The 1088345-nt window shown below is 45.0% G+C and overlaps 11 protein-coding genes and 10 long non-coding RNA genes across 45 annotated transcripts; 6 read left to right on the forward strand and 15 right to left on the reverse strand.

Moving 5' to 3' along the window:
* Positions 1–555: 555 nt before the first annotated feature.
* On the reverse strand, positions 556–30164 carry FBXO16 (F-box protein 16). The gene is given in 9 exon segments (XM_068183132.1): positions 556–732; positions 734–768; positions 2845–3052; positions 7065–7170; positions 13004–13206; positions 15079–15243; positions 16142–16348; positions 24638–24673; positions 30052–30164. Coding segments are annotated over 9 exon segments (1089 nt in total). The 5' UTR covers positions 30148–30164; the 3' UTR covers positions 556–699.
* Positions 30165–41703: 11539 nt separating this feature from the next.
* On the forward strand, positions 41704–82406 carry FZD3 (frizzled class receptor 3). The gene is made up of 6 exons (XM_068183134.1): positions 41704–42205; positions 61975–62171; positions 63805–64822; positions 80090–80238; positions 81092–81325; positions 82104–82406. Exons 1-6 carry the CDS (start codon positions 41972–41974, stop codon positions 82315–82317), a joined length of 2046 nt encoding a protein of 681 aa, XP_068039235.1. The 5' UTR covers positions 41704–41971; the 3' UTR covers positions 82318–82406.
* An 8149-nt stretch (positions 82407–90555) lies between these two features.
* LOC137471972 (uncharacterized) lies at positions 90556–93068 on the reverse strand. Of its 2 annotated transcripts, XR_010997932.1 has the most exons (5): positions 92956–93068; positions 92710–92746; positions 92198–92300; positions 91590–91691; positions 90556–90660 (listed from the first exon to the last, which is right to left on the reverse strand). It is a non-coding gene; the product is annotated as an uncharacterized lncRNA (long non-coding RNA). The 2 variants fall into 2 exon arrangements; XR_010997931.1 differs by lacking the exon at positions 90556–90660 and having other exon boundaries at positions 91284–91691.
* Positions 93069–93849: 781 nt separating this feature from the next.
* On the forward strand, positions 93850–228160 carry EXTL3 (exostosin like glycosyltransferase 3). 6 transcript variants are annotated; one of them, XM_068183139.1, is made up of 8 exons: positions 93850–93893; positions 135818–135892; positions 178243–178345; positions 199804–202428; positions 220690–220817; positions 223483–223627; positions 224082–224210; positions 224906–228160. In XM_068183139.1, the coding sequence occupies exons 4-8, from the start codon at positions 200281–200283 to the stop codon at positions 225113–225115; spliced, it is 2760 nt and encodes a 919-aa protein (XP_068039240.1). In that variant the 5' UTR covers positions 93850–93893; positions 135818–135892; positions 178243–178345; positions 199804–200280; the 3' UTR covers positions 225116–228160. The 6 variants fall into 6 exon arrangements, with proteins under 6 accessions (XP_068039240.1, XP_068039237.1, XP_068039238.1 ...); XM_068183136.1 differs by lacking the exon at positions 93850–93893 and adding an exon at positions 114403–114666; XM_068183138.1 differs by lacking the exon at positions 93850–93893 and adding an exon at positions 135570–135705.
* LOC137471973 (uncharacterized) lies at positions 97196–104482 on the reverse strand. Its single transcript, XR_010997933.1, has 3 exons — positions 104358–104482; positions 97794–98073; positions 97196–97496 (listed from the first exon to the last, which is right to left on the reverse strand). It is a non-coding gene; the product is annotated as an uncharacterized lncRNA (long non-coding RNA).
* On the reverse strand, positions 105737–113734 carry LOC137470108 (uncharacterized). Its single transcript, XR_010996878.1, has 3 exons — positions 111284–113734; positions 110231–110363; positions 105737–109696 (listed from the first exon to the last, which is right to left on the reverse strand). It is a non-coding gene; the product is annotated as an uncharacterized lncRNA (long non-coding RNA).
* A 3539-nt stretch (positions 228161–231699) lies between the features above and the next one.
* Positions 231700–291354, reverse strand: INTS9 (integrator complex subunit 9). The gene is made up of 17 exons (XM_068183143.1): positions 291221–291354; positions 286621–286748; positions 282314–282374; positions 280084–280146; positions 276340–276479; positions 274622–274708; positions 270362–270482; positions 268546–268680; positions 265810–265921; positions 260319–260499; positions 258199–258259; positions 251264–251435; positions 246351–246475; positions 245305–245472; positions 234798–234896; positions 233710–233847; positions 231700–232885 (listed from the first exon to the last, which is right to left on the reverse strand). The coding sequence occupies exons 1-17, from the start codon at positions 291227–291229 to the stop codon at positions 232709–232711; spliced, it is 1977 nt and encodes a 658-aa protein (XP_068039244.1). The 5' UTR covers positions 291230–291354; the 3' UTR covers positions 231700–232708.
* A 263-nt stretch (positions 291355–291617) lies between these two features.
* HMBOX1 (homeobox containing 1) lies at positions 291618–396214 on the forward strand. Of its 9 annotated transcripts, XM_068183149.1 has the most exons (12): positions 291620–291851; positions 337630–337713; positions 338896–338977; positions 350251–350730; positions 352845–352930; positions 361252–361362; positions 368482–368635; positions 387599–387681; positions 389893–389988; positions 391396–391490; positions 391652–391753; positions 394650–396214. In XM_068183149.1, the coding sequence occupies exons 4-12, from the start codon at positions 350264–350266 to the stop codon at positions 394785–394787; spliced, it is 1332 nt and encodes a 443-aa protein (XP_068039250.1). In that variant the 5' UTR covers positions 291620–291851; positions 337630–337713; positions 338896–338977; positions 350251–350263; the 3' UTR covers positions 394788–396214. The 9 variants fall into 9 exon arrangements, with proteins under 9 accessions (XP_068039248.1, XP_068039253.1, XP_068039250.1 ...); XM_068183147.1 differs by lacking the exon at positions 338896–338977 and having other exon boundaries at positions 291618–291851; positions 391402–391490; XM_068183152.1 differs by lacking the exon at positions 338896–338977 and having other exon boundaries at positions 291619–291851; positions 391402–391490; positions 391652–391720.
* LOC137470114 (uncharacterized) lies at positions 313908–409978 on the forward strand. The gene is made up of 2 exons (XR_010996879.1): positions 313908–314452; positions 403962–409978. It is a non-coding gene; the product is annotated as an uncharacterized lncRNA (long non-coding RNA).
* A 2471-nt stretch (positions 409979–412449) lies between these two features.
* Positions 412450–532593, reverse strand: KIF13B (kinesin family member 13B). 7 transcript variants are annotated; one of them, XM_068183164.1, is made up of 41 exons: positions 532438–532593; positions 521581–521674; positions 484919–484931; positions 483378–483438; positions 481632–481724; positions 480835–481015; positions 480353–480440; positions 478893–479027; positions 477073–477185; positions 476507–476618; positions 472290–472502; positions 467901–468011; positions 464734–464868; positions 462544–462674; positions 461422–461508; positions 460570–460760; positions 459758–459968; positions 457672–457834; positions 456537–456683; positions 455956–456105; positions 455194–455322; positions 453803–453973; positions 452680–452837; positions 451551–451683; positions 450429–450563; positions 447714–447743; positions 447090–447189; positions 446648–446774; positions 445292–445347; positions 444198–444322; positions 442912–443088; positions 441342–441434; positions 439989–440141; positions 438993–439070; positions 438436–438489; positions 437589–437609; positions 431069–431186; positions 430609–430742; positions 421723–421785; positions 419274–420246; positions 412450–416862 (listed from the first exon to the last, which is right to left on the reverse strand). In XM_068183164.1, the coding sequence occupies exons 1-41, from the start codon at positions 532490–532492 to the stop codon at positions 416570–416572; spliced, it is 5805 nt and encodes a 1934-aa protein (XP_068039265.1). In that variant the 5' UTR covers positions 532493–532593; the 3' UTR covers positions 412450–416569. The 7 variants fall into 7 exon arrangements, with proteins under 7 accessions (XP_068039265.1, XP_068039264.1, XP_068039268.1 ...); XM_068183163.1 differs by having other exon boundaries at positions 484919–484934; XM_068183167.1 differs by lacking the exon at positions 532438–532593 and adding an exon at positions 522569–522704.
* On the forward strand, positions 486128–857185 carry LOC137470132 (serine protease 55-like). Its single transcript, XM_068183178.1, has 6 exons — positions 486128–486132; positions 841038–841151; positions 842013–842202; positions 843047–843294; positions 846135–846298; positions 856858–857185. The coding sequence occupies exons 2-6, from the start codon at positions 841043–841045 to the stop codon at positions 857143–857145; spliced, it is 999 nt and encodes a 332-aa protein (XP_068039279.1). The 5' UTR covers positions 486128–486132; positions 841038–841042; the 3' UTR covers positions 857146–857185.
* LOC137470115 (uncharacterized) lies at positions 555557–559901 on the reverse strand. Of its 2 annotated transcripts, none has more exons than XR_010996880.1 (2): positions 558272–559901; positions 555557–555756 (listed from the first exon to the last, which is right to left on the reverse strand). It is a non-coding gene; the product is annotated as an uncharacterized lncRNA (long non-coding RNA). The 2 variants fall into 2 exon arrangements; XR_010996881.1 differs by lacking the exon at positions 558272–559901 and adding an exon at positions 557577–558176.
* On the reverse strand, positions 564669–567782 carry LOC137471974 (uncharacterized). 2 transcript variants are annotated; one of them, XR_010997934.1, is made up of 2 exons: positions 566269–567782; positions 564669–564993 (listed from the first exon to the last, which is right to left on the reverse strand). It is a non-coding gene; the product is annotated as an uncharacterized lncRNA (long non-coding RNA). The 2 variants fall into 2 exon arrangements; XR_010997935.1 differs by lacking the exon at positions 566269–567782 and adding an exon at positions 565866–566182.
* Positions 588044–590816, reverse strand: LOC137470116 (uncharacterized). 2 transcript variants are annotated; one of them, XR_010996882.1, is made up of 2 exons: positions 590067–590816; positions 588044–588306 (listed from the first exon to the last, which is right to left on the reverse strand). It is a non-coding gene; the product is annotated as an uncharacterized lncRNA (long non-coding RNA). The 2 variants fall into 2 exon arrangements; XR_010996883.1 differs by having other exon boundaries at positions 588044–588356.
* On the forward strand, positions 611258–838831 carry MSRA (methionine sulfoxide reductase A). 2 transcript variants are annotated; one of them, XM_068183173.1, is made up of 6 exons: positions 611258–611437; positions 693517–693585; positions 715361–715480; positions 743429–743533; positions 758545–758651; positions 837995–838831. In XM_068183173.1, exons 1-6 carry the CDS (start codon positions 611296–611298, stop codon positions 838157–838159), a joined length of 708 nt encoding a protein of 235 aa, XP_068039274.1. In that variant the 5' UTR covers positions 611258–611295; the 3' UTR covers positions 838160–838831. The 2 variants fall into 2 exon arrangements, with proteins under 2 accessions (XP_068039274.1, XP_068039275.1); XM_068183174.1 differs by lacking the exon at positions 611258–611437 and adding an exon at positions 626747–628284.
* Positions 807282–809546, reverse strand: LOC137470117 (uncharacterized). Its single transcript, XR_010996884.1, has 3 exons — positions 809185–809546; positions 808911–809063; positions 807282–808223 (listed from the first exon to the last, which is right to left on the reverse strand). It is a non-coding gene; the product is annotated as an uncharacterized lncRNA (long non-coding RNA).
* LOC137470133 (uncharacterized) lies at positions 839108–840911 on the reverse strand. Its single transcript, XR_010996902.1, has 2 exons — positions 839957–840911; positions 839108–839445 (listed from the first exon to the last, which is right to left on the reverse strand). It is a non-coding gene; the product is annotated as an uncharacterized lncRNA (long non-coding RNA).
* An 802-nt stretch (positions 857186–857987) lies between the features above and the next one.
* Positions 857988–863818, reverse strand: LOC137470134 (uncharacterized). The gene is made up of 2 exons (XR_010996903.1): positions 863726–863818; positions 857988–858171 (listed from the first exon to the last, which is right to left on the reverse strand). It is a non-coding gene; the product is annotated as an uncharacterized lncRNA (long non-coding RNA).
* Positions 863819–897608: 33790 nt separating this feature from the next.
* On the reverse strand, positions 897609–922579 carry RP1L1 (RP1 like 1). Its single transcript, XM_068186639.1, has 3 exons — positions 921941–922579; positions 907251–907419; positions 897609–905377 (listed from the first exon to the last, which is right to left on the reverse strand). Exons 1-3 carry the CDS (start codon positions 922577–922579, stop codon positions 898161–898163), a joined length of 8025 nt encoding a protein of 2674 aa, XP_068042740.1. The 3' UTR covers positions 897609–898160.
* Positions 922580–965495: 42916 nt separating this feature from the next.
* On the reverse strand, positions 965496–969982 carry SOX7 (SRY-box transcription factor 7). The gene is made up of 2 exons (XM_068183154.1): positions 969690–969982; positions 965496–967779 (listed from the first exon to the last, which is right to left on the reverse strand). Exons 1-2 carry the CDS (start codon positions 969913–969915, stop codon positions 966881–966883), a joined length of 1125 nt encoding a protein of 374 aa, XP_068039255.1. The 5' UTR covers positions 969916–969982; the 3' UTR covers positions 965496–966880.
* Positions 969983–976008: 6026 nt separating this feature from the next.
* PINX1 (PIN2 (TERF1) interacting telomerase inhibitor 1) lies at positions 976009–1037952 on the reverse strand. Its single transcript, XM_068183172.1, has 7 exons — positions 1037849–1037952; positions 1031475–1031584; positions 1029624–1029716; positions 1029191–1029269; positions 1025381–1025473; positions 1022802–1022878; positions 976009–978835 (listed from the first exon to the last, which is right to left on the reverse strand). The coding sequence occupies exons 1-7, from the start codon at positions 1037865–1037867 to the stop codon at positions 978230–978232; spliced, it is 1077 nt and encodes a 358-aa protein (XP_068039273.1). The 5' UTR covers positions 1037868–1037952; the 3' UTR covers positions 976009–978229.
* Between the last annotated feature and the right edge of the window lie 50393 nt (positions 1037953–1088345).

Below are 1088345 nucleotides of genomic sequence, written 5' to 3' on the forward strand. Positions count from 1 at the left end.
GGCATGGATTTGGGGATCTAAAGGTCTTTTCCATCCTTAATACTTCTGTGACTCTGTGATTGGTGGTTGGAATTTCCTCTGAAATGTGATTTTTGTCCATAAATTCTGAGGATTCGTGCGTTTTTCCGTGATTCTTCCCGATGTGTGGAAAGGTTCAGTTTCGTCCCAGATCTCTGGGGTGAATTCAAGTCACTGTGCTTTCAATCCCCTTATCCTCAAAAACTGCTCTTTGTTGCATTTTCTGGGAATTTCCCAAATTGCAGAAAAGACCAGTGAGAGAGAGAGCGAGCACGGGATTCCCAATCTCTTAAATTCCAGCTCCTCGTGGATCCACGTGCAAATCCAGAGTGTTGGATTTGATTTCCTTCTCGCTATCACAACGGAAAAGATGGAATTGTTGTAACGTGGAGAAAGGAATTCTGTCTCCAGGTTTTCTTTGGGATGTGCTCCAGGATGTCCAAATGATCCACAGGCAACCTCCCATGAGATCCAGCAGCTCTGGCAAGGATCTAAGGAAGCTTCTCCATGGTCAAAGTTCCGGGAATTCTGGGTGTACCCAGAAGGGGAAGGGAACGTAGCACGGGCTACAGGAAAACAGGTTCAGATCCCAAAGCCAACAGGAACTTTCCTGTCCTTTCCCCAGTGCCAGGGGGGATAAATTTCTGTTCTGCTTGGATGAAGGATGCTGTGGATCCTCCCTCACTCCATGTCGGATCCTTGGTTGGATGAAGGGAATGTGCCAGGGCTGAGCCTCAAACAGAGGAGGCGCTGCACGAGAGAGAAATGATAAAAATCAGACTTACGGGATTTAACTCGGAGGATTCAGGTTCTAAATGTATTTAAGTGCTCAGCCAGTCCCTGGGATTTTAGTGGCATTTAATACCTCAAATACCTTTCCAAATCTGGATTGAGTGGGAAGATTATTCCTGCTCGGGATCTCATTATTGGGAAAATAATCATCAATCAAAACATTTTCCCTTTTTCTGTCCCCTCCTGACAGCCTGCAAACACGGCCTGGCAAAGCCCAGCTGGAGCAGGATCCAAAATTAGGATGTTTACTTTGGGAAGAGCCTGGTGGAGTTTACAGAGGTCTGGGAGAGGTCACTGAAGGAATTATGATAGGATTTGTCTCTCTCTGACACAAAAAACCCCAAAACACAGTTTTTCCTTGCAAAACTGCCCCGAATCCAGGTGCAACCCCTCAGGGATCATTTACCTCAGCAGTGGTGTGGGTAGATTCTTTCCCTCCTCACCCCTTCCTCTTCCACAGTTTTTAATTTTCCTGGATGCAGCTGGGATGGGATTTGGCACATCCCAGCCTGTCCAGAATCCTCCATGTCCCATCCTCCGGGAGATCACATCCCTGCAGGAATTCCCTGTTCCCCCACATCCTCTCTGACAGCACTGTAATTCTCTTCATGGAAAAGTCCAGAGAAACTCAAACACCTTCAACTTTCAAACACATTCCCAACTTTATCTGGGATTCCAGGATCAGAGGCCTGTTTTATGGAAACTTGGTATGGCTTCAACCCCATGGGGGAATGGGATTTTCCAGCCTGATCCTGGTGATTTTATGGCCAGGATGTGTTTATGTTCTGCTTCTTACTTGTGTTTTCCTTAGGAATCATTCATGGACTCATGGAATTGTTAAGGTTGGAAAAGTTCTCCAAGACCATTGAGTCCAATCATCCCCCATCACTGCCACGGCCGCCACGGATCCATGTCCCCAAGTGCCACATCCACATGGATTTTAAATCCCTCCAGGGATGGGGACTCCACCCCAGGGTAGCTGTGCCAAGGCTGGACAACCCTTCCAGTGAAGGAAATTTTATTTAAATCAATTTAAATCCAATCCCTAATCCTGTCCAATCCAAGCATTCCAGAGCTTTCCTGATCTACTTCTTGGTTCCTTTCTCTCGTCACAAGGATTTGGAATCGCTGGTTTGCACTGTGGATCCTCCTTGTGGAGATTAACCCATGGATCTGCTAAAAAGGCAAGGTTTGGGAGATCCAAAGGGATCCTGGAGGTCTCCACGTGCTCCATCATCTCCTGTCTAGATGGGATCACCAGTAATTACCGGATAATCACCTGCAGGATCTCCCATTGCTCTACCCCGGTGTCTTTCCTAAAATCCCAATGGTATTCCATCAAAATCCTCTTTCTCTTTGCTCCCTCTGCATTCTTCGCCATTTTTGCACAAAAAGCCACCAGGGGTCACAGATTGAAACCCTCAAGGTGACAACCCCCGGTGTGAGCCACCAGGACTTCCCAGAGACCCCAGAAAGGCTTTCCCAGCAGGCTCCTGACCCTGGGCAGCTTCGGGATCACCAGGAAGAGCTTCCAAAGCCAAGCCCAGACCTGAAATGGCATCAGATTGTTTGGGATCGTGTCACTCTGCCTCCTTGTTTTTGGAAACCCTGTGCTCTGGATTCCATGGGTTCTCACCATCCAGAGCACTTCCTTGTCCTCCATCCCCAAGAGCAGCTCGAGGAGAGCTGGAGAGGGACTTGGGACAAGGGAGAGAGGGACAGGACACGGGGAATGGCTTCCCTCTGGGAAAGGGGAGATTTGGATGGGATTTGGGAAGAAATTCCAGGCTGGGCCAGTGGGAGGGGCTGGGCTGGAATTCCCAGAGAAGCTGTGGCTGCCCCTGGATCCCTGGAAGTGTCCAAGGAAAAGACTGGACAGGTCTTGGAGCACCCCGGGACAGTGGAAGATGGCAGGGTTGGAACTGGATGGGAATTAAGGTCCCTTCCCACCCAAACCATTCCATGATTCCATGATTCCATGATTTGGGTGCTGTCTCCAGAACAGCCTCCCCGAGGACAGGACATCACACTCACATGGGGACCTGGCGTCCACCCTGGTGGCATCTCCAGCTCCTCTGTGCCGCGGTTTTGGCGCTCGGACGGGTCCCGGGCGGATCCCGGCATTCCAGCGGGAGCTCTGGGTCAGCGCTCTGGGGGACAGGGCCCCGCTCTGGTGAGGTCTGGCCCAGCTGGGACGGACTGGTGGCTTTGGGACAGGCTCAGGATCCACAGAGAGGGATAACTGGGAAGGGGGAAGGGAAGGGAAAGGGAAAGGGAAAGGGAAAGGGAAAGGGAAAGGGAAAGGGAAAGGGAAAGGGAAAGGGGAAGGGGAAGGGAAAAGGAAAGGGAAAGGGAAAGGGAAAGGAAAGGGAAAGGGGAAGGGGAAGGGGAAGGGGAAGGGAAGGGGAAGGGGAAGGGGAAGGGAAGGGAAGGGAAGGGAAGGGAAGGGAAGGGAAAGGGAAGGGAAGGGAAGGGAAGGGAAGGGATGGAAGGGAAGGGAAGGGAAGGGAAGGGAAGGGAAGGAAGGGAAGGGAAGGGAAGGAAGGGAAGGGAAGGGAAGGGAAGGGAAGGGAAGGGAAGGAAGGGAAGGGAAGGGAAGGGAAGGGAAGGGAAGGGAAGGGGAGGGAAAAGGGAAGGGAAGAGGGAAAAGGGAAGGGAAAACAGAAAGGAAGGGAAGAGGGAAAAGGGAAAGGAAGAGAAGAGAGAGAAAAGAGAAGAGAAGAGAAGAGAAGAGAAGAGAAGAGAAGAGAAGAGAAGAGAAGAGAAGAGAAGAGAGAAATCATCATCCCAAACAACTTCAGAGGGACTGAAAACATTGGAATCCACTGGGAAATTCTATTACATTCTATAAATTTTATTCCCAAATTTTATTCTATTGATTCTATAGAATAAAGTAAATAAATATTGATTCTATAAATTTTATTCCTAAATTATAACCCTTAATGATATTCTAAAAAATAAAGTCACCATCTGCTTTATTTGAGCTGTGCTGTGGTGCCTTAAGGACAGAAGGACCCAATTAGAAATTGGTGCCAGTTAAAGCTAAACCCACATTAATTAATTCTCCACACCAATTAATATGTTAATGCCAAATCCTCCCCTGTGCACATCCCCAGTCTTGCTCAGTGTTCGAAGACTCAAAAGTGTAAAGGATGAAGTTTAACTTTTATTTAGTATAAAAATTAAGAAAAAAAAAATCTTAACCCAGTTTATTCCTTGAGAAAAATCCCAAAAATTCAAAAAAAATCCCCCAGATTCTGGAAGAGAACAGCTTGGAGTTTTTGGGTTTTTTTGACTGATACAAATTATTTGGTAAGGATAGAGAACAACCATTATTGTGTTAAATACAGAAAATTCAAAGTAAGGTTTCTAAAACATAAATATACATTGCACAGGACCGTGTGCTAGGAATCCTGGATTTTTCCTGTCAGCTATTCCACCTCCTGGAAATGGAATTTTGACTCAGAACATCAAATCCCCATCAAAATACCATGGGAAAAAAATGCACTCCTGCCTTCAAATCCTACAATCTCATTTCCTTAGGACACAGGCAGGGAGGCAGGGAGGACTGATCCTGTCAAAAAGAAGTTACTTAAGGACTAAAACTAATTTTTAGAAAGCTAAAAATAAATGGGGAGCAGCTGTGAGGGTGGGGCAGTGTCTGGAGCAGGCAAAGGCAGAGCCAGCCCCGCGCTGCTGACATCGATCCACCCAGTTTTACCTTCCCCATAAAATATCTGGGAATTTGCTGGGAAGGGCGCTGGGCTCATGAATCACAGCTCCAGGTCAGAGTGGCACCCTTGGAGTGTCCTTAAAGCCTTTCCCTGGATAAAGAGGGGCAGAGGGGGCAGGAATTCCCCTGCCCCCTGCACAGACATGGGGTTCCACGTGCAGAACGTGGCCCTTCATTTGAAACCTAATTAACTCCACTCACTGTAATTTACTCTTTATGCTAATTGGCCCCGTTGACTTTAATTTATTCCAAGTGAAGAGCGAGCCTGGTCACATTTTCTGCTTTCCATGATTAGTAACAAACTCCAAACCCTCCCCAGGTCTCTCATTCACCACATGGAAACGTGGAGCCAGTGGATGTCCCCTTAATGAGATGTTTATTCTTATTTTGGTTGAGCCTCCTGAGCTGGGAGCTCCATCAATAACCCCTTTTTACATCTTCATTGTTGGCTGGAATATTCTTTATTCTCACCTACACTCTGCATTTGGATCATTGATCTATTTGAGGGTTTCATTTTAATTTGACTCAGTGTTTGCTCGCCTTGGGCATTTATTCTTTCAACCCAGGCTATTCTTCTTCTAAGGATTTGCCTGAAAGATTTGCACATTAAGCCTCTTTATTTAGGCTTGATTAAATAGGAGCCTTTTCAAAGGCCTTTCATTTCACCAGGTTTCCGCAATGCTACATTTAATAAGAAATGGAAATTAATTTTGGATTATTCCTAGACAATTATATTAATTTTTTTTTTTTTTTACTTTTTCTTACGCATCAGCCTGGTTTAACCTCAGTTTTATTTGTTTTAGTGCTCATTTATGGCTGCCCAGCCCTGGCACAGCTGCCCAGGGCTCCAGTGGAGTCCCCATCCCTGGAGGGATTAAAAATCCCTATGGAAGAGACACTTGGGGACATGGATCAGGTGGTAGCAGGGAATGACTGGACTGGATGATCCTAAAGATCTTTTTGAACTTCAACAATTCCGTGATTCTCTGACTTTTTATCACTTAAAATGCTTCCTGATTGGAGTTGCAGGTTAATTAACTTGAAGATCACAGCAACTTTCCTAAAATCTAGGGAAAGAAAACCAAATTCAGATATTTGTTTTTACTCTGAGCTGAGATCCTTCCACTCCTGGCCTGGCAATGAAAGTACTTGAAATTGGGAAGTTGTGGTGGGCTGTTGGAACCCTGGATGCTGAGAATTTTACATTTTCTGTGCTGACAGGCACTGGCCCCCAAGAGAACGCTGCATTTGACCTGAGGCAGTGGAGAAAGCTTCCAAAATTAAATTATAGCACTGGGATTATGGGTGTGGAGTTTGAAATATCACAGGGTGAAAACTTAGAGTTTGGGGTTTTAGAGTATGGTAATAAATATAAACAAGGTGGAGATTTTAGGGCAGAGGCTGGTCCTTCTCCTTCACCTTCTTCTCCATGGGTTTGGGTGGTTTTGTGTAATTGGATAAAAAAGTCCACATTGCAGGCCATGGGTGGTTGGTTATTGGGTTAAAAGTAAAAATAATTCAAGTGTCATTTCTTAATATTTTTTATCCTTTAAAGGCCTTGTAGAGGGAGAGATAGGTCTCCATTTTTAGTTTGTTAGAGTGAAGTGCTGCAGAACTCACTGCCTGTGAGACTGTGACACAGATAAAGAACTAATAAAGTTCTGAGTCCAAACAAGAAATATCATCTCGAGCATTTAATCCCAACCCTGGCAAAAAGAAGTTAAGAGCCAACAGTGTGAGGACACTGATCTGCAGAGAGTGCAAACCCTGAGACAGAGGCTGAATCATGATATTTTCTGTGCTCTAGAGTGCCAGAATCAATTTCCTTGCATGCAAGGCTGTATTTGGGTCAGGAGGATGCCTCCCCATCTGGGAGACAATGCCTCTCTTTTTTTGTAACCCTTTTTTTAGCACAACTCCCAGGCGTTCCCTGCCCTCCGTGCTCGGGGAGCGCCAGGTCTGCTCCCAGAGCCCCGACACGCTGGTGAGCACGGCCTTCTCCTGGCACTTCTTTGTTCCCAGAGCCACAAAACCCGTGGAGCTTTCTGGAATGACTTCCCTGGGCTCCTTTCATGGGAGGATGTCTATTTTAGCAGCCCTGAGCACAAAGAGCTCTCAGTGTTAAGGTTTGGGGCTGCTGTGCACGGGCTCAGGGCGTGCAGAACGAAACGAACATCGAACCGTGGCAAATCCAAAGTTGTGAGATTTTGGGAAGAGGTGCAAGAGTCATGAAAGAACTGTGGCAGCACTTTGTAAAAAGCTTGAAAAGGGTATTTTTGGGAGGGAAGAGGAGAGGACAAATAACAGGGTCACTCTCTGCACTGACAGTGCTGTCCCTTTCCCACCCACAGCCATGTCTGGGATGCAGGGAGATTCCCTCAGAGCAGCCAGCAATGGTGGGGGGGTTTGGTGTCCTCCTCCTGCCCAGGTTTTTCCCTGAGGGAAAACTCCGAGCTCCACCATCCCTGGGGGTGCCTGACACTGGCCCAGGTGCTGGAATCACACCCTGGTGACACCTTGCCAGGGATTTCACCTTCCGGAGCTGAGTGGATCCACGACCTCCTCTCTTCTTCCTCTCGGCCGCCTGCCTGCTGAGGTCCGGGGTGTGCCCTCCTCCCTTCCTCCTCCTGCAGAGCAGAACACAATCATTTCAATAAATGCTGTGCACTTGCTGCCCTGGGGGTGATAAAAGTCAAATCCTTTGGGATGTTGCACCCGAGAAGACGTGGCTTGAGATAAGCATTTTTATCTTGCCCCAGAGAGCAGAATCAGCCCCCAGGGCTCAGGGGAAGGTGGGAACGTGATTTTTTTTTTTTTTTTTAATTTTTTTTTTAAGTTGTGATAAATTCTGGCACTCAAACACAAGCTCAGGACTCAGTGATTTAAGCTAAGTCTGCCTAAGATGTTGCAGCTCCTTGGGGAAAATCACAGAAAAGAAGTTGAGCTGAATTGATTTGGGAGTTTTCAGTGAAGTGTGTGTGACCTGAAGTGTAAGAAAGGCTGGGGGCTGCCCCTCCAACAAGGTTTATTCAGTGTTTTTTGTAGCCAAATAATTCTATACATATATTTGCATATTTTTGGTATTACATGCAGCTGCTATTAAATTCAACACTATTAACTGGCAGAACAGGAATAATCCAGAGTGTGAAAATTAAGTGAATTGCACTGGAATGTGGCCAGTAGCCACTTTTTTTCCCAATATCAGGAGTAAAATCCAGACTCTGAGGCATTATTATTTCTAAGCACTCAGGCAGGTTCATTATCTGAAGGCATTCATTCCACATTCAAATTCCGTGATACGGAATCTGGGAATTTAAAGCAGAAGCTCTGAGTGATTCTCCCAGGGTCTGTGGGCAGCTAAAAAAGCACAGTAGGAATACAAAACCATGGATATAAAGGGCAGAAATGGACTCTAAAAGAAACTTTTATCCTCTAAAAATCCAGGATCGCACCACCAGCACGTGTCCAGTGTTCCCTCATCCCAGTCCAGGACCATGAAGTCAAATCCAGCATTATTTCAACTAGGAAACTGAGGAAAACCACAACCTGTTCATAAACACAAAAAAGCCAAGGGAGATAATTCCATCCAAAATATTCCAGCCGGGAATGAACTGGCCATTTTGGAGGAGCTGGCAGTGTCCAGGTTATGGTTGGACTCGGCGATCTTAAAGGTGTTTTCCGTCCTAAATGATGATGTGACCTTTGGGTAGAAGGCAGCCCTGGCCTTGTGACTGTAAATATTACTGCAAAATATTAGTGTAAAATATTATTGAAAATTATTAGCGTAAATTATTAATGTAAATTATTAGTGTACATTATTATGGTAAATGTAGGTATCTGCTTCTGTGTTCTGGTGTCCAAATCGTGGTTTCAGATTACTCCCACAACCCCAGCTCCAGGTCAGGAAAACGCAAGGAGTGAGGATGAGGAAAAAGGACGGCAGGTCTCACTCCCAATGCTGAACCCGCTGTTTCTCGCCCCGTTTTCCTCCCTTAAGGAATATTTTCGATTCCCACGCGCCCACAGGGAGCTGGGCTCGCTTTTGAGCAGCACGGAAAGGGAGAGAGGAGCGAGGGGATGCGGGAGGACGGGGCCGTTCTGAGTCCTTCTCACGCGAGCGAGCCCCTCTTTGTCAGAAGCGGGGCCTGCGCCGGCAGTACAATTACCGAAAGTAATTACGTTCTCGTCGGGTAAACACTCCAGGACAATATGCAACTGTTTTTTAGAGCCAGCCCGTGGCCATAAATTACCCCAGGCCTGGGAGGGGGGAAGGACCTGGCGTTTTGGCCGTGAGAAGGAGCAGAGCCCTGTCTTGAGGCACAAGGCCGCGGCCTTGGCGCGGCTCCAGCACGCGATGGAATCGGAATTCATTATTCATGATCAAGTGGGAGGCGAATCTTTTGATTTATTGGCAACCAGCAGCACAAACAGCAGATGCCTTCCAGCAGAACTGTGCACGCAGGGCCTGACAGAAACGCCCTCCTGGGCCTCTGTAGGCAGATCAGAGCCCCACAGAAAAATTTCCTAACTCGCTTCAGATAAAAATCTTTCACTTCCCCTATGCAATATTTCTTTGTGCCCAGAGAGACAAATCCTCCCTTGCTGATCTCTGGAGGATTTTTTTTTTTTTTTTTTTTTTTTTGGTCTATAGCAAAAAGCTGCTTGGACAAATCAGGCAGAAAGCAAACCAGACCTACCAGAAATCATCGCTGTGATAAATTACAACACCGATAGTCACAGCTATAATTCTATTGAGGGATTTTGATAAGCCCTTCCAGGCAATTTGTAATCCAAGCCTGTCTGTATCTCTTCTCTATCACCTCACCACTCCCTTGGCTGCACGTCTGATCCTTGCTATTCTTAATTTCCCTGCTCAGTGACTGGGAAGCTTTTCCCACACCGTCCCAACTAAACCCAAAACCTCCCAGGGAACTTACTGGGGGATCTCTGTCCCATCTCCTTCACTCCTTCAGGGGGGGTTTTCACTGAGCTCCTGGGCACAGTTTTTAGGGTACAAACTCCTGCCTTTCTGAGCGACCAGCAAAGAAATCCAGCAGAAACAAAAACCAGGTTTCAGTGATCATCCAGATTGCAAACGAACCCTGTTTTTTGGGCACTCCCCAGCTGTGGCCCAGTGTTGTTGCTCTCCGCAGTGAGCACTGCCCAGCTGCTGTCTGGAAATGTATTGATCTGTTTGTCAAAGCTAAAGAGCCAGTTATGGTCTGATAGCCTGCAGAATGTGTTTTGTATTTCCACTTAGAGGACTCCATTTCCACCGCACTGCCTAATTGGGAATTGACTGCAGCTCGTTCTGCTTCCCGTATTTCCCTTTTTCTTGGCTAAACAAGGATGAGTTCTCTGCTAGGAATTCTCAGCAGTGTTGTTTTGGTGCTGCTGTGGGAGGGAGAAGGCAGCTGATGACTCAAAAAGGCCAGCCAAGAAACAGATGAAAACTCTTCAGCATCACAGATGACAAGAAGTGACTTTTTCCATGAGCAGTTTTAAACTTAAAGAGATTTAGATTAAATATTAGGGAAAAAAAGCCTTCCCTCTGAGGGTGGGGAGGCCCTGGGCTGGAATTCCCAGAGAAGCTGTGGTTGCCCCTGGATCCCTGGAAGTGTCCAAGGCCAGGGTGGACAGGGCTTGGAGCACCCTGGGATAGTGGAAGGTGTCAGGGTTGGAACTGGATGAATTTTAATGTCTCTTTCCACCCAAACCATTCTGGAATTCCATGAACGCTGCCATTTAAATGTCAATATTTCACCTTGATGTGATGAGCAGCAGAGTCCTCCCCTCCCTTTGGACCAGAAAACAACTGCAGAGCGAGGTCGGGCTCCGAGGAGATTTTAACCAGGACCAAGAGTTAGGAAAAACTTATTTTTGGTTGATTACCTCTTAAATTCTGCAAAATCCAACCTGGAATTAGGGAGATTAATTTGGAGTCAAGGCAGCAGCCAGTGACTCGACTCACACGTTGCTTTGATGGTGGCGTCAGGTATTCCTTTGATGTGATCCCTCTTTATCCACAAGGAATTATCCACAGCTTCCTCGGCACTCAAGTGGGAAAAAAGGCTTTGTTGGCTCCCAGTCAAGGAGCTGGGCTAGAAGAGCTCCCTCCAGTCCTTTTTTCTCCACCATCACTTTGGGTTTCTGCGAGTTCTGCCACGTCCTCAAGGAAACCCCCACCCCTGTTCCTTTCCAGACTGCAGCAAAAGCCATTTCCCCTCCCAGATTCCCTGTGGCAAACCCCGGGAAATCGCTTCTATTGTTGCAGGGTCTCGTTTTACACCGATCTCCTTCCTCCCAACATCCATTTTACATGAGGAGAGGTTGTTTTGCCCTTGAGCTCCAGCTCATCTGAAGGAGAACCTGGAACCGCCAGCGGGGTCGGAGATTTTTATCTTGGGATTCTGTTCTGCCTTCCAAGCCGAGCCCTGGTCAGGCAGGGTCTGCCTGCACTGAGGTGGATTCCTGGGAGGCTCCAAACCAAGGCTTGGCATCCCACAGCGACACCAGGACCACGGTGACCTGCCACCCCCACCAAAACCTTGGGGACACTCAAGGTGGTGTCCCCCTGCTCCAGGGATCCAGCTGAAGAGCTGAATTCCCATTTCCAAAACACATTCTTCACAACAGAGAGCCTCAGTGGGAGGATTTTTGGGAAGGCACAGCAACGTATCCGTGTAAAAGAAGCACCAGAACATCATTGTGGGAGTGGGAGGCTGGGTCAGCACCTGAAATGTGGCACCTGTGCTGCTGAATAATCAGCACAGATGAGCCTGAGCAGCAGCAATTACCTGCAGCTTACGTGATATTAAAGGCAGATCCTCAATAAACAGGCAAATCTCACAGAATTCCTCTCTCTCCTCGCAATAATCCTCTGTAATTGAGGATAAATGGCAGATTTGCAGGAACACCTGGCATTAAAACATTCCCCACAAATGGAGACAGGCTGGGATCTCACTGGGGAGAGGCAAACAGGGAGTGTATTTATTATTTACTGTCTCATTATTTCAGGTGAATTGTTTTCACCTGGTTCCACAGCACAACGCTGGGACAGGCAACTTTTAAACTCTTCAAACAAGGCTTGTCCCACTTTTTTCATGGCACAGGAAAATCCCAATCCTCACAGAAATGGCACAAGCGAATCCTAAACCTCACAGAAACCTCTGGGGGCTGCTACACAAAACCACTGAGCACAGCTGGAAAATATTATTAGATTTGTTTGCAGCAGGATGCGTTCGCTGAAAATATTCACTTAAAACCCCGAAAGAACACGACACAAAAGTGGTGTTGGAGTTGGGAAACATCCCACAGAAAGAGGGTGAGGTGGAAACTGGGAAGCTCTTTGAAGTAGTGCAACATCCAAGGACCAGGGGACGCGGATTAAAATGTGATTCATAAAAGGTTTTTGCTCGGGGAGCTCCGTGGAACACCCCGGAGGAGCGGTGGGTCCGGCAGAGTTAATCACGTTGGGAAAGAGCTGCGTGAGTGCTTGGCCAAACAATCCTGGCTGGGGTGATTCCTGGGCACAGGGATAATCTTGGCTCTGCTGGATATTTGTTTGAACACAGCCCGGGTGCTTTTCGTCGTGGCTCTGTCGGTTCCCAAGGTTTTTGTTGGCACGGTGGGGAGGAATCTCCTGCTCGGCGTGGCGAGCCCGTGGATTCCCACAGGAGCCAGGGAATGGTGGAGAGGATCCATTGCTTCTTTGCCAGGCTTGGATTAATGGCAGCGTCACCCTTTTCACAGCAGCTGGGCTGAGGTGACCCCTGGGAAACGTCAGAGGTGGCATTTCCAGGGATTTACACAAGGAAAGGGTGAACTCTTCCCACAGGTCACTCCCACACCCTCCTTGGGCTTGTTAATGCACAGAAAACTGACCCTGGATCTAAGATTTGGAAAATCTCTGATGCCAGAGGTGACAAAGGAAAACATGGGCCAGTTCTAACACAGATCCATGCGCAAAACTCTGCTTTGGGAGGGAAATGCCTTTTTTGTTTTCCCATGTGGATAATCCTGGGAGCCCGGGAAGTGATGGATCCAGGCAGAGCAGACACAAATACCATTCATCACTTCCATGCTCTGACATCCTCTTACACCTGCCCTGCAATTCAATCATCCCAACCTCCTCCCAGCCAGGAGATCCTCCGAGAGATTGAATTACATTTCATCACAATTAGTTCATTCTTCCTCTGCCCCTGCGAAACCCACACATTCCTCTCAGCCTGGCAGCTTGATTTAAAAAGCTCTCCAACAAACCCCTGGCCTGATTCCTCCCATTCCAGCTCTGTAACATCCCCCAGGAGTTCCACCCCGACGAGTTGTGCAAAAAGGACACAAAGCAGTGGCAGCTTCGGGCCAAAACCGATCCAAAAAAAAAAGCCAAAAGAGCAGGAAAAAGGGACATGGAAAATGTTGTGCCACAAGGAAAAAGGAAAAGAGGTGAAATACTCTTACGCCTGCCTGGCCTGCTCGATGGGGTCGTAGTTGTCCAGGTAGTTGTAGCGGATGGTGTCCGTGGGGTTCCTGTCGGATGAACGCCAAGGAGGGAGCTCTTTTTTTCCCCCGGTTGTCCCCAGTCCTGCCACAGAAGGTCTCTCTGGGATGTTGCTTTTTACTGGCTGCACGTCGATAACGATGAACTCGTCCTTGGAAGGAGTCTAATTGGAGAGGCGGAAAGAAGGAAATGAGTTTTAGCCTATGATGAAAATCAGAGTGGCCTAAATGTAGAGTTATAATAACTGGGGATGAACTCAAAATTGGTCTCTGCGGGCTCCATTACGGTCAGTGGACAGAAAGAGGCACCTTGGCAGTGCTTGTCACCACCCAAGCCCTAATCCATCATCTTAATCCATATTAAGATGAGCTGAGCTGCTGTTGAGCTGCATCAGCTTCTCTCTGTCAACTACAGAGAGCCCGATTTAAAGCCAGACTTTGCTTTAAATTAAAGGGCTGGGCTTTGAATTCAGAGCAGGACCATCCCAAAACGACCACGAGGCAGAGGGGCTGGGAGCCAGACCCCTCAGTTTTCCCAGAGGGGACAAACACCCGTGGAGGAGGTGCGATGCCTGGAGAGGCTACCTAGAACAGAGGCTAGACAGAGTTAGAGAAATAAAGCAGGTATGTATTAAAAAGAACTTCCAAGGATACACCTTGGGCAGTACAAGGGCCTGGCCAAGGCTACACCCAAGATGGACGATGGGTCACTGTTGGATTAAGCCCTTTTCTGACCCAGAGATGGGGCAACTGAGAGGTGTTTTAAAAACTTTTATTCCATTCTCAGTCTCATGTTGGGGGGGACGGGACAATACAGATGTTATAATTCACACCATCACAATCAGAAGCCAACTATTTCTTAATTAAAACACATTATAAGCGTTTCTCAACCTATCAACTTGTACCACACCGTACTATAAATACCTCAAAACCAGTCGTCTAAAATTACCCTTCGTGGGTTCCTACTACAGTGCATCTTTCGTCGTTTTATTTCTCTAAAGTATCCAGTCTTATTTGCAAGGCCATCCTTTGAAACTTGTTTCTAGTTCCATTTCTCTCTCAGCAATGCCTGTCCTATTCCATGGCATTTCTAAGTCAGCATTTCTCACCTCAAGGTTTGCATACAGATGTGTGAGCCTTCTCTCAGGCTTCGAGAATTCTCTACAAATCCATTTCCCACAGTTCACGAATTGTCACACTTTTCTAAGTTTTGGGCCATTTGCATATTGGGGGTTAATTATTCAATCACAGCTTCAGCTAAGGAAGTCCCATCCTCCCAGTTTGCTCCCATCAATTCGATGTTGTTTACACTTTTTGGGGCCTGAAGCTGAGACGTGTCCTTGGTTCTCGGGCTGGCAAAGGATTGTTTTGTCTGACTAAACTGTGAGAACTTGCTAACTCTGTATTGAGTCAAACACTGGATGCCAAGAATTTTAAACTTTCTGTGCTGAAAGGCACAGACCCACAAGAGAACACTTTATTTGACCTGAGGCCGTGGAGAAGGCTTCCAAAATTGAATGGTAGAACTGGGATTGTGGGTGTGGAGTTTGAATAGAAGTGTGTAATATCACAGGGTGGGAAACTTAGAGTTTAAGGGTTTAGAATATAGTAATATCTATGAAGCTAAGATGGAGGTTTAGGGTGGTGGCTTCACCTTCTTCTCCACGGGTTTGGGTGGTGTTTTGTAACTGGGCAGAAAAGTCCACCCCGTGGAATGTAAGTGATTAAGTATTGGGTTAAAAGTGAAAATAATTTAGGTGTCATTTCTTAATTGGATAGTTTAGCCTTAAAAGACCTTGTAGGGAAAGATAGTCAGCCGTTTTTGAGCTCGTTAGCGAAACACTGCAGAACTCACTGCTTGTGAGACTGCAGCATCGATAAGAAAAAACAAAACATTCGAGTCTGAACACGAAAAACCGTCTCGAGCGCTTCAACCCCAGCCTTGACAGAGGCAGAGGAAAGAAGCGAAAGGAATCGACAGCGCAGAATGTGGAAAATCTGAAAGCTGAGGCTGAAGGCATCGGCCGGGGGCCTACCTTGGGCCTGGTGAGGCGCAGCTCCCTCACCATCTCGATGTAGTGTTTTTTCCAGACGCCCTGCTCGAAGGGCGTGGGGCAGAAGTTGAGGAGCCACCCGAAACGCAGGCACTTGAGCATCCACAGCTGGTCCAGCTCCGACAGGTACTTCCAGTGCCAGCTCACCTGTGAATTCCCAGCCACCTGAAAACCTTGGGGTTTAAAGCGTCCAAGATTTTGGATTTCTGTGCTGGGGATGTAATTCCCACAAATCCTTAAATGACTTCAATTCTTCTGCGCTGTTTTAAATGCTCCATTTAAACCTTTGATTAAAGCATTTAGACCTTTCAAGGCCTTCGTGATGTGGGGCCCTTCCAACTCAAGATACTCTGCGATTCTAAGGAATTTTCTAACCTATTGGCATGGAGAGTTTGAGTTGCATCCACATGAAATGCTAGAGAAGTTACTAAAGCAGGGCTTAGCCAAGCTGAGATTATTATGTATTCTTAAATAACATGGAATATTACCTTAGCACAGTAATAATGTCGCTGAAAACGAACCTATTAATTCAAGACCACTTTGGGCAGCATCTCACAGCATTTTATGGGATGCAAACAGATTTTTGGAGACTTAATCATTTTGCTCCAAAGCCCATCTGTAATTTTCTGCTTCTCCACATCCAACTCTTGACCTTTGGGCATTTTAAAGGATCTGTTTTCCTTACAGGATCAAGCGTTGTTCTTTGCAAATGCACAAGCCAATATGTCTCAAAGAATTAAGGGCTCTGCACACAGTACAAGGTGTTTTAGAGGGATGGGATTTTTAGGAAGTACCAGGCTTCCTTTCTGGGAATAATCAGCCTTGAAAATGCCACTTCTGAAATGCTTTAGTACTGAGCGTTTAAAATTACTCATCAATTCCATTAATCTTGGCCAATCTGGCTTAATTTAGGATCCCAGGAACAAGCATCACTAAGCCTTCACCTAAGCCTTCACCAAAAATCAGTGTTTTCCTTTTTTTTTTTTTTTTTTACTGCTTTGTCCTGGCTTTCTGAACCCCAGGCAGGTGCTGGCTTTTTTTTTACCTGTGCACATCGACAGAGGCTCCGTGGGTCCAGGAAGGAAAAGATGTACAAGGACAGGACTCGAGGGAGCCTCGTGGTAAAATCAACGGCCTCGGTGGGGACTCGGGCCTGCAGCTGCTTGGCACAGAACTTCTGCTGGGACAGGGAGCAGCGTTCCAGCAGGTCCACCAGGATCCTCCTCCTCTGGCCATCTGTCCACTTGTCAAACTGGAAAAAAAAAAAAAATTAAAAAAATAGGAGTTTCGGGTGCAGAGAAACCGGAGATTCTGCTTCTTAAAATAGAACGAGGTGAGGGAAAGCACAGGAGCAGCAGCTTCTGGTGAGTCACTCCAAGGGAACAGAGCGCTGGGAACAAATGGAGAGGCTACATGAAAAGAAACTCTGAAGCCACAGAATGGTTTCTAATCCTCAAAGGATCCAGGACAGCCTAGGCCAGGACTAACTCATGCTCCTGGGACCAACTCCGAGACTTGGCTTCCCTCAGAAAGGAGGAGATGCAGATGGGTTTTTACAGGAGCAGGACCCAGTGATTAATTCGTTGCTGATTCCTTCTCTCCTGACATTTTATAATTCCAAAGGATCCAGGACAGCCTAGGCCAGGACTAACTCATGCTCCTGGGACCAGCTCCGAGACTTGGCTTCCCTCACAGAAAGGAGGAGACTCAGATGGGTTTTCACCCATCTGAGCAGGCCCCAGTGATGAATTCGTTGCCGATTCCTCCTCCCCTGACATTTTATAATCCTCAAAGGATCCAGGACGGCCTAGGCCAGGACTAACTCAGCTCCTGGGACTGGCTTCCCTCACGGAAAGGAGGAGACTCAGATGGGTTTTTATCCATCTGAGCAGGCCCCAGTGATGAATTCGTTGCCGATTCCTCCTCCCCTGACACTTCCACGGCCCCCAGCTCTGCAGTCTCAGAGTCCCTCACAATCTGTGAAGTATTTTTTCCTCGCAATCCCCACACAGGGGCTGCGAGGGGCGGTCCGAGGGAAACCAGACCATCTGCCTGCGCCTCACCCGGAAAAATCCACGGTGGCAGCAGTCGCAAAGATTTTTCCGCGGCTGATGGCAGGTAGCTAAAGAGGAGGACTGAATCCTCAGGGGTTGAATCCGTGTGGGAGGAATTCAGGGAAGCTTTGCAGAGCTGGGCACACAGGGTGGGAGTGACGGCAAAGGGCCTGTCAGCAGCCATCGCCTGGGAGGAGGCCGACCTTGGCCCCACAAATCCCTCAAATCGGCCCCACGGATCCCTCAAATCGACCCCACGAATCCCTCAAATTGGCCCCACAAATCCCTCAAATCGGCCCCACAAATCCCTGAAATCGGCCCCACGGATCCCTCAAATTGGCCCCACAAATCCCTCAAATCGGCCCCACGAATCCCTCAAATCGGCCCCACAAATCCTTCAAATCGGCCCACGAATCCCTCAAATCGGCCCCACAAATCCTTCAAATCGGCCCACGAATCCCTCAAATCGACCCCACGAATCCCTCAAATCGGCCCCACGGATCCATCAAATCGGCCCCACGGATCCCTCAAATCGACCCCACGGATCCCTCAAATCGGCCCCACGAATCCCTCAAATCTGCCCCACGGATCCCTCAAATCGACCCCACGAATCCCTCAAATCGGCCCCACGGATCCCTAAAATCGGCCCCACGAATCCCTCAAATCGACCCCACGGATCCCTCAAATCGACCCCACGAATCCCTCAAATCGGCCCCACGGATCCCTCAAATCGGCCCCACGAATCCCTCAAATCGACCCCACGAATCTCTCAAATCGACCCCACGAATCCCTCAAATCGGCCCCACGGATCCCTCAAATCGACCCCACGAATCCCTCAAATCGGCCCCACGGATCGCTCAAATCGACCCCACGAATCCCTCAAATCGGCCCCACGGATCCCTCAAATCGGCCCCACGGATCCCTCAAATCGGCCCCACGAATCCCTCAAATCGGCCCCACGGATCCCTCAGATGGCTCAAATCTGGCTCCAAACCTGCAGCCCCGGTGGCAGCAGGGAGGAAAAGCCCCGGGATGGCGGTGGCGGCGGGCAGGAGCAGCAGGAATTCCCAGTGGGAAAGGTGGGATGGTTGGAGAGGGTTTTCCTGAGGGGAAATGTGGATTTTGATCCATCCTGTCTTACCAGAGCCCAGAGTGTGTGGAGATGGGACAGAGGGAAGTGTAGTGGGGTTTTTTTGGGGTTTTTTTGGGTTTTTTTTGTTTTTGTTTTTGGTTTTTTTTTTTTGTTTGTTTTGGTTAAAGTCAGGATTAAATGTGCGAGGCAGTATTTCGTGTTGGGACTCGGATGTTTATGAGTTCTTATTTTTATTACAGTCTCACAAACTGTGAGTCCTAGAGCACTACGCTTTAACAAACTGAAAGTGGAGTTGTATGTCTCTCTCTACAAGGCTTTTTAAGGAGAAGCTGTTTAATTAAGAAATGACGCTCAAATTATTTTCACTTTTAACTTAATAACTGACTACCTGTGGCTTGCAATGCGGACTTTTTTATCCAATTACACAAAACCACCCAAACCCATGAAGAAGGTGAAGAAGAAGGATTAGTTTCCAGCCTAAAACCTCTGTCTTGCTATAGATCTATTACTCTATTTAAAACCTTAAACTCTTACGTTTTCTACCATCTGATATTACACCCTTCGTCAAATGTGACCCCGAAAATTAAATATAAACATATAAATATAAATACAGTTTTAAATCTAAAAACACTCATGAATACAATTATAAATATAAATATAAAAATATAAGTATAAATATAAATGTGCTATTTTGAAAAATAAGAAAAAAAGTTCTCCCAGTGTTTTTTTTTTTATTATTATTATGGATAAATAACTAGTTTAATGTCCAGTGTCCCTTCTTTTCCCTGTCAGAATGAAATTAGAAACAGAATTCGAAATGCAGATATTTTTTTTTTCCTCTGCTTCCTCCCCACCCCAAATCTATGCTCAAGTGGAGGACTGGCAGAATAATAGTTTAAAAAGTGTACTGTGCAGATGAAGGTAATTGAGAAGCATTTTCTTTCCTGATCTTTTTTTTAAGAACTCCTTTATTTATTTATTTATTTTCCCTTGGATGAATTTCAGTGCTGGAGAACAAACTCCAGGAAGCAAACAGCTCTCCTCCCTTTCACAAACACCTCTGCAAGACCTTCAAGAAGGTCAGGATGAAGAACGTGTGGGATTGGCATTCCTGAGATTCTGGAGAGGTGAAAAGCCAAGTAGAAAAAGCTCCCTGTGTTTTCAGAATGTTCCCGTTTTTAAATCCCTGTTTTTCATATAACTTTCAATTCTAATGCTGCTTAGCAGGGTATTAAGGGAAAACTGAAGTAGAACCTGGGGATTTAGGACTTAGAGATGTTCCCTGAGAATAAAATCAGTCAGAGGGGGACAGAGGAGGTTCTGCCTGTCCCCTTCTCACCCTTGGCTTGAAATAAAAGGGTTTTCTCTGTCACAGGAAGGGGGAAAACCTCTGCTGCCCCTCCCTGATCCCAGCCCCATCCTCTGCTCGTTAAAGCAATCCCCGATCACCAATCTGCCCTGATAAATTTCTGTGTGAGCTCCCGAGACAAGGGAGTAGCTGGCTCAGTCTCTTCCACATCAAGAGATTAAGTGAACCAGTCAAAACAAATCCAGCTTCACTTCCAAGCAGACGGAAGAGCTGCTCCTTTTTAACCCTTCCCACCGTGCCGTGGGTTTCCCAGTGGGGGAATTCTTTCCGTCATCCTCAGCCTGCGTTTAAACTCCCTTTAAACCAGTGCCACAGCGCTGGGAGCACTGGGAACACCCGGCAGCAGCAGCCAAGGGGTTAAATTGGCACGATTTGTCTCTTCTCCAGCATTAACGAGTCCCCATCCCACATTTGTCTGCTTCCTCCACGGATCCTGCCCTTGGATGCGATTACAGCAGCCCAACCAGTCGGACTGGATTCCCCTCGCTTCTCCTTCCCTCTCCCCGCAGCTTTTCCCCAAAACAATGTCACCGCGGGGACTGTGTGACATCAGGCCGTGCTGGATCGGTTTGCAATTAATCCATGAGTGCACACACAAAAATAACGAGGCCTGACATCGAGGGAGAGCCCGGAGAGGCCCCTGTGCTGCTGGTTTTTCTGGCTCCAGCTGGAGAGAGGGACACAGCCCTCATGTCCAGCCCAGGCTGGGATCCCTGTGCTCGGCACACGGAGGAATGGATTCTCCAGAAGACAAACGACGTTCCCCTCCTGTTGGAGCCCAGGGCACAGAGAATGTTTCCCTGCCTGTCCTGAGAAGTCCTAACCCCCAGGAGAACGCTGCTTTTAACCTTGGTCCACAGAGAAAGCTTCCAAAACTTTAAGATAAATTAGAATCTACGAGTGGGTAAAATAGATAGTAATGTAGTTTATCACAGGGTGAAAAACTTAAGTGTTTTAGGTTTTTAGTATAGAAGTAGATGGAAGGCAAGACAGAAGATTTTGAGCGTTGTCTAATCTCCTCCTTGTTCTTCATCTGCTCCATTTTCTACAGGATTAGTAGCACAAAGTGTTTAGTTAGAAAGAGCCGCAATGCAGATATTACATAAACAGACAAATAATTAGTTATTTATATATAACTATATGTATATATAACTAGTCATTTTTATATATTTATATGAAAATATTTTTATATATTTATGTTAGCTATTTATATATAGTGGAAAAGTGGAAATAAAATACGTTCTAAAAGTTAACCAGACGAAATAGTTTTAAAAGACCTTGAACTTGTGTGTCTTGTGACTTTTTTGGTACCTTTCTCTTTATACACTTAATCTAATATATAAACAACGTACTAAACTGTTAATAAAAAATTAAACAACGACCTAAAAACAAACAAACAAAAAAAAACCCCCAAAAGTCCCATTCATCTCTCAATTCTAACACAAAACTTTTTAAAAAGTCTCCCCACCAAGAGAACCTGAAGAGAGATTTTCACAGCCTCCCTCCCCAGCCACCCTCTCCCAGTCCTGCTGAAAGGATTTGTTGGAGACCCAGGAGCTGGCTGAGAAGGTGGCAAGCAGACAAGGCACCTGATATCCGTTAAATACCTTAATCCACCCAACCAAATCCCAAATATCTCTGCTGCCAAGCAGCTCCTTGTCAGCAGTTTGGAACTCTCCCTCCCCGGGATTTGTTTGGTTTCACTTTTTCCTCTGTAGTTACACAAAGAAACCTGACATTTTTACAGGAGAATCATGGAAAGATTCAGGTTGGAAGGACCTTAAAGCTCCAAGCCCTGTCCAGCCTGGCCTTCATGCAGGAGCTGACCCCATGGCAGGTGACAATGCAATGGCTCCTTCTTGTCACCAGGCCACCTCCTTTCCTCAGAGTCTTCCCAGGAATCTCCTCTTGGAAATGAGGCTTGGAGCAGCCTGGGATAGTGGACGGTGTCCCTGACCATGGCAGGGGGTGGAATGAGGTGAGCTTTAAGGTCCCTTCCAACCCAAATCTTCCTGTGATTCCCCTGTAAAATGTCAGGTTTATTTGTTTGATAGGGTGGTAAAAGTGAAAACTAGGCTGGGGACAGCCCTGACACAGGAAGACCAATCATTATCTGCAAATTTAGGGGCAGTGCTGCAACATGAACAGAGATGGCCCCTGTGGGAAATGGAATTGTAGAGAATTTTTATCTAGAGCAATAAAACTATGAATTTTTATCTAGGGAAATAAAACTATGAAAAACGAAGAGTATTACTACTAACTATTACTCATGAGGAGTAATTTTAGATGATTAGCTTTAAAGCATTTACAGCACAGTGCAGCAAAAGCTAATAGGCCAAGAAATGCTTATAATATACTGCAATTAAGAAATAACTTCTGATTGTGATGGCGTGAATTATAACGTCTGTATTGTCTCACCCTTCACATGAGACTGAAAATAGAATAAAAGTTTTTAAATGCCTCTCAGTTGCTCCATCTCTAAATCAGAAAAGAGCATAATCCCACAGCCCCCAGAACATGGTCCGTGGCCACCACCCTGGAAGAGTGTCCCTCTCCTGGAAGGGCTCAGTTCCACACAGAGAGGTGACACAAGGAAAAACAAGAGGTTCAATCACAGAATCTTTTAGGTGGGAAAAGACCCCCAAGACCATCAAGTCCCACCTGTGACTGATCCCCACCTTGTCACCAGCCCAGAGCACTGAGTGCCACGTCCAGTCCTTCCTTGAGGACTCCAAACCTCCCTGATCAGCCCCTGACCACCCTTTCCATGGAGAAATTCCTCCTGATGTCCAGCCTGACCCTCCCCTGGCACAGCTTGAGGCCTTTCCCTCTTGTCCTGTCCTTTATTCCCTGGAAGCAAAGCCCAAATCCCACCTGGCTGCACCCTCCTGTCAGGTGTGCAGAAACAGAAATTAAATCCCTTCAGGTCATCTCATTCTTTGCTTCTCAACCTGTGTTTTATGGACCACAGCACCCTGGGAGACATCAAAGATGTCCTGTGGCCCCAGCGGGAAAAAATAACAAAATGAAAATGTAAATCCCTGGATGTGAGCAAGTAAAATCAGCAGGAATTAAACAAACAACGGGCATCCCAAGCTTAATCCAGTCTTTATTTGGAAAACCAAATAAAGGAAAACCACCGTGGCAAGGCTGCACGAGGCGTTTCCTGTTCTGCTTTTCCAGGAGGTTGGATGCTCCTTCCGTGGAAGAAGCTGAGGGACAATGATCTGGTTCACCTCCCGCCACAAGGCAGGATCTGCTCTACCTGAACCATTTACAGCAGTGTTTGTGGAACCTCAGAAGTCTCCAGATTCCACCCCTCATCCCCAGGCAAGCTGTTCCAGCAGGGAATTATCTGCAGCACTGGATTTTTCTCGTGCCTAAATTGTGTCTCCGTAACTGCAACAGGAGCCCAGGATCTCCTGCCCTCTCCAAAGTGAGCGCACGGATCAGATCACTCCCTTCCTCTTTTCTGACATCTGTGTTTATTAGGTGTTTTTACACCTCTTCTCCATCTTCCCTGCAGCACAGGGATGTTTTCCATGTTTTCTGGACCTGCTCTCTCCTCTGACTTGTTCCCAGCATTCCCAAAACGCTGTGAGCAGAACTGGGAATGACTCTGCCTTTGGGATATTTCCCTTTATTTAAGAAACTGTCAGCCTATATTCAGTTTGTGATCCACCCTCATTCCCAGTGACGTTTTCTGCAGAGCTTCTGCATCCTCGGATTCTCTCAGACGTGAAGTTTTTGGGTGTCACTCTTTCATGCAGCACTTTGCCCTCGCCCTTATCCACCTGCAGACCTTTCCAGCCTGATTTCTAAACCCCCAAAATTAATGAAACCTCTCCAAGCCTGGCATCATCTGCAGATAGAATCCAGGAATCATCGAGATTGGAAAAGCTCTCGGATCATCGGGTCCAACCATTAAATGAGGATTTGTTTTCCGTTCCATCACCTGGATATTGCTGAAAATGCTTAACAGGAGTTAGGACAGGCTTCAGCCTTCCAGTTGGAGAATAAATCCTTTACAGCTGCCCTGAGCGTGATCCCAGCCATGAAATCTAAGCTCCAGCAGCTCCATTTAGTCCAGATTTCCTGAGACCACTTGGAGAAGGTCATGGGAGCCAACGTGGAAAATCCTGCCCGGAGCAATGAGATTTCTCCTCGTGGTTCCTCTCACACAACCCCAGGCTTGGTGGGGACTTCAGAGCAGCTTTTGTGCTTCCTTTCCTTGGAATGCGGGGTGGCAGGAGCACGAGGAGAGTCAGCTCTGAAGGAGCCTTCTGAGAGCTGCTGATCCAATGTCATGGGAAGGGTGGGAAATGTGACCTTTCCCAGATGATTCAACCACTTGTGAGAGTGGTCGGAGGAAGGCTCTTCCCAGGCTTTGGCATTTCTAGATGTCCAGCAATTTCCAAGAGACCTGTTTTATGTTTTCCACTTCCTGCCTATCCCATTAAAAGCTAGTTTTTGAACAATAATCACTCAATTATTTCATTTCCTTGGTGTCCCTGAAATTCCTTATTATCAAAACACAACAAATCATGGCAAGATTATTCCCTGTAAAGACAAATGCTCCTTAAAAAATATTTGCCTGCCACCTGAGGTGCCAAGAAAAAAAAAAATCATGACTGACTTATTAAGCACAAAGAATAACCAGTTCCAAGCCAAACCAATCTATGTGTGGACTTGGTAGATAAAATGTTGTTTATTACGGATTTCAAAGACCCTCCAGCAGGCCATGGAAGCATCTCCTTTGAAGACTTCACAGACATTTCCTGGGTTTTTTTTTCCATCTCATTTCAGCTCATTCCAGGGATGGAATATGATTTCCCAACTTCAAAACTTACAGAATGTGGGAACTGAGGGAACTGACACCTTTACTCTCCTCAAAAGCAGAGCAGTCACATCAGGGAAGTGAACTACTTTTTCAAAAGAGGAGAAATTTTACATTCCCATGAGATAAATTCCTGATCATTTCCAAAATCTGCCTGTAGCAAATATTTATTTAAAGAGAAAATTTACCCATTTTCCAAGCAGGGCTCTTCTTTCTTCAAATACCTATAAAACACACAAAAACCAGAAAATTGAGTATTTAGAGGGGACTTGGTAGGTGCTGAGAAAAATCCAGCTTGAAAAACAATCCACGAAATATCAAGGGAATCGCTGAATGGTTGATTTTGGAACAAAATTATGGAGATCCTTTCATCCAAACTCCCTGATAGGATCAGCTAAAGGGGTAGCTCTGGCATGTCCATGAGTTTTGGGTATTTTATGGGATGGAGATTCCAGAACCTCCCTAAGCATCAGGTTCTCCGCTTCTTTAATCATTCCCAAATCCCTGTGCTGGATTTATTCCATAAATCCATTAATTTCTTTTACTGGAGAGCCTAGAAATGGACCCAGAATTCCTGACCTTTCCTGCAGAGATAGAAAGAACCCACATCCCTTCTCCTGCCACCTACACTCTTCCCTTGATTGTTCCTTAGTCATCCTATTGGGAATTTATCATTCCCACACTCCTGGAACCTCCTGGATTCGATGCCACATCCCTGGAAGTGTCCAAGGCCAGGCTGGACGGGGCTTGGAGCAACCTGGGACAGTGGGAGGTGTCAGGGTTGGAATTGGATGAGCTTTAAGGTCCCTTCCAACACAAAATATCCAGGGATTAGGAGGCCACAACCTCTCTGGGAAATCTCTGGGTCTCCCCACCCTTACAGCCAGGAAGATCCCATCTTCCTGGATCCCAATGATCCCATCTAAGTCTGACTTTTCCCAGTGGGAAGCCATTCCCTGTGTCGTGTCCCTCCATGCCTTGTTCCAGGTCCCTCTCCAGCTCTCCTGGAGCCCCTTTAGGCTCTGGAAGGGGCTCTGAGCTCTCTCTGGATCCTTCCCTTCTCCAGGTGAACATTTCCAGCTCCTGGAAGGGCTCTGAGGCTCCTTCTCTTCTCCAGGTGAACATTTCCAGCTCCTGGAAGGGGCTCTGAGGCTCCTTCCCTTCTCCAGGTGAACATTTCCAGCTCCTGGAAGGGGCTCTGAGGTCTCCCTGGATCCTTCCCTTCTCCAGGTGAACCCGCCAAGTTCTCCCAACATGGATCCATGGGAATTCTTCTCTCCTGGGCATGCAGTGATGGGAGGTGCCCCAGGAGCTGAACTTCCCACCTCTTTATTCCAGAAATTCCATTAATCCCGACTTGGATGCCTGAAATCCTGCATGGATTCAATCCCAACCCAGCAAACCTTCGGGAACGGGATGACAAGAGCAGCCTTTGTTCCCCAGCCACTTTGCAGTGACAATTCCCACCGAGGACGATCCATATCAAAATCCAGAGGAGGATCTCTGATGTTGACCTTTATCCATAGGGAGCCGGACCCCAAAGCGCCAACACGTGGCTCCCCACCACCACAAAACCTCCTTCAACCCTCGAGATGGTGACCTGGGAAGTGAGGGAATGATGGAAGTGATTTTTCCAGCAGACAGATCAAAGAGGGAGGAGGGGAAAAAAAGCCCGGCTTATAAGCGCACATAAAACAGCGATTAAACCGCGAGCGGGAAAACACGCTCGATCATTGTGAACTCCAGACGTGCTCTTGCTCTGACAGCCTGCAGAGATGGTTCCTGCAGAGAAGGACATTATCAGTGCTGATGTCTGCTGCAGCAGCTGACAGCTTTGGCTCTGTCTCTCCCAGCAGGAGCGTCTCTGGCGAGGGCTGGAAAATGACATTTCTTTTATTTGCGCCTTGACAGTTATTATTTCCTTTATTTGCTGGGGGGGGGACATTGGAAAAACGGAGGGGTAAAAAAACAAGAAAAAAAAAATAAAAACAACAAACCTAACAAGCTGAACCTGGAAAAAGGATTTGCCCCCAAGGAAGTGATGAATAGTCAAAGATCTGAGTTTTGGGTTGGAGGATTCCAGGGAGGAGGGAGCCGTTTATGGTCTTTGATCAAAGACAGACGAGGATTTGCTTTCAGCATTCTTGGATTCACATCTGAGCTGAGGCTCTCCCAAAGTTCTGCCTCTCCAGGCACTTGGGAGGGTTAATTAGCAACAGAATGGCCCAAATTTGGTGTAATAATCAAGCCCATGTCCTCTGCTCCAAGGCCTTGGAGCTACACCTGTGGAGTGCTCCGGGATGATTTTGGGATCTGCTCTCTCACATCCACAGCTTCAGATGGTTTGAAGATGCTCAAGCAGCTGGAAAATCCCTCCATCCTTTGCTGCAAATGCTACTGGAGGCTCTTCTGCCTCAGACCTGAATTCCTGCCCAAATCCTCTCCCGAATTCCAGTCCTTCCCAGGATGGAGTCTGCAGGGTGCTCCATCTCCCACTGCTGCTTCATCCTCACCTGCAGCACCACCCTGGAGTATCTGGGATTTCATCCCCGGTTTTGTGACCGTGAACGATTTGAGATTTGCTGATTTTGCCTCCTTTCCTTTGGCCTGACCCTGGTGGTGATCCTGCCTTTCAGCCATGGAATCATGGAATGGTTTGGGTGGGAAGGGACCTTAAAGCTCATCCAGTTCCAACCTCGACACCATCCAGCATCCCAGGGTGCTCCAAGCCCTTTCCAGCCTGGCCTTGGACACTTCCAGGGATCCAGGGACGTTGAATCCAGGAGGTTTCAGGAGTGCATGGAATCACAGAAGGGTTTGGGATGGGATAGACCTTCGGGATCATCTCTTTCCAGCCCTCTGAGAAGATGTCACATGTTAGGCAGAAATCCTTCCCTGTGAGGGTGGTGAGGCCCTGGAATGGAATTCCCAGAGAAGCTGTGGCTGCTCCTGGATCCCTGGAAGTGTCCAAGGCTGCAGCACCCTGGGATAGTAGAAGGTGTCCCTGCCCATGGCATGGGTGGAACGAGTTGGGATTTATGTTTGTCCCAACCCAAACCATTCTGGAATTCTGTAACAAGTGTACTCCTGCCATATTTGAAAATCCAGGGAAACCTACAGGAACTACCAAAGGAGGACCCACAGAATTACCCAAAATTTGTCAAGCAGCAAATTTATGACACCATAAATTCCCAGGTCTGCCCCTAACCATGGGATTTTGACGTTTCTACCTTGGACCAGCTCTGAATTCCACCGCTCCTGCCCCTCACCCCCTGTTCCGACGATTTCATTTCTCACAGATCCCATCTCTCCCTGCTTTTTCCACCCCTTCCATCCATAATTTCCTGTTCCTTCCATCTATAAATTCCTCGTCACGCTGCGTCCCAGGAGTGCAGAGAGGAGCAGATGTGTGACTGTACAAAAATGGCACCTTCTGCTTCCCCAGCTCCCTATAAATACCTCACGGAACATCTCCTGATTCCGAACGTCACAACTAATTTTGTTGCAGCTATTTTTAATTTTCTTAATTTTTTTTTTTTTTGGTTGACGCAGAGCATCATTAAGGGTATTAAAAAAGGGAATTTTTTGGCTGGGTCAGTGGTTTAAAACCTGGATCAAAAAGAAGGAAATATCTTTTATTATGAATTTCTGAGAATCTTCAAGGTTGGAAGAGACCTCCAAGGTCATCAAGTCCCACCATTAATCCAGCACCACCACATTCCCCATGTGCCAAAGGCCTTTCCAGTTCATCCCTGGCATTTTTTTCATTTTTTAATATTAATTTCTTCTATTTTCTGGGCTATTCTTGTCTATTCCTCCCTACCTGGAACATCACTGAACACTGGATTATTCAACAATCCAATATTAATCCCTAAAACTTTTGCTGCAGTTCAATCCGACTGCTTAAGGAGCAGAGGGGTAAAAAAAAAAAAAAAACAAAGGAAAGGTGGGAAAATGTGTTTCTTTAATTTCTGGTTAGGTCATGCTTTTATTGCACAGAGATGTGTATCTGCAGAAATAATGTTGGAAGGGTGCAGGAAACATCGAAATGATTCAAAGGCTGGAGAATTTGCCAGATTGAAAGGACTTCAAAGAGCTCAATCTCTTCAGTTTATCAGAAATAAAATAAATTCAGGTGTTGGCTTGAAGTGGGGTAAAAGTCCTTCCACAGGGAAAAAGTGCTGGATACAGAGGAGTTTAATTAGGGAGTGAGGGAAAAATCAAATTAATTTTAATGTCAGAGGTATCCAGACAGGAGGAAAAGCTTCATCTTTTTATGGTATAAGGGATTAATTATGAGAAAATTATTAGGAAAGTGATGAATTTTAATTTTTTAAGGAATGACAGTCCTCCACCTGCCCCAAAAAAGCAGGATTTTGTGATTTTCAGCAAAAAAAAAAATCCACCTCCTTTTTTTTTTAAGCTATTGATTTGGCAAAATAGCAGAATTTAAATCAAATTCTTGTTTAATTTAAACAGGTAAATCAGAATTTTCTATCTTTTTATTAGATTTTAAAAATTATTTTATAAATTTTTAAAATAAAATGTATATATTATATATATATATATATTTACACATCATGAGGAGTTTGTGTGTCTGATATCTCCATATTTCTAACAGGTAACAAAATCTCCAAGTTCTTATTCCGTTTCCCATGACCACCTTTGACTCACACTTTGGGGTGAAACTGGAGGCTTTTGGAGCAAAAAAAGCGCACCATTTTGTGTCTTTCAGCAAAAAAGAAAAAATCCTCTTTAAAAAAAAAAAACAAATTAATTGGCAAAATAGCGGTATTTAACTCAAATACTTGTTTGCTTTAAATGGGTAAATCAGAATTTTCCATATTTTGAGGTTCGATTTTATATACATTTATATATCTTAAAGATGTTATATAGATTTTAGATAGATTTTAGATTTATTTTAAGACTTCAGATTTTTAAATATTTTTTATTTTAGATTTTTTTAATATCTTTATATGTCATATATCTCCATACTTCTAACAGGGAACAAAATCTCCAAGTTCTTAACTCCATTTCCCATGACCACCTTAGACTCACACTCTGTTTGCTCTGGGGTGAAACTGGAGGCTTTTGGTGCAAAAAAAAAAAAAAAAAACAAACCACAATTTTGTGACTTTCAGCAAAAAAATTCCTCTTTTTTTTTTTTTTTTAAATCCCAAATTATTTGGCAAAATAGCAGTATTTAAATCTAATACATGCTTGCTTTCAATAGGTAAATCAGAATTTTCCATTCTTTGGTGTTAGATTTTATATACATTTATATATCATAAAGATTTTATATAGATTTTATTTTAGATTTTTTTTTTTAGAGTTTTTATATCTTTATGTGTCATATATCTCCATGTTCTTACTCCATTTCCCGTGACCTCCACAGGGAAAAATCCAACAAATTAAATTTTTCCCGGGCTTGGGAATTGGTGAAATTTAGGATTTTGAGACTATTCCAAACCGACAGGACACGATCCTGAGGGAATAAATCCTCGAGTTGGCTTTGCCTTGAGGGGTTGGGCTGGATGATCTCTGGGAGCTCTGGAATTCCGTGATTCCCAGAATTTCAGGGGTTTTTTTTTTGGGAACTTGCCTTGTCGTTCATGAGCTGGTGGTTCAGGGGAGTCCACGAGCTCAGCCGGAGCCGGAGCTTGGAGCCATCCGGGTTTCTGGGAGGCGCAAACGCCATGGGGAGGGTGGATCCTCCTTCACAGGATGGTGGCTAAAAAGAGAAAAAAGGTGGAAAAAATAGAATTTTAACGAGGAATCCAGTGGAACAAAGGTGGGCGTTATCCCTGTGCCATTCCTTCGTTTTTATGGGAAAAAAATAGAATTTTAACGAGGAATCTAGTGGAACAAAGGTGGGCGTTATCCCTGTGCCATTCCTTCGTTTTTATGGGAAAAATCTAATTTTAACAGGGAATCCAGTGATTTCATGGAAGAAGCATGAACGTTATCCCTGTGCCATTCCTTCATTTTCATGGAAAAATTTATAATTTTAACAAGGAATCCAATAGAACAAAGATGGGCGTTCTCCCTGTGCCATTCCTTAGTTTTCATGGAAGAAAAAGTAACTTTGAGAGAGAATCCAATGATTTCGTAGCATTTCATGTGCAATGGTTTCATAGCACTTTTTGTTGTGGAAAAAAGAATGATTTTAACAAGGAATCCAATGATTCTATAAAACAACGTCCATTCCATGGACATTATACCTGTGCTATTCCTTCGTTTTCATGGAAAAAAATAGAATTTTAACAAGGAATCCAGTGAATCCATAGAACAAACATGGGCGTTATCCCTGTGCCATTCCTTCTTTTTCATGGGAAAAATAGAATTTTAACAGAGAATCCAATGGAACAAAGATGGACAATATCCCTGTGCTGTTCCTTTCTTTTTATGGGAAAAATTATAATTTTTAAAAGAAACCCAATGGAACAAAGATGGGCGTTATCCCTGTGCAATTCCTTCATTTTTGTGGGATAAAATTTAATTTTAACAAGGAATCCAGTGATTCCATAGAACAAAGATAGGCGTTATCCCTGTGGCATTCCTTAGTTTTCGTGGAAAAAATTAATTTTAACAAGGAATCCAGTGATTCCATAGAACAAAGATGGGTGTTATCCCTGTGCCATTCCTTCGTTTTCATGGAAAAAATTTAATTTTAACAAGGAATCCAGTGATTCCATAGAACAACGTCCATTCCATGAATGTTATCCCTGTGCCATTCCTTCATTTTAATGGAAAAATAAAATTTAAGAGGGAATCCAGTGATTTCATGGCATTTCACATGCACTGGTTTCAAACCTTTTTTTTTTTTTGTGGAAAAAAGAATGATTTTAACAAGGAATCCAATGATTCCATAGAACAAACATGGGCGTTATCCCTGTGCCATTCCTTCTTTTTCATGGGAAAAATAGAATTTTAACAGAGAATCCAATGGAACAAAGATGGACAATATCCCTGTGCTGTTCCTTTCTTTTTAATGGAAAAATTATAATTTTAAAAAGGAACCCAATGGAACAAAGATGGGCGTTATCCCTGTGCAATTCCTTCATTTTGTGGGATAAAATTTAATTTTAACAAGGAATCCAGTGATTCCATAGAACAAAGATAGGCGTTATCCCTGTGCCATTCCTTAGTTTTCATGGAAAAAAAAATAATTTTAACAAGGAATCCAGTGATTCCATAGAACAAAGATGGGTGTTATCCCTGTGCCATTCCTTCGTTTTCATGGAAAAAAGATTAATTTTAACAAGGAATCCAGTGATTCCATAGAACAACATCCATTCCATGAACGTTATCCCTGTGCCACTCCTTCATTTTTATGGGGGGAAAAAAATACAACAGGGAATCCAACGATTTTATAGCACACAAATGGCACAAAACGGAGAAATAATTTGAAATTAAGGTGGAGTGAGGCTTTTTGATTTTGTGTAGCCGCAATATCCATGAGATTAAAGTCTTGGAAGTGCCCAAGAACCAGTGGGAAAGGGCTTGGAGCAACCTGGATCAGTGGAAATTGTCCCTGCCCATGGGTGAGGGAGGAATGGGATGAGCCCTAAATTCTTTTCCAACCCCAAACCATCCTGGGATTCCGGGATTTCCCACTGGAACCTCCGTGCACTAATAAAGAATTAATAATTAATTAATAATTAAGCAGGTCTTCCCCATCACAAGTGTTAATGGCTATTCCTTTGAACAGGTGGAATCAGGATCCCCAAAAAATGTGGATGTGGCACCTGAGGACGTGGTTTGGTGGTGACCACAGTTGATGGCTGGACGTGGTGACCCCAAAGGATTTTTCCACCCTGGACAAGTCCATGATTTTTGCAGGTATTTCCACATCAAGTAAATCAGATATTTACCAGAATCTCCAGAAATATGGAGGAATCAGACATCTCCCAAAAATCAGACATTTTACCAAAATCTCAAAATCTCCCCCTTTTGGGACACCAAACGTCTGAATTTGGTCCAGACAAACCAATTTTTCCATAAATCCCTTCCCAAACATAGGAAAAGGGATTTTTTTTTTCCCCTTCATCCTCTCTCCTGCAGTTAATTCCTCACCTCAGCTCTCCAATTTCCAGGCTGGAGCCTTAAGGAGCCTCAAAACCAAATAATTTCTTTACCACATTAAAAAAACATCTCCGTTCCCTGCATAAATTTATTCAGCAATTTTTTTCTCTAAATACCTCAGATCGCTTTAAAGCTCCACGGTGGCAGGACGGATAATGGGATTTTTGGGACAAAAGAAAGGGAAATCCATGAATTAAATCCCATATTGTGTTACCAGCCTGTGCTGAAGCCAAGCACATCAAAACCCACCCAGAAAAAGGGTTTTTGTAGCTACTCTCAGACCCCTATTTCTTACCCAGACAAAATTCCTCTCTATTTCAATGGATTCATCTTCAGAAATCACTGCGGGATCTGTCTGGGCACATCAATTTTATGCTTAATTTTTCCTTCCTTTCTTAAGTTTTTATGAAGTCAATAAAATATATAAAAAAAAACCAAAAAACCCAACAACCAAACAAAAGAAACCCAAAAAACAAGGGGGAAATGGAACAAAAAACCACGCGCACACACACAAAAAAACACCCACAAAAAACCCAAAAAAGCAAACAAACAAACCTCAAAAAACCAAAAACAAACAAACAACAAACCCCAAAACAAAAAACAAAGCACAAAAAACCCCCCAAAAAACCTAAAGAAAAATAGCATTTTCCTCTCCATGCTCAGGAAATAAATTTGTTACAAAAATCTTGAGGTTTTTTTCTCCTTTTTAAATGTGGTTTTTTTTTTTTTTTTTTTTTTTTTTTTTGGGATACAGCTCCTAAAATAAATAACAAATTACCTCACTGATTTAAAAAAGCTGAAGGACTCACCAAGGTTTCACATCCACCTTCTTGTGCAAGCGAGTAGGTGGATTTTGGGATGGATTTGGGATCATTCCCTGCCTCGTTTCTGTTTTGTTTCCCTGCAATTTCAATGCCCAGGGAAGAGAAACAGCTCAGCTGCCAAAAAAACAGGTCCAGGCACCCGTGTCCTGTTTTTCAGGGACAGCTTTGGCCATTAGTCACAAACCCCACGTTCCTGTGCCAGGTTTCCTCAGGGATTTGGGATCTTGGGGCTGGAGCGTTCCCAAAGCAGCTCCGAGGATTGGGAGCCTTTGGGAGCCCTAAAGAGGCAAAAGTGTGGCTCAGGATCTGGGCAAAGTCTGTCAGAAACCTTCAGGATCTGGGAAAAGTCTGTCTGAAAATTCAGGATTTGGGAAAAATGTGAAACTTCAGGATTTGGGAAAAGTCTGTCTGAAAATTCAGTATTTGGGAAAAATGTGAAACTTCAGGATGTGGGAAAAGTCTGTCTGAAAATTCAGGATTTGGGAAAAATGTGAAACTTCAGGATCTGGGAAAAGTCTGTCTGAAAATTCGGGATCTGGGAAAAATGTGTCTGAAAATTCAGGATTTGGGAAAAATGTGAAACTTCAGGATCTGGGAAAAGTCTGTCTGAAAATTCAGGATCTGGGAAAAATGTGAAACTTCTGGATTTGGGAAAAATCTGTCTGAAAATTCAGGATCTCGGAAAATTCTGAAACTAGGATCTGGGAAAAGTCTGTCAGAAAGTTCAGGATTTGGGAAAATGTGTTAGAAACCTCAGGATTTGGGAAAAGGCAGTCTGAAACTTCAGGATCTGGGAAAAATGTGAAACTTCATGATCTGGGAAAATCTGAAACTGGAGGATCTGGGAAAAGTCTGTCGGAAACTTCAGGATCTGGGAAAAATGTGTCTGAAACGTCAGCATTTGGGAAAAGTCTGTCTAAAACCTTCAGGATCTGGGAAAATCTGTCTGAATATTCAGGATCTGGGAAAATTCTGAGACTAAGATCTGGGAAAAATGTCTGAAACTTCAGGATTTGGGAAAAGTCTGAAACCTCAGGATTTGGGAGAAGTCTGTCAGAAACCTCAGGATTTCGGAAAAGTCTGTTTGAAACGTCAGGATCTGGGAAAATGTGAAACTTCAGGATCTGGGAAAAGTCTGAAACTGCAGGATCTGGGAAAATTCTGTCTGAAACTGCAGGATCTGGGAAAATTCTGTCTGAAACTTCAGGATCTGGGAAAATTCTGTCTGAAACTTCAGTATTTGGGAAAATTCTGTCTGAACCTTCAGGATTTGGGAAAAGTCTGTCTGAAAATTCAGGATCTGGGAAAATTCTGAGACTAGGATCTGGCAAAACTCTGTCTGAACCTTCAGGATCTGGGAAAAGTCTGTCTGAAACTTCCTCACGTGGAGAAGTGGAGGGGCAGGCCTGGATCTCTTCTCTCTCCATCTGTAGGACCCCAGGGAAAGGCTGGATTAGGGTGGATTTTAGGAAAAAGTTCTTCCCCTGGAGGGTGCTGGGGCTGGAAGAGCTCCCCAGGGAACGGTGACATCCCCAAAGCTGCTGGAGCTCCAGGACAACGCTGCCAGGGATGCACAGGGTGGGAATTTTGGGGTGTCTGTGCAGAGCCAGGGGTTGGATTTGATGATCTGGGTGGGTCACCTGGAGAAGTCACGTTCCATAATTCCATAATAATTCATAATAATTCCATAATAATTCCATAATAATTCCATAATAGTTCCATAAAGCTGCACAAGCCACAGAACTGCCTGGATTGGAGTGGATATTTGAGTATTTAGTGAAATTCCTCAAAGCTGCACATGCTGGGGCTTGGTGCTCCCTTAGGAGCTCATTCATGGAATGGTTTGGGTGGGAAGGGACCTTAAAAATCATCCAGTTCCACCTTTTTCCATGGAAAAGCAGCTGGAATTCTGAGCAGGGCTGGGATCGAGAGGCTGCTCAGCCAAGGCCTCGCTTTTCTTCTGCAAGATTCGTTATCTTTGGACTGGCTGCCCAAAACAACATTCCAGAGATTGCTCCAGCTCGTTCTTCCCACATCCCGGGATGAAATTAGGCTCAGGTGATCCCAAAACATTCCAGCAGCAAGAAGACAGGAGGGGAGGTTAACAAGGATCAGGCCTTAAATAGACATCGGGAAAATGTTGGTTCGTTGCCCAAGGAGGAAAAGATACTGAAACACAGTGCCCAAAAGAAAAAAACCAATTTTCATTGTGAAAAAAATGAAAAGGAACTGTAGGAGCAGGTGGCAGGTGTGGTAAATATCAGTGCAAAGAGATTTGTGGGGAAAAAAACCCCAGTTTTTGTGAGTTTATACAGGGTTAAAAAGAGCAAAATTGCCAGAGTCCCTAGGAATGGTTCACAGTTGGGATGGGAGGGATCCAAGAAATTTGGATATGAAGGAGACACAAAGTTTCACAGGGCAGGAGATGGGAATGGTGCCTTCCCACAGCAGGAAAATTTCACTTGGAAACCACTGGAAATACCTCCACCGATTCCAGTACAAGTTGGAATTTTAAAATGGTTTAAAAAGTAAGTGATTCTGTTGAAGAAAGCTCAGTGATCCATAATGATCATATCCCATTAACCAGGGGCGTTGGAATAATTTCCTTTACCTGGGCTAATCTCAGTTTAACCATGGGCTGAAATCAATAATAATCAATAATCAATAATCCTGCAAGGCTGGGACATTTCCAAGGATTCCAGCGTGCTTTCCAAGCAATTCCCTGAGCTTCTTTTGTTTGCATGATGCCTTTAAACCCCCGTCATTGGAGACTGCCTTCATGGGATCACAGAATTGTTCAGGCTGGGGAAAGACCTCTGGGATCAGCAAATCAAAACACAAACCCAGCCCTAATCCATGTCCCCAAGTGCCACATCCTCGTGGTTTCTGGACATTCCCAGGGATGGGGATTCCACCACTGCCCTGAGCAGCTGCTCCAATGCTTGACCACCCAAATATCCAACCTGAGCCTCCCCTGGCACAGCTTGAGGCCGTTCCCTCTCCTCCTGTCCCTGTTCCCTGGGAGCAGAGCCCGACCTGGCTGTCCCCTCCTTTCAGGGAGTTGTGCAGAGCCACAAGGTCCCCCCTGAGCCTCCTTTTCTCCAGGCTGAGCCCTTTCCCAGCTCCCTCAGCCTCTCCTGGTGCTCCAGCCCCTTCCCCAGCTCCGTTCCCATCCCTGGACACTCTCCAGCCTCTCAATGTCCTTCTTGTCCCAGAGCTGTCCCCAGCCCTGGAGGTGCCCCAGCAGTGCCAGCCCAGGGGACAGCACTGCCCTGGCCCTGCTGCCACCCCAGAGCTGGGACAGCCCAGGTGCCACCGGCCTCTTGCCCACCTGGGCACGCCCATCCATAGGGATCTGTGAGGGTGCAAACGCCGGGAACACCGCTGCCCTGCCGTTGTGCAGAGCTCCCGCTGGCGTTTCCCACCGGCGTTCCCCACCTTCCTCCCCGCACCCCGAATCCGTTATCCCCTCCGCCTTCCCGACGGAGCTTGTGCCACCTCCCAGCGCATTTTGTATCCCCGCCCCGCCGTGCCGCGCTGCGGCTGTCCCCCTGTGGCGACGCTCCACACCCCCAGTGTCCCCTGGGACGTGTCCGCTCGTGCCCCACCGCAGCGACACCCCCTCCCCACGCCCCCCCGGGGGTCCTGGGTGCCTCCGTGCCCCCCCGTGTCCTCTCACCTTCCTCCTCCCGCCTGCGGACGCCGCCGCCTCCTCCTCTTCCTCCTCCCCCCCGTCCGCATCCCGTCGCTATGGCAACCCCTGGGGGGGCGGCGCCAGCCAATCAGCTCCCGCCTCCTCCTCCCGCCCGTCCGCATCCCGTCTCCGCGGCAACCCCGGGGGGCGCCAGCCAATCAGAGCCCCCCCAGCGGGGTTACAGCGGCCGGGGGTTCCGATCTACCTAGCAACCAGCCCGGCGCGCTCTGATTGGCTGGGCGGCGAGGAGTGGGCGGGGCGAGATGGCGCGGGGGGGCGTGTCCTCGTGGGGGGCGTGGCCGGGCGCTGCCGCCGCCGTCGCCGCCGCCGCCGCCGCCAGCCGAGGGGCGCGCGCGGGACCGTGAGGGCGGCGGGAGCCGCGCAGGTAACGGGGACACGGCGGGGCCGCGCCGCCCTCCGGGGCTCGTCCTGCCCGCCCCGGGGCTCGTCCTGCCCGCTCCGGGGCTCGGCGGCCGTGCAGCGGGGCGGCCGCGCAGCGCCCTGCGGCCGGCAGCGCACCCGGGGGGATGCCGGTGCTGCGCTCGGCGGGCGGAGGACGGGGGGATGCCGGCCCCTGAGCGCCGCGAACGGGCCGGATCCGCTCCCCGTGAGGCCGGGGATGCCGGCCCGGGCTCCCCGTGCCGTAGTGCGGTGCGGCGGCCCCGGGGAGGGGATGCGGGTGCCTCGCCGCCCTTGGCTGAGGGCTCGGGGATGCGGGAGCCTCGCCGCCCTTGGCTGAGGGCTCGGGGGATGCCGGAGCCTCGCCGCCCTTGGCTGAGGGCTCGGGGATGCGGGAGCCTCGCCGCCCTTGGCTGAGGGCTCGGGGATGCGGGAGCCTCGCCGCCCTTGGCTGAGGGCTCGGGGGTGCCGGAGCCTCGCCGCCCTTGGCTGAGGGCTCGGGGATGCGGGAGCCTCGCCGCCCTTGGCTGAGGGCTCGGGGGTGCCGGAGCCTCGCCGCCCTTGGCTGAGGGCTCGGGGATGCGGGAGCCTCGCCGCCCTTGGCTGAGGGCTCGGGGGTGCCGGCGCTGTCCGTGCTCTCCCCGGGTCCCTCCTGCTCCCTCCCCGGCTCCGCTGCTGCCCGCGCCTCGGCCGTGCGGCGGCGGTGCGAGGGGATGCTGGTGCCGCCGGTGCACTTGTTCCTTGTGCCTTTCCAAAAGGAGCCCCGGCTCGGCCGGCAGCCTGCGTGCTTCCCATGCCGGGGAGCTGCAGGATTTCCCTCTCCAGGCCCTTCCCGTGGAATAGGAGCTCGCGGGCAGAGGTGACAGAGCTGTCCCTCCATCCCTGCCCGTGGTGCAGGGTTTGGGATTAGATGAGCTTCAAAGTCCCCTCCGACCCAAACCATTCCACGATTCCATGACAAACATGGAAAATGATTGGGTTGTTTCTGCCTTTCCATCCTCCCTCTTTGCTCCTGATTGAAATAGGGGGTGTGGGGGATTCCGGTGTGGTGCAGGAGTGGAACAGCGCTGGAGTTTCTTTCCCACTAATTCAATAGAATGGGGTTGGGAGAATAATTTATTCTCCTTTTGTGGGTGGGAAAGGGCTGGGGAAGTGCAATGAATGAGTTCCTCTCCTTTCTCCAGGGTCAGAATTGGGTGGGGAATGGCTGAGAGGACATTTTCCTCTCCTCCAGGAGGAGTCTGGTTTGTTGTTTCATCTCCCCATTTCTCTGGGATAGGTAACTGAGAATTAATCCCATATTTTCATTCTAAAGCCTGATGAGCTTTTCTTTTTCCTCATTGCTCCCCGAGGGACTTTGAAATTTAGTTTTTGAAAAAAAAAACCTCCTTGTGGGAATCAACCCTTTCTCCTCCTGATTTTCGCTGTTTATAATAATTGCCTGTGCATGTCTTAATTAATCCTTTCCAGCAAGAGTGGGATGGGCTTCTCCTGCTGATAAATAATGTAAAAATCCACAACCACAGCAACAAACTGCTCCTTTTGCCTGCGTTTTCTTTCCAGTGCTTGTGGTGGGAGGGGAGGCCTCCCCTTCTCTTTTCATCCCTGGTGTCATCGAAAGTGCTTTGTTTTTCTGTACATACAAAAATAACCACAAAATCTCCTATGCAGAGGCTTAACAAAGAGTGCACAAACTGGATCTGTGGTGAGGAGCTCTCCTGACACTCAGGGTTGCTTATTACAGCACCCATCTGTCTGCACCAATTAATGGATCACCCATGGGCTGCTCTGCAAAACCCGGGGCTCCTTTCGCAATGGAATCCTTCTCTTTTTTGCTTCATTTCGCCTGGAATTATTTCAGTTTTCCCAGGGCCACGTTGTCCATTTTCTTGTGCTTTCCCTCCTCCTAAATACATTCTTAATTTTTATTTATGATACTCAGAATGACTATCTTAAATATGACAATTTTTTCTGCTTTTTGCATAGTTAAAACTTGTTTTTTTTTTCTTTGTGGCTCATTGAATCTTTGTTTTTCCATGTTTTCTTCAGCTTGAGGCTGTGGGGAAGGCAGAGGAGAGGTGGATGTGTTTGGATCCTGCTGTTTTGTGTGTCATTAATAGGACTTCCATGGAGCATTCCTGGACTTTTTCCCAAAACTCCAGATCCTGACCTGGATTTGCCCATTTTTATGGTGCAGACTTTAAGTGGTGCGAGCACAGTTCATCTTAGGTTGCTTCTGAACCCTTTTTGGGAAGGTTTTTTTACAGATCACTGTGATTACACCTCAATTACAGTGAGCAAAAAAAAAAGTCCCTTGCTCATCCACTCTGCAAGGTGACCTCACTCAAACTGGGGAATAAAATCCTTTGGCGTTGATTTAGGAGAAACAAAAGAAAAATTGTGAATCCAGAGTTCTAGAGATGCCAACAAACTCAAAAAGCTTTTTTTTTTTTTTTTTTTTGGAGTTTGGGGAACTGTTATTAAACCCAAGGGAATGGATTCCAAGGGGGATTAAGCGCCTTGTCCAACATGGGATCACAGACTGGTTTGGGCTGGAAGGAACCATTTAGGAACCATTTATTTCCAGTCTTTCTGCCAGAGAACTTCACAAAACGGAGCAGGGATTGGTTTTATCTGTGTGTAACTCCTGACCTCCTGCTCAGGAGCTGGGGATGTGCAGGAAGGCTCCAGGCTGGTGATGCTCCCTGGCAGGTGGGGCAGTTCAGCTCCTTCTTTCTTCCCAGAGCTTGCCAAGTTACTGCAAAGTCCATCTGAGAAACTGCATTTTTTTCAGTCAGAAGGACACAACTTTTCAGGGTCATATCATCTTGAAACTGGCCTAAGCCCAGGTGTGGTTACACAGAACGTGTGTTAAATGTTGTGCTTGATTTGGATCTCTTTAAACTCAGTGTGTTGACTCTTCACAGCAACATTTCCTTCAGAATATGAGCTGAGATTTGAGCTCTGTTGCTTCTACCACTCCAGGTGTGTAGGTAGTTCTCTTTTTCCCTTTTTTTTTTTTTTTTTGGCTCATGGTTTGTTTTTCCTGGCTTTGGAGCTTCTCCTATTTCTATTTTTTCCCTTATTTCAGTGCTGCCTCAGCCACGACTTCTCCTCTGAGAGGGAGAAGCAGCCTGTGAAAGCAAAGCTGTCAATAAACTGAATTTAACGTGGTTATCTTTAGCAGCTTGGTCTTTTTTTTCCCCCGTTTGCATGTTTGTTTTTAACCAGCCTGTCTCCAAAAAGCTCCAGCCAAACCCTTTCCCCTCTCACAGAAAAGCCCAGAATTGTTTAGGTTGGAAGGAACTCCTCGAGATTATCCAGTCCAACCCACAAACTGCACTGAGGGTTTAAAACCTTAATTTTTCTGACCATAAGATGGGCCTGTGTAAATAAAAATGTGCATAGCAGCACATGTCTGGTAATTAAATTCTTCCTATCTCTCACTACAGGCAGAAAGGAAAAACCTTTTCCAAGGAAAAGCTCTGTTCTCTCAAGATTGGGAATCTGTTCAGATCTGTGGTTGCCTGCTTTTGGGAATATTGATGGAATATTTGGGATTTTCTAAATTTCTGTTACTTCTTTAACAATAATTCACTTTAAAGCAGCTGCTTAGAGACTGGATTTTGCAAATGTTACCATTGCAAGACAAAATTGTTGTTTAAAATGGGCTTTTTTTTTTGCACTCTTCTCTTGGGGCCCTGTGAATGGAGAGGAGGATGGATGTGTGCCATTAAAATGGGTTTGGAACAACAACAACAACAACAAAAGCAGATTAAAATGCCACATTTGAGCCCAGGTAGCCAAACCTCTCTGGGCAGGCCAGTGGCGAGCTGGGACTTGTGGGGTTGGTGGTGCTGGTGACTGGATTTGTGTTTTTGTTTTATAATTATTCCTCAGGAGTTCCGAGCACCGAGATGCTATCGGTGGGAGTGAGTCACAAACAGCCTGGTTTCAGCGTGGCCAAGCTGAAAGTGTGGGGCTTTCTAAAAATATTCTGTCCTAATCAGTACGATCCCCATGTTTTCACCATTTTTGGGTGCTTTTCTTCCACTGAATTTTTCTGTCTTGCATTCAATTCGTCCGTCTTCCATTCATTTCCTCCAGAAATTTTTAAAAAAATCAGGATTAAAACTGGCAGAAGGACCTTGTAGGAGAACTTGAAGCAGTTTGTCTGCCAGCTTAGGAAATGAGAGGTAAAATATTTTAATATTTTCATGGATTCCCAGGTTTCTCAGTGTGTTCTCTCTGTTGTGTTTTGTGCTCCAGGTTTTCCAGGAAAAAAGCCGGAAGCCCCTGGAGCGCTGCCCTGTCACCATGGGCTCCACAGTGTGGGAATGTGGTTGAAACCTCAATATTTAATTCATGACACAGAGGACTGAGAGGGGGGAAAAAAAGGGGAAGATTTCTTCTGGAACCTGTCTGGATTGAGCTGAGGATGTTGAACACAGAAACTCTTCCAGCTGGGAGGAACCTCAAGCAAGGCCTGGAAACATTTTGGTGAAATAGATTTCGAATCCATGAGGAGCTGGAAGATCTGCTGGCCCCGTTGCTGGGGTGGAAGGATGGCTGTGGGCTGGGTGCTGTGCTCCCTGTGGGTTTTGGGGGTCTGGGTGGCCCCCACAGGAGGGCACAGCCTGTTCTCCTGCGAGCCCATCATCCTCAGGATGTGCCAGGACCTGCCCTACAACACCACCTTCATGCCCAACCTCCTCAACCACTACGACCAGCAAACAGCAGCTCTGGCCATGGAGGTAAACCTGGTTTTTTTTCCCCATAAATACATATTTTTATTAGTATTTCTTTAGTATATATCTTTTCATTATTATATATTTATTATTTTCATAAATGTATCTTTATATATTTAATTTTGGCCTTTAGTTCACCAGTAATTGATAAGACAATCCAAAGGGAGGAAAATAAAAAGCAAGGTAATGAATAATTCAAATATAACCCCAAATATCATATTCTAAATAGTCAAAATATTCCATGACTACAGGTCCTGCCTAATTGAGTACCACTGAGTGGGAAATGCTTATTTTAAATACCTAAAGTCTGATTCACACAAGACTTCTTCAGTCTATTTTCCATCCTACCCAAGGAGCTTCCTCACTTGATACTCTGTGATGAGGCTAAAATGAATGGAAATTCAGAATATTAAGGTATTCTGTGATAAGACTGAAAGGAATGGAAATTCCTTTGTATGGATCAAGTACTCGCTCTCAACCTGCTCAAAATTCCGTGAGGGGTTTGTGCAGGTTTGGTTTATTTGTATTTTTTAAAGTACCTGGGATTTACCTTGTGGGTAAATCTGTGAGAAATGAAAGAATAATGCTGTTTTTTCATCTTGGAATGCTCTTCCTGACAGCACAGATCCTGAATTTCATTGTTCTTGTTCAATAATATAAAGCTTTAGCTTTGTGTGCTTTGTGTGTGGAAGAGTTTGGAATTAAATGTGGTGGATTTTTAAAAACTGAGGTTCTTTCCCTTAAATTTCTTTGGAGGAACTGTGGCCTTGGATTGCAGTGGCTCCTTTGGATGGGCCTGAAGGTTCTGATTATCCTGAATACAAAGCAAAAGGAGTGAATATTATTGTGAAATTGAGAAAAAGGAGTGAATTTTGTTATAAAACAGAGCAAAATGAGTGAATTTTGTTGTGAAATAGAGCAAAAAAGGAGTGAATTTTATTGTAAAACAGAGCAAAATGAGTGAAATAGAGCAAATGGAGTGAATTTTATTGTAAAACAGAGCAAAATGAGTGAATTTTGTTGTGAAATTAGAGCAAATGGAGTGAATTTTATTGTAAAACACAGCAAAATTAGTGAATTTTGTTGCGAAATCGAGCAAAAGGAGGGGATTTTGTTGTAGAATTGGTTCTAGCGAATTCTGAGGCGCTGGAGCAGAATTCCCAGAGGATCCCTGGGAGTGTCCAAGGAGAGGTTTTGGAGCACCCTGGGACAGTGGGAGGTGTCAGGGCTGGAATGGGATGGGATTTAAGGACCCTTCCCACCCAAACCACGCTGGAATTCAATAATTTCATTTATTTATTTATTCTCTAACCTATTGGAAACCATTTGTTGCTGCTTTCCTTCAATCCCCCTTCGGACTGTGCTGTACTCAAACCCTCCTGAGGTTTTGGAAGGCTCAGTTTTTATCCCCCAGGCTTTTCCTCTCCCGATGGAATCATTCCAGCTCTCTCCCTGCAGTGTCCTTCTCCAAGTGCTGGCCTTCCTTCCTGCGATTTTGCTGCTTCATTCCTGGGATAATTTGAATTCCCTTCCCCTCTCCCTTTTTTCCCTAGCCTTGTCCTTGTCCAGAGCACGTCACACCACTGATGATTTAAAATCCCATTTTTCCCTGATAATGGCCAACATCCTGCTCATTTTTCAGCCTTTTTGTTGCTTTCAGACAACTGTCAGAAACATAATTTTTATTTAAAACCCATTTGCTGAAAGGAATAATTCCGTGGAGCCCCAGCCTGAGCCAGAACAATCCTGGTGCAATTACCCCGATTTTTGTGGGAGCTTTCCCCGTCGGAAAAGGGAACTGAGGAGGGCTCAGCGTTGCTTCTCTGCCCTCTGTGGTGCAAAAACTCGAGTTAAAAGCAGAAATTACCTGGCACAAAAGGCTGCAATTCACACCAAAGCCATTCTTAGGCTCAGCACGGGGTGCGTGGGTGGCATGGGTGTGTTTAACACTCCCCTTTTTGCCAATAAAATCAGCATTTAAGGCGGTAATTCCAGGCTGGGGAGGGATTGTGGGCCACTTCTGAGTGAAGGTGAATGCTGTGAGGAAAACAGAGCTTCATCAAGATTCAATTCTTCCAATTCAGAGCTTTGGGAACCCAAAAAAGGACTGAAAATCCACAGTGTTTCATAATTATGTTCCCATTCCTTGTATTAACTCAGATTGCACTTTAATATAGACTTCAGAAGAGGGAATATTTTTATTATTTGGCTTTTTAAGTGTTATTTAACGACTCAGTTGTTGTGGAGCGCTCAAATGCTGGGCTGTTAAATGTTAATATTGCATTGTGGCATTTTCTGGGAACATCTCTGGTCTCCAAGTCCCCTCCCTGGTTGTTGTGAAGATAAAATAATGTAGAAACAGAATCAGGGTGGTTCATTTTGTGTACTGGAGGGAAGGCCTTGTCAGCCTCTCATTTCCAGAACTTCTTTTTCACAGCAGTTCCCGATAAAAAAAAAATTAAAAAAAGAAAAATTCAGTTGGTTTGTACTCAAAAGGATGCAATAAAACAAAGAGTGGAAGTGAAGCAAAAATGAGAATTATTGTTAAGCTGTTGTCTTGCCATCAATAAATTCAGTGGACTTCTCTTCCAGTACTGCTGATTGCTTAAAAACTTACATATTATCTCTTGAAAAAATCAGTTAAATTGCATTTTTGAGACTTTAAGCTGATGTAATTCCTTCATAAGTATATTAAAGTCACATCATCAGGTTAGAGAATCAGCAAAATCTGGGAATGCCAGAAAGGTCTGGGATAAAGGAAACATTAAAGCTCATCCAGTTCCAACCTGGACACCTCCCACTACCCCAGGTTACTCCAGCCTGGCCTTGGGCACTTCCAGGGATGGGACAGCCACAAATCCTCTGGGAATTCTCTTCCACAGCCTCCCCACCTTCCCAGGGAAGGATTTTTTCCCAACATCCCCTCTAAATCTCCCTTTTTTCAGCCTCTTGAATATGGAATATTCCATCAGGGTCCCTCCACTGCTAGAGTCAGTTCCTGCTCCTTGATTCACTCCTGGGAAGGGTAATTCTTTCAGCTCTGTGCTTTAATCCAGGAGGATTGGAGCGGGGGCTGCTGCTTCCAGGGGCTTGGAGCATTATTTTATTCCCGAATATCCCTGAAGCATCTCGGTGCTTTTGGCAGAGGACAGACACCAATCCAGCCTGGCTATGGCCGAGACTGAAATGAGATTTATTTTGCCTCTGCTGCAAAAAAATGTTGCCTCTGCTCTTCTAAAAGCAGCAGTAAAGGAGTGGTGAGTCCCCAGTGATGAGGAGCTGCTGTCCAGGGCAGGAATTTCCCAGCTCCTCTGGAATTCCTGGGATGAGCTGTCCAGAGCTGGGAGCTGTCCAGGGATTCCGGAGGGTCGCTCCTCCTTCCCTGTGGTGCTCGCACACCCAGCGTGCTCTGAGGTGTCTGTGACATTTTCTGTAACCTGCTGACAGGCTGCTTTTGGGCAATATCCATCAGGAATAGCTGCTTTTAGCAGTGCTGGTAAAACTTCCCTCCCAAATATTCCCGAGGATGCTGCGGCGTGGGGACGGCGCCGCTCCCACGGCTCCGTGTGTTCCATAAATCCTGGGCTGGTGGAAAAGTCAAATTACCCCTCTCCCCCCCAGGGAGCTGACCTTGTTTTCCCATCTCTTTGGATTATTATTGCTCCAAAGAATTATCTCCTGTCCCTTTTCCACTTAATAATTCCTTGGGCCTTGAAGGATTTGCTGACGCGTGGGAGCAGCGGGCAGTGGGGTTTATCTGCCTTAATGCAGTTTTTGTGGGCGAACATTTTGGTCAGAAAAACGTGGAATTTGGTGGCCTGTTGGAGCCTGTGGCCATTCAGCGACAGCTTTTGTCACAAATAAAGAAAAGCAGTTTAATTTGATGATTGCCAAGCTTTTTGAATTAAATAAGCTGTCACCACTTCTTTTCCCTCACCCCGGTTTTTATGGGACCCCACAAATGATGGTGGGAGTCAAAGAGGCTTTAAAGGACAGGAGCCAGACGTGGCTGAAGGCTGAATCTCAGTGTTCTTCTGGGATTAAACTGGAGGTCAAAGGCTCTAAAAAGGAGCTGATGCAGTCACCATATGGCCAGGGAGATAATGGCTCTTCCTCTGCCTTCCATTCCCATTTTCCCTGTAAAAAAAGAGCAGCAGTTGGGACTCAGGGATGCAGCTGGGTTGGCCAGGATGTGGAAAAAGGGGAAATGGAGGAATTGGGTTATCCTGAAATTTGGGGTTGGCAGCATGAGGGAAGAAGGTGGAGGAGCACGATGTCCACCCGTGTGCTGATCCCTCCAGGGAACCAGGACAATGACATAAATAAACCCCCCAGTCACAGATTCTTGGAATATTTAGACATGAATTTGCCACAGAATATCCAACTACGGATGTGAGGACATTTGATTTTTGGGATTTAGTGGTTCCTTGCCTGTTTTGGTGCTCACAGAGGATAATTCCACTGACCTGCCACAGAGCTGCAAGGTCTGTGTGCCCCTGCCAGCCCTATTTTTGTCACCTTTGGAGTCTTAGTCCATTTTGTCACCTTTTTTTTTAAATTAGAAAAGAACCAGAGTGTGTTTAAAATGGCATCAACAGGAAGGCATAGCTATATTTATTATCCCAGCCCAGTCTCAACATCTGGGATAAGAGGAATTTTTCCAGCAGAGGTAGGTCAGGTATTAAGTGGCTCATTTAGTGGTGTTTCTTTCCTAATAATCACCAAGGGTGGGGAGAATGTAGAGTGGGAGATCCTTGACTTCTTACCCCCTTAATTCCACCTTTATTCCTTTTCTTCTTCTGCCTTCCCTGTTCACCGTATCCCAAATTTCACACTTCTCCTTGGCTTTCCGTGCTCCTCAGTTCTGCCTCCCAAACTCCCGGAAGCACAGGCACATAAAGCTGGTGGAAAAGGGGGTTTTAATCAGCTGCTGTTTTGTAAGCAGCCTGATCTTAGGCACTAATTTGCAGCAAGGATTAATTTTCTCGTTAGCGCGTGCGATTGGGATCCCCTCAGAACAATGGAGCTGTGCGGGATCACAGGGATAGCAGCTGATTAAAGCCTTCAATTTCATTCATTTTATATTCTCTCATCTCCAGCTGGAATTTTTTTACCTTGGTAACAGCCACGTGAAGCTTTTGGATTTGTTTTATTGTGAAAGCAAAGCTTTGGAATCGCAGAGGTTCGGGCAGAGCCCAGGAATTCCTGATAATGTCCTTGGGAATTCCAGCTCTAGGAATACCTGGGGCTGGTCTGTTTGAAATGCAGCAGCCTCTGCTTCAGGCTTGATCTGCAAAGGGCATGAGTGTCATGCAGAGGTGAAATCCTTAGTGGGAGAGAACAGTCTGGGAAGAGCCAGAGCTGTTACATCCCCGAGCGGGTTTCGTACAGAAACGAGCGTGATCTGACAATTTTGTAAAACCAGGTTTCTGAGGGAGCAGTGCCCTGTGTTAGAGCCATCAGCTGCATCCTTTTCACAGGAAAATCCGGTGGACTCCGAGATAATCTGAGTGGACATTGCAAATTCCATGAGCAGTGAATAATTTTGGTTGTTTGGACAGGAGCAGCAGCCACGGGAGGTGATAATTTGCACTCAGGTAAAACGCGGGGCTCTGTGTTCCATGGACCTGCTCTGAGCTTGGTGGGGGCTGGAGGAAGAAAGAGAAGAAGCTTTGGAAGCAGTTCATCCAGACAAACTCATGGCCAGGAATAAATTCGGGAATTTTGGGCTGCTGCTGCTCTGTGATTTGTGTTTGGGGGATGTGATCATTCCAGAAGTTGAGGGGACACAGGGAATGGCTTCCCACTGCCAGAGGGCAGAGTTGGGCGGGTTATTGGGAAGAAATTCCTCGCTGTGAGGGTGGCAAAGCCCTGGAATGGAATTCCCAGAGAATTTGTGGCTGTCCCATCCCTGGAAGTGTCCAAGGGCAGGTTGGAGCAGCCTGGGATAGTGGGAGGTGTCCCTGTTTGGCATTTGCAGGTGGGATGGATCCTTCCTGGCTGGAACAATCACGTGGAGCAGTCTCTGAACATAAAATAATGTTCCTTCCTTCAATCCCTGCACTCCAGGAAACCAGGGAAAGGCACCCCAGGGCTGAGCTGCGCAGGGCAGCCTGAAAGCACCAGCACCAAAAAGAGATTTCCTTCTAAAACAAACACAAAGCACACAAGGGGTCAAACTCCTGCCTGGAGATCACCAGTGCTCAAATATTGAAGCAAAATCACAGGTGTGAGAAATGCTGAATTTTTCCCCCTGCCTAACTCATGTTCCCCAAAGAATAATTTAGGAAATACTGATTTTTAGTGTTTTATGTTTGTTGATGAGAACGAGATGCCACGTGAGTATTTTTAAAATGCTGACTGTGGCAGTGAGAGGAAAAGAGAAGAGAATAAAGGCTTTGGGGTGTTGTTAAAATGACAAACCAGTGCTTGCACACTGGAGATGAACTCTCTCACCACATCCATATTTGCTTGAATCCCAGATTAATTCTGATCCGCGCTGAAATGGGAGAACCGAGTTAAGCCTTAATGGCTTAGTGCAAACATAGGGGAAGGGGGAAAAAAAGACTTTTATGTAAAGATTCAGTTGAAAGTCAATGCTGCACATCTTAATCAAGATGTATTCACAGGGGGATGTTTTCGGGGTCAGGGAGGCAGATGGCTCTGCCTTGTGGCTCGTTCTGCAGCAGCTGGTGGAGCCTTAAGGAGGAATTATTAGGAAAGGTGGAACACGCACGGATTTATTTGGAATAGTTAAATAACAAAGCACTGCACAGTCAGTTGTAGCTTGGCAAATGTAAATTTAGATGCCAGAGAATGTCGTGCTGCTGGAGCATTTTGGGAATGTTTGTTTTGGCTTTTACCACTCTCACCCATTACGAGGTCACAGATATTCCTTCCCATCTTTGTATGATTTCTGTGCAGAAAATAGGCAATAAATAATGTTTGGCTGCATAAAAGCAGGGTGGCTTGGCTGGGATGTGCTTTTTGTGCTGGAAATTGGCTTTCCCCTGCTTTTTCTGGTGCCTGATGGTGGCTCCAGTTATAGGATGGGTGGATCCAGAGGGGAAACCACACCAGAGGGAGAAAACAAGGAATAAATCTGGAATAACTTCGGCACCAAGGAGCAGCTGGCACAAATACTTGTCTTGCTGGCATGGCTGCAGTTTCCTTCTTTGTTTTGGGAGACAGTGGTGAGTTTAGGGGAAGATCAGATGTTTTTTTATGGATTTAGGACACTTTGCACTATCCCAGGTTGCTCCAACCTTTCCTTGGACACTTCCAGGGATCCAGGGACAGCCACAGCTTCTCTGGGAACTCCAGCCCTTGCTGTGACCTCTGGAGCTGCTCCACAAATTCCATGTCCCCCTTGCTCTGGGAGCACCAGAACCATGCTCAGTTCCGGGATACAATTGTGATATTCCCCAGATTTATCCATTTTCTACCCGTTCAAAAGAACATCCACGCAAATCACCGGCGGTTACGTGAGCTAAGGGCGGTGTGGAGAACTTGCTGTTGTTTCTTTGGTTTATTTTGTTTTGGTTTTTTTTTTTCTTTTTTTATCTTCAATAAACCACCTGCTGCTTTGACATTCGTGCTGAAGACACAACAAGTTTTCCTTTCTGTGTCATTAGTGGTTTTATAGGGCTCGTCCTCCCGCTGTCTCTTTTACGAGGCGCGCAATAATCAGAACGTGCCATATTTATATTTTTATGGAGCAGCTATTTCTGGTTTTATGGAGTGGATGGATGAGGTGCAGTGCTCCTAAACTGACTGACAAAACACCTCCAGAGCCCTTCAGTCGAGGGGATTATTCAGCATCTTCACAGGAGAATATTAAATTCTCCTGCCGGATTTGGGGAATCGCTTCTTCCCAGTTTATCTGTGAACTCCTATCACCCAATTTGATGCAATTAACTGGACACAGAACCAGCACGAAGTTGGATGCTCAACCCTTCGAGTTCTCTTTCATTCTGGTTTATTTTTAAGACTTCAGAAAGTCCTGGCGTCGTGTTTTTAACAACACCTTTCCCATTTTCTTCCCATTTTCCTCCCATTTTGCGATTTTGGCCGGGATCCTCCCTGGCTCCTCCCGTGTCCCGCGGAGTTGTTCCTATGGTTACCCCCTCTTTGTGGGGGGACAAAGGTTGGCATCTCGGTCCTCCCGAGCCAAATTCTGCCCTTTGACTCCCTCCCCTTTTCACACCCCTCGCTGAGCTTGGCCTCCTGCTCCATCCCAGGCTTGTGAGCCGGGGGGTTCCCATGGAAACAGGGAAGGAAATTTGAAAAGAGAAGCACAAAGGGCTGCTTAATTTGAATTTGAACAAGGGGAGGAAGGCTCCTTGTAGTTCATCTTTGTGCAGCCTGGAAACCCCAAAATTTGTCTTCTGAAAGTTGCTTTCAATTTGTAAACTTGCTTATAGTCCCTGTTTCTTGATTTGTAGGACAAAAGTTGTCATGTCCGTGGCACTGAGCGAGGAGAAACATCTTTCTTTATAAATTTATAAATTCAGGGAAACAACTCTGGTCAGCCACTCGTTTTCCTCTCCCCCCTCACAGCTCCGAAAACATCACTTGTGTTTTTAACATTTCTTGCTGAAAACTCACTTGTATTACATATTTTCCACTCCATAAGGACTCAATCAGATTGTCAATTATCTGCATTCTGTCTTTGTGGGGGAGTGGGTGGATTGTGTGTCCTTGAGAATCAGCAGAGCCAGTGCTGAATCCCTGCTCCTGAGAATTCATTTTCCCCTCCTTATTCCACATTTCAACCCTCACGGTGCAGGTGCAACACGGAGCTGTAGCTGCAGAGGATAATGAGGTTATAAAGTTTGACCTTGGATTTCAGGTTTGCTGCTTGTTATCAATAATGAAGGAAAAAGAAAAAAGTCAAGGAAACAAAAATATTGTGGGATGGCGACATCTCATCTGAGTGTTTTGCAAATGCGTTAAATTACAAGGTTTGCTATAAACGTGTTAAAGGACAGGGAAGTCACTTTGCCTCCAGGTTTTTCTGCGTGGCTTTTTGAATGACAGATTATCCAATTCTTCTTTACCTCACATCCAAGAAAAAGCAGTTATTTGGGAATCTCTCCTCCAAATCTCGTGGCTAAAACACCGACGCTGCAGAGCGCTCAGACATTTTCTTTCCTCTTCCTTTGCAAATCATTCCTCACAATAACCTTCATTAAGTGGCATCACAAAAAGGGACAATTCTCCACATCCACCGGCCGCTTTTTTCCCTGGCACCACGGGAGGCAGGCCGCTTTTGTCTGGGAATTACAAACTTCCAGGCTTTTAAAATGTCGCCTTTGCCCCCCCTCCCGCTTTGCAGTGGCTGCCTTGAAGGTTCCAGGGTCACGGAGGGGACTCGGGAGAGCCGCGGCCAGGACGGGCGGGGACCCGTGCCTTTGGGATGTCCTGCGGAGGGAGCTGATCCGTCAGAAACGAGCCGTGGGGTGGATTAAAGGACCGTTTTATGATCTCTGGCTGTCGGTGCTCATCCTTGAGCTGGGAAGCGGTGGGAGCCGGGAGAGAGGGAAGAGCTGAGCTCATTAAGGGATGCGCGGACACTCCTCCCCGCTCTGCTGCCCCATCCCGCTGCTCCAGCTCTTCCCTGCCCTTCAGCCTCGCTCCTGCTCTTCCCTCGGCTGCATCTTCCAGCCTTTTGGACGCTTCTGTCGACACATCAAAGGGATTTTGCAGTTATTCAGCGGGAAAACACACTGCTCTTGTCTTTCCCATCTCCCTTAAGGAATTCAGTGCAGCCTTTCCTACTTTTGCAGTTTGATCCCTCTGATTCCATTCTGTGTGAATTCCCCCTTCCAGACTCTCCTGCAGGATATCCCATCCACATCCTGACATTTTTAGGTCATTTACTTTTCAAAAAGGTTTCAAAGGGGCTCTTCCACAGCATCCACAGATTTTCTTTATTCCATTTAACTGGGAAAGAATTTGGAATTATCCTCTGCAGAGCAGTTGCATAATCTTTTTGTCTTCCCTTGTTTCCCTCACCCCTGTCCCCTCTCTCTTATTAATCCCATTATTGTTTGGCTTCATCCTACTCCTGAGTGTTCCAGAGATTTTCCCCAAAACTCTGTCTGTGGTACAGAAGAGAGCTGGGAACCAAACTCCCAGCCTCAACAGGGAGAAAATCCCAGACTTTTGAGGGCAAAATATTCATGAATCTATTTTGAGAGCGCTAACAAACCCTTTTAGGGTGCCGCAGAAACAAATAAGTGGGGGCACTCTGGGAATTCCTGTCAGATGTTTATCTGGTGAATTATTAACTGAAAAATCAAGCCAGGGGCTTGGGTTTGTCCTCACTTTGATGGTTTTGGTGAGGATTTCGGGATTGGGTGCTCAGAGGGGGATAACAGCTGTCTGGCCAGTGGAAAAGTGGGATACAATTGCAATTATTTTTAATTCTTTGCCCCTGTCCTCCCCTGTAGCGTTCAGCTGTGACCTCATTAACTCAGCACTGAATGGAAGGGAGAGTGTTGCCTGATGAATCTTAAATTTTAATTTACAGCTGCTGTGTTCACACATGTTTTCTCGAAATAGTAGTTTAAAAATGGTTAAAAATTGAAGTCGCCCACTAATTATCCTAATTCCTCTATTTAGAAGCGTAAATTAATTTTCATTTAATCCGTTGGAGTAAATTGAGGCATTCTCAGTCTTAATTTTTCTTTTCTGTATTCTTGTCTGATGAATAGAGAGGCCTCGTTGTAATCCCTTGATTGGGTAAAAGAAATTGTTATTGGGATGGACAATTTCTTTGAAAAATTAAAAAAAAAAAAATCCCAATAAATTCAGCCAGTGTTTGTTCAGAGCCTACAGGCTCGCTGTAGAATTATAATCATGAAAGGAAAGGAAAATCTCTTTCCAAAGGCTGAAGTTCTCCCCCAAAGCCACCTGACTTCCTCGTCGTTTGTGTCCAGCTGTGCGGGTGGCACGTTGGAAGAATTCCATGGCTGATACCAAAATATGGGAAGTTGTTCCTGAGGTTCAGCTAAAGCTCACCTTGTACTTCCGTCGTGGCTTTATTGGCTTGCTCACAGTACAGGATGATTTTGTGTGGAGCCCCAGGGGACACTGAGAGAAACACTCCTGGTTTTTCACCCAGACTTTCAGGTAAATTTACAGGTTTTCCTGAGTAAAATCTGGGTTATGTCATAATCTGGCCACATCTGCCCAATTAATGCGTGGGAAGGGTGCTGAGTGCTGCAGCTTTACTTTTCTGCTGTTGGAAATCGGCTGAAATAATCTCCAGACCCTGAGAATCCTCACAAACAAAACAGTCTGGAGTTAAAAACTGTGAAATACCTGTTCTTGGGGAAGGAGGGAGAAGAGAAGCTGTGGTGGAGTAAACACAGAATTAAATGGGAGGTGCTGCCCAGCTGAGATTTGGGGGTGGAGCTGCTTGGTTTGGATGGATCCTTCTCCAGTAAATGCAGAGAAATGAGGAAGGAATTCCTCCCCCTGAGGGTGGGGAGGGGCTGGGATGGAATTCCCAGAGAATTCGTGGCTGCTCCATCCCTGGAAAGGTCCAAGGCCAGGTCGGAGGAACCGGGGGTAGTGGGAGGTGTCAGGGTTGGAACTGGATGAGCTTTAAGGTCCCTTCCAACCCAAACCATTCCACGATTCTATGGTTCCATAATTCAGGGGACAGCAGGACTGCAGAGTTTGTAGAGAACAGACAAGGAAAACCAACCTGAACTATTTATGCACATGGAGCAACCTGCTGATTTTTGAATTACTTCCACCAAAAGACAGCTCAGTGTCCTGGACTGGCAGTGCAGCCTGCCTGGAAAGCCAACATGAGGGAAAAAGAATATAATATTTTATTAGAATCATTCTAAACAATGCATTTTAATTATTTCTCTGTGGAATATCCTTGATTTTGAGGCCCAGAGATGTAAATTTTCTTTCCCATCCAACATGTGTGTGTGGTTTTGCTGGGATACAGATTTAACAGATGGTCTGCAGAGTTAGATTGAGACACAGCTGTTAAAATATCAGCATTCGCATTGCAGACACGTTTTCTTCGTTATCCAGAATAATTTGTATAACTTTAATCCAACAGATTATGTTCTTACTTCAGTTTACATCATATTATTTATGGATATTGCTGTAGTGGATCAGGGCTGTGCTCCGCTCCTTCCCAACACCAAAAAAACCTTTTGGGAGACTTTTGCATGGAGATGCATCATCTTATCCCCTGAGTATTTTTGGGGTTTAATTTGGGCAGTAATTTGGGGCATAAACTTCGTGGATATTGCAGGACCATTTCTTGAAGGATTTAGGTGAGATTTCTTTTCATAGGAGCAAAATTCAGCAAAATTCACTCATTGAACCAATTCCCAAGGAGTTGCTGCTCCTGATTGCAGCCAGGGAAGACAGAATGGTGATTCCTTCTTGGAGAACAGTCTCCAACATTCCCAGCTCAGGCATGAGTGGGTTTATTCCAGAATTCCAAGGGAGTGACAAGCAGAGCTTCCCGAATTCCTTCAGCCTGGATGGATTGTCACTCACAGCCTTTCTGCCTGCCAAAAGTTCTGCTCCTGGATTTCCCGGCCTCCTGCCCCCCTCCTGGCTGCCAGAATTCTGCTCCAACAGCCTCGTGCCTCCTCTCTGCCACGGCAAGAAGGGTTTGTCTGCTGTGCTGTGGGGCTGAGGCTCTGAAATTCCCTTTAATTTACCTTAAACCCAAGTCAGGGCAGCAGAGGAAGAGGATAAATAAACTTCTGCCCCTTGTGAAAGGGTCTTGGGTGACAAGTGGGATTTGCCCTCATTTTGTGACCATTTGATGACGACAAAGTTGACATTCAAGGCCGTCAGAACCCTGCAGGTCCCCCTGGTTGGTCTGCCAGGAAACAGTTGGGCTTGAATGTCAAAATTCAGGAAACTTCTGCCATCCTCATCCCGGTGGAAAACACGGAGATGGAATAGTCTGCCCTGGCTGGTAATGTTAGACACCCTTGGCCATCCTGCTGCATCAGCTGGGTGGAAAACCACAGCCAAGTCTCACGTGGAGTAGTAGAAGTCATCGAGCCTTTGAGAATAAAAGGGAAATTCTCTTCAGTGGGAGTGTCCAGTGTTTCTCACGTTCGGAAATTCAGCTTGTGCGGTTGTATTCTGCAGGGTTTTGATGTTGTGTGGTGTGTGGCTGCCACCCTGCATTTTTAAAGCTGTAAAAGTGAAAAGGGGAGGCAAATACAAACGGTGACTTTGAATTTTGGCTGTGTCCTTATCTGTATTTTCCATCCCATTTGTGATTTATAGAAATCCCACCCCCCCCCCTTTTTTTTTTTGAGCACTGAAGAACCTGTTCTGGCTGTGAATTCCATCCAGTCAGTGTCAAATCCTCAAACAAATCCCACCAAACGCGTTTCCTCCTTTGCTCAGCAAGGGAAGTGTTTGAGCAGTGAGGTGCCAGGCTCCTCTCTCCTCTTTTCCAAGGAGACCTCCCTGGGGCTGGTAGGAATTGTGAGACCCTGCCATGTGGGTCACACAATTCCCCTGTGGGAAGGGGAAGGAGGAGAAGGAGGAGGAAAAAAAGGAGGAGATGGAGGAGGAGAAGAAGGAGAAGGAGAAGGAGAAGGAGAAGGAGAAGGAGAAGGAGAAGGAGAAGGAGAAGGAGAAGGAGAAGGAGAAGGAGGGGAAGGGGAAGGGGAAGGGGAAGGGGAAGGGAAAGGGGAAGGGAAAGGGAAAGGGAAAGGAGAGGGAGTAAGAGGAGGAGAAGAAGGAGAAGGAAGGAGAGGGAGAAGGAGAGGGAGGAGACACTGGAGGAGGAAAAGGAGAAGGAGAGGGAGGAGGAGGAGGAAAAGGAGGAGGAGAAGGAGAGGGAGAAGAAGGAGAGGGAGGAGGAGAAAGAAGAAGGAGAAGGAAGGAGAAGGAGAGGGAGGAAGAGAAGGAGGAGACAGAGGAGGAGAAGGAGGAAGAGGAAGAGAAGGAGAAGGAAGGAGAGAGAGAAGGAGGAGACAGAGGAGGAGGAGGAGAAGAAGGAGAAGGAGGAAGAGGATGAGAAGGAAGGAGAGGGAGAGGGAGAAGGAGAAGGAGGAGACACTGGAGGAGGAAAAGGAGAAGGAGAGAGAGGAGGAGGAAAAGGAGGAGGAGAAGGAGAGGGAGGAGGAGAAAGAAGAAGGAGAAGGAAGGAGAAGGAGAGGGAGGAAGAGGAGAAGGAGGAGACAGAGGAGGAGAAGGAGAGGGAGGAAGAGGAGGAGGAGAAGGAGAAGGAAAGAGAGAGAGAGAGAAGGAGGAGACAGAGGAGGAGGAGGAGAAGAAGGAGAGGGAGGAAGAGGAGGAGAAGAAGGAGAAGGAAGGAGAGAGAGAAGGAGGAGACAGAGGAGGAGGAAAAGGAGGAGAAGGAGAAGGGGAGGGAAGAGCAGAAGGAAAAGGAGAAGGTTGTTGTTGCTCCACTTCTCACCACGGGTCTCTTCCCCTCCCCACGGTAACAGCACTGGAGCTTTTCCCAGCAGCCTGGGAGCTGTGATCACACTCCCACTGGGAATGTCATGCTTGCAGGAGATGGGAATGTGTCATTTCTATGAAAAACTGGATTTTGACAACATTTACAGCTCCTGCCCCAGAGTCTTCCTCACCCCGGCAAAGTGTCTTTATTTAACAGTATCTAAAATACAGTCCAGAGGGTGGTGCATTTATCTGTGGATTTATTTCCCTGATAATATCCCTCTGGAATTCTCCCAAGCCCATCACAGCAGGCACATGGAGAGGAAGGAGGAAGCCCAAACCCTCTCAGCTGCCACCAGCCCTGCAAATGGAAGTGGTTACCAGGACCACCCATCTGCATCCCCCCATTCCCAAATCACAGATCCCACATCCAGGAGAAGTGCAGATTGACAGATGGATGCCGTCTTCCAGAGGAACTTTGGAATTTAACATGCAGCAGGAGACATCTTTAAAGAACAAGAGCAGATGGTTTTGCTTTTTGGACCTAAAGGCAGAGATTAATGGCATTCGCTGTCTTTTAACTACTTCCATCTTTATCCTCCTTTTTTTTCCTGCAGAAATTAACCTTTCTGTCTGTTCTGCAGACAGAAAGCTCAGGATGGTTTTTTATGATTGCTGCCCTCTCAGAGCATGGCAGGTAAAATAATTGGCCTTGGGTTTTAAAGTAAATAACAGGGTGAGTGCCTAGTTGGACCTATAGCATGGAAATATTATTTAAACCCACAATAATTACTTGTCTTTTTTTATTGTTGGAGTTTCGTAAATAACTATTTAAATGCAGACATTTATTTTTTAGTGCTGAGGTAAAAAAAAAAAATTGATTTTTTTTCCCTTCCCAGCCCCTAAAGCAGTGCAGTGTCAGTCTAATTCTCATTGCCATTAGGATTTTTCCAGCTGCCATCAAATGATGAGATGTGGGATATTGAAAGGCTTTATACAGATAATTGGGAATAGCTTTATTCCATGCTGAAGGGGAAAAGCTCAACAGGCAACATGAGCTGTGCCCCGTTTGGCTTTTCATACGTGTAGCACTGCAAGAAACCAGAAATAATTCCAAAAATAAAAGTACACCTCAGTTTCTCACCAGGGAAGTAGGTGGTGAGGTAAGCTGGGATGTGCTCTGTGCCAGGAATTCTCACTGAACGTGTCTTGGCGCCGAGCACTCGGAGCAGGCTTGGGCAAAGTCACCTTTTGCCTTCAGAAAACAGGATAAAGGGTCTGCGGTGCCAGAGCCACATTAAATCGGGTGAATTGGGTCGGTTCCAGGAGAAACAAACTCACTCCTGCACACCTGGCTGTGTTCGTGGCTGCCACCTTTGATTTCGTGGCATGATCCAGCCAAACTGGGTGGGAAAAAGTAGAAATGGCCCTGATTTTCTGCCAAGTTGGTGCCCCAAATCCCCGCTCTTTGCTCTGCTGTGCCTGTGTGAACATTCCCTGATTTTCTTTAGGAAGCAGCAGCTGGGTTTGGGTTGAGGCAGGATTTTATTGCTCTACTCCAGCAGCTCTTCGGCTCAGGTGTGGACATGGAACAAACATTTCCAGGTGGAGTGTGAGCACCAGGAGCCTGGGGCGGCAGGGATCCACAGAGGATCCAGGGAATCCACAGAGATCACAGGAGTCTGGGGCGATGGAAAATAAATGTTCAGAGTCTGGAGGAAATCGATTGTGCTTGTAAGAGCAGGAGGCTGAAGGTGCTCAGTGGAAGCAGGAGCTGTCTGCAGAGTTAAATCCAAACCAGATCCCAGTCTCCGGGGCAGGCAGCCTGGAAGGCGTTTTGCCCTTTGAGACACAATTCCCGATTTTTTTCCCTAATGAACAGCGAGCTCCATCAAAGGCCGGGAGATTGAGGACAAAGAGCAGCTCACGTGGCTGCTGGAGCCGGGATGTGCCCCGAGGCAGCTGCTTCCACCCGGGAATTGCAACAGCAATTGAGAGTCATAGCATCACTCTCTTCCCAGGAGCCTGAGGGGAGAAGAGTTCCCTCCTTCCCTCCCTGAGTTTATGAGGATGTTTCCTGTTTAGTTCTCTGATCAAAGAATAGAATGTATAAATAAACAGAATGGGGAAAGATCGCCCAAGTAAGCTGGTTTAAATCCTGCAAAGCCACTTCCCAAATAACAGCCAAATGTCTGTGTGAAATAAAAGAATTTGGTTTGTTGTCTCCCAGTGCTGTGAGGTCTGAAATTGGAATTCTGTTCCGTGGTGTACTTATAATTTGAGTCACTGCTCTTGCTTTGTAACCAAAAGTGAGGATTTGCTAAGAAAATGATTTGGAGTGGGGGAAAATCTACACATTCCATCTCTCCTTTGGCTTTCATCCCTTGGAGGATGAACGTTGGGGTTGGAACCAGACGATCTTTAAGGTCCCTTCACACAACACCTGAGTGGCAAAGTGAAAGACAGAAGAGTTTATCTCTTCCTAAGTAAACATTTATCTCTTCCTTCTCTTGGATTTCCCAGGATTCGATCAGTGAAATCAGTTTGGCTGCCAGGCCTCCTCTTGCCCTCTTCCTTTTTCCTCCTGGAGTTGTTCACCAGGCGTTTTTGTGAGGCACATCTCGTTTAACAGAGAGCCTTTTGTTCCGCTCGATGTCGTGACTTGCACTGCGTCCTTGGGCAAGAGCATGAAAAGAGTCTTTTAATCTCCCTGTGTTTATTTTTAATGGGGAACAACATAATCAGTAGGTGGAGGTGACCTTTCATCTCAGGAGCTGTGAGGGGGGAAGACAATCTGGAGGTAATTTTTGGGGTGCTTACAGAGGGAGCTGCCCACAGGCACAAATGCTGCCTCAGGGCGAGCAAGTCTCTTTTTCTGTGTTGTCAGGAGTTATTGTAGGGATTTTTCTTCTGTTCTCCAGCTCAGCCTCTTCATGATTTTGAAGCTCACAGGATCCCAGGATCATTTAGGCTGGAAAAGATCTCAGGAATCATCGAGTCCAGCCTGTGACTGATCACCACCCCAGAGCTCTGAGTGTTGTTCCTTGGACACCTCCAGGGATGGGGGCTCCAAAGCTCCCTGGGCAGCCCATTCTGGTGTTTCACAGCTTTTCCATCAGGAAATTCCCTCTGAATTCCAGCCTGAAGCTCCTCTGGCTTTCCTCCTGTCCTGCCCCTTCACCTGGAGCTGTGTTTGCACACCTTGAGGTGCTCTGAGGTCTCTTCCTAAACAGTTCAGCCTCTGCAACTCCTCCAAAACCAAACAGATCTTTTAACAAAGGCTAAATTGCAGGAAAAAAAGGAACTTTGGGAACACCTTTTCTAAGTGTGAGGTGTACCAGATTAAAGTAGGGGAGGAATTGCCAGGAGAACTTGAAATTTAGGAGTACGTTTGTGAAAACTTGCAGTGGCAGGAGGCAAAACTTTGAGATTGGGGCAGGTATGAAAGCCGGAACTCTTTTTCATAAAGTTGTAACTTAATTTTCTCATTTTCAAGGCTTTTTGAAAAGAAGGGAAGTTGAACTCTTACCGGAATAAAAGTGGAGTTCTTGTTTTATTTTCCCTTTCCATCAAGTAAAGACTTTCGGCTTTTCCAGGCAGGTGTTGTAACTCCCTGGAATCAATTTCTCGGATCCATGTGGTCAAACAATGGCTTTAACTCTGCTGTAGGCAATAAATACTCACAAATAAATACATCAATAAAAATAAATCTGAAGTACATGTCCAGCCGAACAGAAGGAGCTCCTTGAGTAACGTGAGCCTGTAAATGTAAATATTTCCCAACTGCTGCTGCCTTTTTCCGCATTGATAACTCTGGAGGCTCATCCTGCTCTTCCTGCAAGTTACTGCTGAATTTCAGTTTGAGAAATTAAGGGAATTCAATTAATTTGGCAAATAATAACGATGTTTAAAAAAAAACCAAAAAAACACACACAATAAAATCATAGCATGGTTGTGTCTTGTATTCCCAAAATTAACATTTTACAGAGGGAAGGAAACTTCTGGGAAGGATTGGAAGAGTAAAGAAGTGTTAAGGGAGAAGTGAAACTTTTCCTTATAATTCCTACTATTTTCCATTTTCTGGTCACAGAAAATGACCTGCTTTTTCCTGTTTGATCAGCTCTGCTCTATGGTTTGGAAAAAGAAAATGCTGAATTTGTTTAAAACACTTCTGAGGAAATTGCTGCTTGAGAATGTAATCTTTCTGCAGCTCCTGCTCAGCTGCACTTGTAACAAGATTTGGGATTTAAACATATTTATATATAGCAGGTTCATTTGTCCTTCAGCTAGCACGCTGCAAATTCCAAGGATTAGAATTCTGCTCCTTAATCCTGCTGGGCTGTGGAGAAAACCCTGTTATCCAAATAAAGGGCTTTTTCTAAAAAATCTGTGTAGAGCAAAGCTGTTGATGAAGCCACTTTTCCCTTTGAGCTGTGATTTGAAATATAAATCAGGAGAAGTTTTTCCAGTCTGGGGTTTGTTTTATTCCAGCACTGGAAGTCCTATTGTATTCCAGTATTCTCTAATACCACTCTCACGGGAATATCATTGATCTTACATTGATATCCAAAGAGATGGTGGTAGGTGCCACAGAGATTTGGAATAAAACATTGATTAATTCCTGGAGAGTTTTAAGGACAAACCACAAAAACCAAGAGCAGAATGAACCCACGCTGGACAATGACGTGGATTATCACCACGCACCAGCTTTTTCTGAGACATAAATCCCTCCTGTCCTCTTTATTTTTCCTTCTTTATCCTTCAGGAATGCTCCAGACCAGCTGTGTTTGCCTAACTCTGACAGATTTTCCCTCAGAGCTTCCAAGGAGTGTCGCTCTCGTTGATGCCCAAACCCGTTATAAAGCACCACAGGAGCACGAGACACCGGCTATTTATGTTGATAATTTTATTTTTTCAGGTTTTGATGTCACAGTGCTGGCTGATGCTTAGGCAAGAAATGACATCTTGGTTGTGCCTTCACTGTGATTACAGCCCTGGAAGCTCCGTGGCTGTGTGGGAATTTAAATAACTGGGATAACGTGCGGGCTGGGAATGAGAGACGCGTACACCTTCATGAGAGAACTGAAATCCGCCCTCAGGGGGATTCATCCCTCTAATTCCCACTGATTTTAATGCAGATGGAGGACATAAATATCCCTTGGGAATATTTTCATTGTCCCCATTGTCACCTGTCTTCCTAAAACCCCAAGTTCCATCCTGTTGATCATTTCTCCCAACAGCCAGAAGGTCGCGGTTGCGGTCGCGATGAGACAAAAAGCGAAACATTCCACCAAAGAGCTGCCTGCAGCTGCTGAATCCTCCTTTTTTTTTTCTCTTTTTTTTCTCCTTTTTCTTGCCAGCCCTTCCACCCCATGGTGAACCTGGAATGCTCCCGGGATTTCCGGCCCTTCCTGTGCGCCCTGTACGCCCCGGTGTGCATGGAGTACGGGCGGGTGACGCTGCCCTGCCGCCGCCTCTGCCAGCGCGCCCACAGCGAGTGCTCCAAGCTCATGGAGATGTTTGGGGTCTCCTGGCCCGAGGATATGGAGTGCACCAGGTGAGAAAACCCCCTTTTTTTTTTTTTTATTTCAGGATAAAATTTTACTCCCATCCAGGATGTTTTATGGCCCCGTAAAAAGCAGGTGTTTTAAACGTTTTCCGTCACACGCGGCCGTGTTTTCCTTCCCCTGAGCCTTTCCTGAGGTGGGAAGTGAGTTCCTCTTGCTGCCCAAGAGATCAGCTCAAAATTGGCTGGGTTTGATGAGGGTGAAATCTCAAAGCTGTTTGCAGAGCATGTTCCCCTTGCTGAGCTGCAGACAGCTGCGGTCAGCTTTACGTTGCACAAATAAATTTCTGGAAAAATGATCCAGTGATGTTCCAAGCTGTTTGAGACAGAACATGCATGAAATTAAAAGCAGTATCTTCATGCTTTATTGTTTTTTGTGACTCCGATGGTTAATGAAACTGAGGACCAGTAACAGGAAGAACGAGTTTACAGTTGGATTGGAGAGAATGAAAAACAATTAAAATTATTTTAGTCAAATAAGTCAGAAGATGTTTCTAGGTTACTGGGATTGCTCCAGTCTTCCTTTGAAACTCCAGAAGTCCTCAGCCTCCAGTCAGAGCTTTATTTACACAAATATCTCCATGATAATTCCATTTATTAATGCTGGTGTCAACTACACAAATACCTTCATCATAATTCCATTTATGAAAACTGGTGGCAGTGCTAGTTGGAATTTTGGTGTCACCACCTCACTGCCCTGTCTGGTGACAGCGAGTGCAGTTGCTTAGGAAAGGCTTTAAAATGTTTTTAAAATCCTGCTGCCATGGGCTTGAATTCACAGATTTCCTGGGATGGATTTTACATCCTTACCTTCATTCTTAAAGCTCAAATTGGCCGCTCACCTGTTTGATTTTTAAACTTATTTTATAGTTTCAACATTGCGCTGTGGGATGAGTTTGTGACTAAATAGTGCAGAATGGGATGGATTCCCCTTTTTTTTTTTGGATTGTCTGGTTTTGCTCCAGTTGGTTTGCCTGAAGTCACACCTAGAAATCCTGATTCTTGTATCAGGAACTGTGTGGCCAGCAGGAGCAGGGAGGGCACCCTTCCCCTGTGCTGGGCACAGGTGAGGCCACACCTTGAGTGCCGTGTCCAGTCCTGGCCCCTCAGTTTGGGAAGGACGTGGAGACGCTCGAGCGCGTCCAGAGGAGGCAACGAGGCTGGAGAGGGGCTGGGAACACAAACCCTGTGAGGAACCACTGAGGGAGCTGGGGGTGCTCAGCCTGGAGAAAAGGAGACTCAGGGGTGTCCTTACCACTCTCTACAACTCCCTGAAGGGTGGCTGTGCTCGGGTGGGGTTGGGCTCTTTCTCCAGACAGCACTGACAGAACCAGAGGACACAGCCTCAGTCTGCATCAAGGGAAATACAGGCTGGATATTAGGAAAAAGTTTTTCACGGAAAGAGTGATAAAGTTCTGGAATGGCCTGCCCAGGGAGGTGGTGGAGTCACCATCCCTGGAGGTGGCACGCGGTGCCATGGTTTAGTTAAGGTGCTAGGGCATGGGTTGGACTCAATGATTTTTAAGGTCTCTTCCAACCCAGGGATTCTGTGAATTCTGTGTGAAATGAGCTTCCCAGTCCTTGTAAATTGTGAGTGCTTTTCTTGTAAACGCCTCTTTTTTAGGTTCCCAGACTGCGACGAGCCCTATCCTCGCCTAGTTGACCTCAACTTGCCCGGCGAGCCCACGGAGGAGGCCCCGATGGCCGTCCAGAGGGATTACGGCTTTTGGTGTCCTCGGGAGCTGAAAATCGACCCGGAGCTGGGCTACTCCTTCCTGAGGGTCCGGGACTGCTCCCCTCCTTGCCCCAACATGTACTTCCGCCGGGAGGAGCTGTCCTTCGCCCGCTACTTCATCGGCGTCATCTCCATCGTCTGCCTCTCGGCCACCTTGTTCACCTTCCTGACCTTCCTCATCGACGTCACGCGCTTCCGCTACCCGGAGAGGCCCATCATCTTCTACGCCGTCTGCTACATGATGGTGTCCCTCATCTTCTTCATCGGCTTCCTGCTGGAGGACCGGGTGGCCTGCAACGCCTCCAGCCCCTCCCAGTACAAGGCCTCCACGGTGACCCAGGGCTCCCACAACAAGGCCTGCACCATGCTCTTCATGGTGCTCTACTTCTTCACCATGGCCGGCAGCGTCTGGTGGGTCATCCTCACCATCACCTGGTTCCTGGCCGCCGTGCCCAAGTGGGGCAGCGAGGCCATCGAGAAGAAGGCCCTGCTCTTCCACGCCAGCGCCTGGGGCATCCCGGGTACCCTCACCATCATCCTCCTGGCCATGAACAAGATCGAGGGCGACAACATCAGTGGCGTGTGCTTCGTCGGCCTCTACGACGTGGACGCGCTGCGCTACTTCGTGCTGGCGCCTCTCTGCCTGTACGTGGTGGTGGGAGTGTCCCTCCTGCTGGCCGGAATCATCTCCCTCAACCGCGTCCGCATCGAGATCCCGCTGGAGAAGGAGAACCAGGACAAGCTGGTGAAGTTCATGATCCGCATCGGCGTGTTCAGCGTGCTCTACCTCGTGCCCCTGCTGGTGGTGATCGGCTGCTACTTCTACGAGCAGGCGTACCGGGGCGTGTGGGAGACCACGTGGATCCAGGAGCGCTGCCGGGAGTACCACATTCCCTGTCCCTTCCAGGTGAGCAGCACCGCCCAACTCAACACCCACCCTTCCCTTCCCTCGTCCTTTGTTGGCTGTGAGACCTGAAATGTGTCCTGAGAACAAAGAGATTGTAGAAAATTTGGGTTTGCCTGGGGGAAAATGGATTCTTTGTGTGCTCCTCCTCTGGAAGGGATGAAGGTGGTGGATTGGTGGATTTGAAGCGGTGGAATCACTTGGATTGTGAGCCATGGTCCAGAGACCTTTTGGGGCTCGTTGCACTCAAGGGAGATGTTGAGAGTGGAGTTTTCCCTCCTTTGGCTGGGGTTGTGTTTGTCACAGGTACAAGTGCTGGTCATACAAAGGTGGTGTGTCCTTGGGGATGGTGCCCTTCCCTCTGGGAACCTCTCCCACCAGGCCCCCGGAGCCTCAGGAAGGGCCCTGTGAGTCCCATCCCAACCACAGAAGTCTCCTGCTCCAGCAGCTGAAGGTCTGGAGGGAGCAGACCTTGGGGCCACTGGGTGATAAAACCAGGCGATGTTGAATTACCGAGTACAGGGCCGATTTTGAGGATTTTGCCCTCCGAGGCAGGAGGGGGCCGTGGCTGCCCTTTGGTCCTGGCCTGGCTGGGCTGAGCAGCTTGGGGGGGTTCTCAGAGAGGGTTTATGGGGTGGATGGGGGGGAAAGCTTCCTCAGAATGGGGAGAAATTCCTGCAGGTGGTGTGGAAGCTGAGCGGGGTGGCAGGGGAGAGTTACTCGTTGAGTTCCTCACTCAAAGCTCTGCTGTTCCTATTAAAAAAAGTTGTTGCCATACTCAAATTATTGGGATAACGCCTTAGGCCGGGTGCTGTTGGGAAATCAGAAGTTCCCATCATCTGCTTGGGGATTTCCCTTGGAGTTTCTGGGCTCTGTGGCACCTACACAAGATGTAAAGATGTTATTTTAAACCAACCTCAAGACCAGGGCTCGATGAGTTTATTTTTGGTCGTTGGAAGTTTGGCTGGTGAGGAATTTTGGCGTTTCAGCCGAGTTCCCATCAGGCTGCTCTCTGCAGTCCTTGCTCATCTGTGGCAGTTTGGGGGCTTTGATGGCCTGGAGGGTTTGTGCTCAATTTGTGCCGGGAGAATCTGTATAAAATCCGAGTTGAATTTCTTCTGAAGACAACCAGAGCTTGCAGCTCGTCAGCTTTGGGGTTTTTTTCAAGAAACTGAGATTTATCTGCTCGGTTTAATTGAGTTATCACGTGAACAGAAGCCTCTGAGAGCCCTAAGATCAAACTCTCTGCTGGTTTATTCAGATGCAGTTGAAAATAAAGTATTTTAGGGATTAATTGCCTGCTTTTGGGCCAAAAGGCCAGATTGTTTTTGGAATGACATTCCTTAGATACTTGCTGCAAATTATTTTAAGGGAAGTTTATTTCCAGAGAGTTTTACAGCAAACCTTTGTTTTACAGCTGCCCACAGAGGCATATTTAAAAATTAACATTTTGGCTCTGAAGCAGTTAAAACACCAGCTGAGTCACCAAAGCTCACATTTTTAATGCAATAAAATATCACTTAAAGGTTTGGCTTAGGCTTGATAATAATCCTTTTATTACCTTTTAACCCTTTCTGGTTTTGTTTTTTTTTTTTCTCCTCCGTTAGGTTTTATTAGGGTGGGACTCTTCCCTCCCACCCAATGTGGGATCGTTTTTATGGCAGGAAATCTGTGGCAGTGGGTGTGTGCAGTTCCATTGGTTTGACTGAGTCTTCACTGCTGCAGGTTTTAATCTGTTCAAACTGGCTGATGCTTAAAAACAGAGAGAGAAAAAAAAAAGGGGGGGGGGGGAGGGGACACATGGCTTTCTCTTGATTAATTTCCAACACCCACCGTGTGCCAATCGAAATTTTTATTTAAATGTTGGAATTGAAATATTTAAACAGTTGAAATTTAGGGATCTACAAAAATCATGAGGGTTTTGGGGAGGCAAAATTTTGAGCAAAAACTTGCTTTTAAACCTCGAAAGGGAGGGCTGGAATAATGAAAACGTCCTGAAATCCCTGGCAAGCCGTTGCTGTAATGGCCCAGCGGGAGTCAAAAGAACAATAATGGTTTCATTCACATCAAATTGGGTTGAAGGACCTGCAGACCCCAGGGAGTATTAGAGGAGTGGTTTTTTTTCCCTTTTAACCCCTCCATTTATATTTTTTTCCCTCCTCTAACTAAACACCCTTCCCAAATTAAACAATCCAGATTTAAAACTGAAACAGATTCCCAAAGCTGGGGGGGGGGGGGGGGGAAATTATTTTATCCTTAGCTCATGCTAGAGGAATACATCCTTAAATTAGGGGAAAATGTGGAGTGTTTTGGTGAAATAAAAACGCATTTTTACGAAGCTCTAATGTTATTTCAATAAATTCCAACGTTTCCGAGAGCAGACCATCCTAAACGGGGAGTGGAGTCGATCCCACCGTGGATAAACGGGTTTTGAGTGAAGGGGTTGTGGTGGTCGGGGGATTTTTCCCAACACCAGCAAATGCGAGGTTAAAAATCCACTGGGGCGTGACCTCATCTGTGCCATGGGAGATGATGGCACAGGAACTCCTTCTGGAAAATTCCCAGAGAGGGGGGGTGGGAATTGCAGCTGCTGCGGCGGGGGCAGCTGTGGATTCTCCTGCCTGCTCCAGAACCAGGCTGGGGTTCAGATGAAAACCAGGAACTGTGTTTATTTGGCTGCCTGAAATCAGAAATATTCCCAAAATTAGAGATATTCCCAAGTGGAGAGTTTGGTCAGATGAAAACCAGGAACTCTGTTTATTTGGCTGCCCGAAATCAGAAATATTCCCAAAATTAGAGATATGTCCAAGTAAAGAGGTTGGTCAGATGAAAACCAGGAACTGTGTTTATTTGGCTGCCTGAAATCAGAAACATTCCCAAAATTAGAGATATTCCCAAGTGGAGAGTTTGGTCAGATAAAAACCAGGAACTGTGTTTATTTGGCTGCCTGAAATCAGAAATGTTCCCAAAATTAGAGATATTCCCAAGTGGAGAGTTTGGTCAGATAAAAACCAGGAACTGTGTTTATTTGGCTGCCTGAAATCAGAAACATTCCCAAAATTAGAGATATTCCCAAGTGGAGAGTTTGGTCAGATAAAAACCAGGAACTCTGTTTATTTGGCTGCCTGAAATCAGAAATATTCCCAAAATTAGAGATATTCCCAAGCAGAGAGTTTGGTCAGATGAAAACCAGGAACTCTGTTTATTTGGCTGCCTGAAATCAGAAATATTCCCAAAATTACAGATATTCCCAAGTGGAGAAAGCCACAAGGTGCCTTTTTGTGGGAAATCACCCTCTGGGATTCCTGGCGACCTACCTGGATGTTTCCTGCCTTGACCTGGCTGTGGATTCTCCTGGTTTTTGGCAAATTTGGGAGGCATCCATTGCTTTCCTTGGGAAATAAAGTACTTCTTTGCCCCAAGGGCAGGGAATCAACATCCCAGTTTTCCCTCTCCTCGTGGGCAGGGGCTGAAGGAGTTTGTGGTGCCCTTTCCTGCCCTCTGTGCTCCAAAATTTGGGGAGAATGGGAGAGGAAATCTCTGCTCACGCTGGCCTGACCCACCCACCTCTCCTTTTACCCAGGCTGGGATATTTCTGTTTTTCTGGAGGGGGAAACACTGCCTTTGGAATCTACTTTCGGCATAGGAATATTCAAACAAGGAGCTGAATTTTACATCAGAATCCTCCTTTTCACTCACTGCCTCAAAAAAAGGAATTAACCCAAGGTCACCTCATGGCTCACCGGGCAGAGCCTCTGAATTTCACCATTCTTCATCAAGTTTTGGTGTTGGCTTGGTTTGTTAATCCTGCTCCAATTTTTTCAGCTCTCAAAGTTTGTCCCTTTCCTCTCTTACTTGCAGTTTCTTCCCGGGTGTTGATGGAATTGGTGGGATTTACATTTAAACCCTGCGGGGTTAATTAAATTAAAATCCTGTGGGAATTAAATCAGATCCAGGGCAGGTGCACTGGGATGAAATTTTGGGCTCTGCAGATGCACAGGATGGCTCAGGTTGATGGGGAGGGTCAGGCTGGATTTTAGGAAAAGGTTCCAGTCAGGCTTTAAATTATAAAAGCTGTGATTTCCTTTCCATCTGACCCCAGAAGTAAAGGGAAAAGCAGGGGGAAAGGGAAAAAAACCCAAACTTTGAAGTTCATTTATCTGCTGTTCCACATCCTTGTGGTTTATTCCTTACAAGGAGATTGATGGACTTTTATTCCTCTTGGAATTACAAAGAAAATCAAAACTGGGCCACAGGGACCTGCCCCAGTCTGTGGAAAAAGGTCTCAAAACTGGGATGAATTTGGCTAAAAAGTGAAATAGAGACTCAGTGAAGTCTGTCCCCAAAGCTGCTTCTAATGTGCAGGAGTTCAAAAGCCAAGGAAAAATCTGATTTCCTGCAAAGTAAAGAAAGTTTTAGGATCAATTTATCTCAAATCCACACCTAAACAGACTCCACAGTTTCCACAAAAGCTCCAGGGCCAGACTCAGCACTGAGCTGCTGGGAAAGGCTTCAAATTTAGATACTAAAGAGGGGGGGGAAAAAAGGAAAATAAACAATTTCAAATGCATTTGCAGCTGTAGTGGGAGTCCTGGGGAAGAGGAGCTGAGCAGGAATTCAGAGGAACTGAGGAATTCCTGATCCCTTTCAATCTCTTCGGCTCTTACTGGGTGTTTTTATTTTGTGATTTTTTGCTGCAAAATTCTGGGGAGAAGGGGTAGGAAAAGTGGGGGTGGTTTGCCATCAGTCCCCTTCAAAAATCAGAATAAACTCTTTGAAATTCACTTTCTGGATCCTGAGCAGCCTTGGTTGGATCTTTGTCATCATTCCAGAAAGAAAATGAGGGAAGAGGGGGGTTTTTTGCCCATTTTTTGAAGATTGAATGTAAATAAGCACCTCAGATGGGAATTGCTGGAGTTTGGGAATCCCATGGGGATTATTTCACTTTGCTGCTGATAGAGAGGAGCTTTTCTGCAGGAACCATGAGCACAACTCTTTCAAAAGTCATTTTCACTGAGTTCTTTGAAGCAGTTCCTGTGCTTATCTCTAAATCTCCTCTGTTTTCCTTCTGATCTCCTCTTTAAAAAAATTAAAACTGCCTTGGTGTTTTGAAGAACTTAATTATTCTGAGCTGTAAGATGATGTAATAGCAAATATCATTTTTATCAGCAACAAAAATAGACAATCCCATTTATTTCCCCCCTTTTTCCCCCCCTCCACTCTGTTTCAATCCAAATCAGAGCCTGGCTGTGGGATAAAGTTAAATGGATTTTTTTTCACCCACTCACTCCCATCCCTGGCTGGTGTTTATTTATCAAAGTAAAATTTATTCCTGTTAATATTGCAATTTTAACTCAAATTTTAGTGCATTGCTGCAATGGCTTTTAATATTAGGATTAGAATCCTATCCCCTGCTGGTAATTTTAGCCCAAGAGTTCAGCAGTTTGCTCATCTCCCGTTGTCACAAATGCACTTTCTGAGCTGATAAGGGTTAATTTTTTATCTTACAGCACATTTTAAATGTGGCATCCCTGCCCATGGCTGGGAATGAGCTGGGACAGTGGGAGGTGCCCGTGGCAGGGTTGGGATGGGATGAGCTTGGAGTCATTTCCAACCCAAATAATTCTGGGATTCTGTGTCCCAAAATTAACTTTGTGTGACAAAAACCTCTGCATTTCAGGCTCTGTTGGCTCACCAACACCCCCAGATTTGCTGCTTCTTTTAAAGGCTGCCCACACAACAGGGGCAGGGGCAACATTTCCGAGTTAATTCCTCCTTGGCAGGGCTTTATCCTTCCCTCTGCTGAATATCCTGGCTCCTCGTGCTTGTTTTAAATAAAACGGGGCTGAAACAAAAGAGACACCAAGAAAATCTGGCAAGAATTCATCCCTGACACACAGACCCCGTGGCTTTGCAGTGCTGCTCGAGTTGAGATGGAATTTCTCCATCTTTGTGGACAAAAATTCCATTTTTTCCCCATTTTCCCTCCATTATTTCCACTCCTCAGGGGTGAAATGGGGCTGAAAGAAAAGAGACACCAAGAAAAGCTGGCAAGAATTAATTCTTGACACACAGACCCCGTGGCTTTGCAGTGCTGCTCGAGTAGAGATGGAATTTCTCCATCTTTGTGGACAAAAATTCCATTTTTTCCCCATTTTTTCCCATTTTCCCCCCATTGTCTCCACTCCTTGGGGGTGAAATGGGGCTGAAACAAAAGAGACACCAAGAAAAGCTGGCAAGAATTCATCCTTGACACACAGACCCCGTGGCTTTGCAGTGCTGCTCAGGTCACAATGGAATTTCTCCATCTTTGTGGACAAAAATTCCATTTTTTCCCCATTTTCCCCCATTTTTTTCCATTTTCCCTCCATTTTCTCCACTCCTTGGGGGTGAAATGGGGCTGAAAGAAAAGAGACACCAAGAAAAGCTGGCAAGAATTAATTCTTGACACACAGACCCCGTGGCTTTGCAGTGCTGCTCAGGTCACAATGGAATTTCTCCATCTTTGTGGACAAAAATTCCATTTTTCCCCTTTTTTTCCCATTTTCCCCCCATTGTCTGCACTCCTTGGGGGTGAAATGGGGCTGAAACAAAAGAGACACCAAGAAAAGCTGGCAAGAATTCATCCTTGACACACAGACCCCGTGGCCTTGCAGTGCTGCTCGAGTTGAGATGGAATTTCTCCATCTTTGTGGACAAAAATTCGATTTTTTCCCCCCATTTTTTTCCATTTTCCCTCCATTTTCTCCACTCCTTGGGGGTGAAATGGGGCTGAAACAAAAGAAACACCAAGAAAAGCTGGCAAGAATTAATTCTTGACACACAGACCCCGTGGCTTTGCAGTGATGCTCAGGTCACAATGCAATTTCTCCATCTTTGTGGAGAAAATTTCCATTTTTCCCCCATTTTCCCCCATTTTCTCCACTCCTGGGTGGTGTTGCCACTGTGTTTTTTCACTCAGATGTTTTGCCATCTGTGGGGCTGGCTGGAGAAAAGAGGCTTTGTCAGGAAACTCTCAGCACCACACACTTGAAAGGGAATAAATGAATTTAGGGATCTCTGTAAATCTGGAATTTTCCTCTTCTTTCTTCATTGGTTATTGTTTAGAATTCCTCTCAGGAGAGGTAATGGATTTGCTTAAATCTGCCCCGAGGAGTTGCTTCTTGTTGGATGCAATTATTCCATCTTAAAGGAAAAAAAAAAAACAAAAACCCAAAACCCAGAACAAAACAAAAGTGGAGCTAAAACCAGATTTTCCGTATTAATCACAAGAGATGGAGCAAATCTGAATTGGGAGCTGGGTTTTATTCATTAAAACTTTATTGTAACTTTATTTTCCCTAATAAAAACCAGGGCATTATTGATCACAGAACTGCAGTGTTTCCTAGCAATGATACAGGGAATTTCTCCTGGGTTAATAAATATATTCAAGATCTTTTCCCACCGACTCTTTAATTGTGATTAAAGCGGCAACAAAAGCTGAGTGAATATTTAATAATGGTGAATTTATTATATTAATAATAATATACCTCTGTATTATTTTAATAATAATATATGCTCTTTACCCTCATTCCTGAACGTTCCTGTGACAGGAAATCCGTCACCCAAAACCAGATTTGTCTTTTTGTTTGGATAAATTAAAGGAAATTGCTTAGGATTTGCATTCAGAAATGTATTTTTACTTGTGGTTTATTTATTTTTGTCTTTTTAATAGCACTTCTGAAGTCACGATGTATAATCTGAATTGTTTCAGAATATCTGTCGTGCTCAAAAATGGGCAAGACCTGGGTCTGTTTCTCATTTTCACCAGTACAAAACAAAACGGATAAGTACCAAAAACTGATAAGAAATGCCAAAACTGATAAGAAATATTGGAACTGGTGAGCTGTGTCCAAATCAGGGTAATGCTTTGGCCAAATTATGTTACTCCTTTTGTTTAAATTTTGGGAATTGACATATTTTGCTTTATTTTATAGGTTTGCATTATTTTATAGGTTTAACAACCCGGCTTTAATGTATGAAAATACATTCAATTTCTCCTCCTGAGGCAGTTTTTCTGTGGGAGCTGAGAGGAGTTTTAATTAGAAATAAGTCATTAATAACTCTTGTTATTATATTTGAATATGTATCAGTGCAGTATTCGACTATAAAATTTTATCAGTTGACAGAATAATCCTAACGCCAAATAGTTTTTCAGAGACTCAGGGATGTGTTTTTTAGGCACTTACACAGTTAAAATTCTTGGGGAAAATGGATTTTTGGTAGGTTTGGCATAGTAAGGTGAATCTGGACTATTACTAACTTCCGGGGTGGATAAGTTTTCCCCAGAAGAGCTGTTCCCCATGAAGATGTTAATTTTATAAACTTTCATTACGGTGTCTTATTTATTAATTTTTAAAAATTATTTAATTTATATTACATTAATTTCTATTTAATATTTAATTGTTTATTTTAGCTTGGATTAGCTTTGAAGCTGTTACCGGCCCAAGCCTTGCAGAGGTGTCACGGTTTGCTAAAGGCAAAACAAGCAAGATTTTAGTAACAATGATTGACTTTACAGTGACAAATCCCACTACCTGTGACTGGAAAACAAATTGTGAGCGTAATCCTGGATCTCCGAGCAATGGCAGTGATGGAAACACCTTGGAAAGCGCCGCCGCTAGATCGGATTCCCTTTGGTCTTTCCCCTTTCCACCAAAAGCATGGGTTAATTTGAATTTCATTGCTCTTTACCCGGAGGGAAATATCCAATAATTGGTGTTCTTGCCCCAGAGGAGGGGACAGGTGTTGTGTTTGGGTTTTTCCCCCCACACACGCACCCTGTGCTCATTAATTTGTGGTTTCACACGTCTTCGCCCGTCATCCCTGTCAGAAAAAAAGCAGCTGTGATTGATCACTGGGGGCAGGAGGGGGAAATATTCAGGAATGAGTTAGATAAGCATTTCAATGAGCAGTGTGCCCACAGAGCAGCCTCGGTTTTCCCTGGAGGAAGTGGAAATTGATGTTTTTAACCTCCTTTCTGAGCGCCTGCCCACCGCGGGTTCCGTGAGGGAAGCGACGCCTCCGAACCAGAGCGTTCGCTGAGGATTCTTGGATTTACTGAGGATTCTTGGGTTCACTGAGGGAAAAACTTCTCTGTCGGATGCTCTGCAGCAGCCCAGCAGGTGGGAGGGAAGAAACGGGCTACAGAAATACCTTTATTTCATCTGTGGTCTTTCTGTCTGACAGAACTTGCCGGGTGAGGCCTCCTGGGATGTGTCTGAGCAGCTCCGAGCGCGGCGCAGGGCCCACAGCCCAAATCCTGCATCTCCTTGCCTGCTTTCCTCACAGCTGGATGGCTCTGAGAGCCCAGATCCACAGGGAAACCCTTCCCCGGGGTGGAATTCCCAGAGAATTCCTGGCTGCCCCATCCCTGGAAGTGTCCAAGGCCGGGTTGGAGCAGCCTTGGAATGGTGGGAGATGTCGGGCTTGGAACTGGATGAGCTTTCAGGTCCTTTCAACCCAAACCTTTCTGAAAATCCATGGAATTTCCAAGTTCTCGGGTTCCTGGAGTGCATAAACCCCTTGTATATCCCCGGGAATGTGATCAGGTCTGGAGGAAAGCAGAAAATCAGGAGCAGAATTCTCTTCCCTCTGGGAAAAGTTCTCACCTCTAAGGACACGGTCCAGGGCCTTGCACTCCCCCATCCCTGACGCTCATGGAAGAACAGCTCCTGGTGTTCGGAACAAGCAGGTTTTCATCTAAAAAAAAAGGAAATGAGTCCATTTTTTAAGGCCCAGAGGAGATCTCTCTCTGGATTTGAGCTTTCCAGTGTGAAGGGGGAATTTTGAAAGCCTTGGGTGCAGGATTATGAGGGGAACATTGAGCTTCAGAGACATCAGGAAGGGTCTGGCCACGGTGCCAAGTGGGAAACAAGAAATGACAGGACTGAATTCCTTAGCAGGGGTTCCCAGTTATTGTTTCAGCCGGTAACAGGACTGTGGATGCTAAAACTGCGTTTAGGAGGGTTTTGTTTTCCCTCGCTGGCTGCACCAGCAGTGGAATTCACGCTCTGATGGCATTCCCGCATCCCCACGTCTGACAGAAGAGGTGGTAGCTGTTATTTCCCAGCCGAAACGCTGCTCGCGCTCTGGTTTCTGATGGAATGGGCAGTGCTGGTGGTGTTCAGCACCCCGGGAGCGGTCGCGGAGCAGAGCTGGGGGGTGAAGCCCGCAGGGCTGGTTTTCGGGGAATTGCTGCCCTGGGGGCTCTGAGCTGAAATCCCAGCCCGGGCCGCTCAGGTCCCTGGAGGCAGTTTTAGGATCAGATCCCCTCTCAGACCCCTGCTCTGAGAGCAGAGTGTCTGAAACCCCTCTGCTGAGTGGCGGGGGCGAGGAAATCCCACATTTCTGCAGGACAGCAGAGGGATGTGGCCTTTCCCCTAATAAAAATCAGTCGTGGTGCATCAGTTAAATGCTGCAACCCAAAAATGTAGCAATGCCGTGCTAAAATACCCTTAAATCTTTAATTGTACCTTCAATACTGTGGAGTTTTTGGTTTTTTGTTTTTTTTTTTGTTAGGGTTGGGATTAAATGTGTGAGACGGGATTTTTTGGTTTGGACTTAGATGTTTATTAGTTTTTATTAAGATTATAGTCTCACAAACTGTGAGTTTTATAGTATTTTATTTTAATAAATTTAATTGGAGTTGTATTTCTCTCTTTATAAGGTTTTTTAAGGATAAATTGCTTAATTACTAAATGATACTTAAATGATTTTTATTTCTAATTTAATAACTAGCTATTTGTGGCTTGCAATGCAGACTTTTTTATTCAATTACACAATATTATTTAAACTGAAGAAGAAGGTGAAGCAGAAGGATTAGCTTTTGTTTTGAAACTTTTATCTTGTTTTATATATATTACTTTTTTTTTAAAGCTTTTTCTCCTAAGTGATATTATACACTTTTATTTAAAAGACACACTCATAATTTTAGTTTAATTATTCAATTTTGGAAGCCTTTTCTACAGCTTTAGGTGAAATGCAGTGTCCTCTTGGGGATCGGTGTTTGTTAGTACAGAAACAAAATTCTCAGTATTGGGGTTCCAACAAAATACCGTGTATTTACCAGCTCAAGCAAGAGCAGACTGAATTTCTTAATAAAATGGTTTGGGTTGGAAGGGTCACCCCGTTCCAGGGCTGCCTCCGACGGTGCTGCTGAGAAGGTGCTTTTTGTGTTGGAAGGAATATATTTATTTTAGAGAGGGAATTCCAGCCTGGAGCGGCCAGCAGAGCTTTGCTTGCACGGTGTTCCTGTAAAAGAGGAGGGAATTCTGCTCAGGGAGCTCACATCAGTGATTTTCCCTGGAATGAGATGAGCTTCGAGGGCCCTTGCAACCCAGACCACTCTGTGAGTGCTGTAAATTGTGTAAATAATTTCCAGTATCGAAGTGACAGTACCTGTTAGTACAGTATCATCGTGTGGGGCTCAGCACAAGGCTTTGTAGGAAAGTGAGAGGTGAAAACAAGTTTTAAATTCTCCTGAACTTCATTTCAGTTCCTTTTCCTCCTTGCCCTAGTTCAGCTTTCGGGGAGGTTTCTTAAATAAACCACTAGATTCTTCAGGTATAAATATGAATATGAATAGGGTCAGGCAGTGCTCAGAAGAAGCACTTCTAAACCCAGAGGTGTCTCCTTATAAGCTGAATTTTCCAAAGCACAGATGGAAAGTGCATCAGGTGACTTTGTTCCATCAACTCGGACGCCTCCAGAGCGCCCCGGTTGTTGATTATTCCCTGCATCATCTGCTCTCTCCAAGAAGATAAACTGAAACCAGGGATCCTGTCCAATCTTCACTTTCCAGAAGTGGTTCTGACGCCCGTTGAAGGTTACGTTCCCTGTCAGGGAGAATTTGCCATAAATAAGGACCCAGGGCACACCATGATCACGGGTGCTCTTGGCAAATAACGCAAAACAATTTGCATTTCGGCTGAGGTGGCGTGTGGAGTTTGAATATTCCAGGTGAACTCACGATTTCACGTGCGGTGAATAAATCTAGCCCCACCCAAGCCTGCACTCTTCAAAGTCGTATTTTTTCACTCTTCCTAAATAGCTGGGCAGTCAAAAGGTCTAAGTTTTGGTGATGAACACGAGTGAGTTTTTGCCTAATTGTGCTGGTTTTAAAACTGGTCTCTGTCCCAGTGTTTTGGGGTTGGAGGTGCCCCGGTGCCTTTGGGCTCAAACACCTGGGTTTTAGCCCAATAAACCATGAAGAGTCATTTCAAGTTTCATTTTTCCAGTGTTAATTATTACAAATGTTGTTAATTATGATAAATCCCTCGTATCTGCAGATTAATATTGTTTCAAACAGGTGCAGTCACTTAGTATTAATGTGAGTTTAATGGGTGTTGCTCCCTGAATTGGCTGCTCTGAGGCTTAATTTGGAGAAAAGTGTGTAATGATGTTTAATAACTCGCTTTGCCAAAGAGCAGGACGTGCTTCCTTTCACCTGAAAGATTTGTTGAATGCATTTATTTTAATTTTTTCACATGGAATTATTTGTAGCACTCAGCACCAACACGTCGAGCCAGGAGTTTTTGCTGTTGAGTGATTTATTGTAATAGCTTGGTGGAATTAATACAGTGAGCAGCTGAGAGCTTTAGCACTAGAACTGGTGGTTTATTCTTGATGAAAAATTCAAAATTAAATTCCCTTCAGGCCAGAAGTTCCGCTTTGGGAGGCCTGGCCCCGTGGACAGACATTAAATGTAAATATAAATAATTAAATACAAAAATGAATGAATGTCACCTTCATTAAGAAATGATGAATTTCCCCATTTATTCCACTTAGTGCCCATCGAGCTCGTGATGAAATAATAATAGGGTGGGTTTTTGAGGGCTTTGTTTTGCTGGGTAATTTTTTATTGGGTAATGGTTAATATTTTTGATTCCTGGGTGGAATCTCACAGGTTGGCTGCAAAACCACCTCAGAGCTGTTCTGTGAAAGGCTGCAGGAAGGTCCAGTGGTGCCCAGGACCCTTCAGCATCCGTGGTTTTTCCTGGGGCAGAGGTGGATGGAAAACTCCTCAGGAGCATCCCCTAATTATGCTCATGACATTTCTGCACTCCTGTTTTCCATCTCCAGTGGTGACAGGACTAAAAACGTGCAGTGACACAAAACATTAAACCTGGTTTTGCTGGCTGTGCTGGGTTGGACCAGTGGAAGCTGTGTTGCCCCTCAGCATTCGTTGGAATATCACGGGGTGGGAGCCTATTCCTGGCAAATCCCCCTGACCCAGGGCACGGTTTGAGTTTGAATTTTCAGTCTGGGGGGGAAACTGGTTCTGGATCTTGTTCTGGGAGGTTGTACCTGAGTTTCCACATCAGTGCAGGCCTGTGGGATCAGAGGGGAGCTCTGATGGTCAACCCCTGCCATAGTCTGGTGGCACCCAGACACGCCTCCCCACAATTCCTATTTGCAGCCATCCCAAAACCCTGCTCTGCTACGGATGGAATTCCCTCATGGCTGCTGCAGTATTTCTTTCCTGTTACTTAGATTAAACCCTTTTTAAGTGTTTTTTTCCCCCAAATTTCAATGTTCAGCCATTCTTTTTCTCACACCTTTGAGTCCCTCTAGGCCAGAGCAGCTTTCTGCAAGGGGGGCTGGTTGTTCCCTGTGAATTCCCAGAGTTTTCCAGCCTCACCTCACAGAGCACCAGTCCCTGTCTCACACAGCTTCTGGGATGTTTCCTTGGGCTGCTCAGTCACTTCCTCAGGTGTGGTGGTTTTTCCAGCGTTGTCACCATCTGTCCCAAAGCCACTGCTGCAGTGGAAGGATCTCTTGGGCATCTCCCCCAGTTAAACAGCCAGGGTTAAACCTTCCTGCCACGCCCATCCTTGAGCCCTCTGCGGGTCTTTCTAATGCCACCGTGCACCGAGTTTATTCCTGTTGGCATCAGGATAAATCTGCTGTCTGTCCTCCGTGTTCTCTCCTGTCCTCGGCCCTCGTCTCCTGAGGAAAAAAAAAATTTCTCAAGGTGGTAGAAGATTTCAAGGGGTTTGGAAATCCCCCTCAGCTGTGACAAAAAGCAGGGATCCTCTTGTTAAAGGCCAAGTCATTTAGTGGCCAGTGGGTGTTTGGGATCGTAGAATCACAGAGTGGTTTGGGAAGGGACCAAAACTCATCCAGTTCCAACCCCGACACCTCCCACCGTCCCAGGTGCTCCAAGCCTCATCCAACCTGGCCTTGGACACTGCCAGGGATCCAGGGGCAGCCACAGCTTCTCTGGGAATTCCAGCCCAGCCCCTCCCCACCCTCTTGGGGAACAATTCCTTCCCAATATCCCATCTATCCCTGCCCTCTGGCAGTGAGCAGCCATTCCCTGGATCCTGTCCCTCCATCCCTTGTCCCAGGTCCCTCTCCAGCTCTCCTGGAGCCCCTTTAGGCTCTGGAAGGGCCTCTGAGGTCTCCGTGGAGCCTTCTCTTCTCCAGGGGAACACCCCCAGCTCTCCCAGCCTTTATCCCAGTTCTCCCAGTTGCTGGAATTGCTGGAATTCCAGGGTCGTCACACAGATGCTCACAGAGGACTTCTCACCACCACGAGTTTGCTCCTTCCCTCCACAGTTTGGTGGCCTCTTCCAGGCTTGCTCTGGAAGTTCTCTCTCCCTGAAGGTTCAGTTTTTGAGCCAGGTTATCAATTCCAAAAAGCCCCTGGATGTTTGTTCTGCAGATACCCTACAGACCTTCCTGGAATGAAAATCTTTGTCTTCTTTTCCAAACAAACCCTTTGGGTATGAAAACATTTGGAAAAATTGATCTTGTGAGCGTTTTCCGGCTCAGCTGATCTCCCTGAAGAGAGAAAGTTTTGCTGGGCTGATAAGAACCAGGCACTTGTACCTGGCCAGAGCCTTGAATTCCCGAGGGGGGGAGACAGGAAACCCTCCAAGGGTCAGCACTGACCATCCATGAAGCTTCCACTGGCATTTTTCCCAAGAGCAGCCACAGCACCTGGTCCTATGTAGGTTAATCCCATCAAAGGAACGACTCACTCTGATTTGCAGACTAGAAAATATTTCAGGATTATTCGGAGCAGAAATACAAATAAAGGCCAGGACCTCACAGCAGCTGAGCCTTTTGTCTGAGGTCATGCTCTGTGGAGCCAGGGAACAAAGGAACCCTGACCACGTTGGCTTTGGTTCCAGGCAAGGAGGGATGATGTAAACGTGTTCATAAACCAGTGGTGAGCCAGGATGGGTGGGAGAATCTTCCTTTTCTCTCTTTTTCTCTCTCCAGGTCACTCAGATGAGCCGTCCAGATCTGATTTTGTTCCTCATGAAGTATCTGATGGCCTTGGTGGTTGGGATCCCCTCGGTGTTCTGGGTTGGAAGCAAGAAGACCTGTTTTGAGTGGGCCAGCTTCTTCCACGGGCGCAGGAAAAAGGAGTGAGCACAGATATTTTACAGATAAACCCTTCCCTTGCTGTCCTGGGAGAGAGCTCGGGTTGGGTTTTCATGGAGACAAAGGCAGGAATGGATGGAAAAGTCACTATCCAGAATGGAGCCAGGAAGGACAAAACAGGCAACAGCTCAAAAATTTCCTTATTTCTCCCTAAATATTCTTTGTTCCCAGAATCAAATCTAAATTTGTCTGTCTTCAGAATGTTTTAAACAAGAATTAAGTGTCAAATAAACACTGCAACTACTTACTGAGAGGTGGAGTGGAAACGTTTTATTTATAAATGTGCATCTAGCCAGCTGAATCAGAGCTTTAAACTGAAATTAAATCCGGGTTCCTCTCACCGTGGTTGCAGTTGAAAGCAGTTGTCTCTGCTTTTAATCTTCCTTACGCATTGGTGCTGAAGAGCATCTTGATAAAGTGACAACGAGAATTTCGTGGAGCTTCAGTAAGGTTGAAATTAATTTAGATTAAGGTTGGCATCGATTTAGAGACAATCTGTGTGATTTTTGTGGTAGCCGTGGGTAGGTACTTTCCTAATAAATATTCTCCTTTAAGGTGTTTTAAAACAGATCCTCAAAGACAGAAGGCTTTCGGTGACTCCTGCCTGACTTTTGGTCCATCCTTAAGGATTCAGCTGGGCTAAAATAACCACGTAGGGGGCTAAAATTACCACATAGGGAGGCGCTTCCAAATCGGGCAAACAGGGGCATTATAATGCAAATAATGCTCCTGTTCGCCAAGCCCTGCTGCTTGTTGTGTTTGCAGAACAGCCGCGGTGCTGTGATCACTTTCACACCGCGCTAATTAACGTTAATTGCTCCGACTTGTCCCGCTCAGAGTTGTCAACGAGAGCCGCCAAGTGCTGCAAGAGCCGGACTTCGCCCAGTCGCTGCTGCGGGACCCCAACACCCCCATCATCCGAAAGTCCAGGGGCACTTCCACGCAGGGCACCTCCACCCACGCCTCGTCCACGCAGCTGGCCGTGATGGATGATCAGAGGAGCAAGGCCGGCAGCGTCCACAGCAAAGTCAGCAGCTACCACGGCAGCCTGCACCGCTCGCGGGACGGACGGTACGGGCGTCCTCCAAAAATCCGGGGCTTTGGGTGGGAAGGGAGCTTAAAGATCATCTCGTTCCACCTCCCTGGGACACCTTGCACTCTCCCGGGTTGCTCCGAGCCCTGTCCAGCCTGTCCTCAAACAATTCCAGATGTGGGGAGTCCGCAGCCTCTCTGGGCAAATCTTGTGCAGAAGATTGGACAGGCCCCTTCCAGCCAGACACGCGGCCATAGTTCTGCTAAAACTGGATGTTCTGGTGCCTCTCCTCCCCCTGTTAGTGTCTGGACTGGGAAGAGAAAAATGCCGTGATACTTTCAGAGTGTGTGCTGGTCTTGGTGAATTAATTACCCAGCAGGGCTGTGTCCAGTGCTGGTTTTCCTGCACGGGAGCGATCTGTGTTCCAGCACATCTGTGTGTGGAAACAGACCTGCCCCAAGGTCAGCTCAGCACTTTCCTGGCTGCTTTTGTCTGTGTCAGCCGATTTTGTGTCTGTCAATACTCCTGGCCCTGCCGAAGTAAACAAGGGCACAGGTTCCCCGCTCTGGGTTGAGGTGGAGCTAAGGTTTCCAGGGTAATTAATCATCGAGCCTTTCACTCCCCTAATTGTCAATACCAGACAGCGCTGGAGTAAAAACAGAGCGAGACCCATTGTGCGAGGAGCTGAAACGCTTTGCCCGGGGCTGTGGGAGCCGAGTGCCTGAGCTGAGCGGGGAGCGCCTTTCCTCGCCAGAGCTCTCTATTTACATTCTTCCGGCAGCGCGCTGATGATCGCCCTGTGTTTCCCTAAATTAGGTACACTCCCTGCAGCTACAGGGGCGTGGAGGAACGACTACCTCACGGCAGCATGTCACGACTGACCGACCACTCCAGGCACAGCAGCTGCCACCGGCTGAACGAGCAGTCGCGGCACAGCAGCGTCAGGGACCTCAGCAGCAACCCAATGACACACATCACGCACGGCACCAGCATGAACCGCGTCATCGAGGAGGATGGCACCAGTGCCTGACGGGCAGCGGGGGCTCGGAGTGCTGGCAGGGCTCGCGGTGCCTTCCTCAGCGAGGTGACGCGCTCGGAACCATCCTCAGCCTCTCGGCAGGCGCTGAATTTGGGCGTCGGGAAGCCGGGTCGGCTTCTCTGCGTGGAAGCCGACGTTGTGGGACTTGCCTCGGAGCTGTCTTGAATCAATGAGTAAAAAGCCGGTTGTCTGCTCTGAACCTCTCCGTAGGTAATTATTTATTTGATAACTGTTCCTCATCAGGCACGACTGCTGAATTTCTTATTCTCTGTGGAAAACAATCTCCCCCTTCCTTCCCTCCCCCTCCCCGTGTCCCTCCTTCCGTGGGCTCTGCGTGTCGGGAGGCACCGGCCCCGAAATCCCGGTGTCAGGGTCGTGCTGGGAGTTGTTCTGATGAGACTTGAGGGAACTCTTGATGGTTGAAGGAATCCCTCCGTGCACCTCCCTCCAGGGGACACGTCCGTGCCAGCTGGCAGCGTTTGGTGACACTGGAAACGCCACAGGAACGAGCTCTGTGGAGAAGGAAACTCCTCTGAGGATCACCAGCTCTTCCCAGAGCTGTCCAGGCTCAGTTGTCCACAGGGTGGGGGGAAGAGAGAGACAGGGAAGAGCGATTTTTTTATAACTTGTACTGTCCTTGCTTTTTTACAAAAGACTATTTAAATTTTCTACTCGTTTACAATTTCTGTAGGAAGAGATGGGTTTTAAAAGCAGTTATCTAGATAATATTCAGCCATTTATTTTTTAGAGTCATGTACAAAAGCTGAGATTGCCTGTTCCTGATCTATTTAAACAAAAAGAAGATTATCATAGGAAAGCTGAATTTGTCGCCCAAGCAGGAATGTAGAGCCCGTTCTTTCAGCCAGAGCTGAGCCTGTGTACAACCCCCAGCAGCTGGGTGAAGAAGGCTGAGGCCAGCGGGACCAGAGGAGTTTATTCAAGGAAGCCCCACCTTCCTCGTGATGTCAGGGCTGGTCTGGGGAGGATTCTCTGTGCTGAGCAAGAATTCAGAGATGGGTGGGAGAAACTGAGGCAGGAGCTGTCCCCAGATGGGGAAAAGGAGGATGTGGCAGCTGGAAGCCCAGGGCATTCCTTGAGGAGGAGACAGGATCCCCAGTTCAGGGATCTTGGTTACGGATCTGCCTCTGCTGTGGTTGTTTGAATCCCCTTCTGCAGATTCATGGCAGGGAATTCTCAGTTTGGGCTTTTTTTTTTGTGTGTGGAAAGGATCCCTTGGGATACACTGGAGGCAGAAGTCAAGGGTGGTGCTGGAGATCTTCTGCAGCACCTTCTGTGGAGATTCATCCAGCACGAGGAAACACTGCTGGCGTGCAAACCTACCTCAGTAATCACTGCGCGTCGCTGCTGGGAAACAAATCCTTATTTTTGCATTATCCTTCCATAATTCCCTCCCTGACCTGGTGGAGGCATGTTGAGAAGCCTTTGTGCACCAACCTTGAGGGCAGGGCCGGGGCAGGAGCTGCTCCACAATTAACTCATTTTAATTGCAGCTCATAACCTGTGTGCTGTGGAATCAAAGGCTGCCCCGGGAGTCACCACGGCTCCCAGATTATCCCAAAGTGTCTCCCTTGCTTCCACCGGGTCGGAGGAGAAGACAAATGGAGCCCAGCGTGGAACAGCAAAGCTCTTTGTTGTCAGCCCCGGAGGGAGGTGCTGCGCCCGGGGCCCTGGGGCAGAGCAGGCTCTGCTTTGCCCGTTTGCTCAGCAAACAGCCCTGGGGCCATCCCAGGGACAGCCCCGGCCCAGGGATAACTGTCCAGGTCCAAAGCTGTGGAAAATCCTTTGGGGTGACTTAAACTGGAGAAGCTGCAACTCCCTGGAAGCCTCAAGGGTGGAACCTTTGCTGTTTTCGAATTCAGCTTCTCTTGACTCATGTGCTGCCTCAAAGGGGTGATCTGGTAGAAATCTGGATACGCTGAGTTTTCTTAAACACTGGAACCGAACTAAATAAGCTCAAGGGTTTACGTTGATCCTCTTGGCTCAATTTACAGTTCTTTTTTTTTTTTAATAAATTGTAGCAGTGCTTTGACTTGTTTAGAGACAGGGAGAGGAAAGCTGTTGGAGCCTGGAGAAGGATCCTGCTGGAAATGCTGTTAATTTGTGAGGCTCAGTCCCAGTACTGCTTCCAGGTGGGAATATCTAAGTCGTTCCTTGCTGATCCTAAAGGGACAGGCTCCTGTCACCCCAGAGAGGTGATTAAACTCAAACTGGGGTTCCAGCTGGGATTTTTGCCTTCCTGCCCCCTCCCTTCTACCTTCAACACCTGAGCCAGCATGCTGAGCTCTCCTGGCAGAGCATTCCTCCCGGGAAGAGAGGAATTCCTCCCTCACCCATGGAAGAATGCCCCAGCTCTGCTGCAGTTCCCCAGCTGGGGCTCACAGGGCTGCAGCTCCCAAATCATGGCGTGCAGGGGCTCTGAAGGGCATCCCAGTTTGAACGTGGCCCTACCAGCATCTCAGGCAGTGGCACCGGGAGTGTTTTTGGGGTGCTTTGCTACCTGGTGAGAGCTCCAGCCCGGGTGCCTGGTTTGTGGGATTGTTGCCAAGCTTAGAATTCCCCCCGAGCTGAAAGCCCCGGCCAGGAGGGCGTTCCTGCAGTCACCGAGGTGCTCTGGGCTGCCTGCATGTCCCTGCAGCCGAACAGCTCCTCCCCAGCAGCCACCCAAAGCTGGATCCTCTCTCCAGGAAGCAGGCAAGGGAAGCTGGACAGTGCCTGGCTTCTCCAGCTCGCCCCAAACTTCATCCCTGTCCCTCCCACGCACACGATGGCTGCAGCCCCAAAACTGCTCTGTGGAATTGCTCCGTCCAAGCTTCCTGTAAGGCGCACGACTCCTCATTCCCAGTGTTCCCAGGGATCTCCAGCTCCTGCTTTGCCAACCCAACTGCACTGACAACAGATCCCCCCGAGTTTGTGGTGTTCCTTCTTTCTTAACCCCTTCAGCTCCCGTGAAATATCCCGGATCGGTCGCATTGCATGGAAGAGGCTGCTGCTCTTTTTTAAAGCATAAACAACCCAGCAGCAGCAGCAAGCAGCCACAGTTGGGTGTCACTGCGTTTGTGGTCTCCCTTTTCTTCCAGCTCAGACCCAGATTTTGTGCTGGAAGCTTTAAGCTCTAGGAGGGTCTGGTGAGCACGGGGTAGCACTGGGAGCGTCTGGCTGAAAACCCGGTCACGGCCAAATCCAGCGCTGCTCCCGAGTTGTTCCAGCAAGGAGGGAAGGGAAAATCCCTCAGGAGGGGGCACAAGGAGAGGAGCCAGGCCAGCCTAGAGCAGTGCCCACAATCCAGGGGAGCCGATTCTCCAGGGCACTGAGGATCCCAAAAAGCAGCAGGGAGCCAGCAGCTCCGCCCGTGTGGTGAAACCAGGGCACGCAGCAGAGCACAGGAGACATCCCCAGGTCCGCCTTGAGCAGCAGAATGTCCAGTTGAATGTGAAGCTTTACCCCTGTCCCCTCGTGCTTCTTTTCTGACGGGATCAGGATTGATTTTCCCCCGAGGCGCGGCGTTTTCCCGATTTTGCCTGTCGGCTCCGTGCATGGCGAGCCCGGTGCATGTAACGCCTGTCGCAGCCCTTCCCGCCGCACTCCGGTGTCCGTGTTGTGACAACGCCCGGCTCCTCAGGAGAGGGGAAGGAGCTCCCAGGAGATCTCTACGTCGTGGAATGTGTGGGGCAGTCCCTGCCCGTGGCTGACCCCACTTGCACTCGGCTCTTGGTAGACTTGTTTACAGTAGTCCAGTGTCCGTTTTGTAACGTTTAATTTTTAGCACTTTAACTGTGAGTGTACAAACTGGTTCCCTTGTAGTTGGTGTACATTTTCATTTTAGACCTTTGGAAGTTTTTAATAAAACGATGGAAAAACTCTGGCAACGGGTTTTCAATTCTTCTCCTGTGGGCGTAATCCTACCCCCCTTAGAAACCCAGTTCAGCAGCAGTTGAGATACAAAGGTTAAAGAATTAAAATATCAGATTTTACTCTGGCCAGCAGCTCTGTGAATTTGAAGAAAGACTTTCTAGACTTAATCTCCCCCCGGCATCTGCACTCGTGGACGCTGGGCACCCTTCCAGCAAACACAAAGCTCTCGGCAGATTTCGGGCTCTGGGTTGCTCCGCCCTTTTACAAGAACAGACCACTCAAACCACCAGGATCTCACAGGCAGGGAGGAGGGGAGAACAAACAGGTTTGGGAGCAGCAATGCCAGGGATGTTTGCGGGCTTTTATTGCCAGATCCAAGCTGAGGACAGGATGAGTGATTTATCTGAAGGAGCTGTCTGGCACTTGGGCGGATACGTGGTTGTTTTGGGTTGGAAGCAGTATGCTGAGTCTTGCATGGCTGGTGATAAAATAACTGCTCTCACTAATTACTGCTGCTGGTTTAGGTCTCGTTAGAGAAATAGTTCAGGGATGAAGCTTTAGGAGCTGCTGTTCTGCACCATCTGCCCTGAGTTTAAACTGCTGTGGGCTGTGAGTGCCCAGCCCTGCAGTCAAGCAGCCAAAGATGGGATCTCTTGCAGCCGAGGAGGATTCCCACTGCAGCTAAACCCAACAGGGGTGAGGAATGGGCGCTCTCAGCGTTGTCTCCCCTGTGTGCTGCATTGCCGGGTCCAAAGGGGTTAATGCAGGCCTCGGGGAGGACATGGAGTCACCTGGAGCCCGTTTGGCCCTCCCAAGGTGCTTTAAGGACCTGCAGGTGAGGGAGGTGGGAGGAGCATGGAAAAAGGAGCTGGAGGAGGGGGTGTGCTCGGAGCAGAGGCCGAGGTCAGTTCAGACCCCCAGGCTGGGATTAGGGGTGAGGGTGTTCTAGTCACGATCACATTCCTGACGCTCTTTAACATCCCGTTGGGGTCAGCTTTGTCTCTCAACTCTGCCAGCTCCTGCCCTTGTTGTGATTTCATCTCCACTTTGAAGGGAGAAGAGCATCTGGCCATGCACTAATCCTAAAGACAACAAAATCATTGAATCATGGAATGGGAAGGGACCTTTGGGTAGGAAGGGGCCATAAATTGATCTTGTAATTCTGTTCCCCTGCCATGGGCAGAACAGACCTTCCCAGGGTGCTCCAAGCCCTGTCCAGCTCAGCCTTGGTCACTTCCAGGGATCCAGGGGCAGCCACAATTTCTCTGGGCAACCCGTACCAGGGCCTTGCCACCCTCACAAGGAAGAATTTCTTCCCAATATCCCATCTGAACCTATGCCAAGAAATCACTGGTAAGAAAAGGCTGAAACAAAATAGGTGGAAATAGAAGGACTGTTTTATAAAAAGTCATTTTTTTGGAAGTTATCTCCAGCTCAGAGCTCCAGCCCAGTGGGATAAAACTGCCGGCCCTGGAGCGTGACCGGCCAGGATCCACATTTCCAACGCCCTTGGCTACCGGTCCGACTGGTTTTTATGATAACACCCCAGACACCTTCGATTGATATTCAGTCTCCAGTTTCAGTGCCTGCACCTGTGTGCCACCTCTCCCCTGCACCCACATCCTGCTGCTGTTACCCCACTGGCACCTCCTGCTCCCCCTTCATCCCACGGGGACATCCCAGGTGGGAAAAGCTGCTTTCTCCTCACCCATCTCCTTGAGTTTTATGAGGTCCCACCCTCCCCTTTGCTTCCTGCCCCTATTTACTGCCTCCACACACCCCCCTTTGCAGCACTTCAAAGGCTCTGCATCCCAGGCGCTGGCTTAAAATATTTCCAGGGTCTCCCACGAGAGTGTTGTATGGTTGTTCAGCAAATTGGAGCTATCCTGACACCTGAAATGGTGGGAAAGCTGAAGAAGGATGGATCTGCAGAGCCAAAGGGTTGCCAGCCTCTTCCCAAGCTGCTGTAGTGCAATATTTTAAATATAAATATATTTACATTCAAACATCCTCCACTGTTTCCTGTTCAGTGCTGGTGCAGAGGGTTCCTGCCTTTGGGAGAACATGCTGAAAAAATCCCTTAAGGCCCTGAATTGCAACATAATCCAGCTCCAAATCCCACCTGGAATCTGCCAGAAGGGACGAGCCCCGACATTCCCCCCCCGCCGATGCCTTCAAAGCCCTCTGATCAGATAAAGCTTGGCCCCTGCCAAAAGACACAGAACATCTGTTTGGCTGCGGAAAGGGGGGTTAGGGAAAAGTTAACCTTGTTCCTCAGTTTTAATTTTTGGGAGGCAACCAGCTTCCAAGTTCTCCTTTGCAGGGTGGGTTTGGGGCTTTTGTGCTGGTGCCTAGACTCTGAGGATGAGGTGCCCTTGGGGACGATGGCACCGATGTGCACAGGGAGCAGGGCCATCGACGTGACGGGTCATGGAAGAGCAATAAAATCTGGGGCTAACCAAGAGTTTGGACTTCTAGTGACAAGACGAGGGGAAACGCCCTCAAGGTGTGCCAGGGGAGATTCAGGTTGGACATCAGGAGGAATTTCCTGACAGAAAACACTGGGAGGGGCTGCCCAGGGAGGTGGTGGAATCCCCATCCCACTCGTGGCACTCAGTGCAAGGTGGTGATCAGTCAAAACTTGGACTCGATGATCTCAGAGGTCTTTTCCTACCTAAATGATTATGTGAAAACCAGAAACCATCTTTAGTTTTCGACTCTTCTCCGCTTGAAATGGTTCTCCTTAAAAGCAATCCCGAAGAACCTGCTCGTTCCACGAAAACTCCTGCCGCTTCCCCTGGGTGACCCGACCTTGGCAGCAGCGCTGCTTGGTCAGGGGAAGGGTTAACCCCGGTCTTTGGGAGCCTTTAACTGCGAGCAAAACTCCCGAATCCTGCCAGAGCTCGTTAGCCCGGGAGCGGGGAGAAGGGACAGGGCGCTAATTGGAGTGACGGCCTCCAGAGCTGTGAGAAATTAGCGGCGGCACAATGAGGAGGTGCCGGCCGTTAACAGGTGCCGGGTCACCCCCGGGAGCCCCAAAAACCCTGACCCCTGTCACTCACTGCCGGTGACCCTCCCGACCTGTCCGCGGGGCCTTGCTCCCTCCAGCTGCGGGGGAGGGATTTCCATTCCCGTGCCGAGCAGCTGCTGCTGGAAAAGCGGTGACTGGCAGGAACGAAACTTTTCTTTCTCGCTGGAAGCCCAGGAGGGAGGAGCCCCTGCGGGCCCCGGCAGTGACAGTGGGTGTCACAGGGACATCTCCGTTCCTGCCACGAGCAGCCGTAAATCTTAAATCGAATTCCCAGTGCTGCTCCTGCCCCAGACCCTCCGGGGCTTTGCATCAGTCAGAGAAGTCGGATCAGGGGCGGTGCAGGAGCAGAAAAAGCTGCACCACCCACGAGTTCATGTGCCCAGTCCTGGGCTCAAGCGGCTCCTGGCATCAGGAGAGCCCCTTCTCCTCCTCCTCCTCTGCTCCCACTGTAATCAGAGCTCGTTGGACAACAACTGTTTCCCCTGCATCCTGTTTTCCCAGGGATAAGCCATCCTTAAATGCTTTTCCTCCATCCCGGGACAGTGGGGAATTGGAGTCCTTTTTAAAAAGCTCTCGGAGCAGCGTTGGGTGCAGGGAGGATGTTCCCCTCTGCAGGGATGGAGGGATGCTCGTGGGGAGGAATTGGTGCTTGCGATGCTCACAGAATCCTCGAATGGTTCGAGCTGGGAGGTTTGGGAGGATGTTGTGGGAGAAGCCACGATGTTGATCCAGTACAGGGTCCTGAGAGCCGGCAGTGCCTCACATCTGCCCTTGGGGCAGTTTGGCAGGATCCGCCGTAGCTTTTTCACCCAAACTGCGGGGCAGAAACCCCTGCGCTGCCCTGGAAGAGGAAAATCCCCAGGGAAACGTGAGGGCTCATCCCCGCCTGTCTGAACAGGAAGCTGGGACACTGCCCGGCCTCGCCGCTGGGTTTGGGGGGCCCATGGGGGCTCCCTCCTTGGGGCCAGGACGGCTGCGGAGAACCAGCCCAGAGAAGCGGCGGCCCCAGCGGCCAGCCGGGATTTTTAAGGCAATAGTGCCACCCTGTGCACCGAGTGAGCCCTGGGCTCCCGGTGACACCGACGGCCCGAGTGACACGGAGGGATGGCAGGCAGGAAGGTGGGGGTGGTGGCACTGGGGACCAACATCCAGGAGTGGGGATACATCCACGGGTACGGCAGGAAAAGCGTGGCATTCCCATGCGAGTCACTCGATCCCGCTGCAGCTGGGATCCTGCAGAGGCCAGAAATGTCTGTGGTTTGTGTCTCTCCACCATGAGAGCTGGAGAATCATGGAATGTACAGAAATCACATCAAACTCGGTGGTTCCTGGAGCTGCAAACGGGAGTTTCGTGCTGGTTTATGCTTTTCCCAACTTTTCAGGTGCCCTGCCGTGCCTGGGCCACAGAGTCCCCTCCTCTGCTCCATGTCCTGCCCTGGAGGGAGATGTGGGGGACGGCCACGGCCGTGTCCCATCAGTGACCCTGCAGGAGGAGTCCCGTGTCCTTTTCTCTGAGCCCCGGGACGGACCAGCACCACCCGGGAGAAACCCCCCGTGGGTATCTGGGATAATTTAATTGTCACAAACTGTGTCCTCTAGGAGGGCAGGGGGAAGCAATTATTTTGTGCATGGGTGGTTGGTGCCTCCTCACCACCCCAGAGACCAGAAGGAGCCCAGTGGATGTCAGCTGACACCCCGGGGACCCGAGGGAGCCTCCAGGTGCTGCTTGGCTCCTGTGAAACGAGCTCCCAGGAGGAGGGAGCGGAGCCCTGTCCCTGGTTTCAGCTCCCCAAGATTTCCCAGCACAGATTTCAATCCCCCATCACATCCCAGCTCCCTCTGTGGCCACATATCCCAGACTGTTTCAGGTGTCAAATGGGGAGAAGAAGCTTTTGAGGCATTTTAGGGTCAGGTTTTGCTATGTTAGTTCCTTCCTAACTGTGCACACACCCTGTATGGCCCCACTAAGACTGTTGGGAAGGCATCCCCCCACCCTATAGGGTCCATATGGGATCCTCAGGCTGGAGGAGGGATTTATTGGACATAGGGAGGGAGGAAGTCCCTGGGTCATGCAAATAAATAATGGAGGAGCAGTAGGACATTTTGGGGAAACAGTTTTGCAGGGGATCTCCAGTGAGCTGGAGATGGAGCCACTTCCCTCTCTTGGATTCCAAAGACTAATCTTTAGGGAATAACAGACATAAACCTCTTAGCTGGCGTGCTGTCAGTTCCTGTTGCTGATGAGCTGATTAAAATCGAGTGGAAAAGATTAAATTTGCCCCCTCCAGGTACCCCAGGAGCTGCAGGTGATGGACAGGAGATGCTCCTTGCTGGCTTTGCTCTTCCCTGTCTGTCTGACCAGATCTGAATGTTCCATAGAAATGTTTCCAGCCTTTGTAATCTCCGTAAATTCTGTCACTGTGCTCCACTGGATTATCTGTGCCCAAGCTGCCACCTGGAGCTGGAGGAAATGGTGCCAGGAAAACCAGTTAGAGGCAAAATGTCTCAAAAAGGAGCCCCTATCCCCATCCTTGGTCACTCCGCAGGGACATTCACAACGTTTTGCTTTATTTAAGCTGTTCAGAACAGTCATTGCTGCTCTGGACACGAGACTTGACAAACACACCAGGAAAACTTGGGATTTCCTGGGATTTGAGGAATACTTGCAGCCCTCCCCAGAATTTGGCTAAATGTTGATTAGGACAGGGACCCTGATGTCCACAGAGCCACATCCCTGCCCCTGGGAAGAAACAGGAGCCTGTAGAAAGACATCACAGGAATAGAGGCTGCAGAATGGGGAACTGGGTTGAAAAAGAAGATTTTGAGTCACAACAAGCTACCGGCAGGGTCTGAAATGTCACTTCACATCTGCAGCAGACACAAGGTGGCATCAGAAAGCCAAGTCCTTCCTGTGAGGCTTCTCTTGCCATGGAAAAGGAGAGAGGCAAGTTCCAGGTGTGCACACACCTGATTGCTGTGCCTCTGGTTTTCCTCAGAGTCCTTCAGCAATTCCCCTCTCGTCACACGTGGCTCTTTTCCAGGTCTTGTCCATGACCTACAGTTGCTTCTCCTGTCAGGAAAAAAAAAAAAAAAAAAACACACAAAAAAAACCAAAAAAAACCAAAACAGGAGTTACATTACTGGATCTTGATGCAAACTGGGAATGTGGACCCAGGCTTGTGAGGTCTCACTTTCAGAGCGGTATTTGGGCTGTAATCCCATTTTTAGGGTGATCCCACTGTGGCTGGGTGTAAGATCATCATCCCACTGGGATCACTTTTCCTCAGGTTTTGGCTGAGTTACTGGTTGGCCTCCGAGCAGGATCCCAGTGCCGGGCTCAGCAGAGCAAAGCTCCTGCAGTGCTGACCCAGGGAGGTCAAGCCACAAAATCTCGTTAATATTTAGGTGATTCTGCCACAGAGCTGCATTAATTATCCACCTGAGATGAATTAATTACCCACCTGAGATGCATTAATTACCTTTCCAAGCAGCCTGGGCACAGAGGAGAGGAGATGCCTGTGGGGAAAAGCAGGGCAGAAAGTCAGGAGTGGGGCTGTGACCCCAAACCCACTCTGGCCTCACATCCTCCTGCAACACCCAAGGGTACATGCAGTCCCTCAATCCATACATTTCCAGTCCATCAATCCATACATTTCTATAACTACAGACCACTCTCTATGTGTGTCTAACAAGTTCTCTCCAGGGGAATGCTCTGAACCTCGCACCTCCAGCCACGGGTTTCACCCCAAGAGCTGATGTGCCCCAACATCTGCCCCTTCCTCTCCAAACCAGTGCTTCCCATTTATTTTCCAGAGGTGTTTTGGATTCTGCCTGGGAATGGGCACAGAGAAGAGAAGGCTCTGGAGAGATCTTAGAGCCTCTTCCAGGGCCTAAAGGGGCTCCAAGAGAGCTGGAGAGGATTTGGGACAAGGGATGGAGACACAGGACACAGGGAATGGCTGCCCACTGCCAGAGGGCAGGGATAGATGAGATATTGGGAAGGAATTCCTGGCTGGGAGGGTGGGGAGGGGCTGGGCTGGAATTCCCAGAGAAGCTGTGGCTGCCCCTGGATCCCTGGAAATGTCCAAGGCCAGGCTGCACGGGGCTTGGATCACCCTGGGATGGTGGAAGGTGTCCCTGCCCAGGGCAGGGGGGTAGAATAATGTGATATTTAAGGCCCCTTCTAAACCAAAGCATTCTGGGATTCCAAGATTTTACACAGGCACAAACATAAATAAATAACTAAATAAATATACACACACACACACACATAAAATATATGCATACCAGATATCCATAAAATTACAGACATATACATACATATATGAATATATATGGTACATAAATATATATATATATATGAATATATAATTTTTATGTATGTATATAACACCACGTATACATACATAGCCATATAGCGATATACATTTATACACTCATCCTATTAGAACCCCAAATCGCCCTGCAGGTCCCCCACCGCCCCTTCCCACCCTAGGGGACCCCACACGCGGGAGGTGCCACCAGAGGGCACCGCGCCCCTATTTTTGGGCGCCGCTTCCCAGAATGCAGCGAGTGGGGCCGGGGGCTCCGCGGGCTCCGCACGCCGGGCTGCGGCCGCAGGGACAGCGCGGAGCTCCGCGGGGCAGCGCGGCCCCTCCGCCAGGTAAGCGCTGCTCCCCGGGACGCTTCGGACGGCAGGGTATTATTTAATTTCATTTCGTTTTATGGTATGTTATTTTATTGGATTTATTTGCTGTTGGGTTTTTTTTTTTAATTTTTAGTTTATTGGGTTAGATTTTATTTTATTTTTCCCATTTGTTTTAATATTTTGTTTCTTTATTTTATTCTACTTTATAATCACTCCCCGCCCCACAGGAGGGGCGCCCCGGACTTAGCCGGGGAGCAGCACCAGCCCCTCCCGGGATGGGTCCCTCTTGGAGGGGACCCATCCTCCTCCTCCTTTCCCCTCCCTATCCCGGGATGGAAATGTGCCGGGGGCTGAGCATGTCCCTGGGGCTGGGGGTGTCTGGGGACTGGGGGTTTTTCCAGTGGGATGAACCCTGGCTGAGCCGGCAGCTGCCTTCTTGGAGGGGGCAGTGGGCTTTTATCCAGGTCCCCAAAGTTGGGCGAAACTCGTGCCAGCGGCCCTGGGGTGACAGCGGCTCCTCTCCCGCTGCGCCGGGATGGTGCAACATAAATTATGTTTAATGTGACGGCTGCGATGAAACAGCGGGCGGGGGCTGCTCTGCCCCCGCTGAAAGTTGCGTTCGAGTTTGGCAATCTGGGCCATGGGGAAGATTGGAGGTTTTGGAAGGGCTTCTGTGGAGCAAGGAGAAATCCCTGCAGGGAGGGGAGCTGGGAATGGTCAGAGAGAAGGCGAGCGATCCCCGGGAGCAGAGGAATGGTTTTGGCTGCCCTTAAAGAGGCATCTCGGCAGCGCCGGTGTCGTGGTGCCTCTCATCGTTCAGCTACGGCCGCGTTAACTCCGTGTCTGGGATGTGAACCAGGAGAGTGGGGGCAGAGCAAAAGGACTTGGAGAAGTCAGGATGCTCTGGTCCCGGTTCCTTGGATCTCGGGGTGCTGAGGACTGGCCATCTCTCTGGAGTTGTTAAAAACCTGGCTTGCACGAAAGCCCCCAGACAGAGTGGCATTAAGGAAATTTTTCCTGAGCCAGCGAGGGAAGTTGGACCCGAGCTAAAGAAAATAAACTTGTATTTCATCATGCCGGGGCTGGGTTTCTTTGTGTTCCGCTCTGATCTGGGCAGTCTGCGCTCCCCACAGCCCCGTCCAACCTTCACCTTCAAATGTGCCTCAGGGGCCGAGCAAAGAAACTTCTGCTCCTTCGTGCAAACCTCGCTCCCCGCGGAGGCTGTTCTGTCCTCTGCCTCCCTCGGGCTTTTCTCTGTGTGTTTCTCGCCTGGGTTGCTGCAGGAAGGGGCTTTGCAGGGTTTCTGCTCCGGGCTGAGATGCTGCAGACGTGGAAAGTGTGAGCATGGCTGACCTGGCAGGGCTGTGCGTCAGCCGGAGCCCTGCGCTCTGCTCCGCCCGCGGATGTGCCGGCTCCACGGCCAGCGCCGCTCAGCTCGGGAGGGAAAGGATGCTGTAAAGGAGGGAAAATGGGTAAATTTATCCCTGCTAAAGGCAGAAGGTGCTAAGGTGTTTCTCTGCCGCTCCCCCTGCTGCACACCTGCCCAGGTCTGGGCGCTGGAGCTCATTTGTGTCCCAGTGATCCTGGGAATGTGCCTGTCCAAAGCAGGAGCTGAGGGGATTTCAGAGGCGGACGTGCTGGTACACATCATTGTTATGAGACTATAAATGGTCCCAGAGAAACCTTGGGCAAGAGCTTTCTCCCTGCTGGAAGAGCCTGTGCAGTCCCAGCAATGCAGGATGGGCACTGTGTGTTTGCAGGAGTGACGAGGAAATGCAGTCCAGTGTCATCAAAGATCAGAGATGGGAAAAATGGGGTATTAGCAGGAAAAAAAAATAAATTAAAAATCAAAATCAAATGATGTGTTGTGCCCTGATGTGCTCTTCCAAAATAAATAAGGAAAGATGCGAGCCTGTTGATCCCATAGCAATGGCCTGGGGGAACCTGTGGCTTCTCTGCTGCCATGTCAGTGCAGAATCTACTGATGAGACATAAAATCATTGTAATTCATTAAATGCATTCCATCCTCTCACAAGAAAACAGATTAAACGTAGGTGCTAACGTCTCATGTGCGTGTGAAATGCTGTTACATGGGGAGAGAGGGAAGATTTTGACACATTGCACAGGTTCCATCCATTAGTCATAGTATTTCCACAGCATGCCACACGTGCACTCACATTTTTGTATAAATGGGAAGCAAATTCAGAGGTGACACAAGGGAATGTGGAGAAACTCAGGTGGGCTTTTCCTCTGCAGGACCCTTTGTTGCCCAAGGGGGATCTCCATCTTCAGCCATTTGTGGCTGGTGTAGGCGATGCTTTCTTTTTTCTGATACATTTTGGGCTTCTTTGTACCAGTCTTCCTGCCTTGGAGTGAGGGAGGATGGAAGTGTTGCAATTCCTGTTGAAGAGTTTGACATTTTGTAGCAGATAAAGCCAAATGCAGACAGTTGCTTTAGTTTGGCTCCTTTTGGCTGAGTTTAAGGGAAAGGCAGGATGGCATTCAGGCTGGAGGTGGAGAAAGGAGGTGGCACGTACATCCCTCATGTCACAGTGGCATCCAGCTCTGGTGTTTTTAGCAGGGATACATCTCTGGGAACAGGCTCCTTCCAACTGGCTTTGTGCCCAGAAACTTGAATCAGTCGTAACCAGCAAAAATATGAAGGTGAGGGAACATCTGCTCCCATATCACCAACGTCAGTTTTTGTGGCAGCTTTGATTTGGTCGCTGGGGATCCCAAAAAGGATTTTGTGACTGTTGGGTGAGTTAGAATTGAAGGTTACAAATGCTTCCTTCATTTCTTCTGTTTCTCTGTCTCCCTTGGGAATGAGGAAAGGGTTTCCAGTCCCATGTCGGCATTTGTTTTTATTGTATCTATAGTTGGTCTCTAGAGGGTCCTGGAAGCAGCTGCCTGGAAGTGGTCAAAATGAAGTTTTATGGTTCTTGTAGCAGGACCAGGAGAGGTCCTGGTGGTCCTTCAAATGCTTGAGGAGTTGTTGGCACTGGTGGCTGTCAGATGGATGTTCATATCTGCTGACTGCTCCCAGCCAGGGATGGCTCTTTCCAGACGTACCATTTTTTGGGTTTCCTCCCCAACCATCCCCTGGTTTTTCCAGGGAGGAGGTACTGGGATGTCCAGTTGCAGAAGGAGATGGAGCTGCTCTCTGGGCTGTGTGTCACGTCCCTGCCCTTCCTGTATTCCCTTGGAGAAAGCAGAGAGCTTTCTATGGAATGTGGCCCAGGGATGCTTTTTCCTTCAGAATGAGTCTGAACTTGCCCAGTTCAGCTGCAAAACCCTCAGCTGCAAAACCCTCAGCTGCTTGCGTGAGCCACTCTTTAAAAACAAAGGCACTTAAAAAACTATTCTTCTCCCAAAAAATAGCTTTGGTGGCTGTGACTGTCACTGAGTCACATTCCTGGTGGTTAAATAATGGCTTTGTTCCTGTTAGTTAATAAGGTGTTTATTATGATAGGAAATTAACAGGAAATTGTTAAATTAATTAATTCAATTAATAGGAAATGTTAATGAGCCTCTGCCCTTTTCTGGGGCTGCCAGTGGATGATCTCTGTACGAGCCTGTGTCCATTCCAGGCATCAGAGCAGAGGCTTCACTGGGGAGCTGGGGGACCCAGTTTGGCCATGTGGCTCCACAAGGGGACCATTTGCTGGCCAGCCAGGTGGCCGGCGTGGCAAGGGGAGCATCCAGCTCTCAACGGGAGCTGGCAGCAAAGCCAGGCTCACTTTTGACTCATCTGGCTGGGAGGTGGGAGCATGTCCTACTGCCAAAGGAGGAGAAACTCCTTATTTCTGAAGTACAGCAGAAGGAGGAATCGCTGCCAATGATGCAGAGGGGCTGGGAAGGAGGCAAAAAGGGTGATGAAATCCCTCATCAGCCCTGATGCATCTCCAGGGTGACCTTAGGAACAGATCCACCTTCAGAGGGTATCAAAATGGTTAAAAGTCTGATGTTCCTGACTGCCTTGAGTGCCACTGCCCTCATCTGCTGTGGTCCTGTCCCAGACTTCCATTGAGTCCTGGCTCTGGCCTTGGTTTGCCAATCTGAGATTTCTTCCAAGCAAAAATAAAAAAACTCTGAAAATTTCAAACAAAAGCACAAGCAATTCTTTCTCTCACAGCTTTCATTTCACAGTTCACCTCCCTTTCTGGCTGTAGTTCCTGCTGGGGCTTCTGGCTTCCTAGAGAAAGGGTAAAATAAAAAAAAAAAAAAGAAAAAAGAAAGCAGGCATTTAATAATAGATCAAAAAATGAGATTACGCAGTAAGTCAGCCCTCCCCTTCCCAAAATGCAACCAAAGAAATTGCAAATCACCTTGAAAAAGGAAAGGAAAACAGTGTAGATCAAACCTGATGTTAAGTATGGATGAGGTATTTATATTTTATTTAATGACTGTGCGTTGTCCTAGTGCAGCTGCCCTCCCCTGAATTTCTGTTTGCGATTAATTAAACAGTAGAGATGAACTGGGATGAGGCAAATTCAGTGGACCTCAAAACGGGAATGCACAGGTTGGCTGCTTGGCACACCCAGAGACAGGCACAGCTGGTGCTGGTTGTAGTTGGAGGCAGCTCCCAAAAACCTGGAGGTTTGATGAGAGGCTCCTTGTCCATCCCTGATGAATCTGGACCAGTTCTGACCACATTTGGTGGAGCAGTGGGGTCGCCGAGGGAAGGGGACCCAAAGGGCTTTGTGCCAAATGAGTGGGTGCCAGCAGAAGTGCCACGATGGAGGGAAGAGGTGATTATTAGTAATGGGTAATTAGTCACCAGCCAGGCTGCCCTGGGAAGCTGGGCAAGCCCCAGCCTGGGCCAGTGCTCAGCCAAGGCTTGATGAGACACGACTTCCCTGGAAAGGAGGCTTAGCCCTGGTGCTGGGCATCGAGGCTGTCAACCCCAGGCCTGTTCTTGTTTGCTGTGAATCCTCTGGCTCTCAGGTTTTGGGTTTGGTGGGACCATTGCCACAGGCCACATGGGAGGGTGGGAGTTGAGATAGGCCTGGTCTTGGCTGCCTCAGCAGCCTGTGGGGAATGTCTCCTGCTGGATCATCCCAAAGGTCTCCAGAGCCAGCGTGGATGTTGTGTATGCCAAGAGCGCGGGCTTCAGTGAGCCAAGCTGGGAGGAGCTGGAAGGGAAAGGCTCTGGCTCTTGCACAGTGTCTCCACCAGGACAGCAGAGGACCTTCAGCCTGACCCCCTGAGGTCCTGTTTGCACCCTTGATTAGTAAAATATCAAGAGGGACACAAGGCATACAGAGTCCTCTCCCATATTATCCTTGTCCAACACGGATAACCCATCCTGGGTCATGCCATGAGGATGAACCTCCACATAAGACCACATTGAGGGGCTTAGAGCAACCTGGTCTAGTGAAAGGTGTCTCTGTCCATGGCAGGAGATTGGAATGAGATGAACCTTTAAGTTCCCTTCCAACACAAGCCACTACACATCTGTATGATTCTATAGAATGCAGCTGTTGATTTTGTTTCTTGCTAAATCACACAATTTTAAGCACAGAAAGTGCCACAGCCCCTTCTCTGTGAGAAGAAGAGGCTGAGGAGCCACATCCATCACAGCTCTGGTGGTGAAGGCAGGGCAAGAAGAGAACAGGAGCAGCAATCCCCTGCTGGGTCTGGCACGTGGGGCTGTGAATGTTCACCAGGAGTCTGGTGCCAGAGCACCAGACGAGGCAGAAGTTGCTGGAAATCACCACTCCCATGTGTGATTAGCATCCTCTAAGGTGTTCATTTATCTTCCTTGTCACCTTCTTGGTCTCAGCTTTCTACTTGTAGAGTTGGAGAAGAATCTGTTTCATCACCTGCTGGGCTGCTGCTCTTCTTGTTTATTCCCCAGAAGGAAGAAAATTAGATGTGCCAGAGCTGAAACTTTAAAAAATAAATAAATAAATCCAGACTTTGGAAACAACCACTTGGAGGTAGAATGAGCCTCAACAAGAAAATATTTGTCTTCCACCTTTTTCTGAGACTGGCTGGGACTAAAGTGCAGGGAGAAGACGGGGCAAGGTTTGCTTTCTTTTAATTTCAAATATATTCCGAAAACAGAGCAGTTAGAATTCCCTTTTTTCCTTGAAGTTGCTTTTGCCAAGTTTGGGTGGAGAAAACCAGCTGAAAGCCTTGCCTTGGTGGATGTGGGACGGAGGCAGGAACACATTTATTTTCTTTATTTACCTATTTTTACTGGTGAGGCCCTAAGGCAAACAGCAAAGCCGTAGCATGCAGGCAACAGGAGCACTTTTCCCTCCCAATCCCTTTTCCCAGCACCAACAAGATCAGCACTGAAGATACGCAATTGAGTCAGCAATGCAGATGCCATCAAATGTCTGCTTTATTCCAGAGCATGAATCAGAGCAGTGTCAGAGCCTCATATCCTGCATCTCCTGATAAGAGTGCAGTTACCTCTGAGGGAACCAAGCATGGTGAAATCCCATTATCCTGCCTCTTGCAAGCACCTATAACTCACTGGGACCAGCACTGCTTATTTTAATGCAACTTCTGCTGTAGCACGTGCAGACAGCTATTTTTAAAATTTTAAGATTTTTTTTTAAATCCCACATCCCAGAGCCAAAGGATGTTGTTTGTGGGTTTATTATCTGTTTGTGTTACATGGGACCAGCATGTCTATATGTACATATATATGTATATGAATATATAAATATGAGTATTTTCTGGAGCACAAGCTCCAGAAAAGCCCTGTGTTAATCTCTGTTACACCAGTAAGAGCAGCGTGTGCCACCAGTCCAGGTGCTGGTTGCTCACTCTACATGCTTTTCCAATGTATGGTATCCTTGGAGAAAAAAGGGATTAACTTCATTTGACTCTCCAACCATGCTTTTTACCTCCAAAACTATCTTAATTTCAAGGCTTCAAATCTTTCAGCTTGCTGCAGGAATCACAAGAAGAAGTGAAACCCTTTATGCCCAGAAGTTCTCTGCTTCTCTCTAGCAGGACTTTTCCATGTCCAGCTCTGTGACAGGCCAGCTCAGTGACAGTGTTTCCTGCTATTGCTCCACGGGGACAGCTTCTGGCTCCCTCCACAACAGTTGCATGTGGCCACTGGCTTTTGCATCAGTTGCCTCTTTTCTCCTGATCCCAGGGCAGCAGCTGTGTCCTGTTCCTGCTGCAGTCCCCGTTCTGCACCTGGTCTGAAAAGCCTCAGTGGGATGGAAGGAGGCCTGCAGTAGTGCAGTTTATGTCCTCTAAAAACAGACACAACAGTGAAATTTTGCTAAAATCTCTCTGTATTGCCCCCAAGGGACACATGAAGCTGTTTAAAACACATGTTGGCCACTGTGGTGGTGGTGGAAGCAGAGAAGGACAATTTTCACCTCAGATTCCTCTTTTGAGGGGCTTGTTTGTTCCTTGGGGTTTTTCTGCACCAGAGACTACAGAAGCTGAGGGGATAAAAAGCACTTCTGTGGTTTCCCATCTGTGGATTTGAGGGAAAATGACTTCAAATCCACCACCTTGAGCTACATCATAAATCTCACAGCAGAAATACGGAGCCTAGACATTAATAATTAGGAGCTTGCACAATAAAAGACTGGAATATTTCACAAATGACACACCATCTTTCGATCCAGCTGATGCTGTGCAGAGATCTGTGTGAAAGTTCTGTGCAGCCAAGGTGCAGAAGTTCTTGCTCCCATTTTTGCCTCTTGAAGAAGAAGAAGATGGGAAGGAAAAATCAGGTTGCATCCCCAAACTGTTCGCTAAAGCTCAAGTATGGGAGTTTTAATGTTTCCCTCTATTAGAAAGTGTTTGTATGTGCTGAAAGAAAATTATGCCAATTAATAGTTATCCTTTCCCAGCTTCCCACGTCTTGAAATCACTCCAGTTCAGCCAAGCTGCTTCCTATCAAACTTCACACCAAAAAGAAAGAATCTGCTGGGCTGTGACTGAACATGAACAACGTTACTCCCCGGGGGTCTGTGTCCCTGAGGTTTGGGGGCTGCAGGAAAAGGGCTGTTGGCCATGAGATGACAAATAGAACTCCACAGTTGCTTGTTCATGCTCCAGCAAAGCTTTGTTTTGGGTTGTAGATGTTTCCCAGCCACGAGGCTGAAATCTCAGCAGCTCTTACGTGAATATTCTTCACCTTTTTTTTGTTAATGCAGTATGAAGTAATTGGAGGGCTGGTGATATTTTGAGCAATTTATCCACCTGGGAAGTGATGACCTTGGATTTATTCAATCAAATATTATCAAGATTAAGAGTGCAAATAGCTGAGCTTGTCAGTCACAAGGAATTGTGTTGCAGCCTGGGCTCAAATCCATCACCTGAAACCAGGAGACTCTGGCAGAATATTCTTCATTCATCAGCGAGAGGTATCACGGCAAGATCATTTCACTGTAATTCATCAATTTATCAGGCTACTCAATTAAGTGGGGGCTGGAGAGAGGATAAAGGGAATGATTCTGTCTGTTGTAATGAATCTTTGACCACCTGAGGACTTTTTTTGCTCCTTGCTCTTTGGTGTTTCATGTTGACTTGAAGGCCTCATTACAAGGAAAACATGATCACAATGGTGGTGCAGAGAGGCTTAAAGAATTAAAAGAATTGATGAGTTAGAGCTTTTGCTCTGCCTGGGTTGTCACTGAGCTGGGCCTGACAACCATAATCTGAAGAAACCCTGGAGAATCTTGGGTGGACTTATGGAAGAAAATGACTGAAGTGAAACTTTGTGCAGCCTGGAGCGAAGGGATGGACCTTTAGGTCCATCTCAGCTCTGTTCTTCCTGTGTCTGTGGTGCAACCCCAAGCTCGTTGGTGAAGCATTTGGGAGTGTGGTGCAACCTCTGACTGCTGTGAGGGTCCTGGTTGGCATCAGCTGCCCTGGGACCTTGGCAGAGTCATTCTGCTGCTGGCTGATGCCAAAATGCTGGGCTGGAGGTTTCTTTATGAGTGTGGTATTTTAGACATTTGGCTGTTCCCAAGTTTATCCAAATACTGATTTTTCTGTGTGGTTACACCTAATTCTCCAGGTTGTTTCACTGCTTGGGATCTCTGCTCAGATCCATGGCACAACAACCAACATCCATGGTCTTTTCTTACAAAATGAGCCCCAGTCTCTGGACCCAATCACCCCATACGTTTGTGCCACCCCAACAACTTCTGAACCTGCCAGGCTGTTTCAGGCAAGCCTGACAAAGAGACACTGGGCTGAAGGGTAATAAAGGTTGTGTAAGTTCATGAAAAACAGGCATGAGGGATAGCCCAGGTACTCACGGAGCCTCGGGGCGGGGCGGAGCTCCAGCTGCGTGAGACCGTCCCCAGGAGGGAAGGAGGGAGATCTTCCATTTGTTCATGGGATCCACCAACGGGAGCCAGAGCCGGGGCCCTTTGCTGCCCTGGCACACCTCTGGCCCGTGGATGCCCATCTCTGTTTGCAATAAAACTGGTTTTCAGTTTAAATGCGGTGGCAGTTTGGGAAAAGTAGCCCGGAGCGAGGTGTAGCTGCTTGTCTACTTTCTGCAGAAACACAGCAAAAAGGCTTGAGCAAGTCCAAGTGCTTCAGATCAGGAAAGCACTTCCTCCTACATGGGTTTCTCATGCGTTCTGTTGTTTTCTTTCAACAAAAGCAAGAGAAAGGGAGAATTAATTCGATTTTAATGCTAAAATATCTCCAAAAAGATGAAGCAAAAGGAACTGTTAGAAAGGAGGATAGGTGGAGATTAAAACCACTTTCTTTCTCTCGTTCTCCCTTGCACACTCATTATACATATATGTGGCCTGATCTTGTGCTATACAGGAAAATAAATTGTAAAGGCGACAATACAAATCAGGATGAAAGGGGGAAAAAAAAAAGAGGATGAGTCAGGTCTGCTCTGCTTATCTGAACCGAGGGGGAGCCTGCCTGGTGCTCCTGACAGATTTTTTCAGGCAAGATAATGCATTGGGTTGATGACAGTTTATGAGATAGACTTCGAGGGGTATGAAAATTGCTGGTAGGTACTTGAATGGCTCTGACTGCACGGAGCGAATTGGAGTCCTCGCAACAATTTCCCTAAAGCTGTGCAGATTAACATAAAAATACCAAGGAAGTCCAATCTTTGAATTTTTATCTGCTTCAGCTCAGAGAGTCAAACAGGGGCATTACAGAAGTGCCATCCATTTGAATCGATTGTCACTGCAGCTTTTGTGGAAAGGCTGTATCTGGGCTTATTGATAACGTTGTTGAGGTGCTTAGAAACACAAGTGTGTTTGGTTTGTTTTCCCTTTAGTAACTTATTCTTGTTTCTGGCATTTTGTTAAGATATTTTTTAGCTCTGGTCTCCTCTGGAGATCTCTGCTGAGCTGGGCATAGGTAACAGAGATGCTCTGTGCATCTTTACTCCAAGAGTTTGCCATAAACCTGAATCTGTTTCAAAGCCTTCTTGTAAATTTTAAGGTAATTTTATTTGCTAGAGGAAAAACTGAGATGAAGAAGAGAATCTAAGAATTGTGATTTACCAACCTTTTAGTGAGGAGGCTTACTAGGTGCTTTTCTTTCTTGATTAAACCATATCAGCTGAAATGCAAATTTGGTGGCCAAAACCTCCTGTTGATCTCCATCGTAGCATCACTTCACCCATTTTACTTCTGCTGTTCTCCTGCTCCCTGTCTGCACAGAGAAGATATAAAATCAGTCTCCCACACATTAGAGAAGTAAATTTATATGTGAAGTTTCAGTTTTGGGGACAAGTGTTTTAGGTTGTAGATGTGTCCTGCTGTCAAAGAAACACGAGGCAAGTTCCACCTACTGAGGGGGCTGTGTCACTGGGAGCCTTGTGCTCCTCTGGTTTAAAAAATCGCTTTTTAGGAGCTGTGGCCAATGACTCCACCGTTTTGCCTTTGTTCTCATCTTTATAAACAGTTCCTGCACCTAAAGAGGTGGTTGTGAGAATTACTCATTGGGTTTAGAGCTCTTTGAAGATGGCAAGTGGTGGATTACAGCTCAGTGTTTATTAATGCCATGGCTTAGTACGATGAGAATGTTTCACAGCCCAGCAGGTTGCAGTGGGCTTTACTTCACTGATCTCCCCCAGCTGTGCCAGCTGTGTTCCCCCATTACCTGGCCCATCACACCTGATCCATGGGCTGCAGCAGGGAGCCTTCCCTCTCCACACTCCCCCAGCAGGTTCTGCTTCCCCTGGCATTCTGCCACAGCACACGCCAAGTTTAAATCTGGTTCTGTGTTTTTGGCTTCGTTCCTTCAAAATGTTTTCAATTTTCTTGGCTTCAACCGATCCCAGTGGCATCTTTTTATGATGCACTTTATTCTACTGCTTCAAGTGCAATAACACTCCTAAAGTTCAGTCTATTTTTAATTACCAAAAAAAAAAAAAAAAGCAGAGCATAACATTGTTCTGTCACTGGTAGTGGGAGAAAGGGAGGATTTTTCTTCATCTTTAAATTTGATTGAGTTTAAATCTTGACATACGTAGTGGTTTTTGCTGTAATTGGAAAGGCAAATGGTTGTTTGCTCTTGCACTCTTGGGAGCCAAAAGTGGTATTGATTAAACAAAAGCATTGCTATGTGTTGGAGGATCTCAGAGTGCTGCAGGACTGGTGAATGAAGATTTGGACAATGTCATCACTTTCTCTGCTTTCCTCTCTGATGAGAAAGCTGAAGAAACTTTGTAAGGCTGATACTGAGGTAATGCTTGCTGGGACAGCTCCTGATCTGTAGCAGTGCATGTACAGAGCTGGGTCAAACCCTCCCCACAGCAGCTGGAGGAGTGATTCCCGCGTTTATTCTCCTCTTTGCCCCTCTCCCTGAGCTCCGTTTGGCTGCACTTGCACCAGGAAAAGCTTCCTTGCCTGCGGCTGGTGGGATTTCAGATTGCGGTGGTGGTGTCAGCCAGTGTGTTTCTGCAGTTCCTGTGTGGGCATGGATTTATGGGGAGGGAAAAAAGGGAAGGGAGGAGGACAGTGGCTGTGTTTGGGTTGTGTGAGTGTCCTCTCCTTGACAGGTAGGTTAAAGAAAATGTTTAGCCAAGTGGTTTTTGCCACTTTTCATTTTACTTGCGCATCAGCTCTTCCTTTGCATGAGAATAGAAATTAATTTTGTTTCAAGTTCTGGAAACCTGAAGACATGCTGAATAGGTAGAAGTTTGTTCTATTTATAGGTTGCAGAATTTCTTTGTACAATAAACCAGTTTGTTTTGATTTAAACTATGTATTCAGCACATTTAGCTTAATTTTATTTAACTACCAGTTCGACATGTCTTTTTCATTGTTTTTTAAATTTGTGACATAAACCCAAAGTACAATGAAAAGGTCAGACTAGTCACTAAGAAACTTCATTTACCATTTTTAACATCAAATGTGTTGACTTGCATAGTTTATTAATTTTTACAGATGCCTAACTGTAAAAATAGGACAGCTTTGCAGTTCAGGCAAAGGCCTGAGTTATGGAGAAATATGCCTTTGTTGTTCTCCACCAGCAAAAATCAGCCTTTCATTAAAGAAAAAAAAAACAAAAAACAAAAAATGCAAAGCAAGAGAGTTTAAATCAATCAGAATTGAAGTATTTTGCTCCTGTTTTGCATCAATAAATCCTGTATTAAAGGCAGAAAAGGCAGGAAGGTTGAAGAAGGATTGGCAGGCAAGTTAGCAATAGTGTTCCACACGGACTGGTCTCAAGCCTGGTGCTAATCAAAGTATTGACTAATGATAGAGCACAAATTAATGGGATTTGGAGGTGTCATCAAAAGAGGAAAAACAGGAGATCCCAGGAGAAGAATGACTGACTTTGGGACTATTTTTCTGTAAGCAAATGTGAGTTCTTGTAATGCAAACTCTGACAGAAAGCTGGGGGTTCTGTGTGGGAATAGGGATGTATTTATCAACCATAGGATAATTCTGATGTCCTGATGATAAAGATATGTCTGGGATCACATTTGTCAGCTGAATTATTCCCACTGGTGACAAAGAAATGTGAATGCCACTGCAACAGGTTTTAGTGAGGCATGGCTTAAAATGCATTCTGCATTCCTTGTCCATAGGAGAAAGATTGATTCCAGCTGGAAAAGGTGCAGCGGAGGGCATCTGCTGGAGAACAGAGAATCCGGCTCCCAAAATGATTAAAGGAACCTGGATGGTGAGGTGATGACAAAAAAAAAAAAAAAGAGGCAGAGAAAAATTAGATTCCTTCTCTATAAATACACTGGTGTAAATACCAGAGAGGGAGAAGAGTTCTTTAAGTTAAATGACAATTCTGGCACAAGAACAAAAGGCTCTGGAAAAGTTTAGGCTGGAAAAGAGCAGAATAGCTTCAAACCAAGGGAGATGCTTGAAGAGCTTTCTAATGGGAATTGTGTAAAGGGCTAAAAACCTGATTGCTGTGAAGATGGAGCCTGATAAACGTATTGATGGGATTATGCAATGTGGTTGGCTTCAGTATTAAGGGATCAGACTCTGGATTTAAGGTCCTGCGCTTTTGCAAATACACTTAAGAATCCTGCAGGTATGAAAAAAAACATGGAAGGTTTACATTTAAAAAAATATTTTCATTCTCATTCAGCTTGGAGTGGATTTTGCTGTTTCAAATGCACTAATAACTGAATTGGGTGAACTGTGGAAAGGAGGAAGTACCTTCTGAGCTGGGAAAAAGCAGCAGCTGCCACCTGCTTCCTTATTTTAGCGGTCGGCTTTGGCAGCAGCCCTGTGCTACTTAGATATCTATTTTTTAAAATTTAAAGCCTTTTGTATAGTAAAGTTAGGCTTTGAAATAGATTGTGCTCAAAACACTGACAATTATTTATTGTTATTTATCATTGTAGGGTGCTTTTTAAAAAACCTGCAGCACTTAAGGCACACGAGTGTTTATTATCGATCCCAGCATTCTCGTTATCGATCCCCGTTTTCCCCATTTACAAATAGTCCCCAGATTTCTGGTTGCTTTACTAAAATCCCAATAAATAAGACCAAGTGCCTCTTTGTCAGAAGGCCATGGTTATTTTATCAAAGACAGGTGCCAGGCTATTTTAGCATGGTGTAACTTGGATTTCATGGGCACTTGGTGCTCAGGATTTCCACGCTTTTTATGTTCTGATTCAGCCTCCATTCTCCAGCGTTGTCTGCCATTGAGAGCTGAGTTTTCCCCATCCTCTGTCCTGAGGGATATTCTGCCTGGAGGTCTCCATGATTCCAGAGGGACACTGGAAATATGGGATGTCTGTGGTTACAGGAGAACTTCAGATGCACTTTCAGACGTGGCTGTGGGAGGTCAGAGCTCATCCTCCCTTCACCCCTATGCTCTCTTTACTCAGCAGCAGCATCTCTATTCAGCCTGGGGGCTTGACCCCGACTATCTCCAATCTCCAGCGTGTTCTCCTCCCTTCCCACATGTGCTTCTTATTCACTTTCTCTATTCAGGATGTAAATGGCAGATGGTTTTTCTTTTTTGGTTTCAATGTCTTCTCATCGGAGCCTTTCAGCCATTCAGCCTCTCAAACTAGTTCACTTAATTACCTCAACTTTTTGAAACTGGAAACCTTGCAGACCTGTTTTATTTTGCTTAAACTGAGTCAATTTGTGGAAAACAGGCTTGAACTGAGTGATCACAAGTGCCTTTTATTACAGCATCCTCACTATTTGCCAGAAGTCTCCCACAGAATCACCTCTCTTTTGCTCAGTGCCTGTTTTGTTCTGAGGTCTGTTGGCTCTTACATCCCGGACTTACAGGGCCCCACTCTTGGTATTTGTTCTTCCTTCTATATCTGGAATTTAAGACTCCCTTATCAGCCAGTTCCTCAGAGTATTTCTTTTTCTCTCTAGCCATTTCTAAAAGCTCTCCGCACACATCCAAACCCGATGGTGGGGTCTCCAGTGGACGTCTAGCACAATCCCAGCAGACAGCCTTTTACAGCCTTTTCCCAAAGTGACTGTAATCCAGAACGATCATTTTATGCCTGCTATCGCTTTGGATTTTTAGCAAACAAAGATGATTCACTCAGCTCACAGAAAGAACTGTGGAACAATGTCCCAAAAGATTATTTAAATGGAGTTCTGGGAGTGGATTTGGGGTGACCATGGGTAGTGTGCAGGCTGAAGGTCTCACTTTGGTGGGGGGCTTTGAGGGTGGGTGTTTTCCCCAGCCACCTGCAGACATGTTTCCCAGCTGCCTTTACTACAAGATAATGATAATTTCTAACAGATTGTTTTCCTGACAAGGAAGAATTTTATCCCTGGTTTACATTTTGGGAGCTGGACCCGGGGAGAAATGGAACAGCTGGCTTAAACACACAGGTCTGTGTGAGCGTAGTCTGTGCTCCCTCAGTTGTTTCAAGGACTCTCAGCAATCTGGCAGCTTGTCAAGGCCCCTCAAATTGTGTGGACTCAGGGGTGAGCTGAAGTGCTGGAGCACCGCAGCCTCGAGTCTGGTGCAACAAAGCACACGCTGAAAACGATGCTTTTGTACTTTAACCTTTAACTTCTTGCTTTGCAGTCACTTTTAATTTAAGTTTAGACAGTGCTGAGTGCTTAATTAAAAAAAGAAAGTTCTTTTGGTAGACAAGAGTGTAATGCCCGAGCTATGCCACAGTTACAATATGTAGGTGTTGGGGATTGTGTTACAGACAAGCAAAACTATTGTTTCTTTTTAACTTCTGTTTAAATATAGTTCATATGATGGAATATTTAGTAGAGCAGAATAAGCTGATGCCTGCCAGCTTTTTCATACCAGTGGTTACCAGATGTGTCTGCATTTAGAACCCAGCCATCTGTTCCAGGGTGGAGTTTGGGGCTAGTCTAGGTATTTGGATGTGTCTTCTTCCTTGGGTATCTCTGGAAAACTTCAAAGCATCTGTGCTGAGATGAAGGGGAAGCTGTAATACTCCAGGAATTCAAGGGAATTTTCCAGAAATGCAGCTGATTCCCTAGTGCAGCAGGGTTTGGAAGGGGAAGGAGCCTTGAGGACAGAGGCAGCGCTGGTATTTTGTGCCATTGCTCAGCCATTGCCAAAATCCAGTCGGAGTTTTGCTTGGCTGTCACCAGGCTGGGCTGCTGCTTCCTGCTTTGGATTCTGTCTTTCTTAAGAGTCCATGGAATTTCCAGGAGTATTGCAATATGGAAGCTTCTTAATGGGATTTTACAAATTATTTCTGCAGATAAGTTCTATTTAGATATGACTTAGATATTTTCTTTTGAAGCTGGATTGGTGTAGAATTACTGTGAGCTGTTACAGAGCAAGGGGAGGGAAATCTGCTCTACCTTTACCCTCTCCCACCATGTCCAGCTCCCCAAAGCCAGGAGTGACCCATCACACTGAAATTAATGTTTGGTCATTTTGGGGATGGGGAAAAACATATTTTGATCAACAAACTACTTGTGAAAAATACTCACTTAGTACTGGTAACAGCCTTTGGTTGACAGTGATCTGGGAAGGAAGGAAAGCTACAGGTGTCTGTATCCATCCAGAATCTCACGGTTTATTTGTCACCAATGTCTTCATCTCTCAGAACTTAAAGAATTGTTGCTGAAATAGGAAAATGAGCCTTTTAGAAAGCTTCTTGTGAATAAAAGATCTCAGAGTGGTTATGAATGGTTTTTATAAACTAAGCATTGTGGTAATGGGGTCGGAACAAGATTTTTAAGGTCCCTTCCAACCCATACCACTATGTGATTCTGTGATAATACAGTCATTTAATTAATTTATCTGGAATGTTTGTCCCTCATCAAGCATGTGGTAGTACAATTCGACATACTCAGAGTGTGATGCGTAATCTTCCACCCCAAACAAAAGCTTCTACTCTGTTTCTTACCCAATGATTCTTCTTTTACAAAGCTAGATGAAATAAAACCAGTAACTGTGCCCTCGTTAAGGAAACAGGCATTTATTTTCCTCATCCCATTTAAGCACCAGGCAGTGTCCTCCAGCATCTTGCCAAAAGCTTCCACTACTTTTATAAGCTTATTTTCTTTTGCTATCAGGAACTGGTTCCTCTGTGCAGGATGCTGACAGTTCATTGTGTTTGCTCTTTGGATCCCAGCTGGGGCTGCATCAGGTCCAAAGCAGAATTAGGATTTGGGAGGGATGGGTCTGTGTGTCCATTCCTGTGCTGACTTTTCCTTTCCTGCTCCTGCCAGGAGATACTGCTCCTGGGTGTTTCGTTTCATGTTCCAGCCCTTGCCATGCATTATGGCCAGCAGTGGGGTGCATTGTCACAATACTCCTCGTGCCCATGGGGTCCTTCAAAGGGCTTTATTTAACTGTACTGAGATGCCTTTACCTACCACTGAAATGCAGCTACTTAAGCTGCAAAGCCTGGCAGCTGCTCCAACAGCAGGAGCATGACCAGGCCACTGCTTTTATGTCATAAAGTAAGGGAAGAAAAAAAAAATCCATATCCATTAAAAAAACTGCAGGGAAAATGTAAATTGTCAGAATATAATTACCTAAACTGGAGTTTGGCCAGCATTCCAGATTAACATTTCCTCTCGTGAAGCCGTGGGATACCTGATGGCCAAAAGCAGTCGGAGTCTCAGCAGGATTAAAAACTGAGCTTTGCTGTGTAGTTGTTCCATAGTGGCTGAGAGATGTAGATAATCTATTTAGCACCTACAGCACCCTGGGGCTAGAAAGTGGCTGAATCCTATGAAATCCGATAGGAGTGTCTGAGGTTAAGAGTGCGGTCTGAAAACATTCCATGGAACTTGTAAAATCCGCAGATGGTCCAACCTTGGTTGCTGTCTGCTGTGGAAAGGAGGAGAATGAGATTAAAAAAGATGTACCAAAAAGATTGCAGCGGGGAAAAGATGGAAGCTCAGGGTCCTCCCTGCCATTGTTGTTCCATGTTTTTCTGAGGTTTATTTCAGGCCGTGGAAGTGTGCCATGGAAATGTGCATTAGCTGGCTCTGAAACTCCTTAATACCTGCTTGCAATGGCTCAATGTAATTTAGTGCAGATTGGAGACACCGGGATGCAAGCCCTGCCTAGGAGGAAGTGGGATGAGGAAGAGGGAATGTGGTGGGGGTAAGGAAAAGAGGGGAGGTGGGGACCATTTACATGGAGAGGACACAAAGGTGTGATGGCATTCACTGTGCTCAGCTGCAGCTGCCAAGTGTAGAGTAACTTGAAGGGTAGTAAATATAAGGGAGGTTCGCTGCCTGAAATGATACAGAGGTGTCTAAAGAAGTCGTTCTAGGAGCAGAATCCCACACTGGTTTGGGTTGGAAGGGACCTTAAAGCTCCTCCAGTGCCACCCCCTGCCATGGGCAGGGACACCTTCCACCATCCCAGGTTGCTCCAAGCCCCATCTCCATCCTGGCCATGGACACTTCTAGGGATGGGGCAGCCACAGCTTCTCTGGGAATTCTATTCCAGGGCCTCACCACCCTCACAGGGAAAAATTTCTTCCTAAAGGTTGAACAGAAGGCCAAGATCTCAACTGTGGCTGCTTTTTAGGTGGCCTTGCTTTACATTTGCACGTTTCCCTACAGTAGGATTAGTGTTTTTAGTCCTCCACCCTGTCAGCTTCAACTCAAGGTCACCATGAAGTTTCCAAGTCTCTAACAGCATTGGCAGTGTGAATTGAGTCTGTTCCTTTGGGAAAACAGGTTTCGAAGCTGATAGGAGTGAAAGGCTTTTCCTTTCCAGGAAAGCGTCGAGCAACTTTATTGGCAACTTATTTTCTTGTTTAAATAATTATTAATCATAGGTTATAGACCCTGCCCTTTAGGATCCATTTCTGATGTGGAAATTTTACGTGCAATTGAGAAATAAAAGCCTGTATGGCAGAAAAGGTGGGAAATGAGGGTATTTGAATACAGTAATTCTTTTTTTTTGGGATAAGAAGAAGGCAGCGGAGCAGTGGGTTTTTCACTTGGTAGAAGGGAAGTTAAAAACTCCTCTTTAAAACCAATTCCTGTAAGAAGAAGGGGAAGCACATAGAGAAGAGGATTAAATCTGAAGGTGTCTCTGTCAGCATAATCTATAATAGCCTTGATAGTGCTTCCTGAAAGGGAGACTTGCCAGACTGGCTACTGATCCTGACAGCTTCTTTTCTTTTGGGAGCTGGGAGAAGAATTGTTCTCCTGAGTTGTCCCTGAAGTGATTCTCCACTGGCGTTTCCTCCTCGGTGAGGACCTGAAGGGAATGATTGTCCCCCTGTTTCTTCCTGCAGAGCTCCACGTAGATCAGGGTGGAATATAAAACCCCGAGCCGTGGCACAGTGGGAACAGATGTGTGTGGTAGGACAACGTGGGTGTGTTCAGTGATTTGAATGTTAATTTAGCCTTTATACTGTGCCACAGTCATAGTCTTTTTTAAAATTTTTGTCCTGATAAAGTATAAAAAGTATTGTTTCTCCGAGCCTTTGAACCTGCAGTACCAATTCCCGCCCTTCTGTACAGCACGTTCCCTGTGGCGAGATTGGATTTTGTATTGTTTATCAAAGGGCAGCCCTGTGCCCCCCACCTCACCCCTCACTGGCTTTTCATCTCAGAATAAAAGTTAGTGTTAGTTTCTCCTTGCATTCTTTACACATGTGTAAATGACTGTGAAAAAGTGCAGAGTGATGGAAAAGTGGTTTTTCGCCTCTTTGAAGTGCTCATGTTTTATTAAAGCTGAGATTCCTTGAGCTTTTTGGCCAGAAACACACCACCCTCTTTATTCCTGGAGATAAAACCCCATTTCTTCCTGTGAAAAACTCTCTAATTCCCCCAAAGTTGTCATATTGTGTGTTTTTGTGTGGGATTTGATTGCCATAGATACAAATGCCTTTCATGGAGCTCCTAATATATAAAATTAGAATGCATAAACAGAGGACTGGACCTGTGCGACATGGTTTGGTTGTGAGAAGATGCTGGCACTGTTACTTGCCTTTCCCCCCTCCTTTATTTCTGCATCGCTTTCCCCCCCCCTCTTTTGCTTCAGTTACCATCTGTTGCATGCTATGTTTGGTACTCGCTTATTTCTACATGGCTCTTCTGCTGTTCACGCCAACCCTCCAGCGTGGATCTGGATGTTATTTTGTAACAAACTCCAAACCCTAGTGGTGTCTTAGTATCTGCTGATCAGTTTCCCAACAATACAGTTGTTTTCCTAACCTCTTTTGCCAGGAGGCACCTGGACGTCTCTCAGCGGGTCAGTGGCAACCATTGCGTCCACATCACTATAGGGCTGAGGCATGAGGGAGCTCCGTGGGGGCGTACTCACGCGGCTCCTGGGGGATACACAGCCCTGCATGGACTGTCTGAGCTCCAGGGGAACGCTCTGGCAGGGTTTTAGGGGGGGTGCGCAGGGCTGCTTGCCCACAGGGCCGTTCTGCGGCTGCCCCTTCGAGGCAGCATCGGACACCGCCAACATGGCGGCTCCTCCGTGAGGGGAGCGGAGCGTGTGAGGGACGCGGGGCGCGCGCCTGCCTTTTAGGCGGGAAAACGCGTCCGGGCGCGGCGCGCATGCGTGGTGCGGAGAGCCGAGCTGGGGGAAGCTTCGGCTGTTCCCGGCAGGTTCCGGAGGCGAGAGTCTCGCTACTCCCCGCCCTCAATCCTTCGGGTATCTCCGCCCCCGCTTCGCCTATCGCCGCCTCTCTTCGTTAAGTTCCGCCACCACTTCGGCAACTTCCGCCGGTTCGGTCGGAAATGGCCGAAGACGTGCGAGACCCAGCGGTTTAAGAGGAGAAGACCGGCCGGCTTTTCGGAATAAACCAACTGTGTCCGGCCCGTGGGGGGGGGGGAGCAGGGGAGGGCGGACGGAGCGGGAAGACGAGGCAGCGGCTATGGCTCCCCCCCCAGCCACTCGCGGCTCCGCCGGGAGGGCGAAGTGAGGGCGCCGAGAGGTAGGAGCGGACCGTACCACGCATGGGGAGAGGGGGAGGAAGGTGGGAGAGCGATCCCCCCCCCCCCCCGGAACCCCCCCGCGGCAGCCCGTGGGGCCGGGTAAGGCGGGAATGGTACAGTCCGGGGGAAGCCCCCTGGAGCGGCGGCGTGAGGGGGGGAGGCTCGGCTGGGGCGTCCCTGAGGGGCTGGAGGGGGGCGCGGGGTCCCTGAGGGCCGGGGGAGCTCTGAGCGGGGGTCCCTCGAGGCTGGGCGGCCTGCGAGAGGGGTCCCTCAGGGCTGGGGGAGCCGTGAGCGAGGATCCTTCGGGGCTGGGGGCACGGTGGGGAGCGGTTCCTGAGAGCTGGCGGGTCTGTGAGGGGGGTCCCTCAGGGTTTGTGAGGGGGTCGCTCAGGGCTGGGGGCACGGTGCGGGAGCTCCCTCAGGGCTGGTGAAGCTGTGAGGAGAGTCCCTCACCTCACAGCGTGAGAAGCGTTGTGGGGATCTCGCACTGCAGTGCGGGACCCCCCAGGGCTGGTGGGCTGTGAGAGTCCCTCACAGCATGAGGGGCATTGTGGGGGTCTCACGGAGTGAGGGACACTGTGGAGGGGTCCCCACAAGCCTGGGGACCGTCGTGGCGGGAGGGCTGTGGTGGCAGGGGGTGCCCAGGTGCTGCTGACAGGCTCCAGCCTTCGTGCCTGTCCTCCCTCCTGCATCCAGCAAGGATCCCGAGACCTTCTCGTCCCACCTGTGGATCCCCGGCGTTTCAGGGACTGTCACATCCACCCTGGCCATTGCAGCCCCGTTTCTCCCACACTGAGGCAGTGCCTGAGTTGTGCTCCCTGTGGTTCCTGCTGGGGTTCTGCCTTGTGAGCTGGCGAGGACAGCAAGGACGGGACTGCCCTCGCCCAGGGCTTCTTACCGTGGCTGATATTGTGCTCCTGTGAGTTATTTGCTAAAGTTGAGGTTCGTGTTATTCTTTTTTTCCCAGATATGTTCCCCACATGAGGTCCCTTCCTGCTCAAAAAACATCAGGGTCTTTACCAAAAATTTTTCCCTGTGTGGTGATAATAACTTAATGCTGACAGGCTAATGCCCCGTTACGCTGGTCCAAGCCCAAACAATTTGGAGCCTGAAGGGGCTAGATAGAAATGGTTCAAATGTTATTAAGGATTCAGAGAGATGCTGAGAAGCACTTTAGATAAGCTGTTCTGTTGCTGTGTGTGTGTTAAAATCCAAACATTGACCAGTTTCTGACCTCTTGTTGCTTGTGAGTCCGATAGGCTGCGTGTGTTGATACCGTGATAGGATAACTTTAAAGTGCCTGGGTTTCTTGTGCTGCAAGCCTCACATGTGTGTGAAGAAGATTAAGTAACTTTGTTTCCTGAGAGGAGTGTCACATGGAGGTGATTATCTTCGATATTTCTGTTCTCATCGAGAAATCTATGATATCCGAGATAGTAACATCTTGGAACGTGGGTTGGCGGGTTTTATCAAGTAGTGAGTAATCTTAAACTCGTTTCTATGCAGAAATAGCATCAGAAATGAACCACAGTCTGATTATGTGATGATGGGGAGAGAGATTCATCTCCCCCTGACAAATCCCTTAACTTCACGTACCATCTGAGAGCCCAGTTGTTATCATGCAGTGTTATCTGTTCCCACTCAGGCCTTTGGGATGCCTCTGCTTTTCCATTTCTCATTCCAGAAATGGAAGTTTGCATGGGTTCAGCTCGGTGTTCAGGGATTCTGGAGCTGGGGTAATTGCCTGCCTTCATTGAGCAAAATTTTCCGGCAGCTCAGCTGTGGTACGGGCAGTTCTTGAACTTCTTGATGTTCGTGTTGCAGAAGGGAAGTCCAGAGCAGTTTTCTGTAATTCTCTGATTTTTCAAGTGGGGACTGTTAGCTCTTGTGTTTGTTTACACGTGAGGATGGATTTTGGCAGTTGTCAAGTCAGAGCAAAAGCAGCAAATGCTGGGAACAAGTAAAACATGATTGTTGAATTGCCTTCAGTTAGACTGGGTCTCAACGGCAAAATTGGAGGGTTGTTTGTGTGCTGTTCAAATGGGTTGGGGAAGATCATCATCATCATCATCTTCCCGTGAATATTTGTGGATCTCTGGGGCTGTTTAGCTGATGAATTGGGTGTTGCTGATGCATACCCAAGGTTTGTTTGCTTATGGGGAGCCAGAGCCCTTCCTGAGCTTGCTTCCCATGGCTGTTAATTATTGAAATGCCATGACACCTTCATCTTCAGTTTTTGGTTTATCTCTCTTCTTCTGGCCGTGTATATTTCGTGTGTATTTGTTGTTTTTCCCTTCCAGTCTCTGTTGCCTGATCTTTTTCCTCCTTACTCATTGACTCCTATCGCCTCTCCCAGTCGCCTTGCCTGTTTTCCCAGGGCATTCCTCCTGCTGCCCACAGTAATGTTTTCACCAGGCTGGGAATTGCAGCTAACCACAGATGTTACCTGTTTGATGCCAAGATCTCAGCAGCCCTTTGTGAATTGGTTCCTGGTCCAGAGACAATTTTTCTGCTTTGGAGACCCCACAGGAACAGTGAACTGGAAGGGACCTCATGGTCATTGGCTCCTGTCTCATCACCAGAGATTTTTCCTGCAATCTGTGCTAAATACCTTTATTTTTTTGAGAAGGAGCAGACTGAACATTTTGAAGCAGCTCCTAACTCCGGGATTTTAACTCAGGGTGGAGTATTTGGTGTTACTCCTAATGAGCAAAACCCCCAACAAGCAAAATATTGGGATTTTTTGTTTGTTTTCATGTGAAAAAGACAAGTGTAACCCATGGACTTCTTTAGATATGTAACTCTATACTGAAAAGACAAAAAAGTAGCTCTACTGCTGTGTGGCCTGGCAGTGGGGAAAGCATTCCCATGGCATTTGGGGGGGATGCAGCTGGGGCCTCCAGTTGTCTCCTACAACCCAGCTGTGCTTGCTGGGCTAAAGCTAGCCACGGCTATGAGCTGCAGTTGTGGGGCTGCAATCCTCAAAAGCAGAGTTTTCTTCTCGGAGAGCACTTGAAAGGGCTGTTCACTGGGGCTTGTCCTGGTTGAGTTTGGCTCTTGCAGCTCAGCCGGCTGCTCGGCACATGCAAATCGCGGTGGTGGATGCTGTCTGAGAAGAGGTGCAAAGCCAGTTTGAGGTTTTGGGTTTTGTTTAGGAAGGATAAAGACAGAAGCGTGTGCAGCTCCGTGGCTTGCAGCTCATCGATCCCCGGGCTGCCTGGGTGTAGGAAGCCTGGCCCACCAGGTAAATTGATGTTATTACAGCACTTGCAGGGCCAGTTTTGAAGTGCAAATTGAAATCCCGTTTCTGTGAAGTCATTGCTGTTTGTTAATTGATGCCTGTTACCGGCAAGAGCAGTTTAGAGGTCTGACTAATCCATGTGGGATGAAAGAGGGCAGGTTTAGGTTAGATTTTAGGGAAGAATTCTTTGCTGGGAGGGTGGTGAGGCCGTGGCACAGGTTGCCCAGAGAAGCTGTGGCTGCCCCTGGATCCCTGGAAGTGTCCAAGGCCAGGCTGAACAGGGCTTGGAGCAACCTGGCATAGTGGAAAGTGTCCTTGCCCATGGCAGGGGGTGGAATGGGATGAGCTTTAAGGTCTCTCCCAACCCAAACCATTCTGGGGCTTGATGATCTGTCCCTGCTAATTCGTGGTAAATGGATAATGGTTTCTCAGGGCTATGTTGACATAACCAATAACACTACTAAGTGATCTGTTCCTCAAGGGTAAAATTGAGCGAAATACAGAAAATTGAGACTAATAAATCAATCAGATCAATCCTGTATGTTTTTTTTGGGTGGGACAGAACCCTAAACCTCCAAACCAGCAGTTAATCTGTAGGCAGTAATGGACATAAGGACTGTTTTAAAGCACATATTCTTAATGAGTCTCAGAATTTCTGCTCTTACACTCAGCTTCTTAAATGACTGGAATCTTGTTGCCTGGAGTCGGGGTCTGTGTTTTCTCTGCTACCCTTTGCCCTCCCCTTTCCCTGTGAATTTTGGTGCATTAAGAAAATGTACCACTTTTCTAATGCAAATGTCTGCCTGTGATATCAGTAAGTGAGATTAACCCATGGATTCTAAGAAACAAGTTTCTTCTAATCGGAAATGTTAAGAACGTTTCCCAGTGCAGAAGTAACATTTTTATTCCCCTGCTTTGCACAGTGCCCTGCTGCTTGGTCTTTCACCTGTCTTGTCTCATAAAATGCTTTCTTTTATGGTTCAAAATACTTCCAGGTATCTTCTCATCTGACTTTAATCTTAGGGACAGTGACAGTGCAGGTAGCCTGAGGTTTGTTTTCCTTCCTGTTGTGTTTTGGTGCCTGAAGTGTGGGTTCCAAAATCTGCCTCTGGATGAGCTGTTTTCCTGTTCAGTGTAACAAAGTAATCTCTAATCTGTGCTGGAATATTTGGCATTGATGAATTCATCTGGAAGTGAGGTCTATTTGTCTAAAGGCCACAGAACAGGAAGTACGTTGCTCTGCTCGTGCATTGCCTTCCTCAGGAAACACTTTTTGACAGGTTGGGTACTTTGTAAATCCAGACAAAGAGATGATGAATTCAAGTTTGGATGCTTAATGTGAAAATTGGCTTCTCTTCTTATAAAAATAATATAATTAAAACCATCCAACGTCGTCCATTACATTGTCCCATCAACACATCTCCATTTCCAACGTGAAGAGAAGCTTTGTTTTTCCCCATCTCATATGCACTCCACCTTCTGGGCCCGGGTTTGATGGAATTGAGCACATCAGTGAACGTGGGAAGGGCTTCTTTATCTTTCCCACCCGTGCCCCAGTGCCTCTGCATCGTACGTAACGCGGGAGCACTTGGGGCTGGGATTCGTACACGTCTCTTAGTGCTTCTATTACGGGCACGAGGAAGTCATTATGCTGCAGGTCTGCTCTGTGTAGGCACTTAGTGGGAAGTGATGTGTTCTGGATTGTGTTGGTGTGGAGTGGAGGATATGCTGGGGAGTGCTGCTGACACGCAGATGATGCCTGGAAAAGGTTGGCGTGGAAGCGTTGGAGCTTGTGATGAGAAGAAGCTGCCAAACAAGTGGGGAGCCTCGGAGCTGAGAGCAGAGCCTAAATATATAAAGCAATGCTGTAAGCCTCTTTCTAAGGGCTCTGGAAAGTCTAAGCAGAGCAGTCCTGAATTCCCTACCAGAGCCTTTCTGTTTGCAGGGAAACTTGTGAGGGTCTGCAAGTAAAAATAGGTTGGAAAACTTTGATAGAAGTGCAGTAGTGACATCAAAGCTGTGATGTGTGTGACCAGAAGGTGGGCAGAAGTCAGGACAGTATGATCTTATCTTCCTCATTTAGCGGTAATTTGCTGATCATGTGATACAGGAGCCCATTGACTCCCAGAAATGCATTGTACATCTGATAATACATGTCAGGGAATAGGTTAGCATCGTTCTCAGATAATTAATAAAGATAGCACTTCCATAGCAAATAGGAAGGAAAAAAAACAACCCCTGTATTGTTTAGCTAAGATATTTCTTTCCTTAGGCATCTCTCCTGGGAAGACCTTGGTGCCTGTAAATGAATCTGCCGCCTACCTTGTGTACCATCATTTTAATGTGGGGATTGAGGAGGAGCCAGCTATCGGAAAAGCAGCCAGAGATGGATGCCTTGGAAAGGTGCCACTAATTACTGTGGCATCTGACAATTAGCTGTTAAGTCTTTCCTTGCAAAGTTCTCAACGGTGCATCCCGAAAAAAACCCCAAAAACCTGGCAAGAGGGAGAGCTGTCCTTGTACTGATCTTGTGGGGTGGTTGTTAAAAACAGAAGGTGGAGCTGATTCTGACGTGGTTCCCTTCCAGCACAGCAGGTCAGATTTGATGGACCCAGAAACATTTTGGGTTTTTTGCTGCTGGGCTCTGTCATAGTCTGCAAACTTCTTACACTCCTTACCTTTAAAACAGGTTTGAGGCTGCCATTCTTCACAGGCAAAGCTGCAAATTAGTAACGTCTTCAAAGTGTCACTGTTGATGTTAATCTGAGAATTTTTAACAAAAATCAAGATGTAATAAAAAAAGATTCAAAGAAGTCTTGCAGTTGGTTTCTTGCATTTGCCTCCAGGGTTTCTGACTGTTTTTACTTTGTGGCAATGATGAATAGCAGCAAGCCTTTTGCCAGTGTCTCAAGGGTGTAGTTAGTTAGGAGTAATGATTGAGCTGGAGCTGGCAGGTATCTCAAGGTTTTTGTACACAAGCTGATCTCCCTCCATCCCTCGGGGATCAGACCTGCTCTTTCTCCAGAAATGACTTTTACGTTGTTGGGACAATGATGATTTTGATTAGAAAGGCCAAGCTACAGAATTATTTCTCTCTCCCTTGTCAAATGAGATGCTGGGGAAGATGTTTTGGTGTGCACTGAGTGTTTCGCTGAGCTTGTGTTTCAGGTGACATTGCTCAGGTGGCAATGCCAGGAGCATCTTCATGGGTAGTTTATACCAGCATGACCCAGGCTTTGCTCTGACTTGTGTCTCTGTATAATTCCATTGCCTTGGAAGGAGTGACCCGGAATCTGCAGACAGATCTGGCGCCTGTTTCCATGTGCATCTCTGATCTCTGCTGCGTGCGCCGACATGCGAGCCTTGGCTTCCAGCAGCTCTCCCTGAGACAGAAAGTGGCAGCTGTTTGACAAATGCAATGGAGCAAGTGTTATAAAAAGAACCAAAGCAAATTTCCTCTCCTCAAAACTGATTAAAGCAGGAGCAGTATTGGGAATGCTTCTTGTGAGCTCGGTGTTCCTGTGCAGGGGAGCCTCGCTTGGACACTTTGCTGTCCCTGTACCTATTCTTAGCCTGTTTACCAAAAGCTGTTGTATGTGCATCAAGAGATCTCCCTGTTCAGGCTGTTTATGTGTTTATGTGGAGCCTTTTGAGGAGAGAGGGGATTATATCCAAGCTTTTCTGTCACTTCCTCCTCCTTCTCAGAATTTACAGGTTAACGTTTCCATAGTATCTGAGCGTATGGCAGAGTGTCTGTGAGGCAGGGAAGTACTGCCTGGTGCTTGTTGACACTGACCTTCGAATTTGAGATTTGTGACATGGGTGAACCGATTTCACAGCCTGCTGCTAGAAGGGGTGGCCTTGGTCCCTCTCCCTCTCTCAGCTCTGCAGTCCCTGTCTTTCAGATGGTACCTCAGTGAAGTGATTCAATTTGAAAATCCAACAGCAAACTGCTTGAGGGATTTTTGGTAGGAGATGGGGAGTCCCCTTACTGGTAGGAAGCACAAGGCAAGGGCTGGTTTCATGCTGGAGTGTCCTTGGAGGGGGATCAGAGAATAGTTTAGATTGGAAAAGCACTTGGAGATCATGGAGTCCAACCATCCTTCAGTACTGCCAAGGCCACCACCACTGCCCCATATCCCCAAGTGCCACATCCACTGGGCATTTAAATCCCTCCAGGGATGGAGACTCCGCCCCTGCCCTGGGCAGCTGTGCCAGTGCTGGACAGCCCTTTAAGTGAAGAAACTCCTCCTGTTATCCAACCTGAGCCTCCCCTGGCACAGCTTGAGGCCGCTCCTCTCATCCTGTCCCTGTTCCTGGGAGCAGAGCCTGATCCCACCTGGCTGCCCCATCCTATCAGGGAATTCCAGACTGGGAAGGGTTCCCCCCAGAGCTTCCTCTTCTCCAGGATGAGCCCCCTTCCCAGCTCCCTCAGCTGCACCTGGTGCTCCAGCCCCTTCCCCAGCTCCATTCCCTTCCCTGGACATGCTGCAGCCTCTCAATGTCCTTCTTGTCCCAGAGCTGTCCCCAGCCCTGGAGGTGCCCCAGCAGTGCCAGCACAGGGGATGGGCACTGCCCTGGCCCTGCTGCCATCCCAAAGCTGGGACAAGCCAGATGCCACTGGCCTCTTTGCCTCCCTGGGCACACCTGGGCTCATGGCCACCTGCCTGTGGGCCACCTCCCGCAGGTCCTTTTCCACCCTGCAGTTTTCCAGCCCCTTCCCCTGGCAGTGGTAGGAGTGGCTGAGTTTGAGCAGCTGAGAAATGGGCAGTGGGACAGTGCCACAGCCACAGTGCTGTGTCAGGGAGCTGCCCCAGCACCCTTTTATCTTCCCTGCAGCCCCAGGGTGTGCTGAGGACCAAGGAGGGCGATTTAATGAAGCGCAGGGACTCGTGAACACGCTGAATGGACAAGAACAGTTGGCTGTTGTAAATGACTATGAAGGTCACCAGAATTAGATGCTCATTTTTCAGCTCCTCGTTGCTGCTGGGTGCAGCAGAGCTTTGTGCTGACACAGGCAGTTCCTGTCAATGGGGCTGGAGTGGCACTGAGAGAAGAAAATGCCACGTTTTGAAGGTTCTTGGTAGTGAGACAACTAGAAGAATGTGTATTGGGTACAAATTTGTCAGACTTTGGGGCTTCTTTTTATTGCCTGACTTTTTATTCTGATGTCTCCTTGCTATGAATTCTGCTATTCTGTTTTGAGAAGTGAAATTACTGATTTCCCTTACTTCCTGTCCAGTGGGAAGGAATGTCTTCATCCTGGCCCAAGCTGAGCTGCAGATGAGACCTGTTTTGGGAACAGTTATGCAAAAGCAGAGGAAGAAGAAACAAACAGTTCTCAATTCTCTTTGAAATGCAGTTTTTATGGTTCCTTGGTAATTCATGAAATTATTTAATTGGCTGCACGATCCCTGGGATTATTATTCTTTCCAGGTAATAACTGGAGCAGTAAAGATATCTTGTAAACTGGAAAAAAAAAAAACAGAATTGGCATATGTTGTTTGCAGTACTGCGTTTTAGTAATTGTTTGAAATGACCTTTTGGAATCTCGGAGAGAAAATTTGTTTGCTTGACTTTCTCCCAGATCAGCTTCTGGCAATCTCGATATAGAGCAAAATTGAGTTGTTTTGGGTTTTTAAAATTACATTCTGACAGCAAAGCCTGTTTCTCTGTGTGCATTACTGTTTTTTGCTTTTTTAAAGGTTAAGCTCTATTTGACAGGACTTCCGTAGATGAAGTTTTTGAAACTTTTTGGTGTGGTTGTTTGCCTGGATTTTTTTAAGCCAGAATTGCTTATCCTGGATATTATGACAAAATAAATATTTATTTATTTCTTAATTTAAGGAGAAAATTCGTGCTGTAATTTTGAATGTCTAGAGACGTGATGATGAAAGGTCTGTGGGTTTTTTGTCGGTTTTATTTGTGGGTTTACTTTGGTTTTGTGTTATTTTGTTTTTGGGTTTTTAGTTTGCTTTTTTTGTCTTTTTCAGCTTTAGAGGTTGTAATGTGATGAGATCACAGAAGAGCCTTGCCATGTTCAGGGAAAGAAAAAAAAGATTTTTTTTTTTTTTTTTTTTTTTTTTTTTTTTTTTTACAAAGTTTTAGCAGAGCTCTTGTGAAATCTGGTTCCTCAATGCCACTGGGTTGTGGTCAGAGCCCACTGTGGGTTTGGTTTGCAGGAAAATGTCCAATATCTGAGGGCCTTGCTCCACACCAACTCTGTGTGAAACCTGCTCCTTTCATGGCTGAGACCAATGGGTCTTCCTTTTTCCCTTTCGAAAATTCTGGCTTTTTTCCACTTTAAAATCCGACAACGCTCTGAGACTGAAGGGTCAGAAAAACACATTGTGTGAAATCTCTCAGCATTCAAGTTTTCACATGAGAGCCCATTGCTCTTTGTGTTTTCTGGAGCTGCACTTGTTGAGGCTGTGAGAGCCTGGTCCTCCAAAAACACCCAAGAAAACTCTGTGAGAGCCATGCCAAGGAGCAGGTGCTGCAAAATTCAGCTTCTGCCAGCTTTGGAGAAAATTGCACCGATGGAGATCAGCGTCTCTCAAGGGAAGATTAAATCTCCAAAATGAGTGTCCAAGCTGGAGCAAGACAACAGATGCCAGAAATATGTCCAGTAGCTTAGTCTGGAGTTTCCCTTCCTGTCAGGCTGATCCCTCAAGGCAGCGTGGTGTCCTGAGGGAATGAAAGCTGGAGTTGTTTCCACAGGGGACAGAAATGACAGGAAGAATCAAATGGGACCCAGCCACAATGATCTGGAGCTGAGTGAGCAGCAGCTGAGTGATTTCAGCTTCCTCATCAGGCTGATTCTGCACATCCCGACTTGAAATAGTAGGTTTTTCATCCTTGGATCTGAATAGACAAACCTGAGGGGCTCCATATTTCCTGCTAAATTCTAGATAAGATCTTTCACTGTTTGAACTTGCAAAGCAGTTTAGGTGTGTGCTTCCCTGCTCGCAGGGTTCCTGCAAAAAGCTTGATCCACCCCTTCATTTAGTTGAGTCTGTTTGGAATGAACAACTTTCCTCAAGCTGTGAATACAATAATGGTTTAGATTAAAAAAAGAAAAAAAAAACCTCCCCTGCAAACAGATGATGCAATGCCCAAGCTCCAAGTTTAAACAGTAGCTAATTTGCCAGGGGATAAACCAGGGTGAAATCTGTCAGGCTTCCCAATTTCCCACATTCACCAGAGCTTTGTTCTCTATGCTTTCAAATGCAGGGTACGTTTGTGTGTCCACACTGTGTGGTTTCCTTCAGCTTCTGCAGCCAGAGAGTTTGTCCAGGGGCAAGAGAAAATGTTGTTGTAAACCTTTTGTTGCTATAAACCTCGATATGCATCTTTTTGGTTTTAAGTTTGACTTTGTGACTGAATTAAAATCCTGAGCCATCCCTTTGATGAGCTGCAGCACACGGTTATTTATTACTGTCTCCTTGCAGGCACGTTCCTTTGGCCAAACAAGATTCACTCCCTGCAAGGTCCCCCGGGCGCTCCTGGGTGGGAGACTCCTTGTTCTGCAGCTGGTTTGGGCTGCCTGTGGATTATTTACTTGGTGTTTGGACTCTCCTCTCCCAGCCACTTTTGTACAAAACAAGGAACACTTAGTTTTCGCACATTAAAAAAAAAATAAAATTACATGACCAGCATTCTCTGCTGGTGGCAGTTCTGGTCTGTGTAGTGCTTCGTGTCTGCTGACAGGAGGGGACTTTGGCTGGCTGGGGAAGAGGGAGGTTTGGATTGAAACTCCCCCTCCTCCTCTCTGGGATGCTCTGTTTATTGGAATTCTTCACTGACCTATTCCTTTAATCCTCAATTTTGGCACCATTTCCCAGGGCTCGTGGTGTAAGCACAGGACTTTGCCAGCCAGCAGGATGAACCAGGGCACACAACAGGGTTAGAGGCATCCAGGGTTTGCAGTGTCTGCCTGTGCTGGTGGAGGAGGGAAGATGTGACACGAGAAATTGAGGTGACAGTTAAAGGAATTGCTTCCATCTTCTCTGGCTTTTTCTGTCGAAAAGCAAAAAGTGCCCATCTTCGAACTTGGAGCAGCTTCATCTTAAAAGCTTCCTCAGTCTGGGGTGGTGAGCCTGTTTTTGGGGATGTCATTACCCAGCCTGGCATGTGGGGTGGCTTCAGCAGTTTTTCTTCCTCTGAGCAGCGCGGGCAGAAAGCTCTGAGGGCTCCTTGCGCTGACGCTGCTGGAGCTGTTGCTCAGGAAAACAGCACTTGGGGAGAGATCACATCTGTGAGAGCCGGCGCTGACTCACAGCACCGAGATCTGCTGGGATGTGCTGCTTTCAAACAGCTGGATTTCAGAATCTCACTAAAATTGTGTGAGGGGTGGGAAGCTGAGGGGCTCTCCTGCAGCTGACGGTTTATTTTTTCCATGGTTGAAAACTCAGAGTAGTGGGCCACTTGCAGTTTATGGTGGAGTTGTGCTTGATCTGTTCTGTTTATTATGATTTGATTCCCCACACTCTGCTTGCTGGTTTGACTCCTTCCTCTTTGGTATTGTTTTCACATAAATCCTTTTGCTCAGAATTTCCCTGCTCCCTGCCAGCTGTGGAGCAGCTGGGAAGATACCGGAAAACACGAACTGCTCTGAAGGGCTGCTCAGAGGGGCACGGCTTGGCCATGGAGCCTGGGTTTAGCTGGAGCTCCTTGGATGGGCTGCAGCAGTGGTGCAGTGGTGGGGATGCGTTGAGGAGCTGTGGGCTGCAGACAAGGAGCCTTTTGTTTGCTTGCCTTAGCAACCCTGCCTCTCTGAAAGCTGAGATGTTCTCACTCCCGCAGTGCCGTTCCCGGGAATGCTGGTTGTTTCTCGGGAAGCAGGCCTGCTTTGGAGGGCTGATCTCAGGAAACTGGTCTTTCTATCCCTAACCCCCCTTTTTTTTTTTTTTTGATGAGAGGAGGTCTCCATCCAAAAGAAGTCTGGTTATCTGGTGTTTTTCCCCCAAGCAGCAAGTCCTGCTGACTCTCATCTCTGCTGTATCTGTTCTGGTGGGCACGATGTGCTGAATTTAAATAAATTGTAGTCTTTGCTAAATATCTGTCAAATACTGACTTGGTCTGTAGGGTGAGCTGACTAAGCTGAAATTAATGGTGTAATTCCAGCTTGTTTGGCACAGGTGTGGAGGCAGTTTCATTGCAGATGGTAGAGGAAATTAAGATCTTACCTTGACTGCAGTTCTAGGGGAGGAAAGAGAAGCCTTGGGCTTATATGGCAGTAAGGAAAGACTTGGTGGAGACAGAGAGGGGGAGTGTTTGTAAAGATACTGAGGGTGATAAGAACTCTTCCCAATGAGTGAGGTCATAAGACAAAAATTGAGGTGGTGTTGTTAACTTGTTAATGTGTGCTATTACAGATGTCATGAAATGATCTTCTACATTCTGGTCCCTTGCCATACCCCTGGGATAATTTTTCTAAATCTACTGAAAATGAGATCCAAAAAAAATATGGGACAATCTGGCTGGTTGAGGTTTTGGCACAGATCAGCAGCCTCAGTGCTGGTATCTGCTGGTTTTGTGTGTTCACCTCTGCAGGGTGAACAACTCCACGTGTTCCTGAGCTGCTGCTGCTGCAAAATGACAAAGCCCTGACACCTCCAAGCAGGCAAAGAAATGGAGATGCAAGGAGGTGTCTGAAGGGATCCAAGTGATCCAAAAGAGATGATGGCAGAACTGGAGCTAAACCACACAGCTTCCCTCGTGTTTCAGAGCCTGTCCTTCAAACTCCTGGGAAGCTTGTGGGGTTTTGAGGTTATTTTTGAAAGGTTTGCTGCTGGCATAAATGAATCTTGGAATTCAAAACAATAAAGATGCAGCTTTGGGGCCAGTCCTGCTCGAGTGACTGCAGGGATCTCAGGGCTGGTACAGTGAATCTGATGGAAGTTTATGTAAAAGGAGAGCTCATGAGTTGGTTTGGGTTTTTTTTTCAACACCTTTTTTCTCCTCACCCCTTAACTCTTTGCTGCAGGTAGTAAGGCCTCCATCATAGCTTTCAGTTTTATGGGAGCTTTGTGCCTCCAATCGATTGGTTCCTGGCTGATCTTCAATAGCCCAAAGAGCAAATGTAATGCAGCAAATTCATTATATGCTAAAATATTTATTGTGTTACTGTAAAGGTCACGGGTGGCAGCGGAGGCTCGGTAAGATACAGTCCTGAATCTTTCCAAAGATGGTATCTGTCACCACTCCCTTTTGAGAGCAGTGTCTTAAAAACTACCTGGAATAACTTTGCCCATGCTTTTGGAGGTATGTGTTTGGACCTTGTGTAGGTTAATAAATTACTCGTGTGCTGCACCTGAAAGTGAGCAGGTGTATTTAATTTTGTCATGTTTACTCCACAGGCAGATGTGGAGGGTAGAGCAAGAAAGGAATCTTAGTTTAACCTTGTCCCTTTTTGCTTGATTTAAGTAATTTGCAGAGTTGTATAATAAAATCTCCACGTCTGATTTGGTTGTATTCTGGTTGTAGTAATCTGGAACTGTCAGTAATGCCCAAGGGCATTTTTGCTCCTACCTGTGTAGGAGTGAATTACTTGTTGCCTAACATCACCCGGAAAGGTAGCAATGAAAAGGCTTCCTGGCAGTGAGGTGGGCTGTGACTTCCCTTCCTCTGAACCACAGAATGAAATACTTAGCAAATGGATTTGGGGCTGGGAGGAACCTCTCAAACCCTTTCCACAGGTGCAGGAGTGGTGGTGTGGGATACATTACTGACCTATTTGCTGGTAGTTTTAGCATCTGGCTGGGATTAGTTCAGCCAGCTGATCCCCAGTTCCATGCTATAATGGTGTCTCTTTAAGCACGGGTTAGATGACTGGATACTGAGGAGCATTTTGGAGTCTGGCCTTGCAAATACAGCTTGTTAATTGAAGCTGTGCTCGCTGGCAAAGCTGCCTTTTAAAGTTCTGCTGTCTGTCCTCCCCACAATATTCCAGCCTCTCTGCTTTCTCATTGACTGCAGCCTGCCTGATCCTCGCTCTGCCTGCAGCTCCTCTGCCAAGCAGTGGCTGCTGGCCTGCACATTTGTCACCTGTGGCCACTCCTCTGGCTGTGAGGGGCTCTTTCCTCATCACACCGAGAGTTCTCCTAATTGGAAGTGATCGCTGAAGGGGCTGTGTCTGTTGCTCAAGTTCTTTGCCTGAGTGTGTGTTTCAGGCAGCTGCAGTGAGCTTCAACAGCTTCGTCTATCATGATCAGACAGAGCTCTAGATAATCTAGCAAATCTCTTGATTATGAGGGTGGAAAATAATATGCTTTGATTTACAGATGTTGCTGCACAAAAAGTGCTTCTGTGAATTCTCTGAATGGCGATATCTGGGTACTTTTGGCATCTTCAGTCTTTGAGTGCATCCATTTTCTGAACATATCCTGAATTCTGCACACTTCTTTGGACATAGACATGGACAGCTGTTTTACACACAAGCAGACAATTATTTTTCAGTAGCCAAGTTCAGGGGTTACATTGGGTCAAGGGGCCTTGAAGTTTACAGTAAAAAAGACAAAGGATGGTGGAGGCTGTTGCCTTATGGCCGATTATAGCCAGGTTGTAAACAGCAAGGAGGACAAAGCATATTTTTCACTAATTGTCAAAACACCTTTTCCTTTTCTCCAGGAAGTTGTAGACAATCTTGAAAGCATTTTCTAGTGTCCCTACCACTCTGAGCAGGATCTCTGATGCAGCAGGCACAGAGGTCTCACCTCTGGTGCCAGAGGTTGTGCAGCTGTGGTGGAGCTGCACCAGCAGTAGGAGCATTGCAGGTGTTTCTGAAGGGGTTTGAAGTATTTTCTCCTTTTGGGTACACCATTCTCTCTTGGTTATGGACTGACTGACAGATCTGCAGAAGATTAGGAAGTGTTTTCACAACCCCTGGAGGCTGTGGTAAGCTGGAAGAAAGAGCTCCTGTGGTCTCTCCTGGCTGTGTGGCAGAGTAGTTTGGGAAGTGCTCAGATTGAATCTGAGCTTGGTTCTTGTTTGCGGGGTTTAGTTGTAATCTTGGTTTGCTGTGCAGCCCTCACTGTGCTTTCAGTGGGACAGGGAAGAGGAGAGATGTTGGGAGGATAGAAATACTCGTTTTGGTTGGAAGAGCTCCTGATTTTATGGTGTTAGCTGCTTTTCTTCTGAAGCTGAGGACAGCATTCATGTGGGAGACATTTAGGTTAGGACTTTTTTCTACAGATCTGGTTGGTGATCAAGTTATTTCATTTTTTTCCCCTCCTTTCTCGAGGTCTGCTTTATAACCAGCAGAGAAAAACACCCCTTTCTGTAGCACAGTTCATCTTGTCCTAAGCAGATCTTGAACCAATCTGATTTTCTGTGCTCCAGCAGTACCTGCTGCTCATGTTGGCTGCAGCGAGAGCCAGTCCAGCTGGTTCAGGTGTGCTGGCAATAACTTGTGGCCAGCATGACTTGAGTGTAACTGGCCCTTTGCAAGGCCAAACCTTGGCTGCTGGGTGGGTTTGTACAAGCTCCTCATAGTTGCAACTTCCTCCTGCTTGGAAGAAAGAAGAGGTGATGTGGCCACTGGATCTGATTATACCCCGTGGTAGCAGGTATGAGGTTTGAAGAGTAGCCCTGGCCGTTTTAGTGAGAGGCATTTTGGAGTGGTTCAGATACCAATGGAAAAAGTTGAAGGGCTTTGTTTCACTCTCCTGACCCTGGGAATATTGGCCAGTTTATCAGCTGGGATCCATCTGCAGGGGAAAGGTCCAGCTGCATGGGATGATGTCCTGGTAGCAAAGGAGGGAATGAGACAGTGCATGGCTCCTTTTCCCAGTGATTTTTGTATCTCTGACCAGATGTGCATTGGTGGAGGAAATAACACTGAAAACGACTACAGAGCTTTCTGTTTTAACTCCCTAACTTGAGCCTGGATCATACAAAGCAAACCCTCCGAGCCTGTGAAGGGGTTTTTGTGGAGGAATAAAGCTCATTGTCAGCTGCCGGTGTTCAGACCCTTGGGAAATTGTGACCATTGTCTGGGCTATTATTGCTTAATAAAAGCTTTGCATTTCCTCATTCAGGGCCTTGAAAATCTGGTTCTGTGCTTTTAAAAATAACTCAGCGTGAGCCACAATTGGGAGCATTCACAGAGGAAATTCTTCAGCCATTTAAAACAAAGTGAAGGGAGGGAAAAAAAGCTCTCCTTAAAGTGCTTTTACTTATCCGTGAAGAGTGAGTGTGTCCCAGACTGCTTCTGCTATCTGGATGGAGCACAGAGGCTCTGCTCCTGCTCCTGTTTGCTTCCAGCCTTCCAGGATTTTGGGTCCAGTGCTGTCCCAGCTGGGGAACCTGGGCTGGGCACGCCAGATGAATCCTCTTGGGATGCTGGACTTCTTGTGGATGAGCACCTCTGGACAGGTGGGATCACAGTCACCCAGTCCTCTTTGTGCTTGATGCAAAAAAGGCAAGAAAATGTTTTTCTTTCTGTTTGTACCAGAGGTCACACCAGAAAAGGTCATTTCAGGTAAAATGAAATGTGGCTGAAGGATGTGCAGGATTTTGGGCACCCACTCTACAGGCTCTGTGGGGAAGGGGGCAGAGGAGGGGGTGCTGTGGGCTCTGAGGTGTTCATCACCCCAAAATTGGCTTCCCTGTAGTTTTTACTCTCCTGATTTGTGCTGGGAAATTATTACCCACCACAGAAGCCCTGAACTGTTTTGCAGATCTGCTTTGGAGGCTTGTTTCTTTCCCTCTGTGTGTTCTTGGGTTTATTTTCCTTCTGGTTTGGAAGTAATTATGTTACTTGTTTCTTAACTTCTGGCTCCAACTATGAGGAGGAATGTACTCAGGTTTTTTTTATGTTGTGGTGGTGTTTTTTTTTTTTTTTTCCCAGTGCAGTTTCTGCTGTTAAAATATTCCGGACAGCAGTTGCTGCCCACGTAGAGCACAGAAATGTGTGTTTAGTGGTTGCGAGACATGCTTGCTCTGGGTGTGCCTCGTTGTTTTGTTCAGTGCCAGTCTCTGCCCGCATGATTGGCCATCGTTTATCATTGCCATCAAGCTGGGGAGATATAATTTACATTAGTAATTAGTGCTTTGTGCAGCCCAGAATTGGCTACACTGGCTCTTGATTTCCTAATAAGTTTTTTCTTTGAGCTGTGTGTCAGGATAGAGACCAGGGTTGCCAAAGACACTTGGTAGTGAAGAAGCTGATGGCTGGGATATTGTCTGGGTTTTATTTGTGATTGGAAATGAATTATAGCAGAAAATGCCTCTTCCATGCCTCAGTTTCTCCACCAAAAAATGAGTGCTGCAAGATTTGCCTGAGTGTGTTCATTAGCAGGAATTACTCTTCTCCCTCTTTCTGTCTCCTGGAGCAGCTGTGATATGTACAGGGATGTGTGGGGACAAGACACAGCCCTGCAGCAGCAGAATTCTGTCACACCATTGTGTAGTTCTGTGTTGCTTGAAATTTTATAGGTCATGTGCACCATTAAAATGATTTCCATGCCTATGTTTGGAGATCTGCTGTGCCTACTTTCGTTTATATCCACATGAATGATCCAGGGCCATATGTTAAGAATATAACTGCTTTTAATTAATTAATTTAAAAAAAAAATCCATTGGTGTCTAAATACATCTAATAAAAATGCAGACTGAGCTCTTTAATGAGGCGTAAGTCAATCCTGGCTCTCTTTTTTAATAAGACAAAATCACCTCACACACTGGCTTCTTTTTGTATGGACTTCTGCTTTGCATTTCTACACATTCATCATAGCATGAAACCTCTGACAAAAGGAAATAAGAAAAGACTGTTTAAGAGACCGTTTTGCTGTGCATAAACCCAAACCTTTGCAAAGGGAAAAAACCCTGGGCTTCAGCAAGTGAAGTCATGGGCTGTGCATGAGGCTGTGTGATGACAGAAAGGAGAAATAAAAATTATAGTGCTGAGTAAGTTTAGTGTAGTTGTGAATTGTACAGCAAAGAACAGGAGCTCTTAGGAAGGGAAATATTTCCAGTTTTGCTACTTGCCTTTGCAAAATCGCAAAATTCAAGTGATGGTTGGAATTTTTTTGCCACCAGAAATCTTCATTTTGCTGGCACCCAACTTGCTGGCTAAGCCAGTGGTCACGGCCATGAGCAGCAGCATTTGGGTGGAGGCTGGGGATGTGTGGTTGACTCTGATTTTGAGGGCTTTGGGAGGAAATGGCTTTGCTGCAGGAACAGCTCAGCTCTGCAGGCACGGTGCTGCTCATGGAGGTCCCGTGGCTGCGGTTTGACAGCTGAAGTCAGAGCACGGCTGTGAAATCAGACTTGGCTCACACATGGTTGTGGCTGGGTGTGAAATCCTCCGTGGTTCTGGCAGTGACAGCGCCCGGCCTCGCACAGCGGGTCCAGAGTGGAGAAAAAAAGGAGATGTGCTTGGTTTGGAAGGGCCTCATCCTTTTCTCATTGCTCATGGGTTGGTCCTGCATGGTTGGTGTGGTGACAGGGCCCAAGTTGGGGTCCCAGTCTCCTTTTGCTAGAGAGGACCCAAAACTTGCCTCACCAGGTTTATGGAGGAAGAGAAGGAGGAGAAGGGAGCCTTAGCAACTCCCAAGTTGTGATCCAGGACTGAAAGCCAGAGGTTTTGTGTATAGAACAATAGATCTGTGAGACAGAACAGATAAAGACAAACTTGATGAGTTTTCTGAAATGCTGGCCCATGAGAAAAGTTTCTGAGAGAAGGTAGTCAGGGCTGTGGTTTTTAATTTGATGACCTCTTTCCACAGGCAGTCGAACTTTCAGATTTATCAAGGCTTTGCATAACAGGAGGTGCTTTGTTGACAGGCTGCACAGTCACTCGTAGACACAGGGGCACAATGATAAATTATTTAGTTATAGATACCCAAAGAAGGAAACCAGGCACCCGCTGGGCTGTGTTGTCCCTCTGCTTTCCCACTTTGCATGGTTTCTTGCTGGCTGATTCCCAAAATCCAGCTGTTTGCAGCAGTGGTCTCGCAGTTATTAATGTTAATTAGCGAGGTTCTGCTCTGTGAGTATTCCTGCAGCACACACAAAGTGCTCAGCTCCTCACCCGTGTAACGAGCGTGTACTCAGCCCCATTGTTAATTAGCAGCATCCCTCCAAGGACTCGTGCTCCTCCTGGGAACGGGAGTTTGGTGTGGAGCTGCCTGTGGTAGGGGGAGCAAGTCCCTGCCGAGACTCACGAGACTCACGTGCAGACTCTGCCATAGTCGGGTTGTCAGCTTTCTGCCTTTTGTTTTAATATCAGCTTCTCCTCTGTGCATTCTCCTTGCTAAGCAGCACCGTTGCTAAGGTTAGTTCTTTTCAGGTTAGAACCTGGTTTTAATCAGTGCTGACAAAATCCTGGCTGGATCTGTGCACCAGGTAGGGGTCAGATTTAAGCGTTCTTCAAAAAGCTTTGATGCTACGGGAACATGGTGCTCCTTGTGCTGACAACAGTTTTGTGTCTCTGCCTCTTAATAACCATCCTGTAGTAACACCTTCTTCCTTGATTTGCAAAACAGCTCCATTCCAAGAAGAAATCTCCTCCTGAAAATGTGGAAGTGCAGTTTGTTCTTGGCAAATCCAACTGGGGCTTTATTATGGCTCTGATTTAATATCCTTGGTGATGGAATGCTCCCTTTGGGGGGGAAACATCTCTGAGAGGGATTATCTCTACAGAAGAACATTCCCCTCCTATTTTTTTAATACTGAAGGCAATAGAAGGGAAGAAGCTGGTAAATAATATGACTATAAATGAGAACCAAATTATACTTTAATTTTTATGTATGTTCATGATAGAAAAGCAGTGTGAGATCATGAGGTCTTTCCAGAAGAGGAGAGTTGTTCCTAAATATCTCTGCTTTGTCCCTAGGTTTATGTGTTCAGTATCATCCAGAAAACTCTTGGTTTTGCATTTGATTGTAATTTGCATTTAGATTGGCTGCCTGAAGGGAGTCTCTTGCGAGGGGAGATGGGGCTATGTGGCTCCAGTCTCTTGCAGATCTGGCTGGAAGTAATGGCATTTACATAAAAACCATTAGCTCTGTTATTGATAAACATGAAAGGCATCCATTTCATTTAATTTTTTGATGAAGAGCTTTTAATATAAGCACACAATAGCACTGAGGTAGTAACATTCCTGCCCCTCATCCCTCTGTACTGACCTCTTGTTTTAAGGGCAGGTTTTGATTGGGGTTTTGTTGGTGGAGAGATGGGAAGTTATTTCTATTCCAATTTACTGGAGTAGCCAGTTGTTGTGCTACATTGTGGGGAATTATTTAATGCTCATTTTAAGAGGTGTCTCTATTAATTGAACGGGGATTTAATGTCTCCCCGAAGCACAGTTGGTCTGTGTGTGATGTATACTAACATGTACGGCTGGCAATTCTATGGATAATCTTTTCCTTAATCAAAATGGGTTTAAGCAGAACTTCAGTGGCGCCTCATTAAAGGGATAAAGTGTGTTGAAACAACAAATGTATTAAAGGGAACTTCTTTGGTGCACTCCAGATCAGAGCCCGTGTAACCCTTCAGCACCGTGTCTGCATAAACATTTGTTCCCTTGCGTGTGTAATGGTGCGTTGGGGATCAGGACGTGTCACAAAGAGCTGTGATTCACTGCCTCTGGAGTAACTGGCTTTGGGAAGCTGTTGCTGCTGCTCTCATGTATAAATACCTTGCTTTTCTCCTGGGCTGGCTCAGGTCTGACCTCAACAGCCTCCAAAGGCAGCTGGTGCTGCAGTTGTTTTCAAGCATCACAGCATTTGCTTGAGAGACCTTGCTGAGAGCTTTGCAGGTGCTTTGAGTTCTTGACCTCAGAGCTGGGGAGGTGAGCTTGTCTGTTTTGCATTGATTACCTGGCCTACTTCTTGATTTAAAATTTGTCAAAATTTTTTTTGGTCACTTTATCTATATTTAGAGCTCTTTTTCCTTTCTAACAGGTTCCAGACAGATGAGTAGAGAGCTGGCTGCAGAAGAGGGACAGATTCCAGTTTGCCAGCTGCTCACCGTGTACAGTGAGTACCTTCATATTTCAGGAATAAAACTTTCTGTAGTGCCCGATGTCAGCCTCAAATTGCCTCCATTGGGGCACAGCATTAAGTCTGCATGCTTGGACAGTGTTTAACTAAAAGTACAAGCTTCCTTGGCTTATCTCTTGTTTTGGGAGAAGTGTGCTCCAGCTCCTTTTATCTGAAGCGGTAAATTGTGTCCTCATCCCACTTCCAGTAGTGGCAGAGCAGAGAATTGCTGCAGTTCCATCTGGTACCTGCTCAGGGCTGTGGGGAAGCAACACTGAGGGTCTATAGGTGTCACCTGAGGCTTCCTGTGCTGCAGGGTCAGGAGTGGAAATGCTCCCCAGAGCTATTCCAGCCTTGTTGGAGGTGTTGGAGCTGAGTGAGGAGGGTGGATGAGGGACCTGCCACGGCACATGCCGCAGTTGCTCATAAATGAGTGCTATGAAATCAGCTAAATGAGGCTTGGCTTGACTGGTGGGCGGAAAAGAGCAGGAAAAAAACAGTGGAAAGCGTTGTCCACTTCATGGTAAGGATGGCAGGTTTGCCCTGATAGTGGAGGAGAAAATCTTTATTTCATGGGGAATTTTTACACATTAAAATGTCTTGCACGCATGTTAATGCGCTGTAATAATGAGCCTGTGCTTTAGGAGGTGTCTGCAAACATCTTAGAACTCACAACTGTGAGGGAGTAAATACTCAAGCTAGTAAATACTGAGTAATTGGAATGTCTTGGCCCATGTGGTGCAGTGGTGTGGCCAGACTGAAATAGGGAATTGCCTGATACAGGTGTCTGAAAGCCAGGAGGATTCTCTAGTGCAGGCTGTAAAATTCAGGTGAGTGTGGGAGCTGCAGCAATTGAATTTATTGTGACAGTCCTAGCAGGTGATTCCCTGAGGATAGTGTGGGGTGATGAATCTTGAAACTGAAAGTGTTTGTTAACAAGAGTCAAGGATGAAATAATGCATTTAGAGACTGGGTTGTGTCATCAGGTTGGTGTGGATGTATCCAGGGAGCAGGGCAGATGATTCCTGTGCTTCTGGGAAAGAGGGGAAAGAGAGGCAAACTAATTTGTGGCTTCCTCATTTCTCCCATATCCAGCCAGTACATGCAGGACGTCCTGGGCTCAGGTGTCTACTCCTGTGTATTACAGCATTTCTTCTTGTACTTCTGGATCCAGGAAATCCTTGTGCCCTGCCAAACACAGCAGGGACTCCCCTGAGCTGGAACACAGCTCCTGTGAAAAATTCCACAGTGAATAACAAAACTGGGAGTAGCAGCGGGGGCATGTGAAGGACGAACGATGCTGGTGCCACCGTGCCAAGGTCCTCATCGACAGCTCTAATCCCAGTGTGTGCTCTGAGCCAGATCTGCTGACTTGAGGAGCTGGAATCAGTCAATACCATTGAATTCTCCTTCTCTTTGCATATCTTAAGGAGAAGGAAGTCTCAGGCTGGCAGCTGTGCAGTCTGCACAAGGCCACTGGCTGCACAGGCTTCCCTCAGGACATCATTTGGCCTGTGCAACATTTATTACACTGCTGTGGTGTGCAGCAGGTTCAGCACTGACCTTCAGAAGCCCTTCTGGGTTAGTGGGCCTGGTGGCTAGAGGAATGAATGTAGGAGACAAGGATTTCAGGTTTGGAGTCCTTTTTAGGGTGGAAGACTGTGATTAAAGCAAGGAGTATGGATTTAGGCAGTAGGAGATAGCTGAGGGAAGGGCTGTTTTTGGCAGGGAGCTGGAATAGAGGAGATGCTGGAAACAGTTTGTGATTGCCATGAAGCAGAATGGGAAAATAACCTGTTTCAAGGGACTCCTTAACAAGCCATGCTTATGCAAAACTCTCTCCATGACACTAAATATCTAAATAACTGGGTTGGGCCTGGAATCTAACAATACTCCTCTCCAAATGCCTCCTGAGACTTCCTGGCTTGGCAGCAAAGCCGAGTTCTGCAGGAGTTTTGTAGCAGGTCCCTTCCTGTGAGGATGTGGCACCATCCACGTGAACACCAGCGTGGGTCTGATGCTTCCTGTGCTTCACACGGGCTCGTGTGGTCTTTGCTCACAGCTGCAGTGAAGAAGGGCTGGGGGAGAGCACTTGGGTATGGCAGGGAGGGTTTGTGCTGCCTGTACCTCCTGCAGGAGCACTGGGAAGTGAGGGGGGTGGAATTCCTGCTTCTTGCTGCTGTTCCCCTCAGAAGATGCTGGAGACTTTTGTCTGCTTCTTAAAAAGTCAGGACGTGGCAAACAAACACCTGGGTTATGGGAGGCTGGGTCTGTCCTGTCTCCAGCCATGGCCAGCAGGAATGTCCTTCATCTCCCATCAGTTTATTCAGCTCTTGTGCTTTTATCCTCTGTCCAGGCATTTCAAAGTTTAACTTTGTGTGGTGAACCACTTCCTTTTGGTAACTGCACCTACTGCCAGCTCGTGTACTGTAATAAGCTCATGTTTGGGGAATTGTCATTTGCATTTGCATATAATTCTGTAAATCCCTACTGTGTCCCCTGCCAGAGGCCTCTTTTCCTGACTAAAATGTCCTAGTTGATTAAATGGTCATTACAAAGATGCTTCATGATTTTGACCATCTTCAATATATTCACTATTTCCAATTTTTGGTAATTTTTTTCTCCTCTTGAGTGCTCTTACTAGAAAATTGAAAGAAGCTTTGGGTTTCTGAGGTCCTGTCCTTTTGCTGCAGTTCTCTGGATATTTAGCCATAGAAAAGCAACCAGGAATTTTGATGCTCCATGTAATAATAAGCCATAGCCTTTTATTTATTTTTTTTCTAAAAAGCAGAGATTTGTGTGTCTAATCCAAAAACTCTATCAGAAAAACTATGAATAAACCCCATAGCATTCCAGTGCCCTTAGTCACTAGAACACCACATTGTTAACAAGGAGCCCTGGCAGGGTTATGTGGCTTTGTGCTAAAGCTGTCAGCCAGGATATGGGATGCATCTTTGTATCCTGCAGCAATTTTGTGAAACTAAATCGCTGCTGGTGTCTACTGCATCTTCTAAATGAGGACAAGAAACACTCCGGGTGTTAAACCCTCTCCCCCTCTGCATTGGTTAAGAAACTACATCCAAATAGAGAATTCGTCTTATTTAGATAAATATAAATCAGTCATCAAACAGGTTCTGGTTCTGCAGGGGCAGGGCCTGGCTCTCCAGCTCCTCTGCTTTGCATAAATGATATTTATTTTATTAGTGGCTTCCAAAAAGTAGAGCTGGAATATGATGTGATTAAAGAGTTAACACCAGGGTTGCAGTCCCAGGGCTGCCGACTGATGTGCCTGGGGCTGACAAGTCTGTGGTTTTGTCTATCTGCCCTGACTCAGATCTGTGGCTTTTGTGCTGCCCTAAGGTGAGTCAGGGCTCCCACAGGGGTGATTAAAGCCCTGCCCTGTGGGCAGCCCGAGAAACTTGGGCCTCTGTTCAGCTGAGAACGCTTGGATGTTTTCCTCAGCGCTGAATCACAGCTCCCTGGACCATCCAGAGCAGTTTTTCCCAGTGTTCAGGTTTATCTTCCACACCTCCACTGTTCTTTCCACCACTGTGCTTCTCTTCTTTCCTCTCTGCTGCCTTCCCCGGTGCTTCCTTCCTGCCTGTAACCCCAAAGAGCTCCCAGCTCTGTCTGTGTTCCACTGTGGCTTCTGTTCTGCACAGGGAAGCCAAAGGACCAAGTCCTTGTGGCAGTTCTCTCCCAAAGCAGCCCACTGGTGCAGCACAATCACTTCATTGCACTCATCTGTTAGTAAAACACCAAAAGCTCCCCAAAGCCTCACCTGGCCTGCCAAGATGTGTCACCTGTGCCTCAACCAGTCCTGAACCCAGCTGGGGATTCCTCTGGGACAGGGGAGAGAGGGAGAGAAATACATCCAGAATCCATAGGTTGATTTTCTCTCACTCCTCAGGGTGTCCCATCCTTCACCTTCATGGCGAAGGATGGAGGTTTTTTAGTATTCCTTCCCTTCATATATATATATATATATATATATATATATATATATATACACACATATATATATATATATATATATATATATATAAACTCATCAATTTCTATTAATGGTCCTTTCTCATTCTTCTTTTATTCTTGTGTATGTGAAGTCGCACACAGCCAGCCTGCCAGCCTACTATAATAATTTCAGCTGTAGTTTAGTAAGGTAGTAAATTGAGAGTAATTTTTAATCTGCTTGGGAGAAAAACAGCTTAATTGGCTGTTTCTCCTGGTGATTCCAACATTATTTTTGGCCTTAGAGGGTGTAAATGCAGCAGACACTCATCTCCCTGAATGAGGGGTCAGCTCTTCCTGGACAGCACTGGAACACTGCATCTATTTATTTATATTTTATCTTTTTTTAGTACATTGCCTGAATAATACAGCCAGTGTGGAAAGGGCCTATAAAATGCTGAGTTGTGTGGTGGAATTTTGCACTGCCCAAGTAAATCTCTTGTGATGAGAGACTCCATGTAGGGGAAACCTCCTGGATTAGCTTGGAGCAAGGGAAGGTTTGGAGACCTCCCCGAGATCCCTGCGGTGATCCAGCCACGCTGGGGAAGCGGAGCTGGGAGAATCCAGCTCGTGCCATCACCCAGGGGACTTTTCCATTTAATGCAGCCATTGAAACTGGGACCAGAGGCTGTGTGGGACAATGTGTAACGGGGGAGCTGGAACAGGCTGCCTTTGTGGCATGTCACAAAGCCAGCAGTATGTGCTGGAGTGCTCCTGCTTGCTGAGCCTGGAATGTCAGCTTGGCTTCTGTTCTCCTCCCTTCCTGCCAGGAGCTGCTTCAGATTTGGGGAGAATAAGTCACTGTTTGTGTGTTTATTTCATTTCTGCTCACAGTTCTTGGGTCACACAGAGGGTTAGAGGGAAGGAGCTCAAGTGAGGTGAAGGCCATCAGGTTGCTGTGAGATCCTCCATGGTGTGTTAGTGCAGGACTGCAATTCTCCAGGCCTCTTCTTGCTCCCTGGCAGGAGGCTGTAGGGAGGTAGAGGTCAGGCCTTCTCCCAGGTAAGGGACAGGGTAAGAGGAAACAGCCTCAGGTTGTGCCAGGGGAGGTTAAGTTTGGATATTAGGAAAAATTTCTTCATGGAAAGAGTAGTCAAGCATTGGAATGGGCTGCCCAGGGCAGTGGTGGAATCACCATCCCTGGAAGCGTTCAGAAAATGTGTGGATGTGGCACTTGAGGACCTGGTGTAGTGGTGAATGTGGTGGTGCTAGGTCGATGGTTGGATTTCTGTGATTTTCCAACCTTAGCGATTCCCTGATTCTTCTCTTGGTCTTGCTGTTTCTTTTCATTGTTAAACAACAAAGCTCAGCCATCCCATGGAACAGCAAGAGCTTTGAGGTCCTTTCCAACCCGACCCATTCCATGAACTTGTGGCTTCATTTATCCAACAGCAGATCCTGAGAGCCCTCTCTGGAACTAATTTCAGGTTATATCACCTCAGACACCTGGGAAGGGAACAATGCTGGGATGAGAACTCTGCAAGGAACAAAGCCTGAGAACAATTGAAAACTTCTTTGTGATATGAAAATGTTGCAGTAATTATTTAGTATAATAAACCTATTTCAAAGTGGTTAAAAATTATTAAAAGGACTCTCCAGGAGGTTTGCATTACTGCAGCAGTGACTGGGAATTGAGAAACAATGGCAATAGCACAAGTTTAATTCTGTGAGTGAACTCTAGAGACAGCTGGGTGTAATTCTAGATCTCCTCAGACTTGATAAAAACTTGGGAACTTCTGCTGTGGATAAAAGTGCATTAGCTCACATTGTCAGGTGAAGCTTTTTCTACACTGAAGTTCACCTGGCAGTTCAGAGTGAGGCCCTTGGGAATAATTGTGGGAAGCACAAGTGAAATCCTCCTTGCTTTTGTGTGAGTAAGGAAATTCCCAGCACAACTCCATCACAGAGGCCCCCAATATGAGAAGGATTTACTTGGTGAATTGTTCTGTCATCACTCAGCAGGATAATTGACTTCTGATTAGGGAGAAAATCTAGCTGCAGGTTGGTGTTTGAGGTTCTGAAGTCCTCTTGAAAAGGCAGAACTCCTCCTCAAACATTGACGGCTCTCCCGAGAACAGGATGCTGGAGATTCCATTATACTGGCATTGATGTAACAGCTGTTCCTGTTTGAACAACTTTATTTCTTCCTCCTCCTGTTGCAAATCAAAGGAAGAGTGGGAATCAGTGTTGTTGTTTGTTCAGGATTAATAACAAGGTTATTAAATTTTTCACTGCCAGAGATGTTTTTGTCACATGCTTCCTGCACTCGGTGGCTCTCAGACCTACTGCTCTCTGGGTGTTTTTAGCTGGTGATGCTGATGACTGAAGGATTCTTATTCCTTCTGTTCCCAGCTCCCAGGTGACTCAGGAGCTAAAAGCAAGCCAAGATCTGTGCCTCCCACAGGCAGCAGAAAGGCTGATGTGGAAGTCACGGGCATCTTGCTGTGAAGATGATGCTTAAAATTTTAGAAGAGGAATTCTTCTTGGTCCACAACAGTGAGCAAGGGGTACAGCTTCACCTCACCAGAGAGGCTCCTGGGCAGAACAGGTTTCACTTCTGCCTCTGAGGCTGGCTTCAGCTTGGACCTGTATTAGGTAGTGCTGCAAAAAAATCTACCTGGAATTTAAGAATATCCTGAGCTGGAAGGGACTCACAAGGATCACTGAGTCCAACTCCTGGCCCTGCACAGACACCCCAGCAATCCCACCCTGTGCCTGAGAGCGCTGTCCAAATGCTCCCGGAGCTCTGGCAGCCCTTGTTTTGCATAGCAGTATTTGAAAAGAGGGGGGGAAGATTTTGGGAGGTGGTGCTGAGTGGGGCTGGATCTGTAATGAGATCAGAATCGTTGCACAGTGCCTCGGGCCGTCTGTACCAGTGGCCAGTGAAAGCATTTTTAGAGGAGAGATTTAATCTGGGAGGGGTGGAAGGGGATTACAATGCACTGAAACTGCCCCTAAGGAAAGGAGGATTTACTTCTTCCCTTTTCCCTCCTGTCTCCTGTGTGGGTCTGCATGAACTCTCTGCTTCATCCTGCTGGTCCAGCTGCTGCCTTTCCCTGTGGACAGATTTAGAGTCCTTTTAATTCTGTCTGGAGTGCTCACCGTGAGGCATCACAGAGCTGATGCCTTTGAGGAGGGAAGGGAGCCTTTGTCAGGTCTCCGGGGAGCTCATTTATACAGATCCTCTTGGGTTCACTGGCCAAGCATGTCTTTGTTTCCATGTGCTTTTGCCTCTGAGATGAAATCCTAAGAGCAAGGCCAAGTGTCAGGCTGCTGCTGGTGGCGGGGCTGCAGCTGCACAGCTCATCCTTTAAGGAGGGAAAATTGCCAGAATTTTTGGGCTGAATTGGCTGTCTCAGCCTTTCTGGTCAAAGTTGGCTTTTGTTGTTCCAAAGTTGTGGATTTTGTCAACCTTTAACCTTTAGACTAAAGCACTTTTTAATAATGAGTTTATTTTATCAGAGATATAAGCAGGAGATTAGAAGATGTGATAGAAAAGAGTGATCTTGCCCTTGCCATCTCTGATAGGTATCACTGGTATATTACTGTCTGCTGATTTTTATTTCTATACACTAAAAAACCCATGAATGTTTAAAGAAGTGTTAGAGCTGCATTTTTTTCCAAGCCATGATTACAAAAGGATAAAAAAAATTGAGATAGAAATTGACTACTTGCTGTTGAACAGTGAGCTCTGCCTAATAACCAAAATGAAAAGTTTTTAGCTGTCTGCCTTGAACAGTCTCTCCAGCAACTTCTTGAAGTGGAGCTCAGCCTGAACGGGAAAGCTTTTAAAAAGTCTGTTGGAAATCCCAGATCAGCAGGGGGTAGATGGAAATATCAACAGGAGAAAACAACTTCTGCACAGCCTGAATTTGCTTTTGGAGAGGTTTTCCCTTCTCCAGAGGAGGAGGAAATGCAGAGTGACAGAGAAGTGACTGGTGAAACCCAATGCCACTGCTGGGTCTCCTGATGGCTTTTCCTGCCCAAATGAAGGCCCCTGTTTTTTTCTTTGCCTCTGTTCATTTTATTCAGGGTAAGTATTCCCATTATCCGGTGTGTGTGAAAGGCTCCTGGTTGCTGCCTGAGCTGGATAATAAGGGAGTAAGCCAAGAGCAGCCTAATTTATAACTTGTGAAGTGATTCTCTTCAGAGCACTAATGAGCAGTGACCCAAGCACAGGTAAATTATCTGTAGGGTTCCCCCCCCCACTTTCCTCTTAAATCTCTGATCATTTCTCTCCCCAGGCAACCTGTCTTTCACCACCATTAGTGTTGTCTCAGTTTTTGTCTACATTCCAAAGTTGAACCACTTTATCCACAATTGATGTGTGCTCCTGTAGGGTGGAGAGCTCAACGCTGGTATAAAAGCATTTATAATAGCATGGCTCATTCTTGTGTTGGAGAGGAATAATGGACGTGGGATACAGCTTTAGAGTTAGAAGGCTCTCTAAATTTAGAGTGTGGCTGTGCATTGTAGTTGAACTGATCTCATGGCAAGCTGGTGATGCAAGGAAAGGTTTTGCTCCCAGCCTTGTGCTCCCACTGAGCTTTTTGCACTGATACAGATCCAGTTCCTTCCCTCTCAGTCCAGACAGTTTCCTTCCAGCCTAACTCCCTGATTCAGGCTTGGAAGCAGGGGAGGAGATCCCTCTTTTCAGCAGCACCAGGCCATGAGATCAGCTGAGCCACAGTGTAAAGCCACATCCTAAATAAAGCCTCTTGTGCCAGGAGCGTGTTACTGTCTGAAAGGTGTTCCCAATAACTCTGCTCTCTCCCTGCTGGCACTGGGGGGCAAAAGGCAGGGTTTTCCTACTGCTTGGTTATCCTGAATAAAGTTACTCCTCCTGGAAGTAGCTGTCTTTGCTGACAGTCCCCAAAAGAATGCAGAGAATTGTGGGCAGGCCATTCGTATGGCACATGCTCTGTGATGTTCTGTGTGCTACAGCCAGCTTGAAAAATAATTAAAACCCCAATGTTTTGCTGTTTTTTCGATGGATACTGTTGGATACTTAATGGAGCTCGTTGGCAGTAAACACTCTTTCCCTGGGGATCTTTCCAGAGTCATTAACTCTGGTGAGGGACAATCTGGAATAGTCTCCTGTTTGTCTGGAACATTTGCTGGACATGGGAGCTGCAAAACGGGGCCCTGTCAGGCATCCCTGAGCAGCTGCAGGGTGATAACAGAGGTGAAGGGCCAGCAGAGGGATTACTGAAAATATTAATCACAGATGATGTCTGATTCTGTAAATAAGAAATACAAATAATGCCGTGGTGGTGAAAAAAACCCAACCTTTAAGGACAGTGTTGATCCCACAAAGGAAAATTATAAAAGGCCACAAGCAGTGACTGAGAGTTACAAAGTGGCTTTTAGTCAGAGATGTGCAGGTTCCAAACATTAGTTTGGGTGGGGAAAAAAGGAATTCGTTCAACAGCTGCTGGGCTCTTTCTGAGCCATTTCAGAGGGGGTTTTGAGTTGGTGACTGCAGCAGGTTGTACTTGATGTAGGAGGTTTTGAGCTCGTTTATACCGTGTCAAATTCCAGGCTACCAAGTGCTGCTTGTTTTGTGTGTGGTGTTTGCTCCTCCAGGAGAGGGTGAGCACAGGTGGGGACATTGATCTCTAGAAGGTCACAACAACAGCTGCAAGGTGGCCTTTGCAAAATGCTTCACATGCAAAGGGGTGTGCTGCAAAAATTCTCTGCTTTCTGCTCAGTTGGGGCTTTCTTTTGCAAAACATTCGCTTTCAAGAAGGATTTAAAAGTGATTTCCAGATGTTAATGTGATAGTGGGTTTAATGCTGTATTTTGAGGGAGCAGCCTTTGCTGAATGTAACCTTGGGCAAAGTTTAAAACAAGCAACCAAAAAAGCAAAAAGAGAAGTGATAAAGAGCTGGCAGCCGTACAAATATGGATTTGTGTGGGAAGGCCAGAAATGTGCTGGGTCTCTTATCGGAAAGCGTGGAATAACAAGGCGTGGCTCCTGCCCCTTGCCTGGAGACACCTGCTCTTCCTGCAGCCTCTCGAGTGCTGAGCCTCACACCCCTCCTGAGAGTTTGGAACAGGGCTGCTCACATGGCAGAGTGGCAGATCAGAACCAGTCCAAACCCTTCAAATGTTTGTAGAAAAAACCCAGACCAGCAGCCAGGAAAGGTCAGTACAGTTGCCTTGCATTGCAGCATTTGTTAAAACACAGGAATAGTTCCCAGCTGGAATTGCCCTAATTCCAGCCTTGTCATCAAGATGAGGTGGACTGCAAATACATTTCTGTGGGAATTGCTCTGGATGCAGAGCACCTTTAATAATGTCTCAATATCTACCTCGCTGTGTGCAGTTTTAATATAACCAGAAGCCAAGGGCACAGATGGAATTATGAGCCAAAATACTTTGACTTGGTCACTAAAAACTACACTAAAACATTATTTTAATGCCTGTAGTACCATGGTCCTGAGTGAGCACATTGGAGAAACAACTGAGCTGGAGGGCAAAGAATCACAGAGACAGAATATCCTGAACTGGAAGGGATTCATAGGACCATGGAGTCCAGCTCCTGGCCCTGCACAGGCACCCCAACAATCCCACCCTGGGCATCCCTGAGAGCGTTGTCCAAACACTGCTGGAGCTTTGGCAGCTTTGGGAACATCACCATTCCCTGGGGAGCTGTTCCACCCTCTAGGGAAGAACCTTTTCCTGCTGTCTCTGCATGGGAAGAGCAGGAGCTGGATCTGGCTGGAGTGAGCCTGGAAAGGGCTGCAAAGGGGGGATGTGAATGCAGCAGCAGACATCTGCTGCCTCTACCCTGAGTTTGTCTCCTGGCTCAGCACAGGTAATGCTGGATTTGCACAACCTGCTTCCCTGGGGAGGTTTCAGCTTTTCCCTGGCTCTTTGGAGCTTCCTGTACCTTGGATTAGCAACGAGGAAATGGTGGCACCTGTGTGGGGCAGTGACAAAGCTGAGTTAGTGGTGATGGCCCCTTTGCTGTGGCATGTACCAGCCTGGTTTTGCAAGCCAGACCTTTGAGCTCCTAAAGTTCCTGTGATCATGCAAGCTCCCAAGAAAGCCAGCTGAGGCACTGGATTAGCCTAGGAAAAGCTTTTCAGCTCCTGTGCTTGCTCTGAATGCAGCTTACAGCCCTGGACAGTCTCCTGAGCTGATGGGTGGTGGTGAATTGTGTGCTGTGCCCTGTGGGTCACACTGTAAACATAAATGGAATATAAATACAGATCTACAAAACCATTACACACTGTGTGTGTAATCAGTGTCTGCCTTTGGGTGTGAGCTCTGCAGGAGGGACTCTGTCCCACAGCGTGTCTGCTGGATAGGGATCTGCAACAGTCTTTGAAAGTGCTCCACTTACTCTTGGCTTTCCTTTCCAACTGCATCCTTAAATGTATTTCCAACTGAAATATATCCTAAATCAGCAGCTTCAGGGGTTTGGGTTGTTTTGTTTTTTTTTTGAACAGGAAGGAATTCCAAATATGCTTATTTTCATGGTAAGATCACAGGCATCGGCCACCACTGTGTATTTTGATGTTTTAGTTCACATGTGTGTTTATACATTTTCTTCCTGACCTTGCGGATGTTCTCAGCTACTCTTTTATAGATCTGACAAAATGACCTTTCCCCTCTTAAATACCAAATGTTCCATGTCAATTTAGCAAATAATGGAGTGGTTTTCTTCTGAGGAAAAGCTCTTTTTTCCAGGACACAGTGGTACTCCTGCTCTGCCAATGTAGGTGCCTCATTTTGTGCCTCTTTTGTCTTTTTTGGTAATGATTTCACTGCTCCTTTTTATTTCCACTGGTTCTGCCTGCTTTAACTCACTGTTTTGGCTTAAATTGACACTATTACTGTTTTGTCCTGTTGGAGAATGGTGTGTTATGGAATAAGAAGCTTGTTTGGAATGGTAGGACCAGCTACAAGGAGGGGCTGGGCTTGTCCAGCCTGGGGAAGAGGAGGCTGAGGGAGACTCATCAGGGTTGCAGCTTCTTCCTGAGGGACAGCGCCGATCTCTGCTCTCTGTGGCTGGGACAGGACCCAGGGAACAGCTGGGGCTGTGTCAGGTTTGGGTTGGATATCAGGAAAAGGTTCTTCCCCAGAGGGTGCTGAGGGTCCCCAGGGAATGGTGACATTCCTAAGGCTGCCAGAGCTCCAGGAGCGTTTGGACAATGCTCCCAGAGATGCACAGCAGGGATTATTGGGGTGTCTGTGCAGGGCCAGGAGTTGAATCAATGATCCTATGAATCCCTTCCAACTCAAGGTGTTCCATGACTTTAAACCTGGGAAAAGTTGTCCCCTTTGAAGGGGAAAACCAAAGGAAGAGCAGTGGAATTGGTTTGGGTTTTTTCTTTTCCAACTCACCAACGGTCGCTGCTGTTTTAAAGCTCATTTGTAGTGCCCTTGTTCATCTCAAGAGTTTGGTTTTTCTGCAGAGTCAAGGCTTCTGTTGTGGCAGTAGTCAGAGAGAAGTGAGAAGGATCAGCTCCATCCTGGCTGTGCTGGATGAGGAAGGTTAATTTGTGTTTTTAATGGCGTATCTGTGGGGCACTTCCTAGGTACAAAGAGCAACTTTAACCTTAAGTTAAAAGTGCCTGAGATACTCATTCCCCTCTCTGCAAAATATGGATAAATACTTCTTGATCTGCCAAAAAGGGGCTGTGTGGGTTTAATTAACATTTGCAAAGTGCTTGTGGATAACATCTTTCATCTGAGTCTCTGAAGCGAAATATTCTCGGCATCCTCGCTCAGCATTGCAATTATTCCTCCAGCTGTCGTGAGCTGTGCCAACAAAAACTACTCTGCTGTCATCAAGGGATTGTTGATGCCTTGTGACTTGTTTGGCTTTTGATACTCTCTTTCCCCTACTCCTTCTCCCCATACAATTGCTGTGTAAAATATAGTGTATTCTTCAGACTTGGGGAAGAGAATAAACCTGTTCCTTTCCTCCACAAACTTATTGCTGTCTTGTGTTTAGTTCTTCTTGTAGCTCTTTTTTTTTTGTCTATGCCCTTGGAGTAGAACTGCCTTTTTTTTTTTTTTTTTTTAAGTTCTCTCTAGTCTTAAAATACTTTTGGTCTTGTGTTTTTTTTTTTTTTTATCTTGTTTTTTTGTATCTCTTTTTAAAGCACTGCCATAATTTATTAAATACCAGTCACTCCAGAGAGGCCTGCTGGCCCATGCACTGTCATTTCTTATTTCAAGGTGGATGTGAAAAACCAGATGAATTCCTTCATTCCCTGGACTCGAGTTCTCCCAAGTTCCCACTCACAGCATTTGGGGAATTAAAACTTCCAGCTTTGTTCTCTCAAGTTCTGCTTTTATTGCTAACAATGCTTTGTGAAATCCTCTTAAAAATCAGTATTTCTCAAATCTACTTTTAAAGCAACGCTTGTGCATATGTAGTCTCCAGGACAGTAATATTACCCCTAAGAATTTATAAATTAAATAGTTCCAGGTCCTAGCCAGGTTGAGGTTCAGCCTTTCTGCAAAACCAGAAGCACATCTGAGCCCCCCCAGTCTATCACTCAGGTAACTATGGCCATTACTGTTATTTCTCTGAGGATTCATTAATCTTGACTTAAAAGCATATGAGATTTAAAATTTATTTATATATATATATATATATATATATATATATATATATATATATATATATATATATATATATATATATATCCTTGAAGGAAGCACAAACTATTATTTGAAGTCTTGGAACCTCTAAGCTCATAATTATCTGTGGGAATGAAAACTACAAAGAAATGACTTCAAGAGCAGCTGTGTACAGCCTCTTTCATCAACCTGTGTGTTAAAGCTGGCTCTGTTTGCTTTAGCACTTAAACCCGTGCTCCTGTTTGCCCTTCACATGGAATAAAGCTGTGGGAGGAGGAGCTGGGGTCTGTCCCAGCGTGTGCTGCTCCTTTGGGAAGGGAGCTGGTTCTTAGTGACATTCTGTTGTTATTGGCAAGGGTTTTACAGGCAGAAAAATGAAATGCAGCACAAGAACTCCTCTTCCCCTCTTGAAATTCCAGGTCATAAATCGCAGAGCACGCAGCGAAATGTGGTTATTCTCTGCCTGCTGCTTTTGCTTGAGGGGTTTGATGCTCCAAATTGAAATTAATAGCCCTGGTTCCCACTGAGGGTGGGGGGAGTTGTGACTTCCCAAAGATTTGTGTCCGTGTTTGTCAGTGTGAACTCCATTATGGGAGAAGCGATGTCTGACTCCCACGTCAAACGTAGCAAGTTTCATCTTCCCAGATGAAAGTTCTGAATTCTGCCAAGTGTGTCAATGGTGGTTTCAAAAATAATAAATCTGACCATGGTGCATGCACTTCCCTCCTTACCAGGGACTGGAATGTGGTGGGTGAGTACAGCAGGAGCTGGGATGAGATCCACCACTGCCTCCTGTGCTTTGGGCTTGAGAGGGAATGGAAAATCTTTGAGTAAGCGATGACTTAACCAACAGCTTTGATTAAAAACTGAGATGAGCCCATCTGAGCACCTTGATAATCATTTACTCTTTATGCAGCTGCTGAGACCTGAGCTTATGGCAGCACCTTTCCTGCTGTGTCCTTTGGGAATGGTGTCCAAGAGGGGCATTCCCAGTGCTCCTCTCAGCTGGGGGAGGTTTTCTAGTTACCTTTTTGGCTAAAAAGCTGCTGATGTTTTCTTGAGAAATGTCAGGAAGTGTTGTCTGATATTTGGAAGTCAGTTCTGTTTCCCTGTCTGTTTTGGAAGGGTTGGATTTCCCCTTCCCCTTTCCTGTCTGAGGCCTGTGGCAGTGCAGGTGTCTCCCGAGGCAACTTGGATTTTCATGCCCAGCAACCCTGGGTGGAGGAATCAGAGAAACCTGGAATGGTTTGGGTGGGAAGGGACCTTAAAGCCCATCCAGTTTGTTTGTGACAGAATCATGAAATGGTTTGGGTGGGAAGGGACCTGAAAGATTTCATTTCAACCCCCCTGCCATGGGCAGGGACACCTTTCACTATCCCAGGTTGCTCCAAGCCTGTCCAGCCTGGCTTTGGGCACTTCCAGGGATCCAGGGGGCAGCCACAGCTTCTCTGAAGACAAGTGGCTGTGAGGAGAGACCTGGAAGAGGAAAAGAAAGCAAATAGAGCAACTATTTGAGCAGAGCTTGTTTCTGTAGCCCTGAGCTCTGGTTATGAGCAGCTCTGTGCCCTAACGACCCTCACAGCTACGGATGAGTGGAGCAGGATGAGCATCCAGGGAAGTTACTGAGTCCTGCCCCTGGACTGGGAACCAAACTGCTTCTCCAGCGTGTGTCATCCTGTGGTTTTATTGCTGGAAAATGGGGCTCCTACTCCCTCTCCTAAGGGACTTTTTGATGTTCCAGTAGGGCTTCATCACCTGAAGAAAGCTCAGAATTCCATCTGTGAAATTGTTACGCTGTCACAGAAGCATAGCCTGGTGTATCATTGGCAGATATTTCCTCTCTCTCTAAGTACCTCGAGCCATCAGCGCGTGTTCCTTTCTTAGCTGCTCTTCACTCTGGGGCTCTTCTGTTCCTGAAGCAGAGGTGATCAACAAGCGAGTTTGTCATTATTTGTTTCCTTACATATTCCTTAATTACAGCTCTTGAGAGGAGGGATTTTTCTTTTCTCTCCCTCTTGTTCAGTTTGTCTCGTCGTAAGCCTTTTTTAGGGCTGGATTTAATTGGTGAGCTGTGTCTCAGGAACTTCAGCTGGTCTTCAGCCATCCCTCACTTTAATAGTGGAAATCCACTCCTAGTGTCAAACCTCTTCACTATCTGCTTGCCCCAGGGGCCTTTTCTCTCTCTTTTTTTTTTTTTTTTTTTTTTTTTTTTTGAGCAAACTGGCGTTTCTGAAGCTGGCTGAGTTATTCCCCCCCACCTCTGGGCCATTTTTTCCCTGAACTGCTATGATTGATTCCCTTTAAGGCAGCCCTTTTCACTTAGCAGAGTCAACACAGTAAAACAGACTTGGAAAACAGATTTGTTATTCCTTAATATTTCAAACTCCCCAGCCTCCCATTTTTACTTTATTTTAACAGAAGCCTCCTCTGGAAGTCTTTTGTTGGAGGTTTTTATCTCGTTTGATGGCTAGCTCTGGGCTCCAGCACTCAACACACGTTTAATGGCCTTAAGCATCATGTAATGCTTCCCATTCCCAGGATCTGTGAGCCTTAGACAGCTCAACACTCTCAGCTCTGGGAATGCAGCCATCTGGGAGGTTAATTGGTAAAAAATGGTTATTGACCAGAAGAGCAGCGTCACACTTCGGTCTGGGAGCAGAAAGTTGGGCTGAGGTTGCTGGGAGGTTCATGGCTCATCTGCATTTGGATACACAGGCAAATTAATCAGAATTCAGCTTCTCGGGTCCAATTGTTTGAAGTTTATGAAATTTAGTTCTGGCTCTGAATGAAATTTGCCTGAAGGTTTGTCTTAATTTACTTCCAGAGGTAAAATTAAGGTAATTGGAAAGAAGGTCACTTCTGCAAATAGAGGTTTTGTATTGTTGGACTAATTGACTTGGATTAATACCCTTTTACTTAAAAATAGAGTAATTTTCACTAAGTGAAGTCAGAGCTGGGGTAGGACCCAAGGATTCTTGCTGTTTTCAAAGGGATTCTGATTTACTTTGATTTATTCCCCATTTCTGTGGTGGCTGGGCCTTTAGTGTTGGTCACTGACCCTGGGCTTGTGTGTGTTGTGTACAGCAAATTCACCCCCACACCAACAAAAATCTGCCTTCCCTGTGAAATAAAATGCCTTGAATCTTGCAGAGCAGTTTTAATTGAAAATTTATTTTAAAGCAAGCAGTGTTGTTTTTTTTTTCTGGCACAGTAAAATAGTAAAGAAGAAAGGCTCCTAGGATGCTTGTATGAAATTTCAGGTTTTGTTTTTAATTGTATTCTTTCTGAAATCTATAATGAAAACAACTTTTCTGTGCAATGTAATGGTTTTAAAGACAGTCAAAATGAAAGCTTGGGCAGCTCATGGATCTGTTTTCCTGTGCAAAATGCTTCTTCCTTGTGGATGCAGTAAAGGCTGAAAAATCTTGCTTACAATTTGATTCTCAGATTTCAGTGCAAGTCTGCTTTAAACCTCTTGAATCTACACACATAATTCATCCTTCCTGGCAAAAGCTCTGGTGCTGATTTTCCTTGTAAAATCAATAAACAGAGATAAAGAGGGAGAAGAAATGCTGAGATCTTTGAGCGAAGGGGTGTGCTGCTGCTTTTGCAGGTACTTGGGAGAAATGAAATTTAAGGCAATTTCCTCATCTCAAGCTGCTGTTCTTTTTGTAGGTATTGACTTTTAAATCTTGTTCCTTCTCCAGTTTCCTGCAGGGAGAGGAACACTTGCACTGAGCTGAACTCGAGCAGATGGTGTTGGAAAAGTGTGAGCAGGAGAGTGGGACCTGCCACTGCTCTTAAGCACAGATAAAACACAATTTCTCTCTGTGAAAGGCCCTCTTAACATTAGACCTTTGCTATTTTACCTTGAGTATCATCCTTTCCACTTGAATTACAGTACTGCAGTTTAATTGTAATAAATTACCAAGTTTAAATGTGATGACTGTTTCAAAAGCTTGGATTTTGCCTGCCTGATATTTGGATATGGATAGCTCTGATTGGCATCAGGAATTACTGTCTTGGCATTGAATTCAGCACAGTGGATAATCATAAAATCCCAGACTGCTTTGGGGTGGAAGGAACCTTAAAGTTCATCCTGTTCCACCTTCCACTGTCCCAGGTTGCTCCAAGCCCCATCCAACCTGGCTTTGGACACTTCCAGGGATGCAGGGGCAGCCACAGCTTCTCTGGGCAACCTGTGCCAGAGCCTCCCCACTCTCACAGGGAAGAATTCCTTCCCAATATCCCATTGAGATCTACCCTCTCTCAGCCCAAAGCCTTTCCCACTTGTCCTGTCCCTCTGTGCCTTTGCAAAATGTCCTTTTCCAGCTTTCCTGTAAGGCCCCCTTGGTTATCTGTACTGATAAAGGATGGACATTGTACTGGTTCTTAGCACTTCTAAAGTCTTGTGTTGGTTTCAGAGAGTTCTGGGGAAGAAGAAAAGCATTGGCTTCATTTCTTTATTTCTTTCTTTAAGCCAGAAGGGTTTTTTGGGCTCACTAGAAGCCCAAAGCTGCTTCCCTTGGAGCTGAGGTGTCTCAGGGTGATGCTGGAATATGCAGTGCTGAGAGAGCAGAGAGAGCTTGAAGTGTCTCCAGAAGTGCTCAAAGAGGGAGATTTCTCAGATCTTCTATAGTATAAAGTGTTTTAGTCACTGATGGTAGCTCTTGGCAGGACCTTTGCAGTGAGGGCTCTTTCATCTTGTGGTGGGATCCGAGTGGGACGGGCAGTCCATGGAGTCTGTCTGATGCCATGGAGAGCAGCTGCTACCCTTGGGGGAGGACGTGAAGCCACTTCACGTCCTCTCTTCTGAGGACTTGGTGTATTCCTGCTCAGAGTTCCATGAGCAGGGGCACTGGAGGGTTTTCCCCAAAGAAACATTTACCTACTCATTGCCTCTTCACATCCACCCCCAGGCCCTGGACTCTGTCTGGGAGCAGCTCTGGCTCTGGGGTGTCACTGGTGACCACTGTCAGACATTCCTGTCCTGTCCCCTGGCCCACCTGGACACGATCCCATGGTTAAACTTCAAGCTCCAAAACCAGGACAGCTTGGTCCCATCTCCCTTTTAGGACATTCCCCAGCCAGTGCCATTTCCTGATCCTTATCTTGGACTGTTTGGGTCCACTCTGGCTTGGTTTAACTCACTATTACAGGTACAGCCCCTGGGTTTAGTCCTTGTCCCTGTCATTCATCCTCTGATTATTCCTTGTGTCACCTCTCTGTGTGGGAACTGAGCCCTTCCAGGTGAGGGACACTTTTCCAGGATGGTGCTCATGGACCATGTTCTTGGGGCCATCTCTAGTCACACTAATATTGGCATTAAATTTGCTGATAATAATTGGTCTTCCCATGGCAGGATTGTTCATTTTCTAACTTTTCTTGTCTGACTTGACTATAAACGTGTTAAAGTCTCTGTCAGAGGCTTTCTCCATAGTTCTGTCTGGAGCCTCAAAACTTTCCTTTTGTCACAACACAGGACCTTTCTCTGATTGGTCTTTATCCTAATATTGGTGTCATCATGCCAAATTCCCTCCTCTGCCAATGTGCCCAGGCCTTAATAGGAAATTAAACCATCAGAAATCCAAACTGTTTAAAAAAAAAACTCCAGTTTCTGGTCATGAGGTGGCTCAGGGTGGTTGGGGAAGCAGTGCTGATGGAAATCTGCACCATCCAAGGGCTCCCTCAGCATTAGATGCTAAAATCAGCACCAAAAGAGGGATAATTGGCTGTATATTTCTCAATTTATGTGGTTTTAATCCATTAAATCATTCACAAAATGCAATCCCGTGTGGTTTAAGGTTTACGGGGGAGAGAAAAAGGCTGCTTTCTCTCGGTGAGCAAAGAAGTTCAAAAGCAATAGGTTGCCTTAGGTGGTACCTCACTAACTCTCTTCATCCCATGGCTACAACTTCAGACTTTACAAAACCTGGTTTGTTTGTTTTGTTTTGTTTTGTTTTTAGGAGAAATCCAAGACAAATATTGAAATATCTTAGGTATTCATATTTGAGGCATGTCAAACATCTCGTCTTGGCAGAACCAAGCACAGTTGAGGCTAACACATAAAACGGTAATAAAATAGATATTTTGCTCCTGTCTGCTGTTACTATGAAATTCCCATTTCAATTTCATTTTCTGAACAAAACTTTACCTTTTAATGAGTCCAGATCTGTAAGGGATGCTGAGCTTTCAAGTTCATGTGCACCTTTCCTGGGTAGGATGTCTCGTTCTAAGGATGTGGGACTCTGTGGGCTGTGACAGTGGAAGCAAGGAACTAGTTTTATTCTCTTTAGTGCTTCTTCATGGTCTCTGCAGGCTGGAAGTGCCTCCTTCTAGAAGTGACATAAAATCAAAAGGAGATCTGAGATTTTCAGTGTTGTGGTTCTTCTCTTTGCACAGCTGGTGCTTCTCAGAGATGTTTCAGATGGGGAAGTGAAACCCCCAGCTTTTATCTGTTGAGCACTGTGTGTTGATTGCTTTAAGTATTGCAAACTCCCAAGTAGTTAAGTGAAATTTCCAGGAAATTACCATTATTTAGGTCAGCTAAGTGCCTTTGAGTTGCCTTTTGTGTGTATCTGTTTCTTGTTGCAGCCATACTTCAGAAAAAAATGCAGCTGAAAGAGCAAACTGCTTTGTTTGTGACAGAATCATGGAATGGTTTGGGTGGGAAGGGACCTGAAAGATTTCATTTCAGCCCCCTGCCATGGGCAGGGACACCTTCCACTATCCAAGGTTGATCCAAGTCCTGTCCAGCCTGGCCTTGGACACTTCCAGGGATCCAGGGGCAGCCACACCCTGTGCCAGGGCCTCCCCACCCTCACAGCCAGGAATTCCTTCCCAATATCCAATCTATCCCTGCCCTCTGGCAGTGGGAAGCCATTCCCTGGGTCCTGTCCATCCATCCCTTATCCCAAGTCCCTCTTCAGCTCTCCTAGAGACCCTTTAGGCTCTGGAAGGGGCTCTGAGGTATCCCTGGCTCCTTCTCCAGGTGAACACCCCCAGCTGATCCAGTCCCCACCATCCTCAAAACAATTGCTTCTTCTGTGAAGTTTCCCAGGTTATGTTTTAGTTCAAGGGAAATGGCCTCAAGTTGCACCAGGGGATGTTTAGGTTAGATATGGTGTGTGTGTGGGGGGGAATAATGGAAAGGGTTGTAAAGCATTGGAACAGCTTCTCAGAGCAGGGCTGGAGTCACTAAAAACGTTTGGATGTGGCACTTCAGGACATGGTTTAGTGGTGACCGTGGTGATGCTGGTTGATGGTTGGACTTGATGATCTTGGAAAACTTTTCCAGCCTTAACGACTGTGGGATTGTGTGAAATCCAGCTGAGTCCTTGGAGAAGTCTGTGCTGTGTGAAGCGTGTGGCACGAAATGAAAGCAGACAGGGAGCTCCCCCCGTGCCGTGCCATCGGCAATGGAGCGTTTTAATTGAAGGCAGCAGGGCGCGGCGTTAATGGCAGGCAGCTGCCTGTCCCTGCCCGGCTTGGTGGCACCTTGGAGCAGTTCCTGCCAAACATCATCAGAGTGTCAGATCTTCAGGAGATCGGGGGGTGGAGGCTCTGGCAGCTCGGAGTGTTTATTCCACGAGCGCTGTCTGTAGTGTTTGTTTTCTGTCGTGACTCTGCCTTTGCTGCTGGAATGAGGCACAAGGGTTTAGAAGAACCCAGGACTGAGTGAAGCTCTCAGGGTTCAAGTTCTGCCTCCCTGGCTTGGAGTGACCCCCACAAGCCACCAAGGCCTGGCTTGGAGTGACCCCCACGAGCCACCAAGGCCGTGTCTCCCTAACTTGGAGTGATCCCCACGAGCCACCAAGGCCTGGCTCAGAGTAATCCCCATGAGCCACCAAGGCCATGTCTCCCAAAGCTGGAATGATCCTTATGAACTACCAAGGCCGTGTCTCCTTAACTTGGAGTGACCCCCACGAGCCACCAAGGCTGTGTCTCCTTAACTTGGAGTGACCCCCACGAGCCACCAAGGCCATGTCTCCCTAAGCTGGAATGATCCCCATGAGCCACCAAGACCTGGCTCAGAGTAATCCCCACAAGCCTCCAAGGCCATGTCTCCCAAAGTTGGAATGATCCCTATGAATTACCAAAGCCATGTCTCCCTAAGTTGGAGTGACCCCCACGAGCCACCAAGGCTGTGTCTCCCTAAGTTGGAATGATCCTTATGAATTACCAAAGCCATGTCTCCCTGAGTTGGAATGATCCCCACGAGCCACCAAGGCTGTGTCTCCCTAAGTTGGAATGATCCTTATGAATTACCAAAGCCATGTCTCCCTGAGTTGGAATGATCCCCACGAGCCACCAAGGCTGTGTCTCCCTAAGTTGGAATGATCCTTATGAATTACCAAGGCCATGTCTCCCTAAATTGGAATGATCCCCATGAGCCACCAAGGCTGTGTCTCCCTAACCTGGAGCGACCCCCATGAGCCACCAAGGCCTGGCTCGGTGACCCCCATGAGCCACCAAGGCTGTGTCTCCCTAACCTGGAGTGACCCCCATGAGCCACCAAGGCCTGTCTCAGTGACCCCCACGAGCCACCGAGGCCATGCCTCGCTGCCCAGTGGCAGATCCGTGGAGGCTCAAGGAACCAGGACTGGGCTGCTGTGTGTGAAGCCTGAACAAATGGCTCATTTGCATGGTGGGTTCACATGTTTGCAGAGTCTCTTCTGGGCTATAAAGCGCTCGGCTTCACTTGCTGGCGAGCAGGTGTTTGGCAAGGAGAGAGCCATCACACCGTCAGCTGGGAGAGAGGAGGAATCTGCTGCCGGAGTGTTGATTCAGAAGTCATGGCTGCTGTTCAGGAAACTTTTATTGGAAGTGTTTTCTGAAGTTCTTTCCTTGAAAATGAAACGAGAGACCTGCTGGGCTCCCGCTCTTGTGCTTGTAACTCCCTTCTACCCTGAGAGAAATCCTGACCCCACCCCAGCTGTCCCCTCCTGTCAGGGAGTTGTGCAGAGCCACAAGGACGCCCGTGCCTCCTTTTCTCCAGGCTGAGCCCTTTTCCCAGCTCCCTCAGCCCCTCTTGGTGCTCCAGCCCCTTCCCCAGCTCTGTTCCCTTTCCTGGATACGCTCCAGCCTCTCAATGTCCTTCTTGTGAGGGGCCCAGAAGTGTCCCCTGGGGGCCATCACTGCCCTGGTCCTGCTGGCTGCACTATTAAGTTGATTAATTAAATTAGTCAGTGTTGCCTTGTCTCTTAGTTACTGTGGAGTTCTCATTTATCTTTTTGCTGTTTGCAAGGTTTCCTTTAGGATTGAACTTCTGAACATGACTCGGAATAAAGCCACAACTCCAGATTTGATTCAGACCTCACCAGGTGCCCCAAAGGGATTCTTGGGCTCTGTGGTGATTTTTGCTCATCCTGGTATCCTGTTTCTATCTGGTGTGTTCCTGAGTTGCCAAATGGATGAGCTTAGGCTCTTTTTTTCCTGACTCCATGGATCCCTGAGGTGGCTCTGGCTGGAGCTGTGGGATGCCGCTCACTGTGCAGGCTCTTCCTCCTCAGCATTCCCACATCCCTGTCTGTGGGTTTGGGTTCGGATTGGCGAGTGGGAATGATCATTTTTTGAAACACTCCTGCAGCTTTGCAAGCTTTTATCCTGAAAAAATGAAGCCTGTCTGCCCTTTCCTCCTGGAATGATTACAGAAGGGTTTTAGCTTTAGGGAGAATATTGGACAGAAGTGTCTGTTGGAAGGCAGAGGTGCAAATGGGATTTCCTAAACGCAGCCTTGCTCCAGCTCTGCCCTTGTGTAATACAATGGCAAAAATAGCAGTTCTTTCTGGGAAAACTGGAGCAATCTTGGAAGGTCCCACCTGCTCTGTGTTCCTTATAGTTCCTTTATGTTCCTTAAAGTGCATTTCCCAGAGAGATTTCAGCACCATGGGAGCTGGGCACAGCAGTGGCCACGGAGCTGGGGCTGTTGCCTCTTTCTGTGGCCCTTTTGTGGGGATAAGTAGGTCAGTGGCACCAGTGCTGCTCGTGACACTTCCCCCTGGAAGCAGAGCAGGGCTCTGGGGCCGTTTCCTGGCATCTTGCTTTATTCAGGGCTACGTGTTTGGCCTTCAGACTGGCACAGGGTGATGACTTCAGTCTGCTGCTGTGGCACTGCCTTTCTTCTAAGGCTCTGAGCCACTCATCCCATAGCACAAACGCGCTGAGGGACTCATAGGATCCCTGTGCTGCTGCTGGCTCTGGATATGGAAAGGTGATGGGAGAAAATGCTGGAAGGGGTTCCCATTTCTACTGTAGCTTTTTATTCCAGCTTACCCCGTGCTGTTTCCCCGGTGTTGAAGCCCCTGTGAGGGGTTAATACATTGTCACAGCAATTCAGAATTGATGTGGAGTGAGAGTTTTGGGCTGGAAGTTCTGTTATTCATTTGTTTTCACCTTTGTTTTGAGGACCTCAGAGCGTTTTACAAAGAATGACCCCTGGAACGACCTCTGAAAACCAGCAGAAGGTCCTGGGTACTGCAATATGTTCTCTTCCAAAAAAACCCAAACTTCAGAGCTACATGACTGAAGGGTCAGCAATAAGCACCCTTTCCTCCTTCCTTTTATTGTGTTTAACTTGTTGGGGTTCAATGCCTTTTTTTTATTATTTTTTAAGCTTCAGGATTGAGTTTTTGTATATTCCTGGCATTTCTTGCTCCCATGCTCAGATTTTATTTCAGTCAGAGCTATGAAGTAGCTGAAGTCAGACCAGCACAAGATGATTAATTTTTCCTGTCTCCCAAGATCATCTTTTGAGACTATCAAGACATATGCTCTCAAATAGATTTCCTGGTAGCATGGGGGTTATGGGAATGGCTGAGCAAGGCTGTGCCCTTCCCTTCCTGTAAAACTGGGATGACTGGAACATGCCAATCAATCAATTTTGTGTCGTACTTACATCTTTTCCTCGCTTTACAAACAAATTTGTAAGACGCTTTACATCCCGCTGAACGGGAAGTAGCTTTTGATTATATTTCTCCTCTCAGCTACTATTTGTGACCCCTGAGCTCCCTGGTGACTTCCCAAGGAATGCTGCGAGCCAGGGAACCGGAGCAGAATTCCCTGAGGTTGTGCAGAAGGGTCTGAGGCACAGCTGGGAACCAAACCCCAGTCACCCGACACCCGGCCCTTGCCTTAACTACTGTACAAGAATTTCCTCCTGCTGTGCCTCTAATAGAAACTGCAGGGCCAAATTAAGTGGGCAGATTGTAATCACTGCTGCTGAGTTATCCCAGCGGTGGAATTACTGCAGCCCTCTGCTTTTCCCTACTAATTTGGAAAGTTTGCTGCCTCTTCCCCCCTCCTCCCAGAGCTCCACCTTGCCACATTCCAGGCTCTGCCTTGTGGGAAAAAGAGCCCGAATGACCATAAAGAGCCCAGATGTTGTGGCTGGGGGCAGGAAGCACAAGTCAGCTCTCCCTGATTTGTGAAGCTAAAAATAGTGAGAGCATTAATACGAATCTCTGCCTTCAGCTGGCTGGGCAGGCCGGCCTCTCCGGAGGCATCTTCTCGTGGGAGCCGTGCGGCACAGGGGGCAGGCAGGCAGCTCGGTAGATTAATTCCTCACTCGTTTGGTTCCATGTTTTATTTGCATTACAGGAGTGCCTGCAGGCCTCAGCGCAGCTTAGACCCCCAGCTAGGCATGGCAAGAGACTGTGTGAGTCTAAAGATGCTCTGGATGAATTTCAGAGTAAGGAAATGTAGTGAGTGACAGGGAGGGGACAGAACCTGCAGCCACGTGGTGCCGACAGCAGAAAACCAGAGTTGGGTGAGTTGTTTATTTTCTGTTACCAGCACGATGAATGTCTTTAGCTCTTCCCCAGCCCATCAGCTGTGGGATGGCTGATGTTCGGTGGATAATTGGGAAAGCCGGGCACTGTACCTTCCTGAAGCAGCACAGGAGCATGGTCTGTCGAGGGTGGTTGCTTGGGATGGTCTGTCTGGATGGTGAATGTCCTGCACAACCTTCCAGGGTCACTCTAAATCCCCTTTTCAGTGATTTCATGTCAGGGGCAGCCAGTGGGAGAGCACATTTGGGCATCTGGGGACTGGGGAGTGTCTGGACAGCATTTTCCAGCCTTATGGGTGGGGTGTGGAGGGTGGGAACAACGTGATCAAAGTGGCTTTTGTTCCCTGCAGCATAGATTATAGTAATGTTGCTATGGCCACAAATCTCCCTCAAATTGCTGCAGACAATTCATGAATTTCCTTTTTTATTACATCCTAACGCTGAAAACCAGCGAGGCTGCCAGAAACCTCTCCCAGGGAAATCTGTAACTGCTGGAGATGTCAGGAGCTGCAGGAGGGGCTGGAATACAGGTAGTGTGAGTATTGCTGTAGCGGGGGGATGCTATAAAGGGAATCTCTTGTTGCTGGAACTTTGGAATGCTTTTGAGGTGAAGTAATTAAATTAACCCAAAATATCTAGCTGCTCACTTTGATCCCATGACTCCTGATTAATTAGTTATTCCCATCTCCAGGGTAGTTGGAGTATCAGCATGCCCGAGTCCTACGCAGTGGAGCCCTGTAAGCCTCTTTTGCTTCCTTTCCCAAGGAAGCTGTGTGGTCAGGAGAGCCTCACCTGGCACAGCAGTGGGGTTCCCGAGGCCGGGCTGGGAGATCCCTGACTGGGAGATCCCTGGCAGTCCTTCCTGCTGCTGCAGCACAGGGGAAGTTGTATTTTTTTCCTCCTGTTTCTGGCTTTGCTCACTCACAAACTGGACCTTCAGCAGCATTTGGGTGCCCTGAGCACTGGGTGGTAAGGGATTTGTGATTGGTTTCTTTCTGGCTTAAGTCAGGCTGTACATCTTGAAATCACTCTTCAAAAACTCTTGTCTTTGTGGGCAGAGAGGGAGGGGGAGGGGAGGAAGTAAGTTTTGGCTGCAGCACTGCTTCCTCACCCCACAGTTCCCCGTGAATTGGTCTGTGGGGGTTCTCTCAGGGCTTGGGGAACAGGGCTGTGAACAAGACTCCTAAACACCACTTGATCACTGCCTTCTGTGGCCCTGGGCAAGTAATTTAGCACTTTCTTGCCTTAATTGGCCTAATTAGTGCCTTCAAGGTATTTCAAAGTTCTGGTAATTGTTGCTTCTGGTTGTACACCACGGCAGTGACCAAGGGCCTTGGGCATGTTCAGCCTGGTTCCTTGTTAGTCTGTAGCCAAATAAACATCAAAACTCCTTTTGCTGTTTGATGTGACAGCTGGGAGGTGATGATTGAGCTTAGAATCCCAGATGGTTTGGGTTAGAAGGAACTAAAAGCTCATTCCATCCCCTGCCATGAGCAGGGACATCTTCCACTGTCCCAGGTTGCTCCAACCTGGCCTGGGACACTTCCAGGAGTGGGGCAGCCACAGCTTAACCCAAAGCATAGCTGTGGCCATTGCAGCACTCAGATTATACTGCTGTGACCTTGTTGTCTGAAAATCCAACCTCATGTTATTTTCATCAGTTTGTTAATTTGATCCTCACTGAAATCCATCCTTGGTCCTTGTCCTCTTCTGGATCCTGGGGTAGATTTTTTGGTTCCATGTGACAGAGCAGGCACTTTAGTGCATTCAACCTCGGTTCTTTTCACAAGCTTAGACTCACATTTCGTGTGTCTGCAGTTTGTGTTATTTGAGGAACTGCCAGATTTAGGGTTATTAAATGTGATGGAACCTTTCTGCCCAAGAGTAGAAATCATGGAAACACAGGATTTGTGTTTTCAGGGACCCTAAAGATGTAGTTCCAACCCCCTCCCATGGGCAGGTTGTGCCCTTCAAGTGTCTGGGTAAAGCCCAGCCAGTGTTTTGGATCTTTCATGTTTTTGGTTTGTTCTTCTTGGGCTGCCTGGTTTTTGTGGGTATTGTGGGTCTCTTGTGTAGTGCTTGTGTGTAGCAAGGATCAGCATTTTGAGGTGACTCTACACAAGGTTTAGGAAGAAATCCTAATGCATTTATCGGAGCCTCCTGGAGCACTTTTGTGCTGAGACACAGAAGAACAAATGTGTAGGAGCTGAGAAATGGAATGAGGATTGTGGCGGAGTTGGAAGCAAAGGAGGGAAGTGTCCTGGATGAGGGATGGGGGATGAGGAGACACGTTCAGTTTGTGGGCAGAAGCCATACACCCTGATCTCAATCTCTTTTTTTCTCCTAATTTTTTTTTACTTCCTTCTCGTGCCATTTGCACTCACCGTACCCACACTTCTAGTTAATTTCTAAGAAGAGAAAGAAAATACTGAAACCGTTTTGGCAGCTTCAAAAGCAGGAAATCCACATTTCTGTGGTGTGGCTTTATCAGCCCATTCTCACACTGGTGGCCTGAGCTTTGCCACCCTCAAGTGCCCTTCCCATGGCACAGTGAGCTCGGACTGGGCTGCTGGGGCTCTCTGAGCTCCAGGTCTGGCTGGAGAAATCCAGGCTATCCGGAGTGGACAGACTTGGACAGCTCCAGCTCCCACTGACCTGCTCAGTGCATGTCCCACATCCATGGTGAATTCTCATGTTCACCCCACAAATGGTCTTGTAACTGATTGAGCAGAAAGATTTATGTTCAGGGGAAGTAATAAATAAACTTTTGCCCAGCACTTAGTGTGTTGAGTGTCAGTGTGATGTTTTTCTTCCTCCAGAACTGGAATGCTTGGCACAAGAAGCATGTGGATCTGTTAGAGTGGGTCCAGAGGAGGCCACAGAGATGCTCCAAGGGCTGGAGCCCCTCTGCCCTGGAGCCAGGCTGGGAGAGCTGGGGGTGTTCACCTGGAGAAGAGAAAGCTCCAGGGAGAGCTCAGAGCCCCTTCCAGGGCCTAAAGGGGCTCCAGGAGAGCTGGAGAGGGACTTGGGACAAGGGATGGAGGGACAGGACCCAGGGAATGCTTCCCACTGCCAGAGGGCAGGGATAGAAGGGATACTGGGAAGGAATTCCTTGCTGAGAGGGTGGTGAGGCCCTGGCAGAGGTTTCCCAGAGAAGCTGTGGCTGCCCCTGGATCCCTGGAAGTGTCCAAGGCCAGGTTGGATGAGGCTTGGAGCAGCCTGGGACAGTGGAAGGCGTCCCTGCCCGTGGCAGGGAATTGATTTTTCTAAGAGTCTTTGACAAGCTGATCTTTCAGGTCCCTTCAACCGGGACCATTCTGCGATGATTTCAAGTGTCACAAATGTGTGTCAAGTGTGGGTCCGTTGTGGTCTCTGTGGCCACGTTTTGCAGAGGACACAGCATGCAGCAAACAGCACACGTGGCTCCAGGTATGTTCCCTGTGAGAGGGAAGGATCTGTTCTCTGTTGCAGGGAGTTCTCTGTCATGCAGCAGGTGGAACATGCTGCTCCTCACCCAGAACTTGCTGATTTTTCCTTTCCTTCTTTTCCTATGAATTCTTGGCTGCCAGTCTCAGGTGGGCTCAGGAGCTTTGTCATAAAAAAAATTATGGCTCTAATCCCTCAGTGTGCCATCAAAATACAGATAAAAAAACACTACAGGTCCTCCTTGGTGTGCGTGTGGATGCAGAGAGGGGCTGGGAGGTGGATTTTTGGAGGAAGGACTGTGTGGAAATCTTTCCTAATTCCATTCCTGTAATCCACGCTTAACATTCCTGTTCTGTGCTTCAGCCCCTCACCTTTAACTGGAGTGCTCTGAGATTGCTTATCTGAAAGAGATGGAGGTTCATTATGTTAATTGGCTCTGAAATGACTGCATCAAGTATCAGTAATTGGTATTATTATTCTGCTCTTGTTGTGTCCTAGGGTTTCCAGGGAGCAGAAATTAGTATGGAAACCTGCTCTTTGTGCTGTGGTCGCTGGTGGAACCTCGCGTGAGGTTGGGGTTTCAAGAGGCTGTTCAGTGATTCAGGTAGCAAACAGTGGGACTGGTGACATGGAGAGGGAAAAGATCCCTGCTCAGAGATGTCTGTGTTTAATCCCAGCTCCAGGAGAGCTCCCTGCTACGACTGAGGGTGTCAGAACTGTGAATACAGCAAAGACACGGCCACTTGCCAGATGAACTATGGATGTGTGGCTGGAAAATTGATTTTAGGAGGGAGCAAGCGTGGAATAAGCTGGTGCTGCCACTCCTGACTGTGCTGCCTAAAATTGTTTGGAGAAGGGATAACTCCTTCTGGCATGGTGTGTCTGCCTGCTGCTGAGAGCACTATTTCTACCCAGTTATGAGATCATTTTTCCTCAAAACTCTTCCCTCCCAGCTCTCGGGTTTGTCCAGAACGGTTTTGTCCCTCATGGGGCAGAGTGGAGCTTTCCTGATGGTGCTGACAGGAGTGAGCTGGGGCATAACTCGATCCTCTCTAAGCTGCAAAGCAGAGCAACATTTTGGTAATTTGCTGTAGTGGGATCTCTGTGCTCAGCAGAATTTGTGATGTCGGTTGGGATTTGGTGTGGATGGGAGGACATCGGAAAGAAGGGAGGGTGGCTGGATAATTCCTCCTGAGGGGCAGCAGTGGGGCAGCTGTGATCTCTCTGTGAGCAGGGACAGGACACAGGGAACGGCTGGAGCTGTGTCAGGAGGGTTTAGGTTGAATATTAGGAAAAGGTTCTTCCCCCAGAGGGTGTCAGGCACTGGAACAGCTCCCCAGGGAATGGGCACAGCCCAGAAGCTGCCGGAGCCCCAGGAGCCTTTGGACAATGCTCTCAGGGAGGCACAGGGTGGGATGGTTGGGGTGTCTGTGCAGGGCCAGGGGTTGGATTGAGGTCCTTGAGGGTCCAACTCTGGATATTCCATGATTCTGTAATGGATGAGGAGTTTAGGAAGGTTGGGATAGGAGCCAGAAGCTGGAGTAAGGACAGCATTAGCAGGTAAGAGATCAGGTTCACAGACATGAAATGAGAGTGAAGGAAACGTGAATCTGCTTTTAGTTCCTCCCGAGCATTTCTATCTAACCCATCTGTTTGTTTCCACTCTGTTCCCTGGTGATCCCTAGGGGTCTGGCTCTGGCAGAGGGCTGGAGGGTGACATGCTGAGGAGTGCTGGGCTGCTGTTGAGCCATGGATAGCCATGGCAGGGATATGGCCAGGACACCCAGGAGGTGTTTGGGAGAGGCGTGTGGCCATCGTGACTGGAGGGAGAGTAAGCCCAAACCATGCTCAGAGTGTAGGGCACAAGAGTTACTCCTTCTGCACTGTGGAAGAGCAGGTGTTTGTAATGATTCCCCTCCTGTTCCTTCCTGTCCTGTAGCAGCCAGGCTGGAAGTCCCCAAGGGAGTTGCTTTTTCCATCCCTGGGGTCCTGTAATCAAACCCCTCCTACGTTTGTCACGACCAAATCACAAATACCTGGGGGATGTAAATCAGGTTTGCAGTGCTGATTGCACTTTTACCCTCATCTACAACTCCAAACATCCTGGTTTCATCTCCTGCTCTCTGCTTTTCCAAGCATTAGTTTGCTTGGCAAAACCAGAGGGATCTGCATCACCTCTCTAGCACTGGAATCAGAGATGAGCTGGATGAGCATCATTGCTGATGCTCATTAAAAGCTGAGTTCCAGTTTTGGAGGTGCTGTGAGTTGGGAAGAGTGTTAGAGCCATTTTACAGCTGTATGGGATACCTAAAAATAATGGAAAATATTGATTTGCAGGAGGAGAGCTGCTTGGAGGCAGTGGATGAGAACATGGTGGGCAAGGGAATCCTTTTTTCTCTCCAGCTGCCTCATGGATGCCTGGAGCTTTGTAAAGAAATTTGCCACAGTCTGATGCACTCATTGTGGAATTAAGGACAAACTTAGATGCTACTGTTTTAGGACCATTTCCTTATTATTTGAATCTTTGCTCAGAAAAAAGTCTCAAGGTTTTTTTCGCCGTGTCTCTGAGTCCTCTCTGAGCAGCACAAGACACTGTTGGCCTTTCAGTGGAGTCAAATTTTCTGAAGTTTCACCTCTTTTTATTTAATTTTTAATTTTTAAAAATAAAATATCCCTTAGATTGAAGTTGGAATGATACAAATTCCATCTGGGAACTATTTTAGATGTAATTTGAAAAAACAGACTGTAAAACACACACTCATAAAAACAGTTTGTCCTTTCCAATGTACTAGAAAATGATTCTCAGCAGCCTCTTAATGCCCTCTGCTCGCCTGTATTTAAGCTCCGTGACATGCTCAGAGACACAGTTACAGTGGATTTTAATACTGAGTCATACATAAATTCCCAGTATGGATCATTTGGGGAAGATTAATATGGAGAATATGTTAATAGTAAAGAATTTGAAGTCGTTGCAGATTTTGCAGCCCTGAGTGTGCACGAGGAGCTTGGTGACTGTAAAGTTGCTGTCCAGTTTGGCTTGAAGATGAGATTACTCAAAAAACGTTCTTTTAACTTTGGGAATTGTGTGGATGTGCACAAATATTCTTGCCTTAGAACCATGGAATTCCAGAATGGTTTGGATTGGAAGGGAATTCAGAGGTCATCTCATCTCACCCCATGCCATGGTCAGGGACCATAACACTGTCCCAGGCTGCTCCAAGCCCCGTCCAGCCTGGCCTTGGACACTTCCAGGGATCCAGGGGCAGCCAGAGCTTCTCTGGGAAACCTCTGCCAGGGCCTCCCCACCCTCCCAGCCAACAATTCCTTCCCAATATCCCATCTAACCCTGCCTTGTGTCCTGTCCTTGTCCCATTCCCCGTGTCCTGTCCCTCATGGCACTATCCAAAGGTGTGGATCAGTTTGCTGCAGACTTCTGGAACCCAGCTCCCCACTTTTGGCCTTTTATCATTCCTTGTGCCTCCAGCTCTAGTCAGGGGAATTTTTTGGTATGAGGCAGGAGGGAGGCACCACTTAACCTTAAGGATTTACCAGCTGATCCCATCAATTTTCCATAGGGTGCCGCTGATTTCCCAGGCTTTGATTTGATGCTGTTATTCATGAGCATCTCCCTCAGCCCCAGGGAGGTCCCTTGATTAAGTCATTAGTGCTCCATGGGACCTCATGGGGAGCCCAGGCTGCCTCAGATAATGAGCTGAGACAAGAGTGGCAGCATCAGATGTATCAGCATCCTGCCCCATCCCTTCCCTTCTGATTCCTTATTTTTCATGGTGGGCTTGGTTACGGTGCCGTCTGATTTTTGTGAGAGGTTTTTTTTTTTTTGTTGTTTGGCTGTGGAGAAGTAGAATTGGGCAAGGATCATGTAAAAACAATGTCTGGCCGTGTTTGATTTGCCCTTCCTCTCCCTCATCCCCAGCTTCAGGGTTTGCTGAAAAAAAAAAAGCCAAACCAAACATCAAATTGCTTTGAGTAACGTGAAATCCTGATTATGGAAATGGGAATAATGTATCACAACACACATTCATGTTCTGCCTGCTCAGAAATCCTGCTGGTGGCCTGTGCATGGGCATCTAAAGGGAATTTTAAAAACTTGTTGGGGTGGCTGTGAGAAGCCAATACCTTCATGACTAAAATGGGTGGTTTTCAGTGTAGAGCAGCACTGATGTGTATTTTATGGACAAATAAACTGCTGAGGTCTTTTCCAAAGGACCGGGCAGCCTAAATTTGGTATTGCAGCAAAGCAAACCAGAAGAGAAGGGTGGGTGAGGAGCCCTGAGAGGGGATTGATGGATGTTCTTCGTCTGGGAGAAGGGAATGGTGGCATTCCTAAGCTGCTTCTGTGTTTGAAAATCCTGCTTTCAATTGTTCATTTCATGCCAAACTTCAGGTACATTCCAACATTCCAACTAGTTGGTTGCTGGTGCTTTTGAGGAAGACTGTAATGCAAACTGTTCAGCTGTTTTGGAGGATGAGACTGAGAAAATACATTTCCTTACAATTAAAAATAAATACAAATAAAGGCAGAGTGTCCAATTCTAGTAGTGGTGCCTCTGCACTTGGGAGCAATGACTGGTTGGCAAATACCTCATTTGCAGTCCCCATAAAAATCCACCAAAGCTGGGCCAGTTTGGAAACACTGAGGGAATAAGGGCAGGGAATTAAGAGGGAGAGGAGGGAGAAAAGCTGTATTTCTTAATCATCACCAAATACCACCCTCGGGTTGGATCCTGTCCTCGCTGTTCCCATGGACTGTGTCATTTTGGGGAAGCCGCTGGAAACAATCTCTTCAGAAATATTCTTCCCAGGGCACTGGTTTTGAACAGCCTGGATTTAGTTTTGCAGGGATGATGGAATTCAGTGGGACCTGCCCTCGCTGTGTGTGCCTCTATGTGAAAATACATATGTATATACAGGTGTATGGTGGTGAAGAGGATAAAATATCCCTGTATATGAATGTGAAAGTGTTGAAGGATGGGGTTTGGGGCAACCTGGGATAGTGGAGAGTGTCTCTGCCTGTGGCAGGGGGTGGAACCGGATCAGCTTTTGGGTCCCTTTCAACCCAAACCATTCTGTGATATATTAAAATCTGAGGCATCCCCTCATAAGCAGAAGCTGCCCATCTTCTGAGGCTCCTGTCATTGTGGAAGGACAATGTTGGTGCTTTAAGAGCTTCATCCTGGGCCAAATTTGGGTTGAAACAGCTTCAGAAGATTGTAGAAAACACAGCTGTACAAATTGTATTTCTGTAGGAATCCAGGCTGGAGGTGGGATGGTGTATTGGACAATTGGCTTGGAGCCTCAGAGGGGACAGTGGGGAAAAAAATCCCTTCTTTTTCTTTTGGTGGAGGTGATGGTGACCTGCAAGAAAAAGAAATATGGTGAGGCAATACAGACTATTTTGGACCTGTCTTCCTGATACAGGAAATTTTTCCTGGCACAACGTCTGAGATGACCACACGTGTCCCCCATGCTCAGTTAACCCAGCAGGAATTAATGCAGGAGATGTTCCTGTGTAACAAACCAAACCAGCAAACAACCTGCTTGGCTTCAAGATGGAGCCTGTGACAGGATGCAGCAGAGCTCTGGACTTCACAGCCTTCTGATAAAGGTTTTGAACATGTTAAAGTCACAGAATTAAACATCACTGCTGGTGGCACCACCCATCGTTCCTGTGGTGACAAAGGGCTGCAGGAGTTCCAGGTAGCAGGAGGAAAATGAGAGAGTCACTGAAGGATGATTTGTCTTATCTGCTGGGCAAACACTTAGATTTGCCAGTTTTTCAGGTTATTTTTGTTTGATGGGGAGCAGAGAAGCAGATTCATTTTTTAAGGACCGCTTCTTGTGCTTAATCAATTTTCTCTTGTCTGTAGTGAAAAGAAATTGAGTGTTAAATTTGTGCTTATAGGGAGGAGTGGGTTCTCCGTGAGCTGCTCTGAACAAATCCATCTTTGTGTGACCAGGCAGCATCAGAGCTGTCATGAAGATGGTGTGAGCCACTGCCTCTGCTCTTTTTTCATCAGGATAGGAAATAAAATTCATGGAAAGGCTGTGATAAAGCTGTAAATGTGATCATGGGAGTTCTTAGGAGTAGCTGCGTCCTGGCCCTTGTGATTTTCATCAAGTACAGAGAACAAGAAAATCTGTGGAGTTCACAACACCAGTGGAGTAATAAATTGCTCCAAGAATATGAAAAATGACTTGGAGCAATCCAGATGATTTTTAAACTGGAGGATGGAGTGAGCAGAGTGGGCTGTGCCTGGGGCAGAGGGCCCAGCCCTCCAGGAACAGCTGCTGTGCAAAGGTACTTGTGGTTGGGCTGAGCAGCCAAATCTGCTTCAGTTCCCCGAATAAGAAGTGTTTAATGCCATCTGTGGACATGTGAGCTGGGAAATAGGAACAAAGTATGTTTTTACTCCAAAAACTGAATTTCTAAAAATACTGTTCAAGAAGCTTATTTAGCTCCGATATCTGTGTGCTAAAGTGGATGTGGGAAAAGCTGGAGATCCTGCAGAAGGAGCAGCAGGGCAGCCTTTGGATCAGGGTGAAAATATCTAGAGTTGAACTTTTAAACTCTCCCACAGTGCTTATGGGTCAGGAGAGAGATCACAACTTGAATCCTTTCTCTGGGGAGAGGGTGGGGAGAAGCTGCTTGGAAGGTGACATTGAAAGGTAGACATGGGCTGGGATTAATCACTGGAGCAAACTCCCGGGAAGAGATGGATTTGCTGCCTCTGAATTTATCTTTGGAGGTTCAACTTGCTTTTTCTTTACCTGTGGGAATGCTGAGATCCAGAGGGAGTGACACCAGTTGGGTGGCAGCGAGCAAAGGAAGTTTCCATTGCCTTTCTTGAAGACAAAATCTCAAGGCACCTTTTCTGCTGTGAAAGCAAAATGCCGTTGTGGAACAGAGGGTGGCTTTGCACCATAAAATCCTGGAAGTTCTTGCTTGGATCAGTTCCTTTTGAATGAATTTTGGCAGTGGGCTGGGAGCTCAGGGCAATTTTCTGGAAGGGGATTGTTGCCACTTCTATGTGTTCTTCCTGCAGGAGAAGGAAGAACTGTGCCAAGAGAGATTCTGATGTGCCTCGAGTTATTCTTTGCAGCAGTTCATTTACCCCTGCTGAGCATCCCTGACTTAATGGTAATTCTCTGTGCCACTCAGCTGGTTTAAGGTGAAAAGGATTTGTAAAATCCCCAGCTGTTGGTTCAGGTGAGGAGGAACACCAAGAACCTTAATTTGAAGGTCCGGTTTTTTATCCCTGGAAGTCTTGAGCCTCTGAAGTGTGTGCAAAGTGATTTCTTTAATAAAGTTTTTCTGAGTTAGATAAAGGGGGAAAAACTCCTTCTTTCCTCTCAAAAGTAAATCCTAATCATGGACTCATTTAGGCTGGAAGACTTCTCTAAGATTATTGAGTCCAGGTGCTCCCCCAGCACTGCCAAAGCCACCACTGATCCATGTCCCCAAGTGTCACATCCACACAGCATCTAAATCCCTCCAGGGTGGGGGCTCCACCACTGCCCTGGGCAGCTGTGCCAGAGCTGGACAACTCTTTTGGGGAAGAAATTATTCCTAATACCCAATTGCAGTATTGTCTTTTGTGTCGTTACTCCTTGTTGATAAATGGTAGGAGTAACACTTCCATGGTAAATGTCCTGTTCTCCTTATCCACCCTCATTTCCACATTGGAGATCTCTGAGCATTCCTTATTTTCCTATGCAAAGCCCTGTCTAGGTTTGCAGACTTGAGCTTGCTGAGGGAATTTAGGGATTTTTTAAGGGAATCTTTGTCCCTTTGGGCTTTCAGTGGTCACTTGGCCATCCAAAGGTCGAGGTCGAGAGTTGCGTCTGTCCTGCAAGAGGGCAATAAAGGGGAATTTTGGCATCTGGGATGGGTGATTGGGAACACACAGAGCTCTCAGTGGAGCATTTCCAGCGCGTCAGCATTTCCAGGAGCCTGTCAGCACACCCTGCCTTGTGTGCTGACAGGCTCCTGCTCAGCTGAAGGTAAATTATTAGCTTAAGTCCCTTTCCCTTCTGGTGACTCAGCAGCTTTTAGGGCATCTCCAGCCTGCCTAAATTTGGATCATGAGTCTGAACCCAGCCCAGCAAAGTCTGTGAAGGTACAGGATAAGGAAAAGGCAGAAGAAACTTGGCAGGTTTGGACTTGACTCTTGGGGCCAGGGAGGATAATTTCCCAATTTGTTTCTGGGAAATCACTTGGTTTTATTCAGGTTTATGGAAGAAACGAACAGTTTATCCTTCACCAGCCTGTTAAAATTCCTTTCTCACAGAAGGATCATAAAATCTTTGACTTTCTCTCTGCTTGCAACAACAGGTTTTAATTTCCCTGTTTGTGGGAAATAGGGACTCTCTGGAGTTTTCTTGTGGGGATTTCTCCCCCTGTAGACCCCTCCTGTGCTACCCCACTCATAAAAACAGGATTCCCAAGCACTCCTTCATTTCCAGCTGTGCTTTACATGTTCTTTTCTGGAGGATTAATACGCTGGGTAACCTCTGTGCATAAACAATTCAGGAGCAAATACTGGAGAGCAAATGCAGTTAATGAACCCTGATGGTTTTTTGGCCATTTTTATGGGACATGTTGCCTGAATTAGCCTGGGGAACTTTTCTGCTCTTAAATATCAGAGCTTGATGTAATGTTTTGTGTTGTCCAAACATCTGCTGGACTTTGGCATCTCCTTAATGGCACTTGGAGTGAGAGTGCCAGGAATGCTTTCTAGAGCTGTGGATCTGGGCTTGTGTTGCTCCGTCTCCATCATGTTGGCCTTCAACTCAGGTTGGAGCATCCCAGGAATGATTTCCTGGGCATATTTCTATATTAGGTTGCAATATTTGACTGCATTAGTGCAGGAGAATGAGCTTAAATAATTGTACTGAAACCAAGTTTTAGATTGGCAGTGGCACCTCTGACAGCGGGAGAAATAATGCTGGTGCAGGCCGGTGAGGGAAAGAAAAAGCCAGCCTGGATAAGAGCCTTGGAAGAAGAGAAAATAGGGAAGCAAGTGGAGATAATTGTCAGGGAAGAGTGAGATGGAAGCAGATTGGGATGTTTTTGTGACCAGGAGTAGAGCAAAAAGCTTTTTGGTGAACTCTGTGAGGATGAGCAGAGGAAAATGGACTCATTTCTTTGGCTGGTGAAGAGATGAGGTCAGAAAAGAAAACTGAGAGCATTAAATATCCCAAGATGCCATTTAGTGCTGTGTGTTCCCTCCTAGCCTTCCCAGCCCCCATGAGCAGGGATTGCTTCAGGCCACCTGGGGCTGCAGATTCTCCATCCCTGTTTCCTGCAGGGCAGGAGGAGATCTGTGTACATATCTGAGAGGCTGGGTTTAATTTCCAGGAGGATGTAGGTCTTGTTTATGTTGGAGCAGCGAGCAGGAGAGGCCAGGAAGAGACCATGTGTGTAAGAGCAGGGCTGGATTCCCTGTGGAGCAGAGGAGCCTTCCTGGGCATCTCTCCACAGCTGCTCTCTGCATCAGGCATGAAAAAAAAAAAAAAAAAAAAGGCAATTTAAATGTTCTTTATAAAAGATTACAACAGCAAAGTTCTGTTTCGAAGGATGGAAGGCTCCTTAGCCACTAAATTCATCCCATCACGTAGATTCCTGTGATCTCCAGAGACCTTTAGGAGCTGCAGCTCACCACATCAAAGGAGTGTCCGTGGGGCTTGGAGTACAAACATGGAATATTCAGGTGCCATAGGGGGTTCACAAGGCTCTGAGTCCGTGCCCAGGGAACAGATATTCCCTTGCTAAGACACCATCTGACAGCCTCCCCCTTCCAGACAACTCTGCATCAAAGGTGACCTGAAAAACTTTTTTTTTAATACATTAAAACATGTCCCAGACTTAAAAATGCCAAAGTCCAGGTTTAAGAACTTTCCCTCTGCTTAAAAGATATTTCTTTGCAAAGTAAGTTCTGCTTGTCCTCACAGATTTTAAGCTCTGGGATCCATGGACCTCTCCTGGCACAATGTCTGCATGTGCTGAAGGGGGACATGGAGGGACCTATAGCAGGGGACAGTTGAGAATGATCCAATACTTGTGGGGCATCATCTGATATTCTGCTGGCTTCCCACTGCCAGAGGGCAGGGCTGGATGGGATTTTGGGAAGAAATTCTTGGCTGTGAGGGTGGGGAGGCCCTGGCACAGGGTGCCCAGAGAAGCTGTGGCTGCGCCTGGATCCTTGGAATCTCTGACCCTGGATCCTTGGAAGTGTCCAAGACCAGGGTGGGTGGGATGAGGATGAAGATTTCCCTCCTCTGCCCATGGCACAGAGTGACTGGGGTCCTGCAGTGTCCCCTCCGTGCTGAGTCAGGATCAATGCAGGTGACCCCATGGCCCTGTGAGCCCTTCCAGGATTGTCAGCCTTGGCTCTCCCTCTCTGCAAACACCCCAGGAGCTCCACCCCAAGAGCTGCAGCCCCAAGAGGGATAGGGTGACCCACGTGTGTTTCCTGGCTTGCTGTGTGTGGGTAGGAGATGGGGACCTCAGGAAAGCTCAGCACCCTGGGGAGCAATGGGGACACCAGGCTCAGTCACACCATTGTCTGCTGCCCAAAACCCTGCAGTGCTTTCACCAGGAATGGCCCTTGTTCCTTCCACCCTCCCACAAAGTAACATTTCCCTGCTTTCCCAGGATGGTTTCCCTAATGGGATCTGGAATGGAGTCCTGTGCCAGGCAAGCAGCCAGCAGACGTCTCAGCAGCAGAATGTTCCTCCCCTCCAGCCCTGCAGTGTCCAGGGCAGCTGGATGGGGATGAAAACCAACATCTCCCACTAGTCTGGGGTGGTGAGGCTGGTCCTCAAGTTCAAGGAATTATTTTTCTTTTTGATCATCCGTAGGGAAGAGTCCAGCAGAACCCTGGGGTGCTGCTGGGACAGGTGCCTGCTGGCTCAGGAATCTTCAAAACACTTCTCCTCTGGCCAGCACTCTTGGAGACTTTCCTGGATTGGGTCTGTGCCAGCCTTGTTGTGCTCCTGGCCCCAGCTTGTCACCTGCCTTGCTGTGTCCCAGCAGATGTGACAGAGCACTGCTGGCTCCCGATGGCGGGGAGAGTCACGACGTGTTTCTGTGCGTTCCTGTGGTTTGGCGGAGCTGCAGAAATCAGCATTTCCCCTGTTTTACTGTTTTATGGATCCCCTTCCCCTTCTGCCAAGTGGGGATAACATTTCAGAATGTGCCTGTCCCCGTGAGGGAACAATTTGGTGGCATCCAGGAGATGCTGAGTCTTGAACAGTTTCTGCTGGTCCAGCCAGTTCTTTGGAAGTTGGAGGTTTTGGGTACTTTTTTTTTTTTTTTTTTGCTCAAATAGCAGCTTGCGACGGGCCAGAAGCTGTTGTGACAGTGCCTCTAAAATCCTTAAGCTGCTTGAATCACTCCAAGGATCCAGGCAATAAAAGAGCTGGAATAAAATGTATCCCACAATGTCCTTCACTTCTGCTGACAGCTGCAGTTTAAATTACTGGTGCAACCTTTTAGCATAGCTGGCTTGTAAAAACTAATAAAATATAAAATGAAGTTAGAACAGCGACTTGCCACCTCTTCTCTGGTGGAGAGTAAGGATAAATCACCCTTTTTTGGGGGTGAGCCTTTGCTGGTGTGCTGTTGTTGCTTTAATGACAGTGATCAGAATAAAACATTAATATATGCTGGAATTTTAACATTATATTAATTATATAGTGTTTATTAGACAAGGGCCTTCACTTTAATCATGAAGTGATGTTTATTCTGTGAAGAGTCTGATGTTTTCCAGAGTTTATGTTAAAATTAGGCTTTTTTAAAAAACTCTTAAGCTCTCTTCTAGTGGAAGGTGTCCCTGCCTGTGGCAGGGGGTTGAAATGAGATGATATTTGAGGTTCCTTCTAACCCAAACAATTCTGTGACTCTTAGGAGAGTGGTTTGTTTGGCTGATGGATTTGGGCATCCCATTGCCAGATGCTCTGATTCCTTGGCTTCTTCGCCCCAAGTGGCCGGAGTTTCAGGGACTCAAACGGTGGATTTGAAGAAAAAAAATGGCAGATTTTTATTTTGTAAACCGTCGGCATTCCAAGCTTGCCATAAAACATCTCCAGAGCTGGGAGAGGCAGCGAGGGCTGTGCAGATGCTGGGCTCGCGCAGCGTGGGTGAGGTTTGAAGTGGATATTTCACAGGTCACGTTGAGATGAAACCCTCAGCTGTGGCTGTTGGGTAACATCTTCACTCGTGATTTCTGGAGAACTCTGGGAGGAACTTTGCAATCAGGGAAGGAAGGAGGGGTAGAAGGGTCCTGGCTGTTCTTGTTTCTGCAAACGTTTTGTAGCGTCTGCTGATGGAACGGTGCCAGGACCTGCAGCCTGCCAGGAGAGACCAGCTCCCATCACGATGTGTTTCCTTCTTTGTATTTTAAGATGTGGGCACTCAGGAAGTGTTTTGCCAGCTGAAGTGAAAGGGATGGAAGGGGATGGAAGCAGCCTTTATAAGCAGCACCAGCTTCCAAGGACCAGCCCTGACTCCCTGCCGGGAGCTGGGACTGGGGAGAGGCTGCGAGTATGGAACACATTAGTGAGAGTCAGGGTGGGGAGAGGGAGGTTGAGATGCTCTGCTGTCCCAGAGGCTGTGTGGGAGGATGAAGACAGGATGTAGATGATCCTTTTTGTTTGAAAACAAAGGGAAATGCCACTGACGGGCCCTCCTGGAGCCTCGGGCTTTTCTTAACAAAAGGTATTTTATTTTTCTTTTAATTTTTTTGATCTGTTTGTCTGCTGAGATCAGATTTTTTTTTTTTTTTTGCAGCAGAGGAGTGGCTGAGAGAGGATTTGAGCTAGGGCAAAAACTGGATGAAGAATTGGTGGGAATTGCTGGGCTTGAGGTTGGACTTGGTGGGTGGAACTCGTGGTGTATCACGGAACTGGTCAGGCTGGGTGGCTTGCAATGATCCTCTTGGACCTTGGCACTTATGGAACAATGGAGATAATGACTTTATTTAATATTTTTGTGGGAAATGATCGCAGGGATGTAACCTGAGAGCTGTCAGTTATCAGGTGTTGTACAGGAAGAATTTTGTGTGAAGTGAGCTGAGAAAGCTGAGAATGCCTGGAAGCAGGCTCAGAACTGATGGAGCAGGGAGCTGATGATCCACATCTGATCTCTTACAGATTTGCAATATCCCTTCTCCAGGTGGTCTCATTTGTGCCTGATTCCCCATTCAGCCTCCCTTACTCCCCAGCAGCCCAAATTGTCAAACCTGTGGGAGCTTCCAGGCTTAAGACCACGTCATAAATCACAGAATCTCAGAATGGTTTGGGAGGGAAGGGACCTTAAAGCTCATCTCGTTCCACGCCCTGCCATGGGCCAGGACACCTTCCACTCCCCCAGGTTGTCAGTCCCTGTTTGGAGAGGTCCAGAAGGAATGTTTGTGTCAGAGTGCCTCTCTTGCACGATGCCATGCAGAATTTACTTCTTGAGTCCATGTGGTTTTGTCTGTGTTTTTCTGCTAAACAGGAGGGAAACCCTTGAGATCAGCGCTGGGAGAAAGAAGAGAGGTGGCGAAGGAGTCGATGTGGGATGTGGGACGGGTCTGAGCCAAGGAGCTGAGGGACAACAGGTAAAGCACAAAGGAGCTCTGCAGTGTCAGGCTGCCCTATGCCTGGGGTTAAGTTGCTTCTTCCCTTGCTGGATTTTAACATAATTTACCAAAATGTCTCACACCCTTCTAACAACACTCTCCTCCTCCCCACAGTCCAGTTGAAATAATGTTGAGATGAGAATAGCTTGTAAAAATAGGGCACGACCAGCACAGTGTCACTCCCAGAGCTTTAATCAAGCTCCTTACATATTTTTTGGCCATCAGCTCTTTCATTTAATCATCCATTAATTGCTGAAAGTTTTAGCCAAATTCATTTGGCAGAAGTGCAGGCAAAGAAGCAAAAGAATATTTCACAATATTCTGGTTTCAGCAGTTTTCAATTCTGATTTTAAAAGCAGTGTTGAATGTCACTAATGGTCTGAGCTGAGTGTCTGGCTGCCTCGGGATCCAAATCCCTGCACATAGCTCAGGGGGAAGTTGGGCTCTGAACCTTTTTCTTCTTTAGCATCATTCTCTGGGCAGATTCTTGTCCCCAGACTCTTTGTAATTGAGGTGTGAGGATTAGTCCATGGGTGCTGATCACAGCTCTTGTGGGGGTGTGTGGCTCTGGGAGCCTTCCAATCTCACTGCAGAGGCTGGAATTGCTGCCAGCAGCACATTTCTCCTTCTCCAGTTTTCTTCTGACTCCTGTAAGGAAGCCAGAGGATGAGATTTTGTGCCCTGTGCTGAGCTCCTTCAGGCAAACTCAGGCTCTGGAGTATTGTCAAAACTGCTGATGTGTTTGGGCTCCAGCAAAAGTGTCAGGAGTGAAGCAAAGGAGTCACTCCTGCATGCTCCAGGGAATGGCATTTCCTGGCACAGGGACACAAGGACACCACGGGGCAGTAGCATCCTGCACAAAGCTGCTCTGTCAGCCCAAGTTTTGGAGTGGAAGCAGCACGTGGATGGTGACTGGGAGCCACCGGAGTTATTCAAGTTGGAATCTGGCTGCTAAATCTGATTCCTTCTCTCAGGAAAACTTGGATGAGGTGTGATGGGCTGTGGGTCAGCACAAGGCACATGAGGTGCTCTCAAGGTCCCTTCTGGCCATGAACTCTGCTCCTCTGTGAAGAGATCACAGCTGCAGCTCCAATGACACATGGCCAGTTCAAGCCCCTGTTTTGCCTCCCTGTCAGAGGATTTCTCCAGGAGCGCCGTGTCCTTGTGAGCTGTGCTTGGAGCATCTGCTCTGAATATTCTTGGGCTGAAGTGCTTCCAGCAGGCTTAGCAACTGTGCCTGTGATTTCCTGCAGGAAATCCAACCATGCAGGGTGGTGTTTAGCTTATGGGACTGTGACTATCAAACCATCATGGCATTCTTAAGTTGACTTTTTAAATTATTTTTTTTAAAACCTGTTATCTGTCTCCCCACCCCCAACCCCATATCTGTGCATCTATGGAGTTTTTCTTCCTGCCTTGTTCAAGTGAAAGAGTAAATCCTTTTTGATTTATTCCTGAGCAGCCCTCGAGCTCAGCTCCTGTGAGAGCCTGCTGACTTGGAGTTCAAAAGATCTCACGTCTTTGAGGCCAGGCTGTGGTCTTCCATCTTGCCTCAAAGTTAAACTGAAAGAGAAAATTCCTTTTCTTCTTAAAAAGAAAATCACAATGCTGTGTAAGTGAATCAGACTTACCTGGAGCAGCAGAGAATGCCAGCATGCAGAATTCCAGGTTAAAATCTGGTTGTTTAGCGAGGCTTTATTTTCAAGCACTGAGCACATTGTTTAGGAAGTGTTTTATGGAGATAAATACTCCTTTAAAAGCAGTGCTGTTGCCTGGCTGGGATCCAGCCTGTGATCCTACATTAAAGCATTTTTTGGATGTTTAAACCACTACATTAGCACGGTGGCTAGAAATGGTAGTTCTTATCCCTGACTTCCTGCAGATCTGCAGGGTTAGATGACATTTTAGGAAGAAATTCTTTACTGCAAGAGTGGTGGTGAGGCCCTGGAATAGAATTCCCAGAGAAGCTGTCTCTGGATCCCTGGAAGTGTCCAAGGCCAGGTTGGTCAGGGTTTGGAGCACCCTTGGATGGTGGAAGATGTCCCTGCCCATGGCAGGGGTGGAATGGGACAATCTTTAAAGTCCTTTCCAGCCCAAATCATTCCATGATTCAATGAGGTGCAGACATATCTGGCATATATATGTGTGGGTATGATTTATATACATATATAGAGCAAAACAAACCTGTAAAAGCTATTTATATCCTATTTCACTTCCACAGGGCCCTGCTTAGTCCAGATTTATGCAGTTGTGGCTGCAGCTGTGAGCTTGGAAGGGCAGAGGTAATGGATGGAAGACTTTTAATAACTGTAGGGACCCTCCTTTTAAAATCCAGCTGCTCTGAGCAAGGCGACCTTGGCTCTGACTTGGGAATCCAGCCCTGCAGGGGGAAGGAGATGCTGATCCATGGAGCAGAGGCTTGGCCAGACAGCAGCAGAAGAGAAAGCACAGGTTGGGCTGGTGGAGTTTTCAGCACGCGTGAGATTGTCAGGCTTGCAGTTAAAACTATGGGTGCTCTCCCATATTTGAATTTACACCTGGCAGTGGTGGATCTCTGTTTTTTAAAAAGTTCCAATCCTGGTATGGCATGCTGGGGAGAGAACCAGCTTTTTTACCTGCCTCCAAGCAGCACAAAGGACTGGCAGCATAAGTGACAGCTCAGGTAGCCCTCGCAGGTGTGAGGGAAATCTCACATGGTGTTTTGGCTGCCCTTCTCAGCAGAACTCTTCCAGAAATTTCCTTTCTTTCAAAGTTTTTGGGCCTGTGGAGAATGCAGGGGAACACCTTGGTGTTTTATCCCCCTTCCAAGAAAAAAAGCTGTAGAAAGTTGAAACTGCAGTAATTCTCTGGCATGTGTGGGTACAGCTCAGGTGACAGTAAAGGACAGGTAACAGACCGGCTCTTCTGCTGTTCTGTCCCCACTCTTCCTGCTCTCTCTTCAGCAGAGAAAACCCACATCCCAACCTTCTCCTGTGTTCTGAGCCAGCAATAAAGTAGGAATATGTTTTTTTCCCCCAAATCTAATTTGAAACATGATGACTGGACCGTTCTTAAACAACTTCCAACTTAACAATAAAGAAACTTCACAGAGTGCTTGGCAGGAGCCTCTGTACATAATTTAGATCATAATCAGATGCATTAACACATTTTATATGGATCTCATGGGGGCCAGGAAGACGAGGTGTGCTGGGTAATTTCTTTCCAGATTTCTTTACCTGATTGTTTATTACTCTTGAGGACTTCATTTGTGGTCCAAATGTCACCAGCAGAATCCTGCTGCTTCATGTGCCTGCATTCAGAGTAGCTGCTAGCGAGGCTTCTAATTCCTTAATTGCTGTGTTCTCCTCAGTCTTTCCATCCGTGGTTGTCGAAGGGAGGATGGGGAGGGAGAGAGGGAAGGGGAACAAAAGCAAGGACCCAAATCTTGCAAATTGCTGAGCTTCCCCTGTGCCTGGAGCTCCATGGGAGGGAAGGTGCTGAGAGTGCTCAGTGTTTCCCACTGAGTACAGTCAGAAGCTGCTGCTGGAGAGCTGCATGGGGGAAACACTTCCTCTCCCTCCCTTTCCCTTTGAGATGTTCAACAACAGCAGCTCTACTTTTACAAATCTCCTGAAAGCTTTTCCACACTCAGAGAAGAGAAATGGTCGTGTGTCTCTCGCTTTGCTTGATTGTTTTGCCATGAATCCACCCATGCCCATCCTTGTGAAATCTGTCCTTTGACAGAAAAATCTGTTGCTGCTTTGAAAAGTGATATTTTGGATGTCTTTCTGCTCTGCTGGCTTGTATTGTCCCCACAAAAGGCGGGCAGGGAAGTTCCCTGTCACTTCAACATCTCCTTTATGCGTGCTGGAGTAATAACCCTCCCCAGGTTCGTGGGATTTATTTGTTACTGAATGCCATGGAGTAGTGTAAAACTGGGATTTTTTAAACCCAGGCTCTGCTCCCAGATGGGAGCACAGGTCAGGTTTGGGACATGAGGGGCTGCTCTGGTCACTCGCTTGTCCAGGCTGGAGCCAGCCAGTGGTGGCCTCAGCCAGCTGCCATTGATCCAGGTGTTGGCACAACCAGGAATTAAACCTCCAAGGCACGTCAGATGTGGCCTGGGTGTTTGGGCAGGTGAGAAAGCTCAAGAACATGACAATAGCTGGCTTACACCCCTGGATTTGGGCCAGAGAACAGGCCCAAAACGGGACCACAGCAGCCCATACCAAAACCACAGAGCTCCTTCTTCCCCTTTTTATCAGTGCCTGATAATGGTACTGAAAACCACCCCAGGCCAGAGGAGAAACATGGATTTGTTTACCTGTTTTTTTTTCCTCTTTAATAATTGTTTATCAACATCAGGTGATGATGCAACAGCATCCCAGATTAGCTGAGCTTGTAAAGTGGCTTTTATTACAGGGCATAATGATGATGGAGAAGTGAGTGTCCTTAAAAATCGGAGTTGATGGGGTTGCTGAAGTTCCATTTCGTGTACTGAGTGAATCCCTGTGTCTCACCCTGTAACTCCAGTGCCTTGTGCTGTTGAAATGTCCACAGGGAGAGGGGAGAGGGTGAAGAGCTGAGTCACCTGGGGCCTCTCCCACAAACTCCTGCCTTTCCCTGGGTTTTCCAGCTAAGTGCTGAGGAATGGCGTTACTTGCAGGATATTCTCCCTCTAGACATAGAAGTCAAGGTTGTTTTGCTCTCCTGAACAAACCCTTTTACCTCCATCTCATGATTCAAAATTGGCAGGAGAGCATCAGAGGAGCCTGATCCAGTTTCTGAAGGGTTCATGTGAGCAGGGCAGGAAGGAGTACACAAGAGGGAGACAATATCCCCAGTCCCTTTGCTATTTATAGCCACGTCGCAAGCAGTTTCCTTGCTCCCAGTGCCCAAGTTCCCAGCTGGGATTGATGAATTCTCCTTAGGTCGGTGGCACACACAGTTTGGACAAGCTCAATGGCTTGTGGGTCCAGCCAGCAGAACTGCTGCTGAGCAGGAGGAATGAGGAATTCAGGTTCTCTTTAGGGAATATACTCTGCTACTTTAAACTGACAGGGCAGAGTTAGGCTGGATTTTAGGAAGAAATTCTTTACTCAGAAGGTGGTGAGGCCCTGGCACAGGTTGCCCAGAGAAGATGTGCCTACCCCTGGATCCTTGGAAGTGTCCAAGGCCAGGCTGGACAGGGCTTGGAGCAACCTGGCATAGTGGAAGGTGTCCCTGCCCATGGCAGGGGGTGGCACTGGATGATTTTTAAGGTCCCTTCCAACCCAGACCTTTCTGTAATTCTGTGATTCTGTATGGGGAATGCTCTTTAAGTAGCACAAGAAAGGGAATAGACATAAGTAAGGCACAATGGGAAAGATGAAACAACTCTTCTGCTGGTTGGGAATGGGAATAAAGTGCATTTTCCTGCATCAGGCAGAAGGATGCTGCCTGTTGTGAACGTGTGTGGTTGCCCTCCTCTGGTTGGAAATAGAACAGCCTCCCAAGACTGGAGACTTTTTTGGGGGCAGGATTGTTGTATTTCTTCAGAGTGACTTTGAAAAGAGTCAGGATCATTTTAGATGCTGGGAATTAATCAATGCAAGGTCTTACCCTTCATCTGCAAAGCCACCCTGGGCAAGGGGCAACTTCTGAGCTGCTGGAGGAGGACAAGTTGTGCAGAGCCAAGGGATGAACCAAAGCAAGAGCGTGTCACTAAACATGGACAAACTCTGCAGAGGTGTGTGCAGGGCTTGGAGAGGCTGCAGAACACAGCTTGCTGCAAGATCTCTGCAAGGCTCTGAGGAATCTGTCACTGAGGCCTGGTGACCCCACAGCCCTGTCACACCTCAGAGCAGGCAGCTTACCCCTGCCTGCCGCTCCACTCAGTGGAGCTGGCTTGAGTTATGCATCAGGCTGAGAATTATGTGACAGATTTAATTAGCAAATAATTTGCTGACCTTCAGTTTTATGAAAATAGTCTGAAAGTGAGCTTATCAGCAGTTAGCTGTTCCAGCAGAGAAGCAGAGGCTTAGAGGATTTAAGGGAGCTGCATCCAGCACTGGTGATTTCCACTCGAGTGTGCTAGACCTTGTCCTTGAAGGCTGCTGATATTAAGCCAGGTAATCCTGGTCAGCAAAAAAACTGACTTGTGCTTTGGGATTTTTTTTTTTTTTCCATCTGGACCAGGACCAGCAAAGTCAGGGAGATCGCTGTGTGCCTTGCAAGAGTGTCTTAAAGGTGAAACCTTTGCTCTGCATTTGGAGCCATTTCAAAATGTGAATCCTAGGAACTATAGATTTTGTCTTCCATGGATTTTGGCAAGACAGTTGTCGGAGCAGCTGAAAGGGAAATGAACCTGAGAGGAGCTTTTGACTTTGGTGAAACTCAATAGTTACTTTCCAGTAACAGGGAGGTGTTCAAAAAAAGCCAAACCGGTGACATCTGCAATTCAGACAGCATCTAACCCATGCTTTTTTCCTCCCACTACAGCACTGAGACAGGATCCAGGGTGGGATGTGCACACGTTGTATATCTCCCTGCATGCTGCATACATGGAAGGATTCGGGGAAATGATTGTGCAGTGGTTGAGCAGAGAGCTGGTCCTTAAAAGGCTGTCCCTTAAATGCCTTTTAATGCTAGTCCAACCCGTTTAATCTCACAGTGTTGCTCTCATGAATGTTTTATCACCTCCTACAAGTATTAAGTCCTACAATGCTGCTAAAACCTGTTGAATTTTAGTGTGAAAATGGTGAAAGTGTCTTAACTGAAGAGATGTATTCCTGTGTCCAGAGGTAAATGCTGGAGAGAGGGAAGCACAGTGTGCTGGGAGGCTCCTCACTGCCACCAGCTCATACATCCAATAAAAAGCTTACTAGGAGTTATTTTTATTACCCATTACAGCTTTATCTAGTTCAGATGTCTCCAGGAAAGGCTTCCACCTTCTCTCTGGCATTTCTGTGAATTGTAGAACAAGTTTGGAAGGGGATCTTTGGAAGTCTGTAATTCAATGTCCTGCTTATGGCAAAGGTAGATGAGATTGCTTGAAGCTTTGTCCAGTTGAGGTTTGACTGTGCTGGGCTGGAGGGTCCACCAGCTCTCCAGGCTCCTGTTCCAGTCATTGGTTTTCCTACTGAATATCCACACAGGAGGCTACATCAGAAACCTTGGTGCTGTCAAGGTGATCAACATCTGCCAAGGATGGTTTCAGGAGGCAAGTCAAGGAGGTTCAGTTTGCCCACAGCACATCTTCTTACCCTACGTGGCCATGGGAATGGATTCCAGGAGGATTTGCTCCATGCATCCCTGCCCACAGGCTTCAGCTGGCAGCAAGGTGTTGCTGTCCTCTTTATTCCAGGTACAAACCCTCTGCAGGGTGAGTTTGTGCTGTCAAAGTCAATACTCAGAACGAGAGTGCAGGTAACCTTGGCTTCCTCTTGACTTGGCTGCTCACGAGCTTTCATTGCCTTCTCTAATAAAGCCTTCACAATTGCTTAGACACTTAAAAGTTGTTAATGTTTAAATAAAGGGATTAATTTCTGACCTCCTGCTGCTAAACTTGCACGTTGGAATTTTGAGGAAGTGCCTTTTCCCCCGCGAGGTGCGAACGGGCTCGGCAGAGCGGCTCCCTTTGATCAGCTAAATGGACTGGAACTCATGGTGAGGAGCCACTGAACTCCCCAGCATCGATCTGCACTTGCCAGGCAATGGAAACTATTAAAATGGCTCCATGAAGAGTAAATACACAGGGATCTTAGGACATGGGTATAGGCAGGTGCCTCAGGAACGCCTGCCCTTTAAACCTGTTCCTGCTGTTGATGCTGTTGATGATTGAATTGGTATTTTAACATTTCCATGCCTTCGTTTCCCCACCTGTAAATTACTTGTGCCTTCCCTTTGGGTTATTGAGCTTGGCTGACACATATAAAAATTGTCAAGGTAGGGTGCCAAGCTCACACAAACTATTTTATTTTTAGTGTCTTTTGAAATCTTGGACTTTTTGTTCTCCCTTTTATCTGTCTTTTTCTTTTTAATCACACCAAATGGAAATAAATTCAATCACAGCTGGTGCTGGAGAAGAATCATTAAACCCATCCAGCTGGCTGTCTCGGGGCCAGAGCGGGATTGTTCCCTACGCTGCATTTCCAAAGTATTTTATCTCCTTTAGTCCTGTGTTTGTGGAGTGATGAGCTCCTTTCACTTCTGTCGGCTCCCGTCATCGATCCGGACGGGAAGGGCTATTTTTAGGTGGCTGTAAGTAAATGGACATCAGGCACCATGGAAAGGGGACTGGGTTATTTTTGGAAACCCATCAGCAGCCGTTCTGGCAGGTCCTGCTGTGGGATTTGTCTTCAGCTGGGCTGTCTCAGGTTGTGGTATCAGTTCCCAAGGTTGTGAGCCCGGTTTCTTGGGTGTGTTCTGCACTCTGAATGTGGAATTAGCAGCAGCTGGAGATGGTGTTGATGGCATCAGTTTCTGTGATTTAATTCCCCCTAGGCCAGGTTGGATGGGGCCCTGAGCAAGCTGATCCTAGTGAGTGGCATCCCTGCTGGAAGAAGATGAGCCTTAAGGTTTTTTCCAACCCAGACCAGTCTGGGATTCTGGGATTCTAAACCAGCCTGGATGGGAGGGATGCAGGTGATGGTTGAGCTGGAGATTTTGGAGCAGAAAGATGAGGTTGGCTTAGGGGCAGTGTGGGAAATGCACCTGGAGTGGAGCCAAGCATGGAGATGATCTCACAGTCAGAGCCCTCGATGAATGTGCAGACTTGGCATCTGCTGGTGGCCACTGGCAGATTTTGGGGTGCTCTTGGGAGTTCGGGATTGTCCTGCTTCAGTGGATTGCAGAAGGGTGTTTTCTTTGTTTTGCTTAGTCCTTTTCATAAAGAATTTTGTCATGTTTGGGACATGGTTTGGGGTGGGCTTGGCAGCACTGGATTGTGAGTTGGACTCAGTGATCTCAGAGGGCTTTTCCAGCCTTGATGATTCTGTGATTCCATGATTCCATCATCATTTTGGGACAGCTGTGCCACAGTTTATGTGTGGAGCTGATGCTGCTTGGAGCCACTGGGATCTCCAGTGACTTTTCTGTGAATGTGCAAGTTGGAATCTGGGGGCAATGGCCACATCAATGCCGTTGCTGTGGAGAGCTCGGAAAGCCCGAGCAGAAAAGCTCCTGTGGGGGATTTAGCTGCACATTATCTTCTGTCTCTGCCTCAGCAAAGACCCAAATCTAATTTCAAAGGTCAGATCATGCTCTCACCTGGGTGTTCCCAGCCTTTTATAGAGTGGTTGAAGGCCATTTCCTAAAATTAGCTGCTGCAGGGGAAAGCTGATACTGGCTCCATATCAGACCCTTTCCAAAGCTCTGGATGATCATTTACTTGATTACTCCTATTGAAGCTCATGGGTAAAAGGTAGAAAATGGAAGAAAACCAGAACCTGATGTTGCTTATTAACAAATCATGTGGGTTTTGGGGCAGAATTCCTCTTCTTGGTTGTTTTTGGAGGTGTTTTTTTGTTTTCCTGACACTTTTCCAGGCAGGCCAGTGGCCTGCCTTTAGAATCAGACTTATTTTTGTTTTCATCAAACTTCCTGGTGATCCAAACATGCTGGGGAGCTCTGGGAAGGAGAACATGTGACTCTGAAGGAGGCTGAAATGGTAAAGCACAGTCAGATCTGCTAAGCAACAGCATTGACACGTTTAAATAAATCTGCTGTTGACTAATATAGAGTGACATATTGAGAGCAATTAAAAAAAAAAAAAGGAAACTAGGCACAAATTTGGGAAATGAGTGGAATGGGAACAGAACAAAGATGTTAGAGAGGATGCTGGATAAAAGAGAGGGAGGGCTGCTCCACAAAAGGAGTGTTCTGGAGAACCAGGGTGTCCATCAGGAAGGGGGAAACAATAGCAGAAGTGCAGATTTGTGCTGGAATTATCCCTTGGCAGTAGGATCCTTGTATTTCTGCTTCCCTGCCAACCCTGCTGGCTGCCAGGATTGAAAAGATTTGTACTGCCTGGTGCAGAGAGGAGCATGTGATGGGATGGCAGGCAGCTTGGAGGAGGTAAGGTGGCACTTCTTGTTCCCATGGTGGCTTTGGGACTGTTGTTCCTTTGGATCTGCTGTGATTTGGGTGTGAGTCCTGTCATTCCCATCCCTGTGGATGTGTGTAATGCTGGAGAAGGGAGCAGGGACTGAATTAGGAGGGGTTGGGTTTGAAGCTGGTGAAAGGAAATCCCTTAAAATCACAGAATGGTTTGGATGGGAAGGAACCTTAAAGCTCATCCCATTCCACCCCTCTGCCATGGACAGGGACACTTCCCACTATCCCAGGCTGCTCCAAGACCCGTCCAGCCTGACCTTGGACACTTCCAGTGATCCAGGGGCAGCCACAGCTTCTCTGGGCAACTTGCAGAGCTGATCTGTGGAAGTTGCTGCTGCAGGAAGCTGTGAAAATGAGTGCTTGGTGTGTTTTTCCTTTCCCCCCCACCTTTTTTTTTTTAACAGTTCAGACTCTGTACTATTGAGAATGTCTGTGATGGATTGCTTAAAAAAAAAAAAAAAGGTATTTTGGTGGACAGCTGTTGTTCTTCAAGGGCTCCTATAACTCCTATTTGTTAATGGTTCGGGAGAAATTGTCCTGAATAAAGTGTTCCATGACTATGATTTATGGTTATTTTACACCAAAGCGGCTGGGAATGAGGAGTGAGGGGCTGAAGTGAACGGATCATTGGCTTGATCTAATACAGCCATCCTAGTGCTTCCTTGATTTTTTTTTTTTTTTTGTGCCCATCTTAATGACTTTGATCCAGGCCGATGGCTTCGTGTCCATCCTCGTGGCACGTTCACGGTGGAGCTGTGTTTGCCAGCAGCTTTCCCAGCCTCTGGGAATGGCTCCCCTTTTCCTGGCTGGCCATCAGGTGTTTACTCTGGCCACCAGCAGCCTTTGTGCAGCGGGTGGCAATAGAAAACTCGCACACTGTCCAGCCTGGGATGGTGTGAGGCTGAAAACGAGAGAGCTCTGCTGTCCCTCAGGGAAATTTTGTACAATCAGAGCCATTCGTGGCTCCAGCCACTGAGATGAGAGTGAGATGGCACAGCTTGAGATGCTGGGGCTGGCTCTTCTGTCCAAAATAACTGCTGTGAATGGCCAGAAGAGGCGTTTGTGGATTGCTCATCCATTAGCACCTCTCACCATCTATTTTCCAAATGGTCCCTGAAGTGAGCTGGAACCAGTTCTGTGAGTTGGAACCAGTCTGATCTTTGGGATGATGGCTGGGAGACAGCAGCTTGTGTTGGAAGCAGTTCCTTCATCTTGTGCTGGCATTGTGGCCCATTTTTCGAGCTGCTCCAAGGACATTTGGCCCCTCTTCCCTCCAAAAATAGCTGCTGTGTGTCGGAGATTCCTGCCTGGAGGATTTGGGAGCCAAAGGAGCTCCAGCCTTCCCAAACGTGCCCTCTCTGCTGACATTTGGGTTCCCTCCATGCTGTGCTGTGGGCAGGCAGGAGGGATTGCATGGTGAGGGTTATTTGGGTGCTCTCTGGAGTGCAGGGTGCATCCACAATATCCATGGTTCCTCTGGGAATTTCCCCTCCTGGCCATGGAATCACATTTGTGATGTGAACTATTCAAAGCTCTACGAACAAGCTCTGTCCTGAAAATCCTACTGCCAGTTCAGGGGAACTGTTAAACCATTAACTCTGCAAAAACTTGGCTGCTTTGAGGTGCTCAGTGGCAGCACCAGTCTCACCACTCATGGCTCAAAGCCACTAGGTATTAATTGGCTTTCATGTTCGATACCAGTTAATAAAAAATTTCCTTAAAAAGATGCATTGCTTAGTATTAGATGCTCTTTAATGTTGTCAGAGGCTTCTAATAAAACAGGGCTTTGGCATCTGCTCTTACCCATTAGTCTTCCAATAACTGTTGAATCCATCAGCTGCTTGTACTCAGATTTGAGGGATGAAGCTCACCAAAGCAGTAACTCTGTATAAATGCTCTGGAAATAGGGAACTGAGGCTCTTTATGGGGTACTGGAGAACCCCATGGAAAACTGAAGGCAGCAAACAGTAAGAACTCAGCTTCATTTGTGCTGCTGTTCCCAGAACTCACGGGGGCACGTTGGCACCACAGATATTTTTCTCAAAATACCATGCTGAGCATTGCAGGGCCATTACAAGCACTTGACTAAATAATCATTCCAGCTCTTTCTCCAGCTAAGAGGACACCATTAAGTTTGGAAGAGCAGCTGGGAAGTGCATTTGGACCAGGCCTTAAGCTTGACAAATTTTGGGTTTCAAAGGCGTTTTAAAACTGCTCACACAAGGAGCCATGCTTTGGTGCCTTGGCCTGGAAGGCAGCGTGGGAGCTAAAAAATCTATTAGTGAGTTTCAATTTACTTAGGATAAATCCTTCCCTGAGGATTGCTCTTGTTCTCTGGAATTACAGGGTTTGGCATGATAACATTTTTCTCCTTAATTTGTCCCTTTTGCACTTCCTTGGTGCGAGCAGGGAAAGCAGCAGCAAAACTCCAGCAAGAGAAAGGTCGAGGGTTCTTTTGGACCAGGAGATGTGTGGAGGGTGCAGAAGGAGCAGTGAGGCAGCAGAGCTGTGAGAGAGGGAGGACAGGAGAGACCCAAATGGGTGGAAGTGGGATTTGGACAGCAGGGAAAAGCTGGTGAGGGGGGGGGGGCAAAGAAAACTATCTCAGCAGCTGCATTTTGTGTGGCCACTCCTGTATCCTGCAGCTGTTCATTAGAAATTCTGTTTATGCCACAGGGAGTTTTGGAGTCTCTGAAGCTGACACAGTTTTAATAGACAAAGACATTTTGAGTGCAGCACATCTGCTCTGGGATGCTAAGGAAGAGGCTCCATGCAGTAGTGCCATCGTGCTTTTTTGTATTTTAAGACCTCCCTTTTATCCTAAAAAGTAATTTTTGAGGTCAAAAGAAGTGCTGTGTTTGCTCATTAAGTTTGCAGCCCTTAAACTGAGAGTCCTGCTGTATTCTTCCTAATATCCCTGAGTTCCTAGCCTTGGGAGCAGGCAGAATCACCTCTTACTTGGAAGCATTTCCCAGAAATGGCCATCACAGAGGTGTGAAGCATAAGCACAGGCCTGAGGCAGGAGGGTGCTGCTCTAGAGCAGAGACCTCCTTTGGTTGATGCTGCATTATTTAATATTTGGTGAGTAGCTCTTAAATTGATCAATTTCTTTCTTGGCAGGCTCCATCTAACCCTCAGCTTAACTTTTATAACCCGTGGCTTTCCAAAACCCATCTCATCTCGCTGGGTGATTGAATCCACCTTGTGCAGCTGAAAAGTTAATTCCTTCCTTCACCTCCAGCTCTGGTCAGGTTCCTTGGATCCCTCCTTGCCTGACCTCTCTCTTAGCCTTCCAATAAACAGAACAGTGTCACTTTGCCCTTCCTAACTGCTGTTATTGCTACATCTGCCCCGCAGCATCTTCTGGATATTTTCTACCTTCCCGTCTTGGTAGGAGCAGTCTCCACGCAGGATGCACGTGCTGAGGTTTGCCATCTCCCCTCCTGCCTTTTCCAAGGACTGGCTGTCCTCTCCAGCCAGGAACAGCTTGAGAAGAACTTTTTTTTTTGTTGTGTTTCTTTCTGATCTCCTGGAAGGGAAGCACTGGGCACCAGTGAAAAGCCAGAGCACAGCGTGTGTCGAATGATCCGTGATCCAGCATCCCGAATCCAAGCGGCGGCGGCGCTTTGTAGGAATTTAATTACCATGGATTGTGCTGCTGCTTATCGCCTATCATCCACTCTGCTGCTGGTTAATGACTTCGTTAGGCACATACACAAACCTCATGTGCTGTGTTCTGTCTTCTCGGGGTGTTTTGAAGTCTTTGGCCGCGTCCACATCTGCAAGTCCCGTGGAGTGGAGGGTCCTGCAGGGACCTTCGTTAGGTTTTATAGAATCCCAGAATGGTTTGGGTGGGAAGGACCTTAAAGCCCATCTCGTTCCACTCGGGACACCTTCCACTGTCCCAGGTTGCTCCAAGCCCTGGTTCAGCTTTGCTCAGCAGGAAGAAATGGAGATACACAGAAACACTCCAAGAGCTGGAGCCCCTCTGCCCTGGAGCCAGGCTGGGAGAGCTGGGGGTGTTCACCTGGAGAAGAGAAGCATCCAGGGAGAGCTCAGAGCCTCTTCCAGGACCTAAAGGGCTCTAGGAGAGCTGGAGAGCATCTTGAGACAAGGGATGGCGGGACAGGACCCAGGGAATGGCTTCCCACTGCCAGAGGGCAGGGATAGATGGGATATTGGGAAGGAATTCCTTGCTGTGAGGGTGGTGAGGCTCTGGCAGAGGTTTCCCAGAGAAGTTGTGGCTGCCCTTGGATCCCTGGAAGTGTCCAAGGCCAGGTTGGATGGGCTTGGATCAACCTGGGGTAGTGGAAGGTGCCCTGCCCATGACAGGGGTGGAATGGGATGAGTTTAAGGTCCCTTCCCTCCCAAACCACTCTGGGATTTGAATTTCCAGCTTGCTTTGCAATAAACTGTGTGGGATAAAACCCCATGTGCTGTATAAATATGGGTGATCCAACACCTCAGGTAATTTAACATCTCTGGTGTGATTGATCAGGCTGTGTGGAACAGAACAGCTCCCATTTAGGTGGTGATGAAGCATCTCCAAAGAGTGCAGAAGGCCCTCAGCTTGAGGCTGTGGGTGGGTGCCCACCCTGTGCAGCTGAGAGAGGAGGGAGGAGCTGGAGCTGGACACAGCAGCAGGGATAACATGGCAGCAGGTGAAGGAGCTGTTTCAGGGAGGGGAGGTACATTTGGAGCTGGTTAATTTGGCCACGTGGCACTGATGAATGTCACTGAACCTTGCTCAGATGTAGCAGCCAGGGCTCCCAGGTTTCTCTAGGCTTTCCCTGGATGTGAACTTCCCGGTGTCCCTGGGTTGTGAGGACTCAGTGCTGAGCTGCCTCCTTGCCCCCTGAGGTGCATGAGAGACCATCTCTGTGATTTCATGTTTGTTAGAGGCCTCTCAGTGGAGGTGCTCAGACTCCAGAACTGGTTTATTCCCTGCATGCAGGAAAGGGGCAAACTTTCCATAAACCCCACCCAGATGGATTATTTTCCACAGAGACCCTCCCTGCTGTGTGAGATGCTGTTAAACACTCTGTGTGTTTCTGTGCTTTCCAAGCAGTATTTCCTTTTCCTTATAACTTGCCCAGGACAATGGAACTTTTAAATTTGTGCTTAATTATGACCTGAAGCTTCTGTCAGAGAGCGGGAGCCTGAACCTGCTACGTGGTTATTTCCTGTTGTGGAAGCAGCAACGAGGGATTTTAGGGAAGTGAGAGAGGCTTGTGGTTTTGCCTTGGGGAAAATAACGTGCCTGAGCTATCTATGGTTGGAAACCACAAAGAATACCAAGGATTTGAGCTGTCTCATGGAGTCAGTGTTTGGGAAACCAGCCCTCTCTTCCGGCCTGGAGTTGACCTTCTCCTGCTTCTCTCATGTGACGGGGAGCGCCCGGCTCTTTACTGTGGTTTAACCTCAAGAGAGTTCTTGTTCATTAATTACTTCAAGGTAAAAGCAAAGAGAGGCTTTGCTTCCTCCCACACCAAATTTATCCCTTTTAGAAGCGAGTAGAAGCTTGTGCCACTGCATCCTGGAGCATCCTTGGTTTGCTTCCCACGTCCCAAAATATCTTCAGCACTTTGTAAGCGGGAATGTGGTGAGCACTGCAACATCAGCCACGGTGGTTGTAGGGATTTTCCAGCTTTCTTGGAAAGCTCTGCCTTGTGGTCCCTTGCTTTGGGGAGGAGAGGGGTGAACTTTGCATCCAGGATTTTCTGCCACTCCATCCCACAGGACACAGAAGGATTTGCTCCTAAGCTGGATGTTCCTTTGAGCAGAGAAGTGCTTGTGTACAGCCTGGAAGAATAAATAAAATGCCGTGACTGGTTTATTACCAGGAAACAACACTAAATAATAAATTTAAGAGCTAAAAGCTCTATATGTAAAGTAGATTTCACAATACATTATGCAAAGAGCAGAAAGGCAGTGGAGAAGGAATTCACTGGAAGAAGGCAGGCTGGGAAGATGGATGATCTTACGGACAGGACGAGGAGATGTGGAGTGAATCCCAAGCTGGCATGGCTTTTCAAGTGACCTTGGGCAAGTTGTTTCTCTACACCTCCATTACCTGCTCTCTAAAAACTGGGTGTGGTTTTCATGTCTCCAGGATTTCATCAGAATAAATGAGTGTTTGAGAAGCACTTGGCTGAGCTCGGCCGAGGAGCGGGGACAGCCTTTGGCAGAGCGCAGAGCCCAGGTACCTGTGAGCACCTGGGGGAGAGGTTTCTGTATTTGCTCAACACTGAGCATCTCCTGGAGCACGGTCTTGTCCCAGTGCCCAGATGAGAACACAAAGCTGAGAGTCAGACTCAGTTCTTCACTCATCTGCCTTGAAGCCATTGAGGCCACCTTTGCTTTGTGGAGACAGAGATGGAGGCCTGGGGGTGCCCGATTTCCGCTGGGGGCTGCAGAGAGGCAGTGTTGGAGCTGGGGGTAGGCTCAGGACATCTTAACTCCACGTTTCTCCTCACATTTCTGAATTGCTGCCACCTGGGAGCCTGGACACAGAGCCATACAATCATTTAGGTGGGAAGGGACGTCAGGATATCTCTGAACCTGGGCATTGTCTGGCAAGTTTTGGGTATCTGTTGGTCTCATATCCTCCTTCAAATCCTATTTAAAGCTCTAACTCTGAGCCCTCCTAACTCCTGCGGGATGATCCTTTTCTCCCTTTGAAACAGCTAAACCCTGTCTTTTGCCACCAGACCTGGTGTGGTGTAAAGCAATCCATGATCCAAAGCCCCAAAATTCCACCTGCTCAGAGCCAGGTGTTGATCTGTGGGCTCTTTCTGCTTTTCCCCTCATCATTCCCTGCAGCTGAGAGGACAGAGGAAAACACCATTTGTGTGCTGTGGTGACAGGAGGGAGCACGCTTCTTCCCCAAGAACTTGGGGTGGAAAACTCGAAGTTCCTCAAATGCCACTTCTAAAGCCACTTCAGAACATCTGGTTTCCTACTTTTCCAGAATGAGCACATGGAGGGGCTCTTGGAGCATTTTTCCAGGATCCCTTTACCCCACACATGCCCACGTGGATGAGGAGCAGGGCTGGGAGCGGGTTTGGCTTTGCATGGAGCTGCAAACGTGCAGAATGTTCCTTGGTTTGGATAAAACTCCCTAAAGCCAGGGATGCAGTTTATCCCTGGAATTTCCAGATTACAGGACCTTTTACCTGTGCATATAACAGCATTGATCTCAGCCTGGGAGAATTGCTCTGTACCTGTGAGCTCTGGAGATGGTACAAATCCCTCAGGATGATCCCTAAAGCTGCTGCATGCAATTTCAGAGTGAATTTTCCATCTGCTTCTTTGATGGATCTGCTCCCAGCCAACTGTACCTTAAGGCACACACCTGATAAATTTATTCTCCTTGTTCAACTGCTCCTGTTCCCAAAGTGATTGGGAGATTTGGGATGTAATCCTTCCCTCTGAGAGCATTAGGAAATAGAAAGTTATCATTGCTGAAGGGTTGTTGGGAGTTCTTTTTCTTCCGCTACAGCCTGTTCTGAAGGGGAGAATACGCTGTGTTTTTATTTTCTCTCTTTGATTTCATTCCTAATGCTGATGAAAGAGAGACTTGGCAATAGAAGGTGTCTCTCCAAGCCCAGATAAAGCATAGGATCCACTTCCATGCTTCCCGAGGTCCTTGTCTGTTTGCCAGGAGGGAGCTGGCATGGCAGAAGTGGGTTTGTTCTCCATGGAGAGCAGCAGAACTTTGTGGATAAAAACCCTGTAGACCTCTCATGTCTTAAGGAGAGGGAGTCAGGATGCATATGGATGCACACAGAGAGAGTTTGGGAACTCTGATTTAGCAGGTGCAGGAGGATCCCTGTGGATTTTCCTCCCCACAGTGCAGTCTGTGCCACCATGTCCTGCCTCAAAGTTTTGCATTGCTCTGCTGAGCTCTGAAGGACCATAAGTTTAAATTTTCCAGGCTCTGTTCACAAATATACTGAGAAAGGAGCAGTATTTCCCTAATTTTATAGCAAGATGGATAACAGAGGTGTAAGCAGGGAGGAGTAGGTGTGCTCAAGTCTTTGAACATTTGCAGAATAATGGCTCCACAAACACTCACAGATCAGACCAGCTGGGTTATTTCTAGAAATGCAAAAAGAGGGGGAACCTCAGGTATTCCCGTAACTCCACTGGCACAGGGAGTGCCTGCTGTGGAGCTGAGGAAAGCTGGGAATGCAGCCCAGGCTTTGACAATGTGCTCTGAGCAGCTGAGTTTCATGGGAGAAGGAGCTTCAGTGTGCAAACCTGTTGTGCCCGAGAATTCAGTCAGGTTGGCATTTGGGAAGAGGCTCTGGTAATTACTGGTCTTCTGATCCCCTAAGAGCTCTTCCTACCTCTTTCTGTGCGTGTGTCATCAGCTCCATCAGGCAGCAACGTTGTGCTGTAACATCAACAAGAGTTTTCAGCGTGGAGCTTTAGTTTAAAGAACTAAATAGTTCTTTAAAGTACTTAAATAGTACTTGGGAGTGAGAGGGGTATGTTGGCTGGAGAGCCCGGCAGCTATCCTGCTTCTCCTCCTCCCAAAGTTCTTTTTGGGAACGATGGGAAATCAGCAGCCTTTTTCCCCAGGGCTGATAAACACAGCCCTGAAGTCTCTCTTGATAAAACCACAGATTGGGTTTTTACTTTGTCTTTTTTTTTTTTTTGTAAGTCCTAATGGCAACGTGTGACAACCTCAGGCTCGATTGAGTTGATGAGGAATAAAGTCTTAATAGTGAAGAAGAGTCCAGGAGTGTGTCTAAAGTGCTCATTTTATCACCAGCACATATTTCATACTGACAGTTCATACTTTTAGCTAATCCCAAGCCATGTGTGGTGCATTTTAAATCCCTCCTCAGCCTGCTCTGGCCTTTCCCTTGTGGTGTTTTCCAGGAGAGCAGTGGAGTCACATTGGCAACCTCAGACTTTTGGGCATACTGATATTTTAAATTCACAACCCATATTTTGAGGTGAGGAGGATGAATTTTGTTCCGTGTCAAGGAAGGGAAGGAGCAGAGGAGCCACTGGAGGCATGAGGTGGCAGAACAGCTGCTGAGGATCAGGTTTGGGGCGATGGAATTGGCTTTTCAAGTACTCTAGTTGCCATTTTAGGGAGTCCAGTTTGCCATTTCATTACCATTTATGGCTTATAAATAGGCAAAGTGACCACCAAGGAATAAGATATTGATGCAGTCTTACCTTTGGGGCTGCAGTTTTTTGTGACCAGCCCAAAGCAACGTGTTTATGTGTTCACATTTATGATCCCTCATTTCTGTGTTGCCTCAACACCCTGCAGTGTTTGATCCCATGGCACCCCTAAACAAAACAAACAAAAAAACCAGCAAGGCTTGTTTTCCCCACGTGTGCCTTGAAGTTAAGCTGATTTTTAGATTCTGGTGGTGTTCAAGTGAGTGTGTGCTTTGGCATTTCTCTCAGGAAAAGCATTATTAGGGCAGCTCATCTCCTGGCCAGCTGTTTGCAGAAAACTGGTGGCAACTGGAGGATCTTTGCAGCCCCCAGGAGACCAGGCTGAAATAGCAGGGACTGGCACACACACACAGAGCATGAACATCACTTCCTGCAGAGGGCCTGAAAAGGGTGGGGGGAAGAAAGAAAGAAAAATAAAATAAAAGCTTTTTTTAAAATTAAAATTATTTTTTTTTTTTACCTTCAGTTGCATGCTGGTGCCTGCTAAAATCCTGCTGCTGGCCAGAGCAGTCCCAGGGGCTGGAGCCTCCCATCTGCCTGCAGCCATGTGCTGCCAAGATCCAAGAAAGCTGATTTAGCCTTTTGCCGACTTTTTAGCCCCTTTATCCTCCTGGCTTTCCGAGATTTACGCCACTGCTGTTTGCCAATGTCATGAATTTAAAATCTGCCTTAGTTTTAAGCGTTCATTCTGCTGCGCAGCTGGGTTGTGGGTCACACTGGTGGGAGGGGATGGAAATCCCATTTAATCATGGGGTGTTAAGTAAGTGACAACAAATGGCTGTGTAACAATAGGCCTGGGGATTGTGCTTTATTAACCCACATATTTCCCCTCTTCATTATGATATTTCATGGTTAAATCTAATCTCCCCTTTATTTTCTCTGATGTGCACTTGAGTACAACACTGAAAATTCCTCCTGACTTCTCTCTGCTGCTTTAAGGTGAACTTTTTTTGCTTTGGCTCATTTCCAGATCTCTCTTTCAGCTGAGATTTGCTTCCTCACCTTCTTTCTGGGAATTCTTGATGAGTAGATGAGAGGGGCATTAAATAGATTTAGTGAAAAATGACTGTCGCCAGCGTGGATGACATTCTTCTAATTAAAAATTGAAACGGAAATGAATGAGCTTCTCTTGAGGCCATGCAGGAGATGGTGCTAAGCCCAGCTCTATATTCATCACTGATGTGGGAAGTCCAGGGTATGAAAGAATATACCAGAAACTTCAGTACCTTGGAGGATGCTAATAAAAGGGGAGATTTTCTAGTGAGAGCATATTGATGTGGCCTAGATTTAAATCTGTTGGCCTAGAGCTGAGCCAGAGCTGAATTTTGTAGAATCACAGAATGGATTGGGTGAGAAGGGATCTTAAAACTTATCCAGTGCCACCCCTGCTATGGGCAGGGACACCTTCCACCATCCCAGGATGCTCCAAGCCCTGTCCAGCGTGGCCTGGGACACTTCCAGGGATCCAGGGGCAACCACAGCTTCTCTGGGCAACCTGTGCCAGGGCCTCCCCACCCTCACAGCCAACAATTTCTCCCAAGAGGTTCCCAACAGATCCTAACTTCAAGCATCTTTGCTTTGATGTACGGTGTAGACTTTTCCAGTGTTGACCAGAAATTCCTCATACGCAGCCAGCCAGTTAATTGTAACCAGCACAAGTACGTTCCCTTTAAACTTTCTCATGCAATGAATCAAAATTTTCCAGCAGGAAATGAAAGCAAAACACTTCATCTAAAAATTCCTCATCAGCTCTAGTCACCAGAGCAGAACAATGGCGATTACACTCAAGTTATGCAGTGCAAATTCCCAGCACTGCTGCGTCCCGGGTTGACAGCAGGGTGGGCAGGGAGAGCAGGTGTACGTCAGCACCTCTGGTTTGGATGTGAGGAGAGACGGCCTTGCAGGTGGGAAAAACAAGGATCCAGGTCCAGGGCTGAGGAGGTTGTGTGGTCTGGAGCAACTTACACAGCCCTAATGAGGAGCAGAGTGCCTGGAGAAAGCTGTGTGTCCACATCTCATGGATCCCATCGCCTTCTCAGGTGGCACCCCACAGGTTGTTCTTTTGAGAGAGGACAATTGCTTTTAAATCTAACCATGTCTTAGGTCACTAATGGGTCACTTTGGTTGTGTTACCTGACTCTGTGGTTGTTCTCTTGTAGGAATGACAGAGCTTCACCCTCCCAGCAGCAATGAGAGAGACTGACAGTGCTACGAGTCCCTTCTGGCTCCGTCTGCACAACGGCTGCTGCCTCTGCATATTCATTGGATGGTAATGCAGGATGTCGGCAGCAGCGGTAGAGTTTGGCTCGGTCCCACTGCGTTTTTCTCCTGCCAGTTGCGACTCTGAATCACCATGACAACGCTGTGACACTTCCAGCAAAGGTTGCTCGCGGACCGAGGGTGGGCTGGGGGTGGGCGAGAAGGTCAATGATCAAGTCTAACGGGATCAGAAGTTGCGCCTGCAGCAAAACGACCGTGGAAGAGCCGCCAGCACGGCAAGAAGATGAAATTCCCCTTCCATTGGCTTCTTGTTGAGCAGGCACAGTAACATTTCCCTTCAAGAGACTCGCTGTAAAAACTCTTTCGGTTATGGCTACTGATCCAACGTGATTGTGCGCGCGGCGACTTTAGAACTCATGACTGGCTATACGATGTTGCGCAATGGGGGAGTGGGGAACGGAGGCCAGCCGTGGGTGTTGAGGTGGTCCAGTCGGATCCGGCTCACCTGGCTTAGCTTCACCCTCTTCGTCATCCTCGTTTTCTTCCCCCTCATTGCCCACTACTACCTGACCACCATCGACGACGCGGACGATGCCGGCAAGCGCATCTTCGGCCCCCGCACCGGCAACGAGCTGTGCGAGGTGAAGCACGTGCAGGACCTGTGCCGCATCCGCGAGTCGGTCAGCGAGGAGCTGCTCCAGCTCGAGGCCAAGCGGCAGGAGCTCAACAGCGAGATTGCCAAGCTCAACTTGAAGATCGAGGCCTGCAAGAAGAGCATTGAAAATGCCAAGCAGGACCTGCTGCAGCTGAAGAACGTCATCAGTCAGACTGAGCATTCCTACAAAGAGCTGATGGCTCAGAACCAGCCCAAGCTCTCCTTGCCCATCCGGCTGCTGCCAGACAAGGACGAGGCGACCTTCCCCCTGCCGAAATCCAACAGGAACTGCAGGCTGCACAACTGCTTTGACTACTCACGCTGCCCGCTGACGTCTGGCTTTCCAGTCTATGTCTACAACAGTGACGATTACCCTTTTGGTAGTTCCTTAGACCCTTTAATTAAACAGGCCTTTGAGGCGACTGTCAGAACTAATGTTTATGTTACTGAAAATGCAAATATTGCTTGTGTGTATATAATTTTAGTGGGGGAAATGCAAGAGCCCGTAATGCCAAAACCTACTGAACTAGAGCAACAGTTGCACTCTTTGCCATATTGGAGGACTGATGGACACAACCATCTCATCATCAATCTGTCGAGGAAGTCGGAAACTCAGAACTTCATTTACAACATCAGCACGGGGCGCGCCATGATCGCCCAGTCCACCTTTTACGACGCCCAGTATCGACCGGGGTTTGACATCGTGGTATCGCCTCTGGTCCACGCCATGTCCGAGCCCAACTTCCTAGAGATCCCGCCCCAGGTGCCGGTCAAGCGTAAGTACCTGTTCAGTTTCCAGGGGGAGAAGATCGAGTCTCTCCGCTCCAGCTTGCAGGAGGTTCGCTCTTTCGAAGAGGAGATCGAAGGCAACGCCCCGGCCGACTACGACGACCGGATCATCACCACCTTGAAGGCTGTTCAGGACAGCAAGCTGGACTTTGTTCTGGTGGAGTTCACATGTAAGAACCAGCCCAAGGCGAGTCTGCCCACTGAGTGGGCTCTGTGTGGAGAAAGGGATGACAGACTAGAGCTACTGAAGCTTTCTACTTTTGCACTGATCATCACCCCCGGGGACACCCATTTAGTGATCTCCGCCGGGTGTACCATGAGACTGTTTGAGGCTCTGGAAGTCGGGGCCATCCCGGTGGTTCTCGGAGAGCAAGTTCAGCTACCCTACAACGATGTGATCCGGTGGAACGAGGCAGCCTTAATTATACCAAAGCCACGTATCACAGAAGTGCACTTTCTTCTGAGAAGCATTTCTGACAACGATCTCCTTGCCATGAGGAGGCAGGGCCGCTTCTTGTGGGAGACCTACTTCTCCACCTCCGACAACGTCTTCAGCACAGTCTTAGCTATCATAAGGACTCGAATCCAAATCCCGGCTGCTCCCATCCGAGAAGAACCTGCCGTGGAGATCCCCCACCGGTCTGGCAAAGCTGCTGGTACAGACCCCAACATGGCAGACAATGGTGACCTAGACTTGGGGCCTGTGGAAACAGAACCACCCTACGCTTCTCCCAAATATCTCCGCAATTTCACCCTCACCGCAATGGATATCTACAGGAATTGGAATTCTGCCCCAGGGCCTTTCCACCTCTTCCCCTACACTCCCTTTGACCCCGTTTTACCATCAGAAGCAAAATTTTTGGGGTCTGGGACTGGATTTCGACCAATTGGTGGAGGAGCAGGTGGCTCTGGGAAGGAGTTCCAGGCTGCTTTGGGTGGCAATGTCCCGCGGGAGCAGTTCACGGTGGTGATGTTGACTTACGAGCGGGAGGAAGTGTTGATGAACTCCCTAGAAAGGCTCAATGGTCTCCCCTACTTAAATAAAGTTGTGGTGGTGTGGAACTCTCCCAAGCTTCCCTCCGAGGATCTCTTGTGGCCGGACATTGGCGTCCCAATCATGGTAAGACGGATGTAGCTACAATGGGCTTGTTCGTGGTGGGGTTTGCACATTGGAGCCCTCTGTGTCAGCTCAGCTTCAGTCCTCGGGGATGGTTGAAGGTGTCTATACCTCATTTGGATACTTTTATCAGTGGAGAAAAACAAGTGGTGCCAGGTGTTTAGCACTCAGAGAATGCGCATTGCTTTTGAGGAGCCTAATGTGAATTTTGATACTTAAAGCTAAAGATTGTTGCTTGTTGGAAATCTTTGCTTAGGCTCTTTAAGTGCCTCCCTGTGAGGACAGTTGACACCTTATAAATTCCTAAGTAGTAACTGTTTCTGCACTTTGCCAGATGAATTTTTTATTAAAACAAAAGAGGGACCCACTGAATTAGTGTCGACTGCAAAGACCTCAAAACTCAATTCTCACTTTCTATTACAAGGGATGGCAGAGAAGGAATTACAAGCCAAGGCTGATGTGACTGTGAGAGCCTCCATGCTCCCGAGGTTGTAGCCGACTTTTGCATATATTTGGGTTGATTATTTTTTTTTCCTCAGCCAAACTGAAGAAGTGACACCTTCAAAAGCCAACATTCATTTTCAGGCCCATGAAAATGTACTCACTTGGACATTGTCTTGTAAGGAGTGAATTCTCCCTAAATTTTTAATTTATTTTAGGTCTTCCTTGTCATCCCAGAATAACCTTCTTCACTGGTCGCTGTTAAAAATCAAAATTAAATATAAATCTCCCCTCATAAAGAGAGCAAGGGCAGAGAGCTACTAACAAGAACTAACACTGAGTGCTCTGAATCTGGTTGTGTTTAGAGGACAAATGGAAGGATAATGCCTTACAAATTAGGGAAGGGAAAAATAAAAGAGGGAGATGGTACTTAAATACACAAACTGCGTGTGGTTTATGTGACAGGATGCTACTGAGCTTAATAGCAATGTGAGCTTTATGCTGCATGCAAAGAGATTCATTGATTTAATATTTCGTTTTATTATTATTGTGATGAATAAATCCTTCTGCTCACATTTAAAAACCCTTATGGTCCGGGAACAATGAGGAGAGAAAATTGCTTGGTTAATTGCGAAATAATCTTTCACATTAGTGCTTTTGAACCTGCGAATTCTACAAAATCTTTGCACTGTGTCTGCTGAAAAACCACGTCCTCCTTCGGAGCGGGGATTGTTCTCCTTGGAGCTGCTAATGGGTGTTATTTGTGAGAGAAGAATGCATTTGTGTTGATGGAAGATAATGGCTTTTTGTACCTGGCTCTCATCTGCACATCTGTTGTGTTGGAGCCCTGCTGGTTTTTTGGGGACTCGACACACACGAGCTGCTTTGTGTCACCTTCGAGCCACGTGCTGGGGGGGATGTGCTGTGAGGAATGTTGGGAACCGTGTGGTTCCAGAGGAGGGAATTGTCGTGTGCCTGCTTTGGGGAGGTGGAATGTGACACTGTGGAGTGGCTGGGTCACAGAGAGCTTCTGCCAGGTCCTTTCTGAAGGGGCATGTTGGTCTGATAATAGCTCTGCTTTCTTCCCGTTTTTCTAAATCCCTGTTTTTAAAAGAGCCCATATCTGGGATTTCTCACTGGAGGGTTAACCCTGAGCAGCCTCCAGGCATCCATCCCCTGTTGCTAAGCCCATCTCCAGACTGGATGTTTAATCCTGTTGGGAGCTTGTGCCATTCGTCTGCAAGCATGGTTTGGTGTGGCAATGATGGAAAACTTCCCTGGGCTTCATCAGACAGTGAGAAATCCTAAGTTCTGCTCTGGAAAGGGTGAAAAGAACAATGGGAGCAGAGGTGAGGCTCTGTTTGAGCCTTGCTGGCTGAGATGTGGGATGTGCTGGCCAGGGGAAGAGGCAGGTGGGGACGCGGGATTGGCAGGAGACACAAGCCAGTGTGTGCCAGTGTCAAAAGAAAGTGAGGAGCTGTGATTCTGATTTCCTTATGAGGGAAAAAAGCTCTTTTGATGGGGAATATCCAATTCTCTCAGATCTGCCAGTGGTGCTCTATCTCTGTGTAACAAATATGTTCCCAGTAACTTTGGGATGCAAGGAATTGCTCCGTGTTCAGGTCCCAAAGCACAGAGCTTGGTGGGGAAACTTGAGGGGAGAAGAGAAGGGGATGAAGGTGGATTTGGGCTGTGATTGAAGTGGGTCCAGGCACCTCCTGACTCTGAGGAGCAGCACAGCAGCAGCACACGTGTGCCAGCATGATCCAGGATCAAAGAACCTGAAGCCAGAAGGTTATTGAAGAAAACCCAGCCTCAGAAAGAGGTGGACCTGTTCTAGTGAGTCCAGAGGAGCACACAGAGATGCTCCAGGGGCTGGAGCCCCTCTGCTCTGGAGCCAGGCTGGGAGAGCTGGGGGTGTTCACCTGGAGAAGAGAAGGCTCCAGGGAGAGCTCAGAGTCTTTCCAGTGCCCAAAGGGGCTCCAGGAGAGCTGGAGAGGGACTTGGGACAAGGCATGGAGGGACAGGACCCAGGGAATGGCTTCCCACTGCCAGAGGGCAGGATTAGACAGGATATTGGGAAGGAATTCCTGGCTGTGAGGGTGGTGAGGCCGTGGAATTGAATTCCCAGAGAAGCTGTGGCTGCCCTGGATCCCTGGCAGTGTCCAAGGCCAGGTTGGATGGGGCTTGGAGCAACCTGGGACGGTGGAAGGTGTCCCTGCCCATGACAGGGATTAGCATGGGATGATCTTTCAGGTCCTTTCCAACCCAAACCATTTTATCATTTTATATAAATTACAAGCTAATGAGACAAAGCAATGTGTTTAGCACATTAAAGTGCCTTTGGAAGCAAAATAGAGTCCTAAACCCCACCAGGGCCTGCTGGTGGCAAGAGATGTGTGGCTCTGGGCTAGCAGAATTCCCCAAAGGAGAGTTGGACTTCTCCTTACTCCATGTGCTGACCTTATTTATTGATGTGTTCCGTGAAATGTCGTTTGCAAACTGTGCTGCTTGGCTGTGATTTGGGGGTTATCCTCCCAGGCAGATTTCTTTTCCCTGGTGGGCTGGGAATTAATCAAGAGCCAAGCTCAAAGCTGCATTGGAACTTTGAATCTTTCCTGGATAATGAGATAGACAGGGCTACAGAATATATTTGATTTTTTAAAAAAACTTTGACTTAAATATAGATGGCATAATTTACTGAAGCATCAGTAAGATTCCTAAGCTGCACAGGAGTCTGATCAAATATTCTGTCCCTGTCCCCATCCTGAAGTGAGTAGGTGGAAATCCAACATAATGTGAAGTAGTTTGTAGTCACTCAGGGCTGCCCCTGGAACAGATGTAGGCACTTAACCCTCACATTTAAAGCTGTAAAAACTCTTCCCATCTCACGTTAATCGGTATTGCAGCAAAACCCAAAGGCTGTGAATGAGAAATCTTGTTTGTGCAAGCTCAAAAACTGACTTTTCCCCAAGTGTTTGTATCTCTAGCACTGCCTTAGGAGAACTCCCCAGGACAGGAGTGTGACAGTTCCAGCTCCAGCAGCCACATCACAGCCACTGCTGAACTTTGTTGCCCAGAGAAGCTGTGGCTGCCCCATCCCTGGAAATGTTCCAGGCCAGGTTGGAGGGGGTTTGGAGCAGCCTGGGCTAGTGGAAGGTGTTCCCTGCCCATGGCAGGGGGTAGGACTGGCTGAGTTTAAGGTCCTTTCCCACCCAAACCCTTCTGGGACTCTGTGATTTGGGGCTAAACCTTACTTAGCCCAAAGCAATATTTTCACAACCTCTGCTCACATTCTAAGAAGTGACAGCCAGAACTTCCAGCTCCTCTCCCTCTGCTGGGTTTGTGAGGGCCCTCAGTGGCTGGAAAAGCCGTGCAGCAGTTTGTTTTCTCCTCCTGCTCGGGGCTGAGGTGGGCTGGGAGTGCTGGAGGCATCTCTGAGCACTTAGGCTGGGTTCAGTGCCAGCTCCTGTGGCTGCCAGCAGTGACTAATCCCTTCCTCCAGCTTTGTTCCAGAATAAGTCGCTGCCTTTGATCCCTGCAGCCACTTCCAGTGGTGAAACATCCTTTGCTGCTGGCCTGGTGGCTGGCTGAGAGGGCTCATTCCATTTAGCTGCTTGTTTAAAAAGGAATCATCTGTGGAAAACGGCTGATCCGGAAGCGCTGCGGGGTCTGCAGACCTGTTTGGCTGCACGCAGGTCCCTTGACATGGCATTTATTAATCAGGAGCAGGCTGGCCAGGGAATGCTGTCCTGACTTTCCCTTCTCTTTGGGCTGTGTGAATGTGCTGTGCTGAGCTGGCTCTGAAGCTCAGATGCCTGAGGTTTGCACATCCTTTCCAGCAGAAGGACTCAAAGGGGTTTTCGTATCTCCATTTTAAGGAGCACAGCAGTATCTGTAAGTGATGCTTCTGGCTAAGAGGAGGAGGAGGGGGACAGAACCTGGACAGGCTGGTGGCCATGGTGGCAGAATGAGCTTCTCTGCTTGTCCTTCAGCAAGCAGCTGGATCTCCAAGCTTGGTTTTCTGATAAGAGCAGCACCAACCTTCCAAACTAACCAGCCGCTCGAGATAAGCTCCAGTGGTGTGTGTGGTCCAGAGTGAGATCATCACGCTGACCAGGAGTTAAAAAGAGAATAAAACCTCCATGCTGATCAACCCCACCATTTCAGTCTATCCTTTTCCTTCCTGGGAGCTTTGTCTAAATGCCAGCTCAGGGTCTGGTTGAGCTTGGTAATTCAGCATTTACCAGACTCTTCCTTGGTGATGTGACTTGTGCTTTTCTGGGCCAACTCACCTGCGGAAACTCTTTGCTGAGTCCCAGCTGTATCCTGCTTTTCCCTGCTTTACTTTGACTCACAGGTCTTGTGTTCCAAATCAGGAAAAACCCAACTTTGCTTTGAGGTCCTGGATTGCACATGGGAATGGGGAGCTCCAGCTTTACTTCCAGAAGGAACAATTCACACAAAATCAGCTGAGAAAATCCCTGTTTCTTAGCACTGCGTCACTTCCCACAGGAGACTTGCCCCATCCCTGGGTTGGGCAGTCCATATTCCGTTCACCAGAGTTACCAGCAGTGTATCCCAGGATTGTGGGCTCTGTTTCTCCACGAGAACAGTTTCAGAAGGCAGGGAGATGTTCCGCAGAAGTGCCTGGGTGCTGCTGTCAGGTTTGCAGCACCACCTGCTGCCTGCAGAGCCGGTGCTGCGGGGGAGGCAGCTGAGTTCTGAAATCCCTGTGAGTTTTTCCATCTCCATATGTGTTTTTTCTGTTGTGTAGCAGCAGAGGAAGGAACAAATTTGCTGCTTAGTTTACCTGGGAATCCTAAAATCCAGATGCTTGTCACTGCGGGGCCCGAGCAAAGGTGCAGCGATGCGTGACCGCAGGATGATAATGGAACAAGCAGTGCCGACTCCCGGGAATGTGCACTCGGAATGTTAACTCCAGCACCCTCACAGTCCTCTCTGCCACTGCCTAGACCCAGCCCTTCGTTGTCCCCCGTGCCATGTGCTGGTTTGTGATGGCTTTTCCACAGATAAAACCATCCTGTGCCCCCAGCTCTCCGAATCCCCTTGGCTCAGGATGCAGCTAATGGGGTTGGTGACCAGAAGGAAGCGTGGCTGGGGCATTGGAAAGGAGAAGTGTCCTTGCATGCTGCTGGGGATGTAATTGGGTGGGTTTTGTCACATATGAAGGTGTCACAGGGGCCAGTCCCTGTGGTGAAGCCATTTAACATCACCACAAAAGCTGCCTGTGCATCTCAAACACTCCCTGTTTGGAGCAGCTCTGTCACAACTGCTGGGGGACAAAAGCAGCACGAGAGGACGTGGCACCAGGGGTAGTGCAGCAGCAAAACCCACACTGATTTTCCAGGGCTTCATTCCTGCTACTTTTAGGGTTTGTATTGTGACCTGTTTAAATACCAGCAGAATACCAAATGTCCCCAAATTATTCCATGCACTGGGATGGACAAGTGTGGGGGGGAATGGAGTGTGTGGGTGCATTTTCTCTCTTTTTTCCTTTTGTTTTCACCTACTTTTCATCCTCTGTGACTTTGTTATGATGGAACTGAGTGTTGACATCCACTTCCCATAAAGTCCCAGAGCCTGGATATCTGCATTTCCTTTCTTCCCAGGCTTTTATCTGTCCTGGTGGAGCAGTTCTGCTGTGCAAAGCCGTTTGATTGTGCATTCTGCACAGGCTGCCTTATTTGTGAAGACAGCTTTGTCTCCCAGAGTGGCCATAAGTTGATGCTGTGCCACAGGACACGGATGGATCCCCTGGCACAGGAGCAGTACTCGCCGAGGTCAGGAATTTGGGTATTAAATACAGAGGAAAAAAGAAAATCTGTGTTTGCTGGAACAGGAGGGACCTCGTGGGGCATTGGGACATCAAAGAGGCAGCTGTGAGGGACATGAGGAGGTTACAAAGAGGAAGGTGCCTCTTGGATATGAAGTTAGGGAAAGAGATGAGAAGCAGGAGAAAGGTTTTAATCACTGCTTGTTGCTGCCTGTCTGATGTAGCTCCCGGCTGCCTTCCCGAGCTCTGGATCGATCAGCAAAGACATTGCAGCTCTCAAGGAGAAGGGGATGATTTACTCCCAAGGTTTGGGGTGGGCTGGCAGCAGCAGCCACCCCCTAGACACTCTTCTACCCCTTTTCCGCACGGGCTCTTCCCGTTCTCTCACCCGTGTCTGGTGAGGAAGCAGATGCTGCTCTCTTATCGAGCCCATGAATGCTTTTTTTCCCCATTTCTATGAAATCAAACTGTGGTTGGTGATAAAGCCTGATGGGTCTCCCTACCCTGCTGGGCATATGGAGCATTCCCCTCTCCAAAAAGCAGCACCTGGCTTTTCCTGAACTTCTGGAGAAGGTTCATCTCCTGTGAAAAGCCATTGGGAACAGGTGCTGGAGTAGCTGGATTCAGAACCAAGGGCTGCAGTTTGTTTTCCCCTCGTCCTGTCTCCAGAATCCCTGGAATCAGTTGTTTCACTGCAAGCACCCAGAAAGGATGGAGCTTTTTCTCCTGATGACAGTGAGGGGATGTCTTCCTAGAGCCTATGAGAAAACCAGACACAAGCCTTTAGTTAATTAATGAAAATCTGTGTTAGTCCTGTAAAAAAAAAAAAAAAAAAAGAGGATTTTTTTTCCTTCTCCTGAAATTGGCCAAAGGACCATTAGCAAGGAGCTAAGGGCACTAGAGGGAAACTGAGGCACAGAGAAAGCCACACCTGGTCACTGAAACATCCACTTGTTTGTCTCCATATAAGCTCACAGAAATGCTGTTTTCACCTATCCCCAGATTTTCTAACAGCAGAAAGATGGGAAATCTGAAGCTTCTGTCTTCCCAGATAACACTTTTAAATAGTTCAGCAAAGTCCGCGGCTTCCTGAGTGGTCATTTGAACTGAACTCTGAGGGGTCTGAGCTTCGTGGAGGGAAGAGAAATGGGTTTTGTTCTCGACATTGAAAGCATTTGGGGCAGGGAAGTTCCATTTCCAGCTTTTTATGGCTTTGATCTCTGAGCTGCCCAGAGCCTGGCTTGTGGGAGCCTGGCTTATCTCTGTGACAGGGGACAGCCCCATCTTGGACTGTGACAGGAGAGAGCTGAGAAGGAATAAGAAAAGCTTCAGGACAGCCATAAACTGGATAATTCTTTCCAGCAGGGCTCATTTTCCTCTTGCTCTGAATGCAGGTGACAACACAAATTGGTTTCAAACCTCTGGTATTAAATAGGTTGATTTTATTGGAAATTTATAAAAGGAATTGTTTTGAATTGTGACTCATTTATGTGATCTCCATAATTTCTAACACATGCTGGTCCTTAATTCCTGACCCATACTGGCTTGTGGGAGGTGGTTCTGGGAGTCTGGATCCATCCCAGCCATGTGTTTGGCAGTAATTATTAACTGCCTCTTGATGGAAGCATTTTTTCCTCCTGGATTTTGTTGAAGCAAGTATGAAAAACCTTGGGATAAATCAAGCTTTGAAGGACATGACATTGGCCATGGCTTGAGTTCTCTGCTCCTCTGGGTAGAAGAATGATAGGCTGGTGTGAGACATGGACCAGGTAAAGCGGGATTTAGCCACGGATTCCAGCAGTGAGGATCCAGAAACTGAAAGCTGCAAGCAAAGGGAAATTCCATAGAAACCTGTCTAGACCTTGTGCTCTGCCACCTGGAGGGAAAATTGTGTGTTTGGGGAAGATGTCTCTGCCTTTATTTGGCCACATTCAGGAGGACACCCCAAGCCTGTCCTCTGCTGTTGGAGCTGAGAGAAATTGCAGTTCTCAATGAGTTGTGCTCCTGGAACAACAGGAACAACAAGGGATAAAATGCCAATGTGGGGATCGTGGTGTGGGTACTGGGACAGTTCTGCTGACATTCCATGAAGGAGCTCTCATCCCTCCATGATGGATTTGAGGGCAGGCATGCTGGCAGCAAGGTGTCTTCATTTCACCCAGAGCTTCCCCAGTGAGATCTCAGCCTTCTCATCTCAGAAGTCCCCGGAAGGCTTCCGGTCTGGAATCAACCTGGAAGCCAAAAGTGAGTTTATGTGCCTGAGTGCTTTATGGTTGCTGCTCCCAGCCACATAAACATTAATAAATCCACTGTCCTCTTCCCATCAAAACAATAACCTGCCTGCAAACTTGATGGCTTCTTGGCTCTGCTTGTATCAGAGTTTATATTCCAGGTTTTTTAGTAGCTGCTCAGTGAGTTATAGTCTGACTCCAATTCCCTCCTCCCTTTGTTGGGATGTGATGTTCATTTGGATGCCCTCAGATGCAAATGTTTGCACTGAAGCTCTTGTGGGATGGGTCAGAGCAGCTTTTAAATGCTGGAAACATCTCAGAGCATCCCTCGGTGTGATGTATTCCAAAGAATGAGATACACCAATGTGAACGAATTTACAAATAATGGCACCTGCTCTGTCAGGTGTTTTGTTTTCCTGCTGTGGTGGAAATCCTGTCTGACAGATCCTGAGGAGGAACCTGCTGAAGAAGTAATTGCACAACAATACAGAGGATTTGCACTGACGAAAGCCTCTGGTAATTAAAGCAGCTGGGCTGTCAGCCAAAGAGCAAAGTGTGGAAAGATAAGCTCTGCCTCCCTTAGTGAGCAGAAAGGAGGTATTTCCAATAATTCCCTGGGATCACAGCACTCTGCTCTTCTCTGCCTCTCTGCTGTGCATTTCTGTGTCTCCAGGATGGAAGTTGCTGGGTTTCCTCCCATGCCATGACCTGGTGCTGCGTGGCTCTGATGGCTTGGCAAGGGGAGGAGACTTCAGGGGTGCTCCTGATCCCCCTCCTGACTTTTCCATCTCCTGTCTCACAGATGAGATGTGACAGCCCCTCTCAGATCCGCCCCTGAGCTCCCAGTCTGTTTGCTGCCAGACTTCTCAGCATGGACCAGGGGACTGGCAATGTGCCTTTTCCAGGGAAATCAGAAGTGCAGGAATTAGCTGGTGATGGGCTGAGGGCCATCTGGGCTTTCATACTTTAGAAGTTTTGGGGTTTTGCTTGTTTATTGAAATCTGGCTGGGGAGTTGCAGCCTGCGAGTGGTTCTTGGGCTCTTGTGTGGCTGTTCCAGGCTCTCCTTTGGCTCTTCCCAGGATAACAAGGAGCTCATACTTGGCCTGACACAGCTCTGAGTGCTCCCCTGGGACAGTGAGGTAGGCAAGGAAAAAGAATATTTTTGCCAAAAATAAGGCCAGGCTTTCCCAGTCAGTTCCTTGTGTAGCTCTGCCCTGCCTGGTGCAGTGGCAGCTTCCCTGTGATTCCCAAAACAGACCCAGGAGATGGGAGCCAGTTCAGAGCCGTGGTCACTCCAACCTGATGTGCTCCTCAGGCGCTCTCTGCTCCAGGGATCTGCAGCTGGCTCAGCCAAAGTCCTGCTGAATCCCAGGGGTCTGAGTTGGGTCAAATCTGAAGCAGGAGGGGGGGATCTGTTCCCAGGCTCACTGGCTGCACACATCCATTCCTGAGCTGTTGTTATTTACCGAGGCTGGGAAGTTTTTGCTACCCACAAGTGGTTTGAATCCCTCATCCCTGAGCTCCAGGCAGTAACACTCCATCTTTTGGATGGAGTTAGAAGCTGCTGCCTGCCCTCTTTCTGTCTCTTTCTGTGTTCTCTTTCTCAACAGTGGTCCAATGGCATCTCTGTGTTTTACCTAATATTAGCAAAGTGGGTTTGGTACAGGCAGTGTGGGGAAGGTGTCCCCATTTCATCAGAACAACCTTTTTGCTGTTAAAATTGCCACTAAAGCAGCCAAGGGGTATTTGGAGAGGAAGAAGAGGCACAGGGGATGAAGTTCAGAGTTGACAAAAAACAGTGTACAGATGTCCTGCTTGTGCTGAATCCGTGCTGGGGACACTCCTGCTGCCATCCATTGTCACCCGGGGGTGTTTCACCCCTGTCATCTGGGACTGTTTCTAGGCTGGGCAGAGTTCCAGTGGGATTTTCAGGCCTTGAATACCAAGACAGGATTTGCCAGGTGAAACCAGCCAGGTTCATGCAGCTGCAGCTTGAGAGAGCATCAACAAAGAACAGTGGCATCTGTCAGGACATCACACGTGGCACGTGCTGGGCACTGCTGGGGCACCTCCAGTGCCAGGTTCAGTTTGGGGCCCCTTGTGGCAAGAGAGACCCTGAGAGGCTGGAGCTTGTCCAAGGGAGTGAATGGAGCTGGGGAAGGGGCTGGAGCACCAGGAGGGGCTGAGGGAGCTGGGAAAGGGGCTCTGCCTGGAGAAAAGGAGGCTCAGGGGGGACCTTGTGGCTCTGCACAACTCCCTGACAGGAGGGGACAGCCAGGGGGGTCGGGCTCTGCTCCCAGGGAACAGGGACAGGAGGAGAGGGAATGGCCTCAAACTGTGCCAGGGGAGGTTTAGGTTGGACATCAGGAGGGATTGTCCATGGAAAGGGTGGTCAGGCACTGGATCTGCCCAGGGAAGGGCTGGAGTCCCCATCCCCGGAGGTGGTTTTAGAACATGTGGATGTGCTGGCTGTGGATCATGGCTTAATGGTTGGGTTTGATCACCTCTGATCTCTCCAGCCTTAATGATTCTGGGACTCCATGATCACACCTTTGGGAATTGCCCATTCCACTGCAAAAAAAAAAAAAAAACAACCCACCGAACTATAAATTTGGGTTATCAGTATCAAAACTCTCAAAAGAGTGAGCTCTTTCTTCTTGAAATGACTTTTTTTGGCTTCACAGCAAACAGCAGCTCGTAAATCTGGCTCGTGGTCCCAGACCTGCCAGTGGAAGTTGGATCATGAGCTTTGCACTCCACAGTTTTTCCCTGTGAGCTTTCATGAAAAGCACACAGAGGAATTTCGGGAAGTTGAGAAGGGAATGAGCTGCAGCAGTGGAAGTATTGGAACATGACAGCGTGTTATCCCAGGGACCTTCTTTGAGCCAAATAATTACAATTAATTGTAAAATAAATCTAATTGGACAACCAGCTCCATGTGCATCTCTAATTGCACAGCCACTAACAGCAACACACAGAGAATAAAAATCAGTATCTGCATCCCTTTAATGTTAAAACGAGCATCCTTCTCCTTTCGTTTCTCTGGGAAGATGCGACAGCTGCTCCTGTATGAAAATGAATAAATAATCAGTTTTATTTGTATCTCAAGCTGTTTTCTCCTCTCAGACCCACTGATCTCAGCTGAGGAGTTTAAAGGGAGACCAAGTGTTTGCACATTTTCTGTGCATGGACACAGCATCATAAAAAAAAGCCTTTCCATGGTATCTTCCTGTGTGGTTTTGTTCTCAGCAGGGGATAATTTATGCTGGGTTTTATGTTGCATTATTTAATTACACGTATTTTTAAAATGCATCTGTTTTGCCAATTTATATTCAGCGTGCGCTGCCTTTGGATGGCTTTGGAGCTAAATACCCTTCTCATACCTCTGGAGATGAGTCTTAAAATAGTCTATAAATCCTTTTAATTCAGAGTTTGAAAATGCTTGAAGTTGGAGGTGGCAAAGCTGGAGGTTCAGGGCATAAAGGAGGGGCTGTGGCTGTTTCAAGGTGAAGAGGAAGGAGCAGGGAATAATTAATACACGAGAAAGGGGATAACAGCAACTTCCCAATCCATCTTTACAAGGCAGGATTAAAGGGAAAACAAGAAGGTGAAGAATTGCCAGGGGAAACCAGTGTAAAAACCAGGGACAGCTCCTCAGGCAACGCAGGACTGGGGAAACATCCTGCTAAGAGTGTCAGGTTTGGGGTGGATGCTCAGATAAATGGATTTTTTTGGTGCCATCGAGTCAAAAAAGGAGCATACTCCAGAGCATTTTTATGGGATGGGTGAGGACTGATGTCCCCCTTGGCCACCACAGCTCCATCCAAGCATGTCCTGGGACTCATCCAGTCCTGGAACAAAGCTGGGAACCAGCTGGGAACGGGGAGGGTGGTTGCTGGGGAGGGACCAGTCACACACATCCCCTGTGGCTTTGTCTGCATGCAGGAGGATCCAGGCATCTCCCTCAGGATGTGGTAACGGGGTTCCTTGAGGAGCTGAGGTCCCAGCCATTCCCATGTATGGATTTATCAGGATCTGAGGGGGTTAACCCCAGGGTAACACCCAAATATCGCTGTCCTAACAAACACCTCAGAGCTGCTTTTTGTGCCTCTGCGATTTCGCCTCTGCATCCCAAGTTTTTTAAGCATTCATTATCACAAACACAAAAGAACATCTTTTTTTTTTTTTTCGCAAAATGCCAGCTTGCTCAGACCTGGCAGCGTGTCTGGAAGGAGCTTTGACACCCTGCTCACACAGTGTCAAAGTGCAGGGCAGCAATTCCTGCTGGATTTGCAGCTCATCAGAGCTGCCACAAACGCCCTGGAGCCCCTTGTTGCGTCAGACTCATTTCCTCGAGTTTTTGGGTGTGTGTTGGGAAAAAGAGCCTGGTTTTGGGGAGGAAAGGCATCATCCCAGGGGCTTGGCTCTTGTGGAAATGCCATGCTGGCATCCCATCCCCTCCCTGGCCATGCAGCTCCGGCAATGTGCCGGGAGCAGCCTCGCGTTCTATCGAGTGAGGCCAGATTATTTTATTTCTCATGAAATTAAGAACTCCTGGCTGAGCCAAAGGCCTGGATCTGTGCTTTTGGCTTTGGAAAGCAGGATGCTGGCCAGTAGGAGCTGGATGAATTTCTGTCCTCTGAGGGTTTTCTCATGGTGGGAGTTGAGGTTGGCAGGAGGGAAAAGGTTCTGCGTGGGCAGGGCAGGACACCAGCGCTGCTGGGTGTGAGGCTGCAATTGGAAATCTTCAATAAGCACCACCATGGCTGTCCTTGGTAGGGGCAGCCAAGCAGATTTGAGGTCTGGGCTGAGAGCCACGGTGATCCTGCCAGCTTTTGTGGAGCAGCTCAGCTTGCCCAGAACAGGTAGTGATAAAACACCCGAGAAAATCGAGTTTAAAATGCGGCTGTGGTCGGGCTGGTGGGATTTACTCCAATGTCATCTCACTGGGAATGGGCTGCAGAGATTTTGGGTGGCATCTCTGGTGATGACAGCAGCTCCTTTGGCTTCTCCTTGGCACCTGTCCTAGCAGACAGCTTGGCTGCTTGTCGTGGAGCCAACGTGCCCGGGATCGGCCTCTTCTCTCCTTCCATGAAATGAGACAGAGCTCAGAGACATCAGGATCAAAGTCCTCTTTAGCAAAGGGAACCTCAGCTGTGTAGTTTCCATATGGAGCCTTACCCAGTGCCAGAATTCCTGCTGTAGCCAGGATGTTGTCAGAACCACAGAATCAGTCAGGCTGGAAAAGTCCTTCAGGGCTGTTGAGTCCAAGCTGTGCCTGATGCCCACCTTGTCACCAGCCCAGAGCTCTGAGTGCCACATCCAGCCTTTCCTTGGACCTCCCAAGGGATGGGGACTCCAAACCTTTCTGAGCAGCCCCTGCCAATGCCTGACAGCCCTTTCCATGAGGAAATTCCTCCTCTTTACCCAGCCTGAGGCCGTGTGCCTTGTCCTTGTCTGACACCCCACACTCGTTGCTTGGCTCGTGCAACCTCGTTCTGACAGCTTCTCTTCCAAAAAAAGACCCAGCTTCCAGGAGGATGCTGTTTGGTGGGACCAGGCAGAGTTGTTGTCTTCCTCGTGCCCATCTCTGGTTGCATTTGCAGAGCAGCAAGTGCCAGTCTGATCTCACACCTCAGCTGCAGAGGGAGAGGGATTGGAGCCGGCCGTGGTAATAAAGGATGGGATTTATTCTGTTTATGGATCTGCACCCCCTTCCCTCCTTCCAGGGAGTCTTGTAAATAATCCCAGCACTTGTGCCTGATGTGTAGAGGGAAGGGACTCTGGTGGATCTCAGTCTGTGGGTCTCGAGTGCCAGTCTTGGCAACTTTCTTAATCAAAACATGTCTGGATATGGCCAAATTAGGAGTTGAAAATAAATGTATCTGACAGGGTAGCTTCAGGGATACTTGGAACTCATTGTTCCCTTTTCCTAGAGTTTGCCATCTCCCAAAGTCCTCCATCAGAGCCTTCCCTGACCTCTATTAAGCCTAGATTGGCTGATTTTTAATTGATTTCTTCCCCACATGTGCACATGGGAGAGCTGGAGAAGCCTTGGCTTCCTTAGAGAGAAAAGAGGGTGGGAAGCGACCTGCTCAGCTGGGAACGAGGATGTGGGTGGATGAAGATCATCACCTCCCAGATGTGGCAGTCCTTGATGGTGGTGGCAACCTCTGGAGCCAAGTTCCAAGCCTGGGCTGCTCAGGCTGGTCACCCATTATGAGGAATGGATTGGTAAAGAATTCTCAGAACCTGACAGGATGCTCACACAGTCTGGTACATCTGTATGCAAACTCTGAGATAAGGTGTGCTGACTTAGGAAGGCCATGGAATAGAGATGAAATCGTTGAGATGGAGATTGAACTAGCAACAGGTTTCAACAAGTTTCAAAATTTGGCCTTGCAAAAAGACCAGACATTTTAGAGAATTGGAACTGTGAAAGATGCATTGTAGCAGGACCACGTGGGGTAAAAATACAGGTGATTGGTGTTAGAAGTTATAGCAGCATCGTGTGGCAAAAGCTAATAGGCTGGGAAACATTTCTGAGGTGTTGTAACCAGGAAATAGGGTGGCTTCTGATGGAATGGCGTTGAGTTTTACATCTCTTATGTCTCACCCTTCGTGGAGACTGAGAATGGAATAAAATCTTTTAAAACACCTCTCAGTTGCCCTGAAAAGGCTGGGAAAACCAACAACCCCTGATCCAGGAGATGAATTAACCCTTTCTGCAAGAGAGGATCCGAGTCCTGCCTGTTCTTCAGCGGAGCAAAGGGAGCTCGCGGTGTCCCCACCCTACCCTGCTCTCTTCCCCCAGCTCATTTGGGTAGAATCTCTCATCTTTGGCAAAGATGGAAGCAGATCCTTTTCCTGAGAGCTCATTTACTGTCTCCCCAAATTATCCAGCTCTCCTAAGGGCATCCTTCAGGCTTTTTCCCCCTCACAGAGACCTGACGTGAGCAATGAGGCGCCCGGTTTCTTGCAGAGCTTGCTCTTTGCCCAGGAATCAATCCAGCTTGCTAAGGTGAGCTGTCAAAACTTCTCCAAGGGCACGGGCATTCCTCATGTTTTCACCATCAAATTATATGTGACACTTAATTTAAAGCTTAAGCATGAAGCCTCACTAGCAAGGAGATTGCTGGAAGGTATTGATTTTGCTGTGGTTTTTTTGTGTTTATGTATAAAAACGTACTTTAAAGTATTGGTAAAAGGACATTATTGCTGGGCAGACTCTGGATTTATGCTCTGGTTTATTTTTCTCTCAGGTTTTTTTAAGATCCATTTGTCCAGCGTGTCTGTGAACGACAATACTGGGAGGAAATGGATGTCATGGATTTGGGGGGGTTTTGTGCTCCTTGAGTCAAACAAATCCCAGGTTGTGGAACTGAATCACCTGGAACTGATTTTCTAGAAGGAGAAAAAGCCTCTGATGTGGTCTGTTGGGTGCTTGGAAGCATTTTACGTGGCTCCAAACTTTGCAAACCACTCAGGAGGTTCATGGTTTTGAGCTCTGGGCCATTTAGCTGATGGCAAAGCATTTTAAAGAGAATTAGTCCCGAACAAAAGTCAAAAATAACCAAAATAAGGCGAGCCGGGCTGAGTCTGGGGTGGGTTTGAGTCTGGACGAGTTGGAATTTGGTGCAGGACCCACCACTGGTGCTCTGCTCAGTGTTGGAGCCCTTGTTTTGAGGGGAGGTGAGGTTTGGAGATGGTCTGGGGTCCCTCTTGTTGTTCCCTGGCTGATTTCGTGTCCTCCTCACTGTTGGAATCTCCTTGGGAGGGAGAACTGCTGACTCCCCGTGCTGCCTGAGCCTTTCAGCTTTGCTGAGGGAACATCTTTCCTTGGGTTTTGACAGAGCTCTTGGCTGGAGACCATGCAGGAACAAAATTGTGTCAAAATTGGTCATTAAGATGATGGAAGGGCAGGAGAAGCAGAACTGGGGGAGAGATTGAGACCTCAGAGTCTGAAAAAGGACAGAGAAAGGGTTGCTGATGGCACCTCTGGGCTCTTCTGGGGGGTGAGACCCACCAGAGCAGGGGGTGGGAGCTGAAGGGAGATGATTCCCAAGGAGCAGCGTTGGTGTTTGAGAGGAAAGGTGGATTCTCCCACTCTGGCTGTCTGCAGGGGGGACAGGAGACCCTCCTGGCAGAGCTCTCCCGGTGACAGCTCCACTGCCCTGGAGCACACAGGAGGTTCATGTGCATTCCAGAATGGTTCGGGTGGGAAGGAACCTTAAAGCCCATCCAGTCCCACCTGTGCCGTGGGCAGGGACACCTCCCAATGTCCCAGGCTGCTCCAACCTGGCCTTGGACACTGCCAGGGATCCAGGGGCAGCCACAGCTTCTCTGGGAATTCTATTCCAGGGCCTCACCACCCTCACAGGGAACAATTCCTTCCCAATATCCCGTCTAATCCTGCCCTCTGGCAGTGGGCAGCCATTCCCTGTGTCCTGTGCCTCCATCCCTTGACCCAAGTCCCTCTCCAGCTCTCCTGGAGCCCCTTTGGGCATTGGAAAGACTCTGAGGTCTCCTTGGAGCCTTCTCTTCTCCAGTCTGGACTCACTCCAGCAGTTCCACGTCCTTCCCGTGCCGAGGACCCCAGAGCTGAACACGGAGGGTGGAGTTGCCTCCTCCTGCTTCCCTCCTCACCCCATGCCCACCCTGATTCCTGCATCCTCTTTTCCAGCAGTTCCCAGGCAGAGAAGAAACCCCTGGGAGCATCTGCTGGCTCTGGATAACCCTTCAGCCAAGCCAAACACTGAGCTGAGTTTTGTGATGCTTCTCCACCTTGGGAAGGAGCAAGATTAGGAATTCCTGTGCCAACATTGTCCCTGCTTTTTCCATGTCCTGATGAAACCACAGAGCTCCCAGGGTGGGAATGCTGCTGGCTCAGCTCTGGCCCTGCTTTTCCATAGCCCAGAGCTGCCCAGTTTGCTCACTTGCAGTAATTTGTTGGTGCTTTTGATGGCTCTTCAGTGCAATATTCAACATGTTCCTGCAGAATATTCCATCCCCCCGGAGCTATCGGCAGATGAAAGCTCCAACACTGGCTTTCCATGGGAATTGAATCATCCCAGCTGTCACGCAGATCCCGATACAAATATTTCCACTCTTAATGGTTTCAGCGTGGGCTTTTTTGTGGGATCAAATGTAATCTTATTTAATGGAGTTCTCTTGTCGTGATGCTTTGGTCTTTTCACCAGGCTGGGCTTAATTTTTAAATGGAGATTGTTCAGAGCAGAGGCAGGGAAAGGACTGGAGGGATTGAATGGGCTGGGAAATGTGGGATGGACGGAGTGACTTTGGATCAGCCAGGGGAGGCTGAAAGTGTAAGAGCAGGGGAAAGGATCCAGGGTGGATGGGGCTGTCAGGAACGGTGTGAAACTGTGCCAGGGGAGGGTTAGGCTGGATATCAGGAAAATGTTCTTCCCTAGAGGGTGGAACAGCTCCCCAGGGAATGGTGACATTCCCAAGGCTGCTAGGAGCATTTGGACAACGCTCTCAGGGATGCCCAGGGTGGGATTGTTGGGGTGTCTGTGCAGGGCCAGGGGCTGGACTGGATGATCCCGGTGTGTTCCTTCCAGCCCCATCATTCTATTCCATGATTCTTGGAAGAGGGAGAAATTCAGTAGGATTTTACAGCTGTGTGGCTGGGGCGGGGGGAATTGCTGGAGCTGCTGCTGGAGCGAACCAGCGCTTTGTGGCTTCAGGGGACGGGGCACCACAGCTGGCACAGCCCCAGCCCCAAAGCCCCACCCTGGGCCCTGCAGCCCCATAAATGTCACTGCCCCCCGCAGGTGGTGCGCACGGAGAAGAACAGCCTGAACAACCGGTTCCTGCCCTGGGACGAGATCGAGACCGAGGCCATCCTGTCCATCGACGACGACGCCCACCTGCGCCACGACGAGATCATGTTCGGCTTCCGGTGAGCCCTTCCCACAAACTGCTCCTGCCCACGGCCAGGAGCCACTCAGGCGGCAGCAGGGCACAGTCAGGGCTGGCACATCCTTCCCATGCCTTCCCAGCTCTGCTTCTTGGAGAAACACGCATGAATGGGGTGAGGAACCTGATCCCAGCTTGTCCGGGAAACCCCTTTTCCCACACTTCTTAACCCAGCTCTTCAGCTTTTGCTGGGCTGATAATGGCCCCGGAATGGTTTGAAGGCTTGTGGCTTCTTAGGGTGGACAGAGCCTGGAAAACAAATCCAAGAGGCTGTTTCACTCCACCCATGAGCCAGAGGCAAGGCCAGGATGATGCTCACGTGCTGCTGGTGGCTGCCACCCTCTGCTCCGTGTGACACTGGGGTGTGATGGTTCTTTGGGCAGAGCAGGCAAAGGCAGGTGTTCCCCAGCAAAGGCAGATTCCCCCAGCAAAGGCAGATGTCCCCCAGCAAAGGCAGATGTTCCCCAGCAAAGGCAGATGTTCCCCAGCAAAGGCAGGTGCTGCTGCTCTCACTCCCACCCCCGTTCTGCTCCAGCATCCAGCTTTCCCTTGACTTTTCCCTGGCAAAAGCTTCCTGATCACGGCAATGAGGGGGCTCCTGCTGGGGGAGGTTTGTGCCAGCTGCTCCTGCAGCTCCTGCAGCCAAACCTCCCTCCCTGCTGGGGAGTGAGGGTGGCACAAGGAGCAGGGCCTGCCATTCCCAGTCAGACAACACCCAGCAGCTGCCTGGGGGTGGGAGATGGGGACCAAAACCTGCTTGGGAGGGGGATTAAAAGGCACAAAATGCCTGAAAGCCCACCAGGCTCCTTCAGAGAGATGAGAAATGAGGTGTGAGGGGGACTAAAGTGCAGGAGGAGGCGTCAGGATTCCTGGCTTCCCTTCCCTGCCCCATTCCAGGCTCTTTATCTGAACCGGGCTGTGTTCTCCTCTTTTTTGGTCTCTGTTTTGCTGATTAGCCCTGGAGAGCATCAAATGAAGGTCGTAAGTGCCCTGTGTTAATCTCACTCATATCCCTGCTTACAGACACCATGTTCCCACAAAGCCTCCCTGTGTTAACACATTCCCAGGAGCTGCTGGAATCTTGGCACTGGAGTGAACCTCTGCCCACAGCAACTGTGCTTTGTCAAAACTTTGCTCCAGGCTTTGAATCTTGGGGCCAAAAGCATCGTTTTTGCCTGTTTGCCACTCAGGAGGGAGCTGGTGACAGCTCTCTGAGCACCCCCAGAACGATTCTCTAGAGAAATCCTGATTTTTGTGGCTGAGCTGGGAAGGAAAAATCATCACATTCGTAGGAAAGCGGAGATGTGGGAGAAGCGAAAGGGAATAAATGGTTTCAACTTCCAGCTTTTCTAAACAATCACCCTGGATTGACAGGAACTGCAGCAAAAAGTGCTGGGGGGAGGATAGAGCCAGGGAAGCTGCTGTTGGTGTTGATTCCTCGGGATTATCTTGGAGTTTCATTAATTGGAGTGGAGGACTGAACGGCAAACACGACTGCTCTGTGAGTGTAAGGAAAGCTCAGGGAATCTCGGTCTGCTCTCCTCCTGTAGCTCTCCCAGAACAGGGCTTGTGGGAGAAACTCACATCCAAATGAGGGACGAAACCCCAAAATGGCACTTCCTGCCCAGTTGTGTGCCTGGGAAGAAGGGAACACCCTGCTGTGTCCACTGGGAGTTCTCTCATGCAGTCTGGAGTCACAGCTTGGGCACTGAGCAGCAGGGAGCGGGGACTGAACGATCCAAAGGAAGCCAGCACCCCTGCCTGTGGAAGCTGGATTTGTTTCCCAGCTTAGGCATCAGGCACTGACTTTTTCCTTAATTATTGCTGCCAGTGTTGCAGCTCTCCTGGGGGATTTCTCTGGAGGAGCGTGAGCTGCAGATGAGAGCAGAACATTAAGCAATCGCACGCTCCACATGCAAAATTCAGGATTTCATTCCCAAGGCTGGACTGTGAGCACGTGTCGGGGTGAGGGAGGCACTCAGGGCTCTGGAGGCTTTTCCTGTGGGGCCAGAGCCCAGGAAGCTGCAGTTTGGGATGAGGAACCAGCACCTTGGCAATCCAGGTCTTCCCTCGGGAGACACCTTCAGCATCTCAGCAGCTTTTCATAGAATTGTGGAATTTCCAGAGTCCTGGAATGGTTTGGGTGGGAAGGGACCTCAAAGCTCGTCCAGTCCCACCCCTGCCATCGGGAGGGACACCTTCCACTATCCCAGGCTGCTCCAAGCCCTGTCCACCCTGGCCTTGAAGCTTTCCTTAAGGGAGGTTGATGTTATCTTGGCTTTACCGAGCTGCTAGGAGATGGAAAGTCCCAGCGATTTGGGGAAGAGCCCAGGAGATGTTGGGCTCTTCCCAGGCTGAGTCTGGGCTGCTCTGGCTTCAGTTTTCTTTAAAACCTCCAGAACAGCCCTTATGAGCTACAAAATCCCTAATTTGTGGATTGGGAGCACTTTCCCTGTGCATAAGCAGCTGGGCTGTGCTCTAGGACAGGAGCACGTTTAACACTGTTTTCCTTTATGCCCTTTGGGCATTCCTCGGATAAGCAGATGCCAAACTCCTTTATGTACAGACCCCTGCATCCCTTGCAGCCCCTCAGGAGCCTCTGGGTGGGCTCCCAGGTCTGTGTCTCACGGACAGTTCTGTGTTTGCAGGGTGTGGAGAGAGGCCAGGGATCGCATCGTGGGCTTCCCGGGGCGCTACCACGCCTGGGACATCCCCCACCAGTCCTGGCTCTACAACTCCAACTACTCCTGCGAGCTCTCCATGGTGCTCACTGGTGCTGCCTTCTTCCACAAGGTGAGACCTCCCCGGGGCTGCCCCTTCCTGCTCACAGCCACCTGAGGCTGCAGCTTTGCGGGCGGTTGTGGTTTTTTAAGGACAAAAGTGGGAGCTTTCTGCTCCTTCCCCCTCACTTTCTCCAAACTGAAACACAGGCAGAACCTGGTCCTGAGTGCACTGGGGAGGATCTCCAGTGGCTGTTCCTGCCGTGCTGAATCCACAGCAGCAGAGAGCAGGATCTGAGGGGGCTGGAACCCCCGTTCCCTGATTTCTGAGCTTCCAGGAGAGGGTGGTGGCTGTGGGAGGCTTGCTGCTGCTGCGGCTGCAGCGGATCTCGGTGCGGGATTAACTCCGTTATGGGGAAGGTCTCCACTGGGATCCCTGAGTTTTGGGTCAGACACACCCCGCGTGTCCCGCGTGTTGCTGTCACCTGTGGAGCACCTGGAGGACGCTGTGCCTTTCCCCGTTGCAGTACTACGCCTACCTGTACTCCTACGTGATGCCCCAGGCCATCCGGGACATGGTGGACGAGTACATCAACTGCGAGGACATCGCCATGAACTTCCTGGTGTCCCACCTGACCAGGAAACCTCCCATCAAGGTAAAGCACCGGCAGCCAGGGGGTTGGCCCTGCTGGAGAAGCTGTGGTTGGGAAGTGGGTGGTGTCTGCTGCAGGGAAATCCGGCTCCAGTGGGAAAGCTCAGCCTTTGGAATCAGCCGAATCCCTGCCACAGGGCAGGTGAGTTGAGGTTTGACATTACAGGGTTCATCAGGCTGAAGTCCCTGTCTGGTGGAAGGTTCCCTGCCCATGGCAGAGATGATCTCTGCTCTGGAGCCAGGCTGAGAGCTGGGGGTGTTCCCCTGGAGAAAAGAAGCATCCAGGGAGAGCTCAGCACCCCTTCCAGGGCCTAAAGGGGCTCCAGGAGAGCTGGAGAGGGACTTGGGACAAGGGATGGAGGGACAGGACACAGGGAATGGCTTCCCACTGCCAGAGGGCAGGGATAGATGGGATATTGGGAAGGAATTCCTGGCAGTGAGGGTGGTGAGGCCGTGGAATTGAATTCCCCAAGAAGCTGTGGCTGCCCCTGGCTCCCTGGCAGTGTCCAAGGCCAGGCTGGAGCAGCCTGGGACAGCGGGAGGTGTCCCTGCCCATGGCGGGGGGTGGGACTGGATGAGCTTTGAGCTCCCTTCCAGCTCAGCCCATCCTGAGATTCCCTCCGTATCCGAGCCCCCTGGCAGCGCCCGGGCCGGGCGCTGTGCGCAGCGTGGCGCTGACCCCTCTGTCCACCCTGGCAGGTGACCTCCCGCTGGACGTTCCGCTGCCCCGGCTGCCCCCAGGCGCTTTCCCACGACGATTCCCACTTCCACGAGCGGCACAAGTGCATCAACTTCTTCGTGAAGGTGTACGGGTACATGCCCCTGCTCTACACCCAGTTCCGCGTCGACTCGGTCCTCTTCAAGACCCGCCTGCCCCACGACAAGACCAAATGCTTCAAGTTCATCTAGAGACGGGAGCAGCTGGACGTTGCCAGCTCCCAGCTGCGGCCGGAGGCGGGAGAGGCCGGCACGGGGCTGCTTTGGGGGGGCTGTGAGTGCAAAAGGCCCTTGACTGTGGCAAACGGGACGGCCTGGATGGGGACGGGCTCTTCCCTCCTTCCCTGCGCTCCCAGGGCGGCCCACCCGGACAGGGAATGGGATCCCATGGCTCCTGTGAGGACACACCCACGGATCGCACACTGAGGAATGGCTCGCTGGCCACTGGCTCTGCCCCTTCGCTAGCCAAGGGCAGCCGTTCTTTTTAATTATAATTATTGTTATTTAAAATGAAAGTGTTTTAGATTTGCCGCGTGAGGCGCTTTTTTGTTTTGTTTTATTTTCTTTTCCCTCCCCTCTCCCCACCCCATTTCCCCCTCTGGACCCTTCAGCCCATCCGAGGGGCCAGGCTGGAGGTGTTTGGGTGCAGCATCAGGGCAGCTCCTGTTACCACTGCTGTCCCCATCCATCCTCGCGTGGCACAGCCCTTCCCACCCCCCAGATCCTGGCTTCTCTCGCCCTGTGGCTACTACTGAGGCCTCTCAGGTGTCACCTTTGCTCTGCTTTGCTCTGCTCCCCACCCTGAGTCCCTGGAGTGGGATGAGGTTGTCCTGGATGGTCCTTCCTGGCTCCAGCTCTGGGCCCACGCTGTTCCCGTGCTGCAGCCCGGGGGTTTCAGTTGCTGCTGTCTCAGTGTCTTTTCCCACCTTGTCCTGCTGATCCTCTAAAGACAGGGAGCGTGTTTGGGGCTTAGGGAAGATCCACGTGCAGCACAGCCAGGGCTGGGGGTGCTCCAGGCTCCTGGTGGCTCTGACCCTTCTCTGTGCTCAGCCTGGGTGTGCCAGAGCTGCAGTTCCCACTCTGCCTCGTCCCCATCCCAGAGCGCACCGTGCCGGGTCGGGTTTGCCGTGGGCCTCAGCCCAGCTGCCTTAACCCCAGCCCATCCTCACGCCCTGGCTTTGGGCCGTGTCCGAGGCTTAATCCCAACAGGAGCTTGCCAGTGTGTGATGCCGCTGGGATCACGTTCACAGTGTGGGTTTGGAGCTGCTTCCTCTCCCCCAGAGCAAAACGCTGTCGCACCTGCGACCAGCCGAGCTCAGCTGCTGCTCCATCCTGCTTCAGGCCCAGCTGGACATGAGGGGAGCACGGGAGGGAAGGGCAGAGCTTGGCCCCCGTGTGATGTTCTCCCTCAGCACATCCCAGATGTTTGTGAGCAGCCTGGAGAAGCTCTTGCTGGGTAGGTGGGAAGGTGACACTTGTGTGGTCACCTCGATGTCCCTGGTTTTCCTGGATGTCACCCCTGGTGTGTGGGAGCAGGGATGGTCCAGCAGCAGCTCCTGGGCTCATTCCCGAGGTCAGCCCTGACCATACTCTTCCTGCACCACGTTTTGGGGCCTCTCCAAGCTCCTCTCCCCAGGTTTTCCTATCAGTTCTAACACTTCCTCCATGGGAAGGGGAGGGAAGGAGCAGCCTGTTCCCAGCAGAGCCTGTGGCTCGTGCCTTCACCAGCACCACTGACCACAGCAAAACACGGATCAAGGAATCTTTTCCTGTTTTTTTTCCCCTTTCCATTCCCTTTTTGTTTTAACATCAGATGCCCAAAACGAAGCACGTGAAGTCTCACAGTCTCCTTAAAATTGCCACAGGAGACTCCTGTGAGGCCCTGGAACACCTGGAAGGATTCTCTGCCCTTGCCCAGGGTGGAAATGTGGCACTTGTCAGGAGCTGTGTCAGCTCCAGCATTCCCGAGGGGTCTGAGCTCCTCTTCCATGGCTCTAATTCCGCCCTCATTAGTGCGGGTTCGTTAGCAGCGATGCCGTGGCTCAGGTACAGCCCAGGCCTTCCCATCCCTCCCAGAGCATGGAGTGCTGTGGGTGCGGACTGCACTTCATCCAAACACAGGCATTGCTCAGCAGCCTTTGGGCTTTCCAAAATCCGAAGGGAAACGTTATTCCAGTGAGAGCCTGGGGGAGCACGGATGGGATGGGAAGTGTTGGCATTGCCCAGTGCGTGGTGGGGCTTGGGATGCTCAGGGTGTCAGAGCCCCAGGCTGGGAATTCTGCTTTCCCTTGCTGAGTTTAGATTTTGAGGCCAGTTGAAATCAGGGATCAGCCAAACAAATCCAGCTGTTCTTCCTCCCAGGCTCTTTGGCCTTTTCCCAAGCTGTGTTTTTTTGGCTGGGAGGGTCCCCCTGTCCACTGTGCTGGAGCAGGGACAGGATGTGCAGTGGGATCTCTCTGCGTGTCGTGGGATGAATTCCTCCTCGCTGAGCGCCCCTAAAGGGGAAAGATTTGGGGTGAAGGGGTAAAGAGGCTTTTCCTGGGAGATACCTGGGCAGCAGCAGCGTTGGGAGGGATGGAATTCTGTGGGGAAATGAAATGCCAGCAGGAAGATCTTCCCCACCCACAGGGCTGGTGCTGCCCCTCCCGGTCCTACTGCTGTGGCTCTTTCCCAGATCATCCCAAACACCACCAAACCCCCTGGAGTACAGGACTGGGATTCACAGCCCAGCTTTCTGCCCTGGGACATGCCAGCACCTGAGCTGTCCTGAGAGAGGGCTTTTCAGAGAGCGCTCCTGCCCGTGCCACCATCCCAGACATCCTTCCTTGCCACCGCCCATCGTTCTCCCGGGATTTTCAGGGCATCCCAGGGTCACTCCGAAGCTCAGGTTTGGTTGTATGAGCCATCCCAGCTCCTGGGGCACGCGGCCTCCACCACCCCAGCCCTGAGGAGATGGGAAGGGCTCTTGGCAGCTGCACCTTTTCCCTGTTCCAGAGTTTCTTCTGCTTCCCCGGGCACGGAGCGAGGCCTTTCCCACTGTAAATAGCAACGACTGAGGTGACATGGCCCCGGCCCCGCCCGTGTCCCACGGCCCCTGCCCTCCCCTTGTGCCCACGGTGCTGTGAGCACCAGGATTTCAAATCCAACAGGAACTGAGAGACAAGGAACACTCCTTCGACACGAGCACAATGTTGAGTTTTTTGTAAAAGGTTCCAATAAATGGAGAGTTTCACTTGGGAGCGTCTCGGTGCCTCTTTGCTGGGGCTGGGAGAGGGGCCCAGGATGGGGCTGTTGCTGCTCCTGGCCCTGGGACACCCCAAAACCAGGCATCTCCTGGGCTTCTATTCCCCCGGGGCAGGTGAGCTGGTCTGGAATGCTGGAAACTCCTCAGGGATGGCAGTGCCTGGAGCTAAACCCCATCGTGTCCCTGGTGAGCTCATGGCTGGGCCAGGAGAGCCCCAGGGAGGGGCTGGGCCCTGAGTGGCTTCCAGGGACATCCCATCCCAGTTCTGGGGCTGCTGCCTGCGTGGGTGTTTGTAGGCAATGAAAGCAGCAGCTGAGCCAAACTGGGATTGCAAACCCGCCCATCCCTGCCCGGGGATCCAGAGCCCAGAATCTTTAGGGGACAGTTTCTGTGGCACTGCTGGCTCAGGATGCTCCTGATCCCTCTCCTGTGCAGAAGGCTGAGGTGGAAAAACCAAGTGGATCCACGAGGTTTGTAAGCAGATTCCCAGCTTCAAACCTGCAGGGAGGAGCAGAGGGGAGAAACGGAGCCATCTGGGCCGTGAGCCATGGGATCCCCTCAAGGCTGGACTGGGAATCCCCCAGGATTTCCTGCACGTGGCTGGACTTCCTCTCTTCCTTCCTGCTGCCTTTTGTTTTTTGCCCTCCCTCCTGAGCAGCTGCTTCCTCCATGGCCACTTTTTACCTCTGCTGTCACTTTTCACCTCTGTGCCTCCTGCCCTTGCTGCTGCTCCCACTGGGAACTGTGTCCTTTCTTTTCCCTTCTACCTTGGAGTAAGGCTTGGTTTGTGCTTGGGTTTGTTTCCCGGAGAGGTTTCAGGGAAACTCCAAAGGATTTTAGTCCTGGAGGGAGGAGGTGGATGCTCAGCCTCCCAAATGCCTGTGATTTCTCCCCAAATCATTGCAGGGAGGCAGGGCTATCACTGGCAGGGAAGGGCACAGAATTCCCCACTCCAGGACCCCGGCCTGGCAGCAGCAGTGGGATGCTGGTTTGGGATCTGGCTCCGAAACGAGCCCAGCAGCATCTTGGGCACAGACTCAGCTGGAGCCCATGTTCTCCTGAGGCTTTTCCTGAGGTAAAAATCTCCTGATCAATATTTTTTTCCTGCTGTAACTGCTGTGTTTGGTGAGAGGAGCCACAGCTCCGGTTCCATTTCCATTTCTCTGTGAGGGTTTGTACCCTGGGATGAGGAAACAGAGGCGATAAATCCTGTTAATAATTCATTCCCTGCTCCCAGGAGGAGGGCAGGGTGAAGTGCTTTGCACTCCACTCCTCTGCACTACAAAGTGCCCTCGATTTTCCCTTTTGGATGATGCTCTCCTTGATAAAAGCAATTTCACTGGAATTGCTCCCATTCTGCCGAGCAGTGCCATGAAAGCCACCAGCTCCTGCTGGAGGCCAGGAAAGGACCTGCTGCCACCCCTTCCTGGGTGATTGGCCCCAGGTGATGGGTCCTTGAGGGAGGACCTGTCCCCTTCATGGTCTTCAAGGGATGGGGTCACAGTCCATGGACCCTGGAGGGATGGGGTCACAGTCCAAGGACCCTTGAGGGATGGGGTCACAGTCCATGGATCCTCCAGGGATAGGGTCACAGTTCATGGGATCCTCCAGGGATGGGGTCACAGTCCATGGACCCTTGAGGGATGGGTCACAGTACATGGACCCTTGAGGGATGGGGTCACAGTCCATGGACCCTTGAGGGATGGGGTCACAGTCCATGGATCCTCCAGGGATGGGGTCACAGTCCATGGACCCTCGAGGGATGGAGTCACAGTCCATGGATCCTTGAGGGATGGAGTCACAGTCCATGGATCCTTGAGGGATGGGGTCACAGTCCATGGACCCTGGAGGGATGGGGTCACAGTCCATGGATCCTCCAGGGATAGGGTCACAGTCCATGGACCCTGGAGGGATGGGGTCACAGTCCATGGACCCTGGAGGGATGGAGTCACAGTCCATGGATCCTTGAAGGATGGAGTCACAGTCCATGGATCCTTGAGGGATGGGGTCACAGTCCATGGATCCCAGGTGACAGCTCACCTCTGATAGGTGAATAGGACCTGTCAGATCCCACCTTTCCCACCACGAGCCTGCCCAGGCCATGATGTGCAGCCATTCCCAAATCCCTCTGCTCTCATTCCCACTTCTCCCAAAGGCTGAGCTGCTGGTGGGGCACAGATCCAGCACCTGGCTCCAGTTTCCCTCTGCTCCTCACATCCAGATGGCCACGGAGGTGACAGATCCCAGTGACGGTGACTGAGCCTGGCCAGGGACCTGGCATTAACTGACCTGGTCCAGTTGTTTTCATTGGGTCTCACATTAATGGAGAGAAAACACAATCAGCTCCTCTCCACCCAGGAACAGCTGTTCCATAAAAGCCATCCAAGAGCAGAAATCTGATTTTATCTTTTCCTCCCTATTATTTCTGTGGGAGCAGAGGGTTGGGAAGTAATTGGGAATTAATTATTTGCCAGACACCACACTAATTGTGTTTAATGAGGGGAGCAGTGGAGAGAGGCCGGAGCAGCTCAGGGAGGGATGTGGGATCCAGGGAACGGGGATGGCCACGGCACAAGGAACCACGCGGGGGCCAAGGGAATTTAATTTCCCTTCTGGAAGAAGGAGAGTGAAGCCAGGAGCCTCTGCTGTTCTTTGGCCATTAAATTGGGAACTTCTGGATAAAGCCTGGACTGCATCCATGGTACTCTTCCCCTGGCAGCTCCCTGGGCTGCCACGGTTCCCTCTGCAGGACTGACCCAGCCCAGAGAAATGCTGTTTGTTTTTCTCTCTCTATACAGAAGGAAGAACCACTTCTTTTTCCAGTTTAATTAGGGTTTCTCATTAGAGAATTCCCCTCCCAGCGTGTTTGTTTTTCCAGCATGCACAACCTGAATATAACAAAACAATCCACTCTCAGCTGCTGGACTGATGGAACAATGAGAAGTTTTCCTGCTCAAAATGACAGGAAGAAAAATGTGAAAGCTTTTAATTTTCACTTTCTCCCCTGAGGAGGGTGGGAAAGCCTTGGGAATGTGAAAAAGAAGGCACTGGAGCAGTGAGATCCGTGCTGGAGCTGAGGTAACCAGCAGAAAGATGAGTTTATCCCACTGCCTCTCTGGGTTAGGAAAAATCCCTTTGGAGTTTATTAAAGTGAAACCATCCCAGTTTTTTTACTCTACTTCTAAGTGATGCTAAAGCAGCCAACCTGCAAACCCTGATGAGGATTTAATTCCACTGCCCCATGTTTTTCCCGCTGATGACACCACTCCTCACACACCCATGGCACACACAGAATAAAGGTGTGGGTGCTGGGATCTGCACACCCAACCCAGCAGAAATCCTTCATGGGAATGAAATGGGGTGTGGACACTGCAGTGGCAAAGAGATGTTATTACAGAGCTGCTTCCACTGCCTGCATCTCCCCAGAGGGATGAACTGGAGGAGCAGCTTTATTTCCCAAAGGTGTCAGGAAAAGGATGTGGAATGGGCATGGAGAGGCTTTTATAAACCACAGGATGTGCTCCCTCCTGGACAGTCCCACTCTGCCTTTTATTTTTTAACACCAAATAAATACAAAACAATCCAATAAAAAATGAACAGCAGTAAATCTGAGAAATGGGTCGCCTTTAAAAGCAATACTATTGACTGAGGTGAGGCCCCAAATATGTGATGTGGGGAGGGAAAAGCCTCCCCAGGTCTGCAGTACAGATGGCTTTGGATAAATGACTCAGAATTCCATCCAGAATTTTAGATGGGGGGGGCTGCAAGGACAAGTTTTTGGAAGGTAGAAACAAGAGGCACTTAAATCTCGAAAGGTTTTTTACGAGCATTAAGAATTTTCCTACTTTATGGACTTCCCTAAGTGTCTTCCTGAGGTGTTTCCTCCACTGCTGATGGAGGAACCCAGGAGGAACCAGCTTTAGTGAAGGGCCTGGAGCTCCATGGACAGATCTGGATGTAACGGGTGAGGCTGCAGCATCAATAAACACTTGAATTCCTAAAGGATAAAGCTTTTCCAAAGTGCCTCTGCTTGTGCAGGGAATGGCCAGGCTCTTCCCACTGTTCTCCATGTCCACCAGATCCCCTTTTTCCATTTTTATTTGTACAATCTTTGCCTCACCAGCTCTCCCTTCCTTGTGCCAGTGAAGAAGCAGTGGGAGGAAAGAGGCCATTGTTTCAATATTCCTACAGAGTTCTGTCAGGTGAAGGACTGGGCCAGAGACTGCTGAGGGACACGGGAGCAGCAGTTCACCCTGATGTTGTAAATAAACACTCCAGTTATTTATCCTGCAGCTCCTATCTCCTGTAAGATTCCCAGCTCCCAATTTTACACAACAGGAATCTCCTCCAAAGTATTCCAAAACAGGTTAAAAATAAGATTTAAAAAATAGATATTAAAAATACTCCCTTGCTCCTCCATGAAGGGGAAGGTGGTTTCTGGTCTCTCTGAATCACAGAATTCTCTTTCTCTCTCTCCTTGAACAGCTCCAAGTTCTGGTGCTCCAGGCTCTCTCCTTGCAGAGCCTCCTGATGTCCATGAGCTAAAATTTCTGCAGGAATTTGAGCACCAGGTCCCGCAGTTTGACCCTCAGGGGCTCGTCATTGTCACAGATGATGTGGGTGGAGTCCTCCTCCAGCTGGATCAGGGTCTCTGCCTCCTGCAGCAGCACAATGTGGCCCTTGGCCGTGTCCTCCACCTTCACGTCGCTGAAGCCATGCTGGATTTGGGGTGGGAGAGGGAGAGAGAGGGAAATCAGCACAGCTCAGGAAAACTGGGAGAGAGGAGAGACCAGGGCAAGGGGGAATTTCATGGAATCACAGATTGGTTTGGCTGGGAAGGGACCTTAAATCTCATCCAGTGCCACCCCCTGACATGGCAGGGACACCTTCCACGATCCCAGCCTGCTCCAAGTCCTGTCCAACCTGGCCTTGGACACTGGCAGGGAAGAATTCCTTCCCAGTACTCCATCTAACTCTGCCCTCTGTCTGTGGAAAGCCATTCCCTGTGTCCTGTGCCTCCATCCCTTGTCCCAAGTCCCTCTCCAGCTCTTCTGGAGCCCCTTTGGGCATTGGAAGTCTGCAATCCTTTATTTCCTGCAGGTGAGAACAAGACTCCACAGAGCAGCAACCAAATTTGTGCAGCTTCCTTGGGAGGTTCCTCTACCAGTGAAGACATTTCCAGGACCTGTTCTTCACTCGGTCACCTTGTTACAAGTCTTGTGAAAATTTAAATGCTTTTGAGACTCCGTCAGCTGCTGAAACCAAAAGTTCTGTGAGGCAAATCACCCACCCAAAAGCTCTGCTTCCATGGGAAACAGGAGGAGATCACTGGCATGAACCCTACATAGCAGGACAAGGCTCCACAGGGAACAATCCCCTCTATTCTGAAGTGCAGGGACACCCTGGAGCACTTTGCAACTCACTGGCCTTTCTCCATTTCAAGCTACACTAAAATGATTTCCCCTCTCTCGGCTACCAAAGCAGCACATCTGAGATGTGCAGAAAACTGCTGGAATCCCACCTGCCACTGAGGACTCCTCACCTTCTCCAGAGTCTGCACAAACTGGTCCATGGGGATGGAGCCACTCAGCAGCGGCTTCAAAGATTTGCACTCGGGCACGTCATCACTCACCCGCTTCCTCTTCTTGCTGGCAGGAGGTTGGGGAGGTTTTGGAGGGAGCTGATGGATGAGAAGGAAAAAAAATCCCACTCTAAAGGATGCAACAGGTTGGAAAACAGGCAAATTCAGAGTGAGCATCTACTCAGGGAATGAGAACGTGGCTTAGCTCCAGCCATTTATGAGGACTCTGGCATTTTAAGCCCAGGTCTAAGTTTATTTGGCAGCAGGAATGAGTGGAGAAGGGAGTAAATGAACAACTGCAGCCTCAGACCAATTCCACTGCAGCACTTCGGTGTTTCCAGCACTGCTCAGCGTTTCCAGGGAAGCAGCTTGGGAAGAGGAGGGCAGCCTGTCTGCTGTGCTCTGACAGAAATCCTCACCAACCTGACATTTCCACACTGGGCTCTCTTCCCAAGTGTCCTGGGCCCCGCCTGCTCTGCTGCCCAGTGTGGGAAGGGTCGTTCAGAGAGGCCCTGCAGGTTCGTGGATCTGAGAGAAAGGGGACCAGGGCAGCCACTGCTGAGCAGGTCCCTGGACATCACCTCCTCCTGCAGAGCACTCATGCCAGGAATTCCAGTGCCAGCCTGAAGGGGGTGGCAGGAAGGGAGAGCAGAGATGTACAACCTCCAGGGAAACTGAAGGCAGATGGTCCCTTCCCAAGTCTGATGTCCCAGGTCATCTCTCCCTTCTAACCCTTGGTCCTGAGAGGTTGACTGATGCTGTTCCTGACTGCAGAAGACAGCAGGGTGATCTGCAGCCTCTCTTCAGGAATTATCTCACTTCCCCATTCATCTCAGCCAGGCACATGGCCAAGGAAAAGAGGGCAGAGAGATTTATTTGCATCCCACTCCCTGCTCCAGGTGTAATTCCTCACCTGCACATGCCAGGGCAAAGCCTCTGCCAAGGGCTTTGCCCCGGTGGGAAGGAGCTGCAGGAAGGGTTGCTGGGGTCCTGGATGGCAGGGAAAGCCAGAGTAAGGATATTTTTCTCCCTTTCCCATTAGACTGTACCTGCAGCACGTGCTTGTTGTCCTTAGTATGCAGCACAGCAGAAACTGTTGCCAAGGAAATACCAGGCTTGATCTCCAAGGGCACGAGGGAATCTGCAAGCTGAAGCAAAAGGAGATTTTGTTCAGCAAGTGATCAGCTCAAAACGTGCATGAACCCAGCTGTGAGATAAATTGGCAGTGTGGTATTTTTAAACATGGGCTAATGAACTGTAAACACAAAGCCACTGATAGACTGAGAGCTCCTTGGACCTGCCCAGCCTCCTTCCAGCTCCCAAAATTATGGATTTCACACCATGAGCAGAGCAGCACGAGGTTTGCAGGAGCCAGGGCTGATCTCAAAAACCATAATAAACAGAGAACCCTTGTGTGAAAAGACAATTGCTTCATGAGTAATTTTAGTTAGTAAAACTCATGGTCTAATCCAGCATTATGATGTTTGTTATGCTGATGGACAATGAAAAATCAAAGTGAGTTTCCTTTCAGTTCCTGACTGCAGAATATCTGAAATAAGAAGTGTTTGTCCTTAAAATCCCAATGTTTTCAATCAACCCACTGTTGATTAGTTTGAAATTATTCCAACAATGCTGCACAAACCCCTTTCCACTGCCTTTTATCTAATTCTTCCCTGAAAGACATAAAATTTAGTTTTGGTTTGGAGTTTGGATCTAACACTGCTGGCAGGGCCGGGGGTGGGCAGTGCTGCACCTGCTGAGACTGGTGGAAGTTGGCCAGTTGGGAAGTACCTCTTCCAGCCACTTTTCCAAAGGAATTCTGCAGAAAACAGTGCTCATGAATGGAGGAAATTATTCCCTTTTTTTCCCTCCAAGGGAATTCAAGGTGCCAGGATGCCCAATCCTTTTGCCATGAAAGCAGAGAGGGTTATTCTTTTGGCTTCGATGGTGGCAAAGTTCTTTTAATGAGTTCTGCAAATCTCGCCACTGTTAAAGGTGCAGGAACATTTTTAGAACAGCTCTTTGGAATAAAGCAGTTGGTGTGTTGGAAAAACACAGGCTCCATTAAAAATCCCTAAATTCTGTCTGTATTCAGCCGTGGTGAATCCTAGAAATCCAAACTTGATGGAGCAATTCAGCTCACTGTTACTCTGGGACTCTGTTCAAGACCTTTAAAGCAAGCAATTTGAATGCAGTCTTTATGGTTTGCTGTTGAAGGCAAAGAGAATGAAAATATAGTGACAATCATTGCTTCAGACTTCTCCTGGGATCTAAAAACAGCAGCACTTGCAGCAGTGAGCTCTGCTGCCTTCCCAGTGGTCGAAGGCACTTTCCATTCCAACCACCTTCCTGAGGAGGATCAATACAAAACAGGCTCTGATGGAGAGCAAAATGGCAAATCCTGTGAAGAGAAAAATTCTTTAAGAACAGGGAGTGGCTTGGAACCAAAGTCTTCTCCTGCCACTGAAGTATTTTGCTATTAACATTTCTGCAGGTTTTAAACAGGCTAAATAGCCTGGATTATTTACAGTCAGAAGGACAGTAGGACAGGCATTCATTTTGATTTCCTCCCCAGCTCACAGCCCTCTCCATGTGGCAGCCAATCCTTTTATTATAGAAACTCAGTGACCCAAACCAAAAAGGTCATTTAATCACATCCAGTAATTCACCCACCAAGGCCAGGCAGCACTGCTCCACTCCTTTCAACTGACCTCCTGCACACACAAATCACAGAACTCCTCCAAAACGCTGGATTAAAGAAACCTTTTTTCACAGAGGCAGCAAGTCTTGTCTGAACTCCAAGCCATGGCAACTCCGCTGTTTCCCCTCACAAGTGGTTTCAAACTTTAATTCTCCTGGCAGCCAGGAAGCCGTGTCTCATTTCAAGGTTGAATTTGTCCAACTTGCAGTGGCTGGCTCTTGTTGTGCCTTTGTGTGTGAGATTGAAAAGCCCCCCACCACGCAGGAATAAATGAGTCTTCCTTCCAGTCATTATCCCGAGCCCAGTGTCACATGCTGGCACCAGGAAAGCCACCAAAGCAGGGACACTGAGATCTAACACCACATTAATCAGTCCCCTGCCCATGGATGAGCACTTGGACTGCCTTAGGATAAATTTGGGGGGGATGTGTGCAGTATTTCAGTTTTTAGCTTGGGATGTTCTCCTCCTGTGATCAGAGCTGTCTGCCCACGCTAAACCAGAGGAAAGATATTTTTACCATTAAGTCTTTCCCGTAGGGTTGCATTTTCCACCCCAAAGGAAGATTTGACACACACTCTGTGAGCACAAACAGTGCTGTTGGCCAAACTACAGATGCTGATAAAGAAAAATGTGGGTTAAGTCACTCTTAAAACTCTCCTGAAGACTTCAATGGGGACAACACTCCCCAGGTTTAAGTTGTCTTCAGTCACCAGCCAAAAATCCTCTTGTTGGCAATGAGGGGCTGAACAACCCCTGAGGATGGGACCTGAAACTTCACAGTAAAAATAAAACGAGGCTGAAAATCAGTAAATAAAATCAGGGCAGGACCATACCTTCAGCCCACCTTGGTCCTCTGGAGGATTCTCCCAGGGACCGACATGCTGGATGTACAACAGTATTTTAACATCACAGTTCCAGTAATTTCTTCTTAGATTTTTGGGACACCTCCCCGAACTCCTCCCTTTTCCCTTTTCACCTCTGGCTTACACTGGAGAGGGTGCAGGAAGGCTGACCCAGCAGGGAGAGGCAAAGTTTGGGCTGAGTGAGGTGAGCTGGATATGGAGAACAAGCAGGATCACAGCAAAGTGACCAGCAGTTAAAATCCCCTGAAACTGTAGGATCTGAAATCACTGATGTGTACATTAGATTACAGCATGTATATTTAGAAAGGGGCCCTGCTGGGTTTTGACGTCATTAAATGTGTTTTCCAGATTTTCAAACTGCATAAATGTGGGATCTCTGCACTAGAGGTGGGATCAAACCAGAGAAGCAGATGGGAAACCCCAGACTGTGGATTTCTCTGGCTGTCCTGAGGTGGGGAAAGCACTGGCTAAAGAAAGAGATTCCCAAGCAACTCCTGGGCTACTGCTACAATTCCTGAAGGGTCATTCTTGAGCCTACTCCCAGTTTTCATTGATGACCTCAGGACAGAACAAGGAGGAGTGTTCAGAAAGGTCCCTCTGAAGCTTGCAGGGCACTTTAAACAGAAAACAGGACCAGGCTATGAGAGGGGAAAAACTCAAAGACCAAGAATTGGAGTGAGAAAGCCAAGATGAAATTCAATAGCACAAAATGAAGGCCAAGGATGGGGCTAATACTGAGAATTTCTGCAGCTGGCAGCTTCTGCAAAGGACAGAGGTGAAGGGTTCAGGTTTATTAGTCCGTCCCAGGAGAGTCACAAATGTGACATGGCCATGAACAAGCTAAATGTGAGCCCAAAAAAGTATCAGGTAATTCCCTCTGAGATGAGCTATCACTCTTTACATTGGGCCTGGCAAGATTTCATCTGAACTACTTGTAAATTATGGGTAATTTCAGTTCAAGTAAGAGATTCTGAAGGGTAGAATAGGGCAGGAGGAGCTGTCGTGTAAGGGGAAACTAAATATCTTGGCTAGTTTAGCCTGGCAAAAAAGAAAGCCAAGGGGAGAATTTGATTATTCTACATAAACACCACAGGGAAAATACCAACAAAAGGGAAAATGTATTTATGCTCAAACATGATGTTAGGAATAAATGTGTGCAGTCCAGCAGTGAATATGTGTAGGCTGGAAATTAGGATGTTTCTGGCCATCAGAGACAGTGGGGGCTTGAACACCATCTATTGGGAACAGCAGGGGCAAAAGTCTCTGCAATTTGAAATCTTACATTTTTTGGAGGCACATTATAAACACTGTTGGTAACTGCAGCTGGGTTCTCGCCACGTAAGCCCTGAGGGCACTTCCATTTCTAGGTGGGAATGATGGAATACAGCCTTGGAGCTTGCTGGGTATGAAGCAATTCCCACCCAGATCCCAGCCCCTAAATAGGATGGAATTTATATGGGACAAAAAAAATATCCCCTGCCAATTATTAGAGAAGCCCAAGGATTTTAAGATCTGCCTGAGTTCAGAGAAAGCCCTGGAGATCACACCTGCAGGGGTTTTCATAGTAACTACTCCTCAGCAAAACCTGAATAGAGAACCTGCCTCATCCTCCATCTCTCCACTCCCCTGCTCCTCACACACACCAAATCCAGTTTCTGGGTGCAGGAAAGCATCTTTGCTAAGACAAAAATTGTTTCTAGGCTGTGCAGCAGCCTTTTCACAAGCAGGGAGGATCTGTAGAGTCAGTAGTGAAAGCAGAATTAAAACCATGGTCTTTGCCATGTCACTTAAATTTGGATGGTGGTGTCAGGAGAGAAGGATAATTTCCCTCACCTCTTACTTCCTTGCCTCTCTTATCCCTTATTTTTTAAAGTAATTTAGTTACTAATTAATTAATTCTTGAAGTACCAGGAGCTCTGATGGCCAGGCCCTTGTAACCAGACACAGGAGTCGTCTCCAACAGATCCAGCCTTGGTTTTACAGCCCCTGCTAAACCAGGGGCCAAGAGCAGGAATTCTGCAACTGTCAGATCCTCCAGAGGAACAAAAAAATGTGGGATCAAACACATGGGGTGAAAGGGGAAATGAAATGTGCCTGTGGATTTGTGACCAGCAGGCACAGGGAACAAGGCACAGGCACTCTGCAGGCAGGATGGAAATTGGGGAATTTTGCTACTGAGACCTAAAGGAACAAAGGCTTTTCCACCAGAGAACAGCCCAGAAATGAAGGGCATCTGTGGAATCATTAGTGGGTGATCTGAGTCAGGTCTTGTTGGGCTTTCAGCCTCACATTTGACAAAGTCCAAGGGTTTTAATTCAGCTGCTGAGTTAACCCCAACTTCATAGAGCTGTCACTCGCAGGGGGTCTCCCACAGCTCTCTCTGGAGCAGATTTTAAAGTCTCATTAACTTCAGTGGACAAAGAATCATACCATGAATACCTAAAGACTTTGCTATTATCACTTGCAAAAGCCCAGATCTTGGCTTTGGGCTTCCACAGAGCCAGCATCCAGGGAAGAAATAAAAAAGCACGAGGCACAGTCTGCAGTTTTGAGCAATGAATTAAAGCTCTTCTTTTCCATGGGCATGTTCCACGTGCAGCTGCTGGACCAGGGCTCCAGATAAGCAGGAGGAACCTTGTCCCCAAACCCTTGTCCCCAAAATCTTGTCCCCAAACCAGAAGGACACCAGCCAACCACCGGGGAACAATCCTGGGTGGGATTCCAAGCACCAGAACTCGCTCTAACCACTCAGCACTAACTCTAACCACTGTTTTTTGCCAATCCTGTGCCAAAAAAAGCAGTTTAAGGAGTATTTAAGGAGTGTAATGAAGGAGATTTGTGGCCGTTTAATGAAGCTCTTCCCCAGGAGCCTGGGAGCAGGCAGGGAACAGTTGTTTGAGGAACTTAAAAAAGGATGGTGGAAAACAGAACCAGCAGAAGCAGAAATTAGGCTTGGATTTGAATGAAAAATGACAGGTAGGGGAAGCAAGGACATGAAATATCTTCAAAGTAAAGGCAGTAAAGCTTGCAGATGCAAGAGATGAGTCATTTGAAAGACATAAAAACTGCATAAATCAAAATATTAAAAATATAGTAACCATTTTATGGGTCAAAATGTCAAATCAGGATGGGATGTTGTTGTTGAAGCTGACTGGGAAGAGAGAGCTGAGTGCCTGGCTAGAGAAGTGTTATCTTACAGCCAGCCATCAAAAATGAAAGGAAAAACAAACCTAGACATTAATATAGGCAGGCAAAGGCAGGCTGGAAGCAGAAAAGCAGATCTGAGTTCCACCTGACTAAATAGGACAACCTGTGGGCAAGACCAACCACAGAAAAAGTACAGCAACAAAAAAAATAGGCAAAGGAAATGAAGGATAAGACATTCCAAGCACAAAAAAGAGAGAAGGAGGGAGGAGAACTCTCTCAGGCTGAATGGTCAGGAGAGAAGGGACACCAGAGTGAGGTGGGAGACGTTTCTAAGGAGAAAATAAAGGCTGCACTGAGCTCTGCTGATGTAAATCAGGGGGATTTATCAGCACTGGTTCTGGCTTTGTGTGAGGAAAGTTGGCAAAAGCTAGGAAAGAACAGTTTTGGTGGAATGTCAAAAGGTGAAGTACATCTTGGAGAGAAACTCCAGGCAATTCTTCAGTGAACTGGGAGCTGGGGCAGGGCTGAGCAAACAGGTTGTATTTCACTTAAACAGGCTGTATTTCATTTAAACAGGTTGTATTTCATTTACTTCTTGTGAGGCTACAGCACACTGAAACCAGGGGGAATAGTCAGGGAAAAAGGAACACAGAGGTCAGAGACTGGATAATGTGGGGTCACCAAAATGAGCTGAGGGTGGGAAGAAGGACAGAATTCAAAACTCCTTAGTCCCTGAAACACAGAAGGAAGTTGGAAAGGTCAGGTAAAAGCAAGGAAAAGGAGCCAAGATGAAACCTCCATCATTATAATGGCTGTTTTCCTAATGCTTCTCCACAGTATTTTCTGATAATTTCACTTGGTGTCAGGCTGTGCCTTGTACACTGACACTCTCCTGACTGGGCTGTGTCCTGAAGAACACAAAATTGAGTATTTGAAAAGCACAGAGGCCTCAGTGAAGTGTCAGCTGCCGGCACCGAGTGATCCGCACCATTGTTCAGCTGTAATTAAACTGGAGGCACTTTATTTGCTCAGACACTACTGTTTAATTTTATCTGTTTGCTCCAGAAGGTGTTTTCCATTTTCCCATCTTTCTCCCGTGAGCAGACAATGCTTAACCAATTTCCAGGAAGCAGTCTTTTTTATATATATTTTTTTTTTAAGTGAAAGGCAGGCGATGAGAAGAAATCATTAAAAGTGTAAAGGTTTGCACAATCCTTGGAAGAGCCATTCCAGCCTGATGCCTTGGGACTGTTAAAAACTCTCTCCAAACAAAGGCTGCTGTGAGTGTAAATCTCATTATCATACAACAGGTCTGCCTGACCTGCCTTTGCTCCTCGGTGAAGTGATTGAAATATAGACAGGGTCCAGCAGTAAAAGTAAATTTCCATTAGTCTGACAGGCCAGGATCTGAATCACTGCAAGTTTTGGGAAAGAAATTTCACTCTACCACAGCATCAGCCTGCACTGAGTGGAGCCACGCTGAGCCAACCCTTTGGTTTTCAAAAGCTGGAAGAATCCAGGCAGAACTTTGAGCTGGGAAAGGGACTGGGGATGTCAGGAGGGGGCCCTGATCAGGACTTCATTGCAGCAGCCATTCTTTCATGAGACTTTCAGGTTTACTTCACACACAAATCTCAGCCCTGCAGCAGATCTAGCAATTACTGGTTTTTCCAGGGTGGATTTCATCATTCCATTTCAGGCTAACATGGTTTTGACAAATAACAAGCCATTGCAAGGTTTCTAGGAGCTATAAAATGCCCTTTTCAATTGCCACTTGAGCCTGCACAGAACCCCAGGGCTGGTGGGAACCCATATTAAACAAATGCCATTTCCTTACAGTACAGAAATTCCTATATTCAGGAACTCTAAACTACTGAAAAGGGAACATTAAGCAGCAAATACTCCCACACCAGGGAGCCCCATCCATCATGTCTGAAATCTGTCTTGCACAACCCACTCAGCAGAAGGGGAAGCTTCATCCATTTTTTACCAGGACCATGTAGTTCCCTTAAAAAGAAGGAGCAAGATCCTCTTTTGGAAGATGATTTGCATATGTTGGAGCTGGGGAATGGCATCCTGTTAACAGGCCTGAAGCACAGCCTTGCTCTCAGGAGTCTTTTCAGGAGCCTCACCACAGACCAAGCAGCTTTTGCAACGAGTTGTGAAGAGCAGCTCTGGAATCAGGGAAATCCCGGAACGATTTGGGTTGGGAGGAACCTTAAATCTCATGCAGTGCCACCTCTGCCACAGGCAGGAACACCTTCCACTATCCCAGGTTACTCCAAGCCCCATCTGGCCTGGCCTTGGACACTTCCAGGAATCCAGGGGCAGCCACAGCTTCTGTGGGAATTCTATCCCAGGGCCTCCCCACCCTCACAGGGAAGAATTTGTCCCCAGTGTCCCATCTAACCTGCCCTGTGGCAATGGGAAGCTATTCCCCCTTGTCCTGGAACTCCACCCCTTGTCCAAAGTCCCCCTCCAGCTTTCCTGGAGTCCCCTTTCAGGTGCTGAAAGGTCACTCCAGAGCCTTTTCAGGCTGAACAATCAGCCTGAAGAATCCCTGGATATGGACAATCACAAGCTATTTCTCCTCCCTGAGCATGGATAGCTCTGAAGTTAGGACTCCTGTGTGAATGCAATTGGATGTTACCTGTTAGGGGAGGAGAAAAAAAGGCCCTTTCTGTCCTTTTTCCAGATTTCTGCTGGACCTCTCCAAGTTAAAGGGAATGCAATAGAAACCAGCTTGCTTTTCCCAGGTTGGTGATGCCACATTCCCTACAGAGCATCCTCCCTCCCAGCAGCTTTGGGAAGTGCAGGGAGAGCTGGAAACCCAAAGCTTCAGTGTAATTTGAATAATTGGTGAGCCCCAGGCTGGGTCCCTGCACTCTGAACTCAGGATTGGTTTCATGCTGGTGAATTGAAGCCAAGTTTCACCAGTTCTAGCTTTAATGGGATCCAATAAATATGTAAATTTCCCAAACAATTAAATATACATGCCAAGATGGAGCTGCAGCCAAGCATACTTTGTAATTAAAGCCCTCCCAAGCAGTGGGCTGGGCAGGCTCCTCAGAGAAATGGTGTGAAAAGGTGGCAGTGGGTGTTGTAGGCTGGCTGAGGGATTTGTTATGTGGGTCTCAGTTCTGCACTTCATATTTGGCTCAACTAAAGGATGCTTCCTCTTTCTACACTCCAATGAAAAGTCACTCAGTATTCCAGTTTCCAGAGGGCAGTAATGCCTGCTTGCAAAAAGCCACTGTCACCTTTGATCCAAGGACACATTTGTGCTGATTGGATTGTCAAAAAAAGTATTTAAAGCTCATGTCTGTCAGAATATGGGTCACCCTTCGTAATATGGGTACATTTGGATTTGACTTATGGGGTTAATAAATCATTAATGGATGTTGTGGGGATAAGTAATCCACATTTTAGATGGCTACAAGCAATCCATTAACCTGCTGGGCTCCTGCAGCCTGTAGGAATTAACCATTTATGGAAATTGTTGGAATACAAATAAACCTTTTCACTGCTTCTTTACCATGACTGGAAACTGATCCTTAATGGCTTCGGTATTTCTAACAGCAGGTGAATTTGGGGAAGGAGAAAGATAACTCCTGGCTACTAACTCCTCGATTCTCTGGATCCTTTCCATGGTCCTGGAGCACTAATTCAAACTGCTCTTCCTGAAACTTCCTCAGATCCCTGGTGGTGACTGACTGCTTCACTCATGGCAGAGATCACTGCTTGTCTTGTGAGATGGGATTTTCTTGCAAAGGACAACTCACCTGAACACAGTTTTTGCCTGCTCACAGTCACAGAATCATGGAATGGTTTGGGTTGGAAGGAACCTTAAAGCTCATCCCATTCCAATCCTGACACATTCCACTATCCCAGGTTGCTGCAGCCTGGCCTTGGGACACTTCCAGGGTTCCAGGGGCAGCCACAGCTTCTCTGGGAATTCCAGCCCAGCCCCTCCCCACCCTTCCAACCAGGAGTTCCTTCCCAAGATCCCACCCTAATCTCCCCTTTCCCAGTGGGAAGTCATTCCCTGTGTCCTGTCTCTCCATGCATTATCCCAAATCCCTCTCCAGCTCTCCTGGAGTCCCTTCAGGCCCTAGAAGGGACTCTGAGGTCTCTTCTCCAGACTGAACAGCTCTCTCAGCCAGCCAATGGGTATTTTTTTCAGTTCACATTAGTTTTTAGAGTGAATTTATCTCTCAAAAATGTCTTTCCTAGCTCTCCAGTTGACAGAATGTGCTTTAAATGATGAGAGTCAGCTGTAAATTCCAGCCACAAGGCATCTTAAGGACAAGTATCTTTAGTTCTGAGGCTGCACCTTCAGTCCTGAGGACAGTTCTGGGCCCTTCACGACAAGAAGGACATTGAGGGGCTGGAGCGTGTCCAGGGAAGGGAACACAGCTGGGGAAGGGGCTGGAGCACCAGGAACAACTGAGGGAGCTGGGAAAGGGGCTCGGCCTGGAGAAAAGGAGGCTCAGGAAGGACCTTGTGGCTCTGCACAACTCCCTGACAGGAGGGGGCAGCTGGGGGGGTTGAGCTCTAATCCCAGGGAACAGGGACAGGATGAGAGGGTAGCACCAGAGGAGGTTTAGGCTGGATATTGGGAACAACTCCTTCATGAAAAGGGAGGTGGAGGAATCCCCACCTCTGGAAGTGGCACTTGAGGCCAACCACAGCGGTGGTGCTTGCTGACAGCTCCACTCGATGCCCTTAAAGACCTTTTCCAACCACAACAACTGTGCCATTCCACGCCTTTCCAGAGGCTGCTGAGCTGGAATTTGGCTGTGTGAGCAGGAACCCCCCCAGTGGCCGTTCCCTGCAGGGACTCACGTCGGGCATGATCTCGATCTTCTCGTAGCGGCGCTTGTAGGGCAGCGTGAGCACCTCGGCGCGGCGGTAGGACATGGCCGGGGGCTGGCAGTCGATCATCAGGTCGGTGCGGTGGGACTGCGTGGGAGGGGGCTGCGTGTACTGCTCGGGGCACACCACGTGCAGGGGCTGCAACAGAGCAGAGTGGAACTGCCATCAACACTGCTAGAAACTGCTTCAGGTGCTGGAGGTGCCTGCAGCGGCAACCCGCCTGGAATTTGTGTCTTATCGCCACTTTGACACCATTCTTGCCAAAAGGAGAGTAAAAATAAAAATATGAAATGGGTTTTTCTCCCAAATCCTTGCCAGATAAACTGGAAGGAAATGGTAACGGTGGTGGAGACCATCCCCAGTGTCAACACGTGGTGCTGCAGAAACCTCGGCCGTCAATAATCAAGGCTGCAAAAACAACTCCTGGAGTTTACCAGCAATATGTTAACAAAGCATAAACAGGCTGGTTGCCACTGCAGGGTTTAAGGAAGCTAAAGGAGAAGCCAGTGTCTCTGCAAGCTGCCCAGGAGACAGCACAACACATCAGCAATAACATGAAGGAGATGTTTATGCAAAGCCAGGCAGTGGCAGCTCTATCAGTTTGTAGTGACAAGACAGGTTGCAGAACAATGAGATAAAGTGATGCAGGCACTGTTAGGTGGTTTGGAAGAATGTGTATTTCAGAGTTCAGCAAGAAAGAACACAGGGAAATACTCATCCAGAAAAAAATCCAGCTATTATTTTAATTATGTCATGAGTCAGAAGGCAAATTTAAGTAGAAACAAAGGGGATGGGCCATTAAAACACAAGGAGTCGAGGGGGAACAGCAGATACTACAAGAACCCTCTTCTTCTTAGACTTCTCCTAATGCAGAGCTCAATGCTGTGTCCTCTCCATGGAGAAAAGGATGTGGGTGTTGTCTCCATTTTTGTGTAATGCAACATCTGCTCACAGTTCATTTATTTAATTTCAGCTGTGTGAAGAAACGTAAGAAAAGGCAGCAGAAAATTCATTACCTGGACTTCTTTGAGTAATTTAGACACCTGAATAAAGTTGAGTCTTGTGTCAATGGGACAGTAAACGCATTTCATTGCCAAGGGCTGGTAGGGAGCCAGGGCATCCAGGTAAGAGAAATCAGGTTCTGGAAAGAGAAACATTGAATGTATTCAAAGCCCATTAACAACAAAAACGGCCCAATTCCTCTCTAATTCCAGTTTAGTCAGAGCTGTTGCTCAATGTTAATTCTGTTCCAGATTTCTCTTCCCTTCCTCCTTCCCCCACCCATTATTTTCAATTAATTTGATGAAAATTACGCCCACAATTAGTCTTACCTTAATCAAGCAACACATCAATACTATTTCATTTGAACACATTATTGCATGATTTTTAGAACAAATTTAATCAAGACAAAAACATCACCTCTTATTTTTAATCAGATCCTGTAAAGGAAGGCAAAGTGTAGACATTTTGAGTCTTGTAAGGTGATTCAAATGGCAAGCTGGTTTTCACTATGACAAAAATGCAGCATAAAGATGATATCTTGATATATAAATATATACATATTTATTATTTTGAATCTAAGAGCCAGGTTTAGATTGGTGGGAAACCAAGGGTACTTTTATTACTGGATTAGAGGTTTGCCAGGAAAAAGCCAGGCACTGAATGGGCTTTTACTCCCACAGAGTGTAATAAAACATTGAGAATAGTACAGAAAAAGATTGGGGTTTTTTTGGTGAATGACAAATGTAGATCTCAGGTGACACAGTGTAGGATACAGACAACCTCTTGATTTGGGGGTCACCAACTAATGGCATAGAAAAGAATATGCCATCTCTATCTCCCTGGTAATTGTGAGATAGATGGGTCAAAGGGAATGCTGGAAAAAAAGGAACTGGTATGATTTTCATAAGTACAGAATGGGGAAAGAGAAGGGGATGCATGAAAGTCTCATCTGCTGGATTATCCTGAACCACAAGGCCTCAAAGGACACCAGGCAGAGCGAAGTGCAGTTCAAGCCTGGCTGGAACACAGAAGGAGGAATTCTCTGGGACCTGCTTTACTTGAAAGGATGAACTTAAAGGAAACTGAAATTCAAAGCCTCCAGTCCAGATTTAAAGAGCCATCTAGGATGTTCTGACATGGCAGCAGAGCAGAGCACTGGGTGGATTTCTCATGCAGACAGCAAGTAAAAAATCTCCTTCAAACCTTAGCAGAGGAAGTTCAGCACCAGTGTGACATCCAACAAAAAGACAAGTTAATTGCTCACCTAAAAATCTAAAAATCTCCAAATCTGCTGCTGGCTAAGCAGCACTGAGCACCACGTGGGGATATTTACCCTGAGAGAACAGATCATGGCACCAGGCAATGATACAAATGTTTGGAACTGTCAAAGGGATAATTTCCCCAAGTTTACAGCAGTTGTCAGTGTAGCTGCCTGGGAACATTAAAGTGAGAAATATTAACAAAAAATGACTGTTGTACAAGGACATGTACATGAAGCCATGAATCCACAAACATGAAGTAAAATTACACTGGGCAAAAAGCCAAGTTATTAAAAGCAGATGTGGTGGTGGCAATGAAACAAAGCCTAAAAATATAAATGTAAAAATGGCATTTTATGTCAGTCAAGTTTAATAGCAATGAATAGAAATTTAAAAATAGGAATACTGAGAAAGTTGGTAGCTGAAGAATGATCAGTTAGGGTTAAATGACAAGGCATTTTAAAAGTCATTAGGGGAAAACAGAAAGCTTAAGTCAGGCAGAGGTTCTCTGCTAGAGATGCACCGTGAAATTGTAAAAATTAAGTTTTAAAAGTTACCAAAAAGGAGGTTTTCCATCCCATCTGGGGCTATGGAGGACACAGAGATTTGAGGCAGCATTTCTGAATCAGCAGGTTCAGAGAATGTACAGACATGGAGTTCTGGTCTAGGAATCCCATATAAAATCCAGTCCAAAGCCTCTCTGAACTCCTAATAAGGACAGGAGAGCCTTGGAAAAGGGAGAAATTCTAGGGAAGGAATCCTAACATGGGACTGGGGAGATTTAGAATGTTAAAAACACAACTTGAGCTGGGCTCACTGGGAACTCATGTGACACACAGGAGCTGCTGTTTTGATACCACCCAAAATCCCAAAGTCACCTGTCTGGAGGCAGCAAGCGCTTGTCAAGGACACATATTGACTTTTCCTGACAGAATTACAGGTCTTTAGCTTTTCCCCCAAGACTCCTGATTTACTGCTGCGTGACGCTGAGTTATAAAACCTTCCACTGTACAGCACTGACGTGCATGAGCTGGTTTTAACATCTCCCAGGGAGCTGGTTTTAAAAGGAGACTTCTTTATACCGGGTCTTCTCCTAGAATTTCTTTGTGGCTCAGTGGTATTCGATATTTTTAATCAATAATCTCTTCAATACTGCTCCAGCAGTGATATCTGCAGGTGACACCAGCCAGCAGAGCAGCACCACAGTTCCCTCACAGCCAGATCCTGGCTGCTGGCTGCTTTAATTTATATTCTTGTCATTGTTTTTTTACATTACAGATTGGAAAGGTGGAGACTGACTGGTTCCTGTGGACTGAACAAGCAGTGCTCATTAACAATGCAGGATGGTCTGGAGTTTAAAGGTTCTAATTACCAGAAACCAGGAGTTTTTCACAGGAAAAGCTACAACATCACCTTCTCTCACACAGTGCTCCAATGGACTGGGGTTCTATCAGATCCACAGGAGATTTTAGCTTAAAACAGAAAAGTAATTAAATAATGGAAATCAGTGGCATCAGTGGAGGTGCTTCAGATTATCACTGGTATTAAGAACAATTTCTTCTTTAATTAAGAGAGAATTAAGAGAATTTAATCTGCTAGGAATTTCTATAGGCATAGAATCATCCAGGCTGGGAAAAAAAATCTCTAAGGTCATCAAGTCCAATTGCCAAACCCAGCGCTCAACCCTGTGCTTTGTTCCAGCTGAGACAACCATAAGGAAATAGGCCTAGGACTAGACAGTCATAAGGCAGTAGGACTTATGGCTAGTCCATAAAAGCCATGGATAGAAAGAATTCAGGAAGAAACCACCACAAGCATCTGGAATCACTGTGCACTCCAAGGTCACCCACCTGAAGCAGCTCTCAATTGGAGTTTCACTAAGTACAAACTGGGAATGAATCTCCAAGACCATGACCTGCTGCACCCCCAGGTTGTCAGCAGTGACATTTCCATGCCTTAACAACCTGCCAGGGCCAGGCTCTGACAGAAGTGCTCGATTGCCTCAGCTCACTGAAGGATTGGGATCTCACACAGAAAGGTCAATTGCCTCTCCTTACAGAAGACACAGAGGAAGAGTTCCTGCCATTAAAGGCCAGTTCCTGACACCCTGGGCAGCACATTCACAACGTGATTAATGCCACTGCTTCCCCAGGGATTCATGGAATACACACCCCAGCAAAGCTCTGCAAACTCTGGCTTGATTGAAGTTCTGACCGGAGTAGAATTCACTGTTTTCAGTGAATGCATATCCACCTTGCAATTTTAACCAATTACTGGAATTAGGGCATGTCTCCTGAACTGCCTCAAAGGTCAGGAGGGATGGGCCCTGCAGCAGCTGTACCTTTAGTGCTGTGGTACCTTGCACCATTTCCCAGCACAGAAACAGTCTGGATTTAAGTTCCCTGCAGGAACTCCCTTGTATCTCCCCTCCTATTGAATAGGGTTAATTATACACTAAAAATATCCCCAAATTGGCTTAACAGTATCATGATACTGTCACACTTTTTGGTGCCAATATTGTGAAAGTGTCAAAGGGACTTGCTTGTCACTAGCCTGAAGTCTACAGTTAAAAAAAGAAAGAAGAAGGAAATAACCCTTTCCCAGCCCTCTTTTCTTCGGGTTTTGTGCTTTCCAGCAGCTTTCCTATTCACTAAAAACTGAAGGAAAATAAACTTAACAGTGGGACTCCATCCCACTCTTGCTGTGGGAGTAGGTTTGATTTGTTCCTCAGGGCTCTCCTCCCTAGTTCTAATTACTTTGTCCAAAAATCCACACCTTTTTTATCTGGCTAAGTTATATAAAGCACATCTCCCATTATCCCAGAGCTCCGGAGACAGAAAATCAGGAGCAAGGACCTAAAGGATTATTCTTTGCCTTCTCAGATCAGGACAATGCCCACTGCAGGGCTCTGTTTGGTGACACTTCAGTACAAATACACCTGCACAGGACCTCAGCTCCAGGGAAGGCCTTGAAGCATTTTTAATCAGGGTCCCCACTAGAAGCAGATGGAGAGAAGTGGAGGAACTTAAAAGACCTGTTGAGCACTGAGAAAGAAAACAGCTCCCCTGGGGAATGAGCCAGAGCTGTACCTTCAGCTACAAATGTGTCTGCCAGCCAAAACCCATCTGAACAAAGCTCAGCCCAAAGGCAGGAACAGCTCAGATCCCTGTGCCAGGTCTGTGTGGGGTGCACACTTCTGGGACAGCAGAGAGGACAGAAACCTCTTCAGAAACACTGAAAGATGAGAAGGCAGGAGAAGGGATGAGGAGAGGTTTGTGGTTCCACTGGAATATGGAGAAGAAGTGTTTCTCCTTTCTGACCAGCATCCATTAGGTCTTGCCTGGGTTTAACTCGCAGCCAGCTGCTTTTAATTCAAAAATTAATTTCCTGCAGGCATTTTACTGCTGTGCATAACAAAGATTTTGCTCAGACGTGGCAGGAATGGACTCTGCATGGCAAAGGTTGACTCTGCAGGGCTACACTGAATTAAATGGCACAATAATTACATTTGTCCCTGCAGCCAGTCCTGGGGCCTTAATTTAGATAAGCTCCTACTGAAGTGAAAAACTTGTGTCCCAGAAGAAATGAGTAAAGCCCCAAGGATATGGCCACACTTAACCAGAGTGCACAAACTGTTAATCTGATAATGATGTCAGCATTTTACTTACCTGTGAATATAACAGTGTTCAAGCTGGATTTTCCCCACAGCTCCATGAAATGCACCACATCCCCAAATCTGAGAGAGGGATGCCCAGTGAACACAACACAGGGCTGCTTGAAGTCATTGCTGAAGTCTCCATGGATGCTGGGATAATGTTTCAATTTGTTTGTCTGAATGAGCTGAAAGAAAAACAAAAATCCAGACAGTGCAACTTTTCATGCCTCTGTGCTTGAGTGTGTTTATTTACATGAGATTATAAATGTTCTACAATTTATTCCTAACTCATCAGATAGTCCCTTCCTGTATATCACTTAGATTTTTCCAACGAATTCCGTCATGACTGTCATAAATGTTATGAAAAGGAAGTCAGAGCATGGGGCCAGGGGCCTCCAAGTCCCTGCTCTCACTTCTTTGGTACCAGCAGGATGGTGACTGGGAGGAAACTCTGCAAACACTCCCTGCTTCGACTTCCCTGGAGTGAGCAGGGTGCTCAGCTGCCAAATTCACAATAAGCTCCTTTTTCCTATTTGCCATGTCTGCAAAGAGCTCTGGGCTCATGTTTAACCTGCTTTTCTTGCATCACAGCTGTACCAGGCATTTTGCCTTCAGAAGAACGTTGCTGAGTTTCCCTGGTCTAAAGGCTTCACACAAAGTCAAACCTGCTGAAAAAGAACAGACTGACTTTCCCTTCCTTAACTGTCCCTGAAACCAGCAATAAACATGAACTAAGAGCAATAAGATGTTTTGCAGACACAGTGCAATCAGCTCTGCAGGTGGAACAGATTTCTTTACTAAGATGGAGAAGTTTATTTATCAAGGCACTTTTCAAAGAGTTTTGCTTTATTTCTCCTGCCACTGTTTTCTAATCTGCAAAACAAGGTGCAACTTAAAAACCAATTTAACAACCAGGCTGTGAAGCACTTTCATGCAATATTTTGCAAGTTTTTCCTTGGCAGGTATATGCTTCCATCTCCAGCATGATAATAACTGTAAATACAGTTTAAAAAGCAAGGAATTTAACACACGAAATCACAGACTGAACAGCTGAGAGAAAAACCACAGAGATAAAGAGTGTGAGGGAGGGAAGGGGGCTTCCTTTGTCAGCCAGTTTTAAAAGGAGGATGGGCTGTTCAACAAATCATAGAATCCTGGAATGGTTTGGGTTGGAAAGGAACCCCAAAGCTCATCCTGTTCCACCTCTATTCCATGGGCAGGGACACCTTCCACCGTCCCAGGCTGTTCCAAGCACCATCCAACCTGGCCTTGGACACTTCCAGGGACCTAGGGGCAGCCACAGCTTCTTTGGAAATCTGTGCCATGGCCTCCCCACCCTCACAGGGAAGATTTTCTCCCTAATATATCATCTAAACCTTCCTCACTTCAGCTAAAGCCATTTCCCCATGCCCTGTGTTATTTTTTACCATGGCTGATTTAAGGTGCACGGAAATGAAGAGAAACTGAGAATTCTCAGCAACTTGTGCACCACAAAGCACGGCAGAATTCAAGGTTATTACAGAATTCTGTAGATGCACATGGATCATTTCCACATGGATCCTTGAATCATGGAAGAAGTAGAAACTGGACTATATTTTCTGCAGTTTACAAGTAATAGCTAATTCCCATTTAATCTTCAAGAGGGAAATTGGAAAAAAACACCCAATAACTGCTCTGGCAGTTGACAGACACTGAATCTCAAAAACATTCCTGCAATTATACTGGTAAAGATTTCTGATTAACACATCTGGAGTGCAGGGTTTAGAATCTAAACTTAGCTTCAGTAATAAAAACTGCAGTTTAGCAGACAATGGGTAAAACAAATTTGAATCTATAAAATACTGACATTTAAATGAACTTGTAGGAAATGGCCTCAAAAAGCTTTTTTCTGTTTGTTTTTTTTTTTTTTTTTGAGGGAAGCCAAAAGTCTCAAAATGGAAATTGCAGGAGCAGTTTCAACTGGGTAAACTGGAAGAGGAGGATGATTTCTATTTCAAACAGTAAATGGAATATGTGACATTCAAGGGGAAAACTTTTCCAAGGACAGGCAGATAGGTCAGGAGAAGACATTTCTACAGCCAGCATTGATCTAAGACACTCCTGAAAATCAAAAACTGTTGTTGCAGCATCTTCTTTCACAGGTTCCTTCAAATGATATTTATTTGCATGCAGCACTCAAGAGTTTTGGGAAGATGTGAGAGCAGCGCTGGATGTGGAAAGCAGTGAGCAGCTCATTTCCCTGCCATACCTCCACAAATGTTCACTGCTCAGCAACATAAAAGCTGTATTTTCTTCAAAGCCTTATGGAAGCTTCAAATCCCCTCCTATTGCTTTGTAAAGAGACACAGGAGCTCTAATCCAGTTTTCAGGAGCTCGTTGGTGATGATTCTTTTTTCATCTTTCCTTTTTATCTTGCCAGATCTTTTCTGCTAAGTCTGGTGAGGCTTCAGAGCTCAGCTCACAATCACTGACTCTCACAGGTGGACAGAGCAGGGGTGAAAGGCTACAAAAACAAGTTTAGAGACATTCTACTCACTCCAGGGAGAAAGCAGCTGATGGATTTTAGTGTCTGCAGTAAAGTCTCTTCTAATCACCCCATCAAAAATATACGGAGCTGAACTTGCAAAACAGGTCCAACAAAATTTCCCAACTCATTAAGGGGACTGAGTTTGCAATGATTTGTGCAGGTTTTTTGCATCTCCAGAGGAGATGGGGTGTGTAAACTTTGCATGGTCAGACCTCCAGCTGGGCCAAACCCAATGCCTGGCATTGAGCCAGCCAACATTTCCACAGTGGGCTTGGTTTCTGGAAAGCACAAGCAACATTCAGAGCATCTTTTTACAGAAAGAACCACTATTGACTGAAAGTTTAAGAGATAGGGGCTGGTAAAATACTGAATCAAGAGTGAGAGCTGCGTTTTTCTGAAATCCCAAATGGTTCTGTGCTTCCCTTTAAAGCTGTAGTCTTGATTTACAGGGGTCAGCAACTGCTGCTATAAACAGGATAAATCTCCAGAGCCTTTGCGTACCCTTTGTTGAAGTGAGCCAAAATACACTGATATTTACTCTGTGTGTGTGTGTGTGTGTTCTGTATCCAGAATTTGGAACAGATGGGGCTCTTATCAGGGAATGAGAGATGCATTTATTACTTCACCTCCCTCACTCCATCAGATCAACACTAACAGGGGCTTAATTTTATCACAGAATATCCAGAGCTGGAAGGGACCCCCATGGATCATTGAGCCCAACTCCTATATGATGATATTTATTATAAAACAAACTGTAATACTCCACAATCACCTGGTTCCAGGTATTTATTTAAATGTGTTATGCAGGAACCGGTAAATGGAGGAGAGAATCAAAGTTGAAGAAGACAAATGCTGGTTTTTAAGACCACAAAATCAATATTACTCCCATCCCAGCTCTTTTTTGAGGCAGAAAAAAAGGGTTTTTGCAGCCACTTCTCTTAGATCTTGCTAACAGAATCCTTAATAAGAGCACAGTAAATCCAAATCCTCCCTCCGCTGGCAAATACTGATCAATACAAATTACCCCTCGAATTTTATTGTTGCAGACATTTAGAGGAGTCTGGATTCACTTATCTTAGAGCCTGAAATTGTCCATGCAAAGATTGAACAGAGAGGAACAATTCAGCGACAACAATTGAGCCATTCCTTTACAAACATAAAGCCTCCACCTCCACAAAAGGGATGGGTCAGAGTGTACAGAGTGTACAATCCATGGATCCTGTTACAATGATCAAGGAGACCCTAACTGCCCATCTGGGGCTGTGCTGGGATGGGATATTCCCATAGGACTTTGGTAAGACACCACATGTTGGTTCTGGGATACCAGAATAACAAATCTAAGCTAAACAAATTACTGGTTTATGCTCCACAGTATTTCAGCAAGTCACTGTGGAGCTTCAATCTGAGCCTATTTAGACAGCTGATCCTTGAATGTAATAGATCCAGGGGCTTGGGAGTGAAAGCCACAGCCTGTATTGACAAATATTTGGGATCTCCAGTTTTTGACTTTGCAGTCAGAGCAGCTCTTCCCTCAGAAACACCTTTAAAAAGAAGCTCTTTTAGTTAGTGCACCACTAAAAGGCTGCAGGAGAGACTTCAAGAAGAACCTGGACACTCCATTTTTATTAACTTTAGCAGGAACTGATGTTCAAATCCATCCCTACAAACCTGAAGCACTTCAGCCCACATTCCTTGCTCCTAACAGGGGGAAAGTATTCCCTATTCACTCAGAGTGGATGTTAGGAAGCAAACTGCCACCACAAGAACTGTACCAGGACTGTGTAGGAGGAGGTAAGATGAACATCTAGTGCTCCATTAAAGTGGAATTAAACAAGGACGGAGAAATGTTTTAGGTTCTCTGCAGAGCTGAACATGTGTCTGGTTTTATTCAGCAGAGCAGAACAAGGAATGAGTTCAAAACATGCAACATAAATCATAAAACAAAAATTTCCATGCAGAGAGAATGCAAAAGCTTCAAACAACTGAGTGTAGAGAGTGAGGAGAAATAAAAATAGTAATTGTAGAGACAATGAAAATGCTTTTATTTACCCTCTTGTGACAATAATAAAGGCATAGTTAAGTGAAATGCCAAATACAATCACAGCTGATTAAAGGAAGGAAATATTCTGTTCTACTACACATCAGGCAATGCTGGAACTCATTGCTGCAAGGGACAACATCGAGGATTTGGGGAATTTTTGCCTTCTTTGTTTTTAAATCTTGCTGTTTATACAACTAACAGGAACATCAAATTTCAGGACCAGCAGCATGCTGGGCTGGGCCTGTTCTGTGGATAATTAGAAGCTTATTTCCTGGCCTGTCCCTCTCTGATGTATCATGCCAGGCATGTTATTAATGCTTCCTAAGAAGTAAGAGGCATGTCTGAGTAATTCCCTATTTTCCTCCAACAACTGAGCAGTTAAGCACATCTTTTCATGATGGGCAATTTCAGCACAGGTTACATTGCACAAGCCTAGCATTACTTTGAAAAAAGCCAAGCAATTCTCCACTAACAACCTCTCCGATAGAAACCATCATTCACTGTCTGCTTCAGATACTCATTAAAAATCCCCTGAAGTGCCAGTAAGCAAAGCTCCTGACTGAAGGGGGGGTTGTGGAGGCCCAGGATTGTGCTGGGAAGAGGTTTTCTGGATGTTTCACACTGTGTGAGTCAAATACAGTGTCAGGTGTGAGATTCTGGAGATTTAACAAGGGACCCAAGGCACGTGCAGAGCACTGGGGCCCTGGCATGGACATCCCGTGGGATGTTCCATCCTGCAGCTGGAACAGACACATCCCTCCCTCTGTGTAGGGAAGCTGAGCTGGGATCCACTGCTGGGAGGCCTTTCCTACGTAATTACCTTGATCTACACATGAAGCACAGAGGAGTTCTTACAAAGCTGTTCCAACAATTTAGCAAAATCTCACAATCAACAGGCCCCCAGAGAATACAAAATGTCCCAGGAATTAGAGGATAGAGATATCACTCTATAAACACAAAGACCCATTGTATACGATGGGTTAATTAATCCAGTCTTTGACAGCTGCATGTTTGGCTTCTCAGTTTTGGATGGGTTTTCACTTAAATGTGCCAGTTCCAGTGACTATTGTAAATCAGAATATGGGCTGTCAGTGAATCCAATGACACTGTGGATCAACAAGGACATCCCAGAAAGCAGGGATGGAGGGCTAGACAGAAAGCACAGCCACAGCGAGGCTGCAGAGCCTCGTACTCAGAGAATTTGGAATTGATTTATCAGTGGGAATGAATTTTTTGGTAATAAAATAAGTGGTGAACAGGTGGCTTGCCCTGCAGTCCACATCATTCTTGGTAACAGATTATACATAATTCACTGCACATCTTGCTTGCAACACATTCAAGCATCTGGAAAGAGCGAGGGCTCCTGGTCAGATCCTACTTCCAACAAGACCTTTGAAGCACCTACAGATGACAGATATGATACGTAATGGCAATTTCCAGAACAAGTCCCTGGATGAGGTATCTCAGAGGAAAAACCACCCAGTGTCTTTAAAAGCACTGAATTTCTGGGCTCTTGAACCTGCCATGGCCACTCTGCACATCTCATCAAACAGTCTGGACCACAGCAACTGAAAGAGACGGGTTCTTGCATATCCCAAGTGGTTCAGTGGCTCACAGGAGTAGGATTTAGCTAAAATTCTCAGTCCTGTTTCTTCCTTTCCCAGCCTGCCTCTTGTTTACTTCAGTGGGAAAACCACCTGTTCCCAGGGGAGAATTTCCTGTCCTTTGATGTGAGGCAACTCTGAAAGCATCAGTTATATTTCATGTCTGCTTGGCTAAAGCTTCCCTAAAATTATTATTTTGTTGCAGGGAAATCCTCCAAATTTAGGACCCTCATTCCTCTTTGCTTTATTACAATGTTCAAGTAATTTCATTTAAAATTGCCACAGACAGCACTCAGTGCTGCAAACTTTAAATTTTGATATAAAAATCTCTCTTTCAAGATATCATTCCTCCTGCAGCAGATGTGGTGCCTGCTTCAGTGAGGGAGGAAGGAGCTGGCATGACTAAGCTGTCTCTGATAACAAGCTCTTAGTTTCACAGACTTGGAAATAAACTGCTTGGACAAAGGGAACGCTTGTGGTTGCAGTTGATAAGAGCAAACATCCCACACCAGATCTCCTTCTGTGGGGGAAGGAGTGATCCAGGCCAGCCTGTGCAAGTGATAGGCTGGAATAAACAGGGTAATTTTGGAGTTTAGGGAACACCATCACTCAGTCCTTCCCCATGCTCCCAAATTCATCACAGAAAGCAAAGGAAAAAAAACACTTTCATGAAAAATTAAACAAAACTTAAAAGCTGTAGAAAGATTCATCAGAAAAACGACAGCTACACTGTGTGGACTGTGATCCAGAAAGTGAACAAGACCATGGTAACTCACCTCAGCGTGGGGAAAAGGAGGTTCTGGAAGATACACCTTTGTCTGTTTGTTATGACACAACCTTTAAAAGAAAAGGAAAGCAGCCAGAGTTAGAGGTGCAGCATATCCTGCAGCAGCTGCTGCCATCTACTGTTACAGTGTTGGAGAAAACTGGTTTAGATCTGAGGCACCAGGTGCAAAATCATCAATTTGTCCTGCTGCTGCCAGAGTTTCTGGTTGGAGGACCCAAACGTACAGGACACAACACCTCAGTTACAGCAGGATCACACAAAGAAGGTGCAAGGCAGCTGAAGATAATTCTGTACACACTGGAACAGAGCTCCTCTGCTGCTTAAGACAAATCTGTAACTCATCCACAATGGTTCCTCATCCAGATCTCTCAGCAGCTTTTGCAAAGCCAAATCATCTGTCAACAGAAAAATCCCACTTTGCCTCATCCCACTTCTCGGCAGTGACTTGGTCCTTTTGCTCATTCTAATCTTATTCCCCTGTGCATTTTATTGTTGGTAAACTGCTTCTCCCCACGGCCCAAGGCTTACTGTGACCTGGCATTTTCCATCAATCACTTATCTTTAAAACAGATATTGAGAGCCGTTGATGAGCTCTACCCAGACTCCTGATTCATCCTATTACAGCAGCTAAAAAAAGCTTTTTGTCAGAGGTCTGGGTGACATGACAATGATCTGCAGTGACACTGTCCTGGTGGCTTTTCTGGGAAACACTGCCTGGCTCATGCTTGCACTTTATTAAAAAGAAATGAGCCTGGGTCAAACTAATTTTGATAAAGTCTAAGGGATACTAACAGCAAGGCATTTCCTTTAGCTGAGTAAGGGGTAGAATTAAAGGCTAGAATCCCTGAGTATCAACCACAGTTCTGACCCAAAACTCTATTTTACAGATGTTCAACCTTTGCCTCCATTTCCATGTAAATCCACCAGATTTCAATCATCTTTACAATTCTCCCGAGGGATCAATTCCCACAAGATTTCCAGGACCTGTCTTTTTTTTCCTGAACTCCAAAATCAGGAGAGGAAGAAGAGAAGAGCTATCTTATTGTATTTAATACTCTAGAGCATGTCTCCATTGGTAAGAATTTGGAAGAGTTCCAAGTGGTTGGGTTTTCCTTTCCAGGGCTCAGAATCACAGAATGGTTGAGGCTGGGAGGGACCTCCTGAGATCACCAAGTCCAAGCTCTGCTCAAGCACTCTCAGCAGAGCAGATCATCCAGGACTTTATCCAGTTGGATTTTGATGTCTCCATAGCAAAGTCTCCATAACCTCTCTGCACAGAGGCTGCAGTGTTTCACAGAATCAGGAAATGGTTTGGGTTGGAAGGGATCTGAAAGATCATCCAGTTCCAACCCCCTGCCATGGACACAGACACCTTCCACCATCCCAGGCTGCTCAAAGCTCCATCCAGCCTGGCCTTGGACACTTCCAGGAGAGGAGCAGTCACAGCTTCTCTGGGCAACCTGTGCCAGGGCTCACCATCCTCACAGGGACGATTTTCTTCCCAATATCCCATCTAACGCTGTCCTCTGGCAGTTTAAATCCCCTGCCCTGATGGAATTTCACGTGTTTTAATTTGTTCTGCCAGTGGGCCCTGCTGAAGGGACTGAGCCCTCACCCTCATTACCTCCTATCAGTTGTTTCTACACAATAAGATCCCCCTGAGCCTTCTGCTCTCCAGGCTGGAGAGCCCCAGCTCCCTCAGCCTCCTCTCATCTCCATGGCCCTGTGCTGGCCTCATTCCAGAAATCCCACATCCTTCTGGTACTGGGGAGACCAGAACTGCATGGAACACTGTCCATGTGGCTTCAGCAGTGCTGAGCAGAGCTAAGTGGGGCTAAGACTTGCAAACAAGCACAGCTAAAACTCACTCAAGTGAGGAACATAATTTACTCATTAGAGTAAGCTCCAAAAAGCAGTGATTGAGTTTGCACATTCTATAGGAAATGATCCTTCCCTAATTATAGAATATATTCTTACACACACACACACCCTGGTGACTCCAGGAAGGTGTTCACAATCCTAACCAGGTGTATTTTAGAACCTGTCAGGTAGAGATAACCTGCACCTGGCCTCTTCCCACAGCTGAAGGTGCTGCCCTGGCACACCTACCACTCAGCAAAGATCTGGGAGAACTCCAGGGAGCTGTTGGCAACGGGTGAGATGAAATAAAAGGGGACGTTGGAGAGTCCTGCAGAGTCAATGTACTGATAGAGGCACTCCAGCAGGTCGTAGATCACTCCAGAGGGGTAACAGGGAACCAGGACATTGCCTCCATTCCGGACGGTCATCGCTAGGGGAGAGACAATGAGAAAAATCAATTCGCTGCCTTCATATTTAAACTCCTAATAAATTCCTTTCATCCAAATATTATAAAAAAGGCAGCTTTTGTATGAATTAGCAAAACACATTATGCACATGAGTTGGGAAGAAAACCTCTGATCATTACATACATTTATTTCCTGCCTCCTCCAGGCTCAGTGGAGTGATTCTACTCCTTTGGCTGGGGGCACAGGACAGCCTGAGCACATGGAAAACTCCCAACAGGAGAGGGCAGCCGTGCACTGGCACAGGAGGAATAAGGAGTGATACAAACCACCTCACCATCAAAATAAACCCTGCTCCACCTCTCAGCTGCCTCCAGAGGGGAAGGACAACAGCTCTCAGGTGTCAGCCAAAAGCACTGCACATGGTGAGCTGTTCAGTGCTTGGTTTTCAGATGAAAAGCCGAAGGTGTGGTTATTTCAAACAGCCCTCAGAGCCAGAAATGGGTGATGGAATGTTTGTCCTTTTTAAAAACTCTAAGTATTTCTCTCCTTTCTGTATAACAAGAACAATTTAAAACTTACAGACAGCATGAGACTAGATAAAAATGAGGAGAAGAAAAAGGAAATATAGGTTTACCCTGTAATTGAGACACATCTGAGCACAACAGCAAAAGCAAGCAGAGCAAACATCGTGTTCTTTTTGGCAGAATGAATTACAAAAATGCTGCACCTTCTGGGAAAGCAGAAATACTTTGTTCAGCTCAGTGAGCAATTTCACCTGTGGTCGTGGGGTGAAACCATCTACTGCTGTTAACTGCAGTGCAGCAGCAATAACATCATGCACCAAGCATTCCACAGAAAGCTGTGGAAGAGCCTGAAAATACAAATATTGCATCCCCCTAAATCCCTTCCTTGTCTTCAATTTCTTGCTGAGCTTTGTTGGGGTATGGACTTAGCACTTTAAGGGTCTTTTCAACACTGATGGGGCAGAATCTTCCTCAAGGAAGATTTTTCTGGCTGAATGTTTAAGTTTTATGGAGTTCAGGGAGATGCACAGCCTAGCAGGATTTTTCACATGCATTTGTGGTTGTTTTACTCCTTGTAGCAGTCAGTGCCTCTGACCCGGTGCTATCAACAACTGCTGATCAAAGGCCCCTTGTTTATCACTTATAATACAACTGCAGGGTAGAGGATTTATTTCTCCAGGCCATACACAAACTATACCACCCAAATATTTGTGGAGATGAACAGCAATAGTTCACATTTGCCCAGAACTCAAGATGTTCCCAAACATCCCAGCAATGTGTGACATTATCCCCCTCACTCAGGCAAATGTAAACTATCCCAGCTGTAAACAGGATGTGAAGAGAGCAATGAGGAGGTTAAGAACAACATTTTCAAAGCCATCTGGAGGTGGAAGTTGAGGCTCTGGCTCCAGGACCTGAATTTACATGGAGATATCAGACACCCAAAAATTCTGCAGAGGAAAGTACCTATACCCACTGCAGCAGGAATGGTGCACAGGCCAGGGATGGGATGCAGAATAGAGGTTAAAGAACAAGTCAGGCCACAAAAAAATGTGAGTTCCATTCCTTTGTGGTGTTTTGACCCTGGCTGGAGGCTGCCAGGGTCAAACACCAAAGCTGCCCTATCACTCAGCTGGGGAGGGGAGAAAATGTAACAAAAAGCTTGTGGGGAGAGTTAAAACCAGGGAGAGCTCAATGACTAATTACCTTCATGGACAAAATGGACTTGACTTGTGGAAATCACTTGGTTTCACCACTCTCCACAGGGTACAGACCTGGCCAGGACCCTGTTCCAGTGTGGGGTCACAGCCTCCTTCAGGCATCCCCCTGCTCCAGTGTGGGGTCTCCAGGTGGATTTCTGCACCCCTGTGGACCCCCATGGTCTGCAGGGGCACAGCTGCCTCTCCCTGGGCTGGGAATCTCAGCTTTGGTGCCTGGAGCAGCTCCTGCCTCTTCTTCCTCACTGCCCTGGGGGTCTGCAGGGCAGTTCCACACTTACCCTCACTCTCCTCTTCCCTAGCTGCAATTGCTCCTGCACAGTAACTTCCTTCCCCCTCTTCACTCTGATATCCCACAAGTGCTGCCACCTCTGATGGGCTTGGTCTTGGCCAGCAGTGGGTCCATCCTGGAGCCAGCTGGGATGGGGGAAACTTCTGGAAACCCCTCACAGAAACCAGTCCTATAGCCCAACACTACCAAACTTGGCCATGCCAAACCCAACACAGCCTGAATTCCCAGCTCTCCCTTCTCCACAGCCACTGGCTCCCTGGAAACCTCAAGCCTTTTCTGCTGAAAACAAGCACAAGTTCAAGATTGCTGGGGCTACAGAAGAAATAACAGAGGGTAAAATCTTGGAGCAGATGTCAGCTTGAGTTTCTATCCCCAGCAGAACTGCAGAGCTGGTGAGCAAGAATGGATATAAAATCACAAGCCTGGGAGTGGAAAATGATTCCAGCCAGGTGCCCACCAGGCCAGGGATAAGTGTGTGGTGCCCACCACAAAGGGATAAGAATCACCTCCCAGCTTCTGCAAAACAGGGGTGAAAACCTTTCCAAGAATATTGCTTTCCACACAAGCAGCAGGTCCAGTCTGGCTCTCTGCAGCACTAACACAACTTTTCAGAGTTGTCAGTAAGAGGACACATCTATCTGAAAGTTGTTTAAAGCCCAATTTATCTTGGTGACTGATGGATGCTCTCTCCTGATAAAAGTTGTATAATAATCTTGGCATTTCAAATTTAGTCTCCTTCAGCAGCTCCATAACAAGTTGTTCAATTTACAACTCACAAAGAGATCCTTGCTTTCCCAATAGCTGCTGCCACAAGGTCGAGTTGGCACCTAAAAAGCAAACTGTGCTCTTTTCTGCTCTCTATAAACACACACAGCCTCACACTCACACAAAATATCACCAACTGTCCCCACAGACAGACTGGCAGCTTTGCTGCTGGTGCCCAAGGCAATAAAAAAAAAAGTGGAAATAAAACTGCTCTCCTTGAGCTGCAGAGTGCTGGTGCTGCAGAGCTGAGCAGGGAAAAAAGGGGCTTGGGGTAAACTGATAGTAAGCTGGAGGTGGGACAGAGTGTGGGGAGGAAATCGTGTGTGCCTTGGGAATCCTGGGGATCAGGGCTGCAGCTCCACACGCTGGGATGAAAACAGAGATCGAGGTGGAATTTTCACACTTCCATTTCTGTGCTTCACATCCCTCCTTCACAAGCATGCTGGTACCTCCTCATACCCACTTTTGGTGAATTTTGGTCTGCTTTAGCATTTTTACCTTGAGTATTCTGAGCTGCTTGTGCACTCCCTTGAACGTTTTGGAAGTGAGAGAACACAGATGAAAACTACTGTGCTCAGCCTGCCTACTCAATTGCTTTTCCTAGTAACCCATTGCTTTTGGGCTTTTTTACATATTTGAAAGAAAACTGATACTCTGTTTTCCTGATGTTGGGTAGATAAATATAATGTAAAAAACAGCCCTAAACTGCATTACTATAGAAATATTTAATTTCTTCAGCTTGCTGTTTTTTGGCAAGTACCACTCAAATTCCAAATTCTTACAATGGTATTATTTTAAGCATGTATCTTCCTTTGGTCTTTAATGATTTTCTCATTTCTCTGAGTTTGTCTCATTCAAGACAGAAACTGGCTTGAGGACTTGCAAACCCCTGAAAATAGTTCAGAATGTTTCTGCAAACCAGAAAAAGTTATGCAGACAAACAGCCACCTGCACTGACACATGTAACACATTTATTTATACACAGTCAACTTCTGGATTCTGCTTTGGCCCAACTACAACTCTAAGACTTTAATTTTAATTTAATTTTTAATGCATTTTAATTTAAATGCATTTTAATTTACAGTCTCACTCTTAGTTTACTCAGCATGATTAGAGGGGATTGTGCCACTGTCTGTCAGGGGGACAGTGACCCCCGTGAAGGTCAAGGAGGGACAGAGAAGGGCAGCACATCTGGATTTACCAAAACAAGGTCACCAGAGCTGATCTGTGGCAGCTCACAGGGTAACAAAATTCAGAGTCTTTAAAAACAACGAAAAGGCAGGTGAAATACACACACACACATGTAAAAACACACATTTAGGAAAGGAAGTCACAAGTGTTAACACAGCTTCAGGGGAAGGTTGAACAAAACCACTGGGCATCACTAACTACACAAACACATCTAATTCAGGAAATCCCTGAAATAAAAATACTTAAAGATCATGAGAGCAAAGTATCCCAGAATCCCACCCTGCTCTTCTCCTGTTCTTCAGGCATCTGCACACAGTCCCTGCTGGAGCCAGGATGCTGGCAGAGAGGATCTTCAGTAAAACCCATAATTATCATTCTTATAAAATGCCAAAATGTGCTCTATTAACAGATATTTAGGATCGAGTGGGTTGGGTTGGAAGGGACCTTAGGGATCATCCAGTTCCAACCCCCTGCCATGGGAAGGGTCTCATTCCACCAGATCAGGAATTTAGACTGATTTAGTTTTCTCGTATCTTTTGGTAACCTTTGTCAGGATCCTTCTATCACGAGCTTTTTAGTTTTATTTGTAAAAAGTAGTGAATTTAAAATAAAGGGAAGATCTCTGATAGAAGAACAGGGAACACAGAGGAAGGCAGACATGGAAAAGTGGTTTGATGAAAGAAGGATGAGAGCACAGAGGAACTGAGCAGGGGGAAGGGGAGAAAAGGAGAGAACAGCACTGGATGTGACATTCCAAACAGGCTGGAAAATGCTGCCATTCACACTGATATCACAGCTTTGCAATTATCAGCTTTTCCAGCTGTGAAAGCGTCTGATTAGGTTTTATATATCTGGGGGTCTATAAATATATCTTGACTTTTTTTTAAAAAACAGAGATTGTGCTGTTTGCTTTTGATATATTTAAAAGTCAGGTGTAAGAAGGGAAGCAGATGTGCTTGTTTTCAAAACTGAAAGTCATAAAAAAGCATATAAAGATTTTACTCTGGCTGATACACAGGAAGGAAATAGTAATATTTCAACTGGGAACAATATCCACATAGCCTGTTGGCAGCCAAGTGACATACTTAGCAAACCAGGAGCAGCAGATGATTAAATCTCATTATACCTGTTCCATTCCAAAACATTTTAGGTACAACTTGTGTCTCTCCAAGCACTTACTGTATTAATGACATCAGGAGCACATCGTAAAATCTAAACAGGTAGTTTTATGCCAGGAGCTATAGCTGGACAACTTATTCAATTCCAGGAATCTCAGAATTATTTCCCACCCAAAGCCATGAATAAGATGATAAAACAGGCAGGAGATTTCTCTCAGTGACCTACCCAGGTTGCTGCAGAACTCTCCCACCATTCCATCAGGGTTGGCAGTGGGGATCTGGGTCAGCCCTGTCAGGATGAGGACGTCGCTGTTTTTAAGAGAAGCCTGGTCCATGGGCTGGAATAGAGCACAGGGGAATAAAATCAGGAATGGGAGAGTTTCTCCAGGCAGGACATGATGGATACAGTCACCAAACATTTTACATTTCACACTCCTCCATCTGTGGAAAACAAACTTGTTCGATACTGGTATTTTATTCAAGCAGAATGAAAATGCAAATCCATTTCTCTCAATTAGTAAACAGAGAGTAGATATTCAAAAATTAGGCATTAGTGTGACACTAAATACATATTCTTGATACTGAAAATGTAGCATGATCCCATCTTGATAAGGTAAAATCCAATTCTCTCTCTCTCTGCAGATGGTGAAAAGGTAACTTTGAGCCTCACTCTGGCTTGGGATGCCCTTCCCACAGCTACTGATTAAGCAAAAGTGAGCAACTGCTGGCAGCTGTGTGGTATTTTATGGTTATTTACTCTCAATAAACAACTCTCTGCAGTCTCACCAACCAGAAAAGATTTCTGCCAGAAGAGACAGATGAAGAAATTTCCTCTGCTGAACCTCCAAGACCACCATAAGGTCAATTCCCCTGCTCACAGCTCTCCAGAGCCATTATGAAGCAGTTGAGAAGGACCCTGCTCTGTTAAAAATGCAGGGGAATTTCATACCAGTTCTGCAGGAGTTTAAACTGTGCACCCCCTTGTAGGATCAGACCTGACATGTGAGATTTATCACAATCTTTGACTCTCTCCAGTGTGTCCATGAAAATGAAATGCCAATAATGCAATAAAAAATAATATGGAATCTGCCTGTGATAATGTACATAATGATTATGGTATATTAGATCCACATAATTTCAGATGCCATTGCACTGAGAGGGCCTGCATTGATTTTTGTGGGTTAATGTAAAGAATATGTCTTAAAAGGCTTTTAGTGACATGTCTGAACCTGTGCTGTCAACTCCTATTCTCCACTTCAGTGGCAACGGTGTCAATTCCAGCCTCAGGAGAGGGAGAGACAAAATTTCAATGGAAACCATCTGCCAGAAGAACAGGGAACAGTCAGTGGTGCCAGGCCTAAATCCCTACTCACTGGAAAAGCAGCTCTGGATATGTTCAAAGTATATCCTTTTTAAAACAAAATGCAGTGACTTTTTTCACACCCTGCTAAAAAATGGGAATTTCATTATGAACTTCTCATCATGATCATATGGAGAACCGGGACAGACAAACAACTTTTCACTCCCCGAGGAAGAAATGATTTGATGCTCACCATTCTGACTCTGTGCTACTCGAGATACTGTTATCATTACATATTGTCTGTCAAACATCAAAGAGATGATGAAGAGCTGGTTGGAAGCTCCCAAAATCCACATACAGAAACACCAGATTGTAGCAGCCTGTACTGGTGCTCACAGGGATTAACCCCAGGACAAAAACTATCCATCGTCCTCAAAAAGAATCTGGAAGCAAATGCAAGACAATGATGATATGGGGTAACATCTGTGATGTGATAAGTAACAAGGAAAGTACAAACTGAATGTGATTTTAAATATCTGTTAAACTATTTCTTCTAAAGATGTGTCTGTGAGCAGCTCACTCACACCATTCTCTGCCACTGGGACTTAATTTCCTCAAAAACAGTGATTTTACCAGAAGCTTCCAGGGAAACATTCACCTTTGGAAAATGATGAAGTCTGACCTGATAAACTGAATCACATTTCGTGTCAGTGAGGAGAAAACATTCTCAGTTACCAAATTACTTCGGACAGGGCAAAGTTTGCCTCACAGAAATACTGCATTCACACATTGTCAAATGCTGCTGCATTGTCTCATCCCCTTCTCTAGGAGGGGATGAGAGCACAGCCCAGGATGGAATGAGGCTGATGAGAAACAGGGATTTAGAGGCTCTGATACATTTTGTGCACCTAAGGATGGCCATACTATTAAGGATCATTTATCTACTGTAGTTTCTCAGCTGAGAACAAGCTTTTAAGTGAGGGATGCTCAGAAGCAAAGCTCTCCAGCAGACACCCACCTTGGGGGAAATCACTTAGTGATCAAAAACCTGACACATCTTCTAAATTATTTTTAAATACCTCCTGCAATATTGCTTTTAACTATTTTGACAACTTCTGATGCGCATGGCACTGCAAACTTCAAGCCTTTCTTTGCAGTAAGAATTTATGGATCTAGAGAGAATTAATTTACTGGAAATTACATCTACAGCACTATAAAGACTCTGCCCTTAGCAGAGCAGGGTGGAAAAGTTGGCAGCCACTGAGCTATCATTCCTCCTAAGGAAGGATGTTTCAAAAGTGATATAAAGCAGTCTGTGAACTGTCTGTGAAGATTCTTCAGTCAAATATGGATTTTTAAAAGAAGTCACTAATGCTCTTTTGTTCAACTCTTTTGAAAATTTCCTCTTTAGAGTGAAAGACAATTCCACAGTTTTAAGTGAACATCAAATCACCAATAACAAAGAATTTTAGCAATCTTTTCCTCATAACTATTGACACCTGTCATTTGTCTGGGTATGTCTTATCAATGCCCATTAAGTCCAGGCACTGATAACACTGTTACCTTAGAGTGGCCTCTACCCTAAACCTGATCCCAGCTGGAATAATCCCTTTTTTTGGAGCAAAGTTCCTCCTAAAGACTAAGAAAAGTCAGGGTCTGTACCTGAGGGTGTGTTGTAAGCAGAGAAGATCCTGAAACATAAGAAACCTTTTCATAGTGTGACTGGATAATCCAATTGGAACTCCCAAGAGCGTAGCCCGAGCTCAGAGGGGTGACCTGCACAGCACCAAACAGCTCCTGAAACACACAGCGAGAGGCATTGATTTGAGAGAGCCCCAAAAGAAATCAGGACAGGACATTTTGTCATCAGTGATAGGAATTACAAAAGCAGTTGTGCTGCTAAAAGCCTTTGTGAAACTGTTCTTTTGAGAATTACATCTGCTGGTTTTACCCACCTGTGTCTAGCAGGAGACACGCTCTGAGAAAAGCTTTTCCTGAGGCAGGGCCTCCATAAAGTCTCTCTTCCATGTGAATTTTATGGCATCTGAGTTCACACTGAACAATACCTCAAAATGAAGGAATCAAGCAGGGTCTTGATCCTCTGCCTGCCTCTACTGTATTGAAGAAGTTTGTGGGAGCTTTGCATCTTTGAAGACTATTCTGCTTTAGTCAAGTATAATTGGTATTGGCCAGCAGGAGAGAAGGAAGGACAAGTACTTCTATACTGATATAAAAACTCTGCTTGGGTTGTAAATTTTACTGTGGGAAACAACCTCAAACTCACTCGGTTTCTAACTTTATTTCTTTTTAAATGCTACCTGCTGGTGATTTAGCAACAACACCCTGCAAACTCAATCCACATTTTAGTTTCAGTGTAAGCAACATGACAGTCGCCTCCTTTCCAGGTGTCATTAGGAATTGTATTCCTTCATCTGTACCAGGAATGTGGAATACTTGTTTAGAGAAAGGAAAAGAAACTTTCATATGCAGACCTCCCTAATGTGATCTGCCTTCTGGTCACTGAATGATAGAACAAGCATCTGATTCATGCAATATAATGATTTTTCTAGTATTTCAATATATATTTGGATGCCTTGAAAAACAAGGCAGGGGTCTTCATTCCTCACTGTGTAAGCCAAGGCTCTAAGGTTTGATTATTTGAAAAGTTAGCTTTGGAAAGAGAAAAAATATAGGTTTATTTCTTCCCAGTAACTACAAAAGAATGATTGGCTCAGAGACACAGATCTAAAATTAGGGGAGATGCATCCACACTGTGAGGATGGTCAAAAATGAACTGTAACAATCCATGGATAATGAGGAGTCACAACTTACTTTAACTTTGTATTTTTTATGGCCTCAGAGCAGCAAAACCAGGTATCACGGCCCAAAAAAGAGCAGGGATCATGGCACACATGCTGCCAACAATCCATATGGGATCTGCAGACTATGAAACTGTGGGTTCAGTCCATTCTGGAAACTACACTGGATTATAGTCAACAGCATTACAGACAATAACTGTTAGCTGGGAGCTCTGGGAAAGGAGTTTCTGAAGTTCACATTGAACCATTAGGTTTTGTTTACAATCCCTAATTTACAGTATGAAACAAAGTGGAGGCTAAAGCACTCTAAAGATTCCCAGAAGTGAGATTGGGGAGCTGGGAAGGGGATGTGGCTTAGAGACAGAGAGGATACATTCCCTCCCTGCATCCTCCCAGCTCTCAGTGGGCCAGCCATCAGCTCCAAATTTCAGAGCAGGCTGCCTTAAAATTGGCCTCCCCAAGGAAGAGAAGAAACAAATGGATATTCCCTGATTTCACCAAACAGGAGCCCTTCCTGGGAGGCAGACTGAGGGGCAGTCTGTGTAATCCTGTCTTGCTTGCCTATACCAGGGTAACTAGACCCAACACAGGATCTAGAGGGGGAGAAGCTGGGGAACAGTTGTTGGTGCTGCCCCAAGGGCAGCTGTCCAGGTACTCACGATTTTTTGGGAATAGCCCACCAGCTGGATCTTGCTGAGGGCTGCGTTCACCTCAGGCATGGTGTAGCACTTCCTCCACATGGACACCTCCACCGCGTCCTTCAGCGGGGCCGGCAGCAACCTGCAAACACCAGCGGGAGGTTCTGTGGGGATCCAGAACAACAGCTGGTGCTGGACCAGCTTCTACAACCATTTACATTCTCCAGGTCTTTAATTTTACCCCTTAAAATTTTTATTTTCAGTGTGCCTGCTGCTTCAAAGCGAGGAGCAAGACTTTCTGCCTGCTGAGGAGCAAAGCCACACTTCCCAATCTGCCTCACCCTGAGGACTGCTCTCCTCCAGCTCTCTTTGTTGCTTTTCCGTCCAGCCCTTGCATCAAAGTAGCAGCTGTGATCAAGGTGTTACCACAACTCTTGGGGTATTTTCACCACTGATGAAAGGTGCTGGCTGATCTGAGATGTCAACATGAAATGCACCTCCAGCACTAGGATCTTGGATCGGTGTATATTTTTCATATCATAATCATCTGAGCAATACCCTAATAATCTGAAACAATCTGGTGATTAAAGTACAGTTACCAGACTACGAGCAGGGATGGCTCTGCCCTGATTTCTGCCACTGGTCTCTTCCAAGAGCACATGTTCTTGCAGCTCGGCTTCCCTGCTTCAATCCCACTTCCCTTCCGAGTGCCCTGGCAGGGACACACGAGCTGACGCTGCAGAGCTCTTTGAAATCCCCTCCACGGAAGTGTTTAAGATGTTTTACACCCAAGTAAGATCCATCCATTCTGCTCCTCACAGACATTGCAAGTCAGCTGGCCGGCATTGTCAAGGGAAGAAGTGAACTATAATGTCACAGGCTGGAAGAGGGATGGCTAACTTCTGGGAAATAAATCTTCCTTAGCAACATGAACTGAGGCAGGAAGCAGCACAGCTGCCAAATGCGTAAGAAGAATAGGATTTTTTTTTTTTTGTATATTAAACCAATGCTAAATCAAAGGCTAATTCAAACCAATTTCCAAAGATTTATGAAAATTGGTCAGGTTTCTTTGATCAATTTGTTTAAAGGAATTTAATTTATTGTTATATCTACTAGGTCAGTGAACTCCTCCATAATTTAAGATACTGAAGAAAGGATTAAGGGCAGGTCTTGCCAAGACCACATCACAGGTCCAGAACAATAACTGTAATTCCAGCACATGCTGGCTGAAAGCACCCCATGCTTCAGGAAACAAACAAAGCCTTCAAGGTCTTTTTTGGGAAGTCGTAAGCAGCAAAAGGCCACACAATGTGGAGAGTTGTCCACCACTGCACTGAAGCAAATTGCCTGTAAAAGCCTTTAACCTACCATAAGAAGCATTTAGTGTTGGATGCTTTCAGGAGCTTCTCTTCTGGGAAGAGGAAAATGTTTCTCCAGGTAATGGAGAAAGTGGGGAATCGTCCTTGGTGAAGGAAGTTTCTCTTAGCCTTGACTGTGGCTACACTGAGAATACTCCGATCTCTGGCAGAGACCAGTGGCACCAGTCTCCAGTGGTTTCATGAAGCTGAGTGGCAATGAGGTGCTGGTCCCTCAGATGCATTCAGTCTGTCATCTCACTTCTAAAATCTCTACAGAGCTACCAGAGGATATTTTGTGGTCTGGAGTAAATCTACTGCCACTATGGCAACACTCTGTTAAAGATCACCTCACAACAACCAGATGTGTGAGGGCAGCTGCTGGGACAGCCATAAATGGGGAGGTATCATGAATCCACATGGTTGAGGATATAAAATTCACCCTTAAAAAACTCAGGGATTTGTATTCTTCCCTGGGATCTGCAAAGAGACAGACCCTCCTGGTCAATGCAAAGGGTGACATTTAATATATGATGTAAAATCCCAGAATTATTTGAAGGGAGAAGAGGATGGCAGCACCAAACTACATCAGGCCACGGCCTCTCTCGTGCCCTGCTCAGCCTCAGGAAACAGCCTGTTTCAAACACTTTAAAAGATATAGTAGGAAACCATCAAACAAGAAGTCAACAAAGTGCCTTTCACAAGGCAAACTTCCTCTTTAGCCCCTAAATCCCAATCAGTGTGAAAGATATCCTGGCTGACATCTACAGAGCTTCCACAAGACTGCTCATTTGAAATAAAAGCCAGTGGCAATAAAACTGGCTAAGCAATTAGTTCAGACTGGATCTGATAATGGAAAAATGTAAACCACAATAATGAACTTATTATATTTTATACAGTATTTGCATTTTAAATGCTCCACTGCTTTATCTAATGAAGATGATAATACTTTGTGTTTTATACTAACTGTATGGAGTAGAACTAGCTGAACTGTAAAGCAGTAATGGGGATTGATCAGCCTGAAAAATTAAAGTTAGACTCAGAAGTAATAAGTATTCTGTTCTAGCAACAGCCAAGTAGGAAAAAAAACCCAATTCATCAAGATCACATTTTCTTAAGTAACGGATGTCAGTCCAAGCCTGCATGTGCCATTAGCCAGGTGCTAATTTGGGGATCAGTAGATGTTTTGCTCTAATAATCAGTTCCATTCACGCCTGCGTGACACTTGTCACCAGACATCTCAAAACACTTTGCAAACATTAATTAAAGTCCCCGTGTGCCCTCTGTGCTGGATGGGAGCTCTGTTGTACAGATGCATAGAGAGGTGAAGGGGGAAACTCAGGGCACAGGTGGGGCAGAGGTGAAGAGAGAGTTCACGTTTGTCCCCTTGTTCCAGCTCAAAGACTAATTGGTTCATACCAGCAGAGTTTATTATACACAGATTTATGTTATTAAACTGCTGTTTAGCAGCTCCCATCTCCCTGCTACCCCTTTACAACAGCTACAGGATGGAACTATGAATTCTGGGGGACATCCCCAGCAATAGGAGAGAGGAACATGTATTTTAAATAGCACTTCAAAAAAAAAAAGGCTCCAGTCTTCTAGAGCAGCTGAATCAGAACAAAAATTCCCTCTCTGTGTTCTCCTCTGGAATAATCAGCAGCATGCAAAGTGCCAGGCAGCACTTTTCCTAAAATACGACCACCAGGAAAGTGACATTATATGAGCTGCAAGATATATGACTCTCCTTTAAACCATGCATACAAAACATGCCTGGTGTGACAGGAATAATGGCTCCAGTCCCCTCTCTTCACACACTGGGACCTCAGCAGTGGCTCTGGGTAGGCCAGTGGATCCCAAAATTTAAAAAAAACCCTGACTATTCTAAAAATCCTGATGAACTTCAGTGTATTTAGTTTTGCTTTACATCCGACTTGACATCTGCTTGTCTTCTTCAGAAGAGTGAGAGTTACAGTGTAAAGGCTTCTCCTAAATTCAGCAGGGGAACACAATATACAGCTAAAAACGTGATAAGTTGGATTTTTAATTTTTGCTTTGTGATATTGGGGAATATCAAGGCTACTCTTCTAATGTAAGAAATAATTCACTTTTAGGAAACTTCTAAATCAAGGCATCTTAAGATTCAGGAGTATAAAAAGGGAGATCAATTAAAAATGCACAAAGCAGCTTTTAAAAATAACTTTTTAATCAACCAACCCTATCTTTAAAATGTGCTAAAAACGAAACTGTCTCCTCCAAGGAACATGTTGTGCACCTGAAATTGTTTTTATTCCCAAGGAAAGCATCATCTACAATTAGTAAACTGTATGGATAATTTTTAGATTCCATAGGCTTCCAAAACTCTGAGCACCTTGTTTTGATGTATAGCTGGAATAATGGACATGGTGCTTCCAAATAAGCTTTTTTTTATTCAGATTTTAATTTGTTCTTAAGTTTTGGAAAGCCAAAAAGCCCACCTCTGCTGTTCAGGTGTAAAGATGGGAAGAAAGGTAACACCAGTGACCTTCAACAGCTGTGTCTTGACTTTCTTAGTATGTCAGCAAACATAAATGTAAATACCATATAAATTTAAATTATTCCAATGCAGTATCATTAAATTTAAACAGCCTTCTAATTTCACCACCTTTCTATGATTTTACCACCAAAATCTGCTGGTTTTATCTACCATTGTGGAGCTGAACTGTGTGAGGTGAGATCAGGGGAAGCTTTGCTGTTACCAAGTCTTTCTCCAAGAAACAAATTTGTGAGGCTGGAAAACCAACGATGTGCAGAAATGATTAAAGAAATAATCGACCCAAGGAGTCACAGCAGCAAATCTCAAATGGTGGGAGTTGAGCCATCCTCACAGTGACTCCCAAACTTTGGTGCTTTGGGACAATCACCTTTCCTGGGACTTGCTCCTTACCTTTGCACCTCCTTGTTCTTCCACATGGAGGCAGACTGAGCCTTTGGCACGCGTTCAATGGAATTCACCAGCTCTTCCATCAGGAGCCTGAAAACAGAAATCAAACCTAAATTAGCACTGCCTCCTCTCACACAGGAGAGAACTTTGGCCCGAATCTTTCCAAAATACCATAGAAATTGTAACACTCAGAGGGTTTCTTCCCACAGAAGCCATTACCAGCACTGCCCCTGTTTATCCAAGAAGTGTTTCCAATTCCATCTGCTTGCAACAGAGGAGGATCTGGCCCACTGGGTTATGGGCTATTTGGAAAGTGCAAGATCATTTCTCCATTACTGACTGCTTGTGATAAGTAATGAGACAAAACACACAACAAAAACTCCTCAGCTGATGCCTGTTTATCACTTAGGGAAACGAAGCACGTTGTCAGAGTGAACTCTCCTCATCTGCCAACGCACATTTGAGACAGGAAAAGGTGTAAAGCATTAGAAATTGTCACTGCAGATTCCCCTGCCCAAAACTAAACAGCATTTGTGATTGTGTGCAGGCTTTCCCTTGAAGTTTGGAGCAGAAGGACAGCATCTGGAATGACTTGGGATGGGGAGAACCACACCAGTGCAATTTCCCCTAAGACTGTGCTTGCTGTCTCCAGCTCTGGACCAGCAAAGCCCAGAGGTCTACTACTCGTTCATATTTACACAATTCCTTTCACCTACAAGGGCCTTCAGTTTCTGTTTGTTTTCACACAATGGGGGAATTAATTTAGCATGGGAAGATTGCACAGGACCTTCAGTGGACAAAGATTCCTGCCCTCAAGTGCTTACAGAGTAGTCCAGACAGGAGGGCCTAATCTGGCTCCTAATTACTGAATGTAGCAGCTCAGCAGGAGAGAGGAACAGAGCTCAGTTCCAGTTAGACCTCACCAAACCTGCAGCATTTGGTGTTGACCCATCCCATCCACAAGACAATTTTGTAAAAATAAACTGGCAAGTTTGATGACTGTTCTGGTTTTGACTGCACTGTCGTATCTTTTTCTACCTCAGTCTCCTATTTCTGCCATTTTTCTTAGTGCTTCTCTCTGGAGTTCAGAGCTCATGTAGCTCAGCTATCATTTGAGATGATGTCAGCTTGAATTCCTTTCTGTGGAGTGGAGGAAAGTGTGATTATATGGAATCATAAAATCCTAGAATGGTTTGGGTTGGAAGGGACCTTGAGGATCATTTAGTTCCAATACCTGCCATGGGCAGGGACACCTTCCACTAGACCTGGTTGCTCTAAGTCCTGTCCAACCTGGTCTTGAACACTTCCAGGGATGGGGCAGCTACAGCTTCTGTGGGGAACAAGTCCAGTTTTCTAATTGGGAAGACTCCTTTTGGTTAAGGGGAACAGAGAAGAGCAGGAGAGTTCTTTGATCCATAGTTTTTGAAGGTCTGAAGTTGCCTATATGGCAATTATTGAGATGTCTCAGCCCACTCAAATTCCACTGTCCCACATCTATGGCCTGGACTCAACACAAAGCACCTGCTGGAAAGGTGGATGGTTCCAGAGGTTGGGAAACATGGAGTTAACACATTTGCAGCACTAAGGACTTGGCTGGCATTCAGTTCCTGTCTGAAAGCCTCTTCGGAACATTAGACACCACTCCTCTCCCCACATTGTCCTTTACACCTTCTCCTCAGCAGTGATGAAAGAGGAGCAGAGAATCTGAAGGGGCTTTTTACCTGCCAATTTGAACAGTGGGCTCAGTGGCATAAACTGTTCCAGTGAATCCTGTGTACTCTGTGATGTAGGGCAGTGCCATCATGCAGTGATAGTTGGAGATCAAGATTACATCCACTGTGGAGAGGTCAAGCAGTTCAGTCTGAAAACAGAGCAGAGATAAGCAACTTGTAACCCTTTCATGCAGTTTAATAAATGGCTCAAAAAATTCTTCTTCTATTTTTTTAAACTTTATTGCAGGAATGTAACTGGTTTATAAAAGCATGTCTCAGCTGTGGCAAAGATTATTGTTGCCTTTAAATTAACAAGATTTATTTTAAAAGCCCCCTAAAATTATTCCATTCTCCAACCTGGAAAGGAAACCATGTCCTGGGTTTTTCTGTCTTTCAGGTGATGAAATGGCTGCTGTTATGAGATCCATGATTATTTTACTTTTATCAAAGAATTGATGTGTGTACCTCCTTAGGGAGGAATAGACACCAAAACTTCCACAGCAGTGATTTAGGGTGTCTCATTTTTTTTTTTAATGCAGCATGTCATACTGTACCCCAAGGAAGAGATGAACGAAGGGTTTATTTATTAATATGCTTAAAAAGAATCCTCATATTTTCCCAAAGTAAATGCTTGTCATCTTTCTCATTCACATTTTCTACAGCAGGAGATGAAGCCCATTCACAGGATACAACAAAATGGATGGGTGGGCCCAATTAGTTTTGATGTGACAGTTTAGACAAGAGTTCTGAGAGTGAAAGAAGATTTCACACATTGTTAAAAGAATTTTAATTAGAAATATTTACTGGTAATGCTATAACACGAATGGTGTCAAGTCAGAAATTTACAAGATTACTGACCTCTAACTCAGTTATTATAGAGCAGCTAATGGAATTCAACACTCATCAAGCACATATTATCTGATTACAAGGCTTGGTCCAGCGATTTGAATAAAAAAGGCAAGAAAGTAGGTCACTCTGCTTTGCAGAGGGCTGACACAGTGCTCTGGTGACAAGCTGCTTAACTCCTCCTAAGCACTCATGGTTTCAATCCATGATCAACAATGAGCTGAGCTGAGAAGGAGGTGAAACACCACCCTCAGCTCCATGACAAGGCACCTTTTATCTTCCTGGGCTTCCAAGCAGGAGCACACTCCCTGCAAGGTATCAAAGGATCTGCTGATGCCTGCTCCTGCCAAAGCTTGGATTGCCCACACCTCGTTTTTCAGCTGTGTCCAGACTGTACGGGATCAAATTTGGACTGGTTTGGGTGGGAAGGCCCTTAAAGACCAACCTGTTCCACCCAGGGACGCCCTCCACTATCCCAGGTTGCTCCAAGCCCTGTCCAGCCTGGCCTTGGTCACTTCCAGGGATCCAGGGGCAGCCACAGCTTCTCTGGACTCCCTGTGCCAGGGCCTCCCCACCCTCAGAGCCAGGAATTCCATCCCAGTATTCCATCTATCCTTGCCCTCTGGCAGTGGGAAGCCACTCTCTGTGTCCTGTCCTTGCACATCCCTTATCCCAAATCCCTCTCCAGCTCTCCTGGAGCCCCTTTAGGCTCTGGAAGGGGCTCTGAGGTCTCCCTGGAGCCTTCTCTTCTCCAGGTGAACACCCCCAGCTCTCAGCCTGGCTCCAGAGCAGAGGGGCTCCAGCCCTGAGCTGCATGCCAGCCCAGGAGAGCCATCAGGAAGATACACACCAGCACTTTCCAACCTTAATCATGCCACATCTCAGCACCCTAGCAGCATTTACTGATAGGATGAAAAGGGTGTCAAAACCAAAACAAAGTGAAATCTTCCCTGGGGCTTGCAGCAATCTCACTAAAGTGCCTTTAAGCTGAAGAGGCTTAAAAATTTTTCTTGCATGTGAAGTGAGAGAGCAGAAGGCTGCCAAGCAAAGAGAGGGCTGCACCCTGCACTCTGACATGTGTGAGAGTACTCTGCTGCTGAGACAGCCTCATATCACCTTGTGGCTGCTGGATTAGACCCAAATCTTGGCTTGTTTTGGCCATGGTGTTCTGGAAGCGATACAGAGATTCTCTGGCTAACTGCTTCTGCAGACAAGTTTCTTCAAAAGAAGTGGCATGGAAGGAGGTAAAGTAAAAGCCTCTTTCACACAAGCTCCCTCTTGTCCCATGCTGCCAAACAGCAGCAACATTTCCACTCTGTTTGCAGCTGGCCATAACTCCAGAACCTCCTGCAGATAGGTGGACTCAAGGTGTGAGCTGGGTATCACAGCAGATCTCTTCCCAGTGCTCATGGAGGAGATGTGGCATCTGCTGGGAATTTTGGGAAACATCTGAGAGGCCATTTTTAAAGTCCCTGTGCAGTTTGTTGCCATCTTCTGGTTGTAGGATGGGCTGCTGGGAAGCAGCTTCGTGCAGCTTCGTGCAGTTAACAGGAATAAGATGAAGCAGTGAGTCCCTGTCTGTCACATTTAGAGCTACACATGTGGGTATTTTCCAGCCCAAAATAACCAGAAAGTCTGGCTGAAGTACCCTGAACTCCAGAAGATAATCACTCCATAGGGAATCCGGCACATAAACCCTGTCGTTCCCAAGATCTGGGCCATAATGGCACTTTCTACACACACAGATGCTTCCCACATCCCTCAGTTTCACAGGACGGTAACCAAAAGGCTCACAAGAACCCAGAATTATTAGGATTTTGGGCTGGTCTTTTTTGATGTGATGGGATTATGACAATTCCAGCTGGGTGGGAATGGTTGTAATCTGTTGGAACCACTTGCCAAAACCAGTACCAGAGCTGCCAACTTGTTTGGAAGAATCAAGATGACAAGAGTGAGGCCAGAGGTGAGTTCCATGGGATTCACACATGGGAACAATATTGCCAGAACCTCAGCAGGCTGACAGCAACCTTCCAGGAGTGTTTCGTGTTTCCTGTCTGCAAGGTCAGGCAGAAATGAAAAAAAAAATCTGCCCAAAAGCAATTGTTTCTGCCTTTGAAAGACAGAGAAAACATCCCACCATGAAATGAAAGAACAGATGTTATCACACTCTGAACACACTGAGGAAAGGGATACTAATCCCATGTTACTCTCCATCATTCATCCCCACCTCTCTCTGCTCAGCTTTATTTCTCCTACAGCACTCTCCATATCCACTGGGTGATTCTAGGTAATCCAAACATCTTCAATGGTCTTGCTTGCTTTTTCTAAATCCAGAAATTCCAGTAAAAAACAGCTTGAGCAACCACTTGCAGCCATGCCTGTGGATATGAAGGACCAGCTCTTCCCTCAAAGAGGCTGTAGAAGTTTTTAACCTTAAAGTGCTGCTGGCAGAAGTGCAGCCAGCAGAATCCAACCTGGCTTAACCACAGCTGGCTCCCCAGGGAGCTCCACTGGCATGTCCTGCATCTGTGGTTAGAGACAAGCAGCTTTCCGCACCTTCATGCCCTGCCCTCATCTAGATCAGCACATGGATCCTGTCAGCCCAGCTCAGTCTGGTTGTCTTTGCAAAGCCACAAAAAGGGACAGCTCAGTCTTATTCTTGTGTCAGATATTTGCTCAAGGAGACCTTCCATGTCTCCCAAAACCACGGCTGAAAAGGGTTGTTTCCATCCTTTTTCCAGCATCATAGAGCCTGAAAACACCTTAACAAGACAGAGTTTTAGCAGTATTATTTACTGAGTATTAATAAATTAGCAGGAACCTGGTAATAATAATAATAATTTAACAGGTTTCTCCCATGTGATTGAATGGAGGCAGATTTTTCAGTAAGTCTTTGAACAAACTCACCTCTGGCAAGCAGAACTCAGGCACAGAGTCTACAAACACGTGGCCAGAGCACTCCTTCAGCTCCTGTAAAAACCCAACAGAGGAGACACAAAAATACAACACAGTGTTATCCAAGGCAGCACATTTTGGATTTTCCAGACACTTTCTTTATCACAGGTAATTTCCAGCCTGTTATACAGGACATTTATCCCCCTTCTAAACACAGTTTGGTGCAGGCAGATCTGCTGAAATTGCTTTCATGCCAGATGAGGCTGCTTGGTACCGGAAGGGATCAAATCCTCCTTGGGAAGGACAGAGAAAGCACTCTGGTAGGTAAAAAAAGAGCCCTGGTAATGACCAGGAAAGCAAGTTTGGAATTGGTTCCAAATGACATCCAACCTCTTCTGTCTTACTAGAACCTAAATACAATTTATAGCCCCTGTCTCAGAGTATTTGATGAAACAACTTTTGGGGATATAATTTCCACATGGCACGTTTTGTTAAACTCTATCCTCTATTTTCTTCCTCTTTTTCAAGGCTGGCATCAAAAACTTTTGTCACATGAAAAGTTACATTCTTCAGGGAGGAAAAAAAAACATTTCCAATTCTACTCATAGCACACTCACAGGCTCCATATCACCCACCCTGCCTTTTCTCCTGTCCCAAAGCAAGTGGTCTCAGCCAGCTCCAGACTGACAGAATTAAAGATTGAATCCAATATTTAATAATTACAGTGCACCTGCCAACTAATAACGAATGAGCAATTACATCTAGTGGCAGAAGTCTCCTAACCTCATCTCAAGGGAGTTCAAAATGATTAAAAGTAGATCACAGCACATTTCAAAGCCTCTCCAGGACTGAAGTTTTAAAACTGAGTTCTGTAACAGGAATGTCCACCTCACATGATAAAACACCCTCCTTTGACTCCTTCCCTTGGCTTTTTCCAGCATGGGTCAAAGAATTTACCATTCCAAGCACTTACAGTGGTCAAGGTGAAGTTAAGAGATGCTGCATTTGAATTTTTAACATGATTTCCATTGCCACTGTGTGAGTTTGGAGGTTTCTCGTGAGCATACACTGCAGCAGCAGCATCCCAGAAAATTAAATATATTCCAAATAAAACTACAGTGACAGTCTGTACATTCTTTGGAGCCCAAAGCTCTGACACCAAAGCTGGGGTTCAGAAGACACAAATTCCAGGGAATTCAAATGAGCAACTCCATTTCTGCCCGTGAGCCTCTGCAGCCCTGCAACTGCCAGTTAGCAAGTGCTCTGAATAGAGCTGTTACTATTTTACCAACAGAAATGCTGCCTGCACAGTTTCTTTTGTCTCCAATGAGAAGAAAAATCGGGTCTTTAATCTATGATCTTCAGCTCCCTTGTCTGTAAAAATCAGATCAATCCATTTTGTCCACCTCAAAGTCCCCTACAAAAGCAACTATTATCACTGTTTGCTTTAATGTTCCCATAGTCAGAGAACAGTCTATTAAGCATTTTCTCCACTGGTACCTATTGCTGCCCACATTTGAAATGTATCTGCCCATTTTACTAACATCTGACATATTTTTGTGTTCATTGTTCCCCTATGGCAGATCAAGCTGGCCGCTGCAGTGCCAAGTTTTGGTTGAAGCCTCAGATAAATTCTGCCTCCAAAACTGATGCAATGAAAAGAGGGGGAAAAAAGAGCAGTTCTGTGTCTCTCATGTTGCTGAGGAAGTTCTGTGCCTTAGAATCAGGAGGCTGGAGATAATATCCTCCCTGCTATGTCCAGCAGCAGAACACATGTTGATTTCAGAGGCCAAAGCCATGCTTTTCCTCTCTGAGAGACCTCCCATAGGCAAACCATTGCCTTCCTCATAGTTCTGCCTGAAAAAGGGTATGAAACCAACCTCATTTATAGGCATGCTCTGAAGCCTCAGTGTCAGAAAAGTGAGACTGTGGAATAAAAGGCACTCTAAGAAGGCGAAGCACTATTATTTATGGAGCTCCATGAAATACAAAAATATTCACACTGACAACTTCTGCATTTTAAGCGGATTTTTTTATAATCTAGGCTACCTCTGAAGCCTGAGAGTTGCTATTAGCATTTTGTTTCAAAATGTTCTGCTCTGCAAGGACATCCTGGCTGGTAGAGGTACACAGAGAAACCTTTGGAATGAGTCAGCGTGGAACACTGCTCCTGTAGCACCAGCTCTCAACCTGTCAGGTGGCTTTTTGTATGGCAAGAAAATTCCAAGCATCACTCCAGTACCTTGTCCAGAAACATGCTTCCATCTTTCAAAACCCAGCCGGGAAGTTTGGACAGCCTGGGGCTGCGGAAAGAAAGAAGAAAAATTATTTCAATATGAACTGAATTATTATCAGTGGCTAAGCACAGACCTTCTACTTGGTGTCACACAGGCAGAGAACACCATTCCTGTCTCAGGGAAGTAACAGTCCCAATAAAACAGACAGACAGTTTCACTGTGGTTAAGTGTTCACCAAAATGACTTTTACAAATCATGATTATGACACTTATAAGTAAAAATAAATCAGAGGACAAGGCACACAGGGAGTTTTTAGTCATTTATGGTGAGGATTTTAAAAAGGCTCAGTGCTACTGAGTTCCCTGTGGCGAAAGTGGATGAATAAACAGAAGTTAGGGCAGCAACAAACTCTGTGCTCGAAACAACACAAAAGCACCATAAAACTGTTCTGGGACAGAGGACAACAGACAAATATTCCCATCAGCAGTGGCAGGGAAAGACTGATGCTCTGGACTAAGTAATTTATAGACACAGGTTGGGATTTTATATCCACATAAACCATGGTTTCGTGCCTGAGCATAACCCTGAAGACCCACACCAAGAGCTGTACAGGATATAGGGGCAAGGAGGCTTTGCTGTGAACTGCAGGTTCTGAGCAACAGCAGAGCCCCTTTTTTCATTGTTTCAAGCAATGAAAAAGAAATTTAATAGGTAGACATTGTAATTCTGAGTTTACAGCAGTAATGGCTGCAGCATTTCTTGCTACTGTAACTGAGAGACTTATTATATCTCACAGTGACATCTGATTTTTGTATGAGTCTACAATTTAGCTCTAAACACACCCTCTGCCCAGACTGAAGTTTATTTACACAAATAAAGAAAAGCATTGAGTAAACAAGAGAATTGAACCTACCTGAAACCAAGCCCTGTAACAACTCCAGATCTGGACACAGAACTTGGTTGCAATGCGCTTTGCAAGTGCTGTGCACTAAGCTCTACAGACAGGCATGTTTATATCCTAAAAGCACTTTCAAATTCAGCATCTTGAAAATAGGAAGTGATCCAAGGGCTCAGAGGAATGCTGTGTTCAGACTAACAGTAGTATAAAAGAACAAATTCTGACACCCCAGTAAGTCACAAGGAAGGAAAAAGGGGAAATCCAAGAGTCAAGGAGTGAAGACAGAAGGTAAGAGATGAGAGAAGAAGAATCCGTCATGGAGGAGCAGTGCCAGAAGAAGGGCAATTCCCTTCTGAGGATAAAAAGCAAGGCTGAAGAAGTCTGATGATTGAAAAGATGAAGTGACTAAATGTGCTGCCCAGCGCGTTGCTCAAAAGCATAACTTAGGAGCAGTAATCTGGAGACTGAGGGGGCTGAGTAGAATTGGTGCAGTCAGTCTTAAAGAGTTATGGAAAAACCAAGAACAAAGCACTCTGATATGCAATACCTCTGTCAGATACAGGAGGATAGGACAGGAACCTTGGCTGGAAGGGCCACCTGGAGGGCTACAGTCCAATGTCTCAACACCAGCATAAGGTCAGGTCAGTGGCTTGTGCCTTGCAAATCCCTGGATCTATCTGTGGTTTCAGCAGCATGAGGCAGAGCAGAATAAACTTTACTTGTCCTACTCCCCATAATTTAACCTAGCAAGGGTTTTGCTTTATTCATGATGAAAGAGCACTAAACTTGTACTTAACTGGCATCCACTGAGGAGTGAAGAGTCAGGGGAGGCAAAATGAGCAGGTGTGTCTTGTGTGTGGCTGAAAGCAGAACAAGCAACACAGGACAGAAAGGACTCTTTACCTTGAAGCCAAGAAGCAACACAGCTCCTCCTGACATCGCTTTGACATTGTAATAGAGTGATTGATTAATCCAAAATAGCTGGAACTGTCCCATAAATAATGTGAGCAAGTGTGTCATGGCTAGACAGGAAAGGTTAAGAGCTTCCCACATGTTCATTTCACCGTTTTGCATTTGACTTTGGTACAGGGGAGAAAACTCCAGTTGACAAACCTCCTTTAAAGTACAGGAGCATAAAGAGCTGGGTAGCTGCAGGTGCTCTGCACATGCTCCATGGGCTGGTGAGAACAAGGAATGCCATTTCCAGGGCAAGGGTGAATCTAAGTACCTTTGCACTGGCATTTCTTTGAAGAGCAAAGAACTCCAAAAAATGCCCAGTCCCTTTAATGCTACAAACACTGCAGCACTTTCCTCTCTTACAGATTAGAGCAAAGGCTCTCAAAATATTTGCTCAAGGAGGGTCCCATGCCAGGTACGACACAGGATTGAGCTGTGTAGCAACGATCCTCTGTAATATCACACATTTGGGCAGCTTTGCAGGCCACATACTGAGATTTGCAGAATCCAAAGGGTTCATGAATCCTGCTGGAATCTCTGGCTAAAGAGAGCAGAGAGAAGCATGGCTGCTCCTAGGTTAAGGTCTCACTCACATCCATCTCCAGTAAGCACATCTGGTTCTGAGAGGATACAGCTGGAGAGAACACCAGATCTGACAAGCCTGTGTTCAAATCCCTCAGGCAGGCAGTCCTTCCTGTCACCTTACCTGGCACCTGATGACAATGTCAGCTCTCTGTCATTCCATGTTACGTTGATAACACACGTTTGAATTTCAGAGGTGTTTGGACATCATGGTAATGGACTCCTAATCTCTAATGGTACAACTATGAGTACTACAGAGATAAGGACTTTGCAGTGGCAGCCACATTCCTTCTCACATTTCTGACTTATTTCCACAACTCTCTGCAGGACACCTGGTTTGCAGAGGAGATCAATTACTTGCCCAAGTCCATGTACTCGGGCCAATCCTCGCTCAAAGGGGTGTTCAGTCACCTCACTGACAAGATTGATTGGATTTAAATCCAAATGTTTGCTCCGATTCCACTGGGCCATCGGGGTCAAATCTGACATCCTCTCTTATTGAGTTTGAGTCATTTTAGTGCCGACATTCTGGAGGTGCTTGGGGAATTCCAGGTTGTGACCTGCAATTTGGCTGTTCATTCCCAGGGTCTGCTATCAGCAGACAAAGCTGCCACATCCCAGGGGAAAGCTGATTCTTGCTGCTCTAAAGAACCTCTTAAGCCTTTGTTCAATCACCTCATTTTGCTACTTCTTCCTCTCTCAATTTCCTTTTTTTGGGGGGGAGGGTGGAAGAAAGTAAATGCAAGGCAATTCTGTCTGTACCTGGATTTCCAAAATTTGCTGGATCTGTTCAAAATCTATTACTGCACCAGCTGGTGAAGTGAGCAGTTGCACTATGGAATGGGACAGAAATTGACTTTCACACTGATCCCTCTGAAGGCATCTGTTGCCTCTCTACAGCAGATCCTGAACTCCACGATCTTGCAGACCAATGCACACATTGTCTATTCCTTTCCTCTACTTTCCAAAAAATAACAAATCATAGGAAGTGCTGGACAAACTGCTTTAACCTCACTAAGTCACTTAGGAAACTTTCTTTTCCAATCGTATTTCCCCCCCCCCTCAATCAAGACTTCCCTGAATCCAGAATGTTCCTCACTTATTTCCTTGTGGATCAAAGTTACTAAACGGCTTTTGAGGAAACTCCTACTCCTTCCCATCACTGAGAGTGACTCATTCCCACCTTTCCAACTGCTAATTTTTGTCATTTATTCCATTTACATAAAACATATCACCCTAACTTAGTACCCAAATTAGCCTAAAAACCTGGGAAATACAACTTTGTAGCAGGGCATAGAAAGGAGATCTCAGGATTCTGTTCTAGATTCTATTTCTGTTTCCTTGCTGTTCCAATCCCATGCCCAGCTGCACTGCCCTTTTATTTATTTAACTTTTAAAAGGGAACAATTATGCCATATAGGCAACTAACAAGGGCTGCTAAGTGCTATTTTTCTTTGCATTAGTCTGTGCTCTGAAGAACAGCCTGAGAAGATGGTGGTTAAACAGGACTTGCTGGGCTCCACGCACTCTATCTCAGTTACCCATTTATCTCATCTTGCATGAAGAAGCCAGAAAGATGACAGATATGTGACCTCACTTGTGCTGAGCAGTTGCAGCAATACTTTACTGAAGCTTAGAATAAATTATCTAGAAAAACCAATCAATAAATCCATAAAATGTCTTCCGTCTACTGAGCCAAAGGACGTTATTTTGATAAAGAGAATTTTTAAGTGAACAAAGTCTATTTATGATATCAGATGATGCTGTTCATTTGTACCTATCCCCTCCCTCCTTCCAATACACCATTTCAGGCACAGCAGTCCAACTGCAACCCAAGAAGATGCAGACTAAGTGCTGACAGGCCACAGAACTCACCTCTGGACCAGAGGCAGCGGGAGGAAATTGAGGGTAGACGTCATATCCAGCCCACAGTCCAGCATGATGGTGGTGGATTTGAACTTGAGCACGTTGCATGGCAAGGTTGGATGTCCTGATAGGCAGTACTGGAAGAAGAATGAGGAGGAGTTACTCAGGACCTTTCAGAACATGACCCTTCCCTGTGTGCTGGGCAGTGGTGAAGCCACACCTTGAATCCTGTGTCCAGCTCTGGGCTTCTCACTGCAAGGACACTGAGAGAATGGAGCATGTCCAGAGCAGGGAATGGAGCTGGGGAAGGGGCTGGAGCACCAGGAACAACTGAGGGAGCTGGGGAAGGGGCTCAGCCTGGAGAAAAGGAGGCTCAGGGAAGACCATGTGGCTCTGCACAACTCCCTGACAGGAGGGGGCAGCTGGGAGGGTTAGGCTCTGCTCCCAGGGAACAGGGACAGGATGAGAGGAAATGGCCTCAAATTGTGCCAGGGGAGGTTCAGGTTGGACATCAGGAAGAATTTCTTCATGGAAGGGGTGGACAGGCATGGAGGGGCTGCCCAGGGAGTTTTGGAGTTCCCATCCCTGGAGGCGTCCAAGGAGTGACTGGATGTGGATGTGACAAGGTGGGGTCAGTCACAGGTAGGATTCAATCGTGGAGGTCTTTTTCAAACTCAGTGATTCTGTTCTGTGAACAGAGTTCACAAACTGCCTTTCCCCCCTTGTTTTTAAACACAGTTCCCTACACACCAAAATAAAACAGAATTTCCCATGAATCTGTGTCCCACAGCTGTGTGTGTTCACTGAGATTTCCCCATGTCAGGGTATTAAGGGGCAGATTTTCTTCAGACAGTTTTTCTGATCCCAAGGGTTGAATGGATGGCAAAGCTCTTCTCTCTGATTTAGGACACATGCAGACTATCTTTTTCTCTTGCAATCACCTATTTTCCCCAAAAAGCCAGGAAATCAGCTTCTTCTAAACTCAGTCCTCCTGGCAAAACTTGGCTAGAAAATTTGAAAATGACTCAAGTGAGGTGGACAGGGAGGCAGAGAAGCCCCGCAGGAACACAAATTTTTATCTTGGTAAGAAACCTGCCCCAACAACCCCTGCACAGGTGCAGCAGCTCTGGGGCAAGTTGTCACCCGCTTTTTGTCCTGCTAAACACAAAGAGGAAGCAGGAGGGACTGGGCAACCCCACCTGAATGGAAGTGTTTGTGTATCCAAATCCCAAAGGCTTTGCAAGCTTAATGAGCCGGTGAGCAGGTGATGTAGGGGGCACTTGAGCATCATTGTGATGCAGCCACCTCCTGTCTGGAGTGACAAACATTTTTAACCAGGCGCGGGAGCTTTGAGGGAGAGCAGAACAGAAAGGTCGGCTTTAAAATGTTGGATTACAGACAAATGTCTGAGCAGAGCGTGGCCACCTCTGCGGGAGGGTTCCTCTGCTCCGAGGAGGGATTTTACATCTCCAGTCTCCCAAGTCTGGGCATCTGGCAGCACAGCCACGCTCAGGTGGTCAAATTGGAGCTTTTAAATTCAAGTTTTTGTCAATGAAGATGAAAAATACCACTTGTTTGGCCGTACACTGCACTAAAAACAGACTCAGTCTTTTTCTAAGTAATTTATCCCTTAAGCTTGTGTTCTATGCTTCCCTCTACCAAGTGGAAAAAAGGGAGATTAATAATTTCATTTTCTACCTCTGCTCACAATAATGTTAACACAGGACTGCAACTGTCTGGATTAACAGCCCTCAAGAAGTCTATTTACATACATTCCTCAAAAACCTGCTTTAAACTCTATTTAAATAGTAAAACCGACTAAGCCTCAAATATTAAATTTAAAATATCACAGAGAGTTTTGTTTTAAATTCACAAAGCCTTAATTATTAAGGAGTTACATTACATTTTGTCTTTCTTTTAGTAAAGTTTAAAAAATACATAAAGCCAAGCTGGTGAAGGAGTGAGGAATTCACTTGGTTTATTCACAAATGTAACACTCTCACGTGAAATTAAGTTCTTACTAGACCAGAACTTTGACAAATGAAGCTATAAATTGAAGTAAATAGAAAGAAATGAAGGGAAAAATAAATTCTATTTTTGTAGCTTTTAAACTATTGGTAATTAAAAAAGGCAATGAAATATCACCACTTTTATCAGCAAAGTATTTTCTTGCCTTTTTTTTTTGTAATCATGAGTAGTATCACAACCCTGACATCTATGACCTAAGTGGAAAATCTTCCTTTTTTCCTTCTTTAAAAGCAGCTAAAATCATCTCTCTCCGTGGCTGTCATGCTGAAGTAAATGGATTCCTGGGAGTCAATGGATTCTTTCTACCAGATTCAAACAAAGTGACAGAAGAATAAAAAAGGCAATTTGTATTTTCTGTACAGCTGTTTGCACAGGTGACATTGCTGGGCCTGCACCTCTGTCAGAAATCCAGGAATGGAAGTGTTTGCACAATGTGTGTCTCTATACACATTATACATGTGATTATTTCCACACAGTTTATACTTGTTACTGTTTAAAACAGATCCAGAGCTTTCACTCATGTTCCTGACTGGATTAAAATGCAAGTTTTTTATTCCAAGATTTGCTTGCTTCCAGCTTGATTCCCTTATGGCTAAAGGCTGGTGCAGCCAACACACAAAGGTGCCTCATCTCCTAACTCCAAAAGTCATGTAAAAAAAGACACAAAACACACGAAAGGCATAAATATGCCCAGCTCACAGCTTTCCTGGCAGGATTTGCAAATTGGATGAAAGTTTGGCAGCGGGGCACAAGGGGCCCAAATTGAGGGGCTGATTCCAGATGCTCAGGGCCTGGGAGGGGCAGGTTCTCCACAGACATCCCGTTCCATGAGCATCTCATGGAGGGCAGAGAGATGGTGGCTCAGCCTTGCAGCTCCAAAACATTCAGAGTTGTGCAGGTTAAAGGCAGAGCTTGGAATTCCAAGTGAAGCCAACAAATCCTGCAGTGCATTCCTCCAGTATTAGTATCACATGCCAGCTTAAAATCTGGGGGGAAACGAGCACTGAGGCTTGCCTGAGTCAAAGCACATTTGAGTTTGTGGAAGTCTGAGGTTTTCACCGGATTCTGAATCAGATCTGCAGTCAGAATCCCAGAATGGTTTGGGTTGGAAGGGACCTTGAAGCTCATCTTATCCCAACCCCTCTGCCATGGACAGGGAACATTCCACTAGTCCCTCACCTCTACCCTGTTCTTCCAAATTCAACTCAAGTCTATGAGAAAAGAGGATAAAAAAGAGGACTCATCTCCTCACAACCCCAAATTCAGACACATCTCCAGAAAAATACAAGGTGAAGAATCTCATCTTATTTAAAAACAATGCTAAAAATGCTCCAATACAGACTCCAGAGTTTGTATTTCCCCTCTCTACCCCTTCCCTCTCTCTGTCCCTACGCAAGACTCTAAACATTAAAGAGCTTTGCATTTCCAGTGGGGTCTTTATTTAAAGATTTTCCAGTTTGCTTTTCCCCACTGAATTCTACCAGCCTCTACAATCACACCCAGGGGTGCTTGACTTCGCAGTGTTTGTCCCACTGGTAATATTCATCCCTGCACAGATCCTTATCACACAGGTGAGATTGAGCAAGATCAAGCTCCTTGACCACCTGCCTCTGGAATTAATTCTACACACTTCCATGGAGAGTGGTTTCCTAAAAGTCTTAAAACAGAACATTTACATCTATGAAGCTTTGTTATAACATGCTGCTCAGTCTCAAAACCAAGAGACAATCTTAAATTGAGTAATGGTGTCACTTCAGATTAAATAAGTCAAAGCTGAAAACTGCCTGGGTTTTCACCTCCAGACCAAGTGCAGCACATTATGTGAAACTGAAATTCTTCCTGGAAAACAAAGCAGCTCCTGAATCCAAGGTCTCTAGGAAAGTGAAACAGCTCAAGAGAGGAGACCAATATCATGGGTCATGTACTTTCTGACAGAAGACTGTAATATCAGAACCAAAACCCCTGTCAGAAGTAAGGTGCACCCTTAGCAAAGCGTTACCAGGCTGATTTTTTTTTTTTTTTTTTTTTTTTGGCTAGCATCTCCCTGTATTATCACACTGCAGATGGAAAACGTCTTTATCACAAACCACGGGCATTTATTCACGTTCCTTGCAGAGTCCAGCAGAAGCCACATGTGCAAGGGGACAGCTCCAAGCCAGACTCATGTTTAAGGCTAGGAAGACTGAGAAACATTTTTCTCCTCCTCATCCAGAACCCTACTAGGATTTGATCCCATCCAACACCTCAAACCCAGGCAACGCCCCCCCCTTCCTCCCCTTACCCTCCCCACTCAGGGCCGATCCCCGCCTTCCCCCACACCTTAGGGCCGACCCCTGCCCTTCCCTCAGCCCCTCCCCGCCCCACTACCACCCCCTTATCCCTCAGTCCCCCCCCAACTCCCTCAGCATCTCCTCCCCCACACCCTTTTCCCTCAGGCCCCCCTCCAGCGCCTCAGTTTCCCCTCACGCCCGGCGAGGCTGAGACTGCGCAGCCCGGAGGCGACCGCGGGAGCCCCCCCCGCCGCCGGGGGAAGGCCGATCCCCCCTCCCCGCCCTCATGGCCGCCCGCCCCGGGCACTCACCAGCTTCATCGCGTTCCCCGGTTCTATTTACCGGGACAATCCTGCCCCCCTTCCTGCCCGCCCGCCCCGCCGCGCCCCGGGGCATCATGGGCGTTGTAGTCCCGCCTCCCCTCCGTGCTAGATAACGTCATGGCCTCTCGACGCGTGCCGGGAGTTGTAGTCCGCCCCGAGCGCAGCCCCGCCGCCCCATTGGCGCGCCGCGCGCCCGCGGCACGCTGGGAGTTGTAGTCCCGGCGCCGCGGGTCTCCCCGTCACCCTGGGGAGGGGGGAACTACAAGTCCCAGGGTCTCACAGCTGCAGCAGGTGGGGGCTCGGATGTTGATATCAACATGGCGCTTGTCAGACAGACAAAGACAGTCGGTCTGGTGTGATTGAGCCAAAAAAAAAAAAAAAAAAAAAAGATCCCCCCAAAAAAAGAGAGGGAGCGGGCGAGGAGGAGGGAGCGGCAGGAGGAGCGCCGGGCGGGGAGGGGGCTGTGTCCTCGGGGGGCGTGGGGGGGCTGAGGGATTTCCTCCCCCCTATTGTTCTCGACCCTCCGCGCCCCCCGTTAATCTCCCCTCAATCTGGGGCGGGGGGACCCCCCCAGTCCCGCCGGTCCATGGTGGGGCGGAGGCGCCGGCAGCACCCAGAGGTGAGTGTCGAAGGGGATACGGGGGGGGAGCGGCGGCGGCGGCGGCGGCGAGGGGAGGGGGCGGGCGGGTGGGTGGGCTGGAGGGAGGGAGGGCAGCGGGAAGGGGTCCCCCCTCCGCCGGCAGCGCCGGGAGTCGCGCCGAGCCGGAGAGCGGGATGTGCGTGAGGGGGGCCGCCGGGGGCGGGCAAGGGTGGGAAGGGGCAGCCCTTCAGCACGGGCGGCAGAGTTGGAGTCGCGGCTTTGGGGGGCTCCGCGGGTGCCCTGGATCGGGGGAGGAGGAGGAGGAGGAGGAAGGTGTCCTCGGAAGGCTGCAGCGGGAGGGCAGGGCACCTTTGGGGTTCGCCGTTCCTGCCATTTGTAGATTTATTCGGATTCCTCCCATCTCCCCTGTGTGGGGCACGGAGTGGCGGCCGCGGAGCCCCCTCAGCCTGGGTGGGTGCTGCGGTTTTGGGGGTGTTCGGGTGTTGTTGGGCGCGGAGTTTTGGGGTGGGCTGGTGCGACCCCCGGGCCTCCCTGTCCCGGGGACCCCCGGGGACGGCAGGGGAAGTAGGGAGGCTCCGACCTGCGGGGATGGAGCCGGGTACGGAGCCCCCTCGCTCTGCCAGGGACCTCTGCCCTGGCTGGGGCTGTGCGAGGGCTCCGGGGGTTCCTTTTTTCGGGAGCTTTGTGCCGCTGGAGGTCGGGGAACGGGGCTCAGGGGTGCCCCAAACCCCGCCGGCTCCCAGGGCTGCCAGATCTCTGGCAGCTCTCGGGGCGTCGGGAGGTTTTCGGGGAGGGCAAAGGCGTGAAACCCCCGAAGGGTGTCCGTGTGCTGGAGAGTTTTAACGTGGGAACGGGTGGGGGAGGAGGAGGACCCGGAGGGAAGTCATTCCCAAAATGTGCGAGGAGAACTTGGGTGGGGTGTCAGACGCTTGTTTGTTTTGTACTTCTTGGGAAGAGGTGGGGAGCGGGGTTGGCGGGTGAATGCTTTTGTGTCCCGTGTCCGGGATGGTTTTGGGTCAGCACGGTTTGACCGCAGGAGCGGTCGGGGGAAGCGGCAGGAAATTCTGCTGGAGTGTTTGCTTCAGCTTCGGGGTTAAAACAAGATGCGAGTGTGTTTAGGTGCCGAATACACACCCGAGCCAGACCCCGCCGAGTTCCTCGACCTCAGTTTTGTCTGATGGGTTCTTTCCTTTCTTTCTTTCTTTCTTTCTTCTTTTTTTTTTTTTTTTTTTTTCCTAGTTGGTGGAGTGTCTCTTGGTATGTTTGCAGAGCACTTCTTCGGAAGCATTTTGTTCTTTGCGATAGGTCTGGAAAAAGCCTCGGTTGGACGTGCTGTTTTTTCCCCAGTTCTTCGTGTTAGGGACAAAAAAAAAAAAAAAAAAAAAAAAAAAAGAAATTGCTGTTTGGGGGGTGGGGAAGGAAGAAGGAAGAGGAAATGAGGGTTTAAGCATGTTTGTGGAGTCGGGTCTGTCTCAGTTTGTTCAGGTAACGCTGGGAGTGTGATTCGGTGGCTTTTAAGTACAAAACGTTTATGAACAAAAAACTGGGGAGATTCAAACTTTGTAGGGAGGAAAGCGTTAAAGTGATGGCCAGGGAACGCGGATCTGGGAGACGCTACCTACGTCCCCCTGCTTCAAACTAGTGGAGATGGAGGGAAGGAAAAACGAAAACACTGGGGGAAAATACCCCTGCAATGTGCATGAATGATGCCATGTAAAATACCGGACCGAGGAATTGTGCTCTGCAGACGATTTGTGGGCTAGAGAAAGACTGAAGTGCCTGCTTGGGTCCCATGATATGACTCGCTCATTTCTGCAGGGCTCATCAGGTACAGGCTCTGCTTCCTTCCTGGGATGGTGCAGCTGGCATTTGATTTCCTCCATGGATGGGAGAGGAGGAGTCGTGTGCAGTTTTTTTCCCCGAGATGATTGCATTTTCTTTGGCCTTGCTGTACCCTGCCTCATTAGTAGGAACTGCATCTATACTTATTTACCATTATACTGTATCCCTTGGGAAGCAGGGTGTAGTTTGGAGTAGGTATATATGGATTTATCACTCCTAATATTTTTTTTCCTCCCATCGTTGTAAGACCAAATCCGTCAGCAGAGGAGAACAAACTTAATTTATTTCTGTGCTTTGCATCTCCCTTTTTACCATTTCTCTTCCAAATTGCTAAGAAAACATCTCTGAGATGGAGAGAGGGGAGAAGGAAGAAAGGGAAGGGAAACGTTGTCTGTGCAGGGATGCATTTGTTATCTGCATGTCCGGGGAGCACCGGTCTGGGGAAGGGCAGGGTTTGTTTCTGCATGTGAAAACTGGGGTTTGGGAATGTTCTTTTTCCCTTATGTGAAGATGATTCTTTAGCCCTGCGATGGCCACAACTTTTTCTGTCTGGTTGACAGAATTACCCGAGGTGCTTGGGCAGGAGGCTGGGAGCAAGGAACTTGTGTTTCACTCTGTGCTGCCTGTTCTCCCTGCCCTCGTTCCCTTAGCACCAGTGCAAGCACCAGAACAGGCATCAGCATTTTTACTCCTGTGTCATCCCACTGTTCCGAGCAGGTCTAGACGACATTGTGGTATGCAGGCTGCCAGCTGGGTTACAGGAATGCTACCCTAGGTGAAACAGCAGGATTTTTAAGGAGGGGTAAGGAAATCTGGGAGAAAATCCTGTGTGAATGAGGCCTGGTTTTCTCTACAGCTGCTTCACTGAGCGGTGTCAAGCAACTCCTTGGGTTTATTGACCTTTCTGGACAACGTGCATCTCTCTAGCATTGTGATTCTGATAATTCCATGGAGTCTGTAGCTGCTGTCAGCTGCAGGGAGCTTATTTTTAAGGCAGTTTCTGTGTGGGTCTTACTGGTCTCTTACAAAGGGATATTAAAAGTTGATAGCTGTGCAGTGTTTTGAAAATTAAATTATTATAAAGTGTTTACTTTATAGTGATAATCCATAGGTTCATGGGAGTGGTATGTTTTTTCATTGCTGTCTGGATTTGGGAAAAGAGTGGGGCTCTGAAATTAATTTTTAATGCTAATATACTTTAAAATAAAATGTATTTTTATTAAGCATGACTGTCAAGAATTGTTCTGTCATTAACTTTTGGGATTGCTCTTTTTGTGTTGTGTGTCAGTGGGGCAGGGGTGAAATTTGGGTCTTTGGGTGGAGAATTGGGAAAATTAATGAAACTGAACCACGAGAAAGGAGGAAGCTGTACTGTTCCTTATACCAAGGGATCTGGGAAGGTATTTGTTTGTATATGTTAGAAACCAAATGAATTTTTAGGAAACAGCAGCACATTTTAATCTAAAGAAAGCAACTTGTACTTCACAGTGATTTCTGTGTAGAGCTTTTAAGGACATTACAGAATGACAGGCTACAGTATTGACATCTGTAGCAAATCTTTTTCATCTGCAAAGTTTTAGAATTTGAAATCAAAATACTGTCAGCTTAAGAATCTTACTGCAAAAAGACAGATGCCTTTGTTCCTCCTGTCGATAACTTTGTGCAGCTTTGATTCTAAAGTCCCTGAAGTTTATTTCACATTATGCTGATTTTAACAGAGCGGAGATTGGATTCTGCATACATGTCCTCGTGGGATTGGGCTTTAATTATACCTATGCTGATAATATGATCTTGTGGGTTATCAATGCAGTGAGACCAGTACTGTGATTACAGCAGGATTTTTAGGACATAATGGGGAGAATTTGATTTTTTTTTTTTTGAGGAGGGGGTCAGTGTAACTCATAACCCTAAAGCTGTTTTTATTTGTAGGATTAGTAATAAACTGTATTTTAGCATTCTAATATTCCTGTATTGACTAAAGCTCTCTTCTGACCCGTATTAAATTAGGGTGGCTGGGTAGCAAAGTGTACAAAGAGTTTGTATCTGAGCACTCAGTCATGCAAACGGGTTGTGTGGTAGCTGTGAATGCAATTCCCAGGGTTAATGCTAAAGATAAGTGTTTTGACAAATGCTTTTAATTTGGGGAACAATACAAGCAAGAATGACAGGATATGAAAAGAAAGTGCTATTTTTCGTCTCGCAGGTGGCAAACAAAGGTGTAGAGGGATCAACTTGCCCAGGTTCCTACAGGGAGTCTGCAGCAGAACTCGCAATCAGTCTGTGATCTCAAGGGTTTGTCAGGGCTTTAATCAGTTTTTCTTCCTCCCCTCATTAATTGGCTAGCTTTGACATTTTGAAAATAACATCTAGAGATTATTTCTCTTTTCTCCAGTTTCAAACTTTATCGCCTGAAGTTTCTTTTGTTTTTTTTTTTTTTTTTTTTTCATTTTTAGTCAAGCCTTGAAAACACGAGGTTGGAAAACTTGATCTGAGCAGCACCTCCCTGACATACGATACTATCTCCAAACAGCCCCTGACAAGTGAACCCTCTCATTGAAATCATGTGAGGAATTTTATTACTCAACTCTGAAGATCTTCTGGGGGAAAGGAGGTTGCAAACTATTAACTATGTGGTCTTCATTGCAAGTTGGCAGATAAAATGCTCTTACGTATTTGAGGCTGTCATGTGGTCCACAGCCAGAAGTAGAGAATCAGCTTTGTAGTTGCTGACCAACTGAAAATTTCATCTTGCCACTGTGAGAAACACATTTATTTTTGTGTGGTGCCTGCAGATTTCAAGTGAATATATTCCTTTCTTTAAACATGCTCTTGATTATATCATTCCCCTCTTAACTGGGCGCTTCCCCAGCGTTATCCTGTGGTCATGTGAGCATGTGGGGAAGCTTTTATCCTTGATAACCTTAAAAAGTCTGTTGGGTTTGGGCAGCTCCTGTTCTTTGCTGTTACAGTTGGGTTAAGCAGAGGTTTGTTGTTGGTGCAGGCTCCCTGTGTGACACCGCTGAGCTCAGGGCTCATGTCACAGTCTTAGAGCCACTGCTGTGACAATTACAGTGTTGTAAAGCCCGACCTAATCAGGGCTGATCGATTTATGGCCGTAGCTCCTGTGGTGGCCAGAGCAGCGTGCCTCCAGTGGCTCCCACTCGATCGTTCTGGCCAAGCCACTGCCCTCCTTTGCTGTTCCATGTCAAAACAATACTTTGTAGCTCTGTTTGTAAATCTCTAGAAGTGCTTGGCAGAGGTATTGGTGTTTTTACAAATGGAGAAACTGAGGCGTGAGGGCTGAGTGACTCATGTGAAGTCACAGACTGAGGCAGCAGCACTTCAACACAGGTGACTTCTCCACATCTGTTGCACTTTCCATCTGTGATATATTGATATACAGTAACCTTATAAGGAATTTATTTGCTGGTCATCTGATGTGGTCATTAAGAATATCTAAGTCCGGAGATTTTTTCTTATGGTGATGGGAGGATTTCCCACTGACTTCTGTGGCTCGACATGTCTCATCCTTACTTACTCAGTTATTTTTCTTGCTTTTAAATCTATTATATTCCACCTCCCTTCAGGTGAAAAGCAAACTTTCTCACAGGTCTGTGAGGGATTCCCTTCTTTCTTGTACTGCTTTTCTTCTGCTTCATTTAATAGGATTTTTTTGGTTTTGGACTTCTGATCTATGTCAGGAATGCACAGGCGTGTCTGTTACTTCTTTTACTTCAGCCCCATGTTAATGCAGACACCAGCAGGTTGAACAATTGCTGTTTTAATGTGCTTTATTAAGAATTAAAAGAAATAATCTATAACTGGTTATTCTCCCTGTCTGTGTGGAGGTTTCCCTTTCCCAGTTCTAAATCAAAGCTGCTGGCAGAGTCTGAACTTAAAGTCTGCTCTTAAAACAGGGAACTGCTGTAATGCTCCTGACAGAGTGAGCTCTGCTTTATCTTCCTGCGCAGCCAACCAGGAGCCTGTGGAAGGTCAGTTCACTTTTTCCTACAGAATTGCACTCTGAATGTTCACTTCATCATCTCATCTTGGTTTCAGTGCAATTACCAGTCTGAAACTCATTACCAAGCAGAGCCCTTCCAGCAGGTTGTACATGAATACACCTAGATCACTTCTGTAATACGACTTGACAAAGATCCCACTTTGTGTATGTGTCCATGGAATGCTGGCAGGTAGTGCTTCCAGTCTCCATTTGCCCAATGGGTGGAGTGTTGCTTCCAGGGAAGAGTTTCTTCCAGCCTGAGGAAACAAACTTTGACACCTGCCTCATGCACAGAGGCGGCATTTCTTTTGTTCTCCATATGTAGAAGTTACATTTTTAAGCTTTATTAAATTTACATGAATCCCATTCACTGCTGTGGTGTAATGTTGGGTTAAGGAAGGAATTTACAAGCCAGGCATAAGAATTCTATTAGTTATGTTTGGCTCTGCCCCTAGTTGAATCTTGCTTGTCCTGAGTCCCTGATTTGGGTCTTCTCCCCGCTCCTGAACTTAATATTTAAAAAGCCTTTTTTATTTTTCTCTTTGCTTCCTCAGAATTTTTAAGTTCAGCAGCAGGATAACTACCACTGAAACAATAGTGTAGGCTACTCTTTCAGTGGCCTTGTGAACAGCCAGTTTTGTTCTTCTGATAAGCCCTTGCCCTATCAATTGGGAAGTGCAGCATATAGTCATTTCCTGCACTTCGAGCTGCCCGTTCCTTCTGAGCTCTGAGGCAAGCACTGAATCTGCTTTTTGTTCTTGCCGTGGCACCGTACTACTGATGGCAGCAGAAAGCAGTTAGTTAGTTCATCAAATACAAGCGCTGTTCCTGCTTGGATATTTATTCTGACCTTTACTTTGGACGGTTTCTCTGCCATGATCAGATTCTCTGATTACAATGTCAGCTTTCACCAGAAATCTCTTTGTGATTTAACTGGCAGCGTTTGGGGGTTTGAGCAATTGGGTGACATGGAAGTGGTGCTCGAGTGTTGGAAAGTTCTTCCTGGCAATGGAATTTCCTTTCTAGGCTCTACCATAGGTTTTATGTTATGACTCAGGGCAAACTTTTTGACTTGCCCTGTTCCAGTGTGGAATATGGAAATTATCCTTTCAGGGCTGTTGAGATGCTTTTATATTTAAGAAGTACGTGGAGATTCTTGGCTGGCTGTTAATGGGTGCTGCTGCTCTTGGGAGTATAACCCTGGTTGTGAGAGGTGTAGTTACCCAGAATGAGAACTGGTTATGTAAGCTAATACTGATTTTTCTTGGCCCAGGTGGGAGGAGTAAGTAGCTGATCAGAGTTTGCCCAAGTAAATTGCATTACATATTTCCAAACATTATAGCTGGTCATTCCCTGTTTGTATTTCGTGGGAGCTCCATCTGCTTAGTGGAGTGGTGCTGTTTAGTGATAAGTCTGAAAAAGAGGGAACTTGCTGAACTTGAAACTTATTCCTCCCTCTTTAATTTCGTGGTCCACAGAAGTTGAGTGATGTTAACATATTGGAGATTCATAAAATTTAAGGCGAGAACAGATAATTAAATTGCCTTCCCTGATATGTTTTATATGCTTTGTATCACAGGCCTTTAAATTTTAATCATTTACACTGAAACTGAGACCAGTAAATGATGTTTGGCTAAAAACAATTTGAAAGCTTTCCAGCCCTGAGTGTCCATCACTGGTAATTTCAGGCTCGTCACTTCTCTTGGTAGTTATAAGAGGCTGATTTCTAATTTGAATTAGTCTAAGTTGTGCCGCTGGTTCTTGTTAGGATTTTCCTGACAAGATTAGAGCCCTTTAGTATCCAGGACTTTCTTGCCATGAAGGTACTTACACTCTGTAATCAAGTTACTTGATAGATAAGGAAACAGAGTTGAGCTTTTAAGTCTCACTCTGAGGCATTTTCTCCAGCACTCAGATCATCCAGTGATTCTTCATGGTCTCTGTTTATTTTTAACATTGTGGAGACCAAAAAAGGTGCCTGCTCCAGCCTGTGCCTGATCCATACCAAATTCCGAGGTGCCTTTAGCCCTTTTTGCTGCACGGCCATTGAAAAGGTTCCCAGGAGCCCTTTTGCATAGGGAAATCCTGTTCATGAGCCTTGCTGCCCCGGCACTGACATTCTTTACTCCAGTAAAGTCTGCCATTTAGTAGTTACAGTCTGCATTTTTTAGATTATAAATTAGCCTTTGTATTCTGATGGGTTTGGCTTTCCTGAGCTAATTTAAGGCAGGTTTTCAGCCTCCTTTCTCCTGCTGTCCTTTCCTCCTAATAATGTCCTGTTGTGCTACAGTCCTGGTGTCACTCACAGATTTTTATCTGCAGTGATAAAAATGTTGAACTGCATCAGACCTTAAATTTAGTGACCAAAAAAAAAAAAAATTAGCATGATGCAATCCCAGGAAGTAGATTAAGAAGTGTCTGACTGACAGCTCTTGGATACGAAGCAGCCAATGTGGGTTTCCACCAGAACCAGAGTACACTCTGTGCGTGTACTTGACTGTGCTCAACTACATTTGTAATCTCAAAAGAACAAAGTTAGTCCTTTATCAAGACATTTGCCATTAAAACGTGCTGACTGGCACTACCGGTGTCCTTGTTCTGGTAATTCTTTACTGGGAAAACACAGATTTTTCTTTTCCTGTTCTTTGCCTGGGTGGATACCCAGCTTTACAGCTTTGCAGATTTGCTCCATCCCCTCGCTGAGCATTGGTGAAATGGAAACATCCACCTGGAGTGGGGTGAAAGGCGTCTTTGGTGCATGGGTTTTAGGCTGATAGAAATGATCCCCTGCTAATGGATTTGCTGGGAATCATCTTTTATTGCTGGTGAATTAGAAGGTGCTTCATGTGACAAAGGCATGTTGCCCCAGTCAACACAAAACTGTTCCCAGTGGTTTTTCCTTCCACTAGAAAGCTACTGGGGTTTAAATTTTATTACTGGTACTGTGTTTGTTTTTTAAGATACCTTGAGTCTTGCACTTTGGTTGTTAAGAGAAACATCCCAAGGCCTTTTGTTTCTGGATGTCATCAAGTGTAAAATGGGCAGCGCTTTTGGGGTGGTTGTGGTGTATCTGCTGCCAGGTCTGTGGAATTGTGGAAGTGATGAACTTCCCACCTTTACAAGGCTACTTCTGAAGACACTCGTGATTTACCCTTCAGTTCATGGGCATTATTCTCATAAATACTGGTGTCACTCCTCTGTCACACTCAAGGAAATTCTGATTTATTCATAGCACTGTGCCTTCTTGCTTTTTGTTAAAAATGCAGCTGCCTTTGCTTGCTGGCTGTTCCCTTGAATTTCCCTTTTCCTGTCCCAAACTGATTTAGCTTTTACTCCCTTGGTATTGCAGCTGTAATCAGCAGTGCACAGGAATGTTGTCTTCTGCAGGAGAGGCAGTATTTTTGCCATTGGTTTTTAGGATCCTGGATAATGTGGAATCTTGAAGCCAATCCTCATTTAAATACCACTAACAGGAAGAAGTAAAATGTGTGGTGTTTTAGGTTGGTTTTTTTTTTTTTTTTTTCAAGTTGGATGTTTTTAAGGATTTGCTCCTTGAGAAAGTCCCTATTTTGAAACCTGCAAATTCCATACAGATAAATTGCAGGGAGGTCAGGCAAGTATCTAAAGTTTGGGATGTCTGCTTCCCTTCTGGCTATCGGGTGGGAAGCTGGCCGCAGCGATAGGCTTTGAGGAAAGATTGCGAAGAGAGAAGAAAGGGGAGAGCACTGAGGCACAGGATCATGGAGGCTGGGGAGGAAACTGTGGAAGAAGCTGTGCCATTTGTTCTCCTGCACTCTGAGGTGTGGAAGTGGAAGGCAAGTGATGAGGACCCAAAGCTGTGGAGTTCTGGTGGACATGGATGTTTCATGTCATGGCAGCCTCTGAGCTGAGCCAGCAGCTCTCCTGCCTCCTGGTTAAATCAGGATCTGATTTTCCTGTTCCTCTGCTGTCTTCTTGCAGCAGTTGTTTATTGACTGAAATTGTTTCCATATGGCTGCAATGTAGAGCTTGATTACATTAAACGTGGTGCTTTCCTGTGGCATTGCAGTGCTATGGAAAGATCATCCCTCCCTCTCTCCCCTTCCAACCTCCCCTTCCTCCATAAAACCTTGGGCTTGCAACATGGAACTTGTTCAGGTATTATCTTCTTTCCCCTCTGAGCCTTGTAAAATGGGAAAACTGGGATCCAGATCTTTTTTGGGTCATTGTATTTGATTGCTTAGGTGGGTTACCTTGGCATATAAATGACTCATAAAATAGTTAAAATGAAGATTAAAGTGGCAGCAATGCTGGAACTGGTCCTCCAGGGTGTTAAACACTGAACGAGCAGAAAACCTCTCTGCTTCCAGAGAGGTTTGGGACAGTCCATTTGGATTGTATTTGTTGACACTAATGATCGGTTTAAATGCTGCTCCAGGAAGGTGTTAAAATTCCTGTACTCTGCATGCTGGAAGGCAGATTCCCTGCTTATCTGGAGCCTGGAGGCTGTGTCCAGTTAGTGGGAAACAGATCTGTTTAATGGCAAATGGATACATCTGTATATTTGATAAGAATAAAAGCTGATCGCTGGCTAAGTTGGCTGATAAATCCAGCAATGAAGCATCTCTACCTTCTCTTTGTAATTACACCTAAACCTAAGTTTATAATCGGAATTCAAAATCTATTTTTTTGTTGAAAAAAAGTTTTCTTTTTAAATAGGTTGAAATATAAAAATGCCTTGTTCTAAAGCCTAAGCTTTTTGTTGTAATGCCCCTGTTCTTGTAATGGACTCAGCAGAACCTCAGCATTGTATTTCTACTGCCAATACCTCAAGTCAAACCAGTGGAGTGGTGGTTGTCACTCTTGGCTGAGCACATAGAACAACAGTCTGAAGAAACAGTAAACCTGTTTTTTGACAGAAGTAGCCTCTTCTGCATGTGCATAGAGAATATTTACTTTATTTCTGTGTATACCACAGCCTATTTAATTCAAAACTGAGAAACCATTTGGGAGCTTTAAATGCCGAAATACTTGTTTTCCTCCCCTAACATAAGGTGGAAAAAAGAGCAATGAGGGATGAGATTCACTAATACTGAAATCTTTCCGTGGAGGACACAGCAAGGTTCAATTCATTTAATAAAGAGAATTCATTTGTTTTCACTAAAGCATTTTAAAATGCAAACCATGTTTCTGTAACCCTTTTATGCATCCTGCACCTATGATGTATCATTCAAGATTAATAAAACTGTAATACATAAAAGCTGGCATTTTAAAATTGTTTTATAAACAGTCTGGTTAATAACACAGGGTGGAAACTGGAATGCAGGTATGCTGCTCTTCAGGCCCTTGCCTGGCTAGAGGATGAAGTTTTTGGTTTTTTGTGATTTAGTGGAAAATGAAAGCTTTAGGAGAAGATGTAAGCCTCGAGCACAGATATCCAGTGATGTTCAGTCAGTCACTCTGAGGTGTCCATGGCTCAGAGAAAAGCTCAATGAATGTCCCTCAATAAATGTCCCTCCTAATTTAGAGGTATCTGACTCGTGAGCTGGCAGGTAAAAGGCCAGTGACCATGGAGTTGTCATGGCCATCTCCTCTGCTTGTCCTTAAAGGAATTACTGCTGTCCAGTGCTTGGAGCAAAGGATGTGGGCACCTTCTCCAAATTGGGATATTGCAAGTCTTAAAACTGTGAGAGCTGCCTCCCTTTAGCCCACACTGAGACATGACACTCAGGGAGGGTGGATTTAAACCCTTCTGTTCTGCTTTGTGTTTCAACACTGCTACTTGTCCAGCATTTCCAGTATCAGGAGGAATTTCCTCATGGAAAGTCAGTCAGGCATTGGAAGAGGCTGCCCAGAGAGGTTTGGAGTCCCCATCCCTGGAGCTGTCCCAGGAAGGGCTGGATGTGGCGCTCAGTGCTCTGGGCTGGTGACAAGGTGGGGATCAGTCACAGCTTGGACTTTGTGATCTCAGAGGTCTTTTCTAACCCAAATGATTCTGGGATTTTTTTGTTTTTTGTGAATCCTTTGATGGATGGCTTGTAGACATTGTGAGGAGAGAACTTTTTGCAAAAGGCTGGGGATCCTGCAGCTCGATGCCTGCAGATCCCGATTTATCTGGAAAATCTCTCCACTTACTTCCCTGTTTTCCAAAGCACAGTGGGAAAGGTAGGCTGGAGAAACCTGAGTTTTCTTCTGTCCCTCACACAACCCACTGGCTACGTGGGAGCAGAAATTAAGACAAGGACATTTAATTTTGAGTGTCGTCATCTTCACAGAAAGTCACAATTTATCTTTCCATCTCCCTGTCACAGAGCTTGTCTGTGCTGCTACTCACGCATCAGAGCTGCTTTCTGCTTCTTACCCACTGCATGACCAGCTAAAACAAAAATAAAATTTCACTGCTTTGAGTCCCTCCAGAACTGCCTTCAAGTAGCAGCTTTACACTAATGAAGTTTAGTTGGTTTGCCAGTTACTTTTCAGTGATTTCCAGAACTGCTGAAACACAGTGAATTGGTGAAGACTCTCTTGTGTATTTTGTGTGAGCTCAGATATTTGAATATGGAGTAGATGAGTACTAAATATCTGCAATTTCCATTAAAATTCGATATCTTTAAGGAATGAGTCCTTAAAACAACCTCTAACTGACGTTAGAGGCAGTGGGATTACTCTCTGTTGGCTCTCACAAGAACTGAACTGGAACTATATTGTGGATATTTTGTTTTTAATTAGCAGATCACTGAGTTCTAGGTCCTTTCATATTTAAGAATAATTAATTCTCCATTGTTTTTGCATCTGACAGACTTTTACTGTCAGCCTTCCAGAGGAGACATTGGCCCTCCCTCCAGTTATCTGATGAAACAATTTACTGTGAGCAGCTTTCCCCCCACCCCTCATGGCAGAAATTTGCCTCTGGTGTCCTCCTTGGTGCTGCTTCCCAGCTCTGTTTTATGCTCTCCATCTCTTCCAGATAAAACCCGCACAGGGATGGGATTGAAACGCTTAAACTCCCCTTGCCCACTCCTGAAAAATTCCACCTTCTTGCTGGCCTTCCAGTGAGCAGCGTGTGTTAAATGTCCTGCAAATCACTGGATGAAGAGGATGATCCTTCAGTTTTCTTCTAATGAGAATGACTTCTGAGAAGGCTGCAGGCTCAGGGCCATGCTGCCATTGCAGTATTATCAGTACATTTTGGCTGCAAATGTGATTTCTTTTTTCTTTAATATTAAAGGGAGGGGGTTATGACTTCTGAGCTATAATTGTGTGGAGACATTATTTGGGCAGACCTCCTAAACTCTCCTGCATTAATCTGGATGTGCTGGATACGAGCTCTGTGCTCTTACAGCTGCTGAGGAGAGTCTTGGACCGTGACTGGTGTTTGCAGAAAGCAGAGAAATTGCAAATTATGTGTTTTGATGCTGCACCTTGCCTGTTTTCCCTGCTATTGTTGATGGTCTTTCTCTTGTATCCATTCCTGTACCATTTGCAGTCACAGTTCCCAGTTCTAAATTTAACTTAAACCCAGTTTTGACTTGACTTTTTGGTTTTGGCCTTAGTCAGCCACCAAGCAGAAGTGATTTAGCAGCATTCCCTCAGGTTTCAGAAACCACCCTGCTGGGCCATGCCTACCCCAGGGCTCTGAGGCTGCTGGGCTTTGTAGGAAGATGTATTTTTGTAGCCCGGTCATTACCCCAGCACCAACCTAAATCCAGGTGGATCATCATGTTCCTGCACAGTTATTTTTGGAGCAAGTTGCACTGGAAAATTTCACTGTAAGGTGAGAGTTAGACTGGACAAGCTCAAGAGGTGCTGTCCAACCTCTGCAGTTCTGTGGTCTGTACAAAGGGGGAAATTAAACAGATCATTTTCGTGGAGATGCATCCTTGTGCTTTTCATCCTGTCCCCTGTTCTCTCTTTCACCTTATTTTTGAAAAGGAGAGCTTTTAAAGTGTTTTACTGTAGTTCTTAAAGACATGCAACTCTTGCTAGATTGAACACCGTGGCTGGCACAGGGGAGACTTGGAATGCAGTTGTTTAATTGGCATTTTACATGGTAGACTTTGAGGATTGACTGAGGCTCCTGCTTTGCTGCTCTGTTTCTGCAGGGCAGCAATGGTACAAAAATAAGGGGGTATGTCCTCAGAGTGTTGCCTGGAGCTGGTTCTGAGCTGCACCACTACAGGCCAGGTTTGTAACTCTGCATTTGGGCAGCTATAAAGTAATGTTTATGCAAGAATTGCAAAACTCAGCATAGGAACTGAGTTCAGTTAAAATCAGGTGTAAGAAATGTGCTGTTGGACTCAGATCAGAAGTTTGCCTTAGCTCTGGCACAAGGCTGGATAATGCAGTGGTGGATGCTGAGGAGAGCCTGGAAGAGCAAGACAAACATTTTACTCCTCCCCAGCACATCCTTGCAGCCATCCTCACTGTGTGCTGCAGATGTTCTGGATATTCTCTTTATCCCCACTTTTCCATCCAAAGGGAGGTCCAGATGTGTTTAATCCTGAGCCGTGTCCATTGCCGTGTTTTCCCATGCTGAATGTTCCATACCTGGAGGCCAGGTGGCCCTTGTGAAGGGAGGTGCTGTTCAGTCCCTAGTGAGAAAGTGTCCTGAATTTCTAATGTAAGTCACCTTTTTTTTTTTTTGCTTGTTCCATTATTTTTTGTTTTCTTTTTCCTTCAATCCCTGTTCAGTCCTGTGCCACTTTAAGCATGAAAAAATACAGTATTTAGACTCTGTGAGCTGGATAGTGAGTCCTTCCCATTCCCATCCTCACCAGTGTGTTCACAGGGCTGTTTAACAACTCTGGTACTTGGTTCACATGGAATCAGTTGGGAGAACATGGACGTGTAACTTCATGGTTTGACTGGAAGAGGGGATGGTTTTGCTGGAAGTGATTATGGAAGTGTCCAAAGTTTTGGGCCAGCAAGACCCTGCAAGTGCTCACCCCTAGCAGGGTGGAAGGGCAGGACACAGCTTGGATTATTGATCGATCTGCATCCAGAAAAACACACCTGTCTGTGTGCAGAGTGGCACAAACCCTGTGGAATAAGGGCAGGGAATGATTTCTCTCCATTTTGGGCACTCTCCAAACATCTCTCGGACTCTCAGTTACTGTTTAACTCTGGTCTGTGTACTCTTCATATGCAGGGACTAAGTCTGCTGTCCTTTAGAAAATGAAGGTTTTTTCTGACCTGTCAGTGCCTTTTTGGTGTGGATGTGATTGCTGTTTGCCTGTCATTTCTCTAACTTGTAAACCTGTCTCCAGTGTATGCAGTTTTATATCCCATTAGCTCGCTCTTTCTCATCTTATCGCACAGCACTGTAATCATCTGTTCTCTTTCTACCCCCAAATACTGGCTTTAAATACTGTTTTCTAAAAACCTTCCTCTTAGAAACTGCTTCTGTGTGGCATTTCCCTTGCATACAGTGATATATGTAAGACTTGAACAAAGAATTTCATATTTATTTCATTGTAATTTTTTTTCTAGTTAATGTATTTGATAGTTGCGCTTTTTGGAGCCTCCTAATTTACCTAAAAGGTTATTTTTTATAAAGCATGTGTTAACACAGTGTTTCAAGTGCTGTTCATCAGTGGTGATTCTTCAGTGGGGGGGGAAGGAGCTGAAAGCAAAGGAAGTTCTGTGAGTTGCATCACTGAAAGCACAAGGGTTAATGTTTTTTTCTTGCCAGTTGTTAAGTCTGTTTCCTGCTTTTACTTTAATGTCTGCATATAAAAAGATTTTGGTTTCTTTGTCCCCTTGCACTTGAACTAGAAACTGTAATCTATTTGTGGTGCATCTTAGAGAAGTTATTTTTTTAGTACTTTCGGTTTAACAGTTTCTCTGTAGAGAAAAAAAAAAAACAGATTGAGGCATCCTTCCAGTGAAATATAAAATGAGAGGATTGAGATGTCTGAATTTAGCAATGCCTCTGCTAATAGGACCAAAGATGACAAACCAGATTGAATAGTCCCTTATCCCTCTGTTTTGGAGAGAGCCAGGCTGAAGAGAATAATCTGCAAATAAATGGCTGGGAATGACATTTGCATTTCTCCTTGTAAGAAGTTGGTAACAGTTCTACAAGGAATGGATTGGAAATGAGTTTTCTTAACCTGTAATGAGTAGGGAGCTTAAATTTCATTGCTGCTGAGGATTTCTAGCCAAAGATTTCTGTTTTACAGCTGTTATTAAAAATTTATGGGGCAGCTCAAGATCAAAGCAAATATATATTCTCTTTATTATGTAAACTTGGTTTTGTGCAACATATGCATTGCATCTATATAGTTTAGGCAGGATTTTTTGTTCTAGCAGAGGCAAACAGCCTTTACATGGTGCAGTTATAGCTCAGTGACTAATAGTGGTCTCATTCTCTCTCTTCATTCCTTATTTCCCCAAGTAACTTGGGAAAAGTGAGGTGCTGGACTTGCCTTGTTTCTTGGTTGAAATCTTCTGTACTGTGCTTCATAATGAGGTTTTGTTACAGCTTTTTTTTTTCTAGTGTTCCACATAACCCAGGTTTCCCACTGGTGTGCTGAAGGACTTCCTTGGACTACCTTTCACTTCTTTAAGTCCAGACCTGAAAATATTTATAGAGAAATTTAACCTTATGGGGTGGATCACCCCACAGTCAGGGCTTTAGGCTACCAAGAGGTTTTCAGGAAGGGGGTGGCCTGGCTTCTGTGCCACACTCCAGGTACCAGGCTCCTTATAAATGCCTTGTGTTCATTCATATTTCTTCTCTGAATATCTTCTTCTTGCCCTCCATTCCCACCTTGCTGCATATGAAATCAAGCTGTCAATATTAGCATGTTTTATCAAATTTTTAGAGTGCCATGTCCAGGCCTTGCTTGGACACCTCCAGGGATGGGAACTCCAAACCTCCCTGGGCAGCCCCTTGTGGTGCCTGATAACCCTTTCCACGAGGAAGTTCCTCCTGGTTTCCCAACCTGACCCTCCTCCCCTGGCATAGTTTGAGGCTCTGTCCTGTTGCCATGTCATGGTTTCTGAAGGGCTGTGGTTGCTGTACTCAAGCATCTCAGAGAGATTCACACATTCCAGTTCTTTTTTGCTTTGTGTTCCTTGTATCCCACCCTGTCCCGTGTTCCCAGCTGCCTGGTGGTCTCTGAGCTCTCACATGAACTGCTGCTTTTGCACTTGCTGGGGTTTGTGTGCACAGCCCTGGTGTAGCTGAGCCCTTGGTGTGCTGTTACTTTAAAGCACTGATAAAAAGGCTGTAGAATATGGGAGGGAGGGAAGGCAAAAATCTGAAAAGCTGCTGGATCTTAAAGATTAATCAGCCTGGTTTAAATAACAAGCAAAGCTACAAACAGCCTTTTCTACTCAGCGTGCTTTCTTCCATTGCTTTTTCAAAGTTGTTTCTCCAGGGGAAGATTTCAAGCTCCCTAAGACTTGTGTTCTTACATTAGTGTCAGGACAAGGGCTAAGATTATTTGTGTGAATATGTACAAACAATTCCATTACCTGGGGTTCCTTTCACGCTTTGTCCCTGGCGGAATTATGGCCTCATATTGCATGATTGTGTATCTATTCCTGTTTGTACAGATCTGAATTTACAAACTCAGGCCAGGGAGCTCCTGTGCATGAGCTGAGAGAAGGAGAAGTCAGTGTAAATGACAGCCTGTGACACAAAACCAGCCCTATTTATAAATATAATGAAGGACATACAACAGTGCTCTCACAAGAGGGGTGCAGGCAGACCTAGGGTTGCTGTAACGTGGGTGGTTTGTGCGTTTTTTGTCTTTTTTTTTAATTTGAAGGGCAAATACCTCCACATCTGTGGACAGCTTCTACACCCTTTTAACTCACAAAGATTTGATTCAGTTCTGCTGCAGAGAAGGGAGTGATAGGAGCAGGCTGAAGATGGGGGCAATTCCCAGAGCACATCGTCCCCCAGCACTGCATTGGCAGAACTGGCAGCCCCTTCTCCTCCTTTTGCTGGGGCTTTTCAGCTCCTCTCCCTCCTGGGTTTGTCTGCTTCCCTAAGCAGGCTCAAAGAAGGGTTGTAAAACCATAATGGGAGCAGGGGGAGCAAGGAAAGCAGGTAGAAATGATAATTTATTCCTTTACATTTTCTCTTCTTTTCTAAATTGATTACCGGTTGTGCTTACAAAGCACCATTTACAACAGAAATCAAACCCGAGGGGGTCTTGTTCAGATCTGGATCAAACAGCAACTTTCCATCTTGGTGGTACTGACTTGCTGTCTCTTGGTGGACTGTAAGGTATTAGAAAAGGTCCCTGAAATAATTGCAGCAAATGTGAATGTTCTGTCTCCTGGGCATGTTCTCAAGCACTGTCAGTGTTGCTGGGATTGTCTGAGAAGCAGAAGCGATGCAGGTTTTTATCAATATTTGTAATTAAGAAAATGTTCTGGCTAAAATGGTGAGTGGTTTTATGAATCTGCTGTGTCTTGTAGTATTAGTGGGCTACAGGGGGGCCCATGGAGCTGTTTGCAAAAAGTTGGACTCTTTTTTTTAAGGTTAAAAAATGTGATCTTAACCCAAGGCAAAGGGAAGAAGTGTTGTACACAGCAGCCAAGGTGGACAGGACATCTGAGGTTGTTGTCAGACCTCTTTGTGCCTGTAAAGCTGATGTGCTTTACCACCATCAGAGGTTGAGGTGAGCATCAGTAGTTTGGAGTGGGCTCTGGTGATGGAAATATGTATATAAATGTGTATATATGACAAACTGAAAGTGTGTATTAATTTATTGAACAGCATTTAATACAAGATCAGAGTTTATATTTACAGAGATAAACCAGCTTTTTTATCTCACCCCATGAAGAGCAGAGCAAGAAGGGCAGGAAGACAGGTTTGGGTCTCACAGGGAGCAGGTGGAAGCTGGACTGGGAGGAATGGCTGCGGTCCTTTGTGGAACAGTGGGGCCCGGGAAAGTGGTGCTCCAGCATCCTGCCTCTGTGGCAAAGCAAAATGTCAGCAGTGATAAGTGATGGAGGGAGAGATTTCGTGGTGGTTGGACATTTATTAGGAAGGATTTTTGCCTTAGAGAGGCTTAAATCATGATATCCATCAAAGAGTGGTTATTAGATCACCTGGCAAGCAAGAGAAAATAAGAAAAAACAAGAAATTGTGTTTTCTAGCACTCGCTGTCCTGTTGCTTCTCTAGTCATGATTTTTTGGGGAAAACTGTCTTTGCTGAATAGTGGATTCTCAGACAGGCAGTTAAGGGAGAAGAAGACTGTTGCTTTTATTTGAAACATCTTGGAAAGGAAACAGTCTTAAAGGCAACAATAAATGTTCTGGCATAATGCAGACTAAACCATCCTTAAAACAAGTCTATATCCATCACTCTGATATACTGGAGTCCCAGTCTGCTGATTTGATGTCAGGATGATGAATTATGACCTTTTATTATTTATTTATTTTAAGGTTTAGTTGCAGACTTTATAAAAACATAAAAAGTCTGCAACTAAAGTAGGTCTGGATTTCGTTGTGAGGTTTATGGGATGGCTGGGAGAAACCTCTGGTTTTAGAGCACAAATGGGTGGCTTCTTTTCTTGTATTTGGATATATTTTATGTACACCCAAATGCATTTGTATGTACATAAAATTTATTTATATATTCACACGTTATACTGGGTGAAATTACAACCAGGTGTAAATCACTTTTACTTCTGTACATGGCAGTGGTTAGAGGTCAATTTGTGGGTGTTGCCTCCTGTGCTCAGCAGGGCTCCTATGTGTGGAGACACAAATTTAAGCTGAGAGGGAGCCAGTTTCAGATGAAGCTTTGTGAGGCACTCACAGTGACACTTGGGTTGTGCAGATTTATTTCAATTGCTCTGAGGTCTGGCTTAATCCTTCCAGTTTGTGTAGACAAGGCCATTGGAGAACATCCCTGAAAATACCCTGCAAATGCTTTGCACGGCAGACACGGTGCTGCAGTTCTCCCGGGCCATTTCAGTCGCGAGGTACCATGGGATGTGTCCAAACCCCATGGCCTGCCTTCTGTCCCTGCAGATGTGGCTCTTGGCCTGCAGTGCTGCAGTGTTCACTTGTGCAAGGCTGTGCAATCATGGAATGGTTTGGGTGGGGAGAGGCCTTAAAGCTCATCCCATTCTATTCCATGGACAAGGACACCTTCCACTATCCCAGGCTGCTCCAACACAGTCTTGGACACTTCCAGGGATCCAGGGGCAGCCTGTGCCAGGGCCTCCCCACCCTCACAGCTGAGAATTCCTTCCCAATAGCCTATCTCTTCCTGCCCTCTGGCAGTGGGAAGCCATTCCCTGTGTCCTGTCCATCCATGCCTTGTCCCAAGTCCCTCTCCAGCTCTCCTGGAGCCCCTTTAGGCACTGAAAGGGGCTCTGAGGTATCCCTGGATCCTTCTCTTCTCCAGGTGAGCACCCCCAGCTCTCCCCGCCTGGCTCCAGAGCAGAGGGGCTCCAGCCCTCAGAGCATCTCAGTGGCCTCCTCTGGACTCTCTCCAGCAGCTCCACGTCCTTCTGCTGTTGGCCCCAGGGCTGGAGTCAGCTCTGCAGGTGGGATCTCACCTGAGTGGGACAGAGGGGCAGAATCCCCCCTCCCCTGTTGCCCATGCTGGGGGATCAGCCCAGGACATGGGGGCTTCTGGGATGTGAGTGCACATGGCTGGGGCACGTCCAGCCCCTCTGACCTCAGCACTGCCAGGTCCTCCTCAAGGCTGCTTTGTATTTAGTGAGATATGCATGGAGAGGTTGCACATTACCCGGCCTTTGTTTTAAAATAAAACTCTCAAACAGCTCTCCTGACCAAAAACCTCAAGTTTTTCATCCTCTTCGAGTTTGCCAGTATGGCTGTTGGAAAGCTATGGCCTTGGCTTGTGATAGTGTTGATGGCTCATCTTGGTGTCTCGAATAAATCTGATACGAAATTTCATCAATTGCCTTATTCCTCATTTAGACTAAAACCTTCTCTACTTCTTGACAGTGAGTAAATTGCCCCCTAAATTTCTTGACATTGCTTTTGCAGCTTCCTAGCGTGGCAGTGACCAACTCTGCTTGCTCACAGCAGCTTAATAATTTCTAAACAACTTACTACACCTGTTGGAACATTTCCTTTATATTCCATGTGATACAAAACTCATGCCCAACCCCTTCTTGTTCATATTTTTAGAAGGTGTCAGAAAAAATGGTTTGGTTTTACCTTGCATGTTTCTTCTTAAAGGAATGATGCATTTGTTTACTCAGATATACTCAAGACCCAAATTCCTCTGGTTGTCCTTTCGTCTTCTCCCGGCATTTCCTTTGCTCCCCTTCCCTTAGCTGCTCAGGGCAGTAGTAGGACTGTCTCCCAAGTAGATAAGATCCATGAAATCCATCCCAGAAGTTCTGTTCCTCCAATAAATGCATCCCATGGATGTCTCATGGACCTCAGTGTGGCTTCAGAGGGTGGGGGATTATACAAAGTTAACACTGCAGCTCGTGGATCGATGCAAATCAAAGTGGTTTAAAGAGCAGGCAGGAAACTTTGGTTTGAATAATTGATCCTTACTTTTGTTTTGCACTTGTATTTCGTGGGCTCTGCTGAGAACTTCAGGGGTTTGTAGCAGGTGTCAGGATGTAACCTGAGCAATTACATTGCTTCCTATACATTTATTACATGCTGAATTAGAACATGGTTAATCCTGCATATTTCCCAGCTGATTCCTATTTAAAATCATGTCAAGCTCCATTTGGATGGAAACTAATTCATTTGAAAGTGCAGTTTTACTTGATGTTAAGGCTGTGTTACACTTCTGTCAAAATACAGCTTTTCTTCTAAAATACATTTATTAAATACAGTGAGTCTTGCTAAGCTAAATTTCACCTAATTTCTGGTTACCTTGTCCTTCAAAACCATAGAGCTGGCAGAGCTCATCAATTTACCTTATTTTTATTCCTCATTTAAAAGCGAGAAACTGTTTTTCCTGCTTTCTGAATTCCCAGCTGATTTCTCAACTTTGAAAGCAGCAGTCATTGAACTGAGCTAAATAAGCAAAGTAAAAAGAAAATGTTTGTTCTTTTGTACTTGCAGACAAGGATTCTGCTTGAAAGATGGGTTGGCACTTCATCAGACACTGGTTCCCAGTGCTTACCGAGTGACTTCCACTGCTTCACTGCCTTGAGATTCTTCTCCCTTGGAAAATTTTTGCAAAATACGCATCTTAAAATCGTTTTTCTAATTTAAATTATTTCAATTTAGAAAGTAATTTTCAAGCTTTTATTTTTAAACTGCATGACTCTGCAGTGATGCAGATGCACCTTTGCTTGTGAGTATTGCAGCTGTGTTTGTGAAGTCAAGGGCACGTGTGGCGGCAGCCCCAGCCCTGCTCCATGGATAGCGTTGAGCTGGATGAGGGATTGGCATCGTGCTGCTGGCTGGGGATTGGTGAACACACAGCCCAGCACTGCTGTGCCTGCTCTAGGACCTCATATCCCAAATTTGGGTGCTCCTCTGAGGTCAGCCTTTCAGTGGGATGAGGAAGCAAGGACTTGGAAGTCATTGAATTATGGTATCACAGAGTGGTTTGGGGTGGAGGGGACCTTAAAGCTCATCCTGTCCTATCCCCTGTCATGGGCAGGGACACGTTCCACTGTCCCAGCTTGCTCCAAGTTCTGTCCAGCCTGGCCTTGGACACTTGCAGGGATCCAGAGACAGCCACAGCTTCTCTGGGCACTTGTGCCAGGTCCTGCCCACCCTCACAGCCAACAATTTTTTCCCAATATCCCATCTGTCCCTGCCCTCTGGCAGTGGGAAGCCATTCCCTGTGTCCTGTCCTTCCATTCCTTGTCCCAAGTCCCTCTCCAGCTCTCCTGGAGCCCCTTTAGGCACTGGAAGGGGAAGGATCCCTCTCTTCCCCAGGTGAACACTCCCAGTTTTCCCAGCCTGGCTGTAGAGCAGAGGGGCTCCAGCCCTGTCCAGCCTGGCCTGGAACATTTCAGGGATGGGAAGTCCATAACTTCCCTGGGCAACCTGAGCCAGGACCTCACCACCCTCACAGGGAGGTGATGCTGTCCTGCAGCTGCGGAGAGGAAATGTCCCCTGCTGGACACTCAAACTCTGGGTATTGCCAAGCTTTGAGTATTCCAGGGATTTTTTCCTTAATGGGAAAAACTCTACAACTGAGAATGTATTCATGGCATGTCTGGACTTCAGAAATACCTGAAGTATTTTACATTAAGAGCTAAGAGTGAGCTCTTAATGTAATGTCTGTGTGAAGGCCTTCAGCTGTTTCAGTGACGGGATTTGGTTTGACTCCTTTGTTGTTCCTGCTCCGGAGTTTTTAAGATGAGTCTCTGGAAGATTGGTGGGAAGGAACTTGCTGAATTGTTCCTGCTGCAGGATCCACATCCACGGCTGGTGCTCCTGGCTGACAGCGCTCTGCTGGCTATTTTGAGCTCGTTTATCTTTGTAGATAATGCTTGTCCTGGCATCATTCGTTGCACTCCTTTAACTTTTAAAGGCTCTAAATGTGAGTTAAACATAGACCATCTACTTCTAAATCCTTATTTTGTGCTCACGTGAGACATTAGAGACAGCAGCAGTATGGAATCATGGAATCATGGGATTGTTTGGCTGGGAAGGGACCTTAAAGCTCATCCCATTCCACTCCCTGCCATGGGCAGGGTCACCTTCCAGAATCCCAGGTTGCTCCAAGCCCTGTCCAGCTTGGCCTTGGACACTTCCAGGCATAGGGCAGCTTCTCTGGGCATGTCTTTTTCCTAAAAAAGCAGTGGGATTTTGGCAGGTGGCAGAGCTGTAAAGGTTAAAATTGGAATTACTGTGTAGAAGAATAATTTCTTATTCAGAAATGGTTTAACTCTGCTGAAGGCAAGGCAGGCAAGTCTCCCTGCAGTCTCTTGAGCAGGAGCTCTGCTCGCAAAAAGAGCATCCTCGACAGATGCAGCTTCTGTGCAGTAGTTAAAAATAAACTGTGAGCAGTTTAACAAGAAAAAAAAAAGGTTGGGAAACAAATCTGGGCATCAGTTTATGACAACTCTGGTTTTCTGAGTGCATTGGGGAGTGAATTTTTAAGGTCTTGAGGCAGGAAGTGTCTGTACACAGCCATAAGAGCAACTTCTGCTTTTTGGGATATTAACTTTTCCTGTTCCTTAGGTCTGGGCTGTTTGCTCTCCTGATGGGAGCTAAGCTCCATCTGCTTTTTAAAAATGGGGAAAATGCTATTTGCTACACACAGGGATTTGAGGGAGGGTTTTTTTGGTGGTTTGTCCAGCAAGGATTCTTTAGGTCAGCATAATAAACTAGTATCTATAAAGTTTGGGGTTTTTTTTTCGGTGTTGGAACAAAAAAGTGCCTTTAGTATGAACTAAGTTTTGTCATCTAAAAATGTTGTCATGTCCTGTTGCATATTTTGTTTTATTTACCAATTAGTGATAACTGAATAGATCATAAAAAAGTAGATTTTGATAAAACTCCTTCACTAAAACACAAAGTATTTGTTTTCATTCCTCCCCTTTTAGTTTGAAGTCAAAAGCATAAAGCTGCTTAGGATCGATAGCTTCCTGGTTTTCTTAGGGACAGAATTCTTTTTCCTCCTGTGTTTTTTTGTCCCACATGTGTGTTGAAGATACCATTTAAGCTCTGATACTGAAAATGCTGAAGTATGCTGGTAATCCTGCTAAATCCACTTTGAATCTCCCAAGTGGAAAAGCTCACGGAGTCAGGGCTGGGCGTTCTCTAAGCAAGAACTTTGCAGCATGGTAACTTTAGATGGAGAAGCTGCAGCACTATTTAATCTTTAAAGTACTGTAATACTTTAAAATGTATTGTAATTGGATCAAAGTGACCAGGATACAGTTATTGGCTTTGTGCTGTTGCATTAAAATGTTTGCTTTTAAAAAAACCTGCTTGGTACTCGAGACAGTTGTGTTTTTGTGTATGCCAATAAATAGGTAAAAGCACTCAGGGGTTATTCTCTGTTTTTGAGAGCTGTTATTTGCATAAAATGTTGTGTGAGCAGAGCATTGTTTGAATTCTTAGTAGATTCCTGTGCTTGAAAATTCATAGAATGCCAGAAGGTTTGGGTTGGAAGGGACCTTAAAACTCATCCCATTCCAACCTTGCTGCCATGGGCAGGGACACCTTCCATTACCCCAGGTTTCTCCAAGCTCTGTCCAGCCTGGCCTTGGACACTTCCAGGGATCCAGGGGCAGCCACAGCTTCTCTGGGAAATCCATTTCATCCTCACAGGAAGTCACAGGAACTGTTTGGCTTCAGTCTGTATCATCCTGCCATCCTTTGTGCTCTTACCTCCTTCCGGGTTCTCCAGCGTTTCCTTCCTTGCTGAACCTTGAAGCATAAGCTTCAGGAGAGAAGGTAGAACCAAGGGGAAGGGTTGATATTTTAAAGTGTTTGGACAGTGTGAGAATGACTGGAAAATTCAGGTGAAGAGTATGAGGGTGAAGGGAATGAGACAAAAATGATGGTAGCTATGAAGGACTGTACAAATCAAAAACAGTTTTTGTATTAAAGACCAAAGCCAGCCAGGGAGGAGTGGGAGGAAAATCCAGCTTCCACGAGATGAATAGAATCATACAGAATGGTTTGGGTTGGAGGGACCTTAAAGCTTGTCCAGTTCCACTCCCTGCCATGGGCGAGGCCACCTTCCAGAATCCCAGGTTGCTCCAAGCCCTGTCCAGCTTGGCCTCGGACACTTCCAGGGATGGAGCAGTTCTGAGTAACCTTTGCACTGCCTTCAGCAAAGGCAGTTTTCCTGGAGTGAAGGAGCTCCTGCACTTTGTTAATCCCTGCCTTGCTCCCGTGATCAATGCGGGAAAACAGCCTGCTGTGAAAATTTACCACCAGAGATCAATAAACCCTGGCTACCCAACTGTATTAAAGGGAATTGATGGGCTGAGGGATCTTGTAAACACTTGTTTGTCCCATCAGCATGTTTGTGTGTGTGGTGATGGGCAGGACGTCTCCAGAGCCCTGGCAGGGGAGTGTGGCTCTGGTTGTACTCGGGATTGCTGTGGAATCGCCTCCGTTTATCTTTGAAACCACTTCGGCTGCCCCAAGATGATTACACATCAGCAATGGAAATGTTAGGGCTGATAGGGAATTTTATAAATTTTTAAATAAGAACACACAAGCTTTATTTATGCTGGCTGAATTGAGATTTAGAGAAATGCCCAGCTAACTTTGGCCCCTCAATGACATTTTAAGGGATAAACGATCAATGTTATGCAAATGAGGGAATTGATCAAAACTGGTGATTTAAATCACTTTGATTTACATCAGCAAGAGGGAAGCTTTGATTTAAATCATTGATTTTAATCTTGTTTTGGGATTGTACGTTCATTATTTTCCTAAAGATAGGTTGATTTTCATTGGCTGGTAACTATTGGAAGCGTGTTTATTTGCAAACAGGTACAGCTCTTAAGTTAATTCCTTCATTTCTTTCTTTGGGCAGGAGCAGGAATGCTTAGCTAGTAGGGAAAGTGGGGTAGGAATATGTCCTGAAGCAGGTACATAATTCAACAAATCCTCATTTAAATTCTGTAACATTTACATTTGTAAATGAACAAATTATTCCTTATATGTGCCAAAGAGGGCAAAAGTGCTTTAGCACTTGACTCTCCTTCCCAGTGCTTCTGCTGTAGTTTTCACCAGCCAAGACTGGGATTTATTTCCCTTCCTTTCTTGCCTTCCAAAACACAGCAATAGCTAATGCTGCTAAATATTTTCCATGTCATTTTTAATAACATTGTACTAAGTTTATGTTTTGCAGTAGTTGATCAAAATTGTAATGTAACTGTTAAAAAAGTTAAAATACAATTCAAACCCTTTTTTTTTTACATGTTGCCTTATAAATTCTAATACTAATTGAGATAGTTTCCTAGTATTTTTTTTGATGGTGAATGTAATCCTGGTTTGGCAGTCAAAATGAAAAATGCACTAAGCTATGGAATGCATATTGAATTTCTTATTTCCTCTCTGAAGGACTTCAGCAGCAGATTTTTTTAATTTCAGCATGGAGTGTGTCTTGCAGACGAGTTCAAGTGGTTTGGTCACTGTTTAAATTCCCCAAGTGAACGAGGCAGGCAGATACTGCCCCGTGTTCTTGTGATTAAAACCAAAACTCTTTCACACTTGTATTTTTTTTTTTTTTTGTTCCTGGGCCACAGATTTACTGCAGCCCAAGAGCAGCTCCAGTGGAGATGGAATAAGCACAGACAAGAGATCCTGGTCTGTTTAGATTTTCTGTTAGACTTTGTTAACATTGATGGATGATGATAGCTTTGTCTCAACTCTAAAGAGCACCTTAGATCCTTTGGTAATTAACTCTTTGCTTATTACTCTGTATCCTCAGCACTGTGTAAATATTTATGTTTAGGAAAAGCAACAGTTGGAAGTGTTGAGCTGATAATTCCCATCTTCAACAACATCAAACCTGTGATGTTGCTTAGAGTGCAGAGCCTCTGCTGAAACTTGCCAGCATTTGGGTAGAAGATGCTGCAGGGCCTCCCTTTCCCTCTCCCAGAAAATGAGAATTAATTATTTTAATTGTACTTTTTGACTTTTGTAGCACTTCAAAACAAACTCCCTCCCCATGCTGATGAACCAGCACTCCAGTTGCTGGATCTGCTGCACAGTAAATAGGGCAAAAGTGAGGTCCCAACATTTTGTCACTCTCAGTTTCACTTGAGTTCTGTATTGTCAGGTCATTCATTTGCTGCTGTTTGTGTTCCTTGGTGATGGGGTGATAAATAGCTGTCCCTGCCATCACTCAAGTGGCTTCTGCTGGAAGTGACAAAGTGATGCAGGAACCAGGCTCTTGCAGATGTTAAGCTCTGCTTAATAAGTTAGAAAACACTTAATTTTTTTTCTGATGAGGACAAAAACCCTTTATATTAATGCAAAACACTGTTGCCACTCAGATCTGTAAAACTGGAAGGGGGAAGTTAATGGTCCATATGACTTTACACCTCTGTGTGCTTCTGTCCTACATCCTAGATAAGGTTTTTAATTCTGAATCAAAAAATTCCACCTATACCTGACTGCAAATCATATGTTGGTGGCTGATGCAACTTACTGAGATGGTTTATATATTGGAATATCCCTTTGCAATAAAAACAAGTTGAGATGGAATAGAAATGTCAAATGGTAAAGGGAGATTAAGTGGGAAGAGCTGTTTCCCCATATTTGTAACACAGGGAGTGGTAGATGTAAAACGGAGTGGAAGGATATTCTTCAGGACATGTGCCAGCCTGGATAAAAAATGGGGATTTCTTGTCCATTGCTGTGGAACACTTGATTCTTGGTGGTGTTTTGTGTCTGGTCCCTTGAAGATGTGGATGTGGGAGCTGCAGTCTTTGATCCCTGCTCATCAGCCCCTGTAGATCCAGCTCCTGGCCAGCTGCAGCACACACTTCCTATTGCTGAGCTGGACAAGCAAAGCAAAATGGGGTGGGAATGTGGGGCAGGAACAGGAATGGAAACAAGGTGTTGTGAAGTTCATGGAGAAGCTGAGAATGTGGCAGTAAAAGGATGGAGGGATGAATTCTGGGAGGATTCCTACAGTGGAAAGAAAGAGCAGGAACCTTTAAAGTGAACCTTTCAATAACCCACCCTGCTTGCCAAGAGTTGTGCAAACCCAACGTGGAAGTTTCTTGTAGGGAAATGGGGAATATGATGTTTTCTCATCTTCTGTGGGCAGTACAAGGAAGAGTCAACCTGATTTGCAGCAAAAAAGGGATATTAGGAAAATAATTTCTGTGCTGGACTTCTGAAATAGCTCACTTGGGGAGTCTTAATATTCTGGTTGCTGTTCCCTGAGTTGCTGTAAGCTTTTCCTGCCAGTAACTTCATCTCAATGCAGCAACAGTTATCTGTAAAGTCTAAGTGATCCTGCAATAAAAGGGCCTTCTTAATCAGAGATGGTAACGTCTGAGACAGTCAGTGCTTTCAGCATTGGCATCCTGTTCTGCTCAGGCAATCCCACGTAGGAGGAAGACAGACACAAAAAGTGATTTGGCTGTAATGCAGCAAAACAAATTCTGGCCAAATTGTGGACTTGGAGTTAATGGGTACACAGTGTTACTCTGCAAGTCTGCAGCGCTGCCTGGAAATCAGGGGCAGTTTTGTAGCCTGTTAACTACTTAGGACCGTTTTGTTATTTCAAGTTTGGCTTCAGCCAGTGAAAAATGGGGCACTTTCACATCTTATATTTCAAAAATAAAAACGTTTTAAGAATATTAAGGGCAAGTCTTACTCGATTGCTTTAGAGCGGGCGCTGAGGCTGTGATCTCATCCATTTATATGCTGTGTGTGTGTCATCCCCCTTTCTCCCCCAGCCAACTGGATGTTGACTTATGGTGTCAGTTTTCTCCTTGTGGATGTGGAGCGAGCCTTTCCTGCCGTTCCATGTTTTACAGTGCATCCACGCTCCGGAACGGCTGCACATAAATTGTGCCCAGGCCATTTAAGAACATCGGATCCTGCAGGGTCAGACTGGCTGACGAGCCCAGGAACCAGTCTGTGATGGCAGTAAAAGCACTCCTTGCAAAAAGTCAGCCTTCATCTGGCAGCTGGAGAAGTGGCAGAAACCACACCCACAGCTTCAGCTTTTGGGGTTGTTTATCCTGGAGAAAAGGAGGCTCAGGGGGACCTTCTGGCTCTGCACATTCTTCCCTCTGACAGGAGGGGACAGCCAGGTGTGAGTTGGGCTCTGCTCCCAAGGAACAGGGACAGGAGAGGAGATGGCCTCAAGCTGCCCCAGGGCAGGGTCAAGTTGAACATCAGGAGGAATTTCTCCATGGAAAGGATTGTCAGGCTTTGGAACTCCGCAGTTCCAAGATGGCTTGTAGTCTCCATCCCTGGAGGTGTCCAAGGAAGGCTTGGATGTGGCACTCAGTGCTCTGAGCTGGTGACAAGGTCATCACGGGTCACAGGTTGTATTGATGATCTTGGAGGTCTGTTCCAATCTAAATGATTTTGTGATTTATAGACTGACTGGCAAAATTTGGGCCATCAGGTGTTGTTTCTCTGCCCCTGCCCAAATCTCTCCATTACCGTTTTTCCTGGTAATCCTTGACCCTCATTCTAGAGCTCTACTGCTATGAGCTCTTTTCAACAAAGGCACTTGCTGGTTCTTGCCTGATCAATCTCAGTCACAGGTAAAAGTGGCTCCAAACTAGTTTTTGCAGGTTAAGAGAGTTTTTAGATCAATCCTGTTTGGTTTTTTGCCAAGATCTTTATATTCCAAAGTATTAAGGCTGAGTAGTCTTTTGATATTAACTGCTGCTTGTTATTTACAGCATCAGATATACCAAATAAATTCTTATTAAGTCAGAGTTTGGCAAAGTGAAGGACACAGGAAGGTATATGATGTATTTATTTACTTTACCTCTCTCAGCTTTTATTTTTTCACTTCAGATCATTTGACTCCATGAGCTGGAGCTGAAATAAGAGCAAATGTGAACTGTGTGAGGACAGTGGGAGAAGGGCTAAGATGTTTCACTTTCTGCTTTGGATTGTAAAGGAGGTCCTAAAAAAAAGAGACTTGTCAGAGTTACCCCACTTCTCCTTTTCTTTCTCAAATCCTGAAATGGTTCTGTTGGTGCAAATCCTTGTTGAGAACTGCAGGGCACCAACCAGCACTGTGTAATTTTAACCCTTTCCAGTGATCTAGTTATTTCACTATTTATATCATCCCTTTCCTGTAGAGCTCATTATGTGTAATCAGTGCCAGCAAGAGGGGAAAAGCTAAAATAGGTTGCTCCATCCCTGGAAGTGTCCAAGGCCAGGTTAGAGGGAGCTTGGAGCAACCTGGGATAGCGGAAGGTGTGGTGGAATGGGATGAGCTTTAAGGTCCCTTCCAACCCAAACCATCCCAGGATTCTGTGATAATCAGATTTTTTTTTTTTTAAATACAAAATCAATCTAGGAAGATCCATCTATTTTGACTGTGAGATGAGAACTCGTAGCCAGTGACTTTTGTGCTGTTCTGTTTTCTAGAGGAACTTGCAGCAGTCTTGCTGCTGTAACTTTGGAATGTCTTTCAGGAGTTGTTTAAATTTTAGGACTGACCTCAGGCATGGGAATTTGGCTGTGCTTTCAGTGGTAAGTCATGTTTCAGCAGGGGTTAAACTAGCCTAACAATTTGTCTCCTTGGGTGGATGATGACAGAGATTTATATAAGTGTGCCAGTGCATTATCTTTACTGGGTGTAAAGAATCATAAAGAAATCAGTAATAATTGAAGTTGAAAGTACCCCTTTATATAAGTCAATGTTTTGGATAATATTCTTAGAACTAACTAAAAAGATAGAAATTCATCCTCCCATCTCCTGTGCTTGGCAGAAGAATTGTTGGTCAGCAGGAATGTGCAGAACTTTGTGAAAAATTGTTTTTTAGATAATTGCCTGTTGCAGACTGTCTGGAGGAACTCACATTTTATTTTTGGCATATTGCATTAAACAGTAGCTCTTATATTTTAGGCCTTATGTGTTGATTTATACATCCTCCAGTCCTCTGGTGGACATCCAATTTCCAAACTTGGATACTTCTCTTGTGTAACTAAATTTTTTAGTTCTCAGACAGGAAGAGTAACTTTCCAAGTCAGTACCTGTCCAGCTCAGAGAAAAACCATAAGGTGATGATGGGGATGGATCTAAAACTTGCACAGGAAAGGCTTTACACTCATTCCTACCTGGATTTTGAGGTGAAGACCTTCGGACATCTTGGCTGTCCTTTTGATCAATATTCATGCACTTGGAGAAGGCTTGGAAACTTACTGAAATTTCAGAATCAAAGTGGAAGTCATGTTTGAATTAAAAATACTGGGCTTTTTATTTCATTGCCCTTAAAACTGGAAGCTTGTTAACAGCAGCTCATTGTTTTGTCACTGATACACAGGAGATATTGCACAGATATTTTTGGATTTTACTTGGTAAAATCAGCCAGTTTTACGGGGGCAAATTGCAGTTCCTTGATGCTGCAACCACGACTCTTGAAATATATTTTGGGGGGATGCTGCTGGCTCATCTTGGTACCCCAGCAGCTGGAAATCAAGGGATGGAAGCATTCACACCACAGAAAGATCTTGCACCTATTTTAAATTGACAGTTATTGTAACTTTAATTAATACTTGAATGACACGTGTAAATTTGGGTTTGTCTCCAGCTGCTGCTTCTCTTGTTTTAGAGTGCGACTGAATGGGATGAGATTAATGGATTCTTCCATTTATTTGGGTTGAAAATAAAATGTGTACATAAAAACACATAATTACATAAAATTATGTTAAAATTACTTAAAAAAATTTACAATAAAAATACATAAATACAAACCTCCCTCCAGGAGTCTGAATGGCCAAATATAAAGAATCTTCCCAGATCTTTGAAAGACAGGGTGAGATGTGGAGATGGAAATGAGGTGTGGTGTTTGGAAATGATGGAAAGGCTGGAATAATTCCTGGGATGGTTTCTGGTTTCTGGTTATCTCCTTACAGCATTGGGATGCAGCTTTGAGGATTCAGCCTTGCTCTGAGAGGATCCCTTTGAATTTCTGAGCTGGTACCTGGCCCCTTTGGACAGGAACAAGTAGATACCGTACAGTTCCTTGGCTGTAGGAAAGGGTGGAGAGCTCCTCTCAGGAATAACAGCTTCCAGAAAATGCTGCTGCAGAGGGGGTTTAGGGAATAAGCTGTATCGTGGCTAGGAATCTTCTGGATTAAGGAGAAGCCTAGAGGGGTTACAGAGTTTTCTTTTTTCTGTGGATTGTCATTCCAGCTGGTGACACAGGTTGAGTTAAGGAGGGTTTGGACAAACCCTGATGTCAACCACCCGCTGGTGTTACAGCTCAATGCTTTGGAATGTACAAAATATCTGAATGTGGTGGATAAATTGATGGGTTTTAGATAATATTTTGGCCACTTTGCTGCTGAATCCCCCAACACCAGCCTGGACCTTGTGCTTAATCTAAACTCAAATCTTTGGTTCATAAACCAGCTGTAGTAGGTAATGCATTTTCTTTTTGTTTCTGGAAGTGCAAAAAGTCTATAATCAATCAGCTTTGAGAATAAATTGATGGCAAGTCTGCCCGTGTTGAGTACAGATAATTTGTTCCTGATTCTTCCCATCCCTTTACCTTCTGACTGGCTCACAGTTAGCAGGTTTTCTGCAGACATTGCCTGCGTCCACTTGTATTATATATGGAAAAAAATAAAGTTTTCAGAGAAGTTAGCAAGTGAAAATGGAGAATGTAATGGCAGACAGAACTGTAGCCTTTGCTGCCAGGGACAGCTATAATTATATATGGGGCACATACATTCTAGCAGATCCTTCCATTTAACCACCCTGGTTTAAGCACAAACCAAATTTAGGATCTAAGCTTGGTGACCATGGCACTCACTACATCTCTAATTCCATCTTCTGCCATTTACTGTCTTTCTCAAATGCTCAGTGAGACTTTTTTTTCCTAGTTGTTCTATGGAACAGCTTTGATTTTTCTCACTTTGTGGTTATTTTAAGCTTCAGAAAACAATAAGAATGTACTTTTTTTCCCCCCTCTTTCCTCTGTGCTTTTATGAAAGCAGAATCTGTGTAGATAAAGCACAGTTGATCTGTTACGGATTACTGTTTCTCAGTTATTCTTTTGCTCTTGCATATCATGCCTTTATGTAGAAGAATATTTAAAGGTGCCGTGTAGAACAGTGAGATGAAAGATTCTTTGTGCATTGAAGAATTCTGGTGTCACAGGAGTCCACCTGTTCTCCCCTAACTTTTTTTTTTTTTCAAACAAGTTTATTTAAAGTGATTTTTAGTGCTTAGAAAAGCTGCTGGCTTTTGACAGCCTTCAAGATTGAAAGGCTGTCCCCACAGGTGGTGGCAGCAGCGCTGTGGCCTGGAATTCAGGGCACAGGAGTGGGAATCAGAAGATCCACGTTCTGTTCTCATCTTTATCTCAGCTGACCTTGAGCCAAGTAGCAGCAGCTGAGGCTCAGTTTTCTGTGGGGAATTTTACCCTGGCTCATGAGGACATTGTTGTAAAGATTTGCTGCTCGCTTAGGGAAGAAAAGACAAAGGATAAAAACTCCTTGCATCATCATCAAGCAACAGAGCTCGTGTCCAGTCTACCAGCCATGACAATAATTGGCAGTTTTCAGGAGAAGATTTTACCAGCAGCCCATGGAAAACCTCGGGATGAGTGGGAGTTCCTTTTGTCTGTGGAAAATTGTCTCAGAGGGGCTGACAAAGCCACGCTGGTTTCTTTTGGTGTGTCCTACATGAATGAAATCATGGTGATTTCTGTGGAGAGTTGAGCTGGATCAGCCCAGAGGGCCATTGGATGTAGCTTTGTGTGTCACATCGTGGTCGGTATGGGACAATTAATGCACCCATCCAGCTTGCAAAGCTCTTCCTCTGATTAAGCACCGGAGGAGTTTTCTTTTTGACCCTTTCAGGCCATCAGCTTAATTCCCAGAAGCTTCAGACTTAATTACCCAAATCATTACCACAGCATGCGTAGCTGCAGATTTTATTAATGACCATAAAATTACTGAATCCTCTTTAAAATGAGTGTGGATTCCCAGCCAGAAGTTCCCTTCACACCTCAGCTCTAGTACAGGTGAATCCCACAGGTTGGTACAGCACCTTGGCAAGTGCCACCTTTCTGTACCTGATTTCCTCCAAATTTACTACCACTAGTAATACCCTTCTGCAGTTCTGCCACCACATTCAGGTGTTCTTGCCTCTCAAATGGTAGCTGAGCTGAAGTTTTACAATGCTCAGAGCTCGTTCTTATACCTTTAGCAGCAGCTTGACCTTTACACCTCTATGTTTCAGATTCCTTCTACTCACTCTGCTGCCTTTGTGCCTATCCCGAAAATGTTCTTTAATCCATTTCAATTCCTTCTCCCTGCACAATACTTTATGACTTTGTAAATCAGCCTGAGTGGTACAAAATCAAATGCTTTCCTGAGATCCTGATAACTTATGTCCACTGTTTCACTCTTGTCTAACCTAACGATTTGGTCGTATAATAAAAAGGATTTCAGCAGATTTGTCAGGCATGACCTTCCTTTTATGAATCTGTACTGAATGTCCTCTACTAAATTATGCATTTCCAAATGTTCTGCAATTTTGGCTTTTATCAACACTTCCAATACATACCCACAGCTGAAGCTGGATTTCCTGTTCGAAGATTCAGCAGAACTCTGTCACAGCCCAATGAAATTCATCTGTTTTTCAGAAGCCTCCATCATACAACCTAAGCTTCTTGTCCTCATCTTACTGAATGGTTCTTTCTGAGAAAGAGTAGGTTTAGATTGGATATTAGGGAGAAGGAATTCTTGGCTGTGAGGGTGGGGAGGCCCTGGCACAGAGAAGCTGTGGCTGCCCCTGGATCCCTGCAAGTGTCCAAGGCCAGGCTGGACAGGGCTTGGAGCAAGCTGGGATAGTGGAAGGTGTCATGTTTGGAACAAGGTGAGCTTTAAACCACCTTTCTGTCACAAACTATTTTGTGATTCTATAATCCTTGACATTGGAATCAGTATTTTGGTTTATAGAGCTCTGACAGTCCTGAGTGCTCAGGAAATACACAGGATTGGTGTCACACATGGAATGAGTTGCTGAGTCTCAGCCCACTCACAGGTGAGGGGGTTTAGGCCGATAGCTCAGTCTAAATTTGGTCTCGAGCTTCCTAAATAATTTCATTTGAGACTGGAGGTCAGTTCACCTCTCTGTGCATCCATTTATTTTCCTTGCCTGTTTCCTAAAGAGTATTTTCCATTGCAGACTTCTGTTGTGCTTTTGGCTGAATATGTATGTGCGAGGGGGAAGGGAAACTCCAAATCCTCTGAGTGTTCTGCTTGAAGCCCTTATATTTGTGCTTATACCTACTTTGAACGTATACCTTGTCACTTGGGCTATGCTTCCAAATCTGGATTTCTCTTGGAGGGATGTTCTGACCCACCTACTTTGCACTGCTGATATATTTAGCAAAGTTTTGCCGTAATAGTCCTCTGGTGCTGTCCCAAAGCTGTCACCTGCTCTGCTACCTCCTTCTTTCTCTGGCCCCTTCCATGCATCAAAAGCCACCTGCCAGAGTTCTGCACAGGACCAGGGGAATGGCTTTGAACTGAGAGTAGGTTTGGATTCTGTGCTGGGGAGAAATTCTTCCCTGTGAGGGTGGTGAGGCCCTGGCACAGGTTGCCCAGAGAAGCTGTGGCTGCCCCTGGGTCCCTGGAAGTGTCCAAGGCCAGCTTGGACGGGGCTTGGATCAACCTTGGAATAGTGGAAGGTGTCCCTGCCCGTGACAGGGGGATGGAATGGGATGAGTTTTAACTCCCAACCCAAACCATCCTGTGGGTCCATGATTCCTTGTCCCCAAGCCTGGCTCATGCAAAACAAGGGTGCTGCTCAGCCTGGTTCGATTGAGAGTGGCACAGGAGGGTCCCAGGTGCATCTACAACTCCCTGACAGGAGGGAGCAGCTGGGTGGGGATCAGCCTCTTCTCCAAGGTGAAAACAGACAGGACAAGAGGAAATTGCCTCCAGCTGTGTCAGGGGAGGTTTAGATTGAATGTTAGGAACAATTTCTTAAACAAAGGGGTGGTCAGGCATTAGAAGGGGCTGCCAGGGAGGTTTGGAGTCCACATCCCTGTAGGTGTCCAAGGAAGGACTGGATGTGGCACTTGGTGCTCTGGACTGGTGACAAGGTGGGGATCAGTCACAGGTTGTACTCAATGATCTTGGAGTTCTTTTTCATCCTCAGTAATTCAGGATTCTGAGATCCCAGTGCTGGAGCAGAACATCTGGGGTTGGAGTATTTGTTAAGCCTACAGGGAATGATCTGTTCTTTAGCCTGGACTCAGCTTTTAGAGCACAAGCACCACTAGAACCCTGCTTGGGTCTGTGTCTGCCCTGTATCTGCTGCTTATTGAAGGAGAAAATGGGAGTTATGGAGATACTTAAAATTACACAAAATGCTCAGTGTAATAGATTCGCTTTTCTTTAGAAAGCCAGGTTCTGCCTCCCTCCTCCAGCCTTCCTGTTAGATGTCATCCAAGATGGATTCCAAGTGCAAAAAAAAAAAAAAAAAAGAAAAGAAAGAAAAGAAATAAAGCAAGTGAACCTGCAGCAAGTGAATCATTCCTACTAAATTTAAACCACTTATTATGGGGAGGGAAAAAAAAAAAAAGAGAGAACTTGGATTACAGGTTTAGCAAGCGTGAGCACATACTTCAGCATGTATTGCTGGATTTGCAATTGCCAAACTACTGATTTCTTGGAACTCTGCTATTAGCATTGTTAAGCAGTGTTCCAGACAGTCACTCCTATAAATCCTGTTAATATGTTAAGCAGGAGAAGGCCTTTGAAAGAATAATATTTAGCTGGCGAGTGATCTCCATTTGGGTGTGTGGTCTGGGCTAAGCAGAAGTGACTGTGCTTGCTCTTGGAATGTGTGGCTGGAGCATCCACTTGGTGTTTGCTTGAATGTTACTGCCATTTCTAGTAGGTGCTTGGGAATATTTTATTTATTTTTCTGGGGGGAAAGTGTTAAGCAGGGGGTATGAAGGGGCCAACAAGAAAACCAGAGAGGGACTTTGGTCAAGAACCTGAGGGACAGGACACAAGGAATTGCTTCCCACTGCCAGAGGGCAGGGCTAGATGGAATGTTGAGAAGGAATTATTGGCTGTGAGAGTGGGAGGCCCTGGGATGGAATTCCCAGAGAAGCTGTGGCTGTCCCTGAATTCCTGAAAGTGTCCAAGGCCAGGTTGGATAGGGCTTGGAGCAACCTGGGACGGTGGAAGGTGTCCTTGCCCATGGCAGGGAGTGACCCTGGACGAGCTTTAAGGTCCCTTCCAGTACAAACCATCTATGATTCTCTAGCTCTTGACTTTGGAATTAGTATTTTGTTTCATGCCACTTTGAGAGGACTCTGTGCTCAGATCAGGGTACCAGCAGCTCCCACCTGCAGTTCAGCAGGGTGGGTGTCACACATGGAATGAGTGTCTGAGTCTCAGCCCCGTCACAAACCAGTGAGTTCCAACCCCCTGCCCTGGGCAGGGACAAGTCATCTCTGTTCTGCATGAGTCACTGGGTAGAAACAGGATGAAGTCTCTGGTATAAAGTCACCAGAGCACAGCTTTACCTTGGACTAAAAGCTCATCCTCTCCCTTGCGTCTGCTGCTCCGTGTTCCTCTGCAGGGGTGGCAGAGCCCCTCAGGCTTTCTGGCAAAGCTGTGAAAAAGGAAACTTTGATCGGCCTCTTTGCTTGCCATGGATAATTCCTGTAGAGGGGAAGCTGATCAAAGTCCAGGTCAGCCGGGAGGAAGAAGAGGGGAAGCAGAAAAGGACAGTGGAGCCACAGATCGATATTTTCAGCACAACAGGTTGACAAGGGCACGGGGTGGAGCGGGGCAAGGGGACGTGTTTGATCTGTGCTGCTGCAGTGGGGACATGCCTGCCATGGCCCAACCCTGTTCCAGCATCCCTGACAGAGTCAGGATTCTCAGATAACTCCTTGTGTTCTGAAGTGAACAACAGATGGGTGCCCTGGGTGCCCTGTGACCTCCAGCAGTTATGAGCAGAGGGCAGACCCTGGTGACACTGCCCTGCTCTCAGCCTCCTTTTATGGCACAATTTTTATGTAGACTTTTTTTTGGAGGTGAAAAAGAGCTGCATTCTTATTTTATTACAAGTAACTGGGAGCTCACAGCATTTTTCAGAATGCTATTTTATAATTTGTAAAGTTCCTACCAAGTTTATTGTTTGTACAGCATTTTATCACATTCCTTTTTTGGGAAAAAAGTAATGATGATCTTAAATCCAAAGCCTGTTTTAAAACAGATAATACTTAAATTTTATGCAATGAATTTGCTATTGTTAAGTGATACCACTTTCCTCCTAATACTTTTTCTTGAGCCATACAACAGTGCAAAAATAAAGGATTGTGAAGCATTACTTGTTTCTCTTTCCTCTTCCTGGTACAAGTGATGGCAGATAGAATTCTGGTTTCTTTTTTTGGGTCAGCAACTGTGTGTAGGTTCTTGAACTAAATTCACCTGAATGTGCATCTTGTATTGAGCATCTTTACTGGATTGTGTAGTTGCAGTTCACTGTCCCTGCCAAGGGTTTTACATCCATGCAAATGCAGATTCCAAGCATGGTGGACCACTCTATGAAAAAATGCAGCTTTTGGAAGTGTTCCCTGATTTGGCACAGGAAAAGTTAAAATCAAGTCAAATAAAAAGGAAATCAAGTTTGATTCTATCAACACATTTCAAAGCCCTTGTCTTGCAATTAATCTACCTCTGTCAAAGACCCAATGCCAAGTGCAGTTTCTGGAATTCCACTAAAGAGGGTTTGGGGCATCTACAGAAGTGCTCCCTGGAGAGTCATGGGTGAAGGAGGGTCCCTTCTTGTCCAGTTGGATTTCTTGGAGCTGTTGTATCTTCTGCACTGTCCCTTGTTGACCCTACCCTTTCCCACACAGAATCTGTGAGTTTCTCTTCCTAGTGGACTCCTGAATCCCCTTTGGGACAAGCAGTCTGCAGTGGAGGTGGATTCATGGCATGCGGACGTTGTGCTTGGCAATAGAGCTCCTCATTTCACTAGGCATGTCCAGGGCTCCTGTGCCCCTGTATCCCTCACAGAAAACTGTCAAGGTAATTAGTGTTAATTGGATGGTTTTTGAAGGAAAAACCTCATTTATTGTATTGTTATGTACAATAACCTCTCATTTATTGTATGTTTGGCCCAGGCTTAGACTCAAGGACTTGGCAGTCTCCCATCCATCAGTTTTGTTAAGGATGAAGGGGTGTTCCTTAGGGTGTACCTGGAGTTCAAGGTGCAAACCCCGCTGGTGTCAGGTAGGGGCTTTAAATCTCAGTTCCACTCCAGAGCCTGTCTTGTCTCTTGTAGCTCTGTGGAGTCAGGTGGCTCCTAATTCACTCTTCCTCCCCCATTTCAGTGGTCAAAGTGACCTGAGGTGGCTGAGAACCCGTTTGATCCCTAAGGAAATGGAGTTGTAGCAGTCATTGGCTGTCCCTACAAGTCAGGAGTTTGTGCCTCACTGCCATTCTTCTGTTGGTGACATTCACATGTCATTTCAGCTGGAAAAGCCAATTCAAGTCTGGTCTTTGATTACAGGCAATTTTTAGCCATGATTGGAGGGGTCAACGTGCAGCAATCCAGGAGATACATGAGTGTAGGTGTTTGGGATGTTAAGGCTGGAAGGTCATTTGTAAGCAATAACCAAAGTAACAACCCAGGTGCTCTGCTCAGATGGGTCTGCAGGGCTGGCTTGGTGGCAGAATTTAATTTCCAGCTGCCATTAAGGACAAAGCAACACTAAATAACATCCTTTTACTGGGATTGCATTGCCTTTGATGGATCTCTGGAACTTCTGAAGCAGCTCAGGGTTGTTTCACAGATGGTCGTTTCTGCCTTTTTGGAAGCCTTGGAGTTTGGGGATCTTCATGATTTTGTGACCTCAATTTTTCTGTAGTGGGATCTGTTGCCAGTCTGCCTCGAAATGCAGCCTGGCCTCTGCCTCGTGCTCTGGGAAATTCCAGTAAATCTGACCAAGGAGGTTTCTTTTGCATGGGATTTGGGAAGGAGAAGAAGGGAGAAAAAGTTTTGACTGTGATCCTTGTTTAATTGTCCTGTGCAAATGTGCTGCGGGGCATATTGTAGGAGAAATAATTTATTTGCTTTTCTACGTTTACATGTAATAAATGATAAGCTGTGGCTCTATCATAAAGATTGAGGTGATTGTTTTTTAAAGGGGAGAGGTTTATGTCGATGTTTTCCCCTCAGAGTTCAGAGAAAAAACAAGATTCCATAAAAAAATTGTAAACTTGTTAACTTGACAAGGAGCCGCTGCATTCCCTCGCCATAATCCCAAAATATGGCCTGCTCCAGGGTTGTACTTGTGAAAAGTTTGGTAAACAACACAGTCACAGTAAGAATGAAAATAGCAGTGGCTGGAGGTGACTTTAGAGCGTTTTTTCTAAGGATTTTTATGTTCATAAAAAGTGTTTCCACTCACTGGCGCAGGTTGCTCAGAGAAAATGAAGTCTTAAATTTTGAAGATACTCAGGACGTGGTCCTGAGCAGCTGGCTTTGATGGCCCCGCTTGAGCAGGGAGCTTGGATAAAAGGGTTTCCACGTGGAGCTGGATGCTGCACGTCACCAAGCCGTGGGTGGTGCTCAGGAGGTGGCAGTGCCTGGAGGAGGTCCCTAGCCTTGCTTCCCAGGGCACAAATAAAACACATCCTCGAGTCATATGGCAGAGCTTTTTTTAAATTATTTTTTCCTAATATGCCTATTTTGGGAAAATGGGCTAGAGAGTCCTAGATTAGCTCCAGTATTTTGGACATTAGTCCTACTTTTGTGCGTGTACCCAGAAGAATTTGAGTTTTGATACAAATGCAGTACCTGGACTTTTAAAAGCACTGGGTAAATAAGAGCCTGTCTGAACATCTCCCAGGAATAAAGGACTTGGAGCTGGCAGAGGAGGGCTGCTGTCTGGAATGTGAAGCCAGACCTATTCATAGTAGAAATCAAGTACAAATTTATAGTGGAGAGGGTGATTAATCACCAGGATGAACTGAAGTGGATGGATCCTTGGTCTCTTGCTGGTTTTGGGGTGAGATGTCTTGGGACAGAAGTTAAACCAGGTAACAGCTTTACTTCACACTGGCCTCAGTGTAAAGAAAACTATTGAATCCAAAATAATTTAGGTTGGAAAAGACCTCCAAAATCATCCAGTTGGAATGAGTCCCACCTTTGACAGATGCTTGTCACCCAGACAAGAGCATCAAGTGACACATCCAGTTGTGCCTTGGGCACCTCCAGGGATGGGGACTCCACCAGCTCCCTGGGCCCATTCCAACGTTTAACAACCCTTTCCATGAAGAAATTCCTCCTGATGTCCAGCCTGAATCTCCCCAACACATGTTCATGGTCATGTGTACACACATGTGCACAGGGTCTACCCGGAAGACCTCCTCACAATTCCTACAGACCTTAAGCTGTACATTGAGTAAAAGACCTAAATTTTTTAAATCTTGCTGTTTGTAGGAGAGTATTGGTTTGTAATTATGCATGGAGTTGGGGATCTGCCTTTTAATGCGAGTTCAGCAGTGGTAGGACTTTGCTCTTAGGGCTGAATATCTTCACCAGCATGGACCTAGGTGATTCTGCATTTCAGAAGTGGTGTGAAAATTATAGTGCTGGAGCCTCCGCTGTATTCAGCCACTGATACTGCCCTGGGTAGCTTTAAGCCAAGAATTCAGCCCCTCTGTTCTTGTTTTACTTGTGTCAAAATGGTCATGTTTGTCTTCCCCAAGGAAAAAAGCTTTTAGTTTGTTATTTGTAAAGCCCATTTTAAGAACTCACCAAGGAAGGTATTAGTGAAATACAAAGTGATGGCTTTTAAAAAAAAAAAATACTATGCGAGTCACTCAGAAATTAAAAGAGAAAATGAGTTTCTCTTCCAAATAAGTGATATCAGGCTCATCTTTACCAAGTAACTTTCTCCTTGCTTCTGCTGGGTGTTGTGGATAAGGGTGAACTCTACTTCAAAACATTTAATTGCACACAGTGAGAAATGAAGACAACTGAAGGAGATCCCAAGAATGTATTAAAAATCAGAACTAAAATGAGAATGATTTCATGTCAAGTGAGACAAATGCAGAGTTGATACTCCAGTGCTTCACACTTCCACTTGTCCTTGGCACTGAGAAAATGAGATTTTTAATATCTGAAAAACAGATTGCCATGAAGACTCCTCCATTGTAAATTTAAGCTGCCTTTATAGCAACTTAAGCTGGGGACAAGATTGTTCATTACATCTGATTCTACAACTGCAACCATGGTTTCCATATTAATAGTGACTTTTTTTTTTTTTTAATAATTGTCTCTACCAGAAATAGGAAGGGGAGCTGGTTGTGTTTTCCTCGGGTTAGCAGATAATTTATTTAATGAATAATGCGAAAAGGGCAAAGGTTTGTGAATTCTTACTCCCATATCACCACTAAGAGTGGTGACACCTGCCTTGGCTGCTGTGCTCAGGCTGCTTTGGTGCTAAAAGGAGACTGAAGGAAAGAGGGATATTGAGTCATGATTCAGAGACAGGATTTGTTGCTGATGGAATTTATGTTGGTTGGGATTGAATTGTTTTGACTCCAGTTTTAGGTGAAGGGTTTGCTTGTTCCCTGCCTGATGTGCCCTTAAGCGACAAAAGCATTGAAGCAACTTCTCACATGTGTCTGGGGGTGGGGAAGGTATTTCTGTGCCACTGAACTTTAGACCAACGTGGAGTCAAAGACTGTTTGTGCCCCTTTTCAATAGCGGCCGCTCGGGGCTGGCAGCGGCCGGAGGAAGCACCAGCTTCCTCTCCTTTCTCTGGAGCTGGGTTTCCTTTTACCAGTCCTTCTCCCAAGGCAGACCTGAGCCTTCCCTGTCCTTCCTTACTTCGTCTGGGACAGTTTGTGGTTGCATTCTGAGTGTAGTAAACCTGCCTGACACTTTAACGTAGCAAAACCAGAGAATTATCCTTATGTTCTCATGGTGTTGCTGCTGTTTATTTCTGCTGAAATCCTGTTGCCCTCTTGTCTGCCCTCACAGATCTGCAGTCTCTTGGAAAAGCTCATCTTCCTCCTCTAATCACGTCCCAAATTTGGTCTAGATCCTAATAGCTCTTCTCTTAAAACATCTGAGGTCCATACCAGCTTTTTCCTCTTTCATTGCTATCACTAATATCATCCTTCTGCCTTTGTCATCTCAAAACCTGAGTTACAGCAGCCTTTTCTTTGCTTCTCTTATCTCATCTCCTCATGTTCTACTTTTAATCCTGCATTTCATGATGATGGAAGGTGATTTTTTTTTTCCCTTTCTGAATTTTCTTCTTTGCTACATCCATACTCCTCACCCTGGAAGCAGATCCTTCTCTGAGGAATCCAGTTCTTTATCATTAGCCCCTTTGACCTTCAGAAAGTTTGTATATATTCAAGTCTAATTTGTTCCTCTTTGGAAAACAAAACAGCTCTCTGTATTAAAATTTGGCAAGAAGTCAGCAGCATGATCTCATATTTTTTGTGACTGCCTTGGGGAATACGTTTAAAATGCAGTTAAGAGATTTGACAGAGGAGGGGTTTGGTGGGGGAGTCTCTCTAAAAGGTTTGGGGTGGCTGACAGGGAGGGACCTGAGTGTTTAGCTCTTCCATCCATCAGTGCTTTGGTGTCAGCGATTCTCTCCCAGCTCTCAGAACGTGGCCTGTGGGGTTCTGCTGGGACCATTCATCTTGGTGACCTCTTTTCCTGGAGGGAAAGAGGCAGCTCAGGACCTCAGTGTCGGTCAAATGAGTTGTTCTAGAAGAGCAGCAGCCGACTCTCAGCACCTCCCCTCCCTGGAAACACCCAGAGCTTTCCCTGGCCACAGCTGGGTGGGAGAAGGCTCTTTTGGACAGGCTTAAACCTCCCAGGAAAGCTGGTGGTCAAAAGCTGAGTGCTTCCACTTCTGGGAAAGCTCATTCAGCCCAGCCTTTGGTCCTGAAAGTTCATGAGGTTCTTCATTGAGGAAAAAAGGGGAAAAAAAAACACGTAGAGATGATATCACCACCCCTGGAGGGATTTAGGAGCCGTGTGGATGTGGCACTTGGGGACAGCCTTGGCAGTGCTGGGGTAACAATTTGACTTGATGGTCTTGGTGGAGGTGATTTTCCTCCTGTGCTCTGCTCTGTGAGACCTCATGTGGAACTCTGTGTCCAGCTCTGGGGTCCTCAGCACAGGAGCTGTTGGAGTGAAACCAGAGGAGGCCACGGATCTGCTCTGAGGACTGGAGCCCCTCTGGAGCCAGACTGGGAGAGTTGGGAATGTTCAGCTTGGAAAAGGCTTCAGGGAGACCTCAGAGCCCCTTCCAGTGTCGGAAGGACATGGAGGGACAGGCATGGAAGGACAGGACAAGGGGGAATGGCTTCCCACTACCAGAAGGCAGGGATAGATGGGATATTGGGAAGGAATTCTTGACTGTGAGGATGGTGGGGCCCTGAGAGGCTTCCCAGAGAAGCTGTGGCTGCCCCTGGATCCCTGGAAGTGTGTCCCAGGCCAGGTTGCATGGGGTTTGGAGCACCCTGAGATAGTGGAAGGTGTCCCTGTCCACGGCAGGGGGTGGGACAGGTTTAGCTTTAAGGTCCCTTTCAACCCAAACCATTCTGGGGTTCTGTGATCGTAGAGGGCTTTTCCAGCCTGACAAGCTCTGTGCCTCTGCATCCCCATGTGTCCAGTGGGCTCCATCTGGGAGAGGTGCAGTTCTTCCCCAACATCTTCAGCAGCTGTTGAGGGAGGAAGAGTCATTCTGTAATGTCTAGACCACTTTTAACCACCGAGAAGAGCCAAGATGTGTCCATCCATGGCTACACTCCAGGGATTAGCAATCCACAATTGCTGTTGTTAGAGATGGAGTAGAGGAAATTATCCTGTGCAACTCCCTGTGCTGCTGTATCCACCCATTTTCTATCCCAGCTCTTCCTGGAGACACCATCCTACTTTTCTCTTTCCTCTTGGTTAATAGTTTGACTTTTGGAGCACTTTCAGTCCGTGTTAGTTTGTGGAGAAAGACATCAGCAGTGATAGCTGAGGAAAATTCTATTAGGTCATTCCTCCTCAGATCACAGTACCTGTCTCCTGAGCTCTTTGCGGATGTTGGCCAAATAATCCTTTTAATAGCTTTTGTGAGTTAAAAGGGTAGGTAACTGTCATAAGGCTAAATGATTGCATAGATTAATTTACTTGTGGCCGAAAGAAATCAATTGTAATTTAAATTTTTGTCTCTGGACTGATTACAACACCAGACATCAACTTTCTCCATAAGAATTTACCCATGTGCATTGAAGTCTGTGAGTCTGGATTAGTGACACATTATCCAGAATGGTGTGATTGGATCCCTTTGCTTCTCCCAGACATCTCTAATGTTCTTGGATCTTTTCCTTGTGTCTTACAGAATGGTGAATAACACTGAAGACCCTCAAGAGGCTTTGTAACGTCCCATCCTCATGTAAAGTATGCTCAGAACTTTTCCAGTAGTGTAAGTACAAGCTGAAGAAACTCACAACAATTAAGAGTAATTTTGTGGTGTGGTTCTGTTAAATTGTCTAAAAAGAGCTGAGAAATGGTTACAATGATTATGAGCAGTTGGCTGAGTTGGAGAGTTTCACTGGTTTAGTGTAAGATTTAAACCAGAGAAGACTCTTCAACCAGGTATAGTAAAATAACTGAACATTTAAATTGGGGAGTAGTAACATTGAATTGTTCACTTGGTCTGGTTCATGTATTGTTCATGCTTCTACATTTCTGTCACTGAAACAGAAGGAAAATGATACAGTTCTTAGAAAATCAGTCTTGATCAGAGAAAAATCAGTGTTAAAGGAGAGATCTCCATACATCAGCTGAACAAATGAGAGGGATAAAGAGTTTAGCACCACTCTAGCTTTGCTGAAAGGGATGAGCCACCTTCAATTTAGTAGCCTCTGGCAGAGGCAGAAAACCTGGGCACCTCACCTGACCCTGGTGCTGGATGTGTTGGTCCAAGCCACCCGAGTATCTTGAGTCCCAGTGCCAATCGAGGTTGTTCAAATCTCATTGTGGAATTTGAAATCAGTTTGTTCCTTTTAATTACTTCTGTTATATATCTTCAATTTCGTTGGTTTCCATGCTGTTTCTTCAATAAATAAGCAAATTAATTCGAATTTTGAAGTTTGTCAGGCTGAAAAGAAGGGCTTGACCTGCACTGTTCTGTCACTCATCTCCCACTGGCCAGTCCTGTATGGCTGTTCACAATATCCCTGTTACAGGAACAACCAAATGCTCGTCCCCTGCAGTCAGATCCTGAGATACTTTGACCTCTTGACTTCAGATTGTTCCTTCTGTCAGCCTGAGCTGGAAAGAGGAACCTTTACTACAGGATAGGTAGCAAGGAACTGGGCTGCTGTGAATGCATCACATTTTCCCTGATGGATTATTTCAAGGATGAAGATGTATCCTTGGACAGTGATAGTGCAAGTGGCAGTGCAGTCACAGTCACAGTAGAAGGAGTCACAGCAAAAAATAATGACTGACAGGGATTAGTGTTGGAAACCAACACTAAATGGATTTCAAAAAGCCATTAATTAGTGATTTTCTATTCCCGGTGGCTTAGTGTTCTGTTCAAAACTGGTGATTTCCTACTTTGCTGCCAGTCCCTTGAGCCACCTCCTCTTCTTCCTTTTAGCTGGAAGTATGTTGGATTTCAGTATTGAAATCACCACTTGAAATTGTAAAGATCTGGTTCGCAGCAGGAGAGAAGTCTGAAGGTAAGGCCACATCACCCTGGGCATCTTTGTTATCCTGGTAATTTGGAGTTTGCTGGGTGACCTCAGAGCTCCTCTGTGCTTGGAGTGAGCACAAGGACATCTCACAGCTTTGTGTCAGGCTTTGGCCAGAAATTTCCAGACTGGGAATTGCATAGCTTGAATCTCCTGTGTTTCAGCTCGATTTCAGTCATGTTCTGCCCCTGTGCAGTTTTCTGCTGCCACCTCCCAGCAGAGCAGTAGCAGCTTCCTTGATTTATTCCAGTGTATGTGCAGTTAATGTGGCCGTGGAAGATGCTGTAGAAGTAGAGGTGAATAATTTTTGACTGAGGGAAAACTTGGGGTAACCTATTTGGAGGGGATTAGAGAGTTATTAAATTAGAGGAAATGGGCCAAGATGACCCATTCAGATAGAAAGCTTCCAGGTTAAACCACAGCTATCTTTTTAAAAGGGTAAGTGGGATTGTGAAAGGGAAAGAACAAAATGGAGCTTTAAAAAAAATTAAAAAGTTTGAATTTAAATAGTGATTAAGATTGAAGAGTTGCAGAACTGCTGTGGTAAGAGAGTACTTGGTTACTCCTAAGAGTAGGAGTCACCTGGGTGCAAGTTACCATTTCACTGCCTCCTTTTTACCCTTAGGATGAGAGTCATTGCTGGAGAGAAGTTTGAGGCATGGTGTGAACACAGAACTCTTGATCTTGGCCTCACAAGAATTAAGAATTTATCTAAAACTAAGTCCTGTAGCCAACACAGCTTTATCTCTATTGGGCTCCCCATAAATATGGGAGTAATTACTTGAGCTTTGTAGTCCATATTGATTAATTAATGTGTGTTAATAGTGAGCTATGACTATCAGTATGTTTTACATCCTTCAAAGTATGATTTCTGATAGAACCAGACAGTTTCACTGCCATCACTTCAAATTTACCTGAATGATCAGGCCAGAGCTTATGAATTTAACTGCCAGCAATGGAGTCTGGGCAGTGAGTAAAAGAAAATCAGGGTGAATAATGCAGATGGGGAAGGACTGGATTGAAGCCTTGTCATCATTTGGGAAAAACAACAGGAAGAAAAGAACAAGAGTGTGAACTCCACCAAGTCAGCATGGATTGAAGAGCAGGCACTGGATTTAAAGTGGCTTAGGAAATCACCACAGGCTGAGCTGTACCTGTGCAGTGTCCTTGAATTGTGACACAAAACAGGTTAATTAAACTCAGGTAACAGAAAACTCAGCCGATTTTCTCCTTTTGTCTTCAGTGACAAGGTATTGTGTAAATAGTGGGTGACTCTGGGAGCATTCATTTGGCTTTTTTAGCTTCTTTAACTGAAACAATGTCCTGCCCGAGTCCTTGGTTTTACTTTAACATGAACCAGATGAGTTAATTCATGATTTCATAGCAAAAGTGGCCTAAAGAAAAAAATCTTGTTGAATGGGGAAGTTTTTTCCCTCAAAAGGGTTTGGCACAGCTGCCCAGGGAAGTGGTGGATTCCCTCCCCTGGAGGGATTTAAAAGCTGTTTGGATGTCATACTTGGGGATGTGGGTTAGTGGTGGCCTTGGCAGTGTGGAATGTATACTGGGTCTTGTCTGTCATGCATGAAATTTCCCTGGTTTGGGTCTGGGTTACACCCAGACATGTTTGTTGCTTTAAGAGCATTAATTAGGATATTAATTTCTTTCTGAAATAGTTTTAACTAAAATAAAACTCCAGTATGGAAGCAGCAGTGGCTAGAAGCTGATGGGTTTTGCTATTATGATTTATGTTCTTCAAGGAGAGACTGCTATTTCTTCTTGAGTTCTCCAAATGTAATCTCTGTCTTCACTAAGGCTGTGCCAGTAATGCTGCACTTGCAAACTGTTTTTCTTGTGGAAAATAATTTGCTTTGTAGTTAAGCACAAAAACAGGGGTAGGTGAGATTCAGCTGTTTGCTGGGTTTGGATTTTAGTTTTCTGAAGTAATTAATTTCTCTTTTAAGGAAGTGTTTTAGTTGTTAGTGCTGGTGGTGGATCCTGAAGGAGGATGAAGGTGCCTGAAATGCTTCAGAATGTCTCTTTTTCTTCATGTGTGGAAGAGGTGGTAGAAATCCTGGTAATGGCTTTTCTTGAAAGTTGCCCTACACCTTGTCATATGTGATGCTATAGATGGACCCTGTATGTGTGGTGAGAAAAGGCTCAGAGTTTGGCCAGGCTCTTGTTCTGCCTTCTTGCAAAATTCCTGAGTGACTCTGAAGAAGTCATCTTTACTTGTCCAAAGTCCAGCCCCTCTCTGGGATCTCTTGGTCACAAAAATGAGTGTAGTGTTACTTGCCTGCCTCACAGGGATCTTGTGATTGGAGTATTTAGGTACCCCAAGTGACAGAATTAATGGAGAAGAGTTCTGAGACTCTGCTTGTATTTTAATAAAGGATTGGTCAAATTTTGAAATTAAGTGGAGGAGGCAGAAGACAGCACTGTACCCTGTAATCTTGATGGCTGAAAATTATGAATTATCATAGAATCCCAGAGTGTTTTGGGTTTGGGTTGGAAAGGACCTTAAAGCTCGTCCTGTCCCACCCCTGCCATGGGCAGGGACACCTCCCACTTTCCCAGGTTGCTCCAAGCCCCATCCAACCTGGCCTTGGACACTTCCAGGGATTGGTCAGTCTGGTGTCTAGGGCAGGCCCATGTCTCAGTTTTATTGATGACTTTTTAAATGACTGTTTCTTCATATGGATTACACTGTTTCAGTGTGTTCATGAGATTTACTGTAACTAAAGCACAGGAGTCCTGCTTTGAGAGCTGTTGCAATGCTTATATATCCAAAGTTTAGTCTTTGACTCCCAAATCCAAGAGCTCCTCCTTGCTCTTGGCACAGGTTTGGACATTGGGCCCTGGTTCAGCACTCAGCTGCCACAACAGTTTTTCTCTCTGTTTGTTAGTCCTGCTGATCCCTCATTCTGCCCTTGAATCTAGACTCAGAGTTTGAATTCCTGCCTTGTTGCTGTAGAATTGCAACAATAGCAGGAAACCCAGATTTTGGAAGTAGGGAAGGTTAGGGTTAGACAGATAAGGTGTCAGTGTGAATCAGTGTGTGCCTTGAGTAGAATTCAGAAATATCTGGCTGCCAGCCCTGTGCTTAGTCAGAGGTCAGTCTCTTTTGTAAGACTTGGATTATGACAATAATTGCCATTTATATTATATTTTTGCCTTGTAAGATCAGTCTCAAGTTCTCTCTCTCTTTCCCGGAGATGTAAAGCAGAGTAAGTTACTCACCCAAGTGGCAAAACGACTGGGTTTGCTCACTGCCAGCATCCATTAAAATTATTTTATCAGCAACGAATTTCAGGGAATAAGTGGAAGAACAGCTTGTGTAGAGCAGTGAGTCAGGGTTTGGGGCTCTTTAACCAGCTGAGAAACTTGAAGCCTCCTGAAGAAACGATGTGTTGATATTCTGCTCTCAGCTTGCCTCCCCTAATTTGTGTAGCGGTGAGTATTTGATTACGCCGGATTTATTTTCAGAAGTTTCAGGCTGCTCTTATTAATTGTCCCCATTTTGATCGAAGGCGTGTGGCAGAGCTCTGCATTCCGGAGCCGCTGTTTTGCATCCCTAAACAGAGCTGGTGACGCTGGGGCTCTGTGGCTCAGCTCGGAGCCTGATTTCCCTCCTTGCTGCAGCGCGAGGCTCTCGTTTCCCCGGGATGAGAGCAGTCATTACAAGAATTACATTTTGTTTGTGAATCAGGATGAATGGGAGTAGAGGCCTTTTTTTTTTGAAAATCAGAACCCAGAGATGCAACTGCAGGAGATAATTATGCAAACGTATGGATGAGGATGACTCTGTGTTCGTTGACATGATGAGCACTTCAGGCCTGAGCTTTTTTCTCTCACTCTCTCTCTCTCTTGAAAACTGGTACAACTCCTCTGAAAATACTGGAGTTGCAACTGATGAGCATAAGTGATGAGTCAGATCCTTAATCCTCTGTTACGCCTCAGAATTCACAGCATCAGCTCCTGGTTTTGAAGGCAGCTTTGCTTAATATGGTGCAAAGTTTTAGGTGGTTCTGAAATATTTATATTGCTGTGAATCACTGAGTCACACAATGGTTTGCGTTGCAAGGAATTTTAAAGATCATCACATTCCAATGGCAGGGATACCATTCATTGTCCCAGGTTGCTCCAAGTCCAGCCTGGCCTTGGACACTTGCAGGGATCCAGGGGCAGCCGCAGCTTCTCTGAGAAACCTGTGCCAGGGCCTCACCACCCTCCAAATTGAAGGAGATCCATTTGTTCAGTAAGAACAGAAAAAGCCAAAGCTTGAATTTCAGAAGACTGGATACTGTTATGCCCCAAATGCCCCAATTCTCTTCCAGCAGTGCCTTAGAGGTGCCCTGGAAGGGTCACAGTCTTTGTCTCTGGGCTTGATCCTTGTGTGTCCCTTCCAACTCAGAACATGCTGGGATTTTTTTGGTGATACATGTCAGTGCTGTTTGTGGAACAGCTGTAGCTCAATGAAAGCCCTTCCTTTGAGCATCTCGTAAGACCCAGCTGCATCCTTTGGGATAGGGCAGAGGGTTGGATAGGGCCCTGATCATCTCTCAATGGCATCCCTGCCCATGGCAGATGAGCTTTAAGGTCCCTTCTAACCAACACCAGCCTGGAATTCTGTGTAGAAAAGGAAGGACTGAATGAAGCAATGCTTGGTCCTCGGATCTCATAAATATGCGTGGAGAGAGAAACAAGCTTGCATAACCTAAAACAGGGTTAAAAAATTCAGAGTGGGCAGCTGGAAGTGGAGTTTCTTTGTAGTCACTGGTTCTCGTAGGAAGCATTTGGGAGCAGTACTTCATGTGTATTTGGTGGTTGAATGTCAGACTGGGTGATAAGCAAATTACATTGCTTTGGAAATAGCCATGGCATCCTTAATGCCCATTTTTAATATCAGGAGGACATCCGCCTCCAGAGCTGTTCAGGCTGCAGTTCTCACCAACAGTGGATGCACAGACATACAGGAAAAATCTGGCAGGTTAAGGAGTTCAACTTTCAACTGTGATGGTAGATAAAACGCCGGTTTAATTAATGAGTTGTACAAGTGATTTTATTAGCTGGGTACTTCGGAAGAACCTATTTCAGCTGGACAGCCACAATTTACGTTGTGATTTTGCTCTTCCATTTAAATGCTGGGATGGCATGAGTGACACCAAGGAGGTGCCTGTGATGTTGTGAAAAATGCTGGTGCTGTAATAAATGAGGTGACAAATCCTGGATGTCCCTGTGAGCAGGAGAGTGCAGTGCAGGGGTGTCCTACCCTGTGCTGTGTGTCAGAGAAGGGTAAATGTTGGCATCTCTCCCCATCCTGCTCTCCTCAGTTGATGGGACTTGATCAGAATCATTCTTAAACCAATTACCAGACTTAGGATCCTGTTCTGAACACTTTGGCTCTTGCCCACATCCATATTATGCAGATTATATCAAATATAGGTCTTAGAGCAGAAAGCACAACTGGTTTTGTAAGTCTTGAGCTTTGCTTATTAGATAAAGCTGTGAATTTTAATGGAAATTGGAGAAGGACCTCTGCAGAAGAGCATCTCCTCAGTGATGCTAGAGTGCTTCCTACTCATCTACAGTGAGTAGAAGAGTGGAAAAAATGATTTCTTGTGATCATTAAAGAGTCCAGAGCCATTTTCTCAAGTGTTAGAGGTGTTAAGGCTGCTGTCTGGCCTTATTCCCAAACGGGTAATTGAATTGCTTTGAACTTCTGCGAGTTCAATTGGACATGGACTTAGCTCGTAGCTGTTTTTATGGGATTATTCTGCTGTGCTCCATCACCTAGAAAGTTAAGTGTTGGGTAAATGATTCTTGTATCAGCGTGGGCTTGGGCTGTGAGAGTAGGTGAGAAACCCTTGATGTGTTTTTCCTTACTTTCTCTATACAGTGCAAGAAAATAAGGGAAGAGAGCACTCTGGCCAGGTATCCACACTGGAGATCAGAAGAGTCAAATTGGGGAGAGAACCCCACATCCAAAGGATGAAATTCATTTTAAAAAAGAGTTTAAATAAATCTTGATGGAATGAGAAGGACAGATAATGCTGGTGTGAGCAGCCCCTGAACAGCCTCCACTCCACAAAGTCCCCTAAGAAGGGGAGTGTTGCTGCACTGGGCTGGTTGGGACCTGCTGGATATTTTATATCTGCGGGTTTGGGCTGGAAAATAAATTGCTTTTTATTTACCTCCTTAGAGTTCTCCCTTCAGTCTGATATTCAGGTACCTCAGGTTGCTTTTGGGTGAGCCGTGAAAGATGAGCATGAAGTTTTAATGCTTTACAGTGGTACAATTGGACCATCTTTTTGGGGATGATTGCCAGCTTAGTGTAAGGAATGTAAATAAGTTTGATATTTTAGGCTACTTACAATTTTTCTGCCAGAACCTAAAGAAACTTTGTCTTAAAGGGCAAGATTCAGTCGTTAAAAAATCAGTCACTTTTACTTTTGAGCTTAATTAGAAATTTGCAGAGGTTTTGCTTGCAAAATTTCAGAGAGAAAAATGCACAACTGTTCTTCCTTGGTTATCTCTCTTTTTTGGGTGCCTCCCCAAGGAAATTTGACAGCCCATTGTCAGTAGTGAAAGTATTGATAGCAGATAAAGCATGGGATGTAGAGGATATTTTGCTACACAGGCAGCAAAGTTTGCCTACAGCAAAGTCAGTCCACAGTCCTGTTCTCAGGAAAAGTATTTTCCATCTTGATTTTCTCCTATACCCCCCCAATCATTCTGCTTGTCTCTGTCTTATTTTATTCCTTGCTACTTTTGCAGTTGATTGTATTTCACAAGGAAAAAGAGGGGGAAATAAACTGAATTACAGGTAGCCAGAGGAGTGCAGGAGGATAAGAGGCTCTTACTGCAGTGTGGGGGGGGATGAAGTGGTGGAGAATATTCACTCATTAATGAGGTAAATGAAATTAGGGTGATTCTGAAATGGTTGATTTAATTAGCTGCTTTGTAAATTGATCTTTAAACAGAATAAGTTTATTAAAATACTTTAAAAAGGGAAAATAACCAAGGCCCTGCTCAAGTAACAGTTCGAAATAATGCTTGCTGTAGTTATTCATTAAAAAGTTGTGGATAGTTGGCAATGTTGGAACATGTTCAATAATACCACATTTTGCAATATTTGTTTTGGGGTTTTAATGGAAAATTCCAAGTTCTTGCAGCTGTTTTTGATCATAGAAGTCCCTCAGGAGCATTATTTCTAGATCTCATGGCTGTGTAGAAAAGCACGTGAAGATGGGAACAGGAGTTCCAGATCAAGAAGACCAATGAGATGTGTCAGTGCAGTATCTGCTGTACAAATATAAACAAGGCACTTTGGGCATCTCTGTATGACATCAGTAAGATCAGCAGGGAGATACTCTAATTTTGGAGTTCTTACCTCTTAAAAATTACTCAGAAGTTGCCTTAAAAGTTTTGGAGGGCTGGAAAAATTCTTTGCATGGACAGAGCAGATAATTGATTTTAGTTTGGGTTGTTTTTTTTTTTTCAAGTTGTCCACATTTTCCCAGTGGTTGTGTTAAACACAGTATCATGGAGTTAATTTGACATTAGGTTTGCTACTCTTTCATTAGTTTCTGCCAGGCTTTGAAGTCCACTGATGAACAGGACTCCAGAATAGAAGTTGGAAATCATTGAATATCTTATTCCTGGGGCAGAGGGTGGCCTTGCCCAGCAGCCTTTGCATCCCTGTGAATTGAAATTCCTGCACAAGCTCAGCTGTGTCAAAGAGGGACAAATTGAGGCTGGAGTGATTTATTAAAGAAATACGGATATTGATCTAGTACCTATATCCAACTGTGACGGACAAAAACTCTCTAACAGTTTAAAGTTAGAAAGTGTATGTTTATTGTGACGTCGGGCAGTGTGCGGGATCGCTCCCAAATACACACTGCACCTTTCAGGTGATTACAGAGTCCTTTTATCCATACAAGTATTGAATACCCAAAATACAAATGCATATTCGTAATTTTGGTACATCCCATTCCTCGCTTCGTATGCTAATCATTTCAAAAGCTATTGAGCATGCGTAGTTTGTTCCTTAAAATGGGTCGGCGGTCCCTCTCATGGGAAGGGGTTCCAAAATGAGGAAGTAAATGAAGTCTTCCTCATTCTGACCTTTCTACCTTTTCAATGCAAATATGACAAATGAACCTTGGTAGAACTCCCATTCCCTGTTTTCAGTTGGTTTCAGAACAGAGGAGGCCCACAATTGTCTTATGCTCCTAAAAGCTATTTGTCAGTTATAAACCCAGCTAACTAAACATTGTGTTGACAAGCAATCAATTATTAGTTAACTACTAACTCTTAGCTTCATCAAGGCCTATTCATTTATTTTAATTAACTCCAGTAAGGCTTATCTCTAACTAAAATCTTAGCTTCTCTAAAATCTCTAAATCCCTTAAAGTTTATGTTTCAGGAGCTCTTTACCTCATATGGCCACGAGCGATGGGAGGTCAACCCCTGCCCCTGCATCTGAGAGCTCTGCACTTTGTTAACTGGAATTCACTACAGGACACCTAGGATTCATCAAATCATTGTGTGTAATTCACTAAAGGAGATTAATTTGGCCTGGGCACCCAGATCCAGGAGCTGAGCCCTGGCACTTTAGACAAATTAGGAATGACACCCGAATTTTAGAGAGAATCGCTGGCCATGGCCACCAACTGCTGTAGGAACAGGCCCTGGAACAGGTTGCCCACAGAAACTGTGGCTGCTCCATCCCTGGAAGTGTCCAAGGCCAGGCTGGACAGGGCTTGGAGCAAGCTGGGATAGTGGAAGGTGTCCCTGCCCATGGCAGGGGGTGGAACTAAATGATTTTATAGCCCCTTTCAATTACCATTCTGTAATTCCATGATTCTGTGTTGCTTGACATTCTTGAAGCCATCTGGAAAGTCTTGCTTTTGTCAGATGGGAGTTCTTTAGTTCACAGAGCTACAAAGACAAAAGTTCTGGTATTTTGTGTCTGTGATAAATCGATGATTAAATAATTTAAAGTATGTTTTAGTATTAAATGTTGAAGAGTCTATAGAATAGGAATTCTGAGTGGAGGTAATTCTGGTTGGAAGCTCTGGCTCATTAAATTCTCCAGTTCAAAGAAAGAACTTGAGCACATGAAACTTGGTGATGACAGATGACAGATCTGGGAAATGGTGATGTTAGAAACACTAGTAAGAAATGCCCAAACCAGGTGTTGCCCTGAGGAAGGGTGAGCTGGCATATCCAGTGAAAACCACCTCAAGGCCTGATGTTTAAAGATATTTTCTGTTTGAAAACAGTGCTGCACAGAGCTGGCTGTGATGAGTCAGTAAGTCCATGTGACACTTCTCCCAAAGCTGGGAGAGGAGGATGGAGCAGCCCTTCCTCCCCCAGAGGCCAAATCTAGAACACAACGTCTGCTTCCAAATGCTCCCCGTCAAGCTCCGAAGGTCTCAGGCTGGGATGCCACTTCCAAATTGTGGTTGTTACAATTCCAGTCAGTTGCAGGTCGACTGCTGCATTGCCTGCCGTGCCCTCCTGTGGTTCAACAGTCTGGGTGCTCGTCTTGGAAAATTTTAAATGGCCTGGACGTTTCCAGTAATCACTTTTCTGGAGGACAGCACATTCCCGTTGGGCTGAAGCACTGATGTGGATGTAGAATGTCTGTCTTCTCACACAGGCATTTTCTTGGATGGGAGTCATCCCCTTGCATTGTCCTCCTGCTTCCTTCTCCCACAAAACAATGTAAGGAGCTCAGTAGTTGCTGGATGAGGGCAAAGATGAAATTTTCTTCTCATTTCTGTATTTCCCAGGCTGCAAGTGCCATTTTTGTGGATTTGTGCATCCTGGCTTTGTCTTCACAGCTCTACTTCAGCTCTATTCTAACAAGCTAGTTCTCAGTGTTCTTCTTCAGCCCAAACTATGGATCTTGAATCATTCCATGACTCCTGTTGGGAGCTTATCTGTGCCAGGGCAGAAATGGACATGAGGAGTCATCAAAATTTGTGGGGAGGAATAGGCAGCCCTGTCCCTGGAAAGTCAGCCTGACAGCCACCGTCCCTCTCCTGGCTCTCACGGGGTCCTTGGAATTCTTCCTTGACTTACCCTCAGCTGTGATTTGCTTTGGCTCGCAGGGATTGTACATCAGCTTTGTCACGTCTCCTGGAGTTTGAGTGATCTCTTCACCCTGCTCTCCTGCAGGAATGGTAATAAACCCTTGACTCACGAGAAGATTCCCGAGAAGGATGGAAAATGCCGTATTCTGCTTGCCAAGTTCTGCCTGGCCTCCATCTGCCATCCCTTCTTCCCAAGATCTAGAGTTCTGAAGGAGGAGATCTTGTTGTTTGCGTGACATTTGGATCTGTAGCCAGGAGACTTAGGAAAGAAGCGCAATTAAGGGAGCATACTGTGATTTTTTTTCCAGTTCCGTCTCTGGGCTTTGCAGCAAATAATGTTCATTGTTGTGGCACCTTGGGAAGTTTAAGAGTTAAAAATTATTTTGTAGAGCCACCAGGATGGTCGAGTTACCTGAGAAGCCAGTCTTTGGAGGGGAGAAAGCTGAAGACTTACTTCTTTAAATGAAAGCTCAGGAGTAATTGGATGTGCTGCACTTTCCTTGTCAGGGCAGGCAATCTGTGACAACATTCCAGGTTCAAAAGTTCCTAACTTCAGAAATCCAACTTCAGTCAAATCAACTTGGGTCCTACAGGCCACTAGAATTTCCGCTGAGTGTGTTTTTATCTTTTTTTTTCATGGTAGCAACAAAAGTTAGGGCAACTCAAACTCTTTGTAGTTAAGATTTGAAAGAGTTGAGATTCATAAATCTCATGTCATAACTGGTGAAAACTTGTCCAGAAAAACTCAGATCTATGGCCACCACAGAAATCTGAGATTCCTGTCTGGTGGGTACTTAACACTGGGCAAAATTTTCTATGGGATCAAGTTGCAACCTTAATTACTGAACAGCCACAGTCTCTCTAGCAGTGGTTTATCAAAAACAAAAGGGCACAAACTGCAGGGTTGGTGCAGGTGTGGGGAATGTCAGGAGAGGTCTGAAATGCTGTTGGAGCACTCCAAGAAAAATGAACCCTTCTGCTGTGTAGTGAGATTGGCATTCACGGCAGGTATCTGGCTGAGGTGGTTTGGAGGTGGATTTTGGAGCTGCCGTGTGTATGTGTGTGTCTTAAAGGCTTGCACCAGAATTTATTAAGTACTTTCCATGTGCCACGTAGAACTAATGAACTGAAGTATTTTGTATTTTACCTCATTTCCAGCCTGCTGGAAACCATGTCTCACTACACAGACGAGCCAAGATTCACCATAGAACAGATCGACCTCCTGCAGCGCCTGAGACGCACGGGAATGACCAGGCATGAGATCCTGCACGCCCTGGAAACCTTGGACCGCCTGGACCAAGAGCATAGCGACAAATTCGGGAGGAGGTCTGGCTACGGAGGCGGCTCCTACGGCAACAGCACCAACAACGTCCCGGCGTCTTCCTCGACGGCCACGGCTTCCACACAGACCCAGCACTCCGGGATGTCCCCGTCCCCGAGCAACAGTTACGACACCTCCCCACAGCCTTGCACTACGAATCAGAACGGGAGGGAGAGTAACGAGAGGTTGTCTGCCTTCAACGGGAAGATGTCGCCCACGCGCTACCCCCTGGCCAACAGCCTGGCCCAGAGGTCCTACAGCTTCGAGGCTTCCGAGGAGGACTTGGACATCGACGACAAAGTGGAGGAGCTGATGAGGTGAGTGAAGGTCTCTGTAAAAAGGGTGGAGGTGAGAAGTGCCTCAGCAGGAATGGGTGCGTTGGAAGATTGCTCAAATAGGGATTGTAGGGTGGTAAAATGCTGGCACAGCTTGTCCAGGGAGGTGGTGGATGTCCCATCCCAGGAAACATTCAAGGTCAGGTGGGACAGGGCTCTGAGCAACCTGATCTAGTTGAAGATACCCCTGCATATCACAGTAGGTTTGGACTAAATGACCTGAAATGTTTCTTCCAACCCACACCGTTCCATGAAGATTTGATGATGATCAGGAGAGCAGGAGCTGCTTCAGGCAGTTGTGCCTGCCAGTGCTCCAAGGGTCACCATCCCAGAACCTCTCACGTGCCTTGTAGAGGCAGCCCCTGGGCCTGTGTGAGTGTCCCACAGTCTGACTGTTGCAATAATTTTTCCAGTGCTGTACCAAAAATTGGGATTGATGTTAGAGCACTCATTTTCCACCCTACTTTTATTCAGGATTCTGATTAAATACCAATTCACTTTACTCCTCTTCCCCTATTTCACACCAATTGTAATTCCTTCCATATAGAGGGAGAGGAGAGAATCCAACTTGGATTGGTCAGTGCTTTCCAGTGGGATCTGGAGGGGATGCATGTTCTTTGTTTATAGTTTGTGGCAGGGATTTGCAAAGTGATGCAGGAAAATACAAATAATAAAGAAGAAGCAGAAGTTTTCTCTGAGAGCCATTGGGGTGGTTTTTTTTTCCGGGCTGACCTTCCTTTACTTTTAGCAGCTTTCTTTTCAGCATTATGGCAAAGACGAAAGGAGGGGATTATACTCCTGAGGATGAAAGTCAGTCAGTGGGCTTTGAGAGCACAAAGAAATAAGAGGAAAGGCCAAATGTCTCAAAACAATTTTGGTCATAATGTTGGAATTTATTCTTTTTCCCCCCCATAACTGAAGTACCATTCCTGAAGTACCTGTGGGAGGACTGGAGTCCGCAAGCTCCAGAATGGAAATGTGTTGGAAGTAGTTTGGAGATTTCAGGGAAAGATGTGGCTTTTGGGGGAGAGGATTAGAGATGAGCAGTAAGAAAAGCCGATCAACCTCATTTGCTGTCGGCTGCAGGATGATGGAATTGTGCAGGAAGGGGGTGAGTACAGCAGAGTGCCAAGTTCCCATGGCTGAGGTTTGGGTTCCTGTGCAGTAAGTCTCAGGTAATGCTTTTAGTGCTTACTTAAACTGAAATTGCTTGTGTTTGCAGGCATGTGGATGATGAGTGTTGGGTACAGAAATAAAAATGAATCCACAGCACAACATTCATTTTGCATTTACATTTGCGAGCTTGAGTCTGCCTTCAGTACAGCTGGGGCAGGAGGGGCGAAGGGGAAGGGAAATGTCTCATAAGGCCTAATAAAGGCTGGGTTTAATTGCCTGCCCTTCTCAGGAAGGGAGAGAGGAAGAGGAGGGGCAAGGCATATGTTTATTGCAATTGAAATCTGCTGCATATCACAGTACATGTACAGCCTCCAATTTATTTGCTTTTTAGCAGTTTTAGCCCCTTCTGAACTACCTGTAAACCTTGTAGTTCAGGTACCTGAACTACCTGTAGACCTTGTAAAAATGATACAAAAAGCTCAGTTCATTCAGTGCAAGCTCTGGACTAAGTAGGGGACTAAAGGATGGTGTGAGGACAGAGGCTGCAAAATTTTGGATCTTTTCCTTGGGATGCTGGAGGAGGTTGGTATATGCATATTCATTTGGGCAACTAACCATGCAGCCCCTGCTATCCTTTATTTTTTATTTTTCAGCCTCATTTTTATGAGTGAGGTTTTTATGCTGGTATGAGAGATTTATTCATCCCTATGTAATGAAACTTTGTACATTCCATATGGCAGTGCTGCACCTAATATGAATTATATGGGACATGAGTCATCCATTCTCCTGCTATGCTACTTTGATCAAACGTGACACTTGTTAAAAGAAGTGTCCAGCACTGAGGCACTTGGGCTGTTTTAATGCCAGCCTTCCCCACTCCTTGTCCCCTAAATAAAGGAAATAAAGGCATTTTGCATCTTGCAGGTGCACTTTGGTCCGTCCCTCTTTTTGTGTGTCCTGTTGTTGTTTTGTTTTGGTAGGAGGGACAGCAGTGTGATAAAGGAGGAAATCAAAGCCTTCCTCGCCAACCGGAGAATTTCCCAAGCAGTTGTTGCACAGGTAACAGGTAAGAGCTCGGGGAGTCCTTTCCTCATTTTGGGAATCTCTGTGTCTGAACTGCCTGTCTGAGCATGATGCAGATGTTGGAATATCACTTGGCTTTCTGCATTGCAGTGCAGATCTGTCAGCTTAGTCATGATAATCTATGCCTTTGATTTAAGACCCATTGTCCTGCACATCATGGAACTTCCCCAGTGAATCACTTTTTTTTTTTCTTTTTTTTTTTTCCTGTGGCTTGTGCTGGCAGATTTTATTTTACAGCATATAATAAAGCCTGAAGTTCTTATCTTAAAATGAAAACGGTTTTCCTTAATTCTTAAATTGTTGTTGAGGAGTGCAGCAAATAGATGCAGATCTGCATCTCTGGGTATGGAGAGAGAGAGAGATAATGTGTATTTATTTATTAAAAAGTATATGAATAGTCAGGAGACACAGCTATAGCTGGTACCACTGCAGCCAGGAGCTGGAGGATGAGAGTTGGAAGTTTTATCTGTTCTTTGAGTCAAAATTAATGAAAATCTGAAGGGAGGTTGAGGGATGACCAGACCAGCTTAGGTTTTACCTGGAAGGAGCAGCAGTTCTGGGTGCCCTCTGCCCTGAGCCTTCTCTGTCACATCCAGACAGGTGAACTCACTGCAGTGGTGCCACTTCTTCCCTGGGTGTGTTCCCAGAGCTTTACAGAGAGGGTAACAAAGTCCTTTTGCTCCTCCATGGGGTGAGGTGTTGTTATTTCTCCCTTCCAGGCACACAGGCCTTGCCTGGAACAGCCTCAGAATCATCTTGGTTGGAAAAGCCCTCTAAGACCATTGAGTCTGATCACTCTCCCAGCACTGCCAAGGCCACCACTGATCTGTGTCCCCAGGTGCCACATCCACATGGCTTTTAAATCCCTTCAGGGATGGGGATTCCACCCCTGCTCTAGGCAGCTGTGCGAGGGCTGGACAGCCCTTTCCAGGCAGGAATTGTTCCCAAAATCCAACCTGAACCTGCCCTGGCACAGCTTGAGGTTGTTCCCTCTCATCCTATCCCTTGTTCCCTGTCAGGGGCAGAAGGTCCCCCCTGAGCCTCCTTTTCTCCAGGCTGAGCCCCTTTCCCAGCTCCCTCAGTTGCTCCTGGTGCACCAGCCCCTTCCCCAGCTCCGTTCCCTGCCCTGGATTCACTCCAGCCCTTCCTTTAGGATGTAGACTTGGTGATAAAATTCAGAAAGCTCAATCCCATGTTACACCTCCAAGATTTGTTAACTTTTTAACCCAAGCTTGGATAAAGATCTTGAAATAGATAATTTTTAAGGTTCCTAGATGTCTGGGAATGCCAAAGCAGTATAAGGAAAGTTGTTCTTTTATGATATTTCCAGGATTTGAAATGTCATAGGAATCCACCTGTCTGGGAGCTGTGGGTTTGCAGACATGGCAGCTGTTGAGGTGGGCAAGCACAAACTGGTGCTTGAGCCACAGAGCCAGGAATTCTTTCCATGTCTCCAACTCTTCTGAGATCCTGAGTGAAATGACTTGTCCTTCCCTGGTCTCAGTTTCATCTGGAAAACCATGAGATTAACAATTTGTGTAAATGTAAGGGGTATTATTGGCCTTTTCAGATGTTATCACTAATACTTCAAAAATTAATGTATAAATTGAGCTGCTTAAATTGTACCTAACTCTTAAATTTTGGTAGTTAGTGGGTCACTCCCCTGCTTTTGTTTATTCCTTGCCTGAATATAGTCCTGGAAGAGCCCATCTGTGAATTAACCTCTGTATAGTACCCAGCAAGTCAGGCTGGGTGCTCTTCCACCCTGCAAGAGAAAGAGTGCAAATAGAGGAAAACTGCACCAAAGGAGTCTTTCCAAAAGAAGCCAGTGTTTGGGGTTTTTTTGGTCAGTGGGACTGCCAGTTGTGGGGTCATTGAATCATAATCACCACACAGATCCAAGTCTGTGTCAGTGAATGGAATGGATCTAACCATAATTAACTGATTAATTATAATTATAATTAACCCTTGATGCATGTATTTGATACCCTTCAAGAAGCTGTAGGAAAGGCAAGACCAATCTCTTCACACCTGATCCTTTCCCTCCTTCCATCCTGAGCCTGTTCTCTTGGATTTCAGTGGGTATTAAGTTGGCATTTAGCTTTTGGGAGCTCTCATTGTTTCCTCCTGTGAGTAAATGACACCAACCATCCACTTGAGACATGGCTGACTGGATTTCACACCCTTCCCACTCAACCCTCCTGTGCAGCACAAGGGGGATCCACAGTGTGCTCACAGAGGGACCAGAGAAATACTGCAGGGTGTCAGTGGGACAGAATGAGGGCTGAGCTGAAGGCACTGTGTTATTGTCTTGTTTTTTGAGCCAAATCCATGGGAAACCAGTACATTTTTTGCATCTCAGTCATCCTCCCTGTGCTTGGTGGGAGCTGATTCATTTTAAATCAACCCCCAGCCTTGTGTAAGCAGATGTGTAGCACTTACATGCCACTCCTAAGTACATAGTAATGGCTTATCTGAGTGAAATGGTAAATCTCAAAGAGATGTTTGGAAGGACCAGATTAAAGAGTGTGCTCAGCTCTAGCAGGGAGAAACATCAGCTTCCTCTCAAAAGCAGGGAGTGGTGAGGGGTGACTGAAACAGCTCGGGACAGAGATCCGGAGCAGAGTGTCCCAGGGCTCTCCCTTCCAGAGCTGTCTCAGCCTGATGAATGCTGGATGACTTGGAGTATTCTTCAGATGCCTCCAACATCCCTTTCAGCTGGGGAAGAGACTCCCAAGGAATGTCTGGAAACCACTTCTGGTTCAGTAAAAAAACAGTTTGTATAGGCAGAGGCTTTGCAGAGTGTATGATCCCAAATGGCATCACCTCAGGATTTACAGCCTTTGTCTTACTGATAAAGATTTTCTGTAAAAAGTTACTTGTAAAAGAGGAAAGTAGAAAAATTGGCTTCTAGTCTTCGTCCCTTCTGCCCTGGGAAGAGGCAAGAAAGAAATGAAAAATTTATGACTTTTTCTGTCCAGGAGAGTGGCTTGGCTTGGCTACCTCTGCTGGCAACTTTTCCTTACAAGCTCTACCAATTCTCTGTTTCCCCTGTCCTTATGACCTTATTTATCCCATTCTGTAACTTGCCATGGTCTGTCCTTGGTGCAGAAACCTCTACTGCAAGTGCGACCCCTTGAAGCCTCCTTTTTGCCTAATTTTGCTAATTCTTCAAACTACACTTTCATTCAGAAACACATTTCTCCTTTTTCCCATCTTAATTCTAACCTTGCAAAGCACTTACAGAATCCATAGTCCTGCAGAGCAGTTCTGCATCAGTAAACAGCTTTTCCTCTTGTTTTTCCTGCTGTAGCACAAGGCAAGTGATGGGAGAGGGAGGATGCAGGAGAGAGGAACACAGAGCTGAGGGTTAAAGTCAGCTGTTGCAGTAGAAAAATGTTGAGGCTCTCTTAATCCTTATAAAATTACCAGAAACTCTGAAAGTCATTTGGATAATGAATCTGACAGGAAAAATTAAACCTGGAAGACATTCTACAGGGCTGCCTGGTGTATGGAGAGGACAGGGCAGGTTGGAAAATAGTAACAGGGTATTAAAAAGTGACTTGAAAATAAAGGATGATTGATAAGAAGCAAAAACTTAGCATAACACTTACTAGTGCTGGTCCTAAAAACAGGAGCTGCTTTTTATAGAAACTTTTTTAATGGTGTCTGTAATAAGATAAACAAGAAGCACTTGGGTTGGGCTCTGTATAAATAATCTCCTACTGATAAGAAAAATGACAGTATAAACAGGAGCTAATAATAGTTCCTGCAGAATTTCCTATCCTGGTGTTTGGAGCTCCGTTTAACATCACTGCAGCCTGCTCAGGGCTGGGGGTTCAGCCCCATGTGGGGCAGGTGAGCTGCCAAATTTTTATCAAATATAATTTGAAGTCATGTGTTGGAATTTGCTTCAATTGCCACAAGAATTGTACTTGGGCACCAGGTTATGGTCAGAAGGCAGAGGATGAAGAGAGAAATGTAAACTTCTCTCAGAGATGCTGTCTGAGCTTCCAAAGTTAGATGGAGGGTGGAGAAATATTTTCAGAACTGATGTCTTTCTGTTCTACAGTAAAGGAGAGAGGGAGGAGAGCACAGGGATGAGCCTTCTGCAGATGGGCTAAAGTGGTTTGATGGATGATGCCTCTGCAAGGTTTGGAAATACTACCTTTCCTGTTTTTTAAACATAGGGAGTGAAGGAATAAAAAATACACCCTTATTTTCCTGAAGTTACAGAGCAGAAATTTCAATTCACTTTTCTCAGTTCTTAAAAACATAAAAAGCAAACCACCATTAAAAAAAAAAAACAAACCCAAACCCATCAACAGTAAAATGCAGAAGTCATTTCTTGGGTTGTTTTTAAATACACAGAGAGCTTTCCAGGGTGCAGTTCTGGTACCCTTCCCAATTATTCCACTTGCACAACCCAGCCCTGTCCTCCTGTCTCTGCTTTAATTGATAGGAGATCTCCAGGACTTGGCTTTAGATTATGCTAAACACAGTGCAGTGGAGGGCAGCCTTGGAGCACTGCTGGAACAAATAAAATCCCCACAGGTTTGGAACCCACACACAGGGATGCTGAGCAAATGCCAATACACAGGGAAACTTAACTAGTTCCACTGTGAAGAGAATTCAGAAAATTCCTGAGTTATTGATCATCTCAAATGGCATGAAACTGCATTTTGAGAAACATTTTCCTTCCTGCTTTTTTTTTTTTTTAATACTCATGACAACACAGAGATTTGTTTTTTTATGATTTTGATCTTTGCAGGTTTTCTGTAAACAAGCTTTGCTAATCTCTTAAATTGATAGATGTCCTTTGCAAGCACTTGTTCTCTGAATCTGGGACTTTGCTTACAAAGTGAAGAATTAAAACACAGTCAGTTAACTTTCTTCTCCAGCTCTGACGTATTCCAGGTGCTTCTGAAAACCTCTCCTGAAAGAAACATTAAAGAAATGCAAAGCAGAGCTGCTGAACAAATCTATCAGTGAAGGTGAAAATCAGTTCCCAAAGACTTGATGAATAGCAGAGTTGAGGGCTATGAGCAGATTTGAGCTGCACATAGCAGTGGCTTTCTCTTGATGATGGATTTTGCCATTTATTTTATGTATTTAGAGGGGAAACTCTCCCCTAATCAGTTGTGTAGGAGACAGCAGGGCTGGCCAGGGGACTGAGCACAGACTGGGAAGTGTGACCTGCTGTGGGAAGGAGTGAATGTGACACAAACAGTCAACATCTGAATTGCAACAATCCTTTGTGGATACCACTTTCCTTCAGTATTTTCTGTGAGAAAACTGCTGGTGTCCATAACTAGGTGTGTTCCTGGCCCTGCTGAAGCTGAGCCTGGAGCACCACAGTCCTCCTTGAGATCCCTGCCTCACTTGGAGAGTGAATTTCTTCAGCTCAACTGGATTTTCACTACTCCAGAGAAGTTATTTCATCAATTGCTTCTGGAAGTGGGATGATTTCTTTTTTCCTGCCAGTGCCATTCCTTAAAGCAGAGTATGAATAGAGACAACGTGACAGGAGGCTCCTGGGGGTCACTGTCCTGTGAGTCAACTGTGTGAAACCCACTTGAGGTGCAAGAAACTCTGACATGGCAACTTGGGGGATTTGTTTTTTTACAATGAAAGGAGTTAAGAATGGGTTTGGATCCCACAGCACTGTGATCTGGGAAATCCTGGATGAGTTCTTCTGAAAGACTTTGCCTGTGACCTTGGGTTGGTCAAGCTGTTGGGATATGGTTTTGGGGCCTGTAAACCTTGTTGAGGTACAGATAAATTTTATGCCTTAACAACATTTTACAAAAGCAGCTTTATGAGCTGTGAGGACTCAGAGTAGGTCAGAGGCTCAGCTGCTTTGGCTAATGACAGCCACAAAAGGATCCCAGCTCAGGTCCAGCTCTGTTTGGGAGAACTTTGATGCAGTTCAGGACATTGGGACAGTGCATAATTTGTGGAAAGAAGCTTTTTACAATGAAGATGGCACAGGTTGGTCAGGGAGTTGGTGTCTGCCCCATCCCTGGAAACATTTCAAGGTCAGGTTGGACAGGGCTCTGAACAACGTGATCCAGTTGAAGATGTCCCAGCTCATTGCAGGGGGTGTTGGACTAGATGACCTTTAAAGGTCTTTCCATCTCAGATTTTTCTGTGATTCCATGAAAGTGGACATGGCAAGACCCAGCTTGAGCTTTTTGGCTCCTGCTGCCGTGCTTTGACCTCGAGTACATTGTCTGGAGTGGTGGCATCTGTGCCACGTGTGACAGTGTCAGGCAGCCTCTTGAGCAGGGTTCAGATTTTCCACTCATGGCAGACATTTAATCTCTATTTATAATTTTTATCTACCAGTGCTTAGTTGTTTGTATCTTAGGTTGTTATCCAAACACTCAGCACGCACTAATTCACTGCAATAAGAGTAAGTGGACTGTAGTAAACAAGTAAATGACTGGAGCTGTTACCCAGTGATTAATTAATGGGAGCAGGGCAGCCAAAAGCAGTGAGACACAAACCTTTGTGTCCCACAGCCCAGGACAAGAAATGGCTTTTATAAATCATAATAGGTCAAGAGCTGCAAATTTTCAGAACTTGGACTTTCCACTGGTGATCAGGCATGTAGATGGCAGGATTTCAACTAGGCTGGAGCCTTCTTTTGGGCCAGAGAGTGTTATCAACTTACACTGCCTTCTTCTGGTATTAACTTTTGTGCTTCCACAGTTACTTGATGTAAACTTGGCAGGGTCTGAGTGTTGTGTTTGGTCGAATAATTCCACTTCCCCAGTAGTATAAACTCAGTTTTAGATCCCACTGTGAGCCCTGGGGGTAGGCAGCTCTTGGCTATCCCAGCTGTTCCTGAACTCTGTCAGTTGAGGGCAAGACAAGCTCTGGGAGTGGCTTCTGGGAAAATCAGGGTCTGTGTTGTGGGCACAGCTCTGCTGAGCAGCAGTGAGCTGCTGTATCTGAAACAAAGCACACCCATCCCTTTCCCCCAGGACAATTAAAACTTCATAGCCTCCGGAATTCTGTTTGAAGAAGAACTATTAAGAGTACAAACCCAGCGATTTTAAAAATCTGGTTGGTGTAAACCCACCTGAATATGGTACCTGAGAGTCAAGTTGAAATTAACTACCTTCAACGCACAAAAAAAAGCATAATAAACTCCCACTTTAGAAGTGGTAAAACTACAAGGGGCTCGTTTTCATGAGTTAAATATGATTATGAGAGCTTATAAAACCTTGATGCATCTCTAGAGGGGGAGGTAGTTTGGGTTCTGTGTGCAAACCAGCCTCTACCTGTCCGGGTGATATCACCAAGCAGGTGGTGGCACAGGTGGTGTTGGCAGTATATTGGTACTTGGAGCACCTCCTAAAACTTCACTTCTCAGGGGAGTTTGGATGTTGTTAACTTGTTCTGATGGCTGAAGGGCCTTGTGGAAAGCACAGGGAGTTCTGAAGTAGTGCTTCAGTTACTCATCAAGCTGCATTTTTTACTTTTCAGGTGAACCTATTGCTGACCTCTTCATGCACTTCTAAACCTCTTGTTTTATTTAGTTCCTCTGCTGATCATTTTTTGCCCTTCCTGCATTGATCCTTCATTCTCTGTCACGCTTTGGAAATAACTATATTAACTTCTAGGAGTTTTTCCCCCTTCTTACTGTTTTCATAGAACTCCTGCTTAAAAACTGCAGTGTTTTGTCCCTGATCATGCCTGGGTACCTCGAGCTTGGCTCCTGCTTTGGTGACAGACAGCTGCTCTTTCTGGGTTGTTTTCTGGCCGTTGTTACAGCTGCTGACAGTTGGTTTGCTCCATTTCTGGGCTGATGTGATCTGTATCACATAAACTGTTTTCTGAGTTTATCTCCATTCTTACTCAAGTATTGAATGATAAGGATATCCTAACAATCATTATTTATATATAATAGTGGGGAAGGGACTTGTTCCCATTTCACAGATGAAGTTTAGGAATTGGGGAAGGTGTGGACAATTCAGGTCTATGATAGCTTTGGCTTCCCAGTTTTTACCCTCTTTGCTTTGGGGCTGATTATGCAGATTCCAGGGTGTTCCTTGAGTAAGGTTGAACATAACCCCAGGGAGAAATTCGGGCAGTTTTGGACAGAGCAGGGAAGCTTCAATTCTGCTTTTTCTGGGATTGAAGCATCACAAGTTCCTGGGCTTTGTAAGACACCACCTTTTATCAGTAGATAAACCACTTAAAAATGTTTGGTAAAGAAGAAATTTTCTCTTTCTCTCTTTTTTTGTTGAACTTTTCTCTTTCTCTCTTTTTTTGTTCTGATCTGGTTTTTCACAGGTATCAGTCAGAGCCGGATCTCCCATTGGCTGTTGCAGCAGGGGTCGGACCTGAGTGAACAGAAGAAAAGGGCATTTTACAGATGGTACCAGCTTGAGAAGACAAATCCTGGTAAACAAATGCAGCCTAAACATCTCCTGCTGTTTATTTACAGAATGGAAGCCTTTTGTTTATTAGCACTGATAATTCACTTCTTGGTCCAGAGGTTCTCCTTTTGACCAGGTTAATTTTTAGGAGGGTGGGAAGAAATTTTTGCTTTGCAACAAATAATGCAGAGCTGCCTCATCCAGAGCTGTCTGTCCAGAGCTGTGTGTCCAGCTCCTCAGCCACAGACACCTGCCCTGCCCTCCCACCACTCACTAAATTTGGGAATCAGAAGCAACCAGTGAAGTTGTAGTCAGTTAATGTGAAATATAAGCTGAGGCTCTTCAGAATGAACAAATAGAAACCATTCAAATGGCTGCATAATATAAAGTTTCAGTAAAAATCCCCACACATTTTGTCAGAGAGGATCTTCAGAGGGTTTTAGGCTGGATCTCAAGCTTGTGGATGGGATGTTGATAGTTACAGTGATAAGCTGGAGATGAGTCTTTCAAATCCCACCTGCTTCTCCAAATCTCAAAATAGATCTTGAATACAAAAAGAGAAGTAAAGCTCCTCATTATCTTTAACTAACCAGCAATCTTCAAAATCACAGTTGAATTAATTTCCTTGTATTGTTCTTCTCCATAGATTTTGTTTGACCACAGTTCTTATTTTTCCCTTTTAACAGTTTTATTGTAAAGATCAAAATATTTATGTTTAATTTCCTTTAAACATTGGCTTGATTAAATTAACTGTGTAATTGTTTTAAGGAATTTAAAACTCAGACTCTAATGTGAACTTGGCTTCAATATCCAGAATTCTATTAAGAAAAATTCCAGGAGAATCAGAGCCTCAAAACTTCTGCTTTGTGTGTAAACTGAAAATCAAGAGACTCCAGCTGACAGTTGGCCTGAGAATAATTCAGATTTAAGTTGGGTGGGTTCAGAGGGACAGCTAAGCCTGTTTTTTTTTGTTAAGCATGTTGATGCTTCCTTTTCTTAAAGTTGTTTTAAAGAGTAAAAGTGCCAAGAAGCCTTGATTTTTACACTAGCTGGAATTGTGATACTGAGGATCAGAATTCCTGGGTACAACCATCCAGTACCAGCTGCTTGGAAAGGCTCAGGTTTTACCCTACAAAGTAATTCCCTGGCATTTCCCTTTGATGAAAGGTGTTGCCTCCAAAGTCGTGGAGAAAACTTGAGAGTTTTTGGAAGGTGTAAAAACCACCAAAACCCTCTCCAGATGAAACCTGTTGTGTGGATTTTTCCCGGCCTTGCATCCTTTATTTGCAGTATCACATGAAGCTGTTTAAGAAATAGTATTTTCTATTAATAACGGAACCCTTGTAGCTCTAAAATCTTTACTTCTTCCTCTTTACCTTTTTTTCCCCATATCCATGAGTCTTGTTTGTCCTTTTGCTCTTGAGAGGTGTCTAAGGAAGGAAGACTTTCCACACTGAAGGTTATGGCTGAAATTGAAATGAATCAACATTAACTCTGCTTTGCTTTAGTCATGGAAAAACTCCTTGAAGGGTGGTTGTTTGAGTTTGAACCTTTTTTCCCAATAAGAGATCTTAAACAGCATTTTCAAGGAGTGTAAAAGGGAAATTGTTTCCTCTGCCTAAGCCAAGGGACTATTTGGATGCACTTAAATTCCTTTCAGAACCAGACAGCACTTGGTTTCTTTTTAGAGGCTGAGGTAGAGGGAGGAATCTTCAGTTTTAATGTCACTGTTGGGAAAAATCTACCTGAGGAGAATGGGGTTGTATTTATTTATTCATTGTAGGATAATCCATTGCTTTGAGTTATTGCCATCATTGCAGGTCAGCCCAGGTAGCCAAGAATAATTAGCATGGGTGTGTACAAGTGTGTAAAGGGAGGTACCAACCTTGTCCAGAGAATCCTGGATGTAAATCACTGTTACAAAACCAATCTGGAGCTGAAGTTTTGGCTACACTTAGAGTATTCTGTGATTAGTAGACAGAGTAACAGGTCTTGTGTCCTCCTGAGAGCCAGGAAATGACGAAATCAGTGGAGCCACATTCCCAAAAAAGTGATGCCATCACCACTCTGTAAGATTGTCCTCTTTGGAAGAAACCTGAGAGATTAAATGACTGCCACATATTTTTTTCTAGTTGCTAGCTTACCGAGAGGTGGCATCTGGCTTTCTGTTCTCATACATTCCATCTTTTTCAGTTCCAGCTGCTGGGAGGGAATCTCAGTCCTTTGAGAGAAAGTCAGGTCTGCGTGCAGAGGGGACCTGCAGGTTTGAGTTATCAGAGGGCAAAGTGAGGCTTTTGGGAACTATTGGTTCCCCAATTTCTAGAATTCCTTATCTTGAAAAACTGGGTCTTCAGAGTAGATCCATTTTTTTGACTGAATTTGTGTAGTAATGGCAAGAAACCCTAAAATTGAAACAGTTTTGAAGGACTAGGACAGCAGATGTAATCAATTCCTAAACTGTGAAGGGGGAATAGTTTGTGTGGAAAGGACTGGAGATCTCTTGGCAGACTTTCTCTTGGCTCTGTCAGTTTTTCTGTGCAACTTGAAGAGTTCACCTTTTATCTCCCTTTCCCATCTCCTGGATACAGGTGAGACCTTTCCCTGTGGGTGACACCCCTGCCTTGCCTTCAGCTCCTCACAGCAGGACCTTCCTTTTACCTGTGCTTATATAAGCAAATTATGACTTACAAATATATCAAAAGTGATTTATTTATATCTCCTTTTTTTTTTTTAATGTGCTGTGTGATGTTTTAAATCATCCACAGGCAGTGCTGCATCTGCCAACCAAAGGACTTGGTGCTGGAGAGCCTTAGGGCAGTTTTAGGTCATTGCTGCTGTTCAGATGCTGGTCCTATATGGACACGACTCAGCAATTCCATCCCTTCCATTCTTTTCCAGATGGCTTTGAGCTCTTGAATGTGCTGTTTGTTATTTGCCTTGGTTTGACTGCTGGTTTGCATGGGCAGTTTTTGCATTTCTCCTGTCCTTGGTGGTGGGTGTTCAGACAGCACCAGACTGGAATGTTGCAAGGGAGACTTGGAGTCTCATGGAACAGGAGAAAAACACCCACTTGTCCCACTGTATGCAATAATCTTGCTCAGAAAAATGTCTTAATCAATGTTTTCTTGGTAGGAGTGATGTCAGAGTTAGTGGCAGTGCTGTGAGTTCCAGTGTGTTACTGATTGTAAATTTTTCTGGAAGGAGTTGCCACTTAGGGTGAAAGGCAGGTTTTTTTTGGGTTTCATTTTGTTTTGTTTTTTTTTTTTTTTTTGTTGGAGGGAAGAAGTAAATGCTGAATGCTGGTATTTACAGGGTCTTTATTCCAATTAATAGGGATGCTTTTCATTTAGATGGAGCTTTCTTTCCACACAGGCACCACTTCTCTGTCCTGTGTTTTGTGGAGGACTGAAAACATTTTGGCAGTAGATAAATTTTATATATTTCAGAAGCTGGTAGTGTCCTGCAATGTTCTCACTATTTTTTTTCAGAGCCCATAGGTTTTAAATAAATATTTTTTTTTAGTTTGGTAGTTGTTAGCCTGATTAATTTCCCTGGCACTGGGTGTTGGGCAATGTGGGAAGTTTGTTATGGAGTAACTTCAGCTTGTCTCTTGCCTCTGCGTAGTGCAAACTGAAGCTGGCACCTCGAAATGATGTGTTAAAGTTACAGATGGATACAGACTGCCTCCATTTAGGCTGGGTATTTATTTCTGCCACTCTTCTCTAATAGGAAGGCAGCTGTGGTCACCTTGGAGAGAACCATGGGCACTTCTTCCTTGAACAAAAGGGAAAACAAAAGGGAGTTATTATCAGGATGTAGCATCTCTTGTTTTTTCAGAGTGGTTCTTGTTCAGCTGTGAAAGAAAAGCCAACCCAAAATCAGGGGCTGGCTGTCCCACGAGGTTTGCACTGGGAAGGGATGGTTGGTGATGTGCTGTTCCACAGGGCTGCAGAGCAAACAGTCCCTGCTCTGCTCCTTCTCCTCCCTGCTCTGGGCTCTGTAGGGAACCTTGTGCTGCTGATTTCAATCCAGCGTGGCTCACTCTGACCAAGAGGTGTTTATTGTGTGGTCTGGGGTCAGCTTGGCTAAAAATACAATGAGGCATCTGTTCTTATCAGGGTAATGTACAGCACGTACTTGCTGCAAATGAAAACTTGCCAGGATATGGTTTCTTGGAGCTGGGAGACACCTGAGGCTTTCTGTGACCATTCCGTGGCAGGGCCTGCCTGAGCCCAGGGATGGGGAGCAGTGCGTGCATGGGATGCTCTTACAGCAGCTCCCTTCAGGATGGTGTCTGGGATGTGCAGGCCTTGGCCAGGAGGAATTTTGAGCGTGGAGAGAGCTGCATTCCAGTTGGAGAGCACCTCCCCTGCCTCCTCTCCCCTAAACCCGCCAGCAGCATCCTCAGTCACACAAAAAATTCACAGAGAAAAGCCAGTGCTGTAGGAAAAGGTGCTGAGCACTGGCAGGGAGTGAGAGCTGTCTCCTTTCATTTCTGTGTGTGAAAGGAGCTCTTCCCAGGCAGTTCACCTCTGCACCCCTCAGAGGTGTCTTGCTGTTTGATGCATACACTGAAAACCTTGTACTGCGTCTTCTCCACTCTGTCTGCTCGGGAGAGAAGTTTCACTTCTCCTTAAAAGCTGTTTGAGGGGTTTAAAAAAAGAATCTGAACTGGTGACTAGGATGTAACTTGCTAAGTCATAAAGAAGTGGAGCTGGGTGGCGAGAATGTTGTGATGGAATGTTGGGACAGCAGAATAAACGGGAGCTCACTGAAGAGAGGGGGATGAGGAGAAGCTCCATAGGTTCCATATCAAATGTGCATGTTATAAATGATAAATCTGGGTTTGAAGTAATCTCATTATGCCCCCCTGCCATGGACAGGGACACCTTCCATTATCCCAGGTTGCTCCAAGCCCCGTCCAACCTGGCCTTGGACACTTCCAGGGATCCAGGGGCAGCCACAGCTTCTCTGGGCACCCTGTGCCAGAGCCTCTCCACCCTCACCGGGAACAGTTCCTTCCCAATATCCCATCTCTCCCTGCCCTCTGGCAGTGGGAATCCATTCCCTGTGTCCTGTCCCTCCATCCCATGTTCCCTTTTTTCCACACGTTCATCCAAGCCCATTTTGGGCCTCTTTATGCATTCAGATCCTCCTGTCTTGCTGTGTGGGGGTACTTGCTTGTAATTCTTAGCATATTCCTCTCTTATCTGCTGCTGATATTGATGTTACCCCATAGAAAAGAGAAATGGCTGAATTGATCTAGGAAGGCTAGTAAAACAAAAAAAGTGTATTATATTCACTACGTGAACATACCTGTAACAGCAGCAGCAAATTTATGCTTTCAATGCAGATTTTTTTTCAACCTTTGTCTGAAAAATCTCAGGCAAATTTAATGGAAGGATTCTGCATCTCTTGGCTTGATGTGAGGCATCACTGACACTCCTGTACTCTCCCTGTGAAATCAAATCTTAAGGTGGGGAAAGTACATTGCTAACACAATGCAGGGAAAGCTGATTTCTTTTCCTGTTTTCCCCTGTCTCTTTTTAAATTTTAAATTTTTTTTAAAGTTTTTGAAGTGTATTTAAAGCCTGGCAACTTGATAGCCACCCAGCCCCCTAAACTGTGCAAGTAGAAGAAAGACTAGATAAGGAGCTCTCCTTGAAATGGCCTCCCAGTAAATTGGCACTTTAGGAAATATTTCATGTTTCAATGGAACCAAGTAATCTGTGTAGGCTCGTTAGCTGGGAATTAGGGAGAGGCACCGTGCCTTGTGTGTGCAAGGCAGAGATTGTGGGCTTCACTTCCTACTGACTCCTCCTGGGGAACATTTGTAAATTATTTTGGGCTCCAGTACCTAACACAGATGCAAGCCCCTGGCAGGAAGGGAAAGACTGTGTGTGCATTTCTGGAAAGGAACACGGCCAAGTGCCTAAACAGCTCATTTCTTGCTTTTTAGCTGTAGGAATTTGTTTATTGGTTAAACTCTTGGGTTTCCTTGACCCTTTCACTCCTCTGTGTATTAGAGGAGCAGTGTTGTTTCACTAACACTGTGTGGTTTGATGATTAAATCCCAACCATGCTGAGTGAGCCTGAGCACCCAGAGGGGTTTGCTGTCACAGCCCTGCTCTTGAGTGTGCCCAGCCCTGTGAGCAGGGCTGCTGCTTCTCCTGGATCTGCCCAGGCTGGCTCAGTGCAGGAATTCCACTGGAGCTCAGGATGCTTATGGGATATAGGTGGTGATTTATCTTTTCATACAACTTTTTTTTTCTTTTTTTTTTTCCTCTTTTTGCATAGAACAGCTCTGTCTTCCCTGCAGGGGAAGGCACTGAGCACAAAGCTGTCCTTCAGAACATACCCTGGTTTCTGTCCTTGTGTCCTGTCCCAGGTTCCCATCCTCACCAAGGGATGTAGGACAGATCGATCTCCCAGAGTGTCTTGATTTATCTTGATTTATTAACTGAGAGGAAAGGATCAGGGGTAAGTTTCAAAGGGGCCTTTCCTGAAGGCATCTTGCCAAATCCTGTCTCGTGCATGATGCTTTCCAGCTCAGACTCATGGAAAGGAGAAATACATCCACAGAAGGGGAGCAGGAGAGGAAGGTTGTGATGTTAGTTTGCTTTCGGTGACTTTTTCAGGCACCCTGGCACTTGTGAGCCCATGTTTACCCAGGCCACAGGGTGTGTTTCTATTGGTGGAGCTGCTTCAGGTATTTCCTCAGCTCTTCAGACACTGAAATACCTTAGATAGAGATTTCCATTTTGCTTCCTGAGACTCCTGTATAATTAAATAGAAACTGCTGTTTCCTACTTTGTGACAGCTCAGGTGGCAGCACAACCTAAATGAATCCCAGCTGGGGCACAGCTCACCCTTTCTGTGTGGTCTTTTTCCTCTTGATGAAGACAAGACAGATTCTTCTAAGTGCCCATCAGCTCCTTGGGTTTCCTTCTGCCCTAGAGGTTGGGAAGTAGGAATTCTAGCTGGCTTTGTGTATCTTTAGGGTGTCTTTGATAATACTTTATATTTTTTTTTCAGTTTGAATGGTTTCATCACCTGTCTTGTCTTTTTTTTTCCCTACGAGCAGGAGTGAGAGGATGGGCCTGACTTTTAACCCTCTGGGAAACACAGTATTTATTGTCCTTAGGGGCTACACTAAGCATGAGACCCGCTCCCATCCCAATAGAAGAGCCAGAATGGAGACAGACGCCTCCCCCAGTCACAGCTACCTCTGGGACCTTCAGACTACGGCGAGGCAGTCGGTTCACGTGGAGAAAGGAGTGCCTGGCTGTTATGGAGAGGTATGTGGTGGCTCTCTGAGGGGGTTTGGAGATGGGAGTTCTAAAGCCAAGACAAGGGTCCTTTTCCCTGCTCTGGTGAACGCCAGCGTTGTTTTTTTAGATGTGTTGTAGCCTCGTGCTGTAAGAATTGGATTTGTGATGATGGAGTAGGAGGAGCTGTTTTGCCTCTTGTGTTGTTTAAAAAATTGTAAAACTGTTCTGGACAGGATCTCTTTATTTTTGTACATCATGTCCTTAGCCCAGTCTGAGCGTGTTGGTGTTCAGCTCTTTGTTTCTGTAGAAACTTTTCCACTTATCCTGATCCAGGCTCTCTTGGGAGGGTCTTGCAAGCTCTTTCCATTTTGCATTTCTCCTTTCCACTTTCCTGACTTGTCCCCCTGATGCCTCGTGGTGTTCTAAAGTGGATAGCGGCATTTCAGCAGCGCTGTAATTGTTCGGGATGCAGAACTTTGCCTCACAAGCAGTAGATTCCTGGTCCAAAAAGGCTCTTAGAACCCTCCTACAGGAGCTGGGAGCAGCACAGAGCAAAGTGGATCTTTCAAATCCATATGCAGAGTGGTAGGTGACCATTAGAGCTCCCAGCTCTCCTGTCTGAGCCTGGGCATGCTTTGCCTTTCCCTCTGCTTACAGGAATGTCTCTTTTGTGGATAATGCTGTACAGTAGAGAAGGGCTGGGGAACTTGGGATGTAGTTTAGGTTTGAATGCTTAATTTTGTCCAGGGCAAAATGGCTGGGAGGAGTTTTTTAGCCTCTGAGAGCGTGAGGAGCCTCCTTCCCATGGAAGGACTGGATGACTGTGTGTGTTACACTCCTCCTGGGTCTGCAACCCCAGTGAGATCTCAGCCAGCAGATTTGTAGGATGTGTTTTTACCATTTCTTTAATGCTTCCTTTTCCTCTTGCTTGCATGGGGGTCTTGGGAATTGATTAGGAGCAGGAGAGCATCATTTGCCTGAGCTAAGGCTGAAATCCTGAGCTCCCTCAGGAACACAGGCTGGACACATTTCTGTGTCTTTGCAGCACTGGAACCAGTAACTTAAATGTTTGTTTCCCTATTCTGGCCTGGCACTGATATTTTATCTGGCATTGATATTTTTGGCTTTGCCTGGATGTTTCCCCAAAGGAAATAATGTAAATGTTTGAAATCTGTTCTGCTTTGTTAGACCCAACTAATGCAATGCCCTGTGATCTGATAGTGTGTTTTTCTAATGTCCCCCTCCACAGAGGCAGAGCAAGGGGCAGGACAGGATCTTTAGCACTTTGAAATGCTTGTCTGACTGTCCTGATTGTGTGTGCAGGAGGACAGAACCACCACAGCCCTGTGTGCCTTCAGGGCAGCACCATCTCCTGATCAACCCTCTGAGTGTGAAATGCTTATTGGGAGTAGAATTAGAGCTCTTTGGGCATGGCTGGTTTTGGGCATGGCTGGTTTTGGGCATGGCTGGTTTTCTTCCTGGTTTCTGTCTGGCCCACAGTGCAGTAATTGCTGTTATTTGCTGTTTGAACCCTGATTGTGCCTCAGACTCCTTTGCTGGGGAGCCTGCTGATAGACAGCTGAGCAAGCCACCCGTTCCTCATCTACCTTTCTCCTCAAGCCAGTCTCTGCTGGGATGGTCTAGAAATAAAACTGTGGTGTTTAAAGGCATCTGTTAGAAAGGTGTGAGATTTGGGTTGAATCAAGTTGCTCTTGATACTGGAAATCATCCAATTGTGAATGCAGATACATAATCACTCAATCTAATTTTTCATTAAATTCTTCTTTGTTTTTCTTGGTTTTGTTCTCTGTAAGGTCTTGTTCTCTGTAAGGTCTTTGCTGCCAGGGTTTTCTCCCTATTCTGCTGCTGCCACATTGCCTTAATCCTGGCTTTTAATATTAATTTGCCAAGCCCTTGTCTAGGTTACTATGTGTGCTTGGTGTCACAGCCTTGTGTGGGGTACTGGGAAGCAAAGCTGAGGAGTTTTACTTGAGGCAAGAACACAGTAAAAGTGTTGTGTGGCCATAAAGCTACACCATAAAGCAATGGGAATATTGTTGTTTAACTGTTGTGCTTTAACTGGCCTCGTTGAGCTGTAAGGATGAGCTGTTTTATGTGACAGATTTTGAAAGAGTGGGAGAAAAACGCTCTTCTGGGAGCCCTTGGAAAAAAATCACTAATTTCACTTGCAGGGCACTGGAGTTTTCCAGGCTTGGCCATGATATGACTCATAACAGCAGCAGGATGAAGGTAACCAGACCCCTCTGGCCCAAGCAGATCAGGTTTCCCTGGTGCCCCAGGGTCAGGAATAAGCATTTGGCCACTAAAATGGTGTTTGGCATTGCCTGCGGGCAGGTGCCATTTGTCTGGTAATTTGCATTGTCCTCTGCAGGATTAAGTTTTGACTCTAAGTGGAGGCATCTCAGTTTAATGGACTGTTTTCCCTAATGAAATGCAACTTTCAGTGCACTGAGTTTGTGTGTCCTGCAGCTTCTGGCTCTGATGTTGGTGCACACAAGGATTTAGGCACCTGTTTTGGAGCTGCTGCTCTGAGAACCTCAGGAAAGTGCTCGTTCATTTGGGCTGATACCTGTCCAGGAAGGAGAAATAAGAGATCCAGGAGACAATCCCATCCTACTAATGCACTCAGAGGAGGGCTCTGTGCACCTTCCTCTCTGGCTACCTCCTGCAATTAGAAGTAACTTTGATGGTTTAGTTTAATGCCTGAAGATAAGAGGGTGGAATCCAGACCTGAGCAGAATCTCTGCAAAACTCCTCCTTCCCTCTGAAATGCTGCTGTGATGCTGTATAAACATTTTTTGGCTGAGAATGAGGGAGGGTGTTGACCTGCTCCATCACCTAATTGTGCCCCTGCTTTTGCTTTTGTCATGGATTCAGTTGGTAAAAATCGTAGTTGCTAAGAGTCCATGTGCCAAACCAGCTGAGAGCACTTCAAGGGAAGAATCTGAATGTGATTGCAAAATTTTGACGGATTTGTTTCTTAGGAGCAGGCTCTCCAATTGAAAATGCACAGCACCAGTTAGGATTTGATCCATGAACTGAATGAGAAAAGGGTGAGGGTTGAAGGGGTAGTTTCTCTTTTATAAAAACGAAAGATTTAACTCAACAACAACAAAAAAAATTCCAGTTCAATTAATTATTATATTGGTGCCAACCTGATAGAATGAAGATTAGAGTTAGGGCCACATCCTGAAATGTCTGATGTACCTGAGGGTCTGAGTACAGGGTATGTGTATTAAATGAACTAATTGTTTTATACTGGACTTCCAGGATGCTGCTTGTGGTTTCTGTAATTCAATTCTCCAGCCTTTACTGCTTTTTTGGAATCCTCCCAGGGTAGTTTATTAATCCCTGGTCTGAGATTTTTTGGACAATAGATTCGGGTCTCTTTATCCCTTTACTTTTTATTTTTCTGTAGATCCCTCCCTGAATATTTATGTTCTGAAGGTTAAGAGGAGCAGTGGTTCCAGAAAGTAAAGTTCTATATTTAACTGCAGACTAGGTGTGGTTCAGACAGCTGCAGTGCTACTGATGCCAACCTTGACCTGTTCTCTTCTGGAGCCTCCTGCTCATGGAATATGCTGAGTTTTGAGTGTGTCGATGTTGTTGTGTGGCTTTGCCCTCCTTTGGGAGCAGAGCTAAGACTGCAAGAGTCCTTTCTGTGCAAACCTGAGGTTAAACTTGAAAGCCTCTTTCTGGTTCACTTTCGTGTTCTTTTTTTGTTACGCCTTGTCCCACAGATAATGTTATGTTGTTTTTTTTTTTTTTTTTTTTTTTTCTTTTCTCTGCTTTGCTTCTTCTTTTCAACTCCTCTCATTAGAAGTATGAAATCGAAAATTTCCCTTAGGGCTTTCTATTTTTTAATGAAGCTGTGTTGTCTTGTCAGTCTATTTTTTTATTATTATTTTTTACTCCCAGTGATTTATGCTTCTCTTCTCATCATATATTGGAGTAGAGGTTTATCTTCTTTTTCAGGCAAAAAAATAACTAAGATTGGCAGCAGAATCAGTGATTTTATACCCATTTAAAGGCACTTTTCATGAGTGCTGTTAAAGACTGAGGGGGGGAATTGAGCGTTGTTTTTTAAATATATGCTTTATCCAAAGATTAAATCAAAATAACTGTAAATTCTGCCCTAAACAAAAATGAATAATTCATCAGTTGAATGTATTTCAGTTTGTCTAGGGTACAGGGACTTTGCTTTTCTGGTTGAGGTTATTTGGTTTGATTTTATGGCTCTGGGTTTTTATTTTAACACTTGTCTGTGCTTCGGAAGCTTCATTTGTAAAGGTGTATTTAGATTAAATAAGACTGAGATGCTATAGTTCCCCATCATCCCCATTTCATAGGTGGCAAAACAGAGTCAGGTGTTTCACTTGGCTTTATTCAGAAGAGAAATGGGTTTAGATTTCCCTAGATAGGGGGGTACAGTTTCATACTGTAGCTGAGCTGAATTAACATTTTGTCACCAGCTCATCCTTAGGTGTTACCCTGCCTCGCCACTCTTCTCAATTCCTCCTCCTCAGTTTCCCTGCTCCTGCCACCCTGGACTCTGCCAGAGATGTTTCTTGTCTGATGGAAATAGCAGCCAATTCATCCTGCTTCAGGAAAAAGAAATCCTTTTTATTTCCCCCTGCATTTTCCTGAATTGTTTTGTCTTGCTGTGCTGGGGCTGTGCTGGGGCAAAGGACAGGAATGCACATCTGGGAACACCAGGAAGGGGAAGTTTAACAAAAAGATGGTGATTCCCTGGCGTTGTTTGGTCTGCTTGGTTTTGTTCTGATTTTGTTTGGTTTGAGTTGGATGAGTTCCTGGTTTCTTTACAGGCATGGCTGTACTGGCATTGTGGAAGAGGGGTCCTTTGATTTTTCTAAGGTAGAGGAAAGCTTTAGGGCCATGAGGATTAGAGGGACGGAGCACCTTTCCTCTGGGAGAGTTAGGGGGTTGCAGCCTGGAGAAGAGAAGAATCTAGGGAATGCTTGAAGCCCCTTCCAGAGCCTAAAGGGGCTCTAGAAGAGCTGGAGAGGGACTTGGGACAAGGGATGGAGGGACAGGACCCAGGGAATTGCTTCCCACTGCCAGAGGGCAGGGATAGATGGGATATTGGGAAGGGATTCCTGGCTGTGAGGGTGGTGAGGCCCTGGCACAGGGTGCCCAGAGAAGCTGTGGCTGCCCCTGGATCCCTGGCAGTGTCCAAGGCCAGGCTGGACGGGGCTTGGAGCAACTTGGGATAGTGGGAGGTGTCAGAATTGTAACAAGATGATATTTAAGGTCCTTTCCAAATCAAACCATTCTGTAATTCCATGATTACTGTGGCATCACTGCCCAACTCTGTCTGATTTAACCATTTGTGGTTTTGTTTCCCTTCCAAAGCTGAGGAAGTTCATCTCCATGCTGAGACCAGTCACTGCTGCATTCCCATCATGGTGCTGGGAGATTCAGCCTCGTTTCCCCTCCTAGATGAGGCACATCCCACCCTGATCCCGAGGTGGTGCTCTGGGCATGGTCCTGGCCCCGAGTGAGATGAGGCCTGACGTGCCTTATTAGAAATCCTTCCGACTGTGAAAGCGCTTTTACTGCAGCTCTCCTGAGCGCCGGGGCTTCCACGGCTTCCCTGGGGACCACGAGAGCTCTATTAGCTCCTGAAATTCAGTTAGGAAATTTTCTTAGTTAATTTCATCCCATTACTCTTAGTTATGTCTTCCAGCAGAACCTTAATACCGGCCCCATAGGGGATCTAAGTTTCCTGTGCAAGGCTTTGGAGGAGATTTAAGTTTGGGATTCATTGCGTTTCTCCCTTTCCAAGCTGACAGCAGAGCAGGAAGTAATGTCCTTTGGCCCCTTCCATTAGGCTGTACATTGTTAGAAACAGAACAGCAGCTTCTCATCAATATAACGATGGCCACGGGTTGGCTCGGGAATGCTGCTCATCTTTCCTGGGTTTGCTGGGAGGTCAAGAGGGCTGGGAATTATCTCTGCTGTCCCTGTGACTCTCAGGTGTCCTTGAACCTTTTGGTGACTCACTGGTCTCAGCTGTAAAATATCCACTACCAGCTTGGGAGATGAGTCAAGCCAAGGGAAAAGTGCCAAAAGCCTCTAATTCTTGGGTTACCGAGGAATATTGGCATTAGGAAAAACTTCCTGACTTCAGGAATGGCACAGCACTGAGCAGGTTATCTACAGGAGCTAGAAAACATTTCTCAGGAGCAAATCAGATGAAATCTGTCAGGATGGTTCTGAGATACTTGATCTTAAGGCAGAGAGGAACATCAGGTGATTTCTTTATATTTTTTCCAGCCCTTTCAATCCTGTCATAAGGTGTTTGTTAGTCAGCAACTTCCAGGGGGAGATTCAACTTCATTAAGTCCTTTGAGACGCAGGGAATGGGTTTTTTTTAGGATCTTTGCTGTTTGTGCTCCTGAAATGCTTCGAGATCTGAGCGAAGGAACTTTGCAAAGGCACCCAGCAAAGTTCACTTTACCATTCAGACACAGGCAAGATCATCTGGCTGTGTGAAGGTTCAAGTGGTTTGGCTCAGGGTCATTGCTCTGTGTCTTCATAAAATGCAAGAGCAGCCATTTTCTGCTTGGCACACAGGATCTGCCTTATTTTGCATTAGATCAAGCTCTGTTCCCTCTCAGACATGCATAATATACAAGCTTCCTATTCTAATCAGCTGTAAGCAAATCCCAGTTGTTTGGCAGATTGCAGGCAGTAAAATAGAATGCAAAGATGTCTGTCCAAAGCCTCAGCAGACTCTGGTTTCTTCAAGGATCCAGCACCTCATGAGTTATTTTGCTTTCTAGAGAGCTCAGGTGCTTTTTGTATCCTTGTGTTCTTTCTCTCTCTCTCTCTCTCTCCCTCTCTTTTTAAAAATAATAAAAGATGATCTGTGGGAGGGGCAGCTCCTTGCAGCAGACTTCAGACAAAATTCTTATGTCTGCCAAGGTCAGAATAACTGAAATCAACATTTAGAAAAAGCAACTTTGTCAGCCTGGTCTGTAACAGCTCTGGCTGGTGCAGCAAACCCACATTTTAGAAATAAGAATTCTCCTCTAGTCCAGATACTCTCCTGCATTTCTCCAGCACCAGTTGAGATCCTCAGTGTTCTGTCCTACTGCTCATGAAGGTGACAAGCAGGATCTCATCCCAGGTGATGATGGTTGTGGTGTTTATCATTCTTTCTACCTCTCCTCTCCGTCCTGTGCCTGGTTTACACCTGGCCAGCAGCCATGTGGCTGTGGACAAAAGCTCTTACCTCTTATCCTGTATTTTTAATCCTGCTATTGCAGCTCTGGGCGTTCTTATTATTCACATAAATATGTAATTCCTTCTAAATCCTTCTAAGGTCTTCAGGGTACTTCCGGAGAACTAATTATACCTAGTTTCATTTTATATGCTAAAATGTGTTTAAAAAGTCAAAGGTCCCTTTGGCATGAGTATCATGAGAAAGAATAAGGCAGAACATTACATTTATCCAGGATCATTCTCTACATGTGCTGCTATCAATGTGCTCCTCGTTTATCTCCTCTCTGAACTTAACAGTCACTCTCTTATCTCTTCTCAGACACCAAGGCTTCCCTTGCCTCTAATAATATTAATTGTCACTCTTCTCTGGACCTTTTCTGTTCTTACATTCAATTTCTAGTGACCTGGGGCAGGTGAGTGGGGACCCAAGCAGAGCTGATTTCCATATTTCCAGGGTGAATATTCTGACTTAGACAAGCAGCTGAATCCAAGTCCTGTTGTTCTCTGACCTCCAGCCTAACATGTGGTTTTTTTGCTGATCGCTTTTGTGTATTGATTGAGAGTGTCTCTTCTTGGAATAGTCTTTCCTGAAGAACTACTGCTGATTTAGACCTGGTCATGTACGTGAGGAGTTGGAATTTGCTCTTCTCCACGTGCAGTGCTTTGCTTAATGCTAAGAAATGCAGTTCAGTCGTGGGAGTGTTAATTGCTGTGAATTTCAAAAATACCAGCTTTATTTGTATCCAGCATAAATAATTCTCCTTGCAGAACTTTATTTAATGTAACTGTTATTGCCAGTCGTTTTAGGGCACAACTTATGTGAGTCAAGGGTTTGTGCTGAGTTCATAAACAGAACCTCTTGCTCTTTACAATCATGTTGAGACCTCTAGATGCTGCCTGCTGTAAGGACAGTGTAAAAATATAAGTCTGGTGCTGTGATTTCTGTCTCTTCGAGCTTTCTTGATTTGCCTCAGTCCTTCATGGTGTTGTTTTTCCTGTGGCTGTCCTGTTTAAAGGACACAGAAGGAATTAGGAACAAAAAGCTTGTATTAATCAGCTAAGTTGTTATTTTCGTGGGCATTCTAACATGGATTCAGGAGGCAGGGAAAGCCATGACAAACTTGTCACACGAACTGTGTGAAGGGGCCGCTGGCAAGTTCAGGCTGCATTTTATGTGGTTTTCATAATGTTTGGGTTGTCCAGAGCGGCTCCAAGCTGAGAGAAGAGTTACCCCTCCCAGCAGGATTCACCCAGTCCGTGTGTGATGTTACCCCTGGAACAAACCCATTGAAGTGAATGACAGAATTAACTTCCTGAGTGGTCTGGGAAGTGTTCAGAAGGAAATCAGGGCCAGGCTGGCACCTTGTCACTCTGCTTTGCTGCAGCCAGGGTTTTGCTGCTCCTGTCAACAAGGAGGATCCAGGAGCACCATCCAGCCCAGAGTGTGCTTGGATCTTCCCATTCCTGCTTTCCAGAACAGTGCAGAGCATTCCTGCTGACTCTCACTGCAGGTCAGCTCTGAAAAGAGTCCAGCCCTACCTCAGCCAGAGGAAGCTCTCTGCCATGGAGTAACAGACGTGAGGTCTTTGCACAAGTGATAGAGTCATTACGAGGATAAGTGAGGGAGGAAAATTCCAAAGTCGGACTCTTAAGTTGTTGCATCATGTATTTATGGGCTCTTGGTCAGACAGACACTTTAAAAATGTTTAAATGGAGCACCTGAAAAAATGTTCTATCACAGGACCACATGAGCTTTAGGCACAAAAGTCACTACCACATCCTTGATTATTTTTTAATTATTTTGGGTTTTTGTGGGGTTTTTTTTTGGTGATCCAGAATAGCCCAGCTTTCTTATTTGTTTGATTTTCCTTTGGAACACATGTAAGTTTTAATTTGTTTTGAATACTTTGCTCTGTGTGAGGAACTCTGTCAACAGCATAGAATAAATGCTTTTATAATGCTTTTCTCTCTGGATAGGGAATAGCAGCATCCTCATCTCTGTCAGGCTTGGCCTTTTTGGTGCTTTTGTTGCATTGTATCTTTTGGTCACAGTGACTTCACAAAAACTGATCTTCCCAGCTGATGATCTTTTTGTGCCTGTGAAGTTGTTGTTCCCAAAGTGGGTGACCTTGGCTGCTGCACCGTTAAATTTCTGTTTAGTTCTTGCCCTTAGGATTCTCTTGTTGCTTTTTATGGGGCTTCAATTCAGTGTATTGATGTGGCTTCTGACTTTGGTCTCAGCAGATTCATCACCATGTGCAGGCTTTCTGTCAGGATCATTAAATGTTTTTGTTTTTATGGTGCTCCAAAGATGACACTTGAGGAGTATCCCTGATTGTAGTCTTCCATGCCACTTGTTTAATTTTTCAGCCTCTTCTTAGTTAGATGTTTCCTTTCTACCCTGTCTTGTAATTATACTAATCTTTGTCTTTTCCAAAATCATGAATAGTTTCCCATTTGTCACTTTATCAAATACTTTACTAAAGTCCAAAAATGCTAAGAATAATTAGTTTTTCTGGTCAATAATTCCTCAGTTACTTTTGGAGCTTTATGGCCAGCACTGTTTAAGTCATGCCTCCCTAAAGGATTGTCCCCAGGAAACTCAGCTGATGTGAGCGAGGGTGACAATGACATTTAAGAGGAAGCACATGGCAAAACCCATGGCTCAGGGCAAGGAGCACAAATCTTGGAGTAAAGAGCTGTGAATTGATTTAATCTGGCTCTTTAATTTTTGGCTCTGTATCTTTTAACTTTCCTGTTCTTCTACCTGTAAATTCTTGTAATGATATTAAAGAGTAAGATGAGAAAAGACAATTTCAGAATACTTTTAAAGGAGTTGATGATCTGGATATAAAAAGCACTCTTAAAATACGAACCATGATGGGTGTTGGTAAATGAAATAATCTTTTGAGTCTTTGATGCTTAATATTTCCAAGATAGCTATTCACAATCCTGTAGGAAAAAAAAAAAAAAAAAGAAGTTGGGGAAATATTCTTTAAAGATCCCAAAGTTTCCTGATGGCTTAAAACTTCCCTTAAATGTCCTTCTTTGCTGTGTTGTCTACCAAGAACCTCCTGAAGCTGGTCTTGGCACTGTAGTATTTTAATCCACTGGCATTACTGGTTTAATTCATTATTTCTCATTTTCATTTTCTATCCATCTCTTGTGTTGTATTTAGGTTGCAAGGTACAGAATAGATTGATATTTAAAAATTAAATACATTTTCTGCTACCTGGCTGTACAACACTTAATGGGGTAACAATTTTGGCCCAGATCTTGTAGATAGTGGGTGTTAGGAAAAACACATGTATTGAGCCCAAAGTCAGATTTCATCTTGACTTTAGGTGCTGAATATCCAGGTGCAGGATAACTTCAGGTGCTGCAGGAATTGGCTTTGTCTGTGGAATCCTGCAGGATCCTTTCATTCAGCTGAATTAATTTTTATTTTCTGAAAATGCAGCAGCAACTGAGGGTTCTGCTGAGCTGAACCAAGTCTGGTCCAAGACTGGAAACTGAAAACAAAAACTTGTGGGTTTTTGAGGGAAAATACTGGTGGTGTTGTTGGGAGCTATCAGTTTATACTAAGATTAACCCCAAATTTCATGATTGGTATTTTTCCTCTCCTGGAGGCTTTTGACAAAGGGAGGCTCCAAGATTCCCATCCAGAAGAACTAAAACCTTACTGAGGCTAAAGTGAGGACAACCTGAAGGACCTTGGTGCTCACACTGACATTATTTACACACATCCAGGGCTGAGCATCCCACTAAAGCACAGTTTTGAGGCAGGGATAGGCTGTGAGCTCTGGCTCTGCTAAGTGGAATATTTTGTTCCAGAGAGCAAATAAAGATGTTCTGAGTAATGTAAAAACCAAGTTTTGCTGTTTATTTCTGTGGCCATATAAAGCCTTGGAATCCTCTGTTGTCTCGTGAGTGGTGTGTGTAAAACCCTCAGTGTTGATTAGAGTTTGTCTGGTTGGAATTGTGGGTCACCAGCAGCAGAACAGCCCTTCCCAGTGGGTGGGCCAGGGCTGATTCCTGCAGGGCCTCATCCCTCCTGGGAGATGTTTCACCCATGGGCTGACCCTGCCTTGGCTTTGCTTGTGAGGACCAGATAATCCAAAATACAACTGAAATAACTCTTGCCCTGTACCACGTTAAAAAATGAAGATGAGATGTTTGTTTCACAGTTGTTTGCAGAAAGTTGTGTTTATCACTCACATAGCCCAGCGGATTTAATGCACATAAATATCCTTGCAGCATGGAGGTCTCAATTTAAATATTTCAAGTAAATAAAAGGGAGCAAGAGGTCCTATTATTCATGCTTAGATGCCTTGTTAGGAAGAGCTTTGAAGATGCTGTTTGCTCACACCAACCAGCAGGACAATTCTCACTTTGTCTTGTCTCGATGTGTTGGTTACTTGCTGGCTTCAAAAAATGTCCACTTTTATTTTATGAACAATTTAGTGAACTCTGTTTGCTTTGAGAGTCTGGTGGTGCCAATAAGTGTAAGGACAAGTTTAAGGATATTCAAAATCTCAGCTGTCAGTGTCTTCAAGGTGCCTTAAGCAAAAAGTACCTGTTTGTTTCAAATTGCTGCAAACTCCAAATCTTGCCATTCAGAAGAGGCCTGTTGTGTAATTTCAGAAATGCTCTTATCACCAAATCCAATTACGAGGAAGAGTAAATTGCCACCTCGGATGTCTTAACTATTCTTTTTTTAATTGTTAATTATCTCGACAGTAGGGTGCTAGAGATTAGGAGGGACAGATTATCTTTTTTATGTACAAGGCTTTCAGAGCTATTATCAATTAATTCTGTTTCTAAACAAATTTTGGGATAATATTGATAGCTTGATAGGATTGTGGTCCTCAAGACCACTGTCAAAATTCTGAGAAAGTGATGTTGAAAGAACGAAAACCTCGTTGTTCTGTTAGCTTTGAAGGTCATCCAGCTTTACCCACTCCCATGCAAGGTGTATTTTTGGCGTTTTAATCTATGTGGCAGAGGAGATTCCTGCTAAGAAACATCAGTGAAATGCCTCTCTCGGAGTTTAGACAGCAACTTGTACAGCCAGAACTGAGAGTCAGCTCTGTTGTGTGAAGGTTTTTAATGTGTACTGACATGGCTCTGGAATTTATGTATGCAGACACGTCCTGAGGTGTGAAATAATTTCTGTTTCTCTCTGTCTGGTGCTCTAAGTGGTCTAGTGCTGGTGAGATCTCTCCTCTAGATTTGCACATGCAGTGAAAAGAAATCCAAGAATGAAACATTTCTTAGAGTGAGAGGCTTAAAAACTGTGCTCTCCCTGGACAGAGTGTGGCAATACTCTGGGCCTGAAAGCTCAAGTGGGGAATGAGAAAGATTTTTTAAAAGTGAGGGTTTTTACAGTTTGTGTCAAAAGGTGATATAAAGTTACATAGATTCTGCATTGTTTAAACCCCCATTTTTTTTATGTTGGGACTGCATATGTGTGCAGGTTGGACAGAAGATCTGGGCTTAATTCTGGGCTTCCAGAATTGCTGAGAGACCTCTTGTCAGTGCTGTAGAAGAGGTCAAGCTACAGCCCTGCAGTGGTTTCTCCATTCCTGTAAATCCATGGAGCTGTGGAATCCATTGCCTAAATGATGGTGCTGTGGAAGAAACAGCAGAGAGCTGCAGCCATCGTGTTTGTCAGTGGTTTTTCTGGGTTAGGGATTTTTTTCTTACATTTTTGCTGCTTAGGTCTGGTTGAGCAGATGCCTCAGCTGAAGTTCATCCCGAGAGCTGCACTTCCCATCCTTGCCTGGTTATGTTTTGCAGTCCCGGGGGAAGTTCTCAGCTCCATCAGTTTATCGGTGGAGGGGATATCTTTGAGCTCTAATTTTGCTGTCAAAAATAAAAATGACTTTATATCGTGGGTTTAGTTGACATCCATGTCGTTACTAGGGAATCAGTAGAAATATCAGTAGATAAAACTGGTGGTGTCATCTGCTGACCTCGCTGAGGATGGCATTAGTGATATTCTTGGCCAGTATTTTACTGGGAAATAAACCAGTCATTACACTTTCTGATGAGATTATGCTCTGAATGTCACTTCTCTGACAGTCTGTCTTATGCCACGCTGAGATAAGATCTCAGGCACAGATGACAGACTAACTTCAGAAATATTTCCATTGATTTGACAGCCTGAATAATAGTTCTGCTACAAGCCACAAAGACTGGAACAGTGACCTCTGGCTGCTGGGTGATACTGGGGTGATAAATGTACTAATGAGAGATAAATAGGTAACTACATTTGAGTGTTTTCTGTACCTTGTCAGTGGAAAGCAGAGGAACTCTTGGGAGGGAAACCAGATAGGGAGCTGAAATTGCAGGCATCTTATCAGAGCCAAAGGAGCAGCTTTCACCTCATGTATTTTGAGACACCAGAGAATTTGGCAGGGAGCTCCATCCCTGGGGACAGCGCAAGCTTCTGTTCATCCACAGGGGTGGGAGCTGGACAGTTCTGCTTTTCCATCCCTCCCTGGGCTGGTGGCCGAGCCCGTGGCTCTGGCTTTGCTTTCAGCATCCCTTGGGAGAGGATCTTTGGGAGCTGCTGTGGAAGGAGCTGGGCCCAGCTGCCTTGTCAGCCGTGTCCTCCCGCCTCCCTTGGCTGCACAACCGCTGCTCTTGGCACGTGTGGGGAGCTGGACCAGGCAGGCAGCCGGGCACAAAACATTCCTGCAAAAAGAGAATGAAGGAGAGGATGGGATCATTCCCTTTACTCTGTGATTAAATTGTGTTAAGCTGGACTGCAGCCTGAGTTCGGGGAAGATGAATCTCCCATTCCTGGAAGTGTCCAAGGCCAGGTTGGATGGGGCTTGGAGCAACCTGGGATAGTGGAAGGTGTCCCTGCCCATGGCAGGGGGTGGGAACTATAGAGGATCTTCAAGATCCTTCCAGTCCAAACCATTCTGGGACTCTCTGGTCTCCAGCAGAGGAGTTGGAGCCCCCACAAGAGTGCCAGGATATTTCCCTCGCAGGTGAAGCTCCCACAGGGGTGGGAGTGGGAAGCCAGGGGTACAAACACAGAGTGAGGGAGTGAGCTTGCAGCATGTCTGCTGTTCTTCAGTAAATATCCATCTGTGTATTCTTGCCTCCCATTAATTGCAAGGTCAGTTATCCTTCCTTCAGTGAGGGTGACCTGTGTCCCCATACCTGAGTGACCTCACCTGAGAGTGACTCAGCTGCAGCAGCACTGTGAATTGTTACCTGCAACACATTAGAGCCTCTCCACTCTGAACCCCTGCCATACTTGGGAGTTTTAGCCATTAGGTCCTGCTGTAAGTTAAGCATTTCCTCAACTTGGGGTCTTTTGATCAGTTTTGGGGAGCTTTATCTCTTTCCTTATCTGGAAAAGCACCGACCCCACCAGTCCTTCTGCTGCTCGGTGGTTGTCGTTTCAGACACTTCCCTGGCAGCTGCAAAGCTGATAGGAAGCAACAAAACTTCCACTGTGGATTATCAGGAACACTACTGAGGCATTGCTTAATGCATCTGATATCTCAGCCTCGAGAACAGAAGGAGGAAAAAAAAAGATTGGCAGCTATTGCAGGAATTCAGAGAGGGGCACCTTGGTACAGAGTCAGGGGGAGGCTTCTCCTTCCATTACAGAGCCCTGGGCTGAGATGGATTCCCTCTCCATCATTGTCCTAAGCACATTATCCCTGAAAGAAAGAGGGTTTCTCTGAATCTGCAATTTTTCTAGGCTTCAGTGTTATTGAAATGAAACGGCTTCAAGGATATCTACATTCTTTACCATCATATGGATTCTCATCTCAATGTAAATTATTTGGCCACTTTTCATTTTAATCCTCCACTGTCATTTTCTACAAAAGAGATCATTTGGTTTCTTCATGGAAGGTATTCAGCTGACAGCTGCCCTTTGTCTAGAAAGCAGTGTGCCTTTGCAGGAGTTACTTGTGCCTGCTCCTTTTCTTTTTTTCCTTCCTTTTAAGTTCATATGGCTTCATATTTTTCATCTGTAGCTTTCAGAAACTTTTCAGACTGTGAACAGGTTTGTGGCTGGGAAGGGAATTTCAGACATCCTGCATTCTTTCCCTGTATACCTGGCTGATAAGAAACAGAACTAGAGGCAGAATAATTAATTTACTGCAAGAAGAAATGTAGTCCAAAAAAATCACAGTGTTTTCACAACTTCTACACGAGCAAACGAAATAGTTAGTGATGAAGTCTTGAATTTTTTTCCATTGCTTCCCTATCTTGAAAACTTAATGATTCTCATCTACTTTTCCAGAATCATAGAGTCGTATAACCATAGTGTCATTAGGGGTGAAAAAGTCCTTCAAGATCATCAAGTCCAACCATCAACCAGCATCATATTCACCACTAAGCCAGGTCCTCGAGTGCCACGTGGTGGGAGGTTTAAAATGTCATGCTTTGTGTCATGGCACATCAGCCACAAGATCTTGATGGGATGAGGATGAAATGCGGTATGTTGGTAGAGTTTATGCGCAGGGGATTTGGAGGCTGAGGAGGAAGATCAGCAATTAGGGTTGGATATTTTGGGTTACCTGGAGCTGTGAGACCTTTTCCTTTCAGGGTATGAGCTATGATAAAGCAGCTTGCACTCCTTCAAACACTAAAAGCACAATATGGAGAGGAGCAGTATGGCCTCAGGAATGGCCTTAAGCTGAAGGGGGGTAGACTTAGGTTGGATTTTGGGGAGAAATTCTTCCCTGGGAGGGTGTGAGACCCTGGCAGAGGTTGCCCAGAGAAGCTGTGGCTGCCCTTGGATCCCTGGACATGTCCAAGATTGGGTTGGAGCAACCTGGGATAGTGGAAGGTGTCCCTGCCCATGGCAGGATGTTGGAACTGAATTATCTTTAAGGTCCCTTCCACCCCACACCATCCTGGGATTGAATTCTGAGGAGAAGATTCAGTTTTGGGGAGCACACGTTGAGGGCTGGCCTAGTTTATAGGGAGGTTGAATGTGTGGGGGAAGGAGAAGTCCCATCATTAATGAGGATAAGGAATAGTCCAGCAGGGGGAAGGAGAGGCAGGTTCTAAAATTATTGTCAACTGCAGAAACAGAGTTTTAACTGCTCCTCTAGTTCCCTCTCCAGCTGGTACCCACTTGGCTTTGGGATCCCCACAAAAATGACCAGGTCAGCTGTGTGACAGCTCACTGAGATTTTTGATGCTTTTTCATAAATTGGAGATTTAGGATGAGAAGAATTTCACATTTTTTAGTGAGAATTTCTTCTAAACACTTCTTGTAGAAATGTTTAGACATTCTGCATGAAAAGATCAGAAATTCCTGTTTGAATTCAAAGAAAACGTTTCAGAATGATGAGAAATGTCAGGCAAATTAATTGTTTATAACTTAGTTGTAAAATGTTTAGAGATAAGAATTACTGCTTCAGCAGCTTCTGAGTCACAAAAATGACTGGAATACACAAAACTCCCTCATTTGCTAGAAGAGGTGTCTCATTCCTTGTCCAGTTCTGGAAGTTTGCTCCATCACAGGGAGATTTCCTGTTAATCCCAGAGAAATGTAAGCATGGGCTGAAGTTTTGTTGTTGGTAGAAAATATTTTTTGTTATTTGTTGGAGGCAGCAAAAGCCTAGCTGTGGCTTGGGAAAGGGACAGTGTTTAGTTAGGTGACAAGAAAAGGGTCACTGGTGGCTCTGGTGTTGCCTTTGCTGCTTTAATTAGTGTCTCAGTTTCTTGAATTTACAAGAGTGGGCAGTTCAAGGTCACCCTAATTGATAATTTTATGTATTTTGTAATTTCTTCCATAAATGTTGTTTTTTGTACATGTGGTGCTGGTTAGGACTCCAGGGCAGGCAATATGTTCATGTAAATAACAGAGCAGCAGTTTTCAGCTGTGATCTCTTGATGTTCCTTTATCTCAGGGTGCTTAGAGGAGGAAATGATTCTTGGCTCTGGGCAGAGGGCAGTGCTCTGCAGGTGGGAGAGCTGCAATATTGTCATGGGGCTGCTGAACTGGGATCCTGAGCTTCTGCTTCCATCACTAACCACTGGAAAAAAGCATTTTCTGCTCTGTTTTCCAAGCTCTCCATTCCCCAGAAATGCACCTTTGTACAGGACCCTGCAACCCCTTTGATCAGAAATTTGCAGGTTGAGATGGACACACACATCACTTCAAAGGCTGGAACCACGCAACGCGGACAGACACGGAAGAGAGGAAAATGCACTTTAAAAATTACCATGTCCAGAGGGCGTGATATTCATTCTAAATTTGCATAAAGCTGAACAAAGACACCAGTCCTGTGTCAGGGAACTCCTCCTTTGATTCCTCAGTCACCTTAATGCCAGCAATGAATTCACTCAGTAGTGGAAGTGTTGGCTGCCAAACTCACAACTTTTCCAACACTTGAACTGAAGTTTAAGGCAGAGCTGCCCTTCATTTAGAGAAGATTGAGCTATTCCTGTGGTTCCATTTGCTCTCTCCCAGGAGATCACCTGGATGTACACGAATGGTGCAACTCTCTGAGCTCATGTGTGATTTCTCTTACTCACTGAGCAGCAACTTTGAAATAGGACCCCATTTTGGGCATAGCTGTGACTGTAAATGACTCTGTGAACAGGGGGCTGAAGTAGTGGCACCTAAAATTCAACCTGAGTGTTCAAAATTTGGACAGAAACAGTTCTTGTATGGAATAGAATCTGGATTTCCATAGAAGGTAACTGGGGCCAATGCACTGGATGAATAATGGAAAGTAATAATTGCCTCAATATGCCTGAATCTCCTATTGCCAAATGATCTACAGTTAAGGAAATAAATGTCTTATTTTCAAATCCAGAGCAGCTGTCCAACAGCCGGGCCTGCTGCTGATCAAAGTTGATAAAAGAAATCCTAGGATTATATAGTATGGGTAATCTACAGAAAAAACAGTCCCTGCTTGTGCTGCGATTAGCAGAGTCCATTGAAGAAAACAGGACGTTTTGTAGGTTTTAATGCAGATCTGATAACCTCTGTGGAATGTAAATCAGTTCATTAAAATTTGCAGAGTAGTTCGGTGAGGTAAAAGAGGAAACAGTTTTAACTTTTATAGGATGTTTACTGCATATAAAGTACAATAAAATCATAATTATTCCAGAAAAATACTGTTAGAAATGTGCTGTGTTCAATGTGTCGTTCTGAGGAAGATCGAAAAATTCTGAATTGTGGTTTTAAAAAAACAGTCTGACTGTAGAAATTGTCCTGTGTAATTTCATAGCATCTCCACACCATATCTGTGGAGTATTTGTGTGGTTTTGCATAATACAGATATTAAAAGTATGTATGGATGTGTATATATTAACACAAGGGATCAAAATACATGTTAAACAGCTCCTTCTACCTGAGCTAGGGGTGTATCCGGGGATAAATAATAAATAAAGGATAATAAAGTCAAGGGCCTGTGGTGACTTGGAGATGATGCTTCACTTGACAATCTTAACTCTGTTATCCATGGAATTGCCTACATTTTTGGGTGTCTTAGTACAATATTCCAAATGCTGAGATAATACTCATTTATCTGAGGGATTTAGGAAGTTTCCTTCATTCCATGTGGACATAAGTGTAGGCTGATGTTACTTTACCATAAAATTCACTGTGATACCTTTGGAGGAGTGATGCATAAATCAGCAGCTGACACCTTTTAGTGGAGCTGCTTTGGAACCTTAATGCTCTGATTTCTTAAGAAACAACCTGTTTTTTTCCCCCTTTTGCAGTTACTTCAATGAGAATCAATATCCCGACGAGGCAAAGAGAGAAGAAATTGCCAACGCCTGTAATGCAGTTATACAAAAACCAGGTGAGGAGCTGCTGGGGGGAGTCCTTCCCAAAAACAAGGAGGTTTCAACACCTTGAGTTTTGAGACTGATGTTTGCAGAATCACAGAATCATTTGGGTTGAAAAGACCTCCAAGGTCATCTACCTTTGACTGATAAATCAGGTTTTTGGAGGAGGAAGGAGCTCAGCTCTCTTGTTTTTCAATATTTTACAGCTTCCAGACAGGGATCTCAGATTAGAACCTGGCTGTTAATGGAGGACCTTATCTTTAGGTCAACAAGTGGCATTTTCCCTGTTTCTGGAGAAGTTATACTTGGGAGAGGAGCATGAATATTCAGTGTAGTGTTAGTGGATGCACCTGCCTTTGCTTAGTTTTGCTAACCAAACATTTACATAGATTTCAGAACTTGTGTTTTGGATATATTTAGATTTCTTACAACCAGAATAAAAATTAATGAGAAGGCAACTAAAGCGTGAGTCACACGCATGGAATCACAAAATTATTTAGGATGGAAAAGCCTCCGGGATCATTGAGTCCAACCATCCCAAGCACTGCCAAGGCCAACACTGATCCATGTCCTCAAGTGCCTCATCCATAGGGTTTTTAAATCCCTCCAGGGATGGGCACTCCACCATCTCCCTGGGCAGCTGTGCCAGGGCTGGACAGCCCTTTCCAGGCGGGAATTGTTCCCAATATCCAGCCTGAACCTCCTCTGGTGCAGTTGAGGCCATTTCCTCTTGTCCTGTCCCTGTTCCCTGGGAGAAAAGATGGATCCCACCTTTTTATCCTTTCAAGGAGTTGTGGAGAGCTGGGACTGTCACAGGATAGCTCAGGGTCAGACCAGTTTAGGATGGAAGTGACCTCTGGAGTTCATCTGGTGAGGCAGGACCAGCTTAGATGAGATTGTTCAGTTTTCAGTATCTCTAAAACCAGAGGTTCTCCCGCCTCCAGGCCCCTGTTCCACAATGTCGAGCACTCTCATGGCAAAGTACTTTTTCCCTAATATCTGCTGAAATTTTTCTTGAAAAATCTATCAGGTAGAGGACCAGAGAGCTGAGGATTTGATTCCTGGCTGTGCTGCTGGTTTGTGGAGCAACTTGGAACAAAGTGCTGCAAGGCCATGTCAGGGAGCAGTAAAATTCTGCCAGTGGTGCTGATGCCAAGCATTAGGCAGCAGCCAAGCTATCAATTTCCAGAGTTTTCTTTCTTTCACTTGTCTCATCTCTCCTAACTTATTTAAGTGTGCAGATTTCTGCAATTACATGGGTGTTTTGTATGCTGAATAAACAAACTTTGAGAAGGAGTCAGAAGCAGGGGGGGTGCTTAACCCTGTATAGCCTGCAGAGGTCTGAGGATGCAGATATAGGGATATTTTATACAGGGTCAAGAGCAACTGAAGAGGTTTCCAGGATGTCCTTGGAATACTGAATCCCTCCAGTCTTCCCTTATTTACAGTGATGATCACGTAAAAGCATAGTTTTTTTTATAGCTGCCTTTTGGTTTTTGGGAAGTTTTTTTGTTGGTTTAAGTGTAAAAATCCAGTTTCCAGCATCCACCCCCATTCTCCCAAAAGATCCCAAATTTCCTGGTACAGTTTGGAGAGTGTGATGGGTGCTGGGGACTGAGAAAAAGGAAAGCAGTTTGCAAGGGTGACACAAAACCACTTCATTCATTTTGCTGCTGTGTAAAACAGTGAATGGTACCCTCGTGACACATAGTAAGAGAAGGAGCCCCAGGGATCCGGTTTGTGGCAGGAATTTCAGTTTTTGGAACCTCAGTTTTGTGCTCGAACTGGAAAAGCAGCCCTTCATTCTTCCATGGCTCTGGATTGAGTTGGTTAAAGCTGCAAGGAAATTCCTGTAATTCAGATTTTTAAAAAACAGAAGAAAAGCGGATACTTGTCAGTTAGTGCCACAGCACCTAGACACTGGAATGTGATCCACATAAAGTTCACTTTTTTTCTCAGTTATAATAACTTGCCAGTGCTGTTTGTGTTTCAGGGGTTTATCCCATAGAATCCCAGAATCGTTTGGGTGAGCAGGGACCTCAAAGCTCATCTAAAATTCCAATCCCAGAACAGGGACAGAGACTCCTTCCACTATCCCAGGTTGCTCCAAGTTCTAGTCCAACCTGTTCTTGGACACTTGCCAGGGATGTGGCAGCCACAGCTTCTCTGGAACCCAGTGAGTAACACCACTGAACTATTATTTTTTCCCTCCGTTGCTTTCCTAGGAAAAAAGTTGTCGGATTTGGAGAGAGTTACCTCCCTCAAAGTGTACAACTGGTTTGCCAACAGGAGGAAGGAGATCAAGAGAAGAGCCAATATCGGTAATGTATCACAGAGCCTGCCTGCAAGGCTTGGGGTTTGCTCAGGAGAGGTGGCAATTACATAAGAATAAATTAGTGAAAACACCAGAGGTGCTGACAGCCTCGGGAGAAATGTGGAGGAATTATGAAAATGAGTCTCTTGCTGTTCCAGATTTTTTGTGAAAATATGTGTAATTCGTAGAATTCTGTCATCAGTGCAGGAAAAGTGATGCAGTTACAAAGTTTTACTGGAAGATCAGCTTAAAAAAGCAAAGTGAGAATTTAATAGGTGGAAGGAGAGTTGCATTTCCCTCCTTTGAGTATCCAAACTCAAATCTAAAATGAAACCTCAAAATTGTAAATAAAGGAGATAGAGATGTTGGGTGGTTCACAAACTTAGTGTGGTTTTTATCCTGGTTATACTCTGCCCCTGACAGCTTTCCAAGGTTTTGCCCAGGGACAAGAGGCTGGAAAAAAGCCACATTTTTTGTTGATGATCAGGAAAAAACAAAAATCACTTCAGAGTTAACCCTGTGGATTCTTAGCTAAATTGTAAGGAAATCCAAAGTGACTCTGAACTTGTAGGAAGGAGACCCTCTGATGTGGATAAGATGTTCTAAGGAGAATAAATCACCTCAGTGGCTTGGATTCAACAAACTCCTGTCTTTCATAAAAAGTTTGATGCCCTTACTTAGATATTATGCAGAATTACTTTAGCAGGACATGGGTGAACAGGCATCCATATCTGCTTATTTCCAGTATTTTTAATTATTTCAAATGTTCCACTATTTTGCCTTATTTCTGAATAAGAAAAAAAAGCTCCTATTACATTATTTAGCATGTTCCCGAAGTTTAACTAAATTTATTTTTCTGCAAGTAAAAATGGCTTCTCAAAGGGATGGGGGAATAAAGCAAACTCAGTCCAAGGTGGGTGGAGTTTCGTGTTTGGGGAGGAGATTTGGAAAGAGATCAAAAAGAATCAAGGAGAGCTTTAGATATATGGATCCTACTGGAAGATGGATTGTTGTGTTTTCAAATCCCTGAAGTGCTTTCAGAAATTTCACCCATCTATTTTCAGACACTCCCCACCCCCTGAGTTCTGCCAGTCCAAACTGTAGGGGAAGATTTACAGGGAATGCCTTTGCCACCCCAGTGCCTTAGAAATGACACTGATTTCTGTTAGGACTGCTGGAAGACAGGGATTTTTACTCCCAGACAGGTCTGGTAGTTGGCAGGGGAAGATTTCAGGCAAACCAGTGTTAGTACCTGTGCTGCCTCCCCAAAGGCTGGAGAGTGAAGAGGAAGGTGCTAGGAGCCAGCCCTGTTCCTCCAGTTATTCTAACTTCCACAAAAAGGAAAAAAAACCCGAGTTACTGTAACTTCTCCAATGCATCAGATAAATGAGGGATCCATTTGCTTTTTTCGAAGAAGCAGCAATCCTGGAGAGCCATGGAATAGATGTACAGAGTCCAGGAGGTCACTCCAACAGCGACGACGTGGACGGCAACGACTACTCAGAGCAGGTGAGCACTGGAGCCTCATGGCCCAAACAGGGAGAACTCAAACACCTAAAAAGGCCCTTTTGCCTCTTGAAAATCCTGTTTTGTTTGGCTTTTGTGTCACTGTGATGGGGAAAGGGTGAGAATCCAGTATTCACCCACATGGATTTGTTGCCTCACAACAGGACACTTGGCAAGTACGCAACGGGGAGGAGGAGGGACGATGTTCCGAGGGAGGCAGAGAAGCAGAGAAGGTAGAAGAAGACAGGAGGATCTGCTCCAAACAAGCAAGTTACACCCCTCACACCACACACATTGTCTGAGACACGGCAGGAGAGCCTCACCTCAGCCACAGCCCCGCCATCCCCATGCTCTCCCTCCCCAGCACTCTGAGTCCCCTCTCTCAGGAGAGGATGGACAGGTCTTTCACAGTCCATGGTGTGTCAGGCACCAGCAATTATCCCTGAAAATCTGGGCACCTCTTGCACCTCTGATTTCCTTCTGCAAGAAAGGCCCTGTTCTAGCCAGGGCCGCCCCTGCTGTAAGCTGCTGACCCAGCCCCAGACATGAGCAGGAGAGAGCCTTGCCCAGGACCCTGCAGAATTCCTTGTGCCAGCCTTTCCCAGCAGGATTCTGAGCACTGAGCATCCTCCTGGAAGTTCCTGAGCTCCCTCTGTTCTGCGGGAGAGCCTTTCAGGAGCTTCATCCCTCAGACACTGACAGACAAAGGGTGAAGGGTGGGGGGAAAGGATTTGTTTTACTAAACTCTGACCTTTAATTGGCCCATTCCATATTGTTCTACAAGAGTGTGCCACTATTTGGATTGTTTACATGTTATCTGTCTTTTTTTGTTGTTGTTTGTTAGTTTTTGCATTTTAATTCTTGCCTGTTCTCTCTTTTTCTTGGTTATTTTTAACCCTTGACAGCAACTTCTTTTCTAAATTCTCTAGCAAAAGAATAGCCCTTCCCACACTCTGAGCCCTCACCTACCCTAAAGTTGGTGACCCTTCCTTCACGCACCTTCCTGACAGGTATTGCATCCCCTTCCCAATTTTCCCAGTGTTGGCCAAACCCCCAGGGCTGTGTGTGCTTGGCACCAGTGACTCGACCAGTTCACTCCCAGCTTTTGAGAGGAGATATTTCTGTGCTACCCCACAGCTGGGTTGGATCGCTTTTCCCTGCCTCTTTTGGGAGGAGCTGGGAGTTCTCCCTCTCCAAAGGCTGCTGGTGGAGTGGAACAGCAGCTGAGTGTCCTGGAATGAGTCCCTGGCACATTTGGCTCTGGCCCAGTGCAGCAGATCCCTGGCAGAGGCATCCCCAGCTGCTCTGCTCCTGATGGGGATTGAGACCCTTTTTAGAGGTCAGCACCAGCAGATTTGGTGGGACCAACTTTTCTGGCTCTCATTGATGAGAAGCTGCTCTGTGACTGCTATGAAATACTTAGAAACCACTGCCAAGCCCAGAAAATTCCCTGTCAGACAGACAGGACTGGAATACTGAGGTGGAGCATGATGTAGACTCCTGAACTATGTTTTTCTTCTGTTCATTAACCAGCATACTTTGAAAAGAGGAATAAATTGGTTATTATAATTTAAAGATCTTTGTTTAGAGGCCTTAGAAATGACATTTCTCAGTAATCTATGAGGTGTCATTAGCAGCAAAGCAGATTAAATGGCAGGTTCTCCTGATTACCATTTAACATCCCTTAGCTGTTAAACCCAGAAATTCTGTATTCCACAGAAACATTTAAACTCTAATAAACGTTAAAACACAAAATTTATCTTAAAAGTGCGAATTTTGTTATACTAACAAAGTTCCTAAAACCCCAGATTTTAGGGCTCTGTATTTGTACCATGACAAAGGTTTCTGAGAGGCCCTAAAATTTACCAGACCCTTGTTATATATAAATGAATGAATCCTTCTAAATAACCTCAGATTTTACCAAATCCTGGCTTTTTTTTTTTTTTGTTTTTTTTTTGGTCCTCCTCAACATTTGTCACCCATCATCTCAATTTAAAAATGCTCTATGCATGTTTTAAATTTTAAATCACACAAGTTCATCACTTGAAGGCTGTTGGGAGACTGATAAATGTTTATCATTTCCTTTCTGTAAATGGTAATAATTTAAAAATCCAAGATCACAGGGGGATAACTATTAGTGCCCTGTTTTAAAGAGGGGAAAGCACCATCATTTTTCCCCAAATTCCCTATTTAATTTATAGTGGTTCCAGTCCCCTTCAGTCACTGGTTTTCTTAGCATTCGTAGAGTTTTCCAACATCTTTTCCCCTGTATCTGTGTGAATTCAGTGTTTTCACAGGATGCTGACTTGGACCAAGGGCTAGGCTCAGTTTGTGTCATGGTTCTGGTCAATAGTCGCAGTTAAAGAAAAAGTACCTCACTACTGTATATAGAATGATTTCATTCTAGTAGCTTCCAGCTTCTGGAAGTCAGTAGTTTTAAGAGGCTTCCTGGGTTTCCATAATTTCTAGCAGACTAATTTTCCCTGGATTTGTCAAACACACACCTTTTAAAGCCGTTTTTCCTTTTGTCTGATGTAAAAATCAGTGGATCCTGAACTGAACTATGCAAAGTGAGCAGTGCTTCCCACTGCTGCCTTGGATCACATTGTCATTCCATCAAGTGTCTTTGATTATTAGATCATAAAAACCATGGACAATTGTCCTCTTATTTTCCAATTATTTGTAATAAACATTTATCATATCAGCTATCAGCCGTTTCTTCCCCAGACTGGAAGACTTGATTCTGTTTAGCTTCTTCTCATGAGGATCAAATAGAATCAGAGAACCCACACAATGGTTTGGGTTGGAAGGGACCCTAAAGTTCATCTCATCCACCCCCAGCCATGGCCAGGGATGATCAGAACTGTATATTCCAACTACAAGCATGGACCTGTGCCATGCCCAGTGATTCCTGTCTTAATTTACTTTCCTGACTACTTAACCTCGTGTATCGCTTCTGTCTTTATAATTCAATATTTTCCTCCACTCCCTGCCTTGTTTTGTCTGCACAGTGAGGGAAACCAGTCCTAAACCAGTCCTAAACCCACGTTGTGACCCTGCTCTGTCCCCCCACAATCACTCGGCGCATTTGTTTTCTCCACTGTTGTTTTGGGCTTGTGGAATAACCCTGCTTCTCTCTGCTCCTTCCCACATGGTTCCCAGGATGACAGCACTAGCCATAGTGACCACCAAGACCCCATTTCCTTAGCCGTGGAGATGGCAGCAGTCAACCACACCATCCTGGCTCTGGCCCGGCAAGGAGCCAACGAGATCAAGACAGAGGCTCTGGACGACGACTGATGCCAAGAAAGGGGAGGGTCAAAGCAAGAAGTAACTTAGTTTTAGACGTAGCACCTTAGCAGACTTTCCTCGGTCCTTAATATGTGTTCTTACAGTATAACTTTGCAGTTTCTTGTACGTCAGTTAGCTGTTAGGGTCTTGTTCTGTGAAGATGGCATGGTGCCCTCAGCCTTTGCATATACTCTCTCAGTATTAATTCCCAATAAATAATCAATCAACCAATCAACCTCCCTCTCCCGGCCCCCAGTGGCTAGAAAGGTAAAATCAAAAAAAAAAAAAAAAAAAAAAAAAAAAAGAAAAAAAAAAAGAAAAAAAAAATCTTGCTGCTCTGTCTTAGCATTCAAAGTGCTTCCAGGTATTTTAGAGAGCCCTCAATTACAAGTCTTAGGCTACACTTAAAATCTTGGATAACCTTAGAGATGGTGTTAAAACCGATAGTCCGTACGCTTTCCCTGCCCTGAGACTGAAAGGATGCAAGCTGAGGTAGTGGCACAGGGTCGATGGACACCAGACTGGGAGTATCAACAGAGAGTAAAAAGAACACTTAGAAACCCCACTCCAGCGTGGGAATAAATGATTTCCAGCTGCAATAAGCCGTGCCTCACTGGTCATACAGTGACTCCGTTTACTTTCGGGTGCTGTGCCGAGAATGTCCATTGGAAACACATTCCCACATTTCAGTTGATGCTCACATATTCAACACAGACATCCTCTACTCTCACAAGCTGCGTGGCTTAGTGGAGAAGTGCTGCCTTCTGCCTCTGCGACCATGGTTGAAGCCCAGCCTGGGATCAAATGAAAAATGAGCTGAATGTCTAATGGACAGCAGTCCACTTCTCAGAACCACTGCTCGTTCTTGGCATGGCTGGCAGTGCCTGCTCAGAAGAGGTCTAGACTCTTACCCATCCGTCATTAACAATTTCACCTTTAATTCCTCCTCTCTCACCTTTTCTGTCCCCACTCTACTCCCCTCTCTACTTTGCCACTTTCGAAAGCAATGTTTTCCAGGAAGGTTGTTAAGGTCCTAAAATGGGTGAGTGGATTTTTACACGCCTGTGTAAGTAATGCCTACGTCCTGACTAGCCTGAAAGGTTACTGGAGAATTCGACATCTGACCGTTGCTAGATAACCATCAGAGCATAAATATTCTCCTAAATACGAACTTTTTTTGTTTGTTTGAAGGCAGGAGGATCTCTTACCTGAGAAATGGGGTGTGAATGTTTTGTGTTCTCTTTACTCTGTTAAGGTGTGAGAAAGCTATACTGCTACGAGCAATTTAATTAATAATTGGAAGCCATACTGATAATGGATGTGGTAATATTTGTAAAGCAAACCTACTCTAAGTAGCAGGAACTAATGGAATTGTTTTCCTTGATCATATGTAGCACTTTTGTTACTTTTTTCTTAAAGATATTTATATTTGATAAGTCTTTTTTTTATCATTTGAGAATTCCAAATACCAAACAGCAAACTTGCATTACAGAGTCACCCTGCGATCACCTTGTCATCTAGTATCTAAATGATGAACTGTGTGTGCATCTAAGAAAATTACATCTGCTAGCATTGTGTGGAAATGATCTCCTGGCATCCTGATAAAATGATATGTTGCTGCCGGTAAGAGGAAACGTTTTGATGGAAACAGCACGAGAAGCGTTAGAGACGGGCAGGGCTGTGTTACATTAACAGAGAACAAATTAAAAACCTACGGAAATTTTTGTATAGAGACACATATATAAAAGTTTGCATAGCGTTTCCTCCACATTCCGCTTTATCTTCCCAGTTCGTGTGGGAATAGCTTAAAGAGGGGAAAACAGCTCAAGGATGGGTTTCCCTTTGCTCCCCTCCACTTCCGAGGTGGAGCGAAGGGAAGTTCCTGTTGCTCACCTTGTTCTCATCCCTTCCTCCCTCTTAACCCTCAGAGAGCTTCATGACCTCTCCAGTGTGGCTCCTCAGCAGGTTTTGAGCCAGGCTGAGCTCTGTCCATATGGAGCAAACTGCTCCCCCACGTGCCGAGGAGATCCTGTGCTCCCAGAGAGCACTGCCGTGCCGCCTCTTTGTCCCTTGGAAGATCTATAGGTAGGGCTTGGCCTCGCCTTCCACGTACAGATTTCATTGGAGAATTTATGTGCTTTCCTTAGATACAGATCACTGGAGCAGAATGAAGCCGTCTTTTTTTTTCCTGTTCTACTGCATTTCTTGAGTAGGCAAATTCATGAGTAGCATCAGGGCAGACTCAGGAAAGGCAGGACTTGGATCAGTGACCATTGCACCACTGCAGTTATATTCTTACTGCCTGTATGAATGTTTTGGTACTTAGGAGTGAAAGGATGGGGAGAGCTTTTATTTCTATTTTTGCACAGCAGAATGATCGAGCAAACTCGAGCCTTAGTGGAATTTTACCTACTTATTCATTCCACAGTCACACACTGAGCTGACAAGCAACATCCACGATTTATAGTAAGGAGATTTTAATAATCGATGACCTCTTTACACTGGGCTTGCCACCACCATTTGTTCTGGCTGTTTCATTTTAAAAAGAACAGACTCAAACTGTTGGACAGCTGCAATTTTAAAAGAAATATTGCTTATTGCTTACTATAGTATCTCTAAAAAAAAAAATAGGCATTGTTTGAGGCTTTGCCTTTTTAAAGCAACAGGGACGAATAAAAATAGTATTAGAACTTAGTATCCTGATTACAGGTTCATGTGATGTAGGATCAAAGTAACACCACTGAAATTGTGTGTCTGTACCATCTAATGTACAATAATCTGGCCTTAATTCTACTTGTCACTGTCAGGAAGCTGCTGACATCCCACATCAGTATCTTCTCTGAAGGTTAAACAGGTAAAAAACCCCTTGTGAGCAGCTGGAGATTGGCAGATGTTCCTGCGCTGTAAATACCCAGTTTTTACCTTCCCACATCATCATCTTAGCAGAGAAAATATCACATATCTGGGGAATCAACCCCTTGGTTCCGTGGGGTCAGTGTTTGGGGTGTGTCTGTTCTGGCTTCTCTTTGGGCATCGGGAGGTATGAGGAAGGAGTGGCACCTCAGCTGTCCCCAGGGTACTCCTGGCAGGTTGTTGCCTTCATTCTGGAAGTTCATAAGGAGCCATTTGCAGCTGGTCAATCCCTTTTTGGTTTGAGGTGAATTATCTGTAATGGGACAGGTGCTGATGTGATGGTACCCAGACCAGCGAATGTGATCTGGAGTAAGTGAAAGAATCGGTGGAGGGTGAGTCCTGGAATTCAGGAATCCTGGAATTCTTTATTTTGGGGGTTTTTCCACAATATGGGAGTTGTCTTTGTCTTTCTGTGTGTGGGCTGCCTTGGAAATGAAGCCTCATTTTGGTAGCACTGCAATGGAGTGGCAGTTAGTTGTAGCCAGGCTGGAGTCACTGCAGTTTGTTCTCGGGGGGGTTCCCTTGAAGTGGCTCTGGTGGCACATCCGAGCTACCTTTTTGTTCTGTGAACAGAGAAGAAGTTAATTTAAGAAGCTCCTCATCTGTGATGGTCACAGATTGCTTTTACCTTTGTGGAGTGAGTTCTGGCTGGTATTTTGTCCCTCATAACGTCCTTTTACTTGAGTTGTTGTCTCTGACCGTCTTCTTAAAACAACAATTTCTACCTCCACTTCTTTTCTGGATTGTTTTGGTGTTGGGTTTTTCTTTAGTTCCCCCACCATTTTTCCTGAAGTATGAGATCCCAAACATTTGCAAAAGCCTTACGAGTTGATAAAAATCAGCAGATTTGTTTTCTGTTGATCTTCTGAATACTCTGTAGGAGACACGTGTGGTCATAGTGAAGTCCTGTGCTGGATGTGAGCCTGCAGTGCACCCTTGCAGCAATTAAGGAGTCCAATTAAGAGCCTTCAGGAGGTCATGGAAAGGATTTAGACCCCTCTGTCCATCATTTGTGGGGCCATTGTGTGGGCAGGAGGGGACAGATGGGAGGGTTGGAGTACATCCACACAGTGGGAGATTGTAGGAGCTGGGATTGTCCAGACTGGCTCTGGGGACATCCCAAATTTTGCGTTTTAACTGTCTTAATAAATCAGTTTTAACTTGGGGGTCCAGTGCAGGATCAGGAGTTGGACTTTGATGATCCTTGTGGATCCCTTCCAACTCAGGATATTCTGTGATTCCAGAGAAGAGAAAGCCAGGCTCTTCTCAGAGGTGCCCAGCAAAAACCCTGAGGGGCAGAGGGCTGGAGTTGCATGAAGGAAAATCCCAGATGAATATAAATAGAAGTATTTTCATGCTCAGTGGTAGAAATGACCCAGAAAGTCAGTGAAATTCCCATCCTTAGGGATACTCAAAATTCAACTGCATGGACAGGGTTGGATTAGAGACCTCCAGAGGTCTTTTCTGACGTAAATTATTCTCTGATTCTGTGCAGACCTGCTCAGGCTGAGGTGTTCCCTAGTTCTGATTTGTACATGTTGACTTGTTTAAAGAAATTCTGTTAATTTGTTAAGGTTTTTTTTCTGTTTTGCTGATCATAAATATTATCTTTTCTAGTTTACTAATAGAGAGGAGCTTTATTTGCAGGGTCTGGCTCCAGGCTCCAATCAAGCCATAAGTTAGAGATTTCATTAATTATTTGCTCTGTTTACACAGTTCTTCAGGGAAATTTGACTTACTCTGTTTGTTTCATTGCCTAACATCAGACTGGTAAGTTTTTCATGTTTTTGTAACATTTGTGATTTGTAGATCAGTTTTTGCCTTCATTTGTGAAGATTTATCTTTGTCATGCTGCTGTGAGTGCAAGGGAGAAACTCCACATAGCTGAACCTATTTCAGGAAAAATTGGGATTAACTCTAGACCACTGGTAACTACTGTGGTAAGCCAGAAATTTTGGGTCAGTAAATCACAGATTGGTGATTATTAGGAGCTGAAAGGGTTTGATTGGGAAAAAGTCAGATTATGCTCACTTGGATCCCCCCTTTCTTTATGCTGTTGGCCACTTTCAGGAGAAGCAATGTGATAGTTGAAATAGGTTTTATTTTTCATCCAGATAAACCCACTAAAATTGGTGTAAGAATTTTCCAAACTCAAAATTGCTGCCTTGATGCAGGATGTTGGTTCCCTATATGTGATCCTAACGGGAATCCAAAGCTGGAGTCAGTCACATTTTCCTTGGAAATTACTAAATTCACTGTGCGACCCTGCCTGTAATCCTGAGCTGTGAGTATTCAGTTGGGGATGGTTTCCAGCCCCTCCCCTACTCTTTTTAATTTACCCCTGCTCATTTTAATTAATATTTATAATAATGTTCCTCCTCCCACTCCAGCTCCATCATGGTGCAGCCCCCACTTCCCAGTGCTCATCAGCTTCTTTCAAACTCATTGTGAAATTACCAGCAATTTTTAGGGGGTTTTGTCAAAATTTTGCTCTTATTTTATCTGAGTTTTCTCACTCAAGTAGCTCTTGCACTCTTTGAAGTTATTTAACTTGATAATGTTATTTTGATCAAAGTCTTAAGCTTATAGGCAATAATCTTTGGTTTGGTGCAGCTTTTGGCATTTGGCAGGAGTCTTTGTTGGCAGAATTGGTCTTAAAATTGTGTTGCATGTCAGTGATCTTAATCCATGTTCCTTACATGGATTTTGTGTGTTTGTAGCAGCAGTCAGGGATTGGATCCTGATCCCAGCTACTTTAATGGAGTTTTGTGGAGTTTTCACTGTGATTCCTTGGAAGGGAAGGTTGATGGCCTGACCAAAAAAATACCTTGCAGTTCCCAAGAAGAGTTGCAGAGATATTTCAGCCTGAAACATTCCCCCTTGGGCTTTTGAGCAGCTGGGATATTTACTCAGGATATTGGATCAGTTATTGGCCAAAAGGGATTTGGTACAGCCCTAAAACCTTCATTTCAGCCTCTCTTTCTGCTGTCAAATGTATCGGGTTTAAACTGTCTGACTAAAGACATTGCACATTCATGAAAACCAGAGGCATTCTAGAGATGGCAGCTACAAATCCAAATTTAAAATACACTGAAATTATCTTTTCTTCCTTTGTGAGAAATGTATTACAACTAGAGGAGCGTGGTTGAGTGTTTTGAGGACTGTCAGTAAGGTGACAGTGATTTGATGTTGGTTTTTGTCCAACAAACGTAAATCAAATCAAACCAATGGAAGTTTATCTCAGTGGCAGCAGTGAGGCAGAGGGAGAAAAATTTAACTCTTTTACTGAAGAGTTTGTTGCCATCCTTGGCCTTAGGTTTTGTCACTTAAAAATAGCCTGGAATTGTTTGCTTTGTGTAGTTTATATCAGAGAATTGTGGAATGGGTTGAGTGGGAAGGGATTTTAAAGAGCATCCAGTCCCACCCATGCCATTGCCAGGGACACCTTCCACTCTCCCAGGTTGCTCCAAGCCCCAGTGTCCATCCTGGCCCTGGACACTTCCAGGGATGGAACAGCCACAACTGCCACGGAGCTAGAAAGTAATTTGCCATTTGAAACACGGGGGAAAATTCACAAAACATTTTAAATGACCCTTTTGATCAGGCTGATGCAGCAAAAGAACCAATGGGCTTGATGGGTGCAGTGTGGAGCTCTTTCCCATTCTTTCAGGGAGGTCTGGAGTGCTCCAGCCAAGAGCTCAAGCAGGAATGAACTGAAGCCATTGAGCTGGAGAGGGCTGGTGATGGGCCTTTGATGTTTCTGTATGTGCAGAGCATCTCTCCCTCAGCTGCCTTGGCAGAAGCCTCCCTCTGCCATTTATTCCCTCTCTGCTCAATGGCAGCGGGTGTGTTCTGCTGATCAAAACACCCAGCACACTTGTGCTGAATGCTTTCAGGCTGCAGCCAGGGTAATTGGGATGGGCAGGATAAATGCATGGGAGTATGGCAGTCGCAGTGATGGCAGCTCTTTTCAATGGCTGGGTGTCCCTGACGGGTAATTAGCAGCTTTAGAACTGCGGGGATTGGCATGGCCGTGATTAAAAGGATTTCTGTCTTTTCTGTGATTGAAAACAGAAGATCTCCCGCCCCCTAATTCTCTTTTAATACCAGTGTTATTAGTGACACTTGGAACACAGCTCCTCTGTAAACTTAAATAATGACCTCAGTGAATGGTGACTTACAACAGCAGGGACTGAACCCAGCTCAGTTTTCTATGCAAAGCTGCTCCTCCTGATTCTGTGTTCCCTGCACCACGTGTGTGTCACTCCCAGTGAGCTGGGGAGACAAAGAGGACATTAGGTTGTGTGACAGCCTGGGTACAGATTGCCCAGGGCCTGCTTTAGCTCTTCTGGCTCATTTTGGATGTAAAGAGATGAAGAGGATGAGCTATGAACTCCACAGGACTCATCCCGAGTTTTCACCTCTCTGCCGGTGGAGGGTTTCTTGGAGCAGGGAATGTCCCCCGCTCTTGGGTGCCACTCTAAATTCCCATTTCCTGTTTGGAAGCCTTATGAGCACTTGTTGCCGTGTTCTCCTCCAGCTCTGCTCTCTCAGCTAACACAGTGTAGTGACAGGAGCTAATCCCCGTTTTTCCTTCAAAAAAAAATCTCAAATACCCCCCACAGGAGAGCTGGCTGGATACCATCCTTGCCATTCACCCAGGATATCTGATGGTGACCCAAAATAACACAATTTTCTCCTGATCTGTTGCTAGATTCTCCAAAAGCATCTGCCATAGGGTGTTCTGTGCCTTTTAAGTCTGTTTTTGTGAGTATCTGTTACCCACTGAGCACTGCAGAGCCTGTTCTCCATTTTTGCCCTTAAATTTCTTGACCAGATTTTTCCATAGTGCTGTTCTCCACTTACCAGACAGATTTCCACATTTTGTTAGAGGGACTCTTGAGTCAAATTTAGTAAAACTAGCAGCTTCCTATCACCAAAAAATCCTCGAGAGAATTTAGGGACTTCCTTAGACTCTTATTTAAATCTTCCAGTTACTTTTCAGCTTCTTTGCACTGAAATCCGTGTGAATCCCAGTTCAGAGCAGACCTGTGGCCGTGGGTACTTCAGTTCTTTGAGCACAGTTCCCACCACTGCACTCATAGTAGCTAATGGGAACGACTTCTGTTTTAGAAAATATATTTTTAGATATTCACTTGCTGCTGTCACTGGCCTCAATTCAGCTTCCCGTCCTCCTCTCCCTTCTCCTTAACTAATTAAAGTCTTCCATATTATGGCAAGATGGCATATGTAGCTTAAATAACCCACCTCTTTAATTAAGAGGTTGGATTCAGCCTTCTGAGATATATTTGACATCATTTGAGATTTAAAAATACATTTTACTTGCACAGTTTATCTGTCAGATCGCTCAAGGAGGGCAAAGAGATAATGAAAGTAAATTATTAATTAATATTTCTCACCCAGTATATTCCATTAAGAATATTAAGCATTTATTCCATTCCTCAAAGCATGTTCGACTTTGGATAGAATTTTTTTTTAAGTCTGCCTGCTGATGAGGTTGCTGCTGTCTCTTTGACAGGGCTGTAGGGGCAGGGTGGGAAATACTCTTCAGGAGCTAACCAGAGCCAGGAATTCCAAATATCAACTCACTGACCGGGTTTCCCATTTCCTTTATGCACTGTGAGCAGAACTTTTCAAGCCCAACATGCCACAGACTGTCCCTGACACATCCAAGCTGTTCTTACCTTGAAAACAATTGGTAAAATGATGGAGTGAAAACAGCAGCAGGAGCGTCTCCACTACTAGTGTGTGGGATGGAGTGGGATGAGTTTGGGTTTGGAATGGTGAAGGAGTTCACGATGTTACTGGGAAAGACACGGTGGTATTGCACAGCATCTGGAACTGCTCCCTGAAAAGGGGAAACCCCCTGGCATCTTTGTTAATGAGAGAATTGGAGAGGTTTAGGAGCTGTCACTGGAATTTGAGCTGTGCTTTTGTTCATTTTCTCATAGTGGTAGTTCAGAGAATCCTGGAATGGTTTGGATGGGAAGGGCCATTGAATCCATCCCATCCCATCCCATCCCACGCCCTGCCATGGGCAGGGACACCTCCCACTATCCCAGGCTGCTCCAAGCCCTGTCCAGTTTGTCCTTGGGACACTTCCAGGGATCCAGGGACAGGCACAGCTTCTCTGGGAATTTCATCCCAGCCACACCCTCACAACCAAGAACTCTTCCCAGCATCCCACCCAACCCACCTGGCAGTGGGAAGCCATTCTCTGTGTCCTGTCCCTCCATCCCTTGTCCCAAGTCCCTCTCCAGTTCTCCTGGAGTCCTTTTAGGCCCTGGAAGGTGCTGGAAGGTTTCCCTGCAGAGTTCCCGTTCAGTTTAACCAAACATTCCCACCTTGGCACACAAGAACAATTCAAACACTTCAATTCAGCACTTCCTTCCTTCAGAGCTCTTTACTTACACAAATCTTCTTTCTTTAGAGCTTTGTAAGTCTCAGTCCTCTTTCTCTGGGGTCATGGAGAAAATAAATGCTGTTGAGATGTGGGAATGTTTATAAATCCATTGGATATATGTGATAAATTTGTGAAGAATGATGCAGATTAGAGAGACATTTTCAATTAGGGTTGGGTTTTGTTTTTTAATTTTTTTTTAATGTAGATGGAATAGGGAGTTGGCATCAGGATTGTGGGAGGCCACCCAACCTTCAGGGTCTCCTTGTAAGTGGCACACTGGTCCCTTCTGGCCTTAATTGTAAATCTGTGACTCCAAAGAGATAAAATGTGTCTTTTACCTTTAGAACTTGTTCAGAATATTGAATAGTTTATAGAGATTTGAGTTCTGGAGGGGTTCTCTGCAGCAAGAACTTTCCATCAGAGAACACGTTGTGCCTTATGTCTCTAACCCCAGCTCCAGTTCCACACAGTAAAAATCTTGTACCATTACCCCAAAAATTCAGCATAAATAGAATTTGATCAACTACAGCCATTTCTTTGGGCTGCAGTGCCTCAGCAGCTGATTTTCACAAATACCATTTTCAGAGGGCTTCAAAAAATCCCACAGCCAGCACAAACCCTCTTGTTAAACTAATGTCTCCTTATTTCCTCCATGGAGCCTGCATTCCTTGAAGGAATTCCTGTGGAGTCTGAGCTCAGCCCTCCTCAACTGCTCTGAGCCGTTTGCTTCCCTCTGAAGTTGATTCTTAGTACTGAATATGGCACATTATTTTCCCAGATTTCAGTGCTTCTCACAGAAATAATTTCCTTTTCTCTTTCATACAAGCTCCTTCACACCCCGATAATCCCATTTTACCTGATTTGCCTGTTCTGAAGTGCTCTGACCATAAGCTGTTGTCCTTGCAGCCTCCAAGTAAGGGATTTATGTTGTTTCCACCCTATAAAAAGCAATCCAGTGTAGGGCAGAAGCTTCCAAACTTTCTACTCTGGGGTTTCTCAGCTCTCAGACCCTTCTCCTTTCCCTCCTTGCAGTTTGGATGATTAGAAAATCACAGAAATGGCAATTTTTAAATATAATTTTTAATTATTATTACTTGGTCTTTTTTCTAATGTGAAGATCTGTTTACTGGGAGACATTCCCCTTTCCTTTGGCCTTTTAGATGGTGCTGTATCCATTACTTACTTGAAGTATATATGAAATAATTAAGAACAATTTTATCAACTTTGGCCGATTAAAAAAAATCAGCTCATAAATTCAGCCAGTTTACGCAGGTTCTTCACTTGCACAATCCTCTGTGAAATCAGGTGGTTGGACCATGGGAGGGGGACATGGTGGAAATGTTTTTTTCATAGAACCGTGGAATGGTTTGGGTTGGAAGGAACCTTAAAGCTCATCCAGTTCCTCCCCCTGCCATGTGCAGGAACACCTTCCCCTATCCCAGGTTGCTCCAAGCCCTGTCCAGCCTGGCCTTTTTTGTTCCAATTTATTTTGCCTTGATTGCCCTTTGTGTTGGAACCTTAATTGGAGCAGTGGATTTTCCCGGTTTGGGTGCCTGCTTTTTAATGTGGGTGTTTGGGACAGGATGCTTGGATTTGCACAGCCTTCCCAGGAGTCTGCTGCTTCCCTTGGACACTTCATTTATCCAGGGTTAGGGATCCCTCATTGCAGCCAGAGTAGCCTAATATTATTATTATTATTCATAAGTTGGTTTAGGCTTGAAAATAGTTGGAAAATCTTGAAGTCACGTTTCCAAATGAAAAACTATAGTGAAAACAGAGTTTAGATTTTGAGCTTCCCATCTTCTGGTGTTATCCACTGAATTTTCTGTACCTTTTTGGCTTCTTTGTGATTTGAGTGTCATCCTGAGCCTTGTGCTGACCTGAAGCTGGTGACTGGTTTTTGGTTGCTGTGGGGTCAGAGCCCTGTTTGGTCTTTTGGGAGGGACAGATTCCCCATTCTGTCACCCAGTAAAAGGGCAAAGGCCCTTTTCCCTTGCTGTTGGCTCCAGGCATGTCTTTCTGAATCTCATCAAAGCCTCCCTGATTTTGCTGCTGGAGTTCTGGATGGTTCTGGGCAGCACTTCTCCCACCAGTGCTGCTGGTTGAGGGTGGGAGAGCCTGGTGTCCCGTTGGAAGTCAGATCCTGCGGGATGACACGATGCCACCGTGCCACCATGGCTGTGCCCTTGAGGAAAACCCAGGAATACCAGATTTAAACTCAGTTTAGTTTCAGAGCAGTTCAGTTGAAGGGTGACGAGTCAAAGTCAGCTGTGGCCATGGGAGCACCATTTTCCTGACCCATTGCCTTGGCTGTCGTCCTCTTGGTCTTTATGATCTTCCCAAAGCCCGGGAAGCGGGAGATACGTGCATTACTTCTTTCATTTTAGGTTTTTTTTTCCTTAATGTCGATTTAAAAAGTGCCTAAGTGAGGAACAGGACTCCAGAGTGAGCTGGAGGAATAGGATTAGACCTCATTTCCCTCTTAAGAAAAGAGCCCTCCCTGCATCCCTCTGCACATCCCTCCAGTGAGTCCAGAGCCCAGCAGAATCTGGCTGGAAAAAAACTCCCCATTCTTTCCTTGTGCTGCCTCCCTTGGTTCTCAGTCTTTTGGGGGGGATCTCATTCCTCAGCCAAACGTTTGCAATCTCTGATCTGGGGTGGATGGCAAAGAGGATGGAATTCAGTAGGAAACTGCCTCTTGGATTGCAGATAAAAAAGAGCTCTCTGTGATAAAACATCCACCTTTGGAAAACCGGATACGGGTGGGAAAAGCTGATGTGCTTCTTTCATCACCTCTTTTGGAATCACAGAATGGTTTGGGTTGGAAAGAACCTTAAAAATCATCCAGCCATGGGCAGGGACACCTCCCACTATCCCAGGTTGCTCCAAGCCCCATCCAACCTGTCCTGAACATTTCCAGAGATGGGGCAGCCAGAACCCCTCTGAATCCCAAAGGCAGTTTCTTCCTATATTCTTAATTATTTCTAGGTTTATCATAGTGGCACCTGCTAAACATTTTGTCCAGATAACCCTAACTATTGGCAGGTGGTTATAATTTTGTAAAGGTGAGAATTTTATGTGGGTTTAAAAGAATAAAGGTATCAGTGATAGATTAAAATATTTCATTAAAGGAGGATTTTTTCTGACCACAGTGAGAGGAGGTAACAAACACTATGAAGGAGTTTTAGTACCACTTAAGGGTTCAGCAAATGAAAGCAGTCCGTGTGTAGATGTTTTATTTTTCATTAGCAACAAAATGTTTTCATTCTGACAACATCCGAGGTGGGAAGGCCTGGGAAAGGACTGTTGGCAAGGAAAGCTGTGAGGACATCTCTGCAGAGGGCAGAAACTCAGCCTCTGGGGAGTGGATGGGTGTTGATAGAAGCAGTGATCCTGTGGGAATCCATTGCTGAGGTCCTGATGGAAATCAGGACATTTCCTGATGGAAATGCACTGTTCGTGGAGCCTGTCGCACACACGGACCTTGGCCCTGCTCTGAGATGCCTTTTGGAAGTGTGGCAAGTGACAAGTGGTTGTCACTGGCAGTGGATGTTGGTGACAGCAGATTGCAAACCCACGAGTGAGGGCAGGGTGGAACAGCCTCAGAGCCACACGGAAACAGCAGAACCCCAGCGAAGGCCGGGGAGGTTCCTCACATCCAAATTCTGTGTGTCTCGACTTTGTCCCACCGTGACCTCGACCCGGGGGCGGGTGCCAGCCGTGCATCTCCTGTCTGGGCTGTGCTGGGATGGCTCCAGCTGCCTCCTGTCACTTCACTGTCACCAGATACATTAGTGACACCCAAGATGAGCCGTGTCCCATCCCTGCCCTGTCCGTTGCTCCGTCGGCCTCTCCCACCCAGCTGCTGGTTTGCCCCAGCTGGGCCCTGTGTCTCATCTGCTGTAGGTGTCCTGCCTACCTCAAGAGGTAACCATGGGATCCTGGAGTGGTGTGGTCACCCTCTGGTCAGTTTTCCATGAGCACTAGCGCACACTCACACTCTCACTCTCACTCACATACACACTGGAATGTATATTCTCCTCCCCCCCCGCCCCCAAATAACCTCTTGACCTGATCCTTGCTGTAGCCACCACCAACTCCTCTTGCAAATTGGATGCTGCTTTAAATGTGAAAACAAATGTTCAAGAAGCTATAAAACCTGAATGAAAGCTAAAGCTGAATTTATAAAGCCTTGTTGCATATGAGCCAAAAGTGCAAAAAGCTCTATATAATGAACTAACCTGCCACTCATATAAATATAAATATATATAAATATATTAAAATCAGACTGTTCTACAAAATTGTGTATTTGTATTTTTGTGTACGTACAATTTTCTGCTAAGCAGAAGGAGGATGTAGTATAGGATGATGTGAGAAGAGATTTTGTTTAATCATATTTCTTTGTTACTTATTTTTGTTAACATCCAGATGCCTGTCTTTGTCTTATGTGTATGACACTGTTCCAAAGGTGCAGTATCCCTCTCCTGCCGTGTGTCCAACCTCCTTCCTCCACAGGGAACGAGTCAGGTGATGCCCCTCATCATCATCCTCATCATCCCCATCATCATCATCCCCTTCAGATCCTGATCTTGATCTTAAGGGCTGCTTGTTCAGCTGAAAGACGAGATGTTTCATTTCCCGGCGCGCTGTGTCGCTGCTCCTCGTGGTGAAGTTGAATATTCGTGTTCTGGTTGCACGTAGTTGTTCCCTAAACATGTTTCCATGGTCTGCTGCTGCTCCTCAGCCTGACATTTGTGGGGGAAAAAAATGGATTGGATAGGTTGGGAGGGAGGATGAGCAGATCCTCGTGGTGGGAAGTCGCTTGTGGAGAAGAAAGTGCCGGGATGGTCCCAGGGGTGAACCTCAGTCACACCCCACAGGGGATGGAGGAAGCACCTCGTGCTCCCCATGCTGGCTGCTCTTGGGGGGCTTGGCTGTCAGGAAGGCTGGGGAGGTGATGGATTGTAACTCTCCCTGTGCGCCCTCAGGAACATCCACCCCTGCACCCCTGGTGGCTTTGGGGTACTTTGGCTCTTTGCTTTGGGAAGGTTGGAGCAGCCTTGAGAGGGGTCCATCTGTTCATGCCAGATGCCCTTGCAGTGAAGGCTCTGAGTGTTGAGAACATTCCAAACTCTTCTCCCAGTCACTGCCTTTATCTGCAAGGTGCTGATGGCTTCCTGTGAGGAGAAAAGGAACAGTGTAGGAAACCTGGAAACCCTTGGTGTTGTTGGGAATCATTATTTATCCATCATAGAGAACTGCCCAGGGAACCAGAGGGCCAAAGGAGACTGGATAGAACAGCATGTATTGGAGTAACTGATGGGAAGCTTGGGGCAGGAGATGATGAAGTTCACCTTCAGTCCCACCACAGCCCCTTGAGGAAACTGGTCCAGCCTCCATCCCAAATGCAGGTGAGGGTCAATGTCCATCACACCTTCCCCTGGCAGCAGCTGCTGTGAAAATGAACTGTCAACCTCTCCCCTTGTGCCAGTTTTTTTTTTTAATTTAATCCCTGTCTTTGTCAGAGCCGACCCGCGGCCGGGGGAGAGCAATACTGCACCTTTCTACGTAGGGCTCATATTTATAACAATGTGTAATGACTGTAGCAAAAGTCCTTGTTTCTGTATGTGAATGGACAGAGAAACAAGTGCTCTATTGTATTGATTAAAATAGTTCAAATGAGTCCTGTATCATTGTATCTCCTATTCTGGATTAGTGCCTTTTGGACAGTAGACTGTTCTGTAATTAAAATGTAGTATAACTGCTTTTTTGTACAGTTTTGTTTTAATAAAACTTTTTTTTAATTTGTGTTTATTTTAGTATTGTACCTATTAGAAAATAAAAATGTATAACTCAACACTGACCCTTTTCTTCTGTCGTCCTTTTTGTGCAGGGCTTGTCTGAGACCTAAAATGTGTCCTGAGAAGAAAGCCAATGTAGAAAATTTGGATATGTTTGGGGAAAAATCAACTCTATGTGCACTCCCCCTCTGGAAGGGATGAAGGTGGTGGGCATGATGATGGTGGATTTGAAGCAGTGGAATTTCTTGGAATGTGAGCCATGGGCTGGGTCCAGAGACCTTTTGGGGCTCGTTGCACTCAAGGGAGATGTTGAGAGTGGAGTTTTCCCTCCTTTGGCTGGGGTTGTGTTTGTCACAGGTACAAGTGCTGGTCATACAAAGGTGGTGTGTCCTTGGGGATGGTGCCCTTCCCTCTGGGAACCTCTCCCACCAGGCCCCCGGAGCCTCAGGAAGGGCCCTGTGAGTCCCATCCCAACCATAGAAGTCTCCTGCTCCAGCAGCTGAAGGTCTGGAGGAAGCAGACCTTGGGGCCACTGGGTGATAAAACCAGGAGATGTTGAATTACCGAGTACAGGGCCGATTTTGAGGATTTTGCCCTCCAAGGCAGGAGGGGGCTGTGGCTGCCCTTTGGTCCTGGCCTGGCTGGGCTGAGCAGCTTGGGGGGTTCTCAGAGAGGGTTTATGGGGTGGATGGGGGGGGAAAGCTTCCTCAGAATGGGGAGAAATTCCTGCAGGTGGTGTGGAAGCTGAGCGGGGCGGCAGAGAAGACACAAAGACACAGGAATTGAGTTATTCAGTGAAATGGTGCCCGGGTCCTGCCATCCTGGTTAAAATCAGGACATGCAGCTGTGGCTGGGGGGGTTTGCTCAGGATGGACACCCCAAAACATGGAGGAGGGCAACTCTGGAGGGGTGCAGATGATGAATAATGAACTTCAGGGGTGGAAACACCTTTCAGACTGCTCCTTGTGCCTCTCAGACATCAAAGAGGGGGATAAAATTTATCTTAGCCCTCCCCATCATCAGCTGCCAGAGCTGCTGTGTTTGCAGAGGGAATTTCTGGAGGGAAGAGGTTGGGCATCAGGGAATCCCAGAATGGTTTGGGATGGAAGGGACCTCAAAGCTCATCCAGTCCCACCCGTTGCCATGGGCAGGGACAACTTCCACTATCCCAGGCTGCTCCAAGTTCCATGCAATCTGGCCTTGGACACTTCCAGGGATGGGAAAAACACTTCTAGGGGTGTCTGTTGCAACAGCTGGAATGCTGGATGAAGCCCATTCCCTCCTTCACAGGTGAAAACCAGGAATACAGAAAAGCTCCATTTGGAGATGTTTTAAAAATCACAAGAGGAATAAATCCACATTGGAGATCTGTGCTTTGCAAAGAAGCTGCACTTCCAGCCCTTTGCGCCTGCTTTGGTGGGAAACCAGATTGATCAGGGAAAAACCCAATAATTTCTCACAGGTTGGTGTCCAAAGGTGAGCAAAACCCCCTTGGAAATGTGCCCAGCTCGTGGCAGGGCAGCTCCTCTCTCCACTCAGGGTGAAGCCCAGGGGCTGCTGCCTCCCATGGCAAAGTGTTTGAAGCCAAGCGAGCCTGATGGAAGTGGCGTTAATTTGAAGGAAAACGGGGAAAAAGGTGTTCTTTGTTAGTTTTGGAGGTTTTTAAAAATTGTTTTCCTGCTCTTTTTGATCGGAGCCTTTTCAAGGCAGCTTTGGCTGCAGAACAGAACGCGGCAGCGCGGGGAAGGTGCCACAGCCACCTTCCGGGAAGAGCGAGGTTTGAACAAAGTGATGCCGCTTCAAACAGCTCCTGTGTTTCAGCCAAAGAGGGTTTTTTTTCTTTCAGAAGGTAAAACATAAAAGGGAAGTGGCTTTAAAGAAAAAAAAAGCTGTTTTCGTGTGCTGATTGCAAGACAGTGCTGATAAAAATATCCTTTGCTCGCTGAGTTTCAGTGGGGATGGGGGGGGGGAATCAACGCAGTGTTTGTTGCTTTAGAAAAAAGCCAAGATAACTGAAAAACTACACAAAATAATCCCAGTCAAACCCTGCCTGTTGTTTCCAACATGAAGCTGCATTTGGGAGAGAAATGGTGCCAAAGAGAAAGGAAATGATGTGGCCCAGGCAGGGGGTTTCAAGGACATCATGAAATGTTGATGGGGTTCTCATCACACTGAGGCCTTGGCAGGGTTGGCTGTGGCAGTTTCCTGAGGCACCGACCTCCCTACAGACCAACCTGGAGCACAGCAGAAAAGTCCTTGGGATCCTCATCCCACTGTGGATATTAGGGATAAAAATCTTCCTCAAAAGGGTGGTCAGGCACTGCCACAGCTGCCCAGGGAATTCTGAAATCACCATCCCCAGAGGGATTAAAAAGCCATGTGGATGTGGTACTTGGGGACATGGGTCAGTGGTGGCCTTGGCAGTGCTGGGGAACCACTGGAATCAATTCTGGAAGCTTTTCCAACCTAAACTATTCCCATTCTGAACATTTTGGTGCCACTAACTGGGACAACAAAGCACAGACATCCCAGCTCTAAAGAAGACGTTTATTCAGGTCCTGCAGGCGGCATCGCACGTATGATACAATATTACAGTCATTTAGTATGGTACAGAAATAATTAAAAACTTTACAGCTCATTACAAAGTCTCTTTGGATTTCAGCTCATTTAAAGTACACGGAGCCCCTGCAGAGTCTGACCCTGGCAGGGCCACACGAGCTGGGACCGGCTCCCAGGGAACCCAATGGGATCGCGGTTTGGGAACGGTGGAGAGGGCAGAAACCAAAGATGGAGACGGGAGATGGAGGAACAAGACACTTGATCGTGACCCCACTCGAGGTGTTAAGTGTGACCAGCCCACACCGTTCCTCACCGCCTCATTCCCTAAAATCCAGGCACCCCGAGGCCGCCCAGCCCTCACCGCCAGCCACTGGCCCCGGGATAAGGCACTGGGAAAACGAAATGTTGTGCAAAGAACCGAGGAACTGGCGGTGGGACAACGGGAACATCACCATGGACAGGGCTGGACAAGCCCCAGGCCCTGCTCAGGTGGGGTTCCACCACTGTGGGGAGGAATGAGGGGGGTTCTGCCTTTGTAGGAGAGCACAGGGGTGTCGAACATTCCACCCCAACCACGGAAAAACCCCTCTGTTCAAGGACCTGGGCGGTGTCACCCCACAGAATTTGCTTCTGATCGTCTTCCTCAACTCAACAACATCATGGAACAGCAAAGGGCCAAAACCTCGGGGTGAACAGGCTTGATTTTGGACATGGAGATCAAAACAACTCAAGAGCTGAACTTAACAGAGGAAAAAGGCGTGGCTTGGCTTGAGAAAACCCCAAAAAGTCCCTCCGAGCCGCCTCCTCTTGGCTGGCTTGGTGCCACAGACACCCCATGGGGAGGAGGGATCCTCAGCCTTGCAAACGCAGCGGGGGATGGAGCCTTTCCAAGCCACCAGCACCATTTTCCAAGCATCTGAGACCCACCCCCAAATCAGGGACACACCCAGCAGGACTGAACCCCCGAGAGACACCAGAGGAGATGAGACACTCGATACAAATGACACTCTCCTGCATTAAATATTCTTCCTCCCTGTATAAAGTGCATGAAAATCTTGGAAAAATCTGCATAGCTATTCACAGACCAGCCTCAGTGCTGGGCGGTTCCAGTTAAGAGCACCTCCTCCTTTAGGCTGAGACTAGAGCTTTTCTAATATTATCAGTAAAAAATAGGTATTATGACCTCCATGATGACTTTTACCTCTTTTCTGGTTAGCTCTTTTCTGGTTTGCTTAGCTGGGGCAAAGTAACAGGTGGCTTTGAGTAGAGGAACGTGCACTCACTGTGCCAAAACTTTGAAAAAAGCCTTTAGAAAACACCTCATGTGCCCAGGAAAGCTGTGAGGGAGCAGGAGAGAGTCAGGGAATCCTACAGGAACACCCTCATGGCCAAATTGGATGTTTTTGGCTTTCTGGAGCTTGTGCTGCATCAGGGTGATTTTGGGGTACAGTTTGAGGAGAGGTTTTGTTTCCGAAGTCAGAGGAAATGGTGAAAACCAAGAGAGCTCTGAGCAAGGTCCTCCCTCCACGACGGCACCGCGGGCTCCTCGTGCTCTTCCTGGAATCACCCCAGCCTTACTGAACAGATTTCCTTCCAGGACCAGTTATCCCAGAGGAGGGACATCCCATACTTATCCCAGCAGCTGTGGGCTGCTCAAAGCACCCTTCACACCCCTCTCCGTGGTTCTGCAATACAGCTGAGGGCAGGAGGAGAGGGAATCCTGCCCGGAGCAGTCAGATCAGCCTTCGGCCATGTGTCCCAGGTGGGCAAACACCAAACCATGGCCAGGGCTGGAGCCCCAACAGGCCAGAGGAGTTTATAACCAGCAGCAGAAACAGGGAACCACCCACCCAGCTCCTTCTGCTCCTCCCCTTCTCTCCTGCAGCCCGGACACCTTTCCATGGGCCCTGGGGAAATCCTGGACTCCCAGGCAGCAGCACAAGAAAAGAGGCTTCAAAAGGACTTGGAGGTTCCTCCCTTCGCATCTCCCCCAAAGGGGCCACCGAGCAAACACGGAGGAGTTTTAAATACATCCCTAAATCCAAGTATCTGAAATGCTGAGACTAAAAACACACAACTCTGGGGAGGGGCTGCTTCACATCAGCTTCTTCTGGCAGCACATCAGAACAAAGTGCAATTAAAAACACGGTCAGGGTGGAGTTCAGAGAACCAACAAGGCTAATTTTAAGTGTAAGAGGCATCAAAAGTAATTAGTAGGTGGTCTTTCATTGGCAAGACTCCTCAGACCCCAAAACGAAGAGTTTCACTGTATGGGTTGTGTTCATAAAACCAGTTTTAATTTTAAAACCCAAGATTTCAGCATCAGAATTCTTTACTACCAAATTCCTCCCCCATCGTGGCTTGGATGGACAGGAGCTTCGTGCAAAGGGAAAAAGAGGGAAAACTGTACACTAAAAATATCTTTAAAAAGCTGCTCTGTACATTTTATATTAAGATTTCTTGAGGAAAATTTAGGAAACACTGAAACTACTTACACCAAGCTGGAAGGATACACAACCCCTGGCAGTTCTACGCAGGCTGCATCGGAACCCAGCCCGCTTATTTCTGCTACAGATTAGTTTCTATTTTAATTTTATTCCTTCTGCATAAATGATATTAATTACAGTAAATCAGCATAATTATCTCCTTCACTTAGCATCCCTATCTCCTTTGATACCAATGGAGCTTTCCCTTGGACCTCGGAACCAGATGTTTAAGGCACTTGGATACCCACGGGCAGCGACTGGAGAGATATTAAAGTTTAATCATTAATTTAGCATCCTAAATAGTCCCCATGTAGCTAAAACATCTATTGCTCAGGCTGTCCAATCCCCCTGTGATGACTAAATAAGATATAAACAGCTCAGGATAGAAAAATCTGTGGCTTTCCAGGATTTGATAGGAAAACAAGTGTCGGCCGATCTGTGCACGGACACAGGGACACATCTGTGTGGACAGGGACACGTCCCCTGTGCCACAGGCAGCTAAAAACCAGCCACAAATAAAATCAAGTTTTATAAAAGCCAGCCCAAACCTCCCCCTTTCCAAGAGAGAGGCTGGTTCTGGGGACGACAGAGGCACCTCCTCTTTGGATCGGCGCTCGGGATGGTGCTGGGAGAGCTCCTCTGTGCAGCGCCGGGCAAGGGATGATTGTAAAGCGCAAATATTTCACGTTTTAAAAGAATAAATAAAAATAAATAGACTGGATTGATCCTGTTACGAGGACAGAGACACCCTGCTTGGCAAAATTCTGAGTGTCTCCAAAGGCTGGGTGGGAACAGGGAAGCACTTCAGTGCTGACACCTCTACAAAAATCCTCTTGGCCCAGAGGGAGGAATCAAGGAGAAGGTCCTGCCACTCTGGGGCAAGTGAGAGAGGGGATCCTGTCATGGTGACAGCAAACATTAAATGGATCAAAAATCAAAAATAGGACAGAGCTGGCCATGGGCTTTCTCCCATTCCCAACAAACCAGCGGGAATTCCACTGCTTTCCACAGGAGAGTGGGATAACGGGGCAGTGATCCAAACAGGCACTGGTCCCAGCCACATAACCCGAGGGCTGCTGCTTCTTTAAATAAAGGGACTTTAGGGGTTCTTTATCTCCAAACAAAGTTCTACTTTCACTTTTCTGCCCGTCTGGAATCATTCCGACATTGCCCTTTCATGGTGGATTACACGATACTGACACAGCTCTTATGGAATTACAACAGAGCTGTTACTGTGGGGAGGTTCTTCAGGAACTGCCCTGCACTTCCACTGGTGCCTGGGGAGGATTTTGTGGCTGTTGGGAATCTGTGGTTTGACCAATTTTCCTCTGAAAGGAGGAAGAGAAGGAGCTCATTACACCCACCCAGTGCCGCACGCCGGCCCCGGCTGCCGTCGGTTGCCCCCGGAGGCGTCAGGACTTGGGACAGGAAACGAAGGATCCAGCACCACGACGAGGCAAAGAATTATCATGTCAATCACCCAGAGCAGAGAGAACAAACCCTTCATTAGTGTTTGCCACCAACTGGAAGTTGGGACGGTTGGTTTTGCTTCCCGAAGCCACCGGCTCCCCCGGCCACGTCCCAAGGCGTTTGCTGGGCCGGGATCTCTCAGTTTGCCCAGGATTTCCTGTTCTCCGCGTTTTTCTGGCTCTTCTCCAGTCTCAGTGTGGATCCTCCTTCCGACTTGGCCAGGGCTGTGAGGGAGGCCAGGTTGGAGGCTGACCCGGAGAAGTTCCCGCTCCTCCTGTTCTCCGCGCCGGCCGCTCCCTGCAGCCTCAGGCCGGTGCTGCGGCGCCGCGCCGGGCCCGTGGCCCTCCTGACCCTGCCCGGCTTCACCAGCAATCCATAGCCTGGGTTACACCTGAAATACTGCTTCCCCCCGATGGAGCCGTCGTTCTTGCCTGCGACAAGAGAACCGGGGAGTCACAGACTGGTTTGGGACGGGAGGGACGTTAAATCCCACCCCATTCCAACCCCGGCACCTTCCACTGTCCCAGGTTGCTCCAAGACCTGTCCAGCCTGGCCTTGGACACTTCCAGGGATGTGGCAGCCACAGCTTCTCTGAGGGCAACCTGTGCCACCCTCACAGGTAAGGATTTTTTCTTACAAAATGGGTTTTATTCTGTGCAAATTGGTGCTACTGCACCCAGAGAAGGAGGCAAGGAGAAAGTGCTGAGAGGGAGAAAATTTTCCCTGCTGAACCCCAGCAAGGCCACTGCATGGACAGTGACTCTGAATGGGACACTCCACCTTGTCCTTCCTTCCCACTTGCTCTATAATTTCTGCAAAAGTAGTAAATAATTGCTTCCATTGCCAAAGTACCAGGAAGGAAGGAAAAATGGACATTTGCAAGAGCTTTTGGCTTTCTGAGCTGATGTTTGAAGTTGAGGATTGTCACTCCTGTCGTGTCGTAAACCCTCCACAGAACAGGAAGGATAATTTCTCTATGCTGGTGCTATTGAGATCTTCCTGTTTCTCATTTTAGATCATTTAAAATTCTCAGGAAAACTGTTCAGGGATTGAACTGCTCCCAGGGAAGGTGGAAAGATCCAACAGCTCTTTAAATGACATAAAGTCATGCCTTTGGCTTTTGGGGTGTTTCCTTCTCCCTCCCACCATCAGCACGTTGGGTCCCAGTGTACCCTCGCGTGGCCAGGACTTGGATTTCCATGGCCCTGCAGTTCTATCCCTGTTTGCAGTATGACAAAGACACCACTCTGTGACCACCTTCCCCAAGTGAAGCTCCAGGTGTGCCAGAAGCCAGATATGCTCCAACAAACCAGGGTCTTATTCCTTGTGGAAACAGAAGGGGGTGGAAAAAAAATTCCAGCAACATCAGCAGCTGAGTCCTCATCAGGCCAAAAATCTCCTGACTTTTCCATGGAAGCTGCTGCTTACTGGGATGTTACAGAATCAACACTGGAGCAGCCTGACAGAGGGAAGGTGACCCTCTAAATTTGAAATGAATCTGTAAATATATACATACTTTTTTTTTTTTTTTAATGAGGCACAAATCCAGGACTGGGGAACCACTACAGCTTGCAAAAGGATTCAAGAGCTCCAGTTTGGTTTCCAGGGTAGAAAACCCCAGAGAGTTTTCTGACAGCAGCTGGGAAGTCACTGGCCAGTTCAGCTCTGATGAGGACATGGAGGGGGCACAGGGAGATTTCGGCACAGATCTGGATCCTGGACAGAGTTCTGCTGGATAAACTGCTCCAACCCCAAACGTGCAGCAGGGAGGAGCGTGGGCTCCTGGGATGTGCTGATTCACCACCCAGCCTGGGAATGCTGCACCTGGCTGAAAGGATTGGAATAAGGAGTTTTTCATGCCCTGGGTAACCCAAATTCTCTCACTATCACTGCACCTCTCCCAGATTGTCCACTGGCACTCCCTGACTTCCCCCAATCCTGCCTGCTCCTGGAGAGGAAAGGGGTTTGGAAGCCTAGACTCCAGCAGGGATCAATCCCAGCCATCATGTTCCTCTCTTGTGCTGGAGACACCCCATTCATTCCCCCACCAACAGCACAGCAACGGCAGCAGCCTCCCCAGGAACTGCACCCTGGGTTCCAAAAAAATCCTGGAACCCCTAAATTCTGGGAGTTCCACAGCTGTACAGGTCAGAGTCAGGCAGGGATGACAAATGAGATGGTGAAAGAAACCTGAAATTATTTATATGACCTGGTGGTCAGTGGATGATTATTTCCTACTGCTTCTCACATATATAGGGGTGTGTATGTGTGTATATATACATGTTAAAAAAAATTATACTATATATATACACACCCACACAGAAATAGTCTTTTGCAATTTTAAAGCTTACTTTAAAATAAAATCCTATTACCTCTTAATACCTATTAAGAGACTTTGCAACTCATTTAGCCCAAATGTCCCTTTGAGCTAAATCCCACAACTCCTGTTGTGCTTTGAACACCCTTATCCTCACAGCAGAAGCCCAGAAGAGAATCCTGTGGACACAATGCCTGTCTCCTGCAGCTACTGCCTACCAAACTGCATGGAAAAGGAATCCTGATTCCTACTTCCAGTGTAAGAAGCCAAAGAAATGACTGAAAAGGGACAGCCAGGGATCACAGAATGGTTTGGGTTGGGATCTGGAAGGGGTTGGGAGTGAGAGCAGGTTTGGAAAAAGATGACAGCAGGGAAGACCTTTTACATTTCCCTTTTCAAAATGCCTCCTGCAATGGGCAATAAACCCCCCAGTGGGTAATAAACCCCCAAAAAAGCAGCTTTAAGATGAGCTCTGCCAGCTGGGACACGCTGGCTGCTTCCCACCTGATCTTGGGGATGTTTTACCTGAAGGCAAATCCAGCTCCACACCAACCCACGTTCCTTCCTGGAAGTCTGTGGGCCCGATGTACCTAACAGTGCCCATCTTATTGGTGCCAACTGTGACATATTCTCCCTCTTTCAGCCACTCGGGAATTTCGTTGGCATCTTCAGAGTCAGAAATCACCTCCAGTTTTTCCTCTGGTGTTCCCGACCCGTTGTGGTTCAGTCCACGGGCACTGGACGTGGTCTTTTCTCCTTCCTGCTGCTCTTCTGTGCCCAGGGAACTCGTGGGATCTGATCCCAGCATGCTGGTAAAGGATCTCAGCTCTGATGTTTTCACCTTCTGGATTTTGAAGGGGGAGGCTGCAGCACTGGGATGGTCGGGATGAGCTTTGGGAAACCCCAGTTCTGAAGCCCCAGTGGAAGTTTCCTTTTTCCTGGCTTGTCCTGCTGACTCCACTGATTGTTTGGATATTGACTCCTTTGGAGTGGAGGTAGAGAGAAAAGGTTTTGCATCAGTGGCTGCAGAGGCATCGTTTCCCTGCTCGCTGGGACAAGGAGAAGTGCAAGACTTTCCATTCACTTCGGGGCTGTCCCTCGGCCTGGGAGGAGCACTTGGAAGGCTGAAGGTCGGGGGATTCTCCCTCTTTGTGGCCAGAGAGCTCTCAGAAGCTCTGTCCTGCACGTCAGAAGGGACCTGAGCCACTGCAGGAGCAGGGGAGTCACTCCCTGCAGGTGTTGGACCTCCTGGCTGAGCCACAGCATCGCTTCCCGCTGCCAGGGCCTCGGAGAGGGTGGCTGTGGAGACACTGTGGGAAAAATACCCACTGGAGGCTTCACTCAGGGGGCTTGGAGGTCCCTCCTGGCAGTCCTGGGCCTGGGTGTCCCCTGTGGGCTGCTGCAAAGGCACTTTGGGTGTCTTCTCCAGACTCTTGTCCGCCTCGGGCGTCTGCACCACATTTTCCAGTGGCTGCTTTGCTGCTTCCTCTTGGTTCATCTGAAACACAGGGGGAGAGTGAACATAGGGCTGTGTTATCCAAAATATCTGGGCTAAAAGCACAGATTCCAGACCTCTGGCAAGCACCAAGGCTTTGAGCTAATCTAAATCCCTGTGTAGCTGCCATCTCCAGAAGATGGAAGCTGATCCCGAGTCAGCCCTGCCAGCGTGGGAGGATTGTCAGCTCACTCCTTCCATCAGCAAGGGAAGTGTCAACCCCGAGAAATACGCTCCCCAATATTTACTGAAGAATTATTTATATTACAGGAGTGGTCACTTGCTGTTTGAACAGCAGGATTTATATGGAAGGGGAACCAGCCGTGATCCATAAGTCTCTCACAGTTATTTGGCTTAACTCTCTGGGAGGATAAATCATCCCCCTGCACCTAAACTGTCATTTCTGTCCCCATTTCCAAATGCCATTCCCACCTCAGAGCCACCAGCACCTCGCACTTCCAGAGGATGAAATTAACTGCACCTCGTGAGATTAACAGCCCATTTCAGTGATGTATTTCTTGGCTGTAAAGTTTACTAAATCTGATAGATCAATATCTTTTGCCAGCACATGTACTCTAAAAGATTAGGATGTCTCTAAATCTCTTTGGGAAGGAGGGAGGGGGGAGAGTGCTAATAGGAAGGGGAGCAGGGGAAAGAGGTTGGAGAAGGGCAGATTTGAACAAATCCTGTCTCAGGTGAACATTTTTGTTTATTATTCACAATTTTGTGATTTCTCCCATCTAGTGGCTGAGTGTCCCAAACGACAGGATTTTCAGCTTATTCCCAAAATGCCTTTTCCACTGGAAACTTAAGCAGCATTTGAAGAAAGAGGGATTTGACTGGATTACTAGAATTTCAGAACCAAACGTTTGCTATTGCTAAGTAAAATGCAATAAAAAAAAAAAAAAAGTTAAAAAAAAATATTCCAGCAGATTAAAAACATATTGTTCACTTTCCTATGGCAAGGGTGGTGTCCATGTGGATTCAGGAGCTTTGCTCTTTCTCTGGATTTTCCCTTTGGATAACACAGTTTTCTAAGACAATAAAAGCACAGTGGGAGGAAGCTGATGTGCTGCTCAGGAGACTGAAATTCTGCTGAGAAGTGGGAGATCACAGGCTCTATTTTCTCTCCAGCTTAGCAAGAGTTTTTCCATGATATCATGGCAAAATGGGGAATTAAGCTCCACACTTAGAATTGCCACATCCTGCTTACAGACACTGTCAAAGGCGAGAAGTTTTCCCTTTAAAGCAGCAAACCAGCTACATTTCAGCTAATTATCTGCTAATGCCTTCAAATATCAAAGTGTAACCAGGAATAGGAGAGGAGATTTTACCAGGACCTAAAACACCCAGCAGAATTTCACTGTCTCACAGCGAGGCAGCAGCACAAGTGCAACAGGTTTTTAAGCAGCTGAAGCTTTGGCCACCTCTGGCAGGTGAATACAAAAATTGTATCCTGACATCCTGGGATGTGCTCACCTGTTTTATCCTTGCAGCACTGGCCTCCAGACTGGCTGACTGAACCATAATTCGTGGGAGAGCCTGGGAGGGGAGGGAAATAAAGAGAATCATTCAATGAAAGGATTAAGTATTGGCAAACTGGTAAATGTTAAAGCTTGCATTTGAAATTTTGGGATCCTAAGCAAACCTCTGTCACAAAAGGATGGAAAACTAAACTTTCAGTACTTGAAATGGAGTTTGTCAAAAAAGAAGGAGAGAGGCTTTTTACACAGGCAGAGGGGAAGGGTTTTGAGATAAAAAATATTTAGGTTAGATATTAGGATAGAATTCTTCCCTGTGAGGGTGAGGAGGCCCTGGCAGAGGTTTCCCAGAGAAGCTGTGGCTGCCCCTGGTTCCCTGTAAGTGTTCAAAAACCACCTGGATGTGGCACTTGAGGACATGGATTGGTCCTGACCATGGGGATGGTGCTGGAATGATGATCTTTGAGGCCTTTTCCAACTTTAAGGATTTATGGTTTGATCTCCAGAACTCTTTCTCCTTTTCCAGTCTCTAAATTCAGTTTGGATCTGAGCATTATTGGCTTTAACACAAAGAGGAAGGCAGAATCCAGGTCTGTGCATCCCCTTTTCCAGGAGGACATTCCCACTGCCTGCTGCACGGGGCTGGACATGCAGGCATTGAAAATAAATGGCCCTCACTTGCTCCATATTCAGGTTTTTATGTTGCAGATTTGAAATAATCCCTCTCCTGAGACCAGAGCAGCACATTGTGACACCTGATATAAATCTGAGGTTATGCAGTTGGCTTGGGCTGTCACACAGGAGGGGAAGGAGCCAACAGTTCAGTGGAGAACCTCGGGAAAGGGAAGCATGAAGAGAAGAAGAAAGGAGAAAAAGGCAGAAAAATCTCTTTAGCACTGTTAAATAATGCACTGCAAGGGCAAGTTCAGACTTTGAGGGGCAGAGCTCCTTAAGGGAGACACATTACACAATTTGGGAGCTGCCTGCTTTTATTTATTTTTTTTTTCCCCCAAGGATTCCATCTGTACAAACACACAGGCAGTGCTCAGCTCCCAGACAAGTGATTCCCAGAGCTCAGCACTCTGCTGGAAGCACTGAGACCTTCCAGCTGAAGAGTGAGGAACCTTCTCTTGATTCCCTTCTAAGCCCAGTAAAGCAGGACTATGACTGATCTTACCCTCCAGAGGAATAAACATGGGAGAGAAGAACAGCTTTTATTTATCCAGAGTTTGTGCCAGGCATAAAAACCAAGGTGCTTCAAGGCAGAAAACAAAAAGACAAAAAATGGACAAAACCCTAACAGGGTCACCATGGACCCAAATAATTTTGTTGAAGACATTAAAGCTCCAGTTCAATAAAAGGAAGCAGGAGAGGAGGGGTTTTGGCTTGTTCCTAAACCTGCTAAATGAAAATTCACCACTGGAATGGGGTTCAGAGCAAACTGGCTCTGTTTTGGGTGCACAGGTTTGTGCATTGAGATCCTCACTGGGTCAGGACCTGGGGCTCCAGGAAGCACATGGATCAGAATAAACCACTGAAGAAACCCTGCAAAGTTTAGGTTTTATAAAATTTGTCCAGCCTTATTATCCAGAAATAAGCACTCGGAATTGGAATAAGGAGAAGTATTTAAAGCTATTTCTCAGTTCCTTTGATTCCCTTTAAAACAAATAAATAGAGTAAACTGTTTGGGTTTTTTCTCTCTCCAAAACCTCCAGTCTTACAGCCTGCAAATCGACAAAAATCTAAAAATCCAGTTGGTATCACACAGCAAAAGAAAGAAAACCATTAGGCTTTAATCACTTCGCATCAATTCTCCTCCTGAAAGGATGACAGATCTCCAAACTACAGAAACTTTGCCAAGCCAAGTTAAGAAAGACAGGGATAAAAAAGCAATTCTGAGGGGTGGCACTTGCCCAGCTTTGGGGCTGACAAGAAGCAGCTGGGCAGGAACCCCCTCAGAGGGCACCTCACCAGACCTGTGGGATGAAATGCAGAAAAATTCCTTGGGGAGGGGGCACCCTGAAAACAAAGTGTTGGGACTATCTGGGAAGACATTGCTGGATGAAAAATATTTCTGGATCCAGAGCCAAATTCCATCATTAAATGTTTGTAGGCAGTGGCTGCTAAACTTGATGTATCTATTTATCCACAACACTTTTACAGTGATGATTTCTGGCAGAATTTCTTCAACCAAGCTGACAAAACACGGAATGAGGGAGAACATGAAAGCTTTTCACTTTAAAGCATCTTTGATTGTCTTCTCCTAAGAGCTGCTGCTCTGTGCAGGGAGATGGTGAGGATATAAAAAGCTGGACATGCCCCAGGTGGGTGCACTCACATCCCAGAAATCCCCCAAGTGCTGGGATGATCCCACACTTTGGGCAGCAGGGGAGGAGGGAATTCTGCCCCTCTCAGGTGCTGAGAGGGGATTCTGCCCACCTGCAGAGCTGCCCCAGCCCTGGGGCCAACAGCAGGAGGACACGGAGCTGCTGGAGAGAGACCAGAGGAGGCCACGGAGCTGCTCCAAGGGCTGGAGCCCCTCTGCTCTGGAGCCAGGCTGGGAGAGCTGGGGGTGCTCACCTGGAGAAGAGAAAGATCCAGGGAGAGCTCAGAGTCCCTTCCAGGGCCTAAACGGGCTCCAGGAGAGCTGGAGAGGGACTTGGGACAAGGGATGGAGGGACAGGACAAGGGGGAATGGTTCAAACTTAAAAAGTGGAGATTTGGGTGGGATATTGGGAAGGAATTGTTCCCTCTGAGGGTGGGGAGGACCTGAGGTTGCCCAGAGAAGCTGTGGCTGCCCCTGGGTCCCTGGAAGTGACCAAGGCCAGGTTGGACAGGGCTTGGAGCAACCTGGGATGGTGGAAAGTGTCCCTGTCCATGGCAGAGGGGTGGAACTGGGAGAGCTTTAGGGTCCCTTCCAACCCAAACCCTTCCAGGATTCCGCGGTGATTCTATGAATCTTTGATCTTTTTTTTTGATATTTTCTGCTCAGTGAGAGGTCACTTTGCATGTCCTTTGAGGTCCCCAAAAGAGAGCCCAACCTGCCACACTGGTGAGCTTGAAGAGCCAAAGCATTTGTGTGTCACTCCCCAGTTACAGGGGCACCAACATTAATCCTGAATGAACGTTTTTTCATCCCATATATTCCGTATCTAAATAATGGCCACCTCTTCAAAGAGCTGAGCAAAAGACATTTGGTATTTCTGTGTCATTAACCACTTTGTGAAATGCCTCTGGCAGCAGTGACTGATGCCCTCAGTGCAAAGCCTTTGATTTCGTGTCACTTGGATGAAAATCCCTCAGTATTAACACCCAATATGCAGAAAGTTCAGTGGCATTTAGGAGAACAAATCAGGCCAGTGCAGCCAAGAATTGCCCTGTGAATGCCAAAAATGGCTTAGCCAAGGTTGATACAATCCTAAAGGGATTTTATCCCAAACTTCCACTGCTCTTCTCTTTGCTTTCCCATCCCCAGACAGGAGTGGCTGAGCCCAGGGACCCTCCCACTGACAGTGTGATGGTCTCATCACTATTTAACAGCAGCTACTGGGAACTTCTGCAGCAGAACAGAGATTTAAATTCATTAAACAGAGATTTAAATCAGTTTGGAGCACTCAGGATAAAATATTTCCACAAGTGTGCATGGGAATGCAGGGAGAATTCCAAATTCCCTAGTACACAGCCAAAAAGAAAAGATTCAATTTTTAAAAGGTACCCCCCTGCCCTAACAATATTCCTCTTGAAAATGATTTTAAAATTGAGGGCAAAGTCATTAATCACTCAAATAAAAAATCTCCCACCTTCCAGAAGGAGATCTGAAATCCAGTGCAAGTTAATTTGTTGGGTTTTTTTGTGTGTGTTTGCTCATTTTCTTCTCTAAATATACTCTGTATTTAAATATTAACCCAAACAACCCCCTCTTATTCCACAGTAGTCTCTATGTTAAATGTTTCAGCCTGTAATAAGACTTCAGAATTCCCCATTTCTAGTACAATTTATACAAAATTAACCACACCATTTCCTATGCAGCTCAATTACTTCGTTTCTAGGTCCTGGCAGATTAAAAGAGTGATTCATACCCATTTTTAAGTTAGTTTTTAAAGAAATTCGAGTGGTTTGAAACTTCCAAAGCCAGTTTTCCACACTCATTCTCATGAAAAACTATTTGTACTTGAGGATGACAGGGAAAACTGAGCTCAGAAAGAAATCAAAACACCAACAACTGAGTCACAAGGAGACACACGAGCTCTGCTGTGGAGCTCTGCTGACTGTAGCATCCAAATGATTTTTCACTTGAAACTCTGAAGGAAAAAAAAAAGCCTTCAAGATGTTAAAGAAGGTTCTCCGAGGCCACATTATTTACATTAGATTAAGGAATGTCAGTTCTAGCAATTATATTGTGCACCAGGCCCATGCATGAAACTCTTATTTTTTAATGGACTGCCAGAAAAGGGGTTTTGTCTATTTAGAAAGCCTTTCATTAACTGCATTTCAATAGCTTTTAAGATTAATTTCCATGTCTGCATCAGAAGGTGGAAGGGAAAGAAGTGACAGCTGCCCTCTCCATGTGGCTACACCATAAAGCAAAAATGAATTATATGGAAATTAAAAGAGTTTATATATTTTATTTTTTACACCATAAAGCAAAAATGAATTATATGGAAATTAAAAGAGTTTATATATTTTATTTTTTTAAATAAATCTGTGAATCAAGATCTCTCTCTCAAGTCATGTGCTAACAAAAAGACATCTGAGCATCCAAAAAGATTCTTGGATAGGAAGGTGACCAAAATCCACTCACCGAAATGGCCACAGGAATTTCCTTCTGCCAGAGCAGTGCCAAAAAACCAGGAACTGGAATTTCATATGTCCATTTTTAATGTCAGCACCCAGTGATGCCCTGAAATGTGATTACACAGGCAGTTCCTGGAGGGCCACGGGGTCACAAGGGAAAAGAACAGGAATTCTGCTTGGTGCACACTGGGAAAGCCTCAGCATGTGAATAAAAAAAAAGGAGTTTCAATTCCTACATAATATAATTAAGCACAGACAGATGTAACTCTGCTTCTCCCTCCACCTGCGTATTTTACACAAGGATTTTAAGCTTCTCCCCATCAGCAGGGAGGGTCAGAAGACTCCAAATCTTGCACTCTGTGGTTCTCAGCTTTTTCAAGAATAGGCTGGGAAAATAAAAAGCAATTCCAGCCATCGGGAAAGGTTTAAATTGTTGGTTTTTTTTTATTTACAGACTACTCACAATTAATTTAAAGGCACCAGATAAAGGAGAAAATAAGCATTTTCTAACTTTAAAGTATATAAACAGCTTCATCAGAACCCAATCTTTTAGGTACATAAACAGCTTCATCGGAAGCCGTTCTGCGAGTTACATAAAGAATCCTATTATGCCAAATTAATTCAATCTAACTAATTAGAGAGCAGGAAGTTCTTTCAATTATTTTATGTGCTGTCTGAGAAACACACTTGAATACGAGAGCAGATTTCATTAATTGCGGTTCATTATTCTCCAGATTAGTTACTAAACTTGCAGCAGAAGGTCAAAGACAGCAATTTTGTTCACTACCACCACCTTGACTGGGATGGCTCTGCCTGGTTTTTTTTAGGTTTTTTTTTTGTTGTTGTTTTTTGTTTTTGTTTTTGAACCACAAGCAACCACTCTAAAGTAGGGAAGATCTCTTTGTAAAGGTAATTTTGTGTGGGCTCGCCCACTTTAATGTTGATGTAGCTCTAAGCAATGGGCAGGACTGAAATAAAAAGGTGCTAAAATAATTTTAAAAGTGTATTTTTATAATTACTGATCAGAACTTATCTCCCTTTTTTACCAGCACAGGATCAGAGATTTGGTACCACACCCACTTGGAATAATCATGGTGAACTTAACTTCAGCTCCAAACCTGGAAAAAGGTTCAGTCCTGCTACTTTAAAATTTGCTTTTCATGGAATCATGGAATATCCTGAGCTGGCAGGGACCCACAGTGCAACCCCTGGCCCTGCACAGATACCCCAACAATCCCACCCTGTGCACCCCTGAGAGAGTTGTCCAAACTCTCCTGGAGCTCTGGCAGCCTTGGGAACGTCACCATTCCCTGGGGAGCTGTTCCAGTGCCTGACACCCTCTGGGGGAAGAACCATTTCCCAAAATCCAACCTGAATCTTCCCATATTTCAGCTCCCAGCCCAGGAAAGGATGATTCAGATCCTTCCACCCCCTCTGTCATTTCTATTCCTGAACCTTGCTCTCCCAAATTGCTGTTTACAGCAACAGAATCCAGCAGCTCCCAGTTAAGGGTCAGATTCCTTTGCAATTAAAGCCAAAAAAGTCATTTAGGCTTTGCCTCTCCCTGACAATTTTTTAGTTTACCACCCACTTCTCCCACCTTGCACATTCATTTATGTCCCCCTGCCACTGTGCACTGACATTTCCTTCTCCCACAGCCCTAGAGGTGCTCTTCTGTATTCCCTGAGGCTCAGAAGGATCTCAGAAAAGTTATCTTTGATAAATTCTGGTGTCCCCTCCGTGGCACAGCTCCTCCAGCCCCACAGGAGCTCCTGGCTGCCTGCCTGGCAGTGACCCCCCGAGCCCCCCGTGTCCCTCAGCCATCCATCACCACCCCCAGCTCAACTCCTCTGCCCACATTTGCAGCCCCAGGCCATTAGAAAGAAGCAGCACTGGAGATTATGGGATGGGATATTTATGATCTTCAAAAGCCAGACTTGCTGCAAAGGCACCTCTTTATTTTTGTGCTGCACAGAAGAAGCTGGAGCTGATTCTGGGGCAATTCCTTCTGTTTTTTTCTTCTTCTTCTTTTCTTTCTTTCCTTAGGGTGGGATTAGGAAAAGGTTTTTCCCCCAGAGGGTGCTGGGGCACTGGGAGAGCTCCCCAGGAAATGGTGACATTCCCAAAGCTGCCAAAGCTCCAGGAATGTTTGGACAACGCTCTCAGGGATGCACAGGGTGGGATTGTTGGGGTGTCTGTGCAGGGCCAGGGGTTGGATCAATGATCCCTGTGTATCTCTGCACCTCAGGATATTCTACAATTCCCTGGGATTGCTGACAGCAGTCAAGAAGCCCCACTTCCCTACGGATGGAGCTGCAAGGAATTTGTAAAACCTCTCCAACCAGGGAGGCACATTGCAATACAGCTGATTTGTTCCACTGCAAAACCTGAAAATAGAGATTAATTCTAACATTTCATTACATTACACAGATCCCACTGGTCATGGAAACCCTGGGCTGCTCTCCACTGAAAGCACTGAAGCATCACCTACTCCTCTTATTTTTTAAAAAACAAAGCATTAATAGCATTTCCCCTCCTATTAAAAATCGTTGAGATCATGACCTGGTTGACTTTCCATAGCAATCCATACCATAAACTAAAATCTCATTTAAGAGATGTCTCTGTAGTTTAAAACTTGATTTCTAGACAAATCATCCACGACTGATCTTGAACAGGAAAGGAGTGGGAACAGGTGGTTAGACTAGAGGCAGGAAATTAGGCCTCGTTTCTCCTCTCAGCTCTCACTGATTCACTGAGGATTCAAGAAGGTGTGAAAGGCTCTCACTGCAATTGTAAGAGCACCTATTTGCATCTTTCCATACCCAAATACCTTCAAAGAAAGTCACCACCTTCATTTTAATTCCCTACAGTTCATAGACGAGGAGGTTTGTACAATTCCAGCCTCAGCACCAAGCAAAAGGCAAGATTAAAATGTAAAATGAATCCCCAATCAAGCTACGAATATTTTAAAACTGCCTCATTCTTATCTGTGCTACATGTGCCAGAAATTTCTTTTAAAAACATGTAAGTGTTAGTAGATTTATTTTTGCTCTATCTATTTAATATTTTACTGTATTTTTATTATGCCAAAACAACTTCCTGTACTCCTGGGATGTTCTTGTAACAGCAAGTTTAGTTGTAGCAAACAAAAGATCTGGATTCATCCACAGAAAAAAAAGAGAGTTGTTCAGGGATTTTAGGGTTTGTTTGGAGGAAGATATTCTTTAAAATGTTTGCCTGCATGGCAAGAGGTGAAGAAGAGGAAGAGTCTGAGTTAATAAGTGATGAGCTTCCAGAACTCCAGGCAAAGGAAGAGGGTGAGAGCAGAGCCAGCATGGACAGAACAGAATCCCAAAAACTTTCACATGAGATCTGGCTCCAGATTCATCTTCAAAACAATTTGTTAAACCTTCAAAATTTACTCTAGAGGGAAATATTCCTTTATAAATAAATATTCCTCTCAAATACAGGAGATTACATTACTTATAATGGGATTCTCTATTTCATCTGGTGTTTTTTTAAAAGACAGAAGTGTTTTTTCAGTCAACTTGACCATGCATCAACTTCTGCTCAGAGCACAGGAGCCACATCTGGAGCAGGTGGGAGCTTTGCAGCACAACATCCAAAAAGAAAAAAAAAGGAAATCAAATGCTTCCCTGACATGTGGAGTAGATAAGAATGAACAAAAGCACCTGCCCCAGGTACATAGGAAAAGATGGTAAAAGATGACACGAGCTGGGGCGAGGGGTGGGGATATGAAATAAGGAATTAAAAATAGAATTACATTTTCCTCCTGGCAATATACAAACAACACTAAGTGCCCTTCATAAATTTTACCATTGTTGCTGCGAGTGGGAGGCCCATAAATCACCCTGGGAGTGGAAAAGCCAAGTGGGCTGAGTGTGTGTCAATAAGTTCCAGCAGCTCCACTATACCTGGATGGAGGGGGATGGAGGGGAAATGGATCATGAGGCTTTGCTGTGCCTAAAAGCTTGGTTTGCTCTGCAACAACTTCTATAAAACAGCACTCTGCCAGCAAGCCCAGCAGCACTCACCAGTATTGGATTTCGTGGGTGATTTAATGCCTTACCTGCTGTGCAAGGGGAGAGCTCTGCCTGCCCTTTTTCTCATCTCTAACAGGGAACAGGGACTTCAGCAGCTTTGGCATCTGAGGCACGAAGGACTTGACAGGATTCAGGTAGGAAGCAGCCAGGCTACCAATACCTATTGGAAAAAAAAAATATTCATACATGAAAATAATTATTCTTTGGAGAAAGGGAGGAAAAAAAACCCAAAGCTGACCCAAAACCCTCTATTAAAAAATTAAAAAACTTCTTTTTAGTCCAAGATGACTTCTGTGGTCAAAGAATTAGCCAAGGGAAAGCACTCTCTGACTTTTAGTGACACTCAGGAGCAGCAGTGACTTCATCTCATATTTAGGAAGTTCCCTGAGATGAAGAAGAGCCTTACCTGGGTCAGGGGAGTTTTCTGAGCTGGAGAAGAGCCTTACCTGGATCAGGGGAGTTTTCTGAGCTGGAGAAGAGCCTTACCTGGGTCAGGGGAGTGGTTCTGCTGCCCAGAGCCCGGCAGGGAGGTACGAGTTGGACTAATGCCTCTACTGGAGTTTGTGGCACCTTGGGACACATCTTGCTGACTCTCCCATCGACCCTAGAGGGGGGGAAAAAAAAGGTGTTTTTCCAAGTTAGCACAACAGCAGGAGCACAGAAATCCTGACACACCCTGCACAGCCCCTCTGCCAAGCTCAGAGTGCCAGAGCTGAGGAAAGACCCTTCCCCAGAGGTGCTTTTAGTTGGCAGACCCAGCCCTGCAAAGATGAGCACCCTCAGCATAAAGGCACAGAAAAAGTTCATTTCTAGACCTCATAGCTGTAATATTTCACTCACTTGTGCTGCTGTGTTGTGGAAGCTGAGTATGTTACCAGGTGAAAATAGTATGGCACTGTCTGCCTAAAATTCCTGAATATTTTGTGTATCTACTCAGGAGAAGTGGAAGCAGTGTCAGGAAAAAGGGTGAGGACAGAGCTTTAAACAAGACAAGAAATACAAGATCCAAAGGCTGGATGTTTGTGCCTGGAGTCAGAGAAAGAAGGAGTTAAACAGATCAAGAGGAAGCAACTGTGGCACTGCAAAGTTTTCTGGGAAAGAGAAAGTTGGAATATCCAAGCTGTGGATAGCAGGAGCCACAAAAAACATTAGGACAGGTTAGGGTTTTGACATGGATTTTGAGGATGAAACAAGATTATTTTCAGCCCTACAAGAGCCTGAGGCAGATGGGGAAGAAGCAAAGACAGAGAAAAGAGCAGCTCCTTTGCTTTCCCAAGATCCCAGGTTTCTCTGGTTGGGTTTTCCCATGGATCCCACACACCATTCTGCACACCAGGGGTGATTTCTCTTGCTTTTACAAAGGTCCACTGTGGTTTTGGAACCTTCCTCTCAAACTCACAGCCAGAAACTGGCTCAGTGACAAAGCCTCTTGGCTAAAAGAGAGAAACCCCAGGCCACTGTTTCACACCAGCATGTGAGCGTCAAGAATCTGCGCGTCCAAATAAATTTTTTATTCATTCTCTCATTTTGCTAGGCAAAATCATTTATAAATTTGTCTGCAGTGATTACTCCAAGTGACTGGCCAGGGTGTGGCTCTGCTGAAGTTTCATGTGGATGCAGGACAGGGCTTGGTTTTGCTTCACCAAACTGAGAGTGCAGAGCTGGAAGGGAAACGAAAATTCCATGGGGCTGTCCTGAAAACACCTGAGGGAGGCACATGTGCAAAATCAAACTGCCAAAGAAGCTCCTTCTCATTTACCTAATTTATAGGAGACCTGAAGACAACTCATTACCCATTTATGAGCTTGTGGGTCAAAAAAGTCCAGGCCCAGACTCTTCAAGAAGTCTCAGGGTCTCGTGGGAAAGTGTTGTCCTGCTCCGGTGGCAAAATATTCTCAGGACAAGCTGGCAAAGCCTCACCTTTCCACAGTCAGAGGTTGCAAGGACAGGATGGTGCAGCCAAACTGACAAAAACTGGTAAAGAGTTGTGCTATGGTTGGTCCAAAATCTGGATTTTGTTGTACACCTGAATTTTGCTTGTGTTTTGACAGATGTAACAGGAAAAGAAATACTTTCACAGTAAAAAGGTGCAGGACTTCCAAGGGATGGAAGGACCTGCTGCATCCTAGACCGTAAGTTCAGTGTATTTTTTCCTGGAGGAAGAGGGGGAAAATGTGCTTTTTCAAGAAGCTCCCCACTGTTGGATGCAAGGAATTAATCTGACCTTGAACATAAAAATAATGACAGGCAGCCAAACTAATCTTAACTGGAACTTGAAGTCATGAATGTTTCACAAATAATAAATAAGCCAGGATAGGAGGAATAGATTTCTGCACTGGGTTGAAGGTCACTGTGAGCAGCCCAGGGCAAGAATCATTTCCATTTGGATCTATAAGTCAGTCCCAGGGAAGCTCTCCTGCTTTGAATAGCAAGTAACCTCACTTGGGCAGAGCAGGACCTGTCCTCAGCCCTCCTGCTCCAGGTACAGCCAGTGCTGCACCTGGGAAGACAAATTTGGGAAAACTGACGGGTGTCTGAGGTCACTGAGGCATCCTGGAAGTGAAGCTGATGGAGGCCAGGCTGGGAGCAGCAGGGGTTTGGTTAGTCTGCTGGTTTTGAGGACTTTGGTGTTTAAGCCCTTCTTGAAAGCTTCCTGCTCTGCCCATGCCTTAAGCCTCCAATTCCAGCATCACCTTTGAACTGGAACTCATTTATGTCTTACACACATCCAAGAGTCATGTCTGAGGCAGGAAAATCCCACAAAATGCTTCCATTAAACGATCTTTCCTATTCCTCATCCCCAAACTCTGGGTTTTTTTCTTTGCTTTAGTGTTTCTATTAGTGTAGATTTCTCTAAGGTGGCCTTATCATGTGCAGAGATCAATAAAAAATAGAAGACTCAAACCAAATAGCACAAGACTCAAAATATCTTGAAATACTGGTTTTGTTGCCTCCTGGCCTAGTCTGCCATCAGCCTGGTCCGTGTTGCCACTGGATAAGGAAAAAAGAGCTATGGAAGAGTGAAAAGCATCTGAAAGCTTTGTTTTTGGAGAATATAAAGCTTTATTAGTGATCCTTTTGGATCTTGGAACAGTGATCCTCTTAAAGACAAATGGATCAAGGTTCCACTCTTGAGCCAAGCCCACGTGTTTCTGGAGGCCACAAAAAAAGAAGAAACAGAAAGAATATTGCAAATACTCAAGAGTATTGTAGCTTACTAGAACAGGGACTCGGTGCAGGTAAAGAGCAACTGAATAATTTTCTGAGTCATGATCTGTTGAGTCAGAAGTGCCCTTCACTGACTGTTCCAAGAGAAAAATTATTTCAAGCAATATCCTTTCTAGCCTTGTTTGGGGAATGCTGAAAAAATGAAGTAGGTAAGAACCAGCAGAACACTTTCAGAATATTCATCCTTCACAGAAAGAAAGGCAGCATTTGGTGACTTCTTCTGTAGGAAAAGGCTTTTTTCTTAGGATCTTTCAGAAATTTTGCTTTAGCCTTGATATTATAATTTTAAGTATTTTGCCAGGCTAAATAAAGTGAAGGTCCTGAGAACAGGAATGAGAAAAGGATTGGTGTGTTTGTTTACTTAAGGCATGTTGGGTTTATGAATTTCACTTGCTTTGGAGAAAGTGCAGAAATCAGAGTTTTAGCTTGAAGGTCAGATTTGGAACCCTCAACTCTGAGATGACAACAAACCATCAAAATTAGGTTAGTCAGAGCAACGGGTGGAGAAACATTTGGAAAATAAAATACTGGAGGCAACTGGAAGTGTCAACTACTGTGCAGAGGGAAAAGGTAATTCATGAATGATTTTACTAAGCTGGATTGAAAGATAACCCATGTCAAGCTCACTAAAATAAAAATAATTATTAACTATATTAACTTGATGAAGTTCCCAAGTTTCCCATCTGGATGTCATCCAGCACTCTCCCGTGCTGCTTCGTGCATGCACCACTACAAGTTTTAAGTTTATTCTTATTATTTAAGTACTGTGAATCTTTTCTCTCTCAAGAAGGGTGGTGAGAGAAAGAGAGGAAGCTTATAAATCATTTGCCCAGAGGAGTCATCATTTCATGAATATATTTGCTCTCTGCCAAGTGACCAAACAGAGGTCAAGTGATTCAATTTAACAAATCCAAGTAGCCACTAGAAAAATGCACATCCCTTAATGTGTTTTAATGCAGAGCTGTTTATAAAGTGGTTTATTTTTATAAAACCTTCTCCTTCTTCTCCTCTGCTTTCCCTTCTTTCACACATCCTCCATGAAAAACCCCAGGGAATTTATTTCATGCACAAAACCTTTAGGGCAGGTAGGGATGATCACTACCTAAGTCATCTGGAGGCTTTACCTGACAAATCTTTCCTTGAAGTTGACAGACCATTAAAATGCAGCCACTGGGTAAGAGAAATGAATAGTTCTTGTGTTTTATTATTTCAGTAGTTCAGAAAAGGCTTAGGAAAAGGTGACCATGGAGCACTGGACCACAAGCAAACAGCTGGGACACACAGCTGGGACAAAAGGCACTTGTTCTCATGAACAGCAGGATTATTCAAGTTCAATCTACATGGTATCAATTTGCTGAAAAAAAACTCTGGTTCCCAGAAAAGCCTGAAGGTTGAATGGCAGCATCTTGTCTTACTTGGATTTTGAGCTACAAATACTGGGCCTTTGGGAAAGGATGGACAACTGTCCAAGACAAAATGGTTCTTGTCAGAGGTGTTTAAAAAGCAACTCGTTGATATTTTTCATCAATATGTGATTTGGTCTGATCTGTAAAACATCTCTTCCATTCATTGTGCCTCTGATTCATCCAGTTTAGTCAACTCAATTTTTAAATTCATCGTCCAAATGAATTACATTAAATTAAATTTCCAACAAAAGCCCCCTTGAACATGAAAATTCACCCCTTGTATTTGATATCAAGACTAAGACACTCAATACCCCTGCATCACTTGGTGTGCATGGAGAAATCAAACTCATCTCAGTCTCCCCTAACCTCATCTGCAGTGATATTAAAAATTAAAAATTGCCTTTTACTCATTTAAGCAAGCAGACAGAACCTCGAGGTGAGGCCGTGTGCAGTCCTGCTGACAATATGAAGTCCATAAAACTCTTCTGAAGTAAATTCAGAAATTAAAAATTCCCAGTGGTGACTTAAATATTTCCCAGGAATGCACAGCTCAGTGTGAGTCATCCTGCTCCCTGGAATCTCTCTATGCTGTCAGCACACTGGGATGTTCTTTAAGGTGCTTTTTCCCCAAAATGTGCCAATCCCACACCTCTGCTCCAGTCCTGGAGAAGGACTTTTCCAGCTCTCCATGGGGGTTGTGACCACCCATCCACGTTTTTACTGCCAAAGTCTGCAAGATGAATCCATGCCTTATTTCTGCATTGAAATTCCTGAGCTGCCTGTTGTAGTTGCATTGACACCATCTTTAATTCTTATTTCAAGTCATATAATATTCTTGTTTAATAGTTTTGGTTTTTTTTAACAGGGGCATGAGTCCTGGCTCTTCTGAGTGTTGGAGAAAGGAGCAGTATCCACATCCCAAATTTTACCAGCATTGATGGTGTTTGACAGAGCAATGAGACTCAGGAACCCTTTCCACAAAGCTAAAAATCCATGGTAAAGGCACCAGGAAACAAGGAACAACAATTACAGAGAGAAATAAAGAAATGGAATAAAAGTTAAGGAAAGGAATATTCTGGGATGTGCCAAGAGCTCCCATCAATATTCTGCACTCAGTTCAGGTGTTGTTACGGTCCTGTGACTGCTTTTTGCTGTGGTACATTAAATCATTTGTTTGGGATTGGCTTATTATAATAAACAACACCAAATTCCTGGTCAAATGACAATAAAATAACAATCGATCACTGCTAGAGAAGACTTCTTTGCCACCAAATTTCTCACCAAGGGACAAAAACATCCAGCTTAACCAAAACTCTGCCTATCAAGCTGTTCTCAGTTCCTTTATGCTAGACTGGACAGGACTGATCTCACCACTGAGCTCGGTGGTGTCCATGTGCTACAGGGACATGTAAGGATTTGTTAAATATTTCATTGGGATTACAAAAGCTTTTGCTCATCTTCTTATTGAAACTGGATCACTGCATGGCAGACTAGTCTGGGTTGGGAGGGCTTAAAGACCACCTAATTCCAGCTCCCTGCCCTGGGCAGGGACACTTCCACTAAGTCAGGCTGTGCCAAGCACCGTCCAACGTGGCCTGGAACCAGAGATCCCTTCAAAACCAGGAATTCCCAGCTGGGGAGGTCCCATCTCCATGTCCTGAGGAACAAGTGCCTTGGATTGAAGCTCACTGCAAGCAAGGGGAGCAGCTCCACCACCTCAGCTCCACATTCCTGCAGCACAGAGTCTCTGTCAGCAACTACAGCCATGGCCAAGAGATGCAAAACCTCATGCAAGCCACTGCCAACAATTCCAGTTAACCAAAGCTTAAGGGGTCATTCCTCTGAGAGCACTAACACAAAACTAAGGAAAAGCATGTTTTCCATTGGCCCAGTTATTATTTTAAAGTCACTTGTTCATAGAAATCAAGAATTGCTCACACTGAACTATAAAAGCCATAAAGCCTGAGCAAGACTTGAGAGAAAGTCTCAACATTTATCTCATCTCCAGGCTAATACTCACTGGCAGATTATTTAGATATTTACTTTCATGTCTATTTTTTTCAGCTGAGAGGGAGTTATTTCTGAAATGACTTCACCCTGTCCAAAAATCTGTGAGAAATGGCACTGAACAGCTCCAGCTCTGTAAGAACCCATCAGATGCACCCAAGGAGAAAAGTTCTCTGCTTTGTACCAGTTCACACTGCATTAATGACAGCATTTCAATGGAAAAACTCGTTTGCTCTGTGCTATGCAAATGAGGCACCACCAGCAGCATCTTCAAAGCAGGAAATAAAAGCGTGTGAGTGAGCAATATCAACTTGATAGTGAGATAAAATTATTATCCCACTCATTAGGTGGACCTAATGCATTACCTCTGCTGGGACCTTTGGACTCTGAAACACGCAATAAGAGAAATCATTGAGGGGAAGGGAGGAGAAAAACAGAAATCATTAAGAATCCTAAACTTTAATTTTTGCTTTAAAAACCTTACAATATTGAAATACCCCAGAGTTCTCTCCAAACAGAAGTTGCTACAGACACTTTATCACCTGCACATATTTTAGTATTCTCTCCATGGATCAGATGTAGCAGATTTAGCAACCAATGCTGGAGCACTACATCAAAATTCTATTATTCTGTGCAACTGCATTATGCATTAAAATGCCTTGTCACCACCAGATTCTCCCCCTCAAGATGACTCCACGCTTGCTGGGCAGCGTATCTATCAGGAGGAGATCCTTCAGCTGATCTAGGATTTGGAAAATAGGCTTAAATTTAATTTTGCACCTTTTAAAGGAATGCTTTGGGTCTATAGTGGTGTTTTTAAGGAGTGAAATGGGCTGGATTACCACCCACCACAAGTTTAGGACCACTGGGAGGTCAGGGACTTTCTTCACAGCCTTTATTCTGTCTAGAGGTCTGACATACAGACCCAAACCTTTTCATTTCTTCCAGAGTTTTTCCTCCACCCAGGTGAAAGCTCTGGGAGAGCTCTAAAGCTGGACAATGCTCCTGAGCATCCCAGAGGGGCTGGGACAAGACCTGGGAACTTCTCCAGAGAGGTCCAGAGCAGCACATCCAAACCTATTTCTGTCCCAAGGACCCAGGAGCACATGGGGGTGGCCCATTTTTCAGAGATATTTCCCATTTATGCTCCTAATCACTGGTAGATTAATTTCCTTTTTTTTCCCCAGTTTTCCCAGATCTGCAGATACTCACCCTGTTACTGCACAGGTTATAAGGGGGGGCTAAATCCTGGCGGCTTGCAGAAAGCTGGAAAAGTTAAAAGAACCAGAATTATTTCTTAACAAGAACTTTAAAAAATTCATAACTATGCCTCTTGACTAGTAAGGCTGAAAATAAACAGTTTTGTGGTTAAAGCAGAATCAAAATCCAATAAATTAAAGGTGAAAATTTAATTCTTGACCTTGGAGGAGCCAGAATTTGACATTCATTTGATTACCAATTCTATCAAATTACTTCTTTCCAAATTTTGGGTAGCAGAAGTCTCATTTTTCTTATGCACAACACTGGTACAAAGCTCAAGTTCAGCATATACTTGTAACTTGTTTTCAAATCTTCTAAAGAAAAACAGAAAAAAAAAAACAAACCAACCCTTCAACTTGGAAAGGAAATGAAAAATCTCTATTGTTCAGGGGGAAAAGAAAAACAGCACAGAGGGGTCAAAAAGAAGGAAATTCATTGCTCTGTTCCATGATTCCAGGACCTGAGAATGAAGAGTGGAGCTGCTGGAGATGCCAGCAGGGAAAACTCACCCGATTCACGTTGGGGGAGCTCAGGCTCCTGCGGCAGAGTTTTCCTTTTCCCATCAGCTGCTCCTTTACAGCAACTTCCTGGCAGTCACAGAGAGCAAAAGGAAGACAATAAGTGTATTTGGCAAGAATTAAAGCTCTGATCGTCCCAGGATAGCTTTGTCTGTACAAGTAAAATGTTTCTAAGCTGCCTTGTGGCACAGGCTGCTGTCTGTAAAGTTTACACGGCTAAAATTATGAATGGATAAATTTTAACATCTGGCATTTTGCTGATTGGCACGTGTAGGATTTTGCAGTCTTGATTCTAGGAGATGACAGAGATGCAAAGACTAAGACTCTCTTTCCTAGCTGAGCTCCTATTTTAATCCTTTAAACTAATTATAAATGACAGGGAACTTGCTTTCAATATTTAAAGTGCATCGCACTTCCCTGTGAATTTATAGTGGGCAGGCACAAGCTCCAGCTTGTTTTGCATAACTTTTCTCTTTGTGCTTGCATAATTTATATCCAGGAGAACAATTTTCAACAAATGTTTTTCTCTCCTGTATTTTTCCTGGTAAACAGATCAAGTTATGGAACTTAAAATTAACCCAATCAATGTCTTTTTTTATTGGCATGATGGCTTTGGTGAATTCAAAGTAGAATATGGGCATAATGACAAAAACTCTACTGGCAATCACAGAAACTGTTGGTAAAGCTTCAGAAAGCAAAAGCTAAGGCCACATAACTCCTTTTCCTGAACCAGAATTAGCAATGAACAGCCTTAAAACCAAACCAAGCCCCGCTGAACTGTGCCCTGAGCAGGGAACTCCCAGCCCCATCCGTGCTGGAGCTGAGCGAGGACATCTCTGCTTCCCTGGATCTTTGCCACAGGCCCACTTTGGGAGGCTGAGGGGTGCACTGGGGTGGTTTTTGGGGTTGTTTGGTAGTTTGTGGGCACTCAGGGGGACGTTTGGATTGCACACACTGTTCTCAGGGCACTCCCTGCTGCAGCCAGACCTGGCGCAGCCGGTCCAGGGTGAGGATGTTCTCCACAGCCAGGACGCTCCGCAGGTACTTCTCAATGTAGGCTTCAGAGTCAGCTGAAGCTGCATCTTCCACATTTGCTGCCATCCTGGCCAATGCCTCCCGCTCCTCAGCCCCTTGAGCATCCTGGGGAGGCAAAAAGAGAGGGCAGCATATTAAAATAAGCCCAAAATCTCCCACGTCACTCCCGGAGAAAGCGCATTTTTAAACTGCAGGGCACCAGTTCAGCACTGTTTGTCCTTGAGCTCAGGGGCAGATGAGAATAATGGAATGGTTTGGGTTGGAAGAGACCTTAAAACTCATCCCATTCCACCCCCTGCCATGGGCAGGAACACTTTCCACCATCCCAGGCTGCTCCAAGCCCTGTCCAACCTGGCCTTGGACACTTCCATGGATGGGGAGTCCAGAGCCTCTCTGGGCAATCACTGCCTCACCACCCTTGGAGAAAAGGATTTCTTCCTAATATCTATTCTAGATTTCTTCCTAATATCTATTCTAAATTTCTTCCTAATACCCAATCTAAGATTCTGATCCAAATAAACACCTTGTGCCACGTAACCTGCACAGGTGCTCCTGCCACTGTCACAGACATCTCAAGCTGTATGTGGTTATTGTTTTGAGGCTTTTTGGGTTCTTTCTGAGAGTCTCACAGCAAGACACTGCCATTAATTAGCAAAAGGGCTGCATTCAGATATTTCATAATTAAAAAGTGCTCGAGCACGTTGGGGGCGTTATCTAACCTGAGAGGAAAACAAAATTTCAAGTGAGCTGCAAAAAGAAAAAAAAAACAGAACATTGCTGGAGAAGCATTTCAACACAGAGTGCAAAATGCAGCAGAACATGAAAGAGCCAGGCAGCAATCAGAGTTTTGGCTCTTCATGTGTTAATGTTTTCACAAGTGCCCTGATAGAGCATCTCTTTGGAAAGAAAGGATTAGCATCTAACTGGGAATATGCTCAGGAATCAAGAATTGCACAAAGACATTACTGAGAAAAAGCCACTTTGTTATTTTTTTCCACAGATTCTCGTGCTCCCCACAGCAGGCACTTCACCTGCCCATTTTTCCTCCCTCTTTTTCCCCCCTCTCTCTCTTCAAACTGCCTCTTCAAGGACCTGAGCAAATAGATGCTCACTCAACAAAATACACAGTGACACTGATAAGACAGAGGTTGCTGCTAAGTCACAGCATGTAAAGGAACAGGCTCCATCTTTTACAAACCACAGTTTATGCTGGCAGCAGCAAGAGTCAGCACACTCAAAATGAGGGGGGAAAGCATAAAATTAGAGGCTCTTGGACAATTTGAGACACTCTGATTTCTTATTCACCTCTGGAATGTTTGAGACTATCTCAAAAGTGACACCACAGCCAGGGATGGAACTTCGGGGGGACATTCTTCGCAGGAAACTCTGTGCAAAACCCTGGGAGGAAACACAAGGAAAACTTGGATTAACAGATTCCAGCTGAAATAAACATGAGGAAAACGTGGATTAACAGATTCCAGCTGTAATAAATTCAGTTCACAATGCAAGAAGCCCAAACTCCAAAGTCTAACCAATAAACATGTAAGAGCCAAATATTTCAACTTGGAAAAAATAATTTGCTTGCTTATTGTGGATACAGAGAAGGAGTCACTTCCTTCCTTGCAAGGTGACTGTTTCAAGCATCAGCTGCTTTTAGAGGTGTTTTTTTTTTCCTGACAGAGCCCTAGGTGACTTGTCTTGAATATTGACAAGTACAGACATTAAATTCTTGACCAAAGAGATCGTTATGAAGAATGATTTAGGGGGCATGGTCATTGTTTATGCTGACTTGGCGCCTTGCAGGGTTAAGAACTGGACTGTTGAATTAATGCAGAGATGAGTCATTCAAAGATGCTGCTGAGACAAACTCCCAGGAAAGGTTATTGACGGGGGTTTTTAGAAAAACAGGAAGAAAGCCAAAGATTCTGTGTTGGATGAAAGTAAAAAACGGCACTGACTAAATCTGTAGAAAACAGAATTGATGAAGACTTCACCCGATTGTGATTATTGGCACGTTCAATTGATCTGTTCAATACAGTCTCCCGTTTCATACGACAAAAAATTCACAGATCTTCCCTTGCTGAGAAAAACCTTCTGCCTGATGGAAGCACCAAGAACTGGGGTTCTACTTCCAGCACTGGGAGTTGCCTACAGGGTTTCTGGGTGTGACCACACCTCTTCTCTTTGCTCTTGCTTCAGATTTTAACTACAGATGGGCAACCAGAATAACAATCCAGGCTTTCTGCTTTGTCATTATCACTGCCAGGGGAGGCTGGATTCTCAGACAGTGCTGAAGAAACTCCTTCCTCCCCCACCGTTCTCAGGATTTATATTATTTTCAGGGCATGATGCTGCAAATGGAATGACAACTTCACTGCCTGCCATTTATCAAACACCCTGCTCTCACCTACACATTATTGTAAGAGCACCAGCTGGAAAACATAAAGGACCAGGAGTGATTAACTCTGGTGAATTAACACAAGGGATCTCTCGTCCAACTGTTCCTAGTTGATTTCTAAATACCTGGAGGTGTAAATACAAATGGTTAGCATCAATGTGTGGACTTAATATAGGGCTAAGGAAACACAGAAGTTCCCTTATGCAAAATACAAACTCCGAGCTTACGAGAAATTAACTCTTCTTTTTCCAGTGAGAAAGCGCTCTGTAGTTAAGAGAAAAATTAATTTCTCATATTTAGATGCCTTAAAAAACAAGCTGTGTCATCATCCACAACACAAGGGATACCAGGAAAATGACTTGGCAGCTCAAAGCCTCGCTGGACGCTGCTGATCCGGCGCTTCCACCCAGGCTGAGGTGGGGGGAGAGAGGAGGGAATGCGAGTCCTGGGAAGTGGGAAGGGCTGCAGGATCTGTACCTGTCTGCCATAGACGTTGACACAGATGCGCTTGCGCAGCACCAGCTGCATCTCTGCAGGGTGGCTGAGCTGGACAGTGGCTCTGACAATCAGGTAAACCCTCTCCTCTGCCGCCGTCCCCCTGCTGAGCTGGATGCAGTCGTGGACTGTGGAGTCCCACGAGGCTTCTGCTTTCACCTGCAAAAGGGGGGGGGGAAATAAATGTATCCTCTAATAAGCATAATTAGGTGTATAATTAACTGCAATTAATTAAGCATAATTAGCAAAAATACATAATACATAAATTTTGAGAGTCGGCTTCTCCGTTTCGCTCCCTGTGAAGAAAAAATCCCTGCACTTTAGAAGAGGCCATTTAAAAATCAAGATCAGTTTGCCAAATGAAGACGTTGGGATTAAAAATGCCAACTTGCTCAAACTCTGGAACATTTCCTCTTGAAAAAAGATCTTTGAATACCCAGGATCATTGCAAATAAATTATAAAATATGCAGAAGTGCAGGACCATTTGGCCTAATTTATTATGATAAACCAGAGAGCAACAGAGATTGCAGTGGAAATCTTCCATCACACCACAAAAATTCTCCTGTCTGTATCTGAGAAATAACTTTGCCGAAGCCTTTCTAGCAATACAGCAAAAACCGGAATTTTTCTTCTTGCATGTTAAAATATAAGTATTATTGAAGATTTTATGGTTTCTCTTCAAGCCATAAGAAAAATGGCCTGGTAGCCAAATTTCCAGGTTCTAAATACAAATCAGGACAAAAAAAAGTCCCTAACAGAACTACCAGGAATAAAGCTCCTCTGAAAAATAAAAAACATTCAGAGAAAGGAGCAAAATTGTAAGGAATAAAATAAGTCAGAGATTCTAAACATAATAGTAGAAATTACAAACCAACAATTGCAGAGTTGTGAAACTATGAGTTATGTGGCAAAATAGAGGATAATGAATGTAACAATGCAGAGGTAAAAATGTTTACAATTAAGATTGTTTGGCTTTTCAGCTGGGGCTTTTGTACTCTAATTTGCTCAGGGATTTTGCTTTGTTAAATACAAACTGAATCTCAGGCTTTTGGAATGTTTGGATTTGGATGAAGGAAAACCCTTGAGTTTTACTATTTTCCAAATCATGGTTATACTCCCAGTGAATATTCCTTAAAAACACAGTTGCTCACAGGAGCAACAAGTGCTTTATCACTTTTATGACCTATTTGATGTATTATTTTCACATGTGGACATATAAAAAGAACAATTAAAAGACTGAAATTCCCTGGTCTGCAGCTTCCCTTACCTCACTGTCGTGATGCTTCACAATCTGCAGCTCAAAGAATTCCTCCTCCTCCTCTGCCACAAGAGTAGCATCCCAGCCTCCTGCCTCTGGGTCATCCAGGTTATCCTGGGAGCTGAAGTCATCAGCTGCAGACAGGAGGGCATGTGGAAGGTGAGGAAACACAAAGCAATCACCCTTTTTAAAAAACACCAGCAAGTCACGAATTCACATTTTCATCCCCAGCTCCCCAGCTTGGCTACTTAGACTTCACCTACAAAATTAAAGCTGAATTGTTCCACTTCAAAAAAAAAACTCCATTTCTATAAAAAAGTGTGCATAAAGATTTGAGGACACAGACTCAAATGTGCCTAATAAAGGCTAGTAAATCTCCCCCCGTGGCAAACACCCCTTCCTTGCCCACAGATGGAATTTCAGCACTGAGCTCATTTGGCATTAAATGTGTGGTGCTGTTAAGATAAACTGCTGGATGAGCAGGAGAAAACACAGTACTTTTAGATCATGACTAAACAAACTCTTAATCTGGCTTTTGAGAAGCTCAACCTGTCCTGGCTGGAGGCCCTCCCCATGAATTATTAACCAGCTCCTCTCTGAAGCCATTGGATCCATGGATGTGCTGTCCCAGGTGGAAATACCACCAAGGCCAGAAGATTGCAGCCCAGGTCTCCTCACAACAGGCTGAGTGTCACCTCCCCTTCTCACCTGACATCTCTCATCCAAACATTAACCCTCTTTTAAACATCCTGTCAAGGATTTACTTAACTGACTGCCCCCTGGATTGCTTTGGAGCTGTCAGCTTCTTGGTTCCAACTTCCCATCCTTGGTAGGAGCATGTAACAAATACATTGTTCAAACTGGATCTTGTATTGGGATGCATTGAAACATGGGATTATTAAAACCTGTGGTTCCTTCCATCCATAATATTGTTTATTTTGAAACATTAAGCAATATGTTTCAGGGAAAATGGGCACTTCTCCAATTAATCCACCTGCCATTCCAGGCTTTTGTTAATTTTTAGAGCTTGCTTCAATTCTGAAACCTCACTGGCTGGACAAAGTTTGTTTTCAAATTACTCTGCCATCTTAAGGACCACTTACCATTCAAGTCAAGGAATATAACAGGAATGTGAGTTTCCATACCAGCCACAGGAGTCCTAAAATACAAGACAGGGACAATGGTGGCATTTAAAGTAACAGAGATTTACCCAGCACACGTCCCTGATGATCCAAACCCCCAGGACATTGCATTCAGTCTGCAATTTTTAGCTAGACCATTGATAACCTTGGCAAACCTCTTTATTTTAATATACTGCTGCAGATTCCAAGAGACTCAAATAAATTAGTGTTTTATATCAGCTCTCTTAGAATTATTATCTTCTTTGACCTCTGCTTTCTGAAGTGTTTTCTCTCTCCTAAATGCTAATAGCAAAATTCAGTTTATTTACTCTGACACACACATTCATGAAATGCAAGCCCCTCTATTTTAGTGATGGCAGGGAAAATGGGGAATCAGAAAAGCCAGACTCAAAGTTTTTAAACTAACACTGATGCTGCCACTCCACACAGTTATTACTCTTTCTTACAAAACACATATCGAAGAGGCAAATCTGATAAATTTATAGTGAACAAGAGCAGGCTGGAGTCTTATGTAATATATAAAGTGCTTGAATCATACTGAACATTTCCTCTGGTGCAAACCAGATTCCTCCTGGAGCAAGTTTCCTGAGGCTCCACTGTTTTCAAACCTAATGAAACACTTTGATGTGGAAGTTATGTGTTTCCAACAAGAACTTGGTATTTTTTTATGTTTTAGAAGCTCTGACAAACTTCAGCTTCAAACTCCATGACACTCAATTCCATCAATAAATACTGTTAGAAGCTTGCTCAGAGAAGATATTCAGGAAGTTGCAAGCAAGTGAAGTTGAGTTTAAGGTGAAACAACCCCGAAGCCTTATCTGCAGTTGTTGCTCACAGCTGATCCAGCACAGCAGTCTCAAGTCTAGTGCTCTCTACTATTTTTAATGTTCAGAAAATTACATGGAACACTTGCTGACTAAACAGAGTTTGTTCTCAAACCAGGAGTGCAACAAAATGCTTCTGGAGATGCAGTTTTATGATGAGAGGGCAGCCTTTTAAGTGAATGAACTAGGTAGTTAACATATTAGCTAATTTTTTTAAATGGCAAGTGCAGTGGTAATAAATATTGATTCCTTTTTTCAGAAGGTTATAATTACACCCTGATCGATAACAGTATCGTTTACCAAACAGCATTTCTGGATTTCAGAGACACAACCTGATAACATAATTTAAGCAAGAGGCCTAATTTTAACAACTTTGCTCATGCAGGGTACAGAGGCCAGATTGAAGAGAGGAAAAAAAAATGGCCACAATCCAAAGCCAGGAATGAGCTGTGCATCATTTTTACATCCCTCCTCTGGGAATGGATGTTCCTACCACTCTGCTGGAGCTCCAGGGATCCCACTGCCAGCAGAAGGAACCATCACAGCATTCCTTTCTTCCGTGAGGGTCAGCCTCATCTCCAACAGCTGAGCCTCCCGATCAGCGTCGTCCTCTGTTTTATCTGCAAGATGTCAGGATGGCAGTCAGGAGAGCAGAGCAGCTCTGAGCGCCTCTGGCACGTGGCAGGGACTTTGTACCCCCCATGAAAGAATAAACCCTGCTCTGCTCACAACACAGCACACAAAGAAACACCCCAAAACAACAAACAATTTCCTAAAGGCCTCTCCAACTTTAACTTCCCCCCCAAAAAAGCAAATTACTGCTGAGTTCAATGATCCAACTCTCCATGAACATATTTTCTAAGTTTGACGACATATTAAGATAAAAAGTGTGGGCACATCTCTCAACCTTTTACCTTTAACAGAATTTTCCTTACCAGGCTTCCCCACGAGTTTCTGCAGCTGCTGATCAAGGTACTCCTGGCGCTTTGTTAAGGCACAGAGCCACTTCCGACGGAGCCTCTCCAAGTCCCTGTCCTAAAAAGGGGGGAAAAACCACATTAAATATTGCCCCAGGAGAGCCTAGGTTTCCTGACTGTGGTTTGCACATTTTCTACAAACCCTTCTGCTCATCCTACACCCAAGCAGAAGATGAAGACACAACCAAACCCTTCAACTTTCCATACTGTATTTGAAGTATTTTTGCTTGCCAACTCTTCAGATTTTTTTCTGTACTACCCAGCTGAAAAAAACCCTTCATTTCATACAATTCTTTGCCCCCAAACTATTCCAAAACTCACTGACCACTGGAGCTGGAAACCCCAGTCCTCACCACTCCCCTCAGTGTTTAGCAGCCTCATGTCAGGAATCCATCCCTACCCCACACCATCCCACTGTTATGGTATCTGCAAATGTGCCCTTAAAATGAATTTTTTCAAGTGCTCATGTCCTTTAAAAAAACCCCAAAACACCAGAGCATCCTTAAGAACATTCAGTTCCTCCTCTAATATGCTTTAATCTGAAAACTTCTGCAGTTGTAGGAGAGAATTCTAAATTTTTACCTGATAACTGTCCATCTCATCCTCTTCTTCCTAGGCCAAAACACAAAAAATCACGCCATTAATTTTTTTTTTGATAGCAGGAAACATAGTGAATGCAAAAGGTGTAACTATTTTAAGCAATATTAACAGTCTTACATAAAAATAAAAGTCTGAGTTCAGCAATGGTCACAGAATTAAAACGCAATGACATCCCAAAGATTTGCTGCTATCATCTCATCTAAACACCAACCAGAACAATCCAAAAATTATAATGGAAAAATTCCATTAATGTTGACTATCAGAAGTCTTAATAATTGAAAGAAAGTGGAATACAAGAAAGAAACAGGAGAAACACCTTAAAACCTGTTGATCCTGGACAGCAAAGAAAAATGCTGTTTTACCTCTAAGACTTAAGTGTTTCAGCAAGTGCTGAAAAATCAAAGTCTGGTATAGAATCCCAGAACTGTTAAGGCTGAAAAAGACTTTTAAGTCCATTGAGTCCAGCCATCAACCAGCATCACCACCACGGTCAGCACTGAACCTCAAGTGCCACATCCACGTGTTTTTTGAACACTTCCAGGGATGGGGACTCTACAACTGCCCTGGGCAGCTGTGCCAGGGCTGGACAGCCCTCTCCATGAAGGAATTGTTCCAAATATCCAAACTGAACCTCCCCTGGTATAATTTAAGGCTGCTCCCTCTCATCCTGTCCCTGTTCCCTGGGAGAAATCTCCAGACCACCTGGCTGTCCCATCCTGTCAGGGAATTCTAGAGAGGAAAATTCCCCCTGGAGCCTCCTTTTCTCCAGGCTGAGCCCCTTTCCCAGCTCCCTCATCTGCTCCTGGGGCTCCAGCTGCTTGCCCAGCTCCATTCCCTTCCCTGGACACTCTCCAGCCCCTCAGGGTCTCTCCTGCCACGAGGGGCCCAGAACTGCCCCCAAAACTGAGACGTGTACAAATGATGAGGTAACTTTGCTGTAAAGGAGAACTATAAAAACCTACTGTAATGATTAGGGAATTAGAACAGCAGCCACACCAGGAGTGACAATGCAGACTTTCAACCTTTTATTCCCATTATCTTCCCACGGCAGACACCACCTTTAATTCTCGACCTTCGTCCCAGGCAGAGCCTCTTGCAATGAGCACCACTGCCCCTCCTCACAGGGAATGGAAAAGGAATGAGGGCTCCAATTCTCAAGGAGTTATTACTTATCTAGTTAAACAATAACAAGCCACCAGAGCCTACTTTTCTACCTTAACCATGAAAGCAAAAACTTAGCTAAGCTAAAATTAAAAAGCCATAGAGAAGAGGCATTTCCTTAGTTCAAGGTCTTTAGAAAATCTTTCACATTCCACAGATACCTGATCTACCTTAGATAAGAAAAATGATAATAAGGGGACTAAAAATCCAGGTGCTGATGTCCAAAGCCTACTGTAAGCAACACGTCTCATAAAATCTGATTTTCAATGGCCCTTTCCCATGGGGGTTATCAGTGTCAGGCATAACTCACTGGTTTCCCTCTCTCAAGTTGAGTTGAAGTCTTTCTCCTTGATAGAATGCACTGTTTTGGGGACTGCCAGCTCTGTGGAGTAAGTCTGGAACTGGTCAGTGGATCAGAAATTCACTGGGGAATAAGTAAGGTGAGGCAGACAGGATGCTCCCCTGGGACTTGTCTCTACAAACCAGGCTGAAAGGGGCACTTGTAGGTTGTCAAGGAAAAACTACAAGAATCCATCATGCTGTCCTAGGAGAGAAACTTCCTCCATTCAGGAGTTTCCTGGCTTTATAGGAAGGAAATGTGGGTATCAGGGGCTGCTGTGATAGAAGAGCTGAAGAGAGAGCCAGCAGGAGCATAATGGGGAATGACAGGAGCAATCTGCCCAGGATGCTGCTGGAAAGGTGAAAAAATTCCCCTTTTTGTACCCTAGACACACAATTGGAAAGAACAGCCCGGGTTAGAAGACAACAAAAACCCCAAGTACTTCAGAGCTCAAAGGAAAAGCCATCCTGATTAAGCAAAAAATAGGGGAGCAGACATGGATTGAACCCTATTGAGCTGTCAATAGGGTAAATATTCTGGGACATCTCCTACTTTTCCATTTAGCTGGCCTTGTCTCAAGCAGGGCAGCAAATCAAACAAGTTCAGAGACCTGTTCTGCTGCACCAGGATTTGGCTTTGCCAGCTCCAGGGAGTCACTGATTTCTCATTTATCTGTTGGTGGGGGGAAAAGTCAAAGTCCACCAGAAACTCACAGGAGCACTGCAAGAAGACAATCCCTAAAAAGAAAGGGATGCACATGAGGTGCAGTGTGTATGAGACTGTCCAACAACTGCCCAACATCTACTGTGGGCCACAAGTGCTTCCTGGAATTCTAACATTTGGAATTGGACACTATTTAAATGTATGTTGCACTGGTTTATTTTAGTTTGAATTTTTAATTTCAATACTTTAAATTAATTTCTGCTTGGAATAATTACATAATATTGTTTTCCATGTCTAATATTTGAAGTAAAATCTACACAAAAAACTCCTAATGGATTTTAGGAATATTTGCATTTTCTTTTCTTCTTCAAATGTGTTAAGGCTGAGCTGCTTTCAAAGATAGGAAAAAACCCCAACCAACACCAGAAGAGACACAAAACATTTTACAAGTGTTATTTTTTGCCATGGAAAATTATTCCCTTGATGCTTTTCAGCTCTTGGAAATAGCTGACAGTAAATATTCAGAGTTTTACCTGATAATTTTGTGACTTGACATGTTTTATTTGAACACAGCCAACACCAACAGATAATATGGATTCCTCCATCAGTGGCAAGGTCCCAGATTCCTGCACAGATTTCACTTCGACCTGGATTCGTCGAGATTGCCCCTGTCCAAAAGAACAATTTGAAATGCTTGTTTAAAAAAAAAATTAATATAAAGTGTTGAAAGTTTAATTCCAGAGGGACCTCTACTGGCAGCCATTGGCAAGGAGAATAATATTTTTCTTTTGGGAAGAACAAAGTGCTGCAATCCCGATGACTCAGTGTTCAAGAGATTCCCCCTCCTGTTGCAAGGATTTTTGTTCACAGGATTTATGAATTTACAGAATAAAAAATAAAAGTTCAGCATTCAGCAGCTCCCCAGTTTACTTTTCTGGAGGGTTTTCAAACATACCCTTATAGGATTTTATTTTTAATACTTCTGAAGATAGAAAATGGGATCTTCTTCCCACCTTCAAAAGAGGAGGGCAAATAGTCTAATTCGGTGAGCAACTGGAATTTCAGTGAACTTTTTCTAACTCTGCTCTCCTTGGCTGAAAATTCTGACCCACTGATGGTATCAGTGCAGCAAAGCAACTGCACTTTAGTAAAACTGTAAGGGGAAAAAAACGTAAATAAAAAGAAGAAAATTAAAATAAAAATCAAAGGAGTCGGTGAGGTCAGAGGAGCAGCCTGTATCTAGCTTTTACTGATTCCTCGTGTTCTTTGGGCAGCAGCTTATCATTTAAAAATGTGAGCTGCTCAGTTAAGCATTAACAATTTAAAGCAGGTAGAATTCAAAGAACAAAGGAGTGCTTAGCTGGAAGGATCAAATAAAAAAGAACTCTTGGGCCTCTTTAAAAAGTAATGAAGTTCAGTGGAGACTGATGTCCCTTCTGTCAGGTGCTGGCACAGGACAGGGCACAGGACAGAGCAAAAAGGTAACAAGGAGGGCTTTGATCACCTTTAAGCTGAGTTTTGCTCTGTCTACCACTTCAAACCTGTTTTCCACAACATCACATTTTGCACCTAAGCTTGACGCTGCCTTGGCCACCTCAGCCACCCAAAGCAAAGCTTCCCAGGTGACAGCTGGAGCCCTGCCTGTGCCACCTCACCTGTCTGAGCTGGAAGATGCCTCCTGTGCTGACGTCCTTGGCAGGGGTCACCTCAACTGGGCAGTACTCCCCGTTCTCATTCAGCTCCAGGATCTGAACCCACAGCTCCACTTTGCGGGTCACCTCACTCCACCTGCAGAACAAGTCATGTACTGGGTTGTTTCTTCCCTTTGGATGTTTTTGGGTGGTTTTTTTTTTTTTTTGTTTTTTTTTTCCCCAAAGAAAAAGGAATTAAAACATCAAAACACTGAGCTCACAGTGCAGACTGAAGCAGCAACAACTGAAGCTGCAATAAATACATCATTTGTGAGCACACAGGTACCAGCTGTGCCGAGCTTCTAAATTTTCCTGACAGCTATTTTAGTCAAACATCAGAAATAAACCTTTTCCTGATTCCAATACAAACCCCAATTCCACATTTAAGCTCTGGTCTCAACTCCTGCCAGAGAAGCCCAGTGCTGTCAGGGCAATCAGATTGAGAAGGAAGACAAAAGAATGAAATATGACATTGTCTCACAAGCTCTCAAAATTCAGAGCACTTTCCTGCCATTGCCTTCTCTCCAACTCTTCCCAGAGCTTAATAAGAAACAGCCATTTTTGTAATTAAAAAGGATAGACTTGCTCACTACTTAGCTATCAAACATAACCTACTATTTTAGAGCATCCTTTTCCGCTTTGCCATATTTCCCTGACTTTTATTTTAAGTTTCCTTATATGCAGCTTAATAATCAACATAAGCTTAAGCTGCAAATAAAAAGAGAAGTAACTGCCAAAAAATTAAGATGCAGAGCTGCTTTCTAATTGAAGAGGCAAAACAACTCACATTTAAGAAAATGCTACTACAAGATTACTTTGGGGACAAAAAATGCTGCCAGCAAACAAACAACACCTCCCTGCAGTCTGAATTACCATAATATTGCATATTTATCCAAACTGAGGTAATAAGGAATAAAACCTTTCCAGTGGAAGCATTACAGGGATGGCATTTCATGGCCAGGAATGAATTGGAATCATATAGTGGCCTTCAGTTCAAAATTTGACTCCTTACCCCAAACCTGCTTCAAAACTGGGCACCTCAGATGGTGATTTTCCACAAATCCTAAACCAAAGATGTATTTTCCACATGTACCTGTCCCGAAGGCTGCGTGTTTTGGCTTGAATTATTCCCAAATCCCACAGGGCTGGGTTTTTTCGGTCACCACTCTGCTTGTGTCCATAAACTTCAATGGCCAAAGCACCATCATAAAGATGTTCCATGAAGTCTTCAGAAATGTTCACAGAAACCTCCTGGAAGGGACAAATCAGTTGGTAACTGTGTCTACATGACTCAGGCTGGGAGATTTTACTGCCTTGACTTTAATAAAACCATTTAGTAAAATCCCCCGGGTTCCCAAGACACAATCCAGGGGAAAGGAAGTGCTGCCTCAGTTTGTAAAATCAGGAGGTAGGTCAAAGGTATGTGATTTTGCAAAGATTAAAGTCTATAAGGAGCTGAAAAATGACCACAGGCTGTTGCAAGCCCTGAGCCAATGGCTCAGAAAAAAAAAATCAAAGCATATGTTGCAATGTTCAGAATCAGAAAATCAAAACTCATCAGAAGGTGTTACATCCATTTCACAAATGGGAAGAGGAATAAATTGCCCAGTGTGATGAGAAGTGATAGAACACAATGACAGCTGGGGTGATTTGGCTGAGATTCATCCAAGCTGACTTTAGATGTCTCAGTAAAAGATACCTCTGCTCAGCTGCTCCAGAGTCAGTGGGAAGAAAGAGTCTGTCCTAAATAGTCTGTTCTGACCTCTAACAACCCAACTCCAGCATCTACAGCAGCCCCATGTCCCAGAATTGGGACATTTCTCTTCATTTCATCAGAGTTTAGAGTGATCAGCTCAGTTACTGACATCAAATATCCTCAGAAAAATATCCCTCATCCACAGTGAATTTTACTGTGGATAAATTCCAATATAAGTTTCTCTGATGAACTGATGTTTTCCATTATTAACCCACTTCACCTTCAGTAATTTTTGTACAAATGAACAGTGCAGAAGAATCAAACCTAAATGGACTCTGAAGGCATTTGAGTTCTTATTTTAAAAAATATTAGTGTATCGACATAATGAAATTAAAAGTGGTATTAGAGCATCATGAAATAAAATGCGATAAAAGAGGCAGATAAAACTGCTACACCAACTTAACCTTTTTTTTTTTTGCCTGCCTTACAGTTTAATTAATAAAACAGAAAAAGAAATTACATTGCAGTGGTCGAAGACAACCATGCACCGTGGCTCCTTGCTGATGGAAGACTGGGAAGGATCCACCTCAGGTGCAACAATAACTGGCTCCACTTGATCCCAGAATGTGTATTTGCAGAACACAAAGTTGGACAGGTGCTGTGGCAGACCTGTAGCTTGAAGTATTTTAATCTGGAAAGGAGGTGAGAAAGAAATGAAAAGCACTTATTCATCAGGCATGGAATTAAAAACATCACCTGGCAGAACAATGTTCCACTGCAAAGGATTAAAAAAATAAGAACAGAAAACAAAAAAACAAATTAGCAAATAAAATGTCTGCACTGATACTCATTGGAGACAATATCTGGAGTGCAGCAGCTGAGGACAGTCACTAGATGTCACCAGGCTCATATTTCCTGGAAGGGACATTCTGCTCATTTTTAATGGTGAAATTCACCAAGCCCATTGCAATTGAAGAGGAATACTATATAAAAATCTCATAATTCCAGTGGCTCCTTTATGCTCCAAAAATCCTTGGTTTAAGATACTACTTGTTCCTACTCTGTGATGCTGGAAATGACACAAAATCAACCCCAAAGAATGCAAAATTAGCCTGTCCCCTCATCAAATCAAGGCCGAATAGAAACAAAATATTGTGAATCCTCATTCTGATCTAAACAAAGCCATCATATTTACCATATATTTTAATAAACTTTTATTCTCCATTTGTCAAATTAAGACCAAATGAGTTGGACTTCCGCAGTATGATCCTCACCATTAGGCAGGAGTATTTTTTGCCAACATGCCCCATCCTGCTTGTAAGCACTGGAGCTCTATGGGACAGGATTAAGAGTGGGGGAAAAAAAGCACAATTTCTCCCAAACTGTTCATATTGACCGGAAGTCAGCAAGGCTTGGGACCACTCCCTCTAATGTTTTTTGCCTTTCTTTTCTTACCTGTAGCTTGTAGTTTTGCTATCACAGAACTGCTAGTAAATATTTCCTACTAATATTCTTTTTATTACTAACAGTAATAAACACACTGTACATATTTTACAAAATACTTAGTACTTAGAGAAAGAAATATTGAGAGAAAAATAAATAGTAAGAGATAATTATATGATGGGACTTTATCAGATTCTGTGACTCTTCTTGAACTGGATATTGCAGTGCCAATCCTAATATAAAGACCTTCCCTGGTTTCCCACGAATTCCTGAGGTGAGCCTTTGGCATATTAATGCAATTAATGAAAGGAACAAACCCCAACCAATTATCTCGTGTTACTTCAGCCATTCCAGAAACAAAATGAGGTTACAAAGATACATCCAATGTCCAGAAGCCAAGGATTTCTTTCTGACTCGGGATGGGAAGAGAAAAGGTTGCTCAGAGGTTGGGATACACCTGGAACTCACCCTGCAGACAAGTTTTCTCTCCTGGATGTCATTTTCATTTGAGTAGTCAGGACTGTCCTCACCTCCCACCAGCCTGTCATCGATTTCCCCGCTCACTCGAACAACTTCCACGTGGAGACGACCCGAAACCTGGACAGGAGTCAGAATTATTTGTGTGCCAGAAAACACTGACAGGTTCACCCCCCCCCGCCAGTCTGTAAGCAGCCAACACTTTATTCCTTTTGCACTGCTTTTGCACTCTGCATTTGTTGTACCACGTGAAGAACGCTTTGGAGCAAGAATCAAAAAGCCCTTGTTGCAAGAACCATGAAGAAATCAGCCAGTGGGGTGACTTGGGGAACGATCTCACCTTCAAACCAGCCTCTGGAGGGTCTGCAAAGTGCACACTTGATGCAGAGCATGGAGGATGTTGCCTGGTGTGCTCTGCTGCCTTTGAAGTTGTTCTTACAGAACGTATTTAAGAACCTATTTTCTTGATGGCAGGCAGTGAAACCAGTGGAGCTATAGCTCATCCTAAGGACTTATTTTGGGCTATTTCCCTCAGGAAGATGCTCAGGAAGCTTTCTCCTTTCACAATCACCTTGCTGCGATTCAGAGCTATCTGAAAACTCCAGTAAAATATTATGGGATTTACACAATTCCACACTGTTAGCAAAGAACTTGAGCACATGAAACTGGAAATTACCTACTCCATCCTGGTAGTAAGATCCACAGGCTGCAATTAAACAGCTGAGTAAGGATAGATTATAAAAAATGACAAACCTCTCCCTTCTGATTGATGATTGGAACAGCATATTGAAGCTTCACATCATAGAACAGGCACTCAAGGAAAACATTGGCTACTCCAATAAGGCTGTGGTTTTCCTGCTCGTCGTAGAAGGGATCCGCTCTCCTGAAATAAGCTCTCATCACCTGCAAGCAAATCCAGAGTCTGTCAGGAAACCAAACCTCCCAGGAAACACTTTTCAAAGTGTTGCACAACCAGCCCAGTGAAAGAAAAAGGGACTCAAGCAAGAAGCCTGCTTAGATCACAGGAAGAATGGAAATGAATTTTACTTGTCCTGAGCAAGTTCTCCTTAGCTTTGCCAGATTCCTGAACATTAACTGCTGTTGTGTTACCCGCTGCTTCCCATTGTGTGCTCCATTCCCTCACCAAACCATGCATGCAAGCAGGGATCAGAGTGACAAGATAAGGGTTAATTAAATGCTGAGGATCAATTCAGTACTAGGAAAAGCAAAACCTCAGGGAAACACAGCTCTTTGCATATTCCCTCCCCACCTCCACCCAACAATCCTCCTGAAAATGTAACAGGAATGTAATTACAGGAGTACTTTTTACTTACTGGATTGTCTTCCTCACAGTCTTTCCACTCCTGGTAAAGGTCCCTCATATCCACCAGTCGATTCTCCAGCTTTTCCAGTGACCAGATCTGTTTGCCTTTCCCTTTCCTCCTCACCTGGATTGCAGGCTCACTGAGAATTGCACCTCTCTGCCAAACAATTAAAGGGATGCCAAGAAGGAATTCATGTCACAGCAGTGAAAAAAGAGTTTAACACAAACTTGAGAATATCTTTGGGAAAAGTCTGTTCTTTTTTTTTATTCTGGCTTGAGCAGCCAAATCCAAGTGTGACAGGCTCTGAGTTCAGCTGTCACAGTGTATTGGTGTTCATTTTAACTGGGAAGTCTAACCACAGCTACAGGCGCTGGTTTCCATGGATTTTCACCTTGCATAAGTGTTAGAAATGGGAACATTTAAGAATTTCACAAATACCCTCAAGTTACAGCAGGCCTGGAGTTCCAGCCAAAATTATGACTGCCTGCAACTTTCAACTAGTGTAGACACTTAACCCCCTTTATCATCCTGTCTCTGGATGTGTCTTCCCCAGAAGACTGTGAGAAAAACTTCTAAAACAACTGACAAAAATTATAATCCTTGAATAAAATCCATCTACTACACTAAAGACAGTCTGTGTATCACCAAAATACTGATTTGGCTTCAAGAAGCAACACCAGCTTTGGTAGCCAGCCTGAGACACAGAAGTCTGGGTTCAGCTCCCTCCTTCCAGAATTTCTAAGATGCCTGGGAACAAATAATCCAAATCCTTTCTGCTCCAGATCCTCCCTCCACTATGGGGATGGCAGAATTTTCACAGCTCACTGGGATGATGCAAAGTCAAATGTCCACGAAGGGATGGTAAACACTTGCAACAGATGTTACCCAACCTGCAGAGACTTTGTCACTCTGCAACAGCAGCAAGTGGGGACTTCAACACCAGGGGAAAGGTCTTGCACCAAAACACTTATCTTTTAAGGCACATTTTAAGATTTTCATGGTATAAAATAAGTATGTAGCAGAGATGTATTTAATGCACATTAGTGGAAAACTAACTCAACCATTAGAATAAGGGTAAAAGAAATCTGAACACTGAGGGACAAACCCACTAAACAACCATTTAATTCAGTCAGGGGGATTGTACCTTGCTGTTGGCATTAAGGCTTGAAGCTGGGATCTGGAGGGTCACTTTGTACTCTGTCCTCTTGTCCAGTTCCTCTCCGATAAAATTGGCTTCTCTCACGTACAAATTGGCTTTAACAATCTGCTCTCGCAGCTTCCTCAGGCTGTGGGTCAGCATTTCTTCTCTGGAAGAATGGGATTGGGAAGGGGAGACAGGAAAAATCATGAGGTTTATGGAAAACAAAATAAATGGATGAGGAGGCAACTGAGAGCTTGTGGGTGAGGAATAAAGAGGGAAGGGACAGGTAACATTATAGTGGGGTTGCTACAAATATTGGACAGATGAGCCCTCAGAAGCAACCTCATGTTCACAAGACCTGGACTTCACCTGAACTTGTGCAAAGGTTTGGACACTGCCCTACACAACATCCTTGGCTCCAGCATAAGGAGGACATGGAGAGAGTCCAGAGGAGGCCAAGGAGCTGCTCCAGAGCTGGAGCCCCTCTGCCCTGGAGCCAGGCTGGGAGAGCTGGGGGTGTTCACCTGGAGAGAAGAAGGATCCAGGGAGAGCTCAGAGCCCTTTCCAGAACCTAAAGGGGCTCCAAGAGACCTGGAGAGGGACTTGGGACAAGGGATGGAGGGACAGGACCCAGGGAATGGCTTCCCACTGCCACAGGGCAGGGTTAGATGGGATATTGGGAAGGAATTCTTGCCTGTGAGGGTGGTGAGGCCCTGGCACAAGGTGCCAGAGAAGCTGTGGCTGCCCCTGGATCCCTGGAAATGTCCAAGGCCAGGCTGGATGGGGCTTGGATCAACCTGGGACAGTGGAAGGTGTCCCTGCCCATGGCAGGGGCTGGGACCAGAAGGGCTTTCAGGTCCCTTCACACCAAAATAATTTTATCATTTAAACACAAAAATCAGGTGTATGAAATGACATTTCAACTGGGAAAAACCCCTCCTACCTGTATGAATTTAGCAATATGAAAATTAGGATGCTGCTGTAGGTTTTTAACTAGCTTTGGAGACCTCTCCATGCATCTGCTGAACAGGCAGCTTTTGTGCAGTTCATTCCAGAGTTTTTCCACCACAGATGTGGATGTTCCACATTATAGAGAAAGGTTTATTCAGATATGACCCACGTGCTCACTGGCCTTCCTGGCAAGTGTGAGAGAAAGTGGCAACTGTGCAGCCCAGGAAGCTGGTGCTACAAAACATCCCAGGCACACAGCTAGCACCTTGTCAGACTCTCTGAAATATTTTTTTAATTCCAAAGTTGCTTTTCTATCCATATATATTATATCCGTATTTTTCATGACAATGTCTTTACTGCACTCGTTTATTCAGGGCTTCATCTTCCTCCTGCAGCTGCTCTTTTTGACAGCAATAGTGGGAAAGATTATTTAGGGGCTGAAGTAAATAACCTCAGTGCCATCACCCAGAAAGAGGCAGAGTGGACAGTGACCCCTCTGTAGTTATTAAATGGCTTTTACAATGGAGTAATTTATGTACAATGTAGTTATTTAATGGTTTTTAAAATTCTTTGTATCATACTCTTACTCCCTTTTTTTTTATTTGCACTCTTCTGCTTGCCAGAACCTGCCCAGGTCAGACAGCTGGATCTGAGTCAAGAGGAAAAACAACCTTCCAGCAGCTGAGTCATTCATGACCCATGAAAGAACAAACTCACATGGAAGCCTCAAAATTTCATCCAACCACCTCATCCTAAGTTAAATTTGTTGCTGATCAGGATAGAGCTTCTCCTTAATAACAAAGCAGGAACTCATTATTTCTTGTATTTTCTACCACTGTAGGTCTGGTTATTCTGGAGGTGTTGAAGGCCAGGTTGGATGGGGCTTGGAGCAAACTGGGATAGTGGAAAGTGTCCTCCTCATGGCAGGGGTGGAAGTGGATGGTCTTCGATGTCCCTTCTAACCCAATCTGTTCTATCATTCTGTGATTTTTAGATAAATATTTTGGCCGCGTCCTCCCCAAGCTGCGCCACGAGCCCTCGCAGAAATCCACCACAACTGCAGCACAACTCAAATCTTGCCAAATTCGCTGCAGAAATTTGACTGAACGCCCCTGATGGTCACAGGGGGGGTACCCACCTCTCCTCTGCCCACTGCCTGAGGCGCTGCTGGGCACTGGGGGAGTGGAAGGAGAACCTGTCCATGCTGCGGAAATGCTGCTTCTCGGGCGAGAGCCGCCGCCGCAGCTGCTCCAGCTCATGCTCGTACATCAGCCTCTGCCTCTCCAGAGCTGATCTCTTCTCCTCCTCGTGCTGCTGCTCCAGGCTTTGCAGGATTGACTGCATTGGGTCTAGGCAGAGTTTGAAAATAAAGGAAGTTACTGCAGTGAAATCCATGCTGAGGAGTGTCCTGGATGCGTGGTGTGAGCGCAGGCATTAGGTAAAAAGAGAGGCTCTAGTTTTGTTGCAGTGTGTATTTAGAAAGTGCTGCTGAATTCTGAAGCAAAACAAATGCTTACAGGGCAGATGATTTAAGAGAATTAAGAAAAGGGAAAGCCCAAGCTGAAAAAAAAAAAAAGTATTCCTCCTGTTTCCCAAAATAATGTCATTCTGGGACATAAGACCACAAAAACTCAAAAACATGGTTTCAGAGACAGAAATCACTGCAGTTAATGCCTGAGTGAGACATAACACAAGAAAAATAAACAGCCAAGTGAAAACACTTTGATTTGAGACTGCAGTTCCACCAGCATTCCACTTTTGGCTTTCCCCTCAGCAAGAACTGCCAAACCAAACAGTCTGACATGGTTATTTTTCCCTCCTCAAGCACAAAAATGACTGTGATGAGTCATTCACAAGAAAAATTCTCCAAAAGGAAGTTATAAGGGGAAAAGTCTGTGGTTATCCTCATATTTTGTATACATTCCCAATAATTTTTTTGTGGCTCCTTACCATTACTACCAAGAGCCTTCATGGTGACTTCCATCTGGGCATATTCGTAGCTGAAGTTAATCTCACTGGACACCTCACTGGAATTGTCTCCATCTATATCCAGCTGCTCCACACTGTTACTGCACTTCATGGAGTTGTCCCGCTCCTCATCCTCATGATCTGCCTTCTTTTTCTTCTTTGGCAAATTCAGCCTTTAAATAAGAAGAACATTTTTAGAGAACTATTATTTGCTCAGCTCTGAAACACAGGGTTGCTTTCAAATATTGTTAAAATTCAGTGGAGCCTCCAAATCAGAAGATTTATTTTCCCTTTCAAATTTTATTGATCTCCTGTGGGTGTAATTTTCCTCAGGGCAAAAACAGGAGCAGAAGGTAAACTAATTAATCCATTCTACATTCTCATAATTAAGTACCTCATACTACCAATAATACAGTTTAGATAATCATGACAGTTTTTAGTCATTCCACATCCAAACAATTTAGAGGCAATAATGAAGTGATAGCTCTCTTTTTTAATGTGGGTTCTCCTTTTAAACATGAAATTAAGCAATGATATTTTAGATTATTATTCAAATCTACTGATTTTTGAGGTATTTCAGAGGATTTTGAAGCACAGTCTTGAACTGAAAACATCTACCAGTGATCCTGTCTGATACAGGAAAGCCACAGATATGGCTGGGACTACAGGGGACAGAGAGCACAGTGACCTTGTAATAACATTTAGTTGGACTGGTTTTTAACATTAATTAAAAACCAGTCCAACATCAGTATTGTTTTTATAACCCCATCTTTCCGCGTACCTTAAGCCAAACCAAAGTGGGTGCCAATTTACAATTCCTGTAATAACTTTTACCTGAAGAAGTGGTTGTTTCCCCACAGGATTCTGTCTCCATGGTGCAGCTGGATGGGACAGACGACAGCAGAGCCGTTTACAAACGTCCTGGGAAAAGGCAAATATCTAAAGTAAGTATATTTATATGAAGCTTATTTTTTTTCTCCTGCCAGGATTACTTTCATTACTGCAACAAGTAAAGGCAGGAGAAGAGATTTATGGATTGCAAACAGGCAAAATATTCCCAGTGATCTACCCAGTGCTGTTTCATACACACCTCAGATTCAGCTTCTTTTGACCTCCTAAGCTCATGAAGCTCAATACATTTAGACAGATATTACTACAGCTGTGTCTGGGGAGTAAAATTAGAGCTTAAAAATGAGCAGCCTGAGAAAACAAAGTCACTAGAAAAAAAACACTTGCACACTGCTCTGAAATACAGACACAAAATAGAAATAACTGAATAAGGCAATTGGCACCTTTGCTACATGAACAGCTTAAAGACACTAATTAAAATAATCAGAAACTACTTTTATTTCAGAGTCAGATTAAGTTTGAAAATAGGATTGTGGGATAACTCAAATTTGAAGGGAATCTCAGGCTGTCACCCAGTCCAATCTGCTCCAAGCAGGATCAGCCACAAATTAGGGTAAATGTGCAAAGTTTGAATTTTGTGTATTAACAATAAGTTATTGGAGATGCTGACACTGCATGCCATTTTGTGATCAATCTGAATATGCCAGCTGCTTCTCAAGTAGAGCTACTTAATTGAATAAAGCAACAAATGCTTCAGCAGCTCTTTGCATACCAAGAGATCTCCTAGAAAATGAATTCAAATTTGGATATGAGTTACATCTACACAGCTGCAAATCAGTGAGTATCTACTTGCTGAAAGCACATACAATTTACTCATATCCTCTTTGAAAATTTGGGCTATAAACACCCTCCCTGAGAGAAATCCCACTGGAATGGAATATGAGTTGACAGAGGAACAGGTGACAATTAAAATGTAAAAGCAGAATTTTTCTTACTATGAAGGAGATAAGAAGTTTGCTTTCCAAGTATCTTTGTGCACCCTTAATCATAAAATACTGGATAAAATGACAACTATCAAACAGCTGTGGCTGCATTTTATTCCTTCACCTGGTATTTTTTTGAGGGGTCAGCATAACTTGGCCTTCTGGGGTGATGTCTATGATGCAGTGCTCAGGAAGAATTCCCATTCCACACAGCTGGATATCTTGAGAATTGTCTGAGCCGATCAACGTGTGCTCCTGGGGAAAAATTAATTCAGATGTTAACGATGGGTTGCAGGGGTTCACTGGGTCTAATGCACTCATTCTCCTTCTGGATGTGTTGTGTCATCTGGTCCCAAAATTTCACAGCTGTTCAATACTTCCCTTCGAGGGAAACAGAGAAGCAAATCAACACTTTGTCTTACAATAACAAGCAGGGAGCACTCAGGAAAGTTTGCAGGAAACAGTTAAACATGAAAATGAAGAGAATTCTATCATTTAATGGAGGAATCCAGTGCCTTGGAATGTTGTAGAAGCCAAAGGAATAAAGGATTTCAGATAGGAATTTAGAGAGGCTCTCAGTGGCAGATCCATGGTGATTATGGAGGTTCCACCTAGATCAGCAACAGCTCAGGAAATTCCTGGATACTCAAGGTATGGGGGATCTGGAGGATGAAGGATCACCCCACACATAAAATTGCTGAGGTTGGAAAAAACACTCTAAGACCAACCAACCACTCCCCAGCACTGCCAAGGCCACTGCTGCCCCATGTCCCCAAGTGCCACATGCACACGGCTTTGAAATCCCTCCAGGGATGGGGACTCCAGCACTGCCAGGGCTGAATCACCCTTTTGGGACAGAAATCTCTTTTTTAGGCATCTCCAAGCAATCACTGAGGAACAGATTTAACAGTTTAGGCAGGTCAGTTCAGGTTGTTTTTCACTACTTGAAGGACCTGGTGCACACACAACTCAGAAAGAAAGTGGGTAAATATTCTGAGAAACAAGAGAGTTGAATCTCAGGATTTTAGGAAAAACAGCTGCAAGTAATTTTATCATATAAATTTCAAAACACAGGGATTTTTACAGCAAAATTCCCCAGGAGAAAGACAAATCGGAGTTATTTAAAAAAATAACAAAGACTAATTGAAGGAGACAAAGTCTTCCCCAAGTAGTTTTCCCTAGTAAAGGAAAAGAGCACAGAATCACCTGAGATTTTTCCTGCTGGCACTGATGGGCCAAAGGCTTTGCCTTGCTCTTGTCCTTGTTCCCAGTGACCACTGGGACAAAGTGGGATCTGTCCCAGTATCTGTCAGTGATTTAACAGCTGAGTCACACTGGACTTTCACGTGCAAGTTATCTGGGAAAGATTCAACCTCTCCCAAAGCCTCAGCTCTTTTTTCCTTTTTGTTTTTTTTTTTTTTTAATTTCAGCAGACACAACAGGGGAAAAGTGTTTTCCCTTGTTTCTACTGAGATATCGCAGAGCCACAATGGCTGATATAAAAGAGGATCACAAATTTCCTAAGACTGACTACACTAAAACCACCTCTCAGCTTAATTGCTGATTTTGTGGCTGTTTTGAGAGTTACTACCTCACTTCAAAGGGCAGAGAATGATTTAATGTGAAGCTCAAACCACTGACGTTCGCTGCAAAATTTTTAGAATTTGCACTCAAAAGATGTGACTTTAAAATGGTTGTACCTTGCTTCTCCTCCTGAGTCCTCCATCTACAATTTGTAAAAGCCACAATAAACTGCCCAAATATTTCAGCACAGGGTCCAAAAGTCACATCATGTGTTTGATGGTTAATATCAGAAACAGGGACTGCATGTCAGAAGTGCTGAGGCAGAACAGAACTTGTTTTTCACTTCTGGCAAGCTGCACGAAGAGGATTAAAAATGCATTTCATAAACTGAAGACAGCAGCCAGAATTTAGACTACACATGGAGAAGCTGACTACTGATATGCCCAACCTTCATATAAAACAATTTCATGGGTAAAAGCTTGTGAAAGTTTGCATTAAAAAAACCCAACCAACAAAAAACCCCTCATTTCAGAACAGGAGACAGCTTCTCAAAAAGAACACGACTAAATTTCTTTTAAAAAACGCCAAAGAAAACCAAAACAAACAAAAACATCAAACCCCCAAAATTTCCTGTGCTACAAAGAAATAAATTTGAAATTAAAACGTTATACTAATAAAAATCTTAATATTTTTAGATATACAGTTTTATAGAACTCTCCAAGTACACCTCTGCCAAATGAATTAGAGGCCTGACATTACAAAATTTTTACATACAAAGATATATTTTTACCTTTAAATAGTACACCAGGAGTTCATTGAGAGCTGGATCTGCATTCAAATTAACAAGGAAGCACTTATTATCCCCAACTTTTATTCCAGAGGACTGCAGGGATATGCCAAGGCTTTCCAGCTGTTTCTGACGCTCCTGTAAGACAACAGCCATCAAAATTGAGCTGATTGATGCCCAGCCCTTCGGAAATCCATTCCCATCTGCCGGATCCACCAGGCAAAAACGATGGATTGATACTTCTAGAACAGGAAATTCTTTCTTTTGCAACAGGTGAGGCTCAGAAGCTTCAGTTCTACCAAGCTCTGCTCAGGGGTATCTGTGATTCCTCCTGTCCTCGCCCCTCTGGCTCCGTGCTTTGGTCCCACACATTCCCATATTCCCAGTGGGAAATGAAAGCAGCTGGGAGCAGCCTCCTGCAGCACTGCAGAGCTTCTCCATGACCTCACTGCAACAGCAAAATGCAACTACAAAGCCATCTCTAGAGCCCTTTATTCTCCCTTGCATGCTAAAAAGCAAGAAGTTAAGTTAAATCCCTGCCAAGCCAAGCTCCATGTCTATCCTTTGTTCCAGAGCAATCAAAATGACAAAAAACTGGCAACCTGCTATTTAAGTAATGCAAAGAACACTTCCTGCTGAACAAGAATAGCAGCATTTTGGATGGTGTTTTGTTCTTGTCAAAAGACTTCATAGAAATGCCCAACAAAGCATTACTGTGCAAAAATGTACATCTCTCAAAGGGAAGAGTTTGGGTGAGACCAGAGCAGTGAAAGAGGAACATTAAACATTTCTGACTAAGAAACAGAAAGAGATTCTTTTACATAAAAAATCCACTGGGATAGAAAAGTCGAGAATTGTTCCCAGGATCAGAGAGAAACTGAAGTTAGACTCACTGTCTGCAACAACAATAACAAAAAAATTAGAAATAAATATGGGAGGGTCCTCACAGGTTTACTGGGGGAAGCACAAACAGGAGAGGGTGAAATTAAAAAGCAAAAAACATACAAGAGACCTACAGTGCTTTCCCAGTGCTGCTGAGACTTCTAAAAATATCAAATTAGATAATGTAGGAATAATCCTGGAATGTTTATCTTTACCTATCAGTGTGCTTAAACTTAAAAACTGAGTATGTCACAATATTCAGGATCATTCTCTACTCAGTTGTACCAGGCCTAATCAAGATTAAAATTGCAAAGAAATGGCACAACCCGCTCTTGATTTTCTGTTCCCTGTCTCCCCACAAGCTTACAAACCCAACATGATGTCCTTGTAAGGAAAAGTCATGTGTGTGTGTGAGAGAGAGAGAAAACAAAGAACAGAGGAGAAACTGCAGTGTGATGTCAAAGATCTCTCTTCTGATCACCAGTGCCAGGCTCTGAAATTCACAAAAATCCTTATTATCTACACAGATAAAGCACATGTTGCCCTAAGGAGAACTTGGCCCACAATGTGAATCTCATAGGATTAACAGAGAAAAAGAGCCAGCTCCTGTTAATTTTTTCTCAAGACCTAATGTTAATTAACTTAAACACTGAAAAAACCCCATTAAAAGTAAGTCAAATGCTCACTGAAAATGTGAAAAATTGCCTGTTCATGTGGGTGGTGTTTAAGGCTTTGAACTCTCATTGATGCCTCTTTGATGGTCCTTGCTCTCTATTAGGAATCATCCTTTCCTCAAAGATTTACAAATATCCCTCCTTCCTACCTGTCTACCCCGTCACAATTTGACAGACAGATGAAAAAGCAGCAAAGAAGACAAGTGGAGAACAGAGCCCAGCCCCCTTTCCCTATATCCCTGTCCCATTTGGGATTAGGAAGTAGAAAACCAGGAGTGAAGTTGAGCCTGGGAAAAAAGGAGAAGAGGGGAGAAGGTGTTTTAAGATTTAGTTTTCATTTCTCATTACTCTACTCTGATCTGATTGGTAACAAATTAAACTAATTTTCCCCAGTCAAATCAGTTTTGCTCGTGAGAGTAATGGATGATTGATCTCTCCCTGTCCTTATCTGGACCCAGGAACCTTCTGTTACACCTCTCTCCCCTGTCTAGGTGAGGAGGGGAGTGACAGAGTGGCTTCCACTGACTTCCAGACAGTCCTGAAACAGCCTGTGCTGCACAAACATTTGTCCTTATCCCACCTCTGGAAAAAATACCCCTTTTTCAACGCTCATGAAACTCCCAGCTCTGAAACATCCTACCAGGCTGGGAATTTAGAGACAGAAAGGCAGAGAGCTAAAGCAGCACCATGCAAACATCAAGACACATTAACTCTGGATAGCTAAGCCCATTACTTCAGTTTTTCAACCACCCCACACATTCAGTGCCTAGAAACTATTGTGTAGGATAAGAGCAGGATTTTTTTACTATTATTATTTTTTATTTTATTTTTTCCACCCTTATACACAGGGAGGAATTGCACTGAAAGGCAGGAAGCCCTCGTAGTCACAGGCAGCACTTCTTACAATGGATCTTTAAAACCAAAGTCAACAGTCTATTCTGATTGTGGCATCTACAAGAGGGCTTTGTACCAGAGGCTCCATTCTCCCCTTATTTATTACACACTATTCATCACCTCCCAACAGTCCTCCCCCTCCAAAACTCCCCTCTGCAAATATATACATCAGCATTTGTGTGGGAAGAACCAGGAGTGTCATGTAATAACCGTGGTGACCTGCACAATTTTACCAATATAATCATCTCCAGTTATGGTCTGAGGCCCTAAATATCAGTTTAGGAGCTATTAAAACACACAGAGATCCTCAACAGCTCTCTTTTTTATCATTCTGAATGCCCTTTGCCTGGTGCATTGAGGCACTCAGTCCATAACCTTGCACTGAATGCTCTCAATGCTTCCCCATCACAAACAATTTGACTGCCTGAAGAATATAAAACCCCCTGTAATCCTCTCATCTGTGGATTATTTTATTTTTTTTAAACAACTTCTCCATTTGCATACAGTGACAATTTATTATTGTCACTGGAGTGGTAATCTGGGAGGCACCCATCTATCACAGGAATTAAGTGAAGCTTTTCAAAAGGGCAGCAAGCTTGACCTACTTACCCATAAATGTGGGGAGAGACTCAAACAACCTCTATGAACTGACAGACAAAGAAAACAAACCTATTTTTCATAAAACATGGGGGCAGGGAAGGAGGAAAGAAAGCAGCAAACCTGAGCTATCTCCTCTGTTTTTCGTAATTTTTCTTCCCAGGTCACGGTCATCTCCTGAATCAACTTTTCTGATTCCTCCAATCGTTCTTTTAATTCTGGTGATTTCATAGCCTGCAGGAATAAAAGCAAATGAAACAAGAAAAGCTTGTTGTGCTTTGTGATTTCCCCTCTGCAGCCACACAGATGGGGGAATAAAGGCAACATGACTCATTTTTCAAGGCACACTTAGTAGTAAGTAAGGGGGTCTTAAAAACACACATTGCATGTAAAGGCAGAATCCACCAAAAAGTTCTTTAAATTAGTTTCAAGTACAGATGTTAACGTGGAGTTTATGTACTTCAACACAAACTAATTACGTGATACTGGCAGATTTGCACAAAGATACTCACACAAACTATACTTATTTCTACATTCCAAGTGACTCATACAAAAACCAGTTTTGTTTTTAAAGATCCTGATGCTCTGGCTATGTCCCCTCAGCTGTCAAACCCTGAAAATGACACCTCACATCTCAGTAAATTGCCATGCCACCAAAATATTTTTATTGCTCATTTTTAAATGGCCTGATGTGTGCAATATTTTTTTCAATAGGAAAAATGCAGCTCTTCTGGTTGTGCACCTCTGCATCTTTATATGCAGTTTAGAGACTGAGTATCAAAGGAAGCTTTACAATGTGCTTCTGGAAGCCAAAATTCCATTTTCTTGCTGATTTGCCACAGCTCTAACTTTGTCTGGAGAAATATTCAAAGGCACATGTTCCAAACATGGACTACCTTAAGAATTAGAAGACACTCCCACAGCCATCCATCAGACACCCCAAAAACTGACAGGGTATCAGCATTCCCCTATGCCTGGAAGTGTCCAAAGCCAGGTTGGATGGGACTTGGGGAACACTGGGATAGTGGAAGGTGTCCCATGGCAGGGGGCTGGTCTAGAAAAGCTTTGAAAGGTCCTTTCCAACTCAAACTATTCTATGATTTTTAAACTTCCATCTCCATACTGGCATTTCCACCTCTACAAATCTTGCACAAAAAGCCTGTGGACTTCCTTATGTCATTATTTCATTACTGCTAATGAGGAACATGGATTTGGCTGGTTGGCATTTATGCAATGCCAATTAAACAATGGGAACATCGTCCTCCAGCATCAGACATTCCCTTACCACAAACCCAAAACTCCTCACAGGAATCCAGATCAAAGAGTGGCCTCATTACACTGCAGTTCCTTCAAGAAAAGGAGCAAGTGCCAGGATTGGAAAATCCTGTTTTAAGACAGGAGTTTCTTCTGCCTCAAGACACAACAGTCTAGGAACTGCCAGCTGATGTGTCCTGTGTGGGCTGTTTCTGCTTTAAATACCTAAATTTGGTGTAAAAGGGAGAAGGACTTTGGACAACGATTTGGAGGGACAAGGGGGAATGGCTTCCCATGGACAGAGGGCAGGATTGGGATACTGGGAAGGAATTGTTTCCTGTGAGGGTGGTGAGACCCTGGCACAGGGTGCCCAGAGAAGCTGTGGCTGCCCCTGGATCCCTGGAAGTGTCCAAGGCCAGGCTGGATGGGGCTTGGAACAGCCTGGGATAGTGGAAGGTGTCCCTGTCCGTGGCAGTGGCTGGGACTGGATGAGATTTAAGGACCCTTACAACCCAAAACCACTCCATGATTCTGTGAATTCCACACAGGAAGGGAAGTGAAACCAAGGCAATTTCCCAAACAAAAATCCATACTACCAGAAAAAAACGTGATCAGGGCAAAGGGGTGGACACTGCCAGGGCAGAATGATGAATCCCAGATACTCTCAAGGTTAAACTTGTGAATTTCGTCGGACAATTAGTGAACATTTTCTCACCTTTCACCTGCACAATGACCTGGGTAACTCTCCTCATTCCCTACAATGGCCAAATAAACCCCAAAGAAATGGGCCCAGCCTGATCCCAGACCCACAGGCTGCTTCTCCGCTGGAAGCAGGTGAATTCCCAGCTCAGGAAGGACAAGCTGGTGGTCTTGGCACAGACAAATTAAAACATGATGTTAATTCCAACAACAAAAAAAAAAAAAAAGATCAAAATGCATGGATTATAAAAGAAAATGGGAAAAGAGGATAATTCATACTCTGTGAGGGGAAAGTCAACTGTCAAGTTCTGTTCTGGCTGTTTGGGAGAGAAAAGGACACTGACACCAAAAGGTAAAAAAACCCCAAACCCACCAAAAAAAACCCCAACCACTTGCCCCACAACTTGGCAACTTCTATATCTGGAAATGAGCTTTGAAAATGCAACCTGTCATAATGAGTCAGTGCTTTTGTTCACTTCAGGAAGTTATTTATGCACATTTCTGGAAGAGCAATTAGATGGGCAACAAATGTAATGAACTGAAAGGAGCACAAGGCTGTGAATGTGGGGTTTGACCTTTACTGTGCAGCCTCTTAACAGCAAATTGCTCTGGTTTTTCCCTGCTCTTTGTCAACGCCACTGGGATGATAACTAGGGTGGGATTTTAATACTCGGGAAATGAAATATTTATTATTTCATCCTTAGGAAACACTACTTCATTACTTTGGACAGCTGCCATTATTTTGGGAGTAATACAAAAAAATGGGGATTACTTGCAACTCTCAGAGCACTGTAAAGTCTGTAGCTGATGTTTTAGAGGAATTTTTAGATATTTAATATTATGATATTTAACTTGAGACACCTTAAGAAACTGATACACACACAGTGGATGCTTAGCACATTAGGCAGCTCAAATGAGAAGAGTCCAAAATCCACAAGTCATTTGCAGTATCACAGCCAGCATTCCCTGCATACCTCATGATGCAAATGCTGTAATCATAATTTTTCTGAACTGCAAACCACAGGGATTACATCACCATTGCTTTGCCGATTTGGGAACAGAACTCAGAATTACACTAATTCTTGGCCTTCATCTGACATTGAGACCATGTTTCTGTTGAAATTTCACTGCAGAAGCAATCACAGAATAGGCTGGTGAAGACCTTAGAGATCATCAAGTCCAACCTATGACCTAACACCACCTTAGCAACTAATCCATGGCACTGAGTGCCACATCCAGCCTTTTTTTAAACACTCCAGGGATGGTGACTCCACCACTTCCCTAGGCAGCCCATTCCAATGCTCAATCACTCTTTCTGTGAAGAATTTTTTCCTAATCTCCAGCCTAAATTTCCACTGGTACAGCTTAAGGCTATGTCCTCTCATCCTGTCACTGCTTGTCTGGGAGAAGAGACCAACCCCCACCCTGGCTACAACTTCCCTTCAGGGAGTTGTAGAGAGATATTGCCTAGTGCCTGTAAGAGATTCAACAGCTGGAAACAGGCAAGAAAACTTCATTTAACTGAAGCCACATCTCACAGGATGTGGCCATGCTGAATTCTTAAAATGTATCAGCAGAGCTCTGCCTAAAAATCACCCAGTCTTAACTGGAACTATCCATGCCTCCATGTCCTCTGCATCACAGAGTAAAACCAAGAATGCTCAACAAGGTGCTGAGTATCTCAATGAACGCCCGTGTTTCAAGACGGACACACAGAAAAATGTAAAATATTTACAAAAAGGGAGATGGAAGCATCGCCTGCACGCCCTGCAACATTCCCTCATGGAATTCTGTCTTAGGTTGCAAGATGTGGCTGGGGGTATGTATTCTATCACCATCTGTAAGAGGCGGGGTAGTTATCGTCTCTTAATTGGGCAGTTTCTCTTTATCTCTTCCATAACCAATCCTCCCTCCAGGAGATATCTTCTGTTGATGGGCCATTGAGTGTCACTGCCTGACTGATAAAATTCCTTCATCCCATCGTGAGATGCTCCACCCAGGGGGAGGAGCCAAGCATTCCTACCTGGATATAATCTGATATTTGGAACACCACAGTCAACCTTTTCCCACTGGATTCCCAGAGGAGCAGCTTTCTTCACCAGATTTCCAGAGGAAGACCATGCCCATCTACACCACTGCTGGACCCTCAGAGGGAAACTAGACCCTTCTACAGGAGAACCACATCCGTCACTCCAGGAGGACTTCAGCCACCATTTAATCAAACTACTACCAACACCCTGACCAACAGGATGTCAGGCTGTATTCTGACTCTGTCAGTATTTTTTCTTCTTGTACTATTGCATTTGTATTTCTTTTTAATTTTCCTAGTCAAGAACTGCTATTCCTACTTCAATATCTTTGCCTGAGAGCCCCTTAATTTCAAAATCATAATAATTCAGAGGGAGGGAGTTTACATTTTCCATTTCAAGGGAAGTTCCTGCCTTCCTTAGCAGACACCTGTCTTTTCAAACCAAGACAAATTCCTTCTGGAGAGCCGGCTGAGCCTGAGGGGGGGAGGGGGGGGGGGTTTGCTGGATTTGCAAGGCTCCCAGTTTGTACCTCGGCCTTGGTGAGCTGCTCCCGCAGCTTCTCCACCTCCTCGCGGAGCTCGCGGATGATGCGGGCATTGGGGTCCTCGTTGACCACGGCGTGGTTGACGATGTTCTTGGCCCTGTCCGCATAGCGCAGCGTCGACAGCGTCTCGTCGTAGTTGTCGGCCGCTGGGCTCACCGTGGCCACCATGGCCGTCTTGCTGTTGCCCCCGAGGCTGTCCTGGAAGGTTATGGGAGGGTTTAGAATCAACATTTTTATTCTGGTTTGCTGGGTTAAGAGTTTAGGCTGGGCAAGTTAAGAACAGCTCGTTTAGGAAATGTCATTCTTAGATTTTGACATTCTTGGCTTTTTTCAACAGGAGTGAAAACAAGGCCCTGTTTTAGGCTTTATAGGACCTGGTAAAGGATTCACAGTTTTATTTCTATGTTTTCTACTTAGGTTTACAAACCAGAAATGTAAACACTTCAGCACTGAACTTCTCAGATGCTGATGAAGGAGCTCAGGAAAAACCATGATGAATTATCTCATTTTAAAGACAAGATGGATGTCTTCAAGAAATAAATTACTGAAATATCTCTTAATAAACAATATAGATAATTTCATTCCTACAAACATTCAGAATGGGGCCCTTCCCTTCCTCCCACTGGCACAGCTCAAAAATCTAAACTGAGTTATGTAAGAAATTACCCTCCTGGAATTTGGTTGAGAGACAAGAAGAGCATGAAACAAGGAAGGAAGGAAGGAAGGAAATGAGGAAGGAAGGATTCTGTCTTTTTACTGACCATAAGATTATGGTTTACAATTTTGGCCAAATATAGATACATGAAGATAAAATATTCTTGTTTAAACTCTGCAGCAAATTTTTTTTTCTGCATGGCAGTTTGGTTTCTTTGGTTTGTTTGGAATTTTGGGGTGGGTTTTTCTTTTTCTTTTTTTTTTTTTTTTTTTTTGTTTGTTTGCTCTTTTTTTACCCAATATCCCTTTCTGAGACAAATCACACTCTTAATTTTCATCTTCAATAATGCACGAAATGTAGGTCAGGCATTGCCATTAGAACAATCTGACTGCATTAGCTGCTTGTCAAACCATTTCAGTTCCAAAGCACACGTGGAGCTTTCCCCAGCAATCATTAAAATGCCCCTTTAAGTATTTCCCCAGGACTCTCCTTTTGGCTGCATGATGCCTAAACCAGTTTGACAGCAGCCAGGCTGTTGGCAGCACTTGGCTGTCTCTGGTCATGCAAAAGGGCATGGAACTCATATGAAATGTAAATCTTTATATATTTATAGTGTTCAACACAGTCAGCACAGGCAGGTAAGTGTTTTTATACAGCAATCAGCAGCAAAGAGCAGCTTTCTGACTGATCTCACCGTGACTTTTCTCATCCTAGGATTAGCCAATGTTTACTCCAAATTCATCCACGGTTGGGAGGGTCCCCTCTGTACCACTGAAATGTTTTTTTAACTGAAAACTTTAAGACTAACAGGAGCAGTAATGAATCAGTCCATGGGATTTCCTGGCCAAAAATCAGGAATGACACCCTGCAACTGCAATCCCTGTTCTACATAAAAAGCTGGCATTTGGCAGGGAGCTGGCCAGGTACTCTCCTTCCAAATCCAACCTTAACTGTTTGCACTTTGGGAATATCCTTCACTGCACTAATTAGCTCCAAAATAGGATGAATTCATTATTTGAATTGCAGCTCTGCAGTAGAGGCAGCTGCAAACACTGTAACAGTGATACACCAGAACCCACAATACACCCATTATAAACTGGGCAAAGTCCCTCTTGGGCAATTCAAGCCCAATGCCAGACTGTCTGATAAAGTTTTATGTATAAAACCCATGTGCTGATTTCATTGGTTTCTTTAATGATAAGCAAGAAAGGTGAAAAAATAGCAAATCAGCCACTCATTAGTGAAGAGAGTCTGTAAATCAGCCTGGTAAGGCTGGGCTTGCACATGTTAGAGAGACAGAATGGAAATAACTAAGTTGTTTTTAAGAATTAACTAGCTTTTTCTCCTCTAGCAGTAAGATTACTGTGAAAACAACTCAAAATGTAGAGTTCAGAATTTGTATTTTTAATAGCAGCCATCAGGCTTCTGATTAACACAGGAAACAAGATGCTTGTGCCAATACAATTTGATTAAAACCAGAAGTTACAGAACTGACAAAACTATTTTGCTGCCTGCACATAACCTGATGCCACTGCTCAAGCGATGATATTTTTCACCTGGCACTTTTGTCTAAAATCCTCAACAAAATTAGCAAAAGGTGTCAGATCTTGAGGTCCCCTGAACTGATTTCTCAAATTTGTGAAGAGACACTGTATGACAGATATTCCTGCAGTTAGAACACATTTAGTCTGCTTTGGTATCATAATTACAAGTTGAAAGCCAGGGAGAAAGCTCAGCCCACCATCTCATGGCTTCTCCAAACAGGCCTCTTTAAACGAATAAATCCCTCCTTTGATCTCGAATTTAAAAAAAAAGAAAAAAAAGTTTAAATTTTCCTCCTTTCAAAACAAGGCTTCAATGAGAGCTTGTTTGTTAAAAAGCCCCAAAAGCCCCCAACCCTTTTGTTGGCACTAACGTGGCTGATGTCGGACACAAAGAGGGTTTGCCTGAAAGGAGGCAGAACAAAAGTGGGCTCCCGTTCCTGCGCCGCGTCCGGCTGGCGGCACCGTGGCCACAATGCCTCAGACAGGTGCTGAACAGGAATTGCAGTCTGCTCGCTGGATTTGTTTGGAAATGGAGCAGCAGAACTAATTCCAACAAGGCTGGAAATTCATCAGGGAGGTTTCCACCCTGCTGCAGCCACATCAGGAACCCAAAGTGCACCGGGGCGAAGTGAAGCTGCGCAGGGGCTTTGTTGCCAAATTGTAGAGAGACATAAAAATCGTGTTTCTTCTAAATGAGAGTAAAAACTCAGTGTAAGTATAGAGACAAAAATGTATTTAAACACTAAAAAAGCCGCATTGCAAGAACACTGTGCTGTGAGAACTTGTTTTACTCAGACACTGTTTGTGTTGTGCCATTTAGATTTTTATGTGGCTATTTGATGTCCAGATCTGTTAGGGATAAATAATTTCACAAGTCATGCTAAAAGGTTCATTAAAAGCACTGAGAAGAATGAAGGCTTGTGTGTCAAGAGGTTACAGGAGCAGGGATTTTGTTTTACTTAAGCACTGAATTAAACTTTGTTTTCAAATCTCTGCAAGGAAAAATGTGTTTGTTTTTTTTTATCTCCACACTTCTGTACAATCTGCAAGTCACTTTGTCTTTTTCTTTCCACATGTGCAGTTAAACCCCAGGGATGTGAAATTTAAACAACACCTGAAAACACTGGTAAGAAAGGGTGGGGAACCCAAGACAACAAGGACTAGCCAGGGCACCTACAAAAAGTAGGAGGACAAAGAAAGGCTGGTGATGTCACAAATCAGTTTCTTTTCAGATTATTTCTTTCTACCAATAAGTATCTCAATTGCTCCTGGATAACAGCTAAACAGAGCACAAGGCAGAAAAAAAAGAAATTTGACTTATACAGATCTCATATTTAACAATTTGGGCTTCTTCATTTAGACTGTACATATGTTCATCCAAGTGCCAACATGAAACACTCCTTTTTGCCCCCCAGAAAAGACCAAATAAAAATCCTCTACAGTTGAGAAAATGATTTAACTGCTCATTTCACAATAACAGCTTCTCTGAAGTCTCCTGACCTGTTCCTCAGACTGCAACTGTGCTAATGCTCTGCAATTATACTCTGCTGACAAAAGTAAAATATCTTAACAATTAAATTAGACAATTAGGAAAAGGTAATTGTCTTAATCAACATCTTCAGAGCTAAGCATACCAGTATGTAAAATCAGCTGTGTGCAGAAATAACCCAAATTAAATTAGCCCCAAGGTTGTGTGTGAAGCTGTACTTACACTGACCCATAAAATATACACTGCTTTTAATTTTATTTTAAAGTTCCTTAATCCTTAGGCCATTGCAGGTCAGCAGAAGACACATATTTAGTCTGCAGAGACTAACTGTGCAATAGCTTACATCCAGCTCATTTTGCAAAGACAATTATGGTTAACATCAAACCCAGAAAATGAGGCAAAAAGCAGAGAATTTTGATTTCATTCAATGAGAGTCTTATCTTCCTTTCCTCTCTTTTATTTTGCTTTAAAAAAAAAGAAGATTAAAAAAATAAAAACCAAACAACTTACTTACTTTAAGTAACCAAGTGAGCACAGAATCACGATATGGAACAAATTTGTTCTTGTTCTTGCCAGCAGCCTGATCTGCCAGGGCAGAAATAACCAGCCCCAGAGTTGTGAGGGATCTGCCCAGAGAACACAAGCAGCTATTAACAAGGGTAAATATTCATAAGTCAAATGCATATTTAGACAGTGACTTTCCCTCTGAAAACATGCTCTGAGGAAAAAATTCCTAGTTTAATTTTGATCATTCTTTCTTCACAAAAGCTCCACTCCTGGTTTTTTTTTTTTCAATATGTTTTCAGTCTTAATAATCAGGTCTTCACAATGAAATTCATGGCAGCTGCAGGAACACAAATATTTTTTTAAAATATGGAGATCTTATTCCCATATCTAAGGATACTGCACGTCAAAAGGAGAAATAGAGAGAAGTAAAGGAGAAAGACTGACTACAGGAGCTTTGTAGAGAGAAGAAAAGGAGAAAATTGACTACGGGAGCTTCATACTGTTTTACAAGTAGACTGTATTTAGCAGGAAATGGTGATGAAAAAAGGAAAGCAAATAATCTCAAAGTCTTACTTGTTAATGTTGCTTCCTTCTTTCAGCCTGTCTCCTGCAGCACCAGTTTTAGTTGCCCTTTCACTACCTGCCAAGTCCACCAGGCTGAGCTTGCCCACCTTCTCACCTGATGTCTGGGGAAGGAACCAGAGAACAGCCCCTGTTAGGTCACTTCACTCAAGTCACACTGTTTGATGTATTTTACAACAGGAATCAGACTTAATTTTTGGTGTAAACTCTTGTTCCAACCCCTTTGAGAACGACTGGATTTGAACAGCGTCCTGTGCTAAGTCACTACCTGCTACTTCAGAAACAACAGGGAAGACATGGATGATGTGAAGTCAGGTACTCTGCTATCTTCAAATGTCTCAGAAAACTCCAGAGGAGATGTACACAGGGCACACTAATGAAATGCTGAACCACAAAAAATTCAGAGTTATGCCAAAGGAGTCACAAGCAGAGACATGAGGTTCACAGTCCCATCCTGAAAAGAGTCTCCTAAAATCTTTGGGTTTTATACCAGAGTTTCTTCTGTTTTTCAGTGACCAGGAATGCACCTGAAGAGAAGCATGTTGGAATTTACATAAATTATCACAATTGCAAAGTCTCCTTTATCCTTATCAGACTCCTGGAACACAATCCCAGCTACGTGAGTATTTAAACCTGTAACACAGATTTTGTTACAAATCCTTTCATCTCATTTGACCCAAAATGACATTCTGAAACACCCCATGATCTCCCTAAATTAATTTGGAATTGAAGAGCCAACTGTCTTTGAGAACAGCTTCCTTACATCGTGTTCTTCTGCAGCATCTGCACCTTCAGCACCCCAGGATCCCAATGCAAAGTGCTGCGTTCCCATAAATGAACAGGATAATTAAAATCAATATGCTCTCAAAAATTACACCCTAAACCTATCAAAACATGATGTGATCATGGAATGTGCCATTTCCAGGACTGAAAGGACCAGGGAAATCTGTTGCAGAAGTTCACACAGGGGTCACTGGAAGATGCAGAGAACATGGACAGCCACAACCACTCTGCATCCAGGCTGAGCAGGACCACACAAAAAACAGGTATGAAAAGCATGCACAAGAGCCACAGCAAAACTGGAATGACAAATTATGGAAAAAAAATTCAGCACAGTATGATGCTGATTTGAAGTGCAAAGGGGGAAAAAATCCAAATAAAGAATGAGGAAAATTGTGTGGATAAGAAGATTGGTGGAAACTGAGAAATCAGGAGGGAAAAAAGCCCAAATTCTCATTATGCTTTCCAATATATTCAATATTTAGGCTCAGATTTGATCTGTGGACACTCAAAATTTCTCCAAGGCTTTGAAAATCCTAAAGAATTGTCCAAGCACAGAATCTATCAATGAAGTTTAAAGATATTTGTTTCAATTCCAATTTATCACCATTTTCTGAGAGAAACTAAATAATATTGACATAATGTATTTCACACACCCCTCCAAGGAAACATAAATTAAAATATTTGCAGCTTTAAATGCTTTTTCAATATTTAATATATACACATAAAATCATCAATGGCATACAATGCAAAATATTTTAAAGTAGCATTTTTTTCAATTTAGAAAGTTGATAATTTATATAAGTTTGTATTAATTTAGAAAGCTGGTAATTTATACAAATCTGCATTAAATACCCACGGGAAGGGTTATTACAAGAGGTACACTCATGTGTGTTTCTATTTTTCACCTATTTTATCCTTAGCCTGTACTACAAACTGCTGCTTTCAAGTGTTTCTTTTCCTGTGAAATACATTAATGTAAAAGACACATCCCAGCCTGACATTTGGACCTTGCAGCTGGATTTTCTTACCCCTGATTGCACATCATAGAGGGTGTGGGTGAGGATGATCTTGAAGACTGCGTGGGACCGACTGCTCTCCTCATTCATGTTGGTGGCAGCCACTGTCCGAGACTTGTTGCCCTCAGACATCAAGGACTCGATGTCCTAAATACAATTTTCACAGCCATGAGCATATCTGCATTGACATCCTTTTCAATTACCTCCAAAAATCATCTCATCTTGGTCAAATACAGCATTTCCTCGCTAAGCCTCCCGTTTGTTTATTCAGAAAAATGTGAGGGAAAAAAAACAAAGCGATCCCTCCCTTTAAAGCCTAGAAACTCCACAGTATCATGACTTCACCCACTCCTCAACCTAGACATTAAATTATCAACAAAAATAATGCACTTGGCTGCACACAGCAACACTCAAAAGCAGAGCAAGAAGTGAGGAAACAGCAGTTTGTGTTTGAACCCTGTCACATTTTAGCCTCAAGTTGTCAGGGTCTGAGAATCTGGAATACTGACAGAAGGCTCAGAGTTTTATAAAACAGAACCATGCTGAACAGGTCATTATATTCCTCCATATTTTAAGAGCTTATTAAGTGCTTTGATCTGTTGTGATGCTTGAGAAAGGTGTGGCTCCCCTGCTTTGGGGTTTCGCAGCAACTGTGTAAAACAGTTAAAACCTCGGGATCTTGGGCTAAACTTCTATTTCTGCATCTCTGGCTGGGTGATGATAAACAACTCAAATAAACAGTCAAACAAAGGACCACCACAGACCACTGACTCCAAATTCTGGATTACAAAAAGCTGCTGGGCAACATGGAAAGGCAAAGCATGACATGTGTCCTGTCTTAGAAGAAACCACCAAGGAGAGCTGGATGAACACCTGGAGAAACTGCAACTGCAGTGTTTTCACGTTTTGGTTAAGCTGACAGATTCCATCCCGTATTTATCCATTTCCCTCACAGCAAGTTAATGCTCCTTAAAAAACAGGGCATTTTGTGAATGCACATAAAAACATTTACTGTCCTGCAAGCCAGTTTCATGTGATGCTCTCAAGTATTTGCTTGGTAAACAACCATTTAGTTCATAATTCCAGCATGTGCTACTGGAAAGGGAAATTACTGAGTAGAACATGACAGGCAAAAAGTAACACAGTGGGGCACTGAAAGCTTGTCTCTGCTTAATCCTGGGCCTGTAATTAATCACAGAACACTTTCTCATGACGGTTTGCACTCATCTTAATGCTGAGAGGAAATCTGTTCCATTCAACAGCTGAATTACTTCCAGAATTATTGAGCAGCACGAGAGGAAGGGAGTTCCTGCTCTCAGCCCTGTTCTCCCCAGGGATCACAACACAACAATCTGCAGCTCCCTTGCTCTAAGATTACTGATAAGGAGCATTTTAGTAATTCTGTCCAGCTTAAGGGACAGCACCTGGTGTTTAGGATGTCAAGATAAGCCTTTCATAAAGTTGATCCTTACCTTGTAGCTAGCAACAGCTAGTTTGGATAGGCCATCTACGTAAGGGCCATAAACACTGTGTTCTCTAACCTTTAATGACTGACGGCTTCTGGTTGGGGGAAAAAAAAGGGATTTATAAGCACATGACTGACTTAAGACAACATTTACACAAAATCCATTTCTCACTGACACATCTCAAACAGTATGGCCTCACAAATACCCACTGAAGCACAGAGCAAGGCCCAGAATGCAAACACAAAAAAGCTTTATAACACATAAAAAGCTGACACAGACAGTGTTGTCACTTCACAAAAGGTACATTTACTCCAAGCTTTTAGTCTTGCTACTTTATTTTGATTTATAATGAGGAGATGCTGAGATCAGGAAGCAGCAAATGCCGTCCTAAGCAAATGTTTTAGATGGGATCCATTAGGGCAAACTGGCTATGTAAAGGAAGAGTGTAGGACAAATACTACAGCGCCATTCACACATAAATTCCGTACCCTTTGGGGTCAAGGAGATCTCTGACTTTCTCGTTGTAAATCTCCATGTAGGATACTTCCACTTTGAAACTCTGCTCTTCATTTTCTTCTTTCTGTGCTCTTTCAAAGAGTCCACTGCAAAGTCTAGGGATTAATCCAGGCTGATCAGCAGTACCCATCATGGTGTAGGATTTTCCAGACCCTGTGTGAGGGAAGCTGTGATTAGAGAACATGCAACAAAGGTTCCTGCTGTGCAGAATATTGATAGGAAATAAAAGAGGTTAATTTTTAATTTTTTTTTTTTTACATTTCAGTGAAAAGTATATGTTCAGTTTTCTGCTTTAAAGTAACCCAAACACCATTGAGCTAAAGACTATTTTAATTAAAAGGAAAAGGAAAACAAGAAATTTGGATCAGAGTGCTGGAGAACTTTTAGGTAGATACAGCCTTACTGTAGATGACAAGCCACTAATGGGAAAACTCTTTATATTACTCTTTAAATATTACATTAAAATGACAATTCAAGATTATTTTAACCACAGAGGCAGAAAATCTGAGCAATGCTCTGAGCTCAAGGACGATCATGGTCATGCCAAACATGATACTATGAAGTGTGAGAAATAAGGGTAGCCAGCAGCAACAAAACCTTACTTCTCATCCTGCCCACCTCATATCTGATGTTACAAAAGAGGAAAACATTTCTTATCCTCGTTAGAAGCTATTTCTCCTCAAACAATGTCACAAGAGCCATGGAAAGAACCTCCAGCCAGAACACAACACCTTTGGAGGGAACACTTCTCCCTCACTCTGGGACTCACCCGTTTGCCCGTAGGCAAAGATACAAGCGTTGTAGCCTTCAAAGGCATTCTGAAGAATATTCTCTCCAAGGCACTTGAAAACAACATCTTGACCTAGAAAGTAGAACACACAAGCCAACACTGTAACACAGCAAGAGATTTTTGTCCCTTGATTTGGATTCTTCAACAATTAGGTAAAAGTTGTGAGGGTTTTCCTGCTGTTGCTGCCTAAATCACAACCAGTGTTTGCTCCCTGGAAAGGAGCAGAAGATGTGCTCCAGATTCATGCTGCTGTAAAAACCAGGGACTGGGATTATCATGGATATACCTGGATGTGTTTAAAGCAACATCCTATCAAGGTTCATACTCAGAAGTTTCATCAGCAGAGAATCTATGAACAACTGCAGAATTTAATCTGCTGGGGAATGACACCTCCTCAAAATATACTCAAGCTGTACATTTTAATGACAGTCAATTGATTTTAATCCAAGGGAATCAGCAGGAAAATTTTACTGTGTAAGATATTGGATAATATCACGAGGACATTTTTGCAGAGAAGGAATCACAAGTATGTGGAAGATATGGATATTCACAGGGTATTTTGCACTGGTAAAAAGTAAGGTGTATCATTTCTTTTGTAATTGAACTTTGAGGTTTTTGGATAATTTTTCAAGCAGAGGAAGGAAGGCTTAAAATATCTGGGTAGTAACTACTTGAATAAAATCTATTTTCAGAATTAATTTTACAACCAGAAAAACTCAAGTCTGAACAAGGCATGACAGAACTTTATGGACTGAAAAGTCCTCTCAAATAATGTTCCTTTGAGCTCTTCCTTTCTCTCATCTTTACAGCCAAATCCATGCTAAATTCCCCATCAAAAGCACCAAGAGCTGTGCCGAGCTCAGCAGGGGTAACACTTCCACTGTATAACAGACCAAAATATCAGCTATATAGGCACCACCTTTAGTCTGAGAAACAAAGCATGCAATATTCCTTTTTAATTTGTATGGCTGAAAGTGTCACATTTTTCTCAGTGCCTTGATAGGTTATTATTTATTAGTTATTTGTTAAAGAAATTAAAATTAAGAAGTGTATGTTGGTTTTTCTTATGATTTTTATAAAATAAATATTAAGTTCAATTGATCCCAAATTTTAAAGGATAAAAAACTATGAAAGGAATAAATTATAGGAGTGTTAAGTCCAAATACAGTTCATATTTTACCATAACTATAAGCCAAAATGCATAATAATAATAATAATAATACATAGAAAATGTTTAATTGAATACATTACGCATTCTCACTAAAGCATCTGAATTCACATACACTTACGTGAAATTAGGCTTTTATTAGTATTTTATCAATATTCCTTTATTAGGTTTTACTATGATGCCAAACTCCCATCAGCACTGAAAAACATGAAATTACATATAACAATGCTCCTCTAAATAAATAGATGGGTTTGATGCATTTAAAATGATGGAGTTGGAGCAGTATTTTAAATAAAGCTGTAAACAGGAGTAAAGCATCAATGGGCTGGGTTTCTCCACTCTCTGCACTGCAAAGGGGTGGCAGTGCCCATTGCTATAGTTGTTGTTAGAGAAAAAGAAACTGGAATGATTGAAGATTTCCCTTTTCATTTTGACAGCAGCCAGTCATAGAAGGGACAACACTCTGTGCCATATGGTCTTGTGCCCTGCAGCAAGGACTGTATTTTAATCAGATCATTCCCACTTGGAGACAACCAGGCCACAGTAAATATTATTACCTGCATATTTTTCTTTGACAGATTCATCCATAGACCAAAAGCAGTGATCATATGCAAACACCTGCAGGGAAACAACCAGGACACCTTAGAACAGCTGCTGCCAAATCTAACATGTTATTCACATTCTGACATTCTGAACTCAACACGCATTCCCACTGAATTCCTTATTTTCCAGGAGTTTGAAGCCTAAACAAACACTTCATTTTCCTGTATGCTTTTATGTGTTCCTTGTTTCTATTTGTTCCTTTCTGTGCCAACCCTACTCTCCATGCGCCATCCCAGTGGATGTCAAGGACCTCTCCATTTCTCCCTCCAAACCCATCCTTGCAATTCATTTTTCACCAGAGTTTCTCTTTTGCAAACTGACAGATGTCCTCTAGCTCTTTCTGCCTCCCATCTCCCCGTACCTCTTGTCTGCATAAATTAAAAACAAGCCTTAGGGTAGGAAGCTCTTTCCATACAAGAGGAATATGTATTTATTTACATTCCATGACAAACCAAAGCAGCCATCAAAGTCTAATATTTGCAAAGAATAATAGAAAGCAAATCAGTTTTATCATAAAAAGAGCAGCACTATAATATTTTTAATAGAAAACTCTCAATTTTGCCATAAATACATCAAAAGATCCACAGGCACCTTTCGTCCTGAAAGATGACCTGAAATAATACAATGTGTATTTTGAGACAGATGTTTGAAAAAACAGCTCCCCTGGGTATGTATCTGCAAGGAAAAATATTAATTAGGGTAATGTCTGACCTACATTCACATGGGCAAAATTTATTCTGTAGGATGTAGGAAAAGGGAAGTGCAGTGTAGGGCTCTCTGGCTGTGGATTTCCCCTCTAAGCTTAATGGAAGCTGCACTTTCCCCTCTGGATGTCCTGCATTGTTACTCTGCTGACTACCAACATTTATGAAAATGCTTAACATAGCAAAAGCCTTGAAATTTAAATAACTTATCTTCAAAAATAAATTGTTTCCCCCCCATACTACACCGATGTACCAGCATCTAGAGATAAAGTAGTTATTTTATATCCTCTGAGGTAACAACAACTTGTTTATTAAAAAATAAGGTGCTCCTTTTTTTTACTTTGAATTCATTTTACAGCTATACATAGTATTAAAGCATCCCAAGCCTTCAGAACATTTAGTAAAACATCACTGGCTGAGCACATCCATGGAGCTGAACCCTGATCTGCCAGGGCAGAGCCTCCATAACAAGTAGATGCGAAGTCACGGGACCATAAAAACAAAGTGAGTTTGCTCTAACACAAATACCAGAAAATGCTTTTAAAAAGCCCACAAAGAACAAATATCCTCCATTCAGAGTCTGCAGTGCTGAGGGTGGATGTTCTCATTTGTTCCTCTGACTCATTTCTTGGCACGGGCTGTACAGAGCATTTCTGCAGCAAGGAGATGCTTCGAGTTTCTTACTCAGCAGCTGATCAGCGACAGAGCTCTGCAAAATGCTTTTAATATTTGGATAACCCAAGAATGAGCAAGTGATAGGACAACTCTCACACACTGATCAAAGCCCTTACCTTTGGGTGAGTTCTGCTGTTCCCCAATGCATCGGGAGTGGAAAAGATTTGGTACAAGGTCAGGGGAAGGATAAAAAAAGACAAAAGAAAAACAAAGACTGTTAGTTGTAGTGATTTCAGCTTAATTGTGCTATCATTCATCATTGGAATGCTGTATTAAAAGTTCATTTGTCTCATCAGATCTCTCCTTGCTTACAGATCCCAAGTCATTTTATAAACCCTTTTATGGGCAAGATTTGAGATGCTGCTCAGAGTTGATTTAAAATTCAAAGCCACTGATTTTCCTCATGCTTCATGTCTTTCTCATTCTCTCACGGGTTTATTTTTCTTGTGACACCTCTCCCTCTCTCTGGGTGTCACTGCCTCTTAAAAACAAAGTACCCAAGCAACATAAAAATTTCCAAAACCACTTGAACAGGAACTTCAGGAGTGTTATTCAAGAGGAAATTTCAGACTCCAGCCCCTGGGCTTGCCCAACCCAGCTCTCTCTGGTTGCTGGGACAGCAGAGCAAACATTTGCTTCCCCAAAAGAATGAGCAGAGAACAGCAATTCTTCTACTCTGTTATGTGCAGAATTTAAAAGTTTGGGGGTTTTTGTTTGTTTGTTTTTAAGCAAGCACAAAATTACTGGAGTGACCTTTAAAATACCAGCACGGCCTCAGTCGATGACTGCAGGTTATGCAGCCTCCCCACATCAGAGGCTGGAGAAAAGCAGTAAACACACAACAAGCCACTGATATTCCCCTTGTCCTGGACCTTCCAAATGACATTAGGAAACTCCTGACATCAGCAACGAATGAAGTCTTGTGACAAGCAACACTGATTTCTTTTGAACAGAGCAGGAGAAGGACATGGGAGCCATAGAAGATTACCCTCAGAGCTCCTGCTGCTCACGGGGCTTGAGAAGAGAGTTTAAAAATAGTAATTTCTGAGCACCGTCTCTCAAAAACAATTATTTATTACACAAATCCATCACCCCTTTTTACTCATGCCTGGATCTGCTGTGTGGATTTGTTTGACAGAACAGGAACGATGGGCGCTTGGGAGAGCAGGATGATTATTTAAGTCAAGGTCACCCCGTGTCACAGGGTCATCCAAGTCAGCAATGACAACATGACCCCTTTTTCTCTGCCATCTGGCTTAGCTGAAAGAAAGGCTCTCCCAAAGTCCTTGGCAGCTTGGTGCAGACTCTAGCCTGTTACTCCTGGGTGGATTCTATTGAGGGAATCTCCTTCACTGGGGCTTTGATCCAGATACAGGAGACTCCAGAAAGCCCCTCTGGCTCTCCCTCAGAGAGGGACAGGAGCATTTTCATGGCTTTCTGTGCTCTGAAATGCTCATGGAGCACTTTGCTGCAAGACTTCACTGGAAACTGCCTTTAGGGAAGCTCTGCTTACAGGGCAGGTTAATTACTACTCCTACAAAAACATTCTGCTTGTAAAACAAAGGGAACAGCAAGCCTGGCTTCAGAGTCTGAGTTTAGCACTCAGAGATGTGACACAGCCCTGCTCACATTCCCCAGCCCAATTCCAAGGCAGGATTATATTGCAACAACCCAGCTGATCTGCTCAGCCCTCAATATAGGGCATATTATTGAGTATTTGGGTTAAAGCAGCCATAAGGATATAATCTGAGAAGTTCTATCACAGATACAATTTTAAGATTACGGATTACGCAGAGCTATGTATCATCAAGCTTAATTTAAGACCTTTAGTCTGAACCAAGTATCTCATTTTCTGAAGGGCTGCACAAACACACAAACCCAGGTCTTGGGTCTTGCTTAATCCAAACGTGAGGGAACAGAAGCCCCACAAAACCCAGCGTGCAGCATTTGGGATACAGCACAGCTACACAGAGCTGCAGCTTGTGTGATGTACTTATGACCACAAAGAGAATAAATGGGACAAATGTTTCCCCAAGGAAAGCATTAAGGGTGCAGCCTGCATCACATACATTGTGCAGGGAACATATGAGCCCATTAATGCTGCAGCTGTGTGCTGCGCCCAGAAACCCGTGAAAGGACTTTTAGCCTGATCCAAAATCCCTTGGGAATTGAATAGATGGGGAAACAGGGCACCCACAGCAGCCTGGCTGGCTGCAAGGACACACTGAGAGTGCTGGGTGCTCATACCCAAGTGCTCCTGTCCATCCCAGAGGTGAAGAAAAGGGAAATAGCAACAACATGGGTAAATACCACCCACACAGCAGGGAAGGATATCCTACAACAAAACATGATGGGAACATGTGCCAAGAACAGGGAGGTGACTTTCCCCCTCTGCTCTTGTCAAACCCCACCTGGAATGCTGCACACAGTTCTGGTGTCCCCAGCATGGGAAGGACATGGAACTGGTGGAGCAAGTCCAGAGGAGGCCACGGGGTTCATCAGAGGACTGGAGCACCTCCCTTAAGGAGACAGGCTGGGGAATTTTGGGTTGTTCAGCCCGGAAAAGGTTGTGTGGAGACCTCACAGCACCTTCCAGTGTCTGAAGGGCAACATGGAAGCTGGAGAAGAATGGGTTCAAACTGGAAGAGGTGAAATTTATGTTAGATATCTGGAAGGAATTGTTCCCCGTGAGGGTGGGGAGGCCCTGGCACAGCGAAGCTTCCAAGGATAAAACAGCCACAGCTTCTCTGGCCCTTGTGCCAGGACCTCTCCACCCTCACAGCCAAGAATTCCTTCCCAAATTCCCATCTAACCCTGCCCTCTGGCAGTGGGAAGCCATTCCCTGTGTCCTGTCCCTCCATCCCTTGTCCCAAGTCCCTCTCTATCCCCAAGGATGCTGCCATTCCGAGGTGCAGGCAGCTTCTCGGCCAACAGCCAAAAATTCATATCTATCTCAGACATAGCAGAAGCATCCGAGGCAGGGAGGGAAAACTTATCTTTTAGCCACTGAAGGATGTCACTGAGATGCTTCCAGCTACTTGTTTTCACTTGTATCCAGTCTGACAGGAATTCACCAACTCCCTTCTTTTATCTCTTCTCTGTTCAATGTCAAACAGAAGTAGAGGGAATCTAATGCAACTAATTTAATTCTAAAATTAAAAAAGGAGGAAGACTACTCCAAAACAACATCCTACATTTGAAAGTATTTTATTTGCTGCGAGAAATGGCAACAATATGATCTTTAAGGTCTTTTCCAACTCAAATAATTTGGTGATTCTGTGAATATATATGCTGTTTTGAGAGTGAATGAAGACATGGAGCTTGGGTAATAATTTCTGTTTAAACTACCTCTTACACAGGGTAAATGTGTCCTGATCAAGCTTCTGATCAGGACACACTTGCTTTTCTATGAACATTCAGGTGTTCATAGAACCTTTTCCAGATCTCAAGCGCAATGTAAAAATATGAATAGAATCAGAACAGGTCCCAGCTGAGACCATCAGTGCATGTGCAATACCACTAACTGCTTCAGTTTTTTAACAGAATAATTAAATTACATATTCAAACACAATAAACTCTTCAACCATTGTTAATAGTGGCATTTTAGTAGCACCCAGTTTTTCCATGTTCAAAAGGGGGAAGGAAGGTTTAGTAAGCCTAAGGGTAGTTCAGATTCTGCAAATGAGGAAGGGGAAAACACCCCAGCAAAGGGGCAGAGGTGAACCCTGGCTGGAGAGAGGAGAGCGCAGCCCTTATCTCTTCTGTCTGGCTGACCCCACAGCTCTGAGATAGCAGCCAGCTGGCAAATCAGCACATGCTCTAAATCAGTCACAACACATCTCCCTTCTTGTCTAAATCAGAAACTGGCAGATGGGGCAAAGGGAGGAGAAAGGTGGGAGGTGGCAAGGCAGGAAGCAGGGGAAAGAGCTCCAGAAGCTCTAGGACAGGAGCTGACATGCCAGGCATGGGTTTTCTTGTCCGTGTTTTTTTGAAAAAGAACATTTCCTGTGGCAACAGCAACTGCTACAGCACCTAAACTGTACAAGTGAGTGATGCTGCCAAGTGGCACAAGGATTTATGAATTATGGAATTATGGATTTATGGAATTGAAACATAACATTTTGTCATTTTCAGAACCTTCTGGACTAGTAAAATTTGAGGATTAGAAAAAAGAAAAAAGAGAGGCAATAATTCCAATTATGAATCAGGAAAGTGTCAGCAAATCTCCCCAGAAATTCTTACTGCTTTCCACTTTCAATTTTCCATAATCATTGCAAAAACTCTGTCAAATTCCAGTGTAATTAGTGCTATTTTATGCCCTTTATAAGAAACTGTCCAGCATAAACTCTAGAAAGCAGCTAAAAATGTAGCTAGAAAATGAAACTGATGGGGAAAAACTCCTTGAGGTTTACAAGTGAAAAGGTGTCGGTGTCTCCCAGAGATCACTCTGTAAAGCCACATCTTTATGTTCCCAGCAGGCTTAAAAATATTACTAAAAATAAAGCTGAAACTATGTGTAACAGTAATTTACTCTGTGGGTACAGTCATTCTGGAATTTTGGGATTTTAGTAATAAATTGTTGCAGATAGAAGCTGTACAGTAACTATTTTAGGTTCCGACAGGCACAACAGCATCATTTACCAATATTCCCTGAAATCAAAGAACTAAAGTTACATTGGGCAGAGTTTGTCATCGCCTCAAATGTTTCCTTCCTTGGTTATGTATGGCCAAAAAACAGCACTGGTGCGAAAAGCCCTGAAGCACAATTTCTTTTGTGGCTACTTGTTTCAGTTTGAAAAGACAGGTGTTCATTAAGGAAAGCAGGAGCTTCCCTTGAAATGGAGAATGTAAACCTCCTCCCTCTGAATTACTATAATTTTGAAATTAAGAGGTTCTAGGGTAAAGATATGGGAGTGGGAATAACAGTTCTTTATTAGGGGGAAAAATAAAATAAACATGTAGTAATACAAAACAACACTGACAGATTCAGAATATGACCTGACACCCTGTGGGTCAGGGGGTTGGTAGTAGTTTGATTAAATGGTGGCTGCAGTCCTCTTGGAGTGACAGAAGTGGTTCTGTTGAAGCAGTGATCCTGTAGAAGGGTACAGCTTTCTTCTGAAGGTCTAGTGGTGGTATAGGTGAGCCTGGTCTTTTTTCTGGGAATTTAGTGGAAAAGAAACTTGTTCTTTTGGTAATCTCGTGGAAAAGGTTGACTGTGGTATTCCAAGTCTCAGATTATATCCAGGCAGGAATGCTCGGCTCCTCCCCCCGGGTGGAGCATCTCCCAGTGGAATGATGGAATTTTATCAGCCATGCAGTGACACTCAATGGCCCAGGAATAGAAGAGATCTCCTGGAGGGAGAACTGGTTGTAGAAGAAATAAAGAAAAACTGCCCAATTAACAGAAGATAACTGCCCCACCTCTAACAGATGGTGATAGAATACACACCCCCAGCCACATCTTGCAACCTAAGACACTCCTGTACAGTGTTTTATGGAATCACAGAATGGTTTGGGCTGGAAGGGACCTTAAAGATCATCCCGTTGCAATCCGGTGCCCCTGGCAGTGATATCTCCACTAGAAGGAAAGGTGTTTTCCCTTGTTCCTTCTCACTCACCTGCCATGAGCTTCTCTATTCAAACACAGCAGAGCCAGGAGCACCTCAGGAACATCAAATATCCCGCCCCCAGCACCTCAGCACGGAGCTTTGCTAAGTAAATGAGGCTCTGTTTGAAGAGCAGTGGGTTAGAACATAATGGATTTCATGGACTGAAGGGTTTCTTCAGAAAACTCATCTTTCAAACAAGGATTTGGTTCTTGAGGGTGTTTGGGCACTGAGCAGGCTCCCCGGGGAATGGTCACAGCCTGAGGCTGCCAGAGCTCCAGGAGTGTTTGGACAACGCTCTCAGGGATGCACAGGGTGGGATTGTGCAGGGCCACGTGTTGGACTACAGTAAAATGCTGTGCCTGACGGGGAAAATGATGTGCAGAACCCCATGATATCAGAAGGCTAATTAATTACTTTATTATACTGTATTATATTCTAACTATATTACACTAATAAGAACTATATCACTACTACTAAGAAAAACCTGTAACTCTCTGCCAAGAGTCCCAACCCAGCTGTGACCTAATTGGGCAATCAATCCAAAACACCATCACCAGTGTCCAGTCAAGCAATCACCTTGGGTAAACAACCTCTATTACACATTCCACATGTGCACAACAAGGAGCAGCAGCAAGGGAGATAAGAATTGTTTCAATGATTCTTTTCTCAGCTTCTCTCAGGAAAAATCCTGAGAAAGCTAAGTCTCTCTCTGTTCAGAGGATATGTGAATACCACAGTTGGACTGGATGATCCTGGTGGGTCCCTTCCAGCTCAGGATTTTCTACAATTTTAGGACCTCTGGCCATATCTCAGAGGGCAAATATTGGGTGTAGGTAAGGTGGAATTCCAAAGGAAGTGCTCTCATTGCCTCAGCCTTAGACACCTGCCTGAACAGGAGATGGGATTTAACAAACCAGAGTCTTTTATTCTGAAGAAACTGCGCTTATGATGTCCAAACTTCCCTATCCTTCCCTGTACTACAGGACCTTCCTAGAGTGGAGAAGCTGGTAAGTGGTGCAGGAATTACTGAAGAGTTCCAGCACTAGCAAGTCTCAAGGCCTTGCAGCAGCTGCAAAGGAGGCACAAAAAAAAAAAAAAAAAAAAAAAAAAAAAATCAGGAAGATCTTGGATTTGTTTAAAGTTTGGGAGCCCAGTTATCTTTCTGAAGCAGATTCTTTAATTGGTAGCTTGTGTGGGTTTTTTTTTTTCCTGTATGAATAGAGGACTCAGAACGAAGTACTTTGAAGAGCCAGCACTGCAGTGGTCAGAGTTTTATTGTTTCAGTTTCAGCTGCAGAATTTCTTTCATTGCATAAGAAAGTGCCAGCCAATGGTGAAATAAAGTACAGAGAATAGATTTAATGATTTTACTGACATAGACATAACTGAAAGGCAGCAGTACGACAGCTGACAACAAAAATTAGAATTCTTTGAGAAGCTGTTTCCTCTCCTTCTGCATATCAGATGAAAACAACTTGCAATCCATTTTGCTGCTGCCAGGTATATACAATGAGACGAAAAGTCAACTAAATCAAATCTGATCACTTCAAGCTAATCCTATGATACTTAGAAATCCATTTTCACAGAATATTTCAGATTGTAAAGCTTAAGGTTGTTTGGTTGCACAACTGTTTAACAGTTTATAAATATTTTTACACTATTTTTGCATGCAGGCCAAGTGGTTTCAAAATGCCCACCAAACTCCAATTATTGATGATGTCCTGCAATTAATATTTTTCTTACAGAGTCTCATTTCTACTTCCATGGAAATACTGAGTTCTTTGGGAGAAAACCACACTGCCCTGTTTGAGCAGAAGATTTTTTTGCAATCAGAAACAGCCTCTTTAAAACAAAATCCCCGAATACATTAAAAAAAAAACTGTGAAAGAGCATACACAGTTCAAAGCCTAAACTTGTGTAGCTAAAAGGAACAAAGGTAATCACTGTTCCTTGGAAAATTCCTCCAGTGCTCCAAGGCATTCCAGGCGTAGTTGGCAGTTACTTAGTTTCTACTGACAAAACTAATTTTTGCCAGCTCACTCAAAACAATTAAAAAAACCAAACCAAAACAAAAACCAAACCCCAAGAACTCGGGTTGAGCAGCAGCTTTGTGGTTTGGGGTATTTTGTACTTGGAGCTAAATTTTCTGTATTGTTGGTACAATAATCTGCTTAGTCCTGACCACATTCAAGTGGTGCATGGATCCCATAAAGCTGATGTTATGACAAGGGGATTACAACTTTATCCTTTTGTTTGTAAATACTCAGATGTCAGGATACTATTGTGCTCTAGAGAATGTTTGGTGAACAGCCAGTCCCCAAACTTTCAATAACTACTGTGAATTACAGTATTTTTTAATGAAGTGGGCTGTAGCTATATTTTTATAGCCATGTGAGGGAGGGAAAGAGCCTCCTTAGGATGTGGCAGCTTTTTAACTCTTCCAGGAGATCCCAAATGGAAAATGATGGCAGGTGGAACACATGTACAGGAAAATACACAATATATGGTAATGTTGTTCTACACCAGCAACAAACTCAGTACTCCCATCCAGGGTAACCTTCAGCCAAGCCACTGGCACACAGGATTAATGCCAGAATGATCTCCTGGGCACTATGCAAAGCAAAAGACTGGAACTAAAAGGAATTTAATCCTTGAAAGGGTGTTTCAAGAACTCTCTCAGGTCCACCAAGACTGGGTTTTCCACCTTTGGTAGATCACCCAGCTGCATCACCCAATCCACAAACTCATTAGAGCCTCCACCTTAATCCAGTCTGAGTTTCTGTCTTCCTTGAAAACACAAATACATGAGCCGGAATCACTTAGAAAGAGAGTAGATTTTTCCATGGACTCTGTGATATTTACACAGGTACCTAAATGCAAATGTGTGCACCCAGTACTCATTGAAGAAAGAAGAATCCCAGAACAATTTGGTTTGGATGGGACCTAAAAGCTCATCCAGTTCCACCCCCTGCCATGGGCAGGGACACCTTCCACTGTCCCAGGTTGATCCAAGCCCCATCCAGCCTGGCCTTGGACACTTCCAGGGATCCAGGGGCAGCCACAGCTTCTCTGGGCAACCTGTGCCAGGGCCTCACCACCCTCACAGCCAAGAATTTATCTCTAAAATCTCCTTCATCCCCTCTCCGCTTCAAACAAGGAAGACAAAAAGAGAAAAACCGAGACATTTGCAGGAGTACAAAGGGGTCTACAGCCATGGAGGCTCCAGAGCAGCCTGCAAGCTCTTCACCCTCACATTAATCAATCATTCCACACTCAGGAAATTACTGTAAGGACTCTTCAACTCAGGGAAACAAATGCCTCACCAACAGCATTCTGAAAATGTTGGTAGTGTTTTCTATGTCTTTTAAATAGGCACTAACTCCCTCCAAGTACAACTGTGAAGAGGTGTCTCCAAGTACTTGCTCATTCCCCATCTACTCTCCTACTGAATTACCAACACCATGAGGCAGCTCTGTACTCATAACTCCTGTCAGTCGACATTTTCTGACATCCCCAAAGAACTTTCGGTCATTTATCTCACCCCTGTCCAGGCAATTTGTGTTAGATAATCACCAATGCAACTTGGGAAACACCTTCCAGCCCTGAGGCCTAAATAGGAAGTCAAATTGCTTCCTTCACTTTCTTTTTTGGTTCCACAGGTCTGCCTTGTCCTCCAGTGGAGAGAAGGACTTTCCACCTTCTTCTCTTTGGACTTGATTCTCCAACTTCTTTACCATGTCCACCAGGCATTAAGCAAGTAGGAAATGTTTGAAGTGGCAGCAGTTCAAAAGGGAACATTGCTGTGGCCACATTTTGTAAAGAAATTGATCTTAATGGTGCTGCTTGTGCATGAACAGGGCATTTACAAGGTCAGGAATTTCACTGTGTACAGCAGCCTGCCACTTTCCGGATCTGGATGGAATTTCAGCACCACTGGATCTCCAGCTGATGAAGAGGGCGCATGCACAGTGCCAAAATTTGTACCTCAGAGTCATTTTTGGTGCCTCCAGAATCAGATGCCTGCTAAGCACAGTGTTATTTTCATGTGGTAAAGTCTATTCATGGCCTGTTTTGGATCCAGCTCTAAATGAGGGATTCAAGCAGTATTTAAAATACAAACACACTGGAAACCACAAATCATGTTGGTCTAATGGTGGATGGGGAGGAGGGAGAAGATCAGAGCTGTAGGCAAGAAGGGTTGGTCATTAGCATAAAAAAGTGATTTGTCTTGGCTCCACTGTTCAGTAACCCTAAATTTCCTCACTTCAGCATATCCACATTCTATGATCACAGAGATAACCCAGAGGCTGTTGCACAAGATCTCAACCCAAACCCTTCATCGCCATCCAAGGAACCTGGGAGGTGAAAGAACAGCACAACTCATCTGAACCATGCTGTGAACGAGAATAGCAGCTTGTCAAGGCACTGGCATCTCAAAAAGAGCACTTAACAAAAACCTGACATGTATTAGAATCCTCAAACATTCAGCTAGCATAAAATTAGTGTTTATATGTCTCAAAAAAGAACTATGTCATGCTGTCTTTTGCTCTTCCCAAGAGCACAGACTCTGTACCCTCCCTGATCAAAGCTTTCAATGCTGTCTATATTCCTTCAACCCATTTAAGACAACCTGACTGATAGTGTGGAGATAAGGAAGCAGGCAGCAATCAATATCCTTATCACCAGCCCAGAAGAGATCTAACAGATGCTGAGATGTGGTGCTTGGGGACATGTTTTAATGGTGGGCTTGGCAGTGCTGGGCTAACGGTCAGACTCCATGATTTTAAAGGTCTTTTCCAACCTGAACAATTCTAAAATTCTGTTATTCCAATTTCTTCCCAATATCCCATCTAACTCCAGGAATTTTACTACAGGAGTACCTGGCATGAGGAAAAAAATACAAACTTTGTCCCAAAAAAGCAAGAAAGAACTGCTTTCCAGGGTAACATTTTTCAACCAGGCTCTCTTCTGGCTGACCTAGAAAAGCAATCCTTATTCTCAGTGTACCACTGCAATCAGCTGGTTTTCCTTCCCAGCACGAGGATGAGAAATAAGCTATAATTGGCCTGTTTTCTGAAAAGCAAGGGAAAACACAGCATATTATGAAAATTACAGGCAAGCCTTCACCACGACAGCTCGGCTCCCGTGTCCTGTATCTGCCCTGTTAATGGCTCCAGACTGCTGAAAAAAATGTCAGAGTGCTCTAGGCAGAATTAAATATTTGCTTAAACCTAGAATTGCATTAAAGTAAACAGATCTGCATCGACAACTTGTTCCGAAGACATAAAATAACATCTTTGGAGTGAGGAGGAGAGATGCCTTCATTATTTGGTGGGAAAAGCCCAATTATTTCTTCCTAAACAGGTGTTGCTGATTCACTGCAGCTGTTGCTGATTCTTCTGCACCCTAAATTTCTCAAATGCATCTTTTGGCTGCATGATGAACCTACCCATCTGCTTTGTCTATTCTTCTCCTTCCCACCTCAGCAAATGGCTGGACAATTTTTAAGTGTAAGAAATATTTTGTGAACTAGTCTTGAGTCAACACACTACAGAACTGTTTCAAAGCACTCCAGTTCTTTCGTGCCCATTGTGCTCCAACTTTAAGCTCTCATTTGGACAGTCAGATAATCCTGAAGGATCTAATGAGAAAGATAATTTTGAATATGCTTTTATTCATTACTTCTTGGTCCAATGATTGTTATTCTTGTGTACAAAGAATTCTTTCACTGAACACTTGTACCAACACCCAGCACCCCAAAAACCAATGTGGCAGTTGCTGAAGGGTTTGTTCATTAGTGCTGCTGATTTATTCATGCTGGGGGAAATAGGAATCAGCAACAAGCATTAGCAGAGGAGTGTGACTGGTGGGACCAAGTGCAGGAGCTACAACGTCAAGAGTGCAAAACCATCTGGCCCCAAATTAATTCAGAAGTGAGTTAGCTGGAAAAGGCACTGAAACTGGGCTTGGTGAAGCCACACATCATTTTTGGCTGACAAACACTCTTCCAGAGACTATGGCCTGCAGGGCTGTAAGGAGCAACCAGGGATTAAGTTATCATTTCATGCTCTGGCAGCAGATATTTAACAAGGTGAAACAAGCACCACACACCATCACTTATCCCTTTCAGCCAAGTAAATTGTGTCAGACTAAATCCCACCGTGTACTTTCCTGCCAACCAATCTCCTGAGCCTGGATCCTGGCCAGAGACTCACTGGCTTTTGCCAACCCTCATGCTGTCCCAGGGCAGGGCAGAGAAGTATTGGAAGGAGGATGCAATTCTCACCCTCGGGCAGACCGCTGGGAGACTGCTCCTGGTGCTCCAGGATTAGATTAGGCTTCTAAAAAGTGCAAACATGAGTCCTCTGGTCTATCACTGACTTTTATCACATATTTTTGCAGTGCCTGAAGCGAAGGAGGGATGCTGGGCCTTTAGCCATGGGATGAGAACTTTCACTCTGCGGGTTGACAGCAGATTTTCCAAGGGAATTCAGGTAAAACTCAGGAGCTCTGGCAGCAAATCTTTCCCCAGCAGCCTCAAAGCACCTACAAGCCAAGGTCAGAGTTGCTGCTGAAAGTGCCACAGCTGACAACCAGATTTCCTCCTGCCTCACTCTTATCCCTAATTACTTCTAAGAACTTCCCACAAGCAACACCATGGATTCGCTTCCTGCGTTGCTCTTATTCCCAGAGCTGTTTATCTCCCCAGCATGCCTTCTCTTTTGAAATCCCTTTCAACACCTCTCCCTCAAACAGAAAAAACACCCCAAAAGGAGACTTAAACCCTTCCATAACGCTGTTTCTGGAGCAAAAGCTGTTTATGGTTGTAGATATTTTTTTTTAAAGCCCTTTTTAAAAGGACATTACACATGTGCTGGGTTACATTCAGTTCAGGCCAATTAAAAGTTCATTTTATGGTCAAGTTTTCTGTGCTGCACAAATGCAGCTCTGTGGCTCTTTAGTACCTTCCCCTCACTCAGACAATATAAAGGGGCTGAAGATAGGGAAAACAGCAGACAGAACAGGGAATCACAGAGCTGGATAACAAGAAATGATGCCCTAGGGCTGTGAGTCTCATGTAGTCACTGAGAACAGAATTTTAGCATGGCTTGGAAGGGACTTTTTAAAGATCATCTCATTCAACCGTGCAGGGACACCTCCCACCATCTCAGGCTGCTCCAAGCCCCATCCAACCTGGCCTTGGACATTTCCAGGGATCCAGGGGTAGCCACAGTTTCTCTGGGCACCCTGTGCCAGGGCCTCACTACCTCCTTTAAAAATCCTCTCAGATCTAATCTAAAATTACTTTACTCCAATGGCAGGACAGACCTAATGCTGTAAATTCAACGCTCCAAAGCTTTTTCTGGACTAAAGCACCTACAATGTCCATCCTGGATGAGGACAACAATTGTTTGGCTTTTCTGTGAACATCACCATAATAAAGTGGTTTTATAAGAAGTCCTAGTGAACAGAGCAATCCATCACCAGAAAACTGGGACCTCTGTGCTGATTCCCACAGCCATGAATTATTTATACAAAATGGATACTTGGGCATTGAGGAAAATATCAAAATATATCCACTCCCATCACTGACCATGTGCTATAGCCCTGCAAAAATACTATCACCAGTCAATCCTGTCAAAAAGCAATGTAATTAAAGAGAGAAAAACCCCGAATAACCAAGAAAAGCAATCACATTTCCTGGTAGGAATCTGAGGGACTTTCTTGTTCGTACTTCTAAATTCTTCACCTAAATGTGGAATTATAGAATCATAAAGGTCAGAGAAGACCTTTAAGAGCACCAAGTCCAGCTGTCAGCCAGCAGTACCACCACGGTCACCACTAAACCATGTCCCCAAGTGCCACATCCAGACTTTTCTGAACACTTACAGGGCTGGTGATTCCACAACTGTCCTGAACAGCCTGTTCCAATGCTTGACAACACTTTCCACAAATAAATTTTTCCTAATGTCTAACCTAAACCTCTCCTGGCACAATCTGAGGCCATTTCTTCTCATCCCGTCACTTGTTACCTGGGAGGAGAGACCCCCACCTCACTACAACCCCCTGTCACGGAGTTGCGCACTTTTGCAACCTTTAACCTACCATCACTACAATGCACAATTATAGCAAATTTTGTATAATTTCTTTATGAGGGAAATACAGCCTATGTTCCATGTGAGTTCTGCTCATTTGGGGCACAACACTCTGCAGAAAATTGAAATTCTAGAAGTGTAAAAACCTAAAACAAGACAAAAAATCAACTCCACCCAAAATCTGAACTAATGTTTACCTCCTCACACTGTTCTTTCGTTCCACAGTAGCCACCAGCACCAGACGCTTGCAGCTGGTTTCACTTAAAACTTCTCTTTTCCTTTTCCAAGGATCTATTTGGAAGACAAATTCTCGTACGTGCCATGTGGAAAAGGCTTTCATATTTTGTGGTCTCAGTGATTAAATAGTGTGATAGTTCACATACACAGTAAAGGAGCCATTAATTTCCCTGAAAAAAAAAACACCTAAAGGTGATACCAAATAAACTTGTCAGCTCCTGATGCCAAGTTTGCATTGCTAAGAAGTTATTTTTAGCCTGCAAGTGTGGGCTACACAGCAAGTTGCTGGTATTCATAAACAGGGATGGGATGTGAGGCTTTCATGTGTTCATGTGCACTGAACAGAACCAAAGGATGTTTCCTGTTGAATTCTAACTTTGAACTCCCAGGCTGCCTGCTGCTCTTCTCTTCTGTCTGGAAAATATCTTGCTTTCAGATCCAACTTGTTGCCTGCTTGACTGTGCTTCATATGGGACAGCACATGCAAAAGCACTTTATGTGACACTATCATGATTTAGCACTGAGCACTGCAGTTCCCTAAAACAAGAATAAAAGCAGATGTCTACATGTATCTTGAGATGCTCTTTTAATTATTTTCAACACACACATCACCAAGAAATGCATTATTTTTGCTAATGCTAAATGAAATTTGGAGATTAGAAAGGTGCTCAACAATACCTTCTGCTCATCCTGAATTACACAGAGCAGCTATGAGTATCTATGTTGATGAACAGGCAGATACTGGAAATTTATCAGATGAACGGGCCTGGCTTACTCTCAATCTGAAGCAACTGCTCTTATAATCACCCATATTTTATTCTTCTAAATCCAAAAGACATCAGACCACTTTAAGAAGTTGGAAGCCAAATACTAAATTGTCCATTTAAGATTATACACCTAATGCTCAACACACACCTCTTCATATAAAAGGACAAAACAAAAACCATTAAATTATTCTACTAAAAATGTCCTGCTGGATTCCCTGGTGGCTGCATTGCTCAGTCACAAAGCAGCTTCTCAGTCACTGCAAAAATCCAACAATCCCACTTGGAACACAACATGGAATTTGAAGGTCAGCTCCTCTCTCCTCTCCTTTCCGCTTGTACCATTAAAACAAAAAATGTTTTTCTAACAACAGACCCTTGTTACAATTCTTTGCACACTTACATCAGATAAACTCAACCATATTCACTCCCATGGGGATGCTTCCCTGGCTGTAACTCCCCCAAACAGTTCCTTACAAAACAAAACCTACCCACACATACAAGTTGCTAAAGAAAACATTATCTTTAATGGCTTTTGGTGGGGGCAGGGGTAGGAATGGGAAGGAGGACTCTCTGTCAGAGAGGGAGGAAAGTTACTGTGTGAAAATTGACCAGAAGTCTCATTAAAAATAAACTACAGAATATTTGTGAATTAGTTGTTCCACAGAGCTCACACTCTGTCCACCACTACAAACCATCATTCAGTCATAAAAGCAGTAAGTGAGGGGAAAAATAATAATCCCCAAACGGGTAACTTCACAAAGAAGTTTGCAGTACACCAGCAGCTAGCAGAGATTTAAAGAGACAAGCTGCAAGTATGCTGCACCAGGGAAAACACAGACATGAAGCCAGTATTTCCTCTCTGAACAGGGAGAGGGTGAAAATCAACAGCCAAAATTATCTCTGAGAGTCAGCAGCCTGGTCTGCTCATCTGGAGCACAGGGCTGAGATCAGGGGCGTGAGCAGGCACCGGGGTAAAATCAAACCACTCTGGACAGCCACACACACTTTCCTTTCCCACACTCCTTGCTCTTGCTGCTTGTCTCACACAGCTCATGGCTGGAGCCACAGTGAGACAGAAGTTTCCTGCCTGTTACACCATCTACAAATGTTTTTCAGCTTCACCCCCTCCACTTAATAAAACCATCACATTTTTCTAAAGAGCCTGTGAAGCCAAAACGAACAAATCTGCATTTAAACACAGCAGACCTCCTTCTGCGGAGCCTTTAGTGACAGCGCAGGACATCCATGCCCCTCTCCCTCAGCCAGCCCTAAAACATGGGATGGAACCCACTCCTGTAGACAGACCAAGCTATCCTCCTCCTCCTCCTCCTCCTGCTGCCAACAGAAACAAGAAAGGAAAAGTCCTCATTTTACAGGCAGGTTGGGAGACTAGCCAAGGTCAGCTGCTCTAGGATGATGCCTGTGTTGAAAAAAAAATAGTTTGTTAACAGTTGTTTTCCCCAAAACACAGCCCTGAAAGTGGTGGGTAAAAGAAGTCCCTTTCCCTCAGCTTTTTTTTTTTTTTTTTTTTTTTTTTTTTTTTTTTTTTTGCAAAGGGAAAGGACTTTGACAAAAAGAAAGCAAACTTAACATGTCTGAAATGAGTAGCAGACTTTCAGATAAAAACCTATTACACCATAAGAACTAAATACAAGAACTGACACAGTACAGGAGAGGGAAAAAAGCAAAGGGACATTGATATAAAGTTCAGATCACATGTTCCAGCTGAGTGAGTTCCTCAAAAATCATCCTTCAGGACTAGCCTTGCTGTCCTTGGCTACAACTATTGGTTCTCCTTGAACACAGGCTTGATTTTAACGTATGAGACCAGCTAATTTATCCACTTTTGATGTCACTAAACTTGTTGGCTTTTAGCTGGTTGCATTTTTTTATTTGTTTAATCACCTCTGATTATGAGCATCAAATTCTCAGCCATGTAAACACAATTATTTAGCAAAAGCCCATATAAAAGACTGGCATTCCTAAGCAGCAGTACCCTAAGGAGTTACCAATTTCTCTATTGCATTCAGTTTTCTGTAATATTAAATGCATGTTTGCCATATTCAGTAGTGAGATATGAATTTCTACAACCATTACAGGTGACCTATTGTATAAAATTAACTTCAGAGACTATCAAGTTATTTGACAGCATTTAAAAGAGACAAGATCCAAGAAATAAGAAGCTGATATGGATTTCACACTACACATTTGTACTGTTTTTGCCTCTAATGTCATGAATTAAATACAGGCAAAAAAGAACACTCTAAAATCAAAGTATTCAGATAGATACATCAGAAAAATTACAGGTTTTAGGTAAGACAGTCTGGTACCTTTGTCACCTTGACAGTATCCCTTTAACCTCATTATTGTTCTGAAGCCAGGATAACAAAATAGACAAGATGTCTAATTACCATAATTTGTCCATTCTGGCTTATAAAACCCTTAAAAATGTTCATTCATGCAGCTGATTGAATGAGTCTGTCCAAGCATAACAACAAACACAGACGAGATACTGGATACTCAATTTGGTCACTTGATGCCACAGGAAAACAGGACACAGCGAGAAAATTTCTCTCTACAGGTACTGGAGGAACAGGCACTGCCCTTGTCAGAACTGCCCACGCTCCTGGAACGTGCAATCCAGGATTTCCTAACCAGCTCCCATAAAAAGAAAGCCATACAGAAATTTAAGGTGCTATTTTAAGCACAGGGTGAAGGCTGGATGTTGAACGATGGACTGCCACTGCAGCCTCATCACACCCAATTTCTTTGCTTAATTAATCAGCAGCAGCTTGTCAGCTACCACTACTCCAACATGTTTAGGATGAGCAAAGGGGGTTTATCCTTGGGGACAACCTGCCCTAGCGCTATTTAAGGGCTGCACTGAGGGGTGACAGCAAAGCACTGCTGGTCACAGTGTCCAGGAAATCAATCTCCAGGGAATAAAGCACTTTGCACAAGTGGCACAACTATAAATCACAGGGGTGGAGGGGCAGCTTCTGTGCCGTTTTCTCCCTCCTCCCCCAGTATAATCCATAAATCAGCATTTATGCAAGAGTGGAGCAGCACTGGATGCAGCCTCACCTGACTGCCGAGGCACCCAGGGCCACCTGGTTTTGTGCAAAACTGATATCAAAAGGACACAGGGTTTTGTAAACTCTCGAATCAGAGCTGGAATAAATTCCAACACTTGTCCCACACAGAAGAGCTTCAAAACATTTTTGTGTTAAAAGCAAATACCTGACAAAAACCCTTCCTTGCACACATCTCCCTCCTTACACCTCTATTTTTACCCTTGAACTTCAATTTTCCCATCAGGAATTTAATGACCAAATGCTCCCAGGGGGAAGAGTTGGGTTGTGCAATTCCAAACACGCAAATTTCCATTTATTGTTTCACAGAATAAAAGGAAAATCCAGCCTCTCCAAGTAGAACACAGCATTTCAAACATTACATTTGCCTTCCAGAGTTGAAAGGGAAAGAAATGTGCTTAAAACATGACTTGCAAAAAGAAAGGAAGAGAAAATATGTTACAGGCATAAAGCTGTATTGTAAGAGGCTGCTTGAAAGGCTGCCAGTGCTGCAATTCCCCACAGCTCCTTTGTAACCCATGCACATTACAAACATCAGGAATACCTAGTATGATTTTTATTTTTAAGCTGAAGTGGGTCCCGATACCAAGAGAGTGATTTTTAAACTCTCAAGCTCTTTTGTTAGACTTTCAAAGGGTCCTGGCTTGTGTCAAGTCCAAGGCTCCTTTCAGACATCAGGCAGAGGACTTGGCCTGCCTAAAAATCACTGAGCAAACCAAAAAGAAATTACCAGAGGAAAAAAAAAATCAGATCTCTCAATATCCTCCCCTATTTATTCTCCTCCAATGGAAGTGCTTTTTTAAACTCAACTGCTAAATGTTTTTTTTTTCCAATGACTTAGAAGCACTTGAAGGAAAAATTGAATATGAAAACTTTTCAAATGACACAACCTTTAATGGGAAACAGCACTTCATTAGAAAAGAAAACCATGGACAAATACACACATAAACATCCCTGCACTTGATGCAAATAAAATTAAATAAAAATAACCCTGCTTAGTTTAACTAATAAGCCCAGGGATCTATCAATTACTGATACACAATGAAGCAGGCAACATTTTAAGCCCAGTGAGTTTATTTGCTTTATGTTCTTAAACATGTCTTATCAAACTACCACAGCATGATATTTAAAAAATGTCTACTTTTAAATGTTATAAACTTTAGATCAGGCTAGCTTTGGGTTCTTGAATGCCTCTGCCCAGTGATTCACTGACATTAACTCAGCTACCTGTGCCATCAACACACACTAGATGATTCAGAAACAGATGGAATAAATGTGAAGTTTTCCTTTATTCTTTTACTTTTTGAACACAATAAAAGAACCACAAGTCTGTTGATGCCTGCTGCATTGTTCCCACTGCACGGATAACACAAAGGGGAACAGTAACTTATCCAAGGCTGTGTTGGCAGCAGAACCTGAGCTCAGTATTTCTCATCCCCTCCCCCTGCTCCATGTTTTATTGCCAGGCATGCCAACCTAAGGAAGAGAATCTCACAGCACAAATAATTTTGTCCAGCACTGAAGGCCTTCAGAAAGAAGGGAAGAGGAAGGAGATGGTGCTTCTTAAGGCCCAAACCAAAGTACTGTCCTGCCTTATTGCAGATGACGCCTTCCCTTCTGCCACATTAACTGAGGTTTGTTCATGGAGTTGCTCTTGCCAAGGCAACCAGAACCTTGCAAAGCCTAAAGGGGCTCCAGGAGAGCTGGAGAGGGATTTGGGACAAGGGATGGAGGGACGGGACAAGGGGGAATGGTTCAAACTATAAAAAGCTCCAGGAGAGCTGGAGAGGGACTTGGGACAAGGGATGGAGGGACGGGACAAGGGGGAATGGTTCAAACTAAAAAAGTGGAGATTTGGGTGGGATGTTGGGAAGGCATTGTTCCCTGTGAGGGTGGGGAGGCTCTGAGGTTGCCCAGAGAAGCTGTGGCTGCCCCTGGATCCCTGGAAGTGTCCAAGGCCAGGCAGGATGGGGCTTGGGGCAACCTGGGATAGTGGAAGGTGTCCCTGCCCACGGCAGGGAGTGGGACTGGATGAGATTTAAGGTCCTTTCCAACTCAAACCACAGCCATGCACCACACAAAGTCTGCTCATCATATCCTCTCAATATTCAGAGATATTAAAGCTGGAAAGAAGAATTACACAGCCAACCTGACCTTGCAAACATCAGCTACACAATCACAACATTTGGCCATCACTGCTCCTTTCTGAAACTTATCCTCATTCCTGCCAACAAGAACTCACTGTTACCTGTCATAGTCACTTCCAATAGTTCATCATTTTGCCCTTAAGAGTGGTACAGATAAATTCCCAATTTGGATTTTTCTAGTTTTAGGCTTTCATGCCACCTTCCCCTTGTCACAACACAGGCTCCAAGGGGATAGCAGCACTTTGTATCAAGCACTGAGGTCCTCTGGTAGCTCCAGCACATGAAATACTTCACTATTTATGATCCCTCAGCCTTTAAAACCTGTGGTGTGAAGGTATATTTCAGTGAAACAAAGTAATTTCAGTGATGTGACAAATATATGCTGACAGAATATATCTTACACACAAAATATCACATTTTATCTTCAGTCCCATCCTAAGGTGTCTTACAAACCTTTCCATGAGACCTCCTTATCAAGAATTAAGAAAGAAGGGATAAGCAGCTAAAGCCATTCCCTACTCCCAGCTTACAGACTACCTGGTTTATATAGTGGGAATGGATATTTTACTGAATTATTCCAATAAAATCCCGGAATGAAAAATGCCACGGCAAATAGCAAACAGGTAAGGCTACAGCACAGAAAATGACCTTGTTTTCACAGAACAACTACTGCAAAAAAATTTAAATTACCTAATTTTCAAGTACCAAAGGGCAGAAATAAATGTTCTTTTTTGTTTTGTTTTGTTTTAGCTAAATGGAAAGCATAAATCTATCAACAGGCACTTCACGTTTCTGTCAAGGAAAATGCTACACTAATGCTCCCCCTAAAGAGGGATCCCCACATGAGAGCAGCACAGATCCTCAGCCAAAATCTCCATGGTATCAGAAGTCTCGAGTGCCAGGAGATGAGCAGACAGTATCAGTAAACAAGTGGGACAGAAGGTAGAAAAGGGAATAATTAATCACTTAGATTATTAGAAAACAGCTGTCATTTCAAACAATTCAATTTGCCCCTATTTACCTTGTAGGGTTTGGAGTTGAAGTGAGCGGTGCTGAACCAGCATCACTTTTGTTGCTGACACCACAAGATTTATCAGCAGTAAATCTTTCACTGCAATAAGCAGTCTCAGATGATCAACAATATTTCCATCTGCATCAGATCCTAAACCACAGCTAATTAAAAACCTGATGAAAGGGAATAGGCTAGTTTGAAGCAGTGATTCATCAGATAAACATGATAAGCATTGGTGGTTCTGTGTGCAAGGTCTACCTTTAACTACCAGGAATAAAAAGTTATAGCATGTAGAAACATTAAAAAAAAATTAAAACCCACTCATTTCAATCCCCCCTGTCCAAGTCTCTAAAAATATGGAAAGATTAGTTTAGCTTCCCACAGCACAGGAGGATCATACACACTGAAAAACTCCTGGACACAGCATCAGTAGGTAATTCCTAATAAAGATACTTTTAAAAATACTTTGAGCCATGGAAAGTGAGTGTTTACAGGAAGGAACCTGCTCTGCATGGATCACTGCTGTGAAGCAAAGAGACTTTGAAGTTCTCTGTGGCTGCATTGTTTCAGCTGATAAATGACAAGGTAAACCTTGCAGGGGGTTAAAACAAAACTCCAGCACTGGCAGCTCTTTTAAGGCTTGGGGACGATTGTGAGCCAGCAGACAAAGCTGCCACATGCTCACTTCACTGATTGAATCAAATACTCCAAGTTATTGGTGAAGTAACTCACAGCTCTGCATTAATTAAAAATTAATAAAACATTTAGAGCAGCTGTGGTCACCTAGGCAAGAACACCAGGCCAGGAAAAGCACACCCTTTAAAAAGGGAGATTCACCCAAGAGGGCAGAAAATGATGGGTTTTGGTGCCTCCTCAGAATTGCTCAGCTCTGGGTTTGGCCTTCCTGAACTTAAATACCCTGCATTAGCATCATCAGAGGTGGAAAAGTGCTACTCAGACTCAGCACAGGACCAAACCACCCCAGTTTGGTGTTACAACTACTCTGTAGCATTTAACAGCTGACTGGAACCCAAAAAAAATCAGTAATCCATCTAATTCTGCTTCCTGGGCAGAAAACTGATGGACCAGACAGGAATGAGAACTTTGTTCCTCAAAATACTTCAGAACTGGTAAAGCACTGGCAGGAGTTGCCCAGGGAAGCTGTGGCTGCCCCTGGATCCATGAAGTGTTCAAAGCCAGGCTGGATGGGGCTTGGATCAACCTGGGATAATGGAAGGTGTTGAAGTTGGAATGGGATGAGTTTTAAGGTCCCTTCCCACCCAAAACCATTCTATAATTTGATATATTCCACTGAGATCAAGCCAACAGTTTGCTTATCCATGTTTGTACATCACAAACATGATGGATGAAAGGGAAAGGAGATGACTGGGAAAGAGAAGAAGAGGCACCTCCTGAACAAGCATCATCTTGAAAGTGCTGAAATCACTTCCAGTGGGCTGTTCTTTATCCTTTGTGATCACTACAGGTCTCTGCACAAATCCTGTAGCAACAGATAATTCTCTCTTTGGACAAGTTTGCTTTGTCTCGGGCACTGTGCCCTTCCTGGGAAGAGGCACCACCATGGCAACAGGGTGAGGGCACCCTGCAGGGAGTTTTCAAGGACATTTTGGGGTCCCTTTCTTTCTGTCACTCAAAAACCTTAAACGAGATTTGAGAGACAGAAGAAACCCTCCCCCAAATACAGATGCACCATTGGTCTGACTTTTAAATTTTATTTCTTTTAGCATTTAATAATAGAAAAAGGCTACAAATGAGCCTTACAGGAGAAGCCATAATTTGAGTATATTCACTTGGTTTAGCAATGAAAAAGATTCCCCATAAAGCATCAGTGGCAAGAGAATCACATAAGAACAGGCTCCAGTGACTTGGAATTCAAACAATAAACTGAATATCTCCTTTTAAGGGAGAACAAGTACTCCTGCCATTATTACTCATTTTCCATACTGCCTTTGGTACTGTGTTCTAAAAGAATCTGATTTATAAATAGGTTTTAAAACGTCTTCAAATGACATCCTTCAAATCATCATTAAAAATTTAGTAACTGTTTCAGCATAAGATTTTTCCTCCTTCTTGAGTTCCCATAAATAGATTTTCAAGTTTGACTATAAACTCATTATTTTTCACTATGTTCCCCTGCAAATGCAGATTAAAAACTTGCTCCAAAACTCCAGCCATAACTCCAAACACAACAATTTGCAAAACAGATAAGATTTTTAACTCATGGCCATTTCTTCCATTTTTATAATATTTTATAAATCACTGTACACAGATGGGACAACAGCAGGAGAAACCACAATTATGCTGTAATTAGTTTCTTGTTGGCCTAAGGATGCCAGGAGAGACTAAACTGTCAAGTTACTTTCCTTTGTGATAAAAATTAACTTCATTTTTCTGCAAGGATGGTTTTCAATACTTTTCCTGAAGGAATCAAGCTCTTTCTAAGCATTAATCCTGACAATAAACGAAGTTTAATGACTTTTATAAACTTGGCAACAATTTTAGAACCTGTTAGTGCCAGTGAAGTCTTTGGAATTGTATCTGCCAAAATTTGCAGCAAGGCACATGCATGAGCAGAGCACATGAACTCCTAAACACTCCTCTTTCTATCTCACCTTCACTGTCTGAATTAATCTGTTCAAATCTTCTCCTATCCAACGTTTTTCCTTACAGAAAACTTAAAAAACACTTTACCAGCATCTGCCATTGTCAAGGTTCAAGGATCTAAGTAGTTAAAGTTCAAAATGTAAGGAAAAAAAGTTGTTTCAACATGGTAACCCGGAGGGTGTCCGGCAAATTTTACTAAAGGTTATAATCACTGATGTGTTGGAGAACCTCCCAGAGTTAACCCCAAACTCAGGCAAGACCATTCCCACATGAAAAATGACTGAAGGAAAGAAAAAAATAATTTTTAAATCCTTGATTTTTCAGAACAAATTATGTCCTGCAGAGGTTGTGTCCACAAGAAGCCAAAGCAGCCAATAACACAAGAAGCACTCAGCACTGCTTGAATTGGAATTTCTTTGGGTGCCACTTCAACATGAGGTATAAACTAAGTTTTCATTTAGAAGCTAATTATTCAAGATGAACATTAGATAATTGTGATTAATTTTTATAGTTTCTGGATAGATGTCCCACTAAATATAATTTACCAAAAGGTGCAGACTTGTGGCTTGCCAACAGCCCCTCACAAATGAAGCTACAATTAGCTGCTGACGTAACTACTGCCTTGAAAATGAACTTGTCTCTCACTTTCAAACATATTAATTATGGACACAATTATCCAGTGACAGCTGGTATTTATACTGAGTTCTGTCAGCTTAGTTCCCACATCTCAGCAAGGCAGGTGCAATCCAAATTCCACTCAGAATCAGGTCACTCCTCAGCAGTATACAAACAACTTATGGTTTTATTAATGCACAGAGAGCTACATAAATTCTCTGGAGACAGTAAAGAAACATCTGGACATAAATCCTAGGTAAACAGCTCCAGGAGACCCTGCCTGAGGAGGAAGGGACGGAGCAGATACCTCCAGAGGCCCCTTCCAGCCTGTGACTCCACAGGCACATCCCAGCGTCCACGACTGCCATGAGTAAGCCTGCCATCGCTCCAACAGCAATTCCAAAGCATTCCAGGACTCCTCTGCCTCTCACATCTCTCACCTGGAGGCAGCCAGGTGATCTCCTTGCTCAGCAAGAGCTGTCACAGAGCACATGGAATCTCAGCCATGGCCTCTGGAAAGGGGCTGGTGGCAAGACCTGACCTGGGAAATTGTCACCTGAGAAACTTGAACAGGAACTAGAGGACAAAGAAAATAAAGGTATGAGGAAATGTTTGACTACAGAGTGCACAACAATCTCAGCCCAGAAAGCCAACACTATCCTGGGCTCAGCCACAGCGGGGGCAGCGGTGGAAGGGGGGGATTCTCCCTCACTGCCCTCCTCAGGTGAGACCCCACCTGGGACACTGCATCAGCTCTGGGGACCCAGCACAGGAAAGACATGGAGCTGCTGGAGAGAGTCCAGAGGAGGCCACGGAGATGCTGTGAGAGCTGCAGCCCCTCTGCTCTGGAGCCAGGCTGGGAAAGCTGGGGGTGCTCACCTGGAGAAAGCTTCAAAGAGACCTCAGAGCCCCTTCCAGAGCCTAAACGGGCTCCAGGAGAGCTGGAGAGGGACTTGGGACATGGACCTGGAGGAACAGAACAAGGAGGAACTGCTTCAAACTAGAAAAGGGGAGATTTGAGTGGGATACTGGGAAGGAATTGTTCCCTGAGAGGGTGGCGAGGCCCTGGCACAGGGTGCCCAGAGAAGCTGTGGCTGCCCCTGGATCCCTGGAAGTGTCCAAAGCCAGGCTGGACAAGGCTTCGATCAGCCTGGGATAGTGGAAGGTGTCCCTGCCCGTGGCAGGGGTTGGAGTGAGACGGTCTTTAAGGTCTCTTGCAGCTCAAACCATTCTGTGATTCCAAAGACTGACATCATTTCACAAAAAGCTGTACCAGCACATACCAGGATATACATCACACACTCTCAGAGAACTCTACCAGTTTCACCTTGTGCCACCTTCACAAGTTAAACAGCTCACTACTTAACCACGAGATTCTTAATTATCACCTGAAAGGGGGTCATGGAGGACTATGCCCAATTCCAAACCTATGTCCACATGCTGCAGTAATTGCTTAGCACACGGAATTGAGATTACCCTGAACCACTTGCACTCCTGTGCAGTGTGAACCTGCCATGGTTCTACTAATCCCATGTAATTCCTGCACTGGGAACACTGTGAAAGGCTTGCCAGTGCTCCTCCTGCAATTCAATTAAACTCTTAGCAGCACAGGAAGATACCTCAGTAGTGACAGGGAGAGATAAAACCACATGTGCCAACTCTGCAGAGAGGATTTGCACAGGCAGGAGCAGAGCAAGGGTGGGAGGTTTCAGCAGAAGTTGCTTCACAGCCTCTTTGCTGCTTAGGGCAGGTGTTTAAGTAAGAAAATTTGTAGGCACTAGAGATGCTGGTAAGCCTCAGCTGGTGCAAATGTGGTGTCAGCAACCAGAGAATTGCTTCCTCTCACAACCATCCTTATTTCTCTCTTCTCTGCCACAAAATCTGCATATGGTTTTCTCTGTCTTTTGTCTTTTTTTTTTTATTTTACTTCACACCTCTGAAGTTTCTGCTGAGCACATCGTAATTCTGCCTTTCCACGGTGCCATGGCTGCAAACTTTGCAAAGATATTATCTTTGGGTGCATTTTCTGAGGAGGAATCAGAAATATAGGAACTGTGACATACACACATTCCAACATGGAAGTTGGCTGATGGCAAATACCATTCCAAGAGCTCAGAGGAGTAGGGAGAAGAGCCTTCAAGCCAAGAAAAGGTTTAACAGAAGAATAAAACAATGGATAATGTCACTGCCACAGAATTCCAGACTGGTTTGGGTGGAAAAGGACCTGAAAGATCACCCACTTTCAAACCCCTGCCATGGGCAGGGACACCTTTCACCATCCCAGGTTGCTCCATGCCCTGTCCAGCCTGGCCTTGGACACTTCCAGGGATCCAGGGGCAGCCACAGCCTCTCTGGGCACCCTGTGCCTGCTCACAGGGAATAATTCCTTCCCAATATCCCATCTAACCCTGACCTCTGGCAGTTTGATCACAGCTAAATTGTGATTGGAGTTATTCATATTAGGTACTGTTTTTTGAGTGATTATATTCACTCCCAAGTATAGATAAAATTCAGACCATAAATGTATGCAAGCAATGCTTTAAAAAAATCCAGAGAGCTGGAAGTGCTCGTCACTGCAGGACTACTCAGATAAAGCTGAGTGGATATCCTGTTCCTTCATTTCATTTATCTGATCAGCACTGTAAGGCTGCAACTGCTGAGGGACAGAACAAAATGCTGGCAGGAGGCTACAAACCCTGAGGAGAAAGGAAAAAAAAATGGTATTGTGCTTTCCAAAAGGCTGAAAAATTCAAGTAAAGTGGATGAGCCTAAGGACCTCAGACAATGCACATTAAGATATAGGGTTTCCTTACGTCACTACCACAATATAAAGGCCCAGAGTTCTGGTCCCACTGAGTGATGTGACCTAATTAATTATACACCAGCACAGGAAGCTTCTTGCTGGGGAAAAAAAAAAAGACCAAAAAATCCCCTAACTCAAAAAACCCCAAGATGACAACAATAACAAGAAGAACAAACCAAAACCCAACCTCCTCAAACAATAAAAAGCCACCCTCCAACACAGTAAAATGCTTCTTGGACTAGATAGCAACCAAAAAAAAAATGGGAAAAATGCTAGATTTGTTTTAGAGGCTTGAAATGGAAGAGAGGAATCTGCAGTTCACAGTCAGATAAGAAGCATATGGTAGAGCTGAGGCAAAACTTAAATCCCCTCGTGCAGCCACCACTCTTAGAGAAGTCCATCCTTCCTCTCCTTCATCCTTCATGTCCAGTCCTCTTCCTTTAGCCAAAAAAAATCACCATTACCCTGACTGCTCCTCTCCTCAAAGGAGCTCCAGTTGGATAATTAATTTTGTAAGGCAGTGTATGCTTATCAAACCTTATGCTTATCAAGGCTGCCATGAACTTTCGAGCACTAATTAAAATGTCATTTTATTTCCCATACTCCCAGAGCAGTGAGAGCAATGCTCATCCCACAGCCAGATTTACGTCCCCAGAATCTGCCCTGCTCTACACAAAACAAATGGATAAAAACATAGCTTATTTTAATGCAAATTACAACCAAGGGAAGATAGTTAGGTACTTCTAAAACTGCAACAACACAAAATTTAGTGCTGCTTTTAGGAGGAGGGCATAAACAGACAGACTTCAGAGCTTCTTTCCAGGAAGGAAAAGCATTCCCAGCAGAGGGAAGGGTGCTGCCCATGCAAGAGCAGCAGATGCTGCATTCCTGCAGACCAAGCTCATGGAAAACAGAAAGCAGAAATACCTAGAGGATGCTGATTGTTGATTTCTCCTTACAGGAGGAGGAGAACAAACAGGCCTGTTGTGTTTTTCCTCATCTGCTGAAATTCAAATAGGTGGAAGAACATCAAATATTGAAGCAAATCCTGAGGTGCTACAGCAGTTCCAATTTTCTCATTTTACTGTAACACACAGAGAAACAAGCTCCTCTGCATTCAGTAGCTTTATTTCAGACTTCACAGAGCCGGTGACAAAATCAGAATAAACCCCATAAGTGTAAGGCAGCATCAGGTGCAACAGTGCCATCCTAAAATTAACACCACCACAACAAAAAAGGACAAATTACCTCAAACTGATGCACTCAAGTAACTAAAAACTTGTTCAAATTTCCTCAGGACAATCACTGTAAGACACTAAGAGGTTTCTCCTTTTCTTTACTTTTCATACTAAACCTGTATATAATTTAGGAAACAAACCCTGACAGTTTTCCTATTCCATTTTCCAAAACACAAGGAAATTAGAAGACTATATGTGATATTATCTGCCTGTGCCTTCCAGGTGACCATACAATCACTGATAATATGATGAGGCATCATCCACCTTCTTAGGAGAGCACCAAACCCTGTCCTGCCAAAGCAGCTCAACCCTGAACATTCAGATTATCTCAGCTCAAATTAGCCAGGGGGACACACCTACACAACCAAAATGACTGCAACAGAGAGTGTGAGAGCTGTACAGCACAAAGTTATCCTGGTTATTTCTGATCAATCATGTTGGAGGGTGGGAAATATCCTCTCTTGCATCTCTTTCTGATCTCATTATATTAATCTGAGATCAAGAATTTGGAATTTAAACTCAAACATCTGCAGAACAAAACTGGTTGAGCATAAAAACAATGAGATATATATTTAGAGAGAGAGAGGGAGAAAGACTCCTCTTAAAACAAGAGAATTTGTCTGTTTTGTCGATTTAACAAGTCAAGAAAACAATTAAAACCTCACAGTCTCATTGAAACTTCAACAACCTGTTACTGGAAGCTTCAGATACAGTTAGGCTTGAAAACCAACACTGTTGAAACATTTCCCTCAAAATTGCCATAAACGGTTCAATAAAAGCTACGTTCCACTCAAATATTAAACACATTCATTCTAATAGCTTCAACATGGCATCAAGAGGGGTTTTGGTTTTGTTTTCTGGTTGCGTTGAGGTTTTTTCAAGAAAACAACCCAGCTCTGGGAAGTGGCCCCTACTGCTGGAAAGGGACTACAGGCAACCTTCTGTTTGCAGCAGAAGTCAACTCCTTGGAGAAATCCCAGCCAAAAGCCTTTGCCAGCTCCAGAGTTTTCCTGAAGGACTGGATGCTGAGCAATTATCACCACCAACCTCCAAATGATGTCTGCAAGCAGATCCCATGAGTACTTCAGAACCTGCAGACAGATTGCACAGCAAAACCCTTCAATTTAGTGAAGAATTAAGGCTGCAGGTACTTTACAAATGTTTTGTAAGGAGAAAAAGCATCAGATTTTTTTTTTAAGGAGAAAAAGCACCAGAGATTAAGAATCAATAAATACAAGTTGAGGGTTGTACTTCAGATCACATGATGTGAAACAAATTAATTTTTCATCTATTTGTTCTTTCTCTCAAATGTAGCAGGTTATTACCAACTTGGTCAAATGAGCAGCAAGATCAAAAAAGGCCTCTCTGATGCTCATCCAAGGAATACAAGGGACGCAAGGATGATTCCAAAAGTGACACAGCCACTCAATTCTCACTTCAGGAAGATATGGTTCATGTGAAAGCAGTTTTCACTTGCCACATGGGCACAAAGCTTTTAAGTAACAGATAATCCTAATTAGCTATGACTATGTTTGCCATCAAAAAAGGTAGACATAAATAGGTGTGACCCAGCTGGTGGGAAGGGAATCAGCTATAAAAGAAATCATTAACACAAGTCTCACCGTTTATTTACTTAAGCAATACAAAATAGGTTACAGGTCTGTTTTAAGCACATTGACACATATATGAGCACAGTTCAAAACTTCTGTTTACTTTTTATCCATCACAAAAATGAATGCAGGGTTTGTGTCTCAGATTTTTCGCTTTTACTTCAGTCAAAGCACGTGAGTTGGAGCAAACACTTCCTCAAAGCACAGCTTGGAAGCGCAGCAAGCCCCTTCTCTCCTGGCAGAACTCCCACTTCTCAATTTTACATGCGATAAGGAGTTTATATGGTGAGCCTTCACCTCCTTGTGCAAATTAATTTCTCCCTTGTGCAGCCAAAGCCTCGGGAGGTGCAGTGGCGGAGCCCTGTGTGCCATTCCTGCTGTCTCCAGGACACTTTTAACAAATTATTTCTACGAACTGCAGAAACTCATCAGAAGTGTTTAGTCATATAATTTTCACATCAGAAGATAATTTTGAGAGAAACAGATGACTGGCAGCTGGATGCAGTCTAGCCTTAATGCACATGGAATTATGAGAAGTCCTCTAAAACCATCAAGTTCCTCAAGTGCCACATCCACACAAATTTTAAATCCCTCCAGGGACGTGGACTCCAGCACCTCCCTGGGCAGCCCCTTTCAATGTTTTAAATCCTCCCAGTGAAGAAATTGTTCTTAATATCCAAACTAAACCTCCCCCAGCACAAGTTCAGCTCCAAATTATAGTTTTAATACCACTTCCTACAAAATAAGCTTTGATAATAGACTGAAAAAGCAATGTTTTCACCACAATTTCATTCACTCATTTAAATTACTCTGTCAATTTCAAATTAGACTTTTCTCTTCCAACTTCTTTAGGCTGTTCAGTAACCAATAAAATCCAGCAGAAATAACTGTAATTTTACAGAACAAGCTCATTCTTGAAGTAAGAGTTGAGCAGGGATACAAGAGAGGCCAAGCTGGCAGTGCAGGAAAACCTCATGGTGCTGTTTTTGCAAACATGAACTTCCTGTGAGCTGTTCCGTGCCCAAAACCCACCGGTTTGGGTGTCAAGAGGGGCAGACTTCCCTTTTTTCTGGATGTCAGCTCTCGGCCTCAGGAATACACACACACTCCCTGCCCCCCCAGCTTCCTGGAACATTGCTGCACATGAAAACATTGCACAAATCTGTTCCCTGGATGACAATGCTGAGATAGCATCTAACCCAGACACTTCATTCTCAGAATTTTATGCACCAGTGTGACACCTCAGCCAGGAGAGCCATTCCTGCTTAACGCAACTGTGTGTCCCTTCCACGCATCCTAATCTGAATTTTCCCCACCCCCGAGCGGTTTAGACAGAATTAATACAATGCCAGGATAGATATGGGGAAGCAAAGGCACAGCAATTAGCTTTCACCCATCTTCAAAGACAATAATATTTCTCCCTTTAAATTGCTTTGCTGTCAAATAGCAACCATACCACAGCATGCAAATGGTCTCAGAGAGCCCAATATTCCATTTCTGGTGGTGTCCAACAGCTGAGACTCCTCAATCAAATGCAGGAACAGCTGGGGACACAGATGCTTGAGATGAGACAGCTCTCCAAGTGGTTCTTGCCTAACATCAGGCAGGATCCTGGGTGATTTTCAAGAAAATGTGGGCATTTTTCCATTACTATCTACCAGTAATTGCCTGTTTTCTTGGGAGAGTGGAGTTCTGCATATTAGTTCCATAAATAGCAATGCCTTCATACATTTGCCTCCTTTTCTGATCAAGCATGTCCTTTCCTAGAGCAGAAGTGAAGTCTGCACCCCAATGTGCTCCTGCTGCCATGTGTTATTTTTTAAAAGTCAATTTTTCCTGGTTATTCCTACCAGTCAACTTTTCCAGTTCATATATATCTACATATTTAAGAACATCTATATAATCCTGTCAGCATTTCCTCTCTAGGCATCTCAACTCTGTGAGTGAGGCAAGTGGATGTTTGTATGCAAAACTGTAAGATACAGAACAAAGGTAAACAGGACCATGATGTGTTTAATTTTTGCCAAATTTTTAAACTGGGATTTTTGCTTATCATTCCACATATATTCCTTGTATAGCTCACTGAAATATGTGATATATATACTTTGTCACATCACAGAGGTATTTTTTAATTTATAACTGTTTTTCCACTCAATGTACATTTACCCCAACCAACACACCCCCTTAGCTATAATTTTCCCACAAGAAATCAATTTACGCGCACTTTTACCACCTCACCGCTCAGGCACTTCCACAATAAAATTAGCATTTCCCAGGATCTCCAGGTCTCTAACACTCCCCACAGCAAGAGCTCCTAAGTCACGACTTATTTTCAGCTCTTAGCAGCTTTAAGGGGAGTTGTGGAGTCACGCTAAGGAGTCACCCACACACCCCAGGCAGGTGACAGGCGGCTTCACCTTGCTTCAGGCAGACCCAGCATTGTGTAACTGCCCAGGCTGGGCCAAGCAGGAGCTTATCCTGCCTCCCCAGCACGGGATTCCTGGCTAACACGGAGCACAGGGAGCTTGTGTGGGCTTGCAAGAACACCCCATTCCAGTTTTTAGCTACCAATCTTGTTTGTTTCTAATTTCCAAGTCACGTGTGTTACCGTTCCTCCGCTTTGCGCTTAACCCTTCAGAAAGAGTGAATTAATGTTGTTTAGTCCTGGAGACCCTAATTCTTGTTTTCTGGTAGCGTTTTCTCAATACCTAAATCTTTGCCAGGATTCTGTCTGAATTGGCCCTAATCTTCATTTCTTCAAAAGGATTAAAAGCTTCTTCAGCTTTGTAAGAAGAAAGAAACTTCATTCCAAAGACAAACTCAGGAAAGTTTTAACACACTGAGTTGTTAATTTTAACCCAACTGCTGCCTGAAGTCCATAATCCACCTGAAATCAGCAATGTATTACCCACCTGAATCATAGTTTGGGTTGGAAGGACCTTAAAGCTCACCCCATTCCAACCCCCTGCCATGGGCAGGGACATTTTCCACCATCCCAGGTTGCTCCAAGCCCCATCTCCTCACAACTTTCTTCAGGACTGTCATATGTCTCAGAAAGAAAACAGGAATTGGAATGGCAGAAGAATCTTCTAAAAATAGTCTTTCCTATGTAAAATATACTTAGGCTTCATCCAGTTCCTCATTCATCAAAGCAGGAATCACTGATCTCCACTGCTGCAAGGCTACAAAAATCCTCAAGATTTTTTCTCAATTTCTAGAACTCCTTAAAAACAAACAAATTGAGTTTAAGTCCACGACTTGATGAGGAAAAAAAAAACTGTCAGAGTGGGTATAGAAAAGTAAACTGGTTTAAATACAGAAAGAGATACCTTAAAAGCAAATCTTTAGAAAGATCCTCAATTACTGAATTATCTACTACAAAGCACTAAGGCATTACAATAGCTGAAGAGGAAAAATCCAGCCTGTTTTAACACACTTGTCAGCTCCACTTAGCTGCACTCATTCCTTGGAAGAGTTTTTTTACCCTGTGCCAGTCTTTGGAATTTCTCTGCTCTGCAAAACAAGAGGGAAAGCAGCTAGAAACCACGAACTGCAACAAAAGTACAGTGAAGTCAGCACTTGTTTCATTTTTCAGCATTTTCTCTTAATAAAAAGGCTCAGAGGGTTTGCTGGGCTGATTTAATGAATGCTTTTGCCTTACAAATACCATGGCTGATTCACAGGGCTGTGCCAGACTGACACACCACTGATCTCTGAGCTCATATCAGTTACACATCAATTACAGTTATGTCTGCAAGACAGAATAAACCTCCTTTGTCTGACCTATCAAAAAAAAAGAAAATCAATCTTTTTAACAGGCCTTGTATGGGAGATGTAAAATTATACCACAAGCAAATTGATAGTTAAAAAAAAAGGCTACAAAGAAACAGGGAGTAATTAAGAGTCAGTTTGGAGATTTTCCAAAAAATTAATTCCCATAAACATTCCAATTGTTGCCCAGGACTTATCTATTCACTTTAATCACAATGAGTTCACACCCTCTTCCAAGCCCCAGCCACCGAGTAAGAATGCTGTGAGTAATCTTTGCAGCACGGAGTAAATCCCGAGTAGATAAAGAAACTTCGGCCTTGACCTTTGCAACAGGGAGACCAAAGGGAGCAGACAGCTCAGGAAGGCAAACAAAAGAGGGGACAAGTCATGCTAATGATATTATCCATCCACAGAGGATCCCTGGAGCTTCACACATCCTTGAGGGGAGGTTTTGATTTACAGAGGTCATTTGGGGAAATTTGTGACAGAACTCGAAGAGCTGTCACAATTAATTTTGTGAAGGCAGCTAAAGAAAAGGGTGAGCATTTCCACACACTATAATTTTAATTTTAACACAAGAAACCACCACCCAACCAAAGCCACCCCCCTCAAAAGCCCAAGGTTAATAGCAAAGCCTGCCCAGCCTGGAGGTCATCCCATGGATTTTAAAATTGATCTTTTGTACGTGATCAAGTTACTGAAACCTGCACAACAGCATTAAAGATTGGTCAATAAAATAACTGCTGCCTCTCTCCAGCTCAGGAAAGGTCATTTCTTGGTTAAGGAATAACAGGAGAATACCACATTTTTTTCCAGCCATATGAAAAGAGACTTTTTTTAAGAGCAAGTGTTTTACATGTACTTATTAATCCTCAAGTCTCTAAATAAATGTATAAATAATATATTCAGTCTGTAGACACAAGAAGAACTGAGGTCCATCAGTTATCACCTGGATTTTCAAAACATTCCTTAATTTTTAATGCCAAATTTGAAACAGCTACAGACACTTTTCTGAAGACTTGAGAACATGTCAGTGGCAATTACATGGACATAATTTGCCCTGTGCAACAGCCAGGTCCCATACACCTCAAGCTGGGGGATTTATTTGCTTCTCCCCATCTCCCAGACTTAGTTTGTCCCAGAGAGGATGGAAGTGGGGGAAAAAAATGCTTAAATCCAAAAGTCATGGGTTGTTTTTCCAAATGTCACTCCCTGCCAGAGCAAGGCTGAGTCATGACAAGTGGGAAGGTGACAGCACTGAATTCTGTCTCTAAAATTCTTTTCCCAGTTCCTAAATTGACCCTGGCATCCCAATGAGAAATGCAGCAAAGCTCTGGAGGTTTTCAAACTTGCCCTGCTTTGCAAGCAGCTAAACTGTGTATTTACTATATTAATTACTTCTCTTTTCCCTGTTTAGTTAGAAGGTTTGCCAGAATTCCTTCAGCTCACTTGAGACACCAGAAAACTCTGAAATCCAAAGGAATTGATTTTGTAACAGAAGGCAAAGTAGTCGATGGTGGATTTGGAAACAGAAGCAGAACCTGAGCATAAATTAAACCCCAGACTTAGAAAAACTGCAACTACAACTAACCTCCTCCTGGAGCTGATATTTAAAATTCCTCTGATGGAGCTGCAGAAGCCAAGACAATTCAGCAGCAGCCTCCCAAGGGTGTAACCTGTTCCAAAAGGACCCTGTTATAAACTCTCACCTCTCCAGCTTGTGTTTTTGGGATCTGCTGTCTCACCATGTGCAGGCAAACCCACAGTATAGTTAACAGGCCTCCACTTTCCCCTCTTCTATTAAATCACCCCAGATAAATTTCCTATGCTTCCTGCTTGGATTAGCAATGGCCATTTGTGAGGATGCAAATGAAGCATTCTTCTCACACTGAGCTCACCACCTTGTCTGGGACCTCAAGCCACTGCCAACCCAGCCCTCCCCTGCCAAGGCACACGATTTACATGATGTGTGGCTGCCCCATGAACGTTTTTAAACACATCTCAGGGACTATAAACCAGGCATTTCATAGCCATGTTTCAGAGAAACTACCAGTAATGTTTTTAATCCAGCTGTGGCTGACTTGGCTTCTGAAAATCTCAATTTCCTGCCGTTTTTAGAGGCTCAAATCAATGTAGGGTTTTGGCAGCTGAACAATGCACATGTTCCTGGAGGAGGAGAATATTGATACAAACAAAAACACACCCCCACACACAGCCTGTTTGGTTTTAAGTAACTTATTAAAGCTCCAGTCCCACTGTCTGTAATAAATCTTTCAGCTAATGACAACAGAAGGTAAATACTGCACCTGATGATCTCTTGTCCACTTGGGTTTGAGGAGTTGAAATTATCAGAGATCAGTTAATAAATACTGATACACAGCTCAGCATCACATGAAAATTTAAACAAAGCTTTTCTATGTGCTTAATTTTACACATAGAATTTTTCTCCTGTTACCTTTAAGACCTCTTCCCTTTCCCCCCCCCCAGAAAACAGACGACTGACTGCAGACATCCAGCAACAGGTTTTGCCTTTTCCTGCACCATTATTTTGTTACATGCATGTATTTTTCCATTTCCTCCCCTTGCATCAAGCAATAAATTAAATAGTCACAAGCTTAACTCTATCACTTACTACATGACTTTTCAGTTTCACAGTAATTTAACAGATTAATGCCACTTCCGACACAAACTTCTCCACAGATTTTTGATGCATGGAATGCCCCACTGTCAAGTAACTCCTACAGCTACATCTCTCCAGAATGTTCCCATTCACCTTCTTACACCATGACCATTACAAGAAAACAACTGTGAAAATTAATTTCATCCCAAAATGACAAACTGTGCTGTGCTCAAATTGCTTTGCAGATTTAAATTTCTCCTGTCCCACAGCAGCACATGAGAAAAAAAAATGAATGTTCATGGACTTATTAACCACTAACACATTGTTGGGAGCAGGAAGAAAATGCACAAGGTTTTCAAAGCAACTTCCCAGCATAGTAAAAATCAGCCTTATTTTATGGATGATGGCAATTACACTGCCGAAGGAATATATATAATTTTTTAATTAAAAGCCTTCTATCAAGGCCTACATTTCCCAGTTGTTAGACTCATATTTAATTTATGCAACCTGACTTTCCCAATTCAAAAATCTTACCTGGCATCTCCTTTTGAAAGGTTGGTGTTTACAGGGTGAAGAATAACCTTGTTTGCATCCACATCCACCACACATTTTGTATGCAGATCAAGCTCTATAAAGAAATGAGAGAGTGTCAAGTGCTGCCCCTAAAGCACTGGGATTATATACACCATTACTTCCTCCAGACACCAAATTTATTCATGCAGTCTGACAGCCACCCATCAGCCAGAGAATAGAAACAGGACTTTTGCCAAATTCCACTTCTAGGGATATTCTGATGGGATGGATCCTGTCCAGCTTTAAAGCAAGCACTCTTTTCAAAGCAATAAAAAGCATTTGGGTTTCACTGAAGGACAATCAGCATATACAAGGGCAGTATGAAATTTCTTCTGGGGGAAAAGAACCATTTAGGCTTGGTACCACTTTGACAGCTCTTCTTATTGCTCCCTCAATGCCTCCCAGGGAAAGCTGCCCCTGCCATCTGCAGCACATTTTCCCCGGCCACTGCTGTGATATGGTGCCAGCTGTCAGTCCTGGGGCACCTGCTCGCAGAAATTCAAGTCCCATCAAAAATAATTTAGGTGCAAGCACGTAGAAAAGGGCTTGTCCTTCCCCCACAGGCTCCAGGCAAGTCCAGCTCTCCCGAGTGACGCCAAGCAGGGGGATGTGGACTATGAGTAATGAGGATATTTGGAGTGTGTGAGAATTCTCGGCTGGCCATAGAGGCGGGGAAAGCAAAATAAAAGCTTCAGATAACACTGACAGCAGTCCAAGGTATCCACCCAGTGACAAATGGAGTTAGGTATGGGATAAAGCACACAGCCTGCACCCAAAGTCACTGCTACTGGAGTGACTATAGCACTGGACACAAACAAGTCCCTGCACGGTGACACTGGCCCTGTGCTGCTCCCAACTGCTGATTCTGATGGGTGTCATGGCCAAAGTCACTGCTACAGACATCCAGGACATGAAGCCTGGACACAAGTCCCTACACAGTGACACTAACCCTGGAAAGGGCTCCCAGGTGATGATTCCAATGGCCAGGACACTGTTCACACCCAAAGTCACTGCTACAGACACCCAGGACATGGAGCCTGGACACAAACATGTCCCTGCATGGTGACACTAACCCTGGAAAGGGCTCCCAAGTTCTGATTCCAATGGCCAGGACACTGTTCACACCCAAAGTCACTGCTACAGACACCCAGGACACGGAGCCTGGACACAAACATGTCCCTGCATGGTGACACTAACCCTGGAAAGGGCTCCCAAGTGCTGATTCCAATGGCCAGGACACGGCTCACACCCTCCCACGCTGGGATGACGAGGGACTATGCTGAATAACCTCCACACAGGGTTCAGCACCTCAGCTGAATCACCCAAATACGCTCGTGTCTAACCACGTTAATTATAATCCTCATCCTCCTTCATCTCTGCTCTTTCCTCCTCAGTCACCTGTACTTGCTCTTTCACCTCACAGCACCTTATAAACTCAGTCTGGAAATCTCTCAGGCTGTGCTTATTGCACAGCATCTTGTAGACTTCTTTCTCCTGATAAGTGACACAATAAGAGGGAGTTTCTTCCATGAACGTTTTTGGAAAGAAATGTTACAGAATTTGCTACCTGACATGCAGCAAAGAAAGCCAAAGCTCAAGTTCACTGCCCAAACATGAAACTGGAACCCTCCTGAGCAAAACTGCTCCTTGTTATTACACTGTGCTTCTGCAGGAGGAAGAGCCAGACGAGTTCCAGAAGCCAGTGTTTATTTTAATTTCTCCCCACACCCTGAAAGCCAATTTACCTATTATTAATATGCAACACATGCTTGCTCAGATGAAACCACGTTCTCCGTACGTCCCATATCCGACAAGGCACTTTATCTTGGTCTGGCTGGTTAGTGATTAACACTCTGTATTGCAGTGACCTGCTTTTCCCAGCTCCTGAGGAAGGGTTTTACCTGCCTCATGCAAAGCAAAAAGGTCTGCAAGCAGCATGCTTTCTGCCACATTTTTTAATGCAGCTCTTGAGAGAGAATGCCCATGGCAGGCTTTGTATCCCTGACTGCCCAGTGAACTCCATCTTACCAGTGCTCATTAAACCTCTCTTTGTGAAATGCCATTAAGAAAGCACACAGGCAGGACAAAAGACTTCCTTAAAGTCAAATGTCGTCGCAAGAAAAAAGGTTCAAAGCCAATTTGTCCTGTGCAATATGCCTTGTTTGATTATCACTCTCACACAGGTAATGTTAAAACCCCTCACCTTGGTGTGCTGCACGGTTTTGGAAGATGTGGTGAGCCAAGCTAGCAGCTATTTCCAAACAGAGAGGTTCCAGTCCTTCCCTCCTGTGCCTGCTGCTCACCTTCTGCCACTACTGTGCTCAGCAGATCCTCTGTAAGTCATCTCAAGTTACTTCAACAGCAGAAAACTACCCAACATGGAAAACAGATGTATCCAGACCCTATGGAAAACTCCATCAGCCCACTGAAAGCTTGGCCATGCAAACAGGTGGGGAGACCTGTGCAGAGGGAAGAGAGGAGCTGGGAGAGAGCTTGTCCCAGCTGAGATGAACTGCTCCACCAGTTCATGGTGTCACATGAAACAAACCCCTAAGAAACAGTTATATTGAGCGTCTAAGCTGTGTCTGGATCCAGACAGCCTTAAGGCTGCTTATCCCAGTTACCTTGGCCAAAGGCTCACATGGAAACTCTCCTTTCAGCTGAAGAAACAGTTAAAATCCTGTTTGAACAGCACATCACACACTTTCTTCAAACTCTGGCTCCATTACATTCTTTTGCAGATTTCTAAATTCTTTAATGCTTCCGGTACACTGAGAGATGAATCTTGCATTAGCCACTACTGAAACTTATATCATCAGCACTTCCACCTCGTTACATTTTTAATATCATTAAAGCAGGTTGGCCTTATAGTCAAATTATCTGCCTGCTCTCTTGGATATGATCACACAAGGACTCCACCCTTACTTTTACTAGTTTCAGTGCCTCCCAGATGAGCTGGGTACTTGCTGCTCCTGAACAACAAACAAAATTGGGATGCACCAAGATAAGATCATAAGGATGCACATCCAAACACCCCAATTAATTCGTCCTGTACTAAGGACTCACTTCTCAAAGTTTGGTATAATTTTCTTCAACTATTCAGGTGTGGTTTTTTCAGGCAGCATGAAATTCAGAAATTGAAGGTGAAATTAAAAGATGACAGAAGCAGCTGTCAAACTTTGGAGATTTATCTCAAATTTTGCCCCTCAAACAAAAAGAAATCTACCTATTATTATTGCTAACTTGCTTCTACCTTCAGTCATTACCGAGCAAACACAATCAACTACTCATTTGCTTCATCAAGTCAAGAAACTAATCAGCTAATTCCTCTTGGAAGAATTAAAACTCAAACTCTCAACATCAAGAACCATTTATTGCAGAGAATGAAAATCTCTTTCACAGCTTCAGAATAAGAGAGCTGTGACATCCATAATAAAAGGCTAACACGTATCTGAGTCACTTCTCCACATTTACATTTCACAGCAGTAGAAGTGTTAAGCAAAGCTGGGCTGAGTGTAAAAATAATTGGTAGTGTTGTGTCCAAGCTGCTCAGAGAGAGTTCCTTGGATGAGTTTTTATTTTACTTGTGAAACTAGAAGGTGGGGGCTAAAGGAACCCACTCTCCTTCCCCTTTCCCTTGATTTTTCAACACCTCACACCAATCTAAAACTGGGATTCAGTGTAGATCATAGCTGAAACCACACTTGTGTAAATCCCAAATCACTACTACTACGCCTTGGATAAAAGCATTGTGGGTGTTGTAAAAATAACTCACTCCCCATATATACTTTGGGCTTTTTCACTAAGAAATTCCGTGAGTTTCAAACAGGGTGGGAAAGTCAGCAAGCAAGAGAGAGCTGGAAAAGCAAACCCAGGAGCAGCCTAGCACTGCAAGGAACAGTGGATTCAGCAGGCATGGCCCATTCCCACTACAGGTAAGAATTTCCAATCCCTCTGTAACAACAGTCACGTGTCTGGTAATCATAAACTCACCACAGCAGATTTTCCACAACAGAGTTAAGAAACACTGGCAGTGGTGCCACTTGAAATTGTACTAATCAGGTTTAGGGCAGAGACAAGGAGTGTGTGTGAATCCCGGAGGAAGGGGAGAGAGGTATTTTGGAAAATGTTGGATGCTTTCACCTCTGGGAAATTTCTGTCTTTGCTCACGGATCTGGCAGGGAACTGCGTCCATGGACTGGCTGCAACTACTGACAACAGATAATGTTGTACCTAACTCTAGAGGCACAACAGAAACACCTGAACTGCCACGTGGTGACACTGCATCTTCCTCAGCCATGGCCCTAAAAACCATGCCACTGCAGGTCACTGCATTTCAGACCCAAACAAAATGATCCTAAGAGAAGGCTTTGCAGGGCAGCTTGAAATAATCTTAAGGTGAACAATGATACAGTAAATAAGGGGGGTATGCAAGGTTTTAAACTCACGGTTTGGGGGGGCATGGTGTAATGAGAGCTTTTAGTACCACAGCCAGGGTAGATGAAAGGTCTGTTACAAATTATTTCTCCATATTTTCCACTTTACATTCCCTATTTTTTTCCATTGTATAAAATGGCAGTAACCCTCCTGTGCCTAGAAGTGCTACAAGAGAGCTGGAGAGGGAGTTGGGACAAGGGATGGAGGGACAGGACCCAGGGAATGGCTTCCCACTGCCAGAGGGCAGGGATAGATGGGATATTGGGAAGGAATTGTTCCCCAAGAAGGGGGGAGGCCCTGGCACAGGGTGCCCAGAGAAACTGTGGCTGCCCCTGGATCCCTGGCAGTGTCCAAGGCCAGCCTGGATGGGGCTTGGATCAGCCTGGGACAGTGGAAGGTGTCCCTGCCCATGGCAGAGGGTGGAATAGGATGAGTTAAAGGTCCCTTGCAATTCAAACCGTTCCATGATTCTATGAATTAAGGGAAAGCACTTCCCAATTAATCAAGAGCTTTGATTTCCATGCAAGTTTTTCCATTAAATCTCAATTTAAGACATTAGTTTATGAAGGTTGACAATTTTCCAGCCCTTTCAAACACTCAATTTGATCCTGACCCCCACTGAAACAGAACTGTGAATCTGGTGCTGTAAGACAGGTCAAATAAAAGTTGTCTCAGATTCCTCCTGGTTCCCCTACCAAATTTAGGACAGCTGTACCTTCAGTGACACCTTGGGACCCTTTGGAGATGGGCCTCAGGCTCTGTAGAGTCACTGGGAACCAGAACAACTAGTCCTGCAGAGCTTCACAAAAGCTGGAAAAGCCAACTGAAGTATAACAAATAAAACATGAAAGGTTTAAAGTGCCTTTCCTAAGCTCATAAGCCAAAATTGGCCCCAAATACAAAAGCTCAAATAATCTCCTGTGAAGACAGACGATAGAAATTTTATATTTTAAATTGCCAGTAGATTTTCAGGAGATTAACATTCCCTTGGAGGTTAGTCCTGGAATGTTGTACCCTGAGCCGTCAAGTTGCATTGGATAAGAAATCACAATTGGTTTCTCATACCTTTCTTGGTCTGGAAAAGCAAATGGCAAAAACTGAGAAATGTTTAACCAGTAACTTAAAATATTTGTTTATCACACAAATCAACAAAAAAAAAATAGAGAGGCTGTTGCTTCTGGTTTTCTGTTGTTTTTTTGTTTGAAAAAAAAAAAAAAGTGAAAGCCAGTTCAAAGACAACAAGTCCTCAAGTTTCCCTGCCAATATTTGTTTCCCAAGAGTGACTTTTCTCTTTGCCAGGTAGGAGCCAACACAAATAAAGGCAAAACCAACTGAGGAGATGTGAATGTGAAAGTAACTTCCATCTACATGATAATGCTGAGGGCTTACATGGAAAAAAGAGTGTAAAACCAAGACATAGTGATAAATTCTGACAAAAATGCAGTCATCTCACTTGTACTTTACGTCTTCCATCATGAAGGCACCTTTCAAGCTTCTCTTGCTATATGAACCGCTCAAATGTATGTCATGAAATTTTCAGTTTGCAGCAATTAAAGGTCATTAAATATGTACGAGTGCATCTGGAAGGGCACATGATGCTATCAAAGCCTGTCCATGAGGGGAAAGTCAACTCAAACTCATGAACACATGGAACAGGCAAGGTGCCCTCTCATGTTAATTCCATGTTGTCCAAATGCTTAAAAAAGTGTTCATTCCTCTGCTGCTTCATTTTCTGCGAGGAAAGAGCTTCCCAAACAGCTTTAGTGAAGGCGCTTCATGGATCTGGACATGGACCTTGCTCACAGCCAGCTCTGCTGCTGCAAACACCCTTGGGCTCGTGGGGACAGAGTAAATAACTCAGTGTGGGGACTCTGGTGAGCTCCCAGGGAAGTTCAACACTCTGGAGTTATCAACAGGCATGAAATGCCTGAATCTGCTCAGCCACCAAGCACCCTAAAGCCAAGGCTGAGCTATTCCAGGTGTATCTGATCTTCAGGAGGACCAGCCAACCTGAAACCAGAGCAGCAAGGGAACCTCCCCCTGCACTTGGAGCTCAGAGGGTGCAATTAGCACTAAAATTCCTTGGAAGGTGCAATTAGCACTAAAATTCCTTTGTGGCATCCACACTGGATGTCTGGAGTCTCTGGCTGTGCAGGGGAGTAAGGCCGCAGCACCTCAGGAGCTCTCAAAATACAATTGCCTCACAAGATGAAACATTAACTCCGCATCCTTTACCCATTTGGCATCTTATCTCAAGGTTAATCCTGCTTGTAGCCCAAACGCTGTTTTATAGCTTATCAACCATCACCAGGAAATATTCCAAACTCCAGGCACTCTTGCATGACAAGGATAATGGTGAAGAAAAGCCTTGTGATTTGCACATTGCCATCAGGATACAACAGGTGCCATTTCACGCCTTCCAATACTGTAATTAATCTTATAAACCTGCTTGCACAAACTCCAATTTATAGAGAAGTTGTCTCTGTTGTAATTTCCATGGCAAAACAAACAAGAGCACAGGGACAACCCCCACCTCCTCACCTCAAACCCCAAAAACATTTCAAGTAGCTGGAAATGAAACCTCCTCCAAGAAGAGTAGGAGGACATAAAATTACCACCTGACACAGTGATCAGAAGCTTGTACAGATACAGAAGCAAATTCCTTCCTCACAAGCACTGGAAACAGAACCTTTAGCATCAAAGCACGAGAAGATCCCTGTTTCAACACTGATAGTCTGGATAAATATACATATCAACATAACAGATACCTGAATGTGTATTTACAGGCAATACAGGTATTTAAACTGGGGCTGCAGGTCTTACACTACAATCCAAGAACAGTTTAATCCAGATATTTAAACTGGAGCTGCAGGTCTTACACTACAATCCAAGAACAGTTTAATATGTTCCAAGAACAGTTTAATATGGCAGCATTGCCAGAATACAGGCAGTTGCTTTCCTGCCTTTCTTGTTCAAAAAGTATTGACTCAAGTGAGATGTAGCAGTCTGGACTGGCTTAAGTGTCATCAGCAACATCCTTGAGCACAAGTCACGTTCTTTTAAAATCGAACAACTTTTATCAGCATTAATTAACATGACACTGAACTGATTCAAAAGCACAAGGAAACACAGTGACTTAATATACTTATGTACTGCCTGTACCCAAACATCACCTGAAAACAAAGCATTCAGGCAGAAAATTCTTAATTAAAAAGCCTTCAGCTGTCATTGGCTTTGCTTCATGGTATGGCTTGAGATTTGCATTTACCTGAAATATGATGAATATCTGCTAAGAGAAGTCAAACACGGCACTTATAAAAGGAAATCCACTGCAAATCTTAAATAAAACAGCAGAAGAACTTCCTGATTGTTATCAAACCCCCATTTGAGTAACGCAGCGCACTAGGAAATACTTTAGTGAATTACAGAGCCAAGAAAATAAAAGACCAGGAGCCTTATCTAACAAAGCAGTACTGAATTATTTAATTCATAAAAGCCTGTTAATCGAGATCCCAGTTTGCAAAGCAGAAAGGATGTAAAAAAAGACGCCTCAGTTGCCACCCAGGAGAGCCTCCAGCTTCAGACGTGGCACTGCAAACATGTGGACACAGCAGCATTTTTATAAAAGCAAAGCTTCCACACGGGCTTGGGAGGATTGAGGTCTAATTTGAAGCGAGATCCAAAATAAAGTAGCCTGGATACATAAAAACCCCAAACCCAAGTACAATTAGAAATGCTTCCTCTCACTAAAAATTAGTGCTATAAACTGAGTTTATGGATTACCACTCTGCAGGAGAATGAAGCAAGACCCTCAATCCAAACACCCTGAAATGTGAGTGCTATAAATAACCAATTATTTGATACACAAATCCCTTCCACATGCAGGCAAGGAACCCATTATACTTTTATGAGCTGTAAAAACTCCTAACAGTTAAGCACACCACTTTTATTAATCTAATAAAGCCTTGCCTTAAGAAATTCATAACTCAAACACCAAAGACAACCACCACCACCACAAGTAAACACCGAGAATATTTCAAAGCTTAACTTTCCACAGTCTCAGCCATCTAACAGGTTTGCAATGTTAAGCCCTTCGGTGCAGAGGGAAGGAAAGAACATTACTCGTGATCTTGGAGAAAACAAATACTTGCTTCACATCCAAAGTCCCAGAACTCCATACAAATAGTGCTCAGAACAAAATGTGTATGGAAGAGCTTCCAGGAAAGCTGTCTCTTGCCTCAAAACTTAATTAAAAAAAAGCAAGGCCACAGAAGTCTTGCAAATGGATGACTCTTCAGAAAATCAGTTGCAAAAATGCTTAAATTTAACATTAAATAGGTAAGAAAATCTGTAGCCTTGGTACCACTGTCTGTTTCTATAAATTCAAGGTGCATCAGAAATACCATAGGGAGGTATCAGTTGTTTAGACCCAATCAAAACATCTGAACTGTGACAAATAATCTGCTGGGAAAAAAACATTTCCAGGACATTTTGTTTGAGGGAGAAAGTTACATGGATCTTCTAGGCTAGACTTAATTGTATTTAGGCATCGCTCACAAATAACAGGATGTTTAATAGCAGCACACTGCCAAGAGTTGGGGGTTCAGGCCCCCCTTCTCTCTGACGAGCATCAAGGACTGATACTCAAATGTCCCTCACTCCTGGACCAGGTTCCTGACAGGAGTCATCTTCTCCATAAGATTTTTAAGTTTATACAGAATAAAAGACAAACAGAAGTTGGACTTGTGGATCCCTTCCAACTCAGGATATTCCATGAAAGAGAGTACTAAGATACAATCTAGATTTCCTCTAGATTCCTTTACTTCCTCCACTGCTTCCCCGCAGTTCCTGGCTGGAAAGGGACATGTGGACAAACTCAGGGCTGAACAGACTAAGGATGCATGTGGGAGGGAGAGGTGCATTAGTCACCCCTGGAGATTCCGAACTTCACTGATCGAGGCCCTGTGCAAGCTCATCTCATCCGACGTGCTCCAGAGGTCCCTTCCAGCCTGAATTATTGTCTAACCCCGGGGGTGAGGAACACCAAGCAGTCAGGAGACGCCTGGGGCACAGCCAAGGAAATGACCTATGTCAGGAAAGGGACATGAGCAAGATCCCAAATCTGTCACCGACACCGGGCACCACCTTCCAGCTCCTCTCCCAGCTCCCACCAACTCCTCCACACGGCCATTCCATCTCCTCCAACCAATTCTCTGTAAGGATGGATTCTGCTCTGTTTCGAGAGCTGGCACCTAAAGTTTAACAAAATGCAGCTTTTGATCAAAACAGCCTCGGTTTCCCTAAACCACCAGACTGTAAAGACATCAATTCCATCTCTTGTGCTGGAAGTCGGACTCAGGAGCTCCTCTGAACTGAGTGAACATTCCCCTGCTGCTGTTTTACAGGCATAGAATCATTGTATTTAATACTTTAACCCTTTATCATAGAAAGGAAATAAAAAGATATTATATGTCAGATGATGTAGGCAATAAAGGGCTTCCCCTCTCCCTCCTTTTTTTGCTTCAGCTACTAAACTGACTTCACTGGATTCCCTTTCCCCAAAAGGAAATATTGGCATACTCCTGTGAGAATGTGGGATTAAAAAAAAGCCATCCTACACTTTCTTGGATTTCTGCCTTCTTCACCTTCCCATTCCTTGGCTGAAGCTGCCTTTTTATACTTGCTTCCTCATCATCCAGAGCAAGTTTTTCTAATTAAGACAAGTAATAAACATTTAAACAGCTGCCCAGACCACGGTCTGATTAACATAACCCTTAGGCAAGTTTCGTTGAGGAGGAAAAAAAAGCCAACAACAACCCAAAAACAACAACAAAAAATTCTCTTGTCAATTCTCGCTTCCTCTTCTGTATTCCCTTGCTTGTTTTTCGTCCTTGTGTCGCTGTCCTCTGGTTAACAGCGTCCCACTCAAGCACCGAGGGCTGGAGAGCAGCGGGGTGCATTGAGCACAGGGCGAAATGCAGAAAAAGAGGCATTTTCCCCCAAATCCGCAAAGCAGGAAGAAGGAAGGGCTGTCCCAGCAGGAACCGGCTGTAAAGCAGGTGCAAGAGGTGTGGAGAGGGCTGTTCCCCGGGGGAGCGGACGAGGCAAAATAAAGCCATAAACCCAGGCAGGTTTGGGAAAAGGGATATCGGGAGAGGGGGGCGAGCACAGCGCGGCTGCGGCCGCACACCCGCCTGTGCCTACCCGGGCTGTGTTTATTCCTGATAAATAATTAAGCACACACGGACACGCACCGATTCACCCGCACTGGGGCACACCTGTCCCGACCGACACCTGTCCCCAAGGACCGGCACCCCCGGCCCGCGCCGCTCCCGGGAAGGACAGGGGAAGGGGATGCTGAGGAAGATGGGGGAGTCTCACCTCGCCGGTTCATGGGGCGGACACGCACCGCCACCTTCACTTTGGAGTCCCCCATCCTGCCGCTCCAGCCTTCGCGACTCCCCCGTCCCTGCCCGGCTTCCGTCTGCCGAGGGAGAGCCGGAGCGGGGAGGAGCGCCGGGGAGGGAGGCGCCGCGCCGGGCCAATGCCGGCCGGACTACAACTCCCAGCGAGCATCGCGCAGCGTCACGCCTCCTCAGCTCCCGGCGGGCCGCCGCGTTGCGCGCTGGGAGATGTAGTTTTTCTCCCGCCTCCAGCTTGGTGAGGAAGCAGGCTGGCTGAATCATGGAATTAATTAATGTGGGAAAGACCTCTGCGCTCATCCAGTTCAACCTGTGATCCATCACTGCCTTGTCACCAGACCAGAGCACTGAGTGCTATGTCCAAGTGTTCCTTGGACACCTCCAGGGATGGGGACTCCAAAATCTCCCCTGGGCAGCCCCTTCCGAAGTCTAAGCACAGAATCACAAAACTGGTCAATCTAAAAGTGACCATAGCGGGTCATCTGGTCCAACCCCTCTGCTCAAGCAGGGTCAACCCAGAGCACAGGGCACAGGATTGCATCCACACAGTCCTGGAACATCTCCAGTGAGGGAAACTCCACACCCTTTCTGGTCAACCTGTTCCAGTGTTCGGTCACTGCACAGGAAAGAAGCTCTTCCTCATGTTCAGGTGGATCTTCCTGGGCACCAGATTTTCTGCGAATAAATTCTCCCTAATGACCAACCTAATGACCAACCTGGCACAGTTTGAGGCCGTTCCCTCTCATCCTGTCCCTGTTCCCTGGGAGCAGAACCCGATCCCCCTGGCTGTCCCCTCCTGTCAGGGAGTTGTGCAGAGCCACAAGATCCCCCCTGAGCCTCCTTTTCTCCAGGCTGAGCCCCTTTCCCAGCTCTCTCAGCCACTTCTGGTGCTCCAGCCTCTTCCCCAGCTCCATTCCATTCCCTGGACATGCTCCAGCCCCTCAATGTCCATACTGAAGTGAGGGACCCAGGCATTGAATGTTTGGATGTGGAGTCCTTCAGAATAGAGGGATTCATCAGGGAATCCCAGCCAAAATGGTATTTATGGAGTGCAGGAAGCTCAGGGTCACCCCAGGCCCTGCCACTCTACCCAGGGTGGCTGCAAGGGAAGCCCATCACATCTCAGTTCCCTCCTTCTGGGGAAATACTGAGGTATTTCATGTTGAGCAAACAGCATTGCCTCTGGAACTTACACACCTCACCTTGGAATTTCCTCTGTGTTCCATGGGGTTTCTGTCCATCAGAAATCACTTTATAAGTCACAATGGATTAAGATCACAGAATCACAGAATGGTTTGGGTTGGAGGGGACATTAAAAGCTCAAGTCGGTCCAAAGCGACCCCTTCCACTATCCCAGGTTGCCCCAGGCCCCAACCTGGCCTTGGACACTTCCAGGGATCCAGGGGCAGCCACAGCTTCCCTGGGTAACCTGTGCCAGGGCCTCCCCACCCTCACAGACAGGAATTCCTTCCCAATATCCCATCTCTCCCTGACCTCTGGCAGTGGGAAGCCACTCCCTGTATCCTGTCCCTCCATCCCTTGTCCCAAGTCCCTCTCCAGCTCTCCTGGAGCCCCTTTAGGCCCAGAAGGGGCTCTGAGCTCTCCCTGGATCCTTCTCTTCTACAGGTGAACCCCTCCAGCCTGGCTCCAGAGCAGAGGGGCTCCAGCCCTTGGAGCATCTCTGTGGCCTCCTCTGTTTTTACTCCAACAGCTCCACATCTTTCCTGTGCCAAAGACCCCAGAGAACCATCATGAGCCACAACTCAAGGTAAGGACCATGGGTCAGGTCCTGTCTGGACCTGGTTTCACAGAGCAACCCCAGGTGGGTCCAGTGTCAGCGAATGCAGCTCAGTAAAAACCTCAGCAGGAATAACCAGACACAGCCTGAACAATATCACAATTTATCCTCACTAGACCCCTCAACTGCTCAACCACAGCCACCTATTGCAAAGACCGAGAACGAACCCAAAACGCAAAGATGCAAAAAAAAAAACCCAAATCTCATTTAAATGGTCATGGTTGAAAGAAAACCCTTGCTATTTTAGTTCAAAACAAGGATGTTGCTTTGAAAGGGCAGATTTCAGCAAGGACAGACCCCCCCCCCCCCAAATTCACAGTTGTAATATTTTGGCTTTCCAACACTGAACGAGGTTTTGTGACAGAAATAAATAAATAACACATGTCCAAGTGGGTTCGAGATAAGATTTTGGCACGTGGCACTTTTTGCCCTGAAGAACTGCACTCAATATTTATCATTTCGTGCCTGTCTGACCTGAAGAATATCTTGTCAAAGCAGAGAGAAATTGAATATTAAGTTGGCATTTAAGTCACACTGGGATTAATGCCCATGTTCCTACGAGCATCCCAAGCAAGCATGAGGGCTGGGAAGATGTCTTGAAGCTACAAAAAAATATTAAATAACAGGTCAGAGCAAGTGAAATTGTGAAAGCTTGAAGCACAAATTGAGTTTTTATCTGCAGCAGGGGAAAGCATCGTTTCTGCAGCCCCGCAGCTCCCTAGGAGAGGGGACATCCCACTCTGAGCCTGCACAGTTGGTCCTTGCACTTGTGAACTTGAGGATCCAGTTACAGGATGAAACCCGGCTTTGAACTTCTTGTGGTATTTTCCAGCTGGGGCCTCGACAAAACTGCACCAAGGTTTTCTGAAACCGAGTGCTTTGGCCGTGGAGATAAATGTCATCCTCACTTTTCAGCTGAGCACCACGAGTGGAGGGTGGGTGGTTTTTACCTCGGGCTGAGTCACGTGGAATTTGATTTAGAGGCATGGGATGAAGCCCATGGCCAGATGTGCACACTGCTGGGGATGGCAGGTGCCACCCAAAGCCAGCCCTTCCTCCTGCATCTCCTCTCTTGTGTCAGTCACCACTGGTTTTGGTAAAATTAAACAGCAAATCTTATAGGGGAAGGATCACACACCACTTTTTAATTTGTTCCAAAGAGGTGCCTGGTGCGTTTTAAGTGCAATCACACAGTTCTTGCAAGCTTTGCTCCAGTTTTCTACTCGGAATTAAGAATTCGTTTTAAAATCTGAAAAATCACTTTTTAAACCTTCCTTCACTTCTAATAGCCAAGGAGAAACCATATTTACATATAACCATTGCTACTTCCTGCGAAGTTCTTCCAAGGCAGAGACATCCTTAGAGCCCAGAGACCCTTCTCAATTTTGATGCTGTTGATCGGCGCTCTGGGAAGATGCGCGGGAGCAATAAATTCTCATGGCTCTCTACAAGTCCTGCCTCTGGACACTCCCTTTATGCTCCCGCCTGCTTCCTGCGCTGAATTACAGCGATGCAGCTCCTCTTGCACTGGCAACAAGCTCTACCTCAGTGTAATTACCCCACTGTGAATTCCTCGACAAGCCCTTTCCCTGGCTCAGGGTTCCACAATCTGTGGGAAGCATCTCCCTGGAGGGGCACAGCTTGGAGGGAGGATATTGTTTCCATTCACAGCTCTGGAAGATGCTAATTATGCTGGGAGGAAAGAGGGGGGGTGGCAGCTTTCACTTGGGAGGGACAGGCCGGGCAAATAGTTTGTGAAACGCCACCTTAACCCCATCTTGTAGGGAATTGTCTGCAGCTCTTTTCCCCCTTCCTAGTTACTGTAATGAGGGGCTGACTTCCCAGATTAGCTCTGGCTATTTAAATGCTAATTTAATTAACAAAACATCCTTGGAAGGGGGGGAGGGGGAAGCACTACTTGTCCCTCCCATTCATTTTATCGAGTTTCTGCGTGCGACACTGTTTTCATCAGGTTGAGGAGCCACAGTTATTGCTGTGCCCACCTGGTAGCGGCAGGGCTTGAACAGGGAAACAGGGATGTGGACGAGAAAAAACAGGTTCTTAATATTTTTTTTTTTAAAGCAACTAAATTTGATTACTTTTGTTTGGAAATACGTGGTTACAGGTGTCCTGCCCGGGGCGTGTGTTATCACCAGCCTGCCAGGGAAGAAGTTTCTGCTTTTATCTTGATGAAGGTACGAATGTTTCAGCTCTCAGGTCATCTAGAAAGAATTTTATCTCCGGGCAAGCCAGAAACCATGACAGTCCTTTGGATGTCCGTTCATCCAAACCACAACAAGCAACAAATCAAGGGCCTTTTATATCCACTTTTCCATTTGTTCGGAAAGAGAGGCATCAATTACGGATTTTCTTTAGACCTTCTTTGTGCCCATAAATCATTCAGGAGTTGGAAAACCAAACCAGGGGATCTTACCAGGGCTTAGTCAAACTTTGAAGCCCTCACCACTTTTGCAAAAAGTTCAGCACCTCTGGGACAGTCCTGAGATGCATCCAGGGCATCCAGCAGCTCTTCAGCACCTGCATTGATCAGATCCTCAGCACAAAATAGGTGGTGAAGGATTTAAAAAATAAAATATGTTGCGATTGTATATTTTTCATAGATTTTTGTTTTGTCCAGTCCCTGGGGTAATAGTGTTTCATCTGATTTAGTCTTCTGGTTTATCTTGCTTTTCAGCCTGAAGATATGAATGTATAAAGGAAGTAAAAATTTGGAGACATGAGAAGAAACAGAAAACATGTTATGAATTTATTTCTACTTTAATAGAGAAAGAAAGTGCCAAGGAAAACTGATATTAAGAACAGGTAAAAAAAATCTGGATAATACAAATGGATTTTTTCCAAATCAATTTTGTCAAAATTCTGCTTATTATAAAAATTTATTTGTTTCCAGAGGAATTGCTGAAGTTTCTCACGCAACACATTGTGCAAATGTACAGGTTCAGGAGATTCACCCCAATTTTTGCAAAGCACTTTCTGTGCTTTATTATTTTAATTGGAACTTTATACATTTGAAGGATTGATAGTTTCCAAGGCCATTAATAACTCTGAATTACACTGATCCTGAGATGGATTTTTAAAGGTATTTGTGTGTGACCTCCTGCCCTCACTGTGAAAAGAATCCCCAGATAAATAAACAAATCCTTGACATCTTCTTGCAGCAAAATAAAGCAGAGTAAAGCCCCAAACAAACTTTTTATAGACATCTCCCACTTTTTAAAAGTCATTCCAAAGTTCAAAGTCTTGGCTATAAATTTTATGGCATTATAGGATATGATGCTTATTCTTATGTTACCCAGAGGGAATCCCAGGCTTTCATATCTCCCTAAATCCCATCCATGCCCTGGTTATGGAAGGGGAATTCCTTAGAGCTGTGCTTTAATAGTGGAATTTAAACACAATTTTTACCTCTGGCAGCAACACAGGGTGAGGTAATATCAGCAATTTATGTCCTGGTAGAATGAGGCCCCTAATGAGAATTTTCTCCCCTTGTTGACTAAAAATTTTTGTTTTCCTTATCAGCTGCTCAGTTTGCTGATCCAGCCTATGCCAAGGCAACTGGTTTTATCTGTCATGTTGCATTTTATTGGAGTGGTTCCTTCCTCAGACAAAGATTCCACATTGGATTTCACCTGTGTGAGAATAAAATAGATTTTCTGTCCTAGGAGGAAATGGAGAATCTCCAGAGAGCTCAAAAAATACAAAATTTAGCAGGAGACCAGGTTTAGCTGTTGCAAGACAAGTTTGTTATCACAGAAAGGCAAACTCCCCCCAACACAAGGCAGTCACCAATACGCTGAAGAATGCATATTTAGGGAGTTGTGTAATGTTTGCAGCCTTTATCTCCTCTGATTCTGAGGCACAGACCTGAACTGCCTTGACTTCAAAGGCTGGAATGTGTTACAGCTTCATCTGCTCAATCATCTTCTTGCTGCAGAGGAGACACTTGCAAAAGCCACATTTTTGGGCTTTTTCACCCATCCCCACTTTCTCTCCTCATCACTTTCCCTCAGACACGTGATCTAAACCCAGATCTAAATTTTCCAGCTGCATTTACACAAATAATGATAAAAATGATTTAATGTGTTTTGCAAATAGCATTGCAGACCAAAGTGCCAGCTCCAGATCTCCCCAGATCTAATGAGTTGGTAATTCAATTTTGGAACCGTGAAATTGTGATAAGTGAGGGTGATGCTGTCACCAGTGGGAGCCGCAGGATTTTATTGATGAAAAAGGATTTTATCAGCCACCAAAAATTCCTTTCTGACTCCACAGGCAAGAGTGACACCCGGTGGCTGTGGAGCAAAATAAAACCAGCTCTGATTGCAATGTTCCCTTTTCCTCTCTTTGTTTAGTGCTCTTTTTTTTTTTTTTTTTTTTTTTTTTTTTTTTTTTTTTTTTTTTTTTTCCTGCTGATTTTAAAGGAAGAACTGGCACAGGGATTTACTTCTACCTCCTGTGCCATCCATCACCTGCTGGCACAGATTCCCTGGGATCTGGGTTCCACTGGGATCTGGATTCCCTGGGACCAGCTCCTTTGGGAGGAACCAGGAGAGCAAAGGGATGCTGGCACCCCTCCTGTGGCTCCCAAAACTCTGCAGCCAAGCAGGGAGGCACAGATGGGGCCCTGGCATCCTGAATTTGGGCAGAGGATTTCCACTGATCCTGCCACAGCCCTTCCCAAGTTTTGTCCGCGCTTGTGGTCATTAAGACATGAGATGGGATTTATTTTAACCATGTTTCATCTAAAATAACAAGATTAGCTCAGTTATTAGAGAGAAGGGGATACCTGGGAGTTCTTTTTTGCTTTGTGGCTGCTAGAGGTTGTTTATTACACACTAAAAATTATGGGACAAAAGGAATGAAACAGCATTTTTCTACTACTACTGTGGATGTAACCTGAATACCTTCACTAAGTGGTTATTGAATTGCATTGTGAATGGTTAAATACCACAAGGAGGATGCTAAAAAAAGAGATAAATTAGTAATCTTTCATGAAAAATGGGCTTTATTTGGCCTTTCATTTGGAATTACTAAACATGAAAATGGAAATGTCCAGGTAATTACATCACTCACTGAACTGTGGCTTTAATAAATGTCAAGAGTTGGCAGAGCCTTGCTCAGAGTTGGTGTCACAGGATCCCCTGGAAATGTGCCCATGGAACAAAACAGTGTTTGGCTCCTAAATCCGAGTTCCTGTGATGTTTCTGTGTGGGAGAGCCGTGATATTCCATGTTCCTTAAGGCACCCATCCCTATCTCAACGTGCAAAGAGAGGCAGCTCAGGTTGAGGTCTGAGCATTCCAGTTTGGCTTACTGGGAAGATAAAGCCCAGCTCTGATATTTGGATCTTGATGCTGGCTCTGCTCCCACTTCTCTGCTGCTGGATTTAGGAGCTGGGTGATGCTGTTTCTACCTGAAAACATGGAGCAGGGGAGGGTTGCTGGAGAGAGAGAGAGGTCTTGGTGCTCTGATCTCTCACTCATGGCTGGCTGCAAAATTAAGAAAATGAAGAAATATTGTCTCTCAATATGTGGGAACATCTGAGTGAAAATAATGAAATTCTCTCTTGAATGTAGTAGAAAGGAGCATCATTTTTGTGCCACTAAGTTTTTTGTGTTTTTAAATTGGCAAAGAACCACGTGATTATGAGCATTGCGTGTCCCCAAGTGCCACATCCACATAGCCTTAAACCCCACCAGGGATGGGGACTCCACCACTGCCCTGGGCAGTTGTGCCAGGAAGAAATTGTTCCCAATATCCAACCTAAACTTCCCCTGGCACAGCCTGAGGCCGTTTCCTCTCATCCTGTCCCTGTTCCCCGGGAGCAGAGCCCGATCCCCCCCGCTGTCCCCTCCTGTCAGGGAGTTGTGCAGAGCCACAAGGTCTCCCCTGAGCCTTCTTTTCTCCAGGCTGAGCCCCTTTCCCAGCTCCCTCAGCTGCTCCTGGTTCTCCAGCCCCTTCCCCAGCTGTGTTCCCTTCTTTGGGAAACATCCAAAACCTTTGGGAAACATCAAACATCCAAACCACCTTCTTCCATTGTCAAACAGCTTCACAGTTTCAACATAGCTCTCAGCATTCAGCAAATATTGGGTCAACAAACTGCATCTGGAGAAAGTAGCTCCAGAAAGAAAATGTCCTCCAGGCCCTTCTGTGCCAGGCTGCCCTTTGCCTTTTCCTTCTTTTCCATTCTCTTCTCCACATTCATCTCCCTTTTCCCTTCATGAAGCACTGGCACTGGTGAAGATGCAGCAAAACGGGAGTTTTCAGAATTTTTAGCTCAGAAATCCCCGCTCAGCCTCAACACAGAACCTCAGCATTCTGAGTTTCTCTGTTTCTTCCTCTCCCTTGTGAAGTGAAAATAACGAAAAGCCAAATAAAAGCATCAAAATGTGAAGCATCAGGAAGACTTAGCCAAGCTAACAAGTCCAAGGGCTGATGCAGATGTTGTGTTTGGGGACTCCTGTGGGAATGAGGCACTCATGGCTTTGCCAGATGCAGCCAACCTTCACAGCCTGCAGTTATCCCAGGGATCTCGTGTGGCATTAAAGATTTCACTGAATGTGCTCTGTGCTAAGTCACTGCTAATCTGTGATCAATTAATGAATTACCAGCATGAAAAAAAAAAGAGGGAAAGCTGTGATGCTCACCAAGAGTTAGTGGGAACTTTTTCCCTTGACTTGCACCGGACATCTTTTATTTCCAGTTTTACACATCCCTTTCTTGGCCATATTTTGACACCTCTGCTGTGTAGGAAGGGGCCATCCCTTACTATTCCAGCCCAAAACTCATCTTAGTTCATGGGTGATGCTGTGCATATCCCTTGGGGCAGTGCCTGGGTTAAAATAGGCACCTACAAGTGGAATATTCACTTGAATTAGCTAAACAAATCACCCTGCAGAAGGAGAGCACTGATTCACAGCAGAACCAGAAATACTGGAGTGGTGGATTTGAGACTGGCCAGGGCATGCCCAGATTTATCCCAAATCAGAATTTGTATTTAATGGTGTATCCCAGAGAAAGGATGGACCACTGAAGTCTCCGAGCCCTCTGCTCTATAGAAATGATGAATTTACACACTAATTCTTTCCCTAAATCTTCAATTCTTTCCATAACCAGAGCTGCTGGTGCTTTATCTCCACTTTGAGTCAGTTTTGGTTTTAATCCCAGCCTTCAGATCATTCTGTTTTCATGTTCTAAACTGCATTTTAGATAGATGAGACTGTTTGCTTCCCACTCCGAATTTTCTACAGAGATGCTCTGAAACTTGCTGAAGGCTTAGATAGGAACAGAAAGACACCTTTCTGTCCTACTTCAGCTCCTAAAAATGCAGGATCCAATCACGGAAAGGGTTGCAAAGCACTGGAAAAGGCTGCCCAGGGCAGTGGTGGAGTCACCTTCCCTGGGAGTGTTCCAAAAATGTGTGGATGTGGCCCTTGAGGATGTGGCTTAGAGGTGCCCATGGTGCTGGGCCTCATTGATGATATTTTTCAGCCTTAAAGATTCTATGGTTCCATGAGATCAGTAACCTCCCCTGTCTTTGCAGTGGGAAAGAGAAGGAAAAAAGAACCCGTAAGACAATTTTGCTTTTCTAGAATAAGTGTCAAAGATACATGGGATAAATCATCTTTTTGCTGATCTCTCTCTGGGGAACAGGGAGGCTTAGAGGGCCTAACTTATAGTTTGGTAAAGGGAAATGACTCCCACTCCAAACAACCTTTTCCATGTTTTAGGTTGCAGGTCTGGAATGATCCTTGTTTCTGTCTCTCCAACCATCCCAGGAATCAGTGGAGCTGCTTTTCTCCTGCCCTGCCAGCCCCAGGCTGGTTATCAGGGAGACGTGTGGCTCTGGGAACAGGTTGTTCCAGCTGCTCAGAGATGCTCAGTGCCCTGCCTGGTGTATTTCACAGGAACCTGGTGCTTCAGGAACTCATCCTGGCCCTCCTTTATGGCCTCCTGCTGTCAGAGGGCAGGGCTTGATGGGATTTTGGGAAGGAATTGTTCTCCAACAGGGTGGGGAGGCCCTGGCACAAGGTGCCCAGAGAAGCTGTGGCTGCCCCTGGATCCCTGGAAGTGTCCAAGGCCGGGCGGGACAAGGCTTGGGTCAGCCTGGGATGGTGGAAGGTGTCAGGGTTGGACTGAGATGAGATTTAATGTCCCTTCCCACACAAACCTTTCCATCATCCCGATTCTTTTCCAGACACTGATGTTCTCAGGCAGAAGGGGGAGCCCACACATTATTTTTTGTGTGTGATCCTTTCAAAGCAGCGACAAACCCATGAGAGCAGGAGGGATTTTGGAACACTGAGAGCTCCTCTTGGCTGGAGTTACAGCCACACACAACCAGGGGAAGGCAGGGCCTGACTGCTCTTATCTCTTCCTTTGCCACAATGAGAAATCGAGGAAGATTTGAATTCTAAACAACTTTATCTTGTGTCATCACATCAGCTTGAATGCCAGAAAACAGAATTTAATTAAGGACTTGTTAAACAAACAAAAATACAGAGGTAAAACAGAGCCTTTAGAAACAGAGTAAGTCATTGCAGCGTGACATTTATTTTTTGCTAATTTACTTACACACCCACTGGGAAACCAAATAAGTCATCTGTAGAGTGCTGCTGTGGTTATTTGTACAGAAGCAATGTGTCAGATGCTTCCCAAGGATTCACGGGAATGTTAAACCATTAAACCTGCTCTGGGCTTTTGTTGGGAACTCCTCTCTGGATGAGCAGCTGAATAAAAGCACTGGGGAGGCTTTTTCATCCCTGCCCAAACCCCCTTCAAATCTTTACTCAGCACAGAAGCTTCCAGGCATGTCGTTTGTCACAGAGCCTTCTCCAGCCTATAACCAACATTTTGATCCATGCCTGTGCATCCAGGGAAACCCCTGAGTTCATTTGAGCTCTGAGAACCCCCACAGTTCATCCCCCTGGGATGGGTTTATTGTTATTTTTCTCCAGTAAAAGGTTTGATTGCTCTTCCTGAGGAGTTTGAAAGCAAGGAGGTTCTTTTGATTCGTGGTTTTAGCACCAACTCTGAAATTCTTTACAGAATTCCAGAGTCATTTTGGTTGGAAAATACCTTCAAGACCATCAAGCTGTGACTGATCCCCACCTTGCCACCAGCCCAGAGCTCTGAGTGCCACATCCAGTCCTTCCTTGGACTCCAAACCTCCCTGGGCAGTTCCAATGCCTGAGCACCCTTTCCACGGAGATATTGTTCCTGCAAAGAAATTTTTCCTGACAAGAAATTCTTCCTGAGAGAAGGAATTAATAGCACTACCCACATGCTGGCTCTGTGTCAGAAATTTGGTTCCCAAAAAGAAATTAGAGACTGGGAAAATAATGTGCAGGTTTGGAGGGCTAAAGGAATCTGAGGCTGTAGCAGGAATTGGAGCTGAAAACCTCAGCTAAAGTCTGGTAGGAGACACCTTAAAAACTAGAATGAGAATTTGGAGAATACCTAATATAATCAGCCCAAGAATAGGAATTTAATTCTTAAGCTGAGGCATATATTAACTTTTACTTGAAACTGCAGTGGAAGCTTGGCCAAGAAAACATCCCATTAAACAGGGGAAGGTTTCAGCCTACATGGGGAGAAATCCTTCCCAGTGTTGGTGGTTTTGAGCCTGATGTAAAGTTAAACTCAAAAAGGTAAACTAGAAATCGTCTCAGGAAATGGTGTTTCTGTTCAAAGGATGAAAATCTGTCCATTGCACTGATGGAGATGATGTTCAGGAAGCAGGAATTCGGAGAGATGGAAAATACAAAAATACAAACGGAGTGCAACCCTACATGGAATTATAGAAATAGCAAAGGAAGGACAAAATTTTGAAAATAAAAAAAAAATGCCCCAAATACAAATTTAGGACAGAAAACTTTAGTAGAGAGGAGCTCCACTAAACAGTCCTGAAAAAAAAAGTATTCCTGTGGTGGATAGAAAGGAAAACAAATTTTCCCATAAGAATCATTGTTTAACAGAACAACTGAAATGCACAGGGACATTATCCGGCAGCTTAAAATCATTCCCACCCAAACCCCATCCCTGAACAGAGGCACAAGGCAGTAGAGGTGGTGTGATACTTAAATCACATAATATTGAATTATTTTAAATTGTACAGTTTCTGCAGCTGTACTCCAAACAACTGTGTCTTCATGGATATTTTAATACAAATAAATTATTATCTTAGAAATAAATTGCCACCAATTGCCAAAATAATTTGGTGGCAGGAGGGTGAGGGACAGAAAACGTTTGATGACAGCAGTCAGGAGAGCAGGGTATCAAATGATTGTCAGGGAATCTGCAAAACACTGGGAAGGGAAGAGATGGAGAGAAGGGTATTCCTGTGCTCTTCAAGAGAAAAACTGTAACAGAAAAAAACAGAAGAGGAAAGGTTTGTGTGCATAGCTAAATATATTTTAAGAAATCTGTAGTCTGAAGGGGCATAAATCCATTTGCTTATGATGCTAATTCTGGATTAGAAACACAAATGCTAGGGATTCACATAAAATTAAAATGTTTACTCTGAGGGGACTGCATAGTTTAAAGCCTTTGCAGCTCAGAATAATGTAGATGTGGTGTTAAAATAGACATAAAAAGGGCAGTACCCTTAGGGAAGTTGCTCCTCATCCAGTGAGGAATTCTTTATATAACAAGAATGGATATCCTGGAGGGGGCTGGAGTCCATCCAGCCCAGAATTCTGTCTCAAAGAGTGGAGACAGGGAACAGCAGAGAACAAGGTGCATGGATCTGATCCTGCTTCCCAGCCTGGAAATGTGATTCCCATATACAAACTCCAGTGGGTTGGGAAAGAGAGAGACACCTTCTACATGGGGGGAAAAGGAAGGAGGATTTTCAGTGCTCAAGCAAAACTGGAAAAACCCAGCTGGGGAGGCCTTGGAGGAGCAGGCAACATCCATGGCTGAGCACTTCCCTGGGCATGGAGACATTCCTATTTTAAATTGTTCAGGCTGTATGGAAAGTTTTCCCTGCCTGTGTCCCTGTAGGTTACAGCAGCAGAGCTCTATAGGCATAACTTTAGGAAATTCAGATTTCTATTGGCAAAACTGTAGTCTGGCCTAGTGAAGCTGTACAGACTAGGAGTGATTTTTGAAGATTCCCTCTCCAAATAAGCTAATTTATCCAGGCTTCTCTGCACTGGAGCTGGCAGCTGTCCTTCCCAACCATGACTCTCCAGCAGGGGCTGCATTTCCCTAGGATGTCCCAGGACCTAATGTTGTGGCTGACCTTGGATTACACCCTCATGACATATGGGTCCCAGAGCCGGTGTGCTTGGGACCAGTTGGACTGCTGTGGTGGGAACAACATCCCTGGAAGTGTTCCAGTGGTGTGGATGTGGCACTTGGGGATGTGGTTCAGTGGTGAACAGGGCAGTGCTGGGGGAATAATTTGACCTGATGATCTTGAAGGGCTTTTCCAGTTTTGATGGCTCTGTGAGCCCATCATCAGTGCTGGGAACCTTTTGGGAGCGAGGTCTCAGATGCTCTGGGGGAATTCCATCCGTGGCCCCACAGACATCAGCAGCAGTGGCCCTTCCATTCTCCTGCTCCTGTGCTCCCTCTCCAGTGCTGAGGAGTTGCTAAGCAGCCTCCATCCATCCATGCAGCAACCAGCAGCACCACCAGCATCAGGACACTGTGGCGTGGCCATTTTGTCCTGCAACAATGATTCCACCTGGGAAAACCCCACCCTTCCCCTCCCAGCCAACAGCAACCTCAGCTTTGCAGCAGTAAACAGCTGGGAGACGGATGGAGCTGGCCTTTCCAGGAAGAACCTCTGCTTTGGCTCACAGGGAGGCATTTAGGATGGAGAGGATTTCCATCAGCAGGAGCAAAATGGGACATTTGTAGGTCCAGCCCTGGCCCCCACGTGTGTGATCACAGAGCTGTGGAATAGTTTAGTTTGGAAGGAGCCTTTAAAGATCATCCAGTCCAGTCCCCAGCAGTGGACAGGGACATCTTCAAGTAGATCCGTTTGCTTGAATTCCCATGCGACCTGGCCTTGAAATGTTTATGGGGATGGGATCTACTGCCTCTCTGGGAAACCTCTATCAGTGCCTCACAACCCTCATAATAATAATAAAAAAATCTTCCTTATATCTGGTCTAAATCACCTGGTTTTTACTTTAAAACCATCACCCTTTGTCCTGTAGCAACAACCCCTAATAAAAAGTTTGTCCCCATTTTCCTTATAAGCCATGGGAAGTGATGGGAAAGGTCAGGCAGGGACAGAGTGAGAGCTGGACAGGGGAGGACTTTGCCTGGCTCCCAAAAAACCCTCCAGGGGCAGAGAGACCTCAGGAGTGACCGAGGTGTTGGATATGTCCATCCAACATCTGTGCAGCTTTAGCATCCTAAACATGTGGCTCACCTGACAACTCTTCATTCCCAAGGCTTGTTTTCCCATAAAAAGTAAAAAGCTTTGGCTACAGGGATGAAGTCACGGATATTTATGGCAGCTTTTCTTTAAAAGTAGGAAATTGTAGTTGTGTTTCTCCAACTGGAAAATATTGTGGAGATTTTTTTCCTTGTACTGCCTCCTTCCAGCCCTGCAGCCCCTCAGTGATGTTGGAAGGGCATTGCTTTCCACAAAGATTTTCAGGAATATTTAACAAGCGGATGGATTGCTCGGAGCCAGCACTTTGGGGAGCCGTACAGGTATTTTTGGTGTGGTTTCCTTCGTGCATCGCTTGCATCCATCCTTCCCCAAGCCTCCCGCCTTCCTCCGCGCAGTTTCGAGTTGCTTCTCCTCCCCGAAGGCTGCAGGGATTTTCCGAGTCCCTCTCCCGGCGCTGAGCCCCCCTCTAGCGGCTGCCGCTCTGGAATGCTGGAATGTCGAGGGATGCGCCGCACGCTCAGCAATGGCCAGCGGTGCCAAAATCAGGTCCAGTGTCGGAGGCCGGTGGTTCCTGCGGGATGGGGATCAGCACCCACAGCACATCCCCCCCAGCTTGTGCCGTGCCCCGGCTGTGCCGGGTGGGCTTCGGCCGCTCTGTTGCGATTCCTGCTGCTCCTCCGTCGGGATGAGCTGTTTGCCATGCCGCATTTGCTGTCCCGATCCGCAGGGAGGGGTGGGAATGGGAAGAGCCGTGTCAGGTCAAGGGCGCTTCTCCTGCCCGGCGGTTTTGCCTTGCCAACAGTTTGGATTTATCCAGACCAGACATGCCAGGGGAAAAGCTGGCTTTATTTGAAATCTCATTACGGCCCCTCTGCATTTCATCATCCTGCAGACGCTCTCTGCTGCAGCATCACTCCAGCAGGAATTGCAGGGGAAGCCTCCACGCCTGGTGGGAAGGGAAAAGTGCTGCAGGACTCCCAACATCTCCACTCCTCCATCCCCGTGGAGCTCAGCCTGCAGGAATGACCCTGCAGCCCTTCCTGGGGTTGAACCACCAAACCTGGCACCAGCAGTGGGGGTTTCTGGCCAGCTGGAGGATGTTGTGCAGGTGTTGGGAAGATTGGGGTGCAGGGGAGCATTTCCTCCTGCTTGGGGACCACCAGAGCAGCACATCTGAGCCTCCCCAGGGGGAATATCCAGAGGTGTGCGAGGCACTGCTCATCCGAGAGCCACAGATCCAGGCCTATGAAAGCAGGAATGGCTTTGGAAACCCAGGGTGATTATTTCAATGTAAACATCACTAAATCTGCTGTTGATGGTGTTAACAAAACCCATCCAGACTGAATGGAGCAATCAGTCTTGATATCCATCCCCAAAACGCTTCTCCCAACAAGCAGCACATGCCAGGAATGATTTCTGACTGATGAAAACTCAGGTTGTCACTGTCTTTTATGATCATGGATCTTCCCTGGGTTATCTTGGTTCCAATCTTCCAATCTCAGTCTCAGGACTGTTCCTTTGGCTGATTAAAGGACAACCATTTGTTAATTACTGACCAAAATTTTCAGCACTCATTGACACATTTTGGTTTCGCTCAGCTTGACTATTAAAGTAAACTGGAGGCACGAGGATTTGGAGCCCAGAAACTCCCTCTGGTCTGGGGCTGATCCCTCAGGGTGTTTGGGGTGTGATACAAAACATGAGCACAAAATATTCACATTGAATATGGAAACCTCTATTTTAACACTGAAATGTGGCATCAGCAGCACATTTGCCACCTTCCAGCTCAGTTATTTCCCTACATCACAGCCAGGGATTTATAGGAAGCAGATCTGGGCAGTAATTAGGATAATTTAAACTGGGATCTCAACTGGATTTCAACTTTAGGCTGGGATTTCCAAGCAGTGCTATAGGGGAGGAGGAGATCCCTGTCCAAAGGGATGTGTCACTGCTCAGATGGAGCAGAAGATGCCAGTTCAACGTGACAATCCCAACCCCCTTGTCCCTCTTGAAGGTCACTGGGGACATAATGGGTAGAGAACAGCTCCTTTTATGCCATGTGAGATATTTATATATCTAAAGGCTGCTGGTCACTGGGAAGCTGCCCAAGACTTTAATGGTTTAATTGCTGTTTCCTGTATGTTCCCCTCTCTGTTGTTCATCACAGATGACAATTGTGGTTTCATGTCCACAGGGCTGGGCTGGGCCTCCCTGGGAATCTCATCTCCTTGTGCAATTACTGCTCCTGGATATCTCTGGGTATGTCCTTGAAATCTCCCCCCAAATAAAATCATCCATAAAAACCTTATTTCCTAGTGGGAACTCCTACAAGAATATGTTGGTCCCTTATTTACCCTGAGGTATAAAGGAGGGATGTAGCAGAGATCTGCACATCCTCGAAATAACCCATAAAACTGCTGGGGTGAGACCAGGATGGACAGGATGCACAACAAAAACCAGGGGTGGACCAGAAAACAAGCACATTTTGGGTACTCTGGGACTGTCTGGTGGTGCCACAGAGCTGCATTAGTGCAAAACAAGGCACAATTAGATCTTCTCAGCCTGGCAGATAAATACACCATTTGCTCCACCCTGATATTGATCCTGAAATAAAACCATGCTGCACTCCACTCCCACTGCCATTATCTTCAACCCCAAACTCCCAGAAAACCCAGCAAGAAACCCCCGGATCACAAAATTGCTTCCAACTTCTTGATTGTATTTTTAGTGCTCTTTCTTTTAAGCTGCTCGAGTATACCCAGCTCATCCCTCAAAGCTTTTGGACACTGAGGTTTTTAAGAACTGAGTTTTGCCTTTGGGGCCAGGGGCTTTAGGGAAAACAACATATATCTGCGTGGATATGCATTCCTACAGATATTTATACCTTCATAAAATGGTAAAATTACATGAGCTGGTGACACGAGAATCTCTGTGAGAGGGTGACAAATCACCTACACCCAATGCAGCAGGGACTGACGTGAGAGGGCAAAGGTTGGCTGGATCATTTGAGCTGATCCCTTGTGGGTTTCACACATGAACCCCCCTTCCAAGCCTGGAAACACTAGGATACTCCCTGAATTTGGGCTGGGCTGCAGCCAAGGACTGGATGTTTGTTTTAAATCACAGAGGTTTTCCCTGCTATGCTTTAAAAGCTGATCCTGGACTCAAGTCGTGCCAGGATGAATTTTATCAGTGATAGGAGGGAGAACCTGACAAAAAGGTTCATAAATCTTTCAGGACATTAAAAAAAAAAAAAAAAAAAAAAAAAAAAAAAAAAAAAAAAGGAGGTCTCTTCTCCCCTGGGAATTTTAACAAAGGGGGTTGCCCTGGGATTGAGTCTGTGCCCATCACATACCTCTGGTTATTTCACCTTCTGGCACTTTCTCCTCCAAAGCTGCCATTGATACTCAGGAAATCTCCTGGAAAAAGCTGCTGGGAATTGTGTTTGTGTGTGGGACTGGTGCCACCTCTGCCACGGCTACTGCTGACCTTGCTCCACAGGCTGCTCCTTGGGGAAAGGTCAGGGCATCAGGACCAGGTAATCCCAGCCCAGGGAGCTGCTCCCCTGCCATGGCATCACAGGAAGGATCTGAGCCTTCATATTTAATGCACGAGGAGCACTGGGCTGATCTTTTTATAGCTGGTGCTCTCAGACTTTGTTTTATTTTAATTGTTTGGTAATAAAGGGTTTGAAATTTGGGGTTGGGTCCCCAGGTTGGCAGGAGAGGTCTATAGGATCAAAATCTGGAGTTAGAGCTTTGCTGGACCCAATTCCTTATCCTGAGGACCAGGGACCACTGGGGACCCCATGGACCATAGAATCACAGATCGGTTTAGGTTGGAAGGGACCTTTAAAGGTCACCTAGTCCAGCCCCCTGCGAGGATTTGGGACATCTTCAGCCAGAGGGTGGCTCCTTGTCTGGAATATGCTGGAGCCAGGCAGGGAATGATGATGGAATGATGATGGAATGGTGGATTCAAGCTCCTTTTTCACTGGAGTGCACCTCCAGCTTCCCTTTCCCTGAAACTAAAGAAAGTATTTTGGATTAAACTCTGATTTTGAGCTGATAGGTTTTGTTGCAGAAGAATGGGAATCTGGGGGTCTGGAGCATACGCTCTGGTTTGCCAGTGATGTGCTGGCTGGAAAGTTTTCCCTCTGTTAAATCCATGTATAATTCTCCTTGTACCTTGCTGGATTCGGCCACCAGCTTGGAGATCTACTTGTACCATCCTTCAGTGGGTTAAAAACTGTCAGCTTTCCCTCCCCAGACACTATATTGCCCTTTCTTCTCTGCTGATTTTGGCCTTGCTAATTTTAAAGTGAAATCCTTGAATCCCATACAGTGCTCCTGAATTTTAACCCCTGGCCCATGGATGGTCACAAGGCAGCTCTTATGATATAGAGATTTTTCACACCACACAAATGAGGCAAGAAAGAAAGAGATGGGAACTGGGAGTTATTTTTAAGGGCATTTCAGGTGTCACCTCTCTTTTCCATTGGCTGCCAGTGAAGGAAGTGGCACACAAAGAGTCTTTGGGATTTTAATTGTCATTTCCAGGTTAGCTGGACTGATAGACTGATGTTAGGGTGGAACAAGACCTTTGGATCTCACTTGCCCCAGCCCCAGCTGGTCCTTAGCTATTCTTTTTAGGCAATTTTTTGCTTGAAAAAAGTTTTTTTCCAAGAATGATGAGAAATACTGGGCTCTAACCCAGCCCCTTGTCCCAAGGCAGGATCAAGTGTTTTCTCCTGTCATTCCTGTCACACATTTCTCTACCTTGGTATTCAAACCTTCAAGGAGCAGGGAGTCCCTCCTGGTTGCAGGTAATCCATCCCACACTAAACTAATCTCAAAAGGAGGATCTCCCCTGGTAGCAGGAAAAACTCCCACTATCAACAGAATCAAACAATATTTATTTTATTGGCTGTATCAGTCACTGACCCAGATTTTGTCTGGGCTGTTGGGATCGTTAACTCTGTGCTAATGAGGGCAGTGTTAAGAGGATGCTGCACTGGGGAGTGATAAGGAGAGGATGGAGAGGTAAATCCAGGTCCCTCCTAGGTCTAGAGTTAATCACTGCTCTAGGGCCTTTTCCCACTGTGAATCACTTCCCATCACATCACTCCATGTGAACCAACCCCGGGCATTTCCCCTCTCCCCAGGAAAATCTGACCAGAGAAATTCCTTGACGTACTGCAGAGTGGTGAGGGAAAGGAGAAGAAAATGCAATATAATGGGCCACAATATGGTGCTACCTATAAATACTTTACTAGGAAAGGTATGCAACTGGTATTTTGAACAAATCCCCAGCCACAGTTTTAATAAAGTGCCTTTAGCTGCCACTCTGCCGTGTTTAAATCTAATTCCAGTTGTCAGTCAAATCCCTGCGTGTTATTAACCTATGGGCATAATTGCCTATTCCAAGTCTGCAGCTCTAAGAGGCTTCATGTATGATTGTAATAAATGAAATAACTTCTATGATTCCAACTCCTCGCTGAACACATTGACACTGGAAATTACACATGCACACGCATCACTTTTGTCTCTCCTTGGATGAGAGCTTCTCGGAGCGGCTGTGGCTGCGGAGGAAGGCCTGGGTGAGCAGGGAAATGACTGAGCCTTGCATTAGCTCATCCCTACAGCTGGTGCCACACGGAAGCACTTGGTCTGAAAAGGCAAAGTCTCCATAAAAATAAGCGAATGTTCATAGAATTGCCACCATGTGCATCAACAGCAGAGAAATCCTCCTGTGCTGCTGTGGCCTAAGGGATTTCTATCAGATTTTAGTCCCTAACCTCTTCCCTCCTCCCCACCACGTTGTATTTTGTGCCTGTAGGAGGAATTGATGCTGCAGGAGCCCTTGGCTTGTTGGTTTATTTTTCAGTGCTCACCACTGGGGCAAGGGGAGTGTGAAATTCAAAAGGCAGAGGCAGCATCTTCCAGCCTTTTTCTTCTGCCAAAAAAACACAGCAGAAGTGAAGGGTCGCTGGCCACTAAAGGATGTAGGTGCTGTGAGTAACCTAAAGTATCATCTCAGCTTCTCTGGTTATGGCCCCTCAAACAGCAATTTATTGTTCAGTCTCGATAAATGAAGGTTCTGGAAAGGCCTTAGAATCCCTTCCAGGGGATAAAGGGCTCCATGTGGGGGACTTGGGAAAAGGGATGGAGGGACAGGACACAGGGAATGGTTTCCCACTGCCAGAGGGCAGGGATAGATGGGATATTGGGAGGGAATTCCTCCCTGTGAGGGTGGGGAGGCCCTGGCACAGGTTGCCCAGAGAAACTGTGGCTGGCCCTGGACCCCTGGAAGTGTCCAAGGCCAGGCTGGACAGGGCTTGAAGCCACCTGGGATAGTGGAAGGTGTCCCTGCCCATGGCAGGGGTTTGGAATGAGATGCTCTTCCAGGTCTTTTCCAGCCCAAACCATCCTGTGACTGTGTGAGGTTATGAATCCATCCAATCTTGTTGAGGAGCCCTGGATCTCCCCTCCAACTGCAGTGCAGCCATGGGAATCTCTGTTCTTTCTTCATCCTCTGGAATATGGGACCTTGTGCATCAGATCAGCCCCATTCCCACCTCGGGGGCTCCCTTTTCCCCATGTGCAGTGATTTCTTTGGCTCTGCAGAGCAAAGCAGGCAGGAATCACTCCAGGCACTGGGATACCACAGCAGCACCCCCGCCTCTTAACCACAGCACCACCAGGGACCGTGAGCACACACAACTGTGCAAGTGCCATGGGAACATTGGCCTGGCATTCCCAGCCACGCAGGGAGTGCTGGACCCACCTTCCAGCTCCAGGGTGAGATGTGGCTCCCCTTTCTCCCAGCCTCTGCACCGGGCAAAGCTCACTGGCTTTGCTCCTTCGGGTTCTCGTGGTCGCACCGCGCATCTCCGCGGTGCTGATCTATCGAGGCCTTTCAGCACAGCTCCTGAAGGGAATTAACCTAATGGCTGGTCCACTCTGGGCATTTGGGAGAAATGTATTTTGAGGGAATGCTTTGAGATGTCTCAAGACAGGGTGGCCTCGTTGCGTGGAAGGATCAGTGAAGCGTCGTACCCGCTCCTCAGGGTGCCACGCTCAGCCTCCCTGTTTGACCCCTTAATTTCCAGTAGTGATGTCACTGAAATCCCTGCTCGTGGTTGCGCTGCCGGGCTAAATTTAGAGTGTTTGAGATGATTTGTGACTCTGTTGCTGGGGGGAGGCGGGGCGGGGGGGGATGTCGGGGAATGACATGTGAGTCCTGTGTCATTGAGGCTCTTTTGGGCTTTAGAGACAGTGGAGTGGAGTGCGGAGATGACAGCGCTGTCCAGGAAGAGCAGGGAGGAAAAAGGAGATGGGACTCTCGGCCCTTTTTATAGTATAACCAATTTAATCGAGCTCGTTGCTTAGCTGAGACATTAAGAAAGGATTTTCCCCTCGAAACCTGATTTGATTTCCCAATAAAACGCCCACTTTGACTGCTGCTGCTAGGAGATGTGTTGGCTTTTGGTTCATGGAGGTACACGGCATAAAAATAAATGGAAAAAAGGAGCTGGATGCAGCGGGAATACGAAGCAAAAGATCTTTCTACATGGAGACAATCATCCTGCTTGGGGCTGGGTGAAGAGTGGGGTTGGCACTCGACAGAGATCTGGAAATGAGGGAAATAGAGGAATTTCCCACATCTTCCATTCCACCTCCCCGCTGGAGCCAGAGCATCTCCGGCCCAACCAGCACTGCAGTGGCGAGCGAATCGGTCAGGGGTGGGCGTGGGCAGCGAGAAATAAAACCGGCACAAAATCGCAGATGGAAGGATCTTTGCTCCCCACGAATCCTCTCTATCCACCCCTTCCCTCTGCCCACGGGATGGGTGCCCTGGGGTCCTTGTCCCTGGCCCCTTCTAGCGCACGACCTTGAGGGCCAGACGCCTGAAGGTTATTTGGGGGCATTGCTGTGTTAATCAAAGCTGCTTAATTCCCCCCATAATCCAAGTGGGGATGGAGCCTGGCAGGTCCCTGCCGTTATGTTTACATCGGACTGCGGGTGGAGGGAGGAAGGAGGGGACAGGGAGGGAGGGGGGAGCTGACGTGCTTGGAATAAAACCTTGCCACCTCCTCCTCCATCCCTCAGCAAAAAAAATCAAACGCATCTGTCCACCCCCCCCCCCAGCCCCCCTGCGCCAATTCCCTTCCCAAAGTGTCCACCCCAAAGAGGAGGGGCCGCACTGCAGCTCATCTCAAGGGGGCAAAGGTCTTGGAGGAACCCCCGGCCTGATTTATTCAGGGCACAGCAATATTTCTTGGGATTAGTATTAATAAGAGCCTCCTGCCCCCTCCTCTCCATCCCTCTGGGCTGAGCCCGAGGGAGGCAGCCGGGCCCCGCCGGGGGGTACCAGGCCTTCGGATGCACCGTGATGGCGTCTCTTCATCCCGGCCATTTTGCAAGACAGAAAACAGGTTGTGTATTTATTTGGGGTTATTTAGGTCTTGTTTTCCTCTCCCATGCCACAGCTTTAAAAGAAAATCCATCCTGTTTGTGAGGGCCGGGTGCTGTGGGGCCGGCGGTGCCGCAGGGGGATGCTCGGCACAGAGTGCGGCATGGCAGGGATCTGCCTGCCAGGATGGGGGCAATCCCAAAGAGAAGGCACCTCAAATCTCTTTCTTTTCCCCCCTTTAATTCACTACACAGGAGCCCTCCGGCAGTTCAGACTCTCCTGGAGGTCCAGGATGCAGTGGTGCCCGCCCAGGGTTGAGCAGGTGACCCGTGGGCTGCCGAATTGCAAGGCTGAGGTTTTTATTTTGGGGCGGATTTTAGCATTCATCCCCCACCTGGGGCTGAGTGCGGGTCCTTCAGGGGGGTCCTGCCTCCGCCGCCGTAAAGAGACGGGCGAGAAACCTCCAGGAACAAAGGAGAGGATGCAGGAACCCGCAAGGAAAGAGCTTTATTGGCACGACCCGACGGGCTCCTTGCAGCATCCGCACCGGCCGGGATGCGAGCCCAGGGAGGGATGTCCCGAAATACCTGCAGAACCCCTCGACGGGTGCAAAGAGGCATCCCAGGGAGCCCGAGCTGCTGTCAGTGTTCCCAAGGGCACCATTCCAGAGGTGAGGCTCTGTGCACGAAGCTGCAAAGAGAGATGGGACCCCCCGTGCTGTCACCAAGGGCCCCCCAAGTTTGGGACAGCTCTGCAGATGCCCTGAGGGGTGGGGGACTGTCCCCTGCAGTAAGGCCTGTCCTTCCCCAGTGACAGGCACCTGCTGGGAGCACTGGGATGGGCCGGGATGAAGGGATGCGGGGTGGCCTCCAGCTGCAAAGAGAAGGGAGGGGAGGAGAGGGATGGGAGAAGGGTAAGGAGGTGAAGGGCCCCAGCAGGGAGCAGGGCAGAGCGGTGAGATAGCTACAAGGGTGGAGGGGAAAAAAAAAACCAACCGAAATAAAAATAAAAGCGTGAAAAAGGAGGGGGAAAATAAACCAATGGCATGTCGGGGGTGGGGGAGCAGCCCCTGTGCTGCAGGAGGCTCTGAGGGGCACCTGCTCCGTGTTAGGCCGCGGGGTCGCAGCATCCCTGCGGGGTTGCAGCATCCCTCCTTCCCGCCGCCTCCAGATTTTTGAATTTTATTTTATTTTCTGAATAATTCAGGTGCTGTTTCTCCCCCTCTTCATCCTCCCCCCACCCTCCCCTCGGCTCCTCGCACACACACACGCCTCTCGCCGGGGCTGTGTAAGGAGTATAATGAGGCAGCCGATGGGTAATTGGGATCTTTTGTAGGGAGGATGTATGGCTGGGGCAGCTGCTGGGGGGTGGGGGGGCAGCTGGGGGGGGGGGGGACAGCATTACCATACAAAGGGAACAAATGACATGTTTATCCCTCCGAGAGATTTACGCCCGGCCTCGCCCTGCAGACACAGCGCTCCCCCCCTTCTTCTACACGGCACTTTTGATTTAAATTATAAGGATTAAAAGGAGAGGGAGGGCGGAGGGGAAAAACACACAAACAGCCACCGGAAAAAAAAAAATCATAATAAAGCTTTAAAAAATAAAGAAAAAAAGCGGCTTTGCCCCAGCATCCGCCCCCACCCTCCTCCGCCGGGGGAGCAGCGTGAGCCCCGGTGACCCCAAGACCTGCCCTTGCTTTTTAGCAGGGAAAAACCCCATCGCTCTGTGGAGAAAAGGCGAGAGAAAAGGCAAAGCACAAAGCGGCGGCGACGGAGCAGCCCCGGGGGCAGCAGCCACGACCCCCCCGGGGACAGCAGCCGCGTCCCCCCGGGGCCCACCCGCGGGGCACCCCCGAGTGACAGCTCCGGATTTCACACCCCGGGCGCCTGTGCTCTCAAGGACCCCCTCTCCTTCACCCCGGAGAGCCCCCCAAAGGCTGCCGTGCGCCCCCATCCCATCCCAGCGCATCCCATCGCATGCATCCCTCTCCGCCGCCTCCCCGCGCTGCGGTGCCACCTGCGCCGGTGCGCAGCGCTGCCTGCGCGCCCCGCGGCCGAGCTCGGGGGATGTGTGGGGGGGATGTCAGGGCGTGCGGGGCGTTCCGCGGGTGCGGAGAGCCGCGGAGCCGCCTCCGGCCTCGATGCTGGTCAGCCTCGTTCTTGGCATTCACCGCGTGCCTTAATTGTATGGACATTTAAATCAAGGTCCGCTGTGAACACGGAGAGAGGGGCCTTTCCTCGGGAGGAAGAAAATATAGAGAAGGAGAAGGGGAAATGGGAAAAGAAAAGAAGAAAAAGGGAGGGGGGAAGGAAGGGAGGGGGGAGAGGGACCCCGCGGAGCCCAGCCTTTGTTCTCCGCGCCCCGCGGAGGCTCGGCGCGCCCTTCCCCATGGGCGGGGGGGAGGGGGGGACAAAACCCAACCTAACAGCCCCCCACCCAAAAACCCCTCTATCAAATCAAAAAAGCCCCGGGCTGTGGGGTGGGGGGCGGCAGGGGGGCCCCGTTACCTGCCCTCCGTCTCTGCCCGACGCTGCCCGCTCTCTGCCGCCTGCCCCGAGCCCCGCCGCGCTGCTATAAGCGGGGGGGGTCTGGAGGAGCGCAATAAACCTTCCCCCGTTCGCCTGCTGCAGTCAATCCTTTCGCTCAGATCCCAAGTGGTGCAAAAAAAAGAGGAGAGGGGCCCATCTGGCTTCTCATCAGCTTTGTCAAGTCTTGCATACGCTAAAATGCTAATGACCTAGATAGCTCATGCAAAATGCAGCAGAGAGAGAGAGAGGGAGGGAGCAGCGAGGGAGGGAGGAGGGAGGAGGGAGGGAGGGGGAAAGGCAGAGGGAGGGGGAGAGCCCGGGTGCATCACCCCCCCCCCCCCCCCCCGTCCCCAGCACCCCCCTGCCCTTGCTGCCCAATGCACCTTGGTAGGTACGAGCCGGGCTTTGATTTGAAAGGTCACCCGGGTACGATGAGGGGGGGGCGGACAGAGCCCACGGATAAACCGCCCTGGCTTCATCCTTCACCCCCCCACCGCCCCAGCCCTCCAGGGGGGAAGAAAGGGCGCGGGGAGGGGGGCGGGTGGGAGCGCAGCCCCCACTGCATCCCCCCTCCCCCGTGGGGTGCTGAGGGGTGTCCTGTCTATCCAGCCCCCCTTTCCCGGCCCGACCCCAACCCAAACCCGCCCCCCCAAGAAGACGAGCGAAGGAAATACCCCCTGCGGCAGCCCTGCCGTGGTCCCTCCGTCCTGCAGCCGGTGCGGAGCGCGGCCAGGCGCGTAATCCCGCGGAGGATGCTCGGGGAGGCAGGGGGTGGGATATGCGCCCCCCCAACCCCCCGCGCTATGCGGAGGGGGGTGAAAATTATATATATAAATAAAAAAATATATATAGAAAAGAAAAGGGAAGGGGGGGGCTGGAGCCAGGCCGGCGGCGGGAGCGGAGCGGGCGGCCGGAGGGTGCGGAGGGAGCGCGGAGCAGCCGGGCGGGCGCTGCGCGGAGCGCGGAGCTGTCAGCGGCGCCTTCTCATTTATCATTAGCCAGCCCTAATCTTGCTCGCTGTCCTCCTTCGGTGATGTTGATTCACTTTCCCTCCCTCCTCCCCCAGCCCCCCCCCCCTTTTTTTTTCCCCGCACACCCCCTCCCCGTAAAGGATTATTCAGCCAAAAAAAAAAAAAAAAAAAATCCCAGCTGCTGACTCCGTGCGCCGCAAACAAGGCGGCTGCAGCCCTCGCCCCCAGCCCCGCTCCCGCAGAGATGCTCCGGGTGTTGTCCGCAGAAATGCTGCCTTTTAAAACAAGGAGCGACCCGCGGGGAAAGAGCCTCCAGCCCTGCCCAGCTCCCCCCGCAGCCCCCCGCACCCTCCACCCGCTTTGGGGGGGCTGCGGGGGGGAACCCCCTGCCCTGGCCCCCCCAAACCCCGCTGCGGAGAAAGGATGCTGCAGAGCTGGGTGCAGCTTTGCAGGGGGAGAGGAAAAAAAAAAAAAAAGGTATAAAAAAAAAAAGTACCAATTTTGGCCGAGGCTTCGCTTTCTCTCCCCCCCCCCCCACCCCCAGCACTGCTGGTTTCATGGCTACGCTACTGTAATTATGAATTCTTCTTCTTGCGACTCGCGTGTGTGCAGGGGCTGGGGGTGGCAGTGGCTGTGGCTGCGGCTGACATCACTGCAGTGGCGTGGGGCTGACAGCTCCCAGCGCTGCGCAGCCTGCAGTGGCTCCTCAGCTTTTTTTGCAGCCTCTCTGCTGACAGTTGTCAGGGAAAAGGAGGGGGGGTAATAATAATAATAATAATAATAATAATAATACCCAAACCAACCAACGAACCCACCCCATCTCACCGCATTCAAGGTGAATTTCAAGGAGAAGAGCGCACTTTTTGTTTGTGGCAAGGAGCGCACGCCGTGGTTCTCTACACGTCTATATCCAGGGATATCTACACATTCCCAGCATCATCAGTCCCACCAGAGCACCCTGTTAGACCCTGTAACCTTGTTAGGGCGCTGCACAGCCTAACCCGGGCTAAACCCCCAGCTCAAGCAGGCTCTGAAGGCAGGAAATCCTTTATTACTTGCCGGGTGATTTGGTGTCAAGGGCATGTGCCCGCTCCTGGGATCTCTCTGCACAAGCCGCAGCTCCTGAGATCATTCCAGCGCCGCACCGAGTCGCAGTGCATGTCTCTTCCCTCTATCCCTTCCCATTGCAGGAACACAAACACATCCCTTCTTTTCCCTTTTCCTTTTTCCCTCCCCAGTCGAGGCCTAGAAGTTGCCGAGAAAAACCCGTACGGAAGCGCGGGTAGGTGGTTGGTACCCCGAGTGCGGGTCGGTGTGCTCAGAGAGGGGCAGCAGCATCCAGCTCTGAGTAAGCACAAGAACCTTGGGCACATTGGGGGTCCAAAACATGTGGCTGGAAGCCTCTGGGAGCCTCTGCTCTTTCCCCTTAGTGCTGCCTCATAGTCCTACCGTTTGTGTTCCCATTGCCTTAATGACATTTCACTTAACGCATCAGATCAGAAGAGTTTTCAAGGAAATGCTAGAAATTAGCTGTCAAAAATGGTTCGGGAGAGCCACCAGCTCAGCCACAGAAATCTTTCCGCCTGCCCTTTATACCATTACCCCCCTCAAAGCATGACACAATATTATTAGCTTAAAGAAAAAAACAACCCCAAACCCTATTTACCCTGAGAGAGCAACTCCACAGTACACCTCCCTTGAGCCGTTTGCAATTCAAATAAGGCCTCGAACTGCACAGATTTTAAGGTCTGGCTGACAGAAGCCAACAGCCAGAGCATCCCTCTGAGACTGCCACGCTTCCAACCGCAGCTGGAGCCACGGGGCCACGCGAGCATCCGTCCCTGCCCCGCAGGCAGCTGCCCAGCGGGGACCAGGATAGGGTCACAGTGCTGCCTAATTCATCCCCTCCTTGGTTCCCTGCCCTGGAGATTTATGGAGAGCTGAGGTGATTTATTTAAAAATAAATAGATGAGTTTCACGGCAGGCTGGAGGTGAACGGTTGCAATTTCAATACTCCCCTTAAATTACTTCTGCATTTTTTTTATGAACATTTATTTTTTATCTCTCTGTAAGACCTTTCCTTTTGAGGAGCCGAAAGCACCTTGAGAGTCTGCATAAGCCCTGATCCCAATGGCAGTTTGAAGGAAGGAAATGCAATTCTCTCTCTAAGAGGGGAAACTGAGCATCGGGAGCCTTGGGGAGATTTTGCCACCCATCCTCCATAGCTTCAAATGGAATGGACCCATGGATGGAAATTATGGGAGCACCAGGGGGACACAGACTCAGAACAGGGCTTGCAGCCCTCAGGGCTGGGCAAAATGGCTTTGTCAAATGGACACGCGGATTTTTTGCCTGAATTTCAGCTCACACGGAGCTGGATGTCACGTTATAAACCTGTGCTGGATTAAAGCTCAAAGGGCTCTCCCAGGACCTTTTCCAGCTCACCCTCCTGCCCGCCGCCCGTCACGTTGGCCGAGGATATTTAAAGCCCACTCAGAAATACATTACCCTCCCTTAAAAACATAAATCCTTGGATTTAACGGGTGATCCATCCCCTCCCTGTGCACTATTAGCACATTAAGAAATTAAACGATAAAACTCCCAAAGATCCGATTGACTGGGATCGCGCCGCTCCATATGGCACGGCATATGTGTCCGGCCCTCGGCCGGGATCTCCGGGATGCGCTCGGCCAGGCTGGGCTGGGAAAGGGGTTTCAAGGCGAATTCAGATGGATTTAGAGCTACTTCTTTTCTTTTTCCCTCTCACGACATTTCACTTCTCTGCTCCACCCCCAGCGAGCGCCAGAGGGAAAGCTGTGGAGGTGATGTATGTCCCTAAATAAGGGTGCAGAGCCTGGCTTTGCTGGAGGAGGTCAGGTGAGGCTATTTAACGCTTTGCAGCCTCCTTGAAGGCTTTAGAAAAGGATGCCAAACCCCCAAAGCCACCTCCCCACAAGCAGCTTCATGTCTGCTGGGGATGATGGCAGAGGTGATGCTGGGAGAATGGGTCCCTGCAGGTGGAGGGAAAAAGTCCCTTTCCTTCCCTACCCACTTCAGGATAAATCCCCTTGCAGCAAACAAAGGGCTCTGGGCCTCGCCGGGAGCTTTCCCCAAGTGACGATGCAGGGTTTCCAAAAGCCTTTGGAGGCTTTTTCACCACTTTGGTGGAATTTAAACCTTTCCTTTAATTTCTTTCTGGGGCTTACTTGAATTGTTAAGCACTGGGAGGTGTGAAGGGAGCAAAGATGGCACCTGGATTCCTCCTTGTGCTTGGCACTGTGGGATGGATGGGTGGACAGAGTCTGCACCACAAAACTTAGCTCTAAACATGACCTAAACCAGCTTAGCAGGGATATACATGGAGAAAGGGATTAACCCCCCTCGCTCCCCAGCCAGGAGCAACAAATCCCATTAACACCCCATCCCTGGGAGGGGAAACTCCGCATCCACCGGTCCCCGAAATAGGGACCTGCCACATTGATGGAGTTATTTATTTCAAATAAAGATCCCAGCCTGTGGCAATGTCTCCTGCAGAAGCTCCGTGGTGAGAATTAGGGATTTTTGTGGGAAGCTTCAGCATCGCTGTGAACCAGCCTGGCTGTGTTATCCTGGTGCAACGCCTGCGCCGGCTGCTCACCTCTTAAATAGTTAATTCCTGGCAACTGTGAGAAGGTTAAATATGTATCAGGATCAGATGCAGTCACCTATAGCTCCCCTTTCTGCAGGATTTCTCAGGGTTACTCAGAGAACTGGGAGCAAAATCTGGCGAGAGGGGTACGAAAAATCTCTCTCTGCCTGAAAAACCCGTCTCTCCCCCAAGTAATTTGATTTAAAGCAGGGGAATTACTCACTGAGGTGATAGGTAGGAACCGTGCAAAATATAGTGGGGGAAAAAGAAGCTGTTAGAGACAACAGCAGGAGAAAAACTCAGTTATCTATGGTAACAGTCTGGAGACTGATTTATCCAGCGTATAAATAGAGCGGGAGAGGCTTTCGCGCTGTAGACGCTCCGATGGGGAAGTGAGAGTTGATTTTACCCTCCCTTTCAGGTTCAGCTTGATAGGAAAACTTCCCATTGATGCAGCAGCTCCACAGAGTGAGACATGGCACCAAATTCCAGAGGAAACGGGCCCAAACTTTCTCCCCTCGCCACCGTGCTGGGTGCAGCCGTGGGATGCGATTCCAGCATCCCCCCCTTTCCCCACGTAGCCATTCCATCTTAATCAGCATCCCAGCTCTCCTCAGAGCTGCCCTCTCCAAGCCCCCAAATATTATTGCTTTGTTTACCACTGGGTTTTATGGAGGATGAAAGCTGATGGACCAGATCCTTCTTCCAAGTACTAAATTTCCTTCCATACTTTAAATAATGTTGTTTCACCTACTGGCTGTAGAGATTAAAAAAAAAAAATCAGCAAACAAAACACCCCAAATCTCTTGTACTCCAGGATTTATTTCTGAATTTTCCTTGAGGGGAAAAAAAAAAATCACCGAAAGGTCTCCAAGCTTCAGGTTTAAAACATGCATCGTATTTAGGCAAATCTAGTGGAGCAAGCACAGGGAAAAGAGGGAAGATGCAGTGTCGGGCTGGAGCCTTGTTCAGCATTTTGAATAGTGTAACACATTTTAGAGGGAAAAACGTGGGGCTGGGAGGGAGATATCAGGGCTTGTCTCGGTTATACCTGGAATCTTTAGGAGCCACAAACCGCATTGTGCCATTTGTCCCCCTCATGTTTGGTGCCTCCATCATTTTAGGACAATTTGAAAAACCGATTAAACCCCCAAAACTCCCCTTGCCTTGCTGGGATTTGCTCTTTATTTTCCAGGCTGCTGTGCCACAGCAGCAGCGGCCTTGAAATCCCATTGCTCCCATTTTTCCTGCGACATTTCCCAGGGTGTGCATTCCCCTATTGTTCCTTCAGGTCAGCAGAGAGCCCCAAATCAGGTAAAAGTCCCTTTTGTGCCGTATCCCACAATATCCATGTCTGCCTAGTGTGTGTTTCCCCAACGCAGATTCCACTGGCATGGAAGAGCAGATGGCTCAGGTAGCGGATTTAAAGCTGTCCCAGCCCACCCCCGGGCCTGACCTATATCCAGGATGAACGGATGGATACCAGGAATACCTTTGCTTTCCCCCATGTCCATCATACATCTCTGGATTTTTTTTCCCCTCCCCATCAGCTGTCAAAAAAATAAAATAGAAGGGAAAGGGTAAAAAAAAAAAAAAGGAAAAAAAAAAGCAATACCTTCCTGACTGATATTTACACAAGTAAATATTTTTTATGTATATACAGCCAGTATGAAATGATTTTTAATGAATTATCTGTGAGTGAAAACAGTTCTGTAAATCAGCAGGGCTGCAGGCAATTTTTACCATATGTCGGCTCGCATTTGTATCACGGAATTTGTTGTGGCGAGGACGAAATATCTGCTTTTCTTTCCTTGCTGATGTGCTAGAATTAGGATCTACATAACTCAGTGCGTTTAAGCAGGAATATTGTCTGGTTTTATTGGACTATTATTAATGCAAAGGAGGCCGTTCCCTATTCGGCTCTGCACACCCAGCCAGCGAGAGCTGCACGGGAGCAGGGAGAAGCCTGAATTACATCAAAAATCCCTATTTTTCCCCCATAAAGCATCCTTCAAACCTTGCTCCAGCAGGTTTCCAAGAGTAAATCAGCAACTTGCACAGCAAAAAGGAATATCTGTAAAATATAAGCTATGCTCTGCTCTGCACATCCATCCTCCCTTCCCCCTCCATAAAATAACATCTGAATTCCTAATGGCAATAAGGATGAATTACTTAATGTATGGAGCGGGGGGGCTCTGGCTAAAAACACATCCCAGGATAATACTGGGCTTTAACAGCATTGTATTTACCCCTAAAGCAAGGGGGTGAAACAGAAAACAGAGCCTCAAAATGAGGAACTGACACCTAACACTCCTCAAAATGCAGGTGAAAACTTCTGTCTAATTCAGGGTAGGAATGAACTGAATAAATTGCTCCTAAATTCAGGTACTAAACCTAGATAAAAAGTAAGGGATGGGGGTGGGGGGGAAGTTTAACACAAAACCAAACCAAAATTGCTATGGATATCACATATTCCTGCGTTCTGGGGATTTTATTTCAGAGCTGTTAACACCGAGGAAATGTTTGAATTATATTTTATCCAATAGTGTCGCAGGGAAGATCTCCAGCCTGATTCTCCATCGTTTATCCGGGGCTGAACGGGAAGGTGGGGGGATGTCAGCCAGGATGCCAGGAGGGAGGGAAGGCCTCTGGGAAGAATGGTCTTAGATCTGCACCCCAAACAAAGAGAGGTCACCCCCGTTTGTATCCGGGTCCTGCACATCCAGGGATTTGCCGCTGGCTTCAACGGGAACAGGATGCTTTTCCTTTTGCCCACGGGAATATTCCTGGATGCTGCCTAAAGGGGGGGGGGGGGGGGGGGGGAGGGAGGAAGGGAGAGAGGTTGAAAGTTTTTTTTTTTTTTTTTTTTTTTTTTCTTTTTTTTTTTTCCCCAGAGAGAATAAAAATCGTAAATAATAAAATACTTCAAAAATCACAAAGACAATTCTTGCCTTTCCGTCCCCGTTTTCACCGCCTCCCCTCTCCCTCTCTGCCAGGCCAGGACGCAGCCTCGAGCCAGAGGACGGCAGCGATTCTGTAATGACGTAATGCTGAGATGGAAAATGTCATAACCATTTGTCACCAAACGCCCCGTGCACCCAGATGAAGCAAACAGTGTGAGACTGACAGGGCTGATGAAAAACAGCACTTAAGCTAATTTTTTTTTCCTGCTAAACTCCGTTGTGCGCTATGCAAATCTGATTGCGAAAGTGGGACATTATCAACACTTTAACGCTAGTTAACTTTGGGAGATGATACTCAGAGCAATCAACATAAACTTAGCATACAGTAACTTAAATAACAAAAATGTTTCTCTGCTGCTGCTCCGGCGCTGGCATTTGGATCCAGGCATGTGATGGATTGTGCCGCGCCTGGGAACAAATTAAAAATACAGCGCCTCAGATCACTGGTGGCAGCAGCGGAGAGGAACGGGGTTTAAACCAGAATAACAATAACGGCAATTAGACACCGACCTGGCCTGAATCATCTCTGCCCTGTGAGCAGTTATTGATTATTAATAGGCTCATATTTGCTTAGACCCCATCCCTCTGGTTCCCACACCGGCCAGAACCGACCCACTCCTGACAAATCCACATTCCAGCAGCTCTTAAATTTATCAAGCTCCTCAAAATACTCTTTTTTCCCCCCCCTTAAGGTCCAATTCCTAACGCCTGTGAGAATCACAGCTATCCTCTCCTTTTTCTCCTGGAAAATAAATTTCTCTTTATCCCTCGGCGAAGTGCGTTGTGAACCCTAAAGGTCACCCTCCCAAAGAAAGGAAGGATAACCCGCAATTTGTTATTTTTAAAAGCTCACAGCGGTGGGAGAGGTGAACTGATGGAGAGGACAGGACGCGTCTCCATCGTTAGCATTCCCCCCGTTCCCCCGCAGCAACGGGGAACGATAATAACACCTTAATATCTCTCAGCGGGGCTCAAAGGAGCTGGAAAAATAGGATTTAGGGTGTGATCTGGGAAAGAAAATAAAAAAAACACCCTGCAGCCCGCGCTGCAGCTGGAAAGTTGAAGCTGGATTTTGTGTCGTGGTGGTATTGATTGGGATGTTAACAAACCCGGAGCACGCGGAGCAGAGGGAGGCTGGATCCCAGCCAGCTCCTGCTGCTGGCCCAGGCCTGGAATGATGCCTGCTCTGAAACGGCAACAACCACTTCCCCAGCCCAGGTCTGCCCGGGGTTTCTCCTAAAAATGTTAATTAAGGCTCACACGCTGAGTAAATTACAGGGAATTAGCTCTATTTTGCATATGCGGAATTAAGGTGTGAGGAGAAGCACCTGGATGAGGGTGGCCCAGGGAGTCCACCAAAAACTGAGCTCTGTCTTCATGGTCTGAGCCCTTCGCTCTGGTCTGAGCCTCATCTGGTCTTCTCCTGAGCTCATCATACCCAGTTCATTAAGGGAACACAGGAATTCACAGTAATTATTAGAGAATCACAGAATCATGGAGTATCCTGAGTGGGAAGGGACCCAAGAGAAGCATTGATTCTCAGCTCCTGGCCCTGCACAGACACCCCAACAATCCCACCCTGTGCCAAGACAGAGGTTAATGGGTTTGGTTTCAAAAAATGGACTCACTCAGATTGCCCAATCTTATCAATTTCCAGAAGTTCTCCCATTTCCATGTGCAGCAGATGCAGTCAGTTCTGTCCCCATTCCTGCTCTCAGCATTTTCTTCAGCCAAATTAGGTGTTTATAGGTGGTGTTCCAGGCACAATTAGATTCTGCTTTTATTTGTTAAGACTTTTTCCCATTACAGCCCAAACCCCAGAGGTGCATTCTTCCTATCACCACCTAAACTGCAAATTCCGGCTCTGTGGAAAAAATGTCCTTTCCCAAAAGGGATAAACCACTGTTATGGGGTATCCCTGGCTGAGCCCTTCAGCTGTGATCTCCATTTGTTTGGATTAGCAGAAAAAACAATGGCACCTTTTCCAAAATTCAGGAGACACGCCAATACTTACAGAGAGATAAGAAGAGCACCAGTCTACCATGGCCAAGGAAATAATTATAGCCAAGGAAACATCTTCCATCTTGGGATGGCTGACTGCAGAGATGCACCAAAGTGCAGGGATTTTCTCCTTTTGGAAGTTAGGGAAGGCATTTTGTGGATGAAGAAACCAAAAAGGATTCTGCTGGACTGGGTTTGACACCAGCTCCATGGAGGATGGGCAAGGCTTGCTGCTAACAGCATCCCACCAGAGAATACAAGAAAACCCTTCTTAGACAATTCTTCAGGGCCTAATTTATTTAAAAATAGCAAAATGTGCTTCAGCTCTTTGATATAGTGAAAGAACAAGGCTTACACAACACCCAGGTCATGGGTGAGGTGGGATTCACCCCTTCAAACTTCAGGAATGTTGTTGCCCAGTGCCAGAATCTGCTCCAAGGTGTCTCTGAACCAGCAGCAATTTCGGGGCTCCAAGGGAAGGCTGCACATGCACCCCGTGGTGACAGCTCCCCCACCCCAAAGACAAGGCCTCATGGCCAAGAAAAGAGAATCTGGTTTATTTCTTCCTGTAATTTATCAATCCCTTCAAGTGTCCAAGGCCAGGTTGGACAAGGCTTGGAGCAACCTGGTCTAGTGGAAGGTGTCCCTGCCCAGGGCTGGGGGTTGGAACAGGATAAAATTTAAGGCCCCTTCCCACCCAAACCATTCCATGATTCATGGCAGGTTGGATCTGGGGCAGCAGTGCCCTGGCAGCCAGGAGGGACATCCCTGTCCTGGGGGCATCAGGCCCAGCATCACCAGCAAGGAGAGGGAGGTGATGGTCCCACCCTGCTCTGCACTGGGGTGGTCTCACCTTCAATACTGCGAGCAGTTTTGGGCACTGCAAAACAAGAATGATCTAAAGCTGTCAGAGAGTATCCAAAATAGGATACAGAGATGGTGAAGGACCTTGAGGGGAAGTCTTATGAGGAGCAACTGAAGTCATTTGGCTTGTTCAGCCTGGAGAAGAGGGGACTGAGGTCAGACCTCACTGGGGGCTGCAGCTTCTCCTGAGGGACAGCTCCAGTTTCTGCTCCCTGTGACCAGGGACAGGGCCCAGGAACAGCTGGAGCTGTGTCAGGGAAGGTTTAGGATGGATATCAGGGAAAGATTCTTTTCCCAGAGGGTGGCCGAGCACTGCAACAGCTCCCCAAGGAACGGGCGCAGCCCCAAGGCTGCCAGAGCTCCAGGAGCGTTTGGACAATACTCTCAGGGATGCACAGGGTGGGATTGTTGGGGTGTTCTGGATGATCTTGGTGGGTCCCTTCCAACTCAGGACAGTCTGTGATTCTGTGATCCTGGGAATTAACTGGAGACCACCTCCCCATGGCAGGAAACCTTCTCTTGTTCCCGTGGCAGCTCGGGAGGGGAGCTGAGGTCAGGCAGCGCAGAGCTCTCCTCGTTCTCACCCTGAGCAAAGGCACTCTGGCACTGAATTTCTGAAGCTGCAACAAGCCCAGTCCTGGTCCTCAGCTGCCCCTCATGGCCATCAGCAAGTCCTGGATTGAGAGCACAAATGCACTTGTTCTGCCTCTCTAAGTGCAAGGAAACTGTCTCAACAAAGAGGATGAAATATTTCTCGTGGCTTTCTGTAAATAAAGGCAGAGAAAGCGAGGCAGACAGCAGCTACTCAAACCACTAAACCCGGAGAGTCATAGCCTACAAGAGCTTTGTGGGAATGCTAGGACAAGGCTTTTCTGCCACAGATGAACCTCCTGCTGCTTTGTCATCTCTGCCCACGTTCCCTTTTCTGCTCTTCCAGCTCTTGGTTTCATAATAAAATAGTGGTCAGGTCTGTGAGGGATGAGTGAGTCCCCCATAGCCTCTTATCCTGCTCTCCATCGTATCCCTGAAGTCCATGTTGCTTCCACAGTGGATTTTTGCCTTGCCAGGGACAGTGGGATGCAGGACACCACCACCACTAACCTCAAAAATCAGGAATAGTGCTGTTGGGGCTGCCTTGGACCTCATTTTAAACAAGCAGAGGTTTGGGCACGATGGGGTTGTCCTCCACCAAGTGATGTCCACCCCAAAGAACCAGTTCAAAGCCCCCTCCTGCACTTGGAATGGAGGCCAAGAAAATGTCCCTATTGCTGTCACATCACCTCAAATCACTGCTGTTTTTTTTGTCACTTTGTACAACCAGGATTCGCTCTCATCCTGTGTTTTATACACGGTCAGCAAGAGCCAATCTCTTTCATAACAGGAGCACATCCAATTAAACTGGCAAACAATATTACATTTTCCTATTACTTTGTGTAGAACATCCTTTCTGGTAAAAGAGAAGCCCAGAGGTTATAGAAATTTTAGGGATTTCTTTTTCAGACTATGACAAGGCTGAATCTGTGATCTCAATTTGAATTAGCTGGGACCTGCTGTTGGGGCTGCTTGTTGTTAGATGTCACCAGTGATGGTGTTACCAGAGAGGCTGGAACATAACAGACTCAAAAGGACCTGAGGTCAAGGGCAATAAAGTTTAAAATACAATCTCTTCTTGCTTGGAGATATTTTTGCACATGTATATCCTGAACAGAAAATTCAGGAGAATAATGCTTTCAAGTGCAGTCTGAATGAAGTCACAGGGAAAAAGGCAATATATTTTGTAATGAATTCGTTTAAACAACTCAGTGATATTGTTGATTTGCTGCTCCCTGGATTGTAATTTATTAGAAATTGCTTCTGATGTTTACAGGATGCATAAAGAGCAGTTTGATGTAAATAAGGAGCTGCTGTATGGTTAAGTGTCCCTTCTGGTGAATTAAATAACTTGGTGAAAAGACTTCTTGTGTGTATTTATTCCACTTCCCACTTCAATGTCATCTTGGCTCAGTTAACCAGAGGAGAAAAATCAAGTTGCAGGGGAGCATTTCCCCATTTTTGACAAAACCATATTTTGATATGGCTTGGAGACCCCCAAAGTGCCCTGTGTGCTCTGCTGCCCTCATCACCCCATTAGCCTGATCACCGCAGGGACAAATTTAGGGGTAAAATGCCACCATGTGAGGCAGAAATGGTCCTTCTCCTCCTTCCACCACTGTGCCAGGGCCTGAGTGCTGAACCCAGCACACAAAAACTGCTGCCAAACCAGGGGAGGTGGAACATGAAGCCTCCACAAGACAAAGCTCGGGACTCACCTCTTTGACAGAGGGATTTGCTTCATGTGGGGCTTGCTGCTCATGTAGGAATAACTCTGAAAATCTGTACACAACCATCTCCAATGCATCAGGCAAATCTTGCACAGCCAGGGCTAACCAGGAGTTGTAACACATTGATTCCTTAAAGCACCTGAAAAGGAATGTCGGGATCTATCCCAGAGCCATGACTCTTTCCAGAGTGCCTAAAGAGGGTTATACAGACATAATTTAGCTGGATTGAACAGTCTAATCTGAGATTTACAGGACTGGCAACGATCTCTTCCCTTCTAATCAATTCTTGTGGTGCAAGAAGGAGCTTGGGATTGCTCAGCCTTGGTGTGAGGTGCATCAATTCTTCCCAACAGGTTTATTCCTCCACCAGCTGTTTGTTGATCGTGATTTCATGATCACAGACAGCCCAACAGAGCAGATCTGTTTGTTCAACCAATTTACAGGCAAACTTTGAATACCAGCACTTAATTCTGCCATTAAGCAGCCCTCCTCTTAATGCAGAAACATCTTGCAAGCTCCCAGACAGGTTTTATTCCACAGCATTCCACATTTTCTCCCAGCACTGGTGCCAGCTGGGCTGGCTTGCTGTACAGGGGGATCACCCTCCTCTTGCCACCAAGGCTCAGTACTCTGTAAATCCCTCACAGTCTTCAAAACACAGATTTTTTTTACTCATTCTCCAGTGTCACCCCAATATTCCAGAAAGTCCTTTAGGAAACACAAAATGACTTCTCCTTCAGGGCAGCATATGATTATCATTGTGCTTTGCTTTCCCTGAAGGATTTGGGCACATATGGAAGATGAATTTGCTGGGGCTGCTCTTTCAGACACAGAATGCTGGAATGGTTTGGGTTGGAAGGGATGCCAAGATTATCTCATTCCACCTTGTGCCATGGGAAGGGACAACTTCCACTATCCCAGATTGCTCTGAGCCCTGTCTAACCTGGATTTGGACACTTCCAGGGATGGGGTAGCCATAGCTTCTTCTTCCCACAGCCATGTCCTGTGTCTTGTGGTACTTCTGCCAGTGGGGAGAAGATAGAGCTGTGAGGAAAAAAAAAAAAAAGTGTTGGCTAAAATGGGGCTAATGATGTAAACCTAAACTAAAAAAGGGGAGATTCAGACTAGAGTGAAGGAAGACATTTTCTGTGATGAGGGTGGGGAGGCCCTGGCACAGGTTTTCCAGAGAAGCTGTGGCTGCCCCTGGATCCCTGGAAGTGTCCAAGGCCAGGCTGGACAGGGCTTGGAGCAATCTGGGATAGTGGAAGGTGTCCCTGCCCATAGCAGGGCATGGAATGAGATGAGATTTAAGGTCCCTTCCAACCCAAACCATTCTGTGATTCTATGATTCTATGAAATCAAAATATCTTCTCTTCTTCCTCTTCCATGCTCTGTGACCATATGCCAAGTTTGGCTGTCAGAATTCAATCACCAGTGCTGGTTCCTGAAGCAGAAGAGCCTCTTAACTTGTTCTTCTTCCTGTATCTAGGCAAAGAGCTGCTGGTGACACAAGCTGATTTAGAATTAACTCAATCATATTTTGATTTTTTTTCTGAGCAGAAGCACAATGCTCCTTAGGCTTGATCTTGCAAAATGCTTGATGCTCTGGCCCTGATCTGTGATCCACGATCAGGATCCATGCATGGTCACTTGTGGCACATCTGGAAGGCATTTGCAATGTGCATTTAAATTTTGTAAAATACGTGCTGTGCTGTTGACATCAAGGGGTTTGTTCTACAGTCAGTGCTGGGTCACAATCTGGAATCAGAATGGTTTGGGTTGGAAGTGACCTTGAATATCATCTCATTCCAACCTTCTGCCATCGGCAGGGACAACTTCCACTATCCCACGTTGCTCTGGATGGGGAGATGCATTTGGACCTTTTCTCTCCAGGTCCTCATCTTCTGTCCTGCTAATGGAGCCATGTTTAATGGCAAAAGGTACTTTTTTTACAGTTCAAATGCTCTTAGATTTGGCTTTCCTGGATTCTGGTGGGACAGGAGAATAAAGCAGCAAGGAAATTAGAGAGGGAGGAAGCTCATTAGTGGATGGAGTGCTCCTGCTCTCTCCTTTCTTCTGAAGCCTGATGAATACCACAAACAGGAGCAGAAATTCAGTAGTCAGCTCTGGGAGGGCTGTGATTACCTCAGAGTTCTGCTGGGATCCTGCCATCCCACAGCTGAGCTGTGGCCCTGTAGAACACAGACCTGCAAATGAAGCCCCCCCTGCCACGCTGGGCTGGCTCAGCTGAGCTCAATGTGCCAGCAGGCAGCAGAGCCAGTTTAATATTTATAACCTGATTTGACCACTTAATATATTCAGCCTATTTTTAAGCTGCCTGGCTCTGCACAGAGGGACAGCTCACATCACATGGAAGGTTCCTGGCTCCTGGAGGCACCTAGAGGAGCTTTACAGGTGATGGTCATGCTTGAAGGAGAGGGCTTCCACCCTTCCTTTGATTTTCCAGCAGTGGGAGAGGGCTGGTGTTGGGTAGATTAGGATGCCTGGGAATAGCATTACCTTGGCCAGGGTGGGATTGGCTGTAATTGCATCAGGAATGTTCACCCAAATTTGCTCTGGTTTATGCTGTCCTGGAAAATGCCCCTGCTGGTGCTTTAGGAAGAAATTCTGGAAGCAGTTCCCAGCAACTGGTCAGTTTATTTATACAAAGAAGGATTCAGGTAATGAGAAAATAACACTGTGAGGCCAAATAAGCATCAAATCAAACTTTTAAAGCACACAAACTCGTTGTAATTCAGGTCCTAGTGAGAGCCCAGAAGGTAAATCTATAGCAAGAGGAGCTGAAACCAGTCTTGTTTAGATTATGTGATTAGAAGTTCGACTATTTTCAGTATCACTAATCTGAAAAAGTAAACAATGTTAGCAGAAAATTAGGCAATGTGGGAGGAAAATTTGGTGAATATTTTGGGGTTTATTTCTGGAAATCAATTGTTGGCTGAAACAGGGAAATTCAAGCAGTTGATGTTTCATTTCTCTTGCACACAGAGCTGGCAGGAATCAGTGGCTTTTGGGGAGGGAATTTGCAAGGGCCATGACACTTAAATGCTATTGTCTCCAAACGGAGATTTTTTTTTTAATGAAATTTTGAGGGTCTGAGAATTATTCATCATCAAGTGTATGAAAGAGAAGTGGCTGATGATGAGGAGCTAAATTTCATGTCTCCGAACCAGCCTCACCTAGATGAGATTTGTATCCATACAGGTGCCTGTGAGTTATTTGAAATGTAAATAAAATATCCCCAACTGCTCACACAGTGATGTGAGGGTGAGCCTGGAGTGTGATGTGCCCAAATTTGGGGTTAAACCAGATGTGGGCCCAGGTATTCTGGCTTTCTGTCTCATCACTCATCCCACAGCAGGCAGCAAAAGGTGAGATTTGGAGGTTGCATTTCAAATGAGAACTCATCCCATTTTCCTCTCCATGATGTGACTGTGCTGAAGTCAGACCCCCTCCAATTCTGGGGGAAAACTGGTGCAATGGGAACTGGGATAATCAAAAAAATTTGGTCTAACCCTAAAAGTATTAATAGGCCAGGCTGGGTTTTGAGACCAGTGATCCTGATCGCTGCTTATCCTCAATTCCTTCCCATCTCAGTATCTCTAAGCCAGCCTCAAAATGACTGAATCCAAGCTTTCCCTATCTCCCCAGAGATGCAGAGGTCTCACAGGACAAACCCTCTGAGTGGCTGCACTGAGCAAGCATTAAAGGAGAGACAGGGGATTAAGGCTTTATGTCAGGAGCAGTATTCCGGTGCATCATTCCTGAAAGAACCAGAGCTGCCAAAGGGCCAGTGACTTCCTCAGCAACTCAGGTGAAGCTCTGGGCAGGGCTTGGAGGGTGGTTCAGCCAAACTTTTAGAACAGAAATCTCTGTAATAGGATTAAGGGGTGCCAGCCAACAGGGGAAAGGCTTGGAGAGATTAGGGGAGGCATTGGGAGGAAGGATTAATGGGAGATACAACAAAAACGGAGGCCAGGAGGGTGCACTCAGCGCTAAGGACGAGTAGTGCCACGTGCCACACACACTCAGGGTTAGCCACCCTGGGCTGCCTGGACTCACTTCCCAGTGCCAGAGGGCAGGGATAGATGGGATATTGGGAAGGAATTCTTGGCTGTGAAGATGGTGAGGCCCTGGCACAGGTGGCCCAGAGAGGTGGTAGATGCTCCATCCCTGGAAGTGTCCAAGGCCAGGTTGGACAAGGCTTGGAGCATCCTGGGATAGTGGAAGGTGTCCCTGTCCACGGCAGGGGGGTTGGTGACCTTTAAAGGTCCCTTTCAATCCAAAGTCTTCTATGATTTTCCAATGCACTTTCCATGTTACTACAGGGTCTGTATGGTTATAAAAACTGAATCATGGAAAGGTTTGGGTTGGAAGGGACCTTAAAGCCCATCTCATCCCATCCCCTGCCATGGGCAGGGACACCTTCCACCATCCCAGGTTGCTCCAAGCTCCATCCAGCCTGACCTTGGACACTGACAGTGATGGAGCAGCCACAGCTTCTCTGGGCATCCTGTGCCAGGGCCTCACCACCCTTACAGCCAACAGTTCCTTCCCAACATCCCATCTCACTCTGCCCTCTGGCAGTCGGAAGCCATTCCCCCTTGTCCTGCTGTAAACTTCAGACACATTCCAAATATCAATACAGCAAACCAGAAGAGAACAGAAGTGGACGAGGTTCACATCTCTTAACGACCTTAGAAACCTTTTTAAAGGCCTGCAATGGATTTTTTTTTTTTTCTGATGTAGACCCACTCCTTTGGGACCTTCTCTTGGCATAAACTTGTGCTGATACAATCTAACATCTGAAATAAATCTGCAGTAGAGGTAATCCTTTCGATCCCAATCTTATAAAACTCGGAGTGCCATCTCCACCTGGAACAATTGTGATGTTTTATTCCACCTCTGGCTGCAGCAGAGGATCTTACGGACCATTTTCATAGGCCTGAACACTATTTCCCACCTTCCCAATGCTCCTGTTGTGAGCATTGAAGGTGGTTCTGACACTTCACTCTTCTCTCATGAAAAAAACAGGCTACAAGATCTTCCTGAACAGCCTCTTCATGTTAAAAATATATTTCTTCACTAAATTCCCTTGAAACATGGCGGGTAAAGTACTTTCACCTGTTTACTCAAGTGTGTATCATATTTTCTGCAACAGCATTACCGTATCGCTTACACGAGCGGAACCTGGATCCATCCCACTCCTGGAATGTGCCGCCACAACTTCCTCCTCCAGGGGATAGAGGAGGCAAGGAGGAGAGGGGCCATGCTGGACCTGTTCCCATCAAAAAGGAGGGGCTGGTGGGGACTGTGAAGCTCAAGGGCAGCCTGGGCTGCTGGGACCATGGAATGGTGGAGTTGGAGAGGCAGCGAGGAGGGTGCAGAGCGAGCGCATTACCCTGGGCTTCAAGAGAGCAAATTTCAGTCTCTTCAGGGATCTTTTTGGGATCAGTCCCATGGGATAACGCCCAGGAGGGAAGAGGGGCCCAAGAAAGCTGGTTGATATTCCAGGATCGCCTCATCCAATCTCTGTTTCCATTGTTTTCTACCTCAGGCCATTATTTACAAATCAGATACAAGACCCAAACTTCATGTCCTTGAGGACCGATGTTCATCTTACACTAGGGTCTGTCAGAAATAGGGAATTTGAAGTGTTTTGGAGCCCAGAAATCATCATCAGCATGACTCTGGAATGGTTTTGCCCTGGGATAAATTTTGCCAAGCTAAAGGGGCTCTGAAGATGTCCTTGCCTGTGTCAGGGGGTTTGGATTAGATCACCTTAAAGGTGCCTTATACCCCAAACCATTCTGTGAGTTGATGTTTTCATGGAACAGTCCTCCAACCCAGATTAGGGACAGATCCCGCACTGTTCATTTCACCAGGATAAATGTCCTGGAATCCCAGCCTGCTATTGGAGGAGCCATCTTCCAATGCTGTTGGGTATTTATTGCATCATGGTCTTCGTCTGCATTTCCTAAAGCTGTGCAGTGAGGAAGTTGCAATTGGAGTCTTGGAATTTAATTTAGTGGCTGCCTGGTTGTTGGGCAGCCATTCTGTATCATGTGCCAGACACAACCATATTCCATCAGAGGCAGAATTAGCCAGTGTGTCCTTCATTGCTAAGTGCAGCACAGGTCCACTGGCCTACCTTGGGTTTGTTGTTTTGCTGTTTTTTTTCTTAATTTTTTCCATGACACTTGTAAATATTGGTTATTGGGACTCATCTGTGGACCTTGGAGTGCTGAGTTATGCTGGTAAAAAGGGATGGCAAAAGAAATGGTGAAAATGCCAAGATGGAATGGCCAAGCAGTGGTTTAGGTGAGATAAAATAACAGTGAGATAAAACATCAGACAAGCTCAGCCTTGTGGTTGTCATGTTAATAATAAATATTGTGCCAGGACTGGGAGAGGGAGAGGAGCGGATGTTGGAATTGAGTCTGGAGCAGAAACAAAGAGATTTTGTGTCTGTCCATGGGCATAATGGTCACTTTTCCTGTACTCCTGAGATAAGATCACCTTTAGGTGATGTGGCAGCCTTGGTAGAAGGGGACAGTCACTTCCTCTGGCTGTGGTGGCTCCTCCATAGCTGGGCTCCCTGCCCAGTTCCCATCAGCTTGGGGCAGGGCTGAATCCACATCTCTCTGCACCCGTTTCTGTTGAAAAGCCCAGAGATATCCCAAGCAGCACAAGGTGAAGTTATCTGGACTAAGGTAATTTTCCAAACCTGCATGGAGAGCTTGAAGCACACGGAAAACCCACATATTGAGGCTGCTTCTGCTCTTAAATATGGAACTGTGAGGACAAATAGATAAAACTGAAGTATTAAAAGGAGCCCCCACAGAACCAGGTACATTCAACACAAATGCCTTTGAAAGAAGATGGCATTGGGCCAGTGTCAAATCATGACAGAAGGTCATCAAAAATAACAGTTAATTCATGGACACCCCTATCAAAGCTTAAATTTATTAATAACCACTGAAATGACAAAGTGACAACCAACAGCAGCATTTAAGCCATGACTATTCATAAGCTGCTGCTGGAGAGCCCATCCCAGGTGAGGAGCAAGAGCTGATTCAGGTTTTGACCAAAAAATTATTATTATGAGGATGCAGAATAATAATTCTGCAGAATAATAATATAATAATAATTATGCAGAATAATAATTCTGTCAAGCCACTGATATCAGCAACACCATGTGGAGATGCTCCCAGCTGGAGGGCTGCTGGGAAGTTTGTGGAAGATGCCCAGATCCCTTGGTGAAGCTCAGCTGTGGTCCCTCAGCAGCCACCTGCGCCTGCCAGCGGTCCTCAGTTGACTTTATCTCCTGGCTTCACCTCCCAGTGCTGCCCTGTCCTCTTTTGCTCCCTGTAGGAAGCCCTTTCCCTCTGGCAGATTGATGGTGTTCCAGGGGGTGTCCCCAGTGGCTGTGCTGCCATCTGTCCCCCTCCCGCCAGCACAATCCAGAGGCAGGGATGGGCTCCCTGAACGCTTCCAGGGACCAGGTTTTCCCTCCTATCACTGCTGAGGGGAGCAAATATCTCTTGGTGGGAGGCACCTCAAAGCTCTGCCCAAGAATGGGATAGACAGTGCCCTGCCCAGTGAAGACAAAACGAGGCTGCCCCTTTGCTGTAGGGTTTGCTCCAGTCTGTCACAAAAATAACTTATTCCAAGGCGAGCCGGTCCCGGGAGGGAGCAGAAGTCCTGGTTGCTCTTCTGGCTTCATCTTTTATCCATCCCTGCGGCTTTTCCCTCCCCTGCTTGCTGCTAATCAGCATTCCTTGCAAAGAGCAGCTGCTAATCTGCAGCGGGAGTTGGTGCGTGCAGGGTGTGGGGAGGTGGTCGGGGTGGTGAAGGGACACCCTTCCAGCAGCTCCTGCTGCAGTGGCACCCAAACACCCATTTCCCAAAGCCACTGTGGCTAAAGAGGATCCAACCTCATGCACCCACAAAAGAAAAGCTGATTTGTAGCACTTGCATTTTATTGAAGGGAAAAAAAAAATGTTTGTCTTTGTGTGTGTGTTTGTGTGCGTGCTTGTGTGTGTATATAAATACATATATATATTTTCCCCTCTGAAACAACTCGCTTCCCTTTGGGAATAAAGGGGATCTTTAAAAATGCAAAAATTCCTTCCAGACAGTTTGTCATGTCTTACTAGAAACAGCCGACCCTATTAGCAATTTAAATGATGTCTCCCATTAGCATAATTTTTAATGAAGCAGAGCACGTGTTTCACATTTGTGTTTCTGACGTGGTGGGGAGGAAGCACTCGGACACTCAATGAGTGTCAGGAGAAATTGGCTCTGAGAAGATCAGAGGGATGAGGCACATGGGATTCCTGGCCAGGACTTCATTTGGGATGTTTTTCTGCAGGTGGTTTTGCCTTAAAGTAATTTTCATAAAATCCCATAATGGTTTGGAAGGGACCTTAAATCAGTGTCACCCCCTGCCATGGGCAGGGACACCTTCCACTATCCCAGGCTTCTCTAAGCCCCGTCCAGCCTGGCCTTGGGGACTTCCAGGGATCCAGCGGCAGCCACAGCTTCTCCGGGAAACCTCTTCCACCACCCACATAGTGAAGAATTTCTTCCTAATTTGTAATATCTTCCCTAAATTCTATGTATCATTCAATGGAAAACCTTCACTGACAAAAAAAAAAAACAAAACAAAACATCATAATAAACCACCAATCTAGAGGAATATTTTTAGGATTCAGAAAAGTTTGCAAAGTGCCACTGTTGGATGTGCAGAGAGAAACTCTGGTTTTCCTTTATATTTTTTTTTTCATCCAAAAGAAATGTTGGGAATAATAGGACTTTTCTTCAGGCTGTCATCATTCATAAAATCTTGGGAAGTTTTTAATCATGATCCAGAATCTTCTTCAGGCTGTTGACCTATGAGCCAGGCTATGGCTCCCACCTGGAAGTCCAAAAGGCGTTAGCAAACCTGGAGTGACTGATGGCAATAAATACTAAATAAAATCACTTTGCCACCCCAGATGTGCCATTATTATTATTCCCAATTTTTATTTGCTTTACAGTACCCCCATGGTAGAGCACGGGAAGGGTTTTCAACTTGATCAAACATCAGACAAAACAGGATGGGGGTTGATTTTCATTGCTGAAAATTTACATGGTTTCCCTAGAATGAAAACAACTGAATTATTTTTTGTCTTCTTCCCTGTTTTCCCCTTGTTTTTCCCACTTTTCCCTGACTTGCATTACACCAGGTCCTTGTGTACGAGCCATTTGCAACGTTAGAAGGGAAATTGTGCGTGGGTGTGAAATCTTGTGTGCACACATGTTCCACATTTTGTTTGCTTAAAAGCCCGTGCAAAGCTAGTTTGTTTTTTGTTTTTTGTTTTTTTCCCCCTCCTTTTCCTAATGGGAAAAAACTCCTGGGAGCTGAAGTTACACAGGCAATAACACATGACACAACCCAGTAAGTGATCCTGATGGGGAGGACAGGGATGCCCTTGTGCTGGGCCACCCTTTGGGACAGCAGGAGGTCACTTGGACCAACCCTTCCCCGGCATCAGCCTCCCCGCTTCGGTCTGCCACGACACGGAAACATCCTCATTAGGATAATAGGCAGATTTCCAGGATCCACTTCTGATTCCCTCGCCCTGGAACGGTCCCAAATATCACAGATGTTTTGACGGCTCTCCCAGAGGGCGGCAGCAGCTCGTCCTCCTCCACTTTCGGCACGTCGAGCCCTGGCATGCGGCAAGCAGCTGATGCCCCGCTCCGTGTCAGGGATGGCAGCTCCTCCGGTGAACCCAGCACCCTCAGAGACAGGTAGCCAAGTGGGGCTGTGCCCAGCTGGGATTTTCAAAGCCGTGTGGCATTCTGGAGCTGCAGTCTTCACTCTGTGCACGCTGCTTTTGGGGAAAAATACGGCTTTTTAGGGCATCCTGCAAACAAGTGCTGCTTCTGGAGAGAGACTTTGCTTTCGGAAAGTTGTAGAGGACACAAGAAGGAGGGATGAATGGTGATTATTCCTTTCCACAGGCTTAAATAGGGAGCAAAGCACTGAATCCCAGTTAGGTCAGTTTGACTATTAGGGAAAAAGCAGGGAATTAACTTTCAGCATCAAGATTCTTTTCCACATCAGGAGGACCTTCCTCAGTCTTCCCCAGCCCCAAGCAAACACAACCCTGATTTCCATGCTGGGTCCCATCCTGATGGCTACAGGATGGGACAGTGACCCCAGAGAGATGAAACCATGTCTCAATTTACTGGGTAAGCTCAGGAAATTATTTCCTTTCCACCTTTCCTCCTATTCTCCCCACCTGCTCCAGGAGAGGCTGGGAAGTTTATTTCACTCAGGATTTCAAAGTGCTTGGGAAAGTTCAAGTGAAAGACAGAATGGAGCTGTTGCTGCTGCTGCTTTATTTTTCTCTGCCAGTCAATTAGGGGAGAAAACCTGATAACCAGAAGTTATTCATTAAACTTTGTAACAGCTTCTTGTAGGATCTATCTTCTTTGGGAAGGAAACAAGAACTCCCTGTTTATGGGAAGAGTGGAAATATCAGACAATAGAAGAGAAACATCTCTGCACATGTCTGGCCTGGCCCATCTCCCACCTAGCGTCCTCAAACCTGGCAAAAAATCAAAGTTCAAGAGAAAATTAACAGGTAAGTGGCAGAATAACCCTCCTTGCTGCCATCAAGGCCAGGTTGGATGGTGCTATGAGCAACCTGGGATAGTGGAAGGTCCCCCTGTCATGGGCAGGGTGGAATGGGATGAGCTTTAGGGTCCCTTCCCACCCAAACCATTCTGTGATTCCAAGATTAGTGCCACAAACCACGTACCCTTGCTGAGCCTTTCTTGAAAGCCCTTCACAAGTATTAATCAAAGAAAGTGCATTGAAGTCCCTTGTGAATATGTTGGGGACATTAGGATCTGTAATTCTGTCTCCCAGGCCACAGAACAGTCCATCCCTAAAGCAGTCACTGGAGCAACTGGTGTTCCTGGGAGGTGTCATCCATGTTTTTCAGGTTGTTCTTGCACCTACACTCTCACAATTCCCAGACCTTGAGCTGGTCCTGCATTTATGGACTGAGCAAGTGCCTCAGAAGGTGATTTGTGATCCATTGTGTAAGGCACATGGTGGAATTCCTGGGGCTGTCCTCTGCAGGACCAGGAGATGGGACTTCGATGATCCTTGTTGGCTCCTTCCAACACAGATGATTCCGATTCTGTGATTCTATGATTCCATGAATCATGGACACAAAGATTCACCTCAGGGCTAAAATCCAGCTCTCTCCCTACCTTCTCCACACAGGCTTTTCCTTTGGAAGAAAGCCTGTGGCCTGTTGTGGTGGGGAGGTAGCCATGAACAGCCATGAAATGGGACCACATGCTCATGATGTAGAGCCCCTTCTTTAGAGCACCAAACGCAGTTTCTCAAAGAGAAATTGCAGGACAGACCATAATTATTCAAGTTAGAGCTTGCCAGAACACTGCAGTTAATTCTGTTCAGAAGTACACGTGTGCTGGCACCGTGAATGTCACCAGTGGTCACAAACCAAGCTTGAGGCCTCCTCTGGAGGCCAGAGCAGCACTGACGCACCCAGGGGTACTCAAGCACAGGAGTAAAAGCCACCTGCAATGTTCTCTGTCAGCCAAAGGCTGCAGATCCCAACTTTGTGCAGCCAGGACTTGTGGGATTGTCATAGGATAGGGACGTCCATCCAATACAGACCAACAAAATGACAGAACACTCCCTTCTCAGAAGTTGTCCTGAAAGGATGTGGATCCAGCCATCACAGCATTCTCCTCCCATACTCACAGATGTAAAGGAATTTAGGAAGTGTTTTCTCTCCAAAAGGGATCTTTGAAATGGAAAATATCTTTGATATTCATAGTCCTACCTCTGTAACAGTTCCTATCAAAACCCATGAGATGAGTCTTCCTTCCCCCCCTCGCAAGAGAGACCAAATAATGTAGATCATAAAATTTCATTTATTTTATTGTCCTTATTTGACTTGCCAGGTGGAAGTCAAGAGGAAGTATTCTATTTTCTTTTGGATTTTAATTTAAGAATATCTGAGTTATCTTAGCTGATTGAAGCTGACCCCTGTGACACTGCTGCTGAATGTTTCAGAGAAAGAAGCAAGGCATCTGTCAGTGGGTGAGGATGAAATTCTTTTCTTGCCAGAAGTGCTTCTATAAACACTTTAATCAGGGTTGCTTTTGCAGCTGAATGATTACTTAGGTGGGAGCTGCAACTATCACGAGTGGTGCAAGGATGTCAGGATTCCCTGGAACACTCCATGTTGTCCAAGTTGTTCCTGCTGTCATCTGGAACACAAGCTGATGGTAATTGGCTTTTTAATAACACCAGCACACTGTCCAGCATGACCAAGTGCCAGGACTGATTTGGGCTTTATTGTCATGCAGTCTTCCAGAAAATTAATTGCTATCTCTGATAGTGATAACGCAGAGTCTTTAACATGAGAAGCTCCTCCTGGTTTAAATAGTAAACTTATGGGAGGAGTGGTTGTCTTTTGATTTCTTTTGTTTAAACAAGATTTAATTTGCTCTGAGGAAGATTGATGTGAGTTTAGAGGCTGAAACTTGGGGTTTGATATGAGTATTCTGTCCATCCATCCATCCTGTTCATCTACAACGGACAAGTCGCACAGTGATAGGGAGAAAACAGAGCACTGACTCCAGGTCCTGCCATTTTTTGGCCAAAGCAAATCCCATAGAATTTCAGAGGAGCTCCCACCCAGCAGGCACCTCCTGCCTGTATGTTTTGCACTGGGCAGTTTGTTAAATGAACAGAAAATGCCTTTTCAGATGTTCTGCGGAATAAATTTTGTGTGTGTGTGTGTATTTCTCACTGGGCTAATGTTGGGAAGCAGCAGAATGGGCCATTTGCAATTGTAATGCTGAGCATCCGAGAACAGATGTGTTCCAGGCCTGCGGATTGGCAGCTGGCACTTGAGGTGTGGCCCTTAAATTATTAAAATAATCAGTCTTTGGAATTTTAAAACCTTTCCTACTCTGTGGTATTTATGGGTGCTCTGCTGGGATTAACTGGCTCGTCTTTGTGGGATCCTAAATTTTGAGCCAAGCCAAAATGCCATGTTCATAAAGTCTGAAAGAATCTTTGTAATCAAAGAATCACAGAAGGTGTGTGTTTGAAGGGACCTTAAAGCTCATCTTGTTCCCCCTCCTGCCTGGGCAGGGATGTCACCCACTAGATCAGTTTGCTCAGGGCCCCATTCAATAAATCCAATAAATCAACCAATTTTGTTACAAATTCCTGTTGTTCACCTCTCTTGCCCAACCACAAAGAGGGAGAGACTGGGTCAGGACCTTTTCCATTGTGGATCCAGAACTTGAAACTTTGAATCTAAAGCTTCAAATTCTGACCCAAGTTGATGGGAATAAATTTTTTCACTGAGGAATTCCAATGGAACAAAATGCGAGGGGAAAAACAAACTGTTGAAGAAGCAATTTCTTCACGCTAAGTGCCCACAGCACCAGAACACTGTGCCAATAACCTACTTCCTGAAAGACTCTCCTAACTTTAAATAAATCCCAGACTGGCATTTTCATGGGATACAGAGGCTGATGTCTCTCCTTGGATGATGCAGACTCACAGTGACATAGAGCAGGCAGGGAGCCTCCATGGTGGTGGTGCTCCAGAACATGTATTGGCCTGTTCCTTGTCACGAGAGAACCACAGATCTTCAAGCTGGATCCACATTTACTTTTCTTGTAAATGTAAATGCCCTAAATGCTCTTAAAAGGATCTCCCTGAATTTGCTACATTTCCAACCCTTGTATTTTGGAAGCTCCTCAAGCTTTTTAAGAACCACAGTTACACTTTGTCTCCTTCTTCAGCAAAGGGAAGTTATTTCACTTTATTTCTCTCATTTCACTCCTGTGGCCCAGGAAGAAAAAACTCACTGGGCTTTTAGAAGGTTTACAAGGGGTTGCCCTGGCAGTAGTTCGGAGAAGTGATGGGAGGATTCAGCAGCCCCATTTGAGGCTGTTCACAGAGGGGATAGTGCTTAGAATTATTGTCCTGTGCAAACTGCTTGGCAGGAGCACTGCTTCTCCCCCACAAGGATGGTGGGAGGTGCATCATCTTCCTCTCCGCAGAGTTGCCGTGAAATTAATGTGGCCATATGGAAGTAGGCTGCAGATCTTGACTGTCTAACACACTCCAGATTCCAAAATCATGCTCCCGACACAATGCACCCATAGGCTGCTCCAAGCCCAAGCCTCGTGGCAAAAAGACAATTTTGCTTCTCTGCATCAGCCAAGGTACTCTTAGGTGTGAAAGCAAAAGGTCTCGAGTAATTTATAACTGCTAATGTTCTGGCCCTGAAATAATCGTGGAAGACATTTTATTTTCTGTTTATTCTTCCTGCCTTGAAGTGAATCAACTTCTGAGCTCACACCATGTGACGGTGGCTGTGGCGCATGAGTTTTCTGTGCCAGGAGAGAGTATCCAGGCAACTAGACCAGATATCAAAATCTTGTCAGATTTTTCCCACCCTGTATTTTGTCTGTCTTATGGCCCTTATTACCACTGAATTCAGGACCCGTTGATCTCCAACAAATTCATCTTGCAGCTGCCTTTTGCAGACAGAGAAATGTCTCCGTTCTGCAGATGGAGATGGAGACATGGAGAGCCCTGTAGGAAAGTCGGGTGAAGTAGGGATAGAAATAGGATATCCCAGGTCATTAACCAGTACCAGAGTCCCTTGTTTAAAGGTGGGGACAGTTTTGAGTGTGAGGGGTTCAAACTAAAAAAAGGAAAATTAACAAGGTGTTGTTTTGCTCGATTGCAGAAGAATTTGGGCTTAAAGGGCATTTATGAAGTCTTTGGTCCAACCTTCTTTTCCAAGAAGGGTCAGCCCTGGGTTTAGACCAAGCTGCTCTTCCAGTTAGGTCTTAAAAACACCCAAGGATTGAGACTGCACAACTGCAACCATCCCTGGAAGTATTCAAAAGTTATTTGGATATGGCATTTGAGGACATGGTTTAGGTGGGCTTAGCAGTGCTGGGTTAACAGTTGGGATGACCTTGGAGGGCTTTTCCAACACAAATCATTCTGTGATTCTACTCTGAAGATCTCTGCAAGAAGATCCTTAGACTATCCATAACTTCTCTGAACTTGTCACCCATCCCTGGGCAGGAAAACGAGATCGATTCACCTGTCATTGTAATTCCTCCTCTGTAAGTGAGACACAAAAGCCGAATCCTACAGCATTAACTTTTAATGCTGATCCTTTTTGTTCCTGTTTTTTGTTCGGCACTTCACTGTCAAGAGGAGAAATTGAGGGAGACAGGCATCATTTCTTGTATGACCAAACAGCCATAGTGGAGATAGAAATACCCGACTTTTTTTCCCTTAGTAGTTAGGAATGTGGAAATGTGGAAGTCAGTCATGGACATTGTCATGGCAGAATGGTGTCCGGGTGCTGAATTAGACTTTAATAAGTGTGGAATTTCAAAACCTGACAATTATTTGTTATGTTGCCGAGATTCATTAGGGAAAGAAAAAGGTTTCTTCTATATTAAGTTAAAAAAAATGATGGCGATGGCCCAACAATTTCAAAATTGGGGTGGGGTCAGGAAAATAATATACATTTTTACTTCCTTATAATTTTAGTTTAAGGTCTTCTGGTTTTATCTCTTCAGCAATTCCAAAGTGCATTTGTTTCAAAGCCTATGCCCTAATTAAAAGCCCTGTGCCCTGAAATAAGAGGTGGCATGCATGAATGTCCTAAATAAAGAAAAAGAAATAAATAAATTGCCTGTTAAATTTTCTCCATAATGTCCATGAATGAGGAAGCATCCCCCTTTTCCTTTTTGACCTATGGATATCATTAATATGGACTGCTCTAGCACAATGAACTGGAAAGAATGGTAAAATGTTTAATTTCCTCTCCTGGGGAGAAATAGATGCTTTTCCACAGTAATGTTCACATGGGTGATGCACTGACTTCTGGCCTTTATCTTGGATTTTGTGGGGATCTCAGAATACAGTCTCATTATTTGGGAAAACAATATCAATGCTATAAATTCTAATGAAGTTTCCAGGGGAGGCTCATGGAAGTTCTTCCGGAGTGACTTGGGGTTGAAAAGAGCTCAAAATTCCTGCAGTCAGCTTGGCCAGCCTTGGTTATAAAGTCAGTAAAATGATGATTTTGCAGTAGGTTATAGGTGTAATTCAGCTTTGTCAGTTTAGGCTGACACTTGATTTGTACTTTTTGCTGATGCAGGAACAAAGAGAAAGAGAAGGAGAGAAAAAAGGTTTTGCTGGGTTTTTTTTTTTTTTTGTTTGTTTTTGTTTTTGTTTTTTTTTTGTTACCAAACAGTAAATACAATGATTTGTGGCATGAGAAGAGCATGCACAGTGTACATGCACTTCTGGAGCAAATGCAGTTGTTCCCCAGGAAAGGGACTGGAAGAAAAAGGCTTTATTTGGAGAATTAAGCTTTAGGGTTAGGTATCAGGAAAGCTGTTCCACTCTAAGAGTGGAAGAAGACTTTTTCAAAGAACCTGGTAAAAAAATTATCTATCAGTATGACTGTGACATCTTCAAGAAGCAGCTTTGGCTTGAGTGGGGAACTTCACGGATCTGACATGACCCACATCAAGTTTCAGACAGGTCCTGGCTGTAGGAGATCACTCTCCCATATTTCTGTGCTGATCACTCTCCCATGCTTCTGTGTTGGTGCATGGCCTGGGAAGGTCCTGGAAAGCCCTCAGTGGGATGAAGGGCTGAGTCAAATATCCATTGAGCCTGTTTCTTTCCACTCTGGGGCGAGAGGAGTCTGACCACCATCTGGGAAAGCCTCTGGATGTCCATCCATCCATCCATCCATCCATCCATCCATCCATCCATCCATCCATCTATCCATCCATCCATCCATCCATCTCCATCCACCCATCCATCCATCCATCCATCCATCCATCCATCCACCCATCCCTCTGGCTCCCAGCCCTCAGAGCAGCACCGAACACCTCCCATTGCCGAGGCACAAAGCTCAGGAGCTCCAACATGCGCTCGCAGGAGGGGGCCCGGCTGCAGAATAAATGATCAAAGGGCAGAGCAGGCTGATGTGCAGAGAGATGCTGTGATACAACAGCAGAGATCCCCTCCAGCCCTCGCCGATGCTAATGCATATATTTACCTCCTGATTGACTTCATAATTAATTGACTACGCGGGGAGGATCCTTCTCTCACCTCCCCGGCTCTGAAAAAGCAGAGCGGCACGGGTGTAAAATGGGGCCATGCGAGGGATGAATGAGGCCTTTTGTCTTTATTTTCTCTGCAAGTGCATAGAAGCCATAAGGAGCCTGTAAGGATATAAATGAGGCCAAAAATGTGTTTCTTTCAATCCCCAAACTGCAGCAGGAGAGAGTCAGCATAGACAAGGGTTGAGGCAGTGGTTATAAAGTAGAAAGGTTTGTGTTTTGGCTTGAAGGTGGATATATTAAAAAAAAATTGTAGAAAAGTAGGGGAAATTAATACTTCCATCCCAACCCGAACGAGAAGAAGCATTTGTTATGCAAATCTTTTCATTATTGCAAATCCCGAGTGCTGATAAGAGATAAGCGTTGTTCTAGCTTTATTTCAAGTAGCTCCTGCCCAGACACGGGGACGTGATTCTACTGCCATGAGAGAAAGAAACAAACACACACATTTTCCCCCTGTACATTTATTTCTGTTACTGGAACACGGATTCTGGAGCCTGCCTGAAAAGGCATTTGGTCCATTGAGGCTTGTTCATTTTACTGCTTTGTTTTCTGCTAAGGTGACATCTGCTCCTGAATGACCTTCGCATCTTTTCTCAGCACAGCCTGGCCCGGGTGGCCGCTCCTTTATGTGCATACATTAACGTGCGGGTGAATCGCAGCTTCAGGAGGGCTGTTCTTTATCCTTTTCATTTCCCCTAATCCCGGAGTCTGCGGGGAACAAAGGGCTGGATCCTCATGGTGTAAACGGTCAGAGCCGACTGCGGGGATTTACATCCGCTACGGCGGCGTGACACCGGTTATCTCCCAAAGCCATTCCCCGCTTTACCACATCCACCCTCAAATTCCTTGTCCTTGGTAGAATGTCTTGCTTTTTCTCCCCGTTTTTGACTGCTGGGAAGCAGCTGTAAAATCTGTGCAGGGAGCAGCAGCAGCTCCCATCCCATACCAGACACATTCCCACTGCTGGGGCTTGGTGGTGTGGAAAGGTTGGTGCTACACACGTGGCATGGGATGCTGGTCCCCACCCCATCCCTGTGCCAAGATGCTCCCGATTTTTGTTGTCCCTGTGCTGGATCTGTCTACATCCACTGCTGCCTTCCATGGAAATCAATGAGGTTTGCTCAGCCCTGCATTTAGCCGAGGCTCAGTCCTCTGCCTGCCTGGCTATTAAATTACTTTTCCACGTGACGATGGAGCTTCCAAAGTTTGCAGCATAATTTCAGTCTCATATGCAGCTCTTCAAGTCATTTCCCCTCCTCTCCCATTGTTTCACTGCTCTGTCCCCATTCGGCAGCTCGGTGTTGCAACAGGAATATTCCACTTGCCCCATCTCCCTTTGTCTGGCACCGATGGTTTTTTTGCATCACCACCAAATGAAATCAATTTTAGAACTGATTTCTCTGTCCTGGCACTGGAATGACATGCCGACAGTTTCTGCTACAAATTCTTCTTGCTGTCCATAATAAGTTACTTAACCATTCCATTATTTCATGCTGGCTCCCAGTGGGTTTGAGCTGCACAAGGCATCTTTCTGATGAAATTGGCACCGGCTTTTAAAAAATCCAAATCAATTATATCTCCTGGTCCTTGCTCAAGACTTTAAAAGAGGTTACTTAGGCAGTATCTTCATTTTGCACATCTGGGTGGAAAATGCATAGGTATTTTTCCCCCCTCTCGTGGTGGTTTTCTTTTTGTATAAAATTGTTTATCATTGGAAGAGTCGGGAGCTCACTCCAGGATGAAATTTGGCTGATATTTATGGCAAGGCTCCAGTGGCTTTAATGAATGAAATGCTGATCACTTGAACAACAGGATCAGCAATATGGCAGGGATGTGATAGCCCTTTTCTCCAGCTCTAGATATGAAGTACCAGATAACTCCGTTGTGTCAGAGGGCAGCTCCCAACAGAGGGGAACAATCACGATCTGGGTGTCAGACCTGGTTTCTTTTCCCATCTCCAATGGCAGCTGCAATTTGATGATCTCCAAGGTCCTTTCCAACCCTAACCACTCTCTGGCCTTCTCCCCAGGAAGACTGTCCCTGGAGCTAATCCAAGTCTTTTGCTATTCAGAGGGGTGTTGAAATCCAATATTACCTACCCTGGCAAGCTTTTTGGTAACAATTAGAAGCAATTAATCCTAATGAACTTTTTAATCACCAATTTCACTAGATTTCCCAATCTTCTCAAGCAAGTCTTACTTGATCTATTTTCTAAATGAACACTGAAATGTTCCTTTATGGAAAGGAAAAAAAATCAACTCCCTAACTTCTTCGAGGTCATATCGTTATGCAAAAAACCCACATGTGCACAACTTCCCACCTTTTTAAAAAATCAAACCTAAATCTGACTTCTTCTAAGTACCTAATGGGAGCTGCAATTTCTTGTTAATTATATAATTACTCCAGATTGTTATGTAGCACTGGCAATCAAACACTTGAAATACTTTTAGCTTGAAGAAAGTAATTACGTAATTCCAGCGAAGCCGCAGCATTCATTGCTGCTCCCTTCTCCCTGTGGCTTCATGTCCGCAGCCAGCAGAGCTCAGACAACCCTGGCACATCACTTTATAGCACCTGAAGGCCAGGCTGGGCATGAAGAAAGGGTTTAATGTGAAAAAAAGATCTTATTTATACAAACAGAGTGAGATGGATGTGTATTTAAATATATGTATTATATTTTAGATTTTGAAGCCTTTTTCTTTTTAGAGGCCAACAGCATCATGCTCATCCCAGCATGGCATGCCCCCAGGAGACCTCCCTGTCACTGTGTCTGATACGGTTCCAGTCCTGGGGCTTCCCAGTGGATATTTTCATGGGAAGAGTTTGCCCAGACCCAGTGACAGCTCAAGTGTAGCCTGATTGTTATTCACCAGCTCCTGCACACCTGGACCAGGGCCCCACAGCTTTACATGTCTGACCAACACAGAGAGAAAAATTCCCTTGTCCCCCATCCCTCAGGGTAATGTCCCTTGAATACTTTAAATTCAGGTGACAGTTCTGCCTCTGGGGTCTCCACGTTCCCTGCTCTGCATGACAAGACACTCAGGTGATGCTTTAGTCTTCAATCCTACAATACAATTGCTTCCTTTTCACTGCAAGCTTCGTGGAGAATGAAGCTGTGCGTGTTTCAGTGAGATCTGTATGACATTTCAACATTTCACTAACTTTTTGATTCAGACTTTAAGAAGGTTTTGAAAACAGTCACCAGGTTTTTCATAAGGAGCGGGGGGGGGGGGGGGGGGAATAAATAAATAACAAAAATAGTTAAATAACAGGCTGAATATTTGACAAGAAACCAAAAGGACTGGGATTTGATGCTGTTCAGTGGAGAAGTTTCTCATTGATATCCACTGAATTAAACAAAAACTTCCTGCTGCATTGTTTATATTATGGTTATCATGATTCAAAGGCCAGAATGGATTTTATTTCTGTCTCTATTTATGCCCCATGGTCCCAATGACTCTTCCTTCTTGCTTGGCTTTGTTTTTGGTCATTTTTCATTGTTGTTGTAGTTCTGTTTTTTCTTCCCCAGGACTAAGGCCTGAGAGCAGACCCTCTCTTCATGGCATCACTGGAGGGTTGGCATTGACAGAGGTTTCTAGAGACCACACAGTGCCACCCCCCTGTGAGAGCAGGGTCACTGGAGAAGGTCACACAGGGCCGCATTCAGGTGGCTTTGGAATATCTTCAAAGCAAGAGACTCCACAACCTCCCTGGGAAGACTGTTCCTGTGCTCCCTCATCCTCAGAGTAAGAAAGTTATTTTTTCCCTTATCCAGATAGAATTTACAAATGTTTTGGTTTGTGTCCATTGCCCCTTGTACTGTTTCTGGACGCCACAAAAGGAGCCTGACCCCATCCTCTTGAGAGCCACCCTTAAGTTATTTGTGTGCATGGATAAGATCCTCTATCAATCCTCTCTCCTTGAGGCTGAACAGGTTCATCTCCCTCACACATTCCCTTTGTGAGATGGAATCCCAGGATCCCAGAATGGTTTCGGTGGGAAGGGACCTTAAAGCTCATCTCGTTCCAACCCCCTGGCACAGGCAGGGACACCTCCCACAAAACCATAGATGGGATATTGGGAAGAAATTGTTCCCTGTGTGGGTGGGGAGGCCCCGGCACAGGTTTCCCAGAGAAGCTGTGGCTGCCCCTGTATCCATGGAAGTGTCCAAGTCTCGGCTGGACAGGGCTGGGAGCAACCTTGGATAGTGGTCTAGTTTAGTCCTCACTTTGCTGGAAAACATTTTTATCTAACCCAGAGTGCAAATTGACCCGGAAAAAATATTTCTGTTGGAGATGATCAGAGATTATCTGTTTTGACTTGGCAGAAAAAACACCCATATATTTATATAAATAACCTCTTCCATTTTCTTGCCCCACCTAAGCTGGGGGCAGTCCTCTGTTTAGTCACTCCTGGGGCTGAAACCAACATGAAATGCTAAATGGATTAATTATTACTACATCACTCTAAATTTAGACAGCTTCCTTTCAGAATTAGATTTCTTCAGGTTTATGCCATTACATTTCTTAAATGTACATTCTCAATCACATTAGCAATTATGAATACATTACATTTATTTTCTTTTTGAAACATTTTACTGTTGTACCTTTAGGATATGAAAAACACACACAGTGTCCTACCCAGGCAGAAAGGTGAGGTCACTACCGCCCATGATTTCATTGCACATCTCACAATTTTAAGGATAATCTTGGGACCTTTTCCCAAGAACTATCTGTTATTTCCTTGTATGAGAAAACCAACTTTCATTTTTGAAGGAACTTTTTATCTCCTGCACTCGCAGAGATACTGCAAGAGTTGGTCCCCATGGAGAGCTAGGTTGGAACTAAAAGACCTTAAAGGCCTGTTCCAACACAAACTGGTCTATGATTCTATGAGTCTTGAAAAACATGGAGCATTTGCAAAAACCAGGAGGTGAAGAAAACCATTTGACATTCAAACTAAAACTCCCGGTGGTCCTGGTTCCCATGCCAAAGGGCTGCTTCCTCTGGGGAAGGGCCCAGGGCAGCCCTGCTCCAGGACTGCTGCACTGCTGGCAGTCACTCAAGCCTGGGGACTTCTTGGTGCCCTCTGGGGCTTGGTGGCTCTGCTGTGGGGCTCAGCGATGCTATTGCACCTCTTGGCTGCCATTTCTTGGAGCCCTCTGCACTCCCTTCCCATTGCATGCAGACACAGACAGGTTATGGATGAAATTGTTTTCATGGAAAAGGAGAACAGTGAACAACATCTTCTACAGCTACATCTACACCTACATCTATAGTTATAACATCAAAACCAGCCTTCCTCCAGCCCTAAATGATGTGAACCCTCAAAAGGCCTAATCCTACATTTCTGCTCCAGCTCTGCCTGTGGGAGCCTTGAGCTTGCTGTCAGCTCTGGGCAGAGGGTCCTTCTCCCTCTTCTTCCCTCACCTTTCCAGCCTGATGCCACGTGTGGACACGCTGCCCTGGGGTGGTGGCACGTCTGTCCCTGCATCCTGCTGTGGCTCCTGATGTTTCCTGCCTGAGATCCTGCCATGCTCTGTGCTCAGCATGACTTTGGAACGCTGTTCAGCGAGGGGCACCTTCCCAGGCAGCCAGAGCTGGGCGGTTTTGCACATGGGGCTGGTGCCACCACCGGTGCCTGCAGAGTCCATGGGGGCATGGGGACACATCCGGGATCACCCAGGGCACACGGGGCCTGGCAGAGGAGCTCTCAGAGGTCTGCCCTGGGCAGATGTGGCTCAGGCAAGGCCAGGGGTGCTGGCCGTGCCCTGCTGAGCCCACGGGCCACAGCTGGCCAGGGCACAGGGCTGCGGGGGGCTTGGCTGATCCTGTGGGAGGTCGCTGCTCAAGCTGGGGGTCAGACACTGAGGGCACTGAGGAGGAGGGGGAGGGAGAGGGTCAAGGCAGGAAGGGCTGGGAATGTCCCCACAGTGCATCCCTGGGCTGCTGCATTCAGGATCAGGCCCTACCTGTGCTGCAGGAGGCCCTGGGGGAGAGCAGGGGCTGCAGGAGCTGGGCCATGGGGGAGCTCCGGCTGCCGCAGCGGTGCCGCAGAGCTGACAGGACCATGGTCACTCAGGGTCTCTGGCTGGTCAGCTCTGTTGACTGGACCATGGTCTGGACTCTGCTCTTGGAACCTCTCCAGGGCTGCAATGTTGGGGTTCCCATTGTTCTGTCACACAGCCAGGATTGCTGGGGGTCCTCTTGTCCTGCCCCACCTACAACAATTCTGCCAGCTCTTGTTGGGGAGAGAAAGAGTGAACCACAGAGTTGGAATTACAGAACATCCTGAGATTTAAGGGACCCACCAGGATTATTGATCCAACCCCTGGCCTTGCACAGACACCCCAACAATCCCATCCTGTGTATCACTGAGGGCATTGTTCAAATGCTTCTGGACCTCTGGCAGCCTTCTGGCCTGACCATTCCCTGGGGAGCCTCTTAAGTGCCTGACACCCTCTGGGGGAGGAATGTTTTCCTGTTATCCAACCTGATATACCCAAGCACAGCTGAAAGGGTTGATGAAAGAGGTACCTTGCTGCAGGGAGTCTGTGGATTTTGGAAACAGGGCAGGCCTGGAGATGGCCACTTCTACAAGGCCTCAGCCCCCAACAATGCCATGTCTTCATTTCTGTGATTCTCTCATTGGGGTGGGGAGTGGGGAGATGTGAACGACACTTTCAAAGGGATTTGGGTAAATCTCATGGGTCTAATGGTTTAATTAGATGTGCCATTCTGAACTCCAGTTTATGAGATTGGGCACTGAACCTGTCATGGCTCATGTTTTAGGTTTCCCCCATCAATCCCACTTCAGAGGTTCTATCTGGTAGGAAGGTTTTAGCGAGTCAGGACCAGCACAATCCAGAGAATTGGAGGATGGTTTTATTTCATTAATTCTGGGAATGGGTTTCTCTAGCAGGATACTGGATACCAGGCATTTATGCCCTCCTTTCTCTGAAGAGTTTCAGCCCCCATGTCTCTGTAGAGCTTTGATCCCAGAATGGGGTGTAGGTGCATTATCTTTCTTCATTGGAAGATTCTCAGCTTTACTTGGCATTTGAATATTAAATTAAAGAAAACACAACCCTTTAGCCTGGAAAGGAGGCCCAGGTGAGGCCTGTAGTGCTGGGCTATAAGGGCAGCGAGGCTGTGAGGGCAAAGAAATGGTCAGCATGTTCCCTGGCCTAGTTTTGATCTGTGTCAACTAATATTGACCCAAAAATTGCTCAGGCACAGCCAAGGGCCAGTGCTCATTCCCAGTGAATGGTGTGGACATGGCCAGCTTTGTTTTGGGGACAGGGAGCTCAGTTGTACCACTTGGCCTCAGGGCAAAGAGCCATTCCCTGGACTTTGTTCATTCCCATTTAGTTTGACAGTGAGAAGGAAGGTGAGGGATTAATTGATAGAGCAAGGGCTGGGTCACAGGGCTCTCCCAGCATCTCCAGGAATATATGGCCCATTAGAGACCCATCTCAACAGCCTCAGCACAAGGAGTTAAAAGGGTTCCCTCCCTGAGAGGAAGGAATGTGAGGGCAAACCTGCTTGTCCATCCCACCAATTTCTGATTAGTGGATGTGTTGTAACAGCACTGATTTGTTAAGATTGAAAAGAAAACTGCATTTTTTTTTCATGACAGCAAAGTCTCAAGTACCTGAACTGTGAAATCTATGAGTGGGAAGGCTCCTATATAAGATATGGAAAAACAAGTGTCCTTTTGATGCCACAGAAAAGCTGCAGAGGCTGGTGATGCCCATCCCAGCCCTGCCCCAGTGCAGGGGGTCACTGCAGATCTCAGGAGACACAGCACAGCAAGGTGCTGAGACAGCTCCTGCTCATGGCTTCATGGTTCTGGGACATGGCAAGCCTCCTTTGAAAAAATTCCATCCTAGTCCTAGAAAATTTAATTCTGGTCCTAGAAAATTTACTCACAGGTCTGTGGTCAGAGAAAATTATGGTCTGGCAAAGAAATGAGTTCCATGTGTGAGGCTCATCACATAAAGCTGTATATGAAAGTAGAGATGGATGAAAATACAAATCACACATCTTTTTATTTAACTGTATGTAAACACATCTACATAAGCTGATTTTGACACACACACACACACACAAAACATTGAAACTTTGAAGTCATTTCACAATAGAGAGTAAACAGGGAAACATGTCTCTTTCAAAGGATTCATTTTACCATAAAACTTGAGGATGCAGCCGCTTTGCTGTGGCTTCATCCAACTCATACTCACATTGTGACTAGAGGTGGAAATGGAGCTCAACACCCTGCCAGAACTGCATGTGTCACATGTTAAACACACCCACAACACCCCATTTTTTCCAGTCTTGCACTTGCTATTTTATATCTCATTTCTAGGGTCATCTTGCTGGTCAACCTTAGCCTGGGTGGAAACCTCGTTTGCCACCTGAGATTTAATTTTCTGCCTCTTTCTTCCATCAGTAAGTGAATCTTTGATGTTCTCTCTGCCTTCCTGCAGCTTTATCTTTGGCTGGATTGTACTACCTCGGGAACAGGAGTCTTGGAACAGAACAGCACTGATGCAGAGACTGTCAGTCAGGGAGAAGTCAATCTTCTTCTTCCTTTAATCATGTGGGCTTTCCCCTCTCCGATTCTTGGTGACTTTCCTCCTACAGGAAATGAGTAGGATCTTCTGGCTTTGACTATTATAACATTTTACCACATGTGTTCTCTTTTGTTCCTAATTTCTCTTCAAAAGTGACTGCCTGGGTTGCTTTTCCCATGTTAAACCTGGTGAAAAAAATAGATTTTTATTTCTTCTTCAGCAGCTTGTGACAGATCTTGAAACCTGTCCTCATTGTAGAGTTCCCCACTGTAGTGTGTATCTTTACTATTTTAGGCAGTAATTAATTGTATTTATCCTTGCAACACCCCTTGCCTTTGCAAGGGGAGAAACACTGTGTGCTTGTCCCCACTTCATGGATGTGGTGTTCTACAGAATCACAGAGTAGCTTGGTTGGAAGGGAGCTTAAAGATCATCTTATCCCACCCATGCCATGGGCAGGGACACCTTCCACTATCTCAGGTTGCTTCAAGCTCCATCCAGTCTGGCCTGGGACACTTCCAGGGATCCAGGGACAGCCACAGCTTCTCTTGGGCCTGGAGAATTGGGACTCACCCAAGAGAATACTGGAGCAATGATGCCAACCCTAGACATAACTTGGCACCCACTTGGGGTTCCATCCCAATATTTTCTGCCCCCACGGTTGCCTCCGTGGCATTAAATAGAAACCCACCCCAGATGAGGGCAGATGTGGGTTGGAAAAGACCGTCTAAAAGACCTCAGTGGACCTTGGACCAGTGAGTCCAAGCTGTGACCCATCCCCACCGTGTCACCCAGACCAATGCACTGTCATGTCCAGTCATTCCTTGGACACCTCCAGGGATGGGGATTCTAAACCTCTCTGAGCAGCCCTTTTCAATGCCTGACCACCCCTTCTATGAAGAAATTCCTCCTGATCTTCAACCTGACCCTCCCCTGGCACAGCTTGAGGCCATGTCCTTGTGTCCTGTCACTCATCTGTACCACGGCATGCAGCATTATCCGCAGTGCTTTGCATGGTTCCATGGTTTTAGAGCTTATCATCTTCCAACTGCTGGGAAGGGCACGTATCAGAGCCATAATCAAGGCAGAATTCTGCTTTTAATTACAACCCTTGCGACACGTTGAAATCAGCAGCGTCGCAGAGCCCCATCGGAATGCTCAAACGAGGAAACTGGAGAAAGGGAAGTGAAAGGAATTTAATAAAACTTTTCTGTTCTGCTGGACGCTCAGAAACTGAATTTGGTTTTAAGAAACTTTTGCTGAGGGGAAAATTTGGCCTTTTTGCTCTCGTTTCTTGTCTTTTCCATTAATTTTTAATCTGTTTGTTCCACAGGACACACTAGTTTAAAAAAAGATAGACTGAATGTCAAAACTACTAAAAGTGAACTTTGAAAACCAAGGAATAATTAATTTAAAATCAGCATCAAACCCATGTCTCTCCCTTGTGTTCTTCCATAAACTCCTCCAAAAATTAGGTGTTTCAACAAGAGTAGTTAATTATACTGACATAATGTGAAGCAAGACATTTATAAAATCCCCCAATGGCTGATGGAATGATCAGAGCATCACAAAATATTTGCAATTAAACAGAGAAATATTTGGGATTTCTGGTTGTGCCTTGCACTGTTGGTGGTAGTCTTATAGTGGCATATCATAAAACAGTTTTAAAAGGAAAGAAATCCCCCTGGAAGACCATGTGATGAGAAAACACATTGTGATCCCAGGATAATAAAAACCTGCACCAATTCTTAATCAGGATCAGGTGAATGAACCAGTTCTCTGCTTCCCTGTTTCTCAATGAGACAACTGCATCTTGTCAAACAACTGCTTAGCTCAAACAAAGATAAAAACATCCAGTAATTATTTTTATATGCAAGAAACTTGGATTAGAGTACAGGTATAAAATAAGAGTGTTGCCCCACTTGAAAAGAATAAGTATTTTGCATGCAGAAATGTGTCTTTTCCTATGAAAAACACGTGGCCTGGGGAATAGATGAGAAAATATTCATGCCCCTTTCTTGTTTGTTTGGTGGAGAATCCCACATATTCTCCATGCTCAGTGTAATGTCAACACAGGTAAAAAAATGTCTGAAATTTTGAGGAAAACTTCTGGGAGCCAACTACCTTCCTTATTCCTACATGTTTGCAAAGAAATTGTAAAGATTTCTGGATATCCAATAGAGACACACAATTTGTATTCAGAACCGGCTTCCGAAGTGACAGTAAGATTTTTCCATTGGAGATTCCCTCAATTAACCCCAAGACATGCAAATTAGCATTTTTACTAATATTCTCCAAGGTCTCAGGCTTGTGAGGAGCAGAGTCTCTCATTAGCACACCTGTACGAGCTCTGCAGCAAGCACACACAGCTCCTGACATGGGAATGTTTTCCAACTCCATTCCCAGATCAGCAGCTCCACTCTCACAGGATGCAGAGGACAATGCCTGGATCCCAGCAGGGCCTTGTGCTACTCCAGAATTTGCAGATCAACAATGCCACTGCAGTTTGGTGGCAGTCTCCTCCAAAAAATACATCTGAGGAAAGTGTAGTCCCCTAAAACATGAGAAAATGTACATAAAATAGGATCAAATATAGATATAAAGGAATATAACATAGCATAAGGTACATGATATAATATCAGGGAATCACTGAGTGGTTTGGGTTGGAAAGGACATTATAGCTCATCTCCTTCCAAACCCCTGCCATGGGCAGGGACACCTTCCACTAGACCAGGCTGCTTAGAGCCCAATTTTCAGAGTCATTACATGAAGCGTATTAGAAGCAGCATCTTCCACCCTCCAGGCAATGTCCTTTCCTTGCTGAGAGTCCAGACTCCAGCTCCCAGCTGTGAAGATGCTCTCCTGACCTTCAGCTCATCCCTCCTGGTTGTACAAGTGCCCTGGTGTGAGTGTAAAGGATGGTGTTTGTCTGGAAATTGAATCCTGGCCAAGGATTGTTTGTTCTGGAGAGAAGGGTACTATGAAAGGTGAGAAAGACACCGTGGGAAGTGGTAAAGATCTCTTGGGGCAGGAGCCAAGAATAGGACAACAACAGAGCTACTCCTCAGTGGCTTGGCCAGGGCAGTGCCACTGCCTGAGGTGTCCCAGAGGAGCCCAAAGATGCTGTGGGTACACAAGATGCAATAAAAAGGAGAAACATTTTCGTTCATGTACAATGGATAAATATAATGGATACTGAGGGTAAATGTTTAGATACCTGTGAACAAACACTCCTTGGAGATTCAGTCATTGGAGAAAGGACTCCTTGTGCAGCCCAGGATCATTACGGTGTTATCAAAGAGAGACTCTGTAGGAGAAGAGCCATAATGTGCTGAGCTCCAGTATAGTCATAGGAACAAGGCAGCCAAAAATATCACCAAACACAGCGCTGGATTTAAAAAGGAGCTCTACGAAAAATGAGGCGACTCGTTCAAAGGAAATTAGTACAAGCCACGACGGGGTGAAATGTTTGCAAGCAGCAGAGATATTGTTTAAAGACACCATATTAGAGGCTCAGAGAAAATACTCTGAGTGTATCAAAAAAGACTTTTAAAAAGACCAGAAGAAAGCTACTGTAATTAAAGATCAGAGCGAAGGAGGCTGTTACAAGTAAGAAGACTTCGTGTTCAAACACGGAAAAAATAGAGAGCAGGCATTCTATTAAAAGGTAGACTAAGAGATTTGAAGAACTACTTTCTAAGAGAAGGAATGAATTATCAATCCTTTTACAAACACGAGTGGATTAGGAAGCCTGCCAGGCGGTGTGGAGGGCCAAGAAAGGAGCAGGGTGTAAAACGAGTAACTTCTGATCCGCAGACCATAGTGGATGGATCAAAGAGCACCAATGGAACTTGAATTTGAAGAATTCTGGGCAGAGAAAGTTGCTTGAAATTATAACAGAGAAGCTGTGGCTGCCCTGGATCCCTGGAAGTGTCAGGCTGGATGGGGCTTGGAGCAACCTGGGATAGTGGAAGGTGTCCCTGGCCATGGCAGGGGGTAGAACTGGATAAGGTTTAAGGTTCCTTCCCATCCAAACCATGCCATGATCCCACGATTCCATGATTTGAGTGGAGACATCAAAATGTCCTCCCCAGCCAGGATTGCTTTGCATGTCTCTACATCTTGGTGCCTCTGCACCTTGAAAAATCTGTGCTGCTTGAGTTTCCTTTCTCCCCCCTCAAAAAGGATGCTGGGAAGCTGGAAAAGTATGAATGACAGGAATAAGGATGATGGAAGCAGTGGAACAGCACTAACATGAGAAGAGGGGAATTTGACTAAACTGCACACTTGAGCTGAAGAAAGAGGGAGGGAGTTCTGCACACAGACACGCTATAAGGAGATGAGCAGGCAACATTTATAATTTCATAGCACAAGATCCAGAGATTGTCTGAGCAAATGCCTGGCATGCAGGTTCACCAGCAGCCAGGAGCTTGGGAACAGTCAGCCTCAATCTCCCTTTTCTCTACATGTTTGTGAGTGATTTCATCAGAAAGGGAAAACTCCTCAGTGGGGTCTGTGCTGTCTTCCCAAGTTCCAATGAGCCTGCAGCAAAGCAGCAGAAGACCCATGCACAAAAATACCTCTTCAAGGCTTGACCCTGCCTTTGTATCAACTGGAATAAAGGGAAAACAGTGAAATGAGTCCTTCCTCCAACCTCAAATGCTGCTGAAACATTTCTGTAGGTCAGGTCAAGAGCAGTAAAAGTTTCCAAGATGGAAGCTCACAGTGGATAAAGGGCAAAGCTGCTGCCAGGGCTCCTGTGCTTTGTAGGTCTGAAACCTTCTCCTTTGCCCATCTGCTTTTTTAACTGGCAGAGCACTCTGTGTTTTCATCCTGAGGGCTGGGAAGGGCAGAGGGAGGAGGAGGAGGAGGAGAAATGGTGGGTTTGCAGCAGTGATTATTTGCTCTAGTGACAAGCTGTATTTGTCTTTGGGGAAAGGTGACTATTGCCTGCCTTTGTGTCATCAAGATTGATCCCAGAATGTTTAAAATAATAGGAAAAATGCATTGCCCATTGACTTCTCTGGGAGCAGCTTGCACAGTTCTGCAAGCAGATGGCATGATGTATATTAAATTATCACTTATGTCGGGGGGCTTATTTTAAGGATGGAAGTGTCGTCTCTTGGTATTTGTGCCAGAACTGTTCATCCCCAAATCAGGATTTTTGTATCCTTCCAGCCATCCTGGAAAATATTTGAAGGAACATGCCCTTCCCAAAGAGAGGTAAAAACAGCATCATCTTGTTCTTCTTTTGCATCATCCAATGAAAACCAAATCAACTTTAAAAATCTTTATGACAGAAAGGTCCAAATTGGTGTAAGCTGAACTAAAGACAAATGTCCCCCAGAATTCATTGTAAATCTCCTCCACTTGGGTGAAGGTTCACACTGACAAACAGTGACAACAGGAATAAGGACTGCAAACACGGCTGGTAAAGCCTAAGAAGTCTAAAGTAAATGCTGAGTCATCAACAATATTTATAACTTCCAACACTCAAAATAGAAGGTACCAAGGGACTACAATTACTGAGATATGACAAATGTTGAATTTTTATTCACAGCAGCTGCAGGACACTTGGTTGTCCAAGCACATTGCTGCTGAAAGTCACAGCCTTTGCTTAATCCATGGACAAGGGTTCTAAGTTATGCTCTGCTCATTTTGTCTGTGAAAATACTGCTGTTAACAGCCCCTAAAAGTTATGCCCAGTTTTGCAGTTCTCCATATCCCATCTCCCATCTTCTATTCCTCTCTCTAATCTGGTTTGATAAGAGTTCAATTCTCTGTGCCACTTGCCAACCCTCTCAGGCTCATTTTGGTGCCTTACACCCCATAATTGTCATGACACTATTCTGTGGATGGTCTGTACTTTCATACTCTTCATGTCCCTATTTCCAAACCAGTCTCACAATTCTACCCCATCACAATGAAAAAACAAATTCAATAAACAACACCTGCACCAGGCTCATTATGTCCTTCACAGAATCATAGAATAGTTTGGGTTGGTAGGAGCTTTTCAAAGGTCATCCAGTCCAGTCCCCTGCCATGGGCAGGGACACCTTCCACTAGACCAGGTTGCTCAGACCTCCATTTTGGGATGCTCTATCTCATTTGGAATGTAACCTCCTGGGGGTCAGAAGAGGTGAGAAAGTCCCATGGATTTCCCTGGGACTAAAATATCTATATACCGACAAAACTTCAATACCTGAGGATCTTTTATGTCTAAGGTCAGGCTGGACAGGACTTGGAGCAACCTGGGATAGTGGAAGGTGTTCCTGCACATGGCAGGGGGTGGAATTGGATGATCTTTCAGGTCCCTTCTAAACAAAATCATTCTGTGACTCAATGACCTGGACCTGTGTCTTACTGTAAGCACTGCACAGCAAGATCCAGTGTAGCAATTCCAATAAAGAATGGAATCAAAAGTCACTACAACCCATGGATGATTAAAGATAATCTAATGGGCATCAGATATATTTTACATATGCTGTTAATTTGTTTTCTTCCAAACAGAATATTACCTGGCATTTAATTTCCCTCAAGGACCAGATGCTGTCAGAAAATCTCCTGATATTTTTGTTTAAAGCCAGGAGGCATTTCAGGTGTCTCTTAATCCACTTTATTATGATTTTTTCAATGAAACCACCTCAAATACACAACCTTTCCATTTCCATCAGCACCTGAATGCATTTTGCCAAGCAGTGACAGGCTGCGCTGCAGATCTATTCCCAGAAGAGCCTCCTGTGTTGCAATTCCATAATCACTGTTATTGCTAGATGCCACAACAAAAACAGGGTATTTGTGGTCAAAACTCTAAACATTTCTCATGCCTTTAATGAAATACTAATTTTGCTTTATTTTTACATGTTTCCTTACGCAGGGAGATGAGGACACAGTTCACATTCCATAAAGATCACCTTCTTGGAGACCAGTAAATGCCTCATTTGCAGGATGTGCTGTTGCAGTGGAGGAAGGAGCCCACGAGAGGGCTCAGGGAAGCAGCCCTGGACCAGCATCCCTGGGAAGCTCCTGGGCAGGAAAAAGCAGGGCCTTGAGGGAAAGCTCATCTCTTCAATCATATTCACCTTAAAACATCTCATCTAGGGCAAGCCAATAAAAAAGCAGTCCAAACAACATCAGCTTTTATTACCACGGGTAGTATCACGCATGTATTTTTAATCTTTTGCCTGTGTATTTCTTACAAACTTTATTAATCCTGGGAATGCTGCTGCAGGGAATATACGATGGCACTTAGAGCTGATGAAGCTCCCTCTCGGTTTTATGGTGTCGGCACAGCAGGCTCCGCTCAGCACCACATGAGCACATTTATAAAAAGCTTATTACAGCACATAGCACAAGAGTTGTTTATTTTTTTTTTTTTTTAATTTTTTTTAAACTGGGAAACCAGCACCATTAAATCAGATTATTTTCTTTAGCAGGGCAGTGTAAACAACTCTGACATTTGTTTTTATAAAGTCATCAGCGCCACTGAACACAAACCAGCACCCACTGATGAAGCCAAGGCAATGCATTTAAAACCACCACCAGAGCATGGGTGTGAGCCTTAATTTTCCACCAAAAAATACAACTGATTGCTTTTTTTTTTTTTTTAAATATCATTCTTTACAATGGGAGATACAAAGGAAACCCAGCTATTCACCATCCCCTCGTATTTTCAAGCTCAATCCCACCAGTACCTCCAGCAGAGCAGTTGCCTTGGTGAAATGTTACCCCAAAGTTAACAGTTTATCTGTTTTCACGCTTATCTCTTCACTAATGATAATTTAATATCATGCTTATTTCTTCACTAATGGTAATTTAAGTAAATGAAAGTCATTAACATACTTCAGCCACTTGCTTGTGAATGGACTTTGGACTTTCAGTGATTAAAAACAAGTATTTGAGCAAATAGGAATTTGGGGTTCAGAAAGAAAAAAGGGTTTTAGTAAGGGAGGGATGAAATATTGAAGACTATGATATCAATATGGAAAATCTGGAGTGGGGAATGTAAAATGCTACTTAGGATGGAGAATGTGAAGGATTTTGTGCTAAAGTGTCAATTTATTTTGGAATTGTTATATATACAATATTTTTATGGGGTTAAAATTTGCTTTAAAAGTCTTCAATTTTTCCTAGTTAAATAAAAAAATGTTCACAAAGTCAGTCCTGCAAAAACAAAGCTCAGGGTGATAAAACCATAGAAACCCCAAAGCGAACGGAATCAAAAATATTGAGAAATTTCTTACCAAAATTATAATTTTACAAAAAAAAGCACTGTGTCATGATGACACAAGCTAGTGAAATCTGTATTAAAATGTCAGATTTTAGGCAAGAACACTGCCAGTGACCATCTAACCTGATGTACAGAGCACTGGCCACTTGATGGACCCTAGAATTTGTCCTCTCCTGAAAATGACCGACAGAGTATTCTGCAGCACAGTGGGAAATCTTGATTTTAAAGCTGCAGAGCCAAGCCTCAGCTGCTTGGAATTCAATCCTAGGAAATCCACGGAGCTGTGAGAAGCCATACTGTTGAAGGAGATCTCTGCTAAAGCTGGGGGTACCTGGTTGCAAAGTGTGAATTCTGACCTCAGGCAGATGGGCCACCAGAATGCAGGTGCCTGACACAGAATCATGGAATGGCTTGGGTTGGAAAGGGCCTAAAGCTCACCCCATTCCACCCCTGTCCCTGGGCAGGGACGTCTTCCACCAGACCAGTTTGCTCCAAAGCACATCCAACCTGGCCTTGGACACTTCCAGGGATGGGGCAGCCACAACCTGGGATTGTGTGGTGATAAAAGTGTAACCTGAACTCCAGTGAAGGGAAGAGAGAACCAAAGGTTCTCCCTGCAGAGAGCTTGAGCTGTATTAGCATTTCCTCCCTCATTGCTACAGTGCCATGGAAAAATAAAGAACCTGTGTGAAGAGACTGTTTGTATCCTGTGTTTTCATCTTCTGCCTGGCACATATGGTAGACTGTACTCCATGAAATTGCCCATTGTTTTTGGCATCCCTCTGTAAATCCCAAATCACTGCATTATCCTGAGGTACAGTGCTGATGACTCTTCTATGTCAGTTCCATTTTTAGGATAATTTATGTAGCTTAATCTCTATCTCAATGCTCATCTAGATCCCAAATGGAAGGCGGATGAATGACTGATTAATCTTCCCTCCTCTCTCTAGAAACCATCTCACGTCGATCCTTTACTGTGTTATCATCTTTGCTGTCCTTCTGGGGCAACAGATACAGCTGCTGATAAAGAATTCATGTTTCCAAAAAGAACTGTGGCACTAAAAGTCTCTGGGTCCCTTAATTGAAAACCCTTAGAACCAGTTTGTGGCTTTTTTGCTGAAACTGGGAAACCGACTTATGTGCCCTGGTGAAAATTTGGGTTTTTTCAAAGATCTTGTTATCTGACCAATCACAAAATGTGATTGCAATGAGGTACCCATCATGGGGTTGCTGTGTTTATAGAGATATAATATCAGCATCAATCCTGAGCTCTCTTATGTACTGAGGCATAGGGTGGAGATATGCCAGAGGTGCTTTAGGTTGGATATAAGGAGCATTTGGTCAACACTCTCAGGGATGCACAGGGTGGGATTGGATCAATAATCCTGGTGGGTCCCTTAAATCTCAGGATGTTCTGTAATTCCAACTCTGTGGGTCACTCTTTCTCTCCCCAACAAGAGCTGGCAGAATTGTTGTAGGTGGGGCAGGACAAGAGGACCCCCAGCATTCCTGGCTGTGTGACAGAACAATGGGAACCCAAACATTGCAGCCCTGGAGAGGTTCCAAGAGCAGAGTCCAGACCATGGTCCAGTCAACAGAGCTGACCAGCCAGAGACCCTGAGTGACCATGGTCCTGTCAGCTCTGCGGCACCGCTGCGGCAGCCGGAGCTCCCCCATGGCCCAGCTCCTGCAGCCCCTGCTCTCCCCCAGGGCCTCCTGCAGCACAGGTAGGGCCTGATCCTGAATGCAGCAGCCCAGGGATGCACTGTGGGGACATTCCCAGCCCTTCCTGCCTTGACCCTCTCCCTCCCCCTCCTCCTCAGTGCCCTCAGTGTCTGACCCCCAGCTTGAGCAGCAACCTCCCACAGGATCAGCCAAGCCCCCCGCAGCCCTGTGCCCTGGCCAGCTGTGGCCCGTGGGCTCAGCAGGGCACGGCCAGCACCCCTGGCCTTGCCTGAGCCACATCTGCCCAGGGCAGACCTCTGAGAGCTCCTCTGCCAGGCCCCGTGTGCCCTGGGTGATCCCGGATGTGTCCCCATGCCCCCATGGACTCTGCAGGCACCGGTGGTGGCACCAGCCCCATGTGCAAAACCGCCCAGCTCTGGCTGCCTGGGAAGGTGCCCCTCGCTGAACAGCGTTCCAAAGTCATGCTGAGCACAGAGCATGGCAGGATCTCAGGCAGGAAACATCAGGAGCCACAGCAGGATGCAGGGACAGACGTGCCACCACCCCAGGGCAGCGTGTCCACACGTGGCATCAGGCTGGAAAGGTGAGGGAAGAAGAGGGAGAAGGACCCTCTGCCCAGAGCTGACAGCAAGCTCAAGGCTCCCACAGGCAGAGCTGGAGCAGAAATGTAGGATTAGGCCTTTTGAGGGTTCACATCATTTAGGGCTGGAGGAAGGCTGGTTTTGATGTTATAACTATAGATGTAGGTGTAGATGTAGCTGTAGAAGATGTTGTTCACTGTTCTCCTTTTCCATGAAAACAATTTCATCCATAACCTGTCTGTGTCTGCATGCAATGGGAAGGGAGTGCAGAGGGCTCCAAGAAATGGCAGCCAAGAGGTGCAATAGCATCGCTGAGCCCCACAGCAGAGCCACCAAGCCCCAGAGGGCACCAAGAAGTCCCCAGGCCTGAGTGATTGCCAGCAGTGCAGCAGTCCTGGAGCAGGACTGCCCTGGGCCCTTCCCCAGAGGAAGTAGCCAGGTTGCCAGGACAGGTGGGGCCATGCCAGACTCATGGACACAGCCTTGTGCCCAAAGCAGCCCTGGGTACAGTCCTCCCTCCTTGGGGTTTTAGGTTCTTCCCCTTGAGGGTGGTCGGGCACTGGAACAGCTCCCCAGGGAAGGGTCATGGCCCCAAGGCTGCTGGAGCTCCAGGAGCATTTGGACAATGCTCTCAGGGATGCACAGGGTGGGATTGTTGGGGTGTCTGGGCAGGGCCAAGAGCTGAACTCAATGACTGTTTTTGAATCCCTTCCAACTGAGGATATTCTGTGATTCTGTGATTCACTATCTGACAGTTTTATCAGCTATGGAGAAGAACTGGGAAAATGATGTCTGTCAGCAGCTGAGGAGAAGCTGCAGGAGCAATAGCAACAAAGACAAGGGATTGGAACAAGCCTAGATTAGTGATTTAATCGGTGACAAGGTCTAGGCACAGAACTCAATTTTCTACATATCTGCCATAATCTCCTTTATATTTCTCTACTTTGGTAATCAATTCCTTTGGGAGCCCTCGAGAAGTCACAGCAGTGTATCTGTGAGGCTGGAAGGTCTAATACTGCTCTTGGACAGATTATGGCACATCCAACCAGATTACTCTGGCACTTGCTTGGTCTCAGCAGCACCAGAATGGTGAATTCCTTACTCACATCTTCATCAAAGAGGGAAAAAAAAATCAGGAAATACGTCACTCGAAAACCTGAACAGCGTCCAGAGATGTGCAATGACTTAAGAGAATTAGAAAACATCCTTGACAGTGATGAACTCCCAGAGTCCTGTTTATCTTTTCTTGAGGGATGACTGCAGCCTGCAGCACAAAGTCTGGATAACAAAACCTGGATAAAAGCAATCTCTTCATTCCAGGGAAGATAAGCTAAGCTGTGACGGGTGGGAGCCAAAGCCAACCTAAAAATAAGCTGCATATTTTTAACAGTAATCAAGCACTGAATAATCCACTAAAGTCTGTGGAGGATCTTCTTTCACTGCATGTTTTCAGACAAAAAAAGAGATTGCTTTTCCAGGAGATGCACACTGCAGCACAAACCTGCCTTCCAAATCTCTGTATTTCCACGGAGATGGCCACAAAGGGCTTTATCAGTTTCAAGATACGACAGATTTTGTTACACGGGAAAAATGCATCTATTCCAAACCACAAAGACTAGGAAATTTAACTCTGATGGATTATATATAGGAAATGTCAGGTCCTGGAAAAAAATTGTGTTGATTTTGAGCAAGTTCCTAGGACTGGATGAGTAGGAATTTGCACAAAGCCCTGGCTGAAAGGAGAGAGGTAAGCCCACGTCCCATTTTTTCCTGCTCTTTCTCTCTCTCCTCTCTTTTTCCACCTTCACGGAAAATTTTTAGCATCTGCTATAAAATTGCTGTGCTGGGAATACTGTGATAATTACATGGGAATGTAAGCACTGTGTAGGTGCCATAATCCAGGCTTCTTTTCCTGATCTATTTCTTAATTCAGTGTGTTAGTACATGGAAAGTCTATGTTTAAGTGTGAAGCATAATACACCATAAATAAAAAAATAATCACGTTCTACTGCTTGCTGGTAGAGGTAAAAAAATAAGAAAACTTTAAATGAAGTTAGAGTGTAATTTTCAGAGTCTCTCACCCAGACCTCACCCTCTGCAACAAGAGGAGGGGATAGCCCACACTTTCCTGAAATATAAGCAGGATTTATCTAATTTAAACAGTCTTCTGTTTCCATGGAATCAACAAGCACTAAACCCGTGTGAAAATCAGTTTTTATTTGTTAAGTGGCACGGTGGCTTATTACCATTTAATACTTGGGATTCAGTGACAAGTCAGGGACAGGTCGCGTGAAGTGCCACGCAAACAGGGAACGCCAGGCTGATTCCTGCCCCCAAGAGCTGTAATTTTCCAGCATCAGCAGCCCTGCTGTCACTGCTCTGGATCCCAATCCTCTGCTGTTTTCAGCCTCACGAACAAAGCAGCTCGACTGGGTGATGGGTGACGAAGCAATTTTTCCTGGAGGAATGAATGCACTGGAAAGGGCACCCATGATTTAGGGAATACACAGAGTACCAACACTCGAGGACAGCACGTTCAGCCAGCATCACTGGAGTGGAGGCAAGGCTGGCTTTTCAGCAGCTGGAATTTCGGAGCACATCAGGGCTCTGGAACACCTCAGCCACTTCACCTGTGAGGCTGAGCAGCCAAACACAAGCCTGTTTTTCTGCCCCTTACCTGTGACTGCCCTCAGTTCACGCAGGAAAGATGGCAATGAAAACAAAACTGGCCACTAAGAGGCAAAAAAAAAAAAAATCAAGCTTGCAGGTGAAGACATTAATTCTGAGGGGAAAATTCCATTGCCATCCATTGTGACACTGAGCAGTGCATTTCTTAGGAACATGCTGGCAGAGAGGTGTGGTGAAAATGAAGAGATGGGCAGTGTAAAACCAGGGGATGTCATCATCTTTAGTGGTTTCTTACAAAGAAAGAACTGGGAATTGACACCGTGACCATAATGAGAGAGTAACTAATTAGGTAAACACGTTTCAAATGAAATTCACACTTTGTTATTGAGCATTTCTGGTTGTTACTGACTTGTACTCTCAAAACATCACAGTTATTTATCACAATCATCTCTATTCTCACTCATTATTCAATGGATTTTCTCCAGGTTATTACAAGATATTTTTTCAGGTCACCTGAGATCCTCTCCAGTTCTGACCTCAGTAATTTTACTTACCATTAATTAGAAATTTTGTTCATGTAAAAACCCTTGAAAAATTGACTGCAATCTTGGGACTACTGTGTTCAAAGAGGATTTGGTTCACCTTTCAAACCCAAAACAGGGAACCTGAAAGCTGAGGTGGGACAGTTCTGTTTCTCCTGTTTCTGTCTGAATTTTTAATTTGGAAGAAAACCTGACTCCTAAAACATGATTTTCTCACGCCTCTAGATTGCTTCAAGAGCACCTGGGAATTCTCAATATTGCTGTAAATATCCAACACCTTTATATATATGAATTAAATTATAGGATTTAGGAGTATCCATGTAAAACCCAGCTTGATTATAAACTAAATGGAACTGCATCTGTCATAGATAATTTTTTGAGAGAATTACCTGATCTTCCTCTCAGACTAGGCATTAGTCTGTTTTTTTCATCATCTTCTCTCTATTCAGTCAACAACCCAAACTTTTCAAAACCCTCCAGATGAATTTTGTAAACAATTAATATCCTGTTTCTTGTGTAGTCCAGTGGAAGTGTCCCTGCCCCTGGCAGGGGAGTGGAATGACATAAACTTTAAGGTCCCTTTCAACCCAAATCATTCTACGATTGTATGAATATGCACTGTATTACCCGCAAAACCACATCGGGTATTTTCCACAAGCACTCACAATGTGATCACTTTTTATGTTTTTATTGCAAACATAGGTGCAGAAAATTCTCCCTGGAGATTTATGTTATTTGGAACATATTCACTGAAAAAAATACTCTGCAAAACTGGGACGATACACGTTGGCTAAACACAACACAGGAGACTCCAGGAGACTGTCAACCAGGAAGAACATGGAAAAAAATTAAAAACGTATATATATATATATATATATATATATATATATATATATAAGCTTATTTCCAACCCCCAATAATATATATATATATTATATATATATATTATATAAATAAATAAATAAATAAATATATATATATTATTGGGGGTTGGAAATAAGCTTAAATGCCTCTTCCAACCCAAACCACTCTGGTAATTGTACAAATAAAACACATTACTGCATAAAAGGAACGTGTAGCGTGTTTTCTTAAATGACTCTGCAAAAGCCCCTCCAAAACCCATAGTGTGGGCAGGCCACAAGGTGGATGTGACACGAAGGAGGATATGAGGCGGAGGCGAAGTTGACTCCATGAGGGTCCCAAAACTTTGGGAACAACGCCGCGGGCAGACTTCAGAGCAAGCAGCGTTCCACAGAGGTGCTTCCCAGGAACGCGGCCGAGCGGGCAGAGCCCATGGAAAGGGATATTTCGGGATAAAGAGTCACCGAGGACACTCGGGGCGCTCCCTGGAGGGAGCCGCGCTGCCTCGCCTCGCCTCGCCTCGCCGCCCGGCAGGGGGCGCGCTCCCCGCCCCTCCCTCCCGGGGCTCCCTCCTCCCCCGCCCAGCGGGCGATGTCGCCGCGCCACCGCCTCCACCTCCTGCTCTTCCTCCGCACCCTCCACGGCTCCGCCTTCGGCATGGGCGACTGGGCCTCCCGCCTGCCGCAGGCGGGCGAAGCGCTGCCCGGCAGGACCCAGCGCATGGCGGTGCCAGGTGAGTGCGAACTGCGCTTCCCGCCTCTCCTTCCCCGCACCCCCGCCCCCGCCGCCTCAGCCGCGCGCCCCTTCCCCGCACACCGCGTGCGCATGCGCGGTGCTCTGGTGGCGGCGGCGGCGGCGGGGGCGGGGGCGGGGCCGACGCGGCGCGTGCGCGCTGAGGGGCGGGGCGGGGGCGCGGGGAGGAACATGGCGGCGGCGGGGAGGGGGTGCGCGCCGTGAGGGGCGGACGGGGTCCGGGGGGTAAATGTGCCTCGGGAAGGGGTTTGTGTCGAGGTTCGCTCGCGCAGTGATGTTTCTTGTGTGCCGTAAGAACAGGGGTGGACGGGTTGTTGGAGCAGCTGGCGAGCGCGGCTCCTGTTGGCCCAGAGAAGCTGTGGCTGCCCCGTCACTGGAAGTGTCCAAGGCCAAGTTGGATGGAGCTTGGAGCAACCTGGGATAGTGGAAGGTGGCCCTGCCCGTGGCAGAGGGGTGGAACTGGGTGAGGTTTAAGATGCCTTTCCACCCAAAACCATCCTGTGATTATTTTCCACTATTGCTCTTGGCTGTCTATGAATTTCCTCTTTTATTTTTTTTCACTGAAGCCAGCAACAGGGTTTTAAGCAGATTTCCTTAGCCCTTACTGTTTTTGTGAAATAATAATACTTAAAAATAAAACCATGACATGCTGTGTATCTTCTGTGGGTGTTCTAGGAAGAAATCCTTTCGTGTGAGGGTGATGAGGCCCTGGCACTGGTTTTCCAGAGAAACTGTGGCTGTTCCTGGATCCCTGGAAGTGTCCAAGGCCAGGTTGGAGCAGTGCTTGGAGCAGTCTGGGGTAGTGCATAGTGTCCCTGCTCATAGCAGGGGATGGAATGAGATGAGCTTTAAGGTCCTTTCCAACCCAAATAATTTTGTGATTCTGTTTGCAAACTGCTTTTAAGTTCTTAATAATTCTTCCTATTATTTTTCTCCTTTGAGTAGATGTGTGCTGTGAGGTAAGCAAACTGGCAACCCAGAATTAATGAATTTACTTTCTGACAGTTCTCCTAGGAACTGAAGGTGTTCCAAGATGACTGTCAGTGCTGTTCAGGAGGAATTTTAGTGGCACTGAGGTGCTCTAACACGTGTATTGGACAGTTCACATGTGAGGTATTTATTGAACAAGGTGTTATTTATATGTATCTTTGCTGCAGGCTCCTGTGGACCCTAACAAAGTATGAGAACTTTGGGCTTAAAATAAATACTTAAAATAAGTGCGTAAGTGCTGGTGGAAGAATTATAAATGGATGATGGCATAAGTCCAGTGGTCAAGAGGATAATAAAATCTTGCATGTTATAGATACTTAGTAAAAAGCTGAAGGTAGTGGTGAAATTAAAGGTAGCAGGAAGAACGTTATTTCTGCTGTAGAGATGGTGGACTCAGAGGAGGGGTGCAGAGGTGGGGTCTGTGCAAATACAGCAGTGAACCCCAGAGATTGCATCAACAGTAGCACGTTGCCTGGATTGAAGTGGCAGCTTCATGTTGGTTCTTGAGAAAACAGAAGACACACCCGGCTCATTTTATGCTGAGTAACTGCACAGGTAGAATAATTTTGGGCTGCTGTAGAAAAAGTATCCTCATAAGAGCAAGTACAATTAAAAAAAAAATGTTTTTCTGTGGCTAAATGCGGTATTATGTATGTAATAACAGCATGGTCCTCCAGTGAACTGTCAATCTTAAAATAAGATGTAAATTGCTCAGAAAAGAACGGCAATTAAAATTTAAGCTGATGATCAACTCAAGGCTGATTGACCTTGCAGACCCTTGCCATGTTATAATGTCTTTTGTGAGTCGGGAACAGAACTGGATCTGGTATTCCAGGTGAATTCTTACCAGTACAGCACAGAAGAGAGGAATTTTTCTTTTCTCTGCAGTCCAGAGTCACAGTTTGCGTTCTCTGTGAAAATGTGCACTGTGAGCACATTTAACCTGGCATCCAGCAGAACCACAGCTCCTTCCCAGCAGCTCTGAGATCATCTTGCTCTTGTTGTTGACCTCCCTGAGGTTTCTGTTGGTGTAGACCTGGAAATGTTCCAGGTCTCCTCGGATAAACCTCTGCTGTTTGCTGTGTCTGCTCTCGCTGTGTGTTTTAACGCTGCCCTCAGATCTGCTGAGCGTGTTTTCTGTCACATCACTCACTTTGCTGTTTCAGCTATGGAATGATTCTGGCCCCAGCGTCAGCCCCTGGGGTCACCTGCTGCCCAGCAGACACGAAGGTATCGATCCCTGCCTTTGGAGGCTGCTGCTCCTGCCCATTTTTGACATGCGGGGCTACATGGGCTACAGCCACTGCTCTGCCTTGCTCTGCAGAGCCATCATTTCAGCCTACAAGGGCAGCTCAGCTGGACAAGTGTGATTTGCCTTTGGTAAATGTATTGGTTATTCCTGATTACTTTCTTGTTCCCCAATTGGAAATAATTTCTAAGAGGGCGTTCTCCATGATATCTTCTGGGACTGAGCTGAAGCTGAGCATCCTATACCCCCTCAGTTCTGTTTTTCCCTTTCTTAAAAGCAATTGTTACTGTAGCCCAGTTCTCCTCATCAGAGATCCCCAGCCACTGTGGCTTTTTCATTATTTCTGATCCATTGCAATGTGCACCAGCAAACTTGGCCTCCCAACTCTGGAAAAACTCCATAGGGCTCCTTGGATTTAAACACATTTAGCTTCTTTAAGTAGCCATAGCCCATTTTTCCTCATGTTGTTTGGTGCTTTTCTTTATGACTGTACCAGCCTGGAGAGGTTTTGGAGCACTTGTTGTGTCTGGAGACTTGTGCAAAAGAGGTTTTGAGTACTTCATTCTTTTCTGTACATGCTTCTAGGCTGTCTCCTGTATGCATCAATTCACTTTGATTTTTTCTGAGCTTCTTTTTACTCCTGTAATTTTTGTGGATTCATTTCTTATTGCCATTAGTGTCCCCAGCTAGGCTGAACTCCAGCTTTGTCCTCCCTGATTCTGTGCCTGAATGCTGAGGTGGTGCTTTTCTTTGCCTCCTTTGTTTTTGGTGTCTGTATTTTAATCCATTAAGCAGCTCTGTGTTTCTGATGAAGTTCTCAGTTTTTCTATGTGATGTTTTGTTCCTTAACTCTCTTAGAAAGTTTTTTTTCCCAAATTCAGACTACCTTGAAGAGCCTTTTTCTCCCTCTGGCAGTCTCCCAAGGGCTTCTACCTCTCAGGGGCTGCAGCTCCTCTGAAGGGACTGTGGAGGGACAACTCCAATCTCTGCTCTCTGTGACCAGGGTCCAGGGAACAGCTGGGGCTGTGTCAGGTTTAGGTTGGATATCAGGGAAAGGTTCTTCCCCTAGAGGGTGTCGGGCCAGGGAATGGTGACATTCCCAAGGCTGCCAGAGCTCCAGGAGCATTTGGACAACACTCTCAGGGATGCACAGGGTGGGATTGTTAGAGTGTCCTGGGCAGGGTCAGGAGTTGGACTCAATGATCCTCGTGGGTCCTTTCCAGCTCAGGAGATTCTGTGATTCCATGATAATTCCCTATATAAGCCAGAGTTCTGCAAGTAGAAAATGCTAACTGGGTACCTTTCCAGCCTTCCTTTGGATCCCCATCTCCAGTCTTCTGGTTCCTGACAGGACTATTTCCCTCTGGAGCCCTGTGCTCTCAAGGAGTTGTGTTTCAGTAGAGTGCAGCTCCCCATCCAGTTTCTCTGTGCTAGGAAGGCTTTTTCCTACATCCTGCATAACCTGTTCTGATCCCTGCTCCAGCTGTGTGTGCTGTGCCCGGTCTCTGATTCTTGTCACATCAGAGGTCTGTGACCACACCTGGATATCCAGGTGAGCCAAGCTCTGCCTTAGGGTGCAGACACTGGAGGAAATGTTCTGCCAGAGCTTTCTGGACCTGCAGTGTCCATCCTCTTCACCTTCAGTGGTGTTAGCAGCCTTTTACTTTCCTAAGTGAAGAGCTGCAGAACATTTAGCTCCTTGTCACTTGGAGATCCCATTGATTTCCTGCTCCTCATCCTGATGGGATAAATCCTAATGGGATAAAACATCATTGGAGCTCCTTCCTTGTGCTGCAGCAACTGCGTCTGCCACACCAGAGCGCCCAAAAGTGAGGCTGCTGCCACTGCTGAGATCCCTGTGGAGGAGCACCAGGCTCTTCCCAGAATTCATCTGGAGGGAGGTTGAAGTTGCAGAGATGTTAGTGCACACTGAGGATCCAAGAAAATCATGCAGTTTGACCTGGATAAATCGCTCTGCATTAGCTGAAAGGAGTACAGACATTAGCAAACTTCACTTACTTTTTTTTGTAAGCAAGTTGAGTTTATCAGGTTTTGTACAAATTTCATAATCTGGGAATTAAAGTTTGTTGTGCACTTTTCTTTCCTTGCAATAGAGCATCTGCATTCATTTTTAAAATTACTTCTTTCATATCCTTGTATAATGGTGCAATAAGTTGTTGTGCTTTATAGTAAAAACACACATTATTTATTGCTTCTACCTTTCTAGTATAACTCAACTTTTCAGAGTTAATTTTAGTTTGATTGCTGCTGAAACATGGCTGTGTTTTCTGAGTGTTTGAGGATATATTGCTCACACTATTTAATGAACTATTTTATTTTATGACATGGTAGGAGCAGTAGTGAAGGAACCCTATGAATGTAGATGTTGAATAACATGCATACATATATATATATATATATACACACACACACAGTTTTTTTTTCCTGCTAGATATCCTGAGGTAGCAATGTGTAATAAATTAAAAGAATGTTTTTTCTACTGTTCCAAATGAGCAGTATCAGAATATCTTCTTACAAATCTGTAGTGACTTGACTTTTTTGAGGCAGAGAAAGTCCAGCTCATGGGTAGAGAGCTTCAGGATTGTTTTTTAAACCCATTAGGCCTCTCAGCTTTATAGCTAAAGATTAATAGAGCAGTAATTACAAATGTGAAGGAGGTCATGGTGAATTTTAGTCTGACCCTCTGTAAAAAAAAAAAAAAAAAAAAAAAAGCACAGCATTGCCATGAATTACTTCTTGCTTGAATCAGATCACGCTCTTTAAAGAAAATCACGCTCTTTAAAGAAAACATTGATTAGAAATGTCATTTGACAGAGAATCCACATGCTCTCCCTGTTAGTCTTTTTTTACCATTCTTAAGACACTGAAAAGAAATTATTGTGGTCAAACCAGTGGCTTGTGGTCTAGTACTTCCATTTGTCTCACCACCATGCTCACCATTAAACTCAAAATAAGGAATAAAATGAAAAATATTCCTGTTTATTTCCTTTACTGGTTGAAAGAATTTGTAATAATGAGAAAATACAAATTTTTTCAGATATGAATTCAGTATCACTGTATTTTAGGTCTAAAATAAAGATTCCTGAGATCATACCTCAGGACAAAACCTCAAAATAAAGTTCATCTTAAGGTTTAGGAAGAATTGTTTCTTCAAATTTTCCACCACTTTGTTTATGTGGTACAATTCTTCATAATGAATTAATTAGTTGTCCATTTTTATTGAGATTGTATGAAATATGGGCCAAAAAAGAAAAGACTTGATTTTCATTGCAGTTCAGTGGAGTGTGTTGAGTAACAATGTCATATGTGGTTTAGCATTTTCCAAATTGCAATTTACCTTTCTAACTCAAGAAGAGTCAATTACTTATTTCTTCATTCTAGGAGACAGTCTTTGCCTCAAACATACTCAAGCCATCAATTTCCATAAATTATTAAATTTCATTACAATTTTGTTGTGTATGCCAAGATTGAAAGCAGAATGCACAGCAGAGAAACACCTCACCCCAGTGATTGTTTATTATCTGAAAAGACTTCTCAAATTTATGTTTACAACTTCTTTACAGGTACATCCAGGATGAATTTCCTTGGAAATCCTGCCTATCATGCCTTTTTTTTAAGTTCTCTTAATTTTTTTTTTGGTGTGCTTTGTCAGGTAATTATATTCACATACTAAACACCTAATTTTCAAGCCAACTGTACAGCTGTAAATATTGTGCTGTCGTTGGAAAAACAGGAATTACTTTTAAGCCTCCCCTCCCATTGCATTTTACATTTTGGAAGGTGCTGCAAGGAGTAGCAAAGATATAAGTCAATATAAAGAGATTTTTTTTGCTGTTGTTTGCATGTGCTTTTTTTGCTCTTGGCAGCTGGAAAACAACAACCCAGAGGAAGTGAACAGGCACAGAGGATGCTGGAGAGATGGAAAGCATACAGGAAATTTGTTTACAGAGCTGCACATCCAGCTGCCAAATGCTGCTTTTGAGGTGGAATAACCTTGATGGAATCACCCTGCGCTTACTTACCACCTCTCACTACATCCCAAGAGAAAGGGTGACATCATTCATCACTGAACCCCTCAAAAAATACAGCAAAAAAGTGGAAAAAAAAAAGTCTTGTTGTTTGAGTCCCTGGAGTTCCTGGAGCTCTGCTTAGCATGCGGCTCACAGCCGGGGGGTGCGGAGGAAGCGCTCCCGGGGCTTCTCCTGGCAACAGCCTGGGTTGCTGGGAGACAGCAGCACCTAAATGGGGAGAAACTTCACCCAACTGGCAGCCCTGTGCATCCAAATGAGGCTTGGTGGAGGCTTTTCGTGCTGATGCTGTAATTTCCCTCTCCGAAATGAAAAAGGAATCCAGAGGATCTTTACCTAGAGGGCTGTGTGTGGATGCTGCTCTGAGGGATCATTTAGGGTTGTGTAATAAAAGGGGATGATTATTCCTGGGTGAAGGTAGTTATGGTACACAGGGTTCAGGAGCTTCTCGTTGCTGCTGTTTTGAAAAGGGATGTAAATGTCTGAATTTGCCAAATTTGGGGTGTTAAACCTATCAGTTACGAGAGTTAAACACAAGGTTGTATTTACTCAGGTCATTTTTCCTGACTAGGTAATATTTTCTCTGATTTTGTCTGAGTCCTGGGGTACATTTGGCTGCTTTGGCTGACTGTGTCCATTTATCTTTAGTACAGGACTGACCCTGCACTACACATTTAGGTAACGTTGTGCCCTGGATCCCACATGTTCCTCCATAATTAAGTGAATGTATATCCCAGGCACAGACATGGAATTAGGGTTCCCACTGCTTCTCTTTCCACAGCAGATCAGAGACTGTGGGGCAAACTTTACATTGCAGCTGGAACAGAGTGGGACAGAGCACTGGAAGGGGCTGGGTGGTGCTGTAGCAATACCCAGAGTTTGGCTGTCACAGGTAGAACAGGCACTGGTGTGTTTGGTTCATCAAAAGACGTTTAAATCAGGGAAATAGTACCCAAAATGCTGTTTTCTTCCACTGGCTGCAGGAGGGTCTGGTGACCAGTGCAGGGTCCACTGACCAGCTCCCATGGAGGTGTCTGTGTGATAAGCAGCCACAGACAGAGCTCTGGCTTTGCTGTATTAATGACCTGTCCACGTAGTTGATATTCAATATAAAGCCTTTAATTCTTTAGAAATTTATTTATTGCCTAGGGTCAAAAGCTGTATTTTTATTTAACTCTCTACACCAAATACCAGTTCACAGAATCAAAGTTTTTTCCTTTACTTTCTTTAATTTTCCTGGTTCATGCTCGTATACAATATTGCTAATAATGAAGGAAGGAATTTCCAAAGTTAGGTTATCCAAATGAGAATGAAGTTGTTTACACGTGGAACTGCAGAGATGCAGCATCTTTAGTTCCTTCAGAACACACAAGCAGTAAATAATAAAACTCCTCACTTTAATTGATTTGAGAGAAGATAAGTGCAGAATAGCCCTTAAGGCAGATTTAAGGTAGCTTGAATATTTCAGATACTAATTCCTGTGTCTTAGTCCTTCTCTGTTTCTTTGATATACAGTACTTCCTTTTGAATTTTTTCAGCTTTGAAAGCTTCTCTGGTTCAATTAATGTCTTCCTGTCAAATTTATTCCTTCAAATTACAGTGGTGTACATTGCTTAACTTCAGGTTTATGTACTTTGTATTGAATTTATTTTTACTTTGCAATCATTGAATTATTTGGCTTCCATGCTTATCTTTTAATTATTATGTATGGAATTTCTGTGATATGGATACATTTGATTATTGCACTTATTTTGTTGCAAATTTTTATGATCCGTATGAAACTTGCATTTAAATTTCCAGCACAATTAAAATAATGTACATAAATAAGCCCTTAGTACAAATCAGATGAAAACCTGTGCAATAAAACCCATCTCAATCCAGGGATGGTTATTGCAGTTTCTTGTGTATTGCTCGTAGTTAATTCCTGTTGCATATAATGCAAAATTGGAATTAGTGGAGATTGTTTGGGTCTTTATTTTGAAGATAAGATCTTATTTTCTGTTGAGAAATGTGGCCATGTAGATGATACCTGTATTTTTACTGTAGTTTGGGCTAGATTGCTCAGGAATTTGACTTTCTAGGAGCCTCCGGAGATGCTTTAAGGAATGCCCACATTTCAGGAATGGCTGAGAAACAGAACTCCAGCGGAAACCAATTTTTTTAGTGTCCTCGATGTCAGACAGAAATCCTTCATCTTGAGGATGTTTGTTTAGGCTTGAGGACTTCGGGGGTAGAGGTTTGGTGCCTGAGCCTCTGGCTCAAAACTTTGAGGAACCCAGTGAGGAATGAGAAGTGTTGTGCAAGGGACAAACAGTGGAAGTGTCCTTGTGTTTCTGACATTGCCCATCACCGTTTACAGGCTCAAAGTGTACTTTTTGGTTCATCAGACATTCAACTCCTGAAAATTTCATCCCAGAACTTCTAAAGTGGGAGCAGGAATTGAGAGAGTCCGGCACTGATGACTTAACAGGCTGAGGGAGGAGAAGGATGACTCCAGGCAGCCCTTGGTGGCACTGACAGGGACTGGTACTTGTGTATGGCAGAATGGGATCCCAGGATGATCCAGGTTGGAAGGGACTTCAGGAGATCACTGAGATTTGGATCAGTAGATTGGCAGCTGATCTGTTCCTCTTGGAGAGAAAATGTCTGTAATCATCTGCTCCTTCCAAATGTTGAGTTTACATTTTAAAAAATGGCAAAATTCCGAGTCAGGAATCAGTGGCTGATTTAGCAAACTGCAATAAGATTTCATCTAAGGTCACCAGAATCAAAATAACTGCACCAGAGATAATATTACAATATGTAGGGTCTATGTGGACTATTTATATTGCTTCTTTCTTTTATGTTCTCCCTTAAGGATTCTCCTTCTTACCTAAACAGGGATATGTAAACCTCCTTCTGCACTTACTGAGCTTGTCCTGGGGAGCAGAGATAAAATCTCATCTTGAAGAGGTTGCACTCAGGTGACTTCTAATAAAATACAAGCATAATAATGCTTCATTTCAGTAGGATCTTGAGTGACAATTTTCTGAGTTACCACTCAGAAAGGGAACAGGAAAGGGAAGAAATGAACAGGCAAACCCAATGTAGAGGGTGGATTCTTAAGCAGAATGTCCTAGTATGTTCTAATATGTCTTTATATGAAGAAGAAAAATACTCATGACCTAGGGACAAGTTTACAGTTGGCTCTTAAGATATTAATTTCAGAAAGTCAGAACTTAGATCCTTTTTTAAAAATTATTTTAGGATGTTCTGACCCTCCACTTTGTTAGCATTTCTCATAAATCCAGCCATAAATAGGTGTAACTGCCCTGGAGTCTAGCTGCATCCTCTGGAATGAAGCAGCTGGACCAACAGCCCATCTGTTTGCCACATTCAGTTCTGAAGTTCTGCTTCTGAAAGATGTCTTCTCATGTTGTTGGCAGGAATTGAACACAATTCCTGTTTAAAACCCGACTTTTGAGCACTGAACGGATTTGGGGTAGGACCTCACACCTCTTATCTTCCTGTTGAGTGGCTTTAATGCATTTGTTCTCTTACTAGTTGTCTACACTTCTTGCTATTTCATGTAACCTGGTCCCTTGTGCCATTCTTAGCCATCAAATTACTTTTCAAATGACCTGGAAGATGCTGTCTTTTACTGGAGGAGGATCTCATCCCACTCAGGAAAAGCTGGATGCAGCCTGCATTCCAGGCTGGGAATTGCAGATTGTTTCTGTGATTGTGAATGTGCCCCTGGCTGGGGACATGGAGATGATTCAGATCATCCTTAAATCCTTGGAGAGATCCTGGGTATGCCCTTTCCCTGGTCAACCAGTACATTCCTCTGAAATTGCTGGATTTGGTACCGTTCCCAGTTGATACTTGGGCACAACATTATGTTTTGGATGTTGTTGGCTCAGCCTGGGCTGGTGACATGAGTCCAGAGGATGGGATATGGAGGAGCCATCAGCAGGATTTGAGTGTCCCTCCATCCAGTCCTTGGTGACGTGGAATTGCAGACGCCCACACTCACCCTTTTGCATTAACTCATTTCTCCTTAAGTCCTTGTTTAAGGAGTCATCTTCGTGTTAAACATTCACACACCACTTAAAACCTACTCAGTGTTTGATTTCGTTTACAATAACTAAAAGCAAACTTTTCGAATGGGAGGCAAAAAAATCACCAAATGTGCACTTATCCTTTTGGATACCGGTGCACAGACATTCCCAGGTACTCCTGTTGTGAAAGTATTAAGTATAATGGAAGTGGAAAATAAGGAAAACCCAGCACTCTCTGGGCTGATGGCTGGGGGAAGATGAGGAATTCTGTGATACTGATCTCTGTAGAACCATTTAAAATATTTAATTAGTTAAAATTCAGTTACTGAACACAAAGCACTTTGTACCTGAATTTTACAAGAAATCCCTTTATTACTGCAAAACAAAGAATATGTTCTTATTCCTCATACCTGGAATTATGAGAGCCTAACTGGACCAAATTTTAGATTAATTCTCTTAGTTATTTGATTTTTAGAGCCTCCATTTTCATAATAATTGAAGATATTTGAGGATTTCTAGCCACAAGTCTGTTTTCACTCCACGCAAGTTAACTGTAAATGGATTTTATTAACAATAACTATTTCTACCTCAAGTTTGTGCATTTATTTTTTGTGTTGCATACTGCAATCACTTTTTAAATGCCACTCAGCCCTACCTGTAACTGTTTCTCTCCTTTGAACTAAAAGGAAATAATAAACAATGGTACCAATAGTATTTAAAAATCCACATTTCACTTTATATTGGAAGTGTTCTGGGTGGTACTGGATGGAGAGAATAGGAAAATATTTTAACCTAGGAATGCAAATTCTGCTGGCTATACTCTGGAAACCATCTGGTCCAAAAGAAACTGAAGAAGAACACATTTAATGGAGATTGACCCATGGATTTGGAATTTTGGATTGGGGTGGAATGGCAGCACATGATGAGCAGTTGAAGGATAATCCCACAGTGATTTTAGGAAGCTGTTGACAGCTTCCCATAGATTTTGGTCTTGTCCTTTATTTGCCTTGCAAAGCTGGAGGACTCCACCCCACAGTGTGACAGTGCCAGCCCTAAACCCACCAGGCTCGTGGATCTGCTGCTTTGATTTTCACCTGGATTCAGCTGGAACTCGCAATTCCTGGGGCTAATGTTTTCCATGACATGGGAAGGACCACAGTCGGGCATACATGATGTTGTCAAAATGATAAATGGTAAGTGCAGGTAGTAGAGGGGCAGCTGCCAGGAGGACACAGCCCATCCTGGACCAGAATTAATTGGGGATGTGCAAAACTGCAAAACAAGCTGCCAAAGGTGGTCACATATTGACTGATCTTGGGAATCTGCAGGACCTGAGGCCATTGCAGGTCTAGTCCTTCATGTTCCATTTTTTCAAGCATTTATAGGCCTGTATTCTTATGTTGTATTCTTATGTTGTACATATTCTTTTAATTTTATTTGGTTAATTCTTGAAATGTTGACTTCAGCTCTCACTGTCTTCCCTTGCCTCTGCTGGGTGGCTGCAATATTCCTTCTTTTTTCCTTCTCTCAGTATTCCTTCTCATTTTATTGGTCTCTGTGTAACAGCTACAGTCACTCACTTATATGTTCTTAGAGCTTCTCCAGTGTTTGGCTGTTTAATAATAAAACAGAAAAGTGGAGAGTCAGTAGGAAATTCTTTGTCATCATCTCTGTGTGAACAGCCCAGGTAAAAGGAGCCTTTTTCCTGTCACATGATGCACTTTCACCCTTCAATAATAAATCAGCAAAGCATCTGGCTCCAAAATTAGACTCCTAAAATCCTCTGGCTTGTCCTCAGAGGCATTGGCTTCACTTATCTCTAATGGAAATGCCCACAAGTGATAACCAGGTGAGTGATAGCAGAAAGACTGATAGAGTTAGCCCTGATATACTGTATATTCCAATATGCTTATTTTTAAAATAAAATATTTTGGGGGCTGTCACACCCAGACTGACCTCGTGTCATGTGGTCAGGATGAAGCATTACACAGCTTTCATTGGTCCATGACACTGAGGTGTTCAGCAAGGAAGAGAAAAAGGGAAATAAAAGTTTTAACTGACATTGAAAGTAACTTTTTGGGATTGTATTCCAAATAGAACAGCTTAAAGAACGAGTTACTTCTTCTATTCTGAAATTTTCCACTTGGGAGGTGGGAAATCATTCCCACTCCACAGGTGCACGGGGACAGGTGTCCAGGTGTACCACACTGGGGAAACACAGAGGCATTTGTGAGAGATGGAAAAATACATGGAAAAAAGGGAATATGATGACATCAGGAGGCTTTCACTGGGAGAATTTTGAATTAACAAATTCCAGGGGCATGAAAGTAAAATGCGTGAAAGATCACAGAATCATTAAGGTTGGGAAACAGCTCTAGATCATCAAGTCCAAGATGAAAAAATTTTAAATGAATGATGACCAAGGTACAGATCAATATTTTTTTTTCCCTCATTCTTCAAAGAAGGACCAGTGATGGCCAAGATACTGCAAAAGGATAAATTCAGGGATTTTTCTCTGAGCATGGGGATATAGATAGTGTTGAAGGACAGAGCTTCGTGTGGTTCTGTAATCGTAAACGTCAAAGGTGGTAAAATTTGAACTGGAGATGGATAGGAAAATACTTGGTGTGATGAGGAATTTGACTCTTTCCATATTTTGTGCATTAGAAGAGAATAACATCAAAGAAACATCAGTAGGAGAGCTGGAGAGAGGAGAATGCTCAGGGGAAACATGTGAGGGTGAAAAAGCACTTTATGGAGCCACTAATGCAGAACCTGGTGTCAGGTCAAGTTATCTGGAAGCTGAGTACTGGATTATTGCAGCCATCCAAGGAAAAATCCATAGACTTTGTGCAGGAAGGAAAGGAAAGGGTTGACTTCAGAACTGTGGGAGGCAACAACAAGAAGAGCAAATTGGAGAAGCTGAGGGGGGAACATGTTGAAAACCAGGCAGAAAACATGAAAAAAGGGCCCAAAACAAGGTGTGGAGAAAATTTTATGTTTTCTTCCTGTCTGGAGGTTACTGAACGCTCAGTTCATTGGGCTGGAAACTTCTTTATGTGAAGGAGGAGAAGTGAAGAACAAGAAATGAGTTCTGTTGAGAGGTATCAACACCTTGGACTGGAGGATGCATCTTGGAAGGTGTCACAGAGGGAGCTGGGAGCAATTCCAGAGGAGTGGTGCAGTTGGAGTCCTTAAGAGGAGAGAGAGAATTAGTAGAGCTGCAGTAAACTACACCTTGGACAAAAGGCTTTAAGGCAGAAAGAGTGGACTTGTTCCTGCATATGAGATCCGCTCTTATTGGGTCCACTGCCTTTGGAGAACTATTTTGAGGGATAAAATAAGGCTGTTTGTCCCGTTAGCAAATTCTTGTCAGGAAAACATTTGGCTGCTCAAGAATATATTTGTTTTTACTGCCTTAACTTTCACTAAGAGTAATGAAGGAATAGTTAAAATAGTTAATCTCTACTGGAATTTTATATATAGTTTTAGTATTGCTGAAGTCCCCTGTTGTCAATACATACATTTTTTGAAGGAAAACTAATTAAAAGCTAGGCATTTAATAGTGACTGCTGCAGTGATGTAGCCTTTCAGAGTTAATTCCACTGTCAATAATTTCCATGAGATCTTTTTGTTCCCTTGTTGATGCCTGATGGTCTTTCAGTAAAGGCAAAGCAACACATTAGAGTTTGCTGTCAAGTGCACAAAGAAAAGAAATAGAAAGATTATACATAGTTTTTTTCCCAAGTTGGCCCTGTCATGAGGATGCAAGATGCAAATGGAAACGAGAGAGTGTGCAATATTTTGATGCAAAAATGTGATTTTAAAGTTAATGGTATTTCTTCTGGAATTAGGAGGCTACTGGGAAAAACTGATGGGTCTGTTACAGTCATTGCAAACAAGATAAGGGGAACTTTGGGTAGATGTCTGACATCTGAAGGGCAGAGAATGAACCTGTTTTTAAAAAAAAATATCACTAGGTAAGGTCACCCAATCTCTGACAGAAAAGAACCTTTAGAAACAGAGAGGAACCAGAGAGAATAGTGAGAAGGAATTGTTCCCTGTGAGGGTGGTGAGTCCCTGGCACAGGTTCCCCAGAGAAACTGTGGCTGCCCCATGATCCCTGGAAGTGTCCAAGACCAGGATGGACAGGGCTTGGAGCAACCTGGGATGGTGGAAGGTGTCCCTGCCCACAGGAGGGTATGGAACAGAATGGTCTTTAGTGTCCCTTCTTACCCAAACCATTCTATGATCCTGTGAACTTCTGAAACTCTCTATTGAATAAACTTAGAAAATTAAATGCTTCAGGAAGGTTTATTCCCTCAGAATATTCTATTTAGCTCATTAATGTAATGCATGTATTTTAAAAAGTTGGCATTTTGCCTTGGCAAATAGCTTGAAGATAAAGTTTATTCTTGTAATTTTCCTCACATGAATTCTTGTCATTTAGAATATCTTGAATGAAGTTCCAAATATAAATTTCTATCCTTTAAGTCTTGCAACACATCAGAAAATTTCCCACCAGAGTTGACTGTTAATGCTGAGCCATTTCTGCTCTGAGTGCCACAAGAACTTGAGCTGTTGAATTAACAGATGACATCATTGGATCTACGGATGTGGGGAGCTTTTTTGTGTATGAGCTGGGATCCGATTTCTTATTAATTTTCAGCTGATTTTTTAATAATGGTGGAAGTGAGAAGACTGGTTATTTTCAAGCTGGAGTTCAGATAAAGTTAAAATGTGTGTGACTTCTGGGTGTGATCTTAATTCAAATCTATACGTCTCCTGCTCCTGGCACCTTCCCATGATTCTGGGGAGGAGAGAATGAAAACACATTATTTGAAGGAGTATTTGGTGCTTATTAAAATTACACATACGCCCGCCTTCCAAAGAGTCTTGATTTACTGCAGGTTGTTCATGTGTCGCATGCGGACATTTTTAGCGAGCAGATTTCTTATCCCTGCGAGAACAGGGAATGGCTTCCAGTGCTCCACGATCCGGGAGCACAAACGTTGCATCCATTGTAAAAGGTAGGGAACCATGAAATCTATAAAGCCGATTTGGCAGGAGCAGTGGCTGTTGGTGCCAAGATTTGGTTACTGACCCACAGTTTCCTGTTTGGAAATCTATTAATTGATTCGCAAAGAGCATCTTTTTGGAAAACAAGGATTCAGACAGGCTGGCACAGGCTGGAGCTCCGCCAAGACTGCTCGGGAAGGTTGCCATGCTGGGAGCGAGCGAGCGAGAGAGCGAGAGAGCGAGCGAGGCGAGGGAAGAAAAAAAGGCAAGACTTGGCACGGCTCAGTCAAATCAGCTTCTTTTGTCTGCTGTCTCGGCTTGAGCTTCGCGAAAGAAAACCGTCCTGGGGTACAGAAAAACTCACAACTTTTTTTTTTGGTTTTCAAACTTCCGTCGCTTTTTAAGTCTCTTGGGCTCTTGGGAAGTGGTGGTGACATTAAATGACGTCCAGTTAGCAGTGAGCAGAGAAATAAAAGCTTTTAATGAAGCCTTCACAATGTCAGTTTGTACATATGGGAAATACGATATTTGGTGATTTTTTTTTTTCCTATGTCTGATTAAATTGTAAGGGAGCCGAGTAACTTGGAAGATTACAGAGGGAATGTGTAAATAAAAGGGAGAATTTTCAATTTTTTGCAGCAAAACAAAAACTTTTCATCGACACAAACATGTTTTAAAACCGAACCTGACCTCCTTCGGAATACGTTCGGAACGGGAATTCCAGTGTTTCTCTCGACAGAAACGAACTTTTAATGGAACCTCCTTAAAGATTTCATCTGACCCAGCAGTGAAGTAAGAGTAGAGAGAAAGTTGTGACTTCAATAGAAAAGTGAGTATGTTCTTAAAGCCACAACGTTTGTTTTTGCTGCTTCGTGCTGTCCTGGCTCCATGTCCCAGCCTTTAGGGACAAACCTGAAGACCCAGCAGGACATGCCGAAGACACCCAGGCTATGCCTGAAGGGCAAAATCAGAGCATGGTTATTCTGCTCCTGCTCTCAAGCATTCCCTTCAGTGCATCTTCCTAGAGAGCCTCTGAAATAGCTGAATTTTCTACTTTTAGAAGCAACAAGAGATGGAAAAATATCAGCTGCTGCCAAGTGAGGGATGTTTGAAGATGACACAGTTGATGGCACTGGATACGGAAACTTCAGTTTGTAGTTACAGGACCTGTTTGCTGCAAACAGTGAAAAAATCTGCTCTTTTCTCAGGAATTAAAAGAAAAAATCAGTGACAGCTGAAGCGTGGACGCTTTACGATTTCAATAAAATGAAGGACCTAAAAGTCCATTGTTTTCTCCAAAGGTGCCTGGTTTTTCAGGGAGAGAGGTACCTGCCTTCTGATTTCCTGGGAGCAAATATGATCACACTGCATATTAGGCCTGGATGTGCTGGGATTATCCTCCTGCTTCTGTGACAATCAGCATTATTATTTCAGGGAGTAACTGTGAACAGTAGATTTTTATGGATCGGCTTCGCTTGGAGTAAGTATTACCCTGTCCTTAAAAGCTGGATTGTTCAGCCTGAGATGTGCAATTCCTGGCATGCTGCACAAGTACATTTCCCTCATTCTTCCCTGCTGAAGGGAAGAAACAACGTTAATGGAAAGGTTTTTAATAGGAATGTGTTTGTGTTTTAACTGTGGCATTTGGATTATGAGACTGCTGAAATTAACTGGTCTTTTTGATGATGTCAAAAATTTGGGTTACTTAATATTACATTAAATTGGTTTCTTAGCAAGATCTGTCTGAATTTTTACTACATCAGTGAGCCTTTTGAAAGATGCTGTAGTTAAATAGTGGGTAAGATGCTGTTGTGATTAATATTTGGTTCACTGAAACATTTAATAGGGTTTCTTAGGGAGCTTTGAAGAAAAAATTCTATTATTCTGTCTGTCTAAATCCTTAAAATATACCCTCAGCAGCTCTGTGTGGGAATAGGTATGCCGTGGGGGATTTCAAATGGATCCTGGGTGGAAGGGGAGTGTTTGGAGGAGTTGAGTTCTGCTCTCTGTGTGGTTCTTGTCTGTTGTTCCTGCGCAGGCATTGCCATGGGATGTGCTTGGGGACACAGGGATGTGCTGGGCTGAGTCTGTATCACAACAGTGCCCTAAGTCTGTCTGTCCATGGGGAATTCTGGAAGGAATTCCCATTATTTCTCAGCAATCCTGTGCAGTCTCAAAGCATTTGCTGTTTTCTTTAGTCGTGGCATTCCAAAACAAATCTCTACTGGGTGCCCCTATTGAAACTCAGAAAACAACAGAAAACATTTATGGTGCTGCCTCTAAGGGAAATATTAAAATGACCATTACATTTCTAAGTGATACATTAAAATAACCATATTTCTCTCCCAAGTACCTACATAATTTCATAAATTCAGGTATTAAACATGATCAACGTGTGGGTGCTTGCAGTGCATTTATAAAGACAAATATTTGTACAAATACTTCAACATCTGTGGACACTAAAGTTATTTTGAAGCGGTTCCTACAACGTTGGAAACAATGTTTGTCTCTGAAATATCTTGTCAGTACATTTTGGGTTCCTAAATGAGATACACACCACTGCACATTTCTTTTGGCCTACATAATAAAATATTTTTCTTCCTGCTAAACTCTCTGATTTTGAAAGTTCATTAAAGTGCTAATTTTTTGGAAAATATCCCAGCTTGGCAATTTAAAAATGAAATTGGAATTGCAAGGTTTAAATGGTTGGAACCTGAACGTTGGTTGGATTGCATGCAAATGGAATTTCTGGTGTAATTTGACATGGTTTATTGTATTTATGTATTTTCTTTATCAGCTGGACTTTTCTGGATACTTTAATCTGATTATTCATTGCCACCATTCATCTATGATCTTTAATTATTGGATAGGTTTAATAACTTCATAAATTAACAATTTGTATTTAATTCTTAATGAATCATTGCTATCTGTTTTAGATTGGATTGTACAGTTCCTTAACGTGGCATATTTCAGTGTGGAGGTGAGGTTTGGTGGTTGGGTTTTAACTTCCTTTTTTGTTATTAAACCACAGATAGTATTTCACATTAGAGCATCACGTTTGATACTGTGATGGGCCAATGTCTGATTTCACTTGTGGTGATTAATAGGACATAAACCAAGGTTTGCTCTGCTGTTTTAATTATTGTCAAAGTAGTTTGAGATTAAAATGGACCTGGAATGGGCTTAGTTTGTGCCTTTTATATTGATATATCAAAGCATTTTAAAAATGAATGCTTACTCTGAACCCCTGTGGTTATTGGACAAGGAAGAGATGAGCAGTTCTCAGTATGACTGTGTATTCTCCCTACATATGGTTGTATGTCAACAATACAAATGTTAAAATGCAGTTTATAGAGGTTTTGGATGTTATTTTGAATTCCTATAGCCATGGGAGATTATCTTGAGATTCTGCATATGGTAGAACTCCATGTGCTGAGGTGTCCTCAGTATCTATAACAATATTTAAAAAAAAAAAAAAAGTTATATTTGATATAAATATTTTAAGGCTCCTTCCATTTGCCATTTATTCTTTACCATTAATCCAGAGCAGTTGCTTATTTTGTAGTACACCATTTCAAGGTGTTTTTTCTTGGCACAGTGGGATTGACTTGGGTGGAATTCCACTTCTTTATTCCATATAAGCCACAGTTTTTATCCATGCCACAAAAACTCTGAGCAAAGTCAATATTATTTTGTCCACTGTAACTCTTAAAATATCATTTAAGTGAGTTGAGTAACTTCTGTAGTCATTGTGAAGGAATGGGCACCTTTAGGAGGTGATAGGGAGGTTGTACCTTCAGGCTGGTGAGTCATTCTCTTTATTGACCATAAATAATTGGAAAATAGAAGAAAAAATGGTAATAATAACAATAATAATTAGCAATTAATAACAATATTAATTTGTAGTATTTTTAAGTTATATTGTCATTTATTAATAGATGAGGAATAGCTCTCAGTTGTTTAGGATCTGATTTATTCTGATTATTTTCTTAATGAAATTGTTGTAGAAATAATAGAAGCTTGTACTGTTAATAATTATGCACATCCATATTTTTCCTATTTTTCTCTATAAATAAGTTATGCCTAGTGTACATCTGTTCCTCTGAGTCACCAGAGCAGTTTTTCCATATTTATTTGATGCTATAGAATTGAAAAGTTTTTAGGGATAAATTATAGGTCATGCAAAAAAAATTCCTATTATTGTATTTTCTTTACATTTGTTTAATCACCTATCTTTGCTGTGTTTGCCAGGATCAAGCAGAGTCTTGGTGTCATCTTTTCTCCTGTTTGCTGCTGACCTCTTCAGCCTGTGTCAAATTTTGGTTTGTCTAAAGTTACAACCTTTGTACTGTCAAATTCTGTGGTTTTAAACCAGGAAATGCACAGTGTTTGCAGCACTGTTTGCTCTGTGTGCTCTTACCTTGTTAATCAACAAATTAATAGGAGAGAAATAGGGAATATCCAATCCCTGTTCTTCAGCAGGGACACCTTCCACTATCCCAGGTTGCTCCAAGCCCCCTCCAGCCTGGCCTTGGACACTTCCAGGGATGGGACATCCGCCACCTCCCTGGACAGCTGGTCCATGACTGATGATTCAGACACTTTCAGATCCACGGTTTAGGAATTAATCAGATCCCAAGAAAAGTGTCTCCCTCATACGGACACAACACTTTTACTGAATGCCAGAGGAAACTGGAATGGTTTGGTTGAGTTCACTAAACTACAATGAAAAGATCTTCCATATAAATTAATAGTAAAAGGATAAGAGAAGAAGCATGAAAAAAAAACCCATTGTTTTTTCCTCTGCTAAATTGCATCAAAGTGGAGAATTTCTTTGACCGTCTTCTTGGATTTTGCATGTAAGAGTTCCTGCTTTTTTCCTGACACATAACAAGGGTTTATAATTCTCCAAATGCAAGCTTTGGATTTCAGCACTGAGAAGTTTCCATTGTATTGATTTTTCCATGCAAACCTTCATCCCTTTCACACCTCAGCACAGATCCAGAGCTTTGCTCCAGGAAAGGTTTCTGTGTGGTTTTGTTTTGGAAGCCCCACAGCTGTGTTTTTTCCAGTCCTACAGATAGGAATAGGAATAAAGGCTATTTCTTTCTTTTATGCACAGCAAATAAAACCTAAGAGCTCTACAGACAGTACAGTGTTAATCAGGATGATTCAAATTTTTGTTTTACACAGACAGTGATTTTGGTAATAAAAATTCCATCCCAGATTAAAGCACCTGCAGAGACTGTAGAGAGGACAGACTGCAAGAAAATGTGTAGGTTCAGGAGGAGCATACTCAGAAAAATCTCAATTTGTTTTGACCTGTATTGGTAGAAATGGTTGAACATGGTAGTTTGGGATGTTTTGCACTGAACTGTAGGTGGTATCCACTGATAAAATCTCCTCCAGGGCGTTTGTAACCTCCTCTTGTTTCTGGCAGTTTTCCCATTTCCAAGACCAGCCTGGTGTTTGCCCATGAGTTTCCATTATAATCTGTTCCCAGCTAGAGAGGGTTGCATTGCTCTGTCCTTGGCTGTGAATTGTTTGTTCACTGTCCATTTTCTTTCTGAAAAAGAAAGGTGGGAAGGCAGGAAGGACTTCAAGGAAAGAGAGGATCTCTTCTTTACTTAGTTAAGGCTTGTTACTTTCATTGACATGATGGAATCATGGAGTGAGGAATCTTCTGGGTTAAAAGGGACCCTAAACTCATCCAGTGCCACCCCTGCTGTGGGCAGGGACACCTTCCACCATCCCAGGTTGCTCCAATCCCCATCCAGCCTGGCCTTGGACACTGCCAGGGATCCAGGGGCAGCCACGGCTTCTCTGGGCACCCTGTGCCAGGGCCTCCCCACCCTCACAGGGAGCAATTCCTTCCCTCTATTTAATCTAAATCCACCATTTTTTGGTTTAAAGCCATTCCTACTTGTCCTAATGGCTTTATTACCTACCTTTTACATGGCTTTTGTTTATATCTGTGGCTTTATATTTATATTTTATAAGTCTTTCCATTAATTGTTTGCAGTTGTGATGTTATTTCAAGGGCTTGAGATATTTTGTTCTGCTGCCATTACACTTCTGGCTCTACTTTTCTGTTTTTGTGCACCTAGTGTAAAAACTTCATATAAATGAGTTTTTGTAATATCTGCTGTGTTTATTTTTTTTAAGCCATGATTAAACTGGTAAACTCATTGTGTTGGTATAGTTTTGCATTTAAGATACATTCTGCTGTTGCAATAAACCCCATTGTCCCAGTATAATGCTTTTCCTTTCTTATGGATTCATGCTGTAGAACATAATTCTTTCTCTTTGGTAGAAATTCATCCAAAAAGGAACTATTAAAAGCCAATATATTTGTAGTGAATGAAGCAGTTTTAGCAGAGAGGACAATGTGATTCTGCAACACTAGCTCACTGTCTCGTCTTGAAAATTGCTCTGGTGCAGGAGACTGTTGTGGCATTTATTTTTATAGTTGGGAAACATTATTCTTGTTATTTAATTCAGCTGCTGACATAATGAGTGCTTGACTGTAATGAATATTTGATGTGTTTATGCTAATGTAAAGGCCCAACTATTGCCAGTTCTCTCCAACCTTTCTAACTTTTTAGACAACAATTTTAAGAGTGATGCACTTTGCCCAATGTGTCTTGATGGAAAGGGAGAATATTTTTATGGATTCTCAATTAACAGTTTTCAAATTCATTTTCTTGCGGCCTTAGCTGTTATTCTGTAAGACTTTAACTTGAAATGGTCTCTTTAGACTCCCATGAGAGAATTGGGCCAGGATCAGGATGTGCAGTGTACATATGTGGGACTCATTACTCCTGTTTTCCCTCAGAGTCAGCAGCCAGAGCTGTGCACTTCTAGGGAGATTTGGTCATTATCTAATTCCAAGCTATTGGAGTTGCAGGTGGAATAGTTCCCAGTAAAACACAGAATTTTCTAAATAATTTTCTCCTAAAAGCAGCATAAAAAGACACAGACATGTTTGAAAGGTTTGAGACAAGAGGACAAAGATGTTCCAGGGGCTGGAGCCCCTCTGCTCTGGAGCCAGGCTGGGAGAGCTGGAGGTGCTCCCCTGGAGAAGAGAAGGATCCAGGGAGAACTCAGAGCTCCTTCCAGAGCCTAAAGGGGCTCCAGGAGAGCTGGAGAGGGGCTTGGGACAAGGGATGGAGGGACAGGACCCAGGGAATGGCTTTAAACTGCCAGAGGGCAGGGATAGAAGGGATATTGAGAAGGAATTGTTCCTGTGAGGGTGCTGAGGCCCTGGCACAGGGTGCCTAGAGAAGCTGTGGCTGCCCCTGGATCCCTGGAATTGTCCAAGGCCAGGCTGGATGGGGTTTGGAGCAGCCTGTGATAATGGAAGGTGTCCCTGCTCATGGCAGGGGGTGGGACTTTAGAGTCTCTCCTGACCCACACCATTCTAGGATTTTTTTCAAATCCTGCACCCACCTGTGCCAACCAACAGCATCTCTGGATTTATGACCTTGTAGTGCCACAAAGTTCACAATACTCTGATCACTCTTTGTGAACTTTAAGGGTTTTTTTTTACACTACTTTTTTACTTTAAAAAAGCGAAGTTTTTTTCTGTGCTCTATTGTCCTTTTTCTACATGAATCTTGTGTGTCCCTTGCATGACAAATGTCCTCACAATTGTCATTATCTCAGTGCTCCTGACTGCAGACCTCATCTTTGAGCTGTCTGTGAAATGTGGAGAATTTGCCTGTGGTATTTCCTCTCATCTGTTCCATGCTCTGGGATCAGGCACAATCCCACTGGCAGGAATTTTGCCTGATATTACTGGAAAACATTCCTGACCGTGTCTCATTGTGAAAGGGCACAGCTCTGTGCCCTGGAGTGGCCAGGCTTGGATTTACTTTGTGGCTTCCTTTGCAAGGAGCTCATTGAAATAAATCTTTTGGGTATTCAGCAGCCAAAGGTAGTTTGAAAATGAAAAAAAAAAATTAACATAATGAGATAGTGAGAAAAATGCAAAAAACGACAGAAGTAGGAGGAAGGAAACCAAGTAAAGAAAGGGGGGATGAGAAAAATGCTTTTAGGTGAAGTCTTGCCAAGAAGTGACTCCAGACAAGTTTTCATGGTCACTTTTCTTTTGCTATTAGGAACAGAAATCAGTTGGTTATGCAGATTTCTTTTACTCTGCAGCATCTATTTTCCTTGCCCTCCGTGCTTTGTAGTAAATGATCAACCTCTTGTGCTGGCAGGGAAAGAGAGTTTTACCTTTGTCCTGTGTTCCTGGGGTATGAGGGAACAGAGCCAATGAAATTAATTTAATTTTGGACAGCATATTAAGACTCAGTAATCCTATTGTATTACAGCTGCATGTCAGTTAAAGCTATTTGCACACTCTACTTGCTTGGATTTTTTTAGCATATTTGGATTTTTCTTTATGTTCAAGAATTGTTTTTTCCTTTGCTTTTGAGTAACTGCAATGTCCTTATGTGCATTTTAAAAAAATATTCTTAGCTTACTGGTGTGTTTTATTAAACCTAATCTTTCAGATAGAATATTTTGTTTAAGGATTAGAGGGGTGTGTATGCATCTATACAATATGCTTATGTGTGTGTGTGTGTATATATATATATATATATATATATATATATAGTGAAAGACTTTTTGCTCATGTGCTTCTTTGAGGTAATTAAACCATTTACATTTTTGCCTTATAATCAGGTATCGTAAAGTTGTTTAAAGATTTTTTTGTTTTTCGCATAAATTTTCCAAATATTCTGGTATTCAACTCAGTTTGTACACCTGCTTCAGTTTGACTTTGTGGGTGATATTTAGACCAAAAACTCTGTAATTATTTACTATCAAGTAATTCCAATTTCATTTGTAATAGTTAAAAATAAACCAAGGAAATGTGTAAAGTCCTTGTCTGCCCACCCTGTAGTGAAGCATTTCCTTAAAAGCCTGTGGTAGGAGCAGGAGTTTCTCATGTTGCCTCAAATTCACCATTTTTCTTTTCCAAGTCATTTTTATGTGTAAAAAGTTCATCGATTTAGGCAGTGAATACAGTTATTAGATTTAAAAAGTGCCTTTGAGCTTCAGGCTGACTTTTGTTTAATGCTACAATGAGGGACATGCTGACCCTTCACTGCCTTTCTGAGGGACATGTGAATATGAAATCTGTCATTTGCCCATCTCAGGATGAGACCGGGAGGCTTGTGTGGCCCAAAAGTCAAAATACCTGATGGAAAACTTGGAGTGCACTTCCTGTGATCCTTAAACCATTAATAAACTGAAAGGCAGGACCTCCACTGGTCTTTCTGCTGCCTTGAAGGCACCTGCACAATTTGCTTCATTTGGGATTTCTGCTGGAGCCACCTGAGTTTTCTCCTGCCACTTTCTGTCCAGATGGGGTCTTTTGTATTCCTGGATCAGACACTCACATCTCATAATTCTTGTCCTTACAGATCCTCTAGAAATGGCAGCGGTATGGAAAATTCCTTCCTGTTACTAGGAAGCTGTGAGGCCAGCTTAGAGATTATGGAGAAATTCTTCCTTGTGAGGGTGGGGAGGTTGCCCAGAGAAGCTGTGGCTGGCCCTGGATCCCTGGAAGTGTCCAAGGACAGGCTGGATGGGGCTTGGATCAGCCTGGGACAGTGGAAGTGGAAGGTGCCCAGAGCAGGGGATGGGGTTGCATGAGGTTTAAGATGCCTTTCCAGCCAAACCATTCCATGATTCCATGATGCTCCACCCCAAAGAGAGACCCCACAGATGCTGCAGTTACAGAAGGGAGAACTGAGACATTCAACACAGTCGATGAAAATGTTCCCACCTTTTCCTGCAAATGAACCCCACTTGCTGTATTAAAAAAAATCCCAGAACCTGGCTCCTCAATGAGAAAATAAATGATACAAGAAAGGCTTTTTCCTCACTCCTGTGGGTGCTCAGGAAAGGACTTTAAACTTCTTGTCAGAGTTGCAGAGCTAAAGATACACTTGAAAATAATTCTTTGTATGGATCACCTGCAGATCTGATATTCCAGGCTGTGATTCCTAGTTTGGGAATCACAATTTGGGAGCAGTTAGAGGAATATCCTTCTCCAGTAACTCAGTATAATGTGCAATGGCTTTAGTATTGATGGAAAGGCTCCCTTAGATTATCCTTTAAATTGTTTTATTCATAACCTATGAATACTGCTTAGCACTTTCAGATAAAATTTGCTTTATATAAAATTGAAGAGCCGGGAGAAAATGTTCTGTGTCGTTAACTCTGTTTTGGCTGAGTCGAAACTTGCACCTCACAGGCTGTAGTGGGATTGGACTGGAATGGTGGGACTTGAGCGTTTGCTATCCCCACACAGCCTCTGTCTGAATTACATAAAACTTGAGCTTTTAAAAATTTGTTTTGTTTGCCAGTAAATGAAATTAAACCCTTCTTCTCCCCTTCCAACCTGGGAAGTGTCACCTTCTTTATCTGATGATTTTTTTGGTCAAGCAGTTGCAAATTCCAAAGTCCCAGTGCCTTTAATGGAATGGCTTAAGTTTAAGTGGTCATAAAGATGATTAAAGGTATTTTGTGTAGTTCAGACATTGTTAAACCAAGCTGTCATTTTGTCATTGGTGTCAGCAGCTATTCCAAAAAGACATTCCTGAAGCAGTTGGAACCCTGTTAGTTCCATGTCTTAGGCAGCAGGAACAGGCTTCCAGTGCTTCCCAGATTTAATTTCTGCGCTGTGACAAAATATTTGACGCACATATGTTGAAAGTGGCTTTCACAGCCTGTATTTGGGCTTTGATTTTATTGGAAGGTGTGTGAGACTGCTCCTTTGGAAAATTAGGCTCCTCTAATTACGTAGGTAACATATTTTAAAATGTTAGAGTCTGCCTATGAATCATTTCTCTCCCATTATTAGAGGTGACATTTCCATTTAATTTCCCAGTGGGATTCCATTTAATGTTTTCAAAACAACATCAGTCGAAATCATATTTGTTTTGGTTGTTTGCCTTTACAAAGAAATTTTTATGAAAGGAATTGCAAAGTTTTTCAAATGGAAGAAAGAAGAGCTTTTAGACAGGAAACATTTGTAAAACTTCCACTTGTTATTTTCTTTCAAATTCGGTACCTTGAATAGATGTCAGACTCGTGAGGCAGCTGGGACATGTCTAAATATTCTCAGAAACCAAGGATTTGGGAGTCTGCTGAATTTTCTTATTTTGATTCTGTTCTCATTCAGTGAATTGTGCCTATTTAGTGCTGTGAATGGAGCTGGTGCTTTGCTTTTAATTCACATGTGAAGAGTTTAGTCCATCCTTGGGGTATTCAGAGCATCTGACCAGGAATATTTTCTTCAGCTGGTATGTTGAATTTCGGTTACATTACTGGTCTGATGGGGTGTACACAGGCTGTTCTGGATATGCCTGTTCTAAAGAAAAGTGATTTTTGATCCTGAGCACACGTGGCGCAGCCTGGAGTTGTCACACAGGTCAAGGCAAGGTTCAGCCAAGGGGACAAGAGTCTGTGTTCTCAAAAAAGATCTTATTTTTTGTATAGGACAAAGGCTAATTGTGGCTTGAAGTTTTATGAGCCATCACTAATAAGATTCTGAGAGATATTCGAGTCTCTGCCTTGTTTTGGTGTGGGTGTATCAAATATAAAGTGAAACTGAAATGTTACAAAAATTGTAAATAAAGAAAAATGCTTCTGCTTTTGGGAGAGTGTGAAAAGGGAGGGAACAAGCAGAGAGGGGAAACAACATGTGAAGAATAAGAGAGACATAAAATCTTAGTATGCTGCTTATTAATAGGATTTATTGCTGCTATTTGTAATAACCCTGATTGAAAGCATTTCTTTCACGTTGTGTGCTTGGTATTTCCCAGGAAATTAGAAGAAAACATTAAATGTGTTGCTTTCTGCCCCACATCTCCTTTCCCTTCCCCTGATCTTTTTTACTTGGGAGGTTTTAAACATTTATGGGGGAAAACCATTTTAAAAAGGGCATGTAGCACCAAGGTAATAATCACAGAGCTGTGCTGCTTTATGGGGCAATAATCCAGTTGCCTTGTTTGAAAAAGCTACTTGGCCTTCATTCTCCAAGGCTTTTCCTTAGGGAATGGGGCTGGATTATTGCCTTGTAAAACAGTGCTGCATCCCTCTTGCTGATTAATTATAAATCTCTGCTCATGGAGTACTTTCTGGTTTACAGCATCCCCATTCCTTTCCTTCATGGCTTTGTCCTGCTTTCTGAGAATTCACAAATAAAAGCTGAGTTTTTCTCAATTTGTGGCACTTGAACGTTAATCTCCAGTCTGGGAGTTCTTCTATGAGCATGTTACACATTTATTTTCTCCAAATAAAGGGGAAGCACAGTTTACTCAACTTTCTACCACATATCCACTTTTCTGCAGCCACTGATATGTATAAAGCTGCAATAAATAAATGTTAGCAAGGAACTCGAGTGGTACCACTTACTTGAATTTCCTGAACCTCCGTAGGTTAGAGCTGGGAATGTGGGCTGATAGCTCATGGTGCCACCATCAAGCTATTGTCATTGTTAGCACTAAGATGGGTGTTGAACCCCTTAAATACTGTTGATTGATCTTTTTGGGCTCTTCCATAAATTTTTTAAGTCTTTTTCCTCTTCTTGAGACTTTCTGCGAGTGGGAAGGAGCTGTCCAGAAATACCTGAAATAACAAGGAGCCAGACACAGCCATGCTCAGGTGGTTGCTGGCAGGACATTTTCCAAACTCCAGGTAAGCTGGCAGGGCAGTCAGGTTGAAGTGTTGCCAAGCACAGTTCCAAATTGATAGACCCTGTCCAAATTGGAAGATTTTGGGATTTGTAACATCACCTGTAATTTGTGTGCTGAAGAGGAGTGTGAATAATGTTCTGATGTCTTTTTTGAGGGGTGTTTGCTCAGTGTACAATGAGGGAATGGGTATTTTTGGATGTCATATTTATGATTTGTGCTTGGCAAAGTGGCCATCACCATTCCTGATTTATTTATGTATCAGCCTCCATACAATGGGCACTATGCTTGAAAATAATTTGGAAGCTGAAGCTGTTGTGTGTCACGAGCAGCTTCCTGAGCTGTGTTTGATACGGAGGATTTATCACACCTCCAGCTCTACATCAGTGATGATTATCAGTTGTTTTCTTGATGAACAGCAAAACCATGACAGGGAAAGGCGTGATTGCATTAAGGAAAATAGTCTTCATAGTCAGAGTGTGAATCACCAGCCTTGGAGAATTCAAAATCTTGATTGGAGGTGACCCTGAGCAGTTGGATTGAATGTTGGATTTGTTCCACTGTGAGCAGGGGTTTGGGCTCCATGCTGTCGTGATAGGTAAAAGAATTATAAAAGAAAGGCCTCATAAAACCAGGCCTTGCTCTGCTAGATTACAAGCTAGCCTGTCACTTCTTCTAAGTGCAGCTAAGCAGCTAGCTAAGTTCCCATGTGAAAATATCTTGAGAAGGAGAATCCGTTTGCAAAACAATCTGTTCTTGGGGAGAAAAATAAATGGCACCTACATAAACAAAAGATCTATCCCATGAGAATCAGCGAAGAAAAATCTGTAAACAATTTAAGAATAGAGAGATTTGGTGGACAAGTAAAATACCTTTTACTAACCAACAGAGTAATTGGCAAGAAAGCTGCTAACCAATTGGTGTTGCACACAGGGTCTGTGAAAACTGTATAAAAGTGAGTTATGTGAGTAAAGAACGGGCTTTTTCCTGCATGAAGAAAATGGACTCTTGCATGATTCATTCCAATACCACACCTCAGTGATCCTTCCACACTGCATCCTTCAGTGACTGAAAGGAGGAGGTGCTGCCATGGGTCCCAGTGAATTTCTTCCATGTCAGACAGCTTTTCTGTGTTCCCACTGCTTGTGGGAGCCATCTTCTCATTCTCCTGCTTTAGAAGTTCATGAACTGTGCAGCCATGTGGAGAAACTTCTGGATAAGTTGGAGAATTCATCCTTGGGGTCTTGTGTGTGGGACAAGCACAAGTGTTCTGCTCCCTTGGTTTTAGAGGCACCACCAGACGTTGCTGGAGTAGCTTTGTGGAGTCAGCTGCTCTCAATCCACACATTATCAGTGAGGTGAGAACAGAGTGGGGAATATTTACAAACTTTTCAAATACTTGACAGAAAGGAGCTCAGCCCATGCTTGTTGACCCATCCCAGGATCACACCTGGAATACATTTCTGTCTGTGATAGGCTGTGTTGTCATAGTAAATGAGTTTTCTGGTTTTGAGTCAGTCTGACCACTGTTAAACTCCTTCAGCTGACAGAGCACTACAGCAACACTCAAAACAGCTTTGGGGGAGGTTCCTGGTCCATACTGATGCTTTTTGAGTAGAAAAATACACAGCCAGTCTTCAGGACTCTCTTGGATCCCAGAAACATGGAAGGGGCTGAGCTGGAAGAAACCTTAAAGATCACCTCCTTCCAAACCCCCTCCATGGGCAGGGACACCTTCCACTAAACCAGCTTGGATCTAATGTTTAAATTTCCTTAAATTAGAATTGTTCTCCCTTTTCTTTCTTCCTCAGCTTCATGATTTCTTGTTGGTGTGCCTCTGCTTCTGTTCCTGACAGCTCAGTGACCTCGCACACAGATCACACTATTTTTTGACACTCCATATGCAAGAACCTCTTGTGCTTGACTAAATTACAAGGAGGTTATTAACTCCTGGTGGGGTCACTCTTCTTTCTCACCCAATAAGGCAGAGCACAGGTTTCACAGTGACATTTTGTGCCCTGCTTTTTGTGGTTTTTATAAATACAGGCAGTTACAAATGGGTGTTATAGGCACATAAATGGGAGATTACTGTGTCCTGCTATTTAATTTTGTTTGAGACCAGACATTGATGATTCGCCACCTGATGGTGACAGTGAATTTTGGGTGTCTGATCCTCAGTGTTGTTTTTGAGGGAATTCATGATACCTCTAGATATTCTTGATGTTTGGATGCTTCACAGAGTCTGCCATTCTCTGTGTGAAATGGTAACAGGTGTGATCGCCCAAGAAATGAGAATTTTTTCAGTTCTTTGATTTAAGTGATTGGTGCTGATGACTTCTCACTTTTACAAAGGTCTTTTTGATTCTTGGATAGTAGAGAATCACAGAATGGTTCAGGTTGGAAAAGATTTTTAAGATAATCACCTGTTAACTCAGCACTGCCAAGCCACCACTGAACCATGCTGAACCATAAAGATAAATATTTTTCAGTTTACCCATGTAAATCAGTTTAACACTAACAATATCAAAAGGGTTTTTATGAACAGTGCATACTGATGAATGGTGGTGCATTATTTACAATTATTTGCGGTTATTTAATAGTTTGTACTGTGCATTTTTGTTTTTACTGTGTCTAAATTTTGGGTAGAATGGATAAACATATTCAATTATCAAAGAGATTATTTACTGACAAGTAGAATTAGAAGGAATGCACAGGTAGGAGGATGAGTTTTGAGAAGCAGCATGAGAAGGTTACTGTGTACTTAAAGGGCTGAATTGCTGGTTTTGGTTGCAGCAAATCTCTGAAAAGGTTTCTAATGAAGAGCTAATTTAAATTTAGAAAAGATGAATCCTCATGTGCCATCACCTGGTTTGAGACATGCAGGTTAATAAATATTTTCCCTTTATATATCCTCAAGAGACGCATCCCTTAAAAATGAAATACATTCCCGTGCCCCCACCCCCCCTAATTTCTTATTGTTTTATGAAAATGAAGTCAGAGCAGGAGGGGGTTTTAACTTCACTTAGAACAATAATTGGTAGGATATATGATGCAAATAAATTGGCTCAAATTTTCCCTTAATGTACCTCGGCTTCAATTCTCCTGCTGCCCTTCTGAACTGTAGTTATTGTGCTGGCACTGGAGGTACCTTTGAAGAGGCAGAGCTGCCTGTGGCAGTCGAACAAAAATCAGAAGAAAATTTAAATGATTAATTAATGTAATCTAGTGTCTGTTTTACCAAAGGCTTTTGAGGACTTATTGAGCTCGATTAATGAGAGAAATTCCAGTGGCAGGTTTGGAGAATGGGTTTTTGAAGAGTGGAAATGACACAGCTGCTGCAGGGGAAGTGATCAGGCACCTCTTCATATTAAACCACCTACTGAATTAGGACTGAGGAAAAATATTCTCTAAAAGCTTTTCTTTTTCAGTTAATTATTGTTTAGTGTTTGTAAAAAATCAACCTGGTGCAGAATTGCTTTAAAGCTGTAAAGGACAACAGGACATAAACCTCATCTGTAGTTTGTGAGCTGTAAGTGTCCACATTCCTAAAAGGGACAGGGCAGATTCATGGAAGAACCACTGGGGCATATGGAATAGAGGTGGAAAATATTCTAGGAAGTTGCTCTTCTTTTGGAGGGAGAGCCAGGTTCTGGACTGACTTCTAGTTCAACTTGCTCTATTGTGTGTTTTAGGGTTCAGAAATACCTGCAATCAAATGAGGAAGGTAAAAGAAGTAAGAATGTTGATATATTTAAAATCTAGAAATACTTTTGTCCATTTAAAATTGTTGTTATCCTGCTTAAATTTGAAGACAGACAACGATGAACTAAAATATCATTTTATACTGTTACAGACAAGGTAGGGATTCTGGAAGTTTTTATACTTCAGTTCCTTGCTCTGAGCAAGGCAGCCTTCAAAGTTTGGGCCTTGCTCATTGACTTCTGAAAATCCCCAAGGTTTTAATCCACATTGTTCTTGTGCTTAAATACTTTCATTGTGAAGAATATTTTCCTTTTGTGGAGTTTTTCTTGCTGTGAATATTTTTGTTTCAAAAACATACAACTAATACTTGAGAAGCATTTGCAGGGGTTATTTTTGTTTTTTTTTTTTTTTTTTTTTTGGTAATTATTTAAAATGAAAACTAAAAAGTGAAGGTTTGCACTGTGTTGGGTCATATTAGGGTAGTGTAGATTGGAAGAGTCATCTGGAGGTCTGTGGAGGTGAAATTGCCCACCCATCTAAATATAGATAGCTCTCTGTCAAAAATGTTTTATTTGTGGAAAGTAGATTTTTTTTTCTGAGCTGTCTCTATTAAGAGAGGTTTTAGTGGGCAGAATGTCAATGACAAAATGAAAAAAACTATGAAAAAATATTTTGTAGGAAAAAATTGATCTGTTTTAACCTGGCTCTATGGACTAAGGGTTAGAATGTTAATTTAAAAGATGTGCTAATTATTATTTCTCTTTCAAGAATAGAAGCAACAATATTACCAAAGGTCTGGCTGACAGTTAGGAGGCCAATTTGACAGTGACAGAATAAAGAATTGGAGGCAGAATGATAGAATCAGGATCTTTCAGGTTGGAAAAGAGCTCAAAGACCATCAAGTCCAACCTGTGACTGATCCCCACCTTGTCACTGAGTGCCACATCCAGTCATTCCTGGGACACCTCTGGGGATGGGGACTCCAAACCTCCCTGGGCAGCCTCTCCCAATGCCTGAAATTCCTCCTGCTGTCCTGAGGTAAAGTGATAAAGGAGTAAGAAAGCTGGAAAAGGGGCTAAGAATGAACCCCTGGGCAATCTGAGTGGAGGAGTGGGAGAAGGGAAGGAAGGAGGATGACTTGGAGAACTCAGGTGAGCAATGAGATCCTGGGGCTTCCAGGGGAGCTGTGACACAACTGGGAAAAGCAGGATGGAGACGTGGAATTCTAAAGGGACACGTTTTAAGGTCATGAGGCACGGAGGAAATCCACCAAAATAAGCTGAAATGTCCCCTTGTCATCACTGACCACACCATGAGCAGGAAGCTCTCCTTGCTGGGGTTCCCAGTAACCCCAGTATCCCCAGCAGGACCCTGAGATTCCTCCTGTGCTGGAAACAGATCCCCCAACAATCTGTGTATCCATGAGCAGCAAGGTTTTACTTTATCTCTTTCATGAGTACCTTCCCCAAATTAGGGCATGTGACATGCCCACATTTTAATATCAAGAGGTTTCACTAAATGTGAAGAGTATCTTTTTTAAAGCTTGCATAAAATCCTGCATTTGAATACAAAGCAGCTGCTTCCAGGAACCGTAAACCAGCCCCAAAGCACCAAGGAGGTTCATTATTCATCCCAGGAACATTCATGCTCCTCATGCTCACAAATTCAAGCACAAATGGCCTCCCTCTGGCTTTTGGTTTAGTGACGGCGCTGCTAACTACAGATCTATTTCTTCATTGACTCCATAAACAGCTGGATGTATCCTGGTTGCCAAGCCAGCCCACCTTGTTCCTTGCATTGTAAATGCACACAAAACCTCGATTTTGTAAAGATTATGATATAGAAGTGACAGTTTAAAATATCTTTGAGTAGCTTCACCTTATCCACAAGTACCAAAAGGTTCTTTCATCCCTTTTCTGTAGTTTCTGTTTAAAATGACTCTTGGTCTGTGTCGAGGGGTACCTGCCAGGGTAGCAAAGGATGAACTGTGCTACCTAAAAATTTTCTGTTTTTATCTGTCAGTGATAATTCTGTAATTGCAGCCTGCAAGAAAGATGGAGAGACTTTGCACAAAGTCCTGGAGTGACAGAACAAGGGGTGATGGCTTCAGATTGACAGAGAAATGGGATATTGGGAAGGAATTCCTGGCTGGGAGGGTGGTGAGGCCCTGGCACAGGTTGCCCAGAGAAGCTGTGGCTGCCCCTGGATCCCTGGCAGTGTCCAAGGCCAGGTAGGATGGGGCTTGGAGCAACCTGGGATAGTGGAAGATGTCCCTGCCCATGGCAGGGGTGGAACTGGTTGAGCTTTTAGGTCCCTTCCACCCAAACCATTCTATGATTGTGCATCACACATTCTTTAGTAGTTACCAAGCCTTTAAGACATCAAGTTACTGTGTTAGAATTTATTTGAGTTAAAATACATTTATTTCACATAATTTTAAAGTTACAGGTTGTATTGATCATTCTTTAATAAAGATAAATTTAATATAATGTCCATAATTATTGATGATTTGGAATTGTAGTGTCCTAGCAGCTGAAATCAATTTTAAAAAAAGGTTGTGTATGGAGAAATTACTTTTCCCTACATGAATTCATTTCATGCTCTTGGGATTGGGAAAACTGCAGCCATATCTTTTTTTTTTTAAGGTCTTCAGTCCTCTTTTTTTGCTCAGTACTTTTCAGTATTTTAATACTTTTTAATAGGGATTGTTGGATTGTCCTGTGCAAGGCCAGAGGTTGGACTCGATGATCCTGGTGGGTCTCTTCCAGCTCAGGGGATTCTGTGATTCTGATTCACTTTGCACCAGATTAAAAGCTTCTAAATGTCATTTTATACCAATGGTTGTAAAGTCCCTGAATTCCTGATTTCTGCTCACTGCCCAAATGGGGCTTGAGATTAATTTGATTAATTTCATGGCTTTATTAGGGTTTTAAGTTTGGCTTAATCTACTTCATGGTTTCACTCTGTCTTACAGCACAATCCCTGAATAATGGATGCTTGTGAGCATTAATATTAAATATTATTTAAACCTGCATTTAAAAGCAAACTGTATTTTAAATGAAGTAGAAGCAGCACATATGAAGACATAACCTTTGCATTTGATACCTGTAGTTACTGCAAGCTTTTGGGGATGTTAAAAAGTTATTGTTGATAAACTTGAATGCTGGAAAAACCTTGATCTCTCAGCTTTGCACCATTTCATGCTATGCTTGGCTTAAGGGATTTTTTTCCCCCATTTTGCATATTTTTTGTAAAAAACCAAAGTAATGTAAATCTTTTCATTGATCCAGAGGAGAATTTTTTTAATTTGTAGAAAGCATTTTGTACTTATTTACATTTTACACACTGGTTTTCTCTGTCCCAGTAAAAATGCCAGTTTCTAATCATGCTTTAGATGAGGGGACCAGGAGCACTGTCAGAATGGGGATGAGCTCTCCCAGAATCTGTTCCTGCTGCAGATCCGGGGAGTTCAGAAATCGTTCTGCACTTTCCCAGACGCTGTCTTGAACCACGAGAGACATTTCAAAGAACTCTTCCCTTCTCACAGGGGTATTTGCTTAATCATCTTTGCTGGAACAACTTCCTTTGGAATGCTAATGAATCCTCAGCTCCGGGAGGTTCTTTGTACAAAGTTGCTCTACATGAGATTTAACGCTGTGAAGAGCACACACAAGGAAATTTAACCCCCAAAAGAGGGGTGAGCCCCGTTCTTGCTGCTCCCTGACTCGCAGGACATGAAGAGGTGATTGACTGAAATAAATGTTGTGGGGTTGAGGAGGGACAGGCTCAGTTGTAACCTTGCTCTGCTGGGTGCAGGCAAAGCCCTGGGATGATGCCCTTGTAGGTCCACATTAATTACTCAGTAATTATGCAAGGAGAGAAGTAAATAAGTTTTTGAGAGAAGATATTGGAAGGAATGTTGTGTAGCTGTACTTTCCATTGGAAAAAATAGGCTTTCCTGTAAGCTCTCCTCTTTTGCCAACTTTCATGACTTTTAAGAATTCTCCTTTTTAATGCATCAGCTTGGGGTGTCAGAGAATCATGGAGTGGTTTGGGTTAGATGGGACCTAAAACCTCATCCAGTGCCACCCCTGCCATGGGCAGGGACACCTTCCACCATCCCAGGTAACTCCAAGCCCCATCCAACCTGGCCTTGGACACTTCCAGGGATCCAGGGGCAGCCACAGCTTCTCTGGGCAACCTGTGCCAGGACCTCACCACCCTCACAGGAAGAATTTCTTCCTCACACCTCATTTCAATCTCTCCTCCTTCAGTTTAGATCAGTAAATTAATACTGGCCAACAATAAGATTACCTGAAAATTCAAAGAAGATTTCCAAAAATTGCAAACATCAAGTTCTGGACTGGCTTTCCAAAGGCAGTAATGAGGCAAAAAATGTAAATGCTGTATAAATTAAAGGAGCAGGGGTATTACTGGGAGCATGGGATTGACTCAGTGACCCAGATGGTCCCTTCCTAATAGAATAACAATTAAACAGTAACTGAGAATATAAAATATTTTGCAATGTGAGTTGTGTTTATCAGAATATCTGACTTTTTAAAAAAAATTGATTTGACTCTTCAACCTTTATGAATTGTACAACTAGGGGCTGAACATAAAATTTTAACTAATTGAGGAAAATACTTTGCCATTCTTTGGGAGTCTTGAGATGTGCTATTATTCCATTTGATAGTTGCGGAAAAATGCCGTGGTGAATAAAAGTATTTTTATTAAATTCCTGCTATCATATCTCCCTTTCTACATTTGGCAAGGATTAATATTATTCCATCGTTTAGTCATAAAAGAACGGGTCCTTGTAATGAACTGTGGCAGGGGAGAGGTGAAGGAGAACTTTGATAGACAGATCTGATATAATGACACAGAAGATAACACACAATCCATGGTCCTCATATCTTGATCTTTTATATATGTTCAGCTGCAGGAAAAATCGAGGGAAAAAAGCTTTTTATTAAAAGAAAAAAAGCACTAAGACAGTTTGATTGCAGAAAACTGGCTTGAATTACTGCTGTGGAGGAGGAGAGAATGTGTGCGACCACCTGGCCCCCTTTTCCTCTTCGTGGGGGAATGGGAACCTTCTCTCACTGGCCACTGGAGCCTAATGGAGGAATCATTTTGCTGAGATGTCTTCAGGACTCTTCATTTATCCTGCTGAAAACTGGGAAGACTTTGGAGAAGACAAAGGAGAGAAGATTTCTCCTTGGAAGTGTCCAAGGCCATGTTGGGATGTTTGGCTTGGGGTAACCTGGTCTATGGGAGGTGTCCCTGCCCATGGCAAGGATTGGTACTGGATGATCTTTAAGGTCCCTCCCAACCCAAACTATTCCATGATTCTGTGACATTCAATATTTGGGCAATTTTGAAATTGGGCAATAAGAAATATTTCTTATTTCTTCCTCATCTCCTCTGCCTAAGGCATAAAAAAAATACTTCCAGCTTGTAGCTCTGTGTTAGAACCACACAAAGTATCTGTGGTGTTCCACATGTCTGTCCCTGTTGTTCCCAGGAACTTGTGATCCAGTTGAGCAGCCTCAGGGAGATTTGAGGGAAGGATGGCATGAACTGAGGGAAAGAGAGCAGAGAGGGCTTACACTGGTGGAGGGGCAGGAAAGCTCAGTTTTTCTGCTCCAGGGACTCTTGTCACATGGATCATGGTGTCCTGGTGTCTAAGTTCAGTCTCAAACTTCATTTGTTTCTCCGGCAGCAAAAAAAAGTGTCAAATGACATTTGGAGAGGAGCTCAGTGATCAGTGAGAAAGTAGAGGGAACAAAAGTTTGCAAATAAATAGAAAACCCATCCCTGGAAGTGTTCCAGGCCAGGCTGGACAGGGTTTGGATCAACCTGGGGTAGTGGAAGGTGTCCTTGCCAGTGGCAGGGGGTGGAACAAGGTGATCTTTAAGATCCCTTGTAATCCAAACCATTCTGGAATTCTGTGACTCTCTAAGGTGTGAAGCCAAGCCAGGCTTTCCATGTAAATGTTTTCCTACACACAGCAGTGACAATGAACTGTCATTCAGGGCATTGTCCTTTCTTTGCCCCCTCCTTCAGCATGAGTCTCCAAAATTCACATTTTACCCTCCTTCTCACTGTAAAAAAATTGTCAAAAATCTGAAGGTGGAAGTTCAAATCCTCTCCACCTGCCCAATCCAATATAGTACTTCCAAGGAAATATTTTCTGCTCAAATACTGTCTCCTAGCTCAGCTGTTGCATTTTAATTTGAAGTGTCACCCTGGAGCCAAAGAACTGCCTGGTTTTGAAGAGACCTAGTTTCTATTTGCTTGTGACTTTAATCTCCATAAAACTACTAAAAGAATGGTTTTAACTCGGTACCCTTTGTTTCTTTTGTTTAAAGATGTGTTAAATTCTTCAAAAACTTTTTTTCAATGAGATATTATCATTAAAATAACTGTATTAAACTCAGCATCATGAATAATTCATAATGCAATTTTGAAAAAATGGCCATGCAAAACTCCAATAATTAGTTTTATGTGATAGGAAAAGCATTATTTTCATATTTAGACAGGGAGCGAATATTTATTTAGATACAACATTCATGGTGTACTAAATTATGGCAGAAACTACTCTTTGTAATTTAAAAAAATGACAAGTTAATTTGAAAGCCAGGTCTAAGATGCAGACTCATAGCTTGCAAGCTACCTGATAAAAATGATTACTTTGTGTATTTCTGCATTTGCTGTTAAATGGGTGGTTTTCAAATGTGATCATGCACTGAAAACGAGACTCGAGCCCATGGTGGTGCCTTTTATGATTTTTTTTGGCATTTATTTGTGAGATTTGCAGTAGTAATGTCTGTAATTTTCTGAGGACACAATGACAATTGTCATTTATTTCCTCCAGCCTTGTAGACAGCATTAAGGAAGTTGTGGGATGGTTGGCAGGAGTCATGGCACACCTCTCAATAGTTGAATTTTCTGGATCTGGGATTGGAAGCTGCCTAATTCCTGTTGCTCAGTACTGTCCTAGGTCTTCCCTAAGGAGTCTGTCTGGTAGTTTTGAGTCCAAATCTCTTTTTCTCTAATTAGCATTTAAAAAACCTTCTCCTTTTCTCAGAGTAAGTCTCTGTGTGCTGAGTGCCGTGAGCCCCACATTTCACAGAATCCTGTAATTTTGTCAAATTGAGTGGCATTTTTTTTTCAATGTAATTGATCATCACATACAAAGTAAATAAGAAATGACCAGTTTGATTTCTTGAAGTTGTAACTGGCAAGGCTTCCAGGCTTGTGCAGGAAGAAGGGCATTTTCCCTGTTGTCCTCAGTCCTTGTGCTGCTGGGTGTTCTTCCAGGTCCTGGTAAGATAAAATGTGATAATCACTTGAATTTCAGCTTCTGTGCATTTTCCACATGATCCAATTAAATTGTGGAGCCCATCTTTGCATCCTGTGCTCTGAAAAGCTTTGGCAACTTCCTTTGATCTTGGCAGTCCGTGGGAACATGATCATAAAACAGCTTGAATAATAAATAGAATACAGTTATTTATTGATTTATCACAAATACAGAAGTTTTAATGAAGCAGCTGGAATAACTTTCTGCTTTTGTACATTAAATTATGAAAGTTCAATTGTGCTGGGTGGATAAAGGTGGCTCTTGTGAGCTGTAAAACCTGGAGGGTTGGGAGGTGGACCTGGAGCATTGGCTGAGCAATTCCATGGCTGCCATCAGTTGTAGCTGCAAAGAGTTTGCACAGACTATGAGATAAAGGAAGGTGCTGGGTTAAAATGAAGCACAGAATAAGTTCTTGGTCACAAAACAGGGCTGAGATCCTGCCAGAAAATTGGAATGACAATTGAGTCACTATCAGGATGGGGACACTTAGCAGGATTGCTGGGATGGATGTGGACAGGAATAATTCTGGCATTTCCGAACTTCTGAGCACCTGATTTTGGGATTTTAATGTGACTTGAATGAATTATTTGAATAGAGCAATGCTGTGACAAAGGGCTTCTTGACATGCTGCTGGTGACCCAGAGCAGCCAAGAGAATTTTTATTCATATCAAAAAATCATGGAATCATTTAGTTTGGAAGAGCCCTTTCTGACCATTGAGTCCAAATGTTCCCCCAGCACTGCCAAGGCCACCACTGACCCCTGTCCCCTAGTGCCACATCATCAGGGCTTTTAAAATCCCTCCTGGGATGGGGAATCCAGCACTGCCCTGGGCTGCTGTGCCAGGGCTGGACAGCCCTTTGTGTATTCTGACCTCTGCTCTGGGAGAGCTGGGGGTGCTCCCCTGGAGAAGAGAAGGCTCCAGGGAGAGCTTAGAGCCACTTCCAGAGCCTCTATGGGCTCTAGGAGAGCTGGAGAAGGACTTGGGACAAGGGATGGAGAGACAGGACACAGGGAATGGCTTCCCACAGACAGAGGACAGGTTTACATGGGATATTGGGAAGGAATTGTTCCCTGGGTGGTGAGGCCCTGGCAGAGAGTGCCCAGAGAAGCCGTGGCTGCCCCTGGATCCCTGGAAGTGTCCAAGGCCAGATTGGATGTGGCATGAAGCAGCCTGGGATAGTGGAAGATGTCCCTGCCCATGGCAGGGGGGAATGGGATGAGATTTATCTCATCATATTTAATCATTCCATGATTTGAATAATTTGAGTATCAGGCATGTCTGACTCTTAGAGCATGTGGTGAACGTTGCATTCAGTGTTTTTAATATGAGCAGTGCTGAGACCTTAGTTCTTGTGCTTCTGTATTAAAATACAACTGTGTGGCTCTAATTTACCTCAAAACTTTTTAGAGGCTTTCAATTAAGTGACAAATTCAGCACAGTTCTGCACCCTCAGAATTCTTTCCCTGAATTTAAAAGCCTTTTCTTCTGGAAGTGCTTGAAATGATGTAGCTGGGTCTTAATTACTCTGTTAATATCTTGGGCTCTACCTGGCTGTTTGGCTTGGGAAGTAAGGTAGAGGTGTTGTAGATTATTGCTGTGGGAGGCTGCAAACAGCGCTGGGATATCTCAGTCATCCCTTAGTATTTTTGTTTGGTTTTTTTTTTATTTCCATGATGAATTTAGCACCATTCATTGGTGACTGTTACCTGCCTTAAACACCTGGAAGTATTTTGTTCTGTCACCTAGGAAGACCTACTCTCGTTCTTTGTACTGTGGCATTTCCTCCACCGCGAGGACGCTATAAGATGTTAGCAAATCATTTTTTTTCTCAGTTCTGTGAAAGGCACCATCAGAAGAGTCTGCACAGCGGGTTTGACACCCTTTGTAACTCCATCTCCTGCTCAGAGCAGGGTCTGCTCACTTCATCAAAGCTGCTCTATGCAAACTTTTGTTGTGCTAATGCAAACTCCCTCAGGCACCAGCACTAATTTTAACATTTTGGCTTCTGCACTGCTGGATTTTGTGTATGTCACCTAAAAAGCAGTGAGGATTTTTTTGCTGTTTTTTTTTTTTTTTAATCGTTATTGCTGGTTTTTTATTCCTTCAAAGGCTTTTCAAGGCATCTTCCTTTATTTTTGTGGAGGCGTTGATTTCTTTCTGGGATTTAAAGTCAGGAGAAGATTTTCTCTGTTACTTTTTGAACCGACAGGTTCTGTCTGAGCTTTCAAAGGCACTGCAAGATCCAGGGCTGTGTTGTTATCAACACTGTCAGATTCTTTCTGCAATAACAAAAGAGCCATCCAAAGATCCTCTATAACAAGATGAGAATTTATTCTGGATAAGCAGAAGCCCTGCCTGAGGTTTCTTCTCTCAGCTCCCGGAGTCTCAGGTCTCATCACGATCACATCATTGTTATAAACAGAATATAAAAGCCATGTTGTCTGTGCAGAGCATGCTGCCGTGTCCTGGTGTGGCTGTGCTGGTCCAGGGAATGACAGAGTGGTGGAAAAATATTTTTATTTTTTGTAGGTAAGACTTCTGCCACATGGGAGAGTTTTGATCAGGTGTCCCCTTTTGTGCTGTTGGGACATGGACAGTGTGTTCCCCAAAGCTGAAAGCATGTGGCAGTAAAGGATGATTTAGGGTAGGATCACAGGATTTTTTAGGTTGGAATGGACCTCTAAAATCATCAAATCCAACTGTTAATCCACCACTGCCCCATGTCCCCATATACAACATCCACTTATCTTTTAAATCCTTCCAGGGATGGGGACTCCAGCACTGCCCTGGCCAGTGCCTGACCACATTTTCAATGAAGAAATTGTTCCTAATATCCAACCTAAGATTGATAATCTCTGAGATTAATAATCTCCCTTGAGATTATTTCCTCTTGTCCTGTCATTTGTCCTGTCAGGGAGTTGTGCAGAGCCACAAGGTCCCCCCCTGAGCCTCCTTTTCTCCAGGCTGAGCCCCTTTCCCAGCTTCCTCAGCCTCTCCTGGTGCTCCAGCCCCTTCCCCAGCTCCCTTCCCTTCCCTGGACATGCTCCAGCCCCTCAGTGTCCCTCCTGTCAGGAGGGGCTCCTTTGTGGTTGGAATTCCTACAGGAGGGAGAAAGGAAGCATTGGATCAGTAAGGAGTTAATATCAAAAAGAGAAAAGGAACAAAAGGTTTGCAACACAGTTAAAAAGAATCAATAAAAATGAAATCCTTCCCCCCTAATTAGAGGGGAAATGGGAAAGGCCACAATATTTTGAAATAACAAAGTACTGGTTTTCTCCTGTAATAAAAACTATAAGTGTGCCCCATCAGGAGTGACATTGAGATACTGAGGGGTGAAACATCTGAACTTCAGTAACTGCTGCCATAAAAAGTGAATTTACAGATAATGAGAATGTTTAGAAGGTGGCAAGCCCAGTGTGACATCAAATAATGTGGCTTTAGCTCATGGAAAGGTCTGTGTCTCTTTGACATGACATAATAAATAATCCTGTCTTGAAGTTATGACTTAAAAAGAAGTTCTGAGTGTAAATGCCAGGACCAAGGATCTGATTTGACTCTTGGTTTTATCAGTTGTGGATTTCTGGCAGCCTCAGTGCTGAAGTTAAATGTTCCAGCAAGATGCTGTCTCAGATTCCAAGAATTAATGTTAATAGAATGAAGATTAACTTCTGCTAAAAAAAACCTGATGTTTGCAGTTCAGCTTCTTAAAAACACATATTTCTATGGAGGAAGCTTTTATAGTAAATCTCTGGGTTTTTGAGCACATCAGCCTCTAAATTTGAGCCAGTGGAATTATGGAGAAATGCTGTATTTCATGTGAAATATGATGTATATTAATTTTCTGTTTCACTGGCACATTCTGTTTACTTTTTCTCAAGTAACTACTGAGAGCAAAATGATTACATTTTAAACATGTGAAAAACCTTGTTGTTTCATATGGGTGGTAAATATTCACTCTGCTCCATTTACAAGATTATTTTTATGTTATTTATGTAAAACGTCTAGAAAAAGGGGTTGTCTCCTTTCATAGTATTTTAAGGTTTTTTCCAAAGTACTGTGTTGTGCATGTAAATGTTTATTTTTCTGGAAAATGTTTTAACATTGAATCTCACTTCAACAAAGTCATTCCACAAATTTCATCTTAAGTCTAATTAGAATTGGACCAGTATATCTTAGAGACCTTTCAGTATGGTGATTGACATTTTAAACCAGTTGGGGGCTTAAAAATATACGATTTTGAGGACTGAAATTGAGTTAATTGCAATAGGTAAGTAGCTGAATGCATGATTTATTAATTTTATTAATTTTACACAACGAGCACCTGTAAAATCATGCTGAGGGGGTCTTTCAGCAAACAGACTTGAAGTTCTCTCCCAGGCAGGAAGAGCAGATGGAAATGTGCTGATATTATGCTTGCAAAACTGAATCAACAACTTGGAAATAGATTCAAGGTAATGATGGAGGAATTATTTTGGCCACTTCCATGCTCATATTTATCTGAATTAGTTCCCAAGTTCACGCTGCGCACTCCAGTTATGGCATTGGGAGGGATGAATAGAAGATATTTTGCTGCTGCATTCAGTCTATATAAACTCTGTTGGTCAAATTCTTGGTAAAACATTCTACTTCTTTAAATAGCCCCACTGAATAAAGTGACCTGAATGTGTACATATATATATATTTATCTACTACATTTTTTCTGTTCTATATGAATAGTTATCCTGCCCAGAGACATAAAGAGCATTTCCAGCTCAGTTCATGATGCTGCTTTTCAGAGCACGATACAACAAACATCTCCTTCCCAAGCTTTTGTCTGTCCTTTCTTCATACCTATTCAGCTCTAATAATAGCTGGACAAAGTAAACTTTGAAGACTTAAGAAGCATAAAATTGTTTGATTGCCATTCAGGCTTATTTATTTGGTGCCAGCTCATCGTTAAAGCTCTTTAAAATTGCTATTTTTGCTCCTTCCTGGCATTCTTTCCTGCTGAAATCTTTGATTCTTGTCATACCTGCATGGTTCTGCGTGAGATCCTTTTATAGGTCTTAAGGCTTCTTGGATTCTCAGCATTCAGGATATGTGGGGAGTTGATAATAAACTGATTTTCTTCTTCCATTCTGCCTCCAAGTAGCTGCTGTTTTGAAGGGAGAAATGCAAGGTTATACAGGTTTGGGTAACTTCAGAACTACAACTTTATCACCTGTACTTTTAATTAGTTTGTAAATGCTAAAACATTACATTTTAGTATGCTATAAAAATTTTTTTTCTGTTTTCCCTCCTAATTTTCTGAGAAATAATTTGCATCATGTGCTCCTGTCCGTGGCAGGGGGATTGGAACTTGATGGCTTTTAAGGTCCTTTCCAACCCAAATATTGGGTGATTCTGTGATTTAAACTAAAGCAGGAATCCCTTCTGGAGGGCACTGCCCAGTGTGGGGGAGCAGCTCTGCTCTTCACCTCCCCCTTGGAAGAGCTGAGACCTGGTGATTTCACTCTTCTGTTATTTGAATTCTCTTGTGTAAACTCTCCACCGTGGAGAGCTCCTGTCAGGCTGGGACTGGAGGGTGGTGCTGCAGGAACTTGGGATGGATTGAGGGGACAGAAAGTGTTTGTATGGCTTGAAAGGTACAGAAATCCAAATGGAAGCAGGGATTTCTGGCAACCCTTTCATGTCACTGAGGACAGAGGAGGTGTCCAGGGCTCTCCTCCTAGAAATCAGGAATAAAAGGATTTTATAAGCCACTGGTATAAAAGGATATTTAGAAGCTTTCTTTTAAACAAGTACAAAGTGAATAATGGAATATCCTGGGCTGGAAAGGACCCACCAGGATCATTCAGTCCAACTCCTGAACCTGCACATTCCACCCTGTGCATCCCTGAGAGCGTTGTCCAAATGCTCCTGGAGCTCTGGCAGCCTTAGGGCCATGCCCATTCCCTGGGAGCTATTCTAGTGCCCAAACACCCTCTGGGGGAAAGAATCTTTCCCTTGTATCCAACCGAAACCTCCCTGGCACAGCCTAGTTCCCTGGGTCCCATCTGTGGTCATGAAGGGTAAAGCAGCTCTTGGCTTGGTGGTTTGGTGTTTTGGTTTCTGGCTGTGTGAAGCTCATGAGGCTTCCTGGTGTTTTATGGGGTGACTCATTTCTCCAGCTCTTTTCAAAGAATTACTGTGTTGGAGTGAGGGATCACTAAAATTTGAAAGTTGAATGCTGTCTCTGGCCCAGGGGAAACAGAACCACATTGGATGGAAGGGATTTCTGATCGCTCAGGGCTTTGACTGTTAGAGAACCAGGGGGGGTCTCTGTCTTTCCAAACCCTTCCTTGACCAGGTTCGTGATAAATTTATTATTCTTTCTTGTTCTGAGTTGGAATCTCCACTCTTTCAGCTTCTCTTTGTTGCCTCTTGTCTATTTAGTTTACACCTGCAAGAAGAATTTGGTTTCATTTTCTTACACCCTCCAACTGGACAGAGAGCAACAAGGGACTTTGGAAAAGGGCCTGGAGGGACAGGACACAGGGAATGGCTTCCCACTGCCAGTGGGCAGGGATAGATGGGATATTGGGAAGGAATTGTTCCCTGTGAGGGTGGTGAGGCACTGGCACAGGGTTCCCAGAGAAGCTGTGGCTGCCCCATCCCTGGCAGTGTCCAAGGCCAGGTTGGATGTGGCTACATGAGCTGCACAGCCAGAACTAGACATTTTTAACTCAAAGGGCCATTCTTCTTGAAAGATGTTTTCTAGGTGTTGTAAGTGATAAATATCTAATCTCTAACTCCATCTCTAGGTTCTATTCTCTTCCTCGGTTCCATGTTTGCTCCCTAAGCAATGCCTACAAAGCAGGTGGCTGCGGTCGTTTGATTTACAAATGCAAAATATCTAAAATTGCTGTTTGCTTTTGGAAGCTGAAGTTATGGAAATACCATAAAATAAACATAGAGAGGATGAAAAGAGGAAAATTTATAATATATATAGGAATGTGTATTTTTAAAAAACTGTCAGGCTCTGCCATGAGCTTTCAGATGTTAAATACCATATTGTCTTCTTATTACTTTTATTTTATTCTTTCACATTGGCTGTTAGAAGAACAAATGATGATGGAATTTAGAGGATGAGCAGCAGGGATCAGGAGATTGAATGTAGTATTTGCAAGTCCTTAAAGATGAAGGCAGCAGAAAGGCAAATGACTTCCAAAAAGGGCCATTTCATGGGGTAATTTATCCGACGTGGCTTTGCCATTTGTTGTATCATTCCACTCCTGTTGCTATGGGAACCAATTTTACTGTTGCAGTGATTGTTAATCAGGATTTGTAGTTATACCATTTTTACCACAAGGCCTTATATCCTTCCAGATTAAATCACAGCTCTCGTTGACAGTGGTGTTCATCAAACATTATCGCCAGAAATAAAACCCGACCAACCTTCCTGGCATTTTCCTCTCCATTACCAGAATCAGAGAGCAGAAGCTTGAGTCAACTTTTACAGGAACTCCAGGATTCTGCTTCCGTTCCATCTGTCAAGCTTGTACAATTGCAGGAAAAATAAAACCCAAACCAAGCCTTCCAGTCTGCCTAGCAGTATAATAATTTTATTTTTCATTTAAGTGGAACTAAACTGAGTATTCTGGAGATCCATTGTCTACATACCCCTTCTTTGAGCATCTCTTAAGGTGGAATTAAAGCTTAAGGTCATCTAAGCATAAGAAATTTGAAAACAGATTTATTTTTATGGAGGATTTAGCACTCCATGTTTGGGTATCTAAAATATTCTCTATCCTTTCAATCTTCCCTCAGTTTTTGCAGCTGTAAAGAGGTGTTGGCAGGAATAGGGACAAATAGGGAGTAGGTTGTATGATCCTTCTTCAGGTAAAAGAGAATCAAAGGGTCAGAGTGTGACTTCCCTAGTCCTGGTCTGTTCTCTGTAGGGGGGAATAGAAATGGGTAGAATTCTTTCCATCTAAATTTACTGACATGGTGACCTGGGTTGAAATATTTCTCTGAACGCTGAGAGCTTAAAGATACACATTTCTGCTTGATTCCTTTAATATATCCTACTATTTTCTTTGCTGCCAAAATATAGATTATAATTTAACTTCAGAAAAAAAGGAAAAACATAAGCTGTTGGTAAATTGTAAATTGATGAAACACTGCACTCAAAACTCACAGAAAAACATATGAGAAGAGTTAAAGTCCCTGTTCCTCTCAGCAGGGGTTTTATGATGAAGTGATGACCAATATTGCTCAGCGTTGGTCCGAGATGAATTTAATGGAATCATTAAACAAAACGCTTCTCTCTGAGCCCAGACCTCTGATGGAAGAGCTCCTGTTCTGCACTCCCCCAGGGCAGCTCCTTTCACTCAAATGACCCAAAGTTGTCATCACAAAATGTGTGGTGGATTTTGAGCTGAAATTGGGAGGATCATGTCGTTTGAGCACAGCCTGGGCTGGGGGTTGTTTTCCTGCCTGCCCTGTTACTTGAGTGGCATTTTGGCAGAGTTTCTCAAGTTCTGCCCCAGAAGGATGTGAAACTGCAAGTGTTGTTCCCAGATTTATGTTCATCATGGAATCACAGAATGATTTGAGTTGGAAAGGGCCTTAAAATGCATGTTGTTCCACCCCCTGCCATGGGCAGGGGACACCTGCTATCTCAGGTTGCTCCAAGTCCTGTCCAGCCTAACCTTCATCTGACAATACATTATCAGTGTGATCCAGCCAGGTGGCATTTCATGTAATATTTGACAAAAACCCCCTCAGACTGATGCTTTTTTTTCCCCCAATGAACCAAATTCTCAGCATCTCTTATTTGCAGCCAGCCCTGTAGAGCCAGGCCCATCTGTGTCACAGTTTTGTTTCCATTTCACTGTATCCCAAGTACACTGAGGGATGCACAATCAAAACATTAGCAAGGTGTTAGTCACATTGTTTTGATCCCTCTCCTGATTTTCTTTCTCCTTTCCTTCTCCTTTTTCCCGTTCTCTGCTGCCAATGCCCAGCCCCCACTATAATTCTGATTGGCTAAATTAATTCTGCAGCATCCTGCTGTGAATAATTATGTTCATCCAGTGTGGAGCTGGATGCCTTTCTCTTCCCCCCTCCTCCTCCTCCTCTCCTAAATTATAATGTGACAATTGAAGCTCACAGCTGGCTCATCAGAGGTGGCCAGTTTGGGAATTGGCACATCTGAATGTGCCTCTCCGTTAACTCTGGGCCTTGATTGCTTAAGACAAGACATATGTAAACCCCCTGATTATTCCCATTTTGTGTGGTTCACAAAGATCCTGCTTCAAACTGCAAAGCTGTTGTGTTGTTTGGGGGGAGGGGAAATTACAGGAATTTTTCTCTTCCCCTCCCCACAGTTCACTCCAACAATAAATAGCTGTCAGACTTATGTCAAGAATGAAATTATAGGAGCACATGAGGCCTTGATTACATTGTTTTGGATAGATTGCTATTAGCATACTGAAATGAAGTCTAATTTTTCAGTGCTTTAGCTCAGTCAAGAATCAAGTGGCACCGGAGGGGGAAGGGATGTCACCCGCGGGAGCTGAGTGATGTAATTCTGTGTAGTTCTGGAGTGACATCGTTTCAGTTATGAGAAACACAGAAATAAATAAATATATTCTGCTGAAACATTTGGTGAGTTGGGAGCTAAGGCAGAGCTGGTGTTGCTGAACAAACTGTTCACAGATTGATTGAGGTTGGAAAAGAGCTCTGAGACCACCGAGGGCGGCCTGTGTCTGATCCCGCCTTGTCAACAGCCCAAAGCACCGAGTGCCATGTTCAGACACGAAAATCCCCAGGGACAGGGACTCCACCACCTCTCTGGGCAGCCCTTCCCAATTCCTGACCACTCTTTCCATGAAGAAATTCTTCTGGTGTCCAACCTGACCCTCCCCTGGCACAGTTTGAGGCCGTTCCCTCTCCTCCTGTCCCTGTTCTCTGGGAGCAGAGCCCAACCTGGCTGTCTTCTTCTGTCAGGGAGTTGTGCAGAGCCACAGGGTCACCCCTGGGCCTTCTTATCTCCAGGATGAGCCCCTTTCCCAACTCCCTCAGCTGCTCCGGGGGCTCCAGCCCCTTCCCCAGCTCCATTCCCTTCCCTGGACACGCTCCAGCCTCTCAATGTCCTTCTTGTCCCAGAGCTGTCCCCAGCACTGGAGGTGCTTCAGCAGTGCCAGCCCAGGGGACAGCACGGCCCTGGCCCTGCTGCCACCCCAGAGCTGGGACAGCCCAGGTGTCACCGGCCTCTTGCCCACTGGGGCGCACAGATAAAGCATCACCTGGTTCAGGTCAGGGGTCATTCTTTGTGAACATTTTAAAGACATCTCAAACGGAAATTTGTGTCTATTTAATAGTTCCTCACACAGCTTCTACTACACTCAGCATGTTTGTATTTTGCAGTTGAAAATAGACCAACTTCTTGTGAGTTCTTCGCACAATTCAAAACACGGTACCTGTTTGGGCTCCTCTGATGATCCATCTGTATTATCATCTATTTGGTAGAGGAAGTCTCTTTGTGTTCTTGTTGTTTACAATTTTACACATTGTTCCTTTAGTTTGAAAATCTTTCATTTTGCATTCTCCGAGCAACCTAACATTTAAATGTTTTCCTAAGATGGGAGTTTTATTAGTCACAGGCACATTGCTGTAACTGTCTCTGTTTTGTGGGTGGAAAGAAATAAAAACTGTTTTCACTGATTCTTTAAACAATTGACGTGTAGTTTGCAGAGGGTCAAGATCCATTTGGGTTCACTGGGACAACTGAGAGCAGCAAGAAGAGAGCACAAGCTGTGCATGATGAGACATAAAAATTCTATTTACAGGAATGTGAATTGGCCGTGTTCTTTCTGAGTGGCCAAGTGTTTAGTGAGAAGCACAAGACATCCAAATCAAGCATTTAGCAAGGATTTGTACCACAACAAATCATGAGTTTGCTGGATGACACATTCTGTGCAGAAAGTTCTTACTGGAGTGTTTTTATCTTGCTAATTTGAAAGGCTGAGCACTTGGACATGACTTTAATAGAACTGCATCAGCCGCAGAGGAACAGGGTAATTACAGCTAATTCCATCTGAAACACCCCTAATTTGAAACCAAATTCCTTGGTTATTCTTTAAAAGGCAGTTAGGACAGCTGCTGTTTTGGAGGTCTCTTCTTACTCCAAGAAAATGCTGTTTACGTTATTGGAATCTCTTCGTTCAGTGGCTCACGCAGCTTGTGGAGCTCATTGGCAATGGCTGCTGGGAATTCCAGGAGTTAGAGAAATTCAGAGAAGAAAAATCAATGAAAAGCTGTTAAACAGTAGCTACAACTTCCAGGATATGCCTTTAGCGTAGCTGTGAATGGGAGATCTGCGGGGGATTTCCACAATGTCTTTATGCTGCTGCACTGGGAAACATCTCAAGCACCATCAAAGAAAGGAACCCAGATGTGGTTTTGGCCAGATCCAGCATGAATGTTCTCAGATGTGTATGGAATACTGAGATGAGAACCTGGATGGGAGTCTCCTGATGAGCTGGAATGAACCAAGCCCTCTTCAGCCCTTGCCTTGCTGTGTGACTCCCAGAACCTCCTTGGTAGCCAGATGAAATGATACAACCTCGTGGTCTTCCGCTGGAAACATTTCCAACATTAGGGAGTATTTATTTTGCAATTTCTAAGCTGTCTTGGGCTATGTTGTGACTGTGAGGCCAAAGCATTAAACTCGGTGCCTGAAAATTTACTGTGGTGGTTTAAGGAGCATTTAAAATATTCTTTGGTTGTAAGTCAGAACTTGGGGATCACTTCTGGACTGTCTGACATGGGAGTCAAGGGAAAGATGGAAATAACTCAGCAAGGTATGTTTCTCTGCTATGCCTCAGGCCTGCAAAGTGAATTTGGTGGTTCTGGATCAGACATTTTACAGCCATTGTAGGGATTTTTTGCTGGGATTTTGGTACAACCTCAAAAGCTCACTGTATTGTCACTATATTTGTTTACTAAGAAATGTGAGAGAGAAGGCTCAGGGATGACCATATTGTGGCCTTCAGTGGCCAAAGGGGCTCCGGGAGAGATGGAGAGGGACTTGGGATAAGGGATGGAGGGACAGGACACAAGGAATGGCTGCCCACTGCCAGAGGGCAGGGATAGATGGGATATTGGGAAGGAATTCCTGGCTGTGATGGTGGTGAGGCCTTGGCACAGGTTGCCCAGGGAAGCTGTGGCTGCCCCTGGTTCTCTGGAAGTGTCCAAGGCCAGGCTGGACAGGGCTTGGATCAACCTGGGACAGTGGAAGGTGTTAAGTTGGAACAAGATGAGCTTTGAGTTCCCATCCAACCCAAAACTATTCCATGATTCTATGATTTGATGATTTTATGATTTCTCTCAAATTAGCTGAATAACACTTTGAAACAGTTGTATAAGAATGTCTTCAAATGACATCTCAAATAATTGAAGTTAATGTTAGGCAGGATTTCAATTCCACTGAAATCAGAGAGAAAAACAAACTTAATAAATGGAAGAGGGTAAATTCACAGAGGAAAACAATTTTCGATTGGGAGTTGCAAAAAGAACTCAGAGCAGAAGTAGAGAGATAGGTATTAAAGAGATGTATTTTTAAAATATGCCTAAGTGTCATTTTTAGAGTCATAATCGAATGAGGAATCCTGAAAACCCTACATAACCTTTCAAAACAAAACAGAATTTGTGATTAGAGGGCTGCCAGTTTTCCAGTCTGTGCTGAGTGAACTTTTCACTTCACTGCAGTGAAGGTGTGGTAAATATTTCCTCTGAGCACTGGAGTTACAAGTTTACAAGAAATTAATGACAGGAGTTGAGCTGCGAGACATTTCAAGTGCTTCACAAAAAAAGGGGACAGAATGCAAACTCATCTTCGAATCCACAGCACTTAATAAAAGCAGCAAAGAAGTGCTAACACAACCAGAGGGAAAACTGTTACATCACTTGTTTCCTGAGAAATGGGAGTTTCAGCCACAATTAAGGCAGCCCTCCCACACTTGTGACAATGCTATTGATGAGCCAATCAATGATAACTAACTACGACCTCTAAATTACAGAGTTTAAACCACATTACATTTTATCAATGGAAACAAACCAATTATAGTGCTCTAAATGAGTACAACTAATCAGGAATTTATTACATGCTAATTGTAACCAAATGTCCAATTAATTTGTGGATACATTACATCATATCCAAGAATGTAAAAAAATATGAAGTAATCATGTTCCTTATGATCTTATCAAATGAACTCTGGAACCTATCACCAAGAAATAATGGCAATTTTCTGTCATTTGTCAATTTGTCAACTTGTTCTTGTTAGAGAGATGGACTTTATTTCTTTATGTGTGTGAATATGTATCTGTGTGTATATATAGATTTATATATGCCCAGAAAAGCTGTGGCTTCCAGTCCTTGAGTGGCCTCAAGGTGATACTGCCAAATCTGCCTCTTCTGTTTTTTTTTTTTTTTTAATAATGCTGTTTCTATCATCTCATTTTTAAGATTTGATTGAATATTTCAATATTCTTTAGGAAAACAGAGGTGCTAGAGAGGATTAAGCAGCGACTGGCAAACAGCTGACAACAGGATAAATGTGTTTGTGTAGGACCTGTTCTCTGAGCAAAGTAAGATTTGTGTGCTGAGTTATTATTTAAGGAGTGTCAGCAAATCATAATTTCCTCTTTGGAAAATGATTGGATAATAATAAGAATTTGTATCAGTATCCCTCTTATTTTTACCTCTAAACTACGGTGAATGTCTCTAAGAAGACAAAAGGGAGTTAAGTATGGAGCTCTCAAGAATAAATGGAAATTGGACACTTTATAAACCTCTTTGTGAAGTGATTAGCGTAAAAAATGAGCAGTAACAGCATAATATCAACTTGATCCCTACAGGAGTAGGTGGGGGAAGAATTGCCAGAAATCTGAACAGCTGATGAGATAAAACTGCACCTTTAGGGGCTGGACTCAGCTCAAGGTTAAGACACCTGAATTTAGGGGTGTTTAAGTGCAGTTCTTTCCAAGGTCCCGTTGTAGTCGCTGTTGGTGGCTCTTGGCCCTGCAGTGACACGTGGGGGGTGTCTCTGTCCTGCTCCTGGGCAGGGAATGCTTTCCCTGCTGGGATTGCTCAGGGTAGAAACAAGGAGGTGGAAACAGATCTGTGCAACCAATCAGCTCTTCTGCCTCATTAACAAATCTGAAGAAATTATGGATGGGACTTGGAGCAGTCTGGTCCAGTGGAAGGTGTCCCTGCCCATGGCAGGGGGTGGAATTGGATCAGCTTCAAGGTCCCTTCCAGCCCAAAACTTGCTATGACCCTATGACATAATCCAGAATTTTCCTGTTGAGTGGAGGAAACTGGGTTAAACAAGTCCTTTGGTTTAAACCCAGCCATATCTATTTGGGACACCTCTAGGAAAACATAAAGCAGGAAGAAGCTGAACTTTACCCAAGAGTTCTGGGACAGGGATGCTCTCAGCAGATGTGAGGAATCCAGTTTGATGCTGCCTTACAGGATTTTAAATGATCTTCCTCTGCTTTCTAAGGGATTCCCTTGATCACCAAGCAATGAAGAAAACACATTTTTTTTAAGGCAGTGCTTTTGACCTTTAATTGTTCAACTGGATGATCTCTGAGGTTTTTTCCAATTTAAATTATTCCATGACCTCTTTTCACTTAATAAATAAACATTCACTGTAGTAGGGAAGTGGACTCAAACATCCCATTTCCAGAGGACACACCAGGTGTCCTAAACTGGGGCTTTGACTTGTTCTTAATCCACTGCAACTGCAGTTTGATGGTAGAAGAGATTATAGCTGGATGATCTAAAATACAATTTTCAGTGACTGCGCTCGTGAGAATTTGCAGATAAATTTTAGGAACCTTGAAGCAAGCAGGAAAAAAAGGGATTGAGGTGTTAAAGCTATGCAGAGTGGTGAAATGATGGCTGAAGTGCAATTAAACTGTGTGAGGTGTATAGAAAATACATAAAGCACTCAAAATTGTCTTAGAAAATTGGATTTTGCAGGTTTGGAATTCACGGTTGCAGAAGCTGAGGAATTTCAGAGAGTAAGCAATGTGATCCTATTAGAAATGTCAAACACCTCCAATAAGGTCGTTATTCTGCCCTACTTGCCTGGTTTGAGTGCTGTGTTCTATTTTGGACACTCCTTTAAAAATAGCACAAACAAACTGGGTTGCCTCTGTATGTAATCATCCAATACACTGAATTTTGCAGAATAAAGTTTCAGTAGAGATTTCAACAGGATTCGAAGTGTTTCCCTTCAATAAATAAGCTGAGGGAAGCTGAGGGTCCACAATCAGCAAAGAAGGGAATTTTCCCACTCATTTAACAGAGCAGTAGATTCAGCATTTCACATTTCTACTGGAAATCCTGAACAGTGTTAAGGATCATTTGGGGATATAAAGTTGAATTCCAGTATCAGATTTCTTTCACAAGAAGCTGGAGGTGAGCAAAACACACCAGAAATTGAGCAAATTCTGGTGGACTGGAAATACAGTTTTCCTCTTGCATTTTGAAGACTAACAAGGTGAGAAAATGTTCTTTACAAAACTGAAGATAATAAATCAAGATTAAAAAGAGTGAGCTTCCAGAGTCTAAAGGGGCTCCAGGAGAGGTGGAGAGGGATTTGGGACAAGGGGTGGAAGGACAGGACACAGGGAATGGCTTCAAACTGCCAGAGGGGCAGGGTTAGGTGGGATATTGGGAAGGAATTGTTGTCTGTGACAGTGGTGAGGCCCTGGCACAGGTTGTCCATAGAAGCTGTGGCTGCCCCTGGATCCCTGGAAGTTTCCAAGGCCAAATTGGATGGGGCTTGGAGCAACCTGGGATAGTGGAAGGTGTTCCAGCCCATGGCAGGGAGTGGAACAGGATGGTCTTTAAACCATTCTATTTCCATGATTTTGCTTCCCCTCGATAAAGACATTTATAGAGAAAGTTTATTAACAGTAAAATTTTGAATCAGAACAGTTTCTTTAGCAGGATCACCTTACAGGATTTTTGAACCCGTTGCAGTTTCTCAAGGGAAAAAGAGCAGCTTTTGACCCTTAGGGGATGACAGTGGTGACTTTGGACAGCCAACCCAGCAATCAGTGTCCTGGAGCATGAAACTTGAGGTAATGATTTTTCTGGTGTGTAAAGTTCCAGGAAAGTGTAATATTAAAAAAAAAATAGTGAAGGAAGAGAAGTAAATAAACCAGTGGATATTGAGATGGCAGAAAAAGAGATTGAAGACGGCAACGAGGGTATCTTTGCAAAACTAAAATTATGTTGTCCCTTCCAGCTAAGTGATGAGGTTAAATGCACATTTACAAGGTTATGCAGAATCCAAGAAGAAAAGGCATCCATCCTTGTTTATGGAAATACAACTCCAAAGTCTCCTGTGTGAGGGAGAAGCTGTAGAGGGATTCACCTATGTTTCTTTTAGCATCATCCATGGGTCACACAGCCACTGTCCAGTAAAACCTTTGGTTTCCACCCTGGAGCCTGAAGAACCTGTTCGGAATAGTTGGAAGTTTTAGTCGGATCCTGAGAACTGTGGAGAAACCAGTGAAGTATTGAAATACATGTTCTTCCTTTTCCACCCAAGAGTGAATTGGAGTAGCTTTTGTTATACAAATGCCTTTTTATTCCTCATAAATAGAGTTACATTGTCTCAGGTTGTGGAAAGAGATGATCCGGGGAGGTTATGCACGGAATTCCCATTTCTTGGAGTGAGCAGCAAACAAATCATCCCTGTTAGGAATGTCAGAATTCCTTCTGCGCTAGCTAGAAGGTGTCTGAGATCTGTGGCAAATAATCATAACTGTATTTTCAATTTCTGTCCAGGAGAGCAGCAGCGTTTCCAATGGTAACAGAACCCAATGGAAAATAAAACATCCACGTGAGCTGAACAATTTAAGGATCTGAGTCAGAGACAGATTTCTGCTCTGCACGATTTAACACTCCCTTAAGCAGTGGTGTCTATTTTGTACCTCAGCTGAGATCTCTAAATAAATGCACAAAATAGCCCAGACTGTTTGAGGACACGCTCCGGTGGATTTATTTGTCAGGATACTTTTGATCAGCTGGTAGTTTTCATGTATTGATGATCATACTCATTGAACTCTGTGGTATGAGAGGCCTTTTCCAGGCATTCTATGATTTTATGATTCCATATACAAATAATCCCATTTGGAGAAGACTGCAAAATTTTAATACAAAATGCAGCATCCTTTCATTTGAGCCTTTTACTTTTTCATTTGAGTTTTTTAGATTTACTCATTTTTGAGCAAAGGTACCATTCTGTGTAGAATGATAAAAAAAGACAGGCGTGCATAACTAGGAATGAGATCTCTGAAAAGTAACAGGTGATCTGTTACATTTTGTTATGGAATTAAACACAAAATTTTAATAAAAAGTAAATATAGGACTGTAGGCAGAACTGGAAGTGTCATTAGATAAACAGTTCATCTGGGGAAGGAAAAAAGAACTGAAATACTGAGAACAATAAAAAGGTTCAAGGGTTCAAGGCCAGGTTGGACAGGGTTTGGAGCAACCTGGGACAGTGGAAGGTGTCCCTCCCCATGGCAGGGGGTTGGAATTGGATGAGCTTTAAAGTCCCTTCCAATTCAAACCATTCCATGGTTTGATGACTTTTCCAAAATTGTGAATGTCTAATACCATCATCAGAATCAAATCCTAAATAATTCTTGAAGTAAATAGAAATCAGTCAGCTCATTTAAGTATCTGGCATTAAGGGAAAATACTTTTGACTTGGTTTGCTTTTCATCTTGAGAAAATAAAGTAAAATTCTGAACAAAGAGTTATTCTCTTGGTGCTGCAGGAGCATTTCCAGAAAGGCAGTGGTGCTCTGACAGAGGATGATGACTACAAAATGTTTTATGTTTCGTGCAAGTAATGCAGCAAATCCTGTAGTTTGACATCACAGATTCCCAGTGGGTTTTAGACAGATAGACAACTCTGGTTATTATATTATTTATTTGGTTTCAAGTCAAGGTTTCTGACTGCGAATTCTGCAAAGCCACGGAGGTTATCACATCAATGTGATCTTTCCCAAGATCAGAGAAACATCTTAAAAGAGCCAGAAACATGAACTGGCCATGTACACAATCTCTGCCTGAGTAGATCCCAAACTTCCAAGGTCTTTTTTGCCTGGTATGAACAATGCATTCAGGTTTTTAATGGAGCATTGCAGCTTGTTTCTTAGAAAATAATGTTCAAGCAGGGGTCAAATCATCACATTAATTACCTGGAGGTCATTTGGAGAAAATTACTATCAAATGTGTTGAAAAAGGTTTTATATTCACTCTGAAATTATGATCAGCTGTTTCTATGGAAACTGCAACAGGAGTTCATAAAAGCTCTTTAATGGAGGTTTTCAAAGCTTGAATGTCCTGAAGTCTCCCAACATTCACAGAAAAGGCACATGGGGACAGTTTCAGCCCTGCTGCAACTCTGATTTCAGCCAGAGCTCCACCAGCCATGGCTCGAGTCCCCAGCCAGTACAGTTTTATAGGATACAGGGATAAATAGGATAAGATAATATTTGAATTGTAATCCTCCATCCTTCTCCTCCGTCAGACACCGTCAACCCGAGGAAACAGAGCAGATCTTGGAGGAATAGAGCTATTTAAAAATGAGCATTATTTCAATCTGTATAACATCCTGGCCTAGGATTTGATTCTCCCATTTCCATATTCCATTAACTGCACTGTTCTGGGGCGCTCAGGCTGGAGCGAGGCTGAACATTCTGTTTTACACAGGCTTAACTTTGAGCGTGTGAATGGTGATATCGTCTTCAGTGCAGCAGGATAAGAAAATGTTTAAGTGCTTTCCTGGCTTGGAGCCAGATTGCTCAGCTCCCAGCAAGAGAGAGGGCCCAAATCAGTGATTAATAATAATGAAAGCGAGAATTTGCATTTTTTTAGATAGTTTATTGATAACTTTCCCGAGATGAACATTCCTTTTTATCTCCCATGTGCACACACAGCCTGTTTCTTCACTGTAAAACACGTTCAAGAGGCGTTCACTCTCCTTTAGTTGAGGACTAATCAACATGAATCTTGCAAAAAGAGGGATAATGGGATGTTTTAGTTCAAAGTACAGCTGTGGTTTATTAGAGTGATTTGGGGAAGATTCAAACCATCACTGCTTTGCTGACAAACCTGTCAGCTAAATCTTCAAAGCTCAATAGCAGTCCAGGAAAAAAAATTGTTGGTGGAATTATGGTGAAGAAGAGACCATTACATAATTTAATGGAAGTGATAGAAACACCCTGATATATATTACAGATATATAGATATTAGTTCTGTATGATTTTCCTGCTCAGACTTTTTAACAACTCTCATTTGTTGAGGGCAATGAAATCCTATATGGAATTGAACCACAGACTGTTTGCAGATCATGGAATCCTTTATGTTTGTCTGGGTTTGTATTTGCTAATGAACATGTAAGGGATGGAAGTAATAATCAAAGTTTGCTCATCAGCATAAAAAGTGGATTTTCATCCTTTAATAAATGGATATGGGATGAAAGGGGAGAGAAAATGGAGAGACAGAAAATTGGGAGACATCACAAGATGTATGTATTAAAAAATGTGAGTAAACCTGACATATTTTAGAGAATTCCCTGCAACTGCACTGAAGGTTTCTCTGTTTTGGCTGCCAAAAGGGGCACAAGTGACTCTAGAATTGGTCAGCTTTGACTGGTGGCTGGTGGTGTTTGGAGTCTGGAAGGGATTTGAGATTCCAAATGGGACAGGTCAAAAATGAGTAGAGGTTGCATCATGTTCTTATTTTTAGACTAAAGTAGGATTAAGTTGAAGTCTGTGATTAAACCTCACTATCCTCTAGGAGAATCATCCATTTTAATGATCCACCCAAACTTCATTCCCTTTCCATCTCACTAATTAAAATAAAACCAAGGCAAACCCCCCCCAGTAAATTTAAACACACTCTTTATGAACAAAGGATACCAACTATTTTGTTTTGTTATGGAAATCCTGATTCTGTTGCAGCTTTTTTCTTTTGAGGGTCCAAGACCGAAATAGATAATGGGACCAACAGAATTTCAATTTCATGGAATCCTGGAATGGTTTGGATTGGAAGAGACCTCAGAGGTGATCCAATTCCAGCCCCTTCTGTTGCATAGGTTCAGTTGAAGGAACCTTTGTTAGGGCTGTGTCTCAGCCTCACTCAGGTGAAATGAATCTTCTCTCTCATCTCCATCCTGGCCCACTTTCTTTGTCAGGGTTAAATTGCTGTGCTATTCCTAAAACACTTCAAAGGACACCTATTGCTCAAAGCCCTCCTTCAATTTGTCAGCCAAAAAAGGAATTCTTAAAATTCTCTAACCTATTCTCAGTGAATCATTTGAGATTCCATTAGTAATAGAATAATTAACCCGATGAATTATTTTCATGGAAGGAATGAAAGTACTTTCAATAAGTGTCAATGTAGCGTTAACAAAAATAGTTTTTTTCTTTTCAAGGAAGCAATTAAACATCAGTAGAGAACCTGTGCTGTTATTGTGCTTTTATTTGGCTGATTTCTAGGAACTGTTCATTTGCTTTATAAGTAAAAACAAACCCAATGTAGTTTAAATCCTAGTAACCTGCTTCAAAATTTGGCAGTTCAACACCCCTATAATGCCATTCCTTGGACCAGTGCTGAGTATATTTATTTAATTAAATATCATCTGCTTCCTCATTAATACATGGTTCTTCTTGGCTGTTTTGTTGTTTCCTTTGTGCAGAAATCAGCCAATAAATCTGCATCAGCCCTGATGTATTTTCTTCATTAGATGCTTGGGCTGATGAGTCCCCAGGCAGGCCTTAATTTGATTTACAGTGTACAAAGAATTGAACCTTTTTACAAATTAAAACCAAAATGAAACAAACCATAAAACAACAACCTTCACCAAAGCTCTGGGAAGTGCTACTGTTTGTTCTTTTCCTTTGGAAAAATTATGGAGAGACATTCCAATGATGTCATAGCAAATTATTACCATAAAATTAATTAGAATAATAGAATGGCTTAATTCTAAAGATATGTGTTTGTACTTAATTAATAGTACTTACTAAGGCAGGAATTTTCATCAGCTTAAACATGAAGCTTATTTTTTATTTTCTGTTATGAATTTTGTTTAAAATCTTCCAAGTCAGGTTGTTGAGATGGAAATTTCTGTGATTTAATGTGGGATACTGACACATGTGAGGGAATAAATGCAAATTATGTGTGTCAGTGGTAATTAATAACAAAGTCCAGAGCATCTTTTCCAGGCTGGACACCCCCAGCTCTCCCAGCCTGTCTCCAGAGCAGATGATTTTGACAGTTTTTAGATTGATTGAAGAGAGCAGTGAGCTTTGAGGTTTCTGCTTTGAATTCCAGACTGAGAAATCCAAATGAATACTGAACAGTGAGTAAGCCAAGATTTACAGCCAAATTCCTGCTTTAAAATAGGGGGGGCAATTTGAACTCTCAAATTTTTGTAAAGATTTTTATTCTGAATATGGGTACATATTCCTTTATTTTCTTAAAATATGTTCTGAGAAGAAGCTGAATTAAAGTTATGTAGAATTTACAAAAATTGAGTAGATGGAAATGTTGAACTGGGAAAATTTTCTATAAAAATTGTATAGATACAATGAAACACAAAGTCTTCCTTTGAGCAATGGAAGTTTTATAGGGAATGTGAAATGAATCCACTGTGAGCAATGGTCAAGCTCAATTATCAGTGTGTGGGCACTCAGCTACCACTGAGCTCCCGATGGAAAATCCCTGGGTTTTGTTTCCATATTTTCCTCAGAAAGAATGATTGTGGTTTCTAGGAGTGTTTTGTAATATTTTGCTACTTGAGATTGAAGTTTGGTCAGCAAATATCGACCTTTTGCAAAATATTCCTCCTGTGTTGCCCCTTTTCCTGGTGGATGCTACAGCTGACTATGACCTTCCCGTGTGATTGATTTGCAGGACTGTCAAATCCCAGTTCCTGTGCACGTTCCTGCACAGCAAGTGCTGCTTAAGCAGAAATAGAGCAGAATCCAGGATTTTCACCCTGCTGGAATCGCAGCCCAACTTTCACAGGAATGTTTTGGGATCAGCTCTAGTGCAGGATTTCCAAATCCAGAGCAGCACTAACAAGGGTGACTGTGATCCCCAGGAGCCCCTTTGTTCTTCTTGTCCTTCGCCCAGGGAGAGCTCAAGCATTAATGTGTCACACACTATAAAATAATGCAGAGTGGTACCTGTGGTGAGCATTTTTCTCCATCACTAATTACTGTCTGGAGATTTGTAATGATAAAAATGGTTTTGGTTGGAGTTTGTTTTGTGCATCAGTTATATGGAGACAGGCTGGGAGAGCTGGGAGTGCTTAGCCTGGGGAAAAAAAGGCTCCAAAGGGGACCTCAGAGCCCCTTCCAGGGCCTAAAGGGGCTCCAAGAGAACTGGAGAGGGACTTGGGACAAGGCATGGAGGGCCAGGACAAGGGGGAATGACTTCAAACTGGAAAAGGGAGATTTTGATGGGATATTGGCTGTGAGGATGGGGAGGCCCTGGCACAGGTTTCCCAGAGAAGTTGTGGCTGCCCCTGGATCCCTGGAAGTGTCCAAGGCCAAATTAGATGGGGCTTGGAGCAACCTGGGATAGTGGAAGGTGTCTCTGCCCATGGCAGGGAGTGAAACTGGATGAGCTTTAAAGTCCCTTACAGCCCAAACCATTCCTTGATACGATTTTATGTGTCCTGTATCAGAGTTCAGTTGGACAGGAGCAGTGATTTGGTTCTGTTTCACAGGGTCAGGCCTTGGGTTTGCCGCTCATTGATTTCCATTTCTGAGTTGGGCTTCTCTTGCAAGTCTTGTCCTCTGCTTCTCACCAGCTACAAATGTTTGACTGGAGTGATTTGTCCTGTCCCAGTTCAGAAATCTTGTGGGACACTTTAGGGCAGAATCCAAGTCTTAATAGTCTGACTTCATCATCTTTAGAGTTCCCACACTTTTATGTCCTCTATTGTAACAACTGTGACTTCTTTACTTAAGTCACTTCATTTCCATGTAATAAATTTGATTCCTTGTCAAGATCTAGTACTAATTCAAATTATATCTCTTTCCGTTGCTGATTAAGTCGTTAACATTTAGTACTGATTTGAACATCAAAACCACTAATCAAGCACAAATATTAATGGCTCTGGTTTGGAGCTTTTCCCCTGACCTGGGCTGTAGTGGATCTGTAACGGATCACGAGGGCTCAGGGTGCAAACAATTTCTGGTGCAGCATTTTTCTTGGAGAGTGTGAGGAGAGGTTGGAGGGATTTTTTCCCCTACCTCCTTTTGTTCCCTTGGCTGGTGATAATGGGATTTATTTATGATGATTGGAGCCCTGTCCGTTCCCAGTACATTAATTTACTCCATGATCTGTCCATCCTGTTCCCTCCTTGTTCATCAGTCCTAACTCTCTACCTGTGGACTTCTCCTTGGCAAGGATGATGGATTCCGTTTGACAGCTGTGATAAATATTCCACTGACTTTAAAAGAGGAAAAACTGTTATTAAATTAATGTAATGCAATGGTCTGCTAATTAATCAGTCTGGATGACCCCATGTTCCATTTAATTATTTTATCATCTTTACGAATCATTCCTTTCTAAACAGGACTTTTTGTTCATGGTCATCTTCTTTAAACTAAAAGAGGGGAAATTTTAATTGGATTTTGGGAGGAATTGTTCCCCAAGACGGTGGGGAGGCCCTGGCACAGGTTGCCCAGAGAAGCTGTGGCTGCCCCTGGATCCCTGGAAGTGTCCAAGGCCAGGCTGGATGGAGCTTAGAACCACCTGGGATAGTGGAAGGTGTCCCTGCCCATGGCAGGGAGTGGAACTGGATGATTTAAGGTCCTTTCCAACCCAAACCATTCCATGATTCTGTGATTCTTCAGATTGAATATGATTGAATTGGTGTTTTTGATTGTGTCTCTTTGTGCCACTTTTCTGCAAAAATCCTTCCCAATTTCTAATTACTTTTTCTTCTTTTCCTGGGCCTGTAGAATCCACATGTGTTCTGTGAACTGTAATAACCACAACAGCAGTGTAAATCTCTCACTCTTGTTCACTTTTGTGCAGGTATCTCAGAGACCTCAGACCTATAAAATAACATCAGCTGTATTTAAGTGCCTGAATATTTCCAATGTGCAGGGTAACTCAGTAACTTCCTTGTTTTTTTTCTTTATTTTTTTCTTCTTTTACTACATTAAATAAACATTTATAAATATAGGTACCAGCAGTGTGAGCCTCTTGCCTCCTTTGAGTTACTCCCTCAGCAGGGTGGGATTTTTGCTGATGCTTTTTTTGGCCCAGAGCCACTGAGCAGCTCTCCCAAATTCTGAATTAACACTGTAGAACAATGCAGCAAATAATTGAACTCCGTGCTTCTGGCCACTTGCTGTCTTCCATCTGGCAGCATGTCTTTCCAAAGGTTTTATGCCTGTTCCTGGTCTCGGAGAGGAGCAGGATGAGTAAGAGTTTTCCAGTTGTTCTCCCTTTTTCTCCTGCATGAGGAGAGCACTCACTGAATGTGCTTGAGGTGATAAGCAAACAATCAATCAAGTTTTTCTTTTTTAAAGAAAACCCTAAACAGAAGCAAATTCAAAACACTCGGAGGGTTCTGAGAAAGCCTTAAATTGCTGTTGAGCCACTCTTTTGGCTGAAAGCTGATGGCCTTAAAAAACTCCTTACAACCCCTGCATGCCCGGGATGGTGGTGAGGCAGGATTAGTGAAAAGGAGGGAGAGAGATTAAGGGAGGAGGAATTTTGGAGAACAGTTCCCAAACTAAATATTGCTTGTCATATTCTATAACTTATCAACAAGCTGACAGCCTCTTTCAGATTTGGAAATCTCCCAGAATTTGATAATAAATCAAGTCCCCTTCTTCCAGTTCAAGGAGTGCTTTGCTCCTTATCTTGCTCTGCTGTTTGTTGAAGGGTGTAAGGGGAAGGTGGCCTAATCAAGTTCTAAATTAAATGGCTTGGCATTTTTCCAGTCCCTACTTTTTCCTGCTACCATGAACTGTGTCAAATCTTTTTTCCTCTCGGTTTGCTGTAATCAAAGTGTCATTTTGTCATTATTGATCCTTATTAGTGCCTGGAAGTGCTGGTTGAAAGTGCTGCTTCCTTAGACCAAATTTACAGTCAATAAATAAAATTTTCCTCATCCTTACTTCTTAATGAGACTCTTTTCTTACACTTCCCTTATCTTTTCATGTATTTCTTTTAGTGAAATTCATATAAAACGTCTGGACTGGATGAAGAGGGAGGAGGGGAGAAGATGGGACTCCTGTAACCTCTCTCCAGGCACATCTTTTTTGTTTTGTTCCTTTTTCACTCCCCAGTAAGTTGTTGTTGAACTGTGACATCTCAGAATCTGTCAGTCCCACTGCCAACCCCCCCCTTTTTTTTTTTTTTTAGGAAATTGGGATAACTTTTCACTTCTGCCTTTTATATGCTCCCTTTTCTCTTTGTTGTCACTCCCTGCAGTGGCGAAATCAATGATCTATTTGTGTCCTGGTGACTTATTTTTGTGCCTTCACATCTCCCCTTACAGAGTTCTTTTACTACCGTTGAGCTCCAGTCCAGAACCTTCCATCAGAGATGCTGGAATGGTTTTCCCAGGGAAGCTGTGGCTGCCCCTGGATCCCTGAAAGCATCCAAAGCCAGGTTGAACAGGGCTTGGAGCAACCTGGGATAGTGGAAGGTGTCCCTGCCCATGGCAGGGGGTGGAACTGGATGAGCTTTAAGGTCCCTTCCAACCCAAACCATTCTGTGATTCTGTGACTGGATAAATATCATAGTTTAAATTTACCGATCTTCTTTTCCTGCTGTTCAGTTGATCTGGATTTATTTTTTGAGGAAACAAACAAAGCAGACCCTTGTCTTTGTGTGAAAACTCTCTCTGTGTAATTGAACCAAGTTCCATTCCCAATCTTTGACACCTAAGATAATATTTTAGTGATTTGCTGGAGTTCCAAAAAGTCGGATATGAAAGACTTTATCCACCACTTTCTGCATGAAATACAAGCAATTTAATTGCATTTTGATTCTCAATTCACTGTCCAAGAACTTCATATAATTGTTTATTAGAGATTATTGTAATCTCTACTACAATAATTAAAAGATGAAAAGCAATAAAAGGAAATAATCCTGTTGCACAACAACGGGGCTGCCTGACTCCGTGTGTTTTCTTTTGCAGTTATTAACCAACAGAGATATTTTTCTAGTGAAAATCGTGTTTCAAGAATTGCATTACCAGCTAAACAATTTCAAAAGCTGCATTTAATAATACTGTAAAATAAAACTGTTTCCTATGGTTGACTGAATAATGCAGCTTCCTTGAATAGTACAACCCTTCGCTAATTAACTGGGTGCTTTCATATCAGTAGCTGATTATTGCTTCTGGAAACAATCATTTAGCCACTGAGAGAGGAACAACACATCTTAATAAAGACATTTTTCCTTACAGATCAGCTCATTAAAAATTTTCTAGTGCGTGTCATCTGCAAGGCTGTAAAGTGGCTGTGACTGATCCTGTAAAATTCCATGGGTTTCTGTCTGTAAAGTGGGGATGTAACAGAGGTGGCCAAATGGTCAAAGGATTGTTTTGATGAAAGGAATCTCTTAGAAATATTGATATTTAAAATACCCTGTCTTCAACTGCTGTTGTGAACTTGAGATTGAATTGGAGTGTTCCAGAAAAATACAATTACAGTGAAAGCATTTTTGCTCTAACTCTGATTTTGATTTGATGAGACAGAGTTCAATAAAATGAATGTTGAGCATTAGTTTTATTTAAACTAACGAGTCATCCTGAGTAGAGAAATCAAATGTAAAATTATCTGTATAATGACAAACAGCCTTCACGCAAACTGGGCCATATTTTTTCCTGCATTTGGGAATGCTACATATCTATTTAAATATTTGGATATCCTTTTAATTGTGGGCACTTATCTAGAAGTGGTTTTTGTGCTGTTACCCTGGTCAGCAGAACCATCTCAATCCTCTGTAACGGTTTTGTTGACAGTTACGTAATTTTAATTCATTTGTATAAACACCAGTGAGGAACAAATCTGTGAGTCACAAGCCCTGGACAAGCTGTGTCAGGCAATTTTTAATTTAAGAGCTGGGATTGAAAACTCGGTGTGAAGTTCATTGCCAAGTGGTTTTATTTGGGCACTTGATATTGCCTATAAATCTGTTTGTCCTGACAGAGGTGGCCCCTCAATCATCTCCCAGAATTTCTCTTTTCAGAAGGACAAATCATCTGGTAGGAACACGACTGACTCAGGCTGGAGGGACCTCAGGAGGTCTCAGGTCAAAGCAGGGTCAGACAGTCTCTCTGTACACAGTGTTCCAGGGCTTCATCCTCAAATCCTCCCTACATCCACTTGGAAACTTCCCTCTCAATTTGTGGCAAGAGGAAACAGCCTCAAGTTTGTCAGGGGAGGTTTAGGTTGGATATTGGCTACAATTTCTTCATGGAAGGCATTCAGCTGCCCAGGGCAGTGGTGGAGTCCCCATCTCGATTTAAGAGTTGTGTGGATGTGGCCCTCGGGGACGTAGATTTAAACCCAAGTGTATCGATTTGGGACATAAAGCAAGAAAAAGCTGAGTTTACTCAAGAGGTTTGGGACATGGATGCTCTCAGTGGAGGAATCCAGCTTTCTGCTCCTTCCTTTGCCTAACAGGATTTTAAGTAATCATGCTCTGCTTTCATAGATTTCCCTTGATCAACAAGTAGTGAAGAAACAGCAATTTTTTGGGTAATGCCTTTGACCTTTAACAGTTTGAACTTGATAATCTCAGAGGCCTTTTTCAACAGAATGATTCTGTACTTCTGTGATTCTGTTGACTTAGTGATGGCCTTGGTAGTGCTGGGATAGTGATTGGACTCAATGATCTTAGAGGGCTTTTCTAACCTCAGCAATTCTGTGATTCAATGGTTGCTCCAAGCCCTATGCAGCCTGGCTTGGACACTTCCAGGGATGGGGCAGCCACAGTGCTAGGGCCTCACCACCCTCACAGAGAGGAATTCCTTCCAATATCCCATCTAACCATAGTCTCTTGCAATTTGAAGCTATTTCCCCTTGTCCTGTCACTCCAGGACGCTTGTAAAAATTCCCTCTCCATCTTTTTTTTGTTGGCTTCCCTTCAGGTGCTGGAAGGCCACAATGATTGATCTGGGTGAGAAGAGGATCAGAGTTAATTTAACTTCCAAATCTCTTTGACTCCATGGAGTAACTCCTGGTTTTCAGGGTGGGCAGCAGAGCCTGTGCTGTGTGGAGATGAATCGGTGCCATTTGCTTCCAGTAGTGTCTCTTAGGCAGCAATAAATTCCTTATGCTTAGATCAGGAATAAATTCCTGCTCTCACATTCCTCATCAGGGAGGACAACTTTTATATTTATCTGTGCAACACCTTACAACTTCGGTCTACCTTTGATCATATCAATGTTACGTTATTTTATTTGAGTGTTTCTTGGTAAACCCAGCCATGGGGAGGAGTTCCAGCTGCAGCATTTCCTCTCCTTATTTTCTGTGCCTTTGTCAGCCCCCGTGCTCCTCATTTTGTGCCTCCACTGAGTCATCAGCACTGGTCTAATGGACTGGAACAGCCCAAGGTGGATGGTAATTACTTATTGAGTTGCTGATAGCCCAGATGAGAATAGGACTTATTAGATCAGGAATAATGAAAAGCTGTGTTTAATGCAGAAAACTTAGAGTCTGAAAGACAAGTGCCTCAATTTATATATCTGTTTTTTTTTGTATGAAAGAAATTAAAACAGTGGTATAGGAAGGTTTAAAATTAATTGCTTGAATGATGTTTTTCCAAGTTGTTTCAGAATTCCCAGTGTTTTGGGCTGAGATATTTTTTTACCTGCCATTGCTGGGGAGGTTTAAGGGAACAAAACCTGTATAAAGTGACCACTGGTATTTTAAATTTTCTTTTTTCTTCAGATAAATATGATGTTCTGCTTTTTCTTCCAGTATTTAAACTTTCAAGTATCATTGCAGGCATAGACCTGGCTTCCTTTATTATCCCCCAAAGTAATTTTCTCATTCATCATCATGAAAAGTCCTTTAATAAAAGTTATGCTGCTGCATTGTTAAATAACATAACAATAATAACAATAATTATTTTATTTAACTGACACATCAAGTTGGGAACGTGGTGCTCCACTCTGCAGGATAATGTAGAGCATTAATAGAGACATGACCCTGAGCTCAGAGAGAATCTTGAGATTGCAAGGATTCAGAAAAATATGGAAGATTAGAAGGATGCTTTGTGTTTTGCTGTAGAGCTTGGTTTGGCGACTCTGTTTCTGTGGTCTTTTCCTGAAATATGAAATATGTTTTTGAACATCAGTGTCACAAAAAGCTCAACCTGATTATTTCAGAAACAAAGAGCCTGTCATTCTCCTCAAGTTCCCATTTTTATGGTGCGATTCTAACCCTTCACAAAAAAGGCTTCCAGAATCCTACGGCTGCAGTAAATAAAATATGAAGTGGTTTTCCTGAAAAAGAATTGAATACTTTTTCATTTGGAAGAGAATCTTTACCTTCAAGTAAGCAAAGAATTGGAGTGGCTTGGATCACCGTGGGATATGGGAAGGTGTCCCTGCCCATGGCAAGGGTGGAGTGGGATGAGCTTTAGGATCCCTTGTAATTTCTGACTCAAAACTGGTTTTTAACTTATATTACCCTACCTGATAAATCATCATCCCTCTCTATATATATTTAGATTGAATGCACAATTTTGGTTGCCAATTTTCAAATACCAGGGAAAGTTCAGCAGTAACTTAATAAAGACAGCAATTATATTTTCATTATTCCCTCACTGCTTGTTAAATTGGGTTTGGAGTGTTTTATGGATCTAGAGCAATAAACATTATCTTACTTTGAGAGGTATTATAAAGTGTTGAGAAAAACATAATTATTGTTATTGGAAATGTTTTAATGTGAGAAGGTCAGAGAAACTTAATTATAGGGATTTTTTCACCAATTAACTTGGTATCTTTGAGCTCTGGTAATGTCATTTAGAGCCTTTCTTCTGTGGGCATCACCCCATAATCTTTGATAGTCAGGAGCAGGCAAAACTTGCTCTCTGAATTTTGCCAGCAGCTCAACCCTATTCCATCTCCATTTATACAAAATTTCCAAACTTTCCAAAATAAGTTTAAATTCAAAAACAGCACAAATACAGAGCCATATCTTCCAGGCTCAGATCTTTCTGTGAACTGCTTGCCATAAAATTTGGCATGTGGATAATTTGTGAAAAGTTGTAGCTTAGAAAGAGACTTGAACCTCATCACGAGGAAGGTTCTCTTGGTTATGTGATTAAATGTGCACCAACCCTGTTAAAATCCAATTATTTTCCTTGAATACCAGTTGAAATAATACCCAGGAGCCAGTTTTTGGAAAGATCCTACAATATTAAGTGCTGAGCTCTCAGGAAAAGCTGCCATCAGTTCAATGGGAGCTGTTGAATCATTGTGGAAAAGCTTCCTTGATTCTGTAGCACCAGAAGCGGCAGCTGAGGCAAGAAAAATCAGGGCAAAATTGGAATCACATTTGTGACACTGTTTCAGCAACAGAAGGGTTAAAATATTGTAGAACTGTTGTGGTTTTCTGTTAAATAGGCCTTAAAAACTCAGGGCACTTTGTTATGTTTATTTCTGGTAAATCAAGACACATTAAAGGACTAAAGCCATCATTAGTTTTGTCATTTTAGGAAGGAAAAAATTGTTAAGAACCCCTACATCTCTTTTGTGTCCCAAAAATCTGCTTTGGCTGGCATGAAACCACAAGCATTAGCTCAGTTTATCAGTAATTTCAGTGTATGACAGATCTGAAGATTTAAATTCTGTTATTACAATAGTTCAGAGCAAAAAAAGACAGGGAAGAACGTGAAACTTCTAAACAAGGCACTTTATTAATTAGACCTTTATTAATAAAAGGAGGAAACTTACAGGAAAAAAGGAATGGGCTGTGGATTTGGGTACAAGTACTTTATATTTCTTGATTGAGAGAAAGGTTGGATTTCTGTTATGTAAGGAAAGTGGATTCACTGTTATGGAATTTTGTCGACTAAAATAATAAATTTTGGGGTTCAACTAACACATAAATACACAGTCCTTACTAGGCTTGATGGGGTTGTTTTCTTCCTCGGAGGAGTGAAGTTCACTGGAAATACAGGATTCCCTGGAAAACTGAAATGAAATTAGGTACTGCATTGGAGATGACAAATCACTTATTTACAAATAATAAAAAATGTTGGATTCATTTGGCCAATCTCACCCCAGGCCAGTCACCCCTGGCTGCATCACATCACAACAGGATAAATGTCCTCAAGGAATGATTGGAATATTTTAGCTGATGGCTTTAGGATGAGATGAATCATGTTTAGAATTTCCAGCCTACAACACTCCATGCTTTATGTGTTTATGTCTTTTGCCATAACAGGTTGAAATGTTAATTTTGATGATTTTCAGAATAAATTCTCATTTTCAGCTGAAATCCGCTGCGATTTGTGGGGCTATTCATAGAAATGAGTGTAAAGAAGCTAATTTTAGCATGAGGGAGCTAAAATCTCCCATGTTTCTTGTTCCACAGCCAATGGAGACACAGAGAGTGGGAGAAAACCTTGTTCAGAAGGAAGTTCAAAGCTGAAACCTGATTTTAGATTGTCTGAATTGCTCTCTGCTCACGGCTCCAAGGCTGGCAGAGCTCAAGGAGCGTTTGGGCAACACTCCCACTCACAGGGTGGGATTTTTGAGGTGTCCTGGGCAGGACCAGGAGCTGGAATCCATGATCCTTTCCTACTCATGATATTCTCTGTATCCAATTCCATGATTCTATGGTTCAGTGCCAAACCCTGGCTCCCTCTGAGAACTTGTGTCACTTACTGATGTTTGCTGAGCAGCCAAACTCATCCTCCTTCATTTCAAACCCTCTTTTGCATCCCGTCCTAAATCACTCACACGCTTGGGAAGGTGCAAAATGGGAACTGGGAGTTTGCTGTGAGCCATCCCTTCAGGATGGATCCTGTAGATGCAGTTTTGTAGTGGTTGGTGGCTGGTTTGGTTTTTGATGGTCACAGCTTCAGTAAAGAAAGAGAGTTTGAACCTTAAATTTTGGAGTCATTTATTTGGCTTAAGGTAGAAGTGAAAAATTTGTTGCATATGATATATTTTATTTTGCAGTTATCATCACTGAGAAATACAATATCAGCCTTAAACTGTGTCATTTTTATTTTTTAAATTAGAATCCCTTCCCCATCCACTCCATATCATAGCATAGGCAGCCCTTACCAGGCTGGATGAGGTTTTGTTCTTCCTCAGAGGAGTGAAATATGTTGGCTACTGGATGCCCTGGAAAATTAAAGTGAAATTAGGTGCTACATTGATGATAATGAATGATTTCTTTAACAGATGTTGTGTTCATTTGGCCAATTCTCCCCCAGGCCAGGCGCCACTGGCCCTGTACATACATTGGCTCTGCTGGATTTGGGGAAAAGCTCTGGAATCTTCATGAAATCGTGTAATTATAGAATGGTTTGGGTTGGAAGGGACCTTAAAGATCATCTGTGTGAGCAAACCTGGCAGCACAAACCCAAACCAGTGCTTGGTAACACTGCTCTCACCTTCATTTTGCCATCAGCTTCTGAGCTGCTTCAAGCGGTAAAATCACAATTCCCTTTTTCTCAACAAAGCCCAACTTGGCTCTCCCGGTTTCCCTTCGCTGTGCCGAGGGGGGAAGTCACCAGGAAGAAAGGCTGGAGCAGATTGGGAAGCTCAGCTGAGCGTTGGGGCTGGTCATTTATCACTGTCAGCGGGGCCGGGGGGGGGACGAGGCGCTGGAGCGTTCGCGCTCATCCATGGAATGACAGCTGACGGGAGCCTGGTGCAACCTCCGGGCAGATAATCTGCCATGGAGTGAGAATGTGTGCGAGGGAGATACTCTATCACCAGGCACACGCTGCTCCCGACGGCTCCACGGGGTAAAAGGGAACAGCAGCAGGGCTTTGAGGGACGGTGGGAATTGGGACGTGTCACTGAAATGGGGCCGGGCGTCGCTGCCGTGGATTTGTGGATTCTTAAATCCGGGTGGGGATGTGTGGGGAGGGAATGATAATGGGATGGCAGCGTTCTGATGGAAAGCACTGGATGTTTCGTATCTCAGTTTAATTCTGCTAAGAAGTCTATTTAAAAATGGCAAAACCCACCCTGGCAGATACAGGCCTCAGTGAATCTAAATATTTTAAAGAACAAGAAAAATGTCTTGTGATATAAAACTGAAATTGCAGCAGGAAAAATCTAATAAGGGAAGATTAATACGTATTTTCTGCAATGTTCAGCATAAAAAACGTTGAGGGAATTGGGATTGTTCAGCCTGGAAAAGAAGCTTTGGAGTAACCTAATTGTGGCACCTTCCAGTACCTGGAGGGAGCCTAAAAGAAAGGTGGGCATGGAATGCTTACAAGAGCATGGGAAAGAGCTTCCCACTGCCAGAGGGCAAGCTTAGATGGAATATGGGGAAGGAATTGTTCCCTGTGAGGGTGGGGAGGCCCTGGAATAGAATTCCCAGAGAAGCTGTGGCTGTCCCTGGATCGCTGGCAGTGTCCAAGGCCAGGTTGGACAGGACTTGGAGAAACCTGGGATAGTGGAAGGCGTCCCTGCCCATGGCAGGGTGTGGAAGAAAATGAACTTTAAGGTCCCTCCCAACCCAAACCATTCCATGGTTCCATTAAATATTTCCTGTAGGTGCTAATTTAGAGCAAGGCTCCCAAGCCAATGTGAGACTATCCCGATTCCAAAATTCTTGTTCTGCCACTTAATAAAAAGTTTTGCGTCTTGCATTTGGTCAATCTGCAACTCAAAACTTATTGTTTTGAATTTGCTGTTATTTTTATTAACTGTATCCCATTTTGCTTTTCATGACAAATCATATGCATTGACTTAACTGGGGAACATTTTAATTGAGCACTGCTGGAGATTTTCCAATAAATTAACATCACATGTTTTTAACAGATGTCTGAAGTTGACATTGTTATTAGACATTGTAATTAATAGAAGTATTACCCAAATTAAAATCTCAGGGCCTCAGAAAAATTAAATTGTAGGTGACTGAGTGATGTTAACTCATTAATAAAGAGTGACTCTTGAATTCCCTCCACTGGGTTTTATTAGCCCAGTAAACACATTTTTCCAAGTAGCTGGAGAGGGAGTTGGACAAACCCTTTGGAATAAGGGCCTTATGAATCAAGACATATTTTACCAATGATGTTGTGAGGTTCTTTAACCTGCCATTGTCTTTCTGGTATAACCTGCCCAAAAGTACCTTTCTGGGATGTTGTAAAGTTTTAATATCATAGAACTGTAGAATCCTAGAATGGTTTGGTTTGGAAAGGACTTGGAAGATAGTCCAGTTCCAATCTCCATATATATAATTAAAGATTTGAAGCAGCACAACTCTGCACTTTGTCTACAAATTCACGGCCAGTCACAAATTTCAAAGGGCTTTTCCCACTTTGGTCATGGGTGTGAATGTCCAGCAGAAATTATCTTGAGTCTTGTTTTGAGAAGCCATGGACATAAAAATCAGTACCAACTCATTGGTGTTATGTGCCACGAGGCTTAAATGCTCTCAGGGTGAGTCCTCAAAAAGGGAGCAGTCTAAATCAAAGTCACACTTAGGAGGTTATTTATGTAAATATTAACTTGTAAAAGGAAATTGCAAATAAACAATGTGATTAAAAGCAGTTGGGAGGGGATTTTTTAGGCCTGCATTGTTTTACATTGCAGAGGCTTCCCTAGAATTTGGCATTTCTGGTACTGATTCCCAAATGAGGAGATGCTGAACTGAGCAGTGCCAGGCATTCGATGACCAGCAGAGATCAGACCCCAGCCTGTGGCTTTCCAGAGTTTATTAAAGTTTATTTCTCCCATGAATCTTCAGCCCTTCCCTCAGGTGGTTCCTGCCCTTTGTAAGTAGTTTTTTTTCTCAAGAATTATGGGATGCAAACTCATATTCCATAACAGGAGAGCAGAGTGTTCCTGGAGCTGCTTTGCCTCTCTCCATGCTCCATTCTGGAATTCCTGCCCAGGGCTTTGTGCTGTTTCCCGTTTTTCAAAGTGTGCACACCATGTTGCAGATGCGCATCCAGGGCATGTTTTATTCATGTGCTTTTCACCCCTTAGTTGGGATCATTAATAAAGCTGCTAAATAAACCCAGGCTTAACAACCCTTCTCGCCACACCCCACTGGACATCTCCTCCTGCTCCCTTACGCTCTGTTTATCACCATCCTTTGTTTGGATCTCTTGGTTTTCCAGCCTGTCTGATGCCATTCTTACCCAAGCTGGTTAATATAAGGGTTTCCAGTGGGGTTTTAAGAGGTGCTGTCTGCAATTATGAAGTAAATCCAGCTGTATTTTATCATCTTTATTCAGTTCCTGTGCTAATAAGAGGCTCCATGAAAAGCAGGAATGGCAGAGATGGCCTGGATAGTCCGTGGTAGGTGGATAACTCACTGCCAGGCTCTGCTTCAGCTTTAAGGCTCTTCTATTTTCTTTTCAATTTTATATTTTAGGAAATTGTAGACTTCCCATCCCTGAAGATGTCCAAGGCCAGGCTGGACAGGGCTTGGAGCAACCTGGGATAGTGGAAGGTGTCTGTATTTTTTATTATTTTCTTTTGTGTTACCCCATCCAACCTGGCCTTGGGCACTTCCAGGCATGGGGCAGCCACAGTTTCTATGGAAGGTTAAAAAGAATAAGTTTTAAAAATGAGAACTGCTTGTTATGTTATGACAGAACTCCATGAACTAGGTTTTTGGGAAATGAAATGATGTCACAGTCTCAAAAATACCACAAGAGTTGATTATTTTGTGTGTCTCATATATCTATGTTATCTTTCTGATCTGGCAGCCCTTCTAGACAGGATTGTTACACAATCTTAGATTCCTTTTGGTTGGTGTCATTATTTTCTTCTGCCATTGTTTCCTTTGCTATTTTGATCATGTATTTTGCTGTTTACTGTTCTGGTTCATAACACATAATCTCCATTGGTGTCGAGGCAATGTTTTAGTAAATATTTGCGTACACACAGGTACATCTAATCCTTCCCCTGAATAGATCCTGAATCTCTGTAATATTACTGCAGGGTTATAGGTGGAATTCATCAAAGTTTGTCACTACTTTCCTTATAATCAGTGCTCAGAAAGTGACATTTTTAAGTATGATTGGTTTTATTCTGAAGAAAGCAGTATGTCAAATGAATCACCACACAAGTGTCTCGTTCTTTCCAGAGTACAGGAGGATTCAAGGCTGAATACTCAGATGTAGATATCCAGTGTGGAAGTTGAAAGCCTAGTGCAAGGGTCCAAGTTTAAGAATACTTAATTTAGCCTCAATTTTTGTACCCCAAACCTCCAAAATTCAACACCTACAGTGTCAGAGAACAGATCAAGCAGAATGTGTGGTCACAATCAGGCTGTGATGGGTCACCTTTATCTGGGCCTCATAGACTTTGTGTGTGGGAAAGTCCCATAATCTCACAATCCCAGAATTGTTTGGGTTGGAAAAGCCCTTAGAGATTACTGAATCCAACCATTCCCAACTGTCAAGGCCACCACTGATCCATGTCCCCAAGTGCCACATCCACAGGGCTTTTTAATTTCTCCAGGGATGGGGACTCCACCACTGACCTGGGCAGCTGTGCCAGGACTGGATAGCACTTTTCCAGGAAGGAATTATTCCCAATATCCAACCTAAACCTCCCCTGGTGCAGCTTGAGGCCATTTTCGCTCATCCTGTCCCTTTTCTCTGGAAGCAGAGCCCAACCTGGCTGTCCCCTCCTTTCAGGGAGTTCTGCAGAGCCAGAAGGTCCCCCCTGAGCCTCCTTTTCTCCAGGCTGAGCCCCTTCCCAGCTCCCTCAGCCTCTCCATGGTTTGTGACCTTGTCTCCTGAGCAGCAGGAATTGTTACTGTACTTTCCAGGACACTTTCCTTTATTCATACCCCAAATATATCACTGATCCTCATGTTTTACTCTCAGACCCTGCTCCTCTGTCCCACTGCCATGAATTCACTCCCCCAGTCCCCAGTCCCTCTACCCCAGGGGATTGGGAATTTCACAATCACTATTTCTCCTCCTCTGCATCTCCACCACCCTCTTTAGGAAATTTATTCATTTTCATTCCAAAACTTCACTTTCCTGTCACTCCTGGTCCATTTCCTGGAAGGAGCTGCAGAACAAACCCAGTGTGTGATCTCTGGCCTTTGTTCATTAAGCAGCACCTCTGTTTTTTGAGCAGCCTGTGTGTTTTGGAGGCCGAGCTGACACTCTGTGCTAGGACACATTACATTCCATGCCATCAGTCAGTTCCTGTGTCCCAATCTGTTTGATGGCCTGGATGCAGGGAGCACAGTGTGTCACGTTGTGGGACATCATCTCCAGAATACATTTCCAAACTGCTTTCAGCTGCCACTCTTCCTTTCCTGAGCTGTTTTGATAAATAAACTTACATATTTTTCAACAACATTTGTGATCATTACGTTCCATTGAGTGACATCAGGGTTTTTAAAATAATAGCTAGGATCCCTCATGTGAGGACAGCGCCACAAAGAGTTGTGGCCCCCAATAATTCAAATAATTCAAAATTCAAATTGTTGAATTGCTTTGACATAGCCACCTCTTCTTTTAATTGGCCATGAGCTGACAGCTGATCTCTCCTGATGGAGGATGGAACTGGAGAAGCGAGAGGTGAAAGAAACCCAGCAGATCCTGTTCACCATCTCTTTGCCAATGCTGAAGATCCAAAAGACTCATCAGGGGTGGAGACATAAATGACCAGGACTGGGGATCGATGTCTCTGTGCTGAAAATATCCTCTGGGAGACAAAGGGATTTGAACTGAAACACTTGAGAGTTCATCTGAGATGACAGGAGGTTTTCTTATTGCACAGGAGCTTTTAGAACTGACAGTTCTGCTCGTTGAACTAGACCTGAAAAGAAAGAAGAGCTTCTGTTTCATCACCAGCTAGGAAGGATTTATGGATGAAATTCTGCCATAAATTAAAAATCTCATCCCACTCAAGGAGAGCAGCCCTCTCCCTTGTGTGCCTCTCTTTAGTCCTCTAAAAGCCCCAGTGAATCTCTGATTTCTTGCTTTTGTTTTCTCAATTTTTTTTTGTAGTTTTTGAAATCCTAGAATTAGAAATCCTAATTCCACCTTCAGGAACAAGGAGAAATCGGAGGGTCTTAGTTTAGATTGGAAAAAGGGGTATTTAGCAGGTAATTCCTATTCCTTCAGAAGCACTTCCTGCAGTCTTCAACAGCAAAACTTTCCCTTTGTCCTTTGTAGACCATTGTGAAACCACCCCAAAAGCATGGGAGAGGTGATGGATATCAATAAAGTGAATTATTTCACTCTCTGATTTAGTGAGGATTTGGAACAACCCCATCCTTGCACAATTTACCAAATCCTCATTTTTGGCATAACTTGGTACATGAAATGCATGTGACTCCTCTTGGCACATGCATCAGGTACCTTTTTAGAGAACTAAACTCTTCCTTTAGGGAAATATCTCTTAGGTTAGGAAACAGTGAAAAAATAAATAAACATCCTTAGGTTTAAAAAGTCAGGCTTGAAGGTACGTAGGCCTATAAATGAAGGACCTGTTTTACAGATGTACTGGCCAGTTGTGGATTTCACAAGTGACAAGTGAAGAGAAATTCTGAAGCCCAGAAGTTCCTAGAATCAGGTCATTTACTCAGGCACAAGCACAAAACAAGGTCAGATCCCTGTTTTCTAAAGCAGGTGGATGAAATATAATTAAGTTACATTATGCCTTATATTCCACTTTTGGAGATAATAACCTGTGAGATCCTTTTATAAATGCTTAAGAAAATTCTTATGTTCCCTGATCTGTTTTTTCTCCCAGATTCCCAACCCCTCAGTAGCCCATTTGCTCCACCATGGTGGTGTGATTGGAAATGTAGGAAAAATGTAAGAAAATGCAAAAAAGAAACGGGAAAGGAATGCTTCAAGTAGCAGCTGATTTGCTTTGGGATGTTCCCATCCCTGCTTTTCCCTTTTCCTCCTCCTCTCCCCCTTTCCCACCATGACTGCGCTTTAGGAGATGGAGGAGGCTCCTGGTAATTGGTTAATCAGCTATTTTCAATTCAATTCCGGGCTGCACTTACCATGGAAAATTAACAGTCCTTGTGTATAAATATGACCCCTACTCCTGGATTAATTTGATTATGTGAGAATCTCAGTTTTCATTTAAAAATAATAACTTTCTGGCTGCTCTGATAAAACAAGTTTGGATATGTAATCTAAATATTCCCTAATGGCTTAAAAAAATCAAAAGACAAATATGAAGAACATATGAATATCTTGTTAATAGAATTTAAATGTTCTCAAATCTTTGCTGTGATGGCTAGAGATTGAATATTTTGAGACCAGAAAATTCCTGATTTTCATTCACTGCTGGATCAGCATTCTCTGAAAGCCAAACCTCTTTTAAGCATCTTCATTTGGGTCCACAAAAAGAGAAGTGATATTCATTAAATGATTTGGGGTGTTTTAACCCCGAGTTCTTTAAATTTCCCCGGACTTGTAAATCTGGTTGGAACTGAAGTCGGGCTAGTTTGAAAGGAAATATTTTTTAAAGAACTTTCCCATTTGAACATATTTCATTGTTAAATTTATCTATCACAGGTGTGATACCATCAACCCATGGAACAGGGAGGATAAATAAAATGTATCCTAACAAATTAAAATGTGCCAGAGAAGAGGTCTGGGCATCGGAGCTCGATTGTCCACGTTGATCAATTGCTGGGATAGGATCAAACATGATTTCAGCTGGGCTAATTATCTCTCGGATAGTTTGTAGATAAGACTCTGTCTCTTTGAGTGGTTCAGTGGTACAGACTCGTGATGAGGGCAGCAGGGAGGGAGATGGTTCTACTTGGCTTCATGAGATCCCACCTGCAGAGCTGCCTCCAGCCCTGGGGCCAACAGCAGAAGGACGTGGAGCTGCTGGAACAAGTCCAGAGGAGGCCACAGAGATGCTCCAAGGACTGGAGCCCCTCTGCTCTGGAGCCAGGCTTGGAGAGCTAGGAATGTCCAGCCTGGAGACAAGAAGGATCCAGGGAGACCTCAGAGCTCCTTCCAGAGCCTAAAGGGGCTCCAGGAGAGCTGGAGAGGGACTTGGGACAAGGGATGGAGGGACAGGACACAGGGAATGGTTTCCCACTACCAGAGGGCAGGGATAGATGGGATATTGGGAAGGAATTCCTGGCTTTGAGGGTGCTGAGGCCCTGGCACAGGATTCCCAGAGAAGCTGTGGCTGCCCCTGGATCCCTGGAAGTGTCCAAGGCCAGGCTGGATGGGGCTTGGATCAACCTGGGACAGTGGAAGGTGTCCCTGCCCATGGCAGGGGGTTGGATTTTTTAGATGTTTAGATGATCTTTAAGGCTCCTTCCCAAACCATTCCATGATTCTGTGATAATCCATGTGTGAACAGAATTTCACTAGCAGACAGTGACTCTTTAGCCAAAGGCTGTTGTGGGACCACGTTAGAAACTATCCAGGGGCAAATGCAAAAACTGAGTAATGCCTAAGAAATATTGAGCATCTGTTTAGTAACTTCTGATTATCTTTCCATGTATTTTGGATCTGTGAAGGATTATTTCTTTTAAAATCAAGGAATTCTAAGGAGCACAGGGCAGACACTGCACCTGTCTGAAGCAGACTTTGCCTGAAGCTGAAATTGAATGTCAGGTCCTCCAGGATCTGTGTTGCTTTCAGCTCCTACTAGTTCTGTTCAGCAGGGAGCAATGTGTGTCACAGGAATCTCTCAGGCTTAGTTTGGAAAATTTAGAATCTTGGCAGTTGATGATGGAGCAGTGTTTGGAAGTTTTGAGAAGTTGATAATGAATTTATGTTCATGAAAATTCTGACTGTGTGAATATCAGTGAAATCAAAGTAAGAATCTATTCCTTAGCTTTACTTGGGAGCCCTGAGGATCAAGGAGATAAAAAAATGATACAGAGACATCCCCAGAAGGATTCCAGGCCAGCCTGGATAGGGCTTGGAGCAGCCTGGGATAGTGGAAGGTGCCCCTGCCCATGGCAGGGGGTGGGACTGGATGAACTTTAAGGTCCCTTCCACCCAAACCATTCTGGGATTTGATGATCCATGTCCTTCTAGTTCAGCTTTTCTGCACCTATTAACGGATTAACTCCATAAATTGACAGCATTTGGGTGGAATGTGCTGTTTTCAGCCCCAGGAAGCTGCAATGAACCCAGAGCCAGTCCAGTGCTCATTGGAAATCTCTGTTGCTCTGTAACACCAGGTTTTATCCTACTTACTGCAATCCTTTGTCTCTGGAATGACAATGAGCTTGGAAAAGTAATTTATTCTTTCTGTTGGCAAGCTCCAGGGATAGTCCTATTTTTTTTTCCAATTCCATGGGGCCAAACTGTTCCTGATTTTCTGGAGTTAGTCAATCCAATTTGTAGGTGAGAGTTAAAATATTTTCACATGGAAAACTGTTCAGTAAAAAGTCCCAAACTGGAACATTCTTTAGTTCTCCTTAGGGAGAGTTGTTGTTACTTATACATTATTATTTAGGTGTTGTTACTTTCTTCCTAAGGTTGAATGTGTATTTTGTTGAGGTCCTTTTAAATCTGGGGTATTTTTTTTTGTTTATATTTTACTATTTAATGCATCTGTGATGGAAATACTGGAAAAAATAGTGAGCCAAAGTATGAATGACAAGAAAATGAATCATTTTATCTGGCTGAGATCTTAGAAATTAAAGTATGAAGACATTGGGAGACAACTTGGGAACTCTGAAAATATTACTTTCATTCAAGCCCGTCTCACCTCTGAAAGTTTAATTTTAATTTTAATATATTGAAAGCCTGGCCATTTGAAATGATAACTGCTTCATACATCATGGATGTCACTCACTCTGTAAATGAAGGCAGCTATCAGGGCGAGGGCAGGGTTAGTTTATTTGATCTTACAAGATGTTCCATAATTTTTCTGACTGTTCACTCCTCTCCTGTGGCTGTAGATCATGTTGGGAATACCAGCTATAGCTAACGAGGTTGAAACCTTGGCCATGTTACTCCCACTCTGGAGCTTCCCAACAATTTTCTTCCCAAAGCCTCTCTCCTGAGGCACAGGACAATCAATTTTCCTAAATGCCACCAATTGACTCGTGGCACCTCTTGCTCCACTTGCAGATAACCCTGATTTTCCCTTCTCACTGACTGTTGGTAAATGTTGGATGCCAGCTGGGATTAGGAATGTGCCTCCCTGCTAATGAGAAATATCGTTTCCAGAGAATTCACAAGTGAGCCCACATTCCTTATCTGACCTGGTTTATTCCTCACCAGCATCAGGACTAAAGGAATTAAAATAATGCATGCATTGAGAAAACATCTTGATTTTCTCCCTGGGAAATATTTTGTGAACAGAAAGTTGTATTTTGAATTCAGGCAGTTTCATTTCTTGCCGCCGTTGTTTAAAATGTGCCTTAGCAGCAAAAAACAAATGTGGGGATGGCAGTGAAAAGGTTTTGAACTACAAGAGGGCAGGGGTGGATGGGATATTGGGAAGGAACTGTTCCTTGTGAGGGTGGGGAGGCCCTGGCACAGGGTGCCCAGAGAAGCTGTGGTTGTTCCTGGATCCCTGGAAATGTCCACCGCCAGGCTGGGTGGGGCTTGGAGCAACCTGGGATAGCGGAAGGTGTCCCTGCCCATGGGAATTGTTCAGATTTCAGTGGATCTGTGAGAAATAGACAATTGATTTTATGCAAAGCAAATACTCTATCACATTTTAACTTGTTTTTTTTTTCCCTTCTAGATAAACATCATGTCAATGGGAACAGAATGGTTGAACCTTTCCCAGAGGGAACACAGATGGCTCTGTTTGGTAAGGCATCAGTTTGAAAATAAAAGCTCAAAACTTTGTGGTGTTTTTGCATTCCAGGTTTCTTAATTTCATCCTGACTTCTTTGAGTTTCAGAATCTGGACTGCTCCTGCCATTTTCCAAACATTGACACCAGCTAAAGCCATGGGGCATTTTGGAGATGCCCATTATATGTCATTTCCATATAAATAAATACACTAAAAATGTTTTTTCTTAAAAAAATGTAAATTCTGTATTTTGTTAATGAGAAATTCCAAAATAATAGCTTTTTTATGTATGATAATTTGTCTAAGATCATTCATTAGTTTAAACCAAATTCTTGTTTAATTTCTCTGTATTTGTCTCTTTCATATGAAAATGTCATTCTTTGAGCCCACTTCGAAGACTTGAAAAGGTATTTCTCCAGAGAAATTAATTACTTCTGGAAGTAATAAGCATCCTAAAATGGATCAAAAGCACCTTTTTCCAACCAAGATCTGGACTTTACCCAAACCTGGGAATTTTCAGAGCTCTCATTTTGGGTTGTGCTCATGTGAGGCAAGGATTTGGGATTTACCAGGAAGAAAGAAGTGGATTTCTATGGCAGTTATTATTCAAATTTATTGCTACAGAGAATGAAAAATTTCCTAATGCTGTTTTGATGCAACTGAGTTGTTTACAGAGGATATATTTCTCTACTAACCTGTGCAGGATGATCCAAAGTGCCTTAGGAAATGTATTATATTCTACGAAATGTTTCTCTGTCTGTGGTGCTGAAGTGAATATTAAATCACTCCTTGAGACACATAAATACTCCAAAAATGACCTTTTAAATTGATGATAGCAAAAAATCTTGGTGAGTGTCATCTTTCCTGTGGAATTAATGTTGGTGTAGTTTCATGGATGAAGAGGAGAAATGGTTTGTGGGTGTCACCCTTCAGTTTCCAACATAATTTATTCAACTTCTCTTCAGAGTTCCTCCAATCCAGTGTTGCCTTTCTGTCAGTGTCTCCTTCTCTGTGGATTTTGGGAACATAGACAAATTCTTGGAGTGGTGGAATGAGTGATTGTTTCATAATTTTCTTTTGGAGCAAACGGAAAATGACTTTAACCTTTTAAGCTCCAAGGCTGAGATGGATTCAGAGATTCTTCTTTGAATTTCTTACAGCAGGAAGGGTCAGAGGGTTCTGGAGTCTGTGCTGTTTAAATAAAAAAAAAAAAAAAAAAACCAAAAAAACCACCCAAAAAAACTCCTTTTGGGTTTTTTAAAATTTTCTGTGTCATGATCAGATCAGATTTCCACTGTTTGTGATGGGTGTTGGTTCTAATGTTGTACGCAATTTGTAAAAAATCACAGAAAGCAACAGAATTTAGTTGTAAAAGTGCAAAATCTTATTAAACAGCACACTTTGAAGCATTCCTGAGGAACTCTGTAACATTCCAATTAATCCTGAGACCTTCCATTCCTTTTCAATTGCCCTAGATTTTCCACAAGGCTGTGATTGCAAATGTTGGGCTTAAGTGGTGAAAGCTCAGGCTGGTGCCATCTGTGCTGTGAAGGAACAGAAAACCTCCACATCATGATTTTTACTATTAGGCCTGCACTGGAATAGTGCACAAACATGACTCTGATGATAATCCCTGGCATTTGTTGGTGTTGGCATCCCAGTCTGAGGGGTGGGATGGGAAAAGGGAGCTGCAGTTCATTTTCCTCCCTCCAACCCATGTGAATGGGAATAAAAGGCCGGGTTGGATGGGACTTGGAGCAACCTGGAGTAGTGGATGGTGTTGCTGCCCATGGATCTGGATGAGCTTTAAGGTCCCTTCCAAACTGAACCACTCCATGATTCTCTGATTCTAAAACAAACACTAGAAGAAGAACGCGATCAGTTAGGAATTCCTCTCCTGGGATTATTGCTCATCCTATCCATATGTGATCCTGTTAACAGCAAGTTCTTTGTATTTTGGGACTCTGTAGGCTCAGGAGAGAGCCTGAGCCAGTTGAGTTTCTGACTCCACCTCACCAAGAGAGGATTTTAAAATCCTTTAATCCTTGGGATTCACAGGGAAGAGCAGTAGTTACTTTAGAAGAGATCCTTCTTCCTGCCTAGAGAGGGGATGTGGATTGTCCCTCACTGGGGTTATTTCAGTCTCCCTCACTGGTGTTATTCCAGACCCATCTGGACACAATCCTGTGCCCCGTGCTCCGGGATGACCCTGCTGGAGCGGGGAGTTGGACCAGATGACCCCACTGTGCTCCCTTCCAACCTGACCCATCCTGTGATTGCTTAAAAAGATCTGCAAAACCCAAAAGCTGGTTGTGTAGAGACAGCCAATCTGCAGTGAATTTTCCCGTTGCTTGGATAGTTTTAGATGCACCAATAAACCAGCAGAATAACATATAATGCAGGGTTGTAAACACCAAGCCTTCCACCTGCTACAAAATGCAGTTGGATTTCATTCTACAGCTCCCTGTCCTGCAAAACCTCCTCAAGATGCTCTTCCTAATGGTGCATTATTTATTTGATGGTGTGACTGCTTGTTTGGATCAAGGGACAGGGTGAATGTACTCAGGGCATTGTTCCTGCAGCTTTCCCATCCATAGCAGAACCTCACAGATTTCAAAGGATTATTTAAATTATCTTGAGACTCTCCTGTTGTCTCTACAGCATCACCCAGCTGCTGGAGGTGCACCTATTGTTCATTAGAATAAAGAAATGTGTCCTTGTTTCTACAGTGGGGAAAAAAGCCGCTTTTTGAGGGTGAGGGTGATTCTTTAATGGAAATCTTTTAATGCCTCCCATCCTGTGACCTTGTAATCCAGCTCCCAGCTAAGATTAAAGCACTAAGGGAACACAATGTGCACAGGTGCATGTCAGCCTCACTGGAGACACTGGAATGCTGTGTCAGGAATTCCCTGAAGCCTATTCCCAAATTCCTTGTCTGCTGCCCAGAGAAGTTGTGGACTCTTCATCCCTGGAGGTGTTCAAGACCAGGCTGGATGGGGCTTGGAGCTACCTGGGAGAGTGGCAGGGGTTGGAAATAGGTGGTCTTCAAGGTCCCTTCCAACCCAAAACGTTCTGGGATTCTGTGTTTCCAAGGACCAAGTGAAACTTGGTGTTACATGTTTGTGTTATGAATGATAAAGTAGAAGCCCTTCAATAAATGCCTGTCCAGAAAGTTTTCTTGAATTGTTTTCTTGGAAGTTTTATGGCCATGGATATATTCAGTTAAAAGTATTTTTCTTAAGAGACTGATTTTGACCCCAAACCTAATCAAAACTCAAAATCTGAATATATATAAGGGAGGGGGGGGTGTGATACTATTTTGAAAATAAGCAGTTTAGGGTCTAAATTCAACCTATTTACTTGAATAAGTTTTGAATTACTTTATTTGAATTATTTATTCAACTTATTTAATTATTTTAATACTTACTTATTTGGGTAAAAAAACCCCAAATGCCTGAGAGCTGCAGAACATTCACGACTTCAAGAAATTAGGAATTTCCTCAGCACCATTGTAACTCTTGCATATTTTAAGCACATTTAAATGCATTTCTGCATTATCATCCTGGAATGGTTTGGGCTGGAAAGAACCTTAAAGATCTCATTGCAGCCCCCTGCCACAGGCAAGCAAATTATGCTCAGAGATTTTTCTGATCAGGTTTCTGTTGAATTTTAAGCACTCCTTTTCCTTATCAACTGCTGCTGCTGGAAGACTCCAGGTTATCCCAGAGCACCTCTGTGTTCCCTAAAATTTCTATGTCACCTGATTTCTCCAACAGGAAGCATCCTGCATATGGTGTGTGCATAGAAGGGCTCTTATTTACCTCCAGTGAAATCTGGCAATAGCTCAGATTTGTAATTACAACACTTTTAAAATGTAGGAGCACACTGAGCTGTATTTGCTTGACATAGACTGGCTTGTAATGGGATAATTGGTTTCTTGATGTAAACAAAGTGCAGACAGAAATAGGATGTTAAGGAACTGATAAGGTCTAATTATGGATATTTCGGAGCTGGCAGACGGATCCAGGCCTGGTCACCTTGTGCTCTGCACTTGTTAGACAGCAGCACATTCCAGTAATTCCATGGAGCTGTGTCATTATTGTGTTTTACCTGAGTTACTGTGTCCTGTCACGATTGTGTTCCCACTGCTTCCATAGGTGATTTAAAAATTAAACCAGGGTCCACCAGGATTGTCCAGTGAGGTCTCAGCCTGTTCCTTGGGGCCCTCGGAAAACTGAGCTCCTCCAACACACCCTGCTCTTGAGGGCTTTGACTCCTTCCTATAAAGGTTGCACGGGGCTTGGAGCAACCTGGGGTAGTGGAATTTATCCCTGCCCATGACAGGGAGTGGGACAGGATGAGCTTTAATGCTCCTCCAACCCAAACCATTCTGTTTCTGTGGGTAAAGGCCTCATTAAGGCAACTTCTCAACTAAAAGAAAATTATTTCCCTTGGAAGTGGGATGATGGGTTCAAGAACAGATAAATCCATACAAGGTTACTTTTCGTCTCCCCAAAACAGCTGCTGGTGGCTGTGTCAGAGAAGAGCCAGTGATAGGAAGACTTTTGGTCCAGTTGAGTTTTCAATGACTATTTTTCACCAGGAAAAGAAAATCACAGGGATCAAAGTTTGGACCCCAAGAGAAACACCTTTATTTATTTTCCTTTTCCCTTTCCCTTTCCCTTTCCCTTTCCCTTTCCCTTTCCCTTTCCCTTTCCCTTTCCCTTTCCCTTTCCCTTTCCTTTCCCTTTGTAGACAGTTAAAACAGAACAAGCAATTTTTCTCAAAGAAAAAGAACAAAACTTAAAACAGTCCTACACATCAGAAGATGTTTTGGCTCTATCTGAAGAAAATGTAAGACTTGATGATGTTGAAATAGGCGTGTTTGCTCTGACCCAAATGGAGGAGAAACATGCACAGCAATATCATCACATGGGCAAGGATCACGCTGTGGAAGAACAGAGAGCCAGAGGGAATGTATTGCAGAAGGGGTTCATGTCCCTCATGTTAATTCTCTTTCTGCATGTGGAAAAGAGAAAGAAGTGTATTAATTGGCTGGCTTTGCAGAGTTCTGAGGCATTAATGCTGTCCTGTTTTCAGGAATTAATGCTGCCCTGTTTTTTTCTGTTTTATAGTGATGGGAAAATGGACACAGCATTTCTGCAGCTCTGGAATGAGAGAAAAACCTGGGAAGTCAGGGCATAACAAAAGGGAATGGCCTAAAGGGAGGCTGTGCTGTCCCTAAACCAAATTGTGGACCCATTCTTACCTTTCCAGAGTGTTTATTAAAGAAATCTACCCTTAGTTCCCATTTTCCTTTTTCCTCTCTTCCAGACACTGATTTTGTCTTTTGGTTGCCTCGTCTAGTTCCCAACCCCTGCTGTGTGGTCCTGGTTCATCATTGTTGCAGCCACTGTCTACACATGGAACCATGGAATGGTTTGGGTGGGAAGAGATCTTAGAGCTCATCCAGTGCCACCCCTGCCATGGGCAGGGACACCTCCCACTATCCCAGGCTGCTCCAAACCCATCCAGCCTGGCCTTGGACATTTTCAGGGATCCAGGGGCAGCCACAGCTTCTCTGGGAAACCTGTGCCAGGGCCTCCCTACCCTCACAGCCAGGAATTCCTTCCCAATATCCCATCTATCCCTGCCCTCTAGTAGTGGGAAACCATTCCCTGTGTCCTGTCCCTCCATCCCTTGTTCCAAGTCCCTCTCCAGCTCTCCTGGAGCCCCTTTAGGCTCTGGAAGGGGCTCTGAGGTCTCCCTGGATCCTTCTCATCTCCAGGCTGGACATTCCTAGCTCTCCCAGCCTGGCTCCAGAGCAGAGGGGCTCCAGTCCTTGGAGCATCTCTGTGGCCTCCTCTGGATTTGTTCCAGTGGCTCCACGTCCTCCTGATATTGGAGCCCAGATCTGGAGGCAGCTCTGCAGGTGAGGTCTCACCTGAGCGGGCAGAATCCCCCCCTTTCCTGCTGCCCATGCTGGGGGATCAGCCCAGGACATGGGGGGTACTCATGGTCAGGGTGTGTCCAGCTTTTCCTTCACCACCATCCCCAAATCCTTCTCCTCAAATCATCTTCCTCACAACCTCGCCTGAAGTGAGATGCTCTGGCTTGCTGGTCAAACCTCTAGGTTTTTTTTTTTTTAAGTCACTGCCAGGGAATGTTCTCTGTTTAGGTTTTAAAGCCTAAGCAGAAAAGCCCTGAACTGAAAATTTAACCCTAAACCTGTTGTAAAGTAAGGTGATAAACACAGAAAAATCCCATAACTCTGGGACCTTTTGAAATAAAATCTCAATACTCAGTTTCTCTTGTCCTGAGGAATATCCTGGGCATTGTTCTTTAAATGGTGCTGCTCTGATTTGATGGAATTGTGCATTAGCTTTGTGGGAATGTAAATAGGCAAAGCACTGGGCAAGGAGACCCTGATAAAAACAAAATGCTACAGTTCTGCTTAGTCCTCAGCAAAGACATTTCCTGACATTTATAAACACTAATAAGGGGCAATAAAATTTCCCTAACACAAAGTGAAAGATGTCCTTGATGAACACAACCCTGCAAAACATCCTTTGCTTTCAAAGGAGCCACATCTCTTTTTCCTTCAGAAAACTAAAGTAATGTGGCCTTCAAACACAATCTCTGTGCTTCTCCATCAGGGAGTTTTTTATGTTAATTTGGGTTTCTTGAGGTAATGAAGAATTCAGCTTTGTGTGGATTTCTGCTTAGAGTGGCTGTTCCACATTAGGGAAGAGCTGGGGGTTTTTAGAAGTCAGACTGCAGCTTTTTAATCAGCATCATTCACCTTAAAACAACCTTTTAATTACGTTTTGGGGGTATTGCCACAGAAAGTAGAAGAGGCACAGTTAATTTCCATGACTTCTGGGATAGGGTTCGGTGATATCCAACAGCAGGAATTTTCTTGAGGAATGCTGGCAGGCACATTATTTTCTTATTTATCTAAATATTAATTTTTAAATTTTAGTAATATTTTATTTATTTAGGTTTTTTATTATTTTACTTTATCAATTTATTGTTTTATTTCCCATGCAAAAAAAGGCAGCACGAGCACCTTGAGCAATTGCAAAAACCTTACAGAGAAAGAATTCCTTGCCTGTGATAAATAGGAGTATATCAGTGAGCAGGAGGAACATATGCTTGGCATCATTCTGAGGTGGTTTAAGTTGGAAATGGAAGTAAATTATCCTGTTAATGACTGGAGGCCGCCCTGATCAGATTGATGCTGCTTTGCAGGAGATACATTTGTGTGTGTGTTTTGTTTATGTGCTGGGATGGGCACATTTACCACTGGATTTATCTTTGGTTTCCTGCTAATAAAGCACAGAGAGTGGTGACATGGAATAAAACACATGGAGGGCTGATGATTTATTCTGTTTAGACATGAAAAGAAAATACGTAAGAAGGTTTTTGGAGGGGAAACATGGTGCTGTTTTGATAATTTTAGATATATTGTGACATCCACAAAGTGTTGTCAGCGGATCCTAATGGATTTATCTTCACAGCCTGGAAATTTTAGATCTGGGCATGTGAGAATGAGCAAAAAGGGTTCTATATTAAAAAAACATAGATTACTTACTATTGGTTATTGAATTTGGGAGAATTTAGAGTGATTTTCCTGATTCTCAGGAGTTTTTCTCACCTGATGAAGTTATTGAAAAAATATATCATTAGATAGATCAAAGATACAAAAACCTTCACCAACTTTTAAAATACTGGCTCAGAAATAGTGCTGAAATGTGGAGGGCTCAATTGGAATCAAATCCCAAAATTTCAGAATAGTTTGGGTTGGAAGGGACCTTAAATGTCATCACATTCTTTTGGAACTGGATCTCCAGTGACTGTCGTGGGAGCTCGGGCACCTTTTGTCACATGTGAACACAAATAGTGGAGATTTAAGTGCAGTTTTTCCAAGTTTGCATGAGGTTGGATGAGAATCCTTTATGTCCCGATACATATTTATGTAACTATATTTATATTAATAAACATTTATATACAATGTGTATTTATGTATTAATGGTACATTATTTATTCTTTTATTTTGGGTAGTGCTCATATTAGATTATTTTCAATGGGAATCAATGCTGTTTGGTACAGGCTGTGCTTTTCCTGGGTGACACAAGTCTTTTGTCTTTAGAAAAGAGTAAAAACTTTATCCTGTAGGAGGCTCAAACAGCACCTTATTCCAGATTTTTATTCTGGAATACCTGACTTTGTTCTCTGTGAAGGACACACTTGGGAAATGAAGGCAAAACCACACTTCAGCCTCCGGAAGAATGAAACAACATGATCAGTTTTTCAAGCAAGATAAGAGCTTAACACAAAAAAAAAAATCTGATTTAAGTTGAATGCAAGTAATTCTGAGACAGGCATAGTTATTTGTTTGTGAGCCAGGGAAAACAGCATGAGATGTGTCAGGCTTGGAGATAAAATTTATTGGTGTGTCATTGGCTTAAATCCAACATTATGCTCATAAATAATCTAATCCTGGTGTGACATATTCCTGCTTGAACCTTGACTGAAAATTATTGAGAGTCATGTAATGAATTATGCAGAAGCAGACACGTGCTTGAGTCGAGGGGATGGAGCTGGAGTGGAATGCTGGAATGTGTTTGGAATTAGGGATGGCATTTTCAGAGAGGGATGGAGAGAGGGCAGGGTGTCCTCCTGGTGTCCAAAGGGGTGACATGGAGCCTCGTTTGTCTAATGGTCATCCATTTTTTTTGACTCTTCTGGGTTGGAAAGTGTGGTAAGGAATGTTGTTGTCACTGTGTCTGTCCCTCATGCGCCATCAGTCTCTGAATTTACACCAGCTCAGGACATCCCAAGGCTCCAGACAATCCCTGACTCCAATATCCAGCTGCCCAGTAGGATGGGATTCACTTGGGTGACTCTGTGGAATTTTCCTGACAAGCCAAGAGAGGACAAGTGCAGGGATTTAAACGTTAGAATGGTGACACTCAGACTCACCCAATGGGATGGGGTTTATCCCTGGGGTAGATAAAGAGATTTTAATTTGCGTTTTTTGGGATGTCTAAGGAAACCATGGATCTGGAGAGCTGCAGGTTATGGACTTTGCTGTGAGTGATGGCAATTCCTTTGCTGAGCCACTGGTGCCACTCTGCCTTAGCATTTTTTATTCTTCCTTTTTTTCCAATGCTGCCAGCCCAGGTTTCTTGGGAACGATTGTGCTGCACGATGGATAGATGACTAACCACATTAATATTTGGCCTCTGTCTGCCCTCTGGATATAAATTAGATTTTATTTAACAATCTACTCTGGTATTTTCTTGAGTAATTTTTTTTTTTTTTTTTTTTTTTTGGAGATGGGTAGAAAGAGTTATTCTCTTTTGCAAGTAAGAACTCACCATCATTGCATTGCCTTGCAACAGATGAGAAAATAATTCTTGGAACTTCCATATTTCCATTAAGGACAGCTATGGTTCAAAATAGATCCATTTGAATGATCTAGGTGCTCTTGGAAGGCATTTATTGGTTTGGAAAAGGGTTAAGGGGAAAGGAGGACGAAAGGGCTGCTTGTTGAATTGCTTGTTATATGAATGTAATTTTTTTTTTTTTGCTCCTGAGCAATTATAGATTGTAGGTTTAAATAATTGCCAGGGTGCCTACAGCTTTCTGTTGTTGTTTGAAATCTAAGGCTACGAATATAATAAGGAATGTGAGATTATTTTTGCTGAATGTGGCTTTGGCAGTTCATTTAACTTGGCAATAGTCATCAGAAAAATAAAGAAAAGAAAAGTCAATTTTTCTATTCCTTGCAGTAAACAAACCTTGTAAACAAGTTATTATTTTCTGTAGCAAGGACCTAGAAGTGATTCCTATTTTGCTGCTAACAAAACGTGGCTCTTTGCTTTTATAAGAGTGGAATATATTTTGTTTTGCTTCTCTCTATCTCAAGCTCCCCAAGGTGGCTTGGGAGATTAGAGAGATTTTCACAAGACAAGGGTAAGGCTTTGGTGTTATTGCAGAGATGGATTTATATGAAATGGATTACACAGCCTGATGACATCTCTTATTTTCTGTGTATATCAAGTTCTACTTGAGTAGTGGAGCACTAAAGTGTGGCAAATGACCGGGGATGATCTAAAATGAATCTCTGCCAAGCACTGGAATGCTCAGAGTGAAGGAAGATCACAAAATGATTTGAAAGCCTCAAATCAATGGCTGAACTAAAGATGTGATGCTTTGCAATGAAGCAAATAATCAGCTTGATGATAGGACCGTGTAACTCTGTCTCAATCTCTTCACCGCATTATTGTAGCAGCGGTTCTTTTTATCCCTAACAGACTTTGGAAACATAATATATTAAGAAACTGTTCTCGTCTTGAAAGAACAGAGGAGGGTGGCCAGGTTGAGGCATGGTTAGTACCTGAATCTGTGGGTTTTCTGCTGTGCTCATTCACATTAAGGTGCTGCACCTGGGTTGGGTCAATCCAGGCTGGGAATGAAGGGATGGAACAGGCCTGGGAGAAGGACTTGGGGGTCCTGGTGGGTGAGAGCTGGACATGGCTCAGCCCAGAAACCTCAGTGGGCAGCAGGGGAGGGGGGGATTCTGCTCCTCTGCCCTCCTCAGGTGAGACCCCACCTGCAGAGCTGCCTCCGGCCCTGGACTCCAAGATCAGAGGGACATGGAGCTGCTGGAGAGAGTCCAGCGGAGACACAGGATGATCAGAGGGATGGAGCAGCTCTGCTGTGGGAAAGGCTGAGAGGATTGAGATTGTTCAGCCTGGAGAAGAGATGCTTTAGGGTGACCTACTTGCCCCTTCCAGTACCTGAAGGGAACCTAAAAGAGAGCTGAAGAGGGACTTTGGAATAAGACCTGGAGTAAGAGGACAAGAGGGAATATCTCCAAACTGACAGAGAACAGATTTAAATTGGATATTAGCAATTAATCCTTCCCTGTGAGGGTGGGGAGGCCCTGAGGTTTCCCAGAGAAGCTGTGGCTGCCCCTGGATCCCTGAAAGTGTCCAAGACCAGGCTGGATGGGGCTTGGAGCAGCCTGGGATAGTGGAAATGTCTCTGCCCTTGGCAGGGGGTGGAACAGGATGAGCTTTAAGGTCCCTTCAAACCCAAACCATTCTATGATAAGTTTTGATTCCGTTTTTGGACAATTCAGTGTTGTGCTAAGAACTTCTGATGCTTTTATTCATCACATTTTCATTGCTGAAGTAATTTATTTGGTGAGAGAAATTAGAAGGAGTAAACAAATAGTTCAAGGAATCAGATTTTTCACCATAAACCTTGACATTTTTTTCTGTGTCCTTGGGACACTTCAGTCATCATATTTGTGGTCAAGAAACATCAGGTGTCTGCAGGACTCCTCAAGATGACTCTTTAATGGATTAGACATGAAACAGAAGCAATTTTAATCCCAGCACTTTGCACTTAAGGACTGATTGTTCCTGCTTTGTGAATAGCTCTTCTTTCCTTCAGGTCAGATCCATTTGTGGTGCAATATTGCTTGGGATGTCAGTCAGTTGTTTATGGAAAATGCTGCCTGTTGATCCCAGCCACAAACATTCAATCAGCTGCATTCCCAAATCCCCAAACATGAAAGGAAACAGGTGTTTATTGGTTTCCCCTTCCTGAATTTTACAGTTTGTGACAGTTCTCTTTGATGTTTATGGAACATAGGAATACGAATGACCCTGTAAATAGAAAAAGTCAACTTTTGGGGATGTTGCTCTTTTGTTCTGCATTTGTACCCAGAACCCAGCACAGTGGAATTCAAATCTGTAGCAAAGGCTTTATGTGTTGTGGGTTTGAAAATAGCAATACCACTAATGATGGAAATCAGCTTCAGAGAGAAAACCTTTTAGAGTCTGAGTTGAGCCTTGAATTCCCAAAGCCTCTTGCTCCTCTCATTTTTCCCAGTGCTCCACCTGTTTAATATAATTGGATGGATGATTTATACAAAGCCAAGTAGACAGATTTTAGTTAATTTTCATGAATGAAACTTGATCTAATCTATGGACTAGACTGCACCTCGACCTGGTCTAGTGGAAGGAGGGTGGAATGAGAGCAGCTTTAAGGTCCTTTCCAACCTAAACCATTCTGGGGTCTGTGATGTTTCCATGATCAAAGACCAAATACATTTTTTAGGATGGAAACCTTTGGGAGTAAGACATTGAACTGTTTTTAGGATGAATTCTCTATTTATTGTTAGACATCTCTGATTCCTGTTCTCTCATGCTTGATCTTCAGAGAATGATGAAATATCCTGAGTTGGAAGAGACCCACCAGGATCATTGACTGAATTAATGACCTGGCACAGGACATCCCAACAATCCCACCCTGTGCCTGAGAGCATTGTCCAAACACTCCTGGAGCTCTGGCAACCTTGGGGCCATGACCATTCCCTCAACTCATCCCAAATTTTTACTGAAGAATACAAACCAAGCAAAAAAATGGGAAGGAAAAAGTTTGAAAATACAGAGTTTTATCAAGTGATGTTTGTCTTAGTCAACAGACACAAAATCAGAGGATCAATAAGGTTGGAAAAGACCTCTCAGATCATTGAGTCCAACCTTTTAAAGTCACAGGCAAGGCATGAAAAAGAGATTTTTAACAAAGACCTGTAATTGGGATCCTTTGGTATTTTGACAAAAAGGATTATTTGTTTTGTTTTGGTACCACTCATACCGCAGTTGTGGAGTATTTAAATAATATTTAATATATTATAATTTATATGAGGCTTGATTATTTGCAGTGATTAGAAACAAAGTCTGTATCCCAAGATTAAGGAGTTCTTATCTTCCTGAGTTAACGAGTTCTTCTCTTCCCGAAAAGTGGATTATTGAGATTCTGATTATTCAGATCCACAGTGAACTTCTGGAGGGTCCAGGTGCTGCTCATGAGTGGAAGTTGAGGTGCACCATTGTTCTCCTGGCTCTGCCAGGTTTGGGGAAGTGTCTGTCATAGGCACAGGGACATTCTGGGCCAGCTCTCAAAGGTCACAAAGTTTGGCCTCTGCTGCTTTTGTGTGATGAGAACCTTTCAGGTTACCAGAAATGATTTTTTGGCTGGGTTGTATCTTCCAGTTTCTGGGAATTAGAGGTATGTTTTCCAACAGAGAATTTTGATGATGGAATTTTATTGTGTGGAGTCACCAGAAAGCAGCTCTCTGGATTTTCAGGACAAAAATGGTTTAAATATTCCTGCTTTTTTGGGCAGGAAAGGATATGGAGGCAGTGAATAAGGCCACCCTGGGAAGTGCTGGGATTCACTGACTTGGGTCTGTCCCTGCTCTCTGCTGGTTAAGCTCAAAATTGCATTGAAATAGGAATATGTGAAACCTCTTGTGTTCTGCCTGGGAAGTTCAGAGCAACTGTGCTTTGTGCCTTATTAACATTCTGAATATTGGCTTCAGCTTTGTTTGAATCCTGTTGAGTTTGTATTATTTATAACTTGTAACATGCTTTAGGATGGGTTTGATAAACACATTTTGAAGTCGTTTTCTCTATCTCCCCATTGCTTTTCCCAGTTTGAGTGCTGTTGTCTTCAAGGGTTTTTTTCCAAAGTCATTCTTCTGACACATTTCCCATGCTGAAAACATGGCAGTTTTTCTCTTGACAGTAAAATATTCCTTCCCTCTGATGATAATCTGCTTTTCCTTTGCAATAATCTGTTGTGCAGCTTTTATCCAAACATCCATCCGTACACAAACACGTGCCCACGCCTGCGTCCAACGTCAGCAGCCACAGGCAGGAACCAATTTCCTGGGCATTTGTTAATTTGAATGAACATGAGGCTTCTGCTTCTCCTATGGAAAAAAAAAAAAAAAAAAGAAGCAAACCCAACAGTTTCCTTGGGAATTCATGCAGTGTTAACAGAACACATCTTGGCAAAACGGTGAGCCAAGAAATTCCTCTTTAGTTGCTCTGTTAGGCAAACTGCATTTTAAATTTCTTGCCCAGGGCTTTGTTTGACTTGCCCCAGGCAAGCTGTTCAACATATTTATCAACCCTGTTGGAGCATTAGAGCCAACGCTCATCGAGGAAGATCATCCTCTTAATGCCATCTGTCATCAGCAGTTTTATTTCTTTCAGCTCAACTTGTTCTGTTTCACTGTTTTTCCCCCCTATTCCTCCCAACCATTTCTTAGCTGATTATTTCTCAGTGATCTCAAATATTCTGTGATTGCTCAGATATTCAGGGGCTGTTGGATGTTAAACTCCTGAGGGTATCAATGGAACAATTTTCTTTTAAATCCTGATTGATAACATTAATCCTATATGGATCCAGATGGCTTCCAAAGCACCCTACGTATCTCAGTGCTGTGCAAAAGATGAGAGTGCATTTCAATCTGAATCTGGAATTCATTCCAGATCCTCAACAAGACCTTAAAAAAATTCAGAACAAAGGCTCTGGGGTAGTTTCATGCTGTATTTTTATCTTGAGGACATGGCTTTGATCATTTTAGATTTTCAAGCCATTAATAAGAGTTGTGTAAGTGCACAGACAGTATCGAAGTGTTCAACAAAGCTGTATCAGCTCACTTCCCAAGGTATTTGAGATCCAGTTTGCTCTTGGATTTGTGTCCATAATCAGAGTGGAGCCAAAGGGACTGATGGGAGTATTTCCCTCTAGAGAACAAAAGTAAATCTTTTGGGAATCTGGTGCTAAGGCGTTATTGGTGCCACGGACTTATATAAGGTCAGGTGAACATCCACTGTGTGTCAGCTGAATGTGCTGGATGTTCTGGGTTCCCAGGACATTTTTATCTGATTATCCAAACAGGGACATCATGGACTCATGAAATGGTTTGGGTGGGAAGGGACCTTAAAGCTCATCCAGGCCCACCCCCTGACATGGGCAGGGACACCTTCTACTGTCCCAGGGTGCTCCGAGCCCTGTCCAACCTTGGACACTTCCAGGGATCCAGGGGCAGTCACAACTTCTCTGGGAATCCTGTGCCTGTGCCAGGAGTCCTTCCCAATATCCCATCTATCCCTGCCCTCTGGCAGTAGGAAGCCATTCCCTGTGTCCTGTCCCTCCATCCCTTGTCCCAAGTCCCTCTCCAGCTCTCCTGGAGCCCCTTGAGGCCCTGGAAGGGGCTCTGAGCTCTCCCTGGATCCTTCTCTTCTCCAGGGGAACACCCCCAGCCTGGCTGCAGAGCAGAGGGGCTCCAGCCTTTGGAGCATATCTGTGGATTCCTCTGGACCTTCCCCAACAGATCCTCCAGAGATCTGTAGGTTCCCATCACAGCTTCCTTGCCACCTACTTGCCCATGTTTTTTGGGGAGGGAACACAATGGTGCTCACCCAGGTCTCATCCTGACCTTTCTTGGTGAAGCCAAGGTCCCCTCTTCAGCCTGAGAAGTTCTCAGAATTAATGGTTGCCACAATTTCAGAGCACAGAGCATCAATATCCCTTTGGCTTCATGCTCAGAAATATCAGTACTTGGACTGTCTTCAATCAATCAGCTGTACCAACTGCTCTCCACAGTTTTTTAAGGAGGAAAATGCCAATCACACTCGGCATTTGGCTGAAATGTATGGAAGGAGGATTATTCTATAGGGATGGAACTTGCCAAGGCTCAATTTATTCCTTCCAGCTGAGGAAGGATGGGAAGGGGGGAAACAAAAAAAAAAAAAAAATCATTTAAGGTTAAGGCAGCTGAGCATTTCCTTCTCCAGATTTTATGGAGGGAACAAAATCAATCGTATTCAAAATCTGGGCCAAGTCCTGTGCTGGCCAAGGGAAGCAGGATCCTGGCAGCTGTGCCTCCAGCTCCCGGAGATGCTGGCTCGGGCAGGAAGCTCTGAGGTAGCCGGTGGGATGTGCTCTTGGCTGTCCTTTTCTGCCTCAGTGTATGGGAGCAGCCTGTGGCTGGATCCTGTGGCACTGGAGCAGCTGGCACAGCCACTGCTCCCAGGGACTCTGAGCAGAGTCTGGCATGAGAGGCTCCTCTGTCTGGAAAGATCCTGTCCCGCTTCTTCCTCTCCTCTGGGCATTGGGAAGAGGTTTCCAGGACTCTGCTCTTTGTTCTCCCAGCAGGTTTTTTTATATTTAAAGCTGACATTTCCCCCCCACCCCACACGCCCCTCCCAGCTGGTGGAATATATCCCGAAATCCTGCTAACAGAAGGAGGAGCAGGATCCGTGTCCTTTGCAGTTCATCTTCCTCAGTGAAGCATTGCTGGCATGGGAACAGCTCCTTAATCTGCTGCATGGAAAAGTGCCTTGGAGTGTGGGTGTAGGGATGGCAGGCGGCGGGCCAGGAGAGGCTTGGCATGCCAAGGAAATAATGCATTCATTCTTCAAAATATGACAAAAAAAGGAGTCTTCTGGATGTCCTGTTGGACTGCTGGGAAGGCAGGGAGAGGGAAGGCTTGGAAATAAAGCTGGCAGGAGGGAAAGGTCAGTGAGGAGTCAGGTGTGTCTGCACCTGATGCCGTCAGAGAAGAATATTCCACAAAGAAGAAGGACAAAAGGCATTAAAAAAATTTGCACAAATGAAAACATTGTATATGTGTACATTATAAGAAATGAAAATTGGCCAGTACAGAACACAATGCACCTGCTGTGAGCTTCTTTAAATAAATGGAATAAACGGGAAGCTGAGAGTTTCCGAAGCTTGGAGTTAATGGATGTTAATTAACACAGAATGGGTGCAGCTTGTGAGGCTGGAGTTTGGATCAGGAACACCCTTCTGATGCAAATTTACTGCCTGTGCTCATTTGCATAATGGAATCATGAATAGGAATTTACCTCAGGGAATCTTTGTGGAGACCAAGGATCATTCAGATATGATAGGAACAGGAATTGGAGAAGAGATCAGAAAAAAGGTGAGGAAAGGTTTCCTTTGGAGATCATGGAGTTCCTTGTGGGATTGGGGAAAAATGTCTGGAATGTTGAATAATTTTCAAATAAGTTTTCCAGTCGGTTTTTTGGTGCTCTTTGATGGCTTCTGTACATAGTACACCAAAAAAGGAATTAACAATATTGCAAGCTGTGAACATTATTATGAGGATAGATAACTTTGGAATTAGTAATTTTGTCTGGGATTCATCTCTGCAGCACGGAGTCCTACTGAGTTTGTCGGGCTGGTCATTTTATATGGATGTGGAAGAGAAATAGGCAACTCTCAGACACAAATCACTGTATTTTGGGAGATTTGATTCAACTTCAGATTCAGAGATTCTCAGGGTTTTGTAATGTCTGTGTCTGGGGTAGGGACTGGTTTCTCCTGCCTTAAAATATGCAAATGAGATACTCTGGTGCAATGCACCTGGAGCTATGGGATCCACAATATCAGGAGGATGTGGAGCTGCTGGAGGGAGTCCAGAGGAGGCCACAGAGATGTTCTAAAGGCTGGAGCCCCTCTGCTCTGCAGCCAGGCTGGGAGAGCTGGGGGTGTTCACCTGGAGAAGAGAAGGATCCAGGGAGACCTCAGAGCCCCTCCCAGGGCCTCAAGGGGCTCCAGGAGAGCTGGAGAGGAACTTGGGACAAGGGATGGAGGGACAGGACACAGGGAGTGTCATCCCACTGCCAGAGGGCAGGGATAGAAGGGAAACTGGGAAGGAATTCTCAGCTGTGAGGGTGGTGAGGCCCTGGCACAGGTTGCCCAGATAAGTTGTGACTGCCCCTGGATCCCCGGAGGTGTCCAAGGCCAGGTTGTACAGGGCTTGGAGCAGCCTGGCATAGTGGGAGGTGTCCCTGCCCACGTCAGGGGGTGGGACTGGATGATCTCTAATGTCCCTTCCCACCCAAGCCATTCCCTGATTCCATGAGTTCCATTTGCCATGTCCATGAGTGTTTTGCCTGCCCTTTCAAGTGTCTCTCCCGAATTTTATATAATTTATGTCAGACATGTGCACACTTATGTCCAAGATGTCCTCGGGCATCTCAAATGATCCCAAATGTATCCATTTAGGCAAATAAATGAATCCCTGGATGTTGAAGCTCCTGTGCAGCCAATGGAGACCTGGTCAATGTGGTTAATCCATAAAGCTGCTCATCCCTGCTAACACCTGCTTGGTGTTAGGGGTTCCATTCTGCTCTGTCTTGGAATATTTCAAATTTTTTTTTTATCTCTAAGAATGGGGTGCTTATCTCTCTTATCACAGTAGCACTTTGCTTTTATTATTTTAGAAGAATATTTCAGTTTATGCTGACTATTTATTAGGAATATGCAAATTACAGGGTTGCCTATGGAAACACAGGGTCCTTGGTGATAAAAAACCTTGTTCAGAGGATCTATAGGAGTATGGATCCATAAAGAGAATAGCTGGAGAAAATGGATGTGGATGCTGGAAAGGAATATAGATTCTATAATTTAATCCCCAATTGTTTGATTAATATTTTTTCATAGGGATACTTGAACATTTAAAGATTCCTGTCTGAATCTGTTTGGGTTTGAAGTTCAAAACAAGAAAAAAAAGTTTAAAACACCTTTTCAAATTTCAATTAAGAGTCAGTCAAAATCCATCACTATTCTTGTTTTTGTTTTGCAAATTAGCGATTAAAAAGTGACACATTTCTTCAGTGCTTAAACACTCCTCTGCAATACCCATTATGTTCAAATAAGATTTTTTTTTTCCTAGGAGCATGACTGTTTCCCTGTATTTCCTTTTTTTTCTTCCTCTTAGGAATGCCTCCAGAAGCTCCCTCTGTAACTCCAAAGCTGCACTCACTTCCCCACTACTGGGTATTATGCAAATCACTTCATGAATAGTTTAAAATCACATTCATGTTTTCGAGTTTTAAATTATAATATGGGTGGCTTATTTTGCTTTTATAGCTCTTTACCTCCTTTTTTTTTTTGTTCTACTTATTTGTTTCCCCCTCTGAGTTTTTATTTCCTTATTTAAATTATTTATTTCTTCAGTTTCCTTACTAAAGTAGTAATAATTAAGGGAAGTAAACTTTTTTTTTGTACTGCAAGACCATGTGAAATCTTGAACTGAAATTATTTCCCTGTTTTGGCAATAGTTGTCCATATTAACCATGGCTAGAGACAGCCAATGCTCTGGAAAACAGGCACTCCATGAGCTCACGTGTCTAATTCCAGAATATTATGTGGGATTTTATTGTTAATATTTCTCTCCTTATGACAATTTCTCTGTCGAACGTGGCACCACTTTAGCAGAATAACAAACATCAGCTGAATGGATTAATGCTGGGGAAAGCAATTTAGTGCTGGATTGTTGTAAATGATGTCTCTTTACCAGCAGGTTGTTTTATTATGACAAAGATTTCAATTTTATCTGTTCTCGGGGATGGGAGGATTTGTTGTTTGTGTGAGGTGGCAGCACACTTGAGAAAATGATGAGAGCAGTTCTTCAGGAGAATAAAATCCCTCTCTCCCCAGGAAAAGGGCGGCATGATGAACTTGGGCATCAGCTGGAAGAGGGAAAAATGGAGGAGTCCATGATGGGGACACAGGTCACTGGTCAAATCCACAGAGTCACAAAACAGTTCAGGTTGGAAAAGCCCTCCAAGATCAAGTCCAACCATCCCCCAGCACTGTCAAAGCCACCACTGACCCATGTCCCCAAGTGCCACATCCACAGGGCTTTTAAATCCCACCAGGGATGAGGGCTCCACCACTGCCCTGGAAAGAGGGGTCAGAGATGATTATCAATGAGAGAATCCCAAATAATAGTTATCGATCAGGTCATTGGCCACAGCTCTGATGATCAGAGATTTCAACAGCAACATTAGGGATTTATTGAGCATTAAGTCCCTGAAATAAAACACTAAGAATGAGCATTTCTGCTTTGTATTTGAAGTTGGGCCTGTATCTGAGCTCAAACCTGAGTTTGTGTTGTCTTCTTAATCTTGGGTTGCTCATTCACACTCGGGTGCTGGCCTAGGAATATGATGTGGAAGAAAATATGGATCTGTCCCATTCCTTGGCATGGATGATGTTGCTTCTTGGCCAGCATGTTTGTCCAGCCAGTGGTAGTCTGCTAAATTGCCTCCAGAGCTGTTCCTGCAAGAGCCTCAGCCTCACCTGCTGCGGGCACAGCTGGGATTTTAGGCAGCTGGAGCTCAAACTTCGCTTGGAATATTAAGGATGCAGAGCACTGAAGTATTAGAGTTGGGCAGAAGTTTATTTCCATGTGTCTCATGCAGATCCAGACTTGGGATCTAAGGAAAAGCCCCCAGAACAAGTTAAATCACCCTTGGAAGCAGTTCCATACAGCCTTGGTGTGCCCAGTTCCATGGGAGCTCCAATGGCCCCTGTTTTGGAGCCAGGCTGGGAGAGCTGGGGGTGCTCCCCTGGAGAAGAGAAGCATCCACGGAGAGCTCAGAGCTCCTTCCAGGGCATAAAGGGGCTCCAGGAGAGCTGGAGAGGGGCTTGGGATAAGGGATAGAGGGACAGGACACAGGGAATGGCTTCAAACTGCCAGAGGGCAGGGTTAGGTGGGATATTGGGAAGGAATTGTTGGCTGTGACAGTGGTGAGGCCCTGGCACAGGTTGCCCAGATAAGCTGTGGCTGCCCCTGCATCCCTGGAAGTATCCAAGGCCAGGTTGGACAGGGCTTGGAGACATCAGCTTGATTTAGGTGAGGAACCCAAGTCCAAGAGCTCTGGTTATCTCTGTAATCAAGGGACAATAACTGCAATTTCACCATCAGTTTGTATCTTCTTCAGGACTTGTCCTCAAGAGGTTCCTGCCTCTTTCCAGGATCTCCAGGAGCAGCCTTGGCTTTTAATTCCTGCAGTTTGCTTAAGCATCTGAATTAGAAATCCCAGTTCTGTAGTTTTTGGTGCATTAAAACTTAAATTTGAAGTTAATCTCTGAAGGTTCAAAGAAAGAACATTGTGAGCCATCAAGGTTGGAGGAGGGGTTGCTCCACTCTTCTGGTTGTGCTTTGAAGGATAATTTCTGTGCCTTTTTAACCTGTCATGTCTGCAGTGTTACCTGGAGAAAACTCCCATGGATCACTGATTTCTGTGTATATAGAAATCATGTATTTAATGTTTAGTTTATTTTTACTGCCTTTATTTCAACTGTTTTAGAAAGGGAATAATAACAGGATGTTACCATTGAAAAGGAAAATTTATTGCTCCAGTCTGACAATACTGGAATCTCCATGACACTCTAAATAAAAACTTTAAAAAATAGTCCCTTAAACATTTATTTAACTAAGCCATCAGACAATTGTCAGTGTTGGTGATGCTTGTTTCTTAATTCCTTTGACCAGAAGAGGTTTTAATTTACACCCTTAAACAGTCTGATGTCCTTTGATAATTGGCCATGGGGGTGAATGACTACAAAAATCTTGTCTGAACATCAAATATCTCTGTGCATAAATTGTTAAGCTGAAGCATTTTTCCCTTTTTATAACATATAATATAATCCATTATTGCTTCCACCTCTGCCTGAAAGCAGAAAATTAAATAACTGTTTGCCATTAATACAAATTATTGTGTTTTGACAGCTTCCTAATCAGTTCAAGTAAAAACGGTGCTGCACAAACAGCACAATTGCCTTATAAGAAACTTTTTTTTGGTGTGTGCATGAGATTTCTCCTTGTTTGGGCCTTCAAACCCTTTCAAGGTTTGCCCTCGGTGATAAATTGATATTCAGAAGCATAAATCAAGCTGTGTTTGAGTCGTGCTCTGATGCAGAATGGATTTCTCTTTATAGTTACCCTATAAATAAACTTGGACAACACTTGACCAGCAGGTGCTGCCTATAGATGTTCCTTCCACTGCGCCCTGCATCAATTAATATGCAAATGGATGATTGAGTATTGGTAGGTTTTGACCTCGCAATGTGTATTTTGTGCCCTCTTCAGGTATGGGCTGTTTCTGGGGAGCTGAGAGGAAGTTCTGGAGGCAGAAAGGAGTCTATTCCACTCAAGTGGGTTATGCAGGAGGACATACCCCAAACCCTACCTACAAAGAGGTGTGCTCAGGTGAGTCTTTCCTCTTTGGTTTTTAAGGATCAGGAGTGGAATCCTGAATTATGAATGACAACAAAGAGTGAAATGAGTGGCTGCAGTGACTAAGGAGATTTGGGATTGGCTTTACATCCTAAACTGCACTGAAATCTATGGATGCCCATCCCATTGCTGTCTCCTAATAATTAATGAGTCAATGTATGAAAAAATATTCTGTTCTGGTTAATAATCTGTTAATTCTTCACACAGTTCAGTGCACAGCATCCTGTCATTTCCAGGCCAAACCCTTGCATTTATTTTTCCCTCTACACTACAAAACTCCAACACAGTTTCTTTCTGTGATCTGAACCACTGACCCCCTGGTAGCCAACTAATGCTGCTGGTGGGGAAAATCCTGTCTTTCCTGCTCTCACTTGGAAGTTTTCCTTTGGTTTATTTTCTTGTTAACATTTTTATGCCAAATGCTGACACTGGGGCATGTTCTTAGTGACAAACTCTCACATGGGCTTAATGGAAAGGGTGTGAAAAGTGACATGAACAAATAATGGGGACTTGAAGCCCTGAGCAGAGGTGCTGCAAGGCAGCCAAAAAGGCAGAAACTTGCTGGAAATTGTGAAAAGTGGGAAAAGGGATGGTTTGAGGTGGAACAGGGTGGAATGGAATGGAATGGAATGGAAATGGAAATGGAAATGGAAATGGAAATAGGGAAGGGAAGGGAAGGGAAGGGAAGGGAAGGGAAGGGAAGGGAAGGGAAGGGAAGGGAAGGGAAGGGAAGGGAAGGGAAGGGAAGGGAAGGGAAGGGAAGGGAAGGGAAGGGAAGGGAAGGGAAGGGAAGGGAAGGGAAGGGAAGGGAAAGGAAGGGGAAAAGGAAAAGGGAAGGGAAAAAGGAAAGGGAAAATGAAAGGAAAAGGAAAGGGAATTAAATTGGAATGGAAAATTATTCTTCCATTTTATGGGGGAAAGGAAGGGAAATTAAATTTGATTAGAATGGAATGGAAAATTCTTTTTCCATTTTCTGGTGAAAACCATACAGAAAACAATCTGAAAAAGCCTTCTGGAGGGTGTGCAGGATTTGGAGCTATTTTCAGTGCGTTCTCCTAATACATAAATACACCATTTTTGGCCAGCATTAGACAACCCAGGATGTTCATTCAGCACCAAACATCTTTTCATATTTTGCTTACAGATGTTCAGAACAATTCTGTTGCTCTGTATATTCATAAGCTTTTAGAAATCTGCATAGCTCAAGTGGCACTGAAATCAGAAGGGAAGGACTCTGCTGTTGTTATTCATAAACTGGGGATGTACAATTACCATATAAAATATGCAGCTAACGATGATTTCCTTAAAAACAGGGTCGTTTATAGGCTTGTGGTTCAGGCTGTTCACATGTGAGCAGGTCATTTGGGTTTACTCTCAGTTGTTTTCTTTGTTTATCTTCAGTGACTGGAATGTAAAGAAAAATAAAACATGTCTGGTTATTATATGATATTAGTTAGAAGGCTGAGATTCACTGAATTAAACCAATTTGTAATCTTGTCAATTCTCATCTTTCTGAGGCATTTTCTCTCATGCACAAATCACAATTTCTAATAGTTAACAATTCAATATAAAAATGTGCCACACAGACTTTGTTTCTGCTCTGAGTTACATAAAATATTTGGCTGTGAGGTTGTTTCACATCTCCTAAGCAGAAAATCCATGTTTTTCTGAGGAATATTGCTGCCTCTTGCATAAGAAATATTCTTTTGACTGATTTTTCCATATTGGATTTCCAGTTCTCCTTAAAATATCTTGGCTTCCAAAGGTCACCTGGACGGCTTCTAAATAGCTGATGGAAGAGAGTGGAGAAAGGGAAAATTAATTTCTTGCTCTGTTACCTCCTGTTCCTGAAGTCAACTGGTGATTTCCCAAGATAATTCCATAAGCCCAGAGCAGGGTAGTGGTTGGGATGTTGTTATTTAAGGGTGGAAAGATGTGGGGAGGGTTTGGCTGGGTAATGTGGGGTTAATTTTACCTATTTGTGCATAAACTGTTGGTATTAAAGGCAACAGTGGGAAATCTGATGGGAATTTTTCAGGAATTGTTGATGGCAACAAAGAAAAAAATGTAATATAGGAAAGTTCTTGGCTTTGCAGATTTGCCCTTCTCTAAAAATAAAGAAGAAAGTCCCATGACAAACTATCAATTATGTTCAGGGAATCCAGGAATTTTGGAATGATTTTGGATGGGAAGGAGCCTTAAAGCTCATCCATTCCCACCCCCTGCCCTGGGCAGGGACACCTTCCACTGTCCCAGGTTTCTCCAAGTCCCATCCAGCCTGGCCTTGGACATTTCCAGGGATCCAGGGGCAGCCACAGCTTCCCTGGGCAACCTGTGCCAGGGCCTCACCACTGTAACAGCCAACAATTCCTTCCCAATATCCCATCTACCCCTGCCCTCTGGCAGTGGGAAACCATTCCCTGGGTCCTGTCCCTCCATCCCTTGTCCCAAGCCCCTCTCCAGCTCTCCTGGAGCCCCTTGAGGCCCTGGAAGGGGCTTTGAGGTCTCCCTGGATCCTTCTCTTCTCCAGGTGAACTCCCCCAGCTCTCCCAGCCTGGCTCCAGAGCGGCAGGGTTGTGATGAATTTGAGACTCTCCTGATGTTCAGGCATGGCCTTGTATTCCTTGGAGAACCCTTCAGATGGACACTGCAGCACTCTTCCAAAGTGGCTCTTGTTCTCCAGAGTGTTTAAATGTGTAATTAAAGTACAAATATTCCCTTCCCTTTCTGTAGCCTGTAAAAGGGATCTGAAGGTTTCCACGGACAGGAACTAAGTCCTCAAGATTAAAGTTTCCAAGCAGTAATGAGAGTGGCTCAGAACATTTTCTTTTATTATTAAATTGCTGTCAAGAGAATAGATTCCTGTTGTGCCTTTGTCTGGTCTTTTTTTTTTTATCCTTATAAGAACAGGATATAGGAATTTTAATGACTGTGAAGAATCTCAGTGTTCACCATGCCCTTGATCTGTGCCTTGATAGGACTGGCCAATTGGTCCACCTCTCCCCTTTTTTTCTCCCCCAGTTCACCTGTGAGAAAGGAAAGGAAGGTCAGCCAAAGTATAAAATACTGCATCAATCAAAGTTAATGTCATGAAATGTGGGAATTACTGTTTTGTGTATTTTTTGTAGCAATTGAAGAACAGGATTTTGTAGAAAATCTGTAATTTTTGTTAACTAGAACAGTTGGAACAAATTGTGTCTCTGCAATCATGAGATTATCGTCCTAGGATCCTCCTGGATGTGCATCTAAACCTTGATATGACCCTAGAAACTATAATTTGTCCTCCATTGAATTGCTAAGTCATGAAATAAAATGAATGTAGCAATTTCACTTCAAAAATAATTTGGAAAGGTGATGGCAGATGCTGCTGTAACGATAAAGCCTTGGCAACAAGAACCCAACAGATGCACTGAATTTCACTTACCTGCTCCTCTGCAGCTCTACCTCCAAATTTTCAAAGCTTACACCACAGACGTGGTTTTTTTTTCAGCAGAGAAGTTGACCAAGAAAACTTTATTACACCTTAAAATCCAGGATGCAGAAATGGAGTCTGTAGATTTGTCATTTAAAAATGAAAGGCAGAATAAATATGTATTTTTCATGGTAAATAAATGGTAAATAAAAAGCTCCTTGTCCACAAGGGATGGCAGCAGCTCTGCTGAGTGAGCTCTGATGGAGATCTGTAATCAGGGTTGAGTTCACTTTTCCATGTCAGAATTTGACTTCTCAGGGTTAATGCCTTGTCTGGTTCAGGCTTGAAGAAACCTAAGTGATATTTATTATTTAGATACCTGATTGTGCCTCGTGGCAAATTTAAAATCCTAATAGCCCCACTGCTGTCCTCTGCTCCTTTCATCTGTTTGTCCCAGCATTGCCCACAAGCACAGGCTTGGGTTGTAGCAGCAATATAAATACTAAATATATTATTTATTATTAGCAACTTTATTTGAATTTTATTCCACTGAGATGTGTTGTTTCCATCTTTCCCGTCTCCTGCTTTATTAAAGATATATATAAGATGAAAATGTGGGAGCCCCAGAGGTTGAAAGAGCCATTACAGAGCAAGTCAAAGACAAAATCTTCTGACCTGGAGCCTACAGGAAGCTCCCAAAGGAGCTTCATTTTCACAGGAGACTCCATGCAGGATTGGGCTGAGATGTTCCTCGTGTCACTGGGCCTGAAAACAGAAGATGCAGCACGGAGCTGCTTCTTTTTAAGTATCAGAACATGTTGTGTTTGTGAAAATGGTGCTATAAAAAAGCTCAGTGCTGTTGCTGTGGCCAGTGGGGGGTTTCCTACTTTTTGTTAATTTTGTTTTTTGCTGTGGAGACCTTGTAAAGAAAAAATAAGCTACAAAAGCATTTAGTCTGTGTTCAAACTGTGCTCCCAGAATTGGTGGTTACTACAGGTGTTAGATATTGGGAATAAATCCTTCCCTGTGAGGGTGGCAGGGCCCTGGCACAGGGTGCCCAGAGAAGCTGTGGCTGCTCCTGGAACCCTGGAAGTGTCCAAGCTTGGACAGGGCTTGGAGCAGTCTGGGATAGTTCCCATGGCAGAGGAGGTGGAAAAGGATGGATTTTAAGGTCTCTTCCAGCCCAAACCACTATCTATGAAACCAGGGAGAAGCAGCAGCTCTTGGGAGACCGTGACTCTGGAATTAAAGCAGATGATGGAACATGTTGGTATATTCCCTGCTTTTCTTGTTTATTGTGGTTGTGTTCCTGTTCTTTTGCTGCTTCTGCTGCTCATTCTTCCAGGTGAAATCTCCCTTCCTTTCAGACACAGGACTGAAATGCTGTGGTGTCAGTGTGGATATGTCTGCTAATGTATTTTTCCTGAAATTGGGAGAGCACTGCAATTACATCTGTGCAAACATCACCCCCTCTGACTTGCTTATTTTATGGAACATCTTCCTGTGCTGGCATAGAAAAGTTTGGAAATTGACTCTTGTCCCACCGAGTTGATTAAGATTTTGAATAATTCTGCAAGTGACCTGCACAGTTTCTAGGTGTTGGATGAATAATGAAATTATCAAACCGCAGGAGTTTAACTTCTATTTGCTCAGCTGTGCCCAAGCTGTTGTAGTTCAGCTTTTAATAAGTAAATTTTGATAGTGAAGTTGTGCTCTGTCTCACCTTTGCACTCACACTTTTACCTCAGCTTCCTCCAGGTGAGGAGAATTTAGTCCATGAGGAAGACAAGAACTCAATCCAGTGAAAGAAAAGGCAAAACTTTTGGATCCTCATGGCTGTGGTGCACTGCAGCAATAGCAACCTAAAGGATATTTGGAGAAGGATTTTGGGGAAAGCTAGAGCTCAAGGGTGTTCCTGGATTTCCTCATGGATTTGTTGTGGGCTAAGATTTGAGCACATCAATTGTAGGTGAATTCTTTGCAGAGAGACAAAAGAGACAGAAGCCTTTCAGAAGCTTTGGTGCACTGAAAAAGGGCAGATTGTGGAGCTGGGGTTAGAGAAGGTGTAGGATGGCACCTGCAAACTTCTGGATGAAACATCAAAACCTATTGCAAAGTAGAATCCATCCCTTTGTATCTTTCAGGTTGGAAGCTCTGGGTGTAAGCAATGGAAAAGACTCATCCAATTTTTATTTGAACACCCAGAGTGATAGAATTTCCACCATTTCCATCTGTGGGCACCTTCCCTACAATAATAGGGTGCAACCCCCCCACTCTTAAATGATTTGCAAGACTCAGTTAATGATTTTTAACACTGCAGCAGAGACCTTTGCCTGCAGAACCCCAGGGATAACCCACAAGGCACCCAAAATGCTTCTGACAAAAGTTAATTGAAGTACAGCTGAGGCTCCTGCTGGTTTTTGCTCATTGACTTCAAAACCCTTTCCAAAAATTGTGTCTTCCTGTCTGGGACCTGACTGCTCCTACAACAGGGCAGGAGGGAGGGTGGATCACTCTTCTCCTGACCCCAGGATGTTTAATTGAATACCTTGGCCATTGCTGGGATAACTGGGTCGCCCAAGGGCTTATTTTGCCCTTCACTCGGGAACCAAACCCCCTTTTTATTTAAGCTACTTTTCTGGAAATTCCTTGGATATAGAATCTCAGAAAATGAATAAAAGAAAGGGAGGATATTGGACAGTTTGGAATGTGCCTGCTGTGCTGATTCACACCAAGGATGCTGCTGATCTAAGAATCTACTCCAGCAGAAATCAGCAAGACTTGGGCTGGATGGGGCTTGGAACAACCTGGGCTAGGGAGCGGCATCCAGCCTATGGCAGGGCTTGGACCTGGATCAACTTTAAGGTCCCTTCCCACCCAAACCAGACCTAGTTCTGTCTTCATTTACCTCCCAGCTTCCAGGTATTAATGATTTAGTCTTTAATCATCACTGATGACCTTTTCCGTATTAATTTGTTTATCCACCTCTTTAATACAATTTTATTCCTGGCATTCACAAATAGGAGGGGAAATTGGGGCTTCATTAACTCCAGTGCTGAACCTGTGCAGGAAGTTTCTAAGAGAACTTGTTAAAGGATATTTTGCTAAAGGTTAATTCTTGGCAGCTACAAATCAACATGTCTGTAAATTAAGTATTTATTCTGAGGAGGAAGGAAAAATTTCCTTTACTGATAGTCTTCCCTTATTTATGAGTATTCCATAGCGACGGGCTGTACCTTTGTACCATCAGTAGGGCTCAGTGCAATAGGTGAGCTGGGAAGTGATGAAAATACAAGGTAATGGGGTAAAAAAAAGACAGATCTGCCATAGGAGGTCTGAAAACATCACTTATGCACAAGGCGGCTGTCAGGACGTGTTTTTTCTTACCCAATAGCTCAAATAATTGCTGTTATTCATCTACTCAGGATTAAAATTGTGATGTGAACTGTGACCACCTGCACTAGAAGAGTTTGGTGAGTTGATGAAAACGATGTTATCAACAAGCTCACTGTTGTTATGGCAGCCAGTGGGGTCCCTTACATTTTGTATCCTGTACTTCTTGTACTCCTTGTACTTGAAGTACTTCTTGTTTTTGCTCTGGAGACACTTGTAAAGTAAAAATAAGCTACAATGCCACTTACTGAGTCTACCAAACTGTGATCCTGCAATTAGGGAGCGACCTTAAGGTGATCTGGTTCCTGCAGCACTCAGAGCAAACCTGATTTCTACATGGGTGAGGTCACTTCAGCCTGGAGATGTGGACAGAGCGATCAGCCTGAGGTGTCTGACCTTAAACCTGTCCTTCCAAAGGAGGAGAAGCTGCCTGCCTTGAATAGAGCCCTCTTGGAGCTCTTAAAGATCAGCTAAAGGATTGTCCTGTTTGGCTTCTAAAGAAGCTTCTTCATTAAAAGCTTCTTCATTAAAAGGAATACACAGAAGTGCCTGAAGGGAGCCTACAAGAAAGATGGAGAGGGAATTTTTACAAGAGCCTGGAGGGACAGGACAAGGGGGAATGGGTTTTCAGCGACAGAGTAGGTTTAGATGGGATACTGGGAAGAAATTCTTCCCTGTGAGAGTGCTGAGCAGCTGGGATGGAATTCCCAGAGAAGCTGTGGCTGCCCCTGGATCCTTGGCAGTTTCCAAGGCCAGGCTGGACAGGGCTTGGAGCAGCCTGGGATGGGGAAAGATGGGACTTTTAAGATCTCTTGCAACCCAAACCATTCTAATTCCATGAGTCTACATAGCCAGGACTCCTCCTGGACTTGTACTTAGCAAGGAATATTTTGCTCTGAGAAGCTCAGTGCACTCTTTGCACTGCCCTGCTCTTGTTTTCAGTCCTTCTGAGGTGTGTTGCCTGTACTGACATTCCCAACCACCCCTTTTAAATCCATGGATCCTAGGAATGCTGTCTGGGAAGAATCAAGAAGGAATCATGAGGTTTCTCTGCCTGGAGACATTTCTGTGCCTGTTACTGAGCCCAGAAAAGCATAGTGGCAGTGGCAGTGTCTGTGTTCCCACACGTGCCCACAGTGTATCCACACACATCAAATGTTCCTGGGGAAACAAACCCAAATCCCAACATTTGTCCAACTGGAGTTTTTTGTCGGCTCCTTCCCCTCTCAGCTTAATCCAGTGTTTACTCAGTCAAGCGATTCAATTAGAAGCTGTTTTTATTTTCTTTCTGAGGAGTGAAGAATGTTAATTGTAGCTGAAATGCCTTCGAGTGATTCTCTCCTAATGTCACATTTCCATAAAATCTAGGAAAGCTTTGCTTTCTGCAAAGAGAGTGCAGCAGCAGAACAAAAATGCTAAAAAAGTGGGTTTAATGTTCTGAATGCTGGACTTGGTGGGGACTGGGACCTTGGTAGGGAAAGCAGAGGTAAAAAAGAAGGTCCTTTACTCCCAAAGTGTTGTGTTAGACTGAGAGAAAAGACAGCAGATTGTGCAGACAGTTGGAGAGATCAAGGCTTAGGAGAATTATAATTAATATGAAAATCCATGATCTCAGTGTGTACAGAAATGTCACTGCCTGGTTTGGAGTAGGTAGGAAGGGAATGGAAAATGGAAAACGGCTTTAATTCTGCTGTCTTTGAGTTCCCAGGCTGTTACTGGGGTTTCACTGGAGCATGATATAGGGTTGGGATGGAGTTGGTCCTTCCTCTCAGGGATCTTGTGAGCCATGAGAAATAGAGCTGCATTTCTGTTCCTGGTACTTCATGGCCTCCATTCATGGAAAAGTAAAGCTGGAAAAGCTGGAAAGCTTCGAAAAAAATCTGAGATCATTGAGTCCAACTATCAACCAGCAGAACCACCAAACCATGTCCCCAAGTGCCACATCCACACGTTGTTTGGACACTCCGGGGATGGTCACTCCCCCTCTGCCCTGCACAGCCTGAGCCAGTGTGTGATAACCCTTTCCATAAAGAAGTTGTTCCTAATATCCAACCTAAACCTCCCTGAGGCAACTTGAGGCTGTTTTGGCTCATCCAGAAGAGTCTGACACCACCTCCCTGCACCCTCCTGTCAGTGTGTTGCAGAAATCAAAAAGGTTTAAGGATTAAGGGATCCTGATTTATCCTGGACACAAATTTGCTTTATTCATTCTGAGAGGTGACAGGTACCATGGGCTAAACTGAAAGTTTGAATTATCATTGACTGTCATAATTACACATTGTTTACTTATTTTTTTCCTTTTTTCCTCACTTACTTTTTTTCGTGTTACAATGGCTTATTTTTTTTATTTGGAAAGGACACAAGGCTTAATCATGTCACTCCCTCTGCTGAATGCTGTGAAAATTCTTTGTTCCAAGTCAAATGGAACACCATTATAGCACACTTATCATCTGCTAAAAAAGTAATAAATTGGGTCAAACTGATCCTAGACATAATTCTGCTGATGTTAATGGTGTTACATCAGGAAGAAATTTCTCTCAGCCTGTTAATAGGATGATGAGATAAAAATGTGGCTACCAAGGAGCAAAGAGACCTTGGAAAAAAAAAGTTCCACTCTTACTGATCCTGCCCTGTTTCTGCAATGTTTTGAAGCTACAAAGCATTGCAAGAATGCTAAATATTGACATTTTTGCTATTATTTTTATCTGAATGGGCTGCTGGTGGTGGGGGAGGTGGTCAGGATTCTGTTCCATCATTCTCCTTTGAATTTTTGGCTCCAAGAGAGCTGACCCTGAACCAGTGGTAGGTGCAGATGGGACCATTATTTTTCACTGCTTCATTTATTTTGTTTTAACAAATGGTTTCATTTTCTCTCCTGCCTCGTTGCTCTGTGTTCAGGGCCAGTTCAACCCTTCTGCAGGTGTTCAGAGGTGTTCAAAGACAGGAGCAATGTGTAATGAGCTCTCCCCTCATGTCCCAGCTGCCTTTGTGAGCCGGTCAGAAGTCTTTAGGTGAAGCTAAAATTAAATGGCAAAGTGTAGGTTGGGATCTGGTGTCTTTAGTCTGAGCTGAATTTAGGCTGGAAAACACAAGGAAAGTAGGATCCAGTTTGCATTAAGTAGGTCAGATTTTGGATGAAGAGAGGACCTTCTTCCTTCTGAACGTGCAGCAACGTGTAATCCAAAGGGGAAAATGGAATCCATATCCAAATAATCCAAAAAATCCAAAATGTGGAAATAGAAACAAACAAGATGAGATTCTTGCACAGGGAAAAGCAGAGATTTGGCTTCCCACAGTGTACCTGGCATGAAGCTTCTGCCAGGTGTATCAGCCCAGATGTTAACTCTGGGAATGAATTCCAGGACCTTTCTTTTCTGTCTCTTCTTCTTCTCCCTGCCCAGATTGCCTCAAGCAGTAGAAAAAAACAAACTTCCCACCTGGCTCCTGGTGCCCAGGGAAGGGAACAGAGCTGGGGAAGGGGCTGGAGTCCCAGGAGGGGCTGAGGGAGCTGGGAAAGGGGCTCAGCCTGGAGAAAAGGAGGCTCAGGGAAGACCTTGTGGCTCTGCACAACTCCCTGACAGGAGGGGACAGCCAAGGGGGTTGGGCTCTGCTCCCAGGTAACAGGGACAGGATGAGAGGGAACGGCCTCAAGTTGTGCCAGGGAAGGTTCAGGACGAATATTAGGAAAATTCTTCATGAAAAGGGTGGTCAAACATTGGAAGGGACTGTCAAGGGCAATGGTGGAGTCCCCATCCCTGGAGGGATTTAAAGGCTGTTTGGATGTGGCAGTTGGGGCCATGGATGAATGGTGGCCTTGGCAGTGCTGGGGAACAGTTGGACTTGATGATCTCAGAGGGGCTTTTCCAACCCTGATGATTTTATAATTTTATAATCTCATACTTGTGTCTCAGCAGTGGCCTGGCTTTACCAGGACATGTAAGGAATGAGCATTTCCCTTAAACCTGGAGTTAGGAAACTTTCCAGAGAATAGTCTCCTATTTTGAGAGTCCTTTGGGATCCAGATTCCAAACATCCTGGGCAAGTGTTTGAACCAAGGACTGTCACACCAAAATTCAGCAATATTTTGCTACCAGCTCCCACAGTTCCGGATCTAATTAACTAGGAAGAGCAAAATACTTTTCTTGGTTTTCCCCAAAACATTTACAGACTCCAACCCAAAGTCTCCAAAGATTAGTAATATCTTTCATATACAACAGTTGAGATTTATGGAATTTTGCGTAATAAAAAGAATAATTTCTATGGTCTGCTTGAGGGATGACTATTTCAGGCAGCTCTGGAAAATAAAATAATGAATTAAAAATGGCACAGCTTTGCAGCAGAGCTGCATTTGTTGTTCTTACTTTTCTGCCAGGCAGTTTTGATCCACCGAAGTGCAGGAATAATCAGTGTCACAGTAGATACGGAAAGCAAATCCTGCAGACCAACTGAGTGGAAAGCCAAGTGTCTCCCTGCATATTCATCTGTTTATCGCCTCTGATTCTCCTCTAATTCCTTTATTTTCCATATGATAATAGACTTTTCTCCATGCACACCCATTGTTCCCACGAAACAGGATTTGTCTGCACGCGAGATGTTCGTGTAACGTGTGAGGGCAGAATTCATTAAAACAATTGAGCTGTGAGCAGGGATCTCACTGAGTTGCTTTTTGCCTCCTTTATTCCCATCTTTTCTGCATTTGAATTGTTAAACAGGAGCTCTGCTGCAGTGTCAAAGAGTGCCTTACAAAAGCTGTTGCCATAGAATTACACCTAGAAATGAGTTCTTTATAAATCAGCGGCACGACAAGTGGTTATTTATTTGTACTCAGGCCTATTTAACAGCTCTTCATTACAAGAATGGCCCAGAGTCTGAGGAACAACTTATCCATTACAGCTCCCGCTCCCAGTGTATTCCATAAAGAGCAGATACAACTTTTCACACATTTTCAAAGAGTTCTCAGAAAATAACTCCCTCTTTTCTCACCTCTTCCAAGAATCCCTGAACTGAGCCTGTGCTTGTCACACCAGCAACACAACCTCTTTGGGATCCCAGAATGGTTTCGGTGGGAAGTGACCTTAAAGATCATCCTGTCCCACCCCTTACCATGGGCAGGGACACCTTCCACTGTCCCAGGTTGCTCCAAGCCCTGTCCAGCCTGGCCTTGGACACTTCCAGGGATCCAGGGGCAGCCACAGCTTCTCTGGGAATCCTGTGCCAGGGCCTCGCCACCCTCTCAGCAAGGAATTCCTTCCCAATATCCCATCTATCCTTGCCCTCTGGCAGTGGAAGCCATTCCCTGTGTCCTGTCCCTCCATCCCTTGTCCCAAGTTCCTCTCCAGCTCTCCTGGAGCCCCTTTAGGCACTGGAAGGGCTCTGAGGTCTCTCTGGATCCTTCTCTTCTCCAAGCTGGACATTCCCAGCTCTCCCAGCCTGGCTTCAGAGCAGAGGGGCTTCAGCCATTGGAGCATCTCTGTGGATTCCTCTGGACTGCCTCCAGCAGCTCCACGTCCTCCTGATATTGGAGCCCAGATGTGGAGACAGCTCTGCAGGTGGAGTCTCACCTGAGCAGGGCAGAGGGGCAGAATCCCCCTCTCCCCTGCTGGTCATAAAAGCCCTCTTGAAACCCTCCCTGGGAATGGAACTTCTCCCGGGCTGCAGCTAAAGCCATTCCCATTCCATTCCGAGGGGCAGCACCGATGTCTCAGGGGATGTGCTGGGATCTGTTTTCCTCCCCTTTGCTGCTCCTGCCTCTCTCGTGTTCCTCAGCAGTGGTTCCCTGCTGGAATTTGCCTGGCAGCCCTTTGGAGCAGGATGGGAGGAGGAGCAGGGGCAGTTGGGCTGTTACCTGCAGATTCAGCTCCCTCCCTTTCATTCCTGGTTCCAAGGCTGACTTGGGTGACCTTCAGCTCTTCCTGCCCATTGTCCTCACTCATGAAAAAGGGAGATAGTTTATCTTATCTTCTAAGGGGCTTTGAAATCTATGGATATATGGATTTTTCTGGGGCTGAGTGTTGGAGTGAGGCAGCAAGGGGAACTCAGAAGTTGTGTTTTATCTGCTGGAGTCATAGGGAATTTTAGCTGATATATTTTGGTAGTTATACATATAAATTATTTTATTCAGCTGAAGAGGTACTATAGATCAGAATATTTTGCTTTATTTTAATCTCTGTTTTAAAGTTCTGGTTTCTCTCAGGTCCTGTAAGATGAAGTAGATGCTCTAGTGTGTAATAGAAAATGTTCATTGGGCACCATATAATTGTCCACATTTTGCAATATTTAATATTACAAACTACATACAATATCTGCCCCCCGAACTGTTCTGTATATTTAACTTAAACATTATTTCAATTGAAATTAAAGGTTTCAGACAGATCTTTACACCTCTGCAGGATATGACTTCCTGGCTTCATTCATTCCTTACATATGGAGTGAAAATTCACTAAATTCATTTGATTTACTTTTAATTTCTAATCAAGTTACTGACAAAATATCTGCCCCTGAAGCTTTTGTAATTTTAATATTAAATATAATAAAAATGTGATAGCGAAGGTAATGTTAGTTTTAATATTAAAATGTAGATGGACTGTACCATGCTGTCTCCGTCACTGACAACTTTCTATGAAGATTGGGTTTTAAAACTCATTCTCCTACAGAAATATTCTGAAAACATTTTAAACCACTTCTCCAGTGAGGGTTTTTATTCCCCCTAGAAGTATTTAAAATATGTTTTTTTAAAAATCTGACTTGAATGCAGCAGCATTTCAGTGCTACAAGCCAAGGCATATCTCATTTCATTGCAAAGTTCCTCTGTTTACAGAACTGAAATAATAATAAATAATAATAATAAAAAAAAAGCTTGGCTGGGGGGGGGAAATAAATCCCAAAGCCAGAAATTTCTGCTTTTGCAAAGGGAATGGTGGTGCCATTCCCTTTGAAATAATTCCTCCCTAATTGGTATCCCAATGTAATGGGTAAGTGAACATATTTCACAGCAGCAGCTGTTGGATGTTCAATGACTGGAAAATACGGCGCTGGTGAAGTGTGTGGAGTGCTCATCCCATCAGGAGGAGTAAGTTAATCATACACAATTCACTGAGCACTGGAGCTGCATTTGCAGAGCAGGGGCTGCCTTTTAATTGTCGCGGGCCCTTTTTCAATATCTTGCAGGATCTTTTGTCTCAGCCGTAGCAGTTTTGGTTGCATCCCTAAAACTGTCAGTCTTCCTTAATTTTGCAAGGGCCTAACAATTCCTCCTTCACAATGCAGCTTAAATTGGACCAGATGCTGCATCAATAGAGCAGTCTGCCCATCTCAGAGGCATTAAGCCCAAAATTATTTAGAAAATTGAAGCCTTTAACATACTCTGGATTAATGTGATTAAGTAGAGCTTGCTTTGATTCATAGCCATCTATTCCTTTATTAATAGCCATTTCATCAACAGGAGCAGCACATATGGGGACAAGATGACTGAAAGTTAAATTGATTGCTGGAAGCCTGGAAGAAAAGCATTTAATGTTTCAATAATAACTGATGTAAGACTTCACTGCGGGGCATTTTGGATAGATTTAGACCAGTTTATAAGCACAGTATTTATTAGTATCTTTTAATTTTTATTATAAGCTTGCTAAATGCAAGTTGGTGGGGCTTCTTTTGTATTATTTTTGTTTTTAATCCCATCTTTAAGTCTGAAAATTTGTAAAGGAGAGTCTCTCATGTGACTGATAACAGCTGGGCCAGGCCATAGCGGAGTTGGGACTTCTGGAAAGCTTAGGAAGAGATAAAATATAAGAGAGGATAATTTGTTATGACTATTTGCACACATCCATTTCTGATCCTAGAACCATTCCAGGAGCTGTACAAGCGTGTGAGAGCTCTTGCATGACCCATAATACAGAGGGGCCATCCCTCACACACACACCATTTCTGGGGAGGGTTCCTGTTTGTCCTGGCTTATTTCCCAACTCAGGAATTACATCATGCAAATTTATACGTGGAATCATGGAATCAAAAAATCTTTGAATAGAATGACAGAATCCCAGAATCCCACAATGGTTTGGGAGTGAATGGACCTTAAAGCTCATCTCATTCCACCCCCTGCCATGGGCAGGGACACCTCCCATTTTCCCAGACTGCTCCAAGCCCTGTCCAGCCTGTTCTTGGACACTTGGTGTGTAGGGAGAGAAGCATTTACAGGATGATCCAATTCCATGGAGTGACCATTCCAACAACTGACAAATGAAGAGATCTAATCCCAGTGCCTGGGAGCATTCAAGAGATCTAATCCCAGTACCTGAGACAGCTCCCAGTACTGTGTATTTGCAAGTAAAGTCACTCCTAAATTCTGCTAAAGGTAATTATGATGCCAGAGTTTCTTGGTATGTTCAGACTGGTCTGATTCACCTAAAATAAATCTCTGATTTAAAATGGAGAACGACAAGAATGAGCTGTGATTTGTGGCCATAATTAGAGTCAAGGAGTAGGATTCTGGAGACTGGGTTTGGAGGTCTTTACTCCAAATTCTAATGGGAAGCAGGACCATCTCCAACACTCACCAGGCCATCAGGCCAATTCAGGAACAGCTCCAGGGTTATAGAAGGGATGCACTTCAGGATGGTACTCCTGGTGATAGAGAAGGATGTTCTGTTTGAGCCTTCCACCTTGTGGGATATGGCCAAACCTCAGCTTTTGGCCACAGGAACTTCCAGGCAGCAAAACCAGAGCTCATTTCAATATGAGAAAAAAAAAAATCTCCAAGGCTTGGTAGCTGTGAGAAAGGAAATTTGTTCCCCTCCTTTTGCCAGAGTTGTTGTTCCTAAATTCCAATAGTTCTCCAAGTATTAGGGATGTACAAATCCATAAATGAGAGCACAGTGATCCACATTATTTCCATATATTAATTCTCTGAGTTTTGGGTTTTTAAAATAAATTAACAATTGTATTTTTTTTTCTCATTGTCTTCTAAATACTCTTGGGCATCCAAATTGGTCATTCCTTTTTGGATGGGTAAATGTCAAAGAATACTGGTTTCACTTGAATTAAAAGTCCCTTCTTTGCCTTGCTGAAATGATCCCCTTTAAATGGGAATATAAAAAGGATATAAGTGATCTGTACTTGAAAACTCATGATTTGGGGCTGGTTGAACAGAAATAATGGATAATCAAATACAATGAATGTTCATTAGTCTTAAACTGGAGGGAAATGGTTTTACTGGTCTGATGTGAATGATGATATTTACATTTTAGCAAAAGATAAAAAACAAAAGTACTTTCTGTTTTGTGTGAGCACTGCACTGTTTACTGGAACTAATTTTAATTAATTGTATTAGTGGCTGAAATAAAGGCTGCTCTTATTGGCTTATCCCAGCATAAATAATCATGGCAATAATTCATTTTACATGACTTCTTGATGTTAAGCTTTGCAGAGCCATTCATTAAAATTGAGAATTAATAATGTCTAAAAAGTTGGCCACAAAAGAAAAGGAGAAACATCTGTAAAGATTTATTAAAGACCAGTGATTGATCTACTCCTCTGTGTTTTTTAAACCTGGTCTCAGACCTGGGTGGTGCATCTGTAGAAGTCTCTCAGCTGGTGTTTGATCTGGTTCTGTGGTTAATGGGCTTTGTGGAGTGTATTTCTCACAAGTCCTTAGGAAAATTCTTCTCATCACTAAGTGGGGGTTTGTGCTCAGATTCCAGGAATGAGGAATTCCTGTCTCCACAATCAGAAATGGGATATTCTGGAATAGAGCCTCTGATGATGCCAGGCATGGAGCAAAATTCTTCTCCCTGCAGGGACCTTCAAGAAGGTGGTTGGGAAAAATAAGCTTACAGTCAAGGAGCTGAAGCAAAAATTAATTCCTAGGATGATTTCTGCCTCCAGACTCTTTTGATTAACAGAGATTTCAGGGATTTAAATACCTTTTTATCAACCAGACAATCAATTTTGTCACTTTTTGTGATTTGAATTCTCCTTTTTTGCTCTTTGCAGACATTTGTACCACATACCCAAACCTGCAAATTCCTGATTTCCCAGTTTCTGACCTTACTTCTATTTTTAATATCTCCACTACAATTTTTAATATCTCTACTGGGCAAATTTTTAGCCCCCTCATTCAATAACCTTGCAGGAATATCACTTGAAAAGGGGCAATGGCTGTAATTTATAATTAAAAGAAATAGCAGAATTTCTAAAGCTCTTTGAGGGAAAGTACTGTAAATGAAATTATTAAATATAATTTTAATTAATTATATATCTTAGAGCTGTTCTAGATGTATAAATTGTCAAAATTTTATCTTTTGAATCTCTTTAATAGCTTCTACTAAAGACTTTCTTGGCAAATAATTCCTTGGGCATTTTTAGAATTTTCTAGAATTCTTTTATTAATTTTGTTGGACTTAGAAGTATTTGTCTAGTGCAAATTAATTCTGAATTTTCATCCCAGCTCCATTTTTGCCCTCTGAGTGTCTTTTTGTCATCACAAACTTTGCTCTGTTGCCTTCTCTTTGCACTTTGATGCTCTCTGGTGAAAGCAGGTTGCCTCTACTGCTTTTTGCAGATTTGTTTTGGGGAAATCAGGAGGGAAACAAGATCCCAGTCTTATTTATGTTTATAATAGAATTGTCAGAGTAATTTAATAAAAATCAGCTATGAAGGTGAAGTTTTCAGAGTACAAATACAGAAATTTATCCTTTTTTGTGTTTTGGCTTTCTGTCTACAGTTCTCAGGTATTAAGATCTGCACAATTTTTTCTAAGCTCTTTGGTGGTTTCCAGCTTCAGAAAGAGTCAGAATTGTCACATTTCAGAAACCAAAACTTTTAATCAGAGATCTCCTCCAAGTAGTAATCTCTTACTGGATTCCCTTTAGAGAGACAAGTAGAAAACCACAATTTTTGTAATTCTAATAGAAAATAGAAAATATTAGAATATCTTACTCTCATTTCTTGTTTTTTAAATTCCAGATTAGTTAATATTTTCCAACTCTCCAGCTTGCTGTTAATAAATGTTCCCAGGTATTATATTTACCTCCAGTTATCACTTTTCAAAGCTCTTCTCAGTGCATGACACATTCCTCACATTCCTATTATTCTTTGCTTTCTGTTACACCCATTTATTTAAGGAAATTCTTTGTGTTGCATAACAGTGGCACAGAGGCTTGGCAGCTAAAAGCTGTAAAGTTTTGAGGAAAAAAATCAGTCATGATTTCTGTTATATTGACATGAAAACAATTCCTATTATAGATTGAAGCTGGGTTACTAAATCCAGGTATGTTGTTTATGTATTTATTATTAACTTTTAAATCTAAGCTTTTTCTTTACCAGAGCAGACCCCCAGTATTGCTTTGGTTGGGCATGTTACACTCATTTTTGGCAATAAATAATGTCTTAAAATTATTTTCTGAAGATTTGGGTCTTCTGCTCCTGCTGTGTCCTGGCTTATCACTCCCTTTTGAGCCAAAAGGGAATTCTTGTTCTCCATTTGCCTTCTTCAGAACGAGTCTCAGTTGAAGCAAATAACTCAAATTTAAACTCAATATTTGGGCTATTGAAGAAGGGTTAAATGGGATATTGGGAAGGAAATGTTCCCTGTGAGGGTGGTAAGGCCCTGGCACAGGGTGCCCAGAGAAGCTGTGGCTGCCCCTGGATCCCTGGAAGTGTCCAAGGCCAGACTGGATGGGGCTTGGTGCAACCTGGGCTAGTGGGAGGTGTCCCTGCACAGGGCAGGGTATGGAATGAGCTTTAAGGTCCCTTCCCACCCAAACCATTCCGTGATTCCATTATTTCCTCAGAGGAAACAGTTCATTCAGCCCAAAAGATCCAACAGGAATTCTTGAATTCTGGCCAAACACAGAATCTGAAATTCCCGGTCACTAAATCTTTACTGTAATGTGATTATTTTAAGCATAAAATCACAGAAGGCTTTGGGTTGGAAGGGACCTTAAAGCCCATCCAGTGCCACCCAACCTGCCATGGGCACGGACACCTTCCACTATCCCAGGTTGCTCCAAGCCCTGCCCAACCTGATTTTGGCCACTTCCAAGGATCCAGAGGCAGCCACAGCATCTCTGGGCTCCAAGCCCATCCAACTTCCAGGAAGTACCCTTGCATAACCCACTTGCCAGGAATTGCAGTTTATTGGAATGTAAAGGCTCCATCCATTGGATATGTCAGTTAAGGGTTAAATTTGGGCTTTAAATGAGAATTTTTTTTGATGTGAGAATATGGATTTTTTTCTATTCCCAGCTCCATAGCTAAAAGATTTCATCTCCACTATATAAAAATGATATAGAACTTGCAGTTGGGTCAGAGTCTTCCTCATCAGCCATGATGAAAAGAAGATAACTCAAAAGTCCCAACCCTTTGCACAGATGAGTTTGGCATAGAAAAGCTTCATTAAAGCCAAATGAACAAAGGAAAAGGGGAAAATTCACTCATATATTCCCAGCCTTTAAGGCTGGTAAGGGCTCCCTGCATTATTTAGTTTGACTTTTTTATATTATAGATCATTATGTTTCATTGCGTTACTGTTTTATCAAGACCTAACACTTTTTCCTTTAGGTTTAGCTGATATTTGACTCAAGTGTCTCTCCCAGAAGAACATCTGATTTGGTTAGAAAATGTCAGGAAATGGAGAAGTGCTTTATAGGAGAAACCCAAAATCCAGTGGTGCAGCTAAGCAGGCACCATTTCCCATATCCATATCTAAAAGCTGTTTTCCATTTGGAATTCCCTGGTTTCCATCCCTACCACTAACTCTTGATCTGCCTTTCTACTGCTTTCTCAAAGGCCCCTTTTGCATCCCCTTCCTGAGGCCATGCTCATCTCCTTGAGTTAAAAACCTGCAGGGGTTTCTTTTGGAAAGGGTAAATTCATCCAACACTTGGTGTCTGTCACTGAAACGAGTTTCCAGGATTTCTTAGTGCCAGGGTTGATCTCACCAGAGCTGTTCCTACATCCATTTTTCTCTTTGACATCCCAATTCAGGCTCTATTTCCTTTTATTGCAGTATGGCAAAGAGATTCCATGTTTATTTCCACCCTTGCCCTTACCTCAAAGGTTGTTCCCCATTTGCAGGTACCGCGTGTGTCCCTTTTTCCCTTCAGCAGAGACTTTACTTCTGACTTCTTTAATACATTTTTGATTGAGTGGCCCCAGCGCAGCAAGAAATGGCTTTGTAAGACCATCCCATCAGCTCCTCATCTGAGCTATCCACAGAATTTATAAATTGAGACTTTATATTTCTTTGGAATTCCTGATGAAGGGCTTTAAGAGCAACAGGCTCTGTAGCAGTCCCTGCAGAGGACAGATAAAAATGCTGCCATTCAAGCCTTGTTCCCTTTGGACAATTTTTTTTCTTAGAGATGTCATTTAGACAATTCTTAATCCACTTAACATGTGCACTATCGATATGGGGGACTGTTAATTTTTTAATCAGTCATGAAGCAATAAGTCAAATGCATTAATAAAGCCTAAGTTCCATCCATGCTATTACATCCCACATTTATTACAGCCAGACTTGTAATTTCATGGGAGGATGAAATGGAGTTTCGCTGACAAGGCCTCGTATTCCATAGGACCATGGTGTTAATTACAAGCCCATCTTAGACATTTTTTCCTTCACTTGGCTGAAATTAAACCAGAATATCTTTTCTAGGAGCAGTTTCCAACTGGGAACAGCATCTGGTCCACAGGACCAGGCCAGAGGGAGTCTAAAATAATCCCCTTTTAAGGGCTTGTAGTGTGGACATTCAGCCTATAAAAACATAACCTATAATAAGTACAAGGAAAGTTTTGCCATCTCCTTTTTTTCCTACAGGTTTATAAAATTTATTTTTTTCCCTTTTATTGGCTGTTCAATGTACAGACATTTCATAAAATAAAAAGGGTTTATAGCAGTGGTCTTGCTTCCAGATATTCTGTTCAGCAAAACCAATCAATCCTCTGTTTATCAAACCCATTTTGCTGCTAAAGAACAGACAGGATTTTAGCAAACAACAGTGAAAGTTTTTGCAGCTCTGCCACAGAAATTTTAAATACTTGCAAATAAGAAACAGGTTCATTTAGTACTTTTGTTTGGCAGATTTTTTTTTAACCCAGTATTTTTTGTGAAAGCTGCCAATATTTTTAAATTTCATTCAAGTAGTTTACTGAAAAATATGAGCACTTCTGTGAAAAATGTAAAAATAATAGCATGTTCAACCCCATATTCTACTGTTAATTTTATTCTCTCGGTTTTATTTTAAGGGGTAAAAAATGAAGTGATTCTAGAAGGCACCAGAAATAGCAGTTCATTGTTTTATCAGCAATTTTTCTTATTTTTATGAATTTTCATTTACTGCGTGATTCACCTGTCCTCTAATAAACCAAATAAAGAAAATTTAATAACATTTTCTCTGCAGAGGCACCACACTGTAGCTGCTGTATGAGCTACTTTCTGTAGGTATTAGAAAATACTTGATTTTCTGTGGTCCAGGCAGAAGTTTGGGGAAGTTTCTAGAATTTATGGACAATTTATTTTGATTTAGAACTGCAGGACTGGCCAGCCCATAGTGATAAATTGACTTCTTGCTGGAGAGGATTGACATGTTTTGATAAAACTGAAAAAAAAGAGTGTGGATCACACTGAGAAGTTAAAGAATGATATTTTCTAAAGCAGAAATTCACAGTAATTAATAAACCAAGCATTATCTCCTAGTTCAGCGCAGGTAAAGTCATTAAAGTGGTTTAAAATACAAAGAAGGAGGTAAAATAAATTAGCCACATGTTAGTGCCAGTGTAGAAGTACAAAATAAGGGTCTGTCCCATGAAATTCTTTCAGTGTTGGGCAGGAATTCAAATAAAAATATTTTAATGGACCCTTACTAAAAATCTATGAATCTGGGATTATTTCCATTCTTTTTATCCTCATTGGTGTGAAGGTAAAAATGTTAAGGGAAGGGGACACAAAATGTGGGCTCTCAGTATTTTAGTGCTGAACGTTTGGTTTGTTTATTTAAAGAATAGGAAGGTGCTGGAAATTTTGGAAGCAATAATATGACTTAATAAAAAATTCCAAGACTGGTTTGGAGAAATAGATGCTCAAAAGACCTTCCCATGACCATTTTTTGGATAGTGTTTTGCATTTTCACTTGGGCCATGACTTTGGATAACAGAGTTTGGTTTAACTCCCAAATCAGTGAGTGCTGAAGTTTAGTTGTGTTTCTTTACATTCCACATTGGCATCCTGGCCCTGGCAGAGGTTTCCCTCAGAAGCTGTGGCTGCCCCTGGATCCCTGGAAATGTCCAAGGCCAGGCTGGACAGGGCTTGGAGCAACCTGGGACAGTGGAAGGTGTCCCTGCCCATGGGGGGTGGGATGGGATGATCTTTAAGGTCATTCCCACCTAAAACATTCTGGGATCCCAAAGAGGTTGTGTTGCTGATGTGACAAGCACAGGGGGCAGTTCAGGGATTCCTGGAAGAGGTGAGAAAAGAGGGAGTTATTTTCTGAGAACTCTTTGAAAATGTGTGAAAAGTTGTATGTGCTCTTATGGAATACACTGGGAGCGGGAGCTGTAATGGATAAGTTGTTCCTCAGACTCTGGGCCATTCTTGTAATGAAGAGCTGTTAAACAGGCCTGAGTATGAGTAAGTGGAACAAAATGATCTTTGTGCTCCCTTCCAACCCAAACTATTGTAGGATTCTGTGATTTACTGGAGTCAGGACCTTATTTCTCAAAAGAGCCGTGTCCTTTTTTATTGCAGAATCAAGGCAGGAGGGAGTAGTTTTGGAATTTTTGCACTGTGGAATTTAATTCACCTGGGGGAGGGCCAGGTGGTGGTGAAACCCACGTGGCTGCTGGGAGACTCCCAGGTGAGGAGCTCTCCAGCCAGCCCTAGGAAGCTGCTCCACTTTGCTGGAGATAATTAAACGCTCCCTGGATCCAGCCAGTTTAAAAGAATGAGTTCTCTTCCCTAATCCCTCGGTTTGGGCACTCACCTGGGACATGATTAAGAAGGTGAGAGTCTAAATGCTCTTAGGAAGAAAAGGAATTGAAAAGGTGTCACTCAGACATCTTTTTCTCCTGCTCTTAGTGGGGATGTTTTTGCCAGGGTTGGAATCCCCACTGAACGAGCTCGCTGGAGTTAATCCTCCAGGAGAGGATGTGTTTTCTAAGTGGGAAATGGATCCAGGATAAACAGACAATCTGCTCTTGGCACTCAGCCCTCTCTGCCTTGGTGTAATAAAGTCTTCCTATCTGCAGGGAGGTTCTTCAATGGTTAAAGCCCTTCCAGAGCTGAAGGAACTGAGCGCCAGCACTGGAAATCTGATAATGGCTCTGATAAAGAAAGGGTTTCTGTTTGCACAGTGAACAGCACATGGAATTATATTTATAATTCCATAAATTATTTTAAAAATGTGATCCAGACATTGAGGGTTCCAGAAATGTTCATACATGTCCAAACTTTTGCTGTGGGATGTTAAAGATCCACTAATTAAAAGCAGTGGGTGAACTGAGGACATTGTGACTCTCTGACAATATAAGTGGACATTTCAGGAGGAATTCTGAAGGAGGCACTAAGGTGAAGAGCTGGATGTCACTGAGAGAATCACATCTCCCACTCACATAATTTGAAATCCTTTCAGCTCCTCAGTGTCAGGCTGTTGAATGTTAAAGGCACGCGGGTTTTTGGAGAACAAGAGGGCTTATTGTTTCTCTTTGATTGCTGCCTCTCCATTTTAAGAACTCTCACAAAAAAGGTTTGATTAGAAATATTTCAATTGTTTTTTCACCATAAAGAGGAGTAGTGAGCTGGGTTGATGCTGTGTTCTTTTGGCATTGGATTTACCAAGTGTGTGAGACACAAATGAAATGGGATTATTCTGTTTTCATAGTCAGACTCAAGCCTAATGCAAAAATTCACCAAGGCCAAGATTGTTATTAGGAATAGCCACAGCAGAAAGAAAATCCACTGTATTGTGGAAAGGCTTTGAGGAAAATGAGAGGTGAATCTGCTAGGACCAGCAGCATTGCTACCTTTCATTTCCCCTGAGGGTGAATATTGATTTAAAATCTATTCTAACAGTCTCTTAGCCATACATCTGAGGATATTTTTCATGAGGACAGGCTATAGTTCTCAGAGGAGTACCATTGTTTCCTTATTCTGGGAAAAAAAAGGAGGCTTGTCCTTTGAACTTCTGGATTAGTAGGAGGAGGCAGTGTTGACAAGGTGCAATTGCTGTTTCAGTCGGGAGGAAAGGTAAAGCCTGTGTTGTTTTTAAGTTCTTTAGGAAACTTTCCTGTGGTCTAAACCTGCTCATTTTAGACCAGTAATTTGCTCCTTAGTGATAAAAACCTTTCAAAAGCTTCATGTTGGCTTACAAAAAATAAAAATCCAGAAGTCAGAAGCCACTCTTTAATCTCATTTTAGTTGTACAATCACACACAATATCACACAGAATCACTAGGTTGGAAGAGACCCTCAAGATCATTGAGTCCAATCCATACCCCACCTCCTGAACTAAACCAGTGCCAAGTGCCACATCCAATCTTTTTTTAAACACATCTAGGGATAGTGACTCCACCACTGCTGGGTTACTGATTTCACCCCTAACTCAGGCTTACCACCCTTGAGCCTACTTCCAGAGAGACCAGCTGCATCCCTTTCCCCCTTCAAACCTAGTTTAAAGCCCTCTCAACAAGTTCTGCCAGTTCTTGAGCTAAAATCTTTCTGCCCTTAACAGAGAGATGGAGCCCATCCAGTTCCAGCAGGCCAGGTGCCAGAAAGGCTGCCCCATGATCAAAGAACCCAAAATTCTGCTGATGACACCAGTCCTTGAACCACTTGTTGATAATGTGGGCTCTGCTATTTCTTTCATTGTCTTTCTGTGCCACCAAAGGCACTGAGCAGAACACTACCTGTGCTCCTGCCCTATCAACCACCTGACCCAGTGCCTTAAAGTTCCTTTTAATTGCCCTGACACTCCTCTTTTCAATCTCATCACTGCCAGCTTGGAGTATCAGCAGTGGGTAGCAGAGGGCTGAATCAGCCCAGCAAGTCTCTCAGTGATATCCCGTACCCGGGCCCCAGGGAGGCAGCAGACCTGGTTGACATATGGGGCCCTCTGTTCCGCTCAGAAGGGACTTACCCACTACGACTACCCTTCTTTTCTTCTTGACGTCAGAGGTGGTGATCTGTGCGACACATGAAGTGTAATTGGGAGGCTCACTGGGCAGTTGATTTTCTTCTGTGTCATCTGGCTGACCTTCCTTATCCAGGGCCTCATCCCTATCCTGAAGTGGTACCTGGGTAGGTAATGGGGGTTGGGGTAATTTTTCTTACCTCCTCGAGTAGGGACCCATTTCCACTCCCCTTCATCTACCAGGTGTGTCCTCCTATTGCTTGACAGTGGGAAGCATGGGAGTCCTCTGACTCCTGGTGGGCCTCCCTCAAGGATGGAAGGGCAGAACCCCACCAATCTATTTCCCTTTCACTTTCCCTAATACTCCCTAGCCTTTCTACTTTCTCCCTAAGCTTGGCCACCAGCAAAAGGAGATTGTTCTCCTGTTCACACTGCAGGCAGGCTTCTTCTGGAACGCTCCCTGGTACCACTGATAAGCTCAAACACTCTGCAGAGGAGGGGGTCTGGACAGACACATCCTTTTTGGAGGTTCCATTTGGTTACATACACTTTCACTAACTGGAATTTGTGATCATGTGAAAACCATTACTACCAAAAAAACAAAAAACAAAAAAACCCAAAAAACCCCAAAACCAACCAACCAACAAAAACACAGCAAACAACAAACTAAAAACCCCACTAGTAGGAGAAAACCTGCAACTGTGCCTATGCAAACTGCCGCGTAAACTGCTGTGCCACACCCACAGAGACGTGCCACACCCCTGTTTACTGCTCAGATTGCTGTGCCACACCCACAGGGAAGTTCCACGCCCCTGTTTGCAATGCAAACTGCTGTGCCACACCCACAGAGACGTGCCACACCCCTGTTTACTGCTCAGATTGCTGTGCCACACCCACAGGGAAGTTCCACGCCCCTGTTTGCAATGCAAACTGCTGTGCCACACCCACAGAGACGTGCCACACCCCTGTTTACCGCTCAGATTGCTCTGCCCCGCCCACAGAGATGTGCCACACCCATTTGCTGTCCAAATTGCTGTGCCACGCCCACAGAGACGTGCCAGGCCCGCCCTGCGCCTGCATGACTGAAGAGAACGATGTTGGCTTGTGTGAGTTGGACACAGCACTGGTTGTGCTGTCTTCTTTTTTCCCTCAAGCTACAGCAAAAGTCCCAATTTGGGCACTACCAAAATGAATTATTTTTGCTGATGGACCACATTAAACCACAAAATCTGGAATAAATTACATCCCTGACCTAAGCTGGCTGTCAGTTCTTGCTGAAGACCATTTCACTTCATTATTAAGCCAATTATCTCTAACTTGTATTTTTATTCTGCTGAATGGATGATCCTTCCTGCTTCCCACCGTCCGAATTTGGCTTCAGGTAACGAGGTGCTTCCCTGGACTGTAAAAGGCAGAGAGGAATTGGGTCACAGCTGGGGACATCCTGCAGGACAGGGGGACCTGGCTTCACTCCAGCTCCCAGGAAACCTGGATATTCTCTTTTCATCTCACTGAGCAGATCTTTGCTACGTTGAGATAGGGTGCAATTTGATTTTATCAGATCTAGACTACAGGTATCTCAGATGTGTCCTCCTTTACTCCTCTGCATTCCAGACTAAATTTAATCCCAGTCTTTCAATTCCCTTTTATCAGCTGGCCCAGCCCTCTATGCCTCGTTTAGGTTTCGTTTCAGCTGCTCCGTTAACTGATAAAATGCTGTCACACTTTGCCCCATAGTGGCTCTTTAATATTTCCCAGCATCCTTTTTATTTCTCTCTTTTTTTTTTTTTTTAATTCAAATTTCTCCTCATGCCTCTACTGAACCCTCCTCTGTTACTCACAGTCTGATTTTTCTTGTTGGGGTCAGCTCATTCAGGAGCCATCACTGGGCCAGATTCACCCTGTGTGGAATTCCTTGATTCTGTTGAAATCAGTGGAATAAATCTGGAGTTTGTGCTGGTGTAAATGAAATAAAAACCTCCCTAATGTGATCAAGGAGCTTAATATGTCCTCACCAAAAGGCAGATCCAGTTTATTCTTTTGATATTTACTTCTTATGATTTTATTGAAGGATGGGATTTTTTCCTCCATTCATGAATAGGTAATGAAAACAAAAATATCTAATTCTTAAAAAATAAAATATAAAACATATATAAAACATAAAATGCACTTTGTGCAGTGGACTCTCACCTGAGAAGTCTGAGGACTCATCACTATCCTATTAATTAAAATTTAAATTAATTATGTGGCCAGATCCTTCAGATCTTGGGTCTTTGAATAATATTGTGAGTCATAAACACATCAGAAATGAAAAAAATTATCCAACGTGTAACTGAAAAATAGAAACAATGTTTTTGTAAGTGCTGTAACATCTGCTTGTATTTCTGCTATCATAAAATTTGAAGTTCTGCCAGACTTTCTCTGACACTTTTGAGACTGTTGGATATTGTGAAACAGTTTGGAATTATTTGTATGATCTTGTGTAAACACACCTTTGACATTTGTTTTTATCATCATAAATATTATTGATAATTTATAGTAATGATAATTATTTCCTAATCAATTATATTATCCATATCTCCATGGAAACAAAACCCAGTCAAGACAGCTTAGACATAAAAGCTTTCATATTTTAATGCTCTATTTAGAATATTTAAAATATTTTGCTGGTTTTCAGTTATATATTTGTTAGAATTATTAATTTTTTTCTCCTTTAAGCTAACAAACTGCTGTATTAACATAATTGTTTTCTCTTCTTGTGTCTCTGCATAGTTTATTTCACGATGGCCCTGTCCGAACAAACAGATTTAGTAGAGTTGACATAAATATATAATATTGTGCAAAAAAAGATCAGGTATAAATGATGCTAAATCAGAGTATTTTTAGGAAAACATGAAACAAAACCAAAGGACTGTGCTTGGAATTGCAGAGACAAAACCCTGAGTGTGCTCTGGCTAATTGTCACTGCTAAAATCTGATTTTGTTTTGAATTTGCAGGCAGAACTGGGCACACCGAGGCTGTCCGGGTGGTGTTCGAGCCACAAAACATCAGCTTTGAGCAACTGCTCAAGGTCTTCTGGGAGAATCATGACCCGACACAAGGTAGAGTGATGAGCGAGCCAGTATTTAATTATCTTACTAATTACAGCTGGGATAATTAGTGTTTGAGCTGCATGGAAGAGATGAACCTTGAAATCACACTGGAGCTCAGGAATATGATTGCAGACATTTATTGACAGAGAAAGAGAGGGAGAGGGAGAATGGGAGCACAGAAGCTCTGAGTGCCCCTCCTCCCCTACAGCTGCCTGGGCTGGGAAAATTCCCACAGAGTGGCACGGGAGACAATGGAAAATTCTCTTCAGCTTTGATTATGACAATTTATTCTGTAATTTCTTTTGTCTCTTCAATTAGAGTGTATTTCTTTGCATCTTCAAAATTTATATTATTCTATTCTATTTAACTTTACCTTATATTTTATATGCTATTTTATTTTGTTTTATTTTGCTTTATTTTGGTTTTTAAAATTTAATTTAATTAAATTTAATTTTACTTTACCTTATTTTATTTTTTAATTTTATTTTATTTTGCTTTATTTTATTTCACTTTATTTTATTTTATTTCTATCCAGGCCCTTTATCCTTCACCACAACTTGGGATTTTACATTTCTCAACAGTACTGAGTATATTTTGTGATTAGAAAAAGGGAGCAAAAAGGGGTTAGAGATGCTATGCAGAGGCACCAGTGGATCATTCAACTTATCTACCTTATCCAAGCCTTTGGATTTAATTTATCCTTCTTGGCAGAGGTTTTGTGCTGACACGACCCACATCTGTGCAAACAGAAATGGGAAACTGTGTGCAGAAAACATTTTGCATGTTTATAGAGTTCCAATAAACCTCATCTCTTCTCCCATTTCCCAGAAACACTGCACACAAGTAACTCATTTCAATATTTGAACAGCCATCGTGATTATGCCACTTGTTACCACATCTGGGAACAAAAAAATTGCAGATGATACCTCCAAAATGTGATACCATCCCGGGAAAGAGAAACTCAAAGAGAGATCCAGGGACTATTGTGGATAAGTGTCTTCCACTGAGCCCAGAGTGGTTATTGCAACTTCTGCCTCTATAGAAAGGGCTTGAGTCAGGAATTTTCTGTCTGCAGGGCCAGGAAATCAGAACATTTTGTGCAGTTCCTCTGTTGCCATCCCAGGGATCTGTGGAAATATTGCTGGGGATTTGAAGAGGGACAAAAAAAAAGGATATAGAGCCCAGAAAACTGCCCCAGTGCTGGGAATAAATGCATCAAAGAGGGAGAGCACCATGTCATGCAGGGAGTGGGTTGGATATCAGGAAAATGTTCTTCTTTTAGAGGGTGGCTGGGCACTGGAACAGCTCCCCAGGGAGTGGTCATGGCCCTGGGGCTGCCAGAGCTCCAGGAGCGTTTGGACAATGCTCTCAGGGACAGGGTGGGATTGTTGGGGTGTCCTAGGAGACCCCAAGGAATTGGATCAATGATCCTGCTAGGTCTCTTCCAACTCAGGATATTCTGTGATTACATGATCATCAACCTTGCAGGTACCTTGTGACAGGTTGAGCACTTGACCCTGATAAACCGGAACAAGCTGCAGTAGCTGGGAGCTGGAGTTTGGAAAGCTCCACTGTGGAATGAAGCAGCTTCACACCCCTCAGTGTAATTAAACGTTGGAGTCTTTTTCCATCAACAATCTTTCAAGTCTTTCAGATGGGATAATCCATCATTTTAAAAGAGGGCCTTGATTCCAGTCAGGAGAAGGAATCCTGTGAATCTGTCGAATGCAGTGGCCCATGCTGTTGATTTATGAGCCTCCCTTTCCAACCCCCTCCTTTAGAGCTGTGTTCAGGGTAATTCACCTGTACAATTCCTGAAAAACTTGGAGCTGTGCATTGAGAAAGACCCCTTCCTATGGCAGGGGGTTGGAACAAGGTGATCTTTAAGGTGTCTTTGAAACCATTCCAGGATTGTGTGATTCTAAGACAATCTCCACCCTCAAATCACACTGCTGGGCCTTCCTGGTTTCCTTGTAGAGTTTATGAAAGAGTTTTTCTTCCTGTCGTACTAGTTTTTGGTTTTAGATAATTTTCTTGCTCTTTTTTTCTTTGGATTATCAGAAATTGGCCATCACCAAAGGGTGGTTTCTTTCTTTCAGCCTGGAGAAGAGAATTCTTAGGGCAAAATCATTGAGGCCTTCAGGTTCCTACAGGGAGCCTACAGGGAAGATGGAGAGGATTATTTACAAGGGCCTGGAGTGACAGGAAAAGAAGAATGGCTTCAAACTGAAAGGGAGTAGGTTTAGATGGGATATTGGCAATGAATTATTGGCTCTGAGGGTGCTGAGGCCTTGGCACAGGGTGTCCAGAGAAGCTGTGGCTGCCTCTGGATCCTTGGAAGTGTCCAAGGCCAGGCTGGACAGGGCTTGGAGTAGTCTGGGATAGTGGAAGGTGTCCCTGCCCATGGCAGGGTGTGGAGTGAGATGGTTTTTAAGATCCCTTCCAACCCAAACCATTCTGGGTTTCCATGACTCTTTTGGGCTGGTTGTTTTAATACATCAGGACAACTGGTCCATGTGTCTTACTCATATGTTTGGATTCATCCTGATTGCCAGAGCTGGGAACTGATGTTCAGGAATTTATGATTCTTCATCTCCAGGTATGAGAAATGGATTTCTGCTGAAATAATTTGGACAACACCCACCTAGTCAATCTTTTGCCGTGTCTGTAGTCTTGACTTTGGCAGTGGTTGGACTCAGCCTGTGGCCTACTGAGTACAGGGAAGCTCCTGAAGGACTTCAGGGCTTTAGGATGACTGAAGTTCATTATCTGGGCACACTGATATGTGGATGAAGTGTAGTAGTTGTGATAACAGGTCAGATAAACTCATCAGCTGAATTTATGATTCTTTCTGGCTCTAAACCAAAGTAAAATCATGACATTATGTCTTTGTATCCTCATACAACTGAAGTTCAGCACCGTTCCAGTCTGTGCTTTCGGAAGAAGGCTGGATGTGGCAGATGTATGATTCACTCTTGGATTTCTGGCAGCTGGGAAGCATCACCTAATTAGCCCAGGCAGGAGGCCATGCTAATGTGACTGAATTCCTTCTGGGAATGAGCTCCTGTCTCCATGTGACACCGAGCCGTGGGCACCCGAGTCCTTCACAACTGTGTCAGGCATCTGTGTGGCATGGCAGTGCTTGATGGAAATGCTCCCAAACCTTCATCTAAGCTTGGATCAATAGAATTTCCACATGGTTCTTCCTTAATAATTTGCCAAAAGTGAGAGCATCACTTTACCCCTGGAAAAGATGGAATTGTTCTCAGAAGACTTTGCACACCCCAGCATTGCACGGGTTGCTTTATCTGGGTATTTTTGTGGTTCCTTAATACTGCACGTGGGGAGGTTGGACACCAGGAGGAATTTCTTCATGGAAGGGGCTGTCAAACTTTGGAAGGGACTGTCCGCTTCCTGTTGGAGTCCCCATCCCTGGAAGAGCCCATGGAACACTGGAACTGGACATAGCACTTAGTGCTCTGGGCTGGTGACAAGGTGCAGATTGGACTCAATCTTGGAAGTCTTGGAGTTCTCTTTCAACGCAAATGATTCTGTGATTCTGTGATATTGCTGTTCTAATCTCAGTCAAAGAATTTTGCAAAGCTCTTCACACCTCATTCATATTTCTTGATTTGAGAAAAACCTGAACCACAGGTCCCAGTGTCAAATTTCTGTTTTCTAAGGTAGCGATGGTAGAAGGTCTCTAAGTTGGGATTGTTTCTTTGTCTTGATTTGTACCTATTCCATCTTTTTAGCTGGCTGTGGGAAATGTGGCTTTATGTAAAGACACTGAAAGTGAGAATTACCTCTCTGACCTGCAATGTTTTTCTCCTTTGTGGTTGAGCTGTGTGCACACAATGAGTTTTATTCAGGCAGCCTTGTGGGAATGCAGGATTCAGTCTGCCAAGGAGAAGATTTTGACTAAGAAGGTAAATGTGAAGATTTCTTGTTCATGAAATTCAGCGCAATCTTTGGGTGAATCCAGTGTGTCAAACAGCAAGTGCTGAACTTTTTGAGTACAGCTCTCATTGAAAAATACAAAAGCTCAGTGTGTTTGAGCTTTTTCCAGAATTTGGAGTAACACCACTTCACCTCTCTACCCCCAGCACAGATAATGGACTTGTCTCATTGTTGTGATGTCATTAAACATCAAAAGTGTACATTCTGTGGCAGATTAAGACCTTTCAGTATTGGCTTAGTTGGTACCAAGTTGCTGAAGAGTACAGTCTGCCTGTGCTATCATTCATCATTGTATGAGTGTATTAATATTCAAAAACTCCTGCTTTCCAAGCAGTTGTCCTTTAGAAGAGACTGACACCTCACTGGTATACAAGTTTTCCCTGGGAAGGAGCCTGGCTCTTGTTTAGGGAAGCTCTGGAGTGCACAGAAGTCAATTGAAAAGCAGGAACCTTTGATCAAATCAAATGGTTGAAAGAGATCCTCCCCAATGAGCATCTCCAAAGTGTGGGGCCCTGACAAAGTCCTCCTGACTGTTAATTTAGGCTCTATTTTATAATTCATTAGAATTGGGAGACTGAAAAAGCAACAACCAACCCCCTGACTTCTGCCAAGTGGCATATGGCTGTCATCTCTGCTCAGCCTCCAGTGCCCTGTTCAGCATTCCTGCTCTCCCAGGGATGATCTGATCTATAAGAGGATTGCTCTGGATGGCTCTGTAGTGCACGAGATGTTGTTTCTCTGTCATTGATACAGAAAAGAGGGATGAATGGGATATGCCAAAAATACTGCAAAAAAAAATCTTTGTAGATAATTTTATTTTTTAATGTTTTCAGAGGTGTAGGGCAAAGCTTGTATTGCCTGGTTTTTTAATGGGGCCACCCTCAGAGCTTTCCAGACTTTTTTAGAGTGTAAGCCCGACTGTCTCTTTAAAGTTACACCCTGACCATGGTCCTGCTGGCACCTCCTTGCTGCCTATACAGAGGGACTTGGACTTTCAGCTCATCAGTTTTCTGCCTCTTCTGTAGTGTCACAATTTCTGTAAAGTAATATTTGACTTCCCTGTTAGGAGAAAGGATGATTTTCTCCTCTCTCCCCGACCTTTCAGCCAGATTCAAGCTCTCTATTTGTGTTGTCTCTGGCAATCACAAAGTTCTCTGCTCAGGCTGAAAATTAACCCTGCATGAATGGAAGCGAAACGTGGTTTCCAGCCAGGATTTAAATTGCCGGGAGCAAGAATGCTGGTGGGATCACCCTTCTGGCATCAGCACTGACCTGCAGTGCCTGAGCCAATTCCAAACCCCGCTGTGATCCTGGTTAGGGAGGAATGTGTCATATTGGATCAGATCAGGAAGTTTGGCTGCTCTTTGTGGTGTGTCAGAAACTATTTCTCCAGACCTTTGGAAAAATCAATCTGATACCGGAGAAGAGTGTTTGGCAAAATGTGCAAATGTGAGTCCTTTAAAGGGCTTTAATCTTGAAATTCTCCTGACCTGTGTGTGAGTGAAGCCCTTAATCTATAAGGGATTTCAGCCAGTTCAAGGTGACTTTAAAGAAAGGCTCCTTGCGTTCATGGTCTGTACAAAAGTCAAGCAGACAACAAAACTATTTTCTTTTTCGAGTAGCCTGGTCTAGTGGAAGGTGTCCCTATCCATGGCAGGAGATGGAACAAGATAATCTTTAAGGTCCTGTTGAACCCAAACCATTCTGTGATTCTGTGGAAACATGTTAGGGAGAAATGAAAAATCCACTTGCCTCCTTCAGGTCTGTTCTTTCCTGAGCACTGTCCAAACCAGATGCTTGTTTGGGTAGTTCTGCTCCCCAAATTCCTCAAAAGTTCATTCCCAGCCCAGTCATTCCCAGCCCACAGGAAACAACTCGGGTACAGCTACAATTCTTTGTGGTGAGTGCCTGTTGTCCTCAAATCCCATCATTTTTCATTCCTTCTGTCTTTATGTTTGGATTTTTGAGTTAGTGGCAGAGAAGAAGCCAGCACTCCACAGTTTTGGTCACTCTGACCACAGGGTGAAGGACAAACCTGTGGCCACTGCTGCTCAGGGGCCGCTGGAATTTCCTCTCTAGCCTTGTCGATCCATTGTGCATACCCAGAGAACCAAAGTCATTGTAAGGCATCTCATTCCCCCTTTCCTGTCAGGGACAAGTCCTTATCTTGCCCGTGTTTGTGCAGGAAATGTAAGCAGGGCTGATGTTTTTCCAGCAGTTGAGGACCATCTGTCCTACAACAAACTCATCACCTGCCAGACTTGTTCAGAACATCTCTCAGTCCATATGTCTTGTGTATCCATGATAAAGAAGAAATGTAGGAGCCATTTCTCCTCCCTGTGACCTTCCAAACACGTTGGCATTTAGCCTTGGTGCTGATACAGGAATTCTCCAGATTAATATCTGCTTTTCGTTGTGCTGACCCAGTTTGATTGCAGAGGGGATATTTATTTCTCCCCAGCTTTGAAGGCCTGTACTTTTTTTAGACATTGCATAAGGAATCTATCATCTGCAAATAATTAAAATTAGACACTAGAAATGACATTGTGTTGCTAATGAGCAGATGTGTCTACTTATACCAGTGGAAGAACAGCTGTACACATAAAAAATGCTGCAGCCACCATAAACCAACATTTGGTATTCTGCTACAGGCCTGGAACTCCATTTGGAGATTAAAGAGAAAAAAATAATCTCTCCCTGTAAAATATAGCCATTTTTATGCTTTGCCTTTACATTTTTGTAACTCGCTTCCCTTTATAATTTGAGTGAGATTTGTGAGTCTCAGATTAAAGCACTTTTGTAGTGTATTTCAAACGTTATTAAGAGCCTTGATGGTCTCAGCATTATTACAAGGTGTAACAAAAACCAGTAGAAATATAAAAATCTATTGTCATCAGGCATATTAAACATATTCAAAATAGAATTACCAGCCCCTCAGGGAGCCATTCTTGGTCCAATACTCCTCAATATTTTCATTAATGACTCGGAGGATACAGTAAGGAGGATGCTAATTAAATCAGTTGTACAGACATTGCTGGGAGGCTCTTGAAGGAAGCGAATAAAGCACAGCTCTGTGCTGATAAATTAACAAAAGCCATGGAAATTGATGTGCCAGGACACAATAAAGATAAATGTGAGGTGGTTCCTGCAGGGCTGGACACTCAAGAGTAGAACTGGGTTATTTGATAGGAGTCTTTCTGTTGTCTTCTTCTAATTCCTGCTCTTTCCAATGAAACACAATTGGTGGGACAGTAGATTGATGCCGACTTATCCCACAAGCAACGAATTTAGTATCCTGCTCAAAACCACCTCCAAAATACCTGTGGTTTGTATTTTTTTTTAAAGTAGTAAAGTCTTTGCCAGAGTTGTACTTTGAGAAGACAGCTTCATCTCCTTCCTGAACCAAAATCTTGTGTTTTGTTGTTCCCATTCTTTGTGTTTCTCCAGGAATAAACAGGCATTAAAAATAAATAGGTGTTATTAGGCTGCTTTGCGTCCCCAGGAATTTCAGCTGCCGTGCCCTAATTTGCATGTTAGACTCTTCTTATCCATATAAATTAGAATAGACTTTTCCTGACCTATATTTGCAGTTTAGGAGATGATGTTTTCCCTGCATCTTTCTTAATGAAGGGGATTATTAACCAGAGCAGTGGCTGCTCTGCTAAGGTGGGCTGTACACTTTGAATTTTGAAGTGAGTGGTGCTGAATCAATTCTGGCTCAAGGGCAAAAGTTCTTCTGGGCTCTGAATTCCTCATTCAGCTGCTTTTAGGTTCTTTATTTTACACCTGACAAGGATGTGTGGACCATTTCCCCAGAACTACTGAAAATTAAAACTCTGGCACTGCGGGAAACATGAATCCACCTGAGGGAGGTGAGGTTCATACTGGATATAAGGAAGAATTAGATTATATTTTTTATATATATATGTAAAAAATACAATATCATGTGGGTCCCTTCCAACTTGGAATATTCTGTGATTCTGTGAAAGAAGAACAAGATTATTTTTAAAGGTCCTTTCAAACCCAAACCATTTCATGATGCCGTGGTTCTATCCATGAAGCCAACGGGAATGTGGCGGGAATAACAGCATCTAAATTTTCATGTGTTTGTAGAATTAGGAGAGGGCAACCTTAGAAAGTCTGTTTCTGCAGAATTTTTTGATGGATTGTTCCTAATCCTTAGTCAAAGAAAACAATAGATAAATTCAAAACAAAGAGATACCAAACATTGTTTTCTTCTTCAAATAATAGTGAATTTACTGTACTTGGGCCCGGAAATCTGAGGCACTGAAGCGTGGCATCATTAATCATAGTTTATGGTGATTATTAGTAGGCTTTTAATCTTTGTTTTCGTGTATAATTAGGTACAAGAGGTCAAAGCTGACTCTCTTCTGAACAACAATATTTTCAATGAATGACTGTTTTTCTCTGCCTGCAATTTCCTTGTGCATATTTATAAGAGCACACTTGTCTGTGTTTTGAGAGAGCAGTGTCCCATGAGCTTATCTGCTGATAAAAGCAAATGACAACACTATTATTTTTATTATCACTAATTATTTTTATTACTATTGCAACAGCACCTGGTGGATCAGAGTGGGTTTGGATTCGTAGTGCTGGCAAATGCCTAAATTGCGGCAAGGCACTAATGAACAGCAGATAAACAAAGAGAAAGGAGAAGGCACATGAAGAAAACAACAGCAAATCTGTGTGGTTCCGTAGCTGAGCCCATGTGGTAACTGGTCTGAATCTCTGCATTTCTTAATTACACTTTTCCCCATCATCAGTTGTAGTCCAGCTTTTGGGAACATCACAGCAAAGTTAATCCCTGAAGAAAATCAGCAATGGGGCCCGATCCTGATGCCCAAACAGAAGTGCCTTTGCCATATCAGATGCTTTTTGAGTATTATTCTGTTTTCCAGCTGTTAAAAAATGTGGAGCTTATTTGTGCCCTCTGTCATGTCCTCCAGTCTCTTCCACACATCCATGCTGCATGCATTTTATTCGGGAAGGCTATCAGGATCTCCAGGCAGTCTTGTCTCACCAGCACAGCCAGGAGGGATAAAGACTGAGCTAAATCCACTTAAATTCCGATGTTTCCATGGGCATGGAGTGGCTTAGCTCCCACGGGTGTGGGAAGAGATGGTCAACACAGTTGACTCAAATGAGGCATCAATGTTTGGTCAGTTTTGGTTGCCTAAACCAAACCTCAGTTCCAGCTTCACCAATAAATACTGATAAAAATTTCATTCCCTTCCCATGTTCATAGAATCACGGAATTGTCTGAGTTGGAAGGGACCTTAAAAACTATCTCATCCCACCCCCTGCCATGGGACACCTTCCACTATCCCAGATTGTCCCAAGCCCCATCCAGCCTGGCCTTGGACACTTCCAGGGATCCAGGGGCAGCCACAGCTTCTCTGGGCAACCTGTGCCAGGGCCTCACTACCCTCACAGGGAAGGATTCCTTCCCAATATCCCATCTATCCCTGCCCTCTGGTAGTGGCAAGCCATTCCCTGTGTCCTGTCCCTCCATCCCTTGTCCCAAGTCCCTCTCCAGCTCTCCTGGAGCCCCTTTAGGCCCTGGAAGGGGCTCTGAGCTCTCCCTGGATGCTTCTCATCTCCAGGCTGGACATTCCCAGCTCTCCCAGCCTGGATCCAGAGGGGCTTCAGGCTTTGGAGCATCTTTGTGGTTTCCTTTAGAGTTTTTCCAGCAGGGTGAGGTTCATCCAGCTCCCAAAAAGATTTTTAAGAGAAAGTACCTCTGAAAAAGCCTAATGTGTGTTTATGGCAGAAAATGCCTAAAATCCTGCCTAAAGCAAATCATTTAACTTTTGATTAAAGTGAAGTCAAGTTTGATTAACGCAAAAGTCCCCTACAATAAGTTTAGTGCCATTAAGGATGATTTATGTGCATAATTCACTGTTCTATTCATCTATTCTGTGCATTACTGGTAAATATGAATTTTCAGTTAATAACTAGAAATGGATTAACACTTTTGCCTGCCAGTGATACTTGATCTAATACTTGAGCTTTGTTACACTTATCCAAAGCAAACCTGTGAGGGTTTTTTTCTGGGTTCGGTTTGATGATGCACTGCCTTCAAAGGTCAAAGAGCATTCAAAAATCCATTTATGCATTGTTATTTCTGAGGGAGTTAATAAATAATGAATATACAGGGAACTTTTCTTCTAAACCAAGTCTTCCTGGAGAATTTCTAGTTTTTAAAAATATGGATAAAATATTTGAAGTGTTAGAGGAGCAGTATTGCTACTGCTATGTGAATCACGGAATAGTTTGTGTTGGAAAAGACCTCAAAGATCTTTCAGTGGCAAAAGAGGACCAAAACCAGAGTTTCCTCCTTGACACTAAAAACTGTGTATATTGAAAACTTTCTAAACCTTGTTGACAGTGTAAAACTTTTCTTTATTATGTGCAAGCTCATTAATTCTTTTAAACCTCCTGAAGAAACTATTTTCTATGTAATTTATACTTCTTGCACCACGGCACCTTGAAAATCATCCAGAATTCTCAATGCACAGCACTGTAACGAAATTCTTTCCTATTAACATTTTTCTCCTTTAATCATGTGCCATAAAGAGTTTTACTTTCCCCTGGCAACTTTTAAGCTGTATGGATGTAATAATTAGAGTGAGTGATGACATCAAGCCAAGCTGACATGGTGCCATTGATTTTTACTAAATAATGATATGATGAGCTGGAAGAAGGAGTTTTATTAGTCTTAACTCAGCAAGGATTGATTGGGGAGAAGAAAATGACCAATCCGTATCTCAGGTTGCTGCAGGTAAAAGAAAATAAGTGACAGCTGCAGAAAAGTCTATAAATCATGGGAAAAATTATGATAAAAATAAGAGCTATGAACTGCCCTTTAAAATTTCACTGGATGGCAGAGAAGAGTCGAAGAGACCTCAGCCATTTATCTCCATTATGCCTGGAATCCTTCGAGAATAGCAAAGTTGACGGATGATGCCATTACCTTTTTTTATTATTTTTAAATGGAAGGAAGATAAGGAGTGGTGTATAAGTGTTACTTTCAAGTCATTAGAGGGTTGAGTCTTCGAAAGAATTCCTTGATTTAGCTAATAAAATAAAGTGTCTTTTGCTTTAGCTTTCTGTAGGTAATGTATTAAACATCGGCTTTTTGGAAACAAATCTGCTTGTTTGCAGTTTCTGAAGAAAAAAAATAGTACTGGAAAATATGATTTTTTATGAATCACAGAATGGTTTGGGTTGGAAGGGAACTTTAGGATCACCTCATTCCACCCCCTGCCCTTGAGCAGATACACCTTCCACTATCCCAGGTTGCTCCAAGTCTTGTCCAGCCTGGCCTTGGGCACTTCCAGGGATGGGGATTCCGTATTCCAGTCCATATTCCAGTCATTCAAACCAAAGGAGAGCCAGAATGTATTGCTTTGATGCCAAAAAATGTGAAGAAGACCAAAACTAAGTCATTCCTACCCAGGTGCATCAGAAAATACCAAAGTGTTGGTAAGAAAGGGATTTTTTCAGCCATTTCCTTTCCTATTATCTACCCTTCAGCAAATGTCAGCTTTCCCAGAGGCAATGTGTTTCTATTCCATGGCAGTCTCAACCTGGGAATTGTTCCTTTGACAGAATCTGGGAGCTCATCACAGCCCCCTCTTCTCTCCAGCCACCATCCTCTCACCACAAATTTCCATTTCATATACAATAGAGCTCAGCTCTTGAGGGCTTTTTGTGGTTAATTGGTGCTCTGGGCTCTGCTGGCACAATGAGGACATTTTATGTTCTCCAGAGTGGTCAGGGCTGAGCTCTGCTGAGATGCTTTGGTCGGCCAGAGGGAAATTCCTGAATATGATCCATGCCCAACATCTGAACACATTTGGAGCTGCAGATGCCTTAATCTACTCTGGTTCTCCAGAGACAAGAGCTTACAATGACAGCCCAGTGCTCACACAGGATCTGGGCTGTTGGATATTGGACTTTTTTATACTTTGGCACCACACAACCATCTCCAAACTCCACATATTTTTGTCTTTTGACAGAGAGGTGCAAATTCTCTGCTTTTCTCTCTTTTTCTAAAATCAACATCTCTATCAAAGCATCTCTTTGACAAGAGGATTTCTGGCTGTTCCCAGCACATCAGCCGATTTTCTTTGTTTCAGGCCTCAGCAGTGAGTGCCAGGCTGTTACCTCGGAGGTCTGTTTGTTCCTGTTCCTGCTGGATGTGTTCCTGATCACCTGGTCAGGGACACAGGATTTGCCTTTTCCAGTCTCTGTTTTGCCCCACTGATATTACTGAAGTAGATCTGGATGAGAACAATTCCTCCATGGAAAGGATTGTCCAGCCCTGGCACAGCTGCCAGAGCAGGGGTGGAGTCCCCATCCCTGGAGGAATTTAAAATCCATGTGGATGTGGCACTTAGGGACATGGGTCAGTGGTGGCCTTGGCAGTGCTGAGGGATGGTTGGACTTGGTAATCCCTGAGGCCTTTGCCACCCTCAGTGATTCTCTCATTCCTCAGAGTTAACAAATTTTCTTACCAACTTTAAGAAGGAACCTTCGTTCAGTCCTGAACGAAAGGGAGGTTCAGGTCCTACTGACAGATTTCCCTGCTGTCCTTGAGGAAAAGATTGAGCTACCCTAAAAACTGTCCCTAAACTGGCAGGTTTTGCACATGGCAGGGGATGGGACTGGGTGATCTTTAGGGTCCCTTCCAACCCAAACTCTTTTATGATTCTATGAAAATGTATTTCCTTAAAGTGAAGCCCTCAGGAATGGAATGTGGCTTTAGGTGCATTTTCAAGAGATAAATGCTCTTTGTTGCTTGGATGTTGTCTTATTTCTCACTTAGATTTTGGGTGCTTTGGCTTTCAATTGCCCTTCCAAGTTAAACAACTTTGGCAAGACTGAAGAGCTTCATTTCTGTTTTTTTTTTTTTTTCCTCTAGAAATGTATTTTTAATTTAGAGTCAGTTCCCCTCTTAACAATCTCTTCAATAAATTAATTAAGCTGACTGGCACCCTGATACTATGTCATGGTGGCACATGCAGATATTAAATAATCTGATTTTTTCACTCAGAGCACTGTGCACATGAGCTCACACCAAACTTACACTCCTAAATTCATGCTGGAAACCAGCACCCTCTGTAGTGATCCTCCACTTAGAGAGATTTTTGTAATCTCCTCCCTAGTTGGTTGTTAAACAGTTTGTTAAGCAATAAATAGATTTGCAGAATGTTAATGCTTAAGCTCAAGCATCAATCAGCATTAACATATTCTGGCAAAACTAAAGCTTTCCTGGCCTGTCCTCATTATATCCCAAACTGGCTTTACCAGAGCTCCCTGCCATCCTGGAAGAACTTCCAAAGGAATGAGCAAAATATCCTCTGGTGGCACTTGCCACTATTAAGTATTGATGAAGAACACTGTTATTGTTTTAATTGCAATAGTACATTTTAACAGCTAAAAAAATAACCCAAATCATCAGAAAATTCCAGAAGATGTTTTGGAATCAGATTCTTTAATGCAACTGTTGGTCATTGAATGGAATTTTCATCCTCATACATATTTTAAAATATTTTTGTGTCTTGTTGTTCATAAATATTTCAGGCAGTTTTTGTTTGTTTATTGTATTTCCCTTTAAATAATTTTTTTTGCCCTGGAGAGTCCAAGAGGGATAAATCCATGATTTAATGAGGAGCAGTGAGCTGATGGCATTTTTTCCCTCCAGTACGATAGGCTCTGTCTCCACCCTCTGTCCTTTGCCAGGGGGGTATCAGGACATCCATTTCCTTTTCTATTTCGTCTCCACAATCCTGACAGTTGATGGGAATCCTCAGAGGGGCCTTGGCAGCCTGGTGGCAATCCTAACACCAATCCTGATGATTTCCAATTTGTCTTGGATTGCAGCTTTTTGGGAGGACTCTGCTTAAGAAACTTCTATTTTTTCACTCCCCCAAGTTCATCCACACCACCAGACAAAGTCAAAATTAACACATTTTATTCCAGCAAAGTGTAAAGTTGGGTTCTTGAACACAAAATTGGGAAAAAGAGGGGAAAGGCAGTGATAACAAAGCTGCCAATGCAGCTGCAAAAGTGCATGTCCAGATAATTCTTGATGCTAGAGCTGCTCTGAGGCTGTTAGTTGAGTTTAGGGAATGAGCCACAGCAAAGCTGGCTGGAGAGAGTGGAAATGGGAATGGGAATGGGAATCAGCAGTGGCTTCCCAGGAATGCAGAACCAAACCAAATCTGGGCTGGTCACTGAGGGGACAGTTGTCACCTCTCTGCTTTGGCCCAGTGTTTTGTAGCTTTGCAGGGAGAATCCATCCCATATTTTGCAAATTTGTACATGAACAACTTCATGCATCAGGCCTTTTGAAGGGGTTACACATATCAGTAGAAATATCACAAAATCTTGGTGCCAAAATTTCCCATCCAGCCTGGTCTTGAACTCCTCCAGGGATGGGGTGTCGACAAGCTCTCTAGACAGCCTGTCCCAAAAATAACTATTTTTCTCCAAAAGTATTTTGTGCCTTTCACCCATTAAGTTGTATTCCACAGCATAAGAAAGATTATAAGCACTTGATAAAATCAACATTTTTTTTGTGACCATTTGCATGGTTCAAAATCTTTTTTTTTTCAGGAATGTCATGATTACAGTGACTGCAGATTAATTATTTAAGGTTTGACATCTGTATTTGACTATTGTGTGATGGAACAAAACCATAAAATGCTCATGTTTCATTTTCGTGGCATTTAAAAGGAGAATACTTTCAATACTTACCAGCATTGAATCCCTTCAAGACTCTTTAACCAAAGACTTGGACGTCCTAAAACTCCCCGCTGAGTGTGCATGGCAGAAACTGTGCTAATCCAGCTGTATGTAACATCCTGAATTTACTGGGAGGTGTCCCATGGAAAGGGGTTGGAATGAGATGGGCTTTGAGGTCTCTCCCAACCCAACCCATGCTGGGATTCTGTGGAATGGGGGTGTTTTGAACTTCTCCCAGCCCCCAGGGAGGGAGGAGAAGCTGATCCCCCTTCGTTGTGTCCCCCCAGGGATGCGGCAGGGGAACGACGTCGGCACTCAGTATCGCTCAGCCATCTACACCTTTTCCCAGGAACAGATGGAGGCTGCCCTGAGATCCAAGGAAGAATATCAGAAGGTAACACTGGGCAGGGGGTGGAATTGCTTCACCTGTGAGCCCAAGGTCACAGATGCCACCAATTAACACAAAATCACTCCCTGTGTGTTGCACTCTCCACGCTTCTGTTGCAGCTCCTCAGTCTAATGCCCAGCTTGCATTATAGTTGCTTTAAATTCCAACTTCTAGGAATTTTTTTTTTTTGTGCGAGTCATTTTATAACCATGCGGAAAGAAAAATAGTTCTTTGTGCAGAGATATTTCGAGTCTCTTCTACAGATTTATTTAGTGTGGATTCACCAGAACAGAAATCTGTGATCTTAAAGGTATTCAAGTTTCTCTGGACCCCAAACCCTGAAGGGTGAACCCAAAATCCAGATCCAAGAGTTCCTGAACATTGCTGATCGATAACTGAGCTGGATAACTCAGGATCACCCACCTGTTGCTTCTGAGATGCTTCTATCAAGCTTTTCCATAAATGTCTTGGCTGAGATGTGACAGCCTGTGACTTACTGAGAGTGTTTGTTGTGACACGAGGATTTGTGTGAGAGAACATCGACCAATTCCCTTTCTTACACAGAATTTTTCCCTGTTTTCTGGGGAAGATGGATTCTGTCTCTTTCCTGCCACGTTGTTTTTAAGTAAAGGCAAAGGGATTAGTATCCTACAGTGTTGTTGCACTGTGGTGCTGCCCAGTGCTCTGCAAAATCCAGATTCTGCAGCAGAAAAATATTAAATTATTCTAATTTATATGAAAAAAAACCCCACTCACCTGGGACATCAGGGCAGTAAACTTAAGTAGTACCAAAAGACAATCAGTGTTCATTATATTTAATTATACAATCACCTAATTGGTGTTATGTTAAAGAACCAGGAGTTTTGGTGTATATTTGATGTTAAAAGTAAAAAGCTCTTTTTGCATCAGCCAGAAGGTCCCAAAAGGCAGCAGTTTGTTTTTTACCAGTGTGAGTATGACTGGGTGAGCTCCTAGGACTGGTTCCTACTTGCAATTGGAATTATTTTGAGTGCAAAGAGGTGCTCAGGACTGCAGGTAAGTGATTTCCAGATCTGAGAACTGTGTGTGTAAATGAAGTGCTCAATGACTTATATTTGTTTCTGGTGGGGATAAGTCACTCTTGCAAATGTTTATCTGGTGGTTTTGGAAGACATTTATTATTAAAAACTTATTTTTACTCATTATTTACCTTAGATGCACTGTTTTTCAAAATTCCTTGTAGTCCTTTCTTTTATCATCTGCTGACCAACATCACCCTGCAAATCTTACAGTTTTAATTTGCTTTCCCAACTCTATTATCCTCTGCTGTTATTTTTCATTAAATAAATACTGACATGAGAGCAAAATTGCCATGTGTGAGATTGCAATATGATATTACGGAAATTTCCATCATCAAATAGATTTCCTTAATGGCACCATTTAAAATTTACCTACTTTGAAAAGTGTGTGTAATTAGTACATTTATATAATTAGGCACAACTGTAAGTGAGCACATGTAGAGTTTGTTTTTGCACTGAAGTGGGGAAGGAAGGGACGGTGTTGCCAGCTAAGGAAACCCAGCAAGTATGCACTGAAATTCCGTAGGGATGTGTGTTTCCCATGTATTATTAACCACAATATCTCCAATATTATCTACTGGGGTATTGCAGGAGCAGTGGAATGGTTGTGTGGGAAACACACTGAGCAAACAATTTGTTCAGGAATCCCTTTTCATATTAAATGCTGTGCATGCCATTATTTTAATGTAAATGCAATACAGCCACTTTCCTTATTATTGCAGCAATTTAAAATAAATATCAAGCTTTTCTGGCAGTGACACATGCCAGATAATCATGGATAAAAATGTGGGAATGGCACAATTTTTCCGTGATAAGCAGTGGTGCCTGCAGCAAGGGAGGAAGGACTGACAAATATTACAACAACTGCAGTGTGCATGGGTGACTCCAGCATTTTTTGGCACTGCAAAGGAAGAAAAATAAAATCGAAGTGTCATTTTTTTTTTTTTTTTGTTCACTGAATAATTGTGCATGTGCTCTTAGATGTGGTTTGAGCTGAGGGCCTGAAAGAGCCCTAAAAGTGGCCTTCAACCAGAAAATGATGGGTTTGCTAGATGAGGTTTGGGTTCTTTTCCTAACTGGCTCTGGTTGTCCAGGGAGGTGAATGGAGCTGGGGAAGGGGCTGGAGCACCAGGAGGGGCTGAGGGAGCTGGGAAAGGGGCTCAGCCTGGAGAAAAGGAGGCTCAGGGGGGACCTTGTGGCTCTGCACAACTCCCTGACAGGAGGGGACAGCCAGGGGTGGTCAGGCTCTGCTCCCAGGGAAGAGGGACAGGAGGAGAGGGAACAGCCTCAGGCTGTGCCAAGCTGTCGTCTAGATTAGATATTAGGGAAAAAATTCTTCACAGAAAGGGTAAGCAAGCATTGGAATGGGTTTCCCAGGTCAGTGGTGGAGTCCTCATCCCTGGAGGGATTTAAAATCTGTGTGGATGTGGCAGCTGGGGACATGGATCAGTGGTGGCCTTGGCAGTGCTGGGGGATGCTTGGATTTGATGATCTCAGAGTGCTTTTCCAACCTCAGTGGTGCTGGGATTCAATTTTAAGTGGCAATAATCAGATTTATTACTAGGCTCTGAGTGAGACCCTCGAGGTGCCCTGAGCCCAGGTATCCTGCAAGGTCATATCTATTTTAAATTGTGGAACTTGTTGCTGATTCCTGCAGCTGCTTTGAGAGCTGAGAAGTGGCAGTAGAGCACTGAATTCACATCAAGCCATGGGGCTGGAGCTGCTGAGGGAGCTGAGAGTGGGGGTTAGAGTCAGCTCCTGGTGACAGAGACTGTAATACAATAGTGCTGCTGCTAAATGGTGACACAATGGAACTGTAATCAGAAAAACATCAAATGAGGGCCAGGCCTTGGTGAAATCACTGTGAATGAGCAGTTTTGCCTGAAGCTGAGGTTTTTTAATACAGGTGAACTTGAGGTTACTCAATTTTCAAGACAGTTGCTCAACTGGGTTTAGTTTTCAAATGAATTATCAAGGCAATTGTAATCCAGAGAATGAAATCAGGGTGGGAAGAAGTTTGTATTAATTTTTTTTTCAGAAACAGACCTTGCGGTTATTTTGTCAAGCACTAGCACTGGTTTTTAAGGTAAGAATACACTGAGTGCCTCCCCTTCATGGAATCACAGAATGCTTTGGGTTAGAAGGGACCTTAAAGATCATCCATGAGCAGGGACACTTTCCACTGTCCCAGGTGGCTACAAGCCCCATCCAACCTGGCCTTGGACACTTCCAGGGATTTAGGGGCAGCCACAGCTTCTCTGGGCAATCTGTGCTAGGGCCTCTCTACCCTTACAGGGAACAATTCCTTCTCAATCCCATCCCCGCCCTCTGTCTGTGGGAAACCATTCCCTGTGTTCTGTCCCTCCATTCCTTGTCCCAAGTCCCTCTCCAGCTCTCCTGGCCCTTTAGGGTAGGGGCTTTGAGGTCTCCCTGGATCCTTCTCTTCCCCAGGGGAACACCCCCAGCTCTCCCAGCTTGGCTCCAGAGCAGAGGTTTTGGTGGATGCATTCCATGGAATAAGGAACACAATGAATTAGCAGAAGATGCAGCAATCCCTGCAGCACAGCTCTTTAGCAGACACTGGGAAGCTTCCATCAGCTTTCTGTGATAGGATGTGGGAACAAACCAACATAACGCTCAGGTGCAAAAGTAAGACCTTTACATTTGGTATTAGGGAAAGAGATTGAAAAGCTGGAGTTTCCAAAAGCATTCCAAAATCAATGAGCTTTGGAGCAGCAACCTGCAAAGGAGATGAAGTGGTCAGGATTGTATTTGTCAAAGCTGGAGGAAGGGCTGTTTACAGACCTCTGGGATCTGCAGTTCTGAGTGGTTAATTCCATGAAGGAATGCCTGGCGGTGGGAATTCACAACCTTCATCTGTGTTTTATCTGACGTGCTGTGTGAATTCAGAACAAGCTTTGCCTGGGAGATGGTTTTTCATGTGATTTTTGGCTGGGAGAAGTTAAATAGCTCTTTTAAAATGAGATTGTTTTTATTAAAGCAATACAATAGTCAATAAAAAAATAACACCTGCTTACTCCTCTTCAAATTATGTCTAATTCAGAGCTTTATGTGTCAAATTATCTCTGCTTCACTCTGCTGTGAATGGCAACGACTTGATTCCTGATTGATGGTGGTGGCTCTTGTGGAGACAAGCAAAGCTGATCTGATAAGCTGAGCCATTCTTTGGATTGTAATCACTTTTCTGTGCTGCAGAGATACTATTTGTATGTTCATCCCTCTCAGAGAAAGCTGCATTTGGCTATGGATGAGGAGGTTTTGTGTGAGCAGTTGTGAACTCTTTTCATCTTACTGTAACTGCAGAAAATTTGACTTTGCCACTCAGATAAAATTCGGGCACCTCACATCGGGAAAATCTCTCAAAATTAATCCTAATCCATTGCTTGATGACAGTGACAGCAAAATAAAAGCATTAATAGGATGAACTTAGGATGAACTTGTGGATGTGTCTACCTGGACATCAGCAAAGGCTTTGACAGCATCTCCCATGGCTTATTCCTGGAAAATCCAGCAGCCCATGGCCTGGGCAGGTTCCCTCTGGGCTGGGTTAAGAACTGGTGATGGCTGGGCACAGGGAGTGCTGGGGAATGATGCTGCACTTGGTGACAACAACCCCCTGCAGCTCCAGCCTGGGGGAGAGGGGCTGGAAAAGACCCTGGGGGTGCTGCTGACATGAGCCAGGTGTGCCCAGGTGGGCAAGAGGCCAGTGGCACCTGGGCTGTCCCAGCTCTGGGGTGGCAGCAGAACCAGGGCAGTGCTGTCCCCTGGGCTGGCACTGCTGGGGCACCTCCAGTGCTGGGGACAGCTCTGGGACAAGAAGGACATTGAGAGGCTGGAGAGTGTCCAGGGATGGGAACGAAGCTGGGGAAGGGGCTGGAGCACCAGGAGAGGCTGAGGGAGCTGGGAAAGGGGCTCAGCCTGGAGAAAAGGAGGCTCAGGGGGGACCCTGTGGCTCTGCACAACTCCCTGACAGGAGGGGACAGCTAGGGGTGGTCAGGCTCTGCTCCCAGGGAACAGGGACAGGATGAGAGGGAACAGGCTCAGGCTGTGCCAGGGGAGGTTTAGGTTGGACATCAGGAGGAATTTCTTCATGAAAAAAGTGATTAGATGTTGGAAGGGGCTTCCCAGGGAGGTGGTGGATTCCTTAAAGCCCATTTCATTCCACCCCTTGCCATGGGCAGGGACAGCTCCCACAATCCCGGGTTGCTCCAAGCCCTGTCCAGCCTGGCCTTGGACACTTCCAGGGATGGGCATTCCCTGAGGCAGAGAAGTGCCACCATCCCATGCCGAGTGAATCCCGTTACTATTCCTGTTCCCCAGGAATGCAGCACATGGTGCTTATTTTTATTAATGCTGAGAAAAGCAAGATTTTTATAGCTTTCAATTTTGCATTCATTGTCTTCACTTGATAAAGGCCAGGCATTTCATTTGGCCCTTTGACTGTTGCAAATACAGCTGATCCAGTATTTGGATTTAGAACCAGGAAGAGCAGGATGAAACCAGAGTTTGTATTTTGCAATAATTTTTTTCATCTGGGAGGTCATGGGGGTCACTGAAGGAACCGTTTGCTTTATTGCACTGGGAATGTGAAGTTTACATTGGACATTTAAACTAATGCTAGAAATTGCCCTGTAATAAACTAATGTAAATATCAAATGGATTTGACTCAAAGAGTGGGTTGTAAATAAAACATTTCTTGCTTTGTGTGGCTTGCCCTGTTCAGCCTGCCATTAATGTAAAAACATGCTGGATTTGTGTAGACATCCCATTTTCATGTCCTTAGGCAGATGAATTCTCAATCTCCAGGGCAGAGCCTCATGTTGCTTCAGAAAATGAAGATTTAGAGGGCTGAGCTGTTGTTTGAGGGGTCCTACCCTGTGTGACCTGGCCTCCAGCTGGGCACAGCTCTCCTGTGGGTCCTGGGTCATCCCAGTGCCAAGGAAAAGTAGTGGAATGTGCACTGAGATGCCAACACAGAGGTTAAATCCCTTCCCATCAGCCTGGAAATGTTTTCTGACATAGTTCAGTGGTATCTGGGATCCTTCTGAAGAGCTTCTAGTCCAGGCTTTTGAATTTATTGATCTTGATTATGCATGTTACAGCATTCTGAAAGTGTCACAAGCACATTAAATGTCAGGTGCATAAATGTGATAATGACCTTAATAATGGTGGTTTAAGTGAACACAGGATTTACAGGGAACAGGATGGAATTACTTCTCTTCAGGAAGCTCTCAGGGAGTTTAGTTTAACTGAGAGATTAGTTATGGGGAGGGCAGGATAAAATAGAAAAAAGTCAAGGTAAAAGGTACATGATGGTCATTAGCTGGTGCTGTCTTGTTCTCTTTGGGTTAAACACAGCCCTTAAAACTGACCTAAGGAAAAATTTCCAGGAAATAAACCTGAGGAATCATCTCCAGATATGTTCTGTCTCATCATGTGTGAAAATGTTGTGTCTTAATTCTGTTCTGCCCTTTGGATCCAGCCATGTCCAGGTGAAGGACAAGATTTGAAGTGGAAATCTCTGCATGGACTGAGAGGGGGAGAGAGATTGGCCTGGTCTGAGGTTTCCATACAAATTTAAAAAATCATGAAATAGCCTTTTTTTAAAGTGACATTTCTAATGAGCATGGGAGCATTACTTCTGCTCTCCAAACAGTTTGTTTATCCCTAATGCTGAGCTGTGGGATCCAAGAACACTCCTCAAACCTCATTTTCTCAGGGACAGAAGTGTGCCTGAGCCAGGATTCAAATGAATGCTCATGGAACACTTTCCTACTGTTTGCCCTACTCTGAAATACAAAGCAAAAAATGTATCAGGGCATGATGACACTTCAGGAAGTTCTGAGTTCCACAAAGCTCTCATGTGGAAATGACAAATACTCAACATTTATAAAATATCCTGCTCAGGCCTCTGAATATGGACATAGGAGGGTCCACTTAAACACTCAGGTCCCCATGATTTGATAACCAGATGGGTGATAGCCAGTTGTGTTGACAATTCATCCCTGCTGAAGCTGTTTTCCAGCTGATGTTACTGTTTTCTTAAATAACTCCCAAGATTCCCTCAGAGGATCATCCAAAAGCTGCAAATCCAGAGCAACACCATTCAAATCCATGGAATTACTTTGGATTTCCAGTAATGCAATTGAGATAAAAATCTGGCCCTGGAGTTTTGTTCCTCTCAGTATGTGTGTTGCCCAAAGAACTGTCATAGGATTGTGTGTTTTATTTTCTGTATGAAGTGCACATCAAAGAGAACTCTCAGCTTTGGGGAAAACAAGTCAATACTTCCTGGAAGGAAAAATCAGAGGATGCTTTAGCCAGCAACATTGTCATGATTGGTTTGATCTCGTGATCTTTTTTCATCAAGTGTTTTTTCTCCTTTATTGACTTACACAGATCTCATGTTTTATCATGGAATCACAGAATCCCAGTACAGTTTGGGTTGGAAGGGACCTTAAAGCCCATCCTGTTCCACCCCCTGCCATGGGCAAGGACACCTTCCACCATCCCAGGTTGATCCAAGCCCCGTCCAGCCTGGCCTTGGACACTTCCAGGGATTCAGGGGCAGCCACAGCTTCTCTGGGCACCCTGTGCCAGGGCCAGGGCCTCACCACCCTCACAGGGACAAATCTTCTGTCATTTGATGTTGTCCCTCATCCTTTCTTCCACATTTTCCCCAATCCTCAGATTTTCCACTTTTTCCCCTCAGGCCTGTGTTTCTGAAAAAACTTCCCTCTTTTTTATCCTTGCAGACAAACTTGTATTTTGTTTTTCTAGCTGACACTTATTAGGTGTCATTTACTCACTGGGTCTGAAAGTGAATCCAACTACCCAACATAATGTGGACAAAATATATTTCCTCTTCCTGCTGCCTAGAGCATCCCAAGACACCTTCTAGGGCAGGGCCATGGAGTTTTGTGCAGGAAGAGTCATCAAAGACTGAGAAATCACTTTCAGTGAATCCCTGCTTCAAGCCCCAGTATTAAACCCAGTATTTAATCCTGACCTTTCCCCGAGCAAGCAGCCTCCTATGGATTTTTGGGGTTTATGTATTTCCATTGTGGCTTCTCCTTTCTCCTGTGCTTTGGTTATTTTTAGTCAGCTCAGTTAAACCATGTCTCTTTCAAGTTTTAAAGGAGTAGTATTTAAAGTGTTCACAGAAGAAAAAACTCTTTTACACATCAAGACCCTTTGTGAGGTGGTGAAGGGCAGAAGGAAGAGCTGTATACAGACAACGGGTGATGGTGGAATTTTGGATTTTTTCAGGGAAGCTATGGAGGCAATTTGAGATTTAACTCCATTCCAACGATCTCAGTGGTCCGGGGCAGTAACTCTGACCTTCACATGATCTCCCAGTTTTACCAGCACTAATTTTAAAATCATTTTTAAGCCTTGATCACTGCAATTCACCGCAATCCCGGTGAAAGTCCATCTTAATCCAGTTATTATTCCCTGTATCAATACCATTTTTGCACTTCTTTTTTAAATTAAAATAATTATATGATACTTAATCAAACATAAAATGTTCACTGCATTGGATCTGCAAATTTTCCTGTGTCAGCTGAACTTGTAATAGCATCAAAGACAGATGCTGGGTTTATATTTTACCTGTTTTCTAAAAAAAACGTTGATTTCCATTAATTATATTCCCTATCGTTTAAATGTTATTTCTTTTTTTGGGACGTGGGTTTTTGTTTGTTTGTTAGTTTTGTTTTGTTTTGCTTTGCTTTTTTTTTGTTTTTACCCATGTACAAATTGGCCCAGTGTTGTTTGTTTTGTCTTATTTTCCCTTTTGAAGTGCTCTGGGTACTTGTGCTCATTCCCTCTTCTAAAATTTTCAATATTAATCATCTACTGACTATGTGAAACCCACATTTTCCTTAAAAAGCTAAAAAATTAGACACTTTTGGCTTTATTGGCCAGTGCTTCATGCTGAAGAACACCCAAAGTTAAAGGTTTTTTTACTCCTTAGAGATATTTTCTAGATATTTCTAGATAATCTAGATTTTTTACTTTAATATGGAAAGCAAATAATTAAATTTATATATATATTTATTAAATATTTAATATATACAGTTGTATTTATCACAAATGGCTGAGTGGCTGTCCTAGAAATTTAGAAAAATCAGTTTTCTTCAGCAATGGCAACTTTCAGCCCAAACCTTGAAGTTTTGTGGAGATTAAAACACCCAAAGAAAAATTCTGGAAAAAAGAAAGAGGAGTTGAAAAATTGCAGTGAGGGATTGTAGCATCACTCCCCCTTCTCCACACACACATACACAAATGTGCACTTTTAACATCATCATCATTTTATTTTCTGTAATATTTTTTATTTTTATCTCAATCAGCTAATTATATCCTGGGTGGTGATTTTTCATCCAGCTCTTCTTGCCGTTCTATGTATGTGGCTGCTATTTTATGTGCCAACAATCCTAGGAAATATATTTCCCCATTATCCCGTGATATATTATCATAGGAAAAACCTTGAGTGCGAAATTAGGGGGTTTTCCAGGGCTGGAGAAATCCTGATTTCTTTCATTGCCCTCTAGTGGGCTCGAGCTCCTCTGCAAGGGCAGGGAATGAGGAGCTTCCCCTTCTCTTTGTGCCACACAAACCATCAGGTTTTCTGTAATTTCAGTTATTTGTCCATATTTGTGTGATTCCTGGAGCATCATTTCATGGATCGGATACAGCAGAATTATCCTGCTGGGGTTTATAAATTATGACAAAAAAAGGATTCTGTGCTTTGCGTATTTTGCTGTGGGAAGCAGGAGATGGGCATTTCCCGAGTGAACATTCCCCAAGTGAGTTTTGGGAAGGACACTCGTAGATGTTGAGCTGTCATTGAAATATTTACAATCTGGAGAGGTAGATATCAGGTTTTTATAGTTTTCTGCTGTTGTAGCTGTGTTGAATTGTGAATTCATCCCACACTCCAGCTAAAGGAGTGCTTGGAAATTGTTCCATCACGTTTATTGGTGATTTATCATAGAATCCTTGAATGGTTTGGGTTGGAAGGGACCTTAAGGATCATTAGCAGGGACAGTTCCCAGATGTTCCAAGTTGCTCCAAGCCCTGTCCAACCTGGTCTTGGACCCTTCCAGGGATCCAGGGGCAGCCACAGCTTCTCTGAACAACCCGTGCCAGGGCCTCCCCACCCTCACAGCCAACAATTCCTTCCCAATATTCCATCTATCCCTGCCCTCTGGCACTGGGAAGCCATTCCCTGTGTCCTGTCCCTCCAGGCCCCTGAGGCAAAGAGATTAATTTTGAACAGTAAGATCAAAGGAAATCAAGCACAACTCCAGACTGGTTGTTATTACTTTTTATTTTGAATTAGCAAACAATTTACAAATATACAAGTATATCATCATGTATTATGGCTTACTGCTCTTAAAAAGTGAGTGACTTTTTGACGTAAAATCCCTGTTTAATATATGTTTGCTTCACACAAAGTTGTATTTCTGCACTGTCCTGGAAAGAGAGGAAGGGAAGAAGCTCTAAAGGGCATTTTGGAAATGACAGCATAATTCTGTCTGAGATCCTTGGGATAGGTCAGGCATTAATTTACATCATGAGGAAGTCACAGTGTTCATTGGACAGCAGAGCATGAGGGAGTTGAGCACCTGTGCAAGAGGCAAAAGCAGGGTTGTTTAGAATCATGGAATCATGGGATTGTTTAGGTTGGAAAAACCCTCTGAGATCATCCAGTCCAAACATCCCAGCACTGCCAAGGCCAGCACTGATCCATGTCCCCAGGTGCCACATCCACAGGTATTTTAAATCCCTCCAGGAATGGGGACTTCCAACACTGCCCTGGGCAGCTGTGCCAGGGCTGGACAACCTTTTTGGGAAATAAATTGTTCCTAATATCCAATTTAAACCCCCTGGTGCAGCTTGAGGCCATTTCCTGTTGTCCTCTGTGATGGATTCACCATCCACAAATGATGGCTCTGTGTTCACTGATGTGATGGGAATCACATTTGCTGCCTTCCAGTGGATTGGAATCTCCCTGGTTTGCCAGGATGTTGAGAAATGATGGAATGTGGCTCAGGGAGTGCTTCTGGCAGCTCCCTCAGCATCTTTGGGTGGATCCCATCCCACCCCATGGGCTTGTCTTAGTGGTGTAGCAGGTTGATGACAGCCTTGGATTACGGGATTCATTCTGCTCCTTGTTTCTCTCTGGAGAACAGCTGGTCTGACTGTTAAAGACTGAGGCAAAGAAGGCATTAAGTGCCCCCACCTGCTCCTCATCCTTTGCTGCTCCATTCCCCCTGCATCCAGCAAAGGGTGGAGATTTGTACGTCTGTGTTTGCAGATGTGCATTGAGAGCAGCAGGGAAAAAAATCCTGCAGGTTTGCACTTTACTTCAGGAATGACTCACTCCCTCTGGTGGGAACATTTCATTCTGAATGTGTGATGCTGCTTTCTCTCCTCCTCCTCCTCCTTTACCTCATCCTCCTCCTCCTGCATCCACCCCCCTCCCCACATTCCCATTGCTGCTGCTCCGTGTGTGACATCTGCTCCTTGTGCTGCAGAGCAGCACTTTGGTTTCTATGGTAGCTGCTGTAGCCACTGGACCCATGGACTGTGAGGGAGAGGAGGAAAAAAATACTCAAAGTGGCCAAATTCAGGTGCAGGATGTCCAGTGTCCCTTGGTCAGAGGGCTGGGATGTTTTGGGAGAGGGAGTCCCAAGGGTGGCAGCTGCCAGGACATTCCAGGGTCATTTCCTTCCTTCTCCTGGGAAAAGTGCCTGCAGGTCAGCAGTGAAGTGGAGGGTGTGAACAGCAGCAGATTTTGGGTTTGGTTGAACTTCACGTTTCCTTTTGTCTTGTTCAAATCTCCAGTTTGCAGCGAACCTTCCTCGGCTTCTGCCTTTAAGGTAGTGAAAATGCAGATGCCAGACCTAAGATATTGTAATTAAGTGTCTATTTATAACAGAGTTTGTCATTAAAATTACCATGTCATTTTTTAAACAAGGGAGGATAATGCCAGTTCACAATCTACACCTGTAGCTGTGTTGGTTTTTTTTTTAAATTATTTTAAATGCAGTTCTTCTTTGATTTGTTCTGGCTCTGAATTCATTAGGAAGCCTGAATTAGCATCCTGCCACATTGTCTGGGGCTTCTTCACTCCTCCATCCCCTCAGGTACAAACACCAGGATTCTGAGCCAGGATTCTCAACTTCAGCTAAAAGGGAGTTGACTAAAATACAGAGCCCACTTCTTCATTTTTAAACATACTTTGTAGAATGGAATCAAAATAAGGATTTTGGCAACAATTCCTTCATGGAAAGTGTTGTCCAGCCTTGGCACAGCTGCCCAGGGCAGTGTTGGAAGTCCCCATTCCTGGAGGGATTTAAAAGCCATGTGCATGTGGCACTTGGGGACATGGGTCAGTGGTGGCCTTGGCAGTGCTGGGAATGTCTGGACTCAGTGATCTCCAAGGGCTTTTCCAACCATAATGACTCTGTGATTCCATAATGTCATTATGCCACACCATTGCAAAGATAAATCTATTCCAGAGCAGTTTTTTCATGGGAGACAAAGCCAGCGGGAGCTGGGATCCGCAAATTAGTATGAGCTTGGTAAATCATGAAATCATGGAGTGGTTTGGGTTGGAAGGGACCCTAAAGATCATCTTGTTCCAACACCTGGGAGAGGACAGGTTGTCAGGGATGATGGTTGTGCCTCCTGTGTCCATGTGTGGTGTGTGTCCTGAGCTCTGACATATCTCCAGGCAGACAGGTCCTGCCTGGGTGAAGGGAATTTAGTGCTGGATGTACTTTAGAGAACTCTGAAGAGCTCTCTCTGTGGCAGATGAACAGGTCCTTTTCAGGTCCATGCTTCTTTTATTTGTTTTCATTAAAAAGTGGTTTTTATTCCATTTCCTGTAATCCTTGGAATTCCAGGATTCTAAGGCAAAATGTTTCATTTTCTGTGAAGAATATTTTACATCTTCATCATTCCTGATATACTTTGTATGATTTTATTATCCAGCTGTGTTTGCACCTTGCATCTTTTTTTTCATTCCATTTTGTCACTTATTCCCATTTAATCCCATATAGTCTTTCCTGGAGTCTTTATCAGCAAGCCAGACCTCAGATCCCCTCAGCCTAAGTAGTTGTCAGTGACATGATAAATCCTCTAAAATCAGTTGCAGACTGGTGTCTGTGGAGCTCTGGTGCATTTCTAAAACAGCCCAAATGGGACTTTTTTAATGGAAAACATGGCAAATTGGATTTTTTATTGAAGACTGTGGCACAAGAAGAGCCTTTACCATGATCCCTAGTATTTATGGTTGTCTCCCAGCTTTAAGGTGCTGCTTGTCTCCCTGTTTTACCCTCAGTCTTGCTTGTGTTCCCATTTGTTTTATGGACCCTCTTCCAGTTGCATGGAAATCCCAACCATCCCTGAGGACATTCCATTTCTATTTGTCATTAGCAGTCCTTATAAACACCTTTGTTTTCCCCTTCTTTTTCCCCGTTTTGCCTGGGAGCAGAAAAGTTTCACAGCCTCTAGACTGGCTCAGCTCTGACTTGAATCCCTCGAGGTGTCGCATCAGGTAAATCACATGCAGAATCACGGAATCATTTAGGTCAGAAAAAACCTCCAATGTCACCAATTCCAATCTTTAAATCCTACCCTTGCCTTCTAAATATAGCCAAAAAATAAAGTTAGATTTCCTTAGAAGATGATAAAATTATTTGTGTCCTCCCCCTCACAGAATCATTGAGGGTGGGAAAGACCTCCAAGGCCATCGAGTCCAAGCTGTGACTGATCTCCAGTTTGTCACCCAGCCCAGAGCACTGAGTGCCCCATGCAGGCCAGGCCTTCCTTGGACACCTCCAGGATGGCCCCCTGGGCAGCCCCTTCCAGTGTTTAACAACCCTTTTCATGATGAAATTCCTCCTGATATTCAACCTGAACCCCTCATGGAGGGCAGTGTAGATTCCACCTGGTTTCCATTATCTCATAATGGTGAATAATTGCCATAACCTCAACTGAAATTGGTTTTGGATTTTTTTTTTTTTGGAACTAAGATCATCCCACGCTTTCCATTATTTGGCCCTTTTGCACCCATTGTTTGTTTTTCTTTCTTGAGCTTAGTTTATGACTTGTGTGTCTATGCATGGATCAATGTTAGAAGATAATATTAAAAACAAAGGGATTAGCACATTGCAATGATCTATTAAATAGTGTAATTCATCATTGTGCAGAGGCCATCATTAATTTAATTTGTTTAATTAAAATAGCCCATTAAAATGGATTTAGTTACTGGCACCAAACCACTGTTGGCTTCCTCTTTGTTACTGGGACATTTTATTACACAAAGTCTCACCAAATTCAACATTTTGCTAATTGAGTCAGTGGTTCAATTTGAAATTAGTGTTGCTGGGAAGGAGAAACAAATCAAATAGAGAACCTCATTAGCATTTAGGACTTAAAACAAGGGGTTTCCTTATTTCCCTTTTAGTGACTGTGAGCAGGAGGTCAGGTTGTTCTGTGAACATTAAAAAATGTCATCCCCCAACCTGCTGTTTGCCTGACAGTGCCTCGTGTTTATCCTGACAGGAAGAAGCAAACAAAACAAAATGAAAAGGTAATGAGGTAGAGCACATAGGGGATAGGAAATCTTCCCCTCAGAAAACTCTGCAATGTTTATTAATGCTGCTGGGTCAATGGAAAAATGCAGCCTAAAAAAAAAACAACCCAAAAAAAAAAACCCAAAAAAAACCCCAAAAACAAAAAAAAACAAACCACGGAGTGTTTTTCCATTTCAACTTGTCCTTTTGGAATTTGCCCATGCTAGAAAAGACAAAAATGAAATAATTCCATCTCAGCATAGAAGTGCAAAGTATATCGTGGTCAGCAGGTTTTGTTTCTAGTGTGGTTTTGTAATCCTGCTTGGAGTGGAAAAAGTCCAATGTCACCCTTTTAGTGAAGTTTTAACTGTTGGTAATTATCTTAGAATTGTGGAATGGTTTAGATTGGAAGGAACATTCAAGCCCATCCCATTCCACCCCCTGCCATGGGCAGGGACACCTCCCACTATCCCAGGATGCTCCAAGACCCGTCCAGCCTGGCCTTGGAAACTTCCAGGGATCCAGGGGCAGCCAAAGCTTCTCTGGGCACCCTGTGCCAGGGCCTCCCTGTCCTCACAGCCAGGAAATCCTTCCATCTCTAACCCTGCCCTCTGGCAGTGGAAGGCAATTCCCCCTTGTCCTGTCTCTCCATCCCTTGTCTCAAGTCCCTCTCTAACTCTTCTGGAGCCCCTTGAGGCACTGGAAGGGCTCTGAGGTCTCTCTGGAACCTTCTCTTCTCCAGGTGAACACCCCCAGCTCTCCCAGCCTGACTCCAGGGCAGAGGGGCTCCAGCCCTTGGGGCAGCTCCGTGGCCTCCTCTGGAGTTTCTCCAGCAGCTCCATCATGGCCCTCACCTTCCTGCTGGCTCTTTTTTTTTTCTCCATGGCTGTTCACATTCTTCTTTCTCTTGCCATCTTCCCTCTTTGGGTTGGGCTACTGGGACCTTGAAGTAGAACTCCCAACCCTTTTTCCTCTACAAAAGCCCAGTATGTGCCTGTGCTCTGACCTGGCTGATCCACCATGGATAAGCTACTCCAGTTTATAAAACTTGAACACAAATGTCCGATGGCTTGGGAATTCTGTAGGGGATGGTAGAGGAAAAATTTGGTTGCACCTGATGTAGCACCTGGTGCAATGTGTGACTCTTCAGGGAATCTGTGCCATTTGAGTGGGGCTGTGTAGGGTGAAAGGATCTGGAGAAGTCCTGCGAGCTTCTGGGCCAGTGGATGGACATCATGGCCAAAGTAAATTTGGGCAACTGAATCCAACCTCCAGTTTACCAGCAGATCTCTCTGCTGAGGAGTCATCCAGAATTGGGTCATGGAGTGAGCTACAGTTATTGGACCCCAGTTTTGGCTGTTTTATTCTCTGTTATGGGTCCAGGCGTGCTAAGCCTGGCCTGGCCTGGACCCAGGTGCTGCCCTGCCCTGGGCACACTTTTCAGCTGTTGGAGTGGTCACTGACATGGTTTTAGCCTTAGGAGCTCCAAAGCCCAGGAGAGGTCTGAGGGTGACAAGGGGATAGTTCCCAAGAGGCAGTTCCAGCAGGACTGGACCCTTGGGAGCAGCAGGGTCTGGCTGCTTGGACATGAGCCCAGCTGCTCTTCTGGACCACAGGGACTGATGGATGATTCAGCACACTCGATTTTCCAGGATGAATGAAGTCATTCCACGGAATTACTTCTGGGAATGAGAAGGACTTACACTGGTTCCTTGAATTGCGATGAAATCAAGGAATACTCCTACAATACCCACGTCATGCAGATGGATGTCATCATGCCTGCTGAGAAAATTGATGGAATATTTGGCAAAAAAACCATAAATTTCTCTGGTGGTTGGATATTCTCAATTATCCAAGTAGACAAGGACCATTGGATGGTCCAGTGGAAGGTGCTCCTGCCCATGGCAGGGGAGTTGGACCAGATGAGCTTTTAAGGTCTATTCCAACTCAAACCATTCTGTGCTTCTGTGACCTGGGGACACTTGTGGGTGATGCTGTGAGGCACTGGGTCACTCTGGGTAAATCTGGGATCTGTGAGGCACTGGGTCACACTGGGTAAATCTGGGATCTGTTGGCCAAATTATTTTCTGTAGGACTGAGGAATGGGGTGATCAGGGAACATGGAAGTATTGAGCACAAAAAGACTATGATTTGTTACCTAGCAAACAAGCTGAGCAAAGAAAGAGGTTTTTTGGTGATTTTTTTCTACAAATAGTAAAAATAAATTTCAGGAAGAGGGAAAAAGCTGTTCAGGGTGAAGAATGATGGTAGCACAAATCCAGGTGGGTATAAATTGCCCATCTTCATGTTTAGGATTGGAAATCAGTTGTTTTATAATCATTAGAGCAGCTGGGCTCAGGAACAGCTGCCCAAACAGAATAGAAGAGGTGAGAAATCTGACAGTTTATGCAACAGGGCATGCAAAGTTCCTTTCCAGTGGCAGGAAACTCAACTGGATAACATGGGAGGAGGTTTTCCAGACCTGTGGCTCCATCACTACGGAGTGCTACTATTTTATGAACTCATTTCTTTTCAAATTTTCCCCATATTAAAAAAAGCTATGACTACATTAAACCATTGTACTGCATCCTGTGCCTGGCCATTATGAATTTATAGATTAATTGGGAGAGTCAACTGATCAATATTCAATTTCCTGAGCCCTGTGTTTTGTGTGTCCCACTATTCCCAGCTGTTTGTGCAACGTCACAAGTTGCAAAGTCAGATGGACTGAAAAATTTTGATCTACAGAAAATCAGCAAATTCTGTGGACAGGGAGAGCTCCAAAGTCTCCTTGGAGCCTTCCCTTCTCCAGGCTGGATATTCCCAGCTCTCCCAGCCTGTCTCCAGCTCAGAGAGGCTCCAGCCCTTGGAGCATCTCTGAGGCCTCCTCTGGACTCACTTCAGCAGGTCGTATTTGACACAAACTCACATACATCCTACTTATTTTTTAAAATATTTTTACCATTTCCAGCTTAAAAATGTTATTGTAAATTATAAACATCAGCATAAACTGAAAGTCCAACCCGTTTACCCACAAATGCTAGATGTAGAATTTATTTTCACCACTGAATTCAGAGGGAATACAGATCACAAGCAGTGAAAAGACTGAAATTAGCCTTTTCAGGTATTGAATAAATAGAATAAAAAGAGCTGTGATTCATGGAGTAAAATGATAGATAGTCTGTGTATGGGTGCAAAAGTGGTTTTAGGTCTTTTGAACAGATCCCGTTTTTAGATTTCAGGCTCCATTTTGCCAAGATATATCAAGTAAATCCTAGAAGTTGGTGGTCCATGGTGTCTGCTACAGGAGTAGAGCTTTCCTGTCAGGAGCCATATTTAATTCAGGTGATCAGAGTATCTGAAAACACTACTGAATATTCCAGCATATCCCTGACATGGAGAACTGGATTGCAAATGCACTTTGTTTTTTTTTAACCTGTAAGGTTAATTATTGCCTTGATTATAGAGCTGGAATTGCCATCTGTCACAAGCTCTGTGGGATGACCAAGCTTCTTTTGGCCTCGTGTTTTCTTACATATAATATTTATTATTCCCAAAATAATACAATGTGGGACAGATACTATCATCCTGGTACTGCCTGCCATGTGATGGCTTTCTCATCCTCACACTGCACTGATAATGCAGTTCCATTTCTATGTGCCACCATTAGGCTGTGAGGGACATGATATAATTTTATGTACAGCTTAGAGAGAGGAAAAAATGCCACATCCCACTGATAGATGTGTTTAATTAATATTATTTCCATGGAGAAGTTTGCCAGGAGCTTTCTGGAAAGTTGAGAAAAGAGGGTGTCACTGTCAGATGAAAATATCCTAAATTTTCTCGAGATCCTCCTCAAATCTGTCACAAAACAACCCTTTCCTCCTGAGCATTGGGAAGCTGAAAGATGAAATCTCCTGGTGCAGACAAAGGTGAGGAAGCACTGGAATGTTTTCCCAGAAAAGCCCCATCCCTGGAAGTGTCCAAGGCCAGGTTGGACAGGGCTTGAACCACCCTGGGATAGTGGAAGGTGTCCCTGCCCATGGCAGGGGGTGGAAAAGGATGATCCTCAGGGTGCTTTCCATCCCAAACCATTCCATGATTCTATTGCCAGGGAAACACAGAAACACATCCAGTTTTGTCTGAGGCTTTGCAGATAAAAGGAACATTTAGCTACCATCCCAAACTGGAAATACTTCCAGGTGAGAAAGCAAAATATGTGGAATTGTCACAAAATGAACAGGCAGTTGTGTCATCCCTTAGCTCAGGTCTGAATTGAGCTTGGCCTCCGGTTCTGGGAGAACACATTCCCATTGTGAGCCTTGCTGTGACAAGGACTTTAGCTAGTGGGAGAAGTTTGGGAAAAAAACTCATATTCCAGGCCAGAACAAATTAAAAGCTCATTTCACACACTGGCAAGTTCATACAATGATACCACCAAAGCCTTGTGCAGGTATTTTTCTCTAAGAAACAAGTAGAGGAAATCTGTGGGATGTGTCACTCTTTCCTGTTTGCTGTTAAAATATCCCTCCATGTGGCATGCCACCCTGTCACTCTTTCCTTCTCCAGGCTTTTCCTTGGCATTTTTTGATCCAGAAACAATAAAGAATATTTAAACAGATGATGGGTTTGTGCAACAACTTCAGAAGTGTCGGATTTTGTTTTCCCCAATGCTTCACATTAAGCAATTCAACCCTAAAGGAGGGCTGGGGTGTTACTTTCTTTTTCAGTTTATTGAAGTGTTGCTGATGTAAATCCTTCTGACCACTTCCAATTATATAAAAAAGGAGAAAAAGAAAAGATGAAAAATTAATTGTCAGCAACTTTCATGATGAGCTGTACTGACAAAATGTGGTGTCTCTCTACAGGCAGTGAGTAAAGTGTTTGGGATTTCAACCTCCTGGAGATGGGAGATAAGAAAAAAAAAATCTTGGTTGCTTGGGGTTTTTTTAACCCCTTTTTTCACATTTGTCCTGTGGAACACACTACAGACAAATTTCAAACCCCTGTTTACAGCGCTTTGCAATTAAATTCCCATCAAAACCACAAATGGAAAAATCTGTATGCTTCATCCAGCGGGTATTAAGTTCCTCAAATTCAACCTGAAAAAGGACAGGTTGAGAGTGGCTTTTTCCCCTCCCTTGTTTAAAAAAACCCAGATATTTTAGAGTTTCACCTCTGAAACTTGAAATAAGCTTAGAACTCTTTTCCTCCTCCTTCACACCTTCTCTAGTGGGAGGTGTCCCTGCCCGTGGCAGAGGGTTGGAACCAGATGATTTTTATGATCCCTTTCAACCCAAAACCATCCTGTGATTGCGCGAATAGATGTGGCTTCTTAGAACCTGCCTGCCTGTGTCTCTGGGTGTGTGTTTTTCCCAGTTGTTCTGCCAGCACGACACCAATAAAAGCCAATTCCTCCTTGGGCAGCGCAGCCGAGGCTCTGTCGGTCCCTGCGTGCTCCGGGCCCCCTCCAGCCATGCCCGAGGCAGCGCTTGCAAGTCCCGAGCTCTTTCCGAGGGGGAACCTCAGAGGATGCTCAAGGAGCTTTGCAGTTTCAGATGAGGTGGCAGGATCGGGTCCCCGGAGCATCGGGGGCGTTTTTGCTGACCCGTCTTTGCCGGCAGCAGAGGCGGAGAGTGAGCCCGGCTGCCGCGTCAGCATAATTTTAATTAAATATATATATTGCTTTACTTAGCTGTGCGGATGGCACCGCTCCCATTACTGCTTCCAACAGAGGACTGGAATGCAAATGGAGACAATTTAAGTGCAGGGAGAAAAGGGTGGTGTTAGAGTAGGAGAAAATATCCAAATGAGACGCGGGGAGAAGAGTCGAGGCTGGGGGATGTTACTGTGATGGCAAACTTGGCTGAAATGTGCATTCACCCATCATCTCAACTCCCCCTGTGCACGCAGATCGCATTCCCAGCTCCTCCCGAGCCTGCAGACTGCGAGCACAGGCTCGGGGTGCTCGGGCAGCGTTGTTAAAGCAGCATTAGTATGCAGGGAGATGCTGCTCGCCCTGCCAGAGCGGGGCTGCGAACGCTCCCTCCTTTTGTTATGACAGCGCTGCTCCTCACGCTTTGAGGCAGGGCTAATGAGACTTAAAAGCAGAGCTAAATTAGGGAGATGGGGAAGTGAAGGCAGGGGTAGAGACTGGCTGGGCTGATGGAAAAGCGTGGGCTGGTGGGAAAGGCAGAGAGAGGGGGAATGGAGACGGGGAGAGGCCCACGGGAGTTGGGCTGCCTGAACAGGGCACGAGAGCCCGATTAGGAGCTGAAGCTTATTCTGGGTCTGGCATAATAAAGGTGGCTGAAGGGTCAGCATTAAAGACTGAAAAATGGAATAAAAATCCAACCCAAAGTTTGCAAAACAAAGAAACCCAGTGAAATTATGCTATCGGGCACATGGTGGGATCCTTGGGGGTGTTCTTTGCAGAGCCAGGATTTGGACTCGATGATCCTTGCAGACCATCCCCTTCCAGCTCAGGAGATTCTCTGACACATGAGAAAGAGAGTGAGGAATAAGGAGGGTATAACATACAAAGAGAGATAAATGGCTGGAAAACTGGAATATATCTGCTAGAAGGAAAGAACATTCAAGCCATCTTTTTTTTTTTCCCCTACAGACTTCAGACCATGAGTGCTCATAACCAAACAGACACTGCAGTCCTGGTCCTATATGGTACTTTTTAACACTTGCCAAATGGTGTCTGCTAGCTTGTAACAGATGTAAAGGACTATTTCCCAAATCTGCAAGAATTGTCACTTTGCACTTGCAAAGTGAAGACGTCTTGACTGGAAATACAGGAAGAATGAATTATGCATGGAAGTGCTGCATGCCTATTTTTAATGGTGCATGGGCATAGTCTAAAATATCATTTTTTGCCTCAGCTTGTAAAGAAAGAATAAGAGGGTGAAGGGGGAAATCTGCCTTAGAAACATGTGCTGAGTTTTCCTGATGGCAGAGACCCCAGCCCAGCACTGTAGAGCAATCGTGCTCTGCAAGGAGCTGAAATCAGTGTGTAGGAAATGTTGGTAACTTTATGCAATCATGGAATTATTTGGGTTGAAAAAGGACCTTAAAGATCATCTTGTTCTACCCCCTGCCATGGGCAGGAACACCTTCCACTATCCCAGGTAACTCCAAGACCTGTCCAACCTGGCTTTGGAACCTTCCAGGGATCCAGGGGCAGCCACAGCTTCTCTGGGCAACCTGTGCCAGGGCATCACCACCCTCACAGGGAAGGATTCCTTCCCAGTATTGCATCTAAATCTCCCCTCTTTTAGTCTGAAGCTGTTCCCCCTTATGTTATTACTCTGTCCTGTCGCAGGTGATAGGTGGTCCCTGCTCCCTTAAAGACCTCTCAGGTTCCATATCCATTCCATTCCACCCAGTTGTAAAGGATGGGGAGAGTGAACAACTTGTACATCAGAAAGTTTGTATGGGAGGAGAGATAAATGAGATAAAGAAGTACTTACTAGAGCCATTTGAGCCTTTAGAGGAGTCTGAATGAAAGAATTCCAAACAGAGAACATGTCCAGGATGTAGCTTCACTGCATCACACTGTGTATCAACAGGAATTATTCGAGTGGTGAAGTCCACTCCAATAATTCCAATATTCCATTATTCCATTCTAAATTGAATTTTGACTCCCTTGGTTGATTAAAGCAGATTTATTTCCAGTATTTCTATTATACTTTGTAGACTTTGTGTGGGGCAAGTCAGAAAACAAATTCTGTTTCTTAGAAAATATTAAGGCTGTCAAGGTTTACATGCTTGCTTTTGCTTTACATTAAAACAAGTTTTAGAATTATTTGATTTGTGTGTGTGTGAGAGAGTGAACAGAGATCCTGAGAGGAGCAGAGTTTGTGCATCCTGCCCAGTTTGTGATGGCTGTGAGGTTGCTCCCCAGCACTGATTCCTGGATGATCCTGGTGAGATGGGATCTCCTGCCCTGGCATGGTGCAATCCCCTGATTGGAGCTGATCCCTTTGTGGCAAGCAGCAAATATTCCTTGGATTTTAGTGGAGTACTCTAGAAGAGAAGAAGGCTGACCAAGCCATCACCAAGGAGCAGGAAGCAAAGCTTGGTTTGGGATTGCCTCCAGCACCTAGTGATGAATGGGACCTTGATGGGTGTTTCCCTTGGATAGTTCTTCCATGCCTTAGGAGACAAAATGGCCTCTCAGCATCCTCTGGTTTTCCTCTCTCTTTTTTGTCAGCTCAACCATTGGGAATATCCTGCTTGACACTGGTGTTATATTGGTACTTTGCTCTTTAATAACTCATAATTTATCTCCAGTGTACAATGAAGATGGATTAGTTGGGAAAATTTGTAGTTAGAGAGGTAAAATGCCATCAAGACAATCCACATGCTCTGTGGGAATACTGCTGTGGAGCTGGAATTGCACACCTGAAGGGTTTGTGTACTGCTTCTGAAACATTTACATCAACATGCAGTGCCTCAGACAAGTTTCCAGAGTTTTCCAGATGGTTTTTTTTTAGGAATTGCATCTTATGATGGTGTGGGAACACAAATCTGGTGAGGAGCAGCTGAGGGAGCTGGGGGGGCTCAGCCTGAAGAAAAGGAGGCTCAGTGGGACTTCCTCACTTTTTTCTCCCAGGGAACAAAGGACAGGATGAGAGGAAATAGCCTCAGGTTGTGCTGGGGGAGGTTTAGGTTGGATATAGGGAATAATTTATTCACCAGAAGTTGTCCAGCCCTGGCACAGCTGACCAGGTCTATGTTGGAGTCCCCATCCCTGGTTGGGATTTAAAAACCCTGTGGATGTGGCACTTGGGGACATGGGTCAGTGGTGGTCCTGGCAGTGCTGGGGAATGGTTGGACTCGGTCATCTCTGAGGGCTTTTCTAAAACAAACATTTCTATTTAAAATCAAATGCCTGAGAGTAGTCAGGAAGTCACATTCCAGCTACAATTCCATTAAACTGTTGACATTCCAAACATCTTTTGAGTAAAAGTGAAACCAATAGTCCTTTAAATTTTGTGAATGTCACTCACATGTTTGCCATCCTGACTTTGTGCCCACTGAGTCCAAGGGAACAATTACTCAATTTTTGGATTGTAGACTGAGGAATCTGGATTCTGTCCTTTAACAAACGTCTCTTAGTTCCTTGGAGAGAAATCTTTCAGATATCATGGCAGGATAATGCTGAGGCTTGCATTATGTTCTCATGGGGTTGTGTCTTGTGCACTCCTGTGGAAATCTGGGATAGTGAGAGGTGCCCTGCCCGTGGCAGGGAGCTGGAATGGGATAAGCTTTAAGGTCCTTTCCAACCCACACCATTCCAGGATTTCATGATCACACTGTTCTTGAGCAGACAGTTCATTAACCAGCATAAAAAAAAATCACAGTTCTGGGATTTTCCAGGCATTCCTTTTATGCTGAGATTGTGACCCATATCCTTTCCAGCCTGCTGTGGTAACAAACCCAAATCCCAATCCTGCTTTCGGCAAACTCAGAAGACATTCTGCAAATGGTGCCTGAAGGAAGCCCAGGTCTTACATCTTTCCTTCTGTGCCGCTCCCAGTTTGAAGGTTTGGGAATATATTAGCTGGGATGAGAAGGGCGAAAGGCAGCCGTGCTGCTCTTCATCTGTGCAAGTCCATTTGTTGGGTAGGCTGTGTTCTTTTACTGCTTTCCTCAAATGCCATTTTGTAACAGTAAAATGCTCACTAAAAATACTCAAATATTTTTAGTTGTCGAGTACAAGTCAGATTGAGCTGCACATTTCCCTCGTGAGTAAAAGTGATGAGTTTGTGTTCATTAACTCGGGGCCATCTGGTGCAGACATGCTGCAGTCTGTGAATCAAACATGCATCAAACTCCAGGGATCAGAACAGCCACCAGACCCGGGGTTTGGGGGGCTTGGGGTGGAGGGAGGAGGAAGAGGGTGGTGGACATAGATTTCACTCTTTTTAAAAGTTAACTCTGCTCTTAATGTTGCACTGTTGTAAAACTCTGTTCCAAGCTCATCAGTGACCATTCCAGCAGCCTTCAGGGTGCTCGTGTGTCATTAAAGTAACAATACCCATCATCCCAACTGTTTTGTGTGCAAAATAATCGAACAGAACCGTTTCTTTCCCTGCATTTTTAAATAATGCATCTGGAGGGTGCAGCTACACAGATGCAACTGAGAAATAAATCTGAGCTCGGTTTTTCTGGGCCTTGCAGTGGTGGAAGTCAGTGATGTTTCCACTCAGTAACCAGATCAGAATTTTGAGAGTTTCATAGAAAACTTTGGAATAGTAAGTTGTAGTTAAAAGCTCAGATTCCATCCTAAAGATGTTTTCCAGATGGAGCGATTCTTCTTCTTCCCTGTGAGGGTGGTGAGGCCCTGGCACAGGTTGGCCAGAGAAGCTGTGGCTGCCCCTGGATCCCTGGAAGTGTCCAAGGCCAGGCTGGATGGGGCTTGGAGCAACTTGGGATAGTGGGGGGGTGGAATGAGATGGTCTTCAAGATCCTTTCTATGAAATTTGGTTCAATTAGCAACCTGGTAGACATTATACATCTCTCCAAATGTCTCCAGACTTTCCTCTTCCTGCCTTTCTTTTTTCGTATTTTGTGTGGGTTTTTTTTGTTTGTTTCTGTTTTTATTTGTTGTTTTTGTTTGTTTGTGTGGGGTTTTTGTTGGTGTGGTTTTTTTTTTGTCTTGTTTTTTTTTTTTTTTTTTGGGGCTCTGCCTTCATTTCTCCCAGTCTCATGCCTGTCCAGGGTTGCAGCAATGGCTGGCTGGGCCCAAGATGGGGGGAAGAGCCTTTTTTGAACCTATACCTATTAAAAGATGATCCAAAGCCACCCGACTTCACTCACAAATCTGTATAACTTTGTGAGTTCACCACAGAATAACAAAGGTTGGAAAAGCCTGTGTTCAGGCTCATCAGGACCAATCATTCTCCAAGCACCTCCAAGGCCACCACTGAGCCATGTCCCCAAGGGCCACATCTGCATGTCTTCCTGTAAATGCCCAAGTGCAAAATTTCTGGAGGAGAATCCCATTTCATTTATTTTATTAGATGTTCTGAGGTGACAGTTGTGTTCTTCACATCTGTCATGTGTTCACTGGCTCTTAGACTAAAAAAGATGTGTCCATCCTTGAAAAGGATGGGATGCTGTGTTTCCTTCCTGAACCAGACCAGTTTTTCCTGTGGGTTGTGGCGGTGCCCATGGCCCACTGCTGCAGTCAGGCTGTAAATGAGAAACAAACCAGCTGAAATCCAGGATGAAATCCATACAGGAGATAGGAGAAGATTTCAGCCCCTAGTCTGTCACTGATTTAATTTTAAAAAAAGTTTGAAAAAAATCTATTATTAAGATATGAAGGGCAAGCAGGAGTTAGTGATCACTTCTGAACAAAGCTCATGTTTCCATGACAATACCCCTGTCACTGGATAATCCATACAGCATAAGCTTGTCTGTCCTGCTGGGGTGTATTTGGGTGTATTTGGAAAGAGAAATTCAGAAGCTCAGAGTTATGCCTTTGAAATAGTTGTGTTTTATTTAAAGATTCCCATTCTTTTTATCACTTTCTTAAATGGCTCGTATTAATGGGACCCAGTCAAAGGAGATAACAACACTGCACAGCCCCTTGTTTCGTTTTTCTGTTCTCTTTGAGTCTCCTCATCAAAATGACTATCCCTGCTCTGTTTCTTAATTTCCTGCCTGGATTCAGTGACTCTGCTCTCCCATTAAGGGCAGTTTTTTGAATGACACCTTTGAAAGCTTTCATTTGCCTGCGAGAGAAATGACTGCTTACTCATCCCCTTTGGGAGAGCGAGTTTACCTCCCAAAGAAACCTCTTTTTTCAGTACTTTGTGCCAGAGTCTTTGGAATCTTCTCCATGCACTTGTTGGCTGCTCCTTTGGGCCACCTCCAGGAAGAGAAACAGGTTCATGCTCATTTCAGCAAAATAATGGGTGACTTTCAGGCTCTAATGGCTCATTCTTCACGTAATGTTTTCCATAGGACAAGGTGATTCTCTGTCAGCTTCTACTGAAAGCTGTTTCCAAGTTGCACCAGTTTCTTTCTCTGTAGGGTTGCTTGTCCTCCTTCAGTCTTGTGATCTTTCAGTTCAAGTCTTTGGATTTTGGATGCTAATAAAATTCTGGATTCTGATTATTTTCATATTGCCTGCCTTTACTTAAGCTCTTTGGGACCAAGGGAATGGCATGAAGGTGAGTCAGGGAAGAGTTAGGCTGGATTTTAGGTAGAGTTTCTTTCCCCAGAGGATACTGGGGCACTGAGCAGGTTCACTAGGGAATGGACACAGCCCCAGGGCTGCCAGAGCTCCAGGAGCATTTGGACAATGCTCTCAGGAACAGGGTGGGATTGTTGAGGTGTCTGTGCAGTGCCAGGAGTTGCACTGGATGATCCTTGTGAGTCTCTTCAGGATATTCTGTGATTCCATGAGCTTTTTGTCCTCACTTCACAGCTTCTTTTCAGAGCAACTGCAGTAGGTTCACAACAGGGCTTAGCAAAGATGAAGATGAGGTTCACAAATTTTATCAGAAGAGAATTGAGTGTTCATCACAGCTCTCGTCCTTGCCTTTCCTTGAGCAGATATAATCAGAATCTTTAAAGCTGGAAAAGACCTCCAAGATGACCAAGTCCAAGTATTAACCCAGCACCACTCTGTTCATCACTAAACCATGTCCCCAGATGTCACAAAGACATATAAAACTTCCCAAGCCCACCAAAATCTGACCCAGCAGAACTCCCAGCTCCTGAGCACATTGTGCCTCATCCACCAGGACCGCTGGTTGCTGCAATTTGCTGTCCACACTTTTCCTCACTGCGACTCACCAGGCAGTTATTTTCCATTTCATGGAAATTACATGGTTTGGTGCAACGCTCAATCAGACAGAAATACCTCAGCAAAGTGATTTTCAATTTTTTTTTCACTGAGATGCTCACTTGTGCTTTCCTAGGGAGACTTTGGAAATGCTGATCCCTGGGAGCAAGGATCCCAGGGGCTGTAAGGGATACAACAAGGGTATTTTCATAGATCTGTACTTGCCTTGTTTCTGGTCTCTTTTTGGTAACTGCATCTTGTGTCAGAGATTAAAAAGAAGGAATTTTATTCAGTCTCTTGTCCTTGTTATTAGTCTGATTCCATCCCTTCCTCTTTTCTCACCTTTTGGAGTAGGAAGTGGCCTTTCCTGCAGTCCCTCAGAGACTGAATAGCCTCAGCCCCAATAAACTCAGCAAAATTCAGGCTCCTCAGTCACTTGGAGGAATTTCAGACAAGTTCCTCTGGAATCTAATGGGGACAATGACTGTCACATGCTGTGCCAGCACCATGGAGTGATGCCAGTGCCATGTTATGGAGCTGTGGGACAATATTAAGTGACAGGGTAGAGCCAGCCTGTCCTCCTTTATAGCCATGGCTGGGGTACAGCTGTGCTCCTGCACGGGGCTATGTGGGAACAGCATTCATTTGAATGCTTTAATTCCATCTGGGTCTTCTTGGCTCTATTCAGTGGCCCCACAAGAGCTCTTGTTTGAGGCAGCATAGCTGAACAGCCCCATTTAATGCACTAAATAATCCATTGCTATGTGTTGGTCAGAAAAGAAGGATGAAGAAGTCCTAATTAATCAGATCTTTTCCTAATTGGCTGTGGCAAAGAGATTTCTGAGCGTGCCAAGTGCACACAGTGGCCTGAGTGGTTGCCTTTGCCTAAATAAGAGAGAAGCTGTTCCTGCAACGGCTGTCCTGAATTTGTTTGGATTTGCTTTGAGGAGTCGGCAGCAGAGTGTCAGGTGGATTAATCCTGGCTTCTGTACATCCTGTCTCAGAGTGTCATCCTGTGCCTCCCACCCGCTTTGCCCAGGAGTTCCACTGCAGCCTTTTTAGCCTTGAATTTGGAATTGTTCTGATGAAGGTCCTGTGAAATAAATAAATTTGACTGGCAGCCCTAGAGCCAGCGATGTTCCAGTGGGTGAGTGAGGGGAATTAAATTGATGACTGTGTGTCATTAAAGAAAGGAGAGAGGGATCTATAGTCTTGGCCAGTAATTTTTAAAATTTTTGTTCAGAAGACCTTTTAAACACCTTGATTGTACAATACAAAAAGTGCAGTTTTGCAGCATTTCTGAGCATTAAAATGCGATGTTGGCCATTTTTGTTGGTTACTTGTCTGATCTTGGTAATTTTGGATCACCTCTCTGGCCTAGATCTGCTCCCTTGGTAGGGAAATGTCCAAACCAGACCTGCTGTCAGCTGTGTCCAGGCTGGATGGAGAACTCTGGGTGCTCTGAATGTGTCACTGAGAGAAAGCTCTGACCTGCTGGCTCTCAGAGCTTCTGCATTTTCAGTACCTAAAGGGGCTCCAGGAGAGCTGGAGAGGGACTTGGGACAAGGGATGGAGGGACAGGACACAGGGAATGGCTTCCCACTGCCGGAGGGCAGGGATAGATGGGATATTGGGAACAATTGTTCCCTGTGAGGGTGATGGAGTCCTGGCACAGGTTGCCCAGGGAAGCTGTGGGCTGCCCCTGGATCCCTGGAAGTAAAGCTGGAAAAGACCTCCAAGATGACCAAGTCCAAGCATTAACCCAGCACCACTGTGTCCACCACCAAAGCATGTCCCCAAGTGTCACAAAGACATATAAAACTTCCCAAGCCCACCAAAATCTGACCCAGCAGAACTCCCAGCTCCTGAGCACATTGTGCCTCATCCACCAGGACCACTGGTTGCTGCAATTTGCTGTCCACACTTTTCCTCACTGCAACTCACCAGGCAGTTATTTTCCATTTCATGGAAAAGGCCAGGCTGGATGGGGCTTGGATCAACCTGGGATAGTGGAAGGTGTCCCTGCCCATGGCAGGGTTTGGAGCTGGATGATCTTTAATGTCCCTTCCCACCCAAACCATTCCATGATTCTGTGATTTGAGCAACCCCCCAGGAAACATTTTGAGTTATGCCCAGACATTTGAAAGGAGCCTGTGCTGCCCTTCAGCCCCACCAGGAGCCCATTTGTGCCAAACAGGTCCCCTGGAGATACCAGAGAGGAAGAGCTGGTCTGTCCCAGCCCATCCCAGGAGAAACCTCCACACAGAGCTTTAGGTTAGCAGTGATTCCTCATTTTCTCCATCTCACAGATAACAACCAGCAGCTTTTCCCACACCAGCAGCAGGACAAAAGATGAGATGGGTACAAGTGAGGAGATAACACCAGGCTAAGAATGGCTGCAATCAGCTTACAATGAGATCATATCAAATGTGTTGTGAAAGTTCTAATAATTAATTGTTTCTTAAACTGTGCAGCCTGTTTGTTTGATCTTCCCTCTGCATTTCTAAAGCAGTGTATCATTTATTTTCCTTCATCTCCTTTTTTTCCTTGTGCACCATATTTCTATACTTCAGACTTGATTCAGTAACCATAGCAATGAAATAAATGCATTGTCTTCATTTACAATGGTGTCTAAATAGGTGCACAGCTCCCTGTAAGTCCTTTAACAAGGGATGGTTCCCTGCCACCACAATGAGAAGGCTTTGGGTGATGTTATTGAAATAATTTTCACTTTGATTTCATGACACTGAGTCCAAAAGTCTCTGAAAATGCATTTGTGTCTACTTCATTTCTCAAGAGTACATACATAGAAATATAAAAACCCAGAACTTTCCAGGGGGGTTCTTTGTGGAGAGAGGGAGCATGGTTGGCTTTATGTCTTTCCAGATACAAAGAGATGCATTAATATCTTTTATTTGCCTACACTGTCCTCACATTATCAATAACCCAGAAGTTTCTACAGACAAAGAACACAAAGAATGCAGACTGACTTCTTGTCTAAGAAGGAGTGAGTACTCCTGTGCCTGGGCAGTTCTTACAGGAGTAGATGTAAACTGTTTTCATTTCTAGGGTTGAAAATAAAAGCTGCAAATGGGAAAAAAAAAAAAAAAAAAAAAAACCACAACAAAAAAACCCCCACCAAACCTCTCCTTTTGTGTTCTTAACAGATTGTTTTTGCAACTCAGTGGCAGACATGTGACTTAATTCACCTTTTGTATGTTAATTCTGTTTGTCAGAGTCTTATGCAAGCTTAATTCAGGTATTTTCTAGAACAGTGACAGAGATTCCTTTCCATTTATGCTGCAGCCAGACTGGTGCCCCACAGCTCTTGAAGGAGTTGGACTTCACATCTGGGCAGATCTTTGCAGCTGTTTTATTTTGTTGGGATCATGTGGCACAATCAGAGAATCATGGAATTGTTTGGGTGGGAAGGGACCTTAAAATCATCCCATTTCACCCCCTGCCATGGGCAGGGACGCATCCCACTGTCCCAGGGTGCTCAGAGCCCTGTCCAGCCTGGCCTTGGACACTTCTAGGGATCCAGGGGCAGCCACAGCTTCTCTGAGAAATCTGTGCCAGGGCCTCCCCATCCTCATAGCCAGGAATTCCTTCCCAATATCCCATCTATCCCTGCCCTCTGGCAGTGGGAAGCCATTCCCTGTATCCTGTCCCTCCATCCCTTGTCCCAAGTTCCTCTCCAGCTCTCCTGGAGCCCCTTTAGGCACTGGAAGGGGCTCTGAAGTCTCCCTGGATCCTTCCCTTCTCCCTTCCTCTCAATCAGAGAGTGCTGGGGTGGATTCATGCTGGAATTGCAGCGTTTTTTCTCTGCATCCCCTTCTGTCCCTACCTCTGCCACAGCAGAAATGCTGGGTTGGTGTCTGCTCTCAATCCTACTCAGATAAATGCCAGGTGGGTGCTGCTACATTCACCACGAGCCCCTCTTGGATGGAGCAGTGTTACAGCTCCTGAGATTTAAATTTAAAACTCTCAGCTCCAGGCATATTCCTTAAAAGAAAAGCCTTATTATCCGTTTTACATCTGAAGCTTGGATTTCAAGGGGAAAAAAGAGACTAGAAATGATTTCAACCATCAGCAAATTAGAGCCCTAAATTAGACTTCCCTGAAAATTTTGCACAGAAATATTTTTTGACCAAAAATGTGGGTTTTTAACTAAGGGAAATTGTCTCATTAGGATGATTTTTTCAATCTTTGGATACTGAAGCCTCTCAAAATTCCATTTTAGACTGTTGATTGTGTATATGTGTGTTGACATATGGGTGTGTGTATGTGCTGTATAAACAGCCATTATATGAATTTTTAGGTTTTTTTAATGACAGTTAGAAAAATCAGTGGGCTAAGAATAGATTAAAATGTGATTTTTCTGTTTTATTTTATTTGAGTTCTTCAGGAGAACGGAAAGAATTTTCCTACCAGCTCTACTTTTATCAGTAATTCGTAGCTTCTGGCCATTGCCTGTGTGTTATAAATGCCCAATTGCAAGAGCCAGGTGCTGACTCTGGACTTTTCAACTCTGTATATCTCTAATAGACTAAATCAAGGAAAAAATATCTCTTGCAAGTGCATGGCATGGGTAGCAGCAGGAGAGGCAATTTATCCATTCCCTGGGGTTTGCAGGGAGTCTGGAAATTGAAAATGAAGCTTAGCCCCGTGTCCTGGGGACATCACTTCTGTGTCACTTGCCCATGTGGTATTGAACCAGTTCTCACCTGTGGCACCAGTGGGGTTTGAGCCTTCAAACCCCACTGCAGCAGAAGGAACTCTTCATTTTGGGCACAGGGGACTGTGGGCACACAGGGGGTTGTGCTGCTCTCTCCAAGGGAGGGCTTTGTGTTGTCCTTGACTCAGGAGAAAAATCCTTTTATCTTCTGAAAACCTTCTCAAGGGCAATTTCTTTTTACTTCCCTTAGTGCTGGTTTAGATGTCAGTGCAAAACGATAATGAGTTTGGGGGTGATATTTTTTAGGGGGAGGTGTTAAAGGCAGAGACTGGTTGCAATAAAATAGGAATGAAGCCTCTTAGCGTGCTCCTAAAATAGAAGTGAAGCTGGACAGACCCCTGAACCCTGAGTAATGACAACAGAAATAATGAGATTTTGGTGATGATCAACCCTTTCTTTTGTGTCTATTTCAAAGCAATAGGGAATAGAAATGTTATAGGAAAACAAGGTATTCATCCTCTCCCACCAGAAAATTCACAAGATTTGGAGCAACCTGGGATAGTGGAAGGTGTCCCTGCCCATGGGGGATGAGCTTTAAGGTCCCTTCCAACTCAGACTATTATGGGATTCTATTATTCCTTTTCCAGTAAAAAAAAAATAAAAAAAAATAAAAAAAAAAAAAAATTAAAAAAAAAAAAATATGCTCTTAATCCTGTTTAGGTAAGTCCCACTCCAGCCTTATTTTTTTATCCTCTCCCTCACTTCTTTGCCCCTTGGGAAACAACTTCCAATGTCACAGGGTGTCATTCTGTCATTGCAGCTGCACTCTTCAAAGGCTGTGCTTTGTTGGTTCTCATAATTGGGTGGGGGAAATCCAATCCTCTGTGTTTTCTTCTCTTCACTTTTGAATGCATACATCTTAAAAAAAGTAAGAAGGGAACCTAATGGATGTGTTTTCTATGCTAAAGGTGACAGCATGAAAAGGGGGAACCTGACTTCTGACAAACTATTTTAATTTAGATTTTTTTAAAGACAGATTTGTGCAGGTCCCAGAAAGATAAGCAAATGCTCTTTTTCTTGGAAACCATTTTCTTTCTCACTTAATGCAACCCAAAGTAGGCAGATGTTCATGACAAACCCCAGTGTTTTCTTAGCATAACATTCAGGTTCCCCACATCTCTGAGTTTATTATGAATTATTGTAGCAATGGGCCAATTAAAAATACAGTTACTATAAAATATATTTTGCAAGTTCAGTTTCAGGGGTAGGGCAGCCACAGCTTCTCTGAGCAACCTCTGCCAGGGCCTCCCCACCCAGCTCACATGGAAGAATTCCTTCCCAATGTCCCATCTAACCCTGCCCTCTGGCAGTGGGAAGCTATCCAGAATCCCCCCTTCCCCTGCTGTCCTGGGGGGTTTCTGGGCTGGGTCATGTCCAGCTCTCACCCACCAGCATCCCCAAGTCCTTCTTCCAGGGCTGCTCCATCTGCTCATGCCCAGCCTGGATTGACCCTGGGGGTTGCCCTGACTCAGGTGCAGCAGCAGCAACACTTGGTCTCATTAAATTCATGAGATTCCCACTGCTCCAGCTTGTCCAGGTCCCTCTGGATGGCATCTGGCTGACACTGGATGTGGGGTAGCTGATCCCAGTCCGTGTGGATACCTGAGCTCAGGGGTCTGAGCCCGATCCTGGGTATCACTCAAGTTATTTAGGAATGTATTCTGTGATCTGTCATTCAAGGGCATCAGGGGATTCAGCCCATGAGTCCCAAGCATATGTCAGTGTAGTGGATGGCAGCATTCCCTGGTTTCCTTGGGACATTTAAAGAATTCATTTCTGAGGCAGTTTCTTTTGATGACCGCAATTGGATCCTAATCATCTTTGTACACGTAACATTAAGTTTTTCTTTTGCCTCATTAACTGCTGCTCTCAAATTTTGATGGTCAAATATTGATGAAGTAGCAAGCTCTGGGACTGATCATTCACCACATCGAACAGGGTTTGGGATTTTTTCATCTTAGAAATTTTCATCAATTCCCCTGTATGCACAGTTCAGTCACTTTTCCTTTTGCCAGAGGAAAATTTATCACAGCTGAAGTGCCCGAGATCAGGCTAGATGGGGCTTGGAGTGACCTGGGATAGTGGAAACTGTCCCTGCCCATGGCAGAGATGGAATGAGATGAACTTTAAGGTCCCCTCCAACCTAAACTGTTCTGTGATTTGATAATAATTTGTATTTCCTGGACATGCAGAATTCAAAGTCACCTGAAAGCCAAGGACAGGCTCTCCAGTCCTGCCATTCCTGCTGTAGGCCTTTCTCACAACATCCCCAGTTTTTCAAGATCCTTTAAAAACGTGGTTGGCAGGAATGGATTTAATACTCCAGCATTAGTCTTGATGCTGCCGTAAATGAAAATCAAGTCACTCTTTCCTCCCACTCCTCCTCTGCTGTGCACATGTCCGTGAATTGCATTAGTGCTTTTCATCACAGCATCCTAATGGATCCTAGTGCTAAGCTTTTTGGCTACTGTGACCCCTAAATTACTTTCAGATGCTATTTTCCATTATGTAATCCTTTGTTCTCTCCATTCCTGCTTTCCTGCTGTCCTAGCTGAACACACACTCATATATTAAAATATGGGTTTACTGATTGAGCCTAATGTACTAAGGAATCTGAGCTGATTTTATAGCCACCTCACACTCCTTAATACTTATTATGATGTCAAACTTTGTGTCATTCACAAATGTTATCAGCAATGGTTTTGTGTTTATTTCCAGCTCCCATAAAGAAAATTTAATAGCGTTAGACCTAGGATGAGGCCTTTAAAAGGTGATGCAACACTTGGGAAATTGCTGGAGTGGTTTATTTTGTAGCCAGTGGGAAGCAGGGGGTGTGTAGGAATGATTTTCAGGTTCTCAGTGGTGCAGATGAATGGGAAATAGTGATGCTTGTGATATTTGTTACTGGTCAATATTGTCCAATAAATCCCTTTAAGAAAAGGGTAAAAATGAGGCAAACATGGACAGGTAACTCAGCCAGCTGGGCTGTCCCTGTTCCTGCTGGGGTTAATGGACAGAGTAGATCTGGGACTGGGACACCTGGAATTGCTTCCTCTCTCTGCAGCCTGTTGGAGGATGTCAGCATTCTCTCCTGCCTGGGCCTGGGCCCTGTTAATTATTCCTTCCCCAAGCATTTAAACAATGATCTTCCCTTCTTCTGACTCTCTAATTTGGGGTGCCAAGCCCCTATGAAATTCCCTCAATAAATAATGTCAAGAACTTGCATCAACCTCTCAACAATTTGGAGTAATTTCAGGCTTATGTTTCCCAAGCAGCCTTATGATTCTCCTGCCTGCTTTTGCTTTACAGGGATCTTTAATTTCCTGATTGCAAACAGGTTTCCAAGTAATCCAGTGCTCTCTACACACATTTTCTACAATTTTCAGAAAAAATCCAGCACGATATGAGCAAAGTAATGCAGGACTCCTATATAATCTTCTACATGTGAATGTTGAAGAATACCAATGTACAGCTGAGGAAATATCCAGCTCTGCTGAGTTTTTTCATATAAATTAACTCTGTATCTAATTACCTCATCTGCCAGTCTGCAATTTGTGCGTGTTCACAGGTATATTGCTTTTGTGCTTAACTGCTTAATTTCCATGAATTGTTGGCAGAAAGGGGTTGTAGAGCTTTGTGTTGCACAATTGCTGCTTGCTGAAATATTGAAATCCACGCTTTAGAGGGAGGAAAGATCATTTAAAGTTGATTAAGGTGATGTTGAACTGAATAAGTATCCATGAAGGAATGCTGCCTACCCTTATAAACACACCAGCACTGGCGGGAGGTCCATGAAATTATAGACAGCAGAAAACAGCAGAATCACCTTAAAAAACAAATATTCCTCCTACAAATAACTTTGTTTATTTCAGGGGAGTTGGATCAGAACGAATCTGGGCAAGACTGTAGAATTCCAGAATGGTTTGGTTTGAAAGGGGCTTTAAAGGCCATCAAGTTCCAGTTTCCTGCCATGCCTAGATCAGGTTGCTCCAAGCCCTTTCCAAGGTGAAAGGAACCATGTGTGTTGTCTGAGGGCCAGAGGGAAGTGTGCAGGTGGCATTTTCTGATTTTGTTGATTGCTTAATTGCAAAAAACCCCTCATACACTTGGCTCAGAGCGGAATTTCTTTAACTGAACACCACTCAGAGCTCGTTAGCACCCAGCAATACACAGCAGGCAACATGGGCATGGTTCAAAAATACCTGGAGGAAGCATCCAGGCTGGAAATGATCACATAGGAAAGCTTGAACGTGGATCCAGAGTTTTGGAGCATGTGATCAGTTAATTAATGTACTCCCTTGTAATGAGCTGTTCTTCCCTGATGCTGCTTCTTTACTGCAAGGTGTTAAGAGTTGAGGAGTCTGTCCAAAACCACTTTGTGCTACTGGGTTGTGAGGAGGTTAAGGTGAGGTCAAGACCAAAGGTTGACAGCAGGTTGATCCTGCAGTTGTACTCACAGGAGAGCTTCAGCCTTTGTTACAGCTGGGTTATCTGCCCTCTGGGTAGAAATGGGATGAAACGGCCTCCAGTTGCATTGTGAGAAGTTTAAATTGGATATTAAGAACAATTTCTTCACTGAAAGCATGGTCAGGCACTGGAACAGGCTGCCCAGGGCAGTGGTGGTGTCACTCAATCATCTTGGAGGTCTTTTCCAACCTTAATTGTTGAATCATAGGATGGCCTGGGTTAGAAGGGACCTTAAAGGTTATCCCATTCCACCCCCTGCTGTGTCCAGGGACACCTTCCACTATCCCGGGTTGCTCCAAGCCCTGGCCAACCCAGCCTTAAACACTTCCAGGGATGTTTTTTCTGCCTGATCCTGGCACAGTTTTCGCCCTGGTGAACTTTCCAGACCCTTCCCAAGCACTCTTTTGGAGATGGCACCTGCCAGAGACCATTCCCAAAAGGCAGTTTGGATGCTGTCACCCAGTTCTGGAGCACAGAAGATCATGGGCACGGCCAGCCTGTGCCAGCTGGCCCTTGGCACTGGGTCAGCTGAGCTGCGGAGGTGTAAAATTTCACTCGGCAGTTGGAGTGAAGCTCTGGTTTAAAGCTCCCACCCTTTGCGTCGGGATCCAGCACAGCTACTTTTAGCTACCACGAAGTGAGATGGCTCCTCTGAGCTCCCAAAGCTGCGGGAGTGCAGAAAGCTGGGCTCTCCAAAGGGCGGCTCATCCCACTTAGTTACCAATTTGGGAAAGACTGGCAGCGGGTGCAGAGCCTTCCCATCTCATGGCAGAGAAGGTGCTGATGGTGAGGGGACGCCAGACTCCCTCTGTGGTAAGCGATGGAAGCAGAGATCACGGAGTTCTAGGGAGGGGATTCTGCCCCTCTTTCCCACTCAGGTGAAACCCCACTCGCAGAGTTGTCTCCAGCTGTGGGGGCCCAGCACAGGAAAGACGTGGAGATGCTGGAGAGAGTCCTGAGCAGGCACCAGGATGATGAGAGGGATGGAGCAGCTCTGCTGTGAAGAAAAGGCTGAGGGAATTGGGATTGCTCATCCTGGAGAAAAGAAAGCTTTGGGGTGACCTCCCTGTACGTGAATGGAGCCCACAAGAAAGATGGAGCAAGTTTATTTACAAGGGTCTGGCATGACAGGACAAGGGGTAATGGTTTTAAACTGAAAGTAGGTTTAGACTGGATATTAGGAAGGAATTGTTCCCTGGGAGGGTGGGGAGGCTCTGGCACAGGTTGCTGAGAGAAGTTGTGGCTGCCCCTGGATCCCTGGAAGAGTCCAAGGCCAGGCTGGATAGGACTTGGAACAAGCTGGGATAGAGGAAGGTGTCCCTGCCCATGGCAGGAGCTGGAATCGGGTGAGCTTTAAGGTCCCTTCCAGCCCAAACTATTCTGTGACTGCACAATTCAATCATTAAGGTTGGAATAGACCTCCAGGATCATCGAGTCCAGCTTCATTCTTGGTCCATGCAGATGGAAGCACCAGAGGCCTGCACTGAGAAGCAAGCACCTGGCCAGCTTGGACAGCAGGGATGACATTCATCCCTCTGGAAAGAGCAGCTTTGTACTAGGCTTGTATAACCCACAGCCCTCATGTGGGATGTGAGTGGTGCAGAGCTTTAAAGCCATCAGGGCACAGAAAGGAGCCCTCAACGAGGGAGCGCTGTATTTGCGTGAATTGCGACAACGCTCGCTCTCATCTCTGCTAACTCCCATCCAAAAAGTGCTGATTGGGAGAAGAAAACTTTCAGCTAATTACTGTCATTTTTTTTTCCTTTAATTTTTTTTTTCCCCTGTGAGCTCTGACTACTGTTCTTAATTTCCTGACCAGCTTGTGCCCTTCCCCCGCGCCTCTCTGAGCATCTGTGGTCGTTTCAAATTGAGCTGTACTACCTGCTGCTCCGACTTTCCAACATACCCCACCAGTTGGTTTGCCAAACAGTGAACTGCCAGCCATCTGCCATTCGAGGCAGAATTTACATTGTTTCATCTTAAAATAACGCCTTCGGAATATCAAGTAACTCTCGGCATCAGGTTTTGCGCACTGAAAATCGGCCAGGATTCAAAACAAATACCAAATGTGCCTTGGAAAGGAGCGAGGAGGGGAGTCGGGGGGAAAGTTGGAGAGGTAAAGTTTTGAATTTGCTGGTTACCTGACTGGGAGTGAGATGACAAGGCTGAGCATTTTAATCTTGAAAAGGCAAACTCTTTTATAATCATGGAATCCGGGAATGGTTTGGGTTGGAAGTCACCCCCTGCCGTGGGCAGGGACACCTTCCACTATCCCAGGTTTCTCCAAGTTCTGTCCAACCTGGCTTGGAAAACTTCCAGGGATGGGGCAGCCACAGCTTCTCTGGGCAACCTATTGCTTTTTTCAAAAAGACAGGGGGAATTTCATAGGAGCTGATGGATTGGAGCAGCAGGATCCAGGACTGGTTTATGTGCATAGCCTGGTACCCTCTGACATATTTTTGAGTCAAACACTCCTTGTGCCTCAGTTTCTCTGTCTTCAAATACCTAAAATTAAATATTCACAAGTTCCTGACCTTCAGTGTGCAATGTGTGTACAGTTTTCATGACTACACAAGTAGCTGTGAATTAATGAGGCAGTTCATGGAATGACAGAATATCCTGAGTTGGAAGGGACCCACAAGGATCATTGAGTCCAGCTCCTGGCTCTGCCCAGGACACCCCAACAATCCCACTCTGTGCATCCCTGAGAGCATAGTCCAAATGCTCCTGGAGCTCTGGCAACCTTGGGAATGTCACCATTCCCTGGGGAGCTGTTCTAGTGCCTGACACCCTCTGGGGGAGAACCTTTCCCTGATATGCAACCTAAACCTCCTTGGCGCATTTCCAGCCATTTCCTGAGTCCTGTCCCTGGTCACCAGAATAGATGAGTGCCTGCCATTGTAGCAGAGTATTAAATTACCCAAATCCTTAATCCCAGTCATTATGAGGAAAAATAATAAATTTTCTAAAAATTAGAAGCACATTCTCCTGGTGTTTAATAAATCATGAGGCTTTAGCACACATCCCTGCCCACAGGGGACAGGTTGAAACCAGGTGATCTTAAAGGTTCCTTCCAAGCCAATGGTACCATTTTCTATCTTAGTGACAGTGCCCTGAGAAGTCTTTTGAACTCAAACAACACTCACGACTCTGTTCCTGCAGTGAAGGTTTCCACAGGTGATGTTTGCTTGTAAAACTTCTTAAATAAAACATCTGATGACTGACCATAGTTCCTTCGATCAGTCATAGTTCCTGGGATCTAAATCATAATTTCAGCCAATGTTTCTGCTTGGAAAAGTCCATCAGCACATCCAACCCGTGGCCTGTTGTGAAAGGCAGTGAAAAAACAGTTAAGGTATCACCAACAATCTTTCACTTATCTCTCTTTCCTTTTCCAAACCTTCCACAGGGTTCTAAAATTTCTTGAGCCCTAAATAATTGCTTTAATGTGGTGGTTTATTCAGGCAATGTGCTGGAAATGTCCTCGTTGGAGAAGGAATCATGGATAGTGACAAGTCCAATTAAATCAGTTGCTTTCAGTAATGGAAGGTGCAGGAGCATAGACATAGGAATGTGTGGAGATGTCAGCCCACAAGATGCATTCCCAATGTATTTAGTTCTTGTAAAGGGGAAAATAAGTGCATATTCCAGCACAGGGGATAATAGCAGGCTATTGTCATCTCCCAGAACTGTGGGGAAGGTGCATTTGGAGTAATATCCATTTGTTAATAGAAAATTAATCCCTTCAAATGAAATCATCACAGAACGGACATATCTCTATCTTGGCCTGGGACACCCTGTGAGCGTCAGAAGTTTTTTCTGTGGTGCCTAATACATGCTAAACACTCAGGAGCTCTCCTTTCCAGCAGCATCTCCTCTGGAATCCATAAACCTGGTTGGAACTTATGTTTATGTAACATTCCTTAATAAACTTATGTTTATTAAAGAACAGGAGCACATAAATTTGATTACTCAAGCATTCAGAGGGGGACTGATCTTACCCAGCTTTAGCTGTTTAAGAGTAATGGACTTAACCTAAACATTCCATTATCCAGGGGAAGATAGCAGCTCCTCCTGGGAACAATCCAACATGTCCCAGGATCGGTCTGGAGTCAGTCTAACTCAATGGCAATTTCCCCTCACCTTTCTGCTGAACCTAAAACATTAACTATAATTACCTGCCCACAATTCCCATGTCCCTGGAAATGTCCAAGGCCAGGTTGGACAAGGCTTGGAGTAACCTGAAGTAGTGGAGGGTGTCCCTGACCATGACAGGAGCTGGAACTAGATGAGTTTTAAGGTCCCTTCCCACCAATCCATTTTGGAATTCCATGATCCTGTGACTATATTTTAAATGAATCCTACTGAAATAGATGCTGCCTCCCATTTTTTTGTTCCAGAAATGACACACTGGGTCTTTCTCCTGCCAGGATCCAACAGATGCATTTGAAATTTTTTTTCCCACTGATTTTCAAAAGGCTGAGCTCTTTTCAGTTGAACATTTGGCCTCAGGAGACCACTTTATATTCCAAGTCAGGGCTGGATGTCTGTGGTGGCAATGCTTCATTCAGATGTTTAAGCTTCAAATCAAGTGGATTGACCCATCTTCATGTCTAGAATTCTGAATTACTCTTCAGAAGTGCCTGGGGCCAAGTTAGTATTTTTCTGTTGAAGAGCCAAGCAGAGTTTTGGACACTTGGAAAGTAATTTTCCACACTATTAAATTGATATCAGGGTTCCTGGTACAATCAGACAGATTTGGACGTGGACAGTGACCAGGCAGGGTTAGAAAACAGACAAGGAGCTATTCCCAGTTGGCTCTTTGGATGCAACCAGCAGGTTTGGGAAGGAAAAAAGTTTAGCTATGCCATGTTTTTTGGGCCACAGGGGCAGCAAATGAGAGCTGGCCCATTTTTTGCCAGTCTAGGTGGAAGCTGGAGTCTCTTGATTGAAGTGTGCTTAATTGAAGTGCTCTGCATTCATGCCAGGCACCTGCATTTTAGGTGTTATAAAATCTAAAAAGGGACCTGGAGCAGTCCAAGGTTTGCGTGGTTTGCTCAGAACCGGGCAAGAGCCCAGACTCTGCTTTTGGACCTTGCTGTATTTTTATATTCTCATATTTCAGTAGCCACTACAAGCCCCAAACCCACTTAGGCCAAGTGTTTGCTGTCACACAGCACAAGATTGCCCTGTCTCTAAACCCACTTCTGTTTCCTGTATAAGATGCGAGGTAGGAAGTATTTTCAAGGAACAGATGGTGGCAATGCAGGGTAACAGAGATGCATTAGTGAAGGTATTCAATGAATCTCCTCCAGCGCCTCTTTTCCCAAAGGTCTCACAAAAGGTGGTTTAGGCTAAAACTACTCCTAAAACTCAAGAAAATAACTTCAGTTAGGGCTTGAGGGTGGTGAGGATCAAGCTGGGAGATGTGACTTTACTGCAGCTCCAGAAAAACTAGTAGAGGATATTGATACCCAAATTGCTTCCAAAATGGTTCTGAACAGGGAAAATTACCCATGTTGAGCTTGAGGCTGGTACATTCAACCTACTCACAGGCAAAGTAGGTGTTTTAAAGCCATCAACACAAACCCTGAGTTTTTCTGGTTGCTGATGTGTCACGTCTCTCCTCATTCATACTGAGAAGCTCAGCCCCTGCTAATCCTTTCACCTGCCAGCTGTGTTTGAGGATTAGCAAAAAATCTGTTTCCCCTTGTCCAAGGTCTCAGAGATGCTTCATCAGAATTTAATTCCATCTATCCAATGCTCTTAAACCTTACAGAAACACTTGAAAACAGTTCTTCTTTTAGAAAAGCAAGGATGAAGGATTAGATCATGTTCTGTGATTTGCATCTATCAGTAAATGCATTTACAGACAAATCTTGTGGTTTCTTCTTTGTGCCTAAGCTGAAGGTCAGCCACCAAAAATGCTCAGCAGCTGTCAGGGAGAAAAGGAAAAAGGGACTACAAGAAATAGCACCTGGCAAAAATTGCTTATATTTTGGGACAAGTTCTGCACTTTTAGATGGGCTCAGACCATGCAAATCCAACTCCTTCATGTTTCTGGAAGAGAAATCTGTGTTTGACTGTTAATCTCTTTGATGTCTCCGTTAAAGAATTTTTTATAGGGAAAAAAAGGTGAAAGTCAGTGTATTTTCACAGTATTGTTGCCATCAGTGGTGGAATTATCCACAAAAGATCAAACATCATCTTTTTCTTCCAGTTCTGTAAATAACTTCAAGCTTTTAAAGCCCAAAGAAATGTATCAACAAAAATATTGGAGATATAAATATTAGTGTCCATAACCCCTGTACTGTTATTTATAAGAAACCAAGGAAGCACAGGAATGGTAGGTGGATTAATTGAAAAACAAACTTTTTAAAGAAAAAAGCACAATGAGCAACCCTGTGCTTGGTGTGGTGCCCAAGTTAATGCATGGAGGACTTTGAGACTGTTGTCATCTGAATTATGTCATTTTGAAAGGAAGTGCTGCAAGGGGTGTAATTGGTAGGAAGTTCATTTCCATCCTGATATAAATGGACTCGTCCATTTTGTGAAACAGAAAAAAAGAAAAGCCTGTCGGAATTAATTCAGGGTCTGTATATAGGCCATTTATAAGACCAAAATAGATAAAACTTGGGCAAAAGAAGCTGCTGAGGTCAGATTTAGCCATAGGAGTGATGTCACTGAGAAGCTGGTAGAAACGGTCATAAAAATGATGGAGACAAGATCACTGAAGGACAAAAGCTGGAGAGAACTTTTCCATGTGCATTTTCGTGCCTCAGTGCAACCTCTCTCAGCCTGGGCAGGATCTCTGCCGTGTGGAGAAAGGAATGTTTTTAGTCTGAGAAAAGCCGTTCATTTGTTTCCCTCTGAGAGACGCATCCTGCATACGATGCTGTCTGTGGGAGGGTGGAAATGTTCAACTACTGTGCTGAGGATGAGGGCTGTGGACTGAATTCCACCTCAGAAGTTCCATGCTTTTTGTACCTGACAGGGCTTGATCTTCTCCACAAAAATAGCCTTGCGGAGTTTGCTGAGACAAAGACTGTGCAGGTGTTCAGCCATGAAGAAGACAAGTTGTGGAGTCAATATCCTGGAAAAATAGCCAGAATCCAATAAAAAAATTATTTAGTCAATGAGCTGCTGCCTTATATCTGATCCAAAGGTAACAGACACAGCGTGAGTAGGAGTATTGAGGAGAAACAGGTAAAGGATCTTGGCATTTCTTGTGATTTTGAGACAGTCATTGATACCCTTTGTTCAATTCTAGATCCATTTTGAAATGGAAGTCATGGAAATGAGATAGAATAGAATATTAGAGGGTGGGTTTGGATTAACTCTGAGGAAGGAATTTTTCCCTGTGAGGGTGATGAGGCCCTGGCACAGGGTGCCCAGAGAAGCTGTGGCTGCCCCTGGATCCCTGGAAGTGCCCAAGGCCAGGTTGGACGGGGCTTGGAGCAACCTGGGATAGTAAAATGGAAGGTATTTGAATATTAGGATTGTAGAAACTCAAATTTAGACTGGAAGAACCTCTGGTTCAAGCCTGTGCTTAAAGCAGGTCCAACATACCTCAGGTTCTCATGGCTGTGTCCAGGTGAATTTTTAATGAGTGAAATGCTTTTCCCTGTTACAGCTTGTGCTTCTCACCCCTCCACTCTGCACCTCTAAAGGAGCCTGGGTTTGTCTTCTGTACCCCCTCTTTAATAGTCTAAGAAAGCTGTGGGATCTCCATCAGTGTTCCCTTTGTTGGAGGAACCCAGTTCTCAGCCCCTCCTTTGTTTGATGTGTCCCAAACCCCCAGCAATCTCAGTGACCTTCAAGGCAGGAGCAAAATGATACATTTGTTTGAAATTTTTACCAGGACACTGTATACCTTTCTCAAGTGCCTGTATCTGAATTCCTGAATTCTGTTTATGTGATACTTCAGCAATACTATGTACTGTTCAGGAAGGTTGTGCACCGTGGCTGAGTCTCACAGCACAGAGAAGTTGTTGATGAGGACATGCAAGAAACCAGATCAAAAGACTCCTCATGCTGCAAAAAAAAAAAAAAAAAAAAGTTTAAAAGTTTGTTTTTTTTTTTTTTTTTTTAGTTTGAATCACTTCCTTGGTGTTCATCAAAGAGTTGTTGAGCCATTCTTTCTGGAGATGTTTTCAGGTTTTCCTTGAAAAACTGAAACACCTGTTGCCTGTCACACATTCCTGGAGGCAATAACATTATTGAAGTGAAATAAATTCATCAATTTAGAGAGAAAAAGAGGAAATTCACAGCCAGGAACCTGGGGCTGGTCAGAGATGTTCAGTGCATGTGTGTGTGTGTGTATTCTGTATATCCAGTGTATTATTTAATACAGCTCCTTCCAAGCTGTGAATTCTTAGTTGAGCTATTCTGGGGAGGGAGGTGGAAAGGAGGGGGCAAGTTATTGAGATGTTGGCATCTTGAAGTTACACTTTTCCAGGAAAGAAATTTCTTTCCATTGTGAGACCATTTTGAAGAAATCACATTTTGCTGTGTCTTTAAATTATTGTTATACCCATTTTGACCTGTAATATAATAAAGATGTAGTTTTTTGCTCTATTTTCATTATTTCATGGCCATCTTTCATTTCCTTGTTATTATTTTGGATGGTAAGAGAGGGAAAAAGACAGGGATGAAAAGCATGACAAAGGTGAACATAATTGTGATGTGCAGAGAAGACCAGAAGAACCCTAATTTAGAGTTCAAAAATGGTGATTTCTTGAGAAAATGAGAATATTTCATAAAAATGCAGCTTTGTCACTGAAGTTTTCATTTCCAGGCAAAATTCATTTTTTAGAAGAAAATTTAATGGCTTCCACATTTCTGTTCAGTGATGCTGTTGCTCTGAAAGCCCTTTGTTGATGGTTGCTATAGAAAAGCTTTAGAAAAACAGGTGGGTATATATAGGAAGCTTTTAGCCAAGAGCTTTCTCCAAATTATTTTCCTTTTACATTAACGCCTCATCTTGACAAAATAGATTTACAGATGACCACGTCCTAAATCTCCCTTTAATTAGGGTAACTCAGAAGCAGTTCCTGAGCATCCCTGGGAGTTTGCTGCTCTGGAAGTGGGCAAATCTCTGTGCTGTGTGTTTATTTTATGGTTTTATTTCCCATGGGCTCTGCAATTATTTATTTATATTTGGCTTAAACATCTCCCCCTGAAGGTGACACAAAGCCCAGTTTTAAATGTTCTTCTTTAGCAGTCCAGCTTGTGCCCCAAGCATGGTTTGGCTCACTGAGCACAAGATCCTTTCACATCCCTCCAGCAAAATCTTCCATCAGGAAGTCGTGAGCCCTGAGAGAACTTTGAGAGAACTTATTACATTATTAATAAACTGGCTGATTAAAGGACACAGTTCCCTCTGGCTTTTCCTAAACTGGTTTTGTTCAAGGTATTTTAATCTGGGCACATTTTGTAATTAAGACATTTTGATTCCATATCTATTAACAGTGATAAGGATCCAAAATCATAATAAAAAATTGAAATAAAAGTGGAGAAAGGCCTGAGGAGAGAAGCCTCAGAGAGACCCCACTGTCCTGCAGTCGAGTGCTATTTTCTATATAGAATAGAATTCAGGTTGGGAAACACCTCCAAGATCATCAAGTCCAACCTGTGACCAGGTGGCAAGGCCACCACTGGCCCATGTCCCCAAGTGCCACATCCAACTGCTTTTAAATCCCTTCAGGGGTGGGGACTCCAGCACAGCACTGGGCAGCTGTGCTAGGGCCTGACCACAATGTAAAGGTCCAAAGGAAATGAATGAAATTTGTAAGACCCACATGTGCACAGGAATTCTCTGAGCCATTTCTTTACACATTGCTCTGTGTTATGCAGAAATTTGACCAGATCCTGCCTTATTAGAGAAAGACAAAAGGTTTAATTGAAGAAAAATGCTTTAATTATGTTCAGCATATGCAGTGGGTGCTGGCAATGCCCCTTGGATTAAAAAAAAAAGCCCACAGGAACTGAGCTGACACCAGGCAGGATCGCTGACTTCCAGTTGCACTGAGCTGAGCCCAGTTGTGAGCCAAGCCCAGCAGAGCTGGATCCCACAAACCCCCACCACTTTAATATGCTCCAACTGGAGCCTAATAAATACATCTCTGTTAGGAACCTAAATGCAGCCAGGACATGGGCTCGGATGTTGACCTGGGGTTTTTATAAAGCCTCTGACACAATTTTGGCCAGATTAACGGGGCCTTTCCCAGATGGGGGCTGAGGCAGCACATGCCAGGTACCAAACTGACATTTGGATGTGGCCTCTTGTTTTGAAGTATTTGTTTTGCATGTCCTTAAACGGAACCAGGGTAGTTGTCTCATACCTGGAAGTGTCCAAGGCCAGGTTGGACAGGGCTTGGAGCAATCTGGAATAGCAGAAGGTGTCCCTGCCCATGGCAGGGGGTGGGAACAAGGTGAGCTTTGGGTGTCTCTTCCCACCCAAACCATTCTGTGACTCTGTGACTCTCTGACTCTGTGGTTCTGTGCTGTTTCTCCTTTAATTGACATCTCATCATGTTGTATGCAGAATTTATTCTGCAGACTTTAAGGAAGAGCTGTTAAGTTTATTATTCTTACCGTTTGTCATCTGCACTGTGGCAAATCAGGACAGGCCAACCTGCACCTACAGGAGATGCTGCTGGTCACAGATTAGACATTTCTGTGCCTGTTTGTCCTTTTTGAGGAGCTGTATTGACTCCAGTGCCGGTGTGAAATTGGTATTATGAAATGAATGATGGAGAACTCTCAAATGGGTCATAGCAGTGGCTCAGAACTTCTTGTAACCTCATTGGGGGCTGAAGCTGAATTCAGGTGTCACCTTGGCCCTGACACAGGGATAACTTCACCTTCAAGCATCGTGACTTTCAGGTGGATGGTGAGGCATCTTGCAGGTGGAATGTGAGGGTTTTGTTTCATTCTGACTCACCACTGGCTCAAGAAAAGATTTATTTTTCTCCCCCTGATGTTTAGTGCAATAAGCACCAAAAGAAGCCTCTGCTTTGTAGGTCACCTGCTCGTTATTCTGCTTTACAGGTTTTAAAGTGTTTTTTCACTTGTAGCTCTGTGATTTTCCAGCCTTTCATAAAAGATGGGCTCCTGGTCTCCATGAGGGTCATTAGAAATGAGAAATGTGAGCTGGTCTGATTGAACAGCTGAAGCTGGAGCTGGCTTTCATACCCCAAAAAATAAACCAACACACGGAGATGTGAGCTCAAACCCATCCTGCCCTCTGGACTACTGGAATTTGAAGGACATTTCCAGAATCATTGTGTTGCTCCCGGATGTTTTGAAGCCCTTCCCAGACAGATGTGTAAAAAAAAGGAAAACATTTTAATTTTACAGTTCATATCTATTTGTTCAGTATTGTTGTCTCTAATATTGCTGTAAAATGATGTCATGAGCATGTGCCATCCCAAAGCAAGCTCAGAGGAGAAGAATATTCCAAAGCAGAGACACTTCTGAGGAGAAAGGAAATATTTTCTTTCCTAGGCCAAGCCCCCAGAATTTGTAGAGTCAGCTCATTCTGTATCACCAAGGGGTTCCTATTCCTTTGCAATATGGCAAGCTGTTTCTTCCCTCTTAAATTCTGTTTCATCAGCAGTTGTGGCTCAGTGTGGGGCTTTTCAGAATTCCACTAATGTTTTTGCAGGTGATTACTTAGCGCAGGACTTCGGTGTTGCTGTGGACTCTGTCACAAGCATCTGTTGGGACTGACACAGGTAGAGCCCAACCTGCCTCCAGGGAAGGCTGGGTTAGAGGTCCTTCCCATCCTATTTTTACACTTTTTTTGTTCATTCATTTACCTGGTTTTCTGTCTTTTTTTGTCTGTCTTCAGCACTGTTTGTCATTATCTGCCCCAATCTTCTTCTATTTTGTTTTGTGATGCCCTAATAATGAGCTTTTGTCGTGTACAATGACTACATCTTGTTCCCCCCTCCCCTCCCCTTCATATCATAATATCATCTGCTTGGGATGTTTTGAGAAAAATGCAACAAGCTATGATAAATCACCCTGTCAAGTTCCCCAGCATTTCAAGCTGTTGCTGAAGTTACAGATAAAACCCAGCGAGAGGCTTTGTGGGGAAGAAAGGTGGGGGAAGGAATTCTGTTCCTCAGCGCCTGCATCTCTCTGGTGCCTGTAATGAATCCATGGGTGGGATGAAACGTGGGGGATGTGTCAACCTTGCTGTTGTTCCTAATGAATCAAGGAGCTATTTTGAAGAGTTTCTCTGTCTCTCAGGAGCTGTTTCCATGTTTGCAAGGTGGAATTTTTCATGTGTTTTGAGCAGCTCTGCCTTTCCAACCTGCACCTGCAGTGCAGTAAAATGTATTTAGCTTTGTACAGGGCAGGTTAGCAGGTCCAAGGGTTGGGTGAAGCTGGCTGAGAACTTTCTGGAGCCCTTTGCAAAGAGTCTGAGGTTTTGCAGCAGGAAGTCGATGCAAACCCTGATGGTTTCACAGGTGTTGTCTCTGTTTATTGCCAGGGATATTTGAGACAAAAAAGCTTTTTCCTTTTCTCCTAAAGAAGCTTGGTGGCACAAGTGCTCACAAGACATTCAGACCAGTTAGTCTGTGAATAACAGAAGTTTTGGAATTTCCCTTTGTGGTCCCTTCAGCCAAAAAGTGAGTTCTGGCAGAGCAGGAACAGCCTCCTTTCGTAGCTGCTGCACCTGCTCATGAATAAAGAGCAACAGCATCCCTGGAGAGTGAAGGACTTTGGTTTCAGATGAAAGCAAAAGGACACAGGAAGTCCAAATCCAAGGGTAGGACACAGGATGTGTTTCTTTTCTCTGAGGGCAGCCATCTCAAACTGAAATAATTCCCTGAATTGCAGCTCCTCATGGCAGATGGAGAGGGAAACTGCCTGGATACTGAGCTGTACATAGCAGTGAAAAGCAGAAGAGATCCATGATTACAGAGAGAAGGAAGAGCAAAGTTCTAAAATAGTTCTACTCCCTGTTGCCTCTCTCCCCCAGTGTAGCAGTTCTTCAATAGTTTAACACATTAGTGGAAAAAATAGCACCCAGGAAAGGCATCATCCGGAGGAACTGAGATACCATCACTTATCTAGAAATGCTCTGTGCATCAGGAGTGGGAAATAAGCCCAGTGTAAAGCATGGAGTGACAAAATGATTTGGGCTGGAAGGGACTTTAAAGCTCATCCAGTTCCAACCCCCTGCCATGGGCAGGAAAAACTTCCACTATCCCAGGTTACTCCAAGCCGGCCTTGGACACTTCCAGGGATGGCACAGCCACAGCTTCTCTGTGCCAGGGCCTCACCAATTCCACAGGGAAGGATTCCTTCCCAATATCCCACCTAACCTTGCCCTCTGGCAGTGGAAATTAATGCGTAAAGCACCGCCTGACTTGTCCTTGTGCATTAAATTGTGCCGTGGAGATGCCCCTTGGCCCATCCACGCTGGTCCCTTTTGGGCACGTCCTTGGCACAGTGGGGCCAAGCCTGGGGGGTTGCCTGGCACTATCCCAAGCAATTCCTGGCTGTGGTGGACAAGCCAACACAGGCCAAGCATTCCCAGTGTGGAATCTGCACATGGAAACCCACTTTGAGGGCCTGAGAGAGGTTAATGGATGGCTGCAAGCTGGGCCATAACATTTAAAGCCTCCAGGCCACGGCGAGGCCTCAGGTGCATTTTGTGAGAGACAGGAATCAATGAGTGATTTTCCCGACAAAAAGAAGGTTTCTTGTAAACATCCTCTGCAAGAAAAGATATTATTAGATTACCTTTACACACATATTAGCAAGAATAGTGTTTGGTTGGCATTAGGCTGGGAATAGACATCTTTGAGCAGAAATGCTCCTACTGAAACACAATTACCAGCCCCAGCTTTGCACAGCTGCTCGTGTGGGGCTTCTGTTGTGTGATGCCAGATGCGAAAATGTCCCTTTGTTCAACAGTTCCACACAGTTTGTTCAACAGACGGTGACAATTTCGTGTCGGGTTCATTCAGCTGAGCTTATCTATAAATTATGGAAATGGGCTGGGATTTCCCTGCCTGGGAGATAACCTGGTTATCTGTGCCACGTGCCTGGAGCACAGGCCAGGGATGCAATGCACTCCCAGCGCTTTTGGAATCTCCAACCAGACCTTGCTCTCAGAGGATTAAACAATCCTGCAACTCGGCTGTTTATGTGGGAGAAAAATGTCATGGAGAAGCATTATTTAGAAGAAGAAATTTTTTTTTTCTCCCATTCTTTTTCCTGGTAAAAGATAAGAAATCACATGTGTGTGGTGTGGATTCATCTGGCTGAGCTTTGAAATCATTGCAGAAAATACTTGTGGTCTGTCTTCCACCCTCCCAACTGCATGGAGTGGACATGCTCCATGCCTTGGGGTGCCAAATTCAGTTTGAAAGTTCCTTGGGACAGAGACCCATCATTCCTCATTATCCCAACAAAGGCCATACACATCTTGCTGATACATATAATATACATATATATTTTTTTTCACCAATATATCTATAAAATCATCTTGCCTATAAACCTAGTGTTGTCATGGTGATTTGAAAGCTGCTGTAATGCAGTTATGCTTATGCACAGACCCACTCTTATTTCAAATCAACCATATGACCACTTACCTTATCTGTAACAGCATCCAACCTGCCCCTGAGGGAGCAAAAACTCTCCATAAGGTTGTGCAGCTGCTTTTTTGGGGGGAGTGGGAGCATCCCCTGCTTTAGACCTCACCTGGCTGCCAGAGGCTGTCAGCTCTTCCTGCATCCCTGAGAATATTCCTGCTTATTTATAATTTATCCAATACAAACCTGAGCTTTTTGTTGGGGTTTGGGGCTCTCCTGCAGGAAAAGCCAGTCTGTAATTCTTAGTGACACCTCAAAAGTCCGGCATGGAGGTGGGAAGCTGCTGTTTTGTCCGTGTGCTTTATTCCTTAAATATTCAATGAGGAGACAATCAGAGGACAGGGAAAAAAAGAAAAGAGGTGTTAATTTTGCCAGCCCTTTAGAGATGCTCTGCAGGGAGCAGTTCAGCTCCAGTGGAAGTCAGTGGGATGGGATCAGGTCTTGGGAAGACACCGTGAAACAAAAAGGAGGTGGAATATTAATATTTAATTTTCAAGGATGGGAAGTTTTGTGCCTTTCCTGAAGAGAGGGCTCTCTGTACCCATCATTATTCTGTGTGGCCCTTCCAACTCAGGGTACTCTGATTCCATCATTACGTGCAAAATTTGCAATTTTTCCCCCTTTTGTATGGAAAATTAGTCTGTAGATAAAGACAAGATGCTCTTATATGTAAGATACATATGTCTATATTATATATCTATACATTATATATGATATTACAAGTACAAAGGAAATTTCACCATATAAAATTAAATTATTACTTCCTCAAATGCTTTTCAGCACCGGGAAGGGCCAGTTTCACCATGTTACTGTTCAGTACAGAGAGGGGAACAATGGGTGAAGTTGGGGGGGGACTTCTTCTCTGACCAGGGACCGGACCCAGGGAGTGTCTGGAGCTGTGCCAGGGGAGGTTTAGGTTTGATATGAGGAAAAGGTTCTTCCCCCAGAGGGTGTCAGGCACTGGAACAGCTCCCCAGGGAATGGGCAGAGCCCCAAGGCTGCCAGAGATCCAGGAGTGTTTGGACAGCTCTCTCAGGGATACACAGGGTGGGATTGTTGAGATCCTTGTAGGTCCCTCCCAACTCAGGACATCCCATGATTCTGACTCCATGGTGACACTTTGCAGTCCTGGGATGAACAGCAGTGAAAACCAAGCGGGATTTTAACCTTTTAAGTTGTACATTTTAACTCTGGGAAGCCAAAGAAGTTGAAGGCAGAATGGAAACGTGAATCCTTCAGTGTGACCTCTGCTCATTATGAATCCCTGTGGTTTCCAGCAGAGCCATCCAGGGCTGCTCTGGAATGTATGGATGTGGGAAAGGTTGCGGAAAAAGATTATTTAAGAAACAGTATGCAGTGATCTGATAAAAGATGACAACATAATTAATATCCTCGAGGAGGCAGAGTTAAAGCTCTATGAGCCTTGCATTTCTCATTTCCTGACTTTTGAGTGCTTAACTGTGCATATTTAATGTTATATTAAAATAAAGGAGAGGCGCATGTTATAGGCAAAGAGCCCCTTTCCTGCTACTTGAGGATGCTGAATTATTTCACGGAAGATGCATTGTTTTGATGGGATCTGCATGATGTGAATTGAAGTGACATCAGCTGCAAGCCACATTTATAATTCTAATTTATAATATATTCGTAAATTGGGCTGTGCATGATTCTCTCCAGTACCAGAGGACGTGCTGCTTTCTGACAGACATCAGCTGAATGTGAAATCACAGAATCCCAGAATGGTTTGGGTGGAAAGGGGCCTTAAAGCTCATCTAATTCCATGGGCAGGGGTACCTTCCACTATCCCAGATTGCTCCAACTTGGCCTTAGACACTTCCAGGAATGGGACAGCCACAGCTTCTCTGGCCAACTTTTAGACAGAGGCAATTCCTCGGGAACTGGTAGGTTGGAGCTGAAATTCCTAAAAGAGTTTTGTCCTGATGGAAACAAGAAGAGGCTGAGGCTGTTTTGCTTCTCTGCATGTGCTGCTCCTTAGAGCAAATGGTTTGAACTGGGGAGGAAAGCCAGGCCTGGGGAAGTGACCTAGAATGTATTCATAGTTTTGCTGCAGGGGATGGTGGAAGCTCCCTTATTGTAAGACTGAGCTGAAATGAAGTAAAGCTGCTTAGAAACAGATTTCCAAACATAAGGGTAGGTAGTGACTTCTTAAGAAGCAGAGGGGAAGGGGCTCAGTGGGGATTATTCCCAGAGATGTCACTGAGACACACTACAAATATTTCCTCTTGTAACTTCTTAGGAGAAAAACCTGAATTCTCAGCAGGCAGTGTCACTGCTCAGCTCTTTAATGTGCCTGCCTGGCTGTGCTGCCACCTCCCAGCTCTGGTGTCAAAGTCACAAATCTGCTCAGCCCTGCAGATGGAAGATCACGTAAAATAATAAATTCCCAAATTAATGCACAGCACTTGGAGGTGGAGAGGAGGTGGAGTATTGGGGTGATGCTGGGGGAATGGCAGCTCTTGGTGTTCATACCCTGGGCTTGCCGTCAGACTTGGATGGCTGGAGTGGTGTCAGGAGAAGTTTAGGTTGGAAATCAGGAAAAGATTCTTCCCCCAGAGGGTGTTTGGGCACTGAACAGGCTCCCAAAGGAATGGGCATGGCCACACAGCTGCCAGAGCTGCAGGAGCATTTAGACAATGCTGTCAGGGACAATTTGGGATTGTTGGGGTGTCTGTGCAGGGCCAGGAACTGGGCTGGATGGTCCTTGTGGGTCCATTCCAACTCAGGACATTCTGTGATTCCATGAAATCCTGCTCTCATCCTCGTGCTCTCAGAGAATCGGGGCTTTTTTTCTTCACATCTGAACCTTCTCTGTGTTCCAAACACCCAGGAAGGCTCTATCCAAGTACCACCCCTGTGCTACCCAGCAGGACTGGCCTAGAAGCAGAAGTGCCTTGGCCTAGACAAAATGTAAATTAGGTCATTTTTTTTGGCAACTTTAGGAGTTATAAGGCTACTGTATTTATTGTTTGGAAAATTGGACAAACCATTGTAAAACATATTTACATCTGTCTCCCAAGGGCATTCCCCACAATAAATATTCTTATGAGATCAATAAAGTGTCTGGATTGGTGTGGAGGGGAGACTGGAATGTGCACAAATGGGGTTTAATGGACATTTCAGGCATTTTCAAAGTCCCTGGCCCTACTGATGCAAACCTGGAATAATTTTCCTTATGGATGTGGACCCAAACCTAGCAGGAATCAGATTAAGACTCAGGTCTATTCTGTGGGCAGGGAATTGCAAGCAGCTTTCTGTCATCATGAGGTAAATTTCCCTTCACCCAATCTGTTATTCTGGAAGGCTGAAAATGGTGCAAACTGCATAAAAACAAAGGTCGAGGTGTGCTGGGGCTGACCAAAGGTCCACCCAACCCCTTGCTCCCATGGCAGCCACCTGGGCTGGGCCTTAATCTCAGCCTAAATATGATGAGGTGTGGGAAAAGCGTAACTCAAGCCTTCCTTTTTCAGACAAAACCAGTCAGGTTTGGAGATAAAGTGACTGGAGTAGGAGGTGAGACCTCCAGATTAGAACAATTCCTTCTTTTTCAGAAGGTATTAGGAGGAAAAGGACAAGCTCTGGGTACTGGAAGATTGTGGTGTCATTCCTTACTATCTTCAGAGAATAAAGATGCAGAGAGGAGATGTTGTCTTGGAGATTTAGAACAGACTTGAGAAGGAATTTGAGATCCTTCTTTGTGGATCCCTTTGATCCAGCACTTTTCAGACAGTGGAACAGATTTGATGACCCACCTGGTTTACCAGGCTGGGATGGAGAGCTCTTGCTCTGGCCAGATTCCCAAAACCATCTGCTCCAGTGCCCACTGGCAAATCCCAGCCTGTGGGAGTTTTACTGTATGTTTTGGGACATGCACAGCTCAGAGCTTGTGCTGAAGAGCAGAAAATTCCATAATATGAGGATCTGGAGCCACTCCTCAGCAGGATTTGCAAGACCTTATGGCATGGAACAAGGAGAGATTTGGATGCTACAGGGAAGCTTAGCCAGTCCGGGGGAAGAATATCCTGAACCCTGCTTGGATGTGGTTGTGGAAAAAGGACATTTTTTCATATTATTTTGCTGCTACAAACCTTTAAAAGTTGGTTGAGAGGTTAAACTCTGATAATGTGAAAAAACACCAACAGTGAGAAGAAAGTAAAACACCCCCTGTCAGCAACATCCTTTCATTGGGATAAACAGGAACAAAATAATCCCGCCTTTTATAAAACCACGATTAATTTCTGATCTCTGGTAGCATCCTGGATGTTGTCTTCTGCTGTATTTGGACTCCTGGCAGAGAAAGGAGCTGCGAACACTGATTGCCAGGTACCCAAATAATAAAAATAATAAAAAGCTGCCAGGTGATGTAAACTTTGGAGAAGGAATTTCCGTGAAGGGGACGTGAGTCAGGAGTCTCTGTGCCATCACTGCCAGCAGGCTGCTATGTAGGACACCACGGCTTGTGTTCCCTTCACACCCAGTTTGCACCAAAATACCTTCTCTGGCAACAAAGTCGGAGCTGCAGGAGGAGGAGGAGGAGGAGGAGGAGGAGGAGGTGGAGGATCAGATCCAGGTGCAGTCGCATGGCTGGGAAAAGAGAGGATCCTGGCTTCTCCTCTCTCCTGCTGCCCCCTTCCACAATTCCTTTCCACATGGATTCGTGTGCTGAGCCACTTCAGAGATCTCAACTGGCACAAAATATTGTGGATTAGTTTTCCACTGATAAAATTCCCATGGCAAGTTGTCCAGAAGGCAGCAAGAGCTCCAGCACTCACCTGGGGAGATTGGGAGAGCTCTGAGCAAGTCCCTTGCAGCAGCAAGGTGGGACACTAGCACCTCAGCTTCTCGTACTGGTATATTGATTTTTTATGTAACTCAGTGAATTGTTGGACTCAGCAGCCTTAGAGGTCAGAGTCATGAAATATTTTGGGTTGTAAGGGACCTTAAAGCCCATCTCACTCCACTCCCTGCCAGGGGAAACCTCCCACTATCCCAGGTTGCTCCAAGCCCCGTCCAACCTGGCTTTGGACACTTCCAGGGATCCAGGGGCAGCCACAGCTTCTCTGGGCACCTTGTGCCAGGGACTCCCCATCCTCACAGGGAGCAATTCCTTCCCAATATCCCATTTATCCCTGCCCTCTGGCAGTGGGCAGCCATTCCCTGTGTCCCGTCCCTCCATCCCTTGTCCCAAGTCCCTCTCCAGCTCTCCTGGAGCCCCTTTAGGCTCTGGAAGGGGCTCTAAAGTCTCCCAGGATCCTTCTCTTCTCCAGATGAACCCCCCCAGCTTGTTGAACTTGGTTGCTGGGCCAATCCTCATGGGTCTTCCTTCCTACCTGAATCAGATGGAAATTTGCCTCAGACCCATTAAATTCATTCTTTGTGACATTGCTTTCAGTGACAGCTTTGAATGGGGGAGATTTATGTCTGAATTCAAGGAATAGAGCAGGGCATCCTGGAAGTGATTCCAGGTGAGTGGCCCCAATGTCCTGGTACAAATGCCACTCAATTACGACGTTTTCCATCACATTCTCTCTTACAAATGTGTATGTTTTATTGATGCAGAGCTAAATCAAGTATCTGCCATCACTACACTCTCTTCCTCCACTCCCAGCTGGCATTTCATGCAGCACATATTGCAGTTTTCTTTTTGAACAGAAGCCTTTTCATCTACTGGAAAGCAGAAAAATGCCATAGGTGACATAGTTTAGCAGCATTAATCACATTAAATCTGTCTGAACTGCTGCAGATGGGAAAAAAAAGTCCTGTTTGCATGTCAGGGCTCCAGGAAAACTGATTTTTCTTTCAGAGATGAGAACTGCATTTTCCTTTCATTTAGTTTAAAGAGAACAGAAACTTGGGTCTGGAAAGGATTCCCTGGGTCAGCTAATGTGGCTCCTTGTTATTCTGGGCAACAATCTCATGGAATCTTTCCCATTAAAATGGATCAAGTACCATTTAACACCCAGTGAGGTTTTTGTCCCAGATATTCCCATTATGAGGGGAATAACCTCATTTATCTGAGAGTCAAAGATTTTGGTTGCAATATTTTTTATTTAATTTCCACATTTCTTCGTGGCCAATTGAGCCACAGCTGTGGTTCAGATTCTCTCTCAAACCCTGTCCACATCTGCTGGTTGCTCATGGGCCTTGGACAGGGGACAGAAATGCTTTGGAGGACCGGGATAACATGGAATGGCAATTCTGCTTTGCCAGATGGTGCCATTTTTTAGGAGAAAACTGTCAGTCATTGCCTGTTGGACTTATTCCTTGTGCCAACCACTACAATAAAGCTGATAATGGATAATTTGGGAGGTTGAAACCATGGAGGATTTAGGGATTTTCTTGCACTGGAGCTTGAGTGAGCTTTTTATCAGTGCAGGAATTGAGGCTGTGGATTCCCTATACAGCACAAATATGGGATGGAGCAATGAACAGGCACCAGGGTGGGGTGAGTTGTCCTAAAGTTTAATCATGGAATCATTGGAAAAGACCTATAAGATCATCCAGTCATAATTCTCTGCTGCCAAGGAGTGGGGGGAGAGGATCCGTGGCAGAATCCTGGGAGATCCTTGGATAGGTCCCACTGGCTTGCCTAAAAAACCCTTATTTTGACAGCCAGTTTGATCCCAAAATCTTGGAAAGGCAGCACCCTGCCACTCTGAGGTTGGCTGATGCAGGTTCTGGTTCAGCAGCACAGTGGAAATCAGCTCCTAAGGCTTAGAGATATCATGGAGGTAGAAATCACCTAATTCTGAAAGATTTATCTACAAATATCATCCCGTGGGAGAAGATGGACTGAAATGCCAGAGCATAAGTGCCATCCAAATGACAAATGACTGAAGACTGCTCACCCCAGCTCATGTCATCAGCAGATAAATTAGTGGAATAATGTTTTCAGCTGCTTGATAATGTACAGGTGGAAGAAAAAAAAGAAAAAGGCACAACAACGCTAATTAATATGAAATAGATTAAGAGATGCCCCAAACAGCCTCAGAAATTTTGCAGTGTTAAAGTTCTGTAATGTGAATAAACTGTGGAAGAAAGACAGTCCCACCAGCAGCCTGGTGTAATCATGGGAGGAAATTATTAATGTCCATGTCTGTATCCAAGAGATTTCTTGGATGATTCTGTCCCTGGATACCACTGGTCGCATTAAGAGGTGCTTCATGGGTGAAGCTTGAAGGGCAGAGCCTGGTTTCATCCGTGGTATTAATTACTACACATACTCTTAATCTGCTTTTGGAAACAGGTTGGCCATGTGCAAACTGCCTTTGGGAATGATTCCTGGCCCTCCATCTTTGAAACTGTGCTGGGAAAGGATGGGAAATGAAGTTAGTGGGATAAAAACATGCTGTGGACTGCTCTAAACCCTTTCAGTTTTGATGATGAAGTTCTTCTGCCAGTGCCTATCATGAGGTTGGAAAAACTCTCCACGACCTTTGAGTCCAACCATTTCCCAGTGCTGCCAAGGCCACCAGTGATCCATGTCCCCAAGTGCCACATGGCTTTTAAATCCCTCCAAGGATGGGGACTCTCCCACTGTCCTGGGCATTGCAACCCTTTCAGGGCACTTTTTAGCCTTTTTTTTTTTTTTTTTTTTTTTTAATCATTGAAGATTTTTCATGCTTTTCATGCCTGGATTTAAATTGTCCTTTTTCATCCGTTTCTGAGTGCTCAACTCTTGATGATCCGTTGGTTCTTTTCCCATGGTTTTCCAATCCTCTTCATATTGATATTGGAGCTGTTGGCACTTCCAAGTGGCTGGAACTTGCAGGAGATGGGTGAGGTAGTGGGGGCCTGGAATAAGGAATATTTGATGCCTGTCTTAATGGGAAAGGAGGACCTGGCAGTGTAGACATCAACCACAATAATTCCTTGAAATATGCTGGCACAAATAATCAAAGCCTTCACAAGCACCCAGAAAATCCTTGTAAGCAAGAAAAGGCAACCAGGTCTACATGGAGCTGCCAGAAAATCAGCAGGAAATTTGCTGGAAGTCTGAAGTCAGAGCATTTAACAAGAGTTTTGATATTTGTTCTGTGTCAAAAGAGAAATTTGAATTGAACGGAGCTCACAGGGCTCTGGTTTAGGCAAGAGAACGTAACTTTTGTATTTGGAGTGAAAAACAGCAAGGCTGGGAGACAGGGGAAAAGATTGGGAAAACGTCCATTGGAAAAGCTGGAAATGGAGCTGCTTCTGCTGTGGGACTGTAGGATGACTGAGACAGGTGTCCAGCCTGGAAAAGAAAAGGCTCCAGGAAGACCTTAGAGCTCTTCCAGTGCCTAAATGGACTCCAAGAGGTGATTGGACAATACTAAGTGTAGAACACAGTTTACACATGTAATAGAATGAATTCTTTTGGAAAAATCTGGTGTAACGAGTGTTAATTACCATAATGAGGGAGTTGGAACTAAATGATCCTCAAGTCTCTTCCCACCAGAACCACTCCATGATCCTATTTCTAGCACCTCTCCTCTGAAAACACTTCAGAGTTTCAACCTACAGAATCCTTTTATTCTATGTTTGGTTCAACTTCTTCAGGAGAATCACAGTCCTTCATGTGAACTTGATTATCTCATTGCTAGAAGTCAACCCAGATCCAAATGAGAGCAATTTCTGATTCTTGTCTTACTTTACATTGGCTCTGGATGTGCAGAAGGGGTTAAATCTCTCTCCCCATCCCGCACACACACACAGAGCCCAACACAACACTTCGTTCCATGTGTCTGCTTGGCAACTTGGGAGAGTTTTGCTGGCATGTGGGAGAGACCTGCAGGAGTCAAGTGCAGCATTAATGTGAGTTCCCAGTGGCTTCGGGGGAAGCTCATTACTGACCTGGCTTCGGCGTCTTCATTTACAGTAACGCTTTAAATATTTAATCCATCTCTCCTTCTTTCCTGTCATGGGCCATTTTCCCTCAATTGATTCCTTGTTTGGGGTGGGGGGCAGGGATGGTTAGAATGCATTTATGTTAGTGGAATTCTATAAATTATCCTCATTAAGAAGCCTAGTAACAACAGGCCAGTGTCGAAGTTTTGTGTTGCACTTTTTTTACCTCAGGTTCCCAAAGCACTTCAGAGGTACTCGCTGGGTAAAGGTGAGGAGCAAAGCTTTGCTGGAAGTTTAAAAATCAGAGGGAAGAGAAGTGGAAAGCTGGCATGAGAATCATGGAGTGGTTTGGGTTGGAAAAGACATGAAAGACCATGTAGTTCCCACCCTCCCACCATGGGCAGGGACAGCTTCTGCTATCCCAGATGACTCCAGCCTGGCCTTGGACACTTCCAGGGATCCAGGGGCAGCCACAGCTTCTCTGTACAAACCGTGCTAGTTCCTTATCAGTTTTCCCAGGTGCATGGTCTTCATGGCTGCATCTCCTGGGACTCCTCACCAGGTCAGGCAATGCCACAGCTCCCATGTGGTCAAGCAGTGCCCTTATATTACACAATTCAGCTCTTCTGCAAGTAGCAAGCAGGCACATAAAGGGATAGGCAGGGAAGGGACCTGTCCCAGCCTCTCATTCTGCAGCCTCATAAATTTTGAGTTGACTTTACAGGATCACAAATCAATTTTTCCCCAAAGTCAATTTTTTTGGGGTGATATTTTTAGTGAGATCTCTAAGACTTACTTTGTAATCCCATGAAATCAGCATCAGGCAGGATGTGAAGACAGTCAGGAAAATCATTAAAACAATATCACACCTCTGTATTTGTAAAGGGGTCTTGGAGTGCAGTTTGGCCTCGTTCTTGATGACCACAAGATCTCTTTATGAACCTATAAAGAAAGAGATGGGGAGGATTTGCCTTTCACCAAGACAGGCTCAGAGAAGAGTATAAAACCCTTCAGTATCTGGGGGCAAATGCTTTCAATGGGCAGGAAAAACAGGGTTTCAGCAAATGTACTTCGAAAGAGAATCACAGAATGTTTTGGGTTGGGAGGGACATTAAGGATCATCAGTTCCAACCCCTGCCATGGCTCCACTAGACCAGGTTGCTCAAAGCCCCATCCAACCTGGAAAGAACAACAAAAATATTAAAAATAAATCAAATCCCTTGCACATTTCCTCAGTGCTACAGATTTTTATTTATCAATCAGCCAAGAAATGCTCAGGTGTGTCAGATATGCAGCATCTGTGTTTGCACTGCCAACCTTAAATCTGGTGTCCTCAGTTAGCTGGAACAACAAATTAAAAGAAAACACCCCCAAGCCTGACCTGTTCCTTGATAGCTCAGCATGGAGTGCTATCCTACAAGTGACACGAGTTTTTCTGCAAATACCACTGATCCAGCAGAGAAGAAAGAGAAAGCCGAGTTCATGCTCCGTGGAAAGAGGGTATTTTCATTTCAGGGAACATTTATTTTCATCACAATACCTGGTAATACCACCCATTATTACACAGCTAAAACACTCAGCCTTTGAACCCAGAAAATGGTCTAGGACTCGAGGACCAGGCTCTGTCCAACTCCATTTGTGCTGCCACAATTTAAGCAAGGATTTGAGGAGTGGGCTCTGAATACCCACAAATTGCAGAACAAACACTGCTGCTGTCATTATTGATGGTTTGTGTCCTTGATACAAGTGCTGCATCTCAAGGAGAGGAGTATTCATGGATGGTCCAGTGCTGACTTTCTTGGAACCCTTCATTTCAGTTTTGTTTGGTGAGTGCTGCAGACTTTGAATGAAGATGCAACATTTCATTTACTCCCTTTTTACTTCCCTGGAAGCTGTCAAAGGATGAGAGCTGTGATTGTAATTGAAAACATCCCAACAAAGCCTCAAAATTATTATGACTGAAATGAAAAAAATCTTATTCTTTAACTACTGTTAGGCTTCACCTTGAAAAACCATGGCTGACCTTCAAAGAGGAATTTTGTGGCTAATAATAAGAAGAATTTGATAATTTAGCAGATGTTGACCATTCCTTTTCCTATATGGTCACAAAGAAACCTCAGCCTTCTAATTGAAAATGTGATTTGCTTTGACCTGGAATCACAGTGAGGAATTCTGGCACCTCAGTCTTGCCAGTAGAGCTGGATGCTCCCCATTTTAGGGATGTCTGACAGTTCCTCTCAGAAGTCTTTTCCCTCAGTTGATTGATACTTCAGCAAACATTAATTTGGGAGCTGGGCGGGGGGGGGTGGGTGTGACATTTTCTGTGCCAGTTTTCTCCCTCCTCAGACTGATATTTTTAAAGTTCCAGCCAAAATTGTTGGGAGCAGGAAGCTGGAGAAAAACATGTTGTTTTCAATTCTAAAATATTTCTCCCAGCCTGTCTACGAGGAGCTTTGGTACCTCCCCGCTGCAGAGGAGGGATCTGAATTTCAGGAAGGAGGCGTTTTGTGCGCATATCCTGCTTTTTTTCTTTTTTTTATCTCACAGTGGAAATTTCCCTGGATTTTCTTAAGAGATGTCACAGCATTTAAAAGCTGAAGCCCTCAAGAGATGCTGCAGGGGGATGAGTTTTGCTCTCTGGCTGTGCCTGCTCCAGCACCACGGTGTGTTTTCCAAGAAGATAGGGATGACCCTTCCCATCCTGGCTGATGTTTGCTCTTAAAAAATTTGGGAGCCAGGTTCTCCTGGGGGTTTAAAGTGATATTAAAGTGATGAGGGAGAAGCTGCCCTGCAAGAAGGCAAAAAATGAAAAAAAAAAATCAAATTTTAAGGGCCAAAAAAGAGAATGTTGGGACAAAGAGAGGGGAACAAGAGAGGTAATGGGGGAGAGAAGTTTTAGGGCTACTCAGAGACATTGAAGGGGGAGATGGAGCCAGGGGAACCAGACCCTGGTGATGAAAGGGAAAAACAATTCCCATTTCTTGGCCCAAGGACTGTTTATCACACCAGAAGCCAGCAGGGTGACTATTTAAATCACAGAATCACTGCATCCCAGCATGGTTTGGGTAGGAAGGGACCTCAAAAAACACCAATTCCAACCCCTGCTACAGGCAGGGATGCCTTCCATTATACACAGCTGCATCCCTTCTCCTTTTTCCTGTTTTTAGCATCCCATATACAGCACATGATCCTGCAGCTCCTCATTTCCCAGGGAACACAGCTTGGAGCACAGGAGCCATGTCAAACTCCCCAGAACAAAGTGCTTGGTGGTGGATTCCATCATCCCAGCAATCCCAGGGAACATCCCCTTCTGCAGCGTCAGGTATTAGAGAAGGAGCAAGACACACTCAGAGAGGGGAAAAAGAAAGGAAATCAAGCTGCTTTCATGCATTCTTTGTCATTATTTTTCCCCTGTTGTTCAGAATTCTAGTTTAAAAAAAAAAAAAAAAGGAAAAAAAAAAAGGAAGGAAAAGAGGGCTCTAACATTTACTGGCAGTAATCATTGCACCATCTGCTCCGGGAGCTGCTTCCAGAACACACGTTCTCAGCTGCTGAGCAGTCAGCTCCCCATCCCTTCCTCTCAGAGACAGGGATGCCAGCAGTTCCTAAACTGTAACAGCATGAACAAGCCTTTTTATTTTCTTTTTTTCCCCCCTCTTTTTCCTTTTCAGTTTCTGGATTTTTTTTTAAGGCAGGAGAGTTTGGATTTTTCACCAGATTGTTTTTAAGACTGAGCTCTTCCAAATTTGAGGTTCTTCATCTGAGCATGTGCGGTGGCAAAAATATGGAGAATTTTAATATTTTAATATTTCAGAGTGTCCCAAGGGGGGTTGCTTTGTAGCAGAGCTTCACTGGCAGCTGGGCTGCTCTCAAGGATGGATTTATCCCATGTTACTTCTGGGGAGAAGCTTTCCTGGTGGGATCCCCTCCTGCCTGGGCATGGACACCTCTGATTTCTGCTCTCATGATCCATAAATGAGCTCAGCTCCAGCTTCTTCCCCTTCCCTTCTGCATGCAAAGTCAGCACAAGCAGTTCAATATCCCTGCCTTCCTTAGACATCCCAAATCCATCAGGGAACCACAGGATATGAACCAGGAGGAGATTCCTCACCACCAAACAGGCTGAAAGGAGTTGGGACACCCAGGGTTGCCCTCTCTGTGCTCCTGCATTGCTGCCCTTTGGCTGGTGAGGAGCAGAAGCTCTTAAGGAAATATATGACCAATTTGGAGGGCAGGGGTGACAGTAATTAGCTAGTCCATCCTGTCCTTGGATGCTTCTGTTTCACTGACTCCCCAGTCTGTGGCTCTTGAGCCCTCTATTGTTGTTTATATCAGCAATAACAACCCGCGGTCTGTGTACATTTAAATTCAGGATGAAAAAACATCCGTCTGTGCAAGCCCCTCTTCAGCCCTCCCACTGCAGAGCCAATGCTTCCCAAAGAAATGAGGCAGAGTGGATGCAGAGCCCATTAGGCCTGTCCCAGGAGGCAGGGATCTATAGCTTACAGATGTGCTCACAGAGAGAAATCTGCATTAGGAAAAAGAATTCCTGCTTGACCGGCGGATCTGTGCTAAACCACACAACTGGAAGTGCAGCTTTGCAGGGAGAAGGGACTCTGTGGGATAGCTTTGTGTGATTTTATCTGGGTTTCACTGCAACAAGAGCAGATTTACTCCTTTACAAGCAGGAGAAATGGGATTTTTCCCTTAGCCTCATGTGCTTGCTCTCAAGCTGGATGGGTGTTTTCCCATCCAGAAATCAGGGTTGGGATTTCTTTTGGATCAGCATTTGATCCAGCTGAACAGTTGTTTTTGCACCTGGAAATCAGGGTTGGGTTTTTTGGGTATCAGCATTTGATCCAGCTGAACTGTAAAGCACATCACAGAGCTTGGAGCCTCAAAAGCACTTTGGGAATCTCTCTTATTCCTCAAGGCACCGCCTGTGTGCATGAGCCTCTGGATTTTCACAGGCTGTGACGGTTCCATTTAAGAAAATACAAATTTATGGGGTCAAATGGGTTGGACAGACGATTTATAAAAAAAATGTATCCTACTCATAACAGGGGATTGTGACACAGGGTAGATCAGAAGATTGACAGAAGTAGTTGGGAAGACAAGAAATGGAACATAAAATGAGGAAGCAGGAAAATGAGAAAAATGGGAAGATATTTGGACCTGAAAGATCTCCCAAATATTGGTGCCCATTTCAAATATTCCCTCTGCAAGGCAAGCCCATCCATTCACCTCCTGTTGCTGATAATGGGGACAGGAGCTCCTCATAGTCCTGTTGTTCCTCCCCAAATGATTCTTAGATGTGGGGCTGTGTGGTAAAGGGGAAGAGGAAGATTCCTTGCAGGATGGCTGATTTTTAAGACCAAAAGCCCTTTCACACCGAGGGATGGGCAGGTGCTGGTGCTGTCACTGGGTGAGTGGCTGTGTCACACAGGCTGTGCAGGGCAAGACAGCCATGGAACACAAAGCATTGCTTGCTGAAGAGAATGAGGAACAGTCCATGCTTGGGAGGTTGGGAAACAACAAACTGAATGACCTCATTCCTTCCATGGATGCACAGATGCCATAAGTGGGGATTAAGGGCAGCAGATTTGAGACCATCCGTGGTGTCAGGCACGGTGGGAGAGGCCATGCTGACTTGTGAACTTGGATCTGTTGCTTGGATGAGGGTGGGAAATCCTTTCATGTGTTTTTTCTGCGCACTCCAAGTTCACTGGGTGGTGGCAACCCCGTTGCTCCCCCTGGAGCAAGGACAGCATGGCAGGGCTGGCAGCTGCTGGTGCCTTGATCACAGCAAGCGCCTGGACCGGGCTCCCTCGTTCCTTCCAAAATCCCTCCCAGGACCCCCACGGCGATGGACACAAAGAGGCAGCCAAAGGGAAGCAGTTGTTCTCCAAAGGAAGGAGTCGAGGGGTGTTGCTAATGCTGGGATTCCTCAGAGCAACACGTCCTGGGGCAGCTGCTGTGCCAGGAGAGGCACCGAGCCACACGCGGCTCCTCCAAATGCTCCGTTGGCTTCAAGGAAAGAAAAAGGCAGGGCAGAGACCCCAGTGGAGGTGGGGAGGTGTTTTGGGGGGCCCCATCACTTCTTTTACTTGCTGTAACAGCCTAGAAATGAACAATTTGGAGGTTTCATAACGCTCTTAATTAGGACAAACTTAAAAAGGACCACTTGGCATCCTCGGTGGTGGAAGCCATGTGCTACCTGCAGCAGGCCAAGTCCAAAATGAAACTGATTTTTCTCTCTTACCTACATTCTGCATTCAGGCAGCTGCTCCTAACAGGTGCTCGCTCTCTTCCTAGCAGATGGTGACAAAAAATGGGTTTTTTGGCAGGTTCTGCCACGGAGCAGCCTTCTTATCACACATATTGATGTGTATACAAACACACACGTGTTATCAGGTGTTGGGTTTCAAAAGGAATTCTCCTTCTGAGATAAGGTCACCCACGTCGGGGGTTTAGCCAGGATGGTCTGTGCCTGTCTCTTTTGTTCCTTGGGTCTAAAGGCATTTGAGTACTTTGCTGCCACATCAAAACCCCACAAATATTGGCCATTAGTTCAGATCTCCTGGTGTATCTGAAGGTGTTTTAGGAGGAACATGTGGTGTTAGGCTGTGTCCCTTCATATCTATCATTAACCCTTAATTGCCTAAATAGCAATTAACTCCTAAAGAGGTAGGTTTTAGGTGGGGAATGCCCTGATACTTTCTCCTTGCTCCCGGTTGTGGTAATATAATAGAAATGCAGAAATCAGAGTAGGATGTGTTGGAAAGGATCTTAAAGATTGTCTCATTTCAAGGATCTCTCTCTTTAAATAAAACAATCAGTTAAGAAGGTGCAGTGGAATAGAGACACAGCAATGCCTTTAAACAAAGTGCAGGGTTTTATCCTGGGAATTGCACCAGGGCTCTGAGTGCTGAAGTGTTTGAAGCTGCAGGGAAAGCATCCGCAGAGGATTTGTGCTGTATCCATCACCCAACGAGAGGCAGCTGTCAAACAAATCCCTTTGGTTCTTGACTCTGCTTCCACCGCCCAGATTCTGCCTGGTGAGGGCTGTGAATTTGTCAAAATGGTGCAAAGCAATGCCAGCTTTGGGGAACTGGGGAACTTTTCCTCCTTCTATTCCTTGTGCAGGGAGCACCAGGCAGAGCCATCCTCGCTCTGCTTTGCTGCTCATTTCAAAGGAGCAGCCTGAGCCAAGAGAACCAGATGAGGGTGACATCTGGCCATGGAGCCTCTGCCAAGTCACTGCTGTTCTGTAGCTGGCAGGAAGATGATGTGCTGCAAATGCCAGGTTCTCTCTGAAATGTAAAGTGCATTCCCTGCATTTTCTTTGCTTCCTCTCCAGCCTCAATCAGCTCGGTATTTTGTTTTACTAATGGCCAAATTCAAATCTCCTTTCCAGACACAAAAATCCATCCCAGTGGTGGTGGGTGATTTATACAACGAATGGAATTTGACCCTGAAATCCAAAAGGGTCTTGTATTTTCTAAGCTTCCTGACAAATTAACTTGTTCACTGTAAATCTCATTCAAATCTCAGCCCCTGTGGGGTGTGTTTGTGCTGAGGGTCACTAATCAAATATATCAGAATTGTTTGTACATAAATTCTTCCAGGAAGGAGCAGGCAGAATTTGGGGCAGGTGGAAAAGCTAAATAAGCTCTGGAGGTTTCCTTCACCAATACTTTTCTGGAAGCCTAAGATGCACCCTTTTAATAAAAACATCACTAGAGCTGACCAAGAAACTCGAGAAAGAAATCTGCTGCTCCTAAAATGTAGGGAAAGTTAAAAGAAAGTTTTGGGGTTGGAACTAGGTGTGCTTTAAGATGCTTTCTAACCCAAACCATGCTGTGATTCTGTGACTGTACACATAGTTACTCCCCGTTGTGCCCAGAAGGAGTAGGGATGGTATAGGAAGGAGCTGAAGCTGTAGGATTTACCCTGTTTCCTTATGAAGCACTTTTATTTTCACCCTTGTTGCTGAACTCTCAGCACTTTTGGCAGCTGTGAAACGATGCTGGGTTTGCAGCTGCTGTTCCATCCAAGTGCATCTTTTCCTCCTCCTCTGGTAAAATGGTCTTGCTGCAACAATTTTCACAACTGTATAAGAAAGGGAATTGTATTAAATCATTGACACGCTGGGAGAGCTGGGAATGTCCAACCTGATGTAGAGAAGGATCCAGGGAGATATTAGAGCCCCTTCCAGAGCCTAAAGGAGCTCAAGGAGAGTTGGAATGGGACTTGGGATAAGGGCCTGGAGGGACAGGACAAGGGGGAAATTATTACAATTTTATTTTTAGCTCCGTCAAAAGTTACCCTCTATCATCATAGGAATAGCTGAAAATGTGTTGAATCAAAATCAAGTTTTATCAGATTTGTCAAATAAGGGGGAACTTTTGCATTGAAAGATACATACAGATACCGTAACTAAATTGAACCCACCCAGTTGATCAAAAAGGGATGGAGCATCTCTCCTGTGAGGAAAGGCTGGGAGAACTGGGATTATTCAGACTGGAAAAGAGAAGCTTTGGGGTGACCTAATTGTGGCTTCCCAGTACCTGAAGGGAGGCTGGAACAAAGATGGAGAGGGATTTGGGACAAGGGATGGAGGGACAGAACACAGGGAATGGCTTCCCACTGGCAGAGGGCAGGGATAGATGGGATATTGGGAAGGAGTTCCTGGCTGTGAGGACGGGGAGGCCCTGGCACAGGGTTCCCAGAGAAGCTGTGGCTGCCCCTGGATCCCTGGAAGTTTCCAAGGCCAGGCTGGACGGGTCTTGGAGCAACCTGGGATAGTGGGAGATGTCCCTGCCCATGGCAGGGGTTGGAACTGGATGGATTTGAAGGTCCCTTCCAACTCCAAACCATTCCATGATTCCATGATCCTATGGATCAAGTTCAATGCTGTGTAACTGCTCAACAGGAATTATCATTGTGATTATCGAATGGAATATGGGTATCTTTAGATTCTGTCCTTACCAATTATCCTATGCACCCTCCTGGAAAACAGTCAGTTAACTCATGAAACTATCAAGGCAGCATTCTTTATTGTCTGCCAGAAAAGAAATTGCTTGATATTATCCCAGTTCTTGAGAACAAAACCTATTTTCCCTGAAAAGATAAGGAACAGCTAATTCAGGTTTTGCAGAGCACGTGCGCCGTTATCGTTAGGAAGGAGCTTAACCAACCTGAAAGCAAATGCTAAATGATCCAGATCTTGGTCTTATTAAGCTTGTGTGTGTTTTTCCTACCACTTAAAAGCCTGAGGATCAGGGTAAATGAGATTTTCTGGAAGGCAAGGCTTTCAAGTTTACCTCCCTCTCTTTTTAAAGCACGGAGGCGATGCCTCTGTTTACGCGGAGCTCCAACGGAGCGAGTGCATCCCTGCTGCAGCGTTTCATGGAACATCCTTTGTTTATTCACACTGTGCCACTTTTAAACTTCAGATGTAAACAACAAAGACTTCTTTGTATTTCACACTATCTCATACTCACTACCTTCTGAAGTCCAAAGCCAAAACACTGTGGAATTTTACCCTCCTCACACTTTCTCCTGCTTGTTGGATGGGTTCTTCCAGCCTTTTCTATTTATAGTGGCTGGAAAACTACTTATCTTCTGATTAAAACATGCTCTGTTTATTTTCTCTTGACTTTTCAGTCCTTGGAATGGGCAAAAAATTGTATTGCCTGGTAGCCATTTCAAATATAATTTTGGTCGTAATTTTGCATATATTTGATAACAGAAACAATTTGTCATCCTGAAGGATCCAAATTGCTTTAAAGTATTCAGCCTCTCTCTGATCTGCTACGTGGATTAAAAATATAGCAAATATTCCACTGAAATCAGCTGGACACAGAAAGGTCAGAAAAACCTAGGCTGGAAATGCAGCAGATGCCTGACAACACACATTGAGAGGGGCAGAAGAATTTGGGTTCTGTTTTAAACCAGAGTGGGATTTTTGGTTGGAAATTTCACAGAGCTGCAGCTGCACTGATCCTTGAGATCCAGCACTGGGATGTGCCCCCTGTTTTATATTCACTGGGGAAGGACCTCGATTTTCTGTTTCATTTGATGTGCAGTGTTATGGTGCTTAGATCAATCTCATGCTGGATCCATCTCCTCTCTGTTTGATGTTGTTTGGAGAGAGCAGCCATGGGGGAATTTAAGATGTTTGGAGAAGATGTCTTCATGGGGGGAAAAAAAGAGGACAATATCCAAAAAAACCAGAAAAATGTGGTGTTGATTTTTCCCTTTCCAAGGACCATCCTTAATCATCCCTTCCCCTTAGGCTGCATTAGAGCATGAGCAATACCTGATGAGCCATATATAAGTGGTGGCCTTGGCAGTGCTGAGGATGGTTGGACTTCATGGTCTTAGATGGCTTTTCCAGCCAAAAAGATTCTGTGATTTTATGATTCTGTTTTGCTGGAACATTCAATGTGTAACGTAAATAGTTTTGCTGTAAATTGTTGGGAATATTAGACCCATGGAGGATCCTTCTGAGATATTTCCTTATATAAGAAACCACCAATATAGACTGAAAATAAAGGTGACAGCATTGAGTTTAGCAGGTGAGGCTCATAGTGGGTGTTCAGGGTGAGTTTTTCACCTCTCCAGAGAGTGGTCAGCAAAATACAAACCACCTCCCAGCTTTTTGGGGGGTGAAATGGTTTAGGGTTGTAAACCAATGGTCATGGGAGGCTGAAGAGAAAATCCCAGTATATTATTAGTAGCAAAATAGGTATCAGAGATGACAGGTTTCCCAACAATTTCCAGTGCAAGGATATTTAAGGTATTCCAGTATAGCAAATTTTATGATTTTTGCAGTAAATATTTGTGCATGGTCTCTTGTCTGGAAGTCTTCCCCTCCAATCACAACAGAAACAATTTCTGTTTTTTTTCAGGATGAGTTTATGTAAAATTAAATTGTTTCTCTGGAAAAATAATATGTGTTCCTGAGAAACTGTCGTGCTTATATATCATGGAAGAAATACTTTATGGAAATCCAGTGAGAAAATAAAATGATGGCAGTGTAACAGCAGAGCTGACCTGAGCCCTCTGGGTTTGATATGGCAAATGAACGCTTTTACTTCTTCATTGCTGCTCCCCTGAATAAAAAATAATTGCAGAGCCTTACATTCATTGCCAAGGGCTCACACCCAAGGGAGCACCACAAGCTGCTCTGCACTTGGAACAAAACGTGATCCAGAGATAACTGAGGTAATGGAGGCAGGAAAGTCTTGTCAACACAGTATTTACATGTGGAGGGTTCTATTCTGTCCACAGGCAGCTGGGGCTTAGAGTATTTTTGGACCTGAGTCGGCTTCTCAGAGTCATCCAGGGCCAAACCACTTGTGGTGTCCAGAGTGGAAGGTTCTTCTCTGAGCTTTGTTGCTGTGTGTGGGGGTCATTTCCCCCATCCCAGCTTGGCCCTGGCCATTGTTATTTCAGGAGTATGAGAGTAATGGATGAGTGATTAGGGGAGGAGACTCTGCTGTCTCCAGCCACGGAGGGGATTTGAGCTTTAGATCACTGGAAGTCAGGACGGGGCAGGAGTTTTCTTAGGCATCATCAATTATCCATGCAGGATGTGCAGTAAGAGGCTGTTTGGCTGCGTTCAAATTGGCCAGACAAACAGAATTTCCATCTCTCTCAATGGCTCCTTCAACACCTAATTAGCTCCCAGATGCTACTGGAGCAAGATGTCTTTTATCTTTGCTAATGTTATCTCCCTCTACCTCCTAAATGCCCGCCCGTGCCACTCCCCACTTTCATCTCTCTTCCCTCAGGAGAAAACAGGATGGGTGTTCAGGAAGCTCCACGCTGAAGGTCAAGCTTGTAAAGACTCTGGGTCAAGATGATCCTGTTAAACCAGGCAGTACCTGGAGCAAAAAAGCTTTGAATCCAGAATTAGATGGATATGATGGAGAGCAGGATACAACTTCCTTCCTATGCATGTTCACAGGATCAGCATGCAACAGGAAAAAATAGAATTGCAGATTTTATTTCACTGTAAGTTGCATTTAAGACAATTTAGGACGAATTCAAAGCTCCTCTTTTCCCATTGTGGGAGAAGGTACCACGAAATCTGTCTGGATTAATGTGAGATTTCAGCTGGCAGAGCTCATTGTTGTGGGCAACACTCAGGTTTTACACTCAGAGGTAAAATAGGAGGAAATATCAGCCTAACTGCACTCCTGGTCCTCCCTAGACCTTCTGAGCACAACCACTTGGGGCTGTGTTAATACCAGGCTATCATCCAACTGTGATTTACCTTGGCAGGACTGATGGATATCCAAGCCCAGCAATTCCTTCCCCTCTGGCAGGGAGGAGTGACCAAACAACCTGCTCCAAGCTAAGTGGTTAAGAGGGAAACATTTCAGAGAGTGCAGATCTTCAAAGAGAGGGAACACACTTTATACACACACCCAGCTTTCCCTAAGGCTCCTGGAGATGTGTTTCCAGCCAGGATCAGTTTTCTCCATTCCAGTGACGTGTTCCATTTTGTGGAAGATTTGTCAATGGGGAAAAGCTTAGACAAAGTAATTGTTGCAGTTTTATGGATGAAAATCAGGATTCTCCATCTTAGATTTTGTACCGTCTTTTTTTCTATTCTATTTCCTTTTTACCTGCATTTCCTTTGTGCTGCACTGGAAGAATACATTCCTAGGAAAAATTCCAGCAGGTTCCTGCAGCAGCACTTCTCCTCTTTGGCCAGGGAATAGGAAATCCCTGCAGGATGTATCCCAGGTTGCATCTAAAGCTGTGTGATCAGCTGGTCAAGGGAGCTGATTCCACTCTGGTGTACCCCACCTGGAGCTCTGTGTCCAACTCTGGGAATCCCAACATGAGAGGGATGTGAAGCTGCTGGAGAGAGTCCAGAGGAGGCAACGGAGCTGCTCCAAAGGCTGGAACCCCTCTGCTCTGGAGACAGGCAGAGCTGGGGTTGTTCACCTGGAGGAGAGAAGGATCCAGAGAGAGCTCAGAGCCCCTTCCAGTGCCTAAAGGGGCTCCAGGAGAGCTGGAGGGGGACCTGGGACAAGGGATGGAGGGACAGGACACAGGGAATGCTTCCCACTGCCAGAGGGCAGGGACAGATGGGATGTTGGGAAAGAATTTTTGGCTGTGAGGGTGGTGAGGCTCTGGCACAGGCTCTGGCCATAGAAGCTGTGGCTGCCCCTGGATCCCTGGAAGTGTCCAAGGCCAGGCTGGACAGGGCTTGGATGAGCCTGGGATAGTGGGATGTGTCCCTGTCCATGGCAGGCGATGGTTTTTAAGGTCTCTCCCATCCCAAACCATTCCATCATTCTATGACTCTTTTCTTCAGATTTAGTCCCACAGCAGCTGCTTTTCTCTCCCAGCATAGAGTCTGTGGATTTCATAATTTCTGCCCTTAGATCCATGTGCCCATTCTGTGAAAGATGAGGAATTAATATCCCCATGATTCCATCATTCCCAGTCTTGATCTTGCCCGATTTGCCAGAGGCACTCTGCAAAGAGAGTTCTGAGACCAGACAGCTTCCCTGCAAAGATATTAATAATACTCAGGAATTACACAGCTCTCCAAGCCCTGTGTGAGCATTAGCTAATTATGCAGCACTCCACAGCCCCGTGAAAAGCATTTGCTAATCAATTCCAGCACCACCTATCAAATGCATCAATATCATGGAATCCACTGGGCAGAGGCAGCTGAAAACAGGGGAATGTGGATATCTGATCCCAGTCCATGTGGTAGCTGGGGCTGGACTTCAGCACTCACCAGCCGCTGCTCCCACATTTCCCTTGGCAGGGTCCTTCTTCCTGTCATAAACACATGATTTCCAGAAGCAGGTCACCTGCAGGCTGGGAATGCAGATTTTACCAGATAGTCAGGATTTCAGTCCATTCCAGTGCTTGTAGAGGTTGCTGGCATCAACTAGTTTGGAAAAGCCAACATCAGTAAGTGACACAGAGGAGACTGGACCCAGTGTGACAAACGGAGCTGTTCCAGCCAACTGAAGGCAGCACAAGGGAAACCATTTCAGATCATATATCATCGATGACACAGCAGAGTGGGTTGAACTGCCTGGCAGGAGAGGAAAGGGAAGGAGAAAATAAATGAAGGAGAAAATAAAACATTGGTAATTGCTCATTTCTCTGGACCAAAGTTTGTTCCTCTGGATCAAGCGAGCCTATAGGGCTGGATTTCTGCTCCCAAACCTGCCAGCAACTAATCCACAAACCTGGCAAAGTCAGTTAAGTTGTTTTCCAGTTAAAAATATCACCAGGATCAAGTGTCTAGGCTGCCCACAGCCTCCCATCCTAGAGAGTTCACAGAACTAATTCCTGCAGTTCTTCTCCATAGTGCAGCTCCTTTAATTCTTAGAACTTTTGGAAAAAGAGATGAAATTCAGGATTGCTGCTGCTGGTGTGAAATTTTGTGTAGACACTGCAATGAAGGGAGAGCCCAGCAGATTTTATTTGGTGGGGTTGTTGTTAGAGTTTGACATCAGGAGTGATGATACAGAAGCTGTCACACATGTCAGGATGCTCTGTGGTGTTTCCAATATCAGTGATTTTTCAAGGAGGTTTTAGAAATGCAGCAGCTTCTTGCAACTCACTGGGGCACGAGACAAAGTGGATGGATGTTGGTATAAGCTGGTTTATAAAGTGTCTATTGAATTAAACACAGGATGATGCCATTTTTATTAAAAGCCACAAAATGCTTGAAGCCAATTAATAGTCCCCTGCTTAACTAATGTCTCTGCTTGTAAAATTAAATGGTTTCATTTAGCAAAACCAATTTTAAAGCCTTTTTGTCAAATTTATAATGACTTTAGCATGAGAAGACTCATGTTTTGCACACATAATACAGGTTTTTTTTGAAGAGGGAGGGTGCATAATGAGGTGCCACATGTGGAATAAGAGGAAAGTTGCCCTTCTGAGTGAAGAACTGGTTACAAATAGGAAATAAAAGGTACAGATAACTGTGCAGTTTCTGCAGTGAAGAGAGATTAACCTGTTTTGGGTAGCTGTGCAGTTCAATATCCTCACAAAAGGGCTGAAAAAATGCGATGGTGACGCACCAAAACCTGCTGAGGGTTTGGAGTTATTCCAGGTGAACCAAAGTAGACACAGCTACAAAAAAGTTGCAGAAGAATCTGACAATACCACAGAAAATAGCTGCTGAAATTCCATGTCAATAAAAGTCAAGTGCGGGCACAATGAGAGGGTTTAAATTAGCCCGGGAAAGAGGTTCTGGCGTCATTGCAGATGGTGCTTTGGAAACATCTGCTCCGTGCTCAGCAGAGGTCAGGAAGGCAAGTGGAATGCAAAGAATTGCTGGGAAAGGACGAGGAATGAAAGAGGAAGTGTAAGTACAGGACTGAATAAATCCGTGGGGCTCTTGAGCACAATGGAATTCCAGTCACCCCGGTGACTGCAGCGGGGAAGGAGAGCTGGAGAGATGCAGGAAAGGGTGAGAAAGCTGTCCTGGGTTAGGGACAGGGAGTGAAAGGCTCTGGATCTGGTTGAAGACATGAATGGGCAGGATTAAGGTGTAAAATCCAGGTTTCTGTGGAGAGAGGGGAGAAGGAATTGTATTAGGAGGCACCAGGATGATCTGAGGGATGGAGCATCTCTACTGTGAGGAAAGGCTGAGAGAATTGGGGCTGTTCAGCCTGGGAAAGTAAAGGATTTGGGGTGACTTTTGGGCCTTCCAGTGCCTGAAGGAGCCTACAGGAAATGTGGAGAGGGACTATTTACAACGGCCTGGAGTGACAGAACATGGGGGAATGGCTTCAAACTGAAAGAAAGTATGTTTAGATTGGATGTTAGGAAGAAATTCTGCCCTGCGAGAGTGGTGAGGCCCTGGCACAGGGTGCCCAGAGAAGCTGTGGCTGCCTCTGGATCCCTGGAAGAGCCCAAGGCCAGGTTGGATGGGGCTTGGATCAACCTGGGATAGTGGAAGGTGTCCCTGCAAATGGCAGAGGGTGGAACTGGATGAGCTTTAAGGTCCCTTCCAACCCCAAAGTGTTTGGGATTCTGAGATCCAGTGTTTTGTGACAGAGGATGTGATGACAAATCTGGTCATGAGTGGTCTGGAAGAAATTTAAAGCAAACAACAGGAAATAAACTTTCACAGTCTGCAAGGAATTAGGAAAATCATCAAATACATCTTTTACAAGCTGAAAGTACAGGTTGGCTGAAAAACTGGTAGTGCTGAGCTTCCCAGTGCTGACTTTGACACCTCCATGATCCTGGAGATCTTTTCCAACCTTAATGATTCTGTGGTTCCCTGTTCCTGCTCCAGTGTCCTAAGATGGCTGTCCCCTCTGCAGCTGGGTTCTGGTTTGGTTTAGCCCCTCCCTGGTGGAATCTGACAGGATTTTTGGGCTGGATTATAAGCAGTTAAAGGGTCTCTTGTGGTGTTGCAGTGACTTGGCAGTGCTGGGTTAACAATTGGAGTCGATGATCTTTCAGGGCTTTGATCTCTCCTGTGACAAAAGCCACAGAAATCCTCTGAAGGAATAAATTTTCTTTGAATTGCAGTGCAATATTGGAGGGGAAAGTCATCCAATGGTTCCTTAAAAATTACCTGCACTGAGTTAAAAATCCCAGTGGTTAATTGCAGCATGGTAATGAGAACTCTCATTGGATGGCTCAGGAATTTTCAGATGGAGAGGACTAAAAATTATTCTAGAACAGGATTACCATCAAATTATACCAGCCTCAGTGGCAGGAAATCAATCCAGAGTGGGCTGATTTACACCTGCCAGAGCCAGCACATCCTGAACTTCCCCATCTCTCCTAGTGATGTTTTTATCTTCACATCAACACTGTCAGTGCAAGGAAAATAATTTTCCCCATAAACTCCAAACAACCAAGGTGGGATTTGGCAGAGTGTCAGAGCCTGGGGTTCCCACTGACAACAGGACCGAAGTACAATATAAGGACTCATCTTGAGTTCTGCTTTATTCAGGTTTTAATGGGCTGGGAAGGGATAAATGATGTCTATGCCCTCTTGTGGTGCCACATCGAACGGAATGGATTCCCTAACTGACAAAATGAAGCCAATGATGGAATAGTCCCAGGTTAAAAATCTCTAACAAACACTGTGGAAAACACAGTGGAAAAATCTCTCCCCCTCCAGCAGCATCCCCATGACTCAGGGAAGGGGGAAGAGGCCAATTTTGACTGCATTTGCAGCATTAGGTAAATGAGTAATGCCCACGATGGCAGAGTTTGTGCCATCTTTCAGCAGCGAAGATCATTCCAAACTATTTTCTCTGTGCTGAGAAGGTTAGAAAGTGAAACGGTGCTTTGTAAAAGGAGCTGTGTTGACACCTCTTTATGTTTGGTGCCGTTGATGTATTGTAGTACAAACCTTCACATGTTTTATCTTCCTTACTCACATGTCTGACAGGTGAACAACCTGATTCCCTTGGGACAAAGCCTGTCCCAAAGATGGGAAAAAGCTGGTTGTTGATTTTACATGGGGAAACAAGGCCAGGTTCCTGTGAAATGGAGCTTGTGATCCCAATTCCTTGTGTGGGAACACAAGGAATTAATGAGTCAACACCTTCCTAAGCTGTGCTGATAAATCTGGTGCAGGGTTGGGAACTCAGGGCTCTCCAGACTGATCAGTCATGGGTTTTGTATCCATCTTATCACTTATTTCCTGACTGAACACTTAACACAGCAGAATGTGTCCTTTAGACAGTGAAATTGTGGGAGTAAATCAGAGTAGGGCTCTCCAAAGCCCAGCAGCTGCTGTCAGGCTGTGGGCAGGGCTTGGCTGTGCTGGGGCAGGATCTGGGAAACCCCGGTGACGGAAATTTCAAGAGTTTTTGTCCCAAATAATCACCCGTTGTTTAAGTGACGTATTTCTATTGCATGTCATCCTTGCCTCTCCCCAGCTATGTAGGAGATGAAAGAGGAAGGGAATAATTTCCTTTCCACTTCCAGGATGAGTAAACCCACAATACTGGGTTTAAATGAAAGTACTGGGTTTAACTGGGCTAGGCTTAGGAGGGACCCTCTAACAGGATGGAAAATATTGGAATGAGGATCTCAATCCCCAAAGATCTTCCATAACCAATGTTTTTTAGGATCAAGGCTGCTATCATTCAGTCTATCATAATGAAAGAGGATGGACTTGATGCTGATGACAGAGTCACAGTTTTGTGATTCCATGTGATTATTTCCCTTTATTTATAGTTTATATATTTAATAGTGTGATGAGGTAACAATTATTTTTCTGGGAATCCTAAATGCTGACCCTTCAATCAATTCTATCTACGTCCAGTATTTATAACTACACTTTGTAACAGAAATCTGACATTTATTAAAGTGCTTACTAGGTTTTAGCCCAGACTTCAGAGCACAAGTTATGTCCACACTGAGAAGAGAATTGGCTCCACAATGTTGGTGCTTACCAGTTTCCTTAGGAAAGGACAATGTAGTAGGGAAAATGTCATTGCAATTCATCATAAAAAGAAATTCCCTCTGTCAGAAACCTCTTGTGAGTTTCAAATTCAGTTAGGGGATATCAGAAAGCAATTAAAGTCTAATTTAAAATCCCCACCCACATTCTGTCTTCTCTTCCTGCCAAGTGATTATTGCTCCTGGTCCACGTATTGGCAAATCTTTCAAAAATGAGCCATAATTTTCCTTAAAACTTAAAACTTTCTGGTCAAGATGGAACTTTTCTCTTTGAAGAATGAGTTTGCAGTGACTCTGCGGAAAGCAAAAAAAAAAAAAAAAGCCCAAATGCTCTGGTTTCCCAAGAACATCCTTGGAGTTGAAATTTCACCCAGAAATTCTTCTTGGACAAGGACACTGGGGATGGATTTTGAAGCCCGGGCACTTTCCAGGGGAGGTTCCTGGACACTGCAGCTTCCCGGGGTGGATCCCAGTTTGCTCTCCTTTTGTTTTCCACTTTCATTGATGGCTCCACATCACTGCCTGGGTTAATAAAGAGAATAAAAGTGTGGCCGTGGCAGATTAAACAAATGAGCCATTAAAAGGGGACGGCTCCCTCCCTCTCTGTGCCCACAATGCCTCCGAGCAAAACACCACGAGAGCAGGGATGAAAAGCTTTCAGGGATGAGCTGGGAATGTGAGCACTGAGAGATGCCTGTGGCTCCTTCAGGGAGGAATCTTAATGTCATTCACAGCAAACCACTAATGGCTTTCCATGGTTTTTCCTGACAGGTGTTGACGGAGGGAGGCTTTGGCCCCATCACCACGGAGATCCGGGAGGCTCCTGAATTTTATTATGCTGAGGAATATCACCAGCAGTACCTCAGCAAGAACCCCGGCGGGTACTGTGGCCTGGGAGGGACGGGGGTTTCCTGCCCCATGGGCATCAGGAAATAGCCTGAGCTTGCTCCACCATCTCCTCTTCATTGTAGGGAAAAAAAGACCAGGAACCCCGGTAGATGTTCCCGCAGCATCCGTGGATAAAGATTTGGGAACCCGCTGGGGAGGCTTTCCATAATCATAAGTTTTCTGTTTGTTGACATCAAATACCTAAGTACAGGCAGGAATTGCTCCCATCACAGCTTCTTGCTCTGTGCAGCTCCCGGGGTTTCCTTGTCATCTGGAGAAGTGGAAAAAGATCCAAACTTCGGAAGTTTGGCTCGAAATGCTGTTAAAAGGAGGTGTTAAACTAGGAGGTGGTTGCACCCACAGCTGCTTTGCATTCCCAATGCCTTTGGTCTTTTTGATTTTCTTGGGTTAATTAATTTCCTGGTGTTCCCAGAGCTTTGGCTTCTGGAGATGTGGTTGGGTTCCTAACCTGTCACAACGCTGGAATTTGATGTCTTTGAAAATGATGAATTGATCAGATCAATGATTCTCCTACCACAACTCCACTTTCACAGCATTTAGTACCACCTGTAGTGCCTATTTTCTGAAATTATTTTAGCCAGAAAAAATAAAATTGTAATGTGATGCTTCTTTTTGACAGTCCCAAGAAGTGAATAAACACAAAAAGAAATCAGTTTTGTTTCCTGCTCTGCAATAAATGACAGAACAAGAAAAGAACAATGTTCTCTGTGATGTGTTCCAAGTAGATATCTGGGTAGATCTAAAACAAAAAAAGATCAAATATTATAAAATGCTGCAGTTTTCTAATTAAACACCAGGGCGTTTAAATCTGTATCATCAGGCATGACAGTACAGAGGAGTAGAATTATCCCTGTGATTAATTATTTGAACTTTAATAACTTTAATAACTTCCCCCACCAAGAGCAGACTCATGGCAAATGTAACCTGGGGCTGTCTCCAGTGAGTGTGCAGTCAAAAAATAGCAGACCAGCCAGAAAGGGGAAAAAAATCAATTTTGGATTTATTCAAGGGGTTCTCAGAGTGCAGACTCAAAGCTGCAGACAAAGGATGCAGGGATGCACGGTTTATCCCATATGGAAATTGGATCCTATGGGTCCAGAGCTCAAGGAGTGAGCCAGTTTTGGGGGACAGATGGTGGCACTCAGGGACACACATCCTCAGCACCTCCTTCTCCATGTCACTGCTCTCCATAGCTTGGTTTGATGTTTCCTGCTCACCAGCTCAGCTTTGAAGCTCAAAAAGGCCCAAACCTGTTCCCTGAACATCTCCTGTACCTATACAGCAGAGCAGATCATGCTCCAAGCTTGGAGAGACTGAAAATGTGCTCCACAAAGTCAGTGTTTGGGATTGTAAATCCAGTGCTGTAGCCCTGCCCACAGTTTCCAAACATGGGAAGTGTGTGCCAGAAAAATCAGCTCCCCATCTTCCCTCGTGCTCCTCAGATGATGCTGAGCTCATCCCAGTCTCAAAATCCAGAGGAAATCTGTCCTCTTGGCAGATTACACCTGGGTCAAGCTTAGAGGAAATCTGTCCTCTTGGCAGATTACACCTGGGTCAAGCTTATGGGAAATCTGTCCTCTTGGCAGATTACACCTGGGTCAAGCTTACAGGAGCTACCTCAGGCAGGATTGCCCCATTAGGTTCTTTCTGGAGATGCCCCAAAATGTGCCCACAGCACACTCAGAATTTTGTTTCTGTGTTAACTGATCCTGTCCTGACATGGAGTTTTTTCAGTGCTCACAGCCAAGTAAACCAGCACTTGTGTCTCATTTCCTTGGCATGAAGTGACAGAGAAGCAAAGAAGAGAGGGAAGTAAAGTCTTACCCTCATCCTATGCATTGTCAGCCTCTGGGAAATCCAGACTCCAGTGGGATAATTCCTGATGTGCTCCAAGGCAAAGCATTTCAGGTGCTGAATCATCTGGGGCTCATAAAATGTCTCCTGGTTCCCTTCCTTTCCTCTCCCTCCCCTCCCACTCTGTGCTATAGTTATTGTTTTGAAACAAGCTGGAAAGTCTTTGGGAAAAACTCTTACTATAGATATCCTCAAGTCTGAGCCTGGCTGAGTTTTTTTTTAAGTCCTGTCCTGATGGAAATGATGTCTTGGTCTAAAAATCAGCATAATGGCTGCACTGATATTACAATTGGCCCGCACCAAAATATTTTGGTACCACAGAATTATTTACTGACATCTTTGATTTGATTTTGATTTGAGAGTTTTGATTGGACACTCTTTGAAAATTGTCCTTTGGCAGAGCTGCCGTTTTCTCCTACAAACACAGAATCCCAGAGTGATTTGGGGCTGAAGGGACCTTAAAGATGATCTAGTCCCACTCCCTGCCATGGGCAGGGACACCTTTCACTATCCCTGTTTGCTCCAAGCCCTGTCCAAACTGGCGTGGAACATTCCCAAGGGTGGAGCAACTCTCCTGTTTAAGTACATTCAAGTCAATACCCCAGGCATGGTCTAACTGGAGAGAAAATTACCAGGAAATGAGAAAATTAAAATGATGATAGGCCTCGGAGATGAAGTTGAAAGCTGATACAGGACCAGCTCCTGAGGTCTTCAAAGATGGTTCAAGATCCAGCAAGGGCTACAGCACCCAGCTCATGAAATCCTCCATTGCCATGTCCCGTGAGGTTAGCCCGGGATACAGACAGGAATTTCACTTTGCCCTGTCCCTGTTCGAGCTAGAGGAAACCACAAACCTTTTGGAAATCCCTGAGCTTTCCCTCAGTGGCCCTTTGGCCTTGGGAAGGAGCATCCAAGTGCTGCACCAACAGGAAGGAGCAGGTGCTGTGATGTCACCTGGGTTGTGTTGACATGGAATGCAGGCGATGTCCTGAGGCATCTGCAGAGGTATCACTGCTCTGAGAGCTGTGGGAGAGTGTTGGACCAGGATGGATTGAGATGCTGCTCCTTACCCTCTCCTGTTTAGCCTCCCTGACCAGCAGTGTCCATGCAGGTTTTGTTTCTGAGCATTCTCAGCACAGAAGAGCTGCAGAATATTCACATGTGGGTAAGTGAAACAGGTCTGGGCTTATTCCTTCTGCTGAGGGAATAAAGGTGTGGCCTGTGCTGCAGCCTGATGCACCTTCCACTCCTTAAACAAGGATTTTATCCCATCTGCCTATGGCACACGGTCCCTCCCACCCCAAAGTCCCGGGCAGTGCTTGGCAGAGTTTAGGTTTGGGGAGGTGAGAGGATTGTCACTTTGGGAGGGATCAAATAACAGATCCAGGGAGGGCATTCTCACCCTTTACTCTGCTGAGAGTAAGCTCCCACCTGGATCTCTGTGTCCAACTCTGGGGTTCCCATGAGGGGATGTGGAGCTCCTGGAGACAGTCCAGAGGAGGCCACAGAGATGCTCCAAAGGCTGGAGCCCCTCTGCTCTGGAGCCAGGCTGGGAGAGCTGGGGGTGCTTACCTGGAGGAGAGAAGGATCCAGGGAGAGCTCAGGGCCCCTTTCAGTGCCTAAAGGGGCTCCAGGAGAGCTGGAGAGGGACCTGAGACAAGGGATGGAGGGACAGGGCACAGGGAATGGCTTCCCACTGCCAGAGGGCAGGGTTAGATGGGATATTGGGAAGGAATTGCTCCCTGTGAGGGTGGGGAGGCCCTGGCACAGGTTGCCCAGAGAAGGTGTGGCTGCCCCTGGGTCCCTGGAAGTGTCCAAGGCCAGGTTGGACAGGGCTTGGAGCAGAAGTAGAAGACGGAGTTGGAAAAATTATTTAAAAATCCCTTCCAACCCCAACCATTCTGTGATTCTGTGTTTCTCTGATTCCATGGATATTTCTATTTCCATGCTCAGGGATGTCCTGCCCCTGTCCAGCGCAGGCTGTGACACTGCTGAATGTGTCCAAAATGTCCCTTTTTGTACTCAGAGTGTGGCTTCCGACCATCCTACGAGTCCTTCCAGAAGACTGGCAAGAGGATTGGTACAGGGACAGACGTCAAGCCTGGGGAATTCCCGTGGCTCGTGAGCATCCAGAGCCATGGGAAGCACATCTGTGGAGGCACCATCATCAGTGCACTGTGGATTTTAACTGCAGCCCACTGCTTTGCAGATGAGCTGTGAGTGCTCCAGGGGTGGGAGGGCAGCCCAGGAAGAGGGGGGGATGACATTCGTCCTGGTGGGTGCAGGATGTGCATCTTCTCAGAGTCACGTGCCACGTTTGTGTGACTAAGCCCTGAAAACAGGCATTGTCTCCTCTGGGCGAAACAGGCCCATTTTTGAACACAGAAATGTGCAGAAATCTGCATAACCAGGAGAGGCAGAAGGGGAATACTTTGAGGGATGGCCTAAGCAGCCTTAGATAAATGCCTCTAATGCTATTCTGATGGCCCCAAGCATTTCTTGTGCATCCACACCTGTTCCAGTACCTTGTAAAAGGTGATGTATTCCATTCTAGCTCATTATGTCCCCCAAATTACTTCTGCTTTTACACAGCAAACACCTTCACCTCATGGAGACTCTGAATTTAAAACACCAAGTTCTGGATAAATCAACTCAATTCAGTGTCCGGGGCAGAGTCCAGCCCTCTGTGAGTCCCCTCCAATGTATGGCATGTCCAAGAGCTGAGACTGCTCGGTGACAAATGACCTGTGGCAGTACAGCCTGGAGCAGCTGGCTGGGGACAGCAGGGTCTGAGCAGCCAGCCCAGGGCACAGAGATCCAAAAGATCCAGACCATTCCATCGCTTGGTAGTGACTGGGTTATTTATAACCTGGCTGCATTCACCTTCTACCTCTGCACCCCTCTGCCCTGGAAATCATCCTTTCCTAGGAGTGAGGGTAAATTCCTTGGATATTTATAGCTGAACTGCCTAAGCCACCATCATGCCCTGCTCTGGCGAGGAGGCACCAACATTTATAACCCAAATCCTTCATGTTTACCATGCCCTATTTTGTTTTTAAGGCCACCAGATCTGACAGTGGCAGTGCGGGGAGTTGACCTCAGCCTCCCGCTGGAAGAGCACAACCCGGACAGCCTGATCCTGCACGAGGAGTTCAACAGAACCAGCCTGCAAAATGACATTGCCCTGATCCTGCTCAGCAACCCCATTGAGTTCAGCACGGAGAAGATTCCCATCTGCCTGCCCTTTGTGTGTGACCTGGGCACGTGGCAGCACTGCTGGGCTGCTGGCTGGGAGAGCACAAGTGCAGGTGAGGTGCTGGGGGAGATGCATTTGCTGATGGAAGATGGATCACTTTTATCCATTTAAAGTGGCTGTCCTCTCCCTTGAGGGGTTTCCCAGACAAAGTTCCACTCCCCACTCCCCTGGTTAATACATCCACCAGTTCCATGTTCAGGGTAAGAACCAGTCACCAACAGACCCCCAGAGCAAAATCTGGGACCTATTTTGGCACCACATCTGAACTTTGGACCTCTTTTTGGCACCCAGATGAAGACAAGCTCCATCCTGGTGGGTAAATTAAGCACAGAATCATGGAATTATTAGGGCTGGAAGGGACCTTAAAGCTCATCTTATTCCGACCCCCTGCCAGGGGCAAGGACACCTTCCCCTATCCCAGGTTGCTCCAAGCCCCATCCAGCCTGGCCTTGAACACTTGTCACCTTGTGGGATCCTTGTGGGTAACTTCAGCTTGGGATATTCTATGAATAACCCAGTTAGGCTGGGTCTAAAATGGTCTGGACTAAAGGAAATGAAGGTCTGGGCTTCATTTCAGCTGGGAAATGAAGATATCGTCACCTTAATGCCTTCATGAGCTGGATTGACTCATTGGTTCTGACCACTCCTTCCTTCACTCATTTAGGACTGCAGATTGCTGTTGCTAATTGATCTCATTTAAGCCATAATAAAAGCAGTTCCAGCACTGATTGTGACCCAAAATGTCTGTCCTGAACGAATGTCACTAATTAGTCAATGAGCTGTTTCATTATTGGAAAGAATTAATCAGGACTGGGAGGGCAGGGGGGTGCCTTGGAGCTTGAGTGGTCCTTCCCAGGATGCAGTAAGTGAATATCCCATTGAATCCTTGCTATCCTGCTCCAATTGCTGTTTTTTTTCCATGAAACTCTGCATTTGCCTTCTTTTAGGCTTCATTTTCCTCCCTCAACAGTAACACACAACACTCTCATAGTTGTGAAGCTCTCCCACTTCACCAAGATAACGTGTTCCTAGAACAGAGGGGCTGCTGCAGAGTCCTTCTGCAGGATTTCCCTTGAGCTCCTCTGCAAAATCCATGGAGCAGCTCTGGGGATCGGCCTCGTGCCGCTGTATGGGCTCAGCTGACGTGGATTCTACGTCCAAAAATTGGCGTCAGTGTGCTCAGCCTGGGCACCACCCACCCTCTGCCTGGTAGAGGTTTCAGAAGAAATCCAGCAGCAGCTGAGTGTGGTGAGAGGGGAGTGTGAGGGTGTGATATGGGCAAAGCCAAAAGGTACAGGATGAGGGAATGGTTTGGGCTCATCCCATCCCACCCCCTTCCATGGGCAGGGACACCTTCCACTATCCCAGGCTGCTCCAAGCCCCGTCCAGCCTGGCCTTGGACACTGCCAGGGATCCAGGAGCAGCCACAGCTTCTCTGGCCAACCTGTGCCAGGGCCTTACCAGCCTCACAGGGAGCAATTCCTTCCCAATATCCCATCTATCCCTGCCCTCTGCCAGTGGGAAGCCATTCCCTGTGTCCTGTCCCTCCATCCCTGGTCCCAACACCCTCTGTAGCTCTCCTGGAGCCCCTTTAGGCTCTGGAAGAGGCTCTAAAGACTTCCCAGAGCTTTCTCTTCTCCAGATGAACACCCCCAGCTTCTCTCCGTAACAGGAGAGCTTCACCTTCCTGCAGATTCCTACACCCAAAACATTTTCATCTCTGGGCACTTCCAACTTAGCTGGAAAAGGGATGTTACAACTTTCCATCTTTTAGATCTTGTCATTGAGTCACAGTTTCCTGAAGGTTCTGGGAGGATTTAGCACAGTGAAATATGAAACAAGGAGTGAATTTCAAATGATCTGAAGGTCTCAGTTTTATCCTTTAGACTCAGGTTCACTTTACAGAGAAATGTGGGTGAAATAATTGGGGGTTCCAAATAGCCCAGCACATTTTCAGTCTTTTTGTCACTTGCAGGTGCCAGCTGTGATTTCTGTATTCCCATCCCAAGGGAAGAATAAAGCAGATATTTCCTTTGTGTGCTGCCATCCTGAGAGCCACTCTGTGAAGACACAGCTGGTCCCCTGGGTGAGGTGTGGCCTTGCAGCCCTCCCTGGGGAGAACAATGTTTAGATTGGATATTAGGAAGAAAACTCTTCCCTGGAAGAGTTGTTGGGCATTGGAACAGCTGCCCAGGGCAGTGGTGGAGTCCCCACCTCTGGAGGAATTTAAAAGCTTTGTGGACGTGACCCTTGGGGACATGGGTCAGAGGTGGCCTTGGCAGTGCTGGGGGAATGGTTGGACTGAATCATCTCAAAGGTTGTTTCCAATGTAAATTATTCCATGATCCTATAATTCTAAGATTAGAATTCTGGGGAAAGCTCAGTGGACTTTGATCTGCAGGGGCTTGCACAGGATCCCATGAAAAGCCCTCAGACTGAGTTCCCAAAAAACCTTGAGTAAGAAACCCCAGGTGTGCAGGGCGGCTCATCTCAGGTCATCACCGAGACCACCAGCAGGAAAATCAGTCCCTTTGAGGGTTTCCCAGTAGTCTGACATCCCTGGCAATGCCCAGGGCCAGGCTGGATGGGGCTTGGAGCAACCTGGGATAGTGAAAGGTGTCCCTGCCCATGGCAGGGAGTGGCACTGGGTGATCTTTAAGGTCCCTTTCCACCCAAACCATTCTTAGATTCCGTGATAAACTCAGGAGCACAAACTCATCATTGCCAACACTTGGGGATCCCCTGTATGCCCCCATGACCCCCAAACCCTACTGTTCTGCCCAGAGACCCCATTGCTCTGAGATGCTTTAGAAATCCAGCTGAGATTCTTCCCAAGGGAAGTCTCCAGCTGCTCTGCAGCTTTGTTGATCCTTCTCTTTTCATTTGCTGCAGCATCCTGTGTGCTGCAGAAAACAAGGATGAAGCTGATCAGCAGGGAGAAATGCCTGAAGCAGATCCCACCCCTCATGGTGGGCATGATGTGTGCTGAGACAGAGCAAGGAGAAGGAGAAGGAGGAGGAGGAGGAGGAAGAGGAGGAGGAGGAGAAGGCTGCCAGGTAAGGGAACCAGCAATCCTGGTCTGCTTCACGGCCAGATTACACCCTGAAAGGAGACAGGAATGGTTGTCCAGGAGCTTCAAGGCAAAAGAATTGGGAGAGAAGTTTAATCTGGGGGTGTTTAATTTAAATATTAGTAACATTTCTCAGGTGAGGTCTTGGCTCTGACCCAAATGTGCTTGGTTGGTCTGTGAGTGCCAGAATGAGTCACATCTTGAGGCAGTATGTTGGTGGCAGAGAATGAGGGACTTTTCAAGCTAAATTACAGTCTGAGCAGTATTTGATATCAGGGAGCTGACACAAACACCCAAATGAGGCAAAACTCACTCACAACTTGTGCCCTCACACCCCCAGGATCACTGTCCTGGTGTCAAATGAGGTCTGGAAGCCAAAATTCACCTTGTCTTTCATAGCATCCAGCTTCCAACCCCTCTCCTGAGAGACTGACAAGGACTGGGCTCTCCTGCAACCTCTGGTTCCATACTGAGATTTCCCTCCTCCACCGGGAAATGTTTTTTTCTAGGAATCACAGAGGGGTTTGGGTAGGACAGGGCCTTAAATCTCACCCAGTTCCAACCCCTTGCCATGGGCAGGGACATCTTCCACTCTCCCAGGCTGCTCCAAGACCCATCCAGCTGTATTTTATACATGTCCATGGGTTTGGAGGGGTCTGGATGGGGAGAGACATGGATGGACAGCTCCATCCTGTAGGAATTACTCATTGGAGGAAGTAAACCAGCACCCAGGACAGAGAGAGGTCCTCTGACCTTGAGGCAAAGGCAGGGGGCACCAGGACGAGGGGATGCTGAGGGGAAGTTTGCTGTGCAGAATGATTTTGTGATTAGCCAGAGAGCATCTGCCTCTGAAACCATCCAAGGAGTGACTTTCACCTCCATTAAGTTAAATCAAAAAATCTTAAAAAGAAACCTGCCACAGGATAACATTAACATGATTAAAGGATGCATTGCCCAGCCCAGCCTAGCCTGAAGTTCTGTGGGTGAATGATGCTGGTGAAATAGCAGGAGCACTTGTTCCCAGCAAAATCAATCTCCTGGACTCAGAAAGCTGCTGAAGAAGATATTTAGATCCACAATAATGTCAGAGTTGTCTGAGGAATGAAGTAGGAATGTGAGATTTCCAAGCAGTGGAAGCACACATCCATTGCATGGGTGATAAAACTCAGAATTCAGCATCTCTCTGATTTTAGTAGGATCCTGACCAGGCAGGAATGCTTTGTAAAGTGGAATAAAGGGAACAGGACAAAACCAGAGCTGAGGATAGAAGTTGTACTTTTCAGGGATGAAACAAGTGACAGAACTTGCCACCAGATTTTGCTGATTTGCTGGAGGAGAAGCGTTTTGCTGCTGGATGGTGTTCTGGATTTCTGAGAAGTGCTGATTAGAGCCACAGGGGACACATTTTGGCCTCACCCGGCTGGGTCAGCAACCTGGTGGCTTGTCTTGATTGTGGCCTGGGACAGGACAGGGCTGAACCTGATGCTTCTTCTGCAGCAGGGACCACTGGGCAGAATCCCAGAATTATTTAGGTTGGAAAAGCCCTCCAAGATCACTGAGTCCATCCTGTGACCAATCCCCACCTTGTCCCCAGCCCAGAGCACTGAGTGCCACATCTAGACCTTCCTTGGGCACCTCCAGGGATGGGGACTCCAAACCTCCCTGGGAAGCCCCCTCCAATGCCTGACAGCCCTTGCAGGGAAGAATTTTTTTCCAATATCTAATCCAAACCTCCCCTGGCACAGCTTGAGGCTGTTTTCCCTTATCCTGTCCCTGTTCCCTGGGAGCAGAGCCGGATCCCCTGGCTGTCCCCTCCTGTCAGGGAGCTGTGCAGAGCCCCAAGGTCTTCCCTGAGCCTCCTTTTCTCCAGGCCGAGCCCCTTTCCCAGCTCTCTCAGCCACTTCTGGTGCTCCAGCTCCTTCCCCAGCTCCATAGCCTTCCCTGGACACTCTCCAGCCCCTCAATGTCCCCCTTGGAATGAGAGACAGAACTGGACAATCCATCTGCACTGTGGACAGTGCAGCCTCTCAAGCTATGATTGCCTGTAAGGATTGCAGGGTTTGTGTCAGATGAGAGTGAGGCCCGATTTCAAAATGCCCAAACCCTTCACATCCGCTTCTCTGTTGTGGAGACAGAGCAGCCCTGGGCATGGCACTGGTCTGTTCCATCCAGCTGTCTCCTGGGGGATTTCCAGGCTCCAGCTCTTGCTTTGATCAGGAACCACCCATGAGTCCCTGTGGAGAGGCCAGGAAGGATTAGAAGCTTGGGCAAGGCAGAGATTCCTGATCAGGGAATAAACCCTGGAGATGCTGAGTTTGCTCCAATAGCTGTAGGCCAAGGAAGTCTGGACACAGAGGAGATAAAAGCCTGATATTAACCTTTCCTGGGATTTGCTGAGGATCAGGATCCATGCTTTCATGTCCAGAGCCAGGCTAAGGCAGGAATGTTGCTGGACTCAAGGTTGTAAGTCCACATGATTCACATCTGGATCCAAATCTGTGACCTGTGATGAAGGAAACAACTTTTCACACGGGGACACAGTGATAGGACAAAGGAGAATGATTTTAAACCAGAAGAAGAGATATTTAGATGGGGTATTGGGAAGGAATTCTTCCTGTGAGGGTGGTGAGGCCCTGGCATGGGTGAAGCTGTGGCTGCCCCTGGATCCCTGGAAGTGTCCAAGGCCAAGGTGGAGAGGGCTTGGAGCAACCTGGGATAGTGGAAGAAATTCTTCCTGATTCAGGTCCAACCTGAACCTCCCCTGGTGCAGCTTGAGGCCACCCCAAGAATAGAAAAGCCAAGAATAAAAAGGCTCAGACATTTCACCAGCTGCCCTCATGCCAGACCAGCCTAATTTGTGGATAACTGACCATGTTCCTCTAATAACTCAAGGAGACTGAATAGCAGAGCTGCCAAGTATTTGCACTTAAAAAAAATAATCCATTCCCTTAAAAAGAAAAATCTATTCTATCCCAATTCCCTGTTCTGCAGACAAATATATGGATTGGCTGGGGATTAACACTACCAGGAGCTGTAATTGACTTATAGTTCTATTTAGTCATAAACATTAACATTAATGGATGTTCAGGGGGTACAAGTGCTAAAGAACAGACACTGGAGATGGCCTATGTATTATTTTTCTGTGTGCTACATTTCTTCCATGACCCCATGAACCACAATTGATGTCTCATTCCTTGCTTTCTTAAGCATGTTTTGTTAGGCTCTGATGCAATAGTAACTTGAGCAATAATTAGAGTATAAGGGGCTCACAAAGCAAATGTCTCCTTCCATGCCTTCCCTGCCCAGGCAAAATTCAGTAAATGGCCCAATTACAGTTCAGAGGGGCTGTGGGGGGAGCTCTGATGTGGTGATTAGGACAAAGTGTGCTCAGCTGGAGTCACAGGTCACCTACAGTTCAGCAGCACATGAAGGGGGGCCAGACCCTGCTCTGATTCCAGGGGAAGGAATTGTTGTGTGACCCCCAGGAGCAGTGGGGTGATTCCAGCTCAGGTGAGTCCTGGGCTGCAGGTATCCACCCACTCCTACAGGCTGCAGCAGGGGGGATTTTGGCCATAAATCACACACTGGTTGGGGTTTAAAGGGGCCTTAAAGCTCATCTGGTTTCAACCTTCCACCATCTCAGGTTGCTCCAAGCCTGGTCCAGCCTGGCCTTGGACACTTCCAGGGATCCAGGGGCAGCCACAGCTTCTCTGGGCAACCTGTGCCAGGACCTCCCCACCCTCACAGGGAACAATTCCTTCCCAATAGCCCATCTAACCTTGCTTTCTTTCAGGTTAAAGCCATTCCTCCTTGTCCCATCTCTGAAAATTCCCTTTACAGCCTCTGGGATGCTCAAGGCTCTCACCCCACAGAGCTGGAGCAAAAGCAGCAGTTCTTGTGCAAGCCTTGATGGGGTTTTCCAGCCATTTCACAAATGTCTATTTTATAACCTTCAGCATCTACAGAACCATCTTTCCATCAAGAGGGAGAAAAAACCCATCCCCTTGTGATGGGAGTCACTGAAATTGATTTCAGTTTCTGTGTTAAAATGACATCAAGCCCTGTGTGTGTGTTTACTGCTCTCTATGAACTGAAATCCAGCTGAAGGGGTTTAGCTCATGGTGGGGCATTTGGCTCCAAGGCAGGACACTTGTTTACATTTAATTCTCTATTAGATATCCCAGGATATCCCCTGGTATCCCACTACTCCCACCTCAACCTTTGCCCCAGTGACTGCAATGGGAGCCTGACACTTGCACTGGAAAAGCTCTGGCATCCTTTCACAAGGTCTTGCATCCCTTTTCTGGTCCAAACATGGCCCCAAAACTGCCAAGAAAGACCCATGAAATAGAATTTTGTTGAAGGAAAGAAGTCTGTAAATGAAAACTGTGTTTTTATAGGTAATTGTCATGGATTCAAGGAGAAGAGCACAAACCAGGATAGCCTGGTCAGTCCCTGAAGCTGCTTAAAATACCTGAACAGAGGTGGTTAAATTATGGTCTGGCTGCAGTGTGTAGGGATGGGGAGCATCCACAGGAGCTCTGAGGTCCTTCTGCCTATCAGCCAAATGTTCCCTGGGGCCAGGAGTCAACACTATCCACGTTTCAGTCCAAACTGAAATTTGCAAACTCAAAGTTATTACAAAGTTATTGCAAAGAAAACCACAAAAGTACTCTATTATTGTATCTTACCTTAATAATAGAATCACAGAATCACTGAGGTTGGAAAAGCCCTCTGAGATCATTGAGTCCAACCATTCACCCATTACTGCCAAGGCCACCATGAAACCATGTCCCCAGGTGCCACATCCACCTGTTTTCTGAACATTACCAGGGCTGGTGACTCCATTACTGCCCTGGTCACATGTGCCAGGCCTGGACAGCCCTTTCACTGAAGGCATTTTTCCTAATATTCAATGTAAACCTCCTGTGGTGCAATTTGAGGCTGTTTCCTCTTTTCCTATCAAAGGGAGTGATCCACTCCCCATCCTTCTCCTGGATTTCCCATCACTGAACTATTGCTACCACCGAGAGGTGTTTCTTTTCCCCAAGGGACAGATTGCGGGAAGGTGTCCTGGGAAGCCCCAGAACAAAGCAGTGGAGAGGTGTTTCTGCATTTGCAGTCCCTTCGGTTTTCTTCTGAAGGGCCCTTTGATGTGCAGCTCACAAGAATCAAAACACTTTTCCATGAGTTTTTAGGGCTTTCATCACTTTATCATTTTATGGTGTGGGCAGACAAGTGAGCATGTGCAGGGTCTGATGGCTTCATTCTTTAATCTGTGAAAAATTAATTCCCAGCGCAAGACCCTGGGGTGATGTTGAGGATGACGTTGGGTGTCTCTTCTGCTTTCTTCCTCTGGGTCATAGATTTTACTCCCTCAGACTGAAGCTGTTTAGGAGTCCAGCAAGGCTTTGTGTGCCTGGTGGGGAGTAGAACACCTCTGGATCCAGCTGAACACAAAATCCCAGCTTTCCCTGGGAGAGGGGAATGGCTGTGATGACTCAGAGGAGCCACTTCTCATTCAGTGACAGCTTCGAGGGGAAGCTGTGACTCACAGGCACATTCAAATTCTTTAAAGGAATTGCCAACCCTGTGGAAGAGGGTGGTTCAACCATCTAACATGTTCTAAGATTCCCAAAACTCTTGCAAGGAGATTCCTCACCAAGGGTTCATGGAGAAACTGGGCTGTCATGAAGTGGAGGGATTTGAACAGAGAAAGAACTTACAGGGATAGTTTCATTGGCATCCCTGCAAGGAATTTTGATGTTCCAGGAGGGCCAATGCCAAGATGACCAAGTTGGCCAATGCCACAGCATTATTCAAAGTGGTCGAAGTGAAAGGTGGCTGTGCAGAGGTGCAGCAAGTCCCACTATTCTGAGTGACCAGGGGTTAAAACAGCAGCTGCAGCTCGTTATTGATGAAGAAAAAGTAATGGATATATGGAGAAGCAATTCAAGCTGTACACTGGCCGTAATAGACTTTAATTTAGCTATTACCATGTCAGAAGAACTATGGGTAGTCCTTCAAAAACATCAACTTGAGGGTCTGGGGAGGTCAAAAGGGCAATGAGAGCATTAGAAATTATTAGAACAGGAGTAAGTGGCAAAGAAAATGTGTTGTGCCAGGGCACTACTCCTGGGAGCCTCCCCGTGTGTGATTGCCATCCATTCCATCTGAGAAAAGAGTGTAATTTCAGTAAAGGAGGGAAGTGGAACAGAAAGGATGAACAGGGACATGGAGGAGCTCCTGGAAGCACAGGGAATAGCAGAGCAAGACTCTGAGTCTTGCAGGAGAGATGCCTGATGGGGATGTGACACATTCCCAACCTCGTGGGCAGCATGGAGAGGAGTCAAGAGCTGTCCTCATGTCACTGCTGCTCCAAGCACATGAAGGAGGTGTGTCAGATGGCCTTATCAGGCAGCAGACCTAAAACAAATAGAAGGAAGTGCTTTTTCTTCCATCAGATAATTAAACTATGGGAGTCGCTGACCAGGATGTTGTGGGTATTTATCCTAAGGGATAAATGGATTCAAAAAGCAATTAGGCAATTTCCTGGATGAAGATCTCTCTGAGGCCATTAACCACTGGGATGTAAATACAACTCTGAGAATACTTGTCCTGTTCTTCCTTCTCCTCCCCTGAGCACTTGCTGCAGATGACAGCCAGAGACAGGAGTCTGGGCCACAGGGCTTTGGCCAGAGGCATCTGCACTGTCTGTGCCACTGCAGTCACTAATGGCCCTGCTGACATCACAGTGGGTGAATTTGTATCATCATCTCCCATTTTCCAGCCAGGGGATGGAGGGACAGAGGAGCTGAAGGTTCTCAAAGGGTTTGTGTGAGACGAGTCCAGCTGCCCTGCATTACCTGGTGCTTTTCTGATACCTGCACATTAACGTGGCCACAGCCTCCTTCCTCCCACTTTAAAGACAGCTGGAAATAACTGGGCAAATGATGTTTGCCAAAGCCTCTGCCTCCAGCAGCCAGGGCAGCCCTGATAGGCACTGTTGTTATTCCCAGTGTTGTTATTCCCATGCTGATTGTCTCCAATTTGCACAGAGCTCACCAACATGAAAATGAAACCAGCAATGACTTGCAGGGATTGTGCATCCACTAATGAGGATCAAATGAGTTGTTCTCCCACCCCCAGAGCTTCTCCCTCCTCGGAAGATTTATGTGGCTGAACATGTTTGTTCTGATCAATGACTGTGCTGCAGACACGAATACAAATGTAAAAGAGAGATTACACTTTTGATCCAAAGCACACTAAAGGCAGCAGAAAGGCTCCTGATGCTCACACAAAAAAAAAAAAAAAAAAAAAAAAAAAAAAAAAAAAAAAAAGTTTTGGCCGCAGTGAAAAAGATTAAATTTTTGGTCAGCTTCAGTGAACAAAGCACCTTGTTAGTGACAGATTTTATACAACCCACAGCTATTTATCAATGAATGTATCATTGCTTTTACCTCTCCTAATGGGAGGATTAACATGTTTAAGGCAGGAATTCAGCACCAGATCTGATTGTTGCATTTGCTTTTCACTCATCTTCGAGATGACAAGAAAAATGAAACAGAAGCAGAGCTGCTATTTTTAGTTTGGTTTTTCCCATCCAGAAACTTGGCACTGAGAGTGAAAAGCGGGAGCAGGTATCTGGTGTGTGTTGCTGACCAGGATTGTTTCAGCACCAGGATACAGGAGCATGAAAAAGCAGTGTTTAATAATTCTTCGATCCTCAGAGTCATTAACCTGAGCGTTCATTAAATTAGCGTTACTGGAAGCATCACAGAGCTGAGATAATTGTCCCAGCGCTCCTCCCACGCCCTCTCCTACACAAGGATGGAAAACCTTGGGCCGGCATTCCTGAAGGCTTAAGGTGGATACAGGGACATTCAGAAGTGTCCAAGGACTGAGTTTATTTTCTCCATCTTTAGTCCTATAAAAACCAGGCTCCTGATTAATCCGGGCTGCTGCTGTAATTATGTGAGACTATCACACGGAGAGGATGATTTGGCCCATTTTGTGATAAAATCCTCATAAAAATAGCTGAAGTTAAGAGAAATGGCATGTGAGAAGTAGTACCCAGGAAGCAAAGCAGCTCAACCCGTGTGGAAAGAGATCAGGATTTGGGTCCCAGGGCTTGTGGATTAGGGAAGTGGATTGGCAGCTGCCGCCTGGGCTGCTCAGAGCATTCCTGAACTCCCTCTCTGCCCAAGTTTTAAATCACTGATCCCCTAAACATCCCCTTTTCCCCACCAACCGGGCAGGGAACCAAATGGACGTGGTTAAAGAGGAAAAGAGGGGAAGAGCAGATCTGATTTGAGAGGGAAGCTGCTTGAAACAGGGTTTAAATGGGGATCTCTGGCCCTGCCTCCGCCTCATGCGAGTCGCATCCCCGCCCTGCCGCGGCTGTCCCAGCCCTGACCGCGATGCGGCAATTCCCCTGGGGACAATCACAGGGCATCAGGAATTCACTGCTGCTCCGACGCCCCGGGAAGGAAGATCCTTTACAAATGTGTACAGCCTCCAAATTGGGGCTCGGCCGGTGCTGAAAATCTCTTTTTTTTTTTTTTTTTTTGCTGCTGGGAGAAGCTGGAGCGGAGCATCCCGGGCTCCCGCTCTCCAGACTCCGCTCCTTATCCCCCCGTGGGAGGCTCCCAGCGCCTTCCTCTCGCCGCCAGGATAATGCCTTCGCCCGTTCCTACCCCGAGGGAATCCTCAGTGAAATCCCCGGGAATCGAATCGTGCGTGGATGCTCATTCATCTCAGGATGCCACCGGCAAGGACGCCCGCAACGCGCGGCTCCAGGGTCACCTCTGGTTTTCACGGGAATTCTTGGCTGAAATGGGGTCGGGAAACCTCTTTTAGATAGTGAGTCTGAAGAGGGTGCAGCAGCACTGCTTGAGATGCAAGAACATGGCTACAATAACAACAAACAGTGTTGATTTTATGTTTGGACTCAACAATCTGAAAGGTCTTTTCCAGCCTAAATGTCTGGTCTTTGTTAATCCCTTCCAGCTCAGGATATTCTGTGATTCTACAAATATTTCTTCTGCATTTATCTTAATTTTTACCTCCTGAATGAATACTGAACCAAAAAAACAAAAAAAAAAAAAAAAAGGAAAAAAAAAGATAAGAATATTAATGACCAGAACCCTCCAGCTACTGGAGTGGGAATTCAGCCATAAACTTCAGCGAGTGCTGATGAGCTGCACAGGGAACTTCAGCCCCTTCCTTGCTCGTTAATTAATGTGTGTTAGCTCAGGGTAGCTGCTGGCAGAAGGGGTTTCATCCATTAATGACAAAGAAGTTTCCCAAAGTAGTGTGCAAACAGGGAAGGACAACATTTCCCAGAAAAGTTCGCTGTCTTAGGAAATGGATTTGTATTGAATTCGTTTACCACAAGTGCTGGTTAGAAAAGGTGGAAAAAAGATTCAAACCCACTGTGGAAGGAAATTTATTTATAGCAGGGGCTGCACAGCACTAAAGAGATGTCCTGGACTGCTTTGGGTTGGAAGGATCTTAAAAATCCTCTAGTACCTTCCTGTCCAGCCTGGCCTTGGACACTTCCAGGGATCCAGGGGCAGCCACAGCTTCTCTGGACAACCTGTGCCAGGGCCTCTCCATCCTCACAGGGAACAATTCCTTCCCAATATTCCATCTAACTCTGCCCTCTAGCAGTGGGAAGCCATTCCCTGTGTCCTGTCCCTGCATCCCTTGTCCCAAGTCCCTCTCCAGCTCTCCTGGGCCCCTTTAGGCCCTGGAAGGGGCTCTGAGGTCTCCCTGGATCCTTTTCTTCTCCAGGTGAACACCCCCAGCTCTCACACAGCCTTTCCTCAGAAAAGTGTTACACCACACTTGGGTAGATTTTGTGCTGCTTTCTCTTCTCCCTGGGTTTGTGTCCAGAGATTCCAGAGCTCGATGTGCTCTTGGTGCTGCAGCTACAGCAGCCAACAGGAGAATATTCCTCTCTTTGAGGTGGCTGCAACCTGCATTTGAAGCCTAGCCCACACTGGGTGAGTGGTGGGTATCCTTGCAGCAGCAGGAAAGTTTTCAGGGAAGTGACTGTGGCTTCAAGAAGGATTTTTCAGGATTATTGCTCATCTGCTGCCCAGTTTCTGGCTGCCAGCCCCCAAAATTCACAGTGGCGGGTACCCAGCCCCTCCACCCAGCAGCTTTGCAGAGGAGACAAGGACTGAGTGAGCAGTCACAGCAAATGTCCCTTTTCTCTCTGGGATGGTGTCTCTTGCTGACAGGTCTCAGGTATCCTCCTGGGGCCACAGGAACATGTGGAAAAGGCTGGGAATGACAGGGACTTAGTGCACTGAGCCAGAGCTTGGGACTGATCTCCTCCTCTTGCCTCCTGTATCTATTTATTCTGCAAGATCTCAGGGCTGAGCTGCGAAATTTTGAATCCAAATTCCCTTTTTTTTTCCTCCCCAAATCCTCAGAAACCTGAGACAGGGATTGATTTTCCCACTCAGGCTGTGTGAAGCAGCTGCTCTGAGGCACCTGAGGTTGGATCCAGCTGTAACATTCCTGCTTCTGCCACAGGTGGACAGCGGGGGACCTCTGGTCTGCAGCTACTGGAACACCATGAAGTGGTTCCAGGTCGGCATCATCAGTGGAGGAGAGCCAAACCACAGGATTTTAACATCTGTTTACAGCTACCAGGACTGGATTGAGAAGGAAACAGCCATAAGGGGAAAACCTTTCTTCACTGAGGGTGTGGACAGTGGAGCACATCTCAGGGTTGCTCGTTCCAGGGCTGGAACACAGGTGGTGTCTCTGGGGTATTGTCTCCTTTTATTAATCTTTTTAATAGCAATTAAATTACCCTGAGAGAAGATTTTTGAAAATAAAAGTCAGAACTGCCACTTCACTATTTTTTCTGAGGCCAACCTGCTCAATGTCACTGACATGGACACAGGGACCAACGGGAGATGTCACAATGAGACAGGGAGCGAGGCAGAGGCTGGAGAAATGAAATTAAGGAGGAAGGATTTGGGCAAGAAAGGCCATAATCCTCTGGAAAACAGAGATATTCCACACTGCTGGGTCACATTGTACTCAATTGTTTGCTAACCTCAGGTGCAGTGAAGATGTGGCATCTGAAGGTGCTGATCCCCTTGGAAAGTTGAAACCTAGAGGAAGAGATTTGCTTACTCATTATCATTAGTTGCTGTAGGATAGCTCTGGGCTTTTGAATATTACAAATTAGCTGGACTAATTTATTTTAGTCTATTTTTTTTTTTTTTTTTTTTTTTTTTTTTTTTTTACTAAGAGCACCCACAGAGAGCTCAGCCCCTGCTCAGGTGCTGTCAAACTTTTGGGACAGAACCACTGAGGCACTGGAAGAGGTTGCCCAGAGAAGATGGGGCTGCCTCTGGATCCCTGGAAGTGTCCAAGGCCAGGTTGGATGGGGCTTGGAGTAACCTGGGACAGTGGAAGGTGCTTAGGATGGGATGGGATTTAGGGTTCATTCCAGCCCAAACCATTTTAGGATTTTGTGAAGAGAGAAGTATTTGGAGGCTATCCAGAAAATGCTGCCTACAAAACCCCCTTAGTCTTATAAATAATCAAAATTAATCCCTTGCAAGTCAATGGTAAAGCAAAAGGAAAAAGATTTTTTTCCCACACTATTAGAGGTGTTTTTTCCTGAATTGCTGAGACCTCCACATCCCAGCTCCACATCCCAGCCTGAGCTGGTCCTTCACATCCTTCCATCCTACACATGGTCCTTTATTGATCTCCAGCATTCCAAGTATGTTCTGCTGTTCACAAGGAGGTTTCAGCTTTTCTTAGAAGTGATGGGGAAGGAGAGAGGCAGCAAAGTCCCCTTCATGTCCCACCTTTGCATAAAAGCACCTGCAATTTGCAGCAATGATAAAACCCAATGAATGTGCAATGGGACAGAACCTCACAAATTGGTTTTAATTACCTTGATATTTTCTGGCTAGCTGGCAGAGAAGCCTTGTAAATGAGAATTAATTCATTTACCTTAAGCTAATGCAAACCCATCTTGGCATAAAAGTCAGGCTTTATTTTCTGTGTTATCTGAGCAGAAAATAATGCTTAATTATTATTAGTTCTGAGTAATGCTTATGAAAATTGCTCTACATTAATTTCACATGGCTGACTGGCTAATGGATGCATAAGGGTCTTGTAACCCTTTGCAAAAAGACTAATAAGAGCTAAAAACAAGGGGAATATATTACTTTAACAGCTATTAGTAGCAGACAGTATCTGCTGGCATTAATACCTATATTTATTTTCCTTTCTATTAATAATATATCAACAGATTCTGGAAGCCATGGACATCAGGAAATATTTCCTAATGTAGCAATCTCTTCAGCTGTGGAATTGTTTCCCCCAGAGGAAATGAGAGAAGTCCTCCTGCTTAAATTATTTTAATGTAGGGGTTGTATAAAGCACTTTTGTCTCCAGCACATGGCAGGGAAAAAGCCTGGGCTTACAGGGGCCTGCAAAATGACCCAGTAGGTCTTTTCCATCAGAAGCATTTGCAAATTGATCATGGTCTGTGCTAAATGAAGGCAGGGCACTGCTGCTCTGGGCTTTGATTCATCCTGCTCTTTATTTATTCAATGGATTTGGGGATAAGTTTGTGCTTGGTGCCTCAATTTCCCTGCTTGTAAATTGAGAGCATGAAAGAGGCTCGCTTTCCTATGTGGAGCATCACTTCTGCAAGTTCAGACCAGCAAAGAAATAAACAGGAAAAACCTTTCCCTCTTTATTTAAAACATCATAAAACTCAGTAAAGTGAATTCATCTCTGTTACTTCTTCCACTGTTCAATAATTAGGATGAGAAAGGACACGTCTGTTTAACATTTCTAGGCTGCAATTAGATCTGATGAAAACATCTTGATGCTGTGTTCTTTTCTGATGATATTTGGGTTTTCAGGGAGCATTCTGATTGTGTATTCCACGGGAATATTTTGGAGTCACTCAAAATCAAAATGCAGCTGTTCAATGGGACGTTAATTTTTTAGCTTTCCAGCATTGGTGTAAATGCTTATTATGTTGTAATATTCTGTATTTGTAGAATCCCAAAGTGGTTTGTGTTGGAAGGGACCTTAAAGATCACCTAATTCCACCCTGTGCCATGGGCAGGGACAACTTTCACTATCCCAGCTTGCTCCAAGCCCTGTCTAACATGGCCTGGGACACTTCCAGGGATCCAGAGGCAGTCACAGCTTCTCTTTTGGGTTTAGAACATCAAAGTGAAGCATTTCCAGGCTGAAGGACCTCAACGTTTATGCTTCAGTCTGTAGCTGGCAAAGTTCACTTTTTGTCCTAATTTACAGCTCATTTCTTATTGCCCCTCCCTTCTTTCCAGAGACAGATTTTGTTTGCAGCACTACACCTTTAGTAGCAAATAAACAGGATATGGAAATGCTTAGAGACCTGGGAAAACATCTGTAAGAGGATTCAGGGAAAAAAAATAGGAGGATATGAGTACTCAAGCAGAGAAAAGAGGTGGTCAGGAGCTGCTTGCACGTTTTGCTGAGGAGATAAGAAAAGCTCCCGTGAGCACTGAAGGCAGCAATTTAAAAGCCAATACATCAAAGTAATTTTGGCTTAGTTCTGCACAGATTAAGGGCTTTGTGTCTCCACGTGTTTCCCTGTCTGCCCAATCCCAGCTGGCATTCGCACGCCAGCTGGAGCAGGGAGCTGGGAGAGGTGAAGATGATGATGTTTGTGCAAATTTGGCAGCAAGAGCTGGTGGAGGTGAGGGGTGGGGAGGGCTCCAAGCACATTTGTGGCTCCACCTCAGAGAAGGAAGGTGGGAAAAGCAGCAATCCCTGGTCACAGGTAACTGCTGCTGGAGAAATCCAACCTTTACTCATCCTCCTGGTGGAAGGTGTACTTTGCCCATGGGATGAGCCTTAGGGTCCCTTCCAACCCCAAATATTCCATGATTCTGTGATTCAAGGGCATGATCCCATACCTGTCACCCAGCTCCTTCTCAGTACATGTTACCTGGGGGATCTGAAGACAAAGGAACTGTCCTTGTAGGGGACTGAGGTTTCCCATTTTCTCCTTTCCCAGCCTGGATTTCTTCATAGGGGTAAAACACAATGAAAAGCCCAGGTTTGTTTTCTCCTGCTCCCTTCAGCACCCCGAGCACCTCTTTGTCCCTCTGAGGAGAAGGCAGAGGGCACACATGGCTCTGACTGTGACCATTGCCATCCATTTGTCATTCCTTATGCACTACATGGAGTGAAATGTGATTTTTATTGATGATAATGTAAGATTTAAGGTGGAGACTGGAAGCTGCACAGGATCAGAACCTATTCCTACAATTCCCAGCACTTTCCCTTTTGGCTTTCATGCCATTTTTCAGAGTGAGGGCTCTGTTTATCCTTGAGATAAACATGGGAATAATTAAAGAGCAGGGATGTCCCTTGGGATGCACCAATGGTGAGAGTGATTAATCACTGATGTTAATTGAAGGTGGCTCTGGGACGGAAAACACCACTGACAATATTGAACTCCTTGATTTGTTGAAAAAAACCTGGTGAACATTTCTGGTGTGAGGCTGAAGACACTCAGGGGCACTTTCCACCATCCCAGGTGGCTCCATGCCCTGTCCAAACTGGCCTGGAACACTTCCAGGGATGGGGCAGCCACAGCATTTCTGGGCAACAAGAGGAGCAGCTTGGCCACCCCTGGGCAGAACCCTGTCCTTCACTATTCTGTCACTGGTCACTGCTCCTGGTGGTTAATAGGGTTTGTAAAATGGCAGCAACTGAGTCCACAACACCCTGCAGCACCAGGAAACAACCTCTTTTTGGGTATTTCCAACTATCTGCTTCCCATGTCCTTCTCTAACAATTCTTGTATTCACAACTCTCCCATGGTGACTCATTGCTCCAAGGGCTTTCCCATATGGAATTCCCTCTGTTCCCACACACCAAACCACTAAAATGATTTGCCAAAGTGCATTTGGCTCCTCTGCTGCAAAGTCTGGGCTTCAACACAACGCTGGAATGTAAAATTTCCTCTTCCTTAAGGCTTTTGAACTTACGTGTCTTCATACCACCTCCGCAGGCATTGACAGCAATGTAAGCAACTCCAGAGCTGCCCCGTGTGCCTTGGAAAATAAAGTGGGGGGAAGGGTGTTTTAGGCACTGAGTGCAGACACAGTAGTGCAGCTCTGTAGCGACCCTTTGAGATCCTAGAAAAAAATCTGGGAGTCACCTTGGTCTGAGCAGAATCATGGGAAAAGACAAGGGAAAATTAGGAAGTGATCTGTTTACTGTGAGCACGAGTTTACAAACAGCCCCTGAAACCCAGAAATGCTGGGCCAGTGCTCCACGTATTCCTCCATTCCAAGCTACACTAATAATTTGTCCAGTTTTGCAACTTTTAGCCAGAGACTCAAGGTGAAAGTGATGCTCTACAGAGCAGAACGCTCTGTTAGGATGGGAGGGGACCCAAGAATGGGAACAGCTCCCCTGAGAATGGTGACATTCCCAAGGCTGCCAGAGCTCCAGCAATGTTTGGACAATGCTTTCAGGCACAGGGTGGGATTCTGGGGACTGTCTTTTGCAGGGTCAGATTTGGACTTGATGGTCCTCGTGGGTCCCTTCCAATTTAGGAAATTCTGATTCTAGGAGTGGTGCAGGAGCTTAAGGGACATTTTGGGAGACTCCGGTTGTCTGAGTGCCCCTGTCCCAGCTCAGCTCTGCTCATGGAGGAGGAGCAGGAGTGGGAAGCTGGAGCTGGATGTGTAGAGGAGTCTGAAGATTCCCAAAGTGTTTATTCAGGGTGGGTGCAGTTGATGGTGCCTTGTGGCAAGGGAGTTGTTTTGTGGATGGCTGAGCTGCTGTGGCTGCGTTTGCACAGCTGGAATATCCGGATGAAGACTCTGGTGCAGAAGGACCTCCCAGCACATCCCGGTTATCACATCCAAGGGGCCAGGGCTGTGGGCTCAGGGTGTGCTGCCACTTGCAGATCCCTCCAGTGCTCCACATTTGAACCCATTTACCAGAGGATCCTGGCACTCCCCATCCCTCAGGGGTATTTAATTCTCTCTAAAATGCTCCATGTGCTGGGAGATCTCTGGGTGTGCCCTTGTCCTGTTCTTTTTTGTCTGTTCCTCCTCTGTCAGGAGGAGTCAGATCTTGGCCAGGACCTTCCTGCCCTGTGCACTGGCTCTGCTGGGATGGAATTCACATTCTTTATGCCAACACACATGGTGCTCTGTCTTAGACTTGTCCCTAAATCTGTGTCAGTGATTTTGCTGTTGCTGGGCACGGCTTGCACAGCATCAAAACTTTCCCTGTTTCCCACACCACCAGTGAGGAGGTTGGGAGAGCAAAAGGAACTGGGAGGGGACACAGGTGACCCCAAATGACCACAGGAATATTCCATACCACATAGTGTCATGCTCAGCAGTAAAATCTTGGAGAAAGGAGGAGAAAGGGGATGTGTTTCAGCCTTTCCATAAGGTTATAAAATAAAAGAGGAGATATTTAGATGGAATACTGGGAAGGAATTCTTGGCTGTGAGGGTGGTGAGGCCCTGGCACAGGTTTCCCAGAGAAGATGTGGCTAACCTTGGAAGTGTCCAAGGTCAGGTTGGATGGGTCTTGGAGGAACCTGGAATAGAGGAAGGTATCCCTGCCCATGGCAGGGGTTGAGATGGGCTAAATTTTAAGGTCCCTTCCCACCCAATCCATTATGTAATTCCATGATTCTTGTGCCTCTTTCTTGTACACAGCTTTGCTTCACTTATTAAACTGCCTTTAGCTTGCCCTGCAGCTTTTTTGCCTTTACACTGGACCCTGCACTTCCATTTTCCTGGTATTTTAAATCCCAAACTCACACACCTTCAAAGACTCATTTAAAAACCACCTCTGCAGGTTGGTCCTTACATAAGCTTGAGGTGACTATTTTATTTTCCTTGCTACCAGCACACAGATGTTGGTGTTTCACATCTCCCATAACCTAAATGGTACCAAAACCTCTTTTGCACCCCAAGAACCAGCTGGCCCTGTCCTGTCTGACCCATATGGTCACATTCTCTGTATTAGGGTGGCTGATCCAAACTGCCTCCTGGCAAAGGGCCCTGGCCTGTGTTTGGGTTGGTGTTTGGGTTGGTTTCAGCCATCTCTGCTCTGTGTCGGTGTGGAAAAATCTTGTACCCACAAATCCCTATTTGATTTCCCAGCACAGAGCTCCCTCCTCCAAACCCCGCTTCTTTCCAGGCTCTTCTGCCAATGATTCCTGCTCTGCAGCCGTCCCAAACATCCTCCTACAGCCTGGCAGGCCCACTGGAGTGATGAAGCTATTATTGAAATCCTCCAGTGCCTATAAAAGATGCATTTTGGTGTTCTGTTTCCCCCACTGTTTTTGGGGGCACCCTGAGTCACTGCTGAAAAGGGTTTGGGCCAACCTGCTGCCAGTCAATTTGGGAAGGGGCTGCATCCCAAACTTCTCAATGCCACCCACGCCCCTGCTCGGCTGCCTGGGTTTCAAAGCAATCCACTGCACAATTACAGGCTAACAATACAAAAAAGGGAAGGGAATGGTGCCATCCCACTGTGATCTCATGGAGAAACGCAGAACTGTTCTGTAATAAAGGTAAATCGGTTTCTGCTTCGCTGCATAATGAGCCTCAGATGATTTCAGCAGGAGAAATCCCAATTAGACACACGTGGAAAAGGAGCATCCCATCTCAGGAGCATGTAGGAGAGGATGAGGATTTTTCCTATTGCGCTTTGTGGTTAAACTGAAACTTTTGCATTTTGACAAAAGCATCCTGAAATATCCAGGCACAATGCTGTGAAGCAGAATCCCAATCTTCTTACCCCTTCCTGTCACCTGCTGCAGTTTTGGCCAGAGACTCAATGTGAAAGTGATGATCTACAGAGCAGAGGGTTTTGTTAGGATGGGAGGGGACCCAAGAATGGGAACAGCTCCCCTGGGAATGGTGATATTCCCAAGGCTGCCAGAGCTTGGCAGAGGACCATCCCCTTCCACCCAGGTATGATCCAAGGCACAAGTCCATAGGCTGTTGGTGGGAGTCACTGTGGGAGCTGCTCTGCATTTTTAAAATAAATATTTGCAAGGATAAAAGGGTAAGAGACAAAGAATCACAGAATAATATGGATTGGAGAAGACCTCCAAGACCATCGAGTCCATCCTGTGCCCAATCCCCTCCTTGCCACCAGCCCAGAGCACTGAGTGCCACATCCAATCATTCCTTGGACACCTCCAGGGATGGGGACTCCACCCACCACCTCCCTGGGAAGCCCCTCCAATGCCTGGCAGCCCTTTCCATGAAGAAATTCCTTCTGATGTCCAACCTAAACCTCCCCTGGCACAGCTTGAGGCCATTCCCTCTCATCCTGTCCCTTTTCCCTGTGAGCAGAGCCTGAGCCCCCTGGCTGTCCCCTCCTGTCAGGGAGTTGTGCAGAGCCACAAGGTCCCCCCTGAGCCTCCTTTTCCCCAGGCTGAGCCCCTTTCCCAGCTCCATCAGCCCCTCCTGGTGCTCCAGCCACTTCCCCAGCTCCATAGCCTTCCCTGGACACTCTCCAGCCCCTCAGTGTCCTTCTGGCAGTGAGGGGCTGTAAAACTAAAACAATTTTTGAAGAATCCTGAAAAGTCCCAAAGTAAACGCAGTTGTGAAGGGGAAGCAAAGGCACCTCCTGGTCCAGCCTGATGCAGACCCCAGACAGGGTTGTAGGAATCCCAGATGTGCCACTTGTAGGTGCATTATGTCAGTAAACAATGGTGCCAACAATGGTGGCAACCTAACAAAGCCAAGTGACTCAGTCTGGCCATCTCCAGGCTTTTAAAAGCTCTCCCTTCCCCATATGGGTGCCGTCAATCCAACTGCCTCCTGTAAAATTCTGGATTGGTGGATAGTGTGGTGTCCTACAATGCTAAACCCAAGGATTTCATCAGCTGAGTCTTACTCCCAGCTAGGGATGCTCCAATGGCTCAGCTACCAGGAAAATATTATTTTATCCTTATCATCTCTTAAAATTTTCCCCTGGGCATTGCCCATTTGCAAAGTCTGGAGACATAAAACTGGGCCAAACAGCCGCAGTTTGGATCTGACTCTGGGCAGTCCTTCCTCCAGTTGCCACTTAGGCGGAGAAATGAAATGTTATGAAAACAAGACAATTTTTTTCATGTGCCTTCTAAATTTTGGATCTTTGTCAGCCAGGTAAAGTGGCAAAGTTTGAGCAACACGAGATGGAAATGGGGAAACTGTGACCAGTCATAAACTGGTCATGCTGGATTTTCATGGAATTGTGAAACACCAGAATGGCCCAGGTTGGAAGGGACATTAAAGCCCACCTCATTCCAACCCCCTGCCTTGGGCAGGGACACCTTCCACTGTCCCAGGTTACTCCAAGCCCCAGTGTCCAACCTGGCCTCGGACAATTTCAGGGATCCAGGTGCAGCCACAGCTTATCTGAGAAATCTCTGCCAGGGCCTCCCCGCCCTCACAGGGAAGAATTCCTTCCCAACATCCCATCTATTCCTCTGGCAGTAGGAAGCCATTCCCCCTTGTCCTGGCACTCCAGGCCATCATCAAAAAAATAAACTCATCACATAATTTTGCCATCTGTGTAGCACTGAAATGAAATATTAAATATGAAAATATTATTCTGCTATTAGCTTATTAAGATTTTAAATCCTTCAGCAAGAAGCCCAAGCAGTGAAGAGTGGGGCACACTTTAAATATCAAATCACTCTTTTACTTTTGTAAGTATAAGTTGAATTCTCTTATAGGCTGAGCTTAGCTGTGGGTGTTAAGCATAAAAATATGTGATGCTAATGATGCTACTGGATATCTCACAAAAATTGAAGTTTTAAAGCAGAAAAAAAGAAAAGAACTCTTGCTTTTCTCCCTTCTCTTTTGTGGATTTTTCTAAAAACTTTCCTCCCAGTTGGGAAATGGAAAATAAACTGTGTTTTCTCATATGCTTTATCCAGCACATTTCTAACACAAACAATGCTGAGAAGTTGCAGTAGAACAGAAATTAAATGGGGTTTCTTTCTGCAAATTCACAGAAAAAAAGGGAGTTTCAACTTCTTCCCTTTTAAAACTTGTTTTTGGAAAGAATGAATATTCATTTTTTATGTACTGACATATTTACGTGCATAGATTCAAGAGAGGTGAAATTAGAGTTTTCCTTTTTCAGTCCTGATTGTAATTGAAAAACACAACCCCTAGATGGCAGAAAGTCCCTCTTTTGGGGAGTTTTGGTTTGTTTTAATCTCAAGTGTCAGTATTTATGACTCTCAGTTTTATCCAAGATCTCATTCCATGATGCGACATCAATGGATTTTAAACCTCACCAAAATTGCTTTTGCTGATCAAACTGCAAATCTTATGCCAAATGCATCTCCTTGTGTTCTTATCAGAAAGATCCCAGGGCTTTTTGGTGTCCAGTCCTTCAGTATAAATCTGAATGAGCTCAGAGCCTAAATACTGGATTATTTGGATGCATTGGTGCAGAGATGGAGAGGAGATGGGGGCATTACAGAATTGTTTGCACAGTCCAGTTGATACAATTATAAGGTTAGGGGGTAAAAATTCCTTCCCTAAAGTTCTGAATCCAGGCTGAGGAGGTCTCACGGTTGTTTTTTGCTATCCATGGAGTGAGACAAGTGATTAATTCCCCCTACTTGGGACATCCACTTTGTTCAAGGACCACTGCTGCTGCACTCCTGTAGCCTCTTGCCTTCCTTTGCTGCAATTGATGTATTTCCATCCCCATCTGGGGTTGCACAGGCTGGGGATGGAAATCCATAAACTGGATTAAATGGCATGGATGGCAAACAGGGTGTTCACATGTTACTGGAAAAAGGGCTGGGCCACTGGGAGGGTAAAAGGGCTTTTATTTATCTACCTGCTTGTGGTGTCACAGCCAAAATATACCTTGTCCATCCTTTCTTCTGGCTCTGGGTAACAAACAGGGCTTTTCTTTGCTCATTTTTACCTCCTTGTGTTTTTAATTCTCTTTTCACACCTCTGTTCTCAGCCAAGGCTTTTTTGACCTTGGCCCAAAATGTGCTCTTTTAATGCTGATGTAAATTTTCAAGATTTGTGACCATCCCATACCTTCTGGCAGCGTGTCCTACACCCACAGGGTGCATTAAATTCATTAAATCCACCTGCCTCCAGCCATGGCGAAATTTGAAGGATATGAGGCAAAAAAAAAAGGAGTCTACCAGTAAAATAAAGCACATGAATGCAGGAAGCCAAGAACCAAAACCTTGATTATAGCTTATCACTGACCAAAGAACCTAGGATAATCCTTGATATTAATTAGTGAGAAGTCTGTGATCAATCAAGGATTGGAGAGGTGAATAAATAATGGGAAAATCTCGTAAGACAGAATATAAAGCAAGAACATCATGACTGAATGCCTTCAGGGTTGAGTCCATCCAGTCCTTCCAAGTAGCAAGTGTGGTCAGGGTGCCTTTGTAAAGGCTGGATTATTTGTTGAAATAACAAATTATTCCTTGAAATAACAATAAATCCATAGCTTTGACAGCCAAAAAGGACCTAAAATCATGTATCTGAGTTCCTCTGTAGGTCCAGGTCTGGGGTTTCATGCCCATCTCTCTCCTTCTCTGTAAGCCAGCCTAGGGAAACAGGATCAGGCTCACTTCAGCAAAACCACAGCTCCAGGACAGGAATTCCCTGGCTTCTGTCCTAGGAAGGTGCATTTCCCAAGGTGGATGACCTGGATGCCACAACTCATCTCACTTACCTCTATGTGTTTATGTCTTTTTTATCAGCTCAGGTCTTTAGCCTCTTACACTGCCTCTGGATCTCTGGCAAATATTCCCAGGCAGTGATTCACCTCCCCATAAATCAGAGACCTCCCTGTGGTCTGATGAGTCACTTCATTGACTGTCTGGTTGGGTTTCTGTGGGATAAACACCCACCTGGGATGTGGATGTCTATGCCACAGGTGTGTGATTCAGCTGCCCACACAGGATGTGGGCACTCGGTGACATTTGAGCTGCCTTGAAGTACCTGAGAAAACTGTATCCCCTGAAAAATCAGGTTTCCAGTACTGAATTCCCAGAAGATTGGTTGTACAAGTTACTTAGGATGCCTTCCTTGTTGCACTGATGTTTCTCAGCCAGGAAATCTCCATCACCATTTGCATGTTGCTGGGAGAGAGGGGGAAGAAGATGCAATGAAGTTTCTGGGATGAGGTTTCTGCTAGTCCCCAGTGGGAATCTGACATTGTGCTAATAAAATCCAGAAGTCATTCAGAAATTAAAATATGATCCTGAAGGAATCAAAATGCCTTAAGCTGAAAGAGGTGAAGGGATAGAGGGAAACACCCATGAATATGGCAAATCCCAGTGCAGGAGCTGACTTCCATGTGGAGTCAAGATGATCTGAGAGATGCCTCTGGAGGGGCCAGAGTGTGGGAAACATTTCACTCTCCCTTCACCCTAAAGATGTAAAAATCTTTATAAATTCTGACAAGGAGGGGAAAATGTCATTTCCAACCCAACATAATCCTCTGCCCTTCACCCTGAGGGTTTTTGGGATGCTCAAACCAAAAAGGACCATTTTGTGCCCTCAGCAAGCCTGTTAGTCCTCAAACCTGGATCTTCATAGCTCTGCAAAGTTAATTACCCCAAAAACTGCTGAGTTATTGGCTGGGGAGTTATCAAGCAGCAGCGGGGATCACCAGGGGCCAATTAAAAGGTAAAACAAACCATAATCAGGACTTGCATCAAAATATCTCTGTGCAGCTGGCACCAAGAGCAGGTGGTTTGCTGCACAGTTGGGTCCTTAAAGGATGGCTTCAGTTCAGCTCCCAGAAACTGCAGGCAAGAAAGCAACCATTCCTGGATGTTGCTATTCCCTGGGAATAATGTCCCTGTATGTGGGACCAGTGGCCACACTGCTGCATCTATCCAGGGGCAAAATGGGAACCATCCAACGGTGGTGGCAAAAGGTTTGTCGTGTTTGTTGTCCCCCCTGGGAAGGGACACTCTGAGCCCTGTGAGGACAGGTCTCATCCCATGGGAAAGGATTTTGGGAAGGAGTGAGGTCAGGAGCAGCAGGATCAGGCCCTGCATCTCATCCATAGCTCCGTGGTTTGGCACTTTCGTCCCAACATGCTCCCGCCTGGGGATTTGGAGAATACTGCGGAGATGGGGAAAGGAAGGAATAGAGTTTCACCTTTTATTCTTTTATCACGGCAACAATGCGTGGTGGGGGAAAAAAAAAATTAAAAAAAAAGAAGAAGAAGAAGTTGTAAATGGCAGAATTAACAATAATACAACCCCCCGTCCCCATCCCTCCCCCCTCTCACTGTGCCGTCCATTCAGGAGACCGACAATAAACAAGGTCATTTGATTCATTCAGCTCGGGGTGTAAACAAAGCCTTACAATAAACCCCCCTCCAACCAGGGCCCCCCCTTTTTCTCCAAGAATAGATGTCCCCCCCTCCATGCCGGGGCCCCCCCGCTTGGCTTCTCCTCTCCCATCATCCCTGGACCAGCCCTGCTGCCACTTCCGCAGTCCCCATCCCGGCTCCGTGAGGCCCCACTTCCTACTTGGTGTGGGAACCTCGGCTTCCCCGGGCAACATCTGCACGGACGGCCCCCACTCTCTCATGCTGGCCTCATCCTGGGATCCTGATCCAAGGAGAGAGAGAGAAAAGAGGGGAAAAAATATTCACAGCAAACCAAACCCGACCCAACACTAAATGTATTCGCATCCCCTTCCCAGGCCCATAGGGAGCAGATCCCAAAAGCTGATGGTCGGCTTCCTTTTTTCATAGGCTTTGCTGGGATCCCTGTGGCCGATGGAAAAATAGGTCTGTGTGTGTGTGCACAAGCAATGGGAAGAGGATGGGTTGTGCAAGATGTCCTGTGGTGGGATAAAGCCTGGCTTGGGGTCCCAGGGGATGACACAAGGCTCTACCACCAGCAGGGAAGGTGATCGGAGAATCATGGAATGATCTGGGTGGGAAGGGACATTTAAAGGTCACCCAGTCCCACCCCCTGCCATGGGCAGGGATGTCGCCCACCAGATCTGGTTGCTCCAAGCTGGCCTTCAATATTTCCAGAGATGAGAATCATCACCACTCCAGGCTTGGGAAATTCTGAGACTTTCTCCACCTCATACCTTGCTTAAAAAATTCCTATGGGGCATTCAGTGGGTGCCAATGACCCACACACCTGGGGATTTATCCCACTAGAATGTCCACCCTACCACCTGAACAAGCTGGGAGGACACTTGTGGGTCCTGCCTGAGGGTTGTTGCCCAAATATGGGGATATTTTGGGTCAGAGGGTTCACCAGAACCTTCCCTAACCTTTGGGATTCCTTCCAGGGCCTTGCAATGGCTCTGGGATCTGGTGGGGTACAGGAAGGAAGATCTCAGCACACCCGCATCACACAGGGGACCCTATGCAGGCTGAACAGGGCTTAGAGCCACCTGGAATGGTGGAAGGTGTCCCTGCCCATGGCAGGGGCTGGGATGAGCTTTGAGGTCCCTTCCAACCAAAACCATTCCCCGATTCCATGTTTTCATGCTTTGATCAAGACAGATGGACATGAGCAATAACTCTTCTAACATTTTTGCTCCCTGTGTTCCAGCAAACATGGATTCACTGCTGGATTTAAGCACTGGCAAATCTGGCTCAGCTTTCACCTCTTGAGTTCACCATAAAATTTCTCTGTGTGATCTCAAACAGCCCGAATCCTCAGAATGTCTTCAGTTTCCTGCTCAATAACACTGGGGGCAAAACACCTTCCTGTGCCTCAGTTTCCTCCTTGTTTTTCCCCAGTGTTCAGTTATTTAAATTGCAAATTTGCAGCATCAGGGGTTGTCTCACAATGTTCCCACATCACTTAATACAAGAGAAAACTGCTCATCTTTGATAGCTGATCTGATACCACAGTGCTTCCACAATGGTGTCTTGAGCACCGTAATAATAATAAAAATAATAAAAAGGGATGAGTTATTCCTTCTCAGGGGAGAAGGTTTGTTTTCAGAGATGCTCAAGACATGGATAATAACAAACAATTCTAATACAAAGCCTGTTTCTTTGCAATTTATTATTTGCAAAACCACAAATCTGGCTGTATTTGTACTTTTTACTTTGTCTACTGGATCCCTTCCACAATTACTTGCAGGGATAAGAAGTTTATTTTCTTGTACTTCTGGGGAGAGAATTCTTTAAAATAAAAACCAGTGAGATACTGAGCTGCAAGAGGGAGAAAAATCGTGGCCAAACCATCATTTGGTGCAACAAGAAAACTCAACCAATGGTAATGGCCTTTTCTACTTCAATTTTCACCTGCAGAAGATAAATGTGTCTTCCAGGTAAGGAAAATGCCTCTGTTCCTCCATCTCCCACATCTCTGCTCAAAGACAATTAAAAAATGTGCATTTTTTAATGCACATTTCATCTGCATCATTTCATCTGCATCCTGTATTGCTTTGTCCCCTCTTTCCAGGATCAGATCCATGACTGGGTGTTCATGGATGTATCACTTGGGGACATGGACCAGAGGTGGCCTTGGCACTGCTGGAGAAATGATTGGACTTGATGATCTTGGAGGGGTTTTCCAGCCTTAGTGATTCCAGGATTCTGAGTTTGTGCTACACGACATTCAAGCATATTTAATCTTCAGAAATCACCAATTTTTGAAGTCCAGTATGGCAAAGTTTCGTCCTGTCAGACATCAGGAGACTCATGGATTAACAGACTCTTGGATTAGCGTCCTTGTACAGACACCTGGGGTTCACCTGCAGAAAAGCCACAGGATAGACAAAAACCTCTGAGCTGGGATATCATGAAAAGGACAAAAAAAAAAAAAAAAAAAAAAAAAAGAATCCTCTAGATTGTAAAAGTCATTTAAGAGCATTGAGTCCAACTATTCTCCAGCAGAGCCAAGGGCACCACTAACCCAATGTCCCCAAGTCCCACATCCACATGATTCAAATCCCTCCATGATGATTTCAACACTTCCCTGGATTATTCCTAATAACCAGTCTAAACCTTCCCTGGTGCAATTTGAGGCTGTTTTTTCTTGTCCTATCACTTGTTCCTTGGGACAAGACACTGACCCTCACCTGGCTCCACGCTCCTGTCAGGGAGTTGTGGAGAACCTGCCATGTTTTTTCTCCTGTGGCTTTCTCTGAACTGGATGAGGATCACTGTTGCTCTGATTTTTGGATTTTCAGCCCAGTTTTTCCCTGGGCTTGGCATGTGCCCTTAGGGAATGATGTGGCTCCTCAGGAGGGCAATGAAAAGGGAGGGAAATTCTCATTTTGAAGCTGTTTGAGAGGATGCATTGGAAGGGCAAAGGAAGACTTCAGCTCAGTCCCTGGGAATTCTTCTCCTGCCAAGAAATCTGCATTGTTGGAAAGAGTCTCCCAGAGGAAGTGATTGAAATATCATTGTGTGAATCATATCTGTAACAAGGCTGGGCTGCAAGAAGCTTTGCTGAATCCTGGGAATAGGTTAAATGACCTAAAAAGACTTTGTTTTTCATGCAGGAATGGCCTCTAGCAGCCCATGTTAAGGGAAGGCTCCTGTTTTTGGAGGTCCACCAAGGCTGGGATGTCCCCCAGCATCACCAGTCACCAACTGTGCTGCACAAGGTGCTTGAGTACAGCCCTGGGATGGATTTTCTGCTGTTTAAGAAGGGCTGAGACACCTCAAATGATAACTCTTGTGTGATAAATTCTGCCTGGGGTATATTCTGGTGGTGTTTGCTGAGACTCGGGGCAGTTGTGGTCAGACTGGCACCACTGGGGCAATGATGGGTGAGGCTGGCTGGTGAGTTTGGGGTCCTGATCTGGGGATAGTGGCTGGAGCAGAGATGGGAAATTATTTTTGGAAGGAGACATAAGATCTGGGGAGGTGAATTTTATGCTGGGATGAAGAGGATGGATTGAGCCATAGAAAGAATCATCATCCTGTTCCACCCCCTGCCATGGGCAGGGACACCTTCCACTATCCCAGCTTGATCCAAGCCCTATCCAGCCTGGTCTTGGACATTGCCAGGGATCCAGGGGCAGCCACAGCTTCTCTGGGCAACCTGTGCCAGGGCCTCTCCACCCTCACAGCCAACAATTCCTTCCCAATATCCCATCCATCCCTGCCCACTGGCAGTGGGCAGCCATTCCCTGGGTCCTGTCCCTCCATCCCTTGTCCCAGGTCCCTCTCCAGCTCTTCTGAAGCCCCTTTAGGCCCTGGAAGGGGCTTCAAGCATTCCCTAGATTCTTCTCTTCTCCAGGTGTACACCCCCAGCTCTCCCAGCCTGGCTCCAGAGCAGAGGGGCTCCATCCCTTGAAGCATCTCTGTGGCCTCCTCTGAACTCTTTCCACCAGCTGCACATGCTCCCTATCCCCATCCCTACACACTGTTCCAGGACAGAGCTGCAGATTGTTACAGTCCCTCTGGTCAGCAGCTCCCAACTCCTGTAATCCCTTGTTATTCCAACCTTGACCATGCACTCCACACATCCCTCATCCTTCTGCTCAGATCTTTCTCAGAAGATCTGTCTGTCATCCCCTGCTTGAAGTTCAAATTCATCATCCTTTGCTTTCAGAGCCCTGCACGACACTGCCCCTTTCCTGCTCATTCTTCCTCTTCCTTCCTTCCATACAAGTGGAAAATGCCCTCTCTGAGCTCAGAGCTGCTGACAACATCTTTTTTGAGGGAAAGAGGCCTCAAGTCTAGGAAACAACCACCAGCCTCTGCAGGCCCCTCATGTACAATTTGGACAGTGGTGTTGGCTTGAGTGAGAGCTGAGCAAAAAAAAAAAAAAAAAAAAAGTTTATTTGTCCCATTGTTCGCAGGAATTATTAAACACACAGAGCATGGAACAGAGTGAATCCCTGGGCAAATGCAGTCACTGACAGGTGTTACATGCCATTGTTACCAGGGCTGGTACAAATCTGTGCCAGGTTTGGAATGTTAAATATAGGGAATGGGATGAGATGTTCGTGTTTTCCTCAGTAGGAGTGAGTTGGATCAGGCAGTGAGGATGTTTGGCAAGACAAAGCAACTACAGAAAATAATATATATTTGTTAAATTCACCTAAAAAACAGCAGTTCTGACAGTTTGTGCAGAATAGTTTGGGTTGGAAGGGACCCTAAAGATCCTCTTGTTCCAATCCCTCCTTCCTTTAGGCAGAAAAGTAGGTTTGTAATGTATTGTGATATATTGTAATATATTCAGTATTTTCCTCATGGAAGTGTCAACTGTTTCAGCAGCTTCAGGAATGGTGAATTCAGATTTTCAGCTCCTTGGAGCAAACTGCCTTTTTCTGTCTGTGTACATAACAGGATGAGCTGTAAGGTCCCTTCCCAAGCCAAACCATTCTAGGATTCCATGAATGGAGGAGTTTGTGGTGCTCTCTCTGGTTGGGAGAAGGGCTTGGGAGGGAAGCCAGGCTGTGTTTGACATGGAGAAGTTGGGCTTTCCTGGTGTTGTCCAGGGAGATGTTGAAAACTAAAGGGTCTGGATAATGTAGGCCTTCACATGCTGTGCAATTTAATCCTCTGGTTAAAGGTTTTATGGACATCAATCAGTGCTCAGTATCCTCAATTTCTTTTTTTTTCCCCGGAAATGAGCCTTGGGAGGCTGAGAAGCTGCATTGCCCTGCTGGTGTCTTGCTGTGGATGGGCAAGGGTGGATGTCTCACCAGGAATGATGGGATGGTCTATTTAAAATGGAAATTTGGGGCCTTCCAGCCTTGGATTCTTGAGGAAACCTCCTGACCTGAGGTAGCACCTTTCTACCTGTCAGGTCTGGGAGGGGATCCACCCCAAAAGCTTGGAGAAACTTTGCCACTGACCTTGTGTGTCCATGAGCTTGACAGTGGCCAAGAAGACAAATTCACCTTAATTCAGATCAACTGAGTGCTGTGTTTACAAAAAGTTAAAAAAAAAAAAAATTGGCAGGCTGTGTCTGCCCAAAGTCTGAATGAATAGAAACTCCAAAGGAAGCACCTGCTGCTAAAGGAAATCCAGGACAAGTTTTATTATCCTTTTTCACAGGTCTATTCAGGACTACATTAGGGGTTTCCTCTTTCCTTTTCTGGTACTTCACACTCATTCATAACAAAAAAACATATTGTGCTTATGAATTATATTCCAGAGAATATGGCTGGAGCTTATAAAGGCCCTGGCCAAAGAACTTTATTTTTAACCTTGCTCCCTTGTGGATTAATTTCTCAAATGAAAGCTTTTCAATTGTTCGGGGTTATTTTTCTCTCTTTTTCTTGGATGGGGCACAAGGGCAAATCCTGCCTGCTCAGTGTTAACAAAAAATGCCTCTCAAGGAACAAGGAGCAAAGGAGGTGAGTGATGCTTTCCATGGAGCTCAACTATGAAGTAAAAAGATATAAAAAGTTGCTGCAATCCCTCCTAAACCTGTGTTACCCACCTATAGATGATGCAGTGGCCACTTTGGTGACTACAGAAGCTGAGGGAAGTTTTTCCCATTCCTAATGGAAAGGGAAAGTCCCTTTGGCTGCTGGAAGAGCAACTTTTGGGGTTCATCCTGAGACCATTTGAGGCAGTGATGAGGGACCAGGAGGCACTGAGGAGTTTGCTGGTCAAACACAGCTGCTCAGCTCAACATCTCCCAGCTACAGAGCACATAAAAGCTGAAGGGTTTGCAAACAACGCAAGTGCAACACATGAGCCACTCGTGCACCAGAATGTTTGCTTTAGGGTCATTTTGCACCTGTGAAATAAGGATATGACCCAATCCCTGAGTGGCCTGGGAAGGTTTTGCACCCTTCTGCTCCAGGGTGGGTGCCTGGGAGGTAGCACAGGGTGCCCTCCAACAAATGCACTGTGCCCTGTGAGGGCAAGGACCTTCCTGTGAATGCACACAGGATTAGCCTTCTGATCTGTCCTTAAAAGTCTCATTTTTGGCTTTAAAAGCCCTCCCACCCCCTCAGGAGATCACAGGAGTGTGAGTTGTCACTGCAGCCATCTTCCCCTGCCCCTGTGAGTGCTGGTTCTCCTTCTCACAGGTTATATTTTTATTTGCAGACCCTTTTAAGAGCAGAAATGGCCTGCTCTGCTTTTGAGCAGCACCCAGCACAAGCATTTCTTCCCAGCCTGAGGCTCCTCACTGCTACTGCAGTGGAAATAGTGAATTATGGCAATTAACGGTGGCATAAATCAGATACTGCGACCAAACAAGGTCACGGAGGGCTCGAGGGCTGCATCACACCAGTAAATTACCCCAGACAGGAATTCCTTCATCCGCACCACTGGATTGTTTGAGCATTCCTTGACATGGGTTTGGCCCAGCCCAGCGACAGTGAGCCCAGGAACGGCTCAGGCATCAGCACGGACCAGCGACCAGCTGGGAATCTTGTATGGGACCCCTGTCCCATGGGTTAGATAGCAACTTCCACAAGGGAAGGGCTAGGAGCAAGTCCTGGCACTGGTTGGTAGAGTTACAGCCCGTTTTTAATGAGCATGAGCCCATTTTAATGAGTATGTTTGCATGGCAGTGACATTTCCCCACGAGGAAAACGTGCTCTTGTTCCCAGATCCCCAGTGCAGCTCTCACTGCCCTCCATGCTCTTCACATTTCTTGCCCTGCAAGATTTTAGCAAAGGGTGCTTTCAAGTGCTGCCCCAGGGTCAAGATGTTGGTCCTTGTGATTTCCAAGTGGTGCCAGACACGGTGTCAGCATGACCTGAGGTAGCACAGCTCCTTCCCTCGCAGTCTCAAGTACACACAAAGACTTTGCTGCACAGCAGAGGCTTCTCAGACCAGATGGGATTGATTTTTCTCTTTCTCTTTTGCTTTTAGGATGGTTTTTCTGATTATTCTTGACTGATCCTAATAGGTGACACAAATGCTTCCAGATGTCACCTAATGCTTTGTAGCATGGATTGAATTCATGGCTATCTTCTAGACTGAACTAGACTACAATATCCTGAGTTGTAACAAACCCACCAGGATCATCAAATCCAACTCCTAGCCGTGCACAGGAAACCCCAACAATCCCACCCTGCACTTGAGAGTGCTGTTCAAACACTCCTGGATCTCTGTCAGCCTTAGGAATGTGACCATTCCCTGAGGATCCTGTTCAGTGCCTGACCACCCTCTGGTACCCATCGTAAACCTCCCCAGGATTGGTGGTTTGACCACTGCATGTCCTTTTTTTCATGGATGGGGTGGCGCAGAAAGGAATTCGGGCCATGTGACTGAGGGAAAAACTGGTGCCGGTTCTCTGAGTGAGACTTGAGCCAGCAGTCAGATATTTCAGAGAGGCAGAACGATGGCCCAGGAGACTCCTGTCTACAAAGAATTACCCCCTGATATCAGGGCCTGTCTCCCCAGGCACTGGCCTCGTGGGGAAGTGACAAAGGTGCTTCAGCATCCTCATGGAAACAACAACCTGCTGAACAAGTGCCTCCTCCAGCTGTGCTTTCAAAGGGAGCCACGGTCCTTGCTTCCCTTGGGAGGCAGGCACAGGCTCTAGAGCTCAAGGGAGGTGAAGGTTGTGCATCCCCATCTCAGAGGGATTCCTCAGATGTCTGGGAGCACCAGGACAAGCTCTTGGCTCTGTGTTGCTGATGGCCTTGTCCCCAAGTCACCAGCAAGACCAGCCTGAGATAGCCTCTTGTAATAAAGCATGGCAGAAAGAACTCAAATACCTTTAAAAGCAATGAATTCTGTACTAAATCATAAGTGCTACCTCTGGCCAGCTATTGCATGTGGGACACAATCTTCCTGTGCCCAGTTTGCATGGGGTGATGCCCAGCTTCATTCCCATCTCCTGCTGGAGCCATGCTGCCTGGATGGGAATGCTGGCTTCAAAGGAAGCTTCAAAGGAAGATTCTTTGTGAGCGAGCAGCGGAATCAAGGGCCAGTGGGACAGATTTGTGCCTCCAAGGAGTGCTTCAAAATTTTCCATGTTACAGATCATATCCTCCCCTCCACAAAGGCTCCTGCCAGCCAGGGAGAGATTGTCCTTTCTTTCAGAGCAAAAGTTGAGGATTAGTCTGTGTCCCTCCTGTTTCTGCTGCCCGGGAGGTACCCAAAGGCTCATAGTACACAGCAGATGAGTCTTTATTATTTTCCTCTAGGATGTAGAAAAGGAATTGCTGTCTGTGGGGGAGAGTTAGAAGATGCTTCACTAAACCTCACTGGAGTTTGTGGAAGTGCTGGAAAATGGCCAAAGCCCTTTTAAAATAAATATAGGACTCATAGAATTCCAGAATGTTTTGGGTTGGAAAGGATCTGAAAGCTCATTCAGTTCCCACCCCCTGCCAAGGACAGGGACACCTTCCACTGTGCCAGGTTGCTCCAAGTCCCAGTGTCCAACCTGGCCTTGGACACTTCCAGGGATGGGGCAGCCACAGCTTCTCTGGGCAGCCTAGGAGCTGAGCAGCTGTAAAGGAGATCCTCTTCTTTTATTTCGCAGTCACTTTCAGATGGAGGAAAAGTTCATCCAACACTTACTTGATGGGAAATTAATATTATTTGATATTTCTTCTTCTGCAGCCTTAGCAGAGAAACTCAGAGCATCACTATGGTGGAGGCCATAGGGAATTAGGGAGGAAAAAAGGCAGCTCCAGCATCCATTACCAGGGTCACTGAAGGGGGAAGAGCTTCCCACTATTTTTTGTTTTGCTTCTGGGATTTAATTCAGATTGAGGAGGTGACTCTGGGGACAAGCTAGAGGACTCCAGCAGCTGTGGCATTGAAATTCAGGGATCATGAATTGCAGGAGGAAGGGAAACCCAGTAAACAGTTTTCCGATCTCAACCCATTGCCTCTGAACTACAAAGACCTGCGAGAAAGTGGTGTCAAACACCCAGCTCCCACTTTGACCCCTGCCTGAGGGGAAACGAATCAATGTTGGGAAAATACGGAAAGCAGGATGAGATTATCTACTGTATAAAAGAAGCTGGAAGAGATGGTTTGGGATATTTGTGTATTGAGGCTCTGTCCACGTCCTATTCCTTTATGGGGGGTGCTATTGTACCTATTGTGGCAGATCATTATCAGCCCTGTTTATCACGTTGGGTGCAGGGAATGTCAGATTGCTGAATGTCAGGCTGTCGACTGTTTTCATAACAGGAAACTGCCTGCTGTCTTGCTGTGTTAAGGAACTCCCCTATGCACAATATTTTCCAAAAAAAAAAATAAAAATCCAAACACTCTTCTGTGGTTGGGCAACTGCATGGATTCGAGTTTCCATTGTTCCTTGTAAGGCAAAATCCTGTGTAGATAAATCCACTCTATACACATTTGCCTGTTATTTCTTTTGTGTACAGATACAGGAAATATGGCTGTTGTTTTGTCAAGATGAAATATTTCCCAGCGTCAAAAGTAAATCTCCACACTTTCATCAGTGCTTGGGAGCCTGGAGTGCTGCCACATCTGGATGCAGGTGGGATGAGGGAGAGAGAGGGATGGGAGTGGGTTTGTTACCACCACGGAGCATCACAGGACACGGCTTGGAATTGCCTTCATCCCTGGGAGCTGAAGGAGGCATCCAACTCCCCCTGGGAGTGGGGATCTCATTCGGATTCCTTACTGGAAAACTCTGGGGAAAAAAAGCCCCAGTGATCCAAACTACCCTGGCTTCCCTGAAAATCAAACCCAGAAGTGTGGGGTCTGGGGGCTGCAAGTCACCCATGTGAGCCGACTGGGGATGTAAAAAGGAGGACACCCCTTGCAGAGGGGACACAGCTGGGCAAGGTGGGCACAAGGTATTGAAATTAGAGTGAGAAGATGTCCTGAACAGAATCTGGATGGGAAGAGGTCCTAAGCAGCTGAGAATCCTGACTAGAATCCTACTCTTTATAGGTATCTGGACTGTCTGTTGGAGCAAGCCACTAACAAAGCTCCTACACAGGTGCTCCCCAAGTGACAGTGGTTCTGAGAGGCCCAAAGGGTGGGAAAATGTCATTTGAGGAGTAAAGGACCCCTGATCACAGCCTGGCTCATCCTAAGGTCCATTACACCTTGGTGTAATTAACAGGTGTTGGTCTGAAGCACCCCTAGGATGAGGAACTTGAACCAAAGCCTTCCCTAATCCTCCTGACTGCTTTTATCAGCGGACAGGTGAGGATGAAGTTTTTCTACAACACTGGAATGATTCAGAGTGAACACCTAAACTGGGTCTTCATTTCTCTAAGGCTTTTTCTTGGATGCCAAGCTGCTGAAACAGGGTCAGTGTGCCTTCAAAAATCAGTCAGAGCACAGCCTGGATGCTGTTTCCTGTGATGAATGTGTGAGGATGTGTGTTCCCTGAGACCCCACAAGGCACTTTCTCTCAGACATGTGCTCCCTGGGCTGTAGGATACAGCACAGATGAAGAGAAAGAGGGATCGAATTGACAAAGGAATTTCTTAAAAGTTCCAATTAAAAAAATCTTGATACCAAGAGAAAATGCAGGGTATTTTCTGCCTGCATAGGTCACAAAACATATTTCCTCCTGGATAAAATCCCTCTGGCACAGCCACAATTATTAAATCAGGTAATTCCAAGCCTTTGCCCAAAGCAAAATGCACCTTTTAAAGAGCATCTTCTCCCTCTCCAGTGATCAGGTAACCTCAGGAGGCTGCCAACCCATTGTGGAGATCTTGCCAGAAAAGGTGGGTAAGTCAAAGAAAATGGAGAGGTTTTGGAAGAAGATACAACCTGTAAGATCAGGTCTGTGTCCACAACTTTAGCTGTGCCATCCAGGGATGGAGAAAGTCATGATCCTGGGAGACAGAGCTGAGCCAGAATTTCAGAAACTCTGTGAGATATTGGGGTGATGGTTGTAGGGACCTCAATCACAGAATCCTAGAATGGTTTGGATTAGAAGGGACCTTAAGACTCATCCCATTCCACTGCCCTGCCATAGGCAGGGACACCTTCCACTACCCCAGGTTGCTCCAAGTCCCATCCAACCCGGCCTTGGACACTTCCAGGGTTGGGGCAGCCACAGCTTTCCTGGGCAAAGAGAAATTTTGGATGAGCTACTGAGGAATTCAGAGCCAATGGCTGCATTTGTTCTACTGGGATGCAGCACTGGGGGTCAACTGACTGTGCTGTTAAACTGGTGGAGGAGCAGAATGGAGCAGGAAGAAAATATCATTCAAAAGAAGGTTTAAGAAGAAGATGGAAAAAGCTGCAACAATCAGAATTCAAACAAAAATTATTTTGTTTTGGGAGTAGGGCATGGCCTACAGGGCCCTTCCATTCCATGTTGTTGTTATTATTTTATGCTCATGTAAAAGCAGAGTCATCCTTGGCAGGGGCTTGGAATGAGATGATTTTTAAGGTCCCTTTCAACCCAAACCATTCTGTCATTCTGTTATTCCATAATTCCATGACTCTGTGGTTCTGTGATTCTATGGTTCTATGATTCTATGATATCATGGTTCTGTGAGTCCATGATTCCATGGTTCTATGATTCTGTGATTTCATAACTCCGTGATCCCAAGATTATGTGATTCCATGGTATCATGGTTCTATGATTCTATGATGTCATGGCTCTATGATTCTATGACATCATGGCTCTGATTTTATGATTCCATGATTCTGTGGTTCCATGGTTCTAATATTCCGTGATTCTGTGATGTCAGGACTCTATGATTTTATGATTTTATGATTCCATGATTTTATGATTTCATGAGTCCATGATATTATGGTTCTATGATTCTGTGATGTCATGGCTCTATGATTCCCTGGTTCCATGTTTCCATCATTCTATGATGTCATTGTTCTATGGTTCTATGGTGTCATGGCTCTAGGATTCCATGATTTTATGATTCCATGGTTCTAAGATTCCATGAATCTGCGATGTCAAGGCTCTATGATTTTATGATTTTATGTTTCCATGATTCCATGATTTTATGATTCCATGATATCATGGTTCTATGATTCCATTATGTCATGGCTCTGTGATTCTATGATGTCACGGCTGTATGGTTCTATGATTCCATGATTCCATGATATCATGGTTCTACGATTCTGTGATGGCCTGGCTCTATGATTCCATGATCCCACGCGTCTTTCTATGATTCTGCTGCTCTACGACTCCATAATCCCATGGTTCTGTGACTCTGTGATCCCATTTTTCTATGACTCTGTGATTCTGTGATTCCTGGCCTTGGAACTCCACCCCTGAAGAGAAACACGACAAACTCACACTTATCAGCAGTAGAGGGCGTCCAACGCACGCGTGTCCCTAAATCCCGAGCTCCCGCAGCAAATCCGACGGCGGCCAAAATTACTCGGAGCGCGGCCGATGCTTCCCCGCCAATTGTGCCGCTGCCCCAGGTTTCCTTCCCTGCTCCGTGCTCGGTGCCATACGGGAGGTACAGACCCGATTGTTCGCCCTGTGGCCCCCGCAGACAGGATACGAGCCCAGTGCCAGGTGTGGAATTATTTTCCTGCGTGGTGCTATAGCATGGGAATTGTTGATAACGCTAACAATGCGGCAAAGGAAAAGTGGGAGAGGAGCAGGACAATTCAGCAGCCTTTGAAAGCCCTGGGGACGTGGAAAAAAACCCTCCCCCTATTCATGTGTCTCCAAATCCAAGTTCTTAAGGATGGAAACGCGGGTGTTTTTACTGGGTGAATTCCTCTAACAGCCTGAAACTCCTCAGTGAGCCTTGTGCTGTGGTATCAGTCACCCCCCAGCTTAGTGGAGACAACTTTAATTTATCCCAGGAGCCTGTCAGGATGGATCAATTTCCCAGGGAACAGCTCCCTGTCCCTGCTATGTTTTGCTGGTGCTGGGGGCTGAGTCAGAGCTGGGGGCACAGCCTGCTCCCAGTGAAAAGCAGGTGGGGGACAGTGACTGCAACAAAGTGGAGGGGACTGTGGTGCAGGAGGAGCTTTGTGGGAAAACAGGGTCAGGCCCTGGATCCAGACTCCCCATCCTGCATGGCAGCATCGTGTGGGTTTTCCAAGAGAGGATTAAGGGCTGACTTGCAGAAAAAGGGGCTGATGCCCTTTCTCCTGAACTCCTGATGTCTCCAGGACTCAGGGTGAGACTTTTGCTGGGTTTCTATGTTTGCAGAGCTCTTTCCAAGCTGGTGCCACCAGCCTTTGTCACAACACCGAGCTCTTGCACCAGCCAAGAGGCCACTCTGTCCCAGCCAGCTGAGACCCTTCAAGCTCACTGCCACAATGACACCTCCCTCTTGTCCAGCTCACAAATCCCAGCACTTGTGATTAGGAACTGTTTTGTCAGCATTGGCACGGTCCCAGCAAAAGTGACACCAATTATTTGTGTCAGCTCCCCTCTGAAAGCAGGAGATGTATGAAATCTCACCCCAAGACAATCCATCACAGCTTCCAGTGGGATTTGGGACCTGTCATTCTGAGGGGGTAATGACTGAGCGTGGCTTCTTCCAGGCCACAGAGGTTATGGGGAGCTTTTTATCATCCCCAGCAAGACTGAAACTGAAAAATGAGCCTTAGAGTCTCTCAGCTTGGGTAAATGGTTCAACCAAAAGTTAATTCAGGCTGCTACTCATTTATGTAATTAATTTTAATAACTGAAGCATGTTTTAATGGCAAATGTTTGCTTTAAATTAAGCAGGGACCATGTCTTATTTCTGTTTTAATATCAGTTTAGGTTAAAGTCTTACCACCAGGGTATATGGAGACGCTTTGCTTTGCTCAAGGACCACTGGATTTTTCAGATGGTCGCTCCTTAATTCTTTTTTTCCTGACTGGCAGCAGCTGGGTTTTTTGGGCTGATATAAGGCTCTGCTTGCAAATAGGATGGGAAATGGTGGGAATGCAGCTTGGAAGACAAGAATTGGTTTGTGCCTGGAGTGGTTTTGGAAAAGTCACATCACATCCATGATCCCCTAATGCCTCCTTGCAGTTTAATGAAAATAATAATGAACATTTTGAATTATTGGTGGCTCTGCTCATCCCAAGGCTAATGTCTGCTCTGTTCTGAGCTTTATTCCTCACATTTTGCTGTCTGTACCTCACTTTCCTGCTAAAAGATCACTGTGGATGAGTCCAGGACACCTGGGCCATCCCTTTTCCTCTTTCCTCATAGCCTCATCTTGGGATAGTCCAGGGTGAGGATTTGCAGGTCACATCCCAGTGGTGCAGGAGTGATAAGAAAAAACTATGTCCTGAGGACTAAATCTATAAAATCACACAAGAAATGGAGGTCTTCCATGCCTGGAAGTATCCAAGGCCAGGTTGGAACAACCTGGAATAGTGAAAGATTGCCCATTTCTGGGTGGAATGAGATGAGCTTTAAGATCCTTTCCAACCCAAACCACTCCAGGATTTTTGATTCTACCTCTGTTAGAAACTTGCCATCACCATGAGACAACCACAGATAAGTCACCTCCTGACTTCCCCAACACCATATTCCCACTCATCCAAATCTTAGGCAGGTGGAATTAAGAAACCTGAGTGCCCCTGGGCAGGAAAATGCCCATTGCAAGTGCTCTTGGTATTTATTGAATGAACACCCACATCCTTAGTCCCACGTTGAAGCTATCAACCAACAAAAGCACTCAGCAAGGCATTGAGGAGGGGAAGAATCAGGCCAGGAGCAGGATAAAAGTGCATTTTCCCACAATTCAGAATAGTTATTCTGATTGTCTTATTAGTTTTCTTCTCCAAACCACCAGGAATAGGTGCTCTGCTCATGGAGGAGATCTGGAATGTAATAAAACAGCTTCTGGGGGTCTCCATCTCCTCAGTGCCATGGCTACACTCCACCTGCAAATTTGGAGCCTTCTCCTGGCCAAAGGGCAAGTTCAGCCTGGTACAGTGCTTATGGGATTTCTCAGTGTGTGCAGAGAACCAAGGGAGCCAGAAAATCTGTTTTTCTCAATCACACAGCTTCAAAATTCACCCCTGATCTCTGTGGCAGGCAGAGCTGGAGTGATCCAGGCACTCTCCATCCTGGAGCTTTGGAAGGAGCACTTCACATCCACCTCCTCTGCACTGCCCTTCACCCTTGGGTGTGCCTGCACTTACCTGCTATTCTCTGACAGTTCACTCACCCCATTTCTTGCCACCCATCACCTTTCTTCTTTTCCCTTATAATTTTGGGCTGACTCACTGCCAGGTTATGCCATGCCCAGTACAATCCCTTTGGATCCTCAGAGAGGATGCCCAGAGTCTGCAGTGTGACCTTTGAGGACCTTTGAGGAGACAGGGGCCAGGAGGTATTTAGGCTTCTGAAAGGCCATTGTCACCCATCTGGGGACCAGCTCAGGGCTGCAGTCGGAGAGGAGAGGAGAGGAGAGGAGAGGAGAGGAGAGGAGAGGAGAGGAGAGGAGAGGAGAGAAGAGAAGAGAAGAGAAGAGAAGAGAAGAGAAGAGAAGAGAAGAGAAGAGAAGAGAAGAGAAGAGAAGAGAAGAGAAGAGAAGAGAAGAGAAGAGAAGAGAAGAGAAGAGAAGAGAAGAGAAGAGAAGAGAAGAGAAGAGAAGAGAAGAGAAGAGAAGAGAAGAGGGATTTCCAGGGGAAAACACTAATATTGTGCTGAGGTCAGCAGTAATTGTTGGTTATCTGCAGTTCTGCCTGTGCATGGCAAGTGAGGATGTTGGCTGAGTTGGATATGCAGCTCCTGCCTTTCCCCAGCCTGAAATGATGATTCTGGACCCAAATCACAGGCATTTTCTCCCAAATGCGGAATACCTGCTGCAGAGACTCCCACTCAGAATGCAGATAATGCCCACTGCTTTCCTGGCTAACTTCACCGAAGGAAGAGCTTTAGCAATATTTCTAGCCAAGTTGTGTTTCCCTGGGTTATTCATTATTTTCAGAGGAAAATAAATCCTTTGACCTGTGAAAATGCTGTGATGACTCTCAGCAGAGATGCTCATTCATGGTCAAGTGGGATATTCTAAGTGAGGGGGGAAGTGTTTTTCTTTTCTTTAGTACAACACAAACTCTTCCTCTGTGCCAGGAATGCAGAATTAAATCCTCATTAAAGGCTGTAAAAACGCTGTGAATCTGAGAGGCCAGGAACAGGTACATATTATCGCCCCTTTCATAGATCATATGAGCTCAATGGTGACATAATAAATAATTCCCCCCAAGTTTTTAAAGGTAAAAACCAGCAAATCATTAATAATGTCTCTGGCACCATATATCAAATTGAAGCCTTCCTCTTACAGCTGATCCCCAGCTATTCCCAGCTGCCTTTTTGCATTGCTGCTTCCTCCCTTTGCCCTGTCCGATCTTCCCATCTTTCCTGCTGCAGTGTTCCTGTATTGTCTTGTGTTTATTTCTGCAGTTCACTGAAGAACTGCAGGTATGGATAAGACAAGAAAACACACATCACGCTCTTTAAACCCAGCCTCAGGAGGTTTTAAAACTTGCCTGGACAAGAAGAGACAGGCAGAAACTGTTTTTCAGGGTAGAGAGAGGAAATGGATGATGATGTGGTAGTTTCACTTATTTCTGGCACACCTGGTCTATTTACACTGCTGTCTGCAGTGGTGGAGCACTTCCCTCCATGTCAGTTTTGCTGTCTTGTCACCCTCTCTTTTTTGATCTTGTTACATTTTTCTATAACACATTTTTCTATTTTTCTCTGACTTCACCCATTTCCCTGTCTCAGTCTGTCTCTCTGTGATTCTGTTTCTGAAGGGTTGGGATACAATCTGTCATTACTTGTTCATGCTCAGTTTTTCCAATATCACAGAATCATGGTTTGGTTTGGTTTGAAAGAACCTTCAAGATTGCCCAGTTCCTGCCCTCTACTATGGGCAGGGACACCCTCCACTATCCCAGGCTGCTCCAAATCCTGTCCAACTCAGCCTTGGACACTTTCAGGGATCCAGGAGCAGCCACAGCTTCTCTGGGCACCCTGTGCCAGGGCCTCACAACCCTCACAGGGAAGATTTTCTTCCCAGTATCCCATCTAACCCCGCCCTCTAGCAGCTTAAAGTCATTCTCCCTTGTCCTGTCACTCCATGATCTTGTAAAAAATCCCATTCCAACCTTCTTAAATTGCTGGGCTTCTTGGGATTGTCATCATTAATGTCTCTCCATATAACTATTATATATAATCACAGGGATTGTTCCAGTGGTGTCTCAGTCCAGTTGCCTGATTTCTCCTCTGTCCCATGATGTGGGATTTTATCTTTCCTCTCTTTAGGCATTGAGGGAAGACTCCACAGAGGTCTCACAGAGGAGGAAGGGACTGCACACATGGAGACAGGGTGGTCTTTTGCTAGGTTCCCCCACCTGGAAGATACAGATCCGAATGCAACACCTTTTTCCTGGAAAATGTAAAACCAGAAGGGAACTCGCTCCAGTGGCTGAACTTCATACTTTATGCTTGGATTATTTTTTTTTTCCCAGGTCTGGGAGTTACTGCAGCTGTAATATCATTCCTGAAAAAATACAACCCTCTGCCAGTTGGGATGAACTACTGGGATGCATTAATGGGATGCCCTACTCTGTAAAGGTGAAATTTCTCTCACAGTGAGTCTCCAACTCACTTTGTGAGTACCTGTTCAGAGAAACTGGCTGCTCCATCCCTGGAAGAGTCCAGGGCCAGGTTGGACAGGACTTGGAGCAACCTGGGGTAGTGGAAGATGTCCCTGCTCACAGCAGGGGGTGGAACTGGATGATCTTTAAGGTCCCTTCCCACCCAAACCATTAAAGAATTTTATTACCTTATCCTTTCTCTCCTTGATGCTCAGGGCAGGGTTCACTTCACTTTACAGACAGCTCCAGTTTATGGGCACGGGAAGCTAGGGCACCTGCAGGTGTCCCCAGGTGAACTTCCTGTTAAACACCAGTTACAGGGGGCAGGGGTGACTCACCTGTCCTTACACAGGTAGCGAGTGCCACTTGAGGTGTTCTCTGGTTCCTGAGCTGCCACATGCAGAGGGCAAACCCATCCTGTCAGTGGGGATTGGGCAAATATTCAGGAGAGTCTGCTGTGCATGACAAAACAGCTGCCATTTGTACACGTGGCACCAATTTAATCCAGATTCATTCATCCCTGGTAAATTGAATTGCAGCTTTTGGTGCTGAGGGGAGTCCAGAATGGAAGGGAGGTGGGAGGGCTGCACGTATTTGTGGATGCAAAGGAGTGATAGAATGCTGGCACGGGTGTCCAAGGGCTGCAGGGATTTGTATAGACCTGAGGTCACACATGCCCTTACACCTGGTAAGGATGAGGATTGCTTTGCTCTTTCCCTGCTGTGTCCACCTGTGATTGGGTGACTCCAGCAGGGTGACAGGGTCTCCAGAAAGGAATGGTGAAGCTTCAGTTCATCACCCATCAACATTCACCCAGCATTTCCCAAACTGGGAGACAATTCCTTAGTCTTTAGATGAGATTTCCATTGTCTTTGTAGTGACCTTTCTCTCCTCCCCTTCATTGCCACAGGAAAGCTGTTGAATCACAGATTATCCTGACCTGGAAGGGACTCACAAGGGTTATCCACTCCAACTCCTGGCCCTGCACAGACACCCCAACAATCCCACCCTGTGCGTCCCTGAGAGTCTTGTCCAAATACTCCTGGAGCCCTGGCAGCCTTGGGGCCATGACCCTTCCTGGGGAGCCTGGGCAGTGTCCAGGCAGTGTCCAGTCCCCTCTGGGGGAAGAACCTTTTCCTGGTATCCAGTCTGACCCTCCCTGGCACAGCTCCACCCATTCCCTGTGTCCTGTCCCTGGTCACCAAACAGCAGAGGACAATGTCCAGTTCTGCTGAGGGAATTGCTTCTGCTTCGTCAGGGATGAAGAAAATTAGTGAGTCTGACTCTTCAAAAAATTGGTGTTCTGGATTCCCTGAGCTTAATAAAGGCCTTGTGCTATTCATCTCTCCTGGGATTTCAGTGCTGCAAATCTTTAGAGTAGTTAATTCCCAAAAGGAATAGTTTGCCACCACCTACCCCTAGATGCACCGGTGGCTCTTTATTCCCATCAGTCCAGTCCTCACCCCATACAAATTTCTCCATTTCAGGACATGTTTGGAGCTGCCTGATTCTCAGCAGCGATGATCAGTGAGGAGATTACTCACCCCTAAACCCTGCTGGGATTCACCAGCTGAGCGTGTCCCTACCTGCTTAGCTTTGGGGATTGATCCAGAGGGTGCACGCAGAAGGTGCCAGCTTGCTCCTTGCACAAATTTGTGCAGCAGGAGGAAGGAATCTCTTGGCTTTTGAGCAGTTAGACCCTCTGTCCTTACTGCCAGGATGCCCTTGTTAAAATAGCTCCATATGGAGCTTGAACCTGGATTTTCTGTGTTATAGCAAAGGGCACTAATCCATAGGTATTCTGCACTGCCATCAAATTATCCAATGATGCATGGCAAGAATTGGATATTCCAGAAGTTAGGACATTGCCATGGAAGATCATGTTCTCCCCATGGATATGTTATGCCAAGAAAAACGCCTTCCAGATGGGACATCTTGAGACCACTCAAGAGCTCAGTTCCCTGCTTATACCTGTGACTGAAAGACCCTGGTGAGACTTGAGAAAACATTTCTGTGTCTGTTTTTGCTGGCTGTGCATGGCATAGCCTGCTCTGAAAACACTGATGAGATCTTTAGAGGGGATATTGGGAAAAAAATTCTTCCCTCTGAGGGCAGTGAGAAGCTTGGGGTGCCCAGAGAAGCTGTGTGTGCCCCATCCCTGGAAGTGTCCAAGGCCAGGTTGGACAGGGCTTGGAGCATCCTGGGATAGTGGAAGGTATCCCTTCTCATGGAACAAGATGAGCTTTAAGGCTCCTTCCCACCTAAACCGTTCCATGATTCTATGATGATCAAGGCCTATGAATATGTTAACTGGAGAAATACCAGCCTGTAGGGGTTCCTGATAACATGTAGGCAGTGGTGTTGTTTCAAATTCCTCTCCAGGTTTGGATATCCATGCCAGAGCAAAATGGATCTTCCTCTCTCTGTGGATCATCCCCACAAATCAATAAGACTCTTTTGTGACACCCAGCTCATGGAGTTGCCTCTTGTGATCCAGAGGGTCAGAAAATGGTAAAATTCATCCCATCTTAGCACCAACTGCTGATGTAATTAGCATAGATCTGAATTCCAATTCATGATTATTAATGAAACTAATACAAATCCACCCTTTCATTCTCCACAAGCTGGTCTGCTCCAACATGGCAAGAACCAAGAGCAGGATTGTTAGAACCACTCCTGATTTGGAAAAGAGACTCAGACTCCTGTGCTTGCTCATGTTTCCAGAACATGCTTTGAGGATGGATGCTCTGTTCCTGAATCCTTTTCTTCCATGGCTGTGGCTTGTGGGCTCTCCCAGCTCCCCTTGGTGCCTTCCCTGCCTCCCTGGCAGGGAACAGCCCTGAGCCCAAGAGGGACATTGGATTCCTGTCATATTGCTGGGAATAGGACAGGAATATGTCAGTGTCTGCTAGGAACACCAGACAGGAAGAGATAGGGAGGAGCGACAGGAAAGTGAGAGAAGGGAGGGGGACAGGGGGCTCATTTCTTTTCCCATCTTCTGTCCTTCCTCTCCAGCAGATCTCTCCTACACATGATGTGAATCCAGGGTGCGGCCAAATGCACAATCCTCTTTCCCTGCTCAGGGATGTCACAGGAAGGTAAAACCTGATGAGATTAGATGTGGTCCCTTGCTGGGACTGGCTGACAGCTCCAAAAGACATCTGATGTAACCAAATCCTTGCAGCGTGGGCAGTGGTGAGATAAGAAACACCTCTCACGTGTGAGAGGTGCAATTTGCTCCTCAGTCCTCTTTCCCTCCCAGCACACGTTGCCGTGGTGGGCTGATATTGCCAGAGGCCTCACTAGCTTGGTCTCATTCCTTAAGTTTTCTTATTTATGAAGTGCATCCCCAGGGCTGAAAACTGAGTTACTCATTACTGCTCAGAAAGCTAAATTACTACACTAGTAACTTCTAAAATTTTACTCTGGATGTGAATTTGTGTTCTTGGGGTGGAATTTTCAGCTTTGCAGTATGGTGCCAGGTCTAATAAAATGTTTCTTACCTCTGGGACAAGCATTATAGCTCTGTTCTCAGGTTACTCCTTAGTGTCCTTTTATTCCCTGCCCATGGCAGGGGGTCAGAACTGGATGATCTTTAAGGTCCCTTCCAACAATTCTATGATCCTATGGATCTATTTTTACTCTCTATGTTTCTTGGGAAGCCAAGTGAAATAAAGCATTTTAGGACTGATGGGTGTTTGCATTCAAGGTTAGGTTCGGGACAAGGTGGGAGACTGGGGAGAGATCAAGGCTTCTTCCATAAAATATAAATGGGGTTTTTGGAAACACAGGGATATTTTCATTAACAGCAAGCACTCCATTCTTCAAATCATTGCAGATTTTAATGTGAAATCCCTGTTCCCTTTCTGCTCCATCATGTGACTGGGTTTAGCAGCCCAAACCATCTAACATGTCTGATGTCACCATAAAGATCAAGGCAAGATTAAAACTCCCCAGATACACCTTAGCTGGTGCATGGGGTCAGCAAGGGTTGTGCAGCCCACAAGGTGAGAGAGCAGAAGGGCTGTGTCCTTCCTCAAGGACAACTTGATGCATTGTCCTGCCCAGAGCAGAGCATTATCCTGCCCCATCCCTGGAAGTGTCCAAAGCCAGGTTGAATGGGACTTGGAGCAACCTGGGATAGAGGAAAGTTGTCCCTGCCCATGTCAGGGGGTGGCACTGGATGAGCTTTAAGGTTGCTCCCAACCCAAAGCATTCTGTGACTCTGTGAATTCCTGCAGGGATTGCAGCACTGGGCTGTGCCTGTCCTCCCTGAGGTTTGATGAATCAGGTGTCTGATGCAAGGAGACAGCCAGGGAGGGACTGCAGCCCAGGACGGACAGAGGGAGAGCCAAACCTGGCTGCATTCCTTGCCTGCTGCTGACTCCTTAAGGAGGTGAGTCCTGCAGCTCAGCGAGATTCTCAAGAGCAGGAGTTGGTTCCTTGTACTTCAGTAGAGTTCCTGCTCTGGATAACGTGGGAAGAAACTGATACTTGAAAAACAAATACAGAAATTTTAATATTTAGCAACCCACAAATCATTCTTCAAATGTTTTAGTGCACAATAAATAGTTTTTTGCAGAGACTTACCCATGCCACTCACGAAACTTAACCTGGAATTAGCCTTGAGTGGCTGAGGTTGCCGTGATGGAAAGGATGCTTTGGGATAGCAGTGGGAAGAATGGAGTTTGTTGGATGAGCCTGAGTCCTACAGACTTCTCTGCAAGGGGATCAGGAGCACCAGAACAGGAACCAAAATATCCACTGCCCCAAGGCTGGACTGCCCCTGGGACCAGGGAGAACTCCTAGGTCAGGCCCAGTGCAGGGGGAGGATTTCTGTGTTGAAATAGACTAATTAGGCACCACAGGGAAGCATTTCCATCCGCTTAGGAAGCACCATCCTGACCTTGCTCCTACACCCACTCCCTCTCTGTCACAGGCCTGAAAGAGCCTGGCTCAGCTCTTTTAAAACTGGAAAATGAGCCCCAGCGCCATCCTTTATGCAAGAGCTGAAAGGTTAATACATGTCACGTCTGTCGGCCAGGACTCTGCAATAGGCAGAACCCTTTTTACTGAGGGGAAAAAAAAAACACCAGCCTGTCACAGCCTGACCTTTCCACCCTCACACTCCAGCCCCACTTTCACACCACAGGACTGAGATTAAACACATCCTTCTCCAAGCAGGGCTGGATCCTCTCAGCTGCAGCAAAATGTGATTCTTTGCAAACAGTGCAGGTGGCTCTTAGGTAGGGGTTTTCCTGTGGATTGCAGGGATAAGCAAGCATCAAGCTCCTGGAATTAGAAAGGTCAACATGGATGTTTCCTGTTGGAGCTGCACAAACCCTGGTGCTTGGATCAGAGGGCAGGGAGTTAAAATTAGAAGCGGCCGAGGGGTTACGGAGGTCGCTCCTTGAGCCTGACAAGGTCATGGGGTCTGTGGCTGAGGGCCATGAGAAAATAAACATCTCCAGGCTTCATATTTTCTAGAGGATCACAGAAAATACCTCTTCTTCTGCCTTTAGCCTGAGGTTTGGAATATCAGGAATTCCTCCCTAAATAATCCCTCTCTTTCCCTGGCATGTATAGGATGTACACACACCTAGCTGACCACACCAAAAAGGTAAGGACTGGAATAATTAGGGAATCCCCAGTTGAGTCACCTCCTATAAAGGCTGTGTTGGATGGACTCAGCTCAGGAGATGTCTTGGCGTTTGGCATTTTTCTGGGATGTAAAAGACCAGGTTGTTCACCGTTCAGAAGTGCAGAATGAGCCCTTCTTTCTGCTGAGTTTATCCTGCAACTCTGGGAAAATTTTTCACCAAAAGCAGGGCAGCTCCAACAGAAGAGATGGTGAGAGATCCCACAGCCCCAAGCAACCTGTGTTTGTTTCAAGCCTTATTTAGACATCCTTTCCCACCTGTTTGGCTCAAGGTATCCCAGCTGGAACAGGGCAAACTGCAGGAACTGAGTGTGGCCAAAGATGTAATACATAGTCAGAGTTTAAACCAATTTTTATCCCATATCCTCATCACTCCTCCTGCATCCTCAAGGAAGTGCCTCTCTGGAGAAGCAGTGGGACTGATTGATTTACCCCTAGGAAAGGAGTATCACACTTTTGGAGCAAAACACTGCACCTCCCAAATGCCTGGAGCTTGATGTGTACACAGATTTAAGCGCTCCCATCCCATCACATCCAATCCAGGAGAAGCACTGATTCCTGCACTTTGCCAAGGAGCCACCAAGCCCTGCAGTGCAAGTTCTCCACCTTCCAATTAAAAGAAGAAGGAGCTTGCAGGGCATATCCACAGCCAGCTTGGAAACTCTCCTTGCCCTCCAGAGCAAAACCTACTGGAGGAGCCTGAGGTCCAGAAATAACCACAAACCACCCTTTCCTGTCAGGCAGCTGGGATTTCAAGTGGTTGGAGCTAAATATGGCACTATGTCAACAAGGAGCCACCAGGAAAGGGGGATTATTGCTCTCCATTAGTGAGAGGAGTCTGTTCACACACGTCTGCAAAGACCTCAGCTTTGGGAAGCACATTTCCATCATTTCCGTGGTTTGCACTTGAATTTTCACCCCGCTCCTCCTCATCTTTCACTGGATATTTCCCATTTCAAAACCAAGCAGGCAAACAAAACCGAGGCACATCAAGAAGCAATTTGTCTGGCTGGTAAAGAAACAAAAACAACCACCCCAAAGCCAAGCAGAGGATCACAGGAAAACATGAAGTACAGCTGTGCAAGTCTCACGTCGCCTCTGCTCCCTCCTCCTCCTCAGCCCTGCTGAAAGACAGCAGCTGTAATCCCTTCCAGGTGGTGACAGGAGTGATCTTCCCAGCCCCTCTGAACGTGACAGCCCTGGAGCTGGCTGGGAACACGTGTTCCCGTGCTGTCAGAGGGAGAGGGGAAGCTGCAAGACCCAACAGGCTCCTGAGTCACACCAGCCAAGGGGAAATGCAAACGTTGGAAGCCGTGCAAGCACGAGGGATGTGGCTGTGAGGGATCCTTCTCAGCTGGTTGCTTCCTTCACGGATGCTCTGGGCCATCCTGTGTGAGACCAGTGGAGGAAGGAGATGCCTCCTTCAGCAACATCTGTCTCTGGATCCCCACTGGCTGCTCCCCAGCCCCTCTGAGTAGGGATTTTGGTGAGCAGAGCTCACTCTGCCCTGACTATGACAGGCATACCTGTGAGTCACTGCCCAGACATGGTGACAAGCACAGATACGAGTGGGACAGGTCTCCTGGGCAGGAACTTTGGTGATTTCAGTTTTCATGGTTTGACAACTGCATTTTTGTGTTCCTTTTAGTTTCTTTTTCATTGCCCGTGCTGCAGGTGAGGAACTGACTGATTCAACATGAGTAGGGCGGGGCATTGACTGTGTAAGCAGCTTTGAAGTGATCAAAGTCAGCAGCTTCAGGAGAAATCCTGGGAAATGTTTGCCCTTTCCCTAACCTGTCAAGTTAGCAATAGCACAGAAAGGCAGTCATAGAATCCCAGAATGGTTTGGATTGGAAGGGATGTTAAAGATCATCCAGTCCCACTCCCTGTCATGGGCAGAGACACCTTCCACTATCCCAGCTTGCTCCAAGCCCTGTCGGCCTTGGACACGTCCAGGGATCCAGGGGCAGCCACAACTTCTCTGGGCAACCTGTGCCAGGGCCTCCCCAACCTCACAGGAAGAATTTTTTCCTAATATCCTACCTAAACTCTTTCAGTTTGAAGCCATTCCCTTTGTGATCTTGGAACCAAAAAAAACAACTTTTAAAACTTCCATGGGATGTCTGGCTTGAGCTGTTGCCTGGCAGCCTGAAAGCCATCAACATAAGATACTTTAGAGTAGCTACAGTGACATCAGCTCTTCCCTTATGAGACATTTTGGAAGGGCTGTCCAGAGAAGTGGTGGGGTCCCCACTCCTAGAGGTGTCCAAGGAGTGACTGGACGTGGCAGTCAGTGCTCTGGTCTGGGTCAAAAGGTGGAGATCAGTCACAGGTTGGACTTGATTGTCTTGGAGGTCTTTTAGAACCTAATATAGTTCTGTGATTGTGTGATTTTCATCGGAGGAAGTTGTCTAGGCTCCCTGTGCACTCTGCAGGTAGAAATGTGACTGCTGGCAGTGTGCCTGTTGCTCCCCTCCTCCTAAGGGAGCTGCAGGTGAATCACAGTCTTTGTCCCTCTCTCCCTACTGGTTATGATGGGAGTCTGGCAGGTGGCACAGGGGGAGACATTTCACCAGGAATGTTTAGAGGTCACTCAACATGTACCACTTACAGTCTATGCCTCATGTCAGGATCAAAGCTGTGACTACCAGGCTCAGTCCTTTTGGGAATCCTTCATGAACTGATGTGTCACAAAGCTGATTATGAAACCAGAAGGGTTCTATACATGATGTAGAACCTGGGGACATGGTTTAGTGGTGGGTTTGGCAGTGCTGGGTCAACAGTTGGACTTGATGGTCTTTATGTGTAAAAATTGAAAGAGGGAAGATTTAGGTTGGATACTGGGAAGTAATCCTTCCCTGTGAGGGTGGTGAGTCCCTGGCACAGGTTGCACAGAGAAGCTGTGGCTTCCCCATCCCTGGAAGTATCCAAGGTTGGACAGGGCTTGGAGGAACCTGGGGTAGTAGAAGATGTCCCTGTCCACAGCAGGAGGTAGGAACCAGATGATGTTTGAGGTCCTTCCAACCCAAACCATTCTGTGATTCCATGAGGCTCACAGATAGGGTTGTCCTTCTTTTGAGGAAGGTTATTTTAATTTCTCCATCTAGAGGATGGTGCTGTTGTCCCTGAATGATCTCCCTGGAGGCACTCTCAACCTTTGTGGGAACAGCTCAACTGAGATCCACCTCTCCACTGGCTTCTCTCAAACTCCCCTGTTCCTCACACCCAAAATTAGGTGTTCACCTCTGGTGCTGAACCAGAGTTCTTCATTTGAGTGAAATTAATCTCATCTCTGGCTGTAAGTTTAAGAAATGGATTCTAGAAATGAAAACCACAGGAACTATTTAATTTGGAATACTGATTATTTAAACATGTTTGCATACATCTTCACAAACCCAACACAACACTACACACACACTTTTTCTCCATACAATTTAAGGCATTTTGTTTTCAACCTCTCAGTTTTATTCTCCCTGCAAATTTTTGATAAAATGAACTATGTCCCTAAGAGCTTTACACAAGTATGCAGCTGAGGTATGGTCAAACTTCTCCTGGTATTAATTGGGCATTTATTCAGAAATGTTTATATTTCCCCAGAGGAAGCGAAAAGAAAAAAGAATTACAATCTGGTAAAAAACAGTAGCTAAATGAAGTTTGCAGTTCTATTGTGGTTTGTAAAGTCCAAGCTCTCCAATAAATGCTTCAGCCTCTTCCAGCTGTTTGCTGCAGTACAAATGCCCAAAGCTTTTCCATGTTAAAGGGAAAATTAGTTTAAATTTTGTCTGCAAGGATGAGGCACTGAGCCATTGCAAATCCCATTAGCTCCAGAACAGGGCCTCATGCAAAATTGTCTGAGGGATCCCAGATGGTTGTAAAGTGCTTCAATACCACCATTGGCATAGTAAAGGACATCACAAGGGATTGAACCTATCCCTAATTTGGTCAATATTGCATTCAACCACTTCTCAGAGACCTGACAGGGTGAATTAACTCATCTTTTTTATCTACCACTACAATGACGAGCATAGTACAAAGAAATGGGGTCTGGAAGAGGATCTACTGGAAAGACCTTTCTCCATATTGAGGCTTCCAGTGAAATGAGGAATGAGCTCAGGATCTACTAAAGGAAAAAAAAAAGGAAGATGGAGAAAAATCTTTGATATCTCAGACCTTTTTTTCTGGATACAGAAGAGGTGGGGTAGGTGAGGGCAAGATGAACATACAGGGTATAGGGAAGGTAGGGTAGGGAGGAAGATGAATGTACATCAATGTACATCTCTGTGGGCTCTGACCAGACTTTGGCAATGAATCCTGATTTTGTCATGTTTCTGTGGATTGGCAATCTCTCCAGGAAAACGGTGTGCAGCAGGTGAAAGGCATCCCAAAGTCACACAGAGACGATGACCAGCAGAGCCACAGATCACTCCAGCAGCAAACAGCATGGCTTAAAGGGTGGGAGTTAGAAGGTATCCCAAACAAAACAGCCTTCCCTTTCCCCAAACCACTTAACTATTGAGACCACAGGATATTAATGAGCTACTAGCCCTCTAGAAATGAGGGCAGGTAATTGCAACATTGCTCACAGGATTCAAGATCGAGTTTACCACATTTAGCTCAGAAGAAAAGCCGATTACGAGGGCTCAACTCACCGGAGATACTGAAATATGTAATGAAAATATACTTTAAAAAAAGAAAGAAAGGAAGGAAGAAAGAAAGAAAAAGTCAGTTTTTAGTCAGCAGTTCTAGAAGTCCAGGTCATCCTGGTCAATCTCATCAGAGTTTTCTTTCTTTTTAGAAGCCTGAACTTCCTCAGTGTTTTCATCCTCCTTTGGATCTGCACCTTCAGCATCTGGCTGCTCCTCATCTCCCACAGGATCAGAACCTGAAGATTCTTTGTCCTCTTCTTCTTCCTCACTGTCAGGATACATCTGGGAGGGTTTGGAGCTCTCATCACTTCGAACCTCTCCATTTGGCTGGTCACTAGTGGGGCTATCATCACCTTTGCATTCCTCTTCAACTACTTCCTCTTCAGCTATTCCTTCCTCTTCAACTACTTCTTCCTCTTCATCTACTCTTTCCTCTTCATCATCAGACCCCTTCTGGGATTGCTGTGAGAAGTTTCCAACAGAAGAATAACAAGAAAAGGCTGTGGTTTTTTTCAGAGTCTCTAACCTTTTGTTGGTTTTCTTGCTTTTGGTCTTTGAGGCTTTCTCAGAAACTTTGTTGTTGCCTTGGACTTCATGTTTTTCATGTGCATTGTCAGGGTCATCACCTGTGGGTTCCTCACCATCCTCATCAGGTTTCTCACCTCTCTCACTGTTTTCCTCCTCAGCCTCATCTCCTGACTCTGGTTTTGCATCTTCTTCTGCCTCAGCTTCATCTTGCTCAGCTTCTTCATTTCCTTCCACAGCATCTCCTTCAGGATTGTTGTCACTTCCAGAGCCCTCAACATCTCCTCTGCATTCTGATGTCTCTGCCTCACCATCAGCCACAACTTCCTCATCCTCTGGCTCCTCTGTTTCTTCAGCTTCATTTTCACCTTCATCTTCACCTTTGTTCTTTTCTTCAGCTTCTTGCTCTTCATTTTGAGCTGCTTCTTCTTGTTCTTCTTCTTCCCCTTTTTCTTCCTCCTCCTCCTCCTTTGTTTCTTCCTCCTCTTTTTCTCCCTCTTCTTCCTCTTTTTCTTCTTCTTCCTCCTCCTCTTTTGTGTTTTCTTCTTCTACTTCCTGCTCCTCTTTTGTTTGACCTTCAGCTTCCTTTGCTTCCTCATCTTCCTTTGTTGCTTCTTCCTCTTCCTCCTTCCCTTCCTCCTCTTTTGTTTCTTCTTCCTCTTTTTGCTCTTCTTCCTCTTCTGCTTCCTCCTCTTTCACATCTTCCTCTTCTTTTGCTTCTTCCTCTTTTGCTTCTTCCTCCTCTTCTTTTGCTCCTTCCTCCTCCTCCTTCCCTTCTTCTTCCTCCTCCTCTTTAGCTTCCTCCTCTTTCTCCTTTCCTTCCTCCTCCTCTTTGGCTTCTTCCTCTTCCTCTTTTGCTTCTTCCTCCTCTTCTTTTGCTTCTTCCTCCTCTTCTTTTGCTTCCTCCTCCTCCTCCTTCCCTTCTTCTTCCTCCTCCTCTTTGGCTTCTTCCTCTTCCGCTTTTGCTTCTTCCTCTTCCTCTTTTGCTTCTTCCTCTTCCTCTTTTGCTTCTTCCTCTTCCTCTTTTGCTTCTTCCTCCTCTTCTTTGGCTTCTTCCTCTTCCTCCTTCCCTTCCTCTTCCTCCTCCTCCTCCTCCTCCTCTTTAGCTTCTTCCTCTCCCTCTTTGTCTTCCTCTTCTTTTGCTTCTTCCTCCTCTTCTTTGGCTTCTTCCTCTTCCTCCTTCCCTTCCTCCTCCTCCTCCTCCTCCTCCTCCTCCTCCTCCTCCTCCTCCTCTTTAGCTTCTTCCTCTCCCTCTTTGTCTTCTTCCTCTTCTTTTGCTTCTTCCTCTCCCTCCTCTACTTCTTCCTCCTCTTTTGTTTCTTCCTCCTTCCCTTCTGCATTTTCTTTTGCTTCTTCTTCTTCCTCCTTCCCTTCCTCCTCCTCTTCCTCTTTTGCTTCTTCCTCCTCCTCTTTTTCTTCTTCCTCTTCCTCCTTCCCTTCCTCCTCCTCTTCCTCTTTTGCTTCTTCCTCCTCCTCTTTTTCTTCTTCCTCTTCCTCCTTCCCTTCCTCCTCCTTTTTTGCTTCTTCTTCCTCTTCTTTTGCTTCCTCCTCTTCCTCCTTCCCTTCTTCTTCTTCCTCCTCCTCTTTGGCTTCCTCCTCTTCAGCCTCTTCCTCTTCAGCCTCTTCATCCTCCTCATCTTTGGCCTCTTCCTCCTCTTCCTCTTTTGCCTTGTCCTCCTCTTTAGCCTCTTTCTCCTCCTCCTCCTCTTTGGCCTCTTCCTCGTCCTCCTCCTCTTTGGCCTCTTCCTCCTCCTCTTTGGCTTCCTCCTCTTTTGCTTCTTCCTCTTCCTCCTTCCTTTCCTCCTCCTTCACTCCCTCTTCTTCTGTTTCTTTCTCTTCCTCTTCATTTAGTTCCTCTTCCTCCTCAGTTTCCTCTGCTTCTTCCTTTTTTACTTCCTCATCTTCTTCTTTAGTTTCATCCTCCTTCTCCTCTTTTATTTCCTCCTCCTCTTCAGCCTTAGCCAGTTCTTCTTCCTCTTTCTCTTCCTCCTCCTCTTTTACTTCCTCTTCTTCTCCTACTTCTTTTGTTTCTTCCCCTTCTTCTTCTTTGGTTTCTTCAGTTTTGGCTTCATCCTCCATCTCAGCATTTTGACACTCCACTACTTCAGGTTCTTCTCCATCTCCATTCAATGTTATGCCATCATCTTCATTTAATTCTGGCTCTTTTCCTTCTTCTTCCTCCACTTCTGTTTCACCTGTCTGAGGTTGCCCCTCATCCTTCTCGTTTTCTGTTCCTTCCTCCACAGAACCATTGGGAAGTGTTTTGGTGTCCTGGGCTGCTTCTGCGATGATGGCTTCCTCATCACCATCTTTCTTCAGCCTCAGGATTTTCTGCAAATCAAAGGCTTTCATGACTGGAGCATTGGTGGCCACCACAGGGGCTCTGGCAGGCCTGGAAGCCAGTTTTTTTCTTACACAGGAGTCACATGGACAGTATTCCTCCTCACTGGATTGTTTGCTAATGCTGTCCTCCAAAGCTGCACTAAGGTTAAAGTCATTATCTACATCAAATGATAAGTCTGATGTTTCCTCCAGCCTCGTCTGGGTGCCATTCTTGTCCCCAAAGAGGGACTTTTTATGCATAGTTTGCAGTCGCCATCTCCTCTGCTCAGTTTGGAGTTTGGACTCGTATGTGGGTGGCTCCTTTGGAGGTCTCGGCATCCTTCTTCCAGCCCTGCTTTTGATCTTCCTCAACTCCTTCTCTATGCTTTTTTGTATCCTTTTACTCACTTCCTCCTTCAGCTCCAGTATCATTGCATCCATCTGCTGGTTGTCCTGCAGGTTCCACCTGACTTTAAACTCATTCATGGCATTGACATAGTGAGCCATGAACTCCTTCTCGATTTTCTTGAGTAGTCTCAGGACCCAGGTTGGGTCTGGATCCACGGAGTTTTGCTGGACAAGGGATGTGGCCACACTGGTGGATGTATTGACTGTGGGCTCGGGGTCATTTGGTGACTGTTCCTGGGGCTGCTCCTGCAACTCCTCTTTCAGCTCCGTCCCGACATCAGCATCACCAACATTGGCATCACCAGTGGTCTCTGGCTGTTCATCTTCTTCTTCAGGGTTTTCTTGTGGGACTTCATCAGTCACAGCTTCAGCTTCTTCTTGTTCTCCAGTTTCAGCTAATTTGTTTTCTTCATTTTCATTTTCTCCCCCTTCCTCTTGACCATGCTCACAGTTACTGCCTTGATCCTCCTTATTTTCTTCCTCCTGGGCTACAGATTCCTCTCTAGCAGACTCTGCTTTTTCCTCACCTTTTGCCTCTGAGCAGGCTGTGGAAGGGCAGGATAGCTGCTCTCCCTCTTTACTTTGCTCCTCAACCTCAGTCAGTTCTGTGCCAGTCTCTACATTTTCCATTTGCTCAGCTGATTTGCATTCCATGGTTTTCTGTGCCACCAACGTGCCACCAGCTGTGCATTCTTCTCCTGAGCCACCAGAGCAACTGCAAACATCAACCCCAGAGGAGGACATGGCAGTGAAGGCATGATCCATGGATTTTGGGGCTTTAGACCCAGACACTGGCTTTGCCAGCTTGCTTGCCTCTTGGTCTGAACTTGGGCCACTCCTTTCAGCGGTGCACCCAAACCACAGGGCTTGAAAAATATTCAGCAGCTCTGTGTACCTTGACTTATTCAAATGTTTTGAGTTTTCTGATGGATTCTCTGACTCTTCATCAAGGAGTTGGAGGCTGGCAAGACAAGTTATCAAAATGTTGGCGGAATTACTCAGTTTCCTCCCCATGGTGGGGGACACTTCAGGCAAACTGTTTGATCGGTCAAATTTGGTCTCGTGCTTTGAACTGAGCAAGGCTTTCATGATCTGGACAGACGTTTGAACAGAGGTTGGCAGGTCTCTCTTGTTGTTATTTTGGCTGGATGTAACTGACTGGTTGCATTCTGCCTGCTCAGCTTTGGCAGCTTCAGGTGCAACCTCAGAGATTTCTTCCTGGTTGATGCATTCTTCAGCCTCTTCAATAACAGCTGTGTCTTCTGCTTTCTCTTCTTCCACTTCATCTTTTGCTTCATCCTTTGCTTCATCGTTTTCAGCCTCCTCCTCCACTTCATTCTTTTCCTCAGCTTTTTCCTCCTTTGGGGCTTCCTCGGCATTTGTACAGTATGATACCTCAGTGGTTGACTCTGCATGTTCCTCTTCTCCATCATCCTCCATTTCATATTTCATAAGCAATGTTTCTGAAGGGATTTTCCTGAGCCACTCTTGCACAACTTCTTCTGGAGATGTGTTTGGTAGAGCTGATGGCATTATATCACCTCCTTCCTCCAGAACACCCGCGTCTTCTACCTCTTTCTCTGTTTCTTTGTTGCAAGAATCATCAGTCTCTTTATTATTATGACCATTTTGTTCAGTTGCAGCGGATTTAGAGCCGTAGGAAGTTGCTTTGGAGGAATCCACAATTTCTTTCTGCTCTCTTCCTGCGGTCAGCACTGACTCGGTGCCGATGCTGCTGATGGAGGAATTCTTCAACATGGTGGAACGCATATTTTTTCTCTTTGGCTTCCCTTTTGGCGGGGCAGGGCATTGCAGACTGCACACTGATATAGTTTCTGACACCGATGCCCGGCTGGAGTTTGAAACCTTCACACGAAGATTTTTCATGTTTGTCTGTCTTGATTTTGAAGACAGAGACATGTTTGATTGTGAACACCTATCATCAGTTTCCTGGGATATCTGGGTCAAGAGGCATTTATCTTTTATTTCTGACTTTGAAGAGACTCTTGAGGAGCTACTTGTGGGTTTTCCATTCCTAATCCCATCCTCAGTTGGGTGGTCAGCTTTTGAACATACACTCCCACTCATGCTGCCCTGTTTTGAAGAAGAGGGTTCAGAACTAATCTTGGCATGACCCTTTCTGGATTTTCCATTAGGACTTGAAACACTTGAGCAGAGGGATGATGGCTTGCTGTTTTCTTCTTTATGGTTTCTTTTCTTTGAGCTTTTTGAGGATTCACTGTAGCCATTGGCAGTACTTTTGGAGCTCTCCTCCTCAGCAGGACCTGCAGTTGCCTCTGGTTCACTGTTAGATGACATGTTTGAGTGAAGAGATCCCGACTTATGAGACGTGGTGTCTCCAGCAGATTTTTTCTTGATTTCACATGAGCTTTTGGAGTAAACTGATGCCCTGCTGCCTGATCTCGTGTCACCTGCATGTAGGGAATTCTTTTTATTTGGAGTGGATTCAAGTGAAGACACAGATATTTCAGACTGTGCGTCCAAATGAAGGTGGCTGTGTTTGCTCTTTTTGGACCCCCTGGAAGAGCAAGAGACACTGCATGGAATGTTCTCATCACTGCCACTTTTCTTGCTGTTCCTGTCACTAGCCTTGGAATGGTGGGTTCCTTGTGTAGAGCATTGTTCCCCTTCACTACTCTCACCCCTGACTGATTGGCTTGGCTTTGTTTTTGCTGACACTGAGCTGACTTCATTGACTTCACTTTCTTCCTGCTCTGGTTCCACCTCTTCAGCCTCTTTCTTGGGGCAGGACTCACTGGAGAAAGAGGACACCACTGGGTTGTCATCAGAGGTGTCACCCTGCTCAGCCTTTTCTTTTGGTGTGGTGCAGTTACTGGACTTGCTGTGCATGCTGTTGGCAGGGGTGGAGCACTGGCTGGTGTCTCCCTGATTTGCCTTCTGAAGACTTGAGGAGGACACACTCCTGCCAATGCTGCTCACTTCCTCACACATGTTCTTCTTGCTCTGCCTGGACTGCAGGGATGACCTGGACATGACACTCCCAACTCTGCTGCTTTCAAGCTCTTCCACGTCATCCTTCAAGCACTTCACAGAGGATGCTTCAAAACAATTTGCATCCTCATTTTGTGAAATGATTTTGGTGATCTCCTGGTCTTCAGGGCTGTCTTGAGTATCCAGGTTGTTTTCACAGCTTGAATGTGACATCAAGCCCAAGGATGAAGGCCTCTGGCTGTTTCCAGTGCTTGTCCGAGTGTACTCCTGCTGTTCTTCTCCATTGGAAGCACCAGTAGATAAATCACTTCGGCACGCACACTTTTTAACAGATCGATATGCCACTCTGTTCTTTATAGTCTCTGAGTAGGATGAGGACTCCCGCACAATGTGCTCAGAGAATTCCTCACTGGATGTGGTGTGGATGCTATCCACAGATGTCATTTTTTTGTGGACTACTCTCCTCCGGGAAGATGTGCTGGAGCACGATGACCGCGTGTGCCAGGTGCTTCTCATGCTGGGCTCTTCCCTCTGGGACATGTGCATGGGGTTCTTCCAAATGTCATAATCCTGGTGTTTCTTTCCACAGCTGTGACAGTGGGCCTCGTCACATTCTGATTCCTCAAGTTTGGACATGTAGGAATCGATATCACAGGGATATAAGGAATCATCTGCCTCTGAGCTGGCTTCTGGGTTCATTTTCTGTAGAGGATCTGCTGCACTGTCCTCCTCCACTCCTGACTCTTCACAAGGCAGCTGGTTCATCAGGTTGGACTTTTTGATCTGGGTGGACCACTGCAAAGTCTCATCATTGAGCAAACGGAAGCGAACCTTCATCTCCACGGACAAGCTCCCATCCTTGTTCACATGTACCCGCTTCTCGATGTCATCGTTGACCAAGGACTGGACCAGGTCCCCAGCTTTTGGGTGAGAGCAACCATTGGAGAAGGGTCCCCCGTTGTCTGGAGAGGCCACAAGGCCATTGGGGTATGATTTTTCTGATGATAAGGAAAATCTCATTGACCTGTTGCTGGATGATGACCGTGGATGGATAACGCTTTTTTTGGCTTTCAGTCCAAAGTTCACTGGAGTGAAGAAAAGAAAGATGGAGAAAGATGTTAACTCACATAAAGATGACAGAAAATATGTAAATCAAACCTCAAACTAGTGGATCCTGATGTTATTCTATTAAAGCCAAGCCTATGCCAATTTACATAATTTGAAAATTTGACTAAGTGACGTCCTTTCATCATAGAATAGTTAAGGTTGGAAGGGACCTCTGGAGATAATCTAGTCCAACTTCTTTGTTAAATTTTAAGTATTCAATTAATAATCTGTAAAAAAATTTTTACATCTTTATTTAAAAAAATAAATTGAAACACAAATGCTTTGTTTTATTAAGTGCATGTCAGGAAGTAAAATTAAGAAAAATAAAATATATATACACATATGGAGAAATTTAGTTTGAAAGTTTTCTTTCTTCTTATTTAACCAGGGAAAAATACATGGAGAAGTGACCCTCTTCCTTAACTTGTCACACATTTATTGTGCATCATCCAGTTTTCCATTCATATTCCAGGAAATGTGTGGCCATGTAGACCAGAGCAACACTCAGTCCCTACAGGGATGTGCCACTAAGAGTAATTATAATTCTTATTAAAACATAAAGAACAATTAGAAAAGGAATTGTAAGCTGGTGATAATTACAAAGAGAAATAGTGGGAACTGTAGAACAAATCAGTGAGAATAAGGGAATTTAGGAATTACAATTGGAAGAACATCTTTATGGCCCATGCAGTGATCTGCATAGGTTTGTGTAGGTCCCTTCATTTCAAGCAGAATATGTTGCTATCAGGCTGTCTTGCAAGACATTCATCTGTCTTGTTTCAAATATATGTTTGTCCAAAATTTCCTTGTACATATATCCAGACAATCCCGTGCCTCCATCAGCATATGGATATGCAGCTGATTGAAGGGCATTTTAGGAAGGAAGTGCTGAACAGGAGCACATCCAAATCACATTAAATAGCTCTTCCCTGGCCATCCCAATGATTGAATTGATGGATTTGCTCAGTCTCTTGATGGGCAAAGCTCCAGTTTATTCCCATTTTATTTGATGGGCAAAGCTCCAGTTTATTCCCCTCCAATTTTTTATGTCTTGGACAGTGAGCATAGGATGCCTCTGTCCTTGAGTTTCTACAGCTTGTTGGCAACACACAAGTGAATCTTTCCAAGCTCCTGGTGTTGACAATGGAGAGAAACAGACGCACCTCCAGGGCACACTTAATTTCATCCTACAATAAATCCTTAATATGGGTGAGATTAATTGCCTTCTGGAATTGGGAAGTTTCTTTTCCCAGGCTACTGAGGGTGGCTGGTTTAATTACCTGTGACCTTAGATAACTCATGATGGGGTGCCAAAGATATATAATCCTGAATAATCCATAACATATTCCTTCCTGAATATAATCTTGCCATAAAAACACAGTTTGTTTCCAAAAGGCCAGCTGTAACCTGCAGGAGAAAATGAGTCTCCTGCTGGCAGAACCAGGTCATCCTGTGGTCCTGGTAAAGGAAAATGCAGGAGGGAAGGCATGATAGGACAGACAACGAGGCGATAGAGGATTCGTGGGAAATCTCAAGGGTCTGGGTGGACAGACACAGGAAAGGAGGGAGTTCTGGAAGGAAAAGGAGACCCAGAGATATGAAAGAGGAAGGGAAGTCAGCCAGACATGGGGAGCAAGTAAAAGAAAGACTAGGGGGTGTAGGGAGGAAATCCTAGAAGGAAACCAGAGAAAAAGAAGAGGAGGATGGAAAGACCTGGGAGGCAGGGAGAGGGAAGTGCATTTTCCACATGAAATCTGTACACTGGGGCAGCACAATAGGGGCCTGTAATCCCCACGTTGTGGGACACGGCCCCGGGTATGACTGCGCGGCACAGCCCTGAGGTTTTCTTACTTCCATTGTTCTCGTTGACATTGTTGCCATTGTTGGAGCGGGGAGGCAGGTTGGGCAGCTTCTCCACTGAGTGTTTCCTCAAATTCTCCATGGATACAGGTTTGAAGGGCTCCCGGCCGACGCACACCAGCACGTTGGGGCAGTGGAGCAGGGCCTGCATGCTGTCGATCTGCAAGGGGAGCAGCAAGTGGAGCACCATGAGCCCAGATAGAAGAATTTTGTTTTTCCAGGCCTGCAATCAACTGACCATGAGTTGTCACCTAAATAAAAGAGGATTTGGATAATGGTCTTGGGCACGCAATGTTGTTTTTGGGGCTTTCCCTGTGCAGGGCCAGGAGTTGGGCTTGATGGCCCTTGTAGGTCCTTTCCAGCTCAGGATATTCTCTGATGCAATGAAAATAAATGTGGTTCTGGATAACTTTGGGGTCTACCAAAGCCTGTTGGAGAATTCCTCCATTGAAAGAGAAGCTCTGTTATATTTTGATCAGATTTCCTAAGATAGGAAAGGTCTGGGAGAGATTGCTTAAGGGAGAATGTATCTAATTTATTATGTATTACACAAGATTTCACATATTCTGGAAAAAATTTGGGCATATTCCATATGGTAGTGAGGAAGAGGGTGGAACTGGAGGTGTTCCAGTTTGCCTGAGAATTATAACATTTAAATTCTTCTAATTCCTGTGTGGGGCAGCTTTTATTACCCAAAAAATTCTACATTTCATTTTGTCTCTTAGTTGATCCTTTTCTTGCTCAGGAAGAGGGATAAGAATTGCAACTTCCCCTAATATTCCCTCAAATACTGCTTCAGTTATAACCCCAAGTATTGCCTCAGTGCTGGACAATGAGGGACATTGTCCCCAGCGTGGGAAGTGTCTGTGAAGGAATCTTTGTTCCTCCACGAGAACTCAGGTTTGCACGCTTCGTCCTCACCACATGACCTGTTCCTGGATCACACACCAAGTCCTTCATGGGTCACTTCTCATGGAACTGTATAATCCTAGAATAGTTTGAGCCAGAGGGATTTTTTAAATGCCAACCTGTCCAACCCCTTACAATGAGCAGGGACATCTTCAGCTGAATCAAGTTTCTCAGATCCCCATCCAGATTTTACCCAAATATATCTGTCTCTCTCAAAGACCAGGAATCAGTCCTGTGGGAAGCACTGGGCAGACATATCCTGGGCCCGTCTTCCATCTTGTTTCTGCAGCCTCTCATTTGAAAGACAGAAGTTGAGATTTCGGGTAAAATACTTGATGTCTTTCAAAAGAAGGAGAAGTCTCTCTTGCTCTCTGAGAGGACTTTAGAGAGGTCAGTTTCTGGCAGCTTTGTGCGTCTCCACAATGTGGCATGTCCCTTCCTCCTCAGCCTGCTGCATCAGGAGAACATCTCTAGAGCATAGGGAAGACTTCAACAAGAGGTGACCACACCATGGGTTACCAAGCCAGCACTGGTGTTGGGCTTAGCAAGATGCACCCTGACCTCACCCTGTCACTTAATCATCATCCCCTTAATGAGAACCAAGATAAGGAATCTCAGAGAAGCAGCGATGACAATTATGCAGTTGTCACACGTGCCTGAAATAACAGGGAGTAAAGGAAAGATCTCGGCCTCTAAATATTGTTACAGACAAGGGATGAAGAACCAGAGCCCCTTTGGAGCCCAAGCCCTCTGTTTGTGAAATTCTCCTGGGGTTTTCCAAGATGTCCCACCAGGACTGTGGGAGGCACTAAGGGATTGGTTTTGGACCTGGTGCAAATAAGAGGATAAATGTGTGGAGGGTGAAAGACCAAGACAGAGATAAATGGAAGAACATTCTAGATCCAGTTAATCAGTTCTGAAAACATTTCTTACAATAAAACATATGGCATCAACTTTTTAGTGGGAATATAATAAAAATTCCTTTCTCTTCCCATTATTTTTTATTTTCTGTTTGTGTTATAACAATGCTTGTGTGTTAAGCCCATTCAGTTTGCTATGAAACCCAAAATAAGAGAGCTTATTTCACTGAAACTTTCATTAAATTCTGCAAAGCTATGAAACTGCCAAATTCATGTGATGGGTACCATGAAACAGAGAAATAGCTCACAAATCTCAGTTTGCTTCTGTTCACTCCACTTCTAATCCATCTATTCCTAAAGAAAAAAATCTTTATATAGTCCTAATGAAACTATCTTTCTAGCTCACTTTAAAAGTTTGTAGAAAGTCTAGAATTTAATAAATCAAATATTTTGAGTATGTTTTTGCCATCTGGATATTTAATTTCCTTCTTTACTTTCCTGTTTTTTTTCCCTGTTTTCTTTTAATTTTTATTGCTTTGGTTAGATCTTTCCCCTGATCTTACACAAGTTAAAAAAAAAAGTGAGAATAAAAAAAAGAAAGAGAAAAGAAAAAAGAGGGAGAGAACAACAACAACAAAAAAAAACAGACATGAAATGTGTTCTGTCCCTAAAGTAAAAGAATCTGTCTTTCAAGCTCCATTAAGTTTAGGAACTGTTCCTATTGGTAAAGGACATTTTTTTCAGTGAAAGCTATTTTTTGCCCACATTTTCTCACGTGGTTCTGTGTCTGGGTGTAGATATTTCAATCACACTCATCACTGCTGTGCTGTGTGTGCAGAAAATAGATGGTGCCAATGACAGAGAGTCAGGGATCCATGGAGCTGAACCAGCTGAGTTAGGGAATTTATACATTCTTTTATATGGAATACACTTGTGTTATGTCACTTAAAATAGTCTGTATTTGTAGTATGGGGTATTTCTGACATCAGCAGCACTTTAGCTGTGTTTGTGCCTACAATGTAAATTTTCTTCCTAATGTCTTGCAAGGTTAATCTCTATGAATTGATAATTCCAAAGATTCATCTTTGTCATGCTTCATTGGTAAAAGCATTTTGATAGTTTTAAATACCACGGGATGTTTTCTGAGGGTTAAATAAATCCCATTTCTCACACTGATTTAATGCAGTGTCCACTGTTTCAGGGCAGGACAGGGTTGGGATAACAGTTCATTCCATCTGCTCCATACGGAGCCTTCCCACGCTGCTGCAGGAATTCCATCCTCTCAACACACTGCCTGGGATTTCCAGAGAACATCTGTTTTCAGGGCCATCAATGTGACATCTTTTACTAGCGCTGAATTATCACTGAGCAGCACATCCCCTCTTGTGTGTTTAACAACTTGCAGCTCACTCAGTGTGTTCTGGGTGAGGCTCATTCCATTCTATTATTTTAAAGCAATAGTAAAACCTCAGATTCTTCTTGTAAACAGATTCTCCACTTCCCTCAGGCTGCCACAGCAAGATTCCTAAGGAGCCATGCTAGGATATTCAGAGAAAACAGTATTAAATCCCACCACAATTTAGCTAAAATACACCCAAAGGCAATGGATTGTAAATCCTTAAAATCTGGTGATCATCTGAAGGAGATGTGATGGAGAAGAGAATGCCCTGCTCTAATATTTCTCCATTAATTCATCACAGAGGATTGTAACTCATTGTCTACAATCAAGGCTTCTCAGTGGAGAGCAGCCAATATTTTTGGGAGACGGTTAATTTCACCTGATGCAGGTCAACCTCCCCCCTTGGACATGCCTGACTCTCACTGATGACAGAGTCAATAATCTCAATGCAGTTGTCTAAATGTAGATTCAGAGAACAATTTGAGATATTCTAGAGTATCAAATATGAGGATAGCTGACAGGATAAAAGATAATCATGAGACTGGAAAGCTTAGCAGGAAACATCAACCACATTCATAAAGTTAGAAAACGAGGTATCTTAATTTGCAAGCTGAGTCCCAAAATATGGGAATTTCAAGAATATTTTAATCCATAAGTGAACAATTAGAAATAAAATAGAAGAGAAATAATGGCTTATGATAAAGGTATCTGATGGATTAGCAAAGAGTTCCTTTGGATCACTCAGGACCCTCAAGCCTTTCTGGAGTCCCCTCAATGTAACTCAGTCACAGTTAAAGCTGTGGATTGTCAGAGACAAAAATCCACCAAAAATCATGGGATCAGTCTCCAGCAGTTGGCACTTGGTGGGCTGAAATAGACTTTTACTAAAGTTTTATTGCATGCTACCTGACAATTAAATCGAGTTTCTCAATCTTACTGTAAAACTCAAATCAAGTCCCACTGTTATAGATGGAGAGAAACTTAGTGACCTCCACAGACTCTGGATCAGAGAGGATTATGGATGCTGTGAGTGCAGGTCTGGACAAGAGCCCAGGTTGGATGTGTCTTACAGCAGCCTGGTCTTGTGGAGGGTGTCCCTGCCCATGGCAGGGGGTAGGAACAAGATGATCCCTTCCAACTCAAACCATCCTATGATTTATGATTCATTATCCCCCACCAGAGGAACTCCCTGCCCCAGTGGGACATGGCATTTATGCATTGGTTCAAAAAAGCGATGTTCTTTCCAATAAAAATGATTTACAGAAATTTAGCTCCACTGGGAAGGTTATTACAAGAGAGTTGTAAATGAAAACACAAAATCTCTTGTGAAACAGCCTTTTTTTTCCAGTCTGGCTGCTATCCAATGAGGATGGATTGTCTCCATGAATTTTGCTGTACAGGACCCACCAACTGCTGTGATCTCAGCAAGGACCTCTAGGTGCTACTGCAACACAATTAATAATAAAATGACATCAATACCTATACAGAAGCAAGGCAAACATAGCACCTCTAAAATACGGAAGCAGCTGGTTGTTGTGGAGAACATGCCACCCTCTGGCTCTTCCCAGAGAAAGAAGAACCACTCAGCCTTGCTCACCTCAGAAGCTGAACATAGATACCAGTTTCTGATGAAGGCAGAGTGAAGAAGACACCCTTTCTCTGCCTCAGGTGGCTGCCAGCCAGCCAAAGACATCTGAGTCTTAGACAGAATGTGGAAATAATGCAAGACATGGTTCAGAGGACAAATCTATAAACTAATCCACCTTCCAAAGGAGTGCAGAGATGCATGGGAGAAACAGGAAAAGCGGGAAACAGACCCGCTGAGGAACAGGCTAATGGGCTGAGTCCATGGCCTGTGCTGTCTCACTGCCTCCTTTCCTAGAGCTCTTTCATCTGCTCCATTTTGTCTTCCATTCCCATTTACACCTCCTTGGAGTGTGAAGAGCCCAGTTGTTTTGTGTTTGTGCCACATCCAATCTGGGGGCATCCAGGCTCTGAACTAATGAATCATGGTTCAATGATAATGAATTTTGCATTTTATTCAGGCAAAGAACACACGTGCCCTTCCCTTCCCCAAATTTTGCACCGGAGGAATTAGAGAGTGGCTCTTCTGGGGAGTGGCTGGGTAATCTGTGGTCAGAAGGTGAATCATGGGGTGTTGCCACTCCGTGCCCACATACAAATTAGCAAAGTAGTGGAAGAAAAGGAGGAGGAAGAGATCAGGAAGTGCATGACATGTTCTCTCTTTCTCTAACTTTAGCAGGGGTCAGAAGGCTCTTCCCTGTCATGCGGAGGAACACAGAACACAAGTTAATACTGAACTTGGAGCGAGGAAATACAGCATGAAAATGGATCTAATCCTCTGGAAATGATAGCATCCAAATTATTTGTCCAGAAGAGGGCATACAGCATCTCTTGCATCTCCCAGATCAAAACTCACGTGGTTTCTTAAACTTAATTAAATATCAGGTCCCCAGATCCATTGCCCCCTGTCCTGTCACTCCATGTCCTTGTCCAAAGTCTCTCTCCATCTTTCTTGCAGGCTCCATTCAGGTACTGGAATGCTCATCCCAAAACCTTATATTACCAAAGAAAGATGCATAAATCAGGATGGATTCCAGCGTCCAAGGCTCTTGTAATTACAAGCTGCCACCTTTATTTGATGCTTATTTAATGAGAATATGGGTGAGTCCATTGCTCCATATGCTGAAATGCATCAATGTAAGATAATTTGCCATTCCAATATTTCTCCAAACATCAGCATCTTTAGATTTTTACAGACATGACCTGTTCAGCTTTCACGTTTGCCCACATTGTAAAGATGCATGAAAAAATGGGAGTTTTGGGAGGCCATGAAGCACTCAGTGGGCCAAGTAAAGCACGTGAAAGAGAGAGGAAAAATGGAATAATTCCCTGCTCTGCTTTCTCAGTCAAGCACAGGCAAAGATCATGTGTAGCTATTGCTCTGCTGGTAGTTTTTCCTGGAGTACTCATGTTGCTTTTTCACTGTGTGTGACACTTTGCACACATATAAAATAAACATTTTGGGTTTTGCCCTGAAAATACTTTGGATGAGCAACTCTTTTATCATTCCAAGAGAAATACTGCAATCAGAAAATCGGTGGCTGTTGTAAATCACTTGGGTAGCAGCAGAAGAGAAACACTTCATGGGAAAAGGGAAAAGGGGAAGGGAAGAGGATTGATGGGGAAACTAAAGGTATGGAGAAACCATGTTTTTAAGGAACAGGTGAAGAAGATATAAATGGGAAGAAAAGTGATTTCTAGCCTGGTTCAGTTCAGAAGATTTGCTTGTGTGAGGGTTGCCACCAGTCCTGCCCCTGTCCACATTGCACTGGCCTTATATGCAAGTTTGGTTGGTCTTTTCTGTCCCCACCCACCCTGTCAGCTCAAAATTAGGTCTGACAGTGTTCAAGCTGTGAAGCGTGCAGAGAGAGAGCAAACTGCTGTTACAGGTGCAAATGTCAATTGAGAAGAGAGGACAGCCTTTCTAGAAAAGTTTTGCTGCTGATGTTTTTCACCTTCTGACTGAAATCAGAGTCCCCCACCTGCCCCTTTGGCATTGGGTTCATTAAATCTGGTCCATCCAACATCAGCATTTGAAAATGATGAGTCAGAGTAACATCCACTCCACCCCAAGAGCCTGCCCTGATCCTCTCCTGGGGCAGGATTAACTTAAAAATTGGCATGCCTTGAAAAATGTGAAACATTTGGTTCTTGTGCTCAGCCTTGTGGTGGCTGACTCAGTGGGAAGGTTCCAGTCTGGGAGTTCAAGCTTTTCCCCATGACCAGAAGTTGTCAAAACTAACTCCTTATGCATATGGAGAATATTTACATTGTGGATGAGAAGGTATTCCAGTTGGAAATTGTGGGAGAAGGAAGGAAGGACAACATAGCTATGCTCCAATTATTTCTAGGAGCTGGGATTGAGGATATAAACCCTCCTGAACCAAGCTCACAGATCCATATGGAATTGATCCATGGTCTTGCCATCTTGGATGTCTCTTAGCACAAACACTGTGGGTAAAATCTGTGGGCTCCAGAAGCTCTGGGCACAAAGAGAGACGCATTCATCTGAAAATTTTGGTTTAATTAAGTTTTTTTTTTTTTGTTATTGAGTCCAGGTTTCACTTTAATTTTGCAAAGTCCATGGTATGAATAGGAAAAGTGGGAAGGTTTTTACTTCTACTTCCAGACCTTGCTAAGAGTTGCAGCAGAATCTTTTGAATTCCATGTTCAAGACCCAAAAGGAAGAAGAAAATTGATGCAAATGTAAAAATCCTATCTTTTTCTCACCTTTTAATGGCTAAAGACTTGTAGGTCTGCATTTGTAAAAACTAATTTCCCTATGAAAAAACCTCACAGACTTTCCTGTGAAAATTCTTTGAAGAAACAGTGATTTCTACTGAAAGTACTTACAAAAAATTCACAGTTTTTCCAGGAGAGGGTGGAATTCTGCTATTTTTTGTACTCTCAGCAAATGAATAAATAGATCATGGTGACAAATCTTAACTCTCCTGAAGTCCACTTTTATTTAGTGCTCCTTTTCTACACTGTGAAGAGAACCATCAACAGAAAAAACTTCACATTTCTCATAAAATATTTTGCAACACAACTTCTTCTAATGAACCCTGATTTTTTCTGGCAATTTACCTGTTAATGAAATAAAGCTGTTTTTATTGGCTCGATACATTTTTTTTAATAAATAAAACCCCCATACAGGATTTTTATATCAAGTTTAAATTACTGTTATGCACTTTTGTGCCCTTTGTCGCATTGACAGATCTGTGTTTTATAAGTCTGGGGTGTTTTGTTTCTTCTTTAACTGTCTGCAATCTTTCCAGAGTTCTAAGCTTCTTATATGTTGGTAATTCTACCTTCTAAGTACTTTCTAAAATTTGTTTAAGATGGAAAAAAACCTAAATGTGACAAAATTGTACCTACAGAAAATTTAATTTTTTTTTTCAAAACTACTTGCATTTAAAACCAAAATCATTTTTTCTGGGGAAAGCCCAGAAATGCCAAAAATAGTTGTAGGAGGTATCCATAGCATGGCAGAAACTTTTGGTTGTATAACTGAAGTCCATAAGGACAAGTTAAATGAGTGGTAGAATTTTCTAAATTGCTATTAGGAAAAAATAGGAAATATGAGTGTTCATACCACCAAGGTTGCCAGAGCTCCAGGAAGGTTTGGACAACACTCTCAGGCACATTGTGGGATTTTTGGGATGTCCTGTGCAGGGCCAGGAGTTGGACTGCATGATCCTTGGGAGTCCCTTCCAGCTCAGGATATTCCATGATTCCACGATTATTGCATATACTTAATAATATGAATGGAAATGTATTTGCCCTGGATTAAATTCAAAAGGATTAGAAAGCAATTACACTTTACTCCATTATTACTGAAAGAACAAAACCTCCTCAGGCTAAAGGAATCATCTGCATTTGGTGTATGTTAGATAAGAAAGTATCAGATTTGCTGCATGTTAGATAAGAAAGTCACTAAACATGGGGTCCCTTTAACTCTACCTTGTAAGGCACCTGGCCAGATGATCTCAGGGCATCTCAAAGGTTCACAGAACACACCGGGATATGAATCTTCTTGTGGATGAGGTTCATGGAAAGTTTTGCTGAGGTTTTCAGATTGCTTGTGTAAATCTCGTTGGAGTCATTGTGGTTTTGGCATAGAATCAGAGAATATTGAACCTAAAACCTGTGGTTTGTTTTTAGACCGTGAGTCACACACGCGGTGGGTGGAAAAGTGGCACAGCTCACTTGATAACAACAGTTTGTCCCAGATCAGGGGCTGGAATTCATTGCAATCCTTCATACCTGAGCACAGAAACTGAGTGTCACAGTGAATAAGTCAACGTGCAACAAGAAAATTAACGATCCCATGGAGGCAAATTATCACCTCTCTTCTCCCACTGTTTATATACACACCACATTTTAAACCAGCTTATCTGCCTCCATGTATCCCGTTTTCCTCTTGCACTTCCATCAGTGTCTTGATGACACCTGTCATTAAGACAGATGATCTTGGTAGAAAGCCACATGAGTGGCCGAGAGGATGCCTGCGGGCAGCCTACAGATGTCCTAGGAATGGCTCTATGGATGTGTAAATCTGAGTCAGGAAATATGTCAGACAAGCCTGTTTCCTGGCCTTGCACCCCTAGGTCGCCATAAATACAGTCATTATCTAGAACTACTTAGTAATAATAGTTAAGCCACCAGCTTGGCTAGCAACATCTAAAAATAAAAGTTCTGTCTTTACTGCTAAATTAAATCTATTCTGGATCCAGGGCACAGGAACAACATTGCCTGTACCACACTTCTTAGAGTGGTCTTCAGAGCATTTAAAGCCTGGGTCAACTGACACTCTCCCAAGCAATTCCTGGGCAGATCTGGGAGTTAACACACACCAGGGAGCTTTTCTAAGAAGTGGCTTGAACGTGGTTACCCCTGTGGGAATTAGACCCTATTTTGTGTGCTACAAAGTGTGATTATCCACAGATGGTGCCATTTGGTGCCAGAGTCTGTGCTCTGGTACTCTCCTGGCTACTGGAATAGCTGTGAGGGCTCATTGTGCTGCTTTGGGCTGAAGATCTTATCCTACAGGTTGCTGGAAACTGGGAATATACAGCAGGGAAGGAGTCACTTCATTTGGGCCATTCCGTCTTTCTCAAAGACTGGGATGTGGACAAAGATGTCTTGATTTGCCTAAGTGCAACCCATGCCAAATTCCACCAAAACACAAGAGAAAACTGAGGGTTCTTACCCCAAGGAGTTTCTAATAACTAATTCTTTACTGTCCCCAGTTTGTGGTGCCTGAGGAAACATTCCTTAACTCGTGATTGCTCCCCTGATTAACACGCACGGCAATTCCCTGATCCCTCTAGGAAATTCAGTGGCACACAGTGCTCCTTCTGCAACACTCTCACTTGCAGAATCTGAGGCAAAATCAACTCTTTCTGGTCTTCCACTTGACCTTTCCACACAACAAAACTGGATCAGATTCACTCATTAAAAGTAACAACTTACGGTCAGCCTTGAGTGCGCCCAAACAAAAAAACATCTCAGCCTTGGCCTCACTCCAACAAACATAAAACTGGCCACATCCCCTGGAAAACTCTTCCGAGGGCTGATAAATCCCATTTGAGCTGCTCTTGCTAATTGCCACCAGCAGCCATAAACTATGTAGACGATTTGCCATCTCACAGTGTGGTTTCAAATGCTGTGTGAGGAGGAAGGATGGATTTTAAGGAAGAGTTTGGTTTGGTTTTTGTTTTTATTTAGGACAGCCAGTAAAAGGAAGGCCTAGTGATTCAGGAATCAGGACATCTGTGCCTGGACACAGTCATGGTGATGGGTTCCTGTGACTTAACGAAGTCTTAATGACTATTCAGCTGGTGGGCCCTGGACAATTGCCATTTGTAAGGGAAATCCTCTGTCGCTGCCTCATTATCCTACACGTCATTTCTTACAGCCTGGGAGGATTTCTGCCCTTTCTGTGATCTCTGTCTCTTTGCCCCCAGAGACATCCTTCCCTCTCCAGAGGCAGGTGGTGGGGATCTGAACAGAGGTGCATTCCTGTGGTTTAGACCATGAGGAAGAAAACCCACTATGTGGTATAAAAACTTCCCAGAATGGAGTAAAAAGGTAATTTGATGGAGAAGATAACCTACAATTATTCTTTTTATTGGGATATCTGCACACCTGGTTCTTTATTTAGTGTAGAACTGATGTTCTCAGTAAAATCTAGGAAATATGTGATTTCCAACAGTCTCATCAGCTAATGGATGTAAAGTCCCATACTTGTGTTTGCCAATATCTAAATATCTTTGTAAGTAGTATATGAAAACTTAGGCCTAGATTAATTTAGTAGTCTCAGTCAGTCTACCTATGTTCTATAATTAATAAAGAGGATCCAACAGGTAAAATGTTCCCCATCCCAAATGCTTCGTAAGACAATCAGATTTAGATGAATTAATGAATTACGTCCAGGATTGTCTATATTTTAGTGGGAAAATGTGCACAGAGTTTCACTGGCCAGTTGACTGCGTGTCAATGTTAACCTAAATAACAAATTTCTCTATTTGGGCAGTTAATCCAATTAATTTCAGTTAATCATCTGGAAAGCACCAAAGAGTGGCTTGACCTGAAAAAAACTTTATGATTTACACTTCTTTTCTTGCTGAAAATTTAACTGATTTTGGTTACCTAAAACAGAATTAAATTTTTCTCCAGTCCCATAGTTATCAAATTTCTAGGCAAGAAAAATCTTGGTTAATTTGGAAAAATGGGCTATTTGCCCTGATGAAATGAGTGTTCAAACACTTCACAACTACTTTCTTCAATGGGACTAGGATTTCCTAGTAGGAAATCTGCTTACTGTTTAGGAATTCAAAATACTGGTTTCCCCTCACTCAAGCCTTCAGGAATTAGAATGAAAATATGTAAATACCAATAGAACCAAACTTGATGTACTTCTGTGGGAATCAGGGCTTTAAAATTCTCAGATTCTTTAACTTTGAGTTATGATTGAATTAAACTTACAGGTGTACTGGAAAAATTTGTGAACTACAAAAGGAAGAAATCACTTTCCTCTACTTTCTCAAATCAATACTCCATGAAAGGAACACAAAAGAAGCCTGTTTCGTGTGTCTAAGTTTGTACCCACATAAATATTTGTAATTTTGAAGCGCCCTGAATTTACTCAATGAAATGGTAAGAATATTAAAATGGAGCAGATCAAAACAGAGCCACTGGGACAGAGGTGATTTAACTCATTTTAGGATTTAAGTTCAGATCTGGAATTACAGTAGTAGAAGAAACAAAAGGAGATTGAAGAGCAAACACTGTGGGGTCTATGAACATCTCTTCAATTGATGGAAGACTGGTTAACATGTAGGACAGGACATTACCCACTTTTTTTTTTGGTGTTTGGTTTTCAAGAATTCAAGGAAAAACTGGCTGAAAAAAAGACATTGTGAACCTGCTATTAAATGCTGTGAATTTTGTTTTTCTGAGCCTGTCAAATACAAAGTCAATTTATCAGTAGTCCAGATGCATTGCTTAGGAATTATTCTGTTAATCTGTCAAAATATGGGAATAAATATCAAAAGTTACTGTTCCACTCAATTTCAGCCCTCTTTCCCAGAAAGATTTCTGTGCTAAGTCATGGGTAAAAAAATTACATAGATAATTGGGATAAAAGAAGTTTACACAATTATTTTAGGAGAATTTGATTTATTCTTCAAAGAGAATAATGCAAGAAAAAAGAAAATACCCAACAAATATGAAACATCCAGATACCTTTGAATGATCATGGAAGAATGGAAGGTTCTTTCCATTCTCTTTAACAGAAAATGCACATTTAAGTATAAAGACAAGATGTGCAACTAAAATTGAACTCCAACACCAGTGGAAGGAGGTTATTTCAGGAAAGCTCAAAACTGTGAGTTGAATCCACAATTTTCACTCCTCTATGAAGCAGTTATATCTGGTGAAAACTCAGGCACAACCAACTGTGTATCAGAAACAGAGGACTTGAAGCCTCGCTGTGACAAAAAAACTTAGAAGAAGAATAGAGAATCCACGTGAAAGTAAAAGGATTGGAAAATCCAAGACAGAGTGAATTTTTTGTGGTTTAAATGTTTTGCACCCAAGTCTAGAGTAACAGGAACCCCTAATAGGAACGGTTGTTAAATGAACAGCAGTGAACAGTTTAAAAGCTGGAGGTAAATTACTAAAATTAATAAAAAACTCACTGTAAAATATTCACAGGAAAGGTATTAATAATCACAAATCGCCTAATTATGTGGAAAAAGATGATGTTGCTGAGGGTGGACCCCCCGTCACCTATCACTGTGATATTCTGCACAGGAATTAAAGGAGTGAAAACAGAATTATTAAGGTATAAAAAAATCAACTCCTTATTGACAAAGCAGTAATGAAAATTTTCATATTAAAAAAATAGAATCTGAAGGGACCATGGAGAGATTAAGTGATGGTGTTTGACCCACACCCAGATTTCTGCTGATGGAAAACATGGAAAGATTGGAAAAGACCTCCAAGATCATTGAGTTTAAAATATTGTATTTAGAGGGTGCATATTTAACACATATCCCATATAAAATATTGGTGTTTATAATAACTAGAAGGAAAATGGTGGGGAATTAATTTAGAAATTACAAGGGGAGCATTAAGACTGCACTAAGAAGTAGAAAGCAAAACATTTCTTTAGAGAAATCAGTGAAAATTCTCAAAAATTGAAGAAGAGCAATTTTTTATCAGTTCTCAAGATTATTATGTCCATCTGGACTGAGCAGGAGTCCAAGACTTTAAAACTGGAGAAATCAGTGTCAAAATAAGTTCATTTTCCATAGATTATAACGTATCTTGCAGCAGGATTTGGTTCAGTTAGAAGCTCTTTCCAGACTGGTGACAATAGCAGAAAGCTCTGTGATAAGACACAGAGCTTCCACCAGGAAGGATGGCTTAAATTATTCCCTCCCTCTCTCCTTCCTATTGCACATTCCTCTGCCTGTGCCAGGTAAAAATGAGTTTATTGCAAAATATTCCTGCATTTTTTCCCCTCCTGGATAATGGGCCATTTGAACCCAGGTCATTTCAGTCACCTGGCTCAGAAAATGACACCACAAGTGGTTGAGTTTTTACAGCCAAGGAGGAGCTGGCACTCAGCCCTGTAAAGGTGGGAAAAGTGGCAAAGGAGCTGGGAATCTCCATTCACTGCAGGAACAGGGAAAAGTCAGGACAACTCGTGAGATCCCTTCAAAAAAATAGAGTTAAAGGTTAGTTAGCCAAAAAGAGATAGAGAAGAAGTCAAGAGAATCTCAGGTTTGTCTGAAAATTCCTTTGGGAACAGAAGAATGAAGGGATTGCCACACCTTGAATTTATTATAAGAATTTCCCCCACAGCAGATTCACTAATTAATCAATAGAAAAGTCCCTCTTGATCCCACTGAAACATTAATTTTTTTATGCATTAGTTGGTTATCTTATCATCTTATCTTATGATCATTAGTTATCTTTTCTTTTCTCTATTGAGGATCCCACGTCATGAGCAGGACCCTGTTCTGTGGGGAACTGTGCAACCACAAGGTGCTACCTAAGGGCCACCTCATTCTGTTGAATTCCCAGTGGTCAGGTATGGAAAAGTTGAACCTGTGTTGGGACATGCCTCCCAAAAAAAGGTGAGAAGCACTATAACTAGAAGGGGTTTTATATCTGACTGCAAAATATTAAACCTCCTATTGACCCCAAACAATATTTGGCATGAAGTTCTTGAGTGGCTGAACAGGATTCTTCTACATCAAACTATTGTGTAATTAATGGGCAAGTGATTAATGTGACAAAGCCCGAAGGACTAAGGTAAGGTGGATAAACTTTCGGACCCATGAGCTAAAGGATTTACATCACAAGGAACGTGATGACTCCTGTTTGAACAATTGACCAGCACCAGAGGTATTTACCTTCTTCCCATCAATAGTGTAGAGCTTCTTCACCGGGAACTGCAGGATCTCTGTGATCTCATCCAGGAGTGTTTTGAAACTCCGGGCATTTCTGCGGTTCAGGATGATGGAGCGCCGAAATCCACTTTCCCCATTCTTAACCAGAGTGATTTTTTTGGGTATTCTGGGGCCATGGTGAGTAAAAGGTGCGGAATAATCTTCCAGCTTGCCCTCCTGAGCCGCTCTCCTCATGGTGCTGGAGGGACGACTGTTCCGTGGCGGGGCCGGCCTGTGTCCCCCAGAGGTGATGCCGATGGGCTTCACGTACTTCTTGTCGGAGCACAGGTAGCACCCTCCATCCTCCAGCTGGTCCAGCTCACTGATGCAGTGTATTCCTCGCGGGGTGGTGATGGTCCGGACCCCGAACGGCAGCGGGACCCGATGGGAGAGGTCATCCATGAGTGCGTTGAAGCTCTTGAAGCTCCGCTGGTTGATGGCCATCTTGACTCCTGCAAACTGAGGGTCTCCACTCTTGAAGAAGGTTATTTTTTTGGCTGGAGGGACCTTGGAGAGGGTGCTGGCCCGAGCCACGGAGGGGAGGGGTGGCTCATAGTTGTAGGAGCTGGTGGTTGACAGGTAGTCAGCAGGCACCTGAGTCATCCCTCTTGCTTAAAGGTAACTGCAAAGAGAAGGAAAAACAGAGTGGGGTTTGTTTGAGTTAGGAAGGATCAGGGCCTGACTGCTGTGGGAGCAAGGTTTGTGCTCCTCACAAGAGCTCCATCATGAGCAGATTGTACCAACAGCTCTTACGAATTCATGAATCAGGCAGATACAGGGAAGCACAGCAGGGAGAGTATCCATAACCCTGCTCCTCACAGTCAAACCCTCCTGGTCCTGCAGATTCCAGTGGGAATCCAGTCAGTGTCAGTCACCCCCAAGACACAAAAACTATGAGTCAGACCCCAAGTGAAAGCCACAAAAAGTGCATTGCTGTCCTTTGGAGTTTTGTGTCTTCCTTGCTTATTTTTTTGAGGTTTTCTCTGAAATTATCAGAGCCAGTGATTACTTCAGCTTTATTTTTACAAGCACAGCACTGAGATTCTCATGTAACCCTTTAACCCTGTGGACTAGAGCATAACAAAAACCAAAACAAAGCTGAATTTCTTCATGTTGTGATTATACTTTGCAGCACACAATCAGTCCTGAGCTCACTGAGGGGCAGAGCAGTGTGGTTTTAGAGCAGGCTATGCCATAACGTGCTGAGTTCTGGATGAAAAATTTCTGGCAGTTATGCAAACAAATAACAAATAGCACAACACTTCAAAGAGAACTACAAAACTTGGATCCGCTAAAGAGTGGGAAAATTGGAGATTGGTTGGGATCATCTGCCCAATTTTTGTTGGTGTCCTTCACTTTGAAAGATAAACTGATTTTGGTGTTTCAGTCTTGTGGTTGCATGCCACATTTTGGACACAAGTGGTTTTAATGTCACTGTCCTGATGAAGAAAAGACTTCTTGTTACTTGCCCTTATCAAATCCATTGCCATGGAAGCCAGTTGCTAAAAAATTCATACCTCACATGGAATGAAATTATTACGCCCAAAAAAGAAGACACCTTGATTTTGAAATTAAAAAAAAAAAAATTAACACTATTTTTACAACCGCTAAAATATTGGCTGCAATGACCACAATACATTTATTTCATGAATACAAGCAGTGATTCCCCAGTTTACCCTGAGTTAATTACTCAGACTTCAATGGAGAATCTAAAAATGGCACATAGATATGTCATCTTCAGGTCATTTATCTGCTCACAGATAGGAAATAATTTGAATTGTTAGTAAGGAATTAGTAGAATTGTAACTTGCAGAAGGGGGTTCTGGCCACAAACACCTACATTAAATTTATTTTCCAAATTCTGTTCTTAGTTGATATCAGTTTTCTGTGGTGACTTTCAAAACATATCTTACAAGAAAGGAAATGTTTTTAGTGCTCACAAATGAATTAGAAAACAGTAAATGTATTTATAATGAAATGGTTCCTTCAGCTTGCTCCTGGTTACCTCACTTGCAGCAGCTGAATGAAGTTCTAGTTTGAATAATTGTGATAATCACAATTTATTCTTCGGAGAATCGGTTTGGTGCCCACTGACATTAATGGGAATTTTGTCACTGTTGGAGCATTCAAAAAAGCTGTAAATGCTGATTTTTTCTAAATTTTAGAACAAAACCATTCTATTTTTACCACAGTATTCTCAAGTAAAATATTTGTGCACGTTGTACTACAGCAAATGCTGCAATAAATGGAAGTTTGAGCTCAGCTAGGTGAGAAAAGACATTAGGCATCATTTGAAAAACCATTATTGTGACAAATCCCTGCTTTTTTTACTTCCAGGCACACCCCAAATATTTCAGTATGATTTATTCTTTCCATATACACATTTCACTAAGCAATTATTCACTTATTTATTTCCCAGTTAAAGGTCAATCCATTACTCCAACTCATCATTTCCAGGAAAAAAAAAATCTCATTTCTCTATTTTCCAACAGCTTCCAGAAAGGGGGGTTCAAATTTTCTCCACAAGCCCCACAGTGGAGCTTTCAAACAGTGACAGCATCATTTCCAAACAAAGCCACTATCCAAATTGTAGTCACTGGACAAATGGTGATCCACACTATGCTGACTGCATTCCCAGAAATCTAAACTGCTTCCTGAGGATTTATTGTACATTTTTCAAGTTTTTAAATAATATTGTAAGAACTACAGAAAAAAATAAATACACGACAAATCATAACATGCTTTCCCAGTACCACTTTTCTTGGGGAATAATTTCATAGGATTGTTATGGGATGACTAACTTAAAGGAATATTATTCCTTGAGTTTTGGGTGATAGAGCTGATTACCCACCTCAGCCTAGAGGGTCTATCAGATCTGCTCTTACAAAGCCATATATCCACAAAAAAAGGAAACTTAAATAGTTCCCATACAGAGAAGTTTAATATTATCCACTTGAAGGGTCAGAGTTTGAAGGGAATGCTACTGTTAATCTGCAAAGGAAAATGCTCATCTTGCCCGAATACACCTTTTTAGAGAAATAAGAGAAGTCTCAATCCATATTTTTGTACTTACATTGAAATACTTCATCCCTCTGGCTCAAGATGACTTTTTCTTACAGAATATCCAAGGGATTAAAAATAAAATCAACCAAATAATAATAATTTAGAAAAGCAACACATCCAACCAGCCACCTGCAGGATCAAACACACTGGAAAAGGCATGGAAAAATGTTAACAGGTTACCTGCTGTCAATCAAACTGGCCTCAAAATGACTGACCACAGCTTGGAGGGTTAAGCAGGGCTGTGCTGCTAAGGATAGAAAGAAAAGCTACCTAAGCTGCTGGAGAAGGCTCTCAAATCCACTGGGGCTTTAGCCACAATTTGTCCAATCCGTCTTTTCCTTGTGGCCATGTAACTCCAGCATAAATCTGACTCTGCTCTGAAATCACACCTGTACAACTGGAAATGCAATTCCTTTCTTAAATAAAGGCCTGCAGAGATCTGGAAAACTTTCCTGATCCAACCCACTCATTAAAATGCTTTGGAATCTTATTTCTCTTTTGGACTCCAGGGGAATCAGTGGGACTGGAGTAAGGATGATGGTGGCTCTGAAGGATTTGTGTGGATCTGTCACTTCTCACCTGGCTGACAGTCCCTTACTCAGGGCATAGATGGGTGAGATCCGTAACAACTTTTTCAGGGAAATATTAACAGGAAAGTCTAGAGAACCCTAACCCCAAAATTTTCAATTTCATGGCAAATGTCAAAGTCAGTCTCAGAGTGATGCTCGACAGCTGGATCACTGAGATTTGAGCATGAAATACAGACAGCACATGAATGCCAAATAATGGAAAATTACTTCTTCTGTCATAATTCACCTGGAAGGGCCTTCCTGTTTTGTCTGTCAGCTCCTACTTGCAAAAAAAGACACATATGAAAATAACAACAACAACAACAAAAAAAATCAGTTGGATTTAGGTACAAAATCAGTGAGAAATTTCACTCCTGCATGGACTGGAATTCTTGAAGATTGGACCTGATGATCCTGAAGGTCTTTTCCAGCCTTAGTGACTGTGGTTTTGTGATTCCATTACTTACACAGCCTGTGCCCCTCTTTCACTTCCAGCATAAAGCGCATTCTTTTGTAGAAACAAATTACTTGCAGAGAGTTCAGGGTCATAAAGGGCTTCTATTACAACGGCAGGGATTTGGGGATCCTGCAAGAATAAATCCATCAAGGTTTACATCTCACATCCTTAACGGGAATCTTCTAAATGCAATGTCAGTGTAGGAGCCGTTACTGTCCTCTTTGTACAGCACTGCTTTTCCAGCTGTGGACACATCTTTGTTGGTCCAGAGGCCATTCCTGTGGGATCCTTGACCCAGAGGACCAAGGTCATCTCTTTGTAGGCTTGCATTGGGTATAAGAGGTCACAATTCTACAGGAAAATGTGATGCAGTCCATCCATGGGAAAGACTGAACCCCTCATGGAGGCCTTTCTACACACTCAGGGCTGTGCCAGCGAGCTGATCCCTCTTTTTCAATTTCCTTTCACAGTTAGAAATGAAATCTCAAGAAGACTAAAGTATAACAGACAAGGAAGTCCTGGACTTCTCAACCTTACCAGGCTTCTGTTGTTGGAATTCACACAGAGGAAGCTGCATGACCTCTTAGCCAAAACCGAATGGAGTGGTTTGGGTTGGAAGGGACATTAAAGATCCTCTCATCCCACCCTCTACCATGGACAGAGACACCTTTCATTTTCCCAGGTGGCTCCAACTTGGCCTTGGACACTTCCAGGTATCCAGGAGCAGCCACAGCTTCTCTGGGTATCCTATGCCAGGGCCTCACCACCCTCACAGTCAAAAATTCCTTTCCATTATCCCATCTATCCCTGCCCTCTGGCAGTGGGAAGCCATTCCCTGTGCCCTGTCCCTCCTGTTCCTTGTTTAAAGTCCCTCTCCAGCTCTCCTGGAGGGCCCCTTCACTTGCAGCATTAACATCTGTTCACCTTTTGTCCTTACACTCCTCTTATCTTGGAAAGTTTTTGCTCCTCCTTCTCCTTTTGGAGGTGTAGAAGAAGTAGAAGAATCCAGGTGTCACCCAGAAGGTGACCCTTGGCCTGAGCCAAGGCACGAGAGCTGTCAGGGAATGTGACTCCATGAATTGAGCATCAGGTCTATAATCACGGTTCAACACGTTTATGAGGAGCTTCCAGACTTGACTTAAATACTTCAAATTATCAAGAAACCACTCCACCCAGCAGTGACAGCTCATTAATCTCCCTTAATACTAAAATCTATGTCTTTCCTCTCACCTGAACAGTCCCAGTGTCAGTTTTTTTATGACTTTTGTCGATTAATCAGGGTGCAGAATTTTGCTGGAAATTTCTCTTCCCATACAAGTAGTTGCAGCTTCTACTTCTGCAAAGTATTTTTTTTCAGACAGAAGAAAAATTTACAGACCACCACTAACATTTGGAATGCAGCTGATTGAAAACTCCAGGTTTCTCTTCCAGGGAAATCATAAACAAAAATGACTTCATGTGGAATTTTTCCCAGAGTAAGTGAGAGTTTCTAGCTAGGAAGATGAATCAGTTTGAAGATTTAACCATGTTTTTTTCTAAAAAAAGCTCATTTCAATTTGCTCTGTGCTCTTTTTGATGAAGAAAAATATTTTTTTATATATCAAAGTGATCTTAATTAACAAGGAGTATTTATGGTCCAACCAAGACAAAGTAATGCATGGAAAATTACAAACTTTGAGAAATTTGATTCATAAAAAGATAAAAACATTGAATTGGAAAGCAGATTACCCATTTCTCTATGAATCTATAATAATTATCTGAAGAAAAGGAGACCAAAATGGATAGAATGTATGTTTTCTCCTCAATTAATTTGTTACTTAAATTACTTGGAAAGGGTTATCAAAAAGGCCTTAAGTTTTTCATTGTTTGGGAAGGAGATTTCTGATAGCTAACATGTCATTCTATTCCATGGATGAGTGAGCCTAAACCATTCCTCACTTTTCCTTACCCACATCCTTGTCAGAGCTGGTCTTAAACCCATGGAAAATCACCTCCAGGTAGGAACAGTGTTGGAGATTTCAGGGATTGATGCCATTCCTTGAACCTCACTGCTGGATCAGAAAGGAAGCTGGAGATGCAAACTCTGTCTTCTGTGCCAAAAAATCTTGATTTGACAGCACCTACAGCTCAGAACATTTTCATCAACTATTTTCTAGGAGGATTTGGATTCACTGCATCTAAAATCATTCATTTATTTTCCTTCTCTTCTGGGATTTTGTTAGGAATCTGCAGGATAGATGGACAGGTAAAGGCTCCATCTCTGGAAACATTCCTGGAGAGGATGGATGGAGCTCTGAGCAACCTGGTCTAGTGAAAGGTTTTCTGCCCATGGCAGAGGGGTGGAATTAAGTGGTCTTTAAGGTCCCATCTAGGATTCTAGGAGTGCATAATGTGGGTCATAAGAGATGATAAGAGCACCGGAATTGTTGAACCTGGAGAAGGACTTTGGAACATCCACATCCTTGTCTATAACTGCCTAGGCATGGTGTAGGTATGGGATAGAGACTCTTCCCAGAAGATCAAAGCATTAAGACACGGCAGAGACAAGTGGCAGCAGGAAAAAGGTTATTTTGGTAGCAGAAAGAAATAATTTGTGATGATGATCAGAGACTGGGGCCTCAGAGGTGGAGGAACAGCCAAGTCTGAGGATACTCAAAACTCATCTGATCTACTGAGACTGTGAGTGTAGAACCTCCAAAATCTCTTCCAACCTAATTTACTATGTGATTTAACAAAGGAAAAGCAGCTTCTACAAAGGTTGTCTACACTGGGTCAGGCTCCTGTGGCAATTGGGATCCACCTAAATGCCAGTTTAATGTGATCCATCCTTTGCTGCCACCTGAACTGTTCTGTCATCAGAGATGTTTTTCTGGGATCTGATGGAATATTCCACCTCAAATTTCTTTAACATTATTTGCTTTTCCCTTTTGTGATCACTGGATTTCCTATTAAAAATTAAAATATTCATTTACACATGTGACTTTTTTGTTGTTCTAGGTTTTGGTGGTGGGGGCGGGGCACTGGTGGGATGTTTTAACAGGGTAGGTTGGGTTTTTTATTAGTTTGGGGTTTTTTAAAAAGATTATACTTATTTTCCTTTACTTGGGTCCAAATCATTTTGAAACAAGTCAAACCTCAAAGCACAGCAATCCAAGCTGCATTTCCAAGTACAACCTCCAATGCAAAGGATTACAGAGCACTTAACCCAGGTAAAAAAGAAGCCCAGCCTTCTGGAGGATAAGAATTAGTCTCAGGGATCAGATTCATTTACAGAAAATCTCCCTGCTGTTCTAAATGTATTATCTAATTAGTTTTCCAGCCATCAGCCACAGGTGCAAAGAAAGAAAATCTACTGAAATTTCTGAAAAATCAGGGTGTTTTTTTCCCAATGTTCCTTATTTTTAAAGAATTTATTCTGTTATGAGGTCTCTACAGTTGATACATAATTTTCCATGGGTTTAAATCATGAAACTGAGTGCCTTCAACATGCAATAAAATACACAAGTTGAGAAACTTTGGAGGTTGTGTTTTGGAACTAGCTGGTGTTTCCTGTCCAGCCCAAACCATTCTGTGGTTATTCCTTTGGCAAGAAGTGCCTTCACTATGCAAATAAAAGGTACATTCATGAAGCTGAAGACCGAACTCCTGGTATCAATTCAGAGAGTAGGGACTGAGTCCTAAAGGTCTGGTTCCAGGATCAGGACCTCAGACAGGACAGACCTTACCTAGACTGGCTCTAAACCAAGACTTGGGTCAAACTCCTTAGTGGTGAGTTTTGCTTTCTGCTTAGGCTGCCTGTGGAAATAATGGAGTAACCATCCCTCAAAATGTTCAGGAGACACGTAGATGTGCGGGGCCATGGGTTAGTGACAGTGCTGGGTTAAGGGTTGGACTCAGTGATCTTTATAAGGCTTTTCCAACCTCAATGACTCTGTGATTTTTGGTGAGCAGGAACAGGGACACTGTGATTCCTGTTTGTTACCCCTTCCCTACACATCCTGTTGTCCCCATCCCAGAGCCCCTCTATTCAATCACGCTGTGACATCTCCCCCAGGATGCTGATAAGTACAGTCCACTGTGAGATTAAAACACTCTCCCACCAAATGAGACCTATCAGAGGGAATTGTTTTCTTTTCCTAAAGAAATGTAGGATTTGTCTTTCCTAAAATGAAGATGAGGGTTTAGTAAACTAGAGGCAGAGAGGCCAGTTCTGCTACTTGTTGCTCAACACCCACCTGTGGTCTATTAAACCAACAACCCTCAATCATAGAATGGTTGAATTGGAAAAGACCTCCACGACATTTAAGTCCAAGCTGTGACTGATCCCCGACCTTGTCGCCCAGCTCAGAGCACTGAGTGCCACATCCAGTCCTTCCTTGGACATCTCCAGGAGCTGGGACTCCAATACCTCCCTGGGCAGCCCATTTGGCTGGGACACAGCCCCAGTGACACTGTGACAGGATCTAACAGCAACTGCCACATCTGGGTGTTTCAGAGTCTGCATTGCTTAGCTCCAGCAATAGGGCAGAAATACCTCTAGGATCAGGGACAAAGCTTTTGTTTCAGAGGGTGTTTCCAGTGCTGATCCAGGCATTTCCCAGTAATATTGTTACAGGTAATCACGTTTCTGGCAATACTGGGGAAAATAATTTTGTATTTCTTTCTGAGGTGAAGTTTGATGTCCAACTTGCTCTGCATGTTTGAACCAGGAAATTGATAAACAGAGGTGCTATTTCTCTTCTCTCTAATAATGAGCAATAGGACCTGAGGGAATGGTTGGAGCTGTGTCAGGAGGAGGTTTATGTTGGATATCAGGAAAAGGTTCTTCCCCAAGAGAGTGATTGGACACTGGAACAGCCCCAAGGCTGCCAGAGCTCCAGGAGCATTTGGACAACACTCTCAGGCACAGGATGGCATTGTTGAGGTGTCTTGGGCAGGGCCAGGAGTTGAATCAATGATCTTTGTGGGTCCTTTCCATCTCAGGAGATTCTCTCATTCTATGATTTCATTCATCACATCAGACAGAGGAGAGAGCGTGTCAAAATTGGAGCAGCTTGCCCAACTCAAACCTAAAATTGTACAATTAATTACATGAAAGGAACACGATCCCAAAACCACACATGGATCACAAAGATCAGGAATGGGTCGAGCAGATGTTAGCAGATCTTTTGCCTCTCCATGGAGACTGTCTGGTAGGGATGTCCCTTGATTATGTGATCACAGCCACACAAGGTGGCTCCTGTACCTCCCACCTCTCATCCCAGGGCTGTTCCCAGCTCAGAGGAGGAAGCTCAGGCACACAAGGAGTTTATAGAGAAACAGCTGAGATGTGCTAAGCTGGTGAGCTCCTCTGCAACAGGGAATTCCTCTCTGCAACAGGGAATGATGGAAGAGGCTGAGAAAGTTCAGCATCCAGGGAAGCAAACCAGGTGATTTGAATGAGAAGCTGAACAACCAGGAATATGCACAAAACCCAGGACCTGAGACAAGCTGCACCTAAAAATTGCCACCCAGAAGCTGATTGCTGAGAGGTGAACAAAGAGAGTCCCCATGAGCTTTGGAGAGGTTCCAGTCTGCAGCTGGATCTGGCCTGGCAGCTCAAGGCTGTACATCAGGAGAAAGAACTCACCACAGGTTCCAGAAACTGCAGGGGATGGAAGGTTTTTTTCCCCAGTTTCCACAAAAAAACACTCCAGTCCTTTTGCAGGACAACAGGCAACTTTTGAAATACAGAGACATTTTATTGCCCAGACCTCTGGAGTTCAGCATGTGGTTCTCCAAATGTCCAACAACCATTTGCATCCCAGCATTTCCATCTCCGCAAGACACAACTCAATTTCCTCTACAGCACCATCATTTCCCTATTTTCCATTTCCAATAAGACATTTACCTAAGATTATTAAACCTTTGAATGAAACATTGGCTTTTTTTTTTTCCTCAGTACAGATCTCATTTTTCTGACCATTGTTAACATTTCCAGGCCCCTTTATATGATTTCTCTTTCCTTTCTTATACCCTCAGCTCCTTCCAAATGATTATCAATTTTGATTTTTATTAATGTGTCTTTTACATTCTTAAAAAAGTTCAAAATATATTAAATCAAATCAGCTCCCTCCACATTCCAACATATATATCCTTTCTCTCTCACTTTTTCAATGTATATTATTGAATCCATGGACAGCATTTATTCATCCAATAATATCTCTTTCTAAAAATGCTTTTAAATAATTTTCCAAGCCAAATCCAGCACTGTGTAAAATCTGATAAACAGGGGAAACAGTCAAATTTCTCTAGAATCATGTGTTTATCTGGCCTTTTGTCTGGAATTCTTCTGCCATACAGCTGTACTCTTATTTGAGCCTCAACATTTGCTCCATTGTAATAGAAGACACAACTTCTCACCTGGAGTGACTCCTTTTGGCTTTGAGTAATAAGAGGAAAAAATTATCAGGGATATTATCCCAGTTTTTTCTCCTTTATTCATCGCAGTTCACGTCAGCTGCCTTTGGGAAGTGACAGAGTTGGTTTCTCAATTCATTCTCTAATGTCAAGATCATTCCAACTTGTCAAGATCAGCAAAGCTGATCTGTGTTCTTTCCATTTTTTTCAAGGATTCCTCCATTTGCTCTTTATCAATTGCTTTTTTTATAGTGACTTCCTTCCTCACTTCAAATTCTGTCCAAATCACTCTCTTATAGTTTTCTTCTACAGGAGATTTTTTAAGGTGTTCAATAAGTGAGCCAGTTTTGAATTATTGTCCTCCTTATTAATTTATTATTAGTCTTGCTTTTCTGCTACTTTTCCTCTACCCCCAAAATTTATATCCTTCCAGTTCTTGCTTATCCTCGATTTTAGTTCATGTCAGCAAAACTCTGACCTCTCATGCAGAGTAGCATTGCTAATACTGGCACCCCGGCCGAAGTCTAAATTTGGTGTTTTCTGCGATTTTTGCTTGCCTACACTTTTAGCACAATTAAACTGTTCTTAATTTCCCCCATCTATTGAATCCCAGTGCCAGACTCTCTGATCAGATGAGCCAGCAAGAGCTCCCGGGATCTCTTGGGATTGAACACCTGCTCTGTTCGGGCACTGTGCAGGAGCAGAAGGGACAATGCTTCCCCTCCACTGCCAGCTGTGGGACAATGGGGGGTATTTCTGACACAAACGCTCCTTCCCAGATGTTTTGGAGAGAACAAAGTGTCCTGGTGGGGTTGTACAGTCAGGTGGCCCCACAACTGCTCAACCCTAAACAGGGTCAGGGAGATTGAGTGCAGCCAGGGAACTGGGACAAGGATCAGCCAGTGCCTGGATAATGTGAGGCAAATAAATCCTACTGGCAGGATACTTGAGGCTGGATGTGGATGTCTGTAATGACTCCAGCTGAGAATGTCACTCCAGCTCTCCTTCAGAGCCACCAGAAAGATACGATGTCCTTCAGGCTGTGTTCAACCCACGGAATGGTTTGGGTTGGAAGGGACTTTAAAGCTCATCCAGTTCCACCCCCTGCCATGGGCAGAGACACCTTCCACTATCCCAGGTGGCTACAAGCCCTGTCCAGCCTGGCCTTGGACACTGCCAGGGATCCAGGGGCAGCCCAGCTTCTTTGGGCAGCCTCTGCTAGGACCTCCTCATCCTCACAGCCAACAATTCCTTCCCAATATCCCATCTATCCCTGCCCTCTGGTAGTGGGAAGCCATTCCCTGTGTCCTGTCCCTCCATCCCTTGTCCCAAGTCTCTCTCCAGCTCTCCTGGAGCCCCTTTAGGCTCTGGAAGGGGCTCTGAGGTCTCTCTGGATCCTTCTCTTCTCCAGGTGAACTCCCCCAGTTCTCCCAGCCTGGCTCCATCCCCTGGAGCATCTCCATGGCCTCCTCTGGACTCATTCCAGCAGCTCCACATCCTTAATCCTTAACTGGAAGTCTCAAATGAACTCTATCTTAGAACTGTTGTTTTTCTCCACTGTCTGGAAAAGAAGCTCAAGGTGATGAACACAGAAGGTTACTATAAGGTTGTTTCATCCATTTTGTCTCATTCCCTGTGTCCTGGCTCTAAATTACAAGAAATGTGTGCTTCAGTGGCTCCTTGCTAACCCTTCAAAGAACACGTTTAAAATATCTTTTAAAAAATTGGATTGAAAAGAACTACTGAGAATGAACACCTGAAGTACTGAGAAGGAAGGGGAAAAATGCCCCCCAAAAGCACTGCATTTCCTCCTGAGCTGACCCTTCAAATAGCATTCCCTTGATATTCTTGAGATGAGAAAGTAAAAAAAAAAAATTATATGTTTTGCTTCACCTTAATTACTCTTTCAAAGCATTTGAAAGAGTGCTTGAAATAGAATATAAATGTCACATTGAGACACAGTTTGGGGTCTTTAAAAGATTCCACATTTGGACTCGTGATTTAAAACCAAAACAGCCAAAAAAGCTACAGTTGAGAATCCAGTTCTCCTCCATAGCAATGGATGCCACGTTTTTAAGACTTGGTCTGCTCTGCTGCCTTCACCCCACGGTAGAATCTGAATGTCCTGGTGCTTCTTCCTCATCCTCATTCCCTCTCTGCTGACATCATGATCCCTGTGATGTCATCTGGTGACCACAGCCTTGATATTCATGGTGTCAGGTGCAACCCTCCACTGCTGGGTCTCTTCTTTCCTTCCTGAGCTTTCCCAGAGGTGGTTCTGTCAACACTTTTCATAGAATCACAGAATAACCTGGGTTGGAAGGCCCCTCTGGAGATGCTCCAGTCCAACCACACCACCAGGGCGGAGTCACCTGGAGCAGGTGACACAGGAACACATCCAGGTGGATTTGGAATGCCTCCAGAGAGGGAAACTCCATGAAATCCCTGGGCATCTTTTTATCACAGTTAAAAGAATGCCTCCTTATCTCCCAGCACAGCTCCTCCCTCCCTGCTGGAATAACCCGCACTCACGCAACACCCAAGCTCACGACCTCCATGTCATGTTCAACACCTTCATCTCCTTCACACCAAACACTCCCATCTGGAATGTTGCCAAATCTTACAGATTCCTGGATGAAATTGCTCCCAAACCTCCTGCCATCTCTTCTTGTAAAACACCCATTTCTGAGTAACCTTAGCCTACATAAACTCCTATCAGTTTTCACGATATTATACAAGATCCATTCAAAATCCTGCCTATACAATTCTTCACTTCTGCAGTCACAGAATCCCAGAATCATTTAGGTTGGGAAAAACCTCTCCAAGATCACTGAGTCCAACCTGTCACCAAACACCATCTCATCAAGGAGACCACAGCACCGAGTGTCACATCCAGTGGTTTATTGAACATTATCAGGGTTGGGGACTTCACCACCTCCCTGGGCAGCCCCTTACAGTGATTAACCCCCTGCTTTTTTACCTGTTTTCATCTTTGCCCTTACCATGCTCAGCTCATCTGAAGATCTTTCTTGTTCCTGCCTGTCCTGAGGACTGCAAGGGTTGGCCAATCCAGCTCACACCTCTCAATCCATGGAGCAGGAACAGTTTTCATACTATAGGAATGGGCAGCATATTGTAAATGCAGGTGAACCCAGTGGGAAAAAAATATGATGTCTGACTCCAGTTCAGAAGGCTGAATGATTTATTTATTATAACTATACTATAAAACATTGATATACTATTTAAAGGAGATACTAAAACTACATACCTACTTTTCTAACTACCATATCTAACTAACTCACAACTCTTGAGAGTCCAGACACAGGTGGATTTGATTGGCCATCAGGCTCAAACAATCCTCACCAGAATCCAATCAAGCAATCATCCCAAGTAAACACATTCTCCAAACACATTCCATGTGGGAAAAACAAGGAGCAGAAATAGAAATTGTTTTATCTTTCTTCTTTCTGTTGTCCTCTATGAAAAAATCCTGAGAGAGAGAGAAGAATGTGCCTGCCACAGCAGCAAGTGAAGGTTTAGGGAGAGATACAGTCCTTGTTGCCATTCACCTCCTTTCCCTGGCCTCATACTCATCCCAAAACCACAGATCTTCTAAAACATATCGGAGTTAAAGCAAAGCTTATATAACACTGCAGTGATCACTCAGCTCCACCATTTCCCAGCTTATATCTGATCCTGACCTGGATTCAGATGGGATCACTGTTTCATTTGTCCTGCCTCTCACTCAAAAGCAGATGTGATAAGGAATAGCAAGACTATTTATATTAAGAGGCTTTGCATGCCTTTGAGGAAGCTTCAAAGTGATAGTGTGTTGAAATGGGTGAGTGAATTGCCAGCAGTATGAGACTAGGCCTGGAAAAGTACTGCAAAAAATACCTGGGATTATCTGTGCTGATTTTTTTTTTTTCCATGGGTTGGCCAAGGGCCACGTTTTTCTGACTTCAGTGTTCACTTCACCTGAACTTTGAATGGCAAGGGCACCTGCCAAATGTGCTCGTGGGCTCGCTGAGGTGTTCGTGGAGGACAAGTCAGAACTCCCTCCCTGCCAGGCCTCGTGGCCACATCTCAGTGACACAAGATTGGCTTGTGCAGTCAAGAATCGAGGATGACACCTGGTGACTAAGTCTGGTCCGCTAATGCAGAAAGAATGCAAAATGCAAGAGAAACCTGGGAGCAGTTGGTATGGGACAACTTTAAACAAACTTTGATACATCTGGGAATGTTCCCAGAAGTAGGACAAAAAGTTCTACCAGACTGCTGTAACTTATTGAGGCAGCTGTAGTGGCCTCATTATTCTTAGGTGCAGTTTTAGTACCAAAAGTTGCTGCAAATGTGTTTCTTCCTAGTAACTCTTGATCAAATATTCTACATTTAGGTCACAGAATCGTTTAGGTTAGAAAAAGTCCTCAAATATCATCAAGTCCAACCATTCCTCCAGCACTGCCAAGGCCACCACTGACCCATGTCCCCAAGTGCCACAGCCACACAGCTTTTAAGTCTCTGCAGGGATGGGGACTCCTCCACTGCCCTGGGCAGCTGTGCCAGGGTTGGACAACCCTGTGGGTGGAAGAAATTGTTCCTGTTCTCCGATCTAAACCTCTCCTGGCACAGCTTGAGGCCACTCCCACTCCTCCTGTCCCTGTTCTCTGGGAGCAGAGCCTGACCCCGCTGGCTGCCACCTCTGTCAGGGAGAGGTGCAGAGCCAGAAGTTCCCCCCTGAGCCTCTTTTTGTCCAGGCTGAGCCCCTTCCCCAGCTCCCTCAGCCACTCCTGGGGCTCCAGCCCCTTCCCCAGTTTACAGCTTTGCAGGTTATTTTTATTACCTGCCAGAGCCCCACTGCTCTCTGGGCTCTGAGGCAGGGTCTCTTTTGCTGTCACTCACAGAACTACCCAATTCAACCCAGCACAGAAACTGGACATTAACTGGAATCTTTATACATGATTCCTTCAGGCAGCAAAAGAGTCCTTTTCTAATTCTGACAGCCTTACTGGCTGCACCTGGGTAAAAAAAAAAAAAAAAAACCAAAAAAAAAAAAAAAAAACACCCAAAAAATCCCCATGTTTGTTTAAAGATAAGAACTGGCACAATGTGGCTCTGGGATGAGCATCATATCTGTTGAGCAAGCAGGTATAATTTCTACAGATTTATTGGTCGGTTGGATTCCAGCAGTGCTCCAAGGCTGGATGGGGAATGCACACATTGGGACATGGACACAGCCAGGCAGCACAGGCCCAGGCCTGCTGGCAGGAACAGACTTGCTGTGATCAGGCGCGAGCACAGAGTCACCTCTGCTCTCTGGGTGCCAAAACGTGAGCCAGCCTCCCTCTGCTGGCTAACATCCAGGTCATGCTGCATTGCCATCACTGGATCATGGAATCATAGGATCATCAGGGTTGGAAGACCTTCGAGATCATCCAGTCCAACTATCAGCCCAGAGCTGCCACCGTGACACCTAAACCACATCAGTCAGTGCCAGGTTCAGATGCCTCTTAAACACCTCCAGTGATGGTGACTCCTTAAACACGTTCCTGGACAGCCCCTTTCAACACCTGACTAGCCAAACAGTGAAAATATTTTTCTGATATCTAATCTGAATCTCTCCTGTCTCAGCTCAAGACCATTTCCTCTGGTCTTCTCAGTGCAGTCATGGTAGGAGAAACTGACCCCACCTCACTGCAACCTCCTGTCAGGGAGTTGGAGGGAGTGATGAGGTGCCGTCTGAACCTCCTCTTCAGGTCATAGAATCGGAATGGTTTGGGTTAGAAGGGACTTTAACGATCATCCAGTGCCACCCCTGCCATGGGCAGGGACACCTTTCACTATTCCAGGTTGCTCCAAGCCCTGTCCAGCCTGGCCTCGGACACTTCCAGGGATCCAGGAATAGCCACAGCTTTTCTGAGAAACCTGCGCCAGTTCTTGATCATCACAGCCAAAAGTTTCTTCCTAACTTCTAGTCTAAATCCATTTTCCCTCAACTGTCCCTCCAGGCCCTTGTCCCAAGTCCCTCTCCAGCTTTCCTAGAGCCCCTTTAGGTACTGGAAGGGGCTCTAAGATCTCCCTAGAGCTTTCTCTTCTCCAAGTTCTCCATTCTCCCTGTATCCATGCACGGATCCTTCGAAGCACATGGTGGATGCAGAGACCCAGCTGAAATCCAGCACATACCACAGAAAGCTTGGGGTGCCTGAAGGACTTAGGGTGTCCCCATCTCAGACTGTGGAGACAGAAACCTAAGTGATAGTTGTAAAGTCCTGGAATGGGATGGAAGGGACCTTAAAGCTCATTCAGTTCCACCCCCTGCCATAGGCAGGGACACCTTCCACTGTCCCAGGTTGATCCAAGCCCTGTTAAATCAGGCCTTGGACACTTCGAGGACTGGGTATCCACAATTTCTCAGAGCATGAGGCAGAAGACACAGACAGGGACACAGACACAGACACAGGTTGAAGGGAAAATTGAGGTTCTGGTGGATCAAGTAACGTGTCCAGTACCAGTTGCTTGGCCACTGGGACAGCAACAGGAGCACGACCTTTGTCCCCTTGGCCCTCATATTTTGATTTACAATTCTGCATTAAAGCAAAGAGAGAAACACAAACCCAATATCTGACACAATTCCACTGTTTCCAGGTGAGCTGCTTGGAAACAGCCATGGGAGGATTTGCTCTCCCTTCTCCATAGCCCACCTCTCCCTCTAAGCCCTTAAGCACACACAGGATCCTTCTCACGCCATGCAGGGCACCAATGTCAGTGGAAACACCGAAAAAAGTCAGGCAACAAGCTCGACTTCCATGCCCTGCAGGAGGAGGAAGATTGAGGGTAGCACTGGACAACCACAAGCCTGCAGGATGCCGCCAGTTTTGGGAGGTTTTGGAGAAAACCAGCAGAGTGATTGAGGGGTTGGTGAGATGAAGGAGGGAGAAAACAAAATGTTGAAAGAACTAAATATACACTCCTTGGCCAACTAATGCCCAAGGGAAAATTCAAGAGCTGGCAGGCAGGAGGGAGCCAAGAGCCAAGGAAGAAGTAGGATCTCCATTGTTGAGAGCTCACAGCCCTTGGAAGTGAACAATGAGGAACGACTGGGAGCCAGGAGATAAGTTAGGCTGAGGGGGAAGCTGAGATGGGGAGGCACTGCACAGAGAGATGAAATCAAGTCCTTTCTGGAATAACATTTCTGGCAGCAGCCAGGCACCTGGGTCTTGATTTTCTCCTGTATTTTTTATTCTCTAAGTGGCCAAAATGTAAAGGCTCTAATTCTTCCTCTTCCCAGGGGTGCAGAGGAACAGCTTAATGTAGAGCAAGAGGGTAAAAATAGATGTGATGGGATAAAACTGAGAAAAAGGCAACTGAGGTCATTTAGATTGGAATAATCTTCAAATGAAGGAGCAGAAGCCCCTTCCCACAGGTTATTTAAAACTAGACTGAGTGGGGAAAAAGAGATTGTTTTGTTTTCTGGCACAGGGGAAAGGATCACACTATGAAGGGAAGAGATTAAAAGATGCTTTTTTTATCTCTCAAAAATTATTTTAAATCTATTTAAACCACCTAAGCCTTATAAATGTCATTTTATATTTAAATGTGCAGTTTGTCCCTCTTCTACATTAATGGGCACAAATTACTTGTAACAACTGATAGCAATAAAACTCACCTCTTGGCCAAAGGTTTGTATTTCTTCAAAGCAAAATAAGAAGACAGCCATCATTACAGGGAAGTGAATTAAAAGAGAGGAGAAAAAAACCTATTGAAGTTCCAAAGGAGAGCCAAGGGAGATCCAGTGAAGTAGGGGGGGAAAACCCAAAATCAAAGAAAGCAATAAGAGATGGAAACATTATCTTGTGCCCACAGTTGCAGTAAGGAGCAATTTGGGGGAGTAGAAGATGTGGAAGACAAAGAGAAATCAATCACCAGCACAACCAATGGTTCATAGTGACTGCAGCGAGGCCAAGAACCTACTCGAGTTTCAGATGTTCAAAAGCAAATACAAATCTTGATCCAAACCCTAGAAGAGTCACAGAGGTGCAGAAATTCCCATAGGAGGGGTATGGCCACCAGAAAACATCCTCCCATAAAGGGCAGGTGGAACCAACTGGGTTTTCAGCAGAGGAAACCATGGATTGCCAGGTTCTTCTCTTCAAAGGCTAAGTGGGATGCTGAACTGTAGTCTCCTGGGGAATTTATATCAGTTCTCACCTTCCCTTCTGTATTAATTCAGTTTATGTGGTCCTGCCATGAGTTTCTCAACACAATGTGAAAAGATCGGAAAGCAAAGGAGCTACAGGATGAAATTCAATGCCATTTTCTATACAAATAGTTACATTTGATGATCTAAATGACCCTTATGTCACCAACAGTATAAATCTCTCTTCATCCCAAGAAATCAATTAATTTTTAAATAGTAATTCATTAAAGAACTGTCAAGGGTTAATGACCTGAGACTCATGTTAGCCAAAAAAAAAACAAGGCCCCCCTTTTAGTTTGTGCTTAGAGAGACTGACGTGCTGCCAAGAAAAGAAAAAGGAAAGGGTAAAAAAAAAAAAGGCCTTGTGGTTATTCAGTTCTTACAGAGAAAATCAGAGCAAAAATTCTGGTTTAGACTCCAGCTGGGGTTGTGGTGACAGTGACATCTCTCCCATCGGGGTCTGGAGCAAACCTGGCTCCCTTCCTGGGCAGCACTGCTTAAAATGGACAGGAGTTCCCTCTTTGCGCACAGGAGTGTGGATCTTCTTATGGGATTGATCCACTCAATCTCCTGCTGTCCCTAAATAGCAGAAGAGACTTTAAGTGGCTGCCACAAGTTACATCAGGAAAACTGGAATCCAGCTCTGGTCAGAAAGGAGACCTGTTTGCCTGGGAAATGCCTCAAAAAAGATGGACCCAGAGTCCTGCAAAGCCTCCTAGGAAAACATAAACACAGCCCTTGGAGGCCTTCCAGGGATAACATCTGCATTGCTCAACAGAGCAAAGTACAGCCACCAGCTATGGCTTGTTCCCATCAGAAGCTTTCCCTGTAAGCAGAATTCCTGTTCATCACAGGCACCTATTTCTCCCACGTAACCAACAACACCTCGATTTCCTAGTAAGAAACAAATCAAAAAGGATGACAGAGCTGCTGAAAAAAAGACAATCAGTACTAACATCACTCCTCCAGTACCCTTGTCACTCCTTTCCCAGTGTTGGTTAAAAGCTCATAGAGGCACAGAGAGAGGCAGGTTCCACTCACCACAGCGAAGGTAATCCAGGTACATAGCTTTGTTCAGGTCAATAATCCATCCCAGGTCAGGCCTTCCTCGAGCACTGACGGTGGAGATCAAAAGCCAAGCAGAGAATTCTTCTGGCTCCTGCTCCTCAGCCCTGCGAGCAAAGGGTGGGATGCTTCTGCTCAGTCCCTGCCTGCACAGGGAGATGGGCCCCCACCTCCCTTCCTAAATCTTTACATCTCTCCCCTTCCTGCAGCTCTCCCCACTGCCAGGTGCTCCCATGCTCAGCCACTTCTCCAGATAACAAAGCCAACAGGCTCTTCTGCCTAGGGGAGCTGCTTGGAATGGGATTAGGATGAGCAGAAAGGAGCTTACAGCTGGGCACCATCTGTGGTGATGATGATTAACTAATGAGGTTTTAAAGTTGTGGTGTTTTTTCTTCTTGTTCCCCATACAGGTTTAGTGATGGAGAATTTTGCATCACTCTGAGCAGCGGGGTCTCTGCTGCTCGCCCAGCCTGACCCAGTGCCCCCTCCTCCTCCTCTGCCCACGTGTATTCCAGACAGGAGCTGGAGCACAGGGAAAAGCTGGCTCCTGGTGGCAAAGGCTTTCTTGCCTTCTCTGATCACCAAGCCCATGTTTTAAGTCTCCAGCCTCTGATATGCAATAATTAAATCAGATTAAGTGAACACAAAAGCCTCTCCCAACCTGAAAAACTCTCATTTTCAAAAAGAAAATTTCAGTATCCAGGACAAAGTTTCAAATATTTGATCCATGACTCTTAAATTGTATTATAAGCTATAAGGAATGACAAAAATCACAACCCCAGAGAGGTGAGGGTGTTTTTCTTCCTTCATCGGTTTCATCCTTTCAGTGGAGAAGAGGCATCTTCAGATTCTGGTATTTTTCCCCACAGTAAGGCCAAGCGCAGACCCCAATGTCCTAATGCCAAGCTCAACATCCTCACCCCAGGTGATGCCTCCATGCCAAAATTATTGTATTTTCTTAGGCTTCATTCCCACTAGGGCACTTCCCAGGCTCCCCAGGGAATGGGCACGGCCCTGAGGCTGCCACAGCTCCAGGAGTGTTTGGACAACTCTCTCAGGGATGCACAGGGTGGGATTTTTGGGGTGTCTGTGCAGGGCCAGGGGTTGGACCGGATGATCCTGGTGGGTCCTGTCCAACTCAGGATATTCTGTGATTCCATGATTCACCCTCAAGAAGAACTCAAGGTTGCTCCAAGCCATGTAATGAGTGGTACTATTCCTTCCAGGGCAAGACAGACACCCCTGGAATCCTTGCTTTAGAAGGAGCTGAACCATTTTTCAGGCCCTTTTGTCCACAATTCATCCAGGAGGAATATCATCATATGCAAAACACGTCCAGTAGAAGTATAAACAGTTCAATGTTTGAGTTTATTCAATGAATCCTATAATCCTAAATGAGGTGTGGCTGTAAATAAAAAGTCCCAGAAATTCTTACCTACATTCAGGAGCTTCTGTTTCTTCTAGGGGGAAACAGGGAAAGCTCAGCCAGCTCTGAATTACTCCTGCAAGTGATTCTTGCCCCACTAATGACAGACCAGAGGCTGCTTGCAATTATTCAATGGTAATAACCTCAGAAAAATCTAAAATTCTGCATGATTGGTCCAAAATAACACTCCAAAAGACAAGGCCACAAGAACTGTGGTGTAAAAAGATTCTCCCTTGGTGCATTGCACTCCCACCTCCTTCCTCACCCCATCCCCTCCGAGACTCAAAAAAAAGGAGCTGATTTCAGCCATGTGTGAGGATTCTACACATTGCAGGCTGTAACTCCAGGCAGGTGTCATGTTCAATCTCCCGAGGGATTGGTGGCTGTTTATCATCAGAAGAGGGGGAATCTCTCCAGCTTTACCCCGTGCAATGTCTTCATCACCTAAAGCTGCACATGATCAGCTTGACCTCACGCTGCTGTGGTTGACTGGGGTTTTTTCCAAAAGGAGATTACACAGAGTTGCTCAGACTGGGATTTCCAGCACTTTCCTCCTCCGAGACTGTCTCAATAATTAATTGTTTATTATAATTAATTACATTTTGGCAGCCTCCCTGGACTATTTTACCTGTAAATCTCCATGTAACTTCAAGGCATTAATGAAAATAGACTCACCCACGAAGGTGGCTGAGGAGCTTTAATTAAGTGTTAGGGGAGAATGCAGGGGAAAGGCATTTTGGAAAACGTGTTAGGCTTGAAAAAAATCCTGCTGGGACCACTGCTCAAATTCAAGGCTGAACCCCAGTAAAGTCTACAGGGGAGAGAAAGCACCAGAGTGGGTAACTGTTAACACAGATTTCAGCCTTTTTAATAAATTAAAGCTGTAGGTCCCAGCTCCTCACCACAGTGGCTGTTCTGACCCTATTTCCTCCCCAGATAAAGGGTTTTGTAAGGTCTTGAGCTCAAACACCCACTGAACATGACACAGCAGTAACAAACTCAGGGGTCCCCTTTTCTAATCCCCTCCTCCCCTACTAAACACCTCCTGCCCCTCGAGGAGAAATTTAGCAGAAGACAGGAGAAATTTGCTGACATAAAGGGAGAGCCTAATCCCTTTGACTTCCATAAACCCCTCCTGATGCTCAGATATTATTAGCACCTGTTTCTAATCCATTATTGAAAGATTTTACACTTAACAGTGAAATTACCAAGGCTGTTTGGTCTCACTCAGAAAAACTGAGTGTGGTAAAACTGGGATTATTTTGGGGAAATCACTTAGTCTCTGTTCCCATAGGAATATGAGCCAGCACCTCATTTAGAGGAGCTGTTTAACCTCCTCCTGTGTTTTCCTCTTCTGAACAGGGCCTCACTTTCTCCCTATGGAGTTATTTTCCATGTAGTGAAAGGACCTCAGTCCCAGCCTCCCAGAAGTGTTCATCAAGAGGTGACCATGCTGCCCAGGAAAAGAGAAGGAGCCCAGACCTCCCTGTGTCAGTTATCAGTTTCTGCTCTCTACCAAAATAATCTCCAGAGAAAATTAAATTCTCACTGTGTGCATGGTGACACGTCAGAATTGTACAATTTTAGGCAGACTGCACTTAAGGACTGATTTGCTCAGGTGATCCCAATGGTGTGTGATCAACTTCTAGGAGGTCTAAAAGCCTGGGTGTTACCGAGGCTGTCCTGATCTAGTTGAAAATGTGCCTGTTTGTTGCAGGGGGTTGGACTTGATGAACTTCAAAGGTCCCTTCCAACCCAAACCATTCCATGGTTCTTATTCTACAGGACTGCATGAGGGGAGACAAGAAACTTGGGAAATGCAGCTGGAGGCAGACTCCTCTTTGCCATTGAGACTGAAGTTATTTCTTTGCCAAACCTCCCCTCTTTCCTCACCAAACACACATCCTGCTTCAGCCTTGCAGGGTCACCTGGGAAAGCTCTTCATTTGCTCTGGAATTTTATAAAAATAGAAACACCTGAAAACCAAACAAGCCTGGAAACTGTGCTTTGTCCTGAAATGCAGCTGCACTAATGCATTAAGCTATGTGGGTCAGTGAAAGAAGGGTGGCTGGGCACTGACCAGGCTCCCCAGTGAATGGCCAGGGCCCCAAGGCTGCCACAGCTCCAGGAGTGTTTGGACAATGCTTTGGGGCACAGGGTGGGACTGTTGGGATGTCCTGTGTCAGGAGTAAGAGGCCAAAAGCACTGGTCTCAAAACACTAATTGTGTGGAGGTTTGACTGGCAGGACAGTGACATTACCTTGCTTTGGTCCATCACAGATGTAAGAGGCAGCTTTGGGATGTTCGAGCATCTTCCAGACCTCGCCTCCTGCCTGGGCTCCTCCTTAAAATCAACCCCAGGCTCCCTGCAGTGGTCTGAGCAGAAACTTCCATCAGCAACAGCTCTTCCAGGTGAGCCTGAAGGAGAGCTGGAGCTTTGCCAGCCTTGCCTGTGCTAATCTCATCTGGAGAGCAGTGTCTGCCATCTCAGGGCTCCATCTCTTGGTGGTGGGACACGAGCAGCAGATGCACAGGGTGACATACCTGCCTTGACCATGCTCTCAGTGTGGTGGGCTCTGAGATCAGGATCTCACCTTGCTGCTGGGAGCCAGCTGAACATTGCTGGGCTGAGGATAAATCTCTGGCCTTGCCACAGTTACACCTGCAATGGGCAATGCAGTTTCAGGACTGCATTTTTTCACCTTCCAAGGTGCAGCATATGCAAGGGTGTGCTGCTCAACACAAGCACAGGAGATGAGAGACCTTCTGTCCTAATCCCCTTGGGCCCAGAATTGGTCTAAGAGAGAAGTAACTGCCTTATATGCTGAGGCATTAATGGATTAGCACTAAGAGCATTAGGGACTTGATTAATGATGCAACCTCCACGCCCCTGCCCACCACGTCACCGTCCTGTAAAGGGCTTCATCCTTGCCTGCTCCTTGTGCCTTCCAGCACTCATTTCTCATCTTGCAGAGCCTCAGAATTATGGGATGGTTTGGGTTGGAAGGGATCTTCAAGTTCATCTCTTTCCAAACCCCTGCCGTGGGCAAGGACACTTTCCACTATCCCAGGTTGATCCAAGACCCATCCAGCCTGGCCTTGAACACTTCCAAGGATCCAAGGGCAGGGCAGCTTCTGTGGGCAACCTATGCCAAGGCCTCCCCATCCTCACAGGGAAGAATTCCTTCCCAATATCCCATCTGCTCCTGCACTCTGGCAGTTTGAAGCCATTCTTCCTTGCCTTGTCACTCCATGCTCTTGTAAAAATTCCCTCTCCATCTTTCCTGTGGGCTCCCTTTGGGTACTGGAAGGCCTCAATTGGATCACCCCTAATCTGCAGCTACCCTCAAATACAGCCATGTGCCAGCTTGGTATCTCCCATCTCCTCAGGTAATACAATTTCTCAGCAGGATTCAGCTGCTTTGGTTGATTGCTGTAGCCATAACCCAACACTTCCACTTTGAGACCTTGCCTTCAGTCCAAAGGGAATTTCTGCAGAGCAGAGCTTTTCATGGCTCATTTTTTTTCCACAATTTCAGCTGCCTCAGCCTGAATTCATCCAACAAAGCTGTAGGTATTTACAGAGTAGATGGAGATCTTCCTTAGGGACGATATTTGCTGGGAAAAACTCAGGCCGTGCAGGGGAGGTGGAGGTGGGAAAAAATGTGGAAATCTCTGTATTCTGAGGAATGATGCAACTTCCTTAACTCTTAAACTGAAGATCTGGCCTGTCATGACAGCACATGGGAAAACCTCTCCCACTCATCCAGGAGATGCTTGTTTGAACACTTTAACATCCAAAATACGGTGATGGAAATGATGAGTAGGAAGTTTAAAGCTCTGGTGCTCTCCTGGCTGTGCCACAGACTGGGAATGCTTTAGTAAATCCTCTAAAGCTGGGACACAAACTCTTATTTCATCTCACCTGATCAGCAGCCATGGTTAACCAGAGGATGTAGGAGTTGAAGGCACCTTTGGGGAATGCTGGAGCATGACCTGTGTTTTCTGGGGTTGTCCCAAAAATGACCACAGGAGGCTGGGAAGGGAAAGGTGGATCATAATCTAAGAATTCAGATAAAACCACAACAGATATTTTGGTTTAGAGATGATGGGGGATGACAACCAGGATTTGCTCACTCCAGCATTTTCATACCTCGGTTTTTAGGATGCAATGTTGATACAGGACAGGAAGGTGACATCTCTACCAGGAAACCAATCAGTGCTTGGGGAAATTTTCTGATGCTGACGATAATTGTCAGGGCTGGCAATACCCACAGTATTAAACTTCCTCCAAAATGAAATGAATGTTTCCTGTCTGGGATCAGGGATGGGCTTTGGTACCAGTTTGGGCCAGACCTGGGATTGTGGTCAAACAGCTTTTACAGACCAGTTAACCCAGTGCTTGTCCCTGACTGTTCTCAGCATCATAATTTTGCTGGATTCGGAGAGCAGAAAAAGCTGGAGACTAAAGGAAAGCCAAGAACATGATGGAGAGGGTGGAGAACCTTGAGGAAAAGGAAATCTGGCTCTGGTCAGGCCCTCAAGTGCTGGAGGGGATGTGAATCAGGGCAGAAACACTTCCCCAGGGAAATTACACTGTGTGCAAAGTGAGGTTCCTTTCCCTACCCACCACCCAACTCTGGTCCACTTGGAAAAACCTTCAGGGGATGAGATTCAGAGATTTAATCACAACTGTGGGACTTGATGCTTTCAGGGAAAGTGGCTTGGATTTCTCCTGGCTTTGCTGAAAAGGGAAATACCTTAAAACTCCCCTACATGACAACGTTACAGGATGCACCATGTGTCCTTTTGGGATTCAAAATCCACTCTCCCAGCTACTTCACTCTGCTCTTCCCAGACACACTCACATTTTTTCCCTCCCTTTCACTTTTCTTTCACCTTCAGGAATGAATTTATTTTCTTTTTCCCTAGAAGTAGCCAAGAGTGGAAGTCAATAATTTTCTAACAGGGCTCCAGTTCTTTGTTCTGGCTTCCCAAAAGCCTCTTGCAGAGCCTGAAGACCCCTCTCAAGCACAAAAGGTGCCACTGCAATCAGATTTGGGATCTTCAGTGACGTCCTCTACAACAGCAGTGAGGAAGCTGTAAAGCTCCTCAAGTATATGGAGGACTGATCTTGTGTGGTCCAGCTTGAGCTGTTTGCCCATTGTGTCTCCCGAGGTGAGGGGAAGTGGGAAGAGCAGACAGGAATGATGTCTCCAGAGTGGTTTTACATAAAGAGTGTGGGGTGTTCAGCTCAAAATCCAGGCCATAGCAGGTGGACGCCCACGGGAGAGGGTTTGGAATGAGATGGTGTTGAAGGCTCCTTCCAACCCAGAAACACAGAATTAACTAGGCTGGAAAACACCTGTGAGATCATTGAGTTCCTCCTGTGGCCAAACACCACATTGTCAACCAGATCATGGCACTGAGTGCCACATCCAGTCTTCTCTTAAACACCTCCAGGGATGGTGACTCCACCACCTCCCAGGGCAGCCCATTCCAAAGCCCAATCACCATTTCCATGAAGAAATTCCTAACATCCAACCTAAACCTCCCTTGGTGCAGCTTAAGGCTGTGTTCTCTTGTCCTAACCCAAAACCATTCAATGTAGTTTCAGAGAGGAAGTGTAAATACAGGCAGAAAAGTTCTATGGCAGGCTGAGAGTGGCCCCAGGCTGGGATAAGCCTAGGAGGGAAGGGTTTGTTGGAGCTGTGGTTGCTGGGGACACCAGGAGCAGTCATGCTCTGGGTGAAGTGTCTGGGAGCACAGCCCGGCAGAACGAGTCTGGTGGGGTTGCTGGTGTGTTCACACTGCTGTGACTGGTATGAAATCCTTCCCTCACCCTACCTCCCAGTGAGCTGTGAAGAGCTTCCCTGTGTTGTAATAGGGATGACAACATCCATCTGTGTCCTGCCAAGCAGGGATCTGAGAATGGCAGGGAAAACATCCCCGTGGTGCTGAGCTGGAAGGGTCCTGCCCACAGCCCCTGCACACCTCTGAGTACCTGTGGTTTGTGCAGCAAGGAGCTCTACTCAACACACACACACACACACACACACACACTTCCCATACAGAGCTCTGTGAGGATCTGCTCCTGGGTAAAACTGGCTCTGCAACTCCAGCTTTGCACTCAGGTCTTGGGTTTTATCCATCTCCTTTCCTTGTCCCAGCCTTTTCAGAGTACATTTACACCACATCAGAAATGAAAAATTAAATAAAAACCCTGAGACTTCAGCCCCCTGTTTGGCAGTAAAAAATATTGCTACTGATTTTACTTGTATCTTGTATTGCTTTGGACATCAGGTCTGGATTCAGATTCTCCATCACAGTAGCATTGATCTGATCAGATTGAAGATGAAGGAGCTACTGTGGCTTTACATCATTAAAATAAGTCCAGAATTCAACCCCTCGCTTGTTGCTGATTATTATATTCATGTTGGGCATTACAGTCTGTCCAGAGGAGAGCAATTGGCTCTACTGGGTGGAGTTTGCAGAAGCCTGGCTATGCCATTGCTGCAAATCCCAGGGCAGATGGATTCTTCCCAGAGAACAAGTGCCTTTGCACTTTCTCTCTTCCAAACCCAGTGTCTTGATCTGCTGAGCCTACACCGCTGGTGCTGTATGAATGTCACCACCTTGCCCAGCTCTGAATCTCCACTAAAGTGGTCCCAACTCTTTAATGAGAGATGGGATGATTCTTAATGGAGCATTTTCTACTCCCTTCCAGTAGTGATCCCTGAGGATCATCAGGAATGCACTGGTAATTTTAAGGAATTAATTAGCCCTGGAGTGTGTCCGTGTCTGTGCATGGATAACCTGACTGCTGACTTGAGTCACTGGGAACTTTGGCTACCTCTAAACCCAGTGTCAAATCCCTGGCAGTGTTTCAGCATGACCTTGCACCACTCTCAGGAACAAATCCCAGGCGTGGATCAGAAGTCAGCACAGGTCCACCCTGTTTTGAAGGCTGAACTTGACAGGATGGACATGTCCAAACCATGTCAGGTGGATGAAGTCCCAGAGAATGGAAGAGGCACTGTTTGATCTATAGATATTGCAATAAAGGTTTTTTTTATGTTGCCTCTGCTGGTTTGTGGGTTGTTGAATAAGAATATCTTAGGCACAGACAGATAAGAGTATCCTGAGGGTTTCCCCCTGCAAGAGCCTCAGTTTTCTTATGTTAATGGCTTCAGACTAAACCCACTCAGTCCCTCAGTGCTTTGAAGTATCTGCATTGTTGGGCCATTTAAAACCATCATCAGTTTGATTCTTTCTCTCTTGCACTTGCTGCCAAGAAATAATCCCGAGTGAACACTTCCCTTGTTTGCCTATGAGATAACAGGGCAGCTTCAAAGCACAGGGGACCCTCTGTGGTCATCACCTCTGGCTGTGGAGCCTGTTGGGAACTTCCTCAGAGCTTCCCTCACCTCCAGGGCTGGGCAGGACAGCTGAAGCTGGAGCCATGTCCAGGCTCCTCACAGACAGGAGGTGTCTGATCCAAAACCCAGTTCCAAGTTAGATGCAAGTTCAAAGTTACATTGCTTAGGGTCATACTCAGCAATATTTTATCTCCAAGGATGGAGACCCCCCCCCCCCCCAAAAAAAGTGTCTCTGGGTCACCCCTCCCATTTTTTATTCTCTTCATGGTGGTTTTCCCACACCTTCAATCCCCTAATGTCTAACTGGGATTTCTGTTCTTTCTATTAAAGTCAATTGTCTCTTCTCCTTTCACTCTGGACAGCCAAGGAAAATCTGACTCTACATTCTCTACACCCTCCCATGGCTGAACAAACTCAGATCCCTCAGCCTCTGCTTCTAAATCCTGCTCTTTATCTCCCTAAACCTGTCAGTATAAATATATCCAGGTATATATATCCTACATCTGACAGGTATAGGGACCTGTCAGACACCTTCTGTCTGACTCTCTTCAGTTTGTCAATCCCCTCTTTGTGGAAGAGCTCAAAACTGGGAAGTCTCCAATCAGGCACAGTATTCTGGACGTGTCCCACATGTACCAAAGCCTCCCACAAAAAGGAGGAAAGTTCTCTCTGACACACTGATATTGTTCTGTTACACCCTATTGCACTCCAGAAGGAGCATTAAGGATTCTCCTCCTCTTGGATTCTTTCATATCTATCTTCTTGGTATTCTGAATTTTTTTCTTATTTGAATTGAAGCATGTAAGGCAGGAATCAGATCCAAGCTAAGAGAATGGTGAGGATGATCCCTTTTCTCTTCGTGCCTCCATGGAGAATGAGAAGAGAGCAAGTGATGAGAGGAACCAGTGAGGCTCCATCAATCAATTAAAAAGATTTCCACAAAACAGTTGGCTGAGAAAACATCTCCTGCACTGAATGCAGAGAAAAGAGGGAATGGTGCTACAGCACCATGAAATTTTGCACAATATTCTTGTTTTCTTCCCACCTCACCCACGTTTGAGAGGTCCATGTCCATGGCATGGCTAAAGAGAGATAAAAAGGGTTGAGCTGATGTTGGGTTAAACCTTTGCCCACTGGGCTTTTAGGGCTCCTCCTCTCACCCACGTTTGAGAGGTCCATGTCCATGGCATGGCTAAAGAGAGATAAAAAGGGTTGAGCTGATGTTGGGTTAAACCTTTGCCCACTGGGCTTTTAGGGCTCCTCCGAAATAAAATTAAGATGCCACTATTTCATAACCTGACACAGAGTTGGTTCCTCTAAAAAAAATGCTGGGACTTTCTAAGCCCTAAGGATCATGCTGGAGGTGCAGAGCAGAGCTGAAGGGAAGATCCTGTCCTGGATCAGACCCTGCTCAGGGAAGCCAGGTGAGATATTTTGATGCTTACAAAGCTGTTTAATCATAAGATAACATACGCAGCCTGTTCACACAAATTAGGGTGGGTCCTGTTTGCATAATGTTGATTCCAGAGACAAATTAATCTCACAGACAACCTGTTGCTGCTGCAGATTTTATCCATTCAGCACATTCAATACGGGGATCAGCTCTCAGGCTGAGGAAATTGTCACAGGGTGAATTTTGAGAGACAGGAAAGAGGAAAAGGGAAAAGCAGCTGGATTTCACTGTGGTAATTGCTCCAGCATTGCTGGGTTTAGGTGGAATTTATCCCAGGCTTTATAACTTGGAGGGGATCTTTGCTTCTTGCTGATGTTCCTAATCAGAAGATGCTTAATAATCATTCATCCCTTATTTATTTTGCAAATAACAGAAATTCAGTCATGGATCAAACATCCCACCTCCAACCCTCCTCCAGGTGCTTCTTCCCTCACTGATCTCCCAATCCTAATAAAAAAGTGTCCATTCAGTACTATCCCAGCACTACACAGGATCAGGGCACCAATTCTCAAGCATTCCCTTTGAAATAGAAATCTATTCAGGACATCCACTGCTTCTTCACAAATTAATTAAATTTTAATTAAACGTCACTAAGAAATTACATCTCCTTTTGCAGCCAGCTGGGTCAGGAAGGGCCATGGGGCATTCTGACAGAGCTGCAGCTTTTCTCAGCTTTCCAAGGGGAGGGATCTATGCTGATTCATTCATAATCAGCTCACTGAAAAATGCATGAGATGCTAATGACAATCCAAAGTCCTGCAGAGGAGCCAGGATGTACTTTCACAACTCCTTTCTTTTTGAGAGGAGGTGGAGAGATGGCAATTAAAAAAAATAATTTCAGTTTAAGAAACAAGGATGGAAAGCACAGCCTTGAGGAATTTGTCAGTTCCTGGCAAATTTGTGGAGGTGCATTTTTCTGGGGGTAATTTCAGAAACTGCCTCAAACTGGTACTGTACTTCCCCTCCTGTAACACAAGTATTAATACTCAAAAATAAATCCTGAGGCAGCTCTTGTTCTCACACCTCCCCACAAACACAGGGACCAGTGGAGGGGGCAATGGGGGATGTGGGGTCCTGGGAGTGAGAGAAGCTCTGGGAGGTGAGGAGCTATGAAAATTGGGAGTTGGAGGGCTCTGACAGGACTTGTTTGGATATTCCCTCTACAAGCATTGAAATTGTCCCTGTTTAGAAGGGTTTTTTAACAGAAATCCTGAGGTTAATGGCTGTAACCACAGTGTATGGCTTTGATTACATGGGAATTTTAATCCACCCTAAATTATTTCATATTTAGAGAGCACAAAGGCTCTTCCTACTTTGCTCCAGTGAGGGAAATCTCCAGTGAGAGCCTGGAAGAACAAAGTCAGCTGGAGCACAAGAAGCTCAAGGCTTCCAGCACCCAGCGTTTAGATGAACTTGGATAAAAAAGGAAGTGAGTGTGAAGTAGAAACACAACATTTCTAGTTCATTCCCTGACCTGTGATGTCTTCCTGCAAGGAAAAGGCAGGATGATCAGTCTCTGGGATGAGGCTCATTAAACTGTGCCCTGTTCTGGGGTCCTCAGCACAGGAGAGACATGGAACAGCTGGAGAGAGTCCATGGAGATGCTCCAAGGGCTGGAGCCTCTCTGCCCTGGAACCAGGCTGGGAGAGCTGGGGGTGCTCACCTGGAGAAGAGAAGGATCCAGAGAGACCTCAGAGCCCCTTCCATGGCATAAAGGGGCTCCAGGAGAGCTGGAGAGGGACTTGGGACAAGGGATGGAGGGACAGGACAGAGGGAATGGCTTCCCACTGCCAGAGGGCAGGGTCAGATGGGATATTGGGAAGAAAGGAGGTTTAGATTGGATATTGGGAAAAGTATGCTCCCTGAGAGGGCTGTCAAGCCCTGGCACAGGCTGCCAGGCTCTTTGTGTGTTGTTGGGATTGACTGAACTGCAGAAAACACCCTGGAGCTGGAGAAATCCAAGCTCTTGCTTCCCTTTACACTTGGAGAATAAAATTGAAAAATAGAGTAAGAACAAAGGCTGCTTTTCAAAAGGATAAGTTGTCTTATTTTAAAATAGCTGTATAAAATGCCCTCACCATGTCTGAAGGTTGTCAGTCCTCCTCTTGGACAAGAGGCGAATTAAATTAGCTGAGACCTGGATTTTTTGGTCATTCATCTCCCAGCAAACCAGGAAGTCTCAAGGCACCAGTGCTGGAGCACTGCTTTCCTATCTGATAGAGAGCAAAGGCACTGAAATGTTTTTTCTAGGAAAACCAGCACAGACCCAGTGTATTTCTGTGCAGATTTTGGGAGGTTGCATTTCCTAGGGTGATTCCCAACAGGCAAAATAGGTGTACCATCCTAAAATCTTTAATATTATTATTATTTGGGCAGGAAATAATCATAGGAAAATCATAGAATCATAAAAGGGTTTGGGTTGGAAGAAATTCTAAAGACCATAGGCAGAGACACCTTTCCCTAGAATATTTAGACAACTAATGGAGATAAAGCTCTGAGTTTCCGTAATTTAAGTGGGATCAACAGCACCCTACCTTTTATTCTGTGCTCACAGAATCCATAGTGTCCTTAAGGTTGGAAAAGACCTCCAAGACTGTGATCAAAAGACAGATGCTGAGGTTTATCCTGCCATTTTCACTACATGGGAATTCACCAATGCTGTGCACAAATCGGAAGCAGGGGGTGACTCTCTGGCCTTCAGTTCCCCAGAAAAAATATTGCTCCTTGTCTGCTGGGAGATATGTTCAAAGCTGCAGGATTTGGGGGACTTCAGTCCTACAAGTTTTTTTCCTGTATAAACGCACAAAGGATGCAGACTCCACTTTTACTTGTGAACCTATAATTGCAAAAGGTTGGAGAGTGGTAGCCAGGCACTTTGCACAACAATAACCTGTTCCTCTTCATCCCACAGGATCCCTGAAAGATTTTTCATGCCTAGGCAGGACGAGGCATACCCAGTCAATTCATGGTCTCACCCCCTATCCCCATTCCCGGGACATGACTCATTTTTGGACATCCAGCCCGAAGAAAGTCCAGGAATGAGCCTCCAATCGGTGGGCATCAGGCTCCTCCAGCCTCCTGGAATCAGGCTGTCTCAGATATTCCCCACCAAAAAGGCACCAAGGGAATGCTGGGCTTAATCACCACATCAGTTTATCCAACACTTCCCCAGTGGGCTGGGCTGGGCTTTTGCCAGGTTTTGCCATGGATTTTCCTTCCTAGACAAATGTTCCCATGCTAACACCCTCATCTCCCAAAGCTCAGCTTATTCCTACAGACATCTCTCCCTCAAGACACCGAGCTCTCTCCAGTTCGTTCGTGTCACCTTGGAGGAAAGCAACAACTGCGTGTGCTCACTTCAGGGTCTTGCAGGGAATAATAGATGTTCCCAGGTCCCTTAAGAGAGGAATTATCATCCCAGTACTGCCCACATATTAGACAGGGCTCACTGGGGTTAAGGGACGTGGCAGAGGGTGTGGAATGATTTGCTGGCAGGAGCAGAATCATCTAAATGCAGAGATCTGGTTCCATTACTAATTATTCTCTTCCATTAACATAATGCAGGCTCTAGAGTTAGGAAGCAGATCCTTCTTTCCCTTCAGCTTCCAAACATATTTTTTATGAATATTCTCTATTTCTAGAAATGTCTTTATCCTGTTTGACTGAAGGTACAGGTAAAATCAGCAACAAACCATTGGAAAATCCCAATTGTTCTCCCAGCTGAGGTTCTCATCTTTATTTCCTCAATAAAAAAAAAATACCTTTTGTAAAAGGAAAAAATTCTTATTAAAATCTTCTTTTTTTTTTAGAGGGAAAATCATCTTCTCTATCTCAGTTTTATCTTTGTTTAATTGAGAGTAGTAATCTATCAATTTTATTGAAAAATCTCTTATTCTTACTCACAGTTATACACCTGGATATAGTTAATATTAAAATAGAAAGGGTTTAAATTACAGAATCACTGGGCTGCAAGGGATCTTCGGAGATCATCTATTCTGACCCCTAAAACTAATTAGGTCTTCAAACTGGTGGAATCTGGTGATGATGATGAAACTTAACTTGACCAAGAAACTGTTAAGTACAGCTAATGGAAAGGAAAAAGCATAGAACATGAAAAAAAAAAAAAAAAAAAGTCTGTTTTCTATGGGTGTTTTTGGGGAGTTTGTATTTTGCTATGAAAAACATTTAAAAATATACATCTTGTCATTTTAAAAAATCATACAATCTCACTCTGACTGGTCCCTCATCACTTTTATTTTTCTTCTCTATGAGAAAAACCTGAAAAGTTGCATAAAATGCACTTTCTTTTTAAGTGTGCTTAAGGGAAACAAAGCTAAACTCTAAGTTTTCTTTAAGTTACAGTGCTTTTTTTTTTTTTTTCCTTAGAAGGATGTTTTCTGCAAGGAAATCATCAATGGAAAATGTTTGACCAGCTGTACCCTTATCTGCAGATCTGGAAGCGCAGGCAATACATGGAAATCCCCACCTCACTTGAAGTTTCAAGGGGGTGACTGGGTTTTGTGCTCGTGCCTCTTTCGATGTGAATAAGTGCTCCAGTATTGGCTTTTGTTTGCTATCTATCCACTCCAGCCCAAGGAAAAACACAGGGAAATTTCACCTTGTGTAGGATCCCGGCGCAGGGACCTGCGGAGTCCACGCCGGCTCAGTTTTGTGCGGTCCCCTGAACACGGCCTCGGTTTTGGCTCCTTCTGGAGTCTTCAGGGAGTTTGAATATGGAGATGAACTCGCAGCTTGCAGGAAATGACAGAGACAACCTGGATGTGTCTCGATGTGGACTGGACATCGCTTGTTTGCACTCCTGGCTTGGGTTTGAGTCTGCTGGAGTGAACCCAAATGAGCCCAGCCATGGGTCTGGTGTCAGCACGGCCCAAGGACCATTCCTGGTGGTTGTTCAGGTGCAGCCACCTTGCTCTGGAGAGAGTTTTGACCAGACCAGGCCAACTGGCTATCAAGGCAGAGGATGGGCACAGGTTCATGTGAGAAGCTGTGGCTGTTCCATCCCTGGAAGTGGCCAAGGGCAAGTTGGACAGGGCCTGGAGCAAGCTGGTGCTGTGGATGGTGCCACTGCCCATGGCAGGGGGTGGAACTAGATGGTCTTTATGGTCCCTTCTAACCCTCACCCCTCTGATCCTAAGATTTGTCATTGATAGAAAGAGATCTAGTTTTGTTTGCCATTCATTACAAGTTTGGAATTCTTTTGACCCTCTGTTTTTTTGCCAAGCTTTGATTGTGGGAACTGATCTGAGGGTGAATTCTAATTCCTGACCATTCTATCTCCTGTCCATATCCTACAAAAGGACTGTAGTGCAAAATCTTTCTGGTCTTCCAGGGGAACAGCAGGGAAAGTTTAAATTGTTCAGCCTGGAGAAGGCCCTGGAGACTCTTCCAGGAGATCAGCACTCAGCAGGAGTGGCAGGAGCAGAATGTCTGTTCAGTTTGGCTTTTCTTCCTAGTTTGAACTGGATTTCCACCTCTGGCCTGCATTTCCACCTCTGGCTTTATTTCATACTGCAGCCATGAAATGTTGTTAACGTTTTGGGGAAAAAAAAGATCAAGAAGACTCCAAAAGCCCAGACACACACACACACACACGCATTCACACACACACTTGTACACACACATGCACACACACTCACAGACTTGCTTGGGCTTGCATTGCAGGTTCTCCGCCCGGGAGCAAATCACTTGGGAGATTTAATTAAAGTTTAATGAGGCACTTTGATTGCTGGGCCGTACGCCTGCTGGAATTAATGTACAATGAAGGGGTGTCTCGTCACGCTGCTGGCAAGAGCTGGCAATCGCTGGTAAGTTCATGTAGAGCAGAGCATGTCATCCTAAATCACCTTTTGAACCCGGGAAGGCAGCAGGGAAGAGCAACCAGGAAGGTCTGATGGGTCATTTAGTACAGCAGGTCCTTCACAGGGGAGCCCCATACCTTGGAGAAATTCCCCTGGAGTGGCTTTTGGGGCTTTTCAGGAGGCTGGGGATGGGTGGTGTGGGGGACCTGGGATGTGGGTTTCCTTCTTGTCTTTCCCTTGGGTAAAAGAAGGGAAGAGGAGCCTGGATTGGGAGGAGCTCTGACATGGGAGATCCTGGGAGAGTTGGGACCTCCATGGATCCTCTGTGGGACCATGCTGTTGAGACACCCAAGCTGTCTGTTGTTAGTGGAGATGTGGGTTCTGTTTCAAGTGAAGAGCCTTCAGGCTACCAGGAAAAGGTATTTTGGAATGCCATGATGGTTTGGAGAGGGACAGCCAACCCCAGGAAAGTCCCACCTCCTTCTGCCTCCAAGGCAGGCCACCATCTAGGAAAAGATTGTCACAGATCCCAGAGGTCCCTTAGAATCTCAGCATTTCTGTGAGAACCACACAATCACAGAATATTCTGAGTTGAATGGGACCCACAAGGGTCATCAAGTCCAAATTTTAAGTGAATTTCCCACAGAGGGATCACACCCAGAACCATGGCATTGTTGTTCCAACCAGCTGAGATGAAAACTGCACCAGGATGGATTTGACCTCCAAATCAGAGTGGAGACAGCTGGGCACCCCTGCGAGTTAAATCCCACCTTTAATCACTGATCAGGCTTACCCAGTGCAGTCTCTAGGAAGGGACCTGGCAGGCCTTGCTAAAACTTAAATGTTGAGTAGATGCACCCAAATCTGCCTAAGCTGAGAGTGGTCCAAGGAGGGAGAAAAGTTCATAGTGATCCTGCAACCACAAGATCCACCAGTGCCTTCCAATGCACTGTCACATCCTGGGAAGTCCTGCAACTCCAGCTCTCCTGCAATGCCTGGCACCTGGAAGGAGCAGGGAGGTTGCACAAACACGCTCCAGCCTGGCCTTTCCTAATCCTGGAGCACACGGTTCTGCAACTGCAACACATCTTCCATCTTCCTGGGCATGGGGGAGGGAAGCAGGAATGTTTTCTAAGGTGGTAAAAGCCCAGAAGACAAATCCACACTCCAGAAGAACCCATCAAGGAATGGGAACAGAGTCAGAGGCTTCCCAATGACCTTCCAGTTGTTGGGCATGATTGTGGCCCAGATCAAGTGGCAGGGATGCAACCACTGCCCAGGTCAGGTGCAAGATGAGCAAAGGCCAGATCATTCCCAGGACACTGTTTGGGTTCTGTCATCCTCTTTTGGGAGGCTGAGAGGATGGATCAGTGGGGTTCAGAGCTGATCCCTTCATTTTCCTGCATAGGGGCATCCATGAAGGTCGTTGGAGCCTCTGGAACCACCAGGCCATAGAGGCACAGTCAGAGGCTGTCACCTCTCCAGGCCAGCACTGAAGAGGATGAGAATCACGGAATCCCGGAATCACAAAAGATCCTGATTTGGAAGGGACGCACAAGGATCATCAAGTCGAACTCCTAGCCCTGCACAGACAACCAGCAATCCCACCCTGTTCATTCCTGAGAGTGTTGTCCAAATGCTCCTGGAGCTCCGGCAGCTGTGGGGCCATGCCCATTCCCTGGGTAGCCTCTTCAGTGCCCAAACACCCTCTGGGGAAGAACCTTTTCCTGATACCCACTCTGAAAGGACATGTGGGACATGGACTCTGCTGAGAGTTCCACCAGACTGTGCTGAGAGCTGTGGCAAAGGAGACCAAGGGATGCTGCTTTCTCTAAGCCATATGTCCTACGTCTTCTGTGTGTACACACACACACAAAAAAAAAAAAATGTATAAAATCATAAAATCATGGAATACAAGAATGGCTTGTGTTGGAAGAGACCTCAAAACTCCTCTCCTTCCACCCCCTGCCATGGGCAGGGACACCTTTCACTAGACCAGGTTTCTTTCTGATATTTAATCTAAATCTACCCTCTCTTAGTTTAAAACAATTACACTTTGTCCTATCATGACTGGCCTTGCTAAAAAGTTTGAACTAATTTTTCTTATATATATACACAAGGATCCCTTATACATATATATATATATATATATATATATATATATATGTGTCACATCTCCTGTATGTGTATATATTTATATATATATATATATATATATATATATATATATATATTTGTGAGCATTTATATTAATTATATGTTTATATTTATATATGTTTTTATTTATGTATGTATGTTTGGAATTTCCAGTAAATGAGAGGGGTAGAGTTGGGAGTACCTATTTTTCTTTTATATATATTATATATATATATATATATATATATAAACACATATATATGTGTGTGCGTGTATTTTTTATTATTTTAATTTTTTTTTAATCTACATTAATATGAGGGGAAGAGTTGGAAATGTCTGAGTGGTGTCAATTACAACCATTTGAAGCTCTAGACAAGAAGTCTGGCCCTGAGAGGAGAAAATCAAGTAGCTGGTCCCAGGTCAGGGGTGCTGAGGAGCCTCTTTTAAACTCAGGTTTTTGGCAGCCTCCCTGAATTTTGGCCGAGGCCCAGATGGGCAGTGTGGAGATTTTTCCTTCAACAGGGAAGCAAATCCAGCCTTTCCCACTCCAGCTTAATGGGAAAAAAAGCCCACAAGCCATGCTTTGTTTATCAAAACAAATAAAATGGGGGTGGTGGTGGTGGTGATGGCGGGTGGTGTCGGAGGATTTTTGGTGCCCCAGCCGGTCAGGGGTCGGTGGGACCTGGCATCCCTTGATACCCGATCCCACTCCCTGGGATGCCGGGAGGAGCAGCGGGATCGTGACTCAGCCCCACATGAGCCGGTTTCCTTCCTGCACCGCCAAGCCTGGGCTTCTGATGTTTTGTTTGCCGTGGAGCTCTGGGGGCCAAGTGGGAGCTCCTGGAAATCAAAGGGAAAGAAACAACATCTCGGGCTGGCTGAGGCGGGGTGCGGCGTCCTGGCTAGATGGGACACGGGGGAATTCCAAGGGCTCAGGGAAGAGGAGTGGGAGGCAGTGGAGAAGGGCACAGGTCAAGGCTCCAGCACAGGCTTCTTGTCCCAAAATTCTCCCTGAACGCAGCAGTGCTCCCTGGATGCCCTTCAGCCCCTCATGAGCTCCTCAAGCTTGGAGGAGGAAGAACAGGGCTTTTCCCTCTCACTTTTCTTCTCAGGTTGTCCTTCAGTCCTCTCTTGGACCCACTGGGTGGGGAATGGGACCTCCAGCAATCCCTTTTGGATTGAGATGGGAGTGGAAGGCAGCTCAGCTCTCATTAATCACCTTGGACAAGAGGTTGCCAGATTTTGTCTAATTTCAGATTTCTCTCTGTTGATGCCGAAGAAAAAACTCTCCATGAAAAGCTGTTCAATGTCAGGACTCATCCATACCAGGTGATCACATCCAAAGCCTCACCAGGAATGTCCTCACTGCCCGTGTCCTGGGCCTGGAGCAGGACTTGTGGCCTGGGCATGGCTGTGCTGGGATCTGGTGTAATTTCAGTGGGAATGGTAACACTTGAGGGCTGGGAGTCCTCCCTGTCCTAGTTTCTTGACCAGTCTAAGTCTAGTGCAGATCTCTCCATGTTCCTTCCATCATCCAGAGGTGGCCCTGGACATGTACCAACCCTCAGGCAGTGCACAGGTTCTAGCTTGAGCCTTGGGGATGTTGCCAGAAGGGTGTTAGGATAGCACAGCTACAAGCCGAAGGGGAGGCTCTGGCCAACAATGGATTCCACTTATTCATTGCAAAAAGTATGGAGAAAATCCATGTTTTCCTCATTCCCTCCATACCCACTGCACAACTTCCTCCTTCTACCCAGCCATCCAGGCTGCCAGATCCAACTCTGCCACTGTCCTCCCTCTGCCAGCATCTCCGATTCCCTGTATGACAGAGGTGAGCAGGATAACCCTGATCCCCAGCCATGGGGGCTGCCTTGGGCTCTGGCCTCGAAGGGGCTCACCTGAAGGTTGAGGAGAAATCCTAACTGGGCCTGGATCTGCCCCAGGTGGGCAACAGGGGTGACACGTGGGGTTCAGCCACGGTGACCCTGGATTGATGATGAGCCTGATCCCACAGTGCTGAGCATGCACTATCCATCCTCAGGCTCTTCTCCCCAGATCCATCCTATCTTTGCCTTGGCACATTCCCAAGCAGGCAGAGACCCCAGCCTGCCCACAGCCCTCCTTGTTCCCCGTCATCCTCCTCGCCCGTTTTCCTATTCCCAGCATTTACCCTGCTGCACGTAGCCCTGGGGGAGCCAGAGGATTGTACACAGAGGGAGAAGTTATTTTTCCTTGACATAAACATCCAAGCCTTTCCTCGGCCCCTTCTCTTGAAACGTGGAGGTAGGACCTGGACTCATAACATCCGGCAGGAGGGGTTGGCCTTATCTGCCAGGAAACACTCAGCTCCGGATACATCCTCCCCTGCTCCCGGCACCCCAAGCAGCTCCCATTGGCAGTGCTGGGCAGGAAACCACTCAGCAGCTTGTCTCATTCCCTCCTCTGGAGAGATGGGAGGGAGGGTCTGATCCTGCCCTCCCCGCCATGGGGTGCAGCAGGGTTCGGAGTCAGGGTGGGGTGGGGAAAAAAAAGGGATGGAGGGGGAAGGTGAGCAAAAAGGGGGCAAAAGGGGATTTAGGACGTGGGGATTTGGGGAAGTTGGCCGTGTTGAGAGTCTCTCTAGGCTCTGTCGCTGATTTGAAGGGTGAGCTCAGTCCAATTACTTCACCCCTTCTCTGCCTCTATTTCCCTCACCTGGTTCTGCTTTGAAAAATCAGGGAAAATTGTTGTCTCCCAGCTGATTTCGTAGCAGGATCCAGATCCCTCAAATGGGGCAGGGACCCCTTGTGCTAAAGGCAGCGCAAGCACTTGGTGCTGTTCAAATTCTGGGGAAGAGACAGGTCATGTCCCAGCACTGGTTGGAAAAAGGGTGGGAGGGAAGGAAGAATTACCTCTGGTTTACAGACAGGGAAACTGAGGCATGGAACATCCCTGTGGCTGTTTGTCACCAGGGCCCACCCCTGTCCAGTGGCACTGGGACAAGCAGAGAGAGGGCAGAGGAGTCACCACCTGCTCAAGGGATGCAAGGGAAATTACCCAGGGCATGACACGCACGGCAGGCAGCTCCTGGCCAGCCCAAACTCCAGCTATCCGGGAAGGTGACCTCATCCCTGCTCCCAATGCCTGGCACCACGACCTGCACAGCCACAGGGCCAAGGACTGGCCAAGGCCACTGGACACCGGGGGCAGAGGGCTCACACCCTACTCACCTTGTGGCAAGGAGATACCCCTGTCCTGACCCAAGCTGATGCCCCCAAGCAGGAGCCCAAATGTGGTGTGAGGCTGTTTTATCCCTTCCTGCAGCCCTGATTTGATTTTCCTGCTAGTTCTCAGGCTGGGGACAGCAGGCCACAAACCACAAGACTCTTCAGCATGCACAGAGACAGGCATGGGCTCCTGGATTAGGGATGGGGAAGGAGGAGAAAAATGCCGAGGACTGATACAGAACAAGTCCTGCTTGGGGTGGAGACCCCCTCAATATCCATAAACAACGATGGCCAGCAGTCTTCCATATGGATGCCCACCTTCCAAGCAAAACTATTCCTTCCCACCTCTGCCAGCCACTTATTTTCCATCTGCTTCCTGCAGCAATGCCCTGCATCCCAAAAAATTGCGGTGGGTAGAGGGGATTGACCCATAATATCTCATTTTCCATCCCCCCAGAGAAGGGGTGGTGCTCCTGAATTTCATCTCAGCTGCAGTGTCCTGGAGGTGGGAGCCGGCTGCTCCCAGCTCTGGGTGTGTGCCCGGATCCGGCCGTGGCTCCCAGGGAGCCGCACCTCGCCTTGGCTGCGGCTCCCAACGCCCTCGGGGGGCCCCAGCTCCCGGTTGGGGCCTGTAGCTGTTCCTGGCGTGCAGAGAGCACAGGGACAAGCTCCCACCTCTCCTCACGTGGCTCTGGGTAGAGCAAGTGGGGACAGGCTTGGCTGGCGGGGCTCTGCGTTCATCCGGGCACAATGGGCTTCTTGGGCATGGGGTGTGTGGAGAAACCCCTTTTCCTGGGGAAATCAGACTCTGGGAGCTGCTGGGAGCTCTTAGAGAGGGGTTTGCTTCCAGCAGCCCTGCATGGGATGAAAGCAAGGAGGGGAAAAGGCTTAAAGGGTGGTGCAGCTGATCCCATCATTGCTCAGGGCATGGGAATATGGAGAAGGACCAGTGGGGCCAATGTCCTGGAGAAAGGGTCCTATAGGGTGAGAATGTGACATCCCAGATCAGGCTGGTGGCAGTACCCAGAGCTGAATTTCTGGGCGGGGCTGGGACAGCTAAGCTTCCTCCCCAGGGTAGTTTCACTGTTCTCAGCTGCCTCTTGGGCCTGGGACACCATAGGGATTGCAGGGAGAGATGGAGAAGGGAAAAGCAGGACTTCTCCAGCCCCACTCTTGCTCCTGGCATGGTCCCATGTGAGTCAGTGCAGCTGGGCAGAGAGGCCAAACAGGATCCTGGCACCTCCCTCCCTCCAGCTCCAAAATCCTCTTGGAAGAGTCACATTTGGGCTGAGCCACCCCAGTCAGGGAGCCACCACAGTATCAGAGGCTGGCAGGACACACAGAGGCATCCATTCCTTTTCCCCTAAAAGGAAAGGCCAAGGGTGGGTTTGGATGCCTGAGAGATGGAAGAAGGAAGAGGCAGGATGGGAGAGCTGAATCCAGGGGATACAACTGGGAGATAAAGGAGAGCAGGACAGTGTTCTGTTGGTCATGTTGGTGCCTCCCCAAATACTCACACAGCCTCCAACTTCTGGGACCATGGGCTTCGTGGATCAGTGATGCCATTTATGGGAGACAAGGGACAGGACTTGGTTGGGTGGGGTTGGGTGGCCTCTGAAGACCCCTCCCAGCCACCACGCAGAGGTGGCATCACAAAGGGCACAAAGAAACTTGCTCCTCCACTTTTTGGGGGCCAAGCAGGAGGACGCAGCCTGGGAGGACACTGCTTTGGGAGATATTTACCCTGCCTTGGATCTCCAGAGGTCCCTTCCAGCCCTAACAACTCTGGGATTCTCTGTGCACAGCTTAGCCTCAAGGACAGCAGGGACACAGCCTGATTTAATATCTGGCAAGAGCAGGCTAGGATGTTTTTTCCAGGGACAATAACATGGATTAAGCTTTTCTCTTTGCTGGCCAGGCCTGAAGACCATCACTCAACATCACCTTCACATGCCTCCCCAAATTTGACCACACATTTCTGAGGCCTCATTGCCTCGATCTGCACCTGAAATGACGACCCTTCTCAAGGTCTCCACACTGTGGAGCACCTTAAAAGGTGAATTACCCAAACTGTGAAAGAAAAGAGAACCTTAAATGTGACTAAAACCCACGCTCCTGGCACTGGTACTCGCTCCATAAATTGGCAACATCATCTGTGCTCACCAAGACACCAAAGGCAAAGCTCGTGACTTCACTGTAATATGGAAACAGGATTACAAAGATCATATCTGAGAGATGGCAAAAGCAGGGTCAAGGCCAGCACAGTGACCTGACCCCTGAGATACTCCATGAAAAGTGAGGGTAAGCACCCATCATGCTCTGAGTCTGTTTGTTAGAAAGCAATCCACAATTTGTAAAGATAACCACAGATCTTTGTTTTATTTATAAAAAAATGGTAGTAGAAAAATTTGGCTGAAAATACCAACAACAACGATGACAACAAAAATATAAAAAAATAGCACTTGCACGGGAAATGTTTCTGTTTTGAAAACTGTTGTCAATAGCGACAGCAATTTAAATCATCAAACAATCATCATATAAAAACATATTTATTTAAATTAAATATTTTATGCAAACTCGTATCTACACTCATTCAAAATGCATAGAGTCACACAAAAGAGATGGAATGTATTAGCTTAAAAACCGGCAAACTTTTGGTTTTTTTTTTTTTTTAAGTTTTCTTTGCAATTATTAATAATACATTTTGGGGACTGAAACCAGGAAATCATAACCACGTTACTAACTAATCATTACCAAGTGCCATACAGTAAACACTAAGATTAATCATGTCATATAACTGATTTAAAATAAAGCTTCATCTTTATGGAAAGGAAGAGAACTCAAGCAATACAAAATCTGAGGTGGGGGGGCGGGAGGAATAATGGAAGGAATAAATCAATGTACAGCTTTTTTACAAGCAATAGAATGCCAGAGTTAGGAGAGGCATTGGGCACTGTGGCTCCAAACATGGAGCCTTCCCCTTCAAAGGATGTTTGACAAAAAAAAGTGTCTGCTACATCATCACCTCTTGGCCAAAATGTTAATCCCAGGTCCTGCTCCCAGGGGTGGATGCCGGCTGGATCCTGCCTTTCCAAGCCCTGATCTTACCCCACTCCAGAACTGGCTCAGCACTCTCAGGGCTGGCTACCCCTCTCCTGGCTGGTGTCCCAACCCCTCTGGGGTGTCCCGAGGGATGAAGCCCCCAGTCCATGCTCTGGGGCAGGGATGGGGGCTTTAATCCCCATCGGAGTGGTCAGGCAGGTCAGGGTGGTCAGGCTGCAACGCCGCCACCAGAACCCAAACACAGCTCATGGACCTTCACCAAAATCTTCCCTTCTCCCATCCCTGCCTTTCCCCCTTCCAGGGGGAATTCAGACCTGATGTTTGTGGGGTGCTGCTGCATTCCTGACTCCAAAGCAGAGCTGGGGATGCCTCAGAATGAAGGGCAGCCTTCCTGTGCTCCCAGGAGAATCCCTGCTTTGGAAGAGGGACTTGGCCAAAGCGCTTTGGCGTTGGGATGTGCCCCCTGGCCATGGTCGGAGCAGAGCAATCCAGGCTTTGCACGGTGGTGACCCAACAACCCACATCCTTTACCTACAGCACTGAGGAGGCTCCAGGGCCCTGTGGTTCAGACTCGGTCACCCCGAGGGCCCGCGGGCGATGTCCCCAGGGAGCAACGCCTCGGAACAGTATCAGGTCCTTCCTCGGCCGGTCCAGGCGGCTCCGGCTGGGCTCCTAAGAGACGCTGTAGTTGTTGTAGTAGGTGGCCGTGGCATCGGCCAGGACGGAGATGAGGCTGTTCTCAGAGCTGTGGGAGCTGCTGGACACCGGGACGTGCCCGCTGGCCAAGGCCCCGCCGTGGTGGTCACCGTGGCTGGGGTTGTTGAGATATTGGTCAAACTCATTGCGGTCCATCTCCCCCAGCAGCTCTGCTTGGCTCAGCTGGTCCAAGGTGTCGAAGCCGTGGTGGTCGGGTGGTGGGGAGAGCTGGCCCAGGTGGGCATGGAGGCTAGGAGGGGGCAGGGAGGGGAAGGTGGGTGTGTAGTAGCTGGGAGGAGGAGGAGGAGGAAGGGAAGGGCAGCTGGAGGCCGGGGGGATCATGCAGGTGGCCGGCTGTGGCATGGGGCTGAGCGGGTGGTGGCCGCACGGCAGGGAGCCGCCCGCGTACTCCGGGGAGAAGGTGGCACCGGTGAGGTGGGAGCGGTGATGCTCCTCGGGACAAGGCGAGGAGAAGAAGCTCTGCTCAGGGTCTATGGCATCCAGAGGGGACATCTCCGGCGGGGTGGGCAGCCCGTAGGGGTAGGTGTCCACGCTGGTGCTGCTGCCGCTGCCTGGAGCCTCCCGGTACCCCCGCACAGCCGGCAGCCCTGGGCGGGGCGGGTACTCACCCGGGCCCTCTTTGTCCCCACCAGCCCGGCTGCAGGTCCGCTTTTCTGGCACAGAGTTCTGGTCCCGTGTCAGGCTGCCCAGCAGAAAGCCGTGATCCACCCGCTTCCCGATGCGCTTGACCTGCTTCTTCCGACGGGGCCGGTACTTGTAGTTGGGATAATCTTGCATGTGCTTCACCCGCAGCCGCTCGGCCTCCTCCACGTAGGGACGCTTCTGCGACAGGCTCAGCGCCTTCCAGGACTTCCCTGAAACGGAGGACACACTCCCTTAGCACCACTGCCTCCCAAGGGTGCCCAATAATCCACCTGGCCCACTCAGAGGACACATCCCAAAAACCCCACCGGGGGATGTGGCAGCAGCGGGTGGGAGAAGAAGGGAGGAATTGAGGCTGCTATAGGGTCTCTGTCTCCCTTTATCCCAAGTTGCCACACAAGGTGAGTTTAAGGTTAGAAAATAAATCCAGGCAGATGAACTCTCCCAGCTCCATGGGCTGTGGAGAAGGGACAGCCAAGGCTTTGCCTGGCTGAGCAGAGGTCAGGACGTGCTGTCCTTTAAAGTGTCCCAGCTTGTGCCCTTGCCAGGACTTGCACCAGGGCACAAGGAGACCTGGGCACTGTGACAGCTGGTCTGGATGGTGGAAGGTGTCCCTGCCCATGGATTAGATGGTTTTTAAGGTCCCTTCCAAACCATTCCATGATTCTGTAATCCTATGACCTCGTGTCTCCCTGTTTGAGATAAAATGTCCCCAACACACAGCACAGAGAAGCAGCATTGGGTGGGGGGGTTTATCCCACAGTGAGGCTGTCCCAGGCTGCTCCTCAGGGTAAGGGGGATAAATGAGGATACACATCAAAGCCTTTGATGCCTTCCCATGGTCTGAGACAGCAGAAATAACACTAATAAGCTGAGATGCTGCATGGCAAAGCAGCGAGGAGAAAACCCAAACCACCAAAGAAAACACCACAGAACTGTCCAGGGAAACACAAACTTTGGATAAGAGGTTGGGCAGCAAAGCTGTGTTGCAATTCGGGCAGCTCTTTCTCAGGCTGTCTGGGCTGATAATTTTGCCCTCTTGGTTTCACATCAAAATGGGGATTGAGAGGAAGGGAGAAATAGTGGATGGGGAGTGGGAAACAAATGTGCGCTCGAAATGGGTTGTGATCCCCCAAAAGTAACAGCAGAAATACACACACCCACCCCAGCCATGTAATACTGGCACAAAGTGGCACAACAAGAACAGGCCAGGGAAATTTGGGGGTCCCTCCTTGCACAGCAGGGCAGCACCCTCAGGGATTGCAGCAGATGGGTGGCAGGGTGCCTGTCCCCTGGGATGCAGGACACCATCAGGCTTTGCACCATGAGGAGTGGCTGCACACCTGGGACGGTTCTAGGGTGAGCACCCCGTGGGTGACAGGGTGGGTGCACGGTGCTGCTCCTGGGGTGCAGAACTCCATCAGGTATTGCAGCCCCAGGGTGCTGCACCCGGGCTGGCTTTGCACCCCAAAAACAGCCAGGAAGGTGTAGATGTGCCCCCCTCTGTGTGCTAGACCAGGTCCCAACATGGGCAGGATTGGCACCCCCAGGGATGGCCAGCAGTGCTGGCATTCCCAGTCCGGGACTCTGGATCTGGATGGGATGTGCACCCCGGGATGACTGGGTGGGTGCATGATGTCCATCCTGGGGCACTGGATCCGAATGGGATTTGCACTCCAGGAATGGCCGGAGAGTGCTTGCATCCCCTCCCCAGGGCACTAAATCCGGACGGGGTTTTCACTACAGGCACCGAAGGTGGGGGTGCCTGGGGACCAAGCCCGGAGCGCTGGATCCGAGCAGGGTGTGCATCCCATACCCGGGTGGGTGCGTGGGTGCCTCTCCTGGGCCACGGGATCCGGGCAGGATTTGCACTCCCGGGAATGCCCTGGTGGACTCATGGGTACCGAATCCGGACAAGGTTTGCACCCGCAGGGATCTCCGGTGGGTGCCCCTGGGCACTGAGTCCCGACAGGATTTGCACCTGGATGGCCGGGTGTGTGCCCGGGTGCTCACCCCGGGGCACCGGATCCGCACAGGGTTTGCACCCCCGTGGATGCCCGGGTGGGTCCCCGACCTCCCCCCGCGCGTCACCCCCCAAACCCGCGCCCGCCGCGCTCCTCACCGAGCATCTTGCTGAGCTCCGCGTTGTGCAGGTCGGGGTTCTGCACCGCCAGCCGCTTCCTCTCGTCCTTCGCCCACACCATGAACGCGTTCATGGGCCGGCGGATGCGGCTCTCGGAGCCCTTCTCGCCCTGCGACGCTCGGGGGGGTGGCCCTGGGGACAGCCCCTCGCCCGCGTCCCCCTCCAGCCGCTCCGGCCAGGGGAATGTGCTGAGCAGCGCAGCCATGCCCCCCCCCCCGGCCCCCCCGGCCCGCCGCGCTGCCCTCGGGGTCCCCGCGCAGTCCCAGCCTCCTGCCCGGCCTCTCCCGTATTTATGAGCTCCTTGGAAAAAGCCTCCTCCAATGACACCGAAGGGACTCGCTGCTCCTCCTTGTTTGCAAACTCCTCAGCCCCGGCCGGGATGGTGCTGGGAGAAAACTTCTCCCCACCCTCTGCCCGGCACCCCCCGAGGAAGTAGCACCCCCAACACCCCCCTTTCTCCTTCCCACTCCCCCCTCCCCCTCTTTTATTATTATTTTCCCTTATTTTGCCGCCTGAAAGGGAGTGAGGAGAGAGCTGGAGATGTCCCGCCCCCAAACAGCCCCGCTGCCCCCCTGCACCTCAGAGACCTTCAAACTTTAAAGGCTGAGGGGTAACACAGAGAGAGGAGAAAAGGGCACTGAAAACTTGGAAAGAAAAGGGAAATGGCACTGAAAGGAAGATCCCACTGGGGTGCAAAAGGCCTCTCCCCAGGCTTTGACAAGCTGCAGGAACTCTGTTTGCCAAGGGAAATCGAGGCATGGATCCCACAGGCAGGGACAGCTTTTCCCCACTTCTCCTGCTTTAACCACCAGCCCAGGCTGTGCTTTGCCCACCCCATGTGGGTTTTCAACCCACATTTCCAGGTCCCCTTGTATGTGATGATGGAAACCAGGACACAATGAACCTGCTGGTGGGGGCTTGTCCAGCCGGTTCGACTCCTAAGGGAGCTTTTAGGGGAAAACAAGGCAGGGATGGGGCTGGGCACAGCTCAAAGAGGTTGAAACATCTCCAGTCGGTCCCCGCTGCCCATCCCTGGACTCTGGGAGACAAAGGATCTTTTCCTTGCTGCTGCTTTTCAAGGAGTGCTACCCCAGTCCAAAAAGGCTGGATGGGATGGAAGTCCCAAAGCCACACAACGGTGTTCACAAGGGTGGGAAAGTCATCCAAGCAGCATTCCTCTCACTAGGACAAAGGATCTCTCGGAAGGTGATGGCACGGAAAATCCCCAGCCGGCTGCCCTTTCCCGGCTCATCCCTGCAGCCTGCCCTGGGGAATGTATTTGGTGGATGGATTCCGGTATGGTTTTGACCCGCGGACATGGGGCTGCAGGGCTGCAGCGGCTCCGCTTTGACTGACCGTGGGTTTCCTCTCCGCGCTGCCAGAAAAGCAGCGGGACGGGGTGCGGGATGGGCGGGCGTTTCCTGGGGCTGGCCAAGGCTGCCCCATCTGACCCCAAGGCAGGGGGGAAAACCCCGGCGCAGATCCCAGGCCGGGGAGCTCGGGCAGGTTTCCCACATGCCTGGGTGTTCCTATTGACTCTTGTCAGATTAGGAGTGATGGAGAGAGCTCATGTCAATGTGAGCCGGGCAGGATCCGCCTGGGCTTCCTGGTCTCTCCCTTCCCTCTGCATAGGAGTGCGATGGCTCTGGTTTCTTGTGGATTGCAGCGATTTTAGGGTCAGGAGAGCTGGAATGTGCCAATTTCTCTCGCAGCAGAAGCAGCAACTGCCCTCCCCGAGCTTTTCCCCAGGACCTAACTAAAACCCTGCGAAATCAACAACATTTTCCAAAGGAACTGATTAAATCTATTAAGCTATTTACAAGTGGGCTCCATCAGAGCTGCGTTATCTGGGAATACAACAGGAAGGCAACTTCTCTTAAATCTAAAAGGCGCAGGAGATTTCCTGGTCTCGGGACAGATTTATAAACCCTTTCCACACACACACACACACACACACACGGAGGAGTTGCCTTTTATCTGGGGTTTGGAGCCGGGCACGCTCCTGGGGACAGCTTGTTCTGTCCTAGCAGCTCCAGATCTCTCCCAGAGTCCTGTCTCAAGCCTTGAAGTGCTGGGATGGGGCAGGGAGGGAGGATGTCAAACTCTCCACCCTGCCCTGCACAGGTCTCTTGGGTGTATTTTGCAGGCTGGAGCTGCTGCAGAGGTTGGCAGCGAGAATTTGTGAAGAAAACCTGGAACATCCTTAATTCTGTTTAGTTCCCTTTAGGAAGGGTGGAAGTGCCCTGTAAAAGAGGCTGCCCGGGGTTGCAAGGTTTTATTTTGAATAGGATGGTACTTTGGGTATGGTGAATATGTTGCATGGCTCACTGTTACTTTTTAACCCTCAGGATGCTCAGGACCTGGATATCATGAATATAAAAACACCTCTGTGGAGGCCCCAGAGGCAAGGAATTTTTAGTGGTAGCAGCAGAATTTCTCTTCCTGGGAAAAGGAAAGAGATGGATGAATTCCAGTTGATGCCTTTTACAGGACTGCTTCCACCTTGGCCTGTGTTTCCACATTTTGCAGGATGGGTGGATAGGTTTGAGAGGACAAAACCCTGAGCAAGGACAGGACTTGCACCCACCTCCTGCCCCTGTTGCTGAAGCCTGGAAGCTCTCGGAGCACTCTCTCTGGGTGTTCCTGATCCTCATTATTCCCTCCACATCCTGGGAATAACATTTGACCTCCCAAAGGTATCACAGGGGTCAACTCGTGGCTTTTCAGAACCTCCTGAGACACAATCTGGGGCTCCTGTGTGGTTACAGCACAAAGAAATCCAGCAGAATATTCCTCGTTTGGATTTCCTCCCTTCCCAGGGCCCCCACACAGAATTTTAAGTGCAAACACTGCTACTATTATTAATAACCATTTTCCCCCCCTTTCTCCCCCTCTCCTGCAGCACCTGGCATTCTGATGGCATTAGTAAGGAGGGTTTCATTCTGCAACCTGCCTAAAATGCTGGTCAAACCTGTCCTGTCAGAAGCTCCCAGTTACATAAAGGAGGCTGGGGCCATGTGAAAATGCCACCTCTTAATTACCACCGGATCGGGGTAATTAGTCTGGAAAAACCTCGGGCATTTTTTTTTTTTTTCGGTGTGTGTGTGTGCTCACCTTCCCCGCTCTGCTACGAGGCTTCACCTGTATCTGGGGCACAGGAAGCAGCAGAGCTCTCCCAGGGCTTTGGGAACAGGGAAATTATGGCGAAAAGCCGTGAGCGAAAATAGATGGAGCAGACAAAGGGGGGAAGAAAGCTTTGTTCTCCCCCATTTTCACGGATAGGGAACAGTGGCAACAACTCCCATGGGCCAGGCAGAAAATGAGTGGCTGAACCCTATATGAAATGATCACCTCTTTAAAAATATCCCTTTTTTTTTTTTTTTTTTTTGGGATGGATTCGACATCTGGAATTTTATTCCTGCAAAGGAAGGGTTTATTTTCACTCCCTGCCCCCCCCCCCCCCCCCACCTTCAGGGACATTAAAATATGTGAGAAAGTGCAAATCCTAAATTAGCTCAATATTCACATGTTCCTTAATTATTGATGAAACTCTTGGCTCCCAAGGGAAGTTTTTGCAGAGAGAGCTGGGGGTTCCCAGCAGAAGATTCCCTTAGTGCTGTAGTTCCCAACTCTGCCCACCACCCATCCTCCTTGATGCAACCAGGCTTTCCCCAGGGATTGCTACCTGGACCATTTATTTTCTAGGTAAAAAAAACCCAGAGCTTTCCCATTATACAAAAAAAAAAAAAAAAAAAAAAAAAAAAAAAAAAAAATCAGAAAAGCTCCTCTCCACTGCCCCTTGAAATGCTAAATTTTTCAGCATGGTGCTGAATATTTCCGCTCTTACTACTTTTAAAATGTAGCTTAAAGGTTACAAAAATATATATTTTAGTGCCTTTAGGTTAAAAGGAAGTAGGAAGAGCTTCCCCTCTTACACCTTTAAATTTATGAAGATGGATTAAGATAAGAAAAAAATGTATTTGTGTGATTCAGAAGCAGATTTTGACTTGCTGAGAAATGAAGCTTCAATTTGTTTTACAATATTCCCACTTCTGCCACCACAAATTATGTATTTGTACAGCATTTCCCAGTCCCACATCACTAAAAGTTTGCTGATCCAAGACAAAATTGGTTTATCCCTGGATGGAACAGGTACGGAAACAAAAGCCTTGGTTATTGTCCCACGCTCTCTGAGCTCAGAGCCTTCCTGGGGGCTCCTGCCCAGGAATGAGGGGGAATTGGGCAAAGGATGGCTTTGGATGCCCACAATCCTCACCCTGTATCCAGTAGGATACACTATTCCCAGATCTTTTTTTCCAACCAGGTGTGATGCTGGGTAGTGTTTTCAACAGATTTTGTGTGGTTTCTCTCTCTTCTTGGAGCTTCCTTCCTTCCCTCGGTGTTGGCAAGTTCGGAGGTGTCGTGAGGTAACTTGTGCCTTTTGAAGGTGGATGCTGCAACAACTTCAGTCTCGTGTGTTTAAACAGGAGAAAATTGGTTAATTACACTGATGAATGCAGCTAATTGTCCTTGCTGAGAGCTGAGGAGCTGGAGGCAGAGAGCACCAGGGCAGCTGAAACGGGAACTGCAGCCATGGACACGATGCTGAGCTGTCCCCAAACACTTCACAGAGCCACTGAATAGTTTAGGATGGAAAATCCCTCAGAGATCATCGAGTCCAACCATTCCCCAGCACTGCCAAGGCCACCTCTGACCCATGTCCCCAAGTGCCACATCCACATGGCTTTGAAACCCCTGCAGGGATGGGGACTCCAAACCTCCCTGGGCAGCTCCTTCCAATGTCTGAGCACCCTTTCTGTGGAGAAATTCCTCCTGATGTCCAACCTAAACCTCCCCTGGCACAGCTTGAGGCCATGTCCTCTCATCCGTCCCTGTTCCCTGGAAGAAGAGCCCGACCCCCCTGTCTATCCCCTCCTGTCAGGGAGTTGTGCAGAGCCACAAGGTCCTTCCTGAGCCTCCTTTTCCCCAGGCTGAGCCCCTTTCCAGCTCCCTCAGCCTCTCCTGGTGTTCCAGCCCCTTACCCAGCTCCATTCCCTGGCCTGGATATGCTCCAGCCCCTTCAATTCACAAAGTCATAAAGCAGCTGCATCCCAATGGACTCAAATTCACTTAAACACGAGCACAGGTGGTTCTGAAATCTTTAATGGTGTCTTGCAATTATGCTTTAAAAAAGCCTGATTGTTACCAAGGAGCACTTGGGGACATGGGTCAATGGTGGCCTTGGCAGTGCTGATGGAATAGTTGGACTCGATGGTCTTAGAGGGCTTTTCCAACCTTAATGATTCCATGATTCTACAATTCTACCTCTGCTTTATGCTGGCTGTGTGTGAAGCATCAGAGCTGGAATATCTTGGGAGGAAATTCAAGGAATTCTGCCTTTACCACGTGCCAGGGCTGTCACTTGAGGTGCTCCAGTGCCATCTCCCATCCCTGGCTCCAAGGAAAGCTCCACAGTCAGACAAAACTCACACAGACTTGGGTCCAACAATGGTACCAGGACTATTTTTTCACAGTCTCTACTTCCCAGGGTAGTTTGATGGCTGCAGGTGTTTACAAGCACAATTCAGCCTCCGTTATTTCTGCTCTAACATTGCACTTGCCAATCATGTCCTTGGCCGTGGATCCCGCAGTGAATTTTGAGTCTCAAAGCCAAGAACAGCCCTATCCCTGCAAAGAATGGAACAGCTCAGGAGAAACCAGTATTGGAATGCTCCCAAAGCAAAAAGGAAAATTTGCTTCAGTCACTGCTGACCCAGGGTTACCAAAACTGAAAACATTTTAATATCTGTGCTGCACGTGCCTTGTTCCCCGTTGAGGAGCGACAGCAGAGTGAGGAGTCTCATTTTCCTTGGTGTCCAGGTAATTTCACTGGGAGCCATCTCATTCTGTGAGTACAATGGATGAATTTATAACAAAAGGCCTTGGAGTTTGAAAGTCTGATTTTCGCGGAAATGAAACCAAGTCGTTCCTTTGTGCTCACATTCTGCTAATTCCACCATCTGGGCACTGACGTAATTCTTTTTCTTGTGCTTTCTAAAAAAGGCCTTCTTGCCAAACCCAGAGTTGGGTTAAAACAGAATTCAAAACCCACCAGAAGCAAACAAACAAAAAAATATATATGTAATTTATTACTCTGAGACATGTTTCTCTTGTTCCAATCATCCATTTCACTGGACAGTATCTGGTAAGAAGAGCTTTTCACTGAGTAATGTTGACCACAAACACAGAGCAGAGCAGTTAAATCAATTGTTTCTGTCAAATACAAGCAATTTATGATTTATGATTATTTATTTATTATGATTTTCCCCTCCTACAACCACATGCAGGGCTTGGGGCACATTAAAATTCCATATTTCCCAGGATAAAGTGCTGTGTATTTATTGCAGAAATAGAGACTCTTCCATTGGTAGATGATACTTCCATCTGAGCCAGATTTAAGTCTTGGGTGTCCTGAATTTAACAGGAGCAACAGTACAAATTTAAAGGTTTATTCCTGGTTTTATTCTTCCTGTAACTGACACTGGAATGTGGCCAAGCACCCACAAGAACCAGCACACAGAAACACATGAAAATTCACAGAGGGAACAAACAAACAAGCCCAGCAGTATTTAGAGAAGGAAACCTTATTCCTTGAGTAGCACCTTTTTAAACTGAAATCCCAGAGAGGCTGTAAAGTTTAGTTGGCTTAAGAGTTAAAAAATAATAATTGGAAACAATCAGGCTTTTGGAATCTAATAACAAAAATTCCGACTTGTGGTGAGCAAGAAGTCAAGAGGGATGCTTCAGTTTAACATAAAACATTATTTTGCTGTCTTCTGTCACTGAGAAGATGATTTTTTCACCTCAAGCATAGTTTCCTCCCAGTTTGACAATAACTGATGGTATGTGGTGGTATTTCATTTAAGGAAGCCAGGGACAAGCAGACTATGGTGAATAATAATTGTACAGCCTGAAAAGGAGATGCAACAAGGATTAAAACCTGGGCATGTGAAATCCAGGGAAAGGCATCTTGTTCTCCTATACAAGAAGTGAAACTTCATTTTGCTGCAGTGAATGAACATATCCTGAAGGCAGGGGAAAAAAAAGGTGCTTTGGAAACCAAGAGATCTTAAAAAGAGGAGTTGATCTGCAACCAAACCATCCATGTGGTCTGGGTGCTGCAGATGGAGCTTCCTCCACTGCACAATAAAGGCAGCTTAAGGAAATTTTTTTCCCTATTAACATCTGCATCTTGACAATGTCCCTCAGACCATGTTAAGCAACTCCACTGAGCTGAGACAATATAAAAATGTACCCATTTTCTTCAGCAGAGCAGCCAATGGGATGTTTTAGATTTACACTGATGAAACCCAGCCAGGCCTGGATGAAATGAGCAGCTCATGGATTTGGATTCTGCCAGGATAACTGGCTGGTGTTCAGGATTGTGCTGTCAGTTTGGTTTGGCCAAAGAAATATCAGAACAGGACACCAGCAATCCTCCTTTCCATTCCACCACTTCCAAGCTCACCCGTCTCTTCTGACAGCTCTGAATAACATTAAAATGCCAAAATCCATGCTGAATGTTTCAGATCTCCCACAAAACTGCTTGTGGCAGTGCCCAGTTCCAGCATTCCTTATTTCCAGGCTTACAATGAGAAACAAGCTCTAGTTTGGTTATAAATCCAAACTGTAAGTTTTCAATGTGTGAATGGCAACAGCAATCTGACTGTGCTTTTAAAATCTATTGGTGTCCCAGTTTCAGGAAAAAAACCTTGCTCTATCCAAGGCAGATATTTCTGGATTCCAGAGGTACCAGTGAAGAGATCCTGAGTATGGCCTGGAAATCAAAGATTTAGGTATGGTTAATAAATGATAAGGTAAATACACATTTCCTTTAGCTTTGGTGCAAAGCTAAAGTTTGACAATGGTTTGGAGACACAGGGAGGTCTTTTTATTTCACCCTTAAGAGCTGACACTCAGGAGCAAACTTTTAATCAGAGTAAGCATTTTGGGAAGAAACAACATTCATTTTATATGTAAAAAGAGATGAATGTAAAAATTAGACACCACTTTGCAAAAATCAATGAAAAAACACAGCTTTGCAAACCTCTTCCTGCTTCCAGAAGCAGAGCTGGGCTCTCACAAATAATAACAATTTTAATAAAAAGGCAGTACTAGGGTGATTTTAATTTTTTTTTTCCTGGATTGAGGAAAACACAGTCAGGTGAAGCAGCAGAAAGTCATCCCCTGCCTTTCACAGTCCTGATGTGTTGATCCTCCCTTTTGAACGTGGCACTGAAGCTCCTGCTGGCCCATCACCACATTTTCCCTTGGGAGAGCTGGGTTTAGATCCAGCCTGTGTTTAGATCCAGTCTGAGTTTAGATCCAGCCTGTGTTTAGATCCAGCCTGTGTTTAGATCCAGTCTGTCCCAGCTGGAGCTGGAGCAGTGTCCAAGCCTGGATTGTTGTGCTTACATAGAGCCTCCCCTAACACAGACTCATCCCTGAGCCTGAAAGGGTTAAATGCTCTTGCAGTGCTTCTTTTTCTTTCTGGGTGCTCCTTCCCCACACTCCCCTGTCTCCTCTTTTTGCTTTTTGTGCTTCTTCTTGTGGCGTTTCTTCTGCCTTTCCTCCTGCTCCTCTGCGCTGAGTTCCTCCCCCTCAGACATTCCCACAGAAATTTCTCCATTGCCTGTATTTTCATCACAATTTATGTTTTCTCCTTCGTTCTCCTCTTTATGTTTCCTCTTTTTTTTCCTTTTGTGACATTCATTTAGTGGATCATCCAGTTCTGTTCCATTCAAGCTCCCTGTGTTAGGCTTTTTCCCTGGTTTTGCACAGTCCTCTGTCCTCTCTGCTTCATCATCTCTCTTCTGCTTCTTCTTTTTCTTTTTGACTTTGGTTTCCAGCTCTTCTGAAGGCTCCACAGCTTCATCAGCTGTTGGGCTGGATTGATCCACCTTTGGTTCTGTTTCCTGCTGAGATCCCTTCAACTTTGCCATGCGCTTGGCAAAATATTCCTGGACAGTGAGAGCACTCTTCACTGTATTGGAACCATCTTCAGGTCTGGAGAGCCAGTTGTTCCTCTCCTTCTCTTCCTGGGAATCAGGATCAGCAATATCCTCCTGCAAGGGAACAGAGAGGAGCAGGAGTGAGTCAGGAGTCATGGCTTTAAGCATAATGCTGGTTGTTTTTTTGCATGCTAATAAGGAAAATCCTAAAAAGCAAAGTGGTGCTTTGAAAATTAACTGTGAAAGTACAGATTTGGGTGGAAGTGAGGCAGCCCTTAATGTGAAAGATGCTGTAGGTTTAAGGAAAAGAGGTGGAAGGAGGGAAGGCAGCAAGACAACACAAACCAAGACAATTTTCAGTTGTTTTGAGTTCCTTAGTTTACCTATTCCTACACAACTCATGTCTACCACTGCCATACTTAGTGCATTACACTGACTTTACAAAGCACATGTCTCTGCAAGACATAAACCAGCATGAAAAATGATCCACTACAATCCATTAGCCTGTGGCACAAAGGAAATCCCATGCCTGGAATAACTATTCAGCAAAGAACTTGTAATCCAGGGAGCAATCCAGCACTGAGGCATCTCTTCCATCTTATCTGATCTTTGGAAATGTTTGTTTCGGAGCTGCTCTGCTGTCAAGGTGTCCCAGATGTTGTTATTTAAACAGGCTCCATTTGATCACACGTTATCAGATGGCACAAACAACATCACAGGTTACATCTTACAAGGTTTCTGCAGACATGAAATAAAGAGCTGCTCAGGTGCAGGTGAAGAGTTTCCTTTCTAGAAAGGAAATATCAAACTGAGAAATATCAAACTACAAGCAAAGTACAGCTCTGGAGCTGGATGTTATGGATGGCATGAAGAGAACAGACTGAGAAAGCAACAAATACCACAAGCTGGAAATGTATAATTTGTTAAATTATCTGACATTTACAAAAGAAACAAACCAGAAAGGCAGCTGAAATTAAGGCTTGTTCACATACATACCAAAGCACTCAAAACAAAGCCTTTGTGGTATTGCCTTTTGCTTAGCAAAAGTCACAAATGACTCTTGGAAATATCCCAAATTTTCACAGAATCACAGAATCATTCAGGTTAAAAAAGAGCTCCAAGACCATCGAGTCCAACCTGTGACTGACCCCACCTTGTCACCAGCCCAGAGCACTGAGTGCCACATCCAGTCACCCCATGGACACCTCCGGGGGTGGGGACTCCAAACCTCCCTGGGCAGCTCCTTCCAATGACTGAGCACCCTTTCCATGGAGAAATTCCTCCTGATGTCCAACCTAAACCTCCCCTGAGGCCATGTCCTCTCATCCTGTCCCTGTTCCCTGGAAGAAGAGCCTGACCCCCCTGTCTATCCCCTCCTGTCAGGGAGTTGTGCAGAGCCACAAGGTCCCCCCTGAGCCTCCTCTTCTCCAGGACGAGCCCCTTTCCCAGCTCCCTCAGCTCATTAATTGTTTTTTTAAAGCCTTGCACACACCACAGGGAACAAGTACCCCCTCAGGATGGGAAAAGCTCGAAGGATGGTGTAGAATCCTCACCAACATCTGCCCTACAACCCCTTCCTGAAAGAAAGGGGATCCACAGGGATTACAGTCAGAGATAATTCCCTGATTTTTCCATTCATAAATGCACGGATGGGTAAGAGCATCTCTCTTACCCTCTGCCCACACATCCTGAATCCTGCCTGCCCAAATCAGAGCAGTCAGATTTCACAGCCACTTTCACTGCCATAACCTGATACTCAGGGAAGGCCAGCAGAGAGCTGGGAGATAAAAGCCCACTTATCTCAACACTTTATAGTTATTGTGTGATGCTGCAGATAAAGGACCTGGCTCTCTTGAGGGCATCATTAAACTTGCTGGCTGAAGCAGGGTCTGTTAGGGTTTGTGAGTAAGGTTTTCCAGGTCTGGTTCCTTATGCATCCATAACCTTTACTCCCATGAGCAGGAATGCAAAAATTGGTGTCATTAGTGATGCATTACAAGTGGTGATTTCCTCATCCATCTGCTTTCAAGAGAGCTATTCCAGTGGAACGAAAGTAAGGCTGCACTTGAGATTCCAGTGATGTTTGTGTGGGCACTTATCAAAATTAGGGACTTTTCTTGTAGGGATATGTTGTAGTGTTCCTGAACGGTTATGAAGTAACTGAAACTATTTGACTTCTGGCAAAGAAGCCTGAAAAAGGATGTGGAACACGGGAAAAAATAGGATGTATCCACACAAGTCTCCACACAGGTTGCATTTGAAAGGGGACCTGCAGCAGAAGTTTAACAACACAGAATTCCCAGGATAAATGGGTTGAGCTGTATGCATATTAAACCTGTTTTTAATAAGACCTAACCCAACAAGCAGAGAATCCCATGTCATCATCACAGGATCACTTAGGTTGGAAAACAGCTCCAACACCATCAAGTCCATCCTGTCACCATCCTTGTCACCCAGCACAAAGCACTGAGTGCCATGTACAGGCCTTCCTTGGACAACTCCAGGGACGGGGACTCCAAACCTCCCTGGGCAGCCCCTCCAAATGTTTAACAACTCTTTCCATGAAGAAAATCCTCCTGATGTCCAACGTGAACCTCCCCTGGTGCAACTTGAGGCTCTTTCCTCTCCTCCTGTCCCTGTTCCCTGGGAGCACAGCCCGACCCCCCTGGCTGTCCCCTCCTGTCAGGGAGTTGTGCAGAGCCACAAGGTCCCCCCTGAGCCTCCTTTTCTCCAGGCAGAGCCCCTTTCCCAGCTTCCTCAGCCCCTCCTGGTGCTCCAGCCCCTTCCCCAGCTCCATTCCCTTCCTTGGACATGCTCCAGCTCCTCCAGGTCACTCTTGCTGGGAGAGTCCCAGAAGTGTCCCCAGGACTGGAGGTGCCCCAGCAGTGCCAGCACAGAGGGACAATCACTTCCCTGGCCCTGCTGAAGCCCAGGCAAACAGGGTCATTTTCTTTCCCCCCACAGCAGGATTTTGACACCCTGGATTGCAAAAGGACAAACAGACTCCCAGGTTTTCAGCCAGAACTGTTTCCCTCCCCACCCCGATGTGTAAAACACACTTGGGCTCAGAACACCCATTACCCCCTGGCCAACCAGGAAAGGATTTTCTCATTGCCTTGGTGACTTCAAGTCCTGACAACTTAATTACTGTAATTGAAGGCAAATATTACTTGAACTCTACACATTTATTTCTTTTCATGAAGTACATTAGGCATAAAAACAATTGTTCCTTTGGTTAAGCAGAGGAGTTCCAAAGGTATGTACGAGTTTAGAAAATAAGAACGTTGCTCAGAAACCCCTTTATTGATAAGAATTTTAATAACCACGGGCCACTGAGCACAGAACTAGCAGGGCATGGAGACAAGCAAAGAGGTGCCAACCCTAGAAAACCTCTGAGTTTAGGAAAAGCTTATATAAAACCATAAATCACCTGGAAGGGCTGTTAAATGCCAAGGTATTCCTGCTTCCGTGGTGTACCTGTCCCAGTAGCCATGGGAACACTGCTGAACTCTAATCAGGGGTTTTCTCTAACCCCTCACAGTTTATGCAATTCCTCACCTGCTTGATCCAACACAGAGAAAAATTTCAAAGAAAAATAAGGCAGATATCCCTAAAAGTGGATTGTGCTGCTGAAGCTTCTGAAAGACAAAATTTTCACCAGATAAAAGACAGAAAGAAATATTCTTGCTCCAGAGAACTCATGATCAGGTAAAAGAAAAGAGCAATTGAGTGGAACTGGAGGGAAACCTGAAGACTGGGCTTTGGAAAAGCTGTTTGTCCATGCCATGAGCTCCAAAACTGCCCACAAAATCGTGTTAAGGAGATGAAGTTAGAAGGAATTGGGAATAGGGAATTGGTAGGATGGTCCCAAGCAAAACAAAAGGACTGCTTGAAACATGGTGTTAAATGTGGAATGAGTAAGAGGAAACAATAGGAAAATTCAAGGAGAGGTTGGGAAGTGCACAGGAAGAGATGAAGGTCAATTACAGGCAGGAGTCCCCTGTAAATATCATATGTTTATGTAATTAGTGAAATGTATGGAAAATAATCTAATGGACATAAAGCACTCCATGTACCACCGTGTTTTTCTCTGCCTTTCTTTGGCTGCTGATTAAATCATTAAGGGAGTACACTAAACTTACAGAAGGAAATCCTGGCTCCCTTGAATCCTGCAGGATCAGGATTGCATCTCTAGGGCATCCCATTCTCAGAGCACCTTTCAGTTATTCAGTGAAAGGAAAAAACAGGGGATTATGGTCAATTATCAAAGGAATTCACATCAGTGAGAACAAGAAGAGAAGAAGCCTATAGGGAGAAGGATTTAGACACATCGTGAAATCAGTCTGATCTAGTGGAAGATGTCCCTGCCCATGGCAGAGGTGGGAATGGGATGAGCTCTAAGGTCTGTTTCAACCCAAACCATTCTGGGATTATTGTAAGTAATAGTCAAAAATAAGAACTGCACCTGCATGTTACCCTGGAAAGAAAAGTGAGATAGAACCCATGTGCAAAGCAAAGGATGCTGGCAACATACAGGAGCAAGAGAAGCAGCCTGGATTAATTCAGAGAAGTTTCCCTCCTCTTCAGAATGCAATAATTTCCTTTTTAGTACTTAAAATCTTAAAACAGGGGAATAAAAGAATCTCTTATACCATCCCTGTCTGCTACATATGAACTACTATTACTTAAGGCCAGTTATTTCACACGACTTTGCTTTGTTGGTACTAATTCACAATGACTTTGTGAAATCTGATTCACAAAAAACGACACAAAAGGCGAAGTCCAGAAGGGATGAGCAAAAAGGCAGAATAAAGCTAAACTATTTCAATAGGCTCTCACTTAAATGAGAGAAAGTGGGCTAGATGAAGCACATGGAGCCTGAGTTCCATGGAGAACACAGGATCACTCTCAGCTTTAAAATGCAGCCACCGCTGTTCTGCCTTTCTTACCAACTTCCTTGCCGAGAAACTGTAACAATAAGATTAAAGTAATCCTGTTCTGTTCCTGCTGCTTCAGATCCTCACTGAGAGGTTGGTAGGACCCCCATGCAGTGCACAAAACTTGAGAGGCAAAAGCTGAGGGCACCCCTGTATCTTTCCATCCCAGGAATGGCTGCAGATAATTCCTGAAGAGTCACTCTGGAGCTTTGCAGACATCAAGGATGACAGAGTCTTGCTTCAAGGAGTTGACAACTTCAAGTTAAGTACAAGCATTAACATTTGGATTGGGATCAAACAGGTGTGAGGGTGAACAAAGACCTGTAGCCTGATGAGTTTAAGCAGGATTAAAATAAATACATGCATAAATAAGGCCACATACCATCAGTTCTGCAGTCAATTCTGGCATCAGAACAGGTACCCAGGAGGCTCTAATGCTTTTAATTTACCTGATTAGAATTGGTTTATTTCAGACAGCATCTTGTGAAGAGCTGATGAGAACAGACTCCCAATACAGAAAGGGCTGATGCAAAGGGAAAACAGGACAATTGCCCTGGTACTCATGAGGAAAAGGACAAGCAGCAGATGGAAATTATCCACAGGAAAACTTGCCAGTAGGAGAAATCAGTCTCTTTCTGAAGCCTCAACAACCACTGGGAGTCTCAACCACTGAAAGGGAAGTGTTAGGGAGGTTAATCTTTGCTTGGAATGGCAAATGCAGGATCTAGACTCCAGAAGCATCTTTCAGTCCTGTAAAGCTTCAAAAACCTAAACAGGGATGCAATTTGACAACCTGGTGATCACAGAATTGTTAAGGTTGGAAAAGCCTTCTCAGACCATTGAGTCAAAAATTCCTCAGCACTGCCAAGGCCATCACCAACCCATGTCCCTAAGTGCCACATCCACACAGGTTTTAAATCCCTCCTGGGATGATGCTTCCACCACTTCCATGGGCAGCCTGTTAAAATAAACGAGGGTTTAATGAAAGAGATGAGAAGCAGGGATACTCAACCTGGACCAAAGTGGTAAAAATTCAGGTGTCCTGCAACTTCTATTTTTTGTTGGCTATGGTGGTGTGATCACCACATATCCATAGGAAGGTTTAATTTTACTACAATTTATCCTGTGTACCAATAGAACAATGAATCCACTGATGGGAAATAGAATGAAAATCCTGAATGTCCAATACCTGGTGACATGACACTTGTTAAAAGGACAAGTTCCAATTACTACAGAGAAGCACTTTCCTGTTTGACTCTGATAAAATAAATTCTATGCCAGGATATATTGAAACATCAGCTGCTGTCTTGCAGTTGATATTAACTTCTACACTCCACATGAGCCATCAGCTGTCTCTAACCCAGCAAGGACAAGAAGAGAGGTAAAGAAGTAATGAATGGAAAGAGGACAAGGAAAAATGTTTTCCATGGAATTATGAAGATCCATTTTTGCTACACTTGCAACTACAAAAGAGCAGATTGTTTATCTTGCAATCAAAAGGCCAAGGAATTTTATTATAGTAAATCTATGCCTAAAATAATCTGGAGGTTATTAATAGAATCATTGACCTCTGGAGCAGAACTACTTTGAGTGCTAGACCAGCTCCACTTTTTTTTAGTGGAGTCACAGAAACCTCCAAAGACAGAAGTTTTACCATCCTTCAGGATATCCCTATTGTGATTACAGAATCATGGAATAGTTTGGGTGGGAAGGGACCTTAAAGCCCATCCCATTCCACCCCCTGCCAAGGGCAGGGACACCTTTCACTATCCCAGGCTGCTCCAAGCTCCATCCAGACTGGCCTTGGATGTGGCAGCACATCCTAATGAGGAGGTTTTATCACCACATAACAGCAACCATTTCACCCCACTGCAGCAATCTACAGGTGCTTGATTTTCACTTACATTGTATTTGCTGATTCCGTTTTTATTTCAGTTTTAAATTCTGTGGTGATGTGTTTCTATTAAAACCACATCCAAATTCTCCCAGCCTGTCTCATCCTTCTACTTTATATTTTTGTCAAAAGCTCATCCTGTACCTCAGCATGTGGCCAATTTTAGCAATTTTCATTCATTCTTATAATTCACACACACAAAAAAAAAAAAAAAATCTCTTTTGTTGAATACTCCTGGTATGCAAAATGCCATTTGTTTGTGATACAAACAATCCATTTCCAGGGGTGTAGGATGAGCTGGAGCCCAGCCTGATCCCATCAGTGAAACAGGAGCTCCACAATAAAGCTGTGACACTCAGCCAGGTTTTGCCTCCAGCCTGCAAACACCAGCGGAACAGGAAACAACAGGGTTGCAAAAGTGCAACGGATTAAATTTTGGCCAGGGACTTGATTGCAAGGATAGTCCCGGGGATTCATTCCAGCTGTCCTGAGCAGATCCTGGTCAGGCCACAGCACCTGTATTTCCAAGGGCAGCTTGGGAATCCTGGCACTGTGTCCCACAGGGCACACACACATTTCCTCCTACTGTTCTTATACTTTTCAGGAAAAAGAACACAATTATTTAAGTTTTTGCACAACAAAGGCAGAGAGTAAAGTCCAGGAGCTGAGGCTAAGGGGGAATACACACCATGGCACCAAGAAGAGCAGAAGCCTAAAGGCACATAAGGAAAGAGTTAAAAAAAACTCAGCACATGGCAGAGAAAATCCTTTTCATATCTTGAAAGACACTTAGATATCCCTGTGACACCTTATTCCACTCCAGCTCCTCTGTTGAGGCCAGCACAACCTCTCCCTTCACATTTCCCTGCAAATTACATCTGTGCCTTAGACTGGATATAAACAAAACTACTAGAAGAGATTTCCCCTAGGATCTCTCTATTGGCACGATGCAGAGATCCAAACACAGTGACTTCATCTTCCCAAAAAGCACCTAAATCAATTCTAACTGTTCTGTTCTCACCCTGAATAACAGAGGAAGTACAGTCCAGAAAAGCGAGCACAGGACTGGGAAGGTCACGTTTCCCAAGTTCTCTTCCCAGCTGCTGGGAAATCCTGGAGAAGTTATTCCCTCCAGCTCTGGCACAGGTTATCAAAGCACAGAACATGCCTGATCAACTGCATGAAACTCACAGCAGAGCTAGGAGTTTCATAAAGTGTTTGCAAGGTGCTTTGAGATACTTCACAGATGTATCCCAGATGAACAAGGATGGAAATAACCCTGGAATTCCACTAATGTGCACTTGGGGCTGGGACACCAAACACAGACCTGACCCAGCAGCACTTCTGTGACAGATCCGTGAGGAATCAAACCACCAGGAGTCTCAGATACTGTATTTTAACGGAGTGGGCAGAAGAAAAAACATGGAATGGTTTGGGGTGGAAGGGAACCTAAAGCTCATCCAGTTCCACCCCCTGCCATGGAAGGATACCTTCCACTATTCCAGGCTGATCCAAGTCCCGTGCAGCCTGGCCTTGGACACTTCCAGGGATCCAGGGGCAGCCACAGCTTCTCTGAACAACCTGTGCCACGGTCTGCCCACTCTCACAGGGAAGAATTCCTTTCCAATATCCCATCTATCCCTGCCCTCTGGCAGTAGGAAGCCATTCCCTGCATCCTGTCCCTCCATCCCTTGTCCCAGGTCCCTCTCCAGCTCTCCTGGAGCCCCTTTAGGCTCTGGAAGGGGCTCTCAGGTCTCCCTGGAGCCTTTTCCAGGTGAACCCCCTCAGCCCTCCCAGCCTGGCTCCAGAGCAGAGGGGCTCCACCAACATCTACAACACTCTAGCCCTTGGAACATCTCTGTGGCCTCTGAATTTGCTCCAGCAGCTCCACGTCCTTCTGCTGTTGGCCCCAGGGCTGGAGGCGGCAGCTCTGCAGGTGGGGTCTCACCTGAGCAGAGCAGAGCAGCACAATCCCCCCTTCTCCTGCTGCCCACACTAGGGGATCAGCCCAGGATGCAGATCAGTGCAGATTGTTTTGTTAATCCTGAATCCAGACTTTAAATGTCTAAAAAGTCTTCAAAAGTCCAGGACAGTCATCCCTATCCCTGTCCTGGGCACTTTTTATTATCCCTTTGTGATGTGTGTGGAATGGTCAGCTGCTATTAAGGATTCAGGAGACCAAACCCTCACTGATTCTCGAGTTCAAGATTTCTTCCTGTGCTCCACAGATAGAGAAGACCCCAAAAGAAGTAACAAGTGGGCTTGGCCAGCCAGACTGTGAATACAAGCAAAGGTATCAATGAGGGCTCTGAAGATTTGGGATGCTGAGAGAAAGAATGGAATAAAAACCATAGGAAGCACCCAGAGGAGAGAAACGAGTTCTGGTAGCAATTCCAAGAGCAAGCACAGTCACAGCAGCACAGCTTTGGCTTCTGGCAGAGGAAACTGCACATGCTTTGAAATCTGAAAACAACACCTGCCTATGTCAAACTCCTCTTCTGGCTCTTTTCTAATAATAAATGTAGAAAAGCAGATCTGTGTACAAATAAAGTGCTTCCAGGAGCATTCGAAGCAGGCAATTTAAACCAAAGCTTCGCTCCTTTCTCCTTCCCCTCAGAAAATGCTTCTCAAAAGGAAAATCGACACTTGAGCCTCTTCTGTTCCTCTGATCCAAGACAGTGATTTGGGGGAGAGCTGATCCATGGATCCAAACCAGCTCAGACCCCTGGGCAAGGGGAGAGACATTTCCTGTTTTTCAGCACCAACAGTGGCCCAGGAGCCCGAGAAATACCTTGTGTCACTTTGTTGTCACTTTTTAGTGTGCCTTCCTCAGGCTTGGCTCCTTTCCTCTAAGCAGGTGTGAAGGGGGACTCAGAGCACAGGGAAATGAATCAGAACTTCACAATATGGGGCATGACAGACCAGAAATACCTTAAATACCAGCAGGGCCCTCCTGTGTAGGCATAAAGACAGATGCAGAAACACAAACAGCAAGAATTAAAGTTGAAATACAACAGCAGGGCTGTGTATGCACATTTTTTTCCTTCTATCTGTAAGGGTCTGAAGAAAAGAATTTTTCTGAGGAATGGGGTTTATTTTTTAAGGAATACCATTCATGCAGTATGCCTAGAGTTCATAAGGATCTTATCCTTGTTTTCAAGGTTCCACACAGCACAGCCCAGTGACTACAACTCAGCCCCAGGTACAACCTCTCTGCAGCCTTTTTTTTTTAATAAATTCTTGCATTTCTTCTTCATTTCTGCCTTTAGTTTCGTTGCTTCCTTAAACAACTCTTCTGACAATCAGCTCCTCAGATCAATTCCAATTGGGACTCATCCTCCCCTCCAAAAACCAACACAACTCTTCTCCTCTCAGCTTCAAAATGCTGCTCCAAGTGTTTCCCTACCCATCTTGCCCGTGTCCTACCTTACCCTCTTGCTATCTGAGATGTGTAACATCCTGCCCTTGTTCTGTCCATCATTTCCTTGCAAGCTCTCTGGGGAAGCAATTAGCCCACTTGTGAGCACTCTACAACATAATTAACAAATAATAACCACTGAGAAATGTAGGCCAAAAAAGCCAAGTTATCACAGCCCCATTTCTGCAGAGACTTGCATTGTTCCGTGCTCGCTTGCAGCTTCCAAGTTCCTGGAGGCACAGATTCTCCCTCCAAGGCAGCACAAAAGCAAAGGTGAACACTGTGTCTTAAAGAAGACGTAAAATGTTCTGACTTTATTTGGATTTACAGGCTTTGCTGCTTTTCCCTGCTCATTAACACGACCAGTTGTGAGCATTTACACAGAGAACACTACAATAAGTCTCAGAATTGGAGGTGAAAAGCTCATAATTTGGTTCTAAATTAACTCTGGCAACGGGAGTACCGAAGGAAGGGAAGACAGGATGACTGTAACCATGAGCAAGATGCAACACCAACATAATGACATCATTTAGGATGAAAAAACTGCTGGAGGAGACAAGGAAAGAACCTATTCTTGGGTTTCCATCCACACACCCCACAACAGCCTGTAGGGAATGGTAATTATCAGGGAAAGCCTAAAAACTCACTCTTATTTCAGCAGCAAATAAAATATTTCCAACTCCTCAGGCTTCCTACTGTAAGACATCTTTTCCAGACTCCTGCACACTTTCTAGGAAGTGTTATGAGTCCTGGGTATCCCTTCAATACTGTAAAATAAGGTGCCAAATTAATTAGACAAAGGTTTCTAGTAAGTCTGAAGCAGAATTCTGCTGGGGAGCCAAGGAAGCATAAAGGAGGATGAAGAAAGGGAAGAAAAGGATAAATGATTAGTTTGGAGTGGTTATTGGGATGAAGAAAGATGGCATTTGGAATGTATAGAGAAAGAATAATGCTGAGGAAAGAGAGGGGAGAAAGTATGTGGGTAATCTCCACATTTTACAGCCTTGAGTAGGTCAACAATGATGACCATACTCTGAAATTCTGATTTTAGATCCACCCACTACTGATTCTGTCCTGAAACACCAAACTGAGCTGATCCCCACTGAGAACAGGAAAGTGAACAGCACATTTGAGCCACAAAGCAGCTGGAAAACCTGTAATGGAGCAGTTGGCACTAACTTATGGATAATCCCTGGAGCCTGAGAGTGCCAGAATGTCTCACCCAGCCCTGCAGCCTGAGCAAGACAGAGCACGTCTGCTGTGACCTGGGACAAAGGATCCTCATGGTCACTTTGTGAAATCTGCCATCCCTGGCATAACTTTGGCTCTGCCAACCTGCAGAACAACTCACCTGGTATAACCTTAGGTCATTTGAGGAGAGAACAGCTCAGATCAGCACATACAGGCTAGAAATTTCCCAGGCCTGCAAAGGAAGTCTTAAATGTCCAAGAGGAGAGATCTTGTCCTTCAAAACTGATAAAAAGCCATGGCATGGCTGGAACTCAGTGATCTTTAGGGACCCTTCCAACCCAAACCCTTCTGTGATTCTCTGATCCTATAATGTTGAGACACTTTGTAGCCTCACAGTCAGGATCTCAGCTTTTCTGCTCATGGGTAATCCAGTCCTGATCTCCCAATCATTAAAGGTGAAAACATTTGATTTATTCTTGTTCCACATCCATATCTGTCCAACCTGCTCTTGGGTTTACACTGAATTCCTCTCCTGAGAGTAAGCAGCCTCATTTTCCACCTTCAACCCCATCCTTGGACTTCTTTGCCTTTGAGCTGCTTTCCATGGCTGACCTTTGTGTTTCTGCTCTGCTTTTCACGGAATCACAGAATGGTTTGGGTTGTGAGGGAACCTAAAGCTCATGTACTTCCACCCCCTGCCATGATCAGGGACACCTTCCATTAGCCCAGGTTATTCCAAGCCCTGTCCAATCTGGCTGTGAACACTTCCAGAGATCCAGGGGCAGCCACAGCTTCTCTGAACAACCTGTGCCAGGGCCTGCCCACCCTCACAGGGAAGGATTCCTTCCCAATATCTCATCTATCCCTGCCCTCTGGCAGTGTGTAGCCATTCCCTATGCCCTGTCCCTCCATCCCTTCTCCCAAGTCCCTCTCCAGCTCTCCTGGAGCCCCTTTAGGCTCTGGAAGGGGCTCTGAGGTCTCCCTGGAGCCTTCTGTTCTCCAGGTGAACACCCCCAGCTCTCCCAGCCTGACTCCAGAGCAGAGGTGTTTTCCCTTTTTTTAAAATTGTTTTGGTGATGACTGCATCCCTGGTTTTGACCTGGTTGAGTTTTAGAGGCACACTTGTCTTTCAACACACCAAGTATGAGCTTTATGGAACTGCATAAAGATTCTGCAGCAATGCAAAAAAATGACAATGAGAAAATCCCAGTGCCTGCAATTCCAGATAGATTTCCTAGGATTTTATTATTAACACTTTGTGCAATGCCCTGAGGGGAGTGAAGAGCTCTATGGTTGCCCAGTGAACCACACAAAACACAGAACCTGTGCCCCAAGGGACTTGCAGGTTAAGTGAGTGGGTACAAAACAATGCAAATGCCAGGTAGGCGACCCCGCAGGCAGCGCTCGTGTTCCAAGCCGGAACATCTCCTGGCACAGGAGCTCTGGAAAAGGAGTGGGAATGGGATGCTTATCACAGCTCAGCAGCAAACTGCTCCAGGAATAAGCAGCAAAAGACTCAAGAGGAAATGTCAGAATAAAGGGAAGACCAATTTGTTCCCAATGTCTCATTTGCTCCTAATGCTCTTCGGTCTGCAGGTAAGCAAAGGAAAACAGAATTGTGGAATCACTGAGGTTGGAAAAGCCCTCAGAGATCACCAAGTCCAACCATTCCCCAACACTGCCAAGGCCACCACTGACCTAAGTCTCCAGGTGCCACATCCACACAGCTTTTAAATCCCTGCAGGGATGGGAACTCCACCACTGCCCTGCGCAGTGTCAAGGTTGGACAACCCTTTCCATTTTTCCTAATATCCAATCTAAACCTCCCCTGGTGCAGCTTGAGGCCATTTCCTCTGGTCCTGTCACTTGTCACCTGGGAGAAGAACCTGATCCACACATGGCTGTACCCTCCTGTCAAGGATGTATCAGCCCAACACAGAGCTGGTTGTCCCCAGCCTCCTCAGCTGTGGGAAGCTGTTCTGTTGAGAGGGAAGTGCTGCTGGCTGGGGTCTCAAATCCATAATGGAAGGCTCAGGAGAGCTCAGCAAGAAGTCCTAAGTGTCCTGAAGCAGAGAAAAACAACAGATGCCAAAGAGCAAAGAAATTATTGCTTGATGCTGAGCATTAAAACGGTGTAGAGAAAAGGGAAATAAAGAATCACAGAATGGTTTGGGTTGGCAGGGACCTTAAAGACCATGGGCAGGGACACCTTCCACTTTCCCAGGTTGCTCCAAGCCCTGTCCAACCTGACCTAGGACATTTCTAGGGATGGGGAGTGTCCCCTCATCCAGCAGACCTGAGTGGCCCCATGTTTAGCAGGAACACAGAAGCTTCAAGAGATGTTGCTTACCCCCATTTACACTCTAAAATCCACCTTAAATCTGTTTGCTAATTTTGCTTTGCCTCCTTCCAGTTAATCCTCCCCTGCCCTGTTCTTTCCTTGGGTTTGCCCTCTGCTGATCCCTCCTGCTGCCTCCAGAGCTGGGTGCTCCCTCCACCACCAAGTCATCCCCTCTCAGATCCCTGCAGTGACTGAGCAATGCCAGCTCAGGTTCATTCCCTTCATTACCCTACACTTAATGCCCTGAGAAAAGCAGGAGGGTGGAGCCACGGAGTTCTCCAAGAACTCATTCCAAACACAGGTGAAGGTCACGGCTGCTCCGAGGTGGGAGCTGTTTTTCATTTAGAAAAGGATGGTTGCGGCAACTCTAAGCAAAGCAGCTCCACTGTGGCTTTGGATATTGTGGCTGGATAATCCTGGACCTGATAAAGCTTCTAATAGGTTCTGAGAGAAGCTGTAACTGTGGTTATGGAGTTTTTAACATCTTTTCTCCATGTGGATTCTCTGATGCTGAATGATACAGTTGAACACAGCTGGGAAAACAATTTGTCTTTCCTTTTCATGCAACCATTTATTTTCACAAAGAGTAGGATCTTCATATTTGTGAGGTTGCTGCCTGCCTGTGGATTGTGCCTCAGATCAGTGAGAGAGGATGGAATAGACCAAAAACAAAATCACAGAATCACAGAATCATTAAGGTTGGAAAAGTCAACCCAGCACTGCCACCATGTTCACCCATAAATCACATCCTCAAGTGACACATCCACATCTTCTAAACACTTCCAAGGACGTTGAGTGATCAAAAAAAAAAAAAGAAAAAAAAAATCTCTTCTTTAACTGACCTGGAAGCTAGGCTAAAAATGAAGCAGTCCTTTAAGCAGTTGAAATAAAACCAAAATAATTCAGTGTTGATAAATAAAAGAAAGGTACTTGGGTAAAATAGAACCTAATATGAAATAGTATAAAATTAGAAAGTCAGGATATGTTTCAGCAGTTCATCCAGCCTGTTATTGGATGTTATTGATGCTTCTTGCATGTCTAAAATACCATATCTAAAAGTAGCCGGACAATTTAGAAAGCAGTATATCACATAGAGGTTAAAAAGAAATCCCTATAATGCTGCTTGGTCCAAAGCTCCTCAAAATCAAGTGTGCCAGAACTATTTACCATTAATTCCAACTACCCTTAATCTGATTTCTCAGACATTTTTCACCTCCTTCATGCAAACACGACTTGTGCTAAAAGGAGGTGTTGATTTAAGGTGGAAGTGAGGCTCAGTGAGAAACAGGAAAACAGTAACAACAGTATAAATGACCACTAAAGACCATTTAGAAAAATATTTTGTGCTGAAGCAGACAAGAAGCAGCCACAGAGCTTCTTCCAGAGAGGAAATCACCTCTGGAAAAGTAACAACGATATCCAAATGGAAGTGGTGAGAATAAGGTGCTGGTGGCAACCTTTCACATGACTATTTTTGCAGCAATCAACACCTCCTGAAGAAAAAAAGCAAGAATCCATGCTAAGTCATAGGTGGTAAGAAGCCAACACAGCACTGAAGAGGAGGAATTGTTCAATTATTACCCTGGGTATGAGCATTGCAAATGCAGGCACTGACATCCGTGTTACAACCTGTTAGGGACCGCAGCATGTTGAAGGGATTAAAAGCTAATGACAGGCCACCATCCCTCTTAAAATCCAGTGCCAGGCCAGCGGCTTCCACTTTCTCAGCTGAAATATCCACAGTTGCAACATCAGCCCATGTTGTTTGTTCCTAATGAAAGAGGTGATTCACTTTCTTTCCAGGAGCTGCACTGTAAAATGCTGGTTAGAGTTCGAACCGCCCCCAAAATTTAAAGCAGAGTGGAAAAAGAATACAAAGTGAGGTGTAAAAGGAGATGGGAGTCGAGGGGGAAATCAAAGCAGGGAGTTCACCAGGAGGTAGAGATTTTATCAAAGCGATTGGTTCATTAGGCAGAAAATCTGACTGTCATTAAGACAGTGCTGCAGTGCTTTTTGTTAGTGAGTTCTTCAGGGCAGACACCTTTGTATTTCTACTTGTAAAACACCAATTAGTACCTCGGGCAGACTACAAACAAATCAACATTAAAACAAAGCAGTGAAACAGAACCATTTGTATCTCCTGCTAAGCCTGGAGTCACCAGGACAGATTAAACTCCCTGGAGAGAGACCACATTCTTCATTCCCTAATAGTCCTCCCCTTGTTTGCTGCACATCTGTAGGAGTTAAAAAGCACAAATTTGGATTTATCTCTCTGCTTGGGCTCAGAGGGAGTTCACCATGGTATGCTGCTCTGGGAATTCTTGTTACAAGTTTTGTGTGTGTGTATTCAAGCTGGTTTTCAGTTTGTAACAGTGTAATTGTTGCAAAGCCCACCCAGCACAGCCAGACATCACTGCTTTCCCAGTGTGGAAGTGAAGGTACCTGCTCAACATCCTCTGAAAAGCCACACTTGGGAATTAAAGAACAGCTGGAAGGGTGGAAGGAGTCAGACTTAGTTCAGCCTAGTCCATATGGCTGGAATGGGAAGGGTTCCTGACACTGTCTCCAGAAACTCAGAGGGGGCTTCCTCATTCACTTCCAAGCAGAATTTGGGAGGGAATTTACTTCTGTAGAGGATCCATTTCCTCTGATCCTGGTTCTTGTTCCCTTGGGAGAAGAGCCTGACCCCCACGTGGCTACAATCTGTTTTCAGGGGGTTTTGCAGAGCCAGAAGGTCGCCCCTGAGCCTCCTTTTCTCCAGGCTGAGCCCCTTCCCCAGCTCCCTCAGCTGCTCCTGGTGCTCCAGTACCTTCATCTTTCAACCTGCCCTACCCACCTTTTCCCCCCTTCCCACACACACTTTATAAACAATATTAAATGTATTTTCCAGTTTAACTCCTTAAAATATGTTCAGTGGAAAGTTCAGGCACAGCAACAATCAGGTCACAGTAATGGTTAAGATGCCAGACTACAGATTCAGAGTCTGAGCCTGCCATGATTCACACTGAGGGCTAGTCAGGTTATACTCACTGTAAGGAGGAGAATGGTAATTTAGCCTTGATGATTGAGAAAACCTGAAAATCTGCCAGCCTCATCTCTGCCCGGAGTGCCAGTAGCTATTAAAGCCTTAACCAGTGACACAGGCAGGAATGCATGATTTGGGGTTTATGATTCCTGAAGCAACATGAATGTCAAAGGTTGGAAGAGAACGATGGTCTCACCTCCATGTTCTACTCCCTGTGGTAAAGAAATAAAGATTGTAAACAGAAGTAACAGAGATGCATTTTTTAAAGAGCTGGAGAAGCCTTTCCATGTTTAGTCAGGCACACAACAGCCTGTGCAAAGCCTGTGAGGTTGATGTAAAAGAGCACCCATGATGGGATTTTTGAATACATCTGTCAAGACTCAAATGAGCAGAGCTGATCCCTCTTGGAGAAAAGGTGATGGATTTCATGAGCTCTTAGATCCTTTCCTAAATTGCTTCCCATATAAAGAAACCCGGACAGCAGCTTGGAAATAGATTGAGAGCTCTCCTGAAGGAGTTAACCATTCAAACAGGTAATCTCTGAATTTTGAAAGAATTTGGCCACCAGAGCTACCTCCCTGCAACAGCTCCGAGGAACTGCTGCCAACGTTAACATCGGGAGGCAGCTACTGACAGGTTTCATTTTGCCCAGTCTGATGCTGCTATTGACACTCATGCAGACAAGCCAGCACAAACAGGAATAAAAGGCCACCTTCCATGGCAACACTTCTCAAGGAACTAAGGAATTTACTGACAGCCCTGAAATCCCTGGCAGGTGGTGGGATTTGCTTCCCAAATGTCCCGGGGCACGGAAAAGCTGATGGGACTCGCATAACAACGGCTCCTACCACGCTGCTGGGCAGCTCCAGAGATGAGTGACAGATTCTGCAATATCCAACAGGAATTACTGGGTAATGTGGCCTTTCAGGCAGTGAACAAGTGATGTGGAAGGTTGGGGATAAATTCCAGTTGCAGGTCAGGGTCCTTCTGAGAGGACAGAAACTTTTGCAGAACCAACAGCTACTTGAATTCTTCTTCAGGCTCGAGAGCAAATGGCAAATTTCTTACACAAGAGTTACTGGAGGAGGCTTGAAGCAACCTGGGATAGTGGAAGGTGTCTCTGCCCATGGCAGGGGTTGGGAATTAGATCATCTTTAAGATCCCTTCCAATCTAAAACATCCATAACACTAATTTTTGCCTCTGCATCTTCTACCCCAGTTCACCACCTAACCATGCAACTCTGTGCTAGTGCAGAAGGTAAAAGTGATTCAGAGGGAGGAAGCTGAGCTCATTTTGCCAAGTCCAGGGGAAGGGTGAGCTGTGTACAAGAATGTTCCCTCCCAGACTGGGATCTTCACACCCTGTGCTCAGACCAGTTCCCAGTTTTCCTGCCTTGGAGAAAAGGGGATGTGGGTGTAAACTGGGAGCTGAACTCCCAGCTCCAGCTCCTCTGCTTCTCAGAAAACTCAGCATCCCTGTATTTGGATTTTGAATCTAAAATTTAGGCTTTTAGTCCATCACTAGTCTGAAGACTGCAGAAAACCCTTAATCTCAGCAAATTTAACCTGGTCTCAGATTCACGCTACTTTAGGAAAAGCTTTTACAACATTCCCCAGAAGTTGTGCTTTGTCTTTAAAGCAGGGCTGACAATAATGTGTATCCCGGAGAGCAGAAAGTCGTGGAAGAACAACAATGTAAAGTTTTGAGGATGATTTTGGAAACACCAAAAGACCTGCAGAGGCAGCTGGGAGCCTGCTATTGATGACAGATTAGCCACCCTCACTGGGTTCAACTTGCATCTGATTCACAGGAACTGGAAGAGAACTGGGAAGTTGGGATTATAATGGGATCAATCACATGGCTCCAGGGATCCCATTCATCCCTCTGCTGAAGGGTCCTAGACATGCTCTGCACTGCCTGAGCTGCATTTGGGAAGTTACTTGAGGTTTGCTGGGACAGGAATATCAGATTGGAAGGAGGGAAGAGATAAATGTTTGCTGGTTTTCCACTCAAAGCCAGTCTTTATCAAAGCTATGTGACCACGAGCTGAGATTAAGGACTGTAGTAAACCTCAAATCCCAGCCTAGAGCTGAAAACCTTTGAGATTTAATGCTAATAATTCCTCCAGCCCTCACATTTACTAGAAGTGACTGTTAAAAAAAATAAAACAAATCAATCATTCTGAAGGAACTGTTGTGAATCCTGAAACAAAGGGAAAGGATGAGATCATCGCTGTTTCTTCAGCCTTGGTGAGGTCTCCAAGTGAACATATGAAGCAGATGAGACTTGCCTCAGCAAGGCCTGCCAATGTCAGAGCAATAAATAAATGTTCAGAGAGTGAGGCTGCACCTTCAGCTGATGTGAGTTGCTGTCAGAGCTGCAAAACATGCGGAGTCCCAGGATTTCTGGGAAAATGAAGATGTGGCGCTGCACTGCCCTGAAGGGAGACTCCAGAGCAAAGCCACTCTGGAAAGGGTCAGGCTGCCAGGCAGGCACTTAATTAAAAGAAAAACACTTCCAAAGATCCTTTCCCATTGTGATCTTCTGTGTTGAACTTGGCATTGCCATGGAGTTCTTGGGCTGTCCTACACCAGGGACACCAAGGCCTGGGAAGCACTGAAACAGTTTGTCCCACACTGTTCAGCATCAATATTTGATGTGGGGACTCCTGGTTTTCTTCCTGCATTTCTCTTCCTGGGCTTTGGCCACTGAGGAAGATTTTCCCATGGAGCCAGAAGAGCTGGGACTTTCTGTGCCTCTCTTAATGGTGAAAATTAGGAATGAACCCCAACTGTTATTCAGTGTAACAAATGAGCTGCTCTAACAAATTCCTAACTGTGTTTACCGTTTTCCAAGAATTGGTTCCCAACCTGGAGTCACAGCCTGGGCCTTGGCACAGCTCCAGGCACACCGAGGCTCAAGCATTCCCGGTGGAAGGTTCTCTTTGCTCCAATTCCCATTCCCTCTGCCTTAGACCCTTCACTTTTAGATCACATATAGACAATAGATAAAAGAATGTTCATCTGTAACAACCCTGTCCAAATAACCCCTTCTGTGAGGACAATTTTTGTCTGACCTTTGTTCCAAATCTGACAGCAAAATTCTAATTTTATAAAACTCTCTTGGAACACACTCTTTTCTTTCCCTAGTTTTAAACTTAATTCACCTTCTGGTGAAAGTCTAAACAAACAATTAGAAGTCAGGCTGAATTCATGCCCTTTGGGGGAAAAAAAACACCGCAAAACTCCACAATATCTACAGAGATGTCTATTGACCCAGCAGTTATCAGAAATCTGGTGAGGCTTTTTTTTTTTTTATTATTCTTTCTGGCGCAAACCCAGCTTTCTAAACAGCCAGTGACCCACTTTCACCTAGCTGGCCTCTGAAGTTAAGAAGATTCCTACCCTCTGGATGCTGGAGGCTCTGTTTGAAGTCCCTGCTGTCAGGAGATGGTCAGTTTACGTCTCCTGTCCTAGGACAGGAAAAGGATGCACTCTCAGCTCCATGTGTTGCAGGGAGATAAGCACAAAGATTTCTGTCCTATGCCCTTATCAGCTTTTCCTGCTACTCTCCAGAACAGACACCACCAAGGCTGGCAGTAAAAATTAAACTTAAGCAAGAGGAGGAGAAGAGAGAGAGAGAAAAAAAAAAAGAGAAGAGAAGTATTTCTCTTAACTGTAATTCAAAAGGTTGAAGTTTTGGGAAAAAAAACTGTGCTATGATTTTTAAGAGTACTGAAAACTACCTAAAATCTTCTGTATTCTCAGTGTAAACTGACCTACTCTGACACACCCAGGATGACTTCGGGTTTAAAAGATATCTCACTACTTAAATAATCATTACTACATGAGAATTCTTCCCCTTGCAAATAAAACCAATTAGCTGGCAAAAGGGCATTCCCTGCATATGGAAACGATACTGGAATTACAGAATGGTTTGGGTTGGAAGAGACCTTAAAGATCAACCTGTTCCACCCCATGCCCTGTGCAGGGACACCTTCCACTACACCAGGCTGCTCCAAGCCCTGTTCTATAAACTAATGTTTTTATTTCATAGTTTCCTTTGCTCCAAAGCCCATTCTATAAATTAATATTTTTACTTCATTGTTTCTTTTGCTTTTCCTTCTCTGTCTACTGCTCCCTCCTTCTGTTTATGTTCCTTCAGTCCTGCCACCTCATTTTCTTAATGTGCAGAGGACAGGCTAGACAGAGCCTCCAAGGATTTTGGGTTATCTCCCATCTTTCCATCTTCTGCCCACATAGGATTTAATTTATGGGTGCTTCGGACTCCACCCTCTATAAAACTGGAGTTACTTCTTGTTGAAACATTGTCAGCCGTAAGTGAGATGGACTCAATGTCATTTTATGAGGCACCTTCAAGTAATACTTGAACATAAAGGTGATAAATAAATGTTCCAGATGGAAACCAAGTGTCCAGCTCTCCACAAAGCCCCTGGATCTACTGATGCAGAAAAAACCAAAAATCATCTAGCAAATACCCACATAAAATTGCCAAATGGCTGGTTTAGAAACCTCAATAATTGCTCCTATGCTTCTCCCCAACCCTCAATCAATATCATTATTAAAATCATGGCTGCACTGTCAATTTATAAATTGAAACAATTTTAGAAAACACCCCTCATGAAATTGCAGCAGGTGTTAAATCCACATCACAGATGTCATGGGGTGCCAAAAAATGTGGGGAGAACCTCATGGATGTGACAGGGCAGAGAAAGTCCTTGAGTACTTCAAGATTCCCAAATTCTGGACTTATTTCTGCTACCAGTTTCTTCTAGGACAAGGTCTTTTGAACGATGTTTGAAAGAACAGTCCAGTTTCATTTTTAAAAGCACAAAAGATCTTAAAATATACTAACTTCCCAGGTGATTGAAAGAGTTTACTTGGTATCTACACAGAAGAACTCGGTATCTCCACAGAATGTGGAGACCCAAAATGAACAGAGGTCAATGAAGAAATAATAAATTTATTGGCATAAGGCAAAGTAGAACTTCCCTCTTAGAAGTTCCTGCTCCTCCTCCTCCTTAAAAGAAGCTTGCAAAGTTTTGCTTTTAAAATAATTGTGTTGCTGATACATTTTTACCCTTAAACATGACTTTAGTGTCCCCGTTAAATGAAAAACACTGTTCTGTATACATGGAACACCAAAACTTATGTTACTCTTACTGCTATTGAGTAATGAATTCAAAAGGCAAATCACGAGAGCTCGATTTTGTTCTGCCATTTAAGTTATACCACAATAAAGAAAAATTTCCTCACTCAAACCTCTTGCAATAATACAAAAATAAAGAAATAACAATAACGTGCTCTTTGGGCAAGACAAGAATTATAGTGATGGCATCAAAAATGTCAAATATTCCTTCAAACTAGAATGAAAGAAGTATTTTAAGACTCTAATCACATGAAAGCAGCATTGAGCCCAGATTCAGGATAAACCAGCGTGTGTGTGTGTGTGTGTGTGTGTCCGGGTGTGTTTATCCCTGAATATCAGACAGGACAGGAAAGGAAGAGTTGAAACACTTGTCCAGAAAATGCTCAAAAAGAAAACACAGCCAGGACAAATTTAGCAGCTTTACTTAGCTGGGATATCAAAGGCAGAGCTGACTGGAAAAGCAACCACCTCTCAAGAATGGCAAAATAAACTCAGCAGAGTCTCGGGAGGAAAACCCGGATCAGAGGCTGGATTTCGTTAACTGCTGCTGTTTTGGGTAAGTCAGGTCCTTTCTGACACTGCTGAGATAATCTTGTCGAAGAACAACAAAAATGAAAAGCCAAAAGTAAAAAAAAAAAAAAAGGACAAAAAGACATCAGCCATTTCAGGGGGAATCTGTTTGGTAAAGTAGCTTTGAGGTGGTGTCTGAAGAAACAAAACTCAGAATTAACTTCCTAAAACATTTTTTTTTCTTTTCTTTTGGTCTCCTTTGGAAAAGCAAATTTCAACAGGCTGATTGGCAACTTGTTTGTTGATCAAAGCAAAAGTCTGAAACACATCTGAAACAGATTTTCTGAATAAAAAAAAAAAGCATTTCATGCTCAATTCAGAAGAAAGCCTCCCCAGCAGAAACTAGGCTATTTGAATTTTTTTTTTTTAAAGGAAGTTTCCATCAACTAAAATGAGCCAAAAGTGACATGTTTTAATAAATTCTGTCTTGAAGACATGCCTGGATATTACCTGGATATGAAATTGAAATCATGGCTTAGAAATGTGACTTTCTATCCAAAATTCATTAATTTGCTTGTTTGATGCAGAAGAGGATTTACCTCAGACTGGGAAAAGCATCTGGATCTTACAGTGACCAGAATCCCAAATTGATGCTCAGAAATAGTATGGGATTAGATGGGAGGAGGGTGGCATCTGCCCACCTCTGGCAAAAAAAAAAAAAAAAAAAAAAACAAAAACAGAGGAGGAAAAAGGGGAAAATAAGAAGAAAATCCTCAACTTTTCAAGCTGCTGTGACCTCACCTGGGGAAGTCTTCCTGGAAGATTTAGTACAAGGAGCAAAGAAAGTGTGTCAACATGATCTGTACCATCCAATGGATAAAACTGGCTTTGGAATTCACCTTCCCAGTGCCAAACTCCTGCTGCCGAGAGATTCAGAAATTGAAGTGATGTCAAGCAATTTCCCTTGGCTCTCAGTCATGCCAGAGACAGACACTCTGACGCCGAGGGAGGATGATGGGGAGATAGCAGGTCCCTCTCATTTTCACAAGAACTCCAGGGAACTGCTCCCATATCTGGTGCAGAATTAATCAAGATAAGTTAATGTGTGATAACATGTATCTGAAGGGGAGAAAGCCTGGACAGCTCCTGCCTCTCCAGGAGTGAATTTAATGGCTCTCCAAGAAACACAAAGCTGTCCTTTTCTGCCCTGATCCACCCCAAAAGCAGAGCACAGGCTGGAGAGCTGGAAACAAGGACAAGGTATGGCACAGGAATATGACACAGTAGAAAAACATCTCATAATACTGACAAATTATTGATGCTTTTACACCCTGGCACAAGAAACTTTCACCTGACCCACAGATACTCCTCCTGCTGCTACTCTTAAAATACTCCACACTAACAACACGTAAATGGTTTGTGCATCCACAAAAATGGGTATTTTGAGGTATTTCAGTGAGGTCTGAATTCTGTATGATTGCTACATTGCCACTGTGACATGTTTAATATTAAATGAAAACATCAGAAATGACTGGGACACTTAAATTGGGGAGAAGGTGGGAAATTGGAAAAAGGTTTGGGTTGAAACCATGGAAACCAGAGTAGGAAGAGACCACTAAGCAAACACACAGAGATGCTTTTCTCTCTGTAACCCAAGTGCATCAAGCAAAGTGCTGCCTTCCAAATCACAGAATCCCAGAATGGACTGGGTTGGAAGGGACCTTGGAAACCATTCAGTTCCCCTCTGCCTTAGGCAGGGACACCTTCCACTATCCCCAGGTTGCTCCAAGCCCCATCCAACCTGGCCTGGAACATTTTAAGAGATGGGGCAGCCACAGCTTCTCTGGGCAACTTGTGTCAGGGCCTCACCACCCTCACAGGGAACAATTCCTTCTCAATATTCCATCTATCCCTGTTCTCTGCTAGTAGGAAGCCACTTCCTGTGTCCTGTCCCTCCACATCATTGTCCAAAGTGTCTCTCCATCTTTCCTGTAGCCTCCCTTCAGGTACTGGAAGGGGCAATTAGGTGACCCTGAAGCCTACTCTTCTGACCAAGCCCAATTCCCTCAGCCTTTCCAACAGCAGAGCTGCTCCATCCCTCCAAATATCTTGATGCCTCCTCTGGGCTTGTTCCAGCAGCTCCATATCCTTCCTATGCTGGGCCCCAGGGCTGGAGGCAGCTATGCCTCACCTAAGTGAGGCAGTGGGGCAGAATCCCTCTGTACCTGTGCACCTTTATCCATCCCAAACAAGGCACTCTGCAGACTCCAGAAGCCTTCAGGCCACACAACCACATGGAATGCACCAGGAATCACACACAAGCAATTCCAGCCTGATGGAAGCATCGGCAATCAAAGTCTGTGCATGGAGCACTCAGAAGTGTTCACAGAGAATTCCCAGCGAGTGCCATCAATTGCATCTGATTAATAAAACATGCCAGCGAGGCACAAGCTGTGAATTTGTGCTCACAAGCACTTCCAGGCACACAGACAAGCACCAGGCTTGTGTGTATTATACACAAGGACATCACTTATACTCACTCAGGTAGCCAAAGACCTCTGAAAATATCACCTGGTATTTTTACAGGAAACTCTGTCTGGAAAGCTCTCATGCTCCATTTTCCCACCTGCATTGTTCACAAGGTGACATCCATCAGCAGCATCCCAGATGGATGGCATGAATAATAGAGCAACTCCAGAGGCTGAGTTCCCAGCCAGGTATTTATATCCCTTCTCTTGTGAGCCAGCTGCCTCTACTAATCTAAGAAACTGTAACCCCTCCCAAAAAAGGTAGAAGTGTCAATACATCAAAAAAATGGAATCCAATAGTGGAAAAAAATTCCAAATTTGTCTGCTTTGTTTGCAGACAGGTCAGATATGAAACAGCCTTCTAAATGGAAGGTGATATGACCAGCATGTTTCCCTGAGGTACAATTTGCCTCTCTAATAAAACAGTAACTTCCCACTGTGCTGTCATGAATAATATCACCTGAAATAATGCTTATTCCTTCAATCCAGGAATATGTAGAAGGCTGAGAAATGCATTCCCATACATGACAAATGAACAGCAAAGCAGCAGTGCTGACATCAGAAACTGTCTCTTCTTTAGTACTTCAGTTATCTCACCAGAGACTGGTAGTGAAAACACAAAATCTTTCAGCTCCAGATGTGTGAATTTGGGCTCAAACTCAACCATTTGAAGCAATATGAAAAGAGAAAGAGCTGAGTTCTCAGCCATCTCAACCTGCAAACTTAAAATCAGTAAACATCTACATTGCCTTGTGGGGCAGCTGCACCCAAATTCCAGATTCTGATTTGTTCTTCAGCATCCAACAAACCGTCCTCTACAAGTACCTGATACCATCCCCAGACCAGAAATGATGAAGATACAACTGCAGTAAACAACATAGAAAGAATATTCCCAAATTCCCAACAAGAATATTCCAAATCCTGTCTTCTAAACAGCATTTGAATTACATGGAGTAAATAAACACCAAGGGCACACCCTAAATGAGAAAAAAACCCAAAAAACTCAATAGTTGCTCATGATGTGAGTGCCATTTCCAGAGAAATGAACAGCACATAATTATGTAATTAACAATTATGATTGTCTAAATAATCTCATTGTAGGGTTGGAGCGAGTCAAGTTACATGATTAAGCTCAGATTCAGCATTTCTAGGGGGCTTTTTGTTTGGTGTTTTTTCTTTTTTTTTTTTCTACACAAACTGGTATTTGAATGAGGTTCAGTATAATATGTGGAGAAGTGACATTACAGAGAGGAGAAAAAATGATGAAATAAACCTTAAACTCCTGACTGTACAAGAAGGGCATTGTGTAAAGGCCTCTAGGAGATATGGCCTGATCCACTCAACCAACTCCAGCACAGGCAGCCCAAAATCTCTCTGGGAGAACATGCAATTCCAGCCTGATGGAAGTACAAGCACTGAAATCCTCATAGAGGCTTAAACATTCCTTGTATGATATCCTCACGTGTCTTATGAAAGGAAAATCCCCGAAAATTTTGATGGATTTTATTAATTGGTGTCCAAGGCCCAGCTTGATGAGGCCCTGAGCAACCTGGGATAGCAGAAGGTAGCCCTGCCCATGGCAGAGGAGTGGAACTAGAGGAGCTTTAAGGTCCCTGAAATCCAAACCATTACAGGACTCCAGAATTGTATTTATTCAAGTATTTATGAGACAGCATAAAGGCATAAACTTTTTAAAGAGACATATCTTTCAAAAATTTGCCATAAAAACCCCAGAGCAACATCCTCTCCCTCAAACAAATAATTTTCAAATACAGTGCTTATGACACCAGGCAGATACTGTGAAACAGTGCAGAATTTTGAGTTCAACCACAACTCAAACATACACTTTACTAAAAATAAGTAATTTTCCAATTAGGAGGAAATTTACATCCAAGGCCAGGTTGGACAAGGCTTGGAGCAACCTGGGATAGTGGGAGGTGCCCCTGCCCATGGCAGGGGATGGAACTGGATGAACTTAAAGTCCCTTCCAACCCAAACCTTCCTGGGATTCCATGATTTTATGTTAAAGCAATAATGGCTTTTTACATGTAACTGTTTCATTGTTTGCCTTACAAATGGATTCTTTTAATCAAATGCTCCTTTAAGAACTTTCTGAAGGAAATAACATTTTTACTTTTATGGTTTCAGAGTGGACAAACCCCAAGTCTTCCTTCAGACAGAGCTCCAGCTATTCCTCCAGGAGCTGACATTACCTCTGCCCCAGCCAGGCAGTGCTGAAATCAATACTGCAGGGCTTGCAAAACAGAAAGTCCCTTCCCACTCAGACGGTTCAAACCTGTCTGCAGCCTGTTGGACTCCTTGGAGCCACTGGATGCTCCAATAGTTTTGGCAATGTAAGTTCCCATTTTCACTCGGGTCAGCCAGAACAAGATCAGACCACATTCCTGGTGGCCAGCAGGTGATCTGTGCTTGTGTAAGCTCAGGCACAAAGGCACAAGTTTATCTCCATGTCCAAACACAGCCAGCTCGCTCTGCAGAACCACCTGCAGTGAAAAGAGCAGCTGAAGAGCACAACTACAAAAACCAGCAGCCCACTGAGACAAGGTCTGCATGGCAGTAAGATCCTGGCAATGGAATTCATCCACCCTGGCTGCAGAGCCAAGAAAACCACTTGCACCTCCAAAGAGCTCAATGGTTTGTTCACAGATCACCAGGTGAAACAGGAGAGTAAGTTATTCCTTCTCATTTAATGAGAAAGGATTAAAAATGTATTAAAATTCAGAAGTGTCTCAAGAATTATTTTAGCAAGAATTAGGGGGAACACTCCAATTTCTTGGAGTTGATCTGCCCTTCAACCAGAGAACAGCTGCATGGAAGGTACCAACCCTAATAATGTGACTAGAATGTTAACCAATAACAGAATCCCAGAATGGTTTGGGCTGGAAGGGATTTTAAAAATTATCTAGTTCCAGACCAATACCATGGGCAGGGACATCTTCCACTATCCTAGGTTGTTCCAAGACCTATCCAACTTTGGACACTTTTAGGGATGGGGCAGCCACAGCTGCTCTGGGAAACCTGTGCCAAGGCCTCACCACCCTCTGAGTGACATTATTAGGTAATCTTGAAAAGATAATAATATTAGAATAAGGTGTAACAAATTCTTTAAATGTTTTTTAATGTGCCTTTTTGTTTCTGTACTTGAAAGATGACTGAACAGCTTGGGTCCCTCCCAGCTGGCTATAGGGCAGAGGTACAGTATAGAGCAAGGGTCATCATAAATTAAAATTAAAAAAAAAAAAAAAAAGAAAAGATACTTTGGTTCCAGTTAAAACCTGAATGACCATCTTTGTAACCAATTAATTTGGCGAGGTTTTTCTTGGTTTAGAAGCCACAGTCTCCTGTTACAAGCTCTGAATCAGTCCCTCATCTCTATTCTCTCAAATGCTGTCCAGGATAGCCTTGGGCAGCCCCAGGGGATTAATCCAGCATTCCTCACTTTCCCAGGTGGAGGGAACTAGCAAATATATTCCAGGGCTATTAAAGAGTTAATTAGGTAGTGCTTTGTGCATAGCAGCTTCACTGTTTCAGCAAGTCTTGGGTGACACCTAATTAACAAATCTCTGATGAGCTGTTTCTTAGAGAGCTCAGCACTGGTGCTCCACGAAAATCTCCTTTATCATTCCAGCCACAAGCTCCAATGTCCTGCTGCCCCTCTGCCCCTCGGTGAGGCGGCATCCATGATTCTCCTGGCTGGCTCTAAGCTGTCAATCCTGCCCCCTCTCAATAAAAGTTTATTTACTAAACTTGGGAGCATTTCATACAAAGCAAAAAACAGGCAGCTACATCAAAGCCTCCCTATTATCACTCCCTAGTGAACTGTGAAAATATAAATTCAAAGCTGACAAGCTAGTTAGACTTTTAACTAAAATCTGAGGGCAATTAACTTTAACCATGCCACTCTGCTACTGTACTCCTGGCACCAACTTTGAGAAGTGGCCCAAATTCCTCTGAGGAACAGAAAGACCATTTATCTCCTCTATTTATTCAGGGCAAACCTCCTCCTTCGTGTCAAGCTGGGAATGCAGTGTTGCTGACTGTGACTGGCAGTGATTAAGGAGCTGGTATGATTTTCAAATGAGCAGCATGTCCTGCTTTCCCAAATATTGGAGAAAAGTGAATAATATGCCCTTCTAAATAAGAGCCAGGTACCGATTTAGAGCTGCACACTGGGGAAAAGGTGCCTATAAATTCCTGGACACATAAAGCTGCTGCTTTAAAAAGGGATTTCTGCTTGTATCTCCTACAGAAAGGTATTTTTATTTGCAGAACTTAGGAAAGGAAAGCAATCAGAAGTGACAGAAAGATAATTTATCTAAGGATAAGTTAGGAAGTGGCATTAATCTACAGAATAATTACTGTACATGTGGTCCCTTCCAGTGTTCCTTGAGGTCCTAGCCATGTTCTGGGACTGAATCCTTTTAGAAGCACGAAAAATGTGAATCCCTGGCTGTGGCAGGGGGTTGGAACAAGATGATTTTTAAGCTCCCTTCTAACCCAAACCATTCTGTATTTCTGCTCTATGAAAAAAGTAAGACAGGAACTGTCAAAAGCATATTGCTTTGCTAAGTATCTATATGGAAAGGAAAATAACATAAAGCTTTTATGTATTTGCAATATATGATTATAAACCAAGAGCTTTGTACCTAAAGCTCAAAACAAATATTTAATATTTAGTGGAAGCTTTTCATGTGGAATCTCAAATCTTCATATCCAATGGAGAGAGGTGACCCTCAAATGCACAGCTCACACCTTAAGCAGGTTAAATGGCCCTTCACTGAAGCTTTTCTCTTCCCCTGCTTCTTAGATGTTACATCACTGTATTTAACCTCTCAGCTGGGATTAATCTCCCTCTCCTTTAGGCATTTAGCTTAACTCTGAAACAACTGGAGAATATTGCCTTGAATCAATCAGGATCAGCAAATCTCCACAGCAACAAGGTGTCCTGAAAGACAAAACAAGAAGCCAAGTGGGTGCCTCCTGCCTGACACCCTGAAGGTGATTTTCTGATAAGGCCTTTAAGTGGTGTCAAACCCCACAATTTGGGTGGAATCTCATCTTTTCTTCCAAGAACTTCAGACCCACGAAAACAGAGTCTGACAGCCTGACAATCCAGGTTCCAGAAAAATCAGTCACTAATTAGCACAAAAGAGTTTTGCAGCTTTCAGTCCAAAACTTTCAGCCATAAAAACTTCTTGGAAAATTAGAACCAAAAGTGCTTTACAGATGTCATGGCAAAATTCTAATCTCTTGTTGCCTGACATGAACTTGAGATAACTTTTCCTACTTCCCAAGCTTCCTCTGAGAATGTGAACAGTTCCCATCCCTTCAGCCACTCTGTAATGGTGAAGAGCATTTTGTTCTGCTGATACAGGAAAGAAAGGAGTTTCAAGACTCAAAATTCTGTGATCGGAAGAGGATCTGCCACAGCCCTGCAAAGCTTTAGGTCTGTGGAGGTACAGAATTTGGGAGCAGAAGGGTCCTACAAAAGCCCACTGGGGGTTAAAGCAGAGGGGCAGCATCTCCTCTACCCTGGAAGATTCCCAGAAAGTAAGAGCAAGCCTGGCCTGGGCAGGGAGCCCTTTATTGTTATCAGTGTTTTTGTACAGCCAGTTGCCAGGAGTGACAAAGCTCTGTTTTCCAGGAGCAAGTGCTCAGATCAGAACCCCAGGCCGGCGGTGCTGTGGAGCGAGGGCTCAGCCGCTGGGCGTCTCTTGGAGACACCCATTTCCCTAACAACGCCGGAAAAAGGAACGGGCCACGCTCCCTGCCTTTGGACCAGATCCATCACAGTTGCTACACACAGCATTCCTTTGCCATTTGGTAACTGACAAACACCAGGCTTATTTAAAAAAAAAGGGGAAAAAACCTGACCCCGCAGTTGGGGGAAAAACCCCCGAGCCTGCAGCGTTCCAGGTGGGAAAGCCTGGGCAGAGGGGGACTGCTGGAATGAGAGGAGGGCAGGGAATCAGCAGCACAAGGGATACATGGAAGTCCTGGCTGTCAAAACAAGGGCTGCTGCTCCACTTGACCACTTACACAAACACTCTTGCAGGTGAGATACTCCTGCACTTCTTGCCTGACCTCAGCTTCCCAAGATCCACAAATCTCTGGGGTTACACACCCCCACCCTCAGATGTGCCCTCAGGGGATGCTCTGGAGCACAGCATGCCTCTCCCATCCAGATTTTATGTAAACAGCCCTGGTTTTGCAGGGATTTCAGGAAAGCTGGAGACAGTCACGCTCCAGGACTCTCTGAAAGTTTAATTAAGTTGCAATATCTTAAAACCACAATATGGGCGCTGTGGCTGTAAAGTTCAAAAGGTAAACAGGGAAGCACAGAACGCTTCCACAAGCTCTGCAGAAATAACCATCGAGAGAAACTTGGGTGATACACTTTGCACTTCAGAATTCTCAATTATCATCTCAGTATTTCAATGCACTTCATGAAGAACCACACACAACACCAATTAGGCTGATATCACTTGCTTGAGACACATGAATCATCATCGGGTTTAGTGGTTGGGAAATTAGGATGCAAACTTGACCCAAGGCTGCACAGCAGGTGGTGAAAGGGAACCAGAGAGCCCTGACTAAAGCCTGGCTGTGCCTCACCTGAGCCAGATTCCTGGGATCCACCACAGACAAATCCCATCCTCCAAATCCAGAGGGGCTGGGAGAGAGGAGTTCAAAAGCAGTGATTAATAGGAGGCTTAGCAAGGCAGAAGTTAAAATAGGGACATTGTGCCTTCTCAGTGTGCAAGTTCCAACAAAAAACTTCCTCTTCCAGCCGCTTGCTGACGTGTAGGATTATCCAGTTTTCTCTCATCACCTCTAAGCTTGGCCCAGCATTCTCACTGCCCTTAAGATGAAATGTAAATGAATGCTTAAGCTCCCAGCATCAGCACAGACACAGATCTTAAAAGGCTGAATTTAGGTCACTTTGGCCAAGGCTGAATCGCTCCCCACAGAACATTCCCTCTTTAAATCCGGAGGAGAAACATTTTTAGGGGGAAGCAATTTGAGAGCTGAATAACTCAACAGTCATGTGTTTTGTTATATCACTGCCCCAGACTGGAGCTGAGCAGCACCAGGAGGTTTATATAATTTATATATTAGGGTGGTCTTCATGGAACAAATGGAGTTTTGAACTGGTGCTGTCAATGCACTGAGTCCTTAGAAAAGGGAGATATTTAGAAAACTTAATAATCCACTGGGCTAAATGTGGTGTTTACAAACTGATTAAGGAGCTGATACTGGGATGAATTGAGCCAGGCAAGTCAATAAAGATCTGAAGCTCTAAAATAATTTGGGAGTTGTTGGAGGAACAGCTTTTGCTTGGATGTGACAGCGGGGACATGGAGAGTCAGCCGCCCCCAAAATGCATCAAGACAAGAATTTGGGATGTTGTCTGACATATTTCATATCAAATTTCTTAGTGGCTTAACCCATTAGTAGTTGGAGAGAAATTCCACATCCACTGATACCCAGAGGACTTTACAAATATTTCATGAAACCTGAGAACTCTTCCAGGCACTTGGAGTGTTTGGTGCTTTTTCAATATTTTTAAGAGTTTAAGCAGTGGATGAGATTTGGAGAGAACCAACAAAAACCTTCTGCTTACTTACTTGAATTGTTCCTCTTTTTCTCCACTAAATATAAACCTCATATCCATATTATGAGACATCAAAGAATAAATATATAAATAAAGGGTTTCCTAAAATAATAAAATTTCTTGATTTTTTCTTCATCTAAGATTTTTTTACTCCCTTATGGGATAAAGTGGTTTAATGAATAATAAAAAAGCACCTTCAAGCTTGCACTTGACCACAGCAAGATGTTTGTAGCAATTACTATTTTTGTAACTGCAAATATTCATTGCAAAATACACAAGCTGACAATTTGAAACTAAAATATATTTTTTAGAAATTTTAAGAAAAATAAATTGTATTTTCTGTGAACTAGAAAACATTTCCTAATTAGCATTAGCCTTTGACTACCTTGAACTACAGAAACTTTCTTCTGCTCCCAAACTTAGATATTTCTTTGTAAAAAATATTGAGAATAAATAATTTTCTTTCAAGTATCGAAGCACTGAGTGACATTTAATTTCTTCAATATTCTGGAAAACAGGATTTTAGGGCATGCAATATTTTTGATCTTCCCTTCATTTGTTAAAAAACAACCTGTACCACACAGGTGACACAGGATCAGTGTTACCCTGAGCTGGGCTGGATTCTGCTGTCAAAAACACTTCCCAGCACTTGGAAAAAGTCAGCTCCTGGTGAAACAGAGCAGGCTTAAAATAAATCCCAGTAAATAAAAAATTAAAAATTGAATGCTGTGGATAGGCACACTTCTCACCCTCTGTCCACTCTACTATCCGTGGTGAAATTGTCTTTGATACTGACTTTTTGTGGGAGCTGAAAGTTTATCCAAGATATGCTGGTTTTTAACTCCAGTAGAGGTAGCTGCAAGGTGGTGACCAAACCACCCTGGGAATTCTGGATCCTGAGGGACTCCAGAACTTTCCACCAGGACCATCGAAGCAGAACCTTCCAGAGGTCCATCCCAGGCTACAACCAAAAATTTCTGAGGAATTAACTACCTCAAACAGCAGCATCTCCTGCTCCAAAGCCAGACCAACCTCCAGCCTCTCCTCCCCACACCCACTGGGCTTGTAGCGCCGTGACTCTGCAAATCCAAACACAACCAACTGTCCCCAAGGAGAGAAGGGACAAACTACACACCACAGATGGATCACATCCCTTAATCCAGTGCAGGGAAGGCTTCAGACCCTGCTGTGTGCATGGAAATTTTGGAATCTTTTCAGCAGAGTATCCAAACTCTGTCCAACTCAGCAAAACTCTTGGGTTCCCTTTTCTGTGGCTGATTTCAGTTGTTATCACAGAATGGGTTGGGTGGGAAAGGACCTTAAATCATCCAGTTCCCCCCCCCCTGCCATGGGCAGGGACACTTTCCACTGTCCCAGGTTGCTCCAAGCCCCGTCCAGCCTGGCCTTGGACACTTCCAGGGGTCCAGGGGCAGCAACAGCTTCTCCGGGCAACCTGTGCCAGGGCTTCACGACCCTCACAGGGAAAAATTCCTTCCCGATATCCCATCCATCACTGCCCTCTGGCAGTGGGAAGCCACTTCCCATGTCCTGTCCCTCCATCCCTTGCCCCCAGCCCTTCCCGAGCTCTCCTGGAGCCCCTTTAGGCCCTGCAAGGGGCTCTCAGGTCTCCCTGGATCCTTCTCTTCTCCAGGGGAACACCCCCAGCTCTCCCAGCCTGGCTCCAGAGCAGAGGGGCTCCAGCCCTGGGAGCATCCTTGTGATCTAATATTCTAACAGGTCCACAAGTCCCTGTTCTGTCCTCTCAACAAATCCAGACAGGACAATATTAATCCTAAACTCCAAATCTGAGACCTTTCCCACAGTGTATTCCATGAGGGAGAACAGCACGTCCTCATCACCGGCATCCTGACGAGGGACACATCTTTCACAGCTGATGCTGAAGCCACCTGAGCACAGAAGGCACCAACTGAAGGCACCAACTGTCCCCCTGCATGATTTGTCTTCCCCATCATCCTCTTCCTCTTTCCTTAGCTGAGGGATATGCACAGTTATTAAGAGATGGTCAAATTAACGACATGAATCAGCACTTTTGTCACATTTGTCCCTCTCTCTATGGCAACACCATAATTGTTCAAAGGAAACACGCTGGGATTGATAGTGGTTTGCAGAGGGAGGCTGCAGATGTAGTGAAAATCAGACACCGGATTTCTTAACCTTGTCTTAATCTTGGGAAAACTCAAATAAGCCCAAACTAAATTCAAATGGCCAAGTTTGCAAACATGCCAGGGAGCTGGAGAGAGCTCAGAGAGACAAAGAACCAGTTTGGACACACTGGTGGGGAACTTCACCATCAAGTCACTCTCCTGCACCAGATATTTCTCCGAACTGGAGAGTTAAAAAAGCAAATATTCACAGCTGAAGAAAGAACGATCCAACAGAGATGCTGAAATACTGGATTAGAAGTGGAAAAGCTTGTTTCTTTAGATTTTAAGCACTTTCTCAGGCTGAATCATTTCCTATGCTCCAGCTTCTGGTTTGTTTAACCCATCTGAACCAACCAGCAGTTTCATAACCAGTTTGATGACCCAAAAATCAGAAGACACCCTTGGAGGAAGGTTAGACACCCTTTAATGACACAAAGTCAGCAAAAATCAGATTGCTGTGAACACCCAGTCCTTGCAGGCTGCTGGAATAGATCCAGCTGCCACCTTGAAGGTAATAAAATGTATCCTAATCCCTGATTTCTGAGAGAGACCAAGCTGCTGTTTCTATCTCATTCCCACAGCAGCATTATCCTCACGAGTTGTCAGCCCAAATTCCACTCCTCCAGACACAGGAATAAGCAAATTCCTGCTCCAGAGAAAGCAGGGCAGGGAGAGAGACCAACTCATCATCAAGAACTTGCCCACCTGGCTTAAAAATCAACAGGAAGCCACCTGCTTAGTTCACACTTCCATATACAAATCCTGTTATGATAGGATCAAAAAAAGGTACTTTTCCTTGTTTTGAACTTCTGCACTGCATTTTTTTTTCTTTTTTTTTTTCTTTTTTAAGGAAAGCTCTTTGATCAGACAAATATTTTTAAAAGGAAAAACAAAACAAAACTGGTCTATAAAGCTCAGGCCCATGGCAAGGGTTGCTTGGGAGGAAGGGATTACACAGGACAAAAAATAAGGTGAGGTTTACTCCCTAGAAGCCAAACTCATATTCTTAGGTACTGGTGTGTTACTTTCTCACAATACACAGTTAAAAAAAAAAAAGAAAAAACAAAAAGAAAAAAAGACAATTGCAAGAAAAAAAGCACAATTAGGATTTGTTTTGAGCACCCAGTTAAGCAGCTATGCCAAACATTGTTTTGTGGTCCCTTACACAATTCCACTACTTTAACCCTATTTACCCCATGAATAAAAGTGTTTCTAAATCACATTTTATGCAATTTAATTTAGAGCTGAATTTCCTACCTCCCCTTTTAATTTTCTTTTTTTTTCCTCTTTTTTTTCTTTAAATCTCAGTGAAAAACCCCACTGGAGAACCACCTTTGCAGAACAACGTGTTATAAAATATACAGATGACAATATATATAATATACAGCACAGAAATGCCAAAAGCCAGTAGGAAATCAGGTCAGTTAAAGCCTTTTACCAACACAGACCTGCCTCTTAACCCATAGATTCTCCCCAGTTATTTCATCAGATCCATTTATGGATCTATTTTTTTGTCCATGCAGTGTCTGAGGACTGGATATGGCCAACTGAGCAACCTCAGGATATTTAAATTACAAAAGCAAATGAGCCATCCTGATTTCAGACCCACTGAATCTCAACACAAAGCCATGTCAATGATTTCCTCTTTTTGAGGGGGAAAAAAATTCTTGAGGTTTTTTTTCTTCCAAAAAGAAAAAAAACCCAGAAGTACTCCAATCGTGACCAAGTTCTGATTGCCTTTTCCTCTTACAAACTTCCACAGCTTAAAAGCTTCCATGATGCAAAAAAAGCAAAGGCAGCAAAAATCCACCTCCAAAAAACGCAGCACAGCTTTCACACCAAGTGTAGTTAAAAAATGACTAAGTTTTCTTGATATATGAATTTGTGGGTAAACCATTTATCAATGACCTGTTTACCTGTGCAGCAGAGTCCCTCAAGCCGAGGACCATGTCATTCCCCTTTGACTGATTAATTAGCCAATCAAGGGATATTTTTCACTGTGAGGCAGGATGGGTTATTCCAGCTAATGTCTGGTCTCTAATGGTAACACATTAAAGCCAACTTGGCTCTTTAAGCCTCTGGAAGTGACCAAAAGGGAAGGAGAGAAGATAAATCAAAAAGAGCTCCCCCCAGTTTTGTTTCTGTTCCTTAACAACCCCCCCAAGGAACAAATGTGGAGGCAAGACTTTTCCAATGAAGAGAGGAAGAAAAAGCACCCTTACTTCCAGATTGGGAGATATCTTGTCCTCTCCCTCTCTCCTGATATCTGAACAGCAATAATTTATCCTCCAGTTGATTAACAAGGTGCTTACAGAATAGGCAACAAAACATCAATACTTTGCTCTTCCTCTTTTTTTTATCAAAAGCACAACTAGGACAGAATGCTGGGTAAAAGAAATTCTTCCTGGTGCTCCTGAAACAATCTCATCTGCATGGAGAGATATAAAATATATGGCCCAAATTAACACCTGGAGCCTAAATAATTTTCTGATTTGCCATGTAGGCTGTTGCAAGTTACCAGGTCAAAGCATCAGGGCTTTAGATCCACTTTCCACGGGTCTGTGCTGCCAGATTTTCTTTAGCTGTACCACCTGTGCATGGGGTTGGAACTGGATGAGCTCTAAGGTTCCATCCAACCCAAACCATTCTGTGGTTCTATGATTTAGCCCTTCAGCTGTACTGTCCATTGTCCTCCTTGTCACTTTGTGTCACCAGCCTGTCCTGGCTGCTACTCAGGTGCAGGCAAAGGCCTTGCACTGCTCAGTGCTGGCAGAATCTGGTTTTGGGTTGGTTTTTTTTCTCTTCTTTTTGACCCTTTTGGCTGTTAAGAGTCCATGGTGGGGGGCAGAGCAGAACTGGAGAGGTCAAAGAAGTTCCTGCAGTACTACAGAGGCTGTAAAAATCCCTTGATAATAATCAGAATGATTTGGGTTGGAAGGGACCTTAAAGTCTTTCCCATTCCACCCTTTTCTATGGGCAGGGACAGTTTCCACTGTCCTAGGTTGTTCCAAGCCCCATCCAACCTGGCCTTGGACACCTCCAGGGATCCAGGGGCAGCCACAGCTTCTCTGGGCACCCTGTGCCAGGGCCTCCCCACCCTCACAGGGAACAATTTTCTGCTCATATCTCATCTGAACCTCCCCTGCCTTGTCTCAAGACCATTCCCCCTTGTCCTACCACTTGAGACTAAAATTCTGAAGCAAGTAAAATGTGTTGCTCCAAGCAGCAGAGGTTTCAAAGACATTAAGACTCCAAAATATTTAATGACTGAACAGGGAAGGCCAAGAGATCCACGTGCACAAGGACAGGGACTCCAGCAAGTGCTCATCTCCTTTAGCCACAAAGAATCCAAGGACAACACAACCACAGGAATCCAACTTCAGTATTGGAGCTGCTCACAGAACAGCTTCTGGGAGATGTTTTATTTAAACTGATCCATCTCTGCCCATCCCAACAGGTCTAAAAGTGTTAAATTCATCTTTTTTCTTGGCGTCACTCACTGAGGAGCTGGGATTTCCCTCAGGAGACTCCTCCAGTGCCCCGCTGACATCACTGTGAGGAAGCCTGCTGAAGAGTAAGTCTGAGTCTTCCTTTTTCTAATTGAAGTTCTCACCCCCAGTCCCATTCCTGGCTTTTGCCTACTCTGATTACTGTCCCTTCCCTTCCTCTACTCCTCCCTCCCCATGACCCCCAGGTATTTATAGGCAGAGAGGTCATCTTTTTTCTGCCTCTTTTCTGAGATGAACGTATCCAGTTCCTCCACTCTCTCCTTCTAGGACATGCCCTCTAACCCTGTCTCCCATTTTACTAAATCCTTTTGGACTCTCTCCAGGTTTTTGATGTCTTTTTTATTTTTTTCTGTTTTGCTTCTCAGCCCCAAGTACCTCATGCTAACTGTGGTCTCCAAAGCAGAACAGTGAAAAATCTGTGTTAATTTGTAACTTATTTTCCTCTTCTGCAGGTTTTTTTTCCCTTCCCTGGCACTGCCAGAAAAGGGAGCAGCAAATTAATTTATGTGCTAACCCTACAACAAATTCGGTCATGGGTAAAAAAAAAAAACAAACAAAAAACCCCCTAAGATTTAACTTGCAACTTGCCTAACAGTCACAAGAGTGTGAAACCCCACAAACACTAATATCATGATCGGTATTTTGCAGAGAGAAAGTCGAGGTGCAGGGAATGGTATCATTTCACCTATAACTTCAGGGAGCCCATGGCAGAGCCAGACTTTAATGGATTTTCAGCTATGTCCCTTAAGATTAGCCAACAGGCTTTTCTGATAAGTGCTGGGAAATATAAATCAGTTGAGGAAGTTCTGCAAAATGTGTCAGAAGACAATTTCCTGATTAAAAAAAAAAAAAAAAAAAAAAAAAAAAAAAAGAGAAAAAGCACCAGGGGTGGACAGTTCCATTTCTAATGCCTAACAAGGAAGAAATCACTGCAAGCCTGAGACTTTTGGGCTACTTGGATTGGGCAGCTTAAGGGAACTTACGCAGGTTTACATCCAAATTACACAAACTTGGAGGAAGCAGATTACTCATGGAATGGCCTGAGCCATGCATGTGAGATGGATGCAAAACACTCAGGTTTTTATGCATCTCCAGCAGGGTTTGAGCAAATCAGAGCTGGCCCCCCCAGCCCCCAGAGCAAAATCAGTGCCAGAATCATGTTGTTCAGCAACCAAATTGGGACTGTCTGCAACTCATTCCCAAATCCTCAGCTTCACTCAGGAGCATTTTCTCCAGTGATAAGGCTTCATCAGGAAACACAGCTGGATGGAGGAAGGAAATTCTGAGAAGCAAAAAAATAGTGGGGGTTCCAGGAAGTTCAACCAGATAGGAACTAATGGAATTTGTTTTTCTGTCTCCCCAGCTCCCCAGTGTTCCTAAGCAAGTGAGAAAATCACAAGGAAAAGTGGTGGCAAAAAACAAGTCTGGCAGATCTTAGCCTGCAAAACAGGTCCTCACTGCAGGTCTCCAGAGAGCATCATAATTACAATTCAATATTTTCGATCACTTGCTCTCCCTGGGAAAAACTGCAGACGTTTTCAATTTAGGTCCACTCTGAAGCCCAGCCATTGTTTTCTTCCCCACCTCATTTTTTTTTGACTTGTATATTTTTTTTTGTTTATTTTAAACAAAGGTCCCTTATTAAGGAGGTTTGAGTTGGACACATGATTTATCAAAAAATAATAAAAAAAAACCCTGTTATGTTGAACATTCAGGAGAATTAAAGGTTGCAATTGCCTCTGATTAGTAACACATATCCCAGAACCATCAAAACAACAGCATTGTAGTTTTATTACTTCTAGAGTAACTCCTTTTGACCCTCAGGGGCAAACAGCATTTCCTTCCACATCCTTTGCAATTCCCCTCTTTTGCAATCTTTACAGTCCTCTAGCCAACTCCCTCTTCCTTTGATAAGGTAGATAATCCAAGTTTCAACATTCCCCACTTACTGCTGCAGAGCTGGTATGGAACAAGAGAAAGGATCCATTACCAGACCAATCCTTGGCCACTGAGACAGTTAAAAAGGGAGTCTGAGATCAGCCCCACAGTTCAGAGAGCTCAGATTAAGCTCACACAGAGCATCTCCTGCCAAAGGCTACTTCCACAGTCAAGATCACAGAATGACTGCTAATGACAACACTGGAAAAGAGTGGACAGGACTGACTGGAACAGTGACACATCTGATTTGCTGAGACCCTGTTTATCACTGCAGCAGTTCAGAGGTGACAGATTTTTGACAAGCACTTCAGGAGAGCCAGGATTATCCTGCTGGTCCAGAGACCATCACTGAGCCTTGAGTTCTCCCACTAATTCCCCTCGGAGCATTAAGCACAGATGGAATTCCCTGTTTTGCTTTTTTCCTTCTCTTTTCCTAACCTCTAAAAGCAGTTTGGTGTGACACCAGCCAACCAGCCAAACCTAGTGCAACAGTGGGGAGGTTTAGATTGGACTTAGGAAAAATTTCTTCATGGAAAGGGTTGTCTAGCACTGGAACAGGCTGCTCAGGGAAGGGGAAGAGCCACCATTCCTGGAAACGTTCAAGAAACACGTGGCTATAGCACCTGAAGACATGACTAACTGGTGAATAGGCTTGGAGTTGAGGACTGTAAAGGTCTTTTCCAGCCTTAACAATTCCATGATTCTATGATCTCTTCTGCCCCTTAAGTGACCTCTTTTATCCACCCATTGAAATTTTGCCATGAGTTTAAACTGGAGGCATTAGGGAAGGCAGATAATCAAAATGCTGGACAAACTCCTGAAAAAGTTGCCATAGGTGACACTGCTCTGAGCAGGTGACTCCTCTGGAGACCTCCAGGTCTCCTCCAGTCTCAGCAATTCTGTAATTCTGTGAAAAGCAGTTCCTGCATCTCCCCATGAAGTTACACCCAAGTTTTTTCTGATCCCAGACTGAAAAAAATAGAAATAAGGGAAAAAGAATTAAGCTGAAAATCTTTGTCAAAAGATCAAGAGTGGAATGGTAGCTCTGTTAGGGTCATTCAGTGCACATCAAATGTGTGCTGAAAGCTTCTCAAACTGCATCTCTGAGAACAGAGGAGGCAGATAGTACCTCAGAAAGAGCCTCAGAGACAGGACTTCAAGCTATAAAATCATGGAATGGGTTGGGTTGGAAGGGACTTTGGAAATCATCCAGATCCACCCTTTGCCATGGGCAGAGACACATTCCACTGTCCCAGGTTGCTCCAAGCCCTGTCCAACCTGGCCTTAGACACTTGCAGGGATCCAGGGGCAGCCACAGCTTCTCTGGGCACCCTGTGCCAAGGCCTCACCACCCTCACAGGGAAGAATTTCTCCCCAGTATCCCATCTAACTCTGTCTTTTGTAAGTTTGAAGCCATTCCCTGTGTCCTGTCCCTGCAGGTCCTTATAAAGGGTTTCTCTCCATCTTTCTTGTAGCTCCTTTCAAATACTGGGAGACCACAATTAGATCACCCCAAAGCTTCTCTTCTCCAGGCTGAACAATCCCAATTCCCTCAGCCTTTCCTCACAGCAGAGCTGCCCCATCCCTCTGATCATCCTGGTGCCTCCTCTGGACCCTCTCCAACAGCTCCAGGGGTTTCTGGGCTGAGTCATGTCCAGCTCTCACCCATCATCACCCCCAAGTCCTTCTCCCAGGGCTGCTCCATCCCTTCATCCCCAGCCTGGACGGATCTCAGGGGTTGCCCTGATCCAGATGCACCACCAGCACTTGGTCTTTTTAAATCCATGAGATTCCTGTGGCCACTGCTCCAGCTTTTCCAGGATCAACAGGGATACTTCCATGTATCATCTCCATTACACCCAAAGCTGGGAACCTGCAATCAAGATTCATGGATCGGAGCAGTTCTGCCTCCTGTGGAAGTATGGAAGTCCTTATCCTGTCACCAGGGAAAGCAGCCCAGAGTTGTAGGAGCTGAAATTTGAGGGGAACTGGAGCCCACCACAACCTGCAGGCAAAACCAGGGCTCTGCTGGGCACCAGGGCCCTTCCTACCTCATCTCCATGTAGGAACAACTCAGTTCCACGAGAATGGCAGCACCTTCCTGCTCCTGCAGGGAGCCCTGTGCCACAGCAAGGAAATGCCCAGAGCTCAGGGATTTCAAACCACAAGGCAAACACAGAGAATTCCTGCAAAGCCTCACGGGGCACTTCCCTTTGTGCCACCTTAAGGACCAGGCTCCAGAGCGCGATGGAAAGGGATCATAAGAGTTCATGGGTGCAATGCAATGAAACTGCTCAGAGCTGGAGGGCCTGAGCAATGCACTTCTGTTCTGTGCAAACTCTACAGATCTCTGATCCATGAAGAGAAGGAGAAGGGGGAGCTGGGGGAAGCAATTGTGCTGCCTCTGGCTTCCTCCCCCTGTGGCTGCTCAGCAGCAGCCAGAAGACAACAATGCAGCTCCAAATTCTGTTCCCTCCTTCCTGGATTTGCATGAGGAAATTTGGGTGCTTAGGAGGGAATAGGCTGTGACTTTTCTGCCAGAAATCTGAACCATTTCAGGAAATCTGCACAGTAGCCATCATCCAACCACTGCATCTGTCAAGGGATTGGCAAAAACATGCACAAACTTAGACAGCCTTCAAAAAATCCATGTGATTTGCAGTGTTTATCCACAAAAGAGCAAATGTTCTGCAGGAAAAAGTCCCAGAAGAAGCAACTTTGCAACTCTGAATTTCAAAAGATGTAGAACATAGAAAACAATACCAACTACTTGAGACAACTCATGAATGGGCAAAATCTGCTGCCTCAACCCCAGCAGTGCTGAGCTGCTTTAAATCCCAGTTTGTCCTGCTTCCCATTGATCTGACAGCAAGGGAGCCAAGGAGAAGATCCAGGGCATATTTAGGTGATCAGAATCAACAGGGCTCCCTGGTACAAGTTTACCCACAGGATATGAGAGCTCCAACAGCTCTCACAGACTGGAAGTTCCCAAATCCTTACTTCAGCTCCCAGTGACCTGCAGTGAAGTTCCACAACTTCCAAGAGAACAAGGAGCAAGTTGTCATACACTACAGCGTATTCCAGAAATTTCCACTCCATTTCAAGCCCCATCTTTCCCTTAAAACCAGAGATTTCCAAGAACTTGGGACCAACAAGGCAATTCCTGCAATATACTCATTTGTGCTTTTCCAGACGTTATTTTTTCCATATCTGGATATGTTGGTCATGTCACAGTTATTTTATCCACTGACAGAGCTGGTCTGTGCTCTGCAAGTGCAAAATGCTAATGAACACATAAATAAAATAAAAACGGGTCCAAACCTGGATCTCATTACCCTAAGTCAGGGGAAAAGGTCTCCTTATCAAATATTTATCACTGTTCAGGCTACCTCTGAATCTTTTGCAGCTGCTCAGCCTTTCCCAATTTTTATGAAAACAAGGGCAGTTTGTGGAGATTTCCCAGTTGCTACTGAATGTCCAATTTTATTTTAGATATTCGTGGATCTTTCACAGAATCATTTAGGTTGGAAAAGACCTTTGTGAGCATCGAGTCCAACCTTTGACCTTACAGGTCAAGCAAAATTCTTCTTTGTGATGAACAATTCCTACCAAAAAATTAAAATACTGGAGTACCCTATCTCCAAAGAAGTTACATCATGATAATCCACAGAAACAGGGATTACATTTACTCTTATTTCCTCACAGTTCAAGCACAGCACTTCAAGTAGAAAAAAACACATTGGCAGAAGACATTTGGATATTTTGTTATACGGGATCATAAACAAGGAAATAAGAGAAAGGAGAAGAATCTTGTTTACCTGGGTCTTGGCACTCTTCTGCCTTCTCCCAAAAATGCAGGACAGGTCCTGTTCAGTGCGTGATGAGAGATCCTTACCTGGAAGGGGTAAAGAGAGGGAAAAACCCCAAAACCTTCACATCTGAGGATGCATTTTGGTAACAGTGTGACCCACAGACAGAGAGAAATTCCTCTTGGAGATAAACAAAAATCAGGAAGTCCAGGTTGGATGGGGCTTAGAGTAACCTGGGATAGTGGAAGGTGTTCCTGCCATGGCAGGTGGTTGGAATTAGATGAACTGTAAGGTCTCTTCAAACCCAAACCATGCTGTGGTTCTATGCTAAGGCCACTAAATGAAGGTACACAAGAGGAAATGTGTGTATGCATTGGGATCTTTGCATTCTCACAAGGATTCCCCATTTCTGACAGAATTAGGGAGTTACAGCTCCTCCATACCATGAAAAAAAAAATCCATTTTTACTCAGTGGAGACTTTTCTCCGATTTCTGATGTTGCTCTTGAAAAGCAAAACCTCCACCTCTGCCACACACTGGGTTAGTCCAACTCAAAACCATTTCAAGGTGAAGCAAGGATTTCCAGGAGGGCCATTATTGCCATCTGATTGTTATATGGTGAGCTGGATATCAGACATGAAGCAAGGAGAGGGAAGCAGAGAGCGTGATGTGATATTTAGAGATACGGGCAAAAGTTTAGCCAATTCCACAGTGCAGGAGTTGCTGAGTTGTCCACTGTCTCTGTCAGAAAATTGTTTTGGAAAAAGTCAGCAAAAGTTGAAGAAACAAAATTAACCCAGACAGGTCAACTTGTTAACGCTTTGCTGGGGTCTCAATCACCTGAAAATCAGTGACCTCAAAATGAATCTTGTAATGGCCAAAAAAACCCAAAACAAAACAAAAAAAAAATCCCCAAATCTGACTTCTTTTTCCTGGGATACTTAACTGTCCCTGGAGGGTAAAGAGACGCATCAGCCTAGAGAAGTAAGTGTTCCCCAGCTTCCTGCTGCCTCACTGCCTCAAAATGGCTTTGTCCAAGTAAGCTGAAAGAGACGGGCTGTTCTCAGCTTTCTCTTGGCCAAGACTTGGAATGTGACACCTAAAATCCTCCTGCTCCCGTTTTCAGGCTATGCTTCCTTTCCGTGCCTCCCCCTGGACGTATCCCCCATTTTTTCTCTAACAGAAAATCAGCTAGCTGACAGCCCCAATCTCCTGTAGCATCACAGGGGAGCAAGCTACTAGAAAAGCAGCTGAAATCAGTGTTTTAATCTGAGCTTGGGGTGTATTTCCCAGATCCAGGGGTGGCTGTTCCTCCAGCAGAGAGGCTCCAAACCAGCCCCGGGAGCGGAAGCTGCGTTTGGTGCCGTCGCTGTTCCCTTCTCCCGCTTTTGTGTGAGCTTGTCTTGTTTAGTCTGAAAGGAAGCAGGACTGGACTTCCAACAACAAGGGCCATGACAACACAAGCCTTTCTCAAATAAGTTTTCCTCTTTCTCTGAAAAAGGACAACTTCCCTGTGTCAGGCCACAGAGGGTACAAGCAAATGAGGGGCTGTCGAGTGGAAACGAGACCAAACACATCAGGGATATTGTGAATATGAAAGCCTTGAGCTGTATTTTACATGCTCAAAAGACACTTCTTTTTTCCTCTGTATTTAGTAAAAGGTTAAATCCAAATCAAAATAAATCCTCTTTGCTCAAAAAGGCCATGGCCTCTGTACTTGCAAGCCCTGAACCAATTTAATTGTTTAATGTCATAAAGTGGCAAGCTCATGTTAACAGCTTGGACTTCAAGGTCGAATTATTTCACCAAAAAATCCCAAACCCTGATATGAAAATCTGGCCTCCATTCAGATATCAATTAGCTCTGTTTTAGCAGAGGCATTTGCTGTCAGAAAACATTACACAGAGCTTTCAGTTTAATAAATCAGCCATTAGTGGAAACTGATCCTATCCATGCCCTGAAACAGGCACACACCGTGTGAAAGGGGAACAGAGCAAAAGGGAAAGGATTGAACAACTGTCAAGGGACAGAACCTAGGCTGACTGAAATAATGTCATCACTCTAAGAAAAAAAGAAATTACTAAACTCTACAAATTCCTGACAGTTTTTCTGGTTGCCCTAATTTATCCTATAAAGTAACTGGTCAATATAAGAGGGCTTTCCTCTTCCTTCACGCACGTTTAATCTGATCCCTGATCTCATCCACATGACCTCTGAGCAGGGGTTACTGGGGATTGCAGGGGTTAGCGCCACGCAGATGCCCAAGTCACTTCCATCTCACCTTTGCCTTCTGCTCCCATCCCTGCTCATGCCCCGACTGCTCAGAATATTCGCTGCTCCTTTATTCAGTTCCTTCAACAATTCCCTAGGGAATTGTTTTATTCCCAACATCGGCAGCCTAAGGCCACCCAAAATTGCCAAAAATAGAGATGAACAGCCCTTTAGAGCTTTAAACAAGTAGCTGCAGGGGGTGTTTTTAAACCCAGGTTTTACTTGCCAAATTTAGACTCCACAAGGCAACAGATCACCTTGAACAGGGTTTGTTCTAATCTTGGCCAGGGCTTATGAAACAACAAAATTCCTCTTACCTTTGGCAAACTTCATATAATGAACACGTTTCTTGGAAGATTTGGATTTTTCTTCGAGGCTGAATGTCTTTTTCTGCTTTTTCACTGAGGACTCTAAAAAAAACAACCCCCAAACAAACAGGGTCCAGTTCTGTTAGAGGCACTTAAGCACCAAATTCAAACATCAGTGTAATTAACTTTCTCAAAATCCAGTCAACAACATATCATAAAGTATTACTGAAGAAAGCACTCTAAGTTTGTCTGAAATACGTCAATGCTTGATTTTTTTTTTTTTTGCCCCATCCCCTTTCTTTCCCATTTCCAATCCAACGTAATTTGAAAAGGCAAATACAGGTACTCCAGGTCAAAGGCAAATCCATGTCTGTGGTAAGAGAATAATAATAGTGCTGTTTTTCATGGAGTATCTCCAGCACCAGAGTCTGAGAAAGATGTAAGAAATAGTAGGAAATAAAATACTCATTGAGCAGAAAGAAAAAGGGGGGACCCCCTCCCCCTAACAGGATTTTCATTTCTAACTCTACACAAAATACCTTTATTTGGACATAAGCTGATACATCTGTGTAAGGAAACTGAGTGGTGACAAAGCTTTTCTGTCCCTAAGGCCAGCTAGAGCAAATTGCCACATCCCTATTATCTCATTTTCCAGGCTTCCAGAAGAGGGACTGCATCTAAACAGTCCTCTGGGAATGGTTTCTGGGGCTGGCTCAGTCCCAGAGTCACTCAGCAGTACTTTGGGAGACTGTGAGCAGGTTAAGGCCACATGAAGGATTAAGCTCACTATTTAACAGCACAGTTCCTCTGCAGTGGCAGGTTATTTTGGGGGTACAAATGTTCTCTTTGCAGTCACAGAATCTGTTGATTTACAAAACATTGCCAAAAAGAGAGAACTAACCTGTTGTACAGTTAATTACTGCCTTACTAGTCCTGAAAAGAGGCACCACGGGAGTCTCTGCTCTGTAACTCCACAGATGGTTACTATGGTGAGGTGTTTTTTTCCTGCCTGTGGGATGGGTAGAGAAATCAACTCATACCCCAAGGGCCAAGCTGAGTCACCTTTTTCATATGATCCCACCCTGGAAAGCTCTGCTGCCCAAGGTTTTCTGGCATTGGAATTCCAGCACTTCCCTGTGTGATAGGCAGTGCCACCTGATGAATCCCTGAGCTAAAACTGAAATCCTCAGCCTGCAGTGGGAGAGCTGAGGGCCAGCAGGCTGAGATCCACTCTCCCACTCCTACACTAATGAGAAGAGAAAGGACCAGCAAATCCAGTTTTAAACAAAAAAAAAAAAAATCCGCAGTAAAAAGGGTCTGTGGGGAAAGTAAGAATCACAACTAAAATATCCTGACAGCCATGCAGCACTTTGAGCCTGATTTCCAATCTCCTGGTAGCAAAAGGAGCATTACACAGCAAAACCACAGAGTTTCCACAGAGCCTTCCTTCTCCACATTATTCCTACAGGGAAAGGGGCAGCAGCACCGCCTTGTGCCTGCAGGGAGGAATTTCACTACAGAACGTGCCGGCACTTGCAGCGGGCAGGGAAATACATCCCTGTGTCTTCCAGGGACTGGAAAATCCTCTGACAAACTGAGAAAGCGCTGCAAGAATATTAATGTGCTTTTTAAAAAGCACATTTAAAAAGCACATTTAGCATTTAAAAAGCACATTTAGTTGGGCCAATAAAGCCACCAATGTGGCACTTCTGCAGCAAATCTGATTGAGGCGGATATGCCAAAGCACTGCCAGGGTGTTGTGCCCACTTTTTATCCATGAAAACAGACAGTCACCATCACTGAGGATCCCAGCAAAAGAGCCAGGAATTATAGAATGGTTTGGGTGGGAAAAGACCATGGAGTCTCAACTCCCTTCCACTATCCCCGGTTGCCCCAAGCCCCGTCCAATCTGGCCCTGGACACTTCCAGGGATCCACAGCTTTTCTGGGCAACCTGTGCCAAGGCCTCACCACCAGCGAATTAATTTCTTCCTAATATTTAATCTAATCTAAACATGCCCTCACTCAGTGCTCAGCTAGGAAAAAAAAAAAAAAGGAAAAGACAGCTAAAGGTACAGACGCTGAGGGTATCTGAATGTTGGCATCAACCCCCACGGGGCGCTTTCTTTCCAACCTCTAATTGCAATCCAGCTCTGGCAACTGCACCGGTTCTTTAAGAACAATGAAGTTTTTCAGCTGACTTTTAATGCAGTTTGAAACTGGAGGGTGGCCAATAATGTTACATTTGCTCCTGCAGCACAGCTGCAGGCAGAGCTTTTTCCTGGATGAGTTTTGCCAGCTTCAACAATTGCCAAAAAAACAAGTTTCAGAGCAATGCCTTTCTGTAAATCACCAAATGTGACTCTGACCTGGAATTCCCAAGGTGCACCTAAATTTGTTCTCAGTGATTGAAAACTTGTCCCACCTCCTAAAAGGACCAAAAGAACTGAGTGAAACAGGGAGAAATAAGAGTTCTCAAGGGTCACTTTGCATGAGGTGACTCAGGGAAGAGAGCAGAGCTTAGGGCCAAGCCTTGCTCCCTGAACCTGCCTCTGCTGACTCACCGTGACCCTGGGCAAGTCATTTCGGCTCTCTGCTCATCAGTCTGCAGGTTTCCCACCAGTTACACCTCCCTGATCTTCCCAGGGCTCAAGTTGCAACTTGGGCAGGATTTAGTTCTGAAGAGAGACAGGAACTTGTGGAATTTCCCCATGAAATGATCTCCTACCTCTCCAGGAGCTGAGTGACAGCACTGAGTCCTGGGTGGCCTCATGATTTCACAAGGACAGATTGCACAACAAGTTAGAAAAGGTGTTTTGAGGCATCAGGCTCAAAATTTTGATCCTAGTATTCCAGGATGAGAAAACTTCCTTGCTAAGTGATTTTCCTCCTCTTCTTTCTGCATTTTCTCTCCTAGAAAAACTTCAGTGCTCAAAGGTCAAGAATGAGTGAAGAGTTGCTAAATTCACTAATCTGGCAATTCTGCCCCAGCAGCACAAGGACAGGCTGCGTCCAAACGGGAGCCCTTGGTTTAACAACACTCCAGAGAGGTGTTCAGATACAAAACCAGAGTTTAAACTACATTTAACTAAAGGAGAAATAATAAATCACTTCATAAACCAATTCTTTCTCTAAGCTCACACCACAACTTCTAACTTCATTTTCACAAAGCATGGTCAGTTTGTAAGAAGCTTTTCAAAAATAGAAGACTTCAAAAATAGCCCTTTTGGGAAAGCTTCCCCACTTGTGTGCTCAACACCAGGGCTACAAAAATCACTTTATGCCACAGTCAAAGCAGAGATGTAGAACTCTGAGGCAAAAGCTACAGAGCAGCTCTCCAAGGACAGGAAAAGGAGGTATTTAAGAAGCCACTGGAGCATGGAAGCCAAATGTGACAGTTCATCAGCAAAAGGAAGGCAAAGCATTGCAGTGCTCAGTGACTGTTGTGAGCCTTCAGACAGATTTTGGGTGCTTTATAAAGAAGGAAATGTTCCTCTAGGTACAGCCCACGGAAAGTGTCCCAAATATTGTGATCCTGGATGAAATAAACATTTTATCAGGTTAAACACATTATGTTTTCTTTCCTTAAGAAAAAGCCTTTCTTTGAGTGCTGAGAGAAAAAAGGATCCACTGAGATCCACAAATCCATGCTCATGGATGGCAAGATATCCTTTGGCTCCCAGTGATTTTGGGGAAGGAGCTCTCAACCTTATCCAAAATATTATTTGCATCACAAACTGGGCCTCAGGAACTTTTTCAAGGCACAGAATGGAAACTCTGCTGAGCTTCCAGCATCTGATTGAGCCAAGCATGAACCTACCTGTTTCACCCTGTCCATGGCAGTTATTCAGCTCAGCCAGAAGCTGGTTGAAATCATCCTGATGAGCAATCCAGTTGTCCTGTAAATATCACCCACATGAATACAAGGCAGAAGTCTTCAGAACTAACACAAAACAGATATTAAGTTTTAAAAAACAGATACTAAGACTCTTAGAAGTAAATGAATTGGATCTGTCCAATCCTTGTTGGTGGGAGGGACCCTGGGAAGCTCCACAGGTGGCAACACCAACCACAGCTCCTTACAGCCACCCCAAACTGAAATTAAATTAAAAGGGTTGTCTTGGAAATCCTAAACAATCCTGTTTGGTACATGCTACCACCAGCTGTGACTACAGTTTTCACTAATATTCCACTCAAATAATTGTGCTTCTGCTGAAATGGGATCCATTCCCTGCCCTGGGTCTAGTGCTCACCTCATGATTGATGGTAGCTCCTAATCCCAGCACGTCGTTTTTCACCTTAACCCTGATGTGTTCTGGATTTCCTTGCTCCTGAGCCCCGAGACCCTAAGGAGGATTTGAGGGTAAAAATGTAAGGATATCACAGCAGCAATTAGAGCTTTTGGACTGTGAGACAGTTCACAAGGAAATACAGCAAGAAATCACAACTTCCTGTTTATTTGCCTGCTTGTAGCTGAATTCATTCACAGGCATTACCACACAGCACACAAAGTTTTTTAAATTCGCTACTTAAGCCTCCAGCAAAGCATTATAAACACTAAAATAGCAACAACATTAAGTAGTTGGGTGATTAATCAGGAAGCCACCTGACATTCCTAAGCAAGCCCGAATTGTTTACAGTTTTCAAACAACTCTACATTAGGAGAAGGTGCCTCACCCCACAAATGTCTCTGTCACCGGGAAGGGTAATGGGAATGAGGCAGATCGACATAGAACACACAATGCAAACCAAATTCATATGGAAGGAGCAGGGAGGGGCAGGGGAGAAGCAGACTGGAGCCAGCAGGACACTCCACCTCATAACTGGATGAAAATATTGGAGCAAACAATTTTGGGGTTGTATAATATGAAGCAATATCCAGGTTCAGGATTATCTTTCTCAAGTGTATGGTCAAGGCTTAAAAATTAAAAGGCAAAGCTTTGGGTTTAAAACTTTGTTCCTGGTATTTACCTGCTTTTTGCCTCATCTGTCACAGATCATCAGCCAAATGTGGTAGAATTAATAAACATCTATAGGGTACTGAAGTGGAGAGAAGCCCTGCAGACACAGCCTGAGATACGGAATATTTGAAGGGATGAGGCCTATTTGGAAAAGGCTGTTGCTGTTACAAAGAGTCTATTTGGTCAGTGGGGTGGAAAATTTGCCTTGAAATTTCTGCTGACCAAAAAGTGTGGACGCAAGCAGGACAGTTGGCCACACATCCTTCCCTGACCTGATTCCAGTACAACCATTTACAGGATTGGTGTTAAGGAGCCTAATTTCACTGCCCAGATGGGCTTTTGCCCCTTAATTTGATCAAGGGAAAGTTCAATTTGTCCAAGTTTGTAATGAAATGGAGACATAAATCCTTCTTGTACAACTGTTGGCAAGAAGATCCAGTATCTCAAATTGGAAATGTTGTGAGACAACTGAGGCAACAGTTTAAATCCAAAAATAAGCTTTAAGGCATTTACAGAATTGAGAATGATCCTAATTTTATGCCTTTTAAGGAAAGTCTGGAAGGGGAAATCTAGAAGAATAATTAAAAGTAGTGAGGGTTTTGTGGGGATTCTTGTCACTAAACACCCCGATGTGCAGCCGCAAATCTCAGCTTTGCTGAGGCACATCTGTGCAATTAAACCTGCAGTTTGCAGGTGTCTGTGCTGACCTGGAGGTTTTTATTAGTGCCAGAAACCAGTTCCCTCACCCACAGGTTCTGGCTGGAGCTGGGAAGGGACACAGATCACAGCATTTTGGAGGTTCAATGAACAGATCGGGAAAAAAATCTTAAAACCAGGTGCAAGACTGAAGAAGGTTCTGGAGTTGCTTTCAAGAGTATCAAAAGCAAGAAGAGAACTGAGGGTTTAAAGGCAGCTTAAAACCTTTAACCTGATTAAATGTTCCACCTCCTGCTCTCACTTGGGAATTTAGATTGTTAAAGAATGGAGAGAAAATGGAAAGCAGGAGAGGCACAAACAAGAGTTTGTAACAAAGTGTAGAAATCTATCACTGCTCAAATTCCCTGTGCACTTAAGAGAATAAATCAAAACTGACCCCTGGCAGTTTTAGACCCTTCAGCTACACAGTTCTCCTTTAGATCCTACCTTTCCTTTGGACCAGCCCATCTTTTCCAGCATCTTCTGGCCAAATTTGGAGTCATCGTTGCTCCAAGCGCTGTTCCGTGGATCCACGGACCACTTCTGCCTTCTCCGGGCTGCAGCAGGAAGGGAAAATTCAAACAGGCTCTACTGGCATTCCCAGAGAGCTCTTGGTATTGAATCACTTCAAACCTCTTCATTGCAAAACAACAACAAAACAAACAAACAAACAAACAAAAACCCCAGAACTTATGCCAGACTCAATATATTTTGGGGTTTAATTTTAATAAATGAAAAAACACAACAACAACAATAAAAGCCCAGTGAAAATAGGAATTATTAATGGGAAGATGCCAAAGTAGAATTGCTATGGAAGTTGCTGTCCCTCAGGATGGACTGCAGTTCAGGGAAGGCTTTAAGGATTACCATTTAGGTGAGAATTCCGTATTTATTCCAACTTTGTTTTACATCTGGCTTCAACATGGAGTCTATGGAGGAGATTAGGATGCTGCTTTCCCAGCTCTGGACAAAATCAATTCTCCAGGCTTCCCTTTAACCAGAACCCAGAAATTTTGATATCTGGCTTCCTAACAAAAACCAAATGAAAAATCCAATGTAAGTGATCAGAGAAAGGGAATGACAGAACAGAAAACTGTGGGATTTCAGCTTTTGTATTTCTCAAAAATGGTTTATGGAGGAAATGAAAAGCTGCCATTATTTATTTATTTGCCAATAATTCCTGCTGAATTATTGCAGGAGTTAAGAGATCCAAAGAAGAATCAAGGCTCCTTTGTCCTATGTGGATTCCTAAAGAAATTACAGATTCCCAGACCCACATGTTGCCTTTCCCACCAGGAACAACTTCCTTGAAATCAAGGAAGAGCAGCCAGCCCAGTTAACCAGTCACTTGAAGTGTGCACCTAAGCCCAGGCAGGAAGAGAACCTAAATAAACAAGACAAACAAAGAATGGGAGACAGGAAGATCACAAACTTCATTAAACACCATGGGAAATGCTGGATCAAAAATGACCGGTTAACCCAAGGCCACACAAGGCAGGGAGAAGCCAAATCCAGTGAGGTGTTTTCAGTGTAATCAGGAAGTCATCATTCCCTAAAAGACAAGATTTAGGATGTGGGCCAGAGGGACTGAATATTACAGGGATGTTTGAGTCATTTTTTGCCCAGTTTTATTTCATTTTTAAGGAACTAAGACTGTCAGAATTCAAGGTGGGGGCTTTTTTTATCACACTTCCGAAACTCTGAAGCTCCAAACAGTCCCTAAACAGTTTTCACAGTGGGTTAAAGGTCCGAGGGCTGTGAGGGGAATCCAACCTTTGCCTGGTTCACTTCTCTACAGGAAACAACTGATTAACCTCAGAGGCTGTGGCTGCCCCTGGATCCCTGCAAGTGTCCAAGTCCAGGCTGGATGGGGCTTGGAGCAACCTGGGATAGTGGAAGGTGTCCCTGCCCATAGCAGGGGGTGGAATGGGATGAACTTTAAAGTCCCTTCTACCCCAAACCATCCTGAGATTCTGTGATTAGTCCCACCAGGAAATCGAGAGCAGCAACTCCTCCAAGCCCTGCCCATGGTGCCAAGAAAAGACGGGCACCATGCTGGGAGAACCAGCACTGTGGTCTGTGATTTTAAACTTCCAAATAACCTGGGATTCCTTGCTGTCCCATGGAGAACCACAGGGCTCAGCCTGGAGAAAAGGAGGCTCAGGAGGGCCCTTCTGGCTCTGCACAACTCCCTGACAGGAGGGGGCAGCCAGGGGGGGTCAGGATCTTTTCCCAGGGAAAAGGGACAGGAGGAGAGGAAATGGTCTCAAGTTGTGCCAGGGGAGGTTTAGATTGAACATGAGCAAAAAAATTCTTTGTGAAAAAGGTGATCAGACACTGGAAGAGCCTGCCCAGGGCAGTGGTGGAATCCCCATCCCTGAAGGGACTTCAAAGCCCTGTGGATGTGGCACTTGGGGACATGGCTCAGTGGTGGCCTTGGCAATGCTGGGGAGATCCTTGGACTTGGTGGTCTTGGAGATCTTTTCCAACCTCTGTGATTCTGGTTCAAGGATTCCAGCAGATCTTATGTTCCCCGGCTGAGCAGCTGCCCTTTTTTTCAATCACAGCTTCAAAAGTGAATGTCTGTGGTTTTTCTTTAATATCTCTCCCTGTGGAGAAGCCCCTGAGATGTTTTGCTCCCAGAAGACTGTTGGTAACAAAGCACAAGGGCATCAAACACAATTATTTTTTAAAATTAAGAGACATTCCCTTTCCCAGCTCTTTCAATCTAAGTATAGCAACCTCCTAAGCTACACTGCAGGATTAATCCTCACATTTCTGCCAGGTTAACATACTCTGATTTTTAAATAGGGTGAGTTAGATGCAGGAAAAAGCCCCAAACAAACTTGCTTTAGAGAAGTATTTAAGAAAGACAGGAACAGCTCCATGCCATCTACAGAAAACATAAAATCATCTTCCCTTTCCAAACAAACAACAAAATCCACTAATTAGTCAATAATTTACCAGAAATGTAAATTTGTTCACTGATCTCTTTAGAGTGGGGGAGGAAACCAGGAACAAGATTCAGCTCCTAATTTAACACCAATTTTCTGGGCTTCTTCAAAAATGATGCCACAGACAGTGATAGAACTCCGGGAGAGCAGCACCATCCAGTGGAGAAAATCCTCATTTCTTTAGGGAATCACAGAACCACCAAGGTTGGAAAATACCTCCAAGATCACTGGGTCCATCCATCCCCCAGCACTGCCAAGGCCACCGCTGAACCCATGTCTCCAAGTGCCACATCCACATGGATTTTAAATCCCTCCAGAGACGGGGACTCCTCCATCGTTCCAGGGCTGGACAACTCAACTCCTTCACTCAGATATTCTATGATCTGGAAAAGATCCATTACTAATCCCTTTTCCAAGATGAATTCTATGTCTGGAGCATGTTTTCAATTATAATATCTGAAATTTCCCATCCAAACCCCTGCTGTGGGCCCAGAGATGATCTGGGGGGCACAGAAATGACAAAGCTCTGGAGCCAGGCTGGGAGAGCTGAGGGTGTTCACCTGGAGAAGAGAGGGATCCAGGGAGACCTCAGAGCCTCTTCCAGTGCCTAAAGGGGCTCCAGGAGAGCTGGAGAGGGACTTGGGACAGGGGATGGAGGGACAGGACACAGGGAATGGCTTCCACTGCCAGAGGGCAGGATTAGACAGGATATTGGGAAGGAATTGTTGGCTGTGAGGATGAGGAGGTCCTAGCAGAGGCTGCCCAAAGAAGCTGGGCTGCCCCTGGATCCCTGGGAGTGTTCAAGGCCAGGTTGGACAGGGCTTGGAGCAGCCTGGGATAGTGGAAGGTGTCCCTGCCCATGGCAGGGGGTGGAACTGGATGAGCTTTAAGGTGCCTTCCACTCCAAATCAGTCCATTATTGACATGTCCAATTAAAATAAATAATAAATTCTGAAAAAAATGACACCAAAGTTTACACCAAAAATACCTAAAAAATTCCATTTGCAAATGCAGATGTTTCCCTAAAATCAGATCTTTATTTCCCAGTGTACACCATATTTGTTATTTGCATTGTCCATATTTCCTGCAGCTCAGCAAAGAAATTCACCAGACCCTCAGCTCTTGGTCAAGGAAACGGGGAGCTCAACTTCTCAATCCCCTCAGAGGCAAAACTGAAGCTCTTTGTTTCCAATACCAGGGAAGCTTAAACAAAATTCACAGAATTATGGAATATCCCGAGCTGGAAGGCACCCACCAGGATCACTCAGTCCAAACCCTGGTTCTGCACAGACACCAATAATCCCACCCTGTGCATCCCTGAGAGCGTTGTCCAAACATTCCTGGAGCTCTGGCAGCCTTGGGAACGTCAACATTCCCTGGGGAGCTGCTCCAGTGCCCGACACCCTCTGGGGAAGAACCTTTCCCTGATCTCCAACCCAAACCCGACACAGCCCCAGCTGTTCCTGGCTCCTGTCCCTGTCACTGGGAGCAGAGATTGGAGCTGTCCCTCAGGAGAAGCAGCCCCAGTGAATTCTGACTGTGGGAAATGCAGAGATAGAGATGGATACAGAGTTTGATTTAAGGCCCTGGAGAAGCCTTGAAGCTTTAAAATAGAGTAGTGAAACAGACACGAAATAAGAATAAAGGTGTGTAGTTTAAGCAGAAATATGTTTCAAGCAAGAAGACATAGGCCTCATATAAGTGAACAAATATACTGAGCAAGATGGTAGAAAACAATTCAAGTTTAACAGCAGAACTTGTTATAGAGTTGATAAAAAGTAGAATATGCTGCAGTAATTTCTGCACAGTTACATGACTGGAGAGAAAAGGTAACTTGGGGTACATCATGTAAAATGTAGCAATTAGCAATTGATAATGAAGATGCCAGTGAACTTTGTGGAAAGAGCTGACTGAATAAGAAATCAGAAATCTGGATAATAAATGCCCTAGGAAAGGCATTGTAACTAGAATTGTAACGGCTTCCGATGTGATGGGTGCGAACGTCACAACCTCTCAGCCTCACCCTTCCACGACTGATTTTGCAATAAACCATCTTTAAAACTCTTCAGCCGACCCTGTCTTTCTGCATCCCCAACATGTGACCCCAGTCCCCTCCTGAACAAACCCAGTGCCCTGGTCACTGCTCATATGGTCCCTCCAGAGCCTTCCCCACCTCCAAAGCCTCCTCTGGAGAGTCCCGAAAAGTGGGAGATTGGCACAGGCTGAGCTCAGCTCCAGCACTGCCCCTGAAATGACCCAAGCACCGAACCCAGCACCCACACCCGGCCCTGCCACATCCCCTGGGTGTCCCCAGCACCCACACCCGGCCCTGCCACATACCCTGGGTGTCCCCAGGACCCAAAACACAGCTCTGCCATGTCCCCTCAGTGTCCCCAGCACCCAAAACACAACTCTGCCACATCCCCAGGGTGTCCCCAGCACCCACACCCAGCTCTGCCACATACCCTGGGTGTCCCCAGGACCCAAAACACAACTCTGCCACATCCCCTGGGTGTCCCCAGCACCCAAAACACAACTCTGCCACATCCCCAGGGTGTCCCCAGCACCCACACCCGGCCCTGCCACATCCCCAGGGTGTCCCCAGCACCCACACCCAGCTCTGCCACATCCCCTGGGTGTCCCCAGCACCCACACCCAGCCCTGCCATGTCCCGTCAGTGTCCCCAGCACCCAAAACACAACTCTGCCACGTCCCCTCAGTGTCCCCAGCACCCACACCCAGCACTGCCACGTCCCCTCAGTGTCCCCAGCACCCACACCCAGCACTGCCATGTCCCCTCAGTGTCCCCAGCACCCACACCCAGCACTGCCACGTCCCCTCAGTGTCCCCAGCACCCAAAACACAACTCTGCCACATCCCCAGGGTGTCCCCAGCACCCACACCCGGCCCTGCCACATCCCCAGGGTGTCCCCAGCACCCACATCCAGCCCTGCCACGTCCCCTCAGTGTCCCCAGCACCCACACCCAGCCCTGCCATGTCCCCTCAGTGTCTCCAGCACCCACACCCCCGAGCTGCAGGTGTCTCCCCCCAAACACACGGCCAGAAATGGCCTCGAGCCACTGACAAGACAAGCTGTTCCTAAAGGTGTCCAAGGGACATTCCCAGTGCTCCTGCCCTGCCTGGGACACGACAGACCCCACAAAGAGCCCCCCTGCACCAGTGTCCCCCTGGAACCCCTTCCTGGCCCTCCCAGCTTCCAGACCCCACCTTTTCCTTAACCCTGGGACCCTCTGATGCCCCTTCCTGCCTTTGCCAGGCCCCAGATCCTCCGTTTTCCACCCCCCGGGACCCTTGAAGCGCCTCCTCTGCCTCAGCCCAGGTCTCCCAGCCCCTTTTCCTTGGCCCTAGCATCCCCCACACTCCCATTCCTGCCCTTCTGGGACCCGAATCCCCTCGTTCTTCAACACCGGGGATCTCCTGAGCCCCTTCTGCCGCCCCGGCCTGGGTCTCCAGCTCTCAGCCCTCCCGTTTTCCCAGACACTGGGCCCCTCCGGACCCACATTCCTGCCCTTCCCACCTCTCCAGCTCACCGGGAGCCCCTGAACCCTTTTCCCGGCAATCCCGGGGTCTCTCCACCCCATGACCCCCTTCCCCTGACTCAGAGAACCCAATTTTCTGGACAAAAGGGCCCCCTCATCCCAGCTCTCCCGGTCCCTTCACTCCCCTTTCCTTAACTCTGGAACCCCCCGAACCCCTTTATCCGGCCCTGGGACCCCTCCGCACCCATCGGGAGAGGCAGCGCGGCCCGGACCCCTCAGGCAGGGCTGTGGGGAGGGTCTGAGGCAGCTCCCGGGGCACCGGCTCGTCCCCATTCCCGCGGCATTCCCGCGGGGATCGGCACTCACGCTCCGCCAGCATCGCCATCTTGGGGGCCTCCTTCCTTGCACAGGGACTTTCATGACCTCCGGCTCATAAAAAGGGCGGCGTGAGTAGCGCCTGATTAAAAAAAAGTTTTAAAACAGGCGAGCGCGGCGGCCACCAAAGTGAAAATAAAGAAATGAAAAGAAAGTTTGCAAATTTGCTAAAATTCTAATAAATATCTCAAAACGCGTCTCGGTTGTGTACCGGCTGTTTCCGAGCAGGGGGAAGGGGATGAGCAGTGCTCGCTGTGTGTGGTCGGAAATAAAGGGCACGGGCAGAGTGAATATTCCAGGACATTTCAGGTGTGGATGTCCCTGGATTTCCCCAAATCTCGCTGTCGTGAGAGGGAACTGGGGGCAGATACACAGAGACATCTTGAGAAACATCCCCTGCCTGCCCTTCTGTGAAATGGGGGGGACAAAACATTTTTTCCTTTTTGCCACAAATTGTATTTGAGGAGTGAAGTGAGGAGTGAATCAACCCCTCTGATGAGTTGCTGAATCAAAGTGGTTCTATACAGGAAACTTTTTTTTTTGTAGTTATGTTTTGAGCCCTTGGTATGTCATATTTTCTGTGATTTTTAGCATCTCTTCAGTTGTTTTATTTGAAGACCAGCACCCAAAATATGACTGAGTTCTTCAGGCAGTGCCCTCTGAATCCCCTCTTGCCTGCATTTTGCATCTAAGTGCAATATTTTGTTCTTTAATATCCCTTTTATAGAAGTGTTGTGTAGAGGTTTTATATTCTGTGTTCGTGGGGTGTGTTAATTCTGTCTTTTACCCTTTACTGAATCAGTATTTGTGTCTTTCCGTGCTGTTGTGCTCTTCTGAATTGTGGATATTTGGCGTTTTTCCTTCTCCTTCCCAGCTGGAGTCACCTGGAAGTGCCCCAGGTGTCCTCAATACCTTGAGTGAGGTTGATAATGGGAGGATTGAGCCCAGAATCACAGGATGGGTCAGGTTGGAAGGGACCAGAGTCAGGTTGGAATGGCTCCTCTGGTGCCACCTCCCTGCTCCAGCAGGGCATAGGATTGTGTCCAGACAGTTCTGGAATATCCCCAGTGAGGAGACTCCACTCCCTCTCTGGACAATCTCTTCAGTGCTCGGTCACTGCACAGGAAAGTTCTGCCTCATCTCCAGGTGGAACTCGCTGGGATCAGTTCCTGCCCGTTCCTCTGGTGCCATTGCTGGCCCCTGGAGCAGAGCCTGGGCCCTGCTCTGACCCTCCCTGCACACAGGGACACCCCGGGCTGGGGGCCCCTCTCGGCTGGGGCTCCTCTGGAGGCTGAACAGCCCCAGCTCCCTCGGCCTTTCCTGCTAAGGGAGATGCTCCAGGCCCTCCATCATCCTTGCTGCTGGGCCTGCTCCAGGAGCTCCGTGTCCCTCCTCTCCTGAGGAGGACACAGCACCCCAGATGTGCCTCACAGGGCTGAGCAGAGGGGCAGGATCACTCCCTGACCCGCTGGAAATGCTCTTCCCGGTGAACTCCTGGATCCATTTGGCCTTTTGTTTGCCCTCTGGGCGCTGCTGGTCAAGGACATCTTCCACTGTCCCAGGCTGCTCCAAGCCCCATCCAGCCTGGCCTTGGACACTGCCAGGGATCCAGGGGCAGCCACAGCTTCTCTGGGCAGCCTGTGCCAGGGCCTTCCCACCCTCACAGCCAGGAATTCCCTCCCAATATCCCATCTAGCTTTGTCCTCTGGCAGTGGGAAGCCATTCCCTGTGTCCTGTCCCTCTGTGCCTTGTCCCAAGTCCTTCTCCAGCTCTCCTGTAGATTCCTTCAGGTACTGGGAGCCCACAATTAGGTCACCCCAAAGCTTCTCTTCGAAGAGAAGAGAAGAGAAGAGAAGAGAAGAGAAGAGAAGAGAAAAGAGAAGAGAAGAGAAGAGAAGAGTCAAATTCCCTCAGCCTTTCCTCACAGAGAGGATCAGGACAGATTTCCCACTGCTCTTTCTTATCCACCCTCCCATCTGGATGGCAGCTGGGTTACAGCTCCCCAGCTCAGCTTTTCCCACTGCTTTGCCTCTGTGCCTTTGGATTTACGTTGCAGTTCCCTGTTTGCTTTGGGAACTCTATGCAAGACAGTTATTAAAAGTCTTTTTGTCTTTTTTTCATAGACAAAGCAAACAAACATTTTATCTGTGTCTGTTCCTCTCTAAGACCCCTTCTGTCTGTCAGCAAAGTTACATTGGTACGGTGGAGCTTGATCCTGGCAAATCTCTAAATTTATAATTAGCTTGGTGATTTATTTTTAATAGTTCATATTCAGGTCCTGTTAAACTGGCTGCTCTGGCTGCCCAACTTCCTCCTTTAAACAAGGGTATTGAACTGGTCCTTTTATAGTTTTCTGAGGCCATATCCCACTGCCAGGAATCCTCACAGGGTTTGTTCTCCCCAGACTTTATTGCCAGTTCTCTGCACTTTCAGGTCACATTCATCAGGCTCGACTAATGTGAAAACAAATAAATACTGCCCAGAACTTCACCTTGTGGCAGAGAGATATTTTCCTGTTCAAAAGTTTCACTTAACGCTTTTCTCCAGGAGGAAATCCTTGGAGATCAGAATCAACCATAAAGAGCCCTCTTTTTGTGATCATAGAGTTACACAGGATCAGAAAATCATGGAATTATTAAGGTTGGAAAAGGCCTCCAAGATCACTGAGACCAACCTGTGATTGATCCCCACTTTGTCACCAGCCCAGAGCACTGAGTGCCACATCCAGACCTTCCTTGAACACCTCCAGGGATGGCGACTCCAAACCTCCCTGGGCAGCCCCTCCAATGCCTGACCACCGTTACAGGGAAGAAATTCTTCCCGATGCCCAGCCTGACCTCCCCCTGGCACAGCTTGAGGCTGTTCCCTCTCCTCCTGTCCCTGTTCCCTGGGAGCAGAGCCTGACCCCCCTGGCTGTCCCTTCCGGTCAGGGAGTTGTGCAGAGCCACAAGGTCCCCCCTGAGCCTCCTTTTCTCCAGGCCGAGCCCCTTTCCCAGCTTCCTCAGCCCCTCCTGGTGCTCCAGCCCCTTCCCCAGCTCTGTGTCACCTCATCTGCTTTCCAGTGCTCACAGGTCACTCACCAGCATCCTCACAGAATCCCTCAGATTGGAAAAAACTTCCAAATCCAACCATTCCCCCAGCACTGCCAAGGCCACCACTGCCCCATGTCCCCAAGTGCCACATCCACATGGCTTTTAAGTCTCTCTAAGGATGGGGCCTCCAGCAGTGCCCTGGGCAGCCTGTTCCAATAATAGATCACCCTTTCAGTGAAGAAATTTTCCCTCATTTCCAATATAAACCTCCTCTGGCACAACTTGAGGCCATTTTCTCCTCCTTTGAGGGAGTTGTAGGAAGTCTCCTTCTCCCCTGCCACCACCACCCAGGCATTCTCTGTAATGGCCACTCTGCTGTCATCTGGGTCTGAAATAAAATAATTTATCCCTCCCTTATCCTTCTACCTGTATTCCCTGATCCAAGTGCCCTTCCTGGCAGTAGCAGCCATTGCCATGAATTATACATCTGAGATCTCTTTTACATCAATGAAATTGTACTGTCACCCATGTGTTGAGTGTTTGGATGGTCACTTGTGTGACCCATTTCACACCAGCTGAATTCTGCCCTTGTTTTAATTTTGGAGAGGTTTAAGTCTCCTGGCTGAGAGCTGAGTGTTGTATTTGATCGCTCCAATAGGGAGCAGCATTCCCCACATTTGGAGCAGCTTCGCTGTGGCATAAAGACATCACTGGAGGTGGAAAACGTGAAGTAATTTCTGTTAAAGGATGCCTTGAGGTTGAGATTTTTCTCTTGTTTGGTTTTGAAACTTAATATTCGGCTTCATCAGACCACTTCTGCCTCCAGAGCTCTCACTCCTGGCTGGCAAAGAATCTCAACTGAAAACACAAAGGAGGTCGTACTTGATTTAATTATTATTTAATATTTGCTTAACGGGAAGCTTGAGGTCAAGGTCCAAATTATCCGACACAGTTCTTGCAAATTAGGAGTTTATAAAACAATTAAGTCCACGAATATGCATAGGGGCAGTGAAATTAGGCAGAGAAAAGATTCCATCCGGGGGCAATGTGTGTTTCCCAATTACATTCCTGACTAAAAGCTGGTGTCACAGGAAAGAAAAAAATATATGAATGTTTGAATATTTATTTTCTGCTATGGGTGATTCCAGCCCTCTAAGAAAATAGCCTAAAATCCTGTTTCCATTGTGCCTGGGGAGGTTGAGATATAGCTCTGCTCTGGAAAATAAAGGGATAAAGATGCCTGGTGGGCATTCCATTCAGAGTTCTTCATTGGAAAGAGCTGTTTCCCAAGAGCCAGCCCCACAGGGATCACCCAGGGCTCGGAGTCTGAGCAGGGAATTTTCCTCCCAGCACCTCCTTACTGCTTGCTGTCAGCTCCAGGGTCCCTTCAGGCTTTGGGGAATTCCTTTGGTGCCATTCCCAGGCTGAGTTGGGGTCATAGGGAACGATCCAGCTGGGATGAACAGAGTTGGCAACATGGGAATTGAAACAGCAGGAAAGTGGAGGGGGGTTGGAAGCACATCTGAGCCCGAAACTCACCTTGCCCACCTCTTTTCACCTGGAGGAGACCCTTGGAAGGAGAGAATCACTTCTCCCAGCTAAGGAGGTGCTCTGTGCCCTGCAGAAGGGCCCCATTCCAATGCCCCATAAACCAGGAAGATGTGAGGAGGGAGAGGCAGCCAGGAAAAGAAAAGTGGTGGTGGGGGTAAAAGGAGGAGGAAAGTGAGGAAAGAAATAGGATGTGAGTCCCGTCTGTGCAACAAGTCCCTTGTGAGGCAAATCAGCCTCTGTTGTGCGATAAATGGCCTGAGGCCAGGCTAGAAATGCTTATTGAGGGAGTCCTGGGAGAGGTGTGATGGAAGCACTAGGGACAAGGACTGCCTGGAGACCTTAAAACGACAAGACAGCTTTGATTTCGGACACTGATTCGAGGGAGCACACGGATTAGAGGTGAGCTCTGGTGGGAGAAGCCACCCATCAAGTGCCAGGCAGGGAGCAAGAGATTAACAACGTGTGACCCACAGAGCAAAGAATGTCACAACGAGTGCTCGCAGCCAGGAGACGAGGGGTTCAAAGAACAGCTACTGGGGCACTGAGAAGCATGAACAGGCTCAGGGAGAGGGGGTGCTGTTCCTGGAAGTGCTGCCAGCACAGAGCTCAGCAGTGCTGGGCAGTGGCTGGCTGGGAACGCTGGAGGGAGCGTGGCAAAAGAGGCAGCAGAGAGGAATTCTGATTAATTTCCTTCAATTCCATGAGTGCAGTGTGTTTATAGTCTTATTATTGCTCTTGTTAGTTCATCAGCGTGGGCTTTATGGGATCATGGAAACATGGGATGGTTTGGATTGGAAGGGATTTTGAAGCTCATCCCATTCCACCCCCAGCCATGGTCAGGGACACTTTCCACTATCCCAGATTTCTCCAAGTCCAGTCCAACCTGGCCTTGGTCTCACCTTGATGTAGGTGAGGAGGTGAAAAGCCTGTAAGAAGCATTGGCAGGAGACTGAAGGCTTTGCACGTTTCTTGCTTTCAGATTTTCATGAAATCTGGAGAGAATTTAATGGTGAGGGTTTGGGAATAGGAAGAAAATTGATGTATCCACTTGGAGGATTGTAACTCAGGGAAAGGTCAGCCTGGAAATTTTGAGAACTGTCATATAACAGCCTTTGAATCAGTAATGATCATACTGCGAGGAAGGGTGATGGAGCCCAGGGAATCATGGAGGAGCCACTTTGCCTTCAGTCCCTGGGAGAGCCCTGCAGAAGTTCTTCCATAAATGGTTCAATATTTGTGCACTGCAGGACGGCAGAGTGGTGAAGAAACACCTGAATAATTCACTGGGGATAATCCTCCACAAACCAACCCAATTTTTGTCTCTGACCATGATGCTGGTTTTGGTGACTAAGGGTCAAAAGGGAGCAAAACTTTTCATCTGGGCACCAACTGATTTGGGAAAGTGGGAATGACCAAGAGGCACCAACACTGGGGGGAAATAAAAAGTAGGAAGGAGTAAAGCTAGAAAATAACAAGTGAAATAAGAACCTTTAGTAAAAAACTGTTCAAAAGAACCAATTCCTTTCTGGACCCATTACCTGTGATGGAAGAGGATAATTGCTCCCAGTCTTGGAGATGAAAAAGTCCCACAGCTGTGACAACGTGCCCATATCTGGCCACTGCACTTCAGGAAATCAGGGATGAGACAGATATGGAACAGAGAGGAGAGGAAGGGACACAAGCAGATGATTGAAAAAATGGTCTGAGGAAAAACTTGGATGAAATGGGCTTCGTTGGTCCAGAAATGAAAAGCACACAGGAGCTCCAGCAGTGCAGGCTGCTAGGGATGGATTGGTTTCCTTGTGCACTGCCACCTGGAAAAAGCAGGATCCCACATAATTGAGCATTTTGGAGAACAGGCAGGGTACAGAACACCTGGAATGGCTGAGGGGTGATGGGATTGTCTTTTTTGATGGTCACATTTGTCACGGATGGACTGTTTGACCTGACCACAGAATGGGGAAGGGAGATAGGTGGCTGCCCAAAGGCTCCTCCAGCTCCTCCAGTTCTCCAGATTTTATCTCTTTTTGAGTTAATTCAGGAAGCCCTCTGAGAAGGCATCTTCCCTCAGGCCTGATGCAATGGCTTAACCACAAAACCAAACCCTGTGGTAATTGCTCCTCTGTAAAATGCAGCTCACTCTGAAAAATAAAGTGTCCCATTTAATCCCATGAAACAGTCACTTGCTTTGCTCTGAGATGGGAAAGGAAGGGAAAAAAAGAAGGATTTCCTGCAGATGCTGATTCAGATTTCAAAATTAATCCCTTTTCACCACCATTGTGTTCTTTTTCTGAGAAGCAACTGGGCAGCAAATTTCATTTGCACAAGACATTTGTTGGCAGGGGTTTGAGTGTTATTTACCACACACGTGAGATCGGAAGAAATGGCGCTTTTGTAGATACAGGAATCACTCCTCTGGTCATGAAGCACAAAAAGAAATATTGAGCAGCACAAAAGCAATGCCAATGGCTCACTTCAACAGGACCCACAAAAAATATGAGGAAGAAACTGGTAAAATTAAGGAAACCATCCCTGCCCCAGATGTCTTTTTTTTTTTTTTTTTTTTTTTTTTTTTTTTTTTTTTTTTTTTTTGCAAATGGTTGCAAGGAAAGTTCATTGCTTTTCACAAGGAGGAGGAAATGCCAGGACCAGCAGAGCGTGTTTGATATATTATTCATAAGGAATTATGTGCTGAAGACTTGTCAGGATCCAGCAGCAGCAAACAGAGGTCAGCACTGAAGAAAGCAAATAGACCTGCAACGGGTTTTAAATGGTTTTAATGCAGCCAATTTCCAGCCCGTTTTATTCATTAGCCCTGGTTGTTGGGATGTTCTTGTGGCAGGATGGAGGCTCCTTCTGAAGATTTCAGAACCAGCGCTGCTCGCAGTCCCAGCAGGGCTTGGCTTTGTAAACACAGCAAATTAGATTTAGGGCTTTTGAACAGAAATAAAGAGGGAAACCCACAAGGACATTGCTCACTTTTCAAAGTGGAGCTGCACTTTCAAGGCTGACCCAGTACTGTCATTTTGGGGCTGTTTGAGCAACCACTGGAAAATAAAAGAGCACTAAAAATAGCCAAGATGGGCTCATTAGCTCTTTAATTACACATTAGTTTTCTTTTCTCTCATCTATGCTTTGTCCTGTGAGCTCCCCATTGACAGTGACTGGGGAATGCCAGGTCTGGGGACATCGCTGTCATTCACTGCCAGTCCATGTCTCTGTCCCTTTCCCACACATTGGAAGAACAGGATTCCCTCATGAAGCCCATGGAAGAATCGCAAGCATCAAGGAATGATGCTGAGAGAGTTGGAACTGTTCATAATGGGGAAGAGAAACCTTCAGAGAGACGTCAAAGCTCCTTCCAGTGCCTAAAGGGACTCCAAGAAACTGGAGAGGGACTTGGAACAAAGGATGAAGGGACAGGACACAGGGAATGGCTTCCTACTGCCAGAGGGCAGGGATAGATGGGATGCTGGGAAGGAATTCTCCTCTGTAAAGCAGGAGCTGAGCTGGAGCTTTCTTTTGCTCACCTATCGTGGAGTCAACGAGGCAGGGAATTTATTGTGGCACACTTATCCCACTTCCAAATCCACAGCTAAAGGAAGCAGCAGCACTACCAGTGCTTGTAAATACCATTGTTTGTTTAAGGTTCTCTGGAGCTCTTGGGAAAGTGCTCAGCTTGGGAAGAAAATCTCCACTTTACTGCAGCACTCAGGTCCTGGCTTGTTCTAGGGAGAGAGAGATTCACAAACAGGTAAGATGCACATGCACATATGGTCAGAGGTTTTGTAAGTTGGAGGCAAAGAATTGGAAAAAATCAGTTTAATCTATTGAGGAGTACCCCTAACAAACCCTGGAGCAGTGTCCCCTTTACTGGTGGCACTCAGGAAGTGGCTGCTGCCACAGGGCAGGACAGTGCCACCCACACTAGTCCTGCTGAATCATATCCAACCACTTCTTCACCTCCACTTGGGAATGCTCAGGTCCCACCCACAGAACCTCCCCAGTGTCTGCTTATCCTACCAGAGAAAGCTGCTCCTGCTGTCTCACCCCACCCTTCTTTCCAACCCATTTCTTGCTCCTTTTCAACCCATTTCTTTGTCCTGACTCCTTTGTTTTCTAGTCCCACCATGCAGTTTGGGTGTGGCCGTGCTGACCCACTGCATGAGTTTTCCTACAGAACCAAAGACTGGAACAGTTTCCAGGAAATTCCCACTGAATATCTGGTCTAGGTGGAGGCAGCTGCTACCTACCTCGTGCTGTAACATGGCAGGAGTTCTCTCCTCAGGCAGGTGAAGGACAGCACAAAAACCAGCCAGGTTGTGGACTGAGCTGCAGTTGTCCTCTCCAGAAGTTGTTTGTTAGGAGCAAACCAGGGAAAATTGTTAGGGAAAGTGCTAAAATGGAAGCTGGCAGATTGATGAAAGGGAACAGGGAGCCTCTTTTGTCAGAAGGTTGTCCTGGGATGGGTGTTAGCAGGAGAGAAATGATTGCTGTGTGAAGTAACTGCTTCACTTGTTTTTTCCCATCTCAAATAGGCGAAAGATGGTTTTTCCAGGCTTGCTGCTCTGCTCTGGTCCTGGTGCTGGGTGAAATCCCTTGGAATTCTTCCCTTGGCATTTCTGCCTCCCTTCCCACCCTTAAGGAGGTCCTGGCTGTTTCTGTCTTCCCTCAGGTTCCTTCTCAGCTTCTCCTGCCATCCCAGGACCTCTTCAGCCTCATCCCTATATCCTACTCCTCTCCCTTTTCCTCTATGTCCCAGCCTCAAAGACCCCATTGCAAAAGCATTTGCCTGAAGTTTGTGGCCCAGAGAGTTTGCATTTTATATGGAAAGGTGCAGGAATCTCCCCACTCTTGCCCACATCAGTCGAGGGCATGGAGGGGTAAGAATTTTTCATCTCAGGGCTCATCCCTCAGCACACTGTGGTGCTCCAGACCCCTCCCCAGCTCCATTCCCTTCTCTGGACATGCTCCAGCCCCTCAATGTCTCTCTTGTTAGGAGGGTCCCAGAGCTGTCCCCAGCAGCACCAGCAGCACCAGCCCAGGGGACAGAACTTTCCTGGTTCGGCTGCCACCCCAGAGCTGGGACAGCCCAGGTGCCACTGGCCTCTTGCCCACCGCGGCACACCTGACTCATGTCAGCAGCACCCCCAGGGCCTTTTCCATCTTTCCAACCACTCTGCCCCAGTCTGTGTTTGTTGTGACAAATGTCTGTGATGTTGTGACATACCCAGAGAGGGAAATGCGATTCAGAATAAAGAACACCATGTGCAGTGAGTGCCCACGCTGGTTTTCTTCCAGATGCCTCTCCATAAGCCATGAACTCTCTCTGATGTCTCTCAGGTGTGACATTGAGGCTGCACAGCCTCCCACCCCTTTATCCTTCCTTTCCCATTCAATATCTCCCAGACCTGCCTTCCAACCAAATTTTGGCAGTGTCCTGAAATCCAGATCCTGCCCAGAGCATCTGGGAAGCACAAAGATGTTTGGTTTGAGCTCCTGTTGTGTATGAGACACCTCCTTTCCCACTCTGTATTCTTTGATACGCAATGAAATACTGGACCTTCACAGCTGTGGGGTCCTGCCTGCAGCAAACTGGGAGAGTTGTGGTACAAAAAGTTCTTTTAGGGAGTTTATGAAGATGAAGCTGATAACTTTTGGAGAAAATCTCCAAGATTTTGGGACATCACTGTACCAGAAATCCTCTTTCCCAATCACCTCCCAGGATCAGGTATTTTTCAGCAGAACTGGTGCCAAACTGGCAAATTTGAGGAGGAATTTTCCTGGAGTCTGTACTGGGCATTCATTCTGCTTTCAAATATAAGGGTGGAGCAATTTCAGGTCCATATTTCCACTGCCACAGAAGCCCCCACCAGGGAGAAGAGAACAGCAGTTTCTTGAGAGGAACTGCTTTGTCTTTCAGTCATGGAGAATATGATCTGCTTTTCCTGATAATACCCCGAAACTGCCAATAGAAATCAGCACCCGGTGGGGCTCTACAATGAATGATCTCCCTCCCTTGTTTTTGTGTGCTTTGGTCCTCACTACTTGTATCTATAGCAAAAAATTAAACAAATGCTTGGTTTCCAAGCACACTCCTGAGCAGTTTTGGACCAGGTCACCTGGAAATGTCCCAAATAATCCTTGGACTTGCCTCAGGAGTTAGAACAGACCATTCCCAATAGGTGGTTGGGATGTGACCCCTCCCCTGCTCTGGAGTTTTGGGGGCATGGACCTGGCCAGAGGTGCCTCAGATCCCAGGATGGAATCAACATTTCCCACATGGTCACAAAAGAATTTGCTCTTCACATGATACCAACCTCCAGCACCACAGAGAGCCTGCACCAGCAGGTTTCTGTCCTCACAAGCAGCATGTCCTCAGTGCCCATGGACAAGAGTTACCAGGGCATGGCAGACCCAGGTGTGAGAGAGCACATCTTGCATGGACTGCTCAATACGTGGGTTTTCCCTATGGTGTGATGGACTGAGGGGTCAGTTATTATCAAATATGTATTTGGGTTCAGGAGTGGGCTGGGAGAGGGACCCAACAGGAGGCACAAACTGAGGCTGGAAAACTGCAGCAGAAAATCATGGAATGGTTTACTTTGGAAGGAACTCTAAAGATTATCTTGTTCCACCCTCCTGCCATGGGCAGGGTCACCTACTATCCCATGTTGCTCCAAGCCCTGTCCAACCTCCAGCCTGGCCTTGGACACTTCCAGAGATCCAGGGGCAGCCACAGCTTCTCTGGGCACCCTGTGCCAGGGCTTCCCCACCCTCACAGGGAGCAATTCCTTCCCAATATCCCATCTAACCTAAATCTCTCGTCTTTTAGCTTACAACCATTCCTGCTTGTCCAATCACTATATGTCTGTGTAATAAATTGTTCTTCCTCTTTTTTACAAGCTCCCTTTAACTACCACAGTGGAGTTGCCCTGGATCCTTCTCTTCTCCAGAGGAGCACCCCCAGCTCTCCCAGCCTGGCTGCAGAGCAGAGGGGCTCCAGCCCCGGGAACATCTCAGTGGCCTCCTCTGGTCTCTCTCCAGCAGCTCCACATCCTTCTGCTGTTGGAGCCCAGGGCTGGAGGCAGCTCTGCAGGTGGGGTCTCACCTGAGCTGGGCAGAGGGGCAGAATCCCCCCCTTGCCTGCTGCCCCAGGACATGGGGGGTTTCAGGGATGGGTCATGTCCAGCTCTCACCTACCAGCACCCCCAAACCCTTCTGTCAGGGCTGCCTTCAGTGAGTTCCTGTCCCAGTATGCACTGATGTCTGGGATTGCCCTGACAAAGGACAAAGCAGAGAAGCCAAAGCACAGCTCGCGGGGAGCAGTAGAGATGTGTCCCCCTGTGTCTGTGAGGGGCTTAATGCATCTCCCTGGGCAGGGGCTGGAGGAACAGCAGGGGACAAAGGAGGTGAATGAAGAAAATCAGGAATAGGTGCTGAATTTGGTGGAGGAAAGGGTCAATCCTTACTTAGGGAATGAATGAGTGGGGACGAGGAGGGCCAGGACAGGTGTCAGACACTCAGTCCCTGTGGGAGTGGCTCAGCTGGGGTCTCAGTGCAGGGACCACACTGCAGCCAGAGGATGGAAACAGGAGACCTGGGGTGATGGCAGTGCCATTCCCTGTCTGGGAGCTCCACAGGGTGTCACATCACCCAGAGCCAGCAGCAGGCAATTGTATTTCCAGCTGCATGTGGCTTACTCTGTCCCTGGACTGTTCTTACGTCCAGGTCCTCTGCTCTCTGAGGAGACCTCAGCCCATGGTCTGACCCAGTGCCTGTTTGGTTCTCCTGGAGGATCCTGCTCAAGACACACTCATGCTCTGGTCTAAAAAAGCCTCAGGATTGTCAGGATCTAAAATATTTCTTTTGGTTTCATAATCTCTCTGTTCAATGTGGAGTGGAAAGGAAAGAACAAGAAGACACAGCACACTGTAAACATGTTATTAAAATGAACTGTTTATATTATCTCGGTTGAGTCAATACATTATAATGTATTAAAATGGAAAGGTACAAAATTGAAATAAATACTTTCTGATTCATGTATAAATCTTTTGTCAAGATGACATTTTGTTTCTTTTTTTTTCTTTTTTTTTCATCAGTACATGTTTCAATAAAACATTTAAAATGACAAAATATCATTTAAAATATGGTTCATGGAAGAAAAGGTTGAAATCAAACAACTTTTGGCTTGTTTTGGCATGAGATCTTGACACAATCTGGGTTCCCCAAAACCACGTAAATGGTGGTAAAATATAAATGCTCAAACTTATTTAAAAAAATAAACAGGCTTTACAAAACCCTCTGATCCTTGACTTAGCCACTTTTCTGTATAGTCTGCACTTACGATATATACATTCATTATTGTCCAAGGGAAGACAGCCACTGACTTTCACTTAAAGAGCTTGGTGGAGAGGCTTAACAAACATTTTGCAGGTGACAACAACTAAACACGGGTAAAGAAACTCCTGACAATGCAAAAAAGGAAAACGGCTCAGAAACCAAAGCCTACAAATGGGACAAAGAAGAGGCAAGTGCACAAGCCCAGATCTGATGCAAAGCTCCAGGCCAGGTCTAACAAAACAGCTTTGGTCAGGATAAGCTTCTTCTCCAAAGGGGAATGCAGGCTTGGAGATCAGCCCTGATGACACCATTTTGGGCTCCCCTGCAGCTTCCAGGGGTGTTCATGATGCCAGGAATACCCCCCCTTGGCACACAGGAACCTTCTGCAGACTCCTTCCTCGCTGGTGGTGAAGCAAGAGCCGAGATCAGTGGAATATCCTGGAGGAAGCCTGGCCTGGGAGACGGGGGTGACGTCGAGATGAGAAATCACAGAGCAAGGGGGGCAGAGGGGGAAGTGTGAGTGTGGGCTTGGGAGCTTGGAGGAGAGGCAGTGGGGAATTCCCTCCTGGGCAGCGGGTTTTATCAGGATCATGGAGCAGGCTTGGAGGTGTGCTTTAATCTCAAGTGTGCTTTTTGTCTTTGTCACTGCAGCCAGGGGCTGTCGTGGTCCCTCTAACCTCTACCATGTGCTTATTGTTCTGGGCAATGGGCAGCGTCCTGCTGGGGGCTGAGTGTGGGAGGATGGGCTTCCCTGATGGACAATGGTGACTTCTTCCAAATTTTGGCATGCCAGGAACTCTTCAAGTTTCACTCAAAAGGGGAAAAGAAATGTGGTTATGTTAAAAAGAATTAAAGAGAATCTTCTCGCCAACATCTGGATTAACCTTCTCAAGGCTTGGGTTGTTTTGCTGCCAGCCAGTGAAACCACACAAAACAAAGGGTGGATTTTCTTTCTTTGCTTAGTTTGAAGGCAGTAGAAGATTTTGCCACCTCAGAAGGGAGGGACAGCCCCATCCTGGCTGGGTTGAAGGGCAGGCAGGACTTGAGAAGGTGCTGCCTGTGCTGTTCTTGGTGCTCCACAGTCTGACGGGGATTAGATCCTCTTGGAAACCTGGCTGTTCCCATCCTGTGAGGAAGGATCTTGTGGCACCAGCTGTTTGCAGTGCTCTGAATGTTGCTGCAAGCTCCCATCAAAGGGAATCTCATCCTGTAAAGATGTGATAGACAGTCAAGATTTGGGAAGGAAAATAGTTTTCTCTCCCTCTACAAGAAGCCAGTGCGTCACAGTTAAAACTTCTTGGGAAATGCCAACTTCAGGCCTTTTCCTGTTGGAAAATATCACATCCGTTGGGAAACGAATTACGTGATTTGAAGCTCTTGGCGGTCTTCTTTGACATTTTCCTTCAGTTTGTTTACTTTTCATTTCAGAAAAGCTTTTGTTTCAAAATGCAGGATAATTTATATATTAAATTAAAAAAAAAGAGGATGCATACAGGAAAAGATCAAAACAATCTCCCTCCATGATAGCCAAACTGTTTTTGTTGGCATATGCATTGTTCTGCATGTTTTTGTTTCATGTTTGCTGTTAGCCTTGAGGTTTCCATGTGGGTTGGAAAAATAAATTCACAGAAACTCTTAAGGGATCTTTCCTATCCAACTCCCCTGCGCAGAAGACTTGATTCACCTTATCTAAAGCTCTCCCCTTCTCTGTTTTTGAATTTGTGACTCAGTTTTCAAAGACAAACAAAGCAGAAGTTCTCTGAGTGCTGCTTTCCAGTAGGAGGGACCCACTTGAAGCTGCTCCAAGAATTTCCATGTGCCAGTGTGCCTGGAAGGAGGTAATTTGTCCTACTGTTTTCCCTGAATCAAATTCACATGGTGTACAAGAAGGGTCTTTTGTGGGCTCCTTTTCCAACCCTGAGAGGGCATTTTGCTCTTTTTTTATTTTTTACCATTTTGTTCCCTAATCCAATTTTCTTACAGCTTTCAAAAGTCCACCTCAGTGGAGCATTTGAAGGAAGTAGCAGAAATTCCGAGCAGAAATTCCTGCACTTGAAGAGAATGGTTTTTACCCTGCTAACCATTCATTCTGATTAAGATTAAACTTGGGATAAAATAGCATTTTTTGCTGACAATGGGGTAGGCTAAGATAGTGACAAAGTTTTGCTCTCCAGTACTAGTTGCTGGGATTCATGTCCTAAATCTTGTCTGCTGGAGCCCAAATCCATTGACTGAAGTATGCACAGTCAAGGAGAGGGAGGATGAGGGTGCTAAACTCCTGTCAAAGCTGAGAAATTATTTTAAATTTAAAATTATTTTAAATTTAAAATTACTTTTCCCTGCACATCCTTTCAAACAGCAACCAGCAAACATTTCCTGGGCTGCTCCTGTAGTGCTGCAGGACAGCCTGGACTGTGGCACAGAAAGCACTGGAATCATTTATACAGACAACATGTGCACTTGCACCATTGTTCAGTGAGTTTTGCAATCCAAAGGCTGAGTTTGTGGTGGAAAAGATGATTAGGTGGTTGGTGGTGGCTTGGGAGTGTGGGACAAAACCCCTTTGTCCATGGCTGTGTTGGAAATTTCATGCATTTCAGGAATAAGAGCAGGAATCCCTATATCTGATCTCCTCCACATCTCACGCCCAGCCTTGCCTGTGGGATGTCAATACAAATGCCCCAATTTTTGGCATCAGATGAAAGGGATGAATAGAACTCCTGGTTTTTGCCAACACGGATATGTCAAGACAGAGTTTGGGAATGCTGATGAACTGGTCCATGAATGGTGGCTGATCCTACCCCACCTCCCAGACAAGGGTCTCACAGCAGCCATGTGAGGTAGATATTGAACCTGGGTGGGAAAATGGAGTCACACAGAGAAGGAGGAGGAAGAAAGTGTGAGGAAAAACTACAGCAAGGATCCAGGGATCCTGGATACCAGCCTGCTGCTCCAGGGAAAAGAAGAGATGTGTCTCTCTGCTGGAAGGTGGGAGGGACACCAAAGGAGCTCTTGGGACAATGTTCATTCCTGTTTGAAGTCCAGTTTTTGGCTTGTTAAAGGTCAGAAAAGTACACCGGGCATAAGACCAGTGAAAGGGACAATCCAGAAGATTTGGGAAGTCAGGTATGGAGTGGGGACATGAAAAAAGCACTTCCAAAAGGCTGCTCCAAAGGGACATCTGTGGGGTCTTCACAAGCACACCCTCAAGTGAGCTTTGAAACTATGATGGAAAGACCAAAGGATTTGCTTTCACATATTCCAGTGGCTGCCAGTGGAAGCTCCTCATCTCACAAGAAAGAAAGAAAGGAGGAAGGAAAGAAAGGCAAAGAAAGAGGTTGAGAGTGCAAGATTGAGGAAGATATTTAAAAAGAAAAAAGAAAGAGGAAGAAAAATAAAAGAAAGAAGAAAAGAGAAATAGAGAAATATTAGAGATCAAGGAGGGGAAGACAGACAAAGAGAGAGAAATGAAAGAAGAAGAAAGAGAAAAAGGAGAGAAAAAAAGAAAGAAAGAAAGAATGAAAGAAGAAGAAAGAAAGAAAGAAAGAAAGAAAGAAAGAAAGAAAGAAAGAAAGAAAGAAAGAAAGAAAGAAAGAAAGAAAAAGAATGAAAAAGGATTAAGATAAAGAAAATGAGGAAAAAAGTAAAGAGAAAGAAAAAGAAAGAAAAAACATAGCTTTCCCTATTTGCAATCTGCAAATTGTTTTCCCTTCCAACATTCTGCAAAGTGCTGTGAGGCAGAGAAAAAACAGGGAGACTGTCCCATGCAGAAGGTTTTGGGAGATAGCACCTGGCACAAGGTTTGCTACAATAAGTTGGTTATTCTTTATTGCGTTGGAAATAAAACAGTCATGGAAAGTCCTGCATAAATCCACAGCCGTGGCCTGCAAAATCCCCACCTCACCTTGACTTTGCTGAATATTTTCAGGGTTTAGGGCTTGAGGGTTTTTATTTTTTTTTTTTTTTTTAATTTTGTTTCAAGGATGGAAATTAGAGCTGGTCATGGAATTTTTTCTTCTGATGGCAGGAAGGGGAAAGTCTGTTTATACAGAGAGATTCTTCTGATGTGTTTCTAGTGAGGGTGAGCAAAGCACTGTGCCCAGCTTGTAATCCAGGTCAATATTTTTTAAGAGGATTTTTATTTTATCCCAAAACATGTTCCTGTTGAGCAAACCAAAGCTTGGTGGACAACTGGAAGATGAACAGCTGGTAGAGAGCTGTGCCATGAGATATTTCTGTGGGATTCTGGTAATTTATGTCAGGTCTATGGTTAATTAATCAAATTGAAACATTTTCATGCTGGTGTTGGGATAGGGAAGGAGGATGGACCATTGCAGACTGACTCTGCAGGAGGCTGCTCTAAAAGCCAACTCCTCTTGATGTCTGTGGGGCCACAAAGAGGCAGAGGGGCCAAGGGCAAGGGGACACTACAGGTCCATAAATCTAGATGGCATCTCTCAAGGAATAAACTTTTTCCTATCAGGGCACATCTCCCAGATGTGCTGGAGATACAGAAGACCAGCTCTGCAGAAAGAAAACTGATGGGAAAAGCTCATGTGAGGGATTGAGTGCTGATGTTCTCTGTCTGAGAATGCTCCACAACCCTGAGGGGTCTGGAGCAGCTGAACTCACAGCCTTTGAAAGCGAACTTACAGCCTTTGACAGCACCATCTTTTTTAGGTAAAGACCTCAGACTTAGGATCAACAGAATTCCTTTTGGAGAGAAAGATCCACCGAGCACCACGCATCGAAACATCAACCAGGAGATCTCCTCCTTTCTCCAGAGAGCCAGTGCTGAGACATTTCCACTGTTTGACTGCAGTAACTCTGGACCTGGAACAAAGGAAGAACAAAGCTTACCAAGCTGGGGAGATGAGCACCACGGGCAGCTTTTCAGAGATGCAGCCAATCCTGCAACAAATCACAGGATTTGCAGTCAGCAGCAAGGCCAAAAGCCAGCATCCATCGAGCTGCAGGATTTGGCCACAGGACAGTGCCTATATCTGCATGCCAAGCAAGGATTCCTGCCAGTGCCTAGTGTCAGGCTGTTTATTTCTGTCCAGATTAGAACCAATTAGAACATCAAGGAGCAAAATCAGAGTGCAGCTGTTGTTTAAAAGATGTGATGGAGATCAGAGAAGCCTGAAAGTTTATTGGTCAATGACTAGAAGGAAGGAAAGCAAAGAGAGAGGTATGGAGTTGTTCTATTTCTGGAGCTGAGAAGGAAAGATTTGTTCCCTACCCTCCTGTGTGAAAAGAATACTTTAAAAGCTTTCAGGAAGGAAAAAGCTGATGAAAGCAAACTGGAAAAGTTTAAGTTACTTGGACCACGTGTGGTATGAGGACAGAAAAGAAGAGGGGGACTGCCCAGAAAAGGAAAATTAAATGAATCAGTCTGTCCTCTTGGGTCTCAGCATATGTTTAGCTGGGATTTGTGCATGTTATACCTTTGCCAAGTCCCCCCAAGGGTGTGATCCACACCTCTTGTACCAGACTGTTGCATAGAGTGGCCGTGAGCTGGTGGGGTCACCCCAGAGGTGGCTGCAGGTCGCTAACAGTGCTCTGCCACTTTACAGGCTGCACGAGTAAGATCGTGTTATGCTGGTAAAGCCCTTGGAGACCCTCTGGGATGAAGGACTTGAAAAAGTTGGATAGCTCTATATATTCAAGTCTAGCTCTGTCTTATTTTTGGGAAAGGCCACTGGAGATTTTTCAGGCATTGAGAGACAAGAACATGTGTGTCGGCGTTGCCCAGCACAGGGAGGGCAGTCGCACGAGCCATTAGTGGCAAATTTTGTTGTTTCCTGCTGGAGGCCTGGAAATGTCCCCATTCTGGTGATTCAGCAGTAGCAAAACTTGGAGAGAACTGGGAAGAGGTGTGGTGGGGGTGGGAGATGTGAAAATGAACCATGACCTTTGCCTGCGTGGTCACCTCTTGGACGTTTGGTCCTAATTGTCACGATGTCCATCAGCTCTGCAGGACGCAGAGCCAGCTCCTCTGGAACATGGAATTTGTGCTTCTGGAAGGGAACATGGAGCTTATTGCGAGTGCCGAAAGCTCATTGTGTTTCTCATGGTGGCAAGGGCTAGTTGTCCACACTCCGCTGTTGCCAGTACCCTGTGATTTCAGCAGTGTGAAACAGCTGCCACAAAAGCCAAATTCATCCTTTAGAGAGCTGGGAGAAAGCCCAGGGCATGCCTGCTGTGATCCTGATAAAACATGTGCTGCCGAGAGGAAAAACCCAGCCTTTGTAGGTTAAGGATGGACCAAATCCTTCCCTCAAACCCCTCTGTGGTCAGAGACCACCGGGCCTGGCGCTGGTGTCCCACTGGAGCCACACCCTCGGATCTTCCTGGTCCCAGTGGCACCCGCAGCCCGGCCTGGAGTATCTCCCCACCATAAGATCCCAAGGGAAAGTCAAACCTGGACTTCACAGCAAATCAAATGGAACGCAACTGAACCACGAGCGTGATGCGAAACATCATTTTGGCCGGACAAAACGCAGTTTCCACAACCTGGTTTTAAGGAACAGTATCACACAGAAATAGATACACTATGCTAGGTCTGGAGGAAAGAAAAGAAACTAATATGCTAAATAAACTAAGACATACAGTATAGGGGATATTCTGATCAACAAACCAATCACCATTATAATCAAAAAGTAAACCAGCCTTTCACTTAGGACCCTAACAACATTTCTCAATGCACTAAGTACATTTTAAACCATGCAAGTTTACACAAACATCTTAACTAGGTTTTTTTTTTTTTTTACTTTTTAAAACACCAACATTATGCATTTCTTTGTTAATTATATTGGTTAAAGTTGCAGCCGTTCACTGCCAAATATCAGATACATCATATACATATTTTTATACAGAATCTGGACAACACAACATTACACAGCCTAAATAGAGAAAAAAAGATTATTTGTTCCTCTGTTTGTTTGTTTTTTTTCAGTTTTGTAAAAAATATGAAATGGAGATAGGAAGGAGGGAGAAGGCGTGGAAAATCTTCTACCAAATTAAAGGCTTATATCAAAATAATTCCCAAATCACAGTACAACAAGGAAAAAAATGGTTCGAACTCAGCTCCACATTTAAGATTCTCTTAGCTAAGAAACAAGACTTTACACACAGAATGTATCAGTATTTAAAAATAGAAAGAATTGCAACACCATGCTGTGATTCCAAATACATCTTAGTTCAAAAAAATGTTCAAAAGGGGAAGTTAAAAAAAACCAATCAATAAACTCAGTGATTGCAAAGTTATCTCGTTGGTTTGGATTTCCTACCTACTCGCGATGCATTGCCGTGGGATGGAGCTGGACGGCCACAGCGGCCGGAGCAACGCCAGGATAAAGGAATGACTCGGGAATCGCTCGCTGGGTTCTGTTGGGGCAGCTGGAACTTGGAATGGGATCTGAAACCATTCCAATGGTTTGGGGTCTTTGCTTTTCCTTCTACTCGGCTCTGAACAAGAGTGGGGCGGGGACCTATGTGGCTTCTCCAGGGCCGTACCCTGCCCATCCACACGGAGCAATGCATGTGTTGGATTAGATGGAAAGGAAACGGAACCTGGAAATCAACCATGAAGGATGCTGTGGTTGACATGGCAAGTATACAAAAATGCTAAAATTTCAGATATAATCAAAGATACAAAATCAGTTCTGACAAGAGGGTATTTTTTTGTAGTTTTTTTTTTTAATAGCAACCATTACAGTGCAAGGTTTTAAAAGTTATTATTACAGTAAAAGGTGTGTATCTGGTTTTACAGTAACTGTAGCACTGATTTTTGTTATGTATAGTAGGTCCCTGATGTAAAGTGTATGCACCAGTTTGAGAGAAAACCCCGCACAATAACGGCTCTTTAGCTTTAAATACATTTTTCTTTTTTTTAAACAGATACAAAATAACACATCAAGTTCACAATTTCACAAGCACGGACTTTTGCCTTAATAAAAAGCATGAAAACTTGGTTGAAACCCCGACATTTAAAGAAATGTTAAAACCATTCAATGAGGGACGCGAGTGTGTGTTTGAGTCATGGCTTTCTGCCACCCCAGCTCCTGGATGAGTCTGTGCTGTCCAAACTGCTGCTTCTTGCTCACCCACCAGGTTTTTTTGGGCCAGGCAAAATGGTGTTCAGCTTCCCACAGCTGGGATTTGATTTTGTGCATTTAACATTATCAACAATCTATTTTTTGGGTGGATGAGTTCTCAAAATGAAGGATCATCCACAGAGGGTCTGTGACTCCAGGCCACAGATTCATTTGGAGGGGGCTCTTTTTTGGAATGATTAGGATGAGATGCAAATGACTGCAGCCCTGCAATAATCTTTGGAAACTGGCTGGAAAAGACCTCTACAACCATCAAATCCAACCATGAACCCAGCACCATGTTCACCACTAAACCATGTCCTCAAGTGCTACATCCACTCCAGCCTCCCTGCACCAAGCTTTGACTTTTCTGAGTTAAAGAAGCTTTAGAATCATAGAATCACAGAATATCCTGAGTTGGGAGGAGCCCACAGGGATCATAAAAGTCCAGCTTCTGGCCCTGCACAGGATAGTTACAAGAATCCCACCCTGTGCCTGAAGCATCATGGTAACTGCCTAATTTAGTAAAACACATTGATTTTACTTCACAACCAACCTGACTTGTCTGAAAGCAAGAAAACTGTAGTCAGAAAATTGACAGGAAAATCTGATGTTGCAGTTTAAATCCCAGCTCCAAGAAGAGGGATCCAGCTGACTTCATAACCACCAAAAATATAGGCTTCCAACAGAAATGTTCCTGTCCCTCAACAGTTTTTCAGGAATTTATTTAGTGCATGATTTTGCAATTTCTACCTTCTCAAGTTGCCTTTACTCAGGTAAATAATATGTTTTTCATCTGAGTTATTGAAAGACCCAGAAAAATGATGTGGAATTCCTCTCCAAAGCTGCACACCTCCTTCTACTGATGGTAGAGGAAGCAGATGCAAAGAACTCAGACCAGACTCTTTAAGGGAGAGAAAGTTAAGTGGGATTAATCCCTCTTTTGAATTCTCTCCCCACTCCAAATGGGTGGGTAAGTAAATATGAAGTACTCAGGTGGGAAAGGCTGCAGAACTACTTAAAAGGAATGTCTTATACAAAAAATACCAAACATATTTTGAAAATTGCATCTGCAATCCTTAGGAAAATGCAGTCCCAGCCAGAGGCTGGAGGAGGCTTGGGGAACATTGTGAGCTGAAAGGAGATAAGGACAAATGTTTTATGAAAGTTCTTCCATCTCTGCCTTCCTTTAGATTTTATTCTGGACATTTGAGGGACTTCTAGAAGCAGCAGGAGTCCAGCACAAGTGTGGGATGCCCTTGGTTGTGTCAGTCACCATGTTTTAGTTCTGTCAGACACTACATCCTCCCAGCAGATTTCTGCAGTCAGCTCCACCACGGCCCCTCAGCTCCTCCTTCCAATTCTGTCCATGTAGGAATCCCTGCTTTCCCACAGCCCACCTGCACCTTGTCCTGAGAAGCTTTTTCCCATTGCAAACCTGCACCTAGGTTTCCTAATTTTTAAACACTACCTGTTTTTTGAGGAGAGCCTAGCTCTGCAGGTGGGATCTACCCAGCACTGGGGGAGCTTGTAGCAGTACAGCTCATGGAAAAGTAAAAAGCTTGACAAAATCCTTGGTCAGGAAGAATTAATCTCTTTAAATGGGAAAGGATTGAGGATTAGACACATTCTCATCACAGTGTTCCTCCACCCTAGTCTTTAATTAACAAGACATTCCTCTGGAAAGCTTGATGGGCCAATGGAAGAGCAATCCAAGCATGGAGGCCTGTGGTAAACCAAGAAACCAAGTATGGAGGCCCGTGGTGTTGTGTGGTGCCCCACAGCAAGAGGCATTTCTTTATGATCGTTTTTCTAAAGCAAAAATCCCTTTAACAGACTAGTTAAACAAAAAAACCTGCAACCTTGTCAAAGGAAAAGCACTGCTCCTCCCAAACTCTGAGCAACAAGGCAGTGAAGCACAAGCCTAACTACAGAAGGCTGAAAAGTCAGGAATTCCATGAAAACTTTATGGTGTGCCCAGAAAATCCTTGGACAATTAAAGCACAAGCTTTCAAGCTGGAAAAGAAGTGGTGGAAATCAAATAACACAAGTTGCTTCTATCAAACTATGTCGAGGTTTGGGATCTGAGACTGTGAGGCTTTTTGAGAGGGGTAGGCTTTGTTATTCCAGGAAACAATGAAGATCTCTACTTTTTACAGTGATTTTGCCACTTGGTGTTAATGTCTCAACTTCTCTGAAGAATTGCAGATGGAAGAAGGACAGCAGGAATGTTGCCTCATTCCTACACAAAGGAATTTGCTGCATGAGTAGTGAAAATGGCCTGTGATCTCTACATTGTGTTAGAGGATCACCCCTGTCTCCTTCTGTAGTCAGTGGAAGGAAATTGGCATTTCCAGAGCCTGATTGATCTCTCTTGCTTTAGATATCTCTGCTAGGAGGGGTGAGTGTTCTTCTCCAAGGATCAAAGACAAAGTTGAGCAGCACTAGTTTGAGTTTGGGGAGTTAACTTTTAGTTATCTAAGTCAGATAAAGTGAATTTTACTAGCAATATTCAGTCTTAAACGTTTGTAGAGGTTTGGATTTTTTAAAGTACCAACACATTTCTATGCTGGCTTATTCCATCCTGAATTTATTTATCCACATTGGAGCAACAGCCATCTTAAATTTTTGTTCCTTCATTTCATGCCAAGGCAACACAGATGCTTTTCCCCAGTGTTGTCAGCACAGTTCCTCTCATCCCACTGCACCTGTAATTGTTTTCCCACTTGGGTCTCCCATGTGCCCTGGCCAGTGGCTTTGGGAGCTGAAAACATCTTTGTTCTTTGAGTCATGCAACGATTGCTGGAGGATCCCACAGAGTCCAGATTCCAGAGAGATGTTCACAAAGGAATCAGCAGGATTCTGTGCTTTTTGGAACATGGGGAATGTCTCAGCACTGGCTCATTGACATTAATCCTCTAAAATCTCTTCAGAAGGTGAAAACAAATGATGCCACTTCTTCTGCCAGAGAAAAGATGTCAGCTTTGTGCAAGAGTTGTGGGAACATTGAAGGATTCCTTCTTCAAAAACAAGGTACCAGACATGGCAGTTCAAGCCTCTGAATTGTTTATACATGTTGCAATAAAAATCTAGAAGAGAAGCTTACAATGTCCCTTTGGAGGGGCTTGGCAAGCTGATCTTTTTCAAGTTTATCTAAATTCCCAAAATGAACAAAATTGGCTGTGGCCAAATGTGGACAGAAAACGAAGACTGAAAGCAGCTCGAGATTTTCAGCAGGTGATACTTCTCTACTGAAACCCTGAGCTGGGGAAGAAGATGAAAATGAGGTTGTTTGGGATGAAAATGAGATTGTTTGGAAGTGCTGCTGTATAATTACAGAGTTAAGTGGCCATTAAGATTCCAATGAGATATTTTACAGAAATTAAACTTTTAAATATTATCAACTTGAGTCACAGTGTTAAAAGTGAGAAGTTCTTTTCCTCCCATAAAGATTGGAATAAACAGGAGATCACCTTGACAGGTGAGCAGTCTGCAGGGCACACTTTAAAAATTGATTTGATCTTGGGACACTGGGAGCCTCATTATCTGAACAAACAGAGATCGATGGCTGTGTTTGAGTTGGTATCTCACACTCCTTCTGAAGTCAAGACAGATGCAGACATTTCTAGGTCATGATTCACCTGACAAAGTGCAGGCAGCTGCTTTACAATGACAGGAATTGCATCCAAGAAAGGCACATTCCTTCCTAAATGTGGCATCCATTCATTAATCTACACAAGGGGGACAGCCACGCTGTAAATATCTACAACTGGGTGAGTCAAATTTCACCTTCATTGCAAAGTTATTAATTTGCACTTTTTTTCCCTTGCCTCCCTAAGTGGCCAGGATGTCATGGAGCATACACAAATCTCAAGGACCAATCCTATTTCTAGGGGGGACAGTCAGAAACCTTAAAACTTGAGAGATTCCTACTGCAGCTCTGTGGGAGACCTTTTCTGGATAAAGAGCAAGGGAAATAAATAGAATTGCCCTGGAAGAATGACAGGGAATTATTATCTTGCCTCACACACCCATCTAAGGTGTACAGGGTTGACAAATTGTCATGGGAATATACATGAAAGATACCTTAATAAAGAACAGAAAACAAACCATATGCTAAAGTCTTCTGTTGTTGCTGCTAAGAGAAATTTTCAAAGGACAAAAACAGCTGGGTATTCTCACAGTGTTCTTCTTGGTTTCTACAATGATCCCAAAATCCTATCAAGATAACCAGGCCTGGACACACCTGGGGGAGGACATCTGGCTGCTAAGGCCTGCAGGTTTAAGGGATTTATCTTCTGGAACTCTTCAAGTAGCTCAATAAATTATACAATAGCCATGGGATGTAAAACCAACCAGATTTCAATAATTGTTTAAATATTTCCAGACTATACCAAATGAGAAATGAGCACAGAATAGTTTCTTTAAATAACTGGTATAGTTTTTAATATCAGATTGATTCCAACTCTTTTTGCTTCATGCAAACCAGGCACTTCTTTTCCTGAGAAAAGAACTGAGCTGTTCAAATAAAAGGTTACAGGTGATCTCTGCTGTTTGAATTACCAAAATTTGGCTGATGGAGGTTGCTCTTGTCATAAGAAGATGCAAATACATTTGTTTTTTCTGATAAAATGTCACCTTTTTTTTAGAAAAAAACCCTAATATTGCAAAAGCATCTGATGCACTGAACACAGGAGCTGATGGAGCCAGCATAGAAGTGATCCAGAGGGTTGTGCAGCCAAATCTGATTTACCAAATCTGTGGACTTTTAACCCAATCTGAAGTTGAAAACACCTCCCCAGGCCTCAGTTGATGCAAATTCTTTCAGTGCTCTTGGCTGTGAGTTTTAAGAAAGCCCAAGGCTGAGTTCTCAGTGTGAGCATCAGAACTGGGGAATCAGATCCCCCATCAGATCTGGGGAAGAAAACAAAGAATTATATTTTAAGTCAGTTTTGGACTGTGGGAAAGCCAGAAAAAAAAGCCAGAAAAACTCCCCCTAGCAATGAAAAATAAGGAATCATTGCAGGAAAATGCAGTCAGCTCTGGAGGTGCTGAATTCTGTAGAAATATTGCACTTATCGAAGGGAAATGGACATAAACACAGCACTATTAAAACTCAGGCAGCACTGCGGAGATGTTATTTTTTAAAAAAAGCAAATGTAATAAGGCCATATGCCATCCTTGAGGCTCTGCTGGCAGCATAACAAAGGGAAGGCATAGACCAAAAAAATTCTGGGCTCTTCCTGGAACATTCTGATCCCCTCAGCTCCCACGGAAAGCAGGGATGGTATTTTGGGACTTAATCAGAAACCTTTGGCACCTTGCAAAGTTGAAGCCTCTTGCTTTGGTGTGGGGTAAGAACAGGGTGCAAGTCAGAAGGATGAAATGAGCCACAAAAGTTTGTTAACAATAGAATGACAACGCTGGGATAAATCCATTTTTAGACATTTCCAAGCACTTTCCAGTCACGTTTTGGGAGCTGGCATAGTCTGAGGTAATACAAGAGGCATGGTTTGAAGGGGGAGGTATTTTAATAATAAAATAGATATTTCTTGTAAAAGATATGACCTCTCCCCCAAACCTTGGCTCTCTCTTATTGAGCAGGAACTTGTTTTCAGGTTCAGTCTAATATCACCTCCTCTTGACTTTTGCACTGTTGCTTGTCATGACATTGAACCAAAAGCTGATAAGGTTTGTGGTGACTTTATCCATAATTAATAAAAAACCTCTGTGACAGTGGGTCTTTCACCCTGTGACAGTGTCCCTGAGCCTCCACAAAAGAGTGCCCACAACCAAAGTTGTCTCCAGACCTGCTGCTAAATCCTCACATGGGGGAATCTCTGGGTCAATATTCACTGACTGAAGCCCAAACTGTGCCAAGAACTGAAAAACTTTTGACAACTGAGTGCCAGATCTTGCTCTGTGTAATTTATTAGTGTGAGTGGAGACAAGGAATGCAACAGGAATGGGAGAATAATCTGTGTGCCTTATTAAGTTTAGAGGTTTTGCCACTTCAAAGCACATCCAAAATGTTACTCTGCCCCACATCCTGCATCTCAGGGATGGTGAAGAAGAAACCCCAAGCAATTCCACCAGGGAAGGAGTTCGGTTGCTCATCTTGAAGACTGAACTTGGCTAGGCAGTGAAACACTCATGTGGTGCTCAGGAAGAGCTGTACCAAATTCCCTGCCAAGTGATGTCATCGGGGCTGAGCTAATCATCCAGAGAGGGACTGGCATCGAAGAGCTGAGTGTCCTTACAGCCAATGCCATTAGCACCTCACTGAAGTAACTCAGGGTGCATATTCGAGACTGGAACCGGCCTGGGAGATGGGGCAGGCCCCCTGAAGAGGAGGAAGATGATCCTTTCAGCTTCTACCAGCCTTACACCTCCTTCTGGCATACCTAGTCCAGGTCAGCCAGGACTGTGTGTTGATGGCATGACTGGTCTGGTTGAGTGCAGGCTAGTTCTCCTCAGGTTCAAGATGATCCATCACTTGTTTGAGCAATTAGCTTTTCCTGACAGAAGAATGAACGTAATTCACAGTTGCCCCATCAGGCATTTTGTCCTCAGCCTCCATTGCTGAGTCCGTATTTCAGAGGAGAATTTCACTGGGCTAAAATTGCAGCACTTTTTCCATATATGTTTGAACTCTGGTATCTTTTGTAGGATATTCTGATGGTGCACTGGTCTGTCCTTCCTCATGAGAGCCTGGGCATATCCTGATGCCCAACCCTACAGCCATGAAGGGACCCTCAAACCATGGTTTCACCCTCATGCCTTGGACAAAACTCTGTTTCTTGACTTAGACCGAGGAGTGAGCGAGCCAAATCTGACTCTGTGCAGGTCCTTGTGCCTCCAAATCTGAGGAGTAACAGAGAGAAAATCAAACTGAGTCCTGCAGCCTTTCTCGCTGCTCTGCTGCCTAAAGGATCTCAGGAAAAACCTTGATCCAAATCAAACGAGTCTTGGTTTCTGTAAAAGCTCCATGGTCAGAACCTGCTCAACATTTTACCCAAACCTTCTCTTTAGTAGGTGAGACAGCAGAAAATATCCCCAGTGCTGTTATATCCACTTGCTGTATCCCATCTGTCATGCAACAGGCAACACAGAGGCAATTCCTGCTCAAACAGCACACTGTGCTCACTGATGGATGCTCTGCTCTAGGCCAGGATAAAAGCTGGGTCAACTCCATGGAAGCTGGTAAAGCTTCCCCACATTTAGCAAGGTGGAATAAGAGGAAAAATTTGCTCAGGAGCCAGCTTCCAAAACAAAAGGGATCTTTATAGAAATGAACAGTCATGAAACATGCAGGGGAGCAGACAGACCAGCAGTGAGCATGAAGCTCCTCCACAGAGATGGAAGAGACACAGGAAGATTCTCAGAAAAGCAAAGCTGATGTTCCAGAAGGACCTAAAACCTCAGAGTTGTCATTAGGAAATCATTGCAATATAACCACAGTAACTAAGCAACCAGCTGGGACAAGGAACTGCTTCCATGACCAAAACCAAAGGCATCCCATTAGCCTCAGTGGAAATAATTGTGGGAGTAAGGGAAGAAAACCTGAGCTCCCTTCAAAGAGATGAAGAAAGGCTGAAGACTTCCTCAGTTCATCAAACCACCACCAGCCCTCTGAACATCTGAGGACATTGTTGATGCTGCTTCAGACATTAATTTCATCCAGCACCTGCAGCTCTGGAGGGCAGAGAGGATCCACCAGGAACCTCGTTAACATGAATTAGTGTGACCCAATCAGATCTACCAGTGATTCCACGACCTGGTCCTTCCCAGAGCACATTTCACTGCAGATGAGAGAAAAGCCAGGCTGTCTCTTCCATTTACTCGACTGACTCTTTGCCACTCAATTAAAAAGAGACCTTTTTGACTTCACAGCAGGGTTTGAAGGCAATAAACACAAAATACAAAATCCAACCCTATTTCTGAAGCAAATAAAGAACAAATAAGGGCAGGAATGTGATTTCTGAGCAGAAATTACACAGCTGCATCTCTCCTTTCTGCTTAATGCAAGATGATTAATGAACAGATTGAAAGGATTGCGTATTTTATGTCAAAATTTGGGGATTATAATAGGCAAAGATTGAACTACCATAATGGACCCTCAATCAAATTATAGCAGTTTAACAATAAATTGTGCTTTTTGGTATCTCAAGCTCCTCTCAAACTTCAGAAAGTCTCATTATCTCAAAATAAACCTTTCAAAAACCTCAGTAGAATGACAAAATGCCCAAATTCAAACACACACATTGGAAGCATACTTTTCATATAGATATTTTTCTCATTGTTAGATTATTTCTTTTTCCAATTCAACTCCAACCTGTAATTCCATCTGCTATACAACTTCATGAACACATCTGTATTTCATTCCAGATAGACAAAATACTACACCATAAAAATAGAAGTAGGTGGGAACAGGCAACAAAAATAATCAAACCAAACCAAAGAACAAGCCAGATTTGTACAGACACCAGATCAGAATGAGGAAAAAAAATGCTGTTTGTACTGAACGATTGTGCCAGTTTTAGAGAGAAGACTATGCAGAGGGGGCCTCATGAAACCCAGTCTAAATCAGTTTTGCAGTCCTGTCTTGTGCTTTAAGTGAAACCAAACAGCATTTTCTCTACTGATATTTATTCATCTTTGGGTTTCATTTCCTGCTTCTTTCTTTATTTCTTTTTCATTTCTAAATTTTTTTTTATTTTTAAAATATTTTTGTCTCCTAATGGAACAGCTGGATTTATGTTCAGTAATAATTCTTCTCTTTGCTCTTAAAAAAAATCTGTCATATTCCATTTGTGTCCAGTTCTTTCTGGTCACTAATTTTTTGTTTGCTTTGACAAAGCATGGGGGAAAATATTACATTCCCCACAGTCTGGTGGAAAGGAAATGGAGAGGATTCCCCTCATTTTACTCCCAGTAAAGTGAGTTACCTGTAAATATTTCCTAATCAAGCTAAGAATCCCAGTATTTGGGGCTTGGTGCCTTTTTTTTTTTTTTCCCTAATTCCAGCCTATGGGAGTGGTGGGGGCATTGAAAAGGATTGCTCTGGACAGATGTGGGCTTTGTGTCCTCACATTTCTGGCAGGAGGATCAAGCTGTGAGACTCCTAGAAAGGCTTTCCTGGGAATAAACAATTGAGAGGTCCTGTCCACCTCAACAGCCCTCTTTAATGCTCCTCCCCACACCACAGGACTCAGCCAGAATTTCAGTGCCAGATGTTGGTCATTGTGGTGTTCCTGGCTCCAGGCTCCAAAGACATTTTCCACCAGATAAGTACAGGGCAAAGTCTTCCTCACTTTGCCAGGAGCTCCCACATTCCTCGCCCCTTCCATTGCTGGAGCACGAGGAACTGTATGGCTCAGAATGATGCACGTGACCAAAAAACGAGGGCTTTTCACTTGCCAGATATTTGTGCTCTGACCACGGGAATTTGGCTTTAGCCCATCAAGGTGAAGTATCCAAGGTGAGCCTCAAATCCTCCAGTTCCAGCCATACTGAAGGAGATGCATCCCGTGTGCCTTAGCCAAGTGGTGATTTGTCCTGAGGAACTCTTTGTCTCTCTCCACTCCCACAGAAAGGACCTGGATTAGTGGCTCTGGGTCAGTGGCTGCCATTAGATGGACAAGTCTTTAATGAATGTGGTCCCATGGCTCAGGGAAGTGCTGCATTCCAATTATTTCATATAATGGACCCCCTCTTCACCCAAATGGAAAGAAATGAACATATTTTTCCTCCATCAGTCCTAAAAGCCCCTCTTTGTCTGCTCCCTCTCTGCCTCCTGCCAAATTCAGCGTTGAGATCAGACAAACCAAAATTGAAAGATCAGGACTGCAAATAATTTTCTTTCAATTTTGCTGTTTGATTCCAGTTACAAACAGGCTGCATTTGGGGAAAAGAAAAAAAGTAAATTCATGTTTGACAATTCTGGTGTCTATCTCACATCTCAAAAACATCACTTCAATGGAAAAAGAACATAAATAATAACCATTCACTCATGAACACAATATCGATTCCAGTGTACAGGAAAATAGGATCCAGACAGGATTTTACAACTAAGAAGGAAACATTACAATAAAGATTATGACATTTTATGAATATTCGTGTTATAGCTTTGAGCTTTATTGCAAAGCAAAAAATATATATTTGTATATATATATATATATTTTTATCTACATATCACCTCTGACATTGTATACAACACTAAATCACAAGAAATCAAAGAAATCATAGTGAGGTAGATACAAAACAAAGGGATGGTGAAGAATCCAGCTGCTAAATTTGGCTTAACGCAACTGTCATTAACATCTGTATATCCACCACAGCAGTGAGCTTTGATTCACAGCTTGATCAATGGATCCTACTAACATTGATAGTGATATTAGAGCCCATTTAGGAATGATGCTGTCTGGGGAATGGGGAGGAAAATAAATCAGAAGCGTTTCCTACAAACCAGTCATCTCTGAGGGAAAATTTTCCATTGATTTTTCATGACTATTAATGTTGATAAAAAAGCTCTGAGAAATAGCCTGTGATCTAGGGATACTGGTAGTGCCTGAGGGCAAAGAGGGAGGACTCTCCAGCATGGGAATATACTGGGGCTGAACATAAGCAAAAGCAAAACTAACCATTCTGCCTTCCTTTCAGGTGACTGAGAGGAAACAGCACACCCGGGAATGCTGGAGGCTGCATCCACAAACGTGTGCTCGGGAATATCGGCTTGGACTTGTCGATGATGGCCAGCCAAGCAAGGCTTCTGCAGAAGGGCAGCCCCTGGATGGATCCTACTGCTCTTTTCAGGCAGCAGCAGGTACGTGGCAAGAAAATTGGTACCACTGAAGTGACCGGCACTGGTGGGACCGGTACTGGCACCTGGTGGGGTCTGCCTGCTTTGCATTCCCACAAGGAGACTTGTTAAGGCACCTGGATGACTGGGGCTCTATGGGTAATTCTCAGCACAACATCCCAGAATGGATTTGGGACAGTCTTGGGCTTTTAAATTTTGTCTGTCCACCCAGGACAACACAAACCTGGTGCTTCCTTCCATGAGTGGAAAAATGGATATAAGAAGCTGTGGGTTTTATGTTAGCCAGGGGAAACCAGGCTGGATCCAGGAAAAGATTTCCAATGTGTTTCCAGCACAGGGATGGTTGGTAAAAGTTCTTTAGGCCATTGGACCACCTTCCTCCATGGGATGGCATGTGCAGCAAAAAATAGATATGGCACCCTCATATCATTCAGGAGCCATGAATTATCAGTGGTGTAAGGAGCTCTCAGTGCTTTATGTCCAACAGAGACAAAAGCAAGTTGGATTTTCTGGTCTAGGAAGCCCCTTTGCTGCTGCTCAAACTCTCCTAATCTTCTTGCAAAGTGAGGAAGTAACACCCAAGAAGAAGCACGATTCCCCAGCTCTCCTGCAAATAGTGGCAATGCCAGCTTTATTCTTCTATCATTTGCAATGTCATGGCTGGATTAAAGAAAATGAGGAGAATTGACCAGAACAAATTGCGAATGAGCAGGAGGAGAAGCCAGTGTGACTGTTAGCAGCTCTCTGTGTGAATTGAACAAGTCACTGTCAGAGAATGACCTTATCCTTTAGGAAAACACACAGAAGGTTATTGCTTGTGCATTCGTTTCCAAGAGATTTTTTGGGAACCCCTACAGCAACTAGAAGATGATCACAGAAAGTGTGTAGCACTTAAGAAAATCAAATTCCCCCATTTCTTTAGCTCCTCCATACCTTTAGTCCTGTCAGGGGAATGCCTGATGTATGTGTGTATGTGCCACTTTGGCAGGGGCTGGAGAGCCAAATTCCTGACTCCAGAGCTGCGTTGAAGGAGATAATTTTGAATACTTGTTAGCAGAGTACAAAATTCTCATGAGAAGCCATGGTGGAGAGTGCCTTGGAAGCATGGCAAATCCTGTCCACTTTGGATGGGATTCAGCTCACCTAAATATAACCAAATAAAGGCCACACAACAGATCTGAAATAAACTGGGATGAATCCCTACCTGGCAGTCTCCCTTGAGTATGGAATGGATCTTGATAACTCATGGGATACCCAGATCTTCTGGCTAAATTAGAAGATTGGATCCCCTTCACATAAAGCCAAGGAACTTTGGACAAACCTCCTTACCTGACGGAATCTGCCAAAAAAATGCACCCTAGTCTTAGGCTCTGGAAGCTGGAAGTGCTTTATACTTGTCCACAAAGAGAAGTTCTCCTGTTCTTTCCCAAAGACACAGATAAAACTTTGGGTTCTCATGTCACCAGAAAAGCCATTTGGAACTGAAGCATGGGTGTGCTTTTATTGGTATTCTAAAGGGTGCCTTGCTTTGCTTTGAAGAGGCTGGATAGCACAGAAAGGAAAAAACTATTGCCAAGCATCTTCCATAAATTTCTTTTCCCTAACAGATTTTCTTGGTGAGTCATGGAACAAGCAGCTTTTGCAAGTTACTTCTTTTAAGAACTGGAATGTTCTTAAGTATGAACTTAAAAGATTTTAGCTGCAGGATTACAGATTGAGTCAAACTTACCTTCTAGGTTCTTCTGCTCACTGAATTTAGCAATTAGGAAAGTATCCTAAACTTTTTTCCTTAAAACCTTAGAAGAAACTGGGGCAGAGGATGACTCCACTTGGCCTCTCAGCACTGCATTTTCGGGAATGGAAATTCTAACTTAAAGTGAGCTGGGGTGGGGGGAAAATACTCTCTCTGAAAAATACTGATCTATCATGAAATTAATCATTAATAATCATTAACACAGACTACAGATGCCAGCATCCAGTTTTTCCACTATGGTTGTTTTCAGGTAAATGTGGCAGTAACTTGAGCAGGAAGACTCACATCAAGTTCTTGGTGAGGATCCAAACGCAAAAAGATTGGCTAGAAGAAGTACCCTTGAGATGACAGAATGATGTGGACACTTGTGTTCCCACTGATACATGGATGCCACAAATCCATTCCCTCCATCCTCCCCACTTTTACCAACTTCCGAAAGAGCCCTTTATGTATCCACAGCTGTTCCTTGGTCACTTGGAAGAACTTCACTGAGTTAAGTGTCCAATGAGTCAGAAATGGGATTTTATCTGTCCCAACCCAAGAAATTCAAGGTCACAGAACCACTGAACCACAGAATACCTCAAGTTGGAAGACATCCTTAAGGATCCAGACCATGGGGTCTGTATGCAGTGTATGGGGTAAGAGCGAATTGACAGCAGCAATCCAGGATCTTGCCCTCGGCCAAGCTGTGGTGAGGAGAATCCAATAAAGGGATTTGAAGAGAGTCACCACGGTGGGCCATGGCTCCCAAGGATGGGGAATACTTGAGTAGAAGGAAGGAGAAGCACAGCCGGAAGATAAAAATTAGGCAATGAGGGAAGCAGCAGTGAGCTTCGTGAACAGAAGAGAGCTGGAGGACAAGGGGCAGGTTGGTGAAGGATTCACTGTAAACTGGCTCGAATCACCTCCTGTCGGCACGGAGAGGGAGCCAGCGGGGCGTGCAGAGGAGGACCAGGAGTGCAAAGTGCTTAAAGGCTTGGTCAGCATTGGCAACCCCCGTGTGACAGGCACAGAGAGGTGGGAGCGACGTGCTCAAAGCCATAGGGGAGCCGCTGGTGGGTGGGGGACAGGGCAGCCACCTCTGGGGACCTCATGGTTTCCTGAGCTCATCACTGGATGACCCTGTTTCCTCACCAACGCTCTCTCCGTGGCAAACTGGGGTGGGGAAAGAAAAGCTATAAAAACTGAATTCCCCCCCAGGAATATGCACTGTGAATAACGGGTCAGTTTTCTACCTTTCACCTAAGGACAGGGGGAATTTTACCCAGTAGAGCCAGGCTATTTATTACAGCTTAAAGAACTACAAAACCTCTATTTGGATGGTGTAGATGGGTATGATCCTGGGTTTGGATGTGTGTCTATATTATACACACACTCATGTGGACATAGGCTATTATATATTTCTATAATATATAATATAGTATATAATACACACACACACACACACACACACGCACGCACGTGAGATACTCAAACACCTGAACTCCTCTTAAGTCATGGAATCAAAAGGCTCTTCTTTGAGGGGGACACTCACTACATTTTCTATATAGACAACTTTGTACATACAAGTCGTAAAGTGCGTTAAAAAGCGCGTAAAATTTTCTATGTAGAAAACTATGTACATATAGCACACACATGTACTAAAACACTTGGAGTTAAGCCAAATTTCACCTTCATCTTCACATCCCCAATACCTACAATACAAAATCAGAATTTAAAAACAAAAAACCACAACAAACAGAAAACATAAGGAACTAAATAAAGAAAAAAATTCTAAAACCCAAGAGAGAGAAATGAATCAAGAAAGGAAACCAAACCCAAAAAACAGTCAACAGAAGCCTGGCACATGTAGAAAACATTGATTCACTTAGAGAACATAAAGAGGGTCATGTCCGAACCTCCTTTTTCTTAAAAACAAAACCAAACCCCTTTTGTTTGTCTGTTTGTTAGCTCTTATTGTTTGAGAAAAGTCACAGTAGCACTCTCACCTTGAACCAGAGTTTGGAACATTTTGTGTTTCTTTGTACAAAAGAAAAAACGGTTTAGGTTATGGAAAATAGTTGGTAAATTTGAGGTTGGAGAAAGGAGATAGAGAGAGAAACTGGAAGATTGCATAGTTGTGAACAGTGGCTTCTCATCAAGGTGAAAAAGTGCATCATCTGATAAAATAGCATTTGATTATTATTTTTTTTTGTTCAGTTCCATACTTTTTTTTTTCCTCAGTCAACTGTACATGTCACACATGAAAAGGTATTTACAGCACACACACATGCTAACATTAAACGTCTGACACTGAAACAGCCATTCTTTAAAGTTTCCATCAGAGTTTGTTCCATGCAAATTTGTATTCTTTTAAAATACATTTTTTGCTACATCCTAAGACCACAGACTTGTCTAAGCCCATCTCATGTAATTGTGATCATTAGCAACACAAAAAAGGGGAAAAGCACCAAAATGGCTCGGTTTGATCACCAAACCTCTGCTTTGACTTCTTTCTCTTTTAATTTTCATTCCTTCATCACTGCTGGTTGTTTGCTTTAAAAATTTTTTTCTCTTTGTTGTTGTCATTTGTTTACATTAATTTTCCAGAGATGGGAGAAAACAATTGACTTTTTCTTTCTTTTAAATGTTTTCTTGAGGTAAGAGTTATACTCAGAACCTGGGACAGGCAGCAAAGCTTTCAAAAGCATTTGAGAAATGAGGTGTGAGGCCAAACACTGCCACCAACATCATAAACTAACGATGAAACAAAACAAATAAAATTGAGATGAATATTCCAGGTTTCTGTCCTACCTAAACCTCCCACCCTGTTTCAACCCTCTGTCCTTTTCCAAAAAATCACAAATGGAATGAAAAGGAAATAAAAACAACTTGGCGCATTCCCTCTTGCACCAGCCAAACAAAAAAAGACAGATGTTGTACATTAAAAAAGATACTTCAAAAGCTTTTCATGCTTGCTGCCTGCCTCAAGTGCATTTTAATATATGTCTGATCATTTACATTTATATAGGAAAGTCATATTTGTTACACTTTATACAGGATCACTTCATTTTTGTCCTTTTTAAACATTTTCACTTTTTTTTTTTTGTCTTTTGGATAATGAGTTGGTTATAACAATCTACAATAAGGCTGCACAGGAAGAATACTGTGTGTTTTATTTTTTTTTTTATCTCTAAGAACCAAAGTATATAAAATGAGGTTTGATTCTAGCACCTTTTACAGTATTAATGGTGTTGTTCCCTTTAGGAAAAAAATACCTCCACATCTATTCTATCATCTCTCTCTAGTTTCAGCAATACTTCAAAGGTAACAATAAGGGGATGATTGACCCATACCAGCAGTCCTTTGACAAAAAAAAAAACCTCTCCCCCACTGAAGTCAGGCAGAACTGCTCATGTGAGCAAAGCCTTTGCCAGCTTCCCTCCTGCCTGCCAGCAAGGGCTGGGGCAGCAGCTCGCTTCGAGCAGCACGGAAAACCGAGCACCCAAAGAGGAAAAATACCACACCAAGTTGCTGGGGCAGCTGAGATGGAGAGGCTTGACAGCAGATGGTTTTGCTTGGGGTGGGGGCAATTACACCGCTTGCCACAAGGTGCAGAGGATGCTGCCCTGGGATGCTCCTCTGGGATGCTGCCCCACCGACCCCATCGTCCTCCTTCCACAGCAAGGGGAGACCTCCCCATCCCGCGTGAGGAGGAAGATGTGGACTGGCGGCATCCGCTGGGGAGATTTGAAGAAATTTTTAGAAATTTCTATTATGTGAAACAGCACCTTTCACTGAGAGCGTTTCTGGGAGCTGGGAGGGGAGAAGGAAGCTGGAAAAAAAAACAAAAAACATGGGAAAGAAAAGCTACTTGCCAAGGTTGTAATATTTTACAGGACGTTTGTTGGTTTCACTCAAGCAGTGTTAATCCTGCAGAGGAATGGTCCATTCCCCAGACAGTGGTATCAGAACCTCAATTATATATATATATATATAATTATAACTATATCAATCTATCTATCTATCTATCTATCTTTATTTATATAAGTATACATTAAAGTCTGTTACTGCACTGGCACCTAATACAGAAGAAAAGTACTGGCGTTGCTGCTGGATGCAAGTGGTTGCCTTGACTGAAGACCTGTGAAGGGTGAGCACCACAAGGAAAGGCACCACGAGGCTTTGAGAGTTGAAATGTTGCTGCCCTAACATAGCCATCATCCACAGAAATAAAGAGCTTGGTGGAGTTCATGAGGGCAGGTGGGGCCAGGCTGAATTCTGGCCTTGCTGATGACAGAAAAAAAAGAGTTTTCCCAGAAAAAAAAATCCTGGGGTTTACGCAGTGTGGCTGATGGTGAAATTGAGACCAGAGTTTGGTCTTTTAAGGGGCACATTGATTTTGCGAGCTCTTATGTAGCACTTTGGACGCTTTTTATCAGCCTTCCTAAATTCAAACGGCCTCTTCGTGCCGTGTTCAACATGCCTGCGCCGATGGGAGAAAAGCAGGATTGAACTTTGAGCGCTCAGGGAATAATCTAACACAAAGAGGGCACATCCTGGGATGTGCTGGATGCCTTCAGCTTGCACTAAACCAGGGGAAGTTGGAGGCGCTCAGCGAGTCTGATTTCATCCCTTTGCATAGCCCTGTCCTGAATATCTCAATCCATCACACCCCAGGAGCCCAGAGAATAAATTGTCCTGGACACAGGCAACAATTTTGATGGGTTGGCAGAAGTCCTGCCAGGCTGAGGCAGAAATGAAACCTGCACCCGTCTGGTTTTCCATGGTTTTAGACCGTGCTTCTCATTCCCTCCTTACTCAAACAATATTTCCACTGCACTAAACTTTTATGTTGGCCCTTGCTCAATTTCTTCTGCTCATAAACTCATGCTCAAGCACATTGCCCTCCAAGATGTAGAAAACAGAGGAAGAGCTGGGAATAAGCCAGGGCACATCCTCAGAGCCTTCTTGCAAAATGAGAAGTTGCTGCAGACACTGCCCATCCCCAACGGGCTCCCCATGTGTAAGGTCATTGCTTGGTGATTGAAAAAGAAAAAGAAGAGACTCGCAGGCACTCTATGCCAAGTTAAGAGCCCAGGTTTTGCATCGTGTTGACACCTGTCAGCCCATCCCATATGAAAATCCCGAGCTCTTCCAACAGCTGCTGACAAGCAGCCTGCCCCCACTGTCAGCGGCATCACGCTGAGTCAAGGACAACGCCAATGAGTTTAGTGGAAATTCGCTCGCTGGACAGAGAGGAGGGGCAGGACTGTCCCCAGCCCCTTCTGGCCAGCTCAGAGCAGGGGTTGGTGGCAACCCTGTGTGACCCAAGCACCGTGTGTGTGGCTTACTGGCAGAAGCCAAGAATGGTGTTGGGACGCCTCTGTGGGGGACTTAATGGAGTAGACTGTGGCAGGATTGACGTAGTTTTCCTTGTCCATTCAGGTCGACTTTTGAGCATCTAATTTGGATCCCAGTCTTTCTAGAGTCCCAGGAAGTCTGGCTCAGGCGCAGAAATGACCTAGGAAGAAGCCAGCCTCTCCCAGATGAACTGAAAATCCTTGATCCTAACTTGGATGGATGGGCAACTTCACCTGCAAGCCACGCTGGGTCGGAATGGCACTGGAAGGACAACTTCAGATGAAGGACCTGGGTTGAGAATGGGCTGAATTTGGTTTATAAGGCAAATTCAAGGCATGGGCATGACCAAATTTCAAGCTTAGTTAACAAAAAAATGTACTTTTTACTAAGAAAGCTTAGGCCAGTATTCCTGACTAATGCACCTGATCGAGAGGGTCTGGGGTGAGGAGAATTCTTTGGAATTTTTTCAGCCAGACAGGATTTAGGGTGGGAGAATAAGACACAGGGATGTCTGTGGCATGAACTCTTGGGAATGCACCTGAGGATCCATGTGCTCTTTCCACTTCTGCTGTCAACAACCCCACAGCCCAACAGGACTGTGCTAAATCCTTGGTTTCTCAGTTGAGTTCCCTGGATGCTTTCCACAGGGAGAGAGGGACATTTCAGAGGCTGGATAAAAACGCTTCCCAAAATCTTATTGTGACAATTCAGAACAATCTGCCTCTGTCTGCTGAGCCAAATGGGGATAAAAGGAAGGTGACATGATGGATTTGTCCTGCTCTGCTGACCACCACCATGGCCCCACAACACTTTTGATGTTAAGGTCTGGAAGAACATCACCAATATTATCTAAATAATCCTCTCATCATCCTTGTGAGGGAACCTTTATTCCTTCCAGTTTACAGGTGAAACATGGAACCCCCATGTTTCAAAAAACCCCAAACCCCCCAGGTTAAGCCCTAACAACTTATTTTTACCACTTTGTAGTGGTTGTGGAATTTGTTCTCCTTGAATAAGGTTTAATTGAGGAATCAAGTGCAAGAGTGTTTTCCAGGTTTTGAGTGTTAAAGGGTTCCAGTAGTGATTAGTTAAATTTCAATGTTTATGGGAAAAGTGGCACTTCTGCAATAGAAGTATTTAAATTGTGCTATTCTCTGTGGCTGTGCCAATTTTCCAGTACTATCAAAATTCACTAATCAAAACCTCTCCTAGGATAACAGCTAATTTGAGAAATTTCTGTCGACTTATAGGATTCCTTTCAATCACAAGAGCTTTGCAAGTAGTAGGCTTGACAAAGATCTTTAAATGCTCATTGCAGCACCTGGGGTAAATGTGGCAGATATCCAGGGATGGAGGTGGAATCAGACTGACCATTCCCATATCACATGCCCTGGAAAACAGACGCCAAGGGCACCAGGGAACATCTTACACCTGCCAGCAGACACAACCCTAAAATCCTCTTTGCTTTCTCAACCAACAGCCCATGGCAGAGATGGAGAGAGAATGTGGATCTTCATGTACCATGATTTTCAAAATAAAACCAAAAATATGTGCACCACAGGAAAGGCATTTCCTTGCAACCAGAAAGTCATTCAAAGCCTCCAAAATATAGAGCCTTCCAGTGATAATCCTGGTTTTAGGGAAACAGCTCCACCATGGAGCATGCTGTCAGATTCCCAAAGAGACATTACTTGTTCTGATTAGTCTGGAATAAGGAACACACAGAAAACTAGGCAAGAACCTCACTCCACCTGTTATCTAGTACTCTCTTCATAATGGGTGGCCACATCAGATTTAGCAGAATGTCCAAACTTGGCCCTGTGACAGGAGTCACCAAAACGAGATGTGGAAATAGTCCTTCCCTGAGTAAATAAAACACTTTAAAAATGAATTCCCATTCCTCATTGGGACAAAAGTCTGGAATGGTAAAAGTTTGCCGAGCAGAAACAATAGCTAGAGCCATTGGTTTTTTTTCTGTTAGGAAAATATTTTCCTCAAGTTTTAGATCCATTTTGGGAAGGGACATATTTTGTAGCTAATGGAAAACTTTGATATTCAAAGTAAAATCTCTTCCCTCTCACTCTCCCTACACAGAAAAGATGGGAGACAAAGGAATTTGGCTGTGATACCTATTTAGACCCTCCTTCAGAAAACACACATCACAGCTCTCCTCCAAATGACTGCAATTACATCCAATTTAAGGCTTGTTTAATTGCTCGAGTAGTTCTGGGAAGTCTATGGATAAGTGCAAACTAGTCTACTTTTCCTACTACTTATCCATCATGAATTTGTTGGCTGATACTGAGACTTCAATGATTATTGAAAAAGACCAGGTTTTTGAAAAAACTGGGAATGGTATGAAATTGAAGTAATTTGAGGGGGTTGCCTGGGGAGCACTTTGTCTGTAGTTTCTCCCACAGAGTCAGCTCACAGAATCAGAGAATACCCTGAGCTGGAAGGGACCCACAAGGATCATGGAAGTCCAGCTCCTGACCCTGCATGGGATGACCCCAAGAATCACTCAGTTGAAGTCAAGACGCTTCATCTTCAGGCTGCTGAAATTCCTGCGGGCGTGTGTCCCTGTGCGTACTTGTGTGCCCTCAGAAACTGAAACCAACCCCTCAAGCGAACAGATTGCAGGTGTAATCAGCTGGCATTTGTCCTGGATTTTCCCTAGTTAGGAAGGAAGAGTGTTTGGTTTTAGAGTGGGAGAAGGAGAGGAAAGGCGGGGGTGGCATGCAGGTGGCATTCAGCTGGGGCTGAGGGGAGGAGGTTCTGGCACTGGCAGCGAGTTTTATTGGTAAATACAGCTAGAAAAGAAAATATGAACTGCTTGTCCTTGTGACTGATGAATGGGAATGACATCTGGAGGCAAAACAATAATCATTGCCTTTGAGTGGCATTTGGCATTTGAATTTTAAGGGCTTGAAATAGATTTGGAGCGTTTACTCCCTGCAAAGGAGGGCCCCATTTGCTGTGTGTGTTGACAGGGCTGTTCTCATTGCAGTGCTGATATTGGTGAAAGAAGAAACCATCTCTTCCTCAGCTAAAGTCAGGGACTGCAAAGCCCCCATAGATATCAGGGGTAGTCTGTACTCAGATGGCTCCTCTTGGAAAGATACTCCTGCTTTTGCCCAAGTTTTGCCTGGGTTTTGACAAACTCTACAAGCTCAAGAATGAAATCTCTTGTTACAGTTGAAGGAAAATACCAATAGGCCCCTGTTTGGGCTCCCCATACCAGTATTAATTAGTGGTTTTAGCATAGATAGTGTAAGGAGGCACCTGGCCATCAATGGAGCTCTACTGATTTATCCTGAAGTTGTGTTTGGCCATCATGTTTGGTCAAATTTGGCTTTCAAATTTCTTAAGAAGTGGAAGATAGGTGGGACAGCATTTCCTCAGGACCTTAAGTTTCTGATGGTCTTTTAATTAAAAAAAAAAGAAAAAAAAACCCTACAAGGAATGTTTATTTCAACCCTGCTTGCAAATCCCAAATTGCTAGCACCTCTCACCAGGAATGACCTTCCTCATCTCGAAAAAGCCCTTTGGAATTCACAATGTGTTCATATATATTAAAACATATATACTGCTGCAGTAACATGGCATGTATGCTCACCTATATTTCCATGGGACTGGGGATATAGACTCAGACATACATGTTGATTAATCCCTTTAATCCTGAAAATTCATAGGCACCCACTTTACTTCAGGGTTAATATGGAGCGGGAAGAATTCTCTCTCTTCCTGCTGTTTTACTCTCACTGCCAAAGTGGGCCATACCAAAACAATAGGGTGCAAGCACAGCCAGGTGGTTTCCCTGTTAAACAGTGCAATTTCAGGAGAATTAAAGGGTGATTTATCAATAATGTGAACTTCTTGTCTTTTTTTTTTTAAATATATATATATATTATAATGCCCTCAATACCTTATAGGCTATATCCTATTTGATTCCACGAGGTGGGCAACAATGAGCTTTGAAAGCAGTCTGCACTTACATCTTTTTGCTCTACTACCAGATACACATGAGACTTTAATTGCTTTCAAAACCACACTTGCCCTCTCTCAGCCCTCTCAGTCCATCCCTGTTCAAGACACAGATGTGTGGTGCTTTTTAGGACAAAGAGGGAATATTTGTTTGTTGGCCAGCATTTGGTTGGGTCAAACAAAGCAGTTAGCATAGCACCGAAGGAGTTACATTGCTGTTTTTTTCCCAACGTCAATCTTTTTTTTTTTTTTTTTTTTTTTTTTTTGAACAGAAGATGTAAAAAGAACCCAGATGCACCAAGCTGAGTGCTTAAAACAGGGCAAAGAAACAGCTGGGGAGAAGGATGGGGAAGAAGCAGACCCAAAGCCGATGCAGATGAGCGATGGCCCATCTGCAGGAGTGGGGCTTCTAAATTTGCTCTGCCCCAGCAGGAAGATGTGCAGCTGCCTGGAAATTCAGGTGGAAGAACCTGGCCCCTGTAGCCAGATGATTTTGAACTCCCTCCCCATGGTGGATACAGGGAAGGTACATGCCAGACCAAGCCAGAGCTTCCTTCTTGCTTCATGCAAGGCAAGTTTTGGGCTAGAGAAGACAACGGCCACCTGAAACACCTCCCAGTGATTCCAACAGACCAGACTCCACAGTCCTTACTGAGGACAGAAAAGGAGATCCAACAACAAAACCCAGGAGTTTTGCCTGACTAAGGAGTGCGTGAGCAGACTTCACAAAGCTTCTCCAAAAGGGAGCAGGGGGTCCTGCCTGGCATTGCATTCCCACAAGAGACATCATACAACGGTCAGGACACTTAGACAATAAAAAGACAAAAAAAACCCTAAACCTGGGGCTTTCTATCACATGTTTTTTCCTCCTGAATCATCTGACCAGTGGTGACATTTGGAGCAATTAACTGGATCCCTTCCCTTTTTCTACAGACAGTTATCCTTTCACCCACGTAGCTTGAGGCTCAACCAGGGATGAATCCACCTTGATGGACATGGAACCAACAGCCAAAACTCCCACAGGTGGCAAGGGAAGTTTTGCCTGCAGGAGGACGGCGAAGGCAGCCTGGTCTGGTGTCCCTAGGTGTGGCACAGGTTTTTTCTCCAGGAAAGCAGGGACTTCAGGAAGAGTTGCATGGGAGCAGCGTTGGGTCTATTTTATCCTTTCACATCCCACCTTCGCCCTTTGCGTAAGGAAACAATTTAAAAAAAAAAAAAAAAAGCTACTGTACAACCAAGTAAACTGCAATTATTGTGCTGTCTTAGTCAGTCAAGGAACTTAAAAGGCAAAAACAGAAAGAAAAAAAAAGATATTTTTTCACATGTTTATCAGTTGAGACACTAGTTTTCCCATGCCTACAAGAGTCCTCAGCAATACCAGCCTCCCAAATAAGGTCCAGGCTATTCCAAAACAGCGTGAGCAAATTTTTCACTGTATTCAGATGGAAGCTGATGACTGAAAGATTAGTGCACATTTAACCGTGGCTGATGAGAGCAACTTTTAAAGAAATTCAAGTATTCATCAGTAATCTGTTAGGTTCAGAAATACTTTTGTCATCTTTAGTTTCAAGTTTTCAGAAAGAGCAAGGAAAAGGGAAAGGTCACCTGTTGTGTAAGAAAATAATATTGCAAATAGTGCTGTTACATTTGACCAGGAAAGCAAGGCTGTTCAGTTGGCGCACAACAATTTTCTCCGTTCCTTGCTTTTGGGGAGAGAAAAGACTTCAAATCACTTTCTCAAGACATGCACCAGCAGATCTTCCTTCTGCATGTTGTAACCCACCCCTTCACTGCTCATCCCCCACAACAACACAAACCCAGCAGGAATAAAATTTTCACAGCGCACTTCCAGCACCTCTCACACACATTAACTTAAGCCTCACAACACCCCTGTGAGGTAGGTAAATATTATTATACCCATGTACAGATGGGTAAACTGTAGGCACAGAAAGGTTAAATCACTTGCCCAAGGTTACACAGCAACTTCGTGGCAGAGCTGGGGTCGAAACCCAGGAGTACTGTCACCCAAAAATCTGCAATGACTTTTAGACCGTGGCCACTTTCTATGCTCTCTGTAAGAGACCATCTGACAAACACAGCATTGCACAAATCCAATTAACTCCGCGGATTACAAAGTGCCTGGCTTTCAAACAGTTGCCTTGCTGCATGTGTCCCAAAGGAATGGGGAGGGCACAGGAAGGTTTCTGCTCTCATAATTTTTTTCCATTTGCAGAGCTTGGTTCTGGTTTAGTTTCATTTTTAGGTTTTTAATATACGACAGAAAAAGGTATCCACATTATTTTATCAACAACATTGCTTTCCAATTGGGTTTTGTGTATGTCTGACTATACATTGAGGTCCAGATGGTTTATGCAGATTTATTTTAATAGTCACCATTTGCCTCCCTCCTCATCAGTAAAGAGCCAATGGAACATATGCAGCGATCCGACATCTCATTTTCCCATTTTTCTCATTATCCCACTGTCTGAGCTTCAAGTAAGGAGCAAGGGTTGAATACAGGCAATACCCACCACAGCAGGAAAGCTCCTTCCTTTTTTCACATCACACCTCGACAGGAAAGAGTCACCACACCATTATTCCCAAGTTCAAACACAACAGAACAATGAAGCGATTCTGAACGTGCTCATGGAGAATTAAGTGGATTGCAACAATCTCTAGTGGTACCCAAAGGTCTGGAAATGCGTTCTGCACACAGTGAAAGGTTTGCCCACGTCTATTTGGGATAGCCTCAAATCTCCTCGTTCAAACCAGGCTGAGATTCTCTGCACCAGAATACACCTGAGCTCCAAGGAAAAATAAAACCAGCAATCATAACCCTGGGAAAGCACCATTCCCAAAGCCCCCAGGGCTTGAGACAACTGCCAAAAGAACAGCATGCAAGCTTCAGCAAGCAAAGGGTCCACAACGGAGTTCACATCAACCCTACCGTCCTACACCAGCCACCTCAGCTTCTGTGGGGATTGGCATAGACCTTATTTTGTCATGGTTATTTGGGTTTTTGTTTTCTGGTGGGTTTTCTTTTGCAGGACCACATTTGATCTGAGCAGAACCCAGAGAAAAGCAAACCCAGTAAAAGAAGGAAAAATCCTAGGAAAGCCTGTCTCCATGAATTACCACTGACTCCGGCAGCTTCCAAATAGTCTCCTGCCCAAGCTGCCCAGCAAGCAGGCACTGAAAGGTTTTGCAAATGCACAGTAGTAAGTTTTCCTTTTCAAAGCACCTCTGAGCATTAATGAAATCATTCTGGACTAACGTCAGACCACATTTTCTTCAGGAGGTTTAGTCATGCTGCAGGTGTGCAGGTGACAGGTGTGACATGCAGGGCCAGGGGTGGGATAAATTGTGAAGTGAATCTTTTGTGTACAAAAATATATCTGAAGAGCATGGGGTGATTGCACTCTGAAAGTCAATAGTGATGCTCCTTGCATGAGCCAGGTTTTAGCAGACAATTCACTAAAGCTTGGAATTAATTTTGCCATTTCATCCAGTCAGCTTTAAATAAAAATACATGCAAATGACTGCTGACTTTTGGCAGGTGCACAAAAGGATGGGGTGAAGCAGAGAAGTAGCTCCAATCCCAAACACTGAAAATATATATATTTACACTTGAAATGGGTGTCTCACTTGCACTTTAGTCTGGTAATTATTCACCATTGGCTCCTCTTCAACAGTTCAGGTTGGATTTGCTGCAGATGAAAAATGCTTCATGTGGGTGGTAAAGCATGACAAGGGCATGGGTAGGGACCTTGTAATTCCTGTGTTTCCACTGTTGATTTGGTCTGGTCTGAATGATTCCTGTCTCCGAATTAGCTGCCTATGGATGTGTAACACTATCACAGTAAACATGCCATCCATCTGACATGGATGGAGGGATGGATGGGTTGACATCCGAGCCATAACAGTGATGCAGTTTGCAAAATAGCCTCAGCAAAAGGAGCAAAGTGAACTGAAAAATAACTTGTCCATTGAATCAGGCAGAAAACAGAAAAATGCTAGATCGGAGCTGATGTACTCCGCCACGTCCTGCATCCTGGTCTGTGGCATGGAGTTATATCTTTATCAGGAAATGAAGCACATTCAGGATCCATTCTGGCCACGAAGCCAACTGAGTAGTGCTGGCCCCATCCTGATTCTGAAAATCTTCCACCCTTGGTACGGAGCAGCTGCATCCAAACTGCCGACTGGGGACCGTCTCTGGCCAGTGCCAAAGCCTGGGCAAGCTGTGCCTGAGCCCAGGGCTCCTTGGAGTGGATCAAAACCATGCCAGGGAAGTTTTGAATAATAACAGTCGGGATGGTGGAGCCCTCATGCCTCGGCATTGCCCTGGCATGGCACAGTTGGCTGGTTTAGATGATCCCAGGGTGAATCCAGCACCACAAATATGCCAGAGAACTTGCCCACCGATCCTGTAATGTGAATAGATACAGGCTCAACCTTCTCCATGGCAGTTTGAAATGTTCCTCATGCAGTATCTTCTGTCCAGAAGGTGGGAAATGGTATACAAAAGGTACCAGGGAAAAGCTGAGGAGTTAAAATCAAAGTGAAACCAAAACAAGTTGCTGACCATCGTGCAAAAGTGCATACCAAAAAATCAAAGGGCAAAATAATAAAACGGGAGGCTAGAACGAGACTCTTAGCACTGGGATTAGTGCCAATAAAGGGCTGGGGTAGTTTTCCACCCTGAGCTTTTGGCTTGGCAAAAGGCGCTGTTTGGCAACAAGATCACAGGTAATCCCAAAAGGAAATGGTCACCACCCCAAACTGTCCACCAGGAACATGTTGGGAGTAGTGGCAGAGCACATGCTTTATGTTAAGGCTGTAATGAAGTCCTGGAAAAAGAAACAGTTCTTCAGGGACGACACAGGCTCTCCCTGGAAATCCTTTGCTAAATGAAGATGTTGATGAATATCATTCAAAGAAAGGAGAAGCAGAGGCAGAAAGTTTATGCAAGTAATGAAACAGTCTTAACTCGCAGTGGAGGCACCTGCCTTTGTTGTTATCCACACTACGAGCCACGAAGGAGGAGGACTTTGGAACAGGGATGTGTCAAGCCCTTGGTTAAGCTGGTTTGGTTGTGAGAAGTTAGCACTGCATTGAGAAGTAAGGACACTTCCAGAGTGTTTTGCCCCTCCACTCCCGGCACAGGGCGGAGGCGACGGCTGTTGGTGTGGTGTTGTGGAGCAAGATCCCGTTCCTGAGGGAAGGCAGGCTGGAGTTGCTCATGAGAGGCAACACTGAAGGGTCTCCTCCTCCTGGCACCTGGTGACTGTGCCTTGGCTCATTGTCACTGTCCAGGTGGGAAGGGTCTGGCTGTTCAATGGGGTCAGTGATCAGCACCACATTTCTAGACCTCAAGGTTGATGAGTCTGGGGAGCAGGACCTTCTTAGGGTGCTTTTGAAAACAAGGATGCCACCTCCTGGAAAAATGGTCCCTGAGGAACAGCAGGGCTGTTTGCCATCCATTCCTTTCTCATGCTTTTGCCACAGAAATGCAGATGTGAGGAGGAGAGCTCTTCATGCAAGGACCAAGGGGAGCCTTTACATGGGGAATTAGATCAAGATAATTCTACACTAACATTAAAGGCAAGTCAAAAGAAAGTTCTGGAAGGAGAAATGTAGGCCTGCAGCTAGAGGATGGGCACCTCTGTGTTCTTAAGACTCAGCAGGTGGGGACAGCACGTTCACTTCACAAATTACCTCTTTTTATGGAGACAGCACATTGATCAGGGGAAAAACAGGGTGAAATGTTTGTAGAACACTTGAGAAGGGACTGGCTGTGGGGTACAGACAATGGAGAAGGGAAATGAAAGCTTTTCACAAATATATATCAGTTCATGTATATATATATATATATATATATATATATGTATTTATGTGCACAGCAAACAAGAAACTGGGGAGTTAGACAGGGGACGACAAGACCAAATCCCTCCCTTTGCATGAAAATGTGACCATCACACTGGTTGTAATCAGAGCCCAGAAACATCTGCCTGAAATGGAGTTTGACTGGGAATTACAGTACCACTGACAATTTGGCTTTGTATGAACTTTGCCATGTGTCTATAGTTTGGCGTGAAGGAGTCCTGCCCTCCTTGAAAGTGACAGACACCAGTTGAAAGTTTCCTTTACAAAACAAAATGAAACAACTGAAGAAACCCCAACATTTCTCAGAATACTGCAAAGGATCACTGATTGAAAAAAATGTTTCTCTTCAGGTATATTCAGGCGAAGAAAGCATTCAGCTTCTTTAAACTGTTATATAAAATTGGTACTAGTTTCTTTAAATACTATCATAATTAAAAAAACCAACTGATTCTTGAAATTAAAAAAAAATAATAATCATAATTAGAAAATATCCCTCCATGCTGATCTTCTCTTCAGAATAGGTCAGCATGGGAGTTTTGCACCCTAGACAGTTACAGTATTTCTGGAATAAAAAATTGCAATTACACACAGAAAATACTACAGCATTCACTTAAAAATATCTCATTTGTTGTTGTTGTTTTTCCCCTCCCAAGTAGAGGGATGGTGGGATTGAAAAGATGCCCTGAAACGGGAATATTCCTTTAAAGGAGCAATACTCTCGAAATGGAAAAAGGGTGTCGGATAGACACAAACCCAGTGATTTAACTCGAAAAAAACCCAAGGTATTCCAGCACAGAAACAGAATCCGAGAGAGATGAGAATGTTCAGACACCGAGCGGGTTATTTGGAAATGTCAAGACAACCCCACAGCCCTCGGCGGGACCGTCTGGGCTTTGCCAACATCGGAGGTGGCAGCATCTCCTGGCGGTGGAAGGCTAAGCTAAACCACAGCGCTCTCGCTACGCTCTTGGGTTTCCTCTGGTTGTTGTTTCTCGCCATGTACTTACAGTAGAGGGTGACACGAGACAGTTTTTATCAGCAGTTCCCCACATGTAACCGAGTTGAAGAATTTTCTCAGCTAAATCACAACAACAACATCAACAGAAATACAAAGCACCAAATCATCTCAAGACGTGAGTCAGTTTTACAGGTTATTACCGTTTGAAGAAGTTTTGTTGGTTGTTTTGTTGTTGTTTGTTTTTTGTGTTTTTGTGTTTTTTTTTAATCCCGACTTTTCATGTTTTGTTTTCCTTAAAAACAAAACAGAAACAAAACAAAAAATCAAAACCCAAAAATCCCCAAAATGGAACAAAGGATGCTTTACAATCACTTTAAGGCTCGCACTGAATGAGACATGACAGGTCTTACACAAGATTACAAATAATACATGTATGCCTTTCACAGCCTTAAAATGATACAGTAGGTCAAATTATTTTGCCAGTCACTGATCAAGTATTGTGCCTTTAAATTGACTCGCTTTTTGCTACCATGCTGAGTTTTATTATTACTGAAATAATTATTAGATATGTGGAAATGTACTTTCAGATCATGTTTTTGGTTTATAATTTTGATAATTTCTCATTTTCCAGAAATCAAGGTGACAGGCCTTATTCTGGGGTCAGACTGTTGGTATTTGCTCCACTGGAGACAGTGGGGTTTTAGCATGAGCAGTTGTTGG

The sequence above is a fragment of the Anomalospiza imberbis genome, chromosome 3, assembly GCF_031753505.1.
Source record: "Anomalospiza imberbis isolate Cuckoo-Finch-1a 21T00152 chromosome 3, ASM3175350v1, whole genome shotgun sequence".
Lineage (NCBI taxonomy): Eukaryota > Metazoa > Chordata > Aves > Passeriformes > Viduidae > Anomalospiza > Anomalospiza imberbis.

Coding starts and splice junctions, on each gene's coding strand:
- FZD3 (XM_068183134.1), top strand. CDS start 41,972: ATGAGGAGCTGGAAGATCTGCTGGCCCCGTTGCTGGGGTGGAAGGATG. Junction 64,823..80,089: donor ACATTCCCTGTCCCTTCCAG/GTGAGCAGCACC, acceptor TTCTCTCTCCAG/GTCACTCAGATGAGCCGTCC. Junction 81,326..82,103: donor CACCGCTCGCGGGACGGACG/GTACGGGCGTCC, acceptor TCCCTAAATTAG/GTACACTCCCTGCAGCTACA.
- EXTL3 (XM_068183139.1), top strand. CDS start 200,281: ATGACTGGCTATACGATGTTGCGCAATGGGGGAGTGGGGAACGGAGGC. Junction 220,818..223,482: donor GAGATCATGTTCGGCTTCCG/GTGAGCCCTTCC, acceptor CTGTGTTTGCAG/GGTGTGGAGAGAGGCCAGGG. Junction 224,211..224,905: donor CCAGGAAACCTCCCATCAAG/GTAAAGCACCGG, acceptor CCACCCTGGCAG/GTGACCTCCCGCTGGACGTT.
- INTS9 (XM_068183143.1), bottom strand. Junction 270,483..274,621: donor AAGAACAAGGAGGTGCAAAG/GTAAGGAGCAAG, acceptor TGGTGTTTGCAG/GTTGCTGCCGGCCCCGCTGA. Junction 232,886..233,709: donor TTGTGCAGACTCTGGAGAAG/GTGAGGAGTCCT, acceptor CCCCAAATCCAG/CATGGCTTCAGCGACGTGAA.
- HMBOX1 (XM_068183144.1), top strand. CDS start 337,691: ATGCTCAGAACTTTTCCAGTAGT. Junction 368,636..387,598: donor TGCCTGGCTGTTATGGAGAG/GTATGTGGTGGC, acceptor CCCCTTTTGCAG/TTACTTCAATGAGAATCAAT. Junction 391,754..394,649: donor GGAGGATCTGCTCCAAACAA/GCAAGTTACACC, acceptor CATGGTTCCCAG/GATGACAGCACTAGCCATAG.
- KIF13B (XM_068183163.1), bottom strand. CDS start 532,492: ATGGGGGACTCCAAAGTGAAGGTGGCGGTGCGTGTCCGCCCCATGAAC. Junction 444,323..445,291: donor TATATTCCTTGACTTGAATG/GTAAGTGGTCCT, acceptor TCCTGTCTGCAG/CTGATGACTTCAGCTCCCAG. Junction 438,490..438,992: donor GCTCCCCCAACGTGAATCGG/GTGAGTTTTCCC, acceptor TAACTTTTCCAG/CTTTCTGCAAGCCGCCAGGA.
- MSRA (XM_068183173.1), top strand. CDS start 611,296: ATGTCGCCGCGCCACCGCCTCCACCTCCTGCTCTTCCTCCGCACCCTC. Junction 611,438..693,516: donor CCAGCGCATGGCGGTGCCAG/GTGAGTGCGAAC, acceptor TTTCCCTTCTAG/ATAAACATCATGTCAATGGG. Junction 758,652..837,994: donor CCAAGGAAGAATATCAGAAG/GTAACACTGGGC, acceptor TTTTCCTGACAG/GTGTTGACGGAGGGAGGCTT.
- LOC137470132 (XM_068183178.1), top strand. CDS start 841,043: ATGCTGCTCCTTACCCTCTCCTGTTTAGCCTCCCTGACCAGCAGTGTC. Junction 841,152..842,012: donor TGCAGAATATTCACATGTGG/GTAAGTGAAACA, acceptor TTTTGTACTCAG/AGTGTGGCTTCCGACCATCC. Junction 846,299..856,857: donor GAGGAGGAGAAGGCTGCCAG/GTAAGGGAACCA, acceptor CTTCTGCCACAG/GTGGACAGCGGGGGACCTCT.
- RP1L1 (XM_068186639.1), bottom strand. CDS start 922,579: ATGACTCAGGTGCCTGCTGACTACCTGTCAACCACCAGCTCCTACAAC. Junction 907,420..921,940: donor ACACTATTGATGGGAAGAAG/GTAAATACCTCT, acceptor CTCCCCTTGCAG/ATCGACAGCATGCAGGCCCT. Junction 905,378..907,250: donor TGTCAACGAGAACAATGGAA/GTAAGAAAACCT, acceptor TCTTCACTCCAG/TGAACTTTGGACTGAAAGCC.
- SOX7 (XM_068183154.1), bottom strand. CDS start 969,915: ATGGCTGCGCTGCTCAGCACATTCCCCTGGCCGGAGCGGCTGGAGGGG. Junction 967,780..969,689: donor GGAGCTCAGCAAGATGCTCG/GTGAGGAGCGCG, acceptor CCTCCGTTTCAG/GGAAGTCCTGGAAGGCGCTG.
- PINX1 (XM_068183172.1), bottom strand. Junction 1,029,717..1,031,474: donor TGGGCTGGTCCAAAGGAAAG/GTAGGATCTAAA, acceptor AATCCTCCTTAG/GGTCTCGGGGCTCAGGAGCA. Junction 978,836..1,022,801: donor AGAAGAGTGCCAAGACCCAG/GTAAACAAGATT, acceptor GTTCCCTTGCAG/GAGGATATTGCTGATCCTGA.